Source organism: Euleptes europaea, chromosome 12, assembly GCF_029931775.1.
Source record: "Euleptes europaea isolate rEulEur1 chromosome 12, rEulEur1.hap1, whole genome shotgun sequence".
Taxonomy (NCBI): Eukaryota; Metazoa; Chordata; class Lepidosauria; order Squamata; family Sphaerodactylidae; genus Euleptes; species Euleptes europaea.
This window is the reverse complement of record NC_079323.1, coordinates 69,225,304-70,378,736: the sequence shown is the minus strand read 5'-3', so window position 1 is coordinate 70,378,736 and position 1,153,433 is coordinate 69,225,304. Positions and strand designations below refer to the sequence as shown.

The following is a 1,153,433-nucleotide window of genomic DNA, read 5'->3' as shown; positions in this document are numbered from 1 at the left end:
TGCACACCAGGGACTGGAATTCTTGGGCATATTCCAGTACTGTACGGGACCCTTGCCTCAATTTGCGCATGGCGATCTTGGCCCTCTCCACCCGGTGCGGGTCCTCAAACTGGCGGTGCAGGGCTTCCAGGAAACCATTGAGGGAGCGCAAAAGTCTGGGATTAACTTCTGTTGCTGTTACTGCCCACTCCACCGCCTCCTTCTCCAGAAGTCCGATGGCGTACCGAACTCGGGCTTCCTCGGAGGGGAAAGTCTCACCCTGGTCCTTCATGAAGCCAGAAAGTTGTAGTAAGAAGTGGGGTAACAGGGCACAGGTTCCATCAAAGGAGATCCTCAGGTCCCAGGGGGCTGTGCGTGGAGGATGAACGAGGGGGGAGGTCATAGCGATGATGGACGATCGGAGTCCTCGCACCGTTCCTGCTAGCGCCGTCATCTCCCCCCTTAGGATCCCCAGCTGGTCCTGAAGCTCCCGGTTCTGCCAAGTCAGGTTGTGGTTCTGCTCCTGCAGAAGACGGCGTTCCTCTTCTCGGGGGCATGGGGTTGAGGTGACTGCAGCTCGGCCTCGGAGCGGTTCCTCCTCCCTGGAGTACAGGTCCTCCAGCGGGCCTCGATATAGGAGATCGAAGTTTGGCCCCGTGGTTGATTGGTGGACGTACTGTCCAGCGATCCTCGGTGCCCCCTCTGCAAGTTCTGCGGGGCTCCTTCCCAGGGTTACTTCCTCCCGGCTTGGATCTGCTCCTCTCGGGGCTGCTTCCTCCCAGGGCAGGACCGCTTCCTGCTGTTCCGACAGGCAGAGGCATTCGTACCGTCAGATCAGTTCAGTGGATCGGGTCGAACTGGGGAACATCTTTCTCCAGAACTAACTAGTAGAAAATAAAAAAGATGGATTCCAACCTAATGTCAGGCTTCAGCAAATTCACAGCGTTTCAGGCAATAGACCTTCAATCCAGGCAGAGCAGCGATTCAAAGATTTATTTCAGAAGTCAGTGATTTCAGTAAGAGACGCGCAAGTGTGGAATACATGACAAGGGGAGTGTGGATACATTTATAGGGCTGATACAATAGGGTTACAGGAACAAAGAGACAATGTAGTCGTTTCCTGCCGGTAACGACTTAAGTAAAACTGAAACAGAAACAATTATGAACAATCAGTGGAGGAGATGGCCGAGCTCTCGGCTTTGTGTGCGGGACCCGATATCAGATCGAAGATTTATACGGGCAGATCCCAATACAATTGTAAATCTCTGGCCGGAGCTCGTGTGCAAAACAGGGGGGGGGGGAAGGAGTGTACAGAGAATTCCATTTTGTTTGCGGGGGAACCATCTTGTTTGAGGATGGAGCTGTCAGAAGCCCTATCTGACAGTCCTGCAGAGTCTCAGCCCAGGTGCCCCAGCTTCTGCCTCTGGCAAGAGGAGCCTTCAAACCTCTGAGAGTAATGGCCTGGTCTGGAAACCAGACCTGCTTTTATAGTCTTTGGCCAATCACAGAAAAGTCTGAAAATAATTCCAGCCAAAAAACACCTTCTGTGATTGGTGAAGGAACACTGTTCTTCCTTACCTGGGTTCCTGGTCCTCCTTCCTCCTCCTCTCTTGGTTGTCTTCTGTTGCAATCCAGGTACACTGCATCAGCTGGCTTTGCAGCAAAGCAAAATGCAATGCTGCCATTGGCCACACAGTTAGCTCCAGTGAGCCTTCCTATTGGCCACTCCAAGATGCCTACTCCCTCCCTCCTGCTGCCCTGAAAACCAGTTAGGGGCAGAATTACAAAGAAAGGAGATAGCTCTCCTTTAAACACAACAAGGGCCACAAAATGGAGATTCCGCAGAAGGCAAATAGCCAAAACATGAAAAGCAGAATATTTTTCAGGAATCGCCTATTCGGCTTCGGGCAAATTCCCATGTTTTGATATTCAGTAAACCCGAAACCCAAATATTTCTGAAATGACTCATTTCAGGTTTATTTTCAGTTTGGGTCTATCCATATGCACAACCCTAATCGATACTTCAAAGGCCTGAGTCCTAGTTTCCACTTCCTCTCTAATAGGGTACTATGTTATAAAGACACAAGGGCAAATTAATTCATAAAGGCTTATGTGGCAGAAGACGACTGGTACTGAATAACAAATGGAGGTTTGACTGATTCTGATGCCTGTTCTGGGGAGGGGTAGTGGTGGTCCTATTCAGTGTAGCTTCTGCCAGTCCTGACAGATTTAAATGAAGGGCTAAAAGAGCAAGAGCAGGGCTATAGACAAGTCCCTATTACATGTTCCTATTTCCCTGGTTCTGCACGCCATCTTTATTCTAATAGACAGCCTTTGGAACCATTCTCTCCTTCCTTGTCTACACGGAAAGGACGTTTCTGTAGGGAAAATATTAAACTAGTGTGTAGGTTGCTATAGCATGTGTATGCGGGGTTTGTATGTTCTGGATTGAGGAGAATGGATGAGGCTTTTCAGAATGGCTTTGCAAAGCAGGGTGGAGAGAAGCTGATGAGTCACGCTTTCTCTGGACACAAATCTGGTGTTATGTGCAAAACCAATGTGCATTTCTCCAGGAATATTTATTTTATTTTTAAAATTTATGAATCACCTTCCACTAAAAAAAACCCAAAAGGAGATATAATTTCAAAACTATTCACACATTAATGGGGGGAGATATCTGCACATGCTCATTGTCTATGTTTATTGAAAGTATAGAGGGGGGAAATTATTATTGTTCAGTCTCTCCCTCCTTATTTTATGGCAAAATGCCAAGCTGCTGTTGGAAGGGTAGCCTTGTTAGTGACTTTGGGAGTGAGCCTGGAGAGCAGGCATGGTGTAGTGGTTAAGAGCAGTGGTTTGGAGCAGTGGACTCTAATCTGGAGAACCAGGTTTGATTCCCCACATGAGCAGCGGATGCTAATCTGATGGACTGGATTAGCTTCCCTGCTCCTCCACATGAAGCCAGCTGGGTGACCTTGGGCTAGTCACAGCTCTCTTAGAGCTCCCTCAGCCCCACCTACCTCACCGAGAGTCTGTTGGGGGGGGGAGAAGAGAAGGTGATTGTAAACTGGTTTGAGTCTCCCCTAAGTGGTAGAGAAAGTGGGCATAATAAAAACCAACTCTTCTTCCTGCCTCTCCTTCTAATGAGATGGCTTACTCTTTTGACTGGATCTTGTTTTCATCTCTTTTCTGCAAAGTAAGGTGGCACACTTAGGTCTCCTGGATTGCTGAGCTTTCTGGGCTACCTTTAGATCCCCCCACCCCAAAAAAACCCTGTTTCTTCTGTTTGTGCACCCGTGTGTGCCCTATTGCTCACCGAGCAAGACTGTATGCCTCAGAGGAAGGTGCCTGAAGCACACCGACGCCTACATCATAACACAAGGGGGGGTATGCAAGGAGCCACAAAGCCCCTCCGCTGTGAGCGGGATGGCTCCATTTGGGTGGGTTTGAGGCCGGGCAGGCTCGGTACAGGCGGATTCTGGGCCCCCAGCGGCGGCGGCGCTGCGAGTGTTTCGGGGGCTGCTGCAGCCAGCGGAGGGGGGGCGGCCTCCCCCCCCCCCGCGCGCGCCACACTCCTGCGCCTCCAGGCGATCCGGGACGGCCCCCGTGCCCGGAAGAAACCGCCGGCTCTGCCCCCGTTCCCCGGGGAGCCCTTGCGGGGGAGGGGCTGCAGTCCCCACCCCCCACCCCGCTCTGCTCCCGCGGCCCTCCCCTCCCCTCCCCTCCCCTCCCCTCCCGCTTCGCCATTCCCGGTCTCTCTTCCTTGTGTTCCGTAGGGCTGCTTCGCTTCCGAGAAGGGAGCTGGGGGCGGAAGGAAAGAAGGAAGGTTTCTCCCCCCCCCTCGCGCAGCCACTCTTACGACCCCCGTCTCACACCCACCCACGCACGTGCCCCCCCGTCCTCCCCCTCACAGGCAGCCCCGGGGTGAGGGGGGAGAGGGGGGCTGCAGGCCCTCCTGTGTCGATAACAGGGGCCGAGAAGGAGAGAGAAACCCCCTCCCCCTATTTACATTGAAAACATGGCGGGGGGCGGGGGCGCCTGCCCCGGGGGCCTCCGGTTCCGATTGCAAAAGGGAGTGGGGGGGGGCGTGTGCGCGCGCCCGCGGGGTGGGGGTGTTTTTTAAAAAAGCCTCCCCGTGACTTCAAGCGACCTTCAAAACCGAGCGCGACGGTTGCCTGGGGGGGGAGGGGGGAATGGGGGGCAATTAGCTGCGCGTAATTCTTTCAATTAAAACCAAAACAGGAAAGGGGGGAGGGGCGCCCCCCCCCGGCTGGGGCGTAGAGGGGCCGGAGCCTATGGGCGCCATTGAGCCCCTCCGCCCACAAGCGAGCTAGCAGTCGCCCGCCCCCCCCAGGGGGGAGGGGAAATTGTGGGGGGCGGGCCCTGGCTCAGCTCCCCCCCCCCGCCCTGAAGGGAAGTGGCTGCTGCCGCCCCCCCCCTCCGTCTCCCGCGCGGCTTTTGTCAATGGGGGGAGGGGGGACGGCGTGTTTTCACTCCCCCCCCGTTCCCGCACCAAAACGGCGCGCGCAGACGCGCACGCGCACCGTCTCCCCCTCCGCTGCCCCGCCCGGTACTTTGGGGCGGGGGGGGCCGCGCTGGCCAGACCCCAGACGGGAGGATCTGTAGGCTCACAGGACGGGCTTCGTCCCGCCACCCCTTCCGGCCCCCGTGTGGCAGCAGGACCCCCCCCCCCATCCGCCGCCGCCCAGGAAAAAGGGGGACTCTCCTGTCTCTCTCTCTCGCGCGCGCGCGCTCACACACGGGGGGGAGGGGGCTCGCTCGCCCCCCCTTTGCCAGGCAGCCCCGTTGCGGCGGGTGTGCGCGTGCGTGTGTGTGTGCGCGCCCACGCGCCCGCCCAGGCTCCCCGAGGCCTGCAGGCAGCGAGCAGGAAACGCGCGCCCCCCCTCCCCGCCCCCATGGCCCGATGGCGGGGGCCCCCCGAGAGGGGTGATCTGCCACACGTTGGGGAGAAAATGGACTCCCGGGTGGTGGGGGGGGGAGGGAGGGAGGGGCGGGGGAGAGGCGGGGGGGGCCTCCTCTGAGCCGTCAGCTGGACAGAATGGAAATTATTTATAGGCCGCCTTTGTCGTCAGCGAGGCTCGGGGGGGTGGAGGGGGTGCCGGAGGGCGGCGGGGGGCGGACGGGTGAAGACGAGGGAGGCAGAGGGGGAAGGTCTGGAAGGGAGGGGGGAGTCTGAAGAGCGCGGCCGAACGACCGAGAGCGGGGGGGGGCGGGCCTGGGGGTGAGGGGTGGGCACCGCGGAACCCCACCCCCCCAGCCTCCGGGAGAGGGAGAGAAGTCGGACCCCACCCGCGGGCCCACTAGCGCGGGCTGTAAAGCGGGGTGAGGAAGGAGGACCCGCAGCCACGACTCCGACGAGCCAGGACAAGTGGCGAGCGCGCACCCACCGCCCGAAACGCAGCAGCCGTCGTGATGCGGGACCCGTCACGGTTTTCCTTGAACCCGAGAAGGCTGTCACTCACAGCGCGACTGTCAGGAAAGAAGAGCTGTTTCGTATCTCGTCTGTTTGGGATTGCGATGCCAGTCCTCAACTCTGCTGTGCACAAATGCCTTTGAACCGCTAGCTGTATTTATTCGGACTTAACGGCGATATTTAGGAGCAGGGTCCCATTCAAACATCTCCAGGAACTAGTTTAGTGTCAGGTTTTGAGCGTCTCTCTCTCTCACTCACTCACTCGTTTTTTGCAGGGATCGAAACACGAGCCAAGGGGTTTGTCTTTTTCCTCAAAGGCCGAGAGGTTCGAAGATTAACTAACAGGTTAATTGTCACTTGCTTGAGGGGGATTTGAAGTTTCTCATCCTTTCGAGAATATCTGGATCCAACTTTGGAGGCGAGGGGGAAAGTTAGCTTTTCAAAAACTAGTCTGTTTTGAGGACCGGGATCAATGGGAAAGGTAAAACTCTCCAGAGGAAACAAAACATGACCGAAGGGATAGACCCACATTAGTGGCGCTCACGGGGTTATTTTCAGGTATCTCACAGTCATCGAAGCTCCCTGACTGCGGGCGCGTCGTGTTCTGAATCTGACTCGGACACGTGTTTTCGCGAACGGTTCTGTGGTTGTTTTTAATGGACGGCGACGGCTGAGCCTCCTTCCTTCCTTCCTTCCTTCCTTCCTTCCTTCCTTCCTTCCTTCCTTCCTTCTCCCGTTGCCTGTTGGAGCGAACTGGCGTTGAAGCGGCGTTATCTCGCCAACGCAGCGCAGCCTGGTTGCGAAAGGGTCAACGTCTTTTTTCTTCCAGCTGCTAAATGAATCAGGGTCCCGTGACATGACGGATGACCGCTGCTGCTCTGCTGTGGTCGGCCGCGGACAGCCTCTCGGCACTAAACGTGTGGCTGGAGGAGGAGGCAAAGTACAGCCACCTGGGGGTGGGGGCGGGGGGGAGAGGCCAGGCCGGCGCGGTCTGAAGAAGGCGGTGTGTGTGTGTGGGGGGGGGGAGCGACAGAGGCTCGGGCGGGCTCCGCCAGCACACGCTCCTCTTCCTCCTCCGCCTGAAGGCAGACTCGCGGCTCAGCGGGTAATCGACAGTCTCTCTAGCCCAAATTGAACCTGTGCTACCAACGAGGCCTCGCACCCCAGGAGCTACCCGGGAGGGAGACCGCCTCCTCCTCCTCCTCACCACGCTGGTGCTTTATCTGAATCTTTGGGAGGAAGACGTCAGGAGGTTTTCGCCAGCACGCTTCTCCGCAATTTCTGGCTCGGTCTCTCCCGCTCCCTCTGTTTGCTGGTAACCGGGGAAAAGAAGTGAGAAGAACAGGCATCCTCCTCCTCCAGAAAGAGCAGGCCAATTTCACCTCTCCCCCTTTCAGTCCTGCTTTCAGTCCGAGGCCGGGCATAGATGCTAAACTCTTAACCAGCTTCCATATTCCTTCTCTCCAGACAAACGGGAATGTTTCTGATGTAGCCTGTCGGCACATAGGAATCTTTCTATACATATCTCGACGCTTTGCATGTTGACTTGCAAATTGCATTCTTTGTGTACCAGGTGGGATAAGAAGACGTTGGCAATATTTTTCTCCTGACGCGAAGTCTGGGGTGGGCATACTAGCATGAATGGAATTCCTGGTTCAAATAAAGACAACTCTGCACTCCCCCAAGATCACGCCATTTTATTCAGGATACATTAAATCCGGGGATATGTAGTCACAGGTTTCCTACTCACTATCACTAATGTCTGAGGCCAATCCCTAAGTCACACTAGCATGAACTGAAATAAAGAGTGGAGAAACCAGCTATTTGACCCTTAGGTGCACCAAAGATCAGGGCCCTGATACACACACATAAACATACCCTTTAAAAACATCCCCTTTGATGAAATTTTTTGGAGAACTGAGAAACTTGCACACTGTTTCAGTTTATTGTTCTTGGTCCTAATAAAAGGTATAATAGGGTGCTTGGTTTGAATTTTTCTGTGGATCAGTGGGGCCAGCTACCTTCTCCAACTGTTTCAGAAATTTGATATTAAGTGTGTACCCTAAAAGATTTTTGAAATCCAGTCCTGTTTTGAAAGTAATGTTTTATTATTCCTTTATGGAGAAGATTTGGGTAGAATGGAACTCCACAACTGATAATTTACAGTAACAGGGATACATGTTTGGAAGGTGTTGGGTATGGCCCCAGCTCTTAATATGTATCATAAAAGTGTGCCCCTACAGATACTTTTATACATGCTCCTTTACTTCTTTGAAATCTGCAAGCGAGATGTTAAGCACAGTACAACTCAATAAAACAACGTTAATGTTTAACCATTTCCTGGACAGTTGTGCTTTTAACCTTCAGGCTACAAGAATACTGTTTTCCTCCTCTCTTTCTAGGGAGAGAAATTCAGAATCCTTAACTGCTATCAAAGTTGCAATATCACATCCAATATGTATATACTGGAAACTTGGTCATCTGTATCTTCACCCTTATCGTTGTGGTCAAGGATGAAATCATTGTTAAAAAGGAGGGGATATAATTTGGAGGCCTTTGCATTGCCCCTTAGAATTCCCTCCCATTCGTAACACCTCTGCCTGGTGAGCAAGATGCAAACACCACAAACAGAGCCAACGTTGCCTGGTGATCAGAGTGTGGGGCTAGCATCTGAGAGGCCCAGGTCTCAGTCCCCACTCTACCATGGAAGCTTGCTGCATGACTTTGGGCTGGTCACACACCTACCTCACTGAGTTATCATGAGGATAAAACGGAGGAGGAGGAGACCACTATGGTTTCCCATTGGGAAGAAAGATGGGGTATAAATGAAAGCATTCATTAAAATAAATAAAATCCATAGGACCTAGATAAGAAGTGCTAAAGTCCAGGGAGAACTCAGAAGCGCCCAAGTGTCCGTTTTTTAACCCCTTTCTGCCATAGTGGTTAAAGGCTTGTATTTATTCCTTTGTATGGGATAAATAGCATCACCTTTTAACAGAGGACAGGAGCGTTGTCTCAACAACATTTTGCAGAAGAAAAGTTCTGGGCTTTCCCCCAGTTTTATGATCCTTTAATTTTTTGGCAATCATTACCCGTTCTTATTATGTGGGACCCTGCATGTTTACATTCTCCAAAAGAGAGGCGAGTCGGCACATCCCTCATCTGCTGGCTGGTTGAAGGGAATGACAGAGAATGGCAGGCCGAAGGCAAATCTCCATAAAAGTCGTGCAAAGGAGCACTTCGACCCTAACCTCGCCTTTACCTGCCTCTTGGCAGCTGCACATTGAAGACAGGCACAGGGCGGAAAAGTCCGTTTAGTCCTTCACAGGTCATCCAGACCTGTAGCTGCCCTTTGGGAGAGGCTACGCCAAGCAGCGTTCCAGAAGGGGGGGGGGAGAGATGGGCGCGATCGCTTGTCTCTGCAGTGAACAGCAAAGCCAGGAAGTTTGGACAGATCGGGTAAGAGCTCTGCTGTAGCGGCTTTATGTGTCTCTCTAAAAGCTTCCAGACTTGATCGGCACAATTCCATTCATAGAACCACAGTAATATTTGCGATCGCTCCGCTGGATGTAGCTCCAGAGCACCGTGATTCAGCAACACGTCAGAGGTAAGCCGCTTTGGGCCCCCACTGGAGATAAAAGTGGGGTGTAAATGAATAATTAAATAAACACCGGGATTTAAGACTGGGATTGGGCCCACAATCCTATACACTTGATTTGAAGGCAACTGTCACGTGTTTCCCTCCACCTATTAGCACTTGTTCCAAATAAATGTAGTTAGGATCGCAGGCTAGATCAACAAAACCCCAAATACTTTTATTTGGCTTGCATGTGGATGTGACTACAAAGTCTGTTACCAGAGGACATATCCTAATGAAGTATCTCCAATATAACGCCGGGGCTACGTCAGGATCGCCCCGAATGCAACTCTTCTTAGCGCATTCAGTGAAGCTGTCAGCCATCAAATTATGAGTGATGTAGGTGCACGTGTGGAACACCCTTAGTCCAATGTGTGAACTAGCTCTTCGTCTCAGCTGAGTTGTGCACCAGCTTTTCATTAGAAATGCCGGAGTGTCGTCGTCCCCGCCCCGCCCCCAACTCACCAACCTAGCTTGAAGCCACACCCTCCGGCCTGGGAGTCTTAGCCCCCAACTGTCGATCTGTAAGGCAAGTGCCCGTGGCGTCAGCTCTCCTCTGGAGTCGGCGCCGCCTGGGAGCAGATCGGTCTGCGCGCGTCGCAACCACCTCTCTTATCTACTAGCCCGGCAGGCTCTCCAAAGCACTCCGAGTGCTGCCGCGGCTCTGCCAGGCTCAGCTCCCTGCCTGCTGCCATCTCGGATGGAATATAATTTGTTTGATCGATCGATCGATCAATCGACCTGTGGGTGGGTGGGTGGGGAGAGGAGCGAGTGGCCGGCTTCAGAATCTGCACATTACCCTTCGAGATCCCGCGGCGGACACAACAAGGTCTGCCAGTGGCGAAGACCCATGGAATGGCGGCGAGGGAATCAGATTCCCAGTCGAGGACTGGGGTGTACCGAAGGGAAGGGGGGAGGGGAGCGTTAACCAAATTTAGCCAGTCCCAGAGCTAGTTAACGACCCCGGAGACGGCAGCCTCTTTGTTTCTCTTGTGAATGATTCATTCATTCATTCCCGCCCGCCCACGCAGCCACCCCCAAACTCTGCGGGCGTTGGGTGGCATCTCTTCTGCTCCCAGTATTCTGACTCGGGCGCATTCAGTCCTTTTAAAACCTCGGCACAACCCTCGCTCGGCTTTGCATTCCGCAACCGACAGAGAGGTCAACATCGCCTCAGGCAGGGAACAGACAGCAGCTACTGATCCCAGGAACGCGTCTGAAGGAGTATCTTAAAAGTGATCGCACACAGCGATCCGGCCGCAGACGCTGCCATAGATCATTCTTGGGCGCATTGGACGTAGTACTTAAAAAGAGGTGCCCGGGCTCAAGGCCATCTGGAAATCGCAAGGTCGATCCTAGATACTCACGACTTCAATGCTGAACCCGTGAGGCTGCTTGTAGTAACAATAGTGAGGATAAAGGTCCGTCGTACATGCTCAAAAAGCACGATTACATCAGGCATTTTAGTCGGATGTGGCGCGGTATCAGAGGCAGATATCCACGGAGGGGTACTTACCCAACCTCAGAACCAGCGGCAGAAGTTGCGGTCTTCGGGCATTTCTTTCCACTTAAACCCCTCTCTTTGCAGTTTAGCTTTCCCAAACCTCAATCTAAGTTAGAAATCCAGTCCCATGGAAATCAATGGGTTTCTGATGCTCTCCTGAAACCTAGCTTTGACCGCTACACCACAATGGCTTTTACTTGAAGTAACAGGCATTGCCCTCCTATGTACCCTTTCTTGGAAGCTAACGCTATTAATTTGAATTGTTTGGAATTAAAATGTAAACTGCTTTAAATAAATAATCTTTTTTTTAAAAGCCTGCTCAAGACGTCTGGTAAAATCCAGTACTGCCAAGTCTCCTGGAGGCATTTGGCTGGCTGCTGGAAATACATTGCTGGTGCCCCACTACATAGTCTGGAATAGGCCAGGCTCTTCTTACGTTCTTAGATTCTTAAACCTGCAATCCCAAAATACCCAACCTGGAACAAGCCCCACTTCTGGAGCTTAGGATCTAGTTGCTCAATCTTCCGAGTTTCATGAAATGGCTCTCCCTCCCTCCTCCACTTGCCCATTGGTTGTAGCTGATGCTATCTGGCAAGTGAACATAAGAAAAGCCACACAGTGGCCAACCAGGTGCTTCTAGGAAGCCCACAAGCATAATTTTACCAACCTCCTATTGTCTTGACTCTGTTGTTCAACTTCCTCTGCAGCCTGAGAGCAAGGATTGCCTGGTGATTCCAGTGGGGTCCCAACCCACGCTTTGGGAAGACCTTTTTAAGCCCCCCTCCAATAGTATATAACTAAACTGTTTGCACGCTTACTCACACGTGTGCTTTGGTGGGCCAGGCGCGTGAAATGCCACCACCCCCATCCCCCTTTTCAGAAACTCGGGCCCTGGCTGCTCACGCTGTTCGGTTGCATTCGTTTTGAAGGCAGGTTTAAATGTTCTCCGGGGCGCTGAACTATCCAGGACAATTTATTGGAATTCTCCTTTAAAAAACAAACAAAAATATTTTTAAACCAGGACGTGACTTTGTCATCTGTTCCTAAATATATGTACTGGGAAGCACATTCCTCAGAAACCAATGCGACTTACTTACAACTAAACGTGTTTAGAATATAAGGAGAGGGGGGGTGCCAATCTTGTAATTATTGGGTTTGCCGGAGAGACGAAGGAAGAGGGAAATCACACACAAATGCATTTCTGTAAAAAATATTGACAAGCGTAATAGCCTCCTGGCGAAGACCTCGCGCCGTGAGGTTTTGTGCGAGAGAGATATTTTATTGCCGGGTAATTATTCCCGATTCCCCCTCCTAACGAAGGGCTGTAAGTGAAAACGCTGCCAGAATCTATTAAATGTCGCCCAGGCAGAATTGAAGTCAAACTGCTGCTGGGTTTACACGCCGCCCCCTGTTGGAAAAGATCTTGTAATTAGGGAGAGGCCCCCCCGCCGGAGGAGGCTGCAAATCAGGGCCCGGAGGCCCGGGGCGGGGGGGGGGGCGGACGGGGGAAGGGCTGGCCGACGAGAGCCGGAAAAACACCCTCCTTTCTTCCTCAATGCAAATAAGGTCGCATTGAAGCGGCAAGCGGGGAGATCGTTATGCAACGTGCAGCAGATGTTACTTTTCAGCTAGCCTGGTGGAAAAAAAGAGAACGAGCTCCTCCCTCCCCACCCCACCCCCGGCAAACGCTTCGCTTCCTTTCAGCACCTTGCTTCGGGCTCCGCGTTGACGTTAACAGCTATTAAAAGCTAGGCAAGGCCACGGTTGCTAATGCTGCACGCCTGTGTTGGCTCCCTCTGTGAAGGAAGCCCCCCCCTCTCTCCCCCCCCCACAGGTTCTTATTGTTAGCCCCACGTTACTGATGGGGCAAATCGAGGTCTGCGTGTCCCTGGCGGGATGTGGCGATTGGAAGTAGAGGCAGGCAATTCTGGTTCAGACCACAAGAAACTGGTCCAGAGAACTGGTTCTTGTAGGCTATCCGGGCTGTGTGACCGTGGTCTTGGTCTTTTCTTTCCTGACATTTCGCCAGCAGCTGTGGCCGGCATCTTCAGAGGAGTAACACTGAAGGACAGTGTCTCAGTGTTACTCCTCTGAAGATGCCGGCCACAGCTGCTGGCGAAATGTCAGGAAAGAAAAGACCAAGACCACGGTCACACAGCCCGGATAGCCTACAAGAACCAATGAACTCTGACCGTGAAAGCATTCGACAATATTTTGGTCCAGAGAACTTTGCCAGAGTTGACAAATGAATACACAAAAGATTTCCCAGCTACAACCGAGGTCTTTATCAGGTGGAATGTCACCTAGGACTGTGTTTTGTTTTGTTTTAATTGTCCGAAGAATGCAGGGAGGCCTTCCTGGTTCCCTTCTCTTAGTTTGTTTTCCAGTTTGGAAGAGTGGCAGCTTCCCAGGCCACCACCACCACCACCACACCAGGAACCTAAACCTACCTACTTGGAAGTAAATAACAATGGCTCAAGATTTACAGCCAGATTCAAAAGGAATTAAGGTGACAGCAAATCCTGTGGATATTACACCCAATATGCGTAGTATCGGGATCTGTCCCACTTCTCAGTTCGGCTGGTAACTAGAAAGTATACTTACTCTGAAGGCCATTAGCCGAGGCCAGCTGACCATGTCCAGAGACCAGGGTGCCACAGGGAGGTTACCTATGGGGTGGGAGGGGGAAAGATCTCCATTGACTTGAAGAGAGGAGAATAGGGATTTTGGCAACTGTGGACCTCAAGCTTATTTGTTTATTTGTTTAAACTTCTAGCCTGCCCTCAATTCAGACAAGCCACAGGGCGGGTAACAACAGATAAGAACAATAACAGTAAGATCATAATATAAAAATTGAAATATATCATAATATAAGATCATAATATAAAAAGTTGAAATTATTAAAACCATCATAACAATATAAATTAATATCAATATATCAGATGGTGCATTAAAATCATGTTTGCTGCTGAAAAGACTGGGCAGAGCGGTCAACTACCCCCCCCCCCACACACACACACTTAATCAGTAAAGTGAAGATGTAGGGGAAGGGTAGGGAGGCCAGCATAGATTACAACCTCCATCCTCAGTTGTAGGCCTGGTGGAATATCTTGTCTTGCAGGCCTTGCAGAACTCCTTAAGGTCCCGCACGGCCCTGATGTTACTATGGAGGGAGTTCCCACCAGGTCAGGGCCAAGGCTGAAAAGGCCCTGGCCCTTGTTGAGGGCAGCCACATACTCCTTGGGCGGGGACCACCAGCAAGTTGGTGTTTGTAGAGGGCAATGCTTTCTGGGGGCTATACCAGGAGAGGTAGTCCCAAAGATAAGAATGTCTCAGATGGTGTAAGGCTTTAAAGAACAAAACCAGCATCTTGAACCTGATCCGGTACTCTAGCTGGAGCCTGCGCAGTTGGTTGCACTGGCTTAATACGCTCTGGCAGCGAGGTCCCAGTAAGAAGCCTGGCTGCAGCATTGTGCACCAGCTGGAGTTTCCCGAATCAGCCTCAGGGGCAGCCCCATCAGTTTTGCTGCCACCTTGAGCACTTTAGGTAGGTAGTCTTTCATATCACAATGGCTCAGGTATGTTCCCCAGAACAGGGCTAACCACAAATCTTGCCGTTGCAGGCCAAATCTTCTTACGTGCTCAGAGCCTCAGACAGATCCTGGCTCAACCCCAAAGTCATGTTTGAAACATCAGCTGGCTGGCCATAGAGGGCTTCCCCCTTTCTTTCTCCCACAGGATAGTAGTATTCTGCTGCAACAGAAGAGTGAAGATCACACAGGGATTTTTTAAAAGTTTATTGATTTTAATAGTTATACACGCATTTGCCTGCATTTTTTTTTTAACCCAACTGGGCTTGTGGGGAAAAGACCCAATCAAACATTTTTGGATAATCAAATTTCACTCAGATTAACCTGCTTAAGACTGGAAATGGCACCAGAAAGCTACACAAGAAGAAACACCAGACTCTTAACATCGAGAAAATGATAACTACTATTCATATTAATTAATGCTTATTACTTTTATTTCCTGCAAGTGCCTACCACTTCCATGCCCTGGGGGCGAGGACATAATATTTGACTATTCTGTTCTTGAGAATCGGGACTGTAATGTAAACACTTCGAGGTCACTATTTTGCACATGTAGGCCTTATCCAAATAGAATGTGAAGGATTCGAACTGAGGTCTGAAGTATACCTATTCTTTCCAGGCACATTAAACATTTGTTTCCGTCCAGAATGTGTTCCTTTCAGATGGTCCTCACTCCCAATTTCCTTACGCTCTTCAAATTTGTTCCGGGAAATATCTGCTAGGTGGAATTCAGTGGTAAAAATCTCATTGGTATTTCCAATCAGGAACATCGCTAGAATATCATTCAAATCAACGACCTACTGCATGCAAACTAGGAGCTTCTAAATGCTCCTTTCCTGGTCTCTTAAGTGCCATCAGCAGAATGGAAACCAGGATGGAAGGAAGTTCGCCAAGTCATGTGAACAGCCTGGAAGACCAACATGTTAAAAAATACGTCAAAATTGCCATTCTACTCATGTGTAAAAAGCAGCAGATCCTCACTGTGGAATGGGGAAGAGAGCTTGGGTTCTGCAGTGGAAGGTAAGCATCTTACTTGCCCCCCACCCAGTGTACTCTATGTGCTGCTTCGTGTAACAAGGCCCAGGGTGCCTCTAACGGTGGCTTAAGTGGCAGGCAGAGGCTGTCCCCTCAGGTGTTTGTCTGTGAGGAGGGAGCCACCACCGACCCCTGCAAGCGCACACTCTGCTTTTAAAAAAATTAAAAAATTAAAGTGAGGCCCAAGAGCACTGGACTTAAAAAAAAACAAAACAGGAATTCACCATTTGGCAGATCCGTTTCATAAATCTAAAAGGGTTTATTTTATTTTTTTAACCTTTTCCTCTTTACAAAGCAAAAACAAACTGCAGCCTGGGATGAATACTAGGCCAGCAGTTTGAGGAGGGACTTCTCTGATCTTCGGCCCGCTCCTTGCTGGCTTGGTGTGCGGACATGTCGGGGAAAGACAATCCACAGTCAAAGCATTCCCCGCCCCGCCCCGCCCCCCCCCCCGCCGTGGTAGTCTCAAAAAACCGATCTACATCCCGTCCGATGGAAACACAAGCGGGTTCAACTCACTGGGAGGAGCCGGGACCCCCTCGAGCCGTGGCGCGCCCCCCCCCCAGGCCTCCTGGCCCCCCAGGCCAGCCTCGAGGTGGGTCGCTTCCCTCCTCGGCGGCCTCTTGAGAAAGTGTTGGCTCCCCTGCGGGCTACACGCGTTCGTGGCCACGCGCTCGCCGGGCCCTTCTCTCCCGGTTCGTGCAGAAGGAGCTTTTACCGGACGGGGGAAAGAAAGGCCCGCTCGCACGGAGCGGCCTCCAGACCGAACACGCGCACCCGCACCCGCACGCCCACCGGCCCCGGTCGGAAGACATGCACGAAGCAAAGGCCGGGGCGCAGGGCACTTGGGAGCGGGACCTGGGTCATGAGGCTGGGGGGGGGGGCGTGCAACGGGCGCGGGGTTTCTGCGCTTTGCTGGGACGGGCGCGGGGGGGGGGCAGTGGCGAGGCGCGCCTTTTCAGGAATGCCCCCCGCGGCCAGGGCCCCCGCTCTGCGAGGCTGCAGCGCCCGCCTGCGGCCATCCAGGCGTGGGGACGAGCGGCGCCTCCCAGGCTGAAGCCCCCCCGCGCCTGCCCCCGCCCCGCGCAGGCATTTGCCGAGCTGTCCCCGCGGCGTCGGCGGCGTCGGGGCGCTGCTTCGCCTGGGCCTGAAGAGCCCCTTTGGCGCGACCCGCCGGCCCTCGGGGCGCGGGAGGTTTTGCCCGGCTCCTTCGCCCCTCTCCACACGCCCCCTTCCCCCCTCCGCATTCGGGGCGGGGGGCGGGGGGGGGCTGACTGTCGAGTCTGGAGACTCAGCTGGGGGAGCTGCGCGTGTAGAGAGGGGCGAGTCCTCCCGCGCCGCAAGGGCCTCGGCTTCAAGCCGCGGCGCAGGTACGAAGCGCCCACGGGAGCCCTCCGCTGCTCTGCAGCTCGTGGCGGGGGAGAGGGGGCTGGAGACGACCCCGAGCCCCTCCCCGCTCGGCCTGCGGCGAGGAAGCTTCTGCCTGGGCATCCCTGGCCTGGGAGAGGCTGGCTGTGCCGCCGGAGGACCCCCCCCCCGCCCCCCGCCCCTTTCCCCGGCCCAGAGGCTGCGCCGCGGGAGCAAATGGCGTCTCCTAACCGCCGGCGCCTCGGCAGAGGGCCAGGGCGGGGAGGGCGGCGGGCCTCTGCCGGGCCCTTCTCTTCCTCCCGCCGCCGGGGGGGGGGGGCGGCGGCGGCATGGTCTGCTGCCCAGGAGAGCGGGCCCGTGTGGCTTGGGCCGGCCGACCGGCCGCCGCGCTTGGCGCTCCCCTGCGGAGGGCTGGCCGGGGGGGGCGGGGCGGGGGGGGCGCCGCCTTTTGTGCGGGCGGCGACACGCGCTTCGACGGCCTCTCGCGGCCGCGGCCGGCATTGCGCAGCGGAGCCCCGCGCCTCGCCGCCCCCCCCCCCCCACAGCCGGCTCATCCCGGCGGCCGAGGGCGCGGCCCCAGCTGGCGCCTCTCCTGCGGGCGGGCCGGAGCCCGGCGCTCCTCCTCCCCCTCGCCCGGACGCAGCCCCCCGCCCCGCCCCGCCCCGCCTCGGCTCGCCTCCAACGGGACGGCGGGGGCCCGCTCCTAGGCACGGCAGCCCCCGACAGGCCCCCGGGAAAGGGGGCTCCGCTGGCCCCCGCCTGTGCGTCCTGCTCCCCTTTCGCACATGTTTGGGAGCCGTTGGGGATTATGCCCGGGGGGGGGGCCGGGAGGCATTCTGCGCGCGCAGGTTGTTTCTTCGGATCTGCGTTGGAAACAGGTTTCCGGGCTGAGTCCCGTCTCGGATTAAGCCGAACCCTGCGGAAAGGCGCTGCTTGACTGGGACGCTGCCCCGCAGGGCTGCCTCCCTCCCTTCCTTCCTTCCTCCCTTCCTCCCTCCCTTCCTGAAAGGAGAGGTCCCTCCTCGCAAACTCTCTGACCTGGAAACCCCCCGACAGACGGAACTTCAGAGGCACCGGTGCGGTTAAAGGGCCGAGACAAAAGGAACTCTGCGCTTGATTTATTATCCGTTCGTGACATCTAGACCTCCAGATTCTTTGGCAGGAGACCCCAGTCTAGATTCTGGTGACTATTGTGCAGGGATCTGGATGCTAAATGAACGGCGGGGAGCGACTAAAGGCGCTTTAGTACGGAGAAGCCCCCGCCCCCTGCCCGGGACCCTCTGTTTCCAGAGGGAATCGATACGAGAGCTCAGTTCGCGGCTTCCCTTTGCCTGGCCAAAGTCAGAACGGGCGGGGCTGCGGATGATCCCGTGTCGTCTCCAGGCCTGCTGGCATTCTGAGCAGACGGACGGAAGCCTACGTCGTACAGTCCGATAGTAGGTACTCCCGATATCTCAAGGGGGGGGGGGCTTTTGGAACAGCTGCAGGAGGAACGAGTCCCGGGCAAGTGGTCTGGAAAGCGTTCAGTTATTAGGTTTCTGGTCGGGTGAACTTGGGAGTCTTCAAGTGAGCTTTCATTTTAGGTGCTGTGACTGGAGGGGCAACGTAAGTAACTGGTCTGAGAAACGGTCTTCTGATGTCTGCTTATGGGATTATCATGGGACTAGAGTTTACATTGTCTACAGAACGAAGAAGGCTGTTAATAACGATACAGAAGAAAGTACATGCTTAAAAACACTCTAGCTAGTGAAATCAAAGCAAGGTGAGGTAAACCCGAGATAAGAAGTTCACAGGCAGTGTACACCAATTATCCCCACAGCTGCAGAAAACAGATTATACCAGCATGCGAGCCAAGGCCGTCTGGTACGAAGTTTGTGAACCAAGGCCGTCAGGACTACTCATGTCAAGTGCAAAGGCCTGACCCAGCGAAGGCCTGACAGAGTTACTGCCCCCCCCCCACCATCCTTAGTTTGGGTGGCATCGACTCAGGGCCAGACCTGGGGTCCCAACACTCAAAATTTGCAAAGAGGTCCAGAAAACTCATAAAGATCACATTCTCCTTCTGTCTATCTTCAAACAAGTCTTCCATCAGGGCAACATCCAAGGCAGTTTCAGATTTGAAATAGTTCATAAAATCCATTAAAATGGATCAATGAGATGTCTCATTCAAGAAATCCTGGGTATCTGTTCAAGTACCATGTTTAAAGAGGGGGTCATTGCAATGATGGATAGTTGTGAATGTCACTTGTGTCCAGGCACAGCTTCTTCAAGGGGAGCCCTCCAGCTTCTTCAAGACAGCCATCATGATGCCATCCTTTATGGGTGCATGAATTATTCCCCATCTCAACCTGAATGGGCAAGGTTTGAGCTCGGAGATGGTAGGCAAAACCTTTCCAAGCTGTTTGTCAACAGCCTCAGCCTACAATATTTGAAAGACATCCAAGCAACCTCAGTTAAAGTCAGCTCTAATATTCTGGGATTATCCTGCAGAAATAGAATCATAAGAGTTGGAAGGGACCACCAGGGCCACCAAGTCCAACCCCCTGAACAATGCAGGAAACTCAAAACCACTTCCCCACCCCCAGGGACCCCTTCTCCATGCACAGAAGATGGCCAAGATGCTCTCCCTCTCATGATCTGCCTAATGTCATAGAATCAGCATTGCTGATACATGGCCATCTAGCCTCTGCTTAAAATCCTCCCGGGAAGGTCAGCCCACCACCTCCCAAGGAAGCCTGTTCCACTGAGGAACTGCTTTAACTGTTAGAAAATTCTTCCTAATGTCTAGACGGAAACTCTTTTGATTTAATTTCAACCCGTTGGTTCTGGTCCGACCTTCTGGGGCAACAGAAAACAACTTGGCACCCTCCTCTATATGACAGCCCTTCAAGTACTTGAAGATGGTTATCCTATCCCCTCTCAGTCTTCTCCTCTTCAGGCTAAACATACCCAGCTCTTTCAACCTTTCCTCATATGACTTGGTCTCCAGATCCCTCACCATCTTTGTTGCCCTCCTCTGGGCACGTTTCAGCTTGTCTACATCTTTCTTAAATTGCGGTGCCCAAAACTGAACATAATACTCTAGGTGAGGTCTAACCAGAGCAGAGTAAAGTGATACCATCACGTGATCTGGACACTTAACTTCTGTTGATGCAGCCCAAGATCGCATTTGCCTTTTTAGCTACCGCATCACACTGCTGACTAGTGTTCAGTGTTTGGTCTACTAAGACTCCAAGATTCTTTTCGCACAACTACTGCTAAGACAAGTCTCCCCAATCCTATAATTATGCCTTTGATTTTTCCTACCTAAATGCAGAAATTTACATTTCTCTTTGTTGAAGTGCATTTTATTGGTTTTAGCCCAATTCTCCAGCCTCTCAAGATCATCCTTTTTTTCTTTTCTTTTTTTTTCTTTATATCATTAAGGATACAGGAAAGGAAAAAAGGAAAGGGGTAAATGTTAACATAGAAAAAACAAAGCAGTATAATAAAGTGATTTCTAATAAAAATATGGTTACAAAATGACTGGTTTGTTGTTCTTACTTCTAGGTAATCTCTGGTATTTTAAAAATTCTTATTCTTATCTGACCGTTAACTAAGATGAAAAATTCTTAAACAAAGTTGTTTGTAGTATTTTAGCATCCCTTATTCGTGGTAATTAGACTTCATATATAGATAAAAAGATGCCCACTTCTCCTGAAATTGCTCGGAGGGTACACTGGATTTGGCATTTAGTTCGTCAGTCATTTTTGCCATTGCTGCATATTCTAGCAGTTTTTCTTTCCAGTTGTCAATATCTGGTATATGAGTTTGTTTCCATGTCCTTGCTAAAATTATTCTAGCAGCTGTTGTGGCATATTTGAAAACATCATGCTGTTTTTGAGGTAGGCTTGACGGTACTATGCTAAGTAAATAAAATTTTGGATCAAGTGTAAATTTGGTATCTAACATCCGTTGTAATTCACGATGAACTCTTTTCCAGTATGTTTGTAACTTAGGGCAGGTCCACCAAACATGAAAATAGGAACCGTCTGATTCTTGACATTTCCAACATGCACCCTTTTTCCCAGGAGTTGCCATCTGAGAGAGCATATTTGGAGTCAGGTACCATCTATAGAAGGTCTTATACCAGTTTTCTTTCACTTCTTGAGAAACTGTGTATTTCAATTCAAAAGAGCAAAGTTTTTCCCAGGAGTCCATAGTAATCATTTCTCCAAAATTTTGCATCCACTTTATCATGTTTGTCTTCACTTGTTCTTCTTCTGTGTCATATTTCAGGAGGAGCTTATATATTTTTCCCAATATATGTGAGTCATTTTTAGATATTAGTTGCTCAAATTCAGTTAGTTCACGAAATGGATGTGGATATAAACAGTCTTTTTGCAAGTTAGACCTCAGTTGCAGGAAAGTTAGCCAATTCAACTTTTGAAATTTTTCTTGAAGTTTGATCATATTTTTGATTTCTCCCGTAGGCTCTATCATATCTCTGTAGGTGAAATGAACACCCGGTTTTAGTTTAACATTGTCGTGATATGCTTCAGTTGGTGACATTATAGAAGGTGGAGACGGACTTATTCTCTTTTTATATCTTTTCCAGATTTTCAGTAACGCTGGTTTAACATCGCAATCTTCTTGTACTTTGTCTTTTTGGATTTTTGATTTGGAGTCCCACAGAACTTTATGGAAACCTTGTCCCAAATCTGCCCGTTCTAAGGCGACATGCCGACTTTTGGGTTGTTTTATCCAATCTGTTATCCAGGATAGGCAGGCTGCATGGTAATATAGTTTGAAGTTGGGCATTGCTAACCCTCCTCTTTTCTTCTCATCTTGAAGGACTTTGAATCTTACTCTTGGTTTTTTCCCGTTCCATACAAATCGATTGATTTGTTTTTGCCAGTTTTCTAATATCCTTTCGGGAATGTCAATCGGCAAAAATTGAAATAAAAAATTTAATCTTGGAAGAACATTCATCTTTATCGTCGATATCCTTCCTAACCATGAAATATTCATCTTTGACCATAGACTCAAATCTCTTTCTATTTCACCCCAGATTTTTAAGTAATTTAGCCTTAAAAGCGTGTTATTTTGAGAGGATATGTTGACACCTAGATATTTTATTGATCCTTTGGCAATTCGACATCCAGTAATGTCTTCAATATGTTTGTCTTCATCTGCTGTTAAGTTAAAAGTCAAAATTTTCGTCTTTGTTTTATTAAGTCTATACCCGGAATATTTTGCATATTCGGAAAGGTGATTGTAAACGTACGGGAGTGTTTGTTCAGGATTTTGACAAATTAAGACGACGTCATCTGCATAACTTTTAATTTTGTGTTCTTCATTACCTATTGTTAAGCCTTTGATGTTTGGATCATTTCTTATATAATTAGAGAAGACCTCCATTGATAGGTCGAATAAGAATGGAGAAAGAGGACAGCCTTGTCTAGTTCCTTTTGCAATGTCAAATTCTGTGGACAACTGACCGTTGATCAAAAGACGAGCTTTTTGCACCGAATATATCGAATTGAAGACTTTAAGTAGAGTTTCTCCGCAGTCCATTTGTTGTAATGTTTTGTCGATAAAGTGCCAGGAGACATTGTCAAAGGCTTTTTCTGCATCCAAAAATATCATTGCTGTTTTTATTGATTTTGACTTTGCATATTTTATTGCACTGAGAACCAGTCTCACATTATCTCTCATAAGTCTTTTAGGAATGAAACCTGTTTGGTCTGGATGTACCAAGTTTCCGATATTTTTTTGAAATCTTTTGGTAATTATGGAGACGAAGATTTTGTAGTCAATGTTCAATAATGATATTGGTCTGTAGGCTTGGGGATAACACTGATCCGCGGCTTCTTTCGGGATTAATGAAATGTGTGCTTCTTGCCATGATAAAGGAATCTTGCCGTGTTCGATTACCTCGTTGTAAAGAGAAAGTAGGGCCGGAGTTAGTTGCTGTTCTAACAATTTGTAATATTGTGGTGTTAGACCATCAGGTCCAGGTGCTTTATCTATTTTTAAGTCATTAATGGCATCTACAATCTCTTGAGTTGTTATCTTCTGGTTAAGTATCTCTCGATCGTCTGATGTAAGTTTGGGTAGTTGTGCATGAGTTAAATAAGTTGAGAGTTCTTGTTCTCGCAATTCGTCCTTCGAATAAAGTTGCTTATAGTATTCCAAAAATATTTTTTCAATTTCCTCTTGTTTGTTATAAATTATCCCGTCAGCTTTAGCTCCAGTTATCTTCCTTTTCTTCTCTTGTTGTCGAAGTTGGTTAGCTAGAAAACGGCCAGGTTTATTTGCTCTTTCGAAAATCCTTTGCTTGGCATATTTAACTTTTATTCTGATTTCTTCTGTTTCTATCAACTCTATTTGATGCTTGGTCATCTTAATGTCATGTAAAGTGATTTTGTCTGGTTTGAGTTGAGCTTTCTTTTCTAGTCTTCTTAATTGGTCTTGTAGTTCTTTAAATTTCTTCTGTCTTTCTTTTTTTTTTTTGGAATTCAAGGCAATCATTTTCCCTCTTACAAAAGCTTTACTAGCATCCCATATAACAAAATCAGACATGTCCTCTGTTTTATTGAGAATAAAAAATTCTTTCAAATCACGCTTACATTGTTCAAGTATATGTTTATTCCGAAGTAATTGGTCGTTCAACCGCCATCTTCTGATCCCTATTTTGCCTCTCGTTAGGGTCAATTCGATTGGGTTATGGTCTGACAATATCCTGGGTGCGATAAGTATCTTCTCCACACTTGTTGTCATTGATCTAGAGGTCCAACACATGTCAATTCTTGAGTGTGATTTATGACGATTTGAGTAGAAAGTGTAATCTCTTGTTTTCGGGTTTTTCATTCTCCATATATCAATTAGATCAAATTCTTTCATTAATTTAAAAACGCTCTTCGGAAACTTCCCAGATGTGCTGCTATGGGTCTTGTCAATCGTGGGATTCACGACTGCGTTGAAATCTCCTATCATTATAATTTCTCCTTGATGGTGTTCAGCGAGATTCTTAAACAGTATTTCATAGAAAGTTTCTTTAGCAGTATTCGGAGCGTAGATATGTGCTATTGTGAAACAAACTCCATCTGGTCCAAAAAAAATTAAAATCTGCTAACGTCCGTCCGGATCTGCTATGTGGGTTTTTACCGTCAGAACTTTCTCGTTGATGTAAATTACAAGACCTCTCTTCTTCACCTTCGTCGATGCCGAGTAAGGAGTTCCACGATGATTTGTATGTAGGATTTTTTCATGATTTTTTTTTTATATGGGTTTCTTGGAGACAGATAATATCTTTTTTTTTGCTTTTTTAAACTATGAAAGACTCTTTTTCTTTTGTTAGGGGAGTTGAGGCCATTGATATTTAATGATATTATCTGGAGATGATTCATAGTGGAGTTGGATTTCTATTCTATAAGGCAGCTGCTTGATTTGATTTATCTCCTTCAGAGGCCTTCTTGTTTTTTCTTAATTCTCGCTTCTCAAGCGGTTGTTTTTTTCCCTTCTGAGTTGGTTGAGATTTGCTGGGACCTTCTCCGGGGGAGTCTTCAGAGTCTTTAGGATCTGTGTCTCCTCGAGTTTTTATTTCTTCAAGTAATTCTTTAGCTTGGAGTTGATTGTGAATTATCCTTTTCCCTTGCGGCAGGGAAATTTCTAGTGAATATGGAATAAGCCAGCGAAACCTAATTTGTTGCTTGTCTAATTCTTGCTTCAGATCGTTATATTCTTTCCTTTTTATTAGGACACTTCTCGGAAGATCGGTTAAGATCTGTATTGAGTTCCCCTCCCAAATCAATGGGTCGTCTCTTTGTGTCTTCAGCAGTAGGTCTCTGGTTCTTTTATGGACGAATCTCACCAGTATATCTCTTGGTTTTTTATACTTAGTGGCATAGAATGAATTTATTCTGTAGCAAAATTCCAGGAGAGTATCGTCTTCTTCAAATTCGTAATTGTCATGGAGGAGTGTCCTGATGTCAGATTCTAGGCTTTCTTTCCCGAAATGTTCAGGGATCCCACGAAATTTAATGTTCTTGTCTCTTAGCCTCACTTCATGAGCGTCAACTTTGGTTGAAAGATCTTGAGTTATTTTTGATTGTTCCAAAAGTTCTGTGGTATGATGTGTTACTGATGTCTCGATTTCCTCTTGCTTCTGTTTAATTCTAACAATTTCTTGGGAGTTGAGTTCAAGTTTCTCTTCGACCTTGGAGATACTTTGGAGAACCTTTTGTTCTGAGTCTTGTATTGATTTCTGTAAAGAAGTTTTCAAATCCGATATCATCTCTTGTGTACGTAAGAAAAAATCTTGAGTTTCTTTTGCCATGACCAAACTTTTATTTTTTGTATCTTGAGTAGTTTCTGATGTGGGTTTAAATTTTGCAACGTCCACCTCTTGTTCCTCTTCTTCTGAGACTACAAATTCTTCTAAGAATTTTTGTTGTTGTTTACCTTTCAACTTCTGGGATTGTCGGTGTGCGAAGCTTGTGAATCTCTTCCTCATAGTAGATTAAGAAAGCCTAGAAAGTTGTCGATTCCTGTTACACACGTTGTAAAATTATGTTAATCTGGCCACATCCACCCCCACAGCCTAAAAATCTAATGTATTTAGTCTAACAATTCATTGGTTTACTATGTTCAGTATATTAAATCAAATCACAGAGTTATTTCATATGATTTTAAAAATAGGGCTAATTATGTTGCATTACAATTGTAAGATTAAACAGCGTATAGAGTATTATTAAAAGTTCATTGATTGTCTTCTATAAAACTTAGCTATAATTGTATCAGAATTAATTGTTATTTTTTTTTGAAAAATTAATTCGTGAAAATCAAATCAAAAAAAGAAATAGAACCAATGTCTCTGTATTGTATTAAGTGGAGATGGATAAAAAGGGTTAACTGCAGTTAATTCAGCGTCCACAGGAGGGCAGCAAAACGTTCATTAGATTCACAGCAGGAGAAATGAAAGTTAATTTTACTAGTCAGACGCCATTTTTTTTCTTGTAGTCAGAACCTTGCAATAAAGATATAAAAAATAAAGGGGAAGAAATGAAAAAAAATGAATGCTGGGGCGTGGAGCTAAATCCGGTTAGAGCGATGTTGCTGTGGGGGGGGGGGATCGGAAATAAAGCAGGAGAATCGGGGTGATCAGCTGGAGTTATTGCTGCTGCTGCCGCGCCGCCACCGCCACCGCCGCCTCTCTGGCCGGTCTCCTACGGCCCGCCCTGGCCCCGTCCGCCCACCCGCATCCGGGTGGGCCAACAGATTCAGGGCAGCCGCGCAGAGACCTGCGGAAGATTTCAGGAACGGTCACGCAGAGGAAGATTTTCGGCCGTCTCCAGCCTCCAGCCCGATGTATTCCGCCACAATAAGTTCCCCCCCCTCCTCCTCTCTTCTCCCGTCTAGGTGTCTTCGCTCAAAACACGACCCCTCCAGCAGGTAATCAGACTTGGTTTAATATTAGAATGAGTTCTAGAATGGTTTAGTTCATTAGTTTGTTTTTTGTTATAGTGAAAAGATTATTTTTTTTAAAAACGGAAGTGGGGGGGAGGAAAAAGTGGAGCGGATGGCCGCCATGGTCTCAGTGGACTCACCCCAGCTGCTGCCTTCTTCACCAGACGCTCAAAGCGTTTTGCTGGCATTTGGAGCCCCGGAGATGGTCCGGGGGGGCTTCATGGAGAATCTCTCCTGTTCAGCCCGCTCCCCCCAAGCCTGGGGGGGGTCTCCTCAGAAGCAATTGGGAACCGCGAGAGAACTCGCGTCTGGCTAGCTCAGTCTCCGCCCGGAAGTCCCTCTCAAGATCATCCTGTATCCTGGCTCTGTCTTCTACCATATTTACTACCTCTCCCCATTTAGTATCATCTGCAAACTTAATAAGCATCCCCTCTATTCCTTCATCCAAATCATTTATAAAGATATTGAACAACACAGGGCCCAGGACAGATCCCTGAGGCACTCCACTAGTCACTCCTCTCCAAGAGGATGAGGAACCATTAACAAGCACTCTTTGAGTGCGATCTTTCAACCAGTTACAGATCCACATAACAGTAATAGGCTCTAAATCACATTTTCCCAAATAGTGGCATCCAAGTCAGAATACATTTCAACAATTTCATTTTATTTGTGAAATGCTTTGCAAATAAGGTACAGAGAACTTCAAAGTTATTACAAAGTTTTCACCACTCAGAAAAGTTGTGCTGTATAACTTTGTGCAGATGAAATTCTGATGAAGGAATAACAATGCTTTGTTATTTTACCACTGTTACCAAAAATGCTCACAGTACACATACAATCTCTGTTCACACACACACTCCTAGATCTCCATGTTGGGGACTTTTATCTGTGCTGGGACTAGCGGAAGGTGAGGGAAACAATACTTAAACTTTAATCTTTATTGAGGGTACAAAACAAAAGTAAAAGCAGGAATAGGAAAGTAGATAGAGCAATATGAAATACTACATTTGGGAAATTAGTGAGCTTCAAATTACTCAGTGGCATGTAAACCTCACCTAAGCATATATGAAACTAGCAATAGCAAGTAAATCAGGTGATGCTTAGTGGAACCTATCCCAGGTGCACTGGAGCTGCACCCAGGCTGGTCCAGAAAGTCAGAACCCTCAGTGTTGTTATGAGCGTCCAGTGTGTCTGTCCAGTTCGGTTTATTTACAGATCTTTAAGAATGTTGCTTTAGCAGCAGCAGCAGCAGCCACCATAACACAAGTATCTTCTCTGTGTGACTGAAGGTAAGCTGGGGTAACTGTTTTGTGGCTGGCCCTGCCTCCCGTGGCAGCACCCACCATGCTGTACCAGAATTACAAAGGTGCCCGCAGGCTCAAAAAGGCTGGGGACCCCTGTCAAGGAAGGTCAATTATTTTCTTGCAAACCTTGATCATGAATGATGCCCCAGGAAGCCAAAGGATAGTCCCATTAGCAAGGGAGTGTACAGGTCCCAGGGGAAACTGGCTATTTCTTCATGGGTTTAGTATCTTTAGTTGCTTGTAGCCTGATCTCAATTTATCAGCTTTAATATCAAACATAGAGTCTGTCTTGCAATCTCAGACATACTATGGCCTGAGTAGTCATGGAGGTGGTTAAAAATGTTGGCTCCCAACCCAGGGCTACTTCAGAAGTTACACCACCACAGACGTGGAAGTATACTTGTGTTCAGTCATGTTCATTTCAAGTTTTCCTCCCTTAATGCTTCAGCTGTTAGTCTTTGTCCTTCAGTGCTCCCACTCCATGGAAAACTAATGAAGAGAATATACACTCTACTGCAGGGATACCCAAATATTTTGAGTTTGCAAAAATCCAGAATTGTATGAAGGGCTAGTGGGTGCTACCACAAAATGTCTGTAATGAAAGGTGGAGTCAACTACAAATGGTTGGGAGTTTCCAAGTCAAGTGTTTTTCTGTGGTGGAGTCAACTGCTTCAGAATGGTTGCTCCCTCCAGATGCAAAGGGTTCTCAAAGAGTTACTTTGAAGCTCCTCCTGAAGCAGAGGAAATCTGAGCTCCTTGCTTTGGTGAAGAGAGACTGTTTTCAGTTTCCAAGGGAAAGATTTTCTCCTTGCAGTTCCACAGAGAGAGGTTTCTGAACCCAGAAATGTAAACAGCCTGTCTCTATGGCCAAGTCAAAGACACATGGCTGTAATGAAGTCACCTGCCTAGATCATTTCTGTATTCTAAAGATGAACCAGGCCTTCCATTCTAAGTGGTCCCCAACTCGTGTAGATGTTCCAAATTTTTGACAATCTAAACCTCATTAAATAGTGGTCTGTCCATGACAAGGGAGTTGTCGAAAACTCCTCTACTGCCAGACATCTGATCAGTACAAAAGACCAAGTTACGCTTGTTTCTGGGCAAGATGTTTTATGAAGCCTCACATTTGTTATGAAACATTGGATCCAGATGAAACTGGCAATTGACATCAATTCCACCTTCCTGCTGCAGATGCCCCCATATCATTTCTCAGGGTCCCCAATCCCCCAGAAGCAGCATTTAGCGGATTTCAGTGTACTGCAGTTTGGAGGGAGCACAGAAAAGTTCCATCCTACCATTGGAAAAATGTAGTCTGGATCCAATTTGGTCAAATGAAATCCTGAGCCATACCAGATAAAGAAGTCTTGTCATGGATGTCCCTGATGACTTGGAAATCTTCACATCAAATCTAAGACAGCCTCTAGATGCTCAGGCAGGAAGACTGTTAGGCCGTGGGATGTGGGCGTACACCCACAGAATCGCTCATCTGTCCTGAACTCTCAACTAGGGTTGTGCATATCAGTATACCCCAACCAAAAATAAACCCAAAATTAGCCGTTTCGGCAATATTTAGGTTTGGGATTTACCGAATGCCAAAACCTGGAGATCTCCCCGAAGCTGAATAGGTGATTCCTGAAAAAGCTGAATAATAATTCAGCTTTTTCAAGTTCTGCTATTCGCCTTTGCTCAGATGCATGGCTCTGTGCTTCCTCCCATTTTTCTATCTTTTTTGGCTGGTTTTGTATGGTCTTGGTTGAGTCACATATTCTCACGCTCACATACTCTCAGTGGGTTGTTGTGAGGACAACTGGGAAATACCTGGAGATTTTAGGGGTAGCGCCTGGAGAGGGCAGGGTTTGGCCAGGGGGAGGAACCTCAGCAGGCTGGCTCAAAGAGATACCGTAGGCAGTGTCTCTCCACCAAAAGATATGAAAATGAAACAAAAATAAATAATATGGAAATAATGAGGCAAGACACTGAAGTTTTTTCTAGCTCCCCCAATATTCCTAATTTGTCCCCATATTATACTGTTCTGAGAGGTTTTTTTAAAAAATAATGTATCCCTTGATATATTTTTTTAATGTATTGCTTTTTGTTTTGTTTTGCAGGTGGCTCCTGGTGGGTCAGCAAAGATGGACATGTGTGACTTTCTCAAAGTCGTACTGGGATTTGAACTTTTATAATGGCAGAAGCTTCTAAGGGTTCTCTGCTTAACTCAACTTAGATGACAGAAAAAAACAGGCATTCTTTGAGGAATTCATATTTCTGTATTTCACTTACCATAGGAGTATTCCATCCCTGACCTTGCCCAGTTTCACAGGAAGATCTGCACCAGCTAGATTGTTAGAGATTTAAGAGAATTTCTTTTGCTATGTATAAATGATCTGTGTTGTTTAAACAGTGGTTTCGCTCTCTCTGCTCAGCCATATGGTCACCTCATTCAGTCCTTCAATGGCAAAATGCTGCATAACATATCACATGCATTTCCAAGGCAACAGTGTGATGGCATAAATACCGTATAATGATTTAATATGGCTGAGTTGCAGAGAGGAAAAACCTCTCGCTGAAGCAAATATTTGGAACAAAGTAAAATCAACTAGTGATAATATCCAGAGTTTCCTATTACTTTGTCATCACATTTTCCCCCAGAGTCCTTTTAAAGAGGGTGGGTGGGAATTTTCTCCATATTCATTCTAACAGACTAAAGGAAAACAAAGTAAGCTTTATTAACAGCTAATGAACACTATCCTGACAAAATTAGGCACTTCCAAGTTCCTTCAAAACATTGGGATAGGGTGGCAGGCTACCCAGAGGCAAACTGCCTGCCCAGGCAGGACAGGCCCTCCGGCCCAGCAGCAAGACTCCGCCCAGTGGGAGCAGATTGGGACCAAGGGCAACCTTTGCATTCTGCTCCAGGAAAGCTCAGAGAGTGTGGTGGACAGTGAGCAAGGCTGGGTAGGAGAACAACAAGGGCTCTCTGGGCCCAGGTATTTTGAGGCAGGGTGGGGGACAAAGGAGTAGAGGCTGGAGCTTGGCTAGGGGTGTGAAGCTGGGTCTATGAAAAGGAAGGAAGGGGAAATGGGAAGAGTCTGCTGGCAGGAGTAGGAGGCAAGTTGCAGCGCCATGACACTTCTCCCGTGTAACACGGTGTGGCCCTGAGGCGGGTGTAGTGAACCACACCTGTAGGGGGTTGTGTTGATAAAGTTACAGGCTTAAGGAAACAGTGACCGGGCTCATGATCTCAAGACCCCTGGACTCCAGGTATGATGGTCCCCTGCCCCCAGAGGGGGGTACAGAGAGTTAATCACACACAAGAGTGTCGATTGTGCTCTATGTTTGGCTAACTGGACTGTTCGCTCACATTCCCTGTCACCCAGAGCCAGTGTGGTAAAATGCTTGGGCAAGTAAGTGGCTGCCCCCACACAGGGATTTTTCTCTGTGTGGAAAGTGGGGAAAGCTCAAAAGATGTTTTCCATTGATCTTGCTCAAAGGTGCAAGCTCTGAGTGCCCCCACAAGTTGTGCTTAGAATGGCCCCAACACATCCACACATGTTGGGGCCATTCTAAGCACAACTTGTGGGGGCACTCAGGGCTTGCACCTTTGAGCAAGATCAATGGAAAACATCCTTTGAGTTGGCTGAAAGGAGGAACTGTGCAGTGGCTGCAGGCTGAGCATCCATGTGGACCCTGTGCCCACAGCCAATACGAGGAGGTGGACAGTACCTTCAATGTACTGGAATAATCTCTGAATTACTTTCCTCCCCCCCCCCCCTTTAGTCCTTTAACAGGCTTCACAACTGAGCCATGATATAGCTCTGCCCCATGGTTCAGGCGGTAAAGGGGCAGCTGGGCCATAGGGGGACAGCTGTGGTTGCTTTTGCATTGACACTTCTGTTGCATGGCACTTCTGCAAGCAGCATCGGGATGGGGCCTGGACTCAGTTCCCCCACTCGCTCCCACACTGTGTTGTTGCTTCCACAGCAGGTAGGATTGCCAACTTCCAGGAGGGACCTGGAGATGTCCTGGAATTACAACCTATCACCAAACGGCAGATGTCTGACCCCTTGGAGAAAATGGTGTGAGAGTCCCCAACCTAGCTGGGCAAACTTCGCCAAATCAATTGCTCAGACTTGGATGCAGAAACAAAAGATTTATTGAAGGCTTCAGATAGAGAAGACAGGCTCATGGATTCAAAGTTGCGAGTGACTAGCTTATCGGGGTTACAGTATTTATCTACTACAGGGCACGAAGGTTCACACGCATGGGAGGCATGGGAGGTTACAAGGCAAATCGGTGCAGCACAAAACATCAAACAGTCCTAGAGAGACAGTGAGGGCTATCAGCATTTCAAGGCCGGACTCGGCCCGAGGGAGTGAAGGCAGAAAGCACAGCAGGGGAGGAGAGGTGGCACCTGGGCAAGATGGACGAGGCGGGGGACTCAGGAAGACACATAGAGGTGCGAACTGCTTGTACGAGTTCAAAGGGGTAGAGACAGAAACAGATAAGAGCTAAAACCAGATGGCCCTCACATTCTGCCCCCCTTAAGGCCCCCCTCCCGCGAGTTCGGGAGGTCGAGGCTTCTCGGGATAAGCGCAATGGAATTCGTGTACGAGCCGGGGGGCTGCCATATGGGGGGCTGCTACCCATTCATCGTGCACAGCGCCCAGATGTTTCCACCGTACAAAGTAAAACAGCTTTCCCTTCTTCCACTTGGAGTCCAAGACCTTGGATACTTCCATGTGGGTATCCCCTCCCACAACAGTGGGCACTTCTGGCTTGGAAGGGGGGTGGAACTGGGGAGCGGAGATGAACGGTTTGAGCAGACTAATGTGAAAAACGGGGTGTACTCCCCGAAGAGTTTTGGGTAGATCCAACTCCGCAGTTACCTCGTTTATCACCTGGGTAATGGGGAAGGGGCCCACATAACGATCATTGAGTTTTTTACAGGGTCGGAGGGAACGCAGATTTTTCGTGGAAAGATAAACCTGTTCTCCCACCCGGAGTTCCCATCCCTGCGACCGGTGTTTGTCAGCCTGTTCCTTGTATTTCCGCTTGGCCCGTTCAAGGTTCTTTTGTAGCCAGGGCCAAGTGGAACTGACCGCCTGTACCCATTCCTGCATCTCGGGCACTGCCTCGAGTTCGGGGGTGACGGGGGCGGCACCGAAAGGGTCGAAATCGGTCCCGTATACCACTCGGAAAGGACTAAACCCCGTGGAGGAGTGGGGGGCATTGTTGTATGCGTATTCGGCGAAAGGTAACAGGTCTACCCAGTCATCCTGATGGTAATTGACATAGCATCGGAGGTAGCACTCGACCACGGCATTCACCCGTTCGGTTTGACCATCAGTTTGAGGGTGGTAGGCAGACGAGAGACCCTGTTCCCCCACCCCCATAAGTTTCAGGAAGGCCCGCCAGAATTTGGCAACGAACTGAGCCCCTCTGTCGGAGAGGACCTTCCTAGGGATCGAGTGAAGCCTGAGGACATGGGAGACAAACATTTTGGCCAACCCCTGCGCCGACGGGAGTCCAGTGCAGGGGACAAAGTGGACCTGCTTGGAGAAGAGATCTGTTGCAACCCACAGTACAGTTTTGCCCCTGCTGGGGGGTAGATCGGTGACGAAATCCATGGCGATCACCTCCCATGGCCGGGTGGAGATCTCCAGAGGTTTCAGAAGCCCTGGGGTTTTGCCCCCCCTGTTTTTGGCAGTGGCGCAGATGGGACAACTGCGAACGTACAATTCTACATCCCCTCTCATGCCCGGCCACCAGAACTGCCGTCGTACCAAATGCAACGTCTTGACAAACCCAAAGTGACCGGCCAGCTTGGCTCCGTGGACCAGTCCCAAAACCTCCTTGCGAAGGGAGGCTGGGACATAGAGTTTCCCTCCCTGCACCCACCAGGACTTTTGCTGTTCCATACCGGATGGGAGCGTCTGCTGCTCCGCTTCCTGTAGGGACGCTTCCCGGAGGCGTTGCTGAAAAGCCTCCGGGATTCCCTTGAGCGAGGGACCACTGGGGTGGCGGGTTTGAGACCGGGTAGAGACCGCCAAACCAGGGATCTCTCCCCTTTGCTCAGGAGTGAATAGAGAGTCCACAGGACGGTCAAAATCGTTGCGGTACTGGGGCAGTCGGGATAGAGCGTCCGCTAGGGCGTTTTCCTTGCCGGGTACGTGTTTGAGGGTGAACCGAAATTTGGCAAAGAATTGAGCCCAACGTATTTGCTTGGCGTTGAGCTTTCTAGCCCCTTTGAGGGCCTCCAGATTCTTGTGATCGGTACACACCTCAAACGGGAATTCTGCCCCCTCTAGAAAATGCCTCCACACGGTGAGGGCGTGCTTAACCGCCGCGGCCTCCTTCTCCCAGATGGCCCAGTTGATTTCGGACTGGGTAAACTTCTTGGAGAAATAGGCGCATGGCCTTAAAGCGCCACTTTCGTCCCGCTGCAGGAGGGCCCCTCCCTGAACAACTGCACCCGGGTAGCCTCACTCCAGTCCAGAATCCGACTCGATAAGGACTGGAACTCGCTCGCATACTGCGCCACTGACTTGGTCCCTTGGCGCAGTTGCATCAGAGCGGCTTTGGCCCGCTCCCCCAGATTCGGGTCCTCGAACCGGTTACGGAGTGCGATCATAAAGTCATCCAAACTCCGTAGCACAGGGGAGCGGAGCTCGTACTGTAACACCATCCACGCGGCCGCTTCGCCTTGCAGGAGGGAGGCCACATACTGGACCTGGGACTCCTCGGAGGTAAAGGTCCTGCCCTGCTCCCGCATAAAAATGTCCACTTGGACCATGAAAAAGGTCAACTGGTCCCCCGACCCATCATACGTGATTTTCAAGTCCCGGCGGGCCGGGGTGCTGGGAGGAGGCGCGGGGGGAGCCGCCGGTGTCCCACCCGGAGGGTTACCCGGCGGGGGCTGTACCTTCAGCGCGTCCATGGCAGCGGCCATCTCCTCCATCACAAGCTGCATGGCATCTATGCGCTCCACCATCGCTTGGCGTTCCTCCTGCCACTGTCTCCGCTCCTCATCCATCAGAGCGTCCCGACGAGCGGGGTCGTCCTCGAACCCCGTACCAGTTAAGGCCAAGCGGCGGTGCTTTGCCTCAGTCCGGGAAAGCGACCAACCTTTCGGCGAATCCAGCCAAGTGTTAAAGGTGGTCTTGGGACGTGTGCCCGGACCCGGTCCCGGGTGGGGCACACCTGGCACCTTCTGGTCCGGTTTGTCCTTCGGGGCCGGTTTGTCCGGTGCACCGCTTCCGTCCGGCGAAGCCGGAGGGGTAGTTTTTTCCTCGTCGCCTGACATGGCTGTCCCGTAGGGTACAGGTGCAGAACGAAGAGGCAAAGACTCGCAACTTAATGTGAGAGTCCCCAACCTAGCTGGGCAAACTTCGCCAAATCAATTGCTCAGACTTGGATGCAGAAACAAAAGATTTATTGAAGGCTTCAGATAGAGAAGACAGGCTCATGGATTCAAAGTTGCGAGTGACTAGCTTATCGGGGTTACAGTATTTATCTACTACAGGGCACGAAGGTTCACACGCATGGGAGGCATGGGAGGTTACAAGGCAAATCGGTGCAGCACAAAACATCAAACAGTCCTAGAGAGACAGTGAGGGCTATCAGCATTTCAAGGCCGGACTCGGCCCGAGGGAGTGAAGGCAGAAAGCACAGCAGGGGAGGAGAGGTGGCACCTGGGCAAGATGGACGAGGCGGGGGACTCAGGAAGACACATAGAGGTGCGAACTGCTTGTACGAGTTCAAAGGGGTAGAGACAGAAACAGATAAGAGCTAAAACCAGATGGCCCTCACAAATGGCTGCTATGGAGGGTGGGCTTTATGGTATTGTGGCCCCTCCCCTCCCCAAACCCTGCCCTACTCAGACCACCCCAAATCTGCAGGAATTTCCCAACTTGGGACTGGCAACCCTAACAGCCAGGGCACTCTGTGTGGAAGCAGTTAGTAGCTTCCAGCCTTACCTTCCTTGCGGGGTTACTGTTAAGATAAAACAGACGAAAGCTCCTTGTCTGTGTGGCCTGAATGAATTGGAAGAAGGGGTGAGTGAAAATGACACCTCTGCTTGGACAGCAGCCTAACATTTAAGTCCAAGTGGATGGGGTATATATAGCATTAACACCACCATACATATACAAAATAGTTCTCTATTACTCAGCCCAATATGCAAAAATGACTTCATTTTCTTATTACTGTGTATTGTATTGATAATTTATATAGCATTATTAATGTGCATAGAGCTTTACAAAGTTAAAAAAGCAAAGAAAACTCCTGCCCTGAGGAAATTACAATCTAGTCATGCTCAGTCTATATTCCTGAAGAAACATGCAGCTGTACATTCCGGCCTTTGGCCTGTCTTGATAAATACGCAGTCATTCCATTGTATTGAATTTATGTTCTAAAATAAACAGGTGACAGCTATCTAAAGGCCTTTGTGGAAGAGGGTTCTGATTTATTTCTTGAACACATCTGATCCCCTCAAGTCCACCCAGGCATGCAGTACACAGGAAGGAAATGTGCCACATGGTGTTTATTTCAGAGACTTTCTTGCTATACTTTCAGTTTTGTGATACGGCGGCCTATGTGGAAATAGACAGCACAGAATGGTTAATGTGTGGTATTTATGCACTTGAATGTATTATGTAACATATGCTAATTGGAATAGTGCTTATCACTTCAGGGGACTCCTCCATGCAGGTGATGCCCAAGATAAATACCTGGCTGGGGTGTGTGTGTGTGAAGTGGACATGACTTAACAGATTTCCGAAAATATACCACGAGATCATAAAAGTGTGTGCAGGGAGAATAGCATCCAAGTCTTATGGTAATTATTGCCAATTATTAGTATTCTGAAAAGTTGCATAAAAAGAGAGGGGAAAGAGTCTTTGTCAGTAGAGCATGTGTACTTTCAAACTGTAAAATATGTTTAAATAAACACATTGTGGGATAATTCTCTCCCATGTTAAGGGGTGAGGTAAATGCCAGCTATGAAAAGATTGCAAGCACATAAGCAGCCTTCTCTGGTAATTATTCGGTGATGTAAATTCTGCAAACTCAAAGACTCCATCCACATGGGAGATGCAGAGAGGAGAAAATGGGTGAATTACCATAATTTAAAAACTGATATAACTGTGAAGAAAATGACATTTGCATGTTGCCTTAGCTTGAGTTTTGGGTCTGAAATGTGTTTTGCACTGAACGGACTAGGCTTATTCTCAGAAGAGTTAAATTGGATAGCATTGATCTGCATTAACAACTATATCTGAAGCATATTGCGATCGCTGGAATTACTACCTTAGCATGAGATGTAGCAGGAACTGGGTTTGGACAGGAGGAGGGAAGGGAATCCCTTATGCACATACTTTCTTCTGCATAGGAGACAGCTTTTGAAAGAACCCCCTAAGACACAATTAAGAAGAATAAATAATGACATTCTGGATTCCATTTATGCTCAGTCACTGACAAGTATAATTGTCAGTATGAATGTGCAGTTAAATAAACTCCATTTTGTACACACTGAGAAAATGACACAGTTGAAATGCCAAACACAATGAAAATGTATACTGGTAACAGTCACTACCAGGTTAAACATACTCCATCAGGATACCATTATGTTGTGTCCATTTCTGTTATAGTCCCCAACTTGTAATCCTTCCACACATTAAAGTAAACATGCTGGGGGGAAAGCATCAGACATTATAAAAACAGCATTGCGTTATAATTGCAAGATATTTTAAAAGACAGCACATATTGTGTTGCCATTATTTTTTATTTAAAAATTTCTGTCCCACTCTCTCCACCAAAGGTGCTTCTTGTTGAAGAGGAGGTTGTGGTTGCATGTGGACTATGATGTTAATGGCTATGCCATTTACAAGTCTTTTCCTTACTACAGCTAAACCTGGGAACACCTTTGGCAAAATTGCATTACATGAGAAAGGACAGATGTAATATGACTAGCTGATGCATAATGGATTTAATATAACCAGCAGATGCACAAATGACTTTGCAATCATGACTTTCAGAGTTGAACACCACAGTTTTTCACAATCATACAGTAGCCTTTTTTCTCATATCTTTATACTTAAGTTGCTATAGAAGAATTTCAAATGACCACATAGATTTTGTTCCTTATCTCCGGCTACCTCATTAGCAAATAGATCCTTACACTAACCTTATCTCTGGATTCCCACAACAAAACAATTTAGAATGCTTTTTATATATGCCAATATATTGTACCCAGGTAAATAGTTTTGGGGACTTGCTTGTTCTTTGTATCTCTGGCTATTCAGGCTGGGACAATTGGGTCTTTTTAATGATTCTGGGGCCCTGGTCAAAAGTCAAGGATGCTCTCCACATCCCTTTTATCTCTGCTCATCATCATTTTTCTGCCTTATCTGGATAATTTCATTTGATTGTTTCTGGTTAATTTTTCCTAGGTAGGAAAACTGATGTTGGTGTGCCCCATTTTTGAACAATTACAACCAGCAAATGGCACTAAGTAGATCAATCACATGTAGATGACTTTTTTTAAAAAAAGACCACCTATGAGGGTGAGTAGAGTTGCTCATTTGTGAAGGTCAGGTAGACATCTAGAACTAGTTACTCAAATGCTTTACTATCAGAAAAACTGAAATAGATGAAAACACTATCAGATTTTTTATTCTATACACCTGGTGATGTAATTGATGGTTTTTTAGTAATCCATATTGTATAGCGGCCCCACTGGCCATCACCCCCCCCCATTGTGGGGACCTGGGCAATTGCCCAGGCTGACCTATAGGTAGGACTTATCCCAGGGACAATTCAAGTTTATTCTGTGTTCATCAATTTAGGGACAGAGGTCTTAAATGAAACTTGTCCAGTCAGATGAATGCATAGTTTTCCTAGGAAGAAACCAGGGCTAGAAAATAATTCTGACAAAGAGGGAAAGAGCATAATTTTTCTTTGTTGATTGCTAGAAACAACCAGTTTGGCCTTGTGTTTTCCAAGTTGGCTGGACATGTAGTTAGTTGGGAGCTCGTGTTACGGGGAATGCTGGGGGTCTCCAATATTTAATGGGGGAATTAGCTCATTGGAGACAAATTTGAGCACTAATGAGAGGCTTATTTTAAAGTCTTTGACCAATGTATACAAAGGGATGAGCGAATCCAGAGGAATAAACTAAGCAGGAAGCAATTTAAACAGTAAAACAGGTGGTCTTTATTAAGGGGAATAAAAGGGGTACAAACACACAGAAAGCAAGAAAACAAATCAAATACACACACAGAGAGATACCTAATAGGGATAGGGCAATTGGAAATCATAGCTACCATCCGATGTGCAGGAAGATGTTCCAAGTAGAATGACTGCAGCCAGGAGTCAGCAAAGGAAAAGATAGACCACACCAACAGGATGGGGCAAAATGCTTGGATCCAGTAAAACGCTTGGCAAATGGCTACTGCGAGTGTGCCAATACTTATAGTGAAAATCTGCCCTGAGGCAGAGTGACTCACCAGGCAGGTGGTCTTGGGGCACAAAGGTAAGATTGCTCCTCAAGTGGAGGGGAGGTGTAGGGAGAAAGGAAGGGTGCTGAGTTGATGGGATTATTGATAGCGGTCAAGTATCAGGCGATTATGTCAGGCCTGCTCTCTGCTGAGACAGCCAGACTGTGTATGTTTTGGTTCCACCAGGTGCGTCCCAAGGCCAGGCTTGTTAACTGTCAAATTCCTTTCGCTAACTTTGTGGGAACTGCTCTCGTAGGGTGGGTGGTTGCCATGGCTGCCACCACTATCTGATATGACCAATGCTCTTCCATATAGGCCTTAGGCCATGCCTGTAGTTCTCATTCGTGCCAATTTACCTGTTAACTCTGTATACCTGTAGGTTTTCTAATAAATCAACTCTCTTTTGGACTACTCGTCTGTGGATGTTGTTTATGGGATTACCACGGGGACAAGTGCTCACATTTTGGCACGAGTCTCCCTCTCTACCTTTTACCTGCCTGGCTGGAGCCCTGGAGGGATCACCGGGATCTTGGATGGAAGCAGGGAACGTGCTCTCCGAGTAAGTTGCCTATGGCTGGAGCCCCGGAGGGTTTGCCTGGGTCCCGGGTGGGAGTAAGGACTGTGCTCCCCTGGGTAGAGGGTTCCTGGCTGGAACCCTGGAGGGTCCTGGACCTTGGTACCTTCCGTTGGGACCTTCGGATGAATTCCCTGATGACCCTACTCTGCTGAATGACATTCTTGCTGAGGCACTGTGGACGGATGGGGAGATCAGTCGCCTAGTTGTACTTATCCGAGTTCAGTGGCGTCGCCTTGCTGAAACGACCCCCTGGACGACCCACGACGCAGATCAAAGTGCCCAGAACGACCTCTGGACACTGGATAGTTTGTTGGAGGAAGTTCGGCTGGCGCAGGAGGATTTAGCGGCATTGACTCATTTGTTAGCGGGATTAACTTTACACGAGACGCAATAGGAGTCAGCGGCGGCCCCAATCCGCCCTGTGTGCGGCTCTCCCATGCCGGGAATGCGGGAGGAGGGCGTCCCGATATCAACCGTTCCCTATCCTAATGTGTGCCTGAAGGAGGCACAGGATGTGGCAGCCCGGACGGCTTTACAGTTTGTGGGACTGCTCAGATACAGCAATGCCGCAATGCAAGAAACTAAGGCCTGAACCAGCTTAGCTTAAGAGTAAAGAACTTCAGCTAATTAGTAGAGTTGTAAGTATAACCAGCAAGACTTTGTTATTTTCTTTGCCAGTGTGTCTTTAAGATTACTGTACTCACATTTTAATTATTTTCTTTTAAACTCTTAATAAACCTTTTCATTTAGAAGGTGGTTTTGAGTTATTTGACCTGACTCGGTTACGTTACAACACGACTGGAGCTCTGGAGAGGGCGGCCAGTCGTGACACCCCCCCCCAATAATCGCATCCCAGGTCCAGCCCCAGATTCAGGGATGCCAAAGCTTGCCTGCCCTCCACCCCCTACTCACCACCAGTAAGGAGGAGGCCAGGAGGGACCCAGTTTTGAAGCTGTCCCGAAGAGCAAGGAGGTGGAAGGGCTGGTGATAAGCAGCAACACGAAGGACAGCCACGCCACGCGGCTGGATGGCAGCACCTCGCCTTGGTGGCTTGCACAGGGAGCTGGGTCCCTTGCTGGCTCTCCTACATTGCACCCAGGTGGCCTGGCTGGCCTGCGAAGAAGCAACGGCGAAGAAGCGCGGTGCCTCGTGTGGCCTTGCATGTTCTATTCAGCCCCGGCAGAGTGAGGGCGGTGTGCACAGCAGCTTGGGAAGGCCCCTCCCTGCCCAGCACAACCAGCTCCCCGCTGTCCCCCACTCTGGGCTGGAGCGTGAAAGCCAATCCGTTTGCAGGCTTGGGGCAGCTTGCACGCTCCAGCCCGGAGTGGGGTAGAGGAAGCGCCTTTCCTCCGTGGGCCGCATAAAAGCCCTCCGCAGACCTGATCCGGCCCGGGGGGCGTATGATTGACACCCCTGCTCTAGCATTTGCTTCTTCAAAATGTGACTTCTAATCTGAATATACTGAAATCTTATGTTACAGTTATCTCCTAACTGCTGACTGATTGCCTCCCAGGCTACAATCACTCCATCTCTTATAAAGTCAACAAACTGTGATGTAACCCTATGATGTAATTCATACTGAAAGATACAGTTGGCCCAAGGGAAGCTCCAAATCAGGGTGGGAACTGGAAAAACAAGAGCAAAATCAATGTAATACCTCTTATTAGGCCCAATCAAATTGGCACAACACATGTGCAAGCTTTCCAGCTGCTAACTAAATACAAATTAACAATTTTTCCAACATTTGACTGTGATGATCACAATTTGTGTAAGAATTGTGAACCAAACTGATGGGTGAGTGAGAATTACTGCTTGGTACTGTCAGCTCAGGATCTGTCCCTAGCATCCTACAAACCAAACACGCTCAGACTGGCATTCTGAAAGCATGCTAGTTTATTCAGAGCAATAGAACAGGTTTCAGAAGTGACTGCATACAAGCAAGCAAGGGATCAAGTGAAGTGAGGCTGGGTGTGATACACTTTAAAAAAGCATTTTAGCCAAGACGCTGGATACTGAGAGTGCAACTATGGCAACGGCTAGATAAGGATTCTCACAGCAAAGGCAAGGCATAATATTGGGGTGAGGTAAACAGTAGCCTGGGAAAGTAACCTTGAAGCGCCGCCAGCAAACGGCCGGCACCTGGGCTGCAGTCTCCAACTTCAATTTCATTTCTAACACAGCAAAGTTCCTGACTGCCAAAAGCCAGACTGCAGAGCAAACGTAGCAATGGGCCTGCCACGGAGGCAAAGGCCTGACAGGTACGTTCAGCCTCACTTTCAGCCAGCCAAGTTGGCACCTCTCCAGCCCTGCCAGGAACCAGGAGGTGTGTGTCAGCAAAAGAACAAAACGACTTCCTCATAAATCTTTTGGTACATTCTGACTGACGAAAGAGGACAAGAAAGAAGCAAAGAGAGAGGGAGAGGATGTTTGAACTGTCTCCCTCGTTTCAGCTACCGTTCAGGCTCCCTCCTCATGCTTCTCTTTATGGCCTTCTAGGTTGGGATATTTTAAAGTGGGGATGTCCCAGATTCCTTTGGGAGATCTTTAAACCATCACAGTTTAGAGTCTCCTCATGCCTAATTTACAGGAGGACTGAGAATTTACATCCCTTCCCTCTGCAACAAAGTACCTATTCCAGATTGAGTACAAAGGATGTGATTTCACATACAGATAGATTCCCCTCTCCCACACGCAACACTTTCAACATAATTTTAAATTTCACTCTTCAGTTTTTCTACCTTTTCCTCCTCGCCTCCTTATGGATTTCCATTAGGATATGTGGATTGGCTCACTTATTTGATCCATCTAGAATGTTTTACTGAACCATTTCTTAAAGCATATCTGATACAGCACAATGTCTAAAGTTACAACCTTTTATTCTGCTAGGAATCATTAGGTAAAACAAAAATTCAGCATTTCTTTTCATGTAATGAAATAGTCTCCCATTAAATTTCTATCATTAATACGTTAAAGGCAAAGCCTTTCCGCCTGCACAAGATGTACAACATAGATCAGGAAGGGTTTCCATTATCATTTTATACAGTAAAGGGCATTTTAGCAGCCCGTAGAGGCTACAACTAAATACAAAATATATTAAAATCTTTAATTAGAATTTTAATAAGGCTACAATCCTAAATATACTTATTTGGATATGAATCATACTGAAATTAATGTAAATTTCTTCTGAGAGAATACAATTAGTATTAAGATGTTTCTTAAGGTTTCAAATATAAGACTGCTGCCCAAACTGGAGAAATCAATGAGGGAAATCTTGCTAACATGTCGCTTTTAAGCGTGGCCCCTCCAGTGCGCCCCCCTGGGTGAACAACGTTATTTCTTTCTGTTCAGAACTTATGTTCTGGAAATGTTGCACAAATAATTTTAAAGTTATTCATTTCATGTATATTGATTTTCTCATTTATTTTTAAAAGCTACATCCTGAAAAACTTTCCGCTGAATGGCTCTCGGCACTGAATAAATAAAATATTCAACAATAAAAAGATGAAACCAATAATTTTTTTAAAGCAGCAAAAATAGTGTTTAAGCAATATATTAGCAATTAAAAAAACAATTTTCAGTAAACTGTTCAGAATGAGGATCTAATCAACAGAATGGTCAGAGGGGAGAGATGAAAAAAAAACCCATTTTTGATCAGCTCTGTTTCCCAAAGGAAACAAATAAATAGAAAAGTTTTTGTCCGGTGCCTTCAACAAGATAGAATGGGGCCTGCAGCAGTTTCAGAGACAAACACCCCATGGCTGAGTGTTGGTTCGAAGGTGGTTCTCACAGATCCTAGTCTGGAAGTGTAAGCACTGCACCACATTGAGACTTAGAGTATAATCCACAAGGAGGGGGCAAAAGTGCCAAGGAGGCAGTGGGACCTCGGCGATGGCATAAATGTCACTTGCACTAGTGTAAGGGGCATTTAAGATGGCTCCGGGGCACTTACAACAGCACCGGGGAGCAGTAGAGCAGCACCATGCATGGGCACCAGCATAGCCATGCACACCAGCACACCTCCAACGCAGGGGCTTGTGCCCGCACCGAAGGGGGCATGCCCGGGGTGGAGTTGGCGTTAGTCAGTTCCCTGAGCCCTTCCGGCCTAGGAACGCCCATATTTGCTGGCATGAACGTACGCCGGCAGAAACCTAGGTGCAGCCCATTGAGCTGCATAAAGTTGGGGGGGGGGGGGTTTGCTGGCAGCAGCATAGCAAGCCACTTCAGGTAGCCAAAAAGTTGAAGAAAAATCATTTGCCTTATCTAAGTTCCTTCCAAATTCCAGTCTGCAAGGGTAGCCGGATGTTGACTTATAAGTTGATAGATGTAGCACAGAAAATAATAGACTTCTTCCTTGCCTGGGAAAGCAGCACCTTTTCAATGGAGGTAACCAGTACCTTTTAGGATCTTCCTGGTGATTTCTACCAGGTATCAGGGGTGTGGTCTGTTAGCTGTATAGGAGAACATGTGCCCTTAGTGAGAGGGGTCTTCACTTGTTGACACTGAGAAGGCAGAGACATACAGAAGGAGGTGACGGCACACGGGTCAGAGAGGAGAACGCCAACAAGGTGGCAGGAAAGGAAATATGAACTGAGCCTGAACACTCTTAAATTATCTATCTCTTAAATTACCACCTTAATTACCAACTTTTAGACCTAAAGAGAGATGATTATATTTTATTTTATTTTTCCTTTGCCCAAATGCTGTCAATAGTTGCTCAACAGTACAAACAATAACTCTTTCTACAAATAAAGATAAGTTCTTCTTGTTAATCCGGTACATTTTTTGCTCTGCATTGGCGCAGTTACAGCCTCTGTCTTTGAACAAAATGGATTTCAGACCCTGACTATGAGTAGTTTGCCATCAGAAATGGTGACTTTTGCTGAGACTGCAGTGAAAAAGCATCAAGTGATTATTGTGCATTCCCTGAGGAACATCTTACCTCAAGTAGCTGAAAAAACACAGCTTCGTATAGAGAGAAAGGGTTTGTTAAGGGGGACAGCTTGTCTAAAACTTGTCTAAATGGATTTTCACAACAAAAGACCCTTCCCACCAATTATGTTTGATCCTACAGATTATGGGGTGAGAAGCATGGGTTGCTGGATTTTTTTATTTGGGATGGCTCCAGTGGCTTTGGGAGAATCTGTAGGTTCAGCTGAAGGAGTCTAGAAATGTCTGTGTCAACTGGAATATTAACTTTTCCAACTTTTCCTTATCTTAATAAGGAGCTGCTGAGATGCCCATGAGAACCAGATGGCACTGGGCAGGGTTCCACACACAAGGGGGATCAACTCCCCACTTGAATGTTTGCACACATAGTCATGTTATACAGCAGGGATGGGGAACCTCAGGCCCGGGGGGCGTATGCGGCCCCCGAGGACATTTTTTCTGGCACTAGAGTTGTTGTCAGTTACCTGAAGAAGTACTGAAGCTGATCAAATTTTTAAAATTGTAAATAGTTAAACACTCTACAAAATGTAGCCCGAAGTTCTGATTAATTTTATTCATATGATAGAGCCACTCCTGTCATTCTGTGATCTGGAAGACCCAGGTTTGAATCCCCACTCTCCCATGGAAACTTGCCGGATGACCTTGGCCCCGTCGCATACAGGGCTGTTGTGGTCATTGGAGGCAGGATATAAATGAAGGCACAATATAAATAAATGAAGTTAAAAATAAACAAACAAAGGCAGGATATAAATTAAGTTAAATAAATAAACTAATAAAGGGAGAAAATGTTCTGTCCTGTTCCTTTAGTAGCAGTTTAATATATGGAAATGGGCAGATGAAACTTTTCATTGCGTGGAGGTAAAACAACATCCAATCAATCCTTTATTAAAGGAACAGGATTTTTTTTCTCTGGTCAGGTAGCTACCCTATAAATTATCCTTCCAAGATGAGCTTGGAGTATAATCAGTATATATGACTGTGATTTGTTATGTTCTAACTGCACACCATTATTTAGGAGAGGTTACCAACTATTTCCAGAGGTTTATCGAGTGCTTGCACTTCAAGCCTGCCAGTCTGGGAGTTATTGGAAAACAACGTCCCATCGTGCCAGTTTATGTAGGTCCTACATTTCTCCAGTGTGGATAGTCTTCCCAAAGACAACATCAGCAAATGCAGTTGTGTAGACTGGAGAATTCTACTCTTCTCTCACACTTGATCATATCTAACATCTCCTGGTTTGTTTCTGTTCTCATCTGTTTCCTGTAAAGAATCTTAATTCCCATGAAGAATATGTTATATTCTGCGAGTGTTCCACTGTTGGGTCAAATCAGAGCTTCTGGCAAAAGCTCCCCTGCAAAATAATTAACATAATTAGCATAAATTGATTAATAAGCCAAATAAACTTTGTGAGCTCTATAAAAATGAATTAATAGAGTACAATGGAATATGAGTGCAATCTTTTCTTCTTCTTCTTGACCTTTAATCATGACAATATGAAGGATCTCACTTCTGGAGGTGTTTTTGACAAGTGTTTTCATTTTTAACGTATCTTTAGGAATATGTGATTTGAACGAATCCAAATATAAGACTGTCTGACCTAGTTTCAGCAACTCAGAGGATGGGGGGGCAGGGCTGGAAATCTAAAAAGTTTGGATTACAAAACACTGGTGCCAATCTATTCAAGAAAAGAATAATGAGGCTCAGTTCTTATCAACACTTCAGAGAACAGTAAACCCAGAGGGGTGGCTGAGTTACCAGGCTAGCTGGCCCAGGCTAACCCGATCTCGTCAGATCTCAGAAATTAAACAGGGTCATTCCTGGTTAGTACTTGGATGTGTTACAGGCTTTGACATATTAGAGCACATGAACTATGGAATTGTGTTGTACATATGCAGAAAACATTCAATGTAAAAGCAAAATACATATATGAACTACAAAGAATACAGCAGAGGTTTTAATTTCCTTTTAAAAGGAAAGAAAGCCTGGATATTTGAATTATTCTGGCAAATGTTTCAGGGTCAGGGCAGACTTGCTCGCTGCACTTTTCCTATTTTTTCCTGACCTTCCTCAGCCTTTTCAATGGAGAAGAGCAATGCCCCCGCAGCACTTTTTATAGTTTTTAAGTTACAGAGCAGAATGTTTGCCGCACTTCCTGCCCTTCCAATGACTTAAATGCAGAAATGCTCTCCATTCCAAGGGTATTCAATGCTGACTAAGATGTAATGATGTCATGTGAACAATATATTGTATTTTATGATTTAAACATGAAAACAGGATGCTAGAAATTAATGAATGGGTACAATCTCAATGTATTTTTATGGAGATGAGAATGATGATAAAATTGATTATATAGAGTATAACAAAAATCAAAACTGACTGTTTAAGAAATAGTATGTTTAGCCTAGAGGAAGTGGATGTCCAAATATGGTCATCTAAAATAGAGCAACTAAGCAGTAACATTCCTAAAACAGTGCAACAGTGTTACTCCAATGCATGGAGACTTTTTAAGACAGCCCCTTTTCAAGGTGATTGAAACAGTATAAATACAGGCAGGGAAAGGGCTAGAATTCAGACCTCTCTCAGAGGGTCTCAGAAGATGGCATTGGTATATATGGCTTTACAAATATATTATTCTAGAGTGTGAATTTGTCAGGCTTCAGCAAATACACAGTGTTTCAGGCAATAGACCTTCAATCCAGGCAGAGCAGTGATTCAAAGATTTATTTCAGAAAGTCCGTGATTTCAGTAAGAGACACGCAAGGTTGGAATACATGACAGGGGGAGTGTGGATACATTTATAGGGCTGATACAATAGGGTTACAAGAACAAAGAGACAATGTAGTCGTTTCCTGCCAGTAACGACTTAAGTAAAACTGAAACAGAAACAATCATGAACAATCAGTGGAGATGGCCGAGCTCTCGGCTTTGTACGCGGGACCCGATATCAGATCGAAGATTTACACGGGAGGGTCCCAATACAATTGTAAATCTCTGGCCGGAGCTCGTGTGCAAAATGGGGGGGGGAGTGCACGGAGAACTCCATTTTGTTTGCGGGGAAACCATCTTGTTTGAGGACAGAGCTGTCAGAAGCCCTATCTGACAGAATTAGATACTTTGAACTAAATCGGACTTCTTTAATTGTTATATTTTAAATGTTGGATTTTAAAACTGAATAGTATGTAGAACTTGCTTGCTTTACTGTATACATTGTTACTGAATTTTAAGACTTTGTAATACTTGCATACACACACACACACACACACACACACATATATATTGACTGGGAGCACATCAATAAAAAGACTTACTTTTTAAAGTGAGTAAAGTAGTTGAGTCCTGCTTAGTAGGTGACTAACCGAATAAGATAACATACTACTCAGGAAGGGGTCATTTCTAAGAGCACAGTCACTCAAAAGGCACTGACCCACTTCAGATGGGAGACACCACAAAAGTCCAAGGTTGCTAAGCAGAGGGAGGCAATTGCCAACTACCTGTGTTTGTCTCTCGCCTATAAATCCTCTGGGGTCATCATACGTCTGGTGTTGGTTGCAACCATGGCACCTAAGGGCACCAGGTTGGGGACCCCTGCACTGCATGCTGTTTTTCAAGACTGCAACTGGCTGGGGAGCTCTGTCCATTTTAAGGACATAGGAAGTGCCCTACTGGATCAGACCAGTGGTCCATCTAGTCCAGCATCCTGTCTCATGCAGTGGATAGGTACCAAACATTTGGGTGGGGAAAGACTCAATTATGTATAGAAATATATTCATTTTAAGGCACTGATATCTATGTTGAAAACATTAAAATTATATTAAAAGAAAGCACAATGGCAACTAATAGAGGTTGATAAACTAAAACTACAATCCAAATGTGTTTCGGCCCCCTAGCCTTCATCAGCAAAATAATAACAGCCCAGGTATGTATCTATGGATGTTGGAAAAGAAAAAGAAATAATAACTAGTTAACCTCCATTAAACTTTACCAAATGTTGTAATTCTTCATGGGGTATTGGGATATTTACATTCCAATTTGTGCCCAATATATTCTATAACATTTATAAAATGAAAGATACTATGGATTTTTTAAAATCACATTAACAATATAAAACTGCAAGCGGAGGAAGTGTTGTTTGTAACACTAGATGTCATCTCTCTTTATACTAATAACCCACAAGATGAGGCTTTAGATGTTTAACAGCACATTCCTGAGCCATGCCGGCAGCCAGGACAAAAGGCCTTTGGAGGCCGGTAAAGGCCTGCGCAGGCACAAGGGCCCACAGCGCCGGCGTCCAGGCGGCGTACAATCGCGTTTGTAGCCCCAGTGCCAGCATGCATGCCCAGACACCAGTCGCTGGTCGCTGCCATGGCAGCGCCGGACCCAGACGCCAATGGAGTCTTCCATGGCGTCTGTTCATCTTTTGGCTACAGTAAATAACAGCATTATTCCTACCTTGATGAGACCTGGTGATTTCATTATTTCACTCAGTGAAAGGATTTGCTGAGTCAAGGTGATTACATCATCTCACATACTATTTAGAGGAGGCTAGGATAATCAGTTAATACCGTTTATCTGGTTGATACTGTTATGCATTAGGGCTGTCGATTCGGTTCATCCTGAACCGAAAAACAGATGAATTTCCCTCGATTCGGAGGTTTTCAGTTCAGATGGAACAAAAAATTTTAAAAGGCGGGAAAACGATGCGCCGAATTCAGTGAGTTTGGGTGATCGCCGAATAAATTTGGCAAATTTGGGGGCTCTGAATCAGCAGCATACCATCAGTTAGTAAGCAGCATTCTCTCGCGGCCAATGGTGGCCAAGCTGGGTCTTCTCCTGGCCAATCAGAGCAGGGATTCTCACTTTTGAAATGGCCAGGAGAAGAGTATAAAAACTCCCGTAACTCCCTTCCCGTCTGTATTCATTGCCTTCCAATTTGGTGGCGGTGCTGCTGAGAGATCCAATTCCTGACTGGGCCGAGCGGCTGCTGCTTACCGGAATAGGATTGGATTTACTTCTCCTCCGTGCTCCTGCTGGAAGAAGACATCACACAGTTTGATTTTGGGGGGTTTCCTCAGTCTATACCTTTTCTCTGTGTGTGGGGGGGAGCAGAGTCTCTGTGTGTATGTGGGTGGGTGGAGCAGTTTCTCTGGGTGTGGGGGGGAAGCCAAAGGGGGGCTTTCGCCCGTTCTGCCGAGGGGTTTGTGTGCCTGCTCACCTCTGCGGTAGTGTGTGTGTTCTGCTTCTGTTTTTTGCCCCTGGCCTGGGGTTGAGTGCGACGGTGCGGCAGGTTTTTTGCCCCTGGCCACCCTCGTCTGGAGTTGAGAGCAGTGGTGTGACTTGCATGAGTCTCCCTCCGCTTGGCAACCGCGCTTCCCCCACCTTGGTTTTTTCCCTGTTTGGGGTCCAGCCGAGCTGTATTGGTTTGAGGGGTGGGGGTGCGACTTGCATGAGTCTCCCTCCGCTTTGCAACCGCACTTCCCCTGCCTTGGTCTTTTCCTTGTTTGGGGTCCAGTCGAGCCGTATTGGTTTGAGGCTAGATGAGTTGAGGCTAGCTTGCTTTGGTCACATCATGAGACGACAAGACAGAGTCACTGAGAAAGACAGTCAAAGTTACCTGCCCACTCCTCAAATTCCGTGCTGGGGCGACCTGCCAGATCCCAATGCTTGCAGAAGCGCTTATAATGGGCCGGCCTCTTCTCCCCGGGCCACAGCCACGTGTGCTGCATGGAAGCCTGGAAGGCATCCCGCACCTTCCTATATTTTCTAAGGCATTCTCCCAGGGTGCGCGTAAAGTCCAACGCCAGGAGAGCCTGGGAGACCTATCTAAAAACAAACTGTGCTCCTTGGGGCAGTCGAAGGCCTCAAATAAGTACCATGATCAACTCTCCAAAAAACAGAGGAGGATGTCGACCTCCTCCTCCAGCCAGGGAGCATACATCCTCCTCCTCCCTGCCATTTTCCCAGAGTGAGCCTTCCTAGATGAGCAGGGGCTCGTAGAAGCAGGAGGGTGGGAGCACGGGGTGTCCAAATCAGCACTTGCAAAATTTGGTAGGGTCGTTTGCATAAGGGGGAGAGTCCCTCCACCATGAGAAGAAGGAGCAGGGCAGAAAATACTAACTCTGGGGCTTTTTTTTGCACGGTCTGTTTTGCTGCTCGCTCAAAACTGTTTTTGCAAAATGTGACTTTTACAATGCATTTGCACAGTCTCCCTGTCCCAAGTCTCCTGCTACTTTGTTCCTATTTGCTGAGTTAATTAATAGCATATGCAATGCATAGCTAGCACGCCTCTGCCTTGGAGTTTGCAAATTGCACAATTGCACACTCCAAAGTTCACGTGTTGCTTCGCATGGTTTGCAAACTCCAAACGCTCTGTATTCTATTCATTCCAATGGGTGGAGGGGGGCAGAGGGGGGACCCCATAACTTGGGATTAATTGCCTTTTAGTCAGACCCCCGGGCCGGGGGTAATGGTACAGCCCAACTGCCGAGGCAGCCAGACATACCCCTGGGCCAGGCAAATACGTGGGGGGACCCCTTCCAGGCCCCATAACTCAGGACCCCTGCCCCAATCATCACCAAACTTGGGGGTTCTTGCAAGATATGCTGAAAGTTTGGGGCCTCTACCTCCACAAAGCCCCCCCCCCCCCGAGCCATGGAAAGCCGCATGTCAGCTCTGGACTCACCAGATAAATCCCACAAACAGACTTCCAGATAAGTCTTCTTACGAAAGCTGGTTTATTAGGAAACATACAGCGAGTTACAGAAATTGACTTGAAACTTAGCAAGGATACTAATGGATGGAAAACTAAAGGTATGGGTGAAATAAAGGCAAAAGTAAACTTTCAGGATGACTACTGGTTGCTAGGGCAACCCCCTAGATAACATTCGTTCCCAGAAGCAATCAAAGACTAAACAGAGCTAGGGCTGAATAACAGTTAGACCTTCAAATGCCACCTGGCCTGACCACTGGGAGTCTTTCCCAGGCTGGTGCCTGACATTCTGCCTCCCTCCTCCCACGTCCGACGGGGAGGGCTTCTCCGGGTATGATGTATGGAACTGGCGGGTTAGCCGGGGTGCTGAAACATGGTGACAAGCAACCCATTCATCGTAAGCAGGACCAAAATGTTTCCAATGAACTAAGTACTGCAGCACCCCCTGGTGGATGTGGGAATCAAGGATTTTGGAAACCTCAAAGTGCTCCCCCCCCACCATCCTAGGCACCTTTGGGGGGGGGTTCTGGATGCCACCTGGGCAAGGGCACATGTTGCTTCAAAAGACTAATATGGAAAACCGGATGGATCCTCCTCAGTGCTTTGGGGAGGCAGAGTTCCACAGTTACTTCATTAATGATCCTTGAGATGGGAAAAGGTCCTACATACTTTTCACTGAGTGTCCTGCAAGGGCGGAGGGATCGCAGGGTTTTGGTGGACAGGTACACCAGATCCCTCATCTTGAATTCCCAACCAGGTGAACGATGTTTATCTGCCTGAGTTTTGTATTTCCGCTTGGCCCGTTCCAAATTCTTCTCTAGCCAAGGCCAAGTGGTTTGAATAGCGTGGATCCAATCTGTTATTTTGGCACCTCCCTCCTCCCTCGAGACATCTACATGGTCTATGGGTCTGAATTCTTTCCCATGCACTATGTAGAGCAGGCTAAAACCAGTAGACTGATGTAGGGCTGTCGATTCAGTTCGGCCTAAATTGAAAAACAGCTGAATTTTCCTCAATTTTCCTCAAAAAGGCGAGAAATCCTGGACCCCGAACTCGTCATGTTCGGGGAGTTCAGTGAGTAAATTTGGCAAATTTGGGGTTCGGCGGTGACTCATGCGCAACAGCTTAACCGCCAGTTGGTAAGCAGCTTTCTCCCGCGGCCAATGGTAGCCAAGCAGTTTCTTCTCCTGGCCAATCAGAGCAGGGATTATCACTTTTGAACTGGCCAAGGGAAAGTTTAAAATGCCCACCCCTCCCGTCCTGTCCCATTGCCTTCCATTTTGGTGGTGGTGTGGGCGAGAGATCCAGCCAGCAGAATTGGTGTGGTCGAGAGATCCACTCGAGTTCATCCAGCGGAATTGGTTTGAGGGTGTTTGGGGGTCCCTTAGTTTGAGAATGTTTGGTTTGCTTCGGGGTCTACAGTCCAGCCGAGCCCACCGGTGCTGGTTTGTGTAGGGGGAGGGTCACCGTGCGGAGGTATGAGGGGCTTGCGTCTCCCGCTGCCGGGGCAGTAGCACCTAGTGCATTCCCATTCCCCCCATCCCCCGTGCTTGGGTTCCACAGTCCAGCCAGCCGAGCCCCCCGGTGTTGGTTTGAGAAGGGCAAAGGGTCACCGCATGGAGGTGCGAGAGGCCTGCGCCTCCCGCCTCCGGGGCAGTAGCGCCTAGTGCATTCCCATTCCCCCTGTCCCCCGTGCTTGGGTTCCACAGTCCAGCCAGCCGAGCCCCCCGGCGTTGGTTTGAGAAGGGTGAAGGGACACCGCACGGTGCGAGGGGCCTGCACCTCCCGCCGCTGGGGCAGTAGCGCCTAGTACTTTCCCATTCCCCCCATCTCCCGTGCTTAGGTTCCACAGTCCAGCCAGCCGAGCCCCCCAGCGTGGGTTTGAGAAGGGTGAAGGGTCACCGCGCGGAGGTGCAAGGGGCCTGCGCCTCCCGCCGCCGGGGCAGTAGCACCTAGTGCATTCCCATTCCCCCATCCCCCGTGCTTGGGTTCCATAGTTCAGCCAGCCGAGCCCCCCGGCGTTGGTTTCAGAAGGGCGAAGGGTGACCGCACGGAGGTGTGAGGGGCCTGTGCCTCCTGCTGCTGGGGCAGTAGCACCTAGTGCATTCCCATTCCCCCCATCCCCCATGCTTGGGTTCCACAGTCCAGCCAGCCGAGCCCCCTGGCATGGGTTTGACAAGGGCGAAGGGTCACCGCACGGAGGTGTGAGGGGCCTGTGCCTCCCCCCGCCAGGGCAGTAGCGCCTAGTGCATTCCCATTCCCCCATCCCCCGTGTTTGGGTTCCACAGTCCAGCCAGCCGAGCCCCCTGGCATGGGTTTGAGAAGGGCGAAGGGTCACCGCACGGAGGTGTGAGGGGCCTGCGCCTCCTACTGCCAGGGCAGTAGTGCCTAGTGCGTTCCCATTCCCCCCCATCCCCCATGCTTGGGTTCCACAGTCCAGCCAGCCGAGCCCCCCTGCGTTGGTTTGAGAAGGGTGAAGGGTCACCGCACGGAGGTGTGAGGGGCCTGTGCCTCCCGCCGCCAGGTTAGTAGCGCCTAGTGCAGTCCCATTCCCCCATCCCCTGTGCTTAGGTTCCACAGTCCAGCCAGCCGAGCCCCCCAGCATGGGTTTGAGAAGGGTGAAGGGTCACTGTGTGGAGGTGCGATGGGCCTGCGCCTCCTGCCACCGGGGCAGTAGCACCTAGTGCATTCCTATTCCCCCCATCCCCCATGCTTGGGTTCCACAGTCCAGCCAGCCGAGCCCCCCGGCGTAGGTTTGAGAAGGGCAAAGGGTCACTGCGCAGAGGTGCGAGAGGCCTGCGCCTCCTGCTGCCGGGGCAGTAGCGCCTAGTGCATTCCCATTCCCCCATCCCCCGTGCTTGGGTTCCACAGTCCAGCCAGCTGAGCCCCCTGGCGTGGGTTTGAGAAGGCGAAGGGTCACCGCGCGGAGGTGCGAGGTGCCTGCGCCTCCCGCTGCCGGTTCTGTAGCACCTACTGCGTTCCCATTCCCCCCATCCCCCGTGGTTGGGTTCCACAGTCCAGCCAGCTGAGCCCACCGGCGTTGGTTTGTTTAGGGGGAAGGATCACTGCACAGAGGTGTGAGGGGCCTGCACGTCCCGCCTAGTGAGTTCCCATTCCCCCCATCCCCCGTGCTTGGTTTCCACAGTCCAGCCGAGCCCCCCCAGCCTTGTTTTGAGAAGTGGAGAGGGGGCCTAGTCCCTTTCTGCCTAGGGGGTTGTGTGCCCGCTCACCTCTTCTTCCGTGTGTCCCTTCTCCGGTTTCTTCCCTTGGCCACCCTTTCCTGAGGTGTGTCAGCTCGCCTCTCTCTATCCCTGGTTTGATGGTTGGGCTTCAGGTGTGTGTCCTCACTGGCTTTCCGGCATTACAAGATAGTTTAGGCATTGTCTGGCCTAGGGCCCTCGCAATAAAAACCATAGCTGTAGGGCCGGTCAGCTTCTCAAAAGACTAGGGCCTGCTAGGATTTTAAAAGTGGCAAGGGATCTCAACTTTTAAGTAGGCTGTAACTAGGTGAAACAGTTGTTGAATAGCTCCTAGTCTGTCTTGTGGACAGCTGCTGCCACTAGATATAGTCAAAGGTGAGGGAGTAGTGTCCATCCTTGCGGGGACAACATTCCTCCTGGTTCCTGAGGGAACCATTGTTGGCGTGCAGATCTAGATAGGGTTAAACTTTTCCCAGCCTCTACCTCCCCCTGTTAAAAAGGTTTACAAATCGATCTCCAGGGCTAGACAGGTCTCTAGAGTGTAGACTAGGTTCCCCAGTTACTGAATCTTACAAATCAGCAGTTTTTTAGGTGAGGTTAGGTTAGGGCCGGACCAATTGTTCTCAGTTAGTAATCTTGGGGGAGGGTTCATAAAAACAGTGGTCAGGTGAGGTTCAGGGAGCTAGTCAGTTAACCTTTCCCACAGTGCACTAGTTAGATAGCCTTTGGCCAAGGGGAACAATGAGTGGCAGGGGTGCAGGAAAGAGGGGCCCTGGGAGGAAAGCACAGCAGAAGACTAGAGGGGTGGAGGGGAGGGGGAGGGGAGGGCTTCGGCTCCCCCCCTGCACAGGTGACGACAGGTGACGCTGGCACTGGGCGGGGGACTGCTGCTGCTGCTCAGACCGTCCCTCCTCCTGTTCCTCCTGTTGCTGCTGTTGTGGAGCCTGTCCAGCAGCGGCGGGAGGAGGAGGGGGGGCTGTCTGGGGAGGAAGTGGGGCTGAGCTGCCTTGACATGGATGCATTGTCATACCTCACCCCCACTTCAAGAAAGGTGGTGGAGGAGTTTGCACGGTCGCTGGACAGCCCATCGACTTTGCCTGCTTCTTCACTCCCCAGCAGCAGTTCGAACAGAAGGGAATGGGAGGAGAGGGCGGAGGAGGTGCAAGAGGAAGAGATGGTGGTGCTGGAGTGCCAGCCATCTGAACCCCTTTTCCCGCCACCGCCTCCCCCCAAGGTCCCTAGACACGACGTGTCTGCCCCGAGCACCTCCAGGCAGGTTGCTCCTGTGGCAACCGCAGCAGCCAAGCCGCATGGGAGCCACTTCACATCCCCAGTCTGGAAGCACTTCCAGGTAGCAGAAGATGATGCACGTATTGCTCAGTGCCAGCTCTGCAGGGCGCGGGTGAGTCGAGGGAAAGATCTCCAGCATCTCTCGACCACTGCACTCCGGAACCATCTCCGGAAGCACCACAACGCGGTACTGCTCCAGGGGGAGAGAGAGGCTGGTTCTTCGTTGGCCAAGGGGCCCGGAGCCAGTACACCGCCATCGTCTGGTGCTCTCCCCGTCACACCCCATGCTGCGACGACCGTAGCAAAGGCACGCCAAACCACTCTTTCCGAGATGTTTGGTGAGGAGGGTGGCGTCTGTAGGATGCCGAGAGGTGGGGTCAGAGCAGCCACGAGAAGGGCGACTCATCTAATCAGCAAGATGATTGCCCATGGACGATCATCCCTATCATGTGGTAGAGAAGGTTGGCTTCTGGAGGCTGATCCAATTCCTGGCGCCCTGGTACAAGTTCCCAGCTCTCTCCACGATGGCGACATCTGTTGTGCCATCATTGTACGAGGGCACTAGGGCGCATGTGAAGGCACAGCTGTTCCGCGCTGCCGGGGGGACTGTGCACTTCACATCTGACATTTGGACAAGCCTTAACACGGAATCATTCATCTCCCTCACCGCGCACTGGTGGCAACCTCAGGACCTCGTGGGTGGGGGTTGGGTGGGCAGCGTTAGGCAGGGAGAGAGCCGCCGGGCCGGCTATTGCAAGGCTATGTTCCACGCGAAGGAGTTCGCAGAGGCGCACACGGCGGCCAACATCGTCGCCATCCTGAGGCCACATATAGAGACCTGGTTAGGCAGAGATCTCACCATGGGTTTCATGGTGACGGACGGCGGTGCCAACATCAGGGCGGCAGCAGCGGCATTGGGCGTGCAGGCACGGATTTACTGTGCAGCCCACCTTCTCCACCTCGTGGTCAAGGATGCCCTGGGCCTGGGCTCCACACCGGAGGGCAGGTTGGATGTCGAGGCCCGCGTCTTCCAGCAACTCATCATGAAATGCCGGCAACTTGCGAGTCACTTCTCACGCAGTCCGAAGGACAACTACGCACTGTGTGAGATGCAGGTCCAAGAAGGCGTGCCCGAGCACCATGTGAAGGGCGACGTCGAAATGAGCTGGAACTCCACCCATGCCATGCTCGAGCATTTGGTGGAGCAGAAGAGGGCCCTCAGGGCACTGTTCCTTGAAACAGTCCGTGGGGTCTGAGAGGCAGCTCAACCAACGTGAGTGGCTGACTATCTCTCAGACTGTGCATGTGCTTGAGCCCTTCAAGCGTTGCACAGAAATGCTCTCATCTGACATGGCGACGCTGCTCTGTTCACCCCCATGGCCCACAGGCTTCATGCGAGGTTGAGCGCCTTTCTGGAGCCGGCCGAAGGACGTGCAGATAATCTTCCAGCCGTGAACGCCCTGGTGGGGAGGCTTCGGGATGGTGTGATCAACCGTCTGCTGCCTGTCGCCCAGGAGATGGTCTACATGTTGGCAAAAGCATGTGCGACCCGCGCATCAAGGGCAGCATTGCCGAGCGGGCCAACGAGATGAGCTCTCCCAGCTTGTGGAGCAAGTGCGGGCCGAAAGGGGGATTTTGCCCGAGGAGGTGGAGCAGGGGGGTGGCTCCCTTGCTGCCCGTCCCCCAACTTCACCATCTAGGACTGTCTCCCTCCAGGCAACCACCTCGATGACGATGGAGATAGATGTCATCGGGTGGGCAGTTGGCCCCTCCCAGGGGTTGGCGAGGCGCAAGAGACAGGACACAGTGGATGCAATGGTGAGCGAGTACCATTCAGAGCCCTATGAGTGGCAGACCACGTGTCCGCTGAGCTACTTGGCTGTGAAGGAATCGGTCTGGCTGGCCCTCTCTGTTGTGGCCCAGAGGCTCCTCTCCTTCCCTCCAATGAGCGTCCAGAGCGAGCGCCTTTTTTCACATTTGGGCAAAGTGCTTCGCCCACAATGCGCAAGCCTGGCACCCTGGCACGCAGAGCAGTTGGCCTTCCTAAAGGTCAACCTGCCTCTGTTTGGCTTCCCTGACCTGGAGCTTGAGGATGCATGAGGTGAGCACATGCTTGTGATTGCATGTCCTCGGGGCCAGTGTCGGGAGGTTTGGGTGAAGCACTCTTTCCCTAATAAAAAACAGTCAGCATAGAGCCTCAGGTCGCTTTCCCAAACTGATTTGGCCAATGACATTGATAAGGCAAACAAGGGTTCGTGGGGGGGGGGGGAGAGAGACCTGAGATCAATATTACAAGAAAACAGTTTATTGCAGCTGCTGACTCAGAGGCCCTAATGGGCAGAAATCTCTGAGCCCTGATCATACTGAGGAAGGGATATTTATCCAAATTCAAGATATGACAACCCATCAACATTCAGGGTAGCATTGATAACACTCCAGACATAGAGGCGGCGCAGTACAGTTCAGTTCTATCCAGTTTCTCCTATTAATGTTTATAGTTCACTCTGACTCTCCATGACTCTTAACCCACTTCCTTAGCACACAGACATACAGGGATATTCTGCCCAGCAACAAGCTATTCCCTGGCTGCCCTAATACATTTTACAGAAAGGAAAAGAGATTATTACAAATTGCTAAATCAGTGGATCTTCCATAGTCAGGGGAAGTCTACCTGCTGTCACATTCCCCCGCTTATGATACAAGACATACATATGGCTTGTCAATCATTCCTGTATTCCGTTTCATCATACTTTCTATCACAAAATACACATTCTAGAACCCTCTTATCTCAGTAAACCACTCACTCCACCACTCAATCGACTACCCAATTCTCATTCTGACCAACTTTCTAATTCCCATCCTGGGCCCAATTAATTCAGGTCATCTTATACAGTCTTAACAACTGATCTCACAAATACATCCCATCTCAAAATACATCAGTTCCAACTAACAATTTCCACAATAAACCAGTTGTTGTCTTCTGAAACACAAAGGCCCTTACAATAGATCGAACAAACAATTTAACAGCATTAAGAAGCCAACTAGGCCTGGCAACATTACAACTTAAAGAATGGTAGTGTGTGGGTGCTTATGCAGACTCTGTCAGTTGAAGGCAAGAGGAAAGACAGAGAAAAAAACAGAGGAAGGGGACAGGTTCCCACAGCTAAAGGTGAGATTCCTGCACCTGCTTATGTACGCAGGCAGTTGATAGGGCCACAGGTGAAATATCTTTTTCTGTGGGCAATAATTCCAGGAAATTCCTGGAGGTCCCTAAAACAGCTTTATTGAAAAATCCAAAAATTAGGAAGGACAGTTGGAAGAAGCAGGAACACATTTGAACAAGATACATTAATGGAAGAACACATAGACTTCTAAGACATTGCATAATGCATGATACACAGCATCAACATCAATCCCGCATTGGTACATTTTATAAAACAACACCAACATCCCTTTATCCTTTCTTCAAACAAAGCATCCCAAAAATCAAAAGTCCTTTGTCAACTTTGAATGGAAACATACACAACCTTTCACAATAGTCATACAGTTGAGATCATTACAAAGAGAAACACCAGAGAACTCAGGCAGTCTAGAATAGGCATGACTGCCACAGAATCAGAACTAAAAATCACCAGAGTCTTTCCACAGGAGCTGTAAAACAAATGAGTCTGAGACACAAACAGAAACATACTGAAGCCGCTGTCAGGCTGTTATCTCGGTTTCTATGTTGCCTCTGTTCCTCTGCTGAACCGTCCAGACTTCAAGGACGGCTCCACATACCAAAGCCTGGGAACGCTACTCCTGGGAAAGTGTGCTCTGTTTATGCTTTGTGTGCTTTGTAATCTCCCGCCGTTTTCAAGCTTTATATTGCCAACTAACGAGCAAGTCACTCATAGCTGTCATCTTATTCTCAATGCACTGTATTGCCTATTTGACCAGTAAAAGCCATCTGCTTGGATTCTAAGTGTCTCTGTGGTGATTTCTGGTTCTTTGGGTCAAGAGCTTACAGCCGCCCCCCTTTGCTACTGCAGGGCAGGGGAGACAAATCCACAGTCTCAGGCAGGAGGCAGGAGGCCCCTCTCGAATGACTCCCAGTCTAAGCCACAGGAACAATGTTAACATATAGATACAGTCATTTGCTGAAAAAAACTTCATCTGGTATCAGGAAAAATAGGGTACGTTGAAATATCTGGAACCAGACTGTAAAAGACAAAAATATCAAGAGCCTACACAGGCCTGTAAGTCTATAGTGGCCTGGAAAAACAGAGTGCCCTTAATGTCTATAGAGCTTAGCTGAAAAAGTAGAAAAGCACTGTCCTACAGTGTTACTACTCTGAAGATGCCCGCCACAGTTGCTGGCAAAACGTCAGGAAAGAAAATACCAAGACCACGGTCACATGGCCCTGATAACCTACCAGAACCAATAGAAAAACAATGTCCAAAGGCAATGTCCATAGCAAAAGTTTGTAAAGGCAGGAGTGGCTGGAAGTAAAACCTGGAAAACTCAAAAGACAATTAATTCAGTTATTGCATGGAAAAACTGTTGACATAGAGGGACTTCTTAGAGGACTTTCCTCCCCCCCCCTTCACTTGTTTTCTGACACACAGGAAACAGTGACACTGTTATGCTCAAGAGAGCTGTTGACAGACTAAGTAAATAACCCAGAACCTAATAAGCAACCATTGTCACTTTTCCCAAACACTCAAAAATCTTCTTTGCTTGCTTCCAGCCATCAGAACAGACCAAAAAACCCAAAAGATGTTTCTCGTTGCTTGTGGGGTGGCAATTTCTGCAAAGTTCTTGCCAAACCTCATGAACTTTCCAAGCCTCCTCAAGCCTCAAAAGGGTGTTTTCCTCCTTTTCCAAGCACATCCCAGGTGCTGCACAGACCAGAACAAACTGCAAGCAAAGTTTTGACCCAAAAATAACATGTACCGAAAGGTCATCTAGACAGTCCACAGGCAGAGGTTTCATTTTCCCAAACCTCCATCTAAAGTCACGAAAACTAGGTTCACACCAGGGGCAAGGAAGGCATAGATGGTGGCAGACCCCTTTGTCTGGCTGGACCTTCCAAGAACTGGCTTTGATGCTAGGAAAGTTGTCTTCAGCCAACTTGTCCCTTGTTCCTGGCACTGATTTCCCTGGCTGGCCCCCCTTTTTCTACTTTCTTCACCCCAGTCCCTTGTCACTCACCTCTGGATAGCTGAGGTAGTCTTTCTCCCTTCATTTTGTTTCTCTTCCTCCATCTGCATCAGGAAGATGCCAACGCCTGGGCACTGGAACTTGTGACATCACAGGAGCATTTCCAGAGGGAGAGCCAAGCTGATTAATTTCCTTTAGAAGCTGTTGAAGCGGGGCTGAATGACGAAGGGGGGGCTCAGGCTTAAATTCCCCCCTTTTGGCCCTGGGCAACGGGGGTGGCCAGACATATATCAGTTCAAAGAGAGACAGACCCCAATGGAAGGGAGCAAAAGAGGGCCAGTGATGTGATGTAGACATAGCTGGAACTAAAGTCTGGATCCATTCCAGCAGTATTTTTGACAGATATTCTAATTTCAGTACAAGTTGCATTTTGTAAAGAAGCCGGCAGCCACTGCTTTTCTTGTGACCTAGACATCTATCGAAGTCAACCCCTACACAGCAGCTTTCCATAGTTTAGACTAGCTTCCGAGGTCCTTTGCTGAACTGTTTAAACTCAACTCAGGTTACACACTGCAGACACCACCTGGGTTGAGGCAGCCAATAAAGGCTGCTTTCCCTCCATGGCTTTATGAAAAAACAGACATTCCATTTTGAAATACTTTCAAATCACTTTGGAATACCTTGGGGCAGCTGCATACAGTCTTTGTGCAACAGTTGGATCTGTCTTGTTCCAAGCAGGGTAAGCTGGTTCTTTTATGCGCCTTCTCCTGTTGTCAGGCTCCAGATGAGTCTGGATGGGTCCTTAGCAGGGCTGGTGTTTTACTTGTCCACCCTTTCCCTGCATTCTCAGCTATCTGAGGTGCAATGTCAAGTATTTTTCCCTTATTGAAACATGACCAGGATTTCAATACAGTAGGTCAGAATCTTCCCTCTCGGATCCGTGGGGTTGACAGCTTTCCTGTGCTTCAACCTGTCGCTTGCAAATCACAACAGCATTTACTTTCCATCTGTAAAACAGGCAGCTGGGGAAAATTTTGCAGGTCACAAGGGAGAGGAGTAGATTTTTCACACAACAGTTCTTTCAATATTTGTTCAAAGTCCATAATTTCTTTAACATCCATTAGGGCAATAACAACATGTCCATTTAAAAAAACAAAATCCTTTCTCTTCACCACAAGCGGCTGCGTTTAGCTGGAAGGGTAAAATCCAGGATCCACATACAACAGACTCCAGCTGTTTCCCAACAACTCTTGAATTATCCTGTGTTCAGGGTATGGGACAGACTGCAACCTTCCTCCCCTTGTCATCTGACCTCTGGAGGTCCCTGAGCAGAGGTTTCACCTCCAGGGGCTATCAGAGTCACAAATTGAGGAAGCCTGCATCCGGGAAGGAGTCCTGCAGTACTTCACTTGTGTATCTGAAAACAGTTGAACTAGATGCAGGGCAAACTAGGCTGCCTGGATTAGTGCCTGTCAGTTGCAGAAGGCATGGATGCACTGAGCTGAGAAATACTGGGCTGTGGAATTTTAGCCCAGAAGCAGCAGGGGCTGTTGGAGCTGGGGTACGCACAGCTGGGGAGTAATGCAGATCTTCAGTGGGAAGTTTTATTTCCCTTAGGGTCAGCTTCAATCTTAAGACAGAGGGATCAGTTTATCTGGGCTGCCCCATTCCTTTTCCCAGCTCCTGACTTGAGGGGGCCAGCTGGTTGACAGGCATTTTTCCTTGTAGTAAGCGCACTATCCCAAGCCGTTACTCTGCCAGCTAATTACGGAGAGGGAGTCAGTGTCCACGGGAAGGGCCCCTCCCCTGCTCCTGCCTTTCTTCTTCTGGATTTCCTGCCATGGATCCTATCTGGGAACATCTGGTCTGCCCATTGCCCAGCATTTGCCTGCACGTTTTGGGGCTTGTCTCTCTAGATGGGGGAGGGCTGCTCAAACCCTTTTCTTTTTGCACTGGAATACCTGTGGCTCCCCTTCAGACAGCGGCACGGGGAACAAAGCTCCAATCTGGGCAGCTGCAGGGAAAAGAGCGTGCTTCTTGTAGCCCCCCCCCCCCGACTGGAGACACTGCTATCTCTGTGGCGAGCTTGGGCCGGTGAGACTGATCTTGCTTTCACACGGAGGCTCGGAGGGGGGGTCTGAGGAGGCTGCTTGGGAGGACTGAAAAGAGGTCTGCCTTCCCAGAAAAGTCTGGTCAGCTAGGCTGCTCCTGGTACATGTGGGAGCCGGAGGAGTTTTTCTCAAGTTCCACTTTCCCAGATGCCTGTGATCGTATCGGCTAGGCTGCTTTGGAGAAGCAGAGATTTTCTACTTCTCTCTCTCTCTCTCTCTGTCTGTTCCTCCAGCTTCCCCCCTCCCCATTCTCTGGTATGCAAACACAGGCTGACTTCTTATCGGAGCGCTGGGCATGCAGGGGAGGTGAGCGTCTTTTGGACTACAGTTCTGAGGCTTTTCTTTCTTCCCTTGAGTGGAAGAAACTGCTTCTTCTTGCTTGGGCTTTTTATTCTGATGAGCCCAGAAAACAGACTTTAGCAGAGGCACAGACAGCATTGGCACGGCGTGGGGAGCCGGAACTAGCTGCACGGACAGGGCTGATGCGGCGTTGGGGAGGCATACAGACGCCGCCTGGATATAGGGGCAGCAGGGGCAACACGGCGTGGGACTTGCTCTTCCTCCGTCTGGCTTTGGAGGAGTGAGTCATAAAACCATGACACGGCACTAATTCTCATGAGCCCGAAAAGCAGATTTTGGCAACTTTCTTGTAACAGAGTCACTCCACCCATCAATATACGGGACCTTTTTCAAACGGAGAAACCCTTCCCCAGTAAATACCAAGCTCAACACTTCTGACATTTACCAATTGCTTTACACCACTATTGTACAATGCAAATCACACAGGACAGTTATTGCTATGCCCTCAGTCTGCAACTTGTACTGAAATTAGAATATCTGTCAAAAATACTGCTGGAATGGATCCAGACTTTAGTTCCAGCTATGTCTACATCACATCACTGGCCCTCTTTTGCTCCCTTCCATTGGGGTCTGTCTCTCTTTGAACTGATATATGTCTGGCCACCCCCGTTGCCCTGGGCCAAAATGGGGGGGATTTAAGCCTGAGCCCCCCCTTCGTCATTCAGCCCCGTCATTCTCTGTGACTGAGAACAGAGAACAATCAGTTGAAATAACTATAACCCACTACCTTCGGACCAGCCGACTCTATATGCAACACAGTCCAGTTCACAAAATATACGAAGGGCCACATTCTGATAGACTTTTGGAAAGTTGCATGGCACCCACTGAGGCGTCAGTACAGAGCTTTCTTTCCACCCATTCCTCCCAAAATGTGTACAATTTTTCTAAAAATCTAGAAAAAGTCACTAATTATGTAAGACCTACACAGCTGTGTCACCTTTCTAATCCCTTCTGTATATGACTGTTTGTATTCCTTCTGAGGTCAGCTGTTCCTTTCTGCTTGGGGCCATCCAGGAAGCTTCCACTCCACCCAAGCTCCAGGCACAGGAAGGCAAGTCTTGGTCTGATGCATGCCCTCCCCCGCCTCTCATGCCCCCAACGGACAGGTGACAAGTTCCCAAGTTTCACTTCCAAAGGCCATGAAGCATGAAGTGGACCCCTTAACGTGTACTCTTCTTTTCAGGGATGGGTGGTGGGAAACAGAATATGAAAGCCAGTGTTGACAAAGGGCAACGGTCTCACACTGACATGTTCCACCTGCTGGGCTGTGTGCAATGATGCATTGTGTCTGGGTGCGATCTAACCCCTCCCTCTCGAAGTCTGAGGCCTTCTTCCCATAGGCTCAACGTGGGCGTGTGTGCCAATGCGGCATTCCTCAATACTGAGGTTGGTTGGGGGGGGGAAGTGGCTTGGGAAGGTTGATTTCTGGTGTCAGATTTAGGCCTACAGCCGCTTTAGGTCCGCTTCCACCTCTTTCCCTGATTTAGGTTGAGAAGCTAGCCTCACTTGACGTCCTCAAAATGATTTGGCTAATCAAATTGGAAAATTGTGGAAAAGTACCTAATTTCGTAAGACTTACAGCTGTGCAACCATTGTAATCCCTTCTTCATGTGATTGTTTTTGTTCCTTCGCAGGTCAGCTGTTCCTTTCTGCTTGGTGTGAGCTCTTGACCCAAAGAACCAGAAATCAACACAGAGACAATTAGATTCCAAGCAGATGGCTTTTACTGGTCAAATAGGCAATACAGTGCATTGAGGATGACAGCTATGAGTTGTCTTGCTCGTTAGTAGGAAATATAAGGCAGAGAAATGGCGGGAGATTACAAAGCATAAACAGAGCATTATTTCCCAGGAGTGGCGTTCCCAGGCTTTGGTATGTGAAGCCGTCCTTGAAGTCTGGATGGTTCAGCAAAGGAACGAGAGGAAACATCTAAACCGAGATAACAGCCTGACATCCTGCTCCCCTTAAGGCCCCCTCCCATCCGGCAAGGGGGCTGGTCTGTCTGGGTAGGTATTGTGAAAGGCGTTGACGAGTTTGGGGGCGGAGACATCCCATGCGCGAACCCATTCGTCATAGGCAGGGGGGAAGTGTTTTCAGCGGATCAGGTATTGCAAGGCCCCATGGTGTATGCGGGAATCAAGGATTTTGGAGACTTTGAAATGTTCTCCCCCCCCCCCACCATTATGGGCTGTTCAGGAGGCTGCTCTGGGTGCCATTGTGGGGAAGCCACATGGGGCTTTAGAAGGCTGATATGGAAAACGGGGTGCACACGCCTCAGAGTTTTGGGGAGAGACAGTTCCACCGTGACAGGATTTATGATGCGGATGATGGGAAATGGGCCAATGTATTTAGCATTGAGCTTATGGCACGGGCGGGTGGAGCGCAGGTTCTTGGTGGAAAGGTATACCAGGTTACCCACTTGCAGGTCCCCACCGGGGGAACGATGCTTGTCAATCTGCGCCTTGTATTTGCGCTTGGCTCGGTCAAGGTCGCTAACCAGCCAGGGCCATGTGGTACGGAGGGTGTGTGCCCAAGAGGCAATGTCGGCATCTCCCTCCCCCTCCAAACCTTCTATTGGGGTGATAGGACCGAAGTCCTGTCCATACACCGCATAAAACGGGCTGAAACCTGTGGACTGATGTACAGCATTATTGTAGGCATATTCTGCAAAAGGCAACAGTTCTACCCAGTCATCTTGGTGGTAATTGACATAACAGCGCAAATAACATTCAAGTACAGCATTGACACGTTTGGTTTGACCATCCGTTTGGGGATGGTATGCACTAGACAATCCCTGCGCCACCCCCACCAATTTGAGAAAAGCTTTCCAAAACTTAGCAACGAAACTACTTCCGCGGTCGCAGATTATCTTGCGCGGAAACGAATGTAGTCTAAAGACATGTGACACGAAGAGGCGGGCCAACTTCTGAGCGGAGGGGATCCCCGCACATGGAACCAAATGTATTTGCTTAGAAAATAAGTCAGTGATAACCCATAACACAGTTTTTCCCCCGCTGAGAGGGAGATCCGTCATAAAATCCATAGCAATCACTTCCCAGGGTTCGCTGGGTATTTCAAGTGGTTGCAGTAGTCCTGGGGGCTTGCCTTGAGATCGTTTGACTGTGGCGCAAACAGGACAGCTGCGAATAAAAGAGTCAATGTCAGAACGCATTCCCCCCCACCAAAATTGTCTGCGCAACAGGTGAAGGGTCTTTAGGAACCCAAAGTGTCCAGCTGTTTTCACTCCATGAGCCAAGTGTAAGACGTCTTTTCGGAGCGCTTTGGGCACATATAATTTCGAGTCTTTGTACCAAGAGCCTCCTTGTTCGATTACACCAGGAGGCAGGGTTTGTTCAGAGCGTTCCATAAGGCATTGTTCCCGAAGGGAATTTAAGAAGGATTCGGAGACGGGAACCCCCCCCTTGTTTACGGTGGCAGTAATTATGGGGGATGATGAGGGGGAGGCGCTTACGTGCGGTGGTGCGCAGACGGCAGGCGGCTGGGCGGCCAGTTGGGTTGGAGGAGCTGGAGCGCCGGTCATCGTGGGTTTCCGTTGCGGGGGCAGCTGGGTAGCCGGTAGGGTTGGAGGAGTTTGCACGCCGGTGACTGTGTGCTTTCGCTGGGGCAGCGTCTGGGATTGAGTTTGTACAGCCAGTACGGGTAGGGCTTCTCTTTGTGCGGGCGTAAATAAAGAGTTGGTTGGCCGATCGAGTTTCGCTGGGTATTGAGGCAACCGGGAGAGAGCATCTGCGAGAACGTTTTGTTTTCCAGGGACATGCTTCAGGACAAAACGAAACTGAGCAAAGAATTCCGCCCAACGCTGTTGTTTTGCGGATAATTTATGGGTTCCTGTGAGGGCGGCGAGATTCTTGTGATCGGTCCAAACTTCGAAGGGGACTTTAGACCCCTCCAGGAATTGTCACTATAGAGTAAGTGCATGGTGAACAGCTGAGGCTTCTTTCTCCCAAATAGGCCAGTTCAATTGGGAGTGCGCAAATTTCTTAGAGAAGTAAGCGCAGGGGTGAAGGAGACCATCTGGTCCCCTTTGGAGTAGGGCCCCTCCCATAGCTACGTCGGAGGCATCGACTTGTACAATGAACATTCGATTAGGGTCTGGGTGCTGTAGCACAGGTTCTGATGTGAAAAGGCGTTTGAGGGCTACAAAGGCGGTCTGGCATTGATCAGTCCACAGTATCTTAGCGGAGGGTAATGTGGCAGAGTTTTCTTTACCTTTGGTTTTCAGAAGGTCGGTGATGGGCAGTGCTATTTGGGCGAAGTTAGGGATAAATCCGCGGTAGAAATTAGCAAAGCCCAGAAACTGTTGTACTTGCTTGCGGTTGGAGGGAGGAGTCCAATCGAGGACGGAACGGACCTTGGCCGGGTCCATGCTAAGGCCATGGTGGGAGATTATATATCCCAAGAAAGTTATTTTGCTCTGGTGAAATTCACATTTAGCCAGTTTTGCAAAGAGTTGGTGGTTGCGTAGGCAGTGTAGAACTTCTCGGACCAAAGTGACGTGCTCGTCCATGGTTTTTGAATAAATAAGAATGTCATCCAAATAAACTACCACCCCGCGGTACAGTAAATCATGAAGGATTTCGTTGATGAGTTGCATGAAGACCCCCGGGGCCCCTTTTAACCCGAAGGGCATCACAAGGAATTCAAACATTCCAAAAAAGCTAGAGAAGGCAGTGAGGGGTTCGTCCCCCTCGCGGATACGAACGCGGTAGTAGGCTTCTACTAGGTCCAATTTAGAGAAAATACGTCCCTCTTGCAGTTGTCCCAAAATATCTGATATGAGCGGTATAGGATAGGCGTTGGCTTGAGTAACTGCATTGAGTTTTCTGAAGTCAATGCAGAGGCGTAGGTCGCCCTCCTTTTTTCGGACGAAAAACGCGGGGGCTGAGTTGGGAGCATTCGATGGGCGAATGAACCCTCTGGCAAGGTTTTTGTCCAAAAAGTCCCGTAGTACAGTGCGCTCGGAAGTGCTCATAGGGTAAATCTTACTCTTGGTTAATGTGCAGTCTTTCACCACTTCAATTGCACAGTCAGTGGCCCGGTGGGGGGGTAAGGCATCACATTCTTTAATGTTAAAGACATCCGCAAAGTCCTGGTATACATCAGGGAGGGATGGCGGTGATGGGACATCGGAGATTAATGCCGAAGCGGGTGGAGACAGCAGTGCAACTTGCTGTCGGTGCTGGTCGCATTTGGGGTTGGCAAAGGAGATCGTGTTCGTCTCCCAGTCTATACTGGGACTATGACCTTTAATCCAGTTAATTCCCAGGACCACTTCAAATCGGATAGGGGCTATGGTAAAGTCTATTTGCTCCCAGTGGGAGCCAATTCCCATCGCCACCCCTATAGTGCGATGATCAACTGGGCCCCCCTTGAAATGGCTCCCATCCATTTGGGCAAATTGGACGGGGGCTGGTAAAGCCTCGGACTTGACTTTGAGTGCTGCAAATGTGGCTTCATTTATGAGAGTGCGACTGCAACCGGAGTCAATGAGTGCCTTAACGGGTAATTGGGGACCACCTTCATAGTGTTGTAAAATTGCATCCACATAAACGGTGGTTTCTACTTCCTTTACTTTAGTGGGAGCTTTCGGTTTAGCAGGAGAATCTGCAGAGGTCTGTGGAGACGCTCCACTCACCACAGACCGGAGCCGTTTTTTGACAAATCAAGGGGGTATTACAGGTTTAAAGCTGGAGAATTCCATGGGTTTTCTTCGTCAGAAGAAGGAAAGTTGTCCCCCAATGGGGCATTTGAAATCCAGGACCCGGCGGGGTCATTCGATGTAGGAAGGATGGATGAGTCTCCAGCGTGTAGTGCAGAGGGTGTGGGTCTTCCCGGCGCTGCGCTGCGGGTGGCCGCGGTGCCTCTGCGTTGCGGTCGTCCTCTAGCTCGGGCTGTCGTGCTGGGACGAAAGGGTTCAGGGCGGTATGGGCAGACTGCTGCAAAGTGGCCCAGTTCCCCACAAGTGAGGCAGGCACCTCTTTGAAATCGGGTTTCGCGATCCTGGGGTGGACGCGCAGGTTTCCGTGGATTGGGGGGTGGTGCCTTGGGCTGGGGCTTTTGGACGCTTTTCTCCTTGTGTTTTTGGCGGACAAGGGAAATAAAGCGCCGGCAGCTTTCCACCTCTTCGGCTAATAGAATCCAATCCTCGAGGGTGTCGGGATCACCCCGCATGTACGACCAGTTCAGAATGTCAGGGTGTAAGGCTTCCCTGAAATGGTGAATTAGGGTGGCTTCGGGCCAGCCCACAATTTTGCTTGCCAGTCTTTGAAATTCATCGGCAAACTCTCGAACTGGAGTAGAGCCCTGTCTTAGTTGTAGAAGCTCCGCTTTGGCTCGTTCCCCCAGAAAGGGGTCCTCAAACCTCCTCCGTAAGGCAGTCATGAAATTGTTGAGGGAACGGATAGAGCGGGATCGGGTGTCGAACTGGAGGACCATCCAGTCGGCTGCTTTACCTGTCAAAAGGGAAGCCACATAGCGAACCCGGCTGTCTTCTGTAGGGAAGAGCTGTCCTTGTTCTCGCATATAGCTGTCCACCTGATGCAAGAAACAGGGTAGGGTTTCGAGAGATCCATCGTACGTAGTTTTCAACTTGAGTTGTTTCCAAGGACCGGGCATAGGTTGGCCCGGTTGCACGGGTGCCCTGGGTGCAGGTAAAACGGGACCTCCGGGAGCCTGAGGTTGCGCAGGCACATTAGTGGGTGGCTGGACTGGCACTCCCTGATCCGGTATTGCGGGTCCCTGTGGGACGGGCTGTGCCTGGGCTGTCAGGGCCTGCTGTAACTGCCTGTTGTCCTGAAGTAAACGTTCCATTAGCTCCTGGAGTTGATCAACACGGCCAGATAGCTGTCATAATGTGAGCTCTTGACCCAAAGAACCAGAAATCACCACAGAGACAATTAGATTCCAAGCAGATGGCTTTTACTGGTCAAATAGGCAATACAGTGCATTGAGGATAAGATGACAGCTATGAGTTGTCTTGCTCGTTAGTAGGAAATATAAGGCAGAGAAACGGCGGGAGATTACAAAGCATAAACAGAGCATTATTTCCCAGGAGTGGCGTTCCCAGGCTTTGGTATGTGAAGCCGTCCTTGAAGTCTGGACGGTTCAGCAAAGGAACGAGAGGAAACATCTAAACCGAGATAACAGCCTGACACTTTGGGCCACCCTGGAAGCCTCCACTCTACCTGAGCTCCAGCTGAAGGAAGGAAAGGCTTGGTCTGATCTAGGCCCTCCCCCGCCTCTCATGCCCCATATGTGCATGTGACACGTTTCCAAGTCGCCCTCCACTTCCCAAGGCCTTAAAGCATGATGTGGACCCCTTAACATGTACTCTTCTTTTCAGGGGTGGGTGGTGGGAAATGAAATAGGCAGGCCGGTGATGACAAAGGGCGTTCGCCCACTGACATGCTCCATCTGCTGCGCGGTGTGTAGTGATGCGCTGCGGAGAGGGGGGAGCTGGACCCGGGTGCAAGCAAACCCCTCCCTCTCGATGTCTGAGGCCTTCCTTCCATGGGTTCTACGTGGGTGTTTGTATGCCGCCGTGTCTTTGCTGACTAGTGAAATGCGGACACCCTGGCAAACAGCGCAACTGTGGAAAACCATGGTTACTAAAAATTTCCTGTAGAAAAACTTCAAGTTACTGAAAAAGCAAAGAGGTCCAACTTTGAACTATTTCACCTATTAAAGCAGTAACTGAAAACAATGGAAAATTGGTTTAAATAACTTTTTTTATGAGGACCAACTGTTGCAAAGCAACAAAAATATAACTTTTTTTTATTACCAAACTTTTAACAACAGTGATATATTTTTTTTAACCTTAACAATAAAACAACATAAACCTGTCAATATGACTAGTCTTTCTTTCAGGTTCCGCTTGGCCCAGCCAGCAGTGCCTCTTCCATGCGCGCCACGCGGTGCTCCAGGTGTTGTACTGCAGGGGGGGGGAGGAAGAGGAAAGTGTTTAGATTGAAAGTGTCGGTAGGCAGCACTTGGGAGGGAAATCTTGAAACGCTCCACGCCTGACCCAATCCTTCCATGGCCTAAACGTGGGTTGCCGTCACACCTGAAACCAGTGCTCCTCAGGTAATGCAAACCCAATTTTCAAAAGTTGTCAGTGCACACGTGTACTTTTCAACTGTTCAGTTTTAACTATTAGTCTGTGCTTCTCTGTACGGTCAGCTGTGGGGGTGGAGGGAAGGAACAAGATAAGGAGATGTCAGCAACGCTAGTGGAAGCCTGGCTTCTGCTAAAAAGAGAAAACAAGTTGGAGGAACTTCTCTTGGTCCCTCCTAAACAACGCTCCCAGGTCCCAGCACTCATTGCACTCACCGGAGGCCTTAAGTTGTCCCACAATCTCCCTGAGTTCACAATCTGGCTCATGTGCACGGGAGCTGTGACAGAAAAACATTGTCATTGGAGCCAGAGAATTGTTAAATATGAAGCTTGAGCAATAACATAGCAACATGAATAAGTGGTCACTTTTGGGGGAAAGACAGTGTGCAGATGGTTTAAGGCTTGCTCTTCTCATTACAAACTGCAGAGGCATTAGTATACAAACCAACCGTGTTGTGTTTTAAACTGTGCTGCGGTTGGAGTGGGGGGAGAAAGATGCACATAACTTGGGCCAGCTCAGAAGCTGAAAGAATCCAAAACCAGTGGGTGGTTATGTGTCACATCACGGTTGAACCTAACCTAAAAGTTCACCTCACTCACCGTGCATGGGCCCACCGCAACCAGCAGACATCTCCCTCCCTGGGGGCGCGGCTTTCCGCATCTGTGGGGAGGGGTAAAATGAGAACAGTTAATGTTCCGGCCACCTATTAATGTCGCTAATTGTTGCATTGGGTTTTCCTCTCTGTGGATGTGCAAGTCATCCTTCTTCTGCTGACTCCTTTCTCATGTTATTATGGTGCCCTGATCTCCCCTCCTTTAATCAACCCAAATCCAGACAATTGTAGAAATGTTGGGATTTGGTGGAATTTCCATGATAAACCAACACTCTGAGTTAGTCTCCCCCTGTTGAATACTTTGCTGGTGGTGACCTCGGCTGGAAGCATGCTGGCTCTGTTACTCATTGTCCCAGGCAGCCAGCATCCCTTTGGGCGGAAGCAAGCAGGAATGAATCTCAACTATATTGGTGCAGATTGGGAAGGGGAGGCGTGTCAATGGGTCTATGGTACCCAATGGAGTATGACACCACCCTCCAAAACAGTGATATCTCTCCAGAGGAAGTGATCTCCGTATTCTAGAATCTGGAGATTACTAGATGCAGCTATGCTAACTGTGCATGTCAGCAAGGGCAATAAATCTGAGAGATCCTCAATTATACAAATGCAAGTCCCCTCCACAGGTATGGAAATTGGGCAGGACTATGCTGCTGTGAGGTCAAATTCCTTGTGGGTTTCCTTAAGGTTCCTGGTTGCTCTCCGTGTAATACAGGTCAGATGCTGGACAAGATGGACCCATGGAAGGTCTGAACCAGCATGGATCTTGCTTACTTAGTGCACATGCGATTTATCCCAAGCAAAACATGTCAAGTATTTCAACCAACATTTTGGTGGTGTAGTGACTGGCTCACCTATGCAAGCATCCATCTCCTCCATGGCCGCCTCCCATATCTCCTGCATGCTTTCGAAGTGGTGTGGTCTCCCCCCCCATCCACAAATCTCCAGTAGGAGCTTTCGAGGTTTCTAAACCTCCGGCAGCAGCTGGCAGCGCTCCTCCGCGCGTAACCGGCACTCACCAGGAGGCTCGCCACTAGCGTGAAGACCTGTCTCTGTGGTGCGGCGTTGCCGCAGACCATGAGGGAGAAGTCACAGTCTTGGATAATGGCCAGCATTTATTCAACCTCTGCTCCCCGCCACAGAATTGCTCGTCTCCTCGCCGCCATTTCCTAACACGAAGACCTGCGGGAGGCGGAGCAACAGGCGGCGTGGTGGGGAATGATGGGAGGGGACTGGCGGGAGATTAGAAAACGTTCAAGATCCTTCCTGACCAAGCCATGATGGGACAGCTCTCCACAACCTGTTCATCAATTGACCTGGAGTTGTGTTAAACAGTGCCCGTGGAAGGGGGTCGGGGTGGCTCTTAGAGCCGATCCACGCTGCCAGCCCTGGAGGCGCAGATTGCCTCATGGGACCACCTCCACCCCCTCTCCAGGCTCCCGGGAAAGGGGGTCGGGGTGGCTCTTCAAACTGATCCACGCCGCCAGCCCTGGAGGCGCAGATCGCTTTTGAGATCCATTGCTCAACCCCCCCCCCCGCCCGGCTTCCCGGAACTCCAAGAAAACCGGGCAGTGGGGTTTAAAATGCTACATTGCCAGGGCAGATGATTGGGTTGGGCAGTTCTTCCGGAAACTCCTCAGTTCTTAAAAGTGTGAACTGTACACTGTCATCAGATACACATGTACACAATGATTCATAAGGCTAGCATAGGATACAAAGAAATACCTTTGGCTGAGCCTGCCGGATGTTTAAAGGAAAAAACTGTGCAAAGTTTAAAATCTATAGTGAAGGAACACATTGAGATAGAACGCTGATTTGCAGACATAATTAGAAACAGGGAAAGATCATCCCACCCTAGTGGTAGGGTGACAGCGACAATAAATGTGTGGCAGTTTTAAAGCACACTTCCCAATCCCCAAAAGATTGAAGGGGTGGGGAAGGGTTGACTAAAGCTTCCTGGTTTCTTCTGCTGCCATGGCAATCGGCTGCGTTCGGGTGTTCTTCTTCGTGTCTTTTCGGTGGTATTCCTGGGCTCCCCTCCCCTGCCTTCCTCGGGGGCTGGCCAAGTAGGCGTCGGGCGATTTGCATTCTGACTGCAAGGCATTCTGGTCTAGCCTAGAACAGTGCAAACAGTGCAACATAAACGTTCAGACTTCTGAAAGAGTTTGTTGCATTTGTAGCGAGTCAGGGTATGCACATATGGTTCTTTTCCCAAACCACTTTATTGTTTACTTTATCTCTAAAGCTACTTCTGGAAAGAGGGGTGCCTGTTTAGCTTGTCTGCAACACACCCTACTGGTGTCGCTCTGGTTTCGGACCAGGTGCACTCCGGGGGGGAGTGCCTAGGCGAACCGCTGAGATCTCTCATCTAACGGGGGGACCCCTCAGATGCAGGGGGGTCTCCTTCTCGGGGAGAGATCTCACTGTACTCAGTAAAAGATAGATCAGTAAACATAAACAAAAGCCTGAGCCCTCAAGCACAATATGTTAAATGCTTTTCTGTTTTGCCCTGTTCTCCTGGGGGGTTGGCTTCCATATGCAAATACTTAGACTCGGACCGGTTGTCATTCGCAAATGGCTTCTCAGACTTATCCATTAAGGGGGAGGGACTAATAGTTATTAGTGTGGTGTTTTTGCTGTTTTCCGCGTTGCTCCCGGCCAGTGGCCTCCACCGGCGCTAGCACGGGTTAGGCTGGTCCGAGGGAGGTGGGGAGACATTTGCATGTGGCGCTAGGCAACCTGGGTGCATACAATCGTACTTTTAAGACATAAAACTCTTAAATAAAATTTCTGCACTTGGCGCTGGTAAGGCCATTATTTGTTCCTCGTGACGCACACCCGAAAAATACTTGCAGAAATGCTCGGTTAGGAACCATCGCTGGAAAGGAAGCAGAGCAGCAAGACCAAGGACGGTCGTGGCGCATTCCATTAGCTCCAAGCTAATCTTCCCGGTGGCATGTCCTCACGACCACCGGTAAATGCAGACCCTGCTCAAAAAGCAAAGGTGGGATTCTTTGGCTTGCACTAGGGCTGTACAGGTTTTGGACAGGCTTGCCCACTGAGCGGGCTCGCCATAAAACCAAAACCATGAGGTCTCTTCCTAACAGAGCTATTCCATTAGGTCAGGCTGGAATAGCCCCCTTGGGGGAGACCTCCAATAAACTTGTAAAAGATAGAATGAAAAAAAAGGGCACCATCACACTCTTCACTTGGTTCATTCCTTGGGGAGGGGGAGAGAGGGAACGTATGCCATTGCCTAGAACAGAGCAGACCCGGTCTGCATCAGAGGGTTTGTCATACGCAAATTTCAAGCCCAGGAGCAGGATGGGTACCTGACTTCTTCCGGCGTTTTGACAGGTGTCAAGCGAGGGTGCTTTCAGTTTAAAAGATGGTACCTGGTTTTCAGATTGAAATAGAAGGTTGGCTTTCTAAGGGTATGTCCGTTTTTAGGGGGAGGGGGATCCCCATGATCTTACAGTAGATGGTTCGGAAGCCCCCACCACTTGGGGTGGAGAGCTTCTTCACGCAGTGGGTAGGCTGTCCAAAACCTGGACAGCTCGAGCGCTTGCACCCCTCGCTCCAGCTCCACTATCGCTCGAGCCACCATGGCCCTCAGTCGGAAAGGCAGGAGTTTGTCTTTACGGTGGTCGTGATGACATGCCATCCGCGGAACTGTCGTCCTAGCCCCTCCCTCTAATTTTTGCAACCGGGGTTTGCCAAAAGCCAATAGGCAGCCGCACCTTGGAAAGTCAAAGATAGAATACACAGAAGAACACAATAAGAGAAAAGAAAGGGGAGGGAGCTCTGTCTTTCCCCTCCTTCAGTGACTTTTTGTCAGAGTTGGGTACGTGAATGACTTCCTCCAGCCCGCTGAGCTGCCTTTGTACCACCATCAATGCAATGCATAGCTTTAGTGCTTCTGCCCGGCCTGCAGTTTGCAAATTGCACAGGTGCAGACTCCTATGGTTGAGTGTTGCATGCATTGCATGATTTTGCAAACGCGGAGTCCCAGATGGTCTATTTCTATTCTTTTCAATGGGCAAATAGGTGGGGGACCCCTTGTGGGCTCCATATCTTGCCTCCCCCGGCCCCCAACATCACCAAACTTGGGGGTTCTTTCAAGAAGGGCCACCTCAAGCTATGCTGAAAGTTTTGAACATCCACCTCAAAAAATGCCCCCCCGGAGCCGCAGAAGGGCGCAAATGTGTTTAAATGGCTATATTCGGCCGAGTTTTTTTTTCCGAACTTTGCATTCGCGCCGAATTTCATGGATCCGAATTGGGGGAGTTTGGACTTCAGCATATCCTGAATCTAAACGGGCCGAATTCAGCCGAATCTGAACTATACCAAAAAAAATTTTCAACAGCCCTAGACTGATGCATAGCATTACTGTAAGCATACTCAGCAAAGGGCAAAAGGTCTACCCAATCGTCTTTGTGGTAATTTACATAACAACGTAAATAGCACTCCAATACAGCACTGACCCGTTCGGTCTGTCCATCTGTCTGAGGGTGAAATGCACTTGACAACCCCTGCTCCACCCCCACTAATTTGAGAAAAGCCTTCCAAAACTTAGCCACAAACTGAACTCACGGTCACTGATTATCTTGTGTGGAAAAGAGTGATATTTGAAAACATGTCACACAAATAGGCGGGCCAATTTTGGGGTGTGGGCAAGCCTGCACAGGGAACCAGATGTACTTGCTTGGAAAAGAGATCCCATAGTACCGTTTTCCCCCGGCTGAAAGGGAGATCAGTCATAAAATCCATGGCAATGATTTCCCACGGCCCTGTAGGCGTTTCCAAAGGCTTCAATAACCAGGGCGGTTTCCCTGTGGAACATTTGGCGGTGGCACAGGTGGGACAGCTGCGGATGAAGGAGTCCAAGTCCGATAGTATTCCCAGCCACCAAAACTGCCGGCGGAGAGGGGTAGCATTTTAACAAAGCCAAAATGACCTGCAATCTTAGCCCCATGAGTGAGACTCAGCACCTCCCCCTTCAGGCACATACAACTTGGCATTTTTAAACCACAGCTCCCCCTGTCTAACGAGGTCATGGGAGAAGGTATTGGCTGACTGCTCAGTTTGGTAGCCACGGACTAGAGCATCTCTGAAGGAACTGGGTAGTCCTTTCAGCACAGGACCATCAGGAGCTGTGCTAAGAAGCCTGGATGGCTCCTCGGAAGTTAGGCTTGCAGGAGGTTCTCCTGACACTTCAGCCAGCTGCTACAGAGGGAGGGCAAGTGCTTCGGTCGGGAGCGGTACTTCTGTGATCTTTGGGGACCGTCGTATCTGGGCACGGGTCTGCATGGCTAAAGTAGGCATTAGACTTCTTTGTGCTGGAGTGAAGAGGAACTCCATGGGGCGTGTCCCAGGGACATGTTTTAACACGAACTGAAACTTAGAAAAGAAATCTGCCCATCGCACTTGTTTGGCTGAGAGTTCACGAGCTCCTGTCAAGGCTTCCAAGTTTTTATGATCAGTCCACACTTCGAAGGGGGTGTCGGCTCCTTCTAGGAAATGTCTTCACACTGTTAAAGCATGCTTCACCGTTGCAGCCTCCTTTTCCCAAATGGGCCTCCTGGGGAAAGTGGTGTCGATCAGGACTCGCCTCCCCCAACTGCTCTGCCATGAGGGAACCGTGTGTGTGGTCCTGAACGTGCAGACTAGTTTCTCGCTCCCGCCTAACACACAGACTCTGGTGACCAGTCAGGTAAGCAGAGTAGCGTCCTGCTGGGCTAGGTGCGCCTCTTTGAGGATAATGGCGAGCCAACGGATTTCCTCCCGGGCCCAGTGCATGGCCTCCTGCAACTCCATGGCCGCCGCTCTCTCAAGGGCGACCTATTGCGCAGCCACCAATCCCACCAGTCAATGGGACTCCTGATGAGCACGGCGCGCTTCCTCCAGGAGCGATCGCTGGAGGTCCTCCCCTGCAGCCCCTGCCAGGGCGCGTTCGCAGGAAGTACGGAGGAATGTTGAAAAAGTTGGATTAGTATCCTAATGTCAGCTCTGGACTCACCAGATAAATCCCTCAAACAGACTTCCAGGCAGGTCTTCCTACGAAAGCTGGTTTATTAGGAAACATACAGCGAGTTACAGAAATTGACTTGAAACTTAGCAAGGATACTAATGGAAGGAAAACTAAAGGTATGGGTGATATAAAGGCGAAAGTAAACTTTCAGGATGACTACTGGTTGCTAGGGCAACCCCCTAGATAACATTCGTTCCCAGAAGTGATCAAAGACTAAACAGAGCTAGGGCTGAATAACAGTTAGACCTTGAAACGCCGCCTGGCCTGACCACTAGGCGTCTTTCCCAGGCCGGTGCCTGACACCGCGAATGTGTTCGTAATGGCTTTATTGCAATGGGGGAACCCCTTCCGGGCCCCATAACTCAGGACCCCCTGTCCCAATTGTTACCAAACTTGGGGGTTCTTGCAAGAAGGGCTCCCTCAAGCTACGCTGAAAGTTTGGGATCCACAAAAATGCCCCCTAGGAGCCGCGGAAAGGCGCGAATGTGTTTTTAATAGCTGTATTCGGCCAAATATTCCCCTGAATTCCAAATCTCGCACCGAATTGCACATCCGAATCGGGGGAGTTCAGACTTCAGCATTTCCCAAATCAAAACGGGCCGAATTTTGCCGAATCTGAATTTTACCCAAGTTTTTTTTTCAACAGCCCTAGTATGCACACCTTGAATGAAAGGCTAAGACAGCCCAGGTATGTAAACTATACATTTACATGTGGGTGTAAAGTGCCGTCAAGTTGCAGCCGACTCGTGGCGACCACTTTTGGGGTTTTCATGGCAAGAGACTAACAGAGGTGGTTTGCCAGTGCCTTCCTCTGCACAGCAACCCTGGTATTCCTTGGTGGTCTCCCATCCAAATACTAACCAGGGCTGACCCTGCTTAGCTTCTGAGATCTGATGAGATCAGGCTAGCCTGGGCCATCTAGGTCAGGGTGTACATACATAATATAAAAATTGTTTCATTAAAATTAAGTATGGTGTACCAGGGTTTTGGTATACCAATAGAGTATTTGGCTTTGTTTTACAGAAAACAACAAGCAGAAAGTATTCCATGGCAGATTTTAATTTTATAAATTTTAGAGAATATATTGGACACAAATTGGAATGTAAGTAACCCCAGTACCCCTATGAAGAATTACAAAATTTGGTAAAGTTTAATGGAGGTTAACTAGTTATTATTTCTTTTTCTTTTCAGACATCCTTACATACATACCTGGGTTGTTGTTGTAATTTTTCTATAATACTGGTATAGAGTTGTAATGTATTGGTGTGCATTTTAAGTGATGTTATTAGACCACTGGTGAAGGCCAGGAGGCTGAAACGCATTTGGATTGTGGTTTTAGTTTATCAACCTCTATTAGTTGCCATTGTGCTTACTTTTAATATAATTTAAGAAAGCTCCTCTCACCAGAGGCAGGGCTGAGGCAGCTGGGCTGAAAGACAAAGCAGAAGTCAGGAGGTTGCTGAGTCAGGAGGGCTGGTGTGGCTAAAGTTAATTGCTCTGTTGTTGGGTGTTGAGGGGTGGGGCTGAGAGCCTTTATTTAAGAAGGCTCACCAGCGGTGCGAGTCTTTGAACTGGGGCTCTTAGCATGGGGCTTGACCTGGGGCTACTGACAAGTTTATACATTTTATATGTATTGAGTGTTTTTCCTTCTCAGACAGGATTCTGAGGCAGTTTGTCAGGGGAGTAATCAGGGAATTGCAGGAAAGAAACTGAACCACTTCAACAATGGATCACAGCAGCGTAGCTAGTGAGGGAGCTGAGGCAGTGACATGCTATGTCTGTGGCCTATTTGTATTCTTACCTGAGGGTAACAATAATTATACTTGCAGCAAGTGTAAGTTGGTAGCCCTGCTGGAGGAGAAGATACAGGGACTCGAGGCACACTTGTCCACGGTCCATTTTATAAAGGAAAATGAAGAGTTCATGAACAGAACGCATGAAGCACTCTTTAGGGGAAAACAGGAGGAGGACAGAAAGGTCTCTCAACAAATGGAGGCAAAACCAACACAGGAGGAGGGTGCATGAAAGAATGTGACCCACAGGCATTCCCTAGCCGCAATGGTCCCCTGGACGTATGACGTTGCGGATACCAGCGCCTGTCAAGACCTCCAGACCCTTGATAGGTTGGTGGATGATGCTTGATTGGCAGCTGAGGATTTACAACTGTTGACTAGCTTGTTGGCTGGACTCATTACTTGTGAAACGCAACCGACTTCGACCGCGGTCCCGATCCGTGCAGTCAACATGGCGACCCCGGTCGCACCACCCCCGAGCTTTGCCAAGCGGAGGCACATGTGGTAGCCACACGGGTGGCTGCCCTCTTCCAGGGCCATACTGCAGCCACTATTTCAGTGGCGGAACTCACGACGCATCTCACCCAGATTTCGGTGCAAATGCTGCGGCCTTGGCGGTACAGATCCAACCGCTGTTGGACCTGCAAGATCAGCGCACAGAGCTCCTCTACGTTTTGGAACAAGAGGCCCTTCCACTCGTTACCACGGCGCTGACTGCCAAACTGGCAGCCGACCAGACCCTGGCTGAGCGCAAGCAAGCGGAGGAGCAAGCGTGGGCGACGGCTGAAGCCAAGGCAAAAGCCCGGGCAGAGCAGAGGGAGAGGGAGCGCTTAGCCCTTGAATGCGCGCGGACCGGCGCATGCCCTCGACAGCCCGGGGGCTATGAATTACCTCCGTTCTCCCCATCTTTCGTTCCATCCCGTAGCATTCAACGGTCCCGCAGGTTGGCGGGGGATTTGCCTGAGATACCAGGCAACTCCGACGATGAGGACTTATATACTGGAGAATCTCTCTGGGCTACTAATCTACGGGCCAGCCAGTCTCGCCTGACTGGCGGCGCTGATGACCAAGTATTTTTGCTACGTAACCAAAATATGGATCTTTTGGAACAGGTAGCACGCTTACAAGATCAACTGACCTTAGTACTCAGGGACAATGACCAGTTGCAACGGGCTCAAACTGCGCCCGTTACTCCCGCACCCGTGATACCACAGCAGCCGCCGCAACAACCAGCTGTCCCGGTGGTTCCTCCTGGCGGGGGCCCCATCGCGCCAGGCGGAGGTCCCGCAGCCCCTGGAGGGGGTCCCGTCGCACCTGGTGGGGGACCCGTAGTCCCGGGCGGAGGTCCCACAGCTCCTGGCCCCCGCAGCGCCTGCTGCACCTGCCTTACCGGGAATTCCAGCCCCTGGATACCCGCCTGTGCCCCCAATGCCATGGAGACCGCTGAAACTGAAAGTTACTTACGATGGCTCTGTTGAAACCTTGCCCCGTTTTTTGCACCATGTGGATAGTTATATGAGGGAACAAAGACAATTCTTCCCAACCGAAGATAGCTGCGTTCGTTTGGTTGCCTCTCTGTTAACGGATAAGGCGGCCAACTGGATGATTCTACAGTTTGATACACGGTCCCGCTCCATTTGTTCCCTTGACAATTTTATGTTCGCCTTGCGCTTTGAAGATCCCTTCATGGGAGAGAGAGCCGAAGCGGAACTTTTACAACTCAGGCAAGGCTCCTCTCCAGTTCGGGAGTTTGCAGACAAGTTCCAACGACTCGCAAGTAAAGTAGTGGACTGGCCTGAATCTACCCTTATCCATTACTTTCATGAAGCATTGCATCCAGACATTTTGAACTGGTCTTATATGCGAGGCGACCCTGACACCCTCGAGGATTGGATTTTACTGGCTGAGGAAGTTGAAAGCCGCGGGGGGTTGTTTCGCTTGTTTGCAGTAGAACCAAGGAAAAGGGCGGACAAAAACCGTCCACCAAACCTGCAACTCCCCACCCGTGGAGACCAACCCGACCCTCTCTGGATCGCGAGTCTCGATTCCAGAGTGGAGCCTGTCTCGTTTGTGGTGAAATCGGTCACTTCGCGGCGGCTTGCCCTCAACGCCTGGAAACCACTCGCCCCAGTTTACCGCCCCAAACTCGGGGATGACCTCAACGCAGAGGCACCGCGACCACCCGCAGCGCAGTGCCGGGACGACCCACACCCTCTGCACTTCACATTGGAGAATCGTCCAACCTTCCCACACCAATCGACCTCGTAGGGTCCCGGATTACAAGTGCCCCAGTGGGGGACAGCTCTCCTTCGTCCGACGAGGATAATCAATGGAATTCCCCAGCCCTTAATCTGGAAACCCCTCTCGACCTGTCAAAAAACGGGCATGGTCTGTGGTGAGTGGAGCGTCCTCACAGACCCCTGCAGAATCTCCTGCAAAACCCAAGGCTCCTGTCAAGGTGAGTGAAGTGGAAAACACTGTTTATGTGGACGTAGTGCTACAAAACTACAAGAAGGGCCCCCAAATACGTGTCAAAGCACTCATAGACTCCGGCTGCGGACGCGCTTTAATCAATGAGGCCACGTTTGCAGCCCTAAAAGTCAAATCCCAAGAACTACTGGCCCCCGTCCAATTCGCCCAAATGGACAGCAGCCAGTTTAGAGGGAGGCCAGTCAACCATCGCACACGGGGAGTAGCGATGGGTATTGGTTCCCATTGGGAGCAAATAGACTTTACCATAGCTCCCATCCGATACGAAGTTGTTTTGGGGATTAATTGGCTCAAGGATCATAGCCCTTACATAGATTGGGACGCTGACACAATTACTTTCGCCAGCCCAAAATGAGAGCAACACCGAGGTGAACTCACGGTTGTACCTCCACCCGCGCCTGCCTTAACCTCTGATGCAGTATTGCCAACACCTTTACCTGAGGTATACCGAGACTTTGCAGATGTTTTTGACATGAAAGAATGCGATGCCTTACCCCCCCCCCATCATGCCATGGACTGTGTAATTGAAGTTGTGAAAGACTGCACACTGTCCAAAAGCAAGATTTACCCTATGAGCGTCTCCGAACGCGCTGTGTTGCGAGACTTTTTGGATAAAAATCTTGCTCGGGGGTTCATTTGGCCATCAACCGCCCCTAATTCAGCCCCCACTTTCTTTGTCCGTAAGAAGGAAGGTGATTTGTGTTTGTGTATAGACTTCCGAAAACTCAACGCAGTTACCCAGACTAACACCTATCCTATCCCATTGATTTCGGACATCTTAGGACAACTACAGGAGGGGCGTACTTTCACCAAATTGGACTTGGTTGAGGCTTATTACCGGGTTCGGATTCGTGACAGGGATGAACCCCTTACAGCCTTTTCTAGCTGCTTCGGCATGTATGAATTTCTTGTGATGCCTTTCGGGTTAAAAGGGGCCCCGGGGGTCTTCATGCAACTCATTAATGAGATCCTCCATGACTTATTATATCGTGGTGTGGTAGTTTATCTTGATGATATCCTTATTTATTCTAAATCCATGGAAGAACACGTTGCTCTAGTCAGAGAAGTGTTGCAACGTCTCCGTGATCATCAACTCTATGCTAAGCTGTCTAAGTGCGAGTTCCACCAAGAACAACTAACGTTTTTGGGGTACATCATTTCACATCGGGGCCTCAGCATGGACCCTGCTAAAGTGCAAGAGGTTCTTGACTGGACACCTCCCTCCACCCATAAGCAAGTGCAGCAGTTTCTGGGCTTTGCCAATTTCTACCGTGGTTTCATTCCCAACTTTGCTCAAGTGGCACTGCCAATCACCGACCTCTTTAAAACTAAAGGTAAAGGAGTCTCAGCTACTTTACCCACCGCCAAGATACTTTGGACTGATCAATGTCAAACTGCTTTTACAGCCCTCAAACGACTTTTCACTTCTGAACCGGTGCTGCAGCACCCCAACCCGAACCAAATGTTTGTTGTGCAAGTAGATGCATCCGATGTGGCCATGGGGGGGGCTCTTCTCCAGAGGAGGGCTGATGGTCTTCTCCACCCCTGTGCTTACTTTTCCAAGAAGTTTGCGCACGCTCAATTGAATTGGCCAATTTGGGAGAAGGAAGCAGCTGCCGTCCATCATGCCCTCACCCTATGGAGGCAGTTTTTGGAGGGGTCCGGGGTCCCCTTTGAGGTCTGGACCGATCACAAAAATCTAGAGGCCCTCACGGGGACCCACAAACCGTCCGCGAAACAACAGCGTTGGGCTGACTTCTTTGCCCAATTCCGTTTTGTACTTAAACATGTACCTGGGAAACAGAACGTGCTTGCTGACGCTCTTTCCAGGTTGCCCCAATATCCAGTAAAAATTGACCGTCCCACAGACTCTTTATTCACTCCGGTGCACAAAGGGGCTCTGTGCGTCCTGGCGGTAAAAACTCGGTCCCAAACTCTGCTCCAATCCCAGACCCAAGCAATGGACAGCAGAGCATCGGGTGCAAGAGAACCAACTCCCTCTCCAGATCAGCCTGCGCCGACCGTCACCGGCACTCCGCAGCACCCGAAGTCCCCTCCCCTCCATCGCCACCACCAGCGGCTCTGGATTCCTCCTCTTCTGTGGGGGGGGGAGTGATCCTGTCCAATTCCTTCCTGGACTCCCTTCGTACTCAATGCCTGGCCGAACACTCCACTCAAACTCTACCCCAAGGCTTGCTTGAACGGAGTGGATGTTTGTACAAGGACTCGAAACTATACGTGCCTAAAGTGCTTCGAAGGGAAGTCCTGCCATTAGCTCATGGAGCTAAAACGGCAGGACAATTTGGTTTCCTAAAGACCCTTCACTTGTTACGCAGGCAATTTTGGTGGGTGGGCATGCGTACGGATGTGGATTCCTTTGTTTGCAGTTGTCCCATTTGTGCCACTGTCAAACGATCCCAGGGTAAGCCTCCGGGACTCCTACAGCCACTGGAAATTCCCAGCAGACCCTGGGAAGTGATTGCCATGGATTTCATGACTGACCTCCCTCTTAGTGAGCGAAAAACTGTACTTTGGGTTATTACTGATTTATTTTCCAAAAAGGTACATTTGGTTCCATGTGCAGGTATTCCGTCTGCCCCCAGGTTGGCCCGCCTTTTCCTGTCACATGTTTTCCGTCTACATTCCTTTCCGCGTAAGATAATTTGCGACCCCGGAAGTAGCTACGTGGCTAAATTTTGGAAGGCATTTCTCAAGTTGGTGGGGGTGGAGCAGGGTTTGTCCAGCGCTTATCACCCCCAAACAGATGGGCAAACTGAACGTGTTAATGCTGTCCTGGAGTGTTATTTACGCTGTTATGTCAATTACCATCAGGATGATTGGGTTGAATTGTTGCCTTTTGCAGAGTATGCTTACAATAATGCTGTGCATCAGTCTACCGGTTTTAGTCCATTCTATGTAGTGTACGGTCAGGATTTCAGCCCCATTGCTCATGTGAATATGACAGGGGTGGAGGGAAGTGTCGAGGTGGATTCCTGGACTCAAGCCATCCGCAACACCTGGCCCTGGCTAGTAAAGAATCTATACAGGGCCAAGCGCAAACACAAGGCTCAAGCAGATAAGCATCGTTCTCCCAGTAAAGACTTTCAAGTGGGTGACTTAGTGTACCTTTCCACCAAGAATCTGCGGTCCACCCGACCTTGCCATAAACTCAGTGCTAAGTACGTGGGGCCATATCCCATCACCCGGATAATTAACCCCGTCACTGTAGAACTGGCTCTTCCGAAAACCCTGAGATGTATCCACCCTGTCTTCCATGTAAGTCTCCTCAAGCCTCATGTTGCCTCCTCAGATTGGCACCCGGAACTGCCCCCTGAGCAGCTGTGATGGTGGTGGGGGGAGGAACATTTCGAAGTGTCTAAGATTCTAGACTCTCGTATACGTCATGGGTCTCTACAGTATCTGGTTCGTTGGAAACACTTCCCCCCTGCCTATGATGAATGGGTGAAGGCACAAGATGTCTCCGCCCCGGACCTGGTGCACGCCTTCCACACCGCCTACCCCGATAAACCGTCCCCCTTGCCGACTGGGAGGGGGCCCTAAGGGGAGCAGAATGTCAGGCCTGTGTCTCAGTTTCGCTTTTTCACCAACTTGCTCCCAAGGATTGTTTTGCATTCTTGGACTCTTTGAAGTAGAGAGTACTCCATGAGAATGGAGGCATCTCTAGACTGTTTTGAAATAGTAATCTCATGAGCCTATCCTGTGCTGCTGAATGCTGAATGCTTTTTTCTATGCTTTTATATAGTCAAGTGTATCCCAGTGCCCTCCATTGCTGTCTTAGATCCTGTATGCTCTGCTTACCTATGCTGCCAGTAAACCATCTTCCTTGGACCAGTTTGTCTCCTGTTGTGGTTATTGGTTCTGAATAGTGCAAGTGCTGACAGAGGGTCTGGGAGGAGAGCTCTCCTTGGCAACTGCGAAGGAGAGTTTCCTTGAAGGAATCAGTAAGCCCCTCCACTCCCTGCACTTTGGGAACTGTGCTAGCAGGTCTCTCGGGTGGAGGAGGGGCCGGCGCAGTCAAAGGGAGCGGGGTGGACAGCTCGACCAGGCGTTTGGGTCCCCACACCACGGGAATCATGGCGGTAGGCTGTATGGGTGAAGGAGTGAGTGCTATTGAGAAGGGCGAGAGGAGCGGGGAGGCTGGCCCAGCTGGCATGGTCGGGCATTGGGCTTCCCCCCCCTTCGAAAGAGGTAGCGTTGGGGTTGGGTCTGCGACCAGGTTTGAACTGCCAGGGTGGGTAATAAATCTCTTTGGGCAGGGGTGAAGAGACTCTGTGGGGTGATCAATCTTGGTAGGATATTGGGGAAGCCTGGACAAAGCATCGGCCAATACGTTTTGCTTCCCTGGCACATGTTTCAGTATGAAGCGGAATTGGGCAAAGAAGTCCGCCCAGTGCACCTGTTTTGCGGACAACTTGCGAGCCCCCATTAAAGCTTCCAAGTTTTTGTGATCACTCCAAACTTCAAAAGGCACTTTAGATCCTTCTAAAAACTGCCTCCACACCGTGAGGGCATGCTGAACAGCTGCAGCCTCCTTTTCCCAGCTCGGCCAATTGAGCTGAGATTGAGTGAACTTCTTAGAGAAGTAAGCACACTGTGAGGGTCTTGTGTCTCTGGTTCCCCTTCTCCTTCCCTGCTCCTTATCCTCAATCTCTGTCTGTCTCTTTGAGCTCGTATAAGCAGTTCACACCTCCCCATGCCTCCCTGGTTCCCGGCGCCTCTTCTGTCTTTCCCAGGTGCCCTCCCCTGCTGCGCTTCCTGCAAACACTCCCTCGGGCCGAGTCCGGCCTTGAATATCTGATAGTCCTAACAGTCTCGCTGGAACCCGTTTGATGTTTTGTATTGCACCAATCTATCTTGTAACTTCCCATAACACAAGTGTGAACCTCAGTGCCCTGTAGTAGATATATTTGTAACCCTGCTAAGCCAGCTCACTTGCAACTTTAACCTCGTGTATGTCCACTATCTGAAGCCTTCAATAAATCCTTTGTTTCTGCATCCAAGTCTGAGCAATTGATTTGGCGAAGTCAGCCCAGTTAGTTTGGGACTCTCACATTAAGTTGCAAGTCCTTGCCTTTTTGATCTGCATCTGTACCCTTCGGGACAGTAATGCCAGGCGAGGAGGACACCCCTTCTTCCCCGGGTTCACCGGAGAAACCCGAGGCTCCGGAGAGGCCTGATCCCAAGGAGGAGGGTGCCAAGCGAAAGGTACCCGGTGCCCCCTACCCGGGACCGGGCTTGGGTACGAAGCCCAAGAACACCTTTAACTCTTGGCTAGACTCTCCGAAGGGATGGTCACTCTCCCGGACCGAGGCGAAGTCACGCCGGATGGCTTTTCCCAGCACGGGACTCGAGGACGACCCCGCGCATAGGGAAGCTCTGATGGATGAGGAACGGAGGCAATGGCAGGAGGAACGCCAAGCCTTGTTGGAGCGGATGGACGCCATGCAGACGGTGATGGGTGAGATGGCTACCGCCATGGACGCGCTTAAGGTACAGCCTCCCCCTGGCAACCCCCCAGATGGGACGCCGGCGGCTCCCCCCGCTCCTCCCAGCCTCCCGACCCGTCGCGACCTGAAGATCACGTACGACGGTTCCGGGGATCAGTTGACTTTCTTTATGGTCCAAGTGGACATTTTTATGTGGGAGCAAGGCCGGACCTTTACTTCCGAGGAGTCTCAGGTCCAATATGTAGCCTCCCTACTGCAAGGTGAAGCGGCTGCTTGGATGGTGTTACAGTATGAACTCCGCTCCCCCGTACTGCGGAGTCTGGACGAGTTCATGGTTGCTCTCCGAAACCGGTTCGAGGACCCGAACCTGGGGGAACGGGCCAAGGCCACTTTAATGCAACTGCGCCAAGGGACTAAGTCGGTGGCGCAGTATGCGAGTGAATTCCAGTCCCTTTCCAGCAGGATCTTGGATTGGAGTGAAGCCACTCGAGTACAGTGCTTCAGGGAGGGTCTGAACCCAGACCTCCAACATTGGGCCTTTATGCAAGGTAACCCCCCAGACGTTGAAGGTTGGGTCCGACACGCCGCCGATATAGAGAATCGGAAGCAGCTCTTGACCCTGTCCAAACAACGCATCGGGCGAGACCCAAAGGCTCGGGGAGAGAGAACCGGCGGCAGGGACTCCCGGCCCATGAGCGGTGGAGGTCCCTCGACAGCCGAGCGCCGCAAGCGTTTCGAGACTGGAGTATGCCTGATTTGCGGAGGCAAGGGTCATTTCGCCTCACAATGCCCATCTCGCTCGGGCCGTCCAGCGCCCCCTCGCCCGACCCCACCCGAACCGGAGAAAACCCCTACGGAGAGCCAACCCCGACGCTGGAGTGGAGCGCCGGGCCGGCGGAGCGCACCCTCCGCGCTACATGTGCGCCCCCAAGAAGGAGCCTCCTCCTCAACTGGTCCATCGGGACCTCGGATTATAAATGCTACCTTTGACTCGGCTGAGTCACGGATTACAACTACCTCATCTCCTTCGTCCAGCGAGGAGGAAGAGTGGGAGATGCCGGCAAAAAACGCCATCGGTCTGCTGTAAAGGGGGCTCCTCAGCAGACCATCTCCGTCGTTGTGCAAGGAGCTCCACCGATGGTAAGCGCCCAAGAGGACAATGTATACATTCGGGCACACCTCTCCCTACCCAAAGGGGGCCCGGTTTTAGAATTCCCCGCACTAGTAGACTCTGGCTGCGCCCGTACCTTGATTAGTGAGGAAGCGGCCAAAAAGTTGGGCATTCGACGCAAATGACTCCTGGGTCCCCTCCGCTTTTCCCAAATGGACAGTAGTGACTTTAAAAGGGGACCCGTCACTCACCGTACCACTGCGGTGGTTATGACTGTAGGGGAACATTGGGAACGTTTATACTTTACCATTGCCCCCATAGTTGCCCCCGTAGTTCTAGGAATGAACTGGTTGCAGGGGCACAATCCCTCGATTGACTGGGTCAAACGGACACTCACGTTCCCCGAGGACCCTTGTGGGATGCACGACAAGGACCGAGTGCTTTGCACCCCGGCCGCCGCGTTGGTGGGGTCCCCCGTCCCCGTTGCCTCTTCACCCCGTCTTCCCGCGGAGTATTCTCAGTTCGCGGACGTGTTCGATGTGAGGGAATGTGATGAACTGCCCCCACACCGAGAAACGGACTGCGCGATTGAAATCGTGGGGGAAGGCAAGTTGTCCAAGGGAAAGGTTTACCCCATGAGCCCCAACGAAAAGACAGTTCTGCGAGACTATTTGGACACCAATCTAGCAAGGGGCTTCATACGCCCATCCAAAGCTCCGTACTCCGCCCCCGCCTTCTTTGTTAAGAAGAAAACGGGGGATTTAAGACTGTGCATTAACTTTCGCAGACTGAACGCTGTCACCCAGTCTAACGATTACCCCCTCCCTCTTATTCCAGACCTTCTAGCGCAGTTGAAAGAAGGCCGGATCTTCACCAAATTGGATTTGGTGGAAGCCTACCACCGCATCCGTATTAAGGAGGGGGATGAATCCAAGACGGCCTTTTCTAGTTGTTTTGGCATGTTTGAATACCTGGTTATGCCGTTCGGACTTTCGGGGGCTCCAAGTGTTTTTATGCAATTGATTAATGAAGTTTTACATGATTTGTTGTTTCGGGGGGTGGTGGTATTTCTGGATGATATCCTCATTTATTCTGAAACTATGGAGGAGCATGTTCGACTGGTTCGCGAAGTCCTCCAACGACTGCGGGAGCACAAATTGTATGCTAAGGTGTCTAAGTGTGAATTTCACCAGCCCTCCATCACGTTCCTGGGTTATGTAATTTCCCACCAGGGCTTGGAAATGGATCCCGATAAGGTTCAGGCTGTGCGGGATTGGGAACCCCCCACCACACGCCGCCAACTGCAGCAGTTCTTAGGGTTCGCCAACTTTTACCGCAACTTCATTCCCAACTTCATACCACAAGTGTGAACCTCAGTGCCCTGTAGTAGATATATTTGTAACCCTGCTAAGCCAGCTCACTTGCAACTTTAACCTCGTGTATGTCCACTATCTGAAGCCTTCAATAAATCCTTTGTTTCTGCATCCAAGTCTGAGCAATTGATTTGGCGAAGTCAGCCCAGTTAGTTTGGGACTCTCACATTCACGAATGCAGTTGACTGTCCCTGTTGGAATATGCAAGGCTGTCATATTAGCTGTGACAGGCAGACTTAGATGGAAGGGATCTAACTGTCAACCATAGGCTGATGCAATGGCCTGGAAAGCCCCTAGGAGGCCTGATTATACTGGCCAGATCCAGTTGAGGCCAGAGGCTGAGGTGTGGTGTTGCACCTGGATAGTGACTAAGCATGTACTGCTAATTGATGCCTGGTGGTGGCATTATGTATATAAGTGTAAGACTCTGTTCTGGTGGTCATTCCTGGACGTTGGCACAATCCGACAGCTCTCGCATCAGTCCCCCCCCGCTGCAGCAGCGCACCTCCCATTGCTACCTCAAAAGCATCTAGTTGGACTATGAACATTTGTTCACAATCAGGGTGCTGTAGAACCGGCTCGGAGGTAAACAGTCGTTTGAGGCTGTCAAAAGCAGTTTGACACTGGGGGGTCCAATTTACTCTGGCTGTAGGCAAGGTGGCCGCACTTCCCTTTCCTTTAGTTTTAAGCAGGTCTGTGATGGGTAGCGCAATCTGAGCAAAGTTGGGGAGGAAATTTCTGCAGAAATTTGCGAACCTGAGAAATCTCTGAACTTGCCTACGTGTTGTGGGTGGTTCGCAATTGGTCACGGATTGTACCTTTTCTAGGTCCATAGTAAGTCCTTGGTGCGAGATTATACAGCCCAGAAAAGTCAATTGTTTTTGGTGGAACTCGCACTTGGACACCTTAGCATAAAGCTGATTGTCTGAGACGTTGCAATACTTCCTTAACCAAGGCGACATGTTCATCAAAGGTTTCTGAATAAATGAGAATGTCATCCAGATAAACTACCACCCCCTTGAACAACAAGTCGTGTAGTATCTCATTAATGAGTTGCATGAAGACCCCCGGGGCCCCTTTTAATCCAAAAGGCATCACCAGAAACTCAAACATTCCAAAACAGCTGGAGAAGGCTGTTAGAGGTTCATCTCCTTCTCGAATCCTGATTCTGTAATAGGCTTCGACTAAGTCCAATTTGGTAAAAATGCGTCCCTCCTTTAGTTGTCCCAAAAGATACGAGATTAAAAAAATAGGGTAGGCATTCATGTGGGTAACCGCATTGAGTTTTCGAAAGTCAATGCATAAACGCAAATCGCCAGTTTTCTTACGCACAAAGAATGCTGGGCCCAATAAGGCGCGGAAGAGGGTCGGATGAAACCTCTAGCCAGATTCTTGTCTAAGAATTCACAGAGCACTGTTCTTTCAGTAGAGCTCATAGGATAGATTTTGCTTTTTGGCAGTTTTCCATCCCCCACCACCTCAATAGCACAGTCTGTCCGGCAGTGGGGGGGGGGTAACACATCACATTCCTGTACATTAAAGACATCCATAAAGTCCTGATATTTGGGAGGCAGTTGGGACGGACTGGAAGCGTCCGAAGCCAAGGCAGGAGTTGATTGGATTACGGTCTTAACAGCTATTTCATGCTGATGCTGTTCACATAGTGGGCTAGTAAACGTTAAAGTCTCGGCCTCCCAGTCTATGGTGGGACTGTGTCCCCTAAGCCAATTGATTCCCAACACCACAGTGTACCAAACATCGGGAGCTATAGTGAAGTTGATTTGTTCCCAATGGTGGCCAATTCCCATTGCCACTCCATCAGTGCGACGATCAACCGACCCACCCCTGAAATAACTGCCATCCATCTGGGTGAACTGAACAGGTACCGTTAAAGGCACTGACTTAACTTTAAGTGTGTAAGCTCTTAACCCAAAGAACCAGAAATCACCACAGAGACAGTTAGAATCCAAGCAGATGGCTTTTACTGGTCAAATAGGCAATACAGTGCATAGAGGATAAGATGACAGCTATGAGGGTCTTGCTCATTAGTTGGCAATATGAAACTTGAAAACGGCGGGAGATTACAGAGCACACAAAGCATAAACAGAGCACACTTTCCCAGGGGCAGCGTTCCCAGGCTTTGGTATGTGGAGCCGTCCTTGAAGTCTGGACGGTTCAGCAAAGGAACAGAGGCAACAGAGAAACCAAGATAACAGCCTGACATCCTGCTCCCCTTAAGGCCCCCTCCCATCCTGCAAGGGGGCTGGTCTGTCTGGGTAGGCAATGTGAAAGGCGTTGACGAGCTTGGGGGCGGAGACATCTTGTGCGCGAACCCACTCGTCATAGGCAGGGGGGAAGTGTTTCCAGCGAACTAGGTATTGTAAGACTCCATGGTGAATACGGGAGTCTAGGACTTTGGAGACCTCGAAATGTTCTTTCCCCCCCCCACCATTATGGGCTGTTCAGGAGGCAGTTCTGGATGCCATTGCGGAGAAGCAATATGGGGTTTCAGGAGGCTGATGTGGAAAACGGGGTGCACACGCCTTAAGGTTTTGGGGAGAGATAGTTCCACCATGACAGGATTTATGATGCGAGTGATGGGAAACGGGCCAATGTACTTAGCGTTGAGCTTATGGCACGGGCGGGTGGAACGCAGGTTTTTGGTGGATAGGTATACCAGGTTACCTACTTGTAGGTCCCCACCGGGGGACCGATGCTTATCGGCTTGTGCTTTGTATATGCGCTTGGCTCGGGCAAGGTTGCTAATTAGCCAGGGCCATGTGGTGCGGAGGGTGTGTGCCCAAGAGGCAATGTCGGCATCCCCCTCCCCCTCCACATCCTCGACAGGGGGAATAGGACCGAAGTCCTGTCCATATATTGCATAAAATGGGCTGAAACCAGTGGACTGATGTACAGCATTATTGTAAGCATATTCTGCAAAAGGTAACAGTTCTACCCAGTTATCTTGGTGGTAATTGACATAACAGCGCAAATGACATTCAAGTACAGCATTAACACGTTCGGTCTGGCCATCCGTTTGGGGATGGTATGCACTAGACAATCCCTGCTCCACCCCCACCAATTTGAGAAAAGCTTTCCAAAACTTTGCAACAAAGCTACTGCCGCGGTCGCAGATTATTTTGCGCAGAAACGAATGTAGTCTAAAGACATGTGACACGAAGAGGCGGGCTAATTTCTGAGTGGAGGGGATCCCCGCACATGGAACCAAATGTATTTGCTTAGAAAATAAGTCAGTGATAACCCATAGTACAGTTTTTCCCCCGCTGAGAGGGAGATCTGTCATAAAATCCATAGCAATCACTTCCCAGGGTTTGGAGGGTATTTCAAGCGGTTGCAGTAGTCCTGGGGGCTTGCCTTGAGATCGTTTGACTGTGGCGCAAATAGGACAGCTGCGAATAAAAGAGTCAATATCAGAACGCATTCCCCCCCACCAAAACTGTCTGCGCAATAGGTGAAGGGTCTTTAGGAACCCAAAGTGCCCTGTGGTCTTCATTCCATGGGCCAAGTGTAAGACATTTTTTCGGAGCGCTTTGGGTACATAAAATTTCAAGTCTTTGTACCAAGAGCCCCCTTGTTCAATTACACCAGGAGGCAGGGTTTGATCAGAATGTTCCATAAGGCAGTGTTCCCGCAGGGACTTTAAGAAAGAATCGGAGACGGGAACCCCCCCTCGTTCAAAGTGGTAGTAGGAGAAGGTAGGGGGGCTGGCGAGGGGGAAACGCTTACGTGTTGCGGAGCACAGACTGCAGGTGGCTGGGCGGCTGGTTGGGTTGGAGAAGCCGGAGCCGGAGTCATCGGGGTGTTCCGTTGAGGAGGCAGCAGGGCAGCCGGTAGGGTTGGAGGAGTTTGTCCGCTGGTGACCGTGTGCCGTCGCTGGGGCAGCGTTTGGGATCGGGTTTGTACAGCCAATACAGGTAGGGCTTCTCTTTATGCGGGCGTAAATAAAGAGTCTGTTGGCCGATCGAGTTTTGCCGGATATTGAGGCAATCGGGAGAGAGCATCCGCGAGAACGTTTTGTTTTCCTGGGACATGCTTCAGGACAAAACGAAACTGAGCAAAGAATTCCGCCCAACGTTGTTGTTTTGCGGATAATTTATGGGTTCCTGTGAGGGCGGCCAGATTCTTGTGATCGGTCCAAACTTCGAAGGGGACTTTGGACCCTTCAAGGAATTGTCGCCATAGAGTAAGAGCATGGTGAACAGCTGAGGCTTCTTTCTCCCAAATAGGCCAGTTCAATTGGGAGTGCGCAAACTTTTTATAGAAATAAGCGCAAGGATGAAGGAGACCGTTTGGTCCTTTTTGCAGCAGCCCCCCCCCCCCATAGCTACGTCGGAGGCATCGACTTGAACAATGAACATTCGATTAGGGTCTGGGTGCCGTAGCACCGGTTCCGATGTGAAAAGGTGTTTGAGAGCCAAAAAGGCGGTTTGGCATTGATCAGTCCATGGTATTTTAGCGGAGGGCAATGTGGCAGAGTTTTCTTTGCCTTTGGTTTTTAGAAGGTCGGTGATGGGCAGTGCTATTTGGGCGAAGTTTGGAATAAATCCGCGGTAGAAATTAGCAAAGCCCAGGAATTGTTGTACTTGCTTGCGGTTGGAGGGAGGTGCCCATTCGAGGACAGAATGGACCTTGGCCGGGTCCATGCTAAGGCCGTGGTGGGAGATTATGTATCCCAAGAAAGTTATTTTGCTCTGGTGAAATTCGCATTTAGCCAGCTTTGCGAACAGTTGGTGGTTGCGTAGGCGGCGTAGAACTTCTCGGACCAATGTGACATGCTCGTCCATGGTTTTTGAATAAATGAGAATGTCATCTAAATAAACCACTACTCCGCGGTATAGTAAATCATGAAGGATTTCATTGATAAGTTGCATGAAGACCCCCGGGGCCCCTTTTAATCCGAAGGGCATCACAAATAATTCAAACATTCCAAAGCAGCTAGAGAAGGCAGTGAGGGGTTCGTCCCCCTCTCGGATGCGGACGCGGTAGTAGGCTTCTACTAGGTCCAATTTAGAAAAAATACGTCCCTCTTGTAGTTGTCCCAAGATATCCGAAATTAGTGGTATAGGATAGGCGTTGGTTTGAGTAACTGCATTGAGTTTTCGGAAGTCAATGCAGAAGTGTAGGTCGCCCTCCTTTTTTCGGACAAAAAACGCGGGGGCTGAGTTGGGAGCATTCGATGGGCGAATGAATCCTCTGGCAAGGTTTTTGTCTAAAAAGTCCCGAAGCACAGTGCGCTCGGAAGTGCTCATTGGGTAGATTTTACTTTTGGTTAATGTGCAGTCCTTCACCACTTCAATTGCACAGTCAGTAGCCCGGTGAGGGGGTAAGGCATCACATTCTTTAATGTTAAAGACATCTGCAAAGTCCTGGTATATTTCAGGGAGGGCTGGTGTTGATGGGACCTCGGAGAGTAATGCCGAAGCGGGTGGAGACAGCACCGCAACTTGCTGTCGGTGCTGATCGCATTTAGGGTTGTCAAAGGAGATTGTGTTTGTGTCCCAATCGATACTGGGACAATGACCTTTAATCCAGTTAATTCCCAGGACCACTTCGAATCGAATAGGGGCTATGGTAAAGTTGATTTGTTCCCAGTGGGAGCCAATTCCCATCGCCACCCCTATAGTGTGATGATCAACTGGACCCCCTTTGAAATGGCTCTCATCCATTTGGGCAAATTGGACGGGGGCTGGTAAAGCCTCGGAGTCGATTTTGAGTGCTGCAAATGTGGCTGCGCTTATGAGAGTGCGACTGCAACCAGAGTCAATAAGTGCTTTAACGGGTAGTTGGGGACCACCTTCGTGATGTTGTAGAATTGCGTCTACATAAACGGTGGTTTCTACTTCCTTTACTTTGGTTGGAGCTGTCGGTTTAGCAGGAGAATCTGCAGAGGTCTGTGGAGACGCTCCACTCACCACAGACCGGAGCCGTTTTTTGACAAATCAAGGGGACATTCCAAGTTTAAAGCCGGAGAAGTCCATGGGTTCTCTTCGTCCGAAGAGGGAAAGTTGTCCCCCAATGGGGCATTTGTAATCCGGGACCCGGCTGGGTCAGTTGATGCAGACAGAACGGATGAGTCTCCAGCGTGAAGTGCAGAGGGTGTGGGTCTTCCCGGTGCTGCGCTGCGGGTGGCCGCGGTGCCTCTGCGTTGCGGTCGTCCCCTAGCTCGAGTTGCCGTGCTGGGACGAAAGGGTTCAGGGCGGTATGGGCAGACCGCTGCAAAGTGGCCCTGTTCCCCACAAATGAGGCAGGCACCCCTTTGAAATCGGGTTTCGCGATCCTGGGGCAGACGCGTCGGCTTCCGTGTAGCGGGGGGTGGTGCCTTGGGCTGGGGCTTTTGGATGCTTTTCTCCTTGTGTTTTTGGCGGACAAGGGAAATAAAGCGCCGGCGGCTTTCTACTTCTTCAGCCAATAGAATCCAATCCTCGAGAGTGTCGGGATCACCCCGCATGTACGACCAGTTCAGGATGTCAGGGTGTAAGGCTTCCCTGAAATGGTGAATTAGGGTGGCTTCGGGCCAGCCCACAATCTTGCTCGCCAGTCTTTGAAATTCATCGGCAAATTCTCGGACTGGAGTAGAGCCCTGTCTTAGTTGTAGCAGCTCCGCTTTGGCTCGTTCCCCCAGAAAGGGGTCCTCAAACCTCCTACGTAAAGCAGTCATGAAATTGTTGAGGGAACGGATAGAGCAAGATCGGGTGTCAAATTGGAGGACCATCCAGTCGGCTGCTTTACCTGTCAAAAGGGAAGCTACGTAGCGCACCCGGCTGTCCTCGGTAGGGAACAATTGTCCCTGTTCTCGCATATAGCTGTCCACCTGATGCAAGAAGCAGGGTAGGGTTTCAAGAGATCCATCATACGTAGTTTTCAGTTTGAGTTGTTTCCAAGGACCGGGTATAGGCTGACCCGGTTGCACGGGTGCTCCGGGTGCAGGTAAGACGGGTGCCCTGGGTGCAGGTAAAACGGGACCTCCGGGAGGCAGAGGTGGTGCAGGAGGTTGGACTGGCCCCCCCTGACCCGGTATTGGGACGGGCTGTGCCTGGGCTCTCAGGGCTTGCTGCAACTGCCTGTTGTCTTGGAGCATTCGTTCCATTAGCTCTTGGAGTTGATCGACACGGTCAGATAGGTCCCGATTCTGGGCTCGTAACAGGTGAACATCCTCACCTGGGCCACCGGTACGATGAGGTTTACTTGTCCGGAAACTCGTGGCCCATTGAGAACTGTCCCCATATAGGTCCTCGTCTTCAGACTCTCTGGAGTCTTGGCGTCGGTCTGCAAGGCGGCGTGCGCGTTGGGTCGTGCGCGACGGGACAAATACCGGGGGAAAAGACAGACCTAACGGAGGGCCGCCCCTTACAGTGTCCTTAGGGCGACCGCCGGTCCGCGCACGATCCGCAGCCAATTGTAACTCCTTATCCCTTGCGGCTTGAGCTTCGGCCGCCGCCTTAGCCGCTTCAGCAGCTTCTTTATCCACGAGAACTTTCTGGTTTTCAAGTTTCAGAGCTTCAGTTGCGGTAACGTGCGGTAAAAGTTCCGTTTCCAGGAGTGTGAGGATGGGGTCGGGTTCCCCGCCTAGCAATGGTTGTATCCGAACCGCGATTGCGGGTGCGTCGGCCCCAAACGTCGAGGCCAAACGTTGGGCCAAGGTGGCTACCATAGTATCCTTTGTACAATCCGCAAAGAGGAGGGCCGTATGGACAGCAACCCGCTTGGCAGCTAGCTGCATCAGGTATCAGGGAAAGACCTGCGGCTCCTGCCATGGTACCTTTTCCCAGGGTAACAGGGGCCGTGGATGGGAGAGTCTCACGGGCAATAAGTTCGTCCAATAATCCGGTTAGTACTTGTAAGTCCTCAGTTGCCAGCCGGGCATCGTCCAGCAACTGATCAAAGTCCTGGATGTCTAACCGAGAATTAGTATCATCCGACGTTAACATCCAGAGAACTTTCACTAGAGATTGCCACTGTGTCTGTACCAGTCCCCACAAGCGGCAAGCCTCCAAATTAGTCCTGAAGAGTTCAGCGACTAAGTCCTGTCGAAGGGTAGGATCCCCAAATGAGGACTCCAGGGTTCCAAGAAGTAGTGGTCCCGGTTCCCTCGGAGAGCGACCTCCTAGCTCCCATCCGAGTGGCAGGCGAACCCTCCAGGGCTCCAGCCTGACTAGGGGATCGTTGAAGAAGAGTTGTAGTGATAGCTGTCATAATGTAAGCTCTTAACCCAAAGAACCAGAAATCACCACAGAGACAGTTAGAATCCAAGCAGATGGCTTTTACTGGTCAAATAGGCAATACAGTGCATAGAGGATAAGATGACAGCTATGAGGGTCTTGCTCGTTAGTTGGCAATATGAAACTTGAAAACGGCGGGAGATTACAGAGCACACAAAGCATAAACAGAGCACACTTTCCCAGGGGCAGCGTTCCCAGGCTTTGGTATGTGGAGCCGTCCTTGAAGTCTGGACGGTTCAGCAAAGGAACAGAGGCAACAGAGAAACCAAGATAACAGCCTGACAAAGTGCCTTAAAAGTGGCTTCAAAGAGCGGGCACAACCAGAGTCTATTAAAGCTTTAACTTGTAACCGGGAACCCTTTCTATAATGCTGCAGTACTATATCCACATCCACAGTCTCTCCCACTTCACTCACCATTATGGGAGCCTTGGGTTTTGCAGAGGCACCTGCGGAGGTCTGCGGTGTCGCTCCATTCACCACAGACCCAGTCCATTTTTTGGTTGATTGAGGGGAGACTCCAGGTTCAGGGCAGGGGAGTCCCAGTGGCCGCCTTCCTCGGATGAAGCCGAGCTGTCCCCCTCTGGGGCAATTGTAATCCCGGACTCCGACGGATCTGCTGGCAAGAACTCGTTTGCAGCTTCCTCAATGTGGAGGGCATGGGGGGCTTTCTGTCCTGGAGCGACGCTACGATCAACTGTGGCGCCTCTCCTCCGAGCACTTCCCCTCCCGCAAGGAGTCCCCTCCGGCTGAGGAGTGGGAGTCAGTCGTTCCAGACGCGATGGGCAAGCCGCAGCGAAGTGACCCATGGCATCGCAAACGAGGCAGGCTCCCCTTTGAAACCGTGATGCTCGGTCTTGCAAGGGTTGAGCCGGTCTCCGCAGAGCGGGAACGGCCACCTTGGGAGAGTTTGCCGACGTCGGGCAAGAGAAATGAACTGGCAGCGGCTTTCAACTTCCTCCACCAGTAGGATCCACTCCTCCAGGGTGGCTGGATCCTGCTGCATATAACCCCAGTTCAAAATCTCGGGGTATAAGGCTTCTTGAAAGTAATGCACCCGGGTAGCTTCCGTCCAGTCGACAATTTTACTAGCAAGTCTCTGAAACTCATCAGCAAACTCCCTGACCGAAGAGGATCCTTGACGGAGTTGTAGAAGGGCAACCTTGTCCTTCTCTCCCTGAAACGGGTCCTCGAAGCGTCTTCTCAATGCTCGCATAAACTCATTGAGCGAGCGGACAGATCGGGCTCGAGTATCAAATTGTAGGATCATCCATTCAGCAGCCCTCCGGGTCAAAGAGATGAAACAAATCTCACCCGACTATCGTCAGTGGGGAAGGTATTCCCCTGTTCTCTCATATAGCTGTCCACTTGGTGTAGAAAATGGCAGTTTCCGCAGATCCATCAAAAGTTACTTGTAGACAGGGCTGTTGCCATGGGACGACCGGTGCCACTGGTTGGACCCGCACTGCCGGCTGCATCGAAACCCCCAGCATTGGCGCTGCCGGCTGCCCTGGGATTGGTTGTCCTGGGGCCGGCTGCCCTGGGGCCGGTTGTTCTGGGGCCGGTTGTACTGGGGCCGGCTGCCCTGGAACCGGTTGTCCCGGGACTGGTGCCGGCGTGGGTACCGCTTGGGCTCGATGCAGGTGTCCATACTAGCGCACCAACACATCCATCTGGTCCTGCATCCGGGCCATGCGATCTAACAACTCTCGGTTTTGAAACTTTAGAGAGTATATTTCCTCTTCAGCCCCCCCAGTCCATCGGGCTTGGCTGACTGGGATGTTTGTATTCCACTCGTCCGAGTCTTCTTCGTCGGGCTCCCCTTCATCAAAGTAATCCGGCACGTCAGATGCAAAGGCGAATCGTCACCGACGAGCCACATCCCGGGGCAGCTAGGGTTCCGGGGAGAATGAAGGCCAGTCCAGACCCCCCGCCTTTCGGTCATGCTCCGCCCGCTATGGCTGCCCGCTCCAGGGCGGCTTTCGTCTGAGCAGTGGCCGCCTCCGCCAAAAGCTGCTCTGCCTCCTGTTGTTGAGCTGCCTGAACTTGAGCTGCTTCCAAGGCAGCGGACCGAGCCGCCGGCGCGGCCGCCACCAGCAGCTCGGCCGCATGCTCCAGTAACAGCTGGATCTCCTTATGATTGCCCAGTAGTGGTAAGACCTTGCAGGCAAGATCCATGGAGGAAGAACCGAACTCTGGTTGCAGCACCTTTAGTACGTCTTCCTCCGATGCCGTGATTGGCGATAAATCCATAACGGACAGAAATGTCCTGGCAGCTACGTTTTGCGCGTCCCTGGCTGGGATCCGTCCACTGGCTGGGATCCGGAACATCTCCTCCCCCAGCTCCCGCCATTGGGAACTGGGAATCGGGCACCTGGATTGGGGCCACCGGCTCCCGCTGCACCCTGCGGAACGCAAACTCAGCAAACAGCTGGGTCAGGAGAGTAGAGTCTGCTTGCGCCAACTGGGTCTCTTCCAGCAAGGTGTCCAGCCAGCAAAGTTTGTTGTGGGCATGGAGGTCAGCGTCCCGCGTCTCCCAGGGGGCCGCTGCCACCAGTCGATGCCACTGATCCGCCACCAACCCAGTCAGTCGGTTGGTCTCAGCATAAGTCCGCTGCGCCTCCTCAAGGATAGCATGCAGAAGGTCAAGATCCTTGGGGAGCTCGTCCAAAGCTCTAACCCGAGTTCCTGGTGAACCCTCCAGGGCTCCAGCCAGGGAAGAGTAAAGGATTGGACTAGTGTCCAAATGTAAGCTCTAGTTCCGTGATAATCCCATAAACAGACTTCAGCAGACAGACAGTCCAAAGAAAGCTGATTTATTAGAAAATCCACAGGTAACAGAAGCCAGGAGTCAAAATGGACTCTAGTAAAAGCTATGGGTACAGTACAGGGTATATATAGAAAAGCAAAGGGCAAATATGGATAGATATGGATACCATGGCAACCCCCCTCCCTGGAGCTGTCAGGAGAGTTCCAACATAAAGAAGTCTAAACACACTGTTTACAGGGCATGAGGCTGGCCTTGGCCAGCACCTGGAGAAACCACAACATTCCTTTCTCAGATCCATGCCTGACACTGTCACCGTCTCTGAAATAATTATGGTATTTTGTGTACATGTGCAGAATTAATTCCATGTAGAGCTTGAACACAACATATAAAACTGAACCACAAACTGTAGAGGTTTGTGTAATGAAAAGCCTGGCAACAGCCTGCAAAATGCAACTGTCCTTAGAACCGGCTGACTGAATTCTTTCAAGGTCTGAATTCTTTCAAGAGCTAACTATCTTACCCTGGTCTTGTCCTTGAAGGGAGAAGAACAGAGTCACCATTCACTATCTGCCAAGAAAGGTGTATCTGACCCTTTCTGAGTCAGCTGCCAGCTGTCAGCTGCTCATATCTCAGGAGCAGAAAAGTCCTGCTATTCTATTTAAAGCTATAAGTGCAGCAAGCTTCTTGCTTTGTATAATCTTTCTGAGGGCTATATTGTATAATCTTGCTGAGGGCTGTATTGTATAATCTTGCTGAAGGCTATGTTTTCCCACTGACCAGATGGTTAAATGTTACAATGTAAGCAATAATTATGTTTTATGATTTATATAGTTATATATTGTATTGTAGATTTCGAAATAGTATCATTTAATGCATATTGTACTGACGATGAGAATGGTATGAAAATTGAGTATATGATCATGGAGCTCAGAAATGATTGTTTATACTTTAAGCAAAATAGACTGAAAGGAAAGGAAGCCCATATTTGGTCATGGGGAGAAGCTAATAACCTGAACAGCTGCAACTAAGACATTATTGCACTGCTCAGGTTATCTGAAAGTGGGGATAAAGATATCCCTCCTGATGGTAATATTAACACTCTTAATGAGTCTGAAACAGTATAAATACAGCTACAGTAAGCCCAGAGAATCAGAACCTTCCAAAGGCTCTCAAGAAAAGGCTGACTGGTATGTATGCCTTAAATACATTACTCTAGACTATGAATTAGATACTTTGAACTGTTATATTTTAGAAGTTGGATTTTGAAACTGAATAGTATGTAAGACTTGCTTGCTTTTACTTCATACATTGTAAATACATACATTGTATTTTGACAAGAGTTTTTATAGAAGTGTTAAAGACTTGATAATCTGCATTTATACATATTGTACTAGAAGTATATCAATAAAAAGACTTGCTTTTTAAAAGTAGGTAAAGTTGTTGAGTCCTGCTTACTCGATGACTGGCTGAATAAGATAACTTCACTTCTCAGTAAGTGATACATTCTAAGAGCCTGTAATCTGAACAGCACGACCCGCTTCAACACCTAACAAGGGTAGGAAAAATGTGTTTAGACAGTGCCTTGCCAACCTGATAAAGAGGGCTTTAAACTAAATCCCATGGATCAATCACAAACCATTCTAATAAGAAGGAAAAATGGGAGGAACCTAAAGAGGCCAAGGTGGCTCCATAAACAGCTTTTTAAAGATTTGAGAAATAAAAAAGACTCATTTAGGAAGTGGAAGGAGGGCCTTATATCCAAAGAGGAATATAAACAAATAATTAGTGCTTATAGGGAGACTGTTCGTAAAGCTAAAGCCCACTATGAGCTTAGGCAAGCGAGAGATGCTAAACACAACAAAAAAGGGTTCCTTTCCTATGTACAGAGTAAGAATAAGAACAAGGACATGATAAGCCCACAGTGGGGACCGGAAAGTGAAACTGTAACAGGAGATGAAGAGAGAGCAGAACACCTCAATTCCTACTTTTCCTCAGTCTTTTCTTGCAAGGGAAATGGTGCTCAACATGGCATAAGCAGAACATGTGATGAGGGAAGGGATTTGCAGCCTAGAATTGGCATTGGGGTAGTGCACAAACACCTAGTTTCTTTAAATGAAACAAAATCCTCTGAGCCAGATGAATTGCACAGAGATAAAGTTCTTCATTTAGGTAGGAAAAATCTAATGCATAATTGTAGGATGGGGTTACATCCTATACATGGAAAACTGTTCGCAGATGGCCCACTCAAGAGCTTATTGCGGATCATTGCCCATTACCAGATGAAAAACAAATGAGATATGCAGAACAAGCTATATGGGACTATTATAAAGAAATACCTTATATTTTGACTGCTATGTTGCAAAGCAAGGAAGGCTTCAAGCATATGATATAATGTTTAATGACACTACACAGGTGGTATTTTGTAGTGATCAACTATATGGATAATGGTGAAAAGATGATTGGGTGAGTACCCAAGGAAAAGAACAGCTCCTGAAGAAATTGGAAGAACTAAAGATTGATGAAATCACTTTGAAGTCAAGTGTGCTTCCCTTGGAGTGGCATGATGAGGGAAAATCTACAGCGTTTTGCACATTACCCCTGGAAGATACTTGTCACTATCCTGAAGCAGTTGTTGTGAGGTTCTTCAGCTGCCCTCAGCAATCCCAAAAAGTCACTTGCTCAGACAGGTAGATCTTAAGCAGGTAAACGTTTATTCAGGAGCACGCAGGTACAGCATGAGCAATCCACAAGTTCGAAGCTGCTAATGACCATTCAACCTACAAAGCATAACTTTAAGCACAAAGCACAAAGCAAGCAGCCTGGGAACTGGGAGATAATGAGCCTGGTGAGAAACAGGGAGTAAAGGGAGGGAAGGGAAGCAGGGAATGAGCGCAGCCATAATACCGAAGTTGCCCGCTGAAAGCTCAAGGACACGCACGGGGTGAGTGGTGACCATCTGGGCAGCTTAAGAAAACGAAACCAAATATACACTGAAACTGTCCAGGGCCTAAATCATGTCAAGAGCCTGCCTGACCAGCACAGCTCCTGACATCCTGCCCCCGTTAAGACCTCCCTCCTGGGTCCGAGACTGGTCGGGGTTTCAGAGGATAGGCGTCATGAAACTGTCGCACCAGACGGGGTGTGACTACATGTGGGGCTGCCACCCACTCATCATGTGCGGGACCCAAATGCTTCCAACGAATCAAATAGAACAATTTTCCTTTCTTAACTTTGGAATCAAGGATCTTGGAGACCTCGAGATGCACCTCCCCTCCTACCACAGTAGGTACCTCAGGCTTGGGTTCCGGATGGAACTGGGGAGCCGTTACACAGGGTTTGAGAAGGCTGATATGGAACACTGGGTGGATTCCCCTGAGGGCTTTGGGGAGCCCTAACTCCACGGTTACTTCGTTGATCACCCTGGTGATGGGATAGGGTCCCACATACTTGTTACTGAGTTTCTTACATGGTCGTAGAGTCCGGAGGTTTTTGGTAGACAGGTAGACTTCCTCCCCCGCCTTAAGGTCCCACCCCGGGGATCGGTGCTTGTCTGCCTGTTCCTTGTACTTGCATTTGGCCCGTTCCAGGTTTTTCTAAAGCCAAGGCCATGCGTCCTGAACCACTTGGACCCAGTCCCCCACCTCACCTTCTACCCCCTCCTCTCGAAACAGATTCACATTTCCAAAAGGACCAAAGTCCCTACCATACACCACCCGGAAGGGACTGTACCCTGTAGAGGAGTGAGGAGCATTGTTATAAGCATATCCAGCAAAAGGCAGCAAATCAATCCAATCATCTTGGTGATAGTTCACGTAACAGCGTAAATAACACTCCAACACAGAGTTAACTCATTCACTCTGTCCATCAGTTTGAGGATGGTGCGCAGAGGACAATCCTTGTTCCACCCCCATTAACTTCAAAAAGGCTTTCCAGAATTTAGCCACAAATTGTGGGCCCCTGTCTGAGACCACCTTACGTGGAAACAAATGATGTTTCATCACGTGGGAAACGAACATGCGTGCCAACTTCTGTGCCGTTGGTAATCCCTTACAAGGGACAAAATGTACTTGCTTAGAGAACAGGTCCGTAACCACACACATCACTGTGTTCCCTCGACTGGGGGGAAGATCCGTAATAAAGTCCATGGCAATGACCTCCCAGGGAATGGACCTTCCAGAGGTTTGAGAAGTCCTGGGGTTTTTTCCATAAGTCTCTTAGATGTTGCACAGGTGGGACAACTACGCACATAAAGGTCCATGTCGGCTCTCATACCTGGCCACCAAAACTGACATCGCAATAAATGTAAAGATTTGACAAAACCAAAATGTCCTGCAGTCTTTGCCCCATGAGCCATTTCCAACACCTCCCTCTGAACAGCCTCCGGGACATACAATTTCACCCCATGAAACCACAACTCCCTCCGGCGAGTGATATCTTGTGGGAGCGTTTGACCCCCCTCTTCCTGGCATGCGGCTTCGGCCACCCTCGCGTGGAAGGCTTCTGGGAATCCACTTGCAGGGTCTCCTTCCCCCACCCGGCTCTGCAAACGAGTGATGACGGCCAATCCCGGTACCTCCCCCCGCTGCTCTGGGGTGAACAAGGAATCTACTGGCCTGTCGATTGGACTGTGGTACTGGGGAAGACGGGACAACGCGTCTGCCAGACAATTTTCCTTCCCTGGCACATGTTTTAGTAAGAAACCAGAACTTGGCAAAGAATTGAGCCCAGCGAACCTGTTTGGCTGACAATTTTCTAGTCCCTTTTAACACCTCTAAATTCTTGTGATCGGTCCAGACCTCAAACGGAACGTCAACCCCTTCCAAAAAATGTCTCCACACCGTGAGGGCATCTTTCACGGCCGCTGCCTCCTTTACCCAAATCACCTAGTTTAATTCAGCTTGAGAGAATTTCTTTGAAAAATACGCACATGGTTGTAACTGGCCCCCCTCACCCATTTGTAAGAGTGCCCCTCCCATGGCAACATCTGACGCATCCACTTGTACAACGAAAGGTTTGTCACAATCAGGGTGTTTCAACACTGGTTCGGACGTGAACAATTGTTTTAGCGTGTCAAATGCTTGTTGACATTCTGCAGTCCAAATTAACTTGGCGGATGGCAGCGTAGCTGCAGATCCCTTTCTTTTTGTTTGCAGAAGAGAGGTGAGAGGCAAGGCTACTTGCGCAAAATCATTTATGAAATTGCGGTAAAAATTAGTGAAACCAAGGAACTGCTGTAATTGCTTGTGAGTAGTGGGGACCTCCCACTCCACAACTGCTCAAACCTTCTCAGGGTCCATAGCAAGTCCCCATTGTGACACTATATATCCCAGAAAAGTTATAGAAGACTGATGAAAGTCACACTTAGAAACCTTGGCGTACAACTTATGGGCACGCAAACGACTTAACACTTCTTTCACTAGAGCCACATGTTCATCCATGGTTTTGGTGTATATTAGTATGTCATCTAAATAAACAATCACTCCTTTGAACAATAAATCATGCAACACCTCATTAATCATTTGCATGAAGACACTGGGGGGCCCGTCAAGCCAAACGGCATTCAAACATCCCAAAGCAACTAGAGAAGGCAGTCTTGTATTCATCTCCTTCCCTGATCCTAATACGATGGTACGCTTCCACTAAATCAAGCTTAGTAAAGATCCAACCTTCCTTCAATTGAGCGAGCAGATCTGGAATGAGAGGAAGGGGGTAGGAATTAGTCTGTGTGACCGCATTGAGTCTGTGAAAATCAATAGAGTTGTAAATCACCAGTCTTTTTCTTCACAAAGAAAGTGGGCGCCGAGTGAGGAGCTGAGGATGGAGGTATGAACCCTCTTGCCAAATTAGTGTCCAAATAGTCCCTTAACACCATCTTTTCCTTAGGACTCATGGGGTAGATTTTTCCTTTTGAGAGTTTGCCCTCCCCCACCACCTCAATTGCAAAGTCAGTGGCCCGGTGGGGGGGCAATTCATCACATTCGTTCTCGGAATGTCTGCTCCCTCTGTTGCCGATGACCCTGTGTGGGCGAAAGGTAGGGTGTGGGCGGTGGCTCTTGGCCGTCCTCGGTGAGAACGGCGCCTTGTTCCCCCGACAGTCGCCTCGCGGTGGAGGCAGGCCTGCTGAAAAGGAGGGGGAGTGGTGCGGACCCCTTTCCTCCGCCTTTCTCCGCGTAAGAGTGACAGGAGATTGGAGATTGTTCTGAAGGTCTGTAAAAATGGGAAATTTGTTTTGGTCACACCAGCCTTATTGCAGATTTTATCTTGACGGTGTCTTAGTAATTGTGAATTGGTGTCTCCTGACCCACAACTAGGCTGTGACCCAGCTTCAAATGCATTGCATCTGAGATTTTGTCACTAACACCATTTTCTCTTCATTCTCCTTTAAAAAATATTTATAAAGGAGAATGAAGAGAAATGCGAGGTGCAGAGAGAGAGAGAAAGAAAAAGCAAATGATTGCAGTGGGAAAAGCTTGATACATAAGGTTTAAAAAGTAAAATTTGTTCATATTATTGAGGGTTTGTGTTAGATGTGGATTCAGATCTGAAAACATTGAAAACTGTAAATGTTGCAGAGTTTAGTTTCGAATATGTGATGGCAGGTGGACTATATCTAGTCCTAGCTGGAGTTCTGTTAACTTTAAATTTTGGTATCTAGGATTTCCTAAAATTGCAAGGCTTAAAAAAATTACCCTATTCACTCATATTACATTTCAATCTACTCTTGCATTATTTACCACTAAGATAGTTTTTAATGCAATGTAATTTATAGCAAGTCCTGCATTTAATATTGCAATGTTAATATTGCAAGTTTTGTGGTTAGTCAAGAGATTGCTAAGAGAGGAATAAATAAGATCATTATTAAGTATGATATCAAGTTTTATTCAGTGTACCTATAGTTTAATTAAGACTTAAAACTTTAATTAAAGTTTATTAAGTTAATAAACAGTGTACCTACCTATATAGTTTAAGTTTAAGAAATTTGGCTCTCAAAAGAAATCTCAATCGTTGTACTGTTGATATTTGGCTCTGTTGACTAATGAGTTTGCCGACCCCTGCTGTAACTAAAAAGGCAAATGCCGTCTTGGGCTGCATCAACAGAAGTATAGTGTCCAGATCACGTGAAGTGATGGTATCGCTTTACTCTGCTCTGGTTAGACCTCAACTAGAGTACTGTGTTCAGTTTTGGGCACCACAATTTAAGAAAGATGTAGACAAGCTGGAACGTGTCCACAGAAGGGCAACAAAAATGGTGATGGGTCTGGAGACCAAGTCCTATGAGGAAATGTTGAAGGAGCTGGGTATGTTTAGCCTGAAGAGGAGAAGACTGAGAGGGGATATGATAACCATGTTTAAGTATTTGAAGGGCTGTCATATAGAGGAGGGTGCCGAGTTGTTTTCTGTTGCTCAAGAAGGTCGGACCAGAACCAACGGGTTGAAATTAAATAAAAAAAGTTTCCGTCTAGACATTAGGAAGAATTTTCTAATAGCTAGAGCACTTCCTTAGTGGAACAGGCTTCCTCGGAAAATGGTAAGCGCTCCTTCCCTGGAGGTTTTTAAGAAGAGGCCATCTGTCAGCAATGCTGATTCTGTGACCTTAGGCAGATAATGAGAGGGAGGGCATCTTGGGCATCTTCTGGTCACTAGGGGTGTGGAGGGGGGAGGTAGTTGTGAATTTCCTGCATTGTGCAGGGGGTTGGACTTGATGGCCCTGGTGGTCCCTTCCAACTCTATGATTCTATGATTCTATCTGTTGTGGGGAAGGGAAGGTGATTGTAAGCTGGTTTGAATCTCTCTTAAGTGGTAGAGAAAGTCAGCATAAAAAAAACCAACTCCTCCTCCTCCTCCTCTCAATGCTTGCAATGGGCTAAAAGTGAACTAATCCATAAGGTTATTCAATACCTCAAACAGTTTTTGAATACTACAAAAGAACTTATTAATGAAATGTCTTTTAATAGAGCTTTTTCCCAGTATTCAGAGTATTGAATGAATCTGAAATTCCTATGATGGAAAAGGAAGAACATTTGTCTCTTTGTTCTACGCAGACAAGACATAAAAGAAGTATTAATTATAACCTTGCTAAACTACAGCAAGGAGGACTTTTGTTAGATACAACTATAAAAAAATTGTCAAAAATATCTGATTTTAACGACAATGCTCTAGCAAAAGGGATTCATCTTTTAAAAGATCATGTTGTTATGGAGTCAACACTACATGATATAAAAACACTTACAAAACATTACAGTATAAGTTTCATTCATCAGCATGTTATGAATATGAAGCTTCTTTTACTAGACCATAAAATGGACTGGTCTTCAATGAATACTTCATGGCTTCAATGTGAAATGAATCTTTTGGCTGAAAAGATAAAAGTTCTTAAACATACTGCAAAAACTTACATTTATGACATTCATACAGAAGCATCATTAATTAATTATAAAGCTGAAATATCTTTTTATTTAGAATTTATTGTCCCAAGAATATATGATACCAATTGGAGATTGATAAAAGTTGGACATCTGTTAAGAACTGGTAAATACTTGTCAAAAATTATGGTTACTCTATCTTTTGACTTAATCAATTATTATTGTGTAAATTAACTTATTTGAAAGTTAATAATTGCATTGATGAAGGATATCATATATGTGATGATGTTATGCCTGTTGAACCATGTAGAAATCAAAATGGAGGCTGAGCCAGATGATGGTGAGGTTGAGCCGGATGATGGCAGATGTCTAATCCAAGAGCTCCTCACCTAAAAACCTGGAAAAGCCTCTTATCACAGACTTGGTGGCAAAAGGCAGAGGATATTTCAACTGCAACAGAAGGGAGAAACTCTAAGGAATTAAAACATTTAGGAAAAAATTTCTAACAGAGTGGTTCCTCAGTGGAACAGGCTTCCTCTGGAGGTGGTGGGCTCTCCTTCCCGGGAGGTTTTTAAGAAGAAGCTAGATGGCCATCTGTCAGCAATGCTGATTCTATGACCTTAGACAGATCATGAGAGGGAGGGCACCTTGGCCATCTTCTGGGCATGAAGTATGGGTCACTGGGGGTGTGGGTGGGAGGTAGTTTGAAATTTCCTGCATTGTGCAGGGGATTGGACTAGATGACCCTGGTGGTACCTTCCAACTCTATGATTCTATGGCAAGCAATTCCTCCCTGTGAAGTGAAAGAGATAACGGAACTAATAAATCCCCAACAACAACATTGAACTGATAACATGGCCACCAAGACCACAGAGTTTACAGTAGGAGAAACAAGCATTTTAAAAGGTATGGAAAAATAATTATTACAGCTGAGACAGGACTTAAAACAAGAACAAACGGAGAGATGGAAAGAAGCATCAACACCGATTAATAACCAGCTAAAACAGTAGTAGAAAAGAGCAAGAGTCCAGTAGCACCTTAAAGACTAACAAAAATATTTTCTGGCAGGATATGAGCTTTCGTGAGCCACAGCTCACTTCTTCAGATACCTGAAGAAGTGAGCTGTGGCTCACGAAAGCTCATACCCTGCCAGAAAATATTTTTGTTAGTCTTTAAGGTGCTACTGGACTCTTGCTCTTTTCTACTACTGCAGACAGACTAACACAGCTACCCACTGTGAATCAGCTAAAACAGCTAACTGCTAATATAAAAGGTGTAGAAGAAACTGCAGATGAGGCCCTTAATATGGGTATAGAACACCAAAAGCAAATTAAAAGATTGGAAAACCAAAACAGAACAATGAAACTGAAACTAGCTGACTTGGAAGACAGAGAACGTCATTTAAACATCCGCATACACAACCTGCAAGAAGTAGAGGAAGGAGATGACATGATAAATTTTCTTACTAACTGGTTCAACAACACCCTGGGTGCCCAGACTCTCCTTTAAGCAAAGCGGACATTGGAAGAGGCCACAGGGTTGGGCCACTGAAAACAATAGGTAGTCTGATACAGAGAGATATTGTAGTATGCTTTGCTAGGTATGCAGTCAAAGACTGCTTTCTTAAACAAGTTTGGAATCTCCCATCACTAAAGTATAAAAACTACACAGTCCTGTTCATGCAAGATCTTAGCTCTGAAAAGTTCAGGCATAGACGTACTTTACGATCGGTCACTAAAAAGCTTCAAGAGGCTAACATAAAATGCTGCTGGTGATTCCCTCTCAAGCTAATTGTTCAAAGAGACAATAAAACATTTATTGCTACCTCATTAAAAGAGTCTCTGAAAATGCTGAAGGATTTACAGCTGGAACCCCCAAGTGAGATTAGTGATGACTCTGACAAGGAATCTGGAGAAGAATAAGAAGAGGAGAGAGAGAGAACTACAAATGGCGAATACAAGAGGGGAAAAAACCAAAGGGAAAAGAAAAAACCCGAGGCCAAGGCAAACTGAGAAAAACCTGAGGCCAAGGTCTGAAATTTCTGAAAGTCCTCAGCTCCCAAGGAAGGCAAGGGCAAAAATTTAAACTTAAAAGATAATGAGCAGTGGATGGTATAAGGTGTTTAGAGGCACGGGCAAGTGATCAGCATAAAGTTAAAAGTCAAATACTAGAAGTATATTAAGTTTTGATTACTACTGAGTAAATGCTATTCTGTTATTATGTTTTGTTAACATGCTATCAAGTATATAATATAAATTAGTGAAGCACAAGAGAGGCTAATTATGCTAAGAACATAAGAACATGTTCAGGTGTGGGTGCGAAGAGGAAGAAGGTGGGAGAGAATGAATCTCTTAAAGGTACCTCCGCATGGTCTGGCTGGAAAGGGGTGTCAAACCAGGGGTGTCAAACATGTGGCCCGCGGGCCGGATCCAGCCCCTGGAGGGCTTTTATCCGGCCAGCGGAGCTGAGGCACCTAGCCCCCCTCCCCCCTCCCCCAGTCTTTTTTGGGCTTCCCAGGGCCTGTGTGTGGCTGGGGAGGGAGTGGACAAGGCTTTTGCCCAGTCTCCCTGGGCTGCGGGGCTGCTTCCCAGGCCAGGGGTTGGGCGGGAGGTTTGGCCTAGTCCCCCTCCCCCAGCCTTTTTTGGCCTTCCCAGGGCCTGTGCATGGCTGGGGAGGGAGTGGACAAGGCTTTTGCCAGGTCTCCCTGGGCTGCGGGGCTGCTTCCCAGGCCAGGGATTGGGCGGGAGGTTTGGCCTAGTCCCCCTCCCGCCTCCCCCAGCCTTTTTTGGGCTTCCCGGGGCCTGTGCATGGCTGGGGAGGGAGTGGACAAGGCTTTTGCCCGGTCTCCCTGGGCTGCGGGGCTGCTTCCCAGGCCAGGGGTTGGGCGGGAGGTTTAGCCCGGCCTTCTCGAGCCACAGGGCTGTTTCCCAGCCTGGGGGTTGAGCTAGACAGTCCCATTGGGACACTGTATATGGCATCTGCACAGGTCAATTTTAAAGTATGGGAGAGGGGCTGGAAGACCGATGGAGTACAGAGTAAATACAGAAACATTAAAATCCTTATTGGCTATGGCAATGGAAGGTGATGTTAAAGTCATTACATTTAATGTAAGAGGAATGGGGGAGCCTATTAAACGAAGAATATTGGCCGGCTATATTAGAGAATCACACTCAGAAATCATAATGCTTCAGGAGACACATCATAATAAAAAAGAAGACAGGTTGCTGAAACATAAATATTTTGGACAACATTATTCAGCACCAGGAAATAAGAAATCAAGAGGGGTGGCAATTATTTTCTTCGCCTCTTTCCCATTCCAAAAAGAGAAATTAGTTAGAGACCCACAAGGGCATTACATTTTTGTGAGAGGACAATATGCCAATAAAACATTTACATTTGCCTCTATTTATGCACCAAATACAAAACAAATCAAATTTTTAAGGTTAGAAAAGTTAGAAAAATTTAAACAAGAAGAACTTATAATAGGGGGAGATCTAAACTGGACTCACATAGACAGTATAGATAAAAAAGGGGGAAAGAATACAAAAAAGAAAATTGGGGGAAATAAACTGGCAAATGTGTTACAGGAATATGACTTCATTGATGCATGGAGAACAGACAATCCACAGGAGAGGGATTTCACATATTTGTCAGGCCTTCCTGCTTTAGAGTAGCCGGTGTGAGCCAGTGGAGCTTTCACTGCTGCACACCTGTGGCTGGTCAAGGCTGTTCAAGGCTGTAACCTCATTCTGAATCCTTGTACTGTGATCTCATTCGGAATCCTGTTTATGGTACTGTGTTATGGAACTGTTAGCTGGACATTTCCTAGAAGGTGCCGAGATTCCCTTCGAGGTGTGGACAGATCACAAGAACCTTGAGGCATAAAAGGGAATGCATAAACTTACCACAAAACAATTACGCTGGGCAGACTTCTTCTCTAAATTCCGTTTGGTGTTAAAGCACGTTCCCGTTAAACAAAATCAGTTGGCAGATTCATTGTCTCAGCTTCCTCAATACCAGAGTAAGGCGGAACGCCCCACTAACTCCCTCTTTACCCCAGAGCAGAGGGGGGTCGTGCCTAATCTAGCAGTACCAACGCACGTTCAGGTCCGGCAGTCGTCTGCAGCAAACGAGAAGCCTGATGCAAGGAAAGACTCTCCCCCTGGGGAGCAACAGCCCGACATCTCCCAAGAGGGATTCCCAAGGGGCGCCCAGAGAACGCTCCTCCTAGAGGGACTACCAGAATCGTTCAGGGTTGCCTTAATCCAAGCCATCCGAACTGAAAGCTCAGCTAGCACACTGTCGTACTCAGGCAGGAGTGTAGCGTGCAGGCAGTAACCAGTCCCGAGGCTTGGCCTCTGGTTTCAACAACAGCAATGGGAGTACTGCGTTGACCAGAGCCTGATGCAGGCTTTTATCTTCCCGTGGACCGGGCTAGACCAAGGTAATTAGAGGAACTTACCAGTCCAATCTCCTTGTCTCTCAGATCAGGCGTCAGCTTGCACGCCGGGGTTGACTGGGATGACTTCGGTTGCTGGAGCTTCTGTTTGCTTCTTTCAGTCAGTGGCCTTCAACATGTGTTGAACCCACAAGAACTCTGGCAATCTGCCTGGCCTTTTATCAGCCTTGCGGTTACAGCATTTCCCACTGCTCCCTGATTAGGCTTGATTGTCTTTGCTCTATCTCTCAAGGCCCACCTGGCCTTTTGCCTTCGTTCCCTTAATCGAAGCCGGGCCCTGATTCTCTGCTTCTCAGCCGGCTTGGGAGAACTTGCAGGCAAGGAGTCCTGCTCTTCTTGCTGTTCTGTTTGCTGCGAAATGAGCAGCCCTCATCCCCTGCCATGGGCCTTGGTGGCTCTGATGCCTGTTCCTGCTGTTCCAGTGCAGTCCTTGGAGGAACAGGCCCAGGTTCCCACTCCTCCTCTTCCTCAGAGGAGGAGGGCAGCTCAGGTTGGTCTATGACACCATCCCCCCTCTCAGGGCCCCCTCCCAAAGGGCCGGGCTTGCGAGGGTAGGTCCGGTGGAAGTGGCGAATCAGGTCAGGGGTATGGAGGTTCTCCACAGGTTCCCAGGACCTATCCTCCGGTCCATATCCCTTCCATTCGACCAGGTATTGGAGGCGTCCCCAGCGTCGCCGTGAGTCTACGAGTCTGCTGACCTCGTACTCCTCCTCCCCATCCATGATTACAGGAAGGGGTGGCGGTTCTGGAGCACGAAGCGGGTGCGGGGGTGCCACAGGAGTAAGAAGGGAATGGTGGAACACTGGGTGAATGCGCATGGTGCGAGGCAGGTCAAGACGAAACGCCATGGGGTTCACTTGCTCCACAATCCGATAAGGCCCAATGAATCGGTGATCCAATTTCTTGGACGGCCGTTGGCTCCAGATGTACTTGGTGGACAGTCATACCATGTCTCCCACCTGCAGGGGTGGCCCGGCCTGCCGGTGTCTGTCTGCCCCCTCCTTGTAGGCCTCTTTGGCTTTGTTCAACTGTTCCTGGAGCAAGTGGTGGATTGCCTGTAATTCCTGAATGAAGGCGTTTGCCGAGGGGACGGACGAGGTTGGAGTGGTCTGTGGGAAGTATCGAGGGTGACGCCCATACGTTGCCAGGAACGGGGTTTGCTGAGTTGAGGTGTGGACTGCGTTGTTATATGCAAATTCTGCCATGGGTAGGAGCTCTGCCCAGTCATCCTGTTGGTAATTCACATAGCAGCGCAGGTATTGTTCCAAAGTAGCGTTGGTTCGCTCTGTCTGCCCATCTGATTGGGGGTGGTACGCTGAGGAGAGGTGCACTTGTGCACCCAGGAGCGTTTGTAGAGCCCGCCAGAATCGGGAGGTAAATTGGACACCCCTGTCAGATATCACATGCTGGGGAATCCCGTGCAGGCGGAAAATGTGGTGCAGATATAACTGCGGTTTCCTTGGTGGAGGGTGGTGCTGGACATGGAACAAAATGGGCCAGTTTAGTGAGCAGATCCACGACTACAAGGATGCAGGTGTATCCCTGTGACTCAGGCAATTCTGTGATGAAGTCCAGGGATGCAACTTCCCAAGGGTATGTAGGAGTGGGGAGAGGTTGTAAGAGCCCCACGGGCTTTCCCGGTATATTTTTTGCCCTTCTACAGACCTCACAGGCTTGGACATAGTGGAGGACCTCTCCTCGCATCCGTGGCCACCAAAATTCACGGGAGAGTAGGTGCAGGGTTTTATACTGGCCGAAGTGCCCCGCTGCTCAGACATCGTGGGATAACTGGAGCACTTCACCCCGCACCGGCCCTGGGAGTACATACAGCAGGTCCTCATAGAGTAACAGGTCATGTTGCATTGTATATCCTGGCGGTGGCCCTTTTGCCGGGTCCTGGAAGGCTTGCACTATCCGCTGGGCCCAAGGGTCTCCCTGTTGGGCCGCCCGGATACGCTCACGTAGGGTTGTGGTACTGGGTGCTGCCGCGAGGGTTTCTGTGGCTAGGATCAACGGGCTCGGTGTTTCTTCCCCGGGCTTCAGTGCAAACTCAGGTTTCCTGGACAGAGCGTCCGCTCGTTTGTTCTGGGACTCTGGGAGGTAGCGGACCACGAAGTGGAAGTGGGAGAAAAACAGGGCCCACCGGATCTGCCGTTGATTCAACGCTCGGGCGGTTTGCAGGTGCTCTAAGTTACGGTGGTCTGTATGCACTGTTACCGGATGCCAAGCCCCCTCCAAGTGGTGTCTCCACGTCTCGAAGGCCACCTTGATTGCTAACAACTCCCGTTCCCAAATGGTATAATTCCATTTCGCTGCGGAGAGCTGCCGGGAATAATACGCACAGGGCCGCACTGGGCCATCAGGAGAGTGTTTCTGGCCCAGGAGGGCTCCCAGGGCTGTGTCCAAGGCGTCTGTCTCCACAATGAACGGGAGGTCAGGATTGGGGTACACCAAGACTGGCTGAGTAGTGAACCTGGTCTTCAGGGCCTGGAACGCTTGTTGTGCTTCAGGTGACCACTGAAACCGTTCCTTGGGTCTGAGCAAGCGGGTCAAGGGGACAGTGAGGGCAGCGAACCCTGGGATGAACTGTCTGTAATAATTGGCAAATCCCAGAAACCGTTGGACGTCCTTCCAGTTCCGTGGAGCTTGCCAGGACAGCACTGCATCAATCTTGGCTGGATCCATGCAGATTCCCTGGTACGAAACTCGATGACCCAAGAACTCTACTTCCGTTTGGTCGAATTCACACTTCTCTAGCTTGGCGTAGAGCCCATGCTGTCGGAAACGGGTCAAAACGGACCGGACGTGTGCTGGATGTCTGTCAGGGTCCCTAGAATAGATGAGGATGTCATCGAGGTAGATGACTACATACCGGTCCAGCATGTCCCGGAACACCTCATTAATGAACCGCTGAAAGACCGCCGGAGCATTACACAGGCCAAAGGGCATGACAAGGTACTCGAACTGGCCATACCAGGTCCCAAAAGCAGTTTTCCATTCATCATCTGCCCGTATTTGTATCAGGTTGTATGCCCCCCCGTAGATCCAGTTTCGTGAACCCCGAAGGCGTTCTAACAGTTCTGGGATCAGAGGTAATGGGTAGCGATCTCGGATCATGATTTTATTCAACGCCCTGTAGTCATGGCAGAGGCACAACTCACCCCCTTTTTCTTCACGAAGAGCACCGGTGCGGAGGTAGGTGAAGTGGAGGGCCGGATGAATCCCCGACCCAGATTCTTACGTATAAACTCGCGGAGGGCAACCCGTTTGGGTTCAGAGAATACAGGCGGCTAGTAGGCAGCGGAGTCCCGGGGGTAAGATTTATAGCACAGTCATAGGAGCTATGAGGGGGGAGTTGGTCTGCCCCGGTCTTTTCGAACACATCCCTGAAGTCTGTGTACTGTTCGGGGAGTGCAGGTGGGTCCAGGCAGGGATGTGCTGCGGAGATGACGGACCCCGGCGCATCTGGGGCTATCAGCGGAATGCGTACTATGCGCTGTGTCCAATCGATGGCAGGGTTTGTCTGAGCTAGCCAGGTCATGCCTAACACCACCGGAAACTGGGGCATGCACACCAAGTCAAAGTCAAGTGGTGCTTGGTACTGGGCGATCCTCAAAATCAGGCCCACCGTTTCCTGGGTGACTGGTCCTGACTTTAGGAGGCGGCCATCTATGGTCTCTACCCGGGTAACCGAGGCCTTAGCCTGCATGGGTACCTGATTCTGGCGTGCGAAGTCCAAGTCCATGAAACAGAGGGAGGCCCCAGAGTCAATCGTGGCTACCGTCTCTACTTGTCGGCCACCAGGTAATTGGAGCTGGATAGAGAGGAAGATTGGCCCATCCCCGGGATCTCTGATCGCACTGGAACTAATGATTCGCCCCGGGCCTCATGGCCAGCTGCGAGCTGGGGCTGCCTGTTTCCCGCTTTCCCAGGCCAGTCTTTTCTCTGGACAAGAGCTGGCAAAGTGGCCGGACCCGCCACAGTACAGACAGAGGCCCATGGTTCTTCGTCTGGTCTTTTCTATGGCCGTCAACCATCCACGGGCGGCCCCGAGTTGCATGGGCTCACTGCCGCCTCTCTCTTCTGCTGCTGGCAGTCTGGGGACTGGGCCAGACATGGGTTGGTAGAGAGGCTCACTCCTCCGTGACTCCTCAGCCCGAGTGTGAGGGTCTCTGTCTTTGTGTCTCTGCTTTCCATCACCTGCTGTGTTATCAGTGAACTCGTAAAAGCAGTTCACACCTTCTGGTCTCAGGCGCCAGGCCTGATGGCCCATGTATCTTCCCCCCCCCCCGCTGTTCTTCCTGCCAGTACTCCCTCAGGCCGATGCGGCCTTGGAAGTGTGATAGCCGCCCAGACTTCCTGGGATCTGTCTGATGTTTTGTATTATGCCAAGCTTGTAACTTCCCATAACAATAAGTGTGAACCCCAGTGCCCCAGTGCCCTGGAGTCAATATATTCTGTAAACCCGTATAGCCCCTCACTTGCAACTTTCTACCTGTGCCTGTCTCATCTCCTGAAGGCTTCAATAAATCGATTGTTTCTGTATCAACGTCTGAGCAACTGATTTGGAGAAGCAAACTCAGAGAGGGGGATCTCTCACATTAAGTTGCAAGTCCTTGCCTCTCGGACTGCAGCTGTACCGCCTTGGACAGAATGTCAGCCGACGAGGACACCACCCCTAACCCCGATGCCCCCAAGGAACCGGACGAGCCGGAGAAGCCGGACCCTAAAGAGGAGGGAGCCAAGCCAAAGAAACCGAAGGGTCGCGCCCCCGACCAAGATCGGGACGGACGTCCCCGGGGGCTCACTTATTGGCTGGACTCTCCCAAGGGCTGGTCGCTCTCGCGGACTGCGGCGAAGGATCGCCGGTTGGCCTTCCCCAGCACGGGACTCGAAGGGGACCCGGCCCGCAAAGAGGCCCTCATGGAGGAAGAACGAAAGCAGTGGCAGGAAGACCGCCGGGCTATGCAGGAGCAGATGGAGATCATGCAACGCGTAATGGGTGAGATGGCCACGACCCTAGATGCGCTGAAATTGCAACCTCCAGCCGGTGCTCCCCCAGACGGGGCGCCAGTAGTTCCGCCCGCAACCCCTGCCCCCCCGGCCCGTCGGGACCTGAAAGTCACGTATGACGGGTCGGGAGACCAGTTGACCTTTTTTATGGTCCAAGTAGACATTTTTATGCGGGAACAAGGCCGAACCTTCGTTTCTGAGGAGTCCCGGGTGCAGTACGTGGCTTCCTTACTGCAAGGGGAGGCGGCTGCCTGGATGGTGTTGCAGTATGAACTCCGCTCGCCGGTGCTGCGAACCCTGGACGAGTTCATGGTAGCACTCCGAAACCGTTTTGAGGACCCGACTCTAGGTGAGCGGGCTAAAGCCTCCCTGATGCAACTGCGCCAAGGGACTAAGTCGGTGGCGCAGTATGCAAGTGAGTTCCAGTCACTGGCTAGCCGAATTCTGGACTGGAGTGAGGCTACCTTGGTACAATGTTTCAGGGAGGGTCTCAACCCAGACCTCCAACATTGGGCCTTCATGCAAGGGAACCCCCCGGATGTGGAAGGTTGGGTTCGCCATGCTGCTGACATCGAGAATCGCAAACAACTCCTGAACTTGTCCAAGCAACGGATTGGGCGAGACCCCAGGCCCCGGGGTGACCGTGGCCGGGAACTCCGGCAAGGGGGTGGCGGGGTCCTCTCGGCCGCGGAACGCCGCAAGCGGTTCGAGGCCGGCGTCTGCCTGATCTGCGGGGGAAAGGGTCACTTTGCATCGCAATGCCCCTCTCGCTCAGGCCGTCCGACCCCTCCCCGCCAAACCCAGGCCGAGCCGACGAAACCGGCCGCCGACAGCCAGCCTCGCCGCAGAAGTGGACCACTGAGCCGGCGCTCCGGCGCACCCTCCGCTCTCCACGCACGTCCCCAGGATGGGGCATCCGACTCTACGGTCCCATCGGGGTCCCGGATTACAAATACCGTCTTTGATTCGGACGGCTCCCCGGAGGCCACTACCCCGTCCCCCTCTTCCAGCGAGGAGGAAGAGTGGGAACAGCCGGCAAAAAACGCCGTCGGTCTGCTGTAGAGGGGGCTCCGCAGCAGACCGTCCCTATCGTTGTGCAAGGAGCTCCACCGATGGTAAGCGCCCAAGAGGACAATGTATTTGTGCGTGTCCATCTGTCCCTACCCAAAGGGGGTCCCCCGTTAGAGGTCCCCGCGTTGGTCGACTCGGGGTGTGCCCGCACCATGATAAATGAGGAAACTGCCAAGAAGTTGGGTGTCCGGCGCAAGCGGCTTCCGGGACCCCTCCGTTTTTCCCAAATGGACGGGACTGACTTTAAACGGGGCCCGGTGACCCACAGAACTGCAGCCGTGATTATGTCCGTGGGGGAACATTGGGAACGGTTGTATTTCACTATCGCCCCTATTGTAACCCCTGTGGTGTTAGGGATGAACTGGTTAAGGGGGCACAATCCCTCCATTGATTGGGTTAAACGGGTGCTTTCCTTCCCCGAAAACCCCTGTGGGTTGCATGACAAGGAACGGGTACTCAGGACTCCAGCCGCCGCACTGGTAGGGTCCCCCGCCCCAGTCTCTCCTCAATTACCCTCTGAGTACTCGCAATTTACTGATGTTTTTGATGTTAGAGAGTGCGACGAACTGCCTCCCCACAGAGAAACGGACTGTGCCATCGAGATTGTAGGGGAAGGCAAACTGTCTAAGGGAAAGGTTTACCCCATGAGCCCTAGTGAAAAGACAGTGTTGCGAGACTATCTGGATGTCAATCTGGCGAGGGGTTTCATACGCCCCTCCAAGGCTCCTTATTCAGCCCCAGCTTTCTTTGTAAAGAAAAAGACGGGAGATTTAAGACTGTGTATTGACTTTCGCAGACTGAACGCAGTCACCCAGTCTAATGCTTACCCCCTCCCTCTTATTCCTGACCTTCTAGCACAATTAAAGGAGGGCCGAATCTTCACCAAACTGGACTTGGTAGAAGCCTACCACCGCATTCGCATCAAAGAAGGAGACGAACCCAAAACGGCCTTTTCCAGTTGTTTTGGGATGTTTGAGTACCTAGTCATGCCGTTCGGACTTTCGGGGGCTCCGAGTGTCTTTATGCAATTAATTAATGAGGTTTTGCATGATTTGCTGTTTCGGGGGGTGGTGGTATTTCTCGATGACATCCTTATTTACTCTGAAACCATGGAAGACCATGTGCGCCTAGTGCGAGAGGTGCTCCAGCGGCTGCGGGAGCACAAACTGTATGCTAAGGTGTCCAAATGTGAATTCCACCAACCCTCCATTACATTTCTGGGGTATGTGATCTCCCACCAAGGGTTGGAAATGGACCCCGCCAAGGTCCAGGCAGTGCGGGACTGGGAACCCCCCACTACCCGCCGCCAACTTCAGCAGTTTTTGGGGTTTGCCAATTTTTACCGGAACTTCATTCCTAACTTTGCCCAAGTTGCGCTTCCCCTCACTGCCCTGTTGCGTACCAAGGACAAGGGGGCTAGCGCCGCGCTTCCCTCAGCCCGTTTGCAATGGTCCCCCCAGTGCCAGCTAGCTTTTGAACGTTTGAAGCTACTTTTTTCATCCGAACCCGTTTTGGCTCACCCAGATTGCACCAAGCCTTTTGTGGTGCAAGTGGATGCCTCGGATGTAGCCATGGGCGGGGCCCTATTGCAGAGGGATGAGGGGGGACGGTTGAGACCATGCGCCTACTTCTCCAAGAAGTTTTCCCAGTCTGAAATCAACTGGGCCATTTGGGAGAAGGAGGCAGCAGCGGTCAAACATGCCCTTACCATATGGCGACACTTCTTGGAAGGGGCCGAACTGCCATTCGAAGTGTGTACCGATCACAAGAATCTTGAGGCCCTCAAGGGGGCTAGAAAACTCAATGCCAAACAGGTTCGGTGGGCCCAATTTTTCGCTAAGTTCCGGTTCACTCTCAGACATGTCCCTGGCAAAGAAAATGCCCTAGCCGACGCTTTGTCACGACTTCCCCAGTATCGCAACGATTTCGATCGCCCAGTCGACTCCCTGTTCACTCCCGAGCAGCGAGGGGAAGTTCCTAGCCTAGCCGTCACCACCCGGTCCCAAGCCCGACCACCGGAGACCCCCCCTACACTCAAAGGCATCCCGGAAGCCTTCCAACAGCGACTCCGGGACGCCTCCTTGCAGGAGGAGGAGCATCATCTCCTCCCCACTGGTCTGGAACGTACCAACACTTGGTGGGTGCAAGGGGGGAAACTGTACGTCCCCTCCTCTCTTCGCAAGGAAGTATTGGGACTTGTACATGGTGCCAGGCTAGCGGGTCATTTTGGTTTCATAAAAACGCTTCACCTGGTTCGAAGACAATTCTGGTGGCCCGGTATGAGATCTGATGTAGAGTTGTATGTGCGCAGCTGCCCCACCTGCGCCACAGCCAAGAAACGGATGGGAAAACCCCCAGGGCTTCTCAAACCGCTTGAGAGCCCCTCCCGTCCCTGGGAAGTCATCGCCATGGATTTTATCACCGACCTACCTCCGAGTCGGGGAAAAACGGTTCTTTGGGTTATCACAGACCTCTTTTCCAAACAGGTTCACTTCGTTCCATGTGCAGGCCTTCCTTCAGCCCAGGGCTTAGCTAAACTGTTCATCACACACGTCCTCAGGCTACACTCGATCCCGAGGAAGGTCCTCTCCGACCGGGGGGTCCAGTTTGTTGCCAAATTCTGGCGGGCCTTCCTAAAGTTAATGGGAGTGGAAGAGCAGGGCCTTTCTTCCGCCTATCACCCCCAAACGGATGGTCAAACAGAACGAGTAAATGCGGTGGTAGAATGTTATTTGCGTTGCTATGTAAATTTCCACCAGGACGACTGGGTCGACCTGCTGCCATTTGCCGAATATGCGTATAACAATGCGCCTCATTCCTCTACCGGCTTTAGTCCCTTCCAAGTTATATACGGGACGGATTTCGGCCCTTTCGGTTCTGCCCCCGTCTCGCCAGAGCTCCAGTCTACCCCTGACCTTCAGGAGTGGATTCAGGTGGTTAAATCCACCTGGCCATGGTTGCTCAAAAATCTGGAAAGGGCAAAAAGCAAGTACAAGGAACAAGCAGACAAACACCGGTCTCCGGGATGGGAACTCAAGGTGGGGGAGCAAGTCTATCTGTCCACCAAAAACCTCCGCTCTCTTCGCCCCTGCAAAAAACTGAGCGACCGTTATGTGGGACCTTTCCCCATTACCAGAGTAATCAACGAGGTTACTGTGGAACTGGACCTCCCAAAAACTCTGAAAGGAGTCCATCCAGTCTTTCATATAAGCCTCCTCAAACCCTATGTGGCAGCCCCCCAGTTCCATCCCCCTCCCGCACACGAGATTCCTACCGTAGTGGGAGGGGACACCCATTTGGAAATATCCAAGGTTTTAGACTCCAAATGGAAGAAAGGGAAACTGTTTTACTTTGTTCGCTGGAAAAACCTTGGCTCCGCTCATGACGAATGGGTGGCCGCACCCCACATGGCGGCTCCTCGCTTAGTCCGGGAATTCCACCTTGCTTATCCCGATAAGCCTCGTCCTCTCGGGGACCCCGGGGGGGGGCCTTAAGGGGGGCAGAATGTGAGGGTCTCTGTCTTTGTGTCTCTGCTTTCCATCACCTGCTGTGTTATCAGTGAACTCGTAAAAGCAGTTCACACCTTCTGGTCTCAGGCGCCAGGCCTGATGGCCCATGTATCTTCCCCCCCCCCGCTGTTCTTCCTGCCAGTACTCCCTCAGGCCGATGCGGCCTTGGAAGTGTGATAGCCGCCCAGACTTCCTGGGATCTGTCTGATGTTTTGTATTATGCCAAGCTTGTAACTTCCCATAACAATAAGTGTGAACCCCAGTGCCCCAGTGCCCTGGAGTCAATATATTCTGTAAACCCGTATAGCCCCTCACTTGCAACTTTCTACCTGTGCCTGTCTCATCTCCTGAAGGCTTCAATAAATCGATTGTTTCTGTATCAACGTCTGAGCAACTGATTTGGAGAAGCAAACTCAGAGAGGGGGATCTCTCACACCGAGCTTGCCTCCGGGCTTCCAAGCGATGGTCTATGCGTTGGCATAGCACTATTAGTCCCTGTAAAGTAGCGGGTCGCTCGACCCGAGCTAGTTCATCCAACACCCCCTCTGACAGCCCTTCCACAAACTGGTCGGCCAGGGCGGCCTCATTCCAGGCTAAATCCTGGGCCAACAGCTGGAACTCCACCGCATAGGTGGCCACTGAGCCCTGCCCCTGGCGGAGGTGGCGGATCTGCCTGTTGGCATTTTCAGCTTGAACAGGGTTAGCAAAAGTGCGTTGGAGCTCTCCCAAAAATCTTCTCCAATCTCGAAGCAGGGGGGACTGTTGCAAAAGGAGTGGGGTAGACCATTTGGCAGCCTGTCCTTTCAGCAGGCTCAGTACAAATCCCACTTTGGAGCTATCATCTGGGAAATCCCCTGGACGGAGTTGAATGAATAGTTGGCACTGGGCCAAGAAGGTGGAAAACTCCCCCACATTGCCAGAAAACTTCTCCGGCGGGGAGACTGGGCATTTGGGTGGCCGCACTGGGGGAGCAGGCTGAAGCTGAGCCTGCTGCAGCTGCTGCTGTAACGCGGTCACCATATTTGTCAGCTGCACCACCTGCCCCTGCAGGGACTGAGTCTGGGCAGCTAAAGCAGCTGCTCCTTCCTCATCCATCTTAGACCAGTGGATAAGAAAGGGCTTGGGGTGGGTTCAACATGTCGTACTCAGGCAGGAGTGTAGCATGCAGGCAGTAACCAGGCCCGAGGCTTGGCCTCTGGTTTCAACAGCAATGGGAGTATGTGAGCTCTTGACCCATCGTACCAGAAATCACCACAGAGACAATCAGATTCCAAGCAGATGGCTTTACTGGTCAAATAGGCAATACAGTGCATTGATGATGACAGCTATGAGTTGTCTTGCCCGTTATTTGGAAATATAAGGCAGAGAAACGGCGGGAGATTACAAAGCATAAACAGAGCATTATTTCCCAGGAGTGGCGTTCCCAGGCTTTGGTATGTGAAGCCGTCCTTGAAGTCTGGATGGTTCAGCAGAGAAACGAAAGGAAACATCTAAACCGAGATAACAGCCTGACATCCTGCTCCCCTTAAGGCCCCCTCCCATCCGGCAAGGGGGCTGGTCTGTCTGGGTAGGTATTGTGGAAGGCGTTGATGAGTTTGGGGGCGGAGACATCCCGTGCGCGAACCCATTCGTCATAGGCAGCGGGGAAGTGTTTCCAGCGAATCAGGTATTGCAAAGCCCCGTGGTGTATGCGGGAATCAAGGATTTTGGAGACTTCGAAATGTTCCTCCCCCCCCACCATTATGGGCTGTTCAGGAGGCGGTTCTGGGTGCCATTGTGGGGAAGCAACATGGGGCTTTAGAAGGCTGATATGGAAAACGGGGTGCACACGCCTCAGAGTTTTGGGGAGAGACAGTTCCACCGTGACAGGATTTATGAGGCGGATGATGGGAAATGGGCCAATGTATTTAGCATTGAGCTTATGGCATGGACGGGTGGAGCGCAGGTTCTTGGTGGGAAAGTATACCAAGTTACCCACTTGCAGGTCCCTACCGGGGGAACGATGCTTGTCAGCCTGCGCCATGTATTTGCGCTTGGCTCGGTCTAGGTTGCTAACCAGCCAGGGCCATGTGGTACGGAGGGTATGTGCCCAAGAGGCAATGTCGGCATCCCCCTCCCCCTCTAAACCTACTATTGGGGTGATAGGACCGAAGTCCTGTCCATACACCGCATAAAACGGGCTGAAACCTGTGGACTGATGTACAGCATTATTGTAGGCATATTCTGCAAAAGGCAACAGTTCTACCCAGTCATCTTGGTGGTAATTGACATAACAACGCAAATAGCATTCAAGTACAGCATTGATACGTTCGGTTTGACCATCCGTTTGGGGATGGTATGCACTAGACAACCCCTGCTCCACCCCCACCAATTTGAGAAAAGCTTTCCAAAACTTAGCCACGAAACTACTTCCGCGGTCGCAGATTATCTTGCGCGGAAACGAATGTAGTCTAAAGACATGTGACACGAAGAGGCGGGCCAACTTCTGAGCGGAGGGGATCCCCGCACATGGAACCAAATGTATTTGCTTAGAAAATAAGTCAGTGATAACCCATAACACAGTTTTCCCCCCGCTGAGAGGGAGATCCGTCATAAAATCCATAGCAATCACTTCCCAGGGTTTGCTGGGTATTTCAAGTGATTGCAGTAGTCCTGGGGGTTGCCTTGAGATCGTTTGACTGTGACGCAAACAGGACAGCTGCGAATAAAAGAGTCAATGTCAGAACGCATTCCCCCCCACCAAAATTGTCTGCGCAACAGGTGAAGGGTCTTTAGGAACCCAAAGTGTCCAGCTGTTTTTACTCCATGAGCCAAGTGTAAGACGTCTTTTCGGAGCGCTTTGGGCACATACAATTTCGAGTCTTTGTACCAAGAGCCTCCTTGTTCGATTACACCAGGAGGCAGGGTTTGATCAGAGCGTTCCATAAGGCATTGTTCCCGAAGGGAATTTAAGAAAGATTCGGAGACGGGAACCCCCCCCTTGTTTACGGTGGCAGTAGGAGCAGTTATGGGGGTTGACGAGGGGGAAGCGCTTACGTGCGGTGGTGTGCAGACTGCAGGCAGCTGGGCGGCCGGTTGGGTTGGAGGAGCTGGAGTGCCGGCCATCGTGAGTTTCCGTTGTGGGGGCAGCTGGGCAGCCGGTAGGGCTGGAGGAGCTTGCGGGCCGGCTACTGTGTGCTTCCGCTGGGGCAGCGTCTGGGATTGAGTTTGTACAGCCAGTACGGGCAGGGCTTCTCTTTGCGTGGGCGTAAATAAAGAGTCTTTGGCCGATCGAGTTTCGCCGGGTATTGAGGCAACCGGGAGAGAGCATCTGCGAGAACGTTTTGTTTTCCTGGGACATGCTTCAGGACAAAACGAAACTAAGCAAAGAATTCCGCCCAACGTTGTTGTTTCGCGGATAACTTATGGGTTCCTGTGAGGGCGGCTAGATTCTTGTGATCGGTCCAAACTTCAAAGGGGACTTTAGACCCTTCCAGGAATTGTCGCCATAGAGTAAGTGCATGGTGAACGGCTGAGGCTTCTTTCTCCCAAATGGGCCAGTTCAATTGGGAGTGCGCAAATTTCTTTGAGAAGTAAGCGCAGGGGTGAAGGAGATCATCTGGTCCTCTTTGGAGCAGGGCCCCTCCCATAGCTACGTCGGAGGCATCGACTTGTACAATGAACATTCGATTTGGGTCTGGGTGCCGTAGCACAGGTTCCGACGTGAAAAGGCGTTTGAGGGCTACAAAGGCGGTCTGGCATTGATCAGTCCACAGTATCTTAGTGGAGGGTAATGTAGCAGAGCTTCCTTTACCCTTGGTTTTCAGAAGGTCGGTGATGGGCAGCGCTATTTGGGCGAAGTTAGGGATAAATCCGTGGTAGAAATTAGCAAAGCCCAGAAACTGTTGTACTTGCTTGCGGTTGGAGGGAGGAGTCCAATCGAGGACGGATTGGACCTTGGCCGGGTCCATGCTAAGGCCACGGTGGGAGATTATATATCCCAAGAAAGTTATTTTGCTCTGGTGAAATTCGCATTTAGCCAGCTTTGCAAAGAGTTGGTGATTGCGCAGGCGGTGCAGAACTTCTCGGACCAAAGTGACGTGCTCGTCCATGGTTTTTGAATAAATAAGAATGTCATCCAAATAAACTACCACCCCGCGGTACAGTAAATCATGGAGGATTTCGTTGATGAGTTGCATGAAGACCCCCGGGGCACCTTTTAACCCGAAGGGCATCACAAGGAATTGAAACATTCCAAAACAGCTAGAGAAGGCAGTGAGGGGTTCGTCCCCCTCGCGGATACGGACGCGGTAGTAGGCTTCTACTAGGTCCAATTTGGAGAAAATACGTCCCTCTTGCAGTTGTCGCAAAATATCTGAAATTAGTGGTATAGGATAGGCGTTGGCTTGAGTAACTGCATTGAGTTTTCGGAAGTCAATGCAGAGACGTAGGTCGCCCTCCTTTTTTCGGACGAAAAATGTGGGGGCTGAGTTGGGAGCATTCGACGGGCGAATGAACCCTCTGGCAAGGTTTTTGTCCAGAAAGTCCCGTAGTACAGTGCGCTCGGAAGTGCTCATAGGGTAGATCTTACTCTTGGTTAATGTGCAGTCTTTCACCACTTCAATTGCACAGTCAGTGGCCCGGTGGAGGGGTAAGGCATCACATTCTTTAATGTTAAAGACATCCGCAAAGTCCTGGTATACATCAGGTAGGGACGGCGGTGATGGGACATCGGAGATTAATGCCGGAGCTGGTGGAGACAGCACCGCAACTTGCTGTCGGAGCTGGTCGCATTTGGGGTTGGCAAAGGAGATCATGTTCGTCTCCCAGTCTATACTGGGACTATGACCTTTAATCCAGTTAATTCCCAGGACCACTTCAAATCGGATAGGGGCTATGGTAAAGTCTATTTGCTCCCAGTGGGAGCCAATTCCCATCGCCACCCCTATAGTGCGATGATCAACTGGGCCCCCCTTGAAATGGCTTCCATCCATTTGGGCAAATTGGACGGGGGCTGGTAAAGCCTCGGACTTGACTTTGAGTGCTGCAAATGTGGCCTCATTGATGAGAGTGCGACCGCAACCGGAGTCAATGAGTGCCTTAACGGGTAGTTGGGGACCACCTTCATAGTGTTGTAAAACTGTGTCCACATAAACGGTGGTTTCTACTTCCTTTACTTTAGTGCGAGCTTTCGGTTTAGCAGGAGAATCTGCAGAGGTCTGTGAAGACGCTCCACTCACCACAGACCGGAGCCGTTTTTTGACAAATCAAGGGGGGAATCCAGGTTTAAAGCTGGAGAATTCCATGGGTTCTCTTCGTCAGAAGAAGGAAAGTTGTCCCCCAATGGGGCATTTGTAATCCAGGACCCGGCGGGGTCATTCGATGTAGGAAGGATAGATGAGTCCTCAACGTGAAGTGCAGAGGGTGTGGGTCTTCCCGGCGCTGCGCTGCGGGTGGCCGCGGTGCCTCTGCGTTGAGGTCGTCCTCTAGCTCGGGCTGTCATGCTGGGACGAAAGGGTTCAGGGCGATGTGGGCAGACTGCTGCAAAGTGGCCCAGTTCCCCACAAGTGAGGCAAGCACCTCTTTGAAATCGGGTTTCGCAATCCTGGGGTGGACGCGCGGGTTTCCGTGGATTGGGGGGCGGTGCCTTAGGCTGGGGCTTTTGGACGCTTTTCTCCTTGTTTCTTTGGCGGACAAGGGAAATAAAGCGCCGGCGGCTTTCCACCTCTTCGGCTAATAGGATCCAATCCTCGAGGGTGTCGGGATCACCCCGCATATACGACCAGTTCAGAATGTCAGGGTGTAAGGCTTCCCTGAAATGGTGAATTAGGGTGGCTTCAGGCCAGCCCACAATTTTGCTTGCTAGTCTTTGAAATTCATCGGCAAACTCTCGAACTGGAGTAGAGCCCTGTCTTAGTTGTAGAAGCTCCGCTTTGGCTCGTTCCCCCAGAAAGGGGTCCTCAAACCTCCTCCGTAAGGCAGTCATGAAATTGTTGAGGGAACGGATAGAGCGGGATCGGGTGTCGAACTGGAGGACCATCCAGTCGGCTGCTTTTCCTGTCAAAAGGGAAGCCACATAGCGAACCCGGCTGTCCTCTGTAGGGAAGAACTGTCCTTGTTCTCGCATATAGCTGTCCACCTGATGCAAGAAACAGGGCAGGGTTTCGAGAGATCCATCGTAAGTAGTTTTCAACTTGAGTTGTTTCCAAGGACCGGGCATGGGTTGGCCCGGTTGCACGGGTGCCCTGGGTGCAGGTAAAACGGGACCTCCGGGAGCCGGAGGTTGAACAGGCACATTAGCGGGTGGCTGGGCTGGCACTCCCTGAACCGGTACTGCGGCTCCCTGTGGAACGGGTTGTGCCGGGGTTGTCAGGGCCTGCTGTAACTGCCTGTTGTCCTGAAGCAAGCGTTCCATTAGCTCCTGGAGTTGATCAACACGGCCAGATAGCTCTCGATTCTGAGCTCGTAACAGGTGAACGTCCTCAACCGGGCCACCTGTACGATGAGGTTTGCTTGTCCTAAAACTTGTGGCCCATTGAGAACTGTCCCCATACAAGTCCTCTTCCTCAGACTCCTCAGAGTCTTGGCGTCGTTCCGCGAGGCGGCGTGCGCGTTGGGTCGTGCGCGACGGGGCAAATACCAGGGGAAAAGACAGACCTAATGGAGGACCGCTCCTTCCGGAGTCTTTGGGGCGGCTGCCTGTCCGCGCCCGATCCGCAGCCAACTGCAGTTCTTTATCCCTTGCGGCTTGAGCCTCGGCTTCTGCCTTAGCCGCTTCAGCAGCTTCCCTATCCGCGAGAACTTTTGCGCTTTCAAGTCTCAGAGCGGCAGCTGCGGTAATGTGCGGTAAAAGTTCCGTTGCCAGGAGCGTGAGTAGGGGGTCGGGATCCCCACCTAGCAATGGTTGCACTCGGACCGCGACCGCGGGTGCATCGGCCCCGAATGTCGAGGCCAAACTTTGAGCCAAGGTGGCTATCGTGGTATCTTTTGTACAATCCGCAAAGAGGAGGGCCGTCTGGATAGCGACCCTCTTGGCTTCAGCTTGACAGTCAGCTGCATTGGGTACCAAAGAAAAACCTGCCGGTGTGGCTCCCGCCATGGTACCTTTCCCCAAGGCGACAGGACGCGTTAGAGCCGTGGATGAGAGAGTCTCACGGGCAATAAGCTTATCCAATAAATCGGTTAGTATTTGTAAGTCCTCAGTTGCCAGCCGGGCATCATCCAGCAACTGATCAAAATCCTGGAGGTCTAAACGAGCATTAGTATCCTCCGACGTTAACATCCAGAGAACCCTCACCAGAGATTGCCACTGTGTCTGGACCAGTCCACTCAAGCGGCAAACCTCTGAATTAGTCCTAAAGAGTTCAGCTACTATGTCCTGTAGAAGGGTAGGATCCTCAGATGAGGACTCCAGGGTTCCAAGAAGCAGTAGTCACGGTTCACTCGGAGAGCGCCCTCCTAGCTCCCATCCGAGTGGCAGGTGAACCCTCCGGGGCTCCAGCCTGACTAAAGAATCGATGAAGAAGAGTAGTGATAGCTGTCATAATGTGAGCTCTTGACCCATCGTACCAGAAATCACCACATAGACAATCAGATTCCAAGCAGATGGCTTTACTGGTCAAATAGGCAATACAGTGCATTGAGGATAAGATGACAGCTATGAGTTGTCTTGCCTGTTATTTGGAAATATAAGGCAGAGAAACGGCGGGAGATTACAAAGCATAAACAGAGCATTATTTCCCAGGAGTGGCGTTCCCAGGCTTTGGTATGTGAAGCCGTCCTTGAAGTCTGGATGGTTCAGCAGAGAAACGAAAGGAAACATCTAAACCGAGATAACAGCCTGACAGAGTACTGCGTTGACCAGAGCCTGACGCAGGTTTTTATCTTCCCGTGGACCGGGCTAGACCAAGGTAATTAGCAGGTGAAGGAGTAGAGGCACTTACCAGTCCAATCTCCTTGTCTCTCAGATCAGGCGTCAGCTTGCACGCCGGGGTTGACTGGGATGACTTCGGTTGCTGGAGCTTCTGTTTGCTTCTTTCAGTCAGTGGCCTTCAACATGTGTTGAACCCACAAGAACTCTGGCAATCTGCCTGGCCTTTTATCAGCCTTGCGGTTACAGCATTTTCCACTCCTCCCTGATTAGGCTTGATTGTCTTTGCTCTATCTCTCAAGGCCCACCTGGCCTTTTGCCTTCGTTCCCTTAATCGAAGCCGGGCCCTGATTCTCTGCTTCTCAGCTGGCTTGGGAGAACTTGCAGGCAAGGAGTCCTGCTCTTCTTGCTGTTCTGTTTGCTGCTAGAATGAGCAGCCCTCATCCCCTGCCATGGGCCTTGGTGGCTCTGATGCCTGTTCCTGCTGTTCCAGTGCAGTCCTTGGAGGAACGGGCCCAGGTTCCCACTCCTCCTCTTCCTCAGAGGAGGAGGGCAGCTCAGGTTGGCCTACGACACACACTGCCTGAGAAGATGACTCTGAAGGAGGGGTTCTGGTTCAAGGACTCTAAGCTATATGTTCCTGCATCACTGCGGAGGGAAGTGATGGATTGAGCCCATGGGTCTAAAGTAGCAGGTCATTTTGGTTTTAAAATATTGTCGAAGGCTTTCACGGTCAGAGTTCATTGGTTCTTGTAGGTTATCCGGGCTGTGTCCAGAGACACTGTCCTTCAGTGTTACTACTCTGAAGATGCCTGCCACAGTTGCTGGCGAAACGTCAGGAAAGAAAATTCCAAGACCACGGTTACACAGCCCGTATAACCTACAAGAACCATTTTGGTTTTGTTAAAACTTTGCATTTACTCCGCAGACAGTTTTGGTGGCCAGGAATGAGAACGGACTTGGACTCTTTCATTCGTAGCTGTCCCGTCTGTGCATCTGCAAAATGAGTGATGGGAAAACCACCAGGACTGTTAAAACCTTTAGAGACGCCCTCAGGCCCCTGGGAAGTTATTGCAATGTACTTTATAACCGATCTTCCTCCCAGACGGTGCTTCGGGTGGTTATGGATCTATTCTCCAAACAGGTGCACCTGGTTCCTTGCGCGGGCCTACCCACAGCCCAAAAACTGGCCTGGTTGCTTGTGTCACATGCTTTCAAATATCACTCGTTCCCACGCAAGATAATATCCGACCACAGGGTCCAATTTGTGGATAAGTTTTGGAAAGCCTTTCTCAAGCTAGTGGGGGTGGAACAGGGGTTATTGAGTGCGTATCATCCCCAAACCGATGGCCAGACTGAGCGTTTCAATTATGCGTTAGAATGTTATTTGCATTGCTATGTGAACTACCACAGGACGATTGGGTAGATTTACTGCCTTTTGCAGAGTATGCCTACAACAATGCCACACACCAATCCACAGGTTTCAGCCCGTTTCACGTGGTATATGGCAAAGAATTCGGGCCTTTTGGTAACGCGGATCTCTCGGGGGAGCAGGGGTTCACCGAGGTGGTGGATTGGGCGAAAGCGGTACAAGATACCTGGCAGTGGCTACAAAGGAATCTTGAACGTGCCAAAGAACAATACAAAATACAGACCGATAAGCATCGTTCCCAGGGTTGGAACCACCAGGTGGGGGACCTCGTCTATCTATCCACAAGAAATCTATGGTCCTTACGCCCGTGCAAAAAATTGAATGAAAGATACATCGGACCCTTTTCCATTGCACGGCTCATTAACGAGGTCTCTGTAGAACTCAATCTCCCTAAATCCTTGAGGGGGATCCATCCGGTTTTCCATGTCAGCCTACTGAAGAGACATGTACCCTCTCCAGAGTGGCATCCAGAACCCCCTCCCAAACCTCCTGTGTTGGTGGAGGGGGAGGAACATTTCGAAGTGTCTAAAATACTTGATTCCCTGGTCTGCAAAGGGAAACTCTATTACCTAGTGCGTTGGAAACATTTGGGTCCTGGCCATGACGAGTGGGTGGCCGAACACCACATAGCAGCCATCAGCCGGTTTCCCCCCCCCACTCCGTCGCCACCGCCGACGACTCCTGATTCGCCCTCTTTTGCAGGGGGGGTGATACTGTCCGACTCCTTCCTAGACTCCCTTCATACTCAATGCCTAGCCGAGCGTACTGCTCAGACTCTACCCCAAGGCTTGCTCGAACGAGGTGGTTGCTGGTACAAGGACTCGAAATTGTACGTGCCTAAAATACTTCAAAGAGAGATCCTGCAGTTAGCCCATGGAGCTAAGACAGCAGGGCACTTTGGTTTCTTGAAAACCCTTCACTTGTTACGCAGGCAATTTTGGTGGGTGGGCATGCGTTCGGATGTGGATTCCTTTGTTCGTAGCTGTCCCATTTGTGCCACTGTCAAATGATCCCAAGGCAAGCCCCCGGGACTATTGCAACCTCTGGAAACTCCCAGCAGACCCTGGGAAGTGATTGCCATGGATTTCATGACCGATCTCCCACTTAGTGAGGGAAAAACTGTACTGTGGGTTGTTACTGATTTGTTTTCCAAACAGGTACATTTGGTTCCATGTGCGGGTATCCCCTCCGCCCCCAAGTTGGCCCGCCTTTTTGTGTCACATGTTTTCCATTTACATTCCTTTCCGCGTAAGATAATTTGCAACCACGGAAGTACCTACGTAGCTAAGTTTTGGAAGACGTTTCGCAAGTTGGTGGGGGTAGAACAGGGTTTGTCTAGCGCTTATCATCCCCAAACGGATGGGCAAACTGAACATGTCAATGCTGTGTTGGAATGCTATTTACGTTGTTATGTCAATTATCACCAAGATGATTGGGTTGAACTATTGCCTTTTGCAGAATATGCTTACAATAATGCTGTACATCAATCTACAGGCTTTAGTCCTTTCTACGCTGTGTATGGTCAGGATTTCGGTCATATTAGTCATGTAGATGTGACGGGGGAGGAGGGAAATGTCGATGTAGCCTCTTGGACTCACACTATCCGCACCACCTGGCCCTGGCTAGTAAAAAATCTGGACCGAGCCAAACGCAAATATAAAGCTCAAGCAGATAAACATCACTCTCCCAGCAAAGACATTAAGATTGGTGACTTGGTGTACCTTTCCACCAAAAACCTGCAGTCCGCCCGACTGTGCCATAAGCTCAGTGCCAAATACGTGGGGCCATATTTCATTGCCCGGATAATTAACCCCGTCACTGTGGAACTGACTCTCCCTAAGACCCTGAGGCGTATCCACCCAGTCTTTCATGTCAGTCTCCTCAAGCCTCATGTCGCCTCCTCAGATTGGCACCCGGAAACGCCTCCTGAGCAACCTGTGATGATAGGGGGGGAGGAGCATTTTGAAGTGTCAAAAATTTTGGACTCTCGTATACGTCACGACTCTCTGCAGTATCTGGTACGTTGGAAACACTTCCCCCCTGCCTACGATGAATGGGTGCGTGCACAAAATGTCTCCGCCCAGCACTTGGTGCGCGCCTTCCACACCGCCTACCCCGAAAGACCGTCCCCCTTGCAGAACTGGAGAGGGCCCTAAGGGGAGCAGAATGTCAGGCTTGTGTCTCAGATTTGTTTTCTCAACAACTTGCCTTCAAGGATTGTTTTGCATTCCTGGCCCCTTTGAAGCCGACAGAAGTCCGTGGGAACTGCGGTGCCTCTGTACCATTTGTACTCTGTAATCTCCTGACACTGTACTGTTGAATGCTTTTTTTCAATGCTTTTATATTATCAAGTGCAAGCTAGGTTCCTCCATTGCTGTCATGGGTTCTTTATGCTCTGCTTACCTATGCTACCATTAAAACCAGTTTCTTTGGACAACTTCGTCTCCTGCTGTGGTTCTGAAACAAAAAAATAATCTTAGGTAATACCACCATCTTAATAACTGAAATCCGTCCCCATAAAGACAACGGTATTTTCTCCCAGTCTTTAAAATCTTTAACATTTTTTGCCAAATTTTTAAATAATTATTCTGGTACAAATTAAGATTATTTGAAGTTAACCAAATTCCTAAATATCTAACTTTAGACTCAATAATAAAACCCGTTTTTCTAATTAGATCTGCTTGCTGTGATAGAGTCATATGCTTTACCAAAATCTTGGTTTTACTTCTATTTATTTTAAATCCAGCAAGCTTTCCATAGACCTCTACAATATTATTCCATTTTTCCATTTGACAGTTAGGGTTAGTCAAGTGCTCACACCCAATGACCAAGTGCCTGGTAAGCAATGCAACATGGTGATGCCTGCCAACATGGAAGGCCTTAAGAGGGGAGTGGACATGTTCATGGAGGAAAGGGCTATTTGTGGCTACTAGTCAAAATGGGTCATGATGCATCCCTATTCTTTCCAGGATCTGAGGAGCACGCCTATTAATTTAGATGCTTTGGGACACAGGCAGGATGCTGCTGCAGTTGTCTTGTTTGTGTGCTTCCTAGAGGCACCTGGTCGGCAACAGACAGCTGGACTTGATGGACCTTGGTTTGATTCAACATGGCCTTTCTTATGTTCTTAACATGCTTCATTAAGCGTATCCAGGAGAGAAAAGGAATACGAGGGCATGTAAAATATGTGGCCACGGTGCTATCAAATGACTCCACCTGAACTGCTACTTTTTTTTTATTTTAAAAGATTTTTAATAAATTTTCAAACAAAACAAAATACAAAGTACAAAAAAAAATATATCAATATAGATAGCTACATAATAAGAATGATATATCTATGATGAAATTCACAAAAAAAATAGCCAAACATACAGTTAATACATTCTTATTACAATTATCTTATCCATTATATTCCTACCTACCTCCACCAGTGTACCCTTAAGCCCTCCCACCACCGTGTTGAACTTCCGGAGAAGTGTCTAAACAGTTTGTTAATAAATCATTTAGCTTAGCTGAAATTACAAAATTGAATCTACAACTTGTTCACTATATACATAAAATCCATTTTTGCCAGTTTATCCCAATATGCGAATGCTTTGGACCACATATTTTTTAAATCTTCCATATCCTTCCCGTGCAGGAAATCTGTTAATTTAGCCATCCGCATATATAACCATAGTTTTCCCCTCCAGTCCTTAATTAAAGGTTTATTTACAAGCTTCCAAGATTTAGCAATAACCATCCTAGCTGCAGCAAAACTATATTGACATATGACTCTATCATTCTTATTCATATTTTCTCTAGGAATTCCTAATAAACAAAAAGCTGGATTCATATTTACTTTACCATTGATCAAATTGTTTGTCTCCTGCACTATTTGTCGCCAGATTTTTTTAATTTTATTACAGACCCACCAAGCATGCATAAAAGTTCCTTTTTCCATTCCACATTTCCAACATAAATCTGAGTTTCCCATCTTAAATTTACTTACCATCTCTGGTGTAATATACCATCTATAAAACATCTTATACATATTATCTTTTATTTCATTAGCAGTTGTAAATTTAAATTCTGTTTTCCATAACCTTTCCCAGACCTCAAGGTTAATATTATATCCCAAATCTCTCATCCATTTTATCATAACTGGTTTAATCCTCTCTTGCTCTAAACTGGTTTTTATTATAAATTTATACATCCTTGTTATTTGACCTTTATTACCCAAATTTAATATTACTTCCAATTTAGATTTATTTCTATTAAACCCTAATAATTTATCTTTATTAAATATATCCTTTAACTTATAATACATAAACCAATCAATCTTAAATTCTTCTCTTAATTTAAGAATCCAAGTATCCCCGTAATCCTCAATAATATCCCTATAATTACCTAAATCTAAATTAAGCTGCGTACTCCTTTTCATATATGCTTCTATGGGATTAATCCATCCTGGTGTTTTAACTTCCCAGCATCTTTTATATCTTTTCCAAATTTGTAATAAACTATTCCTAATAACATGAGAGTTAAAATCTTTATTTATTTTTTCTTTACCATACCACAGGTATGCATGCCAGCCGAATCTTATATTAAAACCTTCCAATTCTAATAGTCTAGGATTCTCCAATGATATCCAATTCCTTAACCAACCAAAACAGGCTGCTTCATAATATGTTCTTAGATCTGGAAGACCCAGTCCTCTTGTTTCTTTTAATTCAATTAAATTATTATAAGCTATCCTATGTCTTTTTTTCCCCCATAGAAAATTCAAAATATCCTTCTTCCAAACTTTAAAAATCTTTACTCCTTTTATAATCGGTAGATTCTGAAACAAAAAAAATAATCTTAGGTAATACCACCATCTTAATAACTGAAATCCGTCCCCATAAAGACAACGGTATTTTCTCCCAGTCTTTAAAATCTTTAACATTTTTTGCCAAACTTTTAAATAATTATTCTGGTACAAATTAAGATTATTTGAAGTTAACCAAATTCCTAAATATCTAACTTTAGACTCAATAATAAAACCCGTTTTTCTAATTAGATCTGCTTGTTGTGATAGAGTCATATGCTTTACCAAAATCTTGGTTTTACTTCTATTTATTTTAAATCCAGCAAGCTTTCCATAGAGCTCTACAATATTATTCCATTTTTCCATTTGACAGTTAGGGTTAGTCAATACACATATTAAATCATCCGCATACGCTTTTGTCTTATAATGATTCCTCCCAATTTTTATACCTACAATATTATCATCTAGTCTAAACTTATTCAATAATACTTCTAAAACTAAAATAAACAACAAAGGTGAAATGGGGCAACCTTGTCTGGTGCCCTTTTGGATTTCTAACGATGATGATAATACTCCGTTAACCATAAGTCTAGCAGTTTGTTGAGTATATATACTCCCAATTGCTTTTTTAAAGCCAATACCCAATCCCATATATTCCAAAACTTTTTTCATAAATTTCCAATTTACATTATCGAAAGCTTTCTCTGCATCTAAAAAAATCATAGCCATTGGAGTTGGAGTAAACTCTGAATACTCTAATAAATCTATCACCGTTCTAACATTTTGACTGATCATTCTTCCGGGAAGAAAACCAGTTCCTTTTTCATGTATATACTCATTTAATACCTTTTTAAACCTTGTGGCTAAAATATCCACAAATACTTTATAATCATTGTTTAATAATGAATTAGGCCTATAGTTTTTAACTTCGAGTAAATCTGTGCCCAATTTTGGTATTAATACTATGTTTGCCTGTTTCCAGGTTTGTGGAATAGAGCCATCTTGTAAACATAAATTTATTACTTTCAATAGATATGGAGATATCTGTTCTTCAAATATTTTGTAATAAAATGCCATAAATCCATCTGGCCCCAGTGATTTATTTAGTTTACTTTTACCAATTACTGTTTTTAATTCCTCGGGAGTTATAATAGAATCTAAAAAACCCTTCTGTTCTTGTGATATACATTTCCATTTAAATTGTTTCAAATATGCATCTATTTCTTTATCTGAGGATGGTTGCTCCCGATATAAATTTTTATAATAGTTTACAAATGTCCCCATTACTTTCTGTTTATCTGTTGTTATTTTACCTTCTTTCCTTATTTTAACTATTGATGTCTTTTTCTCCCTTTGTTTTATTTGCCAGGCTAGCAACTTGCCAGGTTTATTAGCATGTTCAAAAAGTCTTTGCCTATTAAACATAATTTTATTTTCTATTTCTGCTGTTATTAATAACTCATATTGTTGTTGTAATTGTTTCAAGTTGCTAGCCCTCTCTTGCTTATCTAATTTATCTTGAGATCTTTTCATTTGTATTTCTTCTACCTTTATTTTTTCTAATATTATTTTCTTTTGTTTTTCCTTCATCTTAAACCATCTCGTATTTTGTTGAATCAGAAAACCTCTAATTACTACTTTGCCAGCATCCCATACCATCCCCTCTGAAACCCCCTTGTCAACATTTTCATTAAAATTATTTTGGATATTTATTTTTAATTGTTCTACTTTTTTATTTTTTAATAAGTAATCATTTACTGACCATACTCTATGAATCTTATCTTCTATCCTTATATTTATCATAATAGGATTATGATCAGATAATACTTGTGAGGGTCTGTACGCCTTTAGCTTGTATGCTTGTCTCCCCCCCCCCTGGACTCGTAAAAGCAGTCCAGGCCTCTTGCCTTTCCTGGGTTGGAATGTCTCTCCGTCTTCCCACGTCCCCCCCTTGCCCTTACTGACTCCCTTCCACCACTGTGGCCTTGGTGGGTAGATAGTACTAACAAGCTCTGAGTTCTTTTGATCTTTTGTACCATGCACAATTATCTCGTAGGTTCCCATAATACACGTTTGACATCTGCTTCCCTGTAGGGGTTATAATTCTGTCTTTGTGAATCTGAATTCACTTGCAACTTTACCAGTGTAAGACTTGTACCACCTGAAGCTTTCAATAAAGATCCTTGTTTCTGCATGACAGTCTGAGCAAGTGGTTTTATGGAATTTGCACAGGGTGGTCGGGAACTCTCACAATACTCTAGGAAAAATCTCCAGGCTATCTGCAATATTCATTAAAGTTTTAGAAAGCCATATCATATCTATTCTTGAATGAGTAAAGTGTCTGTGTGAAAAATATGTATAACCCCTCTTACTTCCATTTATAAATCTCCAAATATCAAACATTTCCCAATGCTTCGTCATATTAGAAAAAATACCAGGCAACCTGCCCTCACACTTCAGTTTCTTTTTCTGCCCAGATCGATCTAATTTTGGTTCTATTACCCCATTAAAATCCCCCAACCAGATCATTTTCTCGCTACCATACTCAGCCAGTATGGAGCTAATTCATTAAGAAAAAAATTCTTTTGCTTCATACTAGGAGCATAGATACCAACCAATAATATTTTCTGATATCCAGATTTAATTTCTATTAATAGAATTCTACCTTCAATATCCTTATAAATTAACTTTGGTTCCATTATCAAAGGCACATACATAGCCACTCCATTAACTTTTTTCTTTTCATTTCAAGATGTAATTAATTTCCCTAATTTCAGATTCTCTAATCTCATTGCATCCTTAGGCAACATATGTGTTTCTGTAAACAAAAAATATTAGCTTTAGCTTTTTGTAAATGATGAAACACCTTTCTCCTCTTATTGGGAGAATTCAAACCATTAATATTCCATGACAATACTTTTAACATTTCAATTTATAATCCTTCCAATCCCTATTTTTCCCATTTTTAATTACATTATTTAATCCCATCCACCCTCCCCCCCCCACAAAAAGAAAAGAAAAAGAAAATAAAACAGCTCAGGCATCATCTTCTGAGATAGGCTCCTCTTCTGGTGTTTCTGCAGGCTGTCCACCTCCAGTCGCCAAATCAGACTTGTCCTCTTCTGGCGTGACCCTTGGAACAGGCCGCGAAGACATTGGGAGATCTTTGTCATATCTTCTCAAGAATTGTTCAGCTTTGAGCTGAACTGCTACTTTATGACCTCCATGACTGACTCTATATCCGGGACCATTGACAATAGGTGCTGTCTATCTTCATCCGGCAAGAACACCCCTAGAAGAGCAGGCTCTCTCAGAACCTGGGTAAGCCTCTGAATCCATGCAAAGAGATCTGGTCTATGTATCTAAGGTAATTAGCAATGGGTGACACTAGGACAGGCAAGCAACCATGGCATAGCGCCAACTTTCCCCCTAAATTAAGAAAAAAGTGGCTCCAGACAACTCCGAGGTGAACTGCAGCTCAACACCCCTTGGCTCATAACCCCAGTCTGCCTTGACTGTGTAGAGGAGCCCAAACTAATGCATGAGTCAGATGTCTAACCTACTTGTCGTCGTCGCCCCGAATACATTGTCTGGGACAATTGGCTATAGGTGATTACTCCTTGTCAGGACTTCAGTACCTCGTTGCATGTCAGTAATAGTAAACTTCACTCCAGACGGCACAGTGAGTTAAAAGTTTTATTAAGAAAGCCAAACGAGTTCAGTAGGTCCACACAAACTTAAGGTCAGAATACAGATGGGGGAAATACTGGTCATCTTTATAGGGAACATACAATAGAATTGATTACACGTAATGGCAGAACACAAAAGGATGAGATGCAGCAGAGCTGTCCTGAATGGGAAAGGATACAAGTTTACAATAAGGAAGTATTTGCTGGTGATTACCCATTAAGAGACATACTGGTGAAATTGACTAGTAAACGACCGGGCGATCTCTCGGGCTCCCAGGCATAGTCCTGCGGCTAGTCCAGCTAGCTCTCAGCGGATGTCTATTGAAACACTAATGCCGAGCAAAAGAATGAGCACGGAGGGGGGGGGGAAGAGAATGGAGCTTGCTTAACTGGGGCCCGACTGGATGCCCTTGCTGACACTCTGCCTCCCCAAAGACCCCTCCCCGGGGTTTCCCGGCTTGGCAGGGTAGTGCCGATGGAATTCCGCTGCCAGGGTGGGAGCTTTCACATGCACCGCGGAAACCCACTCATTGTGGCTGGAGTTCAGGTGTTTCCAACGCACAAGGTATTCCAGCTGACCCCTCCGCACCTGAGAATCCAACACCCTGGAGATCTCAAAGTGCTGTTCCCCTTGTACAATAATTGGGGTCGCAGCTGTGGGTTCGGGGTGCCATTGAGGTGCTGGTACAAAGGGTTTTAACAGACTCACATGAAATACCGGGCGTACCCCCTGTAAGGTTTTCGGCCGTTCCAACTCCACGGTAACCTCATTGATAACCCGGGAGATTGGGAACGGCCCCACAAATTTCTGACACAGTTTCTTACATGGATGTAAAGACCTGAGATTCTTGGTGGAGAGGTATACCTTCCCTCTGACCTTTAACTCCCATTGGGGCGGCCTGTGTTTGTCTGCCTGTGCCTTGTATCTCTCCTTGTATCTTGTGTTAGCCCATACTGACACCTCTGGGGGGTCGCCTCCCAGCGGGAGGGATACAGCCCCCAAGGGTCCGAATTCCATTCCGTAGACCGCTTTGAAAGGGCTTATGCCAGTAGCAGAGTGTACCGAGTTATTATAGGCATACTCCACCAATGATAGCAGGTTGACCCAATTGTCCTGGTGGTAATTTACAAAACAGCACATGTAACATTTTACCACTGCGTTAACCCTTTCGGTCTGCCCATCTGTCTGCGAGTGATAAGCCGAAGACAAACCCTGTTGTACACCCACAATTCCTAAAAATGCTTTCCAAAACTTAGACATGAAGATGGACCCCCTGTCACTCATGACCTTCCGTGGGAAGCCATGTAATCTGAAGATTTGGTGAACAAATAAGCGAGCCAGTTTGTGTGCAGAGGGCAACCCCTCGCACAGAACGAGATGAACCTGCTTTGAGAAGAGATCTGTGACTACCCACAGAACCGTCTTCCCGTGGCTAGATGGGAGGTCAGTGATAAAGTCCATCCCGATCACCCGCCAGGGTGCCTCCGGAGTCTCTAGGGGTTTTAGCAACCCAGGAGATTTTCCCATCAAGAGCTTACTCGTCGCACACGCAGGGCAAGATTTAATGAACACATCAATGTCTTGGTGCATCCCTGGCCACCAGAACTGCCTTCTCGCTAGGTGCAAAGTTTTCACAAACCCGAAATGTCCCCCCGTTTTGGAACTGTGGCTCCATTCCAACACCTCCCGCCGCAGTTACTGGGGGACGTAATGTTTATCCTTGTGGGCACCCTTTTCGTCCGTCACCTGGGACGGGAGAGACTTATCCCCCTGCTTGCGCTGAAGAGCCTCCCCCTACCTTTTCTTGATGGCCTCTGGAAGATCTACTGGGATTGCTAAAGATCAGGGGGTAGATGCAGTCAACCCCTGAGAGGAGTCTGAGACTGGCTCCTCCGCCTTATCCCCCCACTCTCGCTGAGTTTCTCCCCCCCTTTTTGTGACTGTCTCCGGAAGACTTCCTGGGATCGCCAGGGATGGGGGGTAGAGGCAGCCTTCTCCTAAGGGGGGTCTGGGACTGGCTCCTCCGCCTTATCCCCCCACTCTCGCTGAAAGGTTTCTCCCCCCCCCTTTCTGTGACTATCTCCGGAAGACTTCCTGGGATCGCCAGGGATGGAGGGTAGAGGCAGCCTTCTCCTAAGGGGGGTCTGGGACTGGCTCCTCTGCCACTGCACGGGCTTGGGCTCTGGTCAAAACCCCCGTGCTTGTCCCCTCCGGTTCCAAGCCTAGGTGTTCCCGGGTAAAAAGGGATCCTACCGGCCGGTCGACATCCGGGACAGCCCGTCAGCCAAGCAGTTTTCCCTCCCCGCCATGTGTTTAATACTGAAACGGAACTTGGAGAAAAAGTCCGCCCAGCAAAGCTGTTTGGCCGATAGCTTCCTTCGACCCAATATAGCCTCAAGATTCCGGTGGTCCGTCCAAACCTCGAAAGGCTCCACCGCCCCCTCTAGGAATTGCCACCAAACCGTAAGGGCATGCTTGATAGCCATGGCCTCCTTTTCCCTGATTGGCCAGTTCAGCTCAGGACCAGAAAACATCCTAGAAAAATAGGCACAAGGTCTAAGCACCCCTTGGTTATCCCTCTGAAGGAGTGCGCCTCCCATGGGCTCTTTGAAAGCCTTTTATAGTTTGAACTGTGTGAGAGAGGTTTCAAATGGCCCCCTCCTGCCAAATTAGTCAGGAGATGAGTTTTCACACAGAGCCTGAGATCAGTGTGGCGAGAATATTTTATATTAGTTTGGGTTAAGAAAAACCAATTTTATTAATTTGTAGCTTATTAATCTATAACTTAGAAGCCATATGTACCCACTGTGAATTAGAAGCCATATGAAGACCGGACTTTTAGCTGACCTCAGCTCCAATTAGGATCTTGACCCTAAAGGGCATAGGAGATTGCATTGCTAGGAGCTAGTCACCCAAAGCACATTAAGTACTCCAAATCATGTTCAGAGTAACAAGGTCACTACGCAGTGAGGAAATTGTTTATGAACACAGGGTAACGGATGAACGGATGGCTGTCAGAGACCTGGACATGGAAAACTTATTTTGGAACAGGATATTCCAAACAACTTATAGCCATGATTGGTGAAAACTCATCTCCTGACTAATTTGGCAGGAGGGGGCCATTTGAAACCACTCTCACACAGTTCAACCTATAAAAGGCTTTCAAAGAGCCCAGCCCGGGTTCCTTCTAAGAGAGAGACCATTTTCTGTCTCTACCTTGGAATGACCCAAAGTACTTTGCTAACTATTGCTTGTCTGACAGTATGTGTACGTCTGTAAAGTGCTGTCATATATATCCGGTTAAATATTGCTTTCTCCTTTGCTTTATATTCTTTCTGTAAGTTCAATAAAACTGTTTGGTTTCCTGTTCATATGGTTTGGATGCTGTTTAAGAGTGGCTTGTGTGCAAGGTTAAATTCTCTGAACTCTGCTCCTGGTAAGTAGCAGGCAGAGAGATAGCTAATCACGAGGGACCGAGAAAGGGGGAGGGTAAGGAAAATTCTCTCAACAATCAGATGTCCCCTTCTTCTTCACAAAGAAGCAGGGAGACGAGAACGCGGCCTTGGATGACCGTATGAACGCCCGCTCCAAGTTCTTGTCCAGGAATTCCCGCAGTACAGCCTTCTCTTGGGGGCCCATGGGATAGACCCGAGCTTTGGACGGCTTAATATCTTTAGTAAGTTCTATGGCACAGTCCGTCTTGCGGTGAGGGGGTAATAAGTCACAGTCCGTCCCCTCAAACACATCCGCAAAGTCACTATATTCCGGGGGCAGCGTGAGTGCCTCAATCGCCGCGGCATCCCCCCTTCGCCTCCAGGTATGTTGTCCCGGCCGTGCCTCTCGCATTGCGGGGCCCCAAACACTATCCGCCGCTGTTCCCAGTCGATACTAGGGTTGTGTCCCACCAGCCAGTTGCTACCGAGAACCACCGGATAAGAGATCTTAGGCACTACTGTGAAGTGGATCTGTTCCCAGTGGTCCCCCACTCCCAACAACACCTTGCGGGAGCGCAAATGGACTGGACCCCTCCCCCCCCCCCGTAGATCACTCCCATCCATCTGATGGAAATGTAAGGGCTGGTCCAGTTCTAGAGTTCCGACCTTTAGGCGTTCCACCACAGCCTGATGTATTAAGGTCCGGGAGAAGCCGGAGTCCAGGATAGCAACAACAGCAATAGGTTCCCCTCCCCGGGGGTTCCGCAACACAACAGGCAGCAGTAAAGTTTCCCCCTGGTCACTCACCCTTCTCGGAGCCGGTTTGGAATCTTCTGAGGGTGCCCTCCGTGCCTGCTCGCTCACAGAAGGCTGTCCTCATTTTTTGCCGGCGAGGGGTCTCTGGAGAGGCTTTGAGGGCTAAGGCTGTACGGACCAGATGCTGGTTCCACTTGCAGGGCCGCCGCTCCGCGTTGGCTGGCTGTCCCCTCTGCTCTTCTATGATCCAGGGTCCCAGTTGGGGTGGTTTCCAGCTCCCGGGGCGCTCAGTTGCCTGACAACTCCACCAACGAGCTGGTGCATTTCGCTGCGAAATGGCCCATCCTCCCACACTGGAGACATGCTCCTTCCTTGAAAGGGCGCGCCTTTTCCATGACAGAATATGCAAGTCTGTTCATATTAGCTATGACAGGTGGATTTAGATTCAGGGGATCTAAGTGTCAAGCTAAGCTGATGTAATAACCTGGAAAGCCCCTAGAAGGCCTGAGACTGAGTTAATGAGTTGCACCTGGAGGGTGACTCAGCCTGAAGGTAATGAGTTGCACCTGGAGGGTGACTCAGCCTGTAACACTAATTGCTGCCTGGAGATGGCATCTGTATATAAGTATTTGACTCCATGAGTCTAATGTCAGGAGATAGTGGTGGAAGAGTGTGTGTATAGTACTGTGAATAAATAACTGCATTTTCAACAAGCTATACTGGTACTGGTGGTTATTCCTGGGCATTGGCACAATCCGCCAGTTCCCGCAACATTCCAGGCTGAAGCCCCCTCGGTTCCTTCCGTTTTGCCACGGTTCCGCTGCATTGCCCCCTTTGTCGGGACCCGCGGGGGGCTCCTTTGACGGGCGATCCTTGGAGAACTGGAGGGTCTGCTTACGAGTCTCCACCAAGGCCGCCAGTTTAATCCATTCCTCTACCGACTCTGGTTCTCCCAGGGTCAGGCAGCCTTCCAGCACTTCCCAACACAGTCCTTCGCGAAAGTGCTGAACCTTGGTGGCCTCACTCCATTCCCTTATCTTACAGGATAGGGATTGAAAGTCCTGAGTGTACTCAATTACGGAGCGGGCCCCCTGTTTCAAACGACACATGGCAATCTTGGCCTTCTCTCCCCTATGAGGGTCTTCAAAACGGCGTCACAGAGCAGACAAAAACTCATCCAGGGACCTCAAGACCCCGGGCATAGTCTCTGCCACAGTCACTGCCCATTCCACCACCTCTTTCTCCAGTAGGCTGATCACGTACCTGACCCGGGCTTCTTCCGAGGAAAAAGTCTTCCTTGGTCCTTCATGAACCCGGAGACTTGGAGTAGGAAATGGGGTAACTGCGTGCTGGATCCATCAAAGGACACCTTCAGATCCCTGGCAGTAGGGCGCCTGGGTAAGGGCACCTCTCCACAGATGAGTGGTTCAGCAGCGGGCATTGAGCTGCCTCGGGGTTGTTGCGAGGGCTGTCTGAGATCCCTCACTGCCCCCATAACTGCAGCCAAGTCCTTCTGCAGAATGCTCATCTGTGCCTGTAGGTCCCGGTTCTGTCGAGCCAGCGCCTGGTTCTGTCCGCGTAGCAGGATGGCTTCCTCCGTGGTGATGGGGGCTGGGGTGACCGGATTGTGGGTGATCGAGGGGGCTTCCAACCATTCCCTAGGAACGACCTCCCGGTTCTGCTCTTCCCCCTGGCTGTACCAATGTTAGCAGTCCTCGGTACAACCCGCCCCAAGGTTCTGACGCTGCCCGTTCGCTGGCTCCGATTCTCCATCGCTGCTTGGCTTGCGTGGGTAAGGAGGTCCACGTCGGCATCCCAGGGAAATCGGCAAGCCCGGGTGGGCGCTGCCCCGGGGTCACTTCTTCCAGGCCAACATCAATATCAATGACGGTCTGACGGAGGTCCTATCCCGCGGAGAGCGGATTTGAGGATTGTGCAGACATATTAATACTAACTATTCACTAAACACACACAAAAAATAAAAAATAAAAAGGAAGGCTAAGGAAAACTGTGATTCTGACCTACTGTCAGGACTTCAGTACCTCGTTGCATGTCAGTAATAGTAAACTTCACTCCAGACGGTACAGTGAGTTAAAAGTTTTATTAAGAAAGCAAAACTAGTTCAGTAGGTCCATACAAACTTAAGGTCAGAATACAGATGGGGGAAATACTGGTCATCTTTATAGGGAACATACAATAGAATTGATTACACGTAATGGCAGAACACAAAAGGATGAGATGCAGCAGAGCTGTCCTGAATGGGAAAGGATACAAGTTTACAATAAGGAAGTATTTGCCGGTGATTACCCATTAAGAGACATACTGGTGAAATTGACTAGTAAACGACCGGGCGATCTCTCGGGCTCCCAGGCATAGTCCTGCGGCTCCAGCTAGCTCTCAGCGGATGTCTATTGAAACGCTAATGCAGAGCAAGAGAAAGAATGAGCACGGTGGGTGGGAAGAGAATGGAGCTTGCTTAACCAGGGCCCGACTGGATGCCCTTGCTGACACTCCTTTAGCCTGGTAAGTAAATTCCAGACTAGCAGTGCCTATTCCCTGTAGGCTTTACATCAGAATGTAGTGGCTCCCACTAATACCAAGACCCTTCATGCGTGGAGTTACATGGTTTGCATCGAACACCTGCAACGAACCCAACAGGCTCTACAACTGTGTGTTTACTGTCCTGAGGATTTGTTGCAAAAAGTCCTCAAAACATTAATGTCACTGCAAGGCCCACAATATGAAGTAACTGGAAGTTGCACAAGTGCCGTGTTTAAGCCTTCATAGAATCTTTGCTCTGGAAACTGGGAACTGTGGCTGCAGTCTTGCATCCCTGTTGCAAGGAGCAGAAGACAAAGCTGCCTCTCACAGCAACATCTATCCATTTATTTAGATACTCCATTTTTCTTCCCAATGGGGATCCAAAGTGGCTTACAACCTCATCCTATCCTCCTCCATTTTATCCTTACCATAAACACACAAGGTAGGTTAGGCTATAAGTGAGTGACTGGCTCAAGGTCACCCAGCAAACTTCCATGGCAGAGTGGAGGTTCAAACCTGCATCTCCTCGATCCTAGTCTGACGCTGTAACCACCACACAGGCCTCAGAGCAAACCTTCTCTCCTTTCCCCTACCCAAGAACTTCTGGGCTGCTGGGTGCACTGCACATCTTTGCAGCTATCCAATCTAGACGAGGCACTGCTGTGCCTCACTCGAGCACATCCCACCTCCTGTTCTGGCCCAGGCCCCACATGTGGCTGTGCCCCTGCTAGGAACATGGTACTTTAGGAAGTTGGGGGTGGGGTGCACTCCCTTTGGGATGAGTTTGACAAGAAAGAGTCACAGATGCCCTCAACGCCACACGTGCGGCCGTAGAGGAAGGCATCGTTCTCGGGGGTGGCTGCGCGCTGCTCCGTTGCATACCGGCGCTCGATAACTTGACTCCGGCCAACGAGGATCAGAAGACTGGCATAGACATCATCAAGAGAACACTAAAAATCCCAGCAATGACCATTGCTAAGAATGCTGGTGTCGAAGGATTCCTGATAGTAGAGAGAATCATGCAGAGCCCACCTGACATCGGCTATGAAGCAATGCTTGGCGACTTCGTAAATATGGTGGAGAAAGGCATCATTGACCCCACAAAGGTTGTCAGAGCCGCCTTAATGGATGCCACCGGAGTCGCTTCCCTTCTGTTGACAGCTGAAGCCGTGGTGACGGAAATCCCCAAAGAGAAGGAAGCGGCCATGGGAGGGATGGGGGAAGGCATGGGAGGGGGCATGTTCTAATCCTGGGGGGTACCTGGATGTGCATCATGAACTTAACAATGGTGACTTGACAGTTTAAACTGCAGGCCTTTGAGAGGGGCAGGGCAGAGAGTGCAGAAGGAGCGGCGTTGGAAGAATCATTGTAACATTAGTTACTGGATTTCAGTTGACATGTGCATAATTGTTTACGGCCAATGTCTATCTTCCTGACAGATAATTTATTTTGTACTTTGAATAAAAAGGCATTTGTAGATTCCTGGTACTGGGCGCGAGATCTGTGTACCAATGTGCTCTAAACGCGCTTAAAAAGTTCTGTTTAAATCAGAATTTATTGGTGCTTGCTATTGCTAGGAATTCCGGAAGCCGTTGTTGCGTACAGGCAGGGACCAGGCAGAGGTGCTTGGCTTCTGACTCCACTCCCAGCAATGGAGAGTACTGGGGGGAGCAGAACCTGTCGCGGTTTACTCTTCCCGGTAGTGTGGGTAGACTGAGTGTGTAACCAAGGCAGCACTCTAAACAAGGAACAGGTCTACTCACCAGAACGAGCTCCTTTGAATCAAGGACTAGGCTCGGTCCTCCCAGGTTCTGCAGGGATACCAGAAGGGCAGGAGCTGGTAGCTGGCACCTAAGCGAGATAATACTGAGCACAGAGATCTCAGCACGAGCCGCAGCGCTTGCAGCAATTAGCAAAGTTGTTCCCACACTGACTGACTGGCCAGCCTAAGATTTATGGCTGTTCCTCCTCACTCCCTTCCCGGACCAGCTGTTCTGCATCACTTGCTGGTGTTGACTCCTGCAAACACCTACGACCAATTGCCTGCAATCTCGCGCTGCGACGCCTCTCCTGCAAACTGAGCCGAACCTTTGATCTTTGACGGCTAATTGGGCTGGGCGAGTCTGGAGGTGATAACCTTCTCTGTTCCTCTGCTCCTTCCCAATATGAACCACCTTCTTCTGCATCTGCCGTCTTTGCTGGTTCAGACCTATGGTCCAGTCGCCCTGGTAAGACTTCCACTGGTGCATCACCCTGCTCTGCCACTCCTTCCTCCTCTTCTTCCGAGGAGAGTTCAGGCTGACTCATGACAGCCGTTGTGCGCAGGGCGGAATTGAAAAAAATGTGTACAAAGTAGACAAACATACAATTATGTGACAACTTTATTTATTTATTTTAAAAAGGAGGGGCTATGGCTCAGTGGTAGAGCATCTGCTTGGCATGCAGAAGGTCCCAGGTTCAATCAGTGTGCTTGGGCACAAATGTTGTACTTGAAATAATACAATCTTTTTTTAAAGTATCAATGAATGTACATTAAAGAAGCGGACATCTCCCTCCATCCCAAGAGGTTAAATACAAAAAGGTGAGCTTCTCCATGCAATAGATCTGTTTGAGTTATAGGAAGACTTGAATTCTCCATAGACTACTTCTTCAGACTGCTAGCAAATTGGTTCATACAGCTTAAAATAATGGGAAGCAGAATTATAAACAACGTCATGAGGGAAATAAAGTATGAATCTGTTTCCTCATATTTCAGCTGAAGTGTTTCAGTCCTTTCCAACCGGTTTACATTCTGAACTATTTTCCCCTTTCAATTAACAAGTCATGTTAATTGATTGAGGAAATGAAAATTGAATTATCAACCGCTTCAAGCCATGAAAACCCCAAAAAGGGGTCGCCATAAGTTGGCTGCTACTTGACGGCACTTCACACACACATTGCGAGTCCTATCCTCTACTGCCAACAGGTACACCTCTCTGCCCTCCTCTAAGTGACAGCCTTTCAAATACTTTAGGAGAGCAATCAATCTCCTCTTTTCCAAATTGAACATTCCCAGGTCTTTCAGCCTTTCCTCATAGGGCTTGGTCTCCAGGGTCCTCCCTGATCATCCTCTCCTCTGCACCCACTCCATTCTGTCCACATCTTTTTGAAGTGAGGCCTCCAGAACTGCACACAGTACTCCAGGTGTGGCCTGACCAATGTAGTGTACAGTGGGACTATGATTTGTGATTTGGATTTTATTCCCAAAACTGCATTAGCCTCTTTTGCCGCTGCATCACACTGATTGTTCATATTCAGCTTAGTCTACCTGTTACCCTAGATCTTGTTCATACACACTTCTACCTAGACGTGTACCCCCATCCAGTATGCGTGCTTCTCATATTTGTTACCCAAATTTAGAAGTCTGAATTTATCCTTGTTGAATTGCATCTTGTTCACATCCACCCACTTTTCTAGTGTGTTCAGTCCTCCTTGAATTCTATTTCTATCTTCTGGGGTGGTTGCTACTCCTCCCAGTTTAGTGAGTAGTCCCTCCACACCCACATCCAAATTATTATTTTTTATATTTTTTATTAAATTTTATAGGGTACAGAAATAAAAAAGGGATAGGGAAGAGAAAAAAGGGGGAAGGGTTGAGTTTCTGTGTCCAAGTTCTGTCAATACACTAAAAACATAACTCAAAATTCAGTTTGGCTTAAGATAAACCCTATAGTTTTTTTTTTACAGTAAAATATATAATATTTCATCTTTGTAATATTTCATAAGCATTTCATACTGATAACATCTCTAATAATAATATAAGTATCCTCTATTAAAAACTAATACTAAGTGTATCAATTACATTTTATATTTCAAGTTGATATGCTAAATACAGTTGGCTAGGTTCAATAATGAGGCATATTTGTCATATAGTGGTTGCCATTTGCACCTGAAGTCATCTAGTGGTTGTTGTTTTTATCAAACAGGTTGATTTTGACATCGAAGAAAAGTCAAATAGTTTGTAAATCTACTCGTTCTTTGTTGGGTAGCCATTGGCAGTGGCTTTGGAGGCAGGTGGGCTGGCCAGCAAACAGCGGGGGGGGGGGCAAAAAGGATGCAGGTCCCCACTTTTAGTAGTCTAATCTGGATATTATCAAGTAGGTAACTTTCTCTAAGAATAGGTAATAACCACCATAAACTGGTAAAAAGCATTCCTAGCCAGCTCTATCACCTGTTTATTGAGGAGGAGCCCTGGAGCACCTTCAAACTGTGTGATCTTTCAGATGGGAATACAATGATGCCCAGAAAAGGCAGAATTACTGTTCTGGCTTTGTTCCTAAATCACATCACTTACATCTTGCCTGGATGTGTCATTTTTGTTCCACCTCATCCAATCCTTCAAAAACAGCCTCATTTCTACCCCGTCCCTAGAATTAGATGGGGGAGGGGGAGAGAGATGGGTATTACCTACATATTGAATCAAAGAATACAGAGAGCCTGGGATGTGTGTCGCTAGAAAGAGGAATCTGTTGTTACGAAGCATAAGGATTTGTACCATTAGAGGAGAGGGAAGGGATTTCCATATCTTCTCAGAACTGGCATTTTGGCTGCATTCCAACAGATCAGGGCCAGAAGCACAATGAGGAATTTAGCAGCAGAACTTTTGTGCCTCATAAACAGAAATTATTATCCAGAGGCAGTACTGTAGCTTGCATAATCCATATGTACTGTCCTTTTTCTCCAACATAGCAATATTAGAGTTTTCCCAGTAGGGCAATTTCATATAAATGTCTCCACACACAGAAATAATGTGATAAAATCTTTGACTATGGATTTTACCACTTCAGAGACAACATGTGAGGTGGGTAGTATGTTAGCCTTTATTCACAGTATAATTGGGGGGGGGGAGAGAGCGCAACCTCACAGTAAAATATAGATAAGACAGTAGATTTGACTACCGTGTGCTGGATTTTAAAGCAAAGTTCAACTGCCTGCTGTTCAGAAAGCTGCTCTTTCTTACTTCACTGAAAGATTTTAGATGTCTGTGCAGAAAAGCATTTTATTATTGGGATAGTTATATAGCTGGGGAGGGAAGGCAGCATGGTATAGCCTCATCTCATCAGATCTCGGAAGCTAAGCAGGGTCGGTACTTGGAAGGGAGACCTCCAAGGAAAACACTGCAAAGGAAGGCAATGGCAAACCACCTCTGCTGAGGTCACCATAAGTCAGCTGCGACTTGATGGCACTTTACACATACACAGTTATACAGCTAGGATGACCTAGCTATATAAAAAAAAACCCCACGGGATTCCAGACTATTTATGTATTTATTTTATAGTCCACCTTTCTTGCTGAGTCTTAAGGCAGATTACAAAATTTTAAAACAATGTAATAGGGCCAGTATAAGATATACAATAAACAGTGTAATAAGATTGGATTACGAAATTAGAAAGCAGTGCAATAAGAAAAACAGTGTTGCTCTTACCTGTAACTGTTGTTCGTTGAATGATCTTCGGTGCCAGTCCCACATGGGGACTGCGCTTGCGCAGGGCCAGGCCACGGAGAAGGTTGACGAGCTTCTTAGAAGAGTTTTGCTCCCTAGGAGCGCTCCCCTTCCGCGACCAAGCCTTAACGGCTTTTCCCGACCAGCGGTCTCGTGACGGGGGGGTGGGGGGGAGCACTCTTCCCTCAGTTCTCCGTCTGCCGCCGCAGGGAGCGCACACTCTCTTTTACGGTGACAGCCCACTGCGGGGACAGGAGGGAGGGATGTGTGCCTGCACAGAAGACCATTCAACAAACAACAGTTACAGGTAAGAGCAACACTGTTTTTCGTTTTCATGGCTTCTGTGCAGTCCCACATGGGAGAATAGCAAGCTTACCGGTAAAGGAGGCGGGAAATATGTTCAACGAAATAACTTGTTTAATACTGCTCTTCCCACAGCTGCCTCGGACCTGGAATCGACATCGACAGCGTAGTGCTGGATGAAGGTGACCAGTGTAGACCATGTCGCTGCTCTGCAGATCTCCTGAATACTGAGGACAGAGGAGAACGCCGCCGAAGCAGCCATTGCTCTAGTGGAGTGAGCGTGGACCTGAAGGGGATGCTCCACTCCAGCAGAGGCATAAGCCAGTCTGATCGCTGAGACCACCCAACGGGACAGTGACTGGGTGGAGACCACTTTCCCCTTGTTGGGACCTTTAAAACAAATAAAGAGGTTATTATCTGTTCTAAACTATTCCGTTCTTCCCAAATAAAACAATAGAGCCCTGCGGACATCCAGAGTGTGCAGCTGTTTATCAGCAGGTGACTCCAGGTTAGGGGAAAAAATTAGTAACACTATATCCTGAGATAAATGAAACTTAGAGACAACTTTAGGTAAATAGGACAAACTGGGTCTTAGCACCATCCTGTTCAGGAAAAATCTGGTGAACGGAGGGTCACAGCACAAGGCCCTGAGGTCACTCACCCTCCTTGCCGATGTTATGGCAACTAGGCATGCCGCCTTATAAGACAAGAAGGCCAGGTCACATGAAGCCATTGGCTCAAAAGGCTTAGACATTAAATGAGCCAGTACTATTGAAAGGCTCCATTGATGTAAAGGGGCTCGCACAGGTGGATACATATTGGCTAGGCCCTTCAAGAATTTCTTACAAAGGTTATTAGAAAAAAGGGAAGCAGATTTTATTCCGTCATGGAATGCTGATATTGCTGCCAGGTGTACCTTGACAGAAGAATGGGAAAGACTGCCATCCTTTAGGGATAGCAAATATTCAAAAATCACAGGTAAGGGACATTGCTGGGGCACCACTCCCTTGGGTACTGCCCACTTAACGAACCTATCCCATTTGAGGCTGTATGACCGTCTGGTAGATGGTTTACGTGACTCCAACAGAACCTGTGCTACTCTATCTCCACTTCTTCCCCTCCCTCACCTACATATTCTGTGTGTGTGAGAGAGAGAGAGAGAGAGAGACACACACACACACACACACACACACCTTCTTTGTTAGCATACAAGCCATCCGCAAATATATTATAAAACTCTCCTGGCTTGTATTGTACAAAGTGACAGAGGACACTGCTCTTTGTTAACTTTGTACTTTCCCAGGCATTTAAATTATTTTTGTATTGTGCTGATGTGGAATATCAGCACAACACAAGCGGGAGAGACTGTGGCTTATTTTGTAGAGCATCTGCTTGGCATGCAGAAGGTCCCAGGTTCAATCCACGGCATCTCCAGTTAAAGGTTCTTTTTCAAACGGCCTCTAAATTTTTAGGAAATCTGCTGCCTAATTTTATCCGAAAGAACTGTCAGACTACTTGCTATGCCTCAGTGCTTACTGCACAAAAGTTTCCAGTATGCGATTCAAATATAATTAGGCATGAAACTGTTACCTTTAACTTTTGGCAGAAATTCCAACATGATTTCCCAACATCACAGATGCTTTAAATGCATAGATGCATATTAACCTGCTTTATGATTTTACACTCTGGCTGGTTATTTAATGATGGGTTTTAATTAAACTGTTATTGTAAGTACAAACAAACAACCTTCTTCAAATTCAAACCAGTCCAACCTAGTCTTGTTTACTGGGTTTTCTCCAAAAATAAAGAAGCAGAGAGCCATTATGCTGATGCACAGTATGATGAAGCCAATGGCCAGCCCCTCCCTCCCTCCCCCCCCCCGACAGGGAGCAATGCGCAGACCGACAGCCGCCCCATCACAGCTCGCTCGAGGCGGCGCGCGACTCTGCGGGGGGGGGGCTCAGAACCCCCCCCCACATGGGATGCCGCACGGGGTTCTGGGGCAGGATGTGAGCACGTGGAAATTAGCCATGCTGCAGACAACGTGCACGTCCCCCCCCCCACGCACCCCCCCGCGGTTCGCTGCACGGGGCCCCGGTATTCCTGAGCATGGCTCTGCGCACGCGCGGCAGGCTGCAAGGCCAGCGGAAAGTGGGGGGAGGGGTTTCCTCGCGTTCAGGCAAATGATTTCGTTACTATTTTATGGCACACGAGGAAACCCCTCCCCCCACTTCCCACTGGCCTTCGTGAGAAAACGCGCGCGAAAGCGAGAGGACTCTGCGGACTCCACGGAGATCTCTCGGGCTTTCATTGGGCTACCCCCTTGTCAATCTGACAGCAAGACCCGCCCATCTCTTTATGTTCGTGCGCAAGAGGTGGGGGGGGGGAGCGGGATCCCTGGTATTTTGATTGGTCGTTTTTTTCCCCTTGTCGCTGTGTGAGGCTGGGCCCGCCCCCCGCTGAAGAGAGCGTTTCGAAGACAAGGCAGGAGATCGTGTAGCTGTTGAATGGCTAACGTGGCTGTCACTCAGGTTTGAAGCCCTGCCTTCCGCGAGGGCGGGCTGCTTCTCCAGAGAGTCCCGTGACCCCTCCGGAGGGTTCGGCGTGGCGGCCGGCAGGAACCCTTTCTTCTTTCGGCACGGCGGTGCCATTGGCTGGCGGGCCTTGTCTCTCAGGTTCCAGCCACGCCTTTTTCTTCCCGCCCCTCCTTGTTCGGACTGTGAATGGCTGGCGCTCTCATCAATCAGAGCCGGAGGCGGGCTGAGGTCTGGCTGCGCGGCCGGCGGGTCGGACGCCGTCCTCTTTCGCCGGGGCCCCTCGGAGCTGTGCGGCGGGCGGCGGTTGGCGGCGGCGGTGATGTCGGGGCCGAGGCGGGCGGCGCTGGCGCTGTGGGCGGCGGCGGCGCTGGTGGCCGGTAAAGGGCTCCTGGCCCTGGCGGCCGTTGCTCCGCGGGCGGGGGGGGAGGGGGGAGGGGGGCTCGATCGCCGCAGGCCCGGCCGGGAGGGGCCCTGGACCACGACTAGACCCCCCCTTTTTCCCCGGGGATGGGAGGGAGGGAAGGGGCGGGAGCTGAGTCGCGGGTCTCCCCCTCTCAGTGGGGACCCCGTTGGGGGGGTGTGGTGGGGGGGGGCGCATCCTGCTCGTAGAATATACAAGAGAGGCCGGTAGGCAGAGAAGCTCCAGCGCTGGGGGGGGGGGAGAATACGGAGTAAATGCCGGTGGGGGCGGGGCGGGGCGGGGGGGCGAAACGATTTTGTAGTTAAGGTCTGTTGTCGCTCAGGCGAATATCTTTCGCTTGCAGTTTGTCTTCCGTTGTTGTTCCTCGTGGAGGTGGGGAGCTTGTGACCGGAGCCGTTTTGGGTTCTTCCTGTTTTCTTTGCAGCCACTGTGGCGTCTGTAGGAGTCACAAAATAAAGGAAGCTGTTAAGTGTAACAACGTAGGGCTGTTAATAAAGAGACGCATTATAAACCCGTCCTGACATTGAGCTGACTCTCCAGTGTGGACGAGGCTATGATGGCGCCCGCTCGCCCCGGTCTTGCTCCACGTAGGGGCTCCTCCTGACCCCACCCCACCCCCGACCCCCCAGCAGCGCTTGCACTGATGCAGAAGGCTGAGAAGGGTGGCTGGATGGCTGCTAGGTCATCTTGAGGCCAAAGGTAGCTGTCGCATGGCAGGTACATATAAATAATGTCCTCGTTTTAAGTTTTGAAAATGGAAGGTACCTGTGGATGGGTGCAGATTTTATTGAGAGGGATGGAGGGGCTGCGTGCTTTGGGGCTGTTTTCCTGGTAACACCATCCCATCCCCTTCCTGCGCTGTGTGTGTGTTAAGTGCTGTCAAGTCGCGTCCGACTCATGGTGACCCTATGAATCAGTGTCCTCCAAAAATGTCCTATCTTTGACAGCCTTGCTCCGATCTTGCAAATTGAGGGTTGTGGCTTCCTTTATTGAGTCAATCCATCTCTTGCTGGGTCTTCCTCTTTTCCTGCTGCCCTCAGCTTTTCCTAGCATGACTGTCTTCTCTAGTGACTCGTGTCTTCTCATAATGTGACCCAAATACTGCTGCTGTACCCATGAAGAAAAATAGTTACCAGTAGACACCCCTCCTGTGAGTTCAAAAGCAGCAAAGGAGAAAGAGTTAAACAGCTCTCTCAGCTTGTCCTACAATTGATTCAAACTGGCACTCTTCATCTGCTTTTTCCCAATATTCAGAATATATGTCACTTTTACTTTAATCCTTAGTCTCCCTGCAGTAGTAGAGGAAACAGCATGGAGAATAATAGTGACTACATCTAGTCATTGCTTGCTCTTTCTGAGTTCTGCTTCTACTAGCGTAGTATATTTTCATGTGTGCGCACAGTTTAGAGCAGAACTGATGAACTGGAGGGAAGGTCTGCCTTGTATGTGGTGAGGATTGTTGTCTTAAGTGAGAAAATGCTGTTCCCTTTTAGGTCCTTGGGTAATTCATTCCTATGCTCTACGCACCAGTCTGGTTTAGCCAAGTCCAAGCTACCATAAATCTCATGGGACTGCACAAGAAATTATCTCAGTTTTTTTCAATTGCTGTCAGTATTGCAGAAATTAGTAAATAAACCCTTTTGATAGGGTGGTTCCTACCTCTTTCCCATGACTCCTCTAAGCAAAATTTATTTATTTGTTAAAAATTGTATACCCCAACTTTCCTTTTGGCTCAAGTTTGAAGCCTTTCTCCAACTTAAGTGGCCCTTCTGTCAGAGGAAGAGCCGCTTCAGTCAGAGGGAGTCTCCTTAGGCTGGACGCAGGGCTACCTGGAGGAGGGTTGGATCCATGCCATTGTCATTCTTTTTTAATTGCAAGACTATAAAAAGTATGTGAAGGATGATCATCTGATAATTGGTCAAGATGGAAGGCAGCTGCTGGAACAGATTGCTCCTAAGGATAAAGTAGGAAGTGCTGCCTTTCTTACAGTAAATCGGTTGGGTAGATGTTGCTGTCTTGAGTTCAGTAATGAGGAAGCACATTCTGCTCAGGTTTTTCCATACTGAGTTGAAATACCATTGAATATTTGGATGGAATTACATTGGGAAAATTGTCTTGAGGGTATTGCAGAAAGTATTCAAAACCATAACTGTCCTAAAGTCTGTTGGTAGCTGGGCTCTGATAGATTATCTGGATTCTTACACTTGTCTTTGGAAGACACAGTATCTAGCCCTGACAACTGTGAAAATGCATCTGAAAATGTGCAAGTGCTGTAGGGCAATCTTGAAATACCACATTGGCATGTGGTCTTGGTCTTACAGCGTCTAAATATATTCCTCCATTGGTTGTTCTTATCCGTAATTCTTCTCACACCGTTACATTGATACTTCTCAATCTCTAATATTGAGTTAAGAGTAATCCAAAAGAATAGGTCTTAAAAGAAAATATATGCACATAAATGCAGCTTGTTATTAACACATTTGAATTGAGAATACAGAATGTAGAACACTGTATTTGTAGTGGTCAGATGTCCAAAGTGGCACAGGTTTGTATATTTCTAGGTGGTTGGAGCACATAAACTTGAAATATGTCCCCTTCTTGATAAAACATTTCAGAATTCAAATGTGTGTGTGAGTTGTAACCATGAGTTGACAAGTATTATGCTGCCCCCTGTATTGGAAAATAGGGGCCAAGTTTATGTAGGGATATGTTTTATTGACTCCACTGGGTTTGTCTTGCAAGTAAAGTGCTTACAGTCAAGTGTCTGGTCTGTAGTTGAGCCGATGGAATAGTGCATCCACGTGAAGAAAAAAAAGATTGGTTTTGGATTACCTCCTAAAGGAAAACTTCTTTTTTCCTTTGTGAGTGGACATATATTTATGATTATTAAAGTACTCTACATTCAATATTGTATTGTTGAACAGTCATCTATCTTAAGAAGTGTAAAGATTTTTTAAAGTCTTTCTTGACCAAATAAACATATTTGAAGGTAAAGTACAACTGCCAATAATCTACCCCATCAACAGCCTACTTGCAGATTCATCTTAAATGCTGTACTTGAGCTGCCCCCTATATTGGAAAATAGGGGCCAAGTTTATGTAAACCATAGCTCTCAAACTGTTAACCTGGTGTTTGGCAAAGGGTGCCCCCACTTCCCTTTATATTGGTACAGGGGAGAGAAGCTGCACCAAGACAAGATTGCAACTTTAGAAAAAGAATAACCTTGAACCACTTACTTCATCTACATTCTAGAAGAAGAAGAAGAGTTGGTTTTTATATGCCGACTTTCTCTACCACTTAAGGGAGACTCAATCCAGCTTACAATTGCCTTCCCTTCCCCTCCCCACAACAGACACCCTGTCAGGTAGGTGGGGCTGAGAGAGCTCTAAGAGAGCTGTGACCTGCCCAAGGTGACCCAGCTGGTTTCATGTGGAGGAGTGGGGAAACAAATCCAGTCTAATGACCTAGTGGGTAGAAAATATTTACAGATGCCATACAGGTGGTATAAATGTAGAAGGGCACATGCTTACTGTCAATATCTGCTTTGTTTTTATATAACCTTGAACATGGTTTAATCCTGCCTTCAAGGTTCACTTGCTTAGAACAAATGAAGAAGGCTGTTGTAGCTGGATAACTGAGCCTACTGGAAGTACTTGGTGTCAGTCTGATGGTGAAATTCTGCTGTCAGTATACTGGGCCAAATATAAACCTACCAGAGTTGCTCGCTACCAGTTTCCAGTGTTGGGGCTAATGTGTTATATAAAAGGCAGTGGTCCCCAGCGTAGTGGATGTGGGTGCTGTGGTGCCTACAGACAGCTTTTCTGGTGCCTGCCAAGTGTTTTTAGGAAGTGAGGCCAGGTAGCCCAGCAAAACTTCTGATTGACTGTTGGAGATTTGATTGGCTGTGCAGATTTTTTAAAATGTTGCTTCGGCTGCTGCTGCTACAGTGCAAAGATCTACACTGTGTTAGTGAAGTTAAGCTATGGCAATAATTTTGTGACTGGCTCCGCCTCCTGTGGCAGCAATTTTATTGCTGTACCCACCATGCTGTGTCAGAATTCCTGCAGTCTCAAAAGAAGTGGTGACCCCTGGAATAGGGCATAGCAGTAGGACTTGACATGTCAAGTTGTTTTTTTAAGTGGAGATTCAAGTGCTGTCTTGTTAATCATTTCCCTCTCAAAGTGGTTGCCCAGGAACAGTATGATCTGGCATTAAATTCCCTGTGGTGGGAGTGGAGCAAGCCTTCCCTAACACCCAGTCCACGTAGTACGGGCAAGGAACCTTTAGTGTCCTTGGGCCAATGCTTCCCTTCCAGTCTCTGTGCAGAATAGCTTTGCTAGGAAAGAGCCTGCAAATTGTTTGAGACTGGATTCATCCACTTCCATATTTTGTAATCTGTTTAGGTTTCTTTCCAGTCCATTAGTGCTTCATTTAGTAGTAGCATGCTATAATTTTGTAGGTAAAAGGCAACTGAAGTTCACATTGTGTTTTCTGTAAATGAACCTTATCTAACTATTCATCAGAATGACATAGTAAAATGTCAGGCGCTAGAATGGGCTGCATCAGTTCAGAATGGAGGTGTGTGTGTGTGTTAAGTGCCGTCAAGTCATTTCCGACTCATGGCGACCCTATGAATCAGTGTCCTCCAAAGTGTCCAATCTTAAAAGCCTTGCTCAGATCTTGCAAATTGAGGGCCGTGGCTTCCTTTATAGAGTCAATCCATCTCTTGTTGGGTCTTCCTCTTTTCCCGCTGCCTTCAACTTTTCCTAGCATGATTGTCTTTTCCAGTGACTCTTGTCTTCTCATAATATGTACAAAGTATGACAGCCTCAGTTTAGTCATTTTAGCTTCTAGGTCAGTTTAGGCTTAATTTGATCTATAACCCACTGATTTTTTTGGCGGTCCAGGGTATCATTAACTCTCTCCTCGAACACCACATTTCAAAGGGATCTACTTTTTTCCTATCAGCTTTCTTCATTGCCCAGCTCTCACACCCATACATAGTAATAGGGAGTACGATGGCATGAATTAACCTTATCTTGGTTGCCAGTGACACATCCTTACACTTAAGAATCTTTTCTATCTCCTTCATGGCTGCCCTTCCCAGTCTCAATCTCCTTCTGATTTCTTGGCTGCAGTCTCCCTTTTGGTTGATGATGGAACCAAGGAATAGAAAGTCTTCAACAATTTCAATTTCCTCATTGTCAACCTTAAACTTGTGTAATGCTCCTGTAGTCATTACTTTTGTCTTCTTGATGTTCAGTTGCAGTCCTACTTTGGCACTTTCTCTTTTAACATTCAGCAGTAGTCGTTTCAAGTCCTCGCTATTTTCTCCCAGTAATGTAGTATCATCGGCATATCTCAAATTGTTAATGTTCGTCCCCCCCAATTTTCACCCCACCTTCCTCTAAATCTAATCCAGCTTTCCTAATGATATGTTCTGCATACAGATTGAAGAGGTAGGGAGATAAAATACATCCTTGTCTAACACCTTTGCCAATTGGAAACCATTCTGTTTCTCCATATTCTGTCCTAACCGTGGCCTCTTGTCCAGAGTACAGGTTGCTCATCAAAACGATAAGATGTTGTGGCACACCCATTTCCTTTAAAACCAGCCATAGCTTTTCATGATCCACACAGTCAAAAGCTTTGCTGTAATCTATGAAACACAAACTGATTTTCTTCTGAAATTCTCTCGTATGCTCCACTAACCAACATAAGTTTGCAATATGATCTCTGGTGCCTCTTACTCTTCTGAATCCAGCTTGAACATCAGGCATTTCTTGTCCCATATATGGTAACAGTTTTTGTTGTAGGATTTTGAGCATCACTTTACTTGCATTAGAAATTAATGTGATGGTTCAATAGTTGCTGCAATCTTTGACATCTCCTTTCTTGGGAATTGGGATGTAAACTGATCATTTCCAGTGTGGGCCATTGTTTTGTTTTCCATATTTCTTGTCAAGAGTTTAATGGACTCTGTTTCTGTGGCTTGGAATAGTTCTATTGATATCCCATCTGCTCCCAATTGCTCTCAGTGCAGCTTTCATTTCACTTTCTGATACTGTAGGTTCTTCTTCAAAAGATTCCTCTTGGAATGAATCTGTCATCCTTTCATCTCTTCAGTGTATTGTTCCCACCTTTTCTTTATTTTGTCCTGTTCAGTTAACATATTTCCATGTTGATTGTTCAGCATGCCTAAGCATGCTTTAAATTTCCCTTTGATTTCTTGGATCTTGTGGAACAGATCCCTTGTTCTTCCTTTTTTGTTGTTCCCTTCTATTTCTTTACACTGGTTATTATAATAGTTCTCTTTGTCTCTACATGTGAGTTACTGGTACGTTGCACTTAGACGTTTGATTCTGTTTCTGTCACCTTTTCCTTCTCATCTATCCTTAGCAATTTTAAGAGTTTCCTCAGTCATCCAGCGAGGCTTTTCATTTCTTTTGGCTACAGGAATAGTTTTTGCACACTCTTCCTGGATAATATCTCTAGTTTCCACCCATAGTTCTTCTGGTTTACATTCATTTGAACTAAGTAATGCAAATCTGTTCTTTACATGGTCTTTAAACTCTTCAGGAATGTTACTTAGATTGTATTTTGGCGCTATGAATGCTCTAGTATTTTTCTTCAGTTTTATCTTAATTTTCGATATTAACAATTCATTATCTGTGCCGCAGACGGCTTCTGGTCTTGTTTTAGCTGAGAGAATAGAGCTTCTCCATCTTCTGCTTCCAATTATGTAATCTATTTGATTTCTATGCTGGCTGTCTGGTGATGTCCATGTATACAATCGTCTATTTGATTGCCTGAAACATGTGTTTGCAATGAACAAATTGTTGTCTTCACTGAATTCTATGAGTTGTTCTCCTGCTTCATTCGGTGCTCCTAGCCCAAATCTGCCAACAACATTTGATTCTGTTTTGTTTCCTACTTTTGCATTCCAGTCACCTATGATTAACAGCACATCTTGTTTAGGTGTGTGATCAATTTCTTCCTGAACATTGGCATAAAAACTTTACGTTTCTTCCTCATCAGCATCTGTAGTTGGGGCATAAACTTGAATGATAGTTATGTTGATAGACTTTCCCAGAAGTCTGATATTATTTGGTCAGGCTTTGCATTATAGCTCCTGATTGCCTTTGCTACATCTTGCCTCACTGTTAATGCTACTCCATTTCTTCTATTTTTGTCATTCCCCGAGTAAAACACTTTGTAATTTTCTGATTGAAAATGTCCTAATCCAGTCCACTTTAGTTCACTTACTCCCAGGTTTGAAATGTTCAAACGTTCCATTTCTTGTTTTACAATTTCAAGCTTGCCTTGATTCATGCTTCTCACATTCCATGTTCCTATTATATGTGTCAAACAGCTTTGGACTTTCCTTTTGCATCCATTCACGTCAACCACTGAACGTCCTTTCTACTTTATTCCAATCACATCATTAAGAACAGCGCTTAATAACCAGGGTTAGCTGTGGTGGCACTGCCGTTGTCTACGAAAGATCCTCCGCCAGTGTCACCTTCCACTACTGCTGCTGCCCAGTAGCTAACCTTCAAGGATTCCTCTGCCCCCGTCACCACTGGAACTGCCTGTTCTCTTCTGCGGATGTGGCCATTGATCCCTGAAGGGGGTGGGTGTATCTTCGTCTGGTGTGTCAGCTGAGACCATTCCGTCTTGAGTGACTGCTGGGAGTCTAGTCTCTTGTCAGAGTCTAGACCCCATACGGTATTGCTCCCAGCTTTGCTGACACACACAAACTCCCTCACCACGTTAAGGTGTGCATCCAAAAGGGGGAGAACGGAGGTAGGAAACTGTTTTTTTATGTATCTTTCAGCTCATTCCTGAGGGGGAGGGGGCTACACCAGGGGCGAGCATGGCGAAGCAACGGCGCACCGGGACCGCCTCCTAAGTTGTTTGCTGCGGCGTGGAATGGCAAGGAAAATTACAGAAAGGCACAAAATAAACGGGTGGTGCAGGATGGCATGGGAGCACCAGTGAGCTGCATGAGGGCAAGGAGGCAGAGATGCGGGGGCGGGCCACTGGCAAGGTGGAGAGGAGTGTGGGTTCAGGCAGTAGTTGTGGGCATGGCCATTTGCTCTGCTCCCACTCCAGAAAGTTTTGCAGAAAGGGAGGGGGCAGGCTGTCAGAGGCCAGCAGAGGATGTGGGCAGCAGGCTGTAGGCGGGAGTTTTGTTGGATATAGGTTATCTCAGTGGGTGGGGCGGCAGCCTCTCTGGGCCACTTGCTCCAAGACTTGTGGCCTAGATTTGCCAGTTGCCAGCTTGCGAGCGACAGTGGGGATGTGGCTGGGGGTGGAGGTTAGCATCGGGCTCGTTGCTGGGAGGGACGCCCCCTGGCCCAGCTACACATCACCGGGGAGCCCAGGGGAGAGCCGGGGGGGCTGGGGGACCATAGTATGTGTCAGGACATCCAGGGCCCTGAGCACCCACAACTGCCCCTCCACGATGTTCTGGGTCAGTCCAAGCGTTGTGACCAAGTGGCCCCTGGAGGCAGCCACATCAGTGGCCATGGTCTCCATCCACCGGTCGGCCTGTCCGGTCGTTTCCTGCCACTCACATTCGGCCTCCAGCTGCTCCATCTCAATAGTGGCCTATATGGTGGAGGTTAGTGGGATGGGCTGAGCTGGCTGATCTGGGACTCCTACGTTCAGGGTCTGAGGGCTGGCCCAGCCTCCCCTTAATCGACAGGAGAGTCGGGCCTAGGGCGGGAGTGGCCGGCTCTCAGCTCTCCTCGCAGGAGGGATCTGGGGCCGGCTGGAGGGGACCCCTCCTTGGTAATCTCCCCAGAGGAACTCGAGAGCACATGAGTTGACACCTCTCTGTCCCCAGCAGGCTCGAGAGATGAGGAAATGCCCAGGGAACTCAGGACCGCATTGCCAGCCTGCACTCTCTGCTCTGCCGGGCCCAGGGAGTACATATGTCAGATGGCCGGTGGCTCAAAGGTTACCACAACAGGAGCCACACCTGCAGGGAGAAGGCTGTCATCAGAGCCACACACCCTTTCCGAGGCACCCCTCAAGGTCGCACCAGCCACTCTCCTACCTTCCTGGGAGGGACTGGGGTTAGGCGGATCAGGGTCCCGAATGACGTCCTAAAGAGGCCAGCGTGGCTCCATAAACAGCTTTTTAAAGAATTGAGAAATAAAAAAGACTCATTTAGGAAATGGAAGGAAGGCCTTATGACCAAAGAGGAATATAAACAAATATCTAGTGCTTGTAGAGAGAGTGTTAGGAAAGCTAAAGCTCAGTATGAGCTTACGCTAGCGAAAGATGCTAAACGCAACAAAAAAGGGTTCTTTTCCTATGTACAAGGTAAGAACAAGGACATGATAAGCCGACTGCGGGAACAGGAAAGTGAAATTGTAACAGGAGATTAAGAGAGGGCAGAACTGCTCAATTCCTACTTTTCCTCAGTCTTTTCTTGCGAGGGAAATGGTGCTCAACATGGCATAAATGGAACACATGATGAGGGAAGGGAGTTGCTGCCTAGGATTGGCATTGGGGTAGTGCACAAACGCCTAGTTTCTTTAAATGAAACAGTCTTCAGGGCCAGATGAATTGCATCCAAAGAACTTGCAGATGTAATTTCTGAGCCTCTGTCCATTATTTTTGAGAATTCTTGGAGAACAGGTGAGGTGCCAGAAAACTGGAGGCGGGTAAATTTGTCCCCATCTTCAAGAAGGTGAAAAAGGAGGATCTAGGTAACTACTGACCCATCAGCTTGACTTCTGTACCGGGAAAAGTTTTTAAACAAATCATCAGTCAGTCCTTGAGCATTTAGAAAGGATGGATCTGATTACTAAGAGTCAGCACGGGTTTCTCAAGAACAAGTCGTGTCAGACTAATCTTATCTCCTTTTTTGAGAAAGCTACTACCTTGCTGGATGAGGAGAATGCTGTAGAAATAATTTATCTAGATTTCAGTAAGGTTTTTGATAAGGTTCCTCATAGTCTTATTGACAAGTTGGGAAAATGTGATTTAGATCCTGTTACTGTTAGGTGGATCTGTAATTAGTTGACAGATCTCACCCATAGAGTGTTTAATAGTTCCTCATCCACTTTGGGAGGATTGACTAGTGGAGTGCCTCAGGGATCTGTCCTGTGCCCTGTGTTGTTCAACATCTTTATAAATTATTTGGATGAAGGAATAGAGGGGATGCTTATTAAATTTGCGGATGATACTAAATTGGGAGGGGTAGCAAATATGGTAGAAGACAGAACCAGAATACAAGATAATCTTGAAAGGCTGGAGAATTAGGCTAAAACCAATAAAATGCATTTCAACATCAACCATCTTCAAGTACTTGAAGGGCTGTCATTTGGAGGAGGGTGCCGAGTTGTTTTCTGTTGCCCCAGAAGGTTGGACCAGAACCAATGGGTTGAAATTAAATCAAAAGAGTTTCCGTAGGAAAAAAATTCTAAGTTAGAGCAGTTCCTTAGTGGAACAGGCTTCGTTGGGAGGTGGTAAGTGCTCCTTCCCTGGAGGTTTTTAAGCAGAGGCTGGATGGCCATCTTTCATTAATGCTGATTCTATGACCTTGGGCAGTTCATGGGAGGGAGGGCATCTTGGCCATCTTCTGGGCATGCAGTAGGGGTCACTGGAGGTGTGTGGGGGGAGGTAGTTGTGAGTTTCCTGCATTGTGCAGGGGTTTGACCCTGGTGGTTCCTTCCAACTCTGATTCTATGACAAGTGGCTCTGCAGGGTGGAATGTCACAGCCCCACACCACTGGTTCTGCGAGCCTCCATGTAAGTCCCCATGTTTTGAGTGCGCACATCCGTGCCTCTCCAAGCCTCCAACTTCCCAGCCCCCCCCCCCCATAGAGACAAGGATCAGAGCCGAGGGGCAAGTGAGCTTTATTAAGGGGGGCGGCCATGGCGAGAGACAGGGCTGTGCGGTACGGCCGCCAAGCGGGCCCTCAGTGTGGCAGTTGAGGTTGAATCCATGGAGGGCACATCTGTCTTAGCCTGGCTGACAGAGGTTGCCACCAAGGAATTTTCTCGCGCAGGTGGTTCTGGCATTGGGTTGATGGCCGGGGAGGCAAAGTTGGGTTGTGATGGCTGTGCCAGCAGGCCGCCTCTCCAGGAGCTGCAAAATGGGCCAGGGCACAGAGCTGTTTCAGTGTGTCCCCGGAGACTGTAGTCCTCACCATGTTGAGGACAGGATCGTCTACGTGTGTAGGGTGGAGGTAAACCGGTGGACCCTTGGGACTGGTGTCCATGCCAGCAGTGACATGGGCACCAGAGCCTCAGGACCGTTCCAGCTGCATCTGGAATGTGGAGTCTGTCCCGTCACAACCGGTGGGGCGAGGGAGAAGCTGTGGTGTGGAGCACCCTCCAAGGGGATACTGTCGACCTGCAATAAGAGCAGAAGCTCGAGTTGTGGACCCAGACTTACGCTCTCCTGCAGGCTCACCTCGGACAGGGTGTGCGCCCACCTCCACCGACCCCCAGGGCTGCCGTTGTCTCTGATGAATCAAAGCGCTGGGTGTCATGGCAGGAATGAGCAGCTGGCAACGAGTGCGTCCATGTTTCAGGGGTGACCTCGGCTTCTGCAGCGTGCTGTCCCGGGCCAGGTGGGGAGGGCATGGCAACTGAGAGAGAGTCGGATGAGGCCGTCTTCTTACCCGCATCGTCGACCCTGGGGGCTCCAATTCCAGGAAAGCACCTCTGTTGGACCTGAAAGAGAACCTGGCTGGGAGACCTCAGCCACACGCCATGTGAACCTCACTCTCCCAGCTGTGCATCAGTTCAAGGTTGGGAGGGGGCACTGCCAAGTCTCTTGCCAGCAGCGTCAGTGGCTGCACCCTGGCACTAAGTCCCACAGATGGACTCGGGCGTGGGCCGTGCAACCCCTCCCTACAAGGGGTCGCTTTCTGTCTGGACACCCCATCGGGCGGGGGGAACACCTCTAAGCCCGCACCTCGGGAAGCTTCTGACAAGAGGTGAGACTTGAGCGAAGTGGTGCTTATGGCCCTGGCCCATTGGCCAGTCGCTTGGTCAGATTCCACAGCCGCCAGAGATCAGTGGGATGGGCAACACCAAGGTGAGTGTTCCCCTCAGAAAGCTGATGGCATGGGGCTGAATGGGCTGTGCCAGGTAAATACCTGCCACAACTTTACACTGCAAAAAGCGGGTGTTCCTTGGCTGAAAGCCCTTAGGAATGGGATTACCGCTGGGAACGCCCCCGGGGATGCCCCTTTTGACGACGGGTGGGGCCTCAACCCCGTTCTGGCACTGGTGGGCGGTTGCACCGCCGCTCCAATGATGGTGCTTGCCACCGCCCATCTCGCCGGCCTAACTCCTCTTCTGCTGGCGCCTGTGCCAGTTTAGACGGTGCAAATGGCACTGGGCACTGGTGCAGGCCCCTCCCCGCCTCCCAAGCCCATGCGGCCAAACTCAGGAGTGAGCTGTATAAATAGAAACAGAAATAGAAAATAAGCATAACAGGCAGCAACCACCTTCTCTCTCCCTATTGAAGTTGTTTTCTCTGTGCAGGAAGATTTTTTTTTTTTTACACAGCGATATGTTGAAAATTAGATTTCCCTCACCTGTAATCTGAAGCAGTAGTCTATTCAGTTGTCTCATTCTGCTGCTTGTTGAAGACCAACAAAGGGGTTGTGTGTGTGTTGTTTCTTTAAAAAGTAATGTTACAAGTTTTGTCTTTCTATTTCAGGTATTTTTGCTAATGAATTCAATGTAATACGATCTCCTGAGTCAGTGGTTTTTCGTCAGGGAAGCTGGCCGATACCTGGAGAACGAATTCCTGATCTGGCTGCATTATCCATGGGCTTCTCTATTGAGGAAGTATGTAATTCACGGTGTCTCCCTCCAATTCCAGTAATTGTCACTCCCTTTGATGATTAAAGTAGCCCTAATTTAGGCAGTTGTGTCTCATATGACATTCTGCTATTTGGGGATTTTGTACACAAGGCAGGAAAGCAGATTGTGCTTTATGTGGAGCATGTTTAGCCAAATCATATTTATTACAGTTCTATCTTTTCTTGCCCCTACAACTGAAATTGGTCTCCACAGGTTTGCTGTACGTAGGATTACATACCTTTTTTCCTCAAAACAACCCTGTGAGATTGGTTAGACTGCTAGTGTGTGACTGACTCAGAGTCCCCCAGCAAGCTTCATGGTTGAGCGGGGACTTGAACCTGGGTCTCTTCAGTCCTAGTCTGACATCCCAGCCACTATACCACAATAGCTTTCTGAGTATTGCTAATATTTCTTGCTTTTTATCTGTAAATGGTTCCAGTAGTGTGAGCTCTATAACCCCTTAATGACCCATCTTTTCAATGCCCCGTCAAAAATTGGAAATAGGTTTTTAGTTTGAGCCTAATTTGCACTGTTTCCTTTTCTTCTGTTGCTTTTCATGTTAAGCTTTTAAAAAGAAATATCTGTTTGATTATAGGACCTCTCCTGGCCTGGACTTTCAGTAGGTGATCTCTTCCGACGTCCTCGAGCTACAGTTCTGGTCACAGTAACAGGGATAGACAAGTTAATGCTACCTGAGAATGGTATCTCTTACCCAGTTGAGAATGTAAGTACTAAAATGCTTTTGATTAAGTAGTTTTTCAGATAGCCAAAATGTCTGTCTGCTTTTGCACTGTATGCTTCAATTCTGTGTGCTAATTCATAGCTAAGTTGCGAACTTTGATGGAAAACCACAAGGCACTGAGGTCTATCAGGTTTTTTGAAAGCTTGGTTTTCCAGTAAATCTCTACTGTAGCCTCTTCCCATTTTCTGTATGAAAGGGCATTGTGAGGCTTCATTTTTGATACGTACTGTTCTTGCTGTTAAGTATGTAAAAACTACTTGGGACAGAAAGTACATAAAACTTCCCTTTTGCGTCCAGACACCCCTACAGGATCCACAGAATAAATATCTGTTCATACTTCCCCAAATATCATCTGCTTGCCACTTGCAGAGGCAATCCCGTTTGGCAAGGCAAAGAAAATCTGCAGCCCCCCCCCCCAATTCTTTACAAGTGTCAGAATTCTTATAGCCGATGCTGGGAGCAACTCACTCCCGTCCTTATGCATTGCTGCACAAGGATATATGCAGAGCTGCAGCAAGGACTGGTAGGGTGAAGGGGAGGTTTATGCACACTGTCCAAATCCCCATCTAGCATAGAGGTTCCTTGTGATCCAAAGACAGAAGGGTAAAGGCCTATGGAAATCTGGGAGGCGTGCACAGTATTGCCCTTGACTCTAGTTCCCTCTAAGAGCATAAGAACATAAGCCGTGCTGGATCAGACCCAGGCCCATCAAGTCTAGCAGTCTGTTCACACAGTAGCCAACCAGGTGCCTCTAGGACAGTGATGGCGAACCTTTTAGAGACCGAGTGCCCAAACTGCAACCCAAAATTCACTTATTTATCGCCAAGTGCCAATTCGGCAATTTAACCAGAATACTGAGGTTTTAGTTTAGAAAAAACAACTCATACATTCACATATTTTGCGTTAAAAGAAAAACACAATAACAGAGCTTTCAATGATACAAACAACTTTTTATTGAAAGGTACGTTTTCTGTAGAAATAGAGAACCAAAAAGTGTGGAGATGGCATGGGGGGTGTAGTTTAGTAGTAAAGCCCTTGTTTAAAATACACAAGATTCCAGATTCAGTGCCTGGCATCTTAAGTTAAAAAAATATGAGGTTGCATTGTGTCAGGAGAGCTTTCTCTACCCATGGACCTTTACTCACAGCTGAAAAAACTTAAATGTATTTTTCTTGTATTAAAGAAATATTCTTAGAAAATAGAACATTCTTAGCATGTAATTCTTAAATGTTCAGAATTGTCCTACCAGTCTGAATGGGAAAGTTAAATCATGCAACAAGTTGCTTAGCTTTTGGCGACTTATATACATTAAAAAAAAATAAGAACTGAACAGCATTTTAGTCCTTTGTGGACATTGCACACTTCACTACCAATAAGAATTACTATAGTTTTAAAACAAGTGTAAGTATTCTGATCATGGGATCTTTTAAAAATGAAATTTCCTTCACTATTGTACAGCTTATTATGAAGAATCCTTTTGTTGGGTGCTTGTGTTCCACAGCACCCAAGATAATAGGCATGCTTCTCTGATCCTGGAGAGAATAGGTATGCAGCATGACAAGTATCCATTCTAACTAATAGCCATGAATACCCCTTTCCTCCATGAACATGTCCACTCCCCTCTTAAAGCCTTCCAAGCTGGCTTCCATCACCACATTTTGGGGCAGGGAGTTCCACAATTTAACTATTTGTGGTGTGAAAAAATACTTCCTTTTATCTGTTTTGAATCTGTCACCTTCCAGCTTCAGCAGATACTTGTGAGGAAGCCCTTTGGACTTGTGGGAGGGCCAGCTTCCGAGTAAACAAACATACGCTGGACCTGCAATACTTGAATATGCGCCCTGGGGGGGGGGAAGAAGAGCGTTTCCCCTTTATCCTCCCACCATTTGCGGAAGGCGCTTCTCAGTCGCGCTAGCAGAAGCAACTCGACTTACTACGCAGCAACCCAGAATAAATTCTGGGTGAAAACGCATGGGGGGGAGGGGGTTTCGCCTTGGATTTGCTCCTCTCCAGATGCACATCTTCCCCATCCAAACTCTCCAAATTCAACAATAAGCCCCCCCCCGTGCAGAGTTTTGAGAATTCAGATGGGAGAGATGTGCATCCAGAGAGCGGCGAATCCAAGGCAAACACCCCCCACCCTCCAATGCGTTTTCGCTCTAAAGTGAACTGGCCAATGTGGCAGTTTCTGGCCAAGAGAGGCCCGGCCAAGCCAACTCCTCCAGAGCGCCGCTCCAGCCCGTGATGGAAGGCCGGCCGGCGGCAGCAGGGGGTGGGGAAGCCTCACCTGCTTCCCTCCGCCGCCGCTCCCGCCATTGCTGTGCTGCGCGGCAGCTGAGGTGGTGGCGTAGGCGGCCCCCCTGGCCGGCCCGTGCAGTTGTTGCAAAGGATCTCGCCCTGGCCGCCTTTCTTCCACATGGAGGAGGAGGTGGTGCGACACACGCTGCATGTCGGCTTCAGGCCTAGCGGCATCGCGGCGCCTCGCACTCCCACTCGCTTCCTGCCCGGGGAAGCCTGCACTCCGGCACCAGCGGATGGATATCGCCGGGGGGGGAGGGGAGTGCTGCTGTCGCCGCTCAGCAAGCGGGGATGGTGGGAGGCCCGAGCGGGGGAAGGCGCGGCAGCCCCCTGCTGGCCGTCCCGCAGGTTCTGCTCCTCCCGGCGACCCACAAAGATCCGAGCGGGCACGCTCGGCTCAGCTGAGTCACGCGTGTGCCGGCAGAGAGGGCTACGCGTGCCGGAGTCAACACGCATGCCATAGGTTCACCAACACTGCTCTAGGAAGACCACTGCAGCAGCACCATCCTGTCTGGGTTCCACAGCATGCTCCTCTGATCCTGGAGAGAATAGGTACGCATCATGACTGGTATGCATTTTTACTAGTAGTCATGAATACTCCTCGCCTTCATGAACATGTCCACTCCCCTCTTAAAGCCTTCCAAGTTGGCAACCATCACCACATCCTGGGGCAGGGAGTTCCACAATTTAACTGTGTTGTGTGAAGAAATACTTCCTCTTATCTGTCTTGAATCTCTCTCCCTCTAGCTTCAGCAGATGACCCCACGTTTTAGTATTATGAGAGAGGGAGAAAAGCTTCTCCCTGTCCACTCTCTCCTTCTTTCCAAGCTAAATAGCCCTAAGTGTTTTAACCGCTCCTCATAGGGCAGATGCTCCAGTCCCCTGATCATTAGCTCTGTCTGTGTGCTGTACTTTAGTGATAGTGGTAAAACAGGGCTCGGTTTAGGTTGATGGGAAGCCTTGGCAAATGTGCGCTGCTCCAGCAGTAGGCTCCATTGCCCCACGCATCTGTTCTTTTATGTATTTCATTTTCTTTTTATATTTTTCTTTTACAAATTCAGATAGAGATGCAAAATTCTATAACATTGAGTGAGAGTTACACACTGGGAATATGAAAGCAAAAAGTTCAGGAGTAATACTTAACCCATATCAGTTCTGCCTGCACACTGTCAAAAAGTGTCTGTTACGTTTGTTTCAATCAATCTTTTATTTGTTACGATCATTGATCACCCAAGAGAGAGTCATTAGTTAAGTTTATTTAAAACTTCTCATAATATAGGCATCAAATCTGGGAATACCTTTGGGTTAAAGTATCAACTAATGTGGCATTGAAGCAGGTCACTCAGCCCACAAAACACAAACATGGAGCATTTCAGACTTGAAAGCCTTACAAAAACACAGCTCTGTGGACTGAGTATACTTATGAAGTGAATTGAAATGAAATAATTAAAATTCATCCATACTTTGAAACAAGTCTAAAGAGGAACAGCAGTCTGGGTCACCAATTTTATCCAATGATATATAAAGTGTGTATCAGTGTTAGGCTCAGTCTCAAGCAGGGATGTTGAACTCATTTGTTACGAGGGCCGGTTATGACATAAATGTCATTTCACCGGGCCATGTGTACCATAAGGTACAAACTTTATAGAAGACACAGGCAAAGCCAATTAATGATATTTTGTACTTTATTTTTTATTTAAAATACAAACAAATATGCTTAACACAATAACACTCCACAGTGGCCTCACCAACCCAGATCGGGGCTAGTGGGATGGCTTCTTCAGCTGGCGAACCCGCACTGGTCTCACCAGCCCAGATTGGGAGGGGCTGCCCCAGCTGGCGAGTCCACAGCAGTCTCGCCAGTCCAGATCGGGAGCAGGGAGGTGGCTGTCTCAATTGGTGAGCCCGCAACAGGCTCGCCAGCCCAGATTGAGACTGGAGAGGTGGCTGCCTTGGCTGGGGAGACTGCAGTGGGCTCACCAGCCCAGAGTGGGGGGTGGGGATGCCTGCCTCTGCTGGCTCACGGGCCAGGTAAGAGCTCTCAAGGGCCCTGGTCTTCATTGAAGAGAAGTGCTGTAATGATTCCAAGAATCGCAGGTTGATCTTTGTTTTTAATGTAGTACTTTTAACAGTAACGGTAGAATTGCATGTTTCTGTAACTTTGGGGGAACTCGCTAGTATAGATACTGCATATAGATACCCTTATTACAATAAATGCAGAATCGGTTTTCCATAAGTGACTGATGCCTGAATCATAGAGTTGGAAGGGACCACCAGGGTCATCTAGTCCAACCCCCTGCACAATGCAGGAAATTCACAACTACCCCCCCCCACATACACCCCACTGACCCCTACTTCATGCCCAGAAGATGGCCAAGATGCCCTCCCTCCCATCATCTGCCTATGGTCACAGAATCAGCATTGGTGACAGATGGGCCATCCAGCCTCTCCTTAAAAGCCTCCAGGGAAGGAGCACTTACCACCTCCTGATGAAGCCTGTTCCACTGAGGAACTGCTCTAAATGTTAGAAAAGTCTTCCTAATGTCTAGACGGAAACTCTTTAGATTTAATTTCAACCCATTGGTTCTGGTCCGACCTTCTGGGGCAACAGAAAACAACTCGGCACCCTCCTCTATATGACAGCCCTTCAAGTACTTGAAGAATGGTTATCCAATCCCCTCTCAGTCTTCTCTTCAGGCTAAACATATGCAGCTCCTTCAACCTTTCCTCATAGGACTTGGTCTCCAGACCCCTCACCATCTTTGTTGCCCTTCTCTGGACCCATTCCAGCTTGTCTACATCCTTCTTAAATTGCGATGCCCAAAACTGAACACAATACTCTAGGTGAGAATATGGTGAATATGGTTGCATACATTCTCATTTCCATAAACTGGCATTTTATATTGTTCTAGGCAGTTCCTTTCAACCTGGATGGTGTTGCAAATGCCATTCATACTTTGTTTTCTGAGGAAATCCCCGTAGTAGTACAGCTTGCTCCTATTGAAGAGGTAAGTTCCAATTCCTTTCTGAAAGCATTGACATGAGTTAAATTTCTCTATGTGTAGGCTTCCAAATGCACATTTTAATAAAAGTTACATTGTTGGAAAGAAGTTGGTTGTTCTGAATGTCTGTTCTCAAAGCCATTTAGTATCAATGCACTGTTGTATTGAACAATGGAATTTTTTTCAGAGAGTATACATGGTGGGAAAGGCAAACTCTGTGTTTGAGGACCTTTCGGTCACACTACGACAGCTTCGGAATAGATTATTCCAGGATAATTCAATTCTGGCTTCTCTTCCCCTCAATTCCCTGAGCAGAAACAATGAGGTAAGACTAGATATTGGACATGATTTTTTTTCAAAAATTCACCCTCCTGTTTTTATTTAAAATACTTATCCCCGTTCTGTTTTTTTCTTTTCAGAATGCACAGTCTGTCAAACATTTGTTTTATCCATCATTAAATTATTGTGTATATATGGCTAATGTTCTGACTTAACTGTGGGGACCAGTTGGCATTATTAGCATGGATTACTGCTTAACTTCCAGCTACATACAGTGCAAAGCATTCACACACCGATTTAATTTAGTCACATCTGTCAAACATGAGGAAGGCCCAGAGATGTCGGGGGGGGGGGGATAAGTTGTTTCATCAAGCAGGACAACTGCAGTGGAAATATGGGGCACTGTCTAGTCAAAATCGCGCCCCCCCCCCATGGTTCACCACCTTGACCTCCGGTCGCTGTGAGGGCCAGAGCGCTCTCTGCTGGGGAGGAACAGTCGCTGCTCCTGCAAGACCAGAGAACACAGAGCTTGTGGGGTCTTCAGAGGGGCCCTTGGCCCACCCCTGCCTTGCCCCCACCTTGCTAGCCCCTCGCCTGCCTCTGCCCTGGGGTGCGGGGGCTCATACTCCTGGTTTGACCAGGCAGAGTGGGGGCCAGCCAAGGGCCCCTTGTGGGCGGTGGAGCCACTGTAGTCTGGACGGCCCGGGAACAGGATGAGCCAGCCAGGTAGAAACAAACGGCGGCCCTCCAGTGGGTGCGGCCCCAGGCTGCTGCTGGGGGACCCATAGACGGGCAACTCATAGAATCATAGAGTTGAAAGGGACCACCAGGGTCATCTAGTCCAACCCCCTGCACAATGCAGGAAATTCACAACTACCTCCCCCCACACACACACCCAGTGACAGCTACTACATGCTCAGAAGATGGCCAAGATGCCTTCCCTCTCATCATCTGCTTAAAGTTATAGATTCAGCATTGCTGACAGATGGCCATCTAACCTCTTCTTAAAATCCTCCAAGGAAGGAGAGCTTACCACCTCGCGACAAAGCCTGTTCCACTGAGAAACCGCTCTAACTGTTAGAAAATTCTTCCTAATGTCTAGACAGAAACTCTTGTGATTTAATTTCAACCCGTTGGTTCTGGTCCGACCTTCTGGGGCAACAGAAAACAACTCAGCACCATCCTCTATATGACAGCCCTTCAAATACTTGAAGATGGTTATCATGTCCCCTCTCAGTCTTCTCATCTTCAGGCTAAACATACCCAGATCCTTCAACCTTTCCTCATAGGACTTGGTCTCTAGACCCCTCACCATCTTTGTTGCCCTCCTCTGGACACGTTGCAGTTTGTCTACATCTTTCTTAAATTGCAGTGCCCAAAACTGAACACAGTACTCTAGGTGAGGTCTAACCAGAGCAGAGTAAAATGATACCATCACTTCGCGTGATCTGGACACTATACTTCTGTTGATACAGCCCAATTTCTCATTTGCCTTTTTAGCTACCGCATCACACTTCTGACTCATGTTCAGTGTTTGGGCTACTAAGACCCCGAGATCCTTTTCGCGCACACTACTGCTCAAACAAGTCTCCCACATCCTATAATTATGCATTTGATTTTTCCTACCTAAATGCAGAACTTTACATTTATCTTTGCTAAAATGCATTTTATTGGTTTTAGCCCAATTCTCCAGCCTGTCAAGATCATCTTGGCTCTGTCTTCTACCGTATTTGCTACCCCTCCCAATTTAGTATCATCTGCATATTAAATAAGCATCTCCTCTGTTCCTTCATCCAAATAATTTATAAAGATGTTGAACAACATAGGGCCCAGCACAGATTCCTGAGGAACTCCACTAGTCACTTCTCTCCAGGTGGAATAGGAACCATTAACTAGCACTCTTTGGGTACGATCTGTCAACCAGTTGCAGATCCACCTAACAATAATAGGATCTAAACCACAGTTTCCCAATTTGTCAACTAGAATACTATGTGGAACCTTATCAAAAGCCTTACTGAAATCTAGATAAACTATGTCTACAGCATTCCCCTGATCCAGCAGGGTAGTAACTTTCTCAAAAAAGGAAATAAGATTAGTCTGACATGACTTGCTCTTGGCTCTTAGTGATCAGATCCATCCTTTCTAAATGCTCAAGGACTGACTGATGATTTGTTCAAAAACGTTTCCTGGTATAGAAGTCAAGCTGATGGGTCGGTAATTACCTGGATCCTCCTTTTTCCCCTTCTTGAAGATGGGGACAACATTTGTCCCTCTCCAATCTTCTGGCACCTCACCTGTTTGCCAATATAATGGACAGAGGTTCCGAAATTACATCTGCAAGTTCTTTGAGTACCCTTGGGTGCAATTCATCTGGCCCAGAGGATTTTGTTTCATTTAAAGAAACCAGGTGTTTGTGCACTACCCCAATGCCAATTCTAGGCAAATCCCTTCCCTCATCCCATGTTCTGTTTATGCCATGTTGAGCACCACTTCCCTCACGAGAAAAAAATGAGGAAAAGTAGGAATTGAGGAGTTCGGCCTTCTCTTCCTTTCCTGTTAACAATTTCCCTTTCCGGTCCACGCAATGGGCTTATCTTGCCTTTGTTCTTACTCTTACTCTACATAGGAAAAGAACCCTTTTATGTTGTGTTTGGCATCCCTCGCTAGCCTAAGTTCATACTGAGCTTTAGCTTTCCTAACACTCTCCCTACAAGCACTAGTTATTTGTTTATATTCCTCTTTGGTCATAAGGCCCTCCTTCCACTTCCTAAATGAGTCTTTTTTATTTCTCAGTTCTTTAAACAGCTGTTTATGGAGCCACCCTGGCCTCTTTAGGCTCCTCCCATTTTTACTTCTTATTGGAATGGTTTGTGATTGCACCTTCAGTATTTCATTTTTAAGAAACTCCCACCCTTCTTGAACTCCCTTCTCCTTAAGTGTTTCTGACCATGGGATTCTACCTAGCATAAGTTTAAGTTCGTTATAATTTGCTCTTTTGAAGTCCAACCTATATGTCTGACTACGTACAGGTTTTCCTTTCCCCAAGATAGTAAATTCCAAGAGTACATGGTCACTGCTACCCAGGGTGCCTACTACTTTAACCTCATCGACCAGTTCTTCCCTGTTAGTGAGAATAAAGTCTAAGATAGCAGACCCCCTTGTTTCCCTGTCCACCTTCTGGAATAGGAAGTTGTCATAAGAACATAAGAAAGGCCCTGCTGGATCAGACCAAGGCCCATCAAGTCCAGCAGTCTGTTCACACAGTGGCCAACCAGGTGCCTTTAGGAAGCCACAAACAAGACGAGTGCATCAGCACCATCCTGCCTGCTTTCCACTGCACCCAAAATAATAGGCATGCTCCTCTGATACTAGAGAGAATAGATATGCAGCATGACCAGTATCCATTCTAACTAATAACCATGAATACCCCTCTCCTCCATGAATATGTCCACTCCCCTCTTAAAGTCCTCCAAGCTGGCAGCCATCACCACACCCTGGGGCAGGGAGTTCCACAATTTAACTATGTGTTGTGTGAAAAAATATTTCCTTCAGCAAGACAAGTCAAGAATTTATTGGATCTTGCATTTTTAGCAGCATTTGACTTCCAACAGATATCCGGGTAATTAAAATCTCCCATCACCACGTCTCATCTCTTTGAGAACTTTGTAATCTGGCCTAGGAGTGTCCCATCCAAGTCCTCTGCCTGGTTTGGTGGTCGATAGCAGACCCCACCATAATATTATGATTATTTCTTACTCCTTTTATTTTTACCCATAGACTTCGACTGAACTACCATGCTCAGATTCATGTACTTCTTCACAAGTGTACACATCTTTGACATACAATGCTGCTCCTCCCCCCTTCCTTATCTGTCTATCCCTTCTACACAAGTTGTACCATTCCAATTATGAGTGACATCTCACCAAGTTTCAGTAATGCCAATTCGGTCAGAATCCCCTTCCTGTATTAGGGCTTCAAGTTCTTCCTGCTTGTTTCCCATACTCTGCGCATTAGTGTACAGACATCGGAATCTATGGTTTATGTCCTTCCTCGCATACATGGCACTCCCAGCAAATCTTTATTGTCCTCATCTCCAGTTATTGTCATCATGCTAGGCTTTAAATTCTTGTCTCGCTCCCCCATAGGATTTAGTTTAAAGCCCTCCTGATCAGGTTTGCAAGGCTGTCACTCAAAAAAATTTCCTACCCTCGTGAGGTACGCAGCCAGTCATTAATTTGTAGTATTCTTCTTTCCCTTACTAAGCCACGACCTTCGACAGGAAAAACTGACGAAAAAACAACCTGTGCCCCAAGGTCCTTCACCTTCTTATCTAGAGCCGCATAGTCTCTTTTAATACATTCTGGGCTGTGTCAGGCAATAGCATTTGTTCCCAACCTTGCAAGAAAAAGAAGAGAGCCATCACCCCCCTCGTCGGCCTCTCTGCCCATGGAGGGGCTTGCCAGGGCAAGGTGCCTGGTTGGCCACCCGCCGTGTGACAGTGGAGTGGCCGTGAGAAGGATTCACCCCAGCAGCCTCCCCCTCAATGAGCTCTGGGGAGCCACTGGTGGGTGCCCAGATAGTCAGCGTGGTGAGAGCCAGTGTGGTGGTGTGGTTAAGAGTGGTGGTTTGGAGCGGTGGAGTCTGATCTGGAGAACCGGGTTTGATTCCCCACTCCTCCACATGAGCGGCGGAGGCTAATCCGGTGAACTGGATTTGTTTCCCCACTCCTCCACATGAAGCCAGCTGGGTGACCTTAAGCAAGTCACAGCTCTCTCAGCCCCACCTACCTCACAGGTTGTCTGTTGTGGGGAGGGGAAGGGATAGTGTTTGTAAGCCGATTTGAGTCTCCCTTAAGTGGTAGAGAAAGTCGGCATATAAAAACCAACTCTTCTTCCGCCCCCGACCCCTCTGCAGCCGGGATTGGGGGGGGGGCAAGTGACCCGGTCGCCAAGGGACGTCACCTACTCCAGTCACCATCTCTTCCTCCTCATCCGCCCTCCATCATCCTGCCTGCCGCCTCATCCTCGCTTCGCTCGAGCTGCAAAGCCCAGGTGTCGAGCGTGAGGGGATCGGTAAGAGAGGCAGCACACCCATACACCGGCACACATTTTGGGAGGGGATCCTCCCCTGAGAGCTGGTCAGCCTTGAGGCCTCCCCTTAGCATCCACAGCTGAGGGTGTTGTGCCTCAGGGGGGGAGGTGCTGGAGAGGCAGCTTTCATGGTGTGGTGCAACACCTGTGGGGTCTTGGCCCATAAGGATGTGCCCTGCGTGGAGAGAGACCAGGCGATTCTCTGTTTTTGACAAGGCAGTGGGAGCCCTCCCTGCGGGAAGGACTGTTGGTGGTGGTGGTAGGATTCATGGTGGGAGTCGTGGGATTGCAATCATGGCCGAGCTTGGCCGAGGCACGACAGACGATAGCAAATATTCGGATTCCATGGGTGGCTCTATTCCATTACTTGAAAATTAGCGGCTGGGACCCTTGACCCCCTGCTAGGGGCATAGCCCACCTGATTGGATGGCTGTTTCTGTGGCCGTGCAATGCCCGAGGTGGGTGGCTGCGGCAAAAAAGCCGAAGCTGAATGCCTGTTTGTGGCTGCAGGTGGCCAAGTGGTCCCGCTGCCAAACATAGGGTGGCCCTGGGAGAGTGTCTGACGGGGCGGCCATGTGTCCGGGACATCAGACACGAGCCCCAGGTGTCTTTCCTTAGCCCCTGGGTGGGTGGGGGGTGTTTGGATGACCAGAGAGCCAGCTAGACTGGCATGTAAATGAAGATGCGGCTCCTGGCGGCTGGGATTTGTGGGGGTTGAGAAGCGCAGCACCAGGACTCATTGGTGACCTCCCTCGGCCCCGCTATCCACCCTGCGGTCCTGCTATCCACCCTGCGATCCCGCTATCCACCCTGCGATCCCGCCCAGACTCAGAGCTCCCCCGCAGCCCCCAAGAGATGCTGACTGTGCCCAGAGGGGGACCAGGGTGCACTGAGGGGGGTTGCCGCTGAGCCTTCCCTCAGCCAGCCTTGTTGAAGTAGCTCCTCAAAACCCATCCATCCCCTTCCCAAAGCAAGAATCAGGTGCCCCGTGTGAATATTAAACCTTTATTATACAATGCCCTGTGATTGGGAGGTAAGAGTATATGGGTGGGCTGGGAATTCGGTGAGCAGAGGTTGCGGCCAGTGCCCGGGTATGTGTTTTGGGGTGGGGAACGAATCGCTGCAGAGAATGGAGGCGGAGGGAGCTGGCCATCGCAGATTGCCTCCTCACGACTCCTGGCCCATGGCTTGGTGGCTTGGGGCCAGTGTGGGAGATGGATTGACCCTCGTTTGGTCGGGGTAGCCACTGTCAGCCAGGGGCAACGGCTGAAACAAAGGGAACAGGCTCCGCACATAACCGCCTTCCAGTCAGGGGTGCCGTCGGGGGCATGGGTCTGGCTGCACCCTGAGACATCAGACACTTTGACAGCGGGGTGTGTGTGAAGTGGCGACCAGGCCCACGGAGATATCTGCAACGAGAAAAGAGGGTATGAGGGGTGACAGCCGCCAGACCCCTGGCTGGCATCTGGCCAGGGCTGGCAGCCGCGGCATTGTGGTGGGCCCAGTCCTTGGCTTGTCTCTGAAGCAGCTGGAGTCGTTGTCAGGCTGCCCGTGGAGGCTGAATAGGCCTTACAGTGGCCACGGCGACAGCTGCATGAGTAGCGGCAGGGAACCCCAAGAGGCTGGGGTTTGAAGGGGGCGCGCTCTTCCGAGGGCAGCTGTCAGGCCGGACGGAGCAGAAGTGACCCGGCAGCAAGCCCCTGTCCTGGCCAGGCCAGCCTCGGCATCTGTAAACAAACAATAAGAGCGATCAGAGGCTGCCTCCCCGAGGGGCTCAGAGGAGGTTCTCGCTAAAGAGAGTCAGCGTGGTGTAGTGGTTAAGAGTGGTGGTTTGGAGCGGTGGAGTCTGCTCTGGAGAAGTGGGTTTGCTTCCCCACTCCTCTGCATGAGTGGCGGAAGCTAATCTGGTGAACTGGATTTGTTTCCCCACTCCTACCCACAAAGCCAGCTGGGTGACCTTGGGCAAGTCACAGCTCTCTCAGCTTCACCTACCTCAAGGGAAGGGAAGGTGATTGTAAGCCCATTTGATTCTCCCTTAAGTGGTAGAGAAAGTTGGCATATAAAAACCAACTCTTCTTCTACAGTGAGGGCAGGTCTGTGCTTCCATTGTTTCAGTGAAGAGGCTGGAGAGGGGCAGGCTTCTGCCAACCTGGAGAGCTTGCCCACCCACAGTCAAAGTCCTCCGGGGAGACTCCAGTCCGAGAGCCGACCAACCCTCCGGTTTGCAGGGATGGTCCAGGCAGAGTCCCCCAACAGTTGGGAGTTGGAAGGGAAAAATCGCAACGTCCTGACCCCCCGGAGCTGACCGTCAGCATGCCAGCCCATGCGAGGCTTACCTGTCAAGTGAGCACCGGCTTCGAAGTGCTGCTTATGAGGGAATTTCCTGCCTTCCAGGGCCTTCCCACAGGGGGGTGCTGCCACTTCCTGGGATGGCCCCATTGGTCAGCCTCCTAGTCAGTTTCCAGAGCCGCCTGGCTGAGATGGGCAGTGTTTTCGGGCAGTGCAGAGACGAGTGACTGCATGGGGCTCAATGGCCTGTACCAGGTAAATACCTGGTGTAACTTTTCGGCGGCAAAAGTGGGTGTTCCCAGCCTGAAAGGGCTTTAGGAGGCCTCCTAGCCGGTGGAACGCTCCCGTGGACGCCGGCAGACGCTTCTGTGCCTCTCGGGCGCTGGCGCGGCCCTTGCAGTAGCATCCCCACGCCTTCCCCATCCCACCGCCTGCCGCTGCCGGCCTAACTCCACTTACACCGGCGTCCAGACCTCTTGCACTGGGGTAAGTGCCTCTTGCACCGGTGGTAGGCCCTGTGGGCTTCCTAAGCACTGTTGGCTCCCAGCCTCAGGAGTGCGCTATGAATGTACTAATATAATATATAAACCAACTTGGACTCTACACCATGAAATAAACATTATCATTTGATTCCTGTTAAAAATAAGTATATTATCTCCTTAGGTTGATCTGCTGTTTCTGTCAGAATTACAAGTCCTGCATGATATCACAAGCTTGGTAAGCAAAAACTCTGTTTTAAAAATACAAAATTTAATTTGACTATGGGGTTGACAACTGACACCCCACTGGCAGAATCTGGACAAAAGAAGGATGCCACTTGACCCCAGGCTCAGTAGCAGCAGACACTATGTAATTTTCCAGCCATTATAACTTTTCAGCTGGCTTGATGCCAGCTGGCTGAGGAAACTTTAACTGGAAAGAAGAAACAATGTGTAGTTTCTGAATAAATGGTATTTCCAAATGAACCACTGTAGAATACAGACAGAATAGAGATCCTGGTCAGGACATCAAGCAGCAAAATTATTTTATTTATGTTATTTATAATCCATCTTTTTCACTGGGATTCAAGGTAGATTACACAGTGTAAATCAGTGCAATCGGTAGGATGATACATCTAGTAAACAATGTAAATAAGACTAGGAAGTGCAGAAACCTGAAATAAAGCTGCAGTTTGAACAAAGCGTAACCATGAATTTTTTTAAAATGCAGACTGTGGTATTAGGTCAGTAGAAACAGTGCATTTTCCTGGATTGTCCTGTTATGATGTAACTGTATTATCTTTATAAAAATGTCCTCCTGAACAATTCTGTTTTACACAGCTTGCTTTTGCAGTAATATGAGAGCCTTCCTGACCTCCTCAGGCAGGTTCTTCCACAGGGTGGGGCCACTACAGAGATGGCACATGTATGATCAGTTGTTGATCTTGCCCATCTGTACGTTTTTCTGCAAACCTGGGCCTTTTCTCAAATCCATATTTAAGTATCCACAGAGGGGGTCATGTTGAGAATTAGAGACATTGATAATTGTAAATTCTTGCACTTTCTTCAACATCCTCAAAATCCTACAATAGGGTTCTGGCATGCAAATCTGTCAATTAAGAGCACAACTAACAATTTAACCAGTTGGCAGACCTAATTAAAGGTGGTAATTTTTACCACCAATGCCCCAAACAGGTTATATTTTTCCTTTCATATTAGTATGCAAAGAAATGGAAACCATTTTACATTATAAGGCAATAATCCATACTTTTAATTTTAGAGCAGCAAATTAGTCTGAGTTAGACATACAGATACACTTTTCTAGAACGTAGAAAAGATTTTTTAAAATTGAAAATACCCTTTTCACTTTGACGTCTATTTAATCTCCCCTCTGGCCCCCTTTTTCCTGCTGTCTCCCAAGCTTTCCAGGCACAAGCATTTAGCAAAGGATCATTCACCAGACCTGTACTCTTTGGAGCTTTCTGGGTTGGAAGAAATTGGTAAGCGGTACGGAGAGGACTCGCGGCAGTTTAAGGATGCCGCTCAAATTCTTGCAGACTCACTGCAAAAGGTAAGAGAACAACATGGTTAAACATGGGTGACGTGGTGCTGGCCTAAAGCATGGCGTAGTGGTTAAGGGCGGTAGTTTGGAGCTGTGGACTCTGATCTGGAGAACCGGGTTTGATTCCGCACTCCTCCACATGAGCGGCGGAGGCTAATCTGGTGAACCGTGTTGGTTTCCCCACTCCTGCACACGAAGCCAGCTGGGTGACCTTGGGCTAGTCACAGCTCTCTTAAGAGCTCTCTCAGCCCCACTTGCCTCACAGGGTATCTGTTGTGGGGAGGGGAAGGGAAGGTGATTGTAAACGGTTTGATTCTTCCTTAAGTGGTAGAGAAAGTCGGCATATAAAAACCAACTCTTCTTTAACCACAACCTGACTGAATGCTTTTTGCCTCATTAATGGATTGCATAACACTGCGTTGGATCTAACCATCTTTTTTTAGTTGGTGAAAAGGAAGGAAGTATTCTTTGACTACCCACAGGATCTGAATGCATAAAAACCAGGTGGGATGGAATGGTAAATAAGGACAGGCGTTGGTGGATGAATGAACTGTAGAATTACAGCTGATGGTCAAATCAAAATTTGTAGTCCTTGTGGGCCTTAATAACCCATTTGTAAGTGACTGGTAGATCAGTGTAACTTGAGGAAGAAGTGATGTATACACAATGTTGGAAGAACCTGTTTTTGTCTAGTAGGGTATTTACAAATTAACAATTGCAAGCATCAAAAGGCACGGCCATATTACTTTGGGCACATGTTTTTGTGAAGGAATATCGAAGCCACTAGCTCTGAAGCGAAGAGGGTTGCAGTAAGCACCTTCTTGTAACCAAGATCCCTTATCAAAAAATCTCGCACTTGAAAGATGTTTTCCTAAAAAAATAAATTTGTGCTTTTTGAAACCTAACAATGTTAAAATGTTTTTAAGAAAGCCTCACAACTTTGCAGTCTTGCTTTCTTTTCTTAACAGAAGCTCATTCATAGAATCATAGAGTTGGAAGGGACCACCAGAGTCATCTAGTCCAACCCCCTGCACAATGCCGGAAACTCACAACTACCTCCCCCCCTATACACCCAGTGACCAGAAGATGGCCAAGATGCCCCACCCCCATCATCGCTGAAAATTGCTTTTGTAACAGCATTTCACCAGTAGTTTTTCATGTTGCACAAAACTTCTGTTAAAGGGAGACAAAGCCATGAAATTTCTCTGCACTTGTTTGCTTAATGTCTACCATCACAAATTCTGACCTGGGAATAGTGGGCCTGGATACAGAATGTGATATGGCACATTCTCTTTAAACTGCTGTCCTGAAACAGTTTTCCTGAGTGTTCTCTTTTTCTTCCGTGGAAACAACATTCAGGTATTTTCATGATTGCAGTTGTGGCCTCTGTCTCATTGTAATGGAGGCAAGGCTTCAGGCCTGTTGTGCAGACTACTCCACTTACAGATTGCTGAGGCATATTAACAAATCTAGAAGTGAATGGTGCTTAAGAGAGTCCCACACTGGTCTTATCAATTGCAACTTAAATGGTATGCCTTCTGACACATGATAATGCCTTACTGCTGCAGGGTGTTTTAAACTTTTCTTTTCAGTTTGCAGATGAGATGTACAATCTCTATGGTGGCAATGCAGTGGTGGAAGTGGTCACTGTGAAGACCTATGACATACCCTTTGTGAGGAAGTCACGATCTATCTTAGAAACCTCACAGGTTTGTATAAGCATTTAATCTCAATAGACTACCAATACAGCTTTGCACCCCAGTCCAAAATACAATTATTTGGGAGCCTTGTGGATTTTACAGGCATATCCCAGCAAGTTATTTGAAATGCAGTCTGGCAGTAATAAAGCACCTACATCATTCCTTGAGCTGTGAGGTCTCTTCCCTCCCCCAACCTTACTTTTAAGAACTAAATGGATGTTATTTTGAAGGCATCTGAATGTGGTTGCATCAGTTCAAATGTGAAGTAAGTATCCGCAATTTATTCAGAGCAAAGGCTTCAGCAGAAATTTCATGAGCTAACAGGCTGTCACATCTAATCTGCTTGTCAGTTTTCTATAGATTTTATGGACCTACAGGCATAGCACTGCAGTATATGCACTTGCTGTGCAACTTTTTTCTGAAGTAATTTTCAAATGAAAATCATGAGCCAGCTGTCATTCTCCAAAATTATAAAATTTGGGATTGCTTAACTTTCAAATTCTTTTGCCATTTTATTTCCAAACTTTTCCTATGAGGACTAGAAACTTCTTTAAAAAATAGCCATAAATGTCAGAATAGTAATTCCTGAAGTATGCACAAGCATACTTCAGGAATTATGTTGCCCATTGCTCAGGCAGAAGACTTGTTCCATTAGAAATTTACACTGGTTGCAACAATATCCTTGGACAAAACACAATTTGCAGTCGTTGTCTTACGAGTACTTATCCAGAATATTTCTTGTTTCCTTGGGGCAATCTGTATTTTTATGCTTGAATATTAAAGAAAATCTCAATTTTTATATTTTCTTCTCTTCCTACAGACTGCTCCTGGAAATCAGTATAACCTAGGATATCAATACAACTTTAACTATGCTGTGGTCTTCAACATAATTCTGTGGATCATGATAGCCCTCATCATAGCTGTGATTGTTATTTCCTACAACATCTGGAATATGGATCCAGGCTATGACAGCATCATTTACAGGATGACCAACCAGAAGATCAGGATGGATTAAGTAAAATCTAAGGAAGACAGTCTTCTTCCAGTAGAACTGTCTCTATGAAGGTGTTTTTTTTTTTTTTTTTTTTTTTTGCTGTTTTGTTAATTAACTTGAAGAGATATTAAAGGCTAGCAGTTGCACAATCAGTTTGCAAAGCTGGGAAGTGCAAGTGGTTGTGAAAGTGTGATCTACCTTCTATTAACACATCCATGTAAATTATTCCTGTTTTGTGCCCATGCAGATTCGTTCAGCTTTCAGAATTACTTCTCTGTGTTGCTGGTTAGTAAACAATGCACTGGAAGTAAGCTGGCCACTTGTATTGTGTTAAAGCCTTTACACTAAAAGCTTAGGATGTTGAGGCAGTGTTAGGTACTGAATTAATTGTAAATGTTTAATGTAAAGATTTTGAACTGCTTGGCTATAGAGATTTAGTCTTATTTATCCTGAATCTTTAGTATAAAAGGTCCTTTAATGAAATAGCGTGTTAAAAAAAATCTGGGTTTTGTGTTATACTTGTGAGCTACTGTATACAAACTTTGAATAAAGTGGACCTTTATGTGAAAATTTCATGAAAAAGTGACTCAGAATAAGGAGAAAATAAACAGTGGTACATGTTGCTGCAGTGTAAGGGGCTTGTAGTTGAAATGCTATGGATTATTTCAGAGAAGATCCCATTAGTGAGCTTAGCTTTATTAATATCTTGTTCTATTCAGGGGACAATTAAAGAGTGATTGTGGACTAAATGTCAAAAAGACACTGCCATCCTGGGCAAGTGTTTCTCCAGTCTAAACCCTATTGAAATAGGCTTAGACTAGATTAACTCTATCTATGATTGCGCTGAGATGCAAATGTGAACTTGAATGCACCAGATATCTACAAATGTTGTGTGGAAAGTGATGTGATTCTCAATGCATAGTGAAAGTTGTGTATACTTGCAGGACTGAGTGTACGTCCATGTCATTCAATCACTTTTCCTATATTGATAAGTACCCTGAGCTGGATAGCCTGGGCTAACTGATCTGGGAAGCAAAGCAGGGTCAGCCCTGGTTTGTATGAGGATGGGAGACCACCAAGGCAATGGCAAACCACCACTGAATGCCTCTTGCCTTGAAAACCCTGTGAGGTCACCACGCCAGCTGTGACTTGACACACTTTACACACACATGGTAATAACAGCTGTAGACCTGAATGAAATAAGTTCTAAAACAGATCCACCTCAGGGCTTCTGAAGCAGAATGGTTCCTTCCAATATAAAGTATTGTAAATTGCATAGCAACACTGTGCATTGCTTTTCATCTGACAATTGGTGTGATCTTTCTCTCCTGTGTTCCACAGTATGTTGCAACACAGTCCATGTGAAGTTTATCTATGCACAATAGATGGTTAAAAGCTGCTTCAGTATGAAACTCAATAGGTAACCTAGAACTATCATTGTGTAAGCAAACCCATAAACAGATTTGTGTAAGCAAACCCATAAACAGATTTCAGCAGACGGCAAATCCACGAAAGCAGTTTTATTGGTTAGAATCGACAGGTTTCAGAAGCCATATTCAAAAGGACACTAGTAAGGGGCAAAGGCAAGGTACATAGCATATATGGAAGAGCAAAAGGAGATAACTGGTAACCCAGGCAACCCCCTCCCAGAGGCAGGAAGGAGTACTTGGCGATTCCCACAGTATGGGAATCTATGAAGACTAAACACGGGGCATAGACTGGTCTTGGACAGAATAGCACAACAGCACCTGGAAGCAGCACAATTGCACTACCTCATACCATCCTCATGGCCTGCTCCTGACATTCTGCCCCCCTAAAGACCCCCCCTCACCCTCCCACCGTGGGTTTGTGGGGGTAGGCGGCATGGAATTCTTTACTAAGGGGGGGGCAGAGACATCACAGGCGTGTACCCATTCATCCTGGGTGGGACTAAAATGTTTCCAGCGGACCAGGTACTGAAGGATACCGTAGCGAATGCAAGAATCCAGTGTTTTAGCCACTTCAAAATGCTCCTCTCCCCCCCACCACCATTTCAGGCACTTCAGGTTGTGGTTCAGGATGCCATTTTTGGGAAGGAACATAGTTTTAAAAGACTGACATGGAACACAGGATGAATTCTGCATAAGGACTTGGGCAAGGAGAGTTCCACAGCCACTGGATTAATAATCCGGGAAATGGGGAACGGACCCACATACTTGGCACTGAGTTTATCACACGGGCGGGTGGATCGTAGGTTCTTGGTGGACAGATAGACAAGATCCCCACTTTGCATTCCATTCTGGGGGATGTTTGTCAGCCTGAGCCTTGTAACACCGTTTGGACCGCTCTAGATTTTTAACCAGCCATGGCCAGGTTGTTTGAATTGAACGTACCCATCCGGCCACATCAGCTCCCCCCTCCTCCTCAGAAACATCAATATGACCAGCGGGGCCAAACTCTTTACCATGGACGACCTGGAAAGGGCTGAACCCCGTGGATTGGTGAACCGCGTTATTATAAGCATATTCAGCAAAAGGCAACAGGTCTACCCAATCATCTTGATGGTAATTAACGTAACAGCGTAAATAGCATTCCAACACCGCATTCACCCGTTCAGTTTGACCATCCGTTTGGGGATGGAAGACACTAGATAGTCCTTGTTCTACTCTGACCAATTTGAGAAAAGCCTTCCAGAATTTGGCCACGAAAGTTGACCCCCTGTCCGTCACTATCTTGCACGTGAAGGAATGGAGACTGAAGATGTGTGACACAAAGAGGCGGGCCAATTTCGGGGCAGAAGGGATACCTGTGCAGGGTACAAGATGCACCTGTTTCGAAAACAGATCAGTAATCACCCAAAGAACTGTCCCCCACTAGGGGGTAGGTCCGTCATGAAGTCCATTGCAATAACTTCCCATGGTTTGGAGGGAGTCTAACGGTTGTAAAAGTCCGGGTGGTTTGCCCTGACATCGTTTGGCCACTGCACATATGGGGCAGCTGCAGATGAAAGAGTCCACATCTGACCGCATGCCCGCCCCCCAAAACTGTCTCCGTAGCAAATGCAATGTCTTGAGAAATCAGAAATGTCCGGCGGTCTTGGCACCATGAACCAAACCCAAAACCTCCCTCCCCCCCCCCCCGCAACACTTTCGGAACATACAATTTAGAATTTTTGTACCAAAACTCCCCGCGTTTAATTAGAGTAGCTGGAAGGGTCTGCGAGGACAGTTCCACTTGATAACTGTGAAGGAGAGTCTCCTTAAAGGAATCAGACTGTCCTTCCACCCCCTCTGGAGAGAAGTTGGTGGGCAGCTTGACCGGGGACGGAGCCGACACAGGTGCAGGGAGCAACTGAACGGGGCGCTCAGGCCCCCGCACCTCAGGAACCGTGGCTGTCAGTCGCTCGGGGAGGAGGAAGCGAGGCGGGCGGCTCTGCCGGCTCAGCCGGGCGTGGGGCTTCCCCCCCCCCCCCATCAAAAGCGGCGGCGGTGGGGATCAGGTCTGAGAACGGGTTTGTACGGCCAAAGTGGGCAACAGACCTCGTTGGGCAGGGGTGAAGAGCGACTCTGTGGGCTGATCAACCTTGGTGGGATATTGGGGAAGTCTGGATAAAGCATCAGCCAGAAGGTTTTGCTTCCCTGGTACATATTTTAGGACGAATCAAAATTGGGCAAAGAAGTCCACCCAGCGTATGTGCTTCGCGGACAGCTTGCGAGCCCCTGTTAGGGCCTCTAGGTTTTTGTGATCGGACCATACTTCAAAGGGCACCTTGGAACCTTCTAAAAATTACCTCCACACTTTACCGCAGCGGCTTCCTTTTCCCAAATGGCCCAATTGAGTTCGGATTGAGTGAACTTTTTAGAAAAATAAGCGCACGGATGCAGGTGCCCATCCTCCTCCCGCTGCAGGAGCGCACCCCCCATCGCTACGTCAGAAGCATCTACATGCACTACGAATGGTTGATTGCAGTCCGGGTGCTGCAAAACAGGCTGGGATGTAAAAAGCTGCTTAAGACTATCAAAGGAGGCTTGACACTGGGGGGTCCACTCCACCCGGGCGTTGGGTAAGGTGGCTGTATCCCCCTTTCCCTTAGTCTTAAGGAGGTTCATGATGGGTAGCACAATCTGAGCGAAATGTGGGAGGAACGCCCTGTAAAAATTTGCGAACCCGAGAAAACTTTGGACCTGTTTACGAGTAGAGGGTGGTTCCCAACCGAGCACCGCTTGCACCTTTTCAGGATCCATAGTCAGTCCCTGGTGTGAGATAATATATCCTAGGAAAGTCAATTGCTTTTTATGGAACTCGCATTTAGACACTTTAGCATACAGCTGATTGTCTCTGAGGCGTTGCAACACCTCTCGAACCAAGGCAACATGCTCATCCATGGTTTTAGAGTAAATGAGAATATCATCTAAATAAACTTCCTTTGAACAGTAGATCATGGAGGATCTCATTAATGAATTGTATGAAGACCCCCGGGGCCCCTTTTAATCCAAAAGGCATCACCATAAATTCGAACATCCCAAAGCAACTGGAAAAGGCTGTCAGAGATTCATCTCCCTCCCGGATTCTGACTCTGTAATAAGCCTCGACTAAGTCCAATTTGGTGAAAATGTGTCCCTCCTTCAATTGTCCCAAGAGATCAGAAATGAGGGGGATGGGATAAGCATTCGTTTGAGTAACAGCACTGAGTTTTCAAAAGTCAATACACAAACGCAAATCCCCTGTTTTCTTACGCACGAAGAAGGCTGGTGCCAAATAGGGCGCGGTGGAGGGACTGAATAAACCGCGAGCCAAGTTCTTGTCTAAGAATTTGCGGAGCACCGTCCGTTCCGTAGGACTCATTGGATAGATCTTACTTTTTGGCAGTTTTCCATCCCCCACCACTTCAATAGTACAGTCCGTCCGGCGGTGGGGGGGTAACACATCACACTCCTGCACATTAAACACGTCTGTAAAGTCCTGATATTCGGGTGGCACTTGGGTTGGACTGGAGATGTCTGAGGCCAGAGCAGGAATTGGTTTGATTACGGTTTTAACGGCCACTTCTTTTTTTTTATTGCTTTTTTTATAATAAATCATACAAAGAATACAAAAACAAAAAAAGAAAAAATGTATAAAAGAAAAAATACATATACAGAGCATTAGTTATCTGCTGGTACATTATTATTAATATAAAAATCCGATATCGCCCTGAATCCAAATCCCACCCTTCACCACGGTGCCCATCACCATTGGACGTCCGATGGAATGTTGTGACAATATTTTTAAAAAATTCACTTATTATACGTTAGTTAAAATCACATTATGCTATAATTCGTTAACTATACTTTTAAGATCCGTTTTTGCCAATTTATCCCAATATGCAGCGGCCTTTAACCATGTAAATTTAAATTCCTCCATATCTTTACTATGTAAAGATACTGTAATTTTGGCCATCCGCATATACGTCCATAATTTTTCTCTCCACTCTTTAATTGAAGGTTTATTTGTTTGCTTCCATTTTTTAGCAATTATAATCCTTGCTGCTGCAAAACTATATTGACATATGACTCTGTCACCTTTATCTAAATCTTTATTTGAAATACCCAGTAAACAAAAGGCGGGATCTCTCTTAGTTTTTAATTTAATCAAATTATTAGTCTCATTCAAAACTAATTGCCAAACTCTCCTAATTTTTTTACAAAACCACCAAGTATGCATAAATGTACCTGTATCCGTACCACACTTCCAGCAAAGGGCTTTATCATCTTTTTTCATTTACTTAATAATACTGGGGTTATGTACCATCCATAAAACATTTTATATAAATTTTCTCTTATTTCATTCGAAATAGTAAACTTAAATTCATTTTTCCACAACTTTTCCCAAGTCTCCAAATCTATATTGTAATCTAAATCTCTCATCCATTTCAGCATGACTGGTTTGATCCTTTCCTGTTCTAAATTCAATTCTATAAGTACTTTATAAATCCTTCCTATCAATCCTTTATTACCCTTTAATAATATTATTTCAAATTTAGATTTGGTTTGGTTAAATCCCAACCTATTATCCTTATTAAAAACGTCCTATAATTTATAATACATAAACCAATCTTTTATCTGAAGTTCTTCACATGTTTTCAATGCCCATAGCCCGTCCCTATATTCTATCATTTCTCTATAATTATTACAATCCAAATTTAAATGTGCGCCTCTTCTCATAAATGCTTCTATAAGATTTATCCACCCGGGAGTTTTAGTTTCAAAAGCATCTTTATATTTATTCCATATTTGTAATAATTTTTTCCTAATAATATGAGAATTAAATTCTTTATTTACTTTCTCTTTCTCATACCATAAATAAGCATGCCACCCAAATCGCAATTTGAATCCTTCTAATTCTAATAACTTCGGATTCCGTAAGAGGATCCAATTTTTTATCCAGGTGAAGCAGGCTGCTTGATAATACGTTTTCAGATCCGGTAATCCCAATCCTCCTGTTTCCTTTAATTCTATTAAATTATTATATGCAATCCTATGTCTTTCTTTGCCCCAAAGAAATCTCATAACATCTTTTTTCCAATCTTCAAATATCTGCACACCTTTCACTATTGGTAAATTTTGAAACAAAAAAAGCATTTTGGGTAGTAACATCATTTTAATTACCGATATTCTTCCCCATAGTGATAAAGGGACTTTTTCCCAACTTATCAAATCTTTTTTTATTTGTTGCCATTGATTTACATAATTATCCTGAAATAAATTAAGATTATTATTCGATAACCATATACCCAAATATTTAACTTTATTTTCAATATTAAATCCCGTCTTTTTAACTAATATTTGTTGTTGTGGAAGAGTCATATTTTTAACTAAGATCTTAGTTTTAGTTTTGTTAATTTTAAAACCTGAAAGCTTTCCATAAGCTTCCAAAATTTTATTCCATCTGTCAAACTGTTCAATTGGATCAATCAAAAAACATACTAAATCATCCGCACATGCTTTAAGTTTATAATGATTTCTCCCTATTCGTTCACCAACTACATCATCAGTTTTCTAAAATTATTCAATAACAACTCTAATACTAAAATAAACAGTAAAGGGGAAAGAGGACATCCCTGTCTCGTTCCCCTTTGAATTTCAATCATTGGTGATAATGATCCATTTATAATCAAATTAGCAGTTTGTTGTGTGTATATGCCTTTTATAGCAGTTTTAAAATTCTCACCAAAATCCATAAACTCTAATACCTTAATCATAAACTGCCAATTGACATTATCAAAGGCTTTTTCAGCATCCAGGAATATCAAGGCTATTGGTGTTGTATCTTGTTCTGCATATTCTAACAGATCTATTACCACCCTTACATTCTGACTAATCAATCTTCCTGGTAAAAATCCATCCTGATCTTCATGTATTAATTGATTTAGTACTCTTTTTAGTCTATTAGCTAAAATTGCTACAAATAATTTATAATCAATATTTAACAATGAAATCGGTCTATAATTTTTAACTTCCAATATATCAGAATTTACCTTTGGTATTAATGCTATATTTGCTTGCTTCCAAGTTTGAGGAATAATACCTTTTATCATTCCTAAATTCATCACTTCCAATAGATAAGGGATTAACTGCTCTTTAAATGTTTTATAATAGTATGCGGTAAAACCATTTGGTCCGGGAGATTTATTTAGTTTACTTTTGTTTATTGCTTGTTCCAATTCATCCTTAGTTATTGGAGAATCCAAAAGCTCTTTATTTTCCTGTGTTATTTTTCCCCAATCCCGCTTAGCAAGATATACATCCATTTCTATCTCTGAGACTACATTTTTTTATATAAATCTGTATAAAATTTCACAAATGTATCTAATATCTCCTCTTTAGCTCTTGTTATCTTACCCTTCCTTTTAATTTGGGTTATTGGTATTTTTTTATCTTTTTGTTTAAGTTGCCAAGCTAGCATTTTACCCGGTTTATTAGCATGTTCAAAAAATCTTTGTTTGTTATACATGACTTTTCTTTCAATCTCTTCGGAAATTAAAAATTCATATTGATGTTGCCAGTTTCTAATCTTATCCTGCTGTTCCTGTTTAGCCACTTTATCTTGCAGTCTGCTTAAATATCGTTCCGCCTGTTTTATTTCATCTAATATACATTTTTCCTTTTCTCCCTTTCCCTATAGTATCTTGTATTTTGTTGAATTAATAATCCTCTAATTACTGCCTTACCAGCATCCCAAACTATATCTTCACGAGTACCCTTATCTATATTTTCTTTAAAATAATTCTGTACCTCCACCTTCAATTTATCAATTATTTTATTATTTTATAAAAGAAAATCATTAATTCTCCAGGGTTTATAACCTCTATTTCCCATTTTAATTTTAACTGAAACCGCGTTGTGGTCTGACAACTCCCTAGGCAAAATCTCTGAGTCTTCTGATTTCTCTATTAGACCTTTCGATAGCCATATCATGTCTATCCTGGAGTATGTAAGATGTCTCTGTGAAAAAAAAGTGTATCCCTTCTTGTTACCATATGTCAATCTCCAGACATTAAACATATCCCATTGATCTATAAGAACATCAAAAATCCCTGGTAGTTTTCCTTCATTAATTGCTTTTTTCTTTTTCCCAGATCTATCTATCTTAGGTACCTTAACACCATTAAAATCCCCCATCCATATCATTTTTTCAGTAGCATGTTCAGCTAATAGTATTGCTAGTTTATCATAAAATAACTTTTGATTTATGTTAGGCGCATATATTCCCACAAGCAATATCTTCTGAAAACCACATGTTACTTCCACCAACAAAACTCTTCCCTCTGTATCTTGGTAAATAACGTTTGGTTCTAATGAAACAGGTACATACATAGCTATTCCATTGGTTTTCCTACTTTCATTACATGCCGTGAAAAGTGTACCCAACCTTGATTGTTCCAATCTAAATATGTCCTTTGGGAGTATATGCGTTTCCTGTAAACAGATAATGTTAGCATTAATTTTTCGTAAATGATGAAATATTTTCCTCCTTTTGTTGGGAGAGTTCAATCCATTAATATTCCAAGATAGAACCTGTAACATATCAAAAATTCAGTTAGATCCCATAGTCTTCCACAGTCAAATTTAACATGCTTATCACCTACTACCCCCCTACCCCCCTTATTCTATTCAATCTTCAGTGTCATCAGTTGGAGAGTCCTCTGATGGTATTGGTAGCTCACCACCTCCAGAAGCTTCAGATGCCTTTTCTTCTTCTGTAGATTCTCTGGTTGGAACTTGTTTAGATTATTTGGAAGGTTTAACCAATTCTGCATCATATCTTCTTAAAAACTGTTCAGCCTTATCCACTTCTGTAAACTTAAACCTTTTTGCCTTGAAAATAAAAGAAATGCCTTGTGGATATTCCCATCTGAATTGGATTCCACTGAGTCTTAAACATTGAGCAATCTCCATAAAATCCTTCCTTTTCCTCAGCAGTCTTGCAGGTATTTCTTTCATCAATCTCAGAGACTCATCTCCAACTTTCAGTGGTGTCTTGTAGTGGCTATTGAGTATTAAGTCTCGGTGACTTCTTGAAAACAGTTGAAGCAGGCAATCCCTCGGTACTTTATTTCTGGTTGCATATGCAGAATTTATTCTGTAAGCTGTCACAATCATCCCTGCGATAACCTCTTCCGATTCCTGTAAAAAATCTGCCAAAAGAACTGTCAAATACCCCCGTAAATCCCGATCTTCAATCTTTCAATCCACGTATACGCAGGGAGGATTCTTTTATCTTGAGCTCAATCATCTCCATTTGATCGATTTGTTTCTCTTCCCTGTCAGTTGAAGCTGCAATTGACATCTCAAGGGTATCCACCTTCTTCTTGATTTCTTTGGTTTCCTGTGTATTTTTTTAAGCTTGGTTTCGACCCTGTCTTGTCTAACAGTCAGGGATGAGATTGTATCTTGCAAAGCAGCTATTGCAGCTGAGTTTTGAGATGTAGTAGCTGTATTCTGGGATAGCTCCTATTTCATTTCTGTAACATCCTGATGAGTCTTAGTTAAAAGTTCAAACACAGAGGTCAATGTCACTTCAGGCTTAGCTTTTGGAGGCATCTTAATAGTAACAGATGCTGATGCTACAGGAGAAGTTGTCTGTTTAGCAGTAATTTGAGTTACAGAGGACCGTCTAAGAGGAGGCTGTACCACCAGCTTTGTGTCTTTAAGAATATCCTTGGTATGCTTCTCTTTTTCGCCCAGTAAATTAGGAGAACTGAAGGGGAAAAAAACAGCTGGCAATTGTAATCCAGGGGGAAGTGGGGGGGCAGAAAGTTTATTTTAAATCATTGAACAAAGTTTATTTCAGATGAAACACTTCAGTTTGGAGAAACAATCACTATGACCACTCAGATGTTTTATTCCATGTCACTTGATTATTCTGCAGCTCCTTTCATTTGTTTCAGAAATCTTGCTTTGCCAGAAAACTTTTTTAAAAATGCGTCACTCAACTGGCAAAAAGCCAAAAATAATAAAACAGAGCGTAACTGAATTATAGATAATTCAGAGTTGTCTCTTTAAGAAGGAACACTGCTACACACCCCAATTTAGTGTTTTTCAAAGTCAAAATTTTTTATTTATAATCCAAGTAAAGAAAAGTCAGGTCCCACCTCGCTCTCTCCTGCTGTGCCTTTAAGATGGCGCCAGCTCTTCAGTGAAGCCTGCCAGAGCAACCACCGCCGATTTCTCGGCGGCTATCGCTCGCATGGCAGGTCCACCACCGGCACCCAAATCTGCACCCCCTCTTACTCCGAGGGGTGCCGCATGCCAGTTCTTCACAGGGCTGTTTGTGTGCCCCGAGGTAGCGAGCAGCAGGAGCGCGGCTCCGCGCTTGTGACAGGGGGGTCGCCCGACCCGGAAGTTTCTTAACGGCCACTTCATATCGGTGTAACTCACACAGCGGGCTATTGAACGTTAAAGAGCTTCCCAGTCTATGGTGGGACTGTGTCCTTTGAGCCAATTTGCGCCTAACACCACAACATATTGAACATTGGGCACAATAGTAAAGTTAATTTGTTCCCAATGGTGGCCAATTCCCATTGCCACTCCGTCAGTGCGACGGTCGACTCCCCCCCCCCCCCGAAATTACTGCCATCCATTTGAGCAAATTGAACAGGTGCCGGCAAAGGGACTGACTTCACTTGGAGTGCCCTAAAGGTGGTTTCGTTAATTAACGAGCGGGCACATCCGGAGTCTATTAAGGCTTTAACTTGTCATTGAGGACCTTTTCTATAATGTCGTAATATCACATCTACATACACAGTCTCTTCTACTTCACTCACCATGAAAGGAGCCTCGGGTTTCGCAGGAACACCTACGGAGGTCTGCGGTATTGCTCCTTCTACCGCAGACCTAGTCCGTTTTTTGGCTGTTCGAGGGGAGACTCCAAGTTAAGGGTTGGGGAGTTCCAGTGGTCACCCTCCTCTGAAGAAGCAGAGCTACTCTCCCCAGGAGTAGTAACTGTAATCCTGGACCCCGATGGGTCCGCTGGTGAAAGGTCCGTTGTCACTTCTCTGGTGTGCAGAGCTGGGGGCGCTTTTCGTCTTGGAGCGATGCTCCGCTCGGCTGCGGTGCCCCTCCCCCGAGCACGTCCTCTCCCACGAGGAGTCCCCTCTGACGGGGGAGTGGAACTCGGCAGTCCTGAACGTGACGGACAAGTGGCAGCAAAGTGACCCATGGCACTGCAAACGAGACAGGCTCCCCTTTGAAACCGCAACGCTCGGTCTTGCGAAGGTAGAGCCGGCCTCCGCGGGGCCTGAGGAGCGGCAGGTTTGGGAGAGTTTCTCTGGCTTCCCCCTCCCTGGCCTGCCGTCGGGCAAGGGAAATAAACTGGCAGCGGCTTTCCACTTCCTCCGCCAGCAAAATCCACTCTTCCAAGGTGGCTGGGTCTTGCTGCATGTATGCCCAGTTTAGAATCTCAGGATGCAACGCTGCTCGGAAGTAATGCACCCGGGTAGCTTCAGTCCAATCCACTATTTTATTAGCGAGTCTTTGGAACTCATCCGCAAACTCTCGGATTGAGTAGGATCCTTGACGGAGTTGTAGGAGGCCAGCTTTGGCCTCCCCTTGAAACGGATCCTTGAAACGTCTCATTAACGCTCGCATGAATTCATTAAGCGACCGTATGGAGCGGGCCCGGGTATCAAACTGGAGGACTATCCATTCTGTAGCCTTTCCAGCCAAAAGTGAGGAAACGAACTGCTGAGGAGGTCCGGCCCGCTCTCCAGCAAGTCGGATTCTCTTTGGGTCAAAAGTTGCCAAATGTTTTCCTAAGAAAACCCAAACTTCCCACTGGGCTTCAGGATTCCCCCTAAAGCACAATATAGGTAGATTCTGCCACCAGCTCTTAGTTCCAAAAGGCTAGCTTTCCCAGAGAGGAGCTAAGAGCAACTCTTCCCCAGCTAGTTTCCAAAAGGCCAAAAAGACAGTGCCAGCCCTGCAAAGTAGAGGCTCTGTCAGGGAGGGTAGCTGTCAACAAAAGTTACAAAAGGTAGGTGGTTTTCACATACACGCACACACACATTCAGACACTTAGATTTAGCCCTGAGACCAAAAAGGGTTTCGCAGACTTTAAAGTCAAAGATTTTTATTCTAAAGAAATGTGCTCGTTACAGAAAGAAATATATTCGTGAGGCAAAATAGCATAAAATAAGAAAGACTATCAATTGCTAACTACACAGTAATTCCTAGGCATTTAGGTGAAGCTTATGAGAGGTTACATAGACAAAAGGATTTGCTTCTAAGTAGTTACCAGATTTCCAAATGTAAGGACCGTTCCCATCTTGCCCCTTCTCCCTGGGGCAGAGTGATAGCAGAGTGATGCAGCATGAGGGCACGCCAGCGTGTCCCCAAAACTCCATACATCTATCCAAAAGAAGTTTATTCTTATACCTTTCGAACTCACCAGCTGGTGATCAGTCAGCAAATGAATTCCTCAGGAAAACAATAAACCAATTTCATATTTGTTATGTCACTAGCCAACTCTTTGAAGACATGAGATAAGTTGTATTCCTGCAGTGAATGCAAATTATCAGGAGATTCTCAGAGCCAGCGAGGGCTAAGGTGTGACAGGATGTGTCACCTTGGAGACGGGCCATCAGTGAGCAAGCTTCAAAGGGAAGGTGGTTTGGGAAAGAGTTCCTTCCCCCGCTCTCACAGACTACAAACAGAGCTTTAAAATGCATTTGCTAGGGGTAACTAGGCCGCAGCCTGAACTAACGTTTTGAGCCAATGTTGTGCAGTATTGTAGCAAAAGGAAATGCAGGGTGTATTTCCTTTACACGAACCTTACTCGGCTGTCTTCCGTGGGAAAGGTATGCCCCTGTTCTCTCATGTAACTGTCCACTTGTTGTAGAAAACAGGGCAACGCGTCCGCGAAGCCATCAAATGTCACTCGCAAATGGGGTTGCTTCCACTGCACGACCGGGACCACAGGGTGGTGCCGGTGGTTGCCCAGGGGTCGGCTGACTGGGAGCCGGTTGTACCGGGGCCGGCTGCCCCACAGGCAGTTGCACCGGGGCCGGCTGCCCCGCAGGCGGTTGTGCCGGAGGTTGCCCTGGAGCCGGCTGCATCGGAGGCTGCTGGCCGGGGGGTTGTTGACCAATGCCTGCGTAGGCGCCACTTGTGCTCGCTGTAGGCGACTGTACTCACACATTAACACGTCCATTTGGTCCTGCATACGAGCCATACGATCCAACAGTTCTTGGTTTTGAAACCTCAAGGCATGGATCTTCTCCTAAGCCCCCCAAGTCGGTCAGGCTTGGCTGACTAGGTAGTTCGTATTCCAGTCGCCCTCCTCTGCATACAAGTCGTCCTCATCCGAATATTCCTGTACATCAGGAGCAAAGGTGAGCTGTTGCCTGCGCGCCACTTCCCAGGGCAGGCCAGGTTCCGGGGAGCCCAAGGAAAACAAGGGGAAAGACCAGTCCAGTCCCCCGCTAACTTTTGACCTCACTCCAGTTCCTGCCATCGGCCACGCCCGAGCGGCGGCCTCATCCTCCAACAGTTGCTCCTCCGCCCGACTCCGGTCTGCGAGCGCTTAGTCCGCCTCAAGTTTGGCAGCAGCGGTAGCCGTCACAATTGGTTCGGCCGCTTGCTCCAAGAGCATTTGGATTTCCTTGTGCTGGCCCAACAGCGGTTGGACCTGTTGAGCCAGGTCCGCAGAGGCAGGACCGAATTCAGGAGTTAGTATCTTTTCAACGTCGGCCGCCGTTGCCGTGGTTGGCGTGAAATCCACAAGGACCAGGACTGTCCTGGCAGCAGCGTTCTGTGCTTCCCGGCGGCATAGGGCAGAATCCAGAACAGTTTGCGGAACACCTCCCCCCTGAACCCCCGCCATTGGGAAACATCTCAGGCCCCTGAATTGGGGCCCCCGACTCCTGTTGCGTCCCGCGGAGCACAAGCTCAGCCAACAACCGAGTTAGGAGAGCAAAGTCCTCTTGCACCAACTGGGCCTCCTCCAGCAAAGTATCTAGCCCCAAAAGGTCGTTGTGGGCACGTAGATCAGCGTCCTGAGTCCTCCAGGGGATCGCCGCTACCAGGCGACGCCACTGCTCAATCACCAGCCTAACCAGCTGGGTGGACTCCACGTAAGTCTGCTGCGCCTCCTCCAAGACGGCACACAGAAAGTCGGGGTCCTCGGGGAGCTCTTCCTGCGCCCCAAACCGAGGAGACGAGTGTCTAGGCGAACCCTCCAGGGCTCCAGCCAAGGTCAGCAAGTAAGGATAGGACTAGTGTCCTAATGTATGCTCTAGCCCTGCGGCAAACCCATAAACAGATTTCAGCAAACGGCAAATCCACGAAAGCAGTTTTATTGGTTAGAATCTACAGGTTTCAGAAGCCATATTCAAAAGGACACTAGTAAGGGGCAAAGGCAAGGTACCTAGCATATATGGAAGAGCAAAAGGAGATAACTGGTAACCCAGGCAACCCCCCTCCCAGAGGCAGGAAGGAGTACTTGACGATTCCCACAGTATGGGAATCTATGAAGACTAAACACGGGGCATAGACTGGCCTTGGACAGAATAGCACAACAGCACCTGGAAGCAGCACAATCGCACTACCGCATACCATCATCATGGCCTGCTCCTGACACATTGCTTACTATATATTTCATAAGGTGGGGCAATTGATATGTAAACTTTATTACAGATACAGCAGCTTTCAGTTATCTTCTATTTGTAAGCTCTTGACCCATCGAACCAGAAATCACCACAGAGACAATCAGATTCCAAGCAGATGGCTTTACTGGTCAAATAGGCAATACAGTGCATTGGGGATAAGATGAAAGCTATGAGTTGTCTCGCCCGTTAGTTGGAAATATAAGGCAGAGAAACGGCGGGAGATTACAAAGCATAAACAGCATTATTTCCCAGGAGTGGCATTCCCAGGCTTTGGTATGTGAAGCCGTCCTTGAAGTCTGGACGCTTCAGCAAAGAAACGAAAGGAAACATCTACACCGAGATAACAGCCTGACATCCTGCTCCCCTTAAGGCCCCCTCCCATCCGGCAAGGGGGCTGGTCTGTCTGGGTAGGTATTGTGAAAGGCATTGACGAGTTTGGGGGCGGAGACATCCCGTGCGCGAACCCATTCGTCATAGGCAGGGGGGAAGTGTTTCCAGCGGATCAGGTATTGCAAGGTCCCATGGTGTATGCGGGAATCCACGATTTTGGAGACTTCAAAATGTTCTCCCCCCCCCCACCATTATGGGCTGTTCAGGGGGCGGCTCCGGGTGCCATTGCGGGGAAGCAACATGGGGCTTTAGAAGGCTGATATGGAAAACGGGGTGCACACGCCTCAGAGTTTTGGGGAGAGACAGTTCCACCGTGACAGGATTTATGATGCGGATGATGGGAAATGGGCCAATGTATTTAGCATTGAGCTTATGGCACGGACGGGTGGAGCGCAGGTTCTTAGTGGAAAGGTATACCAGGTTACCCACTAGCAGGTCCCCACCGGGGGAACGATGCTTGTCAGCTTGCGCCTTGTATTTGCGCTTGGCTCGGTCAAGGTTGCTAACCAGCCAGGGCCATGTGGTACGGAGGGTGTGTGCCCAAGAGGCAATGTCGGTATCCCCCTCCCCCTCCAACACTTCTATTGGGGTGATAGGACCGAAGTCCTGTCCATACACCGCATAAAACGGGCTGAAACCTGTGGACTGATGTACAGCATTATTGTAGGCATATTCTGCACAAGGCAACAGTTCTACCCAGTCATCTTGGTGGTAGTTGACATAACAGCGCAAATAACATTCAAGTACAGCATTGACACGTTCGGTTTGACCATCCGTTTGGGGATGGTATGCACTAGACAACCCCTGCTCCACCCCCACTAATTTGAGAAAAGCTTTCCAAAACTTAGCAACGAAACTACTTCCGCGGTCGCAGGTTATCTTGCGTGGAAACGAATGTAGTCTAAAGACATGTGACACAAAGAGGCGGGCCAACTTCTGAGCGGAGGGGATCCCCGCACATGGAACCAAATGTATTTGCTTAGAAAATAAGTCAGTGATAACCCATAACACAGTTTTTCCCCCGCTGAGAGGGAGATCCGTCATAAAATCCATAGCAATCACTTCCCAGGGTTTGCTGGGTATTTCAAGTGGTTGCAGTAGTCCTGGGGGTTTGCCTTGAGATCGTTTGACTGTGGCACAAACAGGACAGCTGCGAATAAAAGAGTCAATGTCAGAACGCATTCCCCCCCACCAAAATTGTCTGCGCAACAGGTGAAGGGTCTTCAGGAACCCAAAGTGTCCAGCTGTTTTTACTCCATGAGCCAAGTGTAAAACGTCTTTTCGGAGCGCTTTGGGCACAAACAATTTCGAGTCTTTGTACCAAGAGCCTCCTTCTTCGATTACACCAGGAGGCAGGATTTGACCCGAGCGTTCCATAAGGCATTGTTCCCGAAGGGAATTTAAGAAAGATTCGGAGATGGGGACACCCCCCCTTGGTTACAGTGGCAGTAGGAGCAGTTATGGGGGTTGACGAGGGGGAAGCGCTTACGTGCGGTGGTGCGCAGACTGCAGGCGGCTGGGCGGCCGGTTGGGTTGGAGGAGCTGGAGCGCCGGCCATCGTGAGTTTCCGTTGCGGGGGCAGCTGGGCAGCCGGTAGGGCTGGAGGAGCTTGCGCGCCGGTTACTGTGTGCTTTCGCTGGGGCAGCGTCTGGGATCGAGTTTGTACAGCCAGTACGGGCAGGGCTTCTCTTTGTGCGGGCGTAAACAAAGAGTTTGTTGGCCGATCGAGTTTCGCCGGGTATTGAGGCAACCGGGAGAGAGCATCTGCGAGAACGTTTTGTTTTCCTGGGACATGCTTCAGGACAAACCGAAACTGAGCAAAGAATTCCGCCCAACGCTGTTGTTTTGCGGATAACTTATGGGTTCCTGTGAGGGCGGCTAGATTCTTGTGATTGGTCCAAACTTCGAAGGGGACTTTAGACTCTTCCAGGAATTGTCGCCATAGAGTAAGTGCATGGTGAACAGCTGTAGCTTCTTTCTCCCAAATGGGCCAGTTCAATTGGGAGTGCGCAAATTTCTTAGAGAAGTAAGCGCAGGGGTGAAGGAGACCATCTGGTCCTCCTTGGAGCAGGGCCCCTCCCATAGCTACGTCGGAGGCATCGACTTGTACAATGAACATTCGATTTGGGTCTGGGTGCCGTAGCACAGGTTCCGACGTGAAAAGGCGTTTGAGGGCTACAAAGGCGGTCTGGCATTGATCAGTCCACAGTATCTTAGCGGAGGGTAATGTAGCAGAGCTTTCTTTACCCTTGGTTTTCAGAAGGTCGGTGATGGGCAGCGCTATTTGGGCGAAGTTAGGGATAAATCCGCGGTAGAAATTAGCAAAGCCCAGAAACTGTTGTACTTGCTTGCGGTTGGAGGGAGGAGTCCAATCGAGGACGGATTGGACCTTGGCCGGGTCCATGCTAAGGCCATGGTGGGAGATTATATATCCTAAGAAAGTTATTTTGCTCTGGTGAAATTCGCATTTAGCCAGTTTTGCAAAGAGTTGGTGATTGCGCAGGCGGTGCAGAACTTCTCGGACCAAAGTGACGTGCTCGTCCATGGTTTTTGAATAAATAAGAATGTCATCCAAATAAACTACCACCCCGCGGTACAGTAAATCATGGAGGATTTCGTTGATGAGTTGCATGAAGACCCCCGGGGGCCCTTTTAACCCGAAGGGCATCACAAGGAATTCAAACATTCCAAAACAGCTAGAGAAGGCAGTGAGGGGTTCGTCCCCCTCGCGGATACGGACGCAGTAGTAGGCTTCTACTAGGTCCAATTTGGAGAATATACGTCCCTCTTGCAGTTGTCCCAAAATATCTGAAATTAGCGGTATAGGATAGGCGTTGGCTTGAGTAACTGCATTGAGTTTTCGGAAGTCAATGCAGAGGCGTAGGTCGCCCTCCTTTTTTCGGACGAAAAACGCGGGGGCCGAGTTGGGAGCATTCGATGGGCGAATGAACCCTCTGGCAAGGTTTTTGTCCAGAAAGTCCCATAGTACAGTGCGCTCGGAAGTGCTCATAGGGTAAATCTTACTCTTGGTTAATGTGCAGTCCTTCACCACTTCAATTGCACAGTCAGTGGCCCGGTGAGGGGGTAAGGCATCACATTCTTTAATGTTAAAGACATCCGCAAAGTCCTGGTATACATCAGGTAGGGACGGCGGTGATGGGACATCGGAGATTAATGCCGGAGCGGGTGGAGACAGCACCGCAACTTGCTGTCGGTGCTGGTCGCATTTGGGGTTAGCAAAGGAGATAGTGTTCGTCTCCCAGTCTATACTGGGACTATGACCTTTAATCCAGTTAATTCCCAGGACCACTTCAAATCGGATAGGGGCTATGGTACAGTCTATTTGCTCCCAGTGGGAGCCAATTCCCATCGCCACCCCTATAGCGCGATGATCAACTGGGCCCCCCTTGAAATGGCTCCCATCCATTTGGGCAAATTGGACGGGGGCTGGTAAAGCCTCGGACCTGACTTTGAGTGCTGCAAATGTGGCCTAATTGATGAGAGTGCGACCGCAACCGGAGTCAATGAGTGCCTTAACGGGTAGTTGGGGACCACCTTCATAGTGTTGTAAAACTGCGTCCACATAAACGGTGGTTTCTACTTCCTTTACTTTAGTGGGAGCTTTCGGTTTAGCAGGAGAATCTGCAGAGGTCTGTGGAGACGCTCCACTCACCACAGACCGGAGCCGTTTTTTGACAAATCAAGGGGGGAATCCCGGTTTAAAGCTGGAGAATTCCATGGGTTCTCTTCGTCAGAAGAAGGAAAGTTGTCCCCCAATGGGGCATTTGTAATCCGGGACCCGGCGGGGTCATTCGATGTAGGAAGGATAGATGAGTCCTCAACGTGAAGTGCAGAGGGTGTGGAGGATGAAGGGGTATCTTTTTGGATTCAATGGTTTGGTAATTAGTATATAAAGATACTCTTTAGTATTTTTGTTCCTGCCGTAGGCCCGCTTCTTTCGCTCTGTGTCTGGAGAGGGAAAGGGATTGCCGGTGGCTTTCCACTTCCTCAGCAAGTAAAATCCACTCTTCGAGGTTAGGTGGATCCCTTTGCATATAAGCCCAGTATAGTACTTCAGGATGCAGTCCTTCACGGAAGCATTGCACTTGGGTGGCCTCACTCCAGTCCGTAATTCAGCTGGCTAGGTGTTGAAACTTGCCAGCATATTCCCAAACGGACTTGGTGCCTTGGCGCAATTGAAGAATGGTGGCTTTAGCTTTCTCACTTCGAAATGGATCCTCAAATCGTCTTCGCAGCGCCCACATAAAGCCATTTAGGGTTCGTATGGATCTGGCCCGTGAATCAAACTGTTGGATCATCCAATCCGCCATCCAATCCTGCAGAAGGGAGGATACATATCGTACACGACTGTCTTCAGTGGGGAACCACTGTCTTTGCTCTCTCATAAAGCTGTCTACCTGGTGCAAAAAGTAGGGTAGGGCTTCTGCAGAGCCGTTAAAAGTTACTCGTAGATCCTTTAGGGATGCATGCGGATGAGGCTGTGGGTACTGCCACGGTGGAGGAAGTCCTCCTGGCCACCCCAGCAGGCCCGGCGGAGGTTCTTGTGGACCGGGTGCTACTGGTGGTATGCCGGGACGACCCGGTTGGGGTCCTCCTGGGGGAATCGGTGCTCCCAATGGAGGGATAACTGGCGGCGGTACCGCGGGCGGCGGCACAGCAGGCGGTGGTACCGCTGGCAGCAGCACCGCTGGTTGGGGAATCACTTGAGGCTGTTGCCGCCGTCCCAACACGCAGCACAAAAGATCCATTCGGTCTTGCATTTGAGCCATTTGTTGCTGTAGTTCCCGGTTCTGGGAGCGCAAACGAGAAACTTCATCTGCTGGTCCCCCTCCACGTCGGCCCTGAGAAACGCCAAATTGAGTATTCCAGTCTTCGGTAGTTTCTCCTCCATACCAACCCTGAGAAACGTTCACAGGGGCATGCCAGTCCTATGCATCCTCCCGGTCTGAATCCTCCTCGCCCAGGTATTCGCAAATGTCCTATGTCAGGGCGTAGTGAACGGTAGCTCGTTGGCGACAAGCTAGGTGTCTGGGAAGGGCTAAAAAAGACCGATCGGAAGAGAGTGAAAACGAAAAGTCTTCCTCTCCCGGTCCCTGTCCCGAACTTTGCCGCCCAAGGTCTTTGGATCGCGCTCCGAGGCTTGTCAATCTGATAGAGGCTTCTGCTGCGGTTTGGGCTGTTTCGGCTGTCCGTGCTTTGTTCAGAGTCTTGGCCCACACCGCTATCAGTTCTGCCGTTCAGGCCTCTGCTTTAGCCACCGCCACACCCAATTCAGCCGCTTGAGCAGTGGCGGTGTCCCTGAAGGGTTGCTCCAAAAGAGGAGTAAGAAGCAACTTCACTTCATCCAGGTTAGTAAGAAGCGGCATCACTTGCCCCACCAAGCCCTCAGAAGCCGAACCAAAGTCTGATTGTAACAGTTGCTTGACTTGAGCTTCCGTGACCGATTGCGGTGATAGCTCCATGATGCGCAACACAATTTTGGCGGCATAGTTTCTCGCCTCCAACTGAAAGCGGTCGCTGCCCCCCGCTGCTCTCCGCCATAGCAGCCCATAAAAAAGGACTGTCTAACAAATCCTTGAGAGCCGCGGTACGCGCGACCAGCTGCGTTAGTAGGGAAGCTCCCTCCTGGGCTAGCCGGCTCTCCCCCTCCGGTGTATCCCTGCCAGTAACGTTGCTTAAACGGCGATACTGGCTCAAAAGGTAGGCTCTGGTGGCCTTCCTCCTTTCCTCACACCGTTGCCGGTCCGCCACCCTCTGGACTTGATCCCCGGTCTCCTCCCGCAGGAGCCGTCGGAGGATTTCTCGAGCGGTAGCGGCCTTTGGCTGTCCCTCCCGGGTGGAGCGGTCGTCCCCTTCCAAAGAGGAGCCAGTGAAGTCAGGTGCTGTTGCCATACAAGTTAGGAATAGGATACTAACCACATTCCAGACAAAAAAAAAGAACGTAAAGCAAAAACGAGGGATTAGAGTCCTAATGTGAGGTCCAAGTTCACCTGTTAAATCCCAATCACCAAACATCAAGACAGAGTAGTCTAAGAAGCTGGTTTATTCAGGAAGCAGGAGGTCAGTAGCAGCAACTTACAGGGAAAGGTACGAGGACTCTAATGGGGGGGGAGAGCAGGTTGGAACATATACAGAAAACCAAAGGCACAGTTGGATCCCAGGCCAAGCCTGGTTCTCATGGTAGATTACAGTTATCACACAAACAGAGAGCTAGTAGACATAACAATCTTCTGAGTTACACAACCTTGGAGGCCAGCTGCACTCCCAGGCCTGGATCTCACACTGGATGAGGGTGAGTGGTCGCTAAGCAAGCAGACATTCCAATCGATCGTGGAGAGGTACAGGGACCATCAGCAGATCTCTTCGCATCACCTATGAATAACAAAGCCGCTCTCTTCTCAACTTATACTTACCGAGGAGCGGAACAGGTGGATGCTCTACTGTCCCCTTGGCCGCAGGGTCTACTCTATGCCTTCCCTCTGCTCCTGATTATTCCCAAGGCACTAAGGAAGGTACAACAGAAATGGGCAACGGTCCTCTTCATAGCTCCAGATTAGCCACGTAGGCTGTGGTACTCAACCCTCATGGAGCTGTCTATGCAAGCTCTGTGGAGAATCCCCATCTCACCGGACATGCTCCAGCAAGGTCCAGTCTGGTACCCGGATCCAGCCTGGCTGAGTTTGACCGTCTGGCTCTTGAAAGGCAGTGGTTTCTAAGCTTGGGGTATGAACCAACCATCGTGAACACCATTATGGAAGCAAGGTGGCCATCCACTCGATGGATCTATAACATGTCCTGGAAGGCCTTTGTGAGATGGTGTTGGTGCAAGATGGTGAACCCCCTCCACCCAGCAACTGCCAAGGACTAGAGATTCCTGCAAGATGGGGTACTGCAAGGTCTCAAGACATCGACCCTACACAGACAGGAGGCGGCCATTGCCATAGTCAACCCCACCTTAGAAGGACATGCTATTGCAAGACATCCCCACATCCTGTCCTTCCTAAAAAGAGTCACTCAGATGTCACCCCCGGAAGTACACAGATTCCCATTGTGGTGTCTACATATAGTTCTGACAGCACTAACCAGAACACCGTTTGAACCATTACAAGAGGTTCCTCTGAGATATCTGTGAATGAAGACACTATTCATGTGCGTGGCTTTTTTTATATATAAATTTTTATTGATTTTTTTAATAAAGAATACAAAAATAAATGTAAAAAAAAGAGGCGCACATTTAAATTTGGATCGTAATAATTATAGAGAGATGATAGAATTCAATGATGGGATATGGATGTTGAAATCACGAGAAGAACTTTAGATTAAAGATTGGTTTATGTATTATAAATTAAAATATATATTTAATAAGGATAACAGATTGGGTTTTAATCAATCCAAATCCATTTTTGAGATTATATTATATAAAGGTAACAAAGGTAACAAAGGAATGATAGGAAGGATTTACAAACTACTTATAGAAATGAATTTAGAACAGGAAAGGATTAAATCGGTGATGGTGAAATGGATGAGGGACTTTGGTTATAATATAGAGTTGGAGATATGGGAAAATTTATGGGAAAAGGAATTTAAATTTACTGTTTCGAATGAAATAAAAGAAAACCTATATAAAATGTTTTATAGATGGTATATAACCCCAGTGTTATTGAGTAAGATGAAAAAAGAAGATAAAGCGTTATGCTGGAAATGCGGAAATGATACTGCAACATTTATGCATGTATGGTGGTCTTGTAAAAAAATTAAGAGATTTTGGTGTTTGATCAAACTATTTGTTTCATTCAAGACCAAAGTAAAAATCAAAAAAGATCCTTCTTTTTGTTTATTGGGAATTCCAAAAAAAGGTTTAGATAAAGCTGATAGAGTCATATGCCAATACAGTTTTGCTGCAGCAAGAATTGTTATTGCTAAAAAATGGAAGCAAACAAATAAACCTTCAATTAAATAATGGAGAGAAAAATTATGGCTCTATATGCGGATGGCAAAAATTACAGATTCTTTACATGGTAAAGATTTGGATGAATTTAAATACACTTGGTTAAAGGCCGCTGCATATTGGGATAAACTGGCAAAAACGGATTTTAAAGGTATATTTAATGAATTATATCTAATGTGATTTTTAATTAAGAAATAGACTAACAAGTTGTTTTTTATTTACTGTCATAACACTTCGCCGGAAGTCCAATGGTGAAGGGCACTTTGGTGGGTGGTTGGGTATGGCGCACTATGGGCCTCTGTTTTTTAAAGAATAGATAGTAACTATTAATGTACTAGTTCTGGTCGTAACAGTGCGTTGTACATACTTTTCTGTATTGTTTGTTTTTTCTTTTTTGTATTATTCACATATTTTTTTATTTTTTTCCTTTTTTTTACATTTATTTTTGTATTCTTTATTAAAAAAATAAAAAATCATCTGCATGGCTTCTATGCAGTCCCACATTGGGACTGCGCAGGCCAGCCACAGATAAGATTTGTCAGCTTCTAGCAAAATTGAAAGTGAGAGTGCTCCCCCCTCCCATTGGGGCATGTAGTCTTCCTGCCCAAACGGTCACATGACCCAGGGGGAGGGAGCATTCTCCCCTCCAGTTCTCTCTCTGCCACCACGGAGAGAGAACGAGTCTGTAGCTTCTCTACATATAATGGAGTCTAAGAATGCTATGCTTTTCAAACAATGTCGATCTTGTGGCACAAAAATGGCAAAGTCTGACTGCCACAAGGATTGCCTTCTTTGCCTGGGAGAAGGGCACATTCCTTCTACTTGTAAGAGCTGTGCCAAGCTCACTCTTAGAGCATTGAAGGCCCGTACTTATCGTCTAAAGTCTCACCTCTACATGGAGTCCCTTCGTCTGGACCTCAGAGAAGGCACTTCTAAACGGCCGGCTGGCCCTAAAGGATCGACTTCCACCGATCCTGAGAAAAAACTTTCTCGTTTTTTTTAATATATTTTTATTATTTTTTCAATAATAACCAACATTATATTTAGACATACACCCTCTATATCAATAAAAATAACCATTAAAAATTCATAGAATTATTAGATGTATGTCTTCAAAATACAATCAAAAATAATTAACTTCCCCACCGTCTTCCTCCCTCTCTAAAATATCTAAAATCTCCTTTGCATCCATGCATTCTAATTCATTTATAAGTCACCCTATTTCATATTGTACTTTCCCCTTATCCAATATATTCAATATTATTTATACCAAGGAGAGAAAAAGAGAAGAAAAAGAAAAGAAAAGGAGAAGAAAGAATAAAAGAAAAATAAGAGAAATCTCACTTCCCTCCATACATTCATCTCAAAATGCATGTGTTAATCTAAAAAGAAAAGCGAAAAAAGAGGATTAAAAAAAGATATACAATCTTGTACAAAGATAATGATTATAGTATTTTCCCTCTACCCCCCACCTTTCCCATGTTGAAAATCAAATTAATGTTCTTCCTTCTTTCTCAGCCCTTCTTCTTATTCTTTTTCTTTTGTCGGGAGTTTCTATCGCCCATCACTTTTTTGCTCGAAGTAGTCTCCTTTCTGGAACAGTCAATGCCCTGTGTTTCGTGAGCTATAGAATCTTCCTCCTGTTTTCCAAAAACATGAGTTGATAGCTCACTGTTTCTTGTCAAAAAAATTTCCACGTCTGCCAATGAGTTGTTAGCATGTTTAGTTTGTTTATAGGTAAAGGTAAGACCTTGTGGTAGCAACCAGGTATATTTTATTCCTTTGTTTCTGAGTAATTCAGTAAAATCTTTGTATACAGCTCTCTTTTTTATCAGGTGACGTGGAATATCTTTGAGAATTATCAGTGGTATATTATCAAATCTCAGTTGATTCTCCAGTTGAAATTTTATGATAATATTTTTCATCCTGATGTCAAAGAAAGAGATCAAAATTTCTCTGGCTTTTGCTTGTACCCGTGTTGATAAAGGAATTCTATGTATCTTATTTATTGCTGCATTCAATTCTTGTGCATTTAGATGGAATATTTCAGCCAGTGATTTAATGATGTCATCTCTGGTAACCCCCAGTCGTTCCGGATAATTGCGTATGCGTAGATTATATTCTCTTTGCTGTAAATCCAAAATAGCAAGTTGATCTTTTATTTTCTGTTCTTGAAGTTGTATAGCATCAATTAGTTGTGCCTGGGAATTCATGTCTTTCTTAAGCCTGTTGACATCATCCGTGTTGTTATTAATTGAAAGTTGCATCTTATTCATACTCTCTTTCATTTGTGAAACTTGGGTTTTTATTTCCTTAATCTCATTTATAACATCAGCAAACTGTTGAGTAATGATTAAAGTCATTTGTGCAACTGATTGCTCTTGTTGCTAGAAAAAACTTTCTCGTCAGGAAACTCGGCTGGACGCTGGAGGTACATCTAAGCAAGACAAAGCCCCCCTTCGGTCATCCAAGACAACTAAGTCCATTATTCAACTGGCCAAGTTCCTTGCTCCGGCCACTTCGGAATGCCATCATCAGTCTCTGTTGAAATCGCCTCGACGCTGATCTACGTCGAAATCTCCTTGGCACCAAGCACCTCGGCGTCAATCTTCAAAGTCTCCTCAGAACCGATCGGCATCGGCATCACCTCGGTGGTCGTCGACATCTCCTTGCGTCAACCAACTCCACCGATTGTTCTTGAGGACTCACCTCATGATTCCCTGGTTAATCCCTCTGCTATAGTTCAGAGCGGATCCCAGGATGATCAGCAATTCTGCACACAGTTCCTTACACAACTGTATAAGGATATGCCTTTGCCGACGCCGGACCCGAGGGTCGAGGTCGGCGCCGCTACGCCAAATTCTCCCAAGCCTACCAGCGGAGTAATCTGCACTGCAGCAGAGGTTCATATTGACCATGGATCCGACTACGGCGGCCGTCCGGGATCACACAGCCCTTCTGCATCGACCCATCATTCGACGGCGAGGCCTCATTCCGGATCCAAACGTGTTGCCTAGAGTCGTTTATACTCTCAGGGCTGAGCACACTCTCAGCGCTGATCCCATTCTCAGCGCCGATCGAGATCCCACCACCTATCCGATCATTACCCCTGGTCTAGATCCCACCGCCTGTCCGATCACCGTTGCCGGTCTAGATCCCACCGCCCATCCGATCACTGCCGCCGATCAAATTCTCGACGCCGATCGCAATCCCATCGCCTGTCTGATCATTGGCACCATTCAAGATCCCATCACCCATCCGGTCATTATAGTTGCTCCAACTCTTGGAGCCGTTCCAGCTCTCGGCGCCGACACCCTTGGCGCCGATGCGATTCTTCGCAGTCATCATCCTCTGGTTCCGTACGTTCCAGGTGTCACGGAGGGACCCACCATCGATCGTCCTCGACGCCATACCACAATCATTGGAGTCGGTTGCCCTGTTGTCACTGACATAGGCGCCGCAATGACTCTCGCCATCGCCCTTTGCATCAGCATCCTTGCAATGAATCTCGGCGCCAAGACACTTCCTGGGACCGTCCGTTGCTGAGGCAAGAATCCCATCAAGAGATCCCCCTTCCAAGCTTATCTTTATTAGTGGACACGGTCCACTCCGAGTCCGACACCATGGTTACATAGGACTCTGACTCTGAATCCCATACTTCACAACCCTCACCAGGGGACATTGTGGGGATACTAATGCTGTCTCCCCTCTGGGGATGAAAAGCTGTATGCGGAGCAATTAATAAGTATGGCTAAGGTTCTCAATATTGATTACCATCCTGATGACTCAGGGCCAGTCGACTCCATCATAGATATTCTGCATTCCCCAGAATCAGGTCCTGTCGCCCTCCCAATGATTAAAAGCATAATGGAGGTGGTCAATTCTAACTGGACCAAGCCATCATCAGTTCCCTCATCCTCCAAGAGAGCTGAGAACCTTTACAAAATCCGCCATGAGGGCGGTGAATTCCTGTACCAACATCCCCCCCCCCAATTCCATGGTAGGCGAAACCCTTCCAGGCAAATATAGATTGGGCTCGCATTCCTCACCCCAAGATAGGGAGGGGTGGAAGCTGGATGCCCTAGCCAGGAAAGTCTATACATCCAGTGCTGTGGGCCTTCGTATTTCTAATTTTATGGCAGTTATGGCCAGATACCAGTGTGCCTTGTGGGATAGAGTTTCCCCACAGATTAGAATCTTACCTGAAGACCAATGCCCTTCAGCCAAGGCGGGCCAGGGGGAAGGCATGACACTGGCCAGGCAGCAACTAACTGCTGCACATCATGTTGAAGATGTTTCAAGTAAGGCCATGGCATCTTCCATAGTTCTCAGGAGGCATGCATAGCTTAGGCAGTCCACTCTTCCGTACGACACCTGATCGTGAATCGAGGACTTGCCTTTCGAGGGCACCTTGATCTTCAGCGATCAGACCAATACATTCCTTGATTGACTCAAGAAAAACAAAACCAATGTTAAGTCCTTGGGTATTTCTCCTACTGCCCCGGCCTATAAGCCTAGGCAGAACCAGACATCCTGCCCCTACAGATACCAAGGTGCCTTCCAGTAGCAATCCCATTTCCGTCCTTCCTTCCAAAACAAACAACCAACAGGATCAGAAATTTGTGGGTAGACCCAGATCCTGTAAGGGGCCCAGACTGTCTCCCAATCGCCCTCCTAAGCCTAAACAGGCATGACTACACACAGGTGTTTGTTTCACGGACCGGTTGGGTATTTTAATGTTTGGTGTTCCATCACTGAGGATACGTGGGTTCTTAGAATAATAAAGCATGGATACTTTATTGAGTTTGAAGCCCTGCCTCCCTACCCCCTTCCTGCTCACACTACCTCGCAGGCTCCTGCTCAGCTCTTACAGGAGGTCCAAGAACTCTTGGGAAAAGGGGCCATTCGTGAGGTCCCCTTTACTGATTGGGGTTGCGGGTATTACTCCCGTTTCTTCCTGGTCGACAAAAAGGGGAACACCCTGTTCTGGACCTGAGGGGAGTTAATGACTTTGTCAAAGTATGGATGTTTCACATGTTATCACTTCCAGAGGTCCTGCCCCTCCTGGAGGAGCAGATGTGGTTCGTCGTTTTGGATTTGTGTGATGCATACTTTCATATCACTATCCATAACGAATGCAGACGCTATCTCAGTTTCGTCTGCAACGGAAAATATTATGAGTACACCGTTCTGTGAGGGTTCCCAACCTCCCTGTGCAGTTTCCATAAAATTACTTGCTCAGACGGTCATGCAGAAACAAGGTACTTTATTGAAAGCTTCAGGTTTGACTAGGCCCTACAGTTTCAAAGTTGCAAGTGCTAGCAATTGCACAAAGGCAGAATTATAACCCCTACAGGAAATACATGTTATGGGAACTACAAGATAATTGTGCATGATACAGGAACATCAAAGATCTCAGGAAGCTCGTTACTGCTATCTACACGCCAAGGCCATAGCTGGTGGGAGGGGGTCGGGAAGAGCAAGGGAGGAGGATGGCGGGTAGAGACATTCCAACTTGGGGCCTGCTGGAAGCAGCGCCTGAACCAAAGAAAGTCAAAAGGCCTGGACTGCTTTTACGAGCCCAGGCGGGAGCACACAGAGCAAAAGCTGACAGGTCCTCACACGTTCTGCCCTTCGGCCTGTCCACAGTACCCTGCACCGTCACAAAATGCTTGTCTGTGGTGGTTGCGCACCTAGCCCTAGATTCAGTCACTGCTAGAGCATATCTTCCTGTCCAGAGGATTTGCTCCATCCAGAAGCTGGTTAGCCAGTTTTCCAGAAAACAATTCCAAATGTCCCACAAAATTCAAAAACTCTTGGGCCTCATGGCCTCCACCACGGTGGTGGTGGCCTTTGCTCATTTGCAGATGCATCCATTGCAAACCTGGTTCCTCAGAGCATTCCGGCTGAATGTTGACCCGCAATACAAGTGGCTGCCTATACCTAGAACAGTTATCGTTTCTCTGGGATGGTGGTCCTCAGAGACTAACCTCTCGGCTGGTGTTCCCCTTCAGTCACCTACCCCACAGGTCCACTTGTTCACCAATGCCTCCCTTTCAGGTTGGGGGGCTCAGTGTAGGACATTTAGAGCCCATGGTTTGTGGTCGCTCCAGGAGTCTACCTTGCACATTAATCTCCTTGAACTTCATGCTATCAAGCTTGCTCTCTTCCTTTGTAGGAATCCTCGAGGGCAGGCATGTTCAAGTTGCAACAGACAGCTCCACCACTCAACACTACATCAACAAACAGGGTGGCGCAGGGTCCATTTTGCTTTTCAAGGAGGCCATCGCGATCTGGGAGTGGGCCATTTCACACGGCACCACTGTCACTGCCATTCACATAGCAGGCATGAGCAATACGCTCGCGGACATGTTAAGCCACCATCCAAATGACACTCACAAGCTTGTTGTCGGCACAGATTGCCTTTGTCATCTCTTTCACACATGGGGCACACCGCAAATAGATCTTTTTGAGACCCAGCACAACGCAGTATGTCCGCGGTTCTGCTCCCAGGCAGGAGCGAGCTCAGGTTCCATGGGGGACACATTTCAAATGATATGGTCAGGTTACCTTTTTTACCTGTTCCCCCCATTTCCCTTACTGAACAGGGTTCTGGCCGAGATCAGGACGGACAGGACAAGTTGCATACTAGTAATACCATTTTGGCCCAGGAGGTCCTGGTTTGCAACACTGATGTCCATGGCCCAAGAGCAATACTGGTTCCTCTCTGAGATATCCCCTCACATATCTCCCAAGGTCAAGCTGGCAGCTTGGAGAATTCAAATGTAACTCCCTGGTCAGATAGAGTGGCTCAGGTGCACTTGCACTCCCTTAAATCATCTACCCGACGATCAGACGATGCCAAGTGGGGAAGGTTTTCCTTGTGGGCTGCTGACAAAGAGTCAGTCCCCAATTGCTTGTCCCCTTTCGTCCGTTTTTGATTATCTGTTATGTCTTAAGGATTGTGGACTGTCCGACTCCTCTATTAAAGTTCATTTGGCCGCCATTTCGGCCTTTCACATTGAGCTGGACTCTTTTTCTGTTTTTTCTCATCCACACTCAAAGAAGTTTCTATGAGTGCTTGTCAACCTGTATCCCCCAGTGTCTCCACCTGTTCCACAGTGGAGCTTATCCCTGGTGTTGTCCCAACTTATGAAACAACCTTTTGAGCCTTTGGCTACATGTGAGTTATCCCTACTGTTGTATAAGGCTGCCTTTCTGGTTGCTATCACCTCGGCCAGGAGGGTCAGCGACCTAGCGGCCCTTTGTCATTCCCACCCGTTTACTAAGTTTCATGCGGACCGGGTGGTTCTGAAACCTAAAGTTTCATTTTTGCCCAAGGTGGTTTCCTCTTTCCACCTTTCCCAAGATATTGTACTACCTATATTTTTTTCAAATCTATCTTCTGATGCGGAAAGGGCTCTGCGTTCTCTAGATGTCTGTAGGGCCCTCCTTTTTTACCTACAAAGAGCCACAGGCTTTAGGGTAGATGATAGCCTTTTTATTTGCTTTGGTGGCTACCGCAAGGGTCACCGGGCATCCCCACAGACCCTGTCAAGGTGGATTACCATAGCCATTACACTGTCTTATGAGAGAGCACACGTGGATTGCCCAGACATGATCAAGGCGCACTCCACAAGAGCTTACACTGCCTCCGTCGCCTTTTCGTCTAAAATCCACCTCCGGGACATCTGTCCAGCGGCGATGTGGTCAACCCCTTCTACATTCATGAAGCACTATGCGGTCAACATGGATTCATCTAGGGAGGCAGCAGTGGGACGTGCCGTCTTGCAGTCATTATTTCAGTGACTGTCCCACACCCACCATCCTGGTAAGCGAGCTTGCTACTCTCCCAATGTGGGACTGCATAGAAGCCATGCAGATGAAAAACAGAGTTTCACTTACTGTAACTGTTCATCTGGTGGTCTTCTGTGCAGGCACACATCCCTCCCTCCTTCCCCGCTGTGGGCCCTCTCCGCAATACACGTGGTTGGTTCCGTGGCGGCAGGTTGGAGAACTGGAGGGGAGAGTGTTCCCTCCCCCTGGGTCATGTGACCGTTTGGGCAGGAAGGCTCACTTTGGGCGGGAAGGCTCACTGGGGGAGCACTCTCACTTTCGATTTTGCTAGAAGCTGACAAATCTTATCTGGCTGGCCTGCGCCTGTGCAGTCCCAATGTTTGCCTGCATAGAAGACCACCAGATGAACAATAGTTACAGTAAGTGAAACTCTGTTTTTCCTCACGGTGGTCACCTCAGTCCACAGGGTCTCAGAGTTTGGGGTACTGTCTGCCAAGGAGGGCCTATGCGTCTTCCATAATGACAAAGTGGCTCTCCAACCAGACCAGGTCAACTCCAGTTTCCACAGACAACAGGAGATCTACCTGCCATCCTTCTGTCCATGACCTCATCATGACAAGGAAAAGGACTGGCACACCCTTAATTTGACACGCGCATTAAACATAAACCTTGAACGCACAGCTCCAATCAGAAAAACAGACACACTGTTCATCTCATTGACCACCCCCAACAAGAGCAAGAAACTATCCAGGGCGGTGATAAGCTGCACCATGTGCTCATGCATTGAGGAGTCCTACAAGGCCAGCAACATACCTGTCCCTCACGGGATCACAGTGCATTCGATAAGCGCGTCTACCACAGCTGCCTTCAACAAGCAGGCCTCTGTTGAAGACATATGCAAGGCAGCCACATGGTCCTCACTGTCTACCCTCGTGAGGCACTACTGCCTGAAAATGTACCTTTCTACTGATGCAGCCTTTGGCCATAGAATGCTCCAGTGCATCGTGACTGAAGGCTAATCCCACCCAGAAGATGTAACAGCTCTTGGACATCCCATCTCTCAAGATGCCCTCCCCCTCAGAGTGAGAACAGAATCTTGATTACTTACCATGAATGTCCCTTCTACTCTGAGGTAAAGAGGACATCTTGGTCCACCCTGGGTGAAGTCGGAGCACACGCAACCATGGCGGCAAGTGTCAGACCCATGTCAGCACGAGGTCTCCACTGAGATTCTCCCGGTCATTATATCGGTGGCCTTACACGATTCAGCTTCTTGAGTCTCTTTTGTGGATTGGTTTTGGCTGTACAATTGTACCAGGTCTTGTAGATCCTGTATTTCTGCTTCCAAGGTTCTTTGAAGATCGTGGTTGTCCTTTAAAAAGTTCCTTACAATCTGTATTTTATTTAAATCCTAAAACAGAAAATATGTTTAAAATCTGAAATATGCATTTGTACCCCACCCTTTCACCCAAGCTTATGGCAAGCTAAACTGATTCATCCGTGGCCACCCAGAGAACTTCACAGTGGAGCAGGGATTTCAACCTGCACCTCTTGTCTGCACCCCCAACTCTATAGGCACTGCACCATACCATTTCTTTGGTTCATCTGTTTCTTTAATGCTGCTTGTAAGATGCTGAATTGCTGATTTTAAAAAAGTTCCACAAACTAATGGAAAGTGCTGTTTTCATACTGCTTCACCTTACATTGCACCTTCAGAAGTTGTCACTTGGTGTGGACTAAAAAGTACGCGGGTGTGGGCACAACTTGCCTTTCATCTGCACAGCTGAGACTAGGATGCTGATATAAGAAAAAGCCATGACTATTTGACAGTAAATCAAAGGGTGGAAACGAATAATGCCAGAAGCGCAGGAAAAATAAATCATGCCACAGTTTCTGAAAGCACCACCACCTGCTGACTACACTGTAAATCATATGGCAAATGAAAGGCAGACCAAGGAGGCTCTAAAATTGTATTCCAAGAAAGCAGGCTAGGTAACCCCCCACATACACACACTCCCAAGCTTTGAGGAAATGTAGTGGACAAGCCTTGGCGACCTGATGCCATATCTGGCTCTAAAATATTGAATTGTGATTAGAGAAAACAAAAACAAGACTGTTGCGGTGACATCCGCCACGCAGCTGACATTCCATCCTAGGAGTCTACTAGTAGTAACTCAGTGCTAACAGGAGAAAAGTGACCTTGAAAACTCCTTTTTCTCTACTTCTTGGAATTCAGTGGTTTTGATACTGGATGGTCTCCAACTCTTACCCTCTTTCTAAAACAATTCAAAGTAGAAACTAAAGAGTGATTAAGCTCCCTTCATTCTAATAAATTTCTACGTGAATGGGCTTTACCAGTTCACAAACAAGAATGCAGTTCTCTAGGTGCTGCTGCTCTTGAGGAATTCCATTAGACACCAGATTTAGATAGCACATTTTTCCTTCCTCCAACATGCTCAGGATAGCATACATTTATCCTCAACAACTCTGGGAGGTAAGGTTATGCCGAAAGATTGTCACAGGTCACCCAATGTTTTTCATAGCTGAGCAGGCATTTGAACAAAGGTCTCCCTAGTCTTAACCAAACACTTGAATCACTACCTCCCACTGGCTCTATGATGCTTTTATTATACCAGCCCTTCCAAAATAACATTTGTATTGAGTAAGAAAATTCATCATCTTTTGTGTGTGTGTGTGTGTGTCATCAAGTCACAGCTGACTTATGGAGACCCCGTAGGGTTTTCAAGGCAAGAGACCTTCAGAGGTGGCTTGCCATTGCCTGCCTCTGCGTCATGACTCTGGTGTTCCTTGGTGGTCTCCCATCCAAATACTAACCAGGGCTGACCCTGCTTAGCTTCTGAGATCTGACAAGATCAGGCTAGCTTGGGGCTATCCAAGTCAGGGTTCAGCATCCAGTTCCATTTACAGACACTCTGTTTGTCTAGTTGTCTCTGATGTATCTTTGGAAAATGGCTAGGATCCAAAGGTGTGCTTGTACAAGTAGACAGGACTTCTACTTACACAATGGGGGAATGCATAAATTTTCACTGATTTCCCTTTCCTACTACAGCCCTCTTTCACATCTCATGGTATTTTAGAACCACTCTTTGGATTGGCTTTTCAGGGGCAACACAGAGACCTAGAATGGGAAGGAGATGAGGAAGCCCAATTGGATGAGTAGAGTTATGTGCACAGTTTGTTGAAGCCCAGACTGTATCTATGTTGTCCTTTAAAAAGGAGCTTCATCAAAGTAACAAAACTTATGCCAAGAATAGCTTTAGTTCTAGGACTTGTAAATATTCACAGAAAAAATGTAAGATCACTGAAACCCTGTTCTTTGAGAACTCAATCTTATTCGACTTCAATTCTGCACCCTGGCTACTAAGATTTCACCTGTCTATGCAGCCATAAGGGCTAGAAACTTGCTGAAAGAAAGAAAGAGAGAGATTCTGAATTCTGTAACTAGTACAAAATTCATAATTTGCATGGAATCATGGAATACTGAAAAATTCAATCTCAACAGGCCGCTGCATAGTGTACCCCAGAATAAAACTGCCCAGCTCTAAAATTTAGTAAATTCAGTAGGGACATTTGAAGTTAAGCTGCATGTCCTTTTTTGTTCTTTTTTCTTTTTTTAGGCAACAGTAATTTCTTTGTCTTTTCTCTGAACCAGCTCCTAGTTCATATTGATTTAAACAAAAAATAAACTCTGTTTATGACACAGGATAAAGTTCAAAATCTCGTATGAGTACATTCCTGCTTTGATGTTTTACACTTTAGTTACCTCTTCTGACATCCTTCCTTGTACTTCCATTGCTAGGCTGATCTCATGAAGTCTCTCTTTTATCAATTCTGCTTCTGTTTCACTGATCTGGCTCTGACTCATTTCACCTTCCAAACCATTGAGCTGATCTTCTGGTAGAAGCTATTTGATTGATGAGAAAAATAATGACAGTAAAAGTTGTTCGGTGAGAAAATGATTTAAGTGATTAGATTTAAAGATCCAGGCCCATAGGCTATGTTGGTATTGCCTGAATACTCATAGTATACTCATTTGATACACAAGGAAAATGCGACTCATTCTTCACATTGTACCTACTGTGTTCAATGTGGTTGTGTGAATATTGTGAGGCACCTAATAAACGAGCAAGATCCAAACATGTTCAGGGACCTGGTTATATCCCTTGGGATTTTTTACCTTCCATTCCCACCCCCTGAACAGTAGAACCTCCCTCCCTCTGGCCACATCACAAAATTCCAATCAAAACCAATTTTCAAACCAGATTGCCACCTGGCAGTGTGGCTGTTAAGCCTACAAACAGAACTGGTTACATAGCTCTCAAAGGAGATAGTTCTTTCATACGTCGTACCCTGCTGAATGCCAGCCAGTTTTAACAATATTTCATTAGAGACTATAGTGGTAGTTTGAGGGTACACATTCAGCCAGTTTGTTAATGGTTCAGAACAAGATGGCTAGTATCTCTGCAGCAATGACCCTGCTATTTTTAAAACACCTAATTTTACTTTAATTATTTTGAAACACAGCAAACTTGTTTTCAAACCAAGGAAAGTTTTACAAGCGATTTGTGTACAGAAGTATATTGTACAAAGTTTGTTTGTTTTTTAATCCACTACCATGCCTTTTGGACACACTTGAAGTCGGTGTTTGGATAGTGATTTTGGTATCCTCTCATATGTGTACCTCTCCAACTAGCTTTTTAAATGGGTCAAGCAGCGTTACGGTGTGGCCACTCAACAGAAAGCAGCAAGTTTGCCCTGCCGTCTATTACGTGTAGACTGAATGCAATATTATTGTCAATGAAAAGTAATTACTTTTGAACAAAAACTGCAATAGTTAAATTGTATCCATCACTCCACTATACTTTTACAACTTGACAGTCCCTTCTTTCCGAAGAGCCTTCATGCTCGCCTGTTTAAATGCTGCACCCTCAGCAGTGTTCAACAGAAGATACAGACATTTACCATATTCTGACAGACTTTGCCCATGCAGTACAAAGAAAATGGACACATTATCTCATAAGATTATGGAATGCCTCCTGTTTAAACACCCCCAAGATAAATGGATCACCCCCATATTGGCGAGAATTCCTGCCCCCATAACAAGAGACAAAATAGTCCCCTTTTTGCTGATGGACAGAGATCCAAATAGAACAGCGGCCGTGGCCAAATATCTCACCGTCATATTTTCCTCTAAGAAATAACTGCTCAGGACCTCTGGGTCATAGGAGCAAAGAAGGAAAGAAAGAATTGTATCCGTCTACATAAAACTCCTGAAAAAATACATTCTTATATAATCTCAGGTACCTTGACCAAATAATTAAACAATTAAGCCATTCCACTTCATATTCTGCCATTTTTGTATTTTTTACCAGGAAGAATAATAAATCAAACATAAATAATGACAGCCGGAACAAGTGGTGAAGGGTGGCCAAGTGTTACCTTCTCTATCCTTGTATGAGCCCTCTCAACCTCTGGAACATTTTGGAATTCATTTAATAAATTCTGAACATGATTTCCAAATGTTTTCAGCCAGGAAGAAGAGACTTTCATTTCTGAAGAATGCGTTAGTTCATTGCTGCACTTAATCACCTAGATGTGTTAATATGAAGCAAAACAGGTAGACCTATTAGGGCCAACAGTAAGTATGAACCAATTCTTTAAGTCACAGTTCTAGTTTGGAGGCCAGCAACTGAGCTTTCCCGGCAGAATCACATACTATTGTCAGTAGAATGGAATCATGTGATAAACGTAAATATTATGCTCCCTGAGTGGGAGATACCAGTGTTTCCAGTGGCATCACTTATAGAGGATATTACCTGATAATCTACTGCAATCTATCATGATGTATTTTGCATTTGTATGCATACACAGTACTAAAGTAAACAGAATAATACTTTGAAATTGATTCTGCCTTTCCTGGAAATATGATAAATTTATTAATTTAGAAAGCTGTTCGATAGGACTGTTAAGTATGACAAAACTGGCCTAATAACTTCAAGTATGGCTTCTTCATTTGGAATTACATGATAAAGAAAGGAATGAGCAATTTACAAATCACTTTTAATATGTACTCAAAGTCACAAATACAAAATCAAAAGTCACATAAATACAAAAGCTTTTAGACTACAATTGCAAATATTACAAAAACAAACAATTGCACAACAGATATTCACAACACAAAACCTAAACAAGGGAACTTAAGGGGCTGGGTCCAGCAATCCAGTTGTTAAAGGGTCACAGATATTCCCCTCTTTCTCTGACCCCCAACTGGCCCCTCCAACCCCAGCAAAGTAAATTCGTAGGGTCATGGGCCCTGTAGGGTATAGCAGCCAAGCAAGTTGGTGGGGGCAGGGGGGGAGGTGGTCATCACTCTCTCTTCTGTCCATGGAGCTCTGCTCAAGAAGTGCAATTTCACCCTTCCTCACTGTAGCCCATCAACCTGTTACCGAGTATTATCCCGCTCATGGGAGAACATTACTTTTAAAACAGGCATGTGGAAATTAACGGTCTCTTTGTTCCAAAGCAACACATTAACCACTCAAACACAAGGCTGTGTCGAGATGACTATTCTAACAATCAACCTCTAACAGGTAACCAGCCCTCTGACTGAAGAAAAATCAGAAGTTTGTTTATTTCAGGTGTCAAGTGAAAACCTGGTGACCCAACCAAGAATCACACAAGGTTATCTTCTAAGATTTTTATTTAAAATAAGTCTAATCATTAAATAGAAAAAGAATAAATAATTAAATAGAAAAAGAATCACAATGAAACAAAACAAAAACAGCACTAGCATATGTCAATGAGATTATAAATAAAGAGCCTACATGCCAACCCTTATTCTATCTTAAATTAAAAAAATAAAATACAATTTCTAAGATTCTTACCAAAGCATTTTCAGAAAAGATACAACAGTCTCACTGCAACCCATCTCTGAGAGATTCAGGGGTATTAAGGTGTGGCTACCTTATATGCCCAAATAAAAGGACCCCACTTGATTTTATTAAACCATCTAATTGATTTCCTCTGAAGGCATGATTTAAGACACCTCTGATCATTGAATGTCATTTTGCCAAGGAATACTTGTTTCAGACTTGTTCTGCTTATTCTACTCTGGGACATTTATTCACAAATCATCTTTCTCAAGTGAGAACAAAGCGGAGACAGTAAGAAGCAATATGTGTTTGCAGTTTTGAAAACTAAAAAGCAAATTATTTGCCCTACTTTGTTCAAGAATCTTTACCATTATGGTCAAAGTCCATGACAAACCCATATGGCTATTTCTACATGTAGGTCCTGTAACCCTGGGGATCAATTTTCCTGGATCAGAAAGGGGAAAGTGGGAGGGGCAAAACTGTTCAGATCTGCACTGTCAGTGCCTTTCACTGACAGGTGGCTGGATTTAACCCCATGACAGACAAGCGTCTTGTGGCACCTTGAAAACTAACATTTTATTCCAGTATAAGCTTTTTGTGAGCTAGAGCCCATTTCTTCAGAGGCAATGAGTGAATCCTCATTATTCCATCATGTTATATAGGTGTATAAAAAACAAACAGCAGGGTCAAGAGACCAAGAAGTGCAGGAGATACAGGGTGAAATGCAGTTATACAAAATCCAAATCTAAGCAAGAAAAATATAGATGCTATTCACTGTCAAGTTCTCCAGCCAACCTGGGCAATTCCCAAAAAGCCACTCGCTCAGACAGCCAGGTCAGAAGCAGGTAAACTTTATTGTAGAAGCAACAGGTCAAGCTAAGGCAACGTGCAGTTTCAAAGCTGCTAATGAGGAGCCAGGCTACTAGGCATAACTTAAAAGCATGATTACATCACAGGTGCATATTCAAACGGCCTAGGAAATGACTAGATAACGGTGCTTGGCAGGAAGGAGGAAGACGGAGCCTAAACACGGCGCTGCTTGTTAGCCTGCTCAAGGCCAAGGCAAGGGAGGGGGGAATGGACAGGGAGTGGGAAGAACAGAGCAAATGAACAACAAAGCAAACATGTGAACACTGGCCTAACTCATGTCAGGAGCCTGACTGCTTATACGGGTCAGCCCAAGCATGGCTAGGCAAGGACTCTGAAGACATTCAGTGAAGAACCAAAAGGCAATTGAAAGGCAACCCCTGACATTCTGCCCCCCTTAAGACCCCCCTCCTCCGTCCAAGCTCGGTCAGGGTTTTAGAGGGTAGGCACTGTGAAACTCACAAACCAGCCGAGGAGCCACAACATGTGGAGCGGCCATCCACTCATCATGGGCCGGTCCCAGATGTTTCCACCGAACCAGATAAAACAGCTTTCCCCTTTTCAGTTTGGAATCCAATATTTTAGACACTTCCAGATGCACCTCCCTCCCACCACCACGGTAGGCTCCTCAGGCTCAGGCTTGGGGTGGAAGTGGGGGGCTGCAGTATAGGGTTTGAGAAGCCTGATAGGAAACACTGGGTGTACCCCCCTGAGTGCTTTAGGAAGCGCTAATTCTACAGTGACCTCGTTGATCACCCTAGTAATGGGATAGGGACCTACATACTTCTCACTGAGTTTCTTACTCGGACGTAAAGACCGCAGATTTTTTGTGGACAGATATACTTGATCCCCCACCTTTAGATCCCACCCTGGTGAACGATGTTTATCTGCTTGCTCCTTGTATTTGTTTTTTGCTCGTTCCAAATTTTTCTGGAGCCAAGGCCAGGTGGTTTGTACAATGTGTACCCAATCTTTGATTTCTCCTGTACCTTCCACCTCCAAGGTAAGGGCTGTGTTCCTGAAAAGCCCAAACTCTCTGCCAGGCACCACCCGAAAAGGACTAAACCCCGTAGACAAATGGGGAGCATTATTGTAAGCATATTCAGCAAAGGGCAACAATTCAACCCAATTATCCTGATGGTAATTCACATAACATCTTAAATAACATTCAATTACAGCATTGACTCTTTCTGTTTGTCCATCCGTTTGAGGGTGGTAAGCTGAAGACAAACCTTGTTCCACCCCCATCAATTTCAGGAAGGCTCTCCAAAATTGCGCCACAAATTGTGGCCCGCTGTCGGAAATTACCTTGCGTGGCAACCCATGATATTTCTTTTTTTTTAAAAAAAAAAATTTTTATTGAATTTTTAATAAAGAATACAAAAAAAATAAAATAATATATGCATATAATACAAATAATGAGAGAAAAAACAAAATAATACAAACATAACCAAAAAAAATGTACAACGCAGTATTAAGACCTAAACTAGTACATTAATAGTTGCTATCTATTCTTTAAAAAGAAAACCAGTGGTCTATAATGCGTCATAACCTACCACCCACCAAAGTGCCCTTCACCATTGGACTTCCGGCGAAGTGTTGTGACAGTAAATAAAAACAGCCTGTTATTCTACTTCTTAATTAAACATCACATTAAACTATAATTCGTTAAATATAGCTTTAAAATCCGTTTTTGCCAGTTTATCCCATATGCGGTGGCCTTTAACCAAGTATGTTTGAATTCTTCCAAACCTTTACCATGTAAAAAATCTGTAATCTTTGCCATCCGCATATAAAACCATAATTTTTCCCTCCATTCTTTAATTGAAGGTTTATTTGTTTGCTTCCATTTTTTTAGCAATAGTAATTCTTGCTGCAGCAAAACTATATTGGCATATGACTCTGTTAGCTCTATCTAAACCTTTTTTTGGGATTCCTAATAGACAAAAAGCAGGGTCTTTTTTGATTTTGCTTTAATCAGATTATTTGTTTCATTCAAAACGAAACACCAAAATCTTTTAATTTTTTTACAAGACCACCATACATGCATAAAAGTTCCAGTGTCTTTACCACATTTCCAGCATAACGCTTTTTCTTCTTTTTTCATCTTACTCAATAACACTGGAGTTATGTACCATCTATAAAACATTTTGTATAAATTTTCTTTTATTTCATTCGAAATAGTAAATTTAAATTCCTTTTTCCATAAGTTTTCCCATATCTCCAAATCTATATTATATCCAAGGTCCCTCATCCATTTTATTATCACCAATTTGATCCTTTCCTGTTCTAAATTCATCTCCATTAATAATTTATAAATCCTTCCTATCATTCCTTTATTACCTTTATATAATATTATCTCAAAAATAGATTTAGAGTGATTAAAGCCCACTTTAATATCTTTATTAAATATATATTTTAATTTATAATACACAAACCAATCTTTAATCTGAAGTTCTTCTCGTGATCTCATTATCCATAATCCATCTTTAAATTCTATCAACTCTCTATAATTATTACAATCTAAATTTAAATGTGCACCTCTTCTCAAAAATGCTTCTATGGGATTAATCCATCCAGGTGTTTTATTTTCTAAATAATCCTTATATTTCTTCCAAATTAATATTAAGTTTTTCCGTATAGTATGGGAATTGAAGTCTTTACTCACTTTCTCTTTATCATACCATAAATATGCATGCCACCCAAACCTTAATTTAAACCCTTCTAATTCTAATAATTTCAGATTCTCTAGGAGGACCCAATTTTTAATCCAAGTAAAGCAAGCTGCATGATAATACATTTTCAAATCAGGTAGTCCCAAACCTCCTGTTTCCTTTAACTCTATTAAATTGTTATATGCAATTCTATGTCTTTCTTTACCCCAGATAAATCTCATAATATCCTTCTTCCAATCTTCAAATATCTGTGCTCCTTTCAAGATTGGTAAATTTTGAAACAAAAAAAGCATTTTAGGTAACAACATCATTTTTATTACTGAAATTCTTCCCCATAGTGATAATGGAATTTTCCCCCAACTTATCAAATCTTTCTTTATCTGTTGCCATTGATTTACATAATTAAATTGAAATAAATTAAGATTATTATTCGATAACCATATACCCAAATACTTAATTTTATGTTCAATAGTAAAACCTGTCTTTTTGATTAATATTTGTTGTTGTGAAAGAGTCATATTTTTAACCAATATTTTAGTTTTCATTTTATTAATTTTAAATCCTGAAAGCTTTCCATAAACCTCCAATATTTTATAAGCTCTCAATTTATATTGATTTCTCCCTATTCGCACTCCAGTTATTTCATCCGTTTTTCTAAGAATGTTCAATAACATTTCTAATACTAATATAAACAACAAAGGGGAAAGAGGACATCCCTGTCTCGTTCCCCTTTGAATTTCAATATTCGGTGATAATGTTCCATTTATTATCAAATTAGCTGTTTGTTGAGTATATACACTTCTTATAGCAGTTTTAAAATTATCCCCAAAATCCATAAATTCTAACACTCTACTCATAAACTGCCAGTTAACATTATCAAACGCTTTTTCCGCATCCAAAAATATCAAAGCTAAAGGTGTTGTATCTTGTTCTGCATATTCCAAAATATCTATCACCATCCTTACATTTTGACTAAGTAGTCTTCCTGGTAAAAATCCTGCCTGATCTTCATGTATTAATTGATTCAATACCTTTTTTAATCTCAGAGCTAAAATTGCTACAAATAATTTATAATCTGTATTTAGTAATGAAATCGGTCTGTAATTTTTAACTTCTGATAAATCTGAATTTGGTTTTGGTATCAGTGCTATATTTGCTTGTTTCCATGTTTGAGGAATAATACCCTTTATTAATGTTATATTCATCACTTCTATTAAATGAGGAGATAGTTGATCTTTAAACACTTTGTAATAATTTGCAGTAAAGCCATCCGGTCCTGGAGATTTATTTGATTTACTCTTATTTATTGCATCATCTAATTCCTCCTTAGTTATTGGTAAATCTAAACTTTCTTTATCTTCCTGGGAAATTTTCCCCAGATCCAATTTGTTAAGATATGAATCTATTTCTATTTCTGACACCTTATTTTTTATATATAAATTGGTATAAAACTCCACGAATGTATCTATTATCTCATCCTTTTCTCTTGTTATCTTACCTTTCCTTTTTATTTGGGTTATTAATACTTTTTTATGTTTTTGCTTCAACTGCCATGCTAACATTTTACCCGGTTTATTAGCATGTTCAAAGAATCTTTGTTTGTTATACATAATTTTCCATTCAATTTCCTCCGTGATTAAAAATTCATATTGATGCTGATATTTTCTTATCAGAGCCTGCTGAGTTTGTTTAGCTGTTTTATCATGTATTCTGCTAAGATGCCTTTCTCCTTGTTTTATTTTTTCTAACATCTCCTTTTTCTTTTTCTCCTTTTCCCTATACCATCTTATATTTTGCTGAATTAATATTCCTCTAATTACTGCCTTACCAGCATCCCAAATAATATCTTCTCGGGTGCCCTTTCCTATATTTTCCTTAAAATAATTCAATATCTCCATCTTCACTTTGTCCACTATTTTAGTATTTTTTAAAAGAAAATCATTAATTCTCCAGGGTTTATACCTCCTTTCCCCTATTTTAATCTTTACTGTTACAGCATTATGATCAGATAATATCCTAGGCAGAATCTCTGAATCTTCTGAATTAATTATCAAACTTTTCGAGAGCCATAACATATCTATCCTAGAATATGAGAGATGTCTCTGTGAAAAAAAAGTATATCCTTTCTTATTGCCATTTATCATTCTCCAGACATCAAACATATCCCATTGGTCTATAAGAGCTTCAAAATTAGCCGGTAATTTACCCTCATTGTTTGCTTTTTTCTTCTTACCAGATCTGTCTAACTTAGGTGCCATTACTCCATTAAAATCCCCCATCCATATCATTTTATCTGTAGCATATTCCGCCATTATCATTGCCAATTTATCATAAAATAATTTTTGATTAGAGTTGGGAGCATATGTTCCCACAAGTAGAATCTTCTGAAAATCACATATTATTTCCACCATTAAAATTCTACCCTCTGTGTCCTGATATATTAGTTTTGGTTCTAATAATGAAGGTAAATACATCGCTATACCATTAATTTTTTTTGTACCATTACATGTCATAAAGAGTGTACCCAACCTAGAATTTTCTAATCTAAATATATCCTTTGGGAGTATATGTGTTTCCTGTAAACAAATAATATTAGCCTTAGTTTTTTGTAAGTGTTTCCCCCCGACTGGGAGGAAGGTCCGTAATAAAGTCCATGATAATGACTTCCCAAGGAACAGACGGAACTTCTAAAGGTTTGAGGAGTCCAGGGGGCTTCCCCATGAGTTTTTTCGAGGTTGTGCAGGTGGGACAACTGCGCACAAACAGATCCACATCCGCCCTCATTCCCGGCCACCAAAACTGACGAAGCAGCAAATGCAAAGATTTGACGAACCCAAAATGTCCGGCTGTTTTAGCCCCATGAACCATCTCCAAAATCTCCCTCCTAACAGTTTCAGGCACATAGAGCTGTTCTCCATGAAACCACAGGTCCCTGTCAGGCTGACTTTCGGATTCCTCGTTTAAGCTCAAGGTTATTTACCAGAGCAGTCTCCAGCTGGCATTGCTTCCCAGGGTCTGGACTTGTGGGAGCCTGGTAGTTTGAGGGCTGAACTGTGTTATCATGATATGACTGTACTGCTCTGTCTGCGATTCTCCATATAACCAAATGTACTCCCTTCTCCCCTCGTTCCTGCCTTTTGATTTCTAAGCTCTGCATACCTGTGATGTTACCAATAAACCTTTTGGACTACCAGTCTCTTGGTGTGGCTATTGGGAATTCGATGAGAAGAAGTGCTTACAGTCCCCTTGGCGGGTGAGGGCTTGGGGGAGGATCTGGCTTCCTTCCTCCTAAAGCGTGGCTTCGCTCAGTTTTACCTGGAAAGCCTCCGGGAGTCCGCTGGCCACGGCGGAGTCCTTCGCCCGGCTTTGAGCCCAGGTGGTCATGGCCAAACCTGAAACCTCCCCCCGCTGCTCTGGGGTGAAGAGGGAATTAACAGGATGATCAATTTGACCACAATACTGGGGAAGCCGGGACAACGCGTCAGCCAAAGAATTGTCTTTTCCTGGCACATGTTTTAATACAAACCGAAACTTGGCAAAGAATTGCACCCAACGAACCTGTTTTGCGGACAGCTTTCTAGAGCCTTTAAGCGCCTCTAGATTTTTGTGGTCGGTCCAGACCTCCAAGGGCACCTCAATCCCCTCCAGAAAATGCCTCCAGATCATGAGGGCATGTTTCACAGCGGCCACCTCTTTTTCCCAAATAATCCAGTTAATTTCGGCCTGTGAAAATGTCTTTGAAAAGTAAGCGCACAGCTTTAAATGTCCATTCTCATCCTTTTGTAAAAGATTTTACAGAGTTGTAAATCACCAGTCTTTTTCTTCAAAAAGAAAGCGGGCGCTGAGTAAGGCACTTTGGAAGGACGGATGAACCCCCTTGCCAAATTAGTATCCAAATACTCCCGTAATACTGCCTTTTCTTTAGGACTCATAGGGTAGACCTTCCCTTTTGACAGGTTGCCGTCCCCCACCACTTCAATTGCACAGTCAGTGTCCCGATGGGGGGGGCAACTCATCACATTCGCGAATATCGAACACATCGGCAAACTGAGCATACTCTTTAGGGATCTGAGGCGGTGGAGTTTTCACCGACGGCTGATCCAGCAACGCAACCACTTGCTCTCTGAAGACCAACTCCCGTTTATGTCGGTCACACTGAGCTTGTGAGAACGTTAGCGTGCGTTCTTAACAGTCTATAACGGGACTGTGCCCCTGCAACCAGTTCATTCCCAAGACAATAGGGGCCTGTATGGGAGCTATGGTGAAGTGGAGCTGTTCCCAATGCTCTCCCACCCACAAGGCAACCCGGGCCATCCTATGAGTGACGGGTCCACCTCTAAAGTCACTCCCGTCCATCTGGGAAAACCTAACAGGCTCAGGTAACTTGATCCGTTTCACCTTCAAAGCACGGGCTGTCTCTTCATTTATTAAAGTCTGAGCACAGCCCGAATCAACCAGGGCTGCCACTCGCAACATGGGTCCCCCTTTGGGTAACGCGAGGGCGACCTCAACGTACACATTGTCCTCCTGTTCGCTTACCATAACTGGAGCTCCCTGCTCATGGTCTGGGGTGGTCTGCTGAGGAGCTCCCTTTACAGCAGACCGGCGGCGTTTTTTGCCGGCTGGCCCCATTCCTCCCCATCACTGGAGGAGGGGGAATCAGAATTTGTAATCCGTGGCTCCGATGAACCAGACACTGGATTTGTAATCTGCGACCCCGATGGGCCGGTAGCTTTCGGCTGGTCCTGGTCAAGTTGTGCGTGAAGCGCCGAGGGTGTACTCCGCTTCCTAGGCAAGCCGCTCCGGCAGCGGGACTGTCCCTCGGTGTGCACTCTTTCGGTTTCTCCAAGCAGTGGCTGAGCAGGTCCCGGCCTCTCAGCTCGGGAAGGACAATGGGCGGCAAAGTGTCCCAAACCCCCGCAAACGAGACAAGCCCCACTTGTTTGCGGCGTTCTGCCATGGATTGCCCCCCTCCCTGGAAAGGCCTAAGGTCTTTGAAGGTACCTGGCTTGTCTCCACGATGTTTGGCCTCTCGCGCTGTCCGCTGCTTGGAGATTTGCAGTAACTGTCTACGGTTTTTGATGTCGGCCGCATGCCATACCCATCCCTCCATGTCCAGAGAGTTCCCCTGCATGAAGGCCCAGTGCTGCAAGTCGGGGTTAAGTCCCTCATGGAGTATTGCACCCGGGTGGCCTCACTGCAGTCCAGGATTTTACTCGAAAGCAATTGAAACTCGCTTGCATATTGCATCACCGATTTAGTCCCCTGGCGCAGTTGCAGCAGAGCTGTCTTGGCCCACTCCCCCCGATGCAGGTCTTCGAACTGGTTCCGGAGAGCAATCATGAAGTCATCCAGACTCTGCAAAACACGGGAGCGTAGTTCATACTGTTGCACCATTCATGCTGCGGCCTCTCCTTGCAGCAGCAAAGCAACGTACTGAACCCGGCTTTCGTCAGAGGTGAAAGTTTCCCCTTGCTCCCGCATAAAAACATCCACTTGGATCAGAAAATAAGACAACAGGTCACTCGATCCATCGAAAGTCACCTTCAATTCCCACCGGTGCGGTGGGACTGGAGCAGGCTGATCCCCCAGTGGCGGCGGAGGTACAACAGGCTGACCTGCCCCCACGGGCTGTCCAGCCCCCGCGGGCTGCTGTGGCTGCGGCGGTCTCTGCCGCAAGTCGTCCAACTCCCGCGCCATGTCCAGCATCAAGGTATACATGGCGTTCATCCGTTCTGCCATCTCCTGGCGCTCAAACTGTAGATGCCAATGTTCCTCTTCCCACTCATGCCGTAAGCGGGATTCTCGTCGGGCCACATTGCCATCAAACTCCTCCAAACCGGAGACCGCCGGCTTCCGCCGTATGGTGTTTGTACCCGAAGGGACCCAGGTGCGGGGGGAGTCCAGCCAAGTACTGAGATGGGACACTCACGGTTTGGCTCCCGCACATGCCCCATCCAGCTTCTCTCCTGCCGGCCTTTCTTTCTTGGAGTCAGGATCGGGCTCACCCGGCACCGTCTTGTCCTCCTCTTTCTTGTCATCACCGTTCCCCACCATAGCCACCCGAGTGTTAGGATGGGAGCGGAGACCGGAGCAAAGAAGATTAGCAGCTTAATGTCCTCCAGCCAACCTGGGCAACTCCCAAAAAGCCACTCGCTCAGACAGCCAAGTCAGAAGCAGGTAAACTTTATTGTAGAAGCAACAGGTCAAGCTAAGGCAACGTGCAGTTTCAAAGCTGCTAATGAGGAGCCAGGCTACTAGGCATAACTTAAAAACATGATTACATCACAGGTGCAGGTTCAAACGGCCTAGGAAATGACTAGATAACGGTGCTTGGCAGGAAGGAGGAAGACGGAGCCTAAACACGGTGCTGCTCGTTAGCCTGCTCAAGGCCAAGGCAAGGGAGGGGGGAATGGACAGGGAGTGGGAAGAACAGAGCAAATGAACATCAAAGCAAACATGCGAACATTGGCCTAACTCATGTCAGGAGCCTGACTGCTTATATGGGTCAGCCCAAGCATGGCTAGGCAAGGACTCTGAAGACATTCAGTGAAGAACCAAAAGGCAATTGAAAGGCAACCTCTGACATCCACTAGTTATCCCAAGCTAGTTAACACCTGTAATGAGCAGGGAGTCCCAGGTTTTGCTAAGATATTTAACAACTGTAATAAGTGAGAAATCCCAAATCTTGTTCAAGCTAGGGAAGGGAGGTAGTGTGAAATCTCTTAATGAATCACAATTCAGCAGTTTCACCCTGGATTCTCTCTTTGATTTCCTTTCAGGTCAGAAAATGTGCCTCACTCTGTGAATTTGAAGAAGTCAGCTCTAGTCCACAAAGGCTTATGCTGGAATAACACTGTAGTTTTCTTTAAGGTGTCACAAGACATGGTTTCCCCCAAGAGAACTTAAGAAAATATCACCTAGACAAAAACAATTTACCATGTGTCGGTTTCAATGAGCTAAGTCGAAATAACTATGCATATGATTCCACTGTAACAGACATAAACCAAATAATTTAGATAAGGTCATCTGATAGAGTGTGAAAATATATCATTTTTTTTTAAATTAGGATCCTTTCTATCACAACATTTTATCCTACAAGTACTATGTACCCTGCCTCTCAAGGAATCATAATTACATATGAAAATTTCTTTCCTGGCAATTTCTCACAATGGGCAGAAATGTAGCAATTTTTCTCTTCCCAAGTAAAAATACTGAGGACATGGAGGCAGTAGAGTTAGCCCCTGACATCACTGATTTTCCCATGTAGTGGTTCTTTATTCTCACTTCAGCCTCGATTGCAATTTGTTAAGCTATACAGGTACATGGATTTCCCAGAAAGAAAAGCTAAGATTTCCATGCAGGTAATGCTAAGAATCAGAGGCCCACAAATTTCAGTTGGCTTAACAGCCAGCCATTATTTGTGGTTGTTCCAAGTACTGAAAAGGCCCAGTTTGAAGGAAGAAACAAAGCCCCTTCTAAATTCTCCATGAACAACTTAAAACTTGGGAAATAGTAATGTGTTTTCAGATGGGAGTTTGGCAGGAGGTGAATGCAGAAACCCTGCTAAGAATTACCGAAGAAATGTCAATATCCATTGTTGGATTACCTCTCTGACTTTCATCTAATCAATGTTGCTGAAGTGATCACAGAAATTGAAAAGGTTTAACAGAGCTGATGCATCATACTTGTCTGGCCCATGAGGCATATACGCCTATACAATAAGGGAGAATACATACAGTCTTCATTTATGTTTCAGAAACCTGCAACATGCTACTTCTAAGTTAACTGACAGATATGCCAGAGCTCATGTTCAATGGGAAGAATAGGGGTCTTGCTGCTATGATTTCTGCTTCTTGCCCTTGCCTTGCCCAGCTGGTCCGGAGCTTCGGGCTGGGATGTCAGCAGTACGCTGATGACACCCAGCTTTACCTACTAACAGAAGGCCATCTTTACTCCGCCCTGGACACACTGACCAGGTGCTTGGAGACCATGACTGGATGGTTGAGGCAAAGCTGGCTGAAGCTGAATCTGACAAAGATGGAGGCCCTGCAGTGCAGTCGGATCAGTTCTGGGTTGGGGTGCCAGCTGCCAGCTCTTGACAGAGTGCAATTATCATCTGCACCTGCTGTGAGGAGTCTGGGTGTGATCCTGGACGCCTCCTTATCTATGGAGGCCCAGGTTGCAGCCGTGGTCAAGGCGGCTTTTTGCCATCTCCGCCGGGCCCGGCAGCTGGTGCCTTCCTTCTCCCGCCCTGATCTAGCCACAGCGATCCATGCGACGGTCACCTCTAGGCTACACTACTGTAACTCGTCCTACATAGGCTGCCCTTGAGACTGACCCGACTGCTCCAGCTGGTGAAGAATGCGGCAGTGAGGCTCCTTACTGAGACCTCGCAACGAGAGCATATATTTCCAGTGCTTTACCAACTGCACTGGCTCCAGGTGGAGTATCGGATCAGGTTTGAGGTGCTGGTTTTGACCTTTAAAGTCCTACACGGTCTGGGACCCTTGTATCTTCGGGTCCACCTCTCCTGGTATACCCCTGAAGGACATTACGATTGTCCAATGAGAACTTACTGGTGGTCCCTGGCCCTAAGAGTGTACGGCTGTCCTCGATAAGAGCCAGGGCTTTTTTGGCCCTGGCTCCAGCCTGGTGGAATGCTCTGCCAAGGAACATCAGGGCTCTGCGGGACCTTACGGAATTCTGCAGTGCATGCAAGACAGAGCTTTTCCACCAGGCCATACCATACCATAATATGGCATCTGCAAATACTATCATCAAATTGATGCAAACACAAGGTGGCCACTCAGTATCTGCAGCTTTGAAGTTATTTAAAGTTAAATCTTTAGCTCAACTTCAATATGGTTCCCCCTTGGGCCCACCAACCTCTTGCTTCTCGCCACTGGAGAGAATGCAATCTAAATTTTTGAGAGCAGCTCTCCAGGTTCCCAAATGCATTCCAAATGCCTGGATTAGACTAGAAATGGGAAGGCTGAAGGTGCAAGCCAGAGTTTGCATCACATCCATCCAGCTATGGTTGAAAGGAATATTGAAGCCTCAAGGGCATTTTCCTTTGATGTTCCCGGACAAATTCCAAGCAAGCTGGTTGAAGACTGTCGGTAAAAGAATCAATACTCTGGGTTTATCCCTGCAGGCACTGCTGAAAAGTGGGTATGAACACGGGAAATATATTATTTGACAGAGGGTGGAAGACATCGAGCACCAGGCAGACCTCTCCAGAGCCGCAAACTTTAAATGTCAGTCAAGCATTAAATACGTGGTTGCCCCGACAGCTTAACCAAATTAGAGTTTAACTATAGTAGAAGAGCATTTACCTTGCACGGCACTTCCTTCTGCCATGCTAGTAGGGAAATTCAAAAAGATCCCATACTCAGAAACATTATTTTTATGCTCGCTGGGGGAGGTGGAAACTACAGAGCACATGCTTCTGAGATGTCCATATTATAAGGAGGCCAGATTAAAATATCTTCAATTGATGGATTTCTCTAATCTGATGCAGCTAAATTGGAATATCTGTTGTCTGGTTAAAAACCACTAGGTATCCAAACAAGTAGCTAAACTCTGACTTGGGATATGAAAGACACAGGGAAACGATGCTGAAGTTGATGCAGAGTTTTAACCCCTTTAATTAGTTCAAATGATCATGTAGCCACTTTTTGTTGTATCGAATAATTGTTGTTTTAACAATGTTTTAACTCTAATATTGGTCAAAGACCGCAATAAATTATTATGGTATGATACCAGGCCTACAATTGAGGGCAGCCGTGAATACGATCTGTTCTGGCCTCCCCACCCCTCCCCCTTCGTGCATTTGAAATCGCTTGGTCGAGGGGCCTGTGTGGGCTCTTACCAGTAGAGCGGGACTTATTCACCATCTTTGATTACTGTTTTTAAAGCTTGGTTTTATTGATGGTTTTATTATTATTATTATGTTTGTTAGGTTTTAAATGATGTTATCCATCCTGAACCGGCTTGCTGGGGAGGGCTGACTACCAATATGAAAAATAAATAAATAATCCTACCTTTATCATGGACATAGCAAGCAGCTTTGAGCAAAAAGTTTAAAAAGTTATTTGGTCGCTTCATATTCCCATTTGGTACCCTCCAAGTGCTACAGATTACCCACACAATAACATTTCACACTAAATAAAGAGACACAGTCAGGACCTTTTTGATCTACTCTGTTATCAAATACTGTATAACCCAGAGTGATACTCAGAATACCACTGTCTCATGAATCTGAATCATGTTTCACTTTCCAGAAACCAAGACTGCAAAATAATGTTTTTTATACCTGATACCCTTCAAGGATGCTTCAACATAATTTTTAAATCATATGTTGATTGCCTATGTTGATTGCACTGAGAACTATGCTTAGTTGTGGCTTCCAACATATGTATGTTGGAAGCCACAACTAAGCATAGTTCTCAATGCATAAATACTGGGGTGGAGCCAACCAGCTTTTCTGCTGATGAAAAGGGATGAAGGTGGGCCCTGCATGGACAAAAACCATGAGAGACAAGGGTTTTAGTAAGGAGGGAGTTGGGTGAGACTGAATGGAAAATCTGGTTAGATTTATCCCACCATGTACACCCACAGTGAAATATACATAATATAATATATCGTTCATATCGTATACTTCTAGCATTTCCTGGGGCATAATGAAGAGTGCCATCCTATTTTCTATCAAAATTTCTTTAATAGCTATGAAATAGGCCGAAACGTAACAGGATATGTTTTCATCACCACTACAGCTTCATATGTGGACCATCTGCCAGTTAGGTAGATGTTCAGACCCTCTGTCAGAAAAAGTTGCAGCTGTATTGGTGTCCTGTTATATGATCAAAAACCGCTATAAATTCCACAGGTTTTTTTTTTATTCCAAATGATTTAACCTTGGATGCTTTCGTGAATTTTCAAATCCAAAAATAAAAGGAGGAATGGGAATCTAATGGAAAAGCAAATTAAAGGGGAAGTAGAAATATGTGGCATTGTGATTGGCCTTTGAACAATGTAGGATCCACTCCTACCAATCAGTTGGAACTATGTGGTGAAGTTTGGGTCCATGCATATCAGTAATATATCTAATTCTCAACATGGCCAGACAAGACATCTTTCTGCAAACCTGAAAAGCCCCAGGTTTGTGGGAAAATCTGGAATCTTAAAAAAACAAAAACAAATAGAAGCAGCATCTGTACCTTTAAGAAATGGAAGCCTTCAGTGGGCATTGCTAGGCAAATAGACAGTAGGCAAACAATCTTTAAGCCTTGATTCCTGTCAGTAAAAGGTGTGGATGGGGAGCAAGACCTTTTCCAGGGCTGTTTTGGCCTTTGAGGGAAGACTTGTTGGGACCTGGCCCACCTCCAACCACTGGAAGGCATTACCAACTGACTTGCACAACTCAACCAGGCTTGGATGCTTACGGTTGTTCAACAGCAGCCACCCCATGTAGTACAGTAGTTAGAATTTCAGACTAGGATCTGGGAGACTGGGTTGGAATCACCACTTTGCAGTGGAAGCCTACTGGGTGACCTTGGGCCAGTTACATATTCTTAGCCTAACTTACCTCACAGGGTTGTTGTGAGGATAAAAAGGACAAGAAGATAATGATGTAAAGTGCTTTGGGTCTTCAATGTGGAGAAAGCTGGAGTAATGAAGCAAATAAATACTAAATAAAGCTAAAGATGGGGGGCAGATAAAATGTACATTGGTGGATGAACGGGAAGGAGAGAAGGAAGCAGGAAAAGTTGAGGATATAGGGGTTGCCAGGAGGAGGGAAAGAGGAAATAACGTGGGGAAGGGGATATTAGAGGGAGTGAAGGGCCCCTGCAAACCTTTGCAGGTTCCCCCACTGTGCAACAGTGGTGTAGTTTTTGTGGGTAGAGACTGACAGGGAGAGGAAAGGATGTAAGCAGAAGACATGAGGACAGATAAGGGTAGGCTGGCTGGTGGGAGAGATGGAAGAAAGAGAAGGAGAGAAGCAAGAAAAGGGGAGAGGGTATGGGAGCTTTCAGTGAAGGGCAAGAGGAAATATTGAGTGAGAAGGAAATGAGATCCCCACCCCCACAAGTCCTTGTGGATCCTCCAACTGTGCTACCCTAATGCACACTTTGTACCAATGGATTATTGCATAAAGAGAAGTGAAAACTGCAATACAATTTGATGAAGAAAGACAATTTGGTATTACCTTTGCAAACTCCCGTGGGTTAAAATGCCAGAGCCAAGGTGTACAGTTTCCCCAGTTAACCTCCCCATTCCTGTGTGTGGGATGATTCAAAATCTCCTTCTTCCATTCTTTACTTAAGGAGCAGGCAGGCAGAAACTACAAAGGAAAAAGAAACGCTAGTAGTTGAAATGACCTTATGATATGTATGCTGAAATTTAAACTGGTGGTTTACTCTTTAGACCAGTGGTTCCCAACCTTTTTTTGACCAGGGACCACTAGGACTTTTTTGTTCGGTGCAGGGACCCCAAGGTTCAAAATAAAAATTCCGAGAATTTGAAAATAAACTTTAATCATAACTGTTAGTTAAACATTAAACTTAGAATAATATTTGAATATATATTTTTATAATAGAGAACTTTTAATTGAAAATGTTAATTTATTATGGGTTTATAACTTTGTTTAGCAGACCTTAATTTAGTTCTCGCGGACCCCTGGGGGTCCACGGACCCCTGGTTGGGAACCAGTGCTTTAGACCAAAGGAAGACAGGGGGAAAAATCCAAGTTTAATTTGGAGTTTCCTCACTCCCAAGGAATCAGGACAGATAACCGAATTTTATGAAAAGAAAGTTTGCAGTTCTAAAAGTTCATAACATAAAGGAGCAGAAAGAAAAGGAAACACTGAGAAAATATAAATCAAACCCATCTCTTCTCCAAACTGTTCCCAAAATGTCTCACGCAGCCTGACTGATGGCCTGGGGGGATGGGGACTCTGCTGCTGACCAAATTCACAAAGAAGTAGGAACGTTGACGGCAACCTTGATGGCTCTCTACCACTGCAGTTGATAAAATATCCATGTGCATGACAAGAGTTGCACAAATACACAAGAATAAATATAAAATCTTAAATAAATCAGACAGTGCTTTGAAATAATGCTGCCCTTGATCATCCTAAAATTCTAGAGAAGCTACAAGAAGATTAGTTTTCTAGGAAAGATTCATACATTTCTTTCCAAGCACGGATCTTGCACTTTAAAGCACTTTAGGACAAGCAGAAATTAACAGATGAAAGATAAGGAGCAACACTTGTGCCTGTTGAATTTCATACTATCATCTACATTTTAAAAGGCACAGTGTGTAATTTACAGGCTGCCTTTTACCACACCACTCTGAAAGCATCTTGATACATTGGGTTAAAAATATTAGGGGGGCAGAGCTCCTGTGTCTTTAAAGGATGTGTGGTAGGTAGAAATTCACCAGGTAAAGCCTTCCTTGATGAAGAGAGTTTTGACTCTGGGAAGCTCATGGTCTGGAAATCTCATGGGTCTCTAAGGTGCTGCTGGACTCGTATCTAATGGTTCTACTGCAGACCAACACGGCTACCTCTGAAGCAGCGAGGAAAGTTACACATGTTAGAGTTTCTGCTTATAACACAAGAACAAAACCCATGTAATACCTTTTATTAGGACCAACCAACTTGACACATAACATTGTGCAAACTTTCAAGCTCACCAGAACTCTTCAATAGGCTGTACGTTACAAAATTTTAAAAAGAAAGAGGAGCAGGAAGCAGATTTTTCATGCTATGATGTTACAACCTGATCTTACAAACATCCTCTATGAGGTAAATGCTAGCAAATAGCTTAATCTTGCTGCTTCTGTTAGGTTATAGCACATTCTGATGATGGCATCCACTCTGTATTTACTCCTTGGAAATCCAAACGCCAGGTGAAGTTCATCTACAATCCTTTAAAATGCCAGTACAGACACATATTTCCCTCGCAGGCTAAGAGCAAAGGAACTACCTGGTACTTTTCATATTAACATTGTTTGAAATGAATGGAAGGTGATGCACACAGTATAGAAAAAAAGGTATTACAGGGATTTTGTTCTTGTGTTTGGATTTTGCATGGACTAATATTCACAATGTTTTCTGCTTATAATGCAGCCTTTAAAGGTATGGTTGTTGAGAAGCACCTGACTGCGTTGGATGCTTTAAAATCCTCTGGGCCAGATGGTGTGCTCAAAGAATTTTATAGAGAGCTTGGAGAGCCTTTGTCTATCGTTTTCAAGACCTCTTGGAAGATGGGAGATGTGCCACAAGGCTGCAGGAGGGCGAATGTTATCCTGATCTTCAAAAAAGGGAGAAAGGATGACCCAGGAAACTATAGGCCAGTCAATCTGACCTCTGTCCCAGGGAAGATACTAGAGCAGATTTTAAAGGGGTCAATCTGCAAGCATCTGAAGGACAACTTGGTGATCTGGGGAGTCAGCACGGATTTGTCCCCAGCAGGTCCTGCCAGACCAACCTTGTTTCCTTCTTTGATCAAGGGACAAGGTTATTGGATCACGAGAGCGCCGTCAGTGTATTTACCTGGATTTCAGTAAAGCTTTTGACAGGGTTCCCCATGATGTTCTGATGGGTAAACTGGAGCCCTGCAGACTAGACTCTGGGATGATTAGATGGATAACTTGTAGGAGAACTGCACCCAAAGAGTAGTTGTCAGTGGAATTTCATCTGATTGGAGGTAGGTGTCCAGTGGGGTGCCAAAGGACTTGCTTCTTATTGTTTTTTATTAATGATCTTGGTGAGTGGGTGGAGGGAGTATTCATTAAATTTGCAGATGACACCAAATTGGGAAGAGTAGCGAACACCTTGGAAGATAGAATTCAGCAAGATCTGAACACACTGGGGAAGTGGGTGGTTGTCAACAAGATGCAATTCAGCAAGAATAAATAAAGAGTTCTGTATCTGGGTAACAAAAATTAGCAGCACACACATTTCCAACACGAAGCACTTCTTGCTATCCAGCACAGAACTTCTGTTATAATTCTGTCAAAATGCAAAAATCAGACTTGCACCTTTAACCTCTAAAATGTTCGTTCAACGTCCCTTTTTATTTTCAGTCCAAATATGCACTTTTCTTCCTGCTGTTCCTTTTAACTGCCCTAACACAGTTTCTCTGGCAAATCATGTTATGTTAAATTCTGCTGGTGGTTAACATGACTTGGACTGGGAAATTAACGTCACATATACGGCTAAAAAGATACTGTACATCCAATAAATGGTTAACTTTGAGCAATTTTACTGATGACTAATATTGTATGCTCAAAATTCACTCTACAGGGTGACAAATACAGATTGACAAGATACTCAAAACCAACTGTATGTACTGTTATGTGGTGGAAGACATAATCAAATACATTCCAATATCAACTGGTTCAATAATCAAGCCATCAACGCCCATATAGTGAACAGGCGAAAGCAACATCAGTGGATTCACATGAAGAAATATGTAATTCCAAGGCAGGGATGGGGTGTCTAGATCATTCCACCATTTCATGTGAAGTTTTCATCAGCCTTTTCTTTAAATAATGTTGCAATAGTAGGGAGATGTGTAACTACAATCTTCCCAACAGAAATCCCATAGGACAGTGATGGCGAACCTTTTAGAGACTGAGTGCCCAAACTGCAGCCCAAAACCCACTTATTTATCGCCAAGTGCCAATACGGCAATTTAACCTGAATACTGAGGTTTTAGTTTAGAAAAAACAACTCATACATTCACATATTTTGTGTTAAAAGAAAAACACAATAACAGTGCTTTCAATGATACAAACAACTTTTTATTGAAAGGTAAAAGTTTGCATTTGGCATGCATCTCTCCAGGACTTGTCCTCTGCTCAGCCACCGGACATTATTGTACATAAGTAAAAAATTATACTGTGCCTGAACCTCCTCAAGAAGTGCTTGAAACTGTCGACAATTCAGAGCACGAGCCATGATGTAATTCACCATTTTTGTGACATCTTTGAGGACATCGTCAAATTTTTTGAACAATTACCGTAATGTGATTTTTGCTGTTGTGTGCATGCTGATAATTTGTCTACCTGTGAGCACTTGCCCTATCGAGAACCACTAACCACAGCAGGAGACGAGGTTGTCCAAAGAAGCTGGTTTAATGGTCACATAGGAAAACAGAGCATAAAGAAACCCATGACAGCAATGGAGGAAACTAGCTTGCACTTGCTAATATAAAAGCATTGAAAAAAGCACTCAACAGTACAGCTTCAGGAGATTACAGATTACAAACAGTACAGAGGCGCCGCAGTTCCCACGGACTTTTGTCGGCTTCAAAGGGACTAGGAATGCAAAACAATCCTTGAAGGCAAGTTGGCGAGAAAATGAATCTAACTGAAACACAGGCCTGACATTCTGCTCCCCTTAGGGCCCCCTCCCGTTCTGCAAGGGGGATGGTTTATCGGGGTAGGCGGTGTGGAAGGCGTGCAACAAGTGTGGGGCCGAGACATCTCATGCACGCACCCATTCATCGTAGGCAGGGGGGAAGTGCTTCCAACGAACCAGATACTGCAGAGAGCCGTGACCTACACGAGAGTCCAAAATTTTTGACACTTCAAAATGCTCCTCCCCCCTACCATCACAGGCTGCTCAGGAGGCGATTCCGGGTGCCAATCTGAGGAGGCGACATGAGGCTTGAGGAGACTGACATGGAAGACAGGGTGTATACGCCTCAAAGTCTTAGGGAGAATCAGTTCCACAGTGACGGGGTTAATTATCCGGGCAATGGGATATGGCCCCACGTACTTGGCACTGAGCTTATGGCAAGGTCGGGTGGACCGCAGGTTTTTGGTGGAAAGGTACACTAAGTCCCCAATCTGAAAGTCTTTGCTGGGAGAGCGATGCTTATCTGCTTGGGCTTTGTATTTGCATTTGGCTCTGTCCAGATTTTTTACTAGCCAGGGCCAGGTGGTGCAGATAGTGTGAGTCCAAGAGGCTACATCGACATTCCCCTCCTCCCCCGTCACATCTACACGACCAATAGGACCGAAATCCTGACCATACACAGCATAGAAAGGACTGTGGCCTGTGGATTGATGTACAGCATTATTCTAAGCATATTCAGCAAAAGGCAATAGTTCAACCCAATTATCTTGGTGATAATTTACATAACAACGTAAATAACATTCCAATACAGCATTGACACGTTCAGTTTGCCCATCCGTTTGGGTGTGATAAGAGCTAGATAAACCCTGTTCCACCCCCACCAACTTGAGAAACGTCTTCCAAAATTTAGCCATGTAGGTACTTCCGCGGTCGCAAATTACCTTACGCGGAAAGGAATGTAGACGGAAAACATGTGACACAAAAAGGCGGGCCAACTTGGGGGCAGAGGGGATACCCGCACACGGAACCAAATGTACCTGTTTGGAAAACAAATCAGTAATAACCCACAGTACAGTTTTTCCCTCACTAAGTGGGAGATCGGTCATGAAATCCATGGCAATTACTTCCCAGGGTCTGCTGAGAACTTGCAGAGGTTGTAACAGTCCCAGGGGCTTGCCTTGGGATCGTTTGACAGTGGCACAAATGGGACAGCTGCGAACAAAGGAATCCACATCCGTACTCATGCCCACCCACCAAAATTGCCTGCATAGCAGGTGAAGGGTTTTCAGGAAACCAAAGTGCCCTGCCGTCTTAGCTCCATGGGCCAATTGCAGGATCTCTCTCCGAAGTATTTTAGGCACGTACAATTTCGAGTCTTTGTACCAACAACCACCTCGTTCAAGCAAGCCTTGGGGTAGAGTCTGAGCGGTGCGTTCAGCTAGGCATTGAGTACGAAGGGAGTCCAGGAAGGAGTTGGGCAGTATCACACACACCCTGCAGAAGAGGGCGAATCAGGAGTTGTCGGCGGTGGCGACGGAGTGGGGGGGGAACCGGTTGATGTGGGGCACTGGTGACAGGCGGCGCTGGTGAGGGAGTCGGCTCTTTTGTGCCCGGCGCTCCGTTGTTCACTGCTGGGGTCTGGGACTGGAGCAGAGTTTGGGACCGAGTCTTTACAGCTAGAACGGGTAGAGCTCCTCTGTGCGCCGGGGTGAACAAAGAGTCCGTAGGACGGTCGATCTTTACTGGATATTGGGGTAACCTGGAAAGAGCATCAGCAAGCACGTTTTGCTTCCCAGGCACATGTTTAAGTACAAAACGGAATTGAGCAAAGAAGTCAACCCAACGCTGTTGTTTTGCGGACAGTTTGTGGGTCCCCGTGAGGGCTTCCAGATTTCTGTGATCTGTCCAGACTTCAAAGGGGACCCCGGACCCCTCCAAAAATTGTCTCCAAAGAGGGCATGATGGACATTTGGTTTGGGTCGGGATGCTGCAGTACAGGTTCAGAAGTGAACAGCTGCTTGAAGGTTACAAAAGCAGTTTGTCATTGATCAGTCCAATGCACTTTGGCGGTAGGCAATGTAGCAGAGACCACTTTACCCTTCGTTTTAAGAACGTCGGTGATTGGTAACGCCACTTGAGCAAAGTTGGGAATGAAACCTCGGTAGAAATTTGCAAATCCTAGAAACTGTTGTATTTGTTTACGGGTGGAGGGAGGAGTCCAATTAAGTACCGATTGAACTTTAGCAGGGTCCATGCTGAGGCCCCAATGGGAAATTATGTATCCCAAGAAAGTTAATTGTTCTTGGTGAAACTCGCACTTCGACAACTTTGCATAGAGCTGATGATTGCGTAGACGTTGCAATACTTCTCTGACCAGAGTAATGTGTTCATCCATGGATTTAGAATAGATAAGGATATCATCAAGATAAACCACCACACCGCGATATAACAAATCATGGAGAATCTCGTTAATGAGTTGCATGAAGACCCCCGGGGCCCCTTTTAACCCGAAAGGCATCACAAGAAATTCATACATTCTGAAACAGCTAGAGAAGGCTGTGAGGGGTTCGTCTCCATCACGAATCCGGACCCGGTAATAAGCCTCAACCAAGTCCAATTTGGTGAAAATGCACCCCTCTTGTAATTGCCCCAAAATGTCTGAGATCAACGGTATGGGGTAGGCGTTGGTTTGAGTAACTGCGTTGAGTTTCTGGAAGTCAATACACAAACGTAAGTCACCCTCCTTCTTACGGACAAAGAAAGCAGGGGCTGAGTTGGGGGCGGTTGATGGTCGTATGAACCCTCGAGCAAGATTTTTATCCAAAAAGTCTCGTAACACAGCACGTTCAGAAACGCTCATAGGGTAAATCTTGCTTTTAGCCAGCGTACAGTCTTTTATCACTTTAATTGCACAGTCCGTGGGGGGGCAAGGCATCGCATTCTTTTATATCAAACACATCTACAAAGTCTTGGTAAACCTTGGGTAATGGTGCCGGCAATAAAGTATCAGAGGTTAAGGCTGGAGCGGGTGGAGATACAACCGCGATCTCACGCCGATGGTGTTCACATTTAGGGTTGATAAACGTAATCGTGTCAGCTTCCCAGTCTATGTAGGGACTGTGACCCTTGAGCCAATTAATCCCCAAAACAACGTCGTATCGAATGGGAGCTATGGTAAAGTCTATTTGCTACCAATGGGAACCGATACCCATCGCCACCCCCCGTGTGCGATGGTCGACTGGCCCCCCTCTAAAATGGCTACCATCCATTTGGGTGAATTGGACGGGGGCCGGTAGGTCTTCGGACTTGACTTTTAGGGCTGCAAATGTGGCCTCATTGATTAAAGTGCGCCCGCAGCCGGAGTCTATGAGCGCCTTGACACGTAATTGGGGGCCCTTTTTATAGTGTTGTAACACTACATCCACATAAACAGTGTTTTCAACTTCACTCACCATGACAGGAGCCTTGGGTTTTGCAGGAGATTCCGCAGAGGTCTGTGGGGACGCTCCACTCACCACAGGCCGTATCCGTTTTTTGACAGGTCAAGAGGGGATTCCAGATTTAGGGCTGGGGAATTCCATTGATTATCCTCATCGGAAGGAGAGCTGTCCCCCACTGGGGCACTTGTAATCCGGGACCCTATGGGGTCGATTGGTGCAGGAAGGTTAGACTATTCTCCGACGTGAAGTGCAGAGGGTGTGGGTCGTCCCGGAGCTGCGCTGTGGGTGGCCGTGGTGCCTCTGTGTTGAGGTCGTCCTCGAGCTCGAGGCAGTATGCTTGGGCGAGTGGGTTCTGGACGTTGAGGGCAAGCCGCTGCAAAGTGACCCATTCCACCACAAACAAGAGAGGCCCCTCTTTGGAATCGAGATTCGCGATCCAGAGGGAGTTGGGAGCCGGGTCTCCGCGGGTTGGGAGTCGAAGGTTTGGTGGGCGGCTTTTGTTCGCCCTTCTCCTTGGCTCTATTCCGGACTAGCGAAACGAATCGCCGGCGGCTTTCAACCTCCTCAGCCAGTAAAATCCAATCCTCGAGGGTTTCTTGGTAGCCCCGCATATAAGACCAGTTCAAAATGTCTGGGTGCAATGCCTCACGAAAGTAGTGGATAAGGGTAGGGACTTCAGGCCAGTCCACTACTTTACTTGCGAGTCGTTGGAATTCATCTGCAAATTCCCGAACTGGAGAGGAGCCTTGCCTGAGTTGTAAAAGTTCCGCTTTAGCTCTCTCTCCCATAAATGGATCTTCAAAATGCCGTCGCAAGGCGAACATAAAATTGTCGAGGGATCAAATGGAGCTGGACCTCATATCAAACTGGAGAATCATCCAGTCGGCTGCTTTTTCCATTAGCAGAACTAAGTACTGGAGAGAACCATGGTGTATACGTGAGTCCAGGATCTTGGAAACAGTGAAGTGTTCCTCCCCTTCCACTAGCACAGGCGTCTCGGGCAGTGGTTCTGGATGCCAGTTTGGGGAGGGAACATGGTTTCAACAGGCTGACATGGAATACAGGATGAATGCGCCTTAGCGATTTTGGGAGTTTGAGCTCCACAGTTACTGGGTTGATGATTCGATTAATGGGGAACGGACCCACATACTTTGCACTGAGTTTGCCACAGGGACGAGTCGACTTTAAATTCTTAGTGGACAGGTAAACCATATCCCCCACCCCATAGTCAGAACCTGGTGAACGGTGTTTGTCGGCTTGGGCTTTATATTTAAGTTTAGCACATTCTAAATTCTTTACCAGCCACGGCCAGGTTGTTTGAACTGTGTGTATCCACTCAGCAACATCAGTACCTCCCACCTCCCCTGACACATCAATATGGCCAACGGGACCAAAGTCGCGACCATAGACAGCTTGAAAAGGGCTAAATCCAGTGGACTGATGTACAGCACTGTTATACACATATTCAGCAAATGGTAACAGTTGAACCCAATCATCTTGATGGTAATTTACATAACAACACAGGTAACATTCTAAAACAGCATTCACTCGTTCCGTTTGACCATCCGTTTGGGGATGGAAGGCGCTAGACAACCCCTGTTCCACCCAACCAATTTCAAGAAGGCTTTCCAAAATTTAGCCACAAAAACACTGCTACGGTCGCTGACCATCTTGCTCGGAAAACTATGTAGTCGGAAGACATGTGAAACAAATAGGCAGGCCAACTTTTGAGCAGAACGCATACCTGCACAAGGTACTAGATGCACCTGTTTAGAGAAAAGGTCAGTGATTACCCACAATACAGTTTTCCCCTCACTAAGTGGTAGGTCAGTCATAAAATCCATAGCAATCACTTCCCAGGGTCTGGTGGGGACTTCCAAGGGCTGTAATAGTCCAGGCGGTTTGCCCTGGAGACATTTCGCAGCAGTGCAAACCGGGCAAGTGCAGATGAAGGAGTCCGCATCTGAACGCATGCCCCCCACCAAAACTGTCGTCTTAGTAAATGCAACGTTTTGAGGAAACCAAAGTGACCAGCTGTTTTGGCTCCATGGACTAGTCCCAGTACCTCCCTCCATAGTATTTTGGGTACATATAACTTAGGCTCTGAACCAGTGCCCCCCTCGTTCCATCAGGGCAGCTGGGAGGGCTTGCGCAGAAAATTCGGCTTGGCAAGCACGCTGAAGGGACTCTTTGAAGGATTCGGTCAGACCTTCAACAGCCAGAGCTATGGGCTCAGAGCTATCGGGCGCTTTTAGAGAAGCAGGGGCCGACGTCGGTGATGGCGGAGGGGGGAGTGGAGCGGCTGGGTCGCTCAACGTGGTCGGACCTTGGATGGGCCCCCCTGTCAGAGGGGGCGCAGGGCGGTTGGTTTGCGACCTGGTCTGCACCGCTAGAGTTGGTTGCAAACCTCTCTGTGATGGAGTGAACAGAAACTCTGTGGGGCGCTCAAGCTTGGGAGGATATTGGGGCAGTCTAGACAAGGCCTCAGCCAGTACGTTCCGTTTCCCAGGTACATGCTTGAGCTCAAAGCGGAATTGGGCAAAGAAGTCTGCCCAACGGACAAGTTTTGCGGACAGTTTATGGGGTCCTGTTAACGCTTCCAGGTTCTTGTGATCGCTCCATACCTCAAAAGGGGTTTTGGATCCTTCCAAGAACTGTCTCCACACCGTGAGGGCATGTTGCACTGCCGCCGCTTCTTTTTTACAAATCGGCCAGTTTAGTTGGGACGGAGTGAATTTTTTGGAGAAGTAGGCGCATGGATGCAGCTGACCGTCCGACCCCTGCTGTAGCAGTGCACCCCCCATGGCTACGTCCGAAGCGTCCACCTGGACCACAAACATTTTCTCGTTATCAGGGTGTTATAGCACCGGCTCAGAGGTGAACAGACGTTTGAGAGTATCAAAAGCTGTTTGGCACTGAGGGGACCAGTGTACTTTAGCCGAGGGCAAGGTGGCTGTGCTTTTGTCTTAAGGAGGTCTGTAATGGGAAGCCCAATCTGAGCGAACTGGGAAAGAAACCCTCTGTAAAAATTAGCAAACCCCAAAAACTGTTGGACCTGTTTGCGAGTGGAGGGTGGTTCCCAATTGACTACGGCTTGAACTTTCTCTGGGTCCATCATGAGTCCATGGTGTGAGATTATATAGCCAAGAAAAGTCAATTGCTTTTGATGAAACTCACACTTGGACACTTTCGCATAGAGTTGATTGTCTCGTAGACGTTGCAGCACTTCCCTAACCAGGGCGACATGCTCATCCATAGATTTAGAGTAAATAAGTATGTCATCTAAATAAACCACCACTCCTTTAAACAATAAGTCATGTAGGATCTCATTAATTAGCTGCATGAAGACCCCCGGTGCCCCTTTCAATCCGAAAGGCATCAGCAAGAATTCATACATACCGAAACAACTAGAAAAGGCTGTTAGGGGCTTGTCCCCCTCTCAAATACGGATCCTATAATAGGCTTCGACCAAATCTAACTTGGTAAAAATGTGTCCCTCTTTGAGTTGCCCCAAAAGATCTGAAATCAAAGGAAGGGGATATGCACTGGTTTGAGTCACTGCATTAAGTTTCCGAAAGTCAATACACAACCGTAAGTCACCGGTTTTCTTACGCACGAAGAAAGCGGGAGCTGAGTGAGGGGCTGTAGAGGGTCGAATGAAACCTCTAGCTAGGTTCTTATCTAAGAACTCTCATAGCACAGCTTTTTCAGAAGCGCTCATGGGATAAATCTTACTCTTGTGCAGTGGACCGTCCCCCACCACCTCAATCGCACAGTCCGTCCTCCGGTGGGGGGTAACACATTACACCCCCGTACATCAAAAACATCTGCAAAATCTGAATATTCAACAGGTAGTTGGGGTGAGCCAGTAGCTAAGGCTGGAGTTGAAGGTGGGGGGAGTACGGGTTTGACAGCCACTTCGTACCGATGCCGGTCACAGCCCGGATCAAAAAAAGATAATGTTTCTGCCCCCCAGTCAATGGAGGGGCTGTGTCATTTAAGCCAGTTAATCCCTAGCGCCACCTCATAATGGATGTTGGGAGCTATAGTGAAGTCAATTTGCTCCCAGTGGTGGCCTATGCCCATCGCCACTCCCCATGTGCGACGGTCCACTGGGCCACCTTTAAAGTTGCTGCCATCCATCTGGGCGAAATGAACAGGGGCCGGAAGGGGCACTGATTTAACTTTCAGCGCTTTAAAGTGGCTTCATTAATCAAAGAATGGGCACACCCGGAGTCTATGAGAGCTTTGACTTGTAATTGGGGGCCCTTTTTGCTACAATGTTGTAACACAATGTCTACATATAGTCTCTGCTAGCTCAATCACCCAAACAGGAGCCTTGGGTTTTGCAGAACCGTCTGCAGGGGTCTGCAGTGTCGCTCCACTCACCACAGACCCAGTCCGTTTTTTGGCTGATCCTAGGGTGAATCCAGATTTAAGGCAGGAGGATCCCACTGGTGGTCTTCTTCCGACAAAGCCGAGCTGTCCCCTTCTGGGGCAATTGTAATCTGGGACCCCAACGGGTCCGCTGGCGAAGGCGTGTTTGCAGATTCCTCGACATGGAGAGCTGGGGTCGCTTTCCGTCCTGGCGTGAGGCTTCGAGCCGTGACGGTGCCCCTCCTCTGACCGTGTCCTCTACCGCGAAGCATCCCCTCCGACTGACGAGTGGGGGACGGTTGGTCTGGACGTAACGGGCAGGCCACAGCAAAGTGACCCATGGCACCGCAAATGAGGCAGGCTCCCCTTTGAAACCACGATGTGTGGTCGTGCATGGGTTGAGCCGGCCTCCACAGGACAGGAGCTGCGGGTTTTGGAGAAGCTTTTTGGCCTCCCCCTCCTTGGCCTCACTTCAGGCCAGAGAAATGAACTGGCGATGACTTTCTGTCTCTTCAGCCAGTAGAATCCACTCTTCCAGAGTGGCTGGATCCCGTTGCATGTAAGCCCAGTTCAAAATCTCAGGATGTAAAGCCTCGCGGAAATAATGGATCTGGGTAGCCTCAGTCCAATCCACGATTTTACTAGCGAGTCCTTGAAATTTGTCCGCAAATTCTGGTACCGAGGAGGACCCTTGACGAAGTTGGAGGAGGGCTGTCTTGGCCTTTTCCCCTTGAAAAGGGTCCTCGAAACGTCTCTGCAACGCTCGCATAAAGTCGTTGAGCGACCTTATGGAACGGGCTCGGGTATCAAACTGGAGAACCATCCAGTCCGCGGCCTTACCCACTAAAAGTGTGGAGACGAATTGTACTCGGCTGTTTTCCGTGGAGAAGTGTTGCCCCTGTTCCCTCATGTAACTATCAAACTGGTGTAGGAAGCAGGGCAGCGCCTCCACCGAGCCGTCGAAGGTTGCTCGTAGTCAGGGCTGCTTCCATTGCACAATCGGTGCCGTGGGGGGGTGCCACTGGCGGTTGCCCTGGTAGCGGCAGGATTGGTTCCCCCGGTTGGGGTTGGACCGGCACTCCCCCTCTGGGTTGTGGTTGGATCAGGACCCCTCCCGGTTGCAGCTGGGCTGGCACCCCCCAGGTGCCCCTCCAGGTTATGGCTGAGCCGCCCCCCCAGGTTGTGGCTGGGCTGGCTATCCGGGTGGTGGCAGGGTCAGTGGTGGCAGGGTCGGCTGCCCCGGCTGTGGTTGGGTTCGTAGACGGTCTTGGTCGTGCATCAGTAAATTCAGTTGATCCTGCATGCAGGCCATACTCTCCATCAGGTCCCGGTTTTGGTATCGTAGGAAGTGGACTTCCTCGTCCGAACCCCCCGTATGTCGAGCCTGACTGACTCTGAAATTTGTATTCCATTTGTTGCTGTCGGTATAATAGTCAAAGTAGTCCTCCTCATCAGAGTCCTCTAAGACGTTAGAGGCATGGGCAAGACGCCGCTGGCGCGCCGCATCCCGAGGTAGGCTATAATCCGGGGAAAACGGGAGAAACAATCCACTGTACCTCTCGCGTTCCTTTGGCCGCACACCAGTCTCCGCTGCCGCCCATGCCTGGGTGGTAGCCGCCTCAGCCAAAAGTTGCTCCTCTACACGTCGCTGGTCTGCGAGTGCTTGCTCCCTCTCAAGCTTGGCAGCGGCCGCTGCTGTTATGATGGGCAAGGCCGCTTGTTCCAAGAGCACCTTGAGCTCTTTCGATTTAGTCTGGTCCAACAACGGTTGAACTTGGGGAGCCAGATCTGTTGAGGTGGAACCGAAGTCAGGGCATAACAGTTTGTCCACATCGGCCACCGTTGCTGTGGCCGGGGATAGATCCCAAAGAGTCAGGATAGTCCTGGCTGCAGCGTTCTGTGCATCCCGTAGGCATAGTTCAGGATCTGGGGCGGTTGGAGGACCAGCTCCCCCTTGAGCCGCCATGGTTCCTACGGGTACTGTTCGAATTGGCCCGCTAACGGCGGCAGAGAGGTGCGGAGCGTCAGCCCTGCCAACAAACGAGTCAACACTTCTAAGTCCTCTTGCACCAGCTGGACCTCCTCTAGCAAAAAATCCAGTTGCTGAAGATCGTCTCGAGCACGATGGTCAGAGGCCTGAGTTTTCCAGGGGCTTGCCTCTGCAAGGCGATTCCACTGGATACGTACAAAGCCCAGTAACCGGGTGACCTCCGTGTCAGTCTGGAACACTTCTTCCACAACATCCCACATCAGGTCAGCGTCTCCAGCACGCTCGTCTGTCCTCCCAACCTGCAGAGACGTGTGTGCTGGCGAACCCTCCAGGGCTCCAGCCACGAGCACTGCACTCGGGGAGCTCTGCCTTTGCTCCAACCCGAGGCCATGGTGATCCCCTTACGGCTCTAGCCAGGGACAAAAGCAGGTAAAAGAAAAGTTCTTTGTAAGTGCCAAAATGTGAGCACTAAACCTCAAACAATCCCAAAACAACATCCACAGACCAAAAGTCCAAAAGAGAGTTGATTTATTGGAACAGTCATAGGCATACAGTTGCTGCAGATAAATTGGCACTTACAAAGAACTAAGGTACAAAGCAGGGTATATTAAGGCATGTGGAGGGAACACATCAAAGGGGAGCATGAAACCCCCTCCCTGGAGTAGGGAGGCATATTCAAAGGAACTTCAAAAGCTAGCAGGAAAGCATAACTAGGGAAACGGCCTTGACTAGGCACCTGGGAAGAAGACAAAACAGTGTCAGGCCATGCTGGGAAACTGCAGAAGCAAGGCCTGACAGATACGCAAGTCTGAGATTTTGGCAACTTCAAAATGTTCCTCCCCCCCACCCACCATCACAGGCACTTCAGGCGGTGGTTCGGGATGCCATTCTGGGGAGGGCACATGTGGTTTCAAAAGACTGACATGAAACACGGGATAGATTCTCCTTAGTGACTTTGGGAGTGTGAGTTCCACAGTGACTGGGTTGATAATGCGGGAAATGGGAAATGGCACTGAGTTTGCCACACGGACAGTTTGACTGTAGGTTCTTGGTGGACAGATATCTCCCACCCCATATGTCTTACCCAGCGACCGGTGTTTGTCAGCCTGAGCTTTATATTTGTGTTTGGCACGTTCCAGGTTTTTTTGTAACCACGGCCAGGTTGTTTGAATTGTGTGCACCCAGGCAGCTACATCTCCACCTCCCTCCTCCTTAGACACGTCTACAGAGCCAATGGGGCCAAAGTCTTGTCCATACACAGCTTGAAAAGGGCTAAAGCCAGTGGACTGGTGTACAGCATTATTGTAAGCATACTCGGCAAAGGGCACCAACTCTACCCAATCATCTTGGTGATAATTGACATAACAACGCAAGTAGCACTCCAACACATCATTCACCCGCTCTGTTTGGCCATCCGTTTGGGGATGGAAGGTGGTTGACAGTCCTTGCTCTATCCCAACCAATTTTAAGAAAGCTTTCCAGAATTTAGCCACAAAACTACTTCCGCAGTTGCTGACCACCTTGCGTGGAAATCCATGTAGGCGGAAGACGTGCGTCACGAAAAGGCGGGCTAGTTTTGGGGCGGAAGGAATACCTGCGCATGGTACCAGATGCACCTGTTTCGAGAACATGTCCGTGATTACCCAGAGTACAGATTTTCCCTTGCTGAGGGGTAGATTAGTCATAAAATCCATCGTGATCACCTCCCAGGGTCGAGCGGGGGTTTCCAAAGGTTGTAACAGTCAGGGCGGCTTGCCCTGGGGTCATTTGGCCGCAGTGCACACTGGGCAAGTACGGATGAATGAATCCACATCAGTCCACATACTTGCCCACCAAAATTGCCTTCTCAACAGATGTAATGTTTTAAGAAAACCAAAGTGTCCCGCAGTTTTGGCTCCATGAACCAAATGCAGAATCTCCCTCCGTAGTACTTTTGGCACATACAACTTAGAGTCTTTAAACCAATACCCCTCGCGTTCAATCAGCGAGGTTGGCAGGATGTGTGCAGAAAGCTCAGCTTGGCAATTGCTATGGAGAGATTCCTTAAAGGAATCAGTCAGTCCCTCCAGGTCCGGTGCAATGGATACTGCACTAGCAGGTCTCACTGTAGGATCAGATGCCGATGCCGACGGGGGGGTTTGGGTGGTCGGTTCGCTTGAGCGGACGGGTCCCCGCACCCCGGGGCTGGTACCTTGGGATTGAGTGTGGGGTGGAACCAGAGCCCGTGAAGGAGGTGTAGACAGTCGGACCGTCGGGCTTTCGGCTCCCCCCGCCCCGCGGAGGCTGTGTTGGGAGCTGGGTCTGCGACCGGGTTTGCACTGCCAAAGTGGTCAGTGAACTCCTCTGGGCTGGCGTGAAGAGAGACTCTGTGGGGCGTTCAATCTTGGTAGGGTATTGGGGCAGTCTAGACAACGCATCGGCTAGCAAGTTTTGCTTCCCTGGCACATATTTTAATACAAAGCGGAATTGAGCAAAGAAGTCCGCCCATCGTACCTGTTTTGCGGACAGTTTACGAGCCCCCGTTAACGCTTCCAGATTCCTGTGATCGCCCCACACTTCAAAAGGGACTTTAGAACCCTCTAAAAATTGTCTCCATACCGTAAGGGCATGCTTGACCTCGGCTGCCTCTTTTTCCCAGATCGGCAAATTGAGCTGAGACTGCGTGAACTTCTTCAAGAAGTAAGCGCATGGATGTAGTCGGCCATCCCCCCCCCTCACTGTAGCAATGCATCCCCCCATCGCTACGTCAGAAGCGTCTACTTGGACCACAAACATTTGTTCCGGATCAGGGTGTTTCAATACCGGTTTGGAGGTAAACAGTCGCTTGAGACTGTCAAAAGCCGTTTGGCATTGGGGGGTCCAATTCACTCTAGCCGACGGTAGGACAGGTGCGCTCCCCTTTCCCTTAGTCTTAAGGAGGTCTGTGATGGGCAGTGCAACTTGAGCAAAGTTGGGGAGGGACCCCCTGTAGAAATTTGCGAACCCAAGAAATCTTTGCACCTGTTTACGGGTTGAGGGTGGTTCCCAACTGGTTACGGTTTGTATCTTTTCTGGGTCCATCGTCAGTCCTTGGTGTGAAATTATATAACCCAGAAAAGTCAACTGTTTTTGGTGGAATTGACATTTAGACACCTTAGCATAGAGTTGATTGTCTCTAAGATGTTGCAACACTTCCCTAACCAGGGCAACGTGCTCTTCCATGGTTTTAGAGTAAATAAGGATGTCATCTAAGTAAACCACCACTCCTTTATACAACAAGTCATGTAGAATCTCGTTAATGAGTTGCATGAAGACCCCCAGAGCCCCTTTTAATCCGAAAGGCATTACCAAAAATTCAAACATCCCGAAACAACTAGAAAAGGCTGTGAGGGGCTCGTCCCCTTCTCTGACTCTGATTCTATAATAGGCTTCGACCAGGTCCAATTTAGTAAAAATGCATCCTTCTTTTAACTGCCCCAAGAGATCGGAGATCAGAGGAATGGGGCAGGCATTGGTTTGGGTGACCACATTGAGTTTCCGAAAGTTAATGCACAAGCGCAAGTCATCGGGGTTTTTTTTGCGTTCGAAGAAAGCGGGGGCTGAATACAGAGCAGTAGAGGGTCGGATAAAACCTCGAGCCAGATTCTTGTCCAAGAACTCACAGAGCACTGCTTGTTCAGAAGCGCTCATGGGATAAAACTTGCTTTTCGGCAGCTTTCCCTCCCCCACCACCTCAATAGCACAGTCGGATCTGCGGTGGGGGGGTAGTACATCACATTCTTGTACGTTAAAGACATCTGCAAAATCCTGATATTCGGCAGGTAGTTGGGATGGCCCGGGGGCATCTGAAACCAAGGCAGGGGCCAACGGGAGTATGGTTTTAACAGCGACTTCGTACCGATGTTATTCGCAACCAGGGCTGGAAAATGACAGTCTCGGGGCCCCAGTCAATGGAGGGGCTGTGTCCCCTCAGCCAATTTATGCCCAACACCACAGCGTACCAAATATTGGGGGCTATAGTGAAGTCGATTTGTTCCCAATGATGGCCTATGCCCATTGCTACACCCTATGTGCGACGGTTAACCGGCCCACCTTTAAAGTCATCGCCATACATCTGGGCGAATTGAACAGGGTTCGGTAGAGGTACCGCTTTCACCTTGAGTTCCTTGAAAGTGGCTTCATTAATCAAAGAGCGGGCACATCCCAAGTCTATGAGGGCTTTGACTTGTAATTGGGGTCCCTTTCTATAATGTTGTAAGACTACATCCACGTATACAGTTTCCCCCACTTCACTCACCATTACAGGAGCCTTGGGTTTGGCAGAAACGTCTACAGAGGTCTGCAGGGCCGCTCCACTCACCGCAGACCCAGTCCGTTTTTTGAAAGATCCAGGGGAGACTCTAGGTTTAAGGCAGCATCCCAGTGGCGGACCTCATCCGACGATGCAGAATCTTCCCCTGTTGGGTCCGCTGGCAAGGTTTTGTGTTCTGGCTCCTCGACATGAAGGGCTGGGGGTGCTCTCCATCCCGGTGTGGTACTGCGATCCGTCAAGGCGCTTCTCCTCCAAGCACGTCCTCGTCCGCGCGGTCCCTCTGGGCGAGACAGGCAGGCTGCAGCAAAATGATCCATGGCACCACAAACAAGGCAGGCTCCTCTTTGAAAGCGCGACGCATGGTCTTGCGCTGGGTGAGCTGGTCTCTGCGGGGCAGGTGCAGTAGCCCGTGGAGGGGGTTTCTAGCTTCCCCCCTCCTTGGCCCGACATCGGGCCAGGGTTATGAACTGGCGGCGGCTTTCTACTTCTTCTGCCAGTAGGATCCATTCCTCCAGGGTGGCTGGATCCCGTTGCATATAAGCCCAGTTCAATATTTCAGGGTGCAAAGCTTCCCGGAAATAATGCACCCGGGTAGCCTCAGTCCAATCCACAATCTTACTCGCAAGTCTCTGAAACTCATCAGCAAACTCCCTGACTGAAGAGGATCCTTGACGGAGCTGGAGGAGGGCGGCTTTGGCCTTCTCCCCTTGGAACGGGTCTTCAAACTGCTGCCTTAGCGCTCGCATAAATTTGTTGAGAGAGCGGATGGATCGGGCCCGGGTGTCGAACTGGAGGACCATCCAATCCACGGCCTTTCCCACCAAAAGGGAGGAAACGAACCGTACTCTGCTATTTTCTGTGGGGAAATTGTGGCCCTGTTCTCTCATATAGCTGTCCACTTGGTGTAGAAAACAGGGCAATGTATCCACAGAGCCATCATAAGTTACCCGTAAACGGGGTTGATTCCACTGCACGATTGGGGCTGGCGGAGATGGTGCCGGTGTTGTCCGGGGAGCGGCTGGACCGGTAGCACTGGTTGTCCAGGGAGCGGCTGGGCCGGAAGCACCAACTGTCCAGGTAGCGGCTGGGCCGGGAGCACTGGTTGTCCAGGAACCGGCTGTGCCGGTAGCACTGGTGCCTGGGCTGGTTGCGCCGGAGGCGCTTGTGGTTGCGTCAGAGGCACCTGAGTCCTCTGTAGCCAGTCGTAGTCATGCATCAGTAAGTCCATTTGGTCTTGCACGTGGGCCAAGCGGTCTGTTAAGTCCCGGTTTTGGAACCGTAGGAGATGGACCTCCTCTTCAGATGCCCCTGTGCTACGGGCTTGGCTGGCACGGAAGTTGGTATTCCACTCGTCCCCCACAGTATAAAAATCCTCCTCATCCGAATATTCCGGTATGTCGGAAGTGAAGGCGAGCTGTTGTCTGCGCGCCACATCCCGGGGCAGGCCTCGATCCGGGGAAAATGAGGGGAAATACTGTCCTAGTCCTCTGGTATCCTTCGGGCGCACGTCGGCTCCTGCCGCTGCTCGCGCCCAAGCTGCAGCCGCATCGGCCAAAAGTTGCTTCTCCGCTCGCCTTTGGTCAGCAAGGACTTGATCCGCCTTGAGCTTGACGGCGGCAGCCGTTGTCACGATCGGTAGGGCCTCTTGTTGCAAGAGCAACTCAATCTCCTTGGGCTGGCCCAACAGCGGTTGGACCCGGGCAGCTAGATCCGTTGAGGCAGAGCCAAACTCAGGGACCAGTAGTTTCTCAACGTCGGCTGCTGTTGTCGTAGTCGGCGGCAAGTCCAGGAGGACCATAACCGTCCTGGCTGCCACGTTCTGAGCTTCCTGTTGGCACAAAGTGGGATCGGGAACCGTTGATGGGACATCTCCCCCTACAGCTTCCGCAATAGTAGAAGACTCCTCAGGCCCCCGGATTGGGGACACTAGCGTTTGTGGTAACTCACAGAGGGTGAGCTCCGCCAACAAACGAATCAAGGTGGCTAGGTCCTCTTGCGCCAGCCAGACTTCTTCGAGCAAAATGTCCAATTGCTGAAGGTCGTCCTGGGCAAGTTGGTCAGATTCCGCAGACTTCCAGGGGGACGCCTCAGCCAAACAATGCCACTGGTCACTCACAAAGCCAATAAGCCGGTTGGCCTCCGCGTCAGTTCACAGCATTTCTTCCAAAACGTCCTGCAACAAAGTGGGATCCTCGTCCTGCAGCTCACGTCGAGGAGAGGAGCATCCTGGGGAACCCTCCAGGGCTCCAGCCAAGGTCTATGCGCTCAGGGAGCACGTCCTCTGCTCCACCAGAGGTCCCGGTGATCCCCTTAGGGCTCCAGCCAGAGACAGTCCACTCAGGAGCACGGGCTATGCTCCAACCCAAGGGATCCAGGGATTAAAATCCAGGTAAAAAAAGTAAGGAGATTAGTGCCATAATGTGAGCATTTGTCCCATGACAATCCCATAAACAACATCCATAGACAAGTAGTCCAAAAGACAGTTGATTTATTGGAAGATTCATAGGTTTACAGCAGCTAGAAGCAAGATGGCACTAATGAGAACTAAGAGCCTGGTGCAGGGTATATATGAAAGGGCATAGAACAATCAAAAGCATTGGAGGCTATGATAACCCTCCTCCCCTTGAGGCAAGAGTTTCACAGAGTTTCACAGAGTCCAGAGTCAAAACACATAGTTGGCAGTTGTTCCAGCCGACCTTGGAACCGCACCTGGAGAAAGCATAACATCCTCAGTCAGACCATGCCTGGCATTTCCTGCACAGGCCAGGCCTGACATAATTTACCAACAAGCAGCTCCTGCCCTCCTGCTGACCCCAGCACAAAAGAAAGGAGGTGGCAGTGAAAGCCCGAAGTGGATTTACTTTGTGGGGGTGGGTGGGGGGAGTTAAATGACTGGAGCTCTGGCATTCAGCCCTCACATTAGGCTGACAAAGGAAACGGCCATGCTTCCTTGCCATGGAGACGTGCTTGGGAGGCTCTGGCCTATGTGATAATTGTGTCATATGCCCTGGACCCCTGAATTCTTATTTAGAGGATGGGTTGGATAAGATGTGATGTAACAGTGGAAAAATTAATCTCCACATGCTCAGAGACATGATTCCTCACATAATTCAGGATTCAGCCTTGGGACAGTACAGCAGTAGTATAGTTGGTAAGTTGAATGGCATCTCTGTCAGTTTTTAGTTCGTCTTCATATTGTGAAAGGCATAAAGCTTTTGGTTCCTGTATGATATTTTTCACAACCTTAATAATGGGTCATCTATTTAATCTGGTATTAGAACGATGCATACTTAAACCTTACATCAGAAGATACAGCTCCTGTTTTTTTGGGGGGGGATTAGAAGTCCTGGTCTGAAGTAAATCAGTTATTTCTGTACTTCTGCTCTGTGAAGAACAGAATTCCCTCATTTATGACAAACTACTGGTTAACGTCTATTGAAGTTAACAAACCCACTTCCGTCTCATCCAGGGACACCTGTCAACTTCCTGATCTGCCTCTGTAAGCAACACTGTTTTTCCTCCTTCCCTGTAGCCTAGAAGACTAGGGTAAGCTTTACTTCACATTAAATAAATGAATCACTGCAAGAACCCATGTAGAGTCATAAAGACACATAAGATCAGAACCACCAAGAGTTAACCTAAGGCCCTTAAAGAATTGCTTAAAGATGTCAGCCCTACCAAAAGTAAAACTAGGAAATGAACTACACTCTCTCATATATACAGAGATACCTCTGCCCAGCAAGGCGGGGCACACAAAGAACTGTTGCAAAAAGAGTCGCCCTCTGGCTGGGCTGTTTCAAGTTCTTTGTTAGCCCTTAACTAGGTGTGACCGGCGGCCACTTGGTCCTTGTTTAAACGGCTGGGGGGAGGCGGAAGAATCCTAAACTCTTTCTCATCTCATAAGAACATAAGAAAGGCCCTGCTGGATCAGACCAAGGCCCATCAAGTCCAGCAGTCTGTTCACACAGTAGCCAACCAGGTGCCTTTAGGAAGACTGCAGCAGCACCATCCTGCCTGTGTTCCACCGCACCCAAAATAATAGGCATGCTCCTCTGATACTAGAGAGAATAGGTATGCAGCCTGACCAGTATCCATTCTAACTAACAGCCATGAATACCCCTCTCCTCCATGAATATGTCCACTCCCCTCTTAAAGCCCTCCAAGCTGGCAGCCATCACCACATCCTGGGGCAGGGAGTTCCACAATTTAACTATGCGTTGTGTGAAAAAATATTTCCTTTTATCTGTTTTGAATCTCTCGCTCTCCAGCTTTAGCAGATGACCCTATGTTCTAGTATTATGGGAGAGGGAGAAAAACTTCTCCCTGTCCACTGTCTCCAAACCATGCATAATTTTATAGACCTCTATCATGTCTCCCCTTAGCCACCTTCTTTCCAAGCTAAACAGCCCTAAATGTCCTAACCGCTCCCCATAGGACAGTTGCTCTAGTCCCTTAATCATTTTGGTTGCTCTTTTCTGCACCTTCTCAAGCTCTGTAATATCCTTTTTTAGGTGTGGTGACCAGAACTGTACACAGTATTCCAAGTGTGGTCTCACCATAGATTTGAACAAGGGCAGTATGATATCAGCAGTTTTATTCTCTATTCCTCGTCTAATTATGGCCAGCATGGAATTTGCCTTTTTTACAGCAGCCGCACACTGGGTTGACATCTTCATTGAGCTATCCACCACCAACCCAGGATCCCTTTCTTGGTCTGTCGCTGCCAGCACAGATCCCATCACTGTATATGTGAAGTTGGGATTTTTTGCCCCAATATGCATCACTTTACACTTGCTCACATTGAATCTCATTTGCCATTTTAATGCCCATTCTTCCAATATGCAGAGATCCTTCTGGAGCTCTTCACAGTCCGATTTTATTTTAACCACCCTAAATAATTTGGTGTCATCTGCAAACTTGGCTACTTCATGGTTTAACCCCAACTCCAGGTCACTGATGAACAGGTTGAAAAGCACCAGTACCAACACTGATCCCTGAGGCACCCCACTGCTCACATCCCGCCATTGGGAGAACTGACCATTGATTCCTACTCTCTGCTTCCTATTTTTCAGCCAGCTCTCAATCCATAAGAGGACTTGTCTTCTTATCCCATGACTATGAAGTTTGCTTAGCAGTCTTTGGTGGGGGACTTTGTCAAAAGCTTTTTGGAAATCCAAATACACAATATCCACAGGCTCATTCCTGTCCACATGCTTACTGACGCTTTCAAAAGTTAATGAGACAGGACCTACCCTTACAGAAGCCATGTTGGGTTTTGCCCAGCAGACCTTGCCCTTCTATATGCTTGACAATTCTATCTTTAATAATGCTTTCCACTAATTTACCTGGAACAGACGTTAAGCTAACTGGCCTGTAATTTCCTGGGTCCCCCCTGGAACCTTTTTTATAAATGGGTGTTACATTGGCCATTCTCCAGTCCTCTGGTACAGAGGCTGATCGAAGGGACATATTACATATATTTGTTAGAAGTTCAGCAATTTCCCATTTGAGTTCTTGAAGAACTCTACGATGAATACCGTCTGGTCCCTGTGACTTGTTAGTTTGCAGTTTGTCTAGACGTTCTAGGACTTCCTGCCTTGTTACCACTATTTGCCTCAGTTCCTCATTTTCCCCTCTCCAAAATCTCTGTTCAGGAGAAGGAATCTGCCCAGTGAAGACAGATGAGAAGAATTCATTTAGTTTTTCAGCAATCGCTTTATCCTCCCTTAGAGTTCATTTACTCCCATTGTCATCCAATGGTCCAACCGCTTCCCTAGCTAGTTTCCTACTCCTAATATACTTAAAGAATTTCTTATTGTTTGTTTTGATGTGTTTAGCAATATGCCCCTCAAAATCTTTTTTTGCATCTCTAATTATCTGCTTGCATTTCCTTTGTGCAAGTTTGTGTTTGCTTATGTTCGCCTTGTTTGGGCAAACCTTCCAATCTCTGAAGGAATACTTTTTTTCTCTAATTGCTTCCTTCACCTTACCCGTTAGCCATGGTGGTGACCTCTTGGACTTATTACTACCTTTCCTGACCTGCGGTATACAAGCTAGCTGAGCCTCTAGTAATGTGGACTTGAGTAACCCCCAAGCCTTTTCAAGAGATTTAACCCTCTTAACTGTTCCTTTCAACTTCCTCTTTACCAGTTTTCTCATTTTAGAGAAGTTCCCTCTTTTAAAGTCAAAGGTAATTGTATGAGATTTCCCAATCACTTTCCCACTTACATCTAAATTAAATTTGATGCCATTGTGATCACTATTGCCAACTGGCTCAACTACATCCACATCCCGCACTAAGTCACCAGCAGCACCACAGAATATTAAATCCAGGATTGCTTCCCCTCTGGTTGGTTGATCTCGTATCCTTTCTTCTCTCCCCCCACTGCCACCAGGCAGAAAAACAGTTACGGAGTGAACAAAAATTGACCAGAAAGGACAGCAATCTAGGGCTGTCGATTCGGTTTGTCCCGAACTGAAAAACAGCCAAATTTCCCCCGATTCGGCGATTTTTAGTTCGGATGGAGCCGAACTAAAAAAAAGGCGGGAAAACAAGGAGCCGAATTCTGCAAGTTCGGTGTGTTCTGCAAATAAATTCAGCAGATTCGGGGTTCGGCGCAGCAGCGTAACCGTCAGTTGGTAAGCAGCATTCTCCCGTGGGAGGATAGTGATGCACATTACTTGGACCAGCAAAGGAGGTAAAAGAATCCAAAATGAATGGGTTATCATGGATCACATCAAGGTTGAACCGACCCTATAAGCTCACTTTACTCACCTCAACTGTGCCAAGCAGCAGCCGTCTCCTCCCCCGCAGGCTCTGCTTTCTGCCTCTGTAGGGAGGGAGAAAAAAGTTCAGGTTCCAGCCACTTAATAATGGGCTAGGTCTTGCCCTGAACTCCCCTACTTTTATCAATCCAAAACCAGACTATTGCAAAAATGTAGGGATTTGGTGGAAGTCCCATGATAACCTAACACTTGTGAGATAGTCAAAAAGGGCAAGAGTCCAGTAGCACCTTAAAGACTAACAAAAATATTTTCTGGTAGGGTATGAGCTTTCGTGAGCCACAGCTCACTTCTTCAGATACAGCTAGAATGTGAATCCATCGGTCTTTAAGTAGAGGAACAGTATGTAAATGTGAATAGCAGGCTTGATGGGATTAGGTGTGATATGCAGAAGAGTCTGTGATGTCCAGGGGAGAGATGGGTGTGGAGAAATCAGCATTGGTAATGGGCCATGAATGCAAGGTCTTTATTCAGCCCAGGTAAGTGCATTGACTTTAGTTTGAATATCAACTGTAATTCAGCAGTTTCTCTTTCCAATCTCCCTTTAAAATTCCTTTGTAAGAGAACTGCTACTCTTAAATCTGCAACAGAATGTCCTGGAAGGTTGAAATGTTCACCCACTGGTTTTTGAATATTGTGGTTTCTGATGTCAGACTTATGTCCATTTAATCTTTGTCTAAGAGACTGACCTGTTTGTCCAATGTAGATTGTGGAAGGGCATTGCTGGTATGTGATGGCATAAATCACATTAGAAGATGAGCAGGAATATGAACCTGAGATAGTATGGCTGACATTGGTGGGTCCAGAGATGGTGTTCCTAGAATCTATATGAGGGCAAAGTTGGCACCTTGGTTTGTTGCAGGCCTTGGTGCCAGAGTCCATGTTCTTGTTAAGTAGTTTATCATCATGGGTGAGAAGTTGTTTTAGGTTAGCCGGCTGTCTGTAAGCAAGAAAGGGACACCCCCGCCCCAGTGCTTCAGCGAGGGAAGTGTCACAATCCAGCATTGGTTGTAGGTCCTTAATAATACGTTGGACTGATTTCTGTAGATGATAAAATATTTTTCTCCTCTTATTTGGAGAATTTAAGCCATTAACATTCCATGATATTTTCATCCTTTTTAAATTAGTAATAACTCATTTCCCCCCCATATATAATACTCCCTCCCCCCTCCTCCTCCCCCAGTAATGTCCCCTTCTCCTTCTCATAGAAAATATTTTTTGTCTACAGGAGACACATATTTTAACAAAGGAGGTTTTAAGGCTAGAACAAAATAAATTAGGTAAACTGTTTACTTCATGTAATGATAAGAAAAAGGTTAATGGAATAGCTATGTATATTCCTTTAATATTTGAACCGAGGATGTTGTATAAAGATAGGGAAGGAAGGATTTTGATGGTAGAGGTTTTGTGTGGTTACCAAAAAATAGTATTAGTTGGTATATATGCACCCAATAGCAATCAAAAATCATTTTATATGGATCTAACATCAATACTGGCTGAACATGCTATGGAAAATATTATATGGATGGGAGATTTCAATGGAGTAACAGACCCTCGTTTAGATAGATCAGTAAAAAAAAAACGGGAAATTTGAAGGTAAATTACTTGGTATTTTTGATCATTTAACAGAACAATGGGAAATGTTTGATGCGTGGAGAATGAAAAATGGTAATAAAAAGGGATATACTTTTTATTCCTCAAGACATAGTTCTCATTCTAGAATAGATATGTCATGGCTATCTAAAGATATTATATGCAAACTAGACGACCTAGAAATCTTACCTAAGGTTCTATCAGACCATAATGCATTGTTGTTACAAATGAAATTGGGAATCAAGAAAAACAAATCTTGGCATATTAATGAATATTTATTAAAAAATAAGAAGATTACAGATAAAATAAAATCAGAAATACAATACTATTTTCAAGATAATACAAACAAAGGTACACCTGAAGATGTTGTTTGGGACGCGGGGAAAGCAGTGATAAGAGGCATTTTAATACAACAAAACGCGAGGTGGTATAGAGAAAGAGAGGGGAAAAAGAAAAAAATACTGGAGGAAATTAAACAGGTAGAAATACAATTAAGGAAAGCACAAACCAAATCACTTAAACAAGAACAGGTTGATAAAATAAAAAATTTGCAACAACAATATGAGATCTTATTAACTACTGATATAGAAAGAAAAATATTATACAATAGGCAAAGATTTTTTGAACATTCAAATAAACCAGGTAAAATGTTAGCATGGCAACTTAAACATAAAGAGAGGAGAATGCCAATATTGAAAATAAGGAAGGACGGTAAAATTTTATTAGATAAACAAAAAATTACAGAAACTTTTATAGACTATTATTCTAACCTTTATATACAGGGAATAGTTTCAGAAAAAGAGATAGAAAAATATCTAACACAATGTGAATGGGATAAAATTTCACAGGAACATAAAGAATTGCTAGATGCTGAAATAACATTAGAGGAGTTAAAATCAGTAATAAATAAAAGTAAATTAAATAAAGCACCAGGATAAGATGGTTTTACAAATCTTTACTATAAAACTTTTGTGGATCAACTTTCACCAAGTTTATTGAGAGTGATGAATAATTGTATACAGGGAGGATCCATTCCAAACACCTGGAAGAAAGCAAATATAGTTTTAATTCCTAAACCGAATTCTGATTTAATGGAAGTTAAAAACTATAGACCAATATCATTATTAAATAATGATTATAAAATGTTTGTAATGATTTTAGCGAACAGATTGAAGAAAATTCTAAATACTATTATACATGAAGATCAAGCAGGATTCCTTCCAGGGAGGTTAATTAGTCAAAATGTTAGAGTAGTGTTAGATCAATTAGAATATGCAGAATTTGATACCACACCTTTTGCAATGATATTTTTAGATGCAGAAAAAGCGTTTGACAATGTAAATTGGAATTTCATGAGGAAAGTGTTAGAATACATGGGTTTTGGTGATAAATTTCAAAAGGTTATTGGAAATATTTATACTTGTCAAACTGCTAGATTAGTAATTAATGGGGAATTATCCTCACAATTTGAAATACAAAAGGGCACCAGACAAGTGTGCCCTCTTTCACCATTGTTGTTTATTATTATATTAGAAGTATTGATGAGAAAAATTAGAAAGAATGTAGAGATTGTAGGTTGTAAAATAGGGAGAAATCATTATAAAGTTAAGGCATATGCAGATGATTTAGTGTGTTTTTTAACTGATCCTATTACTCAGATTGTTGAATGGAGCAAAATGATTGAGGTTTACGGAAAACTTGCAGGTTTTAAAATAAATAAAAGTAAAACTAAAATATTGGTTAAAAATGTCACACTCTTGCAACAGCAAGAATTAGCGAGAATAACAGGTTTTGATATAGAACATAAAGTAAAATATTTGGGAATATGGTTAACTTCTAATAATTTTAACCTATTTAAAAATAACTATGAAAAAACATGGCAACAAATAAATATAGATTTGACGAATTGGGAAAAAATACCTCTATCATTGTGGGGTAGAGTATCGGTAATCAAAATGATGGTACTATCCAGGATGCTTTTCCTATTTCAAAATTTACCGATCATTAAGGGGTCTAAAGTTTTTAAAATTTGGAAAAAGGATATTTTAAAATATTTGTGGGGAAAAGGAAAACATAGAATAGTGTATAGAAATTTGATTCAATTAAGAGAAACAGGAGGATTAGGTTTACCAGATTTGCAACAATATTATGAGGCTTCCTGTTTTCTCTGGTTAAGAAATTGGATTAAGTTAGAAAACTATCATTTATTGGAGTTAGAAGGGTATAATCTTCGTTACGGTTGGCATGCATACCTATGGTATGAAAAGGAAAAGATAAATAGGGATTTTAAAATACATATTATTAGAGCTGGGTTATTCCAAATTTGGACAAAATACAAGAAGATTTTAGAAAATAGGACTCCGGGATGGATTAACCCAATAGAAGCTTATATGAAGAGGGGAACACAGATAAACTTAGACATAAGATGTATAGGGGTATTATTGAATGGAAGGAGAGTAAATGGGTCTTAAAAAGTAGGGAAGAATTAAATATAAAAGACTGGTTTTTATATTATAAATTACAAGATATATTTAACAAAGACAGTCAACTTGGATTTAATAAAAATAAATCCAAGTTATAAAAGATATTAGATAAAGGGAATAAAGGAATGATTGGTAGGATGTACAAATTATTGATTACAATTAATCTAGAACAAGAAAGAATTAAACCAGTCATGATTAAATGGATGCAGGATTTAGGATTTAATATAGACTTGGATAAATGGGAAAATTTATGGAAGAGGGAGTTTAAATTTACAATAACTAATGAAATTAGAGAAAATCTCTATAAAATGTTTTACAGATGGCATATAACTCCAATTATGGTATCTAAGATGAATAGACAGGATAAAGGAATTTGTTGGAAATGTGGAAAAGAAAGAGGAACCTAAATGCATGTCTGGTGGACCTGCAAAAAAATTAAAAAAATTTGGAAAAAAATAGTGAAAAAAACAAATAATTTGATTAATGGTAAAGTGAAAAGGAAACCATTATTTTGTTTACTGGGAATACCCACAAATAATATATATGATCGGGATAGGATTATTTGTCAATATAGTTTTGCTGCTGCAAGAATTGTGATAGCTAAAGTTTGGAAACAAACAAGTAAACCCTCAATTATAGACTGGAGAGAGAAATTGTGGTTATATGTGAGGATGGCCAGATTAACGGAACTTTTGCATGGAAATGATTTGGAAGAGTTTAAACAAACATGGTCTAAGGCCACCTCATATTGGGATAAGATGGCAAAAATGGATTTTACTATGTTATTTAGTGAGTTATAGAAAATTTTGCTTTAGGTAAAATCAAATTTTAGATAACTAATAAATAAAACTACTGGACACTTCTTCGGAAGTCTTGGTGATGGGTCACTTGTTTTTTCTGGTGGGTGGGGGGAAAGGGTATTTTTTGATGATTGTATTAAAAATCGAAATGTATTGAATATGTTATACGAATACCCTTTTATATTTTTCTTTTTTTAAAATATTACTGTATTTTTCCTTTTTTTCCTTTTTTTCCTTTTTTTTCTTTTTGTATTGTAAAATTTAATAAAAAAATTAAATAAAAAATTAATAATAATATGTTGGACTGGTTTTAGTTGGGAGCTTTAAGTGACAACCAGAGGTGTTCTGTTGTCATTCTCTCTGGGCTTATCTTGTAGTAAGTTGTGCCTGGCTATCATTCTGGCCTTCTCAATCATCTTTTGCACCATATCTGCAGGATATTGTAGTTGCAAAAATGTTTGCTGTAGGTCTCTCAAGTGTGTATCTCTGTCTGAAGGATTGGAGCAGATGCGACTATAGCGTAGGGCTTGGCTATAGACAATGGATTGTCTGATATGGTTGGGGTGGTGGCTGGATGCATGTAGAGTAGCAGTTCTCTTACAAAGGAATTTTAAAGGGAGATTGGAAAGAGAAACTGCTGAATTACAGTTGATATTCAAACTAAAGTCAATGCATTTACCTGGGCTGAATAAAGACCTTGCATTCATGGCCCATTACCAATGCTGATTTCTCCACACCCATCTCTCCCCTGGACATCACAGACTCTTCTGCATATCACACCTAATCCCATCAAGCCTGCTATTCACATTTACATACTGTTCCTCTACTTAAAGACCGATGGATTCACATTCTAGCTGTATCTGAAGAAGTGAGCTGTGGCTCACGAAAGCTCATACCCTACCAGAAAATATTTTTGTTAGTCTTTAAGGTGCTACTGGACTCTTGCCCTTTTTGACTACTGCAAACAGACTAACACGGCTACCCACTGTGAATTATCTACTTGTGAGATAGTCTCCCCCTGGTAATGCGGGTGTTGGTTACCTGAGCTGGAAGCAGGGTGGCTCTGTTACTCATTGTTCCAGCCAGCATCCCTTTAGCCGGAAGCAATCCACAATGCATCTCAAGATTGGTGCAGATTGGTAAGGGGAGGGATTTCAATGGGCATAACCCAATAGAGTCCACCCTCTGAAACATTCATTTCTCCAGGTGAACTGATCTCTGTATTCTGGAGATTCCCCGATATAGCTAACTACTCATGTCAGCGAGGGCAGTAAATGTGAGATATCCCCAATTATTGGAATGTAAGTCCTCGTCATGTTTTTGGAAACAGGCAGGACTATGCTGTTGTGGTCATATTCCTTGTGGGTTTCCTAAAGGCACCTGGTTGCTCACTGTGTAATTTGCAGGATGCAGGACTACATGTACCCAATGGAAGGTCTGACCTCGCACAGATGTTCCTTACTTTGTGCATGTGTGAAGCAAAGCAAAACATTTAAATTGTTTAAACCACCATTTTGGTAGTTGAGTGACTGGCTCACCTTCGCGTTCCCCCATTTCTCGTATGGCCTCTTGCCATATCGCAAACATTCCTTGGTAGTGGCAAGGTCTCTCCCCCTCCTCCACAAAATGGAAGTAGGAATCTCGTAGGGATCTAAACTTCCGCCAGCAGAGGGCCGCGCTCCTCCGTGCGTACCCGGCGCACAGCAGAAGTCTCGCCACAAGTGCGAAGACTGGTCTTTGCGGGGCATCGCTGAACACCGTGAAGGAGAGGCCACGGTCATGGATGATCTTCAGCATCTCCTCCACCTCCGCTCCCCGCCAGTTTCGCACGTCTTGTCGCCGCCATTTTTCAACTCGAAGACCTGTAGGAGGCAGGCAGAGCCCTGCGCGGCGTGGTGGGAATGACGGGAGGGGATGGGTGGGAGATTACAAAAAGTTTAAGATTCTGACGCCGTGACGGGCCAGTTCGTTACAACCTATTCATCACAGTGACCTGGAATTGGGGTTCAACAGTGCCCGCAGAAGGGGGTTGGGGTGGATCCACGCTGCCAGCCTTGGTGGCACAGATCGCTTTACAGACCCGCCCTCCCCTTCTCCAGGCTCCCGGGAAGGGGGTTGGGGTGGCTCTTTAGACTGATCCACGCTGCCATCACTGGCGGTGCAGATCGCTTTACAGACCCCCCCTCCCCTTCTCCAGGCTCCCAGGAAGGGGGTTGGGGTGGCTCTGTAGACTGATCCATGCTGCCAGCACTGGCGGTGCAGATCGCTTCACAGACCCACCCCCACCCCTTCTCCAGGCTCCTGAGAATGGGGTCGGGGTGGCTCTGTAGACTGATCCAGGCTGCCAGCACTGGCGGTGCAGATCTCTTCACAGACCCACTCCCACCCCTTCTCCAGGCTCCGGGGAAGGGGGTCAGGGTGGCTCTTTAGACTGATCCATGCTGCCAGCACTGGTGGCGCAGATCGCTTCACAGACCCACCCCCACCCCTTCTCCAGGCTCCTGAGAAGGGGGTTGGGGTGGCTCTGTAGACAGATCCATGCTGCCAGCCCTGGTGGCGTAGATCGCTTTACAGACCCACCGCCACCTCTCTCTGGGCTCCTGGGAAGGGGGTCGGGTGGCTCTTTAGACTGATCAACGCTGCCAGCCCTGGCGGCACAGATCGCTTTAAAGACCCATGGCTGAAGGATGACCTCCTTTACCTGTTGCGACAGGCCTAATTCTGAGGCATGATGCGCCATGCTGTGAGATGTAGGTGCTCTACATCATGATGCAGTACGCCCTCCCAAACCAGCAGGTCTGCCTGCGGCCAAAGGTGTAGGAACAGCCCTTGAGATCTGCATAATAGTTCCAAGAACCAGATTTGACTGGGCCAAAAAGGGGCAATTACAATACAGTCCGTGTTGTCTTCAGTTATCTTGCCCAAACCCCTCTGAAGCAAGAGGAAAGGAGGGAATGCATAGAAAAGGTAGCCCTTCCAACTTAACTGGAAGGCATTGCCCAGGGAAAACTGGTCCCCTCCTGCCATGGAGCAAAACAGCTCGATCTTTCTGTTTTGGAATGTGGTGGATCTATCTGGGGGTGCCCCCATAGCCGGAATATGGGGCCCATTACCTCATTGTTGATAGATCATTTGTGGTTCGTCTGGACGTAATGACTGAGTTGATCCGCCAAAGTGTTTCGTACCCCTGCTATGTGAATGGCCCTGAAAGAAATGCCCTGATCTAAGGCTGCCTGCCATAAAGTGATGGCCTCTTGGCAAAGCACCTTGGAGCCTGTGCCTCTCTGTGCCTCTCTGCCGTAGTATTGTCCGTTTGGACTAACACCCAGGAGTCCCATAACATATCTGAGAACGAGATAAGGGCTGATCTGGTGGCACACAGCTCCAAAACATTGAGGTGCCTCCCTATCCCAGAGGCCCTGAACCCTCTGAGAACCACAATGAGCCCCCCAACCCAGCAGGGAAGAATCAGTGGTAAGAGTATACTGGGGGGACCAATATCCCAAGGGGATTCCACAGTCCAAGCTGTCAGTCTGCAACCACCAATTTATGGCCTTGACCACCCTTTTCAGAACTGAGAAATGATGGTGGGCCAAGTGTACGCTAGGGTTGAACCTAGCCCAGAACCATAGCTGCAAAGGTCTCATATGTAACTGGGCAAAGGGAACCACGGCCGTGGTGGAGGCCAACAGGCCTAAGACCCTCTGAATAAACTTAATAGACTGAAAGTGTTTGCGCTGCAAAGAGGTTATAGCCAACCGCAAAGCCAGGCACCTGTAAGGGGGTAAGAATGCCCTGGCCCTCACAGAGTCGAGGATTGCTCCCACAAACTGGACCCACTGGGAGGGCACCAACTTTGACCTTTTTCAGTTGATAATTAGGCCTAACTTGGTGACCACTAAGTCTATCTGACCCAAGAGGGACTCTCGTGATCGAGCAGTCAGTAACCAGTCATCTAAGTATGGAAAAATAGTGCAACCCCATGTGCAGAGATGTGCTACCACCACTGCCATGCACTTGGTGAACACCTGAGGGGCAGTAGCTAAGCCAAAGGGTAGACCGTTGTATTGGAATTCTTGAGCTCCCTGTCTGAAGTGGAAGAACCTCCTATGGTCCTTGCGAATGGAAATATGAAAGTACGCATCCTTGAGTTCTAAAACAGCCATCCACGACCCCAGGGTAAGAAGCTCCATCCCAGACGCTAAAAAAACCTCCATCACAGAGCGCAGGGGGCTTGTCTGGCCCAGGACCAGGTGGGGGGGAGAAAAGGCAGAGAGGGAGTGACCCCCCCAGCTGTTATTTTTGATGGTGAGGGTCCCTTGCCTGCAGCGTCTCCTGGCACGGGCATGGCATGGCCTTGGATGGCTTTGCTGAAACTCACCCATAATCAGTGGGCAATTCCAATGCACTCCTGGAGAGGCAGGACCCATTTTTTATTTCCTGTCTACTTGGCATGAATCACCCCCTGGTGGATCAGTTTCAGGCTTGCCAAGCTAACTAATGAAAGGAACACTAACAACCTTATAACTTACTAACATTATTAACATTACTTAAATAGAAAGAATCCCTTATATCAGAACCAGAAAAAAAGGGTTAGAATATTGATATATAGAAACAGTAGTCTTTTAATAAGACAGTTTTCTCTGTATTTGATTTATCTAAATTTTTAAGTGCTCTGAATTATTTCTGAATTATCATTCAGAGCATGACATTCCTGATGTAACAATTTGGGTGGGCAAGATGCCCTTCACCTCAGTGAAAAACCCTCATGGTAAGTAGCCAAGGCTCCATTCTCCTCTGAGGCAAGGGCATCTTGTAATCAGTGGGATATTCAAGAGCTATCCCCATTAGGTAGGAATTTAGGAGTCTTCCACTATGGGTTGCAAAATCCTGCGGCTGAATGTTGCATCCGCAGAGGCCATCATACTGATCTTGTAATGTTTGGTAAATGTGGAAATAGTAGACCTCGTTGCTGCATGACAAATTTGGTGGTGCTTGTTTATCAAAGGCAGCAGAGGTTGCCTCACTTCGGAGAGAATATGCTGTGATTCCTTCTGGAACTGTGACACTGCTGGCCTTATAGGCCTGGATAATATACTGCTAATGTCAGGCAATGGCCTGGAAGTCATGCCCTGAGGGCAGGTGGCTCTCCAAAGACTCTGGCTTGTGTAGCTTCGCTATTGTTTTGTCTGCTGAGATTGCTGAAAGTGTGATAACTGTAAACTGTAACTGTAAACCTTCATGGGAACCAGGGAATCGTCCTGGCAACCAACGTACTGTTTGATTTCTGTTATTATGTGTTGCCCTGTCCCTTCCCCCCCATTGAAGCCCATTAATTGTCAGGCCTAGCCTGTGCGGTGTGCAGAGAATGCCAGGCAGGGTCTGACAGAGGATGTTGTTGTAAAGAAAAGCAACCTTGCTCTTCTTCTGATCACCAAACTTTGGTTCAGTCTGCGGCCTTCTATGTCTTCAATGTCTTGATTTCAGACTGGGAGCTGATGACCAGCGCTCTCACAAACCATTCCCGTGAGAAACCATTCCCATTTCCCATGGGAAGCCACTTCACTTTGGGGGGAAAAGGTGTGGAGACCGGAGGCACTACCACCTCCACTTCAAAGCACCTCCATTTCAAAGCCTTCCTATTGTAAATCAGCTATCTGTTCTTTTGGTGACAATCCTGTTAGAAACCTGACATCTCAAAAGCTTGAAGAACCCCAGATGTTTTGCATTGCTGCAGAAATGCAAATACATCTGTAACTTCAAAAGGCCTAGAGGTGTCATGCCAAATACCTTACAAGTTTACTGAGTTCTCAACGATCTCATTGGGGCGAATGGCCATAACCCGATGAGATGGGAGAGATAAATATGGACTCTGTTCTAATCAAAAATCATGAAGCTTGGGAAGGGGACATGCTGGCATGTCTCCAAGCGATCATCATCTTTTGGCAACTATGAAGGACTGACACTCTGCGTGTTAGGACCAAAACCTGGTTCTTGGTAACTATAAATCAACTAAAACCTTGCATTTGTTACTCTCTTGGAAACTTTGCCTATTTTGCCTGAAACTCAAAGAATTACTGTGAAGTTAGAGATTGCTAAGATTTCTTGTTTTTATGCTATCTGCCTCACATTTCCTTTCCTGTAACGAGCACATTTTATTAAATAAACTTATAGACTTTATATTGAAGTCTGAGAAACCTTTTTGGGTCTCAGGGCTAAATCCAAGTGCCTGAGTGTGTGTGTGTGTAGGAAACCACCTACCCTAGTGTTTTGTGGCAATAAGCCTCCCCTGGCAGAAGCTCTACTCTGCAGGGACGGTTTTTGCTTGTTTTGACTTTTGGGAAACTGGCTGGGGAAGAGTAGCTCTCAGCTCATCCCTGGGAAAGCCAGCCTTTTGGAATTGAGAGCCGGTGGCAATATACCTGTGCTGCGCTCAAAAGGGGAATCTTGGAGCTCAGTAAGGGATTTGGGTTTTCTTAGGAAAACATTTTGGCAACTTTTGACCCTAGGAGGAACCGGTTTGCTGGAGAGCAGGCCGGACCTCCTCGACAGTTGTGCTTTCTCCAGGTGCTGGCCAAGGTCAGCTCTAACAACTGCCAACTATGTGTTTTGACTCTGGACTCTGTGGGAATCTTACCTCAATGGGAGGGGGGTTACCATGGCATCCTGATTTGTACTATGCTCTTTCATATAAGCCCCGCACCATGCTTATAGTTCTCATTAGTGCCAACTTGACTCTTAGCTGCTGTAAACCTGTGGATCTTCCAATAAATCAATTCTCTTTTGGACTACTTGTCTACGGATGTTGTTTATGGGATTGTAATGGGACAAGTGCTCACATTTTGGCACTAATGTCCCTTACCTCTCTTAACTGAATTTTAATCCATGGCTGGAGCCCTGGGGGGATTGCCGGGATCTCGGGTTGGAGCAAAGGACGTGCTCCCCGAGTGGACTGTCTCTGGCTGGAGCCCTGGAGGGTTCGCCTGGACGTTCGTTTTCGTCATTGGGAACGCCAGACGAGCTCCCCGAGGACCCTGATTTATTGCAGGACGTTTAGGAAGAAATGTTCCAAACGGACGCAGAAGCATCCCGGCTAATTGGGTTTGTAGGTGACCAGTGGCGTTGCCTGGCTGCGACGCCCCCCTGGAAGACTTCGGACGCTGATCAACGTGCCCAGGACGACCTCCAGCAACTGGACGTGCTGCTGGAAGAGGTCTGGCTGGCGCAAGAGGACTTGGCAACACTGACACATTTGTTGGCGGGACTTACACTCCACGAGACACAACCGGCGCCAGTGGCCCCGATCCGGGGGTCTGGTGATTGTTTGCCCATGGCGGGAGCTCTGGGGGGAGCAGGTCCGCAATCCGTTCCAGATCCCGCCCTGTGCCAACGGGAGGCACGGAACGTGGCAGCCCGGATGGTAATGGTTCTTCTGGACTTTCCACCGGCTACAGCGACGACAGCCGACGTCGAGAAACTGCTGACCTCTGAGTTCGGCTTGGCCTCGGTGGATCTGGCTCCCTGGGTCCAACCACTGTTGGGTCAACCTAAAGAAATCGAGCTGCTCTTGCAGCAAGAGGTCTTACCGATCGTGACGGCTGCTGCTGCCATCACACTTGAAAAGGATCGGGCTCTCGCTGACCAGAAGCGAGCGGAGGAGCAACTGTTGGCCGACGTGGCTGTTGCTCGGGCACGGACAACGGCAGGAGCCGATGTGCGACCAAAGGTGAGCGGGGGACTGGGACAGTCTTTCTCCTCGTTTTCCCCGGATTGTGGCCTGCCTTGAGATGTGGCGCGCAGGCGACGACTCGCCTTCTCTTTCGATGTGCTCGAGTACTCGGATGACGAGGACCTGTATACAGAGGAGGACTGTGTTGCGAGGCGCCTTGGGCCCTGTTGCCGGTAGGGTCTCTGGCCTGGAGGACGTTGGGGCTGAGACAATCTCTTCTGCCTCAGACCAGTCCGAGGGGGAGTCAGAGCTCGACTCTCCCTCGGGCGTCACCAGGTTGCCGCAGGACATACCTTGCGGGCAGCCTCTGGCTTGTATCCTCCCCGGCAGTCAGACTTCTCTGGCCTTGTATACCCTCCAGGCCAGAGAAGTCTCTCCCAAGCTCCACCCCTAGCCCGCCCCCCGGAAGTCCATATAAGGACTGGAAGGCGTTGCCTCCCAGCCTTGAGGTGCTGAGCGAGGACCACGCCTGTTCCCTGCCCAAGCTTGCCCACAAACCAGCTGGGGGGCGGGGAGGCCGGCTACCATCAATGCCCCCCTCGCGCTGCCACCGAGGGTCCCTCCAGACTGGAATACCCATTTTCAAGTCAGCCAACCCCGACGTACTGGAGGATCCGAGGATCCGAGGAGGAGATCCGAGGATCCAAGGAGGAGATCCATGTCTTACGGTTCCAAAACCGGGACTTGACGGATCGTACGGCCCGTATGCAGGACCAAATGGACCTACTGTTGCATGAATACGACTGTCTACAGTGAACTCAAGTGCCTCCGGCGCCACCGCCGCAAGTGCCTCTGGCACCCCCGCCGCAAGCACCTCCAGCACTACCGGCCCAGCCGCCCCTGGTGCCGCTGGCCCAACCACTCCCTGGGAAACCACCGGCATCACCTCCAGCGGCCCCGATTGTGCAGTGGAATCAACCCCGTCTACGAGTGACATATGACGGCTCCATGAATACGTTGCCCTGTTTTCTACACCAAGTGGACAGCTATATGAGGGAACGGGGGCACAACTTTCCCATGGAAAATAGCAGATTATGCTTCATTTCCTCACTTTTGGTAGGAAAAGCCGCAGATTGGATGGTCCTCCAGTTCGACACCCGGGCCCGCTCCATCCACTCTCTCAACGAGTTTATGCGAGCGTTAAGACGACAGTTTGAAGACCCGTTCCAAGGGGAGAAGGCCAAGGCTGCCCTCCTACAGCTCCGTCAAGAATGCTCTTCAGTCAGAGACTTTGCTGATGAGTTTCAGAGACTTGCGGGTAAGATTGTGGACTGGACTGAGGCTACCCGGGTGCATTATTTCCGAGAAGCCTTACACCCCAAAATATTGAACTGGGCTTATATGCAATGGGATCCAGCTACCCTAGAGGAATGGATCCTACTGGCGGAAGAAGTCGAAAGCCGCCGCCAGTTCATAACCCTGTCCCGACATCAGGACAAGGAGGGAGGTAGCCAGAACACCCCTCCAAGGGCCATAGCACCTGTCCTGCGGAGACCGGCTCAACCCGCGCAAGACTGAGTGTCGCACTTTCAAAGGGGAGCCTGCCTCGTTTGAGGTGTCATGGGTCATTTTGCTGCGGCCTGCCCGTTTCGTTCGGAGCTTTCGTGAGCCACAGCTCACTTCTTCAGATACAGCTAGAATGTGAATCCATCGCTCTTTAAGTAGAGGAACAGTATGTAAATGTGAATAGCAGGCTTGATGGGATTAGGTGTGATATGCAGAAGAGTCTGTGATGTCCAGGGGAGAGATGGGTGTGGAGAAATCAGCATTGGTAATGGGCTATGAATGCAAGGTCTTTATTCAGCCCAGGTAAATGCACTGACTTTAGTTTGAATATCAACTGTAATTCAGCAGTTTCTCTTTCCAATCTCCCTTTAAAATTCCTTTGTAAGAGAACTGCTACTCTTAAATCTGCAACAGAATGTCCTGGAAGGTTGAAATGTTCACCCACTGGTTTTTGAATATTGTGGTTTCTGATGTCAGACTTATGTCCATTTAATCTTTGTCTAAGAGACTGACCTGTTTGTCCAATGTAGATTGTGGAAGGGTATTGCTGGCATGTGATGGCATAAATCACATTAGAAGATGAGCAGGAATATGAACCTGAGATAGTATGGCTGACATTGGTGGGTCCAGAGATGGTGTTCCTAGAATCTATATGAGGGCAAAGTTGGCACCTTGGTTTGTTGCAGGCCTTGGTGCCAGAGTCCATGTTCTTGTTAAGTAGTTTATCATCATGGGTGAGAAGTTGTTTTAGGTTAGCCGGCTGTCTGTAAGCAAGAAAGGGACACCCCCGCCCCAGTGCTTCAGCGAGGGAAGTGTCACAATCCAGCATTGGTTGTAGGTCCTTAATAATACGTTGGACTGGTTTTAGTTGGGAGCTATAAGTGACAACCAGAGGTGTTCTGTTGTCATTCTCTCTGGGCTTATCTTGTAGTAAGTTGTGCCTGGGTATCATTCTGGCCTTCTCAATCATCTTTCGCACCATATCTGCAGGATATTGTAGTTGCAAAAATGTTTGCTGTAGGTCTCTCAAGTGTGTATCTCTGTCTGAAGGATTGGAGCAGATGCGACTATAGCATAGGGCTTGGCTATAGACAATGGATTGTCTGATATGGTTGGGGTGGTGGCTGGACGCATGTAGATACGTTTGCCGATCTGTCGGTTTCCGGTACAATGTGGTGCTTGTGTGTCCCCCATGGATCCGTACTGTGGTGTCTAGGAAGTTGATTTCTTGTTCGGAATAATTCATAGTTAGATTGATGGTGGGGTGTAAGTTGTTGAAAGCCTGGTGAAATCTTTCAATTGGGAACCACCCTCAACCCGTAAACAAGTTCAAAAATTTCTCGGGTTCGCAAATTTCTACTGGGGGTTCCTCCCCAACTTTGCTCAAGTTACACTGCCCATCACAGACCTCCTTAAGACTAAAGGAAAGGGAAGCGTAGCTGCCCTGCCTTCGGCTAAAGTGAATTGGACACCCCAATGCCAAGCTGCTTTTGACAGTCTCAAACGACTGTTTACCTCCGAACCGGTATTGAAACACCCTGATTCGGAACAAATATTTATAGTCCAGGTAGATGCTTCAGACGTTGCAATGGGGTATGCATTGCTACAGCGAGGGAGGGACGGTCAACTCCATCCGTGCGCTTACTTTTCAAAGAAGTTCACGCAGTCTCAGCTCAATTGGCCGATCTGGGAAAAATAAGCGGCAGCAGTCAAGAATGCTCTCACAGTGTGGAGACAATTTTTAGAGGGTTCTAAAATCCCTTTTGAAGTGTAGAGCGATCACAGGAACCTGGAAGCGTTAACGGGGACTCACAAACTGTCCGCGAAACAGGTACGATGGGCGGACTTCTTTGCCCAATTTCGCTTTGTATTAAAATATGTGCCAGGGAAGCAAAACTTGCTGGCTGATGCTTTGTCTAGATTGCCCCAATACCCTACCAAGATTGAGCGCCCCACAGAGTCCTTTTTCACTCCTGCTCAGAGGGGTTTACTGCCCACCTTGGCAGTGCAAACCCGGTCGCAGACCCGGCTCCCAACACAGCCTTTGCAGGGGTGGGGAGCCCAAAGCCCGACCATGTCGATCGGCCCGTCCAGCCCGCTCCCCACGCCGCCTTCACCGGCTCTAGTTCCACCCCTCATGCAATCCCGAAATGCCAGTTCCGAAGAGCAGGGGCCCGTCCGCCCAGGCGAACTGACCCCCCAACCCCCCCCAATGGTGCCGACACCTTTTCCTGCAACGAAACCTACTAGCGTGGTACCCACAACGCCAGACATGGAGGGGCTAACCGATTCCTTTAGAGAATCTCTCCGTTACATTGCCAAGCCGAACTCTCTGCGAAAACCTTCCCAACCTCTCTGATTGAACGTGGGGGTTATTGGTATAAAGAAACTAAGTTGTATATACCTAAGGTACTGCAGAGGGAGGTTCTGCATCTGGTTCATGGGGCCAAAACCGCAGGACACTTTGGTTTTCTCAAGACTTTACATCTACTAAGGAGACAATTTTGGTGGGCGGGCATGCGAACTGATGTAGATTCGTTCATCCGCACTTGCCCAGTGTGTGCTGCTGCCAAAAGATCCCAGGGCAAACCACCCAGACTGTTGCAACCTTTGGAAACCCCCACTAGACCCTGGGAAGTGATCGCAATGGATTTTATGACTGATCTACCCCTCAGCGAAGGAAAAAATGTATTTTGGGTAGTCACGGACCTGTTCTCGAAACAGGTGCATCTTGTACCTTGTGCAGGTATCCCTTCCGCCCCAAAACTGGCCCGCCTCTTCGTGTCACACATCTTCCGATAGCACGGATTTCCGCGCAAGGTGGTCAGCGACCGCGGAAGTACATATGTGGCTAAGTTCTGGAAAGCTTTCCTAAAATTGGTTGGGGTGGAACAAGGACTGTCAACCGCCTTCCATCCCCAAACGGACGGCCAAACAGAACGGGTGAATGTTGTATTGGAATGCTACTTACGCTGTTATGTTAATTACCACCAAGATGATTGGGTAGAACTGCTGTCCTTTGCTGAATATGCTTACAATAACGCTGTGCACCAGTCCACTGGATTTAGCCCTTTTCAGGCTGTGTATGGACAAGACTTCGGCCCCATTGGCCATATTGACATGTCTGGGGAGGAGGGAGGTGGAGGTGTGGCTGCCTGGGTGCACACGATTCAAACAACCTAGCCGTGGTTGATAAAAAATCTGGAACAAGCCAAAAGCAAATATAAGGCTCAGGCTGACAAACACCGGTCACCAGATAAGGAATACGGGGTGGAGATACAGTTTATCTGTCCACCAAAAACCTACGGTCAACCCGCCCATGCGGCAAACTCATAGCCAAGTATGTGGGTCCGTTTCCCATTTCCCGCATCATCAATCCGGTCACTGTAGAACTCTTGCTCCCGAAGTCACTAAGGCGAATCCATCCCGTGTTTCATGTCAGTCTATTGAAGCTGCATGTTCCCTCCACAGAGTGGCATCCCGAACCACCGCCTGAGGTGCCTGTACTGGGGGGGGGGGAGGAGCATTTTGAAGTTGCTAAAATCCTACTCGTGTATCCATCATGGTTCCCTCCAATATTTAGTTCATTGGAAACACTTCGAGTGGGTGCGCTCGCGCAATATTTCCACCCCTCGCATAATCCGTGAATTCCATGATGCCTACCCGCACAAACCAGCGCCCGAAAGATAAAAGGGGGGCCTTTGGGGGGGGCAGAATGTCAGGCCTAGCCTGTGCAGTGTGCAGAGAATGCCAGGCATGGTCTGACAGGATGTTGTGCTTTCTCCAGGTGCTGGCCAAGGTCAGCTCTAACAACTGCCAACTATGTGTTTTGACTCTGGACTCTGTGGGAATCTTACCTCAATGGGAGGGGGGTTACCATGGCATCCTGATTTGTACTATGCTCTTTCATATAAGCCCCGCACCATGCTTATAGTTCTCATTAGTGCCAACTTGACTCTTAGCTGCTGTAAACCTGTGGATCTTCCAATAAATTAACTCTCTTTTGGACTACTTGTCTACGGATGTTGTTTATGGAATTGTCATGGGACAAGTGCTCACATTAATAGCTTAACGTTAGTTTCTGCTCCTCGCTGTATGCTTTCCTTAATAAACCTGCTTCTTAGGATACCTGCCTGGACGTCTGGTTTTTGGGAATTGCTAGGCGAACTCAGAGTTGACAGCTTAAGTGTTTAACTAATCACAGCTTTAGTCATTTTATGTCCCTTATTAGGATTAGTTATAGATATGAACAAGGAATCGGATTTTCTAAATTCCTCAATCCTTCTAATATAAACCCTGAGAGCCCTTCTTAGGTCGAGGATGTGCCAAATCTTTTCTTTCTGACACTTTGGCTGAGGACAAAAAGAAGGCAGATATGAAAGATAGAGTTTACCTTAGGAATAAAAGTGGGGTCTGTCCTCAGCACCACCTTATCCTGATGATAAATATACACAGGCCTTTCCTGATCAACAATGCCCCTAACTCTGACACCCTATGGGATGATGTAATAGCAGGTAAAAATAGTACCTTCATTCTGAGGAACTTTAGAGAACTCTCCTGCAATGGTTCAAAGGGAGATTTGGTTAAGGCATTTAATACTAGATTAAGTCTCCATGTGGGGAAATGAGGCATCATTGGAGGCCAAATTTGTTTAACCCCTTTTAAGAATGTCTGAACGTGTAAGTGTTTAGCGACTGGGAGTCCGTATATGAATGGTAGTACTGTTGCAATTGCTACCACTTTGCGATGTAGAGGACGCCCTAAGATTCATTTTGACTCCTTCTTGAAGAAACTCTTGGAATTTCCCAATGCCTGGGTCTGAGGGATTGGTTTGTTTTCTACAACACCAACTCAAAAAAGGCTTTCCAGGATGTGGTGTATATGCGCCTGGTTGCCAGCCTTCTGGCCTCTATGATGGTATCAATCACTTAATTGCTAAAACTGCACTCTAAAAGCCTTCTCCTTTCAAGTGCCATGTGGTCAAATTGAACCATTTGGGGTCTGGGTAGAGTGTCCCTGCTGTAGTGTGTCCCAATAGATCGGGATTCGCCATGGTTCCTGGATTGATAACTGCTTTAGCGTGGCACACCATGGTCTTCGTGGCCAGAATGCTGCTATCAACAACACCTGCGCTATCTCTTGCTGAATCTTTCTCAGCACCTTTGGTAGTTATTGGTAATGGTGGGAATGCATAAAGCATCCCTTTGGGCCAGGGGCTGAGTAAAGCATCGATTCTCTCCATCTCCTGATGGTAAAATCTGGAGAAGAACCTTGGCCTCTTGCAATTGTGAATTGAGGCAAAAAGGTCTACTGCTGGGATCCCATATCTGTCTACCTTCGCCTGGAAGGTTTCCTGACTGAGGGACCATTCGCTTTCATCAACTGAGCCAATCTGCATGTGTGATTAATATCTCCTTATGTGTTCTGCCCTCAAGGATTTGATGGGTTTTTTTCTGCCCAGAGCAAGATTCTCTGTTTCTTGATGTAGAGCCGATGATCTCGACCCCCTCTATTTGTTTAAATGAGCTTTGGTTGCAATGTTGTCGGTCCTTACTAGGACGTGACAATTGCAAACCCGTTCTTGGAACTTCAAGAGGGCCAGTCTGACCCCCCGAAGCTCTAGCCTGTTTATATGTAGGCTCCTTTCTTGCTCTGATCAAGTTCCTTGTGCTATATTGTTGTTTAGGGTGGCTCCCCACCCTTCTAAGCTGGCGTCCCTAAACAACTGTATTGGCCCCTCGTGTAAGTAAGGATGTCCTTTCTCTAGATTTGTTCTTTTTGTCCATCACAATAAGCTCAGTTTGGCTTTTTGTGAAATCAACACTACTCAGTCTTTTTTCCAAAGAATGTCCATTTGGTATCGGCGTAGTAGCCATTGCACCTGCTGGAGTGAAACCTGGCCCATGGGACCACTCCTATACATGCCCTAGAAGACGTGCTAGGGTCATTACTCGAGCCGATGTGGACCTGACTATGGCTCTGGCTGCCGGCATGAGTTTGTTTACTCTTACTTGTGGCAAGGAGAGGCAATTGCTTGTTGTATTTATGATGGCCCCTAGATGTTGCATTATTTGTGATGGTATCAGTGAGCTTTTCTCTTTGTGTACTAGGTATCCGAGATTGACTAACACCTCGATGACTCTTGCTGTGTATAGTACTGAGAATTCCCTGGATGGTGCACAGATCAGATTGTCATCCAGGTACGGATGTACCTGGATCTCTTCCTGTCTTAACGGCTGGGTCACCAGTACCTACGTGAATATATGGGGCACTGAGGCCAACCTAAATGGGAGGGCTTTGAATTGATAATGTTGTGGGCCATATGTGAAGAGTAGGTACTTGCGATGGCATGGATGGATTGGTATGTGCAAGTAGACCTCTGGTAGGTCCACGGCAGTCATGTATTTACCTGGTCGTAACGCTTTTACAATGGATATTAAAGTCTCCACCTGGAAATGTTTTGTCTGAACATGTCTGTTGAGGTATTTCTGGTCTAAAATTGCCCTCCAGTCCCCATTCTTTTGGGGGAAGTGAAGAACACTGAATACACTCCCTGAAATCTTTCCAGTTCTGAGACTGTTTCTATGGCTGAAATCTGTTTAAGTGTTGAATTGCCTTCACTGTTCTTAGTGTTTTCTCCATGCGTTGTGAGATGGGAGAGGGCACAAATCGATCTTGAGGGTTTTTTGTAAATTCTAAATGATATCTTGTGGAGACTATTTGTAACACCCAATTGTCTGGGTCTCCTCTTGCCCACTGATGATGAAAATTTTGAAGTCTCCCCCCCCACACACACACACACACTAGAAACGTTTTGGCCTCACTGATTATGGGGCTCTCCGATCGAAAAGGTTGATCTTGATTTTGTCTGTTGAACCTCCCTCCTCTACGAAAGGAGTTCCTGTTGGTATTCCAGAAGCTTCTCCTCCTCTCCTCTAAAACAGGGGAGGGTTCGAAAAGAACAAAAGGAAGGAAACAATGATCTACCCTCCTTCTTAATCTGTCTGGGCAAGGCCTGCTTTTTGTCTCGTTTCCACCAAAATTCTATCCAATTGGTCACCAAACAGGCACCCCTATTGGATTGGATAAGCCATCATTATTGCTTTAAGCCAGGCTCTCAACCAAAGACCTCGGCTAATGGCAGTTGTAGATGCCACAGCCCTCATTGGAAATGTCATGGTATCTAGGGAGGTGTCTGCCATTAAGGTAACCGCCTTCAATACCCTATTTAAACCTTCTGTAATCCTGTGTTTGTCTGCGGGTATTAACTGGATAATCTTCTTCATCCATACAATTGAAGACCTAGCAAAAATGGATGTGGTAGCCCTTGCTTGAATGGCTGAAGAGGAAGTCTCGTGGGCCTTTCTAGTTAGGAATTCAGACTTCCTGTCAAGCTGATCTCTTAAAGATCCCATGCCATCCTCAGTAACAAACCCAGGGGCTTCAATATCTGCCACTGGGGAATCCACTAAGGGCATTTTTAGCATGTCCATTGTGTGTGAGGCTAGCTTATATAACTTCCTTGTACTAGCTGGAAATTGCCTATTAGAACTGGGGTTTTCCCATTCGGCCTTAACTGATCTTTGGAAAAACTCAGGAAAGGGTACAGCATTGTTCTGGGAATGAGTTCTGATAAATAACTCTTTAACATCCTTTTTAAATCTTTGTTTTGGATTCTTACAGTAATTCAGGCTCTTCATTAAGGTCCAGAGCAAACATAGCTTTAGGTAACAAACTGTGGAATTCCTCAGAGGAAAACAACCTGGGTTATCCTCCACAAATAAAAGTTCTTCCTCAGAGTCAAACTCTCCCTACTCTTTTCTTTGTTAGAATTTGAATTAAAGAGGGGAAGATGAGCCCTCTGATTGGGCCCAGCCCCTGTACAAGCAGCTTTTATTGCTGCCTTAGTAGGCCACCGGCTGCTCCCTGCTATATTGGACTGATTTAAATTAGTCTCCTCATTATTCCTACATGGGAGTGATTGAGGAGAAATGCTCCTGGGTGATCCCAAGAAGCCTGACAGGGAGAAAGGAGGCATACATGGTTGCATGGATTGGAAGACCTGCCATTGCCTTTCCAAAGCCGCGTTTATAATGTCTGCCACCTCCTTATAAGTGACTGGGCACCCTTCGCCCTCTTCAGCCAAAGGGGAGGAAATAATGTTACCAAATTTCTGTGTTGCTTGTGAGAAGTGTTCAGATTAGCCTCTGTCTGTGGCTGTCCCTGAAAAGGCGACACTGCTTTCTTTGTCAGCTCGGGTGCTTTGCCGCCATGCCACTTCCTCTTGGTGCTTTTCTGAGGCAGCTTGTTTGCGTGGTTTCTTTGGGATTGCATTGTCCTGATTTTCTCCCTCTTTTTCCACCCGCTCTAATAGACCATGATTAGGGGTTCGATGTTCTTCGGAGACTTTGTTTCATATAAAGAAACTAGGTATTTGTGCACTACCCCAATGCCAATCCTAGGCTGCAAATCCCTTCCCTCATCATGTGTTCTGTTTATGCCACGTTGAGCACCGCTTTCCTAGCAAGAAAAGGCTGAGGAAAAGTAGGAATTGAGCAGTTCTGCCCTCTCTTCATCTTCTGTTACAATTTCACTTTCCGGTCCCTGCAATCATGTCCTTGTTCTTATCCTTACTCTGTACATAGGAAAAGAACCCTTTTTTGTTGTGTTTAGCATCTCTCGCTAGCCTAAGCTCATACTAAGCTTTAGCTTTCCTAACACTCTCTCTACAAGCACTAGTTATTTGTTTATATTCCTCTTTGGTTATAAGGCCCTCCTTCTACTTCCTAAATGAGCCTTTTTTATTTCTCAAATCTTTTAAAAGCTGTAATCAGTGGTGATTCCTATGCACTTCTGGGAAGGCAGGACCAATTTTTTATTTCCTGTCTCCTTGGCAGGAATCGCCCCCTGGTGGATCTAGTTTCCATCCTGTGTCTGAGGGGGGAGCAGCTTAGTTACACAGAGCTGAATTCTTAGTGAATTTCTACACTATTTACTTTATTTCTACCTTATCTACGTCTTAACACTTTATTTTTTCAATTCTTCAATCTTTCTTCAGAGACAAAATGGCTGTCGAGTTGTTTTCTGTTGCCCTAGAAAGTCGGACCAAAACCAACGGGTTGAAAATCAAATCAGAAGAGTTTCCATCTAGACATTAGAAAGAATTTTCTAACAGTTAGAGTAGTTCCTCAGTGGAACAGGCTTCCTTGGGAAGTGGTAAGTGCTCCTTTCCTGGAGGTTTTAAAGCAGATGCTGGATGGCCATCTGTCAGCAATTGTCAGGCTGCTATCTCGGTTTCGTTATTGCCTCTGTCTCTGCGTTGTATTGTCTGCCCCCCAAGGTCGCATGCCTAGGCCTGGGAACCCAGCTCCTGGGAAACTGTATTCAGCCTGTACGTGTAATCTCCCGCCTTTCCTGCCTTATAATATCTCCCAGCTAGTGAGCCTCTCATAGCTGTCATTTTATTCGTTTGCACTGTATGCCTAATTGACCAGTAAAAGCCATCTGTTTGGACTCTATATGACTTTGTGGTGTTTTCTGGTTCTGTGGGCCAAGGGCTGACATTATGACAGCTATCGCCTTCTCTTCACCATTCTACTAGCCAGGCTGGAGCCCAGGGGGGTTCGCCTGCCACTTGGATGGGAGCTGTGCAGCTCTCCAGGTGATCTACACCCTGGAGCCCTTCTCTGAGGATCATACTCTGTTACAAGACTTAATCGCTGAACTTTTCCGGACGACCCGAGAGGTTTGCCGCTTGAGGGGACTGGTACAGGAACAGTGGCAATCTCTTAAAGGATGTCTCTGGATGTTAACGTCGGAGGATACTGATGCTCGTCTAGATCTTCAGGACTTGGATCAATTACTGGACGATGCCCGATTGGCGACTGAGGATTTACAAATATTAACTGGACTTTTGGATAATCTTATTTCTCGAGAAACTCTTTCTACCATGGCGGGAGCCCCACCGGAGGGTTTTTCCCTGATCCCGGATGCAGCCAGCTGTCAGGCTGAGGCCAAGCGAGTCGCTATTAGCACCGCTCTTCTCCTTGTGGAATGTACAAAGGACACCCCGGTAGCCACCTTGGCTCAAGTTTTGACCTCGACCTTCGGAGCCGAGGCACCCGCACTGGCGGTTCGAGTACAACCTCTGCTGGGCGGGGAACCCGACCCCATACTCTCACTCCTGGAGACAGAACTTTTGCCGCGCATTACGGCAGAGACTGCCCTGAGACTTGAGAACGCCAAAGTTCTTGCGGATCAGCAAGCCGCCGAAGCGGCTAAGGTCGCAAGAGAGAGAGAGGCTGCGGAAGCAGCCAGGGCGGCTGCAGCAAGGATTAGGAATCAGGCGAACGTGGACACGCGCCCTAAGGGCAATGTACTAGGGCTATCAGGTCTGTCCTTTTCCCCGGCGTTTGTCCCGTCGCGCGCGACCCAACGCGCACGCCGTTTGGCTGACCGACGTCGAGACTCAGAAGAGTCAGAAGACGAGGATTTATATGGGGATAGCTCTCAATGGGCCACAAGCTTCCGGACCAGTAAGCCTCATCTTACTGGTGGCCCAAGTGAGGAGGCTCATCTCTTAAGAGCCCAGAATCGGGAGCTCTCCGACCGTGTTGATCAACTCCAGGAAGTAATGGAACGTATGCTTCAGGAGAACAGGCAATTACAACAAACCCTGATAGCTCTGAGACAGCCCGTTCCGATACCGGGTCAGGGGGTACCCGTACAGCCACCCGCTAATGTGCCTGCTCCACCCTTGCCTCCTGGAGCTCCTGTTGCTCCTCCGCCCGGACCACCCGTGCAACCACCCGCTAATGTGCCTGCTCCACCCTTGCCTCCTGGAGCTCCTGTTGTCCCTCCGCCCGGACCACCAGTGCAACCGGGTCAACCTGCGCCCGGTCCTTGGAAGCAACTCAAATTGAGGACTACGTATGACGGATCTCTCGAGACTTTGCCTTGTTTCTTGCATCAAGTGGACAGTTATATGCGAGAACAAGGACAACTTTTCCCCACGGAAGACAGCCGGGTGCGTTACGTAGCTTCCCTTCTGACAGGTAAAGCGGCTGACTGGATGGTCCTCCAGTTTGACACCCGCTCTCGTGCTATTCGTTCCCTCAACAACTTCATGACTGCCCTGAGAAGGAGGTTTGAGGACCCCTTCCTGGGGGAAAGAGCCAAAACGGAACTCTTACAATTAAAACAAGGCTCTGCTACAGTCCGAGAATTTGCCGATGAATTTCAACGACTGGCAAGTAAAATTGTAGGTTGGCCCGAGACCACCCTGATCCATCATTTCAGGGAAGCCTTGCATCCTGACATTCTGAACTGGTCTTACATGCGAGGCGATCCCGATACCCTCGAAGACTGGATCCTATTAGCCGAGGAAGTGGAAAGCCGCCGACGCTTCATTTCTCTCGTCCGTCAAAAGCACAAGGAAAAAGGCACCCAAAAGCCTCAACCCAAGGCACCACTGCTCGTCCCACGAAATCCCCCACGTCCGCCCCAGGAACGTGAAGCCCGATTTCAGAGGGGTGCCTGTCTTACTTGCGGAGAAATGGGCCACTTTGCAGCCGTTTGCCCACGCCGCCAGGAAATATTTCGTCCCAGCACGACAACCCGCGCCCGAGGTCGTCCACCACGCAGAGGCACCGCGGCCACCCGCAGCGCAGCTCCGGGAAGACCCACACCCTCTGCACTCCATGCCGGGGACCCAGCCTCCCTGCCTACTACCAACGACCCCGCCGGGTCTCGGATTACAAGTGCCCCATTGGGGGACGATTTTCCCTCTTCGGATGAGGAAAATCCTTGGATTTCTCCAGCCCTAAACCTGGAATCTCCCCTCGACTTGTCAAAAAACGGCTCCGGTCTGTGGTGAATGGAGCGTCTCCACAGACCTCTCAGGATCTTCCTATCAAACCGAATGCTCCTACCAAAATTAAAGACGTGGACTCCACCGTCTACGTGGATGCAGTTTTACAGCAACTTAACGGTGGCCCACAAATCCCCGTCAAAGCACTAATTGACTCCGGTTGCTGTCGCACTCTCATAAGCGAAACCACTTTTGCTGCACTCAGAGCCGACTCTGAGGCTTTACCCGCCCCCGTCCAATTTGCCCAAATGGACGGAAGCCATTTCCAGGGGGGTCCAGTTGATCACCGCACCATAGGGGTGGCAATGGGAATTGGTTCCCACTGGGAACAAATAGACTTCACTATAGCCCCTATCCGATTTGAAGTGGTCTTGGGAATTAACTGGATTAAAGGACATAGTCCCAGTATTGATTGGGAAACAAACACTATCTCCTTCGCTAGTCCCACCTGCGACCAGCATCGGCAAAACTTTGCTCTGCTATATCCGCCCGTTCCAGCATTAACCTCTACTGCCCCAGCACCACCGGCTCTACCCGCTGTATACCGGGACTTTGAAGATGTCTTCGACCTTAAGGAATGTGATGCCTTACCCCCCCACCGGGCCTCAGACTGTGCGATTGAAGTGGTAAAGGACTGCACATTAACCAAGAGTAAGATTTACCCTATGAGCGCTTCCGAGCGCACTGTCCTCCGGGACTTTTTGGACAAAAACCTCGCCAGAGGGTTCATTCGCCCTTCGAATGCCCCAAACTCGGCCCCCGCGTTTTTCGTCCGGAAAAAAGAGGGCGACCTTCGCCTATGCATTGACTTCAGAAAGCTCAATGCGGTTACCCAGACCAATGCCTATCCTATCCCATTAATATCCGATATTTTGGGACAATTACAGGAAGGCCGTGTGTTCTCTAAATTAGACTTGGTGGAAGCTTACTACCGAGTCCGTATCCGCGAAGGGGATGAGCACCTCACTGCCTTCTCTAGCTGTTTCGGAATGTATGAATTCCTTGTGATGCCGTTCGGATTAAAAGGGGCTCCGGGGGTCTTCATGCAACTCATCAATGAAATCCTACATGACCTTCTATATCGTGGGGTGGTGGTCTACTTAGATGACATTCTCATTTATTCGAAAACTATGGACGAGCATGTGGCTCTGGTCAGGGAAGTTCTGCAACGCCTGCGTAACCATCAACTTTTCGCAAAACTAGCTAAGTGCGAATTTCACCAAAGCAAACTCACGTTTTTGGGATACATCATCTCCCACCAAGGTCTTCGCATGGACCCCGCCAAAGTCCAAGCCGTCCTCGATTGGACTCCCCCCACCAACCGGAAGCAAGTACAGCAATTTCTGGGATTTGCAAACTTCTATCGAGGATTCATCCCTAACTTCGCCCAGGTGGCTCTACCCATTACGGACCTACTGAAAACTAAGGGAAAAGTAAGCTCGGCTGCCTTGCCCTCCGCGAAAATCCTATGGACTGAGCAATGCCAAGCCGCCTTTCTGGCCCTCAAACGCCTCTTCACTTCGGAGCCGGTGCTACAGCACCCAGACCCAAATCAAATGTTCATTGTGCAAGTCGATGCTTCCGATGTAGCCATGGGAGGGGCTCTCCTCCAGCAAGGACCGGATGGTCTTCTTCACCCTTGCGCTTACTTTTCAAAAAAATTTGCGCACGCTCAATTAAACTGGCCCATCTGGGAGAAAGAGGCCTCAGCAGTTCATCATGCACTGACTCTATGGCGACAATTCTTGGAAGGGTCTAAAGTCCCCTTTGAGGTTTGGACCGATCACAAAAATCTAGCTGCCCTCACGGGGTCCCATAAGCTATCGGCGAAACAACAACGGTGGGCGGAGTTCTTTGCGCAGTTCCGTTTCACCCTGAAGCACGTCCCTGGGAAACAGAACGTTCTTGCGGATGCCCTCTCCCGTTTACCACAATATCCGGTGAAACTCGAAAGACCCACCAACTCTCTGTTCACCCCTATGCAACGTGGGGCTCTACCTATGCTGGCTGTACAAACTCGATCCCAGCATCAGCACACCTTACCCAACGTACAAGCTCCGCCAGCTCAACCGGCTGCCCAGCCGCCACCGCAACGAACCGGAGTTCCCGCCCTTCCTACCCCTCCGACCGCCCAGCCGCCTGCAGTCTGCGCGCCGCCGCACGTAAGCACTAGCCCCATAACTGTTTCTAAGATCTCCATGGCCGACGGGGGGGCCCCCTCCAAAATCCCCATCTCCGAGTCCTTTTTAACTGTCCTTCGGGACCAGTGCCTTTTAGAACGTTCCGCTCATACCCTACCTCCTGGTGTTTTGGAACAAGGAGGATCCTGGTACAAGGACTCGAAATTATATGTCCCCAAGGCTCTCCGAAAGGACGTTTTACATTTAGCCCATGGAGCCAAAACAGCTGGGCACTTTGGGTTTCTGAAAACCCTTCACTTATTGCGCAGACAGTTCTGGTGGGGGGGAATGCGTTCCGACATTGACTCCTTCATCCGCAGCTGTCCCGTTTGTGCCGCTGCGAAACGATCGCAGGGCAAACCCCCGGGACTGCTACAACCTCTTGAAACGCCCAGCAAACCTTGGGAAGTGATTGCTATGGACTTCATGACTGATCTCCCTCTCAGTGGGGGTAAAACTGTGTTGTGGGTTGTTACTGATTTGTTTTCTAAGCAAATACATTTGATTCCATGCGCAGGGATCCCCTCTGCTCAGAAACTGGCCCGCCTCTTCGTGACGCATATCTTTCGTTTACATTCGTTTCCGCGTAAGATAATTTGTGACCGCGGCAGTGGTTTCGTTTCTAAGTTTTGGAAAGCTTTCCTCAAGTTGGTGGGAGTGGAACAAGGGTTGTCTAGTGCATACCATCCTCAAACTGATGGTCAAACTGAACGTGTCAATGCTGTACTTGAATGTTATTTACGCTGTTATGTTAACTACCACCAGGATAACTGGGTAGAACTGTTACCTTTAGCAGAATATGCCTACAATAATGCCATGCATCAATCCACAGGTTTTAGCCCATTTTTTGCTGTGTATGGACAAGATTTCAGTCCCATCGCTCCTACAGATGATATAGAGGGGGAGGGGAACCCCGACATTGCCTCCTGGGCACACGCCCTCCGTACCACTTGGCCCTGGCTCGTTAGCAACCTCGACCGAGCCAAACGTAAATACAAAGCACAAGCTGACAAACATCGCTCCCCCGGGGGTGATCTGCAAGTGGGTACTTTGGTTTACCTTTCCACCAAAAATCTCCGTTCCACCCAACCGTGCCATAAGCTCAGTGCTAAATACATTGGCCCTTTCCCCATCACCCGGGTCATAAACCCTGTCACGGTGGAACTGGCTCTCCCCAAATCCTTGAGGCGTGTGCATCCTGTTTTCCACATTAGCCTCCTCAAACCCCATGTTGCTTCTCCACGGTGGCATCCGGACCCACCTCCTGCGCAACCCATCATGGTGGGGGGGGGGGAGGAACACTTCGAAGTCTCCAAGATCCTTGACTCCCGTGTTCACCATGGCAACCTGCAATATTTGGTCCGTTGGAAACATTTCCCCCCTGCCTATGACGAATGGGTACGCGCACGGGATGTCTCCGCCCCCGACCTCGTCGACGCCTTTCACAGTGCTTACCCAGATCGGCCAGCCCCCTTGCGAACTGGGAGGGGGCCTTGAGGGGAGCAGAATGTCAGGCTGCTATCTCGGTTTCGTTATTGCCTCTGTCTCTGCGTTGTATTGTCTGCCCCCCAAGGTCGCATGCCTAGGCCTGGGAACCCAGCTCCTGGGAAACTGTATTCAGCCTGTACGTGTAATCTCCCGCCTTTCCTGCCTTATAATATCTCCCAGCTAGTGAGCCTCTCATAGCTGTCATTTTATTCGTTTGCACTGTATGCCTAATTGACCAGTAAAAGCCATCTGTTTGGACTCTATATGACTTTGTGGTGTTTTCTGGTTCTGTGGGCCAAGGGCTGACAGCAATGCTGATTCCATGACCTTAGGCAGATCATGAGGGAGGGCATCTTGGCCATCTTGGGCATGGAGTAGGGGTCACTGGGGGTGTGGGGGGGAGGTAGTTGTGAATTTCCTGCATTGTGCAGGGGGTTGGACTAGATGACCCTGGTGGTCCCTTCCAACTCTATGATTCAAAGATGCCCTTGCCTCAGAGGAGAACATACCTCTATACTTAGCAACTTAAGATTCTTTTCATATGTAGGTGAAGTGTTCTTTAACTGAAAACTCACACAATTTTTTTAGTCTAGTTTATTAAATATTGCTTTTGTGGGGGACATGTTTACAACAAGCCCACTCTTTAAATGTAAGGATTCAAAGCAGTCATATTAAAATACAGATTCAATATAAAGTGTGTCACAGTCTTACAGTATTCAAAAAATGACAGACCTGCCTTTAAAAAAAAGCTTATTACACCAAGACATAAGAAAAACATTTAAATAAACAAGTTTGGCATTTTCATAATCTTTGTAGTATAAAACAGAATATTAACTCTATTTACTGGCAAGCGGATACATAAATCCATTACTAGTTTGAAATGTTTCCTTAAAACATTATATAGGGCGCTGTACAAAAAAAAAAATCTGATGAAAGTGCATCCCTGAAAGTAGGCCAATCCATTGTATTAGCTCTTTTAAAAACGTGACACGCAAAAATGTCTTTTCTGTCTATGTAACCGAAGGCTTTATTTCAGAGAAATGTTTTTGCCGCTTCATCTCATTTTTACCCCTTGTTTAAAAAGGTGGCCTACGGACGCCCACCAGGGGGCAGTGTAAGGTTAGCCATTAAATCACGAACAGCTGCAAAGATTGTACATTCACCTAGAACAAGGGAAAGAAACACAAGTTAGCTCCTAAAGTCCTGGCAGTGATAAACTTAATCAGAGACACTTCACAATGAAACCAGGTGTACTACAAGATCAAATTTTCTAAGGAAGTAATTACACTCAGGCGCAACACCAAATAAGTAACTTTAATAACCATGTGCCACAACTACCAGAAACTATTCAGCCAGCCAGTGTGAAAACAAAAATCTACATGTAAAGAAAGCACAGGTTTCCTCCCATTACAACACCTGGGCTGGTTTCTATGTCCCAAGGTAGCCTGGATCTAAAAGCTACACGGTGCTCTTGGATAAGTGCCTGTTTCTTGATCTATATTAGCTCATATTTGGGTGTGAAAGCTGGACATTGAAGAAAGCTGATAGGAAGAAAGTAGATTCCTTTGAAATGTGGTGTCGGTATGCCAATAAAAGTATTTATTGTGCTTTATGCTTTATTTGTGCTTTATGAAGTTGCTTGGAGAAAGGGATGCAAATGTGAGCAACCCAGTAGCAGATTTATTTTAAATACCCACCTTTTCCTGAGCATCTTAGGACCCAAGGTGGGTAACAATATAAAAATAATGTAATACATAATTATATATGTATTATGTGCTAGTACTTGCTGGAGAAGAACACTATCACCATTAGAAAAGAACCATACAACAAGTCACAGTTAATAGTGGCCCTCTGTTTAATTAGGATTCTCAGACAGTGTACAGAAAAGAAAGCTACTCCTGGCTGCTCTTAACACAAATAAGCATAGCCTTCATTAAACCTACTACTGCTATTGGTGGTATAAGCATAAGGCCTTACCCCATACCCCCAAAATACTATTATTTGGCAGTCCTCTTAGTAACAAAGCTAGTATTTAAAGCTACTGGAACATTAAAATCAGAAAAGCACACTTCTGATGTCACTGACATCAAGAAACCAACTTCTGCAATTTCACAAAAGCAGTAACGAAAATGTTGTAGATAAAGAATGAAAGACAAAGACCAGCCACTACTGCAAATAAATCAGTTCAGCCAGAATGATTCTTGCTAGGTAAAAAATAAATTTAAAAAATTACAAGCTCTGCTGCTGGTTTTGGGGGTGTGATTTTCTGGAGTTCTTGTTAAAGATCATGAATGTGTGAGGATCTGATAGCATGGGGATGTTTCTAACAAACATTTAAACGTGTATTATGCTTCATTTTACAATTTTTGAAGACATCAAAGCAGTGAAAAATAGTCATGGAATCTTTTTTAAGCTTCAGTTTAGGATCTTGGTACCAATGTATTTTAGAATAACTGGGCAAGCACACGGACAAATGCCAATTCCAAGTATTCTCTTCAGTAAAGCTCCACAACTTGTAGGGGCCACATGATGAAAATGCCTCATTGGTAAAGAAAATATTTGTTCAATTAAATATGGCATTTAGAACTGCATTTTTCTTCCCACTATTTTCACTTCTTATGCATCTAAACTTTAGGAAGCTTTTTTTTTTTTTTTTTGGCTCATGCATGAATGATGGATAGCATGCACAATATTCCAATTGCCAGTGACACAAAGCATGGATTCTGAATAACTCACCTTGACCCTTTTATACCCAGCTGGGAACACATGGCTATCCCTCCCAAAATCACAGTTATCTCAGTGATGATCAGAAAGGGATTCAGGACTGTGTTTACCCAAAGCAAAGGCAAGCATTTGAAGAGGCATTACCCACACCACCTGAATTCTATAAGCTGCTCCAGTGTAGACAAATGGTATGTGCCATCCTCACAGTGCATTTTTAGAATCAAGTCTATGCTCTAACACTATACTAGGAATAGATTGACTTTTTATAACGCAAGGCCTATATAATGGTCATAACTATTACACTAACAAGTAGTTAACAATAAAGATGTCCAGCAGTGGAGGGGAGAAAGAATCTTCGGTGGAGAAGTTGAGTGTCTCGGGTAAAGCTATACATCCAGCCAGCTTTAAAAACTTCATGCCCAAGAACAAAACTGCCCCCCCCCTCAAAAAAAATCACTTTTAAAAAGTTTCTAACACTTTTATTAAGGGAATAGTAAACTGGATACAAAAGAGTTTCTCAAGGAAACAAAGCAGGCAGCATAGGACAGAAGATACAGGCATGATGAGATGTTAGTCATGGGATACAGAAAGAGTAAAGCCAGTGCTGTGATGTGTTACTGTATGGAGTAATTTGTAAGTAGTAGTTCCATCTTCCTGGCCCAGGCTTTCCTCAGAGGAATGCAATTGAGAAGAAGACAAGTAGTAAAATCTTGTAACAGTTAAAATTACAAGAAATGGGAAGACATATTCCTACAGTGGAAGATGTAGAACAAGCACTAGTTTTCACAGAAATATATACACAGGGCTCATGTGACAGTGCTAAAAGTAGCATAGTTATGACTACAGTAGTAGGAGCCAAGATTTTAAGTGCATTATGCTTCCTTGGTCAATGTCAAAGTCCATGTTGTGCCAATAATACAATTCTTCTGGCACCACAAAGAGTGGTGAACAATATATCATTAACTTCTCCCCCCAACAGCCACTCCCACCCCGGTCTTATGATCATTTTAAATTGAACCAATCAAAATAAACCAGCAATCCATATAAACTGCAGTTTAAAAACTATGAAAGCGGGATCTTGTCCATTCATGCATGCAGAAGATTACCCCACTGGACACGTACAGTACCTGGCCGTGGTGAATTCAGTTCTGCAAACCTCTTTAAAATATTGCTAACCATCATGGGAGCAGCAACTGAAGAATTCTGCTGCCTGGGAATGTCTGCCTGTTGTGTGGTACCTGAAGCCATATCATATATGATTGGGACAATTATGCTTACAACTTCCTGTGAAACCGTGGTTTTCTGTGTTAGCTGAAGCTGTGAACAAAATAAAACCCAGAATAGTGAAAACAGCAGTTTTGCAACATAACCATGGATACCAATTATCTTAGCCACACAGTGCTTTTTTAGCTCAGATCTGGAGTCAGGCCCATTTCTTTATTACTACTCTTATCTGACTTCACTCCTCTTAACTTAAACAGGGAGCCAAAGCTGGCAATAAAGGGCTAGAAAAACGGTAGTTATCCAAATCTGAAATTAGGACATCTTCAGACCTGAAGATTTGGTTCCACGGCATCTGTTGCTAAATTCCCCATTTTGCCTTCTGAGCTAATATAGTAATACAATTTTTATATTCTATATTGCATGACATAGTAGAGAACTAGAAATACAGGAACATATTGAGTTAACTATTGTCTGGCTACATGGAACAGTGTAAAACTTTTAAGAATTGAACAAATCTAAGTTCATGTGCACCATTCATCCTACTTCAGGTTTCTGAAGTCTAATGTTAAGAATTTGAACTTAGTAAAACTTCAGTGTGTGTCCTTTAAAGGGCATGCAATGTTACCTACCATTATTTTAACTGGGAACCACATTACTGTGAACACCAATTGTAGCTTTCTTAATGGTAGCCATCTTTACAAATGCACACTTTGGAACCCAAATTTATGGGAAAATGCAGGTATCTGTTTCATAGCATTTTTAAACATAAATACATAAGCTGAAAAGCCCATTATAAGGCCTTATCTGCAGAGAAGTTAACCTTTTCCAAGAAAGTTAAACGCTAGTTTGGTAGCAAAAAAGACACACCCCAATTCAGTACAGAGGAGTGCTCAACCCCAATGCCAGCAATGACGTTAAGCACGCTTAACTGTGTTATATTTGACTTTCTGGTGTATCCAGAACCTTACATTTACTGACTTCAGTGGGATGTGGATAATATGTACTGTTATTAGGGAGGGGTCGTGGCTCAGTGGTAGAGCCGCTGCTTGGCATGCAGAAGGTCCCAGGTTCAATCCCCGGCATCTCCAGTTAAAGGGACTAGGCAGGTAGGTGATGTGAAAGACCCCTGCCTGAGACCCTGGAGAGCTGCTGCCGGTCTGAGTAGACAATACTGACTTTGATGGACGGGGTGTGTGTGTCTGATTCAGTATAAGGCAGCTTCATGTGTTCATCCTAGTTACAGCTTAAGCAGTAGCTGAAAACCTACACAGTCCAACCTGCAACAAACATGAAACAATTGAAGCTGAATCTGCTGCTGTACTTACGAAGAACAACATTTTGGATTTCAGCACAACAGCAGGTGTTCCTGGAGGTGCAATTGGTGGAGCACTTGGAGGGATTGTCAGACAGAACTGTACGTTCCACTTCAGCTGGCTCGCCTGATCAGGGAACTGTTTCAATAAAACATGCCAAAGACCATGGTTAGTCTACCACAAGTAAACCAGTCTGTGTCTGAGTTATAAAAAATTATGAGGTAAAACCAACTTACCAGCTCTAGCTTCATAATGTGTACACAGTCCCGGAGAATATGTGGAGGTGCACCTAACAACTTTGTAAAAGCTATCAAAGTGTTGGCTTTGAAGGGTGGTCCAGCGACCTACAAAAAAAAGGTTATCAAAATGCCTTTTGACAACCCCTGACTATGAGCAGCATTTAATCTTGCTTTTATACTCTCTTAATGCATAACCTAAGGCCCGTTGAAATAAAGAGTACAAGGATAATAGGATCACAGGCAATTCCCACAAAATCCTGGGAGCCTGAGCTTCCATTTAAGAGTCTAATATTCATGATGGCAAAAACGATGCTGAAAGTATCTTGGTGGCCCAGTTCATAAGTGATCCAAGCAGCACCTTTGGCCTCACCCCCACCCCCACCAGTAACCAACAAAGGAGAGAAATAAGACAGAAGGGGCAAGATCATAAAGGGGCACCAACAGCAGCCCCGACAAGGTCATGCGGAGTTGCTGCACTGGCCCCTGCCCACTGCTGCGTTTCTTTCTGACACTTAACAGAACTCCCTCTGCTCCATTCTCAGACATGAACGTTCACAGGGCTCCTGCCTCTTAGCACTTTGTTCTAACAGTCTGTGGGATTTTTTGGGTATTAATTTTGCTAATTTCTATAACCAATTCTATAACCAACATTTAAGGAAAACCAAGCAGTTATTCCATGATTAATTACAAATTAAAAATGAAATACATACTCTGGTTTCAAAGAATTTCTCCAGAACTTGCAATTCCTCTTGCTTCCACTGCCCTGCATTTTCAGGTGCTACTTTTAACTGCAAAGTCTGGTTGGTCTTAGGGTTCAGGGCAACTCTACACTTCAAAGCATCTGTCTTGAACATTATCACACCAGGTTCATTGGAGTTGATTAGCAGCAGCTGTTGAAGAAGCAAATGCATCCAACTGGAACATTTCCTACATCTTATTACATTCTGAACAGAGGCAACACTTACTACTCCTAACTTACTGTGTTTGATGACATATAGTTTGCGACAAGATCCTCTGGGCCAACCCAACACAGCAAATTCACAAAAATTTCATTTGCTTTAAGTTTGGAACAATGGATGGATTTGTAAAAGTTTCCATTGACTGTTTGCTCCTTTAAAACACAATCCCCACTCAGACAACATACTCTTCTGTGACTTTGTGGCCATTTCCCCTCATCTCTCTTGTCCTAGTCTGACACTTTAACCACTATGATACAACATTAGCTTTGGTACCGTTTCCTGCTGGATAATCCTCTGAAGATGTCTTCTCATAATAACGGATCCAAGGAAACGTTCAAGTGGAGAGCAGAGATAGCTTCCAGCCAGGCCTGGCATAAGTCCAGGAGTTGGAGAGGGCAGCAGCAGAATGTTCAAGGCACTGTGAGTGAGAATTGTGGGTATGGATGCAGCCCAAGAACGGTGAGGTAGTTTACGAGGTGGTGGCATATTCGTTGGCATTGCTTGGGAACCTAGTAGGAATAAGTACCTTTTACTCTTCCTGTTGAGGAATACATGATTATTTATACATTCACATTGCTAGGGAAATTCCAAGAAAACTTGGGACAAGGGCAAATAAAACCCTGAGTTCCCCAAGGAGTGGCCCACAATGAGCAAATTCTTAAGTGCTGTGCATACAGGGCAAATGGAAGGATATTCTAATCTTTACAATTTGAGAGTTTGGTGTGCACTATAATTTGCCTTCTCGTTTTGCATGGCTTTCGCCCGCACTGAGATTTGCAACCATGGCTGCATTATGTATACTATATATTGTTTTCCCAAAATTTTCCAAAGGTGGAGTGATTTATGTATGTGTGTGTTTTCTCGGTCTCTGCAAAATTCTCCTATCAGCAAAAACTAAAAGTCATATCAGCAACTGTTAAAATGTAGTGGTCAGAAATAACAGAAAATTACATTTTACAACTAAACAAACACATGTTATTTACCAAACTACTGACACTGGTTGGACTTAAAGCATCACCAACAGAATGAAACTGGTGGGGGCAGGGGACTTCCCCAGCTTTTCCCCTCCTGCTGGAGTCCATTGAACTCACAAAATTCTGCTTATGAGAGTAAAGGAACCCTCAGGAACAACACAAGAGGGAAAGCGGGGATCTGCAGTAAGAGGGACAAAAAACAGATGTCACCAACTCCTCCTTTGCCAACGGAAGTATGGTTACACCAGCAGAACAGGATCATTTGCATCCAACCCACTGCTATTTGTGGATTGAGAATCTTACCACCTTCTAGGAGCTTAAAAATTTACACAAAGCTCCAACAGCTTCACAAGTGACTTGGCCTATCAAAACACATAGTTCACCTCCTATGTAAAATGGGAGTGTGATCAGTGTGTGTGTGTGTGTGTGTGTGTGTGTGTGTGTGTGTGTGTGTGTTAAGTGCCGTCAAGTCGCTTCCGACAAATTATAAATGATTTTGATGAAGGAATAGAGGGGATGCTTATTAAATTTGCAGATACTAAATTGGGAGGGGTAGAAAATACGGTAGAAGACAGAACCAAAATGCAGGATGACCTTGACAGGCTGGAGAAATGGGCTAAAACTAATAAAATGCACTTCAACAAAGACAAATGTAAAGTTCTGCATTTAGGTAGGAAAAATCAATGCATAATTATAGGATGGGGGAGACTTGTTTGAGCAGTAGTGTGTGTGAAAAGGATCTTGGGGTCTTAATAGACCAAACACTGAACATGAGTCAGCAGTGTGATGCTGTAACTAAAAAGACAAACGCAGTCTTGGGCTGCATCAACAGAAGTATAGTGTCCAGATCACGCAAAGTGATGGTATCGCTTTACTCTGCTCTGGTTAGACCTCAACTAGAGTACTGTGTTCAGTTTTGGGCACCACAATTTAAGAAAGATGTAGACAAGCTGGAACATGTCCAGATAAGGGCAACAAAGATGGTGAGGGGTCTGGAGACCAAGTCCTATGAGGAAAGGTTGAAGGAGCTGGGTATGTTTAGCCTGAAGAGGAGAAGACTGAGAGGGGATATGATAACCCTGTTCAAGTACTTGAAGGGCTGTCATATAGAGGAGGGTGCCGAGTTGTTTTCTGTTGCTCAAGAAGGTCAGACCAAAACCAACGGGTTGAAATTAAATCAAAAGAGTTTCCATCTAGACATTAGGAAGAATTTTCTAACAGAGCGGTTCCTCAGTGGAACAGGCTTCCTCAGGAGGTGGTAAGCTCTCCTTCCCTGGAGAAGAGGTTAGATGGCCATCTGTCAGCAATGCTGATTCTGTGACCTTAGGCAGATGATGAGAGGGAGGCCATCGTGGCCATCTTCTGGTCACTAGGGGTGTGGAGGGGGGAGGTAGTTGTGAATTTCCTGCATTGTGCAGGGGGTTGGACTTGATGGCCCTGGTGGTCCCTTCCAACTCTATGATTCTATTCTATTCTATGATTCATGGCGGCCCTATGAATCAATGTCCTCCAAAATGTCCTATCTTTCACAGCCTTGCTCAGATCTTACAAAATGAGGGCTGTGGCTTCCTTTATTGAGTCAATCCATCTCTTGTTGGGTCTTCCTCTTTTCCTGCTGCCCTCAACTTTTCCTAGCATGACCGTCTTTTCTAGTGACTCTTGTCTTCTCATAATGTGACCAAAATACGATAGCCTCAGTTTAGTCATTTTAACTTCTAGGGTCAGTTTAGTCTTGATTTGATCTATAACCCACTGATTTGTTTTTTTGGCAGTCCACGGTATCCATAACACTCTCCTCCAACACATTTCAAAGGAATCTACTTTTTTCCTATCAGCTTTCTTCTATGTCCAGCTTTCACACCCATACATAGTAACAGGGAATACTATGGCATGAATTAACTTGATTTTGGTGGCCAGTGACACATCCTTACACTTCAGAATCTTTTCTAGCTCCTTCATGGCTACCTTTCCCAGTCTCAATCTCCTTCTGATTTCTTCGCTGCAGACTCCCTTTTGGTTGATGATGGAGCCAAGGAATAGAAAGTCTTCAACTATTTCAATTTCCCTATTGTTAATCTTAAAGTTGTGTAATTCTCCTGTAGTCATTACTTTTGTCATCTTGATGTTCAGTTGTAGTCCTGCTTTTGGCACTTTCTCTTTTAACTTTCCGCAGTAGTCGTTTCAAGTCTTTGTTATTTTCTGCCATATGTATATCTCAAATTGTTAATGTTCCTCCCTCCAATTTTCACTCCACCTTCGTGTAAATCTAATCCAGCTTTCCTAGTTATATGTTCTGCGTATAGACTGAATGTCAGGCCTAGACTGTGCAGTGTACAGAGAATGCCAGGCATGGTCTGACAGAGGATGTTGTGCTTTCTCCAGGTGCTGGCCAAGGTCAGCTCTAGTGCCAACTGTTTTGACTCTGGACTCTGTGGGAATCGTACCTCAATGGGAGGGGAGTTGCCATGGTAACTCTCTTTTGGACTACTCGTCTGTGGATGTTTATGGGATTATCACGGGACAAGTGCTTACACTGAAGAGATAGGGAGATAAAATACATCCTTGCCTAATACCTTTGCCAACTGGAAACCATTCTGTTTCTCCATATTCTGTTCTAACTGTAGCCTCTTGTCCAGAGTACAGATTGCCCATCAAAACAATCAGATGTAGTGGCACACCCATTTCCTTTAAAACCAGCCATAGCTTTTCGCGATCCACAGTCATAAGCTTTGCTGTAATCTATGAAACACAAGCTGATTTTCTTCTGAAATTCTCTCGTGTGTTTCAGTAACCTACGTAGATTTGCAATATGATCTCTAGTGCCTCTTCCTTTTCTGAATCCAGCTTGAACATCAGGCATTTCTCATTCCATATATGGTAACAACCTTTGCTGTAAGATTTTGAGCATCACTTTACTTGCGTGAGAAATTAATGTGACGGCCCGATCGTTGCTGCAATCTTTGACGTCTCCTTTCTTGGGAATTGGAATGTAAATGAATCGTTTCCAGTCTGTGGGCCATTGTTTTGTTTTCCATATCTGTTGTGAGTGCCTTAATTGAACAATTTCGGTCAGGTAAAGCTCCAGATCCTGGTTTAATTCCGGTTGACCTCCTGAAAGTAAATTTGTCTTGGTGGAGCCACATTTTGGCCTCACTTTTCACGCAAATAAATAACACAGGAGATATTCCCGTAGCATGGAAACACGCAATAATTGTACCGCTTTATAAAAAAGGAACAAAAAACGAGCCTAAAAACTATCGTCCTGTTTGCTTTCATCAATAGGTAAAGTATATGCAGCCTTTTTGCAGTCGAAATTATCGAATTGGCTAGAAACCGAAAAAATAATACATCTGGAACAAGCTGGGTTTAGGAAAAGAACCTCTGTCTTGGAGCATTGTTTTATATTATATCATCTTTCAGATAAGTATTCTTCATATTCAGGGGGCTCTTTGCATGTTGCCTTTATGGATTTAAGGGCAGCTTTTGATTCAGTGCCTAGAGGCCGACTGTGGGCTAAATTAAAAACCATAACCATAGATAAGAGATTACTCTGGCTGATTTTTAAGCTTTATGAGAACCCTACTGCTCAGGTCCGTTGTGTAGCAGAAGGCCAACTTACTAATAGCATTCACCTCTTAAAGGGGGTGAAACAAGGTTGCCTTTTGGCCCCCATGCTGTTTAATTTTTATTTTAATGATGTGATTTTGTTTATCCAAAAGACAGCTTATCATGCACCAATATTAGCTGGTCATGAGGTTCCCATTTTGCTTTATGCAGACGATACAGTCCTTTTGTCTAGATCTGAGGTGGGCCTTTATAAGACTATTAATAGGTTTATTGATTATTGCAACCAGGAGGATCTATCAGTTAACTATAATAAATCAAAAGTAATGGTTTTCTCAAAGAAGATAAAAGTAAAACGAAATCCATGGAAAGTTGAGGGGGGTGAATTAGAGTTGGTGTCCCAATTTAAATATTTGGGAGTTACTTTTAGTCAAAATTTGTCTTGGAGACCTCATCTTAGCTTGGCAAATAAAACTGCCAAAGTAAATTTGAACACTTTGTTAAGGTTCTTTTATTCCAGGGGAGGCCAATATGTTCCTATGGCTATTACCGCTTTTAATGCCAAAATAATCCCTCAGTTTCTATTTGGAGCTCCCATTTGGATTAATGAAGTTACGGAGTCTGTTGACAATATACTTATACATTTTCTGCGGCGTTTGACAGGCTCTCCAAAGTGTGTGGCAGGAACGGCACTTAGAATGGAACTTGCTCAGTGTTCTTTTGAATCTAGGGCCTGGATTGCTGCCTTCAAATTAAGGCTGAAGGTTTTCTACTCAACTTCTAACATCCAAGGGGGCCTGTTACACAGATTAAAGGAAGATAATTACAGAGGGACGTGGGGAAGACATATAAATAGTAAACTGGTACTGCTTGACCTTCCACCATTAGTTCTTAACAACTTAAATTTCTCTGAAGCACTTAAATTAGTAAGGTCAAGGGTGAGAAATCTTGAGTGTGTTAGCACCACATTCCATGCCAGGCTCATTTGTTCTACCCTTGCACTGGGGATTCCCCCGCCTGAGACAGTGCCCTCTTATGTGAGCTTGCTGACAATCCCAGGCCATAGATGTGGCTTTATGCTTGCTAGACTAAATGCTTATCCAACTGCAGAGATGTCAGGTCGTTTTGCGAAAATTCCCTACTCAGATCGAGTTTGTGAATGTAAATCTGGAGATATTGGGACTCTACACCATCTCTTATTGCTTTGTCAGCACTGGTCAGCTCCTCGGTTGCGTTGGATCACCCCAATATTGTCTAAATACAAACTTCCCTTGGAGTCCTGGGTGATATCCCACATAATGGAAGATATTCACCCTGATATCACTAGTTCTGTTGCAAGATTTTTGGCAGAGGTGATGTTGCTCAAACGTCAAAATAAAATAAGCATGTAAGCTGCAAGTTGAATGTTGAAACAAATTTTGTGATTTGAATGATTTCAGTTCAATGAGGCTGGTTCAGGGGAAATATATTGCTATGGTATTAGTGATGCTATGTTTAGTAATTGTTTTCTACTGTCTTTTAACCTTAAGTATATGTTGGGTATTGTAAATTGATTATTTGGTGTTGTATTATATATTACTGTTATGGTTAATTAAGCTCAAGACCTTTGGTCAAAGGAGCTAGTAAATAAATGGAAAATGGATCGTTTCCAGTCTGTGGGCCATTGTTTTGTTTTCCATTTCTGTTGGCATATTCTTGTCAAGATTTTGATGCATTCCGTTTCTGTGGCTTGGAATAGCTCTATTGATATTCCATCTGCTCCTGGTGATTTGTTTCTCCCAATTGCTCTCAGTGCAGCTTTCACCTCACTTTCTAAAATTGAAGGTTCTTCTTCAAAAGATTCTTCTTGGAAGGAATCCGTCATCCTTTCATCTCTTCTGTATAGTTCTTCAGTGTATTGTTCCCACCTTTTCTTTATTTTGCCGTGTTCAGTTAATGTATTTCCATGTTGATCATTCAGCATGTCTAACCGTGCTTTAAATTTCCCTTTGATTTCTTAGATTTTGTGGAACAGATCTCTTGTTCTTCCTTTTTGTTGTTCTCTTCTATTTCTTTACATTGGTTATTATAATAGTTCTCTTTGTCTCTACGTGCGAGTCGCTGGAATGTTGCACTTAGACTTTTGATTCTGTTTCTGTCACCTTCTACTTTTGCTTCTCATCTATCTTTGGCAATTTTAAGAGTTTCCTGTCATCCATCGAGGCTTTTCTTTTCTTTTGGCTACAGGAATAGTCTTTGCACATTCTTCCTCCCATAGTTCTTGTTTACATTCACCTGAACTCAGTAATGCAAATCTGTTTTTTACATGGTCTTTAAACTCTTCAGGAATAGTGCTTAAATTGTATTTTGATGCTGTGAATGTTCTGGTGTTTTTCTTCAGCTTTATCTTGATTTTTGATATTAACAATTCATGATCTGTGCCACAGTCAGCTCCTGATCAGTATGACTCTTCCGTATTTTCAGACTATCATCTAAAACTCAAACTGATGCCTGGATTCCCTATGTTTCTAACAGTTTTCACTTTGCTAGGGAGCAAACCACTGAGAATGTGAATTACCCTACTAGGATACATTTAATCTCTGTAGAACAAATTAGCATGATAGCTATCTTGTTTCTGTCAACCACCTTTGCCTTCACCTACCTTGAAATCAGGCCACAATCAAGCTCTCCCAACAGAACACAGAACATTAAGTCCTTTATGCACAGATGGACTATTACTAATTCTAACTGTCCACTAAGATGCATTAGCTTTGCAAGCCATTTTTGTGTGAAGTAAAGCATACCGGAAGATTTTTGGAATACTTTGACATCTTGAAGACCAACAAATGGCTACTGGAATCCCCTCCCCCACACTGCCTGAAAGGATTAACCTGGATCAACTCAACAATGACCATTATTCAAAGTTTATTTCAGAGTTTTGCCTACTTTTAAAACCTGGACTGGCATGCTGTGGGTTAAAAAGAGTTTTCCAGTAAAATACTGAATAAGGGGACTGAACATCCACTGCCTTTATTAGCAACTGATTTTACCTTTCTGTACAAACGCCCCCTCCCAAACGCCCTGTCACTTACTTGTTCCAGCTCGTGGGGAATGAGAAGCATCTGGTACTGGCGAATGTAAGGAAGGGTTGGCTGGTGACATTCCAGTCATACGTGTTGTTGCTGGAGAAGGACCAGACACCTGAGGTGAACCGGGCCAATTTCCTGCACGTTGACTGGGGGACATCATGGTATACGGTGAACTAGGATCTATGGTACCTAAGAGAAACAACAAGAAGTTTGAAAGCTGTTGTCTCCAGCAGATGTACTAGGAAGTTATTTGTCATATACCAGGATGACCCAACAGCCATAGCCTTTAGCTTTCTTATTATACTGCCTAACTAAAACCTGAAGGAACACATTGAATGCCCTGACCATTTTATAAACTACTGAAATGTTATTCTTGCAGATTAGGAACACAATTCTCAGTTTGGAGGTAAAAGGTCTTGGGTTCAATTCTCTGACCAGCTCACACTGAGGGTTGAAGGATTGGGCCACAGCTCAGTGCCACAATGCATGCACCTGTTCGTTAAGTTTAATTTAAGCTTCAGGTACATAACATCTACGATTGACAGCTTTTCCCCTCCCAGCAAGGATCCTGAGCCTTTGACAACTACAAGACAGGCAGAAAAAGATCCAGGTGGCCAGACAGGCTGTGTCAAGGTAAGAAGCTGTCTTATGAACAATTATTAAAATCAGATAAAATTTCTGTAAGTAAGGTATATGTAATATTAGTACTGAAGAATAGGACAATTAATCCCTCTTATCAAATTAAAACCTTTATTGACATAAAATGGAGCCTTGGACACTTACCGTAGAGGCTCATTCTCTTCTGAGGCGAAGGGCATCCTGAGAATTGGGTTGTTTTCCCTCTCCATCCGGGTAGGCAGGACCAAAGACCTTGACTTCCTGTCTCCCTTGGAGGGAAAACAGCCTGCAGGAAGCCAGTTATTGTCTAGCCTAGCTACATAAACGGTACTAGAAACAGACTCACGAGAACAATGAACTAACTGATATACTGATGAAAGAAAACGGAAGTCCCTTGATAATATAACTTAGACTTTCTGTTAGCGTAAACTAATTAACTGGTAACTATAATTAAACGTCATAAATCCAGTTTAGGGTGGGCAGGATGCCCTTCGCCTCAGAAGAGAATGAGCCTCTACGGTAAGTGTCCAAGGCTCCATTCTCCCCTGAGGCAAGGGCATCCTGAGAATTGGGACTTTATAGAGCTCCCTTGTGAGTGGGTATCTTATTATTCTACTACGTTTTGTAGCACTCTACGGCCAAAGGCCGCCTGTGCTGAGGACCACACATTAATTTTATAGTGTTTTACGAAAGTTGACACCGATGACCACGTAGCAGCCCGACATATCTCTTCTATAGGGGCCTGCTTATCAAAGGCTGCTGTTGTCGCCATGCTACGGAGTGAATGTGCTGTGATTCCCCCTGGCACTGGGGTACCAGTTGACTTATACACCTCTGAAATACACTGTCTGATGGTATAACTAATGGCCGCTGCTGACATTCTTTTACCTTTGGAAGGGTTTGATATTCCTATGAACATAAAGTCGGTTTGTCTAAAATCTTTTGTACGGTCAATGAATATACGGATAGCTCTCCGCAGGTCCAGAGAATGCCACGATTTTTCTCTGGCACCTGACGGTCTGGGACAGAAAGAGGGAAGATTGATTTCCTGGGCCCTATGGAAACGGGAATTAATCTTAGGCTGGAAAGTTGGGTCTGGTGTTAAGACCACCTTATCCTTATGAAAAACGCAGAGGCCCTTCCTGATCGAAAGAGCTCTGAATTCCGAAACCCGTCTAGCCGACGTAATAGCGGTTAGGAACAATACCTTCATGCGGAGATATTTCATAGGAACTGTCCTAAGTGGTTCGAAGGGGGAACCCGTTAGAGCTTTCAAGACAAGACTGAGATTCCAGGATGGGAATCTATGAATGACTGGAGGATGAGTTTGCGATACTCCCTTTAAAAAGGCAGTGATGTGTCTATGTTTTGTTATAGGGAGCCCGTCTAAAAAGGGTAACACCGTAGACAGTGCGGTTACCTGTCTCCTTAGGGTCGAGGCCGAGAGCTTAAGGGGTACTCCCTCTTGTAAGAAATCCAAAATCTCAGATATGGACGGTGAGAGTGGGTTGACCTTCTTTCATCTAGCCCATCTAATGAATGCTTTCCATGATGAATTGTACATGCGTCTAGTGGAAGGTCTACGGGCTTCTAAAATAGTATTAACCACATCGATGGAGTAGCCCTGATTTAAAAGCGACCGCCTTTCAAGTGCCAGGCGGTCAAACAGAACCATTGAGTTTCTGGGTGGTTCAGGGGACCCTGGTGCAGTATGGCTCTCTCCGGTGGTATTTGCCATGGTTCCTGACAAGACATTCTTTTGAGATTCGCGAACCATGGCCATCGTGGCCAATATGGAGCTATGAGGATAATGTTGGCTTGTTGCTGCTGAATTTTGCGCAGTACCTTGGGAAGAATGGGAATGGGGGGGGGGAAGGCATACAGGAGGCCTTTTGGCCATAAGCTCAGGAAAGCGTCTGTTCCTTCCGCCTTTGGGTGAAAGAATCTGGAGTAATACTTTGGTAGTTTTTGATTTTGTTCTGAGGCGAATAGGTCGACAGAGGGGGTGCCAAATTTTTCTGAGACTAGATGAAAGGTGACCTGGTCTAATTCCCACTCTCCTTCATTGACCGTTTGGCGGCTTAGCCAATCGGCCTGTACATTGAGGGTCCCCTTGACATGTTCTGCCCGAATCGAGGGAATGTTTATCTGAGCCCAGGAGAAGATTTTGGCTGCCTCCATGTGAAGGGAGGAGGATCTGGAGCCGCCCTGCTTGTTCACATAAGCTTTCGTGGAAATATTGTCCGTTCTTATGAGTATGTGATGATTCCTGATTTTTGGAGCAAATTCCCGCAGGGTGAGCTTTACTGCTCTGAGCTCCAGTAGATTGATGTGAAGTGTCGATTCTAATGACCACCGCCCCTGGGCTAGATGCTCTCCGAGGGTGGCTCCCCAGCCCATTAGACTGGCATCTGTAAAGATCTGCAGGGGCTCCTCGTGTATATATTGTGTTGGCTTGTATAGGTTCGATGGGGAGGACCACCAACGTAGACTCTGTTTGACCTGTGGAGGAATGAGAATCGTTTTGATCCTTTTTCTGGCAATGTCTAACTGATGTGGACTCAGCAGCCATTGTAATGGCCGCGAGTGGAACCTGGCCCATGGTACTACTGCGATGCATGATACCATCAATCCCATGAGTTTTGCTAAGGCCATCAGTCTGGTTTTTCTCTGTCTCGCTGTGGATAGAGAGTAATTATCTTGTCCACCCTTTCCTTGGTTAACAAAATGGAGTTGGTTTCTGAGTTGATCTGAACTCCCAAGTGGATTGTGATGGGGTCAGGGAACCTTTGTGGAAATTTATCAAGTAGCCATGCTCTTGGAGAACCTGAATAACTCTGGCGGTGTGAATTTTGGATAGATCCAGAGTTGGGGCGCAGATCAGGATATCATCCAGGTACGGATGTACCTGGATTCCTTCCTGTCTGAAGACTGCTATGACAGTTATCAGGGTCTTGGTAAAGACCCTGGGGGCAGAAGTAAGACCAAAGGGGAGGGCCCTGAATTGAAAGTGGTTGTTTCCGTATGCAAAACGGAGGAAGCGTCTGTGGGAAGGGTGGACCGGAATATGGAGGTAAGCCTCCGTGAGATCCACGGCCGTCAAGAAGGTGCCAGGGAGAAGGGACTCTATGGTAGACTTGACCGTCTCCATGCGGAAATGTTTGTGGGCCATCCTCTTGTTGATGTACTTTAGGTTGATGGCCCGCCAGTCCCCATTTTTCTTGGGGACTGTAAAAAATATTGAGTATACTCCCTGGCCCCTCTGGAGGACCGGGACCGGTTTTATGGCCTTGATTTGGAGAAGATGTTGTATTGCTTTCAGTGTAATGCAGTGTTTCCCTTTCCTGGTTGGGATTGGGGATCTGAGGAAACGATCTGTGGGATGGGATGAAAACTCCAGGAAGTAGCCCTGAGTTATGATTTTGGAGACCCACTTGTCCGGATTGGACAGAGTCCACCTCGCGGCGAACTGCTGGAGTCTCCCCCCTACCTGGGGATGATTGGCGTCACTGTTGATTGGTTTTGGTAAACTTGTCCCACCTGTCCAGTCTGGGCAGGGGTCCTTGTGATCTCTGGAATCTACCTCCTCTCCTGAATGGTCGAGTGCCCCAGGAACCTCTAGATTGTCCCCAGGATCCTCTCCTAAAGTCAGATCTAAATCTGGGTGAAGGCCTGGAGGGACGAAAGGACTGGTATGGAGATCTATGATCCTTTTTAAGCTGCGTAGGCAAAACCTGTTTTTTGTCCTTAGATTCTATGAGAATGCTATCCAGCTTTTCGCCAAACAGGCGACCTTCTTTCACTGGGTATGACATCAAAGTGGTCTTGGCCTTGAAGTCTGCCAGCCAAACCCTCAGCCACAGATCCCGTCTAAGGGAAGTGACTGAGGACATTGACCTAGCTACAAAAGACATAGTGTTTAGCAAAGCGTCAGCCATGAGCGTGGTAGCACTTAGAATTCTCTCCAAACCTCCAATTACCCTCAGGTTGTCCTCAGGAACCAGCTGCAGAATCTTTTTAATCCACAGATACGATGCTCTGGCGAAAATGGAGGTGGTGGCGCTAGCCTGTATAGCTAATGCTGATGCCTCATGTGCCTTCATGGCTAAGAAATCTGACTTTCTATCCAGTTGATCCCTTAGGGATCCCACACCATCCTCTGGGACCAAACCTGGTGATTGGAGGTCCAGTACTGGTGCATCCACTAGTGGCACTTTTAACATATCCATGGCGTGGGGTGCCAGTGTGTATAGTTTTTTAATATTAGGAGGAACCTGCCTATTAGATGAAGGTTTTTCCCATTCTTCCCTGACTGCCCTCTCAAACAATTCAGGAAAAGGGACCGAATTAGTATGAGGTTGCTGCCTGGGGAAACATTCCTTAACTCCCTGCTTCCATTTTGATTTGGGCTCATCTGTGGAATCCACGTCCTCGTTCAAGTCCAGAGCCAGGATGTCTTTAGCCAATAATCCCTGGTAATCTTCTCCTGAGAACAGCCTATTATGCTGATCTGTGGGCTGGAGAGATTCTTCGTCGAGTCAAACTCGCCATCCTCTTTGTCCTCCCCCTCCCCTTTCTCCTTTTCCTCCTCAAGGGAAGAAGAAGTAGATTTGGAAGTATTTGCTATAGTCTCCTCAGTGTTAACTATGGGAGCCTTGGTGGGCCATGCGGATGTACTAGGTTTTGTTGAAACACCCAAATCACAAGTTTCCTCCACATTAGATCTAACTAGTGGGGAGGGGGGGGAGGTCCCGAAGCCCACCAGGGGTTAGGGGGTAAACGCGCTTGGTAAGCTTGAAATGCTAACCATTGGCGCTGAAGGGCACAGTTAATAAGATCGTCGGCATTCTCCCATGATAAAAAATGGCCGGCCGCCGCCGATTGAGGGGGGGTGCCAGAGCCCGGAGGAAGAAATCCCGTTGCCGCAGTGTTACCAGTCATTAAGTGGGGGGTAGTCCCCGCTGCTGATTCCGAGGCCGCCTGCACGCCGGAGACCCGATTCGAGAGCCTGCGAGAAGAGGCGGGCGAGATCCGCCCGACTTTCTGCCCGGCATTCGGTTTGGCGCCGCGCTTCTTTCTCTTGCCGCCCTGATGCAGCGGCGCGGCTTTTCGCGCCTTTTTTATTTTCGACTGCGTCGGGGTCGGCTCCTCAAGCGGCGGCTCCGTAGGCTGTGGCGTGATCCCTAATAGTCCACAATCGCGGCCATTGGGTGAGCCGGTAGACTTGTGGGAGGATTGCACCAGCCCACTGTGAAAGTCTTTTTCAGAAAGGAGGTCGTCCTCCCTGAGCACAATGGCGTCAGCCATTTTGAATTCCTCTCGGCTCTAAGCCGGAGGGAATGCTGACACACTGGGAGGGTAGGGAAGGGAACCAGGAGGAACGACAACAAAAGGAACAATTAAGACAACTTACAGTGAAACAAGGTAAGGAAGATGAACACAAACTCTCCTAACTACTCCTAATGCTGAGAAAAGCACAGAGCTGTGCGAATGCTGCTGCTCTACCCATGGAGGCAGGACAAAGACTGGCTTCCTGCAGGCTGTTTTCCCGCCAAGGGAGACAGGAAGTCAAGGTCTTTGGTCCTGCCTACCCGGATGGAGAGGGAAAACAACCCAATTCTCAGGATGCCCTTGCCTCAGGGGAGAATAAATAAATATGTATTAGGATACAAGGAGGTTTTAAAACTTGAGTAAGGCTCTTCCTTAGAATCATACACGTGGTTTAGAATAGTTTAAAAATAAGTCCCAGGAAGTTGGCAACTCCTGCAGTAACCTGAGAGTGACTATCACTTAGGAGAAATCTGACTAGCTCCTTATCGGTGCCGCCAAGGCAATCTTTCAGGAGGGGTTCGATGATCTGTTCTTGAAAGGGTGAGCCGTGCTCACAATGTAGCAAGACGCGGGCCACTGTTTCGGCTTGGCCGGTGGCTCAAGAGGATAGCCTTTTAACATAGGTGACCTTGGCATATCTGCCCCTGGTCCAGGCCGTGGGAAGGATATTTAGGCGGGCTTGCATAAAAAGGCATCTGAGGGAAGGGGAGGTCAGAGTGTAGAAGTAACCGGGTAGGGAGCTCGGGGTCATATGAATACCATAGGGTAGGGGTGAGCAGGAACTTGTGGCTCTAGCAATAAGGGTTTGTTCCCCAATGTCTGTGATCCTTTGTTTTAAGATTCTATAGGCTTGTGCCTCGTTTAAGGGGAGTAACGCCTCAAAGGAAATCCCTATGGATTTAATTTTATCAGTGATGGGCCTGCTCCAGAGAGAGACAGAGCGGTCGGAAAGCATATGCCACATCAGACTCGACGGGGTGGCTCTATAGTGGAGCCTCAACCAGAATTTAAAAATAAGCAGCCAGACCCTGGTTTCTAAAAGAACTAGTCCTGTCTCTAAACAAAGAACGGAGTACGGGACACAATTGGGAATTCCTAGTAATCGATGTAAAAAGGAAGACTGGGCTGATTCTAGCTTCTGGTTAAGGGTAGCCCGCCAAATGGGAGTTCCATAGAGTAGCAGGGGGAGCAGCTTCGCTTTATAGATTTTGAGAGAGGCAGGCACGTGTTGGCCACCCCTGGAGCAGAAAAATTTTGCGACAGCATCAGACCGAAGTCTCATGGCGTTGATTGCCAAGCTGGCCTGGTTATTCCAATTCAAGTTGCTCTGAAAGTGAACACCTAGGTATATGAACACCCTAACCTGCTCAATGCTGTTTCCTTTCAGCACCCAGGACCATGTCTTGCGAGACTTTGAGAACACCAACATTTTGGATTTATCAAAGTTACTAAGTAAGGAGTTCTCATCGCAGAAGTCAGCAAAAGCCTGGAGCCGGCGGTTCAAACCTACTCTCGTGCGGGATAAAAGTGCTGCATCATCAGCATAGAGGAGCAGGGGGACAGCCTGGGCATTTAGAATGGGTGGGTGACCGTCCACCATCTCCAAATAAGAGGGAAGGTCAGCAAGATATAAATTAAAAAGGTGGGGTGCCAAAACGCAACCCTGCTTGACTCCCTTGTTTGAGTTTATATGGGGAGTTAGTTGGCCAGATCTATTGTACCGAATTTGGCAGCTGTTAGAGGAGTATAGTTGTCAAATCAAAGTGAGTAAGCAAGGATCCATTCCCATATCGGCCAACTTGCGCCAGAGGCGCTCTCTGGGAACTGAATCAAACGCACTTCTTAGGTTTAAGAAGGCTGCGTACAGTACCCCCCCTTTGTGACCACTAGTTAGCCAAGTGAGAAACAACCGCACAGTGGTCATTTTCCCTTGGAGAAGCCTATTTGCTCCCGGCCTATCTGGGAAGGAGACCAGATGAGCAGCTTGGACAGCAAATGGCTAGGATATAACTTGCCCGCCACTGAGAGCAAGCTGATCGGGCGATAGTTTGCAGGATTCGTTGAAGCCCCTTTTTAAAAAATTGGGGTCACAATGGCCGTGGTCCATGCCGCTGGTAATTGGCCGCATTTGTCAATTTTAGTAAAAAGAGCAGCCAGAACTGGGGTCCATATCTCAGGGAATGCAGAGAATAGTTCCCCAGGGAGGCCGTCAGGTTCCTAGGTTTCAGCTTGGCTATCAGGAGTCTAACTTCATTGGTTTCGACGGGTGGCCACATAGGAAGTCCTAGTAAGGTCAGGTTGGCCAGGGGAGGGTCCGGCCTGTTTGGGTCATATAATAGGGCTGTGAAATGGCTTGTCCAAGTTGGAATTGAAATCTGGGGCTGGGGCAATATTTGGTCCCCCTTTTCAAGAGAAATGGAATAAAAATTTAGGTTATGAGTTGTATGAAAAAAATGGAACTTTATTCTCACAAAAGGTCTAAACTTTACAATAAGTCTTGCATTCGAAGAAAATTTATTTAAGATGACACATAAGGCATCTTTCCCCAAGCAGAGTTAAAAAAAAAGTGTAACTTGGATAAAAATGCTAGTAAATATTGGTACTGTGATTCAGCTGGAGCAGATTTTCTACACATGTGGTGGAGCTGCAGTAGAGCCCAAACATATTGGATGAAAGTGGTTGAAATAATATCCAGCGGCCTTGAAATTGTAATTCCAGTAAGACCAGAAACAATTTTATTAAATTATTTTCCAGATAAATTATTTTCCAGATTATTTTCCAGATATTCGAGTTATGTTTCTCCATATACTAATGGTTGCTAGAACAAATCTTGCGAGATATTGGAAAAGCAATAAATTCCCTGATTTAAATAATTGGTTTGATAAGGTTAAAGAAACCTATGCTTTAATTAAGTTGACGTATTATAATAACGACAAAAATATGGAAGAACTGGACGCTCGCTGGAATATAACAATTTCAAGGATGGAAAAAACACTCTAATGTGTAAATCGCAGAGAGGGAGTGATGTAATACCATAATTCACCGCATAACGGTTGCAGATTTTATGCCAATTTTTTGGCAAAAAACTCAGGTGCAACCATCATGTGAAGCTTTAAAAAAATCATTAATTACTAAACTGTCCCAGCTTGCGTCGCTCCCCTCCCACCCCCCAGGGTGCGCCTCTCGCGAGTCCCAATGAGCGGCATCCTCCTCCAGCACTCCGCTGCCCAGATGCCCTGTGCTGGGAGATGAAGGCACGGTAAGTCCTCTTGCTGCCTCTCCCTTCTTCTGGCCTGCCGCAAGGGAAACGTGGCTGCAATGCCTAGGCTGCAGCAGCCGACTTTTTTCCCTGCACCTCCCAACTTGCGTCGTTCGTCTCCCGCCCCCCAGGGCACGCCTCTCGCGAGTCCCAACAAGCCGCGTCCTGCTCCAGCACTCCGCTGCCCAGCTGCCCTGCGACAAAGGCAGGTTAAGACCTTGTGCTTCGGCGTTTGCAGCATGAGCGGAGCTGGAACGGCCGCAGACAACGGAAGGTTCCAGGGAGAGTCCCAGGACGCTGCGATGATTACACGATGAAAGGTCAAAAACCAAATTTTGGAATGAAAAAACAGGGCGCGACAATTATGCGGTGGCGACGATTATGCGGTGAATTACGGTAATCGTGCGGATTTTAGATAAATAGAGTATTGCTTGGTTCACTGTTATGGGTATTTTAGTTATATTAGCAGCATGGTTTTAATTTCTTTTCAAGAATTTGTATTATGAGTATTTTAGTAATGTTATATTTCCATTTTCTTTTATTCTTATATTCTCATTTTTTTTAATAAATTCTCTTTAAAAAAAGTAAGAAGCCTTAAAAAAAGTAAGAAGCTGCAGAAGCCTACAGGCTAGGCTGAGTTTGTAGAAAGCTTTTTTTGCAGCGGCATTAACTGCTTCTGCAGTAATAAAGTTGGATCCAGTATAACCTCAAAGCTTTTTAACTGAGTCAGCAAGGGTTAGCTGATATCCATCAAGAGTGGGTAGAAAAATGTCCTTCAAGACTTCCATGATTTTTCTGTCACTCCCCCTCCCACACACACAAAGTTGCTGCAGAGGGTTGGGGGACCTTCCAGAATATGCCATATAGCACAAAGAGCTGTGGGGGCGGGAGGAGGAGGAGGAGAAGACGAGTTGGTTTTTATACCCCACTTTTCTCTACTTTAATGAGTCTCAAAGGGGCTTACAAGTGCCTTCCCCTCCTCCACACACCCACACACAATAGGCACCTTGTGAGGTAGGCAGGGTTGAGGGCGTTCTGAGAGAACTGTGACTATCCCGAGGTCACCCAGCATGTGGAAGAGCATTGAATTAAACAGGATTCTCCAGATTAGGGTCTGCCGCTCTTAACCACTACAGCACACTGGATGAAACCACTCCCCTTTCTTATATATGAATTGAGCAACAGCTCACACAGGAGTAAGAGAGGAAGGAAACTGTTGTTTTTTCATGTTGCTGCTGTCCCACTGCCCCACATGGTCAGAAGCAGCAAGAGAGTGGTAGAAACCTGCTTCCAGATTCTGTTTGTAGAAGCCTTAGATGTAATCCAGTATTAGAATTGCTAACCCTGAAAGTAATATATAATAAATATGAAGTAACTTCATTAAAAGTATCATAACATCACAAGGATAATATGGATTTGACTGGAGTAGTACGGAATTGTTAGGTGAACAATCAAATAATTTATAGCAGTTTTCTTAGTTTACAATTGGTTGGCAAAACCCTAAGAAAAAGTCAACAGCATCTATTATTCTAGAGAATAATGCTACAAAATAAGAATGCTACAATTCTAGCTTATGGGAATTTAATAAAAAACAGCAAGCTTCATTTGATACCTACTACAGAGAAGGAAGGACTGCACCCTTCCTACAGAAGGCCAAGAAGTCCTTCTCTCTACATGTGAACAAGCTATTCTGGAAGGGGTTAACATTATTAAAGCCTCAACATATTCAACAGACCCAGCAGTTGGAAAGCCAAAATATTGTGGAGACCATCCCACCAGGAAAGAGCTTAAGCCTGTTTGGTTGCTACTATTTCAAAATCTGCATCTTAATCAAGAACAGAACAGTAACCTTTCCCAGAGGCAGAAAAGGAACAATAAATTTAGTGTTTTCTAAAGTTTCTATCAGTACCGATCACAGACTTACCATGTGGGCTGGTAAAGTTTGCACTTTGTCCCATTGTGATTCCCAGAGATGAAGGAGAAGGTGTTGGGCCAAATGATGCTGGTGACGGTGCTCTTAAAGCACCGCTTGGAGAGTTTCCTGCGTGCAACGTTCCTAAGTATGGCATTAAAAACATCAATAAGTATTTACATATCTAATTTATGTGTGTGTGCGTGTTTATTAGTGTTTCATGTGTCTAATTCCCAAATTGACCCCACTGTTAAGATAAAAGAAAATTGCACAATGTCGCCACATAGAAGTAGGAAAGATCTTTCTTCAAACATAATAAAACCCTTCAGTTTCCCAGAAAAATTAAAAAAGGGAGGGGTTAAAACCCCAGAAAAAGTTAAAAGGGCACTGTGTCAGGCTTGTATCTCAGTTGATGTTTACTTTCGCTTTCTCGCCAGCCAGACTCAAGGACTGTTATGCCTACTGAACTCTGAAGCTCTGGGAACACAGCTTTGTTTTTGATATGTAATCTCTCGCCTTTTCAGTGCTTTTATATTACCAAGTTCAAGCCAGCCAGCCTCATAGCTGTCACCCTTTGCTACTATGCTCTATTATGCTCTGTAAATCTATTTGACCAGTAAAGACCAGCTTCTTTGGACCTGATTGTCTATGATGTGGTTTCTGGTTCTTTTGGACCAAGGGCTTACATTGTGACAGCTATCTCCCTCTACTTTCCTCTGTCAGGCTGGAGCCCAGGAGGGTTCACCTGCCACTCAGATGGGAGCGAGGAGAGCGCTCTCTGAGTGATTCAACAGGGGCTGGAGCCCCGTGTGGTTCGCCCCAGACCCGCCGGTTGTGATCCCCGGGTTGCGAGTTCCTGGAAGAACCCTGGAAGACGATCCCAATCTCGTACGGGACATTGTAGCTGAACTGAGCAGGACTAGCACGGAAGTTAGTCGCCTAAATGGTTTAATACAGACCCAGTGGCGTTCTCCAGTGACTTCTCCTTGGATGTCTGACGTTGAGGATGCCAACACCTGTTTAGACCTCCAAGCCCTTGATCGATTGGTGGATGATGCCCAACTGGCGGCGGAGGATTTACAAATACTAACCGGTTTGTTGGATAAACTTATTGCTCGTGAGACTCACTCAACAGGGGCCATGGCAGGAGCCACGCCGGCAAGTTTTTCTTTGGTGCCGAATGCAGCTGACTGTCAAGCAGAGGCGAAACGGATCGCTATCCAAACAGCGCTTCTATTTGTGGAACTAACGAAGGATACCACGGTAGCCACTCTATCACAATTGTTGTCCCCAACTTTCGGGGCTGATGCACCTGCGCTAGTGGTCCAGGTTCAACCGCTGTTGGGCGGGGAGTCCGAACCGCTCCTCGCCCTCTTGGAAAAGGAACTTCTACCGCTTGTAACCGCAGCTGCTGCCCTGAAACTCGTGGCCGCCCAAGGTCTCGCGGATAGAGACGCAGCTGTGGCGGCGGAGGCGGCGGCCAAAGCTCAGGCCGCACGGGAAAAGGAGCAACAGTTGGCTGCGGAACGAGCACGGGCGGGTGTGCGCCCCAAAGACCCCGGTCGAACTGGCCCTTCGTGGGGGCCAACGACTTCCCCGGCTTTTGCTCTGTCCCGCACCGCCCAACGCGCGCGACGCCTCGCAGAATGGCTTTGGGGATCCGATGATTCTGACGAGCAGGATTTGTATGGGGATGGCTCCCAATGGGCCACAGGCTTCCGGGCCAGCCGAGCACATCGTACAGGTGGACCTGAGGAAGAGGTGCACTTATTGCGGGCTCAAAACCGGGAGTTATACGATCGTGTAGACCGTCTCCAGGATCAAATGGAACGTCTGTTCCAGGAAAACGAGCACTTACAGCAGGCGCTGACGACTCCGGCGCAACCCATTCTTCCTGGGCCCGCCGCACCAGCTCACCCACCAGGTCAGCCGGTTGTGCCAGCTCACCCAGCTCAACCTCCAGCTAATCTCCCCGTTCAGCCACTGGTCCCCGGAGCGCCAGTTGCACCAGCTCCCGGGGCACCCGTACAGCCGGGACAACCCATACCCGGCCCATGGAAGCAACCCCGGTTGAAAACGACCTATGATTGCTCGCTCGAGACTCTACCCTGTTTCCTACATCAAGTGGACAGTTACATGCGGGAACAAGGACAATTCTTTCCCACAGAGGATAGCCGGGTTCGTTTCGTAGTTTCTCTATTGACGGGGAAAGCAGCTGACTGGATGGTCCTTCAATTTGACACTCGGTCCCGTTCTATCCGCTCCCTCAACAATTTTATGACTGCCTTGTGGAGACGGTTTGAGGACCCCTTTATGGGAGAACGAGCCAAATCAGAACTTCTACAACTCAGGCAGGGCTCTTCTCCAGTCCGAGAGTTTGCAGATGAATTCCAGAGACTAGCCAGTAGAATAGTGGACTGGCCGGAGGCCACCCTAATCCACTACTTCAGGGAAGCTTTACACCCTGACATTTTGAACTGGTCGTATATGCGAGGCGATCCTGACACCCTCGAAGATTGGATTCTACTGGCTGAAGAGGTTGAAAGCCGCCGGCGTTTCATTTCCCTGGTCCGGCAACGAAACAAGGATAAGAGGGCCCAGAAACCCCCGTCAAAAGCACCACTCCCCAGCCTGCGAAAACCAATGCGACCGCCTCAGGATCGCGAAACAAGGTTCCAGAGGGGGGCTTGCCTCGTTTGCGGGGAATTGGGCCACTTTGCAACGGCTTGTCCTCAACGCCTGGAGACCACTCGCCCCAGCATGCCACCCCGAGCTCGAGGGAGACCTCAACGCAGAAGCACCGCGGCTACCCGCAGAGCAGCGCCGGGACGACCCACACCCTCTGCACTTCACGTTGAGGAATCGGCTAACATTTCTGCACCAAGTGACCCCACAGGGTCCCGGATTACAAGTGCCCCAATGGGGGACAACTCTCCTTCTTCTGACGAGGATAACCAATGGAATGCTCCAGCTCTAAACCTGGAAACCCCTTTGGATCTGTCAAAAAACGACTTCGGTCTGTGGTGAGTGGAGCGTCTCCACAGACCCCCGCAGAACCTTCTGCCACACCCAAAGCTCCCGTTAAGGTACGTGAAGTAGAAACCACTGTTTATGTGGACACAGTGTTACAACACTATAAAGGGGGTCCCCAACTGCCTGTCAAGGCGCTTATTGACTCTGGCTGCTGCCGCACTTTAATCAATGAAGCCACATTTGCAGCCCTCAAAGTCAAGTCCGAGGCTTTACCAGCTCCCGTCCAATTTGCCCAAATGGATGGGAGCCACTTCAAGGGGGGACCAGTCGATCATCGCACATGAGGAGTAGCGATGGGTATTGGTTCTCATTGGGAACAAATAGACTACCATAGCCCCCATCCGGTTCGAAGTTGTCCTAGGGATTAATTGGCTTAAAGGACATAGTCCCTGCATAGACTGGGAAACTGACACTATTACCTTTGCCAATCCCAAATGCGAACAGCACCGACAGGGAGTCGCGGTGGTGCCTCCACCCGCTCCGGCTTTAACCTCCGATGCCGCATCGCCACCGCCTTTGCCCGAAGCATACAGAGACTTTGCAGATGTCTTTGATGTTAAAGAATGTGATGCCTTGCCCCCCCCACCGTACCACTGACTGTGCAATTGAGGTGGTCAAAGATTGCACACTAAGAGCAAGATTTACCCCATGAGCGTTTCCGAATGCGCTGTGTTACGTGACTTTTTGGATAAAAATCTTGCTCGAGGATTCATTCGGCAATCGAACGCTCCCAACTCAGCCCCAGCGTTCTTTGTCCGGAAAAAGGAGGGTGACCTGCGTTTATGCATTGACTTCCGTAAGCTTAATGCAGTTACCCAAGCCAACGCCTATCCCATACCGCTGATTTCAGATATTATGGGGCAATAATGAGGGTCGCGTTTTCTCCAAATTGGATTTAGTGGAAGCTTATTATCGCGTTTGTATCCGTGAGGGAGATGAACCCCTCACCGCCTTCTCTAGCTGTTTTGGAATGTATGAATTTTTTGTGATGCCTTTCGGATTAAAAGGGGCCCCGGGGGTCTTCATGCAACTCATTAACGAAATCCTCCATGATTTGCTGTACCGCGGCGTGGTAGTTTATTTGGATGATATTTTTATTTATTCAAAAACCATGGAGGAACATGTTGCTCTGGTCAGAGAAGTTTTACAACGACTGCGTAACCACCAGCTCTATGCAAAACTGTCTAAATGTGAATTTCACCAAGAGCAAATATCTTTCTTGGGGTACATAATCTCTCATCATGGCCTTAGCATGGACCCCGCTAAAGTCCAATCGGTACTCCACCCGCAAGTACAGCAATTTCTGGGCTTTGCTAATTTCTACCGCGGTTTCATTCCCAACTTTGCTCAAGTGGCGCTGCCAATCACTGACCTCCTGAAAACGAAGAGTAAAGGGGTTTCTGCAACGTTGCCCTCTGCCAAAATACTGTGGACTGATCAATGCCAATCCGCCTTTGTAGCCCTCAAACGGCTTTTCACTTCTGAACCGGTCCTGCAGCACCCAGATCCGAACCAAATGTTTATTGTACAGGTCGATGCGTCCGACGTAGCCACGGGGGGGGCCCTTCTCCAGAGAGGACCAGACGGTCTCCTTCACCCCTGTGCCTACTTCTCGAAGAAGTTTGCGCATTCCCAATTAAACTGGCCCATTTGGGAAAAGGAGGCATCAGCCGTCCATCATGCCCTTACTCTGTGGAGGCAGTTTCTGGAGGGATCCGGGATCCCCTTCGAGGTCTGGACCGATCACAAAAATCTAGCTGCCCTCACAGGGACCCATAAATTGTCCGCAAAACAACAGCGTTGGGCGGATTTCTTTGCTCAATTCCGTTTTGTTCTTAAACATGTGCCCGGGAAACAGAACGTGCTTGCAGATGCCCTATCCCGGTTGCCTCAATACCCAGTAAAACGTGATCGGCTGACAGGCTCTTTATTCACCCCGGCACAAAGAGAAGCCCTGCCCCTGCTGGCCGTGCAGACCCGATCTCAAACCCGACTCCAGCAGGGGAATCACGCAGTGGCCGACAAGGTGTCCAGCCCTACCCAGCAGGCTTCCTCGCCAGCCCCTTGCGCCACCTGTATCCGGCGCCCCGCAGCAACCAGTTTCTCCTCCAACACCACCAGCTCCTGATTCACCCTCTCCCGCGACAGGAGGGGGGGGTGATCATCTCCAATTCCTTCCTGGACTCCCTTTGGGCTCAGTGCTTAGCCGAACGCACTGCCCAAACCCTGCCCCAAGGTGTACTTGAGCAAGGTGGTTGTTGGTACAAAGACTCGAAACTATACGTGCCTAGGATACTTCGAAGAGAAGTTCTGCAGTTGGCCCATGGAGCTAAAACTGCGGGACACTTTGGGTTCCTGAAAACCCTTCACTTGTTGCGCAGACAGTTTTGGTGGGGGGGAATGCGTTCTGATGTGGACTCCTTCATTCGCAGCTGCCCTATCTGTGCCACAGTCAAACGATCTCAAGGCAAACCCCCAGGACTACTGCAACCGCTGGAAATTCCCAGCAAGCCCTGGGAAGTGATTGCCATGGATTTCATGATGGATCTCCCCCTTAGCGGGGGCAAAACTGTACTATGGGTTGTTATTGACTTATTTTCCAAACAGGTACATTTGGTTCCGTGTGCGGGTATTCCCTCCGCCCCCAAGTTAGCCCGCCTCTTCGTGTCACATGTTTTCCGTTTGCATTCGTTCCAGCGCAAGGTAATCTGTGACCGCGGAAGTAGTTTCGTGGCTAAATTCTGGAAGGCGTTCCTTAAGTTGGTGGGGGTGGAGCAAGGGTTGTCAAGTGCTTACCATCCGCAGACGGATGGACAAACTGAACGTGTCAATGCTGTATTAGAATGTTATTTACGTTGTTATGTCAATTACCACCAGGATAACTGAGTAGAACTATTGCCTTTTGCAGAATATGCGTACAATAATGCTGTCCATCAATCTACAGGGTTCAGCCCTTTCTATGCTGTGTATGGTCAGGACTTCAGTCCTATTACCCCTACGGAGGTTCCAGAGGGGGAGGGGGATCCCGATGTAGCCTCTTGGGCACATGCTCTCCGCACCACGTGGCCCTGGCTAGTGAGCAACCTAGACAGAGCCAAACGCAAATATAAGGTGCAAGCAGATAAGCATCGGTCCCCCAGCAAGGAATTCAAGGTTGGTGAATTAGTGTATCTTTCCACAAAAAACCTGCGATCCACTCGACCATACCACAAACTTAGTGCCAAGTACATTGGACCATATCCCATTGCTCCGATCGTCAACCCTGTCACTGTGGAACTGACTCTCCCCAAAACCCTGAGACGTATCCACCCTGTCTTCCATGTCAGCCTCCTTAAACCTCATGTTGCCTCCTCGGAATGGCACCCAGAACCGCCTCCCGAGCAGCCCGTGATGGTGGGGGGGGGAGGAGCATTTTGAAGTATCAAAGATCCTAGATTCATGTATACGACATGGATCCCTGCAGTACTTAATTCGCTGGAAACACTTCCCCCCTGCCTACGATGAGTGGGTGCGTGCACAGGATGTCTCCGCCCCGCACTTAGTGACTGCCTTCCCCACCGCCTACCCGGATAGACCGTCCCCCTTGCAAGGTGGGAGGGGGCCTTAAGGGGGGCAGGATGTCAGGCTTGTATCTCAGTTGATGTTTACTTTCGCTTTCTCGCCGGCCAGACTCAAGGACTGTTATGCCTACTGAACTCTGTTTGAAGCTCTGGGAACACAGCTTTGTTTTTGATATGTAATCTCTCGCCTTTTCAGTGCTTTTATATTACCAAGTTCAAGCCAGCCAGCCTCATAGCTGTCACCCTTTGCTACTATGCTCTATTATGCTCTGTAAATCTATTTGACCAGTAAAGACCAGCTTCTTTGGACCTGATTGTCTATAATGTGGTTTCTGGTTCTTTTGGACCAAGGGCTTACACACTGCAACAAAAAAAACCCTGACACTTGAGTGGCATTTTAGAGTGCTGCAGTAATCCAAAATGGTGACCCACAGCAATGTTCCCAACCAGGAAGTAAGGAAAGCGGGAGAGAGGAGGGACAGTGAAAGCTGGGGTGCAGGCGAATAAAAAAAAAAGGGTAAATGGCGGGGGGAAAGGAAGCAGGGAAAAGGAAAGAACCCATGCGGGCTGTGAGGAGAAGAGAAAGATGAAAAACAGAACGGCCCCCGGGAGTGATGAGAACCCTGGGAAGCTCCCCCCGCTTGTATTTCTAATTACTCTTCTCAGAGCTTGAAGGAAATTATTTTTTTATTAGTAACCTGATACTGATATCTGAAAGCACACCTAATTTTTGTCACACTTAAAATCATATTTAAACATATCATTTATGAAGTACCATAGGAACTCTGAATGGCTTTAACTTCTGTTGGAATCTTACCTGGAGACTGTGTGAGCATCATTGAGGGTGATGGGGTGACTGTACTGTGGTAAGATGTGGGGGGTGATGTCAAAGGGTACGCCCCTGATGCTCCTGTCTGTTTTGAAGGTTGCTGAAACAAAGTTATTATTAGTCACAGTAAAACACATTCTTTTGACAACAGTACTACTTTAAAACCTAGTGCTTGGAAAGGCATCTGATTTTGTGCAGAGCAAGTAGTCCTTAACAAGGTCTTGATATTCATTCCCATTTCTACATAACAACATTTCCTTTTTCAGCCTCAATCATGGGATAATTTATCAAACATTTCTTCTGATCCGTATCTCTAAAGCAGTCCTCAAACTCTTGTCTGGGTCTTTGCTTCTGAGAGACATTATTGCTTTTTATTCTTTGTCTGTAGTACTGTCACGGTCTCTGACATAATTATGGTATTTTGTGTACATGTGCAGAATTAATTCCATGTAGAGTTTGAACACACCATATAAAACTGAACCACAAACTGTAGAGGTTTGTGTAATGAAAAGCCTGGCAACAGCTTGCAAAATGCAAATGTCCTTAGAACAGGCTGACTGAATTCTCTCAAGGTCTGAATTCTTTCAAGAGCTAACTAAATTACCCTGGTCTTGTCCTTGAAGGGAGAAGAACAGAGTCATCCCTCACTATCTGCCAGAAAGGTGTATCTAAAATTACCCTTTCTGAGTCAGCTGCCAGCTGTCAGCTGCTCATATCTCAAGAGCAGAAAAGTCCTGCTATTCTTGAGAAGGTCTACTAAAAAACCTCAAGGCTATAAGTGCAGTAAGATTCTTGCTTTCTATAATCTTGCTGAGGGCTATGTTTCCTACTGACCAGATGGTTAAATGTTACAGTGTAAGCAATAATTGTGTTTTATGATTTATATAGTTATATATTGTATTGCAGATTTCTAAATAGTCTCATTTAATGCGTATTGTACTGACGATGAGAATGGTATGAAAATTGAGTATATGGCGTGATCATGGAGCTCAGAAATGATTTTTATACTTTAAGCAAAATAGACTGAAAGGAAAGGAAGCCCATATTTGGTCATGGGGAGAAGCTAATAACCTGAACAGCTGCAACTAAGACATTATTGCACTGCTCATGTTATCTGAAAATGGGCAGAAAGATATCCCTCCTGATGGTAAAATTAACACTCTTAATGAGCCTGAAACAGTATAAATACAGCTACAGTAAGCCCAGAGAATCAGAACCTTCCAAAGGCTCTCAAGAAAAGGCTGACTGGTATGTATGGCTTAAATACATTACTCTAGACTTTATGAATTAGATACTTTGAACTGAATCAGAATAATTTGACTGTTATATTTTAGAAGTTGGACTTTGAAACTGAATAGTATGTAAGACTTGCTTGCTTTTACTTCATACATTGTAAATACATACAATGTACTTTGACAAGAGTTTTTATAGAAGTGTTAAAGACTTGATAATCTGCATTTATACATATTTTACTAGAAGTATATCAATAAAAAGACTTGCTTTTTAAAAGTAGGTAAAGTTGTTGAGTCCTGCTTACTCGATGACTGGCTGAATAAGATAACTTCACTTCTCAGTAAGTGATACATTCTAAAAGCCTGTCATCTGAACAGCATGACCCGCTTCAGCACACTGCTTTGAGACAGCAGTTAAGGGCGGCAGCTTGCACATTAACATCCTACGGTACACACTGAAATACTGTAAATTCCCATATGGCCCTGATCATGTTTTACTTACTTTGTTGCTGTCAATACTCCAGACTACACAAAGCATAAACACTTGTCATAATCATAGCTGTTTAGCTTACATTTGCAGTGTGAGCATTTATAAATGTACGTATAGACACAACCTGCTGTTGAGGCTGAAGCTGTGATATTAACGAATCCATCATGTCCCCTCCAACAGGAGATGGTGGATTATCATCTTCATTGACAGATCGTCTTCGTGCATCCTGATTGCTGTCCACAAACATGTTCAGGAATGTCTGCAAAGAGATTATTCATATTAATCATTGTACTAGAACTACAGAACAACCCTATAACTATATTAAATTTTTAGATACGCTAATGCAACATCACTGTATGTTTCCTAAGATTAAAATATTAATATACCATATTTTATATACAATAGAATCAAAGCATATCACTCTGTTGCTTGAGCAGGGGTCCAGAAATGTTCTTGCCAATTTGCTAACAGTGAGCATACCTTTTCTTCTGGCAAGTACATTTGTAGTATCCTGTCCATCTCCCCAAGTTACAGATACAAAGTTACAGATACAATCCCTGACCAATTGTAGGACTTCAGAAGGAAGGATAAGAAATTAATACAGTCATTGCTTCCCAGTGCATCCAAAGCTTAACAAGAATACAGATATTCTCTCCTGGAAGTGGCTAAACCCTCTTCCTCCTGGAAGTGGCTAAACTTTGCAGCTGTAATGAACTTTGAAGGCACTTGAGTAAAGCAAGGCTATTCACTGCCACTCAAGACACCGAGGGCAGAATTTCAGGCGATCAGGTGCCTATATAGAACCCCAGAAAGAAATTTCCTTTGTGCCCCTGCTCACACTACCCAGAGCTAACTCAAACATTGCACAAAAACAAACTCATACGCTTTGCCCACCTTCTGGGGGCCACATGGTGATCAGGGTCCCCTTGTCAGCAGCTGTAGATTGGTAGCAACCACAACTTGGGGCTGCATACTAAGGCCAGCCAAAGTTTGAGAACTGCTGTGGTTGAGAAATAGTTGCTCTTGGGAAGAGACAAATCCTTTTGATTAAAAAATAAGCTATTCTACCAAAAAACACCAAACAAAAATAAAACATCTTGATAAAAATCAACGGTATTATTCAAAATTCATGATTCCAGTGTTCCCACAAGGCCTGTGTCTTTTATTAAAAGAAATAAATATCCAATGCAGGCACAGAATAGTAAACTACAGTTTAAAAATGAAGGTACCATTAATGTTTGGGTGGGGGGAATCCAGACAAACTTTAAAAAAGCAAATGAACATTGACAGAGCTGTTAATTCATTGGTTGACCTGTATACTGACAAGAAAGCGTGAAGCTACTTTACCACAGAATTAGAATGTTGGTTCATCTAACCAAGTACTTGTCTACTCTGTCAGCAGTTCTCCAAGACATCACATAGGGGTCTTCCCAGTCCAGCCACCTGAAATTCTTTAAACTGGAAAGACCAGGGACTGAACCTGGGATTTCAGGCATGCAAATCATGTGTTCTGTTATGGACTCCTCTACTGGCGTTGAACACTCCCATAATCTAGTGCGGTGTTCCAAGGTATGCCAGCACAGACAGCATCTGCAGGATGTTACCATCCAACACTCTTAATGGACACTGCCACTGTGCCCTCAGACGTGACTGTTCCCTCACTAACAAAATAAGCAGTTTAAAATTAAGCAGTGAAGTCATTCTGGCTTAATGGGCTTTTCCGCTCAAGCAAAATTTTCTGAAATACCAGTGGGATCCCACCTACAGCCCTCTCTAATTATGCAGTGGAATACAGATACAAACAATAGTCACCTTTAGACCAGGGGCAGGATAAAAGCCTTCAACAATTTTGCTGTTGTCAAAAAGGCTATATGCACCGTCACGAACTGCGACAACCCCACGGCTCTGGCAGTAAATGTCAATGCAATACATGTTCCTAAAGGCCAGCCTAATGTGGGTGGGTGACTGAGGCAGAATTGAGAAACACTGGTAGGCCGTGTTGGTGCGTTGCGTCAACCCCAGCATCGGCACAGTTGGGAGCTTATTGATAGCATTTAACGGAGCCTGGGTATCATACAAAACCTGAAAGTGAACACAGGTGACATTTAGTTTCACAACAGCCAACCACAATTACTGAGCCTTCATACACACACAGCCACTGTAAATGCTACTTTAAAACTATTTTAATCTCCAATAATACTCCACTGGCTCATTTATTATTAAATAGTCATATCATTTATTTCCCTACTAATCAAAAACAACCCATTCATTTCCCTACTGGATCAAAAACAACCCATTAGCAGAAGATTTCTCCTTAGCAGCCCCACATCACATTATGGCCTTTTGTCAATACGGCTAGAGTAACAGAATCTGTTCTTTTGTTCCTTTTGTATTTCAACGGCATGATAAAATGGGCAAACCATGTTTTTGGGCACCGACACATGAAAAAATCTCCCCTCTTCTTGTACACTGTGGGCCAGCTTCCTGCATTTTGTCACACAATTCGCTGTAACTTCTGAACCAGAAAACTCTGACCGTGAAAGCCTTCAACAATATTCAGAAAACTATATTTCAGGCTTACATAACCAAAACTTCAAATTGGGAACAAACCATGATTTATAATCCTGGTTTGCAGGGCAAGAACAAACCATAGTTTGTGAATTCAGATGCAACAGCTAACTATGGCTTGGCAAAAGCAAAACTGAAGCTCCTTCCAGGCTCTTTCACACTGCATCATACTGTAATCCAGGCTCTTTCATACTGCATTGGTGTTGCATGTGAAACAAGCCATTAGCACTCTCTCCTTTGAAAAAAAGAATTAGTTTTTAGGTACAATTGAAAAAGTTGGTTCTTACTTTGAAGGCCCTTAACAGCTTGTGGCCCCAGTATTTGAAGAACTGCTTCCCCTTATCCCTCCCATCAGTTAAGATCCTCTTCCCAAACCCTGCTGTCTGTGCCCCTGGAGACACAAGGTGAGTGGCAATAAGAAACAGGGCTTTTTCTGTGGCGGCATCTTGGCTTGGATCCACTGGTCCATGGATGGAAGGGACAAATTCCCATGAACAGCATGAGAGGGAAGTCTGAGGTCTGCAGCCAGAGAGGCAAATGAGCAAAAATCCCCCCTTCCTGTCCACAGAAATCCTCCATTGGTCCAAGTCCTTCCTCACCTTTGGAATTTCCTCACCATTGCAGCTTGCCTGGTACCTACTTAACTGTCCTTTAAACAGACTAAAACACTTCTCTTTACCCAGGATTCCAACTCAAATATTTCATCTTTATTAGAGGATTTATTTTTAAATGGCTCTAGTCCAAGGACTGCTTTATGGATATCATTTTAGGCTTCTTAATGTTGTTTTTGTGTCTTGTTTTGTTTTAATATTGGTAATTTTTGTTGTTTCTTATGATTTTACTGTATTTGTTTTTAATTTATGAGCTGCTTCTAGAGAGGCAGCATATAAATTTTCTGAAAAAATAAATACAGACATACTTGTAATAGCTGGACTACATTTGGTGATTTATTGAATATTTCCTGGAGCTGATGCAGGATAGTATTATGACAGTTACTACATCCTGAGTTTGGTCCAACTGTTCCCAGTGATATATGGAATTTCTGATGGGCAGAATTCCACTGTATGCTGATCTATAAATATAAAAAGAGTTTTAGAAATCCAAATCTACAGAAAACCTTTCCTAACACTTCATGCACATTAACACACAATTTTTAAAAGAAAGTCTGTACTAATACCCAAAAAACACAATAACCATAAAACAAAAAAAGAATGTATTTTGAAGAAATAGATTTAGTAGAATATTTTAAGTGATATTAAGTATTGTGGTGGGACCGCCTTACCACCCCGTAAATGCATGGATACATTCTCCCCAACCTTCCCCTGCCAGCTCACAGCCCAGTCAGGAAGCTGGGACAGAAATTCACTTCTTGCCTCTCCTTTCTGATAGCGTGCCTCCCCACCTAGTAAAACTCAGCCCCTCTCTCTCTCCTGATGTCACCCAAGGTCGATGCCACAGGCGAGTATTTCTTCAGCATGCAAGTGGCAAGGTGGTGACTAAGGAAGTATGCGGACTCTTTAGTTAAACAGCTTTATTCCTAGAAGGAACAAATTTTGGGTAGCTTCAAGACCGGTTCTAGGTACAGCTAGCAAAATCAAGAGAAGTTGCTGGCTAGTTACTTAACAATCCTTGGAGCACCTGGTCTTTTCAGGTTGCACAGTGCCCTACCCCACATGTGCCTGCAAGCATCCTCTAGCATCATTCCCCTCCATAATCTCTCACAGCAAATTCAATCAGTGTGCTGCTCTCAGCAACAACCAAAAATACAATGCCAATCTCCTACAAAAGATCCAAAAAAAGGAACATCTCCCCTTTTCAGACCCCTCCCCATGTGAATTCCTAGGGCCTTAGCCAATCTGGGTGCCAGGTCCTGGGGCTCAAGCCCACCAGAAAGTGAACTCCCCAATCAAGAGGTGTTAACACATCAAAGAGCTAGCATGTTTACCCTTTAGGCTGTAAATGGTGCTCTCTGTTCAGAAGAGTGCATCTTTTCCCAAACTCTGCTCCTCACAGGGACACCAGTGCCCCTTTCCATCACTATAACTGCCACAGCATATCTTGCCCATCTGCTGCTCATCCCACAACAACTAGGGCTAACTATCTTATTGTCTGTGCTGATAGGTTTGATGATCCCACTTTCCTAGTTGCTGAATATTCTGAGAAATCCAGTACTGGAGAGAGGGGAATGCCTCTGCCAACTGAGACTGCTTGAAACCCAGATAAGAAGGGAATGAATGGGCAGTACAGTTAATTAACATTGTTCCATAATCTTGTGGCATCCCAATCAGAGAAGGATTCTCCTCTCCCACCCTTCTGGTGCTGTCAAGTCCTAGATACTGAAGTCTAACCCAGCATCAATGTAACAGCCTAACAAGTGAACCCATTTAAGCAAGTACCCCAATGTTAGGGCTAGAGCATCCTTTGGCAAACAATTTTCCACAAAGACAACAATTTACAAGGGGATTTCAGATAGCTCTTCATTGTCCAGTGCAATTAAGGGAAAGAAGAAAAAATTGTGAATGATCAGTTCTAGTAAGGAACCATAGCACAGAAACAGCACAAAACATAATGACATTCATAGCCAAAAGTAGTACTTACAGAACTTCCCTTTGTAATTCCATAACAAAGAATTAACTTCCGGTAATTGTAGATACGGACCTCTGAGAACATATTTAGGTGGCTGGGTATTTCTTCACAAGTTAAAACAACGTGGGGGAGGGGTAAATGCAGAAAAAAGTAAATTGTTTTAGTAGAGTGTATACAAAAAATAATACAAGAATAAAGGAAAACATCTTTATACCTGGCAAGGACCGTGCAAACTCCAACACACATTCATACAATCGTGCAATGCTGTTCCAGTCACTGAGGAACATCTCAACTACTTTTCGGCCACCAACTGGTTCAGACAACTGGCTTTCGTATGTCAGGTACACATGTCGAGTTGGGCCTAAAAGATTAAACAGGGTGGTCATGTTATTCTGACATACAGAAGATGTAAGCAGAAAGTGGGAAATATGCAAGAGAACTGTGGAACTAACCTTGCTCCCTGGAAGAGGTGCTAATAAGTGGACAATTTGCAAATACTAGTTCAGCCACCCAAGTGCGATTATTTCTACCTTGCAATCGGAAAGTGCAATCAAGAAGGGAGCGGTCCAAGGCCTTCTGTGTTTCCTCACTTGTGCCTTTACAAGGTGGAATTCTGTTGAACAAGAGGAAGGCTTACCACCACTGTATCAGTCTCATGCTTGCACCACTCAGCATATTACATTTAACATTTTCAGACAGATATTTCACTTTTACAATGAAATGTCCTTGGAAGAAAATTTGAAAGGAGCTGAAAACGCTGACATGTGTCCTCTTTCAATTTATGAAATGTATCACTGTAGAGCCCTGACCTGGGTAGCCCAGGCTAGCCTTATTTCGTCAGATCTCCAAACCTAAGCAAGTTGGCCCTGGCTAGGATGGGAGACCTCCAAGGAATATCTTTTTTTAAAAAAAATTATTAATTAGAATCATAGAATCATAGAGTTGGAAGGGACCACCAGGGTCATCTAGTCCAACCCCCTGCCCAATGCAGGAATTTCACAACTACCTCGCCCACACACACATAATTCTATTATATGGATACAGAAGGAAAAAAGGGATAGGTAAAAAGTAAGGAGTATCTGTCTTATGTTATAAAAAAGATAACATATAACATACAGCATTTTAAAGAGTTAATCAAACAGACTACTTAATAACTTTTGTTTTCGCCTATAGTCCGGGCAAAAATGTAAATACATTCTAATAATAAACATCAACATCTTTTACGACTAACTAAACATTTTTCTACACTACACTAGCGAACTAGCTTATAGTTGTATAGCGTTTAGGTTTTAATATTGTTATGGTTAGCCTTCAGCATCAAAATACGTATAAAATAATTTCCACTCATCATAAAATTGTTCGTAGGTCACATCGTCTGTTGTATTCATCATATAAGTCATTTTGGCCATAGTAGCATACTCCGTTAATTTAGCCTTCCATTCCTCCATATCTGGGAGGGTTGATTGTTTCCATCTTCTTGCAAGAGTGATTCTAGCTGCAGTAGTAGCATACTTAAACAAATCTTTGAGTTGAGATGCCAGTTCCATTGGCATCATGCCTAGTAACAGGTTCTTAGGGTCCAATATGAATTTCTGTTGGAACATCTTTTATCATTCTTTATGAATCGCTTTCCAATAGGATTGCAGTTTGGGACAGGCCCACCATACATGATAGTAAGAACCGTCGGAAGCTTTGCATTTCCAACAAGCTCCTTCCCTCGTTTCTTTTACATTACTCATCTTCTGTATCATACTGGGAGTAAGATACTATCTATAGAACATCTTGTACCAATTCTCTTTGACTTCTTGGCTGGCCGTGAACTTCTTGTTATTTTCTTAATGGATGCTTGTTATTTTCTGAATGGATGCTTGCTCTTCTTCAGTAAAGTTAAAAGTCAGGATTTTAGTTTTGGCCTTATTAAGCTTATATCCCGAGTACTGAGCAAAACTCTCAATATGAGATTGAATCTTGGAAGCTGATGTCATTGGGTCTTGACACATTAGCACAACGCCATCAGCATAGCTTTTTATCTTGTGCTCTTCGTTCTTGTACTTCAGTCCTTTAATGGTAGGATCTGCCCTGATAAAATTGCCAAGAACTTCGATTGTCAAATCAAATAAGAGCGGGGACAATGGACAGCTTTGTCTGGTACCTTTAGCAATGTCGGATTCTTCTGTTAAACTTGCGTTTATTAAAAGGCGGGCCTTCTGGTTGGAGTATAATGTCTCAAAGACATAGCAGAAACTATCCAAGGAATATCAAGGTGGTGACACGGAGGCAGGGCAACCGCAAACCACTTCTGAACGTCTCTTGCCTTAAAAACCCTACCAAGGCCTCCATAAGTCAGCTGTGACTTGAAAGGAAAAAAAATGTAGAAAGAGGGGTCATGAGACTTAAACATTAAGTCTCGTGACTGAAAAGAAGTAGAATACTGTACTGTAATATGATATTCATCATGGACTTTTTGACAGAAAAACTAATAAAAATAGGAGATAAAGCATAGAGTGTCTAAATTAATATACAACACCATTACCCAATTTCCTTTCAGCATCAATTTCATTCTTAGGTAAAATGTAAGTACTGCAAGATCTGGTAACAAATCCAAAATTAAAAAGCCTAAATAACGTTGACTCAGCAAACTGGTGTTTATTCAAATAACTAACAGCATTTGTTACAGTTTCTGACACAGGTTCTTAGGTCATGTAGATCTGAGGAAGTTCTAGGAAATATAGGGGGCACTTGGGGTTCACAAAGGAAGCAGCATCCTGGCTTCAGGTTCATGACCTTTTAACAGAAAGGAGTCAGTTCTTTAAAACTTCACGCTTGAAAATGTATTTATAGTCTCTCTCCCTCTCTCTCTCTCTCTGTGTGTGTGTATGTATGTACCGTATTTTTCGCTCCATAAGACACACCTGACCATAAGACGCACCAAGTTTTTAGAGGAAGGAAAACAAGAAAAAATATTCTGCTGAATAAAGACCCCCGTCCGGTTTCCAGGGAGTCCCTAGAAGCCGGGCGGGGGTCTTTAAACTGCTCTGCGCTGCCTGCCTAGGCAGCGCAGAACAGTTTTACCTCCCCCCCCCCACTTCCCAGTCCGAGGCTCAGCTATTGGGCGGGGACCCGCCCGGCTTCTAGGGACTCCCTGGAAGCCAGGCGGGGGCGGGTGGTCTTGAAAGGCCCCAAGTTCAATCTCCAGCATCTCCAGTTAAAGAGCCCGGGCAGGTAGGTGATGTGAAAGACCCCCTGCCTGAGACCCTGGAGAGCTGCTGCCGGTCTGAGTAGACAATACTGAATTGGATGGACCAAGGTGGGGGGTCTGATTCATCAGAAAGCAGCTTCATGTGTTCATGTGTATTTTGGAGGGGGCTGTGAGCTCAGTGGCGGAGCCTCTGCTCAGCATGCAGGAGGTCTCAGGTTCAATCCCCAGCAGCATCTCCAGTTAAAGGGACTGGGCAGGTAGGTGATGGGAAAGACCCTTTCTGCCTGAGACCCTGGAGAGCCATGGGGAGGGGGCTGTGAGCTCAGTGGTGGAGCCTCTGCTGGGCACGCAGGAGGTCCCAGGTTCAATCCCCAGTGGCATCTCTAGTTAAGGTGACCAGGCAAGTAGGTGATGGGAAAGACCCCTGCCTGAGACCCTGGAGAGCCATGGGGAAGGGGCTGTGAGCTCAGTGGTGGAGCCTCTGCTGGGAATGCAGGAGGTCCCAGGTTCAATCCCCAGTGGCATCTCCAGTTAAAGGGACTAGGCAAGTAGGTAATGGGAAAGACCCTTGCCTGAGACCCTGGAGAGCCATGGGGAGGGGGCTGTGAGCTCAGTGGTGGAGCCTCTGCTGGGCATGCAGGAGGTCCCAGGTTCAATCCCCAGCGGCATCTCCAGTTAAGGTGACCAGGCAAGTAGGTGATGGGAAAGACCCCTGCCTGAGACCCTGGAGAGCCATGGGGAGGGGGCTGTGAGCTCAGTGGTGGAGCCTCTGCTGGGCATGCAGGAGGTCCCAGGTTCAATCCCCAGCGGCATCTCCAGTTAAAGGGACCAGGCAAGTAGGTGATGGGAAAGACCCCTGCCTGAGACCCTGGAGAGCACTGCCAGTCTGAGTAGACAGTACTGACTTGGATGGACCGAGGGGGGGGGGTCTGGTTCAGTGTAAGGCAGCTTCCCGAGGAGGGGCCCGTGGCTCAGTGGCAGAGCCTCTGCTTGGGCATAGCAGGAGGCCCCCGGTTCAGTCCCCGCGGGGCGCCTCCGCTCCCACCCGCCCCTGGCCCAGGCAAGCCCGGCGCTGCCAGGCCTCCGCCTCCCCCCCACTCGCTGCACGGAGGCCGGGCGGGGCGGGCGGAGAGCGAGGCCGGATCCCGCTGCCGGGACGTTCCGCCCGGCCCTCCCCTCCCTCCTTCCTTCCCCCTTCCTTCCCTTCTGCTCGCCTGGCCTCCATGCAGCAGGGATCGCCGAGGGGGAAGTGGGAGAGGGAAAAAAGGAAGGCCGGGGTGGGGTAGGCCTGAGGGGGAGACGCCGCCTTCGCCCGCGGGGGGGGGGGAGCCGGGGGGGAGCCGGGGGGGAGGGGTCTGCTTACCTCCAGCGCCGTCCGCCCAGGAACCCAGCAGCAGCAGGAGCCGCCCCACCCCGGCCCAGGCCTCCTTCCTGTGAGGACTCCCAGGAAGGGGGGCGGTGGGGGTTTAAGCCTCCCCCCTGCGCTTCCCGGCCCTGAAGCGCCCCCGCCCAAGCTGAGCGAAGGCAGCGTCTCCCCCTCAGGCCTACCCCACCCCTCACCCCCGGCCTTCCTTTTTCCCCTCTCCCACTTCCCCCTCGGCGATCCCTGCTGCACGGAGGCCAGGCGAGCAGAAGGGAAGGAAGGAGGAAGGAAGGAGGGAGGGGGGGAAGGAGGGAGGGAGGGGGGCCGGGCGGATCATCCCACGGTGGAATCTGGCCTCGCTCTCCGCCCGCCCCGCCCGGCCTCCGTGCAGCGAGTGGGGGGGAGGCAGAGGCGGAGACCTGGCAGCGCCGGGCTCGCCTGGGCCAGGGGCGGGTGGGAGCGGAGGCGCCCCGCGGGGACTGAACCGGGGGCCTCCTGCTATGCCCAAGCAGAGGCTCTGCCACTGAGCCACGGGCCCCTCCTCGGGAAGCTGCCTTCTGCTGAACCAGACCCCCCCCTCGGTCCATCCAAGTCAGTACTGTCTACTCAGTACTGTTCTGAGGCTCAGGAACGGGAAGCGCGCGGGGGGAGGGCTGGTTAAACTGCTCTGCGCTGCCTAGGCAGGCAGCGCAGAGCAGTTTAAATACCCCGCCTCCCAGCTGGCCTTCCAGGCGGGAACGCCGGCTTGCGTTCGGGCGCACCCAGCCGGCTGGCGGGAGTCCGCACATTCGCTCCATAAGACGCACCGACATTTCCCCTCACTTTTGAGGAGGAAAAAAGTGCGTCTTATGGAGCGAAAAATACGGTGTGTGTGTGTGTGTGTGTGTGTGTGTGTATATATATCGCACAGAGTAATATCAAAAATTGGTCATTACATAGCCCTGCCTATACAAAACTGAAAGAAGCGACACAAACCTTAACCATGGAAAAGAAATTGCAAGACATGTTAGCCAAGCAAACAGAGGCAACAACTAAACAGTTTGAACAGATGTCTACACAGATGACACAGCTGACTGCTATGATGACAAATCTTGGCCAAGCATCTCAAGCTATTAACCAAAAACTAGATGTGGTTACAGAAGACCTTAAAGATGTAAAGACCCAAATGAATACTATGAAGATCCCAACAGGCAAAAATTTTGGTGAATGAATCAATGTCAGATAATTGCTCAATCAAGAAAGGAACTAGACAAGGTTGCCCTCTAACTCTGTTATTGTTTTTGTTGGTGTTGGAATCACTATGTTGTAAGCTAAGGAGTATGGAGGACATGCGCGGACTAAAAATTAAAAAACATGAATTTAAATTGAGAGCATTTGCGGATGACCTCTTGTTAATTTTAGAAAACCCAACACAATCAATGAAGATACTATTGGAGACTCTGGACGACTTTGGAAGAATATCGGGATTTAAAGTCAATCAAGAAAAGACTAAGACAATATTCAAGAATCTACCAGAAACACAGCAGCAGGAATTTACTTCATATACAGGTTGGGAGAAAGTTAACAAAGTCAAATACTTGGGTATCTGGATCTCTGTGAAGAATAAAGATAAACAACAACTATCTTAAACTATGGAGTAAAATAAAAACTGATATGATCATTTGGTCAAATAAAAAGTTGTCATTATTGGGACGTATATCAACAGTCCAAATGAACATTTTACCAAGGATACTCTTCTTATTCCAAAATTTACCTATAATATCACATGTCAAATACTTTGATACCTGGAGAAAAGACATATTAAATTACATCTGGCAAGGGAAAAAACCGAGGATTGCTTATAAATATTTGGTGGATCTTAAAGTTAGAGGAGGTTTAGCACTACCTAATTTTCAACTCTACGCTGAAGCGGCAGCTCTAACATGGCTAAAAGACTGGATGGACTTATCTAACGTGCGTTTGTTAGATCTTGAAGGTTTCAACAACATAAGTGGATGGCATGGCTATTTATGGTACGATAAAATCAAGATACATGCATCATTTCGTAACCATATAATCAGATCCGCCTTACTTCGCACTTGGATGAGATATAAACATATTTTTGAACCAGCAACACCAATGTGGATATCACCCCAAGAAATGTTGACATTACGCCCACTTAGACCGGACAAATTTATCACTTACCAGGAATTAATTAACTGGGAAGGGAAAAAATGTTCACTAAAAGACTTTCAGTTACTTAAAGATGATTTACAATGGCTTCAATACTGTCAGATTAAATCAGTCTTTGCACAAGATATGAAAAATGGATTTTCTAAAGAAAAATCGCTCTTTCATAAGATGTTACTAGATAACGACACTCAACTGATTTCTAAAATGTATAATCTTCTTTTAACAATATATTGTGAACAGGAGACAATTAAACCAACAATGATTGATTGGGCTCAAAATGTGGGACATGATATTGTTTTAAACAAATGGGAACGATTATGGTCGAAAGACCTGAAAGGAATAAATGCGCAGTCAGTTCGAGAAAATATTTATAAAATGATGTATCGATGGCATTTAACACCTAAGAAGATTGCAAGGATTTACAAAATGACGTCCCCTAAATGTTGGAAATGTAACAAGGAAGTTGGTTCCTTTTACCATATGTGGTGGACCTGTGACAAAGCCAAGGATTTTTGGGATATGATTTATAACGAATTAAGATTGATACTACAAAAAAATATACCCAAAATACCAGAAATGATGCTACTAAGTATGATACCTGATGACTTGTCAACACAAAGAAACTTTTTAATTTACGCTACAACAGCTGCAAGATTGCTCTATGCAGCAAAATGGAAAGGGGCAGATACTCCTGGGAAAAAATACTGGATTATGAAAATGTTTGACCTGGTGGAAATGGCAAAACTTACAGCTACTATAAATCAAAAAGACAATGTTCGATTTATGGGGGAATGGGAGGCTTGGATGAAATATTGCGAATATGAATTAAAACTGGGAAAAATGCAAGAATACCTTTTAATCTGATCTAAATGACATTATTAATATTAAGAATTATAACCATTTATATCAATAGAGTATGTTATATGAAATTTACATGAAATTTAAATGAATTTAAGAATAATCAAGATCAGACTATATCACGTTGGGATAAAATACTTTATTAAGAGGCGGACAGAGGTGATGGGGAAGTCAAAGAAATTTCCTTTATCTTTTCTCTTTTTCTGTAATGTTTATATGTTCTTAGTTATTATGGAAAATTTCTATTATAAAAACCAATAAAAAATTTTTAAAAAAAATGTACCACAGAAGAATCACCTCAGTTATTGTAGTATGTGAAGAAGGTTCTTGTTAGTCTCTTTTGACAACTCCTACCACGGGCAGATTAGCCAGGAACTTTACCAGGCAAAATCCTGGTGGGTCCCAGCCCCGCCCCTGGCAGCATGGCCAACAAGGAACAGCCCCCCCCCCCACCCGTGCTGACTTGGGCCAAGTGTGGCTGGCAAGAAGAAGCATTGCAGTGGCACCTCTCTCTTCAGCCTGCCATCAAATGAGGGAGCCATGGCAACAAGGCCATTTGGTGTTTCCAGTCTACCCTGAGACTCCTTACCTTCACTAAACGCATTATGCAAATGAATACCAAAGCTTTGTGGTCTTATGCTTTGCTCAGAGATGCAGGTAATATCCCTGCTTAAAAACAGCTTTGAAGTTTTAATTCTGTAATATGTTGTGTATTAAGTTTTTCCAGTGTCATCATTGTTGGCCTCCCCATCCTCCCCCTCCCCACACAACTTCATGCATGGGGGTTGCACTGCGTAACCAGGCTTTCTAGTGGTTATTTGCAATTAATGAATGCCATCTTGTTTTATTGTATGGTATGGATAATGTAGTTTTAAAGTATGTTTATCTTATGTTTTATGTTTATAATGTTGTGACCCGCTCTGAGCCCAGCTTGCCGGGAATAAGGGCAGGCTGTAAGTATAAATAAATAAATACACTCATGGAATACTGCACTTATGTTAATGAAAGTGTAGAATAATTTCCTTACTTTAATAAACGGACAGCATGACTGAACCCATCTCCTTCAACTTGGAGTCCTTGATGTGGAATCTCCATACTGGATAACTGGGAAAGAAAAATCACACACAGAAGATTGTGGGTTGTTGTTTAATCTCATAGCAAAAAAAAAGGTATCTGTTAAATAGTATCTGGCTAAATTGGCCCACATAGGTTTTCTAAAGTAAGTGATGGTGAGTACTGATGGTGAGATCCTCTTCTCAAGCCCTGCTCTCTGTACTCCCACCTACAGAGGTAAGGGTAGTGGTGACCAGAGACATGGCAATGGTGACATCTCCCTTTTGAAATGCTGTACACACACCCCTTGAGGCTTGCTTTTAGTACCTACTTTATTCTCCTTTAAGTGCCAGGCTAAAACATTCCTCTTAATGCAGGCTTTTAACTAAGGGGTTTCTTCTTTTTTAAACTGTTGTAAGGTCTGCCCCTAGCCTGATGACCGTTGTATCAATATCAATTTAGACTGCTGAGTTTTGTACTTTTTTCAGGTGTGCTTGTATTGAATGTTTTTATTGGTATATTTTTTATTATTTATGTGGACTGTTTGATATATTTTATTGTTATGATTTTATTACTTTTATTGTATACTTGGTTTTGTGTTATTGTTGTAAGCCAACTTGCACCAGTCTGGAGAGGAGGCATACAAGTAAAAAAAAAAAAGGCTACCTTCTTCTGCATATGATAAAAGTCAGTTTCTGTTCATAAAACTGTTCTTTTAATAAACCACCATCATGCTCGTTGCAGATGAGTGGCATGGGCCTCTAAGATCGATCAAATGCAACCCCATAAGATGGAGAGTACCTGGCATATATCGCAGCAACTAAAGGTTAGCCTTTCCTATAGCATTTTTTCATTATTAGCATGCAGCAGCCCTCATTCAGGACAATGCAGTTAGCCAATCTACATGATCAGCCATACCACACAGTAATGACTCAGAGGATTCCTGAAGCAGCCTCATTCTGGAAAAGCCCGGCCATTTAAAGAGTTTGCAAAGGAAGATCTGTGCTCCCAGAAACTCATTCCCAGAAATGCCAGGTTATTACGGAGAATGCCTGTTTAACGTCCACTTGCCAAATCTTTCCTTCTCCAGTGAGCAACCGCATATTTTATTCCTAACTTCGGACAGCCCTTCTTTTCTTTATAATACCTCCTGTTGCTTTCAAAGTATACCCAGATAATGTCACAAATTATTTGCCAAGTCACAAGGCTTTTCAGTGAGGTCATGACCAACCAAACTGATTAAACGTTAACCACTAATGGATATTTATAGTAGTACATATCACTGCGGTTTAGAAAACAGTTTATCACTTTCTCCAGCACACGCAGCCTCTCTTGGCCTGTGACAACTCACCGTATCAGTGATTTCTTTGCACTCTGGAAAATTCCAAACTGTGTGCGGAAGGCCCAACAGGAAGGCCAGGCTAGGAATTCCAGATGTGAAGCACGCCCTCTCAGCACCCTCGGGGACAAGCAACCTTTCCCCCTGCTGCTGCACCTAAATTTGGGACCCTTCTTATAAAGCTGCTGATTAAAGGGAACTGACTGACTACCAATCTAACCAAACCAGTAGAAAACACGCGTATCTCACCTCCATCCGAAGTCCTATAAATGGCATATTTGTATCACACATTGCTACAATGTGAGCTAGAACTTTATTGAAGGCACAGATTTCTCCAGACCGTTTTGGTTTCTTGGGTTCTACAGCACACGGGTCACCAGACAGCTGGAAAACAACACCTTTTAGTAAGGTTCTATTTCTACCAACTGCAAAACAAGATCACGGTTCTAAGTTTAAAACCACGAACGCTGGTGACACAACATAAAAGCTGCCTGTTTTAAGTGAACCATACAAGCTGCCCCTTCCTCCAAGGAGCTCAGGGCAATTTACATAGTTCTTCCCTCCTTCATTTTATCCTCACAACAACCCAATAAGATAGGATAGGCTGACTGGAAATTTGAACACAGGTCTTCCAGGTGCTAATGCAACACTCTAACCCCACTATTCAGTAAGTCTTAGCATTAGCATTAGACATTTAGCATTTCAATTGGCTAGCTGGGATTATATCATTCCAAATACCCAGGACATCCACATATATCAAGAAATTACAAGACCTACATCCTCATCAGTGGGATTTTCATGACAGGGTGGGCCTCTCTTCTCTCTCCCATCCCCACAAGTGCATAAATGCAGAATGCAACCTGATTTTTCAAATCAGCTCAAAGTTTTATATTGAAATGCCTTTTTAGTCAATCTTTTGGATTAAAAGAACATCTGAAGTGTCAGGAGGACAAACAGCACTTCCCACAAGCCAACATGATGGAAGAGGGAAAAACATGCAGAGGGAGAATACTTCCTAATATTTTGAAAGTGAAGACCTGTTGCTGATAAAAATTAGGAAATGCCTAACCAACCACCTTCTCCCTCATGCTCCCAAAAGACACAGGTATTTTTCTTGTTTTCAGGAAGTATGAGACTGTTTCACAAAATTCTTCTTTCTGTACACAAGTACCTGCACAAATCAATAGCATGAGTTCTCTCAAAACAACACGGCAGACACTGGCCCAAACAGGTTATTGACTTATGAAAGGAGTTCTACTTTAGAACGAGTTAGTACCTTCAGTAGAGAAAATAGCAAAAAAAAAATTAAACCCAGAGCCTTCTATCAGCCTTTCATTACCTGGCGTTTTGTGCCACTTTTTGGTTGCCTCCTGCTTTTTGTGTCTAAAACCAGTTCTTCAATGTTTGGCTTAAACTGCTGCAACAGAACTGCAGTAGCCGGGCTGTCATCTCCTTCAGGATAGCTCACAGAAAGAAAGTAATACTTGTATTCCAACTGCGTGGGGTTGCTGGGAACATCAAACAATTCCACTACCTATATTGTAATAAAAAGAAACCACACTCAATTTGAAAAACGTTCCTGCTCACTAACTGAAGAATTCTCTCCTTACCATATCACCAGTGGCTAAACAGGTCCCTGGAAGCCAAACTGGAAATGTCACTATGAAAAACAGAGTTGCTTACCTGTAACTGTTGTTCATCGAGTAGTCTTCTGTGCAGGGACACATGGGAACTGCGCATGTGCAGGCCAGCCGCAAAGAAAACCTCAGTGTAGATCGCTTCTAGAAAGGTCGATTCCCCTCCCCTGTCCATTCCGGCCTCAGCCAACGGCTCTTCCCGCCGAAACGGTCATATGACAGGGGAGGGGTCGGCCATCCCTCAGTCCTCCCATCGCCACCATGGAGATGCCCCAAGAACTGAAGCAGCCCACTGAGGGGATAGGAGGGAGGGATGTGTGCCTACACAGAAGACTACTCGATAAACAAGTTACAAGTAAGCAACTCTGTTTTTCATCGTCGTAGCTTCTGTGCAGTCCCACATGAGAATTTTAGCATGCTGTAACAAAGGAGGCAGGAGGCGGCTGCTGCACACCTCAACTGTATTGTCAACATATTTTATGTTTTCTATTTTATTTTTCAAAATTGATCATAAAACAGATTTTTTTCCCAATTCAAAATTGACTGTAAAACTGCTTTCCCCACAGATGCATCCATACCGGAGTCCACATCCATGGAATAGTGGCGAATGAAAGTCCCTGGGGAAGACCAGGTGGCCGCCTTGCAAATATCCTGCAGGTCTACTGCTGCCGTATAAGCTACTGAAGACACTTGGGCCCTCGTTGAATGGGAATGGATTGTCAGTGGGCAGTCCCTGTTGGCCAACTCACTACGTCTGTCTGATGGTGCTTGTCACCCAATGGGACAATGTCTGCGCTGATGCCACTTTCCCCTTGTTTGGGCCTTTGAAGCACACAAATTGGGGTATTTTCTGAAAGAGGAGGTCCTATGAAGGTAAAACAATAAAGCCCTTTTGACATCTAGTGAGTGGAGTGACCTTTGTCAGATTGTGGAAAAATGTGGGAAGTACAAACTCCTGGGACACATGAAATTTGGAAACCACCTTCATTAAATGTTGCAGACTAGTATGGAGGACCATCTTGTCCAAATGAAATTTTGTAAAAGGGGGATCGTATGATATAGCACTTCTCTCTTATAAAGTTGCTTTCTTGGTCACCATCACCTCGGCCAGGAGAGTTAGCGATTTAAATGCACTAAGGTATATAACTCTCCTGGCCGAGGTGATGGTGACCAAGAAAGCAACTTTATAAGAGAGAAGTGCTATATCGGATGTAGCTAATGGTTCAAAGGGTTTAGATATTAGATAAGTTAAAACCAGTGTGAGGCTCTATTGATGTACTGGGGCTTTCACAGGGGGAGAGATTATTTAACCCTTTCAGAAACCTTTGTGAAAGGCTGAGAGGGCAGCCAGGTGCACCTTAACTGAAGAGTTGGCCAGGCCACTATCCTTAAGATGCAGTAGGTATTCAAACACTACGTCTATAGGACAAGAAAAGGGATTAACTCCTTTAGGATTTGCCCATTTTAGAAATCTCAACCGTTTGAATTGGTATGATTTTCTAGTGGAATTCTTCCTGGTAGACATAAGAACATTCAATAACTGTCTTGAGAATTTATTCACGGCAGAATCATCCATGCTGTTAGACTGAGTGACTCCGGGTTGTGATGTCACACTGGCCCTATTGTGAGGAGATCTGGTTTAAATGGAAGGGGACAGTAAACTCAACTGGCCACGTTCCACAATACTGGGAACCAAGGTCTTTTGGGCCAGAAGGGCGTGATGATGTCTCTTTTGCAGACAGACCACGCAAAAGCGGTCAAGTGAATGGCCCGTTACTCCAAGAGGTTAATATGTAACCTGGATTCAGAGCCTGAGAAGTGTCCAGGCTGAGAAGTGTCCTTAGCTGAGAAGTGTCCATATTGTGCACTTCAGCCCCCCAGTGAAGAATCCGTATAAATTTAATGACTGTGTAGGAACCCCAAAGGGAATTCCCTGTAGGAGGTTGTCATCGATTACCCACCAATCTAGGGATTGCAGTACAGGTCGTGGTATAGATAACCTTTTCCACTGTAGGTCAATGTTAGGTTTAAAATTTGCCACGAACCAGATTTGCAGGCAACACATTTTCAGTTGGGCATAGGGAATTACAGCTGTAGTGGATGCCATAAGGCCAAGGAGTTTTTGAATTTTTACAGCTTTTTGGTATCTCACCTGTTTAAAAGTCTCTATCAAAGCCTGGATGGCTCGCACTCTAGACAGACAGGGGAAGAGCATACCCAATTCTGAATTCAATTGTGCCCTGATGTCTGTGACCAGTTGGAATCTAGACTTTTTCTTGTTTAGTACTAGACCCAAGGACGACAACAGTGTGGTCGTTTTATTCATACTTGTAGTGAGATCTGATGGTGAACGACCCACTAAGAGCCAATCACCTAGATAAGGAAAAATTGAGTGGCCAAATATCCCACAACCACTCCTACACACTTGGAAAAGACTCCAGGAGCCATTGATAGACCGATCAGCATAACACTACACTGATAATGTGAGTTATTGCAAGATAATCTAAGACATTTTCTACACGACTGAGTGATGGTGATGTGACAGTAAGCGTCTCAGAGATCCAAGACTGCAAAATACATTCCTTGAGCCAAAAGGGATCCAATTTCTGGGATAGGTACCATTCTGAATGATCTGGAGGAAAGAACAGGGAAGAACTGGTTGATGAGTTGTAGGCACCCTGGGTAGTAGTGACCATGTAATCTTGGAATTTACCATCTTGGGGAAAGGAAAAACTGTATGTACTCAGACATATAAGTTGGACTTTAGCAAAGCAAATTTTAACAAACAAACCATGGGTAGAATCCCATGGTCAGAAATACTTAAGAAGAAGGGAGTTCAAGAAGGGTGGGAGTTTCTTAAAAATGAAATACTGAAGGCGCAATCACAAACCATTCCTATGAGAAGGGGAAATGGGAGGAGCCTAAAGAGGCCAGGGTGGCTCCATAAGCAGCTTTTTAAAGAACTGAGAAATAAAAAAGACTCATTTAGGAAGTGGAAGGAGGGCCTTATAAACAAATAACTAGTACTTGTGGGGAGAGTGTTAGGAAAGCTAAAGCTCACTATGAGCTTAGACTAGAAAGCGATGCTAAACACAACAAAAAAGGGTTATTTTCCTATGTACAGAGTAAGAATAAGAACAAGGACAAGATAAGCCCATTGTGGGGACTGGAAAGTGAAATTGTAACAGGAGATGAAGAGAGGGCAGAACTCCTGAATTCCTACTTTCCCTCAGTCTTTTCTTGTGACAGAAGCGGTGCTCAACATGGCAGAAACAGAACACATGACGAGGGAAGGGAATTGCAGTCGAAGATTGGCATTGGGGTAGTGCACAAACACCTAGTTTCTTTAAATGAAACAAAGTCCTCAGGGCCAGATGAATTGCATTCCAGGGGTACTCAAATAAGTTGCAGATGTAATTTCTGAGCCTCTGTCCATTATTTTTGAGAAGTCTTGGAGAACAGGTGAGGTGCCAGGAGATTGGAGGCGGGCAAATGTTGTCCCCATCTTCAACAAGGGGAATAAGGAGGATCCAGGTAACTACCGACCCATCAGCTTGACTTCTATACCAGGAAAAGTTTTTGAACAAATCATCAGTCAGTCCTTGAGCATTTAGAAAGGATGGATCTGATCACTAAGAGCCAGCACGGGTTCCTCAAGAACAAGTCTTGTCAGTCTGAGAAAGGTACTACCTTGCTGTATCAGGAGAATGCTGTAGATATAGTCTATCTTGATTTCTGTAAGGCTTTTGATAAGGTTCCACATAGTATTTTTGTTGGCAAAATAGGAAAATGTGGTTTAGATCCTATTACTGTTAGGTGGATCTGTAACTGGTTGACAGATCGCACCCAAAGAGTGCTTGTTAATGGTTCCTCATCTACTTGGAGTGCCTCAGGGATCTGCCCTGGGCCCAACATCTTTATAAATGATTTGAATGAAGGAATAAAGGGGATGCTTATTACATTAGCAGATGATACTAAATTGGGAGGGGTAGCAAATACGGCAGAAGACAGAGCCAGGATACAGGATGATCTTGACATTCTGGAGAATTGGGCTAAATCTAATAAAATGCACTTCAACAAAGATAAATGTAAATTTCTGCATTTAGGTAGGAAAATCAAATGCATAATTATAGGATGGGGGAGACAGGTCTGAGCAGTAGTGTGTATGAAAAGGATCTTGGGGTCTTAGTAGACCAAACACTGAACATGAGTCAGCAGTGTGATGCGGTGGCTAAAAAAGCAAATGCGATCTTGGGCTGTATCAACAGAAGTATAGTGTCCAGATCACGCAAAGTGATGATATCACTTTACTCTGCTCTGTGTTCAGTTTTGGGCACTGCAATTTAAGAAAGATGTAGACAAGCTGGAACGTGTCCAGAGGAGGGCAACAAAGATGGTGAGGGGTCTAGAGACCAAGTCCTATGAGGAAAGGTTGAAGGAGCTGGGTAAGTTTAGCCTGAAGAGGAGAAGACTGAGAGGGGATATGATAACCATGTTCAAGTATTTGAAGGGCTGTCATATAGAGGATGGTGCTGAGTTGTTTTTTGTTGCCCAAGAAGGCCGGACCAGAACCAACGGGTTGAAATTAAATCAAAAGAGTTTCCGTCTAGACTTTAGGAACAATTTTCTAACTGTGAGAGTGGTTCCTCAGTGGAACAGGCTTCCTCAGGAGGTGGTAAGTACTCCTTCCCTGGAGGTTTTTAAGAAGAGGTTAGATGGTCAGCAATTCTGATTCTATGACGTTAAGCAGATGATGAGAGGGAGGGCATCTTGGCCATCTTCTGGGCATGGAGTAGGGGTCACTGGGGATGTGGGGGGGAGGTAGTTGTGAATGCCCTGCATTGTGCTGGGGGTTGGACTAGATGACCCTGGTGGTCCCTTCCAACTCTATGATTCTAAGTTTTCTCTGTGGGTTTTCTTCGGATGCGCAGTTCCCATGTGGGACTGCACAGAAGCTATGACAATGAACACAAGGTTCTCAAGTTTACATGCTCTAACACAAATTGTGTTTTGTTTGTGTTATTTTCAGAAACCATGGCAGATGTCAAACTGCAGCTGGCAGAACAGAACTATTCTACAATTCTTTTTGCTAACATTCTTTCAAACAAGTGTAAAAAAGCATGAGTCATTTGTTGAAACATGAAGTGAAACTATTTTAACATTAATGATTTCAGAACCTATAGACACAGCCCAAGTATGTCGTGCTGAACAAAAATTTAAAAATGTGCTCCTGGAACAGTAGTCCCTCCTCCACCTCCCCTCCCCAATTCAGAAAAGTGCTTTTTGAGGGCAGCTGACGGCAATATTGGTGGGGGGAGGGAGCATTTGCTGTTCAAAGCAAATTTATGTAGGCAGACAGACTACTGCATATACAAATCTAACTTTTAATATTCCAGCCAATGGATTGTGAACTTTTACTTGGCTAGTTTCTGATCCCTTGGACCAATGATTCTCCACAAGGCACCTACAGGTGCTGTGGCACCAGCCGATATGTTTCCTGATGGCCATTTCCTTGAGCCATGGGAACTTCAGGCTGCTCCCTACCATCTGACCGACAAGCAAACAACTGAACTCATCCTAGCAGGTGTCTCACAGGAATGCACATTTGGCTTAACTACAGACAGACTTTCTTGCATCTCTGGGCTTGGAAACCTTTCCCTGTAACTATGCAGGGAGTAAACACTCACTTTGTGGGAAATGGAAAACAAGTGGCATCTCTTCCCTAAGGCAGAGAGGTAATCCTGGCCTTCCTCCATGCCATTGGTGCAGGAGGCCTTTATACCTGCAGGAAGCATCCGTTGGGAAGCAGTTGTCTGTACAGTAGCAAGACACTTGCCTTGGAACCTCCCAGCATTGGTGACTGTGGCCCACCCTGAGGCAGCCACTGCTCTCCCTCAAAATCCCAAGTGCTCACAAGCCCAACAAGATTGCAAAACCCTGCCTTGGACCATGTAGCAAGCCTGCAAGCCAGATCAGGTCTTAATTTCATCTTGTCCCTGGTGGCCCAGCCATGTTTTAATCAAAATATAATAAAAAGTTGCCCAGTTTCATTCCTAGCTGTAAGAAAGTAAATTCCAGACGTCTCATTTTGTGCTGATATTCTAAGCAGTGTGTGTGTAATATGTAAATGCCCAGAGAACATAGAGAACCCAGAAGTTGCCCATCCCCACCTTAGATTAACTGCCAGGAAAGAAAAAGAAAATATGACAATTTGCTGGACAGGGAAAAAACAGTAGACCAGGACTTGTTAAAAATGGATAGCATTGCCACCAAGTGGTAAAGCTAAAGATCAAAGCAGTAATTTTCAGCTAGCCTCTCTTCATTCATCTTCCACTTGACAAAAAGGCCCATTTTACTTGCTTCATTCCAGAGACAAAGTTCACAGGAAGACTTGCACCATCACTTACAATGTAGTACTGTGGTAGTCGGGTGAGCCTGATGAAGAGCTTGTGATTGGAGAGAAGTCCCACAGGGTGAGCAGCATAATTCGTTAGCTGCAGCATTTCACTGCTGACTGTAGGCAAATGTTTTATTGATTGTTTGCAACGCTGCTGCCCAAGCCAAAACCTTAATGGGAGAGAAGAGAGGGGAAAGACACAAAACCATTGGTATCCATTCACAACACCCCTTATTTGCCTTCTAGTATCATGTTTTTACTATAAACAATCATACAGAATCCAGCTTTAACTGACCACAAACCTCTCATACAGCCAGCCACCTTATACATTCTGATTTCAGGTGCAATACCTAAGATGTTTTACACATACACAAAGTATGAGGTGTGATTGTGGCAAATGTGTTTATGTATTTCATCCTGGTATACTTGTCACAGAGTCAAGGCTGTCTCCTGCTGCCTATCCAGTATATACATGACTGATCAATGTAATTCATTTAAGTAGAAATAGAGGCTTCTATATATACCCAAGTATAATACAATTACAAAGTTCTGTTGGATTTTATGTGAGTACGTGGTCACAGGGTTGAATCCAGAGGGCTACAGAGTAGGAGGGCAAAATGGTTGTTGGTGCAGGAGGTGCTGCTGGCAAGAGCAAGGGGGAAATATTTCATCTGGCTCCCCCATCTCACTGTCATTCCCCAGAGCTGTGTGGCTTTTTGCCTTTTGCTTAAGTGGGTCCCCTGATCACCTGCTTCAGCTTTTCAGAGATCTGCAGGGAAGTGGTAAAGATCCACATTAGTAAGACCCTTCTGCTGGTGCTTCACTGAATCCAGCTCTTCACATTTACAAGAGTACAATTATCTTCTTTGTACTACATTATTTAAATGGGAGCTAAAAATATACCAGAAAATACCAAGCTCAATAGTATTTGAGTGATCAACTTATAAATTCATTCACAAGTGGCACTGCAAGAACTCTGATTAAATGGTTTACTGACAATTTTTTCACCAACTTAGAATCTAGGTATGTAAACACAGAACATCTTGTTGATAAAAGATATGTTCAAGAAGAAGCCACTGCACTGTGATTTTGTCTGCAACTTTGACCCAAGGAAAGTGTTCATAAAAATGAATTTGTGCTACTAGGCTTGGAGGAGAAAGTAAAGCAATGCAAGGGAAGGAAAAGAAAGCCTTGGCTAGTTGCTTAATTGGAATAAGCTTGGCAGAATAACATCTCCCTATAGCTGCAATGGGGATTTGTTAATTGTAATCCTTAGTTTCGTAATGCTGGAAGAGAGTAGGAAAGGTGCAGGAATACAAAACACATCTAGATGCACAGTTTAAAGTTTGTAACACTACAGCTTACTCACTTGAGTTGCTGAAGCCAAGTAATGATACGCTTCATGTCGTCATTAACAGACTTCTCTATATCATCCAGTGTTTGCTGGTCTATAGGGAAATTCAGTTAGTGACCTCTCAAAAGTAATATCACTTACATTTATTTGAAAACATGAGATTGGGACTTTTAAGCAAGAAATACTCGTGAATATACAACTAGGTTCACTTTAGGTTCAGATATTTGGAAGGAAATCCCATTGTGTTGGCTCTAAAGGTTTAATTTGGCTTAGTGAAACTTCCTCAACACAAGGAGCCCTCGGTCCTTGTGGAACAGACGCACTGCATGGGTGATACACTGGCAGCGGAACAGACCATATGGATCCAGCCTCTTGCCTCTTTCAGAAAAACAAGCAAAACCTGAATGTTTCATATCCCCGCCCCGTTTGGTCACTGAAGCTAACTTGTTATGCTGCTTTACCACAGAAAAACCTCAGGTTTCGTCACATACTATTGCGGTCCATCCACCAAGAAAGACTCTACAGAGGAAAGCAATGGCAAACCACCTCTGCTTCTCACTTGCCTTGAAAACCCCTTGGTTGGATCACTATCAGTCAGTTGCAACTCGGCAGTACATACATACAGTGGTCCATATGAACAAAACAGTAAGTTAATTCAGGAAAGTACCTCTTCGGTGTTATAAAAGTACTAGCCTTTAACAGTTCAAAGAGTGCTACGTAACACAAGAACTGCTTCTTTGGGGTAGACCCATCCAGCCCTAAATTTAATTTCTACCCCTATCCAGTCCTAAATTTAATTTCTACCCCTAACCATACAATCTTTAACTCTCTACACTTCAATACTTCTCCTTTGGCAATTCTGGCATGTCCTAAGCACAATGATGGATAATTCAAGCATTTTAGCAACAAACTCTTCCTATTCCTACCTGTTAAAATCCATTCCACTCTTAATGGCTGCTGTTAATATGATGGCCATCCCTATGTGCGCTGGCAGGGAACTCCACAAATCATTCTATGTTTTTAAGCCTGTATGTTATTTTACTGGATTCCCTGTGGATCTACATCCCCTTGAACTGAAAAAATTCAATTCAACACAGCATTACCAGCCAAGATTAATTTATTGCATTTAGTTAGAAGGCCATGGATTGTACTACCCCACTGAACTTTATTATCATCGTTAGAAGAAGGCACCTACATAGAAGTAAGGTCTCATTTACTTACCAAGTCCATAAAGCATTAGTTGAAACATTCCAGAATGAAGGTCTACAAAAATGTGTAGACACTCAGAGCGACCACATGGCTCCAGAATAGGAATAACAAGTGTTGGGAGAGCTGTTTCTATAAAAGCTAGATTAAAAGATCAAGAGTTAATGAACTGAGATATAAAGTTCAGTCTGGTTTAAACAAGCACACATATCTACCAGTGCTAACACTGAATTTCCAGGGATTCTTCCTTAATCACAAGATAATTACTTCTGAATAAAAGCTATTTTATGGCATCAATGTTAAGCTTTAATTGAGCATCAATACAACAAAGTCAACTGAATAAAAAAAAGAGGTATGTTACTTGGCACATTTGCATTTGTTTTGTCCAGCAGTGCCCTTGCTCACTCATTTGAAAATACATTTATTGATTAAAGGTTAAACATCAGTCAATGTCCCCTTAGTGAATTAAACCTGTTTCTTTTCTTCATGAACTACAAAACCTGGCACTTTGGTTTAGGTGACCTGAACACAAGTATGAGGACACTGGAGCCTGCAGAAGATGTAATTTCATGTATAAAAGAATTAAACCAGGGAATCCTCTCTCAGTAGCTATATATATTGTGCATTCTACATGAGAAACAGTTTTAGGGTACACTCCCAAGTGCCGATAAATGCAAGTCAATGAAAGTAGAACTTCTAAAAACCCATCATCGCAAGCGCAATATCATTAGATATAAACAAGTGCTGTTATGTCCAACAGACCAACCAAGGAAGGACAACTCTAGTATAGCACACGCATAGTAGGGTTGAATCTTCCTCATTAAATGCAAAAATGTTTGCTATTAATTTATTTTTAAAATGTATCAAATTACCGTATATACTCGGGTATAAGCCGACCCGAGTATAAGCCGACCCCCCCAAATTAGAGGCCAGAAAAGGGAATTTCTTATTGACCCGCGTATAAGCCGAGGGGCAATAAGAAATTTCCTTTACCCGCAATGCTGCGCTCTAAAATGGCGGCCGCCATTTTAGAGCGCAGGGCCCCTGCCCCAGGTCGCCCTCCCGCCGCCTCCCAGGCCCTCCCGACCCACCCCGACCCCAGTGCCATCCAAGGGGGGGAGGGGGAAAAGCCCCTGAACCCACTACTTACCTGGAGAGGCGGCGAAGCGGCGGTGGCGCGTCCTTCCTGGGCCGGCAGGAGGCCCCTCCAGGCCGCTGCCGGCCGGAGGAAGGCGCCCAGGCGCGTGGGCGGTAGCGGCGCGACGGGCAGGGGCCTCCCATGGCCCCTCCCGGCGGGGAAAATGGCGGCGGGGGCCGTGGAGGGCCGGGGCAGCCTTCCTGCGGCTGCAGAGAGGCTGCCCAGGGCCCCTCCCGGCGGGAGAAATGGTGGTGGGGGCCGGGGGGGCAGGGCAGCTTCCCTGCGGCTGCAGAGAGGCTGCCCAGGGCCCCTCCCGGCTGGGGAAAATGGCGGCGGGGGCCGGGGGGGCCAGGGCAGCTTCCCTGCGACTGCAGAGAGGCTGCCCAGGGCCCCTCCCGGTGGGAGAAAATGGCGGCGGGGGCCTGGGGGGGCCAGGGCAGTCTCTCTGCGGCTGCAGAGAGGCTGCCCAAGACCCCTCCCGGCAGGAGAAAATGGCGGTGGCTCGGCGGCGGCGGCAAGTTCCCCCCTCCCTCCTCCCTCCCCCCTCCCCCCTTCTACCGTATTGACCCATGTATAAGCCGAGGCCGGCTTTTTCAGCCCTTTTTTTGGGCTGAAAAACTCTGCTTATACACGAGTATATACGGTAGTTTTCTGCGAAGTATCAAAGTAATGTAGATCAAGGACGCCCTCAATTCAAGCAAGAAGTTCATAGAGTGGAAGAACATTTTCTTTTGAAATAGGTAGTGTTTTCTCCTACCAAAGCTACCAATTTGGGCCTTATACAGAAAAGTAAATTTGGTTAGGCAGAGGAAAGTTGGCATTTAACAGCTTTACCCACTTAATTATTTATACCTTGCAGTTACCAAAGGCACCTGCAAAGTGCAAAACAGAACCACCACATTAAGAACAAACTCAGTGTATTTTAAAGACCACATACAATTGTCATTGGTATTGTAACCCTTAAGAATGGCTTTCAATTCCTGGAGTTTCTGATGCGCTCTTGCATGGACACTGTCTATCAGGAGCTTCTCTATGGATAGGTGATCTATCTGAAAAACAGAAGTTGAAGCAGTTACTTACAAAAGTAGTTACATTACTATTACAAAAACTAAATCTAAGCTAATAGTTGTAAATGGAGCATTTTGAGCGGAGATTTCCACAGCAGCATAGGCAACCATTGTGTGTGTGTACAGTGCCTTCAAGTCGCAGCCAACTTATGGCGACCCCTTTTGGGGTTTTCATGGCAAGAGACTAACAGAGGTGGTTTGCCAGTGCCTTCCTCTGCACAGCAACCCCGGCATTCCTTGGTGGTCTCCCATCCAAATACTAGCCAGGGCTGACCCTGCTTAGCTTCTGAGATCTGACGAGATCAGGCTAGCCTGGGCCACCCAGGTCAGGGCAGGCATTAGTGATCCTGATTTTTCAAGATTTTAAATGTTCTAAATTGTATTACAAATAAATACCATATCTACATCTTCTATTAATGTAATTAACGCTGAGCATGTTTTAATGGAAAGGTGGCATATAAATATGCTAACTAAAATAGATACATTTACTTGAAAAACAATTGTTTAATATAATTATAGATCAACTCCAACTCATGACATTTACCTTCATAGCTCTTTCAATTAGTTCGGAATTACAAGTTGGAAGTGGAGGTTCATGAGAAATTTGCAAAGGTTTTGATACATCATTTTCATCAATCTTAATGGTAACCTTATGAAGAGATGCAGTTCCTGTTTTTCTCCCAACCACCTGTTGGCTTAAGATAGAGATATGTTGACTCAGTTGTTAAGAGCCCTAAAACTACTCTTTCAGAATCTGAAGCATTTCAGTACTATGTCAGCAAGTTTAACTGTCTTATAAACAATGGTCTAAACAGGCTGCGTAGAAAATACTGACCCTTGATGGACCAAGGGTCTTGTTCAGTATAAGGCAGCATTGTATGTTCATATAGCCATTCCAAAAGTACTCGCAGTTGCGTAAATGAGATAAGTATTCATCTTCATAATTGTATGAGCCTGCCTACCGATCAAAACCTTCATCACAGGCTCTGTTCTGTACCCCCTCACTTTCTCAAGCTAAATGACCAAAGGCAGGGCCTTTTCTGTAGTGGCAACCACACTTCACTGTACAGAAACTTGCTCAGTGCTAAATTTACAAGGTTTTCAGCTCCTGTTGAAGACATTTTTATTCTCTGAGGTCTTTTAGATCCCACTGGAGTTTTATTAGTTGGTTTATGAGATTGTGCTGCTTTTTTCCCATAGTTTAATATATTTTTCTTTTATCAGAAGCTGTTTTAAATCAATGTATTGCATTTTACTTGCTTTTCCTGCTGATTTTATCTTGTTATCTTGTTATTCAGTTTTACCGTTTTTTAGGACTGGTATTTGTAAGATGCCTTGTAGATATGTTCAAGGCGCATCATGGTAAATATTTCAAATAGATAAAAATACCAGAACACAAAAGGAATTCCTCACTAGCCCTTTATGAGGTACAAGCAAAGACTTGTGGCAGCAGGCAAACCAAGGGCTGTACATTTCTTCTTAGCTTCCTTCCTTAATGACAGCAGACTTGTGTAGCCACCTAGATTTTCTTCATATCAGGGCTTATTGTCTGATCTCACACACTAAGATATTGCCAAGTTATGAGTTTGCAAGGTCCAGCATGTTACTTGTAAGGTTGCACAATTTTCTGTAGAAGCTGCTCAGAACAGGAAAAAAGGCAGACTGGACTGAGTGCTTCCATTCCACTTATAGCAGAGCCTTTCCCTGACACAAGGAGCATCCTCTGGCGGAAGAGATGTGCCATGCTGACGAAAGGCTCTGTGTTCTTGCAGAAAACACCTGCTGTTAGCAGAATGTAAGGGTTGGTTCCAACCTATAGTTATTTAAGTATTTAACCTTAAGAGCAATGAGAATTGATTTGATTTAGCATAGCCCAGGTTATTTGTATTACTATATTTATGACATTTTATATTATGGATTGTATCCAACGGTAGTTTTCCACTAATAGATTTTTTGCTGATTCCTTCCTTCCACCGCAAATTCACGCCTCATGCTGTTCCTGGGGGGCTCCTGTTGCCCAGGTGTCAGATAGGGCTTCTGACAGCTCCGTCCTCAAACAAGATGGTTCCCCCACAAACAAAATGGAGTTCTCCATACACTCCTCCCCCCCCCCCCGTTTTGCACACGAGCTCCGGCCAGAGATTTACAATTGTATTGGGATCCGCCCGTGTAAATCTTCAATCTGATATCAGGTCCCGCGCACAAAGCCGAGAGCTCGGCCATCTCCTCCACTGATTGTTCATGATTGTTTCTGTTTCAGTTTTACTTAAGTCGTTACCGGCAGGAAACGACTACATTGTCTCTTTGTTCCTGTAACCCTATTGTATCAGCCCTATAAATGTATCCCCACTCCCCCTGTCATGTATTCCAACCTTGCGCGTCTCTTACTGAAATCACTGACTTATGAAATAAATCTTTGAATCGCTGCTCTGCCTGGATTGAAGGTCTATTGCCTGAAACGCTGTGAATTTGCTGAAGCCTGACACCAGGAGAAACATTTTGGAGAGTGTTTCGGGCTGCGGCAAGATGGAAAAGGCAAGGAAGTCCAATCCTACCAATGGAAATACCTTCTACTGAATCCAAACTAATATTTGTAACAATGACTTTGGGTATACAATAGAATTTGCCTGGCTGAATGATACTGCATGGAACATTCTGGAGTACTGTTTTAAGTTATGCTCAACATAATGAACTTAGTCATGACTAACTTCATTATGTTGAGCATTCATTATGTTAACCAGTGTGATTGTCAACAGCTTTGACAATCACACTGGTTAAGAATGAGTAGCAGGATTAATAGTCTGATAATGTTATTAAGGGTCAGAAACTGACAATTAAAATATTTACATTCTAGAAATTAATTGTGAATGGTCTGATTTCACTGGACTATAGAAGCACCCCCACTAAATCCAATAGGTCAATATAGTAAGGTGTGAAGAAGGCAATCGATACCAGGAAGCTGTTCTTGCCTTAGAGGCAGCTGATTGACAGCTAAAGGGAGTCCTGGGAGTGGCCGGTGAAAGTGTTACATTGAGCTCTCAGTGAGAGGAGCAGTTTCACCTCCAGAGTTCAGGATGGACAGAGCTCTGAGAAGCTAGTGGCAGCTGTGTGCTGTGTAATGATTAGTCCTCAGGAGTGAACCATAAAGGAACACGATTTTAAGTAGTCTGATTAATACAGAATCAGCAACTGGGTCATAAGGACGTTAACTCTGAGTGAATAGAGTAAGTCTCGGTTTTGACATTGGGAGTTAGCTCTGAAGAAAAAGAGACTTCTCAAAAGCCAGGGAGAGGGAAGTCATCTCAGGTATATTGAGTGATCCCTAAGTAGGGTAGGGGAGAATTAGTCTCTAGAGTCCTGAGTAATCCCAGTCCAGTTTAGGTGTTAAAACTGGTGAAGAGTATCCTGTAGTTCTTTATTCCAGAAACTGAAACTGGAGAGTGTTTTAAAGTCAACTCAAGTGAATTCTAAACAAGAAACTGACAAAACAAGCCCCTAGCATCCTGAAGTGAATGTAGAAGAACCAAACCTCTCTTGTGTAAATATATATTATTGTGAAGCGCCTAATCTGTTTTTGGAATATCGTAATACCTTTCTGAAATCCAAGTTTACCTGCCTAAACCCTCCTCCTGCCTTTCTGTTATAAACAAATTCCTGTTCTGAACTTTTACTACAAGCCTCTATGTGCCATCAAATTTCTGACAGACCTAATTTCCCTGAAAAATCCCTTCAATCTATCACATAAGGTAAACAAAATATCTAATATTGTATTTTGTAAAGTTTCAAGATTTGGGCTTTAAGTTTTCATCCCAACAATTATGCCTGGGTCAGCTGAATGACACTCAGAGAGCTAAGCAATTCTTTCACTTACTTCCAAACAGAGAGTGACAGACATTTGCCCGCATGGTAGCGCTCCACTTGCACAAGGTCGCCCCAACGTTCTCGAATCAACATTAAAGTCTGTGAATGTAGAACTTCCAACTGCAGTGACAAGCAGAACGAGTCTACAGGATTCAAGTTAAGTCAACACAGGAAAACACTGCTGCAGCTTTCAATAACTTTCAGTAATATATTTACTGATATACTACAGAAAAGACTTGTTGCTCTTTCAACTGCTTTCATCACAAAAACTTTAACAGCAGCAAATGTTTTAAACCTACTGTTACCCAACACATTAGAAGCAGTTTCCTACCTCCTGTGTTTGTGATCTGCATTAAAAAAAAAAAGATCTAGCTAAATACTAAAATGGTATATCACATTTATCTGAAAAGTTCACATAAATGCTGGAAGAAGTGGTAAACTTTGAGTATGCAAGCCTCCATGGCTTATATATTAATATTTCACACTGTGAAGCATTTGTCTTCAACGTATTCCCCCTTTTCTGTATGCCTTACTTTTTTCTTAGAGATACAAAGGGGGGAATTTAACCTGGTGCTTTATTTGGCAATAAGATATGCTTTCCCAAATAAATTATTTTACGAGTGGGCTCAGAAGGTAGCAGTTTTTTGTCCAAGTCCACCCTACATTTAGTTGATATTTATTTGCCAAATGTATACGCTGCCTCCCAGAGAGCTTCTCAAGGTGTCTCACAGTTTAAAACTGATATATGATAAAACCACCACCATAAAAACATCCCCCCTTTTGGATGCACACCTTAATGTGGTGAGGGGGTTTGTGTGTGTCAGCAAAGCTGGGAGCAATACCGTATGGGGTCTAGACTCTGACAAGAGACTAAACTCCTGGCAGAGTCACTCAAGACGGAATGGTCTCAGCTGAGACACTAGACGAAGATGCACCCACCCCCTTCAGGGATCAATGGCCACATCCGCAGAAGAGAACAGGCAGTTCCAATGGGAATGGAGGCAGAGGAATCCCTGAAGGTTAGCTACTGGGCAGCAGCAGTAGTGGAAGGTGACACTGGCGGAGGATCTTTCGTAGACAACGGCAGTGCCACTACAGCTAACCCTGGTTAGCACTACGCAGAAGAAGGCACTGGTAAACCACTTTTGACCAACCTTTACCTTGAAAACCCTATGATGAGACAATCCAAAATAGAAAAAGATATAGTGCTGGAAGATGGGACCCCCAGGTCGGATGGCACTCAATCAGCTACTGGGGAAGAGCAGAGGACAAGTACGAGTAGCGCTATTCTTAATGATGCGACTGGACTAAAGCAGAAAGGACGTTCAGTGGTTGATGGGGATAGATGCAAAAGGAAAGTCCAAAGCTGTTCAACACATATAATAGGAACATGGAATGTGAGAAGCATGAATCAAGGCAAGCTTGAAATTGTAAAACAAGAAATGGAACGTTTAGACCAGGGGTGTCGAACTCATTTGTTAGGAGGCCCGGATATGACATAAATGTCACTTGGTCGGGCCTTCTCGGCTCCCCCCTCCAACACGCACTCACCGAGCCACACTAGCGGCATGGAGAAGACCCAAGAGAGCCAGAACGGCTTCTTGGAGCCGGGCAGTGCGGCCAAGCTGGACGATTGTGTGAAAGTCCCCCCCCTCCACACTTTCACACACGCCTCCAGCTCGGCCGTGCCGCCTGGCTCCAAGAAGCCTTTCTGGCTCTCGGGACTTCTCCATGCAGCTGGCCCGGGAAGCAAGGAGGGCAGAGGACAGGTAGGAAGGAGGACGGCAGCAGCAGCTCCTCTTCGCCTCAAACCGGAATAAGACCCGGGAGGGAGCCCAGCCAAGTTGCTGGCTGAGGTGGCAGCCATTTATGCATGGGAGGTTTTGCTTTGGATTTGCAGCTCAATAGATGCACATTTTCCCCATCCTAATTCTCAAAACCCTGCATGGGGGCTTCTTTTTGAGTTTTGAGAATTCGGATGGGGTAAATGTGCATCTATTGAGCGGCAAATCCAAGGCAAAACCTCCCATGAATAAACTGGGGGGAGGCGGCAGGCTCGGCCCACGGGGCAGGAGTGTTCCCGGGCCGGGAAGGCTCCACGGCCCGGCTTTGCCTGAGAAGCGGCGGGGGTGGGGAGGCAGGGAGGGTGAGCCCGGCCTGCAAGGGCCCAGCTTTGCCCGAGAAGCAGCGGGGGGGGAGGCAGGGAGGGCTGGGCATCTAGGGGAAAGTGCGGCAGGGTGGCAGGGAGGGTGCTCCTGGGCCGGGCCGCGTCCGCGAAAGGAGAATTACACAACTTTAAGGTTGACAATGAGGAAATTGAAATAGTTGAAGACTTTCTATTCCTTGGCTCCATCATCAACCAAAAGGGAGACTGCAGCCAAGAAATCAGAAGGAGATTGAGACTGGGAAAGGTAGCCATGAAGGAGCTAGAAAAGATTCTGAAGTGTAAGGATGTGTCACTGGCCACCAAGATCAAGTTAATTCATGCCATAGTATTCCTTATTACTATGTATGGGTGTGAAAGCTGGACATTGAAGGCTAATAGGAAGAGTAGATTCCTTTGAAATGTGGTGTTGGAGGAGAGTGTTATGGATACCGTGGACTGCCAAAAAAACAAATCAGTGGGTTATAGATCAAATCAAGCCTGAACTGACCCTAGAAGCTAAAACGACTAAACTGAGGCTATCATATTTTGGTCACATTATGAGTAGACAAGTGTCACTGGAAAAGAATCATAGAGTTGGAAGGGACCATTAGAGTCATCTAGGAAATGCAGGAAATTCACAACTACCTCCCCCCCACCACATCCCTAGTGACCAGAAGATGGCCAAGATGCCTTCCCTCTCATCATCTGCCTAAGGTCACAGAATCAGCATTGCTGACAGATGGCCATTTAACCTCTTCTTAAAAACCTCCATGGAAGGAGAGCTTAACACCTCCTGAGGAAGCCTGTTCCATTGAGGAACAGCTCTAACTGTTAGAAAATTCTTCCTAATGTCTAGACCAGGGGTCGGCAAACTCATTAGTCAAAAGAGCCAGATATCAACAGTACAACGATTGAGATTTCTTTTGAGAGCCAAATTTCTTAAACTTAAACTATATAGGTAGGTACACTGTTTATTAACTTAATAAACTTTAATTAAAGTTTTAAGTCTTAAACTATAGGTACACTGAATAAAACTTGATATCATACTTAATAGTGATCTTATTTATTGATAAAAATTAAATTGTAAGTCCCTGCCATTTCCCCCTCCTCGTCCGGAGTCCTCGTCTGGAGGCCTGGTCTACCGCCATAAAAGCCTATTGGTAGACCTGGCCTCCGGCTGAGTCCCACTGGGAGGCCAGGTCTACCCATTGGCTTTCCTGGCAGTAGACCTGGCCTCCAGAGGACCATAGAAGCCAATTGGTAGACCTGGCCTCTGAAGGGGGACTTTTTCCCCTCCTCGGAGTCCAGGTCTACCGCCAAGAAAGCCAGTGGGTAGACATGGCCTCCCAATGGGACTCAGCAGGAGGCCAGGTCTACCAAAGGATGCCCGCCCCGCCCAACAGCTGATAGGCGGGGGGGCCAGGAACCGCCGAGCCGCCCGCCCAGAAATCGCGTGGCTAGAGGGGAGGAGAGGCTTCAGCCTCCCAACCATTGAGGGCAAGGGAAAGGGGGACCCGGCCATTCTCCACGGCGGGGGGGGGGGGAGAGACAGTGCGCCCGCTCGGCCGCTCTCTCTCTCTCAGGCATGCCGGCTCCACAGCCCGGCTGCCGGCGCGAGCGGGTGCAAGAGCAAGGGCTCCGAACCAAGTTGGAAAAGCTGCACTCAACGGGCCAAAGAGCCGCATGCGGCTCGGGAGCCGCAGTTTGCAGACCCCTGGTCTAGATGGAAACTCTTTTGATTTAATTTCAACCCATTGGTTCTGGTCCGACCTTCTGGGGCAACAGAAAACTACTCGACACCCTCCTCTATATGACAGCCCTTCAAGTACTTGAAGATGGCTATCATATCCCCTCTCAGTCTTCTCCTCCTCAGGCTAAACATACCCAGCTCCTTCAACCTTTCCTCATAGGACTTGGTCTCCAGACCCCTCACCATCTTTGTTGCCCTCCTCTGGACACGTTCCAGCTTGTCTACATCTTTCTTAAATTGCTGTGCCCAAAACTGAACACAGTACTCTAGGTGAAATCTGAGAGTGAATTTTTATGAAAAACAGGACAAAAATAAACAAAAGAAACTAGACAATATACATTTCCCTTTCCCCTTGACAGAAAGGGGGTGATAAATGACTTCAACATGCTAGCTGTCCATTCAAGCATCCAGGTAAGGTAAAGTCATTTTCGCTGTTTTTCTCTCCAGCTTTGACTGAAGTACCGGTAGACCCAGCTTAGAAAAGACCAGGAATCAGCTAATATATTAGCAATAGATGAGACCCAATAAATAGCTGCAGCTTCTGCAACCTTCCACAAACTGTTCACCCAGCTATGCAAACAAATCCCTGTCATCTGCATGTAGTTGTAGCCCTGCTTTACACATCTTACTCTGGGAACTAGTTCTGAAGGAGAGGCTATCGATACCAACATAACACATTTTTAGAAAGGATACGTAGGCAGCTGTACATGTCCTGAAGTGGCTTCTCATCAGCAAAGAGACGTGACTGGACCAACTGATGGATGAAGCTGATCTGCATGCTGTGAACCAAGGCTCGACCATCTTCCATTAAATTAATAACAAACCCATAATTTGACACACCTTAAAATTATTACATTTTTATCCCACCTTTCTCCTAAGCAGGTCAGGACAGCATACATGGATCTCTCCCATTCCCCACTGCATCCCCCACACAATGTTCTGAAGCAGACTAGGTGAAGGGACAGATGTAATGTGACTGACAAAAGGTCTCCCAGTGAACTTCATAGCTGAGGAGGAACTTGAATACTGGGACAGCTTGTTCTAATCCAGTACTTTATCTACTACACCTCACTGGCTCTTATAATATTGACATTTAAAAGGTCTGTTCAAAGCCCCATAGATTACTGGAAAGTAGCAAGTTTTTTTGCATGTTCGCAGGACTGTTATTGATAGTGAACAGTTTAAGAACACACAGAAAAATGCTGGAAAAGACATCATTAATATTTAAGGTGGCTCTCAGAAACAAAAACTTACTTTAATAGAAGAGTTAATGGAATCTATCAGTGTTAGGCCAGCACTCAAACTATAAAGTAGCTTTAGATCCACAATAATTTGACTTTTGGTATTACCTCCAGTCTCTTTGTCTTCAACCAGAATTTCCAGTTTCAAAAGGCGCCAAGGGACATCAGGGTCATCTCCCATCACTGTTAAGGTGGCTTCAAATTCACCCTCAACACGAAACTTTACACGTCCATTAGCTAGAAACAAAGATTCTTTCAAAATATTTACCCAGAGGTCTTGTTTTTGAAATAAAAATGACTCTCAATATACAGTGATTTTTAATGTGTCACACATATAGCTCCCTCTTTAAAAACTAATATTAGCATTGTTACAACCACAGTTAGTCACAAAGTGTTGAAGAAAAATACAAAAAGTCTATACAAAATATTTACAGCCATATCGCACATCAGCATAAGACTATAAATCAGAGCCAGGACACATTGTTATCCAGAAATCTACCCCATCATAAGCCTGACAACATAAGATCTCTTCACAAGATACATAAGTATGGACAGTGAGGCAGCTTTGCTGAACCTTCCACAGGAAGCGTTTTTCCCACTTTAAGAGCACAGCTAAGAAGGTCAAGTTGTGAGTGCCCACTCCTCAGTAAGTTCACTTGCAATGACCTTTAAATCTAGGAGCCACATATGGAATAAGGCAATTCCCTAACATAAGCTCATGAAGGGCACCTTTAATTGAGCCCAGAAGCCAAATGGTAAACAGTGTAGTTCAACTATAATAGGCAAAGTATGTGCTCTACACCTCACCTCTACCCACAGACAAACAGCTAGAGTTCGTACTAGCTGAAGAAGGGTCTTCTCAAGCTACACTGAAAGTTTGGGACCTCTACCTCCAAAAATGCTCCCCCCCCGGAGCCGCGGAAAGCCGCGAATGTGTTTTTAATGGCTTTATTCCAATTGGGGGGGACCCCATAACTCGGGGGCCCTGACCCAATCTTCACAAAACTTGGGGGTTCTTGCAAGAAGGGTCCCCTTGAGCTACACTGAAAGTTTGGGACCTCTACCTCCAAAAATGCCCCCTCCGGAGCCGCAGAAAGCCGCAAATGTGTTTTTAATGGCTTTATTCCAATGGACAGATTGGGGGGGACCCCTTCCGGGCCCCATAATTTGGGACCCCCTGACCCAATCTTCACAAAACGTGGGAGTTCTTGCAAGAAGGGTCCCCTCAAGCTACACTGAAAGTTTGGGACCTCTACCTCCAAACATTCCCCCCCCCCGGAGCCGCGGAAAGACGTGAATGTGTTTTTAATGGCTTTTAACGGCCGGATTTGCGAACTCCGAATTTCGTGCCAAATTCCACGGATTCAACTAAGAGTAAAAAAAGGGCTGGGTATCAACAGCATACTGCAGCTTCATTTACACAGCTAGTACACATAAGACAGAACAATGCAGGACCCCCAGAGAACAAATACCATGAAGCCAGTAGAAGTCACCCACAAAACAACTCTCAGTATGCTCCAATGGGATAATGAGCATGTGCAAAGATCCACAGGGCTTGCCCCAAAGAGTTTATTCAGCCATAGCCAAGGCTGTCAGCTCCTTAGAACCTTTTGAATTTGTTGCTATGAACACACATTAGTAGCTGCTCTTTAATTTCCTGGGTGTTCAACAAGTTACCACGCAGCAGGGAAAGCTGCTGTTTAAGTAAAATATCAGCATGAATATACACTCGTCCCCAACTGTGTGAAGTTAGTCATGCAGATCTCTAGACAGGGGTACAGTATTCATCTCCCTTTTAATCAACACATCTCTAGACAGGGGTACAGTTTTCAGATCCCTAGACAGGGGTACAGTATTCATCTCCCTTTTAATCAACACATCTCTAGACAGGGGTACAGTTTTCAGATCCCTTTTAATCAACACAAACACAGTTTCTAGTGATGAAGTAACAAAGCTTCTATGCCTTCATCAATTACATTTCAATTACATTTCTATCAACATGCTCATAGTGACGTATAATTTCCTCTCATTTGTTGTAAGTGTGAGAAAATTAAACATTTGCAAAGAATAGACTAGACAAAGAAAAGCAAAAAAAAAAAAAAAGTAATCAAAGTAGTATCACTTAACACAAAATGAGTGGAAAGACAGGAGTGGAGAAAAGTTCCCAAACTCGAGCAATCATGATTCATCTTTCTGGTTGTCAGAGTAGAATTTAATAAAACAGTTCAGAGAATGCTGATGTTGTCCAAGGACTCTAATTCTCTCTATGCTCTGCTTAAATCTTCACTGGAAATATTAATTGGCCTGAAGCAAAGTGATTGCATTAACTTACCAACTGTAAGATTTGCCAGCTGTGGCGGAAGGTCTGTTGTCACCAGTCGATGGCGAAGGATCTGATTTAACTGATGAAGTGTGGTCTGTTTCTCAATTTTTGTTATTGGATCAGGGGGAATTATTTTATCCTGTTAAAATAAGCACACTTATTTATTTTTGTTTAACTTATTCTGTATTTCAGTCAAACCATGTTATGGGTTTCATAACAACCAGTCAAATTGCTGCTTGGGTTTGCACACAGGTCTTCGGCTAGTTCTGTGGAACTTTTTGACATTTTTGTTATTGAACAGCTGCTGGCCCCCTTCCATGCAACAGGCTTCTTTTACAATAGGAAGGGATTTTTCAAAGCAGTCTGCCATGTGGCTGCATCAGGATACAAGGAGCAATAACACAGGCTCTCTTGTACTCCTCAAACTAGTTTCACAATTCTTTGGATCCTAGCCACTTCGTGAGGAAAAAAAATCGAGCACAATTTATTATTCTTAAATTTGTTTGTTGACCATGTAAACCCACTGATTTACAGAATCAATAACATTTTTACAGAATCAATCACATGCTCTAACAAGATGAGAAAAACTATCAAAGTGATGAACATTGGAAGCAAGAAGCTTTAAACCTCTGGGAATGAGTGTACATAGCCCTTTCCGCCAATGCTGCATATATGTAATGTTTTCACAGCCTTTGGGTGCCGCAATTGGCATACATCTTTGGCCAGCACAACATACCAAGTAATCAGGCCTTCAACAAATAGTTATCAAAATACAGAGAAGATTAAATACTTGGCATTCATCAAGAAGAATGGAACACCTTCCCTTGATGACTATGTATGCAAATTGCCTGCTTCCTACCAAGGTAAGACAGCCTGACTTTAATAAAAAAATATTTAGCATGTATTTTGGTCATTAAAACCTATTTTAATCAAGGCATCATCAGAAATGAAACTATGAGGAAAAACTTTCCCATGTGTGCACACCGTGACAGGTATTTCAGGCAGTATATTACATCAACCATATTATGAAGCAATGTACCCTAATGCAAGTTGGCAGTCGGGGATATGACCCAGTTGTCAGCACATCAATAGCATAAGGGATAGCAAAGCTGGGAAGACGAGCATGAACTAAAGCATCTCTGGCTAGTGATGCTAAACGATCCGCAGTGTCAACAAATAAAATAGCCTGTTGATCTAGAACGCTCGATATCATCTGTAAAACAAAGCAAAAGAAAAAGCTTTTACAAGTGTCACTACCTTACTGAAATTGTCTCTATCCAAGCTACTAAACGATAGATTTTCAAGGTGGCTTACAAAACAATCCCGTGCCAACCTATTAAAAAAACATGCACCACTAAAGTACTGCAATCAAAACAATGTAATAGATACAGATAAGCAATATATTAAAGAAAAATAAATCACATTAGCAAGTAAAAATAAGAAGAAAGCAAAAGCAATTTTGAGTACTGCTAGAAGCCTGGATGAGAAGATTTTCATGTGGTGCTTGAAGCTCAGCCAGGCAAATGAGATGGGGAAGAAGTCCATATATAAGATACCACAACAAGAACACCTTGTCCCTTACAGTCAAGTTCTCCACCCCTAACTCATTTCCAAACTTATAAGAGCAAATCTGTACCCTGTTCAAAATGACAAGTCTTTGGTGAAAGAAATATTGCAATGGTTCCTTAAAACATGATTTGACCACATAGGTAAAACACAAATTTCAACCTGCATATGAACATAGATTGTCCTTGTTAAAGATGAAGAAAAGATGCTCTTACAAGAAAATGTTTCAAAAATATATGACGATGAAAACCAAAATACAGGACCTTTGCCACTAGGCAACTTGATACTGAAAGCAACATGAAAGGAAATCAAGTGACACAAGAAAGAGCCTAAGAAAGGAAGATGCATGTATCCAGCAGCTCAAAATCTGTGCTGAGCCACTGCAATAAGGTCTGTCCAAGGTCACGTTCTGTCCCATCACCTTCCAGGTACTGATGGCAGTGCCATACAGGAGATGCAGAAGGAAGTGACACACAGTGGGAGACCACAAGCTCACTGCTCAGACCGTCGGAGCAATGAAGTGGGAACATGCAACCTTGCTGAAAGCCCACCGCCCCGCCCCCCATCCTTCCTAACCGCCCACACTCGTTCCCCCCCCCTTTTCGGCTTTGCAAAGGAGGAAGGGGGGGAATTGGGGGGGTTTGCAAGCGTCGCCTGCCGGATTCCGGCACAAACTCCCAAGTCAACCGGAGTGGGGCGGCATGAGTGGGGGGGAGGTGGCAGAGGGGGGAGGGGGCAGAATCGAGGCTTGCAAAATGAGTCCCCCCCCCTTTAATTTGCATGCTTAGATGCGAGAGGGTGGGATGGCGGAAAGTCCCGGCGGCAAGTTTCGCTTTCCCCTCAAACTCCCGCCAAGCAGTACAATTCTCGGGTTTTTTTCCTTTTTTGCCGCCATTTTCTAAACAACCTTCCCCGCTACCATTATGGGATGGCCCGCGAATTCCTGGACCAATCGCCATCCTTCCTTTGAGCACAATACAGCGGAGAAAGGTGGCGCAGTGGGAACAGAAATCATGCGAATTTTATCAAAAACCCGGAGAAAGGTGGCACGGTGGGAACAGAATTTTAGTTTCGTTTTCGATTCTTTTGTACTCGACACGTATAAATAGCGAGGTAAGTTGCTGGTGCTTTCACGGGCCAAGTTGGCTCCGATTACATGACTCAAAAGGGCCCCAACATAACAAAATCAGTAAAAAAAAAAAAAAAAAAAAAAAGGATAGAAAAATGAAAGAAAGCACAGAGCCGTGCATCTGAGCAAAGGCGAATAGCTGAACCTGAAAAAGCCGAATACCAAAACCTGGGAATCACCCCGAATCGCCTGTTCGGCTTCGGGAAGATTCCCAGGTTTTGGTATTCGGTAATACCGAAATCCGAATATTGCCGAAATGGCTAATTTTGGGTTTATTTTTGGTTCAGGTATATCGATATGTACAACTCTATGTAATACTCTGAAGTACATAGAATGAAGGTTTTAGGAAGGTTCTTGGACAGAAACAGAGTTCTCTGAAAAAGTAATGCCCTACCATTGTATTCATCATACTAAACTACTTGCAATAATGTCAGGCTCATCACTGTTGAAGATAAACCGACACTGTGATATATTATTTGGCTCAAAGTATTTTGATTCAAATTACATTTTAAATTTAAAGTTACATAGATGTCCATTTTACATGGCAAAAGGCTTGATCCAAAGGTGCTTTTGTGGAAAAGAAAGGCAGATCTGCTTATAGGAAGATGGGATGAGGGGTGTTCTAAGAGGCCTCAGATATCTCTGGGTTTCCCGCACACACTGCAGCCCCTCTGGGTTTCCCACTCACACTGCAGCCCCATGCTGTTCCTGAGGGTCTATCAACACTCAGCAGCAGCCTTCCAGGAGGCTGAAGATGACATGGGGAACAGGAAAAGATCTATTCTGCAGCACAGTTGCAGGGGCTTCCACAATCTCCAGACTGTAAAGGGTTTGCTAGAAGCAAAATTAGAGTATTTTTAACATTATTTATTTAGAATTTTCTAATTAATCATCACAACTGTTGAATATTTGTAATGTTGATAGACAAGCCTCACAGTTATCTCAACGAATGGAATACAGCAGCCATCTGTTCCCATCACTTTAATCTTTTAATTACTTTCAAGCTTACCGCACATTTTTCCACCTTTCCAGCATTATTTGCCCATTTCACCAAAGCTAACAGTCGAACGAAAAGCTGCCGGGTACGACTTGCAAACTGCACTATTTCAATTTTTCTGTAGAGAAACAAATAGCATTTAGAAAACCTACAGTTCAGTTACATTGACAGAAACAATACACAAAGACTTAGTAACAAATATGACAGTTACTTTAGCCTCAGAATGCAATAATAGACCAATACTGCAAGCAAATACCTCAATAAAAATATTTAAGATTACAGTGCATTCTCATTGACTGAGCTAACATAAATTGTATTCACTGGTGCAAGAGAGTGAGGACTTGATTCCAAATTAGTGTTTCTTTTAATCATACACCAAGATTTTCTTTAATACTTTTCAACAAACTCTGCTTATTGACACAAGAAAGAAACGTACACCATGACTATAAGAAGGTTGCACTCTTTTAAGTCCACAAGCTTCACAGCATCTGCTTAGGACTGCACAGCCATAAAAATGGCACAGAGTGCCTTTAGCTCAATCTTCTCTTGTAGATATGACAAAGTCTTCCAAAGAGCAATTAACAGTTTCAACTGCATGAACAGTATTAGAGTTATTTTAAAAATCCATTTTTATTTTCACTGACAGCAGAGTCGTTGCCATGTAGCTGGTATATATTCATACCATTTTTATTTTTAAAATCTACAGCATCCTTCAAGATTTAGGATGAATAATAGCATTCTAAAACACAAATGTACTACATAAAATAGCAGATTGGTTTCTATGATTCCATTCTGCTGGGACAAGTGGCAGGTTTCACTGTTAGCAAAAACGAATCATAGGATCTGGCCCACTGTGCTTTAAATATCGAGGTATTGTCAGCCTTCTGCGATTTACAGCTTGCAGCAAGCCCATGATTAGAATACAGACTTTCAGCAAAGGTTAATTCTCTCATACAAGAGAGGCATGTACCGACTTCAAAAATTATACCTTATTATGCATACATCCCTATAAACAACCAGGATTCATGCTCCTTCCCATGTATTATGTAAAACTAAGGCAATGCACAGGCTAGAACCTACTGGAAGATTTCTGCATGCGCTAGAATCACTGAGCAAGCGAAAGCGTGAAAAAAAAACTTCATGCTAGCACCTTGCACTAAGTTAAATATAACGTATCCTGAACTATTTTTGCACTCTAAGAATTTGTGCAAAAACTTGCTGGGCACTATAAGATAGGAGGAAAACACAAGGTGTTGGACAAGATCTTGCACAAGTAGGATTGCTCTAAGTCCAGTAACATTTCTGCTTGTGCACTGCTGGATCTAAGCTAGTGTCTGTGGCTACATCAACTTTTGAGACAACTTCTCTGACAGGTCTTCACCTCATTAACAACAATCAGGTGCAAAGTAAAAATACTTCAATCATCCCACGCCTTTTAAATATTTTAATTTTTGTGCTGTATCTCATTGCCTGAGCTATTTACTTCTATTAATTGTACCTTTACTTGATTTTTTTAAAAAAAGTAATACATTTAAAAATAATAATGATAAAATATTCTTGTTGATTTAGGAGAGCTGTTCTATTTTGCTGGAAAGTTACCACTGGAATTACACTCTGTTATGTTGGTTAATGAAAACATCCTTGAAAGCAGCTGCAAAGCAGTAAACCCACTTCACACAAAGTTACAATAAATGACAAAGTAGACACAGTAATACATTACTTATTACATTTATATCCCATCATTCTTCCATAGGATTCTCAAGAAGCCTCCCACCCAGACCTTAAGCTTCAGGAAGATTGCTGTGCCGTGACCCTTACCATAAGCTGAAAGGAAAACCCCAATGCAATTTCAGGACACCATTTATAATTTGGTGTTCTAACAATTAATATTCATCCAGTCTTAGTGGGAAATGCCAGCTACCCCAATCTGTCTACCCTGACTTAAAGCAGCACATTCTAGGTCTTCCCACAGAGGTCTTATAAACCTTTAAATTATAGCATCTGAAGCAAAGTTCAGAACTAATTGGCTAGGCAAATAAAAGGCTGAAGTGTTACACTAGGCATACTTATGGTATACAAAGGAAGAGAGAAAGGAATAAGCTTGTTTGAATAGGCATAAAATATTATGTTACCAAAATCTTGTTGTTTTATTTAATGCATGCACCCAGATATACTTATACCACATCAGCACAAGATATAAGATTTGAACCACTTAGCTACCAATAACATAAAACTGGAGAACTCATCATTTGAAAGACAATTCTCATAGAATGCAAGCAAACACAGAGATGACTATGGACCCCCCCCCCAAAAAAAAGAGTATCCCTTCACTATAGTTTAGCACTAACCACGGTCTCCTGCAGAGATAGCCAACCTTTTTGTTGGGAAGCATTATTCCCAAGGGAAGGTGGGAGGCATTACTGGGTCCCCTGTGAGCACCTGTACTGGTGCGATCCAACACAGCTCCAAATTCCAGCCAGTTCCACAGCCAGAACTGAGGAGCTTGGATGGGCTGCTGCTACCACATTGCATGGCACTCCCACCTGGTCCTAGTCCAGGGAGTGGCAGGGAGTGGCCAGCAGGGCAGCTCTCCTGCCGTGGCCTGACTCCTGGCAGCTGGATTTGAACAGCCCTGTGCCACCGCCTTCCTTCCATGCTGGCCCTAGTGCACTGCAAGGGAGTGAAAATGTGCCAGGCAGAGAACAGTTCACAAGAATGCTGCCCAGCACTCATCTGCACTCTGGCTTCTTACAGCCTTGGGGCAAACTACAGCAGCTACACGTCAATTGCAACCGACCGGCTAGTGACCCCTCTGTTTTTTGCCTTAACTCTAATTAATACTCCAGAGGCATGTCAAACCACGGTGTAGCTTATTAAGATATTCATAAGCAAAGAGGCAGGAGTGCAATCCAAGCAAAGAGGCAGTAGTGCAATCCAACTTGAAACCATGGTTTCACATCCCACTTTGTAATCAATACCTTAGCCATAATTTAAATAGTCAAATTCTGTTCTTAACTATGGTTAAGCATTAAGTCAGCACAATGGCACAATTTCAAAAATGCCTGAGCAAGTCTGTTCCCTATCACATGCTACTTCTAGCTGAAGCACAGAATCTGAGGGAATATGTTTGGGATTTGAAAACTGGACTCAGAGCTTGCTGCCAGAAACAGGTTATAATTATTAAGTGCTACTTCCAGATATTAGCCCTGACCTGGAGGACCCAGGCTGGCCCAATAATCATCAGATCTCTGAAGCTAAGCAGGGTTGGCTCTGGTTAGTACTTGGATGGGAAACCACCAAGGAAGCCCAGGGTTGCTATGCAGAGGCAGGCAAAGAAGGCAAGCCACCTCTGAATGTCTCTTGCCTTGAAAACCATACCTCAGCTATGACTTACCAGCACTTCCACCAATTCCACATCTTAGTCTTTTAGTTGCATATTCTCTCTTTCCTTTTGTCCCACAGGTGTAGTTTATTGTTAATTATGCCCAAACAGAGGTATTTATACCTGTTGCACAACAACACTATATAGGATCAAAATGAAGCAGTGGATTTCTCTATAAACAGACTGAGTTCACAGAAGGGAATTAATGTCTTTATTATGTGACTTGTATTCAGTCTTCTCCTTGTACTCAATGCAGCTAAGAGCACAAATAAACAGAATCCAGCTAATTAGATTTCTGTTACTTTCTCCAGCAGTCCCTTTAGACAAGTATCCCAGGTCACTCTGCTCAGGAGCAACATGGAATAAAAAGGGTGGAACAAGAGCAGGGAAACCAGTGGAACCTCCCCCTCATGTATCAGCAGGATAACCTCACACAAGGAGAGTAGAATAACAGAGTTAGAAGGGACCACCAGGACCATCTAGTCCAACCCCATGCACAATGAAGGAAATTCACAACTACCTCCCCCCCAACCACACACACACACCCAGTGACCCCTACTCCATGCCCAGAAAATGGCCAAGGTGCCCTCCCTTTCATCATCTGCTTAAGGCCATAGAATCAGCATTGCTGACAGATGCCATCTTCTTTAAAACCACCAGGGAAGGAGAGCTCCCCACCTCCCGAGGAAGCCTGTTCCACTGACGAACCTCTCTGTTAGAAAAATCTTCCTAATGTCTAGACAGAAACTCTTTTAAGTTAATTTCAACCTGTTGGTACAGGATGCTGCTGGGGAGAAAAGCATTAAAAAAAAACCTTTTGTAAAGTCAGTCTGTTCATGTAAGGAAAGATCCAACTCAGTATGCTTTGATTTTCATACTATGTGTTCAGTAAAAATGAGGTAATGTTACTTTACAACATAATAGTGATTCAGCTTAATTTCATCTCTTTCTCCTCTGGCAAATCTTAGTGAAAACCAGATTTGGCCCAACTATCACTCAGCAACCTCCCGCAAACTTAAATTTGATTAAAGTTAATTGTAAACACCTTGTTTTTAAATAGACCAGCCTAGTCATTACTCACCTTTCCATGTCAGTCTTCCTTGGTAATCTGTTTTTGTTAAAAACAAAAAAACAATATGATATTGTGACAAAGACTGTAAAGATAGTAAAACTACAGATTACAAGTCACACATTTCACATCCCATCAATTGTGCATTATATTTAACACAAACTTTATTCAACACAAACTATATTCAATAAGCCATTCTATTTTGAAACTAGTATTTTGTTACATTGAAGTTTGGCGTTTGAAGTTGCTGCTCTTCTGAGTTAATGTTTGCTTACCTTAACTGTTAGTATTTAATATTCAAAGGGTTTAATAAGGTACAGAAACCTAAAACACTGAAAAATAATTGAGCCACATTTCACAGATGGCAAATAACTTGCTAATTTACAACCATGTTCCCTGCAGCCCCTCAGTATGGCTCCCACCCGTCCCTGAGAATTTAGAAACGCATGCCTTCCTTTTCTCCTTTCACATCCTCCCCAAGAACAGAACGATAACGAGGGTCAACAATCGGCCACTGTAAAGTGTGGATTAGGCGTCATTCAGCTCCCCCATTCTAGATTTCAGTACTTTGCATCTTTATCTTTGCTAGCAACGTCCTAAAGAGTACATAAAAAAACCAGTACTGCGACTTGGAGCTTAATTCGGAAGAGTGTATAATTTCAACACAAGTAAAATCACCTGTTCTGCTGCATCGCTAAAAGGAGTACCAAAAAATTATATTTAATGATTTAGGAAGCGTGCGTGCCGCCTCTCACAGTTTTTTGTAAAGAGAATGGTCAAAGGCCGCTGCTGTGACCCACAACACAGCTAGTGGGGGTAGGTGGGGAGACTCACAGGTCGGCGAGCACGGTGAGCTCGGCGTAGGTGCGGTGGAGCAGGAAGTCCACGAGGGTGCTGAGCCGGTATCCCGGGCTGGCCGCGGCCGCCGCCGTCGCCGCCCCTGGCGGAGGGGGTGGCGGAGCCGACGCGGGCCCGCCGCCCGCCGGCACCAGCGGCTGGCTCTCCAGCTGCACCGGCGCCATGGCTGCGCCGCGCCGGGCGAGGGCGAGGCCTCCTCCGCCGCCGCCTCCTCCGCCTCCTCCTCCTCCTCACAAGGCGGACAAGGCGCCCCGCGGCGGGAAAGTCCCCCTCGTCGTTGTCGTCGCCGCCGCTGCTGCTGCTGCTGAGGCCGCCGCCATTCGCGGGCGGGGGCACACGACACAGGAAGTGATTGCTGAGAGCGGCGGACCGGAAAGAGAGCGTCTTCCGGCAGCCTGTGGCGGGGGGGGGGCGATGAGAGGGGGAGTTGGGTTCCCCCCCCCGCAGTTCTGGGCGGGGTGGGAGTGGGGGCCCCTGGCAGTCTGGGGGGGGCGGGGCGGTTTGTCACATCCAAATGACCCCCATTTCTAAGGGTTCCAGCCCCCCCCCCGGTCGAACCAGCTTCTTTCTGTGTTCTCCTTTCTTTCGAGGGTCACAACGGGCTCTGCCGACTCGGCCTCCTTCCGCCGCTCCTCCTCCCTGCCTTCCAGGCCCGGGCAGATCCCCGCTGGGCCGTGGGAAGCGCTCCCGGGGGGGCTGGGGCCGGGGGGGCTGGGGCCGGGCGGGGGGTCCCCCGCCCCAACACTCTGCTTGCACCCAGCCAGTCCTGCCCCATGGCATCGGTGACTCCTCCCCACTTAGATGTGTGCCACGCCAGGGAAGGCTCAGCCCATGTCCCCATGGCCCCATGGAGGTGGCAACTCGAGTCATCAAACGTCCCCATAATGTGCAGTTCAATAAAGTCTAGCTTGGGCCAAACTGGTGACTCTGTCTGTTGGGTTCAGACTTCGTGGCAGGAGCTCCATGCCCCCCCCCCTCCTTCCCCACCCTATCTGTGGCTCCCTCTGAGGGCTGCCCCATGACACTTCTCAGAGGGAGGGCTCTTGGGTGGCCTGGGTAGCTGTGGATGGTTGTGCAGGTGCCACGGGATCCCCTGGCATGGTTATCTGCCAGACATAGGGGCCCAGCAGCATACCCAAGGCTAACCTCACACTTGGTTCTCTTCCCCACCAAGCAATCCCCTGGCCGGCTGCTGTGTGAAAAGGTAATGGACCGGTGGGTGTTCTGGGTGAATGAGCCACTGTGGTGTGGGGGTGAAGAGTGTGAGGCTGGGATCTGGGAGCCTCAGCTTCAAATCTCCACTCATGCTATGGAAGCTAGTTGGGTGGCCTTGGGCTAGTCACACAGACTCAGCCTAACCTCCCTCTCAGGGTTGGTGTGAGGGAAAAACGGAGGAGAGGAGAACGATGTAAAACACTTTGGGTCCCCAGTGGAGAGAAAGCTGGGATACGAATACAGTAAATGAATGAAGTAAATAAATGTGTGCCTGGTCTCGGAGGGGGCGCGCTAGGTCACCCAGGGAAGACATCTGGGGGAGGTATCACTGAGGGGACAGAGGATCATGGGGTTCCCTGAGTCAACTGTTGGGAGCGGGGAGGCAATGCAGAGGGCAGCCTCGATGCCTTCAGAGTGGGATGGGAGGGCATTGGTAGAGGAGGCGGGCAGCTGATTCAGGACCTGGACGCTGTAGCAGGGGACTCGGAGCCCAAGCAGGAGCAGGTGGAGACCTGCCACGGAGGAGGGATGCATGCCCCCAAGGCATGTATAGGTTGGCAGCATCTGGGGCAGCATCTGCCAGGCACCTGGAGGGGCTGCTGAATGCCCAAAGGACATCAACGACAGTCAGGTGTTGTCAGGCCTGCACGCTGTGTCTGAGATGGTTTCGTTTTCTCACAGACTCCCGTTCAAGGACTGTTTCTCTAAACGCTCGCATTCCTGTTCCCTTTGAAGCTAGCGGGTGCCCGTGGGAGCCTTGGTGTTTCTAGACTGTTTGGGATTATCTCATGAGACTGTATTGCTGCTGCTTTTCTGGTGTTCTCATATAATCAAGTGCTTGCCATTTCCCCCCCCCCCATTCCTGCCTTTGGATTTCTAAGCTCTGCTTGCCTATGTTACCAGTAAACCTACTCTTTTGGACTACTAAGTCTCCTGGTGTGGTTTTTGGATTTCTATGGACCAAGTGCTTACAGGTGTGCAGTGAGAGGGGATGTACTAAAGAGAATGACAGGATTGCCCATGGGGAACAATGGGAGATGCTAGAATGCCCATTGGATGTACTGGGAGCCAGGAATGTCAACTGATTGGCATGGGCTCCATTGAAATACATTACTACATACAAAAGTCACAGTGGATTTAGAATGCGGACTTTGGGCACAGACAGATTGCTCTGGGACTGGGATCACAGCTGCCAGAGTGGGATGGTCATTCTAGTCCCAGAAACCTTCAGCTCCATTGGGGGAGGGGCCACTGAGGACTCTGTGGCAGAGTTGTGTGCCCCCACATCTCAGCCAGGTCCATTTATCACCTCTCCTGCTCCACTGCTGGCAGGGGTGGCCCAGGGGCTCCCTTGGCAGTGTGGCCGAGCTGCTGGGAGGCACAACCACCGGTGAGTGGAGGATACCTGTGACTGCACAAACTCTCCTTGACACCTTCCCATGTTCCATCTGAAGTAGGGTTCCCAGGTGCCTGCTAAGAGCGGGCGATCTCCCGGTGATTCCTGCCACCACCTGCCACCACCCAGTTGTGCGGCGGGTGGAAGCAGGGCTGAAAGAAGGGGAGCGATTGGTATCCAGGCACGAGGATGTCACTTCTGGCGCGATGCGAAAGTGCAACATCACACCAAGGGGATGCTCTATCACTTTCCCAAAACTCTATGGGAACCATAAAATTTTGGGGCAAGTGCTAGAGCGTCCCCCAGGTTTGATGCTGGCGCTTCCGCATCGCTCCAGAAGTTACATCATTGTGCCTGGATACCAATCGCTGTCCCCTGGACCCTCCTCCCAACATCTCCTACTGGTTGCCAGGAGGGACCCATTCCGAGGTGAGGACAGCCACGGGCTAGCTTAGGGTCTCTATGGGAGGGGGGTTGCTGGGGACCTTGCCAACTCTATCAACTGCCCAGGGAATTGTGTTTCCTTCTTTGATCAAGTGACCAGCATACTGGATCGAGGGAATGCGGCTGATGTTGTTTACCTGGATTTCAGTAAGGCTTTTGACAAGGTTCCCAATGATGTTCTGATGGGTAAACTAGAGGACTGTGGACTGCACCCTAGGATAGTTAGGTGGATAGGGAACTGGTTGCAGAACCTCACTTAAAGAGTAGTTTTCATTGGCATTTCATCTGAATGGAGAGAGGTGTCCAGTGTGGTGCCACAAGATTCGGTTCTGGGCCCAGTACTTTTCAATATTTTTATGAATGATCTGGACGAGGAAGTGGAGGGACTACTCATTAAATCTGCAGATGACACCAAATTGGGAGGAGCAGTGAACACACCAGAAGATAGAGATAGAATTCAACAAGATCTGAACACACTGGACAAGTGGGCGGATGTGAACAGGATGCAATTCAGGAATGCCATTGTGCTGTTTTAGTATTTTTAAATATTTTTTAATCTAGACATAGCGCTCCAAATAAATTATATTTTCATTCTTCATTTATCCCACCCAACCTTGGGTATCCAGCAACAGAAATGAGGGACATGCATCCTGGACGGGGGATACACTTCTGGGCAGCAGTGTGTGTGAACAAGATCTTGGGGTACGAGTGGACCATAAGTTAAATATGAGCAGCCAGTGTGATGCAGTGACAAAAAAAGCTAATGCGATCTTGGGGTGCATCAACAGAGGCATAACATCCAAATCACAAGATGTCATAGTTCCGCTGTACACTGCATTGGTCAGGCCACACCTGGAGTGTTGTGTGCAGTTCTGGAGGTCTCACTTCAAAATGGATGTGGACAGAATAGAGCGGGTGCAGAGGAAAGCAAGGAGGATGATCAGGGGCCTGGAGAGCCAGCGTGGTGTAGTGGTTAAGACCGGTGGTTTGGAGAGGTGGACTCTGATCTGCAGAACCGGGTTTGATTCCCCACTCCTACACATGAGCGGCGGAAGCTAATCTGGTGAACAGGGTTGGTTTCCCCCCTCCTACACATGAAGCCAGCTGGATGACCTTGGGCAAGTTACAGCTCTGTTAGAGCTCTCAGCCCCACCTACCTCACAGAGTGTCTGTTGTGGGGAGGGGAAGGGAAGGTGATAGATATTTATTTATTTATTTACGGCCCTTAGCCAGATAAAGCAAGAAACATGGACTAATATATTCTTACAAAGAATTACAGTCCGAGTCTTATAACGCTTAAAAAGAGAAATAACAGCTGAGATACATCTGCTGGGAAGGGAAGGTATTTGTAAGCAGGTTTGAGTCTCCCTTAAGTGGTAGAGAAAGTCAGCATATAAAAACCAACTCTTCTTCTTCGAGGAAAGGCTGAGGGAGTTGGGACTGTTTAGTCTGGAGAAGAGGAGGTTAAGGGGGACGTGATTGCTCTCTTTAAGTCTTTGAAGGGCTGTCACTTAGAGGAGGGCAAGGAGCTGTTCCTGTTGGCAGCAGAGGATAGGTCTCACAATAATGGGTTTAAATTGCGGGTGGAAAGGTACCAGCTGGATATTAGGAAAAACATTTTTACAGTAAGAGTTGTTCGAGAGTGGAATCAGATACCTAGGGAGTCTTTAAGCAGAGGCTGGACAAGCACTTGTCAGGGATGCTCTAGGCTGATCCTGCATTAAGCAGAGGGTTGGACTAGATGGCCTGTATGGCCCCTTCCAACTCTATGATCTATGACAGGACTTGGTCCCTTTACAGAGTTGGAGACTCCCCAAACCCCACCCTCCTCAGACTTCACCCCAAAAACCTCCTGCCGGTGGTGAAGAGGGACCTGACAATTCTACCTGTCCATAATGGCCTAGCTGCCGCAACGCAACACCTGTTTGGGACACTATGGTGCGCTTGCTTAGGATACTGATGTGGTAGCAGCCATGAAAACCCAGCTACAAACTCTTTTTCCTGCTCTTTTTCCACTGTCTAACCAAACCTTTCAGGGAGCAGACTATCAGTGCCACAGTGCCACCTTGGCCGGCTGCTATGGTGCAGGCAGCCCTCAGGATTGCTCTGTCCATGTACTGGTCAGGGCTGAACAGCACATTAACTTTTTCATGAGTCAGGTCTAGGTTTCCCAAACCTGATTCACTTTTCCCACAACTTCACAGCAGCTGCATGGAACTGCTTTTTAAAACAGTGGGCTTGATCCAGACTGGGATCATGGAGTGGGGGGAGGGCCCTGTTCCCCCCCCCTTGTCATTGTCATGAGCAAAAATGGCCTTGAGGGGAGTTATTTGTTGCATTTAGGGGCTGCATATGTACAAAATACTGACCCTGGCTCATTCAAAAATGTAATGTGTAGTTTGTCTCTCATTTAGGACTTGCAGAATCTGACCAGTTTCAATGCGGTACAATTTAACATTATTGATAAACATTTTACTCGCAAATAAATACAAAAGAAGAAGATACAAATGTATTGTGGCTTCAATAACTCACAAGAGGGTGTATTATTCCTAGAAAATTCAATTTTCTGTCACAAATGTTGGGTTTCACAATTGTGAAGGGCTTTATTGTATCTATAATAGAGCATTCTTTGTACGAACAGTGGAGTTAATTAGTTTCCTTTCTGTCTGTTGAAAATAGCAAGGGGTTGGACTAGATATAATTATGTTTAAAATGACAGCTTGAAAAATGATAACATTAATGTATATTTTCTCATTTGATTTCTATACTATTCAGAACACCTATATTTAAAATTCAACAACTATTCATAGCTGCATGCTCATTTGCTGGTGAGTACCTGTGCCTTACATACATTGCATGAGAGCTTATCCCTCAAATCCCACCCCTACCACATTTTAGCATTTCATGCTCAGGCCTTCAAGTTCTGGTTCAAAGGAAGCATGAGAACAGGGCAGTTTGCCTTGCTACAGTTTGGTTTTTGGCAAGACATGATAGCAGACGACAAGAAATGTGTGTGCATCACAGGCGATGGCCTGGCTCTAAAGTACTACCTCCAGCTGTCTTAAAATTATACCTCCAGCTTTGCCCTTACTTTGCCTCAAACTAAGCCAGTTCTCAGCCTACACCTGGGCTAGTTGGAGTGACTCATGTTCCAAGGCAGCTTTTTAGACGAATGGCCCAACAAATTACTTCCAAGCTCACAAAGAACTGCATAAAAGACGGAATAGTTAACAACATTATATTGCAATTTTAGTCTTGGGATATTCCTGAAACAAGAGTGCTTCCTGAGAGAGAAGACACCCAGATCCTGCCTGATAAATAAACAGCTATAAAGTTTGGGGGGAGATGATTACTCTCTGCTTCTTAATATAACCCAAATCCACAATGTCACATTAAAAACTAATTGTAAAGCATCCAGCTGTTGACCAGCTCTACAAAGCTAGGACATAGCCAGTAAAAAAGATTATGAAAAAGAGGCTGCAGCCTATATTTTTTCTTAACTGCTCAAAAGTGGGTGGGGCTGCTTGGCTCAGGACCCCCCTCCCCATTGGTGACTCCCTCCTTCTAACACTTGGCACCGTTCTTGTGCAGAAATTCCCAGAGACATGGAAATTTTTTGTGCCAGTATGCTTCCTGGAGCATATGCTGCTAGCATAAAAAAAAAAAAAATGACTACGTCATCAAGAATTCCTCTTTGATAGGCAGTGTTACTCATTATACCAACACACAGAGAGCAGGGAAGCCAACTTTGGGCCAAGAGGCAGATTTAAATAAATAAATAAATAAATAAGCTGACATGTAAGCAGCATTGTTCCACAAATCAGATGATGTGTACACTAACTCCTGTGGAAGTGAACCCACATGAACACAAGAAGCTGCCTTATACTGAATCAGACCCTTGGTCCATCCAAGTCAGTATTGTCTACTTAGTCTGGCAGCGGCTCTCCAGGGTTTCAGGCAGAGGTCTTTCACATCACCTACTTACCTAGTCCCTTTAACTGTAGATGCCGGGGATTGAACCTGGGACCTTCTGCATGCCAAGCAGATGCTTCACCACTGAGCCACAGCCCCTCCCCCAAGGTAGATCTTAGTCTTAACTGCTGGAGAGGCATTTTCCTCAGAATTAAGAAAAAAAAATAGGGGTGGGATAGTGAGGCAAGAGGATGGATTTATAGACAGGTCTGCTTTCATTTCTTGGAATATTGTTGTTGCTGACTATGAAAGACTATAGCCTTAAACATGCTTCCTTGGAGTTTAGTTCTACAAAAAGTACTTTCTTCCATGTTAATGGGGTGATTAGGACTGAGGTATTACCTAGCTGATGCACCTAAGTAAAAGTCCCAGTACAACAGGATGGTTGTGACTTGGGTGCTAAGTGCAGTATAAATCATCAATGCTTCTGCATTACTGCTACAGGGACTGTGATAGGACCCAACTACAAGGGAGCCTTGCAAAAGACCTTTTCAGGCTGTGTTGAGGGCAGACCAAGTCTGTCAGCAATACATTGCTTGGTATCTTATGGGCCTTTTATTAGCCCTGAAACTGTGAAGAGAGCCACAGCTGTGCATCGCTGTTCCCCTGGAACAAGAAGAATACATCTGACAGGTGGGGGCAGAACATTATGCCTCAGCTCCACTTGTCTTGAACAAATGTTTATGGCTTTGCACTGCAGCAGAGAAAGCCACTCCATAGGGTACAGCTGTTTCTACACTTTCTGTGATAAGAAAGTAGATATTCATATCTTCATATATGCAATTCACACCATTATAACTAACTAAATAAAATGTATATCTATCAGTGTATTTTACTAAAAGAAACACGGATACCTAACATGAAAGCTACCCCAGAGAACTCCCTCCTAGTCTCCAAGGTATTTGTCATAATGTACAGCCCAGGAAATTACAAGTGAATTTACCATACCAGCTACATGACCTGCATGTGCATTATGAGAGCACTGCAATGTGCGGTTCTGTAAATAATGCTTAAATAAGAGCAGAATAATATTATTCCTTGACCCCACCTCTTAGGAAGACTGAACAAGGGGCGGGGAGAGGCCTTGATATGGCCGAGGGTAGCAACAGGATGATTAATTACACTGTTCAATCCTCACCTTTAAAATGCTGACAATAGCATCAATAACGCTATTGTTTTTTTTCTGTCTGCTTAGTACTAGTTGAAGAATTCGAGAGCAAATGGAATGTAGCTTAACATAAAAGCATTTATGAAGAAGCTATTTCCTCTTCAGGAACTGCTGTGGGGAAAAATATCAAGGAAAGTAAAACTGATTAGTCATACCCAGCAGGAGAAGGACTGGAGCTATGAAATAATCTGACCAGTGGTCTTGGCCAAGTTAGAAAAATCTTCTTATATGTAATTGTGTTTATGACCATGGTTTTAAAGGCTCAGTGAAGTCAATCCACTATATATCCAGTTATAGTAGTCTAAACTGGGCTGTAACTAGGATTGCTATTTTTTTTTGGGGGGGGGAATAAATATTCTATGCCCATTACAGCTGCATAGCCAGCACAATCGACAGCTCAAGCAATCCCACCGGTTGATTTATGCCAGTTATTCAATTGTTAAAGCCTTTTTTTTTTTAAAAAAAGGAATCTTACAGTGCAATCCTCAAGGGAAGGGCCAAGCCACATAGGAGGTGGGATAATCCCTGCACCAGCGTGACTAGTAGTTATGCCAGCGTAAGAGGCATTTACGCTGGCGCAGGGGCAAAGTGCAGCTTTGCCACTTCTGCGCACTGGCACAGCTACACCGCTTTTGTGCACCAGCACACCTTTAGTCCGTGGTAAGTAGACATTAAAAATAAAAATATATTAATTTTGTTGATTGTTTGACAAATATCATACATTTATAATGTATTATTTTTAAACTATCAGAACAAGACCCTGCATCATGAATTCTGTTAAGTCCGCGTGGGCAATACACGAGACCGGAGACGGAGTTCAACAGCAAACGCTTTATTAAGAACAGGTAGAACAGAACTGGGGAACTGTGCTCAGACCCCTGCTTATATGCCCGCACAGAACCAGTGTGTGATAGTGGTAAAACAAATTTGCTAAACAAAATAAATAAATGTCCATTTTAAGAATGAGTCCATTTTGCAGCTGATTCTAGGGCAAACTCGATATTACAGTAGTAGCATAACTAGAGAGTTAGAATGTGGGTTGTGCTGATCACCTAGAAAACAGGATGGGGACAATTTACAGTACAGCCCAGACAGGAGGAAGATGCGGAACCTTTCTTCCATAAGTGCTGTTGCCCCCACCCCAAACCCTGCTTTTCATCAGCCATTTTTCTTCTGAAAGGGGCTACTTCAAAAATTTCAACACTCCAGTAAAATTAAATTTGCTGGAGAAAAGTAGTTTTAAGGAAGGGAAATGTAGGCAGCTGAAGGGTCCATGACCTTCCTCACCCCACCTACGCAGTGCTTTAAACTGTACATCTACAGCCCACTTTATCGGGAAATGGTGGTGACCCCTTTCTGACATATGGCTCTTCCACAGTCACATCTAGATAGGCTGTTGGTGAATGAGAAACTCGCCTAAAGCTATATCAGCCTGAGAACTCTGATTATGTGGCCAGCGTTGCCCAGCAGCATAATTTCCTTCACGGTACAAAATATTTCTCAGTGTTCCAAATACAATACTCTTTTGGAATGCTATGGAGCTGCAAACATGTAGGTCTTTGGAGACCTGTCTTGCTCCAGCTGTATTTTCCTATGAGCTAAGCCTTCAGAAATATGAGTCACACAAAAGCTGTGAAATGAAATGGGAGCTACTGAATAGAAGCCGTCTTCAGCATCACTATATAGGCCCTTTTCTTGAAACTCCCACAATCCCTGTATTAACACCCATCATTGAGGAATACATCCTGCAGATTCCGGAGGCAATGTACTGTGACCAGTTTTCATTTTTGCAGTCTTCATTTTAAAAAGAAGCTTTGTATCCAAGAATGGAAGGAGCATTACTTGGCATTTTCTCAATAAAGCTGCTTCAGAATGCAGCCTGTTTGGATGACAGCCATCCAGTCATAGGGGTGTTTTTTTGCTGTTGATTTTAAACTCCAGTTGAATTTGTCGCAAGTTATTTCAATGTTTTAAAAAACAAAATCTCCTTTCAGAACTAGGAAACAAATAATCCCAGAATCATGCAGTTTAATAGTAAGGTAAACTAAATTAATCTTGAAAAAATATGCATAAGACAAACGTATATATTCATTCTATGTGTCCTGCGACGGGCCCTGCCCCGGAGGACGCAGGTCTCTCCCCGGGCCCTCTACTCACCCTGATACCGGGAGGGGAGAAGAGCAGACAAGGCCGCGCCGCAGCAGAGGACAGACGCCGAATGCGGCCGAGTTACCAGGGCCCCACCCCAGACACCAGCGCAGCCCGCGGAGAAAAGGCGGGAGGGGAGGGGGCCACCCAGAGTCGGCAGGGGACGGGTCAGCGTCGCACCCTCTCAGAGACCCCTCCTCTTACCTCTGCAGGCTGATGGCCGGTGTAAGCTCTAGCCCTGCGGCGAACCCATAAACAGATTCCAGCAGACGGCAAGTCCACGAAAGCAGTTTTATTGGTTAAAATCAACAGGTTTCAGAAGCCATATTTCAAAAGGACACTAGTAAGGGGCAAAGGTAAGGCACAGGCATATATGGAAGAGCAAAAGGAGATAACTGGTAACTCAGGCAACCCCCCTCCCAGAGGCAGGAAGGAGTATTTGGCGATTTCCACAGTATGGGAATCTATGAAGACTAAACACGGGGCACAGACTGGCCTTGGACAGAATAGCACAACAGCACCTGGAAGCAGTACAATCAGACTACCGCATACCATCCCATGGCCTGCTCCTGACATTCTGCCCCCCTAAAGACACCCTCCCACCGTGGATTTGTGAGGGTAGGCGGCACGGAATTCTTGTACTAAGCGGGGGGCGGAGACACCACAGGCGCGCACCCATTCATCCTGGCCGGGACCAAAATGTTTCCAGCGGACCAGGTACTGAAGGATACCGTAGCGAATGCGAGAATCCACGATTTTAGCCACTTCAAAATGCTCCCCCCCAGCACCATTTCAGGCACTTCAGGTTGTGGTTCAGGATGCCATTTTTGGGAAGGAACATACAGTTTTAAAAGACTGATATGGAACACTGGATGAATCCTTCTTAGGGACTTGGGCAAGGAGAGTTCCACAGCCACTGGATTAATAATCCGGGAAATGGGAAACGGACCCACATACTTGGCACTGAGTTTATCACATGGGCAGGTGGACCGTAGGTTCTTGGTGGACAGATAGACAAGATCCCCCACTTTGTATTCCTTACCAGGGGAGCGATGTTTGTCAGCCTGAGCCTTGTACTTTTGTTTAGCTCGTTCCAGATTTTTAACCAGCCATGGCCAGGTTGTTTGAATTGAACGTACCCATCCGGCCACATCAGCTCCCCCCTCCTCCTCAGAAACCTCAATATGACCAGCAGGGCCAAACTCTTTACCATGGACAATCTGGAAAGGGTTGAACCCTGTGGATTGGTGAACCGCATTATTATAAGCATTTTCAGCGAACTGCAACAGGTCTACCCAATCATCTTGATGGTAATTAACGTAACAGCGTAAATAGCATTCCAACACCGCATTTACCCGTTCAGTCTGACCGTCTGTTTGGGGATGGAAGGCACTAGACAGTCCTTGTTCTACTCCGACCAATTTAAGAAAAGCCTTCCAAAATTTAGCCACAAAAGTTGGCCCCCTGTTCGTCACTATCTTGCTCGGAAAGGAATGGAGATGGAAGACATGTGACACAAAGAGGTGGGCCAATTTTGGGGCGGAAGGAATACCTGCACAGGGTACAAGATGCACCTGTTTTGAAAACAGATCAGTTATCACCCAAAGTACTGTCTTTCCCCCACTAGGGGGTAGGTCCGTCATAAAGCCCATTGCAATTATTTCCCATGGTTTAGAAGGAGTATCTATTGGTTGTAAAAGTCCGGGCAGCTTGCCATGAGAGCGTTTGGCTGCTGCACAAATGGGGCAGCTGCGGATGAAGGAGTCCACATCCGATCTCATGCCCGCCCACCAAAATTGTCTTCGTAGCAAATGCAATGTCTTGAGAAACCCGAAATGTCCAGTGGTCTTGGCACCATGAACCAAACCCAAAACCTCCCCCCGCAACATTTCTGGAACATACAATTTAGAATCTTTGTACCAAAAGTCGCCGCGTTTAATGAGAGTAGCCGGAAGGGTCTGCGAGGACAGTTCCGCTTGATAACTGTGAAGAAGGGTTTCCTTAAAGGAATTAGTCAGTCCTTCCACCCCCTCCGGGGTTGCGTTGGCAGGCAGCGTGACCAGGGATGGAGCCGACACAGGTGCAGGGAGCGACTGAACAGGGCGCTCGGGTCCCTGAACCTCGGGGACCGTGGCTGTCAGTCGCTCAGGGTGAGGAGGAAGTGAGGCGGGTGGAGCTGCTGGCTCAGCCTGGTGTGAGGCTTCTCCCCCCACCGAAAGAGGTGGCGGTGGGGATCGAGTCTGAGAACGGGTTTGTACGGCCAAAGTGGGCAACAGACCTCGTTGGGCAGGGGTGAAGAGCGACTCTGTGGGCCGATCAACTTTGGTGGGATATTGGGGAAGTCTGGACAAAGCATCAGCCAGAAGGTGTTGTTTCCCTGGTACATACTTTAGGACGAACCGAAACTGGGCAAAGAAGTCTGCCCAGTGCACATGTTTCGCGGACAACTTGTGAGCCCCCGTTAGGGCCTCTAGGTTTTTGTGATCGGACCACACCTCAAAGGGCAGCTTGGAACCTTCTAAAGATTGCCTCCACACTGTCAGGGCATGCTTCACAGCAGCGGCTTCCTTTTCCCAAACGGCCAAGTTGAGTTCGGATTCAGTGAATTTTTGGGGGAAATAGGCACACGGATGTAGGTGCCCATCCTCCCCCCGCTGCAGGAGTGCACCCCCCATCGCCACGTCGGAAGCGTCTACATGCACTACGAATGGTTGATTGCAGTCCGGGTGCTGCAACACAGGTTCGGAAGTAAAAAGCTGCTTAAGACTATCAAAGGCAGCTTGACACTGGGGTGCCCACTCCACCCGGACGTTGGGTAAAGTGGCTGTATTCCCCTTTCCCTTAGTCTTAAGGAGGTTCGTGATGGGTAGCGCAATCTAAGCAAAATGTGGGAGGAATGCTCTGTAAAAATTCGCAAACCCGAGGAATCTTTGGACCTGTTTACGAGTAGAGGGTGGTTCCCAACCAAGCACTGCTTGCACCTTTTCAGGATCCATAGTTAGTCCCTGGTGTGAGATAATATATCCTAGGAAAGTCAATTTCTTCTTATGGAACTCGCACTTAGACACTTTAGCATACAGCTGATTGTCTCTGAGACGTTGCAACACCTCTCGAACCAAGGCAACGTGCTCATCCATGGTTTTAGAGTAAATGAGAATATAATCTAAATCAGGGGTGGGGAACCTTTTTCCTGCCAAGGGCCATTTGCACATTTATGACATCATTCAGGGGCCATACCAGGTGTAGATCTCCCGGGGGGGGAAGAGGCGAGGGTTGCCAGGTCTCCAGCCACCACCTGGAGGTTGGCAACCCCAGGGGAGGCCACACAGAGAAGGCCTGCAGGGTGCCCCCACTCCCCCCTCCCAGGCGGAAGGGCAGCCAGCAGTGGGCCCGAGCAAACGAGGTGCCAGGGGGGCGCAGCCCACAGTTGATCGGCAAGGGAGGAAGGAAAACAGAAAGAGGAAAAGGGAGGGAGGGAGAGAGAAAGGGAGAGAAAGGGAGAAATAAATGGAGAGAGAGGGAGAAAGAAAGAAAGAAATAAAAGGACAGAGGGAGACAAAAAAAAGGACTGAGGGAGACAAAGACAGAGACAGAAAAAGAGGGAGAGAAAGGAGAAAGAGTGACAGAAAAAGAGGAAGAAAAGAGAGAAAAGCCTTCCCCACACACACACACACACACACCCCCGCGCACGCTGGCCCCAGCCTCCCCTGCCCACACACACACCCGGCGGCGCACAGAGCCCCGCGCGACCGGGCCCCAGTCTCCATGCCCTCTCCTTTCCAGAGTCCACAAAAGCCCCCCCCCCCCGAAGCCCAATCGGCTCCTGCATGCATGCTCTGCCGCCGGGAACCGCCAGCCTCTTTCCCCCTCCCTCTCGCTGCTCAACAGCCGACGAGGAGGTCCAAAGGGCGCCGCAGCGCCGCTGTAAGCCGTGGCGCCAGGAACACCCTCTGGGAGGGCCGGCCTGCGCCCCGCCTCTGCAGCAGGGCCCCGGAGCTCCCGAGGGCAACAAAAATGTCCTCGGGGGCCGCATACGGCCCCCGGGCCTGAGGTTCCCCACCCCTGATCTAAATAGACCACCTCTCCTTTGAACAGTAGATCATAGAGGATCTCATTAATGAGTTGCATGAAGACCCCCAGGGCCCTTTTAATCCAAAAGGCATCACCATAAATTTGAAAGTTCCAAAGAAACTAGAAAAGGCAGTCAGAGATTCATCCCCCTCCCGGATTCTGACTCTGTAATAAGCCTCGACTAAGTCTAATTAGGTGAAAATGTGTCCCTCCTTCAACTGTCCTAAGAGATCAGAAATGAGGGGGATGGGATAAGCATTTGTTTGAGTAACAGCATTGAGTTTTCGAAAGTCAATACACAATCGCAAATCCCCTGTTTTCTTACGCACGAAGAAAGCAGGTGCCGAATAGGGCGCGGTGGAGGGACGGATGAAATCGCGAGCCAAGTTCTTGTATAAGAATTCGCGGAGCACAGCCCGCTCCGTAGGACTCATCAGGTAGATTTTACTCTTTGGTAGTTTTCCATCCCCCACTACTTCAATAGCACAGTCCGTCTGGCGGTGTGTGTGTGGGGTAATACATCACACTTCTGCACATTAAATACACCTGCAAAGTCCTGATAGTCGAGTGGCAATTGGGTCGGACTGGAGGTGTCCGAGATCAGGGCAGGAGTTTCAGAAGCCATATTTCAAAAGGACACTAGTAAGGGGCAAAGGTAAGGCACAGGCATATATGGAAGAGCAAAAGGAGATAACTGGTAACCCAGGCAACCCCGCTCCCAGAGGCAGGAAGGAGTACTTGGCATTTCCCACAGTATGGGAATCTATGAAGACTAAACACAGGGCACAGACTGGCCTTGGACAGAATAGCACAACAGCACCTGGAAGCAGCACAATCACACTATTGCATATCATCCTCATGGCTTGCTCCTGACAGCTGGGGCAGGAATCGGCAGGAGGCACGGACAGCGGAGAACGCATCAACCCCCGCTAACATGACAGAGCGCTGCAGGGGTTGGCAGTGGGAACCCCGCCCGACGGCCAGCTGAGTCGTGGCCGAGCAAGGACGGGGCGGGGCCGAGGAGACGGCCTGCCATCCCGATTGGGTACAGGGGTCAGGTGGGGGAGCGAGCATTATGGGTTCGGAAAGGATGGAGATGGGGAGGGAAGCCCTGAAAAGGGTTGTGAGGTGGAGGCCGAGGAGGAGAGAGTCAGGACCGGCTGGCTGTGAAGAGCCCACAATCCTGGCGGACTCGGACGGGGAAGAAAGCTCTGATTCCCCGGCCGAGTGGTATGAGGCCAAGGAAACCCCACAACCGTGGGTGGTGACAAGGGAGACCAGCGGGGAAGTGACAACCGAGGGCCAGCGACCCCTCAGAGTGGTGGAGAATGCGGGCATAGGGGGAGGGGCTAACACAAGGAAGCCCCTACCTCAGATTCCTGCACCCACTGGCTGGAGGGCCAGTAGACCTCTATTACGACCACCTCAGTTGTTAGCAACCACTGCCACCCCACCAGGACCCATGGAGCCGGGGGCAGCTGGAGGCACAAACCCAACCGAGTTGGGACCAGTGGGGACGGGGTTGGCCAAACAACAGAGTCGACTTATGCACAAAATGATGCAACAGCAGCAAGAGGCCCAGATGAGGCTTATTAAAGAAATGTCCCTGCAGCATCAGGAGGCCCAGGCAGCCATGATGCAGGACATGTACAAAGCTTTTGAAGCAGGGAGGGGATCTGCCCGCGGAGTCAACCAAGATAGCACGGTTGGATGCATGTCCCCCATTCCTCTGGCCAAGTTAGGAGCCGAAGATGACATCAATGGCTATCTGGACGCTTTTGAGCGCACGGCGGAGGCTTCCGGTTAGCCCAAAGAAAGATGGGCCTTCATCATTGGGCCTCAACTGACAGGACCAGCCCAAGCGGCTCTACGAGCTATGTCCAAAACCAATAGTGCCAACTATGACCGATTGAAGGCTGCAGTCCTAGAGCGGTACGCAATCTCTGAAGAAACATACCAGCAACAGTTTTGAAATATGGTTTGGAAGAAAGGTGAACCACCGAGAGCCTTTGTCACCTCCCTAAGGGATGCCGCATATCGGTGGTTACAACACAAGTGGTAACGCCGCGAGCCAAGGATTGGCTATTGTGCAACAAGCCCAAGACCCTCGAAGAGGCCATGATGCTCCTGGAAAACATTGCCGCCCTGGAGACGAGAGACACTCCTAAGGAAGGTACCAGGACAGAAACCCGAGGCACTGGCAGCGTTGGTTGGCCCAGGGGAGGGAGAGCCTGGATGGTACCGCGAATTCCAAGCGGGGGACTTATCAGGGCCCGGTTGCCCTCCCTCGGAGGCCCCAGACACCAGGAGGTCCTCCAGAAAGACCAAAAGTCCCCACCAAAGAAGACCACGTGACGGGTGAACCTAAGAGCCGTGGCCCCTGTTACACTTGTGGCCAGTGGGGCCATTTCAAACGCGAATGCCCCCTTATGGAGTGTGACGTGGGTTGAGAAGAAGCCCTGCAGTACAGGGCCCCCGGCCCTTCCCCTTACTGACCACCGTCAAACTCCAAGGAAAGTCCGTCTCCGCTCTAGTGGACACTGGATCTTCGATCTTGATGGTCCAGGAAAATCTCTTGCCTGGCAGGTTGCCCATAGTGCACGTAGCAACCATATCCTGTTTTCATCAACATCAGGAACAATATCCTCTTAGCTGGAATGTTGCTGGATGGTCAGCTAAACTTACTGATCCTGATATACAGTCATTTCTTTCGACCTTTGATATCATCCTTGTTCAGGAAACTTGGGCCACAAATGAGATCTTTCTCCCAGGCTTTACCTCTTTTACCCAAAAAGCAATCAAAGGCTCTGTGGGCCGCCCTCGTGCAGGACTAGCATGCTTTATCTCCACTTCTTTAAGCATAAGCTCAATTGACCTTCTTTTGGCTGAAGAGCTGGTGCTAGCAATTAAAGTAAACCTGACTTTTTCTTCACTTATTTTATTTTCTGTTTATATTCCTCCTGGTAGATCAAGTAATACTGCACGAAACTGGGCCCGTCTGGGAGATCTATTTGATGACATCAAAAATAACCACCCAACTACTCCAGTTCTTATGGCTGGTGATTTTAACGCATGAATAGGGCCAGATGATAATACTCTCTTCCAAAATCTTATAGGGAATTTTGATGAATCTTTCCTGAGCTCCCTATGGTATACTAGAACTTCCAGGGACTCGGTAATCAATTCTTCCGGCTTAAGCCTGGCCCAATTCGCTATTCAGAGGAACCTAATAATAGTCAATGGGCGATCGCAGATTGACCCTAATGGAGATTTCATTTTTTTTAACCAAAATGGTGCCAGTGTTATCGATTATTTTCTGGTTTCATTAGATCTCTTACCTCTAATCAGTAATATGGAAGTCTGCGATTACATGGGCAGTGACCATCTCCCTATCTCTCTTTCAATCAACCAATTATGTGTTCCACACTTGTTACCGTCCTACCATCAAATATTGCACCAATCCCAAAAAGCCCTAGCTCGTGTTTACTGGAGCCCTGAGCTCGATTCCTTGGTGCGTGGTAAAATGCAGCTTTTGGAGGTGACTTCGTTGAAAGCTGCCCTCCTTGAGCAAGAGTCTGCAGCTACTGTCTTAAATGTTTTTTTCAGATTAATTGATTTATTTAAACCTTTATTTACTAAAGAAATCACCTCAAGCTTTCACGCTTTATACAAACGAAATTCTTGGTTTAACCACGAGTGTAGACTACTCAAACGAGCAATAACCAGGAAACATAGAGAATTCAGAAGGAACAATACTATTTCAGTATTGAAGGAATTGTTAACTATTAAAAAGAACTACAAGGACTTGGTAAACTGGAGGAAAAAAGAGGCCCTATATAAAAATTGGAGGAGCTTGATTACAGCTATAAACAACAATGATAATTCAACTTTCTGGCAGACTGTAAATTCTTTAAGCAATGGCTATGCCGAAGTCCCCACATGTATCCCGTCTTCGGTCTGGGTAGCTTACTTCAAGAGCCTCTTCTCCTACTCTGTGGAAAACCAGGGTCTTATACCTGTAGCACCTTCTATTTTGTTGAATTCCTGGTCAGATGTGTCTCCAAAGGAAATTAAACCGCTCATTGATCGCCTACACTCAGGTAAAGCCCCAGGTCCCGATCTAATTCCCTACGAACTTTTTAAAGTCAACAGCGATTGGTGGGCCAACATTCTTGCTCCTGTATTCACACAAATTAATGCCTCAGGAGCTATTCCAAAATCTTGGAGACATACTATTATCGTCCCAATCTTTAAAAAGGGTCAGCGCTCTGACCCAAGCTGTTATTGTCCAATCAGCCTTTTGTCTTGCTTAGGCAAATTGTATTCCTCCTACTTATTAAAGAGGCTGTTGGACTGGGTTGAGAGTAATGACATCCTTGGCTGGGAACAGATTGGCTTTAGAAGGGGTTGGTCTGTCACGGACCACTGTTTAGTGCTCTCCCATCTAGCAGAGAAATATTCCTCCCCCAGAAATGGCACCCTTTATGCAGGTTTTATGGATCTTAAGGGAGCTTTTGATACCATCCCGAGGGAGAGGCTATGGTTGAAACTATCACATTCTACTATGGATAGGAGGTTACTATGGCTTATTCAGCAATTTCATACTGACCTCACAGCTCAGGTTCGCTGTGGCAACCAAGGAGAACTAACCGAGCCCTTTGAACTGGTCAAGGGAGTTAGACAAGGTTGCCTCCTTGCTCCTCTCTTGTTTAACCTATACCTGAATGATATGGCAACCAATTTCTCAGAGTTTTGCCACCCCCCAAAGCTTGCAAGTCATCCCACCCCGATTCTACTCTATGCTGACGATGCAGTTCTCCTGTCCCGCACAAGAATTGGTTTGAAAAGATCTTTGCAAACTTTTTCTGAGTACTGCTCTAGGGAAGGTCTTAAAATAAACCATCATAAATCTAAGATTATGATCTTCACTAAGAGGAGAAAATTGGCTCTTTTTCGCTGGGTATTAGATGGCTTTGAGGTTGACCAAGTCAAGGAGATTGTTTACCTTGGCATTCTTTTTTCCTGTAACCTAAATTGGAATGCCCATCAAAAAGCAGTGTCCAACAAAATTAAACCTGGGGTTGGTGCTATTGTCAACTTTTTTCACACCAAAGGTGGCAAATATATTCCAGGGGCTATTCAGGTTTTTAACCTGAAAATTACCCCAATTATCCTCTTTGGTGTTGCCATCTGGATTACAGTCATCAATGAATCTATAGATCGTCCACTGCTTCAGTTCTTACGAAAACTTCTAAATGCCCCTCGATGTGTTGCTGGCGTTACTCTTCGTTCCGAGTTTGGCCAAATGTCACTTGAAGCTAGGGCGTGGTTGGCCGCCTTTAAACTACACCTTAAACTGTGCTTTAGCACTGAGGGGTTCCTAGCTTCTCTGAAGTATGACCCTTTTAAATCCTCATGGCAAAAAATCTTAGATGAGAAACTGGCGTTGTTGGGCTTCCCGCAGGATATGTTATCAGATCTTGGGAAAACTGAAGCTTTTGCCAAAATTAAAAAGCGCATTGAAGAGCTTGATTATAACAGCACTACTTTTCGTGCTCATCGCGTCTGTTCATCCCAGTTCTTCGGAATACCCCCTCCACGTGGTCTGCCTGCCTATACATATTATCTAACAACTCCTCGTCTCTGTAGAGCTTTTTGCTTGGCTAGATTGAATGCTAACCCTTCTATGGTAATGCAGGGCAGAATTCTGAATATACCATACTCTGACAGGATCTGCCCTTGCTCTTCTGGCTCTATTGACTCATTAGCCCATGCCCTTTTGGAATGCCGCTTTTACGAGGAACTTCGATCGCACTATATTTCCCCCCTTTTAATATACAAATCCAATGCCTCTGTGACTGACATAATGCCTTTTTTACTGATAGGGACCCCAAGGCTACATTGTCAGTGGCAAGATTTGTTTCAGTCCTTATATCCCTCCAACACTAGATATATGCTGCTCAAGATCAATTGATCAAGGAGCTTCTAAGGGATAAAAGGAAAAGGAAAGGAAAGGAACAATATCCGGTGGTGACGATCGGCCTAGTGTCGTACTCAGGCAGGAGTGTAGCGTGCAGGCAGTAACCAGGCCCAAGGTTTGGCCTCTGGTTTCAACAACAGCAATGGGAGTACTGCGTTGACCAGAGCCTGACGCAGGCTTTTCTCTTCCCGTGGACCGGGCTAGACCAAGGTAATTATCAGGTAAAGGAGTAGAGGCACTTACCAGTCCAATCTTCTTGTCTCTCAGATCAGGCATCAGCTTGCACGCCGGGGTTGACTGGGATGACTTTGGTTGCTGGAGCTTCTTTCAGTCAGTGGCCTTCAACATGTGGTGAACCCACAAGAACTCTGGCAATCTGCCTGGCCTTTTATCAGCCTTGTGGTTCCAGGATTTTCCACTCCTCCCTGATTAGGCTTGATTGTCTTTGCTCTATCTCTCAAGGCCCACCTGGCCTTTTGCCTTCGTTCCCTTAATTGAAGCCGGGCCTTGATTCTCTGCTTCTCAGCCGGCTTGGGAGAACTTGCAGGCGAGGAGTCCTGCTCTTCTTGCTGTTCTGTTTGCTGCCAGAATGAGCAGCCCTCATCCCCTGCCATGGGCCTTGGTGGCTGTGATGCCAGTTCCTGCTGTTCCAGTGCAGTCATTGGAGGAACGGGCCCAGGTTCCCACTCCTCCTCTTCCTCAGAGGAGGAGGGCAGCTCAGGTTGGCCTACGACACCTAGTATGGGGAAATCATTATTATAAATGCGAGGTCGCCCGTGTTAAGTGGTTGCCTTAATTGGGAGAGATGCCCCCTTCTTTCCTGAATTGCTCCAGACACTTGGAGACGAGCGAGACCGAGGATCAGGAGATAAAACCAGAATGGGAGAAGAGGAAGGAGAAGAAAAGGACGACGAAGGAGCCAGACCAGGTCCTGCCCAGGATACAGGTCCAGATGGGGTCGCCACAGGGATGTCCCAGAGAGTCCAGAGCTGGGTAGGAGATCCCGCTTTTCGACACAACCAGAGTCAAGACCCGACCCTGCAGGCATTGCGGAACATGGTGGCCACGAGTGAGGGTCTTGTTCAGGATGGGAGGAGGGCTGGGCGCTGGCTGCACATTGCGCTACGGGGCGGTCATTGGTACAAGGTGGTAAAAGAGGCTGTCAAGGAGGTCCGGCCTGCCCTCCAGCAAACCGGTTCCTCCTTGGGTCAAAAGTTGCCAAACTCCCCACTGGGCTTCAGGACTCTCCCTAAAGCACAATGCGGATAGACTCTGCTACCTTGTCAAGGAGACTCTGTCTGCTCTCCAGCAGGCCGATTCCTCTGTAGTTCAAAGTCACCAAATGTTTCCCTAAGGAAACCCAAATTCCTTACTGTGCCCCAGGATTCCCCCTTTGAGCGCAGTACAGGTATATCACCCCCAGCTCTCAATTCCAAAAGGCTGGCTTTCCCAGGGATGAGCTGAGAGCTACTCTTCCCCAGCCAGTTTCCCAAAAGTCAAAACAAGCAAAAACCGTCCCTGCAGAGTAGAGCTTCTGCCAGGGGAGACTTATTGCCACAAAACACTATGGTAGGTGGTTTCTCTCACACACACACACACTCAGGCACTTGGATTTAGCCCTGAGACCCAAAAAAGGTTTCTCAGACTTCAATATAAAGTCTATAAGTTTATTTAATAAAATGTGCTCGTTACAGAAAGGAAATTGTTTGTGAGGCAGATAGCATAAAAACAAGAAATCTTAGCAATCTCTAACTTCACAGTAGTTCTTTAAGTTTCAGGCAAAATAGGCAAAGTTTCCAAGAGAGTAACAAATGCAAGGTTTTAGTTGGTTTATAGTTACCAAGAACCAGGTTTTGGTCCTAACACGCAGAGTGTCAGCCCTTCATGGTTCCCAGATGATGATCGCTTGGAGACATGACCAGCATGTCTCCCTCCCAAGCTTCATGATTTTGATTAGTTCATATTTATCTCTCCCATCTCATTGGGTGATGGCCATTCCGCCCAATGAGATGTTGGGGACGCAATAAACTTCTAAGATATTTGGCATGACACCTCTAGGCCTTTTGAAGTTACAGATGTATTTGCATCTCTGCAGCAATACAAAACATCTGGGCTCCTTCAAGCTTTTGAGATGTCAGGCTTCTAACAGGATTGTCACCAAGAGAACAGATAGCTGATTTACAATAGGAAGGCTTTGAAATGGAGGTGCTTTGAAGTGGAGGTGGCAATGCCTCCGGTCTCCACACCTTTCCCCCCAAAGTGAAGTGGCTTCCCATGGGAAATGGAAATGGTTTCCCACGGGAATGGTTTGTGAGAGAGAGCTGGTCATCAGCTCCTAGTCTGATATCAAGACATTGAAGACATAGAAGGCCGCAGCCTGAACCAAAGTTTGGTGATCAGAAGAAGAGCAAGGTTGCTTTTCTTTACATCTTCCCCTTTCGGGGAGATGAAACTACGGAAGTAAGCTGAGTTTCATCTTAAAGAAGGTCTAAACTACAACAGTCAAGCAAAATCACCTAACATCTAAATTGGAACATAAGCTATTATCAAAAACACATATGAGGCATATAGGCCTTAGAGCAACACATACACTCATGGCAACATACTGAGACAGACAAATCACATACAGAAAGCAAAACAAGGTTAAACAGCAGAATCATGACTGTATACTCAAAACATCAGAACAAAGTACAAAAGGGAAAACAAGAGTAAAACCTCTCAGCTTACAAAATAACTCAGAGCTCTCACAAAACACGACCTTAAGGTAACAGGATCAGGAAGAGGGTCAGAAACTTTATTAAAATACTGCTTTGGTCCTTCAGCAACTCCATCCGTCAGTTGAGCTAATCCATGGCACAGCACAGGCAAGTTGTCAGCAGCCATCAGCTTATCAGGTTGCCCAAAATCCATGCAGGGTTGAGTCAAACCCTCATCATTAGGAGTCAAAGCCACACAAGAATGCAAGGGGGAATTGGCAGGCTTATGGGGCCCCATGTCCCCCCTCCTTTCCCCTCCCTCAGCCTTCATTGACCCCTGTTGGGTTGGCACTTCGCAGGGTTGTGTGTTTACAGGCAAGGCCTCCCCAGCAATAGTTACATGATTAATCCTTGCAGTTCTCCCAAACCGATCGGGATTTACTGCCCCAAATTGTTCCACCATCACTTTCAGCCTAGCAGCTAATATGCCTTTCACCTCCGGATCTAGCCCCATTTCCTCTGACTCTCCAGGCGGTTGGCAAGCAGAGGATATTTCTAGCATCCTAGGGATTTGCCCATAGCATCGTTCCAGGGGATGTACAGGGTTTTTTAGCTGTAAAGACTTTTCCGGCATCTCATGCCCCTTAAGTGTATCATTTGCACCTGTAAGGGAAGAATGTACAGGGCCCTCTGGCCGCAAGGCCGGTTTCACTGTCAAGACTGGGAAAGAGGGATCCCCCGCTCCTTTTCTTTCAACCACAACATCAGCATTTGCAAGGGAAGAGTTCACACCAGTCTCTGCTGTAGGAGAAGAGCTGGCTGTCAGCACCGGAGAGGAATTTCTCTCCCCCACCTCCCTTGTTTCTCCCTTTCTCACAGGGTTACATACCCTCCCAACCGTCGTATCATTCCCCTTCAACTCACAACCAAAATCAATAAACGCCATCCGCACAGTCTCTAAGTCTCTAGATGTCCCAGCAGGCGCAGTTTCTGGCAGCTGTTTCCCGGCAGGCCGCTGTCTCGCTGGGTCGCTTGAAGCCGTCGCCCTGCTCTCTGTAGCGATCTCAGCTTCCCAATCTCCCACCGCAGGTTGTTGACTGGGTTCAATCAGACGCATCCTTGGAGCAGGAGTGGGGGGTGTAGATTTCCTCCCCTCCCGTTCCTGCATGACAGGGCAGTCAAGTTTCTTGTGCCCCCTCTGTTTACAAACGAAGCACAGGCCGGATTCCACAGAGACGCGAGGGTTAACTGCTCTCACAGGGGAGGTGGCCGCTGCTTTCCTATCTCCCTTTCCCATCTTACTCTGCTCGTGCACGGGGCTGCGGGTGGGAATTCCAAGTTGTCCAAACTCCTTTTGTCGGTGCATCCACATCTGATTGGCCAAATTGGCAGCCTCTGTTAAAGTCACTGGATTCCTATCCTTCACCAAGGCTGCTAGCTCTCCCAGCAGCAAGCGAAAAAATTGCTCCAGAAGAATTAACTCCGTAAGTCCCTGGAATGTTTTCACATTTTCAGCACTTATCCAGTGCTGAAAGTTACGGGATAACCGCGAGGCCATGGCTGGGAAAGTGTCTGTTGTGGACTGGTCTATCTTCCTGAAAGCTTGGCGGTAGGCCTCGGCAGACAGGGCAAAATGTTGCTGTGCAAGCCTCTTGAAACGGGTATAGTCCTGCATTTCATGGGGGGGCAAATTACCCATGAGGTCGAGGAGACTCCCAGAGACTTGACCCCTCAAAACCCTCATCCAATATCTCATAGGTATACAAAAATCCAGGCAAAAATCCTCAAAGAGGGAGAAATATGCGAGGAGGTCGTTTCCCTCTTTGTACGGTGGTAGCAAAGATTTGTTGGCTCTCCAAGTTGCAAGAGAGTCCCTCTGGGATCGGCCCGGTAGGGAGAAAAATCCTCGTCTTCATCCGAAGTGTAGTAGTCTCTCCTTCCCCTCCTCCCTCGCTGTGGGCGCCTCGGGGGCTCAGAGTCTTCCCTCCCGCCGTCAAGGCCGCCCCTCCGCCAGTCTTGGTGCCGCTCTGGGAAAGGCGTTCTACTGCTGGGGCTCCCCCCCGCCCTTCTGTATTCCAGGGGGTAAGATCGCTCTCGGTCGAGGCGAGGGGAATACTCCCTCTCCTCTTCCCTCCAAACATAGTCTCTCTGGCGGGGCCGCCCCCTCTCTTCTACATCCCTGGGCTGGGCTATTGGGGAATGGGCTCGGTCTTTCCCTTCTCTCCCCTTCCCAATCTCACCAGAGTAGATATCAGCGCGTTGAATCGCCAGGCTTGATTTCCCTGGCACACCATATTTCCTCTTCCAGCTGTCTTTCTCCTGCTCCCGGGGTTGGGTTACAGGGGAATCCGCTCGGAAAGTCCTTTCCTCCCCCCTCCCATTCTCACCGGGGTAGTCAGCTGGGCTGTAATGGGTCACCTTCTGTTTCCGAGGCTGCTCCCATTCGCGTTCCCAGTTTGATCGCGTTTCCAGCCATAGCTCTTCATCTTGCCTCTGTCGGAGCCGGGGTTCCTCCATCAGCATCTCTGAGCGCCGCTCGCTGGCGGGGCTCCCGGCCCTCAAGGTATCAGAGAAGAGGGCAAAGGTGCTGGGCAGAGTTTGCTCACCAATGTTGTTATCGGCATTCAAACGCAGTCGCCTCTTCTTCCAGCGGCTTGCCCACTCTTCCTTCGGGTAAGTCCAAATGGTGGGTTCGGCCACCGTTTCTTCCAAAAGGCCAGCCTGGTCAACCGTCTCGAGGTTGCTTTCCTCCTGGCTCTCAAATGACAGCCTACCTATTGCCTTTGCTGTCCTAACTCAAACTTCCAAAAATAACAAAAACTTGCTAGGTGCCTCACGCTGCAACCTCAGCACAAAATTGATTTAAGGAAACCTTTCAGGGTCCCAATTCAGATCACGCACGCTGCCACCATGTCAAGGAGGTCCGGCCTGCCCTCCAGCAAACCGGTTCCTCCTTGGGTCAAAAGTTGCCAAACTCCCCACTGGGCTTCAGGACTCTCCCTAAAGCACAATGCGGATAGACTCTGCTACCTTGTCAAGGAGACTCTGTCTGCTCTCCAGCAGGCCGATTCCTCTGTAGTTCAAAGTCACCAAATGTTTCCCTAAGGAAACCCAAATTCCTTACTGTGCCCCAGGATTCCCCCTTTGAGCGCAGTACAGGTATATCACCCCCAGCTCTCAATTCCAAAAGGCTGGCTTTCCCAGGGATGAGCTGAGAGCTACTCTTCCCCAGCCAGTTTCCCAAAAGTCAAAACAAGCAAAAACCGTCCCTGCAGAGTAGAGCTTCTGCCAGGGGAGACTTATTGCCACAAAACACTATGGTAGGTGGTTTCTCTCTCACACACACACACACTCAGGCACTTGGATTTAGCCCTGAGACCCAAAAAAGGTTTCTCAGACTTCAATATAAAGTCTATAAGTTTATTTAATAAAATGTGCTCGTTACAGAAAGGAAATTGTTTGTGAGGCAGATAGCATAAAAACAAGAAATCTTAGCAATCTCTAACTTCACAGTAGTTCTTTAAGTTTCAGGCAAAATAGGCAAAGTTTCCAAGAGAGTAACAAATGCAAGGTTTTAGTTGGTTTATAGTTACCAAGAACCAGGTTTTGGTCCTAACACGCAGAGTGTCAGCCCTTCATGGTTCCCAGATGATGATCGCTTGGAGACATGACCAGCATGTCTCCCTCCCAAGCTTCATGATTTTGATTAGTTCATATTTATCTCTCCCATCTCATTGGGTGATGGCCATTCCGCCCAATGAGATGTTGGGGACGCAATAAACTTCTAAGATATTTGGCATGACACCTCTAGGCCTTTTGAAGTTACAGATGTATTTGCATCTCTGCAGCAATACAAAACATCTGGGCTCCTTCAAGCTTTTGAGATGTCAGGCTTCTAACAGGATTGTCACCAAGAGAACAGATAGCTGATTTACAATAGGAAGGCTTTGAAATGGAGGTGCTTTGAAGTGGAGGTGGCAATGCCTCCGGTCTCCACACCTTTCCCCCCAAAGTGAAGTGGCTTCCCATGGGAAATGGAAATGGTTTCCCACGGGAATGGTTTGTGAGAGAGAGCTGGTCATCAGCTCCTAGTCTGATATCAAGACATTGAAGACATAGAAGGCCGCAGCCTGAATCAAAGTTTGGTGATCAGAAGAAGAGCAAGGTTGCTTTTCTTTACAGAGGCTGCGAGGGAGCGGAGCCAGTTGTTGGTACCCCAAGAGTATCGTGGGGAACTCCTCCGGCTGAGTCATGACCACTCATGGGCCAGACACCAAGGGGTCAAGAACACCCTCTCTCGGTTGTTGGCCCGGTTCTTCTGGATGGCCATCTCCCGAGACGTGAAGGCCTTCTGCCGATCGTGCCCCCAATGTTAACAGTGGTCACAGCAGGCCCCCCCTCGAGCCCCCTTACAACCATTGCCGGTTATACAGACCCCGTTCGAACGTATAGGGATGGATTTCGTGGGGCCCCTAGCCCGCACCTCTCGTGGTTTCTGGTATCTGTTGGTAATTGTTGATTACGCCACCAGATTCCCTGAAGCCATACCTTTGTGCACGATGCAGGCCACCAGAGTCTGTCAAGTCTTGCTCAACTTGTTTGCAAGAGTGGGGTTGCCCAGGGAGAACCTTGACCGGTCACGGAGCCTCTTTTACTGGGGCCATCACTCGCCAGTTGTGCAAGTCATTGGGGATATGGCAAATATTTACATCGGTGACCCATCCCCAGACTGATGGGCTAGTAGAGATATTCAATAATACCCTCAAGGGGTAGTGGATTTTGCTGAATTTGGAGCTGTTTAGTATCTTTAAGGAGTCCTTTAGGGTGTTTTTCTGTATCTTTATTTTCTTTATCTCCCATTCCAAAAAATCTGGCTTGGCTGTAATTTGTAATCCAAAGAAGGGGTGGTGGCACTTGTTGTTTAAATCATCAGTTTAAAAATCACATAAAAAACTGGAAATCAGACTTAATTCATAGTCCAGACCCGAGAGAGCATTTTAGCACATTAGTTTCTTCAGTCTGCTTTCATTTGCCAGCTTTCCTTTATCAGAGAAATTATTTGCGCTCTTTAAAATGGTTGGCAAAGCTGAATTTTGAGTGCGCCACAAAAAGCCCAGTTTCACTTCGTAGTTGTTAGTGAGTTTTAGCTAAAGTCCAGAGTGCTTTCCGTTTATTAACAAATACTGTTAGACACCTCAGTCGTGTAAACTTTTAATTAAGTATTGTAGAAAGGGAAAAAAGACTCGCAGGGTCTCCCCGCCGCTCTTCCCGGCTGCATGAAACAATGATGGCACCCGCTTCTCGGCTCACCTGTCCAAGCGAACTTCTGCAGTGGCGGCCGCTCTTAGGACGGGGAGCTCACCGGCGCCGCGTTCAGCATCCCCTCTTACACAAGGGGTGCCGCTTGCCAGGTGATGGGGGGCAGTTTCCCTGCCCCCCGGCAGCTTCGAGCCGGCCCACGATCAGTTGCACGGCTGCGGCGATTCCCCCCTGACCCGGAAAGCTCCCCCCTGACCCAGACCTCCAGAGGAAGGGCAAGAAGCCCAGGAATATGTACGACAGCTACAGGAAAGACTCCAAGTGGCTCAAGAGGCAGCCGCACAAAACAAGCCCAGAAGGCCTATTATGACAGTGTAACCAAACCTCGCAGTCTACAGTTGGGTAGCCAGGTCCTGGTCCAAAGTAGGGTCTTCGGACCTGGAGGAGGAGTACCCTGGCAAGGACCCTTTGAGGTCACTAAGGTGCTCTGACCGTGTATGTACGAAGTACAGTGCGGGTCCGGCCGTGGCCAGTGGAGACAAATGCATCTCAATGATCTCAAAGAATGGGTTCCACGTGCCGTCGAACCAGAATGGTGTGGAATGGGCGAAGAACCCTTGGACTTACCTGAAGGGGATATACCTTGGGGACTCGAGGAAGGGCTGGGAACACTCCCACAACTCGACGGGAGCCTCTCCCCAGAACACAAAATCCAAGCACAGGGAGTGTTACACCACCACGCGAAGGTTTTTTCCCTGAAGCCAGGACACACCACGATAGTCGAACACGAAATCCATACCCCAGCCGGCATCATCGTACGGGCACTCTGGAGGGCCATCCCCTGGAAACGATGGCAAGCGGTCGAGACGGAGGTCACCAAGATGTTGGACATGGGAGTCATTGAACGTTCCCGTAGGGCGTGGCGCAGCCCAATCGTCTTGGTACCTAAACCGGATGCAAAACCGGATGCAAAACGGCAATATCCGTTTTTGCATTGACTACCGAGAAGTTAATAAAGCGGCCCAGTTCGATGCTTACCCCATGCCCCGGGCTGATCTCTTAATTTATCATTTGGGCTCAGCCCAATATGTGTCAGCCTTAGACCTCACCAAGGGGTATTGGCAAATACCGATGCGGGTCGAAGATCAGGAAAAAACAGCCTTCGCCACACCCTTGGGGTGAGCAGGGCTCACAGTCAATCCCTCCAAAAGCCATAGTGGGTTCCGTGAGCACTGGTATCTGGGGTATGTCGTTGGCTGAGGGCTGCTGAAACCCATCCCTAAAAAAGTAGCCTCTCTCGAGACGGTCCCTCCGCCACAGACAAAACGGCAGGTGAGTCGATTTTTAGGCATTGTAGGCTATTACAGCCTGTTCATCTCGCACTTTGCCACCAGAGCGGCTCTCGTCACTGACAGCCTCAGGAAGAACCAGCCTCAACGGTTATTGTGGACACCCCAGCAGGCCCGGGCTTTTCAGGATTTGCAATCGGCACTCTCGCAAAACGCCGTGCTTCGGAATCCCAACTTTGACAAGCCGTTCCTCGTCCACACGGATGCATCTGCATACGGCTTGGGCACAGCGTTGCTGCAAGTCCATGATGGCCAGGAACACCCCGTCTTATACCTCAGTCGAAAATGCAAGCTGCCGAACGTAGCTATGCCACTCCTGAACAGGAAGCCTTAGCCATCCGGTGGGCCATTGGAGCCCTGCAGTATTACCTCACGGACAACCCATTCATGCTGGTCACTGATCATGCCCCCCTGCAATGGCTAAGTCGTATGAAAGATCATAATGCCCGTATCCTGCGTTGGTACGTATCCCTCCTGCCGTTCCGATTCACAGTCCAACACCGGCCTGGAGTGCAAAATGTATTGGCGGATTACTTGTCCCGGGCCTATGACGCGGAAGACGGGCAACCCCTTACAGCTGTCCCGTGGGGGGGTTGTGTCCTGTGACGGGCCCTGCCCTGGATGCTGCAGGTTTCTCCCCGGGCCCTCTACTCACCCTGATACTGGGAGGGGAGGAGAGCAGACAAGGCCGCGCGGCAGCAGAGGACGGACGCTGAATGTGGCCAAGTTACCAGGGCCCCACCCCAGACACCAGTGTGGCCCGCGGAGAGAAGGCGGGAGGGGAGGGAGCCACCCAGAGTCGGCAGGGGACTGGTGTAAGCACTTGTTCCAAAGAAATCCAAAAGCCACACCAGGAGACTTAGTAGTCCAAAAGAGTAGGTTTATTGGTAACATAGGCAAGCAGAGCTTAGAAATCTAAAGGCAGGAATGGGGGGAAATGGCATGCACTTGATTATATGAGAACACCAGAAAAGCAGCAGCAATACAGTCTCATGAGATAATCCCAAACAGTCTAGAAACACCAAGGCTCCCACAGGCACCCGCTAGCTTCAAAGGGAACAGGAATGCGAGCGATAGAGAAACAATCCTTGAACGGGAGTTTGTGAGAAAACGAAACTATCCCAGATACAGCGAGCAGGCCTGACATTCTGCTCCCCTTAGGGCCCCCCCATCCTGCAAGGGGGGTGGCTTGTGGGGGTAGGCAATGTGGAAGGCATGCACCAGGTGCGGGGCGGAAACATCTCATGAACGAACCCATTCGTCATAGGCAGGGGGGAAGTGTTTCCAACGAACCACGTACTCAAGAGAGCCGTGACGAACACGAGAGTCCAGGATCTTAGCAGGATCGAAATGCTCCTCCCCTCTCACCATCACTGGTTGATCGGGAAGAGGTTCGGGATGCCATTGCGAGGATGCAACATGAGGTTTCAAGAGGCTTACATGAAAAACTGGATGGATGCACCTCAGAGTCTTCGGAAGAGAGAGTTCCACGGTTACTGAGTTAATGATTCAAGAAATGGGATAGGGACGTATTTGGCACTGAGTTTATTACACAGGCGGGTGGACCGGAGGTTTTTGGTTGACAGGTAGACCAACTCTCCCACTTTAAAGTCCGGGCTAGAACGGTGCTTGTCGGCTTGAGCTTTGTATTTACGTTTAGCCCGCTCCATATTTTTCACTAGCCAGGGCCAGGTGGTATGAATCGCGTCCACCCAAGCTGCCACATTTCTACCACCCATCTCCCCTGAAACGTCGATATGGCCAATAGTCCTGGCAATATACAGTTTGAAACGGGCTGAAACCTGTGGATTGGTGTACAGCATTGTTATAAGCATACTCAACAAAAGGCAACAACCCAACCCAATCATCCTGGTGGTAGTTCACATAACAACGGAGATAACATTCCAAAACTGCATTGACCCGTTCAGTTTGTCCATCAGTTTGGGGGTGGAAAGCACTAGAGAGACCTTGTTCCACCCCGACCAGTTTGAGGAAAGCCTTCCAAAATTTGGCAACATAACTACTTCCGCGGTCGCTCACAATATTGCGCGGAAACAAATGCAGTCGGAAGACATGTGACACAAAGAGGCGGGCCAACTTTGGGGCGGAGGGAATACCAGCACACGGGACAAGATGCACCTGTTTAGAAAACAAGTCGGTAATAACCCATAAAACCGTTTTTCCCTCACTGAGGGGGAGATCAGTCATAAAATCCATAGCAATTACTTCCCAGGGTCTAGTAGGGATCTCCAACAGTTGCAATAGTCCAGGGGGTTTCCCTTGGGATTGCTTGACAGTGGCGCAGACTGGACAACTGCGGATGAAGGAGTCCACATCAGTGCGCATGCCCGCCCACCAGAACTGCCTGCGCAATAAGTGGAGAGTTTTTAAAAAGCCAAAGTGTCCCGCAGTTTTGGCTCTGTGGGCTAATTGCAGGACTTCTTTCCGAAGGACTTTGGGCACATACAATTTCGAGTCTTTGTACCAACAATTACCTCGTTCTAGCAGGCACGGGGCAGTGCCTGAGCAGTGCGTTCAGCCAGGCATTGGGCACGAAGGGAGTCCAGGAAGGAGTCGGGCAAGGTCAACCCCACCGCGTTGGGGCGGAGGGGAGAACTGGTTGATTTGGGGCACTAGGCGCAGGAGGAGTAGGTGGGTCTGGTGAGGGAGTTGCTTCCCTCCTGACAGAGGCTCTGCCGTCCGCTGCTTGGGGCCGGGACTGGAGCAGAGTTTGGGACCGAGTTTGTACAGCCAAAACTGGTAGATCATCCCTTTGCGCCAGGGTGAATAAGGAGACTGTTGGATGGTCGATTTTCAACGGATACTGGGGAAGCCTGGAAAGAGCATCAGCCAGCACGTTCTGCTTTCCAGGCACATGCTTGAGCACAAAACGGAACTGAGCAAAGAAGTCAGCCCAACGCTGTTGTTTTGCGGACAGTTTGTGGGCCCCCGTGAGGGCCTCTAGATTTTTGTGATCAGTCCAGACCTCAAAGGGGGCCCTGGAACCCTCCAGAAATTGCCTCCACGTAGTGAGAGCATGGTGGACAGCTGCAGCTTCCTTCTCCCAAATTGGTCAGTTCAGTTGGGAGTGCGCAAACGTCTTTAAAAATAAGCACAGGGGCGAAGAAGACCATCTGGCCCCCTTTGCAAAAGAGCCCCCCCATAGCTACGTCAGACGCATCCACTTGTACAATGAACATATGGTCAGGATCAGGATGCTGCAGCACAGGTTCAGAAGTGAAAAGCTGCTTGAGAGTTGTAAAGGCAGTTTGACATTGATCTGTCCAATGAATCTTGGTGGTGGGCAATGTGGCAGAGACCCCCTTACCCTTGGTCTTTAGGAGGTCGGTGAGTGGCAGTGCCACTTGTGCAAAGTTGGGAATGAAACCACGGTAAAAATTGGCAAAGCCGAGAAACTGCTGCACTTGCTTGTGGGTGGAGGGAGGAGCCCAATCAAGTACAGATTGTATCTTAGCAGGGTCCATGGTGAGGCCCTGATGTGAAACTATGATCCCAAGAAAGTTAACTGTTTTTGGTGGAACTCACACTTAGACACCTTAGCGTAGAGTTGATTGTTTCTGAGACGCTGTAACACTTCCCTGACCAGAGCAACATGTTCATCCATGGAATTAGAGTAAATAAGGATATCATCGAGATAAACCACCATGCCCCGATATAATAAATCATGGAGGACCTCGTTAATGAGTTGCATGAAGACCCCCGGGGCCCCTTTTAACCCAAAAGGCATCACCAGAAATTCATACATTCCGAAGCAGCTAGAGAAGGCTGTGAGGGTTTCATCCCCGTCATGAATCCGGACTCGGTAATAAGCTTCAACCAAGTCCAGTTTGGTGAAAATGAGCCCCTCCCTCAGTTGTCCCAAGATGTCCGTGATCAGTGGGATGGGGTAGGCGTTGGTTTGGGTGACTGCATTGAGTTTTCGAAAGTCTATGCACAAGCACAAGTCACCCGTCTTCTTACGGACAAAGAAAGCGGGGGCTGAGTTGGGAGCGGTCGATGGCCGAATGAACCCCTGAGCAAGATTCTTGTCTAGAAAGTCTCGCAGTACGGCGCGCTTGGAAATGCTCATAGGGTAAATTTTACTTTTAGTCAGTTTGCAGTCTCCCACCACTTCAATCGTTTTGCGGTGGGGAAGTAATGCATCGCACTCTTTTACATCAAAAACATCCTCAAAGTCTCGGTATACATCGGGTAATTGGGTCGATGGTAGGGCATCAGAGGTTAAGGCTGAGGTGGGTAGAAGAACAACCGGGACCTCGCGTCGATGCTGGTCACGCTTAAGGTTGGTAAACTTAATAGTGTCAGCCTCCCAGTCTATGGAGGGACTGTGCCCATTGAGCCAGTTGATTCCCAAAATGACCTCGTATCGGACTGGAGCTATGGTAAAGTCTATCTGCTCCCAATGGGAACCGATGCCCATCGCTCTCCCCGTGTGTGACCGTCGACCGGCCCCCCTTTAAACTGGCTACCGTCCATTTGGGCGAATTGGACGGGAGCTGGTAGATTTTCGGACTTGACTTGCAGAGCTGCAAACGTGGCCTCATTGATTAAAGAGCGCCCGCAGCCGGAATCTATGAGTGCTTTGACATGTAACTGGGGGCCCTTTTTGTAGTGTTGTAACACTACGTCCACATACACAGTATTTTTGACTTCACTCACCATAACAGGAGCCTTGGGTTTTGCAGGGGTTTCTGCAGGGGTCTGTGGGGACGCTCCACTCACCACAGACCGTGTCTGTGCTGGCCCACTAGGGCGGGGTGCTCCTGTAGCAGCACGGTGCTCTGAAGAGGCCTGCAGCAGGCGGGGCAACAGGCTGGGGTTTCTGAAGCCGAGGCTTCTACAGCTGGCAGCTGTATTAATTGGGAATGGGAGTAATCACGCAGTCCAGTAACAGTCCAAGGTCAGTCAGGGTGAAAGGCAATCCGTCACCACGAAAGGCAGAGTCAAGGTCGGGCCGGTCCAAGGTCAGGCAGGGAGTCCAGAAGAATTCAGGGTCAAGAAAGCAGTCCGAGTCGATACAGCGTCAGCCAGAGTGGATTGCCGCAGGTTCGCCATGCGTTGCTTCCACAGATTCTGCTGGCTCAGCCTTCCTAAATACTTCCAGCTGTCTGGGGGAGGCAGCTTCTGTAAAGACTCACTCACTATCTTCATGGCTGTCTCGGTTCCTTCTTTGTTGTTCCAACCTGGCTGAACGCTGGCGTTGTTCTGCCAGGACCCGGCCCATTTTCCGTCGACGAGTCCCAGGAGACATCTGTTCCTCATGGTCTCCCGACTCCCTGGGCAGCTTCCTTGATGTTCCTGGGTCGGCCGGCATCTGGTCTTCTTTAGGCTGCTCTGTAGCTGGTGACTTTAAGGTATGTCTTGGCAATACATCGTCATCAGCTGTTTTCTCTGTCAGCGTGGGTGGGGAAGGAGGACTCTGTCCCTGGATCTGGTCTCCGTCAGAGTCTGAATCTGTTGTCAGGCAGCCTCTGACACTATGGGCCTGTGGGCCTGGCTTCTGGGGATACTGGTGATGGAACTGCCGTAGAAGCTCAGGGGCGTGGATCTGATCGGCCGGTTCCCAGGAACGGTCGTCGGCTCCATACCCTTTCCAGTCCACCAGGTACTGTAAGACTCCCCGTCTGCGGCGGGAATCCAGAATTTGTGCCACCTCAAACTCTTCTTGCCCATCTACGAGTACGGGCGGAGGAGGCGGAGGTCGGGGCATTCGTTGTGAGTCTTGAGCGGGCACCAATAGTGATCTATGGAATACGGGATGCACTCGGAACCCCCGGGGCAGGTCCAATTGATAGGCCACAGGGTTAATCTGACGGACGACACGATACGGCCCCGCATACCGATCATCCAGCTTGCGTGATGGCCGTAGACTGGGGAGATGCTTGGTCGAGAGCCAGACTCTCCTGGGGATAAAGGAGTCCCTGGTTGTCGGTGGAGATAGGCATGGGCTTTATAGGCGGCCTTGGCACGGTCAAGATGCTCCTGCAAGAGAGTATGCTGGGCCTGGAGTTCTTGAACAAACTCATTTGCCGCAGGTACGGTCTCGGTCATGGGTGCTGCCTGCCAGAATCGGGGATGGTATCCATAGTTTGCGAGGAATGGGGATTGTCCTGTGGATGAATGATCGGCGTTGTTATATGCAAACTCTGCAAGCGGAAGTAACTTCACCCAGTTGTCCTGCTGGTAGCTGATGAAGAACCGGAGATACTGCTCCAGGATGGCATTAACTCTCTCCGTTTGCCCATCAGACTGCGGATGGTGGGCCGATGAGAAGTGTAGCTGGGTTCCCAGGGTTTTGTGCAGGGCTTTCCAGAAGTGGGAGGTGAACTGCACCCCCCTATCCGAAATCAGGTGCTCGGGAACTCCATGCAAGCGGAAGATGTTTTGGATGTGCAGAGTAGCCGTCTCCCGAGCTGTGGGCAGGCCAATGCATGGAATGAAATGTCCCATCTTGGTGAAGGAGTCCACCACCACCAGGATGGTGGTGTAGGTCTGGTCTTCCGGGAGATCTGTAATAAAGTCCAGGGTGACGGTGTGCCATGGCTGGGGTGGTGTCGGGAGGGGTAGCAGCAACCCTGCCGGCTTTCCTGGCACGTACTTGGCTCGGCGGCACGTGGAACACTGCTGGATGTACCGGAACACCTCATCCCGCAGCCGGGGCCAATTGAACACTCGTGTAATCAGCTGGGTGGTCTTGAACCGACCGAAGTGTCCTGCCGGTGGGGTATCGTGGTGCAACTGAATGATTTCAGCCCGTAATGGGCCAGGAGGCACGTACAACTGTCCCCGGAACCACAATTCCTCATCTTGGATGGAGTAGTTCATTGTTCCACGGACCCTCCCTGTGCTGATCTCCTGGATCTTGGCTTGTGTATCTGGATCCGTCCGTTGCTGTTCTCGGACCCGGGTGACCAATGTGTGTGCCTCAATAGCTGCAGTAAAGACCTCGGGGTTGAGGACGGGTGGAGCTGGAGGTTCCTGGGCTGTTAGGCAGTTGGTCTCGGAAATCCGGGAGAGGGCATCTGCCCGTTTGTTCTGGGACTTTGGGATGTATTGGATTTTGAAGTCGAAGCGTGAAAAGAACAAAGACCAACGAATCAGCCGCTGACTCAAGCAGCGGGCGGTTTGCAGGTGCTCCAAGTTCTTGTGGTCCGTCCGTACCACCACTGGGTGTCGAGCCCCCTCCAAGTGGTGGCGCCAGACTTCGAATGCCACTTTAATTGCCAATAACTCTTTTCCCCAGATAGTATAGTTCTTTTCAGCGACCGAGAGTTGCCTGGAATAGAAGGCACATGGTCTCAGGACCTCGGTACCTGCTGTAGCCTGCAATAAGATGGCACCTAGCGCTCGGTTAGAGGCATCCGTCTCTACCACAAAGGGGATCGAGGGGTCAGGATGAGCCAGGACAGGTTCCTGCGCAAAGGCATGTTTCAGGGACTGGAAGGCTTCGTCTGTGGCAGGAGTCCACCGGTAGGGAGTCCTGGGTCAAAGCAACTGGGTGAGGGGTTGAGCCCGGTCGGCGAAGCGATGGATAAAGGTTCTGTAGTAGTTCATGAATCCCAGGAATCGCTGCAGCTCTTTCCGATTCTTGGGGGCTGGCCATTCTAGAATGGATCGGACTTTGTCAGGGTCCATCTGGACGCCCGCTGGCGAGATCCGATGACCCAGAAAATCTATAGTAGAGACATGGAACTCGCACTTCTCCAGTTTTGCGTACAATCGGTGCTCCCGCAGCCGACGGAGCACCTCCTGAATGTGTTGCCGATGTTGTTGTGGGTCCCGGGAATAGATTAAGAAGTCATCAAGGTAGATGATCAGATACTGGTCCAGCAAGTCCCTGAAAATCGAATGCATGAAGCGCTGGAACACGGCAGGGGCGTTACACAGGCCGAACGGCATGACCAGATATTCGTATTGGCCATACCGCGTTCCAAATGCAGTCTTCCATTCGTCTCCCTCTCTGATTCGGACCAGATTGTAAGCCCCACGTAAATCCAGTTTGGTGAAGATGGTAGCTCCCTTAATCCGTTCCAATAAGTCGGAGATCAGGGGAAGTGGGTACCGATCCCGAATGGTGATCTTATTCAAGGCCCGGTAATCATTGCAGAGCCGGAGTTCTCCACACTTCTTCTTGACGAAGAGGACCGGTGCAGATGTAGGCGAGGTGGAGGGTCGGACAAACCCCCGTTGCAGGTTCTTTTCCAGAAAGTCTTGGAGTGCCCGTTGTTCGGGTTCAGAGAGGGAATACAACCGGCTGACGGGAAGTGGTGCCCCTGGCTGCAAAGTGATCCCACAATCAAAAGGTCGATGGGGGGGGTAGCTGGTCTGCTCCAGTCTCCTCAAAGACATCTTGGAATGTCTGGTATTCTGGAGGCAGAGCCTTCCCTGAGGTTGGAGCACAGGAGCTCAACATGGTAGGAAAGGAGATCTGCTGGGTACGCCAATCGATGGTGGGGTTATGCCGCAGTAGCCAGTCCATGCCCAGGATCAGTGGAAAGCGGGGCATATGAGTGACGTCCAGGGAGGTCCTCTCAGAATGTTGCTGCACATATAACCAGAGAGGCACAGTCTCCTGATCCACTGAACCTGACTGGAGCAGTCGGCCATCGATGGCTTCCACCTTCATGGCATTCTTCTTGGCTCGTAGGGGCACCTGGTGTTGCTGGGCGAAAGCACTGTCCATGTAGGATCGGGAAGCTCCCGAGTCGATCATGGCATGGGTCAGGAGCCATCGGTTGTCAGGCAGCAAAAGACGAACTGAAACTAGGAGGTGCTGGATTCCGCAGGGGCTGGAGCCTCGGGGCCCAATCCTCCCCAGGCGAAGAGGCTCGCATTCACCTGGGGCCGGGAGTTTAACGGGCAGCGTCGCTTCTCTGGGCAGCTGCGGGCGAAGTGCCCTGCCCCACCACAGTACAGACACAAGTTGGCAGTGCGACGCCGCTCCTTTTCTTCAGGGGTCAGCCGGCTCCGGACAGCCCCCAATTGCATGGGCTCTCCCTGATCTCTGGGTGGGATTTGGGCGGGCTGAGGTAGCGCAGTAGCCGAACGGTCCCATCCTCTGGGCTTTGCCCCACTGCGCACTCGCCGGCGGTCTTCCAGGCGACCATCAATGCGAAGGCAGAGGCTAATCAGGTCTGCGAGGGTTGCAGGTCGGTCTACCCGAGCTACTTCATCCAAGACCTCATCATTCAGCCCTTCTAAATACTGGTCTCTGAGAGCGGCATCATTCCATTGCAGGTCCTGGGCAAGCAGCTGAAACTCAGTGGTATAGTCTGCCACGGGGCGTTTCCCTTGTTGCAGCCTGCGAATCAGCCTGTTAGCATGCCCCTCCTTGTGAGCCTCTGTGAAGGCAGTCTTCAAGTTTTCCTCAAATTGCCTGTAATTCCGGAGCAATGGAGAGTCCTGGAGCAATAGGGGAGTAGCCCACCGGGCAGCTCGGTCCTTTAACAGGCTGATGACAAAGCTCACCTTCAGCTGGTCAGTTGGGAAGTCCTGGGCCCGGGCACTCATGTACAGGCGACACTGAGCCAAGAATGTGGGAAAATCCACCCGTCGCCCATCAAACTTGTCTGGCACACTGAGCGGGCACTTGGTGGGTCGTGGGGCTGGGGCAGATGCAGCTGCTACCTGGTTCTGGAGCTGTCTCACCACTCCAGTGAGCTGCTGCAGTTGGTTTTGCAGGGCCTGGTTCTGGGCAACCAGGTCTGCCAGGGTTTGCTCCATGCTTAGGTTCCCTGCAGCGCCCTCCTCTGATGTAGCACCGCGATGGTGGAAGCAATCTGTGCTGGCCCACTAGGGCGGGGTGCTCCTGTAGCAGCACGGTGCTCTGAAGAGGCCTGCAGCAGGCGGGGCAACAGGCTGGGGTTTCTGAAGCCGAGGCTTCTACAGCTGGCAGCTGTATTAATTGGGAATGGGAGTAATCACGCAGTCCAGTAACAGTCCAAGATCAGTCAGGGTGAAAGGCAATCCGTCAGCACGAAAGGCAGAGTCAAGGTCGGTCCGGTCCAAGGTCAGGCAGGGTGTCCAGAAGAATTCAGGGTCAAGAAAGCAGTCCGAGTCGATACAGCGTCAGCCAGAGTGGATTGCCGCAGGTTCGCCATGCATTGCTTCCACAGATTCTGCTGGCTCAGCCTTCCTAAATACTTGCAGCTGTCTGGGGGAGGCAGCTTCTGTAAAGACTCACTCACTATCTTCATGGCTGTCTCGGTTCCTTCTTTGTTGTTCCAACCTGGCTGAACGCCGGCGTTGTTCTGCCAGGACCCGGCCCATTTTCCGTCGACGAGTCCCAGGAGACATCTGTTCCTCATGGTCTCCCGACTCCCTGGGCAGCTTCCTTGATGTTCCTGGGTCGGCCGGCATCTGGTCTTCTTTAGGCTGCTCTGTAGCTGGTGACTTTAAGGTATGTCTTGGCAATACATCGTCATCAGCTGTTTTCTCTGTCAGCGTGGGTGGGGAAGGAGGATCTGGTCTCCGTCAGAGTCTGAATCTGTTGTCAGGCAGCCTCTGACAGTGTCCGTTTTTTGACAGGTCAAGAGGAGATTCCAGATTGAGAGCTGGGGAATTCCAATGAGGGTCTTCGTCTGAAGAAGGAGAGCTGTCCCCCAATGGGGCACTTGTAATCCGGGACCCTACGGGGTCGATGGGTGCAGGGAGACTAGACGGTTCTCCAACATGAAGTGCAGAGGGTGTGGGTCGTCCCGGCGCTGCGCTGCGGGTGGCCGTGGTGCCTCTGCGTTGAGGACGTCCCTGAGCTCGAGACGGTACGTCCGGTCGAGCGAGTACTGGACGTTGAGGACAAGCTGCTGCAAAGTGGCCCATAACACCGCAAATGAGACAGGCTCCCCTCTGGAATCGGGACTCACGATCCAGAGGGAGCCGGGTTGGTCTCCACGGGTTGGGAGCAGGAGGTTTGGGGGGAGGTTTCTGACCGCCCCTCTCTTTGGCCCGATTTTGGACTAGGGAAACAAATCGCCGGCGGCTTTCTACTTCCTCGGCCAGTAAAATCCAATCCTCAAGGGTATCTGGGTCGCCTCGCATATAAGACCAGTTCAGAATGTCCGGGTGCAAAGCTTCTCGGAAGTAGTGGACAAGGGTAGCTTCGGGCCAGTCCACTACTTTACTCGCGAGTCGTTGGAATTCATCTGCGAATTCCCGAACCGGAGAGGAGCCTTGCCTGAATTGCAAAAGTTCCGCCTTGGCTCATTCTCCCATGAAGGGATCCTCAAAGCGCCTCCTCAAGGCAAACATGAAATTGTTGAGGGAGCAAATGGAGCAGGGCCGCTTATCGAACTGGAGAATCATCCAGTCGGCCGCTTTCTCCGTTAACAGGGAGGCAACAAAACGGACGCGGCTATCTTTGGTAGGGAAGAATTGTCTTTGCTCCCTCATATAACTATCCACATGATGTAAAAAATGGGACAGAGTTTCAACTGAACCGTCATAGGTAATCTTCAACTTGGGTTGTCTCCATGGCATTGGGGGTACAGATGGTTGTCCAGGAATTGGTGCTCTCTGCAACCCCATTGTACCCGGTAGCAACGGTAAAGCAGGCATGATAGGCACAACGGGAACCCCACCGGGCGCCATGGGGCCTCTGCCAGGAGCAACGGGCCCTCCACCAGGAGCGGCGAGTCCTCCGCCAGGAGGAACCACCGGCGCAGCTGGTTGCTGCGGCGGTTGCTGTGGTGGTTGCTGCGGTGGCTGTTGCGGCGTTACGGGAGCCGGGGCAACTGGTGCGGTTTGGGTCATTATCTGGTCGTTATCCCTGAGTACTAGAGCCAGTTGGTCTTGTAAGCCGCCACCTGTTCCATAAGGTCCATATTTTGGGTCCGCAACAAAAACACATAGTCGCCGGTACCGCCAGCGCGGCGGGATTGGCTGACCCGTAAATTAGTAGCCCAGAGTGATTTCCCACTGTATAGGTCCTCCTCGTCGGAATCATCCGGCACATCGGGCAAAGTCCCCGCGAACCTGCGGGCGCGTTGGACGCTGCGCGACAGGACGAAAGTCGGAGAGAACGGGGGGAAATCAAGACCCCTGGGTTGTTGGGGGCGCGTGCCTGATCGCGCCCATTCGGCAGCCAAGTGTTCCTTCTCCTCCTGTTCAGCCCGAGCCTTGGCCGCGGCATCCGCCGTAGCCCACGCCTGATCCGCAGCCTTCTTACGGTCAGCTAAGGCCTGGTCGGCTGCCAGCTTAGCGGTGAGAGCAGTGGTAACCAGTGGGAGAGCCTCCAGTTCCAAAGCCAAGAGGAGTTCAGAGGGGTCGGTAAGATCCAACAGCGATTGGATCTGCACCGCCAAGGCCGCTGCACCAGCACTGAAGTCAGGGGTTAGAAATTTTGTGATTTCAGCCACCGAAATCGTAGCCGAGGTCTTGCCCTGCAGGAGCGCAGCCACCCGTGTCGCTTGGCAAAGCTGGGGGTCTGGCGTGGTTGGAGTCGCCATGCCTGGAGATTCAGCAGGGCAGATTGGGACCCCTGCTTGTTCCAACTGCATGTCACTGGAGGGTAGTCCCGCTAACAGGCTAGTTAACAACTGTAAATCCTCCGCCGCCAATCGAGCGTCCTCCACCAACCAGTCCAAGGTGTGGAGGTCTTGGCGAGCACTGGCGTCCGTGACTGCAGACGTCCAGGGAACCGTTGCAGCCAGAGAACGCCACTGAGCTCGAACAAGTCCAGTTAGGCGATTGACTTCCGCGTCCGTATGACGTAACTCAGCTAAAACATCCTGTCATGGGCCCTGCCTTGGGAGCTGAGTCGGGGTCGTTGTCCACTGTCGCCAGGGGAAGGAACCAAGGATGGGAGCCTTCCAGGGCTCCGGGCAGGAACCCACCACCCGGGGAGCGAATCTGCTCCCACCCGGGTCCCGGGCGAACCGCACAGGGCTCCAGCCACGGGTAGGTAACTCGGAGAGCACCGTCCCAGCTCCAATCCGAGTGCCAGGCGAACCCTCTGGGGCTCTAGCCTGACAGGTGAAAGAGAAGGGATTCCTGCCTTAATGTAAGCACTTGTTCCATAGAAATCCAAAAGCCACACCAGGAGACTTATAAGTCCAAAAGAGTAGGTTTATTGGTAACATAGGCAAGCAGAGCTTAGAAATCGAAAGGCAGGAATGGGGAGAAAATGACATGCACTTAATTATATGAGAACACCAGAAAAGCAGCAGCAATACAGTCTCATGAGATAATCCCAAACAGTCTAGAAACATCAAGGCTCCCACGGGCACCCGCTAGCTTCAAAGGGAACAGGAATGCGAACGATAGAGAAACAATCCTTGAACGGGAGTCTGTGAGAAAACGAAACTATCTCAGATACAGCGAGCAGGCCTGACAACGGGTCAGAGTCGCACCCTCTCAGAGACCCCTCCTCTTACCTCAGCAGCCCAACGGCCGGGGCAGGAATCGGCAGGAGGCACGGACAGCGGAGAACGCATCAACCCCCACGAACGCGACGGAACACTGCGGGGGTTGGCGGCGGGAACCCCGCCCGACGGCCAGCTGAGTCGCGGCCGAGCAAGGACGGGGCGGGGGCGGGGCTGAGGAGACGGCCTGTCATCCCGATTGGGTACAGGGGTCAGGGTGGGGGAGCAAGCATTATGGGTTCAGAAAGGGCGGAGACGGGGAGGGAAGCCCTGAAAAAGGGTTGTGAGGTGGAGTCCGAGGAGGAGAGAGTCAGGATGGGCTGGCTGTGAAGAGCCCACAATCCTGGCAGACTCAGACGGGGAAGAAAGCTCTGATTCCCCGGCCGAGTGGTCTGAGGCCGAGGAATTCCCACAACCGCGGGTGGTGACGAGGGAGACCAGCGGGGAAGTGACGACCGAGGGCCAGCGACCCCTCACAGTATGTATGTCAAGGTAGGCGATTTCTAAGCCTTTTCTGTGTGTCAGGAAGTCAGCCGATGACTACCCAGAGAGTGAAGGGGTATGTCTGGCTAGCCTGTGGAGGTGGCTTTGCCAACAGCAACTGAGTACGGGTGGCATCTGGTAGTAGTGTACATACATCCCTGGCACGGCATTTATTGGCTGCATGTCCATAACTCCTTTCACTCCAGCTTCCTTTCCCCACTAGTCCTCCTGCAGGTTTTAAGAGCTCCGGCAGAGAGCTCTATGGAATTACGCCCTTGTTTGCCTACTGCTCAGTGCCTGTCTGGTGTTTACTTGCTGTCTACCAAGTGTACATCTTGCACGAAAGCCTTTGTAATGTAGAGGTTAGCGTGTCAGAGTGGGGCGACCAGGGTTCATAAAACTCATTGGGCTGACTTTAGTCCAGTCATTCTCTTTCAGCCTAATCTACCTCACCAGACTGTTGTGAGGATAAAATGGGAAGAAGGAAAACCTCATATGCTGCACTGAGCTCATTGAAAGAAGGGTGGGATGGACAAGTACTAGAAAGATGGAGACTAGGAAGGTCATGTTATATCTTATTCATCTGCCCTCCTGCCTTCAGTGGCAGGCTATTGAAGATAAAAAGATAAAAGTGTGATTTTGTGATTTCCAGGTAATTACATTAACTAATATCTTTTCTGGAATTGGTTTTCAGTTTCTGCCCCCTCTCCCTGAAAGTGAGCAGCTCAGTCTGGAATTCTGATTGCCAAGTCTGGGTTAGGAACTTCCTGAAGATTTGGAGTTGAAGTATGGGGAGGATGGGGTTTGAGGTGGGGAGGGACCTCACTGAGGTATAATTCCCTACAGTCTACTCTCCAAAGCAGCCATTTTCTCCAGAGGAACTGACCTCTGTAGTCTGGAGATCAGCTGAAATTCATAGAATCATAGAGTTGGAAGGGACCACCAGGGTCATCTAGTACAGCACTCCTGCACCCTGCAGGAAATTCACAACTACCTCCCCCTCCCCAGTGACCCCTACTCCATGCCCAAAAGATGGCCAAGATGTCCCTCCCTCCCATGAACTGTCCAATTCAAGATCTCCAGGCCACACCTAGAGGCTGGCAACCCCTCCATGAGCCACCTTCTTGATCCCCTGTTACTGATTTGTGGACCTGACACTTCATCGGAACTGGCACCGACTGCCTAGTTGATTTTTGGTCCTTCCCTATAATGTCATATTCAGCTTGTACATTGTAAATAAGCAGATATTTATAATAGCACTTTGTCTCCTGCATTATTTTCTCCACAGAGAAGTGATCCTGCAAAAGCTACTGAAAACTTTCCACTGTTCAAGGTAAGAGAGTGTGAAGGCATCAAAAAGCCTTGTGCTTTGGGACATGAAGTGGAAATGTTGATAAGCATAACAGTGCAACCCCATGCAGAGTAAATCGAGTCCAAGCCCCCTAAGGTTGCCAACTTCCAGGTATTAGCTGGAGATCTCCTGCTATTACATCTGATCTCCAGCCGATAGAGTTCAGTTCACCTGGAGAAAATGGCTGCTTTGGCAATTAGACTCTATGGTATTGAAGTCCCTACCCTCCCCAAACCCCACCCTCCTCAGGCTCTGCCCCGAAAACCTCCTGCCGGTGGCAAAGAGGGATCTGGCAACCCTAAAGCCCACTGAAATTAGTCTAAGCCCACTGAAATCAATGTGTTTAGGTTTATGTAACTCTGCACAGAATTGCATTGCTAGTCATGCTGCACAAAATGGCATCTGTTCAATGTATTTTAGATTTAATATTTGACCTATGCTAATTTCTTTTAAAAGTGCAGAAAATGCCACATGGTTTTTCTTTGTAACTTTTAGGAAACTATGTGTTTTAGGAAACCTTTGTATTCACACTAGTAACGTTTGTGCTACATGTTGGTCCTGGAACAATCCAGAAGCTTATTTCATGAGCAGAAGGTCACTTTGCACAGGGGACAGAAGAGATTGTTGCTGATTCTGCCATTCCACTGCAGAACCGGCATTTCACCCCACACAATTCCTGAGAGTCCTTGATACTGAGGAACATCATCAAGGGAGCAGTGGGCTGCAGTAGGAAAATGCCAAATGATGATAAAACCACCAGTTCTTCTTGAAGGTCTTAATCACTAGAATATGTGATGCCTCTAGGTTTTGAACTGGCTCAGCATTACCAAGATGAATGAGCTGAGTGTCTACTTCTGCAAGAGACCCCTTTCTTTAGAATTAACTTCTCCATGTGTTCAGTGTTGCATTTTCTTCCTCCGAACTTTGCTCGAAACTGCTCAGTATTCCATATTTTTGCCTCCGACATTATGCCATAAAAGATATTTCGAGTTTGTTAGGCAGAAATACCAGTTCTAAGGTCTTCCTGGATACCACAGCTAAACAAGCTAACAACTCAGTTGCAAACTGCATGGTACTAGGGATCTGCCAGCATACATAATATGCTTCATATGAGCATTTATTGTAACAGAAAAAACACTTTTCAGATTAGAATGAGATGCATTGTATTTACCCTGGATCATACTGGACAGCAGGGAGCATTGTATGATCATTATGAAAGACCCTATTGTAATTCATACTCCTTAGGGACAACAAAATTACTGGCAACTACTGTACTTTTTGCTCAGATTGGTATAGTTCTGCTTTTGCATAAAGCTAAAATATAAAATGTCAATGTGATAATATGTAGATACAATAATGAAAATATAATGACTTGTGACTTTATCGATACTTCACTGTTGTCCAAGAAAAATACCAGATGGATAGTATTTAAAAAACAACAGAGCGTGGTTCTCTGATGTCTCTGCTGCTAAAAGAACTTCATAATACCTCCTGGGATTGTTTAATTCTGTCTAAAATAAGATCATCTGGAGACTCTGTGGAAGAGCTGGCTTTAACTAGTGAGGCCCACATTTTTAAAATTGTTAAACAGAGTTTCTTGGATATGGAGCGTCAGATGTTACTCCCCACTCAACCCTTGGTCTGCTCTCCAGCAATGTTGGGCCTCAAGAATTTAACCAACAATATTCCCCATTATTTTCATACGCTGGACATCCCCCCCCCCTCCGCAGAGCCTTCTCTCTTGCTAGGGTTAATGCCTTTCCTTCAGGGATGCTATATGGAAGGTACCAACAAATACCAATCCAGGATAGGACTTGTCCCTGTGATACATATTCCCTGGACTCAATTGATCATATTCTGTTGGTCTGCCCCTTATATGAAACACCCCGTGGGAAATGGTTTAAAAATTGGCTTCTTTCAAAATATCACCTATCTACCCAAGCAAAACGTCAATTTTTATTAAACGATTCCGATCCGGAGGTTACCTTAGATGTTGCCAATTTTCTAGTGGATGTGATGAAAGTTCAAAAAGCCCAAAGTTTGTAATTTCTACTTTTGGAATTTACTGGCCTATGTTTTTATCTTAATGACTGCATATTTTATGTACCTTTGTAACAATTGTAATATTACTTATGCCATTAAAGATTTTTCAAGTTCAAGTTCAAAAAACAACACTTTTTCAAGTTCTACCAATGATAAAAGCAAGATAAAACATCAACCAATAAAAATATTTTAAACAACAAACTGAGAGCCAATACATGCCTCAGCATCTTTCTTACACGTGCAATTAGAATATGCCCATGGACAGTACAGGATAAAAACTCTGGGACCTCTTCAGAAGATCTGTTGTATCTTGAAAAAGTTTCTCATTAAAATAGAGACATATTGTCGAAGGCTTTCACGGTCAGAGTTCATTGGTTCTCATAGGTTATCCGGGCTGTGTAACCGTGGTCTTGGTATTTTCTTTCCTGACGTTTCGCCAGCAGCTGTGGCAGGCATCTTCAGAGGAGTAACACTGAAGGACAGTGTCTCTCAGTGTCAAGTGTGTAGGAAGAGTAATATATAGTCAGAAAGGGGTTGGGTTTGAGCTGAATCATTGTCCTGCAAAAAGTAACAAAGGTAATGTGCTAACCATTGTCCTGTAAGTATCAAGATAATGTGGTAATGAGGGTGTGGTATGTTAATATGGAACCATTGTATCCTGAAGTGATCTGTTAATGTGTGAAATCCAAAGCTAATCTGCATGGCTATTGTTGACTGTAGTCTTTGTTAGTCTGGAGGTTTTCAAGACAGGAAGCCAAGCCTTACTCATTCTTAAACTCTCTTCTTTTCTGTTAAAGTTGTGCTGATGTTTATGAATTTCAATGGCTTCTCTGTGCAATCTGACAAAATAGTTGGTAGAATTGTCCAGTCTTTCAGTGTCTTGGAATAAGACCCTGTGTCCTGTTTGTGTCAGTCCATGTTCAGCCACTGCTGATTTCTCAGGTTGGCCCAGTCTGCAGTATCTTTCATTGTCCTGACACAAACAGTACTGGATTTTATAGAATATGCAGAATATAGTACTACACCTTTTGCAATGATATTTTTAGATGCAGAAAAAGCATTTGATAACGTAAATTGGAAATTTATGAAAAAAGTATTAGAGTATATGGATTTTGGAAAAAAAATTCAATCAGCCATTGGAAATATTTACACTTATCAAACGGCTAGGTTGTTGATTAATGGGAATTTAACGTCACAATTCGAAATTCAAAAAGGTACAAGACAAGGCTGTCCTCTTTCACCTTTATTTATTATTATGACACTAGAAGTTTTATTGAGGAAGATCAGAAATAATATAGATATAATAGGTTGTAAAATTGGGAGAAATCATTTTAAGGTTAAAGCTTATGCTGATGATTTAGTTTGTTTTTTAACTAATCCTATTAGTCAAATTGCAGAATGGAACGAAATGGTTGAGGTTTATGGAAAGCTTGCAGGTTTTAAAATAAATAAAAACAAAACTAAAATATTGATTAAGAGCATGACATTTTGCAGCAGCAAGAACTATCACAATGCACAGGCTTCTCTATTGAACATAAAATAAAATATCTGGGCATTTGGTTAACCTCAAATAACTTTAATTTATTTAAAAATAATTATATTAAGACATGGCAACAAATTACAGTAGATTTGAAAAATTTGGGGGAAAATACCTTTATCATTATGGGGTAGATTTTCAGTAATTAAAATGATGGTTTAATTTCACAATGCTTGTGGGTATACAATATGTTTTGTTGTTCCATTGTCTGTGCAGATATAGAGATTTTCTGATTTGCCGACTCTAGAACACGCAACATATAATTGTCCATGTGAGAAGCAATCTGTGTCTAGATCTAAACCGCATAATTCTAAAGATTGGCCCTGAGCTTTGTTGATGGTGATTGCAAACGCCAATCGAATTGGGAATTGCAATCTCTTAAATTGAAATGGCATATCCGTTGGAATCATAGGAATGCGAGGAATGAGGACATCTTCACCTTTGAAAGGCCCTGTCAAGATTGTTGCTTCTATGACGTTGCCCATGAATTTTTTTAGTGCAAGCCGCGTGCCGTTGCAAAGCTTTGGCTGGTTGATATCTCGCAACATGATAATTGGCATGCCAATTTTCAATTGCAGTACGTGCGGTGGCATCCCTGGCAGATCGAGTGAATTCAAAAATTCTGTTGGATAATTAACTGCTTCATCTGCTTCAACAAGTATCGACGGACTTGTAGGTGACTGGCTCGATTTGAATGTGACACTGAATAATATTGTTAAGTTCGTAGACATCTTTGTTGTTGGCCGCAAGAATAGCTCGTTCACTCAGCCAATCGTGATTCTTATAATTGGTTTGAATAGTGGGAAATACTTTTTCAACCAATTCTTCTTTTGACGTCACTAAATTGCAGAAGTTATGAGGCAATGAAATTCGTCCTGAGGTCAGATCAACTGGTACCTTTCCATTCCCAATTTCCAGCAGTTGATGTGAGAATAATCTCAGCTGATCAATCGTTTTGCAGCTGGACACGCATATTTGTATTTAATTGTAACGTCTTTACGTGTCGCCACAAAGTACAGTATTTCAGGCAAGCATTTATTTCGTCCGCTGCTGTCGATCGAGGAATTACAGGTAATGCTTGCCTGAAATCTCCTGCAAGCAATATTAATGCATTCCCAAATGGTCTGATGTTTCCACGCAAATCTTGCAATGATCGATCCAGAGCCTTGAGCAATTTCTTGTGCACCATTGTGCATTCATCCCAAGCAATAAGTTTACATGTCTGCAATACTTTTCCCATGCCAGATGCTTTGGAAATGTTGCACATGGGAGTTTCAATGAATTGCATGTTCAATGGCAATTTCAAAGCGGAATGAGCAGTTTATCCACCTGGTAGCAATGTTGCAGCTATTCCGGACGACGCAAGAGCTAAGGCTATGTCATTTTGGGATCGAATTGCTGCCAGAATCAGTCTAATTAGGAACATTTTACCAGTTCCTCCTGGTGCATCTAAGAAGATAGCTAGTGTTGCTTTGACGTCCAACAGATGGTGCTGTCTTTCAAAAAAAGCATGTTTTTACCTGTCACAGGTGTGACATCTATATAATATAGGTATATAAAAACATGCGCGTATTCGAATGCAACGTTGTGTCAAAATTTCAAAACAATCGGTGAAGAACTTTCGGAGATTTAAGATTTTGAACAAACGAACATTTACATTTTTATTTATATAAAATATTATATATAATATTTTATATTATATATATTATATATAATAAATAATATAATAAATTGTAATATAATATATATTATATTATATATAATAAATAATATAATATAATATAATAAAAAAGAAGAAAGATAGAAGATAGATGAATGAAAAGATGGAGATCTCCTCTTAAGAGCTGGCAGCCTCTGGGGGCAGCGCCCTCTTCACCTCAGAGAGCTGGAAGGTCGGCTCAAGGGAGCTTCCTCGGCCTCAGGCCATGCTGCGGGCGCGTCTGAATCGCCCTCCTGCTCAGCAAAGGCCAGGGCCACTCCGCTGTCCGTCGCCAGCCAGCCACGCCACCCCCGATGCTGCTCCTCCCCCACCTCGGCCCCCTCGACCGGTTTTGTCTGCCTAACCCTTCCCCGCCCCCTTATGCTCCCCCCCAGCTGCCCTGGGCGGGCGTTGTGTCCTGCTGCGGTGTGATTCGTGGCCCCGCTGTGCCGCCTGGGTTCCCCGCAGGCTTGGATGGCGCCGGACGGCCAGGGCTGAGGGGGGCTGTCTTGGCACATCGTCTTTCTCCCACAACAAAGTAGAAAGCAGGACAGGGTCAACAATAGAACAATCACATGATACAAGATCAGCCCAATAAATCCAAATGACTGTAACTGAGCCCTTCCAACAATCTTCTGTAGCTTGCAGACACAGGGGATGCCAACGACAAGGTGGCAGCTGGAGGATCTCCCAGAATTACAACTATGCTTCAGACTACAGAGATGGGTTCCCCTGGAGAAAATGGATGCGTTGGAGGGTGGATTTGATAGCATTATACCCCAATTCTGTCCCCAAATCCCATCCTCCTCAGGCTCCCCCCCCCCCCAAACTCCAGGAATCTCCGAACCCAGATCTGGCAACCCTATTCACACACGTCAGCCACATATCCTTTCAGGAGGCGTCATAAGCTCCAAAGCTCAGTTTTACAGTCTCTCTATCACACGAGGAGGCAGAAAACTTCCTCCTTTGTTCTGAAAGGCTGTTCCATAACTAGAGTTGCTAACCTCTCCCCTCCTCAAAATGTGCCCTCCTCAAGCTCCACCCCCCAAGATCTCCAGGAATTTCTCAACCTGGAGGTGGCAACCCTATCCATAACACAGAAGCCACCACTGAGAAGGATCTTGCACAGGTAGCCAAACACACTATGGCAGGGAAAGGATAGAGAGCTGAAGCTGTTTGGAACAATGGAACTGCTGTGTGAGTTCATACAAGGAGAGACAGTCCATCAGGTATGTGGGCCCCAGGTCATGAAGATGAGATATTTGGCCCAAGGCTTAGTTAAAGCCAGCAACTGAACACAGAATAGGGTTGACAACCTCCAGGTGGGGCTTGGAGTTCTCTCATAATTACAGGTGATCTCCAGTCTCAGAAATAAGTTCTCCTGGAGAAAATGGCACCTTTAGAAGGTAGACCGTATGACATCCTATTATCACTGAGCTCCCTCCCAAGCTCCACCATCTCCAGGCACTGCTCCCAAATCTCCAGCAATAACCCAAGATTGAGTTGGCCACCCTACCAGGACCATTAGCAACCAATGCAACCATTAGTAACCAATGCAAATAACTTACTACAAGGGAAAGGTGATCCTAGTGGCTAGTCCCACTTATCAAACAGCCTGCTGCATTCTGAGCCTACTGCATTCTGAGGGGTAGCAAATACGGTAGAAGACAGGATGATCTTGACAGGCTAGAGAATTGGGCTAAAACTAATAAAATGCACTTCAACAAAGTTAAATGTAAAGTTCTGCATTTAGGTAGGAAAAATCAAATTCATAATTATAGAATGGGGGGGACTTTTCTCAGCAGTAGCGTGTGCGAAAAGGATCTTGGGGTCTTAGTAGACCAAACACTTAGTAGACCAAACACTCATAGAATCATAGAATCATAGAGTTGGCAGGGACCACCAGGGTCATCAAGTCCAACCCCCTGCACAATGCAGGAAATTCACAACTACCTCCACCCTCCACACCTCAATATATATAATATATATATAATATATAATATATCTCAATTGAATTTGAGATATATTATATAAATGTGAAATTATATTTATAGATGAAACAATACAATATATATCTGAGGAAGCGAGCACCAGCGAAACAAGGCATAACAGGTTGCTTGTCATATTGCATTGGATTATTATACCCACCGCAGTGACATTTGGAAACGAACTGCGGGACGGCTTTGGAAAAAGGAATCCTATAGGTTAGCCACAAGCAGCTGACTTTCAGAAAATACATTGCAGTACGGCACAGAGGACTATAGCGTCGGCATGATTCCTTCTTGGGAAATGGACATGTGAGAAAGTTGTGGACAGTATATCAACTCTGTCTCTATTATTGTAACAGACTTGTATGAGTTATACGTTTTGTTTAGGATTTGTGATTGTGGTTATAATTGCATTGTTGACTGGTACTATTTATTAATGAAGGCATGAGAAAAATATAAAAAATAACAAAAGGTTTATAAGTGGCTGCATGTTGAGATATTATTTCTAAACAGGAGATTAGCCAATACTTATATACAACACACTCTTACTTAATAGTGTCTTTCACGTGAAGGGCAGAGGGGATCTGGACACCCAAGCAGGCGGCGCGATTCCCCGGTGTGCTCTTGCATAGGTTGTCACATCCCCGGGGCACGCTCTCTGGGCGGAGAGGTTGAACGGCCCGTTCCTGACGTGAGGGGCAGGCCGCGGCAAAGTGGCCCATAGCACCACAAACGAGACAGGCTCCCCTTTGAACATGTGTGGCCCTCTCCGGGGTGGGTGCGACCGGTCTCCGTGGTGATTGAGTGGGCACTCTCGTTGCAGTACGGCTTTGTCGTTGTCCCCCTTCCTTCGCCCTGCGCCTCACCAGGGAAAGAGATTGCCGGCGATTTTCCACCTCTTCGGCAAGTAAGATCCATTCTTCAAGAGTCGGGGGGTCCCACTGCATGTACACCCAACACAAAATCTCGGGGTGCAGTCCCTCCCGAAAGTATTGAAGTCGGGTAGCTTCAATCCAGTCCACAATTTTGCCTGCAAGTCGTTGAAACTCACTAGCATACTCTCGGACTGATGAGGTTCCTTGGCGTAGTTGTAAAAGGGCAACCTTAGCCTTTCCCCCCTGAACGGGTCATCAAAGCGCCTTCGTAGCGCTCGCATAAAGTCAGCCAAACTCCGTACAGATCTGGCCTGGAGATCAAACTGCTGGACCATCCACTCTGCCACCGCGCCTTCCACGAGGGATGAGACAAACCTAACCCGGCTGTCTTCCATGGGGAAGGTATGTCCTTGTTACCTCATAAAGCTATGCACTGGATGCAAAAAACAGGGAAGAGTCTCAGCAGGCCCATTAAAAGTCATTCGCAGGTCTCCGTGCAGCACAAACGGTGATGGTAGGGGCTGTGGCCACTGTTGCAGGCTTGCCCCTGGTAATCCCAGTACTGCGGGTAGCGGCGCCCCGCCTCCGGGCAGCGGTACCACTGGTAGTCCCGGTACTCCAGGCGGTGGAAAGGCTGGCGGAGCGGGCCCCCCGTTCTGGGCAGCAGCCCCCCTGGGTGTCCTAAACCTGGGTGTAATTGATTATCGTGTTGGAATGCAGTGTTGGAACCGCCGGCTGGGGTGCTCCAGGTAGTCCCAGCGTCGTTTGGACAGGTGCTGGCACTGGCTGAGCTGGCACGGGACCCTGTGTAGGGAGCTGCCAAGCGCATTGCCACTGTTCGAACTCACAACCCAAAACGTCCAACTGACCCTGCACGTGGACTATTCGTTCCCTGAGGTCCCCATTCTGCCACTGCAGAAGCTGCATTTCGCCCCCAGCTCCTTCAACCCACCAACCTTGTTGTACTCCTAACCCTGTGGTCTCCCTCTGTGGGGTCCTGCATCCCTGTGCTGTGGCAGTTGGCTCTAGCCAGCCACAGCCGGCGAGCCGTGAGACCGCTTGGGAGTTCATAAAATATAGTTTCAGGGGACACTGAGGATAAGGACCAGGCCTCTTCTCCCATGTCCGGGACCTCTCCCACATCCGGGACCTCAGCTCACATTCCCAACGCGGTCACCACTTGAGTGGCTGTAAGAGCCTTCGCCAACTCGGTGGCCCGGGCATTGGCCGCTACTGCTGCACAAAGTTGCTCAACCTCTTGGTGCCAATGGGGTTGGACAGGGCTCGCCGTCTTCGACTGTTCCGTCGGAGGAAGAAGGGCGCGGGATCAGGCCCCTTTAGGAACGCCTCATTTCCAGGGACCGCTGCCGCACTCCCTCCTGCATGGCGGTATCGACCCAACAGTGTCTCTGCTACTCCTCGCCCTTTCTAGGCTGCGCTGCCAGCAGGACTCCTTCCACTGCGGGGAATCCCTGTTGAGGCACTGGCGCTGCCGTAGAACTGACTCCATGTCCACTGCCCTGGCACTTAGTCAGGTCAGTGGAGCGGCGTCCTGCTGGGCAATTTCTCGGATGGCAAGCCAATGGGTTTCCTCCCGGGCTAAACCCACATCTTGGCCCCAGCCAGAATGCAGACACTTACGGTAGGAAAACAAGAAACTAAAATAAAAAAGTTGCAGGAGAGCATCCTCCTGCGCCAACTGGGCCTCCTCCAGTAGAGTCGCGAGCCACCGGGCCTCCTCCCAGGAGCGATGCGCAGCTTGCCGCAACCCCACAGACGCCTCTCAGGACAACACAAGCCACTGCGCCGCCACCAGTCCCGCCAACCGATTAGCCTCCTGATGTGTGCGGCTCGCTTCCTCCAGAAGCTCCCACTGGAGGGTCTCCAATGGTCTTTCCCTGGCTCCCGCCAGGGTACCACCAAGGTAAAAGTGAATTTAGATTAGAGTCCTAATGTAAGCTCTGTGCTCGTTGACAAATCCATAAACAGACTCCATAGGCAGGAAATCCTAAGAAAGCTGGTTTATTTGGAAATATACAACAAGTTGCAGAAGCTAGAAAACTAGAAGGACTCTAATGGGATGCAGTCTACAGAGGATTCGTCAGGAGTAGGCCTTGAGGATGGTATACGATAGTGTAATTGAGCTGCCTCCAGGTGCTGTTGTGCTATTCTGTCCAAGGCCAGTCTGTACCCTGTGTTTAGTCTTCATAGATTCCCATACTGTGGGAAATGCCAAGTACTCCTTCCTGCCTCTGGGAGGGGGGTTGCCTGGTTTACCAATTATCTCCTTTTGCTCTTCCATATATGCCTGTGCCTTACCTTTGCCCCTTACTAGTGTCCTTTTGAAATATGGCTTCTGAAACCTATTAATTATAACCAATAAAACTGCTTTCGTGGACTTGCTGTCTGCTGGAATCTGTTTATGGGTTCGCTGCAGGGCTAGAGCTTACATTAGGACACTAGTCTTCCTATCCTCACTTGTTAACCTTGGCTGGAGCCCTGGAGGGTTCGCCTGGACACTCGTTTCCTCGACTTGGGGCGCATGACGAGCTCCCCGAGGACACCGACTTTCTGCGTACCATCTGGGAGGAGGTGCAGCAGACTTACGCGGAGTCCACCCGGCTGGTTGGGCAGGTGATTGATCAGTGGTGTCGCCTGGCAGCGGAGACCCCTTGGAGGACTCAGGAAGCTGATCTACAGGCCCACAACGACCTTTTGGGACTTGATATTTTACTCGAGGAGGTCCAGTTGGCGCAAGAGGACTTTGCTACCCTAACACGGTTGTTGGCTGAGCTTGCGCTCCGTGGGCCACAACAGGTGTCGGTGGCCCCGATCCCGGGGTCCAAGTTCTGTTTCCCAATGGCGGGAGCTCTCGTGAGAGAGGTTCTGCAAACTGTTCCGGATCCCACCTTATGCCACCGGGAAGCACAGAACGCTGCCGCCAGGACAGTCCTGGTTCTTTTGGATCTCACGCCGGCGATGGTGACAGCGGTCGACGTCGAGAAGACTCCGGAATTCGGTCCTGCCTCGGCGGACCTTACTTGACAGGTCCAACCGCTGTTAGGCCAGCACAAGGAACTTAAAATGCTCCAAGAGCAGGCTGCCAAACCAATTGTGACGGCTACCGCCGCCGCCAAACTCGAGGCGGACCACGCGCTCGCTGACCAGAGGCGGGCGGAGGAGCAACTGTTGGCAGATGTGGCCGCCGCTCGGGTGCGGGCGACGGCAGGAACAGGAGCGCGGGCGAAAGTTTACGGGGGATCGGACTGGTCTCTCCCCTCATTGTCTTTGAGCTCCCCAGAACCTGGCCTGCCCCGAGATGTAGCGCACAGGCAGAGGCTCACCTTTGCTCCTGACATCCAGGAATATGAGGAGGAGGACTTGTATGCCGAGGAGGGCGACTGGAATCCAAACTACCGAGCCAGCCAAGCCCAACGGACTGGGGGGGGCTGAGGAGGAGATCCATGCCTTAAGGTTTCAAAACCGAGAACTCTTGGATTGTATGGCCCGTATGCAGGACCAAATGGACATGTTGATGCGTGAATACGGTCGCCTGCAGCAAGCTCAAGTGGCCCCTGCGCAGGCACCGATCCCAGGCCAGCAACCCCCCGGCCAGCAACCTCAGGTGCAGCCAGTACCACAGCAACCTCCAGGACAAGCGTCGCCGGGGCAGCCAAGACAGCCGGGATAACAACCCCCCGGCCAGCAGCCTCCAGCGCAGCCAGTGCCAGGACAGCCTCTGGCACCTCCACCAGTGGCACCAGTGGTGCAGTGGAAGCAACCCCGATACGGTGTGTCATTTGATGGCTCCACGGATGCATTGCCCTGTTTTCTTCACCAAGTGGACAGTTACATGAGAGAACAAGGGCATACCTTTCCCACGGAAGACAGTCGAGTAAGGTTCGTTTCCTCACTTCTAGCTGGAAAGGCTGCAGAATGGATGGTCCTCCAGTTTGACACCCGGGCCCGTTCCATACGGTCGCTTAATGAATTCATGAGAGCATTGAAAAGGCGTTTTGAGGACCCGTTTCAAGGGGAGAAGGCCAAAGCGGCCCTCCTACAACTCCGTCAAAGATCCTCCTCAGTCCAAGAGTTTGCGGATGAGTTCCAAAGACTCGCTAATAAAATAGTGGACTGGACTGAAGCCACCCGGGTGCACTACTTCAGAACAGCATTGGATCCTGAGATTCTAAACTGGGCATACATGCAGCGAGACCCAGTCACCGTGGAAGCGTGGATTTTACTGGCGGAAGAAGTGGAAAGCCGCCGCCAGTTTATTTCTCTTACCCGACAGCAAGCCAGGGAGGGGGAAGCCAGAAAAACCCTCCCAAACCTGCCGTTCCTCAGACCCCGCGGAGGCCGGCTCTACCTCCACCAGACCGAGCATTGCAGTTTCAAAGGGGAGCCTGCCTCGTTTGCGGTGCCAAGGGTCACTTCGCTGCCACTTGTCCATCATGCCAGGTGGGACTCCCTGCGGGAGAGGATGCACCCGGGGGAGAGGCACCGCAGCCGAGCGGCGCATCCCTCAAAGATGAAAAGCGCCCCCAGCTGTACAAGCCGGAGAAATGACTACAGACCTTTCACCAGAGGACCCGTCGGGGTCTAGGATTACAATTACTACTCCTAGTGGGAGTAGCCAAGCATCTTCATTGGAAAACGACCACTGGGACTCCCCAGCCCTTAACTTGGAGTCTCCCCTCGACCAGCCAAAAAACAGACTGGGTCTGCAATAGAGGGAGCGATACCGTAGACCTCCACAGGTGCTCCTGCGAAACCCAGGGCTCCTGTCATGGTGAGTGAACTAGAAGAGACTGTGTATGTAGATGTGATATTACAACATTATAGAAAAGGTCCTCAACTACAAGTTAAAGCCTTAATAGACTCAGGGTGTGGACTCCTTCATTCGCAGCTGCCCCATTTGTGCAGCAGCCAATCGCTCTCATGGCAAGCCGCCCAGACTTTTACAACCAATAGATACTCCTTCTAAACCATGGGAAATAATTGCAATGGACTTTATGATGGACCTACCCCCTAGTGGGGGAAAGACAGTACTTTGCGTGATAACTGATCTGTTATCGAAACAGGTGCATCTCGTACCGTGCGCAGGTATCCCTTCCGCCCCAAAATTGGCCCGCCTCTTTGTGTCACATGTCTTCCGTCTCCATTCCTTTCCGCGCAAGATAGTGACGGACAGGGGGCCAACTTTCGTGGCTAAATTTTGGAAAGCTTTTCTTAAATTGGTCGGAGTAGAACAAGGACTGTCTAGTGCCTTCCATCCCCAAACAGACGGTCAGACCGAACGGGTAAATGCGGTGTTGGAATGTTATTTACGCTGTTACGTTAATTACCATCAAGATTATTGGGTAGACCTGTTGCCGTTCGCTGAATATGCTTATAATAATGCGGTTCACCAATCCACAGGGTTCAGCCCTTTCCAGGTCGTCCATGGTAAAGAGTTTGGCCCCGCTGGTCATATCAAGGTTTCTGAGGAGGAGGGGGGAGCTGATGTGGCTGGATGGGTACGTTCAATTCAAACAACCTGGCCATGGCTGGTTAAAAATCTGGAATGAGCTAAACAAAAGCACAAGGCTCAGGCTGACAAACATCGCTCCCCCAGTAAGGAATACAAAGTGGGGGAACTTGTCTATCTGTCCACCAAGAACCTATGGTCCACCCGCCCATGTGATAAACTCAGTGCCAAGTATGTGGGTCCGTTCCCCATTTCCCGGATTATTAATCCAGTGGCTGTGGAACTCTCCTTGCCCAAGTCCCTAAGAAGGATTCATCCAGTGTTTCATGTCAGTCTGTTAAAACCGTATGTTTCTTCTCAGACATGGCATCCTGAACCACAATCCGAAGTGCCTGAAATGGTGGGGGGGGGAGCATTTTGAAGTGGCTAAAATACTGGATTCTTGCATTCGCTATGGTACCCTTCAGTACCTGGTCCGATGGAAACATTTTGGTCCCACCCAGGATGAATGGGTGCATGCCCGTGATGTCTCCGCCCCCCCATTTAGTACAAGAATTCCATGCTGCCTACCCTCACAAACCCACGGTGGGGGGGTGAGGGGGGTCTTTAGGGGGGCAGAATGTCAGGAGCAGGCCATGAGGATGGTATGTGATAGTGTGGTTGAGCTGCCTCCAGGTGCTGTTGTGCTATTCTGTCCAAGGCCAGTCTGTACCCTGTGTTTAGTCTTCATAGATTCCCATACTGTGGGAAATGCCAAGTACTCCTTCCTGCCTCTGGGAGGGGGGTTGCCTGGGTTACCAGTTATCTCCTTTTGCTCTTCCATATATGCCTGTACCTTACCTTTGCCCCTTACTAGTGACCTTTTGAAATATGGCTTCTGAAACCTGTCGATTATATATAGAAGAAAGGCTACAAAGTTAGGTCACCTCCAGTTGCTAGGGCAACCTTCATTTCCCATAGAAGTTAGGCAAAACATTAGTATGACAGCATAATAGTTACGACCTTGGATTAGCACCTGGCTAAACCACAGTACTCCGTTCTCAGGCCAGGCCGGTCCTGACACTCCCAGGGAAATGCCCCATCAGTCCCCCTGAGAAGTTTGGAGGAGACCTGGCAGAGTTCCCTGCATTCCTGGCTCAATGCAAGTTGTTAATAGGGCTCAGAGAAAGGGATTTCCCCTCTGATAAGACCAAGGTCGGCTTCATCCTGAGCCTCTTAAAGGGGAAAGCTGTGAAGTGGGCAACTGTCAGGGTCAGGCGTTTACCCCTAGCATCCCTTAAAAGCAAATTCATCCAGGCAAGTGGTCCTGAAGCAATAATACTTTATTAGGAGCAAAAAGGTAAATTAAAAGAACTGACTGTCTACAGAAGGCTGCTAATGGCATGACATGGGCAGAATACATGGTTAAAAGCACTCCAGCCAGAGAAAGTAAAACAAAGTGAAACAATTCCGAGATAACAGTTCGCAGGGCAAGGTAGACAACACAACAGCTGTGGATTGCAGGCTGAGCGAATAACAGGATAACAGGATGTGAAACTATACACAGAGTTTGTGACATGTGAACCAAGAACTTGACCTGAAGCCAGAGCCTGGCCTGTTCCTGTCAAGAGCCCTTCTTCAGGTGACTTTAGTCAGGACCTTACATTCTGCTCCCCTAGGGCCCTCCTCCCATTTCGCAGTTGGGCGAGGCTTGTGGGGATAGGTGTGGGGCTGCTATGTGATGATGTTTGGCAACCCACTCATCATGACCAGAACCTAAGTGTTTCCAATGAATCAGATAGTAGAGGATCCCCCTGCGTATACGGGAATCCGCGGAGGGAGCTGTGAGCCTCCTTTGATGGCTCAGGGGAGAAGCTCCCCTACTTTTTACTCCAAGTGGACGGTTTCATGAGAGAACAGGGGGCTACTTTTACTTCGGAAGAGAGTCGAGTGCGATACGTGGCTTTGCTACTGGAAGTGGAAGCAGCAAGCTGGATGGTCCAACAGTTTGACCTTCGTTACCATGCGCTGCGGACCCTGGATGACTTTATGGTAGTGCTCAGGCGGTGTTTTGAGGATCCCTAACAGAGTGAGCGGGCCAAGACGGCTCTATTACAACTTCGCCAGGGAGCCAGGTCAGTGATGCAGTATGCGGGCGCATTTCAGTTGCTGGCAAGCAAAGTTGTGGACTGGAGTGAAGTCACACGTGTGCAGTATTTCCGAGAAGGACTGAATTCAGAGATTCTCCGCTGGGCTTTCATGCAAGGAGACCCTCCTGATCTGGAGGGGTGGATTTTACTGGTGGCCGAAGTGGAAAACCACCAGCAATTATTGAACTTGTCTAAACAACACAAAGTGCGAGACTCGGGGCCACGACCAGTGCGGGCAGTCCTGAGAGGGGGATTTCAGTCATCGGGGAGGATGGCTGCCCTGACAGTGGAGAGAGCGAGGAGTTTTCATTTTTTATATAAATTTTTATTAATTTTTATAACACAAAACAATACAATAAACATGAATATAAAAAACACAATAAAAGACAAAAATAAAGAAAAAATACAAAAAATACAAAAGAGGATCTTTATATACTAATTATTACATTCATGTTTACTAAACCATAAAATCCAAAAAGATACCCCTTCACCCTCCACCCACCTCAAAGTGACCCTTCACCCGACTTCCGAAGAAGTGTGTAAACAGTTTTTATAATGAAATACTTATCAACAATATAACATTAATTTATTAAAACTAGTTTCTATAACTCCCTAAGTAATATTGTTAAATCCATTTTTGCCATTTTATCCCAATATGAGGCGCCTTAAACCATGTTTTTTTAAAATTCTTCCATGTCCTTTCCATGTAGGAATTCCGTTAATTTGGCCATCCTCATATACATCCACAATTTCTCCAGTCAGCAATTGAAGGTTTATTCACTTGCTTCCAAACTTTAGCTATCACAATTCTTGCAGCAGCAAAACTATATTGGCAAATAACCCTGTCATTATTACTCATATTTTTTTGTGGAATTCCCAATAAACAAAATACCGGCTTCCTTTTTACTCTACCATCAATCAAATTATTAGTTTCCTAAGTACTTTTTCCCCCCCTTCTGGATGCACACCTTAACGCGGTGAGGGGGTTTGTTAGTGTCAGGGAAGCTGAGAGCAATACCGTAAGGGGTCTAGACTCTATCAAGAGACTAAACTCCTAGCAGAGTCACTCAAGACGGAATGGTCACAGCTACCAGACAAAAATGCATCCACCCCCTTAAGGGATCAATGGCCACATCCGCAGAAGAGATCAGGCAGTTCCAATGGGGATGGGGGTAGAGGAATCCCTGAAGGTTAGCTACTGGGCAGCAGCAGTAGTGGAAGGTGACACTGGCGGAAGATCTTTCGTAGACAACGGCAGTGCCACTACGGCTAACTCTGGTTAGTACTGCGCAGAAGAAGGCACTGGTAAACCACTTCTGACCAACCTTTACCTTGAAAACCCTATGATGAGACAATCCAAAATGAAAAAAAGATATAGTGCTGGAAGATGGGACCCCCAGGTCGGATGGCACTCAATCTGCTACTGAGGTAGAGCAGAGGACAAGTACGAGTAGCGCTGTTCTTAATGATGCGATTGGACTAAAGCCGAAAGGACGTTCAGTGGTTGACATGAATAGATGCAAAAGGAAAGTCCGAAGCTGTTCGACGCATATAATAGGAACATGGAATGTGAGAAGCATGAATCAGGGTAAGCTTGAAATTGTTAAACAAGAAATGGAACGCATGGACATTTCAGTCCTGGGAGTAAGTAAATTAAAGTGGACTGGATTAGGACATTTTCAATCAGAAAATTACAAAGTGTTTTATTCAGGGAATGACAAAAAGAGAAGAAACGGAGTTGCTTTAATAGTGAGGCAAGATGTAGCAAAGGCAGTCAGGAGCTATAATGCCAAGTCTGACCGAATAATATCAATCAGACTTCAATGAAAGCCTATCAACATAAGCATCCTTCAAGTTTATGCCCCAACTACAGATGCTGATGAGGAAGAAATTGAAAGTTTTTATGCCAGTGTTCAGGAAGAAATTGATCACACACCTAAACAAGATATGCTGATAATCATAGGTGATTGGAACGCAAAAGTAGGAAACAAAGCAGAATCAAATGTTGTTGGCAGATTTGGGCTAGGAGCACGGAATGAAGCAGGAGAACGCCTCGTAGAATTATGTGAAGACAACAATCTGTTCATTGCAAACACATGTTTCAGGCAACCAAATAGACGATTGTATACATGGACATCACCAGACGGCCAGTATAGAAATCAAATAGATTATATAATTGGAAGCAGAAGATGGAGAAGCTCTATTCTCTCGGCCAAAACAAGACCAGGAGCCGACTGTGGTACAGATCATGAATTGGTAATATCGAAAATCAAGATAAAGCTTAAGAAAAACACCAAAATATTCATAACACCAAAATACAATCTAAGCAATATTCCGGAAGAGTTTAAAGACCATGTAAGGAACAGATTTGCATTACTAAGTTCAAGTGAATGTAAACCTGAAGAACTATGGGTGGAAACTAGAGATATTATCAAGGAAGAATGTGCAAAGACTATTCCTGTAGCCAAAAGAAAAGAAAAACCTCGATGGATGTCTGAGGAAACTTAAAATTGCCAGAGATAGACGAGAAGCAAAAGTAGAAGGTGACAGAAATAGAATCAAAAGTCTAAGTGCAACGTTCCAGCGACTAGCACGTAGAGACAAAGAGACCTATTATAATAACCAGTGTAAAGAAATAGAAGAGAACAACAAAAAAGGAAGAACAAGAGATCTGTTCCACAAGATCCAAGAAATCAAAGGGAAATTTAAAGCACGGTTAGGCATGCTGAAAGATCAGCATGGAAATACATTAACTGAACAGGACAAAATAAAGAAAAGGTGGGAACAATACACTGAAGGTCTATACAGAAGAGATGAAAGGACAAAAAATTATTTCCAAGAAGAATCTTTTGAAGAAGAACCTACAATTTTAGAAAGTGAAGTGAAAGCTGCATTGAGAGCAATCGGGAGAAACAAATCACCAGGAGCAGATGGGATATCAATAGAGCTATTCCAAGCCACAGAAACGGAGTCCATCAAAATCTTGACAATATGCCAACAGATATGGAAAACAAAACAATGGCCCACAGACTGAAACGATCCATTTACATTCCAATTCCCAAGAAAGGAGACATCAAAGATTGCAACAACTATCGGACCATTGCATTAATTTCTCATGCAAGTAAAGTGATGCTCAAAATCTTACAGCAAAGGCTGTTACCATATATGGAACGAGAAATGCCTGATGTTCAAGAAAAGGAAGAGGCACTAGAGATCATATTGCAAATATATGCTGGTTACTGGAGCGTATGAGAGAATTTCAGAAGAAAATCAGCTTGTGTTTCATAGATTACAGCAAAGCTTTTGACTGTGTGGATCATGAAAAGCTATGGCTGGTTTTAAAGGAAATGGGTGTGCCACTACATCTGATTGTTTTGATGCGCAACCTGTACTCTGGACAAGAGGCCTCAGTTAGAACAGAATATGGAGAAACGGAATGGTTTCCAATTGGCAAAGGTGTCAGACAAGGATGTATTTTATCTCCCTATCTCTTCAATCTATATGCAGAACATATAATTAGGAAAGCAGGATTAGATTTAGATGAAGGTGGAGTGAAAATTGGAGGGAGGAACATTAATAATTTGAGATATGCTGATGACACTACATTATTGGCAGAAAATAGTGAAGATTTGAAACAACTACTGCTGAAAGTTAAAAGAGAAAGTGCCAAAGCAGGACTGCAGCTGAACATCAAGAAAACAAAAGTAATGACTACAGGAGAATTACACAACTTTAAGGTTGACTATGAGGAAATTGAAATTGTACAAGACTTTCTATTCCTTGGCTCCACCATCAACCAAAAGGGAGACTGCAGCCAAGAAATTAGAAGGAGATTGAGAATGGGAAGGGCAGCCATGAAGGAGCTAGAAAAGATTTTGAAGTGTAAGGATGTTACTCTGGCCACCAAGACTAGATTAATTCATGCCATTATATTCCCTATTACTATGTATGGGTGTGAAAGCTGGACAGTGAAGAAAGCTGATAGGAAGAAAATAGATTCCTTTGAAATGTGGTGTTGGAGGAGAGTGTTGCGGATTCCGTGGACTGCCAAAAACACAAATCAGTGGGTTATAGATCAAATCAAGCCTGAACTGACCCTAGAAGCTAAAATGACTAAACTGAGGCTGTCGTATTTTGGTCACGTCATGAGACGACAAGAGTCACTGGAAAAGACAATCATGATAGGAAAAGTTGAGGGTAGCAGGAAAAGAGGAAGACCCAACAAGAGATGGATTGACTCAATAAAGGAAGCCACAGCCTTCAATTTGCAAGATCTGAGCAAGGCTGTCAAAGATAGGACATTTTGGAGGACTTTCATTCATAGGGTGGCCATGAGTCGGAAGCAACTTGACGGCACTTAACACACACACACAAGTACTTTTTTCCAAAAACTCAATTTTTTTACATAACCATCATACATGCATATATGTACCTCTTTCCTTTCCACATATCCAACATAATTCCGTACCTCCTCTATCCATTTTAGATATCATCACAGGGGTTATATGCGATCTATAAAACATTTTATAAAGGTTTTCTCTAATTTCTTTGGTTATTGTAAATTTAAATTCTCTCTTCTATACATTTTCCCATGTTTCCAGTTCAATATTAAACCCTAACTCCTTCATCCATTTTATCATGACTGGTTTAATTCTTTCTTGTTCTAAATTAGTTTCAATTAATAATTTATACATTCTTCCTATCAGTCCCTTATTTCCTTTTATTAATATTTTTTCTAATTCAGATTTATTTTTATTAAATCCAAGCTGATTATCTTTGTTAAATATATCTTTTAATCTATAGTACAGAAACCAATCCTTTATATCAAGTTCTTCTCTACTTCTTAAAACCCATTTTCCCTCTTTCCATTCAATAATTTTTCTATACATATCCATATCTAAGTTTAAATGTATCCCACTTCTCATATGAGCTTCTACTGGATTAACCCATCCCGGGGTCTTATTTTCCAAAATCCTTCTATATTTTTTCCAAATTTAAATAATCCAACTCTAACAATATGAATATTAAATTCTTTATTTACCCTTTCCTTGTCGTACCATAAGTATGCATGCCATCCAAAACGTAAATTATAACCCTCTAATTCTAATATTTTAGCATTCTCTAACATAATCCAAGTCTTTAACCAAACAAAACAAGATGCCTCATCTGGTAACCCTAAACCTCCTGTTTCCCTTAGTTATATCCAATTATCATATGCTATTCTATGTTTTTCTTTACCCCATAAAAATTTTAAAATATATTTTTTCCAAATTTTAAATATTTTGGTTCCTCTTATAATTGGTAAATTTTGAAATTAAAAAAGCATCTTGGGTAAAACCATCATTTTAATTACCGAAATTCTACTCCACAATGATAAAGGAATTTTCCCCAATTCTTTAAATCTACGGTAATTTGCTGCCATATCTTAGTATAATTGTTTTTAAACAAATTAAAATTATTTGAAGTTAACTAGATACCCAAGTATTTTTTTTTATGTTCAATAGAAAAACCTATAATTTTTTATAGCTCTTGCTGCTGCAAAAGTGTCATATTCTTAACCAATATTTTTGTTTTATTTTTTGTTTATTTTAAAACCTGCAAGCTTTCCATAAACCTCAACCATTTTGTTCCATTCTACAATTTGACTAATAGAGTTAGTTAAAAAAACAAACTAAATCATCCGCATACGCTTTAACCTTAAAATGATTTCTCCCAATCTTACAACCTATAATATCTATATTATTTCTAATCTTTCTTAATAAAACTTCTAACATTATAATGAACAATAAAGGTGACAGAGGACAGCCTTGTCTAGTCCCCTTTTGAATTTCAAATTGAGATGTTAAATTCCCATTAATCAACAACCTAGCGGTTTGATAAGTATAAATATTTCCAATTTTTTTTCAAAATCCATATATTCTAATACTTTTTTTCATAAATTTCCAATATACATTATCAAACGCTTTTTCTGCATCCAAAAATATCATTGCAAAAGGTGTAGTACTAAATTCTGCATATTCTATAAGATCTAATATTACTCTAACATTTTGACTTATCAGTCTTCCTGGAAGAAAACCTGCCTGGTCTTCTTGTATAACCTGATTCAATACTACTTTCAATCTATTTGCTAAAATAGCTACAAAAAGTTTATAATCATTATTCAATAGTGAAATTGGCCTATAATTTTTAACATCCAATAAATCTGAGTTTGGTTTGCGAAATAATACTATATTTGCTTGTTTCCAGGTATTTGGGATGGATCCATTCTGCAAACAACAATTCATTACTTTTAATAAATATGGTGATAATTGTTCTATAAAAGTTTTGTAATAAAATGCTGTAAATCCATCTTCGCCTGGTGATTTATTTAGTTTACTTTTACCTATAGCGGCTTTTAATTCCTCCAAGAGCGAGGAGTTTTCAGAGCGGGGTGGTGCCTGGTTTATGGCGGAATGGGACATTTCGCTGCCGCTTGCCCTTCCCACTCTGAGGGGCCTCTGACCTCTCAGTGCTCGACCAAGGAGTAGGCGGCGCGACCTGGGGCTAAGGAGCATCGGAAGAGTGCCGCTCCGGGAAGACGAGGGCTCTCCGCTCTCAACCTCACACCGACTAGCCAAGAGGAACAGCGTACTTCACAACTCGACCCAACGGGGTCGCGGATTACAAATGTACCGGTGCCAAGCCCAGACAGCTAGTCAACCTCGGAGGAGGAAGAGGTGTGGTCGCCAGCCAAAAAATGTTCCAGGTCTGCTGTAATGGGGGCTCCGCAGCAGACCTCTACCGACCAAGAGCAGGGAGCTCCAGTGATGGTGAGAGAGATGGGGGAGACCCTATTTTTAGATGTTATCGTCCAAAGTTACAAGGGGGCCCTCAAGTTGCTGTGGAGGCAGGTGACTCTGGGTGCACACGAACTTTAATCAATGAGGAGACTTTCAAAGCTTTAAAAGTGAAAGCAGTGGACTTGCCCCAAGCCATCCACTTTACTCAAATGGATGGCAGTGACTTTAATGGGAGACCCGTTCACCGATGCACAGGCCGAGTAGCTTTGAGAGTTGGGACTCATTGGGAGCAGATCTATTTTACTATAGTTCCAAACATCCAGTACCCAGTGGTGCTCGGAGCGAACTGGTTACAAGGACACAGTCCCACCATAGACTGGGCGGCCCAGACTATTGCCTTTGCCCAGCCGCAGTGTGACCGACACCGGAGAGGTAGCTGTGCGGGGGTGTGCCATGGCTGCAAAGAATCAGGATCCTATATCCCCCCCAACTGCCTGTAGAATATGGCCAGTTTGCGGATGTGTTTAATGAAAAAGAAAGCGATGTGCAAGACAGACTGTGCCATTGAGCTGGTGGAGGAGAGCAAACTGCCAAAGGGAAAGGTTTATCCCATGAGTCCTAAGGAGAAGGCAGTGTTGCAGGACTTTCTAGACAAGAATCTAGCCTGCGGGTTTATCTGACCCTCGTTGGCGCCTTGCTCAGCTCCCTCCTTTTTTGTGCGGAAGAAAACAGGAGACCTTCGCTTGTGTATTGATTTTCGCAGACTCAATGCAGTCACCCAGACTAATGCCTACCCCTTTCCATTGATTCCAGATATGCTCAGCCAACTGAAGGAAGGCCACATCTTTACCAAATTGGATCTTATTACCGCGTTCGGATACAGGAAGGGGATGAGTGGAAGACAGCCTTCTCTAGTTGTTTTGGAATGTTTGAATACCTGATCATGCCCTTCAGGTTAAGTGGGGCTCCTAGTGTCTTCATGCAAATGATTAATGAGGTGTTACATGACTTACTCCTCAAAGGGGTGATTGTGTATCTAGATGACATTTTGATTTATTCAAGAACTTACAAAGAGCATGTGAAATTGGTCAAAGAGGTGCTAAAATGCCTCCGGGGCAATCAACTGTTCGCAAAAGTGTCCAAATGTGCATTTGATCAGGATACTTTAACCTTTCTGGGGTATGTGATTTCACACAAGGGCCTAGCCATGGATCCTGAATAAGTGAGGGTGGTCTTGGAGTGGAAGCCGCCAGCCACTTGCAAACAGTTGCAACAGTTCTTCGGGTTTGCCAATTTCTACAGAGGGTTTCTCAATAACTTTGTGCAAGTGGCATTACCCCTAAAGGACTTGTTAAAAATGAAGGGGAAGGGGAGTTCAGCGACTCTGCCTTCCTCCCGGTTGAATTGGACCCCAGAATGTCAGCAGGCTTTTGACACTTTGAAAAAACTGTTCACTTCTGAGCCTATAATTAAGCACCCGGACTCTAAGAAACCTTTCATTGTTCAAGTAGATGCTTCCGATGTAGCTATGGGGGGAGGGGGCACTGTTGCAGATGGGGGAAGCGGGGAAGCTTCAACCCTGTGCATACTTTTCTAAAAAAAATTCAGTCTGAAGTGAACTGGCCCATTTGGGAAAAGGAGGCGGCAGCAGTAAAAAGCGCTCTCACGGTCTGGAGACATTTCCTGGAGGGGGTCGAGCTCCCGTTTGAAGTATGGACGGACCACAAAAATTTAGAGGCTTTAAGGGGAACGCGCAAACTTACAGCAAAACAGGTGCGTTGGGCTGAATTCTTTTCCAAATTCTGTTTCGTTCTAAAGCACGTACCCAGCAAGCAAAATCATCTGGCCGATGCGCTTTCTCGTCTCCCCCAGTATCAGAGTAAAGTGGACCATCCCACAGACTCACTGTTTACACCCGAGCAGCGGGGGGGATTTGCCTGGGCTGGCCGTCCTTACCCGCTCTCAAACGTGAGGGTCCCCTCCATTGGATGGACTACCCGACACCTTCAAGTCTGCCCTGAGTCAAGCCTGCCAGGTGGAGGGAGCTGAAAATAAACTGCCCGAGAAAATGACTCAGCGGGGGGGGGGTTCTCATTTAAAGAGGATAAATTGTACATCCCTGCTTCCCTCCGGAGAGAGGTGATGGATCGGGGCCATAGCTCCAAGGTGGCAGGGCATTTTGGTTTCGTTAAAACCCTGCATCTTCTGCGCAGACAATTCTGGTGGCCAGGGATGAGAACAGACTTAGATTCTTTTATTTGCAGTTGCCCTACTTGCGCTACAGCCAAAAGGGTGGTGGGAAAAACCCCTGTACTGTTAAAACCTTTAGAAACACCTTCAGCTCCCTGGGAGGTTATTGCCATAGATTTCGTCACGGATCTCCCTCCCAGCCAAGGGAAGACGGTACTATGGGTGGTCAAAGACCTTTTTTCTAAACAAGTGCATTTAGTTCCTTGCACGGGACTTCCCATGGCACAAAAGCTATCTCAATTGTTTGTAGCACATGTCTTCAAATATCACTCTTTTCCACGCAAGGTGATTTCGGATCGGGGCCCACAATATGTGGCAAAGTTTTGGAAAGCTTTCCTGAAATTGGTGGGGGTGGGACAGGGGTTATCTAGCGCCTACCACCCCCAGACTGACGGTCAGACTGAATGGGTCAACTCAGTACTAGAGTGTTATTTGCATTGCTATGTAAATCACCATCAGGATGATTGGGTGGATCTTTTGCCTTTTGCAGAGTATGCCTATAATAATGCCATCCATCAATCCACAGGTTTCAGCCCCTTCCAGGTGATATATGGTAAAGACTTCGGACCCTTTGGAAATGTGGATCTTACGAGGGAGGGGGCTGACACTGAGGTGGCCGATTGGATAAACGTAATACAAATCACTTGGCCCTGGTTACAAAAAAACCTAGAACGGGCCAAACGCTAATACAAAGCACAAGCGGATAAACATCGTTCTCTGGGGTGGGATGTCAAGGTGGGGGACCAGGTATATCTGTCCACAAAGAACCTGCGCTCCTCACGCCCTTGTAAGAAACTCAGTGAGAAGTATGTGGGACCGTTCCCAGTCTCACGGCTCATCAATGAAGTCACCGTGGAACTCAGCCTTCCAAAGTCCCTACGGGGCATCCATCCAGTGTTTCATGTCAGTTTGCTAAAGAGGCATGATCCTGCGCCAGAATTGCACCCCAGTCCTACTCCCGAGCTCCCGTTGATGGCGGGAGGGGAGGAACATTTCGAAGTGTCCAAGATCCTAGATTCCCGGGTCCGTGGCACGATGAGTGGGTAGCCGAACACCATGTAACCGCCCCCTGTCTGGTTCGCCAGTTTCATGATGCTTACCCCCAGAAACCTCGCCCGCTCGCTGGGAAGGGGAGGGGGCCTTAGGGGGAGCAGAATGTCAGGCCTTTGCTACTAGCAGGAGTAAAGGCTCTTGACATGAGAAGGCCCGCTTCTGGCTTGAATTCAGCCTTCCAAGTCCTTGATTCCCATGCCTGTAAACTCTGTGTACAGTTTCGCTCTTCCTTTCTCCCACAGATGCGTTGGTGTTTATTCTACCTGTCCTGGGAATAGCTTATCTTGGGGATGCTTAGCCATGTTTACCATCCTAGCCTGTAATGCTTTTAAACATGAAATCTGCCAATGTTTCACCATTACTAGCCCCACCTGCGTGCAAGCAGTCAGTTCTTTTATCTGTCTTTTTGCTCCTAATAAAGTATTACTGCTTCAGGACTACCTGCCTGGATGAGTTTACTTATGGGATGCTAGGGACAGACACCTGATCCGGACACAGTGGCAGTAATCCTCCACACCACCCTGCAACCAGAATAGCTCTGTCCCAGAGACTAATTCCCCTTTGTGATCTGAGAAAGGTCTTAAACATAAACAATTCATGCATACAGTACAAACATTTAATTTATATATTCTTACCATTACCTGTACCTTAGTTTACACATTTATAACACTTTCAATTATATATCCTTACCATCACCTGTATTTTAGTTTACACAAAACTGGCCCATTTTGTCTGGCTTAGTCACCAAAATCACAGGGGAGGTCCAAGGACTTTAGGAAAAATTCAGCCAGCCCAAGGCTTAACATTTGTTTTAACCCACATGTCCTATTATAGTGGCATTTGGGCCAGTGACATGGTAAGGAGGGAGTGCTAATCCCCCGTATCAATTTTGTGCTGAACTAGTTGGGTACTCTTGGAGAGGTTTGACTAGATGGTCTGATACTCCATCAACACCACTTGGACCTGCCTTACTTGGTCCTTGGTCAGGGATGGGGACAAAACTGCTTCATTTGCTGTACTCCCCTGAGTAAGCTTCCCCCACCCTGTCAAAGCGATGGGTCCTTTCTCCCCACCTGAAAGTCTTACAACACATTCTTTTGAGGAATTTGGTCTCAACACCTTAATACTCAAGTCTCTTGTCTTGGCATCGTGCCAGGTCTTCTGCTTCTTCTGGGGTCTGTGCATGTTGTCGGACGCTGTAGATCTCAGTTCCCTCAGGTTCTCCTGGAGCTCTTGCAGAGAAGAGATGACATCTTGGCTCTTGATGTTGTCTTGCCCCATCCATGCCTCTCTCAGGATGTCCATTGGCCCTCTAGGTTGTCATCCGAAGAGCAGCTCAAAAGGACTAAACCTGGAACTCTCCTGTGGCATTTCTCGAAACCTGAACAGGAAATGCTGCAGCCACTGGTCCCATTTGGATGTTTGTGGGTGTAGGTTTTCAACATATGGTTCAGTGTGCCATTAAACCTTTCTGTTAGGCCATTCGCCTGTGGATGGTACGCAGTTGTGGTTAAGTTGTGGTCAGGTGTTTGATGCCACAAGTCTGCAACAGTTGTCTCATGACTTGGGACATGAAGGTGGTTCCCAAATCAGTTACCATCTCCTCTGGAAAACCTAGCCTTGCAAAGATGGACAGCAACACATTGGCTACCATCTTGTCCTTGATGTTCCTCAGTGGTACTGCCTCAGGGTACTTTGTGGCATATTCCACAATGGTCAGCAGGTACTTGTTTCCTGGTGGCTTGTCCTGGGCCTTGTCCATGAGCTGGCACGTTTCACAGGATCTAGATATATGCTGCTCAAGATCAATTGATCAAGGAGCTTCTAAGGGATAAAAGGAAAGGATCTGCAAAAGTCTCTAATGTTCTTCCCCGTTCCCGGCCAATAAAATCTCCCTTGTACCCTGTCTCTGGTTTCGTTAATGCCCAAATGAGCAGCCATTGCTGTCTCATGAGCCAGCTTCAGGATCTGTAGCCTGTACTTTCTGGGAATGACCAGCTGTTGCCTCTTTCCCCAGAGAGCAGGGCACTCCCCCCGCCACACGATACAGTCTTTGGTTTATGAGGGTAAAAGTGTGGGGATTTTCTACAGTCACTTCTGCTGAAGCGTCTTCTGCCGGCTTCCAGAGTTCTGCCAAAAGGTCTCATCTTGTCTTTGCTCAGCCAGAAACTCTGCCGGGCGTAACCCCTGGCAACCGCTGAACTGAATCACTCCCACTGGGCTCGGCTTGTACGGCGTGGGGCTCTGCTGGTCGGGCCCGAGAGGCTGCTCCTGGCCATGGCTTTCACGGGCTTCACGGGCTGTTCTACGCCCGGCCCTGCTGTCTCGTCCCAGACTCCCACTGTAAACTTTCCCTGGAAGTCCTTACATCTGATGGGAACGCCTGCCAGTCTAACTTCGAAGTCAGGCCCACTGACCCCTTTCCTCCGATAGGACCGGCCTGTCAAGTACTGATGTTTCTGGACTAGCTGGGGCTTAATCCAAGAAGCCTCTGTGCCTGCCCCAGCGTCCCTCAGTCCCACCAACTCCTCACTATTGATGGTTACAGCCTGCATATAATCCTGAGTCAGATCCTCTCTGACCCTCCAGACCTGCAAGATTTTAGCTGGTCCCTCCGGCTGGCTAGCTTCGGCTTGGTCAGGATCACTGGCCTGCTCTGTGACCTGGTCTGCCTTCTTAACCACCTTGAAAGACTTGGTAGTTGCTGTTGTTCTGGCTTTGTCTAACTTGGGGCAATTAGATCTTATATGTCCCTCTTCCTGGCAGTTAAAGCATGTTATACCTCCCCTCCTTCTTTGTGGAGAAGAGTTCCCCCTCGCAGGAATGACGGCTCCGGGGACTAACAGAAGTGTTGTGGGGGCCATTTAGAATTGCTGTTTTAAAATCTACTTAACCTCAGACATCCTTGAATCTTACTGAAGGATTCCAAACAATATTATTTAAAGAGGAATCTGCAGTAATTTATTGCATATCAAGGCGGAACGAGGTGCGAGCCTTGCACCTCCTGCTGTGTTTAATAGCATTTTAACTGGCTTTTTGTTCTCTCTCCTTAGTTCTGATTCCATTTCCAAAGGGCCACCAGAAAGCGGAGCCTGTGTTGGTGGCTGGCCTGATTGTACTAAGAGACAAATGAAGTCATATTAAGTGTGCACTTAATAGTTTTGCAAATATTTCTCCTGAGACTCCTGTACTTCCTTTATATCCTGCCTTCCTCCCAAGTTTGGACCCAAAGCAGCTGACATTGTTCTCCTCTTCTCCATATTATCCTCACAACAACCCTGTGAGGTAGGTCAGGCTGACAGCATGTGACTGGCTCAAGATCACCCAGTGAGTTTCCATGACAGAGTGGGGATTCGAACCTGGGTCTTCCAGATCCTAGTCTGACCCTCTTAACTATTACAGGGCATTGTAATAAAGCTGTGATCCCTTGAAGGCATAATTTTGCTGGGGCGTGAGCCTTGCAGAACTTGGACAGGAGTTACTTCTTAGTGTAATTATTCATAGGTAATAAATAGGTAAGATAAGGTAAAAGTGTAATTATTCTTTAACAATTCATAGAGGTCAACACAATTTATTCTGTTGTTTAAAAGAGTTGTTGATTATATATGAATATATAAAGAAAAAATGTGTATAATATATGGGGGAGCCATTTGGTACTTTTGCCCCCCTTTTGCCCTGCCCCCCCCCCTGATCTTGGCTGGTGAGGCATGGCCCGGCCTGACCAAGTGACATTTACATCATATCCGGCCCTTGGAATAAATGAGCTCGACACCCCTTGTATAGAGAATAGTTATGCATCATGACTAATCATTTTGACTAGTAGCCATGGATAGCCCTATCCTCCATAACAATGTCCACTTCCCTCTTAAAGCTAGTTGGCAACCATCACTAAGTAGTAGATTGCAGAAAGGACCAAGTTCAGCAATTTCCCATCTGAGTTCTTAAAGAACTCTAGGATGAATACTTTCTGGTCCCAGTGACTTGTTCATTTGACGTTTGTCTATAAGGTCTAGAAGAGGGTGGGCAAAAGACTCAGTGACCCATTGGAATAGGCAAGACTGACCTTGAAGTATATAAACTTGGTTAAAGAAATTTAGATGTATACAGGAAGTGGCAATCCTGAGTGCACAAATCAGTACCCTTCATGCTGGATTTAAAGTACCTATACTTTGTCCATATGCAGGGAGAGTTTAAGGGGCAAATGTTTTGAAACAAGTAACACTCCTGTAAGGATTTTTGTGTCTTGAACTGTGGCAAAATAAGTAATAAACTTTTAAACTCTAAACATGCTTGCTGATATGTCCCCTTGACCAGACTTGTTCTTCTTCAATGCATGTACCTTCTACTGCCATAGTTTTCGTTACAAGATTAATCTAGTTTCTGGAAAACATCTAAAATGAGATTATGAAAACATAGACTAGTTATTTTTATTTATACAATAGTTATAGAATGTGTGTTTCTTTGGTAGAACACAACAGTGGCTTCAGTAGGCTATAGATCTTGAACTATGAAATCCTTTAGTAGTCTGTGGGTGTGTAAAAAGAGTGGGTAGCCACGCTGGGCCATTATAAAAAAATCCAAAACTAGCAGCAGTATAGTGTATTTTATTGGGACCAACTAAAACAGTATAAAGTAATGAGCAGCCTTTTGAGTTATACAGAACTCTTCAGGCTACCTGTTCAGTGAAAAGCAAAAATTGTAAAGACGATGGAAAGTGGCAAAACCCGCAGTCTTCAATTTGTTTGAAGCAGTCTTAAGGAGGAACACAGGTGTTACTCAGACTTGTTAAGTTAGATCACGCTGGTTGTAAAGCAATAGCACCAATAACTACCAAGATACAGAAACAAGTTATGACTGCTCTGTCTGAAAATATAAGAGTCAGCTGTAGTTCATATCTGCCTCTGGTACTTATCTTTTGCAAGGCAGAAAGCAACTTGATACAACCAGAATGTGTTTTTTTACATCCAGGTGACTAGGAGTGCAGGAAAATTCAGCAAGCAGTGGAAAAATAGGGGCACACGAGCAGCTATTGGTGAATATTGACTTGGTACCCAGTTTTTAGCCATGCCAGGTCCACTTCCTATCTTTGATTCTCGAGGGACACATAGGACCATAATTGAAGTTTTGATCAGAAAAAGCATTTACTGATTTCCTGATTGCCTCATAGATCTTGCCAAATTTCTGCATTCTTAATGAGCTGCTATCCTGCCAGCTAGTTCATTGCCTTTAATTCTGACATGACCCACAACCATCACACTAATACAATTGTCAAGAAATGAAAAATCTCTATCTGGCAAAAAGGTGAATAAACTGAAACATATACCAAGGCTAGCAATTAACTGTGTTAATATATAAAGGTAAAGGTCCCCTGTGCAAGCACCGGGTCATTCCTGACCCATGGGGTGACGTCACATCCCAACGTTTCCAAGGCAGACTTTTGTTTTATGGGGTGGTTTCCCCTTGCCTTCCCCAGTCATCTTCCCTTTACCCCCAGCAAGCTGGGTACTCATTTCACCGACCTCCGAAGGATGGAAGGCTGAGTCAACCTTGAGCCGGCTACCTGAAACCAACTTCTGTTGGGATTGAACTCACGTCGTGAGCAGAGCCTTGACTGCAGTACTGCAGCTTGCCACTCTGCGCCACAGGGGCTCCTGTGTTAATATATATTAAGTACTAAGATTTAAGAGTCTAGGATTGGGGTACTGGTCTCAAATATCAGGTTAAACACGGTAAGCCCCTCTTTTATTGTTTTTTATTTATTTATTGCATTTGTATCCCACCCTCATTCCTGGCAAGCTGAGCTCAGAGCAGGTCATAAGAAGATAAAACGTAAGTTAAAACATACTTTAAAATCATTCTCCATTGTACATTAAAACAATAGAACAAGATGGCATCTCTTTTCGTTTGCAGCCACTAGACACTAAACAGGCTGGAGAAGAGGGAACCCCTAAATTTTCTGCTGCTATCAGAATTAAAGAGGAAGAACACACTCCCGGTTCTCGGCATCGCCAGCCCTCTGGGCCTCTCCAAAGCTACTTCCGGGGTGTGCGCGTGTCCAGACGAGAGAGGGGCGCAGGACAATTCCCTTGGGTGGGAACTGCGCGCAGCGTCAGCCTGTCCACGCCGCGCAGCGAGAGGCCGCTGCAAGCCGCTAAACGCCCGAAGGCATTTCCAAGGGGCGCTCGCCGGACGCGCCCCCCATCGTTGCATCCACGCCGCCCGCCCCCCCGTCCGGCCGCAGCCCCCGTCCTCCGCGAGGGGGCGGGGAAAGGGGGCGGGTCGGTCCTGCCCCCCCTCCCCCTCCCCCTCCCGAGCACGAAGGCTGACGTCATTATCCGGGCTCTTCGCCCCGTGGGTCACAATGGAGCTCAAGCGGAGCCCAACCGAAACGAAACGGCTGCTCGGCCGCCCGCCTCAGTGAGCGCGGCCTGGCCCCGCTCGGCTGCCGTCGCCCGCCACCCCCTTCCTCCCTCCCTCCCTCCCCCCCCAGCACCACACACCGCCCCCACCCCCGGGCGAGGCGTCAACGGCCGCCGGCCCCTGCCTGGGGAACACGCGCATGCGCACAGGCTGACTGGCCGGCGGGCGGGGGCGCGCGCGCAGGGGGCGGGGCGGCGCGCGCTGCCGCGGAGTCTGTTTGGGCGGCGGGTCCGTCGCGTCGAGTCGGAGTCTGCGCGGCTGCCGCCGGCCGAGCCCTGCCAGCGCCGCCATATTGACCGGACTCCACACGGGCGCTTCCTCGTCTCCCCCGCCGCCGCCTCGCTCGCGACGGCGCCTTCCCGCCTCTCCCCGGGAGCCAGCGCGGGCCCCCCGCCGCCTGCCCCCCCCGCACCCCCGGGCACGGAGCGCCTCTGGTCCCCAACCCCCCCCCCGCGGACGGGTAGGAGCGGAGGCCGCTAGGCCCCAGCCACCCCCCCCTTCCAGCTACCCGTGCGCACGAAGGGAAGCGCGGGCCCAGGGGGCCTTGGCCGGACCGCACGCCCGGCCCTGCCTGCCTGCCTGCCTGCCGGCCGCCCTCCTCGCCGGGCAGCGCCGCCGCTCCACAGCCGGCGACGCGAAAGTAGGCCGAGAGACAGAGAGATTTCCTAAGAGCCGCCGCCGCCCGGCCCCCCCCCCCCCGAGAGGCGCGGCGGGAGGGAGGGACGGCGGGAGGGAGGGGGGTTGTCCGCGGCCGAGAGGGGCCTGAGCGTGGGGGGGGAGGGGGCGTGAGGAGAAGAAGCGCTGAAGCCGGCGGCTGGAGAGGCGTCGTCTTGGTGGTGGTGGAGGAGGAGGCGGCGCGGGGCCCCCCGCCCGGCATGAGAGACGGGCCCGTTGGTCGCTGCGGCTGCCGCCGCCGCCTGGCATGAGAAACGCTCCGGCCACACCCGCACCGCCAGCCCCAGCAGCAGCAGCAGCAGCAGCAGCCGCCCCAGCAGCGCCCGCCCGCCCGCCGGCCCAGCAGCCGGCAGCCCAGCGGCCCTCGGCGCCGGCGCCACCAGCAGCAGCAGCAGCAGCAGCAGCGGGCACAGGAGACGCCGTGCGGGGGTGAGTGTGGGGAGGAGGGGGGGCGCCCGCGAAGAGCGCCCTGTGGAGAGGGAGAGAGGGGGGCGCCCCTTCCCGTCGTGCGTCGCTGTGTTTTGGAGCGGGGGGGGGCGGGGAATGGCTGACGGCTCCTCGTTCGTTTTGCCTGTCCGAAGGCCTTGCGGGGGGGGGGGAGGTGGCGCACAGCCGCTAGCCGCAGTCCCGGGGAGGGGGGGGGAGTCACGACCCGCCGGCGCCGGTCAAGCTTCCGGTCGTGCCCCCCCTCCCCCAGCAGCCGGGAGAGGAGGCGGCGGAAGGGCGCTCCCCCCCGCTCCCCCCCCGCTCCCCCCCCGCTCCCCCCCCGGCGTCGCTCCGCCCGGCCTGGGCCTTCTCCTGGCGCTCCTTTCGCTTCACGCCGAGCGCCCTCGCCGAGGTGGGTGACGGGGTGCGGGGTGGACACGAGGCCCCGGCTCAGGCTGCCTTTCCGAGGCCCGGGCGGCGGCGGCGCGCCACACTCGGCGCTGTAAACACCCAGCCGTGTCGCGGGTGGGGGCTGTGTCATGGCCGCCCTCTCAGCCCCCCGACAGGGCCTTTTCATTGTCAGGCAGCGCCTCCAGCATCCCGTTTTCCTTCGCCCTCCGGTTCCAAAATACCTTGCTTGAGCCGTTTGCATTTTTGTTTGGTGGTTGGGCCCGCATCGTGCCGTGGTAGCGGAAAAGCTGCGCTGTCGCTCGCTCGCCCGGCCCAGCCCAGCCCCTGGCTGCTCAAAGACCGGGCCGTTCCGGAAAAGCACCTGCCTTCCACGGTTTGGATGATGGCTTCGAAATATTTACGCATTCTGAGGGGGGTTCAGTGTTATTCTTGTAGAACTCACTGCAAGAGCCCTGTTGACTTGAATGGAGCAGCCTTGGAACCTGGGTGTGAACTGCTTGAGGGGTGGGGGTGGGGGTGGGCGCCAGAATCCAAGTGGTGCCTGCTCTCTGTGAATGGAAGTTTAAGGCTGCGGACCTATGAACGCTTGTGAGTAAATCCCATTGAGCTTGGGGGAACTTTTTTTTTAGTAAACGTGGATAGGATTGGGTTATATGAATACCAAAATATTTATTGAATGTTAGGGTTTTCAAGGCACTTTAAATTGAGATACTGGTGTTCATTCAATATCTTAATTTTGTATGGCATACTTTGCCATGATCCTTATACAGGGTTTGTCCATATGGACTTTCCCATACTGCCATAGACTTGAAAATGTGGGAGTGTTGCTCTTACAGTTATTACTATAAAGTACACAAAAATGGGACCACAGCAACTTAGCTTGTGCATTTATGTTATTTCATACTAGCTGTTCTTCTTAGTAAACGTGCTGTCTTTGTATTTGTATGGAGTTTTCTAGCTTGGAAGAACTCAGTTCTATGGCTAGAAAGAATGGGCCTTCACCAGTTTAAAAAAAGTTTTGAATTGGGCTATAATGGTGACCACCACAGCTTAATAAATCAGTGGTAAATGAACAACTTTAAAACATTCTCATAGTGCTGTTTAAAAATCTATTTTTTTCTCTAAAGGGGATAGGATAAATTAGAGACTTGTGGTGAGTTATCAGAGTACTACCTATTGCCTGTCACATCAGGAACTAAGGATGGCATATTGAGATGTCTTGAACAAAAATATTAATATAATGTGGAATAAAATGCAGTGTACCTTACTAACACAAATATACTAAATGTGCTTACTTGTAAGCAGGCTCTATTTGTTTATGTGGAATTGAGACTTTCTAAGCAAGACTATTGTACAAGGTGTGGATGTATAGGCCATTGAAATATATGCAGGTTGCTTCCAAGTAGTTTGGAATGGGTTGTAAAAGCATACTTGCAAAACTGAAATAGCATAACACTTTCTAAACTCTTCTTGTTCTCCCCCCCATCCCATATTCCATACATAGGTTTTCAAATGAAAATACAGTGAACTTTCTCTAGATGGTTCCTCATCATTTGTCCACTTTCAGCTTGTTTGCTGCCTTGATAATTACATTTTTTGAATGTTTCTTATTGAATTTACAGAGCACTTGTTTCTTAAAAGTGCCAATCCAGGAAACAGAATGTGTTTGTTTCTTGGAACATCTTTATAAATACACACACACACACACACACACACACACATTAATACACTAATGAGAAGGCCCTATGTTACATCTGTATTTGTTAGTACTTGAACTTATATCATTAATAAAAAATAGCAAACCAAGATATATTTGCTCTGGCTGCATAGTTGATAGAAACATCCAGTTTAAACTCAGTGGGAGTTTGTTTGCCTGACATTCGAATCGTAGATTGCTTGAAAGAAGTTCCATTAAATTAGCTTTGGAGGCAATGGTGGAAAAGTTTTATTTAATTTTTGCATGGGTCTTATAAAGTGTTTTATTGTTTTTTATAATGTTTTATTTATATTGTAAGCTGCCTTGAGTTCTGCAAGGGCAAAGGGCAGCTAATACATGTTTTAAATAAAAAGCATTGCATATTTCGTTAAAAATTTTTTGTTGCTTTTCCTGTCTTTGAGTGGGTTGGGCTGCTTTCAGCACAATTTTTTTAGTACATTCTTTGAAATTTCTAACAGAGCGGTTCCTCAGTGGAACAGACTTTCTTGGGAGGTGGTAAGTTCTCCTTCCCTAGAGGTTTTTAAGAAGAGGTTAGATGGCCATCTGTCAGCAATGCTGATTCTATGACCTTAGGCAGTTAATGAGAGGAAGGGCATCTTGGCCATCTTCTGGGCGTGGAATAGGGGTCACTGGGGGTGTGTGTGGGTGGTAGTTGTGAATTTCCTTCATTGTGCAGGGGGTTGGACTAAATGACCCTGGTGGTCCCTTCCAACTCTATGATTCTAAATAGTTATTCACCATTTCTTGCAAGTGCTGGACATTGTAAAGAGTAAAAGTTAAACATGTAGTAATATTTCCTGATTCTTGCTTACATGAAGCATGTTTGTTCTAGTTCTTATTTCAACTCATGTTGCTTTCCTTTCAGAGCACAATCCCATGGCTTCTCTGCAAAGGGTTGTTAATTCACCAGCTCTTACACCAGTGCAAACTGATGCTGTCATATGGCTGGTGCTTGTTCTATAGGTCTGTTAAATGTTCTGTCCGCTTATAATTCTCTATGCCCATGTTCACTGTGATCTCTGTGGCAGTTTAATGGCATGTGTGCTTCTGGTTGCATTGGGGCAAAAGGAGATCATTGATTTGGTGTACATAGTACATCTCTCCTTCTGCCATCCACCCTCTCTGCAAACCCCCGCATGGTTAAGCTTCAGTAGAATAATCAACAATCAAGAAGAGTCACCTGTGCAAGTGTTTTATGAATTTTGTTTTACTGGTAATGTCCTGGAAGTTCAGGAACTTTGAATTTAACCTATTTTTATCTTCATATGCTTTGATACTTGTGTAATGTACAATATATTTGGTTCTTGTTGGAGAGCTCTGAATTTGAAATTTTTGTATCTCACTGGAAATATGCTTCATTTTCCCCCAGCTTATAATTATACTTTGGGAAAGAGCTGTATTGGTCAAGACATGAGAAGTAAGATTGTTCTGTGATTCCTTGATGTGGTTTGTTTTCTTCTGAAAATTCTCATTCTGGGTCTTTCAGTTTGATATCTAGTCTATTCCATGTGGAGTGTCTGTCAGGAAGAGTGACTTGGTGTTAAAAAGCGAAGATTTATTTCCTCTTTGCATGTTTTGTTAAAAAGGATGTGCTCCATTTGTTGGCTTGGGCCAGCTTCCTAGTGCTTCTACAAATTCTTGAAATATTTTGCTTTATTAATTGTTGAAAGCTCTTGGAAGCAGAGGTCTTAACCAGTATGTTATAAATGCCATCTGTGAAGTTGGATCTGGTGTCTTATGGTCCAGACAGTAATCCATCCAGGCATGGATTACTGTCCTTTCCCCAAGTATCCCAGCACATGCAGAGGACTTAGTGGAAATAATCTGTCAATGAAAGCACACATAATGGTTGGCTAGTGAGCCAAGTTAAAATGTATTACTGTGCTTCTGAAGCCTTTCGAATTACTCTTTTGGGATAGAAAAATCTCCTGATGGGTCAAAAGTGTTACTTTGAGTACTGCTTATCTTTGAGGTGCCACTTTATCTCAAGCAACTTTCTTGGGAAATGGAGTTGCCAGGTAAAAAGGAAAGCATGAAACAGTCACTGTTGGCTTCTGAGTTTGCTGTATACCTTTCTATTTTCAGCTTGGAAGGTTGTCAAAATATTGTGTTATAATTGTATTCAGTTACCCTCAAGCTTTACTGATTTTAGAGGGGGCTGCAAGCACATATGGCTGCAATCCTGCAGAAAATGCAGCTGCCATTTTAGAATACACTACTTGTTTTTTGGACAACTGACAGTTGAAGGAAAAGTGTGTAATATTAGAGGTGTTAGTCAAACCAGTAAGCTTTTCAGACCAAGCAGTAGTTTGGATCCTTTGAAGGATTTCTGAGAATGGAAGAGAGTTTTGTTTGCAGAATGTGACTACCTCACCTCCTTCTTTCCATGCTAGTCAAAAATGCTCTCCAGTGGTCATGGGACCCCCAGGAACACCATGAGGAGGGGCTCGAAGTCTACAGTGGAAGGGGAAATTGGTGACCCCTCTCCAGTAGATTATCATCATAGCTGGATTAGATTTAGATGAAGGTGGAGTGAAAATTGAGGGGGAGGAACATTAACAATTTGAGATATGCCAATGATACTACATTACTAGCAGAAAGTAGCAATGACTACTGGTGAAACTTAAAGCAGAAAGTGCCAAAGCAGGACTAAAGCTGATAATCAAGAAGACAAAGATAGGATGTTTTGGAGGATATTGATTCGTAGGATCGCCTTGAGTCGAAATTGTGTAATGGACTCAAAAGCATAACCATCTTGAAAACAATGCTGTACTGAATATCTGGGGGATATATTACAAGCAAAGATACCCTAAAGTTTAACAAAAGAATACTCTTTACATAGCTTTGTATTAATGTGAAGTGAACTAAGGCATATTCACATATGGAGATATTATTGCTAAAGATCACAGAATGGGAGACTATGGCTTGAATTGCTTAGAACAGTGGTTGACAAACTTTTTGGGACCACCACCCCCTTGGTTCCATAAACTAATCCCCTTACCCTATAACAAGCATTATCCAGAATAGTGGTTTGCATGACCCACTAAGGAACATAATAACAAAAAAATTCAAAACAACAATTAATTGCACATTCATTCATATTCCAATTAAAACTTTTCAATTTAATTCATCAAAATTGATAAACTTGATCCAGTGATACCAGCTTTTCAAAGTCTAATAGTCATTTAGCAAGAATCTTAGATATCACATTCAGGGTGGATTTGATTTAAATCACAATTTAAATAACAGTTTAAATCACTAGTCAGTAAGACTAGATTTAAAACATGGTTTTCTACATAAACAGCACTTCTCATGATGCTGTTTCATTCAGGCCACTAGGCCTTTCATTTATTTGTTGCAGTGTTTGTATTTTGCACACGTGCCTGCCTTACCCATAGGTAGAGGAACTTGAATAAAATATTCCCAAACTGGGTCTCTTTTACAGCCTGCTGCCATTATAGGTTTTCTCCTCCAGGGAGATAAACTTTAGGCTGTATACAGAAAGATCCCAAGACTTGTGGAGAACTTTCCTCAAAAGGTTTCACTATCAGTTTTAGGGCTTGCCCCTCCCTCCGCACACCTAGCTCCTTGTGCAGATCTATTCCACTCCAATTAAGCTTCTATCTATTGACACTTAGCACTTAAGAGGTAAGGGGTTGATTCTGTGTACTTAGATTTTTAAAATAGCAATGGAATTAAGGTCTTTTTCTCAACTCTGTATGTTTATTTTATAACATTTTTGCTATGAAGGAAGAGGCATGTTATCTCTGCAGATACAAATTTACGGTTTTGAGAACTAAAAACCAAGCATCTGTGGTAATACTTTCTAGACAGAAAAATTGCCCAAAATAATCTTACAGAAACCTCTGGAAGAGAAGAAGAGTTGGTTTTTATATGCCGACTTTATATGCCGACTTTCTCTACCTCTTAAGGAAGAATTAAACTGTCTTACAATCACTAGCCCAAGGTCACCCAGCTGGCTTCATGTGTAGGAGTGGAGAAATATCCAGTTCACCAGATTAGCATCCGCCGCTCATATGGAGGAGTGGAGAATCAAACTCGGTTCTCCATATCACCGCTCTTAACCACTACACCACGCTGGCTTGAAATTGTGAATGGATTCATTTACCAAAAAAATGTAATCATTGCATGATTATACAGCCTCATGCTACATAATTAAGAACTAATCCTTATTTCATGATGAATAACCTTTGGACTATGTGTGTGTGTTAAGTGCCGTCAAGTTGCTTCCGACTCATGGCGACTCTATGAAAAGTCCTCCAAAATATCCTGTCTTTGACAGCCTTGCTCAGATCTTGCAAATTGAAGGCTATGGCTTCCTTTATTGGGTCAATCCATCTCTTGTTGGGTCTTCCTCTTTTCCTGCTGCCCTCAACGTTTCCTAGCATGATTGTCTTTTCCAGTGACTCTTGTCATCTCATTACGTGACCAAAATACGATAGCCTCAGTTTAGTCATTTTAGCTTCCTAGGGTCAGTTCAGGCTTGATTTAATCTATAACCCACTGATTTGTTTTTTTGGCAGTCCACGGTATCCGTAACACTCTCATCCAACACCACATTTCAAAGGAATCTATTTTCTTCCTATCAGCTTTCTTCACTGTCCAGCTTCCACACCCATACATAGTAATAGGGAATACGATGGCATGAATTAATCTAGTCTTGGTGACCAGTGACACATCCTTACACTTCAAAATATTTTCTAGCTCCTTCATGGCTGCCCTTCCCAGTCTCAATCTCCTTCTAATGGCTGCAGTCTCCCTTTTGGTTGATGGTGGAGCCAAGGGATAGAAAGTCTTGAAGCATTTCAATTTCCTCATTGTCAACCTTAAAGTTTGTAATTCTCCTGTTGTCATTACTTTTGTTTTCTTGATGTTCAGCTGTAGTCCTGCTTTGGCACTTTCTCTTTTAACTTTCAGCAGTAGTCGTTTCAAATATTCACCATTTTCTGCCAATAATGTAGTGTCATCAGCATATCTCAAATTATTAATGTTCCTCCCTCCAATTTTCACTCCACCTTCATCTAATTCTAATCCAGCTTTCCTAATGATATGTTCTGCATATAGATTGAAGAGACAGGGAGATAAAATACATCCTTGTCTGACACCTTTGCCAATTGGAAACCATTCCGTTTCTCCATATTCTGTTCTAACTGTGGCCCCTTGTCCAGAGTACAGGTTGCGCATCAAAATAATCAGATGTAGTGGCACACCCATTTCCTTTAAAACCAGCCATAGCTTTTCATGATCCACACAGTCAAAAGCTTTGCTGTAATCTATGAAACACAAGCTGATTTTCCCCCTTAAGGGATCAATGGCCACATCCGCAGATGACTTAATTTTCTATATTACTCTTATTGTTGTTTGTTAACATGGAAAATTTATATTATAAAAACCAATAAAATTTTCAAAAAAAAAAAAAAAAAAAGGCCACATCCGCAGAAGAGAACAGGCAGTTCCAATGGGGATGGGGGCAGAGGAATCCCTGAAGGTTAGCCACTGGGCAGCAGCAGTAGTGGAAGGTGACACTGGCGGAGGATCTTTCGTAGACAACTGCAGTGCCACTACGGGTAACCCTGGTTAGTACTGTGCAGAAGAAGGCACTGGTAAACTACTTCTGACCAACCTTTACCTTGAAAACCCTATGATGAGACAATCCCACTTTTAGTGTATACTAATTAAAGAAGTAACCTTGTGATTTTAAGAGTACTGTTATTTCAAGGATTTATTTTAAATGTTCTGTATATTATCTTATATAGAACATTCTATCAGTTAGAAGCTTAAGTATTGCATTTATGTTGTGAAAAGATGTGAGGTTAAAAGTAGATTCCATTGGACACTCATGTTTTTCTCATTTTGTGTTTTGAACAGCCTTAAATGAACATTAGTAATCATTTACAGTATTTTTGACATGTGTTAAATTTGTATCTCTTGCAGAATTGTAAACGCTATAATCGTTGGTTGCCAAAGTAATAAAATCCCTTATTACTTTGGGGAAATGCTTCATTTACAAATTACTAATTGCAAACTGCTACACTTATCAGGGAGCAGAGCGTCTCAGTTTACATTTTTTAGGGGAGGTATAGTGGCTGTAATTTTCTGAAAAGTATTCCTGTTTTACCGTTATCAGTTTTTGTCTGGGAAACTGCTCTTTCAAAGATTATACAAAGTCAACTATTGTCTTTTCAAAATGAGTTTATTCGTACAGAGTTAATAAACCCACTGACAAAAAAGTTCTTCCTGCAGTTTTTTTTCCCTCATGTAAAAATTTCAGTAGCTTGCAGTTGAAGATCTGAAGGCATATGATGAGCCAATTTTGTTGAAGTTTGGTCAGTGTCTAAATGGAGATCTCCTGGGGACCTTTTCTACATTGCCTTGAGCTCCATGGAAGGTGGTGGAATATGCATAAATCAGCTTCATACATTAAATGGGAGGTTAATCATGTACTTGAGAGATTTCATTAGTTTGTGTGGAATGTGTCATTACTTACAGTAAACCTGTTGGAAAAATTGTGACTGATAATTATTGGAGATTAGAATTGATTTACACCTTAAACTTGATGTTTTTGTCTAAGGGATGCTATCAGTTTGAAGATGCAATGCTTTTAGAGACATAATGAAACAAACAAGTTATTTAAATAAGGTAAATAGGGCAGGAAGAATACAGCAGTCTTTGAGATAGGATAAAGTTGAAAGCACAACAAGAAAAGAAGGAAAACACTTCACATCAAGCCTAGAAGTCCTCACAGATTTTGAGCTCAGTGCTTTTCTTGTGATCAAACTGTGATGTTGGCATACAAATTTAATAATGAAGGCAACTGTTCCATCTATTGTTTCCACAGAGATAGCACATCAGATATCATAGAGCTTTTTAAAGGGATCATCTCCCATTTTTTTTAAAAAAACCCTGTATTTCTCCTTTTTGTGCATCTTAGAAGAGTTATTATAGTTTATTAATCACTACTTTGCATTATTTGGAAATAATGTAGCTCAAACTTGGTTTTGGGAGAAAAATTGTCTACTTATACCAAAAAGGTGTTAAAACCTAAGTATTCTGCAGTGTCTTCTGGTATGAAGAAAACCTCATTTAAAACAGAATTACACTGTACAATAGGAAAAGTTCTGTGGTAGGCAGTGCCCAAAATGAAGTTGCTTTCATGAAAAAAAAATCTTTGTGTAAGGAAAACAAATCTGAATTTAGACACGAAAACTAAGTATGATAGTATGTGCTTAGTGAGAGGGTTCCATACTTTGAAGAACCACTTTTTATACTATCAGAGTAAGCAACAGCTGTGCCTAGTGAGGTGTAGTGGTTACAGTGTTGGTAACAAGTTTTATAATCTGATTTCCCTTTCCAACAATAATTTGGTATCTTTTAAAAAAGTTTTCTATGGCTCAAAAGGGTGTTTCTGAATATTCATTTCAGTATATTGTTGAAGGCTTTCACGGTCACAGTTCATCGGTTCTTGTAGGTTATCCAGGCTGTGTGACCGTGGTCTTGGTATTTTCTTTCCTGACATTTCGCCAGCAGCTGTGGCAGGCATCTTCAGAGGAGTAACACTGACTTACTCCTCTGAAGATGTCTGCCACAGCTGCTGGCGAAACGTCAGGAAAGAAAATACCAAGACCACGGTCACACAGCCCCGTTAACCTACAAGAACCGATACATTTCAGTGTTTTATTAGAAATGATCCCAGATTGTTTTACTGTTGTTCTTAAGTGTTCTCCAGTTCTTCTAATGTTCTATTGAAGTATGAGAAGAGTCTGTAGATGCTGTCAGGGGTGTATCTCAAACCCTGTTGATCTTGTATCATTGTAGAAATAAAACATCCAACTATCCCCTCTCTCCAAAATCCATATTGCATGAGGAGTTAAATGCCCTAAAGCAAAGAAATACAGAATTGAGGAATTCCTGCCCTCAACTGCCCTCAACAGGAATTCCTGCCCTCAACAGTTTAATGGCCAATTACAGCATGGTATAAGATAGTAAAGGGAACAAAAACACATCTATAACTGGATATTAGGTGAACCACTGTGAAAAATGGGAACTGTGGTGATAAGCAAAACACTTAAGCTAAAATATGCTATTATCATCCAGCCCTCAACAGCTCAACATTCCACTAAAAAACAAGAGCATCCTTATCCCGCCCTCAGTCAAGGTCAGCTTGTGGTGGTGGTGGTCAACAACGAATCTCTCCAAAGGTCTCCAGTATCTCCACAGCCTTCAGTTCAACTATTCTCTGACGCGAGTCTCTGGATGGGGAGCAACCTTCTCAGATCAACCTGACCAGGGGACCTGGCCCCCTCTCCTTCAACATCAATGCCTTGGAGATCAGAGCAGTTTTCCAGGCTCTTCAGGCCTTCCATCCACTACTACAAGGGAAGCATGTCCTGGTCAGAACGGACAATGTGGCCACCAAAGCTTCATATAAACAAACAGGGTGGATCTTGATCCTCACTTCTTCACAGCCAGGCCTTTCTGGTCCTCACTTGGGCAGAGAAGAACCTCCTCTCCATTTCAGCCAAACATATCCAGGGAACTCAGAACGTTCAGGCCGACTGGATCAGCCGGAAGTCCCTGGACGAAATCGAGTGGTCTCTGAACCAGGAGGTTTTTCAGGAGTTGACATCAAGACTGGGCACCCCAGTCCTGGACTTGTTTGCCTCCAGGGTGGATTTGATTTAAATCACGATTTATATCACTAGTTAGTAAGACTTGATTTAAATCATGGTTTTTAACAGAAAGACTCATCCTTGCTGGTATAATCTTAATATCTACAACCAAATGAAGGTTTCATTTTTGGAATAATAAATTTTCAGAGTAGTTTTTACAGTTACATCAAAAATTACTGATTTGGTTATACTATTAGAAATACACAGACAGATAACTATGAAATTATTGCAAGGTGAACTATCCAGTTTAATAGATTAATTGTTCATATTTGGACAATTCTGCTGTACTTTATTAGAAGGAGAAAAATCATCACCTTAATAACAATTTAAATAGTTTTATTTAAAACAATAACATAGCATATGTATTCTTATAAACATCCATATTTGTTAACTGATGTGGTAAAACAAAATATTTTTTTAAACCTAGACTGAGTTTTAGCCAGGATCACACATGAAAAACTTAAAACTTCTGTAGCTCACTCTTCTTCATCTTGTTTGTTCATAATCTGGAAAAGGAAAACAAACGTTCCTGCTTTGTGATTTCTCAATTTAGAATGAAGAGAATATTCTTTCTATGCCAGCAGAAGAAGCTACTGTGGTTAAAAGTAAAATTATTACTTCAACAGTTTCAAAATCCAAGTGCTTAATAAGTGACTTCCACCAGTTCACTGGTGTGACTTTCTTTAAAACATCATTGGCAAACATGATGTTTGCCAATTTCTTGAATGGTTCCCCCTTAGCTGTGAAGTATATTATAGCTGGCATTACAGATGGATGTACACTGAACAGAACAGAAACATTTATTGCGGCATTACGCCAATACGTTGATATTGTTTAAAAGTTTTGTCATGTTAATTTAAAAGGGTATATATAGTTAAAATGTTTTACAGATTAGACAAGAAATAAACATTTTGCCACCAATTCAGAAAAACTTTTAGCTTCGTTTTTCATTGTTTCTTTGAACTTTGTTTTACTAATCTTTGACGTAGTTTATAAATTGCTGCGCAGAATTTGGCGACCTCACTAATTTGTTGGGGAATTTCATCAGAGAGGAGCTTCCTAATCTGAAGTTTTTCAGCATAGCCCGAGATTTTCTTAAACAGGGACCGGGTCAGTTTAGAGCGGGCAGTCTTGTAGAATGAGCATCTGAAAAACATGTGTTCCAGTGTTTCTATTTCCCCAGAATTGCATGGGCAGAATCTCTCTGCTCTTGGGATCTTGTTATACCTCCCCTGTAAAACCGCGGAGGGTAGAGCTGAACACCTAGCTAAAGTGAAAGCCCTTCTATGGGTGTGGATTTCGAGGATGGAAAGGTAGGCAGCTGGGGCTGGGATATATCTGGTCGTAGAGGCAGACATAAATGCGGGTACCCTCATCAAGTCAGACTGCCGTTCAATATCTTTAACTCTCTGGATTATAATTTTCTTTGCTTGATCTCTACCCACCTTCAGCAAAGCCTGGGGGGAGAGACCCAAACTCTCCAGCTTACTGTTCACCGTCTTCCATTTGGATTCAAAGTTGTATAGGTCAAGGGAAGAAGACCATGGGGATTGAGTTTTGTTTTTGGCCATAGAAGGAAGGATGATATGCTCACTCTTGCTTCTACTCTTAACATACCTGTTTCTAGACGTGCTTAGGGGTTTGATACACATCTGGGGACCAGAAGGGCCAGTCTAAGAAACTTAGACTGGACTCGTTCCAGTGGTGCAAAACAGGAAGAGGGAGGTCCAAGATGTGTTCCGTAAAGCATTTGTGCCAATGTTTTGGCCTGATATAGTTTAAGAGCTGCTGGGATGAAGTACACCCCCTTTGTGCGGAGGAATTTGGTTATACTATAGGCTGATCTAACCCCAAGGCTGGCCACATATTTACTATGGGCCAGCTTAGAGCCTGAGGCCTGTAGGACTACACCCAAATACTTAAAGCTTTTCACCTGCTCCAGTCTATGCCCTTTTAGGTTCCAGACTCTGAGTTTGGGGCGTTTGCCAAAGGCCATTATCTTTGTTTTCTAAAAATTGATGGTTAATTTTTCATTATCGCAATATAAGGCAAATCTAGCAAGAGCTCTTTTAAGTCCTAAAGGGGTTCTGGGTAATATAATGTGTCATCTGCATACAATAGGACCGAAATATGCCAATGTGCCAGTTTTGAGGATGCAGATCAGCTCCATTTAGGCAATTGGGGATGCTATTAATGTAATAGATAAATAATGCAGGGGCTAAAAGGCAACCCTGCCTGACTCCCTTATAGGTGTTGACTGGGTCTGTGAGGTGTCCTTCTCTACTGCATCTTACTCTTAGAGTGGTCTGGTTATGTAAGGCACGTATGAGGAAGAGAAGCCTCCTGTTGATGGAGGAAGATTCCAATTAAGCCCATAGAAGGGGTCTGGAAATAGAATCGAAAGCCGCCTTGAGATTTATAAAGGCGGCATACAGTGAGGATTTCCCCTTTGAAGAGTACTTTTCTATAAGATGTTGAAGGGTGAGACAGTGATCTATCGTGGATCTACCTTCCCTAAAACCAGCCTGTTTTTTTATGCCAATAAAGGTCTGATTTGAAAAAACCAGCCCGTTCCTGTTCTATAATGTCATCTTGGTCAAGCCAGCTGACAAATTTTTCTAACAGATGTGTTGCGTATATTTTGCTAATGATGTTCAGAAGGCTGATGGGCCTATATTTTGAGGGGTCATCTCTCCTCCCTTTCTTAAAGAATGGGACCACTACTGCCAGCCCCCAGTCCTTTGGGATATGGCCTGTTTCGTCAATGTAGGTAAAGAGTGATGATAAAAAGGGGGCCCACCATTCGGTGTTTTGTTTAAAAAATTCTGGGGGAATACCATCCGATCCTGCTGCTTTTCCACTCTTTAACTGGCCAATCAATGATTTTATCTCTTTCTGCGAGACTGGGGGCCATGGTGGATAGTTTGTGGAGAGTGTAGAAAGGAATATCACATCTGAAATTCTAACCTGGAGTAAGGGAGTGAATTGGTTCTGGCTGTTTGGTCAATGTGTATGCTAGGTATTATTTTTTTAAAAAATATGCTGCATGTTCACATACTCCATCCTGTCTTCACTTCCTGGTGTTTTTTAAACAGTGTGGTGTATCATCCAAACCAACAAACCAATGATTTCAAGGATCATATATTCTTATTGATTTTCAAAGGGATTGTGTGTGTGTGTGTGTGTGTGTGTGTGTGTGTTAAGTGCCGTCAAGTCGCTTCTGACTCATGGCGACCCTATGAATCAGTGTCCTCCAAAATGTCCTATCTTTGACAGCCTTGCTCAGGTCTTGCAAATTGAGGGCTGTGGCTTCCTTTATTGAGTCAATCCATGTCTTGTTGGGTCTTCTTCTTTTCCTGCTGCCCTCAACTTTTCCTAGCATGACTGTCTTTTCTAGTGACTCTTGTGACTCTAGTGACAAAGGGATTAGGCAAATGTATATAGTGTAAGTCTTATTACTGGGTATCTGCTATGATGGCTGCCAGCTTGGAGGGCTTTAAGAGGGGAGTGGACATATTCATGGAGGAGAGGGGTATTCATGGCTGTTAGTGAGAATGGATACTAGTCATGCTGCATACCTATTCTCTCTAGTATCAGAGGAGCATGCCTATTTTGGGTGCGGTGGAACACAGGCAGGAAAGTGCTGCTGCACTCGTCTTGTTAGTGGCTTCCTAGAGGCGCCTGGTTGGCCACTGTGTGAACAGACTGCTGGACTTGATGGGCCTTGGTCTGATCCAGCAGGGCCTTTCTTATGTTCTTATGGTAAATGAGTCCTCCATGTTCATATGCCTCTGAATCCAGTTAGTAAGGGCATGAGAACAGGGTGGAGGCTTTGGCCTCTTTGTCTTACCTTTAGGCCTTCGTGTGGTATCTGTGAGGAAATGGAATACTGGGTGGTCCTTTGGTAATCCAGCAGGACTATTCTGATGGTCATATATCTGAATTGAGCATTAGGCTGCATTCAGACAGCATGGTAAACTGGAATTAAGCTGAGATTGTGCCGGAATGCAGGTCATTGCTATGTTAGTACCCCTAACTCCATCCACCTCTCTTGTCCCTTCATGTGTAGGCTTTCTGGTTTGATCTCCAGTTTACAACGACTTCATATGACAGGTACCACACATAACTTTGAGTTGTATACCACACAAAATGGGATTCTAAACCTCCTTTTATTTTGATTTATATGGAGAAAATAAATGATAATTCACTGAGGTGATTGCAGTCATATCACAGTGAATGGGAACATGCTCAAACCAGAAACTTTTTCATAAAGATTGGTACATGAAAGGAGGTAGAATGAGCCATGGACACAAGCCCAACAACAAGTTTCCTTTGTGGATAGTTAGTTTAATGGCTGCTTACCATGACCTTTGAATATATCTGCCTTGGGTTGGTTCAGACATAACATGAAACCATGATTTATTGTAACTGTGGTTAGTGTTTGAAACCAGGGTTCAGTTCACAATCACTCAAATCTTGGTTTGCCTCAAAAAATGCTGGTTTCATTTCCTTGTTTCTGTAGCATGGGTGGGCATTGCCAAAGAATAAGTCCAAATGTGTTCAGATGGCATACAAAACCATAGTTAAGGCTATCTGTGGTTAATAAACCAACTTCAGATCCTGATTTAACATACATTAATTAACCATAATTAGTTGATTCAGGCAGTTGCAATAACTGAAGTTAGTTTTATTAAATCATTCTTTAATGTGATCTGTACAAATGCTTAAGCCATGATTACTTTTTATACTCAAATATTCTTTTTTTCTTATCTAGTAGTTTGTTTGATGAATATTTTTGCCAGTTGAGAAAAAGTATGTTGAGGGGCTTTAAACTATAATACGTTAAGCTTAGTACTGTTTAAAAACACAAGTGTTGTGTCCTTTCATTTAAACATAGCTTCATAAATCGTGAATAAAAGCTTTCTAGCAATAAAAACACTTTTCTTAAGGGGTTGTCAGTAATCAAGTGAACAGGGTGCTCAAACTAATGATTAAATGCTTTTTAAATAAAATACAGATGGAAGACCCAATTTTACTTGTTTTTAGATTTAAATTGCCATTGGGCATTGGTGTACATGGTCATTTAGCTAGTTCATCTTGCTGCAGTATTAATTACATCCAACTTTTTTGACTGAAGTGTGTATATCCTATATTCAATACACGTTGACTTTACTTGTATATATGGCTGTCACTTAGTAATGTGCTCTGTAGTATTACTGAATAGGGCTTTAGAAATCGTACAGTTGTAATCTGCATTATTGTGTTATGATGGTTAACATTTTAACTAATCTCCAAAATAAACGAATGAAATACCTGTTTAATATATGTTTTGTATATACTATATCAAATTAACAGTATCATACTTACCTTAAAACATGAAGACTAAAACAATACTGTCGTGCAGTACTTCTACATAATGTTCAGGCTTTACCAAACTTCAATGAGGAAAGCTGTACAGCTAGGTGAGGGGAAGACATTGAGAACAATGCTGTGGTGGTCTTACTTTAGCACGGTCTGATTATTAGCTTGAATATCTGATAAACTGAAGGAAAAATTTAGCTAGGGATGTAAATTTGGTTTGTTAAAGCGACTGTTTAAACTATTACCTTTTAAACATTAAACAGCTCTATCTAGCCATATTTGTATTTTCATAAAATAGTAGTTATGCTACCAATTAAAAAAAATTAACAAGTTAATGTGCTTCAGTGTCAGCCTTGTGCGCAGATGGGTACCAATAAGGTCAGCATTGGAAAGCACATGTTCCATAAGAACATATGATCCAGGAATTCATTGGTAACAAACCTGCTCCCAGTTTTGGAAACCTGGAAAATATTTACAGCAAAATCCTTGTAATTTAAACATTTAATAAGTTACAGCCCGTTCCTGAAGGGGTGACTGAATGTCCATTGGAGCTGGCGTGCCCACTTAACCCGGAATAAGGGGCACTTATGCCGTCACGGGTGGCATCCACACCGGCGCCAGGACACAGCGCAGTAGCGTGGGGCTCAGATGCTACTGCTGCCTCCTGGCAGCATTCCAGTTGCACATGTTCCCGCACTGGTGTCCTGGGAGGCGTTCCTGGGGCGGAGCTGCCTTTAGACAGCTTCCTAACCCCTTTCACCCCTGTAATGCCCCATCATGGTACAGCGTTGCTATGCAACCTTTTTTGGTGGTGGAGCTTTGGCCCCACCACCATTTCCCCCCTCCCTCCCCTTCTCTCTCCCCCCTTACTTACCTGCTGACTGAGTCAGATCCCCACGGCCTGCCGTCTCTGAAGTCCACATAGAGGCGGCAGGGATCTGCATTCAGATCGCCTCCACCTGCTGTCTCTGAAGTCTTTGTGCACTTTGGAGGCAGCAGGGATCTGAACACTGGGCTGTGGCGATCTAAATGCTCCATCATTCAGTTTGCTGCCGCCTGCTGCCTCCAAAGTCCATGAAGACCTCAAATGGGGCAGGCCATGTATTTTTCTGGTTCAGGTTTATTAAACCCAAAAATTTACAGTTACTAAAAAAAGCTGAATCCCTTATTTTTGGCTTTTTCGGATTTTTCAAAATTTTCTGGGTTTATTAAACCCAAACCGGAAAAATACCGAAAAAGGTGCACAGCCCTAGTAGAATCGTAGAGTTGGAAGGGACCACCAGGGTCATCTAGTCCAACCCCCTGCACAATGCAGAAAATTCCAAACTACCTCCCCTCCCACACACCCCAGTGACCCATACTTCATGCCCAGAAGATGGCCAAGGTGCCCTCCCTCTCATGATCTGCCTAAGGTCATAGAATCAGCATTGCTGACAGATGGCCATCTAGCCTCTGCTTAAAAACCTCCAGGGAAAGGAGAGCTTACCACCTCCTGAGGGAGCCTGCTCCACTGAGGAACTGCTCTGTTAGAAAATTCTTCCTAATGTCTAAACGGAAACTCTTTTGAGTTAATTTCAACCCGTTGGTTCTTGTCCGACGTTCTGGGGCAACAGAAAACAACTCGGTAGTAGTAACACTTTAGTATAGAAATAGTTTTGTACAATAATTGAGATGAAAACTGGCATTCCTTTATTGCCAAACTCCTGTGCACTGTGACACAGTGTGGTAACCTGCAGTAGTGCAGTAAAAGCTCTCTCATGACCTGAGTTCGATCCCAACGGAAGTCGGTTTCAGGTAGCCGGCTCAAAGTTGAATCATCTTTCATCCTCCGAGGTTGGAAAAATTAGTACCTAGTTTGCTTGGGGTAAAGTGTAGACAATTGGGGAAGGCAATGGCAAACCACCCCATAAACACAGTCTACCTAGTAAACGTTGTGATGTGACGTCACCCCATGGGTCAATAATGACCCAATGCTTGCACAAGGGACTATCTTTATTTGTCAGTGAAGTTGTTTGTGTTTTGTGTGTTGTTGTTTTTTTGTACCATTTGAGGCAGAAATTGTGCGAAGCACATTGAAGGATGAATACCCACTGGTAATTAATCAAACATATGCTACTATTAACTTTTTAAAAATATACTCAGTCTCCTTTTTGTGGTATGACTGCTGCTACTGGGATGCAGAAATCCCGAGTAAAGTTTGCTACCTAGAGAAAACAAAAGATCACTGGGTTATAGGAATTGTGCTTTATGGAATAAGCGCCTTTAGCATTGTGGCTTAATCTCAGGAGGGCACTAGGTTGCTTAGGCCATTCCTGATTCTGGAGTGGTTTTGTGTGGGGGGAGGGGAAATGTGGGAGGGGTCCTAACAGTGGGAATGCTTGTATTTGCACATTTAAATCTTTGTGTGTTTTTTAAAAAGGCTGTTTTAAATCTTTTTCTTTCAGATTATGCAATGGTCACTGCAAAATGGCTTGTTCTTGAGTTGGAGCTTTTTAAAACAGACATATGCCGGTACTTCAACTTTATTAAGCGGACTATAAATTTTTCTCTCACAACAACTACATAAGCAGACAAAATTGCAAAAATCTGCCCTGTTTCGAGTATGACAGCCACGACCCGTGGCTCTCCAGTGGGAGGGAATGACAGCCAGGGCCAGGCTCCTGATGGACAGTCTCAGCCTCCTCTCCAGCAGAATCAGGTAAAGTGTATATTAATACCAGTGATTCAGCTGTGCAGAAAAATTAATTTTGGTGTGCTATTCCAGTTACTTTTAATTGTTACAGGAGGTGACACTCCTACAACAATTCACTTCTATTTCTATTGTGTCTGTCGTAAATGTTAAAATAGACCCTAGTTCAGATAGTAAGCCCTCTGTTTTGTGAGAATTTGTCATGCAAGTTAAGGTCCTCTAAACAGTTCCATTTACAATTTTTCTTTGGCAAGAACAGCCCTAACAACCTCATCAAGAATCTAATAATTATGAAGAAAAATGCACAAAATATTACTGAGTATGTATAAAGAAATATAGGCAGGTGAACATGTTGCTCTCTGGTAAAACTCACCTCGTTTTCTCCAGATAAGTTCTAACAACAGATTATACTGCATCAAACTTGCTGAGGCTTGCAGCTGATGAATCCTTACTTTGGACTGGGTAGATGTCCATAGAATCCATCCTCCAAAGCAGCCATTTTCTCCAGGGATATTGATTTCTTTCTTTTTTTAAGTTATATAAAAAAAGACTTTATTATTGGAGCCAGCGTTGTGTAGTGGTAAAGAGCGGTGGACTCTAATCTTAAGAACTGGGTTCGATTCCCCACTCCTCCACATGAAGCCTGCTGGGTGGCCTTGGGGCAATCACAGTTCTCTCAGCTCATGCAGAAGCAGGCAATGGCAAACCACCTCTGAACATCTCTTGCATTGAAAACCCCACAGGGTTGCCATAAATCAGCTGTGACTTGATGGTACACGCACACAGATCTCCTTGAGTCCAAGGAGATAAGGTGGGATATAAATATTTTTAAAAGATTTAATGTAGTTTACTGTAATAAAACCTGCAGATGATAGTGGAGTCCATATTGCGATAGAAGTAAAATGTACCATTTTACAATACATTTTACAAACATGCCAAGGTTTGCTTGGCTGCTATTAGAAGGAAAATCTGCTAAACTGAAGGCTTCATTAATATTGGGTAGGCTCTCTGGAGTCTTGTGAAATAAGTGCACAAAACTTGTACTCTGCCTGCCGCTGCGTACCTGCGTTAAACCATTGATGAGCCTACAAATGATTAAATAGAACCGATGTTCCAGTATGGAGTAGCTGTGATGCTATTTCATGCAGGCTCCCATATATGCTACAGGAAAGTGGCTGTTAAACTTGACTTACAGAGATCTGCATGTGCTAGAGACTATAGGTCAGTGATGGCGAACCTTTTAGAGACCGAGTGCCCAAACTGCAACCAAAACCCCACTTATTTATCGCCGAGTGCCAATGCGGCAATGTAACCTGAATACCACCCCCAGAGGGGGCCCAGAGGGAGAGGCTAGGGTTGCCAAGTTCCTCTTCGCCATGAGTGGGAGGTTTTTGGGGTGGCGCCTGAGGAGGGCGGGGTTTGGGGAAGGACTTCAGTGCCATAGAGTCCAATTGCCAAAGTGGCAATTTTTTCCAGGGGAACTGATCTCTATTGGTTGGAGATCACCTGTAATAGCAGATCTCCAGCTAGTACCTGGAGATTGGCAACTAGTTCCTTAGTGTTTTCTCTCTACATATCAAGACAAATGGAAAGGTGTTTGGAGGATAGCTTGTGGGCACTTCAAAGGTGGAATAGGACTGCATGCCCCTCCCCCCGCACAGACCCAGAGGGTGCCGGAGAAGCCGCTGGAGGGAAAGAAGGAAGGAAGGAAGGAAAGAAGGGAAGGGAGGGGGAAAGGGAAGGAAGGGAGGGAGAGAAAGAAAGAAAGAAAAAGAGAGAGAAAGGGAGAAAGAAATGGAGCAAGGGAGAGAAAGAAAAGGACAGAGGGAGACAGAAAAAGAAAGAGGCCATTTATACATGGGAGGTTTTGCCTTGGATTTGCCACTCGGTGGGGCGCGGCGGCAGGCTTGTGAGAGGCGAGCAGGGTGGGGCAGAGGGTGCCTCCTTCGCACCCACCGACCAGCCATGCCCCTCCGCCCGCACAGGCCCAGAGGGCGCCGGAGAAGCCGCCGGCCATGCCGAGTGTGAGCGCTCAGCTTCTGTTCCCCGCTCTCCCACCCGCCTGGCTGGCCGCGCACGCTCCAGCGGCGGCAATGGCGGCAGCTTCTGTGGGAGAGTCCGGGGGCCACTGCCAATGATGTCGGAGGTTCCCCACCCCTGGGCTACAGCCACCCCCATCTGGGGTGGGGCAGAGCCGGAAAGGCCAGCGAGGAACCGTGCGTGCCGGCAGAAAGGGCTACGCGTGCCGGAAGTGGCACCCGTGCCATAGGTTCGCCAACACGGCTATAGGTGCATTCAGACATCTTGATAAATTGTGGTTTGGTTAAATTGTAGTTTGTGTAACCAAATCCAGTTACTTTATCATACAAATCCACTTTTTATGTAAATCTTCCTTATACAGCTGTCTTTGTGGTCAGGTAACGGCAAAGTATGTTGCAGCTCAAAAGACCATGGTTTGTGAATTCACAGTGCATTCCTAAGGAGAGTCACTCCAGTCTAAGCCCATTCATTTCAATGGGCTTAGACTAGAGTAACTCTCCTTAGGAATGCACTGTCAGTTACAAACCACATCTACTATGCGTTGTTCTATGACTTGTATGAACTATCTAGCTACAAACCTAGTTTGAAATCCAGGTTTGTTGTCAAACAGACCGTGGTTTGTTGCACTGTCTGTATTCACAACAAAGCAGATAAAAATCAATATGATTTTTAATTTTTATGAAGTACCGCTGTTCTTTTTGAAGAACTAATGTTTGGAAAACAACTTAGTTGTCATAATTTTATACACTTTTTTGCTATATTATGGTTTGATACTAGGAGATGTCATGATACCCTGGAAATTACCCACTGGTCTGTCTGACCTATCATTAATGTTTTATGTCTAAGATATATATGTTCTTGCTCTGAGGAGGAGGGCATCTTGCAACATTAGACAGTGCCCAGATGGGGCATCCACAAGCGAACCCATCCATGCTAACCTCTGATCTCTATGGCCCAGAAATTTCTCCTGGTATCACCTTGCCAGGGTGGAGTGGAAGGGGTGAATCCCTCCCTTTTTCTCCTTGATCTAAGGCAGTGGTTCCCAACCTTTTTTTGACCAGGGACCACTAGGACTTTTTTGTTCAGTGCAGGAACCCCAAGGTTCAAAATAAAAATTCAGAGAATTTGAAAATAAACTTTAATCATAACTGTTAGTTAAACATTAAGCTTAGAATAATATTTGAATATATATATATAATAGAGAACTTTTAATTGAAAATATTAATTTATTATGGGTTTATAACTTTGTTTCGTGGACCTTAATTTAGTTCTTGAGGACCCCTGGGGGTCCACGGACCCCTGGTTGGGAACCAGTGATCTAAGGACTAATCTTTGGCACACTCCTAATTCAAATCTCTCAGTCACCAGGCCAACCCCCCCCCCCCGGTCAATCAGTTCATGGTTTGTACTCTGGCATAGGTGTCTGAGCATACTGGAACTCAGGGCCATCCCTGGAACACTACAGAGGTGCCTCCTTTCTGTCGAGGGCAGGTTAACCAACCCAGATGGGCAAGACTAGCTCGAGCTCCTCACACCTTAGGCTCTAAGCAGAGATTTGTGCACTTGTTGATATTCTGTCCTCGTCAAAATAGGCTACTCTCTGATAAGACCATGTAAACAAGCTGGGGGGGCATAGACCCCTTCCTTTGCCAGAGGATCAAAAAAAATGCAGACACCAGTTCTACTTCCTTCCCATCATTATGTAAGATCCCTGCTATTTCCCACAGAACTTATACAGAGGATGCACATAGTACAGGGGGAATGGATAAGCCATCAGTTCACAGACAAATGAGTACTCAATTAAGTTTCCTCCATCAGGAATTTTAATTTACCTTCCATCTTATGGAGAACATTGGGTTGTACCCAGTGCTTGTTCACCATTGCTGGCAAAGAGGTGACTTTTTGCAGATTTCCCTTTTGTTGCAGATCCCTGCATTGTCCCTACTGCTGCTCCTGGGGTCCCTGAACCCAGGGACAGTGTTGTTGGCTACAGTGAGAGGGAGAATTCTGGAAAGCACCATTTTCTGATTGGCTTTCTGGCTACAACCCTCTGATCTATTAGTTATCACCAGCCCTTGCTTCTGGTTGAGATTATTTACCTTGTTCTGGTGTGAGGTAAGCTAGTCATTATTTGCAAAATCTATTAATGCTGCAAGTAATAAAAGACCCTTTATGAGGTTGTATGCATGGTTATCTGAAAATAAAGCAATGTCTTTATCATTTTCTACAATAGTAAAAATATTCTTAAATGTTAAGGGATTAGTAATGTGCCCCCTAAGGCTCTATTCAGTTTTAAACCAATCTGTTTTATGCTTATAGCAACAATTAATATGCACTTTTGTAAGGAAGTATCTGAATAATAAATGGAAAATTCTGATGACTTACCTATTACAAAGTGGTAAGTCTCTTATTTAAATTATCTCTTTCTTGATCTTAAATCAGTCCATACTACAACTTATTGGGGCTTGATCAAACCATGGTTTATAATCATGGTGTATCATATTGTCTGAAAGCCATCTATGGATATTGCTCGGGCTGTGCATCATTTCCCTCCACCTCCGTATTTTTGGGTTTGAGTTTAATAGACTTGGAAACTTTCAAAAAATCTGAAAAAAGCTGAATACTTATTTTGGCTTTTCTTAGAAAATTGAAAATTTTCAGGTTTGTTAAACCCAGACCTGGAAAATACGCATGTAGAGCTGAAGACTGGGCTCCAAGCGAGCCCAGCTTTCAATTCATCTACATGTGTTGGGATGGTGCAGGCCGGCCACGGAGGATTTCTTGAAAGCTTCCAGAAGCTTCAGAGCGCTTGGAGTGCTCCCCCTCCACTCCATCTGGAGCCGAGCGTGGGCTATTTTCCCACCCATCGGTCACATGATGAAGGAGGGTGGAGTGCTCCTCCCTCAGTTCTCTCTTCGCCACCATAGAGGGAAGACCTGCTTCAATGAGCACTGAGGAAATTACCTCAGATCTTTTTAGTCGTTGTAGAGAAGCTTTCTCTTCTATTATGGCTTTATTTAAAAAGTGTGGAAAATGTGGGATGAAGATGGTGACTAATGACGATCACAATGATTGGCTCTACTGTCTCGGAGAGTCCCACATCGTCAAAACCTGCCCCTCATGCCAACTTATTCTGAAGGCTCAGCAGTTTAGGCCTTCTTGGCGTAAGGCTTCATTGTGGGAGAAATCCCTTATGGCTGTGGATCTTCCAAAAACTTAGGAGCGGTCAGGTACCTCTTCTGTTTCTACCCCAATGGTTTCGATCACACCGCTGTCACCCCAGAAATCTGCCTCAGGGAAGGCCGAGAAAAAAAGTGACAAAAAAGTTAAAGAGACCCTGAAAGACCAATCTTTGAAGTCTGGTAAAGGGTCGTCATCATCATCAAAAGGCAAACAGCCGGCTGATACTGCGTCCGCTGAAACTCCTCGACGCCGACCGGAATCTCCCATGGGCAAGACCTCTCCTAAGGCATCTACATCGTCTTGATGTCGAGAATCTCCGTCTCCACCGAGACTCTCTCAGCATTGGAGCTGTGGGAGAAGTCCAGTCTTGGCTCGACGTCGAGCATCCGTGTCCCCTACAGGACTTTTGACTTCAGCACCTAGGGAACCCGATCGGCACTGAGAGGCTCCGGAGTTGTTGTTTCCATCCAAGACGCCCTCTCTTTTTCAGGCTGACAGATCTTCTTCCACTGAACCTGAAGTGGTTGAGGTACTGCTCCAACCTCCATCGAAGCCTAAAGGGAAGGAGGTTGACAAGCACTCTGCTTATGCTGCAGTTGTTATGGGCCCCATGTTTCCGGTGCCCTGGCCTGACTATCTGAATCCATACATGCCACTACCTCCTTATCACCATCATCATCATCATCATCATCATCATTACCTTTATTAGGCATTTAACCACCTCCTTATTGGGAAGTACCAATCTCTTTCTCTCATTGTCGGCGCCAAGATTCTGGCCGTTCCTCGACATCGGTGGAAGGTCGTGATCAGAAAGCCAAATCCATGGCTTTACTCGTAACTGTCATGTGATCATTTGGGTGAGAAAATAGCCCATGCTCAGCTCCAGAAGTAGGAGAGGGGGAGCGCTCCAAGCGTTCTGAAGCTTCTGGAAGCTTTAAAGAATTCCTCTGCGGCTGGTCTGTGCAGTCCCATGCATGACTGGACAGAAGACACTGCATGAACAGCCATTACAGGTAAGTGCAACTCTGTTTTCTGCCTGCATCTCCACCGTCTCCGATCTCCACGAGGAGTTCAGAGCCACCAGCAACACAGAACTGAAGCCTTCAGTTCTGCCTGGCAGCGGAGCCAAAGTGGCCCCGAATAATGCTGAATAAATTCAGCATTATTCAGCACCCGCTTTTGGGCTCCTTTTTATTGCCCCAATTTTTCAGATATTAAAAAACCCTGCAAAATACCAAAAATGTATTTTTTGGATTTTTCGTTTCGGCTTTATCAAGTGTACACCCCTAGTTATTGCTTAAACTGTCTGCTGCTTTATACTGCAGAGATATTTGCAGCCGTGTTGCTTGCATTAGACTAATACTCTGTCCATTTGCTTCAATGGACTATCACCACTGATTAAAAGCAGACTGAAATGATCCAAGGGTTTTTTGCAGATGTTTTTGTAAAAGGTTGTTCAGTGTCTCTTTAACTATGGTAGCACTCTAATACCATCATGTAGATAATTCACAGTCGGTAGCCGCGTTAGTCTGTTTGCAGTAGTCAAAAAGGGCAAGAGTCCAGTAGCACCTTAAAGACTAACAAAAATATTTTCTGGTAGGGTATGAGCTTTCCCTGGAGGTATCTGAAGAAGTGAGCTGTGGCTCACGAAAGCTCATACCCTACCAGAAAATATTTTTGTTAGTCTTTAAGGTGCTACTGGACTCTTGCCCTTTTTGACCATCATGTAGAATACCAGTCTATCTAGGATTTGGTGGCTGCTGCATAAGCAGTGTACAAAACTTCACTTAAGGCTTACTCAGATGACCCCCCCCCCACACACACACACTTCTATACACGTTGAGATAGTATTTCAAGCTTGCACATTCTTGCCTTTCTCATCACATAGAATCATAAAGTTGGAAGGGACTACCAGGGTCATATAGTCAAACCCACTGCAAAATGCAGGAAATTCACAACTACCTCCCCCCCACACACCCCAGTGACCCATACTTCATGCCCAGAAGATGACCAGGGTGCCCTCCCACTCATCATCTGCTTAAGGTCATAGAATCAGCATTGCTGATTCTTCTTAAAAACCTCCAGGGAAGGAGCGCTTACCACCTCCCGAGGAAGCTTGTTCCACTGAGGAACTGCTCTAACTGTTAGAAGATTCTTCCTGTATAGACGGAAACTCTTTTGATTTAATTTCAACCCGTTGGTTCTGGTCCAACCATCTGGGGCAACAGAAAACAACTCTGCACCATCCTCTATATGACAGCCCTTCAAGAACTTGAAGATGGTTATCACCTCTCAGTTTTCTCGTCTTCAGGCTAAACATACCCAGCTTTATGTGTTCATGTGGTGTGGAGATTCTGCTGCGCAGCCTATGAGATCCCCTCATCTTATCTAATGGAAAATTACTGGACAACTCCTAGAACGTTCCCGGCATCCTTCATTGATTATGTGCTGCTCCCCATGCTCCAAGAACAGTGCTTGTGCTTTTGCTTCCAGCTATCTCAATCAACATATGAATTGACATCTCACTTCATCAGTGGATCGGAAGCTAGACAGCAAACTTTGATCTCTCAATTTCTTCAATAAATTTTTGTATATAAAGCTTTCCGTTTCAATAATCTCTAATTAGCCATTTCTTTAGCCATTTCTTATCTGAATAACTACTATTTCTAGTACTAAGCTATTATGATTTGGTTGCTTGTAAGATGCTTGAAACAAGTCATCCACTGGCATATTGCTAACTGTAATCAAAATAATTAAAGCAGTTAGTGGGTTGAGCTTCAAATTAACTCTTATGTCTATGAGAAAGAACCCTACAGTTTACGATCAATTTTGAATTGGATTATACTCCCACCATAAATGGAAAAACTGGATCTATTCGTATGGAATACTTCTTTTATTTGTTTTCAGTAGCTTTAAAGGTCAGCTGAGTGGTACAACAGACACAGGAACAGTTGACTTGTGCTAAGTCAGCGTAGCAACTAGAAGAGCATTTCCATGTTAAACTCAACAGCTGTTAGAAAAGAACTGGATGGAGAGCAGCTTTTCTCTCACCTTGGAGCATTCTTAGAATGCAAAATGCTTTCTCAGTGGGAGTGGTCAGAGTGCTTACCATTCAATTTGACCTTTCTAGGAAGCTTCCATTTTGCTGGGTGGCACCTGTGCAAACTGATGATCCCATTTGTAAGAGTTTGGTTAAAGCATAGCAACAGAATCATCATCTTAAAGTTTCTGACTAATTTCAGGTTTTGGGAAGAGTTTTTTAAAGGATTTAATTTAATGAGCTGGATTAATTAAGATCACAGGAAGAGTTGGTGGAGTGGATCTTTCCTTGCCTTCCTTAAACAGCCTTCTGTTTGCTCTGCAGATCCTCTTGTAAGGTTGAAAAGAGCTTCATGAACAAAATGCACAGCAGTACTAGGCACTACAGAAAAAATGGAGAATTGGGTAAAATCGCTTCCTTAGTGGAGGTGATCTTATCTGAGACAATTTAATCAATTTAATCTGTGTTTAGAGTTTTCCTTTGTGGAAAGAAAGGCTTCTAATTTATCCATTTCAACTTCACAGCAGGAGGTGGAAGTTTTCTAAAACCAGCTGATAACTATGTACATTAATTAAGAAATATTTCTGTGAAACAGTATGTGTGTGGATAAGTAGCATAGTTCTGGTCCCTCAGTGAGTAAAATGATGTATTCAGTTGAATGATTCACGGAATTACATAATCTTAATTCAGACTTCCTCACCTGATTCTTCAAATGAGAATTCCCCAGCTACGCCGCCTGATGAACAGGGTCAAGGTGATGCCCCACCACAACTTGAAGATGAAGAGCCTGCATTTCCACACACTGACCTGGCCAAGTTGGATGACATGATTAACAGGTAATTTTTTAAAAGACTTTTATGCATTTTCTCAACTATAATAAGTTACAAATATAAGTTGTCTAGTTAATAGCTGAAGAGATAAACATGCATTTTGAAGGTTTTTTACAAATGAAAATATGGAACACTTAATATTCAAAGTATGGTAGATATTTTTTGGACATAGCCTTCTTCTGTGGCTCAATCTATTCCAGATTAGAGACTGTGAAGATAAATGTTATTGTAAATTAAAACATTATATTTTAATGCTTTTGTAGACCTCGATGGGTTGTTCCAGTATTGCCTAAAGGGGAGTTAGAAGTTCTTCTAGAAGCTGCTATTGATCTTAGTAAAAAAGGTAATTTGAAAATGGAACTTTGTAAAAGAACAATGAACACCTGGTTGGCAGTTGTATGTCTTTTGATTGTGTTCCTGTTTCTTTGAGCACATATTCTAAATACCATGTTTGCTAAACAAAGGATATGAGATGTCAGCTTTTTCATTATTGTTAATATTTGAAAGTAACATTAAAGTATGGGAGAAGAAAAGAACTATTGAGTACAATGGATTTATAAGGGGATAAGAGATGTGGGAATAAAAAGAAAGGAGATAAAGAGGTGATAGAAGAAATGAAGTGATGGAAGAAGTGAAAGGAGCCAGAGTAGCTTCATGGAAGGGGAATCGGAGGAATTTCAGATAACCAATTTGTCATGATAAATAACATAATGTAGTCTGGAGTAGTAGAGTTTATTGCAAATTGGGAAAGGCTGTTATAATTTTAGACTAAAAAGTAATAATTGAAATGCAAATGTTAAAAGAAAGGAACGTTTAAAAGGAATGGAGTTAAAAATTCAAACCCTGTAAGTGCTGTAAAAGTAGCAGGTTAAACACATGAGCACATGAATCTGCCTTATATTGAATCAGTATTGTCTGTTCAGACTGGGAGCAACTCTTCGGGGCTTCAAGCTGAGGTCTTTCACATCACCTACAACCTGATTCTTGCTGCAGATGCCGGGGATTGAACCTGGGACCTTCTGCATGCTGCATGTTTTGCTACAGAGCACAGCACCCCCCAGCATCAATCATAATTTTAGCATAGATTTTTTTTGCATCAAGTGCATGCAGAGGTACCATGTGAGTGATGTGCTGGTCAACATCAGATAAAATATACATTATTTTTTGCACTGAACATGGATTCTCTCTTTCATGGCAAATCAAGACATCATGGGGAAGATCCTCCAGTTCATATAAATGCTGGGCAAGAGGTGTTTGCCTATTGGTATTGTTTGAAAACTGATAGCTGTAAAAGATGATACTGGATAAAGAGGAAGCTCTTATATGATCCCTCTTAATAGCTCTGAACCATAGAGGGAATTATTGACGTAATCAAAACGTTATGGTATCCTTGAAATGTGATTGATCACTTCAATGCTTGGAGACTTTATAGATCTAAAACAAGCTCCAGAAAATATATGAACTGTAAGTTAGGCTAGAACTTGTAAGCCTTGACTATGATGATAGTTGCATATAAGGATAATGAATAGTGGACTCTACTACACTGGCATGTGCAGTGTTCTGTTAACAGGAAATTTAGTTCTTTACATATTAAGTCTATTCAGCAGGCGAGAACTGTTTTTGGAAAACTGAATTTTCAGGTTTGCTGTCAAATTGAAAATTATGTGAGAACATTCTGGATCTTACTGTTGAAAATAATTCCTATGGAAAATTTAAAAATCTAGTAATAAGCTGCATCTAGTTATTGTGAGAGAGCCAGCATGGTACAATGGTTAAGAATGGTGGGCTCTAATCTGGAGAACCAGGTTCAATTTCCCACTTCTGCACATGAAGCCTGCTGAGTGACCTTGGGCCAGTCAAAGTTCTCTCAGAACTTTCTCAGCCCATGTGGAGGCAAGCAATGGCAAACCACCTCCAAACGTCTCCTGCCTTGAAAACCCTATGGGGTTGCCATAAGTCTGCTGTGACTTGAAGGCACTTTTCACCACCAGTTATTATGAAGTGTATGCATGCCTATTAGGGGTGTGTATTCGGCTAAAGCCGAATGGAAAAAACAACAACCCCAAAATACTATTTTGGTATTTTTCTGAGTTTTTTGTGGCAAAGTTTTGTGGCATTATTCGGGCTGCTTTGGCCCGTTGCCATTTTTTCCCTTCCCTCCCCCTGTTACGTACTGGCATCAGATCCCTGCTGCCTGCAAGCTCAGACCTCCATGTGGAAGTCCAGCCTTCAGTTCTATGCTGTGTCGTTTTCAGGTTTAATAAACCTGAAAATTTTTGAATTTTTCAAAAAAGCCGAATCCATTGAATTTGGCTTTTCTGGTTTTTCAAAAATTTCCGGGTTTATTAAACCCGAACCCAAAAATACCGAAAAAGGTTCACAGCCCTAATACCTATACACTTGATATTATCACTTAGATTAATAGATGGCACAACTAGACATTATGGAGTCATGGGTCTGACCCATGTATGTCACCACCACTTAACAGCTGAACTTTTGCCATTTAAAAATTCCATGAGGGCCCAATGAGGCCAGCAGTGCAGCAGGACCAGGAGGTCCCCCTTGCCATGCCTTTTCAACAACTGAAACAGCTGGCACTTGGGAACCACTGGTGTAGAACACTCATAGAAATCCTGCCCCTTTCCTATTAACTACTAGAGAGAGAGTTTCTCACTTCTGGGCATTTTTCTGTTTCATGGTTCTTGGCTGAACTGTTGAAGGGTAGAAACCTGATCCACAGTCACTGGAACTCCTGCTACCCAGATATTGAAAAAATGTAGTTGATCTTTTTATACACGTAAGCACTGGTAATTTAGGAGCGCAAGTTTTGCCTTTCAGTACATACTTCAAAATGTTTGTTCAATATAATTTCTGAGTGTTTTAATGTTGGTGGCATTCAGGCCTAAAACTTTTTTTAAAAAATGTTGTGTATGCTGCTAATCCCCATCCCACTCCATGCAATTTCCTCACTGATCTTTTTTTTTTACACAGGCCTTGATGTCAAAAGTGAAGCATGTCAGCGATTTTTTAGAGATGGATTAACAATCTCTTTCACAAAAATCCTTACAGATGAGGCCGTGAGCGGCTGGAAGTTTGAGATTCATGTAAGTTTGTGTTGTAACCTACTCATATATGTGCTACCTATAGTTTCCGTACATTAGAAAACAAATTAATTGTCCAGGGTTCATGGGGATGCTGCCTTCTCTTTTACTGTATAGTCTGTATGGGCTAGACATGAAAAGTTCAAAGTAAAAGCTGTATGCTGAATTTTAATTGGATGTTATTGAAATTATGGTTTTTAATTGTTATTGTACCATTGTGATGTTAGCTGCCCCAAGCCCCATTCTGAGGGAGGGGTGGGATAAAAATCTAATAAAATAAATTAATAAATACCTCACAAAAGAAGGGTTTTATAGAGTTTTACTGCAATTACATGATGGAATTTTAGTAGTAGCCAAAACAGCTGAACTATTTTTCTTCCTTAATAGAGGTGTATTATTAACAATACTCACCGTCTAGTTGAACTCTGTGTGGCAAAGCTGGCCCAAGATTGGTTTCCTCTTCTTGAACTTCTTGCAATGGCCTTAAATCCTCATTGTAAGTTCCATCTTTATAATGGTACACGTCCCTCTGAAACAGTTCCTGCTGGAGTTCAGCTGGCTGAAGATGAACTTCATGCTCGTCCTCCAGATCCACGGTCACCAAAGGTGTGTTGATCTGCAGTTTTTGAACTAAAAATACATGTTAAATCTTTGAACATACTCATTTAGCTACCCCAGAACAGCAGCTTCCCAGGTTTTCAGTTTGGTGCTTGTGTGCTAAACCAAAAGAACTGAAGTGATTTGAAGGAGAAGGTGTTCACTTTCCCACTCATGCAGCCTTAATCAGACTTATTGCACAGTTGGCACAGTCTGTGTTGTGGTTAGAGTGAACGGGTCAGCAGGGATCAGCATCTAGGTATAATTGTGAGTTATACAATTGATGTCACGTACTTTCTCTGTGGGACAATATTGATAGCATTACCTTGAAATGTAACTTTATTTGTACCACAGGCGATATTTGAGCTGTGGCCAGAGCACTTGAACTTTTGCACTTATGTATGCTTTGACTGTTCTTAGGTGAACATAAGTGAGCTAACTTTAAAGTGTTAAATAATACTTTTAATAACTTGCTAATTAAATCTGTGGGTTATCTGTGGAGTATCCACTTGCTAGCGCAGATATAACACCACCTAATCATTAACCCCAAGGTAGATGGTATAGAAGTGGGCCACAAATAAGATTGTGCACTTCTTCCATGTCCTTTCTTAGCATATTTCATTCACCCTTGCTCCTTCAGCTATAGCCATGGTTACTTGTAACAGCTGCACTGGTTCTAACTGTGGTTAATGCTAACACACGAATCACTCTTAATCAGGATTTGATGCTGGCTTAAATATAGCTGCAGATGCATAAAATCAGTGGTTGAAAACAATATTGCAATGCAAACATAAGAAGTAGCAGAGCTCATTGTAACACATTTTGTCATTATAACATCTATGTATATTGTATCTGTCATTGTAACATATGTATTGTCAATATTCTTAAGGCTTCTAAGGAGTCTCGAGGGGGAGGTTTTAAGAGTCATGTGAGTTAGCATCACTAGAATCTTGGAAGGAATTATGCTTGAGACCTGTTACACTGAATTCCGTATAATAAAAGTTGCCCTGTTTTCACTTCTGGTTTCTAACATAACAGGAAATATTAATCATTCTCTAAGATGAGTAACTCTTGTTTATAATAATTTAGCTTTGGGTTTTTTTTTAGCATTGAATACTGAATTGCTAGTTGTATTTAAATTTAAATTCATTTAAATTCACTAGATAATTGAAAATGTAGTTAATAGCATATAAGAGAATAATGATTGATTTCAGGTACCAGACAAAACTATATACAGGGTTTGTTAGGAATATTCTTTGCAATAGAATGTGTTTCTTGTGGTACAAATTGTAAAGCAAGAAAATTTGTTTTACAGGGCTGGCTAGTAGATCTCATCAACAAGTTTGGCACATTAAATGGGTTTCAGATCCTCCATGATCGTTTTATGAGTGGATCAGCACTGAATGTTCAAATTATTGCAGCTCTCATCAAGTAGGTTCATTTTCTTTTCTTGATTTTTTAAGGGAATGCATCAACTGAACAAAAGCAAAATCCTTCAGATTAATTTAAGTATTCAGTTTCCAGTATGGCCTTTGCTGCAGTTTTTTTTTTTTTTAGCTTCCACATGTATATTTAGTATTTTTTCAAAATAAGCCTTAAAATCCCCAGAATTCTGACCTTATAACTAGAATTCCTAAGATTAGAGCAGCCGAGCAGCCCAAATGAATTAAAGTTTCCTCAACACAAAAATAGTTAGCAAAGTATATACTTGGCAGAACCTCTGCATGTATGCAATTTGTTTTACATATGGATGGCATTTTCAAAGTTGAGACCAGATGTTACGGTATATTACTTGTATGCTACAAATTTACACTTTTTGGGCGCATTGTTGTATGTTATATGTCTAAGAATGTACACATGAAAGAGAAGTGCATATATGGTCAGACAGAATTGTTTTGCCAACAGTCCAGTGATGCATACATTGAGAAGCCATTAGCAGTGTTCACTTTTAAACGTCTGTGCTGATGCATTGAAATCTAGGTGTGTTGATCACCTGTCTTGAAAGCATTATTAAAGATAGAATTGTCATGCATATAGAAGAGCAAGCCATGCTGAGCAAAAACCAACATGGCTTCTGCAAAGGTCCTGTTTCACTAACCTTTTAGAGATTCTTTTAAAGTGTCAGTAAGCATCTGGACAGGAATGAGCTTGTGAACATTGTGTATTTGGATTTCTAAAAGGCTTGTTCATCACTGACCGGGAACTGTGAGGTGGCCAAGTTTGCAGATGACACCAAATTTTTTAGGGTGGTGAAAACAAAAACGAATTGTGAAGAGCTCCAAAAGGATCTCTCCAAACTGGAGGAATGGGCATTAAATTAGCAAATGAGATTCAGTGTGAGCAAGTGTAAAGTGATGCATATTGGGGCAAAAATCCCCACTTCACATATACACTGATGGAGTCTGCGCTGGCAGCAACAGACCAAAAAAGGGATCTTGGGTTGGTAGTGAATAGCTACCATGAAGATGACAACCCAGTGTGCTGCTGCTGTGAAAAAGGCAAATACCATGCTGGCCATAATTAGACAAGGAATTGAGAATAAATTGAGAATAAAACTGCCCTTGTATAAATCTATGGTGAGACCACACTTGGAATACTGAGTACAGTTCTAGTAACCACACCTAAAAAGGTGAGCTTGAGAAGGTGCAAAAAAGAGCAACCAAAAGGATCAGGGGGCTAGAGTAACTGCCCTATGAGGAGTGGTTAAAATGCTTAGGGCTGTTTAGCTTAGAAAAAAGGTGAGTAAGGGGAGATGACAGAGGTCTATAAAATTATGCATGGTGTGGCAAGAGTGCACAGGGAGACACTTTTCTCCCTTGTAATACTAGAACGCAGGGTCATCTGCTGAAGTCAAAGGGTGAGAGATTCAAAGCAGACAAAAGGTTCACAGAACGCATAGTTAAATTGTGGAACTCCCTGGCCCGGAATGTGGTGATGGTTGCCAACTTGGAAGGCTTTAAGAGAGGAGTGGACATGTTAATTCCTCTCTATCCATGGCTGCTAGTCAAAATGGCTACTAGTCATGATCCAAACCTATTCTCTCTAGTATCAGAGAACGAGCCTTGGATACGTACCGTGAAGGCTCCTTCTACTCTGAGATACGAAGGGCATCTATCATTGGGTGTTTCGGCTTCGCTCACTTCGGGAGGCAGGACCTAAAAAGATTTTCACTCCCACTTCCTGTTTCCTGGGATCGCCCCCTTCTCTCCAGTTCAAGACTTTCTGAGAATTTCCGGGCTCAAACGAAAACTCCCCAGGAAGGAAGTAGACTCATAAAATGTAAAGGTGTTAATATCTATCGTCAGTGTAACAGATGAGGAACAGTAACACGGAAAGGAACAGTGCAAACAGGTGAGTAAAAGTCATAACATATAAACTTAGCTGGTAAAGGAACAATACCCTCAGGGAAGAGGAATAGTAAGAGGAAGCTAACTCATTTATTGAGGTTAGTTTAAGGTCACTTGGAAAAGAACTAATGATAACCTCCTTAGCCTGTCCAGGACGTGTTGGGCGGGGAGATGCCCTTCGTATCTCAGAGCAGAAGGAGCCTTCACGGTACGTATCCAAGGCTCGTTCTCGCTCTGAGAGAGAAGGGCATCTATGATTGGGACATACCAGAGCTGTCCCGAAAGGGTGGGATTAGACGTCCTGCAATACACTCTGAAGGACCCGTCTGCCAAAGGCGGCGTCCGACGAAGCGTATAGATTTAGCTTGTAGTGTCTGACGAACGTGGATATGGAAGTCCACGTTGCAGCCCTACAAATTTCTTCGATTGGGGCCCTACGGTCGAATGCGGTAGAGGTGGCCGCACTCCTCACTGAATGGGCAGTAATTCTGGAAGGGACTGGCAGATTACTGTGAGAGTAGGCAAGAGAGATACATTTAGTGATGGTTCTACTAACCTCTGCCCGGGACATGGGTTTTCCCTGATTAGGCTGGGTGAGGTTGATGAAGAGTGACTCTGAATTCCTAATGGGACCAGTACATCTAATGTAAATCCGCAGGGCTCGCCTCAAATCTAGGGAATGCCATTCCTTTTCTTTTTGAGTTTTGGGATTGGGGCAGAAGGAGGGTAGCACTAACTCCTGCTCCCTATGAAACTTGGAGCTAATCTTTGGACAAAAGGAAGGGTCCGGCCTTAAGACTACTTTATCGGCGTGAAAAGTACAGAGCCCCGGTCTTATGGACAGGGCACTAAGTTCTGAAACCCTACGGGCTGATGTAACTGCTGTCAAAAATAGGGTTTTCATTCGCAGCCAACTGAGGTCTACTCGTCGGAGAGGCTCAAAAGGTGGTTTGGTTAAGGCAGTTAGGACGTATGCAAGCTCCATGTCGGAAACCTATGGATTACCGGCGGGGATACCAGGGAGACTCCCTTCAGGAAGGCCTTTCTTGGGATATATAATCTCCCACCATGGCCTTAGCATGGACCCGGCCAAGGTCCTATCCGTCCTCGATTGGACTCCTCCCTCCAACCGCAAGCAAGTACAACAGTTTCTGGGCTTTGCTAATTTCTACCACGGATTTATCCTAACTTCGCCCAAATAGCGCTGCCCATCACCGACCTTCTGAAAACCAAGGGTAAAGAAAGCTCTGCTACATTACCCTCCGCTAAGATACTGTGGACTGATCAATGCCAGACCGCCTTTGTAGCCCTCAAACGCCTTTTCACATCAGAACCTGTGCTACGGCACCCAGACCCAAATCGAATGTTCATTGTACAAGTCGATGCCTCCGACGTAGCTATGGGAGGGGCCCTACTCCAAAGAGGACCAGATGGTCTCCTTCACCCCTGCGCTTGCTTCTCAAAGAAATTTGCGCACTCCCAATTGAACTGGCCTATTTGGGAGAAAGAAGCCTCAGCTGTTCACCATGCACTTACTCTATGGTGACAATTCCTGGAAGGGTCTAAAGTCCCCTTCGAAGTTTGGACCGATCACAAGAATCTAGCCGCCCTCACAGGAATCCATAAGTTATCCGCAAAACAACAGCGTTGGGCGGAATTCTTTGCTCAGTTTCGTTTTGTCCTGAAGCATGTCCCAGGAAAACAAAACGTCCTCGCAGATGCTCTCTCCCAGTTGCCTCAATACCCGGCGAAACTCGATCGGCCAACAAACTCTTTATTTACGCCCGCGCAAAGAGAAGCCCTGCCCGTACTGGCTGTACAAACCCGATCCCAGACGCTGCCCCAGCGAAAGCACACAGTAACCGGCGTGCAAACTCCTCCAGTCCTACCGACTGCCCAGCTGCCCCCGCAATGAAAACCCACGATGACCGGCGCTCCAGCTCCTCCAACCCAACCGGCCACCCAACCGCCTGCAGTCTGCGCACCACCGCACGTAAGCGCTTCCCCCTCGTCAACCCCCATAACTGCTCCTACTGCCGCTGTAAACAAGGGGGGGGGTCCCCGTCTCCGAATCTTTCTTAAATTCCCTTCGGGAACAATGCCTTATGGAACGCTCTAATCAAATCCTGCCTCCTGGTGTAATCGAACAAGGAGGCTCTTGGTACAAAGACTCGAAATTGTATGTGCCCAAAGCGCTCCGAAAAGACGTCTTACACTTGGCTCATGGAGTAAAGACAGCTGGACACTTTGGGTTCCTAAAGACCCTTCACCTGTTGCGCAGACAATTTTGGTGGGGGGGAATGCGTTCTGACATTGACTCTTTTATTCGCAGCTGTCCTATTTGCGCCACAGTCAAACGATCTCAAGGCAAGCCCCCAGGACTACTGCAACCACTTGAAATACCCAGCAAACCCTGGGAAGTGATTGCTATGGATTTTATGACGGATCTCCCTCTCAGCGGGGGAAAACCTGTATTATGGGTTATCACTGACTTATTTTCTAAGCAAATACATTTGGTTCCATGTGTGGGGATCCCCTCCGCTTAGAAGTTGGCCCGCCTCTTCGTGTCACATGTCTTTAGACTACATTCGTTTCCGCGCAAGATAATCTGCGACCGCGGAAGTAGTTTCGTTGCTAAGTTTTGGAAAGCTTTTCTCAAATTGGTGGGGGTGGAGCAGGGGTTGTCTAGTGCATACCATCCCCAAACGGATGGCCAAACCGAACGTGTTAATGCTGTACTTGAATGTTATTTGCGCTGTTATGTCAACTACCACCAAGATGACTGGGTAGAACTGTTGCCTTTTGCGGAATATGCTTACAATAATGCTGTACATCAGTCCACAGGTTTCAGCCCGTTCTATGCGGTGTATGGACAGGACTTCGGTCCTGTCACCCCAATAGAAGGTTTGGAGGGGGAGGGGGATGCCGACATTGCCTCTTGGGCACACACCCTCCGTACCACATGGCCCTGGCTGGTTAGCAACCTTGACCGAGCCAAGCGCAAATACAAGGCGCAGGCTGACAAGCATCGTTCCCCCGGTGGGTAACCTGGTATACCTTTCCACCAAGAACCTGCGTCCAACCCGTCCGTGCCATAAGCTCAATGCTAAGTACATTGGCCCATTTCCCATCATTCGCATCATAAATCCTGTCACGGTGGAACTGTCTCTCCCCAAAACCCTGAGACGTGTGCACCCCGTTTTCCATATCAGCCTTCTAAAGCCCCATTTTGCTTCCCCGCAATGGCACCCGGAGCCGCCTCCTGAACAGCCCATAATGGTGGGGGGGGGAAAGAACATTTCGAAGTCTCCAAAATCCTGGATTCCCGCATACACCATGGGGCCTTGCAATACCTGATCCGCTGGAAGCACTTCCCCCCTGCCTATGACGAATGGGTTTGCGCACGGGATGTCTCCGCCCCCAAACTCGTCAACGCCTTTCACAATACCTACCCAGACAGACCAGCCCCCTTGCCGGATGGGAGGGGGCCTTAAGGGGAGCAGGATGTCAGGCTGTTATCTCGGTTTAGATGTTTCCTTTCGTTCCTTTGCTGAACCGTCCAGACTTCAAGGACGGCTCCACATACCAAACCCTGGGAACGCCACTCCTGGGAAATAGTGCTCTGTTTATGCTTTGTAATCTCCCGCCGTTTCTATGCCTTATATTTCCAACTAACGAGCAAGACAACTCATAGCCGTCATCTTATCCTCAATGCACTGTATTGCCTATTTGACCAGTAAAAGCCATCTGCTTGCAATCTGATTGTCTCTGTGGTGATTTCTGGTTCTATGGGTCAAGAGCTCACAGGTGCTTGGTGATCGGAAACCCTGAGACCTTGGGAACTATGGTGGCAATCGCCGCTAGTTGTCTGCGAAGTGTGGACACTTTCAATCCCTGTTTGCGACCATCCTGCAAGAACTGAAGAATATGAGTTATACGTGGTTTCAGGGGGTTGATCTTTTTACGACGACACCATCTTGCAAAGGCTTTCCACGACGTGTTGTATATCCTGATAGTGGAAGGTTTGCGGGACGCCAAAATGGTTTCGGTAATTTCTGCGGAGTAGCCTAGGGCTAGGAACTGGTCCCTTTCAATACCCAGGCGGTCAGATGGTACCATCCTGGGTTGGGATGGAGGATTGGACCTGGAAGGAGAAGGTCTTCTCTGTTCGGTAACTTCCAAGGTTCCTGGGTGGACAATTCCATCAGGACTGGAAACCATGGACGACGAGGCCAGTAAGGAGCTATTAGAATCACTGATGCCTGAAGATCCCGTATGCGGCGTAACACTCGTGGAATCAGAGGGAACGGAGGGAAGGCATACAGGAGTCCCTCGGGCCAAGGGGCTATCAGAGAGTCTGTCTGTTCTGCCCCGCACTGTTTGTATCGTGTGAAGAATCTTGTTAGTTTTTGATTTCCTTGGGCTGCGAACAGGTCCACTGTTGGTTGCCCGAACCGTTGGGAGATCTGCTGGAATACCTCTTGATGGAGTGACCATTCGGCTTCGTTCAGGGTTTCTCTGCTTAACCAATCTGCCTGCACATTCAGGGTCCCCTGAATGTGTTCTGCTGAGATGAATGACAGGTTGGCTTCGGCCCAGAGCATCAGTGATCTGGCCTCCCTGCTGAGTGCCATGGAGCGAGAACCCCCCTGTTTGTTGATGTGGGCCTTTGTGGCCACATTGTCCGTTCTGACCAGGAGGTTCGCGCCCCTGATCTGTGGTTTGAAGAATGTCAACGCCTTTAGAACCGCTCTGGTCTCGAGGACATTGATGTGTAGTCTTTTCTCTCGAGCGTTCCATACTCCCTGTGCCGGTCTGCCCATGAGTGTGGCTCCCCAACCTGAGAGAGAGGCGTCGGTGAAGATCTCCGTTGGTGTAGGTCTGATGAATAGAAGACCCTTGGACAGGGACGCGGGAACCGACCACCAAACCAGGCTGGATTTCACTTGATCCGGGATGGTCAAGTTCCTGTCTCTTTTCCGCGCAATGTCCTGTTGGTACATGTTGAGAAAGTTCTGGAGTGGTCGGGCGTGTAACCTCGCCCATTGAACTGAAGGAATGCAGGATATCATTAGGCCCTGAAACTTGGCCAATGACATGAGACGAGAAGACTTGGCGATGATCGTCTTTTTGGCAAGTGTGCAGATTTGTGCAACCTTGTCCTCCGGCAATATGAGTAGGTTGCTGGTCGTGTCGATATACACCCCTAGATGGCGAATGCGCAGGGAGGGGGAGAGATGGCTTTTGGCGATGTTTGTCAGGAAACCGTGGTCTGTCAGTATTTTTAGGACAACGGACGTGTGGTCCAGGCTCTGTTGTTTCGAGGCGGCACATATGAGGAGATCGTCCAGATATGGATAGATTCTTATCCCCCTTTGGCGCGCCAAGACCACCAAGGTCAACATCACCTTGGAGAACACCCGTGGGGCGGAGGTCAACCCGAAGGGGAGGGCTCTGAATTGATAGTGGTGATGGTGAAACTGAAAGCTTAGGAACCTGCGGTGGGAAGGATGGATCAAAATGTGCAGGTATGCTTCTTTGAGATCCAGTGATGTAAGGAAGTCTCCCGGTCTGAGGGCCTCTGAGATGGATTTCAGGGTCTCCATCCGGAACTTCTTTCGATGGACAAACTTGTTCAAAAAATTTAAGTCGAGGATGGCACGCCAGCTGCCATCTCTTTTTGGAACAGTAAAGAATATTGAATAGACGCCAGATTTCTGTTCCGATAGAGGGACCTCCTCTATGGCGTGAATGTCCAGTAAGTGTTGAATAGCCGCCAGCGTTCTCAGCTTCTTTTCCTTGTTCAGAGGGCGAGGAGACGGGATCATCCGGTTTGGAGGGTTCCTGAAGAACTCTATTAGATAACCCGATGACACTATCCGCATTACCCAGGGGTCCGGGTGGGAGGAGGACCATTGGTCCTGGAAAAGGTTGAGCCTGCCCCCCACAGGCTGTGGAAGTGAGTCATTGTTTAGGTTGACGTGGGTTCTTCTCTCCTCTATCCGATTGGGGATTGGAGAAGCGAGAGTTCCTGGAATATCGGCCACCTTTGCGAAAGGAACCTCGCTGGGGATTCCATTGACTTCTAGTGTCTTGCCTGTAGCGTGAAAGAGGGTGGAAGGGCCGAAAGGAAGGCTGGTTTGGGTATTTGTTGTCCCTACGTAGGACCTTGGGGAGGGCCTTCTTTTTATCCTTGGTTTCAACAAGGATTGATTCTAGAGATTCTCCAAAGAGCTTGTCACCTTGATATGGGTAGCCCATTAATACGATTTTGGAACGGTGCTCAACTTGCCAAGGGCGTATCCACATGGCTCTTCTGGCTGCTACTGTAGTTGCCATTGCTCTGGCTGAGAACACCATGGTGTCGAGAGAGGCGTCGGCCAGGAAGGAGACAGCTTTTAGAATCCTTGAGACTCCCTCCAAGGCATTCCTGTCATCTTCGGGAATTAGCTGACTTAACTTCCTGGCCCATACTATTGCTGCCCTAGATACGAGGGCCGAGGTAATGGACGCACTAGCGGCCAGGGCTGAAGCCTCATGAGAGCGCTTGCAGGCCAGGTCAACCTTGCGATCAACTGGATCTCTGATCATGACTTGACCTTCCTCAGTGGCTAAGTCTGAAGAATGCAAGGCTGAAACAGGGGATTCTACTGTGGGCACGCGTAGGAGATCTGCTGAGGCAGTAGCCAGGTTATAAAACTTCTTGTTGTTCTGTGGAACCCTTTTCCCTTTTAGGGGCTTCACCCATTCTGCCTTTATCGGTCCAGTGAAGTAATCTGGGACTGGGATATGAGTAGAAGGGGAGTCATTTATGTGAAAAAATTCCTTTGACCCTTTTAGTTTCTCAGAAGGGCAACCTTTAGGGTCCTCAGAGAGATCTAATGCTGCTAGGGTTTTTGTTAGAAGAGAGGGGAAATCATCTGCATTAAAAATTCTATTTTGCTTATTTTCAACAACTATCTCTTCCCCGCTGGAGGAGAATTCGCCCTCCTCTCTCTCTTCCCCCTCCTCGTCCGAGGAAAAGGGAGAAACATTGGGCCCCTGTTGGTCAGACAAGGGAACCGGCTGGGCTCTTGATCCGGTCCCTGTGGTAGGCGTGTGAAGCTTGCCTGCTTTGGAGCCAAGTTTGGCGCTTTTATTGTGCCTGAGGAGAGAGGCCTCCTTGGAGGTAGATGCAAGCGGGGGGGTGGGGGGGGCTAAACTGACCATGCGCAACCCCTCTGCAAAGGAATCCCTGATCAGTGCTGCGAACTCAGCACGTAAAATTTCCAGTCCCCCCGCCCCTGCGAATACCGAAGACGAGGGTACATTACCAGTGGCTGCTCTGGCGGCAGGCTCTGGGCAAATGGGGTCGGCGCCATCTTGTGGAGTCGGAGCGACCACAGTCGCTGTGTGCTCTGCGCCTCGGCCCTGAGTCGAAACGGCAATAGCCATTGAATGCTCTGGGGTAGTAGCTGGGATCGGAGCGGACTGAACCGCTGTGTGTCCCTGAGCGCCGTCTGGTCAGGTCGGCTCTGCACTCATTTTACGGAGCTTTGAGGCTTTTTGTACCCGGGCGGCCGTGAGGAGGCGTTTCGCCGCTTTCCCTCGCGCCGAGCTGGCTTTCTTTTTCTTAAGCGCGGCTTTTTTAGTTTTAGCCTGGGCGCTTGCCAGCTGGCTCAAGAGGGCTGGTTCCCTTCTGTAGCTGGTCTCAGAAGGGAAGGGTCCAGGTCGCCCTGCATAATGAATTGGTCTAGGCGACCGTCCGCCATTTTGTTTTGGCGGGAACCTTGTTCCTACCCCCTCACCCCCAAGAGAGAAAAACTCTAAAAGGGGTAAAACACACAGGGGCTGACACACAGAGGTAAGGGTAGGGGAGGGGGTAAGAGTAGAGAGTACAATAGGAAACCTTTCCAAAGCTGAGCAGAGAGCTGCAAAAATACACGCTCTCCCGATAGCGAGGCAGGAAAGAACTGTAGAAAAGGGGGCGATCCCAGGAAACAGGAAGTGGGAGTGAAAATCTTTTTAGGTCCTGCCTTCCGAAGTGAGCGAAGCCGAAACACCCAATCATAGATGCCCTTCTCTCTCAGAGCGAGAAGTGTGCCTATTCTATTAGGTGCTGTGGAATACAGGCAGGCTAATGCTGCTGCAGTCGTCTTGTTTGTGGGCTTCCTAAAGGCAGGCTCTTGCCACACCATGCATAATTTTATAGACCTCTGTTATGTCTCCCCTTACTCACCTTTTTTCTGCACCCTTGTTTAACTTTTCATGGTTCTCCATATAATTTTACTTGTCATTATGTGCTTCATGCCCAAAAGTCAGCTGGACACACAATCAAATGAGTACTCATTAATTTGGTTTTCAAATGAAGTCTGCTTCTCAGTGGTAACTTGTTTTCTTACATTTCCACAAAAGAATGTACTTAAGATTTACTGAAATACTGCTCAGGCTAATTTTTTTCTTTACACTACCTTTTATCTTCTCCAGACCATTTGGACAGTGCTATGAATTTCTGACACTGCATACAGTGAAGAAATACTTTCTTCCGATTATAGAAATGGTTCCACAGTTTTTAGAAAACTTAACTGATGATGAACTGAAAAAAGAAGCCAAGAATGAAGCCAAAAATGATGCTTTGTCAATGATAATCAAATCTCTGAAGAATTTAGCTTCAAGAGTTCCAGGACAAGAGGAAACTGTAAAAAACTTAGAAATATTTAGATTGAAAATGATACTTAGGTAAGGCTCCTTTTCTATTGGAGTGACAGTTTTTGGTGTCCTTTTTTACCATTCTTACACATTTTGATTTTCAACAGGTTGTTGCAAATTTCATCGTTCAATGGAAAAATGAATGCACTAAATGAAGTTAACAAGGTAATATCTAGCGTGTCATATTACACTCATCGGCATGGCAATCCTGAAGAGGAGGAGTGGCTTACAGCAGAAAGAATGGCAGTAAGTTAACTTGTGCAGCGTTTTTAAGAGCCGGTTGTTGAAAAATAATGCATCTTTCTTCTCAGGACATATTTTCAGTAAGTAGTAAAATTGGCCATGACAGCTCAGTGGATCTAAGATTTTGTTTTTCATATGTCCCAGCTGAAGCTGATATTTGGTCTTAGTGGGTCATTGGCTTAATTTCGCTTTTAATGCTGAAGAATGCAAGGAGCAGTGGTGAAGGCAAAGGCTGGGGTAGTGAGGTAGAACAGGAACAGTGAAATGTATTATGCTACCAGTCACTGCATGAGAAAATTGCCAGTTTGTGTATTGTTTTCCTTGTAGTTACTGAATTTCTGAGGTTGGGTCTCATCTACTTACTTGTTCTTAGAAATCCTGTAACTGAGTCCTATGCCCAAGCAGTCTACCATTATACAATGGGTGTTAATTTGAGGCTTATCACATTACCATGGAGAAAGGGTACTGTAGTCGTGACCAAGATTATGGAGCTCTGTTCCTCAGAGGTTTTCTCTGCTTGTCTCCAGCATCATGCAAAGACATTTCTTTTTCAGAAGGTTTTTGGGGGGCTCTGACTTAATTTTGAGCTATATCAGCTATGATAGAGTTTACTGAATTTTTCTCCCAGCTATTCTTTAAATGTGCATTGTTGCTAGTAATATTTATTTGTTTCTATTGAGTTTTAAATTAGTATAACGGGTTTTAAATTTTAAGCACTTTTGGATCTGTTAGATTAGAAGTTGGGATGCAGATGACGTTTAATATAATAGACCAGTGATGGCGAACCTTTTAGAGACCGAGTGCCCAAACTGCAACCCAAAACCCACTTATTTATCGTCGAGTGCCAATGCGGCAATTTAACCTGAATACTGAGGTTTTAGTTTAGAAAAAACAACTGCTGCACAATTCAGGAAATTCACAACTACCTTCCCCCCCACACACCCAGTGATCCCCCTACTCCACGCCCAGAAGATGGCCAAGGGGCCCTCCCTCTCATCATCTGCTTACGGTCCTCATAAAAAGGCGCCCAGGGGCTGGCCATCTTGGCCGCACTCTTGGGCACTTTCCCCAGCTCCGCAACGTCCGTTCTGGGAAAGGCCGGGCGGGACAATGGTGGGGGCCCCTCGGCAGGGGCTGAGCCACCACCCCCCGGGCTGCAGCTGCCAGCTGCAACGGAGCCCAGGCTGGGCCAGGAGCCTCTGGGAGGAGGAGGAAGAAGGCAGCGCTGCAAGGGCAAAGCGGTGCGCGGCTGCTTGGGCGCAAGTCCCGCCGGCCGCCACCGCAGCACGCCCCCCCCCACCGCACAGGCCGCTCCCGCTCCCCGGTGCCGCTTCGCAGGCCGCTCGGCTGGGTTGCGCGCTGGACAGAACCGGGTCGGCGTCGTCGGCTCCTCTTGGCCGAGCGGGGGAGGCGCCGCAGGTGGCAGCCTTCGGGGGCCTTTTGCAGCGGGCGGGCGGGCCCGGCCTCCCTTGCAGGGAGCCGTGTCTCTGCAGCCCCTGGACTGCTACGGGTCGACGAGGCCGGGGCTCCGTCCGGGGCAGAAGTCGGGGGGGGGCAGGCCGCGTACCCCAGGGGTCCCTGGGTGCGACCTCTCCCGGCTCGCCCGCTCTGCACACACTCGGAGGGGCCCCATGCCACCCCTGCCGGGCAGGCTCACCGCGCGGGCGGTGGTGCCACCTCCTTCTCCCCTCGCTTGGCTCCCGGCCAGACTGCGATGGCTGCTCCGGCCGTGACTGCTCCCCGCCCCCGTTCTGAAGCGCCTCCCAGTTTGACTTCGGGCGTGCGGAGCCAATCCGGAGTCGCTGCGGACCACCCGTGGTGCGGGACCAGGAAAAGCCGAGCCTCAACCCCTCGCCTCCAGCCCTGGAAGGGAAGGGAAAGGAAGGCTGCTTCCCGGGGGCTGAGCGGTGGCGGCCGGGTGTGTGCCGGCAGAGAGGGCTACATGTGCCGGAGTCGGCACGCGTGCCATAGGTTCGCCAACACGGTAATAGACAGTGAGTGTACTACTAGTTCCTGGTGCTAGCTGTAATTTCTTCTGTATACAGGCAGCATATCTGCACTGTGGTCTAAGATGTGTACACCCTGAACTTGCTGGTTTGAGATAATTTTGTGTCAGAACAAACTGTGGTAGCGAGTGTCAAGGCCCTGTACTCCACATTTTTACAAAGATGTATTACTTTTCACATTCAGTGTTTTGTAATGCTACTTGTTAGAAATTTAAAAAAAAATAGGAATGCCCTTTTATTTTAGCTTTATCTAATACTTCTTACTCTCTTAAATTTAGGAGTGGATACAGCAAAACAATATCTTATCTATTGTCCTGAGGGATAGTCTGCATCAACCCCAGTATGTAGAAAAGTTAGAGAAAATTCTTCGTTTTGTCATCAAAGAAAAGGCCCTCACTTTGCAAGACCTTGACAATATTTGGGCTGCACAGGTAGGGAATTAATTCTCATCTTGAGTGGAAGTGATTTTTTCACATTAATTTAAATGCTTCATTTTGCGGTGTATGCGTGTTAAACTAAAACTTGAATAGCTCATTCTCCAACTGAGCTCAGAGGACATCTTCAGCAGCGGGTTTTATCATCCAATGCTCAGGGAGGCAGGAGTTAAAAATTCTTCACTTCTCCTTCTCTGGGCTAGGAGCGCCCCCTGCTTTCCAGTTTTTCCTCCTGCCTTACAGGGAGAAGCAGATTTAGGAGCCAGCTCTTTAGCTAGCTTATTCTTATTGCTATTTTTTCCTACTTCCATTCCTAATCTAATTATTCCTTTGTGTCTGTTACTTACCTACCTACGTTTTTACCTTCCATCCCTCCTCCCCGGCTCCAACCTTAATATTTGGCCCCTCCACACACCCCCTCCGCTCTGGTGCTGAGGAGAATGGCGGCGGATAAAGGAAAGAACCCCGAGGAGCTTATGTCCGGTGACGAAGAGTCTCCGGACTCCTTTCACCGCGCCACTCGACAGCCTCAAAGGCCCGCGGGGAAAGCGGGCGGCCACCAAAATCGGGCACAGAGGCGGCAGCATCCGCTAAAAAGAGAGCCACCGAGGAGGGCGCGGAAAGTGGCGCCAAGAAGGCATGGGAAGAAAAGATGGCCGCCGCAACTCCCCGTTCGGCCCAAGGGGGCGACGAGGGTGAGTCGGGCCCCAGCGCACTAGGAGATGGCCAAGATCACATTGCAGGAATCGATTCAGTGACCGGGTCTGATAACTCTTTAACCTCTCCGTTCCCCTGTTCTGTGGGAGGGGCGGGTAATCGGGCCATGATCAACCTTATGAGGCAAGCCCTCAGGGAAGAGTTTGCCCACGCTGAGGATGTCTCTCTCAGGGAGATTGTCAGCTCCAGAGCTTCTTCTCCTGTGACCTCCATGTCAGCTCGTTCTAGGCATGAGAGAGGGAAGTCCAACAGAGACGCTAGCCATGCCGGGTCGTCCAAGGTGGCTAAGAAAGCTCCCCCCACCATAGGAGAGCCAGTCCTTCCCCACCATCTTCGGACGGTAGCGAAGGGGAGGAGGGCGAATTCTCTTCAGGAGAGGACGAGGGGGGGGGGGAAGAAGCCATTCCCCAAGAGCAGCAGTCTCGCCTCTTCTCTGGAGAGGACTACCAGATCCTTCTATCCAAGGTCATGGCTACTCTAGATTTACATGAAGACAAACAGAATGAGGCGGCTAAAAGCAAGGCCACATTCAGGGGCACTAAGGAATTCTTTGCCAGGCTAAGACCCCAGTCATGCTCTGTCCCTTTCCCAGAGTACTTCGAGGACCTAGTAAGGGCCGAGTGGGAAAAACCTTTGTCAGGCAGACAGTTCCCTGCTGCAATAAAGAGATTTTATTCCCTAGAACCAATGGGAGCAAAACTGCTACAAATACCTCTTGTAGAAGCCCCAGTGGCAGATTTACATTCTGCAGGCCTCGTCTCCGAGGACAGCGCAGGCAATATCAGAGACCAACTGGATAGAAAGGCAGACTACGCCGCCAAGAAGGCACACGTGGCTTCCGCTACCTTTATCCAAGCCACTACTTTGGCCCTAGTGGCAAGGGCATGCATTATGTGGTCTCGAAAACTAATCGATTTGGTTCCACAGGATAACAGAAGGGTGCTGGACGGCCTAAACCGCTTAGTCAAGGCTGTGACGTTCCTGACAGACGCCACACTAGATTCGGTTACCTTGTCAGCCAGAACCCTGGCAGCAACCTCAGTGACCCGTCGGGCCCTATGGCTTAGACCCTGGTCGGTGGACAACGGGTCAAAGTCAATCCTTCTGGGATATCCCTTTGAAGGGAATTGTCTCTTTGGATCTAAACTTGAGGACATCCTCATAGAGACGAAGGACAAAAAGAAGGCGCTACACAAGTACCTGAAGAAGGAAGGCAGATCCTCGTATTCGTCCTTTCGGCCCTTTCGGCCCTCCCACACCCTGGCCTGGCCCAGATTGGAAAACAGAAGAGGAAGTTGGTCCTCCGGAAGAGGCTTCTTTCGCAGGAACTCCAGGTACGGGAAATCATCCCAATTCAGCCAACCTCAAGAGAAGTCCAGCAGGTTCAACGACAAACCCGCTAAGCAATGATTATGTCCAACTGCTGGAAGGCGGAAGACTCCAATACTTTGCCTGAATCTGGGAAGCTACCCGAACGGACGCCTGGGTAGCAAAGATTATTCGCGACGGCTACAAATTGGAGTTCTGCAAGATTCCCTCGGATCGCTTCAACATCTCTCGCCCCTACAAACTAGAGAAACACACCCAAACGCGGGAGGCAATAGAACACCTAATGGACATAAAAGCCATCGAATATGTCCCCTCACCAGAGCAGTGAGTATATTCTTATTTCTTCACAGTGCTCAAGACCTCAAGCACGTGAACAGATCCATCCGCCTCAAACATTTCAGGATGGAGACCCTGCGCTCGATTATTGACGGCCTGCGCCCACGTGCGTTCCTTACATCTGTGGACTTGACGGAAGCCTACATGCACATTCTGATCCATCCCCAGGACCGAAAGTACCTACGGTTCTCCTACAACAGGCTTCACTACCAGTTTGGAGCTCTTCCGCTCGGTCTGTCCTCGGCCCCAAGAGTGTTCACGAAGGTCTTGGTGACTGGTGGCTCATCTGATAGAGGAAGGAATCCATGTCTTCCCCTATCTGGACGACCTCCTAGTGATGGCCCTGTCCAGTCAGCTGTCCAGACAACACACCAACACAGTACTGTCCACCCTAGAACAACACGGCTTTCTAGTGAACAGGAACAAAAGCAATCTCACATCTACGCAGTCGATAAGACACCTGGGAGTGATCATAGACACAGCTCGAGGCATGATCTTCCTCCCAAAGGACAAAATTGTCAACATGGTGTCTCTCCCAAAGAAAGTGATTTCGTCCAGATCCACTGGGTTGTCGACACTAGTCAAACTTCAGGGTCTGATGGTGTCTTGCATCGGGTCCGTTCCATGGGCCCGTTTCCACATGCAAGGTCTGCAGTGGTTTCTGAAGCCATATCAGGCGCGGATAATTTTGAAGAAGAATCCGCTACTTCGTATTCCACCCTCACTAATGTTCAACCTGAGATGGTGGACCAAGACTCTCAACTTGGCCAAGGGTCAGACCTATCTTCGAACGGAGTCTGTTCAACTGTTCACGGATGCCAGTCTGGAGGGCTGGGGAGCCACTCTCCTACAGCACATGGCTCAAGGCCAGTGGACAGAGAAGGAGAGGCACCTCCATATCAACAAGCTAGAGCTGAGGGTGATCCACAACGCCCTGCTGTGTTTCCACCCCCTCCTGGAGAATCAACATGTCCTCATTCGGATAGACAATGTGGCGGCCAAGGCTCACCTAAACAAGGAAGGGGGGTCTCATTCTTCCTCCCTTCACGCGGAAGCCGAGAACATCCTATCCTGGGCCGAGCTCCATCTCGCCTCCCTCCGAGCAGAGCACATCAAAAGGGTACTAAACACTCAGGCAGACTGGCTAAGCCACCAAAAGATAGACGAGGGAGAGTGGTCCATAAAAAGACAAATCTTTCTTTAGATAGCGCGGAAGTTCGGGAACCCAAGGGTGGACCTGTTCGCTGCTCCAAACAATCACCAAACACCAAGGTACTTCGCAAGGTTCGAACACCTAGGAGCCGAAGGGATAGATGCGCTGGAGTCAGCATGGCCTCCGTGACTATTTGCATTCCCTCCACTTCCAATCATCCCGAGGGTACTTCAAAAGCTAGACAAGAAAGGGGCACATCATCTTCATTGCCCCACATTGGCCCCGAAGGCCATGGTTCCCGACACTGAAGGAACTATCACAACAGGACCCCTGGCCGCTCCCTCCCTGGATCTGCTACACCAGGGCCCTCTGCTACATCAGGACCCAACCTGGCTACAACTGACCGCCTGGGTCTTGAAAGGCGACGGTTACTAGCGTTAGGGTACTCGCCGGAAGTCGTCTCCACCATGCAAGCGGCAAGAAAAGAGTCTACTAACTGGATTTATAACTTCTCTTGGAGGGCATTTGCGTGGTGGTGCGGGCGCAAACGTCTGGACCCAATGTCCATCACTATTGGGAAGATATTGGAATTCCTCCAGGATGGAGTGGTCAAGTCACTGAAGGCGGTCCACTCTTAGAAGGCAGGTGTCAGCCATAGCCACAGTAATTCCACATCTGGAGGGCTTCGCCATCGGCAAACATCCTCATGTGGTTGCCTTCCTAAAAGGGGTGTCAGCCATGTCCCCACCTATATGGCACAGGTTCCCCACCTGGCGCCTCAACGTGGTTCTTCAGGCATTAACAAAGCACCCATTCGAACCCTTAAGAGAAGTTTCTCTATCCTTCCTTAGGATGAAAGTTCTGTTTCTTGTTGCGGTTACCTCCGCCAGGAGGGTCTCCGAACTGGGTTCTCTTTCTTCCAGGCAGGGAGTGTGCATTTTCCACGCAGACAAGGTCGTTTCCGAGTTTTGTTCCCAAAGTGAACACTAAGTTCCACCGTCAACAAGAGATTAACCTCCCATCTTTCTGTCCACGTCCTTCCCATCCTAAGGAAAAAGATTGGCACACCTTGGACTTGAGACGGGCATTGCGCATTTACTTACGTCGGACCACGGACATTAGGCGTTCTGATGCCTTATTCATCTCCGTATCTCCTCCCAACAGGGTTGGGTGCGGCCATCAGCCGTTGCATCCGGCAATGTATTCAGCTTAGCTACCAACATAGCAGCATCCCTGTGCCAGCTGGGATTACCGCCCACTCAGTACGCAGTACCGCTATTTCGGCAGTGTTTGACAAGCAAGCCTCGGTTGAGGAAATTTGTAAAGCTGCGACCTGGTCGAGCCTATCCACCTTTTCGCGTCACTACAAGATTGATTCCTTCTCGTCTTCAGATACTGCCTTCGGCAGAAGGGTCCTTCAACACGTAGTGACAGACATTTGACCCACCCGTTGATGTACAGCTTTTGAAGATCCTGCTGCTGAAGATGTCCTCCGAGCTCAGTTGGAGAATGGAACCTTGGCTTACCTGTGAGGGTTCCTTCTCTACTGAGGGAGGAGGACATCTTGCCCACCCAGGGCGAAGAAGAGCCGTCACATGTTGAAGAAAGGGATCCAACAGAGCTGAAGCAAAGCTTGATGCAAGTCAACGGGAACTGATCTATGATCCATTTCCCTGTGTTATATGTGTTCATAGTTCTGTGTTATTAACCGGTTCTGGTTTTCTGTTCTCAGTATTTCTCCATTTTAATAGTTCATAGGTTCTAAGTTTATCCTGCTTGAGAAGTTATCAAATTGGAAAGCAGGGGGAGCTCCTAGCCCAGAGAATGAGAAGTGAAGAATTTTTAACTCCTGCCTCCCTGAGCATACGATGATAAAACCCGCTGCTGAAGATGTCCTCCTCCCTCAGTAGAGAAGGAACCCTCACAGGTAAGCCAAGGTTCCATTTTCCCTGAATCTTGCATACGTTGTTACAGTTGTTTTGTAGATGGCAGTATTTTGGTTAGTTGACATGTGCAGTGCTTCCTCCCAAAGGAGGAGTGTGGGTCCCCTTCTTGTGTAATTGGATTTAAGGAGTTAAATATAGAAGTACAACTAGGTCAATGGTGGTAGATTGCACTGACAGCTCTGAGGTGTAGTTGTAAGTTTCTCTAATATCACATTCATTCAAGTTATATATAAGGGATGGATTCAGCAGTAATTTCCATTACCAGGAGTAGATTGTATTAAACAAACGGAACTGCTCCTGCTGTAGCCCAATATGATCCCTAAAATTTATTTATTTATTTGTTTAGATTTGTAGCCCTGTTCCTGGGAGGACAGGTATCCTCGCAGAATAGTATGGGTCTTCAGTGGAAGGGGAGGAGTTGGTGAAAATAATTTCCACTTCCAGTGGTGGAAATTACCACTGTATCCTACCCTGTCTATTACTATGGAAGCTAAGGGTGACTAGAGCAAGAGTTTGTGTGTGGATTTTCATACTCTGCTGTACCTTGTCATTCCAGGGGTCCTTGACCCTCAAGAGCGAGTGGCTTTTCTTGGGGGTTCATGAGACCTTAGCAATAAAGTTATTATTCTGTGGGTCTGCTTTGGCACTTCAGATCAAGCCATAAAAAACAGAAATTCTAACAAAATTAAAGTAACAAAATATTAATTTAAAGTCCTTGTTATAGGTCTTGGATTTATGTTCTGAAATATGTAAAAACAGTCCAGAATGGGAATGATTTTAGATTAACTGACTTTGTTAGAGCAGATTTAGTTAACCAGCACTGGAGCCCAATGTTTTATTAGTGTTTCCCTCATCAAATCCATATTGTCTATTCATACCGGCTAAGGCTCTGTGGAGTCCCAGCCAAAGGTATTTCATGTCACCTACTATTCAATCCTTTTAACTAGAGATGCCTGGAATTGAATCTGAGACTTTCAGCATGGCAAGCAGATTCTCTGCCAGTCAGCCACAGTTCCTCCCACATCCCCTCCTGGAAGACAGGATGATGCAGAATCTGAAACTGATCATCCAGCCATATTATAATGCTATCTTCTTTATAAATAGCTAGGAATAAATTTTACAAATAAAAAATTGAGATTCCACTGGGTAAGTGGTTTAAAAACCTGAGGTATGTAACTCTTCCAGCCTTTTGCTGGAAAATAAGACTAGCATGATACCAAAGAGTTGTTAGTAGATTATTCCACGGTGTAAGTGTATGTCAGTTCCTCTTAATTAAGATAAGCTTTAGGAAATTTCAATAATAGAAATGTAAAATAAAATTATGTTACTCTTTTGTTACTAAGGCAGGAAAACATGAAGCCATTGTGAAGAATGTACATGATCTTCTTGCAAAACTGGCCTGGGATTTCTCTCCAGAACAGCTTGACCATCTCTTTGATTGTTTTAAGGTAATAGTACATATCTGAGCCCTGTAGATAGAACAGGGGTATTGATTCAGATAAATGGTACTGTCTTTTTTTTTGCCATCAAGTCATAGCTGACTTATGGTGACCCCCTAGGGTTTTCAAAGCCAGAGGTGGTTTTAAGGTTCAGAGGTAGTTTGCCATTGCCTGCCTCCATGTCACGACCCTGGCATTCCTTGGAGGTCTCCTGTCCAAATACTTGCCAGGGTTGACCCTGCTTAGCTTCTGAAATCTGATGAGATCAGGCTAGCCTGGGTTATCCAGGTCATTTTATGGAGCTTTCCAACTTTTTGCAGTTGTACTCAACCCCTGTGGCAACTTCCTGTTATGGAGCCCACTACCCTTTAACAGAATTCTAAAAGTGTCCACAGGTTCAACCCTCAGAGTAATCTTTTTTAAATAAAAAATAAATGTAGATTAGCTAGAGGGGACTTCTTTTTCAGACAACTTCATCCAATTGTAATTTTAATCAAGTTGATATGTTCATTTGTTTCCTCTGCAGTGTGTTTAAATGCAATTAATTCAAAGGAACTGAATTATGAGTAACTGAGGTTAGCATGTTTCATGTTTGGGCAAAGAAGAGTTGCAGAGTAACCTTTTGAGCCAAATGTGCTTCAAAAATTGTGACAGTTCCTTAGAATTAGTATTAGATTTGGGTGTTACTTACTGTTAAATTGATACTTCACAAAGTAAATTGTTTATGCTCCTCTCCTGAACCTATTAATTTTGAATGGGAAAACTGAGAAACCTTTCTGACTTTGTGTTATTCTTCTTGCTGTGAAATGCCATCACTGAACATCTAATGTTCTTACTAATCATTTGAATGCATTGTATGTGTAAGTCTTTGAAAGTGGTCTAAAAATAACTTTGTTTGATTTTAAGCAAACCCATCTGCGTGGCCAAAAAAGATAGACTGTACTGCGTGCCTTGCTTTTTTGTTTTAAAAAGAAGTGCCAGTACTCGTATATAAGGTTATTCTGATTTCCACCAATTCCCACCTCCCTTTGCAGATCCCCACTAGGCTGTTTCTAGAACAACATTTCAGAGGTCTTCAGTAGACTGCAGTAGAAGGGGATCACTGCTGCCCCCTTTTAAGAAAAGAGTACTTAATTATTCTTAATGTTGTGGTTGGATACAGCCCATTATCTGGTTATTCTCAGAGACCCTGTAAAATAATTCAGTATTATTAACTCCAGGGTGTATACAACGGTCTGAGACTGTGAAGCTGTGGCTTGCCTAACCTAAGGCTACCTGTGAGTTTAAAGCAGTGGTTGAGAGTGGATCTGGGATGTTCTGATTTTATTTCTACTCACCTTTCCAAATGTGCACTAAACTCTTCTATTGTTGATTTGCTGGCAGACTTGCCAACTGATGGGGGGAAAACGTGACCTAATATGAGGCTGCTCTCCAGAAAGTGGCTGCTCTGCTGAAAGCAGGCAAAGCCTTTTTTACAATGTGGGAATCAGCACTGATGTCTGCAGAGCAAGCTGCTCTTAAAGACATAGGAGTGAAGACTGGTTGAAAAGTTAGCAACCCTATTTGTGAAAGGTATTGTCAGAAGGAGCAACTCACCTGTTGCGTGGCCTGCTGGCAGCCAGCTTATCCCTGCTCCATAAAGGAAGAAGAAAGATGGCAAGCAATTCCCCACCCTACCAGCATGCTGGCTGGTAGTGGATGAACTCCTTCTTCCCACTTGGCTCAGGCACATCCAGCTTCATGTACACTAAGATTCTTGTCTGCTACCTGTGGCAACTCAACTCATAGAATCATAGAGTTGGAAGGAATCACCAGGGTCATCTAGTCCAACCTCCTGCACGATGCAGGAAATTCACTACTACCTCCCCCCACACCCACAGTGACTCCTACTCCATGCCCAGAAGATCGCCAAGATGCCTTCCCTTTCATTATCTGCCTACGGTCATAGAATCAGCATTGCTGACAGATGGCCATCTAAAAGGTAAAGGTAAAGGTCCCCTGTGCAAGCACCGGGTCATTCCTGACCCATGGGGTGACGTCACATCCCGACGTTTCCAAGGCAGACTTTGTTTGCGGGGTGGTTTGCCAGTGCCTTCCCCAGTCATCTTCCCTTTACCCCCAGCAAGCTGGGTACTCATTTCACCGACCTCGGAAGGATGGAAGGCTGAGTCAACCTTGAGCCGGCTACCTGAAACCAACTTCCGTTGGGATCGAACTCAGGTCGTGAGCAGAGCTTTTGACTGCAGTACTGCAGCTTAACACTCTGCGCCACGGGGCTCCTAAGATGGCCATCTAGCCTCTGCTTAAAAACCTCCAGGGAAGCTCACCACCTCCCTAGGAAGCCTTTTCCACTGAGGAACCGCTCAGTGGAACTGCTCACAGCACACCCAGGTCTGTGCACCCACCCTGTGCACAGGATTATATGCTTGCCTTCCCCAGCCTTACCCCTCTTTCTTTCTCTGACTGAAGAATCAGGCCAGGGGAGAGTCCCCCAGATAAGTGCAGGTACTCAGTACCGGTGAGTACCATCTCACACACACACACACACACACACACACACACACACACACACACACACAAAGCCCTGCCTGTGTATGTCATTTAAAACAGTTATACAGTATGTAGTATTACTTGCCTTAATTTGCATTTTAAGAATGAAACAAACGTTTTAAAATCATTTGTGTTAACTTTCCATACAGCAGTCTCCTATTACCTAGTGGATCCAGATAAGTCACTTCACTGATCCAAACCATCTATGTCTGCTATCATTTCTCTGCTACCATTCACACCTTTTCTATAAAATGCACTTCTGAGTATGCAGTATGTATTTTATTTAAGCTAATTGTGACATCCCAGTTTCAGGTCAAATCACGGGTTTCTCAAGAACAAGTCATGTCAGACTAATCTTATCTCCTTTTTTGAGAAAGTTACTACCTTGCTGGATCAGGAGAATGCAGTAGACATAGTTTATCTAGATTTCAGTAAGGCTTTTGATAAGGTTCCACATAGTATTCTCCTTGACAAATTGGAAAAATTTGATTTAGATCCTGTTACTGTTAGGTGGATCTGTAATTGGTTGACAGATCACACCCAAAGAGTTCTTGTTAATGGTTCCTCATCCACTTGGAGAGGAGTGACTAGTGGAGTTTCTCAGGGATCTGTGCTGGGCCCTGTGTTGTTCAACATCTTTATAAATGATTTGGGTGAAGGAATAGAGGGGATGCTTATTAAATTTGCAGATGATACTAAATTGGGAGGGGTAGCAAATACGGTAGAAGACAGAGCCAGGATACAGGATGATCTTGACAGGCTGGAGAATTGGACTAAAACCAATAAAATGCATTTCAACAGAGATAAATGTAAAGTTCTGCATTTAGGTAGGGAAAATCAAATCCATAATTATAGAATGGGGGAGACTTGTCTTAGTAGTAGTGTATGTGAAAAGGATCTTGGGGTCTTAGTAGACCGAACACTGAACATGAGTCAGGAGTGTGATGAGGTAGCTAAAAAGGCAAATAGGATCCTGGGCTGTATCAACAGAAGTATAGTATTCAGATCACGTGAAGTGATGGTATCGCTTTACTCCGCTCTGGTTAGACCTCACTGACATGTCCAGAGGAGGGCAACAAAGATAGTGAGGGGTCTGGAGACCAAGTCCTATGAGGAAAGGTTGAAGGAACTGGGTATGTTTAGCCTGAAGAGGAGAAGACTGAGAGGGGACATGATAACCATCTTCAAGTATTTGAATGGGGTGCCGAGTTGTTTTCTGTTACCACAGAAGGTCAGACCAGAACCAGTGGGATGAAATTAAATCAAAAGAGGTTCCGTCTAGACATTAGGAAGAATTTTCTAACAGAGCGGTTCCTCAGTGGAACAGGCTTCGTTGGGAGGTGGTAAGCGCTCCTTCCCTAGAGGTTTTTAAGCAGAGTCTGGATAGCCATCTGTCAGCAGTGCTGATTCTATGACCTTGGGCAGATCATGAGAGGGAGGGGACCTTGGCCATCTTCTGGGCATGGTCACTGGGGGTGTGGGGTTTTGAATTTCCTGCATTGGGCAGGAGTTTGGACTAGATGACCCTGGTGGTCCCTTCCAACACTATGATTCTATGATTCAGAAATGAGCACCTGTGTTTCTTCATATACACCTCTCAGCTATTTAGATTATCTTGATGCTCTAATTTGCCCTAAAATATTAACTCTAATTGTAGCTTGATATCTCAGCAGCATTTGGCATGGCTGACCATGAGTTACAGACGATCTCAGTTGAAAGCTGGATCGAGGCAGGTCAGGGCTGCTGATATTACTAGATCTGTCAGCAGCCTTTGACATGATTGACTACAATCTCCTAGACCACTGCCTTGCCGACATTGGGATTCGGGGCATAGCCCTTCAGTGGCTTCGCCCCTTTCTCCAGGGTCAGGGACAGAGAGTTGCGCTAGGGGATGAGGTGTTGCAGCGAAACCTTTTCATGTGTGGGGTGCCGCAGGGTGCTAGTCTCTCCACTCTGTTGTTTAACATCTTTATGTGCCCTCTTGCCCAGCTTGTCAGGAGCTTCGTGCTGGAGTGTCATCAGTACGCTGATGACACCCATCTATAACTGTTAGTGGATGTCCGTCCGGACTCCACCCCAGACACACTGGCCAGGTGCTTGGACTGGATGGTTGAAGAAAAGCCGATTGAAATTAAATCCATCAAAGACGGAGGTCCTCTGGCTCGACCGGGACAGCCCGGGGGTGGGGTGCGGGTTCCCAGCTCTTGACAGCATGCAACTAACATCTGCACCTGCTGTCAAGAGTCTGATTGTGATCCTTGATGCCTCCTTATTGATGGAGGCTCAGGTCACAGCTGTAGTCAAGGCGGCCTTTTTCCATCTCTGCCAGGCCAGGCAGCTGGTGCTTTACCTCTTTCTCCCCAACCTAGCCACAGTGATGCATGCGACAGTCATCTCTAGACTGGATTACTGTAACCTGCTCTAAGTAGGGCTGCCCTTGAGACTGAGCCAAAGGCTTCAGCTGGTGCAAAATCCTGCAACAAGGCTCCTTACAGGGTCTTTGCCACGAGATCATATAACACCGGTGCTAAAACAGCTGCACTGGCTCCAGCTGGAGTTCCAGATCAAGTTCAAGGTGCTGGTTTTGACCTTTAAAGCCTTACACAGTCTCTAGGACCATCGTACCTACAGGACCACCTCTCCTGGTATGCCCCCCAAAGAGCGCTCTACATATAGCAATCTGCTGGTGGTCCCCGGCCTGAAGAGTGTGCAGCTGCCCTCAACAAGGGCCAGGGCTTTCTCGGCCCTGGCCCCAGCCTGGTGGAATAGCCTTCCTAGTAACATCAGGGCCCTGTGGGACCATAATGCGTTCTGCAGGGCCTGCAAAATGGAGCTATTCCACCAGGCCTACATCTGAGGGCAGCCGCAAGTCCATCCATCGTGGCTGGCCTCCCCATTCTCGTTCTGGGCTCTCCAGACATCTTGCAACTGTGGGTTTTACCATCACGTGCCCAGGGAGGCAGGACTAAAAGCTTCACTTCCTGTCTTCCTGGGCGGGATCTCCACCCATATCCAGTTTTTTCGTCCTGCCTTGTATAGGGAAGCAGCTTTGCCGATAGGCTCCGCCATAGGAGTACCCTTTCACCCGGGATTTTCCTCTGTCTTCTGATTCTTTACCCTCTGTTTCCTTGGCTCTTCACTTCCTAATTCCTCCTCCCAAAAAAAAAAACAAGGAGAGAGAGAGACCTAGCCTCCCTCCGGCTTCTTTTACCTTCCCCCCCTCCTCCCACTTCCCCCTCTTCGCTCCGGAGAGCAAGATGATGGGCAAACGGGGCAACTCGGAAGAGGAGCTCCTCTCCGAGGGGGAGAACGACTGAGCCCTCGTCGCCTTGACAGGGCGGAGTCGCAAGAGAAATTCCAACGGTTGCCTTTGTGGTTCCGCGGAATCGGGCACGGAGAGCCCAGGAGCCTCAAAAGCGGCGCACGCCACAAACCCGGGCGCGGAGGTTTTGGGCGCCACAAAGAGAGCACGCTCTGCCGAGCCGCTCGAAAATGGCGCCCACGGGTTCCCGCGCAGCGGCGAGTCGAGCAGCGGCATGGCGGTCGTGAGTACTCCGCCAGGGGAAGGCGCGCCTTTTAAAAGCGGGGGGGGGGGCGCATGCACATTTGCCCCAGATTCTCCACTTTCCCGCGGGGAAGCCTTTAATTTGTTTACGGGGGTTATGGAAAAGCAGGCACAGATGCTGCAGGCTTTTAGCGAGTCCCTCTCCCCTCTGTTCAGGTCCTTGGGGAAATTTTCCCAGGATAGTTCTACAAGCTCAGACTCTGGAGACCCTCAGGGTACAACTGGTGAGGGCCCCCTAGAGACAAAAGGGCCCGGATGGAACACGAAGGCGGCAAGGAAATCCTCCCGCGCTCTTCAGACCAGGGCCCCCCTGGAGGATGACTCATCCATTTTGGGTGATTCCCAAGGGGGGGAGAGCAGAGAGGAGGGCGAATTTGACTCCGACGAAGACAACCCTCTGGTTTGGGAGGAACAACAGCCTTGCCTCTTTGGGGCAGAGGATTTTCAGAGCCTACTAACAAAGGCCCTAGTTGCCCTAGACCTGAATGAAGAGCCAGACCCGACTCCAGTGACTACCAGCACTAAGAAAAAAGGGGATGAGGAATTTTTTCCCAGGTCCCAGCCCCGGCAACATGCCTTTCCTTTCCCGGAATATTTTGAAAACCAGGTCAAAGCAGAATTAGACAAACCCCTGGCCAACAGACAGTTCCCAGCCAGCATCAAGAGGCTCTACGCCATGACACCTCAGGCGATGGAACTTTTACGGGTACCTCTCATTGATGCCCCTGTCGCCGCAGTCCACTCCCCGGACCTACCCGCTGAGGATGGCATGGGTAACATAAGGGACCCCATGGACAGAAAGGCCGAGAATCTAACCAAGAAAATTCATGACTCCTCGGCACTAGCCATTCAAGCCTCAGCAGCCACTTCAATCATGGCCAGAGCATCCATAGTTTGGATTAGAAAGATAGCTCAGCTGTATTCAGGCGAGAACCGCAGGGTTTTAGAGGGCCTTAATCGCCTCTCCAAAGCGGCTGCTTTCATGGCAGATGCGTCCTTTGACTCAATGACCTTCGCAGCCCGCAGCCTATCCTCCACCATAGCAGTGAGGAGGTCCCTGTGGTTGAGGCCTTGGCAGAATGAGTTCAAAACCAAGTCACTCACCCTCTCCTACCCCTTCAAAGGAGGGAAGCTGTTTGGGGAGAGGCTTGAAAAGATCCTGGTCGAGGACAAGGATAAGAGGAAGATTCTACCAAGGTCAGCTAGAAAGGATAGGAAATTCACCACTTCCTACCCTGCCTTCAGGTCCTTCCACACACTACCACGTTCCAGACCAGACCAACGCAGAGATGGCTGGAACAGCTTCAGGGGCTCCTTTCGCAGGGGAGGGGGGTGTAAAGTTTTTTCGTCCCCAACAGGGCCAACAGCATTTCCACCCCAAAGGAGACAAGTTCTCCAAGGGCAATAAGCCATGACGCCGAACAACTGGCAGTGGGGGGGAGACTGCAGCACTTCAGCCACAAAGTGGGTCCCCCCCCCACACAGACGTTTGGGTATCCCGGGTGGTGTCCGAGGGATATCGAATAGAGTTTGTGAACACACCAAAAAGCAGATTCCTGAGGTCCCGCACATCACAAAAGAAAGAAAAGCACCAGAGAACCCTGGCAGCCATAAGCCATCTCATTTCCATGCTGGCTATAGAGGCAGTTCCCTCCACGGAGATTGGCAGCGGAACTTATTCAGTCTTCTTTACAGTCCCAAAACGCAATGGGGACTGGAGGGCTATCATGAACCTGAAGCCCCTGAACAGGGCTGTAAGGTACAGAAGGTTCAGGATGGAGACGTTGAAATCCATCATAGAGGCCCTGCAGCCAGGGGACTTCATGACATCCTTGGATCTGAAAGAAGCCTACCTGCACATCCTCATTCATCCAATGCACAGGAAGATTCTCCGCTTTTACTACTCAGGGAAACATTACCAATTCAGGGCCCTCCCCTTCGGATTGGGCTCCGCCCCTCGAGTGTTCACCAAGGTACTTATAACCTTGGTGGCCACCCTCAGACTGGAGGGAATAAGAGTTTTTCCCTACTTAGACGATTTGCTGATCTGTTCCAGGTCGGTACCGGAAGCAGAGGCCCACACACACAAGGTAGTACAGACTCTATCAGAGCATGGCTTCCTGATAAATTTGGAGAAAAGCCAGTTGACACCCACTTAGCGCCTACGCCATCTAGGGGTCATTCTGGACACCAGCAGGAATTTAGTCTCCCTGCCTCCAGACAAGATACAAAAAATCAGATCCGTCGTCCTAACACTGCTAAGGGCAAAATCGGGGAAAGTAATGTTTCTAACCAAGTTGATGGGTCTAATGGTTTCTTGCCTGAGTTGTGTTCCCTGGGCCAGGTTCCACTCGAGATGCTGCAGAGTCTTCTGCAGCCTCACCAGCAGCTGATCGCCAAGAAGTTAAATAAGAGCCTACTACTGGACCAGAGCTTCCGGTCCAGCCTACTGTGGTGGCACAACTCAAGGAACCTCAGCAAGGGGCTGGCCTTCCTGATGGAGGATCAGATGCAGATTCACACGGACGCCAGCATGGAAGGATGGGGAGCGACATGCCTGTCTCACATATCCCAAGGAACGTGGTCACGGTCAGAAAAAGGTCTTCACATAAACGTCCTCGAGCTCAGAGCCATCCGCCTAGCCCTGATCCAGTTTCAAGACACGCTTCGCCATCGTCACATCCTTGTGAGAACGGACAATGTGTCAGCCAAGGCACACATAAACAAGCAAGGGGGCTCCAGGTCGTCAAGGCTTCACAAGGAAGCAGTCCTCATATTCACCTGGGCAGAAAAGAACCTCCGGTCCATCTCGGCGGAACATGTCAGAGGGGTCCTAAATCTCCAAGCCGACTGGCTGAGTCGCCAGACATTCAACGAAGGGGAATGGACCCTCAACAGATCCATCTTTCTCCAAATTTAGGAGAGATTCGGACAGCCAACAGTGGACCTGTTTGCTTCGGGCGAGAATCATCTCCTCCCACGCTTCTTCACAAGGTACTTCCATCCACAAGCGGAAAGGATGGATGCCCTGGTGTCTCCATGGCCCTCGGAACTACTATTCACCTTCCCACCTCTTCCCATCCTCCCGAAGGTACTCAGAAAGATCCGGAAGGAGGAGGCAACAGTCATCCTGGTAGCCCCATTCTGGACAAGAAGGCCATGGTTTCCCAGTCTCAAGGAGCTGGCGATACAGCAGCCTTGGGAGCTGCCCCTGATACCAGACCTGCTACTTCAGGGGCCACTGCGGCATCCAGACACTCAATGGCTGCGCTTGACCGCCTGGAAGTTGAGCGGAACCGGCTCCTAGGACAGGGATACAGCACAGCGATTGTCAATTCCATGATCGAGGCTGGAAAGCCATCCACTAGAAGAATATACGGCCTGTCATGGAAGGCCTTCGTTCTCTGGTGCAGAAGAAAAGATGTCGATCCTCTATTTCCTAGAGTTCCCGAGGTCCTGGAATTCTTGCAAGACGGAGTGGAACAGGGACTGAAAGCAGCTACACTACGTAGACAGGTAGCAGTTCTATCGTCGGTCATTCCTTCCATTAACGGCATTGCACTCTCCAGGCACCCACACATTCAGACCTTCTTGAAAGGAGTGATCCAGACTAGCCCTCCAACCATACTCTGCTTTCCTACGTGGCGTCTCAACGTGGTGCTGGCTGCACTCACTAGGTCTCCCTTTGAACCCATCAGGAAGATCCTGCTAAAGATGCTAAGAATGAAAGCAATTTTCTTAACGGCAGTTACCTCGGCCAGGAGGGTCTCAGAATTAGGAGCATTGTCAGTTAGGAAGGGCTTGTGTGTCTTTCATAGGGACAAGGTTGTCCTGCGACCGGACCCGACATTTGTTCCAAAAGTTAATTCGATGTTTCACCGGGAGCAAGAAATCCACCTGCCGTCTTTCTGCCCCAACCCTAGCCATCCAAAGGAAAAGGAGTGGCACAACTTGGATCTGCGGAGAACCCTCAGGGTCTACATTAAGCGTACGTCTCACCTGAGAAGGTCAGACTCTCTGTTCATCTCTTTAACCAACCCCAGCAAGGGTTTTAAGATGTCTAGGGCGGCTATTGGCTACGCCATAAGACAGTGCATCGCTACGGCGTACCAAGCCAGTAAGGTCCCGGTCCCAGAAGGGATCACGGCTCATTCAGTGTGGAGCGCTTCCGCCTCGGCAGCCTTCGACAGACAAGCCTCGGTGGAGGAGATTTGTAAGGCAGCCACCTGGACATCAGTGTCCACCTTCACCAGGCACTATAAGATTAACACCATGGCTTCTGCCGATGCAGCCTTCGGCAGAAGAGTTCTGCAACACGTCTTGGAAGCTCCTCAGCCCGCCCAAATAGGGTAGCTCTTGGAGATCCCACAGTTGCAAGATGCCTGGAGAGCCTAGAACGAGAACGGAGCCTTGTTTACTTACGTTAGGGCTCCTTCTGTTCTGGGATCGAAGGCATCTTGCCCGCCCAGAGCTCACTTCCAAGACATAGTAGTAATTTAACGAAACCAGTTTCAAGTTTTCAGGGGGCACACTGTAGGGGATTATACCGTCTCCTCCGTCCGTCAACTTGCTCTCAATACGAGCGGGTGTATCCCCAAGTGCTCATGTGAATATGTTTCCTCTTATTTCCTTCTCACACTCTAATAATCCCGGGTAGCGTTGTTGCTGTTTTTTGCACTTACCTGTCTCCTTTAGCTCGGCGAGTCCGAAAACTGGATATGGGTGGAGATCCCGCCCAGGAAGACAGGAAGTGAAGCTTTTAGTCCTGCCTCCGTGGGCACGTGATGGTAAAACCCACAGTTGCAAGATGCCTTCAATCCCAGAACAGAAGGAGCCCTCACGTAAGTAAACAAGGCTCCGTTCTCCCCCCACTCTTGGTAGCTGTGGGGGATTATCCTGCCAAAATCCGGTCCATGGTGGCATCTGGGTTATTTTTAAGGCCACTTTGTTTCTGGTTTTATAAATAATGTTTTACTGTTGTTATGGTTTTATGTATATTAGATTTATTTTAGAGGTTGTTACCAGCCCTGAGCCCAGCTTGGCTCGGAATGAGGGTGGGCTATAAATTTGAAAAATAAATAAATATTCAGTTGGGAATATACACATTGAAAAGCTAATATATCCAAAGCTGTGTGATGAAATAACTTTGTCACAAGTATTGAATTTGAAAATGTGCTGCTGATGATATCTTGTTTTTTAGGCAAGCTGGACAAATGCAAGCAAAAAGCAGCGTGAAAAGCTACTTGAGTTAATTCGTCGACTTGCAGAAGATGATAAGGATGGTGTGATGGCACACAAAGTACTGAACCTTCTGTGGAATTTAGCTCATAGTGATGATGTTCCAGTTGATATCATGGACCAGGCTCTCAGTGCGCACATTAAAATCTTAGATTATAGTTGTTCACAGGTAAATGTCTACAGTCAGGGTTACTTGAAGCTGGATACTACTAACAGTTGTAGAAATGTATTTTGCTTGCGTTTCACTTCTCCAGGTAGCATCTGTAACCGTTGAAACTGCATTGTTGTGGGACTCTTGCGGAAAGAAGCTATGCGGCAAGAGGTGGTGGAATTATGGGAAATCTCCCTCATTTTGCTTTTTGTGCCTGTGGAACTGATGGAAAAGTTAAAAGAAGTTTTTTTTTTTTGCCTCATTTCACCTCCTCACTGCAGACCCCTCGGCTGCATGGCTTTTTGTCCATCTGGGTCCATGAACCTGTAACAGGAGTTATGTAGGGTGTTGGGGGAAGGAGAAAGTTAGAGAAGACACATAATCATTGGTATGTTCCTGTCTATAATGATTAAAACAAGGAGCCAGAAATCTGCAAACTACCTGTATGTTGCTAATACATTACATGCTGAAAATCTAAACATTGCTTTTCCAGGATCGAGATACTCAAAAAATACAATGGATAGATCGTTTTATAGAGGAACTTCGTACAAATGACAAATGGGTCATTCCTGCACTGAAACAAATTAGAGAAATCTGCAGCTTATTTGGTGAAGCACCACAAAACTTGAGGTGAGACTTCAGTACAAGTTGTTCACTTGTTTAATGTGTTGGGGTACCCAGATTACATAATTTGCTTATTTCTTTACTGGTATATAAACATAGGAAATGATAATACACAGGGCTGGAGCTAATGTTTCCATTCTGATTACAGTGGAGGCTTCTTCAGATGCAAGGAGCATTCTTCTGGTGTGAGAATCCTCCAGTAGGTGGGAGGCACCTCTCAGTGTAATGGTCCTTGCATCAGAGGAAAGTTTCCCCATCAGCAAAACAGAAATGTTTGAACAAAACCTGTACTGATAGATACATTGGTGTATTGCAGGGGTGGGGAACCTCCGGCCCCCGGGCTGGATCCAGCCCGCGAGATCATTTTGTCCAGCCCCCGGCCCACCTGCTGGGGCCGGGAACTCCACAGCCCACCCGCTGAGGCCGAGAGCTCCACGGAGCTAGCTATCGCTAGCCAAGCCCTCCTCTCGGCATTTCAGGCTTCACTGGGAAGCAGGAGCGCATGCGCAAAAAAACTGAAGGCTGATTGGATGATTTTGGGGGCGTTTCCCCCAAGTCTCCCGGCTTCCTGTTGCTTGTTTTCTGTTCCTCGTGAGAGAGAACACGTGCATCTGGCCGGCTTGTTTTCTGTTTCTCTTGAGAGAGAACACGTGCATCTGGCCCTTTCCCTTTCAACCTAACAGCTTTTTTCAGGTGAGTGGGTGGTATGCTACCGGCTCGGTGGGCCCCTACGCGGTCCTCACCTCGCGCTCCTCCAGCTGCAACCCCATTCCACAGCCCGAAGCTGCTGGGGCGGCCGAAGCTCCAGCCTCCATTCCCCCCCCTCTTGTGCTAGCTGCACCGCGGCATAAGGTTCCCTGGGGGGGGGGGGAGCTCCTGCCTCCATTCCCTCCCCCGTGTGCAAAGTTCCCTGGGGGGGGGTGAAGCTCCTGCCTCCATTCCCTCCTCTGTGTGCAAAGTTCCCTGGGGGGGGGGGGTGAAGCTCCTGCCTCCATTCCCTCCCCTCTTGTGCTAGCCGCGTCGCAGCATAAAGTTCCCGGGGGGGGGGGGGAAGCTCCTGCCTCCAATCCCTCCCCCGTTTGCAAAGTTCCCTGTGGGGGCAAAGCTCCTGCCTCTATTACCTCCCCCGTTTGCAAAGTTCCCTGGGGGGGCGAAGCTCCTGCCTCCATTCCCTCCCCCATTTGCAAAGTTCCCTGGGGGGGGGGAGCTCCTGCCTCCATTCCCTCCCCCGTTTGCAAAGTTCCCTGGGGGGGCGAAGCTCCTGCCTCCATTCCCTCCCCCGTGTGCTAGCCACGCTGCGGCATAAAGTTCCCTGTCAAGAATCAAGGATTTCTCTGTCAAGGATGTGAGCCAAGAAGGGGGAAAACATTCCAGTGACAAAATCGCCACTTTCTGCTCAATCATCAACCAGCTCCAATCTATTTTAATTTTTTGGGAGGTAGTAGGAGCTGTCAGAATTGCTGGATGAAATATCTCTCTGTTCTTAAGGCCAGTGCTGATGAATGGTGTGAAGGGGAGTGGGCTTTTATTGGCAGGGAGAGGGACAGAGGGAAGCTGGATACGACTGCCCCTCCCCAATCTGGACCCTTGCTGAGTGGCACCCACTTCTCCTGCGGGTTCAGTGGTAGAGCATCTCCTTGGGCTGTGGCTCAGTGGTAGAGCATCTGCTTGGCATGCAGAAGGTCCCAGGTTCAAACCATGGCATTTCCGGGACAGGCAAGAAACGAACAGAGGTAGTTTGCCATTGCCTTTCTCTGCATAATGACTCCGGTATTCCTTGGTGTTCTCCCATCCAAGTACTAACCAGGGCTGACCTTGCTTAGCTTTTGAGATTTGATGAGTTAGGGGTGAGTTAATTAATGTTTAATTAATTAATTAATTATAGCAGGCTAATTTTAAGTTGGTAATTTTGTGCGGCCCCCGAATGATGTTACAAATATCGAAACGGCCCTTGGCAGAAAAAAGGTTCCCCACCCCTGGTGTATTGGATCAGCTAATACAGACAACATAGATGTAATTGATTTTTTCTATCTTTAAAATTAGAGAGGGAATAACAGTCATAATGTATATCAGTAAGCACTTGACCAGTAGCCCAACCTACCAGCATTTTCCCTAGGTTAGTCTATGCAATTGTGGTCAAAAAGTGCCACAAGCTGGGAACAGATCATTTCAGAATGGTGCTTGCAAGCCAAGTGCCTCTGCAGGAATTAAGGAATTCACCCAAGCTCCACATTGCAGGAAAGGCAATTACAGTGAAGTCTGTTTGACCTGGGTCCCAAATATCTATAGTATTGTATCAATATCTGGACTTACCAGCAAGCAGACATATTTCTCTAGAGCAGTTCCTTGCTGTCAAGAATAGAACAGGCAGAGGGTTTTTTTTGTTCCCTTTTGCAGTACAGTTGATGTTACTACACTATTAAACGACATGACTCAAAAGCAAGAACCATGCAACTAACTCAGTGCCTCAGTTGAGGAGTTTAATTTATTTGTATTCTCTGTGTCCCATGACAAACCATGCTCAGAACCCAGTAACCTCTAAAGCAGCTTTCAGTGCAGTGTGGCTCTGGGGGCAGCTGTTCATAGAATGCTGTTGACTATTGATGCAAAACCTTCCAAATGCCTTAATGATTTCTCTGGAAACAGTCTTTAATATGGAAATAGATGGAAGAATAATTGGGAAAAAGCAAAAATAATTTTTGCTGCAGCGAACTATTTAAAGTGTGTTCTGTTGTTTTAACTGTTGTAAATGCATTATTTTGTTTTAACATTATCTATTGAATACTAGATTTTTATTATGTGACCAAGATGGTAGCTGCCATGGGTTCAATTTTTTCTGCTGTAAAGTGGGATAATTCTTAGTAGGATAAAGTATAAAGTAGGATAATTACAAAATTCTTAGTAATAAACAGTACCTATAACTCTTTTGTTTTACCTGCAGTCAAACTCAGCGAAGTCCCCATGTCTTCTATCGCCATGACTTAATCAACCAACTTCAGCACAATCATGCTTTAGTAACTTTAGTAGCAGAGAATCTTTCAGCATATATGGAAAGCATGAGGCAGTATGCTAAAGGTAAGTAAAATTTTTGAATGTTATTGTAGTAGGCAATTTTCACTTTCATATGTTAAATATTAGAGACTTGTACATTACTCTGAGGAATTTGTAGATCCAAATGTATTAAAATAGCACAGATTTAAAAGCGTGTTTTACTAAAGGAAATCAGTAAAACATGTTCACTTTAAGATTGTAATGCAATTTGATAGAAAACATTAACTTAGTTAAATCACGCACTGCTAGCAAACGGCTACTCCAAGAATGAAATCAGAAGGGCCATTAAACCAAACAAAAATCAGAAAACTCAAGAAAAACAGTCTCCCATAGGAAAGGTATTCTTGCCATTTATTAAAGGAGTCACTGATAGGATGGAGAAACTTTTGAAAAAACATAACTTACAAACAGTGTTTAAACCCACCAAGAAAATACAACAAATGCTACGATCAGCAAAAGACAAAAGAGACCCCCTCACCTCTGCAGGAGTATATCGTATACCTTGCAGCTGTGGAGAAGTTTACATCGGGACCACAAAACGCAGCATACAAACAAGGATAAAAGAACATGAAAGATACTGCAGACTTGGCCAACCTGAGAAATCAGCAGTGGCTGAACATGGACTGACACAAACAGGACACAGGGTCTTATTCCAAGACACTGAAAGACTGGACAATTCTACCAACTATTTTGTCAGATTGCACAGAGAAGCCATTGAAATTCATAAACATCAGCACAACTTTAACAGAAAAGAGGAGAGTTTAAGAATGAATAAGGCTTGGCTTCCTGCCCTGAAAAACCTCCAGACAAAGACAACATTCAACAATAGCCATACAGATTAGCTTTGGATTACACACATTAACAGATCACTTCAGGATACAATGGTTCCATATTAACATACCATACCCTCATTAGCACATTATCTTGATACTTACAGGACAATACTCAGCTCAAACCCAACCCCTTTCTGACTATATATTACTCTTCCTACACCCTTGACACTGAGAGACACTGTCCTTCAGTGTTACTACTCTGAAGATGCCTGCCACAGTTGCTGGCGAAACGTCAGGAAAGAAAATTCCAAGACCACGGTTACACAGCCCGGATAACCTACAAGAACCAATGAACTCTGACCGTGAAAGCCTTCAACAATATTTAGTATCTTCTGTTTGTGTGTGTGTGTGTGAGAAAGAGAATCTTCAGCTCTGTGATGTAAGATTCAAGTAGCTCCTTACAGACCAACAAGATTTTCAGGGTATAGGTTTTTGAGAATCTAAGCTCCATTTGTCAGATACTTTCGAGCTTTGACTTTCTACCCTGGAAACCTTGTTGGTTTTTCAGGTGCTACTGGACTTGCTCTTCTGCTGCAGACCAACACAGTTACCCACCTAAAACTATCTGTAATGTAAGTTAGGCTGAGGGAGAGAAATACTGACTCAAGTTTACCCATGAGTTTCACGGTTGAGAAGGGATTTGAAACCAATCTCTCTGGACCAGTCTCCAGTATAGCACTGTAACCACTACATTACTCTACACTGAGTCTTATCATCTATCTGATTCTGAACTTGGGCTCAGAGTGTGGATCAAAAAGTCCACATAATGGAGTCTGGTACAGAAAGAGGAGAGATTTCTGTAAATCTGGGGAATCCAGGTTGAACAAATTGTTGAAGTTTTCCCAATCTCCAGGTACGCTGAAAAATCCCAAGGCTTTTTTTTAAAAAAATGGGGGTAACCCTCCACCGAATTGCTGAGCAAGATCTTGTGAAATACATTGCAAGGTGTCAGTGGCAATCTGGCTGGAGGTGGCTTGGAGCAGAAAGCTGGGGGACGGTTGGAGAGGAAAGTGCATAAGCCCAGACACCTTATGAGCTGGCCACTGACAGCTGGGGGAAGAGAAGGCTTGGAACAGAAAGCATATACGTATGTTTTCCTGCTTCCTGCCACCCAGCTAATTAGGATACTTCCTGCTTCAGTCTCAGGCCCCTTCCCCAATCATCTGGGTAGCATGGGAGGAGCAGAAAGTGTGCTATGTGCACTTTCTGCCCTCAGCGCCTCCTTATTGCACCAGGGGGCCCAGAGATCATCGTGGAGGGGAGAACATCATGTCCCCCTTACCTGCAAGTCCTCACAGGTCCCCTGCTTACTCTTAATATATTTTTAAACAAAGACATTATAGTTTGAAACCTTTTGTCATCTGAAAAGTTGGAAGGGACTTTTAGAGTGATAAAATTCATTCTTTTCTGCAAACATAGTATCTGACTATAGCATGAATTAACTTAATTTTGGTGGCCAGTGACACATCCTTACACTTCAGAATCTTTTCTAGCTCCTTCATGGCTGCCCTTCCCAATCTCAATCTCCTTCTGATTTCTTGGCTGCAGTCTCCCTTTTGGTTGATGATGGAGCCAAGGAATAGAAAGTCTTCAACTATTTCAATTTCCTCATTGTCCACCTTAAAGTTGTGTAATTCTCCTGTAGTCATTACTTTTGTCGTCTTGATGTTCAGCTGTAGTCCTGCTTTGGCACTTTCTTTAACTTTCAGCAGTAGTCGTTTCAAGTTATTGCTATTTTCTGCCAGTAATGCAGTATCATCGGCATATCTCAAATTATTAATGTTCCTCCCTCCAATTTTCACTCCACCTTCATCTAAATCTAATCCAGCTTTCCTAATTATATGTTCTGCATATAGACTGAAGAGATAGGGAGATAAAATACATCCTAACAACTTTGCCAATTGAAAACCATTCCGTTTCTTCATATTCTGTTCTAACTGTGGCCTCTTGGCCTCTTGTACAGGTTGCACATCAAAAAGAACAGATGTAGTGGCACACCCATTTCCTTTAAAACCAGCCATAGCTTTTCATGATCCACACAGTCATAAGCTTTGCTGTAATCTATGAAACACAAGCTGATTTTCTTCTGACATTCTCTCGTATGCTCCAGTAACCAATGTATATTTACAATATCATCTCTAGTGCCTCTTCCTTTTCTGAATCTAACTTGAACATCAGGCATTTCTTGTTCCATATTTGGTAACAGCCTTTGCTGTAAGATTTTGAGCATCATTTTACTTGCGTGAGAAGTTAATGTGATGGTCCGATAGTTGCTGCAATCTTTGACTTGTCCTTCCTTGGGAATTGGAATGTAAATAGATAGTTTCCAGTCTGTGGGCCATTGTTTTGTTTTCCATATCTGTTGGCATATTCTTGTCAAGATTTTGATGGACTCCGGACTTCCGGTGGTGCCGTTGGAGAGAGCACTCCATTTCCCCAGGTTGTCCTGGGAGAAATCCAAGTTTGCGTTATTTTTGGGGTACATAGATACCCCAATCCGACCCTTGCAAGTGGGTTGGAAAGCAGGAACTCCCTGCAGCCCGCAAACGCGGTTTGACCTCCTAGGTACTCTGAGGGGGCTTTTTTAAGCCCCTCGGAGTCCTAGACGCCGGTCCTGCGAGGGCACTAGGGAAGGACATCGCCAAAACGCAACTTTGGCAGCAAGCTCTACCCTCCACCGCCTTAATACCAACATAAGGACTACATAAAGAAAAGAACCTCACCTCTTGACACCCAAGTGAGTACAAAAGAACTCTTCGTCTACTTACTAGAAATTTGAACAGACGGGAGGCTGATAAGAATATTTCTGGGACCCCCACCCCTCCATAATCCGAACTGAAAAAGTTTGATCTGAGTTAGTCATCGGGATTAGCGACAGGAGCCTTATCGGATCGATCAGCCTAAACCATAACAAAGAGTCGGAAGGATACCTTTTAGACTGACAAGAATTATCACCAATGAGAAGGTCCGAAGGAAGGGGAGGGTGATTTCTCTTCCTGATTTTCCGGCGAATTCCTGCCACGTTTGCAGTAAGGGAGTGCCTGGAACGGAAGACTCTCTATAACACCCTCTCTATCATTGGAACTAAAACAACAGGAAGTAGCCGCGGGACTGAATATCCGTCGCACTCGAGTTACTTTCAAATCATTCCTGAAGGAATAACCATCGAGAAGAGGCGATAGAAGGTCTGCAGCACTAGTAACTTCCTGTTTACTTCCTGATTAATCCGATCTAGAGCGACCGAAAAAACTCACTGGTATTTTAAAACTTTAAAATGCAATTTTAAAGCCAATTTCGACTCTTTTCAACCCGAAAAAATTATTAGGCTGATCTTTGAACTATCATCTTTTAACCAGCACCTTAAAGGCCCTGTCGGTGGACATGTATTTTACCAGCTTTTTTTGAATGTAAATGTCTCGACCCCGCTCTGGCTCACTACACAGCCCTGCCTATACTAAACTAAGGGACTCTTTACAAACCTCGACCATGGAAAAAAAGTTACAGGATATGCTAACTAAACAAACTGAGGCAACAAATAAACAGTTTGAACAGATGTCTACACAGATGGCACAGCTGACTTCTATGATGACAAATCTTGGTCAAGCATCCCAAGCTATTAATCAGAAGTTGGATGTGGTCACTGGAGACTTGAAAGAAGTAAAAACTCAAATGATTGTTATGAAGACAGATATGCAAGCGATGGATGTATCAATTAAGAAAGTGATGGATGAGCACAAGGACACAAAGAAAAAATTAACAAGCCAAGAAAAACAGATTGAAACAATACAAGCGGATCAGATGGCGGCAAAAAATCAAATGGCAATGATGGAGATGAGAGTGAAAGAGACCAACCTTCGTATACGCAATTTTCCAGATATGATGGGAGATAATAAAGAATCTGCAATACCAAATTTGGCCTACTTATTTCAGATAGATGAACAAGAATTAAAACAAGCCATTAATAGAATATACAGGATACCACTACCTGCTAGAATGAGAAGATCTAAGCCAAGAGATTTGATGATAGTGTTCTATGACACCAGAGTTAAAGACAAGATTATGAAGATTCATTATGAAAATCCAGTGTCAGCAGGAGATTCCTCTCTTATACTACTGAAGGATATTCCAAGGCATCTACTTTCACAGAGGAATAACTACAAAGACTTTGTGTCTATACTGAAAGCTAATGGCATTAAATACCGTTGGATTATGCCACAAGGTTTGGCTTTCACCTATAAGGAAGTGAAAACGACAATTCTATCCCAAGCAGATGTGGGGAACTTTTTGAGAAAATATAAAATGGACCTTAAAGAATTACCTGGAGAGAAGGAGGAAGAAGAAGAGGAAGAAGAAGAGGTACAGGGTGCAGAAGGTGGTACCAAACTATAGACTTTTTATTTTGCTAAAAAATACTACATTATGGCAAAAGCAATTTCTTGGAATGTAAATGGACTGAATGAGAAAACTAAAAGGGCCAGAATCTTCAAATATCTACAGAAATATAAATACTCCCTAATTTGCCTACAAGAAACCCATATAGCTTCAAAGCATAAAAAATACTTGGAGAAACAGGTGCTTGGACAAGCATTTATTGCTTCTGCTAAAACTAAAACAAAGGGAGTGGTAATCTATGCCCACCCCAGTCTCTGTCCAGAACTAGTATATAAAGACAATGAAGGAAGAATTGTAATTATCAGAACTAAAATATTGGGACAAAGGACAATAGTGGTTGGAATCTATGCACCCAATGAAGGGAAAAAATCCTTCTATGAAAAATTACATGACCTGATAACCCAGTACGCACAAGACCAAATTTTATTGATGGGCGACTTCAATGGAATTATTCTCCCATCTCTGGACAAAAAATCAAAAGCAAAAGATATCAATGATGGATGCTTGCCTAAAACTTTCTTTGCCATGGCTTCAGAATTAGAATTACAAGACATTTGGAGAACAATGAATACAACAGCTAAAGAATACACCTTTTATTCAGCAAGACATGATTCACACTCCAGAATCGATATGATATGGGCCAGTAAATCAATTTTCACGCAACTACGTAAAATTCATATTTTACCTAGAACTTTTTCTGATCACAATCCTGTTACCTTTGATTGGAACAATAAACAAGCATTTAGATGGCGAATGAACGATAAACTTTTAAAAGACAACAAGATACAAAAGGAATTACAGGTTTTAATGAAAGACTTTTTTGAAATTAACCTTAATGGGGAAACTTCTTTAAATACAGTTTGGGACGCATTCAAAGCTGTTTTGAGAGGTTTTATGATACAGAAACACTCGGCCTGGAAGAAGACTCAATTGCAATTTACAAACAACACACTTTGGAATTTACAAAATTTGGAGCAGAAATTGGTAATGGTAACACAGGAAGAGGAGAGAAGAGAAATTCAAATACAGATTTCTGCATCTAAACACCAATTAAATTTGGTAATAATGGAGGAAATGAATAAAAATCTGAAACTTGCTAAACAAAAGTATTTTGAATATGCAAATAAACCAGGAAAATTTTTAGCAACACAACTGAAGGACTCATTTCAAAAGAAGATTATAACAAAAATCCAAAGTGCTAAAGGACCAGTTTATTCAACTTCAGAAATTCAGAAAGAATTTGTTTCATTTTACTCTAAGTTATATCAGAAAGAAAATACTCCAAAACAGAAAATAGATAAATTTCTAAACTCAATACAGATGAAAGCTTTGTCAATGACCCAGAGAGAATGTATTGAAGCTCCAGTAACAAGGGAAGAAATACAAGAAGCAATACTGAGACAAAAAACGGATAAAACACCTGGACCAGATGGAATTACTGCACTATTTTATAGAACATTTAGTGACAATTTAGTTGGATTTTTTGTTTCACTTTACAATGCAATTTTGGACGAGGGAACATCCTCGGAGACTTGGTCACACGCATTTATATCACTGATACCCAAAGAAGGAAGAGATCCAGAAAAAACATCTAATTACAGACCTATATCGCTCTTAAATGTGGATTACAAAATTTTTGCTTCGGTTTTGGCATGTAGGATAAAGCAATTTATTAAGGATCTTATACACGAGGACCAAGCAGGTTTTATACCAGGAAGGCAAATAAAAGACAATGTAAGAATTTTACTAGATTCACTGAAATATTATGACCATAATATTCAACAAACTGCGGCTTTTGTATTTTTGGATGCAGAAAAAGCCTTTGATATGGTCTCTTGGAACTTTTTGAAACGGATTTTGGATAAATTGAATTTTGGAGATCGTTTTCAGAAAGGTATATCGGCTATTTATACCTCCCAACAAGCTAAAATTTTGGTTAATGAATCAATGTCAGATAACTGCCAAATCACGAAAGGGACTAGACAGGGATGTCCCTTGTCTCCACTTTTATTTTTGTTGGTGTTGGAACCGCTATGTGTGAAACTAAGAAGTATGGAGGACATCCGCGGGCTAAGAATTAAAAAAACATGAATTTAAGTTGAGAGCATTCGCGGATGACCTACTGCTAATTTTGGAAAACCCAACACAGTCAATGAATATACTTCAGGAGACTTTGGATGATTTTGGAAAAGTATCAGGCTTTAAAGTGAATCAAGAAAAAACAAAGATAATATTTAAAAATTTATCGGAAATACAACAACAGGAATTTATATCATATACTGGCTGGGAGAAAGCTAACAAAGTTAAATACCTGGGAATTTGGATCACTGCAAAGAATAAAGATTTGTTAACCAACAATTACCTCAAGTTATGGGGTAAGATTAAAACTGATATGATTATATGGTCAAACAAAAAATTGTCATTAATGGGACGTATCTCAACGATCCAAATGAATGTCTTACCGAGGATGCTCTTCTTATTCCAAAATTTACCAATAATATCACAAACAAAATATTTTGAAACTTGGAGGAAAGACATTTCAAACTTCATCTGGCAAGGAAAAAAACCAAGGACTGCTTATAAATACTTGGTGGATCTAAAAACTAGAGGAGGGTTAGCACTGCCTAACTTTCAACTCTATGCTGAAGCGGTAGCTTTAGTATGGCTAAAAGACTGGATGAATTTGTCAAATGTACGTTTGCTAGACTTGGAAGGTTATAATAACTTAAGTGGATGGCATGGTTATTTGTGGTATGATAAAATTAAATTACAAGCAACATTTCGTAATCATATAATCAGGTCCTCTCTACTTCGTATTTGGATGAGATATAAACACATTTTGGAACCAGAAACACCGATGTGGATATCGCCCCAAGAAATGCTAACTTTGCGCCCACTTAGACCAGACAAATTTATTACTTATCAAGATCTAATTAATTGGGAAGGAAAGAAATGCTCACTAAAAGACTTTCAACTGCTTAAGGATGATTTACAATGGCTTCAATATTACCAAATCAAATCAGTTTTTGTACAAGATGCAAAAAAAGGTTTCTCTAAAGAAAAATCTCCTTTTCAAAGGATTCTACTAGACAATAATACAAAGCTGATTTCTAAAATGTATAATCTCCTTTTAACAATATACTGTGAGCAGGACACGATTAAACCAACTATGATCGATTGGGCTCAAAATGTGGGACATGATATTGTTTTAAATAAATGGGAAAATTATGGTCTAAAGATTTAAAAGGAATAAAAGCACAGTCAGTGCGAGAAAACATCTACAAAATGATGTATAGATGGTATCTAACACCCAAGAAAATTGCAAAGATTTATAAAACGATGTCCCCTACTTGTTGGAAATGTAACAAAGAAATTGGTTCCTTTTATCACATGTGGTGGACCTGTGACAAAGCCAAAGACTTCTGGGACATGATTTATAACGAACTGAGATTAATACTACAAAAGAATATATCCAAAACACCAGAAATGATGTTATTGAGTATGATTCCAGACGACTTAGCAACACAAAGAACCTTTTTGATATATGCCACAACAGCTGCGAGACTGCTTTATGCAGCGAAATGGAAAGGGCTAGAAACTCCAGAGAAAAAAGACTGGATTGTTAAAATGTTTGAAGTGGCAGAAATGGCAAAACTCACAGCTATTCTAAATGAAGAAAATGACGTTCGGTTTTTGGGGGAATGGGGGGCGTGGATGCATTATTGTGAATATGAGTTAAAATTGGGAAGAATGGAAGAATATTTTCTAATCTGATCCAGAGGATTATTTTTGATTTTTTTTTTATATTGAATAAGCATAATTATATTTACTAACAGATTATGGTTTTTTATATATGGTATTGATATTTTATCAAGATTAGATTACCTATGACGGGATGAACTTTTTATTAAGAGGCAGATAGAGGTGATGGGGAAGTCAAAAAATTTTCCATTTCTTTTTTTCTTTTTTCTTTTCTCTTTTTTATTATATGATATGGAATTATAACAACTTTAGGTTAGAATTGAAATTCGATATTGTTATAGATGTTGTTTAATGCAATGGAAAATTTCTATCATAAAACCCAATAAAATTTATATATATATAAAAAAAAAAGATTTTGATGGACTCCGTTTCTATGGCTTGGAATAGCTCTATTGATATCCCATCTGCTCCTGGTGATTTGTTTCTCCCAATTGCTCTCAGTGCAGTTTCACTTCACTTTCTAAAACTCTAGGTTCTTCTTCAAAAGATTCTTAGTGGAATGAATCAGTCATCCTTTCATCTCTTCTGTATAGTTCTTCAGTGTATTGTTCCCACCTTTTCTTTATTTTGTCCTGTTCAGTTAATGTATTTCCATGCTGAACATTCAGCATGCCTAACCATTCTTTAAATTTATCTTTGATTTCTTGGATCTTGTGGAACAGATCTCTTGTTCTTCCTTTTGGCTGTTCTCTTCTATTTCTTTACACTGGTTATTACAACAGTTCTGTTTGTCTCTATGTGCGAATCGCTGGAACATTGCACTTAGACTTTTGATTCTGTTTCTGTCACCTACTTTTGCTTCTTGTCTATCTTTGGCAATTTTAAGAGTTTTCTCAGACATCCATCAAGGCTTTTCATTTCTTTTGGCTACAGGAATAGTCTGTGCACATTCTTCCTTGATAATATCTCCTGGTCTTGTTTTTGCCAAGAGAATAGAGCTTCTCCATCTTCTGCTTCCAATTATGTAATCTATTTGATTTCTATACTGGCCGTCTGGTGATGTCCATGTATACAATCGTCTTACGTGTTTGGCTGAAGCATGTGTTTGCAATGAACAAATTGTTGTCTTCACAGAATTCTATGAGTTGTTCCCCTGCTTCATTCCGTGCTCCTAGCCCAAATCTGCCAACAACATTTGATTCTGCTTTGTTTCCTACTTCTGCGTTCCAGTCACCTATGATTATCAGCTTATCTTGTTTAGGTGTGTGATCAATTCCTTCCTGAACACGTGCATAAAAACTTTCCGTCTCTTCCTCAGCAGCATCTGTAGTTGGGGCATAAACTTGAATGATGCTTATGTTAATAGGCTTTCCCTGAAGTCTGATTGATATTATTTGGTCAGACTTTGCGTTATAGCTCCTGACTGCCTTTGCTAAATCTTGCCTCACTATTAAAGCATTTATTCTGCTTTTGTCATTCCCTGAGTAAAACACTTTGTGATTTTCTGATTGCAAATGTCCTAATCCAGTCCACTTTAGTTTACTTACTCCCAGGATTGAAATGTCTAAACATTCCATTTCTTGTTTTACAATTTCAAGCTTACCCTGATTCATGCTTCTCACATACAATGTTCCTATTAAATGCATCGAACAGCTTTCCTTTTGCATCCATTCATGTCAACCACTGAACATCCTTTCGGCTTTAGTCCAATTGCGTCATTAAGAGCAGCTCTACTCGTTCTTGTCCTCTGCTCTTCCCCAGTAGCTTATTGAGTGCCATCCAACCTGGGCGTCCCATCTTCCATCACTATATCTTTTTCTATTTTGGGTTGTTTTATCATAGGGTTTTCAAGGTACAACAGCACAACACAAGCCTTTATTGGCATATAAAAAGGAAGAACATACATTTGGATAAAACCCGAGTACAAATAAATTAAATTGGATAAAACCATCCCAAATCAGCCATTAAGGAAAGCTTCACACCATTCATGATACCTGATTGCTAGCTGTAAGAACCTTGCCACTGATTCAATTATTTTTGGGTTTTGTGCGGTCATAAGATAGGTTATCCTTATTTCGCCAGAGAGCCATTCCCTGTTTACGAACAGTGGGTCAATGAATTGGGATTGGCTACAAGCATAAAAACAACAATTGAAAAGGACATGCACAAGGGATTCAATTTCACCATTCCCACAGGGGCAAACTCTGTTCGCAAATGGGTTTTCAAGGTAAAGGTTGGTCAGAAGTGGTTTGCCATTGCCTTCTGCGCAGTACTAACCAAGGTTAGCTGTAGTGGCACTGCCGTTGTCTATGAAAGATCCTCACCTTCCACTACTGCTGCTGCCCAGTAGCTAACCTTCAAGGATTCCTCTGCCCCCGTCACCATTGGAACTGCCTGTTCTCTTCTGTGGATGTGGCCATTGATCCCTGAAGGGGATGGATGCATCTTCGTCTGGTGTGTCAGCTGAGACCATTCCATCTTGAGTGACTCTGCTAGGAGTTTAGTCTATTGATAGAGTCTAGACCCCATACGGTATTGCTCTCAGCTTCCCTGACACACACAAACCCCCTCACCACCCAAAAGGGTGGTCTGACTAAGTAACTTTTGGTAATCTTACAGACTTGTCTGAAGTAATTTAGAATTTTGGCTGGAATGTGCGTTGTGTGTAATTTAATTTGCAAAAATGAATAGTAGGCTCAGGATTAAAATAAAATGCAAATGACATAAATAATTCTAATTTAAAGTTAAACCCGATAAAGTAGTCATTAGTGAATGATGCATTGTTGAATTCCCTTGTTACATAGTTTGCAGAAAAAAATTAAGTATTACATAGGTCTCACTTAGGCTTTTTCTTCTGTAACAACAAATTATATTAAATTTACAGAACATGGAGAATATGATCCACAAACTGTAAGACCAGGAAGTAGGTACAGCCATGTGCAAGAGGTCCAGGAGCGGCTGAACTTCTTAAGGTTGGTTTGAGTAAAACTTGATTTACATTGGATGAAAATATTCAGTAATATATATTTGACATTTTGAAATGCCCTTTTATTTTTGTTCAGTTTAACTACAATATGATATTTGTGATTTGATGCATTACATTTTTGGACAATGTAACAAAATGCAAGTAGAATGTGCCCTAAGTTTTTGTTTTGTAATCTCATAGCAGATAGTCTATAAGGATAGAGATTGAATATTCCCAAGTGAGTGCCTAGCTTGGAACTGTCAGTATACCATGAAATACCAAGACTTATCAATTACACTGGCATCACAGGAGATCACTGGTATACTGTAGTAACACTGACTAAAGCGGCAGCTTTTCTGTATTCTTGAATTATGGAATGGCCTTCTTAAATGGCAATTCAAACAGCCCTGTTTGGGAAGATCAGCTAATTGTTTTGTTTGGATTAAGTCTCTGTCAGTTGCATATTGGCCAAGTACTCTCTTGTCACTGCCTATGAAAATAAAACCAGGCAGGTGCCAGAATGGGCAGCAGAAGGTTTTTGAATGTCAGATTTGTATTTGAAGCATTTAATACGTAGCTATGAGTGTGCATGGACTGGGTTCGATCTTGAGTTAAGGCATCTAACAGCTCATTCCTGAGCCTTTCGGCAACTAGAGACAGTGTGGCCAAGGTGCTGCCGCAGCGCCTCCAAAGTTAGGGACACCAAGGCAGGGAAGTCGGCATGGGCACACCAACGCCGGAGTCCCCGCCTCTCTTGGCAGCTCTAGTGGCCCGGGTGCCGGCACTAGTGGACTAAAAGCTATCCAATAAAACTGGTCTAAAAATGGGTAATACAAGGTTATCGAAACTGCTTGGATTTTTTTCAATAACAAAGGTATAAAAATAGAATAGTAGTACCTATAATTTATGTGTATATAGTCATAAATAGCAGTTGATTCATACAGTCTGTAGGTTTCTAATATAAATCCAATTTTTACTAGTTCAAAAAATTAGCTTCAAAAATTACTATTGATTGTCACAGTTTAACAATTTCCAGCGCCCAACACAGTTTGTAAATGTATATACATAGTATTTCTTTTCAGTTATAGAACTTTTTTGTTAGTTACTCAAAAAGATGTAAAATACAGAGTAAAGTCCAATATCACATAAGTTCAACAAGAAATGTTTTATTTAACTGTTTGAGATTTCTCTACAAGTTGAAATATTATCAGGTAGTTAATTCATCAGGTAAAGTTCAGAAGCATCAAAGTATTATATTTTCTTACAGAATAAAGTACTATATCAAATAGGTACAACGAGGAATATTTTCTATAACTGTTTGAAATTTCTCTATAAATTGAAATCTTGTTCACTAGAGTCATCAGGTAGTTAATTCTTCAGGTAAAGTTCACAAGACAAGTTTTCAGGTTTCACTTGTTTTGTTGGATTACTTCATCAGTGAATACCATGTATTCTAATAAAAATACATTTATTTTAAAGTAACTTTAATCAGTAAGTATTTTTAAAGAATTTTTTATAAATGGAATGGTGTAAAAGTCTACAAATTTTTTGATAAAAGGTTTTTACCTTACTTAGAGTATATTTTTTGTATGTTAACTGTTCTATAATTCTTTCATAAACATTGCTATCTGGGTAAAAATGATCCTCGTTAGAATATCATTAAGTAAAAAATATTAATAGGCTGCTAAATAGTTAACTATAATACCCGAGGTTCTGTTAGCTTCTGTGGCGTCTCTCATGCTGTATCGACCTTCTTAGCACACTAGTTACTAATTCCCTATCTGAGTAATTAAAGTTTCATGGTTTCTATTACGTTTAGGTATGATTATTTCTATTCCTCGTTGTACCTATTTGATATAGTACTTTATTCTGTAAGAAAATATAATACTTTGATTCTTCTGAACTTCACCTGATGAACTAACTACCTGATAATATTTCAACTTGTAGAGAAATCTCAAACAGTTAAATAAAACATTTCTTGTTGAACTTATGTGATATTGGACTTTACTCTGTATTTTACATCTTTTTGAGTAACTAACAAAAAAGTTCTATAACTGAAAAGAAATACTATGTATATACATTTACATACTGTGTTGGACATTGGAAATTGTTAAACTGAGACAATCAATAGTAATTTTGAAGCTAATTTTTTGTACAATATATACTAGTAAAATTGGATTTATATTAGAAACCTATAGACTGTATGAATCAGATGCTATTTATGATTATATACACATACATTATAGGTACTACTATTCTATTTTTATACTTTTGGAATTTTTTCTAGGCAGTCAACTTTCTGAAATTCTGATTTTCATTTACAGCTAGATTGACTTGCATGAGTAAAGCTGTAGTTATAAGCAAAATGTCAGGTTTACGGTATCGTAGAAATTATGCCATCTATGTAATTAATGTTTGGCATATGGGCACAGTCAAGAGGGTTTGGTTGTACTTTGGTGTCACTGCTTTTGTATATTTAAGATTTTGCAAATATGTCAGATTCTAATTACTACTTGTTTCTTTTCTTGTGCAAGATTTTTATTGAAGGATGGTCAACTGTGGCTCTGTGCTCCTCAGGCAAAGCAAATATGGAAGTGTTTAGCTGAAAATGCAGTTTATCTATGTGATCGTGAAGCCTGTTTTAAATGGTATTCCAAGCTTATGGGAGATGAACCTGATTTAGACCCTGATATTAATAAAGACTTCTTTGAAAACAATGTTCTTCAGTTGGACCCATCACTGTTAACAGAAAATGGAATGAAATGTTTTGAACGTTTCTTCAAAGCTGTGAATTGTCGAGAAGGAAAGCTGGTTGCAAAGAGACGAGCCTATATGATGGATGATTTGGAGTTAATAGGATTAGATTATCTTTGGAGGGTAAGTGCAACATTCAGTAGTCCAGTGACGATAACACAGTTTTGAGTTGCACAATGCTGGAGACTTTGGGGTTAAGTTTTCATAATATAATTTGTGAATTGTGTTTTTGCTTTGTTCAGGGCATAATGTTTAGGTGAAAAACGATTTCCTTCTTCCTTTGTTGAGGGTGGTGAGAGGTTGCCATATAGATCTTTTACAAAGATGCTGAAGCTTGTTCTGTGCCGCCAGCATAGCAGCAAAATGCTTCTTGAAGCAATCATAGTATGTGGAGCCAGGCTGGAAGCCAAAAGCTTCTTGGTTGGGCTATGGGTATATTTTGGAAGGGGGGGTCATCATAAATCAATGGGATGTGGAGGGGAGAAGAACAATGGCAAGGCCAGTGATCAGTGTAGGACTAGTGGATATTATCCAGCTATACATTATTGAGTTAATTAAAAAAAAGAGAGACACTGTCCTTCAGTGTTGCTGCTCTGAAGAAGCCTGCCACAGCTGCTGACGAAACGTCAGGAAAGAAAATACCAAGACCACGGTTACACAGCCCGGATAACCTACAAGAACCAATGAACTCTGACCGTGAAAGCCTTCGACAATATTTTTTTAAAAAAAACTTTCCTTGGAACTTTATCTCATGTTCTGGTAATGATTTCTCAGTTCTTAGAATAGTATTTGTATAGAAATGGAACCTAGGAAGTCACAGAATACAACTTGTCAACACCTCAAACATAAAAATGTGCTTTGGGGGTTTCTGAAGCTAATTAAAATGGGATATTCATAAGTGACGCCTGCTGCAAATTCCTCCTTCTTTTTATAAATTCATTCACTGATTCCAGGTATGTAGATGTGTGTGGTTAATGTATAGTGAGGGAAGAAGCAGTCTTGGCATTAAGTGCAGGGATTACTCTCTTGGGGTGGGGAGAGTAAAAGATCCCCTTAGTTCTTGAAGGCTCTGGCACAGAAAGGCAAAATTTCCCCTGGATGCTCAAGTGAGATAATTTTGGTAAGGAAGAGCATGGCTCTACAAATGCAGTTTCCAATGCATTTAGCTGAATTCTACAAGAGCTTGCCTTGCTATAGCTGAATTCTGCAACCTTATAGCTGAAGTGTAGACGACTGGGGAAGGCACTGGCAAACCACCCCGTAAACAAAGTCTGCCTAGTAAACGTCGAGATGTGACATCACCCCATGGGTCAGGAATGACCCGGTGCTTGCACAGGGGACCTTTACCTTTATAGCTGACTTCTGCAATAGCTTCCCTTGGTATGAAGTGAGAGACAGGTGAGAGGCTATTTCAAAGTGTTTCCAAGGGGAGTTCAGAGGGGAGGACCTTCCCATTTCCAGCCATGGGAGAAAAGTGAGACTTTATCCTTGATGTTGTGCAGTGCTCAGACAGATCTTGTTGCAGCAATGACACTCCCATTTGTCAATGCTTGGGGAAGGGCCTGTGTCCATCACAAATATTAGCTGGCTGCCATGACCCATCGAAGCTTGTGGACTCTTAAATAAGAATGCTACCCAAAGTTGGTTAACTTTGTCAGTTTTGTGTTTTACACAATGATGTTGACACAGTCTTGTTCACTGGAACCTTCTGTATGATTGCAGTTTTGACTGCAATCACTTTGTCTGGAAACAGATCATATTCTTTTGTATAATATTTTAATGTGTATTCTACTTCTGTATGGGCAGTTTTTCTATTTTCTGGATTAGATTAGATTAGATTAAGAACCAAGAAAGAAAACTATCATTCATTAGTATTAATGGCTTCAATCCTGATGTTTTAAATATTGGCAGGCTTTTAAAAAGCAAGATTTCAGCTGAACTTTGCCTACATAGATAAATCCATCTTCTAAAACCATATGTTTGGAAATACAGAGTCTCTTTATGACTCATGAAAGGCATGATAAAGGTTTGGTACTGCAGTTCAGCACAAGAGAAGTGTCTAGGAGCTGGTTCCCTGAATTTGAAATGGCTTTGTGTCAAGCAGTCTGTTGCTGCCGAAGTAAAATGATTGTTACCCCACCACCACCCCTCGAATGGGTGTTAACTGGTAGTAATTGCTTCTCTTGAACAGCTCAGTTTTACCAAAGATGATGCGTTAGGCACAATTTATTGTATTCTGTACATATAGCAGAATAGTCTTGCTGTCAGCTTTGGAAGGGAAAGAACTTTGTGAACTCCTTTCCCTGCTGGTTTCTGCTACATAGCTAGCAACAGGGACGCTGTGCATTCAGGGTTCTTTGTGCTGGGCAGTGTGCCCAGCATTTTGGTAGAGATGCTGCAATATAGATTGTGGCAAATGTGAAACCATATAGCTGTACAGTAGATGAAAGAAGTGTTTTAGAGATCATTAAAAATAATCCATAGAATTCAAAGTGTAGCAGTTGTATAATCCCTGGTGAATTATGCAATGTCCCATAACCCAAACTAAAAAACAGGAATGAAGAGATTTAAGTACAATACCATTGAATAACTTTTTTGTGGCTGCACTATAGAGATTCTATGCATTGAGAATGTTTACAATAAAGGACTAAATGCTTTATATTGCTACCTTAGGTTGTGATTCAAGGAAATGATGACATTGCCAGTCGAGCAATAGATCTACTGAAGGAGATCTATACCAACCTTGGACCAAGGTTACAAGTTAATCAGGTGAAATGTTGAAAGAACTTCCAAGTTTATTATAGGTGGTGGTTGTCTGTGCTACCCATGCATCCAAGCCTCCTTTCATGGCATATTTTAAGAACATTACAAGAGCCCTGCTGGATAAATCCAGCGGTCCATCTAGTCCAGCATCCTGTTTCACGCAGTGGCCAACCAGTTGCCCTGTAGTGCCAACAGACAAGGCATAGAGGCCAGGGTATTGCCCTCATGGTGCCTGCTAGCACTGGTATTCAGAGGTGTGTGTATGGTGGTTCCCTTTACTCACAAGAGCTGGTATCCATTGATGTATCTATCTTCCACGAATCTGCCTAAATCCCCTTTAAAGTCATCAGTGCTCATGACCATCACTATGTCCACTGGCAGTGAATTCCACAATGTAATTACTTGTTGAATAAAGAAACATTTCCTTTTGTCTGTCCTAAACCTGTTACTCATCAACTTCATCAGGTGCTCCCAAGTTCTAGTACTGTGGAAGGGAGAAAAAGCGCTTTCTGTCCAATTTTTCCACCCCATGCATTATTTTATAGATGTTTATCATGTCTCCCTTGTCCTCTAAACTGGTAAGTCTCAGACTCTTCAGCCTTTCCTTATAGAAAAGGTGGTTCAACCCATTAATCATCTTGGGTTGCTCTCGTCTGGTCTTTTTCCAGGTCTGAAATATCCTTATTGAGATGCAGGAACCAGAACAATGCACAGTGTTCCAATTGAGGCTACACTATAGTTCTATACAATGGTGTTCCAATGACCATTTTATTTCCAATCCCTTGCCCAATAATCCTCAGCATGGAGTTTGCATTTTTTTTTTACTGTTGCCAGACACTGAGATGACGTTTTCATCCAGTTATCCAATACAACACCAACATATTTTGGTTTCAACCAGTTCAGACCCCATCAGCAAAGTCAGGATTTTTGCCCCAGTGTTAGTCAATTGCTTTGTAGCTTTATTAGAATGCTGCTTACATTGAAGCTAGCTGTATACTAGATATCTCAGTCAGTTACAGTGAGGGGAAAAAGTATTTGATCCCCTGCTGAATTTGCCCGTTTGCCCTCTGGCGAAGAAATGACCAGTCCATAATTTTAATGGTAGGTCTATTGTAGCTGTGAGAGACAGAATAACAACAGGAAAACCCCCAGAAACCCAGAAGACAAAAGTAAGAGATTGTTGTGCATTATAATGAGTGAAATAAGTATTTGATCCCTTTGCAAAAGATGACTTAGTACTTGGTGGCAAAACCCTTGTTGGCAATTACAGAGGTCAGACGTTTCTTGTAGGTGGCCACCAGGTTTGCACACATCTCAGGACGTATTTTGTCCCACTCCTCTTTGCAGATCCTCTCCAGGTCAGTAAGATTTTGAGGCTGATGTGTAGCTACTCAAACCTTCAGCTCCCTCCACAGATTTTTGATGGGATTAAGGTCTGGAGACTGGCTAGGCCACTCCAGGACCTTAATGTGCTTCTTCTTGAGCCACTCCTTTGTTGCCTTGGCTGTGTGTTTTGGGTCATTGTCATGCTGGAATACCCATCCTCGACCCATTTTCAAAGCCCTGCCTGAGGGAAGGAGGTGGTCACCCAAGATTTGACGATACATGGTCCCGTCCATTGTCCCTTCGTTGCGATGAAGGTGTCCTGTCCCCTTAGCAGAAAAACACCCCCAAAGCATAATATGTCCCCCTCCATGTTTGTCAGTGGGGATGGTGTTCTTGGGGTCGTAGGCAGCATTCCTCCTCCTCCAAACACGACGAGTTGAGTTGATGCCAAAGAGCTCGATTTTGGTCTCATCTGACCACAACACTTTCACCCAGTTCTCCTCTGGGTCATTCAGATGTGCATTGGCAAACTGCAGACGGGCCTGTACATGTGCTGTCTTGAGCAAGGGGACCTTGCAGGCTCTCAAGATCTCAGTCCTTCACGGCGTAGTGTGTTACCAACTGTTTTCATGGTGACTATGGTCCCAGCTGCCCTGAGATCATGGACAAGTTCCCCCTGTGTAGTTCTGGGCTGCTTCATCACCATTCTCATGATCATTGCAACTCCACGAGATGAGATCTTGCATGGAGCCCCAGACCGAGGGAGGTTGACAGTTATTTTGTGTTTCTTCCATTTGCGAATTATTGCACCAACTGTTGTCACCTTCTTACCAAGCTGCTTGGCAATAGTCTTGTAGCCCAGTTCAGCCTTGTGCAGGTCTACAATCTTGTCCCTGACATCCTTGGACAGCTCTTTGGTGTTGGTCATGGTGGCTAGTTTGGAATCTGATGGATTGATTGCTTCTGTCGACAGGTGTCTTTTGTACAGGTACTGTAACGAGCTGGGATTACAGGTAAGACCTCTCCCTTACAGCAGGTGCTTCTAATCTCAGCTCGTTACATACAGTGAAGATACCAGGTAGCCTGACTTCTGGCTGGTTGATAGGGGATCGAATCTGGCTGGTTGATACGGGATCAAATACTTATTTCACTCATTATAATGCACATCAATCTCTTACTTTTGTCTTCTGGGTTTCTGGGATTTTTCCTGTTGTTATTCTGTCTCTCACAGCTACAATAGACCTACCATTAAAATTATGGACTGGTCATTTCTTCGTCAGAGGGCAAACGGGCAAATTCAGCAGGGGATCAAATACTTTTTTCCCTCACTGTAGATGTGTTTAACAGTGATGGCACAGACCCGATGCTTTTCAAAGCATGTTGGCTGGTTTTCGTGTGGTTTTCTAACCGTATTATGGAATTTTCAGGATACTTTTTAATAACTGCATAATACTGATTTCCTGGAATAATAGTTCTAGTTTCTTTGGTTTTCCTATAGGTAGTAATCCATGAAGACTTCATTCAGTCCTGTTTTGATCGCTTGAAAGCCTCCTATGATACTTTGTGCGTGCTAGATGGAGATAAAGACAGTATTAATTGTGCAAGACAAGAAGCAATACGAATGGTGCGAGTTTTGACTGTCTTGAGGGAATATATAAATGAATGTGACAGTGATTATCATGAAGAACGAACAATTCTGCCAATGTCAAGGTTTGTGGAAATCTCATAATTACTGAGAATGAGTCATATTCATTTTGTGAATGTTTTCATAATTTCTGTGCACCATGATAGTAGAATTGTAAGTGCCAGATTTAATGTGTGTAAGCAAAAATCAAACTGCTTCTTTTACAAGTAAAAAAATTATTCTTGGTTTTTCTAGTATGCAAATCATTAGATAGGCTTTTAAAATGTATCCTTGAAACTAGGATATTCAATTAGGATCTGCGTATTCAGAAGTCCACCAAGGACTTTTAGTTTTTTCTCAGTGGAAAAGTTGGGAAATTGTAAGCACAATGAAGAAAACTCTTTCTAAAATTGATTAAATGCTGTTCAAGAAGTTATTTTGCTCACTCAAAATATATAGCATGAATTTTTATATAAGATAATTGACAGCATTAGATAATGTCTGTGTATACTGTAGACCAGGGGTGGGGAACCTTTTTCCTGCCAAGGGCCATTTGCATATTTGTAACATCATTCGGGGGCCATACCAGGCGTAGATCTCCCATCCGGGGGGAGGCTAGGGTTGCCAGGTCTCCAGCCACCACCTGGAGGTTGGCAACCCTAGGAGAGGCTATGCAGAGAAGGAAGGGGAGGGAGGGAAAGAAGGAAGGAAAGAGAGGGAGGGAAAAAGAGAAAGGGAGGGGTTCCCAGCTCCCGCACGCACGCTCCCAGCCGCGGGAGCGATCAGGGAGAAAGTGATCACAGGAGCGATAGGGGAGCGCGGCTTCCCCCTGCCCTCACACACACACACACACACACACACCCACATGCACGCCCGGCCAGGAGCGTTCGGGGAGAAGCCTTCTTGGCTTCCCCACACACACAAACACATGGGCAGCCCTGTGGCAGCAATGGCGGCGGCTTCCGCAGAAGAGTCTGCGGGCTACAGCCGGGGGTTCCTCATCCCTGCTGTAGACATATAAAACATATTTCAATTACATGTTAAAAATGAATAATTTTAGCAACAATGAACATGGTATAATGTTTAATACATTATCAAAGAATCGCTATTATAAAGTTAAACATTCAAATATGCTGCTAGTTCTATTGTGCCTGTATGAGACTGTTTCTGTCCAAATACTTATTTTTCCAAATTTAACATTTATGTCTTTCTACCTTTAAGATGGCAAAAATTAAGTTACATGTTCTGTTATTGTAGGGTGCATTCGTTTGCAGGTCCCTCTCAAATACCAGATATATCTGTAGTTTTGCTTGTAGAAAACGAAAACATTTGTACTTTGAAATCCCATAAATACGCCAAATAGTATAATTTTATATGGTAACTAACTTATAAGTGATGCATTTTATGCTGTTAAAATAGTAAAGGCTAGTTTAGGTTTGATGGAGTAATACGAATATTTAAATTTTCATTTTGTCCCAAAAAACTGTTCTCCAGTACCTGCAAAGTTTCCATAATCTTGGACATCTCTAGACATTTGGAATAAGATAGAGGGAATCCCGTTGAATCATGAAGAAAGTAGGGTGGGCTGCCTTGGAAATGAAAGTTAAACATATTCCATAGACAGTCTGCCTCCAATAATAGTGGGGTAGGGAGCCGAGTGTTCCCTGATTAATGTCTGGTTGTGCTGAGGGAAGGGGGAGTGTGAAAAGATCCTCCTGAAATGATGTCTGTCTGTATTTATGGAAGCAGGCACAGATAACAGAACACTCACATTTGCCCTTTTCATCTGAAAGGTGGGCATAGCTATCCTCTGATCATTTACTGTTGATTTTCAGCATGTTGAAACAGTTCTCCCTGTGCCCGTTTCCAAATAAAATTTTCTACATTTGATTCCCATTCTATCCCTTAGTGCAGGGGTCAGCAAACTGTGGCTCGAGAGCCGCATGCGGCTCTTTGGCCCCTTGAGTGCGGCTCTCTGAACTTGGTTGCTCGCGCCGGCAACCGGGCTGCAGAGCCGGCGCACCTGAGAGAGAGAGAGTGCGAGCACGAGAGAGCAGGCGAGTAGGCATGCTGTCTCCCCCCCACACCGGCCGTGGAGAATGGCCGGGTCCCCCTTTCCCTTGCCCTCAATGGTTGGGAGGCTAAAGCCTCCCCTCCCCTCTAGCCGCACGATGGCTGGGCGGTTCCTGGTCCGGGCCTGCCCGCCTATCAGCTGTTGGGCAGGACGGGCTTCCTTTGGCAGCGCGTCCCCAGCAGTGGCACTGGGCCACGGCGCCCCGTCTTCTGCGGCGCCGACTCAGTTCCCCCGTTGTCTTCTGGGCCTGCGGGTCCCTGTAAGCCGGGAAGAGGCACACTTTGGAGCCAGCGCAGGGGCTTGTTTGGTAAGTGGAGGGTGGCGGGAAGCCCCCGGGGCTCGGGGTGGGCCCCCCGACCCGGGAGACACGTAATGCTACAACTCGGGGTTGTCTGCTGAAGCTGGAGGGTGGGAGATTCAAAACTGATAAAAGGAAGTATTTCTTCACACAATGCGTGGTTAAATGGTGGGACTCCCTGCCCCAGGAGGTGGTGATGGCTGCCAACTTGGAGGGCTTTAAGAGGGGAGTGGACCTGTTCATGGAGGAGAGGGCTATCCATGGCTACTAATCAAAATGGATACTAGACATGATGCATGCCTATTCTCTCCAGGATCAGAGGAGCAGGCCTATTATATCAGGTGCTATGGAATGCAGGCAGGACAATGATGCTGCACTGGTCTTGCTGGTGGGCTTCCTGGAGGCACCTGATTGGCCACTATGGGTACAGACTGCTGGACTTGAAGGGCCTTGGTCTGATCCAGCACGGCCTTTCTTATGTTCTCATGTGTTTACTGCGTCTGTGAATCTAGAAGTTTGCTCACATTGTTCAGATTAAGTGTTTGTCAATCATTGTCATGATTTAATTTTATGGATACCTTACTTACTTTTTCCCACTGGCTTTCTTAGCAGTAGACCTGGACTCCAAGGAGGGGAAAAAAGTCCCCCTTCAGAGGCCAGGTCCACCAATTGGCTTCTATGGGCCTCCGGAGGCCAGGTCTACTGCCAAGAAAGCCAATGGGTAGACCTGGCCTCCCAATGGGACTCAGCCGGAGGCCAGGTCTACCAGTAGGCTTTTATGGCGGCATTCTGTTTAATTTATACTTCTTTGGTATTATATTAGACCTAAGGATAAGGTGTGCTAGATTCTATAGACTTTGTATACTCCTAATATTTTTCTGATATGGAGTGTGCACCAGCAGAGCAAAATATGGGCATGGTGGAGAAGGCTGGTGTGTGGGGAAGGCTGCAGAAATGTTATAAGCATTCAGTGCCCCAGATAGCAGTCATTGCCTAATGACCAGGACCTGCTGTGCACTTGCCATATCTGCTCAGCTCTTCAGGCTGGCACTTATACATGCACTGGGGAAGGAGTTAGACTGAGAAAAACATTTTGAACAGCAGGCTGCCTTATTTTTAATGAAAATTTGCAGCTTTTATTGACAGTACAATTCCAACTACTGAGAAATTCTTAATTTTTAAATTTTTAATCCAAATTGAGCCAGTTCTGAATTTTAAATCCTAATTTTAGTGCTACTTAATATCCCTGCTTGAAACTTTGCTTCTTCCCTACAGTGACTACATTCTTCCTGCCAGACCTTGAACCTTAGAGCCAAGTTAAATGATCAGCAACCCCATGTCACGTATTTGTTGTTCAGACAGCAAGTGCAGATCATTGTAAAATTACCAGTTTTGAAAAGTTAGTCTTTGATTGTAACATAAGAGAATTCAGACACTTAATGCCCTGCTTGTAGAAACCATTGTGTTCATTTACACATTCTCAAGTTTGTTTTAACCTTATCTGGATATACTCTGACACTATTAAAGTTGTTTGAACATGCTGTCCTGTTTTAATTAGTATGCTCTTTTTTTCTGTATTCCCAGAGCTTTTCGTGGAAAACACATTTCTCTGGTAGTCCGTTTCCCAAACCAAGGTCGGCAAGTAGAAGATCTGGATGTTTGGTCTCATACAAATGACACAATTGGTTCAGTCAGACGTTGCATTCTGAATCGCATTAAAGCCAACAGTGCACATACAAAAGTAGAATTGTTTATTGGAGGTGAACTAGTAGATCCAGCAGATGACAGAAAGTTAATTGGACAGTTAAATCTAAAAGATAAAACAGTGAGTACTATTCAATATTATGCATTGATAAACTGTCCCGTTTTGTAGGTTCCCTATTGAAATGAACACAATTTGAAATAGTGGTATTTTTGATGACTAGGCCTGCAGTATTTATTGTTTAAAACATGGGTCAAGACACTCAGCTCGATTATGGAGCCTCACTAGGTGGGTTGCATGCTCCTATGGAGGCACCATGTGTGGTTGTTTTGGAAGAATCTACTGCTGGAGGCCCTTGCAGTGGGGAGGATTCCTTTTTAGCATAGGCTAAAACTGACTGACTTTGCCTCTTCCTGTCATGTGACTGATGTGTGACTTCCTGTCACATACTTGCAGTTCAGCATATCTCATGCTGCTGTCGTGTGAAAAGTTGAAGCCAACTAGATTAACACATTCAAACAACTTTGAATTTACAACTTATAATAAAACTTTATGATCTTACACAATTTTATTTTCAGCTAATTACAGCCAAGCTTACCCAGATAAGTTCCAATATGCCTTCAAGCCCTGATAGTTCTTCTGACTCCTCTACTGGTTCTCCTGGAAACCATGGGAATCACTATAGTGATGGTCCTAACCCAGAAGTTGAAAGTTGCTTGCCTGGAGTAGTAAGTGGAGAGACATACATTCAAAATGATAGTACTGTTTCAGAATTCAAATTATTTATATAATGTTACGAACTGATGTTGCATGACAAGGTTTTATTTTTTATTTTAGATCATGTCACTGCATCCTAGATATATCTCATTTCTTTGGCAAGTTGCAGACCTAGGAAGTAGTTTAAATATGCCGCCTCTTAGAGATGGTGCACGCATCCTTATGAAATTAATGCCCCCAGGTAAGAGTCTTCATTTTATTTCTACGTTGTGGTTAATAAAATGAACCTTGTTTACTCACCGAGAAGGTTCCTTCTCTCTGAGGTAAGAAGGGCATCTTCAAATCTGGGTGGTTATCGCCGCTTGCCCGGGGAGGCAGGAAGGACTTTCCGTTTCCTGTTCTAAAGGCAGGAATCCTCTTACCAAGCTAATAGTGTAAACAGGAAACAGACCAAACACAGAACAGAATATTGTCGAAGGCTTTCACGGTGAGACAGCAGGGGTTCATTGATTCTTGTAGGTTATCTGGGCTGTGTGACGGTGGTCTTGGTATTTTCTTTCCTAATGTTTCGCCAGCAGCTGTGGCAGGCATCTTCAGAGGAGTAACACTGAAGGACAGTGTCTCTCAGTGTCAAGTGTGTAGGAAGAGTAAGGGGGTTGGGTTTGAGCTGAGTCATTGTCCTGCAAAGTATTAAATGTAATGTACTGATCATTGTCCTGTAAGTATCAAGATAATGTGCTAATGAGGGTGTGGTATGTTAATGTGGAACCATTGTATGTGGAACTATGACTCAGCTCAAACCCAACCCCCTTCTGACTATATATTACTCTTCCTACACACTTGACAGTGAAAGACACTGTCCTTCAGTGTTACTCCTCTGAAGATGCCTGCCACAGCTGCTGGCGAAACGTCAGGAAAGAAAATACCAAGACCACGGTCACACAGCCCGGATAACCTACAAGAACCAACAAAAAACTGTTAATGTTTAAAACTAGACACAACAAGAAGTAAACAACTGTGAACTGGATATCAGTGACAGAAGTAATTATCAGAGGTGTTAGTAAGTGAGAGACTCTGAAGATATATGTTATCTTTTTTCTCTTCTCCTTTTTTATTTTTTTATACGTGATGGAAGGTAGGTGCTTGTGTTTTCCATTTCTTCAGTCCCATCTTCCGGGCAGGGAAGATGCCCTTCTTACCTCAGAGAGAAGGAACCTTCACGGTGAGTAAACAAGGTTAATTCTCCACTGAGGGAAGGGCATCTTCAAATCTGGGACCTCCAAGAGCTGTCCGCATCTACTGAATGGGAATTATGACTCTGGCCCCACTTGCTGCAACACCCTCCTTCCTAACGCTGCATCAGCTGATGAGAAGGCATTTATCCTTTAATGACGGACAAAGGTTGAAATTGATGTCCACGTCGCCGCTTTGCAGATGTCTTCGACAGATACCTGCCTCTGGAACGCTGCTGAGGTCACTGTGCTACAAACGGAGTGGGCAGTAATTCCGGCAGGCACTGGAATGCAGTTGGTCATGTAGGCTTGAACAGTGCATTGCCTGATGACTTGACTTACAGCAGACTTGGAAAGCTTATTTCCTTTTTTGATGGAGCTATAGAGATAAACAACGCTTCAGTCTTTCTAATCGGCTCTGTGCATGCAATGTATATTTTTAAGGCCCTTCTAACATCCAAGGTGTTCCAGTCCTTTTCTTTCTTACAAGTAGGATTAGGGCAGAATGACGGCTGGTGAAGTTCTTGATTTCTGTGGGAAAAGGTATTCACCTTTGGATTAAACGTGGGATTGGGGCGTAGCACAACCTTATCCTTATGGAACACGCACAAACCCTTGTTAATGGAAAGCCCCCCCAGCTCCTGTACCCTGCGAGCAGACATAACGGCCACCTGGAACAGGGTCTTCATTTTGACCAATGCTAAAGAGGCCTCTTTGAGTGGCTCGAATGGCGCCTTCGTCAAAGCCGATAAAACTACATGTAGATGCCACGTTGGAAAACTCTGTACTGTTGTAGGCGAAATTTGAGTCGTGCCCTTCAAGAAAGCCCTGATGTGTGGATGCTTTGTCAGATCGAAACCATCAAGTTGAGTGATTACAGTGGCGATTGTTGCTACCTGTCTTCGCAATGTGGATGGCTTGAGCTTTTGGTTGAGTCTCTCCTGTAGGAAAGACAGAATATGAGAGGTCTTGGGAGTAAGAAAATCTATTGCTTTTCTCCTACACCATCTCACAAACGCCTTCCATGAGCAATTATAGATTCTCTTCGTGGAGGGTCTCCAAGCCTCCAGCATAGTATCCACTACATCCATGTTGTATCCCATATTTAAGAACCGTTTCCTCTCAAGACCCAGGCGGTCAGCTTGTACCATAATGGGTTTGGATGTATTAGAGGACCCTGTAGTAGAAGTTGTGGCTGGACAGGTAGGGGCCACGGTTCGTGAATTGACAACTCCCTAAGAGCTGGAAACCAAGGCCTCCGAGGCCAATCTGGAGTTATCAATATCACTAGTGCCTTTTCCTTGCGTATATTGATCGCTTTCTGTATGGCTCTGATCTCCAGCACATTTATGTGAAGTGTCTTCTCCTGTGATGACCAAATCCCCTGGGTCATTTGACCCTCCAGGGTGGCTCCCCAGCCCTCCAGACTGGCATCCGTAAAGAGTTGCATTGGATCCTCATGGAAGAAGTCCAACCCTTTTCTGAGATTGGAAGTAGTGACCCACCATCTGAGACTTGTTCTTACTTTGGTGGTAAGGAAAACTGGTCTGACCTCCTTGGTCAGAATCTGTAGCTGGAAAGGACGAAGAAGCCACTGGAGAGGTCTTGTGTGAAAGCATGCCCATGGAACACATCCAATGCAAGAAATCATCATACCCAATAGTTGGGCCAGTAGCATCAATAGCGTGGACGAACCCCTGGATACTTCTCTCGCTAGTTCGGAGGTCTTGAAGGCCTTGTCCTCTGGGAGTGTTACAGTGTTGTTCACAGTGATGATGACCATCCCCAAGTGGAGAATACTTTGCCGTGGGGACAGACTTCTTTTGTCCCAGTTGATAAGGTAGTCATGTGATGTTAGAGCCTGAACTATTCTTTTGGTATTCTCTACTGCCAGAGTTCTGGACAAGGCACTGACTAAGATGTCGTCTGGGTATGGAAACAGTTGCAAGCCCTCCAGGCGTAGATGTGCTATCAGCACCACTAGGACCTTCGTGAAGACTCACGGCACAGATGGGAGGCCAAATGGCAGTGTGCAAAACGTAGTGTCTTTCTCGGCAAGTGAAGCAAAGATATTTCCTGTGAGCTGGGTGAATTGGCACATGGAGATATGCCTCTGTAAGGTCTATAGATGACAGGAAGGAACCGGGATGAAGAGCCTCCAGTTGTAAGCACTTGTTCCCGATGAACTCACACAAGCAACACTCGCAGATGAGTAGTCCAAAGAAGAGTTGACTTTAATGGAGAACATACAAGTATTCAGAGCTTGCAAAATAAAAAGGCAGGAATGGAGCAAAAGGAACATACAATGGAATATATGGGGGAATAGTTCTAATCATGATAGCACAGATTGGCATGGTAACCCTTCAGTCCGACAGGGCAGGCTCCCACGAGCTCCCGCGAGCTTCAAAGCCGAAAAGGAATGCAAGCGTTAGGAAAACAGTCCTTGAGTGGGGCGTCTGTGAGAAACCACAACTATCTCTAAACACAGAGAGCAGGCCTGACATTAGTATAGACTTCAAGGTCTCCATGCGAAAGTGCTTGTTCTTGATGAAGTGGTTAACAAACTTGAGATCCCCGTTCTTGTGAACTGTGAAAAAGATGGAATATACCCCCAGCCGGCGTTCTTCCTTTGGTACTGGTTCCACGGCTCCTATATGCACAAGATGTTGTATGGCCTTCACTGTTCTTATTCGTTTTTCTGGTCTGTGGGAGATAGGAGATTGTAGAAATCTGTCGGGGGGAAGACATTGGAATTCTATGTAGTAACCGGATTGGATCAGTTGTTTTACCCACTCGTTCAGTTGAAGCGATTCCCATTGCTTGTAGAATCGTTGCAGTCTTCCCCCTATCTCCTGCGACCTGGCGTCACTGTTTAAAGGACTTCTGTTGCTTGTCATTTTTGTTGGTGTTGGAGCGCACATTGGGGTTTGAGTACCCATTGAAGCGGTTTCCGCCTTGAAAAAAATCCCCTCCTGCTAGACTAGCTACCTCTTCTCTGGTCTTGCCTATGTCGGGGTAAGGTATGAAAAGACCAAAAGGATGGAAAGGTTGATGACCGGACATCCTTCCTTAGGGACATAGGCGTAGCCTTTTTCTTGTCCCAAGTTTCTACTAATATCTAAGGCGTCTCCCACAAAGGCGGCCCCCCTGAAAAGGGTACGCCATGACTGCACCCTTAGATTGGTAACTAGCTGGCCAGGCTCTAAGCCAGAGTGCACGCCTGGTGACAGTAGACGACGCTATGGCCGGAGCCGCAAAGGTAATTGAATCTAGGGTGGCATTTGCTACAAAATTTTAGGCCTTTAACACCCTAGTAAATCCTTCCGCCACCCTCCTGTTGTCATTGGGGACCAATTGAATAAGCTTCTTTAACCAGACCAGGGAGGCTCTGGCAAAGATAGAAGCAGTAGCTGAGGCCTGTACTGCTAAGGCTGCTGCTTCATGTGTTTTCTTACAAGTGAAGTCGGCTTTTCTATCCCATGGGTTCTTTATGGTACCCATGCCATCATCAGAAACTAGCTCTGCAGACTGTAGTGCTGCTATAGGCCCATTTACCAAAGGAACCTTAAGAAGCTCCATGGCCTGGGGATCTAAGGTATAAAAACTCTTAACATTTGCATGAAATTGGCAATTTGCTGCTGGCTTCTCCCACTCAGCAGTCATCAGCTTCCTAAAATCAGCAGGCAAAGGAACTGTCATGCTGTAATCTAATAAGAATAGAATAACAGAATCATAGAGTTGGAAGGGACCATCAAGGTCATCTAGTCCAACCCCCGGCACAATGCAGGATTTTCACAAATACCTCCCCCCACACACCCAGTGACCCCTACTCCATGCCCAGAAGATGGCCAAGATGCCCTCCCTCTCATGAACTGCCTCTCATGAACTGCCTAAGGTAGGGAAGTAATATTTATGTCCCGTGGGGTCCCCTTCACCTTTTGGATTCTTCTTTGTCCTGCTGCTGATTGAGAGCTAAAGCCATTAAGGCTTTTGTCAACAAGGACTGGTAATCATCATTGGAAAAAAGTCTGGTTTTCTGGTTATCTATGGGTGGTGTCTCTTCATCCGAAGAGAACTCACCCTCCTCTCTATCTTCCACATCGGATCTCTGTGAAGATGGGGGGTAACCTGTTTGTATGGAATCTATTGGCCTGTCCCCCAGCCTTTTTTGATGCCTTCGTTTCCCAGGGAACCTGATACTCTCCTTGAACGGACTTCCACTCCCCCCTGTGGGAAGTCTGATCAGATACACCCCTCTGAGAATATGCACCAGGGGCCCCTGGGAATGAACATAAGCTGCGGTAGCTGGAGCCTGTAGAGTCTGCAAGTGATCCCTGATTGCTCTGCCCACCACATCATACAGCTCCCTTTGGTTGACGATCCTCAACCCCTCTGAATCCTGGACCGGGAAAGCAGGTACTTTATCAACCGCCAATCTTTGCAGGTTCTCTGGCGGCTCCTGCGGAACCGTTTCTGGCTTGTCGGAGCATTTCCCCGTCCTTTTCAGGCAGAGGCGCCATTTTCGCGCCTCTTCGCTGTGGCTCTTCCAACTGCTTTCTTTTGGTCGCGCCCGGCTCTTCGTTGTCCACCCGATCAACAAAACCACATCTACGGCTACTAGAAGGACACACGTCCTCGATTTCAGCCGAAGTGAGCTGGCCATCATCATATTCTCCCTCTGAGAGAAAATCATCTTCTCACCTCTAAGTTCCGTCGGCCATTTTGTCTCAAAAAAATTTTTTTATATGGTGAGGGAGAAAAGGTAGGATTTAAGAAGGAAATTGGGTTAGGATAGGACATGGAGATACTAAGGCTAGAGTAGGATTGAAAAAAAAACAGGAATGAAGTGACAGAAGGACAAAAATTTGATGTAAAATAGCTGTGCAGAGCTGCTAGAAGCTTGCACTCCCCAGCGAGGCAGGAAGAGAAACTGAGGGGATGGATTCCGCTTTTGGAACAGGAAACGGAAAGTCCTTTCTGCCTCCCCGGGCAATCAGCAAGAACCACCCAGATTTGAAGATGCCCTTCCCTCAGTGGAGAACATATCAGAGGGGTTTTCATACATTTAAAATTTTCTCGTTACACCCCACATATACAAATTTGCATCCATGTTCAAAAGCAGCATTTAACAACAGAGATCAGTATCAGTAGGGTATGCATATTGCAGCTGTTTTCACAAACAGTTTTTTCAGAAGAAAAGTTTGAGGATTCTCTTGAAGTGCTTTCTGAAAGGAGAAGACTTACCAGAAGTTCTGTAATGTTATCTTATTATGCTTTTGTATGTGCCGTTTCTACAAACTGAAGGCTATACCTTGGGGTTTAAGCATAAAGCCAGTGTGGTTTAGTGGCTAGAGTATCAGGCTAGAAACCGGGAGACCCAAGTTTCAATTTCCCACTCTACCTGTTGCTCACTTGGTGACTTCGGGCTAGTCACACCCTCTCAGCCTAACATACCTCACAGGGCTGGTATAGAATAGAATAGAAATTTTATTTGTACCCCACCCTTCCCCGACAGAACTGGGCTCAGGTTGGCTAACATCATAAATATATACATAGTAAGTAAAGATTTAAAATACAGTTTAAAGCCGCACTAAATGCAATACATTTATCTATAGATGGCACCATACCTACTGTTTTACTATAGAGAGAGATGTTTCTGCAAGGTAGCTGTGATCCAACCATCCAGATTTATGTCATGTTTGGGATGGGGGTGGGTGGGCGGAGATGGCAGGCAAAGGGGGAAAGAGGTCGAGAAGGAAGGGGAAGGGAAGGGAGGCCAGCTCAAAGATGTATTACCATTGCTGTCCTGAACCACAGGCCTGGCAGAACATCTCTGTCTTGCAGGCCCTGTTTTACTATAGGATATTCTATGAGGATAAAACAGAGGAGAGGAAAATGATGTGAGCTGTTTTGCATCCCCAAAGTGGATAAATGTAGGGTATAAATGAATTAAATAATAAATAATTAGTTTTGAAAAAACAGTTGTGCAAATTGAGGATTATCATCCATTCCTTTGCTTTATATAGTGGAAAATATAATATGAAATTTATTTTTTTCTTATTTTCTTTTAGAAGTTTATCACTAGTTATTTTTTTCACTTGTAATCAGTATATTTCAATTTCAGATGGTATGTTTCAGAAATCTGTATTGCATTCTTTATGGAAGAAACGGTTTAAGTTGCGCTTTTGTTACAGATAACACTACTGTAGAGAAACTAAGAGCTATTTGTTTAGACCATGCAAAACTTGGTGAGAGCAGCCTTAGTCCATCCCTTGATTCTCTCTTCTTCGGCCCTTCTGCTTCACAAGTGCTATATCTTACTGAGGTTTGTAATACTTCCAATCAGTATTTTGAAATTTGAAAACATATCTTCTGGTATTTGTTTTCTATACTGAAACTCGGAATCGTGAAGGTTGTATTCAGATGTCTAAATAAGACCACAGTTTGTTATTAACATGATTCTGAAATGCTCAGGCTAATGTTCTCCCCCCTCCCTTTGCTGTGCTGAGATCAAAGAAGACTGGATGAACCACAGTTGGTCACACTATCAAAATCTGGCACTTTAACAAATTGTAGTTTGTTACTGGCCAGCTAAACCAAGATTATACAGACTGAGAATACTAGTTTGTAAGGAAGAACTAGAGGAATGTGTTATATTGCAGTAACAAACTGGTTAAATTGACAACTTCCTGTTTTGGGAGTTTATGAGAGAAGGAAGGATTGTATACAGTATGGCTCATTCTCATGAGCAAACTGTTTTATTGATGATATCTGAATGCATCCGTAGTTATGAATATTTGGAGCATTTCAGTTAGTACTGTGTTCTAGGGAAGATAGTTTTGGATATTATGCTTTAGCATAATAGTTAGATTTGAGTCCAGTAGCACCTTAAAGACCAACAAGATTTTCAGGGTATAAACTTTTGAGAGCCAACGGTCTCAAATGTCAAACGAAGGGAGCTTTGACTCTTGAAAGCTTATACCCTGAAAATCTTGTGGGTCTCGAAGGTGCTACTGAACTCAGATCTAACTGTTGTACTGCAGACCAACACGGCTAACTTGTGAAACTATTTTAGCATAAAGCTGAGTGGGAAAAAAATCATGGAAAAACATCACATTCTACTTTCAATGCATGTACTTAAAAACAAATTTTAAAAATATTCTTTCAGAGTTTTTCTTATTTTTTCCCCTCCAGGTAGTCTATGCCTTGTTAATGCCTGCCAACTTACCTCTGGGAGAAGATGCCACTGACTTCCAGTACAACTTCTTAAAAAGTGGTGGCTTGCCTCTTGTCCTGAGTATGCTAACTAGAAATAACTTCCTGCCAAATGCAGATATGGAAACAAGAAGGGGTGCCTACTTAAATGCTCTAAAAATAGCCAAACTGTTGCTAACAGCAATTGGATATGGCCATGTTAGAGCTGTGGCAGAAGCTTATCAGCCAGTTGTAGAGGGCACAAGCCCAATGTCACCGGTAAGACTAACATTTTCTAAAGGCAAATCTTAACATTTGCGTGCGTTGCTTTATTTGTTGGCCATCAACATCGGTAATCTAACTAGTACAGTCTTGCATGTAGATTGACTATTCTGTCTTGTTCACAATGTATACAAGCCATCTTACTTGCTTCTTTCTCACTTTATACATTTCAATGGAATGTACTCATTCAGGACCTGGAAAATGTGACCTTTATTATGTTCAGAACAATGCATACACTTTGGCTGGTCTTTAAGGGTTTGTCTTCTGACTTGTCTTAAAAACGAATGTAGCTCCTTTTCCCAGGTTCACCAAACCCTGGTGGTTGTTTTTTTGTTTTTGTTTTTTTCAAATGGCAAGAGCTAATGATGACTGCACTGCAGCATTGGACATTGTCTATGAAGCTTATTCAGGCCCAAGGCATACTTTCAGTAGTGCAAAACTCAGCTGTTGTAATCAATATTCATTGTGAAACGGATCCTGTGAACCAACCTGTCCCTATAGAAACAGGTCTTTTCACACTCCCCCCCCCAGCAGCCCTCTAAAACCGCTGAAAAGTCACTGCTGAGGATCAATGAGCTTTGTGGATAAAATGCCATGAGAGGGCTGCAGCAAGGAAATGGAAGCAGGTGGAATTACCCCAACTCCTCCATCCCACTGGTGAAGGAAGCATGGTGGAAGAAACCTTTGTTGGGGCAAAGATAGGAAGGGTGGTTTTACATACACACACTATGGTCTTCTGGCATTTCCTCCACAAGGCTCTCCCATCTGTTGGTGCTGTTGTCAGAGATTTTCGTTATTTTCATATAAGAAAATACATTGGAAATACTTTTCCAGCATATTAAATTTTACAGTTGAGAACAAAACTTGTACTTTTTAAAATAATAAAACAAATTATTCCAGATCAACCAAGCAACCCATGATCAGGCGGTAGTGTTGCAGACTGCTCTACAGAATATTCCCAATCCAACTTCAGAGTGCATGCTAAGAAATGTAGCAATACGCCTTGCTCAGCAAATATCTGATGAGGTTAGTACAGTCTTTGTAATTTTTTAAAATATTCCACCAGTTCCCTGGTCTATAAAACACAATCCTCAATGTAAACCTTTATAACTGCACAGAAATAGTGTGGTGTTAACTGCTTGATTACTTGATTCACAGAAGTCAGTCAAAAAGCTCTCCGTTCTTTTTTGTGGTGTCTCTGTAGGCCTACATTCAGGTTCTGTGGTTGCACAGAGAGCAACATGGAGAATGTTCTAGAGCTAAAGGTTTAAAGTTTTTGGTGTGGTAAAACCTTTCGGTCAAGGGAATGTGCTGCGTAGTGTATATTCCTCCAGGTGGTGGTGATGCCCTCCCACTCAGTTTCCTTTTAACTACCATGGTAGTAGCATCATGAAAACACAGAAATCTGTCAAAACGTTTGCTTTGGCATGAAAACTTTGTCAAAATTATGACTTGACAAAGTTGTACTAAAATATTGAAATAATACTAAAATATATAAAAGTTAGCTTTAATGAGTTATTTTGTTTTCTAATAGTAAGCCTGTAGGTGGTAGGATTTTTAACAATTTGCATATATTTTCTGTGTGTAGATGTATTTTTCCTACCATAAGCTTATGGTATGGGGTGGGCTAGAAATCTAAATACTTACCCATTGCAGTAACGATACGTTAATGATAATATATTTCTGTTTTCAGGCTTCAAAGTATATCCCTGATATCTGTGTTATTAGAGCAGTCCAAAAAATTGTTTGGGCTTCAGGATGTGGATCGGTACAGCTGGTTTTCTCCTCAAATGAGGATATTAGTAAAATTTATGAAAAGGTAAAAAAAATCAACATTGTTTCTTAAATGATTTTGAGGGGGGAAGCCTTTCCTTTTATCCCTTAGAAGCTCCTTGATCAATTGATCTTGAGCAGCATATATCTAGTGTTGGAGGGATATAAGGACTGAAACAAATCTTGCCACTGACAATGTAGCCTTGGGGTCCCTGTCGCTTAGTAAAAAAGGCATTATGTCAGTCACAGAGGCATTGGATTTGTATATTAAAAGGGGGGAAATATAGTGCGATCGAAGTTCCTTGTAAAAGCTGCATTCCAAAAGGGCATGGGCTGAGGGGGGAAGCATTAAAAAAATTATGCTTGAAGTGGCCTTTTTACATATGGTAGACACTTTGGTGTTCATTCGTAATCTTGGTATATTTTACTTCCGAAGTATAACTTACTTTGTGGTAATCTCAGATTTTTTCAAAGTCTTAGTGAAGAGTTAGTTTCGTTCTGGCCACTGAAGGCAAATTGCTCAGTTCTAAATGTACTTGAATTTAACAGTGATTTTATGGAGATGTGCATAGAGAACGTTGGTCTGTCCCTGAATCATAGAATCACAGAGTTGGAAGGGACCACCAGGGTCATCAAGTCCAACCCCCTGCACAATGCAGGAAATTCACAACTACCTCCCCCCCACACCTAGTGATGGCCAAGATGCCCTCCCTCTCATCATCTGCCTAAGGTCACAGAATCAGCATTGCTGACAGATGGCCATCTAACCTCTTCTTTAAAACCTCCAGGGAAGGAGAGCTTACCACCTCCCGAGGAAGCCTGTTCCACTGAGGAACCGCTCTAACTGTTAGAAAATTCTTCCTAATGTCTAGACAGAAACTCTTTTGATTTAATTTGGTTCTGGTCTGACCTTGGGCAACAGAAAACAACTTGGCACCCTCCTCAATATGACAGCCCCTCAAGTACTTGAGCATGGTTATCATATCCCCTCTCAGTCTTCTCCTCTTCAGGCTAAACATACCCAGCTCCTTCGACCTTTCCTCGTAGGACTTGGTCTCTAGACCCCTCACCATCTTTGTTGGCTTCCTCTGGACACGTTCCAGCTTGTCTACATCTTTTTTAAATTGTGGTGCCCAAAACTGAACACAGTACTCTAGTTGAGGACTAACCAGAGCGGAGTAAAGTGATACCATCACTTCGCGTGATCTGGACACTATACTTCTGTTGATGCAGCCCAAGACTGCATTTGCCTTTTTTGCTACCGCATCACACTGCTGACTCATGTTCACACTCTTCCTACAAGCACTAGTTATTTGTTTATATTCCTCTTTGGTTATAAGGCCCTCCTTCCACTTCCTAAATTAGTCTTTTTTATTTCTCTTTAAAAAGCTCTTTATGGAGCCACCCTGGCCTCTTTAGGCTCCTCCCATTTTTCTTTCTGATAGGAATTATTTGGGATTGCGCCTTCAGTATTTCATTTTTAAGAAACGCCCACCCTTCTTGAACTCCCTTCTCCTTAAGTATTTCCAACCATGGGATTCTACCTAGCATAAGTTTAAGTTTGTTAATATTTGCTCTTTTAAAGTCCAACCTATATGTCTGACTACGTACAGGTTTTCCTTTCCCCAAGATTGTAAATTCCAAGAGTACGTGATCACTACTACCCAGGGTGCCTACTACTTTAACCTCATCAACCAGTTCTTCCCTGTTGGTGAGAATCAAGTCTAAGATAGCAGACCCCCTTGTTTCCCTGTCCACCTTCTGGAATAGGAAGTTGTCAGCAAGACAAGTCAGGAATTTATTGGATCTTGCATGTACCTGACATCTTTGGATTGGGTGTTAGTGGGATTTACTTACTAATAAAAGGTCAGACGGTAGGCTTAAACAATCACAGCATTCTCAACTAATATCAGTTGACCGTATAACAAAGTGATAGAATTTATAACATAATTTTCTTGATGAAAGAAGGTATCCCATTTCTTCCACAAAATTGTGTATGGAACTGCTAATAAAAATTGAATACTACTTACTACACCGCATGGCTCCACAATATGCCAACATTTTCATGGCAGATCTAGAACAACGTTTTCTGAACTCATCCCCACTGGCACCTCTCCTTTACTTGAGGTTCATTGATGACATTTTCTTTGTCTGGACTCATGGCAAAGAAGCCCTTGAAAGATTTCACCAGGCTTTCAACGACTTCCACCCCACCATCAATCTAACTATAAATTATTCCGAACAAGAAATCAACTTCCTAGACACTACAGTACGGATCCATGGGGGACACACAAGCACCACATTGTACCGGAAACCAACAGATCGGCAAACGTATCTACATGCGTCCAGCCACCACCCCAACCATATCAGACAATCCATTGTCTATAGCCAAGCCCTATGCTATAGTCGCATCTGCTCCAATCCTTCAGACAGAGATACACACTTGAGAGACCTACAGCAAACATTTTTGCAACTACAATATCCTGCAGATATGGTGCGAAAGATGATTGAGAAGGCCAGAATGATACCCAGGCACAACTTACTACAAGATAAGCCCAGAGAGAATGACAACAGAACACCTCTGGTTGTCACTTATAGCTCCCAACTAAAACCAGTCCAACGTATTATTAAGGACCTACAACCAATGCTGGATTGTGACACTTCCCTCGCTGAAGCACTGGGGGGATGTCCCTTTCTTGCTTACAGACAGCCGGCTAACCTAAAACAACTTCTCACCCATGATGATAAACTACTTAACAAGAACATGGACTCTGGCACCAAGGCCTGCAACAAACCAAGGTGCCAACTTTGCCCTCATATAGATTCTAGGAACACCATCTCTGGACCCACCAATGTCAGCCATACTATCTCAGGTTCATATTCCTGCTCATCTTCTAATGTGATTTATGCCATCACATGCCAGCAATGCCCTTCCACAATCTACATTGGACAAACAGGTCAGTCTCTTAGACAAAGATTAAATGGACATAAGTCTGACATCAGAAACCACAGTATTCAAAAACCAGTGGGTGAACATTTCAACCTTCCAGGACATTCTGTTGCAGATTTAAGAGTAGCAGTTCTCTTACAAAGGAATTTTAAAGGGAGATTGGAAAGAGAAACTGCTGAATTACAGTTGATATTCAAACTAAAGTCAATGCATTTACCTGGGCTGAATAAAGACCTTGCATTCATGGCCCATTACCAATGCTGATTTCTCCACACCCATCTCTCCCCTGGACATCACAGACTCTTTTGCATATCACACCTAATCCAATCAAGCCTGCCATTCACATTTACATACTGTTCCTCTACTTAAAGACCGATGTGATTCACATTCTAGCTGTATCTGAAGAAGTGAGCTGTGGCTCACGAAAGCTCATACCCTACCAGAAAATATTTTTGTTAGTCTTTAAGGTGCTACTGGACTCTTGCCCTTTTTGACTACTGCAAACAGACTAACACGGCTACCCACTGTGTACTTATCTAATGTATTACATAAATAATGATAGAGGAATATTTTGAAAGACAGGTAAAACTGTATGGGATTTTTGTTAATGTTAATCGTAAGTAGGTGAAACAGGGTAAGCAATCTGTATTAGGTGTGTCAAAATAAATGATTTCATCATGAGGTTTTGTTACCAATACAACCATAAAACATAGTTGCTAATGGCAGCTGTGGTTATTGTCAGGACCTAATAGCTGGATGTATGGTCAGCTGTTCTTGTGTCGCAGATTATAGAATTGGACAGCTGATACTCTTAAATGTCTTCTGACATATGAATGTGGGGGGTGATTAATTAGGCCACAATAGGAGAGATAATTGCACTTTGAGATTAGTATGGCGTACTCAAGCTGTGAGCATCAAGTTAAAAATCCTATAAATTCTAAAAGACCTATTCAAACTTATAGTTGACACTGGGCTTTGATTTCAGGTTCATGCACATACTCCTGCATAGAAATTTTCCCAGCTGCTTCCAGTTCTTTAAACCAATTTCAGCTGAAAACCTAAACCTGTGACTTTTAGCTGTAATACCTATTCTTGATGTTTATTGTATATGAAGGGAATTTTTAGATAGTTATTATTGGTTCTCATATGCATTTTATTCTACTTGTTGATGATTAATTTTACAGACAAATGCAGGCAATGAACCAGATGCAGAAGATGAACAAGTTTGCTGTGAAGCACTCGAAGCGATGACTCTTTGTTTTGCTTTGATTCCAACAGCATTGGATGCACTTAGTAAAGAAAAAGCATGGCAGACATTTATCATTGACTTGTTGCTGCACTGTCACAGCAAGTAAGTAATTTTCCCTGTTATCTCATTACTTTTGCTGACTTATCAGCAGTGAGGATGTCATTATGGTACTCACATGTGACTGTAGATGCCCATGTACGTAGCAGCAGATGGAAGAACATGTGGGTTGTGACTTCTTTTGTGATTGTTAGCCTAGATTGTATTGACTACCACCATGTGTTTCCTGTTGTGAGTGGCTGCCAAAATATATTTTGTAGCTGCTGTAAAAGGTATAAATCTGTTATACCTTTCTGTATATGAAAACATTTTCCATCTTGTACTCACAGAGAGTAAGTTGTATTACTCCAACTTGAAAAACTGCCTGGCATGCTGGTAGGAATTTTAACTGCTCAGACAGCACGCCATGGCAAACAGTGTGGAGAATGACAGCAATTGCTCATATTTGGGAAGAGGAAAGTTCATTATTAACTGGATATCTCCAAAATGTTGCTTCAAATAGCAGGAACTTGGTATTGATACTCTTTATAGGATTTCTGCCTTGAATGGAAAATGTGGATGGCAGCATGATCTCTTGATATGTTTTGCTTCTGTCTAGTCACAGCATTACTGACAGTGCATACTTAAGCTTGCTGAAGTCAGTCATTCTTGCTAGGTTGTAGGAAAGAAACTGTTTCTTAGTAAGTTTAAAAATATATTGATATGGCACCAGTTGAAGTAGTGTCAGTATGAAAAAAAAAGGTTCTATAGTTATGTTGCTTCCCTCATCCATTAGCAGAACTCTGCTGATGGAAAAGGTCGGAGGGAAGCAATCTGACCCTTCTCCCTGCAGTCTCCTAATCTGACCATGTGTGTCCCGTGACCTCAGGAATCAGCTTTCCAGGGGAAAAAAGGAATTGCTGGGGGAGGGAAATGTGCCAAAAATCTGTACTCCCAACTGCTGATGGATCACTGGATCCACCCCAATGTTCTCTGCTCAGAACCTCTACGGTTAGAATGTTAGCTTATAACATATACGTATGCTGATAATTCTATTGAATGAAGCTGAAGATAATAGGTTTAAGTATAGAAAAGTTGATTGAAGTTGAAAAAAAATGTTCTATTTGTATGTGTTAACAGATCAATATTTACTATTTAGTATTGGCAAAGTGTATTTTACATGCTTTCTCACATAAAGATATTTCGAGAAAATTTTTGTTACTCTGGATACCCCTTTTTGATAGTGTTGCCAGCTCTGGATTGGGAAATGCCTGGAGATTTTTGGGGCAGAACCTGAGGAGGGAGGGGTTTGGGAGGAGAGGGACTTCAATGCCATAGAGTCCAATTGCCGGTGGCTATTTTCTCCAGGTGAACTGATCTCTATTGGCTGGAGATCAGTTGTAATAGCAGGAGATCTCCAGCTACTACCTGGAGGTTGGCAACCCTACTTTTTGAGGGTCTTTTTTGTTGAAAACTGAAACCAATTAGATGAAACAGCTTAAATAGAAGTATTGGTTTTTCTCACAATTTCATTTCTGTAACCTGCTTCAGTAGTGTTTAAGGGTACATAAACATTGTAATGCCTTCTGAATAATGGCTTTAAAATTTCTCTCTATGTAGTGTATATTTGTTTTGCTCACAAACTATTAATAGAAATGTTTATGGTTAAATTGTTTCAGAACTGTTCGTCAGATGGCACAGGAGCAGTTCTTCTTAATGGCCACCAGATGTTGTATGGGACAGAGACCACTCCTTTTCTTTATAACTCTGTTGTTTACTGTACTAGGGGTAAGATATTGAAAGCTTCCCTGCTTGTGTTGTGTAAAAAATTTCTGATACAGAATCTTAATTTTATTTTCTGAACTCATAAATAATTTGTCCAATAATTTAACACAATGGATCCTACAGAAAAACTTTGTGGGAGGAGTTTAGATCGCTTCCACCTTGTTTGTATTCGTGGCTTCTGTGCAGTCCCACATGGGACTGCGCGTGCACTGGCCAGCCACGTAGATGATTAGTCAGCTTAATTGAAGAGTTCAGCTCCCTTGGAGTGCTCCCTCCCCCTTCCCATGTGACTAAGCCTAACGGCTTTCCCGCCCAAAAGTCACGTAAGGGAGGGGCAGGGATCACTCTTCCCTCAGTTCTTTTCTTGCTGCTGCGAGGAGAGGACGTATTTCAGCGAGAATTGTTATAGAAGGCCTTGCTTTCTACTACCAAGTTCAACACTACAAGATAGTGTAAAGTTCCTTTTATTTTTATTTCTGTTTTGTTCTTGATTCTAACTATCTCGAATTGAGATGGCATTGTTTAAAAAATGCCAAAGCTGTGGGGCCAAGTTGGCCTCCAGCAACGAACATAAGGACTGCCTACTGTGCCTGGGCGAGGGACATTGCATGGCCGCTTGCCGCCTCTGTTCCCATTTCACAAAGAAGGCTCGCCAGGAGAGAGATGACCGGCTTAAGGCAGTGCTAGACTCAAAATCCCTTCGACCATCAGGAAGGGAGGGCTACCGTTCCTCTACTGCGGCTTCAACCTCGGCCTTACCTAAGCCGACGAAGACCAACCTCCGAGAGGAGAGTGACTTCAGAGCCCCCAAAGAACAAGGGGTCACCTAAGAGATCTGGCCCTTCAAAAGGGAAATAAGGAGCGGGATCCGCAGGCGCCGAGAAACCGACCATGCGACCCGTTGGCTCCGAGCAACCTGACGGCTCCGAACGCCCTGCTGGCACCAAGAAATCACCCTAGTTCCCAGAGCTGAGTGGCTACGCCCGAGTGACGGGGGACCGCAGATCGCCCTCGGTGATTGCAATCGACCGCGGGGAACCGGTAGGAGCGCTTCCTAACCCCCCCTCCCCTACGACCGAGAAAAGCCCACGAGCGCCCAGACATAGACCTCCATCCAGACAAGACAAAGGTCGGGCTCACCGTGTTGCCCTTCACTTTCTCCGCAGCGCAGATCCTCACAAGAAGGTCAAGCCATGGTGGGGGCGGACCCCCACCTCAGGGGTCACAGCCCAGTTCCACGCTTGCAGAGTAGAGCCCTACCTGCTAATAGGTGTCCTCGCATCCCCTCTCCATCTGGGGATGAGTTGAGCTCCTCGGACGAGGAAGAACAAGTGTACCGGATCCGAGATACCTGGACCCTTATTACCGTCGGTTCCAACGGGACTGGTCTGCATACTATTATTGTCCTCCACCCTGGCATGCTACTTGTGGATTCCATTCCCTGCTCAAAATCCTCCAAATGGAGGGCAGTAGGCTTGGAAAGCACCAAATGTCTGCTTCCAGACATATGGCCGACTGTTCTGGGAGAGTCATAGCCTCCAGTATAGTACTAAGGCGACATTCATGGCTACGCTCTTCCACTCTATCGCAGGATGTCAAGGCAAAAGTGGAGAACTTGCCCTTTGACGCCAAGGCCTTATTCCACAAACAAACAAATGAGGTCTTGCATAACATCAGAAAACAAAAAGCCACAGCGAAATCCCTAGGGATTACGCAAGCACAGGGTCCCTCTTACAAGCCTAGGCCGTTTTATTGGCAGCCATCCTCGTACTACCCGAGAGGAGGCAGATACCAGGGGAACCAATTCCAACAGACCCAATCTACACCTTATGTCCCCCAACATCAGGGGAGAAGGTACAACTCCAAGGGTAGGGGGAAGAAAAGGAACCAGACCAGGCTAGAAAAGGGTCTGCATGACTAAGTGTGGTTCAGTGTTCAAATGCGCCTGTGTTTTTTGAAAGGTTGCTACAGTTCTACAGTAAATGGTTAACAATTACACATGACTCCTGGGTTTTGAATATTGTTCAGTCTGGTTACTACCTAGAATTTCTTTCTTCCCCTCCATGTGTCTCCCCACCTGCCATGGAGCCATTCCCTCCACAGGAGCTGTGTCAAGAGGTGGAGGAGTTGGTTTCTAAGGGTGCTGTCCAAGTTGTCCCGCCCACCGGTCAGCAGAGTGGTTTTTATTCCAGATACTTTTTGGTCGACAAAAAAGATGGAGGCAAGCGTCCGATCTTGGACCTGAGAGCCCTCAATAAATACATATATGTTAGGAAATTTAGAATGCTGTCTTTACATGACAACCTCCCCCTTCTCTCACAGCACATGTGGTTTGCCGTTCTGGATCTTAAGGACGCATACTTTCATGTAGCCATATATCATTCCTGCAGGAAATTCCTAAGGTTTCGATGCAACGGAGAGTCCTACCAATTTACGATTTTACCTTTCGGCTTGGCCACGGCACCTAGGGTTTTTACCAAGGTGATGGCTGAGGTGGTTGGTTTCCTGGCTTCTAAAGGTTGTACCATTTCCCCCTACCTGGATGACCAGTTGTTCGTTGGGGAATCTAGACACGCGTTGTTGGATTCTATCATGTTAGTGACAACTACGCTGTCTTCCTAGGGCCTAATTATCAACCAAGGAAAATCTAACCCACTAAAACGATAGATTTTATAGGAGCGGTCCTTGATGCGGATATGTCCTTGGCCTTCCTGCCCATCTCGAGGATTAGATCTATTCGGGCCCTGGTTTGCTTCTTCTTCAAGAGAAGACATCAGAAAGCACTGCTGATCCAGAAACATTTGGGCCTGATGGCCTCAACTACTGCGGTAGTCCCATATGCTAGGCTGCACATGCGCCCACTCCAAAACTGGTTCATTAGGAACTTCAGAATCAATATCGATCCTCAATGGAGGCAATTGTCCATCCCTAGGTGGATCCTGCGTTCACTCAGGTGGTGGGTCCAAGAGCCTAACCTGTTACAGGGTATGCCCTTTGGGGTTGCGACACACGATCTACAAATCTTTACAGACGCTTCCCTGGGGGGATGAGGAGCCACTTGTGGTCACCTCACAGCCAGAGGCAGGTGGTCCCCTACAGAATCCTTATTGCATATCAACCTCTTAGAGTTAAAAGCGGTTAGACATGGTCTCCCCTCTTTTGCAGGCATTGTCGAAGGAAAGTCGGTCCTTGTTGCCACCGACAGCACCGCTGCAAAGTTTTACCTGAACAAGCAGGGGGGCACAGGATCCCTCGCTCTGTTCGCGGAAGCTGTCAAAATCTGGAACTGGGCCCTAAATCATCAGGTTTCCATCACCGCAGTACACGTCACGGGGATTTCCAACGTCGCTGCAGATGCCTTCAGCAGGGACGTGACCCAGGACCACGAGTGATCCATTCAAGACAGTGTTCTGGACTCTGTTTTCAGGGAATGGGGCTACCCCAGTATAGATCTGTTCGCCACCAGTCACAACGCCAAATGCAGGCGGCATGGGACCCCGCTTCCATAGGGGACGCTTTTCAAATGCAATGGTCCCAGAACCTCCTCTATGCCTTCCCCCCGCTCCCCCTCATTGCCAGGGTAGTGGGAAAGATCATGTCGGATCAAACAGACATCATTTTGATCTCCCCCTTCTTGCCGAAGAGGCCATGGTTCTCCACCCTGTGGGCCCTCTCCACCCTGTTCATCACCCTTCCCCTGTCCCCATACCTACTGTCAGTGGGTCGGGTGTTCCACCACAATCCCAAAGTACTCAAACTGACAGCGTGGAGGATTCAGGGGTGAATATATGGTCGGATAGAGTGGCTCCTATAAAATCTATCGTTTTAGTGGGTATGAGCTTAGACTTTCCTTGGTTGATAATGTCCTGTTGGCTTCCCGCAGGCCATCCACAAGAAAATCGTATAATTCCAAATGGAAGCGTTTCTCCATCTGGGCTTCTTCAAACAAATTGACCCCAGAAACATGCCCTCTTTCAACTATATTTGATTACTTGCTCAGGTTGAAGGATGAGGGCTTATCTAATTCCTCTATTAAGGTTCACCTTGTGGCCATTTCGGCTTTTCATGAGGGCATAGGGACTAAATCCCTATTTGCTCACAAATTATGTAAAAGGTTCCTTAAAGAGCTAAATAATTCCTTCCCACCTGTTTCGGCTCCCGTGCCACAGTGGAGTCTCAAGTTGGTGTTGTCACAGTTGATGTTTAAACCATTTGAGCCTATGGCTTCTTGTGAGCTAGCTTTTCTCTCTTACAAGACAGCCTTTTTAGTAGCCATTACCTCTGCTCACAGAATGAGTGATCTGAGAGCTCTCTGATTCGACCCCCCCCCCTTTACTAAATTTTATAGTAACAGGGTGGTTCTCAGGCCCAGCCTGGAGTTTTTACCCAAGGTACTCTCTAAATTTCATCTGTCTCAGGACCTGGTACTGCCCACGTTCTTCCCAGAGCCTCAATCAGATCCAGACAAACAACTACATACTCTGGATGTGCGCAGAAATTTGCTCTTTTATTTAAAAAGGGTTCAGGGGTTCAGACGGGATAACAACCTCTTTATTTGCTTTAGGGGCCCTAATAAGGGCAAGGGAGTAGCTACTCAGACATCCAGATGGGTTATATCTGCTATCAGGATAGCCTACAAAGAGGCAGGTGTAGAGTGTCCTATGCAGGTGCATGCGCAGTCAACAAGAGCACAGGCCACTTCAGCCGCTTTTGCATCCCACCTAGACATCCAGGACGTTTGCAGAGCGGCTACATGGTCCACACCATCAATCTTCATCCGTCATTACACCATGGATGTGGATTCCAGAGCAGAGGCATCTGTAGGGAGAGCAGTGTTGAATTCATTGTTTAAGTGAACAGCGCACACCCGCCTCCACACCGTGGTAAGCTTGCTATTCTCCCATGTGGGACAGCACAGAAGCCCCGAATACGAAAAACAGTGTTGCACTTACCTGTAACTGTTGTTCGTACAGTGGTCTTCTGTGCAGGCACACACCCCTCCCTCCTGTCCCCACTGTGGGCTGTTCCACTTCTATTGTGGTCTCCCCGCTGCGGCGATTGGAGAACTGAGGGAAGAGTGATCCCTGCCCCTCCCTTACGTGACTTTTGGGCGGGAAAAGCCGTTAGGCTTAGTCACGTGGGGAGGGGGAGGGAGCGCTCCAAGGGAGCTGAACTTTTCAATTAAGCTGACTAATCGTCTCTGTGGCTGGCCTGCGCACGCGCAGTCCCATGTGGGACTGCACAGAAGACCACTGTACAAACAACAGTTACAGGTAAGTGCAACACTGTTTTTCTTTCCCCTGTGTACCCTGAATATCCTCTGCTATGGATCAAGGCACTGTTGTTAACATGGTGCGCTGTACCATGGGGTGCTGCTGTGAGGAGGAAGAAGTAGGATAAAATTTCTACTCCTTCCTTTGCCAGCAAAAAAGGGAAGAAACGGTAAAGCATTCGTTAAGCTTTGCATTGGAGCCCTTGAATCTGTATAGAGTTATTAATCTCTTTAAATATCCCAAAATTGTATATAAGAGCTTTCTGGGTTCTTGAAGAAATCTTCCGTGTTGAAACTGTTAATGTAAATACCTTTGCAAAATTGCATACAAGTTGTTTCTCTTTCAGAGTACTGCAAGAGAGCGTGCTAAACATTCAGGGGACTACTTTACACTATTGCGACATCTTCTTAATTATGCATACAATAGTAATATCAATGTGCCCAATGCTGAAGTTTTACTTAATAATGAAATTGACTGGCTTAAAAGAATTAGGGTAAGTTTTATAGCAAAGTGTATGGACTAAATTAATTAAAACAATTTATTCATTTGATAATTGTTAGATCCTCTAACTCACATGGGGATGTTTTTTTCTTTTTAAATTGTTAGGATGAAGTGAAAAGAACAGGAGAAACAGGTGTAGAAGAGACAATCTTAGAAGGTCATCTTGGAGTAACAAAAGAATTGCTGGCATTCCAAACTCCTGAAAAAAAGTACCATATTGGTTGTGAAAAGGGAGGTGCTAATCTCATTAAAGTAAGTAATTATTAAAAGGGGAAAAATGATCAATAGCAAGGTGAAGATATACTCATAAAATCCATTTGTCTTACTTGCATAGAACTCAGCAAAGGCTTAAACTATCACTTTCATTTTTACATTAATATTCTAGGGGAACAGGAAAACCATGTATGTAGAAATTTACATAGTTAATATCCTATAAACTGACTGTGATAACTGTAACCCCATTTTTCAAAGAAAACAGACACCAAAAATTATCAGTCATGCATTGCATAACAAGATGAAATTAAGCATTTTCTCCTGTTGTCTTTAGTTTTTAGAAGACTTTAAATAAAACAAAATACCAGCGGAGTATAAATATTTTATAATGCAGGTTTAAGAGTCACACAGTTTCAATTTGAAGCTGTTAAATTGTTAACATTATTTTTAAATTTGTCATACTGGAGCGTGATAAAAGGATTGCAGAGCCTTGGTTGGTTTATGTAAATTACGAGGGGCAGGTGGGCCCTCCCTTCTTCAGTGAGATGGTGAGAGCTCTCCTTGCTTGGGAATCCTATGTCCAAGTGGCTGGCCATCATTCCTGTCTTACAAAGAATGGGCATTGTGGGGAAGTAATATGACAGCAGCAGCTGCTTCAATAGAGATACGGAAGGTAAAGAGTTGTGGAGTGCTCCTTTGTATATCAGCACCCTAGAACATGTAATTAAAGACACTTCCTCTATTAAACTAGACCATGTTGTTCTTTACTATCTATCCCCCCAGTGTTAACTTTGATTTGTGCAGTGTAAGCACACAATTGGTGTGTTGTGTGTGTGTGGGGGGGGAGCGTGAGTGCAAATCACAGCTTTCCTTCTTGACAATTTAACCTATCCATTCACATTTTATAAAGGCTGAACATTTTTGTAGTGGAGGACTATTTCTGTCTGGATTTTCTAAAATAATAACTGGGGTTTTCTTTCTTTTCTTTTTTTTAGGAGCTAATAGATGATTTCATCTTTCCAGCCTCAAATGTTTACTTACAGTACATGAGGAATGGAGAATTGCCCGCTGAGCAGGCCATACCAGTCTGCAGTTCACCCGCTACTATTAATGCTGGATTTGAGCTGTTAGTAGCTCTAGCAGTGGGCTGTGTTCGAAACCTTAAACAAATAGTAGATACTCTGACTGAAATGTATTATATAGGCACTGCAATAACTAGTACGTACTATTTCACATTCCTTATAATCTGTGTAATTTAAAGTATGCAAATATTTGTTAAACTGTTCTTAAAGTTATCCAATTAAATATCTGATCTCCCCCCCCATTTTTATGGAGAAAAGTGTTGATAAATTGCTTGTCTAAAAATGATATTTCTCCGTCTTCCTTTAATTGAGATGAATTCTAGATCACTGTATTCGCTGTAATAAGGTAAAAGAATCCGTAGAGAATTAATTACTGGGATTCCGATATGTGCGCTCAAGCTTTCTTAGAATCATAGAGTTGGAAGGGACCACCAGGGTCATCTAGTCCAACCCCCTGCACAATGCAGGAAATTCACAACTATCTCCCCCCCACACCTAGTGATGGCCAAGATGCCCTCCCTCTCATCATCTGCCTAAGGTCACAGAATCAGCATTGCTGACAGATGGCCATCTAACCTTAAAAACCTCCAGGGAAGGAGAGCTTACCACCTCCCAAGGAAGCCTGTTCCACTGAGGAACCGCTCTAACTGTTAGAAAATTCTTCCTAATGTCTAGACAGAAACTCTTTTGATTTAATTTCAACCCGTTGGTTCTGGTCCGACCTTGGGCAACAGAAAACAACTTGGCACCCTCCTCAATATGACAGCCCCTTAAGTACTTGAACATGGTTATCATATCCCCTCTCAGTCTTCTCCTCTTCAGGCTAAACATACCCAGCTCCTTACCTCATAGGACTTGGTCTCCAGACCCCTTACCATCTTTGTTGCCCTGTTCTAGACACGTTCCAGCTTGTCTACATCCTTCTTAAATTGTGGTGCCCAAAACTGAACACAGTACTCTAGGTGAGGTCTAACCAGAGCAGAGTAAAGCAATACCATCACTTCACGTGATCTGGACACTATACTTCTGTTGATGCAGCCCAAGACCGCATTTTGCCTTTTTAGCTACCGCATCACACTGCTGACTCATGTTCAGTGTTCGGTCTACTAAGACCCCAAGATCCTTTTCACACACACTACTGCTCAGACAAGTCTCCCCCATCCTATAATTATGCATTTGATTTTTCCTACCTAAATGCAGAACTTTACAAGTGCATTTTATTGGTTCTAGCCCACTTCTCCAGCCTGTCAAGATCATCCTGCATCTTGGCTCTGTCTTCTACTGTATTTGCTACCCCTCCCAATTTAGTATCATCTGCAAATTTAATAAGCATCCCCTCTATTCATTCATCCAAATCATTTATAAAGATGTTGAACAACACAGGGCCCAGCACCGATCCCTGAGGAACTCCACTAGTCACTTCACTCCAAGTGGATGAGGAACCATTAACTAGCACTCTTTGGGTACGGTCTGTCAACCAGTTGCAGATCCACCTAACAATAATAGGACCTAAACCACATTTTCCCAATTTGTCAACTAGAATACTATGTGGAACCTTATCAAAAGCCTTACTGAAATCTAGATAAACGATGTCTACAGCTGGTTCTTGTAGGTTATCCGGGCTGTGTAACCGTGGTCTTGGAATTTTCTTTCCTGACGTTTCGCCAGCAACTGTGGCAGGCATCTTCAGCGTAGTAACACTGAAGGACAGTGTCTCTCAGTGTCAAGGGTGTAGGAAGAGTAATATATAGTCAGAAAGGGGTTGGGTTTGAGCTGAGTATTGTCCTGCAAAAGTATTGTCCTGTAAGTATCAAGATAATGTGCTAATGAGGGTATGGTATGTTAATATGGAACCATTGTAACATACCATACCCTCATTAGCACATTATCTTGATACTTACAGGACAATACTTTTGCAGGACAATACTCAGCTCAAACCCAACCCCTTTCTGACTATATATTACTCTTCCTACACCCTTGACACTGAGAGACACTGTCCTTCAGTGTTACTACTCTGAAGATGCCTGCCACAGTTGCTGGCGAAACGTCAGGAAAGAAAATTCCAAGACCACGGTTACACAGCCCGGATAACCTACAAGAACCAATGAACTCTGACCGTGAAAGCCTTCGACGATGTCTACAGCATTCCCCTGATCCAGCAAGGTAGTAACTTTCTCAAAGAAGGAGATAAGATTAGTCTCACATGACTTATTCTTGAGAAACTTGTGCTGGCTCTTAGTGATCAGATCCATCCTTTCTAAATGCTCAAGGACTGACTGTTTGATGATTTGTTCGAAAACCTTTCCTGGTATAGAAGTCAAGCTGATGGGTTGGTAGTTACCTGGATCCTCCTTTTTCCCCTTCTTGAAGATGGGGACAACATTTGCCCACCTCCAATCTTCTTGTGTGGGAACTGACAGTGATGGTATTTCCCATTCTAACTGCAGTTCCTTACTCTACTTCAGAGGTTGTTACAGTGAGTCCCAACTGTCTGAAACAGCTCTTTTGGAGATACGAGAGGCTCTAGTAAGAAAGGGATCTTGGAAGTTGTGGGTCACGGGCACAAGCTCCCATGTAGAGGGCTGGAAGAAACTCTGCCCTTGACTCTTTAGCTCCTACTTCATGTCTTTACAGGACCACTTTAAATTATTAAATTATTTTCCAAATCTATTAAGAGCTGCAAGTCATCTTCAAAGAAGTGATCAATATATGGTGAATGTGTATTGCTCAGTTGCCAGGAACTTCATTGTAGACTTCACTTTAACTATATTTGGAATATGTATGTATACTATGTTAAACTCCTTGGAATTTTCTCAGTTATCAGGGACACTGATGTAAAACTTATTAAGGAGCAGAGTGTTAAACAACCCTGCTTAGCCCAATGGTAGTTCAGAAGTATGTTGTTTTGATTTTCTAATGCATCTGATTTCTCGTAGCTTGTGAAGCACTTACAGAATGGGAATACCTGCCACCTGTTGGACCACGACCACCCAAGGGATTTGTAGGCCTAAAAAATGCTGGTGCCACATGTTACATGAATTCTGTCATTCAGCAGTTGTACATGATTCCTGCTATTAGGAATGGAATCCTTGCAATTGAAGGCACAGGCAGTGATGTAGATGACGATATGTCTGGAGATGAGAAACAAGACAATGAGGTAATAATTCATTTGGCTTTTCAAACATTAATTATTTACTGTGCTCCTTATATTTTTAGCATCCAGTCTTATCTGCAGCTAACGAGTATAGATGTACATTGCTTTGTCAAACATCCCAGTTACTTTTGCATACTGGCCTTTTATTGTGTGATCAGAATCCCTCCCCCACACACACACACAACAATCCAGTACTGGAAGAACGTACAAAAGTGACATTGTAGATTCTTTTCATGGGATGTTTTTGCCAAGTATGAAGAGAGAACATTACAAACTGGAGAAGGGGTGTTCTCTTCCCTACTCAGGCATTTTGAAGAGAGAAGCAATGGTTGTCACTTTAAAAGTTACAGAGAGTCAGTGTGGTATAGTGCTTAGAGCAGGGGTGTCAAACTCAATTTTTATGAGAGCCAGATATGACATAAATGTCATTTGGTCAGGCTGGGTGGGGTGGTGGTGGCTGCCTCGGATGGCCCGTGTGCCAGATAAGAGCTCTCAAGAGGCCGGATCCGGCCCACGGGCCTTATGTTTGACACCCCTGGCTTAGAGGGTCAGAGTAGGATCTGGGAGACCCAGGTTCAAATCCCTACTCAGCCATGGAAGCTTGCTGGTGACTTTAGGCCAGTTATACACACTTGGCCTAATCAGCCTCACAGGGTTGTTGTGTGGATAAAATGGAGGAGTGTGGAACAATGTAAGCTGCCCACTGGGGAGAAAGGTGGACTATAAATGAAGAAATAAAAACACAGCATATATCTGCTTCTGCGGGGATGTGGGGGCTCTGAATCAACTAAATACCTTGTTCATCATTTATATTGCTTCCCATTTTACTTGGCACAGTGTCACAATATGGGTGGAGCTTACTGGGAAGTGAAGAATATAGTGATCTGTGTTAATACGAACGCTATATCTATAGAATTCTTGCACTATACACAGAACTGTACTGTAATTTTTCCATGGACCAGGTGACTCACTGAGGTTTGAAACAGGATATTGCTCTAGTTATTGGATATCCGTTGAAGAATCTTCATGAAGCAAATCATATACCTTCATTTCTTCTGAACTTGCAAAAGGGCTTCTTGGTTTGATTGAACAGGCAAAAGGTCTTTCTAGATTTCTGTTTGTATTTTGCTGTTTGTACACGTGTATGAATGAGTATTAAGATTATAATTTCTTTCATTTAAAGAGCACTGCTGACTCCCGGGATGAAGTATTCGGCTATCCACATCAGTATGATGATAAACCTACATTAAGTAAAACAGAAGACAGAAAAGAGTACAATATAGGTGTTTTAAGACATCTCCAGGTCATCTTTGGTCACTTAGCAGCATCTCAATTACAGTACTATGTACCAAGAGGATTTTGGAAGCAGTTCAGGTAAATGGGGAATTAATCTATGTAGAGCTGTTTGAACTGTAACATGTGCTTTTATGTATTTTTTTACAACATTAGTAGAAATTAATATGCAAAGGAATGAAATGCCAGGGAATATAAACTGTGTTCTTAAAAATGTACCTGAATAATTATGCCAAAGACAATATAAAGGAACCAGAAGTAATAAATATATTGCTATTTTTACATTAAGGTATTGCACTCATGGTATGTGAACCAAAATATTAGGTTACATGTTAGATGGTATGTAAAATAGTTGAGGTTTGCTAGACAATTGTAATATATCCAGATGTGCTTGCAGAACATATATCTGGTGGTGTTGATGTGTATCCTAACACACTGCTCAGCAGGGTTTGAGGAAGATGTCAGACTTTGCTTAGTGGAGTAGGATACATTCTTATGTAAATTACTTTTATTTTATTACATTTGCATTAGTATACTAGAAAATGTGTCTGGTCTTTATTATGAGAGAACGTTTTTCATTCCAGACTCTGGGGTGAACCTGTAAATCTGCGTGAACAACATGATGCTTTAGAATTCTTTAATTCTTTGGTGGATAGTCTAGATGAAGCTTTAAAAGCCTTGGGTCACCCAGCAATGCTAAGTAAAGTTTTGGGAGGATCCTTTGCTGATCAGAAAATCTGTCAAGGGTGCCCCCATAGGTAAGTGTTTCACCACCTCATGGTGTATCGTATATTTATTTCTCATCACCTAAACTCAAAGCCTGTTCAACTGTTAATGGATGTCTACTACGACAAGCCTGTGCTCTTCCTTTGTATGGGAATAATTGGGGACCACTTAGGAGTGGCTCACATTGGCAGTTTCCCCTATGCATAAACCATCATGGCTACCTGCTCATCTGTGATCATGTGAGCAACGTTAGCATAAATCAGGCAGTATATTTGCTTGCTATTTACATATGAAGTGAGCCATTCATCATTGTTCTATGCAGTCTCACATTGGAAACTGTCCATGTGCAGGCCAGCCACTTGAAATACTTCAAGTATTCTCTTCCAGAGTATTCTAGCAGCTGTTTTTCCATTCAAATGGCCACGTGCTCCGGCGGGGGGGGGAAAGTGCTTCCCTTCCCTCGGTTTGTTTTTCGCCACCACTCTGTGAAGATCGTTTTTCTTGGCTTTCTGTGAGTGTTATGCTTGGCACAAGATCTTTTTTTTTTGCCTTCAACAATGTCTCAGAAGGCCTTATTTTAAATTTGTTCCCCTTGTGGGGCAGAAATGACTCGCACTGATCAGCATGATTTATGTTTAATCTGTCTGAGTGAGGGCACAATCTGGCAGCCTGCAAGCTTTTCCAGCAGTTTACCCCAAGGCGGCTTTATGGGAGAAGGCCCTTTCAAGTTCTGATAACCCAGCAGTTAAGTCATCTGCCTCAATGGAACATAAACCTCATTCAGCCTCGAGTCTGGTTCCTCGGTTGTAGCGACCTTCCCATCCATCATCGGTAATCTCGGTTCCGTGAGTTCCAAGGTTAGATTTGACTTGAAGACGGATCGAGGCCACCTGAACTGGTACCTACCAGGTTTTCTTCTGAACCTTCACCTAAGAAACAAGACAAAGCTTAAGGAATGGCACCGATCGGTTTCAAAGGAACTGGTGAGGCCACCGGAACCGCCCATGCAGTTAGAAAAAAAGGATCTTCCTCCTTCTCGTACACCATCACTGCAGTCTTGATTGTCCATTCCAACTCTTTCAGAAGGCAAACTCTGTGCAGAGGAAATGGACTTCCTGGAAAATTATCTTCCAGTTCCAACACACCCATCTTCAGGGCCTTTCCATGGGTTCTGTAGCAACATTATCCCTTCTTCTGTCCGTCTCCTTATGTGCAGAGTGGGAAGAGCCACCTAACTGCATCCCATTCGGAACTGAGAGAACCTTCACCCAGGCCACTTGAATGCCCTCTGGTTCTGACGTGGTGGATACTACCAGCCCAAGCCCCCCCCCCAGCCTCCATTTTTAAATCCGAGGAAGATGAAGAGTCTTACTCCAGCTCCAGTTTTCCATCCGATCCATCTCCGGATGATAGGTGACCATGATTCTTTCTCTCCAAGTGAGGACTACATCTTTATCTGGAACAGATGGTTAGAATGGCTCATTCTCACTCTGAGGGCAGAGGACATCTTCAGCAGCAGAAGGGTCCCTTCCCATGCTCAGGGAGGTAGGATTCAAAACTTCCTCTGCCAAAATACAATCTAAGCAACATTCCTGAAGAGGTTAAAGACCATGTAAAGAACAGATTTGCATTACTAAGTTCAAGTGAATGTAAACCAGAAGAACTATGGGTGGAAACTAGAGATATTGTCAATGAAGAATGTGCAAAGACTATTCCTGTAGCCAAAAGAAATGAAAAGCCTCGATGGATGTCTGAGGAAACTCTTAAAATTGCTAAAGATAGACAAGAAGCAAAAGTAAAAAGTGACAGAAACGGAAGCAAAAGTCTAAGTGCAGCATTCCAGCGACTCACACATAGAGACCAACAGAACTATTATAATAACCAGTGTAAAGAAATAGAACAACAAAAAGGTAGAACAAGAGATCTGTTCCATAAGATCCAAGATATTAAAGGGAAATTTAAAGCATGGTTAGGCATGCTGAATGATCAGTATGGAAATACATTTACTGAACAGGACAAAGTAAGAAAGGGCGGAAACAATACACTGAAGAACTATACAGAAGAGATGAAAGGATGATAGATTCCTTCCAAGAAGAATCTTTTGAAGAAGAAATGCCTGATGTTCAAGCTGGATTCAGAAAAGGAAGAAACACTAGAGATTATATTGCAAATTTACTTAGTTACTGGAGCATACGAGAGAATTTCAGAAGAAAATCGGCTTGTGTTTCATAGCAAAGCTTTTGACTGTGTGGATCACAAATGCTATGGCTGGTTTTCAAGGAAATGGGTGTGCCACAATATCTGATCATTTTGATGCACAATCCATACTCTGGACAAGAGGCCACTGGGTTAGGTCAGAATATGGAGAAACAGAATGGTTTCCAATTGTTGGACAAGGATTATTTTATCTCCCTATCTCTTCAATCTGTATGCAGAACATATCATTAGGAAAACTAGATTAGATTTAGATGAAGGTAGAGTGAAAATTGTGGGGAGGAACATTAACAATTTGAGATATGCTGATGATACTATATTACTGGCAGAAAATAACAAAGACTTGAAACGAGTACTGCTGAAAGTTAAAGGAGAAAGTGCCAAAGCAGGACTACAGCTGAACATCAAGAAGACAAAAGTAATGACTACAGGGGAATTACTCAACTTTTAAGCTTGACAATGAGGAAATTGAAATTGTTCAAGACTTTCTATTCCTTGGCTCCATCATCAACCAAAAGGGAGACTGCAGCCAAGAAATCAGAAGGAGATTGAGACTGGGAAGTCAGCCATGAAGGAGCTAGAAAAGATTCTGAAGTGTAAGGATGTGTCACTGGCCACCAAGATTAAATTAATTCATGCCATAGTATTCCCCATTACTATGTATGGGTGTGAAAGCTGGACAATGAAAAAAGCTGATAGCAAGAAAGTCACTTGCTTTGAAATGTGGTGTTGGAGCAGAGTGTTACGGATACCGTGGACTGCCAAAAAAACAAACCAGTGTGTTATAGATCAAATCAAGCCTGAGCTGACCCTAAAAGCTAAAATGACTAAACTGAGGTTGTCGTCCTTTGGTTGCATTATGAAAAGACAAGAGTCACTGGAAAAGACAATCATGCTAGGAAAAGTTGAAGGCAGCAAGAAAAGAAGACCCAAGAAGAGATGGGTTGACTTTATAATGGAAGCCACGGCCCTCAATTTGCAAGATCTGAGCAAGGCTGTTAAGGTTAGAACGTTTTGGAGGACATTGATCCATAGGGTCCCCATGAGTCGGAAGCGGCTTGACAGCACTTAACACACACACATATGGCCATACTAGCAGCCCATTTAATGTCCCAGGGATGTTGTATGTATCCGTACCTGGATGACTGTCTCTTTACTGCCTGCTCAGAGGTAACTTTACATTATCACCTATCTCTAGCAATGGCTACCTGTCAGGCCTTAGGCCTTATGACCAATTGGAAAAAAACAAAACTGCACCTGGTATAGGAGGTCTCCTTTATTGGTGCTTCCTTAAATTAATCTGTAGCTCAGGCCTTTTTACCAGAAGACTGAGCTCTGCATATCAAATGTTTGGTGTGACAGTTTTCAGATTGCTATTTCTATAGAGAAGTTGTTAAATATAAAAAACTAATTAAAAGGAAAAAGAGAGAGGCATTAAAAATAAACTGGATACAGGCCGCCAAACTTAAAGATACCTCACTCTTCTGGAACATGGTCTCAGGAGGACTCCAGACAAAAGGTTCAAAACCATGCTGTGAGATAATTGCAAAAACTTGGGAGACCCACTTTTCTGCACTTTATAATATAGAGCCCGCTTAGAATCCCTCTTTGCTCACAGAATTAGGAAACCCTCCTCTCTGCCCCCCAGTGACTTCTGCTGAGGTCCTTTAACGCTGCCAATTTGCTCACCTCAATACTTTGGACTCCCACCTAATTTCTGTTTAAACTACCTGGACCGTCTTGACAATCCTAAGCTCAGGAAAGTCTTTATGCAAGCTAGGACTAACACATTGCCTTCGGCGATCCTCCATGGCAGAGTCCTGAAAACACCTTACGCAGAAAGAGTCTGCAGATGTGGCATAGGATGTCCTGACTCCCTGTCTTATATTCTTTTGGACTGCCATCTTTATGATTCCCCAAGAGGAAACCTCATAAAACCTATAGTTTCGAACTTCTGAAATAACACAAAAATACTTCACAAACTATTAGCTGATAAGGATCCTGAGATAACCGAAAAAATGGTAAAATTTCTGATGATAGCAGTCAACCAATGGGAATCTAGTCGAAAGTAGAATCACAACAGTAAGGAATTATTTATATTAATTTTATTTTAACTTTTCTCCTTTTATATACTGCAAACTGTACTATGCCAATAAAGGTATTTGAAATTTGAAAATCTGCTGAGGTCAAAAGGCTAATAGGCCAGTTAAAATTAGGGAAAGCCCCAGGGAATTATATGATCCCCCCAGAACTGATTAAAGCAGACATTGAATGGTGGGCTCCACTCCTTGCCACTCTCTTCACTCACATAGACCGAACTGCCCAAGTCCCTAGAGACTGGAACACTGCCATTATCATACCGATATATAAAAAAGGGGAGAAAACAGATCCATCTAACTACCACCCAATCAGTCTTTTAAGTGTGGTAGGTAAGTTATACGCAAGACATCTATGTTGGAAGTTATGGGATTGGCTCGACAAGGAAAACATCTTAGCCGAGGAACAGGCAGGCTTTAGAAGTGGTCTTTCCACTCTGGACCAATGCCTGATTCTGTGCCATATGAGAGAAAAATACACCTCTATGCCACTGGGAGCTCTTTATGCAGCCTTTGTAGATTATAAAATGGCATTTGATAGTCTATCACGTAACAGACTATGGTGAAAACTAGAAGTCTCTACAATTGATCGTAGGTTACTTCTACTAATTTGTACATTTCATGAAAATAACAACTTGAATGTAAGGTGTAACCCTAAAGGCCACCTAACTCACAAGATTTCAGTAAGGAGAGGCGTAAAACAAGGCTGCATTCTTGCCCCTCTACTGTTTAATTTTTACATTATGGTACAGTCACTATCAAACCCTGACTTCCACCCTCTGACGTGGCAAATAGATACATTGCCACATTATGACAGATGACACTGTTATCCTTTCTACCTCTAAAGTAGGGTTAAAAAGAGCACTTTGGGCACTCTCAGCTTATTGCATTTAACAATCAACCTCTCAAAAACTAAAATTGTTATTTTCTCCAAAAAAAACCCTCATAGCATAGATGGCAGATTGATGGCCACAAGATAGAACAAGTCAAAACTTTAAATACTTAGGAGTAGTGTTTCAATCATCTGGCACATGGTCGGCTCAGATATCACATATATCTGAGGCAGCCCAAAGATCAGCCACAGCAATTTTAAGATTCTTTTTTTACAAAGGGGGGTTCTCATATACCCTGTGCATTGAAAGTATTTAAAGGGAAAGTTATTCCACAACTAACGTACAGTTCCCAGATATGTTTATACAAAGATCATCACAAACTTGATGGTACCTGTAGAAACACACGTTTGGTCCCAAGCCATAAACCTCTGGCTTAAGCTAAACCTAGTGCCATCTGGATTAACCTCGTTAATATTTATTGATAATATTTCTTCAAGGTGAATAAGAGTTATAGAGGCCCAACTTCATCGTCTTGGATAGAGCGGCGAAGCTTTATTACAACTAGGCTACCAAAGAGCCAAATCATTAATTAAACAAAGGCTACGGGACACCCGCTCTTCAAGTTGACAGATCACTGGCTCCCCTCTTACCAGCAGGGAAGAACGTAATAAAAATTTTGCACCTCCGAACTACCTTTACTCATTGGAAATCTCTAAGCTGAGAAGAGCTTTCACTTTAGCCCAATTTAATGTACTCCCATCTGCCCTTGTTGAAGGGAGATACGCATGTATTCCATAAGCCCAGCGATTATGTCTCTGCCAGTGAGGCAGGATAGAAACCATTGAACATGTCTTACTGGATTGCTGCTTTTATCAGGAGATTAGATCTAGGTTTATCAGCCCAATATTGTGCAAATATCTAGGTAGACTAAATTCCTTTTATACTGACCTCCTCCTTGCTGACTGCTCCAATGAAACCACCCTTAAGGTGGCAAAATTTTGTGCACTGGCATGCTCAATAAGACAGAAGAGGGTAGCTTAAATTTTAAACACTCTTATTAATTATAATTAATGTATAGATATTTAGGTGTTTTAAATGTACTTTTTGCTAATGCAATATATTAATAAATTGTGTGCAGATGTGTGCTGTATTATTGTAATGGTGATATTCGATAATTTTAATATGGCTGGAACTATGTTAACTGTTGCTGGTCTTTGACCGTAAATAAACTTGACATACAGAGGTTGTTAGGACTAATGGCTTCTACAACCTCCACAGTCCCTTTTGCTCTTCTTAAGACAAGACCTTTACAGAACTGGTTTATCATTCATTCTCCCATTTCATTCTCAAAACCAGAGGTTCTTGCTGCCCACCATGGGTCATCAGGCTCTTATCCTGGTAGACCCTGGATAGTAATTTATTCAGGGGAGTTCCTTTCAGTTCTCCTTCCCCTCAGATTATGGTCACCACAGATGCATCTTTAGAGGGTTGGGGTGCCCACTGTGGTGATTTCATTGTGAGACATACATGGCTCCATAACAAGAAATCTTCTGGAACTAAGAGCCATCTGTTATGCCCTTAATTCTTTCACTGCTATCCTCTGTGGAAAAGGGGTCCATGTGCAAATGGACAATACAGCCGCAGTGTTTTATCTAAACAAGCAAGGCGGTACAAAATCCCTCTCTTTACGCAGAGGCTACTAGAATTTAGGACTGGGACATAAAACACCATGTGTTTGTACAAGCAATTTACATAGCTGGGCCAAACAATACCAAGGCAGACTTACTCAGCAGGCTTGAAGCCCCTACCCACGAATGGTCACTAGGCCAGGAATATATTTCCCCAATTTTTGCACAATGGGGTTACCCTACAGTGGACCGTTTTGCCATGCGCCTCAGTGCAAACACCCCACTTTTTTGTTCAAGGGCTGGAATCAATCCCCTTTCTTTGGGGGATGTATTCTAGATACCTTGGGTAGGAACACTCTTTTATGCTTTCCCCCCATTTCCATTGTTAGGCAAAGTGCTAGCCAAGATCTACAGAGAAGCAACAAGATATATCCTGATCATTTCATTCTGGCCCCACCAAATTTGGTTCCACATTCTGCTCCACCTGTACACTTAGCTGTGATACCAGACCTCTTGCAGATAGGGGAGATGTTTCATCACGAGATCGAATGTCTCTGCCTAACAGCATGGTTCATCAGTCTACACTGTCAACCTTTTTTGAATTTGTATCTAATGTTATCCTCAATGCCGTAGACCATCCACCAGGCTTTCTTATAGTCATAAGTGGAAACATTTTTCTTCTTGGGCCTTCCCCTTTGGCTTGTCCCTAGCCCTTAGTTTTAGAATATCTTTTCTTCTTAAAAACTACTAGGTTGGCAGTCTCTTCAGTTAAGGTCCACATGGCGGCCATTTCTGCTTCCCATGGTTTAGTAGCAGGGAAGTCACTTTTTTCACACTACTACTCCTGGATGTTTCTGAAGGGTTTAAAAAAACTACCCCTCTAGGACTGCCATTGTTCCCCAGTGGTGTCCGTTGGTAATGTTGACCTACTTAAGAAAGCCAGCGTGGTGTAGTGGTTTGGAGAGGTGGACTCTAATCTGGAGAACGGGGGTTGATTCCCCACTCCTACACATGAAGCCAGCTGGGTGTCCTTGGTCACAGCTCTCTCAGCCCCACCTACCTCACAGGGTGTCTGTTGTGGGGAGGGGAAGGTGATTGTAAGCCGGGTTTAATTCTCCCTTAAGTGATAAAGAAAGTCAGCATATAAAAACCAACTCCTCCTCTTCTTCATCACCTTCATCTTCACCTTCGTCTTTGTTGTCGTCTTTGTCTTTTCGTTGCCTTCATCTTCATCGTCTTTGTCGTCTTCATCCTCATTTTCTTCTCCTTCATCATCATCATCTTCTTCTTCGAATCATAGAGTTGGAAGGGACCACCAGGGTCATCTAGTCCAACCTGCTCATTCAGGTAAAACATTTCAGAATGGAGACCCTAAGAACTGTAGTGGAGGCTCTTCGCCTTGGTACCTTACATAAGAAAAGCCATGCTGGATCAGACCAAGGCCCATCAAGTCCAGCAGTCTGTTCACACAGTGGCCAACCAGATGCCTCTAGGAAGCCCACAAACAAGACAACCTTCATGATTTCCATAGACCTCACTGAGGCTTATGTGCACATTCCTATCCACATATCTCACCGCCGCTTCCTGAGGTTCTGCTGCATAGAATCTTAGAGTTGGAAGGGTCAACTAGTCCAACCCCCTTCACAATGCAGGACATTTTTACAACTACCTCCCCCCACACACCCAGTGACCCCTACTCCATGCCCAGAAGATGGCCAAGATGCTCTCCCTCTCATCATCTGCTAAGGTCATAGAAACAGCATTGCTGACAGGTTGCCGTCTAGCCTCTGCTTAAAATCCTCCGGAGAAGGACAGCCCACCACCTCCCGACAAAGCCTGTTTCACTGAGGAACTGCTGTAACTGTTAGAAAATTCTTCCTAATGTATACACAAAAACTCTTTTGATTTAATTTCAACCCGTTCTAGTCCAATCTTCTGGGGCAACAGAAAACAACATGGCCCCATCCTCTATATGACAGCCCTTCAAGTACTTGAAGATGGTTATTATATCCCCTCTCAGTCTTCTTCTCTTCAGGCTAAACATACCCAGCTCCTTCAACCTTTCCTCATAGGACTTGGTCTCCAGACCCCTCACCATCTTTGTTGCCCTCCTCTGGACACGTTCCAGTTTGTCTACATCCTTCTTAAATTGCGGTGCCCAAAACTGAACACAATACTCTAGGTGAGGTCTAACCAGAGCAGAGTAAAGCGATACCATCATTTCACGTGATCTAGACACTATACTTCTGTTGATACAGCCCAAGGTCGCATTTGCCTTTTCAGCTACTGCATCACACTGCTGACTCATGTTCAGTGCTTGTGCTACTAAGACCCCAAGATCCTTTTCGCACACACTACTGCTAAGACAAGTCTCCCCCATCCTATAATTATGTGTTTGATTTTTCCTACCTAAATGCTGAACTTTACATTTATCTGAGTTGAAATGCATTTTATTGGTTTTAGCCCAATTCTCCAGCCTGTCAAGATCATCCTGTATCCTGGCTCTGTCTTCTACCGTATTGGCTACCCCTCCCAATTTAGTATCTCCAAATTTAATAAGCATCCCCTTTATTCCTTCATCCAAATCATTTATAAAGATGTTGAATAACAGGGCCCAGGACAGATCCCTGAGACACTCCACTAGTCACTCCTCTGCAAGTGGATGAGGAACCATTAACAAGCACTCTTTGGGTGCGATCTGTCAACCAGTTACAGACCCACCTAACAGTAATAGGATCTAAACCACATTTTCCCAAATTGTCAACAAGAATATTATGTGGAACCTTATCAAAAGCCTTACAGAAATCAAGATAAACTATATCTACTGCATTCCCCTGATCCAGCAAGGTCTTTCTCAAAGGTTTCTCAAAAAAGGAATTAAGATTAGTCTGACATGACTTGTTCTTGAGAAACCCGTGCTGGCTCTTAGTGATCAGATCCATCCTTTCTAAATGCTGAAGTACTGATTGATGATTTCTTTTAAATGTTTTCCTGGTATAGAAGTCAAGCGGATGGGTAGGTAGTTACCCGGATCCTTCTTTTTCCCCTTCTTGAAGATGGGGATAGCATTTGCCCGCCTCCAATCTTCTGGCACCTCACCTTTTCTCCAAGACTTCTGAAAAATAACGGACAGAGGTTCAGAAATTACATCTGCAAGTTCTTTGAGTACCCTTGGATGCAGTTCATGTGGCCCTGAGGACTTTGTTTCATTTAAAGAAACCAGGTGTTTGTGCACTACCCCAATGCCAATCCTAGGCAGCAACTTCCATCATGTGTTCTGTTTATGCCATGTTGAGCACCATTTCCCTCCAAGAAAAGACTGAGGGGAAGTAGGAATTGAGGAGTTCTGCCCTCTCTTCATTGCCTGTTACAATTTCACTTTCCAGTCCCCACAATGGGCTTATCTTGTCCTTGTTCTTACTCTGTACATAGGAAAAGAACGATTTTTTGTTGTATTTAGCATCTCTTGCTAGCCTAAGCTTATACTGAGCTTTAGCTTTCCTAACACTCTCCCTACAAGCAATAGTTATTTATTTATATTCCTCCTTGGTTATAAGGCCCTCCTTCCACTTCCTAAAGGAGTCAAGTCAAGTTTATTAATACGGTCGACTGACCAATCACGTGCCAATACATTAAAATTTCCAGACACAATAGTTTTGCACCGCAGAATCACAGACTGATACATATAAAGACTGTACATATAAAGGTGTAAGGTCAATAAAAGCAACCCTTGGTTAAAATTATCACATTAAAATTGTAAAATATTCTAACGATCATTCTCTAATAAAGCTCTGCGTATTTTAATATCAACAGCACAGAACTTGGCAGTTTGGAGCGTAAGCGGAGGGTCTTCTCCTAATAGGAGCTTCTTTGCCAAAAGCTCAACTGACTCATCAGGGAATTTACCAAGTAGGGGGGAAAATAAGCTTTGATCTAACTTCATGGTAGAATGGGCAACATATCAGTGCATGTTCAATGGTTTCAGTGTCCCCTGTTCCACACAGACATAACCTCTCTGATCTAGGGATCTTCTTATATTTCCCTTCTAAAACAGCCGATGGTAGGTTCTGGCAAGGGTAAAGGCCTTCCTATAATTAATAGACTCAAGATGATAAAAATAAGCTGCAGGTGAGACCAAGTATCTAGATTTATCAGGTACTAGGAAAAAGTGATTTTTCAAGGTCTGTCTGGCGTTTAATGTCTTCCACCCTTTGCTTCAAGAAACTTGATGCTTGATCTACGCCCATGGCTAACAGGGTAGGTCCTAAGGAGTCTTTTTTATTTCTCAAATCTTTAAAAAGCTGTTTATGGAGCCACCCTGGCCTCTTTAGGCTCCTCCTACCTTTCCTTCTCATAGGAATGGTTTGTGATAGCGCCTTCAGTATTTCATTAAGAAACTCCCATCCTTCTTGAATTCCCTTCTCAAGTATTTCTGACCATGGGATTCTACCCAGCATAAGTTTAAATTTGTTAAAATTTGCTTTCCTAAAGTCCAACCTATATGTCTGACTATGTACCATTTTTCCTTTCCCCAAGATTGTAAATTCCAAGATTACATGGTCTCTACTACCCAGGGTGCCTGTGCTACTTTAACCTCATCAAGCAGTTCTTCCCTGTCAGTGAAAATCAAATCTAAGATCATCATCCTCTTCATCATCATCATCTCCATCATCGTCATCTTCTTCTCCTTCGACATCTTCTAATTCTTCACCTTCTTCATTGCAATGCAGAGCCCCTTTGAGCCTTCAGCTACGTGTCCCATAGATGCCCTCCCTTTGAAGGTGGCCTTTGTAGTAGCCATTACCTCAACTAGATGTGTGGAGAAGCTTGTGGCTGTCAGGGCAGACCATCCTTTCATCTAATTCCTTGAATACAAGGTAGTCTTAAGTCCTCAATGTACGCTTCCTCTCCAAGGTAGTGTCAAGGTTTTATCTGGCACAGGATATTGCACTTCCATTATTTTTTTCGTACTCCCTCCTCTAGTACTGAAAGAGCCTACTTTTAGATGTGAAAAGAGCTTTATGATTTTACTTAAGTGGGACAAGTCAGTTTAGGAAAGTTCCACAAGTATTTATTTGTTTGGCAGGTCCCTCAAAGGGGAAGGCTGCCTCATTTACAGACATCTCCACTTTCAGATTGTGCTGTGAACATGCAGGACCCCCTTGTCCTCTCCAGGGTAGGGCACATTTTATAAGAGCACAGGCCACTTTTTCATTAGGCATCCTGATAACAGATCTGCAAGGCTGCCGCATGGTAGTCTGCTAATACGTTCATCAAGCATTATTGTGTGGACATCAGAACAAGAAGGGAGACAACAGTTGGGGACAGCAGTGCTACAATCTCTCTTCCAATGAGAGGCTTACCCTACCTCCTGGTAAATTAGCTTGCTCCCCTTGTGGGACTGCACAGAAAAATGACGATGAAAACAGTGTTGCTCTTAACTGGAACTGTTGTTCATTGAGTTGTCTTCTGTGCAGGCATACATTCCCTTCCTCCGACCCTGCTGTGAGCTCTCATTTCACCCTTCCTTGATAGAGACTCATCACAGCTCAGGGTAACTGAGGGAAGGGGAGCACCCCCCGTTGGAGCGCATGACCATTTCAGTGGGAAAACAGCTGCTAGAATGCTCCAGAGGGGAGGGTCTCCCCTCCTCTGTCTCTAGGCAGAAAATTTAAGCTGAGAATATCCTCCAATAGGCTGGCCTGCGCAAGCACAGTCCCCAATGTGTACCTGCAAAAAAGACAACTCAATGAACAATAGTGAAAGGCAAGTACAATACTGTTTCACTCATGAAAGCTCATGCTGGAATAAGTGTTGTTATCTAAGGTACCACTGGACCTGTTTTATTTTAGTATGTAGAGATAGCCAAGGTGAGTTTTGTAGGTGCAATAGCTGTGGAAAGTGCTGCAGTAATTGCCCAACAGTACAGGCCAGTTCATACAAATATTTCCCCATGGAAACATAAGCAACTGTATATCCAAAGAAGGGTTGTAGCTGCATACATAAGGGGAAATTGTTTTTATGAGCTCACCCTCAGTTAACAAGCTGCAATATACCCTTGTGAGTCTTGATATTTGCTGATCTATACCCACTATGTAAATCTGTGCATGACGAGTAGGACTGCATGTGAGTTGGAGGCCAGGGTCCTGATAGCAGGGGTTGTTGCTGTGTCTTGATGTACAAACAAATCAAGTACTATACACTTAGCAAGCAATACTGAATTGCTTTTCAGAGATGTCTATAAATTATATACCCTTTCTAATATGTATATAAGCCCTAAACTTTGTGACACACTGAAGAAAAAGAATGGTTCAGTTGAAGGCACATTATGTAACATATATGAGCAAATGCAGATAAATATCACAGCATTTTAGCAGGTCCAAGCTGCTTTGTGGTCAGAACACATAATAAAGTGATAAATTATTGTGTGGCAATGTTTAAATTATAAAGAGATTTTAAACTCTGTATGCTTATTAGTATTCTGAAAACAAAAATATCTCCACCTAGTTGTCCCAGCATATATTTGATATGGAAGTGTTTAAGTAATTTTGATTGGATAGTTTGCTTTTTTAGGTAAGCTGTACTCTCTGCTGTTCAGAAGTTAGGCTTGGGGTGCAGAACATGCTGCCCTATGTTGTTTGGTCCTCACTGACTCCAAGGTGGGAGTCAATGAACTGAACCTCTCCCCTCTGGGAAGCTTCTCAATGCATTCATGCTGGGCCATGGTGAGCAGTTTCCTGGAGGGGGAATCAGAATGGCAGTCCCCAAGCTTCTCACTGGGTATCAGCAGGCATGCAGTTTCCCTAGGGAGGGACGGATCAAATCCCTCCCCCTATTGAGATGCAATGAGAAGCTACTGGGGTAAGGGTTATCATTTGGGGTCTGACTCCCCACCCAATTTTTCTGTTGCAATCCAGGGGCTGGCATTTTAGTTGAAACCCCCTGGGATGCATTGGGGAAAGTTCCCATCCTGGAGGAGGGGGGCAGAGAGGCTATGCTCTGACCCCTCAACCCACAGATGGAGAATGTCTCAACTTAAACAGTTACATGAGCTATGATAGAGCCAGGTGGCATTGTGGGACAGCCCACTTAGTCAAAATTGCTCTATGTAACACTATGGCTCATGTAACCAAGTTATGCACATATGATATGTGCCCTGTTTTAGCAATCATGTTCTTTGTGGGCTTGTTTACACATTAAAAGTGGGCCTTCAGGTAGGAAAATCTTGATGCTTGTTACCATATACTCTTGTCTGTTCTTCTCTAACACTGATAGTCAGGTTCTCGCACTGATTAAGTCAAGTTGAGAAAATTTACCCTACACATACTGATACATACTATGTGGTAGTTTACTTTTCCTTGAATGGTATCTATAATTAAAATACGAACAGTGGCTTACATCCTACAAGACTGGACTTTCCCACCACTTGTAGCCTCGTGAGGTCCCGCAAAATATTGTCTCTGGGCATCTCTGGACCCTTATGGACAGCATAAGGTGCAAGTGGGGGTCTGCATTGGGAGGGGAGCATTGGTGGAAATTGTCCCTCCCTTCCTTGATGAAGGTGTCCTTCTGTTTTCAGAAACACACATCAGGATGCTAGCTATCATTTTGATCATGGTGCACACTACTAAGCTGCAGTGAGACACCCCAACAAACCTCTGTGACAGGCATGAACGTGACTTGTTACTTTACTCGTGCACTTCCATTTCACACATTATAGCCCCCTTGTGCATGGAACACAGTTGAAGGTTTCCTGGTGTTGGAAGCCTTGAATCAAACTTGTGTTTGCTGTGATGTCTAAATCTAGGCATCTGGGTAAATTTCAGTCGATATTCTCCCCCAGACTAAAATGTGTAAACCATGGTTTAATCCTGGTTTGTAGGGAGAAAATACATTTCTGTTTGTACAGGCACCAGCACTTGGGCACTGTGGCAAATGAGAGTTTGACTCAAAAATTCCAAAATGCAGAAGCCTTCATTACTCTCCATGCATGATGGGGGGAAGGACACATGAGCATGGCAAAAAGCTCAGTTTGTGGTAGTCAGGAACATACAGGTCTGGATGCAGCTTTAAACTCAGAAGCTTTCTCTCAGATTTTTAGACAGGTTTTAAACTGAGCATTGGTTTTGTTTTTTGTTCATTTTGACATCTTTGTAGATAGTTTTTAACATTTTGCATAAGGAATATGACTTGGAGACTGGAGACAAAATAAACCATCACTGTATATTGATAATTTTAGCTGTCAGTTCAAGCTGAAGTGACTATTCATTTACACATCTTCTGAAACAACACGAAGTTAACCTTTGTGTCCATTTTTGTAGCAATTAACCTTGCTTCATAATGAGACTATTTTCTCCTGTTTGATTACTTGTTCAGCATGCTTACTGATTTTGCTCACAATCATAGGTATGAATGTGAAGAGTCTTTTACAACGCTGAATGTAGATATAAGAAATCACCAAAACTTGCTTGATTCTTTGGAACAATATGTCAAAGGAGACTTACTGGAAGGTGCAAATGCATATCACTGTGAAAAATGCAACAAGAAGGTATGCATTTCTGAAAATGTTCATATTAACCTTAACAACAATTAGATTAGTTCAAGATAATCCAACTTTTTAGAAGGCTTCATTCATACTGCAAGAAAACTTGAGTGCTGTTTTGTCTTAATAGCCATAATCCAAGAAGAGGTCTCCAGAATGACTGTTGTAACTGGAAACCAGACATTTCCAGTATAAAGATAAAATCAAGCTCTGCCTACAATCTGAAAGAGGCAGTTCTCCTGATCCAGATTCTGCTGGGCCTGGCGTATTGGATAAAATCCCATGGGGTTGGAGCTATGATCCCCCTCCTCCATGGACTAGGCAAAGGGTCAAAAGCAAGTTTCCTGCAAGTGGGCAATCTTATCTGGAGCTCAGATTTTTGCAAAAAGGAGGGCTTTTCTTTTGTGGCCACCTTACCCCTCATGTGAGTTCTCTTGTCCCTGCAAGGACAGGTACCACCAAGACTTGTGTGGCTGCCAGACCTCTGGTCCTCCCTAGCCAAGTGATAGAGTTCTGAGGATCCTTGGCTTCTTTCACCCTCCTCAGGATACAACCCTTGTTCAGGGAAGAGAATGAGCAAGTGCAGAGACTGGCTAGTGCAGGAGACCCCAACCTTTTTGAACCTGTGGGCACTTTTGGAATTCTGACACAGGATGGTGGGCACAACTGCAAAGTGGTCGCTGTAGGAAGTAAAGCTATTTTTTCATGTCGTATTTGAAGCTAAATAATATTGTTAATACATAATAATGCAGTCTGTGTGAATTAACATACAAATATTTATTTTTAGGTAGATACAGTGAAACGCTTGTTGATCAAAAAGCTGCCTCCAGTTCTTGCTATCCAGTTAAAAAGATTTGACTATGACTGGGAAAGGGAATGTGCAATCAAGTTCAATGATTACTTTGAATTTCCCCGAGAGTTGGACATGGAACCTTATACTGTAGCAGGAGTGGCAAAACTAGAAGGGGATGATGTAAATCCTGAAAATCAGCTGATACAGAATGAACAGTCTGAAAATGAGCATTCTGGGAGCACTAAATACAGATTAGTGGGTGTATTGGTTCACAGTGGTCAAGCCAGTGGTGGACATTATTACTCTTACATTATTCAGAGAAATAGTGGAGATGGTGAAAAAAACCGATGGTATAAATTTGATGACGGTGATGTAACAGAATGCAAAATGGATGATGATGAAGAAATGAAAAATCAGTGTTTTGGTGGAGAGTACATGGGGGAAGTATTTGATCATATGATGAAACGCATGTCCTACAGACGTCAGAAGAGATGGTGGAATGCTTACATTCTTTTTTATGAACGTATGGACACAGTAGACAAAGACAATGAACTAATAAAATATATTTCAGAACTTACTATGACCACTAAACCCCATCAGATTAAAATGCCATCTGCCATTGAACGAAGTGTACGGAAACAAAATGTACAGTTCATGCACAACCGTATGCAATACAGTCTAGAATATTTCCAGTTCATCAAGAAATTACTGACTTGTAACAGTGTCTACCTAAATCCTCCTCCAGGTCAGTATTCAGATATTATTTTATTTTAAAAAGTTAGACTACAAGAGTTAATCTAAGTGGCCTTTCCCATATTTTGTAATTGGTTTATTTTTATATTTAAGTATACCTTGGTAATACTATTTTTTCCTCTGTTTAGTTTTAAAGTGTGAAAATATTTTCTATCATGTAAAATGGGTGGAAAAGATCAGGCAATTGTTTCCCTAGTAATGAGAATTATAAATGGACTTTACAGTTTTTTATTAGATTTTCTGCCTTTTGCTGGTAAACACAATAATAACCTAGATATGCAACTATCCAAACAATATGAAAGATTGATGTAGTTAGAGCTCACAAATCATAATTTCAAATAGTGAACTTGGTCAGATCTGAGGCTTCTTAAATCTGGAGATTTGACAAGACAGATCTTTCTACAACTCTGAAAAATGCCCCAGGTTTGCAGAAAAATCTGAAATTTTAAAGCAAGCATGAACCTGTTGGGTTTAAAAACCCACAAAATGATAAAAGCCATGCCTGTATCTTTAAGATACGAATGCCTTCTATATCTGTTGCTAGACAACCACAACAGTTTTGCCCACATTCCACCCACTTGGTTTCTGACAGAAAAAGGCATGGAAGGGTTGTTTTTGCCTTTTGGGAGGGCTTAGGGGGGCCCAACCTAGCAGCAACCACTGTGACTCCCTGCCTCCAGATTTGTATGATTCACCCAGACCTGGTTGCTTGCTACTGTTCAACAGCAGCCACCCCATGAAAACCAGCGTGGTGTAGCAATTAGAGTTTCCGATGACGATCTGGGAGACCCAGATTTGAATCCTCATTCTATCATGGAAGCTCACTGGATGACCTTAGACCATTCTCAGCCTAACCTACTTCACAGGGCTGTTGTAAGGATAAAATGGAGGTGAGGAGAATGCTGTAAGCTGCTTTGGGTCCCCATTATGCCATAAGGTGCAGTATAAATGAAGTAAATAAATATAGCTGAAGATAGGGGACAGATTAAAGTTAGTTGGGTGGGTCGGTGGGTGAAAACAAGTGAAGGAAGCAAGGAAAGGAGATGATATGGGGACTGCCAGGAGGAAAGAGGAAATAGTGTGGGAAAGGCGATAACTATGGAAAATGAGGTGCGCATTGCAAGTCCTGCAGGTTTCCCACTTTGCAGATGGGCTTGACCTATCAACTGTCACCATACAATTGGGCCACACCTTTCCTGGGTAGAGGCTGCCAGGAGTAGGGAAGGAGGGAAAACTGAAGATGGGCAGATTAAGTTAGGTTGACTGGTGGACAGGAAGGAGAAAAGGAGGCAGGAAAACGGGAGAGGCTATGGGAGCTTTCGGGAAAGGGAAAGAGGAAACAGAGGGGGGAATGAGATGACCCCTCTCACCACAGGTCCTTGCGTGTTCCCTCTTGTATAGATCTAAAATTGAACTCAAACTTTCAGGAATGCTAAGAAATTCTGAAAGGGGCGTTCATAATTTTAATTTAATTTTAAAATATTAGAATTTATTCCAAGAATAAGACTGCCTTATCAGGCTTCAGCAAGCAAGAATAATTTGTTGTAATGGTTCAATATAAATGTCACAGTGCCTTATGTTCAATTTTTCTTTAGGGCAAGATCATCTATTGCCTGAAGCAGAGGAAATCACCATGATTAGTGTTCAGCTTGCAGCTAGATTTCTCTTCACCACAGGATTTCACACAAAGAAAATAGTTCGTGGTCCTGCCAGTGATTGGTATATTTCCCTTTAAGAATAATTCCAAAGCAGTGTTAAAACACTTGTAGAGTAGTGCTCATGTATGGTGTAGAACATAATCTAAAAACAGGAAATGTGGAAGATGAATGCTTTTGACGTTGACACAGTTGATTCTAATCAGGGTTCCCTCTTAATCAGGGTTTGATGCTGATTAACAGCTTTGATTAAGAAGTATCTCTGGTTAATGTGAAACTGGCACTTATGTGATAATATGTGGTGGTACTGTGATACAGCACGGAAGTGATCCTGTGGTTAATACTTAAGACCTATGGGGGGTTGAGGAGGAAACATAGGATCCCATATCCTGCTGCTGCTGCTCACCTAACCAAGATTAAACAGTTGTGTCTTTTTCTATTAATTCAGGTTTTTTCCCTGGGCCCATTTGGAGGAGGGGAAGGGTATAGAAGTTTTATATTAATAGTGTATGTATGTGCAACACATGATACCACACTGTAAGGGTGCAGTTGTATATATGCATGCACTGGAGTAATTGTAATTGAACACAGTGGCTTTGACTTGCAAGTAAAAAAATTCTCTATAAATAGTTCTAGAAAAGGTTCTCTTGTATGCATGAATAGTCTGTTTAAATGGTATGCTGCTTAACACAGTGCTATGATTGAGCTGTTAACCTTGATATTTAAGTGTCTGTCTTATTGAAAATGTAGTGATGCTGTTCATTTAATATTTCTGCTTCAGGTATGATGCTTTGTGCATACTCCTTCGTCACAGCAAGAATGTACGTTTTTGGTTTGCACACAATGTCCTTTTCAATGTTTCAAATCGCTTCTCTGAATACCTTTTGGAATGCCCTAGTGCAGAAGTGAGAGGGGCTTTTGCAAAGCTTATAGTATTTATTGCACATTTTTCATTACAAGATGGGCCGTGCCCTTCACCTTTTGCTTCACCTGGACCCTCTAGTCAGGTATGATTAGTTCTGCAACCAGAATACAACATGAAAGTGCTTTTGGAAATTGTCAGAATATATTAGAACTACCATAATCCCTTTTTGATTGAAAAAAACCTTAGTTTTAAACAAAATGTCATTTTAAGGAACTTACTGATTTTATGTGGTATGGTCTTGGTTACATTCTTGAACGTGATTATTTGACTTCTTTAAGTCTCATATCAAATAATTAGGTGGGGGAAGTCAAAGGCAACAAGTAAAGTGTAACACATCGCTCCATTACACTACATGCTGTAGAAACTGAATAGCTCAGCCACAGAAGGAGAAGGACTAGATGTCATTACTTGGATGTAGTTATCCAGTAAGCAGGTTTCATGACATTCTATTTTCAAGCATGAATGTCTCAAGTGTAGTTTGTCATCTAAAATGTTAACTTGCCTTCCACTACTTAGGTTCAGTCACTGGAACCACTTAAAATTAACATGCCTTTTTTGATTTGCAGGCCTATGACAACTTAAGTTTGAGTGATCACTTGCTGAGAGCAGTACTGAATCTTCTTAGAAGGGAAGTGTCTGAGCACGGGCGCCATTTGCAACAATATTTCAATCTGTTTGTGATGTATGCCAATTTAGGTAATGTGTGCTGTCTTTAATCCTGAAGTCTTCAGACTTTAAGTGTTCATGTAACTGCATTTGCTTGTAGTCTTTTGTTTAAGCCTTACCTCTTCCCTTTGCCTTTGTTCATATTATCTAAATACGTATAGTCTTAGTGTCAAATCTTCTGTATAATACTCTAAATTTAATGATGTTATAGCAGTTGTTTCTTAAAACAGTGGTTTCAAACTCTGAGGAGCCCCAGGGTTTGTTGCAACAGTGTGAAGAGCTATAATGGTGGGTAAGCTTCCTGAAAGACAGTTTGCTTGCCTCTGTCAAATACATATATACTAGGGAGAGTAAGATGCTTTGGGGTGCATGTCCAGCATATAGAAGGCAACGATTAACTTTAAAAGTCTGTTCTTTCTCATCTGAGATAGAAACAGTACTTAGGGTTACCATGCAAGGCAGGTTGATTGGAAAGGATTCCTTCTGTTTGTGAAATGGTTTCAAACCCAATCAGTTAGCTGTTGGTATGAGTCAGGTATTTAAGGCAGTGATGTGAAGCACAAGAAGGAAGCATGCAAAGCTCCAAAAGGCTGTTTTTTAAAGTTCCAGGGAACTTCACAGTCCCAAGCCTAGGGGGTGCTGCTGAGAGAAGTGCCTAAGCCCTGGGTGCAAGGAGCTGTGCGAGGCGATAGCTGTGCTTGTGTGACCAAGCATAAGGAAGGTCCTAGCCCCAGCCACTCAGGCTCCCATCACGTTGCCCCCTGTAAGCTCTCTACTCATCCTTGTGACTGTTAACTGGCCCACTCCTCGTCTGTCTATAATCACATAAGCTGGAGGAGTGTTTACGGAGGCAATATTTAAAATTTAGCTCCGCAGGCTGGCTGTCTTCCCTGCTGGGTCAGACAAGCTCAAGGATTGCATGGATCCCTTCTTCCCAAGGCTCAAGAGAGTCCTTAAAGTGTGTTTGTTGCGCTCACATACTGCAGTCGCATGGAGCCTTAGAAATCTGGGTCTTTTGCAGAGCTCTGGCTGAGTTAGATTAGGATTTAGAAGGTGGAGAACAACTTTTGATTTTCGTTGGATTGGCTTAACAGTTCAACAGTACTTGTTGTTTTTTCCTTTTCAACCATGCAGGTTTTGACCCAAAAAAAAGGAAACTAGTGAAAATGTGACTTGGATTTAGTAGAGTTGACTTAAGGGAGAGTTAAAGTTGGCCAAATCAGAAGCTTTATTAAATAGTATTTGCTGAGTCTTGCTGGATTATTGAGAGTAGTATGAAATATATTTGGCATTCACACTGAATGCTTATTGGTGGGTTTCCCAAATAAAAATAAATGACAAATTTGGTTGGAGAGTTTAAAAAATGAGGATCCTGGATATTGGTTATTGAACTTATTGTGGTTTAACCTTCACCCCCTCCCCCACGTGCACATCTTTAAATGTTTTATACCTTTGATACTGACTTGCTTCATAAAATGTACTTCGTTACTTGTTCTGCTAAAAAGTGTAATTGTATATTAAGTGAAAGTTAAAAAAAAGTGAGCCTAACAAGTTAACTTGTATCTAACTCATCACAGTTTAATTACTTTTCTCCTCTTTCCATATTTTCTTGTAGGTGTAGCAGAAAAAACACAGCTTTTAAAACTAAATGTCCCTGCAACATTTATGCTTGTGGCTTTGGATGAAGGTCCTGGTCCTCCAATCAAATACCAATATGCTGAACTGGGCAAATTGTACGCTGTGGTGTCCCAGCTGATCCGTTGTTGCAATGTATCATCACGGATGCAGTCTTCTATAAATGGTACACTTAACTTGGAAGTTTATCAATAGACAGTAGTAGTGATTAAATGTATGCTGGGATTTCTTGTTGTATATACAGCTTTTTCTCTTACATTACATTTGTTTATTCCAAAGAATTAACGGTCATATGAGTGATAATAAGGAAAAATTTAAAACACAAACTATGATCTTTGTTCTGTTAATTATAAGTTACAACTCACAGGAGGCATGAGATATCAGACCAGTAGGATGACTCTTCCTTGGAGAGTTGCAAGACAGAGTCCCTCCAAAGCAACACCCATGGGAGGAAGGGCTCCCAAATGGATTCCTGTCTGATGCAGTGACCTGACCTTTCCTAAGCAGAAGCAGTAGCAATTATTTACACACGCTAATACCTCCTAATTGGGAGCAGTTGTCCACCATGCAGTTTTGAATTGCTGCCTTCAGAGGAGATCCCCCTTGAAGTAGGAGAACCTATAATAAATGCATGCTCCAGTCAAGCCAAAGAGATAAAATTTCTAGACATCCTTAAGGACTGTGCCCTTGAACAGTTGGTCATTGACCCAACAAGAGGGGAGGCGATCCCGCACTTAATACCCTGTGGTGCTGCCAGCAACTTAGTGCGGGATGTGGATGTAGTTGAGCCAGTTGGAAATAGTGACCACAATGGCATCAAATTTAATTTATATGTATGTAGGAAAGTGCCTGGGAAATTTCACACAATAACCTTTGACTTTAAAAGAGGAAACTTCTCTAAAATGAGAAATCTGGTAAAGAGGAAGTTGAAAAGAACAGTTAAAGGTAAAGGTAAAGGTCCCCTGTGCAAGCACCAGGTCATTCCTGACCCATGGGGCGACATCACATCCTGACGTTTTCTAGGCAGACTTTGTTTACGGGGTGGTTTGCCAGTGCCTTCCCCAAAAAAGAACAGTTAGGAGGGTTAAATCTCTGGAAAGGGCTTAGGGGTTACTCAAGTCCACGTTACTAGAAGCTCAGCTAGATTGTATACCGCAGGTCAGGAAATGTGGTATTAAGTCCAAGAGGTCACCACCATGGCTAACGGATAAGGAAGCTATTAGAGAAAAAAAGGCTTTTTTCAGAAACTGGAAGGATTGCCCAAACGAGGCAAACAAAAGCCAATACAAAGTTGCACAAAGGAAATGCAAGCAAACAATTAGAGATGCAAAAAAAAAAAAAGATTTTGAGGGGCTTATTGCTAAACACATCAAGACCAACAATAAGGAATTCCTTAAGTACATTACAAATAGGAAACCAGCTTGGGAAGTGGTTAGACCATTGGATGACAATGGGAGTAAAGGAACAATAAGGGAAGATGAAGCGATTGCTGAGAAACTAAATGAATTCTTCTCATCTGTCTTCACTGTTGAAGATATACGGCAGATACCTTCTGAACAGATGTTTTGGGGAGGGGCGAATGAAGAACTGTGGCAAATAGTGGTAACAAGGCAGGAAGTCCTAGAACGTCTAGACAAACTGAAACAAGTCACAGGGACCTGTGTCTCAAGTTCACATATACACTGATGGGATCTGTGCTGGCAGTGACAGACCAAGAAAGGGATCTTGGGGTGGTAGTGGACAGCTCGATAAAGAGGTCAACCCAGTGTGCGGTTGCTGTGAAAAAGGCAAATTCCATGCTGGCCATAATTAGACAAGGAATAGAGCAGGGGTGGGGAACCTTTTTTCCGCCAAGGGCCATTTGGATATTGACAACATCATTTGCCGGCCATACAAAATTATCAACAAAAATTAGCTGACCAAGCCCCAAGCAGGCAGCTGCCCCAGATGACCCCCCCCTGCGCAGGCAAGCAGGCAGGCATCCAACCGGTGGTGCACTTGCCCACTTGGTGGCACAGGATGGTCTGTTGCACCTGACGCGCGCAGCTGAGCTGGAATGCAGGAGTATACCTGGCAGCAATTCAGTCCACACCAGTACTGCTATGTACAATTTATTTACAGTATTTACACAGTCCAGAATGCAGTTCTCTCCAACAAAATGCTCCGCCATACATCAATACTTCCTCCACCACATATCTGCAGATATTTCATGGACTTATATATATTTACAGCCATACAGATGACTATTCACTTACATTTGCTGTGTCACTGTGAGTCATCCTGGAAATTCCCTTTTCAGGCCACTCAAGCCGGTTCAGGCTGGCTCAGTCACATGACACTAGCTGTCAACTAGATCAGTCTAATCTATGTCCAAACTGCTGACTAGCCACACATTTTTATATGTTGTCAGCACCAGCCGGGCGTAGCCGTCCAACCACATGCTGGAGTTGCTCCTGCTCCGCATAATCAGGGCCGGATTCTATAGCCAGCTCCTGCTATCTCCGCCTACAGGGGTGAAATGAGGGCACACTGGCTAAGAAACCCCCCCCAACACATTCTGGCCCTGCTCCCTTTAATCCCTCCATTGTCGCCACTTCTATCCCCAGCCCTCTTGTAGTACAGAGGGAATACGTTTCTCCACGGCCCAGGTGGGAAAGGGGTAACACAGTTTTTTGGGCGGTCCTAGCAGCTCCATAGCTAACGACTGTTCTTCAAGGGGGAAAGAAGGTTCCTTTTCTCAGCAAAACAAACTCACATCCACCTTGAATAGAGGTTATTCCAGTCCGCAGGAGGGGGCGGATCACCACTCTTAGGGCCAGACCAAATGGTTTTGCATCCCTTAAACTGCCCCTGGGCCTGACGTTCCCCACCCCTGGAATAGAGAATAAAACTGCTGTTAGCATACTGCCCTTGTATAAATCTATGGTGAGACCACACTTGGAATACTGCGTACAGTACTGGTCACCACACCTAAAGAATATTGCAAGAGCTTGAGAAGGTGCAGAAAAGAGCAACCAAAATGATCAAGGGGCTAGAGCAACTGCTCTATGAAGAGCAGTTAAAACGCTTAGGGCTGTTTAGCTTGGAAAGAAGGTAGTAAAGGTAAGACATGATAGGGGTCTATAAAATTGTACATGGTCTGGAAAGAGTGGACAGGGAGAAGCTTTTCTCCCTCATAATACTAGAATGCGGGATCATTTATTTATTCATTTATTTATTGCACTTTTAGCCTGTCCTCCCCAGCCAGAAGGCCGGGCTCAGGGCAGCTCACAAACAGAATTACACTAAAAACAATAAAAGATTAAAATACAATTTAAAATACACTTTAAAATAGCCCAAACCATTTCAATAATAGGGCAATAATGCCCCCAATTGCACTAGAATAAAAAATAATCGTCTGCTGTTGGCCAATTAGATGTAATCACCTCCAAGATGGTATAAGTAGGGGGGGAACTCAGCAGTCGGGAGGAGGAGAGATTAGGGAGGCCAGTATTTATAGGGAGAAACTGTTGCTGGCCTCAACCATAAGCCCAGCAGAACATCTCCATCTTGCAGGCCCTGTGGAATTCTTGAAGATCCCGCAGGACCCTGATCTCGCTAGGGAGGCTATTCCACCAGGCAGGGGCAAGGGCAGAAAAAGCCCTCACCCTGGTCGAGGCCAGCCAGACACTCCTTTGGCCGGGTATCACCAGTAGGTTGTTATTACATGAACGCAAGCTTCTCTGAGGAACATACTCATCTGCTGAAGCTGGGGATGAGAGATTCAGAACAGATAAAAGGAAGTGTTTCTTCACACAGCGCATAGTTGAATTGTGGAACACCCTGCCCCAGGAGGTGTTGATGGCTGCCAACTTGAAAAGCTTTAAGAGGGAAGTGGACATGTTCATGAAGGATAAGGCTATTCATGGCTACTAGTAAAAATGGATATTAGTCATGCATATCTATTCTCTCCAGGATCAGAGAAGCATGCCTATTGTATTGGGTGCTTTGGAACACAGGCAGGATAATGCTGCTGCAGTTGTCTTGTGAGTTTCCTAGAGGCACCTGGTTGGCAACTGTGTGAACAGACTACTAGACTTGATGGGCCTTGGTCTAATCCAGCATGGCTTTTCTTATGTTCTTATCCCCTGCTTGAGACAGAAGGTACCCTTTTCTTTGGTACTTAAACGAAGTACTTGATGCAAGTTATTTCCTCCTTCCTGCCTCGCCAGATTGCTGCTGGTTACTAAGGTACCAGGAAAGGCCATGAAAACATGGCATCCTAGAAGAGCACCTGCACTTCAGTTAAGTGGGAGATTTTATCAGCAGTGGTGCTGTATCGGAAGAAGCCCAGCTCTTCTCCCATATGAGGCAGAGATAGTCCAGACAAAGCTTCTTGCTGATGCTCCTCCCTGATGAAATACATATCTGGCAGAAGAATGTGCCACCTGCCTTGGGGGAAAAAACAGAATTAGACCCTACTGACTAAAGCGATTATAAACAGGTTTCTGGCTTATTTTAGGTAAGGAAGTTGAAGGGGTGGGATGGAGTAGATCCAGCTATTGGATTAAGATAGTCAATCTCTCCCTAAAGGTTGAAATGATTAGATACAGGGATATTCTAGATTATAGGGTCCCCCGGGACAAAATATTCAGCTATTTTAGTCTGTTTACTAGCAGGCGGAGTAACAACTTCTTCCATATCCTGCTGCCATTTACCGGCTTCCATCACAACAGATAACTGTTATGGCTCTGTTCAGCGTCTTCTTCAGTGCTACTGCTGGGATAGAACTCCCCTGGGGCGCTTTACTCTGAATCATACCACTCTGAATCTTGATAAGCATGGGAGAGAATCAATTGATTCAGTTAGTTTAGATCAATATCAAAGGGGTCATAGTTCTGAAACTGGGTCTGAAGTTCCTGAGATAACCATAAGGGCCATGGCCCATAGAGTCCATCCCACTTTCCTAGAGGTGGTCATGCATATTTTCAGTATTCTTTTCTGGGTCAAAGTAGAAGAGACATTGCTGCTGTTTTGGACCTCAGAAGAATGCTGTCAGAAGTACAATTTCTTTATTGAAATGCTGTGTTTAATTGTAGCTGAGATGGACTTGCAATACAGCTTCCACCAGTCTCACAGAAGCACAATTATATATCCATAACAGGCCCCGCTCCATTGGTGATTCCTGAGACTCCCCCAATGGTAATGCTCAGTTTCAATTTAAGGTTCATCGTCGTGGCCTCTTTGCAGGCACACATGGGAACTGCGTGTGCGCAGGCCAGCCACGGAGCATTTGGAAAGCTTTTTTAGCCCAGCAACAAGGATTGCTCCCCCTCCCCTCCGGCAACGGTCCTTCCCGCCCTTTCGGACATGTGATGGAGGGACGGGGAGCATTCTTCCCTCAGTTCTCTTTCTGCCACCGTGGTTAGAGGACGCTTTGGAGAGCTTCGCCTGTTCTTCAGTTTTTTCTTCGAATTTCTTTTTCTTCGTCGTTGCTCGATCCTCGTCTTATTCCGAATGGCACTCTTCAGAAACTGTTAAGAGTTGTGGCAGTAAGATGGCTAAATCGGACGAGCATGTCAATTGTCTAATTTGCCTGGGTGAGGGACACATCCCGCCAGCTTGTCGGGACTGTGCCCTGTTCACCCCCAACGCTCGAAAGAATATGAATTTGAGGCTAAAAGCGGCCCTGTGGGAACGGGCTATGAAATTTCCTGGTGCCCAGGACGCGGGGGATAAAAGATCCAAGTCTCCCATGTCAGTATTGATGCCTCCACCTCAGTCTACTAAGATTCTCTCTTCAACCGCTAAGAGAGCAGGGTCTGAAACCCTTTCTGAGTCTTCTAAGAAAAAGAAGCACTCTTCTTCTTAGTCTAAACACTGAAAAAAATTGAACTCTAAACCTGCAGATGGTGGGTTGGCAGCTCCATCGACCTCGAAAGGGGCGTCGTCCCCTAGAGGTACATCGACCCCGAACCCAAAGGGTCAGGTCGCTTCGCCAGCAAAACAGTCGATGCCGGCAACTTAGGTCAACATCAACATTGGCACTCATTCCAGTGGCCAGCTTCATGTGGTTGTCAACTCCGAGATGCCCGCTCCCGTAATGGAGGCTTAATCGTCAACCCTGAATGGGGAATCTCTGCACCTGTCTGCGTCCGGAGAACGGGAATCCAGGCCTCGGCAGCGTTCACCTCGACCTTGAGGGAAGGAGCGTCATGACTTCCCCTTGTCACCCTGACGTCGGGATCGGGATCATGAGGCTTTAACTAGCCACAGACCTGGGACCCCATTGCCATCGAGAAGTGGGTCCAAGATGTTTTCTTCTTTGGATGACGTTGTCGTAGAGGTGTCGCAAGGCCACTTCAACCCCGGCAATCTATTTGACCCACAGACTAGGACTTTTCCAGCTGAGCCACTTATGGACTGCTGTGGATGCGATGCTGATTGGGCTCGATCTCATTGGGGACTGCACCCTCCATGGGGATACTGCCTGCATGGGGATTCTGCCAATATGAGCTCCAAGCGTGTCCGGCAGGACACGAGCGAAGGGCAGATCGGAGGATCCGATCTGCTCAGCACATATCGGCTAGGAGGGGGATCTGGGCTCAGACACCCCCCAGGGGCGAAGGAATAATCTCCCGAACCCCTCCCCCACGAGGTCTGCAAGTCTTGGGCACCTCTATGAAGAAGTGAAGCTGGTCTGGTGTCGGGCTCTGCCCGAGCCGACTCGCGCCCGCCATTTTTCTCTCCCCCCAACTTCTTCTAACCCTCTATTTCCCCCACGAAAGACTCGAAAACAGTGGGGAGGCATTCCGGACGGGTCAAAACCTGCCTTATTGTTCATAAACTAAATCTGCCAAAATAAATTACTCCAATCGGACGACCTTCGTGGAAATGGGAACCTTCCAAGGGCAAAGAATCAACGGAACAGCAAGTAAACAACCTAAAAATACTTTTTGAGGGCAAAAACCAAAGCATATTCTGAGACGCTCGGTTGTCTTGCCCAGGCTCGAGATCACCCCCTCGGACCCAATCCCTGGTGATCCCATTATGGGAGTCCTTTTTTCCACGGACACAGGCCCTGTGGAATTCCCATGGGTAAAAGGGATCCGTCAGATCACTGACACCCTATGGGCCAAACCTACTTCCAATGTCCCTTTGGTTGAAAAAAATCGAAAATCTTTACAAGATAAAGCAGGATGAGGCTCCCTTCCTTTATCAACATCCCTCCCCCAACCATAGTCACGAAAGTCCTAGCCTCTTAAGGACCAAGGGACCAGTCATTCCGCCCCTCTTGATAAAGAGGGGAGGAAATTTGATATAATGGGCAGAAAAAAATTATTCTGCAGGAGCCCTGGGCCTTAGGGTTTCTAATTTCTCAGCCCTCATGGGGAGATACCAGATGTTCCTCTGGGACAGGGTGTCATAAGAACATAAGAAAGGCCCTGCTGGATCAGACCAAGGCCCATCAAGCCAAGCAGTCTATTCACACCGTGGCCAACCAGGTGCCTTTAGGAAGCCACAAACAAGACGAGTGCAGCAGCACCATCCTGCCTGTGTTCCACTGCACCCAAAATAATAGGCATGCTGCTCTGATACTAGAGAGAATAGGTATGTAGCATGACCAGTATCCATTCTAACTAATAACCATGAATACCCCTCTCCTCCATGAATATGTCCACTCCCCTCTTAAAGCCCTCCAAGCTGGCAGCCATCACCACAGGGAGTTCCACAATTTAACTATGCGTTGTGTGAAAAAATACTTCCTTTTATCTGTTTTGAATTTCTCGCTCTCCAGCTTTTGCAGATGACCCCGTGTTCTAGTATTATGGGAGAGGGAGAAAAACGTCTCCCTGTCCACTCTCTCCAAACCATGCATAATTTTATAGACCTCTATCATGTCTCCCCTTAGCCGCCTACTTTCCAAGCTAAGCGTCCTAACCACTCCCCATAGGACAGTTGCTTTAATCATTTTGGTTGCTCTTTTCTGCACTTTCTCAAGCTCTGTAATATCCTTTTTTAGGTATGGTGACCAGAACTGTACACAGTATTCCAAGTGTGGTCTCACCATAGATTTGTACAAGGGCAGTATGATATCAGCAGTTTTATTCTCTATTCCTCGTCTAATTATGGCCAGCATGGAATTTGCCTTTTTTACAGCAGCCGCACACTGGGTTGACATCTTCATTGAGCTATCCACTTCCACCCCAGGATCCCTTTCTTGGTCTGTCGCTGCCAGCACAGATCCCATCACTGTATATGTGAAGTTGGGATTTTTTGCCCCACTTTACACTTGCTCACATTGAATCTCATTTGCCATTTTAATGCCCATTCTTCCAGTACGCAGAGATCCTTCTGGAGCTCTTCACAGTCTGATTTTGTTTTAACCACCCTAAATAATTTGGTGTCATCTGCAAACTCCAGGTCATTGATGAACAGGTTGAAAAGCACCAGTCCCAACACAGATCCCTGAGGCACCCCACTGCTCACATCCCGCCATTGGGAGAACTGACCATTGATTCCTACTCTCTGCTTCCTATTTTTCAGCCAGCTCTCAATCCATAAGAGGACTTGTCCTGTTATCGCAGTCTTTGGCGGGGGACTTTGTCAAAAGCTTTTTGGAAATCCAAATACACAATATCCACAGGCTCATTCCTGTCCACATGCTTATTGACGCTATCAAAAAACTCTAATAGGTTAGTGAGACAGGACCTACCCTTACAGAAGCCATGTTGGGTTTTGCCCAGCAGACCTTGCCCTTCTATATGCTTGACAATTCTATCTTTAATAATGCTTTCCACTAATTTACCCAGAACAGATGTTAAGCTAACTAGCCTGTAATTTCCTGGGTCCCTCTGGAACCTTTTTTATAAAGGGGTGTTACATTGGCCATTCTCCAGTCCTCTGGTACAGAGGCTGATCGAAGGGACATATTACATATATTTGTTAGAAGTTCAGCAATTTCCCATCTGAGTTCTTGAAGAACTCTAGGATGAATACCGTCTGGTCCCTGTGACTTGTTAGTTTGCAGTTTGTCTAGACGTTCTAGGACTTCCTGCCTTGTTACCACTATTTGCCTCAGTTCCTCATTTTCCCCTCTCCAAAATCTCTGTTCAGAAGGAATCTGCCCTGTATCTTCAACAGTGAAGACAGATGAGAAGAATTCATTTAGTTTTTCAGCAATCGCTTTATCCTCCCTTAGAATTCCTTTACTCCCATTGTCATCCAATGGTCCAACCGCTTCCCTAGCTGGTTTCCTTCTCCTAATATACTTAAAGAATTTCTTATTGTTTGTTTTGATGTGTTTAGCAATAAGCCCCTCAAAATCTTTTTTTGCATCTCTAATTATCTGCTTGCACTTCCTTTGTGCAAGTTTGTGTTTGCTTCTGTTCACCTCGTTTGGGCAAACCTTCCAGTCTCTGAAGGAAGACTTTTTTTCTCTAATTGCTTCTTTCACCTTACCCGTTAGCCATGGTGGTGACCTCTTGGACTTAATACTACCTTTACTGACCTGCGGTATACAAGCTACCTGAGCCTCTAGTAATGTGGACTTGAGTAACCCCCAAGTCTTTTCAAGAGATTTAACCCTCTTAACCGTTCCTTTCAACTTCCTCTTTACCAGTTTTCTCATTCCCTCTTTTAAAGTCAAAGGTAATTGTATGAGATTTCCCAATCACTTTCCCACTTACATCTAAATTAAATTTGATGCCATTGTGATCACTATTGCCAACTGGCTCAGCTACATCCACATCCCACACTAAGTCACCAGCAGCACCACAGAGTATTAAATCCAGGATCGCTTCCCCTCTGGTTGGGTCCATGACCAACTGTTCGAGGGCACAGTCATTTAGGATGTCTAAAAATTTTATCTCTTTGGCTTGTCTGGAGCATACATTTATCCAATCAATATGAGGGAAGTTGAAGTCTCCCATTATTACTACTTCGTTACCTTTACATGCTTCCCTAATTTCATTCTCCATCTCAAAATTACCCTGAGCCATTTGGTCAGGGGGCCGGTAGAACGTCCCCAGTACTAAATTTCCTTTGGGGCCCAGAATCGTCACCCATAAGGATTCTGTGGACGAGTCTGCCCTTTTTATGGTCTCTAGCTTATTAGACACTATGCTTTCCTTGATATACATAGCAACACCCCCTCCAATACGCCCTTCCCTGTCATTTCTGTACAGTTTGTAACCAGAGATGACTGTATCCCACTGGTTCTCTCCCCGCCACCAGGTTTCTGTAATGCTCACTATATCTATGTTTTCCTCTTAAAACCATGCACTCTAATTCCCCCATTTTTGCTTGGAGGCTTCTAGCATTGGCATAGAAACACCTCCACACTGTTTCTCTCTTTCGACTTGCCTGGCATGTGCCTTTGGGCATCTTTAAGTGGCTATCCATCTTTTTTCCATTCCTTTTCATGTCTAAGTAATTCCTATGTGGGCAATCTGAAGGAATTTTCCCTTTGTCCGTATGCACTGAGTTTGCCCGAACCAGATGCTTCTCAGCTCCTGTCGGCTTTCCCCCCCAATCGAACCTCCTTTCCTTCCTTCCCCAGGATAAGGCGCAGGAGGGAACGATCCTTCTGGCAGAGGGATCCAAGCTGGGCAAGTACCAGATTTCTTCTGCCCGCCGTGTAGCAGATGCTGCCAGTCGAACAGTGGTGGCTAGTGTTGTGCTACACCAGCACTCTTGGCTATGGTCTTCCAACCTCTCAGGGATGCCAGGGCATCTGTAGAAGACATGCCCTTTGATGGGAAGGCTCTGTTTAATGAGAATACTGACAAATGGCTTGACAGCATTCGCAAAGATAGGATTATGGCCAAGGCCGTTGGCATCACCCAACCTCTCCAGGCCACTCCGGCCAAGCAGAGGTTCCCATACAGGCTGCAAAACTACCAATCCAGACCCTACCGTTTCCAATCCTATGATTACTCCCAATGGGCAACCCAAACCCTACTATCCTCAGCAGCAGGCTAAACAATACCAACCCAAACATAGGGGGGGGGGTAAGAAGGATGGCTTGTCTCCCTTAAGGATTCGGGCCTGTCTAACACTTAAGTAAACGTTCATCTGGCGGCCATTTCCGTCTTCCACATGAGTGTTTACGGGGGCTCACTTTTTTCTTACCCTCAGTGGAAGAAATTCCTGAAGGGCTTGAATAATATGTATCCTCCAATGAAACCCCCTGTAGCTCAGTGGAGTCTTTCCCTGGTCTTGGCCCAGCTCATGCGCAAGCCCTTTGAGCCTATGGCCACCTGCCCTCTAGACCTCCTGGCCTATAAGATGGCCTTCCTAGTGGCCATCACATCAGCCCACAGGGTTGGGGATCTCAGGGCTCTTCGTCACGATGCCCCTTTCACTAAGTTCCATAGGGATACGGTGGTCCTGAGGCCTAGCTTGGAACACTTGCCTAAAGTGGTCTCCAGATTTCACCTGTCCCAAGACATAGTGTTGCCCGTTTTTTTATCCGGATCTTCAATCCCAATCAGCCAGGTCCTTGCCCATGCTGGATGTACGACAAGCCTTATTATTTTATTTAGACCGCACATGCCAGTTTAGGCAAGGTGCATCTTTGTTTGTTTGTTTTGTGGGTCCCAACAAGGGAAAACAGGTCACCACACAGACACTGTCACGGTGGGTGCTCTCGGCTATTAAGAGGGCCTATGCAGAAGCCAGTAAGCCCTGTCCACTTCCAGTTCATGCCCACTTTACCAGGGCTCAGGCCTCCTCGGCTGCCTTTGCCTCCCATGTGGATCTGCAGGACGTGTGCCGTGCTGCAACCCTGTCCACACCTTTGCCGTTCGTCCAGCACTACCTGTTGGACGTCGACTCTGGAGCGGATGCTGCTGTGGGGAAAGCGGTGCTGAGTTCTGTCATACAGTGACCAGTTTCCACACCCACCCACAGTAAGTGAGTGTGCTAATCTGCTATGTGGGACTGCAGAGAGGACACAACGATGAAAACAGTGTTGCACTTATGTGTAACTGTTGTTCATTGAGTGGTCCTCTTTGCAGGCACACATCCCTCCCTCCTTCCCTGCTGTAGCCTGGCTCACTGCCTGATGGATCTGGGTACCGCCGCGGCAGAAGGAGAACTGAGGGAAGGATGCTCCACGCTCCTCCGTCACGTGTCTGCTGCTGGAGGGGAGGGGGAGCAATCCTTGTTGCTAGGCTAAAAAGAAGCTTTCCAAATGTTCCACGGCTGGTCTGCGCACACGCAGTTCCCATATGTGCCTGCAAAGAGGACCACTCAATGAACAACAGTTACAGGTATGTGCAACACTGTTTTCTTCCATATTGCCAATCTTCATCATCCAGGGACTTAAGACACATCTTGGCAGTTGTGCACCTCTGGCCTTAGGGACTGAACATCTTGCCCAAGCATACTAAGAACAGTTTGTTCAGCAGAGGAATATAGGCAGCACTCTTGGAGTAAGGCAGCACAGTTCCTGATAGTACTGTATTGAAAAATGCTTTCTTGCGCCAATAGAGGGCACTCAAGATTGGGGCCCTCATTGCAAACATTTTGAGGGTTTGTCATTCAAAAGCTGTTACCCTAGTAGAGGCTGGCGATGATGGCCCTGTTTCTGGACAGTTAATCAAGCCAGAACATACTGCACACCTGAGGCTGCTCCTACAACCCCAGGACTGCATCTCAGACTAGTCTTAAAAGTTCCATTAGCTTTGAAGTCATCTCTTCTGTGGTGGTCTCATTTAGACAGAATCTTCAATTTCCCTTTGGAACTCTGCACTAGCAGAACTGCCCGAATTTCCTCTTGCCAATTGCTGGATTCAGATTGCAGACTCCATTCTTAGGCTGGAATGCAGAGAACCCTGTCAGTACTTAAGCAATTCTTTATGCACCAGACATCATAAGTCACTAGTTCTGGCTATAATTGTGCTCAGCAGGGCTGCTCCTGTTGGGAGAAGGCAGTGTTCAGCTACTCACTTTTTAAGAGCTAAAGGTGGAAGCAGGTCTGAGATCTGATAAATTGGGGTCTAAAAAGTATGCGGGGATGCACTTGCCTCTTTTTTAAAACATATTTATTAAGAATTTTATAAAACAGACAAGACAATAACAAACATACACATTCACACAGTCTTTTTAACCCTTCTAGGGGTTCCGGTACATAATTGCCTATTCAAAAATTCGCATTTTATATCTTAAAAAAAAATAATATTAATATACTGTTCTATAACCGTTGTCATTATATCTGCTTTAATTATAATTGCATTCATGACTAATCCAACTATTTTCCCATTCTCCTCATAAAAATTATACAATATTTATTATGGCTATTCTTGATTAAGCTTATTCTCCCCCTCTGGCTTTGCTGCACCCTCTATTTCTACTTTTTATTACATATGAAATCAATTATCAAATAATCTCAGTTTATACCATTTTAGGATATACATGTTACTATGCATCTAAATACTAATATTTACTAACTTCTACATTACTATATTACACCTTAAGTTTTGCATATTCGTAATATGACACCCATTTCTTCTGAAATTCTTCCATCCGTTCTCCTTTTAACAAATTGGATAGTTTTGCCATCACTGCATATTCAGCCATCTTATCTTGCCATCTTTCCAGTTCTGGGATATCGTCTTGTTTCCACAACATTGCCAATACCACTCTTGCGGCAGTGATCATATAATGAAATAAGTCTCTGTGCTTCTTTAAATTTTCAAGTTCTGTTCCCAACAGCATCATTTCTGGTTCCATGGGGAAATTAACTTTCAGCACATTTTGTATTTCTTGGTGAATTTGTATCCAAACTTTCTTTACTTTTTTACGTGTCCACCACGAATGAAAATAAGTTCTGTCTTGTTCTTTACACTTCCAACAACGATTATCGGATTTGTTCATTTTTTAATGTCCATTGGGGTGATGTACCATCTAAAAAATTGCTTGTACCAATTTTCTTTGAAGTTATTACTAGCCGTGAATTTAGTAGATACTGTCCAAAGTCTTTCCCATTGTTGCATTGAAATCTCCTTGAAGTTTTGCATCCACTTTATCATGCATGTTTTGATCTGTTCTTGCTCAGTCTCATGTTTAATCAGCAATTTATATAATTTACCCAAAATATGATCCGTTTCTTTATTTACCATAACTTCAAATTCTGTATGTTCTTTTGGTTTACCTTGTTGGTAACAGTGTTGTTTAAATTTTGTAAACATCTGGTTATAGGTTATACCTCTTTTGGTATACATTTGTATGTGTGTGAACACACAAACATTTTTATATATAAATTGATAGTTCACCAGAGGCTGCTGTAAAATGCACCTTGATTTTCCCAAGAAGATTTTGGAAGGGTGAAGGAGCTCAGACTTGCTCCATTCACGCAGCTTTTGATTTTACAAATACTTCACCTGGTCTGAAGACTGGTGCTCCAGTAAATAGACGTGAGTTATTGGAGCTCAGTGCTTTATAATTTGTCTTTTACTTTAAAACATAATTCTGTTAAATGCTGTACAGTAAACACAGTTATTCTGCATTTTGGCAAAGAAGCAGAAAGGGCTAGCTTTCATTCTTTCGAGTTTCCTTATCAAATACATTTAATGTACCATAACAATGTTCCATGAAGAAATCCTAGACAATATTATTGATGGATTTATGGTGCTCTGTAGATTTTTGCAGTCCAAAAAGCTAACAATAAATAAATGTTTCTTCTTAGGTAACCCTCCACTTAGCAACCCCTATGGTGATCCTAATTTATCACAACCAATAATGGCACTGCAGCAGAATGTGGCAGACATTTTGTTTGTGCGAACTAGTTACGTGAAAAAAATAATTGAAGACTGCAGTAACTCAGAAGAGACCATCAAACTACTTCGCTTCTGCTGCTGGGAGAACCCTCAGTTCTCATCTACAGTCCTCAGTGAATTACTTTGGCAGGTAAACAAAAAAACATGAAGAATAAAAGGAAAGGTGCATTTGTGAAAGTGGTTTGTATACAGAGAGGAGACTTGAATGATGTCCTATTCAAGAATATAAAGTCACTTAAGTTTCCATCAGTATTCTTGTTTGTTCACTTTTGAGTTTAGAATCCTGTGGAAGCAGATTAATTCTGGCAACTTCCCTTGCCCTGTGCTGAGGAAGAGGACGGCGGCAGCTGCTACACAATGTGGTGTTCTCACATCTAACAGCTGCAGCAGATTGAGTTTTGAAATTAGTACTTGACTGTGCTGATCAGAAAAGCTTCCGATATAAATGTTAATTAGCCAATTCATACTAGATTGTCAAAAAAGCAAATAATGACTGAATAAGCAATATTAAAATCACCATAATTTGAGGATTTAAAAAAAAATGATTTCCAGTTAATTATTACTAATTACTGTTTCACACAGTATCCTGTTTGCTGTAATCTTGACTTGATGAGGCAAAATACCTTGAAGTTGTTCAGCAGTTAGTGTAAAAACAAGTATGTCCTCATGCAGTTATAAAGCATTACTTAAACCCAGACTAATGTTTGTAGCATGTGACATCCTCGTTATGGTATTTTACTACTTGCAGTTAGTCTTAGCTTCAACCTCTCTATGAGTCAAACTAGATGTTTGAGTTTTTTATAGAGTTGGGTCTCTGTTCCCTGGGCAGAATATTCCATGTGGAGCAGCAAAAATGGGGATATACCTCCTCCTCCAGCCCTATTTTGGCATGGGAAAATGCCTTGAGGGGAAGGCGAGAGCCCCCCCCCCCCAAACAGTGTTTAAAGCCCATTTGGGCACTCCAAGCTCATTCTCTGCAGCTGCTGTGTGCCTGCAAAAAACCTGGTTGGGTGGGAAAACCAGACCCAGCTCTTTAAATACCCTGTGTAGTTTGACCCTATATTACACCTTATCACAGCTTTTACGTCTTCTTCACACTTCACTCTTTTTTTCAGGTTGCGTATTCTTATACGTATGAACTTCGGCCTTATTTAGATCTGCTTCTGCAAATCTTGCTAATTGAGGACTCTTGGCAAACACACAGGTTAGCATTTGTAATTTTTGTGTTCAACACTTTTTTTACCCCTTTCAGAATGTGGGATGTGTGTGAGAACCTTTGTGTTTGACTTTGAGGGCGAATAGCATATTTTATTAGTGTTCTGGAATTGGCCAACAAAACCTTAAGCAATATTCAAAATAGAGAGCCAGCGTGGCATAGTGGTTAAGAGCAGCGGATGCTAATCTGGATAACCAGGTTTGATTCCCCACTCCTCCACATGCAGCCTGCTTAGTGACGTTGGGCTAGTCACAGGTCTCTCAGAACTATCTCAGCCTCACCTACTTCACAAGGTGGCTGTTGTGGGCAGAGGGGGGGAAAGGTGATCGTAAGCTGCTTTGAAACTCCTTAAGGTTGAGAAAAGTGGGGTATACAAACTTCTAATTGTAGTGACAACATGTGGTAAATGCAGATAAAACATGCATTTGTTCATGTGCTTGTTCTCTAAATGTCCACACACATACACCCTACTGTGAATTTTTGACCATTCACAGACCTTGTTTGACTTGTGCAAGAGCAATTTTGACCCAGTCCTCCTTGCTGCAGCCCCTTGTGCCACATGACATATTTCTCTGGGGAGTCTTTCAACCCTCAGTAGCAGTTTGCTCAAGATCTTTGGTCATATGAGCTTAATAATAAAGGATAAAGGTTTGCTCTTGGAAGGTGTTAATTCACTCCTATCCTGTCCCAGTTAGTTTGTTGCAGCTTTTAAAGAACAGATTAGAACAATAACAAGTCGGTGAAAAATGATCAATAATAAAGGAAGGGATGAAAAGAGATAGTCTATACAACAGAAAGAGAAACTTGAGGGGTGTGGACTAAAATAGCAGTTTAATAGGTAAAGTGCAATCTGATAGTATCTTGTACTGATTCCAAATAATTGAAAATTAATGTTGCCTTGTTAGCAGGCCACAATCCTGTGCAGTTAGAAGCAAGCCCCACTGAACATGTGGCTTTACACAAACATATGTAGCATGGCAGAATCAGGATGTTATGAACAAAATTGCAAGAGTTACAGCCCAGTCCTGGAAGGGGGGCATGACTGTTGTCAGTTCTCTCCTCATATTGTTCCAGGGCATCCCCTCTTCCTCTCAGGAGCAGCATTTTGAGCAGAACTTGGGGGAGGGGAGACAAAGAGGTCCTGTTTGCTTGGTGGAATCACCTTCTATTGGTGGAGATTTATTGTGGAATCCAATTCAATGTTTCTCAGGAAATCAAGCTTTTACCACTTTAACTTTGTACCATTTTAACTCATTGTACAACATATGGTAGATAAGAAAGAGGTGGAAAATGTTTATCCAAACCACATAGAAGGGTTTAGAATCATAGAGTTGGAAGGGACCACCAGGGCCATTAAGTCCAACCCCCTGCACAATGCAGGAAATTCACAACTACCTCCCCCCTCCACACCCCTAGTGACCAGAAGATGGCCAAAATGCCCTCCCTCTCATCATCTGCCTAAGGTCACAGAATCAGCATTGCTGACAGATGACCATCTAACCTCTTCTTAAAAACCTCCAGGGAAGGAGAGCTTACCACCTCCCGAGGAAGCCTGTTCCACTGAAGAACCGCTCTGTTAGAAAATTCTTCCTAATGTCTAGATGGAAACTCTTTTGATTTAATTTCAACCCGTTGGTTCTGGTCCAACCTTCTTGAGCAACAGAAAACAACTCGGCACCCTCCTCTATATGACAGCCCTTCAAGTACTTGAACATGGTTATCATATCTCCTCTCAGTCTTCTCTTCTTCAGGCTAAACATACCCAGCTCCTTCAACCTTTCCTCATAGGGCTTGGTCTCCAAACCCCTCACCACCTTTGTTGCCCTTCTCTGGACACGTTCCAGCTTGTCTACATCCTTCTTAAATTGTGGTGCCCAAAACTGAACACAGTACTCTAGTTGAGGTCTAACCAGAGCAGAGTAAAGCGATACCATCACTTTGCGTGATCTGGACACTATACTTCTGTTGAGGCAGCCCAAGACTGTGTTTGCCTTTTTAGTTACAGCATCACCCTGCTGACTCATGTTCAGTGTTTGGTCTACTAAGACCCCAAGATCCTTTTCACACACGCTACTGTCAGGTTCTCCAGCCAACCTGGGCAATTCCCAAAAAGTCACTCGCTCAGACAGTCCAGTCAGAAGCAGGTAAACTTTATTGAAGAAGCAACAGGAATAGCTAAGGCAACTTGCAGGTTCAAAGCTGCTAATGACGAGCCAGACTACAAGGCATAACTTAAAGCATGATTACATCACAGGTGCAGTTTCAAACGGCCTGGGAAATGAATAGATAACGGTGCTTGGCAGGAAGGAGGGAGAAGGAGCCTAAACATGGTACTGCTCGTCAGCCGCTCAAGGCCAGGGCAAAGGGAGGGGGGAAGGGAACAGGGAATGGGAACAACAGAGCAAATGAACATCAAGGCAAAAATGCAAACACTGGTCTATCTCATGTCAAGAGCCTGACCGCTTATACGGGCCAGCCCAAGCATGGCTAAGCAAGAAATCAGTAGACATTCAGTGAAGAATCAAAAGGCAATCAAAAGGCAACCTCTGACATTCTGCCCCCCCTTAAGCCCCCCTTCCCCATCCGAGCTCGGTTGGGGCTTCAGAGGGTAGGCACTGTGAAATTTGCGAACCAGCCGAGGAGCCGCAACATGAGGGACTGCCACCCACTCATCATGGGCCGGTCCCAGATGTTTCCACCGAACCAAATAAAACAACTTTCCTCGTTTCAGTTTGGAGTCGAGAATCCTAGATACTTCCAGATGCACCTCCCCCCCCACCACCACGGTAGGCACTTCCGGCTCAGGCTCGGGATGGAAGTGAGGGGCCGCCGTGTAGGGTTTGAGGAGACTGACGTGAAACACTGGGTGTATCCCCCTAAGCGCTTTGGGAAGCGCTAACTCCACAGTGACTTCGTTGATCACTCTAGTGATGGGATAGGGACCTACATATCGTTCACTAAGTTTCTTACTTGGTCGCAGGGATCGCAGATTTTTTGTGGACAGATACACTTGATCCCCGACCTTTAGATCCCACCCTGGTGAATGACGTTTATCCGCGTGCTCCTTATATTTGTTTTAGGCTCGTTCCAAATTTTTTTGGAGCCAAGGCCAGGTAGTTTGTACTACGTGTACCCAGTCTTTGATGTCCCCTGCACCCTCCACCTCCAGGGACAGGGATGCGTTTCCAAAAGGCCCAAATTCCCTACCATATACTACTCGAAAGGGGCTAAACCCAGTGGACAAATGGGGAGCATTATTGTAAGCATATTCAGCAAAAGGTAACAAATCAACCCAATTGTCTTGATGGTAATTCGCATAACATCGTAAATAACATTCGATCACAGCATTGACTCTGTTTGTCCATCCGTTTGAGGGTGATAGGCTGATGACAAACCTTGTTCCACCCCCATTAATTTCAGGAAGGCCCTCCAAAATTGTGCTACAAATTGTGCTCCTCTGTTGGAAATCACCTTACGTGGCAAACCATGATATTTCATCACGTGTGTAATGAACATTCGTGCCAACCTTTGGGCAGAAGGCAAACCTGAACAGGGGACAAAATGTACTTGCTTGGAAAATAAGTCTGTTACCACCCATAATACTGTTTTCCCCCGACTGGGAGGAAGGTCCATAATAAAGTCCATGGCAATGACCTCCCAGGGAACAGACGGAACTTCCAAAGGTTTGAGGTGGGACAACTTCGCACAAACAGATCCACATCCGCCCTCATTCCCCGCCACCAAAATTGACGCTGCAGTAAATGCAAAGATTTGACAAACCCAAAATGTCCTGCTGTTTTAGCCCCATGAACCATCCCCAATACGTCCTTCCGAACCGTTTCAGGCACATAGAGTTGGTCTCCATGAAACCACAAGTCCCCTTGACGGGTGAGGGCTTGGGGAAGGATCTGGCCGCCTTCCTCCTGAAGTGCGGCTTCGCTCAGTTTCACCCGGAAATCCTCCGGGAGCTCGCTGGTCACGGCGGAGTCTTTTGCCCGGCTTTGAGTCCGGGTAGTCACGGCCAACCCTGAACCTCCCCCCGCTGCTCTGGAGTAAAGAGGGAATCGACAGGACAATTGACTTGACCACGGTACTGGGGAAGCCGGGACAACGCGTCAGCCAAAGAATTGTCTTTCCCTGGAACATGTTTTAGTACAAACCAGAACTTGGCAAAGAATTGTGCCCAACGTGTTTGCTTTGCTGACAGCTTTCTGGAACCTTTAAGCGCCTCCAGATTTTTGTGGTCGGTCCAGACCTCAAAGGGCACCTCAACCCCCTCAAGAAAGTGTCTCCAGATCGTGAGAGCATGTTTCACCGCGGCCGCCTCTTTTTTCCAAATAGCCCAGTCAATTTCGGCTTGTGAAAACTTCTTCGAGAAGTAAGCGCACGGCTTTAAATGTCCATTTTCATCCTTCTGTAACAGCCCCCCCCCCCCCATAGCAACATCGGAAGCGTCCACTTGTACAATAAAGGGTCTTTCACAGTCTGGATGCTGTAGCACTGGTTCAGACGTGAACAACTGTTTGAGCGTATCAAACGCCTGTTGGCATTCGGAAGACCACTGAAGCCTGGCGGAGGGCAAAGCGGCTGCGGACCCCTTCCCTTTCGTTACCATTCCATTTATTTACTAGCTCCTTTGACCAAAGGTCTTGAGCTTAACCATAACAATAATACATAATACAACAACACATAATCAATTTACAACACCCAACGTATACTTAAGGTTAAAACACAGTAGAAACAATTACTAAACATAGCATCACTAATACCATAACAATATATTCCCCCTGAACCAGTCTCATTGAAATCACAAAATCTGTTTCAACATTCAACTCGTAGTTTACGTGCTTGTTTTGTTTTGACGTTTGAGCGACATCACCTCCGCCAAAAATCTTGCAACAGAACTAGTGATATCAGGATGAATATCTCCCATTATGTGGGATATCACCCAGGACTCCAAGGGAAGTTTGTATTTAGACAATATTGGGGTGATCCAACGCAACCGAGGAGCTGACCAGTGCTGACAAAACAATAAGAGATGGTGTAAAGTCCCAATATCTCCAGATTTACATTCACAAACTCGATCTGAGTATGGAGTTTTCGCAAAACGACCTGACATCTCTGCAGTTGGGTAAGCATTTAATCTGGCAAGCATAAAGGAACGTCTATGGCTTGGGATTGTCAGCAAGCTCACATAAGAGGGCACAAACTCAGGAGGGGGAATCCCCAGTGCAAGGGTAGAACATACGCGCCTAGCGCGGAATGTAGTGCTAACACACTCAAGATTTCTCACCCTTGACCTTACTAATTTAAGTGCTTCAGAAAAGTTTAAGTTGTTAAGAACTAATGGTGGTAGTAGGGAGGTGAGGGGCAAGGAATAAAATTTCAATAAAAATTAGCAAACCCGAGTGATTGCTGTAACTGCTTGCGAGTAGTGGGGGCTTCCCACTCTACAACGGCCCAAACCTTTTCGGGATCCATCTCAAGCCCCTGTTGCAACACAATATAACCCAGGAAAGTTATAGACGGCTGATGGAAGTCGCACTTGGACACCTTTGCATACAGTTTATGAGCGCGCAACCGTTTCAAATCTTCTTTGACCAGGGCCACGTGTTCGTCCATAGTTTTAGTGTAAATTAAAATCTCATCCAAATAAACAATCACCCCTCTGAATAGCAAGTCGTGTAACACCTCATTAATCATTTGCATGAACACACTAGGAGCCCCCGTTAATCCAAACGGCATTACTAAGTACTCAAACATTCCAAAACAACTAGAGAAGGCAGTTTAATGTTCGTCCCATTCCCTAATCCTGATAGGATGGTAAGCTTCCACCAAGTCCAGCTTAGTAAAAATCCGGCCTTCTTTCAATTGAGCAAGCAGGTCTGGAATGAGAGGAAGGGGGTAAGCATTAGACTGTGTGACCGCATTGAGTCTGCGGAAATCAATAGAGTTGTAAATCACCAGTCTTTTTCTTCACAAAAAAGGCGGCCGCTGAGTAAGGCACTTTGGAAGGACGGATGGAACCCCCTTGCCAGATTAGTATCCAAATACTCCCGTAATACTGCCTTTTCCTTAGGACTCATAGGGTAGATTTTCCCTTTTGACAGGTTGCCTTCCCCCACCACTTCAATTGCGCAGTCAGTAGCGGCTCCGATGAGCCAGACGCTGGATTTGTAATCCGTGACCCCGATGGGCCGGTAGCTTTCTGGTCAGGTTGTGCCTGAAGGGCCGAGGATGTACTCCGCTTCCCAGACAAGCCGCTCCGGCGACGAGACTGTCCCTCAGTCCGCGCTCTTTCGGTTTCCCCGAGCGGCGGCTGAGCAGGTCTCAGCTCGGGAAGGACAACGGGCAGCAAAGTGTCCCAAACCCCTGCAAACAAGACAAGCCCCACTCTCAAAGCGTTTGCAGCGTTCTGCCACGGACTGCCCCCCTCCCTGGAAGGGCCTAGGGTCTTTAAAGGTACCTGGCTTGTCTCCACGGGGTTTGGTCTCTTGCGCTGTCCTCTGCTTGAAGATTTGCAGTAGTTGTCTACGCTTTTCGATGTCGGCCGCATGCCGTACCCATCCCTCCATGTCCGGAGGATTTCCCTGCATAAAGGCCCAGTGCTGCAATTCGGGGTTTAGACCCTCACGGAAATATTGTACCCGGGTGGCCTCACTCCAGTCCAGGATCTTGCTCAAGAGCAATTGAAATTCACTTGCATACTCCACCACCGATCTAGTCCCTTGGCGCAGTTGCAGCAGAGCGGTTTTGGCCCGCTCCCCCCGGTGCGGGTCTTCGAACCGGTTCCGGAGAGCAATCATGAAGTCATCCAGACTCCACAAAACACGGGAGCGTAGTTCATACTGTTGCACCATCCACGCTGCAGCCTCTCCTTGCAGCAGCGAAGCAACGTACTGAACCCGGCTTTTGTCGGAGGTGAAAGTTTCCCCCTGCTCCTGCATAAAAACATCCACTTGGATCAGAAAATAAGACAACAGTTCACTCGACCCATCGAAAGTCACCTTCAATTCCCGCTGGTGTGGCGGGACTGGAGCAGGATGATTCTTCGGTGGCGGCGGAGGTACAATGGGCTGTCCTGCCCCCACGGGCTGCTGTGGCTGCGGCGGTCTCTGTCGCAAATCGTCCAATTCCCGCGCCATGTCTTGCATCAAGGTGTACATGGCCTCCATTCGTTCTGTCATCTGCCTCTCAAACTGCAGGTGCCAACATTCTTCTTCCCACTCATGCCGTAAGAGGGACTCCCGTCAGGCCGCATCCCCAGCAAACTCTTCCAAACTGGAGACCGCCGGCTTCCGCCTCATGGTGTTGACCCCCGATGGGGCCCAGGTGCGGGGGGAGTCCAGCCAAGTACTGAGACGGGACACTCGCGGTTTGGCACCCACGCCCGCCCCGTCCGGCTTCTCTCCCACCGGCTTCTCTTTTTTGGAGTCAGGATCAGGCTCACCCGGCGCCGTCTTGTCCTCCTCGTTCTTGTCATCCGCCATAGCCACCCGTACGTTGGGATGGGAGCGGAGATAGGAGTAAAAGGATTAGCAGCTTAATGTCAGGTTCTCCAGCCAACCTGGGCAATTCCCAAAAAGCCACTCACCAGACAGTCCAGTCAGAAGCAGGTAAACTTTATTGAAAAAGCAACAGGAATAGCTAAGGCAGCTTGCAGGTTCAAAGCTGCTAATGACGAGCCAGACTACAAGGCATAACTTAAAGCATGATTACATCACAGATGCAGTTTCAAACAGCCTGGGAAATGAATAAATAACGGAGCTTGGCAGGAAGGAGGGAGAAGGAGCCTAAACATGGTACTGCTCATTAGCCGCTCAAGGCCAGGGCAAAGGGAGGGGGGAAGGGAACAGGGAATGGGAACAACAGAGCAAATGAACATCAAGGCAAAAATGCAAACACTGGCCTAACTCATGTCAAGAGCCTGACCGCTTATACGGGCCAGCCCAAGCATGCTAGGCAAGAAATCAGTAGACATTCAGTGAAGAATCAAAAGGCAATCAAAAGGCAACCTCTGCTCAAACAAGTCTCCCCCATCCTATAATTATGCATTTGATTTTTCCTACCTAAATGCAGAACTTTACATTTGTCTTTGTTGAAGTGCATTTTATTAGTTCTAGCCCATTTCTCCAGCCTGTCAAGATCATCCTGAATCTTGGCTCTGTCTTCTACCGTATTTGCTACCCCTCCCAATTTAGTTTCGAAATAATGTACTTCAAAATTCTTTGGCATTAAAGGTTACATTGCAGATCATATATAGTTGTACAAAGATAAGAATCTCTGTTAAAGATGATGATATTAATGTACATGTTTATAGCCTTTGTAAATGAAATTCTAATCACTTGTTATGTTTTGATGTCCCCCTTAGGATTCACAATGCACTTAAAGGAATCCCAGATGACCGGGATGGGCTTTTTGATACCATTCAGCGCTCTAAGAACCATTATCAAAAAAGGGCTTACCAATGTATAAAGTGTATGGTAGCACTTTTCAGTAACTGTCCTGTAGCCTATCAGATTTTACAGGTAATTCCTTTCATCTCAGTATTTGTGTTCTGCTCTGATTTAAGTGAGAACTGTTTCCCCAAATTCTTCTTAAAAAAACAACAAATTGTGTAATGAAGAGAAGACAGGGTTAATTGGAAGCTTGGTTATAGCAGAACTAAGACCTGCAAAATCACTTTTACCTAAATCCACTGTTTCCTGTGTTTTACCCCAAATAAAATATAAAATCCTTCCCTCCTCCACCTGGTAGATAGTAAAAGGTCAAATCCTTCTCCCCCCATTTGGATTGTAAGAAATCTTTTTTGATTTTTTTTTTTTTTGCACTGACTATGACCAACGTACATTTTTGTAGAAAGCCACTTAATTAAGATATTTGACAAATGTATCAAAAGTGAAAGATTTACTTTTATCTCTGTAGAGCAATGGAGATCTGAAGAGAAAATGGACTTGGGCAGTAGAATGGCTTGGAGATGAGCTTGAGCGTAGGCCATACACTGGCAATCCACAGTATACATATAATAACTGGTCACCTCCAGTCCAGAGTAATGAAACATCAAATGGTTACTTTCTGGAAAGATCACACAGTGCAAGAATGACCCTTGCAAAGGCTTGTGAACTATGTCCAGAAGAGGTAAGAGCTTATTCACATCTCATGTTGCTTTTTGACTTGCAGTCTCTCTGATTTCTGTATTTTACTATAAGATGGGGCGAGAATCCTAAATGAACTAGAAAGGGGAAAATGGCAGTTCAATCCTAGTTAGAGATACATCCTTTTAAGCCCATTATCTTGAGTGGACTTAGAAGGATGCAATTCTGCTTGGAGTTGGTCTTGCATTATTTTATTTTTCCAGTGGCTTCCAAACAGCCTTTGGGCTGGGGAGAGTGGGGTAAAAGTGCAATTAAATAAATAAATAAATATTCTTAATTGACAAGCACAATTTCTTTTCTGGTCTGAAGAGGAGGGGTTATTTCAACATTTTTGGCTTCAGTATACTCTAGTGAGAAACACTCAGACTGCACTCAGACTTCTCAGACTGAGTACTTATCTTCTTGTTCCTCACTGTGCATGCTGTGGACCAGAGATTTCATTTGGCATTTTCATTGTGGGTACAAAGGGCTTTTTGCTGCTGGAGTGGGAAGTGTAGATTGGCCAAGGGTATTTGAACTTAATTTTTTCCAAGGGAGTTCGGTTTTGTTTCCCATCTGTACCAGAACTTCAGTTGGAAAATTAATCTTGGGCTGCTCCTCAGTGTTTTTGGAAGGGAAGGGGTGTAGTAATTGTCTTAGGCCAGCATGCAATGATAGAAATAGCCTTCCCACTGGTAGATTAACAGCGCATTCCTGAGCCTCCAGGGCGAAAGCCTTTAGGAGGCCGGGAAGGCGCTGCGCCAGCATTTGGGGGGCCCGCACTGGCCTCCGAGCTACTTACACCAGCGTTAGTAGCCCGAACGCCGGCGGGAAGACCCGAGCGCTGCCCTGGCAGTGCCACCCTGGGACACCGACAGGGCCTTCCACCGGCATCCCACCACCTGCTTTTTAGCAGGCGGTGGCCTCATTTTTCTCTATGGGGCGAAAAGGCCATGTTTTACACAAAAGAGCCACTAAAAGGCACCTTTTTTTTCCCCGGCGTGCAGGGAACGGCTTTAGGAGGGGCCGCGGCTGCGCCTCCTCCCCACTGTTTCCCCATGCCGAATCTCAGGAATGCGCTGTAAGAATGGAAATCTTTCAAAGGTGCTGGTCCTGTATTCCTCTATCAGAGAAAGAGGGCAGACAGTTCCTATAAAAGTCAAACATACATTACAGCTGCTGTTCTCCTGAGTGTATAGGAGGAGGTGGAGAAGCAACAGAGGTTGAGTGGGAATGCATGACCAGTTCAGGATCCTTCTGTATGCCCCTTATAGTTATTGAAGATGCTTTAAAGAATGTCAGTACAGCTCAGGTTTTTTCAGCCTTTCTTGAGACTGTTATCTAACCTTTTGTCTGTGAAATAAAATATCTGTCAGTATGAACACATGAAGCTGCCTTGTACTGAATCAGACCCTTGATCATCAAAAGTATTATTTACTCAGACTGGCAGCAGCTCTCCAGGGTCTCAGGCAGAGGTCTCTCACATCCCCTACTGCCAGGTCCTTCAACTGAAGATGCTGGGGATTGAACCTGGAACCTTCTGTCTGTTAAGCAGATGCTCTATCACAGCCCCTCCCCTCTTGGGAAGGCAGCAGAACAGGGCCAGCTGCAGGACAAGGCAGAGGTTTCTGTATACTCAGGAAACTCTTCAGATATACTGGAAAACATTATTCAATTAAAGAGAAAGCTCACCCCAACAGCCTATTGAGTACTGGACATGTTCATTATCTTCAGACTGTAGATAAAAGTTGAGTGCTAGTTAGAGGGCCAAAAAACAAAATAGAAGGGAGAAAATATTTGGACTGGGAAAGAATTTCCAAATCATTTTTGTCCTTCCCCATGGTTCCTTTCATTCTAGTAGTGATGTTCATAGTTGAGCGCCTATCAGTATGACATCAAAATGGGGCTACCTAGGGATTTCTTTCTATTTGAGGAACTCTGCAGCTCTGCTTTGTAAATAAAAAAGTTCTTCCCTACTTTTTAAAACCCATTTACTGTCTTTCCACTCAATGATATTCCTATACATCTCTATATCTAAATTTAACTGTATTCCCCTCTTCATATATGCTTCTGTTGGGTTAATCCATCCCGGAGTCTTGTTTTCTAAAATCTTCTTGTATTTTATCCAGATTTGGAGTAGCCCAGCTCTTATAATATGGATTTTAAAATCCCTATTTACCTTTTCCTTCTCATACCACAAATATGCATGCCATCCGAAACGAAGATTATAACCTCATAGCTCTAATAATCGAAGATTTTCTAACTTAATCCACCTTTTTAACCAGAGAAAACAGGAAGCTTCATAATATTGTTGCAAGTCTGGTAGTGCTAATCCTCCTGTTTCTCTTAATTGAATCAGATTATTATACGCTATTCTATGTTTTCCTTTTCCCCACAAAAACTTTAATATATCCTTTTTCCAAGTTTTACAGATTTTAAATCCTTTGATAATTGGTAGATTTTGAAATAAAAAAAGCATCTTAGGTAATACCATCATTTTGATTACCGATATTCTACCCCACAACGATAGGGGTAGTTTTTCCCAGTTATTCAAATCTGTATTTATTTGCTGCCAGGTTTTATCATAATTATTTTTAAATAAATTAAAATTATTGGAAGTTAACCAAATTCCCAAATATTTTACCTTATGCTCTATAGCAAATCCTGTAATTCCCGCTAGTTCTTGCCGCTGCAAGAGTGTGATATTTTTAACCAATATTTTAGTTTTGTTTTTATTTATTTTAAAACGTGCTAACTTTCCATAAACCTCAATCATCTTGCTCCATTCTGCGATCTGAGTGATAGGGAAGAACTAAATATAAAAGATTGGTTTGTATACTATAAGCTACAAGATATTTTTAATAAAGATAATCAACTCGAATTTAATAAAAATAAATCCGAGTTAGAAAAAATATTAGATAGAGGAAATAAGGGAATGATTGGTAGGATGTATAAACTATTGATTACAATAATTTAGAGCAAGAAAGGATTAAACCAGTCATGATTAAATGGATGCAGGATTTAGGTTCCAATATAGATTTGGATAAATGGGAAAACTTATGGAAGAGGGAGTATAAATTTACAATAACTAATGAAATTAGAGAAAATTTATATAAAATGTTTTATAGATGGCATATAACCCCAATTATGATTTCTAAGATGAATAGTCAGGATAAAGGAATATGTTGGAAATGTGGGAAAGAAAAAGGAACCTATATGCATGTCTGGTGGCGTGTAAAAATTTTTAAAAAATTTGGAAAAAAATAGTGAAAGAAACAAATTATTTGATTAAAGGTAGAGTGAAAAGGAAACCATCATTTTGTTTGCTAGGAATCCCAACAAATAATATTCAGGATCGGGATAGGATTATTTGCCAATACAGTTTTGCTGCTGCTAGAATTGTGATAGCGAAAGTATGGAAACAAACAAATAAACCTTCATTTACTGACTGGAGAGAGAAATTATGGTTATATATGAGGATGGCCAGATTAACGGAATTTTTGCATGGAAATGATATGGAAGAATTTAAACAAACATGGTCTACGGCCACCTCATATTGGGAGAAGATGGCAAAAATGGATTTTACGTTGTTGTTTAGTGAGTTATAGAAAAACAAATTTTTAAATAAAATTACAGATAACTGAGAAAGTAACACTACCAGACACTTCTTCGGAAGTCCGGTGATGGGTCACTCATTTTCTTTCTTTTTTTCTCTTTTTTTTCTGTTTTGGTGGGTGGGGGAAAAAGGGTATTTTAATGAAGATTTAGAATGATGATTGTACTGTATATTGAATTGTATTGAATATGTTGTATAAATACCCTTTTACACTGTTCTTTTTTTCTTTTAATAGTATTATATATTTTTTATTTTTTTATTTTTTATTTTTTTATTGTATGTTTGGTTAAAAATTTAATAAAAATTATTTAAAAAAAGTAAATAAAAAAGAAGCACACACACACGTGATGAGGATTCTCCATGAACCTTAGAATGCTGAGAGTAGCTGAACATCAATTAGAAGAAAAAAAGAGGGAAGGAAATTACTTGGATAAACATGTTAACACTTTTTTGGGATTGTATCCGATTCTGCTGGTCTTTGACTGTAAATAAATTTGAATTTGATAAACATGTCCTTAGAGTCCTAGAGGGATAGATAAAGGTTTGGTTGAGGAATAGTGTAAGGGACAGTCTGCTTACCTTTCTTCCTTTCCTCCTCTCCATTAGTCCACAATAGTATATGATTTTAAAGGGTCTGATCTTTTGGAATCTAACTTGACTTGGGGCAAGAAAGTTAGAATTGCAAGATGAGTGCTTCATCTGATCCTAATTAACTGTATCCCTCCATCTTTCATACTCTTAAGGGTGAAGGGAAAAGAACTCTAGAAGCTTGTAGTATGCTGGATTTTGGAGCAGGGGAGGTAGTGATGGTGGCAGTTAAAAGCAGTTTTGGGAGATGCTTGCCAGTTAGACTGTCTTCCTCACCAGGAACTGTCCCATACTGAAGGATAGGAAGAAGAACCTTCCCTCAAACCTCTGCAGTTAGGGCAATTGCACTACACTGTTAGACTACTGATGTTCAGAGTTGGACAAACAGGAAGCTGTGCTACACTATTGTATTATGGGAGGAGTTTGCAAATTGTTCAAGGACACCCCAAGCATGCAGAAAAATACTACTTTGTAAAAAGAGAGAAAGCTGCAAATTTCTTCATGAAATTAGACATGATTAGAAACCCAGCAATGCAAAAAACGGAGTGGATTGACCACTGTTGCCCCTATTCAACAGCATCATGCTCCATCCACAGAGCATGGCTTCCTCTCTTCCCCTTCTGGCTATAACCCAAAATGCTGTTCTTGAAGAGCAAGGGGACCTCCCAGGAACAGCATGGGGAAAGGTGAGTTGGAGGGAGGGAAGAATCAGAAAATTGCCCTTTCCATTCATGGAAATTCTTTGTTGGATCTAAGTCATGGTGCTCAGATTTTGAGCAGACACATAGTCAGCCCCAATATCTCACCCTGCCCACAGCAGTCAGGTTTCAGAGATGGCGACGCATCATAGAGAATAGGTTGATTTCCCTGCATATTTGCACACTCTGTACTACTCAGGTTTGGAGCTGCCTTCATTATCCTCCCTACCAGTTCCCCCCCTCCCCCAACAGTCACTTGAGGTAATTCAGGAGGCTGAGCCTCCCCAGCTTGTAATCTTTAATACGATGTGAGCTAGTGGTAGTATTCTTTTCATAAATCAGCTTTTGATAATTCCATAAATTATGTCACAAAAGAACAGGAAAGGGTATAAATTGCAAAATGGTGGTACTCATTTTAATGGGAGTGGTTTCCATTTATAGGAACCAGATGATCCAGATGCCCCTGATGAGCATGAGTCCTCCCCACCAGAAGATGCTCCACTGTATCCTCATTCACCTGGCTCCCAGTATCAGCAGGTGAGCTGTGATTTACTTTTGAGAAATACCACTTCTCATTTCGGTGTCCTTATTAGCTCTTCCTTCAGCTTAATCAGAAATATGCTGATAATGTTATTCCCTTAGGCATAAGTATAAAAGCTTTACAAGTGCATATTTGAACAGGATGCATGCAGAGCACCTGTTCCAACTTGGTGTTTTACATGTATGCGTTGATTTTTTTTTAAGCGATTGTGTGTGTCCACATAGAAAATAAATTCGTGGAAATTGGCTGTCTACACAACTTGGCTACAATTAAATCATAAACAGGGCCAATCAGAAAACATCAGTGTGCTTACAGATGCATCCAGAACAAATGTAAATCTTACATACAATACTTTGGTCTCTTGCTTCTCTGGGAATCACTCTAGGAAAACCCATGATACAGAATGGCCAGAATCTCATAAATTTGCAAGGAATAATTGGAATTTTTGCTCTGCTATTTAGTTAATATTTGGTACTGTTTGGCTAAGGGAGCCAGTGTGGTATAGTGGTTAGGAATGGGACTATAATCTGGAGATTCCCTACTACTCCACATGAAGAATGCTGTGTGACTTTGAGCCAGTCACAGTTCTGTCAGAACTCTCTCAGCTCACACAGAGGAAGGCAGCGGCAAACCACCTCTGAACGTCTCTTGCCTTGAAAACCCAGTGGGTCACTGTCAGTCGGCTGCGACTTGATGGCACATGTGCACACACACACACATTTGGCACTTCATTAGTAGACTCAATGTCAAAGATTTGTTTATTGGAGACTCACATTTTTAATGTTTTCTGAAACCAGAAATGAATTATGAAATATGTTATCCATGAACACTGAGCACCAAATTCAGGTGTGCACACAGAAGCTGAAACTTCTGTTAAAAGCTAAATGCCCTGAAAAATTTAATACTAGTTCTGAGCATTTAAAATGGCATATGGCATTGCTCACGTTTGTGAGCCACAGGCAATTGTACTGTTCGTTCTCTTATCTTTCCTAAATCATGGTGTATATCCTGAACCTGTTAATTTCCTCTCGTGCTCATTTTCCCTCATCTTGCTTTCTTTACTGATGTTCTCAGCAGAGCAGTTGGTAAGTGATATAGATGCAGTCCCCACCCCAAAGTTAAACCACATTGTATCCACCAACTCCCTTATCTGTTAGCGTGTGGCGTCTTCACTTTCTCACGAGCTTTTTCACCTCTAACAGGCACAGTGGCTATCTTTTGATTACAGGTATAGTTTTGTAATTGATCTAACTTAATATTACACCAAGATATGCAAATATTTCACGCTGGTCAGTTTAGTTTATATGTTAAAATACTTTGTATTCAGTGCACACTATTTTAAAGTCTTTTGGGTTAGTTCACCTTAAGTGTACTATATTTACCCTTGGGAGAAAGGTAATTCCCTGCTTTTCTGTGCCAATTTGAAAGTACTTCCTCCTCACCTTCCTTTTCAATGGCGGACTTCAATTCCAGGTATTCATGTCAGCTGGGCAGCATTTTTCCCTTCCTTCTGGGTTCAGCTTTTGCATGAAATTCAGCTTTTGGGTGCAATAACTTTAGCTCTCACTTTCAGTGCAAACTTATTCTTAAGTTCATTACAGGTAAGTGTGTGTGTGTGTGTCTAGAAAAAGCTGCTTTAAAATAGAGTGTTGCTAACCTGTTAAGCTACTATTTAAAGAAAAATAAAAGCAGTTACTATTTTTTGTTTTTTCAGAATAACCATGTGCATGGACAACCATATACAGGCCCAGCAGCACATCATATGAACAACCCTCAGCGAACTGGCCAACGAGCACAAGAAAATTTTGAAAGCAGTGAAGAGGTTTCACCGCCTCAGACAAAAGAATAATGGAAATGCACATAAATTAACTTGTTCCAACAAGACTGTGCACCCAGGCCTTACAGTCCAACTTTTCTGTTTCTGGCTAATATTTAGAAGAAAAAAAAACTATTCCTAATCAACATGGAGTGAAGAGTCTATTCACTGTCTTATCTGCAGAAAATTGCTGTCAATATATAACCTGCCTGCAGTGGAAAGTGTATAGTGTTTTGTAATAAATGGCCTGATGCTAATGTGTAAATGGCAAAGGTGTATATAGTATATTAATGTTTGACTGTTAATTCTTAAGCAAGAAACATTTTTTGTCTTGATGAGACTCACAGATCTACAACAATTAATTTCTTGATATATCCACTGCGCTCTACAACCAGTGTTGCCATGCCTAAGGGCAGTTGGATCAACTCCTTTCCAAAAAGAAAAAAGCAAGCCTCTCCATGTCAACCACAAAAATAGTTTCATGTAATTCTTTGCCACTGGAGTCGATTTTACTATGAGCAACGTAATGACTGGTAACCTTTTAATTATTTGGTTGATGTGGAAAATTGGTGATGTAACATTGTTTCTAGGTCTTTTTTCATTGCCTTTTTCATTCTGGTATTAGGTTAATCACTTTGAAGCTATAGTTAAGCTGTAACATTTAGCATGGCTTCACACCAGGTTAGTGTAGCCAGTGAGGGAAGAAAAATTACAGTTGTCTGAAGGTGACAACTATGTTCTTCAGAGCCTTTTCTTCTGACATCTAGATTATTAAACGGGCGGGGAGGGTTGGGCAATGTGACAAACAGGCGGTTTTCAGTTGCACATAAGTTCCTCACATCTAATGTTTTCGACAGTTCTGTCTCTGGGTGGGATAAAAGAACACTTAGTTTTCAGTAATAGGAAATTAAAAGATTTAAAACAAATATGCAAATTTTTGCTATGCCAGGATGCCTGGAGCATAATAGACTGTATTTGGTGTGCTTGTTTTGTTTCTTTGGTAGAGCTTATTTGATAAACTTCTAACACTTTCCTTTCTACTGCATCGCAGTGAAGTGGAAGTCAACAAAATCACACAATACTTGTGAGTGCCACTGCACCAAGTTAACTTGCTGGTTTTCTGCTCGTTCGCAATTCTACTTGAAAGCAAGAATTGTCTTAGCTCTTTATCCATTATAAAATCTTAACCTTAGACGCAGGGTTTGATTATTAAAAGAAAAACTACTGGTTAGTCTAATACAAATCTGAGGTATCTCTCTATTCCAGAGTAAACATTTGTTTAAAGACTTCAACAAACACATCAGTAAATACTGTATTTAAATTAAAATTGGTAACTTGAATGTGTGTAATTATTTTGGAACCTGTCAAAACCAAATACCCCTGCAAAACGGATACAGCCCACCCTATACTATTTAAATATTTGCTGTTTTATTTTATAGAAATTATTTTGCTGAATTCACAAATAGAATTTGATTTAAGAAGATCATTTTTGTCCTGTGGTGTGTGTGTGTGCTTCTTTTTAAACAGACTGCACAGGTAATTGAATTCTGTGCACTATACGGAATTCTGGAGCAACAGTCGCATTGAGATTTGGTGGACAGAAATTTGATCCTTGACAAGAATAAAAAAGGAAAACTGTAATAGTTTCTTAATGTGACTATCTTGTACTTTTGTATGTTTTATATATACATATATATTTAATGAGCACAAGCTTGGTGGTATTTTTTACAATTGAGATAATATAAAACCACTGCCTATCAAACTGATGATTTATAGTTGAAATGCACAAAGTGAGAGAACCACAAGTGCAGGGTTTTGTGTTTTTTTGCATTTAGTGTAAAGATACAGTCTTGAACCATTTTAAAAAATTCTGTGAAGCAATTATCACTTTACCCTTCCAGGATTTCTGTAGCATTCATGTTTATTGATACGTTTTTAAACAGCATTTAATTGGATTAGTTGATAACATTTGAGTGAAACATTCCCCATGTATTGGGTATTTTTTAGTTTAACTCAGAATATTAGCCTGCTTATGTATTAGAGCAGCAACAGAACTTATGTTCACTTAGACCAATAATTATTGTTAAACATGTTACAAAGACTATCTTTGAATACAGAAACGTGGAACTTGTTACTTCAGCCAGGTGAGGAGAGTAAGTAATTAAGTGTGAAGTGATTGTGGAAATGTGAGTTTTAAGAAAATCAAAGCTGTTATTTCACAAGGCTGTAACTGACTTTTATCTTCATGGAGAATTATTCTTTAAACAACTAGTTTAGGGGTATTATGGTTAATCTTTTTTTCCCTGGAAGAGAATCTCACAAGATTAAATTAAATGTAATGTGTATCAGGAACCTTAGAGAGTACCCCTAATGGTTGGCAGAATGTATGTTTATTCATTTAAGTAAAAATGTCCGCAACCATAATTAATGCATGCTTCTGTCAGAATTTTGGCAGTAGTCACTTTAAAGCTGTCATACCTCAATATTCATGGCACATATTTAAACAGTTCTTAAAGTGCCTAACGGTTTTATTTTACTTTGCCAGTAACTATTGAATCCTAGTTCATTTGTAACAGTTAATGAGAAATCCTTCGGTAGGATCCAGTCAGCTTTTTCACTCAGTCTCACCCAGTTCTCTCCCTGTAAGCTACAAGCTCTCTTCGCAGAGACACCTCCTTAATTTTTGATCTGCAGAAAAAGTGGTTGGATCCAACCCCATCTTCCATAAGCAGTCCATCCAACAGTAACCTAATCTTGCATGTTTCCACTAACAGTTTGACATCAATATTTACAGTTAACATCTGTAAGAAACTTTTTAGTGTGTTTGTGATGGGTGTGTGTTATGTAAGCAGCTGCACCTTACTGGGGGCAGTTCTGTGTGCAAATTTTTCATTACCATTTTTCTTTTGAATTTTATTTTTGTCAGGCACTGCTAGTGATGTAGGTATGTATGGCTGCCAACTTGCTGGACTTCGTTATGTATTATCATTTGGTTGCCAAGGGATTGTTTTCAGCTCTCTTATCTCAAAACAAAAACCCAACAACGAAACCCTAGATTCTCTTCTTTGTAGTTGTAGAAAAATGGAAAGGATGCCTAAAGTGTCCTCTGAAGATTAAAAAAAGTACAAAATACAATTTTAAACTTCATAATTCTTAAGCTACTTCAATGTCTCTTAAAATGGACCAGAATTTTTGAAGAACTGACTTTAAAAGCCTCAGTATATTTATTGGCTCTTTTCCCCCAACAAAAGTTGCACTGCTTGTAACTGGTTATGTCTCAAAACTGAACTATGAGTATCATTGATACCTTCAGTGAATTAAAAAGGGAAATAAATTGGTGTTTGAAATTGTGAGGTAAGACAGAATGAACCCATCTGTACTTTGCCTTCATGTAGAAGGGAAGGTGGTCCTGTACCACCACTACTAGTGGTGGTAGTTAGTGTTGGACTAGAATCTGGGAGACCCAGGTTTGAATCCTTACTCTGCCATGGAAGCTCCCTGGGTAACCTTGGGCCAGTCACACAGACTTACCTACCTCACATAGTTGTTGTGAGGATAAAATGAAGATAATTATGGAAGCCACCTTAGGTCCCCAGTGGGGGAAAAGGTGGGATATAGATGAAGTAAATAAATACCAGTAGTTTTTTCAGTATAGAATCCCACTTTATGGACTGGAGGCAAATAACTCATTTGTGTTGGTTCCATATTTTCTAGAAAATAGTTCCCTAGTTCTCTTGCATACATTTTATTCATTTCAATGGAGCTTGTGTAAAAATACTACCATGCTCCTGGGACCAGTTCTCATGGAATTTACTCAAAAAGTGTGATTGCTTCCCAGTTCCTGTACCATTTATATATATGCCTATAATATTTGCAAAAGTTACATGTTTAAATGATTATTTTTTTATATTCTAAAGTGCTTTATAAAAAGAATGGTTACATGTTAGACAATTCTCATAGCCGTTAAGGAAAACCAATTTCAGAATAATGCAAGCACTTTGTTCCTCTATGACGGTTAAGGCAGAAAGCAATACAGAGGTAGTATATTGTTGGTTCATGTTTACATGTTTCACTCCATAATGTCCATTAAATGATGAGAAGTGGGTGAGAATATGCTATCATGGGTCAAATGCCTTAGGAAGAACTTTTTGCATTGCCTCTCACAGTCCTCAGCCAAGACAGATCAGTCAGCAGTATATCATCATGCGTCAGTAAATAAGTGGTGTAAGCACACATGCGCACTGCCCCTCAGCCTATTACCTTTCTTTGGCCAGCAGGAAAGTGCCCTTGTTGCTTCAAGTCCCTTTGTTCATTGGAACACCCCTAAACAGACAGGAGAGCATTTTGTTGTGTTGAACTGCTATAGTTAAAGCACCACCAGTTTCAGACTTGCATGGAAGTAGGGGTTAGTGAAACTTGAATGTCTGAAGAAATTGCTGTCCTTGGAAAAAAGTGCATGCAGCATGAACACTGTTGCAGAAAGGAAAATCTGCCATTATGAATAAACACTTGTGTAAACTCTGTTCCCGCTCCAGTTTTTGTTTTCCTAAGCAGTCGACTTGATTACTGATGTCAGTGATAGATTAAATTCACTAGGGTTTACTTGCTGTATTCCAACAGCAGCTGGACTTTTCCTTTGTTGTACCTATAACATAGTCTCATTACAATAGAAGTGTACTAGATCACCTGAAGCTGTTTGGGGCACTTTCCTTCTCCTGGCCTATGAAGATCTTTGCAGTTCATAAATTTAGTGTCAGTGAGATTAGGTTAGATGGTTCCAAACATCTGTACAGATGTAAGGTTGAATTACAGGATGCTTGGATGCTTAAATGAACAATAATGCAAAATAGTAAATTGACAGGTAAATTGTGACTTGCTCTGTAATGACTGGTGCTTAAATAATCTCAGAGCAACCACCTTTGGTAATGCAGTGTTTTTGTGCATGCATCCCACAGCAATACGGATATAACTGGTATGTTTACCACCTCCATACAACTTGCTATCTGGTTCCAAAACTTAGCTTCTAATTAGCAGCTGCTTCACATGCGCATCTTGCTTTACATGCTAAGCAGTCCCAGCCATCCCTAGAAATTCATTATTGACAAACATAAGATCAGTAAACATAGGACATAGCTAGCAGCAAGTCCTATGGTCTCCATGGCTGGAAATTATGGTTCTGTCATTATAGGTATTGCTGCTGGCTGTATACCTGACTGTCCAGTACAGAAATTCCACCAGCTTATAGAAGCACATCTGAAGACAGGCAACACAAGATGTGTGTACAGCAAAATGGTAGTGTGTAAAAGGGTTTTCTTGATTATGTAACTTTGGAATAAGGTGTGTGAACCAGCCTTGAGTATCTACTTGTAACTGTCATGGTCATTCTCTTACCCTGCTACCTTATTTTCCAACTTTCTGTAAGCATTTAAGAATTTTCTAGAATTTAATGCTAATTGGATCAAATTGGCAGGCTTCTAAACCTACAATTCAGTATCTACTTCCTAAACAGCTCTCCACAAAACTGCTGCTGTCCTGGTCTTATGTGGGGAGGGGGTTAAATACATCATTTTCTCTCTGTTGTAGACCTCAAGGCCTGTCTGCTTTATTCCTGCTCTATTCCTGCTGGGTCTAATGATTTGTGTTGCATATTCCACACTTGACCCATGTTCCAGTCTCAAACACATTGGTTTGCTTCTATACATAATTTATACTTTGTTTCTGTTTCTGAAACTCAAAATTAGCTTTTAGTTTATAACCATGGGGCTTGTTTGGCTAGAAAAAATGTTTTTGAAATGATCTATTACAATTTAGAACCCTTCTCAGCAATGACTTTCCTCGGAAGGCTGCTTAGAAATCGGAGGAAATGCCGGTTTCTGTCCCAACAATGACAAGCTCTGGAGCCACAGGTCCACAGCCAAACGTCAGCCATAAGAGCCATTTTGGGTCATGGAGCTCCAGTTCCAGCTGCTGGCACCCGTTTTTATTAATTGTTCCAATTTCATTATCCTCATAGGAGGCAGCCAGCAGTGGCTTATGGGGTGAACAAATGTTGTCGTGTACTGGCTGCACTTGATTTTCCTGTGAGTTTTGGTGTATAGGACTTTGTTCCCCACAGTATTTTTGGCGTACATGAAGCATTTTGTATTTTGCATCTCTAGGATAACGTAGATAGCATGAAATGGAGCAAGACCAGATTTAGTCAAAAGTATTTCACGAGCACTGATTATAGCTGGAATTAACACTGCATAACGTAGAAGCTAAGATTAGAGATTAGCAAGAGATTTTTACCCTTGTTTAAGATTATAGAACCATGTTTCTGTTCACCTGCTGATGAAATTGATATAAATACAATTTTTTTTCAAGTAGTTTGCCAGTCTTTTAGAGGATTTTATAGTAGACCTTTGATAATCATTTCTTACCAATACTTGTTTTTTCCAAAACTGATAAAGATCTAACTGGTCCAATTCATTTTTCAAAGTATTTATTTTCTTTTGATTTGCTCTATCATATTTAGTTTGTTGCTGGTTTTGTAATGCTCCAATCTCCTTAATTTTATTCTGTGTCTCATTATACCAATTTTTCTTAATTATATTTTCTTTCATCATACAATATCCTCTAGAAACTGCTTTTGCTGTTTCCCAAACAATCCACTGAGGTGCAGTACCATTATTTTCCTCAAAGTAATATTTTAACTGTGTTGTTAAATACTCTCTATCTTCCTCTCTCATGAAGACCATATTATTAAATGCCCATGTTTTGCTTCTCTTTTCACCATTTCAAATTCTGTTATCAAACGGCTATGGTCAGACAGCGAAATTGGCTGTAGTTGGACTGTTTTAATCCTTAATTCGTTAGATTTCTTAATTATCACGTGATCTATATTTGTGTATTTTTTATGTGTTTGAATAATAAGTTGATTGTGGAGATGCCTCTACATACTCATAAACATTCCTCCAGCCCCATTTATTTAATATCAACTTTTTCTGGCTTATATCTAAATTAAAATTTCCTGCACAGATGGTTTGCCCTTCATAAAACGTTTGCAGTTTCCGAAACATTTTCTTTAAAAAACTTAGTTGGGCCTGGTTTGGTGCATAAACATTTGCAATAGTAAATACCTTAGTATCTAACTTAAACTTCAAGAAAACATATCTTCCATCCCTATCCCTCTATATATCTAAAACCTCTATGTTTAGGCTTGTGTGAAGTAGAATAGCCATGCCCCTTGCCTTATTTGTTCCCCGAGACTCAGCTTTAACTTCCCACACCAGGGATTAAAAAAATGGCCTCTTATCTGCTTTAGATTTATGAGTTTCCTGTAGGCACATGTTTATCCCGAGGGATTTAACTAGTTGTAAAACTCTGTACCTTTTCAAGTTAGAAGACAACCCATTAGTATTTAGTGTTAATAGTTTAATCTTTTCGCCCATATTCTTTGTCCCATTTTTTCCATTTGTGCTCCTGATTCTCATTATTTCAATAATACCCCTCCCCCAGTGGAAAACAACAACAGCAGCAATAAAAGCAATTAAAGATAAAAATAATAAGGTAGTAGATAAATCTAATCAAATTAGAGAAGCATTTGCAGTATACTATACTATCAAAATCTGTATGATGAGGGAGAGAGAGGGGATTTCAATGAACAGGTGAAGGAAAAACTGAATGAGGAAGACAGGGAAATATTAAATAGAAAAATATCTTTGGAAGAGATTACAAATGTAGTCAAAGGTTTAAAAAATGGGAAATCTCCAGGATTAGACGGTTTTACAGAGGAATTCTATAAAGAAACGGTAGACATTATAGGGCCAGAATTGCAAACATTATTTAACAGCATATTAGTAGGGAAAAAAGCACCAGATTCATGGAGGAGAATAAAAATCATAGTTATACCAAAATGACAAAAAGATAGAATGGAATTAGGCTCATATAGGCCTATACGTTTGTTGAATCAAGATTATAAAATATTTACAAAAATTTTAGCAAACAGATTGAAACAACTCTTGCCTAAAATGATACAGCAAGATCAATATGGTTTTGTAAAAGGAAGGAATATTAGAGATCCCATTAGAAACATATTAAATGTTCTGGAACATAGGAAAAAGGGAAAATTAGCAATTGTTAAATTGGATGTATTCAAGGCCTTTACAATTAAACACAAGTTTTTATGGAATATAATGGATAAGATGGGAATACATGGACCATTTTTATTAGTAGTAAAGGAAATTTATAAAGAAAATCTGGCTACAGTCTGGGTAAATGGAAGGTTTTCCAAAGATTTTTCAATAATATTTAGCAGCAAAGAATGAAAACAAATTCTGATGTATTGTTTATGCCAATCCTTTAATTTTATATGACCTTGAAGCTCTTTCCTCGATGTAAGGAGCCACAAGTCACCAGAAGACTGTGATAATAGAAAGTAGCATCTGTGGAAAGGATCCCCAACCCACGTTATGTATTTTAGCACATGCAGTGATCTCAATTTTGCAAAGGAAATATTTTTCTAGGGGTCAGTTCAATGATAATGGTTTGGAAACATTTAACATTTTCATGGGTGCAAAGACTTCTGTCTGCAGAGCACTATTTTCCTCCCTCCTCCTGAAATGAATTCCTGGGCATCTCTCTCCTAGGAACAGTACTTTGGGGTAGGTTTTTTTAAAGCTGCTGCAGGATGGAGAAAGCAGGATAACTGGGTTGTGTAGGCAAGAAGTCCTTATTAATCTGGTTCCAGCCCAGTATCAGTGGGGCTTCTTCACTGTGAGTTGATTTTCCTGCCTTTTATCTTGATATACTTGAGTATTTATAACTTATTTTTACTCCTAAGTGCACTTAGGCATTTCAGCCTTGAAGTTTCATTGTTATATATCCTGCTTCAGCATAACATTGGAAATTGTTCTTAATTTTTCCAATCAAAAGGGCTGTGGTATTTTAGTATATTTACTATCTGTTAAGAGTTGTCTACTTATTAGTTAACCCCTGAAATAATTCTGATTCTTGAACATTTGTGGGAATAAAAGTAAAACTAGCCATCACTCTTGTTAACAGATGTTACTTTATGCATTTTGCTGCATGGATTCAATCTTTTTTTGCAGGAAAAAAGTTTATTAATCAACAGATGTGCAATTAAATTCCATTTGTCTTGGGGAAACGGCTGTGTAGCTTAGTAGCATGACTTTGGCTGAAAAGGGGAAATCGATATCAAAGCCTTTTTAAAAATAAGCCATAATAGAGGACTAATCGATTTGTGCTCTACAACACGTCCATCACATGCACAGATAGTCTGCATTTGGTAATTTACAGAACCAACATTTATCCTGCGTATTCCCATATATCTATATTGTATATTTCCCATTTAGCCGTAGAATTAAATTTACTTTTGCAAGATATCTAAATGTCTTGTTGCAGATGCCAGTGGTGATGTACCTGGTGATACTTTTTCTTGTTTTGTCCCAGATCTGTAAAAGTCCATTTATAATCCAGTTTTCTTTGTTGTAGACGAATATTCAACTACAAGGTCTTCAGCGACATCTTAACATAAATGTTTTTCTATGGCAACTTCTGAAGAATTTCTTCTACCACCTAACCATTTGGCAACCCGTGCTAGATGTGAAGCATCGTGGATTAATTTTGTGTTAGGAATCTCTAAACCACCTTTATTAGTTTCATTCTGTACTACTAATAATTGAACCATAAGGTTTTTACTGTTCCATATAAACTTGCTAATCATGGCTTTATAATTTTATCTGCTATGATTATTGGAACATTTGATAATATAATATATATTGGATTTTTGGTGTCCGTATCATTTTCACAGCATTAATTTGACCCATAATGGATAAGGTAAAATCTTTTACCTGGAATTCAAAAATTGAGTATGTAGTCTGTTTACCCCATTTTCTAGTAAACTCAAGACAAAACTTGCCATAGTAGAAGAAATTTGTCCAGTGTCCTCTTACAATGCTGTTAAAGATCATATGATTTTCTCTCAGCCCACCACTGCCTGTCTTTTTAAAGGGCTAGAGATTCATGCTTTGGTAGCTTTAGTGCACAAACTTCACAATGACACGTGAGTTGAAAAATGAAAGTTCATTTGACTCAGATATAAGGGATGTCTGAATAGCTGCTTTAAATTGCACTTATATTTATAGGTCATTTTGAAAATTAAGTAGTAAGGCATACACACAATTTACTCCAACAGCAGACTTTCCCCCCTGCAGGCTCAAAATTGCTACTTCCACTGCAAGGTGTCGGTATTAGCTACTAAAAGGTCTCCGATCTAGCAAAACACTGTTCAGTAAAGTTTAGTAGACGCTGCATAACTGTCTTGTACATGGTTATGCCTTTCTCTAGAGAGCTGCGGGTAGCAATCAATGGGACAGATTAGCTAAGGTCTTGATTGTTAACGTTACCTACTGCACAAACTAGAAAGCCTTCCCTTGTCCCTGTGAGTCCTAATGCATGCCTTATGGTTGGAGGGGGAAGCTATACAAAGTCTGTTGGGCCAGCAGAACCACTCACACAAGTCTGGATGCAATTCCCTTTACATCTGTTCTTATCTTAGTAGAAGTTCTAGACATTACGGCATATCTGACTGACCAGGTTTCCTGTAGTTCTACACATTGCAATCATGAGCGATTACACCTTTAAGCCCACTGACTGAATCAGTGGCAGCCAGAATTGCTTGATTTGACAGCACTAGCTTTTCCATCAAGTGTGAACACCACCCCCCCAATCAATCTACCTTTGAAGCTTCCTACTGTTTTATAAAATTTGTCAGGGAGAAAGAGGTTCAAACTCCTCTACCAGAAAAGAACTCTAAAAAGACCCTTTGGGTTTAGGGAGTTAAGACAAGATCCAATAATGAAATTTACAATTTAAGCCTGTCTATGGGTGTGATATAGAGCCCCGTGGCGCAGTGGTAAGCTGCAGTACTGCAGTCCAAGCTCTGCTCACGGCCCAAGTTCGATCCCGACGGAAGTTGGTTTCAGGTAGCCGGCTCAAGGCTGACTCAGCCTTCCATCCTTCCGAGGTCAGTAAAATGAGTACCCAGCTTGCTGGGGGTAAAGGAAAGATGACTGGGGAAGGCACTGGCAAACCACCCCGTGGACACAGGGATGTGACATCACCCCATGGGTCAGGAATGACCCAGTGCTTGCACAGGGGACCTTTACCTATGTGTGTGATAGGATGTCATGTTTTGTACCATGCCAAGTTAGAAGTTAACAGAATCCTGATGTACAATACTCCAAACCCTTGACAGTACTGATTTATGGGAAAGTATAACCACCACATCACTAAAGGAAGTGTAAAAGTTACAGTGAACACCAAGAATAAAGCATGAATTGACTGGCACGCTGTACTCAATTCTTTTTTAGTCTTGGTAAATTATAATGCAAAAGAAAAGTCTGACACAACTGTACCAGTCTCACAAGATTTATTTCTGTATGAATGGGGAACTGAAGGCCTTAGTTCTCCTTCTCCTGCACAGTCTTTGTCCCCCGCAGTCTGCCTGTACGACGGGCTGCAATGAGTCCAACTTTACGACCAGCTGGAGCATCTCTCCTGATGGTTGAGGGCTTACCAATGTGCTGGTGGTTACCACCACCAAAGGGATGTTCAACAGGCTGTGGAAGAGAACAGCAACCTCAGTCAAAAGCAGAGTACAATGAGTTTCTCTATAAAAAAATGGCACTTCAAAAACAAACTACGATCATTGTGTTGAAGCCACTAAATTACATCTTTGTGAACATGAGAGAAGAATGTCCTGCAGCTACTTGAATGGGCTAAAGGCCTGATAAACTTCACGAAATTTTCAAAAGATACTAGGGTAAGAGAACATTCGTTCTAAGAGTGACACCAAAAGATGCTAGTATACATTGATCACTAGTACTTTTCAACATGCATAACTTAGATATTTGAAGTGTTATGTGTACATTAACAAACCTTAGAAGAGTAAAGCTAAGATAAATAGATGATAGTATAAGAGGAAGTTAAAAAGGTATTAAATATTCAAACTACTTACATTCATAGCCACACCGCGAACACGGGGCCAGCAGTTTCTCTTTGCCTTGTATTTATGATAAGCTCGTCCAGCTTTCAAGATAGGTTTGTCAATACGGCCTCCACCAGCAACAATACCTGGAAGATTAAAAAAGTAATTCATAACCTTCAATTTACTTCAACATGGAAAATTTTAGGGTTATATTTTTGGCTGTAGCCACAAACCAAAAGAGGTTTCTGCCAAGGGTTGCAAATTCTCAGTGTGTACTGAAGTCCTAGCATACTATTTATGTCTATGAAATACCATCTAGTGAGACATTCTTAATATCTAAAACATGCAGCTACTTAATATTCCATCAAATATTCTTGATGTAACATGTAGGTAGGAAGTTCTGGAATATCCTTTCCGTCAAAGGCAACTTCTAAGTTAGACAATGTGTGCAGGCAAGTGCAGAGCTATGCACTAATTTATAAGACTGCATCTATCTTCATTTGATAAAGCAACTTCCCTGACAACATGTGCAGGAACTGCTACACACTCCACATCATTCGATCATGTCAGGGCACAAAAAACTGGCTTGTTTTAGCAACTTCTTAATCGTTACTGTACAGCAGTGGACAGTTACATCCAGCACAAAGAACTTGTGCAAACCAGCTCTTTTAGAGTGAATTTTATGTTTACTGAACATCTACAAGTAAGGCACTATATTTTCAACTTTTCACAGTTGCAGTTAATAAGGTTAGAAGAGTGTAACACAGGTTTGGGGTAACACTTACCGACAACTGCTCTGTTCGCAGAGGAGATCACTTTCTTGGAGCCGGAAGGCAATTTCACTCTGGTTTTTTTTGTTTCAGGATTGTGGGAGATAACGGTGGCATAGTTTCCAGAAGCACGAGCTAGTTTGCCACGATCACCAGGTTTCTCTTCAAGACAGCAAACAATGGTGCCTTCTGGCATAGTGCCAACAGGCAGCACGTTGCCTATATTGAGCTGAGCTACAAGAGAGATATTTGTAGATATTAAACCATGTTATATAGAAGCAGTGTCACTGTGATCCAGACTCTTTTTCACTACATTGTATTTCAGAGAAATGTTTGTTTCAACTCACCCTTCTTGCCACAGTAAACAAACTGTCCTGTATGAATGCCCTCAGCCGCAATGAACAATTCTGTTCGTTTCTTAAACCTATACGGATCACGGAAAACAATCTTGGCAAGCGGGGCTCCTCGACCAGGATCATGAATGATATCCTAATGAAATAAAATAGCCATTTAAGAAAGCATTCTGAAAGCAATTTGGCAGTGCTGCCAGACGGTTGGAAGTATTTACTTGTACTCTTCTGTTACTAAAAGGTTAAGTATTTGTGAGCCAACAGAACTCTTTATACTACTATAACACCATAAAATGTGCAAGCGGTTCCATTATGTATCCACGTAACAATGACTGTTCTGATACATGCCTCCCTGTTTAATTTGCAATTTAAATAAGAACCATTTATTTTTATATTCCTTACTATAGTTGACACCTGTTGACAACAGGGGTGGGGAACCTTTTTTCCACCAAGGGCCATTTGGATATTTATAACATTTGCGGGCCATACAAAATTATCAACTTTAAAATTAGCCGACCAAGCCCCAAGCAGGCACCTGCCCCAGATGACCGCCCCCACCCCCACATGGGCAAACAGGCTGTTGCACTCGCCCACCTGGTGGCACATTATGGACTGTTGCACCAGCCGGGTGCCCACAGACCATCCGCCCTGAACAGAGGCTATTCTGCCTTGAAGAGAGGTTATCCCTGTCCGTGGGAAGGGGCAGATCGCCAGTCTTAGGTCCTTCTGAGCTAGAGATCGGCCAGGACCCACCATGGCCAGACCAAATGATTTTGCAGGCCTGAAACGGCCCCCGGGGCCTGATGTTCCCCACCCCTGGTTTACAAGCTTAGCTTTTCATTTCCATGTTAGGTCTTGATCCCTTCATTTTTCTCACCCTCCTGTCCAATTTGTTGAATTTTTAAAACATCAGAGAGTCAGCGTTGATTAATAAGCAATAAATCAGGATTACCATGAAACCTCACTGGTGCCAGAGACCACATCACGGGTTTGATATATAAAGAAAATTGGAAGCGGGGGACCACGTATGCCACCCTGAGCTCCATGGAGGAAGCTCTAGTAAGATTAAAAACAAAAGAAGAAGCCTAGGTTTTGCTTTAGCACCCGTACGTCAAAAGGCCAGCCTGAAAATAGTTTCCTTGGCCTTTCCCCAACCCGTGCTCAAAGAACGTGTCCAGAAGTCCCAAAACCAACCACCACCGCTCGTGACGGTCCATCAGCCTGCAAGAAGCGACTCTCGTTCAGCAGTTTGAAACGTACCTTCACGATGCCCTTGATGTAGCCGTGTCTCTCAGCAAAGTCAACGGCTCTCAGCTTTGCTGGCCCCTTCCTGTGCTTCACGTGGGCCCTGAACACCGACCCGGCACCTTTCCTTTGGCCTCGGATTACACGGCCCATGGTGTACCTGGGGGGGGGGGGGGAGAGAGGTAACAGGTTTAAATCAGGACCGTTTCTGAGGGAGGTGCTGACAACGATGGGCAGCCAGTGCTGAGGGTGCAGGAGGGGCTCCTGCCCGTGGCTCAGAGGCTTGGTTTTTGAAAGGGGCCCAGGAGCCCCGGCAGGCAAAAGGGGTGACGGCGGCCACCATTTTCCCTCCCCCCTCCCCCCCTACGCAAACCCCTTCTTGTGAGTGAGCTCTTCCTTTCGAAACCACTTCATTGTTAGTTAAACCGAAGGCGTTTCCGAGCGGGGAAGGAGACCTCTGGCGAACGGAAAGCAAGCAGGGGCCGGGGGGAGCGCGGGGGAGCGCGGGGGGGCTCGAGTCAACCCGGCGGCCCTGTCGTGCTGGCCGCAGGAGGGCCCAGAGGAGGGCGGGGGGGGAGGGGGCCACCAGCGGCTTTCAGCCGCCCGAAAGGGGGGCCTCGCCGGCGGCGCACGAAACGCCCCGGAAATCAGCGGCAGAGGCCGGCCGGCCGGCCGGGAGAGGCGGGGGGGAGGCGGACGTGGCCCCACGAGCTCAGCCGCCCCCCCCCCGGACGCTGAGAAGCGCCGCGGCCGAAAGGGGGGGAGGGGCGCCCCCCCCGCCAGGCGGCCGCCGCCCCATTCCCTCCCCCTCCCCGTCCCCGGCGCAGGCTCGTGGGGCTGCCCCCCCGGCAGCGGGGGGGTCGGGGGGGCGGCGATGGGGCCGGATGGGTGCGGGGGCCTCGCGGGCGCCTCACCTCGCGCGGGGCGCCGCCTCGGAAAGGAGGAAGCGGCCGCGCGTCGCCCGGAACTTCCGGGCCTGGGCGGGGAGGGGCGGGGCCAGCGGGGCCGGAGGGGTCACGGAGTTCTTCCGCCGGGAGGGAGGGACGCGAAGGGGCGGGGCTGAAAGGGGCAACACCCGGGGAGAAAGGCCCCCCCGCCGCCCCCCCCCTCGCGTGGGCGCCGCGCATCAGGCCCCCCAAGGAGCGGCCAGGGACACGCGGAAGGAAGGAAAGCGAGGGAGGGGCTGCGCCAGGGAGGCCTCGGAGCTCAGACGGCCCTTCCGAGGGGCTGGAATGGCGGCCCCAGGGCGGGGGGAAGGGGGGAAGGAAGGAAGGGGGGAATCTGTTGCAGATTTAAGAGTAGCAGTTCTCTTACAAAGGAATTTTAAAGGGAGATTGGAAAGAGAAACTGCTGAAATACAGTGGATATTCAAACTAAAGTCAGTGCATTTACCTGGGCTGAATAAAGACCTTGCATTCATAGCCCATTACCAATGCTGATTTCTCCACACCCATCTCTCCCCTGGACATCACAGACTCTTTTGCATATCACACCTAATCCCATCAAGCCTGCTATTCACATTTACATACTCTACTTAAAGACCAAGGGATTCACATTCTGTGAGGGTTCCCAACCTCCCTGTGCAAACTCCATAAAATCACTTGCTCAGACGGTCATGCAGAAACAAGGAACTTTATTGGAAGCTTCAGGTTAGTATAGGCCTTACAATGGCAAAGTTGCAAGTGCTAGCAAATTCACAAAGACAGAATTATAACCCCTACAGGGAAGCAGATGTCAAATGTATGTTATGGGAATCTACGAGATAATTGTGCATGGTACAGGAACATCAAAGATCTCAGGAAGCTCGTTATTGCTATCTACACACCAAGGCCATAGCTGGTGGGAGGGAGTCGGAGAGAGCAAGGGAGGTGGATGGTGGGAAGAGACATTCCAACCTGGGGCCTGCTGGACGCAGCGCCTGAACCAAAGAAAGGCAAAAGGCCTGGACTGCTTTTATGAGCCCAGGGGGGGAGCACACAAAGCAAAAGCTTACAGACCCTTACATTCTGCCCCCCTTAAGGCCCCCCTCCCCCGAGTCCGGGTGGACGAGGCTTGTCAGGATAGGCAGAGTGAAACTCTCGAACCAGGCGGGGAGCCGCCACATGGGGAGCGGCCACCCATTCGTCATGGGCGGGCCCCAGGTGCTTCCAGCGGATCAGATAGAACAATTTTCCCTTTTTCAGCTTAGAGTCCAACACTTTAGAAACTTCAAGATGCGATTCCCCCCCCCCCACAACCGTAGGAATTTCGGACTTAGGGAGGGGGTGGAAGTGAGGGGCAGCGACGTACGGTTTAAGTAGGCTGATGTGGAACACCGGATGTACCCCTCGGAGGGACTTGGGGAGTTCCAACTCCACTGTGATGTCGTTGATCACTCGGGTGATGGGAAAAGGACCTACATACTTGTCACTAAGCTTTTTGCAAGGCCGAAGTGAACGTAGGTTCTTTGTGGAAAGGTAAACCTGCCCTCCCACCTTGAGTTCCCACCCCGGGGACCGATGTTTATCGGCCTGGTCTTTGTACTTGCGCTTGGCCCTTTCCAGGTTTTTCTGCAGCCAGGGCCAAGTGGTCTGCACCACCTGTACCCAATCCTGGACCTCATGCACCCCTTCAAGTTCAGGAGTGATGGTAGGAGAACCAAAGGGCCCAAAGTCTTTTCCATAAGCCACATGAAACGGACTAAAACCTGTGGAGGAATGGGGGGCATTATTATAGGCATATTCAGCAAAAGGCAGTAGGTCTACCCAGTCGTCCTGGTGGTAATTGACATAACACCTTAGATAGCATTCTACCACAGCATTGACACGCTCGGTCTGACCATCGGTCTGGGGGTGGTAGGCTGAAGAGAGTCCTTGTTCCTCCATCCCCATGACTTTTAGGAAGGCCCTCCAGAATTTGGCAACGAATTGGGCCCCTCTGTCGGAGAGGACCTTCCTCGGGATCGAATGATACTTCACCACGTGATTAATAAACAGTTTAGCCAACTTTTGGGCCGATGGTAGCCCGCACAAGGAACAAAGTGAACCTGTTTAGAGAATAAGTCTGTTATCACCCACAGTACAGTTTTTCCCTGACTTGGGGGCAAATCAGTGATAAAATCCATGGCGATTACTTCCCAGGGCATGGTGGGGGGTCTCCAGAGGCTTTAAGAGTCCAGGGGGCTTTCCCATTCGTTTTTTGGCAGTGGCGCAAATGGGGCAGCTGCGCACGTATAACTCCACATCGGCTCTCATACCTGGCCACCAAAATTGACGCCGCAATAAATGCAAAGTCTTTACAAACCCAAAATGCCCCGCAAGTTTGGCCCCGTGGACCATTCCCAGCACTTCTTTTCGGAGTACTTCAGGGACATAAAGCCTACCCCCCTGCAACCAAAAGGAGCCCTGTCGGTCGAGATTTGCGGGGAGAACCTGCTGATCCGCCTCTCTCAGAGAAGCGTCCCGGAGCCGCTGTTGAAAAGCCTCCGGGACTCCTTTGAGGGGAGGAAAATCCTGGCGGTGGGATTGGGACCGGGTGGTTACTGCAAGTCCCGAGACTTCCCCTCTCTGTTCAGGGGTAAACAAGGAATCTACCGGCCGGTCAAAGTCATTGCGGTATTGGGGGAGCCTAGAAAGAGCATCCGCTAATGGTGAGCTTTCTAGCCCCTTTTAAGGCCTCCAGGTTTTTGTGATCGCTGCAAACTTCAAAAGGGATCTCTGCCCCCTCCAGGAAATGCCTCCAAATGGTGAGGGCATGTTTAACAGTACTTGAAGGGCTGTCATAAAGAGGAGGGTGCCGAGTTGTTTTCTGTTGCTCAAGAAGGTCGGACCAGAACCAACGGATTGAAATTAAATCAAAAGAGTTTCCGTCTAGACATTAGGAAGAATTTTCTAACAGAGCGGTTCCTCAGTGGAACAGGCTTCCTTAGGAGGTGGTAAGCTCTCCTTCCCTGGAGGTTTTTAAGAATAGGTTAGATGGCCATCTGTCAGCAATGCTGATTCTGAGACCTTAGGCAGATGATCAGAGGGAGGGCATCTTGGCCATCTTCTGGTCACTAGGGGGGTGGAGGGGGGAGGTGGCTGTGAATTTCCTGCATTGTGCAGGGGGTTGGACTTGATGGCCCTGGTGGTCCCTTCCAACTCTGATTCTATTATTCTATAATACTATAAGGTATTCATATCCACCAAACCATCAAAAAGTCTTAAAGCCATTACACATATCTTACCTGACTGCGATCTTCACAGTTCCTAGGGTAGACTCGTATATCTGACTTACAATTGACCTTAGGAGAGTGATTATAGAAATAGCTGCAATTCAAGACTCAGGTGTAACCAATTAACTGACCCATTACTAAGTTACTTACTTTGCTCAAGCTTCTTAACAGGGCCATAGCGCAGTTTATTAGGTGCATTTTATGTTAAAAGGAAATGTAATCTATCACCCAAGGAACAAAAATAAATATCATTAAATGTAACCTTAAATGTAACAAGACAAATCTAGGGAAGTATTCAGCCCATTGGGTTGCACAGTATTAAATAGATAAATGAATCTTGCCTCTTGCTGGCATTTATGAGAATCTGAAGGTCTTGAAACAAGTCTTGTCGTCTTGTCAATTTCAACCCTCAGTCATATTCGTTCTTTCGATTCAGTCTGCACAGCAGAGTGATCCTATGAATACAACTTACCTTCTCCACTGAGGGTGCTTTTGGACAGCACAAAATATTCTGTTGAGAACCACGTTTCAAGTTGTGATATTACCACCTTGAACTTTTTGCCAGTCTCTTTCTTATCGGCTGTAAAAAGGACAGAGCACAGCAGCTTTGGGTGGCTAGCTGATTGCAGCTTTTATGGACATTTGCTTGGAGAAGAATTTGGAACTCTCCTTTTTTGTTAAGTTGTTGGGGACATATTGAATAACATTGATGTTTAGCCCTATTGTTTCATATATTGATGGATATTGTAGTGTGTAGTTTATGTCTCTGTGTGTGTGTTCAGTGCCGTCAAGTCGCTTCCGACTCATGGTGACCGTATGAATGAAAGTCCTCCAAAATATCCTATCTTTGACAGCCTTGCTCAGATCTTGCAAATTGAAGGCTGTGACTTCCTTTATTGAGTCAATCCATCTCTTCTTGGGTCTTCCTCTTTTCCTGCTGCCCTCAACGTTTCCTAGCATGACTGTCTTTTCCAGTGACTCTTGTCGTCTCATGACATGACCAAAATACGATAGCCTCAGTTTAGTCATTTTAGCTTCTAGGGTCAGCTCAGGCTTGATTTGACCTATAACCCACTGATCTATAACCCACTGATTTTTTTTTTTGGCAGTCCATGGAATCCGTAACACTCTCCTCCAACACCACATTTCAAAGGAATATACTTTCTTCCTATCAGCTTTTTTCATTGTCCAGCTTTCACACCCATACATAGTAATAGGGAATATGATGGCATGAATTAATCTAGTCCTGGTGGCCAGTGACACATCCTTACACTTCAAAATCTTTTCTAGCTCCTTCATGGCTACCCTTCCCAGTCTCAATCTCCTTCTAATTTCTTGAATGCAGTCTCCCTTTTGGTTGATGGTGGAGCCAAGGAATAGAAAGTCTTGAACAATTTCAATTTCCTCATTGTCAACCTTAAAGTTGTGTAATTCTCCTGTAGTCATTACTTTTGTTTTCTTGATGTTCAGCTGTAGTCCTGCTTTGGCACTTTCTCTTTTAACTTTCAGCAGTAGTCGTTTCAAATCTTCACTATTTTCTGCCAATAATGTAGTGTCATCAGCATATCTCAAATTATTAATGTTCCTCCCTCCAATTTTCACTCCACCTTCATCTAAATCTAATCCAGCTTTCCTAATTATATGTTCTGCATATAGATTGAAGAGATAGGGAGCTAAAATACATCCTTGTCTGACACCTTTGCCAATTGGAAGCCATTCCGTTTCTCCATATTCTGTTCTAACTGTGGCCTCTTGTCCAGAGTACAGGTTGCACATCAAAACGATCAAATGTAGTGGCACACCCATTTCCTTTAAAACCAGCAATAGCTTTTCATGATCCACACAGTCAAAAGCTTTGCTGTAATCTATGAAACACAAGCTGATTTTCTTCTGAAATTCTCGTATGCTCCAGTAATCAGCATATATTTGCAATATGATCTCTAGTGCCTCTTCCTTTTCTGAAACCAGCTTGATCATCAGGCATTTCTCGTTCCATATATGGTAACAGCCTTTGCTGTAAGATTTTGAGCATCACTTTACTTGCATGAGAAATTAATGTGATGGTCCGATAGTTGCTGCAATCTTTGATGTCTACATTATATATATTATAGAATTATATATATTATAGAATACAATTGTTTTTGGCATCATATCGAATACAATTGTCTTTAGCATCTAAATCGAGTGGTGGTCTGCATGGCTGTAACATTTTTATTTTTTGCTATTTCCTAACAGCACGTATTATTTTGCTTGTAATCTCCAGGTACTAGCTGGAGATCTCCTGCTATTACAACTGGTCTCCAGCCGATAGAGATAAGTTCACCTGGAGAAAATGGCCGCTTTAGCAATTGGATTGTATGGCATTGAAGTCCCTTTCCTTCCCTCCCCAAACCCTGCCCTCCTCAGGCTCCACCCCAAAACCTCCCGTCGATGGCGAAGAGGGACCTGGCAACTCTACCTTAGCCTGAACCAATGTTTCAGTTTGAAGAGACTATGGAAGAGTCCTATTTTGATAGTTATACCTTTTCTTGTTGCTTATCCTAGTGTCTTTCTTACCATGCAAAAATTTATTCTTTTGGGTATGATCACCCCTTCCAGACAAGAACCCTTTCCAGAAGTAGGTACTGGGTTTTCTTCTGAGCTATAGAGGTGTCTGGGTGATCTCTATGGAGAGGCAGTGCTTTCTTCTATCTGTTAGGTTATGTGTTTTCAGGAGAGGATCCAAACCCTCATCTGTGGAGTTCCAAGTTACAGGGTTTCTACTGGCTATGCAACAGTCCTCCAAGTTTGCCCACCTGTTTTACACAGGTAAGCAGGTCTCTTTTTGTAGGTGTAAGTAAATTACAAGGAGGCTATATATTTCAGGATAGCAGTTTGTTTATATATTCACATATATTCTGAGAGTTTGAGCAAATATAATGGTTTTAACATCTGAAAGCACACATTAGCTCATAACAAGGTGCACTTGAAGTGTGTAATAACCATGCTTATTCAGAGTAATTTTCACTGAGTTCAATGAAATCTAGTCCCAAAAAATTTACTTAAGATTGCAGTCTTAGGTTCATGCTGCATAAGGTGGTATGTATGTATTTATTTACTTATTTGGTTAATTTATACCCTGCCTTTCTCCTCAACAGGAATCTAAAGGTACTTACATCATTCTCCTTGCCTCTAATTTTTCCCCTCACAGCAACGCTGTGAGGTGGGTTAGCTTTAGATTATGTGAGTGGCCCAAGGTCACCCAGCAAGCTTCCATAGCAGAGTGGGGATTCAAACCTGGGTCTCCCGATCGTAGTCCGACACTCTAACCCAGGGGTGGGGAACCTTTTTTCCGTCAAGGGCCATTTGGATATTTATAACATCATTCGCGGGCCATACAAAATTATGAACTTAAAAATTAGCCGACCAAGCCCCAAGCAGGCAGCTGCCCCAGATGACCCCCCCGGCACAGGCAAGCAGGCAGGCATCCAACCGGTGGCACACTCGCCCACCTGGTGGCACAGGATAGTCTGTTGCACCAGCTGGGCGTAGCCATCCAGCTACATGCCGGAGTTGCTCCTGCTCCACATGGTTGAGGCCGGATTCTACAGCCAGCTCCTGCTACCTCCGCCTGCAGGGATGAAATGAGGACACACTGACTAAGAACTCAGCACCCCCCCATGCATTCTGGTCCTGCCCCCTTTAACCCCTAAATTGTCGCCACTTCCCCCCCCAGCCCTCTTGTAGTACAGAGGGAATATTTCTCCACAGCCCGGGTGGGAAAGGGTTAACACAGTTTCTTGGGTGGTCCTAGCAGCTCCATAGCTAATGACTCTTCTTCAAGGGGGAAAGAAGGTTCCTTTTCTCAGCAAAACAAACTCACATCCGCCTTGAATAGAGGCTATTCCTGTCCGCGGGAGGGGGCGGATCGCCAATCTTAGATCCTTCTGAGCTAGAGATCTGCCAGGACCCACAAAGGGCCAGACCAAATGATTTCACATGCCTTAAACGGCCCCCGGGCCTGACATTCCCCACCCCTGCTCTAACTACTATACTACACTGACTCTCTGAAACAAGTAGGCATGCATGAAGAGCAGTAACCTTCTACATGTATTCAAAAATTATTGACTCAGCCCCTGAGCATTTTAAGGAAACTATTCCCCCCCCCCCCCGGGGAGATTAGCCTTTTTAAAAGAAAAACTGCTTTATGAACAGCCATTCTTTTATTCTGACCAATAAGCTGACAAGTCAGACAATGCAATGATGTACCATTTATTTCCTTGATATCGTCCCAAAGCTTTTTAAGAAGCTAGGATTATTGGGAGCCTGTTATTACCGCTACCCCCATTACCTGGTAAACAGTACCAATTTACAAGTTGATTGCAATGCGTAATGAGTAATGAACTCAATGTACAATATACAATGTACCAATATACATGATTCCCAACATGGCCGTGTTACAGTAGGAAAGGAAAAATGGTGCCTTCCTTGCTGGGAAACTCCCCTAGACCCAGAGTTCCCTGGAAAGTATCCTGGTAACCTGCCGCCACAGCTCAGGACCTCCTGAGAACCTCTAGACTGACCTGCTAAAAAAGTAGTCTTCCAGTGCAGTACTAGAGCAATAACAAAATAGTGTAGAACCTGTGCAGTCTAGTATATAGGGAAGAGATGAAGAGAAATATCCCAGAGAAATAGATTATACTAATTGAAACCAAAAAAGGTCTTTATAAAAAGGTTTATTGTAAAAAAAGAGGGGGGAAAGGGGGCAGGGTAGTTGGATTCAAAAGGGGGTGGGAAAAGGCTAAACAAAATACAGGGGAAATCACACAGCAACAACACAGAAATATTCAAATAAAAAGCAATACAATTGCATTAACTAAGCTAACACATTACCTACGCTGTAGCTGTTTCCTCAGAGCCTGTGTAGAGTTCCTTGTGGTAACAAGAAGTCAGAGTCCTTAACAGCTGCCCAACTTCCTGTGGACCCAATTTTCACTGAAGACATGGGAAAATCTGTCAGGCCTGTGTCTCAGTCGGTTTCGTTTTCCCACTGACCAACTCTCCAGGACTGTTATGCATACCTAAACTCTTTTGAAGCTGTGGGAACCACAGCGCTGTTTGTGTCTTGTAATCTCTTGCTTTTTTTTTATGCTTTTATATTACCAAGTGCAAGCTAGCAAGCTCCATTGCTGTCACCTTTTCTTTGTGCTCTGTTAACCTATTTGACCAGTAAAAACCAACTTCTTTGGACCTGACTGTCTCTGATGTGGTTTTTGGTTCAGATTGGGCCAAGGGCTTACATTGTGACAGCAATCACTTCATAATTTCTACGACCTGCCTAGCGGGATCCTGGAGGACTTGGATCACTGGGCCCTGCTGCTGGGGTCATTGACTTGCCCTGACGATCCTACCCTCCTGTGGGATGTGTTACTGGAAGCAATACGGACTGATGCGGAAATCAACCGCCTAGTGGAACTTATTCGAGGCCAGTGGCAATCACTAGCTGCGGCACAACCTTGGATCTAGTAGGACTCGGATCAGGACGTCTACCACGACCTTTTGATCCTGGACGGGCTTTTCGATGAAGTACATGCTGCCCAGGACGACCTGGTCACCTTAACCCGCTTGTTGGTGAGGTTAACTTTGCAGGAGGCTCAACAGCGACCTTTGACAGCTTCCCCAATTTGCCCTGCCGGATCCTGAGCCATGGCGGGATCGGCGCCGGAAGGTGTTTCACTGGTGCCAAATGCGGCTGAATGTCAAGCAGAGGCACAACAGAATGCTGTCCACACGGCGTTACTATTTGTGGGACTACCTAATGATACCATGGTAGCCGATCTAACACAGTTGTTGATCCCAACTTTCGGGGCTGGGGCACCCGTGCTAGCGGTCCAGGTCCAACCGCTGCTGGGCGGGGAGTCTGGACCACTCCTCGCCCTTTTGGAGCAGGAGCTCCTGCCAATTGTTACCACAACTGCCGCCTTGAAGCTCGAAGCCGCCAGGCTCTCGCGGACCAAAAGGCAACAGAAGCGGCGGCCAAAGCTCAGGCCGAATGGGAAAGAGAACAGCAGTTGGCTGCCAAACGGGCGCGAGCGGACGTACGCCCCAAAGACACCGTGCGGACCGGTCCCTCGTTGGGTTCGTTTTCTCTGGTCTTGGCTCTGACCCGCACTACCCAACACGCGCGTCGCCTCGCAGAACGTCTTCAGGGCTCTGACAACTCTGATGAGGAGGACTTGTATGGGGACGGCTCCCATTAGGCCACCGGTCTGCGGACCAGTCGAGCACGTCATACAGGTGGTCCTGAGGACGAAGTGCACCTCTTGCGAGCCCACAACTGGGAGTTAAACGATCGTGTAGACCGCCTCCAGGACCAAATGGAACGCTTGTTCCAGGAAAATGAGCGCTTGCAGCAGGCACTGACGGCTCCGGCCCAACCGATCCCAGCACAACCCGTTCTCCCTGGCCCAGCAGCACCAGCTCACCCACCAGCTCAGCCATCCGCTCTACCACCAGCCCCTGGAGCCCCGGTTTTACCAGCTCAACCGCCAGCCCCTGGAGCCCCGGTTGTGCCAATTCCCAGGGCACCCATGCAACCGGGATAGCCCATGCCCGGCCAATGGAAGCAGCCTCGGCTGAAAACGACCTATGATGGTTCGCTCGAGACTCTGTCCTGTTTTCTGCATCAAGTGGACAGTTACATGAGAGAACAAGGGCGATACTTTCCCACAGAGGATAGCCGAGTTCGTTTCGTAGCCTCTTTATTGACAGGGAAAGCAGCCGACTGGATGGTCCTCCAATTTGACACTAGGTCCCGATCTATCCGCTCCCTCAACAATTTTTTGTTTGCCTTGCGGAGACAGTTTGAGGACCCTTTTATGGGAGAACGGGCCAAAGCAGAACTGTTACAACTCAGACAAGGCTCCTCTCCAGTCCGGGAATTTGCAGACGAATTCCAGAGACTTGCCAGTAAAATTGTGGACTGGCCAGAGGCCACCCTTATTCATTATTTCAGGGAAGCCTTACACCCTGACATTCTGAACTGGTCGTATATGCGGGGTGATCCCGAGACCCTGGAGGATTGGATTTTGCTAGCTGAGGAGGTCAAGAGCCACCGATGTTTCATTTCCCTGGTCCGACAACAGAACAGAGAAAAAAGCACCCAAAAACCCCCATCGAAAGCGTCGCTTTCCAACCTGCGAAAACCTACGCGGCCACCTCTGGATCGCGAAACAAGATTCCAGAGGGGGGCTTGCCTCGTTTGCGGGGAATTGGGCCACTTTGCAGCGGCTTGTCCTCAGCGCCCAGAGACCACTCGCCCCAGCATACCGCCTCAAGCTCGAGGACGACCTCAACGCAGAGGCACCGCGGCCACCCGCAGCGCAGCGCCGGGACGACCCACACCCTCTGCACTTCACGTTGAGGAATCGGCTAACCTTCCTGCACCAAGTGACCCCGTAGGGTCCCGGATTACAAGTGCCCCAATGGGGGACAATTCTCCTTCTTCTGACGAGGATGATCAATGGAATTCTCCAGCTCTGAACCTGGAAACCCCTCTTGACCTGTCAAAAAACGGATACGGTCTGTGGTGAGTGGAGCATCTCCACAGACCCCTGCAGAATCTCCTGCTAAACCCAAAGCTCCTGTCAAGGTGAGTGAAGTTGAAAACACTGTTTATGCGGACGTAGTGTTACAACACTGTAAAGGGGGGCCCAATTACATGTTAAAGCACTTATAGACTCCGGCTGTGGCCGCACTTTAATCAAAGAGGCCACGTTTGCAGCCCTAAAGGTTAAGTCCGAGACTCTACCAGCTCCCGTCCAATTCGCCCAGATGGATGGGAGCCATTTCAAGGGGGGACCAGTCGATCATCGCACACAGGGAGTGGCGATGGGTATCAGGTCTCATTGGGAGCAAATAGACTTTACCATAGCCCCCATCCGGTTCGAAGTTGTTCTAGGGATTAATTGGCTCAAAGGTCATAGTCCCTATATAGACTGGGAAGCTGACACTATTACCTTTGCCAATCCCAAGTGCGAACAGCACCGACTCGAAGTTGCGGTGGTGCCTCCACCCACTCCAGCCTTAAACTCCGATGCCTCACCGCCGACACCTTTGCCCGAAGTATAGAGAGACTTTGCAGATGTTTTTGATATTAAAGAATGTGATGCTTTGCCCCCCCCCACCGTACCACAGACTGTGCAATTGAGGTGGTAAAAGACTGCACACTGACTAAGAGCAAGATTTACCCTATGAGTGTTTCCGAACACGCTGTGTTACGTGACTTTTTGGATAAAAATCTTGCTCGAGGGTTTATTCGGCAATCGAACGCCCCCAACTCAGCCCCTGCATTCTTTGTCCGGAAAAAGGAGGGTGACCTACGTTTATGCATTGACTTCCGAAAGCTTAACGCAGTTACCCAAGCCAACGCCTACCCCATACCGTTGATTTCAGACATTTTGGGACAATTACAAGAGGGACGCGTTTTCTCCAAATTAGACCTGGTGGAAGCTTATTATCAGGTCCGTATCTGTGAGGGGGACGAACCCCTCACCGCCTTCTCTAGCTGTTTTGGAATGTATGAATTTCTTGTGATGCCTTTCGGGTTAAAAGGGGCTTCGGGGGTCTTCATGCAACTCATTAACGAAATCCTCCATGATTTACTTTACCGCGGCGTGGTAGTTTATCTAGATGATATCCTCATTTATTCAAAAACCACGGAAGAGCATGTTGCTCTGGTCAGGGAAGTTTTCAACGTCTGCGTAAACACCAGCTCTATGCCAAGCTGTCTAAATGCAAATTCCACCAGGAAAAAGTGACTTTCTTGGGATACATAATCTCTCATCGAGGCCTTAGCATGGACCCTGCTAAAGTCCAATCGGTACTTGACTGGACCCCTCCCTCCACCTGCAAACAAGTGCAACAATTCCTGGGCTTTGCTAATTTCTACTGTGGTTTCATTCCCAACTTTGCTCAAGTGGCGTTGCCAATCACTGACCTCCTAAAAACAAAGGGTAAAGGGGTTTCTGCTACGTTTCCCACTGCCAAAATACTTTGGACTGATCAATGTCAATCTCCCTTTGTAACCCTCAAGCGGCTTTTCACTTCTGAACCTGTACTACAGCATCCGGACCCAAACCAAATGTTTATTGTACAGGTCGATGCGTCCGATGTAGCCATGGGAGGGGCTCTTCTCCAGAGAGGACCGGACGGTCTCCTTCACCCCTGTGCTTACTTCTCGAAGACGTTTGCGCATGCCCAACTGAACTGGCCCATTTGGGAGGAGGCATCAGCCGTCCATCATGCCCTTACTCTGTGGAGGCAATTTCTGGAGGGGTCTAGGGTCCCCTTTGAAGTCTGGACCGATCACAAAAATCTAGCTGCCCTCACTGGGACCCATAAACTGTCCGCAAAACAACAGCGTTGGGCGGACTTTGCTCAATTCCGTTTTGTTCTCAAACGTGCTCGGGAAGCAAAACTTGCTTGCTGATGCCCTATCCAGGTTGCCTCAATACCCAGTAAAAATTGATCGACCGACAGACTCTTTATTCACCCTGGCACACAGGGGGGCTCTACCCATACTAGCTGTGCAGACCCGGTCCCAAACCCGGCCCCAGCCTGGAAACCGCACAGTGGCCGACAGAGTATCCAACACTAACCAGCCAGCTCCCTCGCCGGCCCCCCTTGCGCTGCCTGTACCCGGCGTCCCACAGCAACCAGTCCCCCCCCCTCAATCGCCAACAGCTCCTGGTCCACCCTCTTCTGCGGGGGGAGGGGGTGATCTTCTCCAACTCCTTCCTGGACTCTCTTCGTGCTCAATGCTTAGCCGAACGCACTGCCCAGACCCTACCCCAAGGTTTGCTTGAACAAGGTGGTTGTTGGTACAAAGACTCGAAATTATATGTGCCTAAGACACTTCAAAGAGAAGTCCTGCAATTGGCCCATGGAGCTAAAACTGCGGGGCACTTTGGGTTCCTGAAAACCCTTCACTTGTTGCGCAGACAGTTTTGGTGGGGGGGATGAGTTCTGATGTGGACTCCTTCATTCGCAGCTGTCCTATTTGTGCCACAGTCAAACGGTCTCAAGGCAAGCCCCCGGGACTGCTACAACCGCTGGAAATTCCCAGCAGACCCTGGGAGGTGACTGCCATGGATTTCATGACAGATCTCCCCCTTAGTGGGGGCAAAACTGTACTGTGGGTTGTTACTGACTTATTTTCCAAACAGGTACATTTGGTTCCGTGTGCAGGTATTCCCTCCGCCCCCAAGTTGGCCCGCCTCTTTGTGTCACATGTTCTCCGTCTACATTCGTTCCCAAGCAAGATAATCTGCGACCGCGGAAGTAGTTTCGTGGCTAAATTCTGCAAAGCTTTTCTCAAGTTGGTGGGGGTAGAGCAAGGTCTATCTAGTGCTTATCATCCCCAGACGGATGGGCAAACTGAACGTGTCAATGCTGTACTGGAATGTTATTTACGTTGTTATGTCAATTACCACCAAGATGATTGGGTTGAACTGTTGCCTTTTGCAGAATATGCTTACAATAATGCTGTACATCAATCTACAGGATTCAGCCCTTTCTATGCTGTGTACAGTCAGAACTTCGGTCCTATTGCCCCTGTAGAGGTATCCGAGGGGGAGGGGGATCCTGACGTAGCCTCTTGGGCGCATGCTCTCTGCACCACATGGTCCTGGCTGGTGAAAAACCTAGACAGAGCCAAGCGCAAATATAAGGCTCAAGCCGATAAGTATCGCTTTCCCAGCAAGGACTTTCAAATTGGTGACTTGGTGTATCTCTCCACCAAAAACCTGCGATCCACTCGCCCTTGCCACAAACTCAGTGCCAAATACATAGGGCCATATCCCATTGCCCGGATCATTAACCCTGTCACTGTGGAACTGACTCTCCCTAAAACCTTAAGACGTATCCACCCAGTCTTCCATGTCAGTCTCCTCAAGCCTCATATTGCATCCTCGGAATGGCACCCAGAACCGCCTCCTGAGCAACCCGTGATGGTGGGGGGGAGGAACATTTTGAGGTGTCAAAGATCCTGGATTCACGTATATGGCATGGGTCCCTGCAATACCTAATTCGCTGGAAGCACTTCCCCCCTGCCTATGACGAGTGGGTGCGTGCACAAGATGTATCCGCCCCACACTTAGTGAACGCCTTTCACACCGCCTATCCAGACAAGCCGTCCCCCTTGCAAGATGGGGCCTTAAGGGGGGCAGAATGTCAGGCCTGTGTCTCAGTCGGTTTCGTTTTCCCACTGACCAACTCTCAAAAACTGTTATGCATACCTAAACTCTTTTGAAGCTGTGGGAACCACAGCGCTGTTTGTGTCTTGTAATCTCTTGCTTTTTTTTATGCTTTTATATTACCAAGTGCAAGCCAGCAAGCTCCATTGCTTTCACCTTTTCTTTGTGCTCTGTTAACCTATTTGACCAGTAAAAACCAACTTCTTTGGACCTGTCTCTGATGTGGTTTTTGGTTCAGATTGGGCCAAGGGCTTACAAAATCCCAAATGTCCAGATATTTATGCTGAATGGAGTTGGCTCTAATGTTAACAAATCGGTCGCCAACTCCCGGACTGGTCATGGCAACCCCGTCTATGCAGGCACACGACTACTGCTCCAGCCACGCGCCTGCCCCACACGCTACCGGGACGGCTGCAGCGCACCCCGTTGAAACTGTCACGACCACTCCTGTGCGTTCCGAGCAGCCAGCAGCCGAGAGACAGAGGCAAGGGCAACCTCCAGAGGACCTGAGAGACTCCATGTTCCTGTCCAAACTCGGTTCCAGCCGCAGCCATGTTGTGGAAAGCAGATAGTTATGTAGTCAGTGCCAACACCCCCCTCCCATTGCAACATCAGCTGCTTAATGGGGAATCAGCAGCGATCCTGATATCACCGATGAGTTGTTTCTCCAGCTACGCAGCAGCGATCCCCGGATGTTAGCAGAGATCGCGCCTTTTGTTTAAGATCGTTAAGCACATCAGCAAGATCCTCCCGGGTTGTTCAAGCCACTGGAATTAGAATAGATTGCTAAATTCTCACTACCCCACCCCAGCAGCTGAATATTAAATCTTTTGTCACCTTTTGTCAACCCCACCCTCAGAAAAACAGTATATCTGGGGTGCCCATAGCCCATAATGTTACCTTAGGTCTTTCCTGGCACACTCGCCGTTACTCTATTGGTTTGGTTTGCGCAGCCTGACCACGCTCCCCTCCCGCCTCGCTGGCCGAGTCTACGGGAACCCCTTGCCCTCGCCTTTATTCTATTTTCTGCTATCTTACGTTTACTGGAGCTTGGACAACTTCTGTACAAGATCGGTAAAGTATTCCCCAACCAACGATACTTGCCACATTGGCATCTGTCGCTACTCTACTGCCTGTTATTTCTTAGATTCTCTGTGTATGCTTGTGTTGCACCACTGAATGCTTGAATACATAAACACTATTTAATTTGGAATCCTTTTGCCTCTGTCTTGATTTCAAAGGTCACAGATTATTGACTCTAGTATACATAGGTTGATCTCGCTATATAAATATTGTAGTTTCCGATTGCTCAAGGTAATTTCCCCATTTATAGAGCAATTTGGGTAACAGATTACTGGTGGAGAATGCGAGCAACCCTACACGTCTGAATGCACGTGAGTCAACATGCGTGTATTCCGAGTGTAGATATAGGAGAAAGTTTTCTGTGATCCTTTGAATTCTGACGAAAACTGTCACCAATGTCAATTGTCACGTAAAACTACAGTGTGTGTGTGTCTGAGTGTTTGGCTCTAGAAGAGCGCTATCTAGTGGGTTGGCTTTTCCCCTTCATCTCTGCCCACCGCTCATCTTAGCCGCCCGCCAGGCCACCTTCCTGGCAACGCAAGGGAGACGCGTGTGTGTAGCCCTGGGAACAAAATCTCTTTGGAGACTCCCCACTTGAACGGCTAGATAGCTACTGGTCTTGAGAGCAGGTTGTTATCTCAGGAATGCAGGAATCCGGGGGAGTCCCACCAGGAGCTGGAAACCAAAATAAAGTCGGCGTGCAGAGGGGAAGTCAAAACTCCGGTCCAAGAGTCAGAAGTCCGTTTATCAAAGGCTAGAAGCATCAGCAACAAAGTCAGAGATCCTTTTGCAACAATTGCTTTTGCAATGTCTGTCTGTTCCAAGCCTGGGTTTAAGCTGTTTCTCTTTGCCTTAGTTCTCATCCTCAGACAACTCAGTCTTGGAGCCGTCTTCTTAGAGCCTGTAGACGCGCATTTCTCCTTTTACTTTGCAACTCCATTCTTCCTTTTTTTCCTGTGCTGTTGTTGAGTGGCTTCAGGTGAGCTGGGTGGGTCCTGCTTCTGTGGAGTTACAGCTGCATCTGGTTGTGCCGAAGGAGGTGATTCTGTGTTTACTTCCAAATCCTCAGCAGGGCTGGTGTTTACTCCTACCTGTTGTCCTTCGTCCTGCCCTGCATTCTCAGCTGTCTGAGGTGCAATGCCCGTTATTTCTCCCTGCTCAGGCTCTTCCTCTGATGATGCTTCACCTGTTGAAGCCTGGGCCATGACACACATGTTCTACACCCAGGCAAATATAATACCCCCCACTGATTAGGAAAATCTGTTAGGAGAAGCCTACAGCCCCCGTTCTCTGGAATCGTTGTTTTTACCAGCCTTCCAATCTTCTTGAGAAGAGCAACACACACACCCTGTGAAAACTCTCCTTGTCCTTTTTTTGCAGTATCATTGTTATTAGGTAGAGCAGACGCTCAAAGAGGAATTTTTATTAGGCAGAGCAGAAGCTCGAAGAGGATAATTTGCGTCACTCAGTCCTGACGAGGATTGTAGTACAGGCGAGTAAGAGAGTGCCTGCGAAGGGTTCGAAAGACCCAAGACCTAGGTAGGAGAGGCCACTCCCCACCAGGCAGGGACATGAAAAGCAAGGGAGGAACTATCGTGATCCCAGGACTGAGGCAGAAAGCCAGGACAGGCTGATCTCAGTAACCCCCCTTTCTCATTAGAGCAGGGAATTTCGGACAGCCGGGAGCGAGGTGCACCGGTGTCTTAACAGGGTCCACGAGGTCTTGCGTCCCTGGGGTAAGCAAAAGTGCTTGCAATGCTCTTTGCCCCCCTCCTTTGTGAAATTGAGAACTTGTGAGTTTAAGCCCCGCCAAGGGTTAGGAGGAAGGGACTGAACCGTCTGATCCATCTTTGCCCAGGGTAGTCACCCACATAAGGGTAAGGAGAAGAAGATTAGACTTTTCACGCCAATCCGCCCGGGGAAGAGGAAAACTAGGAAAATAGTGGAGAGGAACTAAAACTCCCTCTCGCCCCTGTGCGCATTTGAGTAACTGCTAGGAAAATGTTCAGGAAACAACAGAGCCTCCCACGCCTGGAGAAATGGCTAGTCAAAAAGGGTGATTGGCCATGGGAAGGGGAAAGCTTTCAAACTGAGAACCCCCTAGAACAGTCATGTCCAAAGTCCGGCACGGGGGCCAATTGTGGCCCCTGGGCCGGTTTAATACAGCCCCCCCACCCATTTTGCACACAGAGAAAACGGGGCACGTGGGGGCTGTGCCTGTGCTTTGCATCCCCGACCCAGGGGGCGACGCTTGGGCAGAGGGTCGCCTCGATTGGCTGTCTCAGCCCCACCTCCCGGAATGAAGGCCAGCGAGTCTGAAACCCTAGAGAGGCCACTTCCTTCTTACCCAGAGCCCGCGTGTTGTTCTGATGCGTGGAAAAGCAGCAGCAGCTCCTCCCGAGTGAGTCAAGGGGGATCCTGAGAATGGGTTGGGGGGGACTCGAGGGTGGGAAAGGTGGTGGTGGGGAAGGGAAATGCAAGGGAGCTCAGAGGCTGGCCCCAATCTGGGAGAGGAAAGATACCCCCCATACACAAACACCGAAAAGCCTGGGGGTGGGAGGGCTGCTCCATCTGGCTCTCCTCTTTCCTCCTTCCTCTCTGCAGAAGGCTGGGGTGGGGTGGGGGAGATGCAGCCCCTTCCCTGCATTGCAGAGGTCTCACGAGGGATCCAGATTTGCAGGGTGGGTGGGAGGGAGGAGGGGAGAGACTGGATAGGTCTTGGGTGGGGGGATTGTGAGTCAAGGAAAGGCAGGGGGAGAGGGGGCTGGATTTGGGGCAGGGAGTGTTAGGAGTCAGACCCCCCAGCAGGTTCTCTCCAAGGCAAGTGGCTACTTCGAAAGAAGGGATGGAGTGGGGGAAATAAATGACTCCTGGCATGTATCATGTTTGGAAACGAGGTGTGTTCAGACGGGGCCGAGTCTGCAGAGGACACCCGTGTTCATTCCGGAGGTCAAAGCCCCGAGCAGAGAATAAACAGGTCAGAAGGAAAGAAGAGAAGAGTTGGTTTTTATATGCCCACTTTCTCTACCACTTAAGGGTGGCTTACAATTGCCCTCCCCTTCCCCTCCCCACAACAGATACCCTGTGAGGTAGGTAAGGCTGAAAGAGCTGTGACTACCTCAAGGTCACGCAGCTGGCTTCGTGTGTAGGAGCGGGAGAAACAAATCCAGCTCACCAGATTAACCTCCACCACTCATGTGGAGGAGTGGGGGAATCAAACCCGGTTCTGCAGATCAGACTCCACCGCTCTTAACCACCACACCATGATGGCTCTCATGGGGAGAAAAACTCCACATTCCTCCCTGCACGGGAGATGTCAGAGTGTTTGAATCTTGGACTCCATGAGAATGAAAACCAGTTTATTTCCTGGCTCAGATGAGGGGAGGACAGAATACCCCCGGCATGGTTGAAGGGAGATAGTCGACAGTCCCAGAGAGGCACATGAGTGGGGGGGAGGGGGGAGGAAGAGTTCCTGCTCCCTCCCTACAGAAGGAAGGTTGGAGATTTAGAAGCTGGGGGGCGTCCGGTGAGCTGAAAGGGGCTTGGGGAAAAGAAGGAATGTAGCCATGTTTTTTGTGGTGCAGTCTGTGGTTATGGGCATAATAAGTATGCCATTTGCAATAAACTTTGCATAAAATAGTTAATTTAAATTTAATAATTTAATTAAGAATGTCAGGCAAAATGGTCGGCCCTCAGGCATGTTCACTTCATCAAATCTGGCTCTCTTTGAAAAAAGTTTGGACACCCCTGCCCTAGAAACTTTGAAAGAAGTGCTGCAAGCCTTCTGCAAGAAGGACAAACCATACTCCTCCAAGAAAGACAGACTCATGGCCTGGGGTACGTACACCGCCCTCCAGGACTGTGTAGAAATGCTAAAAGACGCCCGTGGCGCCTTCGATGAGGCAGAACAACTTACTGCCCAAGTTCAGCAACTAACCGCTGAAGTTCATAGCCTGAAGCTGGAAAAGCAGACAGACACAGTCTCACTGGTAGAGACAATTAGGGAGAGAGACAACCTGACTCTCCAAAACAAGCAACTGAAGCAGCAACTCGAGAGTGCATTAGATAAATCGGCACAGGCCGCCCAAACTGCTAACTATCTAATGGAACAGACTAAGCAAAAATATGATGCCGCTTCCTACAAAGCGTGCAAACAGGAGATCAATGCCTTAAAGCAGCAGCTCGATCTCCAGCATTCACTGATCAGCACTGTGCAGCCACAATTGGGAGATTCTCTCCCCCTCTGTGTGCGTGTGTTAAGTGCCGTCAAGTCGCTTCCGACTCATGGCGACCCTATGAATGAAATTCCTCCAAAATGTCCTATCTTTGACAGCCCTGCTCAGATCCTGCAAATTGAAGACTGTGGCTTCCTTTATTGAGTCAATCCATCTCTTGTTGGGTCTTCCTTTTTTCCTGCTGCCCTCAACTTTTCCTAGCATGACTGTCTTTTCCAGTGACTCTTGTCGTCTCATGACGTGACCAAAATATGACAGCCTCAGTTTAGTCATTTTAGCTTCTAGGGTCAGTTCAGGCTTGATTTGATCTATAACCCACTGATTTGTTTTTTTGGCAGTCCACGGAATCCGTAACACTCTCCTCCAACACCACATTTCAAAGGAATCTATTTTCTTCCTATCAGCTTTCTTCACTGTCCAGCTTTCACACCCATATATAGTAATAGGGAATACGATGGCATGAATTAATCTAGTCTTGGTGGCCAGTGACACATCCTTACACTTCAAAATCTTTTCTAGCTCCTTCATGGCTGCCCTTCCGAGTCTCAATCTCCTTCTGATTTCTTGGCTGCAGTCTCCCTTTTGGTTGATGGTGGAGCCAAGGAATAGAAAGTCTTGAACAATTTCAATTTCCTTATTGTCAGCCTTAAAGTCGTGTAATTCTCCTGTAGTCATTACTTTTGTTTTCTTGATGTTCAGCTGTAGTCCTGCTTTGGCACTTTCTCTTTTAACTTTTAGCAGTAGTTGTTTCAAATCTTTACTATTTTCTGCCAATAATGTAGTGTCATCAGCATATCTCAAATTATTAATGTTCCTCCCTCCAATTTTCACCCCACCTTCATCTAAATCTAATCCTGCTTTCCTAATTATATGTTCTGCATGTAGATTGAAGAGACAGGGAGATAAAATACATCCTTGTCTGACACCTTTGCCAATTGGAAACCATTCCTTTCTTGTAGGTTATCCGGGCTGTGTAACTGTGGTCTTGGAATTTTCTTTCCTGACGTTTCGCCAGCAACTGTGGCAGGCATCTTCAGAGTAGTAACACTGAAGGAAAGTGTCTCAGTGTCAAGGGTGTAGGAAGAGTAATATATAGTCAGAAAGGGGTTGGGTTTGAGCTGAGTATTGTCCTGCAAAAGTATTGTCCTGTAAGTATCAAGATAATGTGCTAATGAGGGTATGGTATGTTAATGTGGAACCATTGTATCCTGAAGTGATCTGTTAATGTGTGTAATCCAAAGCTAATCTGTATGGCTATTGTTGAATGTTGTCTTTGTCTGGAGGTTTTTCAGGGCAGGAAGCCAAGCCTTATTCATTCTTAAACTCTCCTCTTTTCTGTTAAAGTTGTGCTGATGTTTATGAATTTCAATGGCTTCTCTGTGCAATCTGACAAAATAGTTGGTAGAATTGTCCAGTCTTTCAGTGTCTTGGAATAAGACCCTGTGTCCTGTTTGTGTCAGTCCATGTTCAGCCACTGCTGATTTCTCAGGTTGGCCAAGTCTGCAGTATCTTTCATGTTCTTTTATCCTTGTTTGTATCTTTTATCCTTGTTTTCATGTTCTTTTATCCTTGTTTGTATACAAACAAGTTTAAGAATGAATAAGGATTCTTGGAAAGAATCTTTTATCCTTTCATCTCTTTTGTATAGTTCTTCAGTGTATTGTTCCCACCTTTTCTTTATTTTGTCCTGTTCAGTTAATGTATTTCCATGCTGATCTTTCAGCATGCCTAACCTTGCTTTAAATTTCCCTTTGATTTCTTGGATCTTGTGGAACAGATCTCTTGTTCTTCCTTTTTTGTTGTTCTCTTCTATTTCTTTACACTGGTTATTATAATAGGTCTCTTTGTCTCTACGTGCGAGTCGCTGGAACGTTGCACTTAGACTTTTGATCTATTTCTGTCACCTACTTTTGCTTCTCATCTATCTCTGGCAATTTTAAGAGTTTCCTCAGACATCCATCGAGGTTTTTCTTTTCTTTTGGCTACAGGAATAGTCTTTGCACATTCTTCCTTGATAATATCTCTAGGTACCACCCATAGTTCTTCAGGTTTACATTCACTTGAACTCAGTAATGCAAATCTGTTCCTTACATGGTCTTTAAACTCTTCCGGAATATTGCTTAGATTGTATTTCGGTGCTATGAATGTTTTGATATTTTTCTTAAGCTTTATCTGGATTTTCGATATTAACAATTCATGATCTGTACCGCAGTCGGCTCCTGGTCTTGTTTTGGCCGAGAGAATAGAGCTTCTCCATCTTCTGCTTCCAATTATATAATCTATTTGATTTCTATACTGGCCATCTGGTGATGTCCATGTATACAATCGTCTATTTGGTTGCCTGAAACATGTGTTTGCAATGAACAGATTGTTGTCTTCACAGAATTCTACGAGGCGTTCTCCTGCTTCATTCCGTGCTCCTAGCCCAAATCTGCCAACAACATTTGATTCTGTGTCAGGCTGCTATCTCGGTTTCGTTATTGCCTCTGTCTCTGCGCTGTATTGTCTGCCCCCCAAGGTCGCATACCTAGGCCTGGGAACTCAGCTCCTGGGAAACTGTATTCAGCCTATGCGTGTAATCTCCCGCCTTTCCTGCCTTATAATATCTCCCAGCTAGTGGGTCTCTCATAGCTGTCATTTTATTCGTTTGCACTGTATGCCTATTTGACCAGTAAAAGCCATCTGTTTGGACTCTATATGACTTTGTGGTGATTTCTGGTTCTGTGGGCCAAGGGCTGACATTATGACAGCTATCTCTCTTCACCATTCTACTAGCCAGGCTGGAGCCCAGGGGGGTTCGCCTGCCACTTGGATGGGAGCGGTGCAGCTCTCCAGGTGATCTACTACCCTACTACTACTACCCTGGAGCCCTTCTCTGAGGATCCTACTCTGTTACAAGACTTAATCGCTGAACTTTTCCGGACGACCCGAGAGGTTTGCCGCTTGAGGGGACTGGTACAGGAACAGTGGCAATCTCTTACAGGACGTCTCTGGATGTTAACGTCGGAGGATACTGATGCTCGTTTAGATCTTCAGGACTTGGATCAATTACTGGACGATGCCCGATTGGCGACTGAGGATTTACAAATTTTAACTGGACTTTTGGATACTCTTATCTCTCGAGAAACTCTTTCTACCATGGCGGGAGCCCCGCCGGAGGGTTTTTCCCTGATCCCGGATGCAGCCAGCTGTCAGGCTGAGGCCAAGCGAGTCGCTATTAGCACCGCTCTTCTCCTTGTGGAATGTACAAAGGACACCCCGGTAGCCACCTTGGCTCAAGTTTTGACCTCGACTTTTGGAGCCGAGGCACCCGCACTGGCGGTTCGAGTACAACCTCTACTGGGCGGGGAACCCGACCCCATACTCTCACTCCTGGAGACAGAACTTTTGCCGCGCATTACGGCAGAGACTGCCCTAAGACTTGAGAACGCCAAAGTTCTTGCGGATCAGCAAGCCGCCGAAGCGGCTAAGGTCGCAAGAGAGAGAGAGGCTGCGGAAGCAGCCAGGGCGGCTGCAGCAAGGATTAGGAATCAGGCGAACGTGGACACGCGCCCCAAGGACAATGTACTAGGGCTATCAGGTCTGTCTTTTTCCCCGGCGTTTGTCCCGTCGCGCGCGACCCAACGCGCACGCCGTTTGGCTGACCGACGTCGAGACTCAGGAGAGTCTGAAGACGAGGATTTATATGGGGATAGCTCTCAATGGGCCACAAGCTTCCGGACCAGTAAGCCTCATCTTACTGGTGGCCCAAGTGAGGAGGTTCATCTCTTACGAGCCCAGAATCGGGAGCTCTCCGACCGTGTTGATCAACTCCAGGAAGTAATGGAACTTATGCTTCAAGAGAACAGGCAATTACAACAAACCCTGATAGCTCAGAGACAGCCCGTTCCGATACCGGGTCAGGGGGTACCCGTACAGCCACCCGTTAATGTGCCTGCTCCACCCTTGCCTCCTGGAGCTCCTGTTGCTCCTCCGCCCGGACCACCCATGCAACCGGGTCAACCTGCGCCCGGCCCTTGGAAGCAACTCAAATTGAGGACTACGTATGACGGATCTCTCGAGACTTTGCCTTGTTTCTTGCATCAAGTGGACAGTTATATGCGAGAACAAGGACAACTTTTCCCCACGGAAGATAGCCGGGTGCGTTACGTAGCTTCCCTTCTGACAGGTAAAGCGGCTGACTGGATGGTCCTCCAGTTTGACACCCGCTCTCGTGCTATTCGTTCCCTCAACAACTTCATGACTGCCCTGAGAAGGAGGTTTGAGGACCCCTTCCTGGGGGAAAGAGCCAAAACGGAACTCTTACAATGAAAACAAGGCTCTGCTACAGTTCGAGAATTTGCCGATGAATTTCAACGACTGGCAAGTAAAATTGTAGGTTGGCCCGAGACCACCCTGATCCATCATTTCAGGGAAGCCTTGCATCCTGACATTCTGAACTGGTCTTACATGCGGGGCGATCCCGATACCCTCGAAGACTGGATCCTATTAGCCGAGGAAGTGGAAAGCCGCCGACGCTTTATTTCTCTCGTCCGTCAAAAGCACAAGGAAAAAGGCACCCAAAAGCCTCAACCCAAGGCACCACTGCTCGTCCCACGAAATCCCCCACGTCCGCCCCAGGAACGTGAAGCCCGATTTCAGAGGGGTGCCTGTCTTACTTGCGGAGAAATGGGCCACTTTGCAGCCGTTTGCCCGCGCCGCCAGGAATTATTTCGTCCCAGCACGACAACCCGCGCCCGAGGTCGTCCACCACGCAGAGGCACCGCGGCCACCCGCAGCGCAGCTCCGGGAAGACCCACACCCTCTGCACTCCATGCCGGGGACCCAGCCTCCCTGCCTACTACCAACGACCCCGCCGGGTCTCGGATTACAAGTGCCCCATTGGGGGACAACTTTCCCTCTTCTGATGAGGAAAATCCTTGGATTTCTCCAGCCTTAAACCTGGAATCTCCCCTCGACTTGTCAAAAAACGGCTCCGGTCTGTGGTGAATGGAGCGTCTCCACAGACCTCTCAGGATCTTCCTATCAAACCGAATGCTCCTACCAAGATCAAAGAAGTGGACTCCACCGTCTACGTGGATGCAGTTTTACGACAACTTCACGGTGGCCCACAAATCCCCGTCAAAGCACTAATTGACTCCGGTTGCTGTCGCACTCTCATAAGTGAAGCCACTTTTGCTGCACTCAGAGCCGACTCTGAGGCTTTACCCGCCCCCGTCCAATTTGCCCAAATGGACGGAAGCCATTTCCAGGGGGGTCCAGTTGATCACCGCACCATAGGGGTGGCAATGGGAATTGGTTCCCACTGGGAACAAATAGACTTCACTATAGCCCCTATCCGATTTGAAGTGGTCTTGGGAATTAACTGGATTAAAGGACATAGTCCCAGTATTGATTGGGAAACAAACACTATCTCCTTCGCTAGTCCCACCTGCGACCAGCATCGGCAAAACTTTGCTCTGCTATATCCGCCCGTTCCAGCATTAACCTCTACTGCCCCAGCACCACCGGCTCTACCCGCTGTATACCGGGACTTTGAAGATGTCTTCGACCTTAGGGAATGTGATGCCTTACCTCTGGAAAAGGTACAATCCAAATTCCTTCGGGCGATTCTACAAGTCCCCCACCTTGTTTCGAATTCCTTGGATCCGCTTGGAAACAGGCATGTTAAAAATCGAGGCAAAAATTACTCTAGCCTCAATCTCCCTTTGGTTAAAAGCCCATGAGGCATCAGAGGGATTCTTACCACTGCTTAGTTTGGACAATTATAGATCTAGATGGTGGATACAGTCTGAAAAAAAATGGAGTCTTGGGTTTGCACCTCAATTCCTCTTAGAGCAAAAAAAAAGATCAAGCAAAGCTCCTGATTAGACAAAGGATCTTTGATATAGAGAGACAAACAGAGCTTATGAGTTCCCCAGCATACCTGGCCCCTATTAAAACACGCTTTCGTTTAGCGCCAGCCGAATATTTATCTGCTATTGAGCTAAATAACCAAAGGAGAGCATTAACTCTGGCTAGAGGGTCGGCTTTGATCTCAGCAATTTTGGAGGGAAAGTACAAGAAATTAGCAAGATCTGAGTGGGCATGTCCTTGTGGATCAGGCAAAATGGAAAGCACTAGTCACGTTCTATTTAGATGTACCTTTTACGAGGGAATTCGTCAGAATCTAATTTTACCTCTTATTGACATGATGGAGTCCAGTTCAGAGGAAGAGAAAATTAAATTCCTCTTATGGGAGGGAGACTCTCAGCGATCTTTGCAAGTAGCCAAGTATTGCTCTGTAGCTATTAAAATTTGGTCGGAGAAGGGAATTCGTGGTTTTAATTGATTTTAATTGATTTTACTCGCTTTATGCCTTATGAATATCGTGATTATTAATTGTTATAACTTTATCTATATTTGGTATAGAGAGGTTTTAATTTGATTTAATTATTTAAATTTGTAATCGATTTTAATTGATAAAGTTTGTAGTTTATCTGGCTATCGCCGCAATAATAAAATCAATCATATCGTCTTGTGACCTGAGACATATGGAAGTCCTGCAATGGATGAAGGAAATGCTGGAATTCATCCGCATAGGCAAGGTTGTCCCAGCCATTTTCTGGGCAGAGTACCAAGCTCCAGGGGAGGACCCTGAAGCCTACGTATCTAGGAAGAAACTCCTCGCCAGGTTAGCAGAGATAGTGGGCCATGACCAACGTGGAGACCCCTTCTTTAATCAGCCATGATTCATTAACCCGTTAGTCGAAAATCTCGACCCAGATACCAAAATAATGGTGGGATTAATGACCCCAGGGGATTTGGCATGGGACGACATCGAGGCCAAAATCAGGGCAGCAGCTAAACTGATCCGGATCAAGCAGATCCGGCATCCTAAGAAGGTCAGGCACACGCCTGAACCAATCCAAGCAGTCACCTACGCTAACCACGGACCCCACTACCGATTTAACCCGGACTCAGCTCAGTCCGGAGCCCAAAGGGGACAGTAACAAAGGGAACCAGGCAAAGGCAACCGAGGAGGAGGAAGGGAACCATACTGCAAGGTCGCCCCAAGCGCCCCTCCCCTCCCCACCAAAGAAACCAGCAAACAGGAGCCCCAACCCCAGGGGCGGTCCGCCGTTTATGTGCCGCCCACTGCAGCAACACAAGGCAATTTCAGGAACAAGATCTGTTTCTGATTGAAACAGAAGGGAATCAACATGACCCAATTTGATGGGACAGCCACTGCTGTCTTGCTCAGGGCCCTAGCAGAGATAGAGGGAGAGCCTTCTCAGGGAAACTCCACCAGCTATGCCGTGAGCAAGATCCAGCCCCCGGATCCTCAGCCTGCCCACACCCAGAGCGACCAAACCCAAGCGCAACAATAGGGGTGCCCAGAGTCCACGGACTACCCTGTAGGGGTTATAGTCAGACTAAAACCCGACCCATGGGGGAGACCCACTGTTCAGGCGGAAATTGGGACTCCAGGAACAATGCATTCCGCCACCCTCTTGATAGATAGCGGGGCAGCACTCAACATACTGCACCCTATGTTAGCACAGCACGGACAACCCACCTCCACCACAATTTGCCTCTCAGGCTTTGGAGGAGGAAGCCATAGGGCTAAGGAATGGGCAGACATTCCAGTAAAAGTGGGATCCATCCAGACAACCATTCAGGCATGTGAGAATAGGGGAGAAGACGATGGGATCCTAGGGGTGCCCTTTCTAAAGAAGTTACAGCTAACTATGGATCTAGCCAACGGACTCTTGTGACATATCCTAGGAGGACCCAATTTTGTAAACGCGGTGCACAGATGTGCAGCCCTGAAAGCACCCTTTCCTTTGGCCCCACTTGAGGAGGACTCTTGGACACAGGAGTTTCCAGAAGTATGGATCAGGGACAAGGCAGAATGCGGTCTGGTCCATGGAGCTTGTGTACTAATCGAAGGAAAGGACCCCCCTCCCCAAAGACAATACAAATACCCCGCTGACGCGGAAGAAGAAATAGGAAAAACCATCCAGGGACTTTTAAAGTGGAATGTCATTTTCCCCATGCAGTCTATCTGCAACACTCCATTGTGGCCAGTTCTCAAGGCAGACAGAGTCACGTGGAGGATGACAGTTGACTTTCGTGCCCTACATGCAGTCACCCCACCAGTTGCCCCCGTGGTAGCAAAATATAATGAAATTCTGGCGGCCATTGCAGCAGGATCAAAGTTTTATTCTGTAATTGACTTAGCCAACACTTTTCATAGTATTGAGCTCCACCCCACCTGCTGGTATAAGTTTGCCTTTACCTTCAGAGGCCAGCAGTACACTTTTAAGAGAACCCCCCAGGGCTTCCACTCATCCCCTAGCATCTGCCACGCACACGTGGTCCAGATGTGGGATCGTCTGCAACCAGACTCCCGTCCACATGTTCTTAGCTATGTTGATGACATCCTGATTCACTCCGAATCAGAAAAAAACACCAAATAAATCACTAGAGAAGTTCTCACCCTTATTGGAGAAACCGGCTTCAAGGCAAGCCGCGAGAAGACACAGCTGGTTAGAACCAGTGTCAAATACCTAGGGCTAGCACTAGGACCCAACGGAAGGGCACAAGATGCACAGCGGGTTGAAGTCATTTCAAAGCTCCCCACTCCCACTGATGTCCCCTCCCTCCAGGCACTGCTAGGGACCTTCAACTTCTCACGCGACTTCATTGAGGATTCTCTGATAAGGTGAGACCCCTGTACACCCTTTTGAAAAAGAACATTCCCTGGAAATGGGACGCGGAACAGCAAGTTGTTATAATTCCATATCATATAATAAAAAAGAGAAAAGAAAAAAGAAAAAAAGAAATGGAAAATTTTTTTACTTCCCCATCACCTCTATCTGCCTCTTAATAAAAAGTTCCTCCCGTTATAGGTAATCTAATCTTGATAAAATATCAATACCATATATAAAAAAACATAATCTGTTAGTAAATATAATTATGCTTATTCAATATAAAAAAAAAATCAAAAATAATCCTCTGGATCAGATTAGAAAATATTCTTCCATTCTTCCCAATTTTAACTCATATTCACAATAATGCATCCACGCCCCCCATTCCCCCAAAAACCGAACGTCATTTTCTTCATTTAGAATAGCTGTGAGTTTTGTCATTTCTGCCACTTCAAACATTTTAACAATCCAGTCTTTTTTCTCTGGAGTTTCTAGCCCTTTCCATTTCGCTGCATAAAGCAGTCTCGCAGCTGTTGTGGCATATATCAAAAAGGTTCTTTGTGTTGCTAAGTCGTCTGGAATCATACTCAATAACATCATTTCTGGTGTTTTGGATATATTCTTTTGTAGTATTAGTCTCAGTTCGTTATAAATCATGTCCCAGAAGTCTTTGGCTTTGTCACAGGTCCACCACATGTGATAAAAGGAACCAATTTCTTTGTTACATTTCCAACAAATAGGGGACATCGTTTTATAAATCTTTGCAATTTTCTTGGGTGTTAGATACCATCTATACATCATTTTATAGATGTTTTCTCGCACTGACTGTGCTTTTATTCCTTTTAAATCTTTAGACCATAATCTTTCCCATTTATTTAAAACAATATCATGTCCCACATTTTGAGCCCAATCGATCATAGTTGGTTTAATCGTGTCCTGCTCACAGTATATTGTTAAAAGGAGATTATACATTTTAGAAATCAGCTTTGTATTATTGTCTAGTAGAATCCTTTGAAAAGGAGATTTTTCTTTAGAGAAACCTTTTTTTGCATCTTGTACAAAAACTGATTTGATTTGGTAATATTGAAGCCATTGTAAATCATCCTTAAGCAGTTGAAAGTCTTTTAGTGAGCATTTCTTTCCTTCCCAATTAGTTAGATCTTGATAAGTAATAAATTTGTCTGGTCTAAGTGGGCGCAAAGTTAGCATTTCTTGGGGCGATATCCACATCGGTGTTTCTGGTTCCAAAATGTGTTTATATCTCATCCAAATACGAAGTAGAGAGGACCTGATTATATGATTACGGAATGTTGCTTGTAGTTTAATTTTATCATACCACAAATAACCATGCCATCCACTTAAGTTATTATAACCTTCCAAGTCTAGCAAACGTACATTTGACAAATTCATCCAGTCTTTTAGCCATACTAAAGCTACCGCTTCAGCATAGAGTTGAAAGTTAGGCAGTGCTAAACCTCCTCTAGTTTTTAGATCCACCAAGTATTTATAAGCAGTCCTTGGTTTTTTTCCTTGCCAGATGAAGTTTGAAATGTCTTTCCTCCAAGTTTCAAAATATTTTGTTTGTGATATTATTGGTAAATTTTGGAATAAGAAGAGCATCCTCGGTAAGACATTCATTTGGATCGTTGAGATACGTCCCATTAATGACAATTTTTTGTTTGACCATATAATCATATCAGTTTTAATCTTACCCCATAACTTGAGGTAATTGTTGGTTAACAGATCTTTATTCTTTGCAGTGATCCAAATTCCCAGGTATTTAACTTTGTTAGCTTTCTCCCAGCCAGTATATGATATAAATTCCTGTTGTTGTATTTCCGATAAATTTTTAAATATTATCTTTGTTTTTTCTTGATTCACTTTAAAGCCTGATACTTTTCCAAAATCATCCAAAGTCTCCTGAAGTATATTCATTGACTGTGTTGGGTTTTCCAAAATTAGCAGTAGGTCATCCGCGAATGCTCTCAACTTAAATTCATGTTTTTTAATTCTTAGCCCGCGGATGTCCTCCATACTTCTTAGTTTCACACATAGCGGTTCCAACACCAACAAAAATAAAAGTGGAGACAAGGGACATCCCTGTCTAGTCCCTTTCGTGATTTGGCAGTTATCTGACATTGATTCATTAACCAAAATTTTAGCTTGTTGGGAGGTATAAATAGCCGATATACCTTTCTGAAAACGATCTCCAAAATTCAATTTATCCAAAATCCGTTTCAAAAAGTTCCAAGAGACCATATCAAAGGCTTTTTCTGCATCCAAAAATACAAAAGCCGCAGTTTGTTGAATATTATGGTCATAATATTCCAGTGAATCTAGTAAAATTCTTACATTGTCTTTTATTTGCCTTCCTGGTATAAAACCTGCTTGGTCCTCATGTATAAGATCCTTAATAAATTGCTTTATCCTACATGCCAAAACCGAAGCAAAAATTTTGTAATCCACATTTAAGAGCGATATAGGTCTGTAATTAGATGTTTTTTCTGGATCTCTTCCTTCTTTGGGTATCAGTGATATAAATGCGTGTGACCAAGTCTCCGGGGATGTTCCCTCGTCCAAAATTGCATTGTAAAGTGAACCAAAAAATCCAACTAAATTGTCACTAAAAGTTCTATAAAATAGTGCAGTAATTCCATCTGGTCCAGGTGTTTTATCCGTTTTTTGTCTCAGTATTGCTTCTTGTATTTCTTCCCTTGTTACTGGAGCTTCAATACATTCTCTCTGGGTCATTGACAAAGCTTTCATCTGTATTGAGTTTAGAAATTTGTCTATTTTCTGTTTTGGAGTATTTTCTTTCTGATATAACAGAGTAAAATGAAACAAATTCTTTCTGAATTTCTGAAGTTGAATAAACTGGTCCTTTAGCAGTTTGGATTTTTGTTATAATCTTCTTTTGAAATGAGTCCTTCAGTTGTGTTGCTAAAAATTTTCCTGGTTTATTTGCATATTCAAAATACTTTTGTTTAGCAAGTTTCAGATTTTTATTCATTTCCTCCATTATTACCAAATTTAATTGGTGTTTAGATGCAGAAATCTGTATTTGAATTTCTCTTCTCTCCTCTTCCTGTGTTACCATTACCAATTTCTGCTCCAAATTTTGTAAATTCCAAAGTATGTTGTTTGTAAATTGCAATTGAGTCTTCTTCCAGGCCGAGTGTTTCTGTATCATAAAACCTCTCAGAACAGCTTTGAATGCGTCCCAAACTGTATTTAAAGAAGTTTCCCCATTAAGGTTAATTTCAAAAAAGTCTTTCATTAAAACCTGTAATTCCTTTTGTATCTTGTTGTCTTTTAAAAGTTTATCGTTCATTCGCCATCTAAATGCTTGTTTATTGTTCCAATCAAAGGTAACAGGATTGTGATCAGAAAAAGTTCTAGGTAAAATATGAATTTTACGTAGTTGCGTGAAAATTGATTTACTGGCCCATATCATATCGATTCTGGAGTGTGAATCGTGTCTTGCTGAATAAAAGGTGTATTCTTTAGCTGTTGTATTCATTGTTCTCCAAATGTCTTGTAATTCTAATTCTGAAGCCATGGCAAAGAAAGTTTTAGGCAAGCATCCATCATTGATATCTTTTGCTTTTGATTTTTTGTCCAGAGATGGGAGAATAATTCCATTGAAGTCGCCCATCAATAAAATTTGGTCTTGTGCGTACTGGGTTATCAGGTCATGTAATTTTTCATAGAAGGATTTTTTCCCTTCATTGGGTGCATAGATTCCAACCACTATTGTCCTTTGTCCCAATATTTTAGTTCTGATAATTACAATTCTTCCTTCATTGTCTTTATATACTAGTTCTGGACAGAGACTGGGGTGGGCATAGATTACCACTCCCTTTGTTTTAGTTTTAGCAGAAGCAATAAATGCTTGTCCAAGCATCTGTTTCTCCAAGTATTTTTTATGCTTTGAAGCTATATGGGTTTCTTGTAGGCAGATTAGGGAGTATTTATATTTCTGTAGATATTTGAAGATTCTGGCCCTTTTAGTTTTCTCATTCAGTCCATTTACATTCCAAGAAATTGCTTTTGCCATAATGTAGTATTTTTTAGCAAAATAAAAAGTCTATAATTTAGTACCACCTTCTGCACCCTGTACCTCTTCTTCTTCCTCTTCTTCTTCCTCCTTCTCTCCAGATAATTCTTTAAGGTCCATTTTATATTTTCTCAAAAATTTCCCCACATCTGCTTGGGATAGAATTGTCGTTTTCACTTCCTTATAGGTGAAAGCCAAACCTTGTGGCATAATCCAACGATATTTAATGCCATTAGCTTTCAGTATAGACACAAAGTCTTTGTAGTTATTCCTCTGTGAAAGTAGATGCCTTGGAATATCCTTCAGTAGTATAAGAGAGGAGTCTCCTGCTGACACTGGATTTTCATAATGAATCTTCATAATCTTGTCTTTAACTCTGGTGTCATAGAACACTATCATCAAATCTCTTGGCTTAGATCTTCTCATTCTAGCAGGTAGTGGTATCCTGTATATTCTATTAATGGCTTGTTTTAATTCTTGTTCATCTATCTGAAATAAGTAGGCCAAATTTGGTATTGCAGATTCTTTATTATCTCCCATCATATCTGGAAAATTGCGTATACGAAGGTTGGTCTCTTTCACTCTCATCTCCATCATTGCCATTTGATTTTTTGCCGCCATCTGATCCGCTTGTATTGTTTCAATCTGTTTTTCTTGGCTTGTTAATTTTTTCTTTGTGTCCTTGTGCTCATCCATCACTTTCTTAATTGATACATCCATCGCTTGCATATCTGTCTTCATAACAATCATTTGAGTTTTTACTTCTTTCAAGTCTCCAGTGACCACATCCAACTTCTGATTAATAGCTTGGGATGCTTGACCACGATTTGTCATCATAGAAGTCAACTGTGTCATCTGTGCAGACATCTGTTCAAACTGTTTATTTGTTGCCTCAGTTTGTTTAGTTAGCATATCCTGTAACTTTTTTTCCATGGTCGGGGTTTGTAAAGAGTCCCTTAGTTTAGTATAGGCAGGGCTATGTAGTGAGCCAGAGCGGGGTCGAGACATTTACATTCAAAAAAAGCTGGTAAAATACATGTCCACCGACAGGGCCTTTAAGGTGCTGGTTAAAAGATGATAGTTCAAAGATCAGCCTAGTAATTTTTTCGGGTTGAAAAGAGTCGAAATTGGCTTTAAAATTGCATTTTAAAGTTTTAAAATACCAGTGAGTTTTTTCGGTCGCTCTAGATCGGATTAATCAGGAAGTAAACAGGAAGTTACTAGTGCTGCAGACCTTCTATCGCCTCTTCTCGATGGTTATTCCTTCAGGAATGATTTGAAAGTAACTCGAGTGCGACGGATATTCAGTCCCGCGGCTACTTCCTGTTGTTTTAGTTCCAATGATAGAGAGGGTGTTATAGAGAGTCTTCCGTTCCAGGCACTCCCTTACTGCAAACGTGGCAGGAATTCGCCGGAAAATCAGGAAGAGAAATCACCCTCCCCTTCCTTCGGACCTCTCATTGGTGATAATTCTTGTCAGTCTAAAAGGTATCCTTCTGACTCTTTGTTATGGTTTAGGCTGATCGATCCGATAAGGCTCCTGTCGCTAATCCCGATGACTAACTCAGATCAAACTTTTTCAGTTCGGATTATGGAGGGGTGGGGGTCCCAGAAATATTCTTATCAGCCTCCCGTCTGTTCAAATTTCTAGTAAGTAGACGAAGAGTTCTTTTGTACTCACTTGGGTGTCAAGAGGTGAGGTTCTTTTCTTTATGTAGTCCTTATGTTGGTATTAAGGCGGTGGAGGGTAGAGCTTGCTGCCAAAGTTGCGTTTTGGCGATGTCCTTCCCTAGTGCCCTCGCAGGACCGGCGTCTAGGACTCCCAGGGGCTTAAAAAAGCCCCCTCAGAGTACCTAGGAGGTCAAACCGCGTTTGCGGGCTGCAGGGAGTTCCTGCTTTCCAACCCACTTGCAAGGGTCGGATTGGGGTATCTATGTACCCCAAAAATAACGCAAACTTGGATTTCTCCCAGGACAACCTGGGGAAATGGAGTGCTCTCTCCAACGGCACCACCGGAAGTCGAGACACTGTGGTTTCATGGCTAACCACCACATACACCTCCTATCCCACTGTGGATGGAGATGACCTGACCACCCTACACTTGCGCTGCACCCCGCAGCATGAACATGCCAGAATGCATGCCTTCATATTGTCTCGTCGATGCCAGTTTAGAAAAGAAATTTAAAATTCAAATACATGACCCTGAGGTTGAATTATGTTTCTATCCTAAATTAAGAATTTTTAAAGATCAAACATCCAATATAGCGGGTCTCTGTCTGGCCAAACTGCCTCTAAAATTTAGTCTTCATATTCTAAATGGTTCCTGGCCAGATGACCATTCAGGAGAATTTACTTTTGTGGCAGGTTCAAAAGCCAGGACCATCGATTATATCCTTGTCTGTACCCGTCTACTGGGGGGGGGGGGTAAAAGAATTTAAAATCCTTCCTTACTTAGAGGAAGATCATCTTCCCCTTTTCTTGCATTTATGTATCCCAGCAAAACATATACATCTTAAGCCAGGGAACCCAGTAAATTTAACTCCTGGCAATCATACCGAGTGCAGGGCCAAATGGTCAATCCAGCTTTTTGAGAGGCTTAAAGAATTTTTAGAGAGGTAGGACCACCAATCAATCTGTGAAGCTTTTGTCAACCCCTCACTAGAGCACTCCCCAATGCCTTTATATAAAAATTTGGTTTATAATTTAAGGTCTATCTTATTTTGTCAACCTAAAAATAGTGACAAAAAACCAATAATATCCAAACCGTGGTTTGATAAGGAGTGCTTAGCAGCTAAGAAAGCGTTGGAGGTGATATATAGGGTTTTCCTGGAAGCTCCGGAGCCCTTAAAAGAAGATGCATTAAATTCTGTGAGGCTGTATAAGAAGAAATACAAACTCTTGGTTACTCAAAAAAAGAAGGGCTTCGTCAGAGAGCAATGGTCAATATGGATTAAGGCAGCTAAAGATAAGAACTCCACACTTTTCTGGCACATGACTCGAACCGTTCTAGGTCAGATTATACCCCATTAGATTCTGTTATCTCTCCTAGAACATGGATATCTTATTTTCATAGTTTGTTTAATGACTCTCCCCATGAGACCTTCACTATGGAATTGCCAACGGGGACTCCAGAGTGGCCCCCTGTCACACAGGCTGAAGTTAGATCTCATATAAGACGACTTAAAAATGGGAAGGCCCGTGGTGAAGATGGAATCCCACCTGAGCTTCTTAAAAAACATGAAGACTGGTGGGCTCCGCTTTTGGCGGCTATGTTTACTTACATAGATTCTACAGGTCATATTCCAAAGGGCTGGGACAATGCGGTGGTGATTTCTTTTTATAAGAAAGGGAATAGGAAGGATCCCAGTAATTATAGACCGATTAGTTTATTAAACATCATTGGGAAGGTCTATGCCAGTCACCTCCTGGAAAAGTTTACAGTGTGGCTTACCCAGGAAATGATAATAACACAGGCTCAGGCAGGGTTTAGAGAAGGGAGAGGTACGCTGGAGCATAGTATAATACTACAACATCTTATAGAGAAATACAGCTCTAAAAGAGCAACATCCCTTTATGCAACCTTCGTGGATTTTAAAGCAACCATTGACTCAGTTTCCAGGACCCGCCTCTGGACCAAATTAGGAGAATCCTCCATAGACAGGAGACTTCTTTTCCTTATTCAGGCCTTGCACAGGCAGACATTTATTAAAATAAGATGTAATAGGAGCGGGTGTCTAACAGATCCTATTCCATCAGTTAAAGGTGTTAGACAAGGCTGTTTGCTTGCCCCGTCGCTGTTCTCATTTTACATAAACAACATAGTAGACTTTTTAAGTTCCGAGGATTTGCATCCCCCCAAAAATAGCACAGCATAGTATCCCTCTACTTCTCTATGCAGATGACATTGTGATCCTTTCTCGAACCCAGGTTGGCATGAAAAGAGCATTGAGGAGACTAGCCAATTTTTGTAAATCTGAAGCTCTTCATATAAATTATAAGAAAACCAAAGTGCTCACCTTTGGGAGCCACAGAAGAAAGAACAATTGGTCAATAGATGGAAATAGCTTAGAGCAGGTCACGTCATTTAAATATCTAGGCGTAACATTCCAGGCAAATAGCCTCTGAGCAGAACATCATAGCCAGGTGGCATTAACCGCTGAGAGATCCGCCTATAATATATTAAAAAATTTTAGGACGAAAGGAGCTTTTTGCATTCCGGCAGCTTTAAAACTCTTTCAGGCTAAGTCAATTAGCCAAATGCTATATGGCACAATCTTAGGCTCAGCTAAATCCAGTTACACTCCTCTGGAAAAGGTACAATCCAAATTCCTTCGGGCGATTCTACAAGTCCCCCACCTTGTTTCGAATTCCTTGGATCCGCTTGGAAACAGGCATGTTAAAAATCGAGGCAAAAATTACTCTAGCCTCAATCTCCCTTTGGTTAAAAGCCCATGAGGCATCAGAGGGATTCTTACCACTGCTTAGTTTGGACAATTATAGATCTAGATGGTGGATACAGTCTGAAAAAAAATGGAGTCTTGGGTTTGCACCTCAATTCCTCTTAGAGCAAAAAAAAAGATCAAGCAAAGCTCCTGATTAGACAAAGGATCTTTGATATAGAGAGACAAACAGAGCTTATGAGTTCCCCAGCATACCTGGCCCCTATTAAAACACGCTTTCGTTTAGCGCCAGCCGAATATTTATCTGCTATTGAGCTAAATAACCAAAGGAGAGCATTAACTCTGGCTAGAGGGTCGGCTTTGATCTCAGCAATTTTGGAGGGAAAGTACAAGAAATTAGCAAGATCCGAGTGGGCATGTCCTTGTGGATCAGGCAAAATGGAAAGCACTAGTCACGTTCTATTTAGATGTACCTTTTACGAGGGAATTCGTCAGAATCTAATTTTACCTCTTATTGACATGATGGAGTCCAGTTCAGAGGAAGAGAAAATTAAATTCCTCTTATGGGAGGGAGACTCTCAGCGATCTTTGCAAGTAGCCAAGTATTGCTCTGTAGCTATTAAAATTTGGTCGGAGAAGGGAATTCGTGGTTTTAATTGATTTTAATTGATTTTACTCGCTTTATGCCTTATGAATATCGTGATTATTAATTGTTATAACTTTATCTATATTTGGTATAGAGAGGTTTTAATTTGATTTAATTATTTAAATTTGTAATCGATTTTAATTGATAAAGTTTGTAGTTTATCTGGCTATCGCCGCAATAATAAAATCAATCATATCGTCTTGTGACCTGAGACATATGGAAGTCCTGCAATGGATGAAGGAAATGCTGGAATTCATCCGCATAGGCAAGGTTGTCCCAGCCATTTTCTGGGCAGAGTACCAAGCTCCAGGGGAGGACCCTGAAGCCTACGTATCTAGGAAGAAACTCCTCGCCAGGTTAGCAGAGATAGTGGGCCATGACCAACGTGGAGACCCCTTCTTTAATCAGCCATGATTCATTAACCCGTTAGTCGAAAATCTCGACCCAGATACCAAAATAATGGTGGGATTAATGACCCCAGGGGATTTGGCATGGGACGACATCGAGGCCAAAATCAGGGCAGCAGCTAAACTGATCCGGATCAAGCAGATCCGGCATCCTAAGAAGGTCAGGCACACGCCTGAACCAATCCAAGCAGTCACCTACGCTAACCACGGACCCCACTACCGATTTAACCCGGACTCAGCTCAGTCCGGAGCCCAAAGGGGACAGTAACAAAGGGAACCAGGCAAAGGCAACCGAGGAGGAGGAAGGGAACCATACTGCAAGGTCGCCCCAAGCGCCCCTCCCCTCCCCACCAAAGAAACCAGCAAACAGGAGCCCCAACCCCAGGGGCGGTCCGCCGTTTATGTGCCGCCCACTGCAGCAACACAAGGCAATTTCAGGAACAAGATCTGGTTCTGATTGAAACAGAAGGGAATCAACATGACCCAATTTGATGGGACAGCCACTGCTGTCTTGCTCAGGGCCCTAGCAGAGATAGAGGGAGAGCCTTCTCAGGGAAACTCCACCAGCTATGCCGTGAGCAAGATCCAGCCCCCGGATCCTCAGCCTGCCCACACCCAGAGCGACCAAACCCAAGCGCAACAATAGGGGTGCCCAGAGTCCACGGACTACCCTGTAGGGGTTATAGTCAGACTAAAACCCGACCCATGGGGGAGACCCACTGTTCAGGCGGAAATTGGGACTCCAGGAACAATGCATTCCGCCACCCTCTTGATAGATAGCGGGGCAGCACTCAACATACTGCACCCTATGTTAGCACAGCACGGACAACCCACCTCCACCACAATTTGCCTCTCAGGCTTTGGAGGAGGAAGCCATAGGGCTAAGGAATGGGCAGACATTCCAGTAAAAGTGGGATCCATCCAGACAACCATTCAGGCATGTGAGAATAGGGGAGAAGACGATGGGATCCTAGAGGTGCCCTTTCTAAAGAAGTTACAGCTAACTATGGATCTAGCCAACGGACTCTTGTGACATATCCTAGGAGGACCCAATTTTGTAAACGCGGTGCACAGATGTGCAGCCCTGAAAGCACCCTTTCCTTTGGCCCCACTTGAGGAGGACTCTTGGACACAGGAGTTTCCAGAAGTATGGATCAGGGACAAGGCGGAATGCGGTCTGGTCCATGGAGCTTGTGTACTAATCGAAGGAAAGGACCCCCCTCCCCAAAGACAATACAAATACCCCGCTGACGCGGAAGAAGAAATAGGAAAAACCATCCAGGGACTTTTAAAGTGGAATGTCATTTTCCCCATGCAGTCTATCTGCAACACTCCATTGTGGCCAGTTCTCAAGGCAGACAGAGTCACGTGGAGGATGACAGTTGACTTTCGTGCCCTACATGCAGTCACCCCACCAGTTGCCCCCGTGGTAGCAAAATATAATGAAATTCTGGCGGCCATTGCAGCAGGATCAAAGTTTTATTCTGTAATTGACTTAGCCAACACTTTTCATAGTATTGAGCTCCACCCCACCTGCTGGTATAAGTTTGCCTTTACCTTCAGAGGCCAGCAGTACACTTTTAAGAGAACCCCCCAGGGCTTCCACTCATCCCCTAGCATCTGCCACGCACACGTGGTCCAGATGTGGGATCGTCTGCAACCAGACTCCCGTCCACATGTTCTTAGCTATGTTGATGACATCCTGATTCACTCCGAATCAGAAAAAAACACCAAATAAATCACTAGAGAAGTTCTCACCCTTATTGGAGAAACCGGCTTCAAGGCAAGCCGCGAGAAGACACAGCTGGTTAGAACCAGTGTCAAATACCTAGGGCTAGCACTAGGACCCAACGGAAGGGCACAAGATGCACAGCGGGTTGAAGTCATTTCAAAGCTCCCCACTCCCACTGATGTCCCCTCCCTCCAGGCACCGCTAGGGACCTTCAACTTCTCACGCGACTTCATTGAGGCATTCTCTGATAAGGTGAGACCCCTGTACACCCTTTTGAAAAAGAACATTCCCTGGAAATGGGACGCGGAACAGCAAGAAGTATTTGCAGCGCTCAAAGCCAGTCTCATGCAAGAACCTGCCTTAGCGCACCCCGACCCCTCCAAACCCTTCCACATTCAGCTTGCAACGTCAGACCGCAGCCTAGGAGCTACTCTGACCCAGGAACATGCAGGAGCCCTTCATGTGGTTGCCTATGCATCCAGGAATATGAGCCCAGTAGAACTGAGGTTCAGCCCCTGTGAAAAGATGTGCCTTGCACTGGTATGGAGTCTCACCCACTGGGAATTCATCATCGGAGGTTCCCGGGTGGTAGTCCATACTACGCATACCCCTCTAAAGTACATCCTGTCAGGGAAAATCCAAGACGGGCAGTTGTCCAATGCACGAATTGAACAATGGACCCTGACCCTTGTAAATAAAGGGAGTGGAATTCCAGCGAGCTCCAAGCGAGCCGCTCTCTCCCTATGGACTTATAGTCATGGGAGAACAACATGAGTGCCCCCTCCCTGAAATAGATAACGATCCCTGGCCAGCAACGGAAGGAGTCCCACTTGCAGAAGTTGAAGCACTCGGCTTGGAGTGCTGGTTCTGTGATGGGTCCTCTTTCTACGTTGATGGCTCCCCTCGTACCGGCTTTGCAGCTGTCAGAGTAAGGGATCGCCATGTGCTGAAAGGCATAACCCGCCCCCACTCTAGCCAAGCGGCTGAGATAGATGCGCTTCTAGCCGTCCTAGATTTTGAGGACCCCCGTACCCCCCTAGCAATCTTTGCTGACTCGGATTGGGAGGTCAGAGCAGCCACCATATGGCTCCCCGTATGTCAGAGAAATGCATGGAAAACCCAGGAAGGAAAGGCTGTCACCTATCAGCAACGCTGGGAAGATGCAGCAAACCCAATCCAACGGCGAGTTGCCATCACTCAGATTTCCCATGTGAAGGGACACCAGAAAAATGATTCCAACACAGCCTACTGGAATGACCAAGCAGATCAGGAGGCAAAAGCGGCAGCCGCTTATGACAAACCCTCCCCCCCATTATATCAACACCATAAATCCTGTCACCACCCAAAGGGCAGCTGCCCAAAAAGAAACTAGTGTGCTCATGGACCTGGGATTCCTGCAAAAGGAAGACCCTGAAATCCAGGCGTTAGCACAAGCAGGGAGAGATGAGGCAGGTCGCTACTCCATTCAGGAAAAAGAATCAGTCTTTTGGGCGGTGGATTCACAGAATGAAATGCACTGGATCATACCCCTGGAAGTCTGGGGAGACCTAATCAAATTTGTGCATGAGCAGGGACACAGAGGCAAGGAGCCCACCCTTGCCCGAGTTAAGGAAGTTGGCTGGTGGCCCAATATGCGCTCAGAGGTAGCACAATGGGTTGACAACTGTCTATCCTGCGCAATGGTCAATGCAGTCCCAACTGGACCCAAAGCCCCCCTCCAATACCAGAGGATAGACGGCCCTTGGCTGCGCATCCAAATTGATTTTATAGGTCCGCTTCCCCCCACGGCTCGTGGAAACCGTTACTGTCTTACAATAATCGACCCCTTTAGCAAATGGTTGTGTCGCAGCCCGTGGCAATAATTGGCTTGAGCATATGGTTTTCCTCTGGATCTAAATAATAAAAAGCATTCCTTGGGACCTAATGCAGTAATGTGGGGTAAACGTTATGCCACTTATAGCTGTTTTGAAATAACTACACGGCTACAAGGTTAAAGGCACTTCATGCTGCCTGCTTGATAGTTAAGTCTGAAAAGTCGGCATTTGCTTATCTGAGGTGCTTTTCCAGGCATAGAATGGAAGGTCATCTCTGTTTTGGGGTTTTTTCATCTCTGCTCTAAGATACAGTGTAAAGGACGGAATTATGCCACTGTCGGACGGAATTATGCCGCTGTCCGATAAGACAGTGCAGCAGTACAATAAACCTTGTACTGGGGATTTTGCACTTGTAAACCTGGTGACTTAATATTTTCCCCATAGATGAGTGAAAATGATACTGCCATGGATCCTGATTTGGATCCATGACAGAGGCCTGAAGATTCCTGACTCAGCTCAGATAACCACTGATCTGAGAGGATATAAGGAAGCCTCAAACGGCCAAAAGGGGGGAGGACTGGTAGAGGACAGCTGAATGCTGTCTGGCTGCTAGATCTCCTGGACATCCTCCTAAGATGTTAAACTAGGAAAGCAGAGAGTTGATGGAAGTTGGCTGACGCTGACCGACCTCACTCTCTATACTTGTCTCTTGCGTGAGACACATGAAGTGAGTTACAGAGAGGGCAGCAAGTCTGTCTGGCCATAACTCATTTCCATTATATTTTATTATTTCATGTCTTGCGTGATATGAAACTATACCATTTCACAGGTTCTTTGTGAGAATGGGAAAGACTCTCTCTGAGAGGGATTCATTTCAAGATGACCTGCTAAGGCTGGATATCTGAAATGATTGCTGATAGACTATTCCATATAATGGAGGCTCTTTTGAAACACTATTTGGAAACACTGACATCTCATTAATTCTAGTAAGGAGTTGATGGGTTTTCACTGAATGATCTAAATAGTCTGACTTTTCTTGAGAAACATGGAAGTTGTAAAACCTAAACTACAGAACTGGTCCATACAGTTCTTAGAACCAGAAACAGGGAAGAAAGGAGTCAGAGGCTCCCCCAACATCATAGGGGAGGCTTCTGTACTCAGAATAAGAGGCAAGAGATGTTCCTGGGGGAAAAGGAGAATCTCTTTTCTCTGTAATGAAGCTTAAGGCACATATGAAATGCTTACATAAAACATATACAAAATCTATTAGGCCTATTCATGGAGACTCTTAGTTCAGGAAACATATTCACTGAAATTGACAAGCTAGAGAATAGCTGAGTCTTCCATATAAACACTAATACAGCCTTAAGCTTGCACATAATAAATAATATATAAGCTCTGCATTGCTGACTGTTAAGAGATACACATACCATCAGCATGTATGAAGCATTCCTGATCTTGAAAGTGATCAGACATCTATAAACATAGAATGGTTTAAATATAAAGATCATAGTATCTTATCCTCTGCACACTGCATTGGGTAAAGATACTACACTTAGCTGTAATAATTGACTATAGCTCAAATAGCTCTAATTTCAGCTTTCTCTGATAAATAGACTTCAGAACAGTATTTCAATGAACCTGAACTGGCATGAAATACTCAATGAGCTTTGGACTATAATTCTTAAATAAACTAAGAACCAGAGAATCAAAGATATGGTAAAGACATAGAAGCATGGGAAAAGTCTATGTCCTTACAGAAAAGGTTTGCAATATCCTAAATATCAGCTATGCATATGAGCTGGAGAGGTTTTAGAAATAATATAAGGTTGTATTTAATTCACTATAACTTATAGTTTATATTTCAGGTACTTTGGATAAAGAAGCTTTTTGCTATAACAGATCTTTTTCCCATTATGTTTAACCATATCTTCTCTCTGTGAAATTAATCAGGTTTTTACAAGATTCTGTAACTGTAGTATTCTGAATGAATCTAGAGATACTAGTTAGAATCTCATAAAGAGAAATGTATTAAAGGTTTAAGGTTAGGAAACCTTACATAGAGAAATTGCTTATAAAGATTGTATGAAACTGCTTGCATATGTTAACATAACTGAACATGTTAAAGAATCATAATGTTTGTACTTTATGACATGTTTTGAGAATATGTATTCACATGCATATATATTTTATGTGAAATAAATGTTATTTAAAGGAAGTCCCTTGTTCATAAATTTTCTGGCACTTCTCAATAGAAAGCCTACAGTCCTTGTAGGAATTATCATTGACTTCTGGCTGTGAGGTCTCGCTGAATAGATAGCTCCATTTCTCAGTAAATGGTACATTCTAGGAGTGTAGACCCCTTAACGCCACAAGCCGTGACAGATGGCACCCCAGATGGGACTCCGCGGTAACGGGTTCGACTCAGACGTGGGTTTGAATTCACAGTAAATTATTTTTAACCATTGGTATATTTTCCTGCAGGATCCTAAGCAATGTTTGGGAGTTAATGGCTCTATATATTTGCAAAATATGCAAACTTCGTAAACAAGACCACAATAATGAGATTACAAGTCAGAGATGAGCGGTTAAACTTCATCTTTTGAAGGTTTATGGTAATATGTTTACTAAACAATAGCCCAAGTGTATACAGTACACAATTGAGCCGGGGCATAACTAAACCAATGGATATTTCCCTAGTAAGGGAAATAAAGGCTTAAACAATAGCCTATTGAATAGCCAACATATGGCAAAGCAAGCAAGCAACTCTATGTTATGTTATGTATTGATGAAATGTATTGATATGTACAAGGTACAAATGCATACAATGCAAATACTATGTTTCAGGTTTGAAAATATCTGGGTTCATATGGAAAATGTCACATATTTGTATATGATACAAAATGACATATATAAGAAATATAATAATGTACATGAAATGTATGAATGTTTCTATTTGTCATCCCATGAGGGATATGGATGGTAGCAGAGATGTCTATTACTCAATATTCTGTTTCTCATATGCTATTTGTTGCAGTTGTTGTATCAGGGCACAGTCAGGTTGCAAACTGTATGTGGACCTAAGCAATATACCTTCAGATACGAGAGCGCTTATCACTCTTAAAGTAGTAAGAAAGTGGAGTGTAAAATGGCAGAATGACATGTAATATGATTGAACTCCTATTTGTAATACCTACGTGATGACTTATGTGACTTTTGTGCATTCTGATTAGACATGAAATATTATTGTAAAATATCTCTTTTCCATCTCCATGTAGTTTAAATAATTTCTTGGTGTCTAGAACATTGGTTACGTTTTGGCTTACAAAACCTATGAAGCTGACATGAATATATTTTCCAGATGATGTTATCTTTCAGGAAAAGTATACATGAAGAAGTGGATATAGCCATACCAACTGGAATCAACATGTAGCAATTGATTGTTAAATAAAGGATACAAGAAGAATCTACATGAGTACAATATGAGATGGAAGCTATGAAGAAATCAATCATAAAGATATACCCCATGTGATTAAATGTGAGTACCCAACAATGTACTTTACAAAATGTTTTCACAATGCAGTCATTGACTGTGAAGATAGCCTTCATATGAAATAAGTGGCTTACTTATATGATTTTTGAAACTATGCTTATATGACTCTGAAACTCAAGAGATAAATATTTACCAATGAAAAGGATTCAGGACAAGGAGAATGCAGAGAGAAGACAATCTGGCGTGTCTCTGACCTGAAGAATATCCTTGAAGTGGGAAACAACCTCATCTGCACAACAGTGTGAGTCTGTATGTGTAAATGTATACATTATTAAGAAGAAATGTAATACCATTGATGCTCTGGAACTCCCAGTTGCTGTGTATATAATAAGAAGCATACATAAGAAGATGATCCTTTGATTGATGAATGATATCATATGAACTATGATGGCTGTTACTAACTTTATATTTCTGAAGAAGAGCTACAGGCCTTCCTGGAGGGATACATCTATACATGCGTAACTAGCATAGTACATTCAGCATGTGCACCATGAGAAGTGTAGTGCTGATAAAAGAATGCAAGGTAACAATGCCATTGAAAAAAACACTGAAGATCAGTAAGTCTGTATGATGGAAGATCCATATACAAGAAAAGCTGGAAGCTTCAACCTCATCCTATCAAGGAGGGGGACTTCAGTTTACTCAACTTCAAGATATGTGGCTAGGTAAACGAGACATTGAGACTCTTTTTTTGTGTTGTTCCTCTTGGAAAAAACTTCGTGAATGGCCCACAAAAGAGTTCATTGCGGATGATTATCCAGGACTAAACGGCACAATAAGAAGAATTGTATTATGATGACCAGAATGAGAAAATAATATTTTTTACAAATGATACAGAAGAAAAAAAAAAAAAAACTGTAATCTTATTCTTCCTGAAGATAAACTTGCAGTGGAAGATAGAAAAACCACAAAAGAAGTTGTAGGTTTGTGATTCCAAAACACAAAAAGATATAGTTCCTAAATCTTTAAAAAGCACCTAGAATAAGGTGGAGATGAAATGGATATATTAATAGAAGTTGTGCTTTGTATTGTATATGAAATGCTGGGTGAACAACTTTCCACCATGCTTTGTAGAATGTTATGTTATTTATAATCAGTTAGGTGCGGTTAAATTGCCGTCTTCTTGCCACCATATCTCTATGGTAGGGGGAATATTCTGCAACATCAAGGTTGCAGACCACAGCCCTTACAAAACAAGGACCTAAATTCTCATATAAGAAGGGTCTGGCTAGGAGAAAAGTATGCAAAAGTTTTTCTCTGCCCAGTGAAAGACTAGGAAGCATCTTTCTGTGAAGCAGCTTCTAAAAAAAAAAAAACTTGAAGTTGAAATTGTTTCTCTTCTCATCCTTACTTCACCATAAGGTATTTATGGAAAGAAATGTTTTTTCTTTACTTTGAATATGTTCAATTTGAGCTCATAATGTTATATGTAACTAAAATGCTATACAATGTTTGAATTATTTTATAGAATTCAAAGCCATAATCATGTCAAGTCAAGACTCCATGTTTGAACTCAATGACTATGATGAGCCATCAATTCTCGCGCAGGATGCCTCTATCCCTATTTGGGTGGACTCAAACCCAAATATAGATGAGTGTCTCTCTTCTCAATTAATTGTGGCTCTCCATGGGGTTTACTCCAGAAGAAATATATTTTGGCATTATAGATGCTATCATGTTGAAATATCGACCAGGTCATGGCAGGTACAATATACTTGTAGATATTGTTATGCACTATTTGTAGATCAAACCACAGTAAAGCTGACTTCTCCAAATGTTTACATACCGGAAACTGCCTTAACAGAATGTGGGAATGTTGTTCGACCTTGTAGATATGTAGAAAAGCTGAAAAAGCATTTGCTGGTTCATAAAATTTATTTTAATAGACCTTCAAGGAAACTCAGATCTCTGAATATGTTAGAAATACCGGAAACAAATGCTGTTTTACTACCTGCGGAGGATGACGAACAACCCTCAACGTCTAGCAGGGGGAAAGATTGGGATGCTCTCTTGAAAACAGTGGTAGATTCCTTTACAGCTGAAGATTCTTCCAGTGAGGAAACTGAGTTTAAAGAATCTCAGTGCAAGAAAAAGAAAACCTCTGAATGCCAATACTGGGTAATTATCTTTGAAAATAGTCAATATAGCCCATAATGTGTTTAATAACATTCACAGGAAAAAAGTGTTGTTTTAAAGTCAAGCGGCTGCAAAAGAAAAAAGGGGGGCCAGCCGTAGAGGTTCTGGGCGTTCAGCCAGTACGAAGATAACAACTCCTTTATGTTATCTTTCTTGGTTTTGTTTTGATAATATTCGGCTTTAAGGCTTACACGGTAGCTACAAATAAATGTTTTTCTGTAAATGAATGAATGAAAGGAGATTTTCTTCATTACGCATCATGTTAATAACATGGCTAGTTCGATATGTATAAAACGGATACTGACAGATTGCTTTTCTTTATACAGTTAAAATTAACTGAATTCAATATTTTTCCCTACTGAGTTAGACTGCTGATGAAGCAATGAATCTTCAGACACAGCAGCGTCACTGAAGATTCCTGAGTAGCAAAGGCGACATCACGGACAATGTTATGTGAAGACAAAACTTTGATATTGTAATTTATAGTATTTGATTTATATATTCTGGCTTAACCAAATGTGTATTTCTATGATTTGTATTAGTCATTATATATGATGCCTTTGCTGTTTTTTGGTTTGGTGAATGCATGTGTTTAACAAATATTTTTATGAAAATGATGAATCAATGTAGGATGAATTGATAAAGATCCATATGACTCCCATATCCTCAAGGAGGGGGTGTCGCAGCCCGTGGCAATAATTGGCTTGAGCATATGGTTTTCCTCTGGATCTAAATAATAAAAAGCATTCCTTGGGACCTAATGCAGTAATGTGGGGTAAACGTTATGCCACTTATAGCTGTTTTGAAATAACTACACGGCTACAAGGTTAAAGGCACTTCATGCTGCCTGCTTGATAGTTAAGTCTGAAAAGTCGGCATTTGCTTATCTGAGGTGCTTTTCCAGGCATAGAATGGAAGGTCATCTCTGTTTTGGGGTTTTTTCATCTCTGCTCTAAGATACAGTGTAAAGGACGGAATTATGCCACTGTCGGACGGAATTATGCCGCTGTCCGATAAGACAGTGCAGCAGTACAATAAACCTTGTACTGGGGATTTTGCACTTGTAAACCTGGTGACTTAATATTTTCCCCATAGATGAGTGAAAATGATACTGCCATGGATCCTGATTTGGATCCATGACAGAGGCCTGAAGATTCCTGACTCAGCTCAGATAACCACTGATCTGAGAGGATATAAGGAAGCCTCAAACGGCCAAAAGGGGGGAGGACTGGTAGAGGACAGCTGAATGCTGTCTGGCTGCTAGATCTCCTGGACATCCTCCTAAGATGTTAAACTAGGAAAGCAGAGAGTTGATGGAAGTTGGCTGACGCTGACCGACCTCACTCTCTATACTTGTCTCTTGCGTGAGACACATGAAGTGAGTTACAGAGAGGGCAGCAAGTCTGTCTGGCCATAACTCATTTCCATTATATTTTATTATTTCATGTCTTGCGTGATATGAAACTATACCATTTCACAGGTTCTTTGTGAGAATGGGAAAGACTCTCTCTGAGAGGGATTCATTTCAAGATGACCTGCTAAGGCTGGATATCTGAAATGATTGCTGATAGACTATTCCATATAATGGAGGCTCTTTTGAAACACTATTTGGAAACACTGACATCTCATTAATTCTAGTAAGGAGTTGATGGGTTTTCACTGAATGATCTAAATAGTCTGACTTTTCTTGAGAAACATGGAAGTTGTAAAACCTAAACTACAGAACTGGTCCATACAGTTCTTAGAACCAGAAACAGGGAAGAAAGGAGTCAGAGGCTCCCCCAACATCATAGGGGAGGCTTCTGTACTCAGAATAAGAGGCAAGAGATGTTCCTGGGGGAAAAGGAGAATCTCTTTTCTCTGTAATGAAGCTTAAGGCACATATGAAATGCTTACATAAAACATATACAAAATCTATTAGGCCTATTCATGGAGACTCTTAGTTCAGGAAACATATTCACTGAAATTGACAAGCTAGAGAATAGCTGAGTCTTCCATATAAACACTAATACAGCCTTAAGCTTGCACATAATAAATAATATATAAGCTCTGCATTGCTGACTGTTAAGAGATACACATACCATCAGCATGTATGAAGCATTCCTGATCTTGAAAGTGATCAGACATCTATAAACATAGAATGGTTTAAATATAAAGATCATAGTATCTTATCCTCTGCACACTGCATTGGGTAAAGATACTACACTTAGCTGTAATAATTGACTATAGCTCAAATAGCTCTAATTTCAGCTTTCTCTGATAAATAGACTTCAGAACAGTATTTCAATGAACCTGAACTGGCATGAAATACTCAATGAGCTTTGGACTATAATTCTTAAATAAACTAAGAACCAGAGAATCAAAGATATGGTAAAGACATAGAAGCATGGGAAAAGTCTATGTCCTTACAGAAAAGGTTTGCAATATCCTAAATATCAGCTATGCATATGAGCTGGAGAGGTTTTAGAAATAATATAAGGTTGTATTTAATTCACTATAACTTATAGTTTATATTTCAGGTACTTTGGATAAAGAAGCTTTTTGCTATAACAGATCTTTTTCCCATTATGTTTAACCATATCTTCTCTCTGTGAAATTAATCAGGTTTTTACAAGATTCTGTAACTGTAGTATTCTGAATGAATCTAGAGATACTAGTTAGAATCTCATAAAGAGAAATGTATTAAAGGTTTAAGGTTAGGAAACCTTACATAGAGAAATTGCTTATAAAGATTGTATGAAACTGCTTGCATATGTTAACATAACTGAACATGTTAAAGAATCATAATGTTTGTACTTTATGACATGTTTTGAGAATATGTATTCACATGCATATATATTTTATGTGAAATAAATGTTATTTAAAGGAAGTCCCTTGTTCATAAATTTTCTGGCACTTCTCAATAGAAAGCCTACAGTCCTTGTAGGAATTATCATTGACTTCTGGCTGTGAGGTCTCGCTGAATAGATAGCTCCATTTCTCAGTAAATGGTACATTCTAGGAGTGTAGACCCCTTAACGCCACAAGCCGTGACAGTTGGAAGCTCTCCCGTGCAAGCGAAATGATGCGGCCACCACCGCCCGCCTCCTATTCAATAATGTATGGAGTAGGTGGGGAATCTGTCACGTGGACAGTGATTTGGGACCCCACTTCACAGGCCAAGTCAAACAAGAGCTGTGTAAAGCCTTAGGAATCCAAAAGTGCTTCCATGTTGCCGGACACCCCCAATCCTCCAGCGCCATTGAAAGAGCAAACAGGACAATCAAGGAAGCCCTCCGTAAAATGGTCAGAGCCTCAGGGAGAAATTAGGATGAAAACTACCCATCATCCTCATGGCAATTAGGGGCACCCCCACTGTACACGGGCACTCCCCGCACCTATTCATGACAGGCAGACAAATGCGCATGCCTGAAGCGTTTTGGACATGCAACTCCCCAACGATATGGAGCCCATCGTCATAAACGACGAATGGGTGCAGCAGCTCATTGAATCTGTGTCCAAAGTACACTTGCAAGTTGCGAACCAACTGGGCATCGCCCAAAGACGAATGGATAAGAAATTAGGATGGGTACGAAATCCTACACAATGGGAAGGTCAGTTGGTGCTCTATAGGAAATTCTCTCAGAACGAGCACTACTTATCCACAAAATGGCAAGGTCCTGTCCCTATCACCAAAAGAGTCATCCCGGCAGTATATCAGGTTGCCATCCCCTGGAAAAAGGGAGACACCTGGCACAAATACTTCCACTGTTCTCAACTAAAAGAGTGGAAGGGCAGGCCACCTGATGTTGGCAACTGGCGAAATCAGCTTAGCATCAAACCCGCAGTCCTGTCTCCCATTGCAGAAATTACAATCAGACAGATCTCTCTCCCGCCCATTTCAGAGATCAAAGAAATATCATTAGAAGACACATTCATGAAGCAATGAATGTACTGCAAGCCCGCAAATTATCCTGCAATTATTATGCTTTTCCCCGTGCTTTTCATCACAGAAAAAGCAAGGGGGGTGTAGTGAAGCAGTAGAGACACCCAGAAAAGAATCCCCCCTCCATTTTTTTTGAAAATATCTGAACACATCCCTCCTCTGTATTGCAGGGATCCAAAAATGTCCCCAAAAAAGGGATGGATACCGGCAATACTGACATTACTCACCCTGGCCAGCCACAACCTGGGTGAAGCACAGGTAATCAATAGTATCAGAGTCCTAACCAATCCTCACTGGAGATGCAAGATTGCATCTAATAAGTATGAGTTAATGGTATGCCATGCCATAAAACCAACATATGAGGATGGCATAGTGCACCCCATCCCCAGCAGCCTCTTTAGAAGTTGTGATGAACAATGGGCCAAATCCCCGGAAGTGGTGCTCCTCTGCTATGGAGTTAAAACCAGCTTACAGTCACTATTTTGTTACTCTCCTGAAGACCGTTTGAGTCCGATATCCCCCACGTCATGTATATGGATATAGAAAAGGTTTCCCAGAATAAGAATTTTAAAAGCCACGAGACCAGCCATCACCCCTGCCTCCACCCCAACTCCTCCTGTAGTTACAGAGGACTGGGCTCCTTTCTGCGCAGTTTCCATGGTGTCAACCGCAGTCTGGAAAGCAGGGGATTCCCTCAAAATTGTGATTCTGATAGGCACCAGAACAGAAATAGATGTGTCTATAACCCTGACTAATCCAACAGGGGAAGTCATGTCTTTCCAAGTGGGAAATTGGACGCAAACCCCTTGGACCGTCAGCAAAGAGGACCTGGCAAAACAGGGACCTCCCGACTGGCTCATAAAGTCAGCCGAACCAAAATGTCCTAGCCACGCACACTCCATCCAGTTCCACAACCTGGGAGTGATAGTAATTAACACTACACACACTGTGGGCCAATATTATTTAGAGGTGTCAGCTGGAGACTCTCTAAACTTAACATTCGATCCTTTCATTCATGACCCACAGACACTCATGACAATCTACCCCAACGTCGCTGGCTCACACGTAGTAAAAACAGATATAAAAGAAAAAGTCCTGATACAGCCCCAAATGTCCTTAAAGGAGATCCGGGTCAATCTGTCCGGTCTCAATACCGCCCAAAAGCTCCCCCAGTGTGCCCCATATTTGAAACCTGGCCAGAAAGGTTGGGAAGCATGGCTCAAGCTATGGACAGTCAGTTCCTCCTCCACCTAACAGAGCAAAAGGGATCTGACTGACATAATCGCCCCCGCAGCAGGCGGCATGGCATTGCTAGATTCAGCAGACATTGAGGTCCTAGCAAACAAATTAGCATACGCTACTTTGGCAGTAGCAGACCTAGGCAAACCCGTCACCAACTCCCTCCAGGAGATATCCAGAGTGCAGCATTCCATTATTTCTCTACTGGTTAACTGGGAAAGCCAGATCGAAAGGGACTTTGCTCTCCTCTTAAAAGGAACTCAGTCTCTCCAAGCAAATTTATCAATAGCCATAGCTTGCAGCCAAGCTCAAAGTTTAAACACAGCCATGGCCATGGGAATAATTTGGCAAGCAACCGAAGGGCACCTCCCCCTAGAAATCAGACAGCTCATCGCTCCTAAGCTGTCTGATATCGAACTTCAGTTAGAACCCTGGTGGACGCTAGTGAACTCCTGTAAGCACTTGTCCCGTAGCATTTCCCAAAAGCAACAACCCAGGCAGGTAGTCCTTAAGAAACTTGACTTTAATGGAAAACATGCAGGTAAGCAGAGCTTGCAGTAATAAAAAGGCAGGAATGGGGGCAATGGGACATACAGCGGAATATATGGTTACATTGGTTATACAGGTCATGTCAGATAAGGAAGGTTGGCATGGTAACCCCTCGGTCCCACGGGCCAGGCTCCCACGAGCTTCAAAGACGAAGAGGAATGCGGTGGTAAGGGAAACAATCCTTGAGAAAAGCAGAGTAGCTGTGAGAAACTAAAACAATCCAGAAACGCTAAGAGCAGGCCTGACATTCTGCTCCCCTTAGGGCTCCCTCCCGCCCTGCAAGGGGGCCAGCTTGTGGGGGTAGGCGGTATGGAAGGCGCGCACCAGGCGAGGGGCGGAGACATCACGTGAACGAACCCGTTCGTCATAGGCAGGAGAGAAGTGCTTCCAAAGAACCAGGTATTGGAGGGAGCCTTGATGAATACGAGAGTCCAAGATTTTGGCAACCTTGAAATGCTTGTGTCCCTCCCACCATTACTGGTTGCTTCGGAAGCGGGTCGGGATGCCACTCTGGGGAGGAAACATGCGGCTTCAGGAGGCTCACATGGAACACTGGATGGATGCGTCTCAGTGTTTTGGGGAGGGAAAGCTCCACGATTACCGGGTTAATGATTCGAGAAATGGGATAGGGTCCCACATATTTGGCCCTAAGTTTATTACAAGGACGGGTGGACCGGAGGTTCTTGGTGGACAGGTAAACATAATCGCCCACTTTAAAGTTTTGGCTAGGTGATCGGTGTTTGTCAGCTTGAGCCTTGTATTTACGTTTGGCTTGTTCAAGATTTTTCACCAGCCAGGGCCAGGTGGTGTGAATTGCATCCACCCAAGCTGCCACATCTTTGCCACCCTCCTCCCCGGAAACATCGACATGGCCAATATGGCTAAAGTCCTGGCCATATACAGGCTGAAACAGGCTGAAACCTGTGGATTGATGCACAGCATTGTTATAAGCATATTCAGCAAAAGGCAACAACTCAACCCAATCATCTTGGTGATAATTTACATAGCAACGAAGGTAACATTCCAACACAGCATTAACTCGTTCAGTTTGTCCATCCGTCTGAGGATGGAAAGCACTAGAGAGACCCTGTTCCACCCCGACCAGTTTGAGTAAAGCCTTCCAAAATTTTGCAACATAACTACTTCCGCGGTCGCTCACAATCTTGCGCGGAAATGAATGTAGTCGGAAGGCATGTGACACAAAGAGGCGGGCCAGCTTTGGGGCGGAGGGAATGCGGGCGCACGGAACAAGATGTACCTGTTTAGAGAACAGGTTGGTAATAACCCACAAAACAGTTTTTCCCTCACTGAGAGGGAGATCAGTCATACAATCCATAGCGATTACCTCCCAGGGTCTAGAGGGGACTTCTAATGGTTGCAGCAGTTTAGAGGGTTTCCCTTGGGACCGTTTGACTCTGGCACAGATTGGGCAACTGCGGATGAATGAGTCCACGTCGGCACGCATGCCCGCCCACCAAAATTGCCTGCGTAACAAGTGGAGCATTTTCAGAAATCCAAAGTGCCCCGTGGTTTTGGCTCCATGGGCTAGTTGCAGGACTTCTCTTCGCAACCCCTTAGGTACATATAGTTTCGAGTCCTTAAACCAACAATCCCCCCCCCGTTCCAGCAGAGAAGGGGGGAGCATATGAGCAGAGAATTCTGCCTGGCAGTGAGAACGGAGAGAGTCCAGGAAAGAGGCAGGGAGATCCATCTTACCCTGCGAGGAGGACGGAACATGGCCCGGACGTTGAGCCGGAGAGGAGACCGGAGGTGAGGAGGTTGGTAGCTCGACCGGCTTTTCCTGGCATCCGGGCGGTGGAGGAGCGGAAGGAGCAGGCGAGGAGCTGGAGCTCCGGGTGGAAGCTCCCCCTTTCCGAGTGTTCGAGTGGACCAGTTCAGAAGTGGATTGGTGTTGGGTCTGAGACCTGGTTTGGACCACCAGAGTAGGGAGTACCCCCCGGTGGGCAGGGGAGAAGAGTGATTCAGTGGGGCGGTCCACTTTAGTGGGATACTGGGGGAGACGGGGATAGAGCATCGGCCAGTACGTTGTTTTCCCAGAACGTGTTTGAGCACGAAATGGAATTAAGCGAAGAAGTCAGCCCAATGTAGTTGTTTCGCGGACAGTTTACGGGTTCCAGTGAGTGCCTCCAGGTTTTTGTGATCGGTCCAGACCTCGAAGGGGACCCTGGAACCCTCAAGGAATTGCCTCCAAACAGTGAGAGCATGGTAGACAGCGGCTGCCTCCTTTTCCCAAATGGGCCAGTTCAGCTGAGTGTGCAAACTTTTTAGAGAAATAAGTGCAGGGGTGCAACAGACCATCTTTACCTTGTTGTAAAAGGGCACCTCCCATAGCAACGTCGGAAGTGTCTACCTGCACTATAAACATGTGTTCAGGATCAGGATGCTTCAGTACAGGTTCGGACGTGAACAGTTGCTTAAGGGTTTCGAAAGCAGTCTGGCATTGGGGAGTCCATTGGATCCTAGCTGTGGGTAACATGGCCAAAGTCCCCTTCCCCTTAGTCTTAAGGAGGTCAGTGATAGGGAGTGCCACTTGAGCAAAATTAGGAATGAACCCCTGATAAAAGTTGGCAAAACAGAGAAATTGTTGCACTTGCTTGCGGGTGGAGGGTAGCTCCCAATCAATTACCGACTGTACCTTTGCAGGGTCCATGGTGAGACCTTGGTGTGAGACAATGTAACCCAAGAATGTCAACTGTTCTTGGTGGAACTCACATTTGGATGCCTTAGCATAGAGGTGGTTGTCTTTGAGGCGTTGCAACACCTCCCTAACTAAAGCAACATGCTCGTCCATCGAGTTGGAATAGATAAGGATATCGTCCAGATAAACCACCACGCCTCGGTATAGCAAGTCATGTAGGGTCTGGTTAATAAATTGTATGAAAACCCCCGGAGCCCCCTTCAATCCGAAAGGCATCACAAGAAACTCAAACATACCAAAACAACTGGAAAAGGCTGTGAGGGGTTCGTCTCCGTCACGAATCCTGACTCGATAATAGGCTTCGACTAAGTCTAGTTTAGTGAAAACGCGCCCCTCCTTTAGTTGCCCTAAGATGTCTGAAATCAAAGGAATGGGGTAGGCATTTGTTTGAGTAACTGCACTGAGCTTCCGAAAATCGATGCATAAGCGTAAATCACCTGTTTTTTTGGGGACAAAGATAGCGGGGGCTGAGTTAGGGGCGGAAGAAGGTCGTATGAACCCCTGAGCGAGATTTTTGTCTAAAAGGTCTCGCAAAACAGTATGTTCAGCAGCGCTCATGGGGTAGATCTTGCTTTTCGGAAGCTTACCGTCCCCCACCACTTCAATGGCGCAGTCGTTCTGCGGTGGGGGGGTAGTGCATCACATTCCTTTGCATCAAAAACGTCCACAAAGTCCTGATATTGTACAGGTAGTAAGGAAGGAGGAGGGCGTCAGAGGCTAGAACCGAGACTGCCGGAAGGACAACCGCGACTTCGTGGCGGTGTAAGGCGCAGCCAGGATCAGAAAACGTAATAGTATCAGACTTCCAGTTTATAGAAGGGCTGTGTCCTTTAAACCAGTTTATCCCCAGAATGACTTTGTACCTGATAGGGACTATGGTAAAGTCGATTTGTTCCCAATGAGAGCCAATACCCATGGCTACGCCACGTGTGCAACGGTCCACTGGACCTCCCCTAAAGCTACTGCCATCCATTTGAGCAAAATGGATGGGATCAGGCAGTGTCTCTGATTTGACTTTAAGCGCTTGAAAAGTGGCTTCATTGATTAGAGAGCGCCCACAACCAGTCTATGAGTGCTTTAACGTGTAGCTGGGGGCCTCTTTAGTAGTGTTGTAACACTACGTCCACATACACGGTAGTTTCAACTTCACTCACCCGAACAGGAGTCTTGGGTTTTGCAGGAGTAGCTGCAAGGGGATGCGGTGCCGCTTCACTCACCGCAGACCTTGCCCGTTTGTTTGAGAGATCCAAAGGAGACTCCAAATTTAAAGCGGGGGAATCCCAGCTGCGATCTTCATCCGAGGAAGGTGCGCTGTCCCCCAATGGGGCACTTGTAATCTGGGACCCCGATGGGTCAGCAGACGTAGGTGCACTGGGTGCTTCTCCGACATGGAGTGCAGGCGATGCGTGTCATTCCAGTGCAGTGCTACGGGTGGCTGCGGTGCCTCTGCGCTGAGGTGGCCCCCAAGTCCGGGGTGGCCCTTCTGGTCGGGGAGGAAGTGTTCGGTCCGAACGAAGTGGGCAGGTTGAAGCAAAGTGGCCCATGGTGCTGCAAATGAGACAGGTTCCCTTCTGGGACCGAGACACGCGGTCCTGAGAGGGTTGGGTTGGTCTCCGCGGTACAGGAGCTGTACTTTGCGGTGGAGGGTTTTGACTGCTCTCCTCTCTGGCCCGACGTCGGGCTGGGGGCGCTGGGGGTAGCATTGGCGGTTGTCCTGGAACCGGCAACACTGGTTGTCCAGGGAGTAGCAGGATCGGTACCCCCGGTTGGGCTGGTTGGACTGGCTGTCCCGTAGGGAGTAAAAGTGGCTGTCTCAGCGGCGGACCTTGTGGTCGTGGAGCCAGCTGAGTTGGCTGTGTCGGCACCTGTTGCACTGGGGGAGTTTGAGCGTGCTGTAAGTGTGCGTTGTCCCGCAGTAGGAGCTCCATTCAATCTTGTAGACGGGACACCTGATCAGTCAAGTCCCGGTTATGGTCTCGTAAAAGACGCCTTTTGTCTTCAGTTTCCCCAGTGCATTGGGACTGGCTGACTCGGAGGCCAGTAGCCCAGTGGGGTTCATTACAGTACAAGTCCTCCTTAACGGAGAAATCCAGCTCGGTCAGATGCCTGGCAAGCCGGCGTGCGCTGTGCCCTTCTCGAGGCGGACCGTAGGCCGGAGAAAATGAGGGAAGTAGCCCAAACCCAGTGCTCTCCTTGGGACGCACATCCGTTACTGTCAGTGTGCCGTCTTGAGCTGCGGCCAAAGCAGCAGTCGCATTCGTGCTCGTAGTTCTTCCTCGGCCCACTTCCGATCGGTGAGAGCCTGGTCGGCCTCAAGCCTAACGGCGACAGCCATTGTGACGATTGGGAGGGCCTCATATGTCGCACTGCACCTCGGGCGTGGTCGTCACGAAGGTCTCTGGCCTGGAGGACGTTGGGGCTGAAACTAAAACAATCCAGAAACGCTGAGAGCAGGCCTGACAACTCCACCTTCAACCCCCGCTCACAGGAGCTCCTTCTCTTTTTGCTCACGGCTAGCAGCCGGGAGTCCTTTGACATTTTTCTCATAGTTCTCCTGGGCCTCCAAGCTGGAGACTCAGATGTTTTATATGCTAGAAACCCCTCTCACTGGGCAAGACTGTCTCCCAGTGCCGTTTTTGTGAACACGGAAGGGTGCATGCACAGAGACCGGCTTGTTTTTATCTGTGAAGACCACGCACTGGAGCCACACCATCCTTGCTTGGCTCCCCCTGTGGACTCCATCGGCAGCTGCCATTATGATTCATTCCAAGAAAATGGGTCTGCTCTTGTATACCTTGGAAAAGGGTATGCATGTATCAGAACCCCCTGCCACTTTTTAATCATCAACTCATTTTTGCTGCAGCCCATGATTCCCTTTTTCAACAGATGTTTTTGTAACCTCACTTTAGTAAAGGATTGTGATTTCCAGTACACAATCCCTGTCTGGACCCGTGAGGAAATGCTTTTGAACCCTTCACTTTTTGACGATTTGGAACCTGTTTTTCTTGGCCTGTGTTTAGAATCCATCAGCCAACTCCTCAAACACCCCACTCTCCACCTAGCTCTCCAGGAAATAAAGCACGCTGGAGACACTAGCTCCATCATAGTCAAGCGTAATAATAAAGATATTTTGGAGATTGCCACCACAATTCAGGAGACAGGTGAACATTCATGGTGGGAATCTTTGTTGGGATGGAGCCCCTCTGCCACCAGATTTTTGAATCTAGCCCTGCACCCCATTGTAGTGATCCTGGTAGCACAAGCAGGTCTCACTATTCTAATAATTTCTCTCGGATGCAGGGTGCGCAGACAGCTCAGCAAGCTGGAAGTCATCCACCGCACCACCCAACTCTCCTACAAAAAGTTATAGGAGGGGGGGAGGACAGCATCCCAGCTATTCTTTGTGTGTTTTTGTGTATTCTATCTTTGACTTTCCAACGTGGGGTTGCCATCTGACATCCCCTAGGCAAAAATTGGTGGGAGGGAAGGAAGCTGGTTCATGGGCGGCGGGAGCATGCAACCACCGTGAAGGTGGACTCCTACCCCAAGTGAACCCAGCAGCTGGAGTTCCAAGGAAGCTCGGTTTTTGATGACCTTTAGTGGCCTGAACCGTAGCTTCAGGGCTCCAGGTGTGGAGTGAGGAGGTCAAATGCGTGTAGCAAGCGTGTCAGCAAGCGTGTCAGTCTGGTTTTGGACTGTCCTCCCCTCCACCGGGTCCATGCCTCACGGCACGGTCCCAATACCGATGGTGCCTTCGAAAGAGGCAGGGGGCTCCGAGACACCCCCTTTCAGGATCAAGGGACCCTCACCCCCCACTAAAACTACAATGCCCTTGGAAAGCCAATCTCCTACCTCTACCTTTGGACGCTTTACGATCTCTCTAAAGGACTGAACCGGTCAGAACGCTGTAAACTATCAAGTACCCACTATGCTTTAGGGTTTGGGAATTTGCATATGTCAGACCCCCTGGTGCATATATTTATGTCTTCATCAGCATAAGCAATGCTCCACCCCTAGCCAAAGGAGCCGGCTAGAAAGCAAAGGAACACAGCAGAAGTATATGGAATGCATCCTCGCACTTTCATTTTCTATCCTTTAACCACATTAGGAGAGGTCTCCTCCCAAGGGAAAGATCCTTTCTTTATAGAAAAGGGTCGCCCCATTAGGAAGGGATCTCGGGCATTGGACTCATTATCCCCTTAAGCAAGGAAGGTGAATCCAAAACCGGAGCAACACCCATGCAGTCAGCAGCCCCTACCGAGGCCGCCGAATGGGTGCACATTCGTAGGTGGTTGCATGCTAGCGCCACCCGGAACGCTCACCCCTAGTATGTTATGCTACCGCTCAAACCAGCATAGCCTTGCAATCCAAAGTATCTTCAATCCATGGTTCTTTTCTAACGCTTGTCTTTAAATGTTGCATTATATGTGTGTTAAAACCAGAAAAGAAATGGCCGTACAAGAGCTGATTTTGGAAACTTAATATATTGCTTAAAGCTTGTAAATGTATATGCAATACCATAATGCCTTGCGCCGAATGTAGATGTCTCCCCGCCTCCCTTGGACTAGCTCAACCCATGCTAGCCCCCGTTGGAACCAAGGAGATGGAAGACCTCAAAAGCGAAAGTAATTAGCACCTCCTCCGAAGCAGAAGCCGACTCCAGCCGGCCGCGGCTGAAGCAACCTCTATGCGTTTTAATGAAACCTCGCCCTTATGTTAAGCCCTTTTTACAGACTGAGGGGGGGGGTGATGTTTTCTGTTTCCTAAGAAACACCTTACCGAACCCCAGCGGTCTATCTCCTTGTTTTCTTTTGTTGTAAACTTTTAAAGTGCAAAGTTTTGTTTTCCTTCTAACATCTGGCAGTTTTGCCCAAGGTTTTTCTTTGTACTCTATGTTTGCTTTAGTTAAGTAAGTGCCTATCTGCTGATTTCAGTTCATAGTTTAGTAATGTATTTTGAATCTACTAAGACCATTGTTTTATGTACTGTTTTGTATGTGTTGAATCATCCAATGTAACTGTTGAAAAAGATGCTTGCAAAGTTAAGAATTCACATTCCGTTTAAGAGTGTACCAAGCTCCATAGACAGTCACCTTTTTAACCTGACCTGCTTTTAGAATACTTCCTATGAGTCCCAAAATCCCTTTGGCTTGTGCATCCCCGGCTTTGGCGTCTTCAACCATACTTCAAGCAACACGTGTTAAGTGTGTCGCCATTTCAGACGTGATGTCAGGAGCAAGCCATGAGGATGGTATGCAGTGGTGCGATTGTGCTGCTCCCAGGTGCTGTTGTGCTGTTCTGTCCAAGGCCAGTCTATGTCCCATGTTTAGTCTTCATAGATTCCCATACTGTGGGAATCGCCAAGTGCTCCTTCCTGCCTCTGGGAAGGGGGTTGCCTGGGTTACCAGTTATCAACTTTTGTTTTTCCATATATGCTGTGCCCCTTGCCTTTGCCCCTTACTAGTGTCCTTTTGAATATGGCTTCTGAAACCTGTCGATTCTAACCAATAAAACTGCTTTCATGGATTTGCTGTCTGCTGAAATCTGTTTATGGGTTCGTCGCAGGGCTAGAGCTTACATTAGGACACTAGTCCTAGCCTTACTTGTTGACCTTGGCTGGAGCCCTGGAGAGTTCACCTGGACACTCATCTCCTCGGCTTGGGGCGCAGGACGAGCTCCCCGAGGACCCTGACTTTCGGCGTGTCATCTTGGAGGAGGCGCAGCGGACTTACACACAGTCCATTCGGCTGGTTGGGCTGGTGATTGATCAGTGGCAGCGGCTGGCAGTGGCGACCCCCTGGGGGACTCAGGACGCTGATCTACGTGCCCACAACCACCTTTTGGGACCTGATACTTTGCTCTCCTAACCTGGTTGTTGGCTGAGCTTACGCTCCGCGGGACGCAACAGGAGTCGGCGGCCCCGATCCAGGGGCCCAAGTTCTGTTTCCCAATGGCAGGGGCTCTGGTGGGAGAGGTTCCGCAAACTGTTCCGGATCCCACCCTATGCCGCCGGGAAGCACAGTACACTGCCGCCAGGACAGTCCTGGTTCTTGTGGATTTCACGCCCGCCACGGCGATGGCAGCCAACATCGAGAAGATACTAACTCATGAATTCGGTCCTGCCTCTGTGGGTCTGGCTCAACAGGTCCAACCGCTGTTGGGCCAGCACAAGGAAATCCAAATACTCTTGGAGCAGGCGGCCGTACCAATTGTGACGGCTGCCGCCACCAAACTCAAGGCGGACCGCTCGCTCGCTGACCAGAGGCGGGCGGAGGAGCAACTGTTGGCAGATGCGGCCGCCGTGCGGGCGACGGCAGGAACAGGAGCACAGTCGAATGTTTGCGGGGGATCGGACTGGTCTCTCCCCTCGTTGTCTTTGGGCTCCCAGGAACCTGGCCTGCCCCGGGAAGTAGCACGCAGGCAGCGGCTCACCTTTGCTCCTGACGTTCCAGAATATGAGGAGGAGGACTTGTATGCAGAGGAGGGCGACTGGAATACAAACTACCAAGCCAGCCAAGCCCGACACACCAGGAGGGCTGAGGAGGAGATCCATGCCTTAAGGTTTCAAAACCGAGAGCTTTTGGATCATGTGGCCCGTATGCAGGACCAAATGGACGTGTTGATGCGTGAATACAGTCACCTGCAGTGAGCTCAAGTGGCACCTGCGCAGGCACCGGTCCCAGGCCAGCAACCCCCCTGCCAGCAGCCTCCGGCGCAGCCAGCATCACAGCAACCTCCGGTACAAGCGCCGCCGGGGCAGCCAGGACAACAACCCCCCGGCCAGCAGCCTCCAGCGCAGCCGGCTCCAGGACAGCCTCCGGCACCTCCACCAATGGGACCGGTGGTGCAGTGGAAGCAACCCCGATTGCGTGTGACATTTGATGGCTCCACGGATGCATTGCCCTGTTTTATACACCAAGTGGACAGTTACATGAGAGAACAAGGGCATACCTTTCCCACAGAAGACAGCTGAGTAAGGTTTGTTTCCTCACTTCTAGCTGGAAAGGCTGCAGAATGGATGGTCCTCCAGTTTGATACCCGGGCCTGCTCCATACGGTGGCTTAATGAATTCATGCGAGCCTTGAGAAGACGTTTTGAAGATCCGTTTCAAGGGGAGACAGCCAAAGCGGCCCTCCTACAACTCCGTCAAGGATCCTCCTTAATCCGAGAGTTTGCGGATGAGTTCCAAAGATTCACTAATAAAATAGTGGACTGGACTGAAGCCACCCGGGTGCACTACTTCAGAGCAGCATTGCATCCTGAGATTCTAAACTGGGCATACATGCAGCGAGACCCAGCCACCTTGGAAGAGTGGATTTTACTGGCGGAAGAAGTGGAAAGCCTCCGCCAGTTTATTTCTCTTGTCCGACGGAAGGCCAGGGAGGGGGGAAGCGAGAAAAACCCTCCCAAACCTGCCGTTCCTCAGACCCCACGGAGGCCGGCTCTACCTCCACCAGACCGAGCATTGCGGTTTCAAAGGGGAGCCTGCCTCGTTTGCGGTGCCATGGGTCACTTCGCTGCCACTTGTCCGTCACGTCCAGGGCTGCCGGGTCCCACTCCCCAGCCAGATAGGACTCCTTGTGGGAGAGGGGAGTTTAAAACTGGGCCAAAACTAACAAAACGAATAAATGTAAAGTTCTGTATTTAGGTAGGAAAAATCAAATGCATAATTATAGGATGAGGGAGATGGGGGAACAGTGTTGTGTAGTGGTTAAGAGTGGTGGACTGTAATCTGGAGAACTGGGTTTGAATCCCCACTCCTCCACATAAGCAGCAGACTGTAATCTGGTGAACCGGGTTGGTTTCCCCACTCCTACACATGAAGCCTGCTGGGTGACCTTGGGCTAGTCACAGTTCTCTCCGAACTCTCTCAGCCCCACCTACCTCACAAGGTGTCTGTTGTGGGGAGAGGAAGGGAAGGTGATTGTAAGCCTGTTTGAGACTCCTTAAAGGTAGAGAAAACTGGGGTATACAAACCAATTCTTCTTCTTGGCAGTATTACGTGTGAAAAGGACGTAGGAGTCTTAGTAGATCATACACTGAGACAGTGGTGTAATATGGTAACTGAAAAGGCAAATGCGATTTTGGGCTGCATCAACAGAAGTGTAGTGCTCAGAACACACAAAATGACAGTATTGCTTTACTCTGCTCTTGTTAGATCTCACTTGGGGTATTGTGTTCATCTTTGGGCACCACAGTTTAAGAAGGATGTTGGCAAGCTGGCACATGTCCAGAGGAAGGCAACGAAGATGGTGAGGGGTCTGGAGTCCATGTCCTCCTATGAGGGAAGGTTGAAGGAAATGGGTGAATTTAGGCTGGAGGGGAGACGACTGAAAGGTGATAAGATATCCATGTTCGAATATTTGAAGGGCTGTCATACTGAGGAAGGTAGAGAGTGGTTTTCTGTTGCCCCAGAAGGCCAGAGCATAATCAATGAGTTGGAATTAAATCACAGAGTTTTTGGCTAAAGTTAGGAAGAACTTCCTGACAGCAGCAGTTCCTCGGTAAGTGGTGGACTCTCCTTTGGAGGTTTTTAAGCAGAGGCTAGATGGTCCTCTGACAGCAAGGCTGATTCTGTTAACTTAAGTAGATCATGAGAGGGAGTGCAGGAAGGGATGATCCAGTTCTTGGCTCTTGTGACCCTTTCTAACAGGCCCAGGGTAATGCTGATTGCCACTTTGAGATCAGGAAGGGATTTTCCCCCAGGCCAGATTGGTCAGGGATCCTTGAGGTTTTTTAAATTTCTTCTGGCCATAGAGCAGGGATCACTGGGGGAGTAGGGCGGGGGAGGTAGCTGTGATTCTCCTGCCTTCTTCAGGGTATTGGACTAGATGAACCTGGAGATCCCTTCCAGTTCTATGTTTGCATGATGGTGGGATGTTGTGTTGCTAGTCTTTGATGATGGGTTAGTATGTTTTATTTGTTGTGGGTTTGAGGTTTTTTTATAGGGAGAAAGAGATTAGAAAGGCTGTAAAATCACAACAGAAATATTGTACAATAAATAAGTAAAAAGTTGGTTTATAATACATTTAAGGTACACAGGACATTCAAGAGCTGTGTGTTGCAGCAAAAATGAACAGGTGTATTACAATACTTTAAAGACTAATTACATTTTATTTGAGTATAACCCATTGTGGACTGGAGCCCACTCTTTCGGACAACGAGTGAATTTTCCCTTTCCTTTTATTGAGGGCAGCGAGGGTCAAGGCAACGTGGTGCAACGTGGTCACTGAATCACGAAGAAACCCGGGGGCTACCAGCGGCTGCTTGTTGTTCAGTGGCCACCGATGAAGGCGGCCCGGCCGCCGGGTCACCCCCCCCCCCCCGCCGCGGTCTTTGACCACAGCAGACCTTTGCGGAGCGGCTCGATGCCCGTAAAGGTCACCGTGTGGCCGGCAGCTGAAGCGCCATCTTTGCAACAAAGCAAGCCCCGTCCCCCGTCCCCCTCCGCCCGAGACGGAGAGAAAGAGGGGGGGCGCTCCTCCCCCGCCTCTACAAAGGGGAAGGCCTGGAGGCAGGGGGGGGGCCTGGAGGGGGCCACGTCTGAAGGGGTGTGTGGGGGGGAGAGAGAGAGAGAGCGAGAGAGAGCGCGCAAGTCCGCGGGCCTCCTCGTCGTCGTGAGGCGTTGCCACGAGGGAGGCGGGCCCTCAACCCCTCCGGGGACGCCCGGTGAAGCCGTCGCCAGGCTACCGGCCCCAGGTCACAGGAGGGCGGGGGGGGGGCGGCGGCGCCGGCACAAAGCCCGACTCTTTCCCCTCAGCCTCTCGCAGCCCTCGGGACACGGGCCGCGGCCGGGCCGCCTCCACACACACACGCAGGCAGGCCGCCGCCCTCTCTTCTCCTCCTCCTCCTCCTCCACTCCAGCGACAGGCAGTCCTAAGGAACCTAAGATGGCTGCGAGAGTGAGGAGGCAGGCCCACGTGACTTAGAGCGCGCGAGCGCCAGTTTCGCCCCCAGCGGAGGCCTTTCGTGGGCTTAAAGACTCGCGACATTTCAAGGGGGAGAAAACGCGGGAGGGGGGAGGGGCCGCGAGCGCCACAGATTGTCGGAAACTTAAAACGAGTGGGTGAAAGGGGGGGGAGAAGATCGCGCGAGAACAACGCTGCAAAGCATTGAGTAAGAAAACGTCGCGATAACAGCTGGAGCCTCTTTAATCGGGACGACCCCCCCGCAGCCCCGCCCAGTTCTCGCGGGGGCCCCCCCGGGGTTTCTCCGTCCTCCCCCCACCCGCCCTCCCGCCCTCTTCAGTTCTCCCCGCGATACCTTTTGCGGCAAGCAGGGGTGGGGGGAGGGGGCCGAGAGGAGGACGGAGGAGGAGTAGGGGGCGTGGCCTTGCGCGGTGAAGTCAGCACGGCGGCTCGGAGGGGGGCGGAGGGAGATATAAAAGCCGGGGCCGGAGCGGGGGGAGGGGGCTTTCAGTTGGAGAAGCGGCTCGAGCGGACGGCGAGCGACCGACCCACCCACCCAGCAGCAGCAGCAGCAGCCGAGGCCAGTGGTCCGCCGGGCGAAAACGACTTTCTGTGCGCGGAGCGGGACCTCCCGAGACGACCTCTCGTTATGAGTCATGTGGCGGTGGAAAATGCCCTCGGTCTAGATCAGCAGGTGAGGAGGGGCCGCCGCCGCCGCCGCGGGGGGGGGATGGGGGAGGGGGGTCGATCCGGCTCTCAGGCCCCGCGGGGGTGCCCGGCGGTGCCGAGGCCCCGTTTTTCCCGGCTCCTCGCCCTACTCCTGCCGGGCGGCCTCGTGTGACGCAGTTCCTTTTCGCGGAGGCCGCCTCGCCGTCGCACTGGGCCTCGAGCGCTGCTTGGCCTCGGCTGCGGTGGAGGGAGTGGGGCCCGGGGGGGGAGGGGGCGCAGAGGGCGGTCGAGGCCCAGCGCCGCCAGGTCGTGCGAGGCCGGGCCTGTTCCGGGGGGGGGGGCCTTTGTGCGGGCGTGGGGGGGGGTAGGGTGGTTCCATTAGCCGGGCCCCCTGGTGGCCGCGGACGGCGTAGCAGCGGGTGGGGGGGGGACAACGGCGGCCATTGTGCGTGTGACGAGGCGAGGAGGCGGGCGGCCGGGGGGGGGGGAGACGCGCGTGCGCAGGTTCTGCGCTTGCCGGGCGGGGGGGGGTGTTGAGCGGGAAGCACGATGGCGCTGCGTCTGCCTCCCTCCCTCCCTCTCGCGCGCGCGCACTCGGCTCCTTTGTCCTGGCGGCCTGTGAGAGGAGCGGGGGGGGAGGGGAAGCATGGCGGCCTGCGCGGGGGGTCGGGCCCTGCCTCCGTTTCCTCGACGTGCGGACGTCTTTCCGCTGCCGCCCGCTCGTAGAGTTTGCTTTGCGTGAGGAGGAGCAGCGCCCGTTCCTGAGGGAGGGTCGCGGAGCAAGTGGGTCGAGGAGGGGGGGGCACCGACCGCCCGGATGAGCAGCTGCCGGGGGGGGGGGGGAGACAGAAAGCCCCGGGCGCACCTTCGCCGCCGCGGTGGGATCCCGCAGCCGTCCGGGGGGGGGGCGGGGCGGCCCTTTCTCTTCCTTTGTCCCGGCGGGCGGGCGGCTGCAGGCCTCTCTGCCCTGTACCGGGAACCACTTTGTCTGGAGGGGCGGGCTGCTGGGCGAGAGCGCGCAGGCCCTTCGTCGGAATGTCTTGAGCCTTTCCTGTGGCTGCAGTTGTGCAGAGGGGGGGGAGGGAGGGAGTCTTCTGGTCAGCCGAAATAACGTTATATAAAGCTATGTCAAGAAAGCATTTTTAGTTTGTATAGCCTGGGTACTGATGGGGGGTTGGGCATGTTTTGGGGTACGCGTAATTGGTTACAAGTAGCCAATTGTACGAGTTGCTTGAACAATGGAAGTGGGGACATTTTCCTTCTTTGTTATAGAACAGATAACTGAAAATGAACTTGGAACAGCATTAATCCTTTTTACAGGTGATTCTTGTAAAAAGTCAACTAGACTGCTGGTTTTAAAATCCCAAGTTGTGGTACTGAGAGAACTGTTAACTGAATTCTTAAAGGACTGAATTGAGATGAAACACAATTTTTGGTAGGACTTTTATTTTGAGTATCTAGAGTGCATTCAACTAACACTAGTGTTTACTATTTTTAGTTTGCTGGTCTAGACTTGAATTCTTCAGACGCTCAGAGTGGAGGAGGCTCAGCAAGCAGTGAGTATATAAATTTAAGCTATTGCACCTTTAAGATTTAATCTTAAATTTAGTATGTAATGGCATGGTGAATAAGCACTTGCACAGTAAAGTGTTTTTGAGTGTTGGATGCTTGCAACAAATTCTGTCGTAAGTGGAGTTAGTGTATTGAATGTCACTGGTGTTTGCAGTAATTTTATTCTGGGTATAAGTTTTCGAAAGTCAAAACTCCCTTCCTGCTTATGTCTGAAAAAGGACCTTTAGCTCTCGAAAGCTTATACCTTGAAACTTTTGTTGGTCTCTAAGATGTTAATCGTTTATTCAGTTATTAAAATAGTTATACTTGCCTGAAATAGAAGGCTTATTAATTGTATGAATGGACCAAGAATTTAACAATCACACACTGATCCATGTGCAATAGAGTGGATGAGATGTTATGCTTCTACAAGTTGAGGGGCACTGGTTGCTGAAATAGAATAAATGTATTTTTCCACAATCATTCTGAAGTCTGACTTGGTTAAACATAAATATTTGGGTGAGGCTGCACCATTTCACAATTTATGTCTTCCTGGAAAGTGGGATTAGACTTCTATAGCCTCTTAAGTGAAATTAAGTAGGTATTTATAGTTTTCCATCAATCTAAGTATCTTGTTGGATAAAATCTTAATTTTATAATTTCTATTGAAACTAACAGTTATTTTGTTGTTTTTAGAAGGCCGGTACATTCCTCCTCATTTGCGGAACAGAGAAACTTCAAAACAGGGTATGTTGGTACATGAATATTCCAGTTGGAGCAGCACTGTTGCTGGCTATCAGTTGAACTGGAATGGGAAAAGAGTCTGAATTCTTGGTGACCAGATTTATTGAGACCTGGTGCCAGTGCTCAGGAACATCTTTAGAATAGGGGTATTTTTTTTCAAATGTGTGCTTATTTCTGCAGCTGTAGTTTATATAAATCAGTGTACAGGAGCATTGTAAGTGTTCTCGTGGTAAGGTGTTCCGCGACACTCAAAATTGCTAATTTGCTTTAAGGTTATGTAAGAATCTGGTAAAAGGGTGGGTATGTATTGCTTGAACAGGTAAATAATACCAGTATGCTTGGGTGGCAAAAATTAGTCTCACATATTCGAACCTGAATTATCTTCCCAATGAGTTTGAAGTAGATAAATTGCAGAGTAGGCTGGTAGTTAATAGGCTGTGCCATCCTTAACTTGAACAAAGGTCAGTCAGTATGACCTATTTTGAAGAAACCGTTCTGGGAATGGAATAAGCAGTATTATTTGTTTGAACATAACTGTGTTCATTTAGATGCTGAGTCTAACCTGGGGCAGGGGAGAATACACATGATACATTAAATATTGATGGTTGTAATTGAAGCTAGCATTGACTGTAGCATAGTAGTAAGCCACAAACATTTGACCTAATAAAATAAACGACTGGTACCATGTAAGGCCTGTAGCCTATGGATCCATTCTGCTAAAAGTACTGCTCCATTGAATCCAACCTTAAGTTGTCTCACTTGGAAAGATTTGTTCCAATCTATAATTAACTGCAACTTTCACTTCATTATGCATGCTGTTAAGGTCAATTTGCACAGAAAGGGAAGCTTGAGAATAATTTTGAGTGGAATATGTAACTTTGCCAATGGTTTTAATCTTAAAACAAAAAATTTAGATACATTTTTGTAAAAAAAAAAGCATTTAAAGCTTTTTAAATCTAGGATCTTTGTTTTTTCCTTCTCAGCAACTAGTACCCTGATCAGTACTTACTCCATCATAAACATTTGTAATAGTACTATAAATCGGGGTGCCAACCTTTTCTTTTAATGGGTTTCTTTTGAGTGGTGAAAAGTATCATGAGCTTTGGAAATATATTCAGAGGGAATTCAAGCACTCTTAGTCCTTGTTCTGTTTTTAGGACAGAACAAAATTTAGTAATATGTGGGGTGGCAAGCAAGCAGCCAAACAGCATATAGAAAAATCCCATGAAATTAAAAGCTTAAAACAATGCATGCTTTAGACAAAACAAAGGCTAGAGTGGTGTTTCCAGGGAAAAACAGATTGAGACATTACAGCACTTTAAGTTTTGGCATGAACAGAGAAGTAGTAATGAACTTGTGGAAAAAGCAAACTCTTGACACCACAGAAGAGCCAACCCATTACCTTCCAAGAGGGTGACCTAGCAGCTTCCCATTCCTAGCTGTCCTTTCTAGTGACATCTCCCCTCCACTCACATGTTCAGGCAACAGTGCTCTATGGCCCTACCCAAGCCAGTTGAGTCGCTCCTTCACGCTCACTTGAGGAAATGCCCCCCATTCTCTTCCACTCCCACCTTGGCCGCTCAACGCAGAAAGTGGAAAGAGCTAATAGGATTGGTTCTAGTTCTCTTTGCACAGTGACTCATTACAGTAGTTAACCTTCTGAAACTTACTCTACCTTGTGATCTGTTGCTGGGTCTTCTAGGGCCCCATGAGCTATCTCTTGGAAACAGATGCTACTGTCCTTGTGTATTCCTTTTTTCTGTATTGGCAAGTAGTAGGAAGGAGAAGATTCCACTTCAGAGGCTTTATGTGTGTTTCAAAGGTGGATCCATAAATAATGGTTATTATATTGTAGCTGAGAACTTAAAACAAGCATGGGAGTGAATGTATGCAGCCGTACTAGCTTATTGACTTGTGCTCCAGTCATCTTACTGACAGCATCTCTCCAGTTTGATAGAGGCCTTTCATATCCTCTGCTTCCAAAGCAGATGTTCTGTCCTTTAATGAGTAACTCTTTCTATCTAGGTACTTTGTATCCTGCTTTGCTTCTTAAGAGGGAACAAAATAAGTTTACAATCTTCTTTCTCCTCGGTTTTGTTCTAACAGCCCTGTGAGGTAGGCTAGGCTGAATCAGTAAGGTTCCCATCTACTTCCAAGTACCACCTAGCCATAACTAAATTGTTTTGTGTTATATAAATTTTTGATAAAGTCCACCTCAAGTGGGACAAGGACATAGTGAGAAAGAAAACAAACATTGCTTGGCACTTGAAGGCCACCTAACTGTGAGATGAGTGACCATGCCCCCTTCATCTTCAGTAGATTTTGGGAAGTTTTCAACATCTGACATTGCATCTGCTGATCACTCTAAAGCATAGCACAAGCATGGAGATTGATCCTCTTTCCAAGGTGTAGCATTGTGATTCATGAGTGGTCTGGGAGGCACTCGCCGCATGATTCACTAGGACATTCTAGGGGAAAGCGGTGCTTCTGAGTGTCCCAACCAGATTTCCAGTCTGAGCTGGTAAGAATCCCTAGCTTCATACTCAATTGTGAACTTGAGGAAGAAGATTCCTGCTTTCCAAAGGATGTTTGTGGAAGCATGGCAGTGAGGTAGCTCAACATAGATACGTTGTTTAAAAGTGGACATTGCTTTGGCATTGGGGCCCACATCAAAATGCACACAACAATGCTGCATCTTGATGTGGGCCCCAGTGCCAAGCAAATGTCCACTTCTCAGCAAAGTCATTTAACGGATATAAAGGTAAGTAGCAGTTTTCTTACAGGATGAAAAAAGATCACAGTATTATGCTAAGTTTGTTTAAGCATTTGAATTGCATCATAATGCTGGGAGTTTTCATGGCTTTCTTGCAGCAGGAAATGCTTATATGGCAAACTACTATTCCAATCCGGCAGCAGCACCACCAAGATGCTGTAAGTGGGTGTCAGGCTGGAGTGATCTTACATTTGTCATTTGATAGCATGTCTCAGCTTACTGCACAGTAGTAACTTGCAGTCAACTAACAAAAGAGCATATGGCTTTATTCCTTAGAGCAGATTGTCAGGCATGCCTTCCGCCTGCATTTAACACCTAAAGAATTCATCTGGACACTGGCTTAGTGTTTCTTTGTATGAAGCAAAAAGTGGCGCTGGGAAACTTATCTTACATTTGAATACTTTTTGTAGTTAGGGAAAGGTAAGTGGAAGGTGTTTGCAATGTAAAGCGTTAACGGTCATAGAATCATAGAGTTGGAAGGGACCACCAGAGTAATCTAGTCAAACCCCCTGCAGGAAATTGACAACTACCTCCACCCCCAGTGACCCCTACTCCATGTCCAGAAGATGGCCAAAAAAATCCTCAAGGATCCCTGGCAAATCTGGCCTGGAGGAAAATTGCTTCCTGACCCCAAAGTGGCAATCAGCATTTCCCTGGGCATGTAAGAGGAGGGCCACAAGAGCCGAACACTGATGTACACCTTCCTGTTCTCCCTCTCATGATCTGCCTAAGTTTACAGAATCAGCATTGCTGTCAGATGGCCATCTAGGCTCTGGTAAAAAAAAACCTCCAAAGGAGAGCCTCCAGAGGAAGCCTGTTCCACTGAGGAACCACTCTTAACTGTCATTCTATCATAGATTTCTAATATTCATGCCTGGAAGATCCCAAAATCCAGCTTTAGGTGCTGGGGTGGGGATTTGTTCTTCAATACAAATTAGCTGGTCAGCTTAGGTCTTTGAAACTTGTCTGGCTCTCTGAGAGACTTTCCTAACAAGCTTGCCGTAATACAATTACATGGTACATTCAACATCCAGTGTGCTGGCTGATGGTGGTATAAGAATAATAATGTGCCATGCTGGCCAGAATGAATTTTAGACCTCAGATTAGTCTTTTTAAAAGCTTATTGCACTCGCAGGCCTAAAAACTGATAAAATCCCTGACTTTTAAGTGGATACAAGATATCCCCCCTCCCCGGGCATCTGGGAACTTGTGCTTCTGTGAAGTTCCTATCCAAAAGACTTTGTGGCTTGAATTTTCCAATAAATGCTTATAGAGATATTTTTCAAGTGTATTTATGTAATTTCTGTAGGCACCAAACCTTTCAACAGAGAGCTCTTGTGGCTATCTTAGCTCCTTATAAATCAGGAATAGTTGTAGTTGTTTATTCAAGGTAACCTAATACAGGCCACAGATACAAGTTTAGAAGCTAGTCCTGTGAATACATCATGGCATAAACTTGTGGACTGTTTATTTTTTCACTTTGTGATGAATCCTGCGCTGTGGTCAGCAGAAGCTTATGGTTTTTTTGTCAAGTCGTTTATTAATAAGGCACATAGCCAGTCACATACAAAATAATAGAATTGTCAACCGTTGACTAAAATCCCATCCATGTTAAAAGCAGAAATTCCAAATATAAGAATATAAAATACATAAATACAAGTATAAAAAGTATAAAGCTTATGGTATCTTTGTTAGCTTTGAAGGTATCTTATGACTTACTTAGCCACAACAAACTAAAAAGCCTATTCTATAGAGTGTTCTACAGGTCTCAAGACATGTAGCTTCTGACTAGAGTCTCAAAATTCTAATCTTTGAATTTTGTAGTGGCAACTATCAACATTAGCCCAATAGTCCGAAAGTTAATCTCACTAGGAACCATTTAAAATTGAACAGAATACCCGAATGCAGTTAATAAAATAGCAGTGTGTGTGAAATATCATATTTGAGCTTAGCGTAGGATCTTGAAGCCTACTTCAAACTGTTTGACTAGCTTTCCTAAGAACATGCATTTGCTTTTAGCATGGCAGCAAGTATTGGTGCACTAAGCTAATGCACATGATCCGATGCATTGTCTGACTTAGAAAGCCCTTGGCTTAGCTAAGTTCACAGTGTTCCATAAACGTCGTTTGCTGCTTTCATAAGTACCACTGGAATGCGGTACCTAGACCAAGTGAAGGCCTGCATTTCTAACCAGCTCTTGGAGCCTAAGCCATTCTTTCTCCCAAGAAAAGTGCCCTTGATGTAGACTTCTGGCAGTAAAAGTCACACTAGTGCTGTGGAGCTTGCAAAAACTTACTTGCTAGCACAAGTGACATTTAACCCTTTAATTGTTTGACTTTTTATTCTCTGCCAAAGATTCCCCCAGCTGGGACTCTCGTGGAGGTAATGGCTATATGAATGGATATGATCGTGACAGCCGGATGAATGGCTACGATCGTGATCGCGGTGTGTTTGGATCCAGAGGAGGATCTGGACGTGATGACAGAGGTGGGCGTGGGGACCAGTCACGTTTCATCCAACAGTTCTTTAGTGTCCACTACTGCTCTTGTTGGTGATACAGTTAATTCTCTAGAACACTTAGTTAACAGTATGGTAGCATGAAACTCAGACTTCTTATGGAAGTTGGAGACTCTATCAAGCAACATTTTGAAAGCTGTTTTTCTGCCACACTGGAATGTTACTGAAATAGAGGATTGATGCCATTCGCTATTTATGTGGGATCTTGGAAGTATGATTTCGGCTACAGCAAGGTAATCCCATAGAGAATTTTGGAACCAGAATTTGGTCCATTTCAGTATCTTTGTGCCTGAACAGTAGCATGGCTTCTCGGTCAACAGCCTGTAATCTATTCACAGTACTGCTTCAGAGTTTCATCTAAAGAAGCACCTATATTCCAAGTCTCAACGCCACTGCCTAAAACTGACATAACATTTTCATTTGGGTGGTATAAAGTGATACTGCCCCATCTGTAGCCTGCATTGCAAATACTAGCTTGTTGTATGTCTAAACATGTAAAATGAATGTTGTTCCAAGATTTCACATCCCAAATTTTATGAGCTGTTAAGCAAGGCTTGCATAATTATTGTGCCAAATACTTGTGGCAGAGATTCTAGAATATGAACAATCCTCATTTGGTATAGACAGACTTGGGTTGGAGGGGGGTTGCTGCAGTATGGAAGGATTAGCAGGTGCTGCATTTCAAATATGAACATTTTGAATCATTGGCCATGGTGTGCTTGACCTGCACAGATACAGCAGCCTTGTTCAAGCTAGCAGGTAAAGGTCTGAGCAGTGCCTGGGCGTCAGACCACCTAACACTATATTTGCCACCTTAATGTCCTTGATGGATGGATGTGTGCAGGAGATAAACATAACTGCATCTGGTGTTTACAATGTGTCGCCATTTCATAAACATCTGGTGTCTTGCCTGTCATAAAATGTGCAGTGTCTGAGAAGATGGTTCCAAACAGTTGCGTTTGCAAATAAATTACGTGGAGACTGTTGGCTGCTAGGTGCTAAGACACCTTCATGGTGATGTGTGGGATTTTAGGCAGTTTCATTTTTACAGGTAGACTAGTTAGCCCTTGAAAGAGTTTTAAATTGGTGATATTTCTTCCTAGGATTTGATGGTTGGAATGCTGGAAGAGACAAGGATGCATACAGTAGCTTCGGTGCAAGAAGTGAACGTGGTTCAGGAAAATCCAGCTTCTTTAGTGACCGTGGAAATGGCTCAAGGGGAAGGTTGGTGACTGAGCAATTACAACTAACGCACTTATTTCATTCTAAAGAACTGTACGTCAGTAAAGGGGGTGTAATCTCTAGATACTGAGTTAGGTGCTTAGTTCTCACATTCCTGCAGATGGACATAAAGTTAGAAAAAGGCGTAACCTAATTTCAAACAAGAGTTACTGTGGGGCATGGGGCAGAAATAGTGGTATATTTTTAATATGTTTGGATTGATAGTATTGGTTCTAAATCTTTAACAGTAGAGCTGTTAGATATACTGATACTGGAGAAGATTTATGTTGTTGGGAGTATGGATTTACTGACATGCTTCCTCCGCTTTGTGTGGCTGCAAATAAGTGATGTAGTTTGCCGGGTAAGACTTTCAGGTCATCTTAAATGCTTAAAACAGATCGTTTGATTTATTAAATTCTGTTTAGCAAAGGTGCCATATAATCTGAACTAGATCTTTTCCTCAAATCTGTACTTGACAGATTAAGCTTTTTCATTCTTAAAAACCTGTTACTTTGCAGAAGTGCATAACATAGTGATGTGGGCCATGATGGATCTTGGATGGAGCTGAATGGGATGTCCTGTGATGTCACCTGGCTCCATTATGGCCCCATAACTTGATGGTGTCAGAATACCTCAGCTGTTCAGTGGGCTGAGTCAAACCTCTGCTTAGAAGATTTCCCCTTGCATCCTAGGAAATTGCATAGAAATATTGGGGGGGTGTCAACTTTAACCCTGTGGAACATCCCAGTTGGCACCTCCCAACTTGTTGCATTCTGCAGTGAGTGAGAAGTACCAAGGGAGTTGAAAAGCTTTGCCAGGTCACAAATTGTGCTCTTAGTCAGCCTAATTGTGCTGACTATATTGGTTCTGAAATTCAAATGCATTTGTAGAAATAATTGCATTAAATTTTTGTGCTCAGGAGGGAGGCTGCAGCAGGGAACCATATGGGGCAGGCTTGGAGTTTGTGACTTTCTGAACAAGTTATAGTCTTAAGTATTCATTTCTGCTAGGTGCCATTTCATTGGTGTTTATATGCTTCAATTTTTAGGTAATAATAAAAAATTGCCTTAGACGTTGAGACTCTAGAAATGGAGGGTTGTGGAATTAAGGCAAATAGCTCTTAAGTATGCCAGTGAATATTTGTGGTTACAGCATTTCATGGAAAACGTACGCTGAACCTCAGACTCTGAACTTTATGTGATTAGATTTGATGATCAAGGAAGAGGCAGTGATTTTGATGGCTCTGGCAGTCGTGGTGATAGAAGCGGCTTTGGAAGATTTGAGCGTGGTGGGAACAGTCGTTGGTCTGACAAATGTGATGAAGATGACTGGTCCAAACCACTTGCACCAAGTGAACGTATGGAGCAGTGAGTATTAACCTTTACGATTTTGTAATTAGTTTAAGTCATATTCTTAGCACATTCTAGCTGTATCTGAAGAAGTCAGCTGTGGCTCACGAAAGCTCATACTCTGCCAGAAAATATTTTTGTTAGTCTTTAAGGTGCTACTGGACTCTTGCCCTTTTTGACTACTGCAAACAGACTAACACGGCTACCCACTGTGGCTTAGCACTTTGTGATACTGTGTTAATATCTCCACTCTAGGGAGCTTTTCGCTGGTGGGAACACTGGCATTAACTTTGAAAAATATGATGACATTCCAGTTGAGGCAACAGGCAGCAACTGCCCTCCACACATTGAAAGTGTAAGTATTTATTCCTTAGGTAAAAGCTGGGTTTAGTTTAAGTACAAAGAGGAAGTAACAACTCCGTGTGTATCTAAGGCTCCAGAAGTCATAATTTCCTAGCGTTCTTGGATGTAACTGGTAATTGGGATTAGAACAGGAGTTGGTGATTAAAGCTTTTTCGCTAGTGCCGGGCTTTTTAAAATCTGATAACAAATTGCAATAGATGTTACCTCTAGCCGAATACCTGTTAGTTCTGATCTTCGAATTTCTCTTGGTTCTTTAACGATAAAAATAGGTGGGATGACAACTTTTATTTTTAATTGTGCTGTAATAGTTTGTATATTTTGAGTATCTAGTGGAAGGTGAGCATCTCCATTCTGAAAGCTTTCTGGGAGTGGATTCTTTTCCTCCCAATATTACTTGAGGTTTATTCTTTTACATCTAGTCGGTCTAACTGTAAACTGGCAATGCAAAGGGTTTCTGTCTCAGTTTCATGGCAACAGGTAGCATTCAGTTCTCCTTCAGTCTTGTCAAGTCCATTTTTCTGCATACCTGGATCCTTCCAGACTTAGGGGTAATGTCTGCATCCTAGACTGGCAGCAACGTGGACTTACAGAAACCAATAACGGCCTGAGTTTAGCTAGGCTGATCGCCTGGTGGTGTTAGGGGAAACAGGAGCTGTCACTGATGTAAAACATAGTTCCAGCAAATGAATTGTAAGTGACAACATGCTAAAAACTGAGAATCCTTTTCACGGCAAGCCTTTGAGACCGTCTTCAGTAAGTGGCCCAAAACTTCTACCTGTGAGGGTCCCAGATCGTTAAGGTCTTTCAAAGATAGAGAACTGGTACATACCTAGATTCTCTCCCACTGTGTTCATTTAGTACTAGATTAGCTGTGTTAAATGAAGGGGAGTTTTTCTGACTCATCTTGCCAATTGTGCCACTTAGGTCAATGGACACCTAGAAGTGCTGGGGGAGCACAGGTGACCTTTGCAGTGGAAGGTGGGAATTCATCTCATTTTTGCATAAGGCACAAATTGAGCCTTTCTGATTATCTGCATTACTGGAATCTGTATGTATAAATACATAATGTGCAGCCTCCTTTTTGGCTAGGTCTCTGTGCTGTGATTTTAAAACTAGTAGGTAGTTGAGTCTAAACTTGAAGTCCTAGCAGCAGGGCAGAACAGTCTGCATTATGTGAGTGCATCATAACACCTGTCCCTCTTAACAATTTCAAATACTTGTAGTTCAGTGATGTTGACATGGGGGAAATTATCATGGGGAACATTGAGCTCACCAGCTACACTCGACCTACTCCAGTGCAGAAATATGCTATCCCTATCATCAAAGAGAAGAGAGATTTGATGGCTTGTGCCCAGACAGGTATGTCTACTGGTCTGTGTTGGAATATACCACTTAAGAACTCCTGGGTTGTATTTACTAACTGTACATGGCTTCACTAAAGGCGAATGTAATTATCGGGAAAGTAGTTCTCATGAAAGAACAATAGTAGGGATTTTAGAATGGCTGCAGAATAATTTGTCCAAATGTTGAGGGGTATATTTATAGGTTCAAAGGTACTGTCCTCAAATCACTTTTCTGAATGCTGTCTGTGTAACTACTGGGGCTTTTTAGGGGAGTAAATGGTTTAAGAATTGGTGGCCCATTTTGTAAGTGGCAGTTACCCTAGCAAATTCAAGGCAGGTTTACCTTGATAGTGACTGTACAAGACAGCAAATAGGTTAAATGTCCAGATAAAATTTAAAGTGAGTTCCCTTAATACGACAGCCATCCTATCTCACTGTGGAAGAGTAAAAATGGTTTTAAAAATCTGAAGTCTGCTACAACCAACAGTGAAACATGCACCTTCCTTTTAGGGTCTGGGAAAACAGCTGCATTTCTTTTGCCTATACTGAGTCAGATCTATACAGATGGCCCAGGTGATGCCTTGAGAGCTATGAAGGTAAGATTTTGGTCCAAATATTTTCCTTTTTGTTGGTGAACATGAATATATGGCTCATATTTGTGCCTGAAACCTAACATTGGGATCCTTGACTCCACTGTTTTCAGACAGCAATGGTGTATTCTGACAGCATAGTATTTATTTTATTCTACAAAGTTTATATCCTGCCTTTCTGTGCTCACAAGGGGTTCACCAAGGCGACTAACAAATTAGAAAATAAAATCACATTTTTAAAACCATTAAAAATCAACCATCCCCAAAACACACACATTAAAAACAATGAAAAACAGAGTTCAAATACACAGGAACATACTTGACAGTGAACTATACACATCATCGTCTGTGTTGTCCAGAGGAAACAGTGTAGACGTGAACTACTGTTGGAGTAAGCCATGGTTTGGGAACAAGTGCATGAACTGCACTATTAAGTCTCCCAAGAGAAGCCCTTTTGTTACTGTAATGTGACGACAGCAACTGAAAATGGTACATGGTTCTCATATGCTCGGGTCAGGTATCACCTGGAAACCATGTGAGCATCTCTCGAGTTCCTTGGAATAGAAGTGTGACTTGAATGAAATATTGCTTTGATTTCCAGCTGGTAATGGGATTAAATGTTTCAGGAAAATGGAAGATATGGACGTCGTAAGCAATACCCAATCTCATTAGTCTTGGCTCCTACAAGAGAATTGGCAGTGCAAATATATGAAGAAGCCAGGAAGGTAATTGTGTGCTTCTGCAAACTTGTCAGCATAGTGCTTGGGGCACCTTAAAATCTAAAAAAATAATATTGCTTTCTACCCACAGTTTGCATATCGTTCCAAAGTTCGCCCTTGTGTTGTCTATGGTGGTGCTGACATTGGCCAACAGATACGTGACTTGGAGCGTGGCTGCCACTTGCTTGTCGCAACTCCAGGACGTCTTGTAGATATGATGGAGAGAGGAAAAATTGGACTGGACTTCTGCAAGTAGGTGTAATAGCTCCACGCCTTGCAGGATGATGATTGCCCATTTGACAGTATTGATCAGAATTTATTAATATTTCCTTAAACCAGAGATGGGGAACGTCAGGCCCGGGGGCCGGAAATGGCCCGCGAGGACATTTTCAGTGGCCCTCGGGAGCTCCAGGGCCCTGCCATAGAAACATGGTGCAGCAGGGTGGCTTCAGGAACAGTTTCGGGGAGGGCCCTGGAGCTCCCGAGGGCCCCTGAAAATGTTAATCAGTGAGTGGAGGGGGAAGGCTTTTATCTCTTTTCTTCCTCTTTTTCTGTCACACTCTCTCCTTTCTCTCCCTCTCTTTCTCCCCCTTTCTCTCCCTCTCTTTCTCCCTCTTTCTGTCTCTTTCTTTGTCTGTCTACCTCCGTCCTTTTCTTTTTCTCTCTGTCCTTTTCTTTCTCCCCCTCCATCCATCTATCCATCCATCCATCTTTCGTTCTTTCACCCCGAAAACCTCCCTAGCCTAGTATGGCCCCCGAACGATGTGATAAATATGCAAATGGCCCTTGGCAGAAAAAAGGTTCCCCACCCCTGCCTTAAACGCTGATACCTTTTTTTAATGCTCTCCAGGTACTTGGTATTAGATGAAGCAGATCGTATGCTTGACATGGGGTTTGAACCTCAAATTCGTCGTATTGTTGAGCAAGATACTATGCCACCAAAGGGTGTCCGTCAGACCATGATGTTCAGTGCTACGTTTCCAAAGGAAATCCAGGTAATCTTTCACCAACTTGTTTCTAGTGCCTAGTATCATGTTTCTAGTATTTGTATCATGGCCAAATCGATAGCATGAGTCAGCAGACTATTCCACTGGTCAAACAGCAAGCGACTTGTGGCCAAGATATAGGCAGTTAAATTGCAGAACCGAAGTAGCAGTTTCAAAGTTAAGGAGATTCGTTTTTCTTGAATACGTTGTGAACTCAAATGTATGTTTCCACAAAGCTTTTTGCTGATAAATTGTCACAGTATTGGTAGCTTTAGTATTGATTCAAGTATTCTTCTTTCAGATGCTTGCTCGTGACTTTTTAGAAGAATATATCTTTCTGGCTGTTGGCAGAGTTGGCTCTACATCTGAGAACATCACACAGAAAGTAGTGTGGGTGGAAGAGTCAGACAAACGGTCATTTCTGCTTGACCTCCTAAATGCCACAGGTAAAGACTGTTTGGGAGAATTCCAACACAACTCTAATGGCTCAGGTAATGAGAATCTATGTTAGGTGGAGGAAAAGCTTCAGACTTTTCCTCCCTGTTTTCTCCTATTTTTGAATATTTTATTTAAATCTGCATGCAGCTAGCTTGACTAGTATTAAGTTGTGTATTGCAACCATAATTTTCACCACTTGGTGGTGCTATATCTACATATGTGGCTCTGTGCTAAAATAATTCTTTGATTATATAGGCAAAGATTCCTTGACACTGGTGTTTGTGGAAACTAAAAAAGGGGCTGACTCCCTGGAAGATTTCCTGTACCATGAAGGATATGCTTGTACAAGCATCCATGGTGATCGCTCCCAGAGAGACAGAGAAGAAGCATTACACCAGTTCCGTTCGGGTAGAAGTCCAATCTTGGTTGCCACTGCAGTAAGTATAGTTTTAGTTGTAGAAATGCACATTGGCAACATGAAATGAACAGATTATAATCTGTGTGCTTCTGGACACTCTTCACTAGGTAGCAGCAAGAGGCCTGGATATTTCAAATGTCAAACATGTCATCAACTTTGATTTGCCAAGTGACATAGAAGAATATGTTCATCGCATAGGCCGTACAGGGCGTGTGGGGAACCTTGGTAAGATTCTGGTCATGTAAACCTGTGACTTAAAGCATCCATCTTGAATGTGGAGTTTATTCTTGGGCATAGCTAAACTTTTCTCAAGTTATAGCTTGCAACTATACCACACACACACACACACACACTACCATTGAAGCTTTGCAGCAGGAAAAGCTTCTATCAAAGATCAAAACTAAAGGTGCAAAGGTCTGGGGGAAATGGGAACTTCAGAGGAAAATCCTCCCTCTCCCCCCCACCCGGACTTCTTCAGTTTTTCTATTGGAAAAGTTGAACATAGAGCACTGAACTCATGAAAAACTTGTGAGATGAGTAAACTGCTTTATAAAGATGAGGTGTTACTCATCTGTAATAGGAAGATTTTTTAATGTAAGAATTCCTGTGTGTGCTATGGACATAGTTTTTTTCAACAATATGTTCAAATGTGACCTTTATTTTATTCAGCTAGTGTATGTGAGAATACACACATAGAGTTTAGTGTGTTAAATATTATAAATAGAAGCCTGTACCAAATACAATGGTGATGTACAAGGCTGTTTTCTGCAGCGTAATATACTTGCTTTTATTGCAAAGTAATGTATTCAATTTCTGATGTTCCTTAGAGCCAGCCAGCATGGTGTAGTGGTTAAGAGCAGTGGTTTGGAGCAGAGGACTCTGATCTGGAGAACTGGGTTTGATTCCCCACTCCTACACATGAGCGGCGGAAGCTAATTTGGTGAACAGGGTTGGTTTCCCCACTCTGCATGAAGCCAGCTGGGTGACCTTGGGCTAGTCACAGCTCTTAGAGCTCTCTCAGCCCCACCTACCTCACAGGGTGTCTGTTGTGGGGAAGGGAAGGCGATTGTAAGCCAATTTGATTATCCCTTAAGTGGTAGAGAAAGTCGGCATATAAAAACCAGATCTTATCTACAAAAGCACTTTGGGTTTTGCTTGTAGAAAATAAAAAGATGTTACGTAGTCTGACATATTTACTAAACATGTCACAATGCAGCTGATATACATTCCATATTAAAACAGTAAACTGACTAGTTTTGGGGCTTGGAAGAGAATATATGCAATACTTCAGTAATTCTAAACATCTCGGTTTTCCCATTTGATCTGACTTTAAAATTTCTAGAAATGTTGCCTTTCCAAGGGAAGCTACTTTATCGCAAGATGCCCCAAAACGTCTAGATGTTTTAGTCCAGAATAATTTGCATAAATATATTTGAATCTAAATGCTTTTGGGGAAGTAGCTTATAAAATTGTTGTAAATTATTTGTTGCCTATCTGCCATAGTTGTGTGAACTTTTGACTGTTAAAGGATGATTGGATGGGGGGGGCTGAAGACAGGTATCTGTTTACAATGACTGGAGTTCTGTCTTCTTTCTTTTTAGGTCTTGCCACGTCATTCTTCAATGAAAGGAACATAAATATTACAAAAGACTTATTAGATCTTCTTGTTGAAGCCAAGCAAGAAGTACCATCTTGGCTAGAAAACATGGCATATGAGCAGCACCATAAGGGTGGAAGTAGTCGTGGACGATCTAAAGGGTAATTTGATTCTTTGGGACTAGAGAGGGGGACGCTTTGGGTTGCGTTCACGTTTAACACTTTTAAAAACTTGGGTCTTATAATTTATAATTATCAGTTGTGTTCTATAAAATCAGGTTTGGTTAATTTTCCCCACACATAAAATTAGTTACTCAAATGGGCTGGACATATTTCTTAAAAACAGAATATGTTACTTGCATTGTCTTATGGCTGCCGTAACATTTTCTGATGGCTTGAAAATTGCAATATCTCGTTGGATATAATCAAGCAGTCTTTCAAATAACGTGGAGAAGTGACTAGAGTCAAGCTAATGTCAGTGAACACCATAAAGGAAAAATTACCATTCAGGCACTACTAATACTATTTTTCTCTTGTAGCCGTTTCAGTGGAGGATTTGGTGCCAGAGACTATCGAACAAGCAGCAGTACTGCTGGCAGTAGTTTTGGCAGCAGCCGTGCAAGTAGTAGTCGGAGTGGTGGCAGTGGTGGTGGTGGTGGCGGCGGCGGCAGCGGCCATGGAGGCAGCAGAGGGTTTGGAGGTGAGCCACCTTAATGTGTTTATGATCAAGTGAAGGCAGGGGAGGTAAACATTACAAGTAATTTATTTTATTTCCTATATAGTTAAATGGTTCTAGTTTTTTAATTTTCATTGCTTTTGTCTTAATAGGTGGCTATGGCGGCTTCTATAACAGTGATGGATATGGTGGAAACTATAACTCTCAGGGGGTAGACTGGTGGGGCAACTGATCTGCTTGCTGCAGATGCTTACCAAACAAGCTAATATGGAAACCACATGTAACTTAGCCAGACTATACCTTGTGTAGCTTCAAGAACTCGCAGTACATTACCAGCTGTGATTCTCCACTGAATTTTTTTTAAGGGATCTGAAGGTCACAACAAGAAACGAAGGAACAGAAGCCCTGCTTTGAAGGTCTAAAGACTCCATTGTAGTCATGATTAACTCCCCCACCCACCCACCCCACCCCCAACTGTATTTATAATTTTGTGACTGAGGATCATTTGTTAATGTACTGTGCCTTTAACTTTAGACAACTTTTTATTTTGATGTCCTGTTGGCTCAGTAATGCCCAAGATTATCAATTGTTTTGACAAAATTTCTGAACTTGGGCTTTAAAAAAAAAAAATCAAACCTTGGCACACAGGTGTGATACAACTTACAGGAATCATTGATTCATCCACTAAATACTACAAAAAACTTATGCGGTGGCCTGCATTAGGGCTTTGATACTTGGTGATTTGAAAAATAAAACATCTTGAAGCATATCAATGGAATTAGTTTCTAATGTGGCAAAACTGTACTAAGTTAAAGTTGATTTGCTCACTCTATCCTGGATAGGTACTTAGAACCTGATAGTCTTTTAATAAGCCATTCCAGTTATGATGATGATAAGGTGGTATATGGATACATGCATACATAAAAGCACTGTTTTCAAAGTTAATGCAAGTAAACACAGCAGTTCCAGTGTTTAGGCAGATAATTAATGTGAGCTAGCCAAATGGAGGTGGAACATTACAGGGAACGTTTAAAGGTCTGAACTTGAAATAGTTTTTAGGAGAATTCATCTACTTAGACTTTTAAAAATTGCCTGCCATATAAAATTGAAATGGTAGAATGGCTGACCACAACAGTGATGGGTCCACTTTTTAAGGGCCTGACTGATTTTTTCGGTCTTAACGCATGCTAGTGTTGATGTTTTTTGGTCAAGGGGGAATGAACAGGAAGAATTATGCAGCAGGCTTTATTTTAATGCAGATTCACATTACTCTGTTCAAGCTGCGTTGAAGTGTAACTGGCTTACTGTAGACTTGTAAAATGGCTCCAGAAGAGTAACAAATTCTGAGATCACAGAGATTGGAATGTACATAACTGCACAAGGTTTCGATTCTGCTATCAAGTGCAGTTTTAGTCAGTTTTAGTTGCATAGGTTTCCATTGTATTAGTCTGTTATGCTGAATCTGGCCAAAGATAAGTATTTCCAACAGTAAAATGCCTCCTGCCGTGTAGATTCTCTGAGCTAACCTCTGTGGCCCAGAGTCATTGCCAGCTCTTGGTCTTAAGTGGCGCACAGGACAACAGCAAGATCTTCTAAAGTGCAATAGATCTTTTCAAGTGTATTGTGCCTTGTTCTAAACTTTTAAGTAGGTGCACTTGACAGTATTTGAGGTCATTTGTTATGGTGCTATTTCAATTAGTCTAGATTTAGGCCCTTGTACATTTTGCCCATAACTTTTTACAAAATACTTCTTTTATTGCACATTCAGAGAATTTTATATGTCTTGTTGTGCGCGTCCTTAACTTCCAATCTTATTTTGTCTCTTAGGAGACTGAACGCAGCTTGTCTAAAGGAAGGAACTTGATTCTAAAACTGGGACCATGGGAATAATGGTTGGGAAGAAACTATTTGCACACGACAGATTTCTAGATACTTTTTGCTGCTAGTTTTGTGTAATATTTATTGAACATTTTTGACAAATATTTATTTTTGTAAGCCTAAAAGTGATTCTTTGAAAGTTTAAAGAAACTTGACCAAAAGACAGTACAAAAACACTGGCACTTGAATGTTGAATGTCACCGTATGCGTGAAATTATATATTTCGGGGTAGTGTGAGCTTTTAATGTTTAAGTCATATTAAACTCTTAAGTCAAATTAAGCAGACCCGGCATTGGCAGTGTAGCCATAACTTTCTGATAGCAAAACAAAAATTGGCAACTTTAAAATTAAACATGCCAAGGTTTTGATACACTTGTCTTAAGATATTAATGAAACACTTCAAAACACTGATGTGAAGTGTCCAGATTCTCATATGTTTGTTGCGTGAGTTTTTGTTTAGTTGTGTGGTTTTTTTCAGTGAATGTCTGGCACATTGCAATCCTCAAACATGTGGTTATCTTTGTTGTATTGGCATAATCAGTGACTTGTACATTCAGCAATAGCATTTTAGCAAGTTTTACAGTCAGCAATATTCTTCAGTTCAGATAAGGATTCCATCATATGCAAAGAATGGGTTTAAACTTGCTGAGTGTAAAGATTTGAACTTCAAGTCACTGTAGGTTTAGTAATTGCTTATTGTATTAGTTTAGATGCTAGCACTGCATGTGCTGTGCATTACTCAATTTTAATAAAATAAAAAGTTTAAATGCACAGTGTCTATGTACTTAATGTGGTCATTGTTGAGATACAGCATATATTTGTCATCAACTACAAAACGGAACAAACATCAAATCTCACAGCAATATAATCTAACCAGTATGTTATGCTCAGTTACAAGTCGGTGGATCCCTGCTCGTTCATAGCAGGCAGCAGTGATGGCTGTACACATAACCCCCTACTGCAACTGTGATGTGGCCAAGTCAAGGTTTTGCTGTTTTCTCACAGCAATAAAGACTGATACCTCTGCTTCTCAGCTGTGAATAGTTCACAAGTCACCATGTGATTCTTTCCCCTTTATATGTGGTCAGATTTTATGAGAGTGAGCAAATCACCTCAGAGTAACACCGTGAGTGGATATTTTGCACCTGTTGATGGGCAGTAATTCATATTTCCATATACTTCCCAGGAATTATATAAAAGAATAAAGCATTTGTGAAAGAGTTAAGCTTACTCCTTTATTGTCTACACTAATATTGCCAAACTGAAGAGACCTGGGAAAATATTAGAAAGGATGGAGATCTTAAAGATGTTCTGTCCACAGCCAGCAAGATTGCAGAGGCTTTATGTATTCCATGTTTGAATATAGCTACTTTATTAAGGTAACTTCCAGCTCCGGTCTTAATGCCTTTTAGCAGAACCAGTTTTGATTGCAATGGCCACAGTGGGTGGTGTGTTCTACTTTGCTAACAATGGCAGTTAGCAAGCATCAGTCCTTGTGTATTTGCCACCTCCTAGACATTTCATACTGGCTGTTCAGATTTCCAAACTTTTCATTCTGTCACTATCTTGTGACTTGAAAATGGAAGGATGGCTTGGTGCTGGGGGAGGGGTGCACTGAGGGCTGTGTAGATCCGCCTGAGTGCCCTGCTTGGTGGGCAACTGAGCTGCTGCAGGCACAACATTCTAGTTATTTCCAAGCCTGTGCTGCCAGGCTGGTACCTAATTCACTCCTTTGTGGGGAGGAGGAAGATAACATCACATGTAGGCATGAGGGGTGGCACCAGAACTTTCCCTGGGGGGCCTGCTCCAGTTCCTGCTGAGCTGCTTAGTAACCTAAAGCCAAGATCACGGCCCATAAATAAATGGGGTGAAAGCGTACTCTAGAACAAAAGGTTGGCAGGCTTTAGGGTTTTTCTAGACTTCAGGCTTTTTCTGTAATAGCCTGATACTCTGGAAATGAGAGCAATGAGGTCCTGAATGAATGTCAGATTAACAAGCTCACTAGTTCGTACACCCCACTGGAGCCTGGCAATCTTCCTTAAAAGCATAATTGTCTTTTGCCAGGATATGTAAGCACCATTCCTCATGTAGCCACTTCTTCCTTCCTTACTGAGGGCTCTAGACAGGGAAAATAGCATATTTCCTTTGCCCACCATGTAGCAGATGCTGCCAGCCGAACCGTGGCAGCGGGTGTAGTTCTCCGCCACTCCTGGTTGAGGTCATCCAATCTCCCAGGGGATACCAAGGTGTCTGTTGAAGACATGCCCTTCAATGGGAAAACCCTCTTTAACGAGGGTACGGATAAATGGCTTGACAACATTTGTAAGGATAGAATTACTGCCAAAGTTATTGGCATCACTCAACCTGCACAGGTCGTGCTGGCTAAGCAGAGATTCCCATATAGACAGCAGTCTTACCAACCTAGCCCCTACCGTTACCAGTCCTATGGTTATGCCCAACAGGGCCAAACTAAGCCCTACTACCCTCAGCACCAGGCTAAGGTACCAGCTTAAGCAAAGGGGGGTAAGAAAGGTGGCAGAAACAACTGAGGGAAGGATGCTCCCCGCCCCTCCATCACGTGTCCGAAAGGGTGGGAAGGACCATTGACGGGGGGGGGGGGGGGAAACGGACAATCCTTGTTGCTAGGCTAAAAATAAGCAAAGAAGACCACTCGAACAACAGTGCAACTCTTGTTTTGCTTTGGTTCTTGTAGGTTATCCGGGCTGTGTAACCGTGGTCTTGGAATTTTCTTTCCTGACGTTTCGCCAGCAACTGTGGCAGGCATCTTCAGAGTAGTAACACTGAAGGACATTTGGAGCCATGGTGAAGAAAAATTAATGGACTTTCTAAACCATCTTAATAATATCCATCCAAACATTCAGTTTACCATGGAAAAGGAAATTGAGGGTAAACTCCCATTTCTTGATACCCTTGTCATCCGTAAATCAAACCTTCAGTTAGGTCACAAGGTCTACCGGAAACCAACTCACACAGATCGCTACTTACACAAAAACTCCAACCACCACCCCCGACAGAAAAGAGGAATAATCAAAACATTAATGGACCGTGCAAGACGGATCTGTGAACCACAGTTTCTCAAGGAAGAAACTAACCATCTAAATCACGCACTGCTAGCAAACGGCTACTCCAAGAATGAAATCAGAAGGGCCATTGAACCAAACAAAAATCAGAAAACTCAAGAAAAACAGTCTCCCATAGGAAAGGTTTTCTTGCCATTTATTAAAGGAGTCACTGATAGGATGGAGAAACTTTTGAAAAAACATAACCTACAAACAGTGTTTAAACCCACCAAGAAAATACAACAAATGCTACGATCAGCAAAAGACAAAAGAGACCCCCTCACCTCTGCAGGAGTATATCGTATACCTTGCAGCTGTGGAGAAGTTTACATCGGGACCACAAAACGCAGCATACAAACAAGGATAAAAGAACATGAAAGATATTGCAGACTTGCCCAACCTGAGAAATCAGCAGTGGCTGAACATGGACTGACACAAACAGGACACAGGGTCTTATTCCAAGACACTGAAAGACTGGACAATTCTACCAACTATTTTGTCAGATTGCACAGAGAAGCCATTGAAATTCATAAACATCAGCACAACTTTAACAGAAAAGAGGAGAGTTTAAGAATGAATAAGGCTTGGCTTCCTGCCCTGAAAAACCTCCAGACAAAGACAACATTCAACAATAGCCATACAGATTAGTTTTGGATTACACACATTAACAGATCACTTCAGGATACAATGGTTCCATATTAACATACCATACCCTCATTAGCACATTATCTTGATACTTACAGGACAATACTTTTGCAGGACAATACTCAGCTCAAACCCAACCCCTTTCTGACTATATATTACTCTTCCTACACCCTTGACACTGAGAGACACTGTCCTTCAGTGTTACTACTCTGAAGATGCCTGCCACAGTTGCTGGCGAAACGTCAGGAAAGAAAATTCCAAGACCACGGTTACACAGCCCGGATAACCTACAAGAACCAATGAACTCTGACCGTGAAAGCCTTCGACAATATCTTGTTTTGCTTCCTCTTGCCACTTCCAAGCAACTGGAACTCATATTCATCATGCAGCTCTTTTCCTACACATGCCCACCAACATACATTCTTGCAGGACCTAGGATAAAGAGGGAGCGCTGCCAAGTACCTCGAGTTTTTGTTCCATTTGACAGATTAATACCACAAATGGCTATGTGGAAACAGCCACTTCACTAAGTCAATATTCCAGCACTCTCCCAACCTGCTGCAGTACCTACAATTACTAATTTTTGCAGTAAAACATTTGCTGTGGTTGTTTGCCCATTCTTGATCAAAAACTACATTTTTTTGGCAGCTCAGTAGCTTTTGAGACACGATGCAGGAGTTGGGGCTGCTGCAGGGCAAGGACAGGGAACGCCATTCAAATACTTCTAAGTGCTTCTCTTCAAACCCTTGTGCTCCTTGTGGGCTATGGGCACCATTTGGTGCAGGTTATGAAAGGAGTGTGTGGGCAAACTAGCTGCTCACTGAACCTCCTGGGAGTTGTCCAGGCCTGTGTTGAACAAGCAGATGCTGAGGTACATCCCATTGAATTCAATGGTATTTTTCTTGCCTATAGGTATACTTAAGATTAAGCATGTAAGATTACTTTAGTGACAAGAGCCACCAATCCCAGCACAAACCTTGTCTAGTATAACAAGGGCCTCCATCTTATGTTCCTGTGAGTACAATGCATAAGGATGCCATTTGTGCAAGGGTACTCCTCAAGTACTGGCTTCTCCCCCTCCTATAGCTGCTTGAATAGAATAGCTTTTCAAAGGTATAATGGAGGGAATGTTTTGCCCTACATCAGGGGTGGGGAACAACAGGCCTGGGGGCCATTTAAGGCCCATGAAATCATTTGGTCTGGCCCTTCGTGGGTCCTGGCAGATCTCTAGCTCAGAAGGATCTAAGACTGGCGATCCACCCCCTCCGGCAGACAGGAATAGCCTCTTTTCAAGATGGATGTGAGTTTGTTTTGCTGAGAAATGGAACCTTTTTTCCCCCTTGCAGAAGAGTCGTTAGCTATGGAGCTGCTAGGACCGCCCAAGAAACTGTGTTAACCCTTTCCCACCCGGGCCGTGGAGAAACGTATTCCCTCTACTACAAGAGGGCTGGGGGCGGAAGTGGCAACAATGGAGGGGTTAAAGGGGGCAGGATCAGAATGCGTGTGGGGGTCGAGCCAGTGTGTCCTCATTTCACCCCTGCAGGTGGAGGTAGCAGGAACCAGCTGTAGAATCTGGCCTCGACCATGAGGAGCAAGAGCAACTCCGGTGTGTGGCTGGACAGCTACACCCGGCTGGTGCAACAGACCATCCTGTGCCACCAGGTGGGCGAGTGTGCCACCGGTTGGATGCCTGCCTGATTGCCTGCGCTGGGGGGGGGGGGTCATCTGGGGCAGCTGCCGGCTTGGGGCTTGGTCAGCTAATTTTTGATAATTTTGTATGGCCCGCGAATGATGTTATAAATATCCAAATGGCCCTTGGCGGAAAAAAGGTTCCCCACCCCTGCCCTACATGGTAAATAGTATCAAGAAAATGGACTAGGGGAAAGCATTAACCTCCCTGAGTTCCACAATCCCAATCTGATTCAGTCTATCATGCTTTTAACTTTAAAACACCGAGCTCTCTCTCACGCATACAGAGATCCAGATCACAGATCAATGTGTCATCTAATTTTTTAACTACATAGTAAAAAATCAGAATGTTGCTGATTTTTTGGGTGACAAATTCCAGAAGCAAAAGCCATGTTAGCCAGCAGCAGCAACACAAAATTATTTTTTGTGGTCTTAAGTGCCTGTGATGAGGGTTTCCGTCCTCAAATGGTTAGATGGTGGCATAAGCTTTTAAGACTCTTCTGTGTGTGAACAGCAGTCTGACTGCCTCCGTAGGCAGCTGGGGCCTGGCCACTAAGTATGATTGTTGCTGAGACGGTCTCAGCTGGGAGCTCTGCTCATGAGCTCAAAACCAAGCAAATCTTATCTACTACAACAGGAATCAGACAACCTGGGTATCTTAGTTTCAGTCCACTTTAGCTTATTGTCTAAATGAGGAATGCTGGTACCATGTGGTGATATGGATATGTAAAAGCAGCAAATGCTATCTTAGGAAAGGCATTCTCCCATTCTCTCACTTTTAGAAACATGTGCCTCCTCAAAGATGGCACACCCACTCCCTACTGGCACCATGAAAGGATACAATCAAGGATAGCAGCAGGCGTCATCTAAAGACACACATCCCCTATTTTTGAACTCAGCAGCAGAATTATTTCTTCATGGTATCTCTGCCTCACACTGATGGGTTCAGCACATGTAAGGAAGCTTGTCTCAGAAACTTACAGAGCCTCAAAAAGGTGCAAAAATCTCCCCTCCACAGAGTGGAGGTACACTATGTGTACCTGGAGGAGAGGAGCTGTGCCTCTCCTTCTCAATTCCTTTTGTTTGCTGCACAGTAGACATCTCTGGGAACATCCTCAAAGTTTTCATTTTCTTCACTTCAAGAGCTCCTCACCTCTGTGAACATTTTCAGCTTTGGGGTTCCCCCCACCCAACGCACTCGCCCCTCTCTTCCTCTTCCACAGCAAAGACCACTTCCTTCAAGAAGTGCTGAGACCATGCAGGGAAGCTACAATCTTTGGATGGCCACAATCCTTTGCCTTAGGAGGGCACATAATACTGATACCAGTTGGCATCACATCAAATTTTCAAGGCAAGCCAGGTGATGCTTGCAGTCTCACCTTCCCCTCCTTCTTTGGGAGCCAATGCTCCCAAACAAGTCAATGCCGAGAGCCACCTTGATACCATCAAGCTATCTGGTATCTGAAACACCTTGGGACCGACACTGATACTGACTACCATGTTGACATCAGTACCCTCAATCTCAGTGGCAGGTTCCAAGCCAGCTCAGGTCCTGCTGCTTCCCATTTTGCACAAGTTGCAAGTCTTCACCTTTGGAGAAGAAAAAGAAGTACAAGCCATCTTAAACACTTCTGTTGCCTTCTTCCAATGCAAAACCTCTGCTTCCTACCTTAGACCTCATGCAAGACCTGCCATGTCCATGCTGGTGTTACGGGGAATGCTGGGGGTCTCCAATATTTAATAGGGGAATTAGCTCATTGGAGATAAATTTGAGCACTAATGAGAGGCTTATTTTAAAGTGAGTTCTTTGACCAATGTAAACAAAGGGATGAGCGAATCCAGAGGAATAAACTAAACAGGAAGCAATTTAAACAGTAAAACAGGTGGTCTTTATTAAGGGGAATGAAGGGGATACACACACACAGAAAGCAAGAAAACAAATCAAACAGGGCAATTGGAAATCATAGCTACCATCCAATGTGCAGGAAGATGTTCCAAGGAGAATGACTGCAGCCAAGAGTCAGCAAAGGAAAAGATAGACCACACCAACAGGATGGGGCAAAATGCTTGGATCCAGTAAAACACTTGGCAAATGGCTACCGCGAGGATGCCAATACTTATAGTAAAAATCTGCCCTGAGGCAGGCTGACTCACCAAGCAGATGGTCTTGGGGCACAAAGGTAAAATTGCTCCTCAAGTGGAGGGAAGTTCCAGGGAGAAAAGCAGGGTGCTAAATTGATGGGATTATTGATAGCTGTCAGGTATCAGGTGATTGTGATATTGACCAGCTATCAGGAACTAGAGGGGGTGAGGGAGGATGAGGAGGATTTGGGTGATGGGATTAGCCTGGTCCAAGACTATCCCAGGGAAGGAATGCAGGGAGTGACAGGGGAGTGCCATTGTCCTCTTGCTTGGGTTGTCAACTAGATCTTGATAGGACAGCCACATTGATGGCTATGCAAAACATCCCAGCGTGCTCTGCCAATGTTTCGCCATTACTAGCCTTCACTGCATGTAAGCAGTCAGCTCTTTATCTGTCTTTTTGCTCCTAATAAAGTATTACTGCTTCAGGACAACCTGCCTGGATGAGTTTGCTTATGGGATGCTAGGGACAGACGCCTGATCCTGACATTAGGCTAGTAATGGCGAAACATTGGCAGAGTACATGTTTAAAAGCGTTACAGGCTACGATAGTAAACACGGCTAAGCAACCCCGAGATAAGCTATTCCCAGGACAGGCAGACTAAACAGCGCAGCTGTGGGAGAAAGGAAGAGCGAAACTGTATACAGAGTTTACAGGCATGGGAACCAAGGCCTTGGTGAGTAGCCAGAAGCTGGCCTGCTCATGTCAAGAGCCTTTACCCCTGCTAGCAGCAAAGGCCTGACAGAAAGTCACTGAACAACTTCAGCAATGTGATGCGAGAATTCTGCAAGTTCTCTCCCTTGAGCTCTTTATTTTTTTTGGACTCCTCTGCCTGCTACTTACCAAGCAAAGCCAGAGTGCGTAATAGGGAAAATGTACTTAGGACAGTCTCAGACCACACACACATAACAGTAAAGCATATAGGTTTATTGAACTTAAAGAGTTTGCAAGGCAAAGAGAAAAATAATATTTAGACAGATTTAACAACATCCCACATAGAGACTGATACACAGACAGACAGACAGTCAGACAGACAGACAGAGCTGCTCTGGGTCATTCCAAAGGAGAGACAGAATGATTTCTCCCTGGGAAGGACAAAGACTGGACATTTGGACTGCCCTTTTATAAGCTGGACCGTGAGGAGAGGGTCTCAAATGACCCCTCCCTGTCACATTCTTTAGGAAATAAGTTTCCACAAATCATGACTAAAATTGTTTAGAAATATCTTGTTCCATAATAATTCTTCCAGTGTCAGGTCTGCTAACTGATTGTTTTGGAATATTGACGGATGGACAGGACAATCTCCCCCTACGTGAGCAGACAATTTGCCGCCTGCTTGAACGGCCTTGATTTGGAGCACGTAATGTGCTTTGGGTGACTAGCTCTTCCAGTGCCCTTTAGGGTCAAGAGCCTAATTAGAGCTGATGTCAGCTAAAAGTCAGGTCTTCATATTGCTTCTAAGTTATAGGTTAATAAGCTACAGATTAATTGGTTTTTCTTAACACAAACTAATAATATTTAATATAAATTAATAATTTTAATATAAACTAATGTTCAATACCAAAAATTCTCGCGACACAATGGATCACAGCAGTGTGGCTAGTGAGGAAGCTGAGTCTGTAACATGCAAAGTCTGTGGCATGTTTGCATTTTTACCTGAGGGTAACAATAATTATACTTGCAGCAAGTGAAAGTTGGTAGCCCTGCTGGAGGAGAAGATACAGGGACTTGAGGCACGCTTGTCCACACTCCATTTTATAAAGGAAGGGATTAGCCTGGTCATGGACAGAACATATGAAGCACTCTTTAGGGGGCAACAGGAGGAGGAGAGTAAGGAATCTCAACAAATGGAGGTGCTAGCAACACAGGAGGAGGGTACATGGAAGAATATGACCCACAGGAGCTGGAAAATCAGGAGTAATTCTGATCCTCTGTTGCTCAGCAATCGGTTCCAGGATCTCCCCTTAGATACTGATTCTGGACCACTGGAACAAGGGCTACCCCCAAAGCTTGAAAGAAATTTCTCAGGCTCCTGAGCATTACTCGATTTTCACTCCCCAATTTAGAAAGAGGCATATTCTGGTGATTGGGGGTTCCCTACTGAGAGGGATAGAGTCTAAAGTGTGCCAACTGAACTTGTCGTCTCAAGAGGTCTGCTGTCTACCAGGTGCAAGCATTCATGATGTGACAGAAAGGATAGGACAACTCATAAAGCCCACAGATTATTACCCCTTCTTGCTCATTCATGTGGGAAAAAAAGATATTATCCGACACAGCCCAGAACGTATTAAAAGAGACTATGCGGTTCTGGACAAGAAGATGAAGGACCTGGGGGCACAAGTTTTTTCATCAGTTCTTCCTGTTGAAAGTCGTGGCTTAGTAAGGGAAAGAACATTACTACAAATTAATGACTGGCTGCGTAGATGGTGTCATCAAGAAAGGTTTGGATTTTTGGACCATGGCTTGCACTTTTGAGATGGAGCTCTTCTATCGGGAGATGGTTTGCACCTCACGAGGGTAGGCAAAAATGTGTTCAGTGAGAGCCTTGCCAACCTGATAAAGAGGGCTTTAAACTAAATCCTATGGGGGAGCGACACAAGAACTTAAAGCCTAGCATGTTAACAATAACTGGAGATGAGAACAATAAAGATTTGCAGGGAGTGCCATGCATGTGAAGAAACATTAACTCGTGGGTAAGTTCAGAAACAAAAACCTCGGGGCACATAAACCATGGATTCCGATGTCTGTACACTAATGTGCCAAGTATGGGAAATAAGCAGGAAAAACTCGAAGCCCTAATACAGGAAGGGGATTCAGTAATTGGCATTACTGAAACTTGGCGGGATATCACTCACGACTGGAATATTAAGATTGAGGGGTACAACTTGTTTAAAAGGGATAGACAGATAAGGAAGGGGGAGGAGCATCATTATATGTCAAAGATGTGTAAGTACATGAATCTGAGCATGGAAGTTCAGTTGAGAGTCTATGGGTAAAAATAAAAGGAGTAAGATATAATCATGATATTATGGTGGGGGTCTGCTATCGACAACCAAACCTGGCAGAGGACTTGGATGAGACACTCCTAGACTAGATTACAAAGTTCTCAAAGAGATGGGACATGGTGATCATGGGAGATTTTAATTACCCGGATATCTGTTGGAAGTCCAACTCTGCTAGAAATTCAAGATCCAATAAATTCCTGACTTATCTTGCTGACAACTTCCTATTCCAGAAGGTGGACAGGGAATCAAGGGGGTCTGCTATCTTAGATTTGATTCTCACCAACAGAGAAGAACTGGTCGATGAGGTTAAAGTAGTAGGCACTCTGGGTAGTAGTGACCATGTAATCTTGGAATTTACAATCTTGGGGAAAGGAAAAACTGTACATAGTCAGACACATAGGTTGGACTTTAGGAGAGCTAATTTTAACAAACTTAAACTTATGCTGGGTAGAATCCCATGGTCAGAAATACTTAAGGAGAAGGAGGTTCAAGAAGGGTGGGAGTTTCTTAAAAATGAAATACCGAAGGCGCAATCACAAGCCATTCCTATGAAAAGGAAAAATGGAAAGCGCCTAAAGAGGCCAGGGTGGTTCCATAAACAGCTTTTTAAAGATTTGAGAAATAAAAAGGACTCATTTAGGAAGTGGAAGGAGGGCCTTATAACCAAAGAGGAATATAAACAAATAACTAGTGCTTGTAGGGAGAGTGTTAGGAAAGCTAAAGCTCAATATGAGCTTAAGCTAGTGAGAGATGCTAATCACAACAAAAAAGGGTTCTTTTCCTATGTACCGAGTAAGAATAAGAACAAGGACAAGTATAGTGTCCAGATCACACTAAGTGATGGTATCGCTTTACTCTGCTCTAGTTAGACCTCACCTAGAGTATTGTGTTCAGTTTTGGGCACTGCAATTTAAGAAAGATGTAGACAAGCTAGAGCGTATCCAGAGGAAAGCAACAAATATGGTGAGGGCTCTGGAGACCAAGTCTTATGAGGAAAGGTTGAAGGAGCTGGGTATGTTTAGCTAGAAGAGAAGACTGAGAGGGGATATGGTATGGTAACCATCTTCAAGTACTTGAAGAGCTGTCATATAGAGGAGGGTGCGTAGTTGTTTTCTGTTGCCCAAGAAGGTCGGAGAACAAAACCAGTGGGTTGAAAACCTCCAGACTAACAAAGACTACAATCAACAATAGCCATGCAGATTAGCTTTGGATTTCACACATTAACAGATCACTTCCGGATACAATGGTTCCATATTAACATATCACACCCTCATTAGCACATTGTCTTGATACTTACAGGACAATGATTAGCACATTACCTTTGATACTTTTTGCAGGACAATGATTCAGCTCAACCCAACCCCTTTCTGACTATATATTACTCTTCCTACACACTTGACACTGAGAGACACTGTCCTTCAGTGTTACTCCTCTAAAGATGCCTGCCACAGCTGCTGGCGAAACGTCAGGAATGAAAATACCAAGACCACGGTTACACAGCCCGGATAACCCACAAGAACCAATGAACTCTGACCGTGAAATCAAAAGAGTTTCCATCTACAACTCTGTCATTGTTTAGGCTGCTCTGGGCAAAACACGGCAGGCATTTCACTTGACCCCAACTGAAAAGAGGGCAGAAAACTTGATGATTTTGGAAGAAAGATCTATACTTTGGCTCCTATGACCCAAACTATGAAGCCTGCTTCTTCCAGTAGCAGCCCTTTTTATGGGAGAGTATTTCTTTGGCCCTTGAGCACATGCCCTTTATCCCATAGGGACAAAACCTGTTGTTCACAAAGCAACAGATGCGTACTGTAAGCATATGGGCTGCCTAAACTCCCGGACTGGACATGGCAACCCGCTATGCAGGCACACGACTACTATTCCAGCCGTGTGCCCACTCCCAAACGCTACGGGACGGCCGCTGCGCGCACCGTTGAAACGGACATGGCCGCTCTTGCGAGCTCCGTGCAGCCAGCCGCTAGGAAGCAGATGCAAGGGCAACCTCCAGCGAACCTGAGAGACTCCATGTTTCTGCGCCACTCTGTTCCAGCAGCAGCCATTTTGTGAAAAGCAGACAGTCATGTAGTCAGTGCCAACACCTCCCTTTCCCATTGCAACATCAGCAGCTTAATGGGCAATCAGCAGCGATCCTGATATCAGCAACGAGTCGTTCCTCCAGTTATGCAACTGCGGTCCCAGGACGTTTGCAGAGAACGTAACTATTGTTCCAGAACGTTGATCACTTCAGCAGAGATCTCCAGGTTCCTCCCGGGTTGCAAAAGCCATTGGAATTAGAATAGATTTCCAAATTCTCACTACCTCACCCCTGTAGCCACAGATTAATCCTTTTGTCACCTTTTGCCACCTGGGAACCTAGGAGGGGTAAACCCCTTCTCCCCTTCCCCAGAAAAATAGTATATCTGGGGTGCCCCCATCCCATTATGTCACCTTAGGTCTTTCCTGGCTCCTACGCTGTTACTCTGTTGGTTTGGTTTTGCGCAGCCTGACCACGCTCCCTCCCGCCTTGCTGGCCAAGTCTACGGGAACCCCTGCCCTCGGCTTTTAACTTTCACTCTGCTTAGTCTACGTGAACTTGGACAACACCTCTTCTTGAAGGTAAACATACCCCCACCAACGACTCCTGCCACGTTGGCATCTGTGCTTGTACTCCTCTCTTTGAATTTCCTAGATATCTGTGAGCACTTGTCCCCGTGGTTATCCCACAAACATCCACAGACAAGAAGTCCAAAAGAGAGTTGATTTATTGGAAAACCTACAGGCTTACAGAGCTAACAGGTAAATTGTCACGACTGGGAACGGGTAGCACTGTACAAGGCATATATTGGAAAGCATGAGTCACAATGGGTCACGGTAACCCCCCTCTCAACAAGGAGCCATTCCCACGGGAGATAGCGCTGGAACAGGAATTCAACAGTTAGCAGGCTTGGCCTTGAGAGGCCTCGAAACCAAAACATTCTTAGTCTGACAGGCTGCTGAGAGCAGAGGAAAGCAGGCCTGACAATATCTTTGTATGTGTGTATGCAACACTGATTTGATTGAAAACGGCATAAACACCTTTTCATTTGGAATTCCTTTTCCTGTCCTGATTTTTAAGTTCACAGTTAATGGGCTCTGGTATAGTTGGTTGATCTCACTTTATAAATATTAAAGTTACCGATCTGCTTAGCTAAATTCCCCAATTAAAGAGCATTTCGGGTAACAGTACTACTAAACGTGTTGCTGAAACCAGGACAAGGCAAATGGCTTCTGCCATAGTTCTTATCTTTCATGCCTGGTTATAGCCCTCTACTCTGCCCTTGGATGCAAGATCCATAACTAAAGACCTTCCTTTTGATGGCAAGGGCTTGTTCAGTACCAAAATTGGCACGTCCTTGAAAAGGATTCAAAACCTTTACATGACAGCCAAATCTATGGGTCTTGTTCCTTCATCCAGGCTACAGTCTGCCCCTCACAACCTTCCCTCCCATATGTGGTCGCAGAACGCCTACTCCCTACATTTACATGAAGGAATTGGATGTGTTATAAAATTAGGAACTGCTTTTTAACACACACATGACCTAGATACCAAAAGGATGCTTTGTAGCACAGGTTGTGACAGGCGGTCGAATTTGGTGAGGATGGCCTCATGAGATGTCAGCTATGTCAGTTTCATGATGTCGCTTCAAGTCAGAAGCTTCCTTCCCTCCACACAGATGACCACCGAGCTTGCTTCTCTCGTCCTCTCGTTATATAACCAGCCCAGGGTTGGAGGGCTTTGTTGTTTTTTTATTCCTAGTAACGCTGAGAGTGGCTGAGGGCCAGTTCCAAGCTGGTATTTTCTTGGGGTTGGGGAGAGGCATAAAGCAGACAGATTTGTCAGCAATCCAGGAGCTTGATGGAACAGAAAATTCTGTCTGTTAATCCTCTCCTGTTGCAGAGGATTTTCCTGCCATTAAATGATAGCTTTTGAGAGGAGGGGGGGGGGGAATGCCAGCCCTTCAGAGATGCTTTAATAAAACAAACAGCAAGCTTATGAGAAGAAAAGAACGCCGTGGCTATCAACCTGTCAGGTAAGCAAGACAGCCAATAATTTTTTCTAAGTTTCTTCTTTGTTGATTCAGACAAGAGCTGATGGTTACACTTTTTAGTATAATTATTCCTTGTCATTGTTTCTGTCCTACTCACTCTTCAGTAATGTATTAGCTGCTTGGGCAGGTCTTTTCTGAAAAACCTACAGTGCAATGCTATTCCCAAATACTTAGCAATTAAGCCCAAGTGGTCTCAGTAGAAGTCATATTACTGCTGAATAACTATGCATAGTATTGGGTTGTTATTTTGTTAAAACAAAGAGTATTGTTGAAAAGGAATGAATCAAGGAATAGGAAGGGATACATTGTGATTTGAAGCAAAGGAAGAGACGATATATTTTAAATCACCAAGCAGTATTTTTTTAAAAAGACATCAACAAGCAAGGATAATTACAAGTCATGGTTTCCTGCTTCTGTCTGCTTTTAGATTTTGGAAGAGTATTTGCCAGACCTGAGATGCAACAAGTGAATAATCAAGGTAATGTTTGCCATCATTTTAAATGGTAAGTAGAGTGACATGACATGCCATAGCAGGTTCTAAAATCAGCAATATATAAAGCTTTTTGTTTTGGGAGACCGTCACAATTATTTTCCAATACAATACACATGTACAGAATTTTATAATTTCCAAAATATTGTACTTGAAAATTTGTTGTTTCTTTGTCGTTTGCAGCTTCCAGTCATGTAATCTGTGTTTAGAAATAGTTTTTTGTTTTGTTTTCTCTACTGATAAGACAAATTCCCAAATGTCTTGTGTGCACAAACCTCCAGGCAATTCATTATTCATCTCCTATTACAGTAAGCTTGCACAAGAAAACAGTCTGGTAGATTTTGTCTCAACTGTTAATTATACTAGTAAACAAGTAACTATTGAAGGAACTATAAACTTGCCAATTTTTTTATCTTATATATTGATTGTTTTATGTTTGCATGGAGGAACGTCTGCAGCAGAGGGGTCCATATTCACCATTGCCCACCCACCCCTCTTGACCCACGCAGCACAGTTTTTTGGAGTACATTCCAGGGCATTTGGGAGGGGGGGGAAGATACCATGGGAGGGGGAGGCTGGGAAGTTCAGTTCCATGAAGTCTGCTTGTGGATCAATGGGTTGGGTTCATGATGATCAAAAATGGACATATGCAAAAGTAAAATTAATATTCAGGACTGGAAGAAGTATGAACTTTTTGATGGGGTTTGGTTTCTTTCTTAAGAAGAGATCTGAGGAACACTGCTAGTTTTCTGATACTTTGAAGTCAAATAGGATTAAAAAAGGTATTTACAACAGTAGTTGCCAATTCCGGATTGGGAAATTCTTGGAGATTTGGGAGTGGAGCCTGGGGAGGGCAGTGTTTGGAGATGGGAGGGACCTTAACAGGGTATAATGTCATGGAGTCCACCTTCCAAAGTAACTGTTTTCTCCAGGAAACTGATCTCTCTAGTCAAGAATATCAGAGTTGCACTTTCCTGTAACTGCTATTCATTGCGGTCTTCGGTGCAGGCACACATAGGGACTGCGCTTGCACAGGCTGGCCATCGGAGGGTTTTTACAAGTTTTAGCCACCAGGGGGCGGTGTGAGCCAGCTGCACATGAAAACCAGTGTGTGTGCCCCTTACTCTCAGTTCCCTCTAAGCCACTGGAGTCAGGATGCCCAGAGCCCCCAGCAGGGTAGGAGGGAGGAATGTGTGCCTGCACTGAAGGCCTCGATGAACAGCAGTTACGGGTAAGTGCAACTCTGTTTTCATTGTCGGTCTTCTAATGCAATCCCACATAGGGATAGCACCAAGCCTTACCAGGATGGAGGGTGGAAGCTCCATCTCTCAAAGGAACAATGACTGAAGGATTGCCTTCCCCACTGATGCTTCCTTCCTGGCTTGGAGATCCAAGGCATAATCAAGGTATCAGCCAACGTCCGGGTCACTGCTTTGCAGATCTCCTTAATGGGAACCCCCTGCAAACATGCAGCTGACAAAGCCTGGGCCCCCATAGAGTAAAACCCCACAGGGCAATGAACCCATACTGGGCAATCCAGGCCAGCCTTCTCATAACACAACCTAATTGTGGCTACAATCCACCTAGACAAGGTCTGGGCAGAAGCCCTCTTACCCTTATTAGGCCCAGAATGACACACAAAAAGTGACATATCCCTTCTGAACCCTTTTACCCTATGTAAGTAAAATAGCAGCGCTCTCTTTATGTCCAGAGAATGGAGTGCTCTTTCTGCCTCACTGTAGGATTTGGGAAAAACACCAGAAGAATAACGTTCTGATTTAGGTGGAACTCTGTTGCCACCTTAGGAAGGAAATGAGCAGATGGTCTGAGGACTACCCTTTCGGGAAATACCTTCATGAAAGGTGCATCTATCCTAAGATCCACAAGCTCACTCACCCTGAGGGCAGATGTGATAGCCACCAGGAAGCAAACCTTCATTGTCACCAATTGCACTGGGCATGAAGCTAAGGGTTCAAAGGGAGCCCCTGTAACCTTAGCGAACACTAAAGACAAAGACCACTGGGGTACAATCAGATTCCTGGGTGGAAAAGAATTAAACAACCCCTTGAGAAAAATCTTAGAGATTTTATGGGGGGGGAAACATGCAACCTTCCACCAAAAATACTTTCACAGAGGAAAAGGCCATGCCCTCCTTCTTAAGGTCAAGCAAAAACTCACATATTGCAGATAACAGAGCCTCCACTGGGGACCATGCCCTGGGGTTGCACCACTTGGAAAACCTAGTCCATTTAAAACCATACAACCTTTTAGTAGAAGGTCTCTGAGCCTGGAGCAATAACTCCCTGACACCTTGGGAAAAATCTATCACTGGGCCTGTACTCTCCAGGTTGCTAGGTGCAGATGACTGATCAACTTGAGGGAGGACCTGTCTGATCTGAGAAGGTTCGGAAGGGTTGGGAAGAGGCGAAAGTGACCCCTGGACATGGCCATCAGGGCCGGAAGCCAAATTAGTCTCGGCCAGAATGGAGCGACCATGATGCAACTCACGCCGTCCACCTTCATCTTCCCTGGCATCCTTGTGATCAATGTTATCGGGGGGAAGCATAAAATATTGTCCCCTGTCACACCATTTGGAAAGTGTTGCCCAGAGATCCCCTCCCCTTGCCCACTGAGGAGCAGAACAATGGTCCATGAACAATGTCTTCCTGGGCCAGAAAAAACAGCAAGGCCCCCAGGCTCTGCTCCTTAGTGAGCAAGGGGAGGGGTTCTCTGGCCAACGCTGACAGTATCGGCTTGCACATTGCGCACTTCCCCACAATGTGCACCACTTGAAGCATGGCATGGTGTTTCATGGCCCATTGCCATATGACAACAGCCTCCTGGCAAAGGTGTCTGGATCCTGTCTCGCCCTGCTTGTTCAAATAGAACATGGCAGCGACATTGTCCGTGTGGGTAAGAATGGACTTCCTTTGCAGGGTATCTGCAAAGGAATTCAGGGTGTAACATATAGCTCTGAGCTCTAACACATTAATATGCATGTTAGACTGTACCAGGGAACACCTTCCCTGGACTGTGAACCTCTCACAGGTAAGCTACCTCAGCCCAACAGTGACACATCTGACATCAGGACCAACTCATGTATAAACACACCCCTTGTGAAATATTATGCCTGTCCAGCATCAATCTAAGGTGGCTAGAACTGTATGTGGGATAGAAAACTTCTTTCCCACAGCATGTCTGGAGGCCTATAACAAGACAAAAACCACATCTGCAGAGATCGCATGTGGAGCCTTGCCAAGGGGAGGGCAGCTGTAGTGGATGCCATAAGTCCCAAGAGTCTCAGGATGTTAAGAATTGGTTGAAAACATTTATGTGTGAAACTAGCAGCCAGCCTCATAATTTTTCTAGTTCTTGCTGGAGGGAGAAAACCTTTACCCTCTTGCAAATCCAATAAGGCCCCAATAAATTGTATAAATTTGGTAGGTGTAAGCTTGGACTTTTCCCAATTCACCACCAGTCCCAAACATTGGCACCATGAAAGAGTAAGGTCTAAATGGGCACGAAGGTCAATTTCGGAGGGTCCCACTAGCGACCAATTGTCCAGAAAAGGGTAAATAACATACCCCTGTAACCTCAAATATGCCACTACCAGGGCCATATATTGCGTAAAGACCCTGGGGGCTGTAGCCAACCCAAAAGGCAGTACCCTCTATTGGTATACTTCCTACCCAAATCAAAACCTTGAGAACCTTCTATATGGTTCATAAATGGACATGTGGAAATATGTGACCTTAAGATCTAGGACAACGAATGAGAGGGAAGCAACTGTAATACTGATGCAAATTAACCACCTGAAACTTCTGAACCTTGAGTGTCCGGTTCAACCAGCACAAATCCAAAATAGGCCTCTTGCCCCCGTCTTTCTAATCCACTAAGAAAAACCGTGAGTAGAACAGCAACAACAAAAATCAGGTGAGACAACTCTTTCAACTGCTCCTTTACCCATCAACTTTTTAAACTCAGGAATCAACTCAGGCAATGTGTTCTGAATGGCTTGAGCCGCAGCTATACAAACAGGTAATTATTTAAACTCCAGTTGGTAACCTCTAGCAATAATGGCCAAGACCCACTAATCTGAAAAAATATCTCGCCATGCCAGAATAAACTGGGACAACTGGTCCCCAAATACCCTTTCAGCAGGTTTCTCCAATAGTCAGAATTTTGACTTTTGGCCAGGTTGGCCTTGGTTCCCTGAGGCCAGCTCCACTTTGCCCCATCTGTCTCTAGGGGAGTTACGCCTCCTGTGTTAGGGCTGCTGGTGGTGGTACGATTGACGAGGAGGATACTGCTGATGTAGGGTGTACCGCTGGTCTATGGGATATGGAGTCCAGTCTCTCTGGTACAGTCTCTGCTTGGAAAAAGGAGCAGGAGTGGAAATCCCCAACGACTTGGCCGTCTGGCGATTTTTCTTTATCTGAGCCAAGGCGTCATCCGTTTTCTTGGAGAATAGCGTATCCCCCTCAAAGGGCAAATCCTCCACACGCTGACATGTATCCCAAGGCAACACAGTCAACCTTATCCAAGCATGTAAATGAAGGACAACTGAAGTAGCCATATTGCGGGCAATAGCATCAACGCTGGACTTGCTGGCATTAATTTGTTGCTTAGACAAGCAAGTAGCCTCATTCTGGAAAAGCTTTGCCAAAGGCCTCTTATCCTCCAGGATAAGCTCAAAGTAAGGAGCCAACTTTCCCCATAAAAATAGTTGATATCCGGCCATGATGGCCTGATTGTTTGAGATTCTCATGCTCAGAGTAACCATGAAAAGTAACCCTTTCTCCTGAGGGCATCAAGCTTCTTCCTTTCCTTATCCACGGGAAAAGCGTGCTGAGAAGCTCTACCCTTCACCTGCATCTCCTCCATAATCAGAGACTAAGGGGGTGGATGAACAGACAGGAAGGGAACAATCTCCTTTTGGATTCTACAGAATCCTTCTGAGCAGTGGCAGGAGTCGAGGCTGGTTTCTGCCAGATTTCAAGTACCTCCTCAACAAGGCCTTGAAGCATAGGGAAGGCCACTATACCCAGAGACTCTGCATAAGTCTCCCTAGGATCTTGTCCACAGGCTGATATGCTGTGGTGGAGACTTCCACATCTAGAGCCCTAGCCATATGGATCATCTGCTCAGCATACATCATCAGGACTGGATTCCGATATAGTCCCAGAACCAGACTCAGAACCATGATGTGATACCTCAAATCTGTCATCTTCCAACATGAGGGGTGGAGGACATCTAGAAACTGTTGCAGATGCTGCTACCGAGCATCCAGGCGAGTCCAGGGACAAACATGGATCCAGGGTTTGGCACAGAGTCTCATCCCAGTCATCCGCTTCCAATGGCCCCATCGAACCCTACAATGTATCAGTTCCGAAGACCTCAGAACCATATCCATGGACCAAAGGGGTATCCTAATCAGGCTCATCTGAGAAGGACATATGACGAGACTCCAATCTAGGAGATGGGGTTCGAGGGCGAGGAGGCAAGACCTCCACAATCTCTGGGGAGGTCTCCAGTTCCGTCTCCAGCGAGTGGTGGTCTCTCTGATCCACTGTGGATCAGATCTTTGGATCTGAACCCTTTTTCAGTCTGGGTCATTTTAGCTGCACAGCTGGTGCATTTCTTAAACAAAGCCTTCTGTGCTATACTGATTCGAGCTGGTCGTTGAAGAAGAAAACAGACAAAAATTCCAACTCCCAATGAGGTGGCTTGTCGAACTGACTCTGGAGGTGGCAAAAGAAGAACTAAGGGGCGCGCACACTGGTTTTCGTGTGCAGACGGCTTGTGCCTGTGCGCCCCAGTGTGCAGTGCCCCCTGGTGGCTAAAGCTTGTAAAAACCCTCCGACGGCCAGCCTGCGCAAGTGCAGTCCCTATGTGAGACTGCAATAGAAAACCAACAATGAACAGTTATAACCCCAAAAGCTCCCCAGGCCCCACCTGGAGGTTGGCAACATTAGATCAGATGCTAATCTAGAATTTAAGAATGGGGAAAATCAGCATGGACTCAAGGAGCCTTTACAACTAGCAAATCTGATTTACACTAGGGTTGCCAACCTCCTGATGGTGCCTGGATATCCCCTGGAATTATAACTGATTTTCAGGTGACAGAAATCAGTTCCCCTGGAGAAAATGGTTGCTTTAAAAGGTGGACTGTATGGCATTATACTCTGCTGAGATCCCTGCCAAACCCTGCCCTCCTCTAGCTCCACCACCGAAATCTCCAGGTATTTCCCAACCCAGAGCTGGCAACCCTAGAATTACACCCAGAAAGCTTTAACAGCAGCAGGCACAAATGTTTTCACTTTTTAATTTCTCAAGCTGCCATTGACACTAAGAGGGAGGAGAGCTTCTTGGAGTATGTTGCTTGCTTGCTTATGCACTGAGAACACTTTAATGCCTCCCCCCTCCTTAATTTACTTGATAGAGTTCCCACTTTTGCTCAGGTCTGAAGACAGACTTTATAAGGCTAAGTAATCCTGTAGGCATACATACATGAAACAGCTACTTCCACCTAATTTTTCAAGAAGCATCAAGAAAGTTTCTGACAAAATTGTTCTCAGATAGTGAAAAAGGATAACTAATTCAGATCCATTTCCATTAACAAAGGTAATCTATTTTTAAATGGCCCTGAATGCCAAATGTTAGGTCTTGATCTGCCTGGGTGTTCAGTAAACACACGGCACCACCGATGGCTTAATTTCTGGCAGAGTAGTGTTCTACCATATATGAGAATGATTGCCTATTTTGGGGGTGAGCCAACAGCAAAGCACACTGCAGTCTAATGCTAACTTGCAAAAATGGTGAACTAGGTGAACCACAGTCAAGGCATTAATGGTTAAAAGATCTTTTATATGTTTAATGCACATAAGTGAAACAAAGTGGTTCTAATTTTTAAAAAGTAGACCACATGTGATGAAGTCTACTCATGCATTTTAGTACAAAATGCTGAGGTAAAAGGACTTATTGCAGTTCAGAGAACAGTCTATTGTGCCACTTCTGATACCAAGAAAACCTGGGCCTCTTAGCTCCCTGGAGGAAGGGTGATATACAAACGTGACAAAAACCTTCTTCATACCTTTTGCAGAATGTACTTGCTCATATCTTTGTATCCCAAAAAGCCATGTGAGACTTTCTCCAAACTCCAGGGCATTTTAAGTAAAACCCTTGCTGTGGCATCAAGATGCTGTACACCATTTGCTGATTTCCTAGTCACAGCAGAACCTACAAGACAGATGAAATTTAATAGAAACAGGTCTTTGCTGCATATAGACAGCACTGACACAGTTAATAGTATGCGTGCAGACTTTGGTGCTTGAAACCAGAGTAAGTGATTTACGGGAACTTGATGTACATATGGTTTGCTCTTATTGATGGCAAAGAATACAGTGGTGAAACTGCGTTAGTCAGCCTGTGTTTTTAAAAGCTTGTAGGAATACATTCAGTTTTAATAATGATTTACCAAGCATTTGGTCTAATACTTCATTTTTTGTTAGTTAACTGACATTCCCAAATGTCACTGAATATGTATTACATCTCATGTTAATGGCTGAAAGCTCATTAAATTATACTAATAAATTGTTAACCCAAATAATCTAGCAAAGAATAATAAGAATGTAAGGACCTACAACAGGATAAGTTGTGACAATGTACAGCTTACAATATTATAATAAAATTGTTGTCTTAAATTTCTCGCACTCATTACCAGTAATTAATGACTATTTTATCAGCTGGCTGATCTGCTTGCAGTGCTTTGATCTTTCTAGTGGGTCTTCTCCCCATCAAAGGAGTACAGGCTTAGTTCCAACTCACAACAAGAGAAAACAAATTACTGCCGGGGGGTTGGGGGATTCCCACATGTTGTAATTTCAGAAAGTTGTTTCCATCAGATGGGCAGAACAACCTGTTTGAGTTGTTAGAGAAACTGTATAATTATCATAGCATTTGAGGCCAGTTTTAAAAATAATCCCACTTCTTGAACTCTTATAGGATCTTTTCCCAGAGAGCATTTTGGTATCTGAATTTGTATAGCTAACTGTATAGGCTATCTATATTACATTAAATAATAAGTACTTTTTGTTTTGACATTGCCAGTGTTCATTAATCTCTCCTTTCTCTCTCTCTTTCCTTGTGGCTAATGCTGGTGCATTTACTTGCCAGTCTTTCTTTTCATCCCCACTGTCCATTCTGTGTGGGCTTGTGTCCGCTCCTGCCCTGCCAACTGCATGTGCACCCAAGAGAGGAGTTGCTCCATCCTGTGCGATCGCACTGGCCTCACACACATCCCCAGTGAGTTCCCTTGTGAAGCCTACTCTATCAACCTGGACAAAAATAGTATTAAATTCCTCTCTGAGAGAGCATTTGGTACTCTGCCTTCCCTGAAATCTCTTTCATTAAACCACAACAACATCTCCTTCATCACTCCTGGAGCTTTCAAAGGGCTGGCGAGCCTGACTGAGCTAAAAATGGCCCATAATGAATACATTCGCTATCTGCATACTAGGACATTTATTACACTCAAAAGATTAATTAGACTGGATTTAGCAGACTGCAACCTTTTCAACATCCCAGACAGAATTTTTGTGGAGCTTCCAGCCCTTCAGGAACTCTTTTGTTTTCAGAACAACTTCCGAAGGATTCCAGGAGCTATAAGAGGGATGGAGAATTTGACCCACGTTTACTTGGAGAAAAACAAGATAGAAGCTGTGGCTTATAATTCTCTCCTGGGTTTGACCCGCCTAAAATATCTCAACCTCCAAGACAATAGAATAAATGTAATTCATGACAGAGCTTTTCAGGACTGCCAGCAAATGGAGTATCTTTATTTAAATGATAACTTCATCAAAAACCTCCCTGAGAACTCATTTGATGGTCTGAAGCATCTGAAGATGCTTAATATCGGTGGCAACTTGCTTAGGAATGTGTCCAATACCTGGTTACGGGATCAGCTTGAACTGGAAGTTTTGTACTTGGACAGAAACCGAATCAGCTATATCGAGGAAGGGGCTTTTGAAAATCTTACAAGCTTGGTTTCTTTGCACTTAAACAGTAACAACCTAACCACCTTGCCTTTCTCCGTTTTCCAACCTGTTTACTTTCTTGGAAGACTCTACCTTTTCCGGAATCCCTGGGAGTGTGATTGCAGGATTGAATGGCTGAAAGAGTGGATGGAAAATTATAGGCTTGTTAGAGATATTCCTTGTACTTCTCCTTCCTCTGTAGCTGGTCTTGACTTGACTAATGTTTATTTTGAGAGAACATCTGAAGGTTTCTGTCTTGACCCAGAGGAATTAAATGTTACATCTTATAGTCCTTATCCTACTGGAGAACTTCAGTCTACCACAGAGAACAGGTTTAACAGCCTTATCTCCAAACTTTTACGCCAGAAGGGCCTTTCAGAAGAGGTGGTAAACACCACAGAAGCATTCGCCAACACTACTTTGTTAAATGGATTGAATAATAAGGTGTCTTTAGGACTAGAGGGATGCCACGGCAAACTATATATTATTACTATTTTGATATGCATTATAGCTTAGCTGTAGATAAATAAGCCCATAGTAAATCTAATATTAAGAAAGTAGCAAGATAAAAGTTTACACTAACCTCAACAGAGTTCACATTTATCAGGGTGCAAAGGCCTCTGTGGTTTAATGCATGATTTACAGAGCAATTCTAAACAGAGTTACACCCTTCTAAACAGAGTTACACCCATTGGCTTCAATGGGCTTAGCAGGATATAACTCTGTTTATGATCGTACTGCAAGTCTGGGTCCATCTTTTATAATAGGTTCAGGTTCACAAAAACTGCACCCATTTCTGAAGCTCCATAGGATTCAATACTTGATAGCCTAACAGTGTGATCCTAAGCGGAGTTACACCCTTCTAAGCCCGCTAACTTCTGTGGACTTAAGTAGAGATGCATTCTTCTAAGTTTGCACTATAGCAAACCTAGTGAGCCTGATTTCTGTCATTATTCTGCAAGAGTGACACCAAGATAAATCAGCTGCAGTGAATTTGATCCAAATTACATTTATGTGAGAGGAGAAAGTGAACCGGTGCCATCGTTGGTTCTGTAAGAGAACAAGAGAGTAGAAGAGCAGACTGGTGACCTATTAGGAAGATTTGAGATATGGATTTTTTTTATTTACTTGTTCTTACATTATACATTTTATATGGGATTAGAAAGACATTTTGGGACTTCTATATACAGGACTCTTTTACTATTGCACATAAAATGGGGATCTGTATAAATGCAAACTAAAGAAAAGGGAAAGTTGTTCTTTTTATATTTCCTGGTGGTAACAAAGTTAGTAGGAAATGTAATAACCAAGAGTTCTTTGCTATATTTTCCTGTTTTTTTCAAAGTTCCATTAAACTTGGTTCCACCTAGTTTCATCAGGCATATTCTACAACTTTAAACCAAGACTCTTCATTTGCTCTGCTAGACACTCCTCCAGTTGTTATGGGGAACATCTCATATTATAACACACCCTATGTAAGGCTTGCCAGCCTCCCTGGGCAATTTCCATAAAATCACTCGCTCAGACGTTCATTCGGAAGCAGGTAAGTTTATTGGAAAGCATCAGGTAGAACTCAGTCCCTACATCACAGTCAAAGCTGCAAGTGCCCGCTCTTTCCAAAGGGTGAGACTATAAACAATTCTACATTGCAGATGTCAGTTACATGTTTTGAGAAAGACGTGATAACAAAGCTAGCTTACTCTACTGCATAGACATCAAAGTACTCAGAAGCTCGTTAGTGCAATTCTACAGAAGCCAAGGTCAGGGGAAGGAGGGGGAACGAGGAGAGGAGAGTGAGCGTTACATTCCAGTGGAGGCCTACACAGGGGTTACTACAGTTGAAGCCTGAACCAAAGTCCCAGCCAGGTCTGCCCCGCCGCTTGTACGGGTGAAACAGAACCGAACAGAAATAAAACAGAGCAGTTCCTCACATTCTGCCCCCCTTAAGGCCCCCCTACCCCGACTCCTCCGGACGCGGCTTGTTGGGATAAGCAGTATGGAATTCTTGCACCAGGCGGGGGGCCGCCACATGGGGAGCTGCTACCCATTCATCCTGGGCGGGGCTCAGATGTTTCCAGTGAACCAAATAAAACAACTTCCCTTTTTTCAGTTTAGAATCTAACACTTTAGCCACTTCGAGATGCATTTCTCCCCCCACAACCGTAGGAACTTCAGGTTGGGGTTGAGGATGGAACTGGGGGGCTGCAACGTACGGTTTGAGTAGGCTGATATGAAACACCGGATGTACCCCTTGCAATGATTTGGGGAGAGCCAACTCAACCGTGATGTCATTGATCACTCGAGTGATAGGATAAGGACCTACATACTTGTCACTGAGTTTTTTACAAGGACGGAGCGACCGTAGATTCTTGGTGGAGAGGTACACCTGATCGCCCACTTTGAGTTCCCACCCAGGAGACCGATGTTTATCGGCTTGGTCCTTGTACTTGCGTTTCGCCCTCTCCAGATTTTTTTGCAACCAGGGCCAGGTTGTTTGCACTACCTGCACCCAGTCCTGAACCCCTTGCACTCCTTCCATCTCAGGTGTAATGGTAGTGGAACCGAAGGGACCAAACTCTTTCCCATACACCACCTGAAAGGGACTGAAACCTGTGGAGGAATGAGGGGCGTTGTTATAGGCATATTCAGCAAAAGGCAACAGGTCCACCCAATTGTCCTGGTGGTAATTTACATAACACCGTAAATAACACTCCACAACAGCATTTACACGTTCGGTCTGTCCATCAGTTTGAGGATGGTAGGCTGACGACAAGCCTTGTTCTTTTACCCCCATAACTTTCAGAAAAGCCCTGCAAAACTTGGCTACAAACTGGGGCCCCCTGTCGGAGAGGACCTTTCGTGGGATAGAATACAGTTTTACCACGTGATTAACAAACAACCGTGCTAACTTTTGAGCCGAGGGCAATCCAGCACAAGGAACAAAATGAACCTGTTTGGAAAATAAGTCAGTTATCACCCACAAAACAGTTTTACCCCGACTTGGTGGCAAATCGGTGATAAAGTCCATAGCTATTACTTCCCAAGGCACGGTCGGAGTTTCTAAGGGTTTAAGAAGACCCGGAGGCTTTCCCATATGTTTCTTTGCGGTGGTGCAGGTGGGGCAGCTGCGTACAAACAGTTCAACATCGGCTCTCATGCCTGGCCACCAAAATTGACGCCGCAGTAAATGCAATGATTTGACGAACCCAAAATGCCCTGCAAGTTTGGCCCCATGCACCATTTCCAACACCTCCTTTCTAAGAGTCTCAGGCACATAAAGCCTATTTCCCTGAAGCCAAAAATCCCCCTGTTGAGTAAGGTTCGTAGGTAGAGTCTGCTTCCTCTCCTCCAACTGTGAGGCTTCCTTTAGCCGCAGCTGGAAAATTTCCGGGACTCCTTGCAGAGGAGCGGAGACCTTAGCTCGAGCCTGGGAATGGGTGGTAACAGACAATCCCGACACTTCTCCCATCTGCTCAGGGGTAAATAAAGACTCAAGCGGCCGCTCAAAGTCATTTCGATATTGGGGGAGTCGAGACAAGGCATCTGCCAAATAATTGTCCTTGCCAGGCACATGTTTCAGGACAAATTGGAATTTAGCAAAAAACTGCGCCCAACGAATTTGCTTTGCCGTCAATTTTCTAGTCCCTTTTAAGGCCTCTAGATTCTTGTGATCGCTCCAGACCTCAAACGGAACCTCCGCCCCTTCTAGGAAATGTCTCCAAATGGTGAGAGCATGTTTTACCGCTGTTGCCTCTTTCTCCCATATGGCCCAGTTTATTTCAGATTGGGAGAATTTTTTCAAAAAATAAGCACAAGGTCTTAACTGGCCGTTCTCGCCCGCTGCAGCAGCCCCCCCCCCATGGCCACGTCTGAAGCATCCACTTGGACTACAAAAGGTTTTTCACAATCAGGATGAATGAGTATGGGTTCAGACGTAAACAACTGCTTGAGCATGTCAAACGCCTGCTGACAGTCGGAAGTCCACTGCAATTTGGCAGAAGGTAACGTGGCAGCCACCCCTTTCCCCTTCGTGCGCAAGAGTGAAGTAAGAGGGACCGCCACCCGAGCAAAGTTTGGGATGAAGTTCTGGTAGAAGTTTGCAAAACCCAAAAATTGTTGTAATTGTCTACGCATAGTGGGGGGATCCCACTCGACTACCGCCCGAACTTTGTCGGGATCCATTTCCAAGCCCTGGTGGGAAATGACATACCCTAGAAAGGTGAGGGAAGGTTGGTGAAAGTCACACTTAGACACTTTAGCAAACAGCTTATGGTTGCGCAACCGTTGTAAAACTTCCTGCACCAAAAGTACATGCTCTTCCATGGTTTTTGTATAAATGAGAATGTCATCCAAATAAACCACCACTCCGCGGAACAATAAATCATGTAGCACTTCATTTATCATCTGCATGAACACACTCGGAGCCCCTGTAAGTCCGAAGGGCTTCACCAAGTATTCAAACATCCCAAAACAACAAGAAAAAGCAGTTTTAGGTTCGTCCCCTTCTCGTATCCGGATGCGGTGGTAGGCAATGGTAAAATGAAGCCGCTCCCAATGTTCCCTCATGCCCATTAACAGCTGGGCCGTGCGGTGAGTGACCGGGCCCCCTTTAAAATCACTACCGTCCATTTGAGAAAAACGGATGGGCTCGGGTAATTGCACTCTTTTCACCAGTAACAGTTGGGCGACTTCCTCACTAACCAAGGTGCGAGAACAGCCTGAATCAACCAGGGCCGTTACTTCCACCACAGGCCCCCCTTTGGGCCGTGTGAGGGTAACTTTTACATATACATTGTCTTCTTGATCGCTTACCAACATCGGAGCTCCCTGCACAAGGTCCGGAACGGTCTGCTGAGGAGCCCCTTTTACAGCAGACTGGCAGCGTTTTTTGCCGCCGGATCCCATGTCTCCTCGTCGCTGGAAGAAGTGAATTCGGGATTTGTAATCCGTGACTCCGATGAGTCTAAGGTTTCATTTGTAATCCATGGCCCCAATGGGCCAGCAGCTTTCGACGCTCCAGGGTCGGATTGCGCTTGTAAAGCCGAAGGTGCACTCCGTTTGCCAGGTGCGCCGCTGCGGTGGCGCGGTTGTCCCTCAGCGGGTGTTTTGTCCGGTTCAGCCGCTACCGGCCGGGGTGGTCCCGGGCGTCCGGCTCTGGAAGGGCACTGAGAAGCAAAGTGCCCCTTACCTCCGCAAATGAGACAGGCTCCGCTCTCAAAGCGTTTACGGCGCTCAGCTACCGATGATCCTCCTCCTGAGGGGAAGCGGGCGTCCTTCGGGCCGCTTGGTCTGTCTCCACGGACTTTGGTCTCTCTCCCCGTGCGCTGTCTGGACAAAAGCAGCAGCTGCTTTCGATTTTTGATGTCTGCTGCATGCCGAACCCAACCTTCCACATCGGGAGGGTTTTCTTGCATGAAGGCCCAGTGCTGCAATTCTGGGTTCAGACCCTCCCGGAAATACTGCACCTTAGTAGCCTCACTCCAGTCCAGAATCTTACTTGAAAGGGATTGAAATTCACTTGCATATTGCGCCACCGACTTAGTCCCTTGGAGCAATTGTAGCAAGGCAGTTTTGGCTCTCTCACCCAGGTGTGGGTCCTCGAACCGATGCCGGAGGGCTATCATAAAGTCATCGAGACTTCGCAATACAGGGGAGCGGAGTTCGTACTGCAGTACCATCCAGGCCGCCTCCTCACCCTGTAGTAGGGACGCAACATACTGGACCCGCGACTCATCCGAGGTGAAGGTCCGAGCTTGCTCCCTCATAAAAATATCCACTCGAACCATAAAAAACGTTAACTGGTCACTCGACCCATTAAAGGTGATTTTCAAGTCACGGCGTGCCGGCGGAGCGGGACGGGCCGGTGGACCGGGAGCCACGGGCTGTCCCCCAAATGCCGGCGCTGCGGGCGGCTGCGGCGGGTTCACCCGCAAGTCATCCAGGGTTTGGGCCAAGTCCAGCATAACGTCGTTCATAGCTTCCATCCGCTCCAGCAAGTCCTGCCGTTCTACCTGCCACCGTTGATGTTCCTCTTCCATCTGGTGTAGCAGGAGCGCTTCCTTCCGGGCCAGATCGTCCTCGAAGCCGACCCCGGGAGTTGCAGTCGTCCGTGCCTGCGTTTCGTCCCTCGGGAGCGACCACCCTCGAGGGGATTCCAACCAGGTACTCAACCTGGTAGTCTTGGGCTTTGTACCCGGACCCGATCCTGAGTCAGCTCCACTGGGCGTCGTCCCAGTCGACTTCCCTTCTGAAGGGTTAGGATCAGGCTTCGTTGGTACAGTGCTGTCTTCCCCCTTCTTGTCATCCCCATTGCCTGCCATAGCTGTCCAAGCGTGGGACAGGAGCAGGAACTGGGGCAGAGGACTTGCAGCTTAATGTAAGGCTTGCCAGCCTCCCTGGGCAATTTCCATAAAATCACTCGCTCAGACGTTCATTCGGAAGCAGGTAAGTTTATTGGAAAGCATTATGTAGAACTCAGTCCCTACATCACAGTCAAAGCTACAAGTGCCCGCTCTTTCCAAAGGGTGAGACTATAAACAATTCTACATTGCAGATGTCGGTTACATGTTTTGAGAAAGACGTGATAACAAAGCTAGCTTACTCTACTGCATAGACATCAAAGTACTCAGAAGCTCGTTAGTGCAATTCTACAGAAGCCAAGGTCAGGGGAAGGAGGGGGAACGAGGAGAGGAGAGTGAGCGTTACATTCCAGTGGAGGCCTACACAGGGGTTACTACAGTTGAAGCCTGAACCAAAGTCCCAGCCAGGTCTGCCCTGCCGCTTGTACGGGTGAAACAGAACCGAACAGAAATAAAACAGAGCAGTTCCTCACACCCTAACCACAACTCTAGTGAGACTGATGGTGTTCACAGGGCCGGCACCACTACAACTCTCTTCCCTTGTAGCTCTCCTTAGAAAAAGACAAGGGTAACAGAACATTGTCTGCCTTCACTTAAGTCTTTCTTTTTTTTTGAGGGGGGGTGGAGTTCCACCTGAACTACATCCAAATAAAATGTAAGATAATGAAGATCAGAATAGCTTGGTACTTGAAAAGTGCTAGGTATGATATGAAGAATGTTACATATCAACCTGCCTTACGCTACCTCTGAGTCACAGCCTCTCCCATGTTAATCAAGATTCATACAGTAAGTGATACTTTTCTCTTGAATCTCAGAATTACAAGAAAGTATATATATATATGTGTGTGTGTGTGTGTTCATGTAATTGCAGCTGTCATGTGATCATCTGAATGTATGTGATCAGCCATCAGTTAACACTGTTTATTACCAATTAAACAGTAACAAACCAAATAGTTCCAAGAGAGAGAGATTCACTTGCAGACACTGTTTCCAAGTGAGGATTTCCCTTGCTGAAACGGGAACTACTTGCATAGCTTGACTATACTGTTATACACATTTGGATGAGACACATCCATTTTTACTTCCAACCTGTGGCTGAGGGTGCGCTATTCCTTTGGCACTGAAATTCATGTGGGAATGTGAATCCCCAAGCTCTGTCTCAAGCAGTTCAAATGTTATATAGGTGACATGTAGGTGACATTTGAACTGAGGCCATCATATGCTTCTTATAATACTGCATTTGGTTGCTACACCTCTATGCAGGGGCGATAGTGCTCAAATACTTTCAAATGTGAGGGCCGGTTGGTGCCTCTTGAAAGAAGGAATGCTGAAAATCCTCCCTTCCCGGCCAAATCACCCCATCACATCCTCCCTTGTGTCCCAACATTAGCTTCCAGTGACCCTGCTCTGAACTGCTCCCACCCAGGCCTTCCACAGGGGGAGAGACGAAAGGAAAAACAAATGGAGGCTGCCTCATAACCCAGGGCTGCAAACATTACGACTTCAAAACGTTTGGAATTCACTGCCAGGAAGCCTGGGAGACACGAATTGGTAGCTTAGACGGTTGCTGATGAATATCTTTGGAAACATTTCCACACCAGTTCCGCTCCAATTAATCACCCCTTCAATCAATGTTCTCCCCAAATATTAATTTCCTTTAAAAATGAAGGCCTCTCCCATTTTCCTCACCTCAGTCATGCTCCCCTTCAGTCTTTGGAGCTGGTTCAAAGGCCTACAAATGTGCTCTTAGGCAGTCCTTAGACATATGCTGGGCAAGACCAAATCCAGTCTACAGCTACAATCCTATTTTCCTGGAAGGAAGCTCCTTGAATAAAATGGGACTTTCTTCTCAGTATACCTGCCTATCCTCTTAAGGCAACAGACTCACACAAAGCAAGACACATCGTTTAAAATACTGTAACCAGGCAGCGTCTGTCAGACACCCGCCATCTGCGTCAGTGAGCCAGCTGGCTTCTGCCCCATTCCAAAACATTCTCCATGAAGAGCTGTGCAACCCACAAGTGGCCATCTGGCATTGTGTGTGTGTGTGTGGGGGGGGGGCAGGTAGAGAGCAGCCCTGTAAACCCACTTGTACGTCCAGAACCTCAGAACTTCTTGATTAGACCCTGACCACCGCAGGGCCCCAAAACAACAACAACAAACCCACTTTGTAAAAAAAAACAGTGGACGTGGTTGATTTGCACCTGGGTTTTAGGCTTTAGGACAGCAGTTTGACAAGCTGTAGACACTTAATAAAGAACTACAAATGTATGTACTGCTATGAATTAAGCTACATACATGCACATGTAGCATTTTTGAATACTGATTTATTCAAGAACATCTCTGTGAAGAAACTGTACATATAGATTTTATAAGCATTGATTTCAATAAACATATGATGTACATCCTTGGGAAAGGTCATTATGTGCTAATTAACATCTATTGTAGCAGCTTCTAGGACAAACTGGACATTTTTGTGACCTTCCCTTAGCTTTGGAATTAAAAAACAAACATATCTAGTATATGATAAAGGTTGGGGGAAAATGAACCCTAGGAGGCTTATTTTTGTTTCAAAACTTGAGGTTTTGTCCATCTTATGATATTGTGTACATGGAGCTGGTAATGTTGTATGTATCTCAAAGCAACTGAAATGCACACACACACACACTTAAATATAATCTTTGGAGAACAAAATATATTACTAAGAATCTCTTTACATAGAAGTCTATTTTTAAGCAGCAGCATGTATACTATATAGAAAAACTAGAGAGCTAAGATGTTTTAAAGGATTAAAAAAAATCTTGATTATTCTTGTAAAGCACTCAGTCCAAGCAGAAAAACCATTCCATACTCATAATGCAATGTGGCAGGTGGAGTTGTTAATGACTGAAGCCTCGACTGATGCTGACCCCTTCCTAATACATTGTATATGGTTTAAGCAGAGGAATCCATTGTTTCTGCTGAGCCTTTGAGAATGAAAACCATAGTGAGAAAGAACGGGTACCATGTCAGAGCACGGGTTGATAGAAATATATAAACTCTTAAAAGCAGCAGAATCCCAGTCCCTTTCCCAGTCCATTGTTGACTCTTTCACAAAACAGGATCTCACACTGCTAAATTATTAACTATGCTGACTTTTATTGTTGTTCAACCCAAGTATTCTAATAAAAATGCCAGGACAGCAGCCGCAAGTCATTTTGTGTGGCATCCTGAACACATCAAGACATTCTAGTCAATACAAAGAATTAGCTGACCATTTTTTCCCAAGAATGAAAGAGGCCAGATGGTTTGATGACTACTTGGTTGAGCTTTTCTGTATGCTAAATTCAATGATTTTGGATTTCCAGGCTATTTATAAAAGGAATAATCTTCTTACATGCTAAAATTCATCTGTGCATTATAAAAGGCTTGTTTTTCAAAGCCTGTATCAACCAAAGCTGAGGATTTTTGAAGGGGAAAACATTGCTCTGTCATGTGACTTGAGTACTGACAGTAGAAATTCGATAAAACCTGCCAGCATTTTCAGGGATACTCGTTTTTTGTACTAGTGATCATTTTACAGATAAGGAACTGCATGAGTTTATTTTATTGGCATTTTTTTAAATTCAAATCCCTTAATCTGAAGAACATGTATGGTAGCTGTAAAATGTACAATAAGTAGTCTTAAAGTCAAATCTTTTGGGAAGGATTCTTTGAATGAAATAAAACAATGGTGACCTGGGAGTTAGCAGCAAACATTCAGGACTCAGCAATTTATTCCGAAACCATTGCTGTTTTACTGCTTGGTTCCAAGACCCAGAAACACATCGGGATAGATGTGGCTGCTCTTAGCTGTTTACAGACTTTGTATTGACACTGTAGTTATATCCCCATTTCCAGAAACCTTTTGGGGCACTATATGATGATTAATCTGTTGCAGGAGAGTAAGAGAAGTGATAGTACAAATCAGGCCCTTCCCAGAAGGGCTCAGACAAAAAACCCTCTCCAACCCCTATAAATGGCTCATCTATGGGGTCTCTGTCTTATGTCCTGTTGTAACTGCTAAAAGGGGGTGTGACACTTCTCAATGCTGGGGTTAATTTGACTGTGTACAGAGAACTGCATGAAATGGCGTGTGCGGTTTGTCTTCGCTGCAGGGCCAGTTCTGCTCCTCTCTGCCTTCGCTCCTGTAAATCTGGATTTCCATGGTCTCGTCCTGTTCACCTTTCCCTTGAAACTTTAAGCTAACTGTTCATTTTTTAAAAATCCCTCAAGTACCTGCATGTTTACCTGATCAAGTCTGGATCCTACCGAGCACAAGTGGAAATGAAGTTTGCTGCCTTCTGTTGCAGCTTGCTGTATGCCTCCCCCACCCCACCCTGAAGACATGCCTTGGGCAATTGGCAGTCCCCCCCAGGAACAGTATGGGGAAGAAATGAAGGGGCAGTGGGAGGGGGAAGTGGCAAAACTTTTTTCTTTTTCTCTTCAGTGGTTATCTCTACATTTTTTAAATGTAGCCAGTGAGATGGATGGGTGCAGCTTTGTAACAGACACAATACAGTCCAACCAGTATTTTGCACAGCTCTGTTCTAATGGGAGGGTGAGCTAGAAAGTTTTGTGATTGACACAAAGGCTGGCCACTGAAATCCAGTTTCCACATAAACCCAACGATCAGCTTCCTCCTTAACTGTACTCCTGGGTGAAGGTTGAATGCACAACACAAACCCTGTAAGAGCACTTCCCTGGTACATGTACTGCTGAAATTAGGTACAGATCAGGGATCTCAGCTGCCACTGCAAGGACCGGGAATCTTTTCAATGGTCAAGCTTAAATTTAAACCACATTTTAAACCTAGCATTTAAACTCAAATGATAACCAAATCTAAATCTACAATTCAACCCTTCTGAACTTCATAGCTTCAAAATTCCTGGATAACAGAGTCCAATTAGATGTAACTAGATCTCCATTTGTCTTTTACAGGCAAATTACTGCTGTGCATGCCTCTGATTTGGATTGGGGCGACATGTATCTGTAATTCGCTTTTGACAGTATGAAGATCCATGATCTCCATCACATTTGATTTTGATCTCTGGCAAAAGAACCAGAGAAGAAAGTATTTAACAGAAGACATGTAGAACTACGTTAGGCTGACCATATTTCCTTGAGACAAAAACGGGACGTTGGGATGGCGAAAATGGGACAGGGGTTATGTAATATTCTGTAATCATGAAAAAGCAAGATGATTAAAAAAAGTTTTATTATACATATTGAGCTTCTTCAGTGACAGAACCCATACAAAAAATTAGGTAGACGTAGAGGGGGATTGGCTAAAATCAAATTGAGAAATTTAAAAATAATACTGTTATTTTATAGTACATACAACATTTCACCATATTTTAGTAGTTTTAGCTAATCACTATATTTCTCAAACCAAGAGCTTGCATAAAAAATATTTTTTATGCTCCTGGGGCCACGTTTTCTCAATATGTTCCAACTATACATCAATAGGAACAAGAGTACATGGATGCCATATTCAGAAAAATAATGTGCAATAGGAAAATATAGGAAATATCCACTCTAGTAAATAAAAATATTTAATTGTAATAATTTTATATAATTGTACAGCAACATAAATATTAATGGACTGCTGATATCATACTGCCCTTATACAAATCTGTGGTGAGACCACTCTTGGAACACTATGTACAGTTCTGGTCACCACACCTAGGAAAGGACATTGCAGAGCTTGAAAAAGAAGCAGTTAAAACGCTTAGGGCTGTTTAGCTTGGAAAGAAGACATAAGAACATAAGAAAAGCCCTGCTGGATCAGACCAAGGCCCATCAACTCCAGCAGTCTGTTCACACAGTAGACAACCAAGTGCCCCCAGGAAGCCCCCAAACAAGATGAGTGCAGCAGCAACATCCTGCCTGTGTCCAACAGCACCTAAGGTAATACGTATGCTCCTCTGATCCTGGAGAGAATAGGTATGCATCATGACTGGCAGAAAAGCCATGGATAGCCCTCTCCTCCATGAACATGTCCACTCCCCTCTTAAAGCCTTCCAAGCTGGCAGCCATCACCACATTTTGGGGCAGGGAGTTCCACAATTTAACTATGCGTTGTGTGAAAAAATACTTCCTTTTATTTGTTTTGAATGTCTCACCCTCCAGCTTCAGCAGATGGCCCCACATTCTAGTATTATGGGAGAGGGGGAAAGCTTCGCCTTGTCCACTCTCTCCAAACCATGCATAATTTTATAGACCTCTATCATGTCTCCCCTTAGCCGCCTTCTTTCCAAGCTAAGCATTTTAACCGCACCTCATAGGGCAGTGGCTCTAGTCGCCTAATCATTTTGGTTGTTCTTTTCTGCACCTTCTCAAGCTCTGTAATATCCTTTTTTAGGTGTGGTGACCAGAACTGTACACAGTATTCCAAGTGTGGTCTCACCACAGATTTGTACAAGGGCAGTATGATATCAGCAGTTTTATTCTCTATTCCTCGTCTAATTATGGCCAGCATGGAATTTGCCTTTTTTACAGCAGCCTCACACTGGGTTGACATCTTCATTGAGCTATCCACTACCACCCCAAGATCCCTTTCTTGGTCTGTCAAATCACTTTACACTTGCTTACATTGAATCTCATTTGCCATTTTAATGCCCATTTTTCCAGTCTTTTAGAGCAGTCCGGTTTTGTTTTAACCACCCTAAATAATTTGGTGACATCTGCAAACTTGGCTACTTCACTGTTCAACCCCAACTCCAGGTCATTGATGAACAGGTTGAAAAGCACCGGCTCTCAATCCATAAAAGAACTTGTCCTCTTATCCTATGACTATGAAGTTTGCTTAGTAGTCTTTGTTAGGGGACTTTGTCAAAAGCCTTTTGGAAATCCAAATACACAATGTCCACAGGCTCATTCCTGTCCACATTCTTATTGACGCTTTCAAAAAACTTTAATAGGTTAGTGAGACAGGACCTACCCTTACAGAAGCCATGTTGGGTTTTGCTCAGCAGGCCTTGCCCTTCTATATGCTTGACAATTCTATCTTTAATAATGCTTTCCATCAATTTACCTGGAACAGACGTTAAGCTAACTAGCCTGTAATTTCCTGGGTCCCCCCTGGAACCTTTTTTATAAATGGGTGTTACATTGGCCATTCTCCAGTCCTCTGGTACAGAAGACGGTTAAGGGGAGACAGGATAGAGGTCTATGAAATTATGCATGGTACAGGGAGAGTGGACAGGGAGAAGCTTTTCTCCCTCTCTCATAATACTAGGAAGTGGGGTCATCTGCTGAAGCTGGAGGGTGAGAGATTCAAAACTGATAAAAGGAAGTATTTCTTCACACAATGCAGTTAAATTGTGGAACTCCCTGCCCCAGGATGTGGTGATGGCTGCCAACTTGGAAGGCTTTAAGAGGGGAGTGGACATTTTCATGGGGGAGAGGGGTGTTCACGGCTACTAGTTAAAATGGATTCTGGTCATGATGCATACCTATTCTATCCAGGATCAGATGAGTATGCCTATTACATTAGGTGCTTTGGAACACAGGCAAGATAATGCTGCTGCAGTCATCTTGTTTGTGGGTTTCCTAGAGGCACCCTGTTGGCCACTGTGTGAACAGACTGCTGGACTTGATCCAGCATGGCTTTTCTTATGTTCTTCTTATGTGCAATAAGGAATTTGAAGAAAACATGGAACATGATCAACTGTATTCTGAATGTTCAACTAACTGCAGAATTAGGCACCTCAATGTGGAAAACCACAACTAAAACAGCAGGTGTAGCCAAGGCATTTTGTGTCCCACGCATTCCACCCCTGGGGCTGTCAATCCAGTCCCAGAACACTTCTGCTAGTCCCAGGGGTTGTCATTCCAGTCCCAGAACACTTCTGCTAGTCCCATGGGCTGTCATTCCAGTCCCAGAGTAGTGTATCTGGGCTGAGATCCTTCCTGGAAAATCCATTCCACAATTTCTTTGCAACTCTTTTTGTGCTGTAATGTATTTCAATGGAGCCCATGCAAGCCAACTGGCAATCCAGGCTCCCAGTATTTTCAATGGGCTGCAGGTCAGCGCTTAGAGCCGCCGCGCCGTGCTGGGTGGGTGTTCCCTCTGCTCTGCTTCGGTCCGGAACTCAGGGGTCGGTCGGGATCGCTGTCTGCCGTCTGTCCTGGGGATCCGTTTGTACACTTGGCCGCGAAGTGCCACATTCTCCCGCAACGCAAACAGGCCCCCTCTTTGAAACGACGCGCCTTCACTTCTGAGAACCTGCCTCGGTTCCCCTCACCATGGTGCGCCCCCACCGCGGCAATCCCCCTGGTTGGGCCTCTGGGGGGGTTCCCTCCCCGGGCGATCCTTGGCAAACTGCAAGGTAAGCTTACGGTGCTCCACTTACCCTGCCAGCCGGATCCAGTCCTCCACTGTTTCAGGGTCGCCCAGAGTCAAGCAGCCCTCCAACACTTCCCATCGCAGTCCCTCGCGGAAGTGTTGGACCTTGGTGGCCTCGCTTCACTCCCTTACTTTGCACGCCAGGGACTGGAAATGTTGGGCATATTCCAGTACTGTACGGGACCCTTGCCTCAATTTGCGCATGGCAATCTTGGCCCTCTCCATCCGGTGCGGGTCCTCAAACCAGCGGTGCAGGGCTTCCAGGAAATCATTGAGGGAGCGCAAAAGTCCGGGATTAACTTCCGTTGCTGTTACTGCCCACTCCACCGCCTCCTTCTCCAGAAGTCTGATGGCGTACCGAACTCGGGCTTCTTCGGAGGGGAAAGTCTCACCCTGGTCCTTCATGAAGCCAGAAAGTTGTAGTAAGAAGTGGGGTAGGTTCCATCAAAGGAGATCCTCAGGTCCCGGGGGGCTGAACGTGGAGGATGAACGGGGGGGGGGGGGGGAGGTCGTAGCGATGATGGACGATTGGAGTCCTCGCACCATTCTTGCTAGCGCCATCATCTCCCTCCTTAGGGTCCCCAGCTGGTCCTGAAGCTCCCGGTTCTGCCGAGTCAGGTCATGGTTCTGCTCCTGCAGAAGACGGCATTCCTCTTCTCGGGGGCACGGGGTTGAGGTGACTGTAGCTTGGCCTCGGAGTGGTTCCTCGTCCCTGGAGTACAGGTCCTCCAGCGGGCCTCGATATAGGAGATCGAAGTTTGGCCCCGTGGTTGATTGGTGGACGTACTGTCCAGCGATCCGTGGTGCCCCCTCTGCAAGTTCTGCAGGGCTCCTTCCCGGGGTTACTTCCTCCACGATTGGATCTGCTCCTCTTGGGGCTGCTCCCTCCCGGGGCAGGACCGCTCCCTGCTGTTCTGACAGGCAGAGGCGTTTGTACCGCCGGATCAGTTCAGCGGATCTGGTCGAACTGGGGAACATCTTTCCCAAGAACTAACTAGTGGAAATAAAAAAGATGGGATTCCAGCCTAATGTCAGGCTTCAGCAAATACACAGCATTTCAGGTAATAGACCTTCAATCCAGGCAGAGCAGTGATTCAGATTTATTTCAGAAAGTCAGTGATTTCAGTAAGAGACGCGAAAGGCTGGAATACATGACAGGGGGAGTGTGGATACATTTATAGGGCTGATACAATAGGGTTACAGGAACAAAGAGACAATGTAATCGTTTCCTGCCGGTAACGACTTAAGTAAAACAGAAACAGAAACAATTATGAACAATCAGTGGAGGAGATGGCCGAGCTCTCGGCTTTGTGCGCGGGACCCGATATCAGATCGAAGATTTACACGGGCGGGTCCCAATACAATTGTAAATCTCTGGCCAGAGCTTGTGTGCAAAACAGGGGGGGGGAGGAGTGCACAGAGAACTCCATTTTGTTTGTGGGGAAACCATCTTGTTTGAGGACGGAGCTGTCAGAAGCCCTATCTGACATTCCGCCTCTCCAAAGACGCCCTCCCCAGGTTCCCAGGGTTTTCAGGACAACTCCGATGGAACTCAGTGATCACGTGTTTTGCCGCAATCCACTCATCGTGACTCGAGTTCAAATGTTTCCAGTGTACCAGGTACTCCAGCAGACCCCTCCGCAGCCTGGAGTCCAGGACCCTAGAAATTTCAAAATGCTGTTCCCCCTGCACCATGATAGGTGTTGCCTCTGGAGGTTCGGGGTGCCAATCAGGGGCGGGAGAAAAGGGTTTCAGGAGGCTAACGTGAAACACGGGGTTCACTCCCTGCAGAGTCTTGGGGAGGTCCAGTTCAGCAGTGACCTCGTTGATTACTCGGGATATAGTAAATGGACCCACGTACTTTTGGCAAAGTTTTCTACAAGGACGCAGGGAGTTTAAGTTCTTGGTGGAAAGGTACACCTTTTCCCCGACCACAAGATCCCACTGAGGTGCTCTGTGTTTGTCAGCCTGCGCCTTGTACCGTTCCTTAGCCTGGTCCAACTGTTTAACAAGTCCCGGCCAAGTATTTCTGACGGTGTTAGACCAAGCAGATACCTCCGGAGGGTCGCCTCCCGGTGGGAGGGGAACCACCCCCAAAGGGTCGAATTCCATCCCATAGACAGTCTTAAAGGGACTCTGTCCAGTAGCAGAGTGCACAAAGTTGTTATAGGCGTACTCCGCCAGGGGCAACAGATCAACCCAATTATCCTGGTGATAATTGGTGAAGCAGCGCAAGTAGCATTCAATGACAGCATTCACCCTCTCCATCTGCCCATCCGTCTGGGGGTGATAGGCTGACGATAAACCTTGTTGTACCCCAACAATTCCCAAAAATGCCTGCCAGAATTTAGACAGGAACACCGAGCCTCTGTCACTCACGATCTTCCAGGGAAAACCGTGCAGACGGAAGATCTGTTGAACAAACAGGTGGGCCAACTTGTGGACTGAGGGCAACCCCTCGCATGGAATAAGGTGGATCTGCTTAGAAAACAGGTCCGTGATCACCCAAAGCACGGTTTTCCCCTGGCTAGGGGGAAGATTGGTCACAAAGTCCATACCAATTACCCGCCAGGGAGCCTCCGGGGTCTCCAGGGGTTTCAGCAGTCCAAGGGGCTTTCCCATAAGACGTTTATTGGTAGCACACGTTGGGCAGGACCTTACAAAACCATCGATGTCCTGGCGCATCCCTGGCCACCAAAAGCACCGCCTTACCAGGTGTAGGGTTTTAACGAACCCAAAGTGACCCCCCGTCTTGGAGCTGTGGCTCCATTCTAGCACTTCCTGGCGCAGCTTCTGGGGAACATAAGTCTTTCCTTCTGGGGTCCCAGTCTCTTCCACCCCAAGGGAACTCTCCCATCGTTCCTCGCAAAGAACCTCCTCCCACCTGGTCTTTGCCGCAGTGGGCAGATCTCCAGGGACCCCCTGGGAACAGGGGGAATCGTGAGTCTTCCTCTGCGGGAGGACCGGAGGAGGTGGAGAACCCGTCGCCCTGGTCTGGGCCCGGGTCAGGACCCCTCCCGGGGGAGGGAGGCTTCAGGCGCTTCCTCTTGCTGGAGGTCTGGTACAGATGGGGTGACCGCTGCTCGGGTCTGGGCCTGGGTCTGAAACCCTAGGGGACGGGTGGCACCGCTCGTGCCGCCTTGTGGAAGAACCGGGGCAGTTGAGGGGGGTGCCGCTCGGGCTTGGGTCCGGGTCAGAACTCCTGCGCTTGCCCCCTCCGGGTCCAAGCCCAGGTGTTCTGGGGTAAAAAGGGACCCAAGCGGCCGCTCGACTCTGCAGTCATACTGCGGCATGCGGGAGAGACCATCCGCCAGGCAATTCTCCCTCCCGGGAACATGCTTAATGGTGAAGCGGAATCTAGAAAAGAAATCTGCCCACCTCAGCTGTTTGGCCGAGAGCCTCCTCTGCCCCAAGATGGCCTCGAGGTTCCGGTGGTCCGTCCAAACCTCGAATGGCACCATCACCCCCTCTAAGAACTGGTGCCAAACCGTGAGGGCATGTTTGATAGCCATTGGGAATTAATACAATAATACAGGAATATCAAAAAGAAGTAAAGAGGTTAAGTAATTGTCCTTTAAAACTGCGAAAATGGAAGCCTTGTGTCTGCTGCAAGAGGCGGCAGCTCACTTGGTTTCCGAGAGGGGACGAAGGCTTCAGCTCGTTTTTCAGAAAGGTTAGCTGTCTCTGAAAAGGGGCGGGAAATTATGTGCTGCAAAAACTCCAGGCCACTTTTATTAAATCGTGTTCTATTGATGTGAGTTGGGGTTGGGGGGTGCGTGCTGCCTGGGAGCTTCTGAAAGTACACCCACTTGCAACAAGACATAGGAATTGTGTGTTTGTATGGGAGCCCTGTACATACAATACAGTGAATTTTTGTATATCTTCCATGCCCCTAAATCTTTTTGAAAGAAACAACCTGTGCATGATTTAATTGCAAAAATAAATAAATAAATAACACCAGGACCCAACAGTATCTGCAGAAATGTCCCGTTTTATTTAAAATGTGGGGTTTGAATTGCACATTCAGCAGATGTATTAAATGTGAGATGTAGTAAAACAAGTGACAGGCTAGCCCATTAGAAACAATGGGAGAGCCTACTCCGTGTGAACATCGCTGCTGCTCTGGAGAAACCTCACCGTCAAAAAACGAAGAAAGCTTCCTGTGATTGAACCGGCACAGGAGGCTACCTTGCAAGACAACGAGCTGGTTCCGACCTGGGTGAGTGATCAGGGAGAGACTCTACTGGTGCCAGTGGTGTTAAAGAATCCCCAGGGAGGGGATCCAATTGCAGTAGTGGGCATTTTGGACTCTGGCTGCTCCAGGTCTTTAATAGACCAGAGTGTGTTTGACCGATTGCAGTTGGGGGCTGTGGAGTTGGATCAGCCCTTGCGCTTCCGCCAGATGGACGGGAGCGACCTACAGGGGTTTGCGCTCTGATCCAGTATTGTTGGGGGTGGGTGATCACTGGGAGCAGATCAGCTTTACCATTGCTCCTGGGATCGCAAAACGGGGGGGGGGGGAAGGAGTGCATGGAGAACTCCATTTTGTTTGCGGGGAAACCATCTTTTTTAAGGCTGAGCTGTCAGAAGCCCTATCTGACAGCCAGTCACCTGCAAATCCGACCTTACCATTGTGGAGGGGGCTATTACCATTATTCAAAGGGATTTTATGAGGTAACACCTTTCACACAGACAGTTTAACAATCAGCTGCCTTCATTCACACACACACACCTTAGTCTAATTGAAACCAAATACTCACACCCAGCGTGATGCAAAGGCGCTCTTCTCTGGTTGCAAGCGCGGTTCAATGTCCTTCAGCGAGCATTCGGGTGGGCTTGTTTCTGGAGTCCTTTGCCCCCCCCCCCCAGGGAAGCAAGGGCTGGGTGCGCACAAGAGACATCAGGCTGCCCCCAGAGCAATTTTCTCCATGCCAATCTACCGAAGGCCAGAGGATTCTAAAAGTGAATCCCCTCCCAATTATTTTGGGGTGTTAAAAAAATAGGGAGGCGGCCTTACGGCTTCGCCCCACTTAATATGAGCACCATATGATATGCCTGTATTATTGTATTAATTCCCAATGACAATAACACAGTAGGAGCTTGAGAGTTCAAAGCAGTTTGTTTATTAGACCCAATATACACACCGGGTGAGAATTGCCCCAAATGCGCAGGACAACTCACACACCAGAACAAAGGATTGCAACGACGTTTATAACTTCTGATCAGGGGTGTTACAAATATGTCATATAGTGCGTAGAAACACAAAGACCCAATAATGGATACATTTGGATTAGCATAACCTATCAGTGTGGTTTTGAGGCATGGATTTAGGTGGCTACATGATCTGTAATGGAGAAATGAAACCTAACATTCTTATCTGACACTCCTGGTGTCTTAAATCAAAGGTTTAAGGCAGCTGGCTGTACCAGGCCTGCAAGGATGATCTCATTGGCACCTGAATCATAATGGCTGCAAGCTTATGCTAAACCCAGTGATCACACACTAGTGAATCTGAACCAAAGATTAATTCTTTACCCCTTATACATGGGGCAGTGCCTTTATATATGTGTGCAGAATATATACATGCCTGATGTTATGCTCTTATACCTGAGCATAGCACCTCATAAAGCTATGAGTATACATACATGTGAAAGAATATGTTTTCCCATAAATGAAGTTTATAGGCACTTCATTTTGACAAAAAGAAGAAGCTGCATCTTACCTGGCTGCTGCTTTCGCGCTCTACTGTCCCTCACTGGAAAAGGGGCCTGGGGTCAAATGGAGGTTAAATGAGTATAATGAGATCTTCCCTCCCACTCCGTATTTCCCCGGGTGCAGGCCTCACCGGAACCTCCCCGTACCCGCAAACAGGTTCAGCAATTTCTGGGCTTCGCAAATTTCTACTGGGGTTTCATCCCGGATTTTGCCGAGATAGCCCTCCCGATCACAGACCTCCTTAAGACCAAGGGGAGGGGTCAGGCGGCCACGGCCGCTAACTATCAGGTAGCGTGGAACGACCGCTGCCAGGCAGCGTTCGACTTGCATAAAGGCAGTTCACGTCTAAGCCCGTTTTAGCTCACCCCGACTGTTCTCAGCCCTTCGTCCTGCAAGTGGACGCTTCTGACAAGGCAATAGGGGGAGCGCTCCTGCAGAAGGATGCTCAGGGGAGGCTCAGACCCTGTGCCTACTTTTCCAAGAAGTTCTCTGGGGCCGAGCTCAACTGGTCAATTGGGGAGAAGGAGGCCATGGCTATCAAACATGCCCTCATGGTTTGGCGCCAGTTCTTAGAAGGGGCGTCGGTGCCATTCAAGGTTTGGACGGACCACCGGAACCTCCAGGCCATCTTGGGGCAGAGGAGGCTCTCAGCCAAACAGCTGAGGTGGGAGGATTTCTTTTCTAGATTCCGCTTCACCATTAAGCATGTTCCGGGGAAGGAGAATTGCCTGGCGGATGGTCTCTCCCGCATGCCGCAGTACGACTGCAGAGTCGAGCAGCCGCTTGGGTCCCTTTTTACCCCAGAACACCTTGGCTTGGACCTGGAGGGGGCAAGCGCGGGTGTTCTGACCTGGGCCCAAGCCCGGGCGGCGCCCCCCCACCTGCCCCGGTTCTTCCGCAAGGTGGCACGAGCAGTGCCACTCGTCCCCTAGGAGTTCAGACCCAGGCCTAGGCCCGGGCGGCGGTCACCCCGCCTGTACCGGACCTCCAGCAAGAGGGAACACCCGAAGCCTCCCCCCCCGGGGTGCCCAGACCTGGGCCCAAACCTGGGTGGCGGATTCTCCGCCTCCCCCGGTCCTCCCGCAGAGGGGGATTCCCCCTCTCTCCTAAGGGGTTCCTGGAGATCTGCCCACTGCCGCAAAGGCCAGGTGGGAGGAGGTTCTTTGCGAAGAATGAAGGGCTCCCTGGGGTGGAAGAGACTGGGACCCCGGAAGGAAAGACTTATGTTCCCCAGAAGCTGCGCCGGGAAATGCTAGAATGGAGCCACAGCTCCAAGATGGGGGGTCACTTTGGGTTCGTTAAGACCCTACACCTGGTACGGCAGCACTTTTGGTGGCCAGGGATGCGCCAGGACATTGATGGTTTTGTAAAGTCCTGCCCAACGTGTGCTACCAATAAACGTCTTATGGGAAAGCCCCCTGGACTGCTGAAACCCCTGGAGACCCCAGAGGCTCCCTGGCGGGTAATTGGTATGGACTTCATGACCAATCTTCCCCCTAGCCAGGGAAAAACCGTGCTTTGGGTCATCATGGATCTGTTTTCTAAGCAGATCCACCTTATTCCGTGCGAGGGGTTACCCTCAGCTCACAAGTTGGCCCGCCTGTTTGTTCAACAGATCATCCGTCTGCACGGTTTTTCTCGGAAGATTGTGAGTGACAGAGGCTTGGTGTTCCTGTCTAAATTCTGGCAGGCGTTTTTGAGTATTGTTGGGGTACAACAGGGTTTATCGTCAGCCTATCACACCCAGACGGATGGGCAGACAGAGAGGGTGAATGCGGTTGTTGAATGCTACTTGCGATGCTTCACCAATTATCACCAGGATAATTGGGTCGACCTGTTGCCCCTGGCGGAGTATGCCTATAACAACTCTGTGCACTCTGCTACTGGACAGAGCCCCTTTAAGACTGTCTTTGGGATGGAATTCGACCCTTTGGGGGGCGACCCTCCGGAGGTGTCGGCATGGTTTAACACCGTCAGAAATACTTGGCCGGGACTTGTCAAGCAGTTGGACCAGGCTAAGGAATGGTACAAGGCGCAGAGCGCCTCAGTGGGATCTTGTGGTCGGGGAAAAGGTGTACCTTTCCACCAAGAACTTAAAGTCTCTGCGTCCTTGTAGAAAGCTTTGCCAAAAGTATGTGGGTCCGTTTACCATATCCCGGGTAATCAAGGAGGTCACAGCTGAACTGGACCTCCCCAAGACTCTGCAGGGGGTACATCCTGTGTTTCACGTTAGCATCTTGAAACCCTTTTCTCCCACCCCTAATTGGCACCCCGAACCCCCGAGGCAACACCTATCATGGTGCAGGGGGAACAGCATTTTGAAATTTCTAGGGTCCTGGACTCCAGACTGCGGAGGGGTCTGCTGGAGTACCTGGTACACTGGAAACATTTGAGCTCGAGTGATGAGTGGGTCACAGCAGAACTCTCTGATCACCGAGTTCCATCGGAGTTGTCCCTACAAGCCTGGGAACCCAGGGAGGGGGTCTTTGGAGAGGCGGAATGTCAGATAGGGCTTCTGACAGCTCTGTACTCAAACAAGATGGTTTTCCCGCAAACAAAATGGAGCTCTCAGTGCACTCCTTCCTCCCCCGTTTTGCACACGAGCTCCGGCCAGGGATTTACAATTGTATTGGGACCTGCCCATGTAAATCTCTGATCTGATATCGGGTTCCGCGCACAAAGCCGAGAGCTCGGTTATCTCCTCCACTGATTGCTCTTGTTTCTGGTTCAGTGTTACTTGAATCGTTACCGGCAGGAAACGATTACATTGTCTCTTTGTTCCTGTAACCCTATTGTATCAGCCCTATAAATGTATCCACCCCCCAGTCATGTATTCCAGCCTTTCACGTTTCTTACTGAAATCACTGCCTTACTGAAATAAATTTTTGAATCGCTTCTCTGCCTGGATTGAAGGTCTATTGCCTGAAAAGCTGTGTTTTGCTGAAGCCCGACACCCCTCCACATATCACCGGCCCGACCTCCTGTCACTCCCAAGCACCACGCCATCCCTTGCCACCTTCACCAGGGTCCTTCCTGAGGAGTCGCCAACAGCCCAGAGAGGGCCTGAGGGGGGGGGCTAATGTTGGCTGTGGCACCCAGGGGCCCGCCCCATCTGTGGCTGCGGAGGGGGGGTTGGTGGCAGGTGGGCCACGGCCATGGCATGGGGCAGGTTTTCCAAGGCCCCCAGTAACCCTGCCTGCTGCTGTGTGATGGAGCAAGTCAGCTCCAGCATCGTCGACAGGTGGCCCCTAGAGGCAGTGACCTTGCCAGTCAGTGTCTCCCTCCACTGACCAGCCCGGTTGGTCGTCTTCCATCACTCGCGTCTGGCCTCCAGGCACTCCCTCTCAGTGGCAGCATATATGGAGGAGAAGGTGGAGAGATGGGCTGCGTGGACCAGGGGGGTGAGTTCGATACCTGGGGGCACCGCCGCGTTCCCCTCCTCCCCAGTCCAACCTCTCTTGAGGGGAAGGGAGAGGTCCAGGGACACCTCCATTGGCTCCTCCTGGGCGGTGGCCGGCCCTTCCAGTGGGCCGCAGCCGGGGTGCCTGCTGTCATGGCCAGCTCCTCACGAGAGCATCCCTCACTGGGATACTGACCACTAGTCAGCCCCTCCTAAGTGCCTGGGCCCTGGATGGTGCGGCTGGCCTGGTGTCAGCGAGGACATGCAGTCGAGCCCTGGATAGCAAGCTCCGTGACTTCCCCTCCACCTTTTCTTCCCGTGGGAAAGTCTCTTCAGTTTGGGAGAGAAGTGCGATAGCCAGAGGCCCTATAGATCCCCATTTCAAAGTAACTTCCCTATTGTAATTCTGCTCTGATCTCAAGGTGTGATTTCATCGGAATCCTCTATCTCTTGATGTTGAGAGACCTCTGATGTTTTGCATTTCAAAGCTTTTACGTGTAAACATTTCTAGTGTGTGCATCCTATAAAACTGACCTCTAAATGTATTGTCTCATTCTAACCTTAAGTCATTTTAGACTACTGTACTCGTTACTTTCGGAATAAAGCTTTTCAAACTCTCTGCAAACGTCTGGAGTGAAGTTTATATTTCCTGAGATGCAACGAAGTCATAGAGTCTGACAGTAGGTTAGAATCCCAACCTTCTTTTTTATTTTTGTGTTAGGAGTTAGTATTAGTATGTCTGCACAATCCTCGGTTCCGCTCACCACGGGAGAGGACCTGCGGCAGACCGTCATCGATATTGAGGTTGGCCGGGAAGAAGCAAACCCGGAGCAGCGCCCACCCGGGCCGCCCGATGTCCCTGGGAGGCCGATGTGGACCTCCCTGCCCTTGGGAGCCGGACAGCGGCAGAGGGTCTTAACTGGCGAAAGGGCAGCGTCGGAACCATGGGGCGACTTATACCGAGGGCCGCTGACTGCTTGGTATGGAGAGGGGGAAGGGTGGAAGGAGCCCACGCTCACCCGCACTCCTGCCCTCACTGCAGAGGAGGCGGCCCTGCTACGCGGACAGAACCAGACGCTCGTTCTACAAAACCGGGACCTGCAGACTCAATTGGACACCCTGCAGCGGGATTTGGCTGCTGTTCTGGGGGCGGTGAGAGAGCTCGGACAACCCTCGCAGCAACCCCAAGTGAGTTCGCGGCCCACTACGGAACCACTCGGTGTTGGGGAGGCACTCACGCCCAGACGCCCTACGGCCAGGGATCTGAAAGTGTCTTTCAACGGAGCCAGCTCACAGTTGCCCCACTTCCTACTCCAAGTCTCTGGTTTCATGAAGGACCAAGGAGAGACTTTTGCCTTGGAAGAAGCTCGGGTCAGGTACGTGATCAGCCTTCTAGAGAAAGAGGCGGTAGAATGGGCGGTGACGGTGGCAGAAACTATGCCTAGGGTTTTGAAATCCTTAGAGGAATTTTTGTCTGCTCTGCGACGCCGTTTTGAGGACCCTCACAGGGGAGAGAAGGTGAAGGTTGCCATGCATCGTTTGAAACAGGGGGCCCGCTCAGTGAGTGAGTATGCACAGGACCTTTTATCGCTATCGTGCAAGATACGGGAGTGGAGAGAGGCCACCAAGGTCCAGCACTTCCGCGAAGGACTACGGTGGAAAGTGCTGGATGGCTGCTTAACCTTGGGAGACCCAGAGTCAGTCAAGGAATGGATAAGTTTAGCGGCCTTGGTGGAGAATCGCAAGCTGACTCTCCAGTTCTCCAAGGATCGCCCTTCAAAGGCGACCCCCATCCCTCCCGCGAGAGGGGACAACGCAGCGGACCCGCGGCGAGATGGAAGACACCGAGGGGTCTCCAGTCTCGACAGGGCGCGTCGTTTCAGAGAAGGAGCATGTCTCCAGTGCGGAAAAATTGGTCATTTTGTGGCAAGGTGTACCAGCACGTCGGCAGAAGGGACGAACAACTGAACGACCCGAGAGCGGGAGTCGACATCACCTCAGTCCCTGGAGCGTAAGAGAGCAGAGGGAACGAACGGTCGCCGTGGGGAGGTGGCCCTGCAGGCAGAACCCTCATCAGATCTCCACAACCTTCATATTCAAGAGTTTTCAGAAGCCCCTCGCCGGCAAAAAACGAAGACAGCCTTCTGTTAGGGACCCGGCGCAGAGGGCACCCTCGGAAGGAACCAAACCAGCTCCGAATAGGGTGAGTGACCAGGGAGAGACACTGCTGCTACCTGTTGTGTTACGAAACCCCCGGGGAGGGGAACCTGTGGCTGTTGTGGCTATCCTGGACTCCGGGTGCTCCCGGACCTTGATTGATCAGGCTGTAGTAGAACGCCTGAAAATTGGGACTCTCGGTAGCAACTGGTTGGCGGGGCACAACCCGAGCATTGATTGGGACCAAAGGCGGGTGGTGTTTGGAGCTCCCCAGTGCGAGAGGCATGGCTGGGATAACTTATCCGGAGGCGAGGGGGGAGTGCCGCCGCATTGGGGGAGGCACACTCTACCTCCAGAATACAGTGACTTTGCGGATGTTTTTGAGGGGACGGACTGTGACTTGTTACCTCCTCACCGCACGACGGATTGTGCCATCGAACTGATTAAAGATGTTAAGCCGTCCAAAGCCCGAGTTTATTCCATGAGTCCTCAAGAGAAAGCAGTACTGCGAGAATTTTTGGACAAGAACTTGAAGCGGGGGTTCATACGGCCGTCCAAGGCTGCGTTTTCTTCTCCCTGCTTCTTTGTGAAGAAGAGGGATACCTCTGATCTCAGACTGTGCGTAGACTATAGGGGGCTTAACGCAATTACAGAGACTAACGCCTATCCCATCCCTTTAATCCCAGATCTCCTGAGTGCTCTATAGGAGGGTTGTGTATTCTCTAAACTTGACCTGGCAGAAGCCTACTACCGAGTCCGGATTAAGGAGGGAGACGAAGCAAAGACAGCCTTTTCTTGTTGTTATGGTTTGTTTGAATTTGTGGTAATGCCCTTTGGTCTGTCTGGGGGGGGGCATCGTGCTTCATGCAATTAATTAATGAGGTCCTGCACGATCTCCTACTTAAAGGAGTCGTAGTTTATTTAGACAATATTCTAATTTACTCCAGGGACCCCGACGAACACCGTGAGTTGGTGCGAGAGGTTTTGCATCGTTTAAGGGAGAATCATTTGTATGCTAAGTTGTCAAAATGTGCATTCAATCAGGACCAGTTGTCGTTTCTCGGATATGTTGTATCCCCCCAAGGTTTGATCATGGACCCTGAGAAGGTGCAGGCAGTATGGGAGTGGAAACCCCCCAGAACTCGCAAACAGGTTCAGCAATTCTTGGGGTTCGCTAACTTTTACAGAAGTTTTATCCAGGATTTCGCCCAAATAGCCTTACCAATTACTGATTTGCTTAAAACCAAAGGGAAAGGGCAAGAGGCCACTTTTGCACAATACCAGATGCCTTGGACCGACCGGTGTCAAGTGGCTTTTGAGACTCTTAAGGAGCGCTTCACCTCTGAACCCTTTCTGGCTCACCCAGATTATTCCAGGCCATTCACTCTGCAGGTAGACGCCTCAGAGAAGGTGATGGGAGGTGCGCTCCTTCAGAGGGATGACCAAGGGAGACTTAAACCCTGTGCATATTTTTCCAAGAAGTTCTCTGGCCCTGAGCTCAACTGGCCGATTGGAGAAAAGGAGGCCATGGCAATTAAACATGCACTCATGGTTTGGCGACAGTTCCTGGAGGGGGCAGCCGAACCTTTTGAGGTCTGGACCGATCATCGGAACCTTGAGGCTATTTTGGGCCAGCGGAAGCTGTCCGCCAAACAGGTGCGCTGGGCGAACTTCTTCTCTAAGTTTCGTTTCACCATCGAACACATGCCCGGGAAAGAAAACTGCCTAGCAGACGGGCTATCTCGCATGCCGCAGTATGAGTGTAAGGTCGAGTGGCCGGTGGGTTCGCTTTTTACACAGGAGCACCTGGGTCTGGCTCCGGAGAATAGCGCAGGAGTTCTGACCAGAGCGCAAACCCACGCTGCGGAAAGAGGGTCAACCCCACATCCCTCTCGAGAGGTGGCTCCCGCCACCTCACCCCCCGCGATCCCCGGGGAAGTTTGGAGTACAGCCTCTGGGGAGAGGGGGGAATCCTTTCAGATAGAGCAGGGGGACAGGGCTGAGGAGGCGGTGCCCGCCTCATCTCAAGAGTTGGAAGCTACGGTCTCCCGCCTCTGGGCAGTCCCGGAAAACCTCCCCGAGGCTGTCAAGAAGAGGTGGGGTGAGGCTCTTCAGTGGGAGCGGGGGGGGGAGAATCTCTCCCTTCCCAGGTCACGGACGCAAATGGTAACCGTAGGGACAAACATTACATACCTTTGGAACTGCGGTGGGAGGTATTGGAATGGAGCCACAGTTCAACTACGGGGGGACATTTCGGGTTTGTGAAATCCTTGGACCTAGTAAGAAGTCAATTCTGGTGGCCGGGGATGAGCCAAGACATCGATGTGTTCATAAAATCCTGTCCCGTGTGTGCGACTAACAAACGCTTGATGGGAAAACCCCCGGGGTTACTAAAACCCCTGGACACTCCAGAGGCACCCTGACGGGTGATTGGGATGAATTTTATAACTGACCTCCCATCTAGCCAGGGGAAGACAGTTCTGTGGGTGATCACGGATCTCTTCTCTAAGCAGGTTCATCTCGTGCCGTGCGAAGGAATGCCATCTGCACACAAACTGGCTCGATTGTTTGTACACCACATCTTCAAATTACACGGATTTCCACGGAAGGTCGTGAGTGATAGGGGGTCCGTGTTTGTGTCTAAATTCTGGAGAGCGTTTTTAGGACTTGTGGGTGTACAACTGGGATTGTCTTCTGCCTATCACCCTCAGACGGATGGGCAGACTGAAAGGGTTAATGCAGTGGTAGAATGTTACTTGTGTTGTTTTGTTAATTACCACCAAGACAATTGGGTTGACCTGCTGCCTTTGGCAGAATATGCTTACAATAACTTGGTACACTCTGCAACCGGTATAAGCCCGTTCAAAGCAGTCTACGGGATGGATTTTGGACCCTTGGGGGCCGTACCCCCCCCCGCCAGAAGGTGATCCCCCCGAGGTATCTAAATGGGCTAACACAGTGAGGAACACTTGGCCCTGGCTTATAAAAAACTTAGAACAGGCAAAAGAAAGGTACAAGGCGCAAGCAGACAAACACAGGGCACCCCAGTGGGAATTGAAGGTCGGAGAGAAGGTGTACCTCTACACCAAGAATCTCAGGTCTTTACGCCCATGCAGGAAACTGAGTCAAAAGTTTGTGGGGCCGTTCCCAATCTCCCGAGTTATCAATGAGGTTACTGTGGAGTTGGAACTACCCAAAACCTTACAAGGGGTGCACCCGGTGTTTCATGTGAGTCTGTTAAAACCCTTTCTACCGGCACCTGAATGGCACCCCGAGCCCGCAGCTGCAAACCCCATCATGGTGCAAGGAGAACAGCACTTTGAGATCTCCAAGGTGTTAGATTCTCGGGTGCGGAGGGGGCGGCTGGAGTATCTCGTACATTGGAAACATCTGAATTCCAGTCATGATGAGTGGGTGTCCGCTGTACACGTACAAGCTCCCACCCTAGTAGTGGAGTTCCATCGTCACTACCCCATCAAACCGGGAAACCGCGAGGGGGGGTCTTTGGGGAGGCGGAGTGTCAGCGAGGGCATGCAGTTGAGCCCTGGATAGCAAGCTCCGTGACTTCCCCTCCACCTTTTCTTCCCGTGGGAAAGTCTCTTCAGTTTGGGAGAGAAGTGCGATAGCCAGAGGCCCTATAGATCCCCATTTCAAAGTAACTTCCCTATTGTAATTCTGCTCTGATCTCAAGGTGTGATTTCACCGGAATCCTCTATCTCTTGATGTTGAGAGACCTCTGATGTTTTGCATTTCAAAGCTTTTACGTGTAAACATTTCTAGTGTGTGCATCTATAAAACTGACCTCTAAATGTATTGTCTCATTCTAACCTTAAGTCGTTTTAGACTACTGTACTAGTTACTTTCGGAATAAAGCTTTTGAAACTCTCTGCAAACGTCTGGAGTGAAGTTTATATTTCCTCAGAAGCAACGAAGTCATAGAGTCTGACACCTGGGAGTCAGTGCTGGTCAGGCTTCCAGGCGACAGAGGGGTGGCCATGACATCATCCTGAAAGTCACGTGCTGCAAGACAGAGGGGAGACATTGAGAGGGAGGCAGGGGAGGGAGGCGGAGGTGGCCATGGACCCCCCACACACACACTCACCTTGCAGAACCACGACACCTCTCGCGTCCACCGCCACAGCCAGGATAAGAGGGCGCAAGACGCTCCCAGGGCCCTCCAGCCGTGGCCAGGGAGTGCTCGTCCTCTGCTAAATCGGGGTCGTCGTCCGCTGTCCCCAAGGGAAGGAACCAAGGATGGAAGCCTTCCAGGGCTCCGGGCAGGACCCACCACCCGGGCGAACCGCATGGGGCTCCAGCCACGGGTAGATAACTCGGAGAGCACCGTCCTAGCTCCAATCCGAGCGGCAGGCGAACCCTCCGGGGCTCTAGCCTGACAGGTGAAAGAGGTGTGATTCCTGCCTTAATGTAAGCACTTGGTCCATAGAAATCCAAAAACCACACCAGGAGACTTAGTAGTCCAAAAGAGTAGGTTTACTGGTAACATAGGCAAGCAGAGCTTAGAAATCAAAAGGCAGGAATGGGGGGGGGGGGAAATGGCAAGCACTTGATTATATGAGAACACCAGAAAAGCAGCAGCAATACAGTCTCATGAGATAACCCCAAACAGTCTAGAAACACCAAGGCTCCCACGGGCACCCGCTAGCTTCAAAGGGAACAGGAATGCGAGCGTTTAGAGAAACAGTCCTTGAACGGGAGTCTGTGAGAAAACGAAACTATTTCAGACACAGCGAACAGGCCTGACATTCTGCTCCCCTTAGGGGGCCCCCCATCCTGCAAGGGGGACGGCTTGTGGGGGTAGGCATTGTGAAAGGCGCGCACCAGGTGCGGGGCGGAAACATCTCGTGAATGAACCCATTCGTCATAGGCAGGGGGGAAGTGTTTCCAACGAACCAGGTACTGAAGAGAGCCATGACGGACATGAGAGTCCAGGATCTTAGCAATTTCGAAATGCTCCTCCCCTCCCACCATCACTGGTTGATCTGGAAGAGGTTTGGGATGCCATTGTGAGGATGCAATATGAGGTTTAAAGAGGCTTACATGGAAAACTGGATGGATGCGCCTCAGAGTCTTCAGAAGAGAGAGTTCCACGGTTACTGGGTTAATGATTCAAGAAATGGGATAGGGACCCACGTATTTGGCACTGAGTTTATTACACAGGTGGGTGGACCGGAGGTTTTTTGTTGACAGGTAGACCAACTCTCCCACTTTAAAGTCCTGGCTAGGAGCTTTGTATTTACGTTTAGCCCGCTCCAGATTTTTTACTAGCCAGGGCCAGGTGGTATGAATCGCGTCCACCGAAGCTGCCACATCTTTACCACACTCCTCCCCCGAAACATCGATATGGCCAATAGGACCGAAGTCCTGGCCATATACAGTCTGAAACGGGCTGAAACCTGTGGATTGGTGTACAGCATTGTTATAAGCATACTCAGCAAAAGGCAACAACCCAACCCAATCATCCTGGTGGTAGTTCACATAACAACGGAGATAACATTCCAAAACTGCATTGACCCGTTCAGTTTGTCCATCAGTTTGGGGGTGGAAAGCACTAGAGAGACCCTGTTCCACCCCGACTAGTTTGAGGAAAGCCTTCCAAAATTTGGCAACATAACTACTTCCGTGGTCACTCACAATCTTGCACGGAAATGAATGCAGTCGGAAGGCATGTGACACAAAGAGGCGGGCCAACTTTGGGGCGGAGGGAATACCAGCACACGGGACGAGATGCACCTGTTTAGAAAACAAGTCGGTAATAACCCATAAAACTGTTTTTCCCTCACTGAGGGGGAGATCAGTCATAAAAACCATAGCAATTACTTCCCAGGGTCTAGAAGGGATCTCCAACGGTTGCAATAGTCCAGGGGGTTTCCCTTGGGATCGCTTGACAGTGGCGCAGACTGGACAACTGCGGATGAAGGAGTCCATGTCGGTGCGCATGCCCGCCCACCAGAACTGCCTGCGCAATAAGTGGAGAGTTTTTAAAAAGCCAAAGTGTCCCGCAGTTTTGGCGCCGTGGGCTAATTGCAGGACTTCCTTCCGAAGTACTTTGGGCACATACAATTTCGAGTCTTTGTACCAACAACCACCTCGTTCTAGCAGGCACGAGGGCAGTGCCTGAGCAGTGCGTTCAGCCAGGCATTGGGCACGAAGGGAGTCCAGGAAGGAGTCAGGCAGGGTCATTCCCACCGTGGAGGGGGATGAAGCAGGGCTCGCTGGCAGTGGCGGTGGGGCGGAGGGGAGGACTGGTTGAGTTGGGGCACTAGGCGCAGGAGGCGTAGGTGGGTCCGGTGAGGGAGTCAATTCCCTCCTGACAGAGGCTCTGCTGTCCGCTGTTTGGGGCTGGGTCTGGGGCAGAGTATGGGACCGAGTTTGTACAGCCAAAACTGGTAGAGCATCCCTTTGCGCCGGGGTGAATAAGGAGACCGTTGGACGGTCGATTTTCACCGGGTACTGGGGAAGCCTGGACAGGGCATCAGCCAGTACATTCTGCTTTCCAGGCACATGCTTGAGCACAAAACGAAATTGAGCAAAGAAGTCAGCCCAACGCTGTTGTTTTGCGGACAGTTTGTGGGCCCCCGTGAGGGCCTCTAGATTTTTGTGATCGGTCCAGACCTCAAAGGGGGTCCTGGAACCCTCCAGAAATTGTCTCCACATAGTGAGAGCATGGTGGACGGCTGCAGCTTCCTTCTCCCAAATTGGCCAGTTCAGTTGGGAGTGCGCAAACCTCTTTGAAAAATAAGCACAGGGGCGAAGAAGACCGTCTGGCCCCCATTGCAAAAGAGTTCCCTCCCCCCATAGCTACGTCAGACACATCCACTTGTACAATGAACATATGGTCAGGATCAGGATGCTGCAGTACGGGTTCAGAAGTGAAAAGCTGCTTGAGAGTTGTAAAGGCAGTTTGACATTGATCTGTCCAATGAATCTTGGCTGTGTGCAACGTGGCAGAGACCCCCTTACCCTTAGTCTTTAGGAGGTCAGTGAGCGGCAGTGCCACTTGCGCAAAGTTGGGAATGAAACCACGGTAAAAATTGGCAAAACTGAGAAACTGCTGCACTTGCTTGCTGGTGGAGGGAGGAGCCCAATCAAGCACAGACTGTATCTTCGCGGGGTCCATGGTGTGAAACTATGTATCCCAAGAAAGTTAACTGTTTTTGGTGGAACTCGCACTTAGACACCTTAGCGTAGAGTTGATTGTTTCTGAGATGCTGTAACACTTCCCTGACCAGAGCAACATGTTCATCCATGGAAAGAGTAAATAAGGATATCATCGAGATAAACCACCACGCCCCAATATAATAAATCATGGAGGACCTCGTTAATGAGTTGCATGAAGACCCCCGGGGCCCCTTCTAACCCAAAAGGCACCACCAGAAATTCATACATTCCGAAGCAGCTAGAGAAGGCTGTGAGGGGTTCGTCCCCGTCACGAATCTGGATCCGGTAATAAGCTTCAACTAAGTCCAGTTTGGGGAAAATGCGCCCCTCCCTTAGTTGTCCTAAGATATCCGAGATCAGTGGGATGGGGTAGGTGTTGGTTTGGGTGACTGTGTTGAGTTTTCGAAAGTCTATGCACAAGCGCAAGTCACCCGTCTTCTTATGGACAAAGAAAGCGGGGGCAGAGTTGGGAGCGGTTGATGGCCGAATGAACACCCGAGCAAGATTTTTGTCTAGAAAGTCTCACACTACGGCGCACTCGGAAACGCTCATAGGGTAAATTTTGCTTTTAGTCAGTTTGCAGTCTCCCACCACTTCAATAGAACAGTCCGTTTTGCGGTGTGTGTGTGGGGTAATGCATCGCATTCTTTTACATCAAAAACATCCTCAAAATCTCGGTATACATCGGGTAATGGGTTGAAGGTAGGGCATTGGAGGCTAAGGCTGAGGCGGGTGGAAGAACAACCGCGACCTCGCGTCGATGCTGGTCACACTTAGGGTTGGTAAACGTAATAGTGTCAGCCTCCCAGTCTATGGAGGTGTGAGGGTCTGTGTGTCTTTGCCTTGAGTGAGGCCTTTGCATTTGTCTGGTTTCCCCCCTCTCTCCCTGGACTCGTAAAAGCAGTCCAGGCCTCTGGCCTCCATGACCGAAGTGCTGCAGCGGCTGCGCGAGCACAAGCTGTTTGCTAAGGTCTCTAAATGTGATTTTCATCAACCATCCATTACCTTCTTGGGGTACGTGATCTCCCATCAAGGCTTAGAAATGGATCCCGAAAAGGTTCGAGCAGTAATGGAATGGGACCTCCCCACTACGCGCAGACATTTACAGCAATTTTTGGGCTTTGCTAACTTTTACCGAAACTTCATCCCCAATTTTGCCCGAGTAGCGCTCCCCCTCACTTTGCTTCTGCGCACGAAAGGGAAAGGGGCGGGAGCCGCCTTGCCCTCGGCTCGGTTGCAGTGGAGTTCGGACTGCCAGCAGGCTTTCGATACGCTCAAGCTGCTTTTCTCGTCCGAACCCATTCTTGCACACCCTGATTGTGAAAAGCCTTTCGTGGTTCAGGTCGATGCTTCCGACGTTGCTATGGGAGGGGCCCTCTTGCAACGGGACGAGAACGGCCTGCTGAGACCATGTGCCTATTTTTCTAAAAAATTCTCCTAATCCGAAATCAACTGGGCCATTTGGGAGAAGGAAGCCGCCGCGGTTAAACATGCCCTCACCATTTGGAGGCATTTCCTGGAAGGGGCAGAGATCCCTTTTGAGGTTTGCAGCGATCACAAGAACCTAGAGGCCCTGAAAGGGGCCCGAAAGCTCAACGCAAAACAAATTCGTTGGGCACAGTTTTTTGCCAAGTTCCGCTTTGTCCTGAAACATGTGCCAGGGAAGGACAATGCGTTAGTGGATGCTCTTTCTAGGCTTCCCCAGTACCGCAATGACTTTGACCGTCCGGTGGATTCCTTGTTTACCCCTGAACAGAGGGGGGAGGTTTCAGGACTTGCAGTGACCACCCGATCCCAATCCCACCGTCAGGAGGTTCCCCCCCTTAAGGGAATCCCGGAGGCTTTTCAACAGCGGCTCTGGCACGCTTCTCAGAGGGAGGCGGATTTGCAGGTCCTCCCCACAAATCTCGACCGACAGGGCTCCTTGTGGCTGCAGGGGGGTAAGCCTTACGTCCCCGAGGCGCTCCGAAAAGAGGTGTTGGGACTGGTTCACGGGGCCAAGCTTGCGGGGCATTTTGGGTTTGTCAAGACTTTGCATCTATTGCGACGTCAATTTTGGTGGCCAGGCATGAGGGCCGATGTGGAATTGTATGTGCGCAGCTGCCCCATCTGCTCCACGGCCAAAAAACGGATGGGAAAACTCCCCGGACTATTAAAGCCTCTAGAGACCCCGACCATGCCCTGGGAAGTGATCGCCATGGATTTTATCACTGATTTACCCCCAAGTCGGGGAAAAACGGTACTGTGGGTGATAACAGACTTATTTTCTAAACAGGTTCACTTTGTTCCTTGTGCGGGATTACCATCGGCCCAGAAGTTGGCTAAACTGTTTATTAGTCACGTGGTGAAGCATCATTCGGTCCCGAGAAAGGTCCTCTCCGACAGAGGGGCCCAGTTCGTTGCCAAATTCTGGAGAGCCTTCCTGAAAGTCATGGGGGTGGAAGAGCAAGGACTTTCTTCAGCCTATCACCCCCAGACTGATGGCCAGACCGAACGTGTCAATGCTGTAGTTGAATGTTATCTCAGGTGTTATGTCAATTATCACCAGGATGATTGGGTAGACCTGTTGCCTTTTGCTGAATATGCCTATAATAATGCCCCCCATTCCTCCACAGGTTTCAGTCCGTTTCGAGTGGTTTATGGAAAGGACTTTGGGCCCTTTGGTTCCCCCAACATCACTCCTGAACTCGAGGGGGTGCAGGAGGTCCAGGATTGGGTACAAGTGGTGCGAAAAAACCTGGAAAGGGCCAAGCGCAAATACAAAGACCAGGCCGATAAGCATCGGTCCCCAGGGTGGGAACTCAAGGTGGGAGAGCAGGTTTACCTCTCCACCAAGAACCTACGGTCACTTCGGCCTTGCAAAAAGCTTAGTGACAGGTATGTAGGTCCCTTCTCCATCACCCGGGTGATCAATGACGTCACGGTGGAGTTGGAACTTCCCAAGTCTCTTCGGGGGGTGCATCCGGTGTTCCATATCAGTCTACTTAAACCGTACGTCGCTGCCCCTCAGTTCCACTCCCTCCCTAAGTCTGAAGTTCCTACAGTTGTGGGAGGGGAATCGCATCTTGAGGTTTCTAAAGTGTTGGACTCTAAGCTGAAAAAAGGGAAACTGTTCTATTTGATCCACTGGAAGCACCTGGGCGCCGCCCAGGATGAGTGGGTAGCTGCTCCCCATGTGGCGGCTCCCCTCCTGGTTCGAGAGTTTCACTCTGCCTATCCTGACAGGCCTCATCCACCCAGACTTGGGGGAGGGGGGCCTTAAGGGGGGCAGAATGTGAGGGTCTGTGTGTCTTTGCCTTGAGTGAGGCCTTTGCATTTGTCTGGTTCCCCCCCCCTCTCCCTGGACTCGTAAAAGCAGTCCAGGCCTCTGGCCTTTCCTTGGTTCAGGCGTGGCGTCTGACAAGGCCCAGGTTGGAATGTCTCTCCCTCCTTCCCACGTCCCTCCCAAACTCTTACTGACTCCCTTCCTCCGGCTCTGACCTTGGAGGCAATAGATAGTACTAACAAGCTCCCTGGCTCTTTGATGTTTGTACCATGCACAGTTATGCTTCCCATAATATACGTTTGACATCTGTTACCCTGTAGGGGTTATAATTCTGTCTTTGTGAAATCATAGTCACTTGCAACTTTACCAGTGTATGGCTTACATCTTCTGAAGCTCTCAATAAAGATCCTTGTTTCTGCACGACTGTCTGAGCAAGTGGCTTTATGGGATTTGCACAGAGAGGTGGGGAACTCTCACAGGAGGGACTGTGCCCTTTGAGCCAGTTGATTCCCAAAATGACCTCGTATCGGACTGGAGCTATGGTAAAGTCTATCTGCTCCCAATGGGAACCGATGCCCATCGCTACTCCCCGTGTGTGACGGTCGACCGGCCCCCCTTTAAATTGGCTACCGTCCATTTGGGCAAATTGGACGGGAGCCGGTAGATTTTCGGACATGACTTGTAGAGCTGCAAACGTGGCCTCATTGATTAAAGAGCGCCCGCAGCCGGAATCTATGAGTGCTTTGACACGTAACTGGGGGCCCTTTTTATAGTGTTGTAACACTACGTCCACATACACAGTATTTTCGACTTCACTCACCATGAGCCTTGGATTTTGCAGGGGTTTCTGCAGGGGTCTGTGGGGACGCTCCACCCACCACAGACCGTGTCCGTTTTTTGACAGGTCAAGAGGAGATTCCAGATTGAGAGCTGGGGAATTCCAATGATGGTCTTCGTCTGAAGAAGGAGAGCTGTCCCCCAATGGGGCACTTGTAATCTGGGACCCTATGGGGTCGATGGGTGCAGGGAGACTAGACGGTTCTCCAACATGAAGTGCAAAGGGTGTGGGTCATCCCGGTGCTGCACTGTGGGTGGCCGTGGTGCCTCTGCGTTGAGGTCGTCCCCAAGCTCAAGGCGGTGTGTCCGGTCGAGTGGGTTCTGGAGGTTGAGGATAAGCTGCTGCAAAGTGGCCCATAACACCGCAAACGAGATAGTCTCCTCTCTGGAAACGGGACTCGTGATCCAGAGGGAGCCGGGTTGGTGTCCGCGGGTTGGGATTCGAAGGTTTGGGGGGAGGTTTTTGACCACCCCTCTCTTTGGCCCGATTCCAGACTAGGGAAACGAATTGCCGGCGGCTTTCTACTTCCTCGGCCAGTAAAATCCAATTCTCAAGGGTATCTGGGTCACCTCGCATAAAAGACCAGTTCAAAATGTCCGGGTGCAAAGCTTCTCGGAAGTAGTGGATAAGGGTAGCTTCAGGCCAGTCCACTACTATACTCGTGAGTCGCTGGAATTCATCTGCGAATTCCCGAACCGGAGAGGAGCCTTGCCTGAGTTGCAAAAGTTCCGCTTTGGCTCTCTCTCCCATGAAAGGGTCCTCAAAGTGCCTCCTTAAGGCAAACATAAAATTGTTGAAGGAGCGAATGGAGTGGGACCTCGTATCGAACTGGAGAATCATCCAGTCGGCCGCTTTCTCCGTTAACAGGGAGGCAACGAAACGGATGCGGCTATCTTCGGTAGGGAAGAATTGTCTTTGCTCCCTCATATAACTATCCACATGATGTAAAAAATGGGGCAGAGTTTCAACTGAACCGTCATAGGTAATCTTCAACTTGGGTTGTCTCCATGGCATTGGGGGTGCAGGTGGTTGTCCAGGAATTGGTGCCCCCGGCAACCCCGGTGCACCCGGTAGCAACGGTAAAGCATGTACGATAGGCACAATGGGAACCCCCCGGGCGCCATGGGGCCTCTGCCAGGAGCGGCGGGTCTCCCGCCAGGAGCAGTGGGTCCTCCGCCAGGAGCAGCGGGTCCTCCACCAGGAGGAACCACCGGCGCAGCCGGTTGCTGTGGCGGTTGCTGTGGTGGTTTCTGCGGTGGCTGCTGTGGCGTCACGGGAGCGGTTTGGCAACTGGCGCAGTTTGGGCCCGTTGTAACTGGTCGTTGTCCCGGAGTAGCAGAGCCAGTTGTCTTGTAAGCACGCCACCTGTTCCACAAGGTCCAGATTTTGGGTCCGCAACAAAAACACATCGTCGCCGGTACCGCCAGCGCGGCGGGATTGGCTGACCCGTAAATTAGTAGCCCAGAGTGATTCCCCACCGTATAGGTCCTCCTCGTCGGAATAATCCAGCAGATCGGGCAAAGTCCCCGCAAACCTGTGGGCACTTTGGACGCTGTGCAACGGGACGAAAGTCGGGGAGAACGAGGGAAAATCAAGACCCCCGGGTTGTCGGGGGCGCGTGCCGGATCCCACCTGTTCGGCAGCCAAGCGTTCCTTCTCCTCCTGTTCAGCCCGAGCCCTGCCCGCGGCATCTGCCGCTGCCTGCGCCTGATGCTCAGCCTTCTTGCGTTCAGCTAAGGCCTGGTCGGCCATCAACTTAGCGGCGAGGGCTGTGGTAACCAGTGGGAGAGCCTCCAGTTCTAAAGCCAAGAGGAGTTCAGAGGGGTCGGTAAGATCCAACAGCGGTTGGATCTGCACCGCCAAGGCCGCCGCACCAGCACCGAAGTCAGGGGTCAGAAGCTTTGTGATTTCAGCCACCGAAATCGTTGCCGAGGTCTTGCCCTGCAAAAGCGCAGCCACCCGTGTTGCTACCACTTTTGCCTCCGTTTGGCAAAGTTGGGGGTCCGGCATGGCTGGAGTCACCATATTTGGTGGTTCAGCAGGGCGGGTTGGGACCCCTGCCTGATCCAACTGTGTGTCACTGGGGGTTAGTCCTGCCAACAGGCTAGTTAGCAATTGCAAATCCTCCGCTGCCAAGCGAGTATCCTCCACCAACCAGTCCAGGGTGTGGAGGTCTTGGTGAGCACTGGCGTCCGTGACCTCGGATGTCCAGGGAACCATCGCGGCCAGAGAACGCCACTGAGCTCAAACAAGTCCAGTTAGGTGGTTGACTTCTGCATCAGTATGATGTATCTCAGCTAAAACGTCCCGTGCTAAATCGGGGTCGTCGTCCGCTGTCCCCAAGGGAAGGAACCAAGGATGGAAGCCTTCCAGGGCTCCGGGCAGGAACCCACCACCCGGGCGAACCGCATGGGGCTCCAGCCACGGGTAGATAACTCGGAGAGCACCGTCCTAGCTCCAATCCGAGCGGCAGGCGAACCCTCCGGGGCTCTAGCCTGACAGGTGAAAGAGGTGTGATTCCTGCCTTAATGTAAGCACTTGGTCCATAGAAATCCAAAAACCACACCAGGAGACTTAGTAGTCCAAAAGAGTAGGTTTACTGGTAACATAGGAAAGCAGAGCTTAGAAATCAAAAGGCAGGAATGGGGGGGAAGGGGGAAATGGCAAGCACTTGATTATATGAGAACACCAGAAAAGCAGCAGCAATACAGTCTCATGAGATAACCCCAAACAGTCTAGAAACACCAAGGCTCCCACGGGCACCCGCTAGCTTCAAAGGGAACAGGAATGCGAGCGTTTAGAGAAACAGTCCTTGAACAGGAGTCTGTGAGAAAACGAAACTATTTCAGACACAGCGAGCAGGCCTGACAGCATCCTATAAAACTGACCTCTAAATGTATTGTCTCATTCTAACCTTAAGTCGTTTTAGACTACTGTACTAGTTACTTTCGGAATAAAGCTTTTGAAACTCTCTGCAAACGTCTGGAGTGAAGTTTATATTTCCTCAGAAGCAACGAAGTCATAGAGTTTGACACCTGGGAGTCAGTGCTGGTCAGGCTTCCAGGCGACAGAGGGGTGGCCATGACATCATCCTGAAAGTCACGTGCTGCAAGACAGAGGGGAGACATTGAGAGGGAGGCAGGGGAGGGAGGCGGAGGTGGCCATGGACCCCCCACACACACTCACCTTGCAGAACCACGACACCTCTCGCCTCCACCGCCACAGCCAGGATAAGAGGGCGCAAGACGCTCCCAGGGCCCTCCAGCCGTGGCCAGGGAGTGCTCGAAGGAGTGCCCCTGTGCCACCACATGCCGCACTTGTTTCTTGGCTCTGCCAAATGAGTCGTTCCACCACTTCAGAATGAGAGACCCATCCTGGTTGCCTGGCCCAGGGTGGAGACCTTCTTGGCTGCCTCGTCCCAGAACTCACGCGGTTGCGCCTGTGTCACTTCGCGCCTGACTGGGGGGATGGTGTGTGTGTAAAGTGCCTTCAAGTTGCAGCCGACTTATGGCAACCCCTTTTGGGGGGCTTTCATGGCAAGAGACTAGCGAGACATTTTCCACCACGATCCCAAACACGAGCACCTTCTCGGCTTCTGTCCTGTTGGGCTGTCAGGAGGGGGTGCTTCCAGCCTCACTGGCCTCCGCCATCTTCCATGGATGCCTTGGGAACGGGGAGGGGGACTGGCCTGAGAGCGCGGGAGATAAGAGCTGCTTGACAGCCTTGGTGACCTTGGCGCCTTGCAGCTGTGGAGCGCGGGGGAGATGTCTGGGCCCCAACTCCATTGTGTGGGCCTGCATTCCAGGGCACCATGTCTCGACAGGCGAGCCTGGCCATAACAGAGTGCCCGGAGCCAGCGTCCATGGTGGCCAGGCAGGAGCCACCAGGAGCCCCCTTCCAGACCCACCTGTGTCTCATCTTTCCTGCCCCAACCCTGGCCCGCCTGAGAGTGGTCCACCTCCTGGCAGCTGTATACTTGTGGGTGGCTCTCTGGCAGCGTCACTGGCGCCGGGCCCACAGGTAAAAGGAGTGCATCAGCACCCTCCGGCTCTCCATTCGGGCAGGCTTCCAGACCTTTGCCAGCTTCCCCAACGTCATTGGCATCATTGACTGCACCCATGTCATCCTCCTGGCCCCCCACAAAGACCCCAACCTCTGCTGAAACCACCATAGCTTCTACAGCATCAACATCCAAGCCACCTGTAACCACTGAGGGCTCTTCACCGACCTGGTGGCCAAGTTCCTGGGCAGAGTCCATGACACCCAAATCTTTGACGCCTCTAGCCTGCACATCCTCCTGGAGAACTGGCTGGAGGGCAAAGGCTGGCTGGCTTGATGAGTGGGGGGCGGAAGGGGGGGAGAGACTGATGGATGACAAATCTGGTCCCCCTTGCCCCAGATAAGATGAGGCACAGGCGGGTCTAGAAGGGGCCTCCTGGGGGCTCCCGCCTGGTTGCCATGGACGCTGGCTCCGGGCACTCTGCTGTGGCCAGGCTCGCCTATTGAGATGTGGCGCCCTGGAATGCAGGCCCAGACAATGGAGCCAGGGCCCGGCCATCTCTCCTTCTCCTTCTCCTCTTGCAGGTAACCATGGGTAACCACTGAGGCCCCACCTCTTGACGCCCTACCCGGTGGACGCGCCAGCTGACTGAGCCCTCTACAACCAAGTGAATTGCAAGACATGCGTGTTTATTGGGCGGGCCTTTGGGCAGCTGAAGAGGCGATTCCGCTGCCTCCACCACAAGGGCCCAGCACTTTGGTGTGTGTGCTATGGTCCACAACATTGCCATCAGCCAGGGGCTCTCTCGCTCCCACCTGACCCCACTGAGGGGCCCTGGCAGCCAGAGACCCTGGGGTCAACAAGGAGGCGTCTGTTATATCATGCAGCTGAACAAAACAGAAGTCCACTGGCACTGTAAAGACAAGTGTCATTCCAGCCCCAGAACACTTGTGCGAGTCCCAGGGGACATCGTTCCAGTCTGGGGGCTGTCAATCTAATCCCAGAATAGAACTGCTCATCACAGGGGCTGTCAATCCAGCCCCAGAACACTTGTGTGAGTCCCAGGGACTGTCAATCAACTGGGGGGGGGCTGCCATTCCAGTCCCAGAGTAGCGTATCTGGGCTTAGAGGCCTTACTGGGCAATCCATTCCACATTTTCTTTGCAACTCTTTTTGCGCTGTAATGTATTTCAATGGAGACCATGCAAGTCAATGGACACTTCAGGCTCCCACTGTCTTCAATGGGCTGGCCTGTCATTCCTTTTAGCACCTCCCCACAGTTTGCTACTACCAGGTTTCCAATCCCTGTGCATGGGGGGGGATTCAGGAGAATCCCCCCCATGAAGAAGTCAGGGCCAGAATGCGGAGCGTCAAAGTCCCTCCCCATTGCATGGCTTGTTTTCCGGGATCATGACGTCACCATCCCGCCCCGCCCCAGCTGTTTCCGCATCAGGCAAACAGACCCACGGGGCTCCACCCCCCCGCCCGCTCCACCCCCCGGTCCCTCATCGTCCCCTTCGCAGCAGTCCCAGTGGCGGCCTTCGAGCGGGAAGCGAGCCTTCCCGAGGCGGGGAGCTGCGTTGCCGGCGCCCTCCTGCCCTCAGAGAACTCGACCCTTTAAGGCACCCTTTAACGTCTTACACTGATGATGCTTTCGTGAAGAGGCCCCACACAGGAGCCCTTTAATGACATCCGCTGCTGGTAGATTAAACTTCCGTGTGGCCCAGAATTGTTGTCTTTCAGCGTTCCTCAACCCCCTTCTGGATGCACACCTTAACGTGGTGAGGGGGTTTGTGAGTGTCAGGGAAGCTGAGAGCAATACCGTAAGGGGTCTAGACTCTAACAAGAGACTAAACTCCTAGCAGAGTCACTCAAGACGGAATGGTCACAGCTAAGACACCAGACGAAGATGCATCCACCCCCTTAAGGGATCAATGGAAGAGAACAGGCAGTTCCAATTGGGATGGGGGTAGAGGAATCCCTGAAGGTTAGCTACTGGGCAGCAGCAGTAGTAGAAGGTGACACTGGCGGAAGATCTTTAGTAGACAACGGCAGTGCCACTACGGCTAACTCTGGTTAGTACTGCGCAGAAGAAGGCACTGGTAAACCACTTTTGACCAACCTTTACCTTGAAAACCCTATGATGAGACAATCCAAAATGAAAAAAGATATAGTGCTGGAAGATGGGACCCCCAGGTCGGATGGCACTCAATCTGCTACTGGGGTAGAGCAGAGGACAAGTACGAGTAGCGCTGTTCTTAATGATGCAATTGGACTAAAGCTGAAAGGACGTTCAGTGGTTGACATGAACAGATGCAAAAGGAAAGTCCGAAGCTGTTCGACGCATATAATAGGAACATGGAATGTGAGAAGCATGAATCAGGGTAAGCTTGAAATTGTTAAACAAGAAATGGAAAGCATGGACATTTCAGTCCTGGGAGTAAGTGAATTAAAGTGGACTGGATTAGGACATTTTCAATCAGAAAATTACAAAGTGTTTTATTCGGGGAATGACAAAAAGAGAAGAAACGGAGTTGCTTTAATAGTGAGGCAAGATGTAGCAAAGGCAGTCAGGAGCTATAATGCAAAGTCTGACCGAATAATATCAATCAGACTTCAATGAAAGCCTATCAACATAAGCATCCTTCAAGTTTATGCCCCAACTACAGATGCTGATGAGGAAGAAATTGAAAGTTTTTATGCCAGTGTTCAGGAAGAAATTGATCACACACCTAAACAAGATATGCTGATAATCATAGGTGATTGGAACGCAAAAGTAGGAAACAAAGCAGAATCAAATGTTGTTGGCAGATTTGGGCTAGGAGCACAGAATGAAGCAGGAGAACGCCTCGTAGAATTCTGTGAGGACAACAATCTGTTCATTGCAAACACATGTTTCAGGCAACCAAATAGACGATTGTATACATGGACATCACCAGACGGCCAGTATAGAAATCAAATAGATTATATAATTGGAAGCAGAAGATGGAGAAGCTCTATTCTCTCGGCCAAAACAAGACCAGGAGCCGACTGCGGTACAGATCATGAATTGGTAATATCGAAAATCAAGATAAAGCTTAAGAAAAACACCAAAACATTCACAGCACCAAAATAGAATCTAAGCAATATTCCTGAAGAGTTTAAAGACCATGTAAGGAACAGATTTGCATTTTAGTTATTGGCATTTTGATGTGCAACCTGTACTCTGGACAAGAGGCCTCAGTTAGAACAGAATATGGAGAAACGGAATGGTTTCCAATTGGCAAAGGTGTCAGACAAGGATGTATTTTATCTCCCTGTCTCTTCAATCTATATGCAGAACATATAATTAGGAAAGCTGGATTAGATTTAGATGAAGGTGGAGTGAAAATTGGAGGGAGGAACATTAATAATTTGAGATATGCTGATGACACTACATTATTGGCAGAAAATAGTGAAGATTTGAAACAACTACTGCTGAAAGTTAAAAGAGAAAGTGCCAAAGCAGGACTACAGCTGAACATCAAGAAAACAAAAGTAATGACTACAGGAGAATTACACAACTTTAAGGTTGAAAAATTGTTCAAGACTTTCTATTCCTTGGCTCCACCATCAACCAAAAGGGAGACTGCAGCCAAGAAATTAGAAGGAGATTGAGACTGGGAAGGGCAGCCATGAAGGAGCTAGAAAAGATTTTGAAGTGTAAGGATGTGACTCTGGCCACCAAGACTAGATTAATTCATGCCATCATATTCCCTATTACTATGTATGGGTGTGAAAGCTGGACAGTGAAGAAAGCTGATAGGAAGAAAATAGATTCCTTTGAAATGTGGTGTTGGAGGAGAGTGTTACGGATTCCGTGGACTGCCAAAAAAACAAATCAGTGGGTTATAGATCAAATCAAGCCTGAACTGACCCTAGAAGCTAAAATGACTAAACTGAGGCTGTCATATTTTGGTCACGTCATGAGACGACAAGAGTCACTGGAAAAGACTGTCATGATAGGAAAAGTTGAGGGCAGCAGGAAAAGAGGAAGACCCAACAAGAGATGGATTGACTCAATAAAGGAAGCCACAGCCTTCAATTTGCAAGATCTGAGCAAGGCTGTCAAAGATAGGACATTTTGGAGGACTTTCATTCATAGGGTCGCCATGAGTCGGAAGCGACTTGACGGCACTTAACACACACACACAGTGTTCCTCAAAAAGAAACACCTTTAGAAGATGCTTCCCCATGCAGGTTTTCTCTACTTTGGCTTCTAAACTACAGGGCTTTTTTGGAATAGAACATTGTGCTCGATCGTCCTGTCCCTGTCCTCCATAGGCCCTTGGCCAGTCACGCTTTGCTCCACTAAAAAAAAAAAAAAGGACAGACCAGGTGCATCTGGATGAAAAGGTGCCCTGTAATGGTCCTGTAATTTTTGTGCCCTGTAATGGTCCTGCCCCTCATGGATGCCATTTCCCCTGCCATGCCCCAGGAATGCTTTTTTTTTTTTAAATTACTATAGCAATTACTAGTTTTTAAAAAGAAGTTAGAAGTCCTCCAACAGCCCTCCAGTGGCGGCCGAGAGAGGAAAGGGAACACACAACACCCGCGTTGCCACCACACATCCCTCTGCATTTGCAGCAGTTAATGCAAAACAGAATGCTGCGAGGAAGCGGCCTTAAACAGTAAAAAGCAATCTTTAGATATTTAAACTATCTAGACACAATATGTCAGGTGATTTTTCAGTATGTAACGGTATCAGGAATTTTGTAAAATAACAAATCCTTAGATAGTACTAGGAATGCCAATAACTAAAGACCAAACTCAACAAGATGGCAGAACAGGTTTTAACTTTGAACCACTGTTTAGGATGTTTTGACACAGTAGGGCCAAGCATTTGTGTTTAGGCTTTTGTGTACATCTCCAAACATGCATTTTTCCACTGCTCCAGCTACCTTGCAGTTTTCAGTCTTGAGAACACTAACTTATTAATCAATGCATTATGCCCAGAATAAATCCTCGAACCAATGGAACAGAGTTAGCAACAATTCTTCAGGATGCTCAGAAGTGTTTAACATGATGACTTTAGAGAAAACAAATTAGATGGTTTACTAAAGTCATGTAAGGCTCTGTAATTATGTCTATATAGTATCGCCACACCTTAAAACTCTGGAATCTCTCAAATCTGAGTTGTGATGAGACTATCTTTTCTGAAAAGGCTTGGTAAGAATGTGAGAAATCACATTTTATCTTTAAGTGCCGGCTAAGTAAGAGAAGGGAAGACATGTATGCTTTTTGTTTATAACCTCATTTACATATACTAATGTTTTCTGCATAACTGTGATTCTGGTTTATTTAACATAAAGATAACTAAAGTGATTTTAAATAAAGTTCTTAAAAGACAACACTGAGTGATCATTGGCTGGAATACAAGGTTTCCACCAAGTCCTGCAATAAAACGTCTGACCACTTTTCAGTCAGAAGACTCGTGCCTGTACTGAATTATCATCAAAAGGACTGATCATTCTTTGCAAAGCCTTGTAGTTTAGTGGTTAATGCACTGTTTTAAAACAGTAAAAAAAAGTTTCAAAAAAGTTAAAAGGAGTTGTTGACAGAAAGGAAATTTAGGCTGAGGCCAAAAGGGTGCAGATTTTAAAAAAACAAACAAAAACAAAAAGCAGCCCCTCCCACAAACCCTTTCCTTGCATTTTCTTAATCTGAATTGTCCACCCAAAGCTACTCTATCAGCCCATTCCTGAGCTGTCGGCGGCTGGGGACGGTGTGGACGAGGCACCACCGTGACACCTCCTAACCCATTTCCCTGCCACCAAAAGCCTTAAGCCTTTCACCAGCTTTTAAAAGTTTAAATGGGGCAAAATGCCCCATAGAGAACAGCAAGGCTGCACCTGCAAAATAGCTGTCTCAGCACCGCCATTCTTGGTGCTGGCGTCCGGGGCCGAAAGGGAACAGGGAGCTGCCTGGCACGCCCCCGGGATGCTAGCACACCCCCCAGAACGCTGGCACAGGCCTTTACGCTGGTGGGACGTGCTGGGAGACCAGCGTCCAGGCCTCCCTGCCGGCATTGGAGCCACTCACGGCAGCGTAAGTAGCCCGGGTACTGGCGCAGGGGGGGACGGGACCCAATGCCAGTGCAGCCCCTTCCTGGCCTTCTGAAGACTTTCGTCATTGAAAGTCAGGAATGGGCTGTATGACTCACTATGCTTTGAGTGGACAGTTGAAACCTCAATCTAAATCGTCCAAATAAAAAACTCTAACCCAGTGGTTCCCACCCTTTTGAGTAAGAGGACCCCTTTTAACATCAACCATTTTTGCACCCCCCCTCGTGCACATGATAGTAGTTGTTCTATTAGTAACCATTCATTGAGAAAATACATAATGACAAAAAGATCAAAAATGTGCATATAGACTTGTATACCTCGTGCAATAACTGTGTGTCCCCCGGGGTGGTCCCCAACCCCCAGGTTGGGAACCACTACTATAACCAGTACACAATACTATCTAAGCTTCTTGAAGGAAGAAAAGGATGCAATAAAAAATGTTGACAGCTTCACCTTTGACCACTGTGACCTCAAGTCTACCCTATGTGACAAAAGGAATAGTAACTTGTCTTAAAAAGTAGATATCCTCAATGGGCCTTGAGTGTTGGGAAATGGTTTTGTTCAAGCGCTCATCAAACCTTTGAAGAGGTAAAATTCCTGCCTAGTGGGGGGGGCAGGCAGGCGATGTTGATATGAAAAATGGAGTTTTGAGTCTGGAAGGTGCATAAGAGAAACAGGGAGTCACTGCTGAAGAGTTGGCTGGAGCATGGGGGGCGGGCAGGGGTGTCTCTCTTGGGGATCTGATACTGGTGTAGCAGAGCTGCTGCTCCATAGAAGTGCCTCTGTGTATATCTGTCAACATGTATATTTTGTCAATAAAGCAAATATTTCAAGATGTCATCAGTCTCCAGAACTTCTCCAAACAGAATCAACCCCAGTAAGTGCTGCTCTTAGAACTTCTCACCGCTCAGGAAACACGACAACCGCTTTCCAGAAAAAGAGCGTTGGGGTTGCTGCATATAAACTTTATGGGCGATCGTCCTGCTGCTAAAATCAATGGGAGTTCAAAGTGCTTAATTCTGCATACATTTCCCCCCTACATGTTTAAATACTTAGGACGGCGCATACTAATAAATGCAAAAGCACAGTATCACAATCCAGCTCTATTAAAATGCAGCAGAGTTTTGCCATGGTCACAGAAGGTGAACCTGCATCATTACTTTATGCAGTGCTGCCGGTAAATATCCTATTGATACAAGCTGTTTAGCATCAGTGTAGTTACATCCTGAATATTTAACTTTTTCCAAAACGACCAAATAAAAAGTTCAATATAGTGTAGGAACGGGGGGAGGGGGAGGGAGACATACTGCTAAACTGCAAAAGGAGATTACAACCTTCTTGAATCAGCTCACTGATTCCACACCCACAAAACTCAATTAGAAGAGTCAGTGTGGTGTTGTGGTTAAGAGTGTTGGACTAGTATCTGGGAGACCCCTGCTTGAGTTCCCACTTGTGCATTGGAAGTTCACTGGGTGACCTTGAGCTAGTCATACTCTCTCAGACTAACCTACTTCACAGGGTTGTGGTGAGGATAAAATGTAGGAGAGGAGAATTATGTAAGCTGCTTTGGGTCCCCATTGGGGAGAAAGGTGGAGTATAAATGAAGTAAATAAAAGTACAATTTTCAATTCCTTAAACATTTAGGGAGTAAAGAAACATCTGGCCTCTGTTCCAGCAAGCACTGTTAGTACAATATTTCAAAGCATGATGTCATGGTTATAACAATCCCATGTAATTTTATGACACACACCAATAAAATAATATTAAAGAAAGGATCTCTGATATGTGTTCTTAAAATATTTTGTGCTTGCAAAAAGTATATAATGCACACATCTGTTCAAAAGCTGCTTGGAAATTACACGGATGGAAATTACACGGAGTACACACAGAGAAAGGCAGGTGATCTTTCAGTAGTCAAGGGCCTTCTTGTAAGGTAGAATTATATGTATTGATACCTGGACCGGTCCTGTCCCCTAGCCTCCCATTCCACTGAGCAAAGTATGAAGCCTTCTGTTAGAGGAAGGCTCCTTGGAGGATGGTTGGCTCCACCCCACGACCAAGTGTCTGAAGGAGCCTGCCTCTTTAGTATTCCATGACTCTTAGTGTGACTGATGCACTGTAACTACAGCCACAATAAACTCAGGGAACTGATGGCAACTAGTTGCAGTTTTATAAGTTTCCAAAGGAAAATGAGCAGAATCAAAATGGATGACCAATACTAATGCTCTTTTCAAATTTTTAGTCTCTCTTAAAATGGTAGCATACCTTAAGTTCTGAAGGAACTGAAATCATCTACATGTAAATCACAATTTTGCATTTTAACGTTGAGGATAACGTTTTTCAAAAGCATACTGGCATTTAATAAAAGCAAAAAATCCACATTAAATTATAAAAATGTAAAACAATCAGTCCAAGGTACATCAATACTGGTGATAAAAGGTGGGTAAGGTTCACAAAGACATCACAAATCGGGATGGATAATGCTCAATTTCCCTCTACCAGGAGAGGGAATAAAGGATACCCTTGTTTAGGGACTGGTAAGAAAAATGAAAAAGTATCAATAACCCTGAGATGAATACATGGTTAAACTTGCTTAGTAAGTCTCGATACAAGAAAGTAGGGCAACTTTGCACATTTGGTTAAGAACATATTTTCCTACCAGAATATATAATGCAGGGAGGAATGGCCAATCAGGACTTCCTATGACTTGTACCTGTACTACACATTTATTACATGTGTTTTGGGGAAAATATTGTCCTTTAGCATGTACAATATGGTCACATGCTAAAAATATTAATGTATGAAGCAGCCCTTGTTTGCTAAGTGAGCCACAATTCTTGAAGACTTGCAATCAAAAACTCCAATGCCCACAAAGTTGGTGAGAACTTTTCCTAAACATCTACAAAGGATTTAATTGACTTCTGAAGTACCTGAAGAATCCTGTGATGAAATGAATGACCCAAGGCATTTAATTTTTGAACACATAAAAGGAAGTATATTTAAAATAAAAAATTGGTCAGACTGTAGAGTCATTTACCGTTTAAAGAAATTTACAGGGCTGCTGCAGATGAGTCTTTTGGAATTGTTAGTTTATCGCAGTGTCTAAACTGGTTTCTTCATAGCACAGTATTTTCTTTTAAAATGTGTGCATTTTCAAAACAATTACATACATATTAAAAATCAGCATTTCTTTGCTTAAACGTAATTAAAACGTTAATACTCTCAGACAACACAGATCTGAAATGGCAAAACCAGTAATTTTCCCCCTCCCACCTTTACAACAAATTAAATTGAGACAAAATTACAAACACATTTCACTACATGATTATTAATAAAAATTAGGATTTTTGTTTATAAAGTTGCCCAAAATGCAAGGGATGTGCATAGGTTTTACAACTTAGTCATAATATTGAATTTTATTCCCTTAGGTACTTTCCCCCCATGAACGGAATGTACTTTGCTGTAGATTACAGTTTTTTTTTCAACACAGATACACCAACAGCATGAACGCTTGTGACTGCCCACATGCATTAAGAGTCAAGACCCAACTTCAAATCTCTATACGTTTTACAGAGTTCTTCAAAGAGACAGTATCACATTATTTGGATATTACATGAAAGTACTTCAAATGCTATTCTAAAAATAAAATTAAATTAAAAAGCGAAGAAAGGCCATTAGAATTTAATAATTTTTCTCATCCATAACTGGGCTAATAATTTCAAATAAATAAAGGAAGCAAGGTATTCCAATTCACAAAATCAGACTCTAAAAAGAACGTAGTGTTCCACCCCAAGTAACAGATCATATTATTATTAAAATAGATTATAGAAAGCAGCATCTATTTTGTGCAGTTTTAGGGGCCTTTGAAATTAAAAGCTATGATTTCCAAAAATATAACATTCCAAAGGATTGAATAATACATATATTTAAAGATACATTTTAATAAAGTTTAGGAGAACTGATTAAAAAAGATACTGTCTCTTTAAATTAGCGTTTTCTCCTCCTATCTATAAGGACATGACGATAATTATAAATTTAGGTCACACTACATCTAGGTAGTCTCTAGGGGCCCAAGACCTGCTGACATGAGGTCAGCAACAAAGAGGTTGTTCCATGTATGAGGCGGTTCCCAGTAATGACGAAATTCTTCTAGTGATAAGACTAGTACACCCAGGAGACGGGAACCCACTGCGACGCTGTACAGACAAGCTCAATGGCTTCCTCCAGATGCCTGATTGTTTCATCAATTTCATTGTTGATAATTGTAAGATCAAAGTAATGTGCATATGTTCTCTGCAAGATTTCAGATTCCTTTTGCAAGCGCTGAAGAGATTCATCCTGCACAGTGATTGGGGGGAGGGGAAACAATTGCATTATTTTGGCATCATAATATGTTAAATTTACAACTTACAAAAGAAGGAAACAGCAACACTAAATCCTTTTATAAGAACTCATTAGTAACTTATTTGGTCTTAGAAATTTACAACATCATGACAAATTACACTGAATTTATTATAGTGCTTGCTTCAACTGCCCAATGGAAATACAACTATTGATTAGGTTTTTCACATCACAACTGAGAACGTATCTATTTTCAGGAGCCTTAAACAGATAAAGGATGCTATGAAAAACAAGGATCAAGCATAAACAAGGGAGGAATGCTACTTCATTGATGAAAACACACCACATACACAAATACCATCACCCTAATGTAAAAATATACTTCCACTGGGTCAGATCCAACGATCAATCAGAGGAAGGCATTGCTCCACTCAGCACTGTCTTCCAACACTGGGAAAGTTGATTCCTGGTGTCAAGGCACTTGTGTGACTTGAGGAAGGGTCAATATTGCCCCTCCTCTTTTGTGTTTGTGGAGGAATGAGGAAGGGGAGATTTTGATGAATACAAGACACTTACTTCAGCACATATGTCGGCTGTCCTATTCACTTCAATGGAGCAAGCACCAAGGTATGAGTGCATGCTCTCTCTTTCAAAATGAGTAAGGAAACCTGTCTGGACTGGAAAGCTCCATACACTCATAGATAATTCCTTTACTCATGAGACTGGGATGACAAAGCAAGCTATGTACTCTCAAGCAAATGTGTGGGCTGCCACAGCATATTACAGAGTTTTAAACTGAGGGTAAAAGGTTATATGGTCATAATCGAAGAGTATGTCACTTTCACTCTCTGACACCCACTTTCACAAACGCTCAGTCTCCCAGAGGTACCGCTGTTTGCTTTTCTGAAAAATGGGCTGGTCTCCAGTCACTGGGACAAAAATAGGGCAGAGCTACAAACAAAATTATTTTACTATTTTGCCTAGTCATGTGTCTTACATTGCCGCCTCATCTACAATGCCTTTTCCCTTCTTCATCACTTTTGCCTAGTGAAACTGCTGAAACAGTTTGTGGCTGCATGGTGCTATAGCAAAATGAAGAAGAACGCTCCTGTGAACCTGATTGGCCCTCTAGTGCAGTCAGAAAGAAACTAATACAAAACTAGCATTTTAAAATCCTTCTGCTAGGTACAGGAAGGCCTAGATGAGACAGCAGAATGAGTTAGTTACACAAGTGGCAGCAGCTGCTAAGATGACTTCTGAGAAAGAGAGCATACAGTGAGGGAAAAAAGTATTTGATCCCCTGCTGAATTTGCCCGTTTGCCCTCTGACGAAGAAATGACCAGTCCATAATTTTAATGGTAGGTTTATTGTAGCTGTGAGAGACAGAATAACAACAGGAAAAACCCCAGAAACCCAGAAGACAAAAGTCAGAGAATAATGTGCATTATAATGAGTGAAATAAGTATTTGATGTCAGGTTGACTTTGCATTCCTTGTTTTGACTCTGGCTTCAAGGCCGTTTATCAGTGCAGCTGCCAGCTGGCTTTGCTTTGCCTTCCTTCCCAGGGTCTGAAGCCCGTGGGAGCCTGGTACCTCCAACTGCCTGTATTATCATGATATGACTGTACTGTGTCTGTAATTCTCCATATAACCAAGTGCTCCCCCATCCCCTTTCGTTCCTGCCTTTTGATTCCTAAGCTCTGCATACCTGTACCAATAAACCAACTCTTCTGGACTATCTGTCTCTTGGTGTGGCTATTGGACTTTCAGGACTAACAAGTGCTTACATTAAGGCAGGAACCCTTCTCTCTTTTCACCTGCCAGGCTAGAGCCCCGGAGGGTTCGTCTGGCGCTCGTATTGGAGCTGGGACGGTGCTCTCCGAGTTACCTACCCGTGGCTGGAGCCCCGTGCGGTTCGCCCGGGACCCGGGTGGGAGCAGGATCGCTCCCCGGGTGGTAGGTTCCTGCCCGGAGCCCTGGAAGGCTCCCATCCATGGTTCCTTCTGTTGGGGACGGCGGACGATGACCCAGACCTAGCACGGGACATTTTAGCCGAGATACATCGTACTGATGCGGAAGTCAATCACCTGACTAGACTCGTTTGGGCTCAGTGGCGTTCTCTGGCCGCAACGGTTCCCTGGACGTCCAAAGTCGCGGATGCCAGTGCCCGCCAAGACCTCCACACCTTGGACTGGTTGGTGGAGGATGCTCGATTGGCGGCGGAGGATTTACAGTTGTTAACTAGCTTGTTGGCGGGACTAACCTCCAGTGATATGCAGTTGGATCAGGCAGGGGTCCTGACCCATTCTGCTGCATCGCCAGACATGGCGACTCCAGCCACGCCGGATCCCCAGCTTTGCCAAGCGGAGGCAAAAGCGGTGGCAACACGGGTGGCTGCGCTCTTTCAGGGCAAGACCTCGGCCACGATTTCTGTGGCTGAAATCACAAAGCATCTGACCCCTGACTTCGGTGCTGGTGCGGCGGCCTTGGTGGTGCAGATCCAGCCGATGCTGGATCTTACCGACCCCTCCGAACTCCTCTTGACATTGGAACTGGAGGCTCTCCCACTGGTTACCACAGCCCTCGCCACTAAGCTTGAGGCCGATCAGGCCTTGGCAGAACGCAAGAGGGCTGAAGATCAGGGGCGGGCAGCGGCGGATGCCGCAGCCAAGGCTCGGGCTGAACAGGAGAAGGAACGTTTGGCCGCCGAACGGGCGCGATTTGTCACACGCCCTCGAAACACCGGGGGCTATGGATTTCCCTCGTTCTCCCCGACTTTCGTCCCGTCTCGCAGCGTCCAACGCGCCCGTAGGTTCGCGGAAACGTTATCCGATGTACCGGATGATTCCGACGAGGAGGACCTATACGGTGGGAAATCACTCTGGGCTACTAACTTACGGGTCAGTCAGTCCCGCCGCACTGGCGGTGCCGGCGACGATGTGTTTCTGTTGCGGAGCCAGAATCGGGACCTTATGGAACAGGTGGCGTGCTTAAAAGATCAACTGCCCTAGTACTCCGCGACAACGACCAGTTACAATGGGCCCAAACCGTGCCCATTGCCCCGGCTCCAGCTATGCTGCAGCAGCTGCCACAGCAGCCGCCACAGCAGCCAGCTGCGCTGGTAGTTCCTCCTGGCGGTGGGCCCGTTGCGCCCGGCGGTGGGCCTGTTGTACCAGGAGTCCCTGCCCTGCCGTTGTTACCGGGTGCACCCAGAGTACCAGGGGCACTGCGTCCTGGACATCCACCTGTGCCCCCAGTCCCATGGAGGCAGCCCAAGCTAAAAATTTCATTTGACGGCTCGGTTGAGACTCTGCCCCGCTTCCTACATCATGTGGACAGTTACATGAGGGAGCAAAGGCAATTCTTCCCTACCGAGGACAGCCGTGTCCGTTTCGTTGCCTCCCTACTAACGGAAAAGGCGGCCGACTAATTGATTCTCCAGTTTGACACGCGGGCCCGCTCCATACGCTCCCTCGACAACTTTATGTTTGCCTTGCGAAGGCGTTTCGAGGATCCCTTCATGGGGGAACGAGCCAAAGCAGAACTTTTGCAACTCAGGCAAGGTTCCTCTCCGGTCCGGGAATTTGCGGACGAATTCCAACGACTTGCTAGTAAAATAGTGGACTGGCCTGAAGCTACCCTCATCCACTATTTCCGTGAAGCCTTGCATCTGGACATTCTGAACTGGTCATACATGCGAGGTGACCCCGATACCCTGGAGGATTGGATTCTACTGGCGGAGGAGGTGGAGAGCCGCCGACGATTTGTTTCCCTGGTCCGGCATAGGACCAAAGAGAAGAGCAGCCAAAAACCTCCCCCCAAAACTTTGCTTCCCTGCCCGCGGAGACCTACGCGGCCCCCTCAGGATCGCGAGTCTCGATTCCAGAGGGGAGCCTGTCTCATTTGCGGGGCTATGGGCCATTTCGCAGCGACTTGCCCTCAGCATCCGGATCTTCCACGACCGGATGCACCACCTAAAACCAGCGCCTACCCCATCCCTTTAATCGTGGATATCTTGGGACAATTAAAGGAGGGGCGCATTTTCACCAAACTGGACTTGGTTGAAGCTTATTACCGAGTCCAAATTTGTGACGGGGATGAACCCCTCACAGCCTTTTCCAGCTGCTTTGGAATGTATGAGTTTTTAGTGATGCCTTTTGGATTAAAGGGGGCTTCGGGGGTCTTCATGCAACTCATTAACAAGGTCCTCCATGATTTATTATATCGGGGCGTGGTGGTTTATCTTGATGATATTCTTATTTACTCCAATTCCATGGACGAGCATGTTGCTCTTGTCAAAGAAGTGTTGCAACGTCTTAGAGACAATCAACTCTATGCTAAGGTCTCTAAATGTGAATTTCACCGAGAACAATTGACATTCCTAGGCTACATCATTTCACACCATGGGCTCACCATGGATCCTGCTATGATACAATCCGTAATCGATTGGGCTCCTCCTTCCACCCGTAAACAAGTGCAACAGTTCCTCGGGTTTGCCAATTTCTAACAAAGTTTCATTCCCAACTTCGTTCAAGTGGCACTGCCACTTACTGATCTCCTTAAAACCAAGGGTAAGGGGTCTCTGCCACATTGCCCAGCACTAAGATTCAGTGGACGGCTCAATGTCAAACTGCCTTTGACAACCTGAAACAGCTATTCATTTCAGAACCGGTGTTAAAGCACCCTGATCCTGACCACATGTTTGTAGTGCAAGTGGATGCATCAGACGTGGCCATGGGAGGTGCTCTTTTGCAGCAAGGTCCAAACGGCCTTCTCCACCCCTGTGCCTATTTTTCTAAGAAATTTCACACTCCCAACTAAACTGGCCAATTTGGGAAAAGGAAGCTGCCGCCGTCCACCATGCCCTCACTACGTGGAGGCAGTTTCTGGAGGGTTCCAGGGTCCCCTTTGAAGTCTGGACAGATCACAAAAACCTGGAAGCCCTTACGGGGACCCACAAATTGTCCGCGAAACAGCAGCGTTGGGCTGACTTCTTTGCTCAATTTCGTTTTGTGCTTAAACATGTTCCTGGAAAGCTGAACGTACTAGCAGACGCTCTTTCCAGACTGCCCCAGTATCCAGTGAAAGTCGACCGCCCGACGGTCTCCTTATTCACCCCAGCACAAAGGGGTGCCTTATCTACCTTGGCGGTGCAAACCCGGTCTCAAACTCTGCTTCAATCCCAATCCCGACCAGCAGACACCGTCGCCCCTGGGGGGGGGGCGCGTCTAGGCAACCCATCAACCCGACTCCCTCACCAGTCCCAATAGCGCCTCCTGCGCCAAGAACCCCGAATCAACCAGTTGTACATTCTGCATCACCAACGCTGCCATCTAGTCCTGCTCCACCCTCCTCCACAGCCGGAGTAGACCTGCCCGGTTCCTTCCTAGACTCTCTTCGTACCCAATGCCTGGCTGAACGCACAGCTCAGACACTTCCCCCTTCCCTCCTGGAACGGGGTGGTTACTGGTACAAAGACTCTAAACTGTATGTGCCTAAAGGGCTGCGAAAAGAAGTCCTGCAATTAGCCCATGGAGCCAAAACTGCAGGACACTTCGGATTTCTGAAAACCCTCCACTTATTGTGCAGGCAGTTTTGGTGGGCAGGCATGCGTGCCGACGTGGACTCTTTCATCCGCAGTTGTCCAATTTGTGCCACGGTCAAACGTTCTCAAGGGAAACCCCCCGGACTCTTGCAACCCTTAGAAACCCCCTCCAGACCCTGGGAATTTATTGCCATGGATTTTATGACAGACCTCCCTCTCAGTGAGGGTAAAACTGTTTTATGGGTTGTTACAGATCTTTTCTCCAAACAGGTGCACCTCATCCCGTGCGCAGGTATTCCCAGCGCCCCGAAGCTGGCCCGCCTCTTTGTGTCACATGTCTTCCGTCTACATTCCTTCCCGCGGAAGATAGTGAGCGACAGGGGGGGCACCTATGTGGCCAAATTCTGGAAAGCTTTCCTTAAATTGGTGGGGGTGGAGCAAGGTCTTTCTAGTGCATTCCACCCCCAGACTGATGGGCAAACTGAATGTGTCAATGCTGTGTTAGAATGTTATCTTCGTTGTTATGTCAATTTCCATCAGGATGATTGGGTTGAATTGTTGCCCTTTGCTGAATATGCTTACAATAATGCTGTACATCAGTCTACTGGTTTCAGTCCTTTCTATGCTGTATATGGTCAGGAGTTTAGTCCTATTGGGCAAATCAATGTTTCTGGGGTGGAGGGGGGTGAGGATGTGGCATCTTGGGTACAAGCTATCCACACTACCTGGCCCTGGCTAGTAAAGAATTTGGAAAGGGCAAAATGTAAATACAAGACTCAAGCGGATAAGCACTGCTCCCCCGGTCAAAACTTTAATGTTGGGGATTTGGTGTATCTATCCACCAAGAATCTACGATCCACCCATCCATGTGGTAAATTCAGTGCCAAGTACGTGGGCCCTTACCCCATTGCTCGGATAATTAACCCAGTAACCGTGGAACTATCCCTCCCAAAGATTCTGAAGCGCGTCCATCCTGTTTTCCATGTCAGCCTCCTAAAGCCTCATTTTGCCGCTCCGGAGTGGCATCCCGACCCGCCTCCTGAGCAGCCGGTCATGGTGGGGGGGAAGGAGCATTTCGAGGTTGCTAAAATTATGGACTCCCGTTGGCATCATGGTTCTCTCCAGTATCTTGTTCGTTGGAAGCACTTCCCTCCTGCCTATGACAAGTGGGTGCGCTCCCGCGATGTATCCGCCCCCCAGCTGGTGCGCGCCTTTCACTGTGCCTACCCCACCAAACCGGCCCCCTTTCGGGACGGGAGGGGGCCTTGAGGTGAGCAGAATGTCAGGTTGACTTTGCATTCCTTGTTTCGACTCTGGCTTCAAGGCCGTTTATCAGTGCAGCCGCCAGCTGGCTTTGCTTTGCCTTCCTTCCCAGGGTCTGAAGCCCATGGGAGCCTGGTACCTCCAACTGCCTGTATTATACAAACTCTTGGTTACTCAAAAAAAGAAGGGCTTCCTCAGAGAGCAATGGTCAATATTGATTAAGGCAGCTAAAGAAAAGAACTCCACACTTTTCTGGCACATGACCTTGAACAGTTCTAGGTCAGATTATACCCCATTAGATTCTGTTATCTCTCCTAGAACATGGATATCTTATTTTCATAGTTTGTTTAATGACTCTCCCCATGAGACCTTCACTATGGAATTGCCAACGGGGACGCCAGAGTGGCCCCCTGTCACACAGGCTGAAGTTAGATCTCATATAAGACGACTTAAAAATGGGAAGGCCCCTGGTGAAATGGAATCCCACCTGAGCTTCTTAAAAAACATGGTGGGCCCAGCTATTGGCGGCTATGTTTACTTACATAGATTCTACAGGTCATATTCCAAAGGGCTGGGACAATGCGGTGGTGATTCCTTTTTATAAGAAAGGGAATAGGAAGGATCCCAGTAATTATAGATCAATTAGTTTATTAAACATCATTGGGAAGGTCTATGCCAGTCACCTCCTGGAAAAGTTTACAGTGTGGCTTACCCAGGAAATGATAATAACACAGGCTCAGGCAGGGTTTAGAGAAGGGAGAGGTACGCTGGAGCATTGTATAATACTACAACATCTTATAGAGAAATACAGCTCTAAAAGAGCAACATCCCTTTATGCAACCTTCGTGGATTTTAAAGCAGCCTTTGACTCAGTTTCCAGGACCCGCCTCTGGACCAAATTAGGAGAACCTCCATAGACAGGAGACTTCTTTTCCTTATTCAGGCCTTGCACAGGCAGACATTTATTAAAATAAGATGTAATAGGAGCAGGTGTCTAACAGATCCTATTCCTTCAGTTTAAGGTGTTAGACAAGGCTGTTTGCTTGCCCCGTCGCTGTTCTCATTTTACATAAACAACATAGTAGACTTTTTAAGTTACGAGGATTTGCATCCCCCCAAAATAGCACAGCATAGTATCCCTCTACTTCTCTATGCAGATGACATTGTGATCCTTTCTCGAACCCAGGTTGGCATGAAAAGAGCATTGAGGAGACTAGCCAATTTTTGTAAATCTGAAGCTCTTCATATAAATTATAAGAAAACCAAAGTGCTCGCCTTTGGGAGCCACAGAAGAAAGAACGATTGGTCGATAGATGGAAATAGCTTAGAGCAGGTCATGTCGTTTAAATATCTAGGTGTAACATTCCAGGCAAATAGCCTCCGAGCAGAACACCATAGACAGGTGGCGTTAACCGCTGAGAGATCCGCCTATAATATATTAAAATTCTTTAGGACGAAAGGAGTTTTTTGCATTCCATGTTAAAAATCGAGGCAAAAATTACTCTAGCCTCAATCTACCTTTGGTTAAAAGCCCATTAGGCATCAGAGGGATTCTTACCACTGCTTAGTTTGGACAATTATAGATCTAGATGGTGGATACAGTCTGAAAAAAAATGGAGAGTCTTGGGTTTGCACCTCAATTCCTCTTAGAGCAAAAAAAAGATCAAGCAAAGCTCTTGATTAGACAAAGGATCTTTGATATAGAGAGACAAACAGAGCTTATGAGTTCCCCAGCGTACCTGGCCCCTATTAAAACACGCTTTCGTTTAGCGCCAGCCGAATATTTATCTGCTATTGAGCTAAATAACCAAAGGAGAGCATTAACTCTGGCTAGAGGGTCGGCTTTGCCCTCAGCAATTCTGGAGGGAAAGTACAAGAAATTAGCAAGATCCGAGTGGGCATGTCCTTGTGGATCAGGCGAAATGGAAAGCACTAGTCACGTTCTATTTAGATGTACCTTTTATGAGGGAATTCGTCAGAATCTAATTTTACCTCTTATTGATATGATGGAGTCCAGTTCAGAGGAAGAGAAAATTAAATTCCTCTTATGGGAGGGAGACTCTCAGCGATCTTTGCAAGTAGCCAAGTATTGCTCTGTAGCTATTAAAATTTGGTCGGAGAAGGGTATTAGTGGTTTTAATTGATTTTACTCGCTTTATGCCTTATGAATATTGTGATTATTAATTGTTATAACTTTATCTATATTTGGTATAGAGAGGTTTTAATTTGATTTAATTATTTACATTTGTAATCGATTTTAATTGATAAAGTTTGTAGTTTATCTGGCTATCGCCGCAATAATAAAATCAATCATATTATGCCTGTATTATCATGATATGACTGTACTGTGTCTGTAATTCTCCATATAACCAAGTGCTCCCCCATCCCCTTTCGTTCCTGCCTTTTGATTCCTAAGCTCTACCAATAAACCAACTCTTCTGGACTATCTGTCTTTTGGTGTGGCTATTGGACTTTCAGGACTAACAAGTGCTTACATTTGATCCCTTTGCAAAAGATGACTTAGTACTTCGTGGCAAAACCCTTGTTGGCAATTACAGAGGTCAGACGTTTCTTGTAGGTGGCCACCAGGTTTGCACACATCTCAGGAGGTATTTTGTCTCACTCCTCTTTGCAGATCCTCTCCAAGTCAGTAAGATTTCGAGGCTGATGTGTAGCTACTCGACCTTCAGCTCCCTCCACAGATTTTCAATGGGATTAAGGTCTGGAGACTGGCTAGGCCACTCCAGGACCTTAATGTGCTTCTTCTTGAGCCACTCCTTTGTTGCCTTGGCCGTGTGTTTTGGGTTATTGTCATGCTGGAATACCCATCCTCGACCCATTTTCAATACCCTGGCTGAGGGAAGGAGGTGCTCACCCAAGATTTGACGATACATGGTCCCGTCCATCGTCCCTTCGATGCGGTGAAGGTGTCCTGTCCCCTTAGCAGAAAAACACCCCCAAAGCATAATATGTCCCCCTCCATGTTTGACAGTGGGGATGGTGTTCTTGGGGTCGCAGGCAGCATTCCTCCTCCTCTAAACACGGTGAGCTGATGCCAAAGAGCTCGATTTTGGTCTCATCTGACCACAACACTTTCACCCAGTTCTCCTCTGGGTCATTCAGATGTGCATTGGCAAACTGCAGACGGGCCTGTACATGTGCTGTCTTGAGCAAGGGGACCTTGTGGGCTCTACAAGATCTCAGTCCTTCACAGTGTAGTGTGTTACCAACTGTTTTCATGGTGACTATGGTCCCAGCTGCCCTGAGATCATTGACAAGTTCCCCCCGTGTAGTTCTGGGCTGCTTCATCACCGTTCTCATGATCATTGCAACTCCACGAGATGAGATCTTGCATGGAGCCCCAGACCGAGGGAGGTTGACAGGGTTAGGGTTGTCACCTTCTCACCAAGCTGCTTGGCAATAGTCTTGTAGCCCAGTCCAGCCTTGTGCAGGTCTACAATCTTGTCCCTGACATCCTTGGACAGCTCTTTGGTCTTGGTCATGGTGGCTAGTTCGGAATCTGATGGATTGATTGCTTCTGTCGACAGCAGAACCCTAACCCTAATCTGGCTGGTTGATAGGGGATCAAATACTTATTTCACTCATTATAATGCACATCAATCTCTGACCTTTGTCTTCTGGGTTTCTGGGGGTTTTCCTGTTGTTATTTTGTCTTTCACAGCTACAATAAACCTACCATTAAAATTATGGACTGGTCATTTCTTTGTCATAGGGCAAACGGGCAAATTTAGCAGGAGATCAAATACTTTTTTCCCTCACTGTACCTGAGCCTACCAAAGAACTATGACTGGGGTGCCATTTGCACTCTGCAACCCCAGGCTCCCATTGCTGCTCCGTGGAGCAGTGGGAGCAAAATGGGGGGGGGGAACGGGACGGTTGTGAGTTCTTGCACAAACCTGGAAGTGATGTTACCATGTCAGGAGGATACTCATCTTAAGAATGACATTCTGATCTGGTGATGTCAATTCCAGATTTGTGCCAATTTCATTGATCCTGACCCCCAAAGTATCCCATGAGTTGCCAGCACGGCTGGCAATGCTAGCTATGACCAAAAGCCCACGATTGACCAGAACAGAGCTGAAATCACTGAATCTTCACCAGAGAATTCCACCAGGAAATGGAAGAAGATAAGGGAGGTGCTGAGCAGGGAACAGCCAAGGAAAGAACTGGCTATGATCACACTACAACTTGTGCATAACTGGCTGTGGATTAATCATACAGCCAAATTCAATATTGAAACAGTATCTCAGATATTCTCTGCTGCTTCCCACACAATCTATTACATGCACCACTAGTGATACCTAGGCAGCAATTATAGAGGTATTGTGTAAGTGCACTACGTAGTTAAAGAACATTTTCTGTAAATCATACAGAAAGTACTAAGATCAACATATGGTACTTTAAGCTTCTTCTTGATACCATCTCATCCTATCCCACCTCTAGCATAGATCTTGGTAAAAAGAGTTCCACCTTTTACTTTACCAGAGGTATAATCTGAATAATTTTGACTGGCTTAAAAAAAGTGTACTGTAGTTATTCTTTTCTAAATGAGGCCTTTTTTCAAAAGTAATACATTTTAAATCTTTAACAGTCTGTGCCTACAAATAGTGACAAACCTCACATTTATATCTTTGTTAGGATTAGAGTTAGTCTTTCCTTTCTCAGGCAATTGGTATAACTGTCCCTGGCTTACTCTAAAATTAGACGGAATCCTTTGGATGGCAATAGGCTGAGGCATTGCATGGCAGGCAGACAGGCTTCAAGAATTATTTTCTGGGTCTGTTAAAAACTTGTAACATGCACCTGCCCTCATGATTGCATTTCAAATATACAATCTCACACATCATGAAAGAAAAAAATTCTATGTGTTTCTGAAATGGCACAGATACCACCACACACAGTAATTGGCTTCCAGCCCAGACTGACTCTTTAGCATTCTATTTTTGAACCACATACAGACTGTGAGCACGTCTATGTTCAGGAAAGGGTTAATTTTTTTTGCAAATCGATAAGATGTAGGGAGGAGAGGTGATGATTACTTTCTTCAGCTGGATTCCTTAGGGGAATTTCTGCAGTTTACAAACTTCCTCTTTTACTAACAAAGTGACAAGCCATGCGCCAGACAGAATCTGATTTGAATGGGATATATTCATAAAGGTGATTCTAAATTTAGATTACCGTATATACCCGTGTATAAGCCGACCCGCGTATAAGCCGAGGTGCCTAATTTCTCCCCAAAAATGGGGAAAAATTAGGCACCCGCGTATAAGCCGAGGGTCGGCTTATAACCCCTCCCCCCTGCAGGCTTACCTGACGGGCTCCTGGCGGCAAAAAGCGTCGTGGGCCCGGAGGGGGCGGCCTTCCTGCAGCCGCAGGAGGCCCCCCCAGGCTGCTCCTGGCGGCAGAAAGCGGCGCGGGCCCGGCGGGGACGACGGCGCGGCCCGGTGGGGGCCGGGGCAGCCTCCCTGCAGCTGCAGGAGGCTGCCCCCAGGCTGCTCCCGGTGGCGGAAAGCAGCGCAGGCCCGGTGGGGGCGGCGGCGCGGCCTCCCTGCGGCCGCACGAGTGTTCTGGAGGCCACTCCCGGCCGGGGAAAGGCGCATGGGCCCGGCGGCAGTAAGTTCCCCCCTCCCTCCTCCCTCTACCGTATTGACCCGCGTATAAGCCAAGTTCGGCTTTTTCAGTCCTTTTTTGGGCTGAAAAACTCGGCTTATATGCGAGTATATAAGGTATATGTAGCACGACATCTGATTGTTTTGATGCGCAACCTATACTCTGCACAAGAGGCTACAGTTAGGACAGAATATGGAGAAACAGAATGGTTTTCAATTGCAAAGGTATTTTATCTCCCTATCTCTTCAATTTACATGGAAGACATACCATAGGGAAAGCTGGATTAGATTTAGATGAAGTGAAATTTGCGGGGAGGAACATTAACAAGTTGAGATATGCAGATGACACCACATTACTGGCAGAAAATACTGAAGATTTGAAATACCGTATTTTTCGCTCCATAAAACGCACTTATTTCCTCCTCAAAAGTGAGGGGAAATGTCTGTGCGTCTTATGGAGCGAATGCCGGCTGGGCGCGTGCGCGTCGGGACGGCGCGAGCCAGCATTCCCTGCCCCGACGGCCAGCTGGGAGGTGGGCGGGGCACACAGAGCTGGCTGGGTGCATGTGCGTTGGGACGGCGCGAGACGGCGTTCCCCACCCCGACGGCCAGCTGGGAGGCGGGCGGGGCCGCAGAGCCGGCTGGGCGAGTGCGCCGGCTCGCTCTGTGCGGCCCCGCCCGCCTCCCAGCTGGCCGTCGGGGCGGGGAATGCTGGCTCGCGCCGTCCCGACGCGCACGCGCCCAGCCGGCATTCGTTCCATAAGACGCATACTCTGTCCTAACTGTAGCCTCTTGTGCAGAGTATAGGTTGCGCACCAAAACAATCAGATGTCGTGCTACATATAATCTAAATTTAGAATCACCTTTATGAATATATCCCTTTCAAATCAGATCCCTTCCTGGGATTAAAATCAAGAAAGTCACCCCTGCAAGGCAGACTACTTGCAGAGTGAGTTTCACAAAACAATTAACCTGGTCGGTGTAGCCACATAGGACTAGGTAATGGAATTAGACTGAAGCCTCCTGAAGACAAAACATGACAAGATATGATTAAAGTGATTTATTAAAATTGTGCAAAAATATTTCTAAAATTGACCAATCAGACCCATGGTTGTTGATGTCAATTAACTAGGTAACCCTGTTACTAGCCATGTGACCAAGGGGAGGGGTCAAGAGTCAGATGGTGTGGTTGAACCTATCTGCAGCTAAGCCTGCCCACTTCTCACAGGTTTCAACTCTCATGATCTCATCTGCGCTAATTGAAAGGAATGTGGCTCCACTGTTCTTGGCCTTGGAGATTGAAGGGGAGCTTGGGTAGAAGCTAGTCAACTCCTTGCACCTGGACTCTTATCTGGGTTGCAAAAGGTCACAGCCTGCTGGATCTCAAGCAACTGCACAGTTATTTTCCATTGTAGGCCTGAAGCCTGAACCAATCTTTGAGAGAACAAGAAACTACACTAAGGGACTCATTTGCTTGACAAACATGAAAGGGATTGACTCAGTAAAGGAAGACACAGCCCTCAGTTTGCAAGGCTATTAATGATAGGACATTTAATCATGAGGTCACCATAAGAAGAAAGTGACTTGATGGCACTTAACACACAATCGCATATAATGTTCTTGAGGCTAAACTAGAGTACATGCAGGACTGGACGTTGTCATAATATTTTCCATTTCTATTTCCTGAATAAGGCAAGTGTTTTAAGTCTATGCTTTCAGGGGCAAGCTGGAACTGGAAGGAATTTTATTAAATTACTGAAAGTCCCAACAAGATGGAAGTGCTACTGGTGGGCAGAAGGTGTGACCTGTGATTTAAGGTGTCACTCATTCTGAATGGGGTTCCAGTCCCCTAGAAGGAACAGGTCTGAAATCTGGGTGTAGACCCATGCTTACTGCTGGATAAGCAGGTGACAAGTGTGGTCTAGAGTGCCTTTTAGCAGTTTCGACTTGTTAGCTAGCTGTGGCCTTTTCTGGGCAGAAAAGATCTGGCTACTGTAGAACATTCTGTGGTCATATTTAGATTAAATTAGATTACTGCAATGCACTCTGTGTGGGGGCTGCCCTTGAGTGTTCTGAAACTTCAATTGGTATCGAATGCTGCAGCTGGATTTTGACTGGAATGGGTAACAGGGACCTTATCACTCCAGTCTTGGCCCATCTACACTGGCTCCCAATTTGTTTCCAGACACAATTCAAGGAGCTGGTGTTGACCTTCAAAGCCCATATGGTTTGGGACCAATATACCTGAAGGACTGCCTAATCTCTTAGGAACCTGCCTGACCACTATGGTCGTTTTCAGAGGCTCTGCTTTGGGTGCTCTTGCCTTCTCAGATCAGGTGGGTGACAGCCCGAGAGAGGGCCTTTTTAGTCATGGCACCAAAGCTCTGGAGATTTTGTTGTCCCCTTCTTTTGCCATCTTCCACCAGCAAGTGAAGACTTTTTCATTTCATTTGGCATACCCTCAATGATCCCTCCTTCCTAATCAATGTTTGAATGTATTGTCTATATTTTAACTCTGTTTTTAAATTGTTTTTAATAATATGTGTTTGGGAGGGAGTTGATTTTAATGGTTTTAAAATGTAATTTTATTATATATATTTTAAATTGTTAGTTAGCTACCTTGGTGGACCTGGTAATGGTGGAAAGATGGAATACAACTGCAAATACATAAAATAAAAATAAAAATATCTGCTTGGTATTATTTAGCTCAACAAACTTCAGAACACTTTCATTTGCTTTTTATGCATTTACTTAAACAGTGAAAGAAATGTCAAATTGGAAATGAGTTATCGACATTCAAACAACCTTAAAATACTTAAGGGTTACATGTTATCCATTCCTAGCTGGTACTTACAGGCAGCTTTCTGCACCATTTTGGCAGCTAGATAAAATTAGCACAAGTGCAAGAAAATGAGAAGAAAAGCAAAGATGATAATTCAAGAAAAAATAAAGAAATCAAGGGCAGTCATGTAGGATATGTCTGCAACAGCACCCCTTATTAAACTTCATTTCAGTTTGTGCCCCTTGACTGTGTTAATTTCCATTCACTGTCTACAAGTAGGTGTTTAGTTTCGCTTGGAAATATTATCTCAGGCTTTTGCTTTAAAATACTGAAATATACACAATTACTCCTGGGCACCCATGTAAACACTATTAACTCTGATGCAAAAGGGGGAAAGGTTTGTGGAATTTTAAAATAGCCAGAGTTTGGCAACATCAGAAACAGCCCCCTACTTCTCCCCTTGTCAAAGCATATCTAGTCAATGGGTGAATAAGCTCAAAATATGCTTTAAAAATGCAAAAGTTCTGATAATGAAGCATGGCTGGGATGAGGACCATTCTGAGGTATTTCTCTAGACTCATCCTGAGAAAGTTATCAGTTTCAGTCACCTTTATTGGCATGATAATAGTAAGAGAAAGTTATCACTTCTTTACTGAGTTGCTACTCATGAAGAAAGCAGAAAGTAGTATTCTAATTAATGAAAGTTAGTGACAGGAACTGTTATAAGATACACCCTTCATCAGTCCCTCATGCTATTGCTAGGGACAGATTATGCAAACACGAACTGGTACAGACATACACTTTGAAATGTACTCTTTAAATGTAGGGTTTAAAGTAAAACATGGTAAAGCAAATGGGATATTTTATGTGCAAATAATTTGTTAAAAAAGAAGACATACATATTCTAAAACTTTAGTACAGTTAGCAGAGAAACAATTCTGAACTTTATGTAAGATTTCTCTATAACTTCCAATTGTCTTTATCTCATTAGTTTACGTTCAGGTATTTATTAAACATTCTGCAAATGACATTTCTTTGTAACAACTCTTACCTCATGAATGCCTGGGGTAATTGTAGGTGCAGCGATAAAAACAACAAAAGGAGCAAACTCTGCAGTCCTCAGAACCTTCAGGGCCTAAGAAAAGATAATTTTGGAAAGGCCTAAACTTTAATACATATAAAATCAAGGCATATTATTCTGGATACATTTGGAAATGAACTTAAGTTAACAGGCATCCCAACCATGCGATGACCTAATACAGTATGTATAAAATATTTTAGTGACTCCTTTCTTTCAACAGGACTAAACATCATAAAAAATTAAATTAATAAGTCCACAAATTTTGCTGGTCTCTATAACCAGCCATTATGTGCAGTTGCCCCCGCCCCCATCGCTCCTCCAGACCCTCTGGAGAGGACATGATTCTTTGGAGAGGACTCTGGAGAGGACAGACAGGCAATCACTTTAGGCCAGACTTTGGAAATGCTTGGAAGCAGTGAGGTGGCAGACAGGAGAACTCAGAATGGGAGCAGGACCAGCCTTTCTCAACCAGTAGGAAGGGAGAGACCCCTCCCACGGCTGCATTCTCTGGGGTGCACAGAGAACTTGGAGAGGGGGGGAGGGGGGGCTCTCACTTTAAGCTGGGCAACCAGTGACTGATGGTTTCTGCTAGTTACCTCATCATTGCACTTGTAGATCTGTGTGACACAGAAAACTTTGTAAATCAGGTATTCAAACTTATTTTATTACAAACTGTGCACAAGATATTAAGAACAGACAGGCATATGGGGGAACAGGCCTTACAAGTGCAAGTGGAGTTTCAAGTACTGCTTACATGTAGTAATTTGCACTGTCACGAAGCTATAATTTACTATAAAAAAGCTGCTGCCGTCTTTGGCAGTGGATATTGCTATAGTGAAACTTGGCTATGTGCAAATTATTTCAACAGTTGTGCTTAATTTTTCACCCTCTAATAACTTGGGGTGAAAGGGAGGCTTTGGGAGGTATGCAAGATTTGTCCCACAGGGCTGCTTTGGCTCCATTTTAAATTTTCTCAAGATTTCTCTCTCTTAAGTGTTTCCAGGCAATCGAAGACTGACAGCCCATTCCTGAAAATTGGGTCGAAAGTCTTCAGGAGGCGGCGTGACCTCGCTGCCAGTGTAAGTGCATGTAATCGAGTGTTTAAATGCACTTACACTGGCAGCGAGGCCAGTCCCGCCGGCGGCAGAGCGCCGCGGGACCACGTCTCCCTCCTACGCCGGTGTGGCCTCTTTGTGGCGCAGGCCACGGCGTCGAGAGGCCATGCCAGTGCAGGGGGGCATTCCGGGGGGAGGAGCCACTGGGTAGGCGGCTTCATGTCCCGTTTTGGCCCTCACCGCCGGCACCGGGAACGGCGGTTCTGCGCCTGCGTTTTAGCAGGCGCAGCCTCGCTGTTCCCTATGGGGCAAAAGGCCCCGGTAAAACAAACAAAAAAAAAGCCGCGAAACGGCTTTTTTTTGTTTGCGGCATGCGCAATTCGGCTTAGGGAAAGGCACCACTGCGCCTCTTCCCCACTGACTCCGCACGCCGCATTTTCAGGAATGGGCTGTGAGAATACAGGGGCACATCACAACGCCACACAGCTGAATGGATTTGGTGTGTAACATTAAGGATGGCAAACAAAGCCAATGATTTGTCTTCAATCTAATTTGACATAGAATGAGATGTTCCCATATGGGAGGCGTCTGGATAGCACTGAAAAGACAAGGAGCATTGGTTCAGTTGTCCCTGCAACTGGGAAAACTCCTCAAATAAACATTTTCACCCAGTTTCATGCTCTCTTCCTTTAAAAACTGCAGAAGAGGTGTGTGTAATTTTTCAGAAGAGGCAAAAATATTTGGCTCCATCGTAGTTCTTTCACATGTGTGTGTGTTCCTTCTTTGGATTCTACCTTGACTTATTTTGACAGATCTGTGATGTGATGTTAGAAATATTTTTTCTACACAAAATTAATATATTAATTGCTTTCCACTATGTAGAAAAATATTCATTATATTCAACAGGTCAAACTGAAAATATTTATTTCAAACAGAAATAAATCTTAACATCAAATAATCAAATGAAAGTTTTTCAGACCATTAAAAAGGAAAATATGTTTTAAACTGATTGGGAGTAAACTCCGGAAATGGTTCCTTGAAAAGGTCTTAACACATGATTATATCTAATTATATTCTGAATGAAGCTCTAGAGTGTGAAGCGAAAAATCCACTCAGTGAGGCCAGGGCAGACTGGTGTGTGATTGTGCATTTTTCTACACATCCGAGGCAAGCCCTAGATTTGCATAAAAATCTGAAAACTAAATACACACACACACACAACTGGGGGAAGAACTGCCATTAAGGACCAAGCTTTCCCACCTGCTCAGCCCTCCTAGCTGCCTTGAAAAAGGAGCTACAACCTGGTAATGCTGTTCACCTGTGGGTAACTTGCTATCTAGGGCTGCTATCTAGGGTTGAGCTTTTCTGTCTGCTCAGTCCTGTCTTTGCTTATCTGGAAAACTACTGGTACTGTTTTGTTAATTACTAATTAATTATTAGATGTTTGTATTTTATAGGTATGCTTTATATCTGTAAGCTGCCTTGGGCGCTCTTTTTGAACAGACAGGTGAGATATAAATAAATATCCAGATAACAGAAGTACAGCCTGTAGCTTTAGGAGATGAATGTCAACTGAGAACTTGGGAGACTACATTCTGATCATAGTGGCCATTTTGAGGGTTGCTAGGAAGCCACAACAATATTGCTGAGTCTTCCGAGGCCTGGTTTTGGTCAGTCAAAGGTATCTGTGTGTGTGGGGGGGAACTGAAAAGGGTAAAAGATGGAAGGGAGGGAAGAGAGCAGGGAAAGGGAAGAGAAAAAGGAGCAGCTGAAGTGGGGAACAGCAGAAAAGGCAGGTGGGGGAACAGAAGAAAAAGAGAGAAGCTGCCAGGCAGAAGGAAGGAAGGAAAGCTGAAGATTAATGGAGGGGCAGATAATGGCAGGTTGATTAGTTGGAAAGATGGAGAAGAGGAAGAAGGGTAAGGCTATGGGAGCTGCCGGGGGGCAGTGAGGGGCAGGAGATACAGGAGAAAAATGAGATGCCCCCTACGAATCTTCATGGGTTCCCCCACTTGTGTATGGGTACATGCACACACACAGAGGAATTCCTGTGCCCCAACAAACCTCCCTCAAGCACATATGTAGAGGGCACGCAATCTGTTCATGCTGATCTGCCTCTGCTTTCTTGTTCTCCCATGTCAGAGCAATCCTTGAACAGAAAGAGGCACACCATGGCTCAAACTTACACACTGCATGTGCAGATTAAGCCAAATTAATGAAATGAAACTTCATCACTTGCCAGTGAAAAGGGGAACTGCTTTCCAGGTCCACAGATTGAGATGAGTGGTTATATGCTTATAAATACCACTACAAACATAAAAGCCAGGAATATTTCAAAATTAAAATAAAATTGCATCTAAATTTTTCAAAAATAACATTTCCACCATATGTCACATATACTAATTTTATGTCAAAGTATGCAACCATGTAGGAATGCATAATGATACTGATTACTTAGTTCTACTAGTCTTGTTAAGTGGAAATGTTAAGTGGAAATGTTCATGTTCAAATATCCTTTAGTTTTAAAGAAACAATACTGATCCTTTAAGAAATCCTTTTTTCAACCTAGTTAAAAATGAACCATTTTAGTATAAGGTAAAGTTACTTATTTGTATTGGTGTGCACTTTATTATATAACTACCTGTGGTTCTACATCAAGTATTGCAATTAATCCCTGTTCATGGATCTTCCGTATCGTTTCCAGTTTTGTCCCATACATGGCATCTTCATGGCTACCATATTCCAAATATTCATTGTTGGAAATGTCCTGCATCATTTGGTCATGTGATACGAAGTAATAATTCTTTCCATTCTCTTCATCTTTCTTTGGTGGTCTGGTTGTATCTGTAATTACAAGAGTAAATAACAAACGTTTAATTTGATTAAACCCAATTTCTCAGTTTTCAACACCCCAACCAATGCACAAGTATATTTTTTCTGTTTTCAAAATGCTGTATACTGATGAAAAATTCATCCAGCAGTAAACACTGTAGACTGTTACTTTAATCTTTAGATATGTAGAAGTGGAAAGTGGACTTATGAGGGGCATCTGATTCCCTCTTCCCCCACTATTTCCTCTTTCCCTTCCCTGGCAGCCCCCACAGCCTCTCCTCTTTTCCTGCTGCCTTCTCTGCTTCCGACCCAACAGCCAATCTACATTTATCTGCCCCCCATCTTCAACTCCCCCCAGCAGCCTCTACTATGGCCCAGCGTTGTGGTGCCAGCTGCTCTGCCAGGCCCACTTGCATGATAGGGAACTTGTGGGGGGAACATCACTTCCCCCTGTATCCCTTTCCCCATATTATTTCCTTTTCCCCTCCTCCTAGCAACCGCTATATCCTAACCCTAAACCTTTCCCTGCCTCATTCTCAGCCATTCATCAACCTACTTTTTATCTGCCTCCCATCTTCAGCTATATTTATTTTCTTCATTTATACCATGCCTTTTTCCTCAGTAGGGACCAAAGCAGCTTAAATCATTCTATTATTCTCCTTTTTATCCTGAGGTAGGTTAGGCTGAAAGTATGTAACTGGCCCTACATGGCATACCGGTGATTTGAACCTAGGACTCCCAGACCGTTATGTGAAACTCTAACCGCTACACCATACTGGCAGCCAGACCTAGGTGAATCATGAAAGTTAGATTGTAGCAGGTAGACTGGTGGTTGCTGCCAGGCCTGGCTCAATGAGTCCTTCCTTGGATGAGACCCTCCTAGACCAGATTACAAAGTTCTCAAAGAGACTGGACACGGTGGTCATGGGAGATTTTAATTACCCGGATATCTGTTGGAAGTCCAACTCTGCTAAAAATGCAAGATCCAATAAATCCCTGACCTATCTTGCTGACAACTTCCTATTCCAGAAAGTGGACTGGGAAACAAGGGTATCTGCTATCTTAGACTTGATTCTCATCAACAGGGAAGAACTGGTTGATGAGGTTAAAGTAGTAGGCACTCTGGGTAGACCATGTAATCTTGGAATTTACAATCTTGGGAAAAGGAAAAACTGTACGTAGTCAGACATATAGGATGGACTTTAGGAAAGCAAATTTTAACAAGCTTAAACTTATGCTGGGTAGAATCCCATGGTCAGAAATACTTAAGGAGAAGGGAGTTCAAGAAGGGTGGGAGTTCCTTAAAAATGAAATCACAAACCATTCCTATGAGAAGGAAAAATGGGAGGAGCATAAAGAGGCCAGGGTGGCTCCATAAACAGCTTTTTAAAGAATTCAGAAATAAAAAAGATTCATTTAGGAAGTGGAAGGAGGGCCTTATAACCAAAGAGGAATATAAACAAATAACTAATGCTTGTAGGGAGAATGTTAGGAAAGCTAAAGTATGAGCTTAGGCTAGCGAAGGATGCTAAACACAACAAAAAAGGGTTATTTTCCTATGTACAGAATAAGAATAAGAACAAGGACAAGATAAGCCCATTGTGGGGACCGGAAAGTGAAACTGTAACAGGAGATGAAGAGAGAGCAGAACACCTCGATTCCTACTTTTCCTCAGTCTTTTCTTGTGAGGGAAGCGGTGCTCAACATGGCATAAACAGAACATGTGATGAGGGAAGGGATATGCAGTCGAGGATTGGCATTGGGGTAGTGCACAAACACCTGGTTTCTTTAAATGTAACAAAGATCACACCCAAAGAGTGCTTTGTTAAGGGTTCCTCATCCACTTGGAGAGGAGTGACTAGTGGAGTGCCTCAGGGATCTGTCCTGGGCTCTGTGTTATTGTTCAACATCTTTATAATTGATTTGGATGAAGGAATAGAGGGGATGCTCATTAAATCTGCAGATGATACTAAATTGGGAGGGGTACCAAATACGGTAGAAGACAGAGCCAGGATACAGGATGATCCTGACAGGCTGGAGAATTGGGCTAAAAGTAATAAAACGTACTTCAACAAAGATAAATGTAAAGTTCTGCATTTAGGTAGGAAAAATCAAATGCATAATTATAGGATGGGGGAGACGTGTCTGAGCAGTAGTGTGTGTGAAAAGGATCTTGGGGTCTTAGTAGACCAAACACTGAACACTAGTCAGCAGTGTGATGCGATAGCTAAAAGGGCAAATGTGATCTTGGGCTGTATCAACAGAAGTATAGTGTCCAAATCATGCAAAGTGATGGTATCTCTTTACTCTGCTCTGGTTAGACCTCACCTAGAGTATTGTGTTCAATTCTGGGCACCGGAATTTAAGAAAGATGTACACAAGCTGGAACGCGTCCAGAAGAGGGCAACAAAGATGGTGAGGGGTCTGGAGACCAAGTCTTATGAGGAAAGGTTGAAGGAGCTGGGTATGTTTAGCCTGAAGAGGAGAAGACTGAGAGGGGATATGATAAATCTTTAGTTGGAACTAAAGTTTTTTTGGGACTTATTGCATGCCAAGCAAATGCTCTAACTACTGAACCACAGCCCTTCCCCTCCCCTTCTACAAGCATTACAGAACTTTCATTCCCCCCCTTCCTAGTTCAGTCCTCTGAGGTCTCCAAAATGCTGCACCTGGAGGGAACTCTCAGGAATAGCATGGGAGGGTGAATCTCCAGAAGGAAGGAGGATTTGGTAAAAACTGGGGGGCCCTTTCCATTGGCCAAAACCAATCTTTGGATTTAACCTTATATGTTTTGTTTTCACCAAATTAAAACTGTTATGTGTTCTAGTGGGGTATCCGTGACACAGTGCAATCCTGTGAAGAGCAAGATCGCACAGGATTGTACTAATAGCCTGTTGCAAGAAAACAAACACAAGAGTCTTGTGCCATTTTAAAGGCTAATAGATTTATTGATGCACTTTCTTTTGTGTACTGAGTTTATGTAGTAATAAATTAGGTACCTCATAATACTTAATTAATGTTCAACCATGTACTAAACTTAACACGTTACTTACGTGGAATAGGGTATGCAAATCTGTCTGGATGTTTTGTGATTAGTGTATTTTTTATATGTCTTCTCCCAACACCATGTGCTCCTACAGGAAACAGAAATTTGAAATGATCACAGAGGTTCAGTAACATGCTGTTATAATTATAGACCAAAAGTCATATTCAAAAAATTACCTAGTAAGACTAGTGTTTTCCTTTTGAATGCTGGCAATTTTACTACTTCTTCATATGTGACAAGATCTAATTGATCAAACACTGCAACAGAAAATAAAAGCCAGAAATAAGAAAAAAGACTACTAAATCATGTTTATTTTCCAATAATACTATATCTGATTTTATAATCGGTACAGCTGCATCAAAATGCTATAACTAAACTGAGATTATAACAAAGCATTTTCTTCTTACATTTTTACTAACACAAGCAACTTCACAAGAACAGTTAGATTAAGAAAAATTCAAAATACATGCTTAAAGATTTGTGGTTGGAACCATGCAGTATACAGTTTACAAATAATTACAGCTTCTGAAAATGCTGGGGTCCCTGAAAGTGAGCAACAAAGTTTCTAGACAGTGACAGATGAACATGAGAACATCTACTTACAAAAATGAGAACATCTACTTACATAAACAGTAAACAATTTAGATATTCTCTCAAAACAAATACAAAAGGAATTAAAAGCTTGATTTTATTACTTTAGTGTTGCAGATACATTCAGATACTTGTCCACATAAATCTGATTAATTGTAAGTAGAGTTCTCTTCACACAGAAGAGCTAATTTTATATCAACATGCTCTTTAAAATTTTGTCAGCAAATGAAGATCTAGAACAAAGAGGATGGCTTTATTGGAAACTATAAAGTCTCCAGGATAATAGAAGCACTTAATAAAATATGACCCCAGCAATGATATTTCAATTGTCATAATGTTTACTGCAATATTACCACCCAGTGTTAATGACCATGATACAGCAAATCATGTTTAACTCCACTCTATTCTTTCTTTTTTCCAACAATGAAATGTTTTTGTTGATACAAAAAAATCTATAGAAAAATCCCCCTTTAACTGACGAAAGGGCATCTTTCAATATATTATTGTAATGGTGTAACAGCAAAAAAGCACCACACATCACCCATGTGATTTTGCATGCTTGTAAAAAGGGACAAGATCCTTCAGCAATCATACCTTTATTTTAATAAAACCGTTGTAATACAGTTTTAGCACTAGTTTGAGAAGTCTGAAATCTAAACTGGGATTTTATTTTCTAAGGCTGGATTTTTAAAAGTTGGCATTCAAATGGCTTTTTAAATACAGTAAAGAAATGTCCAAAATAATGTTCTAAATCAAGGGTCCCCAACATGGTGCCTGCAGATGCCATGCGTTGCACTGACACCTTTCCTGATGCCTGACAAGTATTTTTAGAAAGTGGGTGGGGCCAGGTGGGGCTTTTGCCCAACAAGGCTTCTGATTGGTCCTTGGAGACTTCATTGGCTGTGCAATTTTTTATAATATCGCTTTGTCAGCAGCCGCTACAACACAAGGGACTTCTCTGTGTGACTGAAGGGAAGCCGCAGCAATCATTTAGTGGCTGGCTCCACCTCCAGCCATTCATTTTGTGGCAGCCATTTTGAGGCTGTGCCCACCATGCTGTGTCAGAATTCCAAAGGTGCCTGCAGGCTCAAAAGGTTTTGGGACCCCCATTCTAAATAAATATGCATTCAGGCATATCTCTCTGAAATGCTGCCATGATATTTTTGATGTAGTGCAGAACAGTCCAGAAAGTTTTGTCTGCTGGTACATGATGTTAGAAAATGTTCTGAATATACATCAGCGTTCCCCAATGTGGTGCCAATGGGTGCCATGGTACCCACCAGTATTTACATTTGTGTCTCCTGAGCTTTTCAGAAAGTGGGCAGCCCCTTTGTAAGGCAGGGCTTGTTATTGATTGCTCTCATTCAAATGAAAGGGTTTCCATGGATGCAATAGCAGCCGTCGCCACTGGAGGCCCAGGAGGACTAGTAAGCCTTCAGGCTTGAGGTTCCAATCCCCCTACAGGCGTCCCTGCTTGTTATTCCCCCTTCTATCCTATGGGCTTTCCTCCATTTCTTTTCATTGCCCTTCTGCAATTCTTTTACCAAGTGAGGAAGGAAGGATTGCCCTTGGCTTTACCTACTGTGGCAGCCATTTTGGGATGGTGCTCACTGCCCCACCTCAAAATTTCAAAGGTGCTCACAGGCATAAAAAGGTTGGGGACCCCTGAACTACTTCATCTTGTAAATAATATAAACAGAACATTTTGGATTAAAAATAATTCCACAGAGATTCTGGATATCTTCTGATAGGTTATTAATTTATACTAGATACAGCCTTGGTTATAATTTCAGGTTATTAAGATTGAAGAACTTGTACATTAAACATCACTGTACATTCTACCCAGCCTAACCTCTAAGGTTGTAAAATTTGGAAAAGCTCAATTGTATTATTCTAGATGAAAACTAAAAGAAAACTGAAGCTGTATAGCAATTTTCAGCTCAACTCTGAATATATCTCCACTGGAGGGATCCCTAAGCACGAACAGACCCTTGGCAAAACTAGTGGAACCAAACATTCACTGTGTTCTACTGGGGACCACTAGTGATTTCAGAGTTTCCAACCAGAAATTTAAAAAAAAATTGTACACAAAATTAGAGGAGTATATGGACACACTTTACAAACTGAACTTTCAAAAGCTTCTATATTTCTAGCCAGCAAAGAAAAGGAGTTATTGAAAGGAAACAGTAAGAAGCAAATAAAGAGGCATTGTCACTTGACAGGTTACTTACATGCACAGAGGCCATTGGGATTAAGACAGCATGAAAAATGTACAGGGGTCATTGAAATATGGCTTATAATATATTAGTAAAATAAAACGTATATGCAAAAAATAAACTTTCACCATGCAATATTTTAAACACAAGGCAAATAAATCACATTAAATGATAAGCATGTTTTAGAAAAGCTTGATCTGTTCTATGTTGCAATTACTGGCATTAAAGGAAGCATTTGACAGGTATAGTATTTGAACTCACAACAATATTGATAGAAGGTTAATATGCATATATAGATTTAAATAGACAGCAATAAGCCTTTACCATTTATTTCAGAATTTAAACATAAGGAAAAGTAACATCTGTAGCACAGGTTAGTAACAGACTTGGACTGGAAACTGACTTTTGGAAAATGGAGTTTAAAAGCTAGGAGTTCCGAAATAATTAGAGCAAAAATAAAATTTAGGTAGCAATAATATTTGGGAGAAATGAGGAAATGCAGGCAATACATTATCCACTGCAAACAGAGACAGGACAAACAAAACTATACTGGACTTAAGTCCTGATTCAGTCCATTTTAGAAAATGCTTTCATTTGTTACCTATTTTGCTTATTTTATTACAATATTTATATCCTGTCTTTCCCTAGTACACCATTCTTAACAATACTCCACAGAACATCCAATCCCTGCAGCTCAAGCCCTGCTGAATGCCTGCACCAACAGAGTGGCCTTGAAGTGCTTTCTACAAATTGTCACAGAGGATGCCCCCTATACCACTTCAGGGAGCCTGTCCCATAAAGTGGGGGCCACCGTTGAAAAGGAACAGGTTCACCCAGGCAAGCAACCTTGGGTGAAGAGATGTCCCAAACGTGATGATCAGTAAAATGTAATGGGTGCACAAGGACACATGGAAAATGATGGTCTCCATTCATAGTAAAGTTTTTAAAATTTGATAATTAATAAGGCAATAGCATACCCCCTCTTTTCATCAATGCGGATTGAGCCACTTGAATGTGAAAGGGCTGGGTATTGAAAGGAAGAGACAGGAAACAGGGTTGCATTTACCCGTAACTGTTGTTCATTGAGTGGTCTTCTGTGCCGTCCTACATTGTGGACTGTGCAGCAGCCGGCCAGCCATGGAAAAGATTTCCAAAGCTTTCTAGTAGACTAGGAGCGCCCTTCCCCCCTCTGGCACTTTCCAACCAAAATGATCATATGACCAGGAGAAGGGGCGCTACTCCCGGAGTTTTCTCCATGCTGCTACCAGAGACCCCAAGTAATTAAGTACCTGAAGAAGTGAGCTGTGACTCATGAAAGCTCATACCCTACCAGAAATTTTGTTAGTCTTTACAGTGCTACTGGACTCTCACTCTTTTCTACTGCTAGTGACAGACTAACACGGCTACCCAACGCGATCTATTTCCAAGTAACTAAGGTTCCAGAGAGTTCACAGTGGGGCAGGAGGGAGGGATGTGTGCCTGCACAGAAGACCACTCGATGAACAACAGCTACAGGTAAGGGCAACCCTGTTTTCATTGTCGTGGCTTCTGTGTAGTCCCACATTGGGAGATTAGCAAGCTCACTGAGTTAAGGAGGTGGATGTGAAGCTCCCAAAGGGAGAGGCCATGGAGGACCGCCTTCCCAACAGCTGTTTAGCATCCCGTATTGACATTCACCCAGAACTTTCTCATAGAGGGGCAGGGAACTCTCTACAAGTGTCTCAACTGAAATATATGCAGGAAAATGGTAAAGGAAAAAAAAGCACTCTGTTAGAGCCGTGATATGCAAAGAGGCATTGAACAGTCATGCACGCAAGACAGAGTGTAATAGTTTCTACCAACCCACAATGACGGGTTGTGTGAGGATGCTGACCAATTCTTCTTGGAGCCTGAGAGGCCAATACAAAGGAGTGTTGGTTCCCTAGCAGACCCAAACCCAAGAAAAGTCACATTCAAGAAATATAAGGAATGCACAGATGCTTGGCATCAAAAAACAAGTGTAAGGATAGCATTGTCAGACATGAGGACTGAGAGACAATTGCTAGTAGGGAATCCTGACCAGGACATCAGAAACCCTAACCTTATGAAACTTCATGAATACAGGGGGCATAAGTTAGAACCCCCAATGTCCTAATTCCAGAGTTGGAAGTGCTGCATACTAAAAAGCCCTGTTATAAATGAAGCACCAAGGAAGTGCAAAAAAAAAAAAAATCAACGAAGGGTTACACCTCTGTTTGTAATATCCTTAGAAATCCAATAAGGAAGAGGAATGTTTAGAGAGTTTGAGTCCTAACCTGTGGCCAAAACATATTCAACAACACAAGAGCAGGGTCCAAACCCTGTTAGAGCATCAGTAGAGCCTCTTTTCCACTTAGAGATACAAGTAGTGAAGAGATCTGGTAGTGAAGGTGTGGTGCTTGCCAGAAAAATCTGAGGCTACTTCTACAACGCTGGAAAGGAGCTGATCAAAACTAACAAAGTCATCAGCAGGAGTGACAGTAAGCAAATCCACACCATAATAATGAAAGCAGTGAAGCAGGCCTGATGTGGCCAAAAAAAGGATTACTCTGCTGAGGGATTAGAAGGGCAATCCCCAGTGATGGGGGTCCCTGTCAAGAAAGGAGCAAAAAAGGACAGGACATGGAATGAAAGCAAATTTTACCAAATGTAAACTTATGCTGGGTAGAATCCCATGGTCAGAAATACTTAAGGAGAAGGGAGTTCAAGAAGGGTGGGAGTTTCTTAAAAATGAAATACTGAAGGCACAATCACAAACCATTCCTTTGAGAAGGAAAAATGGGAGGAGCCTAAAGAGGCCAGGGTGGTTCCATGAACAGCTTTTTAAAGAATCCGCCGCTGTTGCTGCCGGGGCCAAGAAGTCTCCTGGTTGGGAGTCGATCTGGGTGCCCTGCACACTCGGGCAAGATCCTTACTCTGTTGCGCGGCTTCCATATAAGTCGCCATAACAGAGGAAGGAGTTCTTTCGGGAATGTAGCGAAAGGGGGAGGGGTCAACATGCGCTTGTGGAAAGCACGTGCATGGGGACCTCGCCAATTCGCTGCATTCCCGGGAGAAAAGAGGGAGAAAGTGGCCATGCGTTAATGGCTGTAGTTTCTTTAAAGGTAAAAGTATTTTTCAAGGAGAGGAAACTTTGCTTCACTAAAGGACACTAATGGCAAATCCTCTAAACTATTCAATACAACATTTTTATCTCCTTTGGAAAAATGGCAATATTCTAAATTAGAAGGTCGATTCTTCAAATTAACACGCACTAATGGTATTTTTACAAGCATGAGACCAAATCCTATGAGGAAAGGTTGAAGGTGGAAGGTATGTTTAGTCTGGAGAGGAGATGTCTGAGAGGTGATATGATAGCCATCTTCAAGTATCTGAAGGGCTGTCATACCGAGGATGGAGTGGTTCTCTGTTGCCCCAGAAGGTCGGACCAGAGCCAATGGGTTGAAATTAGATTAAAAGAGTTTTTGGCTAAACACCTTTCCCTTCTACCAGGAGCTTCCTGAGATATGAACAAAATTGATGCATAGATTGATTCATTCCCAGGCACAAAAATCCATAGGGCATGGAGGACTGCTGTGAGGAGTGGAAACTGGGCAACATCATCCCCGCTTCCCTTTTGCACAAATGAGCCTCTTTGTTTAGCGGGCAGTGGAGTAGAGTTTCTCCACAGTTTCTCCACAGAAACAGCCCCTGGTGGCATTCTGTCCAGGGGTTTTCCGTGACTTTAAGTATCAACGTTTTGACATCCCAGGAAGATGGGAAATGCTCAAGTTCACAATCAGGCTTGCAGTTCATAGGAGCCCCTAATCTATGAAAATTCTCAAATTCTAAAAAATAATCTCACTCAGAAGCCGTAATCAAGGAAAACAAATATATAACAAACTTCACTCCACTTCCAGAATTTAAAATACTGACAATAAAATTCTGGACTGGATACATGAATGTCAAATCATGTTAGATGATTTTGCTTACTGTGATGGAAATACATCAATTAACCGGAGGTAGATGTAGCAAGTTAAAATAAATTGTACCTTTATTTTATGAAAGTTCAACTGCATCACATTTATGAAAATACTTGTGGAATTGCCAAAATACTACTATAAAAATCTTGGATCACCGTATTCCCGTCCCTGAAAATTTTGCCCTGGATGCAATAGAAACTTTCCTACATTCAAATCAAAATACATCTTGCTACTGCCTACATTTTCTTTTACTTCTGCAATTACTTTGGATATAACACCTTTTTTATTTGATGCTTATACTGTCATTGATGAAACTGAAAGTTTATTGTTAGATAATGAACAAGGCAGCAATCTTAAATAAGCTTACAAGTGCATTATATTGTTCTCACCTGCATTGTGCTTTGCTAAGTATTTGTCTTTGTATTGCTTCTTTTTCTTTCCAAACCAAGTACAGCTTGCTTGTTGCTCCTGTTTAGTCTTCTCCATAGCAATACAAGCTACCCGCCTTGCAAGTGAAGAGGAAACAACTATCAGATTGTTATTGTGGACATATGAGAATCCTCTTGAATAAAGCAGTGTTTGCAATTACAGATAACATTTCCCCCAATTAGTCTTTTTTGTATACCAAAATGAGGTAGACTCACTTTATTTTAATCACAAGGGTAAAATTAACTTCCAGAGTTTCAAATTATAATTTTTAGGTAGCTATATTTTAAACTACTCACTTTACCCCATTACCAAACACCATAAATAAGAAACTGCTGCTTTAAAAAGATAGCTGCAGCTGTTGAGGCAGATTAAGCCCAATCTCAGGTACATATAACAAAAATGATATTGGCCATGCAGCTAAAAAAACTGAAATGCCCTTATATTTTCTCAAAATTGGTAGCGGTTTCTACTAATTAGCCTCCCAATTAGATTCCCCCCCCCCATTTTGTTCCTGGGGGTCAGGAAATCCTCAGGAACAGTACTGTAGTGAGAGGGGGGGAAACTGTGGCACAAATTGTTTCCCTCTTAAAATGGAACCCTTTAGTCATTAGAATATGTTTGGATACAGGCTATGGTCTGTTGTGGATATCTACAAAAGGGAAAAAAAGTATCCCTATGTGCATCATAGACCCTCCTCCTTAGGATGCTCTTAGGCCGATACCTTCAGATCCCTAGACATGAACGCCTATGCACATGCGGTTTAAATTTGTTGGATACAATTGACCACATCCTTTTAGATTGCCCCTTCTATGTGACTCTGCGGGATAAACTGCTATTTACTTTGCTCCAGTACAAGAGATACAGGAGTAATGAAGTGAAATGCAAATTTCTTTTGAGTGATCATGATCCTAAAATTACGGCTACCGTGGCTGAATTTCTTACAGGAGTTCTTAAAGAACAAGAAAAGTTTTATTAACCCGACTTGTAACTTATATGTATTGCCCTTTGGAGGTATATTGTTGTTGTTTTTTATCTCTGTCTTTTGGTATGCCAATAAAGGTTAATGAAATGAAATGAGACATAGACCCTCCTCCCCTTCCAAACTGTGACTGCACTGAATACCCATCTGGAGTAAAGAGCACCAATACAAGTTGGATAGCAACACCCATCTAGTTTTTGGTGACCCACACCCAGTCTGAACCTTCTTCAATTAAATTATGGGGGACAGGACATACAAGTTAGGCTTGATTCACATACTGCCCTTTCTTTAACCAAGGGAATGAATGTATAGATGAGAATTCTACTCATCTTGTTTGGAATTCTGAGAAAGGCAGGATTTCCATTCTACTTCTTCTGGCTAGAATATTCAGTACCACCTTGTCAAGTGGAGACACCGAGGAGTAGCATGCCTTCCACTTTTTGCCACCTCTTTTGAGGGGAAAATGGAATGGGAAACAGAGAGATTGTATTGTCAAAGGTTTTCACGGTCAGAGTTCATTGGTTCTTGTGGGTTATCCGGGCTGTGTAACCGTGGTCTTGGTATTTTCTTTCCTGACGTTTCGCCAGCACCTGTGGCAGGCATCTTCAGAAGATGCCTGCCACAGGTGCTGGCGAAACGTCAGGAAAGAAAATACCAAGACCACGGTTACACAGCCCGGATAACCCACAAGAACCAGAGAGATTGTGTTGATGCTTTCACCACTCTGTGACCTACAGACTCCCTGATCCCAGATCTTCCATCTTAACTGGTCCAGCTCAGATCTTTATGGCTGCAATGACAACTACTGGTCTACTCCAATGCACTATGGAGAAATCTCAGGCATTACTGCTCCAGAAGCTAAGCAAGTATGGTTCTGTCTGGACAGATTAAGAACCATATTTATGATGATCTGAACTCCTCAAAAGTAGGATACAAATGAAATACACAGAAACCAGACAGGACACACTCAAGATTGATTGCTCTGCTCTGACCTGGTGGTCTAGGTATCAATGGAATAATTATATAGCATTTATTGTGGGGAGACCACAATCTTAAAAAGGCTTGATTAAATGCTTTGGCTCTCTCTGCCAGGGTGGTGGATTATTTATGTTGATCCTCCTGTAGGGACTGATGGATCTCATTGGTTTCCAGAATTCTTTGGAGCAGGTATCCACAAACACTAACAGCGCATTCCTGAGGTTTGGAGCCGAAAGTGCTTAGGAGGCCTGCAGGGCCTTCTGCTGGTGCAAAAGGCACTTACGCCAGTGCAAGAGGCCTGGACGCCAGGGTAAGTGGAGTTAGGCTGCCACAGGCAGGCAGCAGAGGGGGAAGGCACAGGCAATCTGGCCGTCGCCCCTCACACCCTTGTTTCTCATTTCAGATATCTCCGTGGGCCAGGGCGCTGCCTGAACCCCCCCCCCCGCACCGCTGTCAAAGAACCTGATGTCTCAGGGAGGCACCCACAGAACCACTACCCTCGACTGCAGCCGTGACTGGAAGGCGGCTGTGTGTGGAGCCTGTTCCCCCTTGCTTCAGCGCCTTGCTCCCGGCTGACTGTGGCCGCCCCGACCAAGTAAGGGTCACCCTGCCACACATCCATCTCCCACGCTGCCCCCAAGCAACCACGCTGCGATGGGCAGCTCCCACAGCCTCTATTCTCTGTGGCAAATCGCTTCCCTCCCCACAACACACACCCGGGCACTGGCCGCAATCTCTGCTCACCGACCTCTGGGGCCACCCATGCCCTCTCACCTGCCGATCACCATGGCACATTGTAATAAAGTTTGAATTTTAACACGGGGCGTCTGATTCTTGCTTTGGGAAGGGGATGGGTGGGTTTTGTGGAGCAACTTTAACCAGGCTGACCAAGGGAGGGCTCAGTGGCAACCCCCTCAGGGGCGCTATGGTCTCCCTCTGGACTCAGCCAGCATCTCTAGGGGGCCACGGGGGAGGTCTGAGTCTGGGCTGGGTGGAGGCGTCTCTCCTGGGGCCACAGGGTGGATAGCACGGCCAAGGGAGATTGGCAATGAGCCCCTAGTGGCATGCTTATTGACCCCCACAAAGCCCAGCTGCCAGGAGCCGCCCCTTCATTTGCATGCCAGTCTAGCTGGCTCTCTGGGCGGCCAAACTGGAAAGACACCTGGGGCTCGTGTCTGACATCCCAGACACATGGCCGCCCCTGTTGGCCTATCTCCTGGGACCACCCTATGTTTGGCGGCACTTCCCTATTGACCCCATGGCCACCCGCAGCCATGAGCAGGCATCCGGCTGTGGCTTTTTTGCCACGGCCGCTCCCTGCTCCTCCGCTGCTGCCCTCCTTGGGCATTGCACAGCCTCAGAAACAGCCATCCGATCAGGTGGGCTATGCTCCTGGCAGGGGGTCACAGGCCCCGGCTGCGAATTTCCAAGTGATGGCGTAGAGCCACCTATGGAAACTGAAAATTTGCTGTCGTCTGATGTGCTTCGGCCAAGCTCCACGGCCAAGCTCCACCATGACTCCCACCATGAATCCCACCACCACCACAAACAACAGTCCTCCCCCCGGGGAGGGCACCCACTGCCTTGTCAAAAATAGAGAATCACCTGGCCTCTCTACGCAGGTCGTGCCCACACGGGCAGACACACCATAGGTGTTGCACCTCACCATGAGGCCCACCTCTCCAGCACCTCTCCCCCTGAGATGGCCAACTTCACACAGATCATGTGGATGACTGCCCTGTGCAGGTGGAAGTGGTCCAGGCCCTCGCTGTGCAAGAGCCAAAGGGTGCTGACGCGCTCCCTGTACCTGCGGCCCTGGCGACGGTGCCGGAGCCCGTGAGCCACCCTCAAGCCCAGAGCCGCCAGCAGGTGGACAACTCGCGGGCGGGCCAGGGTCACCTCAGAGGAAACACAGGTGGGAGTGGAAGATTCCTCCTGATGACTCTTCAGGAGGAACCCTGGCAGTAATGACAAAGGAAGGTGTGGTGCTTGGGTGCGACTGGAGGCTTGGGCGTGGGGGAGCCGATTCTGCCTATACAGCACCCCATATTTCCGCTGCAGTTGTCCTTCCTGGCGAAGCAACTCCCCCCCCCCCAACTTCTACTGGCCTTCCTCTCCTGCCCTGGCCCCACCCCTGCCCTCCCCATCCTTCTGACGGCCCTGGCTGGGCTCGGCCTGCGCCGTGGCGTCCCAGTGCCACCGCCGCCACCCTGCACCTTGCCCTCTCCCTTCTATTTCTGCTTCTATTTTCCGTGGCCGCACACACCACCACCAAGCCCCTTAGGAGGCCTCCCTGCTGCGCCATTACTGTACCTCTCCCCGCCGTGGCGCAGCGCCTGTGGCCTCAGGAATGCACTGTGAAAGTAACTCTCTGAGGAAATCAAACATTGATTAGAACTGTTAACACTGCACCAGCTAAACATTCTCATTTTGGTAAGCTTCTATTCCTTGCCATAACAAGAAGCTGAGTTCCTTGAAGTGGTGGTGAAGGCAAGTGGAGAGCAATAAATACAAGTCTCAAGTCTAATCCAGGGGTCTCAAAACTGCAGCTCCAGAGCCGCATGCGGCTCTTTGGCCCGTTGAGTGCGGCTCTCCAAACTTGGTTCAGAGCCCCTGCTCTTGTGCCCGCTCGCGTCAGCAGCCAGGCTGCGGAGCCGGCGCGCCTGAGAGAGAGTGGGTGAGCGGGCGCGCTGTCTCTCCCCCCCACCCGCCGTGGAGAATGGCCGGGTCCCCCTTTCCCTTGCCCTCAATGGTTGGGAGGCTAAAGCCTCCCCTCCCCTCTAGCCGCGCGATTGCTGGGCGGCTCGGCGGTTCCTGCCCCCCCCCGCCTATCAGCTGTTGGGCGGGGCAGGCTTCCTTTGGTAGACCTGGCCTCCGGCTGAGTCCCATTGGGAGGCCATGTCTACCCACTGGCTTTCTTGGCGGTAGACCTGGACTCCGAGGAGGGGGAAAAGTCCCCCTTCAGAGGCCAGGTCTACCCATTGGCTTCTATGGGCCTCCGGAGGCCAGGTCTACTGCCAAGATAGCCAATGGGTAGACATGGCCTCCCAATGGGACTCAGCCGGAGGCCAAGTCTACCAATAGGCTTTTATGGCTGTAGACCAGGCCTCCAGACGAGGACTCTGGACGGGGAGGGGGAAATGGCAGGGACTTACAATTTAATTTTTATCAATAAATAAGATCACTATTAAGTATGATATCAAGTTTTATTCAGTGTACCTATAGTTTAATTAAAACTTAAAACTTTAATTAAAGTTTATTAAGTTAATAAACAGTGTACCTACCTATATAGTTTAAGTTTAAGAAATTTGGCTCTCAAAAGAAATCTCAATCATTGTACTGTTGATATTTGGCTCTTTTGACTAATGAGTTTGCCGACCCCTGGTCTAATCCACCTGAATGTGGCCTTTTTGAGGCCCGTGTCAGTTATGGCAGTGAAGAATCTCCTTTCTAGCACCATTTGTTTCTGTGCTATACAATCTGGTGGAGCTCTACTGTGTGGTTAAGGAGATGCTGTCTTTCCTAGGTGGACTATTTGTCATGGATTTGCTTTGCAAGGAATCTCATGTTTCATGCTTTGAAATAAATAGGGTATTCAGGAAAATGCTTACTGCATTTCTGCTCCCCTATGTTTATGTATGAATTGCACCCTTCCCCATGACTAGTTAAAAGATTGGATGGGCAGTTGCAGAGCATTACTTATGCATTTTTGAGCATGGGAATGCTGCTACTTCTTCAGGAGGTGACAGCTGTCTACCAGCAGATTAAGATTTACTATTATTATTATTATGGCATTAGCCAGGAAAGATACGAACCTTATCAGTAAAACCCATTACATGATAAAATATTTTTTTGTAAAAAATACAGATAAATTGGTTCTTGTAGGTTATCCAGGCTGTGTGACCTTGGTCTTGGTATTTTCTTTCCTGACGTTTGCCAGCAGCTGTGGCAGGCATCTTCAGAGGAGTAACACTGAAGGACAGTGTCTCTCAGTGTCAAGTGTGTAGGAAGAGTAATATATAGTCAGAAAGGGGTGGGTTTGAGCTGTCAAGATAATGTGCTAATGAGGGTGTGGAACCATATGTTAATATGGAACCACTGTATATGAGAAAAGATGGAATGGTTCCTGTGTCTCTGCATCGCAGTAGAAAAGTTAAAGAACAAAGTAGATGTGCTTTCTTGTTCCGAAGTGTTTCCAATCTCCGGGTCTGTTGAAATATTTCCTCCCCGTAGAGGTGTTCAAAATATTGTCGAAGGCTTCCACTGTCAGAGTTCATTGGTTCTTGTAGGTTATCCGGGCTGTGTGACCGTGGTCTTGGTACTTTTTGCAGGACAATGATTCAGCTCAAACCCACCCCTTTCTGACTATATATTACTCTTCCTACACACTTGACACTGAGAGACACTGTCCTTCAGTGTTACTCCTCTGAAGATGCCTGCCACAGCTGCTGGCGAAACATCAGGAAAGAAATTACCAAGACCATGGTCACACAGCCCGGATAACCTACAAGAACCAATGAACTCTGACCGTGAAAGCCTTCGACAATACAGATAAAATTTTATCAATTAAAATCAACCTTACACTTTTCTGAACAGGTTTTAATTGCTGCAGAACAATATTTGGCTACCTGTAAATAACACTGAGAGTCTCCCTCCCATAAAAGGAATTTCATTTTCTCTTCCTCTGGACTGGATTCCATTGTATTAATGAGAGGAAGAATTAGCTTCTGACGATTTCCCTTGTAATAAATACACCTAAATAGAACATGACTTATATTTTCCATTCCACCTGACCTGCAAGGGCATCCCCACTCAGATCTTGATAACTTCCTATATTTTCCCTCCAGGATTGCTGAAGGCAAGGCTGAACCTCTTGCCAGGGTTAGGGCTCTCCTTTGCTTATTTAGCTCCTATAACAGACAGATATTCAGCTGGAGCTAGATGATAGTGAGTTCTAATAGGAGCCAAGTAAGCTGGGGAACTCATGAGCTCTATTTGTCTTTTTATATCGAAGATCCTTTGTCTAACTAGAAGCTTTGCTTGCTCTCTTTTTAGCTCTAAGAGAGATTGAGGTGCAAAACCAAGATGCTCCATTCTTTTTACAGACTGCGTCCACTATCTCAATCTATAATTGTCCAAAGTAAGCAGTGGTAAAAATCTCTCTTTTGCCTCATGAGCCTTTAACCAAAGAGAAATTGAGGCTAGAGTAATTCTTCCCTCCATTTTTAGCATGCCCGTTTCCAGGCGGACCCAGGAATTTAAAACAAGGCAGGAGACTTGTAAAATCGCTCGAAGAAATTTGAACTGTACCTTCTCCAGTGGCATATAGCTGGATTCAACCAAGCCTAGGATTGTGCCATAGAACATTTGGCTAATTTATTTAGCCTGGAAAGGTTTTAGAGCCGCAGGAGTGTAAAAGGCTCCTTTTGTCCTAACTTTTTTTTAGTATAGGAGGACCTCTCTGCGGTCCGCGCCATTTGTATATGATGTTCTGTTCAGAGCCCATTCGCCTGGAATGTTACTCCTAGATAGTTAAACGACTTGACCTGATCGATACTATTCCCATCTATTGACCAAGTACCCTTTCTGCTATGGCTCCCAAAGGCTAATATTTTAGTTTTCTAATAATTTATGGTAAGAGATTCAGATTTACAGAAATCGGCCTGTCTCGCCAACACTCTTTTCATGCCAACCTGGGTTCGACACAAGATCATGACATCGTCCCCATAGAGAAGCAGCGGGTACCAGCAGATTAGTCTATAGTTCAGTATATACCAGTGATGGCGAACCTTTTAGAGACCGAGTTCCCAAACTGCATCCCCAAACCCACTTATTTGTCGCAAAGTGCCATCATGGCAATTTAACCTGAATACTGAGGTTTTAGTTTAGAAAAAACAACTCACACATTAACATCTTTGATTCACCTCCACTGTACATGCATTGGACCTATCTAGTCCAGCTCCTGTATCTCACAGTGGCCCACATCAATAATAAGGAGGTAGCATATACCCATCAGGGCTAGTAACCTGTGATGGACTTTTCCTCCAGAAATTTGTCCAATCCCCTCTTAAAGGCATCTAGGCTAGATGCCATCACCACATTCTGGGGCAAGGAGTTCCACAGGTTAGTTACATGCTGGGTAAGTGGGTGTTCCTCTTTTAGTAGGGGATTTCAATGAAAGGTGGGATGCACAACAAAGCCCGCACTGTGGCCCGAGCACTCTGCTCCCCTCCAGCTATGCCACGCTGTGAGCTATGCTCCCCTCCAACCTAGCTCCTCTCCAACCCCACCACGGGAATCACCTTCGTCACAGACTCAACAGGCTGCCGTCCGCGCCGCACCCTCATGCCATATGTGAGCTGCCCTGCCTCATGTGGCAGGGGAGGGAGGAAGCGCTCCCATTGGGCTGCTGGGCAGAGGGGCAGGTGATGTGAGAAATGCCCTCAGGCGCGCGTGGAGAGGAGTAGCCCGCCCCCACGTCCCTCTGGCTTTCTAATAACGAACTTAGGCAAACTCTGTGCTGGGCCGACGGCGACCGTGCCCACAGAGAGGGCTCTGAGTGCCCCCTCTGGCACGCGTGCCATAGGCTCGCCACCACTGGTATATACCATCCAGTGTCTGCTCCCTATTTATTTGGAAGATAGTGGGAAAGGCTCCCTCTTATTATTCTGGCTTCTAGCCTGTATTTGGGATGGCTTTAGCAGTCCCGGTAGTCAGTCTGCCAAAAGGGGACCAAAGGAAAAACCACATTGTTTACATTCCTGGATTTTTCAGTGACTTTTAATATAGTTAATAATCCATTTCTGGTGGACTGCCTATAATACTCGTAACAGTGGTTAGTTTCTTTCTTGGAGGAATGCTGACAGTAAAGGAAGTTTGGGGAATATTTCTCTACCATATGGGAGTTGCCTGCCTGAGTTTTTCAGGAACCCTATCAGTTACCAATGCCTGCCTCTTGTTCCATCAGTAGTCCAGGAGTATGTGTGCATATACTTCTTACAACAGGTGGTGAGCACTTGTGTGGGCATAGTACATCACTACAGGATTAAGTGACAAACTGGCCCAACAACCAAAGGACCCTAATTCAATACTGCTTTTGTCAAACATCCAGGGAGTAAAATGTTTAAAATACCAAGTAAGTTTTGACACATCTATTGTTATTACAGTTATATTATTTTTCTATAACAAACAACTTACCATTCCTGAAGCTCAGGAGAAGGAATGAGGCCAGCAGTTCCATTTTTTGAATTTTCTAGTTTACCCTGCCACCAATTATGATCATCTTTGCTAATAATTTGGATTATATCACCAACTCTGAATCTGATTCCAGCTTCTTTGCAGGGAATAAGGTCATCCTTTGCTGGGTCATATTCAAATTGTGCTCTTACGTATATCTATAAAACAGGAGTTTGACATACTGCAATGTTAATATACTTAGAAGTGGTGGGTTAAATGTAGATTTGCTGTCTAGCTGCCACACAGTGCTTATGTCCAAGTTTAGGTTTTGGAAGCACGAAATGATGGATGAAAACAAAAACAAAACAAAAAAGCTGGAAAGAATCATGCTGATTGTGATTATGATGATACCTTTAAATCTCTAATATTAAGGTCCACCTGAAAAGTGATTTCCGCTTTTTGGGAACTACTATTTTGTTCATGTGAAAATTATTCCTGGTAACTAAAAAGTTGAAATAGAAATCTGCATATTATTCAAATGTCAATGACTTTTATATTTATCTTTACTAGCAAAAACTATATAATATGGAAGCTGAAATATGATAAAATAGTGAGAGATATTACCTTATGATAAACAAAGGTGCATTATCAGGACTTCTCCACATCTTTAAATATATATGGATTACAAATCTTCCATTATACAAAATTCTCTTATACTTGGGATGCACCATATTGCAATTAAACTGATCCCTTCTTATTCTGAATTACGGATGCAGGTGGTAAGCCTTTCTTTAAAGAGTTCCAACAGTGCTTATTCCAAAGCCATTTTTACAATTTTGTCTATTTGCCATACATCCACCCTCCTTTCAAAGTCAATATACATCCCCAAAATTGTACCCCCAGATGAGTGGATCCCTGGGAAAATCATGGGTTCTAAGTAGGGGGCTGTGCTGAGAGGGAGGAATTAAGGAAAATCACCCTCCTCTTCTGTGAGTGAAACAGCCTACCTGAAAGGGGAGATTAGAACTTAAAATCTTCAGTAGAGACTGGCCTTAGACATAGCAAGCATATCTGATTCTGCCTTGACCACTTTGCCAAAACAAACAAACAAAAACAGAGAAAAGGACAGGAAACTGGGTTCTGCAATCTTGGTAGATCTCTGAAGCTAAGGAGGCTCTGGGTTGCTACATAGAGGCAGGCAATGGTAAACCACCTCTGAATGTCTCTTGCCTTGGAAACCCTACGGGGTCGCCATAAGTTGGCAGTGACATGAGGGCACTGTCCACCACCATCACCACCAGTCTACTAGTGGAGACTCTTGCACCAGCAAAAGCTCCACTAGTAGATGGGCGAGGAGATGGGATGTCACCTGATGCCCCTTTCTCACTGCAACATCTTATGCCACACAGTTGTCTGTCCAAAGATGTGTCCCAACCCTGACAATGCCTTTTTGCAGTTCACAGAGGGCTGGCTGTGGCAAGGTGAAAGCAGGGAGGTCCACTTTCATTATTCATGCTTTGTAGGATTCAAACCTTCGCATAAAAGGAAGGGGTAGCAACTGATATTTTTTCCAGTGGAACCCCCACATGCAATGCTACTCGAGCAGGCCCAGTGTTTTGGAGTGGTGATGGTCCAGGAAGTGTTGGGGATCTATCACAAGGACAGACTCACATGTCCCATTCGGATTCCAGCTCTCATTTTTAAATAGTTAATTTGTACTCCAGCTGAAAGTACGCTCAACTTCGGTAATTTTTCTTCCCTGATTTGTCCCCCCCCCCCTTAAAACAAATCAGAAAAAAACAGCCTTGGGAGGATTCAGTCTAGAATGGAGGCCCAATGGAAGTGGGAGGGCTGTTTAAACTTTCCCCCTCAAAGCAGCCCGCTATGTACTTTTCCACAGCAAGGAAAACAATATCAGCCTTTGTCTTTTCCACTGCCCTGGGAGATGCAGACTGAGGGGATGATGGCAATTTTGAGTAGGACAAAACCAAAAGGGAAAGGGGTTAAGTAAAAAATGTTGGAGAGAAGATGTGTGAATCTGTGGGTTATGCAGTTTGATCCTGACTAAACCTATTTTACTATCCTGCTTTAAGAACCACCTCTTGTCCCTCATATCAATGAAGCAAATTATTAGGGAGGGTATGAACTGCAAAATTTGTATCCATTAAAGAAAAAGCCCCCACTATGCATGAATTCTGGGCAAGAAGCTTATTTGTATGGAAAAATTCATGAAAATTAGTTTCAGGACAGCAAGAGAGAACCACTAAGGCTGCAATCCTGACCGGGGCGGGGTGAAGCTCCTTAGGAGCCAGTGTGATCCTGCACTGGCATAAGTGCCCCTTTAGCCAGGGATAAGGGGCACTTACACTGTCCCAGGGGCAAACACGATGGCATCGGGGAGCTGTGGAGCGGCGTCGAACCACGCTGCGAGTGCAGCCATGCTGATAGGGAATTCATAGAATCATAGAGTTGGAAGGAACCACAGGGTCATCTAGTCCATCCCCCTGCACATTGCAGGAAATTCACAACTACCCTCCCCCCCACACACCCCCAGTGACTTCTACTCCATGCCCAGAAGATGGCCATGATACTCTCCCTCTCATGATCTGCCTAAGGTCACAGAATCAGTATTGCTGACAGATGGGCCATCTAGCCTCTGTTCCACTGAGGAACCGCTCTGTTAAAAAATTCTTCCTAATGTCTAGACGGAACATAAGAACATAAGAAAAGCCCTGCTGGATCAGACCAAGGCCCATCAAGTCCAGCAATCTGTTCACACAGTGGCCAACCAGGTGCCTCTAGGAAGCCCCCAAACAAGACCACTGCAGCAGCACCATCCTGCCTGTGTTCCACAGCACCTAAGATAACAGGCATGCTCCTCTGATCCTGGAGAGAATAGGCATGCATCATGATTAGTATCCATTTTAATTAGTATCCGTTTTAGCCATGAATACCCCTTTCCTCCATGAACATGTCCACTCCCCTCTTAAAGCCTTCCAGGTTGGCAGCCATCACCACATTTTGGGGCAGGGAGTTCCATAATTTAACTATGCGTTGTGTGAAAAAATACTTCCTTTTATCTGTTTTGAATCTCTCACCCTCCAGCTTCAGCAGATGACCCCGCGTTCTAGTATTATGGGAGAGGGAGAAAAATTCCCTGTTCACTTTCTCCAAACCATGCATAATATTATAGAGCTCTATCATGTCTCCCCTCAGCCGCCTTCTTTCCAAGCTAAACAGCCCTAACCATTTTAACCGCTCCTCATAGGGCAGTTGCTCTAGTCCAGGGGTCTGCAAACTGCGGCTCCCGTTTTGGCCCGTTGACTGCGGCTCTCCAAACTTGGTTCGGAGTCCCTGCTTTCGGCCCGCTCACGCCGGCAGCCGGGCTGCGGAGCCAGCGTGCCTGAGAGAGCGATCGTGAGAGAGCAGGCAAGCGGGCGCGCTGTCTCTCCCCCCACCCCTGCGGAGAATGGCCAGGTCCCCCTTTCCCTTGCCCTCAATGGTTGGGAGGCTAAAGCCTCCCCTCCCCTCCAGCTGCACGATTGCTGGGCGGGCAGCTCGGTGGTTCCTGCCCCCCCCGCCCATCAGCAGTTGGGCGGGGCGGGCTTCCTTTGGTAGACCTGGCCTCCGGCTGAATCCCATTGGGAGGCCATGTCTACCCACTGGCTTTCTTAGCGGTAGACCTGGACTCCAAGGAGGGGAAAAAGTCCCCCTTCAGAGGCCAGGTCTACCAATTGGCTTCTATGGGCCTCCGGAGGCCAGGTCTACTGCCAAGAAAGCCAATGGGTAGACCTGGCCTCCCAATGGGGAGAGGTCAGGTCTACCAATAGGCTTTTATGGCGGTAGACCAGGACTCCAGACGAGGACTCCAGACAGGGAGGGGGAAATGGCAGGGGCTTACAATTAAATTTTTATCAATAAATAAATCACTATTAAGTATGATATCAAGTTTTATTCCGTGTATCTATAGTTTAATTAAGACAAAACTTTAATTAAAGTTTATTAAGATAATAAACAGTATACCTACCTATATAGTTTAAGTTTAAGAAATTTGGCTCTCAAAAGAAATCTCAATCGTTGTACTGTTGATATTTGGCTCTTTTGACAACTTAGTTTGCCGACCCCTGCTCTAGTCCCCTGATCATTTTGGTTGCTCTTTTCTGCACCTTCTCAAGCTCTGTAATATCCATTTTTAGGTGTGGTTACCAGAACTGTACACAGTATTCCAAGTGTGGTCTCACCATAGATTTGTACAAGGGCAGTATATCAGCAATTTAATTCTTAATTCCTCGTCTAATTATGGCCAGCATGGAATTTGCCTTTTTTACAGCAGCCGCACACTGGGTTGACATCTTCATCGAGCTATCCACCACCACCCCAAGATCCCTTTCTTGATCTGTCGCTGCCAGCACAGATCCCATCAGTGTATATGTGAAGTTGGGATTTTTTGCCCCAATGTGCATCACTTTACACTTGCTCACATTGAATCTCATTTGCCATTTTAATGCCCAGTTTGTAGAGATCCTTTTGGAGCTCTTCACAGTCCGATTTTGTTTTAACTACCCTAAATAATTTGGTGTCATCTGCAAACTTGGCTACTTCGCTGTTCAACCCCAACACAGATCACTCAGGCACCCCACTGCTCACATCCTGCCATTGTGAGAACTGACCATTGAGTCCTACTCTCTGCTTCCTATTTTTCAGCCAGCTCGCAATCCACAACCCATTGTTTCTGGTCCGACCTTCTGGAGCAACAGAAAACAACTCGGCACCATCCTCTATACGGCAGCCCCTCAAGTACTTGAAGATGGCTATCCCCTCTCAGTCTTCTCCTCTTCAGGCTAAACATACCCAGCTCCTTTCCTCATAGGACTTGGTCTCCAGAACCCTCGCCATCTTTGTTTCCCTCCTGTGGACACAGTCCAGCTTGTGAACATCCTTTTAAAATTGCGATGCCCAAAACTGAACACAATACTCTAGGTGACCAGAGCAGAGTAAAGCAATACCATCACTTCGTGTGATCTGGACACTATACTTCTGTTGATGCAGCCCAAAACCGCATTTGCCTTTTTAGCTACCGCATCACACTGCTGACTCATGATCAGTGTTTGGTCTACTAAGACCCCACGATCCTTTTCGCACACAGTACTGCTAAGACAAGTCTCTCCCATCCTATAATTATGTTTGATTTTTCCTTCCTAAATGTAGAACTTTACATTGATCTCTGCTGAAATGCATTTTATTGGTTTTAGCCCAATTCTCCAGCCTAACAAGATCATCCTGTATCCTGGCTCTGTCTTCTACCATATTTGCTAACCCTCTCAATTTCCTTTTCCTTTTATCCCTTAGAAGCTCCTTGATCAATTGATCTTGAGCAGCATATATCTAGTGTTGGAGGGATATAAGGATTGAAACAAATCTTGCCACTGACAATGTAGCCTTGGGGTCCCTGTCAGTAAAAAAGGCATTATGTCAGTCACAGAGGCATTGGATTTGTATATTAAAAGGGGGGAAATATAGTGCGATCAAAGTTCCTCGTAAAAGCGGCATTCCAAAAGGGCATGGGCTAATGAGTCAATAGAGCCAGAAGAGCAAGGGCAGATCCTGTCTCAGTATGGTATATTCAGAATTCTGCCCTGCATTACCATAGAAGGGTTAGCATTCAATCTAGCCAAGCAAAAAGCTCTACAGAGATGAGGAGTTGTCAGATAATATGTATAGGCAGGCAGATCACGTGGAGGGGGTATTCCGAAGAACTGGGATGAACAGACGCGACGAGCACGAAAAGTAGTGCTGTTATAATCGAGCTCTTTAATGCGCTTTTTAATTTTGGCAAAAGCTTCAGTTTTCCCAAGATCTGATAACATATTCTGCGAGAAGCCCAACAACGCCAGTTTCTCATCTAAGATTTTTTGCCATGAGGATTTGAAAGGGTCATGCTTCAGAGAAGCTAGGAACCCCTCAGTGCTAAAGCACAGTTTAAGGTGTAGTTTAAAGGCGGCCAACCACGCCCTAGCTTCAAGTGACATTTGGAACCCTCTCAATTTAGTATCATCTGCAAATTTAATGAGCATCCCCTCTATTCCTTCATCCAAATCATTTATAAAGATATTGAACAACACAGGGCCCAGGACAGATCCCTGAGGAAATCCACTAGTCACTCCTCTCCAAGTGGATGAGGAACCATTAATTAGCATTCTTTGGGTGCGATATGTCAACCAATTACAGATCAACCTAACAGTAACAGGATCTGAATCACATTTTCCCAATTTGTCAACAAGAATATTATGGGGAACCTTATCAAAAGCCTTACTGAAATCTAGATAAACTATGTCTACAGCATTCTTTGATCCAGCAAGGTAGTAACTTTCTCAAAAAAGGAGATAAGATTAGTCTGACTTGACTTGTTCTTGAGAAACCTGTGCTGGCTCTTAGTGATCAGATCCATCCTTTCTAAATGCTCAAGGACTGACTGTTTGGTTCTTGTAGGTTATCCGGGCTGTGTAACCGTGGTCTTGGAATTTTCTTTCCTGACGTTTCGCCAGCAACTGTGGCAGGCATCTTCAGAGTAGTAACACTGAAGGACAGTGTCTCTCAGTGTCAAGGGTGTAGAAAGAGTAATATATAGTCAGAAAGGGGTTGGGTTTGAGCTGAGTATTGTCCTGCAAAAGTATTGTCCTGTAAGTATCAAGATAATGTGCTAATGAGGGTATGGTATGTTAATATGGAACCATTGTATCCTGAAGTGATCTGTTAATGTGTGTAATCCAAAACTAATCTGTATGGCTATTGTTGAATGTTGTCTTTGTCTGGAGGTGTTTCAGGGCAGGAAGCCAAGCCTTATTCATTCTTAAACTCTCCTCTTTTCTGTTAAAGTTGTGCTGATGTTTGTGAATTTCAATGGCTTCTCTGTGCAATCTGACAAAATAGTTGGTAGAATTGTCCAGTCTTTCAGTGTCTTGGAATAAGACCCTGTGTCCTGTTTGTGTCAGTCCATGTTCAGCCACTGCTGATTTCTCAGGTTGGCCAAGTCTGCAGTATCTTTCATGAAAGATACTGCAGACTTGGCCAACCTGAGAAATCAGCAGTGGCTGAACATGGACTGACACAAACAGGACACAGGGTCTTATTCCAAGACACTGAAAGACTGGACAATTCTACCAACTATTTTGTCAGATTGCACAGAGAAGCCATTGAAATTCACAAACATCAGCACAACTTTAACAGAAAAGAGGAGAGTTTAAGAATGAATAAGGCTTGGCTTCCTGCCCTGAAACACCTCCAGACAAAGACAACATTCAACAATAGCCATACAGATTAGTTTTGGATTACACACATTAACAGATCACTTCAGGATACAATGGTTCCATATTAACATACCATACCCTCATTAGCACATTATCTTGATACTTACAGGACAATACTTTTGCAGGACAATACTCAGCTCAAACCCAACCCCTTTCTGACTATATATTACTCTTTCTACACCCTTGACACTGAGAGACACTGTCCTTCAGTGTTACTACTCTGAAGATGCCTGCCACAGTTGCTGGCGAAACGTCAGGAAAGAAAATTCCAAGACCACGGTTACACAGCCCGGATAACCTACAAGAACCAATGAACTCTGACCGTGAAAGCCTTCGACAATATAGACTGACTGTTTATTTGTTCAAAAACTTTTCCCGGTATAGAAGTCAAACTGATGTGTCGGTAGTTACCCGGATCCTCCTTTTCCCCCTTCTTGAAGATGGGGACAACGTTTGCCTGCCTCCAATCTTCTGGCACCTCACCTGTTCTCCAAGACTTCTCAAAAATAATGGACAGAGGCTCAGAAATTACATCTGCAAGTTCTTTGAGTACCCTTGGATGAAATTCATCTGGCCCTGAGGACTTTGTTTCATTTAAAGAAAATGTTGATCCTGCCTACCCTGACCACAGGAAGGGGAATCACCCGTGTCTCCAGACGCCCTCCCCTTCAGAGTGAGAACTAGGTATTTGTGTACTATCCCAATGCCAATCCTAGGCTGCAACTCACTTTCCTCATCATTAGGGTTGACAGGTGCCCAGTAATGGCGGGAAAACCAGTAATTTGCCCCTCTGACCGCTGAACACCTGAGGGTCAGCGGGCTAACGTGCGCGCTGCTCTCCTGTCCCAAAAGCTCCCGCTGGAGGAGAAGGGGGACCTGGCAGCCCTACTCATCATGTGTTCTCTTTATGCCATGTTGAGCACCGCTTCCCTTACAAGAATAGACTGATAAAAAGTAGGAATTGAGCAGTTCTGCCCTCTCTTCATCTCCTGTTACAGTTTCACTTTCCGGTCCCTGCAATGGGCTTATCTTGTCCTTGTCCTTATTCTTACTCTGTACATAAGAAAATAGCCTTTTTTGTTGTGTTTAGCATCTCTCGCTAGCCTAAACTCATAGTGAGCTTTAGCTTTCCTAACGCTCTTTCTACAAGCACTAGTTATTTGTTTATATTCCTCTTTGGTTATAAGGCTCTCCTTCCACTTCCTAAATGAGTCTTTTTTACTTCTCAACTCTTTAAAAAGCTGTTTATGGAGTCACCCTGGCCTCTTTAGGCTCCTCCCATTTTTTGTTTTCATAGGAATGATTTGTGATTGCGCCTTCAGTATTTCGTTTTTAAGAAACTCCCACCCTTCTTGAACTCCCTTCTCCTTAAGTATTTCTGACCATGGGATTCTACCTAGCATAAGTTTAAGTTCATTAAAATTTGCTCTTTTAAAGTCCAACCTATATGTCTGACTATGTACAGGTTTTCCTTTCCCCAAGGTTGTAAATTCCAAGAGTACGTGGTCACCACTACCCAGGGTGCCTACTACTTCAACCTCATCAACCAGTTCTTCCCTGTTGGTGAGAATCAAGTCTAAGATAGCAGATCCCTTTGTTTCCCTGTCCACTTTATGGAATATGAAGTTGTGAGCAAGTCAGGAATTTATTGGACCTTGGATTTTTAGCAGAGTTGGTCTTCCAACAGATATCCGTGTAATTAAAATCTCCCATGACCACTGTGTCCCACTTCTTGAGAACTTTGTAATCTGGTCTAGTAGTGTCTCAACCAAGTCCTGTGCCTGGATTTTCATGCTCACATTCTTATATTTCTTCACAAGTATACACATCTTTGATATATAATGCTATTCCTTCCCTCTTCCTTATCTGTCTATCCCTTTTAAATAAGTTGTACCCCTCAACCTTAATATGCCAATCATGAGTGACATCCCACCAAGTTTCAGTAATGCATATTAGGTCAAAATCCCCTTCCTGTATTAGGGCTTCGAGTTCTTCCTGCTTGTTTCCCATACTCTGTGCATTAGTGTACAGACATCAGAATCTGTGGTTTATGCGCCCTGAGGTTTTTGTTTCTGTACTTACCCATGAGTTTATGTTTCCTTGCATACATGCCACTCCCTGAAAATCTTTATTGTTCTCATCTCCATTATTTTCATCATACTAGGCTTTCAGTTTTTGTCTCGCTCCCCCGTAGGATTTAGTTTAAAGCCCTCCTTATCAGGTTTGCGAGGCTCTCACCAAATACATTTTTTCTACCCTTGTGAAGTGCAAACCATCTTCTGATAGAAGAGCTTCTTCTCGAAAGCGTAAGCCATGGTCCAGAAATCCAAACCTTTCTTGACAACACCATCTATGCATTAATTTGTAGTATTCATCTTTCCCTTCCTAAACCATGACCTTCGACAGGCAGAACTGATGAAAACACAACCTGCGCCCCCAGGTCCTTCACCTTCTTACCCAGAGCTGTGTAGTCTCTTTTAATATGTTCTGGGCTATGGTGAGCAATATCATTTGTTCCCACATGAATGAGCAAGAAAGGGTAATAATCTGTGGGCTTGATGAGTCTTTCTATCCTTTCTGTCACATCCTGGATGCGTGCACCTGGTAGACAGCAGACCTGTCAGGATGACAAGTCCGGTCGGCACACTTTAGACTCTACCTCTCACAGTACGGAATCCCCAATTACTAGAACACGCCTCTTCCTAAAGTGGGGAGCGGAAGATTGAGTCCTCTCATTTGCAGGAGCCTGAGAAATTTCTTTCAAGATTTTTTTTTTGGGGGGAGAGCCCTTGTTCCAGTGGTCCAGACTCAGTATCTATGGGGAGATCCTGGAACCGATTGCTGAGCAACAGAGGATCAGAATGACTCCTGCTTTTCCTGCTCCTGTGGGTCACATTCTTCCATGCACCCTCCTGCTGTGTTGGTTGCACCTCCATTAGTTGAGATTCCTTTCTCTCCTCCTCCTGTTGCCCTCTAAAGAGTGCTTCACGCGTTCTGTCCATGAACTCTTCACCTTCCTTTATAAAATGGATTGTGGACAAAGGTGCCTCAAGTTCCTGTATCTTCTCCTCCAGCAAGGCTACCAACTTACACTTGCTGCAAGTGTAATTATTATTACCCTCAGGTAAGAATACAAACATGCCATTGACCTTGCATGTTACTGACTCAGCTCCCTCACTCGCCACACTACTGTGATACATTACTGAAATTGTTCCGTTTCTTTTCTGCACTACTCTGATAGTTCCCCTGACAAACTGCCTCTCAAGGTTCCCTGCTTGAAAAAGCAAAAACACTCAACACATAAAAAAAATAGAAACTTGTCAGCTGCTTATAGGGCCACTAGGCCAGACCCCCAGGCTAAGAGCCCCAGGGCAAGAGCCCTTGTGCTCCTGCCCTTCGGCTCATGCCTCTGGCGAGAGGAGCCTTCTTAATGAACAGCCCTCAGTCACACCCCCTCAACAGCCAACAGCAGAGGCGGGGCCAGCAATTAACCCCAGCCACACTAGCCCTCCTCACTCAGGAACCAGCAACTAAACAAAAGAAGAAAGGGAACCACTCCTCTCCAGCAGGCTGCTGGATCCCCAGCAGCTGAGAAAAAAACAAAAACTTGCACTGACCTCTTTAGAAACTGGGCCCTGCAGACTCTCAGTCCAGCTGCCTCAGCTTCTGCCTCTGGCAAGAGGAGCCTTCTTAATGAACAGCTCTCAGTCCCATCCCTCAACAGCCAACAGCAGAGGGTGGGGACAGCTATTAACCCCAGTCACACCAGCCCTCCTCACTCAGGAAACAGCAACTCTTTAGAAACTCTGGGTCCTGCAGTCTCTCAGCCCAGTTGCCTCAGCTGCCAGAAGGACAAGTCCGTGCCGGCATGGGGAGCGGGGTATCCTGGGGGCGGAGCTGCCTTTAGGCAGTTTCCCAATCCCTTTCACCCCGGAAATGCCCCCTTGTGCTGAGCTGTTGCTTTGCCACTTTTTTTTGGTGGTGTAGCCTCACAGTTTTCAATGGGGGCATTTTCCTTTTATGTTTTAAAGTCTTTTTATTTTATTTTTGGTGGCCAGGAAGCCTCTGTGGAGGTGTGGAGGCGCTGCTCCTGGCCGCTGCCGAACTACCCCCCCTTCAGAAATGAGCTGTAAATGAATTGAAATAAAATATGCGATAGAATGCTGATATGGACGTACCAGACAATATTGAATATAGCCAGTGTTAGTAACAATATTCATGGCACAGAAAAATGGCACTACTGTGAATCAGCCATGTTAGCAAAACATAAAATGGAAGAGGTTTATAGAATTAAGAACAGCACACAATGGATTATCCATTTTGAGATGGTATGGAGGGTTTGCTACTAAGCAGCTAAATTAAAAAAGCTTCCATGGGGAATAGCTATTCACCTGTCGTCCTTTTGGTTGTGTTGTCGATGGCAAGTCCTGCAGAATAAAGCCAACCCAGGAAAAGAGATTTTCATTTTACTTTAAACATACATTACAAAGGTTGTATTGTTATAACAAAAAGCCAACTTTCAAGTATTAACAATTTACACATTTTAAAAAATTATAATTTCATAGAAAATATGTCAAACCCAGGCTGTTTAGCAGCGAGCTGAAGAAAGCAGGTAAAATTTAAGCAGACAGAAAATGTGCTTTTAATAGAGAATTCAACATCTTCAACACAAAAGCACCTGTAAGTGAAGCTCGAGGAGACACCCTTTTTTCAGTCTTAAAATTCTAATTACTATATATTCTTTAAAATATGGGATAGTTACAGTAATGCATTTTGTCAATACAATTTGAAAGATACGTTGTCTAGTTATTGTTTAACTATTTTACAAATTGATTGAACTAATATGGCTTTAAAGTTATTTTAATCCAATGCATTTTAGATTATCTGTAAACCAATTTATCCCTTTACCTAATCACAACTGCAATACTTTAAACAGCGGATAGATTTGCTGGTATTTAAATTAGTGAAAAGTTTACAGAAAATACCATTTCTTAACAAAATGTTTATGCTGACAGTACAAATTGCAGAGACACTGAAGTAAGATGTTCTCTCTACAGGTGCTTTCTAACATTTTACCATATACATTCAGACAAAGACAAATGACAAATATTAGCAGCATCAAGTGTTACATTTAATAGTACCTTTTTGCCTGAATATATAGCTAAAAAGGAAGTATTTTGTGTTAAAGATGTGATGTTAATAGCTTGGCTTATAAATGCAGTTTAAAGCCAGTTCCTTTTACTTTTCATATCCAGGCAAGGCTCATATTTCACAAAATATGTGCACATACCACAACAGCAGAGGACACACCAATTCCTTAACTCAGATAGCGGAAACCAATACTGCAATCTAGTAACCTTTTAAAAACACAAAAATGTCCAGGTCTTGAAAAAACCCCAAATACCTGCTAATGCAAATATTTTGCTTGAAAACACTATTTCAAAACCTTCAGAATGGAAATTCGTTTTTTGGGGGTGGGGGGTTGGCTTAGTTTTGAACAAGTCAGGATGAGGAGAATGATAAGCATATTTCAGGGATGAGTGAATTTTTACATTACAGCTGAATGTAACTCATTAAACAGATTTTAATGAGAAGATTATGTTGCTGAAAAACCCCTGAATGAGAGAAAATGGGGAATTCAACATCTAAGAATTTTACTTGATCGGCAGAACACAATTTCCCACTGAGCATGTCATCATCATAACAGGAATGGTAGATGAGCACCAACAAGATTTGAACACTCTCTGTCTAGAACTGGAGGTCTTACCGAAACAGAATTGTTAATGCTGCTATGACCATTAGCTGGGGACTGTCTGGATGTAGAGGGGGAATCTCTCTGAAATAAGACACAAGGTTCATTATCACACAACACTACTATAGAACACAGATATATTTAAATCAACAGTTAAATTCACAGTCTTGGAACCAATTTTTAAGCCTTTTCATCTCTGGAAGGTTTTATATTTTAAACTGTACACATTTCCTAAAATATAAGCCTTGATCAGATCTCTCATTTCCTTAATACTAGGAAAGGTTTTATTCTGATGGTTTTATTCTATCACAATATCTGACAGATATCTGATAAAACCTATCTGATAGGTTTTATGCTATCACAAGAGTATCAAAATGCTGAAACTGATTCATTTAATTCTCTTCAACTCTTTATTTGAAAAAGAATTCTTGCAAAACATGATCTGATATTTTTAAGCTGGGTGCCCTGAATGAACAAAACTGATCTCAAGCAAATGATACATTGTTTTTTCTTGGTTTGTGTATTAGGGTAATGATTTCCAACCATGGTAATATCTTGGCCTTTTCAGAGTCTGAAATTGGTCCTGGGTCAAGGTTAAGGTAGGAATATGGTTTTCAAAAAAAATGTCCAAGGGCTTTGAAAATATTAAGATAATAGCTCTTTTCCGTGAGGGTATATAGTATATGACTAAGTCCCATATAAAAGCCTCAACTATGTGGATACTTCTGCAGTAAATATATTATAGAAAAAGACATTAAGACAAAGAATCAGGATCTGGATATTTCACTATAGAAATATTCAAATTAGATTAGTACATGATTTGTAAAAATGTTTTAATCTATATTAAACAGTTGTGACTATATGCACTTGTTATAAAGGCCAATGACCACATACGCTGTGAAAACACACAGTGGAATAAATTCCTCAGATATAATATAGCAACGTAAATGGATAATTATATGCCTATATTTTCACTTACCAATACATGCATATGTACCAGGAGGGGCAGCTGAATATCTTTGGGAGCACCCACCCTAATGGGATCAGAAGGGGTGGCCCTACTGAGAGTATCCTCTGTTAAACAAACAGGACCAAGGAGAAGATGCTGCAGAGACTTTATAGTTGTGGCCCAAATGTTATGGTATCCATTGCTTAGGGAAATGCTATAATCGAGTCCAACAGTGCCTTTAAGACCAACAAAACTTCCAGGATAATGACAAAGGGAGCTTTAACTCTTGAAAGCTTAAACCCTGGAAATCTTGTAGATCTTTAAGGTGCTACTGGACTAGAATTTAGCTCTTCTGCTGCAGACCGACACGGCCGGCCCCACCTGAAACTCTGTTGAGGGAAGGCTGCCTGACTGCTGACCTTCAGGAAGCATTGTAGGAATTTCTGTTTAGGGAAAGCATCAAACACTACAATTTGAATAGCCTTTTATTGTTGGCTATCGTTAGATTTCTCTCCAGGTTTGGCAACTCTCAATCCTGTTCAGTGCCATCCTCAGATACACATTATCGAAGATTAGTAAAACAGATCAAATATTAACACAAAGAATTGGCTAGAGAACTTGTAGAATCTCTTAGGGGTTAATTATTCACTGCATGCAAATGCATGTAGCAGAACCCTGATTTTGTTTTGTTTTTTTGCTTTTTTAAAATGAAATACTACTTTATTGGGGAGGGGAATATTGAATAGAGAAACAGAGGGAAAAGGGAAACATAAGGATTTTCCCACTGCTGATCTGCTTGAAGTCACTAGTTCACACATTTTTCCTCCTATAAGGATCCTTACATGCGTTTACTCAAATTTTGAAGTCTTGAGGGGTACGCAGCAGAGAAGTGGTGGGCAGGAAAAGGATTAAGAATCTCTTTGCTGCCACCTCTTTTCTCAAAACTGCAAGTTTTTTTTTTTAATTGACACTGGGGATCCATTACACATGTATGTTGCACATGTTACTCATTGTGTATTTAGTCCCTTTATGCAGTAGTTTTAAGAAAGAAGGGTTAAACATTATGCAGGGAGAGCTTAGAGCAAGATCCTTCCTGTTCAGAATTAAAATGTGATGATACTGAAAGATCACTACTGTTTCACTTTCCACTTGTATGCTTCTTTACTATAGTCTACAGCCTTTTGACTTGATCTGAACTGTATTCTGGAGAAATGAAAGGAGAAAGTTTGTACCAGCTAGAAGTGGCTGTTAGTATCTTATAAGGGATGGAAGCAAGCAATTTGCGTAGAAAATTGAGAAAATAACATACATTTTGTAATCAATAATCTCAATGCAATATATTACCAAATGAAGCTGATATTTAAGCTTTAATTGATTTGCCTTTGTCCAGCTATCTGACATACTAATAATTCTATGGACTGCCACGTAACTCTTTAAATAGAAAGTTAGTGATGACGATCACATTTATTTATTTAATTCATTTATACCCTGCCTTTCTCCTCAATGGGAACCCAAAGTGGCTTGCATCATTCTCCTCTCCTCCATTTTATCCTCATAACAACTCTGTGAGGTACGTTAGGTTGAGAAAGTGTGACTGGTCCAAGGCCACCCAGTGAGTAATAGGAAGCAAAATTTGTAAAAGTATGGCGACAGAAAGTAGAATTCCCCATGCTTTGAAGTGTTCTCACTATATCACTGTGGCTAAGGTACAGAATAATGTAGAATTGTGAGAAGTTAAGGAACTGTTATTAAATGCACACCGTAATGAGCAAACAGTTTAGTTAGTTTTCATGCTTACAATCCTTATAACACCAAAAGAATGCTACAGAGTAAAAGTGAGCATGGTATGCAATATGACTGTGTTAGGTTAGAACAGGAAGTTTTGTATATTATGTGATGATCAAAACAAGAACATTCGTCTTCTGTAAACGTATTAATCCACACTCTAAAAAGAAACAGAGATGACTAAATAGAGGGTGAATAGCGGGCAGTCACACTGTCCCAGTAGAGTGAGGTAAATAGGCTTGATTTTCGAAAGTGTGGAAATTAATTCCTAACACCTGTACAAAGTTTAGTCTACATAGGCTACACAGAAATGTGAGATTAAGTCAAGCCTAAACTGTTCAACAGTTGAACAACTCTATATTTTTGATATTACAACACTAACATATTACATCTCTTTCTTCCAACATTGAACTCAAGGCACTGACCAGACTCATACCTAGTCAGCCTCACCAAGACTCCTGGATCATGCTCCTTCTAAGCATACGCTGGTAGATCTGTCTGAATGTAGTCTAAAGATTCAGCTGACCTTGGTAACAACCTTGGAGCAACAGGGACAGTTGAACAGCTATATTGGTAACTTCTATACACTTGTGTTGGTTTGATCCCAAAAACACCCTTTTGCTGGCAGGGAATAGCCAACCCACAGGGATAAACATTATATTATATCTACTACTGGCATGCCAGCATATTTCCTATACATTATTGTATTCTACTATACACATAATTTTAATAGTATTTTATTTGCAAATAAATCATTTCATATTGGATATACACATACACTTTACTCTTATGCTTAGACTTTACTTACTAGTATCATAGTTGTTGAGGCATTTCCCTAACAGCTAAAAAAGCTGAAATGTTGTACCCACACAGAGAACAAGCCTTATTAGGTAAGAAAGGGCCATTTTACATATAACAAAATGTAAAATGTGAAGACTCCTTTATAAGAGTGGTCCAGACTTCATCAAGCAAGCGACTGAACTATTTTCACATTGGGGTACAGGGGATTTACACTTGCAGCTAGGAATGTATTTATGCTTGCAGAATAGAAGCAACATTTTCTAGCATGCTACATAACGAACAGTGGGTATAATGAGCTCCATTTCTTCCTTTTCTTCCACATTTTTGATTAAAACAAAAGCTAGCTGATGCCACTGCTGCTATTTGAAAATTTTAAAACTGTTCTCTATAAAATAGATTGTTAATGATGTCCTAGTAACCTTTGTTTAAAATACGTCTACATTCTCTTCTAGCCTGTTACAGAATTTTTATGCTTTCTCTATTCTTTATTTGATGCTTTTGTACCTGTACATTCTAAGCTGTCTGATCAACATCAAAACAAAGCCTTGAACACTGTCAAGAGATTATATTGTAATTTTGAGTTAAAATCCTGTATGTAAGTGTCTCAAAATCTGTCCTTGTGGAGCATAATTAGGCACCTGTATGAGGTTAGTTCTAGCCTCATGTAATTCATGTGGGAATTGTCAGAATGTTACTTTGACAGAAGAAGATCTACATGGTGTCAATGGTAACAAATGTTTGACAGTTGGTGATCTAGATTGAAGGTTGGCCTAAGCTTGTCATCAAGAAAGTAATTAAGTAATTAGTGGGTAATTAACAATAGGACCAGGTGTATATAAAGAGTAGAATCACAGCAGAAAGAGAGAGCTTGGTCTTGGCTTGGATGCTGGCTGGGACCACACTTTGCGTGATTATCCAGAAAGAGGCTTGGAGAACCAGAAGAGTTGTAAGAATTACCTTTTGGACTAAGCAAGGTAAGGCATTTTACTTAAAGGCTGAGCTGCTGAAGAGAGCTGGCTGGAAACTGTAGCTGTCAAGCTGGAAGTTATTCTCAGGATTGATGGTGAGGAAGAACTGAGAAGACTTGTTTTCGTAAAGATCTTGCAGAGACTGCACATTGTCATTTTGTAAATAAACCTTTTTCTAAGTCTGCTAATTAAAGGGTTATGAGTGCTTGGAAGATCAAGACTTTATAGTAATAGAAGGTGGCATCTAGGTATTTATGGAAGCAACGACCTCAGGAAGCCCTTAGTTACCAGTGAGTAAGGGGCGAGGTCATCACATGGTGACAGCGGTCTAGATTATTTTGATAGTATAACAGCAAGTTTGACCTTGATTTAAAGTTACTCAAATAAGCCTATGTGCAGTATTGTTAAAGATAAAGTAAAGCACAGAGTAAGCCATGGAAAGAAAACATAGAGCAGCTGAAGAAAAAGAACCTTTTGAAGTAGAAGTTGTTTTGGATAAGAAAGATGAGAATTATTGTTTTAATGAAGATGACTGTGCAAGATATCAGGAAGAACTTGGCAGAGAAAGAAATGCTAATTATGCTGACAATTTTGAAGCTAATACAGGCAATGAGGAATTAGAATGGCAAGCACTGTTGTAAAACTTTGTGAAATGCCAGCAGGCTACCGTGGATTTTCTCAAAATGCAAACAGAGAAAAAATCTGTAGACAGGTGGGAAAAGAAAAAAATTCCAATATATAAAAACGAAGAGGCGGTATCTACCTATTTATCTTTGTTTGAAGCTACTTGTAAAACTTATTCACAGTGGGTAGCCGTGTTAGTCTGTCTGCAGTAATAGAAAAGGGCGAGAGTCCAGTAGCACCTTAAAGACTAACAAAAATATTTTCTGGTAGGGTATGAGCTTTCGTGAGCAACAGCTCACTTCTTCAGATACCTGAAGAGCAGGTATCTGAAGAAGTGAGCTGTGGATCACGAAAGCTCATACCCTACCAGAAAATATTTTTGTTAGTCTTTAAGGTGCTACTGGACTCTTGCCCTTTTCTACTCTTGTAAAACTTATGACATACCTGAAGAAAACTATATACAGATCCTTTGGTCCCATACCACAGGAAAATTAGCAGAATTGCTACAAGAAACCCTATTGAAGATAAGAAAGACTAAGAAATTTAAGACCTTGGCACTACAACGATTTGCTCTAACTGAGAGTCATCACAAACAGTGTAATTTAAAAGGCAAGATTAACATGCAGGCCTCTAATTGCAATCTTGAACATATAAAACTTCAAATCTGCAGAAACCAATGGAATATGCAAACACCTGCCCTATGTTAAACTCCAAATATACTGACTCTCACAAATAATATATATATTTTATTTATCAATGGAAATGCCATTATGTCAAAGTTTTCACATGGAGGAGAGTCATTGTGGTAGTTTGCTTAATATTTTGTTCTTGTACATAGTATCTCATTCAGTGAATCACTGTTGCTATTTCACTTCACAAAAAATGGAATCTCTTGTTCTTAGAAGAGCCATCTCAAGAAAATGACTTGCAAATATGAAAAATGACAGGTATCTCTTCCTTTTGGTGCTGAGAGAATTCCATGTCTGTCAACTGCATTGGTCAAAATGATGCAATATATTATGATTTATCAGCCAGACCTGCATTTCTAATAACTCAATTCTAACATATCTCAGAGATGACACAATCCTGATATAAATCCAAATAAAAATGAAGAGCAATTATTAAGATATGGAGAAAAGAAGACAAACTCTGTCAGTGCATTCCTGAGATTCGGCGTGGGGGAACGGCAGGGAAGAGGGTGCAGCTGCACTGCCTCCTAAAGCTGTTCCCTGCATGCCAAAAACAAGCCTTTAAGCAGCTTTTTTTTGTAAAACAGGGCCTTTTCGCTCCATAGAGAAAAGCGAGGCATTGCTTTTGAAACTTGCTCTTCTCCGCGCCGGTGTTCACAGGGTAAAGGGGACAGGAAGCTGCCTAATGGCAGCTCCTCCCCCCGGGAACACAATCCGGGACACCGGAACGCCTCCCAGGACGCTGGCATGGCCTTCTATGCTGGTGGGACACCAGCGGAAGGTCCCATCAGTGTCCTGGGGTGGTGCTGCCATATCAGCATCCAGCAACCGGGCCTTCCTGCTGGCGTTGGGGCCACTAACGCCAGCGTAAGTAGCCCGGACGCTGGTGCTGGGGGCCCGGATGCCGGCGCAGTGCCTTCCTGGCCTCCTAAGGGCTTTCGCCCTTAGAGCTCAGGAATGCACTGCAAATCAATGTAATTTGTTTATTTCAACATTTGGAGGCAGTTACCAACACAAAAGACATAATGTTGCCAGAATAATCCTACATACCTTCCTGAGGGAGCAGACTTTGCTTCATATACCCACTGATTAGGTCTGATGTTTCTTGGTACCAAAATATATTTCTTAATTACTCAGATAATTCTCTATATGTGTCATTCTTTTTGTTTGGTTCTACATGATAGTAGGGCAGTTCCATTTGGGGGAGAGAATTTGAACAAATAGATAACCATTTAGGTTGGGTTGGCATGTGGAACAAGTTGTTCAAATTCTCTCTCCCATGAACAACTACCCATATAGCAAGTTGCTAAACCAAAGGAGATACAGAGCAGTGACTGAACTTCTCAGAGGATTTGGGGGAGGGGGTGTCATATTTGGTATGGAGTTGCAGTGCTGGGGGAAGGAATATTTCACCTTTTTATCCTCTGCTGTTTTCCTGAAACAAGTCACCTCCTTTTACCTATAGGAGAAAAATATACAGATACCACTATGGTACCTGTATCCCACCCCCCCAAGGTAATATCAGCTTTTGAGAGAAAGCCCAATTTTCATGGCAAAATGGCACAGAAGAAAAGGCTTCAATTCCTGCTCCCACAATGCTGCAGCCCTGATCTACATTTCTTCTGCCCTGGCTTCTTTTGATTATTTAAAAAACAATGAGTGGCAAAAGACAATTTCATTTAGTTTGACCCTCAGGGAACTTTTAAATGCTGTTTACAATATGGCATAGGAATCTGATACTCCAAGTAACCCACTTGCCTTGGGCATGTCCAAACTCAACTCTTCATATGCTAGCCTTGATACTGATAGTATGATAAAATAATGCATACATTTTACATTTCTGAAACTTACTGGTGGTCTACTGTTTAGATACTTCGATTTTTTTCTTTAAAAATGTGCAACGATTGGTACACATATGGAAAAAGTTAAGCTTTCCCAACAACATCAAACCCACACTCCTTAGCTTTTAGTTATCTTGAAAATTAACAACAGTTGATTTTGCCCTTGAGTTAGTATGGAAGTAAACAATATGAGGGGGAAAAACTGCAATTGGAACCCAATTAGGATAAAATATTAATGCGGAAGAACTCTCAGTAGTAAAATCGTGATTATCTGTCTTGAAGATTCTACAGACAGGACACCACTTTCTCTCTTTGTTGTCTATTTCCCCAATGTTGTACCCATGCTAGCTTTCAAAAAACATCAAGTGAGGACTGGTTTTTTAGACCTTGACCTCGATTAGTAGTAATCAACCCATGCACATTATATCATTGTAGCTTTTTTTTATTCCAGTGAAGAGTACTAAAATTCATTTCACCTGCTCGTATCTCAACTTAAAAATATACCCTGCAATTAAAGGTACCAAAAAGTTTGGTGCACATGAAACATGTGTCAAAAAGATTTTTCCTGTAAGTTGCTCCTTATAGCCTTTCTAAGTGATCAATTTTTTTTACTACAACAAATCTGCATACGTTTCCTACTTTTTTGTGCACAATTATTCTTTGATAGGATGCTGCATTTTTCAGGCATTCAGTAGCAGCATTCCGTATCTAGAAAACATAGTATTTCTTCCTCTGGATAACATGAGCACTGCTACTCTGACTGTTGTGAAGACCGTAGTTGAGAATGTGTCACAGGTATCTACTGAATGTAGTTCATGATGGCAGTGTAACATCCCCTTCCCATAAAAAAAAAGCTTCCACAGATCCTAGGTGTTGTCGAGCTGTGTAACTCTTGCACAGGAGTCATGCTTTTAAAGGAGTGAAAAGGAGCACGACTATTCTCCATAGCAAAGATGGCCTCTTCCTATTTATTACAAATGTACTGGATGTTGTAATCTTGACACAGGGTAAGTCATTGCAGGAATATTTCCTAATGGCTTCAATATTATCATGGCAAATATTAAAACATTCAGTTTCTACTTTAAAATTATGAAACTGCCATTTAAATTGCTATCAATATATGTTATCAGAATCCACATATGAGAAAATTGATATATTTGAGCATGCAGTATTTTAAAGTATGACATCACTTACATAGTATTTGTCCCAGTTTGTTTGCTAAGTAGGAAAAACATCCTTCCTTAAAATGAATTTAATCATAACAAATCTATTAAAGCATATTTTAAACAAGTACAGATTTTTTTTATAACCTTAAACAACTCAAAGCAAGCAACTGTAAACATTTTACATGGGAGACAGAGAAAAGGAACCTGTTTAGTTCACTTCATCCTTCTAAAAAATATTTTAAATAGTTTTACACTGAGGCACTGCAAAATTATACTTTATCAAACCATAAAGACATCGAGCATAATTGGATTACCTCTTAACACAGAATTCTGTCTAAGTAATCTCTACAAATGTAGCTCATTTAAAGACTTCCATTCCCTTCCAGGTAATTTGTCTGGCTCTTTGCTGTCAAATTAGGATATTCTTAATATTTTACATATTTTCCCTTTAGTTTAAAATTAATCATTTTCAGTCTTAAGGAACACAATTAAGGAATTAAGGAACACAACTGACTTACACTCATACTTATATTCTCTTCATATATGACCTTTTGAAAAAAATATACCTACTTTGTATTGGTTTCATAATCTTCTACTACTCTCTCATACATCTCTTCAGTATTTTACCTAGATCCTTATTTGTACCCTAAATATACTCCTCTCTATCCAATCTTATTAAAATTACAAATATAAAACTGTTCAAGTCAGGCTCTCTTTGAATCCCAACTCACCACAGCCACAACAAACTGAAAATTAGCCCTCAATTACCCACTCGAATATAACATGAAATGTAATTAAATGTCTTTATTAATTCAAGATATATTAAGGCTCTCATTTTTCTTACTTCAAAAATTGCTGTAAAGTATTAGCAGCCTACCTCACAGTCTAGAATGCTCTACTGACGTATACCTGAAGCTTTCTTGGAATTGTGAATCAGAATATAAATGTTAAATTTTACAGAAAATAACTTTGAGTTTACAATTGTCTATAAGCCAAAGAGCAGTTATTTATCAGCCAAACACAACTCCTCTCACTGTATTCCTCATAAACGAATTCTCTCTTTTCCTTTATTTAGTTTCTATATGTCTTACATAACATTTGAACTAAACTTTGTTACTATCAGTTACATTCCCTCTCATGCACATAGGCAACAATTTCACCAGGAAGAAATGTTATAAATTTACTCAAAATAGATTAAATGTATGGGGTTGGATCACATGCACTGTGAGCACAGAATGCAACTTTTCTACACCTCCCCCTCAGCTTGCTATGTTCTCCAAAACCCTGCTCCTGGGAGTTGGTGGGCACTCGGGAACAGAATGAAGATCCTTTGGGGTCTGTAAAGGGGGAGGAGGGATTTGTAGAAATCTCACATGATACAATCTGATCCACAGGGATGGACTCTAACAGCTTTTCTGCTAATAAGAAAGGAAGGGTCCGATCCCCCTTTGGCAATCAAAAAAGACTGTGGTTAATATAATGGGCCTTGAATATGCAAAGGTTACAGGGGCTGTAACAGGGAACAGAGTTGGGGAAGACTGAATGAAAAAGCAGGCTGGATCCAACAAGTGATACCATGTATCACTCCCTCAAGCTCATTCCATTAGCTCAGTTACTCTATTAAATACGGTACTATTGGTATAGTCATGTTGACAATGGACAAATAAACTGGCTAATTTATTGCCACCTTAAATTGAAAGTTGGACTTTTCTGGTCACTAGGTACTGGAAACAGTATTACTACATCCCCCCCTTTCATAGCAGTGCAACGTATATTCTTTTCCAGGCATCTCATACCTTTGCTGTTTGCTGGCTATATCAATAATTTAAAACTGAACATATCACATTTCAATAATTTAAATACATTTGTATTTTAGACATGTAACTTTCATCTCTTCATGTTAGTATCTGGTCTTCTGGCCAAAATGTACTGTTTTCCTATATTACAACTATCGATAAGATAATCTTGTTTGTCTACTGAGAAAAATCAAACAAATTTTGGCACTCTTTCTCATAATTTACTAGCAGAACTCCTTAATCTTTCACTGTTTTATTAGGTGCAACTCATTCTGGAGCACTGACTTGATATTTTCTAGTTGAGGATGCTTCCCATTGTCTACCCATACATTTGCATTTATTTTTCATTTTTAAAAGAACTTCTGGTGTTTGTCTCCTTTTACACTAAAATTTCCTTTATCTCAATAGTTTTCAGTTGTAGTTCCAGGATTTTAATTCTGAGAAATGATCAGATCCCTTGAGTTCTGTTTTTCCCTTTATATCCTTCTGTTCACAAAGTCCTGTTCACTGGCATCTGAGAACATATTTAAGCATGCTTTTACCATCCAATGTCCTGATTATTTGCTTTCCTTTAGACATACTGAAAGACCCTTTCCCCCATTATGGGCTATTAGGAGATATTTAATGAGCTGATGTAATGAATATGAAAGAAGGACAACACAGCAGGTGGTTAGAATCTACTCTGTTCCGTTATCTTTGTTGTAAAATTGGTGTGCGTGATCTAACAGCACAGGCAGAAACAGTTTCCCAGAAAGCAATAACATTCAGCCATCAGCAGGCAGTTAGTTACAAGACTGAGAGGAATGATAATAATTCATTAAATGTATTACCTCACATGAAGAAGACTGAGTGCGATAACTTGGTACAATCTTGAAGGTGATACTACCTCGCATTTCCCTCTGAAGAAAGCAAAGCATTCAATTTTTTATTTAAAAAAAATACCACAAAAAGCCACCTAATATTTCAAGAAAATCAGAATTACCCCACTAAAATAAAGCCAAATGTGAACTTAATCTTTCTGAAAGGCCCTCAGAAATCTGCACATTGAAGACATTTGGGGTCACTAAACTGCTTCAACCACCATATTTTCAACTTATTTTCTTGTTGTTTGTATGAGTGTTACTTTTGCCCATTTTTGGTACTTTATAAATGTAGAGAAAATGATTCAGATATGAATATAAGCAGCTTTAATACAACGAAGTTTCAAAATACAGTAAGGCTAATGAGGGCGCATGCTGCAAAAGTAACATTTAAAAACTTTAAACTTATAATGCTATAAAATTTTTAGGTGAGAGCTAAGGTCTACTGAGTGCTATAATCTACAGAATATCTTAAAGCTCATCATAATTGAATGTACACTACACATTACTCCTTTCAAAACAAGTGATGAAGCTAGATTCAAAGAATGGGATTATTTTATGAACAAATGTAAGTACAGGAAAAGATAATCACATTTTACTAATGACAGCTACTTAACAGATCACTTTGAAAATTGCTTCCTTCCTGCGTTTTACTATTACTGTTTAGATTATGTTATTGAGTGTTTTAAGAGAAGATGTTCCTTTTGCCCTGAATAGGATATTTACATTACACTCTCAGCATATACAACAAGATTATGTTTGGTCAATACCTATGAAAGGGAACTAATGTCACTGGTAGGCATAGCATTTATTCTTCATATTTCATGAAGTAACAGATCACTGTCACCAAGTACCACTGATACCCTGCTTTTTAACCCCTGCAAACATAGGCTGTTATTTGTGCAATCAAGAGAAAGCATCTGAATCACCATTCATGTTTAGGGAGGGCATTTTTGCAGGTCTGAGGGAGGGATTCCAGAGAAACAAAAATCACCTGAAACATAGCCCTTTGTACTGTTGGTTGATGCTAGGGATGTAGCTCATATTATACTATATAGTGTTAATTGAGACGAAAGGAATGAATTTTCATTTTCACATCAGTGGTCATTTGAGTACTTACAAGCATTTTTTGTAGCTGTTCCACTGTTTGATTTGCTACGCTGATACCATTTATTTCCCGAATTTCATCACCCACATGAAGCGTACCTACAGAAGTAGCAAAACAATGTCATTCTATAAAACAAGTGCTAAATGCCAAACAACAGCAATACAAAGACACATACCGAAATAATGTCAGTCTGGACTCATGAAAGGATAAAGAAATCCTTTTACTTTCAATACTCTTAATTCAGTATATCAATTATTTTGTCACTGTAGTCAGAACTTGTAAGCAATTAAAATTAACCTTTCATAGTTCTCAAGCTAGTGCATGCAAATATTTGCAGACTTGATAACATTAATAAAAATCCAAGGTATAAGTAGTATGTTCATTCCTTTTCATTTTAAAAAATAGTATTATCTACTTTTCATACATCAAGTTGAAGGATTGACAGTAATTGGACACCACCTGGCTTGTGTGCATATAGCATCAATAAAAGAAAAGGCTCTGACAGTTTTTGGTTCTATTTGGTACTTTGCTTAGGGATATTAATTATATGATTATATGATTTTATGTAAATGGAAATATATGATTTATAAATCCATTGGGGGGCTCTGCTCACAGATGATTCCCCCAGCTAAGGGTGGGTCTTCCAAGATTGCATAAATGATTCCAAAAACCCCCATTTAGCTATTATAACAAAGAGCATGGTATGGTGCTTAGAGGGAAGCAAGAATTTAAGAAAGTTACTGTACTTATTTAAGAACAGTGTGTATTACAAGTAAAAGTTTCAGAATAAAAAAACAATTTTAATGCAATTTATATATTTTCTGTGCTAACAATTCATAACTACTAAAAGATCCATACAGACAGACCCTTGGAGCTGGCAACAAGATTACCAAGGCTTTTTTTCTGGTTATGAATAAATCACTGATTTCTTTTTAAGTAACAATGGGACCCCCACCCAGCAAGGACAGCTGGCTATATCCCTGATCTATGTCCTTCTGGAATTCAAATACATCTTCCCAAATACTGCATTTTAGATACACAAGTGACTTTAAAAAATGAGGAAGCAGCTCAGTGTTACAATAATTCAGAATTCAAAGAACATACATATACAGTAGACCCTTATCATTCATGGAGGATACATTTCTGGGATCAGTGTGAATGGTGAAATGGGATTATGGTGGATGGGAGGCAGGGGCCTGCTCCCTCCAAGTACCACAACAACCAAATTGCCTGCAAAATTAACTATGTAATGATTATGATGAGGGTCATAACTGCAAATGGCAAGAGTCTACTGCAGTGAATGAAACATTTATCATTACCAGATGTACACAGTTAATATAAAATTACTACAGTCTCATTAAGATAGAATGCTTTACTTTTATGAGTCCTGAAAGTCAAGGTCAGAAAACAGTACATCAAAGTTCACAACCTAGTCATGAATTAGTGGTCTTTCAAATCTTTCTTTAGAAGCTGCGTCCACATGCGGGCAATTCCCATGTTGCTCCCTATTGCACAGGAGGGCTTTCCTTATGCACCTGCCATCTCCCTCCTCCACCACCTCTGGTGGGCTTTTTGATGGATTAAAAAAATGGTGGTAGGAATACAACTATAGTGATATACCGGCTACAGATAAACAACAAAAAAGCCATAGGTGGTGGGAAGAGGAATGGCAGACACGTGGGGAAAAGGCACGCAATGAGGGCAGGGACATGTGGAAATATGCAGCTTTCCATCCATGCTTTCCCCAAACCCACTTTGGGTATGATCTTTCAGAAAAGACTGTACCAAAGAAGATTTGGGGAAAGCAGAGCCAGGGAAAACTTGGAAGGAGGAAAGCCTCACAATAATGCTGTGCAGAACCCTTCAAAAGAACTGCAGTTGGGGGGGAGGATGTGGAGGAAAACCTGTATGAGGAAGAAGCTAGAAAGTCATATGGTAGCAAACACCAAGAACACTTTCCCACAAATGAGTACGGACTCGCTGCTCTTTAGATGAACAACTCAGAAACTATATGTCTTAAGAAATCCTTCCATAAATCTTGTTTAGGTTCTGCCTCAAATTAATTGACTGCAGTGGACTGAATCCCTTTTGGGATTGTCCATTTAGAGATCTAACAGGTCAGGACTCTCAGGTTTCAAAAACATTTTCTTGGCAGATGGAAAGTAACTGACTGAGGCAGCAATGCAGAGAGGCAGAGTGACAAGAAAACTTTTCACACATCTACTCATTAACCCTTAGCCGCTTGGTTGACTTGCATCCATATACAGGCCAACACCCTGTATATTTCAGGCATGGGGAATCAAGCTCCCCTTAGCATTGGCATTATGCTGCTTCCTGAAGCTCATCCAAGTGGCAGACCTTTGTTACAGGACTGATTGAAGCAGTGAGGGTCAGGACCTCAACCCTTGAAATAGCACCAAGTACTGAGATGTAATTTGGACTAGACACTATGTGTGAATTCCACCCAAGTATTTGATGATTACCACATCAAAGTTATGCTAATTTATTCTTGCACCAACCCTTACCTTGCCGGTGAATCATTCCTCCATGCATAATTCTTGCAACAATACAGTGGTTCAGCTCATTCATTTTTAAAGTGATTCCCTGGTAAGATCAATGAAATAATTCAGAAAATTATCAGCAATAGGATTCTGCAGTTGTCAAGGGCTAGTTCAGATGTCTGAATATTTCTCCATGTGAAGCATGCCCAGCGACGTAGTTGCATGGAGGAAGTAATGTCTTGCCCAGTGTTTCCCCACTTAGAGGTACTGTTTCCTAGCAACAGTTTGCATCAAGTCTCTCTAGTTGGGTGAGTTGGGTGGCCTCATGCAGTGGGTTTTGAGGGGCAGCAGCTCTCGCGGATGTCTCGCCACCCTACCCAAAAGCTGGAGCAGCTAACGTTTATCCCTCTTTGTTCCTGAGGCATATTTGAAAACAGCCTGGCAAGCCATAAAAGCTCACTGGGGCTTCCTGAACTTTTGTGAGACACAAAATTGCTGCACTGTTTTTAAAGATGCCTGAGAAAGAGTAAGTTAGATACATTAGCTGTTCTGGCTCTTGAGTAGCAATTGTGAGAAGTGAAGTGGGAGGATGGTGAACAGTGGCAGAGGGTGGAGGTGAAAAATGAGGCATGAGGAGGCCAGGGGGTGTAGTGAGAGGTAAGGCACATAGGGCAAGAGATGAGGGGGCAGCAAGGGATGGTGATGGTGGCAAGAGGTGACACTGTTGCTGATCTACCACTTGTTTGCACTGAGGTTTCTTTTTAGATCATATTTATGAGATTGCTTCCATTTTGCTTCCCTACTCTTCCTATTTTGGTATCAAGACCAGCTTCTCCCGGTCTTTCACATCAGACAAGTAAATAGATCTCTGCATATTATCAGGATGAAAGGCAATGTGGGAGGGGTTGTGGCTCAGTGGTAGAACATCTGCTTGGCATGCAGAAGGTCCCAGGATCAATCCACGTCATCTCCAGTTTGAAGGGACTAGGCAAGTAGGTGATGTGAAAGGCCCCTGCCTGAGACCCTGGACAGCCACTGCTGGTCTGAGTAGACAATACTGACTTTGATGGACCGAGGGTCTGATTCAGTCTCATGTGATCAATGAACCAGGGGAGTAATCAAGGCTGAACCTAATCCAATCATGGTAATAGAAGTAAAAAATCTCAGGACAAAAACCTTGCCCAGTGTCCAGGAACCATTATTCAAGGACTTCCAATAACTAATCAATGTGTCTTCAGCAGTAAGCAGATCATTTTACATTAGTATTTCCCCCTATCTAAATGTAGGATCCAGGGCCACATATGGGGACACCTCAGTTCTGTTTTCTACCTCAGATTTGACGTTTCAATGATCCAGTTTGGACTGTCTGAACTGTCTGCTAAAGCCTCATTTTACTGATCAAACCAAGACTACCTCTGAGCAGAGACTGTCCCCCCCCAACCTGGATGCTTTTTAAACCATATCTGGAGTTATTCCTACAACCACCCTTTCTTTCCCTTGACCTGTCAGAGTACAGCCACGCCTTCCCTCCTCAGCCTGGAAATGGAATAATAGCTTATTTTTGGGCTCTGCAGCTTGCCCTGTAACAGTGACCAAAATCTACTGTCATAGTGTGCTTTCCTTATGTGCTTTTGCCTGTCCAAGACAGTTGTTTTGTAGATGTTTGATTCTTCCCTTTTGGGTTATTCTCTGCTAGACATCACTATCTTTGCATTGGTGCTTAAGCTCCTGTTTAGACCTTCAAGGAATCGGTAGCTATGATTTTGTGTTCTCTCCCTTTCAGATGCCTAGACTGACTGGCTTTTTAGTTAGCCTCTAGAAATGGGAAATGACAAGTGCTGATATTATTTGATTGCTTGAGATTTGCTAATTCCACAGCCCTAAATATCTGTATTGTTCACCTTGATAAACTGTTTCTAGTTTTTTTTACTCTCTATATATCTCAATATACTTTCCAAGTTTATAGCAGTGTCTCACCACTTCGTCACAGACCCCAATAGCAGTGTGTTGGTTTCATGTTTGAAATAAAACCTAACCCAGAAGTTCCTTCCACTTGGAATGAAAGTAAGGTGATTCCCCTTAGGGCCAGGTTATTTTAGTACGGATTAGGTCAAAACTGGAAAGTAAGCCATATTCACACTGACAAATAGCTAAGTTACACATATGGCAACATGACGCTACCATACTGCTGCCTGGATTATGCTGGCTCAGGCATTATTTCCTCTATGCTGTTGCATCTTGGGCACTTGGGCTGTTCTGTGTGGAAAAATTGAACACATCTGAACCACCTGCAAACAATGGCTATGTCTACTATGAGGAAGCCAAATGTTAATGTCTATAACAACAGCAGCAACAACAATCAGTAATACTAATATTATTCAGTTGTGTCAATGGCATCTTTAGCAGGTAGTTCTATCACATATCACTCCCCTAAAATGGACTATTCTTCTTTTGCAATTTGTCGAACAGAGTTCAGAAGCAGTTTATGACAGAAGAACGAAGTTGTGAATACTCTGAATAAACTTTTTTGAAACAGTAAATGCCTTATCCATGTTGAAAGCAGCTCTTCATTAGAACAAATCGATATAATCTTTCAGCTTTCAAACTTCAGTATTGTCCTAGACACGACTAAATCAGAAAAATGAAATATTACAAAATGACTTTGAAACTATCTGGAGATCTGGTTTTCTGTGAAATGCCTGGTTCTTGCCAAAATAGCCATTCTGGTTTCTTCATTATAACTAGGGTTGCTAACTCCAGGTTGGGAAATTCCTGGAGATATGGGCACAGAGCCTGGGGAGGGGGGAATTCGGGGATATGCTGCCATAGGGCGAAAACGCATGGTCGCTTTATCCTCCTTTAATCCCTGTTTCAGCCAGGATTCAGCCTGATTCGAACGCATGCATTTCACCTAATGTGCTTTCGATGCTGGCTAAAACAGGGATTAAAGGAGGATAAAGCGACCATGTGTTTTCGCCCACAGTCTGCCCTTCAAACCCTCTGTATTCTCCAGAGAAACCCATCTCTGTAGTCCAGAGATAAACTGTAATTCCAGGAGAACTTCAGCCCCCACCAGGAGGTTGGCAACTCTAATTATAACTCAAGATCTTTACTCTGTAGAAGTGCAGTGTTCTTATGTTTACTATTATTCTTTGTCTGAAATTAACTTCCAAGTTTATTAAAAATACAGTTGCAGATACACTACAGAATCTGTCTGCTACGGAAAGCAGAAAATTTCAAACTAACTTTCATGAGATCCATTCATGACCCATGATTTACCATTTGATAGTAACTAGGACTTTTTCCTGTGCTGGCTTAATGCTTTTGGGAATCAGTTTTTCCCACTGCTTCTCCACAGCATCATGGTATGTTTGTGCACCTCCTGGGGTTTCCCCATCTTTTCTCTGATCTTTCTCAAAAGTTCTTGCTCCAAAATTCTAGAAAAGAGCACTGTAAAGCCAGGATGACAGCTGTGTGGGTGGGAAAGTCAGGATTTTCTGGTCCACATGGCCCATGCCTAATCTACAGAGATTTAACATATCTTATACACACAATGACAGTTTCCCCCTGTCCCTGCAACAGCCATCTCCTCCCCCTGCCACTTAGGGGGTATTTTTTTAAAAACTGGCACTACAATATAGTTATATTAATATACCATTGTAATATAGCAGGCTCTCTGAATTCTCAGATTTCATTTTTTTAAAGTAAGCTTCTAGCTTTTTTTCTTGCAGAGATATAAGGGAAAAGGCATATCTTCACAAGGGAAAGAGCTAGAGACTTACTTAAAAAAATCAAAGCTGGGAATTCAGAGAACCTGCTACACCTACAGGTACAATGGTATATTGACATGATATTCTAGTGCTGATTTAAAAAATAAAATTGCAGAAGTACTAGTAGTCTAGGGGAGGAGGGGTGGCCACTTCTGGGGGATTGGGGCAGGGAAACTGCAGGGACACCTTGCCATGTGGAAGCCCCGCTGCTGCTGCTGCAATGTATCTGCAGCCATACCAGCAACAGGGAAACCACAAAACCCCATCTCTGTGTGGAAGCCACCTAGACACGTCTCAGACTTGGGGAGCTAAACATAGTGGTGTACATACCATGGGCTCATCTGTGTTTTTCTGGAACTGAACTAATCGTACTCTTGTTACATTCTCCATGTCCAAGTCACCATTGATGCTTTCAGGTGAATCTCCATTTAAATATGGAGAGGTGGGAGGAGGTGTAACTCTTAATGCTTCGTCACTGTAAACTTCATGTGCCACCACATCATGAGTTTGAAGTAAGGCCTGTAAAAAGATAGTCATCAGATTCCATAGCCTCTTGAGCCTATGCCTCATCTACAGAGATTTAACGTATCTTATACACATAATGACAGTTTTTCAGAATCATATAGCATCTTTTAGGCCAGATTTCTGAACTCAAACAATATTGTTTATGACATTTCTGAAACATAAATGCTTATAATGTACTTCTTAAATTTAAATATAGATTTATAAACCCAGAACAAGGAGCAGTATTATATAACAGGGAAAGGAAAGGAAACATGTCTTCCACAAGATCCTTTACATCAAATGAAAGTAAGAAACATAAAAAGAAAGGGTGAATCAAATAATGTCGCAGACTACAGACCTAGGCAGCTTATTGCAGAATAAACTAAGCTGGTTCCAGAACTTCCTTTCTGCATTTGGCCATGCCACAGTCTGGCTGCAGCTGATCACAGTGCCACAGTTTTGACTGTGTTTTCTTTTGATCTTCATCTCCTTGACTCCACTGGAAACTCCCCAGGAGCTGTCTTAGGACAAACAGCTTTGGACAGTTTCTCCTGAGTGAGACTGCATGGGGTGGTCGCTCCACTAGAGCCCAGTTTTGTAATCTGGTTGAGGGGGTGTGAGCTCTCATAGAGTGGCAATTCTAGAAACTAGGGAGAGTGTGTAATCCAGGATGACTGCTAGCTGCATGGGTCTCTTTTTTATCTGGGTCTTTTCACTGGAACAACTGGAGGGGAAGGACATTCCAACTATTACAACCAACATGTCAGCAAGACTCAGGTCAGTCACTGTAGCAATTGCAGCAGCAGTGTTTACTCCAGCAGGATGGTCTCCATGAGTTTATTCCTGTATGAGATGGTGTGGATGGCCCATCTTTCAGTCTTTAGATTTATCTACATTCTTTTAGTAGTAGTCACTACTGTTTCTTTGGTGTCAGTGGTTTTCCAACAGGTGACAGGTCTCCACTCCAGGGACACATGCTTATAAACACAAGGTGCTTTCCTGCTAGAATTGCTAGTGGTCATGAACACTCCGTGTTCCAGCTCACCTGTGAGGACTGGATCTGGGATTAGTGGTGCTCCTTGATGCAATTTAGTGACCTTCTCTATGATTATGAGACATTCTTGGTGGTTCTTTATCTCTCCCTTTGTTTTCTATCCATGTGAGGTCCCCCCCCCTGATGTTAGGAGTAGTACTTTTGTCATTAATCACATGTTTTATGACCACAGTTGGATGCTTAAGTGGGGCCAGTTTGTAGCACTGGGTTCTCTCCAGGCCATCAGTTAGACTCACACAGCCTCTAGCATGTGTTTTTCTAATGGAAGTAACATGACTAAGGGACAAACCTGCATATCATAGTGTGTTCCTAGATTCACAGATCCACACAGGCTATTGTGGGAGGAGTTCCATCTCTCTTCCAAGTGGACTGTGGTAAAGGTCTGGGTGCCAGTACCCCTGGCTGCCAAGCAGAAGTGTATTTGAAGGTGGTTTTTTAAACAGTATTTATAATCTGCCTTTTTCAATGAGATTCAAACAGATTTTGGAGGGTAAGGAAGCGAGTCCTTTCTGCCCCTCTTGGGTTCACCAGTTTCTAGTAGGGTGTCTCCTCTTCAAGATTCTATGTTACATAGGTCTCCTTTGAGATCAACACATCTTTCTGTGGGTGATCTGGTCTTCTGGCATCATTTGGAATTCAACACCCATTTGGTATTGTCCATTTCTCATTAGCACCGAGTGACATGTTGGGAACAGATACTACCTTTGATTTCACAGTCTACTTAGCTTCCCACAGGATGGAGGAAAGTTTTTTTTTTGTTCAGTAAACCTGAAGGAATGAGAGTGGCCTTATTCAAGCTTTACAGGGTTTTTAGTCCTTGTGTTTGTCTTTCAGAACCTTGGAAGGTCTTAAGTCACTGCTCGCCTGTTTTGTGGCTCTTCCTAACAGCAAGAGTCATTCTGTCACAATTCTGGATTATGGGCAGTATAGACATGTTGTATCAGTCTATGGACTCAGCACCCCTACAGACAATTGTTGACGCCTGCATTAGGGAATAACCCCCTCAATGACATACAGGGCTTTTCTTGTGAGGGTGGGTCTGTATGTTGGGCAGACTCTTAAAAATCAGTTCATATCTTCACTGGGTTCTGATACTTTTATTTCTTTAGATGCAGTTTCTTGGCAGAAAGGTGTACTCACTGGAAAACATATTTTAAATGGCATGTGGTTCCATTCAGGGATTAAGAGCTTTTCCACATCCAAGACTGATCCACCCCTTATCAACAGAGAAAGGAAAATGTTCACTTACTATGAATTTCCATTCTCGGTGATATAGGGGTTGGTCTCCCACCCTTTGGGGATTGCTAAGAAAAGCCCGGCCCCCTGTAGTCGCCAAGAGCCTGACTGTGACCAGAGGGGTACTTTCCTAAAAGTACAGACTGGCCCATTCCTATACCACCAACAATGGAAATGTGTTGCTTAGAATAGCAGTTGTCTCCAAAGACTGGATTCTTCCTTCTGAACAAGAGAAAAACTACAATCCATTGGAGGTTCTGTTTGTAACCTAGCAGTGACAATTATTCATTATATATTTATTTAGAATATTCCTCTGGTGCCTCTTCAGAGTCCTGCTTGAGGCAGTTTACAACTAAAACCACATTGCAACATTAAAAACCAGCCACGGGCCATAAACAAAATAAAAACCTATTCATAAAAGAAGGCCATTAAAAAGCTGGTAAGATATGCCCCCCCGCAACTAAAACCCTGTGTAAAAAGATGTTGTGATAGAAACCCTAAAACCTTGCCATGGCTCAAGAGTGCCACCTACAGCATCTGGGATCTTGGACCCCTGGGGTTTACATCAGAACAACCAATTCATTCCCCTTCCACATCAGACCATCTGGCCAAACTTAAATCCTTTAAGACAATAGGAGAACCGGTTGGGAGGAGAGACCCCCACACTGTCTGCCATGAAAGTTCCCAGCCCATTAACAGCAACTTGCTTGGAGGGTCTGATTTTCTGATTGGTAACATTAGCCACAAGTTGGAAGTGACTTGACGGCACTTAATGAGCGCGCGCGCGCACACACACACACACACACACACACACAATGTTAGCCTCTGACATCAGAGATGGGATTTGCACGGTATTGGCTAAATCAGCTCGTTGGGGAGGGGCTGTGGCTCAGTGGTAGAGCCTCTGCTTGGCATGCAGAAGGTCCCAGGATCAATCCCCGGCATCTCCAGTTAAAGGGACCAGGCAAGTAGGTGATGTGAAAGACCTTTGCCTGAGACCCTGGAGAGCCGCTGCCAGTCTGAGTAGACAATACTGTCCTTGATGGACCAAGGGTCTGGTTCAGTATAAGGCAGCTTCATGTGTTCATGTGTTCACTGTTAGAGAGGGGACTGGCTTAGGTCATATTCCATTGCAATAAGGACATTTGTCATTTTCCCATCTTTAGCAGAGACTGGGGTCCACAGGAGGCTATGTAGAGGTTAAAGACTTCTCTAGCATCTTGTTACAGTAAAGGAACTTCGTACATTTTGAGGAATTGGCTACCATCTAGGTAAAGTGTAACTAGCTGTTAGACTGACTTTATGGCTTTTATTTGAACATCTGTGTGCTGTTATTGTGTGCCTGCTGTCTCTTGTTTTTTGCCCTTTCCTACCCCTTTTGAATCCAATCACCCTTTTCCTTTCCTTTCTTTTTATGAAGACTTTTTTGGGCTTCATTTCAGTACCGTATATTTCTCTTAATCTCTTCCTGGCATGCTTGACTGCATGGACACTGCATAGTTTTCTATATATATTTTTCCAGGGCTTATGCCCCGTTTTTTTCTTTATTGATCTAGTACTGCACTAGAAAGAACTCTGAGGCAGGTCTTCTGAGCGGTGGCAGCCATTTACAGGTTCTTTCCAGGGAACCCTTAGTCTAAGGGAATTTCCCAGCAAGAAAAGGCTCCTTTCCCCCTTCCTTCCATCACATGTGTGTTTTGGCTTGGCACCTAAAAGAAAGTAAAGTAGACACCAGGAAAGCCCCAAGGAGGAAGGTGTTCTAGAAGCCAGGTATCGCCACAGAAAATGCCCAGTCTTTAGGTGTCACCCACCACATCTCTGAAGGCAGGGGCACAGAGAGGAGGGCTTGAGAGGAAGATCTTAACTGCCAACCTGGATAGAATGGCCACAAGCCATTTAGGGTCTTACAAATAAGAACCAACAGTTTGAATTGGGCCCAGGTACAGATCGGTAACCAGTGTAGATCTTTCAGCACAGGGCTGACTGTTAAACTGCAAGAACGTAAATATATAACATTTAAATATAATTATATAAATATAACATACATTTTTCTAAAAGTATGATTTTATATATATGTTTTGAACACACAGGGTTAAATCTTATGCCTCTATTTCACTAATGGGGGAGATGCAGAAAGCTCCTTGTGCTGTAGGAAACCTAAGCAGTTAGCAGAATGGAATAATAGGATCCAACCCAAAAGATGTGCAGGAAAGTAAGTATTCCAAAAACGGTAAACCTTAGCTTTATTGGAAGGATTAACAACCTCAGGAAAAAATGTCCATGAAAGTTTCAGTGGAACGTTCCACTGGAAATATGTTTCCAGTCAGCCAAAAACCATAATGGACTGGATCCCACAGAAAATTCCTGCACGCGCAGTCCTAGTGCAGGTCAGAGCACTGAAATAATTTCTTGCTGTTTGCTTGCACAAAGTGAAAGTGATCGTATCCTCGCTATCTTTTCCATATATGCAAGACACAAAAAACAAGGATTTCTTCTGATATAATTTTAAAATGCAATGAAATGTGAACTGCTGTACATTCCATTGCTCCCCATGCACAATGTTTTATTAAAACTATATTAAAGTGATATGTATTGTTGCAGCCACTGCATTACTGCTTGCACAAAGGAAACTGCCCTAACTACATTTTCCTTTCCATTCGTGATTTCCAACCTCATTTAGCAACTGCTAGCAATTCCTAGATTTAAACATCTTTATATTTCTGGCTGTGATTTATTTTCTGGATTGATATTCAAAACAGACATTAAATAGAATAATGGGAAATACCATTGTTTTATTTATTGATTCAATTTATACCCCACCTTTCTCCCCATTGGTGATCCAAAGTTGTCATACTACGTTAGTGCCTTCTCTTGGAAAAAGTCAGATTCTCCTCCTTCAATTGAGTGGTTTAGAAAAGTTCTTCTTAACTAATTGTATAAATAAATTGATATAGTTTAAAATATAAGTAAAAATGAATCAGCTGAAGTTTTTTTTTAGAAAAATAGATTTTATTGATTGACTATTGGCATATGAGATTCCAGGATAATAAGAATTTGTTTTTTTATTTAGTATGAAGAATTTTACATATTGGGGGTAACCCTTAATTATAGAGACTGTAAGAATTGTTTTGTAAAAGAAAGTTATAACGTTGTCTATTTGTATTCTTAATTCTGTACTGCTTGTTTTTGTGTTTATAATACAAACATTTTTTTAAAAATAGCATAATGGGAACATTCAGCTTTGGGGTACATTAGGCTCACAACTGTGTAAAATTCCACAGAAGAACTCTCCATGTTTTGCAGGGAGGTCGACAACTAATATCCCAATTTTTTTAATTTTTTTTTAATTAAATGCTACCACGTATGGTTACTCATTTGAATGGGAAAGTGTTTCAAAGGATGGGATGATTACTTTTCCCCCAGGTATATTTTCCCAACCTAAACTATTCTCCTGCTGATATTTTCTCCAAGGGTGGAAAAAAACCATTCATGTTACAGGAACCTGTAATTTTCTCCCGATGAGGCAAGGCATACACTCAATGGGAGGAACAAGGGAGGAAGACAAGTTAAACACCCTCCTCTACCCCTAACATTCCATATGCAACACCTTTTTCCAGGACTGTTATGATCAGGGAGTCTAAACCCATGGCAAATGTTTATTTTCCCAAGAGGGGAGAGTCAGAAAAAACAGGAACTTTGGTTAAGCAGGAAAATCCAGACCATTTGGGCCTACCTGCCAAAGGGATCTGATGGATGGGCATCCTAACATTCGATCAGGGAGAGACAGACAAGGGCCTCACTGGCAGAGAAGCTGAGTATCTCCCATGAGGGGCAGGATCCCTAACTCTGGATTGGGGGGGGAAGCTTTCACCTAAGTAGGTGGAAGTTTTTAAAGGTGAAATCTTCCTTTGTTCAGGGTTGAAACACTTTGCTCAGATGTAGTGACCGGGGCTCCTCTATAACAGAATAGTGGGGGGGGGGGAGGAAGAGGACAGGGATGGTAACTGTAAGGTAACGGTCTTGTTATGCAATGTAGGCCAATAATGCATGGCTCCTTTGTGCCTGTAAAGATGAATGCTTTTTTATATTGGGAACCCAAAAATCAAACGCATGGAGCAAAGGAGCGCCCGGTGGGAGCTGCAGGCGCTCTCTGCTCCTCCACCCCGCCGTCCCCGAGGTGGAGGTGGTGAAGGACTGCAGAAAGGAGGCAGCAGGAGCGGCGCTGAGCAAAGGCACTAGCAGCGGAGAGAGGAGTTGCTGCTACCTCAGCCGACTTCCCCGACAGATGACATTGTCGGCTTCCCCAGCACGGAGAGAGAGTGGGGGGGGGGAAAGGTGCTGTTGCCCCCACCAGGGTCCGGCAGTAGCTTCTACCCAGCAGGGAAAGGAGCCACCGCTGCTGTCGGGGCCTGGAAGTCTCCCAGTGGGGAATCCACCTGTGCGCCGAGCACCCACGGGCGAACTCCTTCCTCTGTTGCACGCCTTCCATTTAAGGCGTGACAGCAGAAGAATGGGAACACCCAGGGATGTAGCAAAAGGGGGAGGGGTCAACACACACTTGGGTGAAGCACGTGAGCGAAAACCTCGCCAATTCACTACATTCCTGGGAGAGTGGAGGGGCAAAGCGGCCCATGTGCGTTAATGGCCGTAGTTAGTCTGTTTTCCTTCGATCTGTATTCTCCTAGTATGACAGCTATTCCCATGTATGTGCTTTAGTTTAATATTTAGTAATAAAGCTTCTTTACTGTTTAAGAAAGTAGATTGTGTCTAAAATCACACCCACATGCTGAAGACTGCTCTTATATGCTAATGACACATGCATAAGGTGGTAGCTAAAGTAATTAGAAGCTCTGTCCTTTGTACTTAGAGACAGCCTTACCAGAGTACCCCAAGGCAGTGGTTACTTGAGAGGCTGGGTTATATATCTTGGGGTGGCAGGATGAAGAGAGAACACATTTTTGCATGCAGGCAAACACACAACATGCATGTGAGAACACACAGACCCAGGGCAGGATTATGACACTGAGTACATCTGAAAAACTGTAATAGATTTGATGCTATGCACCCTAGTATAAGATTTAATTGCCCTTTTTCAATGGTTTTGCTGGGCTGTATGCTAAAGATCCCTTTTTCAGACCAGCTGTGTCTCTGCCCTCTTCAGTCAGTTGGACCTCTTGGTACATATATCCTTTTGCACTGTCCTTACTTTTACCAACTTAGGCTAAAATGAATTGTACCATGTTTTAACAAATGGTCCACATCTTCTTGAGCAACTTTGGAGCAAAAGGTTCGGTTCCTCTTAGAGGACTCTGTATATTTATTTTGTTGTTCATTTTTTGGAGGCTGCAGAGAAGAGACGAAGGGAAGTGTTTTTAGAGATGGGTCTTAAATTTTATTGTTTTATTGTTCAAGACCTCAGTCTAAGAACAGGGGGAAAGAAAAGGGGGGAAAGTTCTTTGCTGGAAAAATTTCTCCTATCCATTCAGACTTGGAGGCCAAATTGACAATAGATATGATACATGAGGTATCAGAAGTAACTGTTTGTCCTATTATTATGAGTAGTTTAGATTGATTTTGCCTAAGGATGCTGACAGGGTCCTTGGGAGTGTGACACTTGTACTCTTGATCGTATCAATCATGGCTTTTAAAATCATATTGTGGAAAGGTACTGGGGTCATTGGTCAGAGTGTTGCTCAATCTCTATATTGTTAAGCCCAGACTCTGCCCATGTCTGGATGAAGAAACAGGCCTTGAGACAGTGTCTGTAAACAACTGGCACCAACTCCCATGAGGGCTGACCCTGATGTGGCCTACAGACTTAAGAACTCTAGGAGTGAGACAGATAAGCTTCTTCTTGAACTTGGTCAGGCCCTCACCAATGATGTAGCTGGAGGAAAGGTATATAATAGGCATGAGACCATAGAGCCCTCAGACATCTGCCTCTTCCACTCATGGGCACAGGAAACAGGCAAAGAATCTCAACAGTTCTGCATTGTCTGGACATGAAGTGCACATCTGGCATGCCGAAGGGGAGGGATAGTTCTTGGAACAGATGAGAACCAAAGGACCATTCCCCTGGGTCCACCTTAATGCGTACACCTAACAGGCTACCTCATACAGCTGGGTCTAGAAAAGAGTCGCTCTCCACTGTTCCACCGCAATCTCCAACTTCCCATAGATGGGTGTCTTCGATCTTAGTCACCCAATCAGGTATGTTGTGTGCTGCTATTCAGTAGTTGAAGGCAGGACAGTGAAATGGACAGTTTGGCGAAATAATCCAGGAGGATTATTTGTAGTCACTTGAGAGACTGAAGTGATCTCTTAGGGAGCAAAAGGTCTGAGACGTGTAGTTTCTAGGGGCAACTTGCTTGCTGGAAAAGGGCATAGCCTTTCACTTGTCTTATGTAGTGATAAGGAGCTTGTCCAGCTGGTGAACATAATATGTCTTTAACCACAAATTTCTACTTACTGAGATAGCATAAGCCATGGCGCTCACAACCTCTGTGTGACTTACATGACTCAACTAGGCCTGACTGTTTCTGACTGTTCCTACTGTTCAACAGCAGCCACCCTATGAAAGCCAGGATGGTGAAGCGGTTAGAGTGTCAGAGTAGGGTCTAGAAGACCCAGGTTTGAATCCCCATCTTCCTGTGAAAACTCACTTGGTGATTTTGGGGCAATATCATACTTTCAGCCTAACCTACCTCACAGAGTTGTTGTGCGAATAAAAAGGAGGGCAGGTGAATAATGTGCTTTGCTCCTCACTGTAGAGAAAGGTAGGGTATAAATGAAGTAAATAACAAATATAGCTGAAGATGGGAGGCAGATAAAAGTTAGGTTGGTGAATGGCTCAGAACTTTTGCGAGGATAAAATGGAGGAGAGGAGAATGATGTAAACTGGTTTGGTTCCCCTTTGTGGAGAAAGGGAAATATAAATGAAATAACAAATATAACTGAAGGTGGGGAAGATAATAGGTAGGTTGGTTAGTGAGTGGGAAGGACAGAAGCAGGGAAACATAAGGATATGGGGGCTGCCAAGAGGAGGGAAAGATGACATAATGTGGGGAAAGGGATACAGGGGGAAATGAAGTGCCCCTTACAAGTCCTCTGTGGGTTCCCCGCCATGCAGCTGGACCTGGCCTAGCTGCTGGTACTATATAGCTGGGCCATAGTTTTCCCAGGTAAGGATGCTGGGGTAGCTAAGAGAAAAAAACTGGACAAGGAAGCAGATAAAGGTAGGTTGGCTGGTGGGTGGAAAGGAGGGAAGGAAGCAGAAAAAGGGAAGAGGTTATTGTGGCTTTTCAGGGAAGGGAAAAAGGAAATGGTGGGAGAGGGGAAAATGAAATACCCCCCTGGAAGTCCTTGCGGGAACCCCGGTTGTACAGGTATAATTTTGATGCGCAGAGACATATTGTTTGCCTCCCTTCTCCACATGCTCTTGCAATATGTAGATCATTTCTCTGTTCCACCTTTCATAATGAGAATAATTAAGAACTGTATTTGCAACATTTGCTTACCATGAAATGAGGTTGTGTTAAAATACGTTTAAGTTCTTTTGCATCACTATTTTCAGGGTAACATGAAATTTCTTCCAATACCTGTGAACCAAATAATTAGAAATGTCAATTAAATGACCTGAAATTTAAAATAAATTTAATACGGTTTTATTCTGGTGAGTCATGAGGCCTATTAACTCAAATAAATTTGCAATCAAATTTACAACAGAAAGTCTGAACAAAGTGGATTTTTAAATATTTTACTGAAATATCATTCCAATTTAAATGGCAGTAGGAACAACTTTAAGCAAGCCAAAATACAAAAGCAAAATCTGATCAGGGCTGGGCCCAGCAAAAATGCTTAAAATATTCATAGCTCACTCAGATAAGTACAAAGTTCAAGTTACATTTACAATATTTTAGAAGTTCTGCTGCAATACCAAACAAAACCTGTAAACAGTATGGGAACAATAGATATTGAAAAATCAATTAGCTAACAAGGAATAGTATTCATCAGTATTCTGAATGAGAGACTACTGGAAGCTCCATATAACAGCAAAGTTTACCTATAATAAGAATGTATACACACACACAGACAGAATATTTTCAAAGTTGACTCAAATTGATTACTATAGCAATTATGAGCACAGAACTTCATGTTCAACACATTTAAAACAGGCTTTAAAATACTTACCTCTTTGGCTCTCTGTACAGCATCACTTGGCGGATTCCTGATTTGTGGTGATGATTTTGTGTTAATTTTGTCATAAAGCTGGAAGGAAAAAATAAAGCAATTCTAATATTCTATTATCATTTTGTTATTCTGCAAAATGTAAAACATCTCTGAAAATTTCACCAGCATACTTTATACTTGTCTAGCAATCATCATAAACACATGTCACAAAACATCGGCAGTTTATCCACTGAAATTATTGCTAAATTACTCTATCCCTCCAACAGATGAAAAAACCTGCCAGATTTAAACAATGTAAAGTAGCATAAAATAAGCCATTTAATTCCAAAGTTTAGAACAGAACTTATATATGAACAGAAACAACCTTTCTGTAAATCATAACACCAGAACAAATTCAACAATCTTTTACTCTAGCAAGTGTGGTCTTTTATTTCCATAGATATACAAACTAAGATGGGTGCTGCATTACATATAAAAAAAATACTGAAGGAGTAAGTTATTGGATGATGTAGATTAATTTGTTTGCCAATGTACAAAATTAAAACTATACCTTCGTAGCACTTTTACATTTTAAAAACAATCAAAGGCACACCTAGAACATAAGGAATATACTGTCTCTATATTTCTAGTAACAAGCAAACCCAAAAACCACAAGAAAGTTAACAGCTAGGAAAGCCAATTTTGGGATTTATATCTACAAATACCAAATTGGCCTTCTGCAATAAGAACATTTCCCCCCTGTAAAAATAAATGAATAGAAATTTACATGTTTTAGTAAATTCATATCTTGTTTCTTCTACACTCTACAAAGAGAAACTTGTCCACAACAATTTTATCTATGCAACTTTCTCACTAATAATTTCCTGAAAACTGGGCTCAAGATAAGTGTTGTGCCCGGGTCCCTCTTTGAAACCTGCAGGAAGTTTTGGGGGCGGAGCCTGAGGAGGACAGGGTTTGGGGAAGGGAGGGACTTCAATGCCATAGAGTCCAGTTGCCAAAGCGGCCATTTGGCTGGAGGTTGGCAACCCTAGCTCAAGATCTCATGGAGACCACACAAACTCTGCTGGACTTGACAAAGAATAAAGGTATATCTACAATTGTTTGTCCTGGAATATGTGGAGTTGCTGGTTAAGGCTCTACTTCTAGGTACAGATGCTGAAAAATGACTACCTAATTTAAGAGAGAAACTTTTCTTCCTTGCAATGTTTCCCAACAATGTTGGGCCAACACAAGGAAACCCAACTGCTCTTGGAGCAGTCCGCTGAACCAATCGTGACGGCTGCCGCCGCCGCCAAACTCAAGGCGGACCGAGCGCTCGCTGACCAGAGGCAGGCGGAGGAGCAACTGTTGGCGGATGCGGCTGCCGCTCAGGCGCAGGCGATGGCAGGAACTGGAGCGCGGTCGAACGTTAGCGGGGGACTGGACTGGTCTTTCCCCTCGTTTTCTTGGGGCTCCCCGGAACCTGGCCTGCCCCAGGACGTGGCGCACAGGCAACGGCTCACCTTTGCTCCTGATGTACAGGAATATTCGGATGAGGAGGACTTGTACGCAGAGGAGGGCGACTGGAATACGAACTACCGAGTCAGCCAAGCCTGACGGACTGGGGAGGCTGAGGAGGAGATCCATGCCTTGAGGTTTCAAAATCAAGAACTGTTGGATCGTATGGCTCGTATGCAGGACCAAATGGATGTGTTAATGTGTGAGTACGGTCGCCTACAGCGAGCACAAGTGGCGCCTACGCAGGCATTGGTCCCGGGCCAACAACCCCCCGGCCAGCAGCCTCCGATGCAGCCGGCTCCAGGGCAACCTCCGGCACAACCGCCTGCGGGGCAGCCGGCCCTGGTACAACTGGCTCCCGGGCAGCCACCCCCTGGGCAGCCACCGGTACCACCCCCTGTGGTCCCGGTCGTGCAATGGAAACAACCCCGTTTGCGAGTGACATTTGATGGCTCCGCGGACGCGTTGCCCTGTTTTCTACACCAAGTGGACAGTTATATGAGAGAATAGGGGCATACCTTTCCCACGGAAGACAGCCGAGTAAGGTTCGTTTCCTCACTTTTGGCTGGAAAGGCTGCAGAATGGATGGTTCTCCAGTTTACCCGGGCCCGCTCCATATGGTCGCTTAATGAATTCATGCGAGCGTTAAGGAGACGTTTCGAGGATCCCTTTCAAGGGGAGAAGGCCAAAGCGGCCCTCCTACAACTCCGTCAAGGATCCTCCTCAGTCCGAGAGTTTGCGGATGAGTTCCAAAGACTCGCTAACAAGATAGTGGATTGGACTGAAGCTACCCGGGTGCATTACTTCCGAGCAGCGTTGCATCCTGAGATTCTAAACTGGGCATACATGCAGCCAAACCCAGCCACCTTGGGAGAGTGGATTTTACTGGCAGAGGAAGTGGAAAGCCGCTGCCAGTTTATTTCCCTTGCCCGACGGCAGGCCAGGGAGGGGGGAAGCCAGAGAAACCCTCCCAAACCTGCTGCTCCTCAGGCCCCGCGGAGGCCGGCTCTACCTCCGCAAGACCGAGCGTTATGGTTTCAAAGGGGAGCCTGTCTCGTTTGAGGTGCCATGGGTCACTTCGCTGCCACTTGTCCATCACGTTCGGGACTGCCGAGTTCCACTCCCCATCAGAGGGGACCCCTCGTGGGAGAGGACGTGCTCGAGGGAGGGGCACCGCAGCCGAGCGGAGCATCCCTCCAAGACGAAAAGCGCCCCCAGCTCTGCACGCTGGAGAAGTGACAACGGACCTTTCGCCAGCGGACCCATCGGGGTCAAGGATTACAATTACTACGCCTGGGGAGGGTAGCTCTGCTTCTTCAGAGGAGGGTGACCACTGGAACTCCCCCGCCCTTAACTTGGAGTCTCCACTCGAACAGCCAAAAAACGGACTGGGTCCGCGGTAGAAGGAGCGATACATCAGACCTCCGCAGGTGTTTCTCCGAAACCCGAGGCTCCTTTCATGGTGAGTGAAGTAGAAGAGACTGTGTATGTAGATGTGACATTACGACATTACAGAAAAGGTCATCCATTACAAGTTAAAGCCTTAATAGACTCTGGATGTGCCCGCTCGTTAATCAACGAAACCACCTTTAGGGCGCTCCAAGTGAAGTCAGTCCCTTTGCCGGCACCTGTTCAATTTGCTCAAATAGATGGCAGTGATTTCAGGGGGGGGGGCAGTCAACTGTCGCACTGACGGAGTGGCAATGGGAATTGGCCACCATTGGGAACAAATTAACTTTACTATTGTGCCCAATGTTCGATATGCTGTGGTGCTAGGTGCAAATTGGCTCAAAGGACATAGTCCCACCATAGACTGGGAAGCTGAGACTGGGAAGTTCAATAGCCCGCTGTGTGAGTTACACCGATTTGAAGTGGCCATTAAAACCGTAAGCAAACCAACTCCTGCTCTGGCCTCGAACACCTCCAGTCCGACCCAAGTGCCGCCCGAATATCAGGACTTTACAGACGTTTTTAACGTGCAGGAATGTGATGTGTTACCCCCCACCGCCGGACGGACTGTACTATTGAAGTGGTGGGGGATGGAAAACTGCCAGAAAGTAAGATCTATCCTATGAGTCCTACAGAACGGACAGTGCTCCGCGAATTCTTAGACAAAAACTTGGCTCGCGGTTTTATCCGACCCTCCACTGCGCCCTATTCGGCACCAGCTTTTTTTGTGCATAAGAAAACAGGGGATTTGCATTTGTGTATTGACTTTTGTAAACTCAGTGCTGTTACTCAAACGAATGCTTATCCCATCCCCCTCATTTCTGATCTCTTGGGACAACTGAAAGAGGGACACATTTTCACCAAACTGGACTTAGTCGAGGCTTATTACAGAGTCAGAATCCGGGAGGGAGATGAATCTCTGACAGCCTTTTCCAGTTGCTTTGGGATGTTCGAATTTATGGTGATGCCTTTTGGATTAAAAGGGCCCCCTGGGGTCTTCATGCAATTCATTAACGAGCTCCTCCATGATCTACTGTTCAAAGGAGTGGTAGTCTATTTAGATGATATTCTCATTTACTCTAAAACCATGGATGAGCATGTTGCCTTGGTTCGAGAAGTGTTGCAACGTCTCAGAGACAATCAGCTGTATGCTAAAGTGTCTAAATGCGAATTCCATAAAAAGCAATTGTCTTTCCTAGGATATATTATCTCACACCAGGGACTGACTATGGATCCTGAAAAGGTGCAAGCAGTGCTCGATTGGGAACCACCCTCTACTCGTAAACAGGTCCAAAGATTTCTCAGGTTCGCAAATTTTTACAGGGCGTTCCTCCCTCATTTCGCTCAGATTGCACTACCCATCACGAACCTCCTTAAGACTAAGGGAAAGGGGAATACAGCCACCTTACCCAACGCCCGGGTGGAGTGGACCCCCAGTGTCAAGCCGCCTTCGATAGTCTTAATAGCTTTTTACCTCTGAACCTGTTTTGCAGCATCCGGACTGCAATCAACCATTTATAGTGCATGTAGACGCTTCTGACGAAGCGATGGGGGGGTGCACTCCTGCAGCGGGGGGAGGATGGGCACCTACATCCGTGCGCTTATTTTTCTAAAAAGTTCACTCAATCCGAACTCAATTGGGCCGTTTGGGAAAAGGAAGCCGCTGCGGTAAAGCATACCCTGACGGTGTGGCAGTTTTTAGAAGGCTCCAAGGTGCCCTTTGAAGTATGGTCCGATCACAAAAACCTAGAGGCCCTAACGGGGGCGCGCAAGCTATCCGCGAAGCACGTACGCTGGGCGGACTTCTTTGCCCAATTTCAATTCATTCTAAAATATGTACCAGGGAAGCAAAATCTTCTGGCTGACGCTTTATCCAGGCTTCCCCAATATCCCACCAAGGTTGATCGGCCCACAGAATCGCTCTTCACCCCTGCCCAACGAGGTCTGTTGCCCACTTTGGCCATACAAACCCGTTCTCGGACCCGATCCCCACCGCCGCCGCTTTTGATGGGGGGGGTAGCCCCACGCCCGGCTGACCCTGTAGCGCCACCCGCCTCGCTTCCTCCTCCCCCTGAGCGACTGACAGCCACGATTCCCAAGGTGTGGGGGCCCGAGCACCCCCTTCAGTCGCTCCCTGCACCTGTGTCAGCTCCGTCCCCGGTCAAGCTGCCCGCCGACTCCTCTCCGGAAGGGGTGGAAGGACTGCCTGATTCCTTTAAGGAGTCTCTCCTTCGCAGTTATCAAACGGAACTGTCCTCGCAGACTCTTCCAGCTACTCTAATTAAACGCGGGGAGTTTTGGTACAAAGATTCTAAATTGTATATTCCTAAAGTATTGCGGGGGGAGGTTTTGGGTTTGGTTCATGGTGCCAAGACCACCGGACATTTCAGATTTCTCAAAACACTGCATTTGCTACGGAGACAGTTTTGGTGGGCGGGCATGCGGTCAGATGTGGACTCCTTCATCCGCAGCTGCCCCATATGTGCAGCGGCGAAACGATCTCAGGGCAAACCGCCCGGACTTTTACAACCGTTAGAGACTCCCTCCAAACCATGGGAAGTGATTGCAATGGACTTCATGACGGACCTACCCCCTAGTGGGGGAAAGACAGTTCTTTGGGTGATTACTGATCTATTTTCAAAACAGGTGCATCTTGTACCCTGCACAGGTATCCCTTCCGCCCTGAAACTGGCCCGCCTCTTTGTGTCACATGTCTTTCGTCTACATTCCTTTCCGCGCAAGATAGTGACGGACAGGGGGTCAACTTTCGTGGCCAAATTCTGGAAGGCTTTTCTCAAATTGGTCAGAGTAGAACAAGGACTGTCTAGTGCCTTCCATCCCCAAACAGACAGTCAAACTGAACGGGTGAATGCGGTGTTGGAATGCTATTTACGCTGTTACGTTAATTACCATCGGGATGATTGGGTAGACCTGTTGCCTTTTGCTGAGTATACTTATAATCATGCGGTTCACCAATCCACGGGGTTCAGCCCTTTCCAGGTTGTCCATGGTAAAGAGTTTGGTCCCGCTGGTCATATTGATGTTTCTGAGGAGGAGGGGGGAGCTGATGTGGCCAAATGGGTACGTTCAATTCAAACAACCTGGCCATGGCTGGTTAAAAATCTAGAGCGGGCCAAATGGCATTACAAGGCTCAGGCTGACAAACATCGCTCCCCCAGTATGGAATGCAAAGTGGGGGATCTTGTCTATTTGTCCACCAAGAACCTACAATCCACCCGCCCGTGTGATAAACTCAGTGCCAAGTATATAGGTCCGTTCCCAGTTTCCCGGATTATTAATCCAGTGGCTGTGGAACTCTCCTTGCCCAAGTCCTTACGGAGAATTCATCCTGTGTTCCATGTCAGTCTGTTAAAGCCGTATGTTCCTTCCCAAAAATGGCATCCTGAACCACAACCTGAAGTGCCTGAAATGGTGGTGGTGGTGGGGGGGAGGAGCATTTTGAAGTGGCTAAAATATTGGATTCTCGCATTCGCTATGGTACCCTTCAGTACCTGGTCCGCTGGAAACATTTTGGTCCCGGCCAGGATGAATGGGTGCGCGCCTGTGGTGTCTCCGCCCCCCGCTTAGTACAAGAATTCCGTGCCGCCTACCCTCACAAATCCACGGTGGGAGGGTGTCTTTAGGGGGGCAGAATGTCAGGAGCAGGCCATGGGATGGTATGCGGTAGTCTGATTGTACTGCTTCTAGGTGCTGTTGTGCTATTCTGTCCAAGGCCAGTGTGTGCCCCGTGTTTAGTCTTCATAGATTCCCATACTGTGGGAATCGCCAAGTACTCCTTCCTGCCTCTGGGAGGGGGGTTGCCTGGGTTACCAGTTATCTCCTTTTGCTTTTCCATATATGCTGTGTACCTTGCCTGTGCCCCTTACTAGTGTCCTTTTGAATATGGCTTCTGAAACCTGTCGATCCTAACCAATAAAACTGCTTTCGTGGACTTGCCGTCTGCTGGAATCTGTTTATGGGTTTGCTGCAGGGCTAGAGCTTACACCTAGTTTCTAAAAACACTTGGTGGGCACCTGGAAAGGTGTTGGTGAGTGCCATGGTGCCCACAGGCATCCTGTTGGGGAACACTGCAGTATCATTTGCTCCATGCACATGTACTTCATCTTGTTTCAAAGCTGACTGAAACTCTCCCTACCAACTGATCTGCTTGGGAGGTAGGGCTCCACCATAACATTTTAATTCTGGAACAGTTCCTTGCAAGTAGCTTCTGGCCTTGTTAATTTCATTCCTGACTGGTGTGGGGAGAACATAGCATTTCATTCTTGAATAAAATTAACACATAATTAATTACTTGAAATTGGTTTTTTTTTTATATTCCTAATGTTATCAGGATTTTTGGGGCCAGTACAGAAATTACATCACTTACCTTAAACAGTGAACATGTGAAATTAAAACAGCAGAAAGTTTGTAGGTTAATAATTCAAACACCTTACTACATCTAACAAACTCTGGACAGACAGATCCTGCTGGCAGCACAGAACGGCCCAAGGCCTACAAAAGCTGATAATTGTTCTCTCACTAAGCAAAAATTTAACTTGAAAATTGAATGTTGTCTGTCTTCAGAATCACCCACAACTCAAAGTGGATCAAACTGCTTGACTCCATAAGAGACATTTCATCTATCAGCTGCATAAAGGTGAATTCAAGGATGGTTTTCTGTGTGCGTATATGGTTGTTCCATTTGTTCTCAGCAAGTTTGTCTAGCATTCAACTGGTAAAAAACAGATTAAACTATTTCTATGTTGTGTGTGTGTGTAAAGTGCCTTCAAGTCGCAGCCGACTTATGGTGACCCCTTTTGGGGTTTTCATGGCAAGAGACTAACAGAGGTGGTTTGCCAGTGCCTTCCTCTGCACAGCAACCCTGGTATTCCTTGGTGGTCTCCCATCCAAATACTAACCAGGGCTGACATTTCTATGTTACCCTGTAGGAAAACCTTCCACATCAATTACTTTGATCAGCTTTGGCTGAAATGGTATGCGACAGTAGACTTGGGCACTTGAGTCACATGTGCCCCCCCCAATCATATCTAAAGTAGGATGCTCTGAATTCTCTTTCCACCTGTGGTGTACCTCCCTGCAGTCTGTCCCCTGACACCATTTGTACTTCAGCAGAGTTCCTATACAAGAAGCAAGGCAGGCTAAACAAGAAAGACGTGGTGGAGGAGCAGTGAACAGTTCAGCAGAAATCAGGGGAAAGGTTTGGCACCTCACCAGGCTACTGGGACCAGTCCTGGGTTCAACTAGGAATGCCTGAACACCTGCTAGTTCAACTGTATGCCAGAGGTGATCAGAAAGCCAATTAATCAACAGGCTGTTCAGCTATTTGCAATGCGTTCATGTCTATTCACAGCCATGCCATACATTCCCAAAATCAGCTTCCCCACTGAGTGTATATCTTAAGTATGCCAGCTTTGCTCATGGAGAGGCATTTGCTCTCAAAGATGCACAACTGAAAATGCTACTAGTTAATCTGAGTTTTATCTGGTTTGATGTCTCCTTGTATTACACAATACACACATGTGCCTTGGATATGTACATTTACCAGTAAGTTTAGTTTTCTTTGACAATAGCAAACATGTTTGTAATTGTCCAAAATCAACAAAAAAACTAACTGGTTCATATGTTTCAATAACCTAAATATTTTGCTTAAGCAATACTTACATCTAGTAGTGTATGAAGATGCTGATCCTGGAAAACACTATGTAAAAAATCTAAGTCTTTTTCACTGCAATCTGTAAGTGCATGGATTTCCTCTAGGCTGTCCAACACTTGAGAAACTGCTCCTATAATCAGACCAACAAGAAACTACTTAGTGAATTGACTCTTAGACAAAAACCTGGAATCCTAACCCCCCCAAACATTACAATCTATAGCTTTTGCTGAGGAACTGTTAAATTGCAGAATGTAAGCACGTGAAAATGCACATATAATAAAGCTTTTTTAACCAACATGCTCAATTAAGTGGCATCGCCCCCAGGGTACTGGTACTGACCTTTAAAGCTCTATATGGTTTGGGGCCAGCATTCTTGGGCATGGAGTAGGGGTCACTGGGGTGTGTGTGGGGGAGGTGTGAATTTTCTGCATTGTAAAGGGGTTGGACTAGATGACCCTGGGGTACCTTCCAACTCTATGATTCTAGGATTCTACCTTAAGGACCACCTTCTCCCATGTAAACCTACCCATTCACTCAGGTCATTTTTGGAGGCCCTGCTTATCTGAAGCTAGATGGGTAGCAACCCAAGAAAGGGGCTTCATGGTTGTAGGGACAAAACTTTGAAACTCATTCCCCAGGTAGATTTGTCTGCTTCCTCTATCATTGTTTTCTGCCAGCAGGGGAACACTTTTTTCTCTTTCATTTGGCATCCCCCCTCCAATTGTTATTAGCCCTCTTCCCTGGTTTTGATGTTGTGTTTTGTGTTTACATCTTTTTATAGAATTATTTTATATATTATTTTAAATGCTGTTTTAATGTTCAAATGTTTTGATGTTTGCCACCTTGGGGACCCTTTTAAACAAACAAACACATAAATTAAGAAAAATAAATTAAAAACTGTTAAATGTTAAAACAGTGTATTTTTGGGACTCCCATCCCCCCTAAGGCACCATCTACCGCTGAATCACCCTGAACAACTGAGCTGGGTGCAACAGCAGCACAGAAGTAGCCTTTCCTCACCACCCCATCCACCGCCACTTCACAGGCATTCAAAACAGGCTCTTCGGTGTGATCTGCCCAATTCGGCAAAATATTTCCACCAATAATGCTCTATAAATCTACCAACTATTCACTGTGCTGAGCTCTGATGAAAATCATGGAAACAGATTCCTGTTAGAGGGAAAAGAAGAAGAGCTGGTTTTTATATGCCGTCTTTCTCTACCACTTAAGGCAGAATCAAACCGGCTTACAATCACCTTCCCTTCCCCACAACAGACACCCTGTGAGGTAGGCGGGGCTGAGAGAGTTGTGACTAGCCCAAAGTCACCCAGCTGGATTCATGTGTAGGAGTGGGGAAACCAACCCGGTTCTCCAGATCAGCCTCCGCTGCTCATGTGGAGGAGTGGGGAATTAAATCTGGTTCTCCAGATCAGAGTCCACCGCTCCAAACCACTGCTCTTAACTACTACACCATGCTGGGAGGAGAGGACAATGGGGAGCAACTCTGTCACTTGCCAAAGCCCTGTGGCACTCTAGGGCCCGACCAAAGAGCTACCACTCAGGCTTTCAAAATCCCACGGAATTAATTCATCTTCCTTACTGGAGGGCCAGCATTGGTGTGGTGGTCAGAATGTTGGACTAGGATCTAGGAGATCCAGGGTTGAATTCTCACTCTGCCATGGAAGTCCGCTAGATGACTCTCGGACAGTTACTCAATCGGCCTAACCTACCTCACAGGGTTGTTTTGAGGCTAAAATGGAAGAAAGGGGAATTATGTTTTAAGGCACTTTGGGTTTCCACTGAGGAGAAAAGTAGGGTATATATACCCAACCAATCAGTTCACCATCACTGCAGTGAAGGGGAGCCCTGTCAATTGAAACTTCAGCAGGCATAGGCCGGAACATGATGAACAGGCTGGACAGTTACCTATTCCACCAGACAACTCAGCATAAACAATTAAATCAGGTATGGACCCTTTTGTTTGTATTGGGATCAGTATAGCTTGGGATAGCCCCATGGTAGTCATAAGGTCCTGAGCATGAACAAACAAGGCTTCCATGTGAATACTGAAGCCCCCCAGGACTATTCTCCTGGGGTTCGCGATGCCAGGTCAGAAACCCCTTCCACCAGCAAAGACAGGAACCTATTGGTAAGCTAGGCACATGGTATACCAAGATTCATGTTGGTATACTAACATTAAAACAGCATTTAAAATAACTCATCAATTCAATAAAAACATGTAAACACAAAACACACATCAAAACGGGGGGCAAGGTAATAACAATTATTGAGGGTAGGCCAAATGAAAGAAAAAAGTCTTCACCAGCCATTCTGCCCCTGAATCCCAGCACAAGGTACACACAGTCAATGCCAACAGCTGTCTGCAGTGGGAATCTGCTCCTCAGGGTTAATACAAGATTCAGCTGGAATAAACTTAGAGTCATTCTCCCACCAAGAAGTAAGGAAGGGTATAAATGAAGTAAATAAAAAAAGAAAAGAAAGTTGAGCCCCAAAGGTTACTTACACCATTCTCCTCTCCACCATTTTATCCTTACAACAACCCTGTGAGGTAGGTTAGGGTGCACACATGTGACTGGCCCAAGGTCACTCAGCAAGCTTCCTAGCCCAACACTCTAACCCGTATACCACTTTAAGTGGGCTCTTAAAGACTGCCCACTTTACTGATATTCACAAGCAATATAAAACATCCAAGATTATTATGAATTTTCTGCACATAAGGCAATCTGCAAAATGCTTGTTGTTTAGCTTGCACGTTAAAAATACTCCAAATCTGAACCAGCTTCAGATTTCTATACTTGGCTAACAAAGTTCTAAATATTTTTGGGGCAGTATATGTTCTATAAGGTATTCTTGGTGACTGTGATTTCTAACTGACGTAAGAACTCTTTCTGACAGTAACCATGTGTATAGCATGTTTCTATGACTTGTGAACACTGACAGTTTTTTCCATGTGAAACACCTCCCCCCACCCACTTGTGATGATCAGAAGCTCAAAGACTGAGCAAGAGCATCCTGTAGAAGGTGCGGTACAACTTGTTCATCAGGGACGACATTAGTGTCCAGGCTTAACGTTTGGGAAAGAGAGGTCTTCAGATTTTACATTGGTATTATTTTGGAACAGTCAACAAAATAATATGTTGCCTCAATTTTTTTGGTTAGGATAGATTAGTGGGAAAAAGCCTAACAAAGCTAACCAAAGTAAACACTGAAATAACTAAATATATTTTAGTAAACCATTGCATTTGGAAGCAAGCATATAATGTCATTCATACTAATTTCTTTTAGCAACTGCACTACACAGTTAAAACAAATGACCCCCACCATTCACAAAAGCTGATTGCAAAGGCAGGTTTCCTGTGCCTTCCCTAGCAATCTCTGACCCCTGAAAATCCAGTGCTGGGGTGGGGGGTGGGGTTACCGAAGGAGCCTTCTGGATAAACTATCCTGCAGCATAAAAAATTGCACAGAACGGTGGGGGGGGGGGGGACGGGACTGTACCTCTTGCTCCGCTGGTAAAAAGGGGAAGTAGAGGCAATTTTACCCCATTTCCCCCTCCTCATGCATTGTGCCATTTTTGTTCATGAGGATCCCCTGATGCCTATGACTGGCTATTTAGGGGTCATAAGAGCCTGCTGTGAGAAGGGGAAGAAAAGAGAATACACTTCTACAAGTGACTTGCACTTAATGATTTGTAGGATACATCCCACATTAAATCCCATATCTGAATTAACCTTTCCCTTTCTGCACACTACAAATTAGTTATAACAGAAGAAGAGCTCTGTTGCATCAGACAAATTGTTTGCCCTAGTCCAGCATCTTGTTTCACACAGGGGGTCTTGGGAGGGGGGCGCTAACCAATAGTTAACAGTAGCAAAGCCCTCTACTGATGTTGCCTCCAGGTTAGCTGATGTTGGATGTGGAGTTTCCTTTAGTCACCATGGCTGGTAGGCATTGATGGATCTATCCATCCATGAATCTGCCTGATCTCTTTTTAAAGCCACTTATGCCAGTGATCGGGGAAGGAAAGCAGCATGATATAGCCTGATCTCGTCAGATCTTGGAAGCTAAGCAGGGTCAGTACTTGGAAGGGAGTACCTCCAAGGAAGACACTGCAGCGGCTTAATCACTTGCCTTGAAAGCCCCTTGTTGGGGTCATCATAAGTCGGCTGCGACTTAATGGCACTTTACACACACACACACACCAGTGATCATCACTATGTCCATTGACAGTGAATTCCTTTTCCCTGTCTCAAATTTGCATATACTTCACTGGGCATCCCTGAATTCTAATATTATGGGGGAGGAGAATAATAATCTGTCCATCTACTTTCTCCACCCAGTCTCCATCATGTCTTCCACTTACTTGTCTTTTATTCTAAACGGAAACATCCCACACTCTTTTTAGCCTTTCCTCACAGAAAATCGTTTTATCATTTTGGTTGCTTTCCTTCTGCATTTTTTTCAAGCTCTGCAGCACCTTTTTTGACATACAGTGACCAGGACAAAGCACAGTGTCCCTGATATCCAGATCCTGAGGCTGGCTAGGGCAGAGGCAGACATATCACATTACCCACAGTTGTACCAGAGTGCTTCTTCCATGTGCTCTATGATAAGAGAAGAGAAGAAACACACCCTAAGGGGATCTCTCCATGAGGGATGATGTGCTTTCACTTGGAAAAGGATTATTATTTGAAATTCTGCCTCAAGGATAAGCTTTGAGATGTTTCCTATTCTAAAGAAATAATCTGGTCAATATTTAAGCTGCTAAATAATATATGTCTACAGCATAGTTTCACGTGTTAGTGTTTTTATATTACAAACATGCAAGTTACTCTAAAACTGAGGTATTATAAAACAAGGGGGGGGGAAGCAGGGAAAAGCAGAGATTTGAACATGCAAAGCCAAACACAGTAGCAAAGCTTTAGAGGAAAGCAAAGGGATACCTACTTTCTGCGGCTAGAAGTCCTAGCAGGAAGGCAGCATTTGAACAAACAACAAACAGCATGAAGATTTCAGAACAAGCAGTTATAAAAGCTGCAAACTAGCTTTGCCACAAATAAAATGAACACACAACATCTCAAAATTTACAAAGCTGAAGTTTCAATATACTAGCCAAATGAACTAACCATATGGGACTAGGCCTTACAGTACAAGTCACTATGCTCAACATCTGACTTTTCTAGCAGTGCTTCAGTTTTGAAATTAGACAAAAGCAATACCTCTACTTCCAGTTATGCCAAGTGGAAACACAAATGCACACAGTACAATATACTGAAATCTGTTAGCATGTGTGTTGTTGCACCATAAATCAATACATTTTAGCAAGCAATGTTCTAGGCAAAGAATCTTAATTAAAAAGTATTGTCCTGTGCTTAAATTATTATAAATGCTAGGCAAAAAGTTTGTATCTGTATTGGCAGTACCAGTAGTATTGGGGTACAGTGAATTATGGCTTATAAAATGGTTTCAAAATAGCTGAGATTGGAAAATTTTATTCATTTACCATAAATTTCCTTTCTCAGTAGTTCCAGGATGCTACAGTCTATACTGCTGGGAGAAGCATCTCCACTTGGATGCAGGCAGGGTTGTGAGCTTTTCCCTGACTCCAGTAGGAGGGGCTTCCTCTCTGTCTCCCAGAAGCACCTGACAAAGCTCCTAAACAAATCAACTCAGCATAATAAATAACATAATTCCAGAATTGCACATTCACCTGGGTTATATATAAAGGAAATAAACACACACAACAATAATAGAACATCCCACCTGACTCAAACTGCCCAGAACCACAACAAGTGAATTGGTCCTCCCAAGAGACTCAGAGAACTTGTTAGGATCATTCTAGTGACTCCAATAACTATTAACCAGAAGGGAGGGGAGACTGCAGTACCCTGTAACCACTCAGAAAGGAAATTCACAGTAAGTTAATAAACATTTCCCTTCTCCAGTGGTTCCTAGGGTGCTGCAGTCTAGACTGGTAGGCTATAGAAAAGCCATCAAAACTAGGACAGGACCACCAAACTATACATCAGTCACCACTTGCTGGAGTCCCCTTCTACCAGAGACTGCATCTGAAGATGTCAGTGTGGTTATATGGAAATGCTAGGTAAACTTAGAGAAGAATTTCCCTACGGATACCTCACAACTTGTTTCCACGGAAAGAAAAACACACACACAATCGACCGCAGAAGTAGCTGTGCCCCTGAGAGAATGAACCATAACACCGTCTGGTAAATCTCTTCCCTGAGCCTTGTATGCTGTAGACGTACAATTTTTAATCCAGCACTGATATGAAGATTTTGCCTCCCCCAGTTTTCTAACTGAAATAAACCTCAAAGACAACAAACAACTGAGGCCCCCTTGAAATTTTAAACAGTGCCAATCCCTCTCTTGTTGGAGTACTTGGTAATGTCAGAATGAAGGCAACCCTACTTCCTCTGAGCTATTAAAAGGGAAATTTATTGAAGGAGCAGAAAAAAACCCAAATTAGAACAGTGAGTACAGTGGTTAGGTTCCAGGTAGGATGGTGGAAATTTTAATGAGACACTTTTTGAGCACCTTTGATTATTCTGTGCCACAGCTGAAAAGCCCATCACACACCTGCCATGTAAGGATGTCTGACTCCATCATTTAAGTAATGAAGTCCCTTTACCTGAGTGTCAGATAGATTTGAGTATCTCTGAACACCAATCCCTGAATGCCCATTAGGTGCTATAAGAAAGTTAATTGATACTTTACAGGATACTATTAAAGGACAAATAACAGAGGCTTCAAGGTCCCACAACAGCCCCCTGCTAGACATAAGACATCTAGTTTCAGAAAGTATGGACACGGATTGTACATGAGCTCTTAGAAGAAGAAATCTGAAAGAAATGGGAATGGCCAAGAGGGAAAGCCAGACCTCCTAAATTGATCCTGAAACCAAGCCTCCTGTAAGCCCTTGGTCCAAGTCAGAACCAAAAAACCACATCAGAGACAGTCAGGTCCAAAAGAAGCTGGTTTTTACTTGGTCTAAATAGGATTACAGAGCATGAAGAAAAGGTGACAGCAATGGCTTTTTCTGGCTTGAACTTGGTAATATAAATGCATGAAAACACGTAAGAGATTACAGAACACAAACAGTACTGTGGTTCACACAGCTTCAAAGTCAGATTGGTATGAATAACAATCCTTGAGTTGTTGTGTCTGAACAGTCAGCAGAAAACGAAAGCAACTGAGATACAGGCCTGACATTCTGCCCCCCTTAAGGCCCCCCTCCGGCTTGGTAGGGGGACGGCTTGTCCGGGTAGGCGGTGTGAAAGGCATTGACCAGATGTGGGGCGGAGACATTCTGTGCACGCACCCACTCATCGTATGCTGGGGGAAAGTGCTTCCAGCGAATCAGGTATTGGAGAGATCCATGTCGTATACGAGAGTCCAGGATTTTTGATACTTCAAAATGCTCCTCCCCCCCACCATTATGGGCTGCTCGGGAGGCGGGTCAGGGTGCCATTCCGGGGAGGCGGTATGAGGCTTGAGGAGACTGACATGGAAGACTGGGTGTATACATTTTAAGGTTTTAGGGAGAGTAAGTTCCACTGTGACAGGATTAATAATCCGGGCAATAGGATATGGTCCAATATACTTGGCACTGAGTTTGTGGCAAGGACGAGTGGACCTTAGGTTCTTGGTGGACAGATACACTAAGTCACCAATTTGAAAGTCCTTGCTGGGAGAACGATGCTTATCTGCTTGCGCTTTGTACTTGTGCTTAGCTCTGTCAAGATTGCTCATTAGCCAGGGCCATGTGGTACGGAGAGCATGTGCCCAAGAGGCTACGTCAGGATCCCCCTCCCCCTCGGGTGCTTCTACAGGGGCAAGAGGACCGAAGTCCTGACCATACACAGCATAGAAGGGGCTGAAACCTGTAGATTGATGCACAGCATTATTGTAAGCATATTCTGCAAAAGGTAACAGTTCTACCCGATCATCTTGGTGGTAATTGACATAGCACCGTAAATAACATTCTAACACAGCATTGACACGTTCAGTTTGTCCATCTGTCTGGGGATGATAAGCACTAGACAAACCTTGCTCCACCCCCACCAATTTGAGAAAAGCTTTCCAAAACCTAGCAACAAAACTACTTCCACGGTCGCAAATTATCTTACGCGGAAACAAATGTAGCCGGAAAACATGTGACACAAAGAGGCGGGCCAACTTGGGGGCGGAGGGAATACCCGCACATGGAACCAAATGTACCTATTTGGAAAATAAGTCGGTAACAACCCATAGTACAGTTTTGCCCCCGCTAAGTGGTAGATCTGTCATAAAATCCATGGCAATCACTTCCCAGGGCTTGCTGGGAACTTCCAGCGGTTGTAGCAGTCCTGGGGGCTTGCCTTGAGATCGTTTGACCGTGGCACAAATGGGGCAGCTGCGAATGAAGGAGTCCACATCAGAACGCATCCCCTTCCACCAAAACTGCCTGCGCAACAAGTGAAGGGTTTTCAGGAACCCAAAGTGTCCTGTAGTTTTAGTTCCATGAGCCAATTGCAGGACTTCTTTTCGAAGTGTCTTAGGCACATACAATTTCGAGTCTTTGTACCAACAACCACCTTGCTCAAGCACACCTGGGGGCAAGGTTTGGGCAGTGCGTTCAGCTAAGCATTGAGCCCGGAGGGAGTCCAGGAAGGAGTTGGAGATGATCAACCCCCCTCCTTTTGTGGGAGAAGGAGAACCAGGAGCTGGAAGGGGGGGAGAAATTGGCTGCTGCGGGGCACCGGTTGCAGATGGCGCTAGAGGGACTGGCAAGGGAGCTTGCTGGGCAGGGTTGGTTACCTTCTCGGTTACTGCTCGGACTTCAGGTAGAGGTCGAGTTTGAGACCGGGTCTGCACGGCCAGCACGGGCAGGGCCCTTCGTTGCGCCGGGGTGAACAAAGAGTCAGACGGCCGATCAAGTTTTACTGGGTATTGCGGCAACCTGGATAGGGCATCAGCGAGCACGTTTTGTTTTCCAGGCACGTGTTTAAGAACAAAACGAAATTGAGCAAAGAAGTCCGCCCAACGCTGTTGTTTTGCGGACAATTTATGGGTCCCTGTGAGGGCAGCTAGATTTTTGTGGTCTGTCCAAACTTCAAAGGGGACCCTGGACCCTTCCAGGAATTGCCTCCACAGAGTAAGGGCATAGTGGACGGCTGACGCCTCCTTTTCCCAGATGGGCCAATTCAATTGGGCATGAGCAAACCTTTTGGAGAAGTAGGCACAGGGGTGAAGAAGACCGTCCGGTCCTCTTTGGAGAAGGCCCCCCCCCATGGCTACGTCGGACGCATCGACTTGTACAATGAACATTCGGTTCGGATCTGGGTGCTGTAGGACAGGTTCCGATGTGAAAAGTCGTTTGAGGGCTACAAAGGCGGATTGGCACTGATCAGTCCACTGTATTTTGGCAGAGGGCAACATTGCAGAACCCCCTTTTCCTTTTGTTTTCAGGAGATCAGTGATTGGGAGTGCCGTTTGAGTGAAGTTGGGAATGAAACCGCGGTAGAAATTAGCAAAGCCCAGGAATTGCTGTACTTGCTTGCGGGTGGAGGGCGGAGTCCAGTCAAGTACCGATTGGACTTTAGCAGGATCCATGCTAAGGCCACGATGAGAAATTATGTACCCCAAGAAAGTTATTTTCTCTTGGTGAAATTCGCATTTAGACAGCTTTGCATAGAGCTGGTGGTTACGTAGACGTTGCAAAACTTCTCTGACCAGAGCAACATGCTCTTCCATGGTTTTGGAATAAATTAGGATATCATCCAAATAAACCACCAACAGCAAATCATGGAGGATTTCATTAATGAGCTGCATGAAGACCCCCGGGGCCCCTTTCAATCCAAAAGGCATTACAAGGAATTCGTACATCCCAAAACAGCTGGAGAAGGCGGTGAGGGGCTCGTCCCCCTCACGGATACGAACGCGATAGTAAGCTTCCACTAAGTCTAGTTTGGAGAACACGCGTCCCTCCTGTAATTGTCCCAAAATATCTGAAATCAACGGTATGGGATAGGCGTTTGCTTGGGTAACTGCATTGAGCTTTCTGAAGTCAATGCATAAACATAGATCACCCTCCTTTTTTCAAACGAAGAATGCAGGGGCTGAGTTGGGAGCATTTGATGGCCGAATGAACCCTCGAGCGAGATTCTTATCCAGAAAGTCCCGTAACACAGCGCGTTCAGAAACGCTCATGGGGTAAATCTTGCTCTTAGTCAGTGTGCAATCTTTCACCACCTCAATTGCACAGTCAGTGGCACGGTGGGGGGGGTAAGGCATCACATTCCTTAACATCAAAGACATCTGCAAAGTCTCCGTATGCTTCGGGCAACGGCAGTGGCTATGCGGCATCGGAGGTTAAAGCCGGAGCGGGTGGAGGCACCACCGCGACTCCCTGTCAGTGCTGTTCGCACTTGGGGTTGGCAAAGGTAATAGTGTCAGTTTCCCAGTCTATGCAGGGACTATGTCCTTTAACCCTAAGACCACTTCAAATCGGATGGGGGCTATAGTAAAGTCAATTTGTTCCCAATGGGAACCGATACCCATCGCTACTCCCCTTGTGCGATGGTCAACTGGCCCCCCCTTAAAATGGCTCCCGTCCATCTGGGCGAATTGGACGGGGGCGGGTAAAGCTTCGGATTTGACTTTGAGAGCTGCAAACGTGGTCTCACTGATTAAAGTGCGGCCGCAGCCAGAGTCAATAAGTGCCTTGTCAGGTAGTTGGGGACCCCCTTTATAGTGTTGCAACACTGCGTTCACATACACCGTATTTTCTACTTCTCTCACCTTCACCGGTTTCCTGGGTTTTGCAGGAGAAACTACGGGGGTCTGCGGGGATGCTCCATTCACCGCAGACTGTGACTCGTTATTTGACAGGTCAAGAGGCGAGTCCAGGTTTAGCGCTGGGGTATCCTGGAGATGAACCCCGTCCGAAGATGGAGAATTGTCCCCCACTGGGGCGCTTGTAATCCGAGACCCGGATGGGTCTGTAGAAGTAGGAAGATCGGGAGAGTCTCTGAAATGAAGTGCAGAGGGTGTGAGCCGTCCTGGCGTTGTACTGCGGGAGGCCGCGGTGCCTCCGCATTGAGGTCGTCTCCAGTTTTTTGACAGGTCAGGAGGCGAGTCCAGGTTTAACGCTGGGGTATCCCAGGGAAGATCCCTGTCCGAAGATAGAGAATTGTCCCCCATTGGGGCACTTGTAATCCAGGACCCCGGAGGGGTCTGCAGAAGTAGGAAGTGCAGAGGGTGTGGGCCGTCCCGGTGCTGTACTGCGGGTGGACGCGGTGCCTCTGCGTTGAGATCGTCCCCAAGCTCGGGGCGATGCGTTCAGTCGAGGGAACTCCGGGCGTCGAGGACATGCTGAAACAAAGTGGTCCATTGCGCCGCAAACGAGACAGGCCCCCCTTTGGAATCGGGACTCGCGATCCTGAGGGGGTCCTGCTGATCTCCGCGGGCAGGAAGCAGAAGCTTTGGGGGGAGGCTTCTGGCTTCCCCTCTCCTTGGGTCGCTGACGGGGTAGTATCTCTGCCGAGCCGGCAAAAGAGGTCTTCAGTTTGGGTGGTCTCCATGGAACTGGAGGTAGTACGGGTGCTGGTATAGATCCAAGGAACGGGGCCCCTGGCCTTCCTGGCGGCGGCAGGACGGGAGCTCCGGGGGCTCCTGACGCCACAGGCACTGCTGGAGCTACTGGCAAAACGGGCGCACCGCCCAGAGGTGCCGCAGGTTGCTGCGGTTGAACTTGATCAGGAGTCCCTGGCTGTAGAGCTGGGGGCGGGCCACCCGGTACGGCTTGCATCTGCTGCAAGCAGTCGTTGTCGTGGAGCAAAAAGTCCATTTGATCCTGCAAGCGGGCCACTCGGCCTATATGTTCCCGTTTTTGCTGTCGGAGCAAAAACATATCCTCGTCCGCATCACCTAAGCGACGGGACTGGCTGATTCGAAGGTTGGCCGCCCAGAGAGATTCCTCATAGTGTAAGTCCTCCTTGACCCTCTTACAATCCGCCAAAACTTGATCCGCTTCAAGTTTGGTGGTCAGGGCCGTGGTAACTAGTGGCAGAGCCTCCTGCTCCCATGCCAAAATAGGTTCGGCTTGATCCGGAAGATCCAGTAGCGGCTGGACCCGGACCGCTAAGGCCGCTGCGCTGACACCAAAGGTGGGGGTTGACAGCTTAGCAATCCCGGCCATCGAAGTGGTGGTCAAAGTCCTTCCGTGGAAGAGCGCAACCATCTGTTTCGCCAGTGCTTTTGCCCCGGCTCCGCACACCTGGGCCAGTCGGGCATCCTCCACTAGACAATCCAACGCTTGGAAGTCGTGGCGGGTGCTGGCCTCCGCGCTGCGCCCATACAAGTCCAGTCAGGCGGTTACGTTCCACGTCTGCCCGATGAACTTTGTGTAGGGCGTCCTCGAAGGAAGGTACCAAGGATGGGACCCTTCCAGGGCTCCGGCGAGGAACCCACCGTCTGGGGAGCGACCAAGCTTCCCCCCAGAATCCGGGCGAACCGCCCAGGGCTCCAGCCACGGGCAAATAACTCGGAGAGCACCGTCCCAGCTCCAATCCGAGCGCCTGGCGAACCCTCCGGGGCTCTAGCCTGGCAGATGAGAAGAGAGAAAAGAAAAGTCATTGCTGTCACAATGTAAGCCCTTGGTCCAAGTAAGAACCAAAAAACCACATCAGAGACAGTCAGGTCCAAAAGAAGCTGGTTTTTACTTGGTCTAAATAGGATTACAGAGCATGAAGAAAAGGTGACAGCAATGGCTTTTTCTGGCTTGAACTTGGTAATATAAATGCATGAAAACACGTAAGAGATTACAGAACACAAACAGTACTGTGGTTCACACAGCTTCAAAGTCAGATTGGTATGAATAACAATCCTTGAGTTGTTGAGTCTGAACAGTCAGCAGAAAACGAAAGCAACTGAGATACAGGCCTGACACCTCCCCAGAACAATGAAAAGGGGAGAAACAAAGCTACGTTTGATCTTTGTAGGAGTTTCATGGGGCTGAAGGTTAGAGCAGCCCTGGTGGTCACTCACTGTTAAAGTGTCAATTCCCTTTGCTTATGAGCAGTTATGAGGAAGTTGGGTGCACAGAGGTCTATGGACAGGGCTCAAATTGATTGTGCAGCAGTCATTTTGTGTCTGTCCCCAACATGGTGTGTCAGAATTACAAAGGTGCCCGCAGGCTCAAAAAGGTACATCCCTGTCCTAGAGTATGGGATGGCATTTTTCACAGAGAGACTATGAAGGGGATGCTCTGGGTCAGTGGCCAACAGCATGGGCAAAAGTGTGCAAGGAACTCAGGCAGGGTGTGACACAAATGGGAACACAGAGGTCAGGAAGGCAGAAGAAATGGAAACTAGAAGTGGAAGGAGGACAAGAACCAGATTTATACTTTACACAGAGGGCCCAGAACACTTCTGCTGCTCCCTGGAACTGTCATTCTACTCTCAGAACACACCTGCTAATATCACGGGCCATCATTCCACTGTGGGGGCTGTCTTTCCAGTCCCAGAACACTTCTGCTAGTCCCAGTTTCAGAGTAGTGTATCTGGGCCCAGAGGCCTTAATGGAAAATCTATTCCACATTGTCTTTGCAACACTGTGTGTACTTTAATGTATTTCAGTAGAGCCAATGCACGTCACTTGTCAATTCTGCCCCCCATTACTTTCAATGGGCTGTTCTGCCTCTCCCATTGTTTCTAATGGGCAATCCTGTCATCTGTTTTAGTACATCCCAGTTTAGTAGCATACAAGCAACATCAAATCCAGTTCATTGAAAGCAACGTAAAAATCAGTTCATTAAAGGTAGCACAAAGTTAACTAGAAAACTGCTTAAAATAAAAGTAAAAACAATAGCTATTCAGGGCACCAAATATATATACACGAAGTCAGAAGAAGGACAATGACAGCAGAAATAAACAAAAAGCCTGGGAGAAGAAACTTACCATGCAATTGAAACCCAGCGAGCTTGGCACCAAGTGAACCTGTGTGGGAAGTGAGTTCTACATGAAAGGCGGAGAAACTGCAAATGAATGACCTGTCCAAAATGTGAAGCCTGGCACTAGCCAAGAGAGCCTGGGGGTGGGTGATGGGTCAGGAGCTCACAAGACAGCACGCTGAGGTGCAGGGCAGAGGCACAGAGTTCCACGTTCCCCGCCCCCAAGCTGAGCAACAGCTCCATGTGCATAGCTGCGTGCATTTTGTCGCCTCCAGCTCGCTCCATGCAACTGGAAGAGCCTTCATGCTGGCCAGATTAAACTCCAAGTCAACTAACTTAATGACCAATCACAGTGGCCCCACAGTTTTGCATTTACCAGATTGGGCCCCAGTGGAACCAGATGAAATTATTGCAATAATAAAGAAATTAAAATCAAATAAAGCCCCTGGACCAGATGGGATCCCCGGTGAACTACTCAAAAATAATGTAGACTGGTGGGCTTTAATACTAGCCAACTTGTTCACCAGGATTAACAAGTATGGGATACTGCTCAATGCCTGGTTGAATTCAGTCATCCTCCCTATATTTAAAAAAGGTGACCCGAAGCTCCCAGAGAACTATCAACCTATAAGTCTTCTTTCTATTATATGGAAGATATATGTGCGACATTTAGAGAAGAAACTCACCGACTGGATCTGGTCCAAAAAGATCTTGGGGCCTGAACAAACAGGAGTCTGCCATGGGAAATCAACTATTGATAATTACCTTGTTCTTGCGCACCTTGCAGAAAAATTTATTAAAAGTGAGAGGAAGGAATTATTTGTGGCCTTTTTGGATTTAAAGGGAGCTTTTGACGCAGTGCCTCGTGAACACCTCTGGATTAAATTACATAAAATGGGAATGGACCAACGTCTGCTTTTTTAATCCAAAAACTGTATTCCTCTACAATCTGCCAAATCAGAGTCAGCCCCAAAGGAGATCTGACAGACAATATAACCATTGCTAAAGGAGTAAAGCAAGGATGCGTACTAGTTCCCCATTTATTTAACCTTTTTATAAATTACCTGGCTCCTTACATTGAAAAAATAGATGGCCACCCACCAAACATTGTTTAAGATTGTTATTATATGCGGATGATACTGCAATCCTTTCTTGCACCCAGATTGGCTTTAGAAGATTTTTGTCATCGTTCACCTCCTTTTGTCGGTCGAATTCTCTTGAAATAAATTATAAAATATCAAAAATTATGATTTTCACCAGACGTCGTCAGATCGTCAATTGGAGGATAGATAACCACATAACAGACCAAGTCAAATCCTTTAAATATTTAGGGATATACTTTCAATCAAACTTGCAACGCCCACACACACATGAAAAGAGGAGCTTTGGAGGTGCTCCACAGAACGATGGTATGCGGATAGGAGAATATATTAGAAAGTGTAAGGGAGGTGTCCAATAAGTTAAGGAAATAGGATGTATGGAATGGTTTCAGCAGCTAGCTGATAGAACGAGTGGAAGCGACCTGCACAGCAAACACTTATGCGAACACAAGCCCCAGGATTATTTTTCATTTTCTGTTACTGTTATAATTATGCTTTCTTGCCTTTCACAATGTATGCCAGCAATATTTACACTTTTAGACTGCAACCTGCAAGTCACATGGAATTAATTAGTTTGGGTTCTTCTTAACCCAAAAATGGGGGACTGTGGTGGGAATTTTATATTAAATATTAGTTTGGCTTAAGAAGAACCACTTTTATATCTCAATATTTTAACCTGTAGTTTAGAATCCACATGAAGCTAGCTGACCTCAGCTTTTCCACTAGGCTTCTGACCTTAGAGGGTAATGGAGATTGCATTTAGGAGTTGATTAACTAAAGCACATTAGGTGCCTGAAATTATGTTCAAGGATAGCAAGGTCATGAGGACCGGCAACAAATTATCTGCATAGATTGAGGGGGGGGGATTTGCTTATGTACACAGGCTGATGAACAGGCAGTTGTCAGAGACCTCTGGAACTGAGTGACTTATTTTGAGAACAGGGTATTTCCAAACAAACTTGTAGCCATGATTTGTGAAAACTCATCTCCTGAAGAATTTGAAAGGAGGTGGCCGTTTGAGACCCTCTCTCACTGTTTAGGCTATAAAAGGCTAGTCCAGTTGTCCAGTCTTCATTCTTCTCCGGGAGAGACCATCTCTGTCTCTTCCTTGGAACGACCCAAAGCGCTTTGATTTATCTGTCTGTCTGTGAATCAGTCTCTGTGTGGGGTTTTGTTAAATCTGTCAAGTATTATCTTTCTCTTTGCCTTATAACTCTCTGTAAGTTCAATAAACCTATATGCTTTACTGCTATGTGTGTGTGGTCTAAGAGTGTCCTAAGTATATGGTCTGTGTTTCCTATCACATTCTCTGGCTTTGTTTTGGTAAGCAGGCAGGCAGAGAAATCCAAACACAAAGAACTTAGGGTTGGGAAAGAAAATTCCCACATCACTCCCCTGAAAATTTGGGACCTCTACCTGCAAAAATGCCCCCCCCCCAGGAGCTGTGCAAAAAAAAAAATCCCTATGCTTCTCAATGGAGGCAACAGCTCTTTGGGAAGGGGCATTTTTACAGGTAGAGGCCCCAAATTTTCAGGGTAGCTAGAAAGGGGCTCTCCCTGCAAGAACCCCCATCCTCCTCCATTCAAATGCATTGGCAAAGTGGCTGTGTTCAGACTCTTTAATGTGATGTTTGCAATGTATTTGAATGGAGAAGCTGGGCTTCATAGGGTGGGAAAATTCACCCCACACCTCCATAGAGACAAAGTGTATCAAATTGTATCTCTATGAAGGCACCAGGTGAACTTTCCCACCTACTGTTTAAAGCCTAGCTTCTCCATTCAGATACAGTGGACAGATCATATTAAAGAGTCTGCCAAAGCATTTGAATGGAAGAGGATGGGGCCACCCCTTCTAGACCCAATAACTCCAGACCCCCTGACCCAATCTTTACCAAAGTTGGGGGTTTTGCAAGAAGAGTCCCTTCTAGCTACCCTGACAATTTGGGACGTCTACATGTAAAAAATGCCCCTGCAGGAGCCATGGAAAGCCGAATATTTGGGAATGGCAAATTCGGCTTTGCCAACCTCCCAGATTTTGCTGATTTGGTATACCTGAACCAGAAATTTACAGAATTTACATTTATTTGCTATTTTTCCGGTTCGGTTTTTGCTGAATCAACAGCCCTAGGCTGGTTAGCCATCAGAGATTGGATGTCATGTTGAAGGGTGGACAATACAGCAATGACTTGACAAAAGAGAGGAAAGCTTCATGTGTTTGTATAGTTTGGAGTTATGGGTGTAGCTGCCTAGAATGACCCCCTTTGCTAACTCAATTAGCAGTCAGTCTGTACTTATGGGTATTCACTTGCATGCCCAATGAGCTTTCAGTCCTTGACAGAACAATTGGTGGACCCTGTTATAAATGTGGGCAGTGGGACCACTTCAAGAGGGAGTGTCCCCTAATGGAGTGTGACTTGGGCTGGCAGGCCACATTCCAGGCTTAAGAGACTGGCAACTGGACCACACCAATGCTCATCCTCACGGGACTAGGAGGCCGCACTCTAGGGGCCATCATGGACACAGGAAATTCCATCTTGATTATAAGAACCCATTTGTTGCTGGGAGATCTGCCTGTGGTGAAACATGTGACGGTGGCTTGCTTCTACCAACACTGAGAGACCTACCCAGTATTCAGGGTGGGTCTGTGTTGGGAAGGATGCCTCTACAGGATGGAAATTGCCTGGGTCCCCATCTTGCCTTATCCCATGCTCCTGGGCTGGGATGCACTGTGCTTCCCCGCTATCTTGCAACATCTGAACCAGGAACACGCAAAGCATGACAAAGTGGCCCTTACCGGAGAAGAGAAAACCGAAGATCCAGGAGGTCCGTCCAGAGTGATAGAAGAAAAAGAGGCCGGTAGACCCCAGATGGGGTGTTGCATGGATGAAGCATTCAGGCAAGCACAAGATAATGATGGCTTGCTGAAAGCTTTTCGTAAGATGGTAGCTATAAGGGAGGGGCAAGTGGTGGATGAGATGAGGGCCGGCTGGTTCCCTCACATTATGCAGCAGGGTGGGATCTGATATCAGGTTAAACAGGTCCAGAGGAGGGAAACTTGGCAGTTGTTAGTCCCCCAGGATTATCGGGCAGCTCTGCTGGAGTTAGGACATGACCACTCTTGGGCGGGACACCAAGGAGTCAAGGGGTCACTAGCGCTTTTGGAGGCTGAGGTCTTCTGGCTCTCCATGTCACAGTATGTAAAGCAGTTTTGCAGGTCCTGAGCTGGGTGTCAAAAATGGGCCCAGCAAGGGCTCCCCTCTCCCCGTTGCTCATTACAGGAACCCACTTTGAGGGATTAGGGATAGACTTCATGGGGCCTTTACCCTGGACCCCCCGGGGTTACCGATATCTGCTAGTGATAGTGAACTATGCACCCTGATACCCCGAAGCAGTCCCTATGAAGACAGTCCAAGCCACCAGGGTTTGTTGGGTGTTGATACACTTCTTTGCACAGGTAGAGCTTCCTCGAGAATTGGTATCTGACAGGTGCACTTCCTTTACCGCCTCCCTCACCAGACAGGTATGTCGTACTTTTGGCATACGGCAGTTGTTTGCCTCTGTAGTTCACCCCCAGACAGATGGGCTAGTAGAAAGATACAATCAAACCATAAAGGCTATACTAAGGAAATTGGCATCTGATAAACCACATCAATGGGGCCTCTATAGGTCTTGCACAAGATAATATACGGCAAGCGACCTGTGGGCATATTGGAGATCGTAAGGGACCAATGGGCTCCCTGGCCCAGTACCGCTGGTCATGAACCACCTCACTACATGCAGGTCTTGCAAAAGAGACTCACCCAGGCTCAAGAGACCACCAGGAAGAATCTGGAAGAAGCCGAACTGTGACAAAAGGACTGCTATGACAAAACGGCCTGGGCCCGGTTGCTGGCAGTGGGAGACTGGGTACTAGTCAACCGCCGAATCTTGGGTCAGACTCCAGGAGACCCCTGGCAAGGCCCTTTTGAGGTCACTAAGGTGTTAGGGCCACTATCATATGAGGCCCAAGGCACAAGACAGGGGTGCCCTTTATCCCCACTATTATTTAACCTAACCCTGGAGATACTGGCGAACAAAATAAGAGCAAACTGGGAGATATCTGGAATACAAGTTCACGGAGAAGAATTTAAAATAAGAAGTTACGCGGACGATGTTTTGTTAACAATTACTCAACCTCAAGAAGGCTTAGCTAAGCTAATGACTGACATACAAACATATGGGGAGCTAGCAGGATATAAAATCAATAGGTCTAAGACAAAAATATTTTTAGAACATATGACCAAGGAAGAAGAAGCAAAAATTGCAAAGCATACGGGATGTCTAATATCAACAAATCCAATCAAGTATTTAGGAATTATTGTACCGAAGGAGAATGAGGATATCTACAAACACAATTATGAAGCTGTTTGGAATAAGATAGAAAAAAAAAATCTAAACTCATGGTCTAAATTAAAACTATAATGGATGGGCAGGATAGCTATTGTAAAAATGAATATTCTTCCACGGTTTAACTTTTTGTTCCAAATGATTCCAATCAAAATTGGAGATAAAACATTTACTATTTGGCAACAAAAGATCAATAAGTTCATCTGGGAGGAAAACGACCACGAATAAAATTCAAAATTATGGAAGAAGAGGAGGACTATCACTCCCGAATTTAAAACTATATCATCAAGCGGCAATGCTGATACGAATCAAGGATTGGATAGTGCATCCCGACGAGAGGAATATCAAACTGGAATTGGAGGGACTTCAATGTGGATCGCATTATTTACTCTGGGGGAAAGACTCTATGAAATATATGAATAAAATCAAGGGACACATAACTGTGAAAAATATGATAAAAACATGGCGGAAACTTAAAATAAGATTATGTCCCACTCCCTCACTATTGATGGTGTAAGCACTTGTCCCCGTAGTACTCCCAAAAGCAACATCCGCAGACAGGTAGTCCAAAAGAGAGTTGACTTTATTGGAAAACATTCAGGTATTCAGAGCTTGCAGAAATAAAAAGGAAGGAATGGAGGGGCAAGGACATACAGCAGAATATATGGAGGAATAGTGGTCATACAGGTCATATCAGATAGTACAGGTTGGCACAGCAACCCCAGGCCAACGGGGCCAGGCTCCCACGGGCATCAAAGGCTGGAGAGGAATGCAACAGTTAGATAAACAATACTTGAGCAAAGCATCTGCGAGAAGACAAAACAATCCCAAATGCAGAGGAGAGAGCAGGCCTGACATTATTCTGCTCCCCTCAGGGCCCCCTCCCGCCTTGTAAGGGGGCTGGCTTGTGGGGGTAGGCGGTATGGAAGGCGCGCATCAGGCGAAAGGCGGAGACATTGAGCGAGCAAACCCACTCGTCTTGGGCAGGGGTGAAGTGTCTTCAACGAATGAGATATTGGAGGGAGCCGTGACGAATACGCGAGTCCAGGATCTTAGCAACCTTGAAATGCTCCCCCCCCCACCATCACCGGTTGTTCAGGAAGAGGGTTGGGATGCCACTCTAGGGAGGGAATATGAGGTTTCAGGAGGCTTACATGGAAAACGGGATGTATGCGTCTCAGTGTCTTTGGAAGGGAGAGTTCCACGGTTACAGGGTTAATGATCCGAGAAATGGGGTAGGGGGCCACGTATTTGGCACTGAGTTTTCCACATGGACTGGTGGACCGGAGATTTTTGGTGGACAGGTAGACCAAATCACCCATGTTAAAATTCTGGCTGGGAGACCGGTGTTTGTCAGCTTGAGCTTTGTATTTACGTTTAGCCCGCTCAAGGATTTTCACCAGCCAGGGCCAGGTGGTTTGAATTGTATGCACCCAAATCGCCACGCTTTCGCCGTCCTCCTCCCTCAAAACATCAACATGGCCAATGGGACTTAAGTCCTGGCCATATACAGCCTGAAACGGGCTAAAACCTGTGGATTGATGTACAGCATTGTTATAAGCATACTCAGCAAAAGGTAACAACTCAACCCAATCATCCTGGTGGTAATTGACGTAGCAACGAAGATAACATTCTAGTACAGCATTAACACGTTCAGTTTGCCCATCTGTTTGAGGATGGAAAGCACTAGACAGACCCTGTCCCACCCCCACCAGTTTAAGGAAAGCTTTCCAAAACTTTCCCCTTGCTGAGAGGGAGATCAGTCATAAAATCTATAGCGATTATCTCCCAAGGTCTGGAGGGGGTTTCTAATGGTTGCAACAGTCCAGTGGGTTTCCGAAAATCGATGCATAAGCGTAAATCGATGCATAAGCATAAATCACCCTTTTTTGGGGGAAAAAGAAAGCGGGGGCTGAGTTAGGGGCAGAAGATGGCCGTATGAACCCTCGAGCGACATTCTTGTCTAAAAAGTCCCGCAACACGGTACGTTCAGCAGCGATCATGGGGTAAATTTTACTCTTCGGAAGCTTCCCATCCCCCATCACTTCAATGGTGCAGTCCGTTCTGCGGTGGGGGGGTAGTGCATCACATTCCTTTGCATCAAAAACGTCTGCAAAGTCCCGATATTCAACGGGTAGCAAAGAAGGAGGGGGGTGTCAGAGACCAATGCTGAGGCTGTCAGAAGGACAACAGCGACTTCGTGGCGGTGTTGGGCACAGTTAGGATCAGAAAACGTAATAGTATCAGCCTTCCAGTCTATAGAAGGGCTGTGCCCCTTGAGCCAGTTTATTCCCAAAATGACTTCGTACCTGATAGGGGCTATGGTAAAGTCGATTTGTTCCCAATGAGTGCCAATATCCATCGCGACCCCGCGTGTGCGACTGTCAACTGGGCCTCCCCTAAAGCTACTGCCATCCATTTGAGCAAATTGGATGAGATCAGGCAGTGTCTCTGATTTGACCTTAAGCGCATTGAAAGTGGCCTCATTGATTAGGGAGCGCCCACAGCCAGAGTCTATGAGTGCTTTGACATGTACCTGGGGGCCTCTTTTGTAATGTTGTAACACCACGTCCACATATACGGTATTTTCAACTTCACTCACCATAACAGGAGCCTTGGGTTTTGCAGGAGAAGCTGCAGGGATCTGCGGTGTCGCTCCACTCACTGCAGACCCTGCCCGTTTTTTGACAGATTGAGAGGAGATTCCAGATTGAGCGCAGGGGGATTCCAGGTGTGATCCTCACCTGAAGAAGGAGAACTGTCCCCCAATGGGGCACTTGTAATCCGAGACCCAGGTGGGTCGGTAGACATAGGTTCACTGGGAGCTTCTCCGACGTGAAGTGCAGAGGGTGCGTGTCGTCCCGGAGCAGTGCTATGGGTGGCCGCGGTGCCTCTGCGTTGCGGTCGCCCCCGGGTCCGGGGCGGTCTGTCTGGTCGGGAAGGAAGTATGAGGTCTGGACGGCGCGGACAGGCAGACGCAAAGTGGCCCATATTGCCACAAACGAGACAGGCTCCCCTCTGGAACCGGGATTCGCGGTCCTGCGCGGGCCGCATTGGTCTCCATGGGGCGGGGGCTGCAGCTTTAGGAGGAGGCTTTTGATGACTGCTCCCCTCTCTGGTCCGGCGTCGGACCAGAGATATAAACTGGCGGCGGCTTTCCACCTCCTCCGCCAGTAAAATCCAATCTTCCAGGGTGTCGGGGTCCTGTTGCATGTACGCCCAGTTCAAAATGTCAGGGTGTAGAGTTTCCCGGAAATAGTGTATTCGGGTGGCTTCAGGCCAATCCACAATTTTACTGGCAAGTCGTTGGAACTCATCTGCGAATTCTCGAACGGGAGTAGAGCCTTGCCGGAGTTGCAGGAGTTCGGCTTTGGCCCTTTCTCCCAAGAAGGGGTCCTTGAACCGCCTCCGCAGGGCAAACATGAAATTGTTGAGAGAGCATATGGATCGGGCCCAAGTGTCAAACTGGGGGACCATCCAGTCGGCTGCTTTCCCCGTCAACAGAGAATCGAACTCGGCTGTCCTTGGTGGGGAAGTACTGTCCTTGTTCCCTCATGTAACTGTCCACATGATGTAGGAAACAGGGTAAAGCATCAACCGAGCCGTCATAAGTTATCTTAAGATGCGGTTGTTTCCACTGAATAGGGGGTGCTGGGGGCGGTAGAACTGGTGCCCCGGGAGGCGGCAACACTGGAGCTCCTGGGGGCGGTAAGACCAGCGAAGCTTGTTGTTGTGGAGCTGTCAGCGAGGGCTTGCAATCAAACCCTGGATAGCGAGGTGACTTTCGTTTCACCTCTCCTTCCCGTGGGAAAGAGAAAGGAAGGAAGAGGCAACAGCCAAAGGCTCGAGAGATCTCCATTTCAAAGTGACTTCCTGATTGTAATCCTGCTCTGATCTTAAGGTGTGAATTCTCTCTCTTGGTGTTGGGGAACCTCTAATGTTTTGCATTTCAAAGCTTTTACTTGTAAACATTCTAGCTTGTGTACTCTATAAGAATGCCCTCCAAATGATTTTGCGCCATTGTAACGTTGTGTTTCATAGATTACTGTACCCTCCCTTTCAAATAAATTCTACTTTAACTCTCTGCTAACGTCTGGAGTAAAGTTGATGATTCCTGAGAGGCAACGGAGTCCTAGAATCTGACAGTACGTTACAATCCCAACCTTTTTTGTTTTCGGGTTAGAAGTAGTATTAGGATGTCTGTACCACCCTCGGTGCCGCTCAACGCGGGAGAGGAGCTTCGGCAGACTCCCACTGATATTGAGGTTGGCCAAGGAGAAGCGACCCCGGAGCAGCGCCCACCCGGGCCTACCGATGTCCCTGGGAGGCTGACGTGGACCCCCCGACTCTCGGGGGCCGGGCAGCGGCAGAGAGCAGCGTCAGAACCAGGAGGCGACTTCTACCGGGGACCGCTGGCCGCTTGGTATGGAGAAGGGGAAGGGTGGAAGGACCCCACGCTCGCTCACACCCCTACCCTCACTGCAGAAGCGGCCACTCTGATACGCGGACAGAATCAGATGCTCGTTCTGCAGAATCGGGACCTGCAGACTCAGCTAGACACCTTGCAGCGGGACCTGGCAGCTGTTCTAGGGGCAGTGAGGGGGCTTGGACAGCCCGTGCAACCACCCCAAACGGATTCGCGGCCGACTACAGGGCCGCTCGTTGTTGGGGAGGCTCCCACGCCCAGACGCCCTATGGCCAGAGACCTGAAGGTATCTTTCGACGGATCCAGCTCACAGTTGTCTCACTTCTTACTCCAAATCTCCGGCTTCATGAAGGACCAGGGGGAAACCTTTGCCTCGGAAGAAGCTCGGGTCAGGTATGTGATCAGCCTGCTGGAGAAGGAGGCGGTGGAGTGGGCAGTGACGGCGGCAGAAACTATGCCTAGGGTTTTGGCATCCCTGGATGAGTTCTTGTCCGCTCTGCGACGCCGGTTCGAAGACCCCCACCGGGGGGAAAAGGCAAAGGTTGCCATGCGTCGTTTGAAGCAGGGAACCCGCTCAGTAAGTGAGTATGCACAGGACTTTTTATCTTTGTCGTGCAAGATACGAGAGTGGAGTGAGGCCACAAAGGTCCAGCACTTCCGCGAAGGGTTGCGGTGGGAAGTGCTGGATGGCTGTTTGACTTTGGGAGATCCAGAGTCGGTGGAGGAGTGGATAAGTTTGGCAGCCCTGGTGGAGAATCGCAAGCTTACCCTCCAGTTCTCCAAGGATCGTCCTTCGAAGACGATCCCTATCCCGCCCGCAAGAGGGGACAACGCAGCAGGCTCCCGGCGAGAGGGAAGACATCGAGGAGTCTACAGTCTCGACAGGGCACGTCGGTTCAGGGAGGGAGCTTGCCTTCAGTGTGGGAAGATGGGCCATTTTGCAGCAAAATGTACCAACACACCGTCAGAAGGGACGAGCAACAGGGCGACACAAGAGCGGGAGGCGACACCACCTCGGAATCTGGAGCACAGGAGAGCGGAGGGGATGAACGGTCGCCGTGGGGCGGCGGCCCTGCAAGCTGAAACCTCATCGGATCTCCACAACCGTTGTACCCGAGATAGTTTCCGAAGCCCCTCACCGGCAAAAAACGAGGACGGCCTTCTGTGAGGGAACCGGCACGGAGGGCACCCTCGGAAGAAACCAAACCGGCTCCATGTAGGGTGAGTGACCAGGGAGAGACATTGCTGATACCTGTTGTGTTACGAAACCCCCAAGGGGGGGAACCGGTGGCCGTTGTGGCTATCTTGGACTCCGGGTGCTCCCGGACCCTAATTGATCAGGCGGTGGTAGAACGTCTGAAAATTGGGACTCGAGAACTGGATCAGCCCTTACATTTCCAGCAAATGGATGGGAGTGACCTGCGGGGAGGGCCGGTTCATTTGCACACTCGCAAGATGTGGCTGGGGGTGGGAAACCACTGGGAACAGATCCACTTCACGGTAGTTCCTAAGATTTCCTACCCGGTGGTTCTCGGCATCAATTGGTTGGCGAGGCATAACCCGAGCATTGATTGGGAACAAAGGCGGGTGGTGTTTGGAGCTCCCCAGTGCGAAAAACACAGCCGGGATGACTTACCCGGAGGCGAAGGGGGAAGCGCCGCTGCTTTGGAGGAACCCACGTTGCCCCCAGAATATAGTGACTTCGCAGATGTATTTGAGGGGACAGACTGTGACTTATTGCCCCCTCATCGCACTACGGATTGTGCCATCGAACTGATTAAGGACGTTAAACCGTCCAAGGCCCGAGTTTATTCCATGAGTCCTCAAGAGAAAGCAGTGCTGCGAGAATTTCTGGACAAGAACTTGAAGCGGGGTTTCATACGGCCGTCCAAGGCTGCATTTTCTTCTCCCTGCTTCTTTGTGAAGAAGAAAGGTACATCTGATCTCAGACTGTGTGTAGACTATAGGGGGCTTAACGCGATTACTGAAACTAATGCCTACCCCCTTCCCTTAATCCCGGACCTCCTGAGTGCGTTACAGGAGGGTTGTGTTTTCTCGAAAATTGACCTGGCGGAAGCCTACTACAGGGTCCGGATCAAGGAGGGGGATGAAGCTAAGACAGCCTTTTCTTGTTGTTATGGTTTGTTTGAATTTTTAGTCATGCCATTCGGTCTGTCGGGGGGGCCCTCGTGCTTCATGCAATTAATTAATGAGATTCTACACGATCTCCTATTTAAAGGTGTGATAGTCTTTCTCGACGATTTGCTTATTTACTCCAAGGATCCCGCAGAGCACAGGGAGTTGGTGCGGGAGGTGTTGCGTCGTCTAAGGGACAATCATTTGTATGCTAAGTTATCAAAATGTGCATTCAACCAGGACCAATTGTCGTTTTTGGGTTATGTGATATCTCCCCAAGGGTTAAGCATGGATCCGGAGAAGGTGCAGGCAGTGTTAGAATGGGAACCTCCCAGAACTCGCAAACAGGTTCAGCAGTTTTTGGGGTTTGCGAACTTTTATAGAAGTTTTATTCAGGATTTCGCTCAAATAGCTTTGCCTATTACTGATTTGCTTAAAACCAAAGGGAAGGGGCAAGAGGCCACCTTTGCACAATACCAGGTACCTTGGACCGCCAGGTGTCAGGCGGCTTTTGAAACTCTTAAGGAGCGCTTTACCTCTGAACCCATTCTGGCGCACCCAGATTGCTCCAGGCCATTCACCTTACAGGTAGATGCCTCGGACAAGGCGATGGGAGGCGCACTCCTTCAGAGGGATGATCAAGGGAGACTTAGACCCTGCGCATATTTTTCTAAGAAGTTCTCTGGCCCTGAACTCAACTGGCCGATTGGGGAAAAGGAGGCCATGGCAATTAAACATGCACTCACGGTTTGGCGACAGTTCCTGGAGGGAGCGGCCGAGCCCTTTGTGGTTTGGACAGATCACCGGAACCTCGAATCGATTTTGGGTCAGCGGAAGCTGTCCGCCAAACAAGTGCGTTGGGCGACCTTTTTCTCTAAGTTTCACTTTACCATCAAACACATGCCTGGGAAAGAAAACTGCTTAGCAGACGGACTGTCTCGCATGCCGCAATATGAGTGTCAGGTTGAGCGGCCGGTGGGTTCTCTTTTCACACGGGAACACCTGGGTTTGACTCCAGAGGGGAATAGTGCAGGAGTTCTGACCAGAGCACAAAGCCGCGCGGCGGCACAAGACTCGAGTTCGAGTCCCCCTCGAGAGGTGGTCGCTCCCACCTCCTCATCCCCAGCAGTCCCCGGAGAACTTCCGACCACAACCTCTGGGGAGGGGGGGAAATCTCCCAAATAGAGCGAGGGGACCAGGCTGAAGGGCCGGTACCCACCTCCTTGCCGGGGTCGGATGCTGCCATTCCCCGCCTCTGGGCAGTTCCAGAAAGCCTCCCGGAGGTAGTCAAGACAAGGTGGGGGGAGGCTCTTCAGCGGGAGCGGGAGGAAGAATCTATCCCATCCCAGGTGACGGACAAAAACGGTATCTGTAAGAACAAACATTACGTGCCCAGGGAACTGAGGCGGGAAATATTGGAACGGAGCCACAGTTCAACTATAGGGGGACATTTTGGGTTTGCTAAATCCTTGCACTTAATAAGAAGACAGTTTTGGTGGCCTGGAATGCGCCAAGACATCGAGGTATTTATCAAATCCTGCCCTGTGTGCGCAACTAGTAAACGTTTGATGGGAAAGCCCCCGGGATTACTAAAGCCCCTAGAAACTCCCGAAGCACCCTGGCAAGTGATTGGGATGGACTTCATAACAGACCTCCCGTCCAGTCAGGGGAAGACTGTCCTGTGGGTAATCACGGATCTTTTCTCTAAGCAAGTTCATCTCGTGCCGTGCGAAGGGATGCCATCTGCGCACAAACTGGCTCGTTTATTCATACATACCATATTTAAACTACACGGATTTCCGAAGAAGATAATTTCGGACAGAGCCTCGGTGTTTGTGTCTAAGTTCTGGAAAGCGTTCTTAGGAATTGTAGGTGTGCAGTTGGGTGTGTCATCTGCCTATCACCCCCAGACGGATGGGCAGACCGAAAGGGTCAATGCGGTGATAGAATGTTATTTACGTTGTTTTGTTAATTATCACCAAGACAATTGGGTTGACCTGCTGCCACTGGCAGAATATGCCTACAATAACTCGGTACACTCTGCAACCGGGATAAGCCCATTCAAAGCGGTTTATGTGATGGATTTTGGACCATTAGGGGCTGTACCTACCCCACCAGAAGGCGATCCCCCCGAGGTGTCTAAATGGGCTCACACAGTGAGGAACACTTGGCCCTGGCTTGTAAAAAACCTGGAGCAGGCTAAAGACAGGTACAAAATACAAGCAGACAAACACAGAGCACCTCAGTGGGAATTGAGGGTCGGAGAGAAGGTGTATCTTTCCACCAAGAATCTCAGGTCTTTACGCCCGTGTAAAAAATTGAGCCAACGGTTTGTGGGTCCGTTTCCTATCTCCCGAGTTATCAATGAGGTTACGGTGGAGTTGGAGCTACCCAAATCTTTACAAGGGGTGCACCCAGTGTTTCACGTGAGTCTGCTAAAACCCTTTCTACAAGCACCAGAATGGCACCCCGAACCCGAAGCGGCAACTCCCATCATGGTGCAGGGCGAACGGCACTTTGAAATCTCCAAGGTGCTCGATTCTCGGAGGCGAAGGGGGCAACTGGAATATCTTGTGCGTTGGAAACATTTAAATTCCAGTCACGATGAGTGGGTGTCCGCTGTTCACGTACAGGCTCCAACCCTTGTAGCGGATTTCCATTGCCATTACCCTGACAAACCAGGAAATCTGGGGGGGGGGCCTTTGGGGAGGCGGAGTGTCAGCGAGGGCATGCAATCGAACCCTGGATAGCGAGGTGACTTTCGTTTCACCTCTCCTTCCCGTGGGAAAGAGAAAGGAAGGAAGAGGCAACAGCCAAAGGCTCGAGAGATCTCCATTTCAAAGTGACTTCCTGATTGTAATCCTGCTCTGATCTTAAGGTGTGAATTCTCTCTCTTGGTGTTGGGGAACCTCTAATGTTTTGCATTTCAAAGCTTTTACTTGTAAACATTCTAGCTTGTGTACTCTATAAGAATGCCCTCCAAATGATTTTGCGCCATTGTAACGTTGTGTTTCATAGATTACTGTACCCTCCCTTTCAAATAAATTCTACTTTAACTCTCTGCTAACGTCTGGAGTAAAGTTGATGATTCCTGAGAGGCAACGGAGTCCTAGAATCTGACAGGAGCCGGCTGAGGTTGTGGAGTCGGCTGAGGTGGTTGGGTGGGAACTGGTGCAGCTGGGGTGGTTTGGGCGCGGTGCAAGTGTTCATTCTCGTGGAGTAGTTGCTCCATTTGGTCTTGTAGCCGAGCTACTCGGTCAGTTAAGTCCCGGTTTTGGCTCCGCAAAAGATGCATGTTGTCACCAACTCTTCCCGTGTGTCTGGATCGGCTGACTCGACGGTCGGTAGCCCAGTGGGATCCGTCACCATACAGGTCTTCCTCGTCAGAGTAGTCCGAGTCTGGCAGACGTTCTGCAAGGCGTCGTGCGCGTTGCATGGTGTGAGACGGGGCAAAAGCCAGGGAAAATGTGGACCCAAATGAGAATCCAAATCCTACAGTGTCTTTAGGACGCACGACCGTGTCTACCCGTGCTCGATCGGCGGCCAATTGTTGCTCCTTCTCCTTTTCGGACTGAGCCTTGGCCGCCGCCACATCCGCTGCTCGCAACTGTTCCTCGGCCTTCTTTTGGTCTACGAGTGCCTGGTCGGCTTTGAGCTTCATGGCGGCAGTCGTGGTGATGATCGGAAGGGCTTCTTGCTCTAGAAGAGCGAGGAGTGGGGCAGAGTCCCCACCAAGCAAAGGTTGTACTTGGACAGCTAGAGCAGCTGCACCATCCCCGAACATCGGGGTTAACAGTTGCGTTAAATCGGCCACCGTGGTTGTGGTCGGGGGCAGTCCCACGAATAGCAACGCTGTCTGGACAGCGACCTTTTGTGCCTCCACTAGGCACTCGTTAGGATCCGGAACGAGTGACAGCGGGGTTCCCCCTGCCTGTGCCCCCGCCATGGACCGGGGCAAGTCGGGGCGGATAGGGACCTCTGCCGAGTCTTGTCTCTCTTGCAATGTCAATCTCGCTAACAAGCGAGTCAAGGTTGCCAAGTCCTCTTGTGCTACACGCACTTCGTCCAATAGCCCGTCCAGGGCCAGGAGTTCGTGATGGACGCTGCGATCTGTGTCCTCGGACGTCCAGGGCCTCACTTCAGCGAGACAGCGCCACTGAACCCTAACAAGTTCCACTAGGTGGTTGATTTCGGCATCAGTCCGCACTGCTTCGATGAGCACATCACATAGTAGAGTAGGGTCGTCAGGGATGGTAGACGTTCTCAATCGGAGGGCCCAGTGGCTTAAGTCCTCCAGGATTCCAAGCGAGGAACCCGTACTCGAGATGCAGGCGAACCCTCCAGGGCTCTAGCCAGGCAGGTGAAAGAAGAGAGTGATTCCTGCCTTAATGTAAGCACTTGTCCCTGTAGTACTCCCAAAAGCAACATCCGCAGACAGGTAGTCCAAAAGAGAGTTGACTTTATTGGAAAACATTCAGGTATTCAGAGCTTGCAGAAATAAAAAGGCAGGAATGGGGGGCAAGGACATACAGCAGAATATATGGAGGAATAGTGGTCATACAGGTCATATCAGATAGTACAGGTTGGCACGGCAACCCCAGGCCAACGGGACCAGGCTCCCACAGGCATCAAAGGCTGGAGAGGAATGCAACAGTTAGATAAACAATCCTTGAGCAAAGCATCTGCGAGAAGACAAAACACTCCCAAATGCAGAGAGGAGAGAGCAGGCCTGACAGATGGCCCCCTTCAAAGTTTATGGAACCAAAGAAGAAAGACGTAAATACGGAACAATAAGATATAAAGACTTGTTAAATGAAGATGCAACACTTAAATCTCTTCAAGAAATTCAAGTTACCCATCCACAGATATCATGGCTACAGCATCACCAATTGTTATCAAGGTTCAGGGAAGACTGCACGACAAGGGGGAAATTAAAGCCCGAAACAGAATTCGAGCAGTTAATCTGCAAGGCAAAAGAACACTTACTGGGCAAAATCTATAAACTATTAATAATTCATGATACAGAACAAGAACAAGATAAAAATTCCCAAATAAAGTGGATGGAGAATTTAAACGAGATAATAACAACAGACGAATGGGAACAACTATTTCAAAGAAATCTCAAATTCACCAGATGTCGAAGCATCCATGAGAATTGGCTAAAGATGCTGCACCGATGGCATATAACGCCAAGCAACATTCAAAACATGAATAAAACGACATCGGGCTTGTGCTGGAAATGTCAAAAAATCAAGGGAACATTCTTCCACTGCTGGTGGTCATGCAAGGTGGTGCAAAATTTTTGGAAAAAGATACACATAAATTTGGAAGGGATTATGGGGACACATATAAAATTCGATCCCAAGATGTACCTCTTTAACAAAACACCTGATACGATGAATAAAGACCAGCAGGTTATGGTAAAATATTTGGTAACAGCAGAAAGGGTGGTAATGGCATCAGTCTGGAAATCAAACAGTCTTCCAAAAATTCAAACGTGGATTGACAAATCTCACGAATACATATCGATGGACAAACTAACAGAATTACTAAAAGAAAACACATCAGAACAACATCAAGAAAGATGGAAATCATTTTATGAGTATTATAAAACCAACACTTAACCCGTATTACATTTCAACAATAAGATACATTATCAAAGCGAGTTCATGAGAGACAAGATGACAAAATGAATGAAAAAATACCGAAATGGATCAGGGCAAAAAGAACGGGCTCTATAGATATTCAATTAGCAGAGACTAATCAGAAGACATTAAGCAGCTAGATAGCTAATGGAACATTAGATAAGTTCATTATTCCCTTAAAGGACAGGTAGAGGTAAAGACTATAGACAACAAACTGAATACTATTTATCAACAAGACTCTTCTTATTGTATGAAAATTATACACACCCACACACACACACACATGTATGTATGTATAATTTTCATACAATAAAAATATGATATACAATATCATACAATATATATGCAAACATATATATAGATATATTTTCTTTTTTCCTTTCCTCACCCCTTTCTTTTCTGTATACTGAAAATCAATAAAAATATATTTTTAAAAAATATCATATGAGGCCCAATGTGGGACGTCAAGGCGGAGTTGGAAGTGCCTTCACATTAACAATCTCAAGTGGTGGTTTGCCCGAGAAGCTGAAACGTGTTCTCTGTAGACAGACCCCACTGAACTTAACAACGGGGAGCTTCCCTGGGACAACTCCATGGATCTCAAAAGCCCAGTGATGGATGAGGACTTATCCCTGGACCAACGGCGGCAATCGGAAGACAACCTGCGGAGCTGGCCTCTGGTATTTGATAGTTGGCCTGGTAGAACCAACAGTACCATACACGCCATCAAAACATGGCCGGGACAGGTTGGCCGGGACAGGTTGGCCGCGCCAAAGATGGGCGGCGGCCAAATAAAAGGTGCAGAAAATGCTACATTATCGAACTGTCCCACAGTGCTTGGAGGAGCCCCACAGCATTCATTCCCAAGCCTGATGGCAGCATAAGCTTCTGCATGTATCCCAGATTGATGCTTATCCCATGCCCAGAGCAAACATATTGATCGACCAGCTGGGACAAGTCCAATATTTGTCAGCTCTTGATCTTACTAAGGGATACTGGGAAATACCAATGTACCCACCAGACAAAGAGAAAACAGCCTTCGCCATGCCCTCCAGGCTATACCAGTTTCGGGTAATGCCCTCTGGCTTGCATGGGGCAGCGGCCACCTAGACATTGGCCCAATGTCCACTCTATCCATACCATGCATAATTTTATATACCTCTATCATGTCTCCCCTTAACCGCCTTCTTTCCAAGCTAAACAGACCTAAGCGTTTTAACCGCTCCTCACAGGGCAGTTGCTCTAATCCCTTGATCATTTTGGTTGCTCTTTTCCGCACCTTCTCAAGCTGTGCAATATCCTTTTTTAGGTGTGGTGACCAGAACTGTACACAGTATTCCAAGTGTGGTTGCAACAGAGATTTGTACAAGGGCAGTATGATAGCAGCAGTTTTATTCTCTATTCCTTGTCTAATTATGGCCAGCATGGAATCTGCCTTTTTCACAGCAGCTGCACACTGGGTTGACATCTTCATTGTGCGATCCATTACAACCCCAAGATCCCTTTCGTGGTCTGTCACTGCCAGCTCAGATCTCATCAGTGCATATGTGAAGGAGGGATTTTTTGCCCCAATATGCATCACTTTACACTTGCTAACAATGAATTTTATTTGCCATTTTAATGCCCGTTCTTCCAGTTTGTAGAGATCCTTTTGGAGCTCTTCACAGTCTGATTTTAACCACCCTAAATAATTAGGGTGTTTTAACCACCCTAAATAATTTGGTGTCATCTGCAAACTTGGCCACCTCACTGTTCACCCCCAACTCCAGGTCACTGATGAACAGGTTGAAAAGCACCGGTCCCAACACATATCCCTGAGGGACCCCACTGCTCACATCCCTCCATTGGGAGAACTGACCATTGATTCCTACTCTCTGCTTCCTATTTTTCAACCAGCTCTCAATCTGTAAGAGAACTTATCCTCTTATCCCATGACTATGAAGTTTGCTTAGCAGACTTTGCTTAGTAGACTTTGTCAAAAGCTTTTTGGAAATCCAAACACACAATGTCCACAGGCTCACTCCTGTCCACATGCTTACTGACACTTTCATAAAATTCTAAAAGGTTAGTGAAACCTACCTCATCAGAAGCCATGTTGGATTTGGCTCAGCAGGGTCTGCTCTTCTATATGCTTGACAATTCTATCTAATAATGCTTTCCATTAATTTACCTGGAACAGACATTAAGCTAACTGGCCTGTAATTTCATGGGTCCCCCCGGAACCTTTTTTATAAATGGGTGTTACATTGGCCATTCTCCAATCCTCTGGTACAGAGACTGATATAAGGGACATATTACATATCACTGTTAGGAGTTCAGCAATTTTCCATTTGAGTTCTTGAAGAACTCTAGGATGAATACCATCTGGTCCCTATGACTTGTTTGCAGTTTGTCTGCAAACATTCTAGGACTTCCTGCCTTGTTACCACTATTTGCCCCAATTCCTCATTCTCACCTCCCCTAAATCTCTGCTCAGAAGAAGGTTTCAAGAGGGGAGTGGTCATGTTCATGGAGGATAGGGCTACCCATGGCTACTAGTCAAAATGAATACGTCATGATGCATACCTATTCTCTCTAGTATCAGAAGAGCATGCCTATTATATTAATTGCTGTGTATCACAGGCAGGATAATGCTGCTGCAGTTGTCTTGTTTGGGGGCTTCCTAGAGGCACCTGGTTGGCCACTGTGTGACTGCTGGACTTGATGGCCCTTGGTCTTATCCAGGAGGCTTTTTCTTATGTTTTTTTCTTATGATACATTCTCAAAGAACTGAATCAACTCCCTATAATTTGAATCCACTGACTGTAGGGAAGCTTCTCTAACATCCACCGAGTGGGGCAAAAGTGTCTTAGAGTTAAATTCTCTGCCTGCTGAAAATGTTTAAACACTTTTGGCCCAATAAACCCGAACCCAAAATTTACCAATTTATTTTTTGCACAACCCTATTCACAACATGTGCATGAACATATAGTACTCTTGGCTCCTCATGCTTTACAAGATGAAAGCTGCCTTATACATGAAGCTGCCTTATACTGAATCAGACCCTGGGTCCATCGAAGTCAGTATTGTCTACTCAGACTGGCAGCGGCTTTCCAGGGTCTCGGGCAGAGGTCTTTCACATCACCTATTTGCCTAGTCCCGTGTTGGCGAATTTATGGCACACGTGCCCACTTCGGCACTCGTAGCCCTCTCTGCCGGCACGCACGGGTAAGTGGCTCGCTCGCCCCTTCCCGAGCCTCCCATCCTGCACTTCAAAAGGCCTCCTGGGTCGTCTGGGCCCCTCCCTCTCTCAGCTGAGCTGCGGCTGGCTCTGCCCCGCCCATCTCTACCTCGGGTTCCCAGCGTGCCTCGTGGTTCCTGCACTGCGCGTGGCCGGCCGGGGACGAAGGCGTTGAACTTGGGCTGCTGGTGACAGGAGGCCGCCCGGGGTTGCCGGCAGGAAGGGTGAGTACCGCGCCGGGAGAGGGGCTGCTGCTCTCTGGCCCCCTTGATCCTCCCCTTGCTTCTTCCCTTCCTTTGCATCAGGGGGCCCGCCTTCTCTGGAGAGAGGAGCCTTCCAGCCCGTCTGCTCCCCCCCCCTCCCCGGGGGTTCCCTCCATTGCAGGGTTTCTCTGGGGCTTCTTCTTGGACATTTATGCATGGGGGGGTGGTTCCCCCTTGGAAGAAGAAGCTCCTCATTTCTTTCTGGGCGAAAACGCACGGGAGGTTTTGCCTTGGATTTGCCGCTCTCTAGGTGCACATTTTTCCCCATCTGAATTCTCAAAACTGCACGGGGGCTTATTGTTGAGTTCTGAGAATTTGGCTGGGGCAAATGTGCGTTTGGAGAGCAAAGTTTTGAGAATTCAGATGGAGAAAATGTGCATCTAGAAAGCGGCAAATCCCAAGGCAAAACCTCCCATGCATAAATGGCCTTTCCTTTTCTTCTCGCCCTCTCTCTTGCTTCCTCTCCACCCCCCTCCCCGGCTCTAACCAAGCTGCTGGCAATTTTGCATTTTCCCGCCGCATCCCTTCTTTGCAACACCCCTCCCCGCCTTCCGACTGGGATAGAGGGGCTCGGGGTCTCCACTCCTGCTTGTATCTGAGGAAGGGACCTCTGGCTCTCCAAAGAGAGAGGCTCTTTCTTGCCCGGGAGGTTTTGCCTTGGATTTGCAGCTCTCTAGGTGCACATTTCCCCCGTCTGAATTCTCAAAACTACATGGAAGTTTATTGTTGAGTTTTGAGAATTCGGATGGGGGAAATGTGCATCTAGAGAGCGGCAAATCCAAGCCAAAACCTCCCATGCATAAATGGCTAGATCTTTCACCCCACCCCCACGCCCCCACAAATCTTTTTGGTCTCTAAGGTGCTGCAGGACTTGAACCAAACTATACATGACTCCAAATGTGCGGGAATGCCTAAACTAAAACCTCAGTATTCAGGTTAAATTGCCACATTGGCACTCAGCGAAAAATAAGTGGGTTTTGGGTTGCAGTTTGGGCATTCAGTCTCTAAAAGGTTCTCCATCACTGGCCTAGTCCCTTTAACTGGAGATGCCGGGGATTGAATCTGGGACCCTTCTGCATGCCAAGCAGATACCACTGAGCCATGGCCCCTCCCCACTGTACAGTACAATGTCCTGACAGGCAAGGTACCTTGCTGATGCTAAAATTGTCAGCAGTGCCTTTCTCAATATACACAAAAATACATACTAGCAAACAGGAACAAAGCCCCAAAGAATCATGGAAATTATAATATGATACAAAAGGAAGGTAGGACAGGACTATGCTTCAGCTGCCATTGTAACTGAGCCCCTCCTGTGGGCACTGGTTCCTGAGGGGGGGGCTCAGCCCCCCGGCCAAGTTCAGGGGGGGCTGGAGCCCCTCAGCCCCCTATAGTTTACCCCTATGGATGCTACAATTTTAAAGTCAGCTGCACAGCTTTGCCTCCATAAAAAAAGATGAACTAAAAGTCACACATTCAGTTCAACCCAAAAAATCAACAATTGCCACTGATGAACTTATTTGCTATGCTCAATCTATTAATTCAAGGTTGGGTGAGTACAGACAATATATCTTCAAACACGGTGGTGGTGGGAGGCTGGAAAGCAATAGCTAGAGAGAAAGCAACCTGTATTTTGTCTCAGGTAATAGCTTCAATCTCATTGTCTAGTTGAGGAACAGAGGTTATGTTGGTAAACAAAAAATCTAAGAGGAACTTTGTACATTTTAGAACAGGAAAGATGACACTGCAGTCACACAAGTGATCTATTTCTTCTATCAAGATTGACAAACCAGAAGTAGATATAAAAATTTAACTCTAAAAGAAATGCTTCCTGATGCCTAGCTAGAATTATTGGAAATATTTTCTCTTAAAGAATACAGAAAGTTCAGTTCTTATTATTTATTTATTTTACTCTAGTCTTGTATACTAAATGTCATGATGGGGTGAGATGTGACAATGTGGAAAAGGTAACATCAAAAGTACTGATGGTGATACAATAGAAAACCAATAAGCACTCCCTTGGTTACAAAATGGCTTATCAAAATTTAACACACAGCAGAATTCGGTACAGCAAACAAAAGTTAATTTATATCAGCCAAATATTGAGGAAAGATAATTTTTATGCAAGTTTGGGACCTATTTATAAGATACTTGATGAGAAAGCACAATTTGAGAAATCTGGAGATGTATCTGATTGATGTAAGATGTCAGTTTCGGAGGTAATGGTTTTTGAAGGTTTATAGTTTGGCTCTTTTTTTTTAATTGCTTTCTGACAAATATATCAATTTATATTAATTTATTAAAACAGATTTAATTTAAGTGTACTCTGATACACAACTATCCTTAATATACATGCACAGTCATATGTTCAGATTTGGCTTCTAATGTATAAATGTGGCCTGATTCTGAGAACAAATAGAGCAACGAGACAACAAAAATGCTTTAATGGCACGAGGCTGGTCTCATCGCCGAAGTATTTTAATTTGTTAACCAAAACAGGACAGTCTGTATCATCAATGCATATTTGTTCAATGAGAAAGAAAGAAAGAAAGAAAGAAAGAAAGAAAGAAAGAAAGAAAGAAAGAAAGAAAGAAAGAAAGAAAGAAAGAAAGAAAGAAAGAAAGCCTAATCTACAGAAATGGGTATGACACAATGACAAAAATCAAACTCAGATATAACATAACCATCAGCTATAATGTAATACTGATTCACACTACTCTAAAAAAGTAATAAAATATTATGTATTAAATGGAACTGAAATTGCCAAACACAAAACTAAAAGCACATATAAATGTAAAAGTGTTGATGGATTAATAATATTTTATTGGAAATACCTGAGGAGGTAGGGTCTTCAGAGAAGTCTGGCAGTTCTTCAGGGGGATCACCATAGAAAGAATTGAATTTGTGGCTTGATACTGCTGCTAGTACTGCACCCTGAATAAATGAACACTTCAGGTCACATAGTGCATATCACTCTAGACTCCCAGTTAACCACTATTGCAAAGGTAGAGAAGAATCTGAGAAACCAGAATTACTCCCAACCAAAACACTGCTTACCTAACTAATGGACTTTGAGTAGCCATCTGTACAGTCATATACCTGAATTCTGCACCTGCATGGAACCAACTTCAGGAACATTATAGAACTCTAGACAAGAAGCTGATGCTCAATCCTCCTCTCGAGAGGAAACCCAACTGCCTCATTTGCTCTATGCAACACAATATTTGTCAGAAACTGAGACACACCTGCAAGGTGGAAGGAAGACAGGCTATGTGACTGTTTGGACCACACAGATAAAGACCCTGGGTATCTTGTGCAGCATTTTGGTTACTTGTGTAGACTCCCCAGCACACCTTCAGATGTTAAGAGTTCAGTAACCATTTGTGAGACATCGCAGCCATTCTGTTAAGAGTGTCTGCACCCGTGGCAAAGGCCTACGAAGTATTAGGAAGATGTTGTTAGGCACCAGACACAAAGACTGTTCACTCTGGAACAGAGAATGTTAGAAGATTTGCCTCCTTGCTTGTTAATTTAAAGCCTCCTTGCTTGTTAATGTAAAATTTCTGGCCCTTTTATCTACAACAATCTTGCCCAGAGTAATGAAGGAAGGATGCCAAGGCTTCTGAATGGCCAACATCCTTAGACAATTTATGCACACAGCCCTTAACTATCAGAAAATGACAAAACTCTCCAGTCCCACAAAATGTCCATCAACTGTGGGAGTGGCACATGAAGTGCCATGACTTGAAGTTGGTTTTGACAGACCTTCCACCAGTGAAGTAAGGTCAGCAGTCAGCTTGGAATGATTAACTGGTTGGATTGCAAATCGCAAAGGGGACAGAAGGCTCATAGGAACCATAATTTGAGAAATGAACACAACACACTACAAATGTTATCACTGCAATCAGAGTCACAGAAATATAGAAAGCTATCTGGGATGGAGTGGACAAAATTACTGAGTAAAGCGACAACGGTGTTCACCTGAATACACGAGAAGTAAGTAGGGTTTGCCAGCTCCAGGTTGGGAAATACCTGGAGACTTTGGAGATGGAGCCTGAGGAGGGCGGGGTTTGGGGAAGGGTGGGACTTCAGTGGGATATAATGCCATAGAGTCCACCTTCCAGTGGCCATTTTCTCCAGGTGAACTGATCTCTGTCACCTGGTGATCAGTTGTAATAGCGGGAGGTCTCCAGCTACCACCTGGAGGTTGGCAACCCTAGAAGTATGTCCAGCTGTGGACAGTGTTAAAAAACAGCATCAATAAGCTGAAGATGTCATAATAGTTGATACAGATACTGAAGGATTAGAGCAAAATAATCAGACAATGGACTGCTCAATGGAAATTGGTGTTAATATTCCTTATGACAAGTCAGTTGTTTATGTAAGGGAATACTGGTCAAAAACGCATGGCTATTTTTTCTTGCATTTCTCCCGTGAATGAAGCGAATCTCTGTGGTCTCTGTTGAGACCACAGATGGTGGTCTCCCATCTGTGGGACCAATCCTCTTCCGATGCGATACCTCCCCGGTTTTCCAATCCCTGTGTTTTCTCGATTTTTTAAAAAAATCACTGCAATTACAATTACTTCCCAGTGCGTTTCAGCGCACGGGTGGACTCCCCTTCCTTCTGGCCCATTCCACTTTCCCCTCCCACTCCTCCGATTTCCCTCTCGGGGGACCAAAGGTCAGAAATTGCACCGAGAGAGAGCCATGAGTGAGCCTGGCGTCGTTGGCTCCGTCCCTCCCTCCTCCTCCATTCCCCATCGCCCTGAAGCCAGTCATCTGCTGGGGCCTTCTTCTCCCTGCTGATGGCTTCAACACCTTCCTGCCCCGCTTCCAGTACCAGGCAAGGTGGAGTGAGTGCCAGGAGGAAGACGTAAGCCAGCACTTACCTGCCGGGGTTGGTGTGTGTGGTGTGTGTGTGCAAGAGTGCTGCCTGACTCTTTTGTTTGTCCCTCTCATGCGTTCATTTTTTTGATCTTGGGATAGAAAAGTGTGAGGCATGAGAGGACAAACCAATAACATCCTAGCCATGCATTAACAGCCACTGACTCCGAGACCAAGAAGACAGGCTGCAACAACTGACATCCATTTGCTAATTACCTCTGTGCTTTAGAAAAACAATATGGTAGAACAGTGGAAGTAATGATTTCCTATCGCTAACTAGAGGATTCCTCTGCTGAGGTGAGAAATATGGACTTGCATGTCTGCGAAGTCTATTGATAAAACTAGACTCGATACAAATACATGTTACAGTTTATCCTGTGTTTATTTTAAATTCTTTGCAAATGTAGTTGCACAGGATTTCTTTATCAAGGACAGGAATTACATGGGGAGAAAGGAGAACTTTAATGCTCCTCTCCCCTGCTGTTTTATTGCCAGAAAAAAAAAACACCCCTGAGCTGCTTTTATCCCTGCTGAGGAAATAATATGGGGAGTAAAAGCAGCTTGTGGGTGTCTTTTACCAGGGAAAAAATGGCAAGAAGGAAAGTGTTAAAGATTTCTTCTCCCCCATACCATTTTCCTTCTTGAAAAAGCAATCCCACTGTCAGACTCTCCTGGTCAGGGGCTGGAATTTGGGGGGGGGGGGCACACCTTCTACCTTCTCTTTTTCCAGAGCACCTGTGAACAATGCCTCAGCAATGGAGAGGAGAGGAATATTCCCTCACCCTGGTTCCCTCTCTCCCCAGCCTCTTGTCTGCCCTTTTGCTTTGAATCATAGAATAGAATCATAGAATCAGAGTTGGAACAAGTCCTGGCTTCCTTCTTTCATGAATGACTTCAGGCAAGCATTATAAAGGAGTACCAGGGGCGGGCACTGGCAAACCAGAAGAAAGATGGAAGCTGAAGATTTGTGTTCATTCGAGAAAATCTTGTCTTGGAATAATGTGGGCCATAATAGAAAGGCGATATAGGAATGCAGTCTCTTAGTAGGGAAACAAGAGATCTGCAACATGATTCCCAAAGACCAGGCTTTTCTGGAGCCTTTCTATAGTATTATCTAAGCACTAAAGAATTCTAAAGGGAAATCTTTCTGTTAGAACTACTTTCTGGGAGTACACACGAAGCTGCCTTCTACTAAATCAGACTCTTGGTCCATCAAAGTCAGCATTGTCTACTCAGACTGGCAGCGGCTCTCCAGGGTCTCAGGCAGAGGTCTTTCACATCATCTACTTGCCTAGTCCCTTTAACTGGAGATGCCAGGGATTGAACCTGGGACCTTCTGCATGCTCTACCTCTGAGCCTCAGCCCCTCCCCATTGGAGACAGGCATGTCTGCGGAGAGAAAAACAGTGTTGCACTTACCTGTAACTGTTGTTCATTGAGTGGTCTTCTGTGCAGGCACACATAGGGACAGCGCATACGCAGAGCCAGACGGAGACAGACTTGTCCGCTTCTAGAAAGCTCAAACACACATAGTGCTCCTCCTCCCCTCTTGCACGGAGCTGTGTTTTCCTGCCTGAATAGTCACGTGACAAGAGGAGAGGAGGGAGCACTCTCCCTCAGTTCTCCTATGCTGCCATTGAGCTCCCATAAGGAGTCAAGGCACTTCACAGTGGGGAAGGAGGGAGGCATGTGTGCCTGCACAGAAGACCACTCAATGAACAATAGTTACAGGTAAGTGCAACACTGTTTTTCATCTTTGTGGCTTCTGTGCAGTCCCCCATGGGAGAATAGCAAGCTCACTTACTTTTAGGAGGTGGGGTGTGCTGCTCAACAGAACAGAGACTGAAGCACTGCTTTCCCCACAGCTGCATCTCTCCTGGAATCTACATCCACCAAGTAGTGGCATACAAAGTTTGACAGCGTAGACCAGGTAGCTGCTCAGCATATTTCCCGAACATCATTGTGGGATGCGAAAGCAGCCGATGAGGCTTGGGCCCTGGTGGAATGAGCTCTGATATGTAGTGGGCACTCTTGTTTTGCCTCCTCATATGCCTTCTTAATGGCCTGTGCCACCCACCTGGACAAAGTCTGCGTTGAGACTGATTGACTTCTGTTTGCCCCTTTAAAACATATAAACAAATTTTTGTCTTTTCTGAAAGGTAATGTTTGCTTCAAATAAAACAATGCCCTACGAACATCTAAAGTGTGTAGTATCTTATCTGGGGACGATTCCAGATCTGGGAAGAACACCGGAAGCACAATGTCCTGTGAAATGTGGAATCTAGACATGACTTTAGGTAAAAAGTCCAAACTAGGTCAAAGGACCACTTTATCATTGTAGAATTTTAGGAAAAGATGGTCACACCAAAGTGCTCTTAAATCTCCCACTTTGTGGGCCAAAGTGTTTGCCACTAAGAATGCTGTCTTGTACGACAAGTAGCTGAAGTCACAGGTCAGTATGGGTTCAAATGCTGGGACAGTACTGGAATGTACTGGGATGTAGGTCGAGACACCAGTGGGAACAGATTATTAAGACCTTTCAGAAATCTTTTAGAATGTGGGTTGGCGAAGAGGGACTTAGAGTCAAAACCAATGTGGAAAGCTGAAATTGTGACTAGATGAACTTTAATGGACTCATTGGACAAACCAGAGTCTTTTAAAGTCAACCAGTAATCAAACATTTTAAGATAAGAACAGGAGTCAGATTGTAATCCCTGAGTAACAGTCCAAGAGACAAAACGTTTCTATTTATGAACAAATGAGTGTCTGGGGGAAGGTTTACGGCAGGAGAGCAAAACATTAGCTACCCTATCCGACCATTCATTCACATGTTAATGAGCCACACCACGAGATGTAACAACCTCACATCATGGTGGCATAGTAAACTTTAGCAGGTCATCTTGTACAGGGAGAGTGATGTATCTTTGCTGAGCTAATGCCCAGAGCGTGGAGAACCATACTCTCCGTAGCCAGTGTGGTGCAATTCATATGCAAGAGGCCCTGTCCGCTTTTATTTTTGCTACTAACTTGTTGAGTAATAGAAAAAGAGGAAATGCATACAGGAGTCCTTGCAACCACGGCATCTAAAATGCATCCCCCATGGAGCATGGACCTAATCGCTGCTCTGGAGCAGTAACGGGGACATTTTTTGTTGTGTGATTTAGCAAACAGGTCTATTATTCTTGAATACTGATTCAGCGTAACTGGTCTGCAGCTCCCATTCGTGACGTTCTGCATGCTCTCTGCCCAAACTGTGGGCTACAACATTGTCCTCCCTGGCTATGTGGATTGCTGATAACCACATGTGATGGGTGACCACCCAATGCCAGATGGTGCAGGGCTTCCCTGCACAACCTTCAGCACCCTGTGCCCCCTTGTTAGCAGATACAGAACTTTGCCCGGACATTCTCCGTTATGATGAGAACTGATGTATCTTTGGTCAAAACTGCAAAAGAAATAAGAGTGTATCTAATAGCCCTTAACTCTAGTATATTAATATGCAGCTTTGCCTCTGATGGCGACCAAAGACCACTGATACGTAAACCACTACAATGGACGCCCCAACCATCGGTAAATAATTGTAACCGATGTTCCCTCACTCCAAAGTGCACACCTTGGGACAGATTACTCTCTTCTCCCTTCCAACTCTACGTTTCTATGATTCTTAATCATAGAATCGTAGAGTTGGAAGGGACCACCAGGGTCATCTAGTCCAACCACCTGCACAATGCAGGAAATTCACCTCCCCCCCAACCCCCATTTTTTTCTGAAGGGGTTCCATGCCCAGAAGATGGCCAAGATGCCCTCCCTCTCATCATCTGCTTAAGGTCATAGGATCAGCATTGCTGACAGATGGCCATCCAACCTCTTCTTAAAAACCTCCAGGGAAGGAGAGCTTACCACCTCCCGAGGAAGCCTGTTCCACTGAGGAACTGTCAGAAAATTCTTCCTAACGTCTAGACGGAAACTCTTTTGATTTAATTTCAACCCGTTGGTTCTGGTCCGACCTTCTTGGGCAACAGAAAACAACTTGGCCCCATCCTCTATGTGACAGCCCTTCAAGTACTTGAAGATGGTTATCATATCACCTCTTACAGCGCATTCCTGAGGTTTGGAGCCGAAAGCGCTTAGGAGGCCCACAGGCCTTACACCAGCACAAAAGGCACTTACGTCGGTGCAAGAGGCCTGAGCGCTGGCATGTGGAGTTAGGCCAGTGGTGGCAGGTGGCGAAGAGGGGAGGCTCGGGCGCACCAGCGCAAGGGCCATACCAGTGCCCGAGAGGCGCAGAAGCAGCTGCCGGCGGCTGCGGGGGCATTCCCGGGGGCATTCCACCGGCTAGGAGGCTTCCTAAGGCCCTTTCAGGCCGGGAATGCCCACTTTTGCCACCGAAAAGTTACCTGGCGTAGCCCATCAACCGCTATGCAACTGCTCTGGACCCTTGTCTCTGAGCTGCGTGAAAGCACCGGGTATCTCAGCCTGGTGCCTCTGGAACCTGACCAGGAGGCCGACCAATGGGGCCAGCCCAGGAAATGGCACCCCCCCGGTGGAGGGCCCTTGCAGGCGGAAAATCGCCTCATAAAGCCTGTGCTCACTTGACAGGTAAGCCTTGCATAGGCCAGCATGCTGCTGGTCTGCGCCGGGGGGTCGGGACTTTGCGATTTCCCTCCTCCAACTCCCAACCTCTCATGGGAGTCACGGCAGACCCCGGGCGGCCCACCCCCCATACACCCTTTTTCTTGTTTCAGGTAGCTCCGTGGGCTGCTGCGCCGCCTAACCCCCCCCCCTTACGCTGGCAAATCGACAGGAGCCTTTCGCCAAGGGAATGCTTCCACCGCCTCCATCCTCCGTGGCGACTCGGTTAACCCCCACAAATACACCCCCAGACACGTGCAGCAACCTCCGAGCTTAGCCCTCCCGGCCCACCCATGCCCTCTCACCTCCCACTCACCATGGATTGTTCAAATAAAGTTCTTCTTGTTACACAGGGTAAGGGGATGGCAGGGTCTTGTAAAGCCGCTACAGGCGAGCTGGCTGAGGGAGGGCTCAGAGCCAACTCCTTCGGGGGTGGCCTGCTCCCCCTCTGGACTCAAGAGGCATCTCTTGGGGGGCGGGGGGAGCTCTGTGTATGGGCTGTGTGGGGGCGTCTCTTATGGGACTGGAGGGTGGAATGCAGGTCTGAGGATGGGCATCAATGAGCCCCTAGTTCTGTGATCCTTAAGCCCTACAAAGGGCAGCCGCCAGCTAGGTCAGCTAGCTAGGACAGCTTTGGTCAGCTTTCCTGCCTATATGCACTGGCAAAATGGCGGCCACCCCTAGTGGAGCCGCGGGAAGGAGACCTGGGGCAAATGGGTGATTTCCCAGGTACAGCGGCACCAATCCCACCCTCTCGCCGAGGGCCAGCCAATGTGGAGGACCTCTTTCCTTCTGGCCACTTGTCCAGCTGCAGCCACAAGCAGCTGCACGCCTGAGACAGTGTTTGTGCCGCTGCTCCCTGCTCCTGTCCGGCTGCACCTCTGGCCCATGTGTCTGCAGCTGGAATTCCCCATCACAGCAGGCGACAGATGTCCCAGCCATGGGGTGATGGGCCACCACCACTACTGATCCAGAACAGTCATGCACGGCAGCCTCCGTCCCTGTCGCGGAGCGCTTGCCCCTGGCAGCCCACTTGAAGTCGCCTCTCTCTTCTCCTCTGAAGTCCTTCATCCAACCTCCACCCCATGACTTCATAATCAACTTGAGCCCACCCGTAACTCTCAGCAGCACCACCAGCAGCCCAACGGCTGGGGAGGACTCCCAGTGCCTTGTTGATAAACTGCAGGCACCTGACCTCTCCTGACGCAGTCCATGCCGTTTTGGCCCAGCAGGCCACAGGTGTGGGCCTTTGCCATAATGGCCATGCCTCCCAGGGTATTCTCCCTCTGAGACATTGGAACACGCATCATCTGGCCAAGCGCCTGTCCAGGGTGGCGGCCTTGTCGAGAGTGGGAGGTTGTTGTGGAGGGAGGCCACACTGACGGTGTGGCACCATCATTCATGCCTGTAAGGCGCTTGTGGCTCAGACTCACCCGCCCTCGCATTGCCAGCATCTGACTTTGAGTCCTCCCCCCCCCCACTAACCCAGCCCCAAGCGACCGGCTACAACAGTGGTTCCCAACCTTTTCGAGTCGCGACCCCCTTTTACAATTGCCAAGTAACCTACGGCCCCTGCCACATTTGCATAAAGCCATGGGGGGGGGAGCATCTGCTTGGCATGCAGGAGGTCCCAGGTTCAGTCCCCGGCATCTCTAGTTAAACTTTAAGGGACCAGGCAGGGCCGGTGCTACCAGGCAAACTAGGCGACCGCATAGGTTGCAGACCTCAGAGGGGCGCAGATCTGACCTGAGGGGCACCGTTTTCAACAGATTAGTTTCTTGAAAAGATGCAGCTGACAACTTATATATTTTTTATTTTAAGATAAGTGCCACAACGGTGTGATGGAATAGAATTAATTATAACACCTTAAAAAAAGGTTTTGTAGGAATGCATCAGGCTTGTATTTTTTTCTACAAGAAATCTGTTTTTGAAAATTGGTTAGCAATTGGGGGGGGGCACAAGTAGTTGTGCCTAGGGCGCAAAGAAGACTGGCCCTGGGGACTGGGCAAGTAGGTGATGTGAAAAGACCTCTGCCTGAGACCCTGGAGAGCCGCTGCCGTCTGAGTAGGCAATACTGACTTTGATGGACCAAGGATCTGATTCAGTAGAACTTGTAGTTTGGGACATCAGAGGGGAGGAACACACATGAAGCTGCCTTCTACTGCCACCCAGCCACTTCAGTTCTCCGTCTGTTGCTCCTGACAGATCGGCTTCTCTCGTTTCTCCTCCTCCCTTCTGGAATTTTCCTTTTTTTGTCCGGTTCTTATTCGTGCATAAAGCCGGCGGGGTGACTCAGGGCACCGCTCTCCTCCTCGCCTGCCTTGCCAGCGCCTCTCTGCTCCCAGGGAGGCTGGTGCGTTGCCATGCACTCGGCCGAGTCAGCGGGGGCCACTGCAAACTTGGGGCCGCTGCCCCATAGCAGCAGCAGCGGCGAAGGGCGCGCTTGAGCCGCTTCTCTTCCTTTTCCCCCTTCCTTCAGAGCCCGCCCTCCAGCCAGCCACACTTCGGCACTGCAGGAGCCATCGTCGACGCGCGCAGTTTATATACGCTCCCCGCCGAGCGCCGCTCTCCCCCCCGCCCCATCCATTGAATAAAGTCGGAGGGCCCGACTCCGGCCCTTCGGAACGGCCCCGGCGCCTTCCGCCAGCCCACCTGTTGATTCTGGCGGCAGCCCCCCAGAAAACACGTCGTGACCCTCTTGGGGGTCACGACCCACAGGTTGGGAACCAGTGGTCTACAAGATATTCTGCCAGCGAAGTCCCCACCCAACGAGGATTGACCGGCCCACCCATGGCATCCGCGAGCAGTTGGATGCGTTTCCCCAGGCCTTTCCTCTCTTGACTGCACTTTCCCTCCCCTCACTGTGTCCCAATAAAGGGTGTGGGGAGCTCCAGGTATGCGTCTTCTGAGGCCTCATTTCTGGAGTTGGGAATTGGGGGATGGGAGGGGGGAAGGTGTGGAGGAAGCAGCATGCTGAGGGGGGAGAGACCTCCAGGATGTCAGCGATGACCCCCTGAAAGCTGCACCTGGCCAGAAATTGCAGGGATAGCAGCACGTTCTGCAGGACAGGGATGGGCCGTGGAAGGGCCCACCTCTTCGCAAAACATCTGCATAGCAGCCCTGTCCAGGTGGAAACGGTTGAGGCAGTTGGTGTCCAAGAGGTGCTGATACACACTTTGAACCTGCGGGCCCATCGGTGGCGCTGTCGTCAAAGAGCGACCCAAACGTACAGAGCTGGCAATAATAGCTGAATTCGCTGGATGATGTTTAAACAGAAATTCACAACCCTCATGATGGATTTTATACAGATTCTCCAATTTACATGTAGATCCAGAACTCATAGCTGGATTCTTCCAATTGGCAGTAACAATGTCCATAAGAGCTTGAACCATTGGCAAAGCACTAGGACCATTGTCCTTAGTATATAGAATGTCCATTATCGGGTCAGATGTGCGAGGTTCAGACTGTTGGTAACCAATATTCAGTGCCTTGGCCATCCTAATCAGTTGTTCTGAATACATTCTGATATCGTCAGAAATTGAGACAAGCGTGGGATCCCCCACTACTTCTGCAGGTGAAGGTAAGTAGGAGTCATCCTCTTCATCAGATGAATCATCATTTGTGCCCTGCACCGACTCTGATATCGAAGGTGCTCTATTGAGTCATGGTGAAATGCTCGTACCTGGGGCTGTATGCTCCTTCGGGGCCAAGGGCTCCTGGTAAGGTCTGCCAAGGGAGGTTTATCATGGCAGCTCCCTCTCTCAAAATAGTCAGAAGGATGCCCCCGACAATCTAAATATTCCAGTTGGTTAAACCATATAGAAAGCAAAATTAAACAAATAGGAATCCCTTTGGATTCGCTGTACTGTCTCACAGAGGAAGCAGCTTATGCCCTGATCAAGCGCAGATTTCTAGACACAGAACAACAGGACCTTAGGAGACTGGCAAACAGTAGGTGCTCACTCACCTCTCTGCTGGGAGCCTTCCCTCAACAGCCCTTCTGGACCCCAATATTTAACATGCCTAACTGATCCTAATCAAAGAAGAGCCTATATGCTGGCTAGACTAAATGTTCTCCCTTCTGCCGTGCTGCAAGGGAGATATAATAAAGTCCCTTTTGCAGAAAGGGTATGTCCTTGTGGGGAGGGTAAAATTGCAACAGTCTCCCACGTTTTAATCAACTGTCCTCTGTATGCTAGAGGTCATTTTCAATTAATAGACCCAATGTTCATGGACAAAGAATGGCTACCTGTAAGCATTAAGGCCTCCATCCTTATGAACATGCAGGATCCACTAATAATTGATGTGGTGGCAAGATTTTTACTGAGGGCAATTAAAGTGCGTGAAAGCTTGTGCAACTCATGAGGTAATTTTAGGGCTGTGAAGTGAGTAACTTCTAATGTACTTAAATCTGTTTTAGTGTCAATTTTATGGACATGATTCTAAATTGTTTTTATCATGTTTATATAGATGTTGTATAACTAATGCCAATAAAGGCTTTGTATTCGTATTCGGATGCCCCCGACAGCAGGAGCAGGGGGCATAATCATACCAATCATAGCCCTGGTAAGCAACCCCTTGCTGGTCGTAATGAGGGGACTGGCCAAGATGACTGAGCTGCCGATCTTCTCCCCTCCTTCTAACAGCTGAGGGGCTTCTCACCTCTTGGTGTCGTATCAACAGAGAAGGCGTCTGCAGCCACACAAATGTCAGTGGTGAGAGAGGCTGACATCGCAGCAGGGATCAGCTCCTTGCCCTGGAGCCGTCCCTACGCCGATTACTGCTGACCATATGTTGCTCAGGTTGCTCGCGGCAGAAAGGTGACGGGCTCCTGGAGGAGTCAGCTCCCGAGTCCAGAAGGATGGGCGACTTTGTGTCATAATTCGGCGTTGGGGTGCGTCGAGTGGGGCTTCAGCCCTGAGATGTAGGCAGTGAGCGTTGGTGCCGAGGTGAGGCCGTCAGTGAGTGGCACAGAAGGGCAGGCTGTGCTGGCCCCAATGTTGATTTTACCGCTCTTTCTTTTGCTTGCTTTCTTTCTGGACCCATGTCTTTCTCCTTCTCCTTTGATGGTGGTTCTGATGTGGCCCGTTTATTAGCTCGCTTCGACTTTGATTTCTTTGAAGTCAGCACAATCAGGGCAGAAAGCACTGAAGGAGTCCGTTCCTTCGCGGAAACTCCATCCCTCTTATCTGGGCCCAAGGACACTTCATATAAATGGGCCTTTAGCCGAGCCTCCCTCTCCTGTCTAGTTCTGGGTGTGAGGAGTTCAGGCACGGCACTTTGAGGGAATATGCCCCTCTCCCAGGCATAAAAGACAGTTCTGGTGAGTGTCAGATTTTACCATTTTAGTGCTGCACGTTTGGCACTTTTAAAAAGGAGTTCCTTTTCCTTTTGATTCCATTACAATTTTCTCTCACAAAATTTTACTTCAATAATGTTTCTTCACCAAAGCTAACAGCGTCCTCTCTCTATGGCGGTAGAAAGAGAACTGAGGGAGAGTGCTCCCTCCTCTCCTCTTGTCACGTGACCGTTCAGGCGGGAAAACACGGCTCCGTGCAAGAGGGGAGGGGGAGCACTCTGTGTGTTTGAGCTTTCTAGAAGCTGACAAGTCTGTCTCTGGCTGGGACTGCACAGAAGCCACAAAGATGAACAACTGATCTGGCCTTGGCCTTAGATCCCTAGCTGCCATTATGGCTTACTTAATTATCTGTTGTTCTGTTAGATAGATCGTCTTTACCAGGATCATTCTAGTGAACATCTCCAGCAGATGTTCAGGAAGAGAGATGCATGCTCCTACATACACAAAAATAAATTTTGAGCTACACAGTGATTGTAATTTGAGTTCTCAGGTGAATAAGGCAGCAGTAAAACAGAATCCTCCTCATAATATCAAGTTGTGAGACCTCCTAGCCAGAACTTCTGCCTTCTGCCTTCTCTGCCCAAGGAAGGTGGTTAAGGGGAACATGTTAGAGGTGTATAAAATTATGCATGGTATGGAGAGAGTGGACAGGGAGAAGCTTTTCTTCCTCTCTCATAATACTAGAAGGCGGGGTCATCTGCTGAAGCTGGAGGGTGAGAGATTCAAAACAGATAAAAGGAAGTATTTCTTCACACAATGCATAGTTAAATTGTGGAACTCCCTGCCCCAGGATGTGGTGATGGCTGCCAACTTGGAAGGCTTTAAGAGAGGAGGGCTATTCATGGCTACTAGTAAAAATGGATACTAATCATGATGCATCCCTATTCTTTCCAGGATCAGAGGAGCATGCCTATTAATTTAGATGCTTTGGGACACAGGCAGGATGGTGCTGCTGCAGTTGTCTTGTTTGTGGGCTTCCTAGAGGCACCTGGTTGGCCACTGTGTGAACAGACTGCTGGATCTGATGGACCTTAGTCTGATACAGAATGGCCTTTCTTATGTTCTTACGATGTGTAGTTTACCATCAGCCTCAGAAATGGGAAAGGAGGGGGGTTCAGGCACCCTGAGCCCTCTTCCTTGTCCATGGTTGGCTCCCACTGGCTCTGTCTCTCTCAGAGCTCAGCTGCTTTTTCCTCCCTGGCTGGATGAAGAATTTGACTTTTTATCCTACTTTGTGCCTTCCCCCTCACCACCAGGCACCAATTCCCTTTTCTCACCTTCCTCTGCCCCAGGTGATAAAAGGGGAGGGGACACTCTTTCCCCGATCGCCATCCCTTTCCCCCCCAACCCGTCTTTGTGATCTTCAGTGCCGATGAGTACATACTCCCATTTCTGCGTCCAGCCTGGTCGTGTCTGCCTTATCCTCCATTCCCAGAACATCCGGGATTCTTCCCACCCCCAGGCAGGATTGGATCCTGCCTCCTCAGGCTTCCCCTGGGGTCTTCCTGTTCCCCTCCTTGCCTCTTGACAGCCTCGGATCCTGTCATGCCCAGGTGGGGGCTTTCTCCAGCTAGCAAGGCCTCCCTCAGCCTGGCGTCGGCTTATGACCTCATCAGCAGCCAAGACAGAGAGTCGGGCTGGCTGTTGATTTTCCTTGTGGCTCCTCCTCACTCTCCTCAGTCGGTGTGGCTGGGCTCCTGCCACTTCTCTGCTCCTGCCCATGGTCAGGTGCTGTTCATTTCCCGGTACCTGGGATGAGTCGGGGCTGGTTTCCGAGCCCCGGCAGAAGTTTTCAACCTTCCTTTTCTGTCAAAGTTTTATTGGGCGGGAGCGGGGGGGCTAACAACATTTTTTTCTTGAAATGCATCAACCACTACTGAAGAGAGGCGAGAATAAATAGTAACTGACAACTAATATATTACCCCTACAAGGATCTTCTTGAAGGGAGGAGCAATAAGTTTGGCTAGAGCTCTAAAATATTCCTGCTGTAGACTTTGTACAGGGGCTAACACAATATGTGGGACTACACAGAGACAACTGAAAAAATAATCCACTGGCTCTTGATAGGTCTGCAACCATGGAAACAAGGAAGTACTATCATTTTGCCCTATTTGGCTGCAAATAGAGAGGTTGTTCTTTCCTATCTCCTTATCTGGAACACTGAAATTATATGTATGCCAAAAAAGGAAATTTCTGAAAGATTTTCATGAAGATGTAAGTCACTAACTAGAAGATTGGGCAGTTTTTAACATTAGCTGGCCTGTTGCTCTTTTACCTTCAATTTTCTTCTTGCGTTGAATTTCCTCAGCTGTTCCACAGTTTCTGGAAGGTGAATCTTGTATGCATAGCGATCACGTTCCTACCAATAAATAATGGAAATGTTAAACTTTCTTGCTTAACTTATGAAATTAAAACAAAAAAGTGACTTATTTTTAATATGGGTAATATTTTTAATATGGGTAATAGATAGAATGTACACACCAAAATGTCTGGTTTAATTTCGAATCTGGCTTTGGAGAGGGCATGTTTTCATAATCTTGAAATTCCAGGACTCCTTAGTGTTTCGAGATTTTCATCCCCAGGTAATTTTCTGGGTCCTGAAAATTCAGGACCATTTTAGCAACTGCTGTCCTCCATCCCCCTCCAGGCAGGAGCTGTTTGATGGAATCTCCCTCTCTTTAAATGTTAAAAGGCCAAATCCGAAGTCCAGGTCTACCCCCATAGAAAATAATAGTCCTTTAAAACTTAAAGCTGACAGGAAGATAGTTGATTCCTTTGAAATGTGGTGTTGCAGGAGAGTTTTATTGATACCACAGACAGCCAAAAAGACAAGTATGTTCTAGATCAAATCAAGCTTGAACTCTCCCTAGAAGCTAAAATGACTAATCTGAGGATGTCGTACTTTGGTCAAATTATAAGAAGACAGGACTCACGGGAAAAAAAACAATAAGGCTAGGAAAAGTTGAAGGCAGCAGGAAAAGAGGAAGACTGAACATGAGATGGATTGAGTCAATCAAGGAAGCCACGACCCTCAGTTTGCACGACCTGAGCAAGGCTGTTTAATGATAGAATGTTTTGAAGGTTATTAATTCATAGGGTCACCATAAGTTGGAAGCAGCCTGACAGCACTTAACATGCAAAATATTTAAAAGGAGAGCAACACTGCCAAACAGCTGTTTGATATACCAGCTTCCTTGATCTCCCTTTTGGTTCCCTGCTGCCTGAAAAGCTTTCAAAATTCAGAGAGATTTTTTTTTCTGTTACTCCTGGTATTTGGTGGTCTACTGGGTCATTTCAGATTTCTATAAATTGCTCCAAAACAGCTAATTTCCACTTTATTTTTGGCTTGGGTATATACAAGTACACTTCCCTAGTAATAGATCTTTAAGAAACATGAAGAAAATGCATATAAACTGGTAGACAATTTACCAATAGTTTTGTGGACTTCACTAAACAACTAGAACACAAACCCCAAACCCTTATGAAACCTGTGCACAGAAATGGGGTTGCCAACAGACCCAGAAATAAATATCCTACTCCTTTGATAGAAGCTGAATGTGTGAAAATGGATAACTGAAGCTTTTCATGGCAGGAAGGTAAATAGTATCACCTCGTAAATAACATCCCATCAAGCTTTTACTAAAGGGACAAGATGGTTTTTATCGACGCCTACTGCAGAAAAGAAGGATTTTTTAAAAATGAATTCTTCCCTCCCCTCTTTTGAGTTACAGAAGCACACTTTCATTGCAATTGAGTGCATGTGCGGCTGCTCTGCTCTCCAAACCAACAGCGAACATATCCCTTTGTGCCTTGCTTGTCAAACCCTTCCTCAATTATACAGTAATAATTCCATTATCTTTTGGAGAAGCATATGGACTGGGGATGAAGGCTTTTAGCAGGAAGCAAAGCATTGCTTTGGCAGGCCGAGGGTTAAAAATGTTATTTTCAGAGGAACACACCTGCAGACGTCCAACTTAATGCAGCAGACTGTTTTAGTTTACTCCTCATGTGCCTCTTAAACTTAACCCTATTATTGAAACTGCACTATGAGTGGCAAATTATTAAGTAGTTGAAGCACAAGGTAAAAAAGAAATAATATTTTCTTGTGGGTCCCTACTTGTAGGACTTAATGTTCAGAGCTTCCAGGTTTGATGAGTCACCTTGAGGTTTCCAAAGAGGAGGAAACTGAAAAAAGATTTTGCTGTGTTTATTTTATTGAATAATTAAAAAAAAAAGATCTTGCTGGCTTGTAGCAACAGGCTAGCAGCAGATGCGGCCAATCTAGGCTGGTGCTCTACCTCCTCTTTCTGCAAATATTTAACCTGGGTGGAGCCAGAACCACCAACCCTGGGGAATGCGGCCTGGAACTTGTGAAAAAGCTTACCAGACCCAGCCCAGCCCACAGTTGTCTTCAGTAATGTCTGTAAGCGGCTTTGAGTCCCACCCAAGAGAAAAGTAACCAAAAATGATCAAAATAAACAAATACATGTAACCCCCAAAGATCACTAACTCATTGCCACAGGAAAACTGCCCTATGAGACTGGGGTTCCACGGAGGCAGCAAAGGGACTTGCTCCCTAACCTTCCAACCAACTAGTAACTACCAACTCTTAGTAAAAGCAACATTAAGTTTTGTAGGAGAGGAAGGAGCCTATTCCTCATCCATCCCCCCACATCCCAGCCCCAAAGGGCAATTATCCCATTGTATAAAATTTCAGAGCAATGTGGCCACAGACACACATGCCTTGATATCATTTTGGCTACAATACTGTAATGTGATCTGTGTGAACCAGCCTTTGAAGATAGTTCAGAAACTTCAATTAGTCAAAATGCAGCAGCTGGGGTCTTGACCGACCAGTACCTACCATGGTTACCACACTACTCCTGTCCTTAGTCAGCATTAGTTTTTGGCTATTTCTTTCTGGGCCCTTTAACTCCTAAACAACTTGGAACCAGAATATGTGAAGGACTACCTCCACCTGTATCAACCTGCTTGTGACTTCTGATATACTGTTTTACAGCTTTTAATGAGGGAGTCTATGTTGGCTGGCACATGGAGCAGAGTGGTATCAGTGGCACCCTCATTGTGGAACTCTGTACAACAAACAAAGTTCACCCCACTCCCTTTACCCCCCCCTTCTGGTCTTTCAGAAGCTACTGAAATCTGTTCTGTCCTGGTCTGAGAGTAATTCCAAACCATTAATGAAATTTGTTAATGACTACAGAGTTTGTTATTAACTCCTGCCCAACAGAGATAAGCATATCTTGAAGCCAGCATCATCTGAAGCAGCATGACCACAACTCACTGTCATGTCCTGAGGAATTCTTTCTCTTTTAAAACATTGGTTTTTTTTAAACAACTTGCAGCCTAATGAAGGGTTTTACTGAATTCAAAAGCTTATACACTGTTCTGTATCATTTGGGTGATCCTAATAAAAGATATTATGGAGAGCGTGTTCTGATTTTTAGATTTTATGTTGGGACTGACAGGGCTGCCAACAACTTCTTTTCCTGTTCCAATAGGCTTTTTTAGTTTTATATCACACATTGAAGTTACCACTCAAGTAGCCGAGTTCCTGGCCAAGGTCCTAAAGGAGGGAGAAAGAAGGAGGGGAACCCTCATTTAATTGTATTATAATATTTACCGATGAACTGTGTATTTATTCTTTTTTAGATCCATATCTAGCTGCTTTACATGTTTGTTTTGTTATTGTTAATGCCAATAAAGGTTCTGTTTTCTGTTTATACACATTTATTTGTTTACGTGAAACTGATTTAAAGGTACCGGTATCACACATTCTAGCTGTATCTGAAGAAGTGAGATGTGGCTCACGAAAGCTCAAACCCTACCAGAAAATATTTTTGTTAGTCTTTAAGGTGCTACTGGACTTTTACTGGACTCTTGCCCTTTTCTACTACTGCAGACAGACTAACACGGCTACCCACTGTGAATTAGTTTTATATTATTTGTTTACATCATTTTTGGCTCTTATTCATTTGGTTCATGCTATTTTAGGATCATTTTAAGCCCATTTTAATGTACCTCTGCTGATGTTATGTTTGTCAGCTGTTGTGATCTTTTTTTGGGGGGGAGGTTGCATGTCTTTGTTTTATTTGTTTTATTAAATTTTATTTATTTATACTGGTAGTTGGCCTGACAGCTATTTGTTCTCCAGAAAAGCAGGGTATCTATCAGAGAGAGCCATTTTTATTCCATACGCCTATGGAAAAATAAAGGAAGGGCAATTAAAACTCCTAAACAAAAACATGTAGACTTCCATGCATGAGGAAATATAAGGAGTGTAGATATTAATCTACTTGTTGCTCTTATCAACAGATCTGAGGGCACATAAAGAAACAACAGACTGAACAGGTTAAGAAAAGTATTAGATTTTTGTACAGTGACTTTTGAACTACTTACCTTCAGCCAAGGATGGTTGAGTGCCTCATAAACTGTTATTCTTTCCGCTGGGTCCAGCATAAGCATGCGCCGTACCAGATCTTTGGCACTTTCAGAAATATGGCTCCACTGCCTGGGATTCATCTAGGTGGTAAAAAAAGGAATACTACAATGTAATTAGTATAGTTTTCGGCAATGAACTGAAGAAACGGAATGTAGCCAGAGCTACATTTTTAGTGCTAAATAAAGCTGAAGAAGTTACACAGATTTTTCTGTAACTACTGATGCTAGAACTGGGAAATAGTCAACCAAACTGGGGGGAAGGGGTTGTGCTAATTATATATCCTATTCTAACTGCTAGAAACTGTAGGAAGGACATTCCAAAAAACTAGATTAGTGTAATCACTGCTTTCATGTACAAAGATATTTTCCACAAAAACATTTGACAGAAATATAACAGCTTTCTCTTTAGAGAAATGCAGACATGTATGATATCACTTACCTTATACTTTCCTTTGATAATGCCTTCAAATAACCTTTCCTTTGTTCCATAAAAAGGCAAACAACCACTAAGCAGAATAAAAAGGATCACTCCACAGCCCCACACATCTACGGGCTTTCCATAAGGCTCTCTTTTTACTACTTCTGGGGCCATAAAATGAGGTGTTCCTACCCGGCCTAAAGGAAAATACAAAATAAATTCTGTTTTCAAGGGTGGCACACTACAGTTTGACGTTTAGGACACAGTAATACCACTTAAATTGTAATAACTTAGGCACTAGCACACACACACTAGCTAGCTAAATTTTATAACCAAAATCTCTCACAGACTTTTTTCAAGATACTGATACTGATACGACCTGCACTTGCACACACAGGCTTGTGATTACAGTCATACTCTCTATATACACACCCCTAACATTCTGTAAATGACCAAGAAATAGATCGCAGGGCAGATATTGACCCACAGGGGCTTCATTGGTTCTTAAAGGATTCAATTCATCTCCAAGGAACAAAGTAACTGGGTAAGATACAGCTGAAAGGGGGCAAAACTTGCTTCTCATTCCAAATACTGAAATCATCAAGTTGCAGAGGCCAGTTATGCTCCTCTACAATGGTTCTCTGAGTTTATGTCTTTACATTCTTCCACATCACTGAATGGCTGCTATTCATTCCTACAGCAAAACGTGAATACCACAATATTCAGTGGACCAGTTACCTTAAATAGAAACCTGGGGTAGGGTGAGTAATGACCCTCTCCTTCTCCAATGGCAAAGTGTAGCCAGGCAGTGTGCTTCCAATGGTCTCCCCTAGTGCAAAAAACCCTACCCAACCCCAACCATCATGAATCAGGTACAGGGGGTAGAAAAGGAAAGAGCACAATGTAGTAAAGGAGGTAAGATTATTGTACCCTGCTTTTAGATTGGGTGAAAGCATTCTTTATTTCATCCTCAAGAACTTGCCACAAAGGAACAGGGGGCAGAGCCAGTTTTTCAGTAACAAGCACGGCCCCACCGTTGCTCTGCTTGATGCAATAGCTTCAGAGATGAAGAGAAGACATATGAGAGTGGATTGGAGAGAAGACTGGAACTCTGCACTTTGCTCTCATCCATCAAATATGATGGGACTTTGCTAGCTATAAATGCAATATGCGTAGGTAAAGTCTTTGTCACATTTCTAGTAATGCCGTGCTCAAGCATCACTAAGAAATAGATTTAATGGAAACAGTTTCTTGGAAGGGGCTAGGAAGGCACGGACCTTTCCCTTTTCTGCTTAAGCTGGGACTGCATAAATGTATCGGACTGCTGCCAGTACATTATAATAATTAAATGCTTTCATTACTGCTTATGATGGGTGGCCGTGTTAGTCTGTCTGTAGCAGTAGGAAGGAGCTAGAGTCCAGCAGCACCTTAAAGACTAACAAAATTTCTGGCAGCTTTTGTGAGACACAGCTCACTTCTTCAGATACTGCTAGAATGTGAGTCCATCTGTCCTTAAATAGAGAAGAGTGAATTCAGACCCCCAATGTCAATAGCATGTAAATGTCAATAGCAGGTATGATTGGATTAGGTGTGATATGTAAAAGGGTAGTAGGCATGGAGAAACTGCTTATGTTTTACATTGGGGCAGTCTATAATATGACTGGTTAATTACTGAGATGACAGCACATGTGGACTAAACTTTAGTGTTCATCTGCAGAATGTTCAAGTTACACAATTAGAGTTTTCTTGCTTTTCTATAGACAAGCTATTTTCTGTAGCTGATCCTGAATGTATCCTTAAAAGTTTTTAGCTAGGGTGAACATCCAAGAAAAAAAGACACTTAATATGAGCAATAGGGTATGAAACACACCCATTTCTTACCTCCGGCTACGAGTCCAGATTCCCCTAATTGAATAGCAACGCCAAAACCTCCAAGTTTTACAGGTGCTGAATTTTCCTTTGAGGCAAGTAGCACACAGTGTGGCTGAAAAGACAAAATCCCTCTGACATTTAAATAAAAACTATGACACTCTATAAAAATTTATTATGGCAACAGAAAGGATGTTAAAATGGTTATGCCTTTACAAGAACTTTTCATTTTATATTCTTTATGCCTTGATGTCTGCCACATGCACCACATTTTCTATTTATTCATTGGTGGTGGTCTTCAAAGAATTCTTTTCAGCATTCATGGAGGAGATAACATGCAGCTCTAACGATATGAAGGCTGGAAAGACAGCCAATGACATTAACTGGTCTATTAGCTATGGTTCTTATTTCTTTATATTGTAAGCCACCTTGAGGGCCACAAGGAGAAGGAAAATCAGGACACATCCTGATCCTCTCTTGCTCAGCAATCGGTTACAGGATCTCCCAATAGATACTGATTCTGGACCCCTGGAACAAGGGCTATCCCCTCAAAGAGTGAAAGAAATTCCTCAGGCTCCTGCGCATGAGAGGACTCGATCTTCTGCCCCATAATTTAGGAAGAGGCGTGTTCTCGTAATGGGGGATTCCCTCCTGAGAGGGGTAGAGTCTAAAGTATGCCGACCTGACTTGTTGTCCTGAGAGGTCTGCTGTTTACCGGGTGCACGCATCCAGGATGTGACGGAAAGGGTAGGAAGACTCATCAAGCCCACAGATTATTACCCTTTCTTGCTCGTTCATGTGGGAACAAATGGTATTGCCCGGCACAGCCCAGAACATATTGAAAGAGACTACATGGCTCTGGGTGAGAAGGTGAAGGACTTGGGGGGCGCAGGTTGTGTTTTCGTCAGTTCTGCCTGTTGAAGGTTGTGGTTTAGGAGGGAAAGACGAATACTCCAAATTAATGACTGGCTGCGTAGGTGGTGTCGTCAAGAAAGGTTTGGATTTCTGGACCATGGCTTACGCTTTCGAGAAGAAGCTCTTCTGTTGGGGGATGGTTTACACCTCACGAGGGTAGGAAAAAATGTGTTTGGTGAGAGCCTTGCAAACCTGATCAGGAGGGCTTTAAACTAAATCCTATGGGGGAGCGAGACAACAATTTAAAGCCTTGTATGCTGATAATACCTGGAGAAGATAACAATAAAGATTTGCAGGGAGTGGCATGTATGCAAGGAAGCATAAACTCACAGGTAAGTACAGAAATGAAAACATCAGGGCACATAAACCACGGATTTCGATGCTTGTACACCAATGCACAGAGTATGGGAAACAAGCAGGAAAAACTCCAAGCACTAATACAGGAAGGGGATTTTGATCTAATAGGCATTTCTGAAACTTGGTGGGATGTAACTCATGATTGGAATATTAAGATTGAGGGGTACAACTTGTTTAAAAGGGATCGACTGATAAGTGGGGAGGAGTAGCACTGTATGTCAAAGATGTGTACACTTGTGAAGAAGTACATTAATCTGAGCATGGTAGTGCAGTCGAGACTCTATGGGTAAACATAAAAGGAATAAGTAACAATCGTGATATTCTCGCGGGGGTCTGCTATCGACCACCAAATCAGGCAGAGGACTTGGATGGCACCCTTCTAGACCAGATCACAAAGTTCTCAGAGAAGGGACATGGTGGTCATGGGAGATTTTAATTACCCGGATATCCGTTGGAAGTCCAACACTGCTAAAAATGCAAGATCCAATAAATTCCTGACTTGTCTTGCTGACAACTTCCTATTCCAGAAAGTGGACAGGGAAACAAGGGGATTTGCTATCTTAGACTTGATTTTCACCCACAGGGAAGAACTGGTTGATGAGGTTAAAGTAGTAGGCACACTGGGTAGTAGTGACCACGTACTCTTGGAATTTACAATCTTGGGGAAAGGAAAACCTGTACGTAGTCAGACATATAGGTTGGACTTTAAAAGAGCCAATTTTAACAAACTTAAACTTATGCTAGGTAGAATCCCATGGTCAGAAATATTTAAGAAGAAGGGAGTTCAAGAAGGGTGGGCATTTCTTAAAAATAAAATACTGAAGGCGCAATCACAAACCATTCCGATGAGAAGGAAAAATGGGAGGAGCCTAAAGAGGGCAGGGTGGCTCCATAAACAGCTTTTTAAAGAGTTGAGAAATAAAAAAGACTCATTTAGGAAGTGGAAGGAGGGCCTTATAACCAAAGAGGAATATAAACAAATAACTAGTGCTTGTAGGGAGAGTGTTAGGAAAGCTAAAGCTCAGTATGAACTTAGGCTAGCAAGAGATGCTAAACGCAACAAAAAAAGGGATCTTTTCCTATATACAGAGTAAGAGTAAGAACAAGGACAAGATAAGCCCATTGCGTGGACCGGAAAGTGAAATTGTAACAGGAGATGAAGAGGGGGAAGAACTCCTCAATTCCTTCTTTTCCTCAGTTTTTTCTCATGAGGGAAGTGGTGCTCAACATGGCATAAACAGAACATGTGATGAGGGAAGGGATTTGCAGCCTAGAATTGGCATTGGGGTAGTGCACAAACATCTGGTTTCTGTAAATGAAACAAAATCCTCTGGGCCAGATGAATTGCACCCAAGGGTACTCAAAGAACTTGCAGATGTAATTTCGGAACCTCTGTCCATTATTTTGGAAAAGTCTTGGCAAACAGGTGAGGTGCCAAAAGACTGGAGGCGGCAAATGTTGTCCCCATCTTCAAGAAGGGGAAAAAGGAGGATCCAGGTAACTACCGACCCATCAGCTTGACTTCTATACCAGGAAAAGTGTTCGAACAAATCATCAAACAGTCCGTCCTTGAGCATTTAGAAAGGATAGATCTGATCACTGAGAGCCAGCAAGGGTTTTTCAAGAATAAGTCATGTCAGACTAATCTTATCTCCTTTTTTGAGAAAGTTACTACCTTGCTGGATCAGGGGAATGCTGTAGACATAGTTTATCTAGATTTCAGTAAGGCTTTTGATAAGGTTCCACATAATATTCTAGTTGACAAATTGGGAAAATGTGATTCAGATCCTGTTACTGTTACCGTATATACTCGTGTATAAGCCGAGTTTTTCAGCCCAAAAAAAGGGCTGAAAAAGCCGAACTCGGCTTATACATGGGTCAATACAGTAGGAGAGGGGAGGAGGGAGGAGGGAGGAGGGAGGGAGGAACTTACCGCTCACAGCCTCGCCCGGGAGCCTTTCTCCTGCCGGCAGGGGCCTGGAGGGGCCGGCAGGAGGTTCCTGCCGGCTGCTCCGCTGCCGCCCAGGCGCCCGGGCGCCTTTCTTCTGCCGGCAGGGACCTTCCTGGGCTGGCAGAAGGTCTCTGCCGGCCGCTCTGCCACCGCCCAGGCGGCAGGGAGCCTTTCTCCTGCCGGCAGGGTCCTGGAGGGGCCGGCAGGAGGTCCCTGCCGGCTGCTCCGCCGCCGCCCAGGTGCCTGGGCGCCTTTCTTCTGCCGGCAGGGACCTTCCTGGGCCGGCAGGAGGCCCCTGCCGGCTGCGCCGCCGCCACCCACGCGCCCAAGCGCCTTCCTCCGGCCGGCAGGGGCCTGGAAAGGCCTCCTGCCGGCCCAGGAAGGCCACGCCGCCGATTCGCCACGTCTCCCGGTAAGTAGGGGGTTCAGGGGCTCTTCCCCCTCCCCCCCTTGGATGGCACTGGGGTCGGGGTGGGGCGGGAGGGCCTGGGAGGCCGGCGGGAGGGCGACCTGGGGCAGGGGCCCTGCGCTCTAAAATGGCGGCCGGCATTTTAGAGCGCAGCATTGCCAGTAAAGGGAATTTCTTATTGACCCTCGGCTTATACGCAGGTCAATAAGAAATTCCCTTTTCTGGCCTCAAATTTGGGGGGTCGGCTTATACTCGGGTCGGCTTATAGCTGAGTATATACGGTAGGTGGATCTGCAACTGGTTGACAGATCGTACCCAAAGAGTGCTAGTTAATGGTTCCTCATCCACTTGGAGTGAAGTGACTAGTGGAGTTCCTCAGGGATCTGTGCTGGGCCCTGTGTTGATCAACATCTTTATAAATGATTTGGATGAAGGAATAGAGGGGATGCTTATTAAATTTGTAGATGATACTAAATTGGGAGGGGTAGCAAATACGGTAGAAGACAGAGCCAAGATGCAGGATGATCTTGACAGGCTGGAGAAATGGGCTAGAACTAATAAAATGCACTTCAACAAAGACAAATGTAAAGTTCTGCATTTAGGAAGGAAAAATCAAATGCATAATTATAGAATGGGGGAGACTTGTTTGAGCAGTAGTGTGTGTGAAAAGGATCTTGGGGTCTTAGTAGACCAAACACTGAACATGAGTCAGCAGTGTGATGAGGTAACTAAAAAGGCAAATGCAGTCTTGGGCTGCATCAACAGAAGTATAGTGTCCAGATCACGCGAAGTGATGGTATCGCTTTTACTCCACTCTGGTTAGACCTCAACTAGAGTACTGTGTTCAGTTTTGGGCACCACAGTTTAAAAAAGATGTGGACAAGCTGGAACGTGTCCAGAGAAGGGCAACAAAGATGGTGAGGGGTCTGGAGACCAAGTCTTATGAGGAAAGGTTGAAGGAGCTCAGTATGTTTAGCCTGAAGAGAAGACTGAGAGGGGATATGATAACCATGTTCAGGTACTTGAAGGGCTGTCATATAGAGGAGGGTGCCAAGTTGTTTTCTGTTGCCCAAGAAGGTCGGACCAGAACCAACAGGTTGAAATTAAATCAAGAGTTTCCGTCTAGACATTAGGAAGAATTTTCTAACAGTTAGAGTGGTTCCTCAGTGAAACAGGCTTCCTCGGGAGGTGGTAAGCTCTCCTTCCCTGGAGGTTTTTAAGAAGAGGTTAGATGGCCATCTGTCAGCAATGCTGATTCTATGACCTTAGGCAGATGATGAGAGGAAGGGCATCTTGGCCATCTTCTGGATACTAGGTGTGGTGGGGAGGTAGTTGTGAACTTCCTGCATTGTGCAGGGGGTAGGACTTGATGGCCCTGGTGGTCCCTTCCAACTCTATGATTCTATGATTCTAAGGGAGAAAAGTGGCTAATCAATGTTTAAATAAACAAATAAAGTAAAAATAAATATTGTCAATAAAAGTTGCTGGCAGACGTGGTTCTTTCCCCAGTAGCCACCTGTGAATACTGAAAAGGTGATTCCAGCGGTTGCAGGACCCTGACAGATAAAAAAGCCGCTGCAACCAAAAAGGCCGCAGGCAGGAGGAAGAGCAGCAGCAAGTGTGACACCTGCCCCCCTTGCGTCACTGGAGCTGCTTTTGCACTCAGCGATGGCTTTTACTACTACGTAAGTGGGAAAAAATGCAGAGTATTTTTTGTTACATTCACAGTAAAACAGGTTTTAGTTCAAATTTGTTAATGTGTTATTTTTTTCTAATGAGGATGTTTTTAAAAAATCTTTTAAATTATGATATTTTTTGTCAAGGGCATATTCAGTTTGTCTTTTAAAAGGCAGAGAAATGTTATCTTGAATCCTAGTTACAAATAATTTTATTACAGCATACTTTGATCAATATTTTCACTAGGTCAACTGTACCCACTTCTCCCTGCCAACACTGTCCAAATTGCAAAATGGTCTATACAAATATAATAAATGCATATAAGACATTTTTACTATACTACACAATTTCATTTTAACTAAAATACATACAAATGCACCCATTTTCCTTCTACATCTATTTACAACCCAATCCTGCCTATTTCTTTTAAGCCTGCTCCATTTTCAATAGGACTCTCAAATGAGCTTAATAACGTTGCATTAGTTTCAGAGGGGGGCCGCGCTGGTCTGCAGTAGAACAGCCACCTTGGAGTCCAGCAGCACCTTAGAGACAAAGGGAGCCTTGACTCTGAAAAATTTATACCCTAAGAATCTGGTTGGTTTCTAAAGTTCTACTGGACTCGAATCGAAATGTTGCATTAGTAATTTAGACTATTGCCATTTAAATAAAAAAACAAACATACAAACCAAGTAAAACTGTATAATTCTAAACCTTTCAAAAGCTCATGTTTTGACTTTCGACAATTGTATTCTAAACAAACACACTAGTGTCTGTACAGGCAGCCCTCATTTCAGATTTTTTTTTTAATATGCAATTTTTTTTATTTTTCTAAACTATTAAAACATAGTTCAGCAAATACAAATAAACAATAAACATCAGAATAGATAGAAAACATTTGCCAAGATTGTTACATTCAATCATAGGTTAATTTCCCCTACACCCTCCTCCATCTCAAAATATATTTGTATATTCTTTTGCATAGATTTCTAATCCTAATATTTATTTCCATTATTTATCTATCCCTTACTATAACAAAAAAGAAAACAGAAAGAAATAAGAAAAAAGGGTAAAAAGGACAACAATGATAAAAGGATTAGTAGAACAAAGTAGCATTAATTACTTCCATTAAAAAAATTTATTTATTTTAAGTTCTCCCTTCCTCCCTATCACCAATTCAGTGAAATATTGCTAGTAAATTTATTATCAAATACAATCCATATCCATAAGATCTGTTCTTTTAACCAATTCCATTTATTAATCTTCACCACATAAAATATCAAAGCCAGTTAAATTAGTCCCTTAATCCGGGTTTTCCAACACCTCCTTCCTTTCATCATTTTCATTAAACACCGAAGATGGTCCTTAAAAGGTGTTAGTAAGCTCTCTTCCACAAATGAGTAGTCATCAAAGCGTATCTTAGTTGCAATGTTTTCCGCATCCAGTTCTAAGAGGAAGATCCCAACAAGTCGAGTTTTCCTGTCCAAGTAAGTACTGAACCATTCATCAAGCAAATTGAAGAAATCACTTACATTCTGCTCCATTGGTATCGGCAAGGCTATTGGAGTTTGGTCTGTTGTGTGTTCTTTCTCTTCTTCCTCAGCAAGAGAGCTCTCTAATATTGCAGTATTTGGGAATACATCTGCAGCATCTTCTATGAATTCATTCCTGTTTTGGGTTGCTGGCAGGGTGGAGATATTAAATTTGGTCATCATCTGCTCCAGCAGTGCTGACATCTGCTTTTGTTGGTTTATCAGTTGTTTGTGGAACCTTGCAGTTGTCTCATTTTGTAGATTGAACATATCCTGAATTAACTTTTCCATGGCAGATTCTTGCCAGAATGCCCTTCTCAACAGCGGTTTGGCAGGTCCAAAATCAAAGATTTTAATGAGTGTGGGTAGATTAATAGGCTTTGTTGAACATAATCACTAAGAATTTTTTTCCAAGAAGTCCTTAGTTTGAAGTAGAAATTGAGGTTTGAAAATTTTCTGAAAAAACCAACAAGTTTTTTTTGCAGACACTCTAGATCGGCAGTAGACAGGAAGTAGGAAGTTGACAGAAAACAGTATAGCCACGGACTTACCGACATCCCCTGTTTTGTAGTTTTTTAAAGATGATGGACCGAGGGGACACCTTTCAGTCCTGCACACTTCTTTCACTTCTCTTCTCCCCACAATCGGCAAACATGCTTCTGCAAGTCACGGCAATTTCTAGATGTCTTCCAGTTCTTGAAAACGAAACTTGAGGACGTGGATGGAAGACCTTTCCCAGCCGGGAAAAGGTAGCATATCCAAGAAAAGGGAGGGTTTTAATTATCCTTTCCCCTCAAACGTCATAGAAGCTGATTGGTCCCTTTCACATCAATCAGGAAGTTTGATTGTTTTGTCTACCCACAGATCAATTTGACAAAGTCCTTGCCACTTTATCTGATGATTTATCTTAACAAAAAAGGCTTTATACGATGGGGGGGGGGAGGCATGCGGAGTTTCCAGTAGTTACTTTCATCCCGGTTAATTTTCTGTATCTGGTAAGATCAAAAGAATTCTTGTACTCACTTAGACTTCGGAGAGTGAGGTATTTTTCCTTTAAATGTTTCTTAAGATGGTAATAGCTGCTGGAGGTCTCGGCCGGTAGCCAAGAAAACGCTTGCGGCGATGCCTTCTCCCCTCAGTGCCAAAGCAGGACTGCATCCACACCTCCGGGGGACTTAAAAAAAGTTCCCTCAGAGAGTATGGGAGTCACACTGCTATCTTCTGGCTGCAGAGGAATTCCTGCATCCCAGTCCACTGTTTAGGACCGGGTTGGTGTGCTAAAAGCACTCCAATTTAAAGCATATCTTGGATTCTACTAGGAGCTCTCCTAGAAGACTGGCACCGGGACCAGCTCAGTCACCGGAAGTTCTCCCCTCATTTCAGATTTTGATACCTGTCCTGAAATGAACCAAGCATATTTTTTTCAATATGTGAATCAGATTAAAATTAAGAAACTAGTTATAATTATTTCAGAATCTAGGTCCTGCTTCCGCTTGTCGCGGTTCGGGCCGTTAAGTGCATACACTCTTAGAAAGGACCCCTTCCTGAGAAGGAATATGTTATCTTATTCAGCAAGACACCACTAGACTGGAATCAATGGTTTCTAGAAACCTGTTACAGTTCCTAGGACATCTCTTGAACACGGCAATAAATTTATAATACTGGACAAGAGTATAAGTATAATAAAAACACATTTATTTACATTATATATATGCTTGCTGTTGCAAAGTCTTAAAATATTATATAAGGTCAGACATCATTAGTCTTAAACATGTTTATGTAGCAAGTAATCATTCACAATCTCTACGCCTCCATAAAGGAGTATTTTAGTCAGAATGTACCTCATAAAGTATCATCTAAATCACGCACTGCTAGCAAACGGCTACTCCAAGAATGAAATCAGAAGGCCATTGAACCAAACAAAAATCAGAAAACTCAAGAAAAACAGTCTCCCATAGGAAAGGTATTCTTGCCATTTATTAAAGGAGTCACTGATAGGATGGAGAAACTTTTGAAAAAACATAACCTACAAACAGTGTTTAAACCCACCAAGAAAATACAACAAATGCTACGATCAGCAAAAGACAAAAGAGACCCCCTCACCTCTGCAGGAGTATATCGTATACCTTGCAGCTGTGGAGAAGTTTACATCGGGACCACAAAACGCAGCATACAAACAAGGATAAAAGAACATGAAAGATACTGCAGACTTGGCCAACCTGAGAAATCAGCAGTGGCTGAACATGGACTGACACAAACAGGACACAGGGTCTTATTCCAAGACACTGAAAGACTGGACAATTCTACCAACTATTTTGTCAGATTGCACAGAGAAGCCATTGAAATTCATAAACATCAGCACAACTTTAACAGAAAAGAGGAGAGTTTAAGAATGAATAAGGCTTGGCTTCCTGCCCTGAAAAACCTCCAGACAAAGACAACATTCAACAATAGCCATACAGATTAGTTTTGGATTACACACATTAACAGATCACTTCAGGATACAATGGTTCCATATTAACATACCATACCCTCATTAGCACATTATCTTGATACTTACAGGACAATACTTTTGCAGGACAATACTCAGCTCAAACCCAACCCCTTTCTGACTATATATTACTCTTCCTTCACCCTTGACACTGAGAGACACTGTCCTTCAGTGTTACTACTCTGAAGATGCCTGCCACAGTTGCTGGCGAAACGTCAGGAAAGAAAATTCCAAGACCACGGTTACACAGCCCGGATAACCTACAAGAACCAAAGTAATAACGGATTGATTGGTAGGATTTATAAAGTACTTATAGAATTGAACTTAGAACAAGAAAGGATTAAACCAGTCATGTTGAAATGGATGAGAGATCTAGGATATAATATTGATTTGGAAATTTGGGAAAAGCTTTGGAAAAATGAATTTAGGTTTACTATTTCGAATGAAATAAGAGAAAATCTATATAAAATGTTTTATAGATGGCATATAACTCCGGTTTTATTAAGTAAAATGAAAAAAGATGATAAAGCGTTTTGCTGGAAATGTGGTACTGATATAGGAACGTTTATGCATAGTTGGTGGTTTTGTAAAAAAATTAGGAGATTTTGGCAATCAGTTATGAATGAAACTAATAATTTGATTAAAGTAAAAATTAAGCGAGATCCCGCTTTTTGTTTAATGGGTATTCCAAATAGAGAATTGGATAAAGGTGATAGAGTCATATGCCAATATAGTTTTGCAGCAGCTAGAATTACAATTGCAAAAAAGTGGAAGCAAACGAATAAACCTTCAATTAGAGAATGGAGAGAAAAGTTATGGATGTATATGCGGATGGCAAAAATTACAGCATCTTTACATGGTAAAGACATGGAGGAATTTAAAATTATGTGGTCAAAGGCCGCTGCATATTGGGATAAATCGGCAAAAACGGATTTTAAAAATATAGTTACCGAATTATAGTACAATGTGATTTTAATTAATGTATAATAATGTGATTTTTTCTATTAGTCACTACACCCCATCGGAAGTCCATGGGTGATGGGCACTGTGGTGGGTGGTGGGTTTTTGAAGTAGGGCGTAATATATATTTTTATATGTATAACAACATATGTATAACAATATATGTATAATAATATAAACAATTTATATCTTTATATGTATAATGTAATAACAGAATTGTACGCTCTATATATGTATGTATTATTATTTTTTTCTTTTATTATTATTATCTTTTATTATTATGTATATATATTTTTCTTTTTTTTGATTTGTTATAAAAATCAATAAAAAATTATTTAAAAAAAATAAAGTCATTGGAGGGTTGCTAAGGGTTTTCTATTGACTTTCAATGGCAAAAACATTAGAATCCATGACACGCTGTTCACCTAAAATAGGACCTTGGTTACTTACCGTGAAGGTTCCTTCTCCTCTGAGTACAGGAGGGCATCTTAGAAACGGATGGGTGATTCCTTTCCGGTTCTAAGGGCAGGCAGGAACTAGTAAAACTTTCTCCCACTTCCTGCTTCCTGCTTGGAACTGCCCATCGTCTCCAGTTTTGAGACTTCCAGAGCTAGGGTTCTCAGGAGGATGGATTGCAGGAAGCTGTAAGGAATGTTATGTTAGGAATGAACCGAGACTCAGGACCACAACATAGGTGTGAAACCAAACTTTATGTAAGTGAACGGTGCTAATGATAACAGAATGAGGAATAGTTTCCCTTTTTTTTGGTATACAGCAAAAACGCAAAACAGGCTGTGAACGAAAAACAATAACTGTGTCTAGTCACGGGGAGGAGGCCCGCTCTCTTCCCTTGCTTGACCATCCAGTAATGGTTTCAGAGGGTGCTCCTGTCTTTGCCCCAGGTGGGGCAAGATGCCCTCCTGTACTCAGAGAAGGAACCTTCACGGCAAGTAACCAAGGTCCCATTCTCCCTCTGGTCAGGAGGGCATCTTGGAAACTGATGGGATGTCTGAGAGCTATGCCATCAAGGGTGGGAGTCGTCCGTGTCGAGGATACGCTGGAGCACCCGATGGCCAAAGGCTGCATCCACTGAGGAGTATTTATGCAGTCGGTAGTGTCTGACGACAGATGACCATATAGCTGCCTTGCAGATCTCCTCGACCAATGCCCAATTGTCGAAGACTGCCAAGGTGGCCATGCTGCAGATCGAGTGTGCAGTGATGACAGGAGGGACTGGCCTGTTGCTGAGCTTGTAAACCTCCTCAATGCACCTGCACAGTGTCCTGCTGACGGCTGGCTTGGAAAGCTTCCTGCCCCTGTTGGGGGCAGTCATGGAGATGAAGAGTGTGTTGGTCTGCTGGAACAGTCTTGTGCGGGTGAGATATATGCAGAGTGCCCACCTCACGTCGAGGATGTGCAAGTCCTTTTCCCTAGGATGCTGCAGGGAAGGGGCAAAGGAGGGCAGGTGGATTTCCTGCTGCCTGTGGAAGGCCGTGTTGACCTTTGGGACAAACATGGGATCCGGCCGGAGTACCACTTTGTCTTTGTGGAACTGTCAGGCCGTTATCTCAGTTCAAGTGTTGCTTCTGTCTCTTTGCTGTACCGTCCTGACCTCAAGGACGACGCCACATTCCAAAGCCTGGGAACGCTCTCCTGGGAAAGTGTGCCTTGATGTTTATGCTTTGTAATCTTTGTAAGCTTTATATTGCCAACTAGCTAGCAAGACACCCATAGCTGACATCTTATTCTATAAGCACTGTATTGCCTTTTGACCAGTAAAAGCCATCTGCTTGGATTCTAAGTGTCTCTGTGGTGATTTCTGGTTCTTTGGGTCAGGAGCTTACATTATGTCAGCTATCACTCTTCAACATTCCCCTAGTCAGGCTGGAGCCCAGGAGGGTTCGCCTGCCACTCGGGTGGGAGCTAGGAGGTTGCTCCCCGAGTGAACCGTGCCTGCGGCCTTTTGGAACCCTGGAGTCCTTATTTGAGGATCCTACCCTGTTGCAGGACTTGGTCGCTGAACTTTTTAGGACTTCTCTAGAGGTTTGCCGCTTGAGGGACCTGGTACAAACACAGTGGCAATCTCTAGGGAGGGCTCTCTGGATGTTAGCCGCGGAGGATACTAATACCAGTTTAGACCTCCAAGATTTTGATCGACTACTGGATGATGCCCGGTCAGCAACCGAGGACTTACAAGTACTGACCGGATTATTGGACAAACTTATTGCCCGGGAGACTCTCCCGTCCACGGCTCTAACGCGTACTGTTACCCTGGATATAGGCGCCATGGCAGGACCTGCACCGGAAGGTTTTTCCCTGGTACCCGATGCGGCCGACTGTCAAGCCAAAGCCAAACGGATCGCTGTTCACACAGCCCTCCTCTTTGTGGATTGTACAAAGGATACCCCGGTAGCTACCTTGGCCCAGCGTTTGGCGTCGACGTTTGGGCCCGATGCACCTGCTATTGCTGTTCGTATACAACCATTGCTGGGCGGGGAATCAGATCCTATTCTTACTATCCTGGAAACGGAACTTTTACCGCATGTTACTGCAGCTGCAGCCCTAAGACTTGAAAACGAAAAGGTCCTTGCTGATAAAGCAGCTGCAGAAGCGGCTCAGGCGGCAGCCGAGGCTCAAGCCGCAAGGGATAAGGAGTTACAGTTGGCTGCGGATCGGGCGCGGACGGGCAGCCGCCCCAAAGACACTAGGAGGAGCGGCCATCCGTTGGGACTGTCTTTCTCCCCAGTATTTGCCCCGTCACGCACGACCCAACGCGCACGCCGCCTTGCGGATCGACGCCAAGACTCCGGTGAGTCTGAGAAGAGGATCTATATGGAGACGGTTCTCAATGGGCCACGAGTTTTCGGACAAGTAAACCCCATCGTACCGGGGGCCCAGGAGAAGATGTTCACCTCTTACGAGCCCAGAATCGAGAGCTCTCCGGTCGAGTCGATCAGCTCCAAGAGTTAATGGAACGCTCAGCCCAAACCCTACCCCCTAGTGTAATCGAACAAGGGGGCTCTTGGTACAAAGACTCAAAATTGTATGTGCCCAAAGCGCTCCGAAAAGACGTTTTACACCTAGCTCATGGAGTAAAAACAGCTGGACACTTTGGGTTCCTGAAAACCCTTCACCTGTTGCGCAGACAATTTTGGTGGGGGGGAATGCGTTCTGATATTGACTCTTTTATTCGCAGCTGTCCTGTTTGCGCCACAGTCAAACGATCTCAAGGCAAGCCCCCGGGACTACTGCAACCACTTGAAATACCCAGCAGACCCTGGGAAGTAATTGCTATGGACTTTATGACTGATCTCCCTCTCAGTGGGGGAAAAACTGTATTATGGGTTATTACTGACTTATTTTCTAAACAAATACATTTGGTTCCATGCGCAGGGATCCCCTCTGCTCAGAAGTTGGCCCGCCTCTTCGTATCACATGTCTTTAGACTACATTCGTTTCCGCGCAAGATAATCTGCGACCGCGGAAGTAGCTTCGTTGCTAAGTTTTGGAAAGCCTTTCTCAAGTTAGTGGGGGTGGAACAGGGATTGTCTAGTGCATACCATCCCCAAACGGATGGCCAAACTGAACGTGTCAATGCTGTACTTGAATGCTATTTGCACTGTTATGTTAACTACCATCAGGATGACTGGGTAGAACTGTTACCTTTTGCAGAATATGCCTACAATAATGCTGTACATCAATCCACAGGTTTCAGCCCCTTTTATGCAGTGTACGGACAGGACTTCGGTCCTGTCACCCCAAAAGGCGATCTGGAGGGGGAGGGGGATGCCGACATTGACTCTTGGGCACACACCCTCCGTACCACATGGCCCTGGCTGGTTAGCAACCTTGACCGAGCCAAACGCAAATACAAAGCGCAGGCCGACAAGCATCGTTCCCCCGGGGGAGACTTACAAGTGGGTAAACTGGTTTACTTATCCACTAAAAACCTGCGTTCCACCCGTCCGTGCCATAAACTTGATGCTAAGTACATTGGCCCTTTCCCCATCGTTCGCATCATAAATCCAGTCACGGTGGAACTGTCTCTCCCCAAAACCCTGAGGCGGGTACATCCTGTTTTCCACATCAGCCTCCTGAAGCCCCATATTGCATCTCCGCAATGGCATCCGGAGCCGCCTCCCGAGCAGCCTCTGATGGTGGGGGGGGGGAGGAACACTTTGAGGTTTCCAAAATCCTGAACTCCCGCATTCACCATGGAAGTTTACAATACTTAGTCCGCTGGAAACACTTCCCCCCTGCCTATGACGAATGGGTACGTGCGCGAGACGTCTCCGCCCCCAAACTCGTCAACGCCTTTCACATCGCCTATCCAGACAAACCAGCCCCCTTACAGGATGGGAGGGGGCCTTAAGGGGAGCAGGATGTCAGGCCGTTATCTCAGTTCAAGTGTTGCTTCTGTCTCTTTGCTGTACCGTCCTGACCTCAAGGACGACGCCACATTCCAAAGCCTGGGAACGCTCTCCTGGGAAAGTGTGCCTTGATGTTTATGCTTTGTAATCTTTGTAAGCTTTATATTGCCAACAAGCTAGCAAGACACCCATAGCTGACATCTTATTTTATAAGCACTGTATTGCCTTTTGACCAGTAAAAGCCAACTGCTTGGATTCTAAGTGTCTCTGTGGTGATTTCTGGTTCTTTGGGTCAGGAGCTTACAGGAACATGCAGAGACCCCACCTTGACGATAGGGCGCTCAGCTCAGAGACTCTGCATGCCGACATGACTGCCATGAGGAACAAGGTCTTCATGAGGAGGAACTGCAGAGAGACTTCCCTCAGGGGCTCAAATGGTGGTTTGGTGAGTGCTGCAAGCATGACGGGTAGGCGCCACGATGGAAATCTGTGGATGACTAGTGGCAAGGTCAGAGACACCCCTCTCAGGAAAGTGCAGACATGTGGATGTCTTGAGGTGGTGTAGTTTTCCAGAAATGGAACAACGGTGGGAATCGCTGCCAGCTGTTTGCGGAGGGGAGCAGGTCGCAGTCCCTGTTGGGTCCCTTCCTGGAGGAAGGCCAGGAGCTCAGCTGTGGAGGGCTCGAGAGGGTCTGCCCCTTTGCGCCTGCACTACCTGACGAAGGCCTTCCACATGGTGTTGTATATTCGCTGGGTGGAAGGACGCCGTGCCACCATCATGGTGTCGACGACATTGGGGCAGTAGCCGAGGTTTAGAAGCCTTTGCCTCTCAATACCCAGACGGTCAAGCAAATCTAGCCTGGGTCCGGGTGGAGAACAGGTCCTTGGCGAAGCATGTTGGTATCCACCACGGGGGCTGTATGGACAGTTCCCTGAGGGTGGAGTACCAGGGTCTGTGTGGCCAGTCGGGTGCCACGAAGAAGACCGTCACGCGCTTTTGTCACAGTTTCTGGAGGGTCTTTGGTATTATTGGCAGTGGCGGGAATGCGTAGAGGAGCCCCTGGGGCCACGGGGTGAGGAGGGCGTCCACTTGCTCCGCTCTGGGATGATCGTAGTGCGCAAAAAAGTGAGGCACCTGATGGTTCGTTGGGGAGGCGAAGAGGTCTACTGCGGGTCTCCTGAAATAAGCGATGATCGCTTGGAATATCCAGGGCTGTAGTGACCACTCGCCCTCATCGACCTTCTGTCTGCTCAGCCAGTCAGCTTGGATGTTGAGCTCACCTCGGATGTGCTCCGCTCTGAGGGATGCAGAGTGTTTCTCCACCCAGAGCAGAATTCGAATGGTCTCCTGGTGAAGTGATGACGACTTGGACCTCCCCCTGCTTGTTTAGGTGGGCCTTCGCAGCGACGCTGTCTGTTCGGATCAGCATGTGGGAGCCCTCAACAACTTGAGCACATTGTAGATGGCCCTGAGCTTGAGTCGATTGATGTGGAGGCCTCTCTCCGTCTCTGTCCATGTGCCCTGTGCTATTTGCTGGTTCACCATGGCACCCCAACCCTCTAAGTTGGCGTCAGTGAAGATCTGAGTTGTTGTTCAGTGCCAGTACTGGTGGCCCCTCCGGAGGTTGACGGGGTTTGCCCACCAGTGTAGGCTGCGCTTGGTGGAGTTTGAAAGAGTCAGGAGAATGTTCCTCCTCTGAAGGATGTGCTGTTGGTAGGGCTTGAGGAACCATTGGAGAGGGCAGGCGTGCAGGCGGGCCCATGGTACTGAGTCCATGCAGGTGATCATCTGACCCTGGAGCTGGGCCAGAGAAGACAGACCAGTAGTCAAGATGTGATTGCACGCCTAGTCATGGAGGCGACCTTGGCGGCTTTGTCCTCTGGGAGGTAGAGGGTGCTGCATGTGGTGTCTATAATGACTCCCAGGTGCTGGAGGCATTGCGTTGGTACCATGTGGCTCCTGTCTATTTTGATCAGGAGGCTGTGTGTCTGTAGTACTTGCATTACCCTCTTTGTGTGCTGGATGGCTATGTGACTCATGGGAGCGGATATCAGGAGGTAGTTGAGGTAGGGATAGACATGAACTCCTTCCCTCCTGAGGAGGGCCACCAGGATGAGTAGCACCTTGGTGAAGATCCTGGGAGCTGAGGCTATGTGACTCATGGGAGCGGATATCAGGAGGTAGTTGAGGTGGGGATAGACATGAACTCCTTCCCTCCTAAGGAGGGCCACCAGGGTGATTAGCACCTTAGTGAAGATCCTGGGAGCTGAGGAGAGGCCAAAGAGGGGAGCCTTGAACTGGAGGTGGAGATCTCTGAGGTTGAAGCGGAGGAAGCGGAGATAGCTGACATGTATAGGTATATGAAGATACCCCTCCGTCAGGTCTATTGAGGACAGGAAGTCGCCTGGCCATAGTGCTTTGACAATGGAGCAGAAAGTCTCCATCTGGAAATGCTTGGCGTGAATGAACCTGTTGAGGTATTTCAAGTCCAGGATGCGCGCCAGTCCCCGTTCCTTTTGGGAATGGTGAAAAAGATGGAGTAGACTCCGGATGATCTCTCTGCTGGTGGAACGCTTTTGATGGCCTCTATCTGTAGTAGGTGCTGTATGGCCACCTGGGTTCGCATGTGCTTGTTGTGGTTGGAAGACATGGGAGACAGAACAAAGCGGTCGGGGGGAAGCAGTTGGAACTCGATCTGGTAACCTGACCGGATGATCTGTCGTACCCAGTGGTCTGGGTCGGCCTGTTCCCACTGTTGGCTGAAGTGAGAAAGCCCCCCCCCCACTGGAACGGACCTGACGTCACCATCTCTTCTGCTTGGCGAAGCGGTCAGTTTTGTCATTTCTGTGGGCCTGGAAACTCTTGCTGGATCTGCCTCCGCCTCTGGCTGTCCCCCTGTCATGCTCAGGCAGGAGTGTAGCGTGCAGGTAGTAACCAGGCTGCAGACTTGGTCTCTGGTTTCAACAACAGCAATGGGAGTACTGCGTTGCTCAGAGCCTGTCGCAGGCTTTTCTCTTCCCGTGGACCAGGCTAGACTAAGGTAATTAGCAGGTAAAAGAGTAGAGGCAACAGCACAACCTCCTTGTTTATCAGATCAGATGTCAGCTTGCACGCCGGGGTTAACTGAGTTAGCTTCAGTTGCTTGGAGCTTCTGTTCACTTCTCTCAGTCAGTGGCCTTCAACATGTGTTGAACCCACAAGAACTCTGGCAATCTGCCTGGCCTTTTATCAGCCTAGCAGTTCCAGCATCTTCCACTCCTCCCTCATTAGGCTTAGTTGTCTTCTTTCTCTCTCTCAAGGCCCACCTGGCATTTTGCCTCCTTTCCCTTAATTGAAGCCGGGCCCTGATTCTCTGCTTTTCAGCCAGCTTGGGAGAACTTGCAGGCGAGGAGTCCTGCTCTTCTTGCTGTTCTGTTTGCTGCCAGAATGAGTAGCTCTCATCCCGTCATGGGTCTTGGTGGCTCTGATGCCTGTTCCTGCTATTCCAGTACGGTCCTTGGAGGAACGGGCCCAGGTTCCCACTCCTCCTCTTCCTCAGAGGAGGAGGGAAGCTCAGGTTGCCCTACGACATCCCCTTCTGGAAGGCCATGATGAGCACCATGCGTCGGATCTTGGTCGTGGGAGGGAGGAATGAAAGGATGGGTAGGAGGAAGATGAATGGACTCTCTTGATGTCTCTCTGTTGTCTCTCTTGAGGTTCCGCTGTAGCACCGCCTTCTTGTCCTTTGTCTCCACTAACATCTGGTCGAGTCTGTCCCTGAAGAGGCAGCCTCCCCGGCATGGGCAGGCGAGGAGCTGACCTGGCCTCCTGGACTTGGAGGAAAAGTCTGCAAGCCAGGCCCGCAGCCATAACGCCTGTCTGGTCACTGTGGTGGCTGCCACTGCCCTGGCACTGAGTGTTATGGTGTCCAAGGTGGCATCTACTAGGATCCTATTCATGACCTCGGTGGCGTGTTTGTGCTCGGGAGGAATGAGGGTGGCTAGCTTCCTCACCCAGACAATGGCTGCTCTGGCGATGAAGGACGCGGTGGTGGAGGTCTGTATAGCCGTGGTTAGGGTGTTGTGGGCTTTTCTGGAGGCCAGGTCATGATCTAGAGGGTTTTTAAGTGAGTCCATGCCATCCTCGGACAGGAGTCCAGAGGATTTCAGCGCTGCCATTGGTAAGTCCACTGGGGCAGTTTTAGCATGTCCATGGCGTGTGGTGCTAAAGTGTACATGCTTTTGGCACTCCTTGGGAATTGCCTGTGTGAGATTGGCCTTTCCCATTCCCGCTTGACCATCTCCTCAAAAAATTCTGGGAAGGGAACCACCCTGGTGGAGGGCTGGGAACTGGGAAAAAACTCCTTGGGTCCCCTGGGACGAGAGTAAGGTTTGCTCTCCTCTGGCCCTGCAGCCTCTGTGAGGTCGAGCGCCATGATGGCTTTGGTGAGGAGGGACTGGTAGTCCTCACTGGCAAAGAGCCTGGTTTGCTGGTCCATGGCATTTTGAGGCTCTTCCTCGTCTGAGAACTCTCCCTCTTCCCTCTCTCTTCCCCCCCCCCAGGAATCTGAAGGGTCTGGGGAGGATTCCTGGTGCCTGGGGCTTAGCGGGGGCCAAGCCTTGCAGGCTGCCTTGATTGGCCATGGGGGGGAACCCTGGAGCAGTGGGTCTGGCTCTCATAATCTATGCCCTCTGGTTTGGGAGGAGTCTCGCTGTGAGGCCAGGGAAACTCCTCGGGAGTAGGGAAGGTTGGCTGACTGGAGGAAGGGGAATGCTTCCCTGAGGGCCCATTTCATGAAGGCTAGAAGGTCCTCAGCCTTCTGCCCACCCCCCATCACCAAGTCTCTGGGCCCCTGCAGCTCACCCCTCTGTTGAAACGAGTCCGGATGGTGCCGAGGGGGGTGGGGCTGATGCAAGCTGCCAATCTTGGATGGGTTTGTCGTTGTTTGAGCCGGCTGGATGGGAGTCTCCTGGGTGTGCCTCCTCCTGGTGGCGTCCTCCCATGTTCTGCCGGTCTTGCTGATGACCCTCGCTACCCATGCAGGTCAAGCGGGCTGGCACCTAAGCAGCTGTGTCTTGGCGGGGCTTCTTGGGCTCGCCTTTGGAGCCCTTCTTCTTCCATTTCCTCCCGCCTGAAGCCGGCTCTGCCTTTTCTGTGTGGGTCCAGACGGCTGCTTTGCTGCTGCTGGGCTCTGCCGCATCTGCAGGGTCCCTCCTGGCAGTTTTGTCGCTCCTGGACTCCACTGCCTCCACGGGGAACCAGGTGGCTTTGGAGGATGTTCTGGGCTCTGCCACCGCCACAGGGAGTCTGCTGGCTGCTCTGCCACTCTCGAGGTCCTCTGCCTCCCCGGGGGCCCGGGCAGCTGTTCTGATATTCCCGAGCTCCACTGTTTTCAAGGGAGCCTGGCCAGACGCTCTGTCAATTGTGGGCTCCACCGCCTCTGTGGGAGCCCGTGGGAGCGTCCTCTCGCTCCGTGCCACTGAGAGCAGTCCCGACACGTGGTCCTCTGGACGGAGGAACCCATCGGCGGCGGAGTCCAAAGGCACATCCATTCTCCTTCTATATGAGTTTCAACTGGAGGAGAGGCTGCTAAGGAGCTGATTAGTTTGTAGTTATGTAGAGGTTGGCAAGCACATGGTGGGGTTGCAACTGAGCAACCTGAATTGCTGTTTTACCCGAGCAAAGGCAGGAAGGAAACTGGAGACGATGGGTGGTTCTGAGCAGGAAGTGGGAGAAAGTTTTACTAGTTCCTGCCTGCCCTTAGAACCAGACAGGAATCACCCATCTTTTTCCAAGATGTCCTCCTGACCAGAGGGAGAAGCACAGATTTTTCACACAACCCTCCTAAAGCCCTCAAACTGTACTTTTGGCTGCCTCAGAAATAGACTGAGGTTTTCTTGGAAGAGGAGAGTAGAGAAGAAATGAGAAAACAGAGTTGCACTTACCTGTAACTGCTGTTTATCTAGTGGTCTTCTGTGCAGGCAGACATGGGAACTGCGCATGCGCAGGCCAGCCGCGGAGATTTCTAGCAAGCTTTTAGTGAGGCATAGCTCTTTAAGAACGCTTATCCCCCCTCCCGTCGCTCCGTGTCCGAGCCCAACAGATCTTCCAGCCCAAAAGGACACGTGATGAGGGGCAGGGGCAGTGCTCTTCCCTCAGTTTTCCTCTCGCCGCCGTGGAGAAGTTAGAAGAATCCAAGCAGCCCAGTGGGGACAGGTGGGAGGAATGTGTGCCTGCACAGAAGACCACTAGATGAACAGCAGTTACAAGTAAGTGCAACTCTGTTTTCATCTTCATGGCTTCTGTGCAGTCCCACATGGGAAGAATAGCAAGCTCACTTACCATGGAGGCGGGCGTGAGGCTGTTTAATGCAAAGCTAATTGCAATACTGCTCTTCCCACAGATGCTTCAGCTGCTGTCTCAACGTCCATCAAGTAGTGTTTGACGAATGTGGAAGCAGAGGACCAGGTGGCGGCTCTACAGACATCCCTGATGCCAACACGGGCTCCCACTGCTGCAGAGGTTGCCTGTGCCCTAGTGGAGTGTGCTTTGACAGAGAGGGGACAATCCCTCCCAGTAGCCAAATATGCCATTTTTATGGCATTAACAACCCACCTGGACAAAGATTGAGTGGACACTACTTTGCCCCAATTACTTCCTCTAAAACAAATAAAGAGGTTATTGCTCTTTTCTAAACTCCTGTGTTCTGTTTAAATAAAACAGGAGGGCCCTCCTGACACCCAGGGTGTGCCAGGTCCTTTCCATGTCCGATTGAGGAGAAGGAAAAAAGACAGACAGCACCAAATCCTGCTTAAGGTGAAACTCCGAGACCACCTTAGGGAGGAAGCCGACACAGGGTCAAAGAACCACCCTGTTGTCGTGGAATTTAAGGAAAGGCGTCTGAGTGCTCTCAGCTCACTCACTCTGCGTGCTGAGGTTACAGCGACCAGGAATGTTGTCTTAGCCGAGAGAGTGGCCAAACTGCAGGAGGCCATAGGTTCGAAAGGTCTTCCCATCAAACCATTAAGTACAACAAGCAGCCGCCATTGAGGGACAGGGGGGCTGATGGGAGGGTAAAGGTTATTCAATCCCTTAAGGAATTTTTTGCAAAGTTGGTCGGAAAAGGGAACCTTTGTCCACACCTTGATGAAAAGCTGAAATAGTGGCCATATGCACCTTCACAGAGGAGTTTGCTAAACCCGTTTGCTTAAGGGATTATAGATACTGCAAAACCTGCGGGAGTGGACAGCTATCCGGGAGGAGACCCTTGCTCTCAGCCCAGAGAGAAAACCTCCTCCACTTATAACTGTACGATTTTCTAGAGGAGGGCTTGCGGGAGGCCACTAGGACCTCTGCAACTTCCTGGGGCCACTGAGTTAGGGCCCACTAGCCACGCAGTCAGGTGCAAGGAAGTCACATCGTGGTGGAGCACGTGGCCGACAGAGAGCAGATCCGTCTGGCAGGGGAGACGGATGAACCGACCTTTTGACAGAGCCCACAATATCGGGAACCAAGGCCTGGCAGGCCAATACGGGGCCACTAGTATCGCTGAGGCCCCGTCCCCCTTCAGCTTCCCTACCACCCTGTTGAGGAGGGGGAAAGGAGGGAAGGCATATATCTTCAGGCCCTGCCAGTGCATCTGGAAGGCGTCCCCTAGCAAATTCCTGTCCATTCCTGCCCTTGAACAGAAAGACTGGCATTTCGTGTTGTGCCGAGAGGCAAACAGGTCTATAAGTGGCCAACCCCAGGTGTGAAAGATTGGCCCGATGTACTGGTCTCTGAGGGACCATTTGTGATGGATGGAGAGTTCCCTGCTGAGGGCATCTGCTTCCACACTGGAAATGCCCACAATATGAATGGCTGTAAGGGAGACGTTGTGGGAGATCGCCCATTCCCATATGGCCATAGCCTCTCAACAAAGGGTGGAGGAACCTGTGCCACCTTGTTTGTTTATGTAATATTTTGCCGAAGTGTTGTCGGTGGTGACCAGCATCTTCTTTCCCGACACGATTTCTGCAAAAGAAGCAAGGGCATACTTGATGGCACAAAGCTCCAACAGGTTAATGTGCAGAGAGGCTTCATGTACAAAACAAAAAATGAGGACCCTTTTACCATCACAATGCACCCCCAATCTGTAAGGGAAGCATTGGAGAACATTTGGATATCGTGGGGGTAAACTCCAAAGGGGATACCTTCCTTGAGATTGGATTCCATCCCCCACCATGACAAGGAACGGAGAATCAACCTTGGAATGGAAAGTTTCTTAAATTGGGGGTCCACATTAGGTGTAAAGTTCCTCAGGAACCATGCCTGTAGGGGTCGCATGCATAGTCTAGCATAGGCCACGGCCGATGTAGTCGAAGCCATGAGGCCTAGCAGCTTTTGTATTCTCACTGCCTTGTGGAGTCTACATCTTGTGAATGCATGTAGTAACAACCTAATGGAGAAAAACCTGGAAAGAGGGAGGAAGGCCTTCCCTAATGAAGCGTCCAACTCAGCCCCAATAAAGTCAATTCTTTGTGTTGGGTCTTTGTTCCGATGGGGGCACTCACCAAGATGTCGTCCAGGTAGGGAAAGACATGAATTCCCTTCTCCCTGAGGTGGGCCACCAGCGTCACCAGGACCTTCGAGAATACCCTCGGGGAGGATGATAGTCCGAAGTGTAGCGCTCTGAACTGGTAGTGTTGTTGGTTGCAGCAGAAGCGCAGGAACTTGCGATGGTCCGGATGTATCAATATGTGCATGTACGCCTCTGTTAGATCTATCGAAGTCAGGAAAACGCATGGGTGTAGGGCGTCGATAATGGAACGCAAGGTCTCCATCCTGAAGTGTCGGAGGCACACAAATTTGTTTATGTACTTCAGGTTTAAGATGGCTCGCCAGTCCCCATTCCTTTTTGGTACTGTAAAAAAGAATGAGTACACCCCTGCGCACTGTTCTTGTAAAGGCACGATCTCTATGGCCTTGATGTCCATAGATGTCTTATGGCGTTTTGGGTGCGTGTTCGCTTCTCTAGTTTGAAGGCGGTGGGGGATACGATAAAACGATCGGGGGGAGGCTTTCGAAATTCTATCCTGTATCCCTCTTTCACAATCGTTTGCACCCAAGAGTCCAGTCGCGTGGCTTCCCAAACTCAGGAGAACCACTGCAGCCTCATCTCCACTGGAAGCGAGCTGGAGTCATTGCTTCCCAGACTTGTCTGCGAACCTGTTGCTCTTTTCCTGGTTTTGGTTAAACTGGGAGGATTTGTTGAATCTGAATCCTCTGCGGAAGGAACCTCTGCCCGAGGACTAATTCCCTCGCTTGCCATCTGATCGGAGTTGAGCAAAGGTGTGCGAGGATCGAAAGGGACGAAAGGAAGGTTTTCCTTCCTTCCTTAGGAACTTGGGGAGCGCCTTCTTTTTATCCTTGGTCTCCACAAGGATGTCGTCTAACCTGGACCCAAAGAGATGTCCCCCCTCGAAAGGATAGCCTAAAAGAATAGACTTGGACCCGTTGTCCGCCGACCAGGATCTAAGCCAGTCGCCGGCATAGCCCTGGCCGACAGGGTCATCGAGTCCAGTGTGGCATCTGCCAAGAAATTGACGGCCCTTAGAAGCCTATCCAGGCCACCCGATACTCTTCTGTTGCTGGAGGGCACCAAGTCAATCAACTTCCTGGTCCACATGATGCACGCCCGGGCGAAGAGTGCAGCAGTGGTGGATGCCTGTATAGAATTGGCTGAAGCCTCATGTGCCTTTTTAGCCACATAATCAGCCTTCTTATCCAGATGGTCTTTAATGGTGCCTGCCCCATCCTCAGAAAGTAGAGCATTTGATTGAAGAGCCGCCACTGGAGCTTCCACCACAGGAGTCTGCAAGGAAGCCATGGCCCTGGGTTGTAAGGCATACATCTTTTTGACAGATGCTGGAAACTGTCTATTAGTCATAGGCTTCTCCCACTCAGCCCTCAAAAGGTCCTCAAAGTATTCAGGAAAGGGGACTATCTGAGACTTAGACCTTAATCTGGCAAAGAATTCTTTATTGCCTCTAAATTTGGACTTGCTTTTAGAAGCCTTGGACTCGTTCATGTAAATCTATGGCTGCCAGTACCTTAGACAGCATAGTCTGGTAGTCCTCTCCTGCAAAAAGGCAGGACTGCTGCTCCTGGGGGGGGGGCACCCCCTCCCCCTTTTCCTCTTCCCCTGAAAAGAATTCGCCTTCCTCTCTATCACTTTCCATTGAAGAGGGTGAGCTGGCATCAGAGGCAGAAAGAGCTTTGCGTGCTGCCTTGGAAGTAGAAGCCAAACTATCGCCCCTGTAATGTCCCTTGGACTTATGACTAGACTGGTGGGATGTCACAGTGGTGGGGGAAGAGGCCCTGGATCCAGCTATATCCCTGAGGGAAGATTCCCCAACCTGCGCAAATTCCTCCCTAAGCGCTTGCCTCAGCAGGTCAATCAGACCTCGCTCCCCCCCTTTTTCCACCACCGAACTTAATTGAGAATGCAGAGCATTACCGGATCCCGGTTCCATGGCCTCGGTTTCCCGTGAAACTGCAGCCTCAGGATCCGACTCGCCCTCGTCGCCCCTCCGGGCCAAACGGGGAGTTGCGGCCGCCATTTTGGACTCGTGCGCCTTTTTCGCGCCCTCTTCTTCGCCCCCGGTCTTACTCTTTCTTTTGCCTGCTGCCGCCTCCGCGCCAGGCTGAATCGACTGCTTTTCCTCTTCGCGTCGTTTGGTAACCGTCCCCGGCGTTCGCCGTTTCTTTTCCTCTCCGCGCTCTACTGAAGCCACGCTGGCTGAAACCCGTGGGGAAAGCAGCCCGACGACTTGCTCCTCGTCTCCCGACATGAGCTCGTCTGTCGCCCAGTCCCCTCCTTCCACTGTTTTCCCTCAGGCGATATCGGGCGGACAAGTTGGTAGGATTGGAAAGGTGAGCGGGGGGAGGGGGACAGACACATGGGTCGACAAACGTTAAGAATGCGCAAAAGGCTTAGATTGAAGTAAAAGGAGAAAGACTAAAGACAGAGTTATAAACTAGGAAGAGAATTTTGGACAGGATGAGGAAAAAAGGTATTGAAATAGATAGAAATATAGAAATATAGAAAGCTCACTAAACCTGCTTCTCCCTCTAAGGCAGGAGGAGAACTGGCCAGCAGGGGCCAATCCTAGCCAGAGGACAGGGTTTGAAGAATTTAACTCCTGCCTCCCTGAGCATAGGATGAAAAGACCCGCTGATGAAGATGTCCTCCGAGCTCAGTTGGAGAATATGCACACCCCTCCCATCTATGGTATCAAGTGAAGGTTCTCTAGAAAATATAATGCTATGTTTTAAGATCTATAATTAACATGCCTAGCTTTTGTACACATTTGCATCTTTTTCTTTTTAGCTTAGTTTTAAAATACAACATAACCTGTTTTAATCCAATAGCTTTTTTACGTGCACCAGTGAAACATCTCAAGTTGTAGAATTTATTCAGGCCTAGCAAGCCATCCAAGATGCTGCAGAGTTATGATTTCAAAACCCCGACTCAAGCAGACTTCAGAAGCGAGGAAGTATGGAAGGATGATAGAGTAACACTACTAAGGACAACCCTAAACCTATCAGCAAGACAAAGTACCAGCCCCCAGCTTCTGCACCAGTGAGATATATGATAACCTCACAAGTGACAAAGTAGTAGCCTAAATGGACAACCAGTGCCTGCTAGACTTAAAACTACAGTTTTATACTGCCTGTCCCATCAAAAAGTCTATCAATAGCACTGCGTACATTCATGATCATAAGAAAGGGGAAATCAAATTCTTAACTTTATACATGTGATAACAGAGTACACTTAACATGCATTACAGAAATAGTAACTTATCTATTTGTGATTCAGTTCACTTGCTGCCTAAGTATGAGAAAATGGCATTCATTGGAAATTTAAAAAATAGAGAACATGGGAAAGCCCTCAGATGCTTCTGTCACAGAGCACCCTCTTAGCTACCCCTTCCTATTTTTTACTGGCAACTATGGAAATATTATTTCTATATGGATATTTTAAAAACTAGTATCAATCAAAAAGCCATAGAAGGTCTACCAAATAAGTTGCTTCAAAATGTGACGTGTACCACAATGCCTTTTTTGGCTGCATGTCATATATATGGCCCTCACTGGCCATACAACACTGCATTGTGTAAAATGGTAAATTGTTTTGGAACCCTGATTATCCATGTCAGTATGTCTGTCAGCATTTCAGCTCCAGGCTGGATTGCCATAACCCCATATGCTAAATACATGGATCAATGAACTATCTGTAATTGTGCCATTACTAGTACATAATACTCAAGATAAGACTAACAAGGAACATTAAACGTGCTATAGCTCAAAAGCAGATTAGGGAGACAATTATGAGAAAGTCATGCTAAATTGTGTTTTGGCAGCTGCTTTCTTTTTTCTGTTTTTTTTATAATGGTATTACTCTCTTTCAGTTCTACTGCTAATATATAATTAAACTACGGAAGCATACTTGTATTAGAAAAAAGCGTCAGATTTATAACACCGTTAAAAGGAACATTTTTGTCATCCAGGTTATGTGATCTATTTTATTCCTTATCATATATTTGGCCTTTAATTTAATGTACAATGGTGAAAACTGCCAAAGGTGGGAAAAAATATGTAATAGAAGCAAAAAGTTTCCCTGCTTGTATCGCTGCAGCCAGAAATGTCTTAGATCCTGACTTTTTTAGATAAGTCATTTAAGGAAAATTTCAATGGATTCTGTAGCAAGATCACGTCACAACCTTGCACGTAGGTTGAAAATACTATACAAATTTGGAAGTTCAAATTGTTTCTTGATTTATTTGATAGATTTATCTATTTATTATTTCAACTTACTATCCTGCTCTCCCAGGTCGAGTCTGGGCTCAGAGCGGCTTACAAAGAATATAAATATCCCATTAAATCAATAAAACCATTAAAACAACATTTAAAATAGCCCTATAAAGAGTCATATAAAACAGATATACTAAATAACCTCAGGCGCCTCTACAGTGCAAAACACAATGTTACAACTAGGAGAACAGAAGGAATAGAATCCCAGATTGATACAGGGAAAGATGTAACAACAGTGGGGGGTTAGGGGAGGCCAGCATTTATACATAGGGAACCGTAGCTGGTCTCAACCATAGGCCTGGCGGAATAGCTCTGTTTTACAGGCCCTACAGAATTCTTTAAGGTCCTGCAGGGCCCTTGTCTCATTAGACAGCCTATTCCACCAAGCAGGGGCCAGGACAGAAAAAGCCCTAGCCCTGGTTGAGGCCAGCCGGACACTCCTCGGCCTGAGGACCACCAGAAGATTGGTATTAGCTAAACGAAGAGTCCTCCGGGGAACATACCAGGAGAGGCGGCCCCGCAGATACAAGGGTCCCAGACTGTATAAGGCTTTAAAGGTAATAACCAGCACCTTGAATCTGACCTGGTATTCCAGCTGGAGTCAGTGAAGCTGTTTAAGCACTGGTGTAATGTGAGCCCGCGGTGAGGTCCCCGTAAAAAGTCTTGCCACAGCATTTTATACAAACTGGAGCTTCCGTGTCAGCCTCAAGGGAAGCCCTACGTAGGGCAAGTTACAGTAGACTAGCCTGGAGGTGACCATCGAATGGATCACTGTAGCTAAGTCAGGGAGGGAGAGGTAAGGCACCAACTGCCAGGCCTGGTGGAGATGGAAAAAAGCCACCCGGGATGTGGCTGTGACCTGGGCCTCCACAGATAAGGAGGCATTCAAGGTCACACCCAGGCTCCTGATAGCGGACACAGGTGTTAACTGAATGCCGTCAAGAGCCGGGAGTTGGGACCCTGCCCCAAGGCTGCCCCAGCTCAGCCACAGGACCTTGGTGTTCGTTGGATTAAGCTTCAGCCGGCTTTGCCTCAACCACCCAGTTACCGCATCCAAGCACCTGGCCAGTGTGTCCAGGGCAGAGTCCGGATGGTCGCCAATCAACAGATAAAGCTGGGTGTTATCAGTGTACTGATGACACCCCAGACCAAAACTCCGGACAAGCTGCATACAGATGTTAAACAACATAGGGGAGAGGCTCGCACCTTGTGGCGCCCCACACACCAAAAGGCGCCACTGTGAAACCTCTTCCCCAAGTGTCACCCTCCATCCCCAACCACGGAGACAATAAATACCTGGAATTATCTAGAGCATGTTTTCCACACAGCAAGACAAAAATATCTACACGGAAGATGATGTATTTTAATTAATTTAAAAGAAAATCATACTATAACACAGTAGACAGTGAATATTGTGAATATTTTTGTGACAATATGACTTACCTTCACATCCCTGTGAATTATGTTATTATCATGACAATATCGTAGTGCTTCCAGTATCTGTCTCATGTAATGGCTGCAAAATCAAAATATAAACACAATTATAAAATGTGCAGAGACAGTATTAGTCAATCTGTTCAAGCTGTTCAAGCTGTATTTGACTGGAAACATCGTTAAAGTGCAGAATAAAAAAGTATTGCTAATGTAATTGATTCCTATATTTAAATGGAATATAACTTCTAGGAATAATTTCTCCCAACTAACAATATATATATTTTTATTTTTGAAGAACTTTGGCAGGAGAGAAACACAACACAATACTCTTTCCCTTGGAAGCAGCGGAAAAAATATATAAAATAATCCTACCCTGCCAAAGAGATGACCTGTATGAAGGTAGATGAACAAAGGCACTGGATCCAGTGGAAGAGTTTGTGGAAGGAGTTGGCAAAGTGATCTTTCCCTGCCTGCCCCCAAAAGCCTGCCATTTGTCGCAAACCTCCTGAGGGTGGTGAGAGTTTCCCAAGCAAAATGTGCTGCAGGATGGGGAGGTGCAACAACGAGGGGGATTCAGGTAAAGATTGCCTCCTCATTTGTCCACTGATGCAAGCCATGAGCAGAAGAAAGAGAAACAGTTTTAAACTGACTTCCCATTGCTGCTACAGTGCACATGTTGCTACTAGGCTCGCATGATCCTCAGAGAGGAACTTTGGGACAAATGGCAGGCTGCCTAGGGAAAGGTTTGCCCCAGCAACTCTTCCATAAACACTTCTGCTTTATCCAACTTGATGCTTTGCCAGGGAATACCCTATCCACTGGCCCCTAGTGCATACAACAGAAGATAAATGTACACACAAGCAATACCTTTAGTTTCTGGACATGGTGGTAGTATATAAAGCCCATAATGGTGCCTGTGTCTTAAGAATTTGAAATATTTTTCCAGTTTTGGTTACAGGATATAACCCCCCCCCCAATATACAATGTAGTTTAATTAAAGCTCAGGAATAAAGGGGGGGAAAGGGAGGAAAAGAAATACCAAGCAATCATCGCCCGGTCAGCCTGACATCAATATCAGATAAGATACTAGAGAAGATAATTAAACAGACGGTCTGTAAGCACTTCGAGAGAAATGCCGTGATCACTGACAGTCAACACGGGTTTCTCAAAAACAGGTCATGCCAAACTAATCTCATATTTTTTTTGATAGAGTGACAAGTATGGTAGATGAAGGGAATGCTGTAGCTGTAGTGTACCTTAATTTCAGTAAAGCCTTTGATAAAGTCCCCCATGATCTTCTTGAAGCAAAGCTAGTAAAATGTGGGCTGGACACTGCTACTGTCAGGTGGATTGGTAATTGGTTGACCAACCGAACCCAAAGGGTGCTCATTAACGGCACAACTTCATCCTGGATAGGAGTAACCAGTGGAGTGCCACAGGGGTCTGTCTTGGGACCGGTGCTATTTAACATTTTTATAAATGACTTGGAGGATGGAATAGAGGACATGATAATTAAATTTGCAGATGACACCAAGTTGGGAGGGGTCGTTAATACCCCAGAGGACAGGGTCAGAGTTCAGAATTACCTTGGTAGACTGGAGAGCTGGGCCATAAACAATAAAATGGATTTCAATAGGGAGAAGTGTAAGATACTTCACCTAGGCAGAAACAACTTAAGGCATAGGTACAGGATGGGGGATAGTTGGCTTGACAACAGTACATGTGAAAGAGATCTGGGAGTCTTAGTGGACCACAAACTGAATATGAGTCAACAGTATGATATGGTGGCTAAGAAGGGCAATGCAATACTGGGCTGCATCAAAAAAAAGTATTGTGTCTAGATCAAGGGAAGTAATACTACCACTGTATTCTACATTGGTCAGACCTCACTTGGAATACTGTGTCAAGTTTTGGGCTCCACAATTTAAGAAGGATGTTGACAAGTTGGAGTGGGTCCAGAGGAGAGCGACCAGAACGGTCAAAGGTCTGGAATCTATGCCCTATGAGAGACTTAAGGAGTTGGGTTTGTTTAGTCTGGAGAAGAGAAGGTTAAGGGGTGACATGATAGCCATGTTTAAATATTTGAAGGGATGCCATGTTAATGAGGGAACTATATTGTTCTCTGTTGCTTCAAAGACTAGAACACGGTGTAATGGATTTAAACTAAGAGAAAAGCGATTCCACCTAAACATTAGAAAGAACTTTCTGACAGTGAGAGCGGTTTGATGGTGGAATGCCCTGGCTAGGGGGGTGGGGGGTGGAGTCCCCGTCTTTGGAGGTCTTTAAGCAGAGGTTGGATGGCCATCTGTCAGGAGCGCTTTGATTGTGGGATCCTGCATGGCAGGGGGTTGGACTGGATGGCCCTTGTGGTCTCTTCCAACCTTGTGATTTTTTTGTGAATAAGACTGGAAATGGATGAATTATGGAACTATTTTGTTTTAAAATCCCATAACACTGAAGCAGGGTGGATAAAAATCAATGATTTTTTTTAAATTAAAAAAAAGTAAATCAGTTTTAATTAAATCAGATTTTTTGATAAAATGCTTTTTGAGGCAGAATCTATCTAAAGATAGTTTTCTATTTAAGACACATTATAGTCCAAAGGTTATTCATCATGAAATAAGGATTAGTTTTTAATTATATAGTATGAGGTTGTATATTCATGTAATGTCTTAATGAATTCAAGTCTCCTGGGTTGGATGAACTGCATCCAAGGGTGTTAAAAGAACTGGCCAAAGTGATCTCAGAACCACTGGCAATAATCTTTGAGAATTCTTGGAGAACAGGAGAAGTTCCAATAGTCTGGAGGAAGGCAAATGTGGTCCCCATCTTTAAAAAGGGGGGGGGGAAGAAATCCCAAACAATTATCGCCCAGTCAGCCTGACATCAATACCAAGAAAGATACTAGAGAAGATAATTCAACAGATGGTCTGTAAGCACTTAGAAAGAAATGCCATGATCACAGTCAACACAGGTTTCTCAAAAACAGGTCACGCCAAACTAATCTCATATTTTTTTTGATAGAGCGACAAGTATGATAGATGAAGGGAATGCTGTAGATGTAGTGTACCTTGATTTCAGTAGAGCCTTTGATAAAGTCCCCCATGATATTCTTGAAACAAAGCTAGTAAAATGTGGGCTGGACACTGCTACTGTTAGGTGGATTCGTAATTGGTTGACCAAGAAAGAAGGTTAAGGGGTGACATGATAGCCATGTTTCAATATTTGAAGGGATGTCACGTTGATGAGGGAACTAGCTTGTCCTGTGTTGCTCCAGAGACTAGGACACGGAGTAATGGATTTAAACTAAGAGAAGCGATTCCACCTAAACATTAGGAAGAACTTTCTGACGGTGAGGGCTGTTCGATGGTGGAATGCACTGCCTCGGAGGGTGGTGGAGTCCCCATCTTTGGAGGTCTTTAAGCAGAGGCTGGATGACCATCTGTCAGGAGTGCTTTGATTGTGGGATCCTGCATGGCAGGGGGTTGGACTCGATGGCCCTTGTGGTCTCTTCCAACCTTGTGAACTTGTGTTTAAATTTTTTGGTAAATGAATTCCATTAATCCACTCACAATGTCATGTTCTTCCAGAGGTTTCTATAAGATTATTTTGGGCAATTTTTCTATCTAGAAGATATTATCACAGATGCTTGGTTTTGCAGTTCTCAAAACAGAGAATTTGTGTCTGCAGAGATAATATGGCTCTTCTTCACAGCAAAAATGTTAAACATATAGAGTTGAGAAAAAGATCTTAATCCATTGCTCCTTTGCAAATCTATGTACACAGAATCAACCCCTTACCTCTTAAGTGCTAAGTTTCAAGAAGTTCAATGAACAGAGATTGATTGGAATGGAATAGATCTGCACAAAAAGCTAGGTGTGAGGAAGGAGAGGCAATCCTGAAGGGGGGGTAGATCTGTGGTGGCTGGGAGTGGCAGAACCACACTGCCTTCACAGACGCTTCCCAGCCGCTATGGAGAAAAAAAAGCGTTTTATAAAATAAAAAAGGGGAAAGGGGGGGAAATGCCTTATAGCACAAAGTGAGGCTGCACCACCAAGAATGGTGGCGTAGCCTCGCTGCTGCTCAAGGGGGTGTTCCCAGGGCGAAAGGGCTGTGGCAGGCGCCTAAAGGCAGCTCCACCCCCGGGAACGCCTCCCAATGCTGGCACTGACTCTCCCTTCCAGGAAAGCCCTACTAGCGTGGCTGTGCTGACGGCAGTGGCCAGCAGTGCTCAGACACTGGCGAGTTGCCCTCATGCCAGCGTAGATGCCACCTTATTCTGTGATAAGGTGGCACTTATGCCGGAACGGGGTTATGCCGGCTCCTAATGAGCTTAACCCCCACCCCTTCAGGAAAGGGCTGTTTGTGCATATTGCCTGAAATGTATCATATTATTTTCTCCCTGGAGGAGAAAATCTATAATGGCAGTAGGCTGTAAAAGAGACCCAGTTTGGGAACATTTTAATAAAGTGCCTCTACCTATGGGTAAAGCAGGCATGTGTGCAAAATGCAAACACTGAAACAAAGAAATGCAAGGCCTGGTTGTCCGAATGAAACAACATCATGAGAAGTGCTTCTTATGTAGAAACCATGATTTAAATAGTCTTACTAACTAGTAACTTAAATCGTGAAAATCTAGTCTTACTGACTAGTGATTTAAAGAAGTGAGCACTGAAGATCAGGTATCCTACAAAAATCTCATAGAGATGATCATACATACAGAAACTCATAGATGATCATACATAGAGAAACTGCTAAACTTAAAGAAGAGTGGGCTCCATGATCAGGGTGCTTGCAGGTAAATAAACTTCCTTGTTACAAGCTTTCTTCTAATAACCAATGCTGAATCTGAAAATAAGTCTTTCTGTAGGAACTTTATATCTTATAACATTTTTTAAAGAATCAGAAATAGGAATTCAGGTCTATTCAGGTCCATAAAACATCTAAAAGAATGCTATTCCCTTTTCTTCAAGGTTTGGGTTAAAAATGGAGAGAGAAGGGCAAGCAGTATTACCCAACACAACATCCAAGGAATGAATGTGAGGCTTGGGAAACACAAGATCACAAGGTTGGAAGAGACCACAAGGGCAATCCAGTCCAACCTCCTGCCATGCAGGATCCCACAATCAAAGCACTCCCAACAGATGGCCATCTAGCCTCTGCTTAAAGACCTCCAACGATGGGGAGAATTATTTGGGCCACTGAAATAAGTCTAATTCGGAGGCCCTCCAACTCAATGTACTTACTAGATAGACCACAGGACTGATCCAGAAGGGCTCTTCTTATGGTCTTAAGGCAAGACACTCAAGGGATTAGGTCAGGTCTGCACAATATGTGACCCAAGAATTGCCAGATATTTGATAATTTCTCTGATGTCATCCTAACCAGGCATCAACAGAAGGCTTAATGAATCCCTGAAACATTATCATACTTGGCTAGTGGTCTGCTTTCCGCTTGGTAACTGTTTAAGACTAAGATAGATGCAAACATAGTTTAAGAACCAGGTAGGTGTCTGTATAGGGAGGGAAAAGTAAATAAAACAGGGACATCTGGACCTCCTAGTTGAAGCTGGTTGGGATGATATAGTTGCCACACTGGAATGACCTGGGAAACCTGCCTCTCCTCTTTGGGACACATCTGTATCTCCAAATGAGGTCAAGGCACTGCAGCTCCCATGGCAACTACAGCACCCTTGCTGGCTTCACTGGGAGGCCTAGGTAGCCTCCCACTGCATCCTGGTTGGTTTGACTGGTTGCCAATGTTGATAGCAGACCGGACCTGGGAAGACTGTCCTTCCGCCTGAGAGACATCCATGTCTCTCAAGTCATGGTAAGGTGCTGGGAGTGCCATGCTAACCACAGCATCCTGGTCAGCTTCACTGGGAGGCCATTATCTTATGTGAAGCCTGTCAGCACATTGTAATTGCAGTGGTAACTGCAACACCTTAGTCTTAACAGGGAAGGCTTCTCCATCCCTTGGGAGACGTATGTCCAGCAAGCTTCATGGGGGTGAGTTAGGAGTCTGGCTTGGGTGCTGGGGCTACATAGCATCTATTGTTGTGACTCAACTGTGAGTGAACCACAGTTCGGGAAACACTGGTCTACAGCATTCATAATTTATAAAACTCTTTTATGGCCCCACTTAGGCATCTTTTCAAAACTAAAGAGCATTCTTTGGGGTAACAAGAACCGCACAAAGTGCTCAAACATAAATATGACATAGGTTTATATCAGAGCATTATGTTTCCTATTTTATTTTCAACCCCTTTACTAGTGATTCTTATCACCAAATCTCATTTTTTACTCCTGCTGCAACACACTGAGCACTCCCACAACATCGGACATTCTGAACCAACGGAACGGGCAATAACTAAATCTTATCCTAAAATGTAAATATTTTTTAAATAATTATTTTATTTTTCTTATAAGGGTACAGAAAGAAAATTAAGGAAAAGGAGGGGAAAATAATGATAGCATTTGATATCTGTGTCCTAGTAGTTTAGAACATTACATATATGCATCCTACATCTGCCCCAAGAAGACATTACTTTATCTTTTTTTTAAGTTCTCCATCACATCCTCTATTAGTCATTATACTATTGTACTTTACATACTCTGAATATTTCTTCTATCTATATTCAAATTCTAAAAACTATGGTTTTTAATTTTTCGACTTAAGTATCTTTCCTCTAAAAGACCAAAAAATTAAGATCTGATGAATATCTTTCATATAAGGGCTGCCATCTCAACTTGTATTCATCAATTGAGTTCCTTCTCATCAAACATGTCAATTTTGACATCAAAGCAAAGTCAAATAGTTTGTTAGTCCACTCAGCCACATCTGGTATCTTTACATCTTTCCATTATCTTGCATATACAATTTGGAAGCAGTGACTGTATATTGAAAAGGTTCTGTGTACTCCACATTTAGTTGAGGAGGTAGTATTCCCAGCAACGTATTCTTAGAACCAAGTTCACATTTCAACTGCAACATTTTCTGCATTTATTTGTGTATAGCTTTCCAATAGTGCTGGCTTTTTTTTTTTTTACATGACCACCATTGATGGTAAAAAGTTCCTTTGACCTCTGAACACTTTGAACAATTCACTTGAATTTTCTTAAACATTTTTTGAAGATCTTTTGGTGAGAGATACCATGTGTAAAACATTTTATACCAATTTTCTCTTACTGCTTGTGATGCAGAAAACTTAATTCCCTTAGTCCAGAGTTGTTCCCATGTTTCCATTGAAATCATTTCACCAAAATTTTGCATCCATTTGACCATACAGACTTTCACTTGTTCCGATTCAGTTTCATACATCAACAAAAGTTTATAGATTTTAGATAGCAAATGGTCTGATGATTTTATTATCTGCTCAAACTCCGTTAACTTTCTCATGTTATCATCTCAGTAACAATTGTTCTTAAAGGCATGAACTACTTGGTGGTAAGTAAACCATGAAATATTTTTATTTTCATCCTAAAGTTTCTGCAGCGTTATGTTTTTGTTCGTTGTCAATAAATCTTGATAGGTTACATAATCATTACTTTTCCTTGCTGTAAAATTTAAGTAAGCCTCAGTTGATGACATTATTATAAGAGGAGTTGGGCTTAAATTTCTTTTTAGTGTGTCCCATATCTTCAAAAGATGTCGTCTAACATTTCCTTCCTCTCTTTTAAATTCCGTCTTGTCGTCTCTTTTTCCCCCCACAGGAGAGCGTGAAAGCCTTGTTCTAGACCAGTGGTTCCCAACCTTTTTTTGACCAGGGACCCCTAGGACTTTTTTGTTCGGTGCAGGGACCCCAAGGTTCAAAATAAAAATTCCAGGAATTTGAAAATAAACTTTAATCCTAACTGTTAGTTAAACATTAAGCTTAGAATAATATTTGAATATATATTTTTCTAATAGAGAACTTTTAATTGAAAATATTAATTTATTATGGGTTTATAACTTTGTTTCGCGGACCTTAATTTAGTTCTCGCGGACCCCTGGGGGTCCATGGACCCCTGGTTGGGAACCAGTGTTCTAGACAGAGCCTTGGTTACTCGCCGTGAAGGCTTCTTCTGCTCTGGGATACGGAGGCCATCTTAAGAGTGGGTGTTTCCTCTTCCTCTAGTTCCGGGAGGCAGGACCTAAATTTTTAAGTGCCTATCTCTGGAGGAAACGCCCCCGCCCTTTTCAGTCAAAAAACCTTCCAAGCAAGGAGCACAACAGTTAAACATAGAACATGAGTAAGAAAAAACAGTAGAAAGATAAAATAGAATGCTTAAGATAACTGTAAATTCAACCGTAATCCTATTAATAAAAACTACTTTTAGTCAATCCAACCTGAGATTTGTACTATATTATTTCATTAAGCCAGATCATTTCAGATAATCCAATTTTTGGGGACCCAATTTGTGCAGCATTCTCCTGAATTTACTTAGACGTCTGGGCGGGCAAGATGGCCTCCGTATCCCAGAGCAGAAGAAGCCTTCACGGTGAGTAACCAAGGCTCTTTCTCGCTCTGGGAGAGGAGGCCATCTTAAGAGTGGGACTTAAAAGAGCTGTCCCTGCCCGGGTGGGATCAGACGTCTTGGAGAACGCTTTGAAGAACCCGCCTGCCAAAGGCGGCATCAGCTGAGGCATACCGGTTAAGTTTGTAATGCCTCACGAATGTGGAGATTGAGGACCACGTGGCGGCCTTACAAATCTCCTCTATAGGAGCTCTGCGGTCAAAGGCCGCTGACGTGGCAGCGCTTCTGACTGAGTGGGCTGTCAGGCCAGAAGGTACTGGAATTTTTGTCGCTTTATATGCCTGAGATATACACTGAGTGATGGTGCGACTAATTGAGGAGCGGGACATGGGTTTACCCTTGTTAGGTGCTGATATATTGATAAAGAGTGCATCAGATACTCTAATGTGTTCTGTGCGAGAAATATACGTTTTAAGGGCTCGTCAGAGATCTAAGGTGTGCCAGATTTTCTCTTGTGGGGCTTTAGGATTTGGACAGAATGAGGGAAGGACAATGTCTTGGTTCCTATGAAAATTGGAGTTAACTTTAGGTATAAAGGAAGGGTCAGGAGCAAGGACCACCTTGTCCTTGTGAAATGTGCAAAGGCCCGGTCTGATGGATAGGGCTCCTATCTCTGACACCCGCCTGGCTGAAGTTACAGCAGTTAGAAAAAGCGTCTTCATCCTTAGGTAGCTTAATGTGGCATGCTTCAGAGGCTCAAAGGGTGGTCGTGTAAGAGCTGTTAATACAGTGTGTAAGCTCCAGGTAGGGAATCTGTGCCTAACTGGGGGAGAGGTCAAGGTAAGTCCCTTTAGAAAAGCCTTAATATGTGGATGTCTAGGCAAAGTGTAACCTGAAAGCTTTGGCACAATAGTAGCAATTGCCGCCAGCTGACGGCATAGTGTGGCTGGAGACAGGTTCTGTTTTCGTCCATCTTGTAAAAAGGCTAGTACTTTGGAAATATGTGGCTTGATGGGGTCTACATGCTTTCTCTGGCATCATCTAACAAAAGCTTTCCATGTTGTGTTATAGATGCTTTTTGTAGAAGGTTTTCGGGATGAAAGAATAGTTTCTGCAATCTCTGTGTCATAACCTAGTTTTAGGAGGCGACTCCTCTCAGTACCCAGGCGGTCAGTCTGTACCAGCCTGGATCCGGGTGATGGATCGGTCCTTGATGGAGGAGATCTGGTCGAAGTGGAAGCGTCCACGGTTCTGCGATGGACATCTCTAGCAGAGTGGGGAACCATGGGCAACGCGGCCAATAAGGAGCCACAAGAATGACTGTGGCCTGAAGCAGATTGATTCTCCTGAGGACTCTGGGAAGGAGTGGGAATGGTGGAAAGGCATATAGCAGTCCCGCTGGCCATGGAGCCGTGAGTGCGTCTGTCTGCTCCGCTCCCGTCTGGACATATCTGATGTAATACCGTGGAAGTTGATGGTTTTTGTTTGACGCGAAGAGATCTACCAGGGGCATGCCACACCGACTCGTGAGGAGCTGAAAGACTTCTCGGTTCAGAGACCACTCCACTTCGCTGAGGTTTTGCCTGCTGAGCCAGTCTGCGTCTACGTTGAGTACTCCCTGAATGTGTTCCGCTGTTATGGAACATAGGGTGGATTCCGCCCAGGACAGGATTCTTAGAGCCTCTTTGTGTAGAGCAGAGGATCGTGAGCCCCCCTGCTTGTTAAGGTGAGCTTTGGCTGCCACATTGTCCGTTCTCACCAGAAGGTCTGTCCCTGATAGATGACGTTTGTGAAGAGCAGAAGGGCATAATAAATTGCATGAAGTTCTAGGACGTTGATGTTCATCTGTTGTTCTTGAGTTGACCAGGTGCCCTATGCTGGATGACTGTTCAGGATGGCTCCCCAACCTGTGAGAGAAGCATCCATGAATAGCTGGACTGGTGCTTGCCGTATGTATGGGACCCCTTTTTGGAGATTTTCTGGAATGGTCCACCACTTGAGACTGTGTCTTGTCGCTGTAGAAAGAAGCAGGGATTTGTTCTTCTTGACCAATATGTCTTTTTGATAGATCTTTAAGAACCACTGTATAGGTCTGGAGTGTAGACGGGCCCACTGTACCGCCGGAATACAGGATATCATTAGACCCTGCAATTTTGCCAGGGTCATGAGGCAGACTGTGGTAGCTTGCATTGTTGACTTTGCTAGATGGCAGATTTTGCGAATCTTGTCTGTAGGTAAGACGAAGGTGTTGGCGACGGTGTCGATATATACCCCTAGATGACGTAGATGTTGAGTGGGTAGAAGATGACTTTTCTTCTGGGTTACTAAAAAAACGTGGTCTTTCAAAAGCTTGAGTATGATGCTTGTGTGTCGGACGCTTTGAGTCTTTGATGATGAACAGATTAGAATGTCGTCTAGGTAAGGGTGAATTCTTATGCCCTCTTGACGTGCTAGCGCTACCAAGGTCACCAGGACCTTGGTGAAGACCCGTGGAGCTGACCCCAAACCGAAGGGGAGGGCCTTGAACTGGAAGTGGTGTCCATTGTAGAGGAACCTCAGAAATCGCCTGTGGTCTGGATGAATGGCGATGTGCAGATTGGCCTCTGTTAAATGTACGGAAGTAAGAAAGTCTCCTGGTCTTAGGGCTTCTGCTATGGAGTGCAGCGTCTCCATCCTGAATCTTCTGTATGTTACATGCTTGTTCAGGTATTTCAGATCGAGGAGGGCCGCCATCCCCCGTCTCTTTTTGGCACTGTAAAGAATACGGAATATATGCCCAACAATTGTTCCGATGGGACCACATATGCTATTGCCTTTATCTCCAGCAGGTGTTGTATGGCTGCTAAAGTTCTGAGTCTTTTGTCCGATTGACGGGACACTGGGGACACCACCAGCTGATCTCTTGGAATTTTGGAAAATTGTATTCGGTAACCATGGGTGACAATCTGTAGAACCCAATGGTCTGGATGAGAGAGGGACCATTGGTTGTGAAACAGGCAAAGCCTGCCCCCCACTGGATCGCATTTGGCGTCACTGTCTTGTTTGACGAAAGGTCTTTTCCCCTCTGTCACTTTGAAAGTTGCTATTTCTGGAGTTCCTAGAGAAGCGCCCTCCTCTGCGAAAGGAACCCCTGCTATAGCTCCACTGGCCTCTCCTCTGATCAGGTCTGTATCTTGAGTATGGATGGAAGGGGCGAAAGGAAGTAGGATTAGAGAATCCCTTTGATTCCTTACGTAGACTTCTGGGAAGATACTTCTTATCTTTTGACTCAACTAATATCTCATCTAATTTTTCTCCAAACAATTTCTTGCCCTGGTAGGGGTATCCCATTAGTACAGATTTAGATCTGTGCTCGGTTTGCCATGGACGCAACCATAAGGCCTGCCTAGCTGCAGTTGCAGTAGCTAGGGCCTGTGCTGAGAAGCACATAGTATCTAGTGTAGAATCGGCCAGAAAGGATACTGCCTTAAGAATTCTAGAAACTCCCTCTTCTTCAGGAATGAGGTTGGACAACTTCCTAGTCCAGACAATAGCTGCCCTGGACACTAAAGCAGACGTAATGGAGGAGCTAATGGCCAAGGCTGAGGCTTCATGGGCTTTTTTACAGGCCAGTTCAGTTTTCCTATCAACTGGATCTTTTATAGAAACTAAGCCTTCTTCTGTGACTGCATCAGAAGAATGTAATGCAGTAATGGGGCTTTCCACTAGAGGGAGTTTGAGCAACTCAGAAGCATTAGTGGCCACATTATAGAGTTTTCTAGTAACTGGTGGGAACTGTTTTCCCCCCATGGGTCTTTCCCATTCCCCTTGTAATAAGGACAAAAAATAATCCGGTACAGGAACCACTCTATCAGAGACATTATGCATATGAAAAAATTCTTTTGCACCTTTTTTCTTATCTAGAGAAGGGGTTGAGTCTTCTGTAAGGTCCAAAGCCGCCAAGTCTTTAGTTAAAAAGAGTTGAAAATCGTCAGCCTCAAATAGCCTATTTTGTTTGGTAGGCTGGGGCGAAGGGTCTTCTCCTTCAGAGAACTCGCCCTCCTCTCTATCAGAAACCTCATTATCGGAGGAGAAGGGGGAAGCAGCCTGGTCAGATTGTTGTGGCTGAGAAGAAGCATTGGCTTTTAGAGCTGCCTTGGTGGGCCAACTGCTGCCCCCCTGCAAAGCATTTTGCCCGATCTGCTCCCCGCCTGATCGCTACCCTTAGAACCGCAGGGGTCCCGATTAGGAATTTGCATGCCAGAAATAGAAGGGGTCGGGGAAGAAAGCTGTGCTGCCCGCAGCCCCTCTGCAAAAGCGTCCTTAATTATAGACGCGAGCTCTGCCCTGAGGAGAGCAATCTCGCTTGCAGCCGACTGAGAGGGAGTGGGGGGGAAGTACTTTACTGGCTTCAGATGCGGCTTCAAAAGCGGCCGGACCGGGATTTTCTGTTGGCGAGACGCCTACGGCCTGATCCTTAGAATGTTTACTGGTAGAGGGGATAAAGGCCGAAGCCGCTGTTTTTCCCCGGCCATGCCCAGATCCGGAGGATTTTTCTGTCCCTTTTGCGGTTTTAACTGCCGCAGCCGCCAACGCGCGAGCTGCAGAGAGGAGGCGTTTTGCACTGCCTGAATGAGAAGATCCTCTCTTACACTTGTTTGCCGCTTTCTTGGATTTGCCTAATAAATCACCGGAGTGATTGTCAGTAGGCAGATCCTGGGCGACCGGCATTGCCCGGAGTAGACCCGGGTCCAAATCTCCCTCAGAGATATAATTATCAAGGCGATCAGATGCCATCTTGTTTTGGCGGGAAGGAAAAAACTTTACCCTGCCCTGCCTCAAGAGACAGAATAAAGACAGAGTATAGATAAAGAAGAAAAGGGTTTTTATATATATATAGGTTAGAATAGAATCAGATAGGAATAAGAATAAGGAAAAATAGGTTCTTGTATAGCTCGAGGTAGAGAGCTGTGGCTACACTGCTCTTCCCGGACGAGGCAGGAACAAGACTGAAAAGGGCGGGGGCGTTTCCTCCAGAGATAGGCACTTAAAAATTTAGGTCCTGCCTCCCGGAACTAGAGGAAGAGGAAACACCCACTCTTAAGATGGCCTCCTCTCCCAGAGCGAGAACTGCTTTTTCACGCCTAATATTCCAGTCTTCTGTGCGGAATATAAATGTAAATAATTTATGATTCTGATAATGAAAATGGAAGAATACCCCCACAACTTACAAATGGAAATAGAAAGTACTATGATGTTTGTGTTCTCTTGACAAACAGGGATAAGCGTGCAAAAGTATACACAATTAACAGCTTAGAAGTTCGGAGCAACATTCAGATGAGCAATGATCCCACTGATGTCAATTAGAGAGGAATTAACTGTTTGCTACAAAAATCAACAACTTCTTCACAAAAATATATAACTTATGAAACTCACAGTAACAAGATATGGCTATGGTTACTGGCTAATCCATTTCCAAAGAAAATTAGACAAGTTCATGGAGTCCAGTCACTGAATATCAGATGCTGGGGAGCAACAGCAGGAGAACAGCCTTCACCCCCACTTGTAGATTACCTGGAAATATGTAGTAATTGGAAATAGGATACTGGACAAGATAGACTTTTGGTCTAATCCAGCAGGGCTCTTATTAACTTGAATGTGCTAACTATGGCCAGATCCTGCCCTTTGATTCTTTAGAAATTCTTAGTTTACCCACATTGCAACCACCTCTTCCGATGTTTAACCCTTGTATGTGGCATTGCAGTGTTTTTCCCTTCAATGAGTATTCAATAAGCAGACCTTGGGAGGCAAGTTATTCTAGCAGAAAAGAAGGCTACTAAGTGGTCTAAACAAAATTTAAAAAATACTTGCTATTAACCTCCCCCTTACTATTCTGCCAGGCATGATAAAATAACAATACATACCTGGCTACAGCTTCACTGTATACAAAACCAGCATCTGCTCTCTTTACAATTTCAAAGCAGAGATCTGCACCATCCATACTGCAGGTAAAAAGAAGTAAAACACACATTTGTAAGACTAGAAACAGAGCTTCCAATAATAATGCTCTAATTTTATATGTCTAAAATACATGTTTAAAACTTTACACTTTAATCAATCAAAAGATAAAATAAAATCTTTTCGTTAGTTATTAGCCCATCAAATTTAAAGTTCTTAGAATGTTTAGGCAGGTTTTTACATTGTCCTAACAACAAATTAATACATTCCACTTAAGAGTTTAGAAGAATTCTGAAGAAACTGTCCAAATATTATTTATTTATGGTGTATGAGTAGCTGCTAAAAAGAAAGACGACTCACATAATTTTAATGTATCTCTTCCCCTTCTGAAGAAACAGATGTACAAATATTTTTAAAATTAATATTGAGTTTGTGTGATTTTTATATTCTAATACATCGTATACATGTATTTCTCTATAGACATCCAACAGATACTTTGAAACATCATACATCTAAAATTTATCCACTCACAAATACAAGGCAGTATAAGTATAAAATAAATACATAAATAATAAAAGGAAAGGAAAGGCAACCACAAAACTTCCAGAGTTCCAAACCAAGACAGTAAGGGTCCAAACCCCCGTAGGCAGGGGGAGAAAGGATGAAGAAACAGCGACAAACACAAGTTGACAAGGGAGTTCTAACGTTGCTTTTAAAGCTATGTAACACAGAGCTCACTAACTTCTATCCTGTATCATATTGTAAAGGCCATTTTATATCACTGTTTTTCTCAGCAATAGCCGATCAATGTATATGCTTCTAGCCAGAAACACACACTTCATACACTACATTACACGTGTTTTTTCCTATACTGAGATGACCTGCGTGTGAGAAAATACTTTACAACATGGATGCAGCTAACAAACAATACTGTGATACACTCTTCTAAGGACACTATAGGCTTGCTTTATACTGCTTCTGTTGTCTTCCCATTGCCTACTACCTTACATATTTAGCTCACTGGAATAAGCAGCCAGGTTTGGATATGGTGTACAACTGTTTCAGTATTTTATACTAGTAATTTTTTAGCGCCCTGACCTGGATGGCCCAGGCTAGCCTGATCTCGTCAGATCTCAGAAGCAAAGAGCCCTGGCTAGTATTTGGATGGGAGACCACCAAGGAATACCAGGGTTGCTGTGCAGAGGAAGGCACTGGCAAACCACCTCTGTTAGTCTCTTGCCTTGAAAACCCCATAAGGGGTCGTTATAAATCATAGAATCATAGAATCGTAGAGTTGGAAGGGACCACCAGGGTCAAGTCCAGCCCCCTGTGTCAGCTCTAGCCCCGTGATAGTTTCATGAATAAATTCCATGAGATGCTTAGTCCAGAAAATCAGGTTTATTCAGAAAAGTCAACAGGTTTCAGAAGCCTAAAAGTCAAATGGACTCTAATGCAGGCGACAGGCAGATACAGAACATAAGCAGCAAAACGAAGACTGATAACAGGGCACCATGGTAACCCCCCCCCCCCCCCCTCAGAGACCAAAGGAGACCAACGGGGCACTCGGTGCGTCTCACGGTGCGAAGTCTAAACAGGGAATCAGGCGAGACCTTGAACGAGGAACACAACAGCAGCTGCTCACAACCACAGCATACCATTCCCAGGACCTGCTCCTGACACCCTGCACATTGCAGGCAATTCACAACTACCTCCCCCCCACACCTAGTGACCAGAAGATGGCCAAGATGCCCTCCCTCTTATCATCTGCCTAAGGTCAAAGAATCAGCATTGCTGACAGATGGCCATCTAACCTCTTCTTAAAAACCTCCAGGGAAGGAGAGCTTACCACCTCCCGAGGAAGCTTGTTTCACTGAGGAACCACTCTAAGTGTTAGAAAAATCTTCCTAATGTGTAGACAGAAACTCTTTTGATTTAATTTCAACCCGTTGGTTCTGGTCCGACCTTCTTGGGCAACAGAAAACAACTCGGCACCATCCTCAATATGACAGCCCCTCAAGTACTTGAACATGGTTACCATAACCTCTCTCAGTCTTCTCCTCTTCAGGATAAACATACCGAGCTCCTTCAACCTTGCCTCATAGGACTTGGTCTCCAGACCCCTCACCATCTTTGTTGCCCTCCTCTGGAAATGTTCCAGCTTGTCTACATCTTTCTTAAATTGTGGTGCCCAAAACTGAACACAGTACTCTAGTTGAGATCTAACCAGAGAGGAGTAAAGCGATACCATCACTCCGCGTGATCTGGACACTATACTTCTGTTGATGCAGCCCAAGACTGCATTTGCCTTTTTAGCTACCGCATCACACTGCTGACTCATATTCAGTGTTTGGTCTACTAAGACCCCAAGAACCTTTTCACACACACTACTGCTCAGACAAGTCTCCCCCATCCTATAATTATGCATTTGATTTTCCCTACCTAAATGCAGAACTTTACATTTGTCTTTGTTGAAGTGCATTTTATTAGTTCTAGCCCACTGTCAGGCCTGCTTTCCACAGCTCTAAGCAGCCTGTCAGACTCTGCCCGTTTTAGTTTCGATTCTACCAGGTGCCTCTCAAGGCCAAACTGCTAGCTGCTGCATTCCTGTTCCAGTGCTATCTCCCGTGGGAACGACTCCTCAGTGGAAGAGGGGCCGCCTTGACCTGTCGTGACTAATACTTTCCCTTATAGGCCTACCCCGTGCTCCCAATTGCCATTCGTGCCAATGTACCTATAAGCTCTGCAATACCTGTGTGTTTTCCATTAAATCAGCTCTCTTTTGTACTCTTTGTCTCTGGATGCTGTTTGTGGGACTACCACGGGACAAGTGCTCACACCCACTTCTCCAGCCTGTCAAGATCATTCTGCATCTTGGCTCTGTCTTCCACCGTATTTGCTACCCCTCCCAATTTAGTATCATCTGCAAATTTAATAAGCATCCCCTCTATTCCTTCATCCAAATCATTTATAAAGAGGTCGAACAACACAGGGCCCAGCACAGATCCCTGAGAAACTCCGTTAGTCACTTCTCTCCAAGTGGATGAGGAACCATTAACTAGCACTCTTTGGGTACGATCTGTCAACCAGTTGCAGATCCACCTAACAGTAACAGGATCTGAATCACATTTTCCCAATTTGTCAACTAGAATATTATGTGGAACCTTATCAAAAGCCTTACTGAAATCTAGGTAAACTATGTCTACAGCATTCCCCTGATCCAGCAAGGTAGTAATTTTCTCAAAAAAGGAGATAAGATTAGTCTGACATGACTTATTCTTGAGAAACCTGTGCTGGCTCTCAGTGATCAGACCCTTTCTAAATGCTCAAGGACTGACTGTTTGATTATTTGTTCGAACACTTTTCCTCAAGGAAAAGGATGATTTGTTTGAACACTTTTGCTGAAGGACTGACTGTTTGATGATTTGTTTGAACACTTTTCGGCTGCGACTTGATGGCACTTTATACACACGCACAATTTATTTTTTAGAATAAACATTTAATCTGAAATCCCAGGCTGCAAGTATATCCGACGTTAGTATGGAATCTAGTGGCACAACTAGCTTCCCACCAGTAGAGGGAGATAGACTCACAATAAATAAAGTATGATTTCCTTCTCTTTCCCCTGAGAGCTGCTCAAGGGCTTCCCAGAAATGAAACAGTGCACTTTACAAACTCATCTAGAAACTAGATACCTTAATTAGGTTTACAATTTTCCATTCCTTCTCCTTCATGATTGAGCAGGGTAAGAAAAGAGAAACTCAAGTGTCAGTGGTATTTATGACATCCCTGCATTGATGAAGAATGTATAATTTAGAAAATGTAACACCTGGATGTGGCATTACACACCTACATAAGTGTCTAGTATGTGATAACCTACTGAAACCCCTTTTAGGAGAGATAAAATATTTTATTTTGTACAAATGGCCAAATTAACTAATAGTCTACATGGAAATGATGTAGAAGAGTTTAAAAGAGACTGGCATAAGGCCTTTGTACACTGGGCTAACACGGCAAAGATTGATTTTATGAAGATTGTGAAAGAGTTGTAAATAAAATATTGTAGTAAAGGGAAACTAAATAAATAATGGATTATATAAAGCTAAGGGGTACTTCTCCAGAAGTCACAACGGGGAGTGGGTGGGCACATAACACAAGGGAGGGAAAGGGACTCTCACTTTCAATTTTATATTACCTTTCATTTTTTCTGTTAACCTGCTTTAATTTTGTTTAAAATCTTTTTTCTTTTTATTGTAATTTCTCTATTGTTAAAATTTTTCCTGTCAATAAAAATTCTATTTAGAAACCCGTTTTAAATTTACTAATTAATATAAAATATTTGTATATTGACTCAAGATGGCTAAAAATGTAAAATTGTAAGGTTGCAAACATAACAGCCCAGTTAACTAGATTACAAATACCGCTAAGTCTGTCAAAACAGTTTACCCTCCAACTAATATCCTCTGGAATTAAAGTGTTTTATACGCCTTCCTGAATATAGCAAAGGAAGGTGCCCTTGAATTTGACCCACTACAACACACACCCCGGTGACCGACTGATGCTGTTTGGACAGATAGGGCTATACTGGGAGATGTTGTACAATTAAGCATGAGGGCTCTAGGTCAGGATGAGCTTAAAAGGAACTGGCCAGCAATATTTTTTATAAATGATCTAGATGAGGAGGTGGAGGGACTACTCATTAAATTTGCAGATGACACCAAATTGGGAGGAGCCAGGAACACACACCGGAAGGCAGAGACAGAATTCAACAAGATCTGAACACACTGGAAAATTGGGCAGATGTGAACAGGATGCAATTCATGGATAAGTTCCGAGGTCTAAATCTGAGTAACAGAAATGTAAAAGGTAAAGGTAAAGGTCCCCTGTGCAAGCACCAGGTCATTCCTGACCCATGGGGTGACGTCACATCCCGACGTTTCCAAGGCAGAAATGAGGGACATGCATACTGGATGGGTGATACACTTCTGGGCAACAGTGTGTGTGAACAAGATCTTGGGGTACAGGTGGACCATAAATTAAATATGAGCAGCCAGTGTGATGCAGCAGCAAAAAAGGCTAATGTAGTTTTGGGGTGTATCAACAGAGGCATAACATCCAAATCGCAAGATGTCATATTCCTGCAGTACTCCACATTGGTCAGGCCACACCTGGAGTACTGGTGCTGTCCTGGGGGCCTCACTTCAAAAAGGATGTGGGCAGAATGGAGCAGGTGCTGAGGAGAGCAATGAGGATGAAGACCAGCCCTATGAGGAAAAGCTGAGGGAGTTGGGACAGTTCAGTCTGGAGAAGAGGAGATTGAGGGAGGACATGATTGCACTCTTTAAATATCTGAAGGGCTGTCACTTAGAGGATGGCAGGGAGCTGTTTCTGCTGGCAGCAGAGGATAGGATTCATAATGGGTTTAAATTGTGGGCGGAAAGGTACCGGCTGGATATTAGGAAAAAAATAATAATAATAAAAGTTGTTTGACAGTGGAATCAGCTACCGAGGGAGGTGGTGAGCTCCCCCTCATTAGCAGGGGCTGGACAAGCCCTTGTCAGGGATGCTCTAGGCTGATGCTGCATTAAGCAGGGGCTTGGACTAGATGGCCTGTATGGCCCCTTCCAACCTTATGATTCTATAAAAAAAGGATCTTGTTTCCTCAGTTACAAGTGAATTGGGGATTTTTCTGACTGACTGTATATGTCAAATATTTTAGTGATATTAGTCAACACTACCCGTTTAACTATTGTAACAAAGAAAGTTAATTGGCAACTCATATTAATCTGGCAGCTTAGTTTTGCTCAATTTAACTGTGTGCTTAACCCACCTATTTTGTATAGTAAGCCAAGAATGATAAAAATAAAAATACTTACAATTCGAAAACCATATAAAGCATTCCATCAGAACTGTATGTCTCCAAAAGTTCAACAATATGAGGATGTTTCAACATGTGGCAGATACTTGCTTCCCTCTTTAGATCTGTTGGAATATAGTAAAGAACAACCCTATTAATAAATAGAATAAATAGAAGCTGCATATTTTCAAAGCTGTGCAGGTCTCATAGATATGGCGCAGTCAGGAATATAATACATGGAGGGAAAAGAAACTGTTTTATGCTCTCCCGAAGGCTCACAGCCTCACTTCATCACCAAACCAAACACATGCTTCAAAACAACCCAGCATTTACAGTTAAAAGACAGAGACCAACCATGCCAAGATCATAAACTGACATCAGAGACCACAGTAATATCTGTGGACAGTACTTGTGCCACTTCCCTAGATACCACAGCTAGTCTGGGCACAGCCTGCAGGCCCCTCATCAAGAAACTCCCAAAGATCACAAGTATGATGCAGCTTACAATGTATTCAAAAATGATGATGTTTCTGGGGCAGTTGCAGGAAAGAGTCAGGCATCACCACTAGCACTGCTCCTGTAGATAGCATAATATCCATGGCTAACAGCCAGAAATTTCCAAGTCTCTTCAGCTGGACACTGGCAGGTGCTGAATGCTTGTTGACTGCCTAGCCAAAGCCTTGCAAACTAGCCCTAGGAGGTCCCTCGGCCACAGAAGCATTAACTAATTGAGCCATGTGCTAGATTTCCATGAGGGACTCTGAGGAAGGCACTCCTATCTACTAGCAAGATGCAGGTAGTAGAGTTCCTATGTAAAACTGTGTAGTGGATGTCACAACCTGAAGCAAGAATGTCATCAAGGTCCCAATCAATGTGGAGACTGGGCCTGAAAGGCTAGCGTGTCAGTTGGCATGCTGTTTTCAGTGGCTTCATGCAGGAGGCACTGCTTGCCCTCAGGTAGCCACACTGAGCAGGCAGCCATCTGTCACTTTTAGAGAGACTATGTGTAAAACAAGAGTCTTCACAGCCACAGAGATGAACCTTTATGAATTTTGAGCCTGCCCTGAAAAGCAAAAAAACAAAACAAAAACAAAACAAAACAAAACCCAAAACCCAGCATCCACCGTCTGATTGTGGCCATCCATCAAAGTGGAGCCAGCATATGCCTGATTTGGACTAGATGTGTAGTGCACCATTATGACCAGAGATTGTTGTCCAGGCCTGTCTTGCACTCAATAAATTGACTTCAATGGCCTTTATTTTTTTCTGTCCTCACTTAGACTACAATCATACTTAAGTGTGACATCTAGTTAATTACACCTTCTTAGATGGAGCTCATACCCCACTTTCCATGTGACCATTATTACCAACCAGCTGAATCTGTTTTGCCTATATGGGATGGAAAAAGGAGAAAGAGGAATGGGAAGATGCGTACAGTGGAAATTGTGAAGGAAAGAAAGTTGAAAATTGTGGTGGAGATGTGGAGATAAAGCAAGAAACATTTCAAACAAGGGCATGTGAACGCATAATGAATGAAAGTTACCTTCAGCCAGGAACTGAGCAACACTATACCAACTGCAATGTCTTAATTATGTTGTTTACAAGGTAGATTACAATTTGGGTTAAATGAGAGATAGAATCATAGAGTTGGAAGGTACAACCAAGGTCATCTAGTCCAACCCCCTGCACAATGCAGGAATGTTTACTAGTTTACTACGAAGTATAGGAGTTCAGTGTAGAAAGGATTCAATCTTGCATTTTTATTTTAATAGATTTGAGAAAATCTTGACTTCTAACACAGCAGATGTGCTTGGGTACAGGTGGGCAACTCACTTGGCATGTGAGTCCCATGCCTACCTTGACAGGTGAAACCCAGACATGAGAAGAAGTTACTTAGTGCAGTTACGAATGATCTGTTCAGGGACGACTGTGTTCCTGATGATACAGTCATGGAGACATCCTCTGTCTTATACTGCACACTTTACAGAGTACACAGAGGAAGGAATACTATGGTAGGCTAAACAGAATGCTGAGGGCACGCAGCCTCTCCTTTTCACTATGCTCCTTATGGCTGCAGGGGGAGACGAGTACTCAGGATGGTGGCAAGTACCAAGACTGCTCATTGATTTGATCTGGCATGCAGTTCCTTAAGAGTAGCAACAAGCCTAAAGAAATCTGAGTGCTCTAGTCATTGTAGTTTGCCACATCTACAGAGGCAGGAGACTCCATAGCCATGGGATAGTGGCAGAGAAACCTCTTGCTATGCCATTGTCAGAGTCATTTAATAAAATCTAGGTATCAGTGATATTAAAAGTTCAGACTTGGATCTTAAGTTCCACTCATGATGGACACATCTGCTTACAACAGAGGGGGAAGATTTTCACAAATTTCCCCTCCCACTGAATTCCCCCACTTTGATCTTCATGATGCTCCTTGAAGTCCCACTGCCATAATGGGGGGCACAGAAGATGGCAGTGGAATGGGGAGCAGGAAAAAAAACACCACCTCACTATTTATGCAGTGCAGCTTGGCTCATGCTGCATAGGATCAAAGTCTCACTAACTAGAAGACAAGGACAGCACTCTTTTCAAGCATCATATTATATTTTTCCCAGTATTACCTGACAAATATGCATCAGAATTTGGTGCCTTTTATTAAATTATTTTTGATACACAGATCCACCCTTTAGGTTTATCTAGATTAGTATAATCAAATAAAACTAGGTTCAGATGTAGACTCAAGACATATGAGGAAGGTATGCAATTTCAGGCTTTATGACAGAGGCTGTACTGTGCAGTCACACACAATTGTGTTTATGGGGAAGGGGGCAATGAATGAATATAATTAAATGTGTCTGCATATATATTATACATACACCACACTTGCACATTTAAAAATGTAGCTTTCTTTCAGGAAATTACTAAAACGTAACCAGCAAGATACAACAGAAAGAACAGAATTTTTTTTTTTTTGCTACAGAGAGAATTCTACAAATATAACTTCTGACTCACCACACCTTCTTAATAACAAAAGGCAAAATTACTGAGCAGAGTATCTTTACTCAGAGCTAATCTAAGCCTTTCAGAAACAAAGATGAACAGTAAAATAGCTAGAAAAGTTCAACTTTAAAAGATACAGGATTATTCCAAAAGTCAGTGGAAAGAGCTATTTTGTAGAGCAACGCAAGTGAAGAACAATAAAAATAAGGGATACAACTGAAACAAAACAGAGCACGTTTTAAGTCCTCCTTTGGTGAATGTCTCCTCTCCTGCAATAAAATAGGAACAGTAGACAGTTGGAACAAAAGACAGTAATTTTTCAGAGAGGTATTTACTATTAAGAGGAAAGAGTAAAGGAAGTTGAAGAAAATAAGCTTTTAGTTGTTATCTGCAGCCAAGAAAATCCAGTTTGGCACAATGGCCAAAATTCAAAGGGGCAACATATCTATGCACATGCCTTGGATTTGTTCAAATTTTCTGTCTGCAGATTCCTCCCCAAACACACCAAAACCATTCTGGCAACCCGCCCCCCCCAACGGTATTGTTTTTAGCTGATGGCTTTAAAGTAGTAAGCTGTAGATTCCATGCAGCTGGCTTCTCAGAAAATACTTTTTTAAAAAACTGCTTGTGAGGTGCTTCCCTCCTCAATTGGGGCTGAAATATACAGAACTAGCTGACTTTTCCTTGTACAGATTCTTTGACAGAAAATGATACACTATCTGGAGAGGTGAAAACAAGTAGAAATCTTAAGACCTGTTCCATCAAATATGTCTGTTAATATTTCAGAGAATATCAATATCAATGATATCAATATCAATGATAGAGTAACGAGAATCTTAATAGCAATGGCACTGTATTTTAATGGGAAAAAAGGTAAAGGTCCCCTGTGCAAGCACCAGGTCATTCCTGACCCATGGGGTGACGTCACATCCCGACGTTTTCTAGGCAGACTTTGTTTGTGGGGTGGTTTGCCAGTGCCTTCCCCAGTCGTCTTCCCTTTACCCCCAGCAAGCTGGGTACTCATTTCACCGACCTCAGAAGGATGGAAGGCTGAGTCAACCTTGAGCCGGCTACCTGAAACCGACTTCCGTCGGGATTGAACTCAGGTCGTGAGCAGAGCTTTTGACTGCCGGACTGCAGCTTAACACTCTGCGCCACGGGGCTCCTATTTTAATGAAAGCTTAACTGTTTTGTTTTGGTTTTTTTTTTGCCGCCAAGTCATATCCAATTTATGGCAAGCCCATAGGGTTTTCAAGGCAAAAAAAAAAAAAATCTGATCTAACGTTTTTGAACCTATGTTATCTATTTAATGGAGGCCAGAACTTGCACAATTTAGCAAAGTTCACATTTCCCAATTGATGGCAAACTCCCTTGAGAATGAATAGGTACTACTTTAAGTAATGTACCTTAATGTCCAATCAAATTGTATGTCCAGACAGCAGCTGCAGTAAATACTGCTTGTTATATTAATTTCTAATCACGTAGCAGTATTTGTTAATATATGGCAATCACTGCTTTTTAATCAAGGCCTTGCTTAACTTCTTTGTTTCATTCTTCCTGACCTCTCCATATATCGTCGAAGGCTTTCACGGTCAGAGTTCATTGGTTCTTGTAGGTTATCCGGGCTGTGTGACCGTGGTCTTGATATTTTCTTTCCTGACGTTTTGCCAGCAGCCGTGGCAGGCATCTTCAGAGGAGTAACACTGAAAGACGCTGTCCTTCAGTGTTACTCCTCTGAAGATGCATGCCACAGCTGCTGGTGAAACGTCAGGAGAGAAAATACCAAGACCACGGTCACACAGCCCGGATAACTACAAGAACCAATCTCCACATATCAATTAGCAATCTTTTACTTCTATTTTTGTTAGTTCGGCTTATATCAATGATACAGGACAAATGGTTCCTGGTGACAGGATGTAAGATGTTACAGTAGTTGTTTATCAGTGAGTGAAAACGTGAAAATAGGGAAACAAATCAATAAGCTACTATTGTCAGAAGGAAATAAACCCTCCATTCAAAGATGGGACTACTGGGACGGGGGAAACATGTCCCCTAAGACAGTGTTCCCCAAACCCCGGGCCGCGGACCGGTGCCGGTCCGTGGATCAATTGGCACCGGGCCGCCCGAGGAACTTCAAATCATTTCACTGTGGCGGCCGGCCGAGGCGCAGAGCATTGCGCCCTCCCAAGCCCGCCCATTGTGTGACAATAGCGAATGAAAATTCGCTATTGTTATACTGATGCTCCTCCTGGCCAATCAGGGAGCGGGTCCTCCCGCTTCCTGATTGGCCGAAAGGCAAACCTCACGCCATTGGCCGAGGCATCTCTGTATTAAAAGGGGCACGCTGGCATCTCTGTATTGAAAGGGGCACGCTGGCATCTCTGCATTGAAAGGGGGGAACGCTGGCATCTCTGCATTGAAAGGGGGGAACGCTGGCATCTCTGCATTGAAAGGGGGAACGCTGGCATCTCTGTATTGAAAGGGGAACGCTGGCATCTCTGTATTGAAAGGGGAACGCTGGCATCTCTGTATTGAAAGGGGAATGCTGGCATCTCTGCATTGAAAGGGGGCACAGTCATCTTTTGTGATTTATATATATATTTCACAGTTGTCATTGTCTCCTATTACCCCCAGATGGAACCATCTCGTTGCAAAGAAACAAGCTCAGGGTTCTCATTGATTTGGCATTCTAGTGAGTTAAATAAAATAAATCACTTTATATTCATTTTTTGGTGTAGCTGTATTTTATTTTGAAGGCATGTTTAAATACAATTAAATTAAAATTATTAAATCAAAACAAGCGGGCCACAGAAAAATTATCAAACATTTACCGGTCCGCGGCGATAAAAAGGTTGGGGAGCACTGCCCTAAGAGATCACAAATGCACCCTATTAAGTTTCCTCCCCTGAAGTGTCTTAAAAGTAGTCTTCACATCTCAAACAGCAACTGAGGTGGTGGTAGACTTACAACTGTAAACCCATTTTTATAATACTACTTGGAAAGCATTTTAAAATCTAAACTGTTTAGATCTACATGTGTGATGATGGAGTCTATCACAGCATTTATCATAGTTTTCTTCTGTGAACTATGTAGTAAGCAAACAGATTAGGTAGCTTATGGAACAATGACAAGTTTCAGGAGACTGTATTGGAAGTGATATATAGCAACATTACATAAGCTCATGACAACGATAGAGAACCCTTTAGTGATTTTTGGTTTTGTTATTATGTTATATATATGATTAAGAAATACACATTGTTAATTTGAAGGAGATTCAGGCCATGATCCCATGCATGCTCATTACAGTAAGTTCCAGTGAAATCAATATGACTTGCTGCTGAGAAAATACAATTAGGTTCAGATTATAATGTGTGTGTGTGTGTGTGTGTGTGTGTGTGTGTGTGTGTGTTAAGTACCGTCAAGTCGCTCCCGACTCATGGCTACCCCATGAATGAAAGTCCTCCAAAATGTTCTATCTTTGACAGCCTTGCTCAGGTCTTGCAAATTGAAGGCTGTGGCTTCCTTTCTTGAGTCCATCTCTTGCTGGGTCTTCCTCTTTTCCTGCTGCCCTCAACTTTTCCTAGCATGACTGTCTTTTCCAGTGACTCTTGTCATCTCATGACGTGACCAAAATATGATAGCCGCAGTTTAGTCATTTTAGCTTCTAGGGTCAGTTCAGGCTTGATTTGATCTATAACCCACTGATTTGTTTTTTGGCAGTCCACGGAATCCGTAACACTCTCCTCCAACACCCCATTTCAAGGGAATCTATTTTCTTCCTATCAGCTTTCTTCACTGTCCAGCTTTCACACCCATACATAATAATAGGAAATACGATGGCATGAATTAATCTAGTCTTGGTAGCCAGTGACACATCCTTACACTTCAAAATCTTTTCTAGCTCCTTCATGGCTGCCCTTCCCAATCTCAATCTCCTTCTGATTTCTTGGCTGCAGTCTGTCAGAGGTGCCAGTCTTTCCTTAGCCTGTATCTCGTGCTGGGGCCAGCCCGTACAAGCGGTTAGGCTCCTGACATGAGTGCAGGCCTGGTTGCAGATGTTTACATCCACCCATTACTGTAGCCTTGAGCGGCTAACGAGCTGTGTCTTCCCACTCTCCCTTCATCCTCCTTTCTGCCCCCCCCAGACGTTGTTATCAATCCCTTTCCCAGGCTTGTTAGAAAGTGCACCTGTGCTGTAATCATGCTACCATGTTTTAACTAGGCTCTGTAGTCTGGCTCGTTCATTAGCAGCTTTGTATTCTGCAAGTTACCTTAGCTGTACCTGATGCCTTTTCAATAAAGTTAACCAGCTTCTGACTTGGCTGTCTGAGCAAGTGGCTTTTTGGGAATTGCCCAGGTTGGCTGGAGAACCTGACATTAAGCTGCTAATCCCTGCTCCACTCTCGCTCCCATCCTTTCGTTAGGGTGGCTATGGTGGGGGACGGTGATGACCCAGCCGAGGGAGACAAAGCGACTCCGGGTATGCCTGATCCTGACGTTGGGAAGGAGAAGCCAGCAGATGAGAAGCCAGAGGAAAAGAAGCCGGCCGAGGCAGGCGAAGGGACTAAGCAGAAGGTGTCCTGGGTCAGTGCCTGGCTGGACACTCCTCCCTCCTGGGCCCCATCGAGGGTTACTGTAAGGCGGAAGCTGGCGCCCTCCGGGGTGGAGGAGTTGGAAAGTGATGTGACCAGACGGGAGACCCTCTTACGACACAAGTGGGAAGAGGAGTGTTGGCACATGCAGTTTGAGAGGCAGGAGATGTCTGATCATATGGATGCTATGTACGCTGCGATGCAAGACATGGCACGGGAACTGGATGACTTGTGGCGGAGGCCGCCACAGCCGCAGCAGCCCGTAGGAGCCGGATAGCCGGTTGTGCCTGCACCGCCCCCTGGGGATTGCCTTGCTCCAGCTTCGCCGCATGGACGGGACTTGAAAATCACGTTTGATGGGTCGAGTGACCTGCTGTCTTTTTTCTTAGTCCAATATTTTTATGTGGGCGCAAGGGGATACCTTCCCCTCCGATGAAAGCCAGGTTCAGTATGTTGCTTCGCTGCTGCAAGGAGAGGCCGTGGCGTGGATGGTGCAGCAATATGAACTACACTCCCGAGTGTTGCAAAGTCTTGACGACTTCATGATCACTCTCCAGAACCGGTTCGAGGACCCGCACCGGGGAGAGCGGGCTAAGACTGCCCTGCTGCAGTTGCGCCAAGGGACTAAGTCGGTAGCGCAGTATGCAAGTGAGTTCCAATTGCTCTCCAGTAAAATCCTGGACTGGAGTGAGGCTACCCGAGTACAATATTTCCGTGAGGGCCTTAATCCTGAGTTACAGCACTGGGCCTTCATGCAAGGAAACCCTCCGGATGTGGAGGGGTGGGTGCGGCACGCAGCCGACATTGAGAACCGCAGACAGCTCCTGCAATTTCCAAACAGTGCACAGCGCAGGACGCCAAACCCCGTGGAGACAAGCCCGGTTCTGTTAAGGACCTCCATCCCGGCCAGGGAGGGGGCAGTCTGTGGCTGAACGCCGCAAATGCTTCGAGTCTGGGGCTTGTCTCGTTTGCGGAGGTTTGGGGCATTTTGCCGCCCGTTGACCTGAGAGACCGGAACCTTCCCAGCCGTGGGTAGGAGACTCCAAGAGAGCACGTACCGAAGCCCCGTCACGTCGCCGTAGCGGCCTACCAGGAAGGCGGGGTACACCCTCAGCCATGCAAGCTCATTTCGACCGGGACCAGCCGAAAGCAACCGGTCCATCGGGACCGTGGATTACAAACCTGTCATCTGACTCAGCAGAGTCACGGATTACAAATTCGGATTCCTTCTCGAGCAATGGGGAAGAGGGAGGACTGCCGGCAAAAAACGCCATCGGTCTGCCGTAAAGGGAGCTCCTTGGCAGACTTTACCGGACCGTGAGCAGGGAGCTCCGACGATGGTAAGCGATCAAGAGGACAATGTGTATGTTGAGGTGACCCTCATGTTGCCCAAAGGGGGACCAGCTCTGCGGGTGACTGCATTGGTTGATTCGGGCTGTGCTCGTACTTTAATAAACGAAGAGACTGCCCAGGCGTTAAAAGTGAAACAGGTCGAGCTGCCCGAACCTGTTAAATTCTCCCAGATGGACGGAAGCAATTTCAAGGGGGGTCCTGTCACTCATAGAACTGCGAGGGTTGCCTTGAGAGACATTGGGAACAAATCCCCTTCACCATAGCCCCCATACAAGCCCCCGTTGTGTTGGGCATGAACTGGCTGCAAGGTCACAGTCCCATTATTGACTGGAAAGACCTCACGTTAACGTTCTCGCAAGCTCAATGTGACCAGCAAAAGCGGGACTGGGTTCTCCCCAAGGTGTCAGCGGCATCGGCGGTGGTGCAACCGCCCGGAAGGCTGCCCCAACTTCCCAAAGAATATGCAGTCTGCTGATGTGTTTGATGTTCGTGAATGTGATGAGTTGCCCCCCCATCGGGATACCGATTGCGCTATAGAGGTGGTGGGAAACGGAAAACTCCCAAAAGGAAAGATTTACCCTATGAACCCCAAGGAAAAGGCGGTGTTAAGGGACTATTTAGATACCAATTTAGCATGGGGTTTCATACGGCCGTCCAAAGCCCTGTATTCGGCACCCGCCTTCTTTGTGAAGAAGAAAACTGGTGATTTAAGACTCTGCATAGACTTCTGCAGGTTGAACGTGGTCATGCAGTCTAATGCCTACCCCCTTCCTCTCATTCCAGACCTGCTCGCCCAGTTAAAGGAAGGCCAGATTTTCACTAAACTAGACTTAGTGGAAGCATACTATCGCATCAAGATTAGGGAAGGGGACAAATGTAAAACCGCCTTCTCTTGTTGCTTTGGAATGTTTGAGTATTTAGTCATGCCTTTCGGATTGACGGGGGCTCCTAGTGTGTTCATGCAAATGATTAATGAAGTCCTACATGACCTGTTGTTCAGAGGGGTCATTGTTTATTTAGATGACATTTTAATTTACACCAAAACGATGGAGGAACATGTAATTCTGGTCAAGGAAGTCTTAGCGCGACTGCGTGCTCACAAGTTGTATGCCAAAGTGTCCAGGTATGACTTCCGTCAGTAGTCTCTGACCTTCTTGGGTTATATTGTGTTGCATCAAGGGTTTGAAATGGATCCCGAGAAAGTTCGGGCAGTTGTGGAATGGGAGCCTCCCACTACTCGTAAGCAGTTGCAACAGTTCCTCGGTTTTGCTAATTTCTATCGGAATTTCATTCCTCATTTTGCTCAAGTCGCTTTGCCCCTCACCTCCTCGTTGCGAACTAAAGGGAAAGGTCCTGAAGCCGCTTTGCCGTCTGCTCGGCTTCAGTGGACCCGAGTGTCAACAAGCGTTCGATACTCTCAAACAGTTGTTCACATCTGAACCAGTGCTGCAACATCCGGACTGCAAAAAGCCTTTTGTTGTGCAGGTGGACGCCTCTGATGTTGCTATGGGGGGGGGGGCCTGATGCAAAAAGACATTTCCACCCGGTGCCCGGTCCTGAAGTACCTACCATGGTGGGGGGGGAGGTGCATTTGGAGGTCGCTAAGATTCTGGATTGAAAACTGAAGAGGGGAAAGTTGTTTTATCTGGTTCGTTGGAAACATTTAGGGCCTGCCCAAGATGAGTGGGTGGCAGCCCCCCATGTTGCGGCCCCTCGCCTTGTGCATGAATTTCACTGTGCTTACCCTCAGAAGGCACGTCCTGCCACTGGTGTGGGAGGAGGGCCTTAAGGGGGCAGAATGTCAGAGGTTTCAATTTTTCCTTAGCCTGTGTCTCGTGCTGGGGCCAGCCTGTACAAGCGGTTAGGCTCCTGACATGAGTGCAGGCCTGGTTGCGGATGTTTACATCCGCCCGTCGCTGTAGCCTTGAGCAGCTAACGAGCTGTGTCTTCCCACTCTCCCTTCATCCTCCTTTCTGCCCCCCCAGACGTTATCAATCCCTTTCCCAGGCTTGTTAGTAAGTGCACCTGTGATGTAATCATGCTACCACGTTTTAACTAGGCTCTGTAGTCTGGGTCGCTCATTAGCAGCTTTGTATTCTGCAAGTTACCTTAGCTGTACCTGATGCCTTTTCAATAAAGTTAACCTGCTTCTGACTTGGCTGTCTGAGCGAGTGGCTTTTTGGGAATTGCCCAGGTTGGCTGGAGAACCTGACACAGTCTCCCTTTTGGTTGATGGTGGAGCCAAGCAATAGAAAGTTTTGAACAATTTCAATTTCCTCATTGTCAACCTTAAAATTGTGTAATTCTCCTGTAGTCATTACTTTTGTTTTCTTGATGTTCAGCTGTAGTCCTGCTTTGGCACTTTCTCTTTTAACTTCCAGCAGTAGTCGTTTCAAATCTTCACTATTTTCTGCCAATAATATAGTGTCATCAGCATATCTCAAATTATTAATGTTCCTCCCTCCAATTTTCATTCCACCTTCATCTAAATCTAATCCAGCTTCCCTAATTATATGTTCTGCATATAAATTGAAGAGATAGGGAGATAAAATACATCCTTGCCTGACACCTTTGCCAATTAGAAACCATTCCATTTCTCCATATTCTGTTTTAACTGTGGTCTCTTGTCCAGAGTACAGGTTGTACATCAAAACGATCAGATGTAGTGACACACCCATTTCCTTTACAACCAGCCATAGCTTTCGTGATCCACAGTCAAAAGTTTTGCTGTAATCTATGAAACACAAGCTGATTTTCTTCTGAAATTCTCTCGTATGCTCCAGTAACCAGCGTATATTTGCAATATGATCTTGTCAGATAGGGCTTCTGACAGCTCCGTCCTCAAACAAGATGGTTTTCCCGCAAACAAAACAGAGTTCTCCGTGCACTCCCCCCCCCCCGTTTTGCACACAAGCTCCGGCCAGAGATTTACAATTGTATTGGGACCCGCCTGTGTAAATCTTCGATCTGATATCGGCTCCCGCGCACAAAGCCGAGAGCTCGGCCATCTCCTCCACTGATTATTCAAAATTGTTTCTGTTTCAGTTTTACTTAAGTCGTTACCGGCAGGAAACGACTACATTGTCTTTCTATTCCTGTAACCCTATTGTATCAGCCCTATAAATGTATCCACACTCCCCCAGTCATGTATTCCAGCCTTTCACGTCTCTTACTGAAATCACTGACTTTCTGAAATAAATCTTTGAATCGCTGCTCTGCCTGGATTGAAGGTCTATTGCCTGAAACGCTGTGTATTTGCTGAAGCCTGACATTAGGCTGGAATCCCATCTTTTTTATTTCTACTAGTTAGTTCTTGGGAAAGATGTTCCCCAGTTCGACCCAATCCGCCGAACTGATTCGGCGGTACAAACCCCTCTGCCTGTCGGAACAGCAGGGAGCGGTCCTGCCCCGGGAGGGAGCAGCCCCGAGAGGAGCAGACCCAAGCCGGGAGGAAGTAACCCCGGGAAGGTGCCCCACATAACTTGCCGAGGGGGCACCACGGATCGACGGACAATACGTCCACCAATCTACCACGAGGCCAAGCTTCGATCTCCTATATCGAGGCCCGCTGGATGACCTGTACTCCAGGGATGAGGAACCACTCTGAGGCCGAGCTACAGTCACCTCAACCCCGTGCCCCCGAGAAATGGAATGCCGTCTTCTGCAGAAGCAAAACCACGACTTGACTCGGCACAACCGGGAGCTTCAGGACCAGCTGGGGACCCTAAGGAGGGAGATGACGGCGCTAGCAGGAACGGTGCGAGGACTCCGATCGTCCATCGTCGCTACGACCTCCCCCCCCCATTCATCCTCCACGCACAGCCACCCGGGACCTGAAGATCTCCTTTGATGGAACATGTGCCCTGTTACCCCACTTCTTACTACAACTTTCTGGCTTCATGAAAGACCAGGGTGAGACTTTCCCCTCCGAAGAAGCCCGAGTTCGGTACGTCATTGGACTTCTGGAGGAGGCGGTGGAGTGGACAGTAACAGCAACGGAAGTTAATCCCGGACTTTTGCGCTCCCTCAATGGTTTCCTGGAAGCCCTGCACCGCCAGTTTGAGGACCCGCACCGGGCGGAGAGGGCCAAGATCGACATGCGCAAATTGAGGCAAGGGTCCCATACAGTACTGAAATATGCCCAAGATTTCCAGTCCCTGGCATGCAAAGTAAGGGAGTGGAGCGAGGCCACCAAGGTCAAACACTTTCACGAGGGACTGCGATGGGAAGTGTTGGAGGGCTGCCTGACTCTGGGCGATCCTGACACAGTGGAGGGCTGGATCTGGCTGGCAGGGCAAGTGGAGCACTGTAAGCTTACCTTGCAGTTTGCCAAGGATCGCCCGGGGAGGGAACCCCCCAGAGGCCCAACCAGGGGGAATGCCGCGGCGGGGGCGCACCATGGCGAGGGGAACCGAGGCAGGTTCTCGGAAGTGAAGGTGCGTCGTGTGAAACAAGGGGCCTGTTTGCATTGCGGGAGAATGGGACACTTCGCGGCCAAGTGTACCAATGGATCCCCAGGACAGACGGCAGACAGAGCGATCCTGACCGATTCCCGAGTTCCGGACCGAAGGAGAGCAGAGGGAACACCCACCCAGCGCGGCGAGGCGGCTCGAAGCGCAGAGCTGGAGCCTACTCCGTATGAACATCGCTGCTGCTTCGGAGAAGCCTCACCGTCAAAAAACGAAGAAAGCTTCCTGTGATTGAACCGGCACAGGAGGCTACTTTGCAAGAAAACGAGCAGGTTCCGACCTGGGTGAGTGACCAGGGAGAGACTCTACTGGTGCCAGTGGTGTTAAAGAATCCCCGGGGAGGGGATCCAATTGCAGTAGTGGGCATTTTGGACTCTGGCTGCTCCAGGACTTTAATAGACCAGGGTGTGTTTGACCGATTGCAGTTGGGGGCTGTAGAGTTGGATCAGCCCTTGCGCTTCCGCCAGATGGATGGGAGCGACCTACAGGGGAGTCCCGTTCATTTGCGCTCTGACTCAGTATTGTTGGGGGTAGGTGATCACTGGGAAAAGATCAGCCTTACCATTGCTCCTGGGATCGCTTACCCAGTGGTTCTGGGAAGCAACTGGCTGGTGGGTCACAACCCCAGCATTGACTGGGCGCAGAGTCAAGTGGTTTTTGAGTCTCCACAATGACGGTGGTATTGCCGGAAGGACATGCCCGATGGGAGGAGGGTGACTGCCGTGACAGCGACCCCCGTGACACTACCCCCGGAGTATCAGGACTTTATGGACGTATTTGAGGGGAAGGACTGTGACTTACTACCCCCTCACTGCACTACGGACTGTGCCACTGAGCTCACTGCAGACATGAAGCCCTCCAAGGCCTGGGTTTACCCCATGAGCCCCCTGGAAAAGACTGTGTTGCAGGAGTTTCTGGACAAAAATCTGGCTAGGGGGTTCATCCGTCCGTCCAAGGCTGCATTCTCCTCACCCTGCTCCTTTGTAAAGAAGAAGGGGACTTCAGACCTCCGGTTGTGTGTAGACTACAGGGGTCTCAATGCAGTGCCTGAAAAGAATGCGTATCCCATCCCCCTCATCCCTGACCTCCTCAGTCAGTTACAGGAAGGCAGGGTATTTTCAAAACTGGACCTGGCGGAAGCCTATTACCGGGTCCAGATTAAGGAGGGTGACGAGGCGAAGACAGCCTTCTCATGTTGTTTTGGTCTTTTTGAGTTTAGCGTGATGCCGTTCGGGTTGTCTGGAGCTCCGACCAGCTTCATGCAACTGATCAATGAAATTTTACATGATTTATTGTTTCGGGGATCATTGTGTACTTGGATGACATTTTAATCTATTCTCGGGATCCGGACGTTGGTGCGGGAGGTACTGTGCCGACTGAGGGAGCACCATCTATACGCCAAACTGTCCAAGTGTGCCTTTAATCAGGACAAGCTTGCTTTCCTTGGGTTTGTAGTGTCTCCCAACGGGTTAATCATGGACCCTGAGAAGGTCCAGGTGGTCCGAGACGGGGAACCCCCCCCCCGAACCCGTAAGCAAGTTCAGCAATTTCTGGGCTTCGCAAATTTCTATCGGGGATTCATCCCGGATTTTGCCGAGATAGCCCTCCCGATCACGGACCTCCTTAAGACCAAGGGAAGGGGTCAGGTGGCCACGGCCCCAAACTACCAGGTGGCGTGGGACGACCACTGCCAGGCAGCGTTTGACTTGCTTAAGAGCCGGTTCAGGTCTAAGCCCGTTCTAGCTCACGCCGACTGTTCCAAGCCTTTCGTCCTGCAAGTAGATGCTTCTGACAAGGCAATGGGGGGAGCGCTTCTGCAAAAGGACGCTCAGGGGAGGCTCAGACCCTGCGCTTACTTTTCCAAGAAATACTCTGGATCTGAACTCAACTGGCCGATTGGGGATAAGGAGGCCATGGCTATCAAACATGCCCTCGCGGTTTGGGGCCAGTTCTTAGAGGGGGCGACGGTGCCGTTCAAGGTTTGGACGGACCACCGGAACCTCGAGGCCATCTTGGGGCAGAGGAGGCTCTCGGCCAAACAGCTGAGGTGGGCGGATTTTTTCTCTAGATTCCGCTTCACCATTAAGCATGTTCCCGGGAGGAAGAATTGCCTGGCGGATCATCTCTCCCGCATGCCGCAATACGACTGCAGAGTCGAGCGGCCGCTTGGGTCCCTTTTTACCCCAGAACACCTGGGCTTGGACCCGGAGGGCGCAAGCGCAGGAGTTCTGATTCGGGCCCAAGCCCGAGCGGTTCCCCCCTCACCTGCCCCGGTTCTTCCGCAAGGCAGTACGAGCGGTGCCACCCATCCCCTAGGGGTTCAGACCCGGGAAGCGGTCACCCCGCCTATACCAGCCCTCCAGCAAGAGGAAGTGCCTGAAGCCTCCCTCCCCCGGGGGGCCCTGACCCAGGCCCATACCCGGGCGGCGGGTTCTCCGCCTCCTCCGGTCCTCAAGCAGAGGGAGACTCGCGATACCCCCTGCTCCCAGGGGGTCCCTGGAGATCTTCCAACTGCCGCAAAGACCAGGTGGGAGGAGGTTCTTCGCGAGGAACAAGGGGAGAGTTCCCTTGGGGTGGAAGAGACTGGGACCCCGGAAGGAAAGTCTTATGTTCCCCAGAAGCTGCGCCGGGAGGTGCTAGAATGGAGCCACAGCTCCAAGACAGGGGGTCACTTTGGGTTCGTTAAAACCCTACACCTGGTAAGGCGGCACTTTTGGTGGCCAGGGATGCGCCAGGACATCGATGGTTTTGTAAGGTCCTGCCCAATGTGTGCTACCAATAAATGTCTTATGGGAAAGCCCCCTGGACTGCTAAAACCCCTGGAGACCCCGGAGTCTCCCTGGCGGTTGATTGGTATGGACTTTGTGACCAATCTTCCCCCTAGCCAGGGGAAAACCATACTTTGGGTGATCACGGACCTGTTTTCTAGGCAGATCCACCTTATTCCGTGCGAGGGGTTGCCCTCAGCCCACAAGTTGGCCCGCCTGTTTGTTCAACAGATCTTCTGTCTGCACAGTTTTCCATGGAAGATCGTGAGCGACAGAGGCTTGGTATTCCTGTCTAAATTCTGGCAGGCGTTTTTGGGAATTGTTGGGGTACTGTCAGCTCCTGACCCTTAGAACCAGAAATCACCACAGAGTCATATAGAATCCAAGCAGATGGCTTTTACTGGTCAAAAAGGCAATACAGTGCAAACAGGAAAGTATGGCAGCTATGAGAGTCTCACTAGCTGGAGAATAATATAAGGCAGTAAATGGCGGGAGATTACAAAGCATCAATAACGCACAAGCAGAATACACTTTCCCAGGGGTAGCATTCCCAGGCTTTGGTATGTGAGGTCGACCTTGAGTCTAGACAGTTCAGCACAGATACAGAGGCAATACGGAAACCGAGATAGCAGCCTGACATCCTGCTCCCCTTAAGACCCCCTCCCATTCTGCAAGGGGGCTGGTCTATCCGGGTAGGCAACGTGAAAGGCACTGATGAGTTTGGGGGCGGAGACATCTCGTGCGCGAACCCATTCATCATAGGCAGGGGGGAAGTGTTTCCAACGGACTAAATACTGTAGATTTCCATGGTGAATGCGAGAGTCAAGGATCTTGGAGACCTCGAAGTGTTCTTCCCCCCCCCACCATAATGGGCTGTTCGGGAGGCGGATCAGGATGCCATTGTGGAGAAGCAATATGGGGTTTCAGGAGGCTAATGTGGAAAACGGGATGCACACGCCTCAGGGTTTTGGGGAGAGCTAGTTCCACGGTGACAGGATTTATGATCCGTGTGATGGGGAATGGGCCAATGAATTTAGCATTGAGCTTATGGCACGGACGGGTGGAACGTAGATTTTTGGTGGAAAGGTAGACCAAGTTACCCACTCGCAGATCACCCCCGGGGGAACGATGTTTGTCGGCCTGCGCTTTGTACTTGCGCTTGGCTCGGTCGAGATTGCTAATGAGCCAGGGCCAAGTGGTACGGAGGGTGTGCGCCCAGGAGGCAATGTCGGGGTCCCCCTCTCCCTCCACATCATTTCTTGGAGTGACAGGACCAAAGTCTTGTCCATACACAGCATAAAATGGGCTAAAACCTGTAGATTGATGCACCGCATTATTGTAGGCATATTCTGCAAAAGGTAACAGTTCTACCCAGTTATCTTTGGTGGTAGTTGACATAACAGCGCAAATAACATTCAAGTACAGCATTAACACGTTCAGTTTGACCATCTGTTTGGGGATGGTATGCACTAGACAATCCTTGCTCCACCCCCACCAACTTGAGGAATGCCTTCCAAAATTTAGAAACGAAACCACTGCCGCGGTCACAGATTATTTTGCGCGGAAGCGAATGTAATCGGAAGATATGTGTCACGAAAAGGCGGGCCAACTTTTGAGCAGAGGGGATCCCTGCGCATGGAATTAAATGGATTTGCTTAGAAAATAAATCAGTAACAACCCACAACACAGTTTTTCCCCCACTGAGAGGGAGATCAGTCATAAAGTCCATAGCAATTACTTCCCACGGTTTGCTGGGTATTTCCAGAGGTTGCAGTAGACCCGGGGGTTTGCCCTGCGATCGTTTCATTGTGGCGCAAACAGGACAGCTGCGAATGAAAGAGTCAATGTCGGAACGCATCCCCCCCCACCAAAATTGTCTGCGCAATAAGTGAAGAGTCTTCAGAAACCCAAAGTGTCCAGCTGTTTTTACTCCATGAGCCAAGTGTAAAACGTCTTTTCGGAGCGCTTTGGGCACGTATAATTTTGAGTCTTTGTACCAAGAACCTCCTTGTTCTATTACATCAGGAGGCAGGGTGTGATTGGAGCGTTCTAAAAGGCAATGGTCCCGAAGGGAATTTAAAAAGGATTCGGAAATGGGAACTTTGGCGGGTACCTCCCCCCCGGCAATAGTGGTTTTAGGAATAGTTATGGGGGTAGCGCTTACGTGCGGTGGTGCGCAGCCTGCAGGCGGCAGGGCAGCCGGTGGGGTTGGAGGGGTGGAATCGCCGGTTCGTTGCCGTTGTGGGGGTGGCTGGGTAGCCGGTGGGGTTGGCGGAGCTTGTATGCTGGGTAAGGTGTGCTGCTGCTGGGATCGAGTTTGCACGGCCAGTACAGGAAGGGCTCCTCTTTGCGTAGGGGTGAACAGAGAGTTGGTTGGCCTCTCGAGTTTTGCCGGGTATTGAGGTAACCGGGAGAGGGAATCTGCGAGAACGTTTTGCTTCCCAGGGACATGCTTTAGGACGAAACGAAACTGAGCAAAGAATTCCACCCAATGTTGTTTTGCCGATAGTTTATGGGACCCCGTGAGGGCAGCTAGATTTTTGTGATCGGTCCAAACCTCAAAGGGGACTTTGGACCCCTCTAAGAATTGTCTCCATAGAGTTAGTGCATGGTGAACGGCCGCTGCCTCTTTCTCCCAAATGGGCCAGTTTAATTGTGCGTGCGCAAATTTCCTCGAAAAGTAAGCGCAAGGGTGAAGGAGACCATCCGGACCTTTCTGGAGGAGGGCCCCTCCCATAGCTACATTGGAGGCATCGACTTGCACGATAAACATTTGATTTGGGTCCGGGTGCTGTAGCACAGGTTCCGAAGTGAAGAGGCGTTTGAGGGCCACAAAAGCGGCTTGGCATTGATCAGTCCACAGGATTTTCGCGGAGGGTAACGTAGCCGAGTTTGCTTTTCCTTTGGTTTTTAGCAGGTCAGTGATGGGTAGAGCCACTTGGGCGAAGTTAGGGATGAACCCTCGATAGAAGTTTGCAAATCCCAGAAACTGTTGTACTTGCTTGCGGTTGGTGGGGGGAGTCCAATCGAGAACGGACTGGACTTTGACAGGATCCATGCGAAGACCTTGGTGGGAGATTATGTATCCTAAAAACGTGAGTTTGCTTTGATGAAACTCGCATTTAGCTAATTTTGCAAAAAGTTGGTGGTCGCGCAGGCACTGCAGAACTTCTCGGACTAGAGCTACATGCTCTTCCATGTTTTTCGAATAAATAAGAATATCATCCAAATAAACCACCACCCCGCGATATAGCAAGTCATGAAGGATTTCGTTGATAAGTTGCATGAAGACCCCCGGGCCCCCTTTTAATCCGAATGGCATCACGAGGAATTCATACATTCCGAAGCAGCTAGAGAAGGCAGTGAGGTGCTCATCCCCTTCGCGGATACGGACTCGATAGTAGGCTTCCACCAAATCCAATTTGGAGAATACCCGGCCCTCCTGTAACTGTCCCAAAATATCAGATATTAATGGGATAGGATAGGCGTTGGTTTGGGTAACTGCATTGAGTTTTCTGAAGTCAATGCAAAGGCGAAGGTCGCCTTCCTTCTTTCGGACGAAAAACGCGGGGGCCGAGTTCGGGGCATTCGATGGGCGAATGAACCCTCTGGCGAGGTTTTTGTCTAGGAAGTCCCGGAGAACAGTGCGCTCGGAAGCGCTCATGGGGTAAATCTTGCTTTTGGTTAATGTGCAATCCTTGACCACTTCAATCGCACAGTCCGAGGCCCGGTGGGGGGGCAAGGCATCACATTCTTTAAGGTCGAAAACATCCGCAAAGTCCCGGTATACGTTGGGTAGGGTTGGAGGTGCTGGGACATCGGAGGTTAATGCTGGGATGGGCGGATATAACAGCGCAAAGCGCTGCCGATGCTGGTCACAAGTGGGACTAGCGAAGGAGATAGTGTTTGTTTCCCAGTCAATACTGGGACTATGTCCTTTAATCCAGTTAATTCCCAAGACCACTTCAAATCGGATAGGGGCTATAGTGAAGTCTATTTGCTCCCAGTGGGAGCCAATTCCCATCGCTATCCCTATGGTGCGGTGATCAACTGGACCCGCCTGGAAATGGCTCCCGTCCATTTGGGCAAATTGGACGGGGGCTGGTAAAGCCTCAGATTCGGCTTTGAGTGCAGCAAAAGTGGCTTCGCTTATGAGAGTACGACAGCAGCCGGAGTCAATGAGTGCTTTGACGGGTAGTTGGGGGCCACCGTTATGGTGTTGTAAAACTGCATCTACGTAGACGGTGGAGTCTACTTCTTTGATTTTAGTGGGAGCATTTGGTTTAGCAGGAGGATCTGCCGAGGTCTGTGGAGACGCTCCACTCACCACAGACCGGAGCCGTTTTTTGACAAGTCAAGGGGAGATTCCAAGTTTAATGCTGGAGAATTCCATGGGTTTTCTTCATCCGAGGAGGGAAAGTTGTCCCCCAATGGGGCACTTGTAATCCGAGACCCGGCGGGGTCGTTCGTAGTAGGCAGGGAGGTTAGGTCTCCAGCATGGAGTGCAGAGGGTGTGGGTCTTCCCGGCGCTGCGCTGCGGGTGGCCGCGGTGCCTCTGCGTGGTGGACGACCTCTGGCTCGGGTTATCGTGTTGGGACGAAGTAATTCAGGGCGGTGTGGGCAAACAGCTGCAAAGTGGCCCATTTCTCCGCAAGTAAGACAGGCACCTCTCTGAAATCGGGCTTCACGTTCTTGGGGTGGACGTGTAGGATTTCGTGCAATGGGCGGTGGCGCCTTGGGTTTTTGGGTGCTTTTGTCCTTGTGCTTTTGACGGACAAGAGAAATAAAGCGTCGGCGGCTTTCCACTTCCTCGGCCAATAGAATCCACTCTTCAAGGGTATCGGGATCACCCCGCATGTATGACCAGTTCAGAATATCAGGGTGCAGGGCTTCCCTGAAATGGTGAATTAGGGTGGCCTCGGGCCAACCCACAATTTTACTCGCCAGTCGTTGAAATTCATCGGCAAATTCTCGAACTGGAGCAGAGCCCTGTCTTAGTTGTAAGAGTTCCGCTTTGGCTCGTTCCCCCAGAAAGGGGTCTTCAAACCTCCTTCTCAGAGCAGTCATGAAGTTGTTGAGGGAACGTATAGAGCGGGAGCGGGTATCGAACTGGAGGACCATCCAGTCAGCTGCTTTACCTGTCAGAAGGGAAGCCACATAGCGCACCCGGCTGTCCTCCGTGGGGAAAAGTTGCCCTTGTTCTCGCATATAGCTGTCCACTTGATGCAAGAAACAAGGCAGAGTCTCGAGAGATCCGTCGTATGTAGTTCTCAATTTGAGTTGCTTCCAAGGACCGGGTGCAGGCTGACCCGGTTGCACGGGTGGTCCGGGTGGAGGAACAACGGGAGCTCCGGGAGGCAGGAGTGGAGCAGGTACATTAGCGGGTGGTTGGACGGGCACCCCCGGTATTGGAGCGTGCTGTACTTGGGCTAGCAGGGCTTGTTGTAATTGCCTGTTATCCTGAAGCATACGCTCCATTAGCTCTTGGAGTTGATCAACGCGGCCGGTGAGCTCTCGATTCTGGGCTAGTAAGAGGTGAACATCCTCGCTTGGGCCCCCGGTAAGATGAGGCTTGCCAGTTCGGAAACTCGTGGCCCATTGAGAGCTGTCTCCATAAAGATCCTCGTCCTCAGACTCTTCAGAGTCTCGGCGTCAGTCAGCAAGGCAGCGTGCGCGTTGGGTCGTGCGCGACGGGACAAACGCCGGGGAAAAAGAGAGACCTAGCAGTCCCTGTATAGTGTCCTTGGGGCGAGTATCCGTTTTCGCCCGATCCCTATCCTTTGCGGCCAGAGCCTCGGCTGACGCCTTAGCTGCTTCAGCAGCTTCTTTCTCCTTTGCGGCCACAGCTTCGGCTGCGGCCTTAGCCGCTTCGGCGGCTTCCTTATCCGCAAGAATTTCCCAGGGTAACAGAGGGAAAAGTCCCCCGAGAAATAAGGTTGTCCAAAAGTCCAGTTAGTACTTGTAAGTCCTCAGTTGCCAACCGGGCATCGTCCAGTAATTGATCCAAATCCTGAAGATCTAAACGAGTATTAGTATCCTCAGACGTCAACATCCAGAGAACCCCTCTTAGAGATTGCCACTGTTCCTGTACCAGTCCCCTCAAGCGGCAAACCTCTCGGGTAGTTCGAAAAAGTTCAGTGACTATGTCCTGTAACAAGGTGGGATCCTCCGGAGAGGAATCCAGGGTAGTAGGTCACTCGGAGAGCCTCCCAGCTCCCATCCAAGTGGCAGGCGAACCCCCCTCGGGCTCCAGCCTGGCTAGTAGTACAATGAAGAAGGTGGGTTAGCTGCCATAATGTCAGCTCCTGACCCTTAGAACCAGAAATCACCACAGAGTCATATAGAATCCAAGCAGATGGCTTTTACTGGTCAAAAAGGCAATACAGTGCAAACAGGAAAGTATGGCAGCTATGAGAGTCTCACTAGCTGGAGGATAATATAAGGCAGTAAATGGCGGGAGATTACAAAGCATCAATAACGCACAAGCAGAATACACTTTCCCAGGGGTAGCATTCCCAGGCTTTGGTATGTGAGGTCGACCTTGAGTCTAGACAGTTCAGCACAGATACAGAGGCAATACGGAAACCGAGATAGCAGCCTGACAGGTACAACAAGGTTTATCGTCAGCCTATCACCCCCAGACGGATGGGTAGACGGAGAGGGTGAATGCTATCATTGAATGCTACTTGCGCTGCTTCACCAATTATCACCAGGATAATTGGGTCGATCTGTTGCCCCTGGCAGAGTACGCTATAACAACTCTGTGCACTCTGCTACTGGACAGAGTCCCTTTAAGACTGTCTATGGGATGGAATTCGACCCTTTGGGGGCGGTTCCCCTCCCGCCGGGATGCGACCCTCCGGAGGTATCGGCTTGGTCTAACACCGTCAGAAATACTTGGCCGGGACTTGTTAAACAGTTGGACCAGGCTAAGGAACGGTACAAGGCGCAGGCTGACAAACACAGAGCGCCTCAGTGGGATCTTGTGGTCGGGGAAAAGGTGCACCTTTCCACCAAGAACTTAAAGTCCCTGTGTCTTTGTAGAAAACTTTGCCAAAAGTACGTGGGTCCGTTTACCATATCCCAAGTAATCAATGAGGTCACTGCTGAACTGGACCTCCCCAAGACTCTGCAGGGGGTACACCCTGTGTTTCACGTTAGCCTCCTGAAACCCTTTTCTCCCGCCCCTGATTGGCACCCCGAACCCCCAGAGGCAACACCTATCATGGTACAGGGGGAACAGCATTTTGAAATTTCTAGGGTCCTGGCTGCGGAGGGGTCTGCTGGAGTACCTGGTACACTGGAAACTTTTGAACTTGAGTCACGATGAGTGGGTTGCGGCAGAACACATGAACGCTCCCTCTCAGATCACCAAGTTCCATTGGAGTTGTCACGACAAGCCTGGGAACCCGGGGAGGGGGTCTTTGGAGAGGCGGAATGTCAGATAGGGCTTCTGACAGCTCCATCCTCAAACAAGACGGTTTCCCCGCAAACAAAATGGAGTTCTCTGTACACTCCTCCCCCCCCCCGTTTTGTACACGAGCTCCGGCCAGAGATTTACAATTGTATTGGGACCCGCCCGTGTAAATCTTTGATCTGCTATCGGGTCCCGCGCACAAAGCCGAGAGCTCGGCCATCTCCTCCACTGATTGTTCATAATTGTTTCTGTTACAGTTTTACTTAAGTCGTTACTGGCAGGAAACGACTACATTGTCTCTTTGTTCCTGTAACCCTATTGTATCAGCCCTATAAATGTATCCACACTCCCCCAGTCATGTATTCCAGCCTTTCACGTCTCTTACTGAAATCACTGATTTTCTGAAATAAATCTGGTGGGAACTTCCAGTGGTTGCCTTGGGACCATTTGACAGTGGCACAAATGGGACAGCTGCGAACAAAGGAATCCACATCAGTACGCATGCCCACCCACCAACAAGTGAAGGGTTTTCAGGAAACCAAAGTGCCCTGCCATTTTAGCCCCATGGGCCAATTGCAGGATCTCTCTCCAAAGTATTTTAGGCATGTACAAGTTCGAGTCTTTGTACCAACAACCACCCCGTTCAAGCAATCCTGGGGGAAGTGTCTGAGCAGTGCATTCGGCTAGGCATTGAGTACGAAGGGAGTCCAGGAAGGAGTCGGACAGGATCACCGCCCCTTGCAGAGGAGGGTGAATCAGGAGCCGTCGGCGGTGGCGACGGAATGGGGGGGGGAACCGGTTGATGTGGGGTGCTGGTGACAGGCGGCGCGGGTGGGAGTCGGCTCTTTTGTGCCCAACGCTCTGCTGTCCACTGCTTGGGTCTAAGACTGGAGCAGAATTTGGGACCGAGTCTTTACAGCTAGAACGGGCAGAGCTCCTCTGTGCGCCGAGGTGAACAAGGAGTCCGTAGGACGGTCGATCTTTACTGGATATTGGGGCAATTTGGAAAGAGCATTAGCTAGCATGTTTTGCTTCCCAGGCACATGTTTAAGTACAAAACGGAATTGAGCAAAGAAGTCAGCCCAATGTTGTTGTTTTGCGGACAGTTTGTGGGTCCCCATGAGGGCCTCTAGATTTTTGTGATCGGTCCAGACTTCAAAGGGGACCCTGGACCCCTCCAGAAATTGCCTCCATAGAGTGAGGGCATGATGGTCGGCTGCCGCCTCCTTTTCCCAAATTGGCCAGTTCAGTTGAGCGTGCACAAATTTCTTAGAAAAATAAGCACAGGGGTGAAGAAGACCGTCAGACCCCCTCTGCAGAAGAGCCCCCCCCCCATGGCCACATCAGATGCATCAACTTGCACAACAAACATTTGGTTTGGGTCGGGATGCTGCAGTACAGGTTCAGAAGTGAAAAGCTGCTTGAGGGTTGCAAAAGCAGTTTGGTGGTAGGCAACGTAGCAGAGACCCCTTTACCCTTAGTTTTAAGAAGGTCGGTGATTGGCAATGCCACTTGAGCAAAGTTGGGAATGAAACCGCGGTAGAAATTGGCAAAGCCGAGAAACTGTTGCACTTGTTTACGGGTGGAGGGAGGAGTCCAATCAAGTACCAATTGTACTTTAGCAGGGTCCATGCTGAGGCCCCGATGGGAAATTATGTATCCCAAAGAAGTTAATTGTTCTTGGTGGAACTCGCACTTAGACAACTTTGCATAGAGCTGATGATTACGTAGACATTGCAACACTTCTCTGACCAGAGTAATGTGTTCATCCATGGATTTGGAATAAATAAGGATATCATCAAGATAAACCACCACGCCCCAGTATAATAAATCATAAAGGATCTCGTTAATGAGTTGCATGAAGACCCCCGAGGCCCCTTTTAACCCGAAAGGTATCACAAGAAATTCATACATTCCGAAGCAGCTAGAGAAGGCTGTGAGGGGTTCGTCCCCATCACGAATCCGGACCTGGTAATAAGCCACAACCAAGTCCAATTTGGTGAAAATGCGCCCCTCTTGTAATTGTCCCAAAATGTCTGAGATCAATGGTATGGGGTAGGCGTTGGTTTGGGTAACTGCGTTGAGTTTCCGGAAGTCAATACACAAACACAAGTCATCCTCCTTTTTACGGACAAAGAAAGCAGGGGCTGAGTTGGGGGCGGTTGACGGCCGAATGAACCCTCGAGCAAGGTTTTTATCCAAAATGTCTCGCAACACAGCACGTTCAGAAATGCACATAGGGTAAATCTTGCTTTTAGCCAGTGTACAGTCTTTCACTACTTCAATTGCACAATCCGTGGTACGGTGGGGGGGGGCAAGGCATCGCATTCTTTTATATCAAACACATCTTCAAAGTCTCGGTATATCTCGGGTAATGGCGTCGGCAATAAAGTATCGGAGGTTAAGGCTGGAGCGGGTGGAGATACAACCGCGACCTCATGGCGGTGCTGTTCACATTTAGGGTTGGTAAACGTAATTGTGTCAGCCTCCCAGTCTATGTAGGGACTGTGACCCTTGAGCCAATTAATCCCCAAAACAACTTCGTATCAGATGGGAGCTATGGTAAAGTCTATTTGCTCCCAATGGGAACCGATACCCATCGCCACCCCCCGTGTGCGACGGTCAACTCGCCCCTCTCTAAAATGGCTACCGTCCATTTGGGCGAATTGGATGGGAGCCGGTAGTTCTTCGGACTTGACTTTTAGGGCTGCAAACGTGGCCTCATTGATTAAAGTGCGCCCGCAGCCGGAGTCTATGAGCGCCTTGACACGTAATTGGGGGCCCTTTTTATAGTGTTGTAACACTACATCCACATAAACAGTGTTTTCAACTTCACTCACCATGACAGGAGCCTCGGGTTTTGCAGGAGATTCCGCAGGGGTCTGTGGGGACGCTCCACTCACCACAGACCGTACCCGTTTTTTGACAGGTCAAGGGTGGATTCCAGATTTAGGGCTGGGGAATTCCATTGATCATCCTCGTCGGAAGAAGGAGAGCTGTCCCCCACTGGGGCACTTGTAATCCGGGACCCTACGGGGTCGATTGGTGCAGGAAGGTTAGACGATTCTCCGACGTGAAGTGCAGAGGGTGTGGGTCATCCCGGCGCTGCGCTGCGGGTGGCCAAGGTGCCTCTGCGTTGAGGTCGTCCTTGAGCTTGAGGCGGTATGCTTAGGCGAGTGGGTTCTGGACGTTGAGGGCAAGCTGCTGCAAAGTGACCCATTCCACCACAAACCAGACATGCCTCTCTGGAATTGAGACTCGTGATCCAGAGGGAGTCGGGTTGGTCTCCGCGGGTTGGGAGTGGAAGGTTTGGTGGGCGGCTTTTGTCCGCCCTTCTCCTTGGCTCTATTTCGGACTAGCAAAACGAATCGCCGGCTTTCAACCTCCTTAGCCAGTAAAATCCAATCTTCAAGAGTATCTGGGTCGCCCCGCATATAAGACCAGTTCAAAATGTCTGGGTGCAATGCCTCACGAAAGTAGTGGATAAGGGTAGCTTCAGGCCAGTCCACTACCTTACTCGCGAGTTGTTGGAATTCATCTGCAAATTCCCAAACTGGAGAGGAGCTTTGCCTGAGTTGTAAAAGTTCCGCTTTGGCTCTCTCTCCCATGAAGGTATCTTCAAAGCGCTGTCGCAAGGCGAACATAAAATTGTCGAGGGAGCGAATGGAGCAGGACCGCATATCAAACTGGAGAATCATCCAGTTGGCCGCTTTTTCCGTTAACAGAGAGGCAACGAAACGGACACGGCTATCTTTGGTAGGGAAGAATTGTCTTTGCTCCCTCATATAACTATCCACATGATGCAAAAAGCGGGGTAAGGTTTCAACAGAGCCGTCATAAGTAACCTTCAGTTTCGGCGGCTTCCATGGCATTGGGGGCACAGGCGGGTATCCAGGAACTGGGGCTCCTGGTAATCCCGGTGGACCCAGTGGCACCGGTAAAGCAGGTGCAACAGGCACTCTCCCAGGCGCTGCGGGGCCAGGCGCGACGGGACCCCCACCAGGAGCTGCAGGACCTCCGCTAGGAGGATCCACCGGAGCAGCTGGTTGTTGCAGCGGTGGTTGCGGTGGCTGCTGCAGTGTCACGGGAGCGGGGGCAACGGGCGCAGCTTAAGCCCATTGCAACTGGTCGTTGTCCCTGAGTACTAAGGTCAATTGATCCTGCAAGCGCGCTACCTGCTCCATAAGATCCAGATTTTGGTTACGTAGCAAAAATACCTCTTCGCCAGTGCCGCCAGTCCGGCGGGACTGGCTGACCCATAAATTGGCGGCCCAGAGAGATTCCCCACCATATAAGTCCTCCTCGTCCGAATTGTCTGGTCCCTCGGACAAAGTCCCCACCAACCTGCGGGAGCGTTGAACGCTACGAGATGGGACGAAAGACGGGGAGAACGGGGGTAATTCATAGCCCCCGGGCTGTCGGGGGCGTGCGCCGTTCCGCGCCTGTTCGACGGCTAAGCGTTCCCTCTCCTCCTGCTCTGCCCGAGCTTTTGCCGCGGCTTCAGCCGCTGTCCGTGCTTGCTCCTCCGCTTTCTTGCACTCAGTCAAGACCTAGTCGGCTGCCAGTTTGGCGGTCAGTGCCATGGTAACGAGTGGAAGGGCCTCCTGTTCCAAAGTGTAGAGGAGCTCAGCGCGATCTGGCAGGTCCAACATCGGTTGGAACTGTACCGCCAAAGCTGCCGCATCTGCACCGAAGTCGGGGGTGAGATGTTTCGTAAGTTCTGCCACTGAAATAGTGGCCCCAGTGTGGCCCTGGAAGAGGGCAGTTACCCGTGTGGCTATCGCCTTTGCCTCCGCGTGGCAGAGTTCTGGGGGTGCTATGACCGGGGTCGCCATGTCAGCAGAACGGATTGGGACCGTGGTCAAAGTTTGTTGCGTTTCACCAGTCTGGCCAACAGGCTAGTCAACAGCTGTAAATCCTCAGCCGCCAATCGAGCATCGTCCACCAGCCGGTCAAGGGTCTGGAAGTCTTGGCAGGCGCTGGTATCCGCAATGTCAGACATCCAGGGGACCGTTGCAGCTAAGGAACGCCACTGAGCCCGAACAAGTCCAGTCAAGCGATTGACTTCCGCATCGGTTCGATGTAGTTTGGCTATAACATCCTGTACAAGTTCGGGATCGTCAGTAGGTGTTCCCAACGGAAGGGACCACGGATGGAAGCCTTCCAGGGCTCCTAGCAGGAACCCACCACTCGGGGATCAGATCCGCCAGGCCCAGGGCAAACCACACGGGGCTCTAGCCACGGGTAGATCACTCAGACAGCACTGCCCTTGCTCCCATCCAAGTGGCAGGCGAACCCTCCAGGGCTCCAGCCTGACAGGAGAAAGAAAAGAGGATTTTTATCTTAATGTAACCACTTGCCCTATCGAGAACCACTAACCACAGCAGGAGACGAGGTTGTCCAAAGAAGTTGGTTTAATGGTCGCATAGGTAAGCAGAGCATAGAGAACCCAAGACAGCGATGGAGGAAACTGGCTTGCACTTGATAATCTAAAAGCATTGAAAAAAGCACTCAACAGTACAGTCTCATGAGATTACACATTACAAACGGTACAGAGGCGCCGCTGTTCCCACGGACATCTGTCGGCTTCAAAGAGACCAAAGAATGCAAAACTATCCTTGAAGGAGAGTCGGTGAGAAAACGAATCTAACTGAGACACAGGCCTGACATCGAGTCACTGAAAGTGACTCGTATCCAAAGCCCCTCCTGGTTCTCTCAAGAGCTCTTGAGAGAAGTTGCGATCAGATCAGCCATCTTGCAGGAAGTTTCGATAATATCTCTAGTTTCCACCCATAGTTCTTCAGGTTTACATTCACTTGAACTCAGTAATGCAAATCTGTTCCTTACATGGTCTTTAAACTCTTCAGGAATATTACTTAGAGTGTATTTTGGTGCTATGAATGTTTTGGTGTTTTTATTAAGCTTTATCTTGATTTTCGATATTAACAATTCATGATCTGTACTGCAGTCGGCTCCTGGTCTTGTTTTGGCCGAGAGAATAGAGCTTCTCCATCTTCTGCTTTCAATTATGTAATCTATTTGATTTCTATACTGGCCGTCTGATGATGTCCATGTATACAATAGTCTATTTGGTTGCCTGAAATTATCAGTTTATAATACTGTTCTTCTAAAGGTACGTGCTCTAACATTCACTTCATCTGCATTCTTGTAATGTGCCCAGAAAACAGGGCTGCACTTACCTGTAACTGCTCGTCATCATGTGCCTTCTGTGCAAGCACGCATGGGACTGCGCAGGTTGGCCGCAGAGGAAAGATTTCTAAGCTTCAGAGCACTTGGAGCATTTCCTCTCCCCTCTGTCTCGCATCCAGAGCGGGCGTTTTCCCGCCTAAACAGTCATGCGACGGAGGAGGGGTGAGTGCTCCTTCCCTCAGTTCACCCTTTGCCACTGTGGAGGGAGACCAGTCACCAATAGAAGCCCACAGCGTGGAAAGGAGGGAGGGATGCATGCCTACACAGAAGACACTCGATGAACAGCAGTTACAGGTAAGTGCAACCCTGTTTTCATTGCCGTGTCTTCAGTGCAGTCCCGCATGGGAGAATGGCAAGCTGAGGAGGCGGGTGTGGGTGCCTTAATGGAATAATGACTGTAGCACTGCTCTCCCCATCAAGAAAAGTAATGACTACAGGAGAATTACACAACTTTAAGGTTGACAGTGAGGAAACTGAAATGGTTCAAGACTTTCTATTCCTTGGCTCCACCATCAACCCAAAGGGAGACTGCAGCCAAGAAATCAGAAGGAGATTGAGACTGGGAAGGGCAGCCATGAAGGAGCTAGAAAAGATTTTGAAGTGTAAGGATGTGTCACTGGCTACCAAGACTAGATTAATTAATGCCATCGTATTTCCTATTACTATGTATGGGTGTGAGAGCTGGACAGTGAAGAAAGGTGATAGGAAGAAAATAGATTCCTTTGAAATGTGGTGTTGGAGGAGAGTGTTACGGATACCATAAACTGCCAAAAAAAAAAACACAAATCAGTGGGTTATAGATCAAATCAAGCCTGAACTGGCCCCAGAAGCTAAAATGACTAAACTGCTGAGGCTATCGTATTTTAGTCACATCATGAGACGACAAGAGTCACTGGAAAAGACAGTCATGCTAGGAAAAGTTGAGGGCAGCAGGAAAAGAGGAAGACCCAACAAGAGATGGACTGACTCAATAAAGGAAGCCACAGCCCTCAATTTGCAAGATCTGAGCAAGGCTGTCAAAGATAGAACATTTTGGAGGACTTTCATTCTTGGGGTAACCATGAATCGGAAACGACTTGACGACACTTAACACACACACACTGCTCTCCCCACAGCTGCATTGCTCCTGGAGTCGACATCGATGGAGTAGTGTGTAAGGAACGTGGACAGAGCAGACCAGGTTGCTGCCTTGCAGATGTCCTGCAGATCCACCCTGCCAAGAAAAGCAGCTAACTAAGGCTGGGCCCTGGTCGAATGGGCCTTGAGTGGCAAGGGACATGTCACCCCAGTGGAGTCATATGCCACCCAGATAGCAGATACCACCCACCTTGAAATGGTGTGGGAGGTAGCAGCCTATCCCTTTTTTGGACCTCTAAAACAGAGTCTGTCATCCGATTGAAATGACTTGGCCCTATTGAGATAAAATAAAAGAGCCCTATAAACATCAAGTGTGTGCAGTGATTGTGTGGCCGGGGCTTGCAGTGTTGGGTAAAACACGGGCAGAACAACGTCTTGGGACAAGTGAAAAGGTGTGACTGCTTTTGGCCGGAACTCCCAGCTGGGTCGTAAAGCCACCTTACTGGGATGGAATCTAGTAAATGGGGGGAAATTCCAGATTGTGTGATAAATCCATTTTCAGATACTGAGGAAGTTGGGGTAGTGGAGGAAGAACTAACTGAGCTACAAAATGACACTGAGCTGAAGCCAAAGTTTAAGAAATGATACTTAGAGTTTAGGTAACAGAAGGAAATTTCTGCTTGCTATCCTGCACTATGGACTGTGGTTAAGAAGCTCCATGTTGCATTTCCACCATCATATTTAGTAGAACATGGTTTTAGTGTGGTCATGCAACCTCCCCAAGGAAAGAAATCGACTCTAGATTACTGAACGTGGTGATTTAAGACTCCTGCTGAGTAACTTTAAACTAGACACTGGGAAACTGGTATCGCTTCATCAAGCCCATCCATTGCATTAAGAATTTACTGAACAGTGAAGTAGTTACTAAGTGTGATAGGTAAGATTCTTGCTAAATAACTTCCAGACTGCAAAAAGCTGGTATCACTGGATCAAATTAATCAGTTTTGTTAGATAAATTAAACTAAAAAGTTTTCATTGAATGCTGAATAAATGTGCAATGAATTGTTACTGTTTTGAATGTTATTATCTTCTTTAGTCGGTCATGCACACTGCTATTCTGCTACTCCCCCCAAGGACTCTATGCCTGAGTTGAAAAGGAATAATTCTTGTGCATTTCTCTTCCTTTATTTCCTTTATAGTTACATAGAAGCCTAGTGGTAGTACCTGGTCTGCTTTACAACACTACTTCAGGTAAACAGAAAAGGCTTGAGTTTGCAAAAGCTTGTGCTGCAATATGTGTCTTTTAAAAAAAAATTCCCATTGTGTTCTTGTTTTTAAGAAGATAAGAAAAGCCCTGCTGGATCAGACCCATGGTTCATCTAGTCTAGCATCCTTTCACACAGTGCCCAACCAGTTCCTCTGAAGATCCAACAACAGGGCATAGAGGCTGAGGTCTTCCCCTGATGTTGCCTCGTGGCACTGGGATTCAGAGGTTGACTGCCTTTGAATGTGGTTTCCTTCAGTCACCTTGGCTAGTAGACACTGATAGTCCTTTCCTCCATTAATGTTTTTTCTGATGCAAACTTAACATTGTTATCCCACTGGAACCCAATTTGTTTAGAACCGATTTGTTAACATTCGGAGGAATCAAATAGTGGGGTTTTATTAAACAGAACAGTCAATGGTCACCCATCCAAGTACTAACCAGGGCTGATCCTGCTTAGCTTCTGAGATCTGATGAGATCAGGCTAGCCTGGCCCATCCAGGTTAGGGAAAGTAACTAATATCACCTGATAAATCATATTGCAGTAATCCTCTCTTAAAGGGACAGGGCATATTTCTCCAGGTCAGTTGGCAACTACAATTATAAGACAGAGACAACATTAAACTTGCTTTAAATGACAGAGAAAAAATGTATTTGGTCTGATGAGTCTAGGCTTAATGTTGGGGCTAGCTCCCAGGTTTAATGTTGGGGCTAGCTCCTAACTTGATAAGACCTGTTTTACGATCTTCACATGATGCATAAACTACTTCCTGTGGACTCTGCTGACCCATATGCATCTGCAGCCTTTCAGATGACCTGCTGCAACACATTCTATGTGGCACTGTCCTTGAAGGCAGCTTGTAAGCTTATGTCGGTCAAAACACTGCAGCCTGCTTTCTGATAATATTGCACCAAAACATTATGCCATCTTTAAAATTGCTTCACTGGCTATCAGTGTTTCTAAACTCAATTCAAGATACTGATTTCTTACCTATAAAGTCTTTCACAGTTTAGGGCCCACATACCTGGCAGTACTCCCTGTATAATCCTGCTAGTAAATTCAGATTAGCCAATAAATTCCTTCTGGCTATTCCATCTGTTCGCCAAGGTTCCAGAAATAGTTCAAACTGCTCCTTCCTTTTTGTCTTCCAATGAACAAGCAAAACTGTTCTGTTTAGAAGGACATCTGATTATTGTAGTTCTAAAGATTGCTTTGTTTGGAAAGGAGATGATTCAAATTGTTGTGAAGTACGTTTTTTTAAAAAAACCTGGCTGTGCTGATGTTTTAATGTGCTTTGTTTATATTTTTGTTTTTGATCAATGTAAATCACCTTGAGTCCCTGGAGGAGGTGATATATAAATGTTAAAGAAAAAGATCAGGCGGAATTAAGCTACAGTATAATAGAAGTATACACCGTGCTTTTACTCAACTTTTAAAATAACTGTTTATATACACATAACATGGAATATATTATTTCCACAGAAAAAGTACCCTTAAGATTCCATCAAATTACAGACAAACTCATAGAGCTATATTTATTGCTGGTGTCTCCGTAAATTTAAATCAGAAAGCTCATCTATTTCACAAGCTCTACTTTGTTAAATGTTCATTTAAAAATCATGTTTAACAAAATCATATCACATGGAGTGAACTGAGTGCATTAAATGTTATATAGGACTAAAATCTGTTAACACACGATTAAAGGGTCACTTAGGGCTGATACACTCAAATAGCCACTGCATGGTGATCTCTTTATCTGCAACAACTTCCTTATTTTCAGAGAAGCCTGTCACTATGCCACAGCAACCCTTTGGATTTCTAGAAGATTCTAGACCAGGGGCGTCAAACTCATTTATTAGGAGGTCCGGATATAACATAAATAACATCACTTGGTAGGGCAGGGGGCGATTATGTGTACCAAATAAATAAATAAATACCATGAAATGTAATGCCAGATACTTGAGATATGAACTTTATAGAAGACACAGGCAAAGTCAATTAATGATATTGTCTTTTACTTAAAACACAAACAAGTTTAAACCAATAACATTCTTACAGTATTTTCTTTTATATAACAGTCTTACTGATACAGTGCATTCCTGAAAGGAATGCCTGTGCCGGGCTTAGGAGGCAAACTAGCGGCGTTGCCTCCTAAGGAGGTTTCGGCACTGTCAAAACCTCGCCTGGCGCAAAAAAACCCATGCAATGCTCATAGGGTTGCACAGGAGACACGCCAGCAAAAAGCTGGCGTATCTTGATAAAAACAAAAAAGGCGTTCCCGAGCTGAAACGGCTCGGGAGGCCGACTATAGTCGGCCCCGCCCCCCGGCCGGCGCCAGAAAGCCTCCCGGCTAGCCGCTGAGGCCTGTGCTGGGGCCACTCATGATGGCGTGCGCCTTCCGGGCACCGGCGGTGTGGGCCCCTATGCCGGCGGAGGCCTTTATCGGCCTCCTAAGGCCTTTAGGTCGGGCCGCCGGCGCATTTCAGGAATGCACTGTTATTGTTTTAAGTATGTTTGCATTTTAAATAAAAATAGAGTAAAAATAATATAAATAATTGGCTTTGCATGTATCTTCTATAAAGTCCCTCGCATTAATTTTTTGTTGAATTTTTAGGGTACAGAATTAAAAAGGGAGTGGGGAGGGGAAAAGCAGGGGGAAAATTAAGTTTCTGTGTCCAAGTCCAGTCAATACATTCACTACATATCTCGGAACAATTTGTCATACTATACTGTGCACCCGATCAATCTTCTAGTGTTAAAGTGTAGCATTAAAATATATAACAATTCGTCTGAAAGTCACTACCTATACTAGTAGGAATGTTAACTCTCGCAGTATCGAATATGAGGTTTTCTTAAATCTGTTCTTTAATATTTCTAATACTTAGTTTATGATCTAGTTAGCCTATTAATACAATTATACGGTCTGTATACGGTCGTTGTGTCAGCTCTGGTTCACCAGCTAAATCCCACAAACGAACTCCTAGGCAGGTTTTCCATAGAAAGCTGTTTATTGAGAAATAAGCACAGTGGTAAGCAGAAAGTGACTTGGGAATAAGTAACGAGTCTAATGGGAAACTACTGAGGGAGCAGGAGATATATTAGAAAGCAAACTTTCAGAACGGCTCTAGGTTGCCATGGCAACTCAGATAAGCCCCTTCTTCCCAGGGCCCGGTTTCCAGAATAGATCTGAGTACAGACATGACAATACAGACAATATACCATAACATAGCGACCTTGGGACTAGCACCTGGCAAGCCCCTGAACAACAGGCCGGTGCCTGACATTCTGCCCCCTCTAAGAACCCCTCCCCCCACATCAGATGGAGAGGGACATTCTGGGTACGACACATGGAATTGGCGTACCAACCTCGGGGCGGAGACATGATGATGCGCCACCCACTCATTGTAAGCAGGGCCAAAATGTTTCCAACGAACCAGGTATTGAACCCCCCCCCCCCCGTGGATATGAGAATCAAGGATTTTGGAGACTTCAAAGTGTCCTTCCCCACTCACTACGCTAGGTACTTCTGGGGGGTCTTCGGGGTGCCACTCAGGTGAGGGGATATGTTGTTTCAAAAGACTAACATGGAAAACGGGATGGACCTTTTTCAGAGCCTTAGGCAGAACGAGTTCCACCATTACAGGATTGATGATTCTAGCTATGGGAAAAGGCCCGATGAATTTTTCACTGAGTTTCTTGCTCGGATGCAGAGATCGCAAGTTTTTGGTGGACAAGTAAACTGAGTCCCCCACCTTGAGCTCCCATTCTGGGGAACGATGCTTATCAGCTTGGGCTTTGTATCTTTGCTTAGCCTGTTCCAAATTCTTCTGTAACCACGGCCAAGTGGTTTGAATTGTGTGCACCCACTCAGAAACGTCTGCACCTCTCTCCTCCCTTGAAACATCCACACTGCCCAGGGGACCGAACTCTTTCCCATACACAATGCGAAACGGGCTTAAACCTGTGATGCACGGCACTGTAGGCATATTCTGCAAAGGGTAAGAGATCTACCCAGTCATCTTGATGGTAATTGACATAACATCGTAAATAACATTCCAACACAGTATTCACCCGTTCAGTCTGTCCATCGGTCTGAGGGTGAAACACACTTGACAGCCCCTGTTCCACCCCCACCAATTTGAGAAAAGCCGTCCAAAATTTGGCAACGTATTGAGGCCCGCAGTCGGACACCACCTTGCGCGGAAACGAATATTTAAAGACATGTGACACAAATAAGCGGGCCAATGTTGTGGCGGAGGGCAAACCTATTAAAGGAACCAAATGCACTTGTTTTGAAAATAGATCTGTTACCACCCACAGTACCGTTTTCCCTTTACTGAAAGGGAGATAAGTCATAAAATCCATTGCAATAACTTCCCATGGTCCGGAGGGAGTTTCTACAGGCTGCAACAATCCGGGCGGTTTTCCCGGGGGCCATTTTGAAGTGGCACATATGGGACAACTGCGAATGAACAAGTTTAAGTCTGATCGCATTTTCGGCCACTAAAATTGTCGCCGGAGGAGGTACAGTGTTTTAACAAACCGAAAATGTCCTGCAGCCTTTGCTCCATGCACAAGGTGCAACACCTCCCTCCGAAGTACTTCTGGTACATATAGTTTGGTATTTTTGAGATAGAGTTCTCTGCGCTGGTCAAGATCCGTGGGGAGAGTACTGGCCGAATGGTCAGCTTGATACCCTTGGATTAAGGCGTCCCAGAAGGAAATGGGCAGTCCCTCTAGGAGTGGATCGCTAGGAGCTGGGTTGGACAGTTCGAGAAGCTCTCTGGGTGAAGAGCTGGCAGGCGCTTCCCCCAGCGCTACCATTGGCAGCGTTGACAGCAGGGGGGTGAGCGGTTTCGGTGAGTTAGAGGGTGTTTTGGTGACTTCTAGGGAACGTTGTATTTGAGCCCGGGTCTGCACGGCTAACCGGGGCAGTCCCCTCTGTGCCGGAGTGAACAGAGACTCCATGGGTCGCTCTAGCTTATTGGGATACTGGGGAAGCCGGGACAAAGCATCTGCTAGCTGGTTTTGCTTCCCTGGAACGTGTTTTATTACAAACTGAAATCTTGAAAAGAAGTCCGCCCACCTTACTTGTCTGGCTGAGAGTTTGCGAGTTCCTGTCACGGCTTCTTTTTGTGATCAATCCAGACCTGGAAAGGGGTATCTGCCCCCTTGTCAGGTAGGGCTTCTGACAGCTCCGTCCTCAAACAAGATGGTTTCCTCGCAAACAAAATGGAGTTCTTTCCCCCCCCCCCCGTTTTGCACCTGAGCTCCGGCCAGAGGTTTACAATTGCATTGGGACCCTCCCGTGTAAATCTTCGATCTGATATCGGGTCCCACGCACAAAGCCAAGAGCTCGGCCATCTCCTCCACTGATTGTTCATAATTGTTTCTGTTTCAGTTTTACTTAAGTCGTTACTGGCAGGAAACGACTACATTGTCTCTTTGTTCCTGTAACCCTATTGTATCAGCCCTATAAATGTATCCTCACTCCCCCTGTCATGTATCCAGCCTTGCGCGTCTCCTTACTGAAATCACTGACTTTCGGAATAAATTCTTGAATCGCTGCTCTGCCTGGATTTGAGTTCTATTGCCTGAAACGCCGTGCATTTGCTGAAGCCTGACACCCCTCTAGGAAATGTCTCCATACTTCCAAAGCGTGTTTTACCACAGCTGCCTCCTTTTCCCAAATGGGCCAGTTCAGTTGGGATTGAGAAAATTTCTAAGAAAAATAAGCGCACGGGTGCAATTGCCTGTCGTCTCCCTCTTGCAACAAGGCCTCTCCCATGGCTACTTCTGAAGCCTCTACTTGGACAATAAATGGTTTTTGACAGTCTGGGTGCTTCAGCACTGGTTCAGTAGTAAACAATCGTTAGAGAGTCTCAAACACCGTTTGGCATTCCGCCGTCCACTCTACCTGAGCAGATGGCTGTGTAGCCGCGCTCACTTTTCCTTTGGTTTTTAGGAGGTCGGTGATGGGCAACCCAATTTGGGCAGAATTGGGGAGAAACCCTCTGTAAAAATTGGCGAACCCTAAGAACTGTTGAACTTGCTTGCGAGTTGAGGGTGGCTCCCAATCCACCACTGCACGTATCTTTTCTGGAGCCATGGTTAATCCCTGGGGCAAAACTATGTATCGGTAAGGTCTGAGTTCACCTGTTGAATCCCAATCACCAAACGTCCAGACAGGGTATTCTAAGAGGCTGGTTTATTTGGGAAGCATAAGGTGAGTAGCAGGAACTTACAGGGGAAGGTACGAGGACTCTACTGGGGGGAATACAGACAGGTTGGAACATATTCAGAAAGGTACAGTTGGTTACCAAACCGAGCCCGGTTCCCATGGTAGATTACAGTTATCACACAAACGGAGAGAAAGCAGTCATAACAAACCTCTGAGAAACAGAACCTTGAAGGCCAGCTGCCTGGAGCTCACATTCTGCCCCCCTTAAGGCCCCCCTCCCCTTCTCGTTTGATGGGGTGGGTTTATCCGGATACGAGGCATGAAACTGACGTACTAGGCGAGGGGCGAAGATATGACAATACTTAACCCATTCGTCATGGGCGGGGCTGAAATGCTTCCAACAGACTAGGTACTCCAGCCCCCCCCCCCATGGATACAAGAGTAAAGAACTTTGGAAACTTCGCAGTGTTCCTCCCCCCCACACACACACCATTTCAGGAACCTCTGGGGGATTTTCTGGGTGCCACTGAAATGCTGGCACATGCTGTTTCAGTAAACTGACATGAAACACTGGATGGATTCTCTTTAACATTTTAGGCAGTTGCAACGCCACGGTTACCTCGTTAATGATTCGAGAAATAGGAAAAGGCCCGATGTACTTCTCACTTAGCTTTCTAGAGGGTCGCAGAGACCGCAGATTCTTGGTGGAGAGATAAACCAATCACCCACCCTGAATGTCCAACCAGGGGCCCGATGCTTGTCAGCCTGAGCTTTATACTGTCTCTTGGCCCATTCTAGGTGTTTGGTTAACCAAGGCCATGTAGACTGTATGGTTTGAATCTAATCCGATATCTCCACCCCCTTCCTCCCCCGACACATCCACCTGACCTACAGGTCCAAATTCTTTGCCGTGCACAATGCGGAAGGGACTGAAACCTGTGGACAGAATTATTATATGCGTACTCTGCAAAAGGTAATAGGTCAACCCAATTATCTTGGTGATAATTCACATAACAACGGAGATAACATTCTAGTACAGCATTGACTCTTTCAGTTTGTCCATCCGTTTGGGGGTGAAACGCACTTGACAACCCTTGTTCCACTCCAACTAATTTGAGGAACGCTTTCCAAAATCTAGCTACGAATATAGACCTGCGGTCGGAAATTATCTTGCGCGGGACGAATGATATTTGAAAACATGTGTTACAAACAAGTGACCCAGTCTTTGAGCCGAGGGCATGCCAGCGCAAGGGACTAGATGCACCTGTTTGGAAAAAAGGTCAGAAATCACCCATAGTACAGTTTCCCCCCAGCTTAACGGCAGATCAGTAATGAAATCCATGGCAATGACTTCCCATGGCCCCTGAGGCACTTCTGTCAGGCCTGCATTCCACAGCTCTAAGCAGCCTGTCAGACTCTGACTGTTTTAGTTTCAATTCCACCAGGTGCCTCTCAAGGCCAAACTGGCTAACTGCTGAATTCCTATTCCAGTGCTATCTCCCATGGGAACGGCTCCTCAGTAGAGGGGGGGGGGCGCCTTGACCTGTTGTGACTAATACTTTCCCTTATATGTCTACCCTGTACTCCCAATTGCCATTCATGCCAATGTACCTGTAAGCTCTGCATACCTGTATGTTTTCCATTAAATCAGCTCTTTTTTGGACTCTTTGTCTCTGGAAGCTGTTTGTGGGATTACCACGGGACAAGTGCTTACATTTTGGCATGAATGCCTTCTCTATTTTTCCCTGCCTGGCTGGAGCCCTGGAGGGTTCGCTGGGGCCTCGGATTGGAGCAGGGGACGTGCTCTCTGCGTGAATTGCCTGTGGCTGGAGCCCCGGAGGGTTCGCCTAGGCCCCGGGTGGGAGCTGAGGCGACGCTCCCCGGATAGAGGGTTTCTGGCCGAAACCCTGGAGGGTCCTGAACCTTCGTACCCTCTGTTGGAACTGTCGGACAAGTACCCCGACGACCCTTCTTTGCTAGAGGACACTCTTGCTGAGGCGCTGCGGACGGATGCGGAGATCAATCGCCTGATTGTACTCCTTCGAGCTCAGCAGCGTCGCCTAGCTGACACGACCCCCTGGATGGACCCCAAAGCAGATCAAAGTGCCCAGCACAAACTCCGCGTACTGGACGGCTTGGTTGAGGAAGTTCGACTGGCGCAAGAGAATTTAGTAACTTTGACCCGTTTGCTAGCGGGGTTAACTATACGTAAAGAACAACAAGAACCGGGAGCGGCCTCAATCCGCCCCGTTCCACCCCGATCCATGGCGGGATCATGGGCGGAGCAGACTTTGGCCCCAAACACTCCTGAACCTGTAACAGTCTCTGACATAATCCTGGTATTCTGTGAACATGTGCAGAATTAATTCCATATAGAGCTTAAACACATCATGCAAACTGAGCCACTGCAGAGGTTTGTGTAATGAAAAGCCTGTCATCTTACAAAAGGCTGACAGAATACTCCAAGGTCAGCTCTATCAAAGCTAACTACTACAAGTTACTCTGGCTTTGTCCTTGAAGGGGCAGAGCAAAGCATCTTCCCTTATCTATCTACATTTGCGAAACTCACCTTTCTGACTCAGCTACCAGATGTCAGATGTCAAAGGAAGAACACTCGTCCTTTTCAAGGTCTTAAGATCTCTTAATGTACTAAGAGTGCATTAATAGCTGAAACTGTGCTTATTATAGCTTAAAGGCATTAAAGTTCTCTCAAAGATAAGAGTAATATGCTTTCTTGCCTTCTGTAATCTCGCTGAAGGCTATGCAGCTGACCAAATGTAAACAGTGTCACTTTGCAAATGACAAATGTAAACAATAATTGTGTTTTATGAGTTATATAGTTAAATGTTGTGCTACAGACTTCTAAGTAGTCTCATTTAATGCGTATTGTCCTAACGAAAAGGATGGTATACAAATAATGTACATACCATAATCATATAACTCAGAAATGAGTGTTTATATTTTAAGCAAAGAGGAGTGAAAGGAAAGGAAGTCCATATTTGGACATAAGACATCAGAAGACATGAGCAGCTGCTTACCAAGCCATTGCTGCACTGCTCCTGACATCTGATAAGAGGAAATAAACGCACCCCTCTGGAAGGATAAGAAGGAGGGGATAAAGGAGCTTTCTTCACTCTTAATGGGTCTAGAAACAGTATAAATATAGCTACATTACTGCCAGTACTTCAGAGTGTTATAGCTGGCAGTCTGCAGCTGTCTGAAATAACATGTCTCCATCTCAAAAGGCTTGAGATGTAAAACATTGAAACTCTGATCCTTGCGTGGACAGCAGTTCTCTGAGGTATCTTGAAGTATCAAGATCTGGATATTTCAACATATCTTACTTACAGTCTTCTTGTGGGACTGCTCTATTCCTAGAAGGGAATGGAGACCCTTAGAATTCCTATTCTTTGAATGGGAATCTAAGTGCAGTAATCTTTCCATATTTTGGAACACTGAGAGTTTATTGGATTTATGGATTCTTAAAAATTAAGCCTATTTGGCTTACCAATGCTAGGAAGCATCCTGAACACAGGGCTAATAGCTAGACCTCTGAGATTGTGTCAGAACGTCCTCTACTTAACAGAGGGACTTCTGAACCTCCTCAGAGCAAGAGACCAGAGATGTTCCTGAAGGGAAAGGAAACTCTCTGTACTCTGTGAGATATGCACAATGCTGATACATTGTACAGTGCATACACAGATTGGCACAAAGAGACTGTAAACAGCTTTAAGCTAACACATAGTATTTATATATTCAGCATTGCTGTCTAAAACTAGAAAGAGCATGAATAGCATGTACATACACAATGCCTGATCTTAATGATGATCAGTAAAGAATATTAATAGAAGTCTTTAAAGGATTCAAGACTTAGCAAATACAGATACTCTGGGATAACTTCATATGTTCTCATAGAGCTTAGATTCTTAGAGGACTCTGGATGACACAGATGACACAGCAAGGTATAGTGTATCTTCTGTACATAAATGTTATGATGTTTTGGATGATTTAAGTTAGGATGCTTCTAACCAAATCTTTCTCCAAAGAATTAACCATCTTTTGACAGGATTTCTGTAACCTTATATTCTGAATGAAGGTGCATTGCACTAAGGATACTTTATGAGTATATTCTGACTAAGATACTCCTTTATGGAGGCATAGAGAATGTGAATGATTACTTGCTACATAAACATGTTTAAGACTAATGATGTCTATCTTTATATGATATTTTATGGCTTTGCAACTAAAAAGCATATATTATATAATGTAAATAAATGTGTTTCTTATATACTTCTACTCTTGTCCATTATTATAAATTTATTGGCGTGTTCAAGAGATGTCCTAGGAGCAATAACAAGTTTCTAGGGACCGTTGATTCCGGTCTAGTGGTGTCTCGCTGAATAAGATAACATATCCCTTCTCAGGAAGGGGTCCTTTCTAAGAGTGTAGGCACTTAACGGCCCGAACCGCGACAAACCCAACTTGTGCTTGAAGGAAGCACGGGATGTAGCGGCCCGAACGGCCTTACTGTTTACGGGACTGACCTTGACTACAGCCACGATGGCTGACCTCACGAAACCTTTAACCCCTGAGTTCGGAGCAGACACTGCTGCTCTGGCAGTTCGGTTTCAACCGTTATTGGACCTAACAGATTCCTCGGAACTCCTTCTGCTTTTGGAGAACGAAGCTCTCCCGATCGTCACTACGGCGATTGCCACCAAGCTAGAGGCCGACCAGGTGCTCGCAGACCGACAGCGGGCCGAGGAACAGTTACGGGCTGCGGATGCAGCGGCGGTTCGGGTGCGGGCTGCGCAAGAAGAGGAGCAATGTTTGGCAGCTGTTCAAGCCCGCACGCTCACGGACGGACGTCCCAAAGACAGCACCGATTTTGGATTTATCCCCTCATTTTCTCCGAGTTTTGGTCCATCTCGCAACACGCAGCACGCACGTCGGCGTGCAGGTCACTTCACTGAGCCAGACTTCTCGGATGAGGAAGACCTGTATGGTGAGGAACCCCACTGGGCTACTGGTCTTCGAGTCAGCCAGTCCCGACACACGGGGGGAGCTGGAGACGAAATGCGTCTCTTGCGGGACCAAAACCAGGACTTGAATAATCGTGTGGCCCGTCTGCAGGACCAACTGGAACAATTGTTTCAAGAAAATGAATGTTTGCAACAAGCTCTAACCACCCCAGCCCAACCAGTCCCAGCTCAGCCAGTTGTGCCGGCCCCCGGAGCACCAGTTTTGCTGGCCCCCAGAGCACCGGTTTTGCTGGCCCCCGGAGCCCCGGTTTTGCCGGCCCCCGGAGCCCCAGTTTTGCCGGGCCCCGGAGCCCCAGTTTTGCCGGCCCCTGGAGCACCGATTTTGCCGCCTCCAAGGCAACCGCCTGCGCCCCTGCCCATACAGTGGAAACAACCTCGGTTGAGAGTGACCTACGACAGCTCGGTTGAAGCCCTACCATGTTTCCTACACCAAGCGGACAGTTATATGCGGGAACAGGGACAGCACTTCCCTACCGAAGACAGCCGGGTGCGCTTTGCTGCCTCCCTCTTAACTGGAAAAGCCGCTGACTGGATGGTCCTCCAGTTTGACACTCGGGCCCAATCCATACACTCACTCAACAAGTTCATGCGAGCTTTACGTCGCCGCTTTGAGGACCCTTTCCTGGGAGAAAAGGCCAAGGCAGCCCTCCTGCAACTTCGACAAGGCTCTACGCCGATGCGGGAATTCCCAGATGAATTCCAAAGTCTCGCCAGTAAGATAGTGGACTGGGCCGAGGCTACCCAAATACATTATTTCCGGGAAGGCTTACATCCTGAGATATTGAACTGGGCTTATCTGCAACGAGACCCAGACACTCTTGAAGAATGGATCTTATTAGCCGAGGAAGTGGAGAGTCATCGCCAATTCATTTCGCTAGCCCGTCGTCGAGCCAGGGAGGGAGGCAACCAAAAGCCCCCGACCAAAGCCGCAGCTCCCACACCGCGGAGACCTGCTCTACCCTCGCAAGACCGCGCGTCTCTGTTTCAGAGGGGAGCCTGTCTCGTTTGCAGAACCATGGGCCACTTTGCAGCCACCTGCCCGCTTCGGCCGGACCGGTTGGTCCCTTCTCGGCAGGATGGACCGCCCCGGAATCGGGGGCAACCTCAGCGCAGAGGCACCGTGGCCAACCGTAGCACTGCTCCTGGGCGGACCGTGCTATCAGCACTCCACATCGGAGATTCGCCCCACGAACCTGTACCAACGAACCCATCGGGGTTCCGGATTACAAGTGCCCCACCGGGGGACAACTCGCCGTCTTCGGATGAGAACAGAGACTGGGACTCCCCTGCTTTGAATCTCGAATCTCCTCTGGATCTGTCAAAAAACGGGCAGGGTCTGCGGTGAGTGGAGAGACACCGCGGACCCTCGCAGCTATTCCTGCAAAACCCAACGCTCCGGTGAAGGTGAGTGAGGTCGAAGAGACTGTGTATGTAGACGTAGTGTTACAACGCCATAAAGGGGCCCCCCAGTTACAAGTTAAAAGCACTCATAGACTCTAGGTGTGCCCGCTCCCTGATCAACGAAACCACTTTCAAGGCGCTCAAAGCCAAGTCAGTGCTCCTACTTAACATACATTTACATACATTAGTATGTAAATGACAGACATCATTTTTCTCACCAAATGCAGAAAACTCAACATCATACCTAAGGGACTAAGAATAAAGAATCCACTGCAGTATACTTACCCCACATACTTAACATTTACATACTAATTCTTGTCTGAATTCACTCTCCTCTACTTAAAGACAGATGGATTCACATTCTAGCTGTATCTGAAGAAGTGAGCTGTGGCTCACGAAAGCTCATACCCTCCCAGAAAATATTTTTGTTAGTCTTTAAGGTGCTACTGGACTCTTGCCCTTTTCTACTACTGCAGACAGACTAACACGGCTACCCACTGTGAATTATCTTCATGGCCTTGGTCCCTCTTATCTCCAGCTTTATTTATTTACTTCATTTATACTGCATTTTTCTTCCTGGTGGGGACTCAAAGCATCTTACATAGTTCTCACCTCCATTTTATCCCTATAACAGACTTTTTTGCCACAATACTCCAGCTCCTCTTCTGGAAGTGATATTGCAGTATCATTTTACTTTACCATACCTCACTCTCCACACTGCCTGAATATTACTTCTCTATGGTGTATATTGAACTCTTACTCATGAAAAGTTAGCTCAGCCAACTAGCTTCCATATGTGAATTACACTATTTTAAATAGTACAGATCATTTTCAGTTAGTAGTTGTCAATGCTGACACCTTAAGAGAATTTCTAAAAAAAAGTGAAATTAAAATCTCTCTCTTATACATAAAACATGGAATTAACAAGTTGACAATGGATAACATGCAACCAAAAAAGATAATTGACTTTTACCTTCTGTACTTAATCCCGGACTTGAAGTGAACTTTGCCACATCGACAATCTTTACAGCAAACTGTTGCCCAGTCTCTCTGTTGATACATCGTCGCACAACACTGAACGGACCCCTGAAAAAGAAGACACCAATCATGTTAGTGATTTACAGAACAATAAAGGACAGTTTTCCACTGTTACCAAAATTAAAAAATAAAAATCCACAATCTTTAAAAGCACAGAAAGTGAAAATAAAAGGTTTTTTTCTGAGTTCCAAAATACATCATATTAGGTTTTTGAGGGTAAAAGATTTGCAAGGATACACACAAAGGCATTGTACAGTACAGCTAATATTATCTAGTTCAGGGCTTCTTAAACTTTTTCCACTCGCGACTCCTTTTTGCCCGAGAAATTTTTACGGGACCCCAGGTATATAGGTATGCAAAATAGGTATACAAATCAAACATTTACTGATAATAAATCATAAAGAAATTTATTTTAAAACAATTCTTTGGTATACATATAATTTTACAATTTATTAAAGACTAAAGCAAATTTGCATACTAATGAGATGAATATGCATCTTTATTTTTACATAAAGAATTAAATCTTGTCAAGATAGTTGATACTGCAGGACATAGAGCATCTTAACGTTTTTCAGAGTTGATCAATATTTTGATTTTACAATCATCAATGCTGAGAACGCCAGGCCATGCGTTCTCAGCATTGATGATTGTAAAAATGTAATGCCAGGTACCGGAGATACAAACTTTATAGAAGACACAGGCAAAGCCAATTAATGGGACCTGAATTGAGAGCCACCAGAGTGGAATGACAATCCCTAGGAAGAGAATCAGTACTCTGGGTCAGGAATGACAGGCTGCAGAGTAGAATGACAGTCTTTGCTTCCTTCTGTTGCTAGGGTCCATCCTTCCACTCTGGGGGCTGTCATGCCATTCCCAGAACATTTCTGCTATTCCTAGGGGCTGTCATTCCATTCTGTGACCTATCATTTCAGTCCCAGAGCCCAGATTCTGTTCCAAGGGGCTGTCATTCCAGTCTTTGACCTGTAAATCCCATGACAGAGCACTGTTTCTATTCCTAGGGACTGTCATTCTACTCTGGGGGCTGTCATTCCAGTCCCAAAGCACTGTTTCTATTCCTATGGACCATCATTCTACTCTGGAGGCTGTCATTCCAGACGCAAAGTACTCTATATCTTGGACCAGAGACCATAATGAAAAATCTATTCCGCATTTTCTTTGCAACTTTTTGCATGCTGTAATGTATTTTAATGGAACCCATGCAAGGCAATTGGCATTCCTGTCTCCCCTTATCTCCAGTGGGCCTTCAAGCCTCTCCCATTGTTTCCAATAGGCAATACTATCATTTCTTTTAGTACAGTCCCCTCCTTCCCAGACTGCAAAGCAAACTTCAGCCCTACCTGAATTAAGCCTGAACCAATTCAACTGTAGAACAGCCTCTGGTCAAACTTGCTCTGAATCACCCCTTCCCAAACTTCTTTAAGCATTATGAAAGCCAGAGAGCCCAACAAACCCATTTGCACGTGAACACACATTCAAAAACTACCAGGAAGGAGCAGACTCTGACACATGCAACCGAGAAGGAAATATTTACTGCTATGCCCAAAGGTGCATTTAAAAATTAATGTATTAAAATAATTAGAACACTGGGAAAAACAACAGCAGAGATCCTACAGGCCATGGCATGTTTCTTTGGGGCTTTGAGTTGGGCAATGATCCAGCACCCAGGAAGGATCATAGCCCTCTGGAAATGAGGGGGCTTTTTGCAGGACCAGCCCAGGAGGGAGGCCAGGATCAAGCCTTTTGGGGGGGATTACATGGCCTTCCCTTCCAGCCCCCGAGCATCCGCAAGAAAGGGACAATAGAAAAGGTCTTCTCAGGAGTCAGGGGCACCTTCCATGGTGGGAAACTTGATGCCTTTTTCCTCTGTCCCTGCTGGCCTTGAGCACTTACCATGGGCTGCTCAAAAGCAGACTGCAGGGTACAGGATCCCGCACAAAGGGGTGCACAACTTTGAGCAAACTTCCCCCTGCTCTGCCAGATAGCGTGCAGGTATGAGCCCTTTGCCCAGGTACGCGGTAGCAGCACCTTCCTTTCCAAGGTGGCTGCCTCCTGCCTTAATCCCTTCTGTTCTGGGATGGCCCTCGAGAGCCAGGGGAAAAGTTACCTTTTTTTTTGCTTCCCCCTTAACCCGGCTAAGTCAGGGCTGTGAATCGCCTGCACCATGAGGGGAGAGCACATGCAGCTGAGCCTCCTCTTATTGCTTTCCTGCACTCCTGTGGCAGAGGGAGAGGCTCACGTGCTTGGCCAGGGCTGCGCATGGAGCATCCAGACTGCTGCTGCCTCTCTGAGGCCGTCCTCGGCTCCCGGGCTGAAGAAGGGGTGAGGTGAGGAGGTGCGAGGCGGCCAGCTGGGGCGGGTCACAGCCTCAAGGAAGAGCAGTTCCGGGCTGCTGTAGATGGAGCGCTTGACTTTTTCGCGACCCCAACATTCAATTGCTTGACCCCATTTGGGATCGCAACCCACAATTTAAGAAGCTCTGATCTAGTTCACTGTAGTTGCCTAGTGCAAATAGTTCTGACATAAGAAAAGTCAGAATTCAGTCCAGTATTGGTTCTTGTAGGTTATCCGGGCTGTGTAACCGTGGTCTTGGAATTTTCTTTCCTGACGTTTCGCCAGCAACTGTGGCAGGCATCTTCAGAGTAGTAACACTGAAGGACAGTGTCTCTCAGTGTCAAGGGTGTAGGAAGAGTAATATATAGTCAGAAAGGGGTTGGGTTTGAGCTGAGTATTGTCCTGCAAAAGTAATGTGCTAATCATTGTCCTGTAAGTATCAAGATAATGTGCTAATGATGGTATGGTATGTTAATATGGAACCATTGTATCCTGAAGTGATCTGTTAATGTCTGTAATCCAAAGATAATCTGCATGGCTATTGTTGAATGTTGTCTTTGTTAGTCTGGAGGTTTTTTTTTTTTTTAGAACAGGAAGCCAAGCCTTATTCATTCTTAAACTCTCCTCTTTCCTGTTAAAGTTGTGCTGATGTTTATGAATTTCAATGGCTTCTCTGTGCAATCTGACAAAATATTTGGTAGAATTGTCCAGTCTTTCAGTGTCTTGGAATAAGACCCTGTGCCCTGTTTGTGTCAGTCCATGTTCAGCCACTGCTGATTTCTCAGGTTGGCCAAGTCTGCAGTATCTTTCATGTTCTTTTATCCTTGTTTGTATGCTGCGTTTTGTGGTCCCGATGTAAACTTCTCCACAGCTGCAAGGTATACGATATACTCCTGCAGAGGTGAGGGGGTCTCTTTTGTCTTTTGCTGATTGTAGCATTTGTTGTATTTTCTTGGTGGGTTTAAACACTGTTTGTAGGTTATGTTTTTTCAAAAGTTTCTCCATCCTATCAGTGACTCCTTTAATAAATGGCAAGAATACCTTTCCTATGGGAGACTGTCTTTCCTGAGTTTTCTGATTTTTGTTTGGTTTAATGGCCCTTCTGATTTCATTCTTGGAATAGCTGTTTGCTAGCAGTGCGTGATTTAGATGATTAGTTTCTTCCTTGAGAAACTGTGGTTCACAGATCTGTCTTGCACGGTCCATTAATGTTTTGATTATTCCTCTTTTCTGTCGGGGGTGGTGGTTGGAGTTTTTGTGTAAGTAGCGATCTGTGTGAGTTGGTTTCCGGTAGACCTTGTGACCTAACTGAAAGTTTGTTTTACGGATGACAAGGGTATCAAGAAATGGGAGTTTACCCTCAATTTCCTTTTCCATGGTAAACTGAATGTTTGGATGGATATTATTAAGATGGTTTAGAAAGTCCATTAATTTTTCTTCACCATGGCTCCAAATAGTAAATGTATCATCTACGAACCTGAACCAGACTGTAGGTTTGTAAGGTACTGATTCTAATGCTGTCTTTTCAAAATATTCCATGTAAAAGTTTGCTATTACTAGACTGAGTGGACTTCCCATAGCTACTCCATCAATCTGTTCATAAAATTCTTGATCCCATAGGAAGTAACTTGTTGTCAAACAATGGTGAAATAAGGCTGTTAGGTCTTCTGGAAAAATCTGGTTAATCAATGAGATTGTGTCTTTTACTGGAACCTTGGTAAAGAGGGATACAACATCAAAACTGATTAATATATCCTGTGGATTGAGTCTGAACGGACTGATTTTGTTGATGAAGTGAGTTGAATCTTTGATGTAAGAAGTGGTTTTTCCAATGTGGTCCTGTAGGAGGGTGGTCAAATATCTAGCTAATTCATATGTTGGGGAACCAATGGCACTCACGATGGGTCGGAGTGGAACGGAATCCTTATGAATTTTTGGTAGTCCATATAATCGTGGTGAATGAATAATGAATAAGGCTTGGCTTCCTGTTCTAAAAAAAAAAAACCTCCAGACTAATAAAGACAACATTCAACAATAGCCATGCAGATTAGCTTTGGATTACACACATTAACAGATCACTTCAGGATACAATGGTTCCATATTAACATACCATACCGTCATTAGCACATTATCTTGATACTTACAGGACAATGATTAGCACATTACTTTTGCAGGACAATACTCAGCTCAAACCCAACCTCTTTCTGACTATATATTACTCTTCCTACACCCTTGACACTGAGAGACACTGTCCTTCAGTGTTACTACTCTGAAGATGCCTGCCACAGTTGCTGGCGAAACGTCAGGAAAGAAAATTCCAAGACCACGGTTACACAGCCCGGATAACCTACAAGAACCAATGAACTCTGACCGTGAAAGCCTTCAACAATATTTTCAGTCCAGTATGTTCAGTTTTAGTACTCTTTATCAGTTTCCAGTGGTGGGCTCACAGGGAAGGTGAGAGTACCTGGTTTGTTCTTCACCCGTGGCAGCATACCACAAAAGTATTTAGTATCTTCTCTGCCACATATTAAATATCTAAGTACAATATTTCTGTATTTTGCAGGGTTGAGTTTTCTGCTCCAAGCAGTAATAGTAGTAGTAATAATAATAAAGAATTTATACAATGTCCAGAAAGCTTCATACACATATTACTAGGATAAGTCCCTACAACAGACCTTGGAGGTAGGCTACAATTTTGTTAATAGTGAAGACTTAGATTGAAAGGAAATGACTTGTTTAAGGTTACCTAATGACCCTGTGACAGAGATATAATCTGAAATGAATATTTATTGTACACCCAGCTCATTTTGTTAATGAATCTGCTATACCAGCAAATATAGCAGCATACAGTGCTGGGCACAGCCATAACAATCTTATGTTTACTTAAAATGTAAGATGGTAAAGAGAGTTTTGAAAGATGATCAAGAAATCTTACTCCTAGCTCCTACACCCTATAATTGGCAGAAACCGACTTAGAATATATATAATGATCCATTTAGTTTGTATGATTACCTGTGAAGTATGTTAGGCTGGCCCTGATCCGGATGGCCCAGGCTAGCCTGATCTTGTCAGATCTCAGAAGCTAAGCAGCGTCAGCCCTGGTTAGTATTTGGATGGGAGACCACCAAGGAATACCAGGGTTGTTGTGCAGAGGAAGGCACTGGCAAACCACCTCTGTTAGTCTCTTGCCATGAAAACCCCCAAAAAGGGGTCACCATAAGTCAGCTGTGACTTGATGGCACTTTACACACACACTTTAGGCTGAGAGTGTGTGACTGGCCCAAGGTCACCCAGCAAGCTCCCAGGGCAGATGGAGATTCAAACCTGGGTCTCCCAGACCATAGTCTGAAACTCTAACCAAAACACACTGGCCTTGAAGGGGGGGAGGCTGCTGTTGAATAGTACCAGCCAGCCAGCCCTGGTTCAGCACTCAAAATTCTTTTTCTGGTACACTTCCTTTTAGAAAAACAAATTATCCTCATAGTACTTAGTCAACCTCACTAGTCCTCCATTAAAAAGGGCTTTTACCAGCTTTTGTTTCCAGACCATGCCCTCGGCACATCTTGAAGGCAGATTGAACAAAGTTCCTGTAGAGCAGTGCCTTTAACCAGAGTCAAGTGGAAGACCTCAAACATTATACACATCTTATATTGCCCCTTCTATGAAGGCAAAGGGAAAGGTGGTTGGGTCATATTACCATCAACTTCGTAGGCACAGACATGGAATTTACTGAGTTTTTGCTGTTGGATGTCTTTCCTAATGTCAGTTGCCAGATGGCATTTTTTGCCTTATTATCTTTTAAAACCAGAAGAATGTTTTACTCAGTAACTTTAATAAGACTTTTGGTTAAATTGTAGTTTTAGGTTCAGTTCTGAATGGATCCACTCTTGCTGTTTTGTTTTCATAGTTGCAAAGTTGCTTTGTATTTTATGCTTATGTTTCTTCTTTTGATTTTATGCTTGTTATGACCATTTGGTTACAACAATAAAGTCATCTACTGTATCAAAGGCTGCAGATAAATCCTGACCCATAAGCCTGGCCTGAAGACAGACTGAAAAGGGTCTAGAGCAGATGAGTTATCCAAGAAGACTTCAAGTTGGTCCATTAGTGCTCTCTCAATTACTTTGCCAACAGGATTTCTCTTAATAATTAGTTTTCTGATTTAAACAGGAGGCAAGGCATATCTTCAGACAATGTTGCATTCCCCCACCTCGTGCAGTCTGCTTAGGACTAATATTTATGAAGCACCAGAACGCTTGACTAGGAAGCTATCAGTGGCTCTGACACAGGACTAGGTATGATCCATTTGTTTCTGGGCACAATTTCTGGTTCTTATTTTAAAATACCCTAAACAGCTTCAGATCAGGGTACCTGAAGGACTGCCTACACATATATCATTACGCTCACCAGTCAAGATGTGCCTCACTAGCCGCAGGGAAGTGTTATTCAGATATATGATAACTGCGGCAAGAATCTTGGTTGCCATCAAATGGAAACAGGAAGAAATACTGGGCTTAGAAGACTGGTTAGACAAGCTGGCGGAATATGCAGTGATGGCCAGGCTGACAAATTTTGTGAACCAAAGACATATCGAAGAGTTTCAAGAGAACTGGAAATTGTATTATGATGTGTCATGAGTTGTAGAATGATTTAAGAGGTTTAAACTGAGTAGTTACTGTTGCCAAGTAGATTAGAAGCTGTTATTGAATAAAAATGTTGCACTTACTTGTAACTGTTGTTCACTGAGTGGTCCTCTATGCAGGCACATATGGGTACTGTGCATGTGCAGGCTAGCCACAGAGAAACTTCTAGATGGAAAGCTTCTGAAGAGATGCTCCTCCCACCCCTCTGCCAATGGATCCTTCTGCCGAGATGGCCATGTGACAGAGGGGCGGGGGAGTGACCATCCCTCAGCTCTCTCTTCGCCGCAGCGGAGCAAGAACCCAGACAAGAGCTGAGGCAGCCCACAGAGGGGAAGGAGGGAAGGATGTATGCCTGCACAGAGGAGGACTCAATGAACAAGTTACAGGTAAGTGCAACATTGGTTTTTATTGTTGTGGCCTCTGTGCAGTCCCACATGGGAGAATAACAAGCTAAAAACACAGGAGGTGGGTGTGAGGCTGCAGAGCGTGTTACATGTGTGATGTATAAATGTTGCAGATGACCACGTTGCAGTTCTGCAAATGTGAATATCCAGCGCAGCGGAGAATGCCACAGATGAGACCTGTACCCTCATGGAATGGACACAGATCTGTACAGGACACACTCTGCCTGTGACAAGATAGGCCAGGGGTGTCGAACTCATTTGTTAGGAGGGGCGGATATGACATAAATGTCACTTGGTCGGGACGGGCCATGTGCACATAAATAAATAAAGAATGAAAGAATGGGAGGGAGGGAGGGAGAGAAGGAGGGAAGAAAAGAAGGAAGGAAAGAAGGGAGGGAGGGAAAGAAGGAAGGAAAGAAAAAAAAGAGGAAGGAAGGAAGGAAGACAGAAAGACAGAAAGAGACAGACAGGAAAAAAAGGGGGGAAAGAGAGAGAGTGATAAAGAAAAAGAGGGAAAGTGAGAAGAGAGAAAGAAAAAGAGAATGAAAGAGAGGAAGAGAAAGACAAAAAGGGAGGGGGGAAGGATCTTGGCTGGGCTTTGGAAGCCCAGAAAGAGAAGGGGAAAGCTTCCCAGCTGGTGCGCGGGACTGCAGGGGGGCGCAGCTCGCCACAGGGAGGGACGCCCCGGGAGGCGAAAGCAATTGAGCAATCTGCTGCAGCCTAGAGCTGAGGAGGAGGAGGAGGAAGGGTAGCCTAGGCTGGCTTTTCTACACGCCCCGTCGGGCTGGGCTCGGGCGGTGCAGATGGCCAAGCGGCGGCTGCTGCTGCTGGTCTCCGACTTGATGCTGCACGGAGGGGGTTGCACTGAGGGGGTTACTTGGAGCACTGCTGGCGACACATCCAGGGCTTCTTGGGGCCATGAGTGTGAATTCTGCTGGCTGCTTTGCAAAAAAGCAGGAAAAATTTGCAGCGCTTCGCAATCGCTTTGCTGAAAAAGGTAAAGTGGGGGGATCCTGGCCCCTTTTCTCCCCGCACTTCCAGGAGGCAGTGATCCTGGGTGCGTTGGCCCAGGACTGAGCCCTGCCCTCCCACGGAACTTACTTCGGAGGAAGCAGACTTCTTGGATCGAATGCATTTATGCATGGGAGGTTTTGCCTTGCGTCTGCTGCTCTGTAGATGCACATTTCCCCCCCCATCCGAATGCTCAAAACTTAACAATAAGCCCCCATGCAGTTTTGAGAACTCGGATGGGGAAAATGTGCATCTACAGAGCGGCAAATCCAAGGCAAAACCTCCCATGCATAAATGGCCAAGGGGTCACTCACCTACAAAGACATGGAAGGGGGGAAAGGAGCTTTGCTGCTAGAGATGAAATGCTTCGAAACGGCTTGAAGGACGGCTTGTGCGCAAATCACAGCAAGCTGGACAGACTGGTCTGTTCAAATGCTGCCAAGTGTGGAAAACCTGGACTGGGGATGGAGAGGGCAGAAGATCCCAAGGGGCAGGGAGAACCAGGGGCCAAGGGGAAGCCAGTGCCATCTTTCTCCAGGCTGTCCCTGCCCCCAAGTGGCTAGATCCCTGTGCTGCTCCCTTTCCTAAGAAGAGGAGTCCCACCAACATTCCTGGAGGGGCTGCGCACCCCATGGAGAGGGAAGGGCCTGGCGAGGCATGGGGAAGTGGGAGGAGGAGGGGAGCCCCTCATACAGGCACAGCGCAGGGACCACAGGCACACGGCCTCCCCACACAGGTCACACCAGCCCAGCCAGGGGGCGAAGCCTTCGAAGCGGTGCCCTTCTCTTCCTTCTCGTCCTTCTCTTCCTGCACGTCAGGAAGCAGGCGAGGGGCGGCGGGGCGTAACAGCTGGCAGTGTGGCTAATCTAATCTTAATTGTAATGTATGGTTTAAATAAAATAACGCCCTTCTAACATCTAGTGTTTGAAGTGACTGTTCAGCCGCGTTACTGGGTGTTGGAATTTTTTTTTGCAAAACTATGTCCTGAGACATATGGAATTTGGACACTACTTTCAGAAGATGCTCCAAACTTGTATGGAGTACTATCCTATCTTCATGTACCTTAAGAAATGGAGAGTCATGACGCAAGGCTTTTAAGTCGCTGACCCTCCTAGCTGAAGTGATCACCACCAAAAATGCTAATTTATAGGATAAACAATCTAAACCACAGGTAGCAAGAGGCTCAAAGGGTTTGCTCAATAAGTGTGTCAAAACTAAAGTAAGACTATTGTGGAACAACTGCTTTCACTAGTGGGAAAAGGTTATTCAAACATTTAAGAAATCGTTGGTTCTTGTAGGTTATCCGGGCTGTGTAACCGTGGTCTTGGTATTTTCTTTCCTGACGTTTCGCCAGCAGCTGTGGCAGGCATCTTCAGAGGAGTAACACTGAAGGACAGTGTCTCTCAGTGTCAAGTGTGTAGGAAGAGTAATATATAGTCAGAAAGGGGTTGGGTTTGAGCTGAATCATTGTCCTGCAAAAAGTATCAAAGGTAATGTGCTAATCATTGTCCTGTAAGTATCAAGATAATGTGCTAATGAGGGTGTGGTATGTTAATATGGAACCATTGCATCCTTAAGTCGTTTAAGAAATCGTTTACACAATGGGTTAGAGAACAGGGACGCAGAATCCAATCCTTTGTGAAAAGCTGAAAGTGCTGCTAAATGAACCTTGAGGGAGGTGTTGGCCAAGCCTTCATCCTTTAATGATAAAAGGTACTCAAATATCCAGAAAGTGGGCAAGAAAAGGGATTTAATTGTCTCTATATAGCCCATGAAGTAAATCTTTGCCATTTAAATTGGTAGGATTTCCTAGTGGAAACCTTCCTGGAGGATAATAACACTTCGGTGACTGTGTCAGAAAAGGAAGCTATTGGCAGATCAGCCATGCTGATAGGTGTAGTGACCAAATGTCATGGTATTTGACTGGTCCCACTGATATTAGATCCAGGGATTGAGGAAGTGGGATGCAAGTTCCCTTTGCTAACTTCCACAGGATTGAGAATTATGGTCTTTTTGGCCATAATATGAGGGAAGTCATATTATAATAATATGGCCATAATATGAGGGAAGTCCTGTCCGCTGCTATCGTGACCACCACCCTGCCGAGGAGTGGTATTGGGGTGTGTGCATACATCAGGGGACCATGCCAATGTATTTGGAACGTGTCTGCTATAGACAGGGGTCTAGTGAGGCTCGGAAGCAATACACTGGACATTTTGTGTTCAACTGTACAGCGAAAAGGTCTATGGCAGGTGTGCCCCACATGTCAAAAATTGGTACCAGATGCCAAGGGTGCAGTGTCCATTTGTGATGTCCTATGACTTCCCTGGTGAGGGTGTCTACTGTTGGGTACCCGGGGTTGGGTGAGAGGAAAATTTATGTAAGTCTATGTGGAAATATTACAAATATATTTTATTAGAAGCGCTATACAGCTTTTAAAATTCTTTAAAAGCATTGAAATGGCACAATGGCCAAACTTAAGGTTGATATCTGTAACCACAAACCCAAACACGTTTCGGCCTCTAGGGCCTTCATCAGTGGTTAAAACCTTTTCTAAAATCTGCACACATATATAGAAATACAATGATGTGAACCAATAAAAATACAAAATGCAAACAGTTTAAAACCCAACCAGGTAAGTGAATATGTTGTAAAATTTATTCTCAATTATTCAAACAACTGGTATATTGGGTTTTTTTTGTAGTACTGGTGAGTATAAGTCTCTCGTACATTTTGTGTGCAGATATCAACCTGGTGAAGCAGTTTTATTCCCCTTTTTTCTTCCAAGGGTGTCTACTGTGACATTTGATACACCTGCAAAATGAATGGCTGTGATGATCACGCCGTGCAGTATTGCCCAGTCCCAAAGTCTGATGGCTTCTATGCAGAGTGCGATGGAGCCTGTCCTACCCTGTTTGTTTAGGTAGTGCATTGTTACCATGTTGTCCATTGCCACCAGCTCCTTCTTGCCTTGGACAATATCTGTAAAAGAATTAAGTGCGTATCTTATAGCGTGGAGTTCCAATAGATTTATATGCATGGCAGGTTCTGATCTTGACCAACGACCTTCTGCTGTAAATCTGCCACAGTGGGTGCCCCAGACCCCCAAAGATGCATCAGTGAACAACTGTAAGTCATGGGATTGTGTGCCGAAAGGCATGCCAGCCAATAAATTTTGCTCATCTAACGCCCCGTGGCGCAGAGTGTTAAGCTGCAGTACTACAGTCAAAAGCTCTGCTCACGACCTCAGTTCAATCCCAACGGAAGTCGGTTTCAGGTAGCCAGCTCAAGATTGACTCAGCCTTCCAACATTCCGAGGTCGGTGAAATGAGTACCCAGCTTGCTGGGGGTAAAGGGAAGATGACTGGGGAAGGCACTAGCAAACCACCCCGTAAACAAAGTCTGCCTTGGAAACATCAGGATGTGACATCACCCCATGGGTCAGGAATGACCCAGTGCTAGCACAGGGGACCTTTACCTTTTTAACCACCAATCTAGAGATTTTAGAACTGAACAGGGGATAGGAAATTTCCTCCACTGTGGGTCTACATTGGTGCAAAAATGTCTAAGAAACCAGTTCTGCAAAGGTTGCATCTGTAATCTAGAGTACGGTACTACTGCTGTAGTAGAGGTCATAAGCCTCAGTAACTTTTGAATTTTTACAGCTTTTTGAAATCTGGTTCGTTTAAAAGTAGACACTAGACATTCAATGGCTTTGATCCTCTGAGGTGAGGGCTTATCCTCTGAGGTGAGCTTGCCCTCCTGAGAATCAAGAATTGCCCCAAATAAACTCCACTCTCTGTACAGGCTGTAGTCAGGACTTTTTGTGGTTAACTATAACTTTCAATGAAGATAGTAATTCAATGGTAACGAGTACTTACAACAAAGGCTGTTACCATATATGGAACGAGAAATGCCTGATGTTCAAGCTGGTTTCAGAAAAGGAAGAGGCACTAGAGATCATATTGCAAATATACGCTGGTTACTGGAGCGTACGAGAGAATTTCAGAAGAAAATCAGCTTGTGTTTCATAGATTACAGCAAAGCTTTTGACTGTGTGGATCATGAAAAGCTATGGCTGGTTTTAAAGGAAATGGGTGTGCCACTACATCTGATCGTTTTGATGCGCAACCTGTACTCAGGACAAGAGGCCTCAGTTAGAACAGAATATGGAGAAACAGAATGGTTTCCAATTGGCAAAGGTGTCAGACAAGGATGTATTTTATCTCCCTATCTCTTCAATCTATATGCAGAACATATAATTAGGAAAGCTGGATTAGATTTAGATGAAGGTGGAGTGAAAATTGGAGAGAGGAACATTAATAATTTGAGATATGCTGATGACACCACTTTATTGGCAGAAAATAGTGAAGATTTGAAACAACTATTGCTGAAAGTTAAAAGAGAAAGTGCCAAAGCAGGACTACAGCTGAACATCAAGAAAACAAAAGTAATGACTACAGGAGAATTACACAACTTTAAGGTTGACAATGAGGAAATTGAAATTGTTCAAGACTTTCTATTCCTTGGCTCCACCATCAACCAAAAGGGAGACTGCAGCCAAGAAATTAGAAGGAGATTGAGACTTGGAAGGGCAGCCATGAAGGAGCTAGAAAAGATTCTGAAGTGTAAGGCTGTGACTCTGGCCACCAAGACTAGATTAATTCATGCCATCATATTCCCTATTACTATGTATGGGTGTGAAAGCTGGACAGTGAAGAAAGCTGATAGGAAGAAAATAGATTCCTTTGAAATGTGGTGTTGGAGGAGAGTGTTACGGATTCCGTGGACTGCCAAAAAAACAAATCAGTGGGTAATAGATCTGAACTGACCCTAGAAGCTAAAATGACTAAACTGAGGCTGTCGTATTTTGGTCACGTCATGAGACGACAAGAGTCACTGGAAAAGACCGTCATGATAGGAAAAGTTGAGGGCAGCAGGAAAAGAGGAAGACCCAACAAGAGATGGATTGACTCAATAAAGGAAGCCACAGCCTTCAATTTGCAAGATCTGAGCAAGGCTGTCAAAGATAGGACATTTTGGAGGACTTTCATTCATAGGGTCGCCATGAGTCGGAAGCGACTTGACGGCACTTAACACACACACAACGAGTACTGTTGTCAGTAGAGTTTGAGGGGAATAGGCAACCAAAAGCCAATCATCCAGACAGGGGAATACGGTATGCCCCTGGAAGGCTAAATAACCCACTACTTCCCCTACACATTTTGAGAAGACCCATGTGGCTGTTGCCAATCTAAAAGGTAAGACATTATACTCGTAGTGCTATTCCTGGCAGCTGAAGTGCAGGAACCTCCCACAGGACTTAATGTATGGAGATGTGAGAATTCGGGTCTTTAAGGTCTAGGACTGGAAAGAATAGCCCTGGAGTCAGTAATGTGCCAATCTCCATTATCCAGATCATTCTGAAGGACCTCGTGGTTACAAATTTGTTAAGGGCTCATAAATCAAGAACGGGTCGTTTGCCACCTTTCTTGTCCACCAAGAAGTACCTGGAGTAGAAACCATTATGTATTTGATCTCGAGGGACTATGGAAATGGCCCCCTTTTCCAACAACTCACCGACCTCCTGTAATAGTTCAGGAGCAGAATGTGATGCAGCATCGGAAGCAGGATCACAAGTAGGCCAGTGATAGAATTCCAACACATAACCATCCTTTATTATTGATAGGACCCAATTATCTGCAGTAACAACAGCCCATTGGGCAACAAAGCAACTTAAACATCCAAAGAAATTTAGGGCCTGAGTTGCAACAGGGACTAAGTCGTTATCCTGCTGACCTTTCTTTTTAGAAGAAACCCTATTAGGGGATTGACGGTCTTGTTTTCTCCCCCTATTCTTAGGTGGGAATTTCTTTTACTCATGGTGAGGGTAGAATGTTTTTTGTTGGTTCTGATATTGAAACAGGGTAGAATTATATCTGTACCCCTTTTGGTAATAGGGGGCGTTATGCCTGGGTTGATATCTAGATCTCCCTGATGGGGCTATCGTGGGTTGGGTGACCCCCATAACCCTATCCTTCCTAAATTTATGTAAGAAATTGCCTGTTGAATCGTAAAATAAAGCTACTTCATCAAACGCCATGTCTTCCAGCCTTGACTTGGCATCTAATGGGAGGTTGGAAAAGCATAGCCAGGAGTGGTGTCTGAGCGATATACTCAAAGCCATTGTTTTGCTGGCTGCTTCAGCTGAGTGACGGGCCTCATAAAATATAGCCTAGTCTATAGCCTGCATTTTGCATGGCCCTTCTGACCAGTTTTTTGTCCTCTGGTAGGCAGTCTATTAGCTGGAAAAATTTGTCCTATAACAAAATTTGGTATCTGGACATCAGCACTGAGTGTCTGGAAATGCACAAGCCTAGAGACCCAGCTGTATAAAACCTCCTTCCCATGACATCTAGTTTTCTTCCTTTCTTGTCTAGGGGGGCGGAATGAGGCCCTGGCTTGCCCTTGGTCAGCAACGTTTCCGCAACTAAAGAATTATTGTGAGGATGTTGGTATAGGAATGAGCTATGCTCATCCTGTATCTTGTACACTTTGCAGGGAACTGGAGGGTACAAAGAAAGTTTAGCCCACTTCTTTTGGGCGATTTTCCTGATATCTTTAGCCATAGGAATCTGCACTGGGGCTGTATAGGCCTCATGCAGTACATCCATAATGGGGTCAATCTCCTCTGGTTCCAAAGGTGTGACCACAACACCCAATGCAGTCACTATCCTGGCCAATTGTTTGTTGTAGGCCTTAATGTGGGGGAGATGGGGTAGGGATCCCCTATGAACTCGTCAGGAGAAGGTAAGGATGCTGCATCAGAGTACTTCTCTGAATCTTTGGCTTGGTCTTCGGAACTAGAGTCGACATTGAGCACCGAAACCTGACTTGATCAGGTAGAGGGTGCTTGTCATCTTGGTTCCAAATGATCTCTCGGTACCAAAGATCTCCTCGGTTCCGAAGCTCAATCTGAACAATGTTGTCGGTACTGATGGGAAACTGATGGTGAACAACAGGAGCATTCTTTTTAATGGTCCCATCAGCTCTGGGAATCACAACGATAGCTCCGACAAGAATCCCTTGAATCAGCGTCAGAGGGAAAATCGGGTACCACAACCACTTCATCTTCCGATGCAGAGAACTAGATCACTCCAGTTGGGGTGCAAAATCTGCATTGGGGAGACTGTTCATGTCAGTGCTGAGGTGAAGGCGATCTCCGGCAGTGAGGTGGTGGCTTCGAGATGAATAGGGTCTGTAAGAACCCTGAGAGGGGCTGTGCAGCTGTGGGGCAGCCAACATCTCAACCTCTTTGAAGCTCCCTGACTTGGAGGAACCTGGCGGAGACCGTGATTGATGACTGTACGATGCTCGATCCTGCTCCTGATGAGGTCTGCATTCCGCCTACAAGAGGGGAGACCGGCGCCGAGTTGATCAGCTCTGACGCTCGGAACCGTCCAGTGTTGATGCTGAACGGTCGGACGGCTGCTTCAGTGCTGACTTGGTCTCCTTTTCAGAATGTTTAATTTTCTTTTTTGCCTTCTTATCGGACAACTGATGGGCAGCTTATTTTAAACCTGATGATGTAGCCTTGTCCGATCTGAGTGATACTTTTTCAGATCTGGCTGAAGGGGAAGGCACTACGGACGAGGGTGAAAGGCCTCCCACCATTTTCTATTCCTGTGTATCGAGCTTGACTGAGCTCTCGTACAGGGCAGCTTTTAGGCATGAGGCCCATTCTTGGCGGGCTCTGGGGGTGAATAGGCCACAGGCCCTGCAGGTTGATGGGATATGACTCTCCCCGAGACAATATAGACATTAAGCGTGCTCGTCCAATTACGCCATATTTGTGCCACAGGATTTGCACTTCTTGAAAGGCGCCGTTCTAATACAATTGTAAAAACTCACTGATAAATCAGTGAAATTGTGAAGGAAAAACATGAAGCTGTCCACTCACGTCCTCTCTCCACAACGGTGAAGAGAGAACTGAGGGATGGCTGCTCTCCCGCCCCTCTTGGCCGTCTTGGCAGGGAGAGCTGTTGGTAGAGGGGAGGGTGGAGCATCTCTTCAGAAGCTTTCCATCTAGAAGTTTCTCCGTGGCTGGCCAGCACATGTGCAGTACCCATGTGGGACTGCACAGGGGCCATGACAATTAATATGAGTTAACTGGTATAATATGAAATAATATGTAATAACATGAAAAGTATTTTTCTTGATTCATTTCAGTAAATTAGACAACACTGCGTAAAAGATATATTTTATTTACATTATATAATTCACATTGTGAAAGACATGTTAAAGTATATTATATTTGCATCATATATTACAAATTAAGAGTTTCAAATTGAGCAGATACAGTTGCTATGCAGATTAAAGACTGCTCAGAATTTTAAGAACCAAAAAAAAAAAAAAAAAAAACAACCCAGAGCAATCTGGAGAGGGAGAAATCCAAGCCTTGGTTTTAAAAAACTTTTAAAACTTTTTAAAAGTTTTAAACTTTTAAAACTCAGAAAGAGCTCCAAGGAAGCAGAAAGCGTTTGAATCCCCACCTCTTTACATGCTGCTTTGTATGTGGCTGTGATAGAAACCAAGTTTGCATGTCCCACGCTCAAATTTAAAATTTATTAATACGGTCGACTGACCAATCACGTACAAACACATCAAAAATTCCAGACTCAATACTTTTGCACCGCAGAATCAGACTGCCCGTACATATAAAGGAATAAGATCAATAAAAGCAAACCCTGGTTAAAATTATCATCTTAAAATTGATAAAACTGAAAAATATTCTAACAATCGTTTTCTAATAAAGTTCTGCGTATTTTAATAGCAACGGCGCAGAACTTGGCAGTTTGGAGCGTAAACTGAGGGTCTTCTCCTAATAGGAGCTTCTTTGCCGAAAGCTCAACAGACTCTTCAAACTGTTCAGAATTATGTAAGTTACTTAGCATGTATGTAACATGAAGTCTTTTTCTCTTGTTCTATTTGAGTAAACTAGACAACATTGCTTAACCACATATAGCAATAGAAATAATAGTCATGTAGGGTTTGAGTATACACACACACACACACACACACACACACACATATAGATTGGTAGTTTTTTTCTTTCCTTTTTTTTGAAATTTTTTATTGGTTTTTATAATATAAATTTTTCATGTTAACAAACAATATACGTAGTATTAAAAACTAAATCATAGGTAATGTTGTTATAATTGTTTAAGTGCTAAATAAAAATAAAAAATAAAGGAAAATTTATTGACTTCCCCATCACCTCCGTCCGCCTCTTAATAAAGTATTCTATCCCATCGTGATATGGTCTGATCTTAATTATTCTTATATCTCAATTAGATTTCAATCACATTATACTATCAATATAATTGATTACATTTCTTTATGTTAACAATGTCATCTAGATCAGATTAAAAGGTATTCTTCCATTTTCCCCAGTCCTAGTTCATATTCACAATATTTCATCCACGCCTCCCATTCCCCCATAAATTGAACATTGTCTTTTTGATTTAAAATGACTGTACGTTTTGCCATTTCCACCAGTTCAAACATTTTCATAGTCCAGTCTTTTTCCCCAGGAGTGTCTGCCACTTTCCATTTTGCTGCATAAAGCAGTCTTGCAGCTGTAGTCGCGTAAATAAAAAAGGCCTGTGTTTTAACAAATCATCAGGTATCATACTTAATAACATCATTTCTGGTGTTTTGGGTATGCTTTTTTGTACTATTAGTCTTAATTCGTTATAAATCATATCCCAAAAATCCTTAGCTTTGTCACAAGTCCACCACATATGATAAAAAGAACCAACTTCTTTATTACATTTCCAACATTTAGGGGATGTCACTTTGTAGATCTTTGCAATCTTCTTAGGCGTTAAATGCCATCTATACATCGTTTTATAGATATTTTCTCGAATTGACTGCGCATTTATTCCTTTCAAGTCTTTCGCCCATAGTCTTTCCCATTTGTTTAGAGCAATATCATGTCCCACAGTTTGAGCCCAATTAATCATTGTTGGTTTGATTATTTCCTGCTCACAATAAATTGTTAAAAGAAGATTATACATTTTAGAAATCAGTTGAGTATTATATACTATCTAATAGTATATACTATCTAATAGCATCTGTGTAGTAATAGAGATAGTAATAGAGTACTATCTAATAGCATCCTGTGAAAAGATGATTTTTCTTTAGAGAATCCATTCTTCATATCTTGTGTAAATACTGATTTAATTTGATGATATTGAAGCCATTGTAAATCATCTTTAAGCAACTGAAAGTCTTTTAGTGAGCTTTTCTTTCCTTCCCAGTTAATTAACTCTTGGTAGGTGATAAATTTGTCCAATCTAAGTGGGCGTAATGTCAACATTTCTTGAGGTGATATCCACATCGGTGTTACTGGTTCAAGAATATGTTTATATCTCATCCATATATGAAAAAAGGAGGACCTGATTATATGGTTATGAAATGATGCTTGTATCTTAATTTTACCATACCATAAATAGCCATGCCATCCACTTATATTGTTAAAACCTTCAAGATCTAACAAACGCGAATTGGATAAGTTCATCCAGTCCTTTAGCCATACTAAAGCGGCCGCTTCAGCATAAAGTTGAAAGTTAGGTAGTGCTAAACCTCCTCTAACTTTAGAGTCCACCAGATGTTTATAAGCAATCCTCGGTTTTTTCCCTTGCCAGATGAAATTTAATACGTCTTTCCTCCAGGTATCAAAGTATTTAACATGTGATATTATAGGCAAATTTTGGAATAAGAAAAGCATCCTTGGTAAAATGTTCATTTGGATTATTGATATACGTCCCAAAAGTGACAATTTTTTATTTGACCAAATGATCATATCAGTTTTTATTTTGTCCCATAGTTTAAGATAGTTATTGGTTATCAAGTCTTTATTCTTTGCAGAGATCCAGATTCCCAAATATTTGATCTTATTAGCCTTCTCCCAACCTGTGTATGATATAAATTCCTGTTGTTCTGTTTCTGATAAATTCTTAAATATTGTCTTTGTTTTTTCTTGGTTAACTTTAAATCCCGATACATTTCCAAAATCGTCCAAAGTTTCCAACAGTATCTTCATTGATTGTGTTGGATTCTCCAAGATTAACAGAAGATCATCCGCGAATGCTCTCAATTTGAATTCATGTTTTTTAATTTTTAGTCCGCGAATGTCCTCCATACTCCTTAGCTTACAGCATAGTGATTCCAACACCAACAAAAATAATAATGGAGACAGAGAACATCCTTGTCTGGTTCCTTTCTTGATTGCGCAGATGTCAGACATCGATTCATTCACCAGAATTTTTGCCTGTTGGGATGTATATATGGCTGATATACCTCTCAAGAAACGGTCTCCAAAATTTAATTTTTCCAATATCTTTTTCATAAAGTCCCATGAGACCATATCAAAGGCTTTCTCTGCATCCAAAAATACAAAGGCCGCCGTTTGTTGAATATTCTGGTCATAATATTCCAATGAATCTAATAAAACTCTTATATTATCTTTAATTTGCCTTCCTGGAACAAAACCTGCTTGGTCTTCATGTATAAGGTCCTTAATAAAATGCTTTATCCTATTCGATAAGACCGAAGCATAAATCTTATAATCCACATTTAACAGCGAGATAGGTCTATAATTTGAAGTTTTTTCTGGATCTCTTCCTTCCTTAGGTATCAACGATATAAATGCATGTGACCAAGTCTCTGGGGATGCTCCCTTATCCAAAATTGTATTACAAAGTAATACAAAAAAGTTCACTAAATTGTCACTAAATGTTTTATAAAATAGTGCAGTAATTCCATCTGGTCCTGGTGTCTTGTCCGTTTTTTGTTTCATTATTGCTTCTTGTATTTCATCCTTTGTAATTGGTGCATCTATCCATTCTTGTTGGGGCTTTGAAAGGACATTCATCTGTGTTGAATTTAAAAACTTGTCTATTTTCTTTTTTGAGATTTTTTCTTTCTGATATAACTTAGTATAGAATGAAACAAATTCTTTTGTATATCCGTAGTTGTATAAACTGGTCCTTTAGCGGATTGAATTTTTGTTATAATCTTCTTTTGAAATGAGTCTTTCAGTTGGGTCGCCAAAAATTTTCCAGGTTTATTAGCATGTTCAAAGTATTTTTGTTTAGCGGATTTTAAATTTTTGTTCATTTCCTCCATTATTATCAAATTTAGTTGGTGTTTAGATACAGAAATCTTCATTTGTATGTCATTTTTCTCTTCTTCATGTAAGGCCATAACCAGTTTTTGCTCCAAATTTTGTAAATCCCAAAGTATATTATTGGTAAATTGTAGTTGAGTTTTCTTCCAGGCCGTGTGTTTCTGTATCATAAATCCTCTTAGAACAGCTTTAAATGCATCCCAAACTGTATTCAGCGAAGTTTCCCCATTAAGGTTAATTTCAAAGAAATCTTTAATTAAGTCCTGTAGTTCTTTTTGAATCTTGTTATCCTTTAAAAGTTTATCATTTAGTCGCCATCTAAATGCTTGTTTATTGTTCCATTCAAATGTAACTGGATTATGATCAGAAAAAGTTCTTGGTACAATTTGGATTTTACGTAGTTGCGTGAAAATAGATTTACTAGCCCATATCATGTCTATTCTGGAATGTGAGTCGTGTCTCGCTGAATAAAAAGTATATTCTTTAGCCGTTGTATTCATTGTTCTCCAGATGTCTTGTATTTCCAATTCTGAAGCCATGGTGAAGAAAGTTTTAGGTAAACATCCTTCGTTTTCGTCTTTTGCTTTTGATTTTTTATCCAAAATTGGGAGAGTAACACCATTGAAATCGCCCATCAAAAGAATCTGATCCTTTGCATACTGAGAAATCAGTTCATGTAGTTGTCCATAAAATTTAGCTTTTCCTTCGTTAGGTGCATATATTCCTACTACAATCGTCTTTTGCCCCAATATTTTGGTCTTGATAATTACAATTCTGCCTTCATTGTCTTTGTACAGTAGTTCAGGACTCAGGCTAGAATGAGCATATATCACAACTCCCTTTGTTTTTGTTTTAGCCGATGCAACAAATGCTTGTCCAAGCATTTGCCTATCCAGGTATTTTTTGTGTTTTGTGTTTTGTTGTCTCTTGCAGACAAATTAGGGAGTATTTGCATTTCTGTAGATATTTAAAAATTCTAGCCCGTTTGGTTTTTTCATTCAAACCATTCACATTCCAAGAAATTACTTTTGCTATGATGTAGTAATTATTGAAGCAAAATATTCAGTCTATAACACAGTGCCTCCTTCTGCTCCCTGTGGTTCTTCTTCTTCCTCTTCCTTTTGTTCCAGGGTTAGTCCTTTAAGCTCTGTCTTGTATTTCCTCAGAAATTTTCCCACATCCAATGGAGATAAGATTGTCATTTTCATTTCTTTGTAGGTAAAAGCCAAGCCTTGTGGCATAATCCAACGATATTTGATACCATTAGCTTTCAAAACAGACACAAGTTCTTTGTAATTATTCCTCTGTGAGAGTAAATGTCTTGGTATGTCCTTTAATAATATTAGAGGAATATCTCCTGCTGACTGTCATAGTGGATCTTCATGATCCTGTCCTTGATCCTAGTGTCATAAAAAACAATCATGAGATCTCTTGGTTTAGATCTTTTCATTCTAGCAGGTAATGGTATTCTGTAAACTCTGTTGATGGCTTGGTTCAATTCTTGTTCTTCTATTTGAAATAAATGAGCCAGATTTGGGACTACAGTTTCTTTGTTGTCTCCCATCATATCTGGAAAATTGCGCAGACAAAGGTTGGTTTCTCTAACTCTCATCTCCATCATTGCTATCTGATCTTTAACAGCTGTCTGATTAGTTTGTATTGTTTCAATCTGCTTCTCTTGGCTTGCTAATTTTTTCTTTGTATCCTTGTGTTCTTCCATCACTTTCTTAACTGATGAATCCATTGCTTGCATGTCCGTCTTCATAGTATTCATTTGGGTCTTTACAACTTTAAGGTCTTCTGTAACCCCATCTAGCTTTTGGTTAATAGCTTGAGATGCTTGGCCAAGATTTGTCATCAGAGCAGTCAGCTGTGTCATTTGTGTAGACATCTGTTCAAACTGTTTAGTTGTTGCCTCTGTTTGCTTGGCTAACATGTCTTGCAATTTCTTTTCCATGGTTAAGATTTGTGTCGCTTCTTTCAGTTTTGTATAGGCAGGGCTATGTAATGAGCCAGAACGGGGTCGGGATGCAGACATTTACATTGAAGTAAGGCTGGTAAAATACATGTTCTCAATCAGGACCCTCTGATTAGTTGATAGAAAATGTTTCAATGATCAGCTTAATAATTTTTTCGCTTTAAAAAGACCCCTATTTCACTTTAAAACAGCTTTTTAAAGTTTTGAAATACCAGCGAGTTTTGCCGGCCGCTCTAGGTCGGGTCAATCAGGAAGTATTCCGGAAGTTGATTTCACCGTGGACCTTCTACCGCCTCTTCTCGATGGTTGTTCCCTTCAGGAACTATTTCTATGTTACTCGAGTGTGACGTGTATCCGGTCCTACGAGTTTCTTCCTGTTGTTGTAAGCCAGATGATAGAGAGGGTGATATAGAGGGTCTTCCGGATTAAGGAGTTCCTTGCTGCAAACGTGGCTGGAGGACCCCTTTTTTTTCCTTTTCTTCTTCCACCGGAAGAAAGAAGTTCACCCTCCCCTTCCCTCAAAAGTACTTCTCATTGGTGGAAATTTTAGTCCATCTTATAGGCGTCTTTCTAGCTCTTTGTTTTAGTTTAAGCTGATCAACCTGATAAGGCTCCTGCCTCTAATCCTGATGGATTTTATAGGTCAAACTTATCCAGTTCGATTAAGGGAGGAACAAGGATGCTGGGAATGTCTTCATCTACCCCCCAGTTATTCAGTAACATCAGTAAAAGACGAAGGGTTCTTGCGTACTCACTTGAGCGTCTAGAGGTGAGGTTCTTATCTTAAAGTAGTCCTTATGGTGGTTATAAGGTGGTGGAGGGTAGAGTCTTATGCCGAAGTTGCGTTTTGGCGATTTCTTCCCTAGGTGCCCTCGCAGGACCGGCGTCCAAAACTCCGAGGGACTTAAAGAAGCTCCCTCAGAGTATTTGGGAGGTCAAACTGCTTTTGCGGGCTGCAGGGAATTCCTGCTATCCGACCCACTTGCAAGGATCGGGTTGGGATGCATATAGCATCCCAGGATTAACGCAAACTTGGATTTCTCCCAGGACAGCCTGGGGAAACGTGGCACTCACCCCAGCGGCACCACCGGAAGTATGTGGTTTTTTTCCTTTTTTAAGGAGCTTTTCACTACCATAATTTGTAATTTACAGTAAGATGGAAGGTACAAAATGATATAAATTCCCCCACAGAAATGTATGTTGAATAGAAGATTAGGGGTTTATTGTTTAATTTAGTCAATGTACGGTTGTGAAGGAGATGGAGACTGGGAAGGGCAGCCATGAAGGAGCTAGAAAAGGTTCTGAAGTGTAAGGATACGTCACTGGCCACCAAGATACAGTTAATTCATGCCATCATATTCCCTATTACTATGCATGGATGTGAAAGCTGGACATTGAAGAAAGCTGATAAGAAGAAAGTAGACTCCTTTGAAATGTGGTGTTGGAGGAGAGTGTTACGGATACCATGGATGGCCAAAAAAACAAATCAGTAGGATATAGATCAAATCAAGCCTGAACTGACCCTAGAAGCTAAAATGACTAAACTGAAACTATCATATTTTGGTCACATTATGAGAAGACAAGAGTCACTGGAAAAGACCATCATGCTATGAAAAGTTGAGAACAGAAAAGAGGAAGACACAACAAGAGATGGATTGACTCAATAAAGGAAGCCACAGCCCTCAGTTTGCAAGATCTGAGCAAGACTGTTAAAGATAGGACATTTTGGAGGACTTTGATTCATAGGGTCACCATGAGTCGGAAGCGACTTGATGGCACTTAACACACACACACACACACACACACGGTTGTGTGTATTGTGTGTAGTATGTACTGATTTGTTATGTATTTTGTGTCTGATGTTTTTTGTGCTGTTATGAAAATATTTTTTTTAAAGATATGCCTCACAAGCCCTGCTTTTGGTGCCCCCAACCTTCAGGAGGTGAGGCAGGTGGCAGCCAGAAACAGGGATTTCAGTAATGGCTCCTTGCTTACGGAACACCCTTCTCCTTCAAGCTGTCCTGGCTTCTATGCTGCTCTCTTAAGAGTGCCAGACCAAAAGGTTTCTATTGGCCCAAGCTTTTAACTAAGGGGTTAATCATTTAACACCATTTTAGTGTGCATTTAGTCTGAGAACTGTTATTTTAAGCTGCTCAATGGTTTATGTCAATCAGTCAGGTTTATGTTTTTTATGCTATGTCTGGGTTTTAAAGCTGGATTTTAATGAATAACTTATAATGTTTGGTTTTTTAATGTCTTTTATTCCTTAAGCCTCCTCGGGCAGGTTCCTTGGAAAGGTGGCATAAAAATTGTCGAAGGCTTTCACGGTCAGAGTTCATAGGTTCTTGTAGGTTATCCGGGCTGTGTGACCGTGGTCTTGGTCTTTTCTTGCCTGACGATGCCTGCCACAGCTGCTGGCGAAACGTCAGGAAAAAAAATACCAAGACCACGGTCACACAGCCCGGATAACCTACAAGAACCGGAGCCATAAAAATGTTTAAATACAATAAGTAAAATTCGAAACTGAACTAAGCAGCAATGGCAATTTGTTTCACCCAATCTAATTAAAAGGATGGGGGAGGTGAGGGTCCAAAACATGCCACATTGAACTACTTTAAAGAAAGTGGGAATACTAATGTTACAAAAGTAATGTCTGTCAAATTTTCACCCTGCCTTTCCTCCAAAGAGCATAGACAGGAATTCCTCCATTTTATCATCACAACAACTCTGTGAAGCATGTTAGGGTGAAAGAAAAACTGCCAACTCGCAACCACCCAGTGAGCTTCATGCCAAGTAGGGATACAAGAGTATAATTCAGTCAAAAAGTTTAGTACTTTCAGCTTTGAGGAATTGAGTTTTATCTCTATGCTGACCAACCAGGAGGCACTTTGTTGTGGCTATGCACAATCATTTGTTTCCACTACATGTTGTTCTCGTTACCTATTCAGTGGTTGATTTATGTTTTAGCTATTTTGATTTTACTGAAAGGTTATCACCTTAAATATTTTTTTAAAAAATAAAGATATAATAAAATGTTTGGTTAATAAGAATATGCCTATCAAGACAGAACTTTACTATTTTTGCCAAGAAAAGTTTAGTATGAGAAAGAAAAACTAACAGGTTCCTATGAACTGTTTATCAGCCATCCAACTCTGGTGGCTATTAACAGCCCCCACAGAGCTACAGACATCTTACCCTAAGAACAATGTAATTATCTTACAGAAGAGAGCAGTATAAAAAAGACACATTTAAGCTGCCAATAAACCTGTGACTAGCATCAAAGGGTGGTTACTGAAAAGTTTTTTTCAATTCCAGGAAGTATATACATGCTTAGTGTTTCTATAATAAATTACAGGAAATCAAAGGGGTTGAGCTAAACACTATCTACTATAAGAAAAAATACATTTATTTTATTATACATTGTGCACAGTTGTATTTAAAAACACAGGGCCTAAAATAAGGCTTCCTAAAAAGCCCCGTGGCGCAGAGTGGTAAGCTGCAGTACTGCAGTCCAAGCTCTGCTCACAACCTGAGTTCGATCCCAATGGAAGATGGTTTCAGGTAGCTGGCTCAAGGTTGACTCAGCCTTCCATCCTTCCGAGGTCGGTAAAATGAGTACCCAGCTTGCTGGGGATAAAGGGAAGATGACTGGGGAAGGCACTGGCAAACCACCCCGTAAACAAAAGTCTGCCTAGTAAACGTTGGGATGTGACGTCACCCCATGGGTCAGGAATGACCAGGTGCTTGCACAGAGGACCTTTACCTTTAAAAAGCACAGAAATGTTTACAAATATTGCCAACACATATACAGTTGATGTTAGTACATACAATGACCAAAATAAGACCAGATACTTTTTCGTAGAGAGACAATTCATAAACACAGTCAGTCAAGTGACCATGGTGGAAAATTATCAGAGCTGGCTTTCAAGGAATCCAGTGTTTTTTATGTTCCTTTCCTTTTATTTCAGGCTCATCAGACCAAAGGTCTTGAGCACAACGTGCATAGGTTAAAATAATATTAACATTATAGATTGTTAAAATGTACAACAGAAGTGACTGTAAATTCGTAAAATACTTGAAGCACTTTAAAAATCAAAATCACAATAACCAAAAATTGAGTTACTTTACAAGCATAACAGTAACTACAATAATTATAATATCACTAATTAACAATAGTTTAACCTTGTCGTGCCTTTAAGGAAACTATTATTACCAGATATTTTGCGACCCATTTGTTTATTTCTGGGTCAGCATCACCCAACAGAAATGGGACCACCTAAGGGTCAACAGGAAGATGATATCTTGATAAAATGGGTGTAATCCAGGTGGCCCTGGGTGTAGCCAATAGATCACAAAATAACAGAAGGTGATCTATTGTCTCAATTGCTCCTGATGCACAGACACATAACCTATCTGAAAATGGGATTTTATCTAACCGACTGCTCAATTCAGCTGTTGGAAGGACATTCAGTCTGGTGAGCATAAAAACTTACCTACGGCTAGGAGTTGTGAGGAATTTTAAATACGAAGGGAGGGTGGTAGGTGGAGAAATTCCTAGACCGGCAGTGGAGTACACTCACCTTGCCCTACTCAATGTACTCACATGGTCAAGGTCTGCCACCCATGTGCTAAGTAACTTCATTGCTTCCTGAATACCCATGTTACTAAGGTTTGCGAGGGAGAGACCTAGCGCTTCAATCCTACTATTCAGGATAGTAGCATTGAACATTTTCAAGGCTGCAGGTATGTATTGACCACTTTTGAGTGGAAAAACCTTAGAAGTGCACTTCAGTTACTGAACTGACATGGGGATTCCAATTAAGATTACAGCTGAACATAAGCCCCAGATATTTAAAACTTTGCACCTGCCCAATTTCCCCTCCCTTAAGATTACAAACTTTTGGTCCAGTTCGGCATCTAGAAAAAAACATCACTTTAGATTTATCATAATTTACTGATAGGCCTTCCCGGGAGAAGTAATCAACAAACGCATTTAGAGCACTGCGCAGTCCAACTTTGGTTCTTGATAATATGGCTGTTGCACTCGCACAAGCAATGCTCGCAGACAAGCAGTCCAAAGAAGAGTTGACTTTAATGGAGAACAAACAAGTATTCAGAGCTTGCAGAAATAAAAAGGCAGGAATAGAGCAAAAGGAACATACAACAGAATATATGGGGGAATAGTTCTAATCACGTTAGCACAGGTTGGCATGGTAACCCTTCAGTCTGACAGGGCAGGCTCCCACGAGCTCCCGCAAGCTTCAAAGGGAAAAGGAATGCAATCGTTAGGGAAACAGTCCTTGGATGGGGAGAAAACAAAACTATCTCTAGGCACAGAGAGCCATTGCGAGGATGCAACATGAGGTTTCAAGAGGCTTACATGGAAAACTGGATGGATGCGCCTCAGAGTTTTTGGAAGGGAGAGTTCCACGGTTACTGAGTTAATGATCTGAGAAATGGGATAGTGACCCACGTATTTGGCACTGAGTTTATTACACGGGCGGGTGGACCGGAGGTTTTTGGTTGACAGGTAGACCAACTCTCCCACTTTGAAGTCTGGGCTAGGAGACCGGTGTTTGTCGGCTTGAGCCTTGTATTTACGTTTAGCCCACTCCAGATTTTTCACTAGCCAGGGCCAGATAGTATGAATCGCATCCACCCAAGCTGCCACACCTTTGCCACCCTCCTCCCCCGAAACATCGACATGGCCAATAGGACTGAAGTCCTGGCCATATACAGTTTGAAATGGGCTGAAACCTGTGGATTGGTGTACAGCATTGTTATAAGTATACTCAGCAAAAGGCAACAACCCAACCCAATCATCTTGGTGGTAGTTTACATAGCAACGGAGGTAACATTCCAAAACTGCATTAACACGTTCAGTTTGTCCATCAGTTTGGGGGTGGAAAGAACTAGAGAGACCTTGTTCCACCCCGACTAGTTTGAGGAAAGCCTTCCAAAATTTGGCAACATAACTACTTCCGCAGTCACTCACAATCTTGCGCGGAAATAAATGTAGTCGGAAGACATGTGACACAAAGAGGCGGGCCAACTTTGGGGCGGAGGGAATACCAGCACATGGGATGAGATGCACCTGTTTAGAAAACAATTCGGTAATAACCCACAAAACCGTTTTTCCCTCACTGAGGGGGAGATCAGTCATAAAATCCATAGCAATTACTTCCCAGGGTCTAGAAAGGACTTCCAGTGGTTGCAATAGTCCAGGGGGCTTCCCTTGGGATCGTTTGGCGCAGACTGGACAACTGCGGATGAAGGAGTCCACGTCGGTATGCATGCCCGCCCACCAAAATTGCTTGCGTACTAAGTGGAGCGTTTTCAGAAACCCAAAGTGCCCCGTGGTTTTGGCTCCATGAGCTAGTTGCAGGACTTCCCTTCGCAACCCCTTGGGCACATAAAGTTTTAAGTCTCTGTACCAACAACCGCCTCGTTCCAGCAGAGAAGGGGGGAGTGTATGAGCAGCGAGTTCTGCTTGGCAGTGGGAACGGAGAGTCTAGAAAAGAAATAAGCAGCCATCTTACCCTGAGAGACAGGCGGGACTTGGTCCGGTCGAGTAGGGGGGGAGTCCGGAGGTGAGGAGGGGGGTTGCACCAGCGGCTCGTTCTGGCTCCCGGAAGCCGGCGGAGTGGATGGAGTAGGTAAGGAAGTCGGGTCCGATGTACGGGTGGCGGCTTCCCCCCCCCCTGATGTTCACGTCGGTCAGTTTAGGATGGGAACGGAGTTGGGTTTGGGATCTGGTTTGAACAGCCAGTGTAGGGAGTACCCTTCGGTGATCAGGGGAGAAGAGTGACTCTGTGGGGCGGTCCACCTTGGCCGGATACTGGGGAAGTCGGGACAGGGCGTCTGCAAGTACATTTTGTTTTACCGGGGACATGCTTGAGCACAAAACGGAATTGAGCAAAGAAGTCAGCCCAACGTAGTTGTTTCACGGAGTTTACGGGTCCCTGTGAGTGCCTCGAGATTTTTGTGATCGGTCCAGACCTCGAAGGGGACTTTGGACCCCCGAGAAATTGCCTCCAAACAGTGAGGGCATGGTAGACAGTGACTGCTTCCTTTTCCCAAATGGGCCAGTTCAGTTGAGAGTGCGCAAACTTTTTGGAAAAATAAGCGCAGGGGTGCAACAGGCCATCCTTACCCTGCTGCAAAAGAGCACCCCCCATGGCTACATCGGAAGCGTCTACTTGTACTATAAACATGTGCTCTGGATCAGGATGCTGCAGTATGGGTTCAGAGGTGAATAATTGCTTAAGGGTTTGGAAAGTGGTCTGGCAATGGGGAGTCCACTGGATCTTTGCAGTAGGTAGTGTGGCTGCGGTTCCCTTCCCCTTAGTCTTCAGTAGGTCAGTGATTGGAAGTGCTACTTGAGCAAAGTTGGGGATGAATCCCCGATAGAAATTGGCAAAGCCAAGGAATTGCTGCAGCTGTTTGCGGGTTGAGGGCGGATCCCAATCGATTACTGATTGCACTTTAGCAGAATCCATTGTGAGTCCTTGGTGCGAAATGATATAACCCAAGAATGTCACTTGTTGCTGGTGAAACTCACATTTAGATGCTTTAGCATAGAGGTGGTTGTCTCTAAGGCGTTGCAATACTTCCCTCACCAGAGTAACATGCTCATCCATAGATTTGGAATAGATAAGGATATTGTCCAAATAAACCACCATGCCCCAGTATAGTAAGTCATGTAGGATTTCATTAGTAAATTGCATGAAGACCCCCGGAGCCCCCTGTAACCCGAACGGCATTACCAGAAATTCAAACATGCTAAAACAGCTGGAAAAGGCAGTGAGGGGTTCATCTCCGTCACGAATCCTAACTCGATAGTACGCTTCGACTAAGTCCAGTTTAGTGAAAATGTGCCCCTCCTTTAATTGTCCCAAAATGTCCGATATCAATGGGATGGGGTAGGCATTGGCTTGAGTAACTGTATTGAGCTTCCGAAAATCGATGCAAAGGCGTAAATCACCCGTTTTCTTACGCACAAAGAAAGAGGGGGCTGAGTTAGGAGCAGACGACGGTCGGATAAACCCACGAGCAATATTCTTGTCTAAAAAGTCTTGTAATACAGTATGTTCAGCAGCGCTCATGGGGTAGATTTTACTTTTGGGAAGCTTACCCCCTCCCACTACTTCAATGGCGCAGTCCGTTCTGCGGTGGGGGGGTAGCGCATCGCACTCTTTCGCATCAAATACGTCTGCAAAGTCTCGATACTCAACGGGTAGCAGGGAAGGAGGGGGGGCATCAGATATCAAGGCTGGGCTGTCGGAAGGACAACCGCAATGTCATGACGGTGCTGGGTGCAGCAGGGGTCAGAAAACGTAATAGTATCGGCTTTCCAATCTATTGAAGGTCTGTGCCCTTTGAGCCAGTTTATTCCCAGAATGACTTCGTATTTAATAGGGGCGATGGTGAAGTCGATTTGCTCCCAATGAGAGCCAATACCTATTGCGACGCCGCGCGTGCAGCGGTCTACTGCCCCCCCCCCCCGAAAGCTACTGCCATCCATTTGGGCGAACTGGATGGGTTCGGGCAGTGTCACTGATTTGACTTTAAGAGCGTTGAAAGTGGCCTCATTGATCAGGGAGCGCCCACAACCAGAGTCTATGAGTGCTTTGACATGTAATTGGGGGCCCCTTTTGTAATGTTGTAACACTACGTCCACATATACAGTATTTTCTACTTCACTCACCATAACAGGAGCCTTGGGATTAGCAGGAGAAGCTGCAGGGGTCTGCGGTGTCGCTCCGCTCACCGCACACCCTGCCCATTTTTTGACAGATCGAGAGGAGATTCCAGGTTGAGGGCAGGAGGATTCCAGGTGATTGTCATCCGAAGAAGGAGGACTGTCCCCCAATGGGGCACTTGTAATCCGAGACCCCGGTGGGTCTGTAGATGCAGATTCACTGGGAGCCTCTCCGACGTGAAGTGCAGAGGGCGCATGCCGTCCTGGAGCTGCGTTGCGGGTGGCTGCGGTGCCTCTGCGCAGAGGTCGTCCACGGGGACGGGGTGGTCCGTCCGGTCGGGGACGAAGAGTGAGGTCCGGACGGCGGGGACAAGCAGATGCAAAGTGACCCATAACGCAGCAAATGAGACAGGCTCCTCTCTGGAACCGGGATTCGCGGTCTGATAAGGGCCGTGTTGGTCTCCGCGGAGTGGGGGTCGAGGCTTTCGAAGGAGGTTTTGGATGATTGCCCCCCTCTCTGGTCTGACGGCGGACCAAAGATATGAACTGGCGGCGGCTCTCCACCTCCTCAGCCAGTAAGATCCAATCTTCCAGAGTGTCGGGATCTTGTTGCATATATGCCCAGTTCAAAATGTCAGGGTGAAGCGCTTCCCGGAAATAGTTTCCCGGAAGCGCTTCAGGCCAATCCACCATTTTGCTGGCGAGTCGTTGGAACTCATCTGCAAATTCCCGGACGGGAGTAGAGCCTTGCCGGAGTTGCAGGAGTTCGGCTTTGGCCCTCTCTCCCAAGAAGGGATCCTCGAACTGCCTCCGCAGGGCAAACATGAAATTGTTGAGAGAGCGAATGGATCGGGCCCGAGTGTCAAACTGGAGGACCATCCAATCGGCCGCTTTCCCTGTCAGCAGAGAGGCAACGAATCGAACCCGACTGTCTTCAGTGGGGAAGAACTGTCCTTGTTCCCTCATGTAACTGTCTATATGATGTAGAAAACAGGGTAGAGTTTCAATCGAGCCATCGTAGGTGGTTTTCAACTGAGGTTGTTTCCATTGCACAGGCGGGAGAGCAGGCGGTTGCCCTGGAGGCGGCAGGAAAGGCGCTCCGGGAGCCGGTAGACCGGGAGCGCCCGGCGCCGGGACCACTGGCTGAGCTGGTTGGCCTGGCAGAACTGGGGCTGGCTGGCCCGGCAGGGCTGGGGCTGGCTGGCCTGGCAGGGTTGGGGCTGGCTGGCCTGGCAGGGCTGGCGCGGGTTGAGCCGGGGTAGTTAGAGCTTGTTGTAAGCGGTCGTTCTCCCGAAATAAGCGTTCCATTTGGTCCTGTAGACGGGTCACATGGTCATTCAAGTCCCGGTTTTGACTCCGCAGGAGGTGCACTTCATCACCAGGTGCTGGTACGCCGTGCTTGGCTAACTCGAAGATCAGTGGCCCAGTGAGATTCGTCCCCGTACAGGTCTTCCTCGTCAGAGTAGTCGGAGTCTGGTAGACGTTCTGCAGGCGCCGTGCGCGTTGTGTGGTGCGAGGCGGGGCAAAGACCAGGGAAAATGTGGGCCCAAACAAGAGTCCAACTTCTACGGTGTCTTTGGGACGTACGTCCGTGGCCGCTTGTGCTCGATCAGCGGCCAATCATTGCTCTTTCTCCCTTTCGGCTAGAGCCTTGGCCGCCGCCGCAACCGCCGCTCGCAACTGCTCCTCAGCCTTCTTTTGGTCGGTGAGCGTCTGGGCGGCTTCGAGCTTCAAGGCAGCGGTCGTGGTGACGATCGGAAGGGCCTCTTGCTCTAGAAGAGCGAGGAGTGGGGCAGATTCCCCACCAAGCAGAGGTTGCACTTGGACAGCCAGTGTGGCTGCACCAAACCCGAAAGTCGGGGTTAATAGTTGTGTTTGATCGGCCACTGTGGTTGTGGCCGGCAGTCCCACAAACAATAACGCCGTTTGGATAGCGACCTGTTGCGCTTCCACTTGGCACGCAGCAGGATCGGGCACTAGTGTCAGCGGGGTTCCCTCCGCTGGTGCTCCCGCCATGGCTCGGGACACATTGGGGCGGATAGGGGCCACTGCCGGGTTCTGTTGAGCCTCTTGCAAAGTCAACCTCACCAACAAGCGAGTCAAGGTTACCAAGTCCTCCTGTGTGGCACGCTCTTCATCCAACAGTCCGTCCAGGATCAGGAGTTCGTGATAGGCATCCCGATCCAAGTCCTCAGACGTCCAAGGTTGCGTGTTGGCAAGAGAACACCACGGAACCTGAATGAGTTCCACTAGGCGGTTGATTTCTGCATCAGTCCGTACAGCTTCGAGTAGTACATCCCGCAGCAGAGTAGGGTCGTCAGGGCAGGATGACATTCCCAACAGCAGGGCCCAGTGGTCCAAGTCCTCCAGGATTCCGCACAGGGAACTGGGAGCTGAGATACAGGAGAACCCTCCAGGGCTCCAGCCAGGCAGGCGGGTAAGAGAGTCATTCCTGCCTTAATGTAAGCACTTGCTCTTGTTGCACTCGCACAAGCAATACTCGCAGACAAGCAGTCCAAAGAAGAGTTGACTTTAATGGAAAACAAACAAGTATTCAGAGCGTGCAGAAATAAAAAGGCAGGAATAGAGCAAAAGGAACATACAACAGAATATATGGGGGAATAGTTCTAATCACGATAGCACAGGTTGGCATGGTAACCCTTCAGTCCGACAGGGCAGGCTCCCACGAGCTTCAAAGGGGAAAGGAATGCGATCGTTAGGGAAACAGTCCTTGGAAGGGGAGAAAACAAAACTATCTCTAGGCACAGAGAGCAGGCCTGACAGCAGTACCGAAATTTCATGGCCAGCCAATATAGGTACGTGGAAAGATGATTTTTGTAAATAAGGGATCATATCATTCAGATAAGGTTGGAAAGTAGTGGGGCTAATAAGCAACTTTGACTCCTTTTAACAAGGAAATAGATTTAGTTAATTGGCCTTCCAATCCACATCGGACTTGTGTTGTTTGATTTTCATATAGTCTAGAGATCAACCACAGGAGCCTTTTATCTATTGATGTGTCAGCACGTTTGCGCCACAGATGGGATCTTGGGACAGATTCAAAGGCAGCCCTAAGATCCATAAATGCTACATAGAGCCACCCTCCTGGTTGGGAAATATACGCTAAGTGATAAAGCGTAAAGCAGTGATCCAAAACTGAAACGCCCCTCCTAAATCCTGTTTGTTCAGGATACAATACAGATTCAGTACCAATCCAATTCCAAAGCTTAGAATGCAAAAAGGCTGAATAGGCTTTACCAACAGATGACAGCAAACTAATGGGCTGATAATTTGTGGGATCATTTTTGGCTCCTTCTTTGTATATACGAACTACTCTTGTGTGTTTTCCATCTGTAGGGATAGTTCCTGAAGCATTGATTTGAGTAAAGAGTGGCATCTCTGCTAAAGGAAAATCAAATTTATTCTCCCTTACCAGCTGAAATCTTTTTAATTTGGCTGAAGCACAGCTGATTCAAAGAATACTGGTAATTATCGTTCAATTAAAAGCATGGGGAAATGGCTGCAAGTTATCGAAGCCAATTTCCACCATTTCATCATACACTAGCACAGAGATGAGAAGACCTAGAGGGGGGGGGGAGAAAACCAATGGAAAAAGTCTCCTATGAAATATTCTCTCTAGAATGAGTTAAATGCTTCTTAAGGCATTTCACACACAAGGCATAAAGTTTTTCACACTCAAAATGTACAGAATGAAAAGACTTTCTACATTTTTTCAATGGAAAAAAAGGGAAATTTGGGGGACCATTAAAAAATTCACACAGTAGATTTACACAAAAAAAATTAAAATGTATACATGGAAATCCTTTTTAAAAAAATATTTTTTATTATTTTTCAAAAATATCAAACAAAAATTCAACAATAGTATAAAATCAAGAATATATTGACTTATCCTACCCTCCCTCCATCTCATAATGAATTAGTAGCCTCTTTTGTATAAAATTCTAATCCTAATATTATTATCGATACCAATTAATCTCTTTAACATAATTATTCTTCAATAAAGAAGAAATTAATAAGAAAAAAAAGATAAAAAGAAAAAAGTTAATAAATCTAACTAGTAATAAATGGATTAGAGCAATAGAGAATAATTAATTACTTCCGTTAAACATTAATTATTTTTTAAATCCTCCATTTCTCCCAGCCCTCAATATAGTAATTGTAATTCTAGTTCTTTAATATCATAATTAACTCCATTTCCAGTAAAACCAAGCCTGTTATTCAATTCCTTTGAAAAAAAAAAAAAACAGAAGAAAACCTAGACTCTTTTAAACAAGTTCCTTAGTCCGGAATTTCCAACACAATCTTCTTCTTCGCAGTGATAACAAGCGCCGAAGTGAAGCCTTGGAAACTGTTGCTGAAATTTCTTCTGCTGGTGAATAGACTCTATAATAAATCTGCTGCCCAATTTCTTCCATTCCAGTATCCAAAAGGAAAGTCGCTATATTTTCAGTTTTTCTACCCTTTTATGTTCTCCAAGCCAGTAATAAAGAGTTGATCAGGCAGATTATAAAGACAGAAGTCAAAGTCACTTTCAGTCGAATCCACTGTAAACAGCTGGAATGCTACAAGTGATTTATTATAGTTGCCTGTTTCCTTTGCAGAGCTGTTCTGTTGTTCATCTCTTATTTCAACTAGAGATCCCTCTAGTGTCATCCCTAGTCTCTTTGCGATGGATTGGATTTTTATATCCTTAAGATCGTCAAGAATGATGTCCAGTTTTTGATTGATAAGTTGATACTGCGTGTTCACCAAAACAAGAAGTTGTTCCAATTGTTTAGTCATGCTTTCCATGGTTGCTGCTTCTGAGAGTTCTTAAAAGAAGTAGATAGCAGAGTCCAGACAATTATGTCGTAAATAACACGGAGGTACTGCAGGAGTCCGAGTTGTAAATCTTCCGTCTTCCTTTTATTCAGGAACTTGGGAAGAATTTGCCGGTTACTCAGTAGTGCCACACATCCGATTCCAAGTTCTCCAAAACTCTCACGGTGATAAGTTGGTTCCCAGAAGGACGTGGCAGGGAGACTTGTTTTTGTTAGAAAGACAACACTTCCCTCCCCTTTACACGTCGTGGTATCTGATTGGTGGCTGGCGTGTCTTTCAAAAGTCCCGGTTGTTATGTCTAGCCGCCGATTAGAGAGTTAAGATTCCTGCCTGCTTATCTGATCCTTTCTTGTTTTCAAAGAGTCGGTAATGAATGGGGTAAGGAGATACGGATTTGATAGATGAGTTAAACAATCTTTTGGAGCGTCCAAATCCAGGTAAAACAAAAGGGTTCCTTTAACTTACTCAGATCTTAGGAGAGCAGGTGCTTTGCTTCTTTATAGTTGCTTAGATGGTGAAGATAGAGGAGGACTGAGCCTTATTGCCGTAGCAATTGCCAAAAAAGCGTTCTTGGCGATGGTGTATCCCTTCTCGCCTGTCGGGACCGGCATCTAAACCTCTGGGGGATTTGCAAAGCTCCCTCAGATAGTTTAGGGGTCAAACTGCTCTGTCGGCAGCAGGGAATATCCTGCTTCCCGGTCCACTGATTGGAACCAGGTTGGGGTGCTATTCAGCTCCCCAATTGAACGTTACTTGGATTCCCCTGGGAGAGCAGCCCGGGAAACGTGTGCTCAGTCCAGCTGCACTATCGGAAGATATATACATGGAAATCCTGATCTGGATGGCCCAGGCTAGCCTGATCTCGTCAGATCTCAGAAGCTAAGCAGGGTCAGCCCTGGTTAGTATTTGGATGGGAGACCACCAAGGAATACCAGGGTTGCTGCGCAGAGGGAGGCACTGGCAAACCACATCTGTTAGTCTCTTGCCATGAAAACCCCAAAAGGGGTCGCTATAAGTCGGCTGCGACTTGACGGCACTTTATACACACACACACACACACAGAGAGAGCGAGAGAGAGAAATACTTTTTACAACAACTAATATACTACCAGCCCAATCCTAATGGGATTTTACTCTGCTCTGGTTAGACTCACTTTGCTCTGGTTTACTTTACTCGCTTTACTCCGCTCTGGTTAGACCTCACCTAGAGTATTGTGTTCAGTTTTGGGCACTGTAATTTAAGAAAAATGTAGACAAGCTGGAACGTGTCCAGAGGAGGGCAACAAAGATGGTGACGGGTCTGGAGACCAAGTCCTATGAGGAAAGGTTGAAGGAGCTCGGTATGTTTAGCCTGAAGAGGAACTCTCTTTACAGAGTTCCACGGGGGTTTCTTGCAAGAGCCATTTTCAGCTTGCTGCGCTTGGCAGTAAGCCGCTCAGAAGGTGGTGCCATCTCCAGGCCTGGGGTAAGTACGCCCCGTTAGGATTGGGTTGCCAGTGTTGTGTGGCAATACATTATTAAAGAGTTCAGTATTTTTATATTATAAAGTTTACCTTCATACTGAGATGTGCTGGCAGTCCTTCCTATTGTGATTCTATAAGAGGATCTCTGTACAAATACACTTTTTGTTTATTATAGAATTTGTTTTCTATACCTTCAATTTTTATTTTTCTTACCTCCCACAGGACAAAAAGTAAACATACATAGGCTACCCTCGCAACTGTTCTTATAAAAATGAAGATTTCTGTTTTAAAATTCCATAAAAATGCCTAGTAGTGCAATTGTGTCTGCTAAGTTAAAAATGACATATTTTATGTTGTTCAATCAGTAAAAGAAATTTAGGTTTGATAGGAAAGTATTACGTATATTTCAGTTTCCTCCCAAATGTCAAGTTTTTTCCAGCCCCCCCAAAAAAACTCCCCCCCCGTGGCTTCAAAACATTCAGAAATTTTATTTTACATCACTACTCTTGTATGGTCATGACTTCTTTCAGGTAGGAATTACACAGCTAGGGGCTAGCTTAGTTATAAATATTGATCACTTTGATTACAATATCTATGCTTTTGAGATGCTGTCCAAAGAAGTTCACAAAAACAGTATTTAGGGTAAAGGTAAAGGTATTCTCCTGTGCAAGCACCAGGTCATTCCTGACCCATTGGGTGAAGTCATATCCCAATGTTTACTAGGTAGACTTTGTTTACGGGGTGGTTTGCCATTGCCTTCCCCAGTCATCTACACTTTACCCCCAGCAAGCTGGGTACTCATTTTACCGACCTCAGAAGGATGGAAGGCTGAGGTATTCTCCTGTGCAAGCACCAGGTCATTCCTGACCCATTGGGTGAAGTCATATCCCAATGTTTACTAGATAGACTTTGTTTACGGGGTGGTTTGCCATTGCCTTCCCCAGTCATCTACACTTTACCCCCAGCAAGCTGGGTACTCATTTTACCGACCTCGGAAGGATGGAAGGCTGAGTCAACCTTGAGCCGGCTACCTGAAACTGACTCCCATTGGGATTGAACTCAGGTCATGAGCAGAGCTTTTGACTGCAGTACTGCAGCTTATCACTCTGCGCCACAGGGCTCAGAGCTTAGTTATGAATATGTACCACTTTGATTACAATAGCTATGTTTTTGAGATGTTATCCAAAGAAGTTCACAAAAACAGTATATAAAACAATAAAAATCAAGATTTAACTAATGGGTCCCACCAAGTCCAATGTGATAACATAAATGCACTGAAATATGAGATATCTGGAAGGGGACCAAGCCTGCTATTTACCCAGATACCAGGGTCACCAGGGGCAGATCTCCCATTCCTATACACGTCCAACTACATCCATCTACTTTCTGCCATATAAATAAATGTTTGTCAGTCAATCATATGGGTAACACTGAAATGAAGCATTTAGAGACAACATTATATCATTGGAGCAAAAGCTGCCTATTATCCTTGGCTCTAAGTGGCTCAGCCCCCATCTATAAACATAGTTAGCAAAGAGGAATGTCTCTCTTCCCCTTTTGGGAGATAACCCATGGTCATTGACAAAGCAACAATCCCCCTTCCTCCCAAAAAACTAGAACTGTTCCTACTTCAATACTCCACCACAAACATAGCTTACAATTGCGGGGTGGGGGGTACTGCACATCTGGAAATCATTGCTGGTAAGGAGAAGGGGCACATTTGGGATAGCAGACATGCCCAGCCTTTTACTCTAACCACAATAATACTGAGGGTTAAATAACTCTCCACTCCACCCCCATCTTCACAGTTTGATCACCGAGGCAGTTGCTGCTGCAGTATGGGGAAGAAGGGCTTGGCCAGTTATCCCGTTCAGAGAGTGGATGGGTATGATGGTGACAACTAGTATAAGAAAAAAACCTGGCACTTTTAAACACTCTGCCTTCACTAATTCCATTAAACAAAATGGCCTTTTAGTTAAGCTAGTAGAAGATCCAAACAACCAGACTGCATTAAAAATGTTTTGTAAGAGAGAATGCATCTCCTAAAGGAAACAGAGGGTTTAGCCCTACAGTTAAGTTCTGCTGGCAGAGAAAGGGTATTTCTGTCAACTTCCCCCTCTCACTAAAGACCTCCAACATTATGCCTGGCATAATGATTTCGAAACCTGGGGACAACCTTTTCAGTGATTACGTGATTGGTCAGTCGACCGTATTAATAAATTTGAATTTGAACCTTTTCAGGCAGAACAGAAGGGGAGACACTGAGAAGTTTTATTCCATGAGATCACTGGGTCCACCCAATGATTTTTACACTCATTCAGTCCATAGTTGTGTTTTCCAGTACTAATTGTTCATTCCAAGTTAACAGAACACTTTAAACAAGAACTAACCACCACCACCACCAGGGAAACAGCAAATGTTGCTGCAGTGCAATGAAACTGTCAGCTACTTAGGGAGATTTATTTAAATGTTTGTTCCATGGAACCCAGGTGATCTTCCAATGCTACTGCAAAACGGATTACTTACCGTGAAGGTTACCTTGATTACCTCTACTCTGAGGTAAGGAGGGCATCTTGGCATAAGAGCAGGCATGCTGGATCAGATCAGTAGTCCATCTAATCCAGCATCCTGTTTCACAACATGACCAGCCGGTTGCCCTGGAGGACATGATTGGTCAGAAGCAGGCTTCAGGGAAAACTTTATGCATTCTTTCCCCTCCAACCTGCTTCTGACCAATCACATCAAAAGTTTGGATAAGGAAGCTAAGAAGCCAAGCAGGCACATTAAAACTGATCAACCTTGGTTCCTCTGGCAATCTGATCAAACTGCAAATTGAAGCTGTGATTCCATTTATTTTAGTTAGTTCTTAGACCACCATATATCATATTCCTGGGATGAAATATTAGGACCATTGTGGCCCATCTCCACAGACCTGCGTGAGTTATTCTTATATTGTACCCTCTTGCAACAAAGCCAAATATGGAGTTCTCAAACTCCAATCACCAAACCACTTAACGCTTGGTAAGTTAACAGTAGTTAGGTTTGAACATTTAACCAGAAATACAGATGAGTTAAATACTACCAAATAATGTTGGAAAAGTTTTGAAGAACTTTAGAACAAAAAAGATATTTTAACCAACAAGTGTGATATTTAACTAATTTCTCTTTATAACTGGCATAGGGATTGTTGTGAAATAGTTAAATTGACCTTTAAAACACTAATAAATTATTATAACACAATTAGTAAGGTTTCTATATACTGTTTGGCTTTGATCCTGAACACCAGGACCAGTATACAGTTACTTTTTTAAAAAAGTTAACAATGGAAATAAAACAGCATCTTTTACAAATGTTTAAATCCATCACAGAAGCTTTACAGATCAAACAGCCAAGTCACATGGAAGGGAAGGGGGACTCTCTGGTTCATCTAGCAAGCAAGATGGAATTATGGGCAGTGGACTTTGCCAGTGTTTGTTTTACCATTTGAAGATGCCTGAAATTGCATTAGCTACCACATTACTAAGTTTATCTGTATTTATTGCAAGGCAATGGACAAGCAGCACTCACTCCTTGCTAACAAATAATACCATAATCAAATGAAGTGACATTCTTGGAAAGGCAACCAATGGACAAAATTTGATCACTGATCATGCGTCAAATCTGATCAGAGCCAGTACACTCTCAGAACCTGTAATTAAGCCAGAGTGGCTAAGAGCAGAAGCAAACCTAGCTAATAAATCCTATTATGCATTCTGATATCTACCAGTTAGCTTCTGTGATTTATTTACTAAAGACAAAAAGATGCCAAATCAATACGATCAATTTCCTAATGTAACTACCAAATATCTCACCCTTACAACTTCCAAAGACAGAAAACAAGCACATTTGAGCATGTAGAACATATAGAAAGAATTGAAGCACTTCATCAAAAAGCAAGTGTAAAGTTTTGACAAATCCAAAATATCCTGCCGTTTTAGCACCATGAGCAAGTTCTAAAACCTCCCCCCACAACGCTGCAGGTACATACAATTTGGCATTCTTAAACCACAACTCCCCCTTTCTCTCGAGACCCGTAGGAAGCATGTTGGTAGCTAGTTCTGTTTGGCAATTGCGGATTAGTGCGGGTTTGAAAGAATCGGGCAGCCCTTCCGAAGTGGTAGGATCAGTCCCAACAGGATCAATTCCGACAGGAGGGCTGGCAGGAGGGGATTCCTCTGATTGCATGTTGCAGCAGAGGAGGGGCAACTGCATCAGTTGGGTGTGAGGTATCCGCAACGATTTGGGACCTTTGGGCTTGAGTTTGTACCGCCAGGGTAGGTAGAAGACCCCTTTGTTCGGGAGTAAACAGAGAGTCTGTAGGACGTTCCACTTTATTAGGATGCTGTGGAAGCCGGGATAGAGCGTATGCCAGTAGGTTTTGTTTTCCCAGCACGTTTGATCGCAAACCGGAACCTGGAGAAGAAATCCCCCCACCTTACCTGTTTCACGGTGAGCTTATGAGTCCCAGTCAGAGCTTCCAGGTTTTTGTGATCAGTCCAAACCTGGAAAGGGGTATCAGAACCTTCAAGGAAATGTCTCCACACAGTGAGAGCGTGTTTCACCGCTGCTGCCTTTTCCCCAGATCGGCCAATTGAGCGCGGACTGAATTTTTTAGAGAAATAGGCACAGGGGTGCAAGCGGCCGTCTGTTTCTTCCTGCAACAGGGCCCCTCCCATGGCCACGTCAGAAGCATCTACCTGAACGATGAACGCTTGTTCAGTCCGGGTGCTTCAGTACGGCTCGGTTGTGAATAAACACTTTAGAGTCTCAAAAGCTTGTTGACATTCTGGGGTCCACTTCACGCGAGCGGAGGGTAGAGTTGCTGCAACCCCCTTTCCTTTAGTTGTCAAAAGATCAGTAATCGGCAACACCACGTGTGCAAAATTATTGAGAAACCCCCGAAAGAAATTTGCGAACCCGAGTAATCTCTCTACCTGTTTACGAGTTGTTGGTGGTTCCCAGTCTATTACCACTCATACTTTGTCAGGATCCATGGCTAATACATGGTGTGAGATTTTATAACCCAGGAAGGTCAGTTGATCTCAATGAAACTCACATTTGGAAACCTTAGCATAGAGACGGTTTTCTCTGAGGCGTTGCAATACTTCTTTGACCAAGGCAACGTGTTCATCAAAAGTTTTTGAATAGATAAGGATGTCATCCAGATAAACTACTACCCCTTTAAACAATAAATCATGGAGAACCTCATTAATTAGTTGAATAACGACTTCCGGATCCGGGCTGAATGCCGTGGCAGAGCGAAGGATCACGCTCCGGGCTTCAAGCGGTCGGGGGGTAGGGAATCCGCCCCCCAACACCTGAAACGTGGCACCCCTTGAAGGAGAGGGGATGCTGATTGGGGTGCTGGTGTGCTCCCCGTCCTAGGTGTGCTTGCTGCCTCGGAAGCGGCGGCAAGTGCCCGGACGGGAGAGCGGAGGAGCGGGGGCCATTGAAATCCCAGGAGCCGAGGAAGGCGGCGCAGAAGCTCGGATCTTCTTAAAATAAGGTTCTTTTCACGTTTTATGAAATATTTTAAAAAATCAACTCACGGAGGTGTCTGACAGTATTTGTGAAGCAGTAAAAAGCATCCTGGTCTTTATCTTAGACTCACTAACAACCAAATCGAAACTTGGCTTTTTGCCAGCTGTTGCGCACTTGAAATTAAGTCTGCCAGCCAAGCTAACTTTGAAATAAATCTAAGTAAAAACCTGAAGGTGTCTAAAAGCAGGCAAAGGATAGCAGATTGAAGATACAGATGTGCTAAAGTATCCCTCCTGGTCTGGCTTTTGAAGCAATTTTAAGTACCAGTGGAAAATGACTTTTAAAATCATCGGTTCCCAACCGGGGGTCCATGGACCCCCAGGGGTCCGCGAGAACTAAATTAAGGTCTGTGAAACAAAGTTATAAACCCATAATAAATTAATATTTTCAATTAAAAGTTCTCTATTATAAAAATATATATTCAAATATTATTCTAAGTTTAATGTTTAACTAACAGTTATGATTAAAGTTTATTTTCAAATTCTCAGAATTTTTATTTTGAACCTTGGGGTCCCTGCACCGAACAAAAAAGTCCTAGTGGTCCCTGGTCAAAAAAAGGTTGGGAACCACTGTTTAAAATGATGATTTAAATAACAAGCTTCACCCCCTCCTTTTTTATTGGATTATAAATAGCAGCCACTTCCAACTTTTTTGATGGGAGACAAAGAGAAAGAGAAAGAAAAGAAACATATAGAAAAACATCCCAAAGGACTGATTAAAGATCCTAAACATCTTCAGATTCAGCAACCTTTACCAACCCGCAGAAGAGCTTCTGTTACCAGCCCAGCTGTTTCACCAGCCACCTCACCAGTAACAGAGACAACTGTAGCTACAAAGATGGCTAAAAAACCTGATGCTACCCTGAACACTTTACAAGAACTGCTGACCAAAACACTTCAGGGAGTGACATCAGTCAAACAAGAGGTGACATCAGTTAAGCAGGAGATGGAATTGGTGAAGCAAGAGGTGGAATCAGTTAAACAAGGCTTGAATCAAAACACAGCAGTTATAGGTCAAAATACAGCTGCCATTTCTGCACTACAAGACTCTTATTTCACCTTTGACAGTACGACAGGACAAGCTAGAGGCAAAACTTCAGAAACACTCAAAGGACAACAAAGAAACTAGAAAACAAGTTGATGTCTTAGAACTGTCAATGGAGGCAAGCCAAGAGAGAGAAGAAAAACGTGATGATCATACAGCAATGCTTGAACTAAAAATAAAGGAGAGCTGGATCCGTATACGCGGTCTCAAAGAAAAACCTGAGGGTAAAAAATTATCTGAAATTGCTGTTGGCTGATTTTCTTCAGGAAGAGGAAACAATTGTGGAAGGCATGATTGCGACAGCCTATAGAGTCAACTCTGCTTATGCAAAAAAAAATTAAGTTCCAAGGGATTGCCTGGTTCAACTCTTCTCCAGAAGTCATCGGGACCTGATTCTGAACAAACACTTTACGAACCCACTCACAATAGAAGGTACACCGGTGATCTCCTTTTGCTCTTCCATATATGCTATGTACCTTGCCTTTGACCCTTACTAGTGTCCATTTGAATATGGCTTCTGAAACCTGTCGATTTTACCCAATAAAACTGCTTTTGTGGATTGGTTGTCTGCTGAAGTCTGTTTAAGGGGGCCGCAGGACTACAGCTTACACACTCTTTAACATCAAAAACGTCAGCAAAGTCCAGATACTCGGGGGGTAATTGGGAACTGTTGGACACACGCCATCATGGCAGGAACCTTCACTGCCACCTCCCTTCGGTGACGTTCGCATTGTGGCTGAGCAAACTCAATTGTTTTTGCTACCCGGTCAATAGTGGGACCATGCCCACATAGCCAGTTTGCCCCCAAGACTACTGCATAATGAATGCCTGGCACAATCGTAAAGTGTATTTGCTCCCAGTGGTGCCCAATTCCCATGGCCACTCTGCCAGTGCGCCAGTTTACTGGCCCTCCCCGTATGTCACTGCCATCCATCTGAGCGAATTTGATGGGCTGTGGGAGGCATTGCTTTCACCTTTAATGCCTTGGTGTCCTCATTAATTAAAGTGCGGGTGCACCCAGAGTCTACTAAGGCTTTAACAGTAATTTGGGGGGGCTTTGTTATGCTGCAAAATGACGTCAAGATACACCGTGTTCTCCACATCTCTTACCATTAGTGGAGGATTTGTTTGCATAGGTATGAGGGTCCGCGGTGGTGCTCCCTGCACCGCTGACTCAGGTCGTTCAGTTGACTGGTCGCCCGTTGGGACCAGGTTCAGGGCCGAAACCTCTTGGGTATCCTCTTTGTCCAAGGAATCCATATTGTCCTCTTCTGGGACAACAGCATTTAGAATCCAAGACCCGGAGGGGTCAAATGTAGAGATGGCGAGGTCCTCGTCTGGTACGGCAGCATTTATAATCCGAGACCCGGAGGGGTAAAATGATGAGGTGGCAAGGTCCGTGGCAGGAGCCCTCGCAGAAACTGCGTCCGCCGATGGCTTTCCAACGGCTGCTTCCTCCCTCTCATGCCGAACTCTCCTGGCGGGGACTCGAGTTTGGCCGTTCGGATCGCCACGGGCAGACTGCGGGAAATGGCCCACAGCTCCACAGATCTGGAACCATTGGGCTTCCTCCGTAATGGGTGCAGCCGACTTCCGCTGTGCGGGTACTATTGGGGCTGCCCAACCCTGCCGCGGCTCCACTCCCCTAGCCCTCTGTCTGGATAAGGAGACTTTGCCGGCAGATTTCCACTTCTTCCGCGAGCAGAATCCAGTTTTCCAGGCTCGGTGGGTCTCTCTGCATGTAAGCCCAATACAGAATCTCGAGTGGAAACCCTCCCGGAAGCAGTGCACTAGTGTGGTCTCGCTCCAGTCCACGATCCTGCTGGCGAGTCGTTGGAATTCACCGGCATACTCTCGGACTGATGAGGTTCCTTGGCGTCATTGCAAAAGGGTAGTCTTAGCCTTCTCCCCCCAGCACGGATTATCAAAGCGCCTTCGCAGTGCTCGCATAAAGTCATTCAAACTCCGCATGGATCAGGCCCAGAGATCAAACTGCTGGATCATCCACTCCGCTGCTGCACCTTTCAAGAGGGACAAGACAAACCTAACCCGACTGTCTTCCATGGGGAAGGTATGTCCTTGTTCCCTCATAAAGCTATCCACTTGATGCAAAAAGCAGGGAAGAGTCTCAGCAGACCCATTAAAAGTCACTTGCAGGCCCCCGTGCAGAGCAAATGGTGAAGGCAGGGGCTGTGGCCACGGCTGCATGTGCACCCCTGGTAGTCCCGGCGCAGCGGTCAGTGGTCCCCCCAGTGCTGCAGGCAGTGGTCCCATACCTCCGGGCGGTGGTACCGCTGGTTGCCCCGGTACTGCGGGCGGTGGAATTGCTGGCGGAGCGGGGGGGCCCCGCTTTGGGCTGCGCCCCCCCTAGTTACAGTGGCACCAAACTTCCAGGCGGCGGCACCCCCGGTTGTCCTGGCACCCCAGGTATTCCTGGAGCCAGCTGGGGTGCTCCAGGTAGTCCTGTTTGGATGGGTGCTGGCGCTGGTTGAGCTGCCATTAGTGTCAATAGTCCTGATGCTGCAGTCCGGGGCCCCGCTGGCTGGGGTAATCACGGCTGTGGAGCTGGAGGGAGCGGAGCAGAGGTCCGCTGCGACATACCTGACAATGATTGGATCAGCGCTCCTGGCTGACTTGGTTGCCCAGGCAGCAGCAGGGCCGGTACAAGAGTTTGCGCCTGCTGCATCTTGCCTAAGTCCCGCCACATTAAATCCATTCAATTTTGCATCCGAGTCATGTGCTCCTCCAACGCCTGGTTTTGAGCCCACAGGCGTTGTACTTCATTTGTGGCCTCCCCGGTCTGTCCGGGCCGAGGCCCTTGGAAATTTGTAATCCAATCACCGAGGTCTTCCTCGGCCAGGTGATTCCCAACGTCTTGTGGAAAGTTGCTGGGGTCAACAGTTCTCGTCAGTCGCAATAGGCGAGTAGTCGCTCTGCTCGGGAGGTCGTAAAATGAGGTGAAGAATGGAATGTCCAGTCCCCCTCATCCCTGTCAGGTGGCGCAGGACCCTTGGGCTGTGCTCCAGATGGCCACGCGGCCTCCAGCTCGGCAGCCCGGGCATCGACCGCTTCAGCAAATGATCGTTCCGTCTCGGCAAAAACAGGGTTGAGTACGACTTGCCATTTCCACTTGTTCCACCATGAGGGAGAAGGGTACAAGACTGGGACCCTCCAGGAGAGATTCATTACCCCTGGCCACATTCTCACCCACGAGGAGGTACCGATCCAACAGTCTGTCCCTACTGTCCCTCAACCTCTCTGCGCTGTGCTGCCGGCAGGTCTCCTTCCACTGTGGGGTTCTGGAACTCCTGTCAAGGCTTTGGCACCACCATAGATCCAACTCCAGAACTGCGGCCTCTCCCAAGTCCGCGGCCCATTGCAAGGACTCTCCCTCCGTGATGGACCGCTGGAGGCCCCTTCCTGCAGCCTTCTCTCAGGTGCGCAGGGTCTGTATCCTCACCTCTTTGTGCAGTGGAATAAACTCCGTTTATGGGTAACTTATGATGGCTCTGTGGATACATTGCCCTGTTTTCTACACCAAGCGGACAGTTATATGAGAGAACAGGGCCACAATTTCCCCACAGAAAATAGCAGAGTACGGTTCGTTTCCTCACTTTTGGTAGGAAAGATTGGATGGTCCTCCAGTTCGACACCCGGGCCCGATCCATCCGCTCTCTCAACGAATTTATGCGAGCGCTAAGGCGGTGGTTTGAAGACCCGTTTCAAGGGAATAAGGCCAAAGCCGCCCTCCTCCAGCTCTGTCAAGGATCCCCTTCAGTCAGGGATTTTGCTAATGAGTTTCAGAGACTTGCGAGTAAGATTGTGGATTGGACTGAGGCTACCCGGGTGCATTATTTCCGGGAAGCCTTACACCCCAAAATATTGAACTGGGCTTATATGCAACGGGATCCAGCCACCCTAGAGGAATGGATCCGACTGGCGGAAGAAGTAGAAAGCCGCCGCCAGTTCATCACTCTGGCCCGACGTTGGGCCAAGGAGGGAGGAAGCCAGAAAACCCCTCCAAGGGCCGCAGCTCCTGCCCGCGGAGACCGACTCCACCTGCGCAAGACCGAGTGTCACGCTTTCAAAGGGGAGCCTGCCTCGTTTGCGGTGCCATGGGCCATTTTGCTGCGGCCTGCCCGTTTTGTTCGGAACAACCGACTCCTGCTCCCCGCCCGGAGGGGACACCTTGGGGAAGTGGACGCGCTTGGAGAAGCGCCGCGACGGATCGCAGTGCTGCACCTGGACGGAAAGCGCCTCCAGCCCTCTACATCGAGGAGCTGGCGCATGAGACTTCGCCAGTGGACCCGTCGGGGTCCCGGATTACAATTGCCCCAACAGGGGAGGGTTCTGAACCGTCGGATGAGGACCGCCACTGGGATGCTGCCTTGAACCTAGAGTCTCCCCTGGATCTTTCAAAAAACGAACTGGGTCTGCGGTGAGTGGAGCGGCCCCACAGACCTCTGCAGACGTTTCTGCCAAATCCAAGGCTCCTGTAATGGTGAGTGAAGTGGGGGAAACTGTATATGTGGACATAGTCTTGCAGCATTATAGAAAGGGACCCCAATTAGGAGTCAAAGCCCTCATAGACTCGAGATGTGCCCGTTCTTTGATCAATGAAGCCACTTTCAAGGCAGTCAAGGTGAAAGCGGTACCTCTACCAAACCCTGTTCAATTCACCCAGATGGATGGCAGTGACTTTAAAGGTGGGCCGGTTGACCGTCGCACATAGAGTGTAGAGATGGGCATAGGCCATCATTGGGAGCAAATCGACTTCACTATAGCCCCCAATATTCGATACACTCTGGTGTTGGGCATAAATTGGCTGAGGGGACACAGCCCCTCCATTCACTGGGGGGCCAAGACTTTGTCATTTTCCAGCCCTGGTTGCGAACAACACCGGTATGAAGTAGCTGTTAAAACCGTACTCCCGTTGACCCCTGCCTTGGTTTCGGATGCCCCCGGGCCATCCCAACTTCCTGCCGAATATCAGGATTTTGCGGATGTTTTTAATGTACAAGAGTGTGATGTGCTATCCCCCCCACCGCAGGTCTGACTGTGCTATTGAGGTGGTGGGGGAGGGAAAACTGCCGAAAAGCAAGATTTATCCCATGAGCACTTCTGAGAGAGCAGTGCTCCGTGAGTTCTTGGACAAGAATCTGGCTCGAGGTTTTATCTGACCCTCTACCACTCCGTATTCAGCCCCCGCTTTCTTCGTACGCAAAAAAAACGGTGACTTGCGCTTGTGCATTGACTTTCAGAAACTCAATGCGGTCACCCAAACCAATGCCTACCCCATTCCTCTAATCTCCGATTTCTTGGGACAGTTAAAAGGAGGACACATTTTTACTAAATTGGACCTGGTCAAAGCCTATTATAGAATCAGCGTCAGAGAAGGGGACGAACCCCTCACAGTCTTTTCCAGTTGTTTCGGGATGTTTGAATTTTTGGTGATGCCTTTCGGATTAAAGGGGGCTCCAGGAGTCTTCATGCAACTCATTAATGAGATTCTACATGACTTGTTGTATAAAGGAGTGGTGGTTTACTTAGATGACATCCTTATTTACTCTAAGACCATGGAAGAGCACGTTGCCCTGGTTAGGGAAGTATTGCAACATCTTAGAGACAATCAACTCTATGGTAAAGTGTCCAAATGTGAATTCCACCAAAAACAGTTGACTTTTCAGGGCTATATAATTTCGCATCAAGGACTGACAATGGACCCAGAAAAGATACAAGCCGTAACCAGTTGGGAACTACCAACCTGTAAACAGGTTCAACGATTTCTCGGGTCCGCGAATTTCTACAGGGGGTTCCCTCCCAACTTTGCTCAAGTCGCTCTGCCCATCACAGACCTCCTTAAAACTAAAGGAAAGGGGAGCGCTGCCGTCCTACCATCGGCTAAAGTGAATTGGACCCCCCAATGCCAAACCGCTTTCGACAGTCTCAAGCGACTGTTTACCTCCGAACCGGTATTGAAACACCCAGATCCTGAACAGATGTTTGTAGTCCAGGTAGACGCTTCTGACGTAGCGATGGGGGGTGCACTACTACAGCGAGGGGGGGATGGCCACCTTCATCCGTGCGTGTACTTCTCATAGAAGTTCACGCAATCTCAGCTCAATTGGCCGATCTGGAAAAAGAGGCAGCCGCGGTCAAGCATGCCCTCACAGTGTGGAGACAATTTTTAGAAGGTTCTAAGGTCCCTTTTGAAGTCTGGAGCGATCACAGGAATCTGGAAGCGTTAACGGGGGCTCGCAAACTGTCCGCTAAACAGGTACGATGGGCGGACTTCTTTGCTCAATTCCGCTTTGTATTAAAGTATGTGCCAGGAAAGCAAAACTTGCTGGCCGATGCTTTATTCCGACTGCCCCAATACCCTACCAAAATTGAACACCCCACAGAGTCCCTCTTCACTCCAGCTCAGAGGAGTTCACTGCCCACCTTGGTGGTGCAAACCCAGTCGCAGACCCGGCAAAGGGTCCCATCACAGTCTCCACGGGGGGGGGGGGAGTCCTAAGCCCGACCCCATCGGTTGGGCCATCTACGCCTCCTTTGCCGGCTCTGTTTCCACCACCCCCACACAGTCCCAAGATGCCAGGCCCGGAGTACAGCCGTCCACCCAAACCCCCCCTCAGCATCGACTTCTCGTCCTGCAATGAAGCCTGCTTAAGCAGTACCCTCTGCGCCAGACATGGAGGGACTGACCGATTCCTTTAAGGAATCCCTCCGTTGCAGTTGCCAAGCCGAACTTTCTGCAAACACCCTGCCAACGTTTCTGATTGAACACGGGGGTTATTGGTTTAAAGACTCTAAGTTGTATGTGCCTAAGGGACTGTGGAGGGAGGTTCTGCATTTGGTCCATGGAGCCAAAACTGCGGGACACTTTGGATTTCTAAAAACCTTACTTCTATTGAGGAGGCAATTTTGGTGGGCGGGCATGCGGACTGATGTGGATTCATTCGTCCATAGTTGCCCAGTGCGTGCTGCAGCCAAAAGACCCCAAGGCAAGCCGCCCGGACTGTTACAGCCTTTAGAAACCCCCACTAGACCCTGGGAGGTAATCGCAATGGGCTTTATGACCGATCTACCCCTCAGCGAGGGAAAAACTGTACTCTGGGTCAGTGACCGTGGAAGTAGTTTTGTGGCTAAGTTCTGGGAAGCTTTCTTAAAAGTTAGTTGGGGTAGAACAAGGACTGTCAACAGCCTTCCATCCCCAAACTGACAGCCAAACAGAACGGGTAAATGCTGTGTTAGAATGCTACTTACGTTGTTATGTCAATTACCACCAAGATGATTGGGTAGAACTGTTGCCTTTTGCTGAGTACGCCTACAATAATGCTGTGCACTAGTCCACTGGTTTTAGCCCTTTTCAGGCTGTGTATGGACAGGACTTTGGCCCCCTTGGCTCTGTTGACTTATCTGGGGGGGAGGGAGGTGGAGATGTGGCTACCTGGGTGCATACGATTCAAACAAACTGGCCATGGTTAATGAAAAATCTGGAACGTGCCAAGCGCACGTATAAAGCTCAGGCTGACAAACACCTGTCGCCAGGTAAAGAATACGGCATGGGGGATGCGGTTTATCTGTCCACCCAAAATCTACGGTCAACACGCCTGTGTGGCAAACTCTGTGCCAAGTTTGTGGGTCCATTCCCCATTTCCCGCGTTATCAACCTGGTCACTGTGGAACTCTCGCTCCCAAAGCCATTAAAGAGAATCCATCCCGTGTTCCGTGTCAGTCTGTTAAAACCGCAAGTTCCCTCCTCAGAATGGCATCCCGAACCACCGCCCGAAGTGCCTGTGATGGTGGGGGGGGGAGGAGCATTTTGAGGTTGCCAGAATCTTGGACTCGCGTATCCATCGTGGATCCCTTCAATATCTGGTTCACTGGAAGCACTTCAGTTCTGCTCAAGATGAGTGGGTGCGTTCACGCAACATTTCCACCCCCCGTCTGGTCCGTGAATTCCATGCTGCCTACCCGCACAAGCCAGCGCCCGAGTAGTGGTAGGGGGGGCCTTTTGGGGGGGCAGAATGTCAGGCCTAGCCTGTACAGGAAATGCCAGGCGAGGTCTGACCGAAGATGTTTATGCTTACTGCAGGTGCTGGCCAAGGTCAACTGTAGCAACTGCCAACTTGTGTTTTGACTCTGGACTCTGTGTGAATCTTACCTCAAGGGGAGGGGGGTTCTCATGGCATCCAATGCTTTTGATTTCATATATACCCTGTACCATGCTCTTAGTTCTCATTAGTGCCATCTTGAATATCAGCTGCTGTTAACCTGTAGATTTTCCAATAAATCAACTCTCTTTTGGACTATTCGTCTGTGGATGTTGTTTATGGGATTGTCATGGGGCAAGTGCTCACACATCCCTCCCTCCAGGGGAATGGGTGGACTCAGCCGCTGCCGCCATGCAGAACTTAGGAAAGAGGCTTCAGCCTCATTTTCCCCAAAACCCAAAACAAAGAGAAAAAAAAATGAGAATAAAGGAGAGATTGAAGTCCAATTATCAGCTCTGAGTTCGCCTAGCAATTCCCAAAGACCAGACGTCCAGGCAGGTATCCTATGAAGCAGGTTTATTAAGGAAAGCATACAGCGAGGAGCAGAAACTAACATTAAGCTATTCATGGACTTCAATGGGGGGAAAGGGACAGGGCAGCACATAATAACAGAAATCAAACAGTACGTTGGTTGCAAGGACGATTCCCTGGTTCCCATGAAGGTTTACAGTTACAGTTTACAGTTATCACACTTTCAGCAATCTCAGCAGACAAAACAATAGCGAAGCTACACAAGCCAGAGTCCTTGGAGAGCCACCTGCGCTCAGAGCATAACTTCCAGGCCAGTGCCTGACAGGAACATTTTGATAATACAAAAAATACTCACACCCCAAATCATGACAAACAAAGCCAGTGTTCTATTAATTAGACCAGGAGACTCCAACCTTTTTGAGCCTCCAACATTTTTGCAGTTCTCTCAAGCACTAGATATATTCAGAGGTGAGATGGCTAGACACCAGAAGCAGGGCTATTTCAGTGATGACACCGGGCCTGTGGAATATCCTTCCTAGAGATGTGAAAGCCCAGCTAAAAGTGGAAACATTATGACATTTGAGGGAAAACTGAAAACAGGCCCCTTGAAAATTTTCCTTTTGAAAGGAGTGGAGAACTTTTCAAGACAAGGTTCCAGTCACTCAAAATGTATAGTATGGAAAAATTGGGATTTTTCAACTTTCCACTGGAAAAAACTTGGAGATTTGGGGACTGCTAATGAAAACACCTATGAAATAAAATTTTCTATTTGGGAATGAGCTTATTATGCTAAAATAGCATAGAGGTGAAACAGTTTGCTCACCTCTTGCTTTACTACTGGGTGTATTTGCAATTTTTTGTTGTTGCAAAAAACAAAGGCATTTATACTTTTCAATTTCATAATATGCTAGCTAAATTATTAAAGATAAGAACTCCACACTTTTCTGGCACATGACCTCGAACCGTTCTAGGTCAGATTATACCCCATTAGATTCAGTATCTCTCCTAGAACTTGGATATCATATTTTCATAGTCTGTTTAATGATCCTCACCATGAGACCTTCACTATGGAATTGCCAACGGGGACTCCAGAGTGGCCCCCTGTCACGCAGGCTGAAGTTAGATCTCATATAAGACGACTTAAAAATGGGAAGGCCCCTGGTGAAGATGGAATCCCACCTGAGCTTCTTAAAAAACATGAAGACTGGTGGGCTCCACTTTTGGCGGCTATGTTTACTTTCATCGATTCTACAGGTCATATTCCAAACGGGCTGGGACAATGCGGTGGTGATTCCTTTTTATAAGAAAGGGAATAGGAAGGATTCCAGTAATTATAGACCAATACGTTTATTAAACATCATTGGGAAGGTCTATGCCAGTCACCTCCTGGAAAGGTTTACAGCATGGCTTACCCAGGAAATGATAATAACACAGGCTCAGGCAGGGTTTAGAGAAGGTAGAGGTACATTGGAGCATTGTATAATATTACATCTTATAGAGAAATACAGCTCTAAAAGTGTAACATCCCTTTATGCCACCTTTGTGGATTTTAAAGCAGCCTTTGACTCAATCTCCAGGACCCGCCTCTGGACCAAATTAGGTGAATCCTCCATAGACAGGAGACTTCTTTTCCTTATTCAGGCCTTGCACAGGCAGACATTTATCAAAGTAAGATGTAATAGGAGCAGGTGTCTAACAGATCCTATTCCATCAGTTAAAGGTGTTAGACAAGGCTGTTTGCTTGCCCCGTCGCTGTTTTCATTTTACATAAATAACATAGTAGACTTTTTAAGTTCTGAGGATCTGCATCCCCCCAAAAATAGCACAGCATAGTATCCCTCTGCTTCTCTATGCAGATGACATTGTGATCCTCTCTCGAACCCAGGTTGGCATGAAAAGAGCGTTGAGGAGACTAGCTGATTTTTGTAAATCTGAAGCTCTTCATATAAACTATAAGAAAACCAAAGTGCTCGCCTTCGGGAGCCACAGAAGAAAGAACAATTGGTCGATAGATGGAAATAGCTTAGAGCAGGTCATGTCGTTTAAATACCTAGGCGTAACATTCCAGGCAAATGGCCTCCAAGCAGAACATCATAGACAGGTGGAGTTAACCGCTGAGAGATCCGCCTATAATATATTAAAATTCTTTAGGACGAAAGGAGCTTTTTGCATTCCGGCAGCTTTAAAACTCTTTCAGGCTAAGTCAATTAGCCAAATGCTATATGGCACAATCTTAGGCTCAGCTAAATCCAATTACATTCCTCTGGAGAAGGTACAATCCAAATTCCTTCGGGCGATTCTACAAGTCCCCCGTCTTGTTTCGAATTCCTGGGTCCGCTTGGAAACAGGCATGCTAAAAATCGAGGCAAAAATTACTCTAGCCTCAATCTCCCTCTGGTTAAAAGCCCATGAGGCATCAGAGGGATTCTTACCACTGCTTAGTTTGGACAATTATAGATCCAGATGGTGGATACAGTCTGGGGGAAAAAATGGAGAGTCTTGGGTTTGCACCTCAATTCCTTTTAGAGCAAAAAAAAGATCAAGCAAAGCTCCTGATTAGACAAAGGATATTTGATATAGAAAGACAAACAGAGCTTATGAGTTCTCCAGCGTACCTGGCTCCTATTAGAACACGCTTTCGTTTTGCGCCAGCCGAATATTTATGTGCTATTGAGCTAAATAACCAAAGGAGAGCATTAACTCTGGCTAGAGGGTCGGCCTTGCCCTCAGCAATTCTGGAGGGAAAGTACAAAAAGTTAGCAAGATCTGAGTGGGTATGTCCTTGTGGATCAGGTGAAATGGAAAGCACTAGTCATGTTCTATTTAGATGTATTTTTTATGAGGGAATTTGTCAGAAACTAATTCTACCTCTTATTGACATGATGGAGACCAGTTCAGAGGAAGAGAAAATTAAATTCCTCTTATGGGAGGGAGACTCTCAGCGATCTTTGCAAGTAGCCAAGTATTGCTCTGTAGCTATTAAAATTCAGTCGGAGAAGGGTATTAGTGATGTTAATTGATTTTAATCATTTTATGCCTTGTGAATATGGTGATTTTTAATTGATATAACTTTATCTGTATTTTATATAGTGAGGTTTTAATGTAATTATTTATTTATGTAATCGATTTTAACTGATAAAGTTTGTAGTTTATCTGATTGGAATATTAAGATTGAGGGGTACAACTTGTTTAAAAGGGATAGACAGATAAGGAAGGGGGGAGGAGTAGCACTATATGTCAAAGATGTGTATATTTCTGAAGAAAAACATGAATCTGAGAATGCAAGTCTAGTTGAGATTCTATGGGTAAAAATAAAAGGAATAAGAAATAATAGTGATATTATGGTGGGGGTCTACTATCTATCACCAAACCATGCAGAGGACTTGGGTGAGACACTCCTAGACCAAATTACAAAGTTCTCAAAGAAACGGGACATGGTGGTCAGGGGAGATTTTAATTACCCAGATATCTGTTGGAAGTCCAACTCTGCTAAAAATGCAAGGTCCAATAAATTCCTGACTTGTCTTGTTGACAACTTCATATTCCAGAAAGTGGACACGGAAACAAGGGGATCTGCTATATTAGACTTGATTCTCACCAACAGGGAAGAACTGGTTGATGAGGTTGAAGTAGTAGGTACCCTGGGTAGTAGTGACCATGTATTCTTGGAATTTACAATCTTAGGGAAAGGAAAAACTGTACATAGTCAGACATATAGGTTGGACTTTAGGAAAGCAAATTTTAACAAGCTTAAACTTATGCTGGGTAGGATCCCGTGGTCAGAAATACTTAAGGAATAGGGAGTTCAAGAAGGGTGGGAGTTTCTTAAAAATGAAATACTGAAGGCGCAATCACAAACCATTCCTATGAGAAGGGGAAATGGGAGGAGCCTAAAGAGGCCAGGGTGGCTCCATAAACAGTGTTTTAAAGAGTTGAGAAGTAAAAAAGACTCATTTAGGAAGTGGAAGGAGGGCCTTATAACCAAAGAGGAATATAAGCAAATAACTAGTGCTTGTAGGGAGAGTGTTAGGAAAGCTAAAGCTCAGTATGAACTTAGGCTAGCGAGAGATGCTAAACGCAACAAAAAGGGGTTCTTTTCCTATGTACAGAGTAAGAGTAAGAACAAGGACAAGATAAGCCCATTGCGTGGACCGGAAAGTGAAATTGTAACAGGAGATGAAGAGAGGACAGAACTCCTCAATTCCTACTTTTCCTCAGTTTTGAACAAATCATCAAACAGTCAGTCCTTGAGCATTTAGAAAGGATGGATCTGATCACTAAGAGCCAGCACAGGTTTCTCAAGAACAGGTCATGTCAGACTAATCTTATCTCCTTTTTTGAGAAAGTTACTACCTTGCTGGATCAGGGGAATGCAGTAGACATAGTTTATCTAGACTTCAGTAAGGCTTTTGATAAGGTTCCCCAGAATATTCTTGTTGGGATAATGTGATTTAGATCCTGTCACTGTTAGGTGGATCTGTAATTGGTTGACAGATTGCACCCAAAGAGTTCTTGTTAAGGGTTCCTCATCCACTTGGAGAGGAATGACTAGTGGAGTTTCTCAGGGATCAGTGCTGGGCCCTGTGTTGTTCAATATCTTTATAAATGATTTGGATGAAGGAATAGAGAGGGTGCTTATTAAATTTGCAGATGATACTAAATTGGGAGGGGTAGCAAATAAGGTAGAAGACAGAGCCAGGATACAGGGTGATCTTTACAGGCTGGAGAATTGGGCTAAAACCAATAAAATGCATTTCAACAGAGATAAATGTAAAGTTCTGCATTTAGGTAGGAAAAATCAAATGCATAATTATAGGATGGGAGAGACTTGTCTTAGCAGGAGTGTGTGCGAAAGGATCTTAGTAGACCAAACACTGAACATGAGTCAGCAGTGTGATGCTGTAACTAAAAAGGCAAATGCAATCTTGGGCTGCATCAACAGAAGTATAGTGTTCAGATCACGCGAAGTGATGGTATCACTTTACTCTGCTCTGGTTAGACCTCACCTAGAGTATTGTGTTCAGTTTTGGGCACCACAATTTTAAAAGGACGTAGACAAGCTGGTGCGTGTCCAGAGGAGGGCAACAAAGAGGGTGAGGGGTCTGGAGACCAAGGCCTATGAGGAAAGGTTGAAGGAGCTAGATATGTTTAGCCTGAAGAGGACAAGACTTAGAGAGGATATGATAACCATCTTCGAGTACTTGAAGGGGCATCATATAGAGGAGGGTGCCAAGTTGTTTTCTGTTGCCCCAGAAGGTCGGACAAGAACTAACGGGTTGAAATTAAATCAGAAGAGTTTCTGTCTAGACATTAGGAAGAATTTTCTAGCAGTGAGAACGGTTCCTCAGTGAAACAGGCTTCCTCAGGAGGTGGTAAGTGCTCCTTCCCTGGAGGTTTTAAAGCAGAGGCTAGATGGCCATCTGTCAGCAATGCTGAGTCTATGACCTTAGGCAGTTCATGAGAGGGAGGGCATCTTTGCCATCTTCTGGGCATGGAGTAGGGGTCACTGGGGGTGTGGTGGGGAAGGTAGTTCTGAATTTCCTGCATTGTGCAGGGGGTTAGACTAGATTACCCTGGTAGTCCCTTCCAACTCTATGATTCTGTGATCTACAATTCGTTTCCTAAACTTTTGCCAGCAAGTGGCTAGCAGACTCTAAGGCTTAAAACATAGTAAAGAATAAGGCTTAAAACATAGTTAACATTATCTATTAGAGGAAGAAGTAAGTCTCTTCTTAACCAAAACGGCAGTTCAACTGAAGCTTCTAGGATCGCGCCAGAACATCACATGACCAATAGCTCTTGATCTGACAAATCAACACTTGCCAAGTGGCTAGCACCATCCCCCTCAGTCAATGTAAACTATACACAAACATTTAACTCTTTGTGTAATCCTGACAGAGACAAAACTTGTAGACTTATTCCCAACACGAATCCATCTTTACTGAAACACTTCAACTGAATCCTAGTAGCTGTGCAGCACAGAGGGATGTTGGAGGTGGTGCTCGCTCAGTCACCAGCCACCCCAAACCAAAAGGGTATTTTGAAAATAATACAGCTGCATCAAAACTGTCCTTCTTGTTGAAGATGAAAGAGGTAGGATAGGGACTTGTGCGTCTAACAGAAACCAACGGAACCTAAGGAGCACCATCAATAAGAAAGCCAACCTGCATGTGTGTAACATTCTTTTTTGCAGGCATGGGAGGTGGGAAAAGGAGAGCCACTGATGAAGGGCACCTGCAGCACCTAAAGCTCCTCCTCTGAGGCAGTGATGGTGTGCAGACTGCTGAGAGAGGAGTATCAGAGTACACACAAAATCACCCCTCACTTTCCGTGTCCTTCCTTGGGGAAGTGATGGTATGTATGTTTGTCAGTGGATTGCCCTTGGTTCTGCTGGGCTTTCAAAAGTGCCCCCCATGCTCAAGATTGTTCTTATAAGGCTTCTGTGTATTGCTCTCGGTTCTGCTGGGCTTGCAAACTTGTGCTTAAGATTGTTGTGCTAGGCTTGTGTGGATTGCCCTTGGTTTAAAAAAAAAAAAACACCAAAACACAACCCTGCTAGTATTCTTCGGTTTGATACTGGTTTTGTTGGCCTTACATTGCCACATTGGCCATGGGTTCTGCTTTGATTCTCTTGGGCTTGCCACATTGGCTTGTGGTTCTCCCGGAATTCCTGGGCTCTGCTTTGGTTCTGTTGGGCATGTGTTGGTTCTTGGCATGGGAGACATTGACCAGTGGTTGCTGCAGGCATGCCGCTTTGCTTTTGCCCTCTTCCAGTCTAATACACTAAGACAATGGCCTTCAACCCCTGAGGGAGATCTCCCTCTGATACAGGCGAAGGACCAAACAAAAATTGTTGGAAACAGTAGGCAGGCAAACAGGATTAAGAATTTCACAGTAAAAATTGTTTTTAAACGGATTTCTTCATAGTTTTGAACAGATATTTTCAAGCTATACATTTTGAGTGTGGAAAAAGCTTGCCTGAAGAAGCATTTTACTAATTTTAGAAGAGAAAATATTTCATACAAGTTTTTTCAAGTGCTCCTGAAGATTTTTCTGTTGGAAAAATTGAAAAGTCCTTGGGGGGGAAATACATCCAACCAATTTCTCTCCCCCACCCAACCCCGCCTTCACATCTTTACTTGGGACAGATTCTATTCCACACTGGCAATGGGTTACAGAGTGTGCTTCAGAAAAGGCCTGAAGCAATTCCGCATCACATTCAGCTTTATAAACTAAGCAACATCTAACATTTTTTGTCATATACTTTAGTCCTAAAGACACACTGAAGTTCCTCTGTGTTGACTTGAAATGTATTTAGGATCAGTGTTACAAAAACAAATAGGTCAAGATAACTATAATACATTAAAGTTACCTCTCACTACAGTTAGAAATATATCTTCTGAAAAACAGTAAAGTTAAGCACCTCAGTGGGCATTAGTCTATCTTTCTCTATATCAAAGTTCCATTATAAAGTTAACCTGAAGATACATCCTAGCACAGTGATTGCCAACTCTTTCTTTAATAACTGCTACTTTTGAGCAATTAAAAATGTAAAATATTCCAGGCTACTCATCACCAACTCCAGCATATTACCACCAAGTCCAGAACATGAAGAGCACCAGAAATCAAGCTATCAGCACAGCAACACAGAGAAAATCCTATGAAATAACATTTTTTACAAAAGCCTAAAGCAGACCTTTTTGCCATCCTTTCCAAGGTTCCTCTAGGGGACACACAAGCTATGCTGCAGCAGCTGGAGAACTACCATCAGCTGATGAGCTACCTGTTGGAGGCCCCCTATATATGGGAACACAGTACCTGGCTCAAGTTTTTAAAAAGGTCTCCATGGATGAAGATACAGGAATTTTTTTTGGAGATAAAATTATTTAAAACATATGTAACTACTTTAAATGAAGCATATTCATGGAATCACTAATAATGTTTTAAACAGTGACGGAATACACACCAGGTAAAGGGCTATTTAAAATTATTCAACATTAACTGCTACTGAAACCAAAATAATTCCAAGAATCTGTCAAACACACAAAGCACTGCTCTTATAACAATGCTCATAACACCATCTCTCTCTTTTAATAATGGCCATTTAGCCATGCCCCCTCCTATCTCTGACTTCCTTAAAGAAAGACACCACTACAATCCAACATATATTTATAAACCCAACTGGAGAGGACATTGTGCTTCAGCAGAATAGCAAAAGACAAGTTAGGTAGCTACCAAGAAGCCCAAATACAAAGAAAACAGTTCATTGTCCACATTATCTTTTCTGCCTTTAACTCATAAAAGTTTAATCCTGGAATCTGTTCTAAGCTTTAAAAATGAGCCTTAAATAAAATGAAGGGATAAGTACAAACATCTCTGATATTGAATAGCATTTGGTAACCACAGCCTTTATTTCCTTTTGTCTGTCCTGAGCCTATTTCCCCAACAATTTCATTGGGCATCTCTGAGCTCTACTATTATGGGAGAGGGAGAAAAAGCTCTATGCACTTTCTCCACTCCATACATAATTTTATAAACCTCTCATGTCTCCCCTTAGCAGTCTTTTTTCTAGTCTTGATAATTCCCAGTCTCCAGTTTTCTTCATAGCTTATGAACCTCTTTCATTCAATCCACATACTCCTCCTGAGGTCCATGCTTCACTGGAAACAGATCAGTTCTGTTAATGGCATGCTTTCCTCTGGTGTAAGGAACTTTAGTCTATACAGGAGCTCTTTTAGTCTATACAGGGGCTCTTTTGCTAGTGGAATAAAGTATCCATGGAAGACTCATTCTGCTGGAGAAAAGCACTCTGATTAGCAGAACAGATACACAGCATCCAAGGCATACTCAGGAAACTGGGGAGTGCATGGAAAGTACAAAAAGTTCAGGACAAGCCATAGAGAAAATGATGTCCTGCCCAGGCTTCATTTGTGCTAGGGCTCAACAGGGATAAATGCAGGGATCTGTTTTCAATTCCAGGTGTGAGGCCTGAAATATGAGGACGAACCTTGGATTACTTACCATGAAGGTTCCTTCTGCTTTGAGGTAAGGAGGGCATCTTGAAACATTGGGTTATTTCCATTGCTTGCTCGGGGAGGCAGGAACAAAAACCTTCATCTTCCTGGCTCCTCTTGAGGGAATAGGCCCCTCCTTCTCAGTTTGAGACTTCCCAAGCTAGGAATGGACAGGAATGAGCCATATACAGACCGGAACAACAGAGATAAACATGGTAGACCCCTCACCATCTTTGTTGCCCTCCTCTGGACCCATTCCAGCTTGTCTTCATCTTTCTTAAATTGCCGTGCCCAAAACATAATACTCTAGGTGAGGTCTGGTGCACTCCTTCCTACAAGGACCCGAGTAACTGCTAGACCTAATAACTTAGGGTTCCATATGCTTATGCATGTGCTAGAGGACATACGTTTTTCATGAGAGCATATCCTCTTAGAGGTTGGTCTTCAAGGGTTAGAAGCACTTGCCATGACCGGAGGAGCTCCCACAAGTCACTGTCAGGGTCTTTCGATATCCCGGAAGTTGGTAGCAGTCAGTCAGAGATCTGTGTCATCCTAGCTTATTATGTGGACTTATCAGAGAGTAGTCTATTCTAACAAGGGTGGAATATCAACAAGGACACAATCCTGCTTAGCTCCTAGGATGTGAGAAGCTTGAGCTAGCCTGGTCCACACGGGTCGGTTAGCCTGGCCTTGACAGAAAGGGGGCACCTCTGTAGTGTTCTAGAGATGGCCCTGAGTTCCGGTATGTTCAGACTCCCATGACAAACCACAAACCTTGAACTGATCGAAGGGGTCCCTACACCTGGTCAGCCTGGTGATTGAGAGATTTGAATTAAAGAGTCATGGAAGTGCTGCTAACGGGAGTGCTGCTGACCCCTGGTCAGGTGGCTGGAATGTCCCATCAGGACAGGCTCTGTTTTAACAGGAGTCGTAGTTATGATCTCTTAACCCTCTTGTCAGAGCCAACTAATTATTGGTTCCGGGAGATCATTGTAGTGGTGTGGTGTGTAATAGAGGCCTAATGAACCAATCCTATGTATAAAAGGGAAGCCCTTAGTAATTTTCTGGAGATCCCCTAGGATCTGGGTGGGCTGGATCGAAGATCGGGGCTCAGGCCACTGGGCTACTATAGACATAAACACCTTGGGGAAAAATCTTGGATACTAAGGAGGCCAAAGGCAGAAACTGAAGGGCTCGTCCCAGGGAATGAACCATGGAAAACTGCTGTGGCTGCTGAGAAATGAGTTGTGTAAACAAAGAACTTTGAGAGGATTAGGGAGGCCAAGACTACACTTGGGCACAGGTCTGTAGCGATCAACCCCTCACGTTTCCCCGTGGATGGATTTCTGCACTATGGGCACGCTGGTGCAGATGGGATCTAATACATTATGTCAATCCCCTTTGTTTAATAACACAGACAGAGAAAAGAGTAAAGGCTGCGGCTAATGGGCGATCGACTGTGGACCGTTTTGATAACTCCATACAGAAATAAGCCAAGGGCAGCCTCCAGTGTTTGAATGACCACCCAGATCAAGAGATCCTGAGAAGGGCTTTCTTTTCTAGTTTCTGCCAGAATGCTGTCTAATATGTCTCAAACAACTTTCCCCCTTGGGAAGGATATCACATTAGGGCAGTTTTGGAATGGGAATCCGCCTGCCAGGATCTGAACCAAGGGCATGTCTAATGGCTGAGCCTGCTGACATGGCAAAGGATAAAGTATCTAGGGCAGAGTCAACCAGAAAGCAGGAGGCTTTTATAAATTCTATTCACTCCCACTAAGGCTTTTTTATTATCAGGAGAAATAAACTGAGAAGTTTACGGGTCGAATCTATAGTGGCCCTAGAAGTAGGAGCGGAGGTTGCTGATGCGCTGACAGCAAGAGCAGAGAACTCATGCACGTTTCTAGCTGCAAAGTCAGCTTTTCTATCTATTGTGTCCCGAAAAAAGCTAGGCCATCCTCTAACAGATCTGAGGACTGAAGTGTGGCTACCTGAGCATCCACCCAGGGGAGCTGTAGCATTTCTGAAGCTTTAGTCATCACATTAAGAAACTTTTCCCATTCAACCCTAACGAGGCTCTCAAAGTAATCAGGGAAAGGCACCCCTGAGAAGGGGTGGAATGCCTATGGAATAATCACTTAGTCCCTTTCGGCTTTTTTTTTTTTTTGCTTGAGACCCACCAGGATCATCATTTAAGTCTAGGGCTGTAATGGCTCTGGTCAGCAGACTGATAGTCTTCGCTGCTAAATAGCCTGGTATGATTCTCTTGTGGAACAGGTTCTTTCTCATCCGAGGAAAATTCTTCCTCAGTCAAGTAACCACAGGGGTCTGTCCTGGGACCGGTACTATTTAATATTTTTATAAATGACTTGGATGATGGAATAGAGAGCATGCTAATCAAATTTGCAGATGACACCAAGTTAGGAGGGGTAGTTAATACCCTGGAGGGTAGGGTCAGAGTTCAGAATGATCTCGATAGACTGGAGAGCTGGGTTATAAGCAATAAAATGGATTTCAATAGGGAGAAGCGTAAAGTACTTCACCTAGGCAGAAACAACATATGGCACGGGTACAGGATGGGAGATAGTTGGCTTGACAACAGTACATGTGAAAGAGATCTGGGAGTCTTAGTGGACCACAAACTGAACATGAGTCAACAGTGTGATATGGCGGCTAAGGCAGCCAATGCAATTCTGGGCTGCATCAATAGGAGTATTGTGTCTAGATCAAGGGAAGTAATACTACCACTGTATTCTGCATTGGTCAGACCTCACTTGGAATACTGTGTCCAGTTTTGGGCTCCACAATTTAAGAAGGATGTTGACAAGTTGGAGTGTGTCCAGAGGAGGGCGACCAGAATGGTCAAAGGTCTGGAATCCATGCCCTAAGAGGAGAGACTTAGGGAGTTGGGTTTGTTTAGTTTGGAGAAGAGAAGGTTGAGGGGAGACATGACAGCCATGTTTAAATATTTGAAGGGATGTCACGTTGATGAGGGAACTAGCTTGTTCTCTGTTGCTCCAGAGACTAGGACACAGAGTAATGGATTTAAACTAACACAAAAGCAATTCCACCTAAACATTGGGAAGAACTTTCTGATGGTTAGGGCTGTTCAATGGTGGAATGCACTGCCTCGGAGGGTGGTGGAGTCCCCGTCTTTGGAGGTTTTTAAGCAGAGGCTGGATGGCCATCGGGAGCGCTTTGATTGTGGGATCCTGCATGGTGGGGGGAGAATTGGGGTCACTGGGGATGTGGGGGGAGGTAATTGTTAATTTCCTGCATTTTTAGGGGGTTGGACTAGATGACCCTGGTGGTCCCTTCCAACTCTGATTCTAAGGAGCGAGGGGAAAGGCTGTGCAGAATGTACTCACTAGTCTGAGGCAGGGGGGCCTTCCTTGCCGCTTTAGTGGGCCAACTAGAACAGGACATAAAATTGTGGGGTGTCCCTACAATAGATAGGGCCCTTGCCTGGGGATCCAAGCATGGAGGTACTGGTACTGGCACCAACCCCTGGGATCCTCTGATTGAGGGAGAAGGCAGCTGCAAGGAATGCAAGTCATCTAGGAGGCGCCTCTCACTAAGTAGGCCAGTTCTGCACAGAGGACTTGGAGATCACGCACCAGTCGGCTTGGGCGGGGGGGGAAGCTACATTACCAGCGACAGGCAAGGTACAACACTCAAACAGAGGAGGAGAAATCCTTCCTGAAGCACCTGGAGCAAGAACCATTTGCGATGCCTCCTTATGTGAGGCATTTTCCCCACTCTTTTTTGTCTGGGGGTGGGGGAGGAAAAGGCTACATTACCAGTTGCAAGACTCAGGCAGAGGAGGAGAAATCCTTCCTGAAGTGCCTGGAGCAAGAGCCGTTTTGACGCCTTCTTCTTATGGGAGGCTTTCCCCCCACCTTTTTGCCACAGCAATATCGGCTCTTCCCCCTCTTTCAACTCCAGGAGACCACAAGAGTGGCTGTGGGAGGACTGGCCCAAGGAGGGCTGATCTGAAGTGCTCAGCAATGCCAAGAGAAATCCCACAACGAGGTCTTCTGGTAAGAACAAGGTAAGTTTCCTAAAAGAAAGCTAAGCAGCAGAGCTTTGCTGGAAAGCTGCTCTCCCCATGCAAGGCAGGAAACGAACTGAGTAGGAGGGGTCTATTCCCTCAAGAGGAGACAGGAAGTTTTTGTTCCTGCCTCCTCAAGCAAGCAATGGAAATAACGCCATGTTTCAAGATGCCCTCCTCCTCAGACTAAGTTATTTTCTTCACTACTGAACAACTACACCATATCCATCCCTCCATTCCCCCTGCTTCCACTTACAATTAAGTCTCCAGGATTAAAAGGCATACGACATGATTGTCACAGAGATCTGAGCCCCAGCATGTATCTTTTTAGAAATTAAGCACACTAAATCCAACCTCCTTTGCCATTATAATGTATGATCAGAGAATCTAGTCCTTTTACACCGAAATATCTATTTCCTGGTTCCTCACCCCCTTTCTAGCAGCTTCTGTCACCACTGTCTCACATTCATTCTCCACAGACTAGCTCTCATTCTTTGCCCCTACTGTAAATTGCTGGACCCCTCCTCCCGCTAAGGGGTGCCATGGATGGCATGGGAATCAAAGACTAACAGCAAAGTAACGAGCCTTGGATACTCACTGTGAAGGCTCCTTCTGCTCTGGAATACGGAGGTCATCTGTAAAGTGGGTGTTTCCGTTCCTCTTGCTTCTGGGAGGCAGGACTAAAACTTTGACTTCCTGTCTCTGAGGAAACGCCCCGTCATTTCCAGTTTGAAACTTTCCGAGCTATAGGGCACAAGAACGCCTAAATTCCCCTCCCTTTTTTTTTTTTTTTTTTTTTAGGACAGGAAGGTTTAAGTAGAAGAAACAACAGTAACTGTGAGAAGAAAACAACAAGTGTTAGTAACAGCAACTCAACTAAGAGCCGTGGCTCCATTGTGGAAGAGGCAGGAAGTTGCTAGATCCCCAAACGAACTAGCTAATCCTGAACAAAATGCTAAATTCCTGAGAGGTGGGCCAGATGACCTCTGTATTCCAGAGCAGAAGGAGCCTTCACAGTGAGTATCCAAGGCTCGTTCTCGCTCTGGAAGAGGAGGTCATCTGCAAAGTGGGACTTACAGGAGCTGTCCCTGGCCCGGGTGGGTTAGGAATTTTGCAGAACGCTCTGAAGGACTCTGCGGCCGAAGGCCGCGTCTGCAGAAGCGAACAGATTCAATTTATAATGACGGACGAAAGTGGAGACGGACGACCAGGTCGCTGCCTTGCAGATTTCCTCTAGGGAAGCCTGTCGATGGAGGGCACTGTGGTAGCGGCACTCCTGACAGAATGGGCGGTGATGCCTTGTGGCACGGCCAACTTGTTGGAGCTATAGGCCTGGGAAATGCAAGATCTGATGGTGTGGCTTATTACCGTGCGAGACATGGGTTTGCCCTTATTTGGGGCTGACAAATTGATAAACAAGGACTCAGAGGTCCTGACGCCTTCAGTGCATGAGATGTAGATCTTGAGTGCCCTCCTGAGGTCTAAAGTGTACCATTCTCTCTCTTTAGGATGCTGGGGGTTGGGGCAGAAGGAGGGCAGCACTAATTCCTGGTCCCTATGGAATTTGGTGTTAACCTTAGGGAGTAAGGACGGGTCTAGGAGAAGGACCACCTTATCCCTGTGAAAGGTACATAACTCTGGTCTAACCGAAAGAGCCCCCAACTCTGAGACCCTTCGAGCCGAGATAACGGCCGTTAGGAACAAAACCTTCATTCTCAGGTGTCTTAGGTTGGTAGAACGTAAAGGTTCGAAAGGTGCCTTGGAGAGGGCCGATAAAACCGTATGGAGACTCCATGTGGGAAATCTATGGGCCACTGCTGGGGAGGAGAGACTGACCCCTCTAAGGAAGGCCCTAACATGAGGATGTTTAGTTATCTGGATGCCTGAGATCTTGGGAACTAAGGTGGCTATTGCGGCAAGTTGTCGGCGAAGGGTGGCTGGCTTGAGACCCTTGATTCGTCCATCTTGGAGAAAGGACAGCAGGTGAGAAACTCAGGGTTTTAAGGGGTTCACGTGCTTGCGGGTGCACCACCTAACGAAGGTCTTCCAGGTCGTGCCATAGATGCGGCGAGTGGATGGACGCCGGGACGCAACGATGGTGTCCGCAATTTCTGGATTGTAGCCTAAGGCTAAGAGCCTGTCCCTTTCAACAGCCATGCGGTCAAGCGGTACCACCCCGAGTCCGGGTGGCATATGGGACCCTGTTTGAGTAGATCGTGTTGCACTGGGAGTCTCCAGGGATCGCAGATTGACATCTCCACGAGGGTTGGAAACCAGGGATGTCTCGGCCAAAATGGTGCGATTAGAATGATTGACGCTTTCAGAATCCTTACCAGTCGCAGGACTCTGGGGATAAGTGGAAGAGGAGGGAAGGCGTAGAGAAGAACTTTCGGCCACGGAGACAGCAAGGCATCCGTCATTTCCACCTGAGGATGATAGTAGCGGGTAAAGAATCTTGGGAGCAGGTGGTTTGTAGCTGACGCAAAAAGGTCTACCTGCGGGAAGCCCAGGCGCTGGGAGAGGAGAAGGAAGGTTTCCGGATGTAGGGACCACTCTGACTCGTCCAGATTCCGTCTGCTCAGCCAGTCCGCTTGTGTGTTGACTGTCCCCTGGATATGTTCCGCTGAAATGGAGGAGATGGATCTCTGCCCAGGATAGGATGAGCTTGGCCTCTCTGTGCAGGTTCAAGGACCGAGGACCCTGTTTGTTTATGTGCGCTTTCGCTGCCACATTGTCGGTCCTGATGAGAACGTGTTGGTTTCTGACCTGAGAATGAAAGTGATGTAGGGCCATCCAGATGGCTGATTTACAGGGCGTTGATGTTCATAAGTCGTTCCTTCGAGTTCCAGAGTCCCTGTGCCAGTTGGTTGAGAAAGGAGGCTCCCCAACCCAAGAGGGATGCATCGGTGAACAACTGGATAGGAGGAGGAGTGATATATTGAAGACCCTGAGAGAGGTTGCTGGGACAGGCCCACCATCGGAGGCTCGACTTGACAGCTTTGGGTAGAATCAAGCGTTTGCGAGACCTGAGGGAGATCTCCCTCTGATACAGGCGAAGGAACCACTGCAAGGTCCTGGCATGAAGCCTGGCCCACCGTACTGATGGAATGGTGGAGATCATAAGGCCCTGGAGTTTTGCTAGGTTGATGATCTGAGCTGACTTGGAGAGAAGAGTGAACTTGGCTAAGGAGGAGATCTTAGTTACCTTGTCCTCTGGCAGTGACAGAGTGTTGGAGACTGTGTCTATGTGGACGCCCAAGTGAAGCAGATGCTGGGAAGGGGAAAGATGACTCTTTTCCTTGTTTATCAGGAAACCATGGGCATCCAAAAGCTCCATGACTATCCTGGTGTGGTTGAGGCACAGATCCCTTGATGACGCACAGATTAGAATGTCGTCTAAGTAGGGGTGCAGTCGGATCCCCTTCTCCCGTGCCCGGGCTATCAAGGTTACAAGCACCTTCGTGAAGACCCGGGGGGCGGATGACAAGCCGAAGGGGAGCGCCCGGAACTGGTAGTGTCTGAGATGAAAGTGGAAGTGAAGGAATTTTCGATGAAGGGGATGGATCATGACGTGCAGGTAGGCTTCCTTTAAGTCGATGGATGTGAGAAAGTCCTGTGGTCGTAGAGCCTCTGTGATTGAACGCAGAGTTTCCATTCTGAAGCGTCTTCTGAGGATGTGTCTGTTGAGGAACTTGAGGTCGAGGATAGCCCTCCAATCTCCGTTTCTCTTTGGCACAGTGAAGAAATAGGAGTAGACTCCTGATGAGTGCTCCTGTGGATTGACTGGTTCGATGGCTTGGATGTCGAGTAGATGACGGACGGCTTCTGCTGTTCTGAGTTGATTTTCTGTGTTTGAGGGGCGAGTCGATGCTACCAGACGGTCTGGAGGAGTGGAAACCAGTTCCAGTTGGTAGCCCTGATGGATGACGTTGAATACCCAGGCATCTGGGTGGGAGGTTTTCCACCGGTGACAGAATTGAGTCAGCCTGCCCCCCACAGGCTGAATGGGAGCGTCATTGTTTTGATGGACGAAAGAATTTGTCGTTCCTTTCTCCCTGGAAGCTGGTAAAGCGTGAGGGTTTGGAAAAGCGCCCCCCCTCCGAAAGGAACCCCTGGAGGAGCTCCACTGACTTCTTCTTTGTTCCGGTCTGTACCTAGACAGGGTGTGGGAGGTGCGAAAGGAACCTGGGAGGAAAAGCTTTTTTGTTCTTTACTGAAGACCTTGGGTAAGGCCTTCTTCTTATCCTTGGTTTCGACCAATATCTCTTCCAGCTTTTCCCCGAAAAGCTTCTTTCCCTGAAAGGGGAACCCCATTAAAACTGTTTTGGATCTGTGTTGTACTTGCCAAGGGCGGATCCATAATGCCCTTCTAGCCGCCGCCGTAGTCGCCATGGCTCTAGCCGCGAAGGCCATCGTGTCTAGGGAGGAGTCTGCTAGAAAAGACACGGCTTTTAGAATCCTAGAGGCTCCCTCCAAGGCATTCCTGTCGTCCTCTGGGATAAGTTGACTCAGTTTTCTGGTCCAGACTATTGCCGCACGAGAGACAAGGGCTGAAGTGATGGAAGCTTGGATGGCCCAGGCTGCTGCATCGTGGGACTTTTTGCAAGCCAAGTCGGCTTTTCGGTCGACGGGGTCCCTAATAAGGCCCTGGCCCTCCTCTGTGACTAGGTCAGAGGTATGAAGAGCAGTAACTGCGGGTTCCACTAGGGGGACCTTGAATAGATCAGCAGAGTTACTGGCTATGTTATACAGCTTCTTAACCACTGCAGGAGGTTGGCGAGAAGCCAGGGGTTTATCCCACTCTGCATTGATAAGGGTTAAGAAATAATCAGGGACAGGGGCTACATGTGGAGTAGCGTGGTGCATATTGAAGAACTTTTTGGCCCCTAACTGCTTCTCTTGAGGCTGGGAGTCAGAAGCTGCATTTAAGTCAAGGGCTGCTAGGGTCTTGGAAAGTAGGGATTGATAGTCATCGGGGCTAAATAACCCGAGTTGCTTTTCCTCGGTAGCGAGGTTCTCTCCTTCGGAGGAGAACTCGCCTTCTTCCCTCTCATCGTCAGAAGAGGCAGGGGAAAAGGTGACTGTGGTGGTGGCTGATTTGGTCGGATGAGCCTTAAGGGCTGCTTTGGTAAGCCACTGGCTCCCTCCCTCCCTTTGGGGTGGTTGGGAACTGGGGCCCTCCCCCGGGTCGCTAACAGAGAGTTCGGAGGAGTCACGGACAGAGGAGGTAGGGGAAGCGAGCTGCACCGCTCTGATGCCTTCTGCAAAGGCCTCCTTAATTAGGGCCAAGAGTTCCGCCTTAAGGGACAGCAGTCCCGTCGCCTCTATGGCGGCTAGGGGAGGGGGCGCGTTACCCTCCAAGGAGGGAGTCGGCGCCTTACCGGCTGGAGGGTTCTCCGAGGTTGCGGCTTGTGGCGCAGCTGGAGCCGTCGGGTTCTCCGGCCTCATCACCACGAAGAGCCTGTGCGGCAAGGCCGCAACAAGAGAGCGGGGGACAGTAGTTGCGCGAGCTCTTTTGTTACTTTTAACGTGAGCCGCATCGGTTCCTTTCCTTTTAATGGAACCGTCTCCCCGCTTCTTCTTGCCCTTCCCCTTAGAACTACCGGAGTGGCTGCCAGGGGTTTTTTGTTGGACTGGCGGGGCTGGGACAAGCAAGCCGGGGTCCAAATCTTCCTGCGCAATGAAGGCGTCAGGAGGAGCGTCCGCCATTTTGATTTGGCGGGAAAGCCAAAAACCTGACTAAAAAGGCCTATACTGTGCAGCAGGAAGACAGAAAAAGAAACAGTACAGATTAGAAGATATACCTCTAAGAGGAGGAAGAAAGAATTTTTTTAGAAAAGTAGACTTCTAAGAAGAATTGGTAGAGAGCTGCTGATAGAGCCTGCTCTCCCGATGCGAGGCAGGAAAGAACTGGGAATGAGGGGGCGTTTCCTCAGAGACAGGAAGTCAAAAGTTTTAGTCCTGCCTCCCAGAAGCAAGAGGAACGGAAACACCCACTTTACAGATGACCTCCTCTTCCAGAGCGAGAACACACTGCTCTCCACAAAACGGATGCCTCTGATAACTTTGGGATCCATCTTGTGTGAATATCTTGGGCAGGAAGGTGGTTGACAGCTGTACTTTTCCCAGGTCCCAAAGGTATGCCCGGCTAGATAACGGGGCTGGCTAGTCTCCATTGTGTCACCCTAAGGTGATTTAATCAGCTGACCATTAATTACCCTAGTTGCACCCATCCTGGGAAATCAATCAGCATTCAGGAGAATAGCTTAGGCATTCTCTTGGATCTTGACGACTCATCAAGCCTTAATATTTTGGTTCGGACCTTGGTAAAGCAATCAATTCTTTGTCTCTGGATTTCCTGTCAGCTTACCTCATACCACCTCAGGACCCATTCTGGGAGAGAACTATTGGTCCTTTGGCCATTCTTTGTGTGTGTGTCTTGGAACTGGCATGAAACCCCACTTGTATGTGGTTCCTTTTCTTCGCTCCTGGAAACACTGGCCATTTTCCTCATCAGTGCTGCTTTCCCTGGACGTCTCTCCTGGACCGGTAAATATCGCCCATCCCTTAACTCTATCCAACTTTCCACCCTTTCTCTCTTAGCTCTTGTATGATTTATGCATGTTCACTTGCTTGAAAGGTATATTCTTTATTATTTTTCTTTAATAAAAACAATTTTAATCATACAACTGCTTGGTTATTTGAGCGTTTTCCCCAGGATTTATTCTGGTATACATAGGTTATCGATCCCAGTTACCCCACTATTGCTGCTTGTCTCCTCAGCTACTTCCCCCAACTAAAGTGGAGACTGCCTAATTAGAGTAACACTACCTGGACTGTGTTGTATACCGGAACTCAGTTCAGTGATCTGTTTTAACAGAATAACCTAGAGAAATCACTCTCTCCCCCCACCCACACACACAAAATAAGTCCACATCACATCTTCATGAATTCCATCTTCCTTCTTACCTAATAAATTAACAGCCCAGTTCTTCCTAAATCAGATAACCTTTGGTGCAAGAACTTGGTGAATAGTACCACCTAGAACTGAAGTTTCATCTGTAGTATCCTTCATACAGTTAAATTTGGAGAAGCCACACATATGTTGGGTAAATATATATGAAAACATTACTAAGGGAAAGGTACATTTTATATAGAAATTATCTGAGGACTAATTTTCATTAACACAGCAGATAATTGGTATTGCGTCTAACCATGAAATACCTATTTGTTGCAATAAGATTCTGCATCTATGAAAATTGATTCTGATTGCTGGAAGTTGTCAGATGTACATAACCTGAATATAGAGCTTAACATCAGTCTGTTCCAAAAGAAAGCTGAATAGCACTACTTGACACACACGTGTCAATTTATCAGTATTAAGGAAAACTATGGAGTAGCTACATTTGTAAATCCGTAATTTACTGTTCAAATAGGAATATTCTAGAGCTGAGCAGCCAAGTATTAACGTGCAAAATGTTTACTATGAATTACAATCTATTTCCCATTCACCTACTAAAAGTTATGACAATGGAAATAACGTTGTATGCGAGACATTTGGAAAAGTGCTGCATCTTATCTGAGCATGCTGAATTCAAAATATCATCCTTTTCTTCGTACTTTATAAAACAAAGCTGTAAACTTATCAAACATTGTTGAACAGGAATAAACTACTGCCAGATTTGACAGGCTAGCTACTATACTTATACCCCTCTTTTCTCCCTAAAGGGGACCCAAAGCAGTTTATAACAGCATTCTCTCCTACTTCATTTTACCCTAACAACCACCATTCTGTGAGACAGGATAGGCTGAGTGACAATGAATGATCCAAGGTCATCCGCTAAACCTCCATGGGAGAGCGGGGATTTAAACTTGGGTCTCTTAGATCCTTATAACCACCATAGGGTTACTGTAACTCACTCCAAGTAGGGCTGCCCTTGAGACTGACCCAAAGGCTCCAGCTGGTACAGAATGCAGCAGCGAGGCTCCTTACTGGGGCCTCGCCCCGAGAGCCAGTGCTCTGACAACTGCACTGGCTTCAGCTGGAGTATTGGATCAGGTTTAAGGTGCTGGTTTTGACTTTTAAAGCCTTACACGGTCTGGGACCCTCGTATCTTCGGGACCGCCTCTCTTGGTATTCCCCCGAAGAGCATCATGCTCCACTGATAATAACTTGTTGGTGGTCCCCAGCCCGAGGAGTGTGCAGCTGTCCTTGACTAGGGCCAGGGCCTTTTCAGCCCTGGCTCCATCCTGGTGGAATGCTCTGCCTAGTAACATCAGGGCCCTGCGGAACCTGAAAGAGTCCCGCAGGGCCTGTAAGACAGAGCTATTCCACCAGGCCTACAGTAGAGGACAGCCGCAGGTGAGATCAGTACTGGCCTCCCTACTCCCCCACTCCACCCCTTTTTTTAGTTTACAATCAACTTATTGGGGGTGGTTAGACAACCAGATTTTGAGCTGCTTTGTTTTGAGGTCAGCATCATTTGCTGCAGTGGGCACTATATACATATGGAGACCATCTTTTTAATAATTGTGGAATGATTTATGGTTTTACATGTTTTATTGTTAAATTGTAAAAAATTTATGTTGCCACCCGTCCTGAGCCCAGCCTGGCCAGGGGAAGGCGGGTTAGAAGTATGAAAAATAAATAAATATCACTTCTGGTTCTAACTATAGAACAACTGAGAAAACTGTGCATACACCAATGTAAAAGTAATCAGCTCACAACCTATGACCTGTAACTACAAAGGACTCATAAAAGCATATCTTCTCCCAGCTTTCTCTGTCACACAGCATCTCTCTGCAACACCTGTGGGGAAAACGCCAACAGGAGGCTGCAGCAAGGAGGCCTTCTGCTAGCAGAAGAGGAATGGAGAAGGCAAGTTCACACAGTTTCCCTTCCTTGATACAGCTCTCCACACACTACATGGCTTTTTTCCCCACAACCTCACACAGTGCCTTTTCAGATGTCACAGAGGGCTGCTGTGAGAAGTATAGAATTCACCCCCAAAGTTCCCGAAACAATATCAGAACTGTTATTCTTTTTCTCTATACTTTATAAAACAAAGCCATTAACTGATCAAGCACTGTTGAATGGGAATACACTATTGCCAGATGAGACAGAACTAGCCATCACTGAATCATCTTTTACCAAGCACCTAAAGAGACAAATAAGTTCCTGATAGAACAACATCTGTACAATTGAGGTTTTGCATTCATTAAAGGTAAAGGTAGCACTGGGTCATTCCTGACCCATTGGGGTGATGTCACATCCCGACGTTTAAACTGGAAAGTATTTGAAAGTGGCTGCATTATGGAATAAAATTTGATTAGGCTTAAGGATTTTTAAGTATCTTTGTTATTAACGCTACAGAAACCTAGCCCACAGCAATGCATACTTAAGGGGGTTACCGCACTTTGTATTCCCAGCAATGTATTAAGAGTTTGAAAATGTTATAATAAACATCGCTTCAAAAGGGGTTTTGGATACCACGGCTTATAAATGGTTGGAAGACGTCTTCACAGCTAAAGGGGCCAAACAAAGTGCGAACAGTATTTTTTATAATGTTTTCAAACTCTTAATTCATTGGTTGGAATACATAGAAAGTGCGAACAGTATTTTTTATAACATTTTCAAACTCTTAATACATTGCTGGGAATACAAGTGTGGTAACCCCCTAACTCTTATTCAAGTCAATGGAATTTAAGCACACATAGCTGTGGGCTGGATTACAACCATGATCCCTTTTGTAAAACAACGGGGTTCCCAAATTGTGCCCCCTTAAATATGACACCAAGTGAAATGATACTACCTCTACCTCATACCCACCCCAGATTTCCTACACATATATTAAGCTAGGCTAGGACACAGCTTAGACCAGGGATGGGGAACCTCAGGCCCGGGGGCCGTATGCGGCCCCCGAAGACATTTTCTGCGGCCCTCGGGAGCTCCGGGACGGGGGTGTGGGGGGGGAGGCATGGAGGTTGGGGCCTGGTCGCGTGGGGCTGGCGTGCACAGGTGTGTGTGTGTGTGGGGGGGAGGCTTTTCTTTCTTTTCTTCTTTTTCTGTCACTCTCCTTTCTCTCCCTCTTTTTCTGTCTCTTTGTCTGTCTCCCTCCGTCCTTTTCTTTCTTTCTTTCTCCCCCTCCCTCCATTTCTTTCTCCCTTTCTCTCTCTTTTCCCCTCCCTCCCTTTTCCTCTTTCTCTGTTTTCTTTCTTTCCTTCCTCCCCTGTGGATCGGCTGCCTCCTGGCGCCTCGTTTGCTCAGGCCTACCGCTGGCTGCCCTCCCACCTGGAGGGGGGAGGACAAGGGAGCGGGGGTGCGCTCCAGGCCTTCTCTGCGTGGTCTCCCTTGGGGTTGCCAACCTCCAGGTGGTGTCTGGAGACCTGGAAACCGTAGTCTCCCCCCCCCGGGAGATCTACACCTGGTTATGCCCCCCGAATAATGTTATAAATGCGCAAATGGCCCTTGGCAGGAAAAAGGTTCCCCCCCCCCGGCTTAGACACTTCAGGGACTGCTTATCATTGTACCAAGGCACTTTCAAATCATTTTTTTAATTTCCTACCTTGGGGTAACATGAAGCACTTCTATAAATCTCTCATTTCTAAGTGATTGTCAGCACTTGCCCTATCGAGAACCACTAGCCACAGCAGGAGACATAGTTGTCCAAAGCAGTTGGTTTAATGGTAACAAAGGCAAACAGAGCATAGAGAACCCAAGACAGCAATGGAGGAAACTGGCATGCACTTGATAATATAAAAGCACTGAAAAAAGCACTCAGCAGTACAGTCTCATGAGATTATTTCGAACACATTACAAACAGTACAGAGGCACCGCTGCTCCCAAGGACATCTGCAAGCTTCAAAGGGAACAGGAATGCAGTTTTGGGAAAACAGTCCTTGAAGGAGAGTCTGTGAGAAAACGAAACTATCTGAGACACAGGCCTGACAGTGATGCATGTCAGCCAACAAGCAGCTCGAGAGGTAGACTTCACTTTCACAGAGAAGGACATTACTGCCTTCCAAGTAGCACATACTATAAAATACATAATGGAAGTAGCCCTAAGTCCCAAATGCATAGAATTTAAAGCATACCGTGAATAGATACAGACTGATTTTCCCTCCCACTCCCATCAATTTTGCCACTTCACAAACGTGAAAAGATAAATACCATCACCTTATCTGCCTACATACTTTAAAAAAACAGAGCTACCAGTGCAATCCTATGCAAAGGTACTCTAAGCCAATGAAACCAATGGCCTAAGACTGGACTAAATCTGCCTAGCATTGCACTGCATGTCTATTTTGTCATCATTTGCTTGAAATGTCTCCTACTTTACAGTTTACAAAACGAAGTCTAAATGCCAACGTATGTATCACAAAGAATATTCATGATTATTTCTCTCTCACACACACACAATTCGGAAAATATAAACCACCCACATACAAACACATTCTTTACTGCAGCCAAAAAGAGCTCTCCAATCAATTGATTATTTTTATTATGTTATAGTCCAGATTTCTCATTTAGACTCAAGGCAGATTATACAGAGTCAATATAATTGACAGGATAGGACTTTCAGTAAGAATTAACATGACATGTTAAAGGATGCAAAAATTACACAGGAGGATCCTCGAGGAGAAGCCCACGTGTGATGCCCTCCGTTCTCTTTCACTGACACCGCTTTTCCTGAAATCAGACACCCCAAAGCTGCTGACAGCCCCGTAAAGAAAAAGATAAGTATCTTCAACCTTCTTTCCTAGATTCCTCAACCCTCCACTGGCCTACGTGGCTAGATCAGAAACACATTTCAATATATACCTACATACTTTAAACTCTCACACACATAAATACACAGAGCAAGATAACTCAATCTTTCAAGTAAAGTTGAAAACAGCAAGCTTAATTTGTACTTTTTTTATTTACCTCAAATCCTCACACAGATATAGTTACCTTAGCAATTTTACACATATTATTTGCCAGCGTTTTAATGGGGTATAAGTTGCAGATATCTTTTGGGGGTGAAAAGGCCATGTGGGGTTTTATTTTGCTTCTTTTAAATTGTCATGCCTTTAATTATGAACTGTAAGCCTCCTTGAGCCATATGGAAAGGTAAGGTATAAATAGGATTATTAATAAATGGTGTGTGCGTGTTAAGTGCCATCAAGTCACATCTGACATACGGCAACCCTATGAATTAATGTCCTCCAAAATGCCAAATCGTTAACAGCCTTGCTCAGATCTTCCAAACTAAGGGCCATGGCTTCCTTGATTGAATCAATCCAACTCATGCTGGGTCTCCCTCTTTTCCTGCTGCCTTCAACTCTTGCTAGCGTTATTGTCTTTTTCAGTGACTGTTGTCTTTTCATAATGTGACCAAAGTACAATAGCCTCAGATTAGCTTCTAGGGAGCGTTCAGGCTTGATTTGGACTAGAACCCACTGGTTTGACTTTTTGGCAGTCCAACTATAAGATGCTTCGGGGCAGGTTTTTAAAAAGGGATTAGGATGATAAAATAAGAAAAATGTTCATTTCCAGTTTTAGAAGAGGCAACAGGTGGATGCCCGATTGAGACAAATTTCAGATTTTATTGGTAAATCCTTACACGGTAAACAACTGATTAAACCAACTGCACAATTAACTCTGGTGCTTAAGTATAACCCTGTCAAATGTAACAATCCTTGTAACTTAGATACATAGGAAATACTTTCTTCGCCTTTGAAGGAAAAGGGACTTTAATACACAAAATCAATGTGCATATTTTTTCCAGATCATCCTCTGAAGAGACCTATTTCCCTTGGGTTGATCTAGTTAAAAGAAACTAAAATCTTCCTTCAGCCCTATTATCATAACCAGAATTTTTTTACTAATACCTCATAAGACCGAGTTGTTTAAAATGTTCTTTTCACAGTAAACAGCTGATCAGTCTTAAATGAGAAAGAAGTTTAACCTTTAAACTATATGAAACACTCTAAAATTTGGGAGAATAAATTATTTCAGCATATCAATCTAAACTTCACAGTTCTGAATGCTGAGTAATCATTTAGCAAGATGTATTCACAGCATTCAAAAGCACTTGGGTCTGGCCTTCCTCCATAGGCCTGAATCAACAAAGGGGAAAAAAGCTCAGCTGTACCCATCAACAGAGCCCAAAACACTGATTATGCAGATAAAGGTGATTACTACAATAATCAGCACAAAATCTCAGTACAAATAATCCACTATGCTTACAGTTTTAAGAATTTTTTAAAAAAGATTTAAATAATTGTCAGTCATTCCACTATTTTTGCACTCATCCGTCAGAACACTAGAAGAAACAAGTTTACTTCAGAAGAAACAGGTTTACTGAGCAACAATAAAATACTGCATGCATTTTTTCCTATTACGTATATAAAAAGGCCAGAAACGTTTTTAAAAACTAAACTAATTTAGGTATGTAATGTCATATCTAAGCAGTCAGAGTCCCATAATCCCCCCTAACCTGCCCAATCACAACAGCACTTCCCACACCTGTTTTAACAGTTTTGCTACCAGTGTGGCCCAGAACGCAATTTCCTGATTCCAGGTGTTGCTACCAGGGATTACTCTTCTACCCATTTACCATTTTTATGACAAATCGCTAGAGTACTTTCATGTGGGAGCTGTATCACTGGAAGTGTTCATCCTCCTAAGCATATTAAATTTAAAATTAACGGAAAGTACAAAGTAGTATGTATAAGCAACAGGGATAGGAAAGAGCTGTCACTCATCATACCCACTATCTTCTGCAAGCGCTTAAACGATTTCATGACCATTATCTCAGCAGTGATGACACCCCTTTAAGACAGGCCAGTATCCCTGTATTACAAAACAGGCGTAAGAGAAACAAGCTTGCCTAAGGTCACCTAGTGAGTTCACTGGGGTTAGTATTTAGCTGAGGTTTCAGTTGGGACTTCTTGATTCATGGTCTTAGCACCAAACATGCATTATTTTTCATAACAATAAATGTGATACCATGAGGAAGTAGTGATTCAGCCCAGTTTAAAAATGTTTTTGTTTTACATAGTATGAAGCGTAAAATGAATACAAAGGAATGGCAACGTTGAGGGAAGAGATCAGCGATCATATTTACTTATTGCAAAAATTAAACAAAATGGCATGCCATGTTACATGGCTTAGTGATGTGGAATATAATTATTGCATTCATGCACGTGTGTGCACTCACAGAAAGTTTCAGACCTATGAAACTGACACAGCTTTATCACTGGTGCTTTTAAGGCCATGACCAAATGAGAGGATATATCTGTATATGTACAATGAGCAAAAGCAAGTTAAATTAACTAACAAAGTTTAAAGGCAATTGCAACATACACAGCTATACATGCCCACATATTTCAATAGATTTTGTCTATTAAATTAACATGACAAAAGCATACTACAATGTTTCTTTTGCATAAAAGCAAACTAGAAGTGACAAAGCTATCTTGTCATTCCTACAAAAACTGGCAGCAAGGGCAAATTCAGTGCAATTTGTGCAAAATGCAAAGCTACTAAATCCTCTAGAACACCACATCCCCATTTTGGTTTGCTTCATTACTAAGAGTCACAAAAAGAGAGAGAGAAGCTGACAAAATCAGTATGAACAGGCCAGCTAGAGAGAAAAATAAGCTCCTATCATTGCTTTTAACTGTGATAATTTTGTACACTTGTGCTGCCATTTCCAAACAACCTCCTCCAAAGGCAATAGGTCAGCAACCGTTGCAACTTGAGTTTAATGTAAGCTTTCAACAAAGACTTAAAGCCGTTGTATCATAAGCCTTGCAAGGCCAAACCCTTCTGCACTCTTCCTCATTATCCCAACTGGGAGGAGAAAGACCTACAGAGAAACCAGGGGATTACCTGAGTGTCACACTGCAGTTAACGAGCTGGTTATTATGCAGCAGAGCACGGCAAGAAGAGCACCTGGCTCACAAATGTGCCCACACCACGGGGCAGGAGAGACGGAGGGGGAAGCGCCCCCCCCACCACACACACACACACACACCCAGGGGCTGGGCGGGAGCGCGCGACCCTTCCGCCAAGGAGCCAACCGGGACAGCGGCCGCCGCCCAGCTAAGGAGGGTCGCATCTCACGGTGCCCGGGAGGGAGGGAGGGAGGGAGGGAGGGAGGGAGGAGCCCGCCCTGGTCACGGCTCCCGCCCGGCCCAAACGCGCGGCCGCCGCTGCGAACCCGCCCGTCCCATGGAGCCGGGGGGGGAGCGGGGGGGGGGCTCTCTCTCTCTCTCTCCCTCTCCCCCCCCTCCCTCAGACGCGGCGGCTCAGGTGGAAGCCGAGCATCTCCCCCTCCCCCCATCGGGGAGGAGGCTTTGCAGCTGGCTGCTGCTCTGGCCGCCCCCCTCCCCTCCCCTCCCCTCCCCTCCCCTCCCCTCAACTTACTTGCCGATCACCTCGCAGAGCTCGTACACATCCTCGAACAGCACGTCGTCGTCGGCCATGGTCCAGATGGGGGGGGGATTAGCCACACAGGCGGCCGAGGCGGGAGGGGGGCGCGGGCACGATCCCCTCCGCGCTCTCCGCACGACGCGCCGCCGCCGCCGCCGCCACGTTAAATCCCTGCCGCTTCACGCACCGCAGACACAACCCGCCCGAGAGATCCCAGCGGTCGCGCCGGGAGGCGGCCCCAAACCCCCCCCCACACACACACACCCGATCCCGCCGCCGCCCCTCCCTCCCTCCCTCGCGCGGGCCTCAGCCTCCCCCCGCGTGTCTCGGGTGCCGCCAGGCCCTCCTCCCCCCCCCCCCCGCTGCGGCCGCAGAGGTTTAGCCCCGGCTGGGCTGGGCTGGGCGGCGCGGCGGAGCGGGCAGGGCCCGTGGAGGGGAGGCAGGGAGACGGGGGAGAAACCGGCGAGGGGCACCGCCGCCTCATCCACTCCCCTCCCCCACTCGGGCACGCGCCTCACACACCAAGGAGGCGGGCGCGGCGCCGAACGCGAGTCAGCAAAAGCAGCGTTACGCTGTTTGGAGGGGGGGTGTCGGGTGCGCGCGCGCGCGCGCCCCCGGCTCCTTCCTACCCAGTCACGCAACCGCCCAAGGCCGGGAGCGCGCGACCTCCGTCAGAGCTGGCGCGCTCCCCCCCCTTTCCCCTCCCCTCCCCATTGGACAAGACCCCGCCGGAGCCGCGCCCACAAACCTCTCGCGGGGCCCTCTGTGCGCAGGCGCAGATCTGTTGTCGTCATAGAAAGGCGAGGCCGGCGGAGCCCCTTTCCCTCCTGCGCCGCGAGGGCGGCGGCGGCGGCGGCGGAGCTCCGTGCGCGAGCAGCTCCCGGCAAGGCTGGGACGCTCCGCGCAGAAGCAGCCCGGGAGGTGCCCCTGGGATGTCAGTCCGGGAGCGGGATGGCGTCGCTGCGTCGACATGCAGGATTCGCTGGTGGAGCGTGGGGTGGTCGTTTCTGTGCGCGTGTCGGGTGTCGTGAGGGTTTGCGTGTGTACAGAGGAGTCTGGCAGAAGCTGGGACGGGAAATGCCTTGCACCTTGAAATTCCTTCTTGGCATAGTCACGGCACTTCTTTTACCTGGTATTGTATTAGCAGATACTTAGTTTTTTCAAACTTGTTGTCAGTGCTCTAGAGGAAGTCGTAGTTCCAAAAACCTGGCTTGAAGCATTAAGCATCAAAGCATAATGAATACTTGATATGCAGTAAACTATTTCAAAATGCAAACTACATTTGAGACCTGGTTGTGTCTTTAGATCAGGATTGCTAATGGTTAAAATCCAATTTGCAGTTATATGATTAATTACAAATGAACATGCCAACTAAACTAACACCAACAATACAAGTTTAGTGTCGTTGTCCTGATACTTGTGAAACATTTTGCAGATACACCTTGAAAGACCAGGCTTTATCTCAATTTGTTGACCTTATAGTGGGGTGAAACTGCATAAAATGTTATTTATTTACTTTGTTTGCACTCCTCTTTTCTCACTGGAACTCAAGGCGGGTTACACAGAGTGAGTCAATACAATCAACAGGATGGGACATTCAGTAAACAATGAAATAGGATTTGGATTGTAGAACCAAGCAGAAATCTAAAAAACAGAACTGAAGCAAAGTGTGTTAACATGACACATTAAATTATGCTAAAGTACACAGTAGGATCCAACTTACAGCAAACTATATGCAGTAGTATAGGCCACGGTCCCTAATAATTTGATCTAGTAACTTTGTGAATAATTTTGTACAGTGCTACCCTATTGCCTGCATTAAAGAAGCCCTCTTGAATAATTCAGTTTTGCATAGTTTGCAGAAAGCCAGGAGACTAGGAACCTTCCTGACTTCCTCTGGCAGACCATTCTGCAAGGTGTGTGGGGGGGGGGCATAATGGAGAATGCATGCCCATTTTTCAGATTGCCACCAGCAGAAGGCTCTGCTCAGATGAGCAAAACTGTTGTGACAGAGAGGGGGGAGAGAGATGGTCTTGCAGATATGAGAGTCCAAGGCCATGAAGGGCTTTGTGTGTGATAGCCAATACCTTAAATTGAGCTAAGTAACTGATGGGCAGCCAGTGGAGTGAATGCAGAATGGGAATAATATGCATGCTTCGTCTAGCTCCTGATGATAGCCATGCTTCAGCATTCTGCACCAACTGGAGTTTCTGAATTGATTTTGAGGGGAGACCTATGTATAATGCATTATAGTAGTCTAGTGTTGATCTCACTGTGGCATGGATCCAGGTGGCCAGATCTCCTGTATCAGGGTCAGGGCTAGGCTTAGTTTTTTGGGCTAGGCTGAGTTGGGAGAAAGCCTTTTTTTTGGAACTACTTTAACTTGTTTCTCCAGCAATAACATTGGATTTAATATAACCCTGAGGCTCTTAACTGAGTCAGCAAGGATCAGCTGAACACCTTTAAAAGTGGCAAGCATAATGTCCTTCAAGACCATGGCCTTCCCAACCAGCGTTACTTCTGTCATTCCAGGGTTTAGCTTCAATTTGTTCACTCTTAGCCATTTATTTATTTGATTTTTATCCTGCTCTTCCCAAAAGAGTCGGGCTCAGAGTGGCCAACAATATTTAACCACAGTTGTCAGGCAGTGATTTAGTACCTCTGCTGTACCACCAGGAGATTTGGATACAGATATGGACAGCTGTGTATCATCTGCATATTGATGACAGCCAGCCCCAATACTATGAAGGATTTGGCCTACAGGTTTTACATAAAGATTGGTAAGATCTGTCTCCCTTTGTATCTGTTCTGGTGCTTCATCACAAAGCACCTTTTAGACTCTGCTATGTGTACATCAAATTCATACAGCCAGGGATTTCGTCTTGACTGACCCTCAAACACAGGATTTGTTTCCTTTGGGAAGCTCACCAAAATCTGAATCTGAGACCCTAACCACTTCAAAATGTTGTTTGGAATAGCTTTTACTGGAAGAAGCTAAGTGACATTAAGAGTTCAGTTACCACTTCCATTACACACATCCCCCAAAGTATGTGCTAAAAATCACAGCTAGTTTGTATATTCAGGGTGTTTGTACTGTAGTCAGATCCAGATCTAGGCTAGCTACTTTGGAAGCAAAGGTGGTGTTCTGACTTTGGGTTTCTACTTCAGTAGAAAGATATGCATCTAATTAACTCAGCTATTTTAACCGGCAGAAAAGATCAGCTTGAGCCCAAGAGCCATCTTGATGTTGTCCTGTTGATTGTAGTGTTTGAAGAGATGATAAGGGACCAAACTAAACTATTACCGTGGAAACATTTTGAAACTTCAGGAGGATGAAAGCAGAGCTTATCCAGTGCTGATACAGATATTGTTGTACGAGAGAGATGGCATTACTTTTGATAGGATAGGTGGATTGCCATCGTTGATTTAAATACCTCTATGCCATTGTTCAGCATGAAGTGTTCACAAAGTGGCTATGCTAGCGAAGTATGAAATTACCAATACAATTTAAAATAAAAAATACAACTACATTTTAAAAACAAAATGGAAAACCAATCACAGGACAACAATAAAGCAAAGTTAAATAAATAAAGCCTAGATATATATTCTGGTAATGAATATCCATACCAAAGCCAAAATCCAGTAACAAACCAAAACCAGCTAAATAGCTGACATCAAACTTCTCAGTTAACTTAAACCAGACATTTTATAAAAAAGAGATGCCATCATCTAACAACTGTGGTGGAAACGTATAGATACAAGTAGCTGAGAATTTCACTTTTAAATAACAAGGCTTTAGATGTTGGGGCTCCACAAGTGCTTGTGTGTGGGGGGGGGGATGCATTTCCCTCTGCTAGCTATCCTTTCTTTGTCTCTGCTTTCCCGTTTGCTCTAACCCCTTTGCTGTTTATCTCTCCTGCCCTCTCCTGGCTCTCTTGAAGCCCTTACATACTCTCTTCCAGCTCCCCTGTCCTGTCTTCCTGACTCTGCCATTCACCTCCTGATTGAGGCCATTGTTGTTCGAATATTGATTTGTTACCCCAGGTTAGCAGAAAGATATAGCTGAACCCTCCCCCCTGTAGTTTTGTGATCTTCATGGTGGAGTCACCCATCACTGTTAAAAATAATGATTGTATTTTATGAATTTGGGAGCTGCTTTTGAGAGCTACTATCAAAAAGCAATATACCCTTTTAGTATGCCATAGAGTCACAACCGACTCATGACTAACCCATGAAGCTGAGGGCAAGAGGTGAGCAGAGGTGGTTTGCCATTGCCTTCCTCTGCATAGCAGCCCCAGTCTGCCTTGGCCGTGTCCCATCCAAGTACTGACCCTGCTTAACTTTTCAACTAGTCTGGGCTAACATGAAGATATGATGGCAACATCTTTGGGGGGCAACTATACTAGTCTTCCCTCACGCTAGCATCTGCATAATCTTGATATGGATGCATCTGCTGCTGGTTGCCATCAAGACACAGAGAAACAAGGCTCTATGATTGGTTGTAAGTTTTTGCATCTTCTAGCAACAACTTACACCTCCTTAGGGAGGCCTGTTTTCCATATTGAGAACAATGACTTCCTTTAGAAGTAAGATTTGTAGCCACAAACAAGAGATGAAAATACTTTTGAATGCTTAATCATTTGTTTTATTTGTTTGCTTCCAGGTAAAACAAGCTTTTTGGATGTTGCCTCTGCTAAGATATAAGAACATAAGAAAGGCCCTGCTGGATCAGACCAAGGCCCATCAAGTCCAGCAGTCTGTTCACACAGTGGCCAACCAGGTGCCTCTAGTAAGCCACTAACAAGAAGAGTGCAGCAGCACCATCCTGCCTGTGTTCCACCGCACCCAAAATAATAGGCATGCTCCTCTGATACTAGAGAGAATAGGTATGCAGCATGACTAGTATCCATTCTAACTAACAGCCATGAATACCCCCCTCCTCCATGAATATGTCCACTCCCCTCTTAAAGCCCTCCAAGCTGGCAGCCATCACCACATCCTGGGGCAGGGAGTTCCACAATTTAACTATGCATTGTGTGAAAAAATACTTCCTTTTATCTGTTTTGAATCTATCACCCTCCAGCTTTAGCAGATGACCCCGTGTTCTAGTATTATGGGAGAGGGAGAAAAACGTCTCCCTGTCCACTCTCTCCAAACCATGCATAATTTTATAGACCTCTATCATGTCTTCCCTCAGCCGCCGCCTTTCCAAGCTAAACAGCCCTAAGCGTCTTAACCGCTCCCCATAGGACAGTTGCTCTAGTCCCCTAATCATTTTGGTTGCTCTTTTCTGCACCTCAAGCGCTATAATATCCTTTTTTAGGTGTGGTGACCAGAACTGTACACTGTATTCCAAGTGTGGTCTCACCATAGATTTGTACAAGGGCAATATGATATCAGCAGTTTTATTCTCTATTCCTCGTCTAATTATGGCCAGCATGGAATTTGCCTTTTTTACATCAGCCGCACACTGGGTTATCTTCATTGAGCTATCCACTACCACCCCAAGATCCCTTTCTTGGTCTGTCGCTGCCAGCACAGATCCCATCAGTGTATATGTGAAGTTGGGATTTTTTTGTCCCAATATGCATCACTTTACACTTGCTCACATTGAATCTCATTTGCCATTTTAATTCCCATTCTTCCAGTATGTAGAGATCCTGCTGGAGCTCTTCACAGTCCGATTTTGTTTTAACCACCCTAAGTAATTTGGTGTCATCTGCAAACGTGGCTACTTCACTGTTCAACCCCAACTCCAGGTCATTGATGAACAGGTTGAAAAGCACCGGTCCCAACACAGATCCCTGAGGCACCCCACTGCTCACATCCCGCCATTGTGAGAACTGACCATTGATTCCTACTCTCTGCTTCCTATTTTTCAGCCAGCTCTCAATCCATAAGAGGACTTGTCCTCTTATCCCGTGATTATGAAGTTTGCTTAGCAGTCTTTGGTGGGGGACTTTGTCAAAGGCTTTTTGGAAATCCAAATACACAATATCCACAGGCTCATTCCTGTCCACATGCTTATTGACGCTTTCAAAAAACTAATAGGTTAGTGAGACAGGACCTACCCTTACAGAAGCCATGTTGGGTTTTGCCCAGCAGACCTGACCAATGCTTATTTGCATGTATATTCATAATATAAGTGGTTTAGAAATTATATTATTGAACAGAGAAAAGACTACAAAACATACCATAAAAAATAAAACTAAGCAAAAATATTAGAAGCATTAAAATCTGTGACAGGCCCTCATAAATTAACCGAGGGGGCCCACACAGCTTCTTAAGATTTTGGAGGAACCAGTCCCTTTTAAAATAAAACCTTGCCCTCAGTTCTTTCTCTTGGTCATAAGATATAGTTGGGGTAGTAGGTATAAAACGGAAGAGCCAGTGTGGTGTATTCGAGTGTGGGACTAGGATGTGGGAGACTGGTTCAAATTGCCACTCTGCTGTGGAAACTCATTGGGTGACCTGGGACAGACACATTCTCAGCCTGTAGTGCCATCGTGGAAGAAACTCCCAAGGAGGATTAGGGAACGGTGTGGTCATGTGACCATATTCTGGTTTAAAGCATATTGGCAACTACTTCCATGCCCATAAGTAGCTCCAAGTCATTCAGCCTTCCTAATAACAGAGTTCCAGGTACAAGCATTGATCCCAAGCAGACATGACTCACAACAACACAAACACGGGTCCTGCGGTAAAGAAATTTTGGGTTACAGTACAGTTCAAAAAATATTGAAATGTAACTTCCCGCTAGACCCAAAAATAATGCTTTTAGGAATTTTACCAGCAGCAGTTGACAAAAATAAGATAGAACTATTCAAATAAATGACAACAGCGGCAAGAGTGACAATTGCATTTAACTGGAAATCAGAAGTAGTACCATCAATAGACAATTGGTTGGAAAAATTAGCTGAATATGCAGTGATGGCCAAACTGACAAACGTGAATAAAAGACCAGTGGAAGAATTTCAGGAGAATTGGAAATTGTATTATGAGTATGTAGTAAATTAGTGCCCGTGTAGTAAGCTTGCAGTAGGGAAAGTACAGTATATACCCGTGTATATGCCGACCCGCGTATAAGCCGAGGTGCCTAATTTCTCCCCAAAAATGGGGGGGAAATTAGGCACCCGCGTATAAGCGGCGGGTCGGCTTATAACCCCTCCCCCCCCAGCAGGCTTACCTTCGCTCCAGGCCCGGCGAAGGCGGGCCCCTCCTGCAGCCGCAGAAGGCCCTCCCAGGCCTGTCCAGGCTGGGGGAAGCCGCGCGGGCCCGGCGGCGATGGCGGCAAGTTCCCCCCTCCCTCCTCTACAAATATAGGCCACAGACGTGGAAAGTAGGTATATATGCACATGCATATTTCGTTTTTAGATTTAATAATCTCATTTGTATAACCATTTATTTTCTAGATATTATAGTTGATGAGATAGTAAATGATGAAAGTATAATGCAATAGCTATCAAGTTTCACAATGTTGTTAATTCGCATCAGGTGTGAGGATATTTACATACATCCCCCGTTTTGTTTAAAGATTTATTTACTTTTAAGACTTAAGGATTAATGCTAGATAGTATAGAATGATGTATCTCCGCTCATACGGTTCATAGAATCATAGTTGGAAGGGACCACCAGGGCCATCAAGTCCAACCTCCTGCACAATGCAGGAAATTCACAACTACCTCCCCCCTCCACACCCCTAGTAACCAGAAGATGACCAAGATGCCCTCCCTCTCATCATCTGCCTAAAGTCACAGAATCAGCATTGCTGACAGATGGCCATCTAACCTCTTCTTAAAAACCTCCAGGGAAGGAGAGCTTACCACCTCCCTAGGAAGCCTGTTCCACTGAGGAACCGCTCTAACTTAGAAAATTCTTCCTAATGTCTAAACGGAAACTCTTTTGATTTAATTTCAACCCGTTGGTTCTGGTCCGACCTCCTAGAGCAACAGAAAACAACTCGGCACCCTCCTCTATAGGACAGCCCTTCAAGTACTTGAACATGGTTATCATATCCCCTCTCAGTCTTCTCCTCTTCAGGCTAAACATACCCAGCTCCTTCAACCTTTCCTCATAGGACTTGGTCTCCAGACCCCTCACCATCTTTGTTGCCCTTCTCTGGACCCGTTCCAGCTTGTCTACATCTTTTTTCAATTGTGGTGCCCAAATCTGAACACAGTACTCTAGTTGAGGTCTAACCAGAGCAGAGTAAAGCGATACCATCACTTCGCGTGATCTGCACACTATACTTCTGTTGATGCAGCCCAAGACTGCATTTGCCTTTTTAGTTACAGCATCACACTGCTGACTCATGTTCAGTGTTTGGTCTACTAAGACCCCAAGATCATTTTCACACCCACTACTGCTCAAACAAGTCTCCCCCATCCTATAATTATGCATTTGATTGTTCCTACCTAAATGCAGAACTTTACATTTGTCTTTGTTGAAGTGCATTTTATTAGTTCTAGCCCATTTCTCCAGCCTGTCAAGATCATCCTGCATCTTGGCTCTGTCTTCTACCATATTTGCTACCCCTCCCAATTTAGTATCATCTGCAAATTTAATAAGCATCCCCTCTATTCCTTCATCCAAAGCATTTATAAAGATGTTGAACAACACAGGGCCCAGCACAGATCCCTGAGGAACTCCACTAGTGTCAGCCCTTGGCCCACAGAACCAGAAATCACCACAAAGTCGTATAGAGTCCAAACAGGTGGATTTTACTGATCAAATAGGCATACAGTGCAAACGAATAAAATGACAGCTATGAAAGGCTCACTAGCTGGGAGATATTATAAGGCAGGAAAGGCGGGAGATTACACGCAGGAATACAGTTTCCCAGGAGCTGAGTTCCCAGGCTTAGGCTTAGGCATGCGACCTTGGGGGGCAGACAATACAGCACAGAGACAGAGGCAATAACGAAACCGAGATAGCAGCCTGACATTCTGCTCCCCTCAAGGCCCCCTCCCAGTTCGCAAGGGGGCTGGCCTGTTCGGGTAAGCAATGTGAAAGGCGTCAATGAGGTCGGGGGCGGAGATATCCCGTGCGCGCACCCATTCGTCATAGGCAGGGGGGAAATGTTTCCAACGAACTAGATACTGGAGAGTACCATGGTGAATACGGGAGTCAAGGATCTTGGAGACTTCGAAGTGTTCTTCCCCCCCCACCATGATGGGTTGCGCAGGCGGTGGGTCCGGATGCCACCGTGGAGAAGCAACATGGGGTTTGAGGAGGCTTATGTGGAAAACAGGATGCACACGCCTCAAAGATTTGGGGAGAGCCAGTTCCACTGTGACAGGGTTTATGACCCGAGTAATGGGGAAAGGGCCAATGAATTTGGCGCTGAGTTTATGGCACGGTTGGGTGGACCGGAGGTTTTTGGTGGAAAGGTAAACCAAAGCACCCACTTGCAGATCACCCCCGGGGGAGCGATGTTTGTCAGCTTGCGCTTTGTATTTACGTTTGGCCCGGTCGAGGTTGCTAACGAGCCAGGGCCAAGTGGTACGGAGGGCGTGTGCCCAGGAGGCAATGTCGGGGTTCCCCTCCCCCTCTACATCATCTGTAGGAACGATGGGACTGAAATCTTGTCCATACACAGCAAAAAACGGGCTAAAACCTGTGGATTGATGCATGGCATTATTGTAGGCATATTCTGCTAAAGGCAGCAGTTCCACCCAGTTATCCTGGTGGTAGTTAACATAACAACGCAAATAACATTCGAGTACAGCATTGACACGTTCAGTTTGACCATCAGTTTGAGGATGGTATGCACTAGACAATCCCTGTTCCACCCCCACCAACTTGAGGAAAGCTTTCCAAAACTTAGAAACGAAACCACTTCCGCGGTCACAAATTATTTTACGCGGAAACGAATGTAAACGAAATATATGCGTCACGAAGAGGCGGGCTAGTTTCTGAGCAGAGGGGATCCCTGCACATGGAATCAAATGTATTTGCTTAGAAAACAAATCAGTAACAACCCACAACACAGTTTTACCCCCACTGAGAGGGAGATCAGTCATGAAGTCCATAGCGATCACTTCCCAAGGTTTGCTGGGCGTTTCAAGAGGTTGTAGCAGTCCCGGGGGTTTGCCCTGCGATCGTTTCGCAGCGGCACAAACGGGACAGCTGCGGATGAAGGAGTCAATGTCGGAACGCATTCCCCCCCACCAGAACTGTCTGCGCAATAAGTGAAGGGTCTTCAGAAACCCAAAGTGCCCAGCTGTTTTGGCTCCATGAGCTAAATGTAAAACGTCCTTCCGGAGAGCTTTGGGTACATACAATTTTGAGTCTTTGTACCAGGACCCCCCTTGTTCCAAAACACCAGGAGGTAGGGTATGAGCGGAACGTTCTAAAAGGCACTGGTCCCGAAGGACAGTTAAAAAGGATTCGGAGATGGGGAGTTTGGAGGGAGCCCCCCCGTCGGTTCTGGAGATCTGAGAAATAGTTATAGGGCTAGTGCTTACGTGTGGCGGCGCGCAGACTGCAGGCGGCTGAGCGGTCGGAGGGGTAGGAGGGGCGGGAACTCCGGTCTGTTGCGGTGGCGGCTGGGCAGCCGGTTGGGCTGGCGGAGCTTGCGAGGTGTGTTGATGCTGGGATCGGGTTTGCACAGCCAGCATAGGTAGGGCCCCACGTTGCATAGGGGTGAACAGAGAGTTGGTGGGTCTTTCGAGTTTTACCGGATATTGTGGTAAACGGGAGAGGGCATCCGCGAGAACGTTCTGCTTCCCAGGGACGTGCTTCAGGGTGAAACGGAACTGAGTAAAGAACTCCGCCCACCGTTGTTGTTTCGCCGATAGCTTATGGGACCCCGTGAGGGCAGCTAGATTTTTGTGATCGGTCCAAACTTCAAAGGGTATTTTAGACCCTTCCAAGAATTGCCGCCATAAAGTCAGTGCATGATGAACTGCAGAGGCCTCTTTCTCCCAGATGGGCCAGTTTAATTGAGCGTGCGCAAATTTTTTTGAAAAGTAAGCGCAAGGGTGAAGAAGACCGTCCGGTCCTTGCTGGAGGAGAGCCCCTCCCATGGCTACATCGGAAGCATCGACTTGCACAATGAACATTTGATTTGGGTCTGGGTGCCGTAGCACCGGCTCCGAAGTGAAGAGGCGTTTGAGGGCCAGAAAGGCGGCTTGGCATTGCTCAGTCCATAGGATCTTTGCGGAGGGCAAGGCAGCCGAGCTTACTTTTCCTTTAGTTTTCAGCAGGTCCGTAATGGGTAGAGCCACTTGGGCGAAGTTAGGGATGAATCCCCGATAGAAGTTTGCAAATCCCAGAAATTGCTGTACTTGCTTACGGTTGGTGGGGGGAGTCCAATCGAGGACGGCTTGGACTTTGGCGGGGTCCATGCGAAGACCTTGGTGGGAGATGATGTATCCCAAAAACGTGAGTTTGCTTTGGTGAAATTCACACTTAGCTAGTTTAGCGAACAGTTGATGGTTACGCAGGCGTTGTAGAACTTCTCTGACCAGAGTCACATGCTCGTCCATAGTTTTCGAATAAATGAGAATGTCATCTAAGTAGACCACCACCCCACGATATAGAAGGTCATGTAGGATTTCATTGATGAGTTGCATGAAGACCCCCGGGGCCCCTTTTAATCCGAACGGCATTACAAGGAATTCATACATTCCGAAACAGCTAGAGAAGGCAGTGAGGTGTTCATCTCCTTCGCGGATACGGACTCGGTAGTAGGCTTCCACCAAGTCTAATTTAGAGAACACACGGCCTTCCTGTAATTGTCCCAAAATATCCGATATTAATGGGATAGGATAGGCGTTGGTCTGGGTAACCGCATTGAGCTTTCTGAAGTCAATGCACAGGCGAAGGTCGCCCTCTTTTTTCCGGACGAAAAACGCGGGGGCCGAGTTTGGGGCATTCGAAGGGCGAATGAACCCTCTGGCGAGGTTTTTGTCCAAAAAGTCCCGGAGGACAGTGCGCTCGGAAGCGCTCATAGGGTAAATCTTACTTTTGGTTAATGTGCAGTCCTTTACTACTTCAATCGCACAGTCTGAGGCCCGGTGGGGGGGTAAGGCATCACATTCCTTAAGGTCGAAGACATCTTCAAAGTCCCGGTATACAGCGGGTAGAGCCGGTGGTACTGGGGCAGTAGAGGTTAACGCTGGAACGGGCGGAAATGGCAGAGCAAAGTTTTGCCGATGCTGGTCGCAGGTGGGACTAGCGAAAGAAATAGTGTTTGTTTCCCAATCAATACTGGGACTATGTCCTTTAATCCAGTTAATTCCCAAGACCACTTCAAATCGGATAGGGGCTATAGTGAAGTCTATTTGTTCCCAGTGGGAACCAATTCCCATTGCCACCCCTATGGTGCGATGATCAACTGGACCCCCCTGGAAGTGGCTCCCGTCCATTTGAGCAAATTGGACGGGGGCGGGTAAAGCCTCTGAGTCGGCTCTGAGGGCAGCAAACGTGGCTTCGCTTATGAGAGTGCGACAGCAACCGGAGTCAATTAGTGCTTTGACGGGGATTTGTGGACCTCCGTTAAGTTGTTGTAAAACTGCATCTACGTAGACGGTGGAGTCCACTTCTTTGATTTTGGTAGGAGCATTCGGTTTGATAGGAAGATCCTGAGAGGTCTGTGGAGATGCTCCATTCACCACAGACCGGAGCCGTTTTTTGACAAGTCGAGGGGAGATTCCAGGTTTAAGGCTGGAGAAATCCAAGGGTTTTCCTCATCCGAAGAGGGAAAGCTGTCCCCCAATGGGGCACTTGTAATCCGAGACCCGGCGGGGTCGTTGGAAGCAGGCAGGGAGGTTGGGTCCCCGGCATGGAGTGCAGAGGGTGTGGGCCTTCCCGGAGCTGCGCTGCGGGTGGCCGCGGTGCCTCTGCGTGGTGGACGACCTCGGGCGCGGGTTGTCGTGCTGGGACGAAATAATTCCTGGCGGCGTGGGCAAACGGCTGCAAAGTGGCCCATTTCTCCGCATGTAAGACAGGCACCCCTCTGAAATCGGACTTCACGTTCCTGGAGCGGACGTGGGGGATTTCGTGGGATGAGCAGTGGTGCCTTGGGTTGAGGCTTTTGGGTGCCCTTCTCCTTGTGCTTTTGACGGACGAGAGAAATAAAGCGGCGGCGGCTTTCCACTTCCTCGGCTAATAGGATCCAGCCTTCGAGGGTATCGGGATCGCCCCGCATGTAAGACCAGTTCAGAATGTCAGGATGCAAGGCTTCCCTGAAATGATGGATTAGGGTGGTCTCGGGCCAACCTACAATTTTACTTGCCAGTCGCTGAAATTCATCGGCAAATTCCCGAACTGTAGCAGAGCCTTGTTTTAATTGTAAAAGTTCCGTTTTGGCTCTTTCTCCCAGGAAGGGGTCCTCAAACCTCCTTCTCAGGGCAGTCATGAAGTTGTTGAGGGAACGAATCGCACGAGAGCGGGTGTCAAACTGGAGGACCATCCAGTCAGCCGCTTTGCCTGTCAGGAGGGAAGCTACGTACCGCACCCGGCTATCTTCCGTGGGGAAAAGTTGACCTTGTTCTCGCATATAACTGTCCACTTGATGCAAGAAACAAGGCAAAGTCTCAAGAGATCCGTCATACGTAGTCCTCAATTTGAGTTGCTTCCAAGGGCCGGGCGCGGGCTGACCCGGTTGCACGGGTGGTCCGGGCGGAGGAGCAACAGGAGCTCCAGGAGGCAAGGGTGGAGCAGGCACATTAGCAGGTGGTTGCACGGGTGGTCGGAGCGGAGGAGCAACAGGAGCTCCAGGAGGTAAGGGTGGAGCAGGCACATTAGCGGGTGGTTGTACGGGTACCGCCTGACCCGGTATCGGAACGGGCTGTCTCTGAGCTATCAGGGTTTGTTGTAATTGCCTGTTCTCGTGAAGCATAAGTTCCATTACTTCTTGGAGTTGATCCACACGGTCGGAGAGCTCCCGATTCTGGGCTCGTAAAAGATGAACCTCCTCACTTGGGCCCCCAGTAAGATGAGGCTTACTGGTTCGGAAGCTCGTGGCCCATTGAGAGCTATCCCCATATAAATCCTCGTCTTCAGACTCATCTGAGTCTCGACGTCGGTCAGCCAAACGGCGTGCGCGTTGGGTCGTACGCGACGGGACAAACGCCGGGGAAAAGGTGAGACCTGATAGTCCCAGTACATAGTCCTTGGGGCGCGTGTCCACGTTCGCCTGATTCCTTGCTGCAGCCGCCCTGGCTGCTTCCGCCGCCTCTCTCTCTCTTGCGACCCTAGCCGCTTCGGCGGCTTGCTGATCCGCAAGAACTTTGGCGTTCTCAAGTCTTAGGGCAGCCTCTGCCGTAATGCGTGGCAAAAGTTCTGTCTCGAGGAGCAAGAGTATGGGGTCAGGTTCCCCGCCCAGCAGAGGTTGTACTCGAACCGCCAGTGCGGATGCCTCGGCTCCAAACGTCGGGGTCAAAACTTGAGCCAAGGTGGCTACAGGGGTGTCTTTTGTACATTCCACAAGGAGAAGAGCGGTGCTAATAGCGACTCGCTTGGCCTCAGCCTGGCAGCTGGCCGCATCCGGGATCAGGGAAAAACCCTCCGGTGGGGCTCCCGCCATGGTAGAAAGAGTTTGTCGAGAAATAAGATTATCCAGAAGTCCAGTTAATATTTGTAAATCCTCAGTCGCCAATCGGGCATCGTCCAGTAATTGATCCAAGTCCTGAAGATCTAAACGAGCATCAGTATCCTCCGATGTTAACATCCAGAGACGTCCTGTAAGAGATTGCCACTGCGCGTGTACCAGTCCCCTCAAGCGGCAAACCTCTCGGTTCGTCCGGAAAAGTTCAGCAATTAAGTCCTGTAACAGAGTAGGGTCCTCTGAGAAGGGCTCCAGGGTAGTAGATCACCTGGAGAGCTGCACAGCTCCCATCCAAGTGGCAGGCGAACCCCCCTGGGCTCCAGCCTGGCTAGGAGAACGGTAAAGATGATAGATAGCTGTCATAATGTCAGCCCTTGGCCCACAGAACCAGAAATCACCACAAAGTCGTATAGAGTCCAAACAGGTGGATTTTACTGATCAAATAGGCATACAGTGCAAACGAATAAAATGACAGCTATGAAAGGCTCACTAGCTGGGAGATATTATAAGGCAGGAAAGGCGGGAGATTACACGCAGGAATACAGTTTCCCAGGAGCTGAGTTCCCAGGCTTAGGCTTAGGCATGCGACCTTGGGGGGCAGACAATACAGCACAGAGACAGAGGCAATAACGAAACCGAGATAGCAGCCTGACAACTAGTCACTTCTCTTCAAGTGGATGAGTAACCATTAACTAGCACTCTGTCAACCAGTTGCAGATCCATCTAACAATAATAGCATCTAACATTTTCCCAATTTGTCAACTAGAATACTGTGTGGAACCTTATCAAAAGCCTTACTGAAATCTAGATAAACTATGTCTACAGCATTCCCCTGATCCAGCAAGGTAGTAACTTTCTCAAAAAAGGAGATAAGATTAGTCTGACATGACTTATTCTTGAGAAACCCATGCTGGCTCTTCGTGATCAGATCCATCCTTTCTAAATGCTCAAGGACGGACTGTTTGATGATTTGTTCGAACACTTTTCCTGGTATAGAAGTCAAGCTGATGGGTCGGTAGTTACCTGGATCCTCCTTTTTCCCCTTCTTGAAGATGGGGACAACATTTGCCCGCCTCCAATCTTCTGGCACCTCACCTGTTTGCCAAGACTTTTCAAAAATAATGGACAGAGGTTCCGAAATTACATCTGCACATTCTTTGAGTATCCTTGGGTGCAATTCATCTGGCCCAGAGGATTTTGTTTCATTTAAAGAAACTAGGTGTTTGTCCACTACCCCAATGCCAATTCTAGGCTGCAAATCCCTTCCCTCATCACATGTTCTGTTTATGCCATGTTGAGCACCACTTCCCTCACGAGAAAAAACTGAGGAAAAGTAGGAATTGAGGAGTTCTGCCCTCTCTTCATCTCCTATTACAATTTCACTTTCCGGTCCACGCAATGGGCTTATCTTGTCCTTGTTCTTACTCTTACTCTGTACATAGGAAAAGAACCCCTTTTTGTTGCGTTTAGCATCTCTCGCTAGCCTAAGTTCATACTGAGCTTTAGCTTTCCTAACACTCTCCCTACAAGCACTAGTTATTTGCTTATATTCCTCTTTGGTTATAAGGCCCTCCTTCCACTTCCTAAATGAGTCTTTTTTATTTCTCAACTCTTTAAAAAGCTGTTTATGGAGCCACCCTGGCCTCTTTAGGCTCCTCCCATTTTTCCTTCTCATAGGAATGGTTTGGGATTGCGCCTTCAGTATTTTATTTTTAAGAAATGCCCACCCTTCTTGAACTCCCTTCTTCTTAAGTATTTCTGACCATGAGATTCTACCTAGCATAAGTTTAAGTTTGTTAAAATTTGCTCTTTTGAAGTCCAACCTACATGTCTGACTACGTACAGATTTTCCTCTCCCCAAGATTGTAAATTCCAAGAGTACGTGGTCACTACTACCCAGGGTGCCTACTACTTTAACCTCATCGACCAGTTCTTCCCTGTTGGTGAGAATCAAGTCAGATAGCAGACACCCTTGTTTCCCTGTCCACCTTCTGGAATAGGAAGTTGTCAGCAAGACAAGTCAGGAATTTATTGGATCTTGCATTTTTAGCAGCGTTGGACTCCCAACAGATATCCGGGTAATTAAAATCTCCCATGACCCATGTCCCGTCTCTTTGAGAACTTTGTGATCTGGTCTAGGAGCGTCCCATCCAAGTCCTCTGCCTGGTTTGGTGGTCGATAGCCGACCCCC

At 45.9% G+C, this 1,153,433-nt stretch overlaps 9 protein-coding genes across 31 annotated transcripts; 5 read left to right on the top strand and 4 right to left on the bottom strand.

Annotated features, from left to right (window-relative positions):
• Positions 1-100,319: 100,319 nt before the first annotated feature.
• On the bottom strand, positions 100,320-114,818 carry LOC130485138 (chromobox protein homolog 7-like). The gene is made up of 2 exons (XM_056858249.1): positions 114,518-114,818; positions 100,320-100,783 (listed from the first exon to the last, which is right to left on the bottom strand). The coding sequence occupies exons 1-2, from the start codon at positions 114,816-114,818 to the stop codon at positions 100,320-100,322; spliced, it is 765 nt and encodes a 254-aa protein (XP_056714227.1).
• Positions 114,819-147,917: 33,099 nt separating this feature from the next.
• On the top strand, positions 147,918-149,301 carry LOC130485137 (60 kDa heat shock protein, mitochondrial-like). Its single transcript, XM_056858247.1, has 2 exons — positions 147,918-147,963; positions 148,847-149,301. The coding sequence occupies exons 1-2, from the start codon at positions 147,918-147,920 to the stop codon at positions 149,299-149,301; spliced, it is 501 nt and encodes a 166-aa protein (XP_056714225.1).
• A 20,190-nt stretch (positions 149,302-169,491) lies between these two features.
• ATP6AP2 (ATPase H+ transporting accessory protein 2) lies at positions 169,492-188,097 on the top strand. Its single transcript, XM_056858067.1, has 8 exons — positions 169,492-169,622; positions 170,233-170,361; positions 175,590-175,685; positions 175,867-176,004; positions 184,001-184,054; positions 185,237-185,386; positions 186,970-187,086; positions 187,898-188,097. Exons 1-8 carry the CDS (start codon positions 169,602-169,604, stop codon positions 188,090-188,092), a joined length of 900 nt encoding a protein of 299 aa, XP_056714045.1. The 5' UTR covers positions 169,492-169,601; the 3' UTR covers positions 188,093-188,097.
• Positions 188,098-297,265: 109,168 nt separating this feature from the next.
• On the bottom strand, positions 297,266-379,440 carry MED14 (mediator complex subunit 14). The gene is made up of 30 exons (XM_056858246.1): positions 379,253-379,440; positions 373,980-374,085; positions 371,315-371,488; positions 370,285-370,414; positions 368,061-368,189; positions 367,405-367,512; positions 362,826-362,958; positions 359,499-359,649; positions 358,825-358,936; positions 356,765-356,890; positions 355,559-355,637; positions 354,200-354,359; positions 347,495-347,689; positions 346,405-346,539; positions 344,791-344,867; positions 336,624-336,784; positions 336,386-336,532; positions 336,184-336,275; positions 334,505-334,657; positions 332,830-333,099; positions 331,142-331,276; positions 329,284-329,395; positions 321,886-322,017; positions 310,757-310,942; positions 303,421-303,656; positions 302,899-303,078; positions 302,186-302,293; positions 301,962-302,087; positions 300,540-300,729; positions 297,266-297,851 (listed from the first exon to the last, which is right to left on the bottom strand). The coding sequence occupies exons 1-30, from the start codon at positions 379,438-379,440 to the stop codon at positions 297,778-297,780; spliced, it is 4,305 nt and encodes a 1,434-aa protein (XP_056714224.1). The 3' UTR covers positions 297,266-297,777.
• A 96,714-nt stretch (positions 379,441-476,154) lies between these two features.
• USP9X (ubiquitin specific peptidase 9 X-linked) lies at positions 476,155-635,535 on the top strand. Its single transcript, XM_056858694.1, has 44 exons — positions 476,155-476,408; positions 485,353-485,498; positions 485,756-485,835; positions 488,484-488,596; positions 488,981-489,199; positions 490,506-490,621; positions 501,004-501,255; positions 501,333-501,471; positions 503,753-503,905; positions 510,733-510,837; positions 522,144-522,350; positions 522,826-522,962; positions 525,898-526,031; positions 537,819-537,906; positions 540,434-540,776; positions 543,327-543,422; positions 546,241-546,452; positions 550,323-550,563; positions 551,019-551,168; positions 551,278-551,398; positions 558,584-558,714; positions 559,584-559,862; positions 560,766-560,891; positions 561,559-561,684; positions 565,773-565,939; positions 567,553-567,661; positions 573,278-573,424; positions 573,538-573,684; positions 574,641-574,863; positions 577,664-577,884; positions 579,065-579,255; positions 579,759-579,932; positions 595,078-595,219; positions 596,001-596,751; positions 598,355-598,478; positions 599,196-599,421; positions 599,906-600,035; positions 601,621-601,806; positions 616,312-616,532; positions 617,518-617,606; positions 625,990-626,146; positions 626,544-626,756; positions 632,096-632,191; positions 633,910-635,535. Exons 1-44 carry the CDS (start codon positions 476,313-476,315, stop codon positions 634,042-634,044), a joined length of 7,659 nt encoding a protein of 2,552 aa, XP_056714672.1. The 5' UTR covers positions 476,155-476,312; the 3' UTR covers positions 634,045-635,535.
• Positions 635,536-645,428: 9,893 nt separating this feature from the next.
• RPL8 (ribosomal protein L8) lies at positions 645,429-846,067 on the bottom strand. Its single transcript, XM_056858062.1, has 6 exons — positions 846,064-846,067; positions 648,381-648,525; positions 647,118-647,259; positions 646,786-647,004; positions 646,031-646,146; positions 645,429-645,632 (listed from the first exon to the last, which is right to left on the bottom strand). Exons 2-6 carry the CDS (start codon positions 648,516-648,518, stop codon positions 645,474-645,476), a joined length of 774 nt encoding a protein of 257 aa, XP_056714040.1. The 5' UTR covers positions 648,519-648,525; positions 846,064-846,067; the 3' UTR covers positions 645,429-645,473.
• Positions 715,463-733,207, top strand: DDX3X (DEAD-box helicase 3 X-linked). 4 transcript variants are annotated; one of them, XM_056858058.1, is made up of 18 exons: positions 715,463-715,580; positions 717,054-717,111; positions 717,803-717,853; positions 722,979-723,110; positions 724,244-724,364; positions 725,567-725,728; positions 725,966-726,065; positions 727,297-727,432; positions 727,927-728,012; positions 728,633-728,731; positions 728,817-728,977; positions 729,576-729,720; positions 730,013-730,157; positions 730,405-730,586; positions 730,675-730,792; positions 732,169-732,325; positions 732,703-732,863; positions 732,992-733,207. In XM_056858058.1, the coding sequence occupies exons 1-18, from the start codon at positions 715,536-715,538 to the stop codon at positions 733,069-733,071; spliced, it is 2,139 nt and encodes a 712-aa protein (XP_056714036.1). In that variant the 5' UTR covers positions 715,463-715,535; the 3' UTR covers positions 733,072-733,207. The 4 variants fall into 4 exon arrangements, with proteins under 4 accessions (XP_056714036.1, XP_056714035.1, XP_056714038.1 ...); XM_056858057.1 differs by having other exon boundaries at positions 730,013-730,202; XM_056858060.1 differs by lacking the exon at positions 722,979-723,110.
• Positions 749,335-762,082, top strand: NYX (nyctalopin). The gene is made up of 4 exons (XM_056858245.1): positions 749,335-749,352; positions 749,798-749,873; positions 758,114-759,367; positions 762,012-762,082. Exons 2-4 carry the CDS (start codon positions 749,852-749,854, stop codon positions 762,080-762,082), a joined length of 1,347 nt encoding a protein of 448 aa, XP_056714223.1. The 5' UTR covers positions 749,335-749,352; positions 749,798-749,851.
• Positions 809,227-1,136,788, bottom strand: CASK (calcium/calmodulin dependent serine protein kinase). 20 transcript variants are annotated; one of them, XM_056858036.1, is made up of 30 exons: positions 1,136,683-1,136,788; positions 1,055,395-1,055,507; positions 1,009,667-1,009,772; positions 1,003,760-1,003,837; positions 989,410-989,482; positions 960,485-960,587; positions 958,625-958,800; positions 958,144-958,266; positions 953,999-954,082; positions 939,682-939,781; positions 906,672-906,689; positions 901,712-901,833; positions 893,084-893,161; positions 892,411-892,491; positions 882,430-882,618; positions 878,354-878,432; positions 875,841-875,926; positions 874,691-874,759; positions 872,093-872,116; positions 863,257-863,325; positions 861,881-861,916; positions 850,204-850,400; positions 841,010-841,125; positions 838,487-838,561; positions 834,010-834,075; positions 833,841-833,921; positions 830,597-830,799; positions 826,871-826,954; positions 825,892-825,918; positions 809,227-810,597 (listed from the first exon to the last, which is right to left on the bottom strand). In XM_056858036.1, exons 1-30 carry the CDS (start codon positions 1,136,739-1,136,741, stop codon positions 810,421-810,423), a joined length of 2,892 nt encoding a protein of 963 aa, XP_056714014.1. In that variant the 5' UTR covers positions 1,136,742-1,136,788; the 3' UTR covers positions 809,227-810,420. The 20 variants fall into 20 exon arrangements, with proteins under 20 accessions (XP_056714014.1, XP_056714017.1, XP_056714019.1 ...); XM_056858039.1 differs by lacking the exon at positions 825,892-825,918; XM_056858041.1 differs by lacking the exon at positions 838,487-838,561 and having other exon boundaries at positions 834,010-834,090.
• Positions 1,136,789-1,153,433: the final 16,645 nt, after the last annotated feature.

Coding starts and splice junctions, on each gene's coding strand:
- LOC130485138 (XM_056858249.1), bottom strand. CDS start 114,818: ATGGCGTTTCGTCTTGACCTGCCTCGCACCATGCGCATTCACCCAGTG. Junction 100,784..114,517: donor CTTCCACCGGACCTACCCTC/GCAAGCCCGGCC, acceptor TGCGTTCCGCAG/GGTGCAGCGGGAGCCGGTGG.
- LOC130485137 (XM_056858247.1), top strand. CDS start 147,918: ATGTCTATTGAAACGCTAATGCAGAGCAAGAGAAAGAATGAGCACG. Junction 147,964..148,846: donor CAAGAGAAAGAATGAGCACG/GTGGGTGGGAAG, acceptor GAGTTTGACAAG/AAAGAGTCACAGATGCCCTC.
- ATP6AP2 (XM_056858067.1), top strand. CDS start 169,602: ATGGGCTTCTCTATTGAGGAA. Junction 176,005..184,000: donor CCCTGAGCAGAAACAATGAG/GTAAGACTAGAT, acceptor TTATCTCCTTAG/GTTGATCTGCTGTTTCTGTC. Junction 184,055..185,236: donor TGCATGATATCACAAGCTTG/GTAAGCAAAAAC, acceptor CTGTCTCCCAAG/CTTTCCAGGCACAAGCATTT.
- MED14 (XM_056858246.1), bottom strand. CDS start 379,440: ATGGCGCCGGTGCAGCTGGAGAGCCAGCCGCTGGTGCCGGCGGGCGGC. Junction 374,086..379,252: donor CTCACCGTGCTCGCCGACCT/GTGAGTCTCCCC, acceptor GTTTCTCTACAG/AAAAATTGAAATAGTGCAGT. Junction 336,276..336,385: donor GTTTGCACGGTCCTTGCCAG/GTATAAAGATGT, acceptor TAACTTGTGAAG/AAATACCCAGCCACCTAAAT.
- USP9X (XM_056858694.1), top strand. CDS start 476,313: ATGACAGCCACGACCCGTGGCTCTCCAGTGGGAGGGAATGACAGCCAG. Junction 522,963..525,897: donor GAAGCACCACAAAACTTGAG/GTGAGACTTCAG, acceptor TTTTACCTGCAG/TCAAACTCAGCGAAGTCCCC. Junction 561,685..565,772: donor TTAGTAAAATTTATGAAAAG/GTAAAAAAAATC, acceptor TTAATTTTACAG/ACAAATGCAGGCAATGAACC.
- RPL8 (XM_056858062.1), bottom strand. CDS start 648,518: ATGGGCCGTGTAATCCGAGGCCAAAGGAAAGGTGCCGGGTCGGTGTTC. Junction 647,260..648,380: donor ACATCAAGGGCATCGTGAAG/GTACGTTTCAAA, acceptor TTATTTCATTAG/GATATCATTCATGATCCTGG. Junction 645,633..646,030: donor TTCGCGGTGTGGCTATGAAT/GTAAGTAGTTTG, acceptor TCTCTTCCACAG/CCTGTTGAACATCCCTTTGG.
- DDX3X (XM_056858057.1), top strand. CDS start 715,536: ATGAGTCATGTGGCGGTGGAAAATGCCCTCGGTCTAGATCAGCAG. Junction 728,732..728,816: donor TATATGAAGAAGCCAGGAAG/GTAATTGTGTGC, acceptor TTCTACCCACAG/TTTGCATATCGTTCCAAAGT. Junction 729,721..730,012: donor CGTTTCCAAAGGAAATCCAG/GTAATCTTTCAC, acceptor TTCTTCTTTCAG/ATGCTTGCTCGTGACTTTTT.
- NYX (XM_056858245.1), top strand. CDS start 749,852: ATGTTTGCCATCATTTTAAATG. Junction 749,874..758,113: donor GTTTGCCATCATTTTAAATG/GTAAGTAGAGTG, acceptor TGTGCACCCAAG/AGAGGAGTTGCTCCATCCTG. Junction 759,368..762,011: donor AGGACTAGAGGGATGCCACG/GCAAACTATATA, acceptor GCGGTGGTGCAG/GTGGGGCAGCTGCGTACAAA.
- CASK (XM_056858036.1), bottom strand. CDS start 1,136,741: ATGGCCGACGACGACGTGCTGTTCGAGGATGTGTACGAGCTCTGCGAG. Junction 872,117..874,690: donor CTCAGTCTTCTTCATGTGAG/GTAATACATTTA, acceptor TTTCCTACTTAG/CAAACAAACTGGGACAAATA. Junction 861,917..863,256: donor GCATTAACAATTCTGTTTCG/GTAAGACCTCCA, acceptor TTTATTCTGCAG/GACTTGCCATCGACAACACA.